At 43.5% G+C, this 1,153,433-nt stretch overlaps 16 protein-coding genes, 7 long non-coding RNA genes, 3 other non-coding genes and 2 pseudogenes across 79 annotated transcripts; 15 read left to right on the forward strand and 13 right to left on the reverse strand.

The window, feature by feature from the left end:
• The first annotated feature begins 28,212 nt into the window (after positions 1–28,212).
• On the forward strand, positions 28,213–28,284 carry Trnaa-agc (transfer RNA alanine (anticodon AGC)). Its single transcript has one exon. It is a non-coding gene; the product is annotated as a tRNA-Ala (tRNA).
• Positions 28,285–34,894: 6,610 nt separating this feature from the next.
• Positions 34,895–82,781, forward strand: Eif2b2 (eukaryotic translation initiation factor 2B subunit beta). 4 transcript variants are annotated; one of them, XM_040274798.2, is made up of 8 exons: positions 34,895–35,129; positions 35,230–35,350; positions 35,500–35,648; positions 36,510–36,673; positions 37,266–37,361; positions 37,951–38,088; positions 39,060–39,126; positions 45,087–54,043. In XM_040274798.2, the coding sequence occupies exons 1-8, from the start codon at positions 34,967–34,969 to the stop codon at positions 45,257–45,259; spliced, it is 1,071 nt and encodes a 356-aa protein (XP_040130732.1). In that variant the 5' UTR covers positions 34,895–34,966; the 3' UTR covers positions 45,260–54,043. The 4 variants fall into 4 exon arrangements, with proteins under 4 accessions (XP_040130732.1, XP_077906690.1, XP_021579461.1 ...); XM_078050564.1 differs by lacking the exon at positions 45,087–54,043 and adding an exon at positions 69,150–82,781 and having other exon boundaries at positions 34,896–35,129; XM_021723786.3 differs by lacking the exon at positions 45,087–54,043 and adding an exon at positions 40,328–40,893 and having other exon boundaries at positions 34,896–35,129.
• Mlh3 (mutL homolog 3) lies at positions 46,992–80,092 on the reverse strand. Of its 6 annotated transcripts, XM_021723787.3 has the most exons (13): positions 79,940–80,091; positions 75,378–78,724; positions 72,895–72,993; positions 72,133–72,218; positions 71,194–71,298; positions 69,433–69,505; positions 62,569–62,640; positions 60,620–60,731; positions 58,809–58,968; positions 53,778–53,801; positions 53,419–53,497; positions 50,994–51,145; positions 46,992–49,447 (listed from the first exon to the last, which is right to left on the reverse strand). In XM_021723787.3, exons 2-13 carry the CDS (start codon positions 78,661–78,663, stop codon positions 49,328–49,330), a joined length of 4,368 nt encoding a protein of 1,455 aa, XP_021579462.1. In that variant the 5' UTR covers positions 78,664–78,724; positions 79,940–80,091; the 3' UTR covers positions 46,992–49,327. The 6 variants fall into 6 exon arrangements, 5 of the variants coding, with proteins under 5 accessions (XP_021579462.1, XP_077906686.1, XP_077906689.1 ...); XM_078050560.1 differs by lacking the exon at positions 72,895–72,993; XM_078050561.1 differs by lacking the exons at positions 46,992–49,447; positions 58,809–58,968 and having other exon boundaries at positions 51,086–51,145.
• On the reverse strand, positions 81,637–96,098 carry Acyp1 (acylphosphatase 1). Of its 2 annotated transcripts, none has more exons than XM_013356874.4 (3): positions 95,936–96,098; positions 90,094–90,185; positions 81,637–82,031 (listed from the first exon to the last, which is right to left on the reverse strand). In XM_013356874.4, the coding sequence occupies exons 1-3, from the start codon at positions 96,096–96,098 to the stop codon at positions 81,816–81,818; spliced, it is 471 nt and encodes a 156-aa protein (XP_013212328.1). In that variant the 3' UTR covers positions 81,637–81,815. The 2 variants fall into 2 exon arrangements, with proteins under 2 accessions (XP_013212328.1, XP_005321302.1); XM_005321245.4 differs by lacking the exon at positions 95,936–96,098 and adding an exon at positions 90,517–90,565.
• A 107-nt stretch (positions 96,099–96,205) lies between these two features.
• Positions 96,206–104,876, forward strand: Zc2hc1c (zinc finger C2HC-type containing 1C). Of its 2 annotated transcripts, none has more exons than XM_005321333.5 (3): positions 96,206–96,455; positions 97,157–98,477; positions 102,857–104,876. In XM_005321333.5, exons 2-3 carry the CDS (start codon positions 97,176–97,178, stop codon positions 103,118–103,120), a joined length of 1,566 nt encoding a protein of 521 aa, XP_005321390.2. In that variant the 5' UTR covers positions 96,206–96,455; positions 97,157–97,175; the 3' UTR covers positions 103,121–104,876. The 2 variants fall into 2 exon arrangements, with proteins under 2 accessions (XP_005321390.2, XP_040132000.2); XM_040276066.2 differs by having other exon boundaries at positions 96,206–96,392.
• A 1,129-nt stretch (positions 104,877–106,005) lies between these two features.
• On the reverse strand, positions 106,006–145,743 carry Nek9 (NIMA related kinase 9). The gene is made up of 22 exons (XM_005321246.5): positions 145,361–145,743; positions 142,934–143,111; positions 140,756–140,811; positions 140,152–140,222; positions 138,523–138,628; positions 136,268–136,399; positions 134,416–134,526; positions 133,426–133,490; positions 129,574–129,624; positions 128,970–129,162; positions 126,727–126,871; positions 125,885–126,085; positions 125,503–125,549; positions 122,812–122,967; positions 120,978–121,086; positions 120,160–120,321; positions 118,379–118,549; positions 118,056–118,115; positions 112,989–113,203; positions 111,773–111,934; positions 109,917–110,126; positions 106,006–108,443 (listed from the first exon to the last, which is right to left on the reverse strand). The coding sequence occupies exons 1-22, from the start codon at positions 145,574–145,576 to the stop codon at positions 108,321–108,323; spliced, it is 2,940 nt and encodes a 979-aa protein (XP_005321303.1). The 5' UTR covers positions 145,577–145,743; the 3' UTR covers positions 106,006–108,320.
• Positions 113,592–113,694, forward strand: LOC120886967 (U6 spliceosomal RNA). Its single transcript, XR_005730150.1, has one exon. It is a non-coding gene; the product is annotated as a U6 spliceosomal RNA (small nuclear RNA).
• A 4,453-nt stretch (positions 145,744–150,196) lies between the features above and the next one.
• On the reverse strand, positions 150,197–188,427 carry Tmed10 (transmembrane p24 trafficking protein 10). The gene is made up of 5 exons (XM_005321247.4): positions 188,139–188,427; positions 169,047–169,158; positions 164,076–164,149; positions 153,918–154,044; positions 150,197–153,472 (listed from the first exon to the last, which is right to left on the reverse strand). Exons 1-5 carry the CDS (start codon positions 188,361–188,363, stop codon positions 153,351–153,353), a joined length of 660 nt encoding a protein of 219 aa, XP_005321304.1. The 5' UTR covers positions 188,364–188,427; the 3' UTR covers positions 150,197–153,350.
• Positions 188,428–194,563: 6,136 nt separating this feature from the next.
• On the reverse strand, positions 194,564–196,352 carry LOC120886590 (uncharacterized). Its single transcript, XR_005729641.2, has 2 exons — positions 195,200–196,352; positions 194,564–194,720 (listed from the first exon to the last, which is right to left on the reverse strand). It is a non-coding gene; the product is annotated as an uncharacterized LOC120886590 (long non-coding RNA).
• Positions 196,353–211,541: 15,189 nt separating this feature from the next.
• LOC144377564 (uncharacterized) lies at positions 211,542–215,231 on the forward strand. Its single transcript, XR_013438555.1, has 2 exons — positions 211,542–211,890; positions 214,985–215,231. It is a non-coding gene; the product is annotated as an uncharacterized LOC144377564 (long non-coding RNA).
• A 44,997-nt stretch (positions 215,232–260,228) lies between these two features.
• LOC120886677 (uncharacterized) lies at positions 260,229–268,435 on the reverse strand. The gene is made up of 2 exons (XR_005729756.2): positions 268,290–268,435; positions 260,229–262,810 (listed from the first exon to the last, which is right to left on the reverse strand). It is a non-coding gene; the product is annotated as an uncharacterized LOC120886677 (long non-coding RNA).
• A 388-nt stretch (positions 268,436–268,823) lies between these two features.
• On the forward strand, positions 268,824–272,219 carry Fos (Fos proto-oncogene, AP-1 transcription factor subunit). The gene is made up of 4 exons (XM_005321248.4): positions 268,824–269,133; positions 269,897–270,148; positions 270,536–270,643; positions 270,767–272,219. The coding sequence occupies exons 1-4, from the start codon at positions 268,993–268,995 to the stop codon at positions 271,406–271,408; spliced, it is 1,143 nt and encodes a 380-aa protein (XP_005321305.1). The 5' UTR covers positions 268,824–268,992; the 3' UTR covers positions 271,409–272,219.
• Positions 272,220–280,452: 8,233 nt separating this feature from the next.
• Positions 280,453–282,423, forward strand: LOC120886539 (uncharacterized). The gene is made up of 2 exons (XR_005729547.2): positions 280,453–280,797; positions 282,114–282,423. It is a non-coding gene; the product is annotated as an uncharacterized LOC120886539 (long non-coding RNA).
• A 75,766-nt stretch (positions 282,424–358,189) lies between these two features.
• LOC144377655 (small ribosomal subunit protein uS14 pseudogene) lies at positions 358,190–358,377 on the forward strand (annotated as a pseudogene).
• Positions 358,378–393,530: 35,153 nt separating this feature from the next.
• Positions 393,531–431,781, forward strand: Jdp2 (Jun dimerization protein 2). Of its 2 annotated transcripts, none has more exons than XM_078050565.1 (4): positions 393,531–393,668; positions 402,751–402,974; positions 424,756–424,860; positions 430,645–431,781. In XM_078050565.1, the coding sequence occupies exons 2-4, from the start codon at positions 402,774–402,776 to the stop codon at positions 430,828–430,830; spliced, it is 492 nt and encodes a 163-aa protein (XP_077906691.1). In that variant the 5' UTR covers positions 393,531–393,668; positions 402,751–402,773; the 3' UTR covers positions 430,831–431,781. The 2 variants fall into 2 exon arrangements, with proteins under 2 accessions (XP_077906691.1, XP_077906692.1); XM_078050566.1 differs by lacking the exon at positions 393,531–393,668 and adding an exon at positions 393,943–394,071.
• Positions 431,782–474,400: 42,619 nt separating this feature from the next.
• On the reverse strand, positions 474,401–531,740 carry LOC120886842 (guanine nucleotide-binding protein G(I)/G(S)/G(O) subunit gamma-10 pseudogene; annotated as a pseudogene). 7 transcript variants are annotated; one of them, XR_013439141.1, is made up of 6 exons: positions 531,498–531,740; positions 491,249–491,311; positions 481,914–482,770; positions 480,643–480,905; positions 479,085–479,220; positions 474,401–475,154 (listed from the first exon to the last, which is right to left on the reverse strand). The product of XR_013439141.1 is annotated as a guanine nucleotide-binding protein G(I)/G(S)/G(O) subunit gamma-10 pseudogene, transcript variant X2 (transcript). The 7 variants fall into 7 exon arrangements; XR_013439140.1 differs by lacking the exon at positions 479,085–479,220; XR_013439145.1 differs by lacking the exons at positions 474,401–475,154; positions 491,249–491,311.
• On the forward strand, positions 485,730–509,246 carry Batf (basic leucine zipper ATF-like transcription factor). The gene is made up of 3 exons (XM_005321251.5): positions 485,730–486,042; positions 488,641–488,745; positions 508,699–509,246. The coding sequence occupies exons 1-3, from the start codon at positions 485,980–485,982 to the stop codon at positions 508,906–508,908; spliced, it is 378 nt and encodes a 125-aa protein (XP_005321308.1). The 5' UTR covers positions 485,730–485,979; the 3' UTR covers positions 508,909–509,246.
• A 61-nt stretch (positions 531,741–531,801) lies between the features above and the next one.
• Positions 531,802–589,810, forward strand: Flvcr2 (FLVCR choline and putative heme transporter 2). 2 transcript variants are annotated; one of them, XM_078050573.1, is made up of 11 exons: positions 532,605–532,791; positions 553,064–553,157; positions 561,837–561,978; positions 564,824–564,964; positions 577,327–577,394; positions 578,417–578,520; positions 581,622–581,732; positions 582,779–582,884; positions 583,009–583,120; positions 583,692–583,747; positions 588,080–589,810. In XM_078050573.1, the coding sequence occupies exons 1-11, from the start codon at positions 532,748–532,750 to the stop codon at positions 588,143–588,145; spliced, it is 1,044 nt and encodes a 347-aa protein (XP_077906699.1). In that variant the 5' UTR covers positions 532,605–532,747; the 3' UTR covers positions 588,146–589,810. The 2 variants fall into 2 exon arrangements, with proteins under 2 accessions (XP_005321309.1, XP_077906699.1); XM_005321252.5 differs by lacking the exon at positions 553,064–553,157 and having other exon boundaries at positions 531,802–532,791.
• A 2,085-nt stretch (positions 589,811–591,895) lies between these two features.
• Positions 591,896–600,613, reverse strand: Erg28 (ergosterol biosynthesis 28 homolog). Of its 3 annotated transcripts, none has more exons than XM_013356811.4 (5): positions 600,401–600,613; positions 597,989–598,147; positions 595,555–595,645; positions 592,767–592,885; positions 591,896–592,638 (listed from the first exon to the last, which is right to left on the reverse strand). In XM_013356811.4, exons 2-5 carry the CDS (start codon positions 598,119–598,121, stop codon positions 592,559–592,561), a joined length of 423 nt encoding a protein of 140 aa, XP_013212265.1. In that variant the 5' UTR covers positions 598,122–598,147; positions 600,401–600,613; the 3' UTR covers positions 591,896–592,558. The 3 variants fall into 3 exon arrangements, with proteins under 3 accessions (XP_013212265.1, XP_005321310.1, XP_077906702.1); XM_005321253.5 differs by having other exon boundaries at positions 597,989–598,151; XM_078050576.1 differs by lacking the exons at positions 591,896–592,638; positions 592,767–592,885 and adding an exon at positions 592,892–593,537 and having other exon boundaries at positions 595,530–595,645; positions 597,989–598,151.
• Positions 600,614–602,473: 1,860 nt separating this feature from the next.
• On the forward strand, positions 602,474–862,689 carry Ttll5 (tubulin tyrosine ligase like 5). 23 transcript variants are annotated; one of them, XM_040276119.2, is made up of 34 exons: positions 602,474–602,613; positions 609,252–609,358; positions 621,377–621,459; positions 622,709–622,815; positions 633,747–633,877; positions 640,676–640,758; positions 647,519–647,588; positions 648,074–648,158; positions 656,920–657,021; positions 658,697–658,788; positions 659,549–659,656; positions 677,712–677,793; positions 679,222–679,283; positions 680,348–680,442; positions 682,666–682,707; positions 687,113–687,226; positions 687,709–687,800; positions 696,387–696,449; positions 699,907–699,945; positions 706,964–707,121; positions 708,041–708,347; positions 712,897–713,017; positions 715,917–716,063; positions 717,394–717,497; positions 719,955–720,082; positions 723,177–723,260; positions 723,806–724,207; positions 730,243–730,430; positions 748,116–748,270; positions 786,056–786,251; positions 807,528–807,745; positions 826,588–826,670; positions 830,546–830,668; positions 861,235–862,689. In XM_040276119.2, exons 1-33 carry the CDS (start codon positions 602,540–602,542, stop codon positions 830,665–830,667), a joined length of 4,044 nt encoding a protein of 1,347 aa, XP_040132053.1. In that variant the 5' UTR covers positions 602,474–602,539; the 3' UTR covers position 830,668; positions 861,235–862,689. The 23 variants fall into 23 exon arrangements, 22 of the variants coding, with proteins under 22 accessions (XP_040132053.1, XP_040132055.1, XP_040132054.1 ...); XM_040276121.2 differs by having other exon boundaries at positions 830,546–830,620; XM_040276120.2 differs by having other exon boundaries at positions 730,246–730,430.
• Positions 603,172–603,983, forward strand: LOC101961034 (high mobility group protein B1). Its single transcript, XM_040276140.2, has one exon. It carries the CDS (start codon positions 603,219–603,221, stop codon positions 603,864–603,866), a length of 648 nt encoding a protein of 215 aa, XP_040132074.2. The 5' UTR covers positions 603,172–603,218; the 3' UTR covers positions 603,867–603,983.
• On the reverse strand, positions 634,392–639,846 carry LOC120886845 (uncharacterized). The gene is made up of 2 exons (XR_005729971.2): positions 637,809–639,846; positions 634,392–635,930 (listed from the first exon to the last, which is right to left on the reverse strand). It is a non-coding gene; the product is annotated as an uncharacterized LOC120886845 (long non-coding RNA).
• LOC120886844 (uncharacterized) lies at positions 641,704–651,938 on the reverse strand. Of its 2 annotated transcripts, none has more exons than XR_005729970.2 (2): positions 651,603–651,938; positions 641,704–647,039 (listed from the first exon to the last, which is right to left on the reverse strand). It is a non-coding gene; the product is annotated as an uncharacterized LOC120886844 (long non-coding RNA). The 2 variants fall into 2 exon arrangements; XR_013439148.1 differs by having other exon boundaries at positions 641,704–648,019.
• Positions 835,654–840,258, reverse strand: LOC120886841 (uncharacterized). Of its 3 annotated transcripts, none has more exons than XR_005729965.2 (3): positions 839,838–840,255; positions 838,611–838,664; positions 835,654–838,480 (listed from the first exon to the last, which is right to left on the reverse strand). It is a non-coding gene; the product is annotated as an uncharacterized LOC120886841 (long non-coding RNA). The 3 variants fall into 3 exon arrangements; XR_005729962.2 differs by having other exon boundaries at positions 838,586–838,664; positions 839,838–840,252; XR_013439147.1 differs by having other exon boundaries at positions 838,586–840,258.
• A 235-nt stretch (positions 862,690–862,924) lies between the features above and the next one.
• Positions 862,925–862,997, reverse strand: Trnaa-ugc (transfer RNA alanine (anticodon UGC)). The gene has a single exon. It is a non-coding gene; the product is annotated as a tRNA-Ala (tRNA).
• A 1,699-nt stretch (positions 862,998–864,696) lies between these two features.
• Tgfb3 (transforming growth factor beta 3) lies at positions 864,697–887,103 on the reverse strand. 2 transcript variants are annotated; one of them, XM_078050574.1, is made up of 8 exons: positions 885,770–887,103; positions 884,870–885,408; positions 877,265–877,428; positions 876,866–876,995; positions 871,153–871,260; positions 869,374–869,545; positions 867,103–867,256; positions 864,697–865,905 (listed from the first exon to the last, which is right to left on the reverse strand). In XM_078050574.1, the coding sequence occupies exons 2-8, from the start codon at positions 885,219–885,221 to the stop codon at positions 865,747–865,749; spliced, it is 1,239 nt and encodes a 412-aa protein (XP_077906700.1). In that variant the 5' UTR covers positions 885,222–885,408; positions 885,770–887,103; the 3' UTR covers positions 864,697–865,746. The 2 variants fall into 2 exon arrangements, with proteins under 2 accessions (XP_077906700.1, XP_005321314.1); XM_005321257.5 differs by having other exon boundaries at positions 884,870–887,103.
• Positions 887,104–889,611: 2,508 nt separating this feature from the next.
• On the forward strand, positions 889,612–968,821 carry Ift43 (intraflagellar transport 43). 3 transcript variants are annotated; one of them, XM_005321258.5, is made up of 9 exons: positions 889,612–889,763; positions 892,344–892,436; positions 916,952–917,016; positions 943,687–943,719; positions 944,375–944,421; positions 967,494–967,566; positions 967,824–967,899; positions 968,343–968,405; positions 968,543–968,821. In XM_005321258.5, the coding sequence occupies exons 1-9, from the start codon at positions 889,698–889,700 to the stop codon at positions 968,660–968,662; spliced, it is 636 nt and encodes a 211-aa protein (XP_005321315.2). In that variant the 5' UTR covers positions 889,612–889,697; the 3' UTR covers positions 968,663–968,821. The 3 variants fall into 3 exon arrangements, with proteins under 3 accessions (XP_005321315.2, XP_021579479.1, XP_040132073.1); XM_021723804.3 differs by lacking the exon at positions 889,612–889,763 and adding an exon at positions 889,866–890,304; XM_040276139.2 differs by lacking the exon at positions 889,612–889,763 and adding an exon at positions 890,795–890,940.
• A 62,894-nt stretch (positions 968,822–1,031,715) lies between these two features.
• Gpatch2l (G-patch domain containing 2 like) lies at positions 1,031,716–1,089,854 on the forward strand. 5 transcript variants are annotated; one of them, XM_013356871.4, is made up of 10 exons: positions 1,031,716–1,031,823; positions 1,034,067–1,034,738; positions 1,048,782–1,048,846; positions 1,054,805–1,054,981; positions 1,056,751–1,056,830; positions 1,060,265–1,060,332; positions 1,061,401–1,061,455; positions 1,063,472–1,063,557; positions 1,075,581–1,075,675; positions 1,080,792–1,089,854. In XM_013356871.4, exons 2-10 carry the CDS (start codon positions 1,034,077–1,034,079, stop codon positions 1,080,950–1,080,952), a joined length of 1,449 nt encoding a protein of 482 aa, XP_013212325.1. In that variant the 5' UTR covers positions 1,031,716–1,031,823; positions 1,034,067–1,034,076; the 3' UTR covers positions 1,080,953–1,089,854. The 5 variants fall into 5 exon arrangements, 4 of the variants coding, with proteins under 4 accessions (XP_013212325.1, XP_013212326.2, XP_021579480.1 ...); XM_013356872.4 differs by lacking the exon at positions 1,061,401–1,061,455 and adding an exon at positions 1,061,305–1,061,344 and having other exon boundaries at positions 1,031,739–1,031,807; XM_021723805.3 differs by having other exon boundaries at positions 1,031,739–1,031,807.
• The last annotated feature ends 63,579 nt before the right edge of the window (positions 1,089,855–1,153,433 follow it).

Consider the following 1,153,433-nt stretch of genomic DNA (forward strand, 5'->3'; position numbering starts at 1 on the left):
TCATGCCTGTAGCCAGAGACCAGAACCCAGTGGGAGGCCTGGGGTGGGGCAGAGCTGGGAAGGGGAACGGGAGATGAGCCTATGGATGACCACCAAGTGGTTCCCAGGGTGGGAAACAAGATGGCGCCTGCCACCAGGGCTGGGAACAAGGGAAGCCAGGCGAGATGCCCACAGCCTTGTCCCAGGCCTTTGGGGCGACGTGTTGTCACCAAAGGAATGGAAACCTGTACTTTGGGAACTTGGCAGCCAGGGCTGGGTTTTTCATGTTTTCTGTAATTATTTCCCTTTTGTTCTCCCTTAGTATTTAGTAAAGCCCTTTGTGAAAATGCCAGCTGGTCTCAGCTGTGCTAAGAGGGATGACAAAGGGGGACTCTGTGCATGCTTGGCCTGTGCCTTAATGGAGGGCCTTGCTTCGCGGTGGCAGCAAAGTCAAGGACCACCAAGGGCACGGGGAGGCTCTGGGGGCCAGCACCTCGTGTCCAGACAGGATCCCTGACACTAGTCTCCTTCCAGACTCTTCCGGGCTCCTGCCTTGACCGCCTGGGCTTTACTGAAAGCTGGGGATTCGGAGGGCCGGCCTGTCCGGGCTGCTCTGAGGGACGGCGTCCGGATCCCAGTGGTGCGGAAAACTCTGGTGGAATCCAGAGGCCGGCACCTGCCGCGCTCTGTCCCCTCCTCCCCAGCCGGGCTGCCTGGAAAGCCACCGTTGAGGACCCCTCCTGTTGTCACTCCCCGGGACCCTTTGTGTGCCTTGGTCCCCTCCTCTCTGTGGCTCAATAGGGATGGACATAGCCAGGCCCTTCCCACCTGCCTTGGACCCACCACGTCCTTATTTCTTGTGACAGTGCCCTCCTCCCCTTCTAAGCTCTCTCCCATCCTCGCCTCTCAGCTGCTCCGGGAAGAGGGGCCAGAGACCTTCCTCCTCAGGAACAATCCCCTTTTCTCTGAGGTGAAAGCGATACACAAGGCAGGGGAGCTATTTGTGACTAATCGGCTGTGATGTGGAACGGGGCCTTGGAGCACCTGAGAGCCCACGAGAGCTCGGGGCCATCGCCTCTGGACGACAGCTAGATGGCTCTGCCCCTTGGTCTCGGGATGGGGACAGCAGGTCGCCCCTTCCTCCTCCCCCCACTCCCCTGGGAGGTCTGAGGGCTGCAGGGCAGGTGGTGGCTCTATTCCTGCTGAGCTCTTTAAATACTCAACACGTGGAGAGCTCCCTCCTCAGGGGAAGTATTATTGTCACCATGCTTTAGGCCAGAAAATGGAGGTGAGGTCACTCACGGAAGGTCCCACAGCCTGCAAACAGCAGAAGTGAGAGGGAAGGACAAGGACCAGCTGAGGCTGAGCCAGGAGACTTCATCCAGCGGGAACAACAGCCTGCTTCTCACCAGCTGTGAGACCTGGGCCAGTCCTTTCAGCTTGCTTTTTTTTTTTTTTTTTGAGACAGGGTCTCACTAAATTGGGTGGCTTCAGCCTTGTGATCCTCCTGCCTCAGCCTCCCAAGCAGCTGGGATCGCGGGTGTGTGCCACCAAGCCTGGCTTTCTTTCCTTTCCTTATTTTTTTTTTTTTTCCCCATCTCAGAAGCTGGCCGAGTGGCTTAATTAAAAAGCAGAAGTTGATCACATAGTACTCTGTAAGTGCTTAATAATGGAAGTGCTTAGCTATTGTGACTATTTCCTGGAGGAGGAGGGAGGAGGTTAAGAGGGAAGAGGGCCAGGTGGTCTCTGCCAACTTTCAGGGAGACCTCCCCAAGTCTCCAGCCAGGGAAGCTGTCCCCAAAGAATCAAGGCTTTTGGGTTATTCCTGCACCCTGCAAAGGGTGGAGCCAACCTTAAAGGAGACCCCTTTCTCCGTAGAGCAAGGATTTGGGAAGAAGATGGGAGAGAAGAGGGTCCCTGTGTTCACTGGGCCCCTTCTCTGTGCCAGACGCATGAGACAGAGATGGCCCTGGTTCATAGACAGCCACAGTCAATGAAGACTTCAATTTCAAGAAGCACTGTCAAGGGGCAAAGTGGAATGGGAGCAGACAGAGTGGGAAGACAATGCTGGGGTCTGAGTGTGCACACACACGTGTGTGTATGTGGCTGTGTATGTGTAGAGATGGGGGATCAAAATAAATATCAGATCTCCCCAGCCTGGGAATCTGACCATCTCATCCACCTAAGCCCAGCTAGATGGTTCTGAGAAGGGGGAAAAGGAACCAGGACCAGGGACTTCTTAGGGAAGGAGGTCTCAATGCTCCAGCCATGTCTTCAGGTGGCAATATGATCGAAGTCTCCTGGAGGGGTTCCTCCAAAGGGAAGAAGTCATGCCTATTCTCTGGGTGGTGATCAAAGGACACCCCTGGGCGGTGTGCAGAGGGCCGTGGGCACTAGTCCTCAGCGTGGAGGAAGCAGCACAGCATCGCCCTTAGGACTCTGTCAAAGGCTGCATAGTCTGGGGAGGCAGCCAGTCTGGCCCCTGAGGCTGTCGCTCAGCATCCCAGATTTGCAGTGGGTGCAGCGGCCTGGAATCTGCACTTGGCAGGATAGGCAGTACTCCCCTTGACCCTCAGAGCCCTGGGCGTGGCGAGGGGCTTCTGCTCTTTTCGGGAGTGACGTTGTTTCTGTCCAGGATCTGGAGGTCCCGGGAGACCGCGTTGACTAACCGACTCACAGACGGAGCCGTGTGGCTCTGGGGGAGGACCCTGTGAGGGCCTGTATCTGTTCCACTTTAATGTCATCACTTGGGGTGTTATCTCTGGCCTGCTCTGCTCTGTATTTCAGGGAGAGGGAGACTGGGTGGGCTGTGCGGCAGGACCTGCAGGCCTCCCTGGTGAATTCTGAGTTGGCTCTTGACACAGAGTGTGGAGGCTCCTGGTGGGCTGGCCTGAGCCAACGATGGGGAAGAGATGGAGCTTGGGACACCGAGACAGTGATGGCCCTCAAGGGGCTTAGGGTCCAGAGGGAATGGCCTAATGTCTAAACAATAAGCAGGGTCCAGGGCCTCTGGTGAGGATTCATGGTTACAGCGGGTGAGTCTTCCAAGTGCCTTGTTTGTTAATCACCTTCACGATGTGAAAGGTGGAAGGTTCTGGAGAAGAGGTTCACAGAAGAGGGTAAGAAGCGGGTCAAGAGAGACCTCCCACGGAGAAAGCAATGCTTATGCAGAGTTTGACAAGGTGAACTGAAATCTCTCTGGAATAGAAGGACAGAAACAGGGCTGTTGTCAAGGAGAGTGGCTTGACAAGGCATGGATTATCCAAGGGCTGCCAAGAACTCAGCTGGGGCTAGCCTGGGTACAGGGCAGATGCAGGGCTAGGTCTGGAGGAGAGGCTGGAGGGGATGGTTGGGTCAGACTGTGAAGAGCCTCACCATCAGGGTGAGCATTCATAGCTTCTTTCGAAGGCTCAGGGAGCCATTGCATGTTCTTGAGCAGGGGAGTGGCATGGCCAATGATATATTTTGGAGAAACAAGTTGGGAAAGGTGGAGGGTTTGGCCTAGAAGTAGGAAGACCCTCTCTGTGGTGATGGTAGAACTAAGAGTGGCTGTGGAAGAGATGAGTCCCAATGTCACCCTGATTAAAGAGTTCATTAGTTCATTGCTCAGCCTTGTTTGGAGTTATCTGTGGCTTTGTAACTAACTTCTGGCCAATTCCTGTTTCTTAGGGTTATGGACATAAGTGGAAGTGCTGGGTCTGATCTCTGGAAAGTATCCTTAAAGGAGAGAATATGTCTTAATGTCTTACTTCTTCTCTACCTGCCAAGCTTTGCCTGAAATGAAAACATGGCGGTAGGAGCTTTGCTGTCACCTTCGAGTGTCACCTTCGAGCTGAAAGGAATTGAGTTCCTGAAAATTCGGTGAAGTTGCCACACCAGCCCTGGCCTTCTCACGTTCAGAAGTAGTTTATGTGAGAGGGAAATAAACGTCTGTGTGGTTGAAGCCACTGTTATTTCGGAGTCTGCAGTTGAGGCAGGCTGTTCCACATCTTTGTGTTCCCGAGGTGAGAAAATTAGCTCCCCAGTTCCATAGACAAAACGCTGCATTCTTCCCCAGCTTAGCCCCGGGAGTGAGTCACGTCACTGTTTCCTGGGACGTATTCAGGCTCTCCACTCCCCTCTCAGTTGAAAGCCGGAATGGGGAGGCCGCTGTGAAGGATGCAGATGTCATGGCAAAGCTGAGCTGGACCATCCTCCCCAGACGCATCCCTCCCTTTCCAGTTCTCATCTTCTCCCAGAGAGCACAGGAAGGAAACCGTGTTGGGGGCAAGAGGTGCAGAGGGGAGCCAGATCAGTTCCTCTCGTGGTTGGATTCCCAGGGGTGGAGGAGCCAGAAAGTCTAGCAGAGACTTCAGCAGCCAGACAGCGGACCTCCGGCTGGCCCCTCGGGTCCCAGGCTCTACTAGGAGTGGAGAAACACTTGGCTGCCTGGCTGGAGATCCTCCTGTGCCTCTAGTTCCCCTCATCTTGGAGAGCAGGGGCCTCCATCTGCAGCCCAAGAGACCCTAACAAGTAGGATGGGAGCCTTCTTTGGGTCCTACTGATGTAGGTGGAGGGTCTGGGGCAGGAGTGGAGGTGGGGCTGGGTCCGGAAGTGGACATCTGTGATTTTACTCTAATTCCTCAGTGCTAGGTCAGGAAAAGTTTGGGGAGCCCAGTTCTCCCAAATGATGAGTCGAATGCTCCAGATGACATCATGGGACCTGAATCACTTCCGGAGTTTTCTTCCGGGAGCCTGCAGAATCCTCAGACATCCACGTTCTCTGAGCACTGTGGGTCAGGTCCCCCGTGTGCCTGTGTGATCTCATTCCCTGCTCCCAACAGGCCGGAGAGATCGACATCTACCCCACTTTAGCAAAGAGGTTGATGTGGCACAGACAGGTTAAGTAATCTGCCTCGGGTCACCTGGAATCTAAACACTAATCACGTGACTCCAAAGCACAAGGAATTTTGTAAAAAGGAATCCCTGGAGACGTGGGTGACCAGGAAGGGCTATGCCTGAGGTCACAGGCCGCAACTTCCAGGTGGGCCCAGATAGAAATCAGACCGCAGAGAAAGGGCCCAGCCCTCGGCATTCACCCTTTCACCCACCTGCTCTTGGCCACTTTCACCTACTCTCTCTTTACTTCCCGCTGTGTGCTTACTCAAAACCAGGAGATTTTGAGTGACGCTAGATTTGTGATTGAACCCATAATATCAATGATCCCTTATAGTGATATACGGATTTCAAGCCCCTTTCACATACTATGTGTGCTGAAGACAGTGCTCTGAGGCAAGTGAATGAGAAAATGGAGGCTCCGAGAGACTAAGTGACCTGCCCAGAGCCACACAGCCAGTTGGAGCCTTCTTGCTCCCTGCCAGAGCTCTGCCACTTATGCAGCCGGGAGCCCGGCCTCAGACCTCAGACCTCTTGGCCCTTCTGGAATGATACCTAACCTATTTTAGGCCCTGCATTGGGTGTGGGGGAGATCCTGAGGCCCAAGACACACTCTTAACCCTTGAGAAGTTCCAAGCCCAGGAAGAAAAGCTAAGCCATCACCCTAAGATACCGAGCCAGTGACCAGTGATGGAGGGGGCTCTCAGAAGGGTCTGGAGGTACCGCCCCTCCCAGGGGTGTCTGCATCTCTCCAGAGATTTAAGATGTTCAATAAACACGTGCCACATCCAAAAACCACCTACTCTATATTTGTTTGTTAAATTTAAGCTGTTTTTTTTTTTAAAACTTAAAAATATTTTTACAGGAAACTTTATATCACTACCTTAAATAGAAAGGTAATTCATACAAATAAATGGAATTATAGTTGAATGCTGCCAGTGAGGACTTTGGGCCTGAGGTCTGCTCTCTTTTTGTTAGAAAGCAAACTTAGCAAGTGCTTGTGAGGCATCAGAGCCAGGCTGGCCCCTCTCTGAGGCTTTCTCCTCCACTCTTTGGAAAGTTGAAGAGAGGATTGAGAAGGCACAGTTTTCACACTCCATGGTCCAGTGCCATTAAAGTCTATGTCTGGGTTCGAGTAAAATTATCTCCAATGCTCCTGTGTTAGCTTGCTTTCTGTTGACATCCTGGAGTACCTGAAACTTGGTGATGTATAAAGGAGAGAAACGCATTTGGGCTCACGGTTCTGGATGCCAGGAACTCCAGGAGCATGGCCCGGGCTTCTGCTTGGCTTCTGGTAAAGGCCTTTTGCTGGTGGGAAAGCAGAGGCGCAAGCAAAAACATGAGGAGTGCCTCACTCCCTAACAACCACCTCTCCCAGTCACTGATCCAGCCCCCAGAGAGCAAGAATTCACTCACTCCCCTGAGAACCAACTCATGGGAATGTCATTCATGCCTTTCCTGGACTCCCAGGTCCTGAACACCTCATAAAGGGCCCACTCAACACAGTTACACCAGGGACCACTCCAGAGCAACACCCCAAAACATCTCATGGATTAACCAGTGCATTGAAAAATGAACATTCCAAGTTACTAGTGAAAATTCTACAGCTGTACTGTGCAAAGTATGGTCCAGGGACCAGAGCACAGGCATCACCTGGGAGACCATTAGAAATGCAGACTTTTAGGTTCCATCCCACACCTGGTGAATCAGAACCTCATTTTAGCAAGACCCCTGGGGAATTCTTGTGCGTGTTCAAGGTTGAGAGCGCCACTGTTTTGGCATCATATTTAATACTTACACATCTAGGACATATTTACCACTATGTGGCTAAATTTTTCTTTTCAAACCCAGCCATAATCGGGCATATGGGTTATATCCAATGTTATCTCCTTACAAACAATGCAGAGATGAGCATCTTTATATATATTTGTTGCTCATGTCCCTTCAATTCTTAGAATTTCTGGGTTCAAAGGGTACATTGTCAAATTGCCCTGCAAAAAAAATTTGCTCCAGTTTGTAACCTTCCTGAAATGTCTGAAAATGAGAGGGCGGGGGGTGTGGCTCAGTGGTAGAGTGCTTGCTGGCATGCAGGAGGCCCTGGGTGCCATCCCCAGCAATGCAAAAACAAAAACAGTGACGCTATCCCAGGACCCCAGCAGTCCCCTGTAGACATCTTTACCCATCCGAGCTGTGAGAGTCCTCTCTGGACACACTTCCTGGAGTCAACCAGTTGATAATGTCTCCAACTATCGGCCACTGGCTGTGTATCTGCTGGAGTCTTGGGTACGCCAAGCCCACCAAGACAGTGAGACACGTTGCCAGGGAGGGCTGCAGGGAGGGTGGCCTGAGCCCAGCCCTGGTACAGAGTCCTGCACAAGATGGATGCTCACCCTGATGCCTGGCTGAGGCCCAGTGAGCTTGGGCCAAGACTCAGACTGAGTCCAGACCCCAGAACCAGTGCCCAGCCAAGGCCCCGCCTCCTGGCCTGGTGGGCCTGGGTGCCGGCTGCCACCCAGGATGGTGCTTGCCGTCTGGGCAGGGCACCCCGTGGTTCCCCAGGGCAGCAGGCAGGCCGGCCAGGTGTGCTGTGGGGAGCTGGCAGCAAGGACAATTCAGGGAAGTGACCCTGCCCGGTCTCTGAGCTCCCGCCCCAGCGAGCATTGTGAGCCATCCATCCACTGACCATAGTCGCAAAAGCTGCTGACGATGGTAGCAGGAAGTGGGGTGCTTACTCAGCCCCCCGAATGCACGTGGCTGTGTTTGCTGCTTCCCTCTGCGTGGCCTTCCTCCCAGGCACGGCCTGGCCAGCCAGCAGCTGGGGAAACAACGTGGGGAGGAAACAGGAGGGACCACCCCCTGCATCCCCTGCAAGGCTGCACCTGCACCCGCCGGCCTTGCCACCTGTTGCCTGACTGGGCACGAGGCCGGCCCTGATGCCTCGGCTACAGAACAAGGAGTAGGGCTGGGCGTGGGGCGGGCAAACAGGCTTGGAGCAGGACCCTGCTCTGACATCTCCCAAGTGTCCCACCTTGGGAGCTTCATTCCACACAATCCCTGGCCAATGATGCTCATATATTATTATATCCCTGTGACAAGCAAGGACATCAAAGCTCAGAAAATAAGAGGATAATGGCCAACCTAGAGTTGGCGACTTAGAGATACCCAGACCTCTGGTTGAATACCTCACACATGCTGATTGATCTAAGTCTCAAGAGAAGTACAATAGTCGCTCCATTTTCCATAAGAAGAAAGTGAGGCCCAGAGAAGTGAAGGCACTTGCTCTAGATCCCACAGCCTGTGAGGGTTGATCTCAGGGCACAAAAAGACTCTTTTGTGCTCTTCCAAAGCTCGTACCCTTAACTCTCCCCATCTCTATCAGGTGACCCTTCCTGAGCATCAGGGGAAAGGACCTACTGTCCTCATTAGATTTTCTCAGTTCCTGGCCCCCACAGGAGTACCCAAGTTGCCCCTCGCCTGTGCTGCTCAGCAGGAGCCCTTGACCCTGGGCCTCTGTCTTACATCCTCTACTGCCCCCTTCCCTCTGACCAGGTATCCTTGGGGACAGTCTCTCAGATGGACATCTCCATCCAGCTCTCGGCCACTCTGACTCTGGGTTTCACCCGCCCTCGTTTCTGGGAGGTAAAAGGGGCCAAAGAGGACATTTGCATGGAATGTGGCAAGCATCCTGCCACATTGGTGCCTCTCATTGTGGCACCCAGTTGCCATGGGAAACTAAAAAGTGTCTTTCAACTGGGAGCTGAGTGGGTGGAGGATAAGTTGAGATGGAGGAAGGAGACTGCCCAGAGCTGGGGGCAGAGGGGTTGGTGTCTGGAGGACGATAGGGGCCTGCTCCCCAGAACTAGGGAGGATGGAGCAGTCCTGGTCCCCACCACCTCAGCTTCGTCCCTCCTTCCACTACCTAGTGGTAGCCTTGGGTTGGCCCTTGGGTGGCAGCAGCTGCTACTGCTGCTGATACAGCTGCTGGCTGAAGAGGGTGGGAGGGCAGGAGGACGGAAGGAGCTGCTCTCAGAATGAGGGTCTCTATAGTTCAAGTCTGCAAGGCAGGGCTCCTGGTTCCCAACCAGATTCTTTCCCTTCTGAATAAGTGGGGCTCCGGCCAGGCCTGCAGGCCTCTGGCAATCAGGGTGGGATCCAATCCCCAGCTGTCATAGTAACCAGCATCTCTTTAGGACTGCCCAGAAAGGCCTGGAGCCCATGACCCAGGGAGCCAGGGGCCCAGAAACGTGTGGCAATGGGCAAGCCCACGGGTGTGCCAGGAGGAACCCTATGGGCCAGGCCCCAGAAAGGGGCCCGTCTCTGGCCCGGCCGCCTCCTTCCAGTCCTTGCCTCTTCCCGGCAGTGTCTCCTGGGTCTGGAGACACTAACTAAGTTGGGCTTGGGCCAAGCTGGCTGGCCTCCAGGTGGATTTGGGACAGACAGCTGGGATGTGGTGTTTCCCGCTCTGAAGAGCTGGGGGCTGGAGCCCTGGGTTACTCCACCTCAACAGGCTCACGGGGCCAGGGTGGCTGGAATGTTCTTAATGGAGGGTTCCCAGGGATGGGGCGGGTCAAAGGATCAGGGCCAGGTGAACATACTTCCACCTGTTCTCTACCTCAGTGAGGGAACAAATGTCTGGGGCCACCGGGACCTGAGTGGGTCCCTCTGGCAGACCCACCAGCAGCACTTGGAAGCCCCCGTGTCTTCCTGGATGGGTCCTGTTCTCCTTGGGGTCAGGCCAGCAGGACCGAGGATATCATCAGGCACCATTCATGGCTTCTTTTTTGCATCTCCCAGGGGACTTTGTCATAGCTACTTGGACTCCTCGATTCTGACGCAGACGCTGTGTTCAGCTCCCCAGGACAACCTGTGCTTGGCTCTGTGGGGTACACGGATGAGTAACACACCCCACCCTCACCCCCACTCCACAGCTGCCAGGTTCAGCTGGGGTCACTCTTCCTGTCCTTCCTTGTCGGGACACCTATGCTGTGTCTTCTTAAGCCCATAGTAAACGTGAAGCTCTCCTGATCCTCTTTGTTCCCTCTCTGGGCTCCCTTAGCCAACGTTTGGCTGCCCAAAGGACACTCTCCTACACCTAAATCTCCCATGGCTCCTGCTGCAAAAAGACCCTTTTGTGCCCTTTGGCTTCCACACCCTGGCTGTGCCAGAGAACCCTCCCTTGTAATATGTCTTCCACCAAACTTGGCCTCCCATCTCGATTTCCTATGAGGACAGTCCTGCCTCCTGTAGTGACCACAGGCTTGCCTATTGAAACTCTCCCCTTTGCAAGGGCTGGTGTCTCCTTGGCCTGGGAGGCTAATGGTTTCCAAAAGGCATGGGAGAGACCTCCCTTGGGGGCAAGGGATCTTCTTCCATATCCCCCAACTAGGATCTTTGTAGTCACTGGATTTGGATGAGCTCATTCTGTATACTCCATACATGAGAATGGAGTAGTAGCTAACAGCCTTCCATGAATGTCCCCGTGAGTGTCCGTGGAGTGTGTCACAGTGTATGGATGAAAATGTATTTGTGTGTGTGTGTGTGGATACTGGGGATTGAACTCAGGCACCCAACCACTGAGCCAATCCCTAACCCTTTTTTTGTAATTTTTTCTAGAGACAGGGTCTGACTGAGTTGCTTAGCACCTTGTTTTTGCTGAGGCTGGCTTTGAACTTGCATTCCTCCTGCCTCAGCCTCCTGAGCCACTGGGATTACAAGCATGAGCCACTGCATCTGGCCCAACATGTATATGTTTACATGAAGATATGAGTGAGCACGTGCCTGAGGATGGGACCTCTGCCTATGTTTGGAGGTACCTGTGCCTGTGCTCATGTCCCTGTGAACATGTATGTGCACACGTGCCAAGGAATGTGCATGGGTACCTGTGCCTTGAGGGGGCATGCGTAAGTGAGAAGATGGATCTCTATGTGCATGGTGGGGTATGCACATGGGTGTGCTTCATTCTGCCTAGCCCAGGGGCACCAGAGAAGGCCAAGGCCAGTCAGTCTGCCTCCCACACCCCCATCCGACCTCCAGGGGAGTGAGGGGAGGCTGCACACCACATCCTGACCTTTGACAGAGACAAATGAAGCATTCCTGAGAGGTTGCTAGGCTGTAGCATTGAGCAGCTGTGAGTGGCAGGGGTCTGGCCTTAGGAAGGCCTGGCCCTTGGCCTCTAGCCCTTAGTACCCTTTGTCTCCTACTGGGTGAGAAACCAGGACTAGGAGGGAGTAAGATGAATCCAGCAAGAAATGACATCACTGCCCTCATCTCCAGGCAAGAGGATGCCTTCCTGGGTCCATGAGGAGCTGCAGATGTTGTGCCAGCTGGTGGAGACAGTGACAGGTCAAAGTACCCAGGAAATGTCAAAGCTATGGTGTCTGCTTGGGAGAGAGAACTTTGGAAGAACAAAACAACAGTTTAATGCTGAGCCACTGGGATTACAAGCGTGTGCCACCGCATCTGGCCAAACATGTATACGTTCAAATGAAGATATGAGTGAGCATGTGCCTGGGGGATGGGACCGTTTGTGCAGGAAACTCTGGTTTAAGGTTTAGCAAGGAAAGCTGGTGGTGGTGGCACATGTCTGTAATCCCAGTGAGTCAGGAGGCTGAGGCAGGAGGATGCAAAGTTTGAGACCAGCCTCAGCAACTTAGAGAGACCCTGTCTCAAAATAAAGAATATAAAGGACTGGGGATGTAGCTCAGTGATAGAACAGCCAAGGATTAGTCCCCAGTACTACAAAATGAATGAATGAATAAAGTATAGCAAGCAAGGTTGAAGTTAGACCTAAGGAAGATATCCTTCATTGACAAAGTCCACAAGTTCTGGGTCTGCAAAGATCCAAATGACAGGGTTTATATCCACCCAGAGGGCCCGTAGAGGTTGTTGGAGGTCAGAGATGAGCCTTGATGACCTTCAGAAGTGCCCCTCGTGGCATGACTGGCTCTGTCCCTGGGCCTTGCAGTGATGAGACGGCCTGGAGCATCTGGGGAGGTCTCCGGCTCCTTCCTCGGCTCCTCCCTTCCAGCCTTCTTAGCCTCCATTTCCTCTCACCTCTAAGTGACTGGCCCAGCCACGTCCTCCAAGGGGCTTCCTCCCTCCCTCCCTGCTGCTCCAGAGTTGGAGGAAAAAAGCCACAAATTCTCCCAGGAGACCACCCCCAAAGGCCCAGCCCAGCCCCGCCTGGTCCCTGGAGTGCAGCCTGGGCCTCCCACCTACCAGAGGTGCTCAGAGCCCGGGGCAGACGTGGCATCTCAGTGGACAATCATTCCTCAACCAGGGTGGTCCTCAGGGGACAGGGCCACCTGAGGGGGCAGGATCAGAGGGACCTTGGGGACCATATAACCTCATGCTGGGGCTCCCCTTCTCTTCAGGCCTTTGGAGTCTCTGCCTTGGCTTTTCTTGGCCTGTGGGAGAGGTGTTGGGGAAGATGGGGCACCTCGTGCTCCCTTTCGCCTCCTCCTGGATCCCCTGTGCCTTCCCTGGGAGGTCTGACCCAGCCAGCCCAGGGACGAGGGGAGGAGGCCATTCATCACCGTGATTTATTGTTTCTTATGTAACAGGGTGTTATGAAACACGCAATCTTGTACCAGGCACAACTGGGAATGTGGGAAAGATGGTCCCTACCAGTAAAAGCTTCCCATGGGATGAACAGGTAGGCCCGGGACCCATCAGGTGACCAGCCAGAAAAGCGAGGTTCAGATCAGGCTGGGCTCTGGTGCTGCTGTGTGTGACCGGAAAAAAGAAAAAAATAAAAAGAGGACAGTGGGCTGTGGGCTGTGGCTCAGCCTCTCTGGTGGGAAGGAGCTGGGTTTGGGGCCCTCTGCTGCCCCCACGCCAGGCCCAGACCAGCTCTGGCTCCAGGGTGGCCTGGGTCACAGCTGGAGTTGTCACAATATTGACCCAGGAGGAGATAACATCCAAAGGGCTTGGAGTCCCAGTCGGACAAGGAGGGGGATGTCGCCGGAAAAGATCCCTGGCCCCCAAGGGGATCAAACTAAATGGGGCTTTAATAGGTCTCTTCCAGCTCAGATTTCATGGATAATTGGAAGCAGGTCCGGGCTGAGCAGAGTGGGAGGCCCTACTGGGAACTGAGGCACACTAGGGATGGTGCCTCCTTGCCCTCCACACGTCCACCCACGGCCCACGGCCACAGCCACGAGTTTCACCTTTACTCTGCTCCGGAAGGGTTGCTGGTGGAATCCCTTCAGGGAAAGAAGGTGGACAGGTGGAGAGAAGTCCTGAGCCAGAGTCAGGCTGCTGGGAAAGGGAGGCACGTCCTCCCGCCAGGAGAGAACAGGGTGATCCACCCACCTTCCGCCCATCCGCTTACCCTCCAGCCAACAGATGTGCATTAACAATTAGGGTGGTGATAACCCTGATAAAGTTCTTATTTTATTTTATTTTTTTTATTGCAGAAGAGGTATGTAAGCTGGGCGTAGTTGTGCACGCCTGTACTCCCAGCGGCTAGGAAGGCTGAGGCATGAAGATCGAAAGTTCGAAGCCAGCCTCGGCAACTTAGCAAGGGTCTAAGCAACTCTGCAAGACCCTATCTCTAACTGAAATATTAAAAGGGGGTGGGGATATGGCTCAATGGTTAAGCATCCCTGGGTTCAATCCCCAGAACTCCCCCAAACAACAACAAACCTCACCCCACCCCCTAAAAAAAACCGAAAGAGGTATGCACTTGTTGAAACAAAATTCAATTACATCAAGGTATATGAAGCAAAAAGTGAAAATCCTCCCCCTCCACATCCATTACTCTGTCCCTCTGTCAGTCACCACCCCATTACTCCAGCGATGACCTCTGTCTCCAATTTATTGGACATCCTTCCACAGTATCTGCTGTTTCACTCAACAATGCATTATTAACATCAGCAAGTACAGTGTGTATAGTCCTCATCCCCATTTTAAAGATGAGAAAACTGAGGTTCTGATGGTTTCGGTGGTTATCCCAGGCTGCACGGGCAGGCCTTGTTCTCACCCTGCCACAGCCTCCAGTGCCTTCCTTAGGGAAGGTGGATGCAATGGGGCAGAGGAGCTAGAACCCCCAGAGGGAGGGCTGGGATGGGAGGTAGGGGAGGGCAGGGGGCTGGAAGAAAAGGTCGAGCAGTAGGCCAGGGAGGGGTGCAAGGTCTGCTTGTGAGGCTGGGTGCTCCTCTCCAGTGTCGCTCAGGAGCTGGCTGTGCCAAGCACAGGGCCTGGGGCCCTGCAGGCCTAGGCAGGGCAGGAATGGGCAGTTGGCAGTGGAGGGGGTTTCAAGCCAAAGCTGGCAAGAGGACAGGAAGGGCTGCCTGTCAGCCCTGGAGTACCCGGGACATCCACATTCCTCCCCTGGCTGTCCACTCCCCTGTCCTGCAGACGAATACCACGGATGATAATAAAAACATACTCATTAGCTGAGACAGTGCATCTTCTACTGGAGGAACGGTACCCTGTTGGGGTCTGCTGTAGCCCCTGCTAATGGTGACAAGACAGGCCTGCGCTCTCCTGCAGGGCCTCCTGTCCTACACCCCCTGCCCTCTCTGGCCACCTGGCCTCAGCATATCCAGCAGTGGAGGGGGACACCCTCGTCTCAGTCAAGGCCCAGAGCAGCCAGAAACCAGCTCCTATAAACCAAAGACTTGGGGTGTCCCCTCAGGAAAGGAATTGAGGGGACAGGTAAGTGGGAGGCCCACTCAGCCTGTGCCTCAGCCTGAAATGTAAACAAGGCGGATTCTCTAAAGGTCGTGACCCAGGGGCCTTCTTCACACCAAATCTCTGGCCTTCCTCCTCCCTGCCCGGTGTTCCCACCCACCTGGGCCCACGCATGCACCTAGGCACTCAGCACACACACTCTGGTATACGGAAGGGAGAAGCCAGAGAAGTACCGCTGCCTAGTAGATGGTGGAAAGGTTGCCTCCCTTAGAGGTGGGCTCGGGGACTGGGTAGTCTTTGGAGCACTCTATTCCTGAGGTGGCCTGAAAAAACACTCCCCCAGGTACCACCCAGAGCTTGGAGGGCATCACCGAGATTCTCCCACAAGGTCCTTAGGCCAACTGGGGAAAAAGACACCGATCCACTCAGGTGGTCAGTGTCCTGCCAAACCCTCTCTGAGCCAGGTGCACTAGGAGTGGAGTCCACTTTCCAGGGCTTCTCTAGTCCTGGGCACCCCTGGGGACATTGGAAAGAGACTTCCCTTGCAGGATGGTCACTGAGAGATCTGCAGAGTGGTTTGGGGCTCAGTTTGGGCCCCAGGAGGGTGGAGACCTGTACTCCCACCCCAGCTAGTACCCAGCTCACCCGGAGCCTGGGAAGGCTGATGTCTGGTCACAACCCACCCCTGCCCCACAGATCTGGCCCTGGCTGGGGCCCCAGGAAGGAAATCACTAAGGAGGATTGAGTGTCAATTCGCAAACTAATCGGATCAGCGCACACAGCGGTGGCGGGGGCTGTTCCGTGGCCCCCTCCCCTGCCCTGAGGACCCCCGGAGGCTGCCGGCTGTCGGCTGTCGGGCCGGCCCCTGCCTGGGTGCGAGGCCAATTACTGCAGCCTTAATCACACGCTGGCCACAGCGGCGCGGCGTTAACAACTGTCTGCCCATCAGTCTCCTTCCTGGGGCGTCGCGGAGGGGATGACCCCTCGCGGCTCTCCCTCGAAGGAGCATGAAACTGGATCCCAGCAACAGCCCGGTGGCCGCCGTCCAGGGTAACGCCTGGCTCCCTCTTGCTGCCTGCTGATCTCCCGTGTTTGCTGCCTGGCTCCTCCTGCCATGAGGCTGAGCCCAAAAGGATAGGCTGGGGACTGCGCATCCCCTGGGCAGTAATGACATTCTTCCTTCCAGCAGGGGCTGCCAACGACTGAGCTTGGAAGGCGGGTGCTCGCTGCCAGCCAGAGCGAATGAGGTGCTGGCCACTGAGGTCGGCCTGGCATTTCCTGTGTTGGCTTTGGCTGGCGAGGCCAGGCCAGCGGGGTGCCCTCTTGACCTGAGTCCAGCCAAACAGGCACGTCCCAGACTCTCGAGCCCACTGACTTCTGGCCCATGCCCCATAGGGAATCCTGTTCCGGAAAAAAGGTCACCCGTCCCGCCTTGGTGCATACTGAGCAACCCACCCCTGCCTTGTAGGGTGCTCTGATGGCCTGAGGCCTGGCCAACCCCCAGCTGGACAGTCTTGGAGCCTGTTCCTCAGCCTCAGGAATGGAACCCACGGGATTTGCTGATCTCTGATCCACCCCAGGCTTTCTCGATATGGCGAGGCCCCTCTGTATATAGAATAATTTCCCCATCCAAGACCTGTCCTTTGACTGGACCCCAAGGAACCTTCAGCACCTGAGTTCCAGCTCCAATCCCTGACCTCAGAAGCACTGGCCTTACCTGCAGTCTTCAACATTGCTGGCTCGGCTTCCTTAGCTGTTTTCTTTGGCGCTGGGTCTCTGGGACACCAGATTGTCTAAAATAAGACGACTTCATGGTACTTATTTTCCCAAAGAGCAGAGTCTGTAATACAATCGGGCCCTTTGTGTTCGGTGTGGTCCCAGCCCCCCACCCCTGGGTTGCCACCATCCCTGCCCCAGCCAGATCCCTTTGGGGCATAAAGTACTCCTCATTCACCATAGTTGGAGGTCTCTGGCCCAGGATTGGGCAAAACTGGGAAGAAAGTCAGCCAAGTCCCACCCCCATAGACCATCACTAGTTCACAGTTCTCCCTTCCCGCTTCCTAGACTTGGGATGCCTGCAGAGCTCCTGGGAGAAGCAGCAAGATGCAGGAACAAGCTCTAGAGTCAAAGAGACCAGCTGTGCTGCACTCCAGCTCTGTGCCCTGACCAAGGTACCAAGTAACCAGAACTCAGTAGTCTTGTCAGCAAAATAGGTACTACAGAGGCCCCGAAGGTGTAAGTGTTGTGTAAGTAGCCAATGTGTGTAGCGTAGGTTAAGCCCTCAACAAATGAGCTGAGGAGGTAGCTCAGTGCTTGAGCACTTGCCTAGCCAAGGACAAAATTCCCAGCACGGGGGTGGGGGGATGGGGAGGGATGAGACAATGAAGAGTGCTTAACCACTGAGCCCCAGCCAGCCCCAGCCCTTTTTATATTTTATTTAGAGACAGGGTTTCACTGAGTTGATTAGGACTCACTAAATTGCTGAGGCTGGATTTGAACTCGCATTCCTCCTGCCTCAGACTCCTGAGCCACTAGGATTACAGGTGTGTGCCATCACATCTGGCATAAATAAATAAATAAATAAATAAATAAATAAATAAATAAATAAATAAATGCACTATTTCCACAGCTACCCCTGTGCATGGGGTTGGCTAAGCAGTGGCTAAGGTGTCTGCAGAGTGGTCCTGGGCCAAGCCTAGGGCACATCTAGGGTGGAGATGTGCACTTTCACCTCACTGGTTGCTTCCTTGCCTCCAGGCTGACTGTACTGAGATCTCCCAGAGTAGCTTCCAGGCCCCATCTGGCTCTCTTCTGAGTCACTCTGCCCTAAAGACATCAAAATTTGTCTTCTGACCAGACTGGCCTGCCTCCTGGGACAGAGCAGCCTCAGGAAACACTGCTGTGTCCCAGGAGGCTGGGTTCCCTGAAGCTCTGCTTGTGGTGGTCTCCACCTTTCTCCAAGGAATGGTAAGGTGCAGCGGTTTCCCGGCTCCTGGTTACCAGGCGCCCAGATGATGAAGTTTGCTGAGTATGGGGTGAAGGAAGGAAAAGGCTCTGGGTTCCACGATAGGAGCATGATTTGTCTGGAAAGTTTGGGTGATGTTGGTGAAGAGACTGAGGAATGTGAATCACTTTGATTGGTGATTCTGCTTCTGGTACTTTCTCTTGGGAAATAATTTGAAATAGCCACAGGAAGATCCATAAAACAGTCTAAAAAGATATGCTTCTCAGTGCCATTTATAACAACAACAATAACAAACCAAACAGAAAAAGAAAATACATTGTTATCCAATAGTAAGAGATTGGTCAAGTGTGTTACCTTATTTCCATCTACACAAGGAATTAAAGAACAAACACTTGCTGGGCGTGGTGGTGCACACCTGTAATCCTGTGGCTCGAGAGACTGAGGCAGGAGGATCCCAAGTCATAAGCCAGCCTCAGCAATTTAGTGAGACCCTAAGCAACTAAGTGAGACTCTTTTTCTAAATAAAAGTATATAAAAGGGCTGGGTATTTGGCTCAGTGGTTGAACGCCCCTGGGTTCAATTTTGGTACCAAAAAAGAGAAAACATTAAAAATTTTATCTCGTGGGGTTGGGGCTAGGGCTTGGGCCCGGTAGTAGCACACTCGCCTGGCACGTATGAGGCACTGGGTTCGGTTCTCAGCGTCGCATATAAATAAATAGATATAAAGGTATACCAACAACTAAAAAATATTCTAAAAAATTATGTCTAGGGAAAAATTTTAATGAGTAAAGTATAAAGGATCTCTAACTATTGTCAAAGTACAATCTTCATCACATTAAAAAAACAGAGTATGAGCTGGGCACAGTGGTATATTCTTTTAATTCCAGCTACCAGGAGGCTGAGGCAAGAGAATCACAAATTTGAGGCCTACCTCAACAATTTAGTGATACCCTGCCTTAAAAATAAAAAGGTCTGGGGATATAGCTTACTGACAAAGCACCCCTGTGTTTAATTTCCAGTACCAAAAAAATATTATGAATGCATAAACAATAATGTGACACACAATGGAATATTATCCAGTCTTAAAAAGGCAGGAAATTCTGACACATATTACAACACAGATGAATTTTAACGATATGCTAAGTGAAATAAGCCAGACAGAAAATAAGGACAAATATATACACATACATGAGGTCCCTTAGAACAGCCAACTTTGTAGAGACAGAAAGTAACATGGTAGTTTCCAGATCCTGGGGAAAGTTACTGTTTAATGGGTTTTGAATTTCAGTTGGGGAAGATAGAAAGTTCTGGAGATAGCTGTACAGCAATGCGGATACACTGAGCTGTATTCTTCAACATGGATAAAACAGCAACTTTTATGTGATATATATTTTTCATAATTAAAAAAAATAGGTTATGGGGAAGTATGTCAAAAAGTTCCAATGAGGGCTGGGGATGTAGCTCAGTGGTAGAACACTTGCTTAGCGTGCGGACGGCCGTGGGTTCCATCCCCAATATTAAAAAAAAATAAGTTCATAATGAGTATTTTTGCACAAAGGGTTATGAGTGACCTTTACTTTGTTCTTTTTATTCCAACGTTGTCCCTTTAGTAAATGAGATTTTTTTAAATTTTGTTTGTTGTTTATTTTAAGGAAGCTAGCTCCAGCATCTCCCAGATGTGTGTGGGGAGGGGGTGGGAGGCTCCAGCTGCAGTTAGAACAGGGAGAACCACAGCCTGCTGGGGGAGAAGGTGGCTCACAGAGGGCCTGGGACTTCCAGGCTCCTCTAATCTCTCTCTGCCCTGCCTGCTGGCCTCCTCTGGCTTCCCTATCATCTTGGGCCTTGCCCATGGTCCTCTCTCCCTAGCCTGAAGGGGCTGCCCCTGCCCTAGTGGGAATGCGGGCTCGGGGCTTTCTCAGACGGTCAGTACCCAAGACGCCTTCCCGCTGCTGCTCCGCCCCAGCCCAGCTGCAAAAACAACAGCCCATACCCAAAGCCCTGTTATTGCAGCCGAGAGTGGAGCCTCGGTGTGCAGCGGAAGGAGTGGGGTGGGCCCTGCCAGCCCTAAACAGACCTAGAGGCAGGGGTGCCTCGGGGAGGTAGAGGCTACCCTTCTGCTCCCCCTGGGGAGGCCTGGCTCTGAGGTGTGTGGGGAAGGGACTTAGGGAAGCCTGTGGGACTTGAGGAGGGAGGGCCAAGTGGCCTCTCTGGCTCCCTGGGGACTAGGGAGGGTGGGGGCAGAGGAGGGAGGAAGTCAAGCCACTTGGGAACCCGCTGAGCCAAGCCAGGGGTAGGAGGCGGCACCATCGGGGCTCCCTGGCTGGCCAGGGCCAAGGCTTTCCCACGGGGTACAACCGGCCACTGAGCTCTACAGAGCCATTCCCCGCACAGGCCCTGCCTGTGGGCCTGAGAGATTTGCATACTGCCGCTCCTTCAGGGAGTCAGGATGCAGAGCCCTGCAGGGCCCTCCCCTCTGCACTCCCCCAGATCCCCCAGACCTATGCTGGGCATCCTAAAGAAGCCAGCCATGCCACTCTGCTTCCTCAGCATCCACTCTTCTCATTAACTGGGTCCTTTAGTCATGTGACAGGGACAGAGACACACAGCTTATATCACACATGAAAGGCCTCAGACCCTGGTAGAAGCCTGGCTCCTAAAGTTCATTCCTTGCACCGTAACAGGGTGAGGATGCTATGGAACTTGGAAGCACTGTGGAGGTCTCCAGAGACAGACAAACCTGGGTTAGAAGTGATGCTCTGCCCCCGTTAGCTGTATGGCTGGGCACACCACTTAGCCTCTCTGAGCCTTGGCTTCATATACACAAAATCTCCGGCCAATGCAGGTGCTTCATAAGCAAAGGTACTTTTCTGGGATTCTTATTACACAAGCCCAGAGAAGCAAAATCAGCTAAGATTGAAAAGAACTTTTTAATCTCAATTTGCAGTTCAGGAGCACATTTGAGAAGTCCCCCGCCCAGGTCAAGAATGTGTTAATCAGATGACACTCACATTGGACACAGTGATACATACCTGCCATCCCAGCTACGCAGGAGACTGAGCCAGGAGGATCATAGGTTCGAGGCCAGCCTCAACAACTTAGTGAGGCCCTAAGCAATTTAGCAAGACCTGGCCTCAAAATACAAAGGGCTGGGGAGGCAGCTCAGTGGTAGAGCGCCCCTGGATTCAATTTCCAGTGTGTGCATTGGGGGGTGGGGGCAGGGAAACTGTGGTCCAAAGTTAGACAATGATTGTCTGTTGTATGTTTCTGGCCACAGGCGTCAAATCAGGGGTAGAAACCATTCCTGAGACAGAGGGAAGCTGGATGGGAGAGGTGAGCCTCGGGCCTCTGGGAGCTTCCCATAACCACCATCTGCAAGTTAGTCACCAAGGATCCTTTGAGCTCCAAGAGTGGCAGGAAACTGTTGGGACCAAGGACACAGGTGCCTGGGAAATGCCATCATGCAGAGTTGGTGGTCCGCACTTTCCCCAGGAGGTTACAGTGACTAAGAAGTCCTTGGGAGAGAGAGGAGTTCCTGAAATGAGGGTTGGCATTATTTTTCTGGTCTTTGAAATTACAACCAGGTCCTCATTAAACGCACTAGAATCAACTTTTGTGGAGATTTTTTGGGAAGGAAAAAAACTCTCCATTAAGCAATGCATATCTAGACCTACCACTGTAAAGATCAATATTAATATTGATCAAGGTCACCATTACTATCAACTCCAGCAGCAGACAAGATCACTCAGTTTGTGAGGGGAAGTCTTGAAGTTATCTGTGTGACTTCTAAGGCCAACCTATGGTTTCAACACTCAATGTCACAGCTGTCATAGCTGAGAAAACAGCTAGTTGGTTAACCTTGGTCTCCACATGTTTTTGTCTCAGAACCACAGACTGTATTTGTGCAAGGTACAGCCTCACAGACCTATCAGTTGTTGAATAACTGATCTGGTCCCAACCAGTCCACCTCACAATGCTATTGTTGATACCTAAAGAGATAAGGAATATGAGATAAGGATTTTAGTCAAAAGGCAAAATCCTCTCAAGCGTAAGGGGCTATACTTTGTACAGGAGCTATTTTCTATATTCAGTGTGGTGTTTGGTATAAAGATGATCAATATTTATTCTATATTGAACATGTTGATTTATGAAGACCAACTGTTAATACCCAATAGGGAATAACAATAGTGAAAACCATTTTTTTTCCCCTAATCACATGCCCTGGTACTCCTACCAGTGCCTGTCATTAGAATTTCCCTCCAAATTCCTAGCAATTATCAGTGACCAAGTGGCAGGGAATCTCAAGAATAGAACCAGGTTCCATAAAAATGTAAACCCAACATTTAGATCAAGTCGAGCTTCTAGTTTAGTAGAAGCAATCAAATAATGACTCCTACCTCAGCCGAGAACAAGGCTTGTCTTCTAGGAGTATAAATGTGAAGCTTAGCCAAGATTGAAGCAACTCACAAAGTTAACACTCAAGGGGCATTTGTTAGAAGTCCCAGGGGCCTCTACCTTCAGCCATGGTTGGACCCAAAAGCCTACATCAGCACCTTTCAATTTGTCAGCTCACTTGCTTTCTCTCTCACACGAAGAACTTGGCTCTGTTTGCTTCTTTGGAGTGGTTACTTGACTCTCCTAAGTCAGGCAAGCTCTCTCCATGAGCCAGGAAAAGTAGCACCTAACTATCCAGAACCAACCTCTTTATAGGAGATAATGTAAAGGAGAGAAACTTGCTTTTCTCCCAGAGTTCCTCATAGCAAATTGCAGGGAAGTCCCAAATGGCTTTGCTCTGCCAATCACCGTAGAAGTTGGATGGTGGACCAGACCTGGGTGGTGTGCCATGCCTCTCTGTGGCGAGGGGCCACTTGGGGCACCAGGAGGCACTGAGATTGACAGTTCCACCCAAATCGCATGGGATAAGGAGGGGTAGTTCCCAACGGAAAGGGGGTGTGGGGCAGACAAAAACAACAGGTGTCCATGACAATAGCACTTGTTCTCAGGTTGCGTGGAGACATGACTTATCCACCAAAACAATCTGAGAAGGATAAAAACAGTAGTGCACTCACATGCCCAAGTGTTGAGTCAAAGCTCTTCAGGAAAAGGAAGTGATCCTATGGTCTGAAGGAGATTCTTTAGAACAAGAGAAAGAGACAAATATTTTGATCAGCCTCCCTCCCTCCTGTTGAAAATGATCTTCATAATCATTTACTTCCAAATTAAGTTCAGGAAACCTACTTGACAAGACAGGGATCCAGAATGTTTGAAATTAGGACCCTTGGGGGAAAATCTGGAAGGATCCCTGGTTGAGAGAATGAGCCTGATGGATTGCTTCTTTTTCTTTTTTCTTACAAATAACTTTTATTTCTGATTATAAATGGGATATATTTATTGCAGATGTTTTGGAAAATGCAGAACAGTACACAAATAAAAAATGAAAATCACTCGAATTTGTTAGGGTTGGGGGTGTTTGCAAGTGACAGAAACCCCAAAATAGCCGTGGCTTTAACAAGGCTGAAGTTTACTTTGCTCTCTCAGCTACATGAAGTCCAAAGGCAAACAGTCCAGGCTGGTATGGGAACTCTACTCCTCAGAGACCTCTGGGTGCCCACGCTCCTGCCAGCTTACTGCTCTGCCATCCCCACAGCATGGCCTGCATCAGCTCAGCTGGCAGAGCAGAAATGCAGCAAGGAAGAGAACGGGCAAGAAAGGCGGAGGTCTCCTCCTTTGCCAACTTGCTCTCTCAGGGAAGATTCTCAGAAGGAGCAGTACCTTTTCATACAATCCTATTGGAAATACATAGTTACATGGCCAGATCTACCTGCTAAGGATACTGGCAAATGCAGTCCTTATTCTAAGTAGCTATTTGCCCAGCTAAAATTCTGTGACTATGGAAAAGAGGGAGAGTGGTTTTGGGGGAGACCTGGGGGCCTCTGATAAATCAATGACCATACTACACAGAGATAGTCATTGTTAATAATTTAGTATAGATTGTGATATACATATAATGCACAGGCCCAGATATGTACATATAGGAACATACACTCTTATATGTAGGCACATGTAAATATATGTGTGTGTGCCTGCATGTGTGTACATATGCATGCATGTATATATGTTTGTTTATATGAAGTTAAGGTCCCACCATATATACTACTTTTGCATCCTGAATTTTTTTTTTTTTTTTGGTAACACGGATTGAACCCAGTGGCTCCTAACCACTGAACCATATCCCCAGCCCTTTTTTAAAAAAATTTTTAGTTGTAAAAGGACACAGTAGCTTTATTTATTTGTGTGTAGGTGTTTTACAATGTGGTGCTGAAGATTGAACCCCAGCCCTCCCTGTCTCTTTTATTTAGAGACAGGGTCTCCCTGAGTTACTTAGGGCTTTGCCAACTTGCTGAGGCTAGCTTTGAACTCACAATCCCCCTGCTTCAGCCTCCCCAGCTGCTTGGGTTACAAATGTGCACCACGGCCCCCAGCTGCATCCTGCTTTTTTAAAAGATTGCAGACTTTAAATGGTTTCTCTAAAAAATCTATTTTAGGGGGCTGGGGTTTTGGCTCAGTGGTAGACCACTTACCTGGCATGTGTGAGGCACTGGGTTCAATTCTCAGCACCACATATAAATAAATGAATAAAATAAAGGTCCATCAACAAATAAAAAGTACATTTAAAAAATCTATTTTAGCATTGAATCATTTAACAGTCATAGGTAGAGTTATTAAAAATTGACTACCCTAAATGTAATACTTTATAATTTTCTTTTAAGTATGTGTTCTTATTTTATAAACTCTGTTTTTAAAAGTTTCTGTAGGCTCTGGGGCTGTAGCTCAGTGGGAGAATGCCTGCTTAGCATGTATGAGGCCCTGATTTTAATCTCCAGCCTGAAATGAAAAAAAAGTTTTTGTTTAACCATTTGTTATGAAATAATTGTAGTTCACATGACGCTACGATTCTCTCTCTTAAACCTTCCCCCTGCCACCAATGGTAACATCTTATACAACAATGGTACAACACCAAAACTAAGAAACTGACATTGGTTCAATTGATAGAGCTTATTCAGGTTTCACCAGTTATATATGTTGTGTGTGTGTGTGTGTGTAGCTCTATGCAATCATGGGTAGCCTTGCATAACCACCACCACAAACAAGAAATTCAACCACAGTATCACAAGACCCCTTTGTGTTATTCCTTTACAGCCACACCCATCTCCTTAACCCCCATCCCCAACTCCTGGCAACCACTAATCTCTATAATTATGTTATTTCATAAATGTTACATAAGTGGAGAATTATGCAACATGTATATACATTTTTATCTTTTTTTACAAAATTTGTTTTAATTAGTATACATAACAGTAGAATGCATTTTTGATACATCATGGTATAATGGAGTACAATTTCTCATTCTTCTGGTTGTATATGATGTAGAATCCCATCGGTCATATAGTTATTTATGTACCTAGGGTAATAATATCTGATTCATTCTACTATTTTTCCTACCCACATACCCCCTCCCCTCCTTTCTACCTAAAGTAACTCTATTCCCTAGTCTCCCCTACTTGTTGTGAATTAGCATCCACAAATCAGAGAAAACATTTGGCCTTTGTTTTTTGGAGATTGGCTTATTTTGCTTAGCATGATATTCTCTAGCTCCATTTATTTACCACAGATGCCATAATTTCATTCTTCTTTAAGGCTGAGTAATATTCCATCATATATATGTAAGATATTTATGTATATATATCTTACTTTTTTTATCCATTCACCTGTTGAAGGGCACTTAAGTTGGTTCCATAGTTTAGTTATTGTGAATTGAGCTGCTATAAACATTGATGTGGCTGCATCACTGTAATATGCTGATTTTAAGTCCTTTGAGTATAAACTGAGATGTGGGATAGCTGGGTCAAATGGTGGTTCCATTCCAAGTTTCCTGAGGTATCTCCATACCACTTTCCATAATGGTTGCACCTATCTACATTCCCACCAGCAATGTATGAATATACCTTTTCCTCAACATCCTTGCCAACAATTATTGTTGTTTGTATTCTTGTTAATGCCATTCCGACTGGGTAAGATGAAATCTTAGTTTTGATTTGCATTTCTCTAATTGCTAAAGACATTGAACATTTTTTCATATATTTGTTGAATCGATTGTATTTCTTCTTCTCTCAAGTGTCTGTTCAGTTCCTTAGCCCATTTATTGATTGGGTTCCTTGTTGTTTTAGTGTTGAGTTTTTTGAGTTCTTTATATATCATGGAGATTAATGCTCTATCTCAGGGGCATGTGGTAAAGATTTTCTCCCATTCTGAAGGTTCTCTCTTCACATTCTTGATTGTTTCTTTGCTGAGAAGAAGCTTTTTAGTTTGAATACATCCCATTTATTGATTCTTGATTTTACTTGTGCTTTAGTAGTCTTGTTAAGGAAGTCAGATCCCAAGCCAACATGGTAAAGATTTGGGCCTATTTTTTCTTCTATTAGGTGCAGAGTCTCTGATCTAGTGTCTAAGACTTTGATCCACTTTGAATTTCATGCAGAGTGAGAGACAGGGTTTAAATTTTATTTTGTTACATGTGGATTTCCAATTTCCCCAGCACCATTTATTGAATAGGCTATTTTTTCTCTAGCGAATATTTTTGGTGCCTTTGTCTACTAAGAGGTAACTGTATTTATGTGGGTTTGTCTCTCAGAGCATGTATACTTTTGAAATTAGTTTTTTAATCGAGCATAATTTCCTTGAGGTTCACCTAAGTTGTTGCATATATTAATAGTTTATTCATTTTTATTGCTGAGTAGTGTTCCATGTTTAAATATTCACCAATTGGAGGACATTTGGGTAGTTTCCAGTCTTTATTATTATGAATACAGCTGCTGCGAATGTTCATGTGCAAGTTCCATATGGACATTACTTCTGTGGGATAAATGACAAAGGTGCCAATGTTGGGTCATATTATAAGTTTGTTTTGGGTTTTGAAAGAAATGGCCAAACTATTTTCAAGAGTGGTTATATACTGTCTTTTAAATTTAAAAATCTGATATCAACAATTCTTATCATTAAGCATTTCCCATGTTGTTATTTTAAAATATGCTATTCTATTGTATGGCCATATTCTAATGTCCTTAATCAATCTTCTTAATTTTTAATAATTTGGTTTACTAACTTTTGTGTTATAAATGACAGTGAGAAATAATATTGTGGATTTTTTATTATTTTCTTAAAATAAATTAATTTAAAATAAATTTCCAAGCATGGACATGATATTTCTAAGGGTATGAATGAACATTTAAACTCTTTCACTATGTTTTCCCAAATTATCATACTGAAAGGTACTTCAAACACCCCCACAGCAACCTGTGAGAGTTGGGACAAAGTTTCTAAAAGTATTAATATTGCAACACAAATGGCAGCCACAGGATTGGTATCCTTAATATATAAATAGATTTCACAAATACTAGAGAGAGGGGGGAAGAGATAGAGAGATAGAGATATATATAGAGGGCTGGGGATGTGGCTCAAGCGGTAGCGCGCTTGCCTGATATGCGTGAGGCCCAGGTTCGATCCTCAGCACCACATACCAACAAAGATGTTGTGTCCGCCGAGAACTAAGAAATAAATATTAAGAATTCTCTCTCTCTCTCTCTCTCTCTCTCTCTCTCTCTCTCTCTCTCTCTCTCTCTCTCCCCCTCTCCTCTCTCACTCTCTCTTTAAAAAAAAAAAAAAAGAGATATATATATAGAGAGAGAGAGAGTGGAGCATTAACAGGATTGTTATAGACCAATCAGGATTTACTCATGAGCTAGAGTCACTTTCTCTTTACATAGACTACAATAAAATTAGTTTTATTAATAAGAAAGAAGAGGGCTGGAGTTGTGGCTCAGTGGTACAATGTTCACCTAGCATGCATGAGGCACTGTGTTCGATTCTCAGCACCACATAAAAATAAAATAAAGATATTGTGTTCATCTAAAATTTAAAAAATAAGTAAACATTAAAAAAAAAAGAAAGAAGGAAGAATGGATATTGGACAGGCAACCAGGATTTCTATCACACATCACATTAGAAAAATAGGGAAACCATTATGACCAGCAGTTCATGAGAAGAAATGCAAATGATCAATTAAAGGAGTTGTATATTATTTTCTCTATCAAATTAACAATATGAAAAAGAGTAATAATTCACAATAACAACAAACACATAAGATGGCTAATAATAAATCTTACACAAGATATATAAGACCTATATGGGGAAAGTATAAAATTTTACTGAAGACGTAAATATATGCAGATATATACCATGTTCATGAATAGGAAGACTCAATATCTTAAAGATATTGATTCTCCTTAAATTGATTCATAGATTTAATGCAACCCAATAAAAATCTCAATAGATGAATTTTTTTAAAAAAGACTTGTTTCTAGTGTGAGTGTGTGTGTGTGTGTGTGTGTGTGTGTGTGTGTGTGTGTGTGAGAGAGAGAGAGAGAGAGAGAGAGAGAGAGAGAGAAAGCACAAAGATGCAAAACAACTTAAGACAATCTAAAACAAATAGGAAATGAATTTTTTCTTTTTCTTTCTTTCTTTCTTTCTTTCTTTTTTTTTTTTTTTGTGGTGCTGGGGATTGAAGTCAAGGTCTTATGCATGTGAGGTAAGCAAAGCACTCTACCAACTGAGCTATATTCCTAGCCCTAGAAAATGAAATTTTTAACAGCAAACTTTCTTTAAAAAATAAGGCAATATTTAAGATAATGTTAGATTGGGGATGGGTTGTGGCTCAGTGGTAGAGCGCTTGCCTAGCATGTGCGAGGCCCTGGGTTCGATCCCCAGCACCACATAAATAAAATAAAGATATTGTGTCCAACTACAACTTAAAAAATAAATATTAAGAAAATATAATGTTAGATTAGTTTAGAAATAGGCAAATTTAGAATGGAGTAACAGACAGGGCCCCAAAACAGACTCACATATTATAGAAACTTGACTTTCAATGATGGTAACATTAGAAATTATGGGACAGAGAATAAAAGAAGAAAATTGGATTAACACTTTTCACACTACATAAAAATTAATTCCAAATTATATATTCAGACAAATTTTAAAATATTTAGAAGAATCTGGGGATATAGCTTAGTGGTGGAGCACTTACTAGGATGTGTGAAGCTCTTCTTTTGATCCCCAACACCATATACAAAAAATTAATAATAGGGCTGGGGTATAGTTCAGTGGTACAGCACTTTCCTAAGCAATCCAGAAGTCCCAGGCTTTATCCCCAGCACCACTAAATAAATAACTAAATAAAATATTTAGAAGAAACTACACTTTTTTTAAAAAAACTTCGGATTGGGGTATCTAAGACTCCAAAGTCATTCATTATTAAAAATAAGACCAATATCTTTCAACACACATTAAAATAAAAAAATCTGTTCAAAGATATATCACTGTGAATAAGAAGACAGGCCATAAACTGGCAAAAGATATTTATTTATTTAAAAATATTTTAGGTACCAGGGATTGAACCCAGAGGCACTTAGCCCCTGAGCCACATCCCCAGCCCTTTTTGTTCATTTTTTAATTTTTGTTTTTAGTTGTAGATGGGTACAATACCTTTAATTAATTTATTTATTTATTATGTGGTACTGGGGATCAACCCAGTGCCTAACATATGCTAGGCAAGCGCTCTACCACTAAGCCACAATCCCAGACCTTATTATTTTTTAAATGTTTTTATTAGTTACACATGACAGTACAATAATCTTGACAATTCATACATTTGAATCAAATGGGATATAATTTCTCATTTTTCTGATTGTACAGGTTGCAGAATCACATTGTTCATAAAGTCACCTATATACATACAGCAATAATAATATCTATTTTATTCTGCCCTTCCTATACCCCCTTCCCCTCCCCTCCCCTCCCATCCCATCTCTCTACCAGACCTTATTTTTTATTTTGAGACAGGGTCTAAATTGCTTAGGGTCTTGCTAGTTTGCTGAGTATGGTTTTGCACTTGCCATCCTCCTGCCTGAGCATGCTGAGCTGCTGAGATTACAGGTTTCTGCCACCATCTCTGGCTGGCAAAAGATATTTAGAAAACAACTGAAAAAAAGAATGTCAGTATTCAGGGTATATAAAGAATCCCTATAGGGCTCAGTTGGTAGAGTTCTTGCCTCACATGCACAAGGCCCTGGGTTCAAGCCCCAGCACCACAAAAACAAAACCAAAAAAAAAAAAAAAGGAAAAATCCAAATTAAACTTTATTTTCAAAGGCACTATTTAGGTATACTTATTTAGGTAACAATGTGGAGTTTCCAAGTCCAAGGTCAGGTAGCATAGGGGAACAGGGGAACAACGTTTAGCCTCGAGTGATGAGGTAATGGTGAACGGTGTCATAATGGCAGGAGTGTGAAATGAAGAGATCACATATTTTTTTTTAAGTATTTTTTTAGTTGTCAATGGACCTTTATTTTATATATTGATATGTGTGCTGAGAATCGAACCCAGTGCTTCACACATGCTAGGCAAGTGCTCTGCCATTGAGCCACAACCCCAGCCCAAGAGATCACATTTTGAAACAGGAAGCCAGAGAGGGAGAGGGACCACCAGTCTTGCTCCATTGGTAATAAAACTTTCAGGAGAACTACCCAAGGGGTTCCATGAGAACTTCCTTAATTCCTTCCAAGGGCAGTGTCCTCAGTGACCTAAGAACCTCCCACTAGGCCCCACCTTTAAAGTCCCCAATATCTAAACTTCACTATCACCTCACTAAGGTCTAAGCTTCCAACACATTTTGAGGTACACTTCAAATCATATCCAAACCATCACAGTAGGCAAAGGCACCGAAATTTCACAAAGAACACATGGCTAAAAAAAGTGGCGAAAAAAGAATAACAACAGATTATAATAACTGTTAATTAATAACTGTTAATCTACCACTACTGTAAAGTAATAATCAGGAAAATCCAAATTAAAAGAACAATGAAAACCAGCTAGGTGCTATGTGCCTATAGTTCCAGCTATTCAGGAGGCCGAGGTGAGAGAATCACTTGAGTTTGAGTTCAAGTCCAGCTCGGGCTACATGGAGAAACTCAGTCTCCAAAAAGCAAAAAACCAAAAAAACCCAAAAGAAACATGCAATATCCTTTTATGCCTACCCGACTCTCCAAAATGATAACTGAAAATACTGTGTGCTCATAAGGATCTAAATACTGCTGGAGGAGTACGCATTAATTTAACCACTTTAAAGCCTAGACTTAATTTTCTTTTTCTTTCTTCCTTCCTTCCTTCTCCTTCTGGTATTGGGTATTAAACACACTGATACATTGTCACTGAACTACATTCCCAACCATTTTTCTTTCTTTCTTTTTTTGAGACAGTGTGTCACTAAGTTACTAAGGCTGGCCTCAAACTTGCAACCCCCTTGCCTTGGTCCTGAGTCACTGGGATTATAGGTCTTCACCTATTTGTGAAATTAAAAAACACTCATATAGCCTAGGATCCAGCTGTTCCACTTAAAGCTATACCAAGCTATATACAAGAATGCTCATAGTTTATACTCACTCATCCCCCGAAAACACTGGAAGCAACTCAAATCTCTTGAAGAAAAATGAATAAATTGTGATATAATCACACAATGGAATACTACGTAACAGTGCAAAGAAGAGAACTAAAGACACAGGCAATGACATGGATGATTTTTAGAAATGTTATTTTCAATGAAAAAGGGAAGCTGTACAAAATTCCATTATAAATGCTATATATAAACAAGTAAAACTAAACAATAAGTTGTTTGAGGATCCCAAATGTATATTTTTTAAAATAAAGCAATGAAATATCAGTAAGAATTTAGTTTATCAGTTATCCTCATATATGGGAGAAGACAGAGAAATGGGGTAGAGGAAACACAACATTGAAGTGTTAATATTTATTGTATTTTTAAAAATATGCCACATAATTTTTAAAATTGCAGTAAAATAAACAAAATTTACCATCTTAAACTTTTTGTTTACAGTTCAGCAGCATGCTGTGCAATGTAAATGTACAAACATCATTTACCCTCTAACTCTAGAACTCTTTCCATCCTTAAAAAACAAAACAAATGGGGCTAGGGTTGTGACTCAGCAGTAGAGCACTCATTTAGCAATTTCAAAGCCCTGAGTTCGATCCTCAGCATCTCATATAAAAATAAATAAATAAAATAAAAGTATTGTGTCCAACTACAACTAGAATATATATAAACACAAACAACAACAACAAAAACAAAAAACTCCTTCCATCTTACAAAACTATTAACTTACTTCTGGGGTCTGGGGTTGTGGCTCAGTGGTAGAGTGCTTGCCTAGCATGTGCCAGGCACTGGGTTCAATTCTCAGCACCACATATAAATAAATGAATAAAATAAAGATCCATCAACATCTTTAAAGAACAAAACAAACAAACAAACAAACAAACAAACAAAACGACAACTGTTAACTTCTAACTTTAACTAGAAATTCAACAAAACTTTCACCTTTTACCCAGCCCCTGGCAGTTACTGATCTACTTTCTGTATCTATGAGTGAACATTTCAGTTTGAGGGATTGGTGTACACACACACACACACACACACACACACACACACACACACATATTTTGTATGTATGAAAATACACTTTTTTTCATTTTGTTGTTTTGAAATTCTGTTCCCCTCCTGTCATGTGAAGTTAAACACTGGCAGAATATATTTATTTATTTAAAAATATTTTGGGTACCAGGGATTGAACCCAGGGGCACTTAGCCCCTGATCCACATCCCTAGCCTTTTTATTCATTTGAAGCCCTGTCTCAAGACAGTTCTCACTTCTTTCTGGCCCTGCATGGCCCCAACCATACCTGTTTCCCAGTGAAGGTCTAAGTTGTCATGTTCAAACTTTTATCCCCTAAGGACTGGAGAGGGAGTCTAGGAGTACTTTACCACTGAGCTACAGCCTCACCTCTTTTTTTTTTTTTTTTAATTTTTTAAATTTTGAGACAGGGTCTCACTAAGTTGACGAAGCTAGACTCAAATTTGTAATCCTCCTGAGTTGCTGGAATTACAGGCATGCATTACCAGACTCGGCTCATATTTTGATTTTTAAAAAATATTTTAGTTATGCATGGACACAATATCTTTTTATTTTTCTTATTTTGCCTTTTCATTTTCATGTAGTACTGAAGATTGAACCCTCTGCCACTGTGCCACAACCCCAGCCCTTCATATTTTGATTTTTAACGGGTTGATATATGGAAAAGAATGACAAAGCCCCAAATTGGCTAGAATGTAGTAAGCGCTAGCAAGTATGTAAAGTAAAACAATTTTAAAGACACTTTAAGATTTGCACACAACAAAACTGGTATTCTATGACTTTTTATAGCAATTGTTTTCTAATTATTCACTGCTATTATATAAATATGATTCATTTTTGTGTGCTGACCTTGTATCCTTGCTAAACTTTTTCTATTGCTGTTGTTGATCCTTTAGCATTTTTCTATGTAGACAATGCTGTTTTTTATTTTTCTTGCCTGATTGCAATGGTCAGAATTTTGAGGTAATATTAAATTGGAGTGGTTAGAACAGATATCTTCTTTACTTTGTTCCTGATCTTAGAAGTCTTTTACCATAAAGTATGATTTTAGGTGTATGATTTTGTAAACATTCCTTATCAATTGAAGAAGTTCCCTTGTATTCAGAGTGTTCTAGTTTTTAATCATGAAAGGATCTTGAATTTTATCAAATGTTTCTTTTTGCATCTATTGATATAAATTTGTGCTTTTGCTTCTTAGATTGTTAATATGGTGTTTAAATTGATTGATTTTGAAGTGTTGAACCAGATTTGCATTTCAGGTTTAAATTCTGCTTCACACATATGTATTATTCTTTTTTAAAAAATATTTATTTAGTTGTAGATGAATACACAGTATCTTTATTTTTATGTGGTGCTGAGGATCAAACCCAGTGCCTCACACATGTGAGGCAAAAACTTTACAACTGAGCTACAGCCCCAGCCCCTGTATTATTCATTTTTAGTGTTGCTGGATTTGATGTGCCAACAAATTTGTTGCAGATTTTGGTCTGTAGTTTTTTTGTACTATCTTTGCCTTTTTTTTTTTTTTTTTTGCGGGGGGGGGGGTACCGGGGATTTAACTCAGGGGCACTCACATCCCTAGAAGCCCTATTTTGTATTTTGTTTACAGACAGGGTTTATTGAGTTGCTCAGTGTCTCACCTTTGCTGAAGCTGGCTTTGAATTTGTGATCCTCCTGCCTCAGCCTCTCAAGCCGCTGGGATTACGGGTTTACGCCACCGTGCCCAGCTCTGGCTGATTTTGATACTGGTAAAATCTTTCTGGAGGATAATTTGTCAATAGTCAAAGCCTTGAAAATGTGTATGCCTAATTTGTCAAAGCCTTGAAAATGTGTATGCCTAAAGACTTGGCTTTGAGGAATTTATCTCAAGGAAATAATTCGAGCTGGGAGCGGCGGCATACGGGTAATACCAGTGACTCAGGAGGCTGAGGCTGGAGGATACTGCAAAAGTATGAGGACAGCCTCAGCAATTTAGCGAGATCCTGTCTCAAAATAAAAAGGCTCCTGCATTCAATCCTCAGGACAGGGAGGAAAAAAAAAATAGAGATTCCTATTACAGATTTTGGGTTCAGATAGACCTGATACAAGTGTGAACTACTCCCTTTCTTAACTGCTTAAATATTGTGGGTCTGTTTCCCTTGTAAAATGGGATAAGATATCCATTTCACCGGACTGAAGAAGAGGCAATTCACACACAGTGCCCATTACATGATAGGCCTGAAGTAAATGGTAGCTGTTAATACTGGATAGGTCGGCAAGTCTACCAAATCGGAGGCCATCATCTTTGCTCCCGTATTAGCTCCTATTAGGAAATCCTTGTAAACGGGCTCTCTTCATCCCCTATTCCTCTCTCTTCCATCAGACGTGCCAAGCCGCGGGAATATAAAGGCAAAATAGATAACGGTCCCGTCTTCGCGAGATTGAATCCATTAGGGAGACGGGAGCAATCAGTACCATGCAATAATCAACACTATAATGGGGCGTCTTCCCAAGGAGCAGCAGGCCCTGGACGCCCACTTGCAGCGTTTGATTCAGGACACCAGACGGTCATCGAGCTGCGGGGCCAGGAAGGAGGGCGGAGACTTCTCCCGCGCGGCTTCGGGTTGCTGAGAGCCAGCGTAGAGGCTTGCCGTTACCATAGCAGCAGAGTAGCCTTCCCCAGCCACACCGCCTCTTCAGGCGGGACCGGTCACCCCAGCTCAGTTTCAGAACCCTCAGAAAAAACACTTCCGGCCGAGGCGCGCCGTGGAAAGCGAACTACCAGAGCTCCACGTCTCTGATTGGCCCAAGCAGACGAAAGGGGCGTACCTACTGTCTCTCAAACCGAAGTTTTCTTCTTGGAGCGGAAATTGACCTTTCCTGCTCCGGAAGTGCAACCCTGGGTCTTCCAGGTGTGGATTCCGCCTGTCACCAAGATGCCGGGAGCCGCGGCGAAGGGCTCGGAGTTGTCCGAGAGGATCGAGAGCTTTGTGGAGACCCTAAAGCGGGGTGGTGGGCAGCGCAGCTCGGAGCACATGGCTCGGGAGACCCTGGGGCTGCTGCGCCGGATCATCACGGACCACCGCTGGAGTAACGCAGGTGAGGCAGACCTGCCTGGTTCACGTCCCCGATCCCTAGGCTAAGTTACCCAGGCAGCATTGTAGCTGCTCTGTCCCACACCCTCTCTCTCGGGATGTAGGGGAGCTGATGGAGTTGATCCGCAGAGAGGGCCGGAGGATGACGGCCGCGCAGCCCTCGGAGACCACGGTGGGCAACATGGTGCGGAGAGTGCTCAAGATCATCCGGGAGGAGTATGGCAGGTCAGGCTCACCGCCTGGGCTCTGGGTTGGACGCAGTGACACTTTTTGCATGTGCTCTCTGAATACTTAGAGCAACTACTGTTGCTGAGCAGTACCTGTTGCTTACTTGACTATACCTCCTCCCCATTTGGGTCTTGTTGCCCCCGTAGACTGCACGGACGCAGTGACGAGAGCGATCAGCAGGAGTCCCTGCACAAACTCTTGACATCCGGAGGCCTGAGCGAGGATTTCAGCGTCCATTATGACCAACTTCAGTCCAACATAATTGAGGCGATTAATGAGCTGCTCGTGGAGCTGGGTAAGATGTCTGAACACTGGGTGGACCCAACAGGTCGCAAGGGGTGAGAAAACAGAAGCAAGCCCCTGGAAGTCGTTCATCAGCAGAGTGGGAAGGATGACCCGTCTTCTGGTTCCTTGATTAGGAATGGGTGGAATAGGCAGCAGGACTAAAGTAATCTTCCCTACTTTTCCTGACAGACCAATCCTTTATAGGCTGCAAATCCTCTGTCTCAAAGACTCTATTAGGATAGGGCTTTATTTTCATTTCAAAGAAAATAAACTTCCTAAAACCACACTTGCTACACCCTCCCTTACTAAACTTTCTCTTATATATTTTTTTTCTTCATACATATATACCTTGTCTTTATGATCCAGGAGACCTACAGATATTCATTACAGAGTTCCTCATAGGGTAAAAAGACTAGGTTCTATCTGTGGCCCAAACTACTGCTTCCAAATTCCTTCTCCATTTCTCTCTTGCTTCCCTCTCTCAGGTAGAGGTTGTTGTGGCCACCTTTTGGAGAAAGAGTTCTTTTAGGAAGAAGCTGTTTACCTCACAGTCAGCACTTTCATGTTCCCCAGATTGCTTACTGTCTTCAGAGCAATTGTAAGAGCCAGCATTGTGGCAGGGAGAAAGTTGATGAGCAGGAATGCTGCTGGAAAAGGGATGCAGGCTAAGATCTTAGGAAGTAGAAAATCCCAGAGGAGGGGAGCTTTTAAGAAATTGTGACATTTCATTTTAAGCCCATTAACCTGTGGTACTAGATTCTGCCAGGTGGGCAGTTTATGTGAAGGGCAAACATCCCTTGTCATACTGTTGTCATATCTGTGATGTGGCATAGTGGTTTCATATTTTCCTTACAAAAAAATGTTTTTGCAGAGGGCACCACGGAGAACATTGCAGCCCAGGCTCTGGAGCACATCCATTCCAATGAGGTGATTATGACCATTGGCTTCTCCAGAACAGTGGAGGCCTTCCTCAAAGAGGCTGCCCGAAAGAGGAAATTCCATGTCATTGTGGCAGAGTGTGCTCCTTTCTGCCAGGTAGGGGGACTGTTAGAGTTGCTAAGAAAAGTGAAAAATGAGGGAATAAAGGAGGGATGGGTGGAAGTAAAACATTAACAGAATTTTCAAGTTGTTCATCTGGTGAATATTTTCAATCTATAATTTAAGAAAGTTGGGTGACACTATTGGGTCCAAGAAGAGATAAACTGGTTCTTTTAGGAATCAAAAGAGGGTAATTTACTTTGGGGATGATGGGTGCTTGGACTGATCTCACCCAATCCTTAAGTAAATAATAGGTTTCAAAAAGATAAATATGTAAGGATGCAGGATGTTGTAAAAGAATGAGCCAGGAGCTGTTGTGGCAGCTGTGCTTCATTATGCAAGCAAGTTGTATTTCCAGTTTTGTGGCTACTCTAGTGCTGCTATGGAGTAATATATATTTATTAGCTTTCCCTGAGCTTTCCTGCCGTTCATAAGAGAATACCCATCATAGGCAGAAAAGGGAGTTATCTTTTGGAAATTGGCTGCTGGATATGCCTATAGCACAGCATTCCGCAGGTCCAGGTACATCTGAGAGCTCTTTTTCATTGTTTCTTTCTCTCACAGCATCAGCCTTTCCCTCCTATTGCAGGGTCATGAAATGGCTGTCAATTTGTCCAAAGCAGGTATTGAGACTACTGTCATGACTGATGCTGCTATTTTTGCTGTTATGTCAAGAGTCAACAAGGTTGGTATCTTTCAAGTTACTGTTGAATTCATGAGGATTATATTTTTAAAATACTGATATTTTTTCCTTCTCTTAATATTTATGGTAAGAGAAGAAAGATTCTAGTTAACTCTTTGAAAGTATATACTTAGGCATTTTAAATCTATTAACTGATTTTCTTTCCTTTTTATCTGCATCACTGTTCTTCACTTGGAGTAGCATCTAAATTTGGTTAAAGAATTGAAAAAATAGAAGTAGAATCAAGCTAGGAGTGTCAGCTGTTAGGGATTGGCTACAGGGTTCCTGCCCTAGGCTCAAAAGAACTTGGCAATAGTAGATGGTAAATAAAGAAGACTTCTGGCTTCTCGAGAGGTATGGCAGATAGATTCCAGAAGAGACAGGGCAGAGAGCAGAAGGCATTGTGGTTTCCTGCTCCATGCTCCATTCATTCTTTCCTTGGGAAAGCCAGAACTTTATAGTACTAAGCCTAGGCTCACTTTCCATCTGCTGGTCTGTGATTTCTCAGGGTGCCAAGATGGAGGCCTGAGCATTCACCCTGTGGTGGCCAATGGCCCCCAAGATGGCTTACATTTTTCTTCTTGTCCCAAAGGTGATCATTGGCACAAAAACCATCCTGGCTAATGGTGCGCTGCGAGCTGTGGCAGGAACCCATACTTTGGCACTGGCAGCAAAGCACCATTTCACACCACTCATCGTCTGTGCACCCATGTTCAAGCTTTCCCCACAGGTATGACTCTAGCTTGTAGGCAACAGAAAGAAGGAAGCCAGAATGTAGGCTTGAACTTGGATTTCAACCTACTCATTCTACTCAATGGATTAGACCCAGTAGAGGATAGAAAGAGTCACAGAAGTCTTGATCCAGAAAGCACAATTGATAGTTATATCCTGCCAGTTTTAGAAGTCAAAATTATAATGTCAGGACAATATGGACTAAGGAAAGGCCTTGTGCATACAGTTAACACCCCCCCCCCAATCATTGCCCCAATCATTTCTGAAAATGCCTAGCAGGTTGAAAGTAGGGTCATAGAATTGGTCCTATTCCTCATTGTCATAAAGGCCTGTCTTTATGGCCTGAATACAAGCAGTTGCTAAGTAAAGAGCCATTTTGTCAGTGATAAAAACTATTTGCATTGAAAACAACCTATTTATATGTCTCTGTATTTTTAAATTGAGATAAAATTCACATAGCATACAATTAGCCATTTTAAAATGTACAATTTAGTGGCATTTAGTACATTCACAGCATTGTGCAATTACCATTCTCTAGCTTTACAACTTTTTGTCATCCCAGAAAAACACCCTGTACCCATTAAGTCATTGCTCCCTATTCCTCTTTCCCCATCTTTTATTAACCACTAGTCTGCTTTCTGACTATGGATTTGCCAATTTGGATATTTTTATATCAAAGAAATCATACAATATGTGACATTTTGTTTCTGACTTCTTTCACTTAGCAGAATGTTTTCAAGATTCATCCATGTTGTAACGCATGTCAGAATTTCCTTTTTAAGGAAAGATTCCATTGGGTACACCACAGTTTATCCATTCATTTGTGGACGGGCATTTGAGATGGTTCCTTTTGGCTTTTTAAATAATGCTACTTTAAGCATCTGTATGGGCATATATTTTCAATTCTCTTAGGTAAATTAAGAGTGGAATTGCTAGGTCTCTTTTAAAATTTTTTTTTTTCCTTCCTAGTTCCCCAATGAAGAAGATTCATTTCACAAGTTTGTGGCTCCTGAAGAAGTCCTGCCTTTCACAGAAGGTACTGAAGAGTGGAGTGTGTGTGTGTGTGTGTGTGTGTGTGTGTGTGTGTGTGTGTGTGTTTGTGTTTGGTCTTTTTGTTGTTGGGGTGGTTAGTAGGATTGAGTACTGGAAAGGTGTGTTTTTTTATTATACTTCTTGTGAAGACTTTATATTTAGCAGCTGAGAGTGCTTAGGGACCTGAGATAGTCCTTTTAATTTGTTCTTAGACTAGTATGTGTTAGCTGAGTTCTTGGGGCTATGGTTGGTTGGAGCACTCAGCATTAACTGGGTTTGGCTTTGCACATGATTTGAAATACAGGCAACAATTGCAAAGGAAAACAATTGCAAAGGAAACTTTACCTGTGTTCATTTGCTGTAGGGAGTCATTTTGGTGAACTGACTGCCAAAGGAGCAAGCTCTGGAATGTTCCTACTGGTAAAACTCACCTATAGCCTGGATGCCCTGGTATATCAGGGTCTTTTTCTCTGCTCAATGAACCTGCTGCCTCCTAAGCAGTTAAGCTGGCCCAAAACACTCTCTAAGCACAAAGCATAATATGTGGTATCCTAATTTTTGGAAGTTGAATAATTTCATCCCTTTATTTAAATACCCACTCTTTAAGAAATATATATTGAGCACCGTCATGAGGCACAGCAGATATAACAATAATAAGGCCCTGTTTCCATAGAGCTTTCACTCTGTGTGAACAACAGACAAGAAATGTCAGGTCCTGGGATACTTTAGGAAGAAAACAAAAGGATGTCTTAGAAAGTGGCTAAGGTACTAACGAGATTGGGCAAGGGTCTTCATGAGATCATGTTGCCACCAGGTACTGAATGAATAGAACCTGCCATGTGAAGATCAGGGCAAGGGTTTTCTAGGCACTGGTACAGGAGCCTGAGATTGGTAATATACTTTCCCATCTGGAAAAAGATGGCCATATGGCTGGAAATTTGTGAGCATCGGGGAGAGTACAAATCATAATGTGGTGGGGTGGAGAGAACAGATTTTGAAGGTTGCAATCTCGAGTTTGAATTTTAATTCAAACTCTCCAATTTGGACAGTTTTAAACCTGGAGAATTATGGTCTGGAATCCTGTCTTCCAGTTTTTACTTTGCCACAACTTCCCTTCCTAGGTATTTACATGCCTGCATTATTGAGCCTAGGTTCCATATGCAACTTAATTCTTAGAGTAGGAGCCTCAGCTTTATCTTTAGCAGTTGTGATTGCCTTTCAGGGGACATTCTGGAGAAGGTCAGCGTTCACTGCCCTGTGTTTGACTACGTTCCCCCTGAGCTCATTACCCTGTTTATCTCCAACATCGGTGGGAACGCACCGTCGTACATCTATCGCCTGATGAGTGAGCTCTACCATCCTGATGACCATGTCTTATGACCACCACTTACTCTAAGCAGAAACTGCTTAGTCACAGTGGAGAGGAGACTCGGTGCTGCTGCTACAATGCATCCTCCTAGCAGTGGGGGAGTGGACAGAGTAAACCTTAAAAACTTGATCCTGTTTCTGCCTTTTTAGTCATCCCAGAACAAGCCACACATCCAGGACTGGCTCTTGCCTTTTAGGTCTTAAAAGAGCAGCAGGGCTTTGCCTATTGATTTTGGAGCCTCTTAGTGCCTGGCTGTGTCTGTTTCAGGGACTTCAACTTTCTGGTTCAGTGGTGTGTTAAACATAACACTGACTACCTTGCTGGGATACAAATTTTTGCTCAGAAATGGCTCCTACATCTTTTCCTAGGCTATGCCAATAAAAGCTACTGGAAGGCTCCCAAGATTGTTGTCCTGAACTCCGACTGAACTGAAATAGTAGCAGTAGAACCATTTTCATGTTATCTTAGAGGGCTGTAGTTAGAGGGGAAAGTCTGAACATAGAAGTACAAATGAAAGTATTTACAGTTTTCATAATTCACTGGAATTGGCCCCCAATAACTCCTCAGTAATCTAGTCAGTGGTTCCAAGATTGCTGATTATCAGAATCACCAGGGAGCTTAAAAAAATACACCTATCAGACCTACTGGATCTGATCTTTGGGGAATCTTGGGAGTTACTTTAAAGCTTCCCAGAAAAGGACCCTCTTAATGTCCCGTTACTAGGACCGTAAATTAGAACATTTTAAAAGGCAGCCTCCACTTCTAGAATTGTGTGTACAAACACTCAAAGATAAGAATGTGCCCCTGGCCAGCGCAGGCAGCCAACTAAGGGTTGCTTGAGTGAATTTCCTAAGGTACCAAATAAAACACAGACACACAATTTACCTTTAATTCAAGCCCTGGGACAGCTCCTCTGCCCTTGGCCTCAAGCCCCCCAAATGGGAGAGCAAGGAATATCACAAGAGGCTGGCGAGAGGGAACTAGCACGTTTGGGAGTGGGCTTTTATTGGGGGACTCTCATTTTTTTCCATCCAAAAAAAGGTCAAGGGGGGCAGGTTACAAGGACAGGTAAGGTAATTTGACCCCTGGGGCTATAAGAAGGCAGGCCTACGCATGAAGACACATTTTGCGACATTTTACAACTTCCAAGATCCGGGTTGCTATCTGGGGCCACTTTGGTGTGTCCTGATCATGGGAAGTAACCGATAGAGCCTCAACCAATCAGGGAAGGAAAATGCTGGTCACGTAGCGTGGCACCTCCCACAAGAATGTTCAGTGTCACATTTGTAATGTCATGGCTAAATGTTCAACAATAGAAGAAATGTTAAATAAGTATGACATTTTCACTGTGGGACATTATGTATACAAGCAATAGAGGTTTCAAAAGGGTGGCTTGAGAGCACTGATAGCATTTTGGATGGTTCATCTAGCACTTAATTTTAATTAGTTACCAATACTGAACAATCTGGAGATTGCCCATTTAAGAAATTCAGATTTCGTACTTTTCTTGAAAACTTAGATTTTGCAACTCCTAACCCACATTCCTAAGTGACAGGATTAGCATCTGATTCCACTGGATTGAAAACTTACTGTTGAACTTAGCTTGTGTATGCTCTTTGTCTAGGCCCTGTGTGCAGATGAGTTGTTACCCTTTAAAGATGGGCTAGAGGGGCTGGGATATAGCTCAGTTGGTAGAGTGTTTCTCACAAGCACAAGGCCCTGGGTTCAATCCCCAGCACCAAAAAAAGAAAAGAAAAAAGGGAATAGATTTGTATGGAAGTTTGTTTTAATATTCTGTAAGTTAAAAACAAGCTGGGGTGGAAGGAACCAAGCTGTAGGACAAAATGCATAATATGACCCTTCTTCCATTAAAACAAAAGAAAATTACATGATTTATAGTTTCAAACTAAGACATCACTCTGAGTGATACAGATGATCTGCCATCTTTAGGAACTAGTCATTCTGAAATAGGACTACCTCTTGTGGCAGTGATTGGGTGGAGGGAGGGAGCCTAGGAATTCGCCCCTAAGAAATCTGGAAAGGTGGTTTGATAACCACACTTGGGTCAACACTGGTTGAAAGTAGGTTATGAGGGAAAGGCTTCTGGTCTGGTAGACAGGCTCTGCCTTGGGTTTCATCTTCCTGACAGGGAAAAACAAGAACAAAGCTGTGTGACTCAGAAGTGCTTGACTCACTCAAGCCTCTGTCAATTATTCTTTCAAGCATCTAAGACCCCACGCTTTCTCAGTGAAGTGGCTTATGGCTACCAATTATGAGCAATTGTCTCCTCTGAAGGCACCAATTCTAACGGCAATTCACTTGGGTACAATTGTGTGGTTTGGAGGAAGAGCAGCAATGAGTCAAGGAATTTAAATCTGTTCCTGGCTCCAAAAATGCTTTATGATACTTGTTCTTTGTGCATCTTAGTCTCAGTGTCTAAAATTAGCCCTAACATCCTTCCCAGGCATGACTGAGATGGATGAAGGTTAGAAGCCATCTCATTGGGCCAACTCTTCAGTGCCTAGAACAGAACTGCTGGAATGCATATTCTTCCAGATCTTTATGCTCTCAATTACATAAATTTCCACAACGCTTTGTTTCCTTATTTCCCTTTCTCCCTTTTTCTATTTGAGGAGGTGAAAATGTTGGAAAGAGAAAAATTGATCTGAACCTTCCACATTAACTCTACCTAGAGCTTGGGCCTGGCCCTCTTCCCAACCCTGCAGAACCCAGGGAAAAAAACCCTTGAAGAGAATGAACACAAATAGGGTTCCATGAATGCAAAAGTCTTCCTGAATATGCTAAATAAACCAAGTTAGATAACTAAATGCAGTTTGTAAAGACGCTCTTTCCCACGGTTTCTATCTTCCAAGTTGGGCGGAGGGCAGGAAAGGCACAGTTCTTGGAACTCGAATAAGGAATAGAAATTCCTAATTTAGCCTCAGAAGAGAAGTCTTTGAAAAATACTCTACCAAGAAAAACTTAAGTGTAAAATGATACCTCAAAGAAAGATTGCCGGGACCCATAGGATTGTACATTTCAGAAATGTGCTTCAAAACCATTTCTCAGAGCAATCCATTGTGACAGTCTTTGGGTTAATGAAAGCCACTGGTCACATGGGTCATCACTGTTAAGTGGCTCTGCAACACTATAAATGTGGAACTCAGAAAGTACATCGGAACTGCTTAGCACATACAGTATAAGACCATTATTGTAAAGGTCACATACTGTCTACCTGGTCTTTGCAAAAGCTCCCTCTATAGATCTACACCTCCCTGACCAAAAAAAAAAGAATATGATATTTGGAAGTGTTTTTTATCTGACCTATTTCTCTCTTTTTTTTGTGTGTGTGGTACTGAGGATTTGAACACAGGGCCTTCCACATGGTAGGCAAGTACTCTATCATTGAGCTATATCCCCAGCCCTTATTCTTTCATTTGCCAAATTGCTGCTCCAGGATATTGTGCAATGGCTAAGCATTTAGTAAAGAGTCTGAGTGTTCAGTCTTTGCACATCGCTCACACAATGGAAGGTAGCCTTTGAACCTCGCTGCACTTCAAATGGCAACCATATGATGTTGCTATTAAATACTGTGCTAAAGAGAAGGATCCTTTAGTTGGTGACACGTCCCCCTCCCCACCACCCCAGGCATGTTACATTTAGAATTAAGACCTGCAAAAGAAAGAAGCTACTCAGTAGTGAAAACACAAAAACTTGATTCCTACAATTCCTAATTTATATATATCATTCTACAATTAAAAGAAAGCTACTGCAATGTTGATTAACAACAATCTTCTGAACATCAGAGCTAACTCCAAATTGCTTTTGGGGGGCAGGAGAGAGGGGCATCACTGGCCATTTCTTGTCTTTATAGTAAACAGCATGTTGCAAGGCCAAGGTCAGGCAAGGTAGCCAAGTCTCCTTTCTTCAGATTGCTGTTCAAGTCACACTAGCTCACTGGCTCAGTTTGTTCACAGGTAAGACACTTAGATCCCACATCGATGATTAGGTCACCTGAACTTCAGGAGAGGTCTCTGGATGAGACTGAGTACACTGTAACAAATGGGCATGGGATCAAGAAGGTTAGAAAAGGGCTGGGGATGTGGCTCAGGCGGTGGTAGCGTGCTTGCCTGGCATGCGTGCAGCCCGGGTTCAATCCTCAGCACCACATACAAAGATGTTGTGTCCGCCGAAAACTAAAAAATAAATTTTAAAAATTATCTCTCTCTTTAAAAACAAAAGAAAAAATAGGTTAGAAAAACCCTAAATCATAACCTCTTTTTTTTCTCCATTTAATATTTTTTAGACATTGATGGACCTTTATTTTGTTCATTTATTTGTATGTGGTGCTGAGAATCGAACCCAGTGCCTCACAAATGCTAGGCAAGCACTCTTACCACTGAGCTACAATTGCAGCTCCTTGTAACCTCTTCTTTAAATGCCCTATGACTTCTGAAGCAATACACTTTGGAGTGACTTACTACTTCTTTGCTAAATGATGAACCAATGAATAAAAAGAGGGGTAGAAGGAAAGAAGGGTAAGGTGCAGATTATGTGCATTTGATTTTCTCAGACTTCCTTCTTTTCCTCTCTAGCTCCACCTCTTTGCTATCTCACTATTGATGAGCAAGTCTGCCAAAAAAGGGCTGGGGATGTGGCTCAAGCGGTAGCGCGCTCGCCTGGCATGCGTGCGGCCCAGGTTCGATCCTCAAGCACCACATACCAACAAAGATGTTGTGCCCGCCGAGAACTAAAAAATAAATATTAAAAAAAATTTTCTCTCTCTCTTTCTCTCTCTCTCTTTAAAAAAAAAATAGGGTGAAAATAGGCATGAAATATGGTGGCAAACACATGCCCATGAGTTCTCTCTGTGAGCCTGCATTGGTTAAGTGTTTGATGAGATGGGTGGCACTTCAGGTGGAAAGCAGGCAGTGAGAATATGGTTCTTTGTGCCAGAAACTGCTCTTCCTCTATTCAGTGAGTTGAGCAGGCCAGCACTGGAAGTTTTGTTGCACTGTTCTGGACTCTCTAGGGGATGCCCAACCACATCTGCTCTTCTTGGTTTGGCTTCCTCAACTGGCATATATCTCTAGAACTTGAACTTGGGCTCCCTTTTTGTTTGCCTTGGTTTTATCAAGTGATGTCCACTTGCTAGAGCCTCTCCACTCTTGCTGCTCCTTGAGCTCCAGACCTGAGCTCAGTTCTATCCTTGCCTGATCCCTCCCATTCTCCACATTCTAGCCTCCTTTAAAGGGTTCTGATACTAGCTCCTGTAGCCAGCTACAGTCTTCTGTCCCAATAACAAAGAGCTAGCTGTGATACCTAAATCTGGAGGAAGTCACCATATTTCATCCTGAGTTTCCTTCTATCTCTCTGACTAAAGCTAAGATTCTTGAAGGCAGAGACAGCCACATGCACCTTTATTTCTCAATAAATTTTGATGAACATTACCGAAAAAGGAACTTTCAATAATGGCCACATTTCACACCTCTTCTCTCAAGTTTTACTCTGAAGTTACTAATGCCTCTACCAACCAGAATATAATCTAAAGTCAAACCACTAAGTCAACAAATTAATGAATTCTTTTTTTTTAAATTTTTAGTTGTAGATGGGCACGATACCTTTATTTTATTTACCTATTTTTATGTGGTGTTAAGGATTGAATCCAGTGCCTCACATGTGCTAGGCAAGTGCTCTACCAATGAGCTACAACCCCAGACCTAATGAATTCTTTTTTTTTAACAAATTATTTTATTTATTTACTTGTGGTGCTGAGGATTGAACCCAGGGCCTTGCAGGTGCGAGGCGAGTGCTCTAATGCTGAGCCATAACCCCAGCCCCTAATTTAATTTATTTTTAATAAATTAAAAATGCATTGCATGGGGACACCATGGGGTAATAATGGGTGGGAGTTTGTAATTTGAAGTCACACAGGCCTGGGTCTGCACTTTGGCTTTTTTACTTAGCTAAGTCCTTAGCAAACTGGTCAATGTCTTTGAGCCTCCGAATTTTGCTATAAAGATGGGAGAATAGTCTTCAAGAGGACTGTGGTAAGCATTAGAAATAGTGTATGCAAGGCTGGAGGTGTAGCTCATTAGTAGCACACACAGTGTGCCTGGGGCCCTGGGTTCAACTCCCAGCACTACATACACAAAAAAAGAAAAGAAAAAAGTAGTATATACAAAGCACTAAGTATGCAAGTCCCAGTAAATGCTAACTATTGTTCTTATTGTTACTAAGGTCAGAAAACTGGGATGCCTCTTTTTGGCTTTCTCATTTACTAGCTGTGTGATCTTAGACAAATCCCCCTCTGTAAAATGGAAAGAATAATACTACCTTATCTCAAAGGTTATCAATAAATTCAAATGAGATTAAGTATATGAAAAGTTATTTTATAAACCTTAAGTACCATAGTTACTATCATGTGTTAGAAAATTTAATGCATCTCTGTTCCTTTGGCATTTGAATTAAAACAAAATAGAAAAAAATAAAACCCAACAGGCAATAAAAATAATTTATTGGAATGGTGGTGCCCTAAAATCCCAGGCAGGATGATCCCAAGTTTAAGGTCAGCCGGAGTAACTTACTGAGACCCTGTTTTAACAAATAAAAAGGGCTGAGGATGTGAATTGGTAGTAGAGTGTTTGCCTACAGGTGTGAGGCCCTGGGTTCTAATCCTAATATAAAATAAATAATTAGATATTTTTAGTTAATAGGCTGTTTTTATGCTGATGCATGCTACTGAGTTTATAAATTAAAATAGGGTATCTCTTATATTGCTCGAGTCAGGCTAGCCAGGAAGACTAGTTACATAGTTTATAGAGAACTTTTTCTAATCCTCTGCTACTATTAAGAAACATACAGCAAAACCTTCTGAATGCCTCCCTCATAATCTTAATTAGAGGTAATTGCTGGGCACAGTGGGGCACATCTGTAATCCCAGTGGCTTGGCGGGCCGAGACAGGAGGATTCCAGGTTCAAAGCCAGCCTCAGCAAAAGTGAGGCGCTAAACAACTCAGTGAGACCCTGTCTCTAAATAAAATACAAAATAGGGAATGTGGCTCAGTGGGTGAGTGCCTCTGAGTTTAATCCCCGGTACCCACCCCCCCAACAAAATAATAAGAGGTAACAGTTTTTCAATCTCACAAATTGCTTTGACCTAAAAAGATTTTTCAAATTCTTGGGACAGGTGGTCTTCACACCGTTCTGGTAAGTGAGGTTGAAGCTCAAGGCCATGTCTCCCCTCTGGACCTACAGCCTTGCAAGTCCTCCGAAATACCCTCCTTTCTAAGGTCATAGTTCTAATTTTATGAAACCCCCTCTTTTACAGTACAATGAAGGCCATTTGTAGACAGTAGTGCCCATTCTTCAGGGTTTCCAATTATATAACTCTATAAGGATCCCCTTGAAAATGAATAAAAGCTTCCTTGCACCTGCTTGAGGCCCAAGCCAATGAAGGCAATACTTTCATTACCAGGATTCACCCTAGTGTTGTTGGCAAAATAAACTTTCTTCCATGAACACACATTTGTTTACTACATTAAAAAATGAGAAAAATTATTTCATTGATATAGGTCAATTTGAGCAGGATGCTCAGGAAATACTGAAGGGAAAATCCTTGTTGCAACATCTTACTAATTGTACAGTGTCCCAGATGCAATAAACTCTATCCAGCTAGTTTTTTGCTTTTTTTACTAGTTGAGTCCTATTAACCACAAATCAAGTCACCTGAAAGGGTGGAGGAAATACAAATTTAAGAGTGGAATAACAAGCATTTGTAGAAAGATTAGTTTTAGTCCCAAGTGAAATCATAAGGCCATTGGATAGGCATAATAATAAAACCAAGACACAATTTAAAAGGGATCAAAAGAACCCTTGTCTCCTGAGGAAAAAAAGTGTGGACTATGTCATGTAAGATTGAAAGAATACATACTGCATTTGATATAACAATTGCTTTCACATAAAGAAACACTTTATGAAGCACAGAAAAATTATATTTTAAAAAACAAGCTCATAGCATTTTTACCATGTTACTGGTTTAGAATATGAACATTCTCTGAGTTCTCAAAATGCAATAAAAAAAACTAACAAAAAACCAGGAACAGAACTTCAAATTTTTCTCTATTCTTTGTCCATGTTTCTCTTTATTAATAGTTTTTTAATCCATAAAATAATTTTATTAAAAGCTCCTTTTTTTTTTTTTTTGCCTGTTTTGCCATACTAGGGATTGAAACCAGGGCCTTACACATGCTAAGCAAGCACCTTCCCCTGAGCTACATCCCCAGCCCTTGACTATAGTTCTGATGGATGACTTCAGGAAGGGATTTACTGAGAGTAGAGAAACTGTAAATCTCTGATTTAGAATATTAAAAAGCAGCGAAGGGAAGTGAAGACTGAAGGAAAGGAGGGACTAACGGAGAAACCAGGGGGCAGTGGAGGAAGGCCGAGTAGGACTAGCTGAAGGGGTTTAGCATCAGCTCAATTTCATAAATGTATATTTGGAGACTGAAAATAAATTACACAAAAAGAAAAACCATACCTCTCAAACACAAGCTAACTCACCAGTCAAATAATTAATCATTAAATTTCATCACTTAAGTAAGTTACAAACAGTACTGTGCCTGGATGCAAATCAATGAACTGTTTTTAGGCTTGATTCCATCTGACTCTTCAGCCAGAGGGCCCACCTGCACCACAGGACTGATGTGAGGGCCCTCTCCAGGCACCAGGGGGACTCAGCCACGGCTGCACTGCTAACTATGGCTCATGCTCTCTGCTCAGAGGCAGTTAGCATCCTTTAAGCCCTTGGGTTCCTCATGGATCCAAAGGTTCATTCTCAAGGGGGCTCACAAGAAGACACAGACTGCAGGCTTTGCCTTGCATCACAGCCTTTTGCTTTTCCAAAGAGACGCCACGCCTCAGCCCTTTTCCGAAGATTAGCAAGATTGGGTTTAACCTGTGGAACAAAGAATAATTCCAATTAGCAATATGAAAAGTCTGGTAGCATGAAAGTATTTGAAAATTACAGTTCTTCAAATCTGTTTAGAATTCTAGTTTCCGGACAAAGATTATAGAGTTCCATAGGATATTGGGACTGCAAACTTTAAATCTAGATTCTTATCTCTTCACCAATGGGGACAAAAATTTTTTTCATTTTTCTTTATTATATGAAACAAAGAGTAAAATCAACTGGCTGAGTCAGGAAAAAAAGAAGAGCCTTTATAACCTTTAGCAGGAAAAATAAACAAAAGATTTTGAAAAGCAGCAACATGGACATAACTATTTGCTCGTGTTCTATTTTTCATTTAAGATTATAATAAGAGGCTGGGATATAGAGCTCAGTTGGTAGAATGCTTGCCTTGCATGCACAAGGTCCTGGGTTCTATCCTCAGCACCAAAATAAATAAATAAATAAGTGGGGCTGGGGTTGTGGCTCAGCAGTAGAGCACTTGCCTTGCACATGTAAGGCACTTGGTTTGATCCTCAGCACCACATAAAAATAAATAAACAAAGCAAGGTATTGTGTCCATCAACAACTAAAAAAATAAAAAAATAATTTAAAAAAAGATTATAACAAGAATAGAGCTAAGTGCCCTGATGCACAACTGTAATCCCAGGGGCTGAGGCAGGAGGATCCTAAGTTTCAGGACAGCTTTGGCAACTTATTGAGACTCTGTCCAAAATAAAACAATAATTTAAAAAACAGGGCTGGGAATATAGCTCAGTTCCCCTGAATTCAATCCCCAGTGCTGGGGAAGAAGATAGAAAATGTTCTTAATTTATGCCACTCTGTGCCTTGATTGCATTATCCACACCATTTTCCATGGCTGCTAGGTAGCCAGGGTCACAGCAATGTAGAGATCTCCTAAAGCCTCATTCCCAGCCTGATAATGATCCTCAGCCACAACTCAAGACATCATTGGAGGGGCTGGGGCTGAGGCTGTGGCTCAGTGGTAGAACGCTTGCCTAGCATGTGTGAGGCACTGGGTTTGATTCCCAGCACCACATATAAGTAAATGAATAAAATAAAGGTCTATACATCTAAAAAAAATATTTAAAAAAAAAGACATCATTGGAAGTGGCTAGCCACAGTCACAGGTCACCATTTCTAGCACATACTATCAAGAAACTGGATATTGCGGCTATATTCTACCAATAGTGAACTTTCTGTATTTCTACCAACCTTCTCTACCTCAAGAAGAATCTCTGCATCTTATCAAACCTAGAGCCATTAGGTAACATATTTCAAGATACACAAATCTATATAGAAGTTAAGCTTAAAAATACAAAGCCATCATGTAGATAATCTAACAGTTTAGTCTAAGTTCCATTTTGAATTTGAGCTGGAAGATGAAATGAGCAAGGCTTTAAATGAAACCTCCAATGCTTGTTTTTCCAAGCTCTCACATTTTGGAAAGGATTAAAACTGATTGCACTTGGATAGCAGGACCTGGAAAATAAAGACAAACTCTCCTTCCTGCTCCTCCTAATCATTAGTATACCTGTTTCTCCTGCTCCAAGTGGTCTAGGTCAGCTAGTGGCAGCATTGAAGGTCTCCCGTGAGCACACTGGAATGGCAGCTGGCACCATGACAGAGCTTCAATAAGCCGATAGCTCTCTTCTAGGCTCAGGCTGTCATTAAATTTGATGGCCCCTAAACAAAAAAGAAACCAGAAGGTTACAGTGTACATGGAAACCAATGTTGACCCTGGGTCAGAGCCAAATATCTGTAAAAAGTAACATTTCCTAGACTTCTTTAATGTGGCTTTCATACTGCTTGGAATTGGCACTAACTGCCAGGGATGAAACTTTACAGCTTCAGGACTGACTGACCTGTCCGTCAGCTTTTCCTTATGGATTGTTTGTCTAATTCCTATAGGAGGCATTTCTTACCTTGTTAGGATTTTGTTTTCAGGGTTTTTCTAAAAGAAGTATTTTTTCCTACTTATGAGTTTGTGGAGTTGAAGTTACCTTGTGTGCAAGGGTTATCCAACAGCCATCTCCGACTGTTTTCTTTCAATGCCCAGTTTTATTTGTTCCTTTTTTCTAATTTCTGTAATAATCTTCCTAATATAAACCCTCATATTATTAGAACCCACCATTTGTTCCTATATTAATTCAATGTCAAAAATATTTATTAAGCTGGGTGCAATGGTACATGCCTGTAATCCCAGTGGCTTGGGAGGCTAAAATAGGAGGATTGTGAGTTCAAAGCCAGCCTCAGCAACGGTGAGGCACTAAGCAACTCAATGAGACCCTGTCTCTAAATAAAATACAAAATAGGGCTGGGGATGTGGTTCAGTAGTCCAATGCCCCTGAGTTCAATCTCTGGTGCCCCGCCCTTACCCCAAAATTTATTAAGTATATACCATGCATTAGGAGTCTTTTGGGGCCGTTTATGGCCAATACATGAGATGAATATTAAATTAATAATTACACAATAATTTAAGTACTATAAAATATAGAATATAAGTATATAACAGGAAGACCAAATCTAGTTTAGGAAGTCAGGGAAGGCTGCCTTGTCAAAATGATATTTAAACTGAGACCTTGGACTAAGAAAGACAACTGATTGAAGAAGGGGCAGAAGAGGTTCCAGGCAGAGGAAAGGCAAGTGCAAAGGCCCTGAGACTGACAGAGGTTTAGCACACAGGAAGAACAAAATCTAAGGAACAGCCTGAAATGTAAAGATCAAGGGGAGCCCAGTGATGTAAGATGATACTAAATAGGTAGACAGGGGTCAGATTATGAAAACCCTTAGTAAAGAATAAACTTTTTATACTAAGAGCAATGGGTAGTCATTATCATATTTTAATTAGAAGAATGGCATACTTAGAGGGATGCTTTTGAAAAGATTCCTCTGGGCATTAATAGCTTGAAGCAGAGCCAGAGTTGGATGTGGAGAACCAAGAGCATTGAAAAGTGGTATATGCCTGTGATCCTAGAGACAAGGGAGGACGACAAGTTCAAGGCCAGCCTGGGCAACTTAGCAAAATCCTGTCTCAAAAACGGCTGGGGAAGTAGCTCAGTGGCAGAGTGCCTCTGGGTTCAGTCCCCTGTACACACCACCCCAAATAGGGGCAATAACGAGGGAGTGAAGGGTGGACAGTGAAGTCAGATCAAATGAGACAGATTTAGGTTACGTTTTGAAGATAGCAATAATGATATTTGATTATCGAGTAGCTATGAGGAATAAGGATAAGATAAAGGAGCAAAAGACTGGAGGATATTTATAGGAGGTAGATTAATGATGGATCACAGGAGGTGAAGAGAGAAGACTGATGGACAGGGATAAAAGGGTCAGTGGATTGGAGACTTCACTGCGGTCAAATGATAGTCACAGGAGATTCTGTAGTTGTCATGATCCCTAAAGTAAGTATCTCCAATACCATTCCACATTTCATTATCTTTGACTGAAGAACCCTCTAATGTGCCTCTAATGCCTTCTGTATCAAGTCTAAAGGGGTTGCTGTGTCCTAGGCTTCTGCTCTCTCTTACCAACCCAATTTCTTGGTGTTCTTTGCACAGCCTGCTTCCTCTCCCTGTGGTAAACTCCCCCTTCCAGGAGATGAACAGAATCCATCACCCTCTGCTCATTCAAAACTCAGCTCCATTTGTGCTTCCTCTAACAGTCACTCCTCCAGCACATGTGCAAATATGTAACAACAAATCCCACTGTTATGCATAATTGTAATGCATTCATTTAAAAGAAGTCACTCCTCTGCTCACGAAAGTCAGTGTTGGCATCATACTTTGTAAAATTTTTTAGGCTTTGCTTTTGTGCACTCAGTTTTTCTTTCTTTTTAAAATCTAAATCATACTCTCTGGGGAGAAGCAGAAACATTCATCTACTTCTTTCTCAGTCACTGCACTGAGGCTAGTGCTCAGCACCTGGATGACTCCACAACTGGCTGTTGAGGCTCTTACCATGGCAGGCTTGGGAGGCCAACACCTTCTGGACGGTCAGTGGCAAAGTCCCCTGGATGCTTCCTGTGGCCTGGAGCAGCTATGTTTTTTTGTTTTTTTTTTTTTTTAAGAGAGAGAGAGAGAGAGAGAGAGAGAGAATTTTAAATATTTATTAGTTTTCGGCAGACACAACATCTTTCTTTGTATGTGGTGCTAAAGATCGAACCCGGGCCAAACCCGGGCCGCACGCATGCCAGGCGAGCGCGCTACCCTTGAGCCACATCCCCAGCCCGCAGCTATATTATTATATGAGAAGGAAATGAGACAATGAAGCCTTTTATGTGTGGCACTCTGTGTGAAACCTCGAGAGAAAAGCTTACCTCCACTTGTTCTTGAACAAATTCCTACAAATCAAAAAAGGAAACCAGGCATTAGTCCACTGTTATATTGTACCAGCCCTTCAGTATTTACAGGTTATCCCAATTTTCTCCTTTAAGACATGCCTTCTGAAGAAGAGAGTTCCAGCAATACAGCACTTAGGTACAGATTTATTTTGTTGTAAGACTGTCTATTTGTATGTGTAATCTTGGCCACAACAAGTGTAATGTTACACACAAGATGAGAATAAATATACAAAAATCATCAACACACTGTGCACTGTCACTTATTTAGATATTACAAGCAGAAATAAATTTACTTCCCGCAGTCTTTTTTGGGAACAATTCCCTTCATGTCAACAAGCTCTTTTTCTAAAGAAGTTTCTCCTCTCCTGGATATCTCTGCCCTTGGGGTGACCTTTTCAACAATTAAGTATCCATACATACTACAAAAGAACTTTAAAGAAATTCAAACCCAGCATTATTTAATGGTACCAATTTGTTTAACCTCTCAAGGAAAGAAAATTGTTGGGAGATTCAGCACATTTAATGATTTCTTTATAAGAAAACTAGATTTCTTTACTCATGGAAATGGCAATGTAAAAATCATCTTCCTAAGATTACAACAGGGTGATTTTCTTTTTAAATCAAACTCAGAACACTTTCTTCTCTCTTTCCTATATATTCTAGTTGACCAAATTTATAAATGAGCACTGTTACCAAGAGCCACATGATAAATACTATATATGAACCACATATTTTCCCAAACAAATCTAAATAGAAAGATGAAACACCCATTTACTAACAAAGCTTGGTATGGATGGAAATCAAACCTAATTTCTTTACTGTTCTCTTTTGTGTATGTATATCTGAGTCTATAAAACATCAATTTGTAAGTCTGATGAGGGGAAGAAGGGTCTAATTCTCAGCTTATTTCCCATTTCAATGGTTCAAGTAATACTGTATAATTTAAATAATGTTTAAAAGCTCATTCAGCAGACTGGAATACAGAGTGTTATAGAACGTATTAAATGTTCTTTCAACTGCTAGGATTCAAAGAGTTACCACCTCAAAACACCAAACTGTTCCAGCTTCTTCCAGAATCAACAAAATCTCGCTTGATCAGTCTGATCAGATTTCAGAAAATCTTGATTATCTGAAACTGTAAGCTTTGTTTCAATTTGAAGTAAACTCTGTAAAAGTAGTCTTTGAAGTCGCTCTAGGAAAAGTTTTTATTATAATTTTCCAGTTACATTTTTAGGGGTTGAAGTACAATACAAGATTCTAACAGATCCTATCTTTTGGATTTAAGACAATTTGGAAATGAGCTCTGTGGAGAAAAGAGGTCTGCTGAGAGCAAAGCAAAGTTTGCCAGATCAAAAGGCAACTGTGGGAAGGGTAGGATCCAGATAGTCCACAAATTGCCTCTTGCTCTTGTACGTCCTCTCACCTGTAGCCTAAATCACACTTGTGTCTCTCCCATCTTAAACAAAACTCCTTCCTCAGCCCTCTGTCCTGCCCTCCACTTCTTGACCTTCCCTAATGGTTAGTTGTCCCACATCTCTCTTTGTCTGTCTAGCCAAAGCTGATGGAAGAATAGTCTACCTGCCTCATTTCTTTCCTTTTGTTCACTCCTGTCCCCCATTCTGTCTTCTGCCCCACTTCATTCTCAAGAGGGGATTCTACAAGATGACCACTGTCCTCAAGTCAGCTAAACCCAACTTCTCAGGCTTTGTTTTATAGAAGTTGCTTACAACTTCTCTTCATTTTGGCAATGTTACTTTTTCTGGATTTCTTCCTTCCTTAATCATTTTCATCCATCTCTTTTCAGCAATCACTTTCCAGACCCTTGCCAAACATACACACTGTGATGCTGGTGTTCCTTTTGCTCTCTCCATTTTTTGCTCTTCCAGTTCTCCCTGGACAATCACTTCCTTTCTCTAGACCCTTCTCCAGTCTCTGATATTGCCAAAATGTACAAGCTCTTGACTACAGCCCAGATTTCTCTTCCAAGTGCTAGCTCTGTAGGTCAGCCCACCCGCTGGGTGTCCCCTGAGGTCACATTCAGTGTGTCCACACCAAGATCATAATCCAACTCCTAGCCAGATGTGCTTCCCTTCTCTATTCCTGTGTCTGTTAATAACACCTCCATCCTTCTGTCCCCAGGTTAGAACCCTTGGAATCCCTGGTAATATGTTTTCTCCTTCATCACCAGGTCTTATTGATTCTACCTACCAAATTAGGTCTCTCAAATATGTCCCTCCTTTCCATTGGCTGACTTAGTCAAATCCTCATCCTCTCCTATTTGACCAAGTGCAATCGCCCCTCAATGGCTCTCACTGCCTCAGATCTCCTCCAGATCAACCTATCACAGAACTTAGCCACTAAATCTATCTTCTACTTTTTATTTTAGAGATCAGTGAAGTCACTCAGATTACTAGGCAAATGGACTGATTTGCCTGTGCTCCAAATAGAAAGTGCTAGAGAAAAAGGAACAGAAAATCATAAGGAAAAAATAACTAGCAGATTTGAAAAAAGAACCAAACAAAACTTCTGGAAATAAAAAAAAAAATAGTAGTTGAAGTAAAAAGACTCAGTGTATAAATATATAATTAAAAGCAAATGAAGACAGACTTTAGTTCACTGGAAGACATACAAGGAAATTTCCCAGAATGTACTAGAGATAAAGCAATGGGAAATGTGAAAGAGTCTGAAACATGGAGACTACACAGATAAGATCCAGCAGATTTCTTACAGGAGTGGGGGCAAGGGGTGCGGAGCAGCAATACTGGAAGCAACAATGATGTACACTTTCCACACTGAAGAAGCAGATGAATCTCAAATCTATACTAATACATCATAATGAAACTGCAAAACACCAAAGATAAATACAAAAATCCAAAAGCGGGGCTGGGGTTGTGGCTCAGTGGTAGAGCGCTCGCCTAGCACACATGAGGAACTGGATTCCATCCTCAGCACCATATAAAAGAAAATCTAAGAAGCAACCAGGGGGAAATCAGATTACCCACAGAGTAGTGATAATTAGACTGACTGAATTTCAGCAGCAAAAAAAAAAAAAAAAGAAAGTCAAAAGTAATGGAATATTTCCAAAATATTAAAGGATAAATGGTGATATTTTCAGCTAGGCAATCTCGCAAGTATGAAAGCAAAATAAAGAATTTTCAAAGACAGCTTATAATTCATGGATTCTTAACAAAATAACTTTTAAAAGATTTATTTTGGTAAAAAGAAAACCACTCAGAAGGAATAAGTAGGATATAGGAGGCAACAGCAAGCAAAGACTCTGATAAATATTTTGGTTAATTTCAGTGTTATAGAATTCATGATCATTTAAGTCTTAAAAACAAGGTGGAAATAAAATATTAAACAAAAACATGGAAGATGAGAAGGGAATGATGGAAGATAAAGGGAATGTTTATACACAGTTTAAGAAGAGGACAGAGAAAAAATTACCTTTAAAATTTGCTAACTATGCATGTAAAAATTCAAGACTAGTCTCTAAAAGGATATGAATGGATCATCTAACTTCTAAATCAGTAGAGAAAAAAGGGAAAGCTATAATGGAAAACAAGATGGCTGGGGAAGCAACAAAACAAAATAAATTATATTTGTTGTAAAAACAATAAAATAAAGTAAGAAGTAATGGTCCTTCCTAACACCTCCAGGGCCACATTCCAGCTGTGGCTTCTGAACCTCTGCTAAAACATATAAATAGAGTAACCATATTTAAAAATACAATCTCAAATGTATCTTTTTTTTTGGTACTGGGGATTGAAATCAGGGGCACTTGACCACTGAACTACATCCTCAGTCCTATTTTATATTTATTTAGAGACAGGGTCTCACTCAGTTGCTTAACACCTTGCTTTTTGCTGAGGCTGGCTTTGAATTCACAATCCTCTTGTCTAAACCTCCCATGCCACTAGGTACAGGTATATGCCACCATGCCCACCTCAAATATATCTTTTATTTTTTTTTTTCCTCTGCAGTACTGGAAAGGTCTCACACACATTATGCAAGTGCTCTATTACTGAGCTACATTCCTGGCCCTTTTTATTTTGAAAGAGTCTTGCTAAATTGCTCAAGCTGGCCTTGAACTCGTGATCCTGGTGCCTCAGCTTCACAAGCAGCAGGCATTAAAGATGTGTGCCACTGTGCCTGGTTCAAATGTATTTAACTCTACTGCTTAAAATTCCTCATCGGCTGACCAGAGGATGAAACACAAGTACCCATATAAAAAGCTAAATTCCTTTATGATTCATCTTGGTAACCTACCTACCTTCATCTACTCCTAACACTCCCCCATATATATCTTAATTGGAGCTATATCTGTTAATAGTTCCGCCCATATAGATCTGTTTTAAGTCTTTGACATTGGTTCTCTGTCAAGAATGCTTTTCTCTCCTCTTCTGTATCTGGAAGATTCTATCTTTCTACAAAACCTTTCTTAAGAAAACTGTATTTTGCCAGGTGTGGTAGCAAATACCTATAATTCCAGTGACTCAGAAGGCTGAAGCAGGAGGATCACAAGTTTGAGGTCAGCCTCAGCAATTCAGCAAGGCCCTAAGTAACTTAGCAAGTCTCTGTCTCAAATAAAAAACAACAAAGGGCTAGAGATGTGGCTCAATGGTTAAGCACCTCTGGGTTCAATCCATTGTTTAAAAAAAAAAAACAGAAAGAAAGAAAAGGAAGAAAAGAAGGAAGGAAGAGGGAGGAAAGAAAACAAAACAGACTTTTTGTGGCAATTTCCTTCACTTCCCCTCCCTGGGCACGGTAATCATTTTGTACTTCCATAACACTTTTTGAACAAATCTCTACTAGCCAAATTTCATTGTACTATAATTATCTAAATCTTCCTCCTTACTTTGAGCCAATGCACCTTTGAATTTCTAGCACCTTGCAAACTGCTAGCAAACTCAGTAAATGCATGTTAAAATACCGAAAAATATAGAGATTCTCCACAAAATTTGAGGTTTCACTCAGCAGTCTCCTCAACAATGGAAGCTGTCTCACCTCCACAATACTCTTGGTCACAGTAGATCTTCCTCTTCGAAGTTCACTGGCTTCTCTTTCCACAAAACAGAGTGGTACTTTTCCCACAAGGACCAGAGAATTACTAGTGTCTGGAAAGATAAATTCAAGGCCCAGATCTTCCAGATTTTTTTGGTAATACCTAAAGAAATAGCCTCAAATGTAAACGTTTTACTTCACTGACATTTCAGTTCTAGTTCCAAGTACCTGATAGTTTCTTAAAAATTGCCATAAGCGGGCTGGGGAATGTGGCTCAAGTGGTAGTGTGCTCGCCTGGCATGCGTGCGGCCCGGGTTCGATCCTCAACACCACATACAAACAAAGATGTTGTGTCCGCCGAAAAAATTTAAAATAAATAAATAAATATTTTTAAAAATTGCCATAAGCTTTAAAAGCTATATTGTTTTCCCCATACTTATATGTTTGTTTGGGATTTTATTCTCAAATTTCCTATTTGAACTACAGTAGTTCCCTTCTTATCCACATTTCCTCTTTCCAAGATTTCAGTTACTTGTGGGCAGCCATGATACAAAAATATTAAATGGAAAATTCCAAAAAAAAATAATTAAAAAAATTTTTAGGTGCTGGGGGCTGCACCTAGGGCTTTTCACATGCTAAGCATGTGCTCTATCACTGACTACCTTTCCAGCACAAGTTTTAAACTGTATGCCATTCTCAGTAGCATAGGAAGATCTCATGCTGTCCCACAAAATCATCCTTGTGTCCCACACATCCATGTGCTGTATGCACCACGCACCTGACAGTCATTTAGCAGCCATCTCAGTTATCAGATTAACTGTCTCGGGATTTTGTTATTGGTTCCAAGTGGCCCCTAGTTTACTTAATAATGACCCCAAAACACAATAGTCATGATACAAACAAAGGAGACACTAGAGCATGAAATATGGAAAGATAGATTAACTCTGACATGTATGGCCATGCTTTGGGGCACATAGGAAAAACAATATATGCAGGTTCAGTACTATCCATGTTTTCAAGAATCCACTGGGGGTCCTGGAACATATCCTTGACACTAAGATAATCAATTTGTCTCAAAATCTTGTTCCTAAGTTTTTATTCTTCACTGGGGAACAGTGCTAACTTCTTGTTGAAGGCACAAGATAAGGTCTGAAAATGCTCTGAATCAGCATTAAAGCAGGGGGGGTAATTAACAGCCAGAAAATGACAAGTTCTGATTAACAGGGGACATAAATAAAGGAATCTGCCTTGAGTATAAATTATGCCCAGGGAGAAAGATGTATTGGCAGCACCAGATTCCCAAACTTGAACTAAATTGATAGACAATCATATTTTTCATTTTTAACAACTTGTGCTGTCCAAAAGCGGGGAAATGTCCTATCTTGTGACTCACTATATGATTTCTCCCTTCTTGCATCTCAGTGTTTTACTTTCTTCCTAATATGATTATGGTAATGAAAAATCTAGAATGAATCAAGACAAAGCAGAATGGAAGCAATTACTGCACTTACTTTGCCTTCAGAAACAGCAGAGCACACACACTGTTCTAAGCCAACTCCTGGAAAAAATTACAAGGGCAACTCTATCCTATACTCAACAGCTGTGACACAGTGGAAAGAATGGCATCTGGAGTCAGAACTGCCATGCTTGCTCTGCCACTTTATAATCGTTATGACCGTGGACAAGCCATCATGTGAACTTCTCTTGGTCTCAGTTTCCTCTTCTGAACATGGAACAATAGTCATGTTTAATACCTCACAGAATTATTGTGAGAATTTATATTATCAACAACACATCTTCATGGTGATACTAACCATAGGAGTCTCCTTTGTGCCTCTGTCACTGTTATCTCTAGTGGAGGAATTATAGTGGAAGATAGTAATTTTTTTCGACCACAGCCATGTGGTTGTTGCTTCTCATAGGAATCTATTAGAAGAAAAATAAACGGATTAAGAGTAAGAAGGGAAATCTATGTTTAGATAAAAATGAAGCATGGTAAGGTACAGCCATGACATAAGTGCTCTAGTCCTTAGTAATATGTTTACAATGTTCAGTTCAGGACTTTGGATTTCCATTATTAAAGTCAAACTAGGAAATATACAGTCAGTTTACTCATTTGAGTAGTATTTTCCAAAAGTAAGGAGTATAAGATTTAATTTTCACATTCAAACAAACAATTCAATGTTCCTGTAGATGATATATGTGAGGGTGTTTTTGTTTTTGTTCCTAGGAATTGAACTCAGGGGCACTTTACCACAGAGCTACATCCCTAATCCTTTTTATTTTTTGAATCAGGGTCTCTCTAAATTGCTGAGAGCCTCACTAAATTACTGAGGCTGTCCTCAAATTTTCGATCCCCCCTGCCTCAGCCTAATGAGTCATTGGCATTATAGGTGCTTCACTACACCTGGCAGTAAATGTGATTTAAATAACAGAGCTGCATAATGTAGATTCCTGGGCAAATATATGGGTTTGCCATCCTATAGCTCAAGAAGGCTCTTCTGTGCATCAGAAGGGTTTCCCAGTCTCTGAAGAGAATCCATCAGCTTTCTTCTCAAATGGCAAGTTTTTCTAATATGGTTTTTATTTTATCTTTCCCAATATTTTATAAGAAAAAGTGAAAACAGTAGTAATACCATTGCCAGTCTAGCCTACGAAACAGTTCCCTAGATTCTTCACTAATTCTTTGATATTAAAGTTTTTCAGGGGCTGGGGATGTGGCTCAAGCGGTAGCGCGCTCGCCTAGCATGCGTGCGGCCCGGGTTCGATCCTCAGCAGCACCACATACCAACAAAGATGTTGTGTCCGCCGAGAACTAAGAAAAAATAAATAAATGTTAAAATTCTCTCTCTCTCTCTCTGTCCCCCTCTCTCTCTCACTCTCTCTTTAAAAAAAAAAAAAAAAAAAAAAAAAAAAAAAAAAAAAAAAAAAAAAAAAAAAAAAAAAAAAGTTTTTCATTACTTGACCACAGGAGTAAAGATTTTGCTGATATTTTACCACCTGGTTGAACATGCTGCCTCATGAAGACAAACATGTAGCAAAAATTAAAAAGCATATGTTGACTTTGGAAAGACACACATTATTTTATTATTAATTATTAATATTTGGTTGCCTGTGGGGAAGAGAAATGAGCTAGGATGGGGACAAGGGTATAAAGGAAACATTATATTTCTTCTTATGCCTTTATAATTGAATTTGGTTAAACTATTAAATAACAAATTTTATTTTAAAATAAAAACAATATATTTGGCCTTCTGAGCTTCTGTTCTCTGCCTGCTGAACTTGAAGAAGGTATACTAAGATCATGTGGGAAAAGAGGCACATCTTGGTGCTGAATGACATAATAAATTAGCCTAGAGACATACAACTCCAGCAGGTCAAGAGGCTGAGGCAGGAGGATCACAAGTTCAGGCAAGCCTCTGCAACTTAAAGGACTCTGTCTCAAAATAAAAAATAAAAAGGGCCGGAAATGTAGTTCAGTAGTAAAGTCCCCCTGGGTTCAACCCCCCTCAAAATTAGCCCAGACCTTAGGTACTGCTGGGTGGACAATAACATATAGCAAATATGCCTTTGACCAAGTAAGTCTTAATAAACTAAACTATTACATTCCAGTTATAAAAAAGACCAAAGTGAAGGACTTCAGCTTCATTTTTCTAACATACAATGCATGTTTCCTCACAACAGTTCCACTGAGAAAAACTTTCAGCTATACTAATTCTGCTGGGGTATCTCAAATCTTTTCTAGTTGCAAAGAGATCCTTACTGGTAATAAGCTGCTCCAAACGGATGCGCTCATGGGCAGCATGCTGGTCCACCAAGATTAGCAGGTTTCCACCTACAAGATCAATAAGGATAACTGGAGGTTCCAATTCTCAGATCAAGAGTAAAATAATCATTATGTTGAGGGAGGGGAAGAAAAAGTTTCATTCAACTTATTTAACAATATAAGCATGAGAGTATACTAAGTGACAACAATGGTACCTTTTATTTCCTAAAAAAGAGAAATTGTGGGGAGAACAATAAATTTATCCCTGATTTAAAAAAAAAAAAAAAACAACTCTTTAGTTCGTCAGTATTTCATTTATAAAACAAAGTTAAAGTTCTACATTTCCTAATGTTTAAATACAAATTTTGCTTTATATATTCAACCTTAATACAAAGAAGAGTCATTAAGACATTATTATAATCAGCAACTCATGAAGAATGTATTTCTTGTACACTTTAGAATTTTTTTTTTCCTATGAAGGGGCAGAGAGGAAATATTTTAAGCTTTTGGGGTCAAATGATATCTGTCATGGCTATTCTTCAGTTTAAGTAGAAGTCGTCACAGACAAAATGTGAATAGCTGAATTCCTGTAAAACTATGTTTAAGGACACTGAAATAAGAATTCCATATAATTTTACTGTGTCAATAAATATTCTTTTCTTTTGCTTTTCAACCACGTCATAACATAGCCATTCTTATCTCTCTGGCTATTCAGAAACAGGCAATGTCTGGGTTTGCCCACTGGCTGCTTTAAACAGGCTTCTTGAACATGTATGCCTTTGGAGGTATACATGTTACCTGGGATCTTACTGAAATGCAAATTCTGATTTAGGTTAGTGGTGATGCACAAGCTTCTGCAATTTAACAAACTTCCAGCTGATCCTGTCTACTGGTCTCACTTTTGAAGAGCAGGTCTTTGGGCTCCATTTTTTTAGCTTGCAATTTGCTATTTTGGGCCAACAGGTGGAGATTTATGCATTTAATCAAAGTAATTAGTGTCTATTTTTCCTATTTCTACAAGAGATTAAAATAATCTCTATGGCACTATCAAATTCATGGCACAGGAGCTTAAGATTAAAAGAAGAAAAAAAAGAAATTTTTTAAAAAATATTTTCCGACAGCATGTTCAACCACAAGAACAACCTCTAAAATATTGAATTTTAAACTCCTTTGAGGATAGGAAGAACACCAGCCAGTTTTGATGAATACTGAATATCCTGTTTTGAGCAAAACGATGGAATAAATCTTAAACTGTGAAGGAGTAACCTCAAAGTTGGAACTGAACCCAATGTGAATAACCAAGACCCTCTGCAACCCAGCCACCACCTGACTAGAGAAATAGTTTTTCTTCTCAAAAAAAGTTTTGTTTTAGTTATAGTTGGACACAATACCTTTATTTTTATGTGGTGCTGAGGATCAAACCAAGCACCCCACACATGCTAGGCGAGTGTTCTACCACTAAGCCACAACCCCAGCCCCTACATAGTGTTCTTGATGTCTTCCATTTCTTGAATGAAGCAGAATGTAGAAGATAATTACTCATGATGGAAGCTACATTTTTTTTAAAGAGAGAGTGAGAGAGGAGAGAGAGAGAGAGAGAGAGAGAGAGAGAGAGAGAGAGAGAATTTTTAATATTTATTTTTTAGTTCTCAGCGGACACAACATCTTTGTTGGTATGTGGTGCTGAGGATCGAACCCGGGCACGCCAGGCGAGCGCGCTACCGCTTGAGCCACATCCCCAGCCTGAAGCTACATTTTTGATATTCCAACCCAACAGGATGGAAGCTTCAAGAGAACAGAGATTTTTATCTATTATATTCTCAGCACATAAAACAGCACCTGGCACATTGTAGGTACTCAATAAACATTTATAGAATAAATGAATGAATCCTTATTCTTTTTTAATATTTATTTTTTAGTTATAGGTGGACACAATATCTTTATTATTTTTTTTTTTATTTTTATGTGGTGCTGAGGATAGAACCCGGTGCCTCACACATGGTAGGCGAGCGCTTTACCTCTGAGCCACAGCCCCAGTCCCTGAATCCTTATTCTTTAGGGTGTCATAAGTGAACAACTATATTTTATTGTAAGCAGAAACATGCATCATAAAATGCCAAACCTGGAATTTGTTTCATTATAATTTAAAAGAATAATTGACCACAGGAGTAAAGACTTTCCTGGTATTTCACCACTCGGTGAACACACTGTCAATTTATCCATTAAAAATATGAAAATATCAAAATTAAATCAAGGAATAGGTTGCATTTGGTGTTTATGAAAAAATACTTGCATTTTGATTTAGAAAAAATGTATTTATCTGAGAGCATTCTTGTACTCTGGTTTCTTTTAAGAGCATATAAATATTTACCCTTTTACAAGAGATACTCTGGTAGTATCTAACAATATTAATATAGACTCTTAAGAGAAATTTCAATAGTTCCTTTTGCTTCTTTGAACATCTGAAGATTTTGTGGTTAAACCCATCTTGAGTACCATCTATAACGCCCTTGGTACCTGCAACAAAGAAGTCAGTGGTGCATGCCTGTAATCCCAGTTACTTTCAAGGCTGAGGCAGGAGCACTGAAAAGTTCAAGGCCTGCTGCAGCAATTCAGGGAGACCCTGTCTCAAAATAAAATTTGAAAAAGGGGCTGGATGGGGCTGGAGATACGGCTTAGTTGGTACAGTGTTTGTCTGACAGGCACAAGGCCTTGGTTCAATACCTAGCACCACACACACCCACCAAAAAAAAAAAAAAAAAGGTGGCCCTAAAAAGAGGGCTGGAGACATAGCTCAGTGGTAGAGTACTTGCCTAGCATGCAAGAGCAGGCACAGTGGCGCATGCTTAAAATCCCAGTGTCTCTGGAAGCTGAGGCAGGAAGACTGTAGTTTCAAGGCCAGTCTAATCAACTTAGTGTGACCCAGTCTCAAAATTAAAAAAAAAAAAAAAGTGGGGGTATAGCTCAGTGGTAGAGTGCCCTTGAGTTAAATCCACAGTACCACTCCAAAAAAAAGGGAGAAAAATCTATTAATTTTCTAGGTATGGTAAAACTATACTATAATTCATGATAATTTTGATAGAACTTTAGGTTAATCTGCCTTTGATCTATGACCTCTGACATATACTAAACAAGGTAAAAGAGAATTTTTAAAATTTATTCTACTTAGTTATATATGCAACAGAATGTATTTCAATTCACTGTACACAAATGGAGCACAACTTTTCAACTCTCTATATATGATGTAAAGTCGCACCATTTGTGCATAGGGTAATGCATGTACATAGGGTAATGATATCCATCTCATTCCACAATCTTTCCTGCCCCATACCCTCTCCCCCCCATACCCTCTCCCCTCGCCGCCCTACCTTTGCTCAATCCAAAGTTCCTCCATTCTTCCCATGCCGCCTCCCACCCCATTATGGATCAGCATCCCCCATTCAGAGAAAACATTTGGCCTTTGGTTTTTTGGAATTGGTTTACTTCGCTTAACATGATATTCTCCTGCAAATGCCATAATTTTATTCTCTTTCCATTGTGTATGTATACCACACTTACACAAAGAGAATTAAATGCTCTCAAACTTTAGAGGCACTTATTCGTAAGTCTACAAATCTAGAGCCAACCCTCCACTGCTACTCAGGGTTATCTGCCACTCGGGTCTTTTTGGGAACCTTGCACTACTTAACATTCCTTATACCAGTCTTCTCCTGCCCACAAAGCACATGTTTCAAGACTCCCAGTGGATGCTTGGAATTGCAGATTTTACCAAATCCTGTAGGTACTATGATTTTTTCCATACATATAAGCCTCTGAGAAAGTTTAATTTGTAAATTAGGCACAATAAGAGATTAACAATAATAACTAATAATAAAATAGAACAGTTATAACAATATATTATAATAAAATTGCCAGCATCCCTACTCTTGCACTATGGAGCCATTATCAAATAAAATAAAGATTTCTTGAACATAAGCACTGTGATACCATCACAGTCAATCTGATAATGGAAACTGCTACCAAGCAACTAATAGGCAGGTAGTATACACATTGTGGATACACTGGACAAAGAGACAATTCACATCCTGGGTGGGATAGAAGAAGATGCAAAGTAGTATGAAATTTAAAACTTATAAATGGTTTATTTCCAGAATTTTCCACTTAATATATTCTGACCTTGGTTGACTGTGGGTAACTGAAATTGCAGAAAGTGAAACCACAGAAAAGGGGTGACTACTGAAATGGGGCTCAGTGGTAGCACACTTGCCCGGCATGTGTGAGGCACTGGGTTCGATTCTCAGCACCACATATAAATAAATAAAATAAAGGTCTATCAATAACTAAAACAAATATTTTAAAAGAGGGGGGTGACTACCATAATTACACTTAAGATTCTTTCATTAAAAAGTCTTGTCTTAGGGGCTGGGATTGTGGCTCAGCGGTAGAGTGCTCGCCTAGCATATGTGAGGCCCTGGGTTCGATCCTCAGCACCACATAATAATGAAATAAAGATAATGTGTCTAACTAAGCTAAAAAATAATAAATATTTTTTTTAAAAAGTTTGGTCTTGCTGTAATTCTAGCAGCTTGGGAGCCTGAGACAGGAGAATCGCGAGTTCAAAGCCAGCCTTAGCAATGGTGAGGCGCTAAGCAACTCAGTGAGATCCTGTCTCTAAATAAAATACAAAATATGGCTGGGGATGTGGCTCAGTGGTCAAGTGCCCCTGAGTTCAATCCCTGGTACCAAAAAAAAAAAAAAAAAAGTCTTGTCTCACCCATACCCTCACCCTCCTTGGTCTCTCACTTCCAAATCACAGATTGAGTCTCTCCCTCACAGTCTCCATTAGTACCATCAGCATTTTTCCTCTCCTTTCAAAAGCTCTCATTTGCTGATCACTGTCACAAAATCAGTCTTCTTACTAAACATCCTCATCTTATTAAACATCTTAGCAGTATTTGGCACAAAGTCTTGGCTTTGCAACGTAACTTTCTGTTTTCTCACTATTTTACTTGTTGTTCATTGACAATCTCTTTCGCTGGTTCACACTTTTCTACTTAGCTGTTAAATGTTGGAGTCATTCTAGATTCAGGACTTCTCCTCACTCACTAATCTTTTTCTAGGACATAAAGTTTACATCCAGGATTTCAATGATAAGCTTTATGCTGACAACTCAAATTAATATCGTCAGGTCAGAGCACATCTCTAATGTAACACCTGTAATACAGAAACATTCTTGACATCTCATCTGGAATATTTCAAAGAGAAGTTAGATTAACTCATGATTTTTATACCACATTGTCCCCCTACAAGCCTGCTACATCTCCAACTTGGTTTTGTAACATTGTCCACTTAGCTATGTAGGCCAGAAAACTAGAAATCCATCACCAAGCCCTAAATGTTGATTCCTAAACATTTTCCCAATGCATTCATTTCTCCCTAGCCCATCCTGGTCCCAGCTACCACTATTCCTTAGATATTGCAATGTCCTCCTTGTATTCTTCTTGGAGTTATTGGAATTCAAAATCCACTCTTCACTCTAAAAACCCAGAACAATCTTTTCAAAATGCAATATGATGTGACACAAACTGCCCCCAAATCAACATCAAAAAACAAATAACTAAAAAAAACCAATCACCTTTCAAATCATTCCAATCAGTGTCGGGACAAATTAAAGCTAGTAACTGGCATTGACTATCTGGTTCCTAGCTACTTCTCTGAGCCTCATCTCCAGCCCCTCCTGCTAAACAGGAAGGAATCACAACTTGTGTACATTATTCCCCATCTTCTAAACCTAGTTAACTCATATTTCAGACCTTATTTCACCGAGAACATTTCTCTGACCTCCCTGACAAAACAGGTTCTTACAGCATCTTCTATTTCTTCTTCATAACAAGAACTACAGTTAAAACTATGTGTTTGTGTAATTGTTACTCCTCATACTTATGTTTCCCAATCATTGTATCCCTAGGGCCTGGGGCAGGCATTTAGTATATGCTGTATAAGTTAAAGTTCTGTATGAACTATTATTTTTTCATTAAATCAGGTCATCAAGTGATTCTGAATAATTCTTGATAAACCTAACAGGGTTTATTATATAAGCTTTCTATTATTATACAGGGAAAATATAAAAATATTATGAAAAAGTTAACAATATAAAATATTTTAGAGTAAAAGATTAAATTTCCCTCTTTGCCCACCCCCATTTTTACTCCCGAGGCAGCTACTATTAATAGTTTAATCTGTGTCTTATTTATGATACATGTGTATATACATAAAACTAAATGTATTTAAAACTGCTATTTCATAATATTCTTTTTAAATTTTTTTTTAAAGAGAGAGAGTATTTTTTAATATTTATTTTTTAGTCTTCGGTGGACACAACATCCTTGTTTTTTGTATGTGATGCTGAGGATCGAACCCAGGCCACACGTATGCCAGTCAAGCGCACCACTGCTTGAGCCACATCCCCAGCCCCTCATAATATTCTTTTTTTTTTTTTTTTTTTTTTTTTTTTTAAAGAGAGAGGGACAGAGAGAGAGAGAGAGAGAGAATTTTAACATTTATTTATTTTTTCTTAGTTCTCGGCGGACACAACATCTTTGTTGGTATATGGTGCTGCTGAGGATCGAACCCGGGCCGCACGCATGCTAGGCGAGCGCGCTACCGCTTGAGCCACCTCCCCAGCCCCCTCATAATATTCTTAATTTAGAGGGTTTTTCTTCATCTATCCAAATCATTGAAATTGCATTGTATACTAAAAATTACCTTAAAAGAAGTTATCACCTAATAAAGTAATGTGAAAAAAAAGAAGTTATCAGAAAACTAGCTGGCTTATTAATTGAGGCTAACCTCCATTCTTACCTGCTTTGCCATTCTCTTCAGTCTTAGTGCTCATTAAACAGGCAATAAACTTGTTATCCACTTGCTGAAGAACCTGCCATACATTCAAAGAAATGGTACAATGCTAAATAAAAATTAACAAAGGCTCATCTGCATAGGACACAAAACTGTATTTTAGAGTAGTTTACATTATAACATTCATATCTAAGACTGAGATAAGGTGCTGCCAAACCTGAGGGAATCCTTAAGAAAGGTAAAAAATATGAACAAATTAAGCTGGGGATGTAGCTCCAAGAGCTAGCTTAGCATTTGCACAACCCTGGGTTCCATCCCCAGTACCAGGAGAGAGAGAGAATGGACAAGTAGAGTGATCATAAGATATGAAAAGAGGGAGACCACAAAGAAAGACAAAAAAAAAAAAAAAAAAAAAAAAAGGATGTAAGAGAAACAGACTAATAACTCTTTAGAGTAGATGAGAAAATTTCCCAATAGAGTGATTCTTAGTAATAAGTAATATGACCAGAGTATTATTAATATAACCACAGATTGCTAACAAATAGAACTAAAATAACTTTTTAAAGTTTATGTGAAAGCAAGAAAAACCATTCTGGAAGAGTTACTTTATTAAAACAGTAAAAAGTCCCTGATAGCTTCAGACCTTGATGGCTCCTCTCTGTCCAGATATCTGAGGCACCCCCCGCCAAAATCCCTTAGCCTATTCCACTGTCCAGGGTCTGTTTCATAACCAACTGCTCCCTTGCTTCAATACCAGGTCATTGCCACCTTAGGAGTTCCCCTACTTCTATCTGCTTTCCTAATTTGTTTCCAAACTGGAAATCAAGGAGGCTGAGAGAGCCATAGAGAGCAAAACAGAAAAGCAAAAGCAGGGGTCCCTTTGGTTAATGGAACTCATCAGTCTGGGGTTCCCTAAGTCTTTGTAGCCCCACACAATAGAGGGTCATTTTTTAAAAAATGCATTATTGCCTAGTTAAGGACAGTAATGATTTACAAATTATTTATTGATATTTGTTGACCTATCAATTAATATAAAAATCAAGCCAGGCCCAGTGTTGCATGACTTGGGAGGCTGAGGCAGAAGGATCCCAAGTTAAAGGCCAGCATCAGCAATTTAGTGAGGCCCTAAGCAATTTAGTGAGATCCAGTCTTAATAAAAGAGTGGGGTAGGGGGGACTGATGAGGACTTAGTTCAGTGATAAAGTACCTTTTGGTTCAATCCCCAGTTACCCTTCCTAAAATACAGATACATACACACACACACAAAATCTACATATAATTCTCTATAGAAATGTGTTAATATTCCTTGAAACTGTAAGCCTGAATCTACAATTCATTACCTTCAAACTTGTTTACACTATTAAGGACATTTCTTTCTTTGAAATTATAATTAATCCCTTACTTTTACTTCTGATGATAAAAGGTACAATAAAACTTAACAAACAGCTGGGTGTGGTAATGCACACCTGTAATCTCCAGACTCCAGGAGGCTAAGGCAACAGGATTGCAAGTTCGAAGCTAGCCTTAGTAATTTAACAAGGTCTTAAGCAACTTAGAGAGACCCTGTCTCAAAATTAAAAAAATTAAAAGAGCTGGGGGATATGGCTCAGTGGCTAAGCACCCTTGGGTAAAAGCCCCAGAACAAAAAACAAATAAAAATTAACAAACAAAATAAGCCCCAAGTGCTTTGGCAAATGTGGTCTCAATTATTAAATTATTCCAATTTCACAAGAGCTAGTGTAGTTTGATTACAAAGTCAATTTTTACCTGCATTGAATGAATCATTTCTTTGGTGAAACGATAGGGATATAAGATGTTGTGAATTTTAACTGCTAAGCTCTCAGCTTGGCCACTGCTTACATCAACAGCAACCTAGGGAGACATCAAAACCATTATTTAAATTTTAATTTTTTATATCTACAAACATAAATTTGATTTTTTATGTCTGTTTTACCAGATTTCAAAATCCTTTAAAAGCATTCATTTTCAAATAATCTAAAAAAGGTGGGTTGAACTCAGGGAATTTATAGATTAAAAATGTCCCAAGAATTAGTCTTAACTAACAATTTTTATTGGTGCATTGTAAGTATACACAATAATGGAATTCATCATCACATTTTAAATCACATTATATAACAATATAATTTGGTCAATTTCATTCTCCAGTTTTCCCTTAACATTTTTTTTGTTCATAAACAAAATAACTGACAAAAACCAATATTGTTTCAGAACACTTTGTCTATGCTCCATGATCAAGTCCTTAAAGATAGCTTAACTGAAGAATCAGTAGTCAAATGTTCACCTATTATACACCCTCATTAACACACATAGAACATTCTGTGATAATGCAGTGAGAACAGAACATGTACCCAGGTCCAACAATGAACTGTTGTTCAATAGAAGATTCACTGCTTTATCTAATGATGCTTTTATTATCATCACTCTGAATATTTTACTAAAGCTGTAGGTCAGGGTAAATGCATTCACTTGTTGTACACTGATTATACACATTTAATTCAAATTGCCTGAGCTTCCAAAATGATGATTCCTCCTCTCTACGTTAAAAATTAATTTCCAAATAAATCATTTGCAAACATGCCTAGTTTCCATTCATAATTACAAATTAGTATAGCTATTCATGCCCATACCCAGCTTAAATGAAATTCAAATTAAAATAACAGCAAATAAAAATTGCTACAGACCTACCTCTGGGTAACGGGCAAACACTGGATTGTCCCATTCTGAAAACAAAGACTGAAGGGATTCACTACCAACAGCATCATCCACAGCATCTAAGACAAAGGAGACAGATGAAGCTGGCATCATGAAGCTTAGGAAAAAAGAATGAATAGTCTGTCCTGTTTGGTTGCAGCCTCAAGACTAAGGATCAGACATAATATTCCAATATTCTACAAATGTTCAGAGTTTGCTACACTATATCTCTAAGTTGTTTGGTATGTTACTTTTAAAACTAGAGTTGTGACTGTAACTTCTGACATTATAGATTTTTTCCAAACTGTTAGCAAGATTTCAGAATACAAGTCCAGAAGAAACTATGGTTCAAAATAGTAGCCTCACTGCCTTTAGGTAAAAATATACTTTTTATTTTTAGAAACAAACAAACAAACAAAAATGTCTGTAACTTTTTCCAAAAAGTTTTGCTTAGATCAAACTACTATAACTTGGAGTGCAACTCCAATCTTTAAAAATAACAAACATTTCCTCAATCACAAGACACCACAGACTATGCATAATCACCCAGTACTGACCTCAAGTCTGGAAAAGTAATTTCTGATCTAAATGCATGCACTGAATTACTTAGTTCTGCTGTTAAATAGGGCTGCAGGGAGTTTCTGGCTCCAGTAAGACACAGCTGGCACTGATCAGGCTTAATAATGCAACCCTGCTTTGTTTTTTGCATTAGGTAGTAGGTATATAAGAGGTGTCCCAGAAATGTAGTGTTCCCACCTCTGTTATTCTGCCTCAGCACAGTCCTCTCTTCCCGAGCTCTTGGAAGGAAAGGAAGAACAAGGTCGCTTCTAAAAGGATGACATCTGTACTGAGACCCTAAATATCAAAAAGAAAAACCTAGAAATTTAAACTCAACATACAAATAAACTATTAAAAATTAAATCACATAAATTTCTTTCTCTACAAACTGAATGAAGACATAAAGCAGACTAGTAAACACTAGCTTGAGAATCAGAAGTTCTTTAATAAAATTAATCTGCTAATTTAGGCATCCACATTAATGTTTAGTCCAATTATTCATCTATACCAGACAGAGTGAAGACACTAAAGTCACAGTGATTCTCAATGGGAGACAATTTTGCATAGGGTGGGGGTACTCAGCAATGTCTGAGACATTTTTTCATTGTCACAACTTGAGTGAAGGGTACTTCTGGCATCTAGCAGATGAAGGCCAGAAATGTTGCTAATTATCCTACAATGTTGCCAGGTATGGTGGCCGCACATCTATAATCCCAGCAATTAAGGAGGCTGAGGGTGGAGGGTCAGAAATTTAAAGACAGCCTCAGCAATTTAGCAAGGCCCTAAGCAAAGTAGCAAGACCCTGTCTCAAAATAAAAAATAAAAAGCGTTGGGGATGTAGCTCAGTGATTAAGATCTCTGAGTTCAACACGTGGTTCCCCCCCCAAAAAAAATACCTTTATAAAGTATCCTCTCTTCTACACAATAAAATTTACCTCTTAATAATTTCTTGTGGGCATGGTGGTACATGCCTGTAATCTCAGAGATTCAGGAGGTGAAGGCAGAAGAATCAAAGTTCAAAGCCAGCCTCAGCAATTTAGTGAAACCCTGTCTCTAAACAGAATATAAAAAAGGTCTGGGGATATGGGCTCAATGGTTGAGGGCTCCTGGGTTCAATCCCCAGTTCAACAGAAATTATCTCATGTAACATTTTTATTTTTGGTTTAACCATGTCCTAATGCACCACTGTGCACAAACTATTTCCAGAAAGGTAACATTCCACGTGAGTGGAGGATGCTGAGGAATCATCTTGTTATGAACTTGTTTCTATACAAAGATATTCTTCATTAGGAAACTATCAGTTAACATGACCTTCAAAAAGTTCGTTAAAAGATAAACTATTCCAAAAAGTTAAGTGGATTGAAGTGTTTAAACATCTAGATTTAATTAGCAGGAGAAAATGTTTATGTTGAGTATGGCAGCTAAGACTTTCCCTTTTGTTTTGGCAATAATCATCTGCAGTTGAATGTAACCCAACTATCTCTTGGCACCATATCAGAAGCAGTTGCATTTCAGGAAGATGAGGTGTTGGTGCCTTAAATTTACTTCTGATAAGCATTCTGTGAAAATCAGGTCTAAAATGACCTAGATTGAAAACTACATAAAATTGCCTTAAGAGCAACTTGATAGTCTTCGGAACAATACTGAAAGAGAAGCATTTTCTCCTCTTATTGAATACTTTGAAACTACCCAAAGTTATCTTTTTTCGAAAGGAAAAAATTGTAAAACAAGGAAAAATAAAGGTCTTATTTAACTTATATAAAGCCAGAGGCCCCTGCTTGATATAATCATCATAAAGAAAAATTATAAGCTAATTTCCATTTACATTCATATAATATCCATTCTTTTGCAGCATTCAAGACTCATAATACGGATGCACATTTAACACTTAATCCTCCTAGTGCAAAGCCAAGAGTATAGTCAGACAGAAAGCAGGTTTACCATCTCCAACATCTGGCTCTCAACACATTGCCAAAACAATGTCACTTTGTTGACTGAGACCTGAGAACCTAGAGCTCTAGTCCAAGCTCTAATGTAACCTCATAAAGATCTAAAAGTCACATTATTATGCTCCAGAATAACATCTTCTTATACCAAAAACAGATCAAGTGGATTACCATATGCATTATAATAAAGTACACTCGAAAAGTATGGTTATGACAGTATATATTCAGCCTATATTTTGAAAATTTATGGTTAAGTGCTAATTTCTGGGGGGAAAAGTTCATAAAATAGTACTGCACTGAGCCATAGGTTTTATTGGAAAATGGAGGATGATTACAAAATCATTCTACCCTTAGCCTGGAAGCCACAGAGAGAAACTTTCATTTCTTTAAAGAAAAGTTTCTAGAGGAGTTATGGGAAGGGGGGAAATGGGATAGGGAAACACTGTGGATCTTCTAGGCTATTAAATAGTTCCATTTTCATTAAAATGGGCTGTTTTGCCCTTCCTCTTACACATACACACACTCATAGATGTGTACACATACACTTACAGCCTAGGTGAACCCTTCATTGTATTTCTGTATTTAGTGTTGGAGAATTTTTGTATACCATAAAACACGTTTTATAATCAGTCTTTGAGAGCTCTGTCTGCTGAGATCATCTCTTTGGACAATTCCCTTACTCCTGGCCATTATTCCCATCTTCAAAAGTACTTCATGCCAGTGAACACTACTTACCATTCCCAAGTATGACATCCACAGCTACAGTTGTCAGGTCTTTAGTACAAGCAGTCCGAATGTCCTTAGCAGGAGCAATGAATGTGCTAAGTCCAGTGACTTTGTTAATATAAACCATTCTTCCCAGGGCTTCATCAAAATGCTGCTGCCAATCCAAAGAACATGTGTTTGACTCTTCGTTTTCAGAACAAGCTTTTCCTTTAGACTTCTCACTCCAGGAACAAATTCCATTTTGGTTGGCTATGGTATCTTCTATCTGATTCATTAAAATTCCACTGGGAGAATCAGAACTTCCTATCTGTTGCTCTGAAGCTCTGATGAGAACATCTGAATCTTGAGCGATAATTTTAGAATCACTACAAGGTAACTCCAAAGAAGTATCTGGTTTTGCAGTGTTCTCCATTTTGTTGTTGCCTGAATGCAGTTCACTGTCTTCATTGAGGGAATTATCCTCAATAACCTCAATGACAGTATCTGACCTTGGGAGGATGCTGCTGTCTGTTTTTTCAGTTTCATTTTTAAACAACTTACAAAAATCTAGGTTTAACCCACTGTACAAGTTACTGTCTTCCCTGCTGGAATCTGAATTTGGAAGTTCAATAAAATGATTCCTAATCTCCATTGTTTGAGCCTCTTTTTCAGAGCTCTTCAGTCTGGATAATTTAGAGGCCAGTGATTCAGGTGACTTCTCAACATCCGAAGGTTTTCTGTTCAAGTGAGATAACTCCATTAGAGTTATAGGACTTTCTTCCAAATAAGGCATCTGTTGTTCCAAACAATCTTCTTTGGAAAGTGGAAACTTCTCTGAGCACAGGATGTGACTTACTGGTTGACAACTACCATTTGAGTTGATACAATTTGTAGTAGTGATTTTACAGACGTCAGAATTTTCTAAGTGGTTCTTGTCTTTCAGTAGAGTGTCAGGTTTGACTTGAGGACCAAGATTGGTAATAACTTCAATATTATTTTCTTCCACTTCTATATCTACAGGATTTTTAATTTTTCCATAGTGCCTTTTAAACTTCTCTAAAGATCCTAGTTGTGAAGTCAAGCTTAGCTTCTTTGGGCCTACAGGTTTGGAGGAACCAATCAATTTATCTGTTTTCTTAATACCATTTGAAACTTGTCTACACCAAGGGAAAGAAGAGGATATATTGGGCAATAAGCAACCTGTGTGTGATTCTTTATCACCTTCCTGAAAAACAGTAACATTTTTGCATTTTGCTATAGGTTTGTTCTCTAGCCCATAACTTGTATTTTGTCTGCAAAAATTTTTGCTCAGCAGTTGAGCAGATTCTTTACTTAGAATGCTGGTTAAACCTTTGATGTCTGGAGTCTCAAATGAATGACATGTTCTACTTTCAAATGTTTCTTGGGCACTTGCAGGCCCAGGCCGTACATAATTTTTAAATGAATGTTCTGCTTCAGTTGATTTAGTTTGCTCATTTTGAAGGACATGAGTTATAAAGCCAGTGGAACACAATTTTACTTGTCCATACCTAAAAACATTTATTCTTCCACAATCACTGGGCTCTTTTTCTCTCTGAGCACTATGTAAGCTCAATAATCCTGTCTCAAAAGGCAGAGACTGGCATACCATTTCAGTAGCACCTTCAAATCTCTCAAGTTGATTCTGAATTCTTTTGTTTTTCAAGATGTTGGCAGCCATGCCACTAGCAGTTGTACTTTCTTTCTGTACTTCTAAATCTACTCCACTCTCCTCAAAGTGATGTTGTATCTGAAAAGGGCTTGAAAACACTTCTGAACTGATTCCATATGGACTTTCTAAAGAGTTATGTTCCAAGCAAGATTTTTTATGTTTCTCACTTTCTCTTAATTCTGATATTTCAACTGTCTCTTGTTCTAACATCCTTGATTCTAAGCAACAGCTGTCTTTGTTGTATAATGATAACTCTGTCATATTACTATGACTGGGGCCATCTGATTCATAAGTGTACAAAAATGAGCCATTTGTCTTTCTTCTAATAGCTTCTGAATCCCCAGAATTCTGTGTGTTTATATTTTCTATAGTAGACTTTCTTTTCACAGCTTTTGACTGCAAATTAAACATTTCATAAGAATCCAAAATATTATTACACGCTTCCTGGAAACCGCCCTGGTCATGCTTCTCATCTAAGGACACATGTTTCTGAAGAGTAGCACCAAATAAATTAAAATCATTATCTTCACTGAATTCTTTAATGTCCTCACCTGATAATTCCACAAATAATTTTTCTTGCTTTAAAAACATTTTCACTCCTTCCTGAATGCAAACCAAGAGAGTATCCCAATTCTGAAACTCAATCAGAGTTTTTGCTGGCTCCATGCACACGTCATACTCACAGAACTGGCACTGCACGTTGATGATATATATCCCGTGGAGTTCTGGGGTAGACCGATGCCGAGGACTTGAATTCATCTGCCTACTGGCAGAGCCATTTTTTGGCTTACATATAGTACTTTCTTTTCTTAATAAAAAGTCGATAAGTTTATGCAACTTTGTCCTTAAAACCAGTCTTCTGTTCACAAACAAGAACTGCATATTCTTATTGTAATGTGCTTCAGAGCTGATATACCCACTCAACTCAAACTCTTTGTATTTAAAATGTATTTCTCTTAACTTTTGGGACTTGCCTAAACCATAAATTTGACAAAACCGGGAGCATATGTCTTTGCTTTTAGGGAGTTGAAGAATCATAGAACCAGAAACATCATTTCTCAAAGAGAAAGAAACAGAAGGGTGCATGAGTGAGAGAGCTTCTACCCTCTGTCTGACTTTCTCAAACTCCAGTCTAGGATCCATGCATTTCCTCCTCACGGGTAACTGGTAAAATAGGTTATGAACCGTTATGGTTGTCCCCGCACTTGGTCTAGTCAAATCAGCTTCACAAGCTTTTAGGGCTTTTCCATTCTGAAACAGTTTCACAAAAGTTTTCATTGTCCTGTTTTTCTTGGATGAAATTTCCACAGCACTGGCCATGTCAGCTATGCTTGCCAAGGCCTCCCCTCGGAAACCATAAAACCTTGGGTTCTCCAAGTCCTCTACCGAGTTGCATTTACTAGTGAAATAACGATTTCCCACCTTGTCCACATCATCACTCCCCATCCCAAATCCATTGTCTATCACTTGAACTTGGAAGGTTTCCATATTCACCCTGATGGCCACACATTTTGCTTCAGCATCAATACTGTTGAGGACAAGTTCCTCAACACATTGGCCTAAAGAGCTTATGGCCAAACCAGAACGCAATTTGGCTTGTACTTCAACTGACAAGCACTTGATCATGGCAGGTAGAGGTGATGACAATGCCAGGCACTGGTTTCCTTCTCTGAATGGAAATAAATGCCTATTGGGGGAAAAAAACACTATCAAAGTTTCAGAGTTACACAGCATTATCCATTTCTCTCAAGTATTATATGAAGAAATATCATTTGAGGTAAATGGAATCTCTTATTAAACCAAGTTATGAAACAAAACAAAATTATCCCTCTTATTTCTAGACAGATCACACAACTAATGCTTGATGCAATGGACTTAACATCCAAAGAGGCATTCATAATTTCATTGCTTCTTTCTAAATCCCACATGTCCTTAAGTGAAATCGTAATTAACTTGATGTTGACCCGTAAAGGCAGTATTCGAAATTCTAACCACTTCACCAAAAACAGATGCCTAAATTAAATTCAGCTAAGAAACATTAGCTAGAAATTATTCATGAAAAAAAAAAATCCAAGCTAGTTTCGTAACATACATTACACAATAACCATGACTTTTAGAAAAACTTATAATGAAGTGCTAAGATATTGTAAGTAGGAAGGTAAAGCCACGGGAGGAAATAAAAAAGTCCAACTTTTCTATCAAGAAGAGACAGGCATTAAGAGATTATGATGACTTGTTATTATTACTGGTTAAAAGTAGTTGCCTCAGGGAAGAGGCTGGGAACAGAATGGATGAGACAGAGAAACTCCTTTGCATATAAGCCTTTGATTTTTAAGTTTTCTTGCAGGAAAAACTAAGGTTCTGTGAGCAGTAAAGGACCCCACTCTTCTTCATAAGTGAGAGGGAAGCATGGCTGCACTCCTTTGCAGGTGGCTGGTTTTCCAAACCTCGTAAAACCAGGGCTTGTAATTGCAGAACCTCGGATGGTTAATTTAGCAGAGGACAGAATACGGGGTGGGGTGGGGTGAGTGTTTAATAAGTATTCTGATTAAACCCAAAGCAACGATTTCCTATTACATCCCAGGACTTCCAGGGCCAAGGTTCCTGGAGAAACAGCCCAAGTCCTGCGAGTGCGGAGTTACCAAGGCCAGGAGACCGAAGGCCGGGTCTCTCCTGCCCGGTCTCGCAGGCCTCAGGCTCCACCCCCTCCCTTTCCCCCGCCTGCGACGTAACTCGCCGGTCACCCGCTAAAGGCGCCCGCGCAGTCGGAAGGCCGCAGGGGCCTCGCGTGGCTCTAGCGCACTGGCTTCAAAAGGCTGGCCCGCAGCTGCCACCACAGCCCTTCTGGAGGTAGAAGAGCTCGCGGGATCGTCCTTTCGCCACGTGCTTTCCCCCAAATCACCTCGAAATGCGCTTCACCAACCCTCGGATATCAACCGCCACGGACGCCGGCCGCGTGCACCTGGGCTCCAGTGAGTGCGCGCGAGCTCACGAGCATGCGCTTCACAGCGGACTGGCCGCGAGCGCGCTTCGGCCCACGACACCCAGCACGCATGCGCACAGGTGTTACCTGCCCGAGAGCTCTCGCTCCCGGCCAGCGTTCACACACTCCCAGCCCAAGTTCCCTAGCTCCGTCTTCATCCCCCTTCCACCCACTCGCCCCCCACCCCGCCGCCCTTTCTTTTCCGAGACAGGTTTTTACTAATTTGCCCAGGTTGGCCTTGAACTAGTCTCTGGGCCCGGCCTCTTTCTGGTAATTTTATTTTATCCTTTCTCATTTTTTCTCCTTTGCACATACCATTTAATTTAGTGTATTTCGTTTATTTGCTTATCCCCTGCACCCCCTTAGAATATACACGATGTGACAGTTTGGTTTTTTTGTCCGTTATATTTCTGCTGTACCCCACGGCCAGGAACTGTGTCTGACCTATGGTAGCATTCAGTGACCAAATCTGGAACCTTCCATCTTAGAATGATTTTACAGAGTTGGAACAGACTGAGAAATTAGCTCAACTCTCAGTTTACAAATAAGACACTAGGTCTCCCTTCACTGATTTTTTTGGTATCTTCCCAATGCCATGGCAGCCTCTTTCCTAACGAAAAGCAGAACTCTTTAAGAGCACTGAGAATAAATGCTTTGGGAGTTGTTAACCAATCCTCAGTTCTGCTGTTTCAATTTAATTGAAACCTTGTTTTTTAAAAAATTGGGTCTTATGACAAAATATTAAGCCTACTTACTGTTGGAAATATATTCAGTCACTAACCAAACCAAATCAGACTTCTGGGGCTGATGAAGTAAAATTCTGATTACTGCATGTATTAGGTTTGCTAGGGCTCCATAGCAAAATACCAGACTGGGTGGCTTAAACAGCAGAAATTTATTTTCTCGTAGTTCAGGAGGTTCTGGCACGGATGATTTCTTCTGAGGCCTCTCCTTGCTTTGTGAATAGCTGTCTTCACATGGTCTTTTGTGCACTGGCTTCAAAAGGCTGTTCATACACATATCTGTGTCCAAATTTCCTCTTCATTGTAAGGACACCGGTCAGATTGGATTAGCGCCTACTTAATCTTAATTATTTCTTTAAAAGTCCTATTTGCAAATAGTCACTTTCAGAGATGGAGGGATGGGACTTCAGCCTATGAATTTGGGAGGATCAAATTCAGCCAATAACATTACTTTATGTGAATCTCTTACCTAGAGGAAAGGAATGACAGCAAAACTTCCAGAAAACTAAGAGTAATTAGTCCAAAACATCATTGAAACTGCTAACAAATTAAACTGGTGGCATTTGTTCTTATGAGGCATGCAGTTTCCTGAAGAAAACTTCATATAAAACACTTAAAGAAATGATTCAAAGTAACTGCTAACTTTTTCTTTCAGATTTCTTTAAATGATCTCAAAAATATTTCTCCCACAAATGTTTATTGAATAAATATTTCATTTTGCCCCAAAGGCAGTTCACTAAGGATTTAAGAAAGTAGCATAAACAGGGCTGGGGATGTAGCTCAGTGGTACAGTACTTGTTTAGCATGTGCAAGGCCCTGAGTTCAATCCCCAGCACAAGAAAAAAACAAACAAAAACAAACAAAAAACGTAAGTACATGGTTCTAAAGTGTTTTATTAGAATGGTGTAAAGTTGTGTTCCATCACACATGTAACATACAGTTACAAATATTTGATACAAAAATAACTAATTCTAATATTGAACACAGAATAGTTCTATATTAATAATAAAAACCAAAACTGAGTTTTTCTTGGAAAATTTAAATTCAGGCCATTATTTCACAATTTGGAACTCCGAATAATCCAGCTTCAAGATGACTTTCTCATTGCTGAAATTTGCTCTGTCAATGTGTGATTTGGGACTTCCTTTTGTCTCAAGCCATTCCTGCATGCGACGCACCTTGGAGATGGGACCTTGCAATTGTCCTTGTACTGTGCCCCGGTCAGTGTTCTGGACCCAGCCTACCAATCCTAGCTTTTTACCCTCAGCCTAAGGGGAGAATGAGAGAGAGAGAGAGAGAGACAGATCCAGTGAGACCGAACAAAATAAGACTACAATCGCTTGCCAGAATCTTGGCCTAGAATCAAGCCACTGAAACTAATTTGATACTGTCCAGAAAAGTCAAAACAGAAAGACAGCAAGGAGGATCTCATTACTGATCTTAACATCAAGTGTTGGCCACTTGACTCCATTTCCTTCTACTCTATAAAACCCAGGCACTAGAATTTTTCAATATGTAGTAAATTTGGTTAAGTACTGAAGACTTAAGTCCAAAACAGATGCTTTTATAATGATCCCTGAAGGCAGATTGTTTTTTAGGATATTGGGTTGTAACTTGTTCATTTAACCTTAATCAAGAATCTATTGGGTATGGTAAATGGAAAAAGCGTGAAGTTATCTGATCCTTCCCTTTGTCTTTAACCAGGACCACACCTAAACATATCCAGATGAATTAGTGTCCATTATATCTTTAAAGATCATTAAAGAGTATTTTGCAATTTTCTGGGCAACTCATCCATTGTTTGTACTGTAGAGAAACTGTCTAACCCAACATGTTTATGTTGCATTCAAAGCCCACTTTCTGTCAGCCTCCTAGAGAAGGAAAACAGCTGTGACCAGTCTCTGAACACCAAGTTTCATGAAACTACATAACTATTAGGTTTTCACTTGACTTTCTTCTCCTTTGTCTAAATAATCATAATGTCCTTAAAGTTAAATAAACTTACAAAAGCCAACTAATCATTGTAGTGGCTTTTTTTTTTTTTTCAATCTTTAAGTCACTAAGGATTTTTTCAATCCTTTAAGTCACTAAGCTATGGCAAGACTTGAACATTTAGAAAAAAGGTAGCAATATTTTAGATATAAGTTTATTTTTGTGTAAATATATAATTAGAATAGTATAAAGGTCATTGATTATAAAGTAATATATCTAATATGTAAATTACAAAAGAAAATGGGAGTTAACATGATAGCATGTCCAAATGCCAGAGTAGTGACCCAGTAAATGTGGGAAATTGCTGAGTTCACCAAACAAAACTTTATGTAGAGCAGGAAAAAAAAAATCTATGATAAGAAACTGTAGCATCCATCAAATCAGTTAGGTTCAAAGCAAAGACATGTCTGCATAATGAACAAAAGGGACTCTGGTCAAATAACTGTTTAAGGGAGGAAATTAAGGAATGAAGAAAAACAGGAGACACCTACAGCATGCATTGCTAAGTGCCAGAGGAGAAAACGTAAAAGAAAAATGCTGAGAATGGACTTTATCCAACTGACTAACAATTGCACTGTTCTACTTCAAATTAACATAGGGGAGTTGGCCATCTCTAGTACATAGAGTTACCATATATGGTAAATAACTATCAGACTGATAGTGCAGTTTTGAGCACACAGGGTTATAACAGTCAAATCTTTAAACGCAGTGAACTCCTGAGAATGAGTAAAACACTACAAAATTTGAAAAGTCTATTTGTGCACTCAATTCTCTTAATTTCTTAAGGAATAGCATAATGTGGGCTGGGGCTGTAGCTCAGTGGCAGAGTGCTTGTCTTGCACATATGAAGCACTGGATTCAATCCTCAGCACCACATAAAAATAAACAAATAAAATAAAGGCATGCTGTCCATCTACAACTACAATTTTTTTTTTTTTTTTAAAGAATAGCATGGGCTGGGGATGTGGCTCAAGCGGTAGCGTGCTCTCCTGGCATGCGTGCGGCCTGGGTTCGATCCTCAGCACCACATACAAACAAAGATGTTGTGTCCACTGATAACTAAAAAAAATAATAATAAATATTAAATTCTCTCTCTCTCTCTCTCTCTCTCTCTCTCTCTCTCCCCCTCCCTCTCCCTCTCTCACTCTCTCTTTAAAAAAAAAATTAAGGATTATGATCACCAATTCTAGTTTGCAATCTAAAAAGAAAGTCTTTTCAAATCAGTAACTTAGAATTCCATCTTAAAAGAAAAATAAGAGTGAATGAAACTCAAAGCAAGCAGAAGGAAATAATAAAGAATAAGCCTAGTGAGATGGCACATGCCTATAATCCCAGTGGCTCAGGAGTCTGAGGCAGGAGTTCAAAGCCAGCCTCAGCAAAAGCGAGGCACCAAGCAACTCAGTGAAACACTGTCTCTAAATGAAATACAAAATAGGGCTGAGGATGTGGCTCAGTGGTTGAGTGTCCCTGAGTTCAATCTCTGAAACCATCCTCCTCAACCCCCAAAAAGAGCAGAAGTCAATAAAGAATATAAAAATGAAGAAAATAAATAAAACCAAAAGTTAGTCTTTGAAAAGGTCAACAAAATTAAAAACCTTTAGCTAGACTGACAGAAAGAAGGCTCAAATGATTAAAATGAAAGAGGGGCTATAACTACCAACCTTACAAAAAAGGGACAACTATGAACAATGGTATGCCAACAAATTAGACAACTTAGGTAAAAAGGACAGATTCCTAGGAAGACAAATTGAAACAAGAAGAAATAGAGAGCTGTAGCTGTAGCTCAGTGGCAGAGCACTTGCCTAGCATGTGTGAGGTACTGGGTTCGATCCTTAATATCACATGAAAATAAACAACTAAAATAAAGGTATTCTGTCCATCTACAACTACAAAAAAAAATTTTAAACAAAAAAGAAATAGAAATGGAAAATCTGAACAGACTTATTATAAGAGATTAAATTAGTAATCAAAAAACTTCAAAGGAAAAAGCCCAGGACAAAATGGCTTTTCTTTGATAGAATTCAAAGAAATTTTATCAATAATTAAGGAAATTCACCAATCCTTCACAAATTTTTACAAAAAAATAGAAGAGGAAACACTTCCCAACTAATTCTATTAATCTAGCATTATCCTCATACCAAAATCAAAAGCATCACAAGAAAAGAAAACTTTAGACCAACCAATAGCCTTTATGAACACAGAAGCAAAAATCCTCAACAAAAATACTAGCAAACCAAACCCAGCAAATATAAAGAAGATTACATAACAAGACGAACTGCATTTTATGTCAAGAATGCAAGGTTGGTTCAACATACAAAAAGTAATCCATTTAATATGCCATATTAATGAATAAAACAAAACTACACAATCCTCTCAATAATGTAAAAAAAAAACCACTCAAAAACTCTTTTATGATTAAAAATATTCAAGAAACTAGAAACAGAAGGGAACTTCCTAACCTGATAGGAGTATTGAAAAGCCCATAATTAATATCATACCTAATAGTGGAAAGCACTGAAAGCTTTCCCATAAAGCAGGAACAAACAAAGATATCTGCTTTTGCCACTTTTATTCAAAATTTTATTTATTATCTTTGAGGTTGTACTCAGGGCAGGGAAAAAGAAAAGGCACTCGGAAAGGAAAAAAGAAACTTACCTCTACTTGCAAATGACATACTCTGTATACTAAAAATCCCAAGGAACACAAACACACACATAAACTAGAGCTAATAAACAAGTTCACATGGTTACAGGAATCACGATTGGTGTGCAAAAATCTATTATATTTCTAAACACTAGCAATGGACAATTGAAAAACAAATTAAGTAAGCAATCCCAATTACAATAGCACCTAAAATCATAAAATGCCTAGAAATCAATTTAACAAAAGAAGTAGACAATTACAAATCATTGTTGAAAAAGAACAAAAATTTAAATAAAAAGGCTTTCCATGTTCATGGACTGGAAGACTTCATATTAAAATGGCAATATTCCCAAATTAATCTATAGATTCACCACAATCTATCCAAAAATCTCAGATCTTTTTTTTGCAGAAATTGACAAATTTCCCTAAAATTTACACGGAAACATAAGGGACCCAGAATAGCTAAAAAATAATCACGAAAGGGAAGAACAAAGTTGAAGGACTTACTTTCTGATTTCTGAACTTTTCCAAAGCTACAATAATCGAAGCAGGCAGCTACAGTGCATACCTGTAATTCCAGCTACTCCAGGTGCTGAGGCAGGAGGACTGCAAATTCAAGGCCAGCTTTAGCAACTAGCAAGACTCTGTCTCAAGATAAAAAGGGCTAGGAGTACAGTTCAGTTATAGGGCGCTTGCCTAGAATGTGTGAGGTCCTGGGTTAAAAATAAAAAATAAACTACAGCAACTCAGACAATGTGGTATCAGCATAAAAAAGGGCATACAGATCAATGGAAGAAAACTAAGAGTCCGTTATGGACTTACGATTTTGAAAAGGGTGCTATGATGAATCAATGGAAGAAATATTAGTCTTTTCAACAAATACTTTTGGAACACCTGGATATCCATATGCAAAAGAATGAAGTTAGGCTTGGGGTATAGCTGCATATGTAGTATGTGCAAGACCTTGGGTTCAATCGCCACACACACACACACACACACACACACACACACACACGAATAAGATTGGACTTCTTAATACCAACACTAAAAAAAATCAAACTTGATTAAAGGCTTAAATCTAGAAGCTTAAACTATGAAAGTCTTAGAAGGAAACGTAGGCATGAATCTTGATTTTGGATGAGGCAAAGGTTTCTTAAATGTAATACATGCAAAATTAGCTAAATTAGACTTCATCATATTAAAAACTATGCCGGGTGCCTGTTATCCCAGCAGCTTGGGAGGCTGAGGCAGGAAGACTGCAAGTTCAAAGCCAGGCTCAGCAACTTAGTGAGGCCCTAAGCAACTTAGCAAGACCCTATCTCAAAAATAAAAAATGAAATAAAATAAAAAGGGCTGGGGATGTGGCTCAGTGGTTAAGCACCCGTGGGTTCAATCACTGGCACAAAAAAAAAAAAAAAAAAAGAAAAGAAAAGAAAGAAAAACTTTTGTACTTCAAAGGACATTATCAAATGAAATGATAATTCACAGAATGGGAGAAATATCTGCAGATCATACATCTGACAAAAGACTAGGGTCCAGAATATATAGGAAATTCTTATGAATCAATAAGAAAAAAAATAACTCAAAAAACTAGGCAAAGAATTTAAGTGGAAATTTCTTCAATGAAGATATGCAGTATCTTCTTTCACATGCCAATAAACACATGAAAAGATGTTCAACATCTTAGACATTAGGAGAAAGCAAATCAAAATCAGAGTATACAAGTACAGCAGAATCATTACTCAGATTTTTAAAAGGAGGAAATGCTGATACATGATCCCTGGATGAACCTTGAGGACATCATACTAAGTGAAATAAGCCAGTCACAAAGGAACTATACTGATTCTACTTATGAGTTACCTTGAATAGTCAAATTCATAAACAGGAAAAGTAAAATCACAATTGCTAGGGGCTGGGCAGAGGGAAAAATGGGGAGTTAGTGGCTAATGGATACAGAATTTCAGTTTTGCAAGATAAAAATAATTCCATGGATAGATAATGGTGATGATAACATAACTATGCATGAATTACTGAGGGTCACTGAACTGTATATTTAAAATGGTTAACATTGTAAATTTTACATTATGTGTATTCTACCACAACTTTAGAAAAACATGTTGTATAGTTTCCAAATAGTTTTGGATTTTCCAATTATCTTTATGTTACTGATCTGTATGTTCTCCATTATGACCTAAATCCTTTTAAACTCCTTGATACCTGAAAACAAAACAAATAATGACAAAAATTCTCAATGTGAGACTACTACCTCACTTCCTCTGGGATAGTTGTACTAAATAAGGTAGTGACAAGTGTTGGCAAGGATCTGGAAAAACTGGAATTCTCATAAACTGGTGGTGGAAATGTAGAATGGTTTAGTGGTTTTGGAAAAATTGGCAGTTCCGCAAAAAGTTAAACAGAGTTGTCAAATGACCTTGCAATCTACTCCTAGGTATATATACTCAAAGGAACAGAAAATACTGTCTACACAAATACATGTAATAAATGTTCACAGCATTATTCCTAATAACCCCAAATAGGAAACAATGCAAATGTCCATTCATTAATAGAATAAAATATATCCATACAATGAAATATTATTCAACCATAAAAAGGAACAAAATACAGATACATACTACAATATAGATGAACTTTGAAAACACTGTTAAGTGAAATGAACCAGAAACAAAAGTTCACATTTATATGATTCCATTTTAATATTAAATGTCCTGAACAGGCAACTCCATAGAGACAGAAAGTGGATTAGTGGTTGCCAGGGGCTGGGAGAATAAGGAGTAAGTGCTAACAGGTAAGTTTTCTTTTCTGGGATGATTAATATATTTTGAAATTAGTGTGCAACTTTGTGCATATGCAAAAAACCACTGAATTATACTTTTTTAAAGGATGAACTTTATGGAATGTGAATTATATTCCAACTTAAAAAACAGCCCATTCCCATATTCTCATTCATTTCTCTAGAAGTGATGAAATTTAATTCAGGACTTAGATGATATTGACATGCAAAGTGACTATAGCAAAATAAGACAACTGTTAAAAAATATTTAAATGATTATAAATGGTAAAGAATAAGCTACAATCTAATTTTTAAATGACATTTTCCTTGTAGTTTTCCTAACCACTACTTGTTTTTCTGCATTCTTTTATTCTCTCTTTGACCCAGGGTAAAAGGTGGCAGGTATAGTAAGATGGACTATATACTATCTGGTCCTTTTCCCTGAGCAACTTTGACTAATCTTTGAAGCTGTCACCTTGATTTATTAAGTCACAGAAACTTACTCTGCACTGGCAGCCAAACTAATTAGAACTTAGCTCTTGCAATGACTTTCAGCAACTCTCTTTTCAACAAGCACTTCTCATATGAGTATGAAACAGAAAGAAATGATATGCAAATAATTAGAATAAGAGATATTGACAGAGTGGGAGGAATATTATTATTTTTTAAACTATAATTGCTAAGAGGTGCTTGTTTTAAAAAATGTGTTCAATAAAATGAAATTCTGAAGAAAAAAAAAAGAGGTATTAACAATTGACATTTCTATTACAAAGATTCAGGTTTGAATTTTGAGTACCACAGTCCCAGCAGTGTAGTACCTGGAAAGTTTGGCAATCCTAACTCATTACCCATTGAACACAGAGTGGAATTAGACACAGAGTAGGAGGCAATAGTCTGATAGCTCCCTGCAGAAGGCAGGAGAGAAATTGAGATTGCACTTGTGTGTGTGCATGCTAAGGGAAGATTACTGACACTAAAACAGAGGTAACAGTTTATCTCCTCAAATACTCTCTATTAATATAGTAGGAATACCAGACTCCATGTTCTGTGTTACCATTACCTAGGTAATCTGGAAAGGATAAAATATTTTTAGTTAGAAAATCTTCAGCTGGAAAAGGCGAATTTCTTCCACAGCTAAAATGAACAGAAAGGAATTCAGTTGGGATGTTGGGAGATGGTTGGAGAAATGATAAAGGTTGGAGAGAGAAATAAAATGTAGCAGTTATGGGACTGGAGTTGTAGTTCAGTGATAGAGTGCTTGCCTCTGTGTTCGATTCCCAGCACCACATATAAATAAGCAAATAAAATAAAGGTTCATCAACAACTAAAAAAAACGTGTGTGTGTGTGTGTGTGTAAGTCTTTATAAATGTGTATGTCTTTATATATGTGTGTATGTCTTTATATGTTTGTCTTTATATATGTGTGTATGTCTTTATATATGTGTGTCTTTATGCTTATGTAATATACATATAAATATATACATACATAAATATATATATATAAAGAAAATGTAGCAGGTATGATTGAAGTAATAACTTAATTTACAGAAATATGATCAGTTCTTCTAAAGGCCATTTTTCCTCGATGAGTGGTAGCCTTCCTACAACAAATGTGACTAGGTTTGATAAAACCACAACAAGGTGAACTAGACATATTCCCCTTCGGAAGAAAAAGACCGTTAACAAGTTTGTCTACATGTTCAGACACCACTGTTATTAACAGAACAATAATAACATCAGGAGAATCTTCCGTTTACATCATGTTTTACAAACTGCAAAGCATTTTCACATCCTTACCATTCAGCTACCGAATGCCAGCTTCTTCCAGTTCACATGTCAGAAATGCGTCTCTGGTTCCCAGAATTATAACCTAGGCATGTCCCCAAAGCCTGTAGGCCACATACCTGAGTGTACTTGCGGAAAAACACCCCTTGCACCTTCCCAAAAATTTCGTAATCCACTGATACCAAGGTGTCCCCTTCTGCCATGCTCAAACCTGTCAGAGACCAGGAAAGCAAAAATAGTAAAGGACGACCCCAGGACCCCCAATCCACAGGCAGAAAGAAAGGGCCATATGGTCCTTCTCCATCCATCACCTCTGCAACCTCTCCCGGATATCAAGGTCCCTGGACTCCAAAGAGCAAGTGAGTGGACTTGCATAAACGGAAGCCTGTGAATAACGGGAAGACACCTGGGGAGGGAGCCTGGGCCCGGTAGAAGCTCCTCAGGAGCAGGCACCTGCTGACCCGCTCCTTCCCATCCCCTCGCACAACACTCAGGGTTAATCGAACTCAGGGCCATGCCCTGGGGCCCTCTCCCCAGCTCACCCGCCTCTTTTCCCCACAGGGGGCCGAATCACACCGGCGACCACTTAGCCAACCGCCCCCAGCCGCGCAAACGGCCGCTCCCGGAAGTTTAGAGTGCGGCTCCTCCTTCGCTGCCTGGCACGCCCATTACCTCGCTCGACCAATCAGGGAGGGCGTCTTACCCCTGAGCCCGCCCAGTGGACTGGAGGTCCAGCGGATGTGCGCCCGACTTGGGTATGTGTTCAGTGTCTGTCTCCTGTCTTCCATAGACTCACCCCGTAACCCGTCTCAGTCGCTAAGTGTACCCCTCTTCTGAGATTCTCAAAAGTTAAAAGGCATAGGCGGCGAGAAACACTGGGATACATTCATTCATTCAATAAACACCGACTGACAGCCTTCAATAAACACCACTGACACATAGTAAAAGGACGACCAGGCGCTGTTCTAGGCACTTGGCATACATCAGTAAACACAACAGAATCCTGCCCTAAGGGAATTTAAATTCTGGAGTTGGGAGTCAGACAACAGACATTAAACATCATAAATAAATAAACTGAATAGGACACATGCCACTTTTCTGGACTCTTTCAATTTGGGGTCATGCCTAGCAGGGGGGGAGATACAGGACATCTTGGTGGAGGTTATTTCTCCTGGAATTCTGGAAGCTGTCCATCAGAGACTACCTTACTAAGAAGATGCTTGAAGAACTAAATAAAGGAAACACACACACAAGCAAATGGTTCATGGCTCTAGAATCTCAGTTGACTTAGTCTAAACCAAATTACCAAATTTCATGAATTTATTTTTGTCTAAAGGGAATTGTCAAGGGGGTGTTGTAGGTGACATTTGTTAAAATTAGAGTCAATTTTCAAACATTTAAATCCAGCCACCCTTATGATTAAGAATGTGTATGAAGCTGGGCATGGTGGTGCACACCTGTGATCCCAGAGGCTTGGGAGGCTAAGACAGGACAATCAAAAGTTCAAAATCAGCCTCAGCAACTGCAAAGCGCTAAGCAACTCAGTGAGATCCTATCTCTAAATAAAAAATATAAAATAGGGTTGGGGATGTGGCTCAGTAATTGAGTGCCCCTAAGTTCAATCCCCAGGACCCCCCCACCAGAAAAACATGTATGAATGGTGCACTCCTGTAATGCCAGCGATTTGGGAGGCTGAGGCAGAAGGGTTGCAAGTTCAAGGGCAGCTTCAGCAACTTAGTGAGGCCCTAAACAATTTAGCAAGATTCTGTGCCAGAATAAAGAAAAAAGAAGAAGAAGAAAAAAAGAAGAACTGGGAATGTGGGTCAGTGATTAATCACCCCTGAATTCAATCCTCAGTACCAAAAAAAAAAAAAAAAAAAGAAAGAAAGAAAGAAAAGAAAAAAAAAAGAAAGAAAAAGAATGTCTGTGAAGGAAAACTGATGTTTATTGTTCCTCTTTGGATTGCTTGTATATTGCTTATATGCATTACATCCCTCTGTAAGACTCCATTTGTGAATATGCCAGGTTGGCAGACTTGGCATAGTGAGGTGGGTTTGCAACAATAGACATGGAAATTCATCATTCCATTAGCTCCCCACTATAGATTAAGGATCCAGGTCCTACAGAATCTTAAAACCCCCAGTGAAGTGAGAGCTGAATTTAATGCTGTACATGAAATTATTTGAAAATAACAGTGAATGATGCACCTGGCTGATGTTATTTCTTTAAAATTCATTTTTAAAAAAGGTTTTCTCCGGAATTTAAAACTTATTGAGTGTCTCAATGTATGGGGGATCATATGGTATACAAAGATGAATAATATATAATTTTTGCCCTCAATTTAGTGTAAGGGATAAATATGCATGCACATAATGATAATTCAATGCATGACATGGCACTTCAATTCCATTAACACCTACTGAGAGCTGCTCAATATGAACCAGATAGAAAATGTTAGAAGGAGCAGAGAGTAATTCTGACTGGGAAGACTCGGAAAGTGTTCTTGGAAAGTAGTTTTCCAGAGTTACATGACCACAATTTGATGATTTGATTCCAGGCAGCCAGTCCAGAGTCCATTCTCCAAAATTCGATGACTACCACCACCCAGTTTGTGGAGCTTGTGGTAAGGTGGTACCACTGAGAGGAGACAGTACAAGAAGTCACCACAACTAAACCAGGAGCTCTCCACCCTGGCTGCATATTAGGACTTTTAGGGAAGCTTCTAAAACTATGGATGCCTGAGCCTCACCCAAGATATATATTCTTTGAGCACTTTTTTTTTTTGTACTGGAGAAAGAACCCAGGACCCTTTACCACCAAGCTACATCCTTGTACTTTTTTTGCTTTTTATTTTGATTCAAGGTTTCATGCTGTTGCCCAGGCTGGCTTCAAACTTGTGATTCTCCTGCCTCAGCCTCCCAAGTTGCTGCAATTATAGGCATGTGCTACACAGTGCCCAGCTTTTTAAGAAATCTTAATGCACAGCCAGGGTTAAGACCTACTAGGCTAGACGCTGGGGTTTATTCAGGGGAGGCAGGGATGAAAAGATAGGTTGGACCTAATAGAAATGCCATGCTAAATATGCATTTCAATTTCATTCTATAGGTGAAGGAGTCTTCACCAGGAGAGGAAAATGATAGGATCAGTATTTAGTAAGCTAAATTTAATCATTTCACAATGTATACATATATTAAAGCATCACATTGTACCCTATAAATATATACAATTTTTATTTATAGATTTATAAATAAAAAGTGTGTATGTGGTACTTGGGAATCCAACCCAGGACCTCATGTATGCTAGGCACATGCTCTACCACCGAGCTTCATCCCCAGCCCCTGTCAATTATCTCGATTATCTCTCTCTCTCTTTTGCAGTACTGGGCATTGAACCTCGGGCCTTAGCACATACAAGGCAAGCACTGTACCACTGAGCTATATTCCCAGTCCCCTTTAAAAAAAAAAACTTAAGGCAGGATCTTGCTAAGTTGTCTAGGCTGGCCTTGAACTTGTGATCCTCCTGCCTCAGCAGCCAGGCTAGTTGGGATTACAAATGTGTGTCAGCATACTTGACTTCAATTATATCTTTTTTTTTTTCTTCAGGGCGTCATGCATACTAGACAAGTGCTGTATCACTGAGGTACATCCCAGCCCCTCAACAAAATCTTAATAAAGCCAAGAAAGAAGTATTTAGACTCATTAGTCTGGCAGCAACAAGAAGGATGGGTTTGGGAGCAGATGTTAAAGGCAAGTGTAACAGTAAGAAGCATGATAGCATCCCAATGAGAAGTATGGAAGAACTCAACTAGGGCACGAAAAACAAAGGGACATTATTTATTTATTTATTCACAGTAAGGAGAATTGAACCCACAGGCATTCTATCAATGAGCTCCATCCCCAGTCCTTTTAAAAATCTGAAACAGGGTCTCACTAAGTTGCAGAGGCTGGTCTTGAACTTGCAGTTCTCCTGCCTCAGCCTCTCTAGTAGCTAGGATTACAGGAATATGCCATTGCCACGGTGCCTGGCAGGAAGGGCTACTTATGGGAGACATTTGAGAAGCAAACTCAACAGGACCTGCAGGTCAGTCAGAAGAAAGAGGTGATAAAAGGAAGGTGTGGAAGGTGAATCTTGCTCTGAGCAGGAGTGGGGATATGGAGAAGCAGCAGACTGGGGATAGAGAGGTGATTAAGAGCTTTGTGTTCTGTCACACTGAGTTTGAGGTTCCTGAGGCTCAGTCATGTGCAGGTGTTAAATGGGCAGTTGGAAAATTCTAACTACGGAGACAGGCTACAGTTCAGCTGGACAGCATTTAAACATAGGTGAAACCTGAAATTTCAGCATTTGATAAAAGGAAGAGAATGTCTGGAACTGCACATATGTAAAAAGTAAGAAAGAGGGCTCAGGAGAATACCTAAATTTAGAGAACAAGTGGGAAAAAAGACATAAATGCCAGAGACCTGGAAGAAGGTGGAGCAAAGACATGAAAAAAGAAACCAAGAAGGCCCAGGAGCAAGTGAAAAGAGTTCTAAGGTGGTGAATAATCAATAATGTCAAGTGAGTAGGCTTGAAAGAGAAGCTTGTCTTTGGTCATGAGAAGGTCACTGGCAGCCATGCAATTAAATAAACTGGAGAGGGTAACAGCAAGACCACAGTGGAACAGACAATGAGTGTGGGGGGGGCAGCAAATGTAGTTTTCCATTAAGAACTCTTGTGGAGCTGGGCATGGTGGCCTTCATCTGTAATCCCAAGAGGCTGAGGCAGGAAGCGCTAGGCCAACCTGGCCACTTAGCAAGACCCTATCTCAAAATACAAAATTTAAAAGGGCTGAAGGTGGAGCTCAGTTGTAGAGAACCCCTGGGTTCCATTTCCCCTAGGGGTGTGGGGGGGAATGAGTGGGATCCTAATACAGAGGTGACAGGTCAAGGGAAATGAGATTTGTTTTGTAGGGAACAGTTATATGTATTTTAACACTGAAGAAAAGGAGCCTGTGGAGATTAACAAGATGGAGGGGTAAAGTGATGGAGTCAATTCCTTGAGGGCTCTGAAAGAAATTCAAGAGAGAGGCCCTTCTTTCTCAGAAAGCAGAGGGAAGGCAGTCAGAGGGAGGGTAACATGCTGGGAAATTCTACTAGCTTGCCGCCAAGCTGTGGAAGTTGACAAGAGACAGGGGGATGCTGAGATGACCTGGCCCTAAGCAGAGTAGGGTATGTTCCCATCTGCATACATCTGTAATCCCAGCAGCAGAGGAGACTGAGGCAGGAGGATGGAAAATTCAAAGCCAGCCTCAGCAATTTAGTGAGGCCCTAAGCAACTTAACAAGACCCTGTTTCAAAATAAAAAATACATAAAAGGGCTGGGGATGTGGCTCAGTGGTTAAGTAGCCCTGGGTTTAATCCCTGGTACAAAAAAAGAAAAAGAAAAAGAAGAGTCAACTAGGAATAGGAATAAAAGAACTGCCCTTGGAGGGCCCACCAAGAAATTTGTTAACATGTGACGGCTCCAATCTGACATGCTGAAGTGCTAACACCGACTGCTGCTGTCTACATTGTTTTCCATGTGCTGGAATCTTTTGAGTAGGGAAAAAGTGAGCTGCCTGTTCTAAACAGCTTACCCAAATTAACTGAAGCATGAAGAAGACAAATAAATTCTCTTCTGATGTCAAAAAGTTAGAGTATCATTTAGTGTCGAAACCAAGTTATGCCTGATTATTTCCGATCCGGTAGTTAACTTGATTATCATTACATTTGGCTGAGTCATTCCTGAGCCCTAAGTAGAGACGTCCAGAGTTACCAAGTGAGAGAAAACATTATAATATTAAAATAATTAGATTGGCCACAAAAACTACCCCGGAAAGACTGCGTAGGGAAAAAACAAAAAAAAAAAAAAAAAGAAAAAGAAAAATTGACAGCAAGCTCCAAAGTACTGGCAAGGGAAGAAAGCACGGAGAGCATATAGCCATACCTGGGGCCCGTGCAGAGCAGCCGAGCGTGCTAAGAAAGGCTATCAGCAGGCCCACTCCGGCTAACCAGACGGATACCGGAATCCTGCGGCGGGATGACTCTGGGGCACATCTAGGGGTTCCGCCCTTTGCCAGAGACGGGCACACCCCAAGGTCAGGGAGCATCGTTCTCAGAAAAATACAAGTTCTTCTTTGATGGAGCCCCAGAAAAGCCTTTCCTGCCCCTCCCCCTTTCCCCAAGGGCAGGGCTGAACTGAGCTGCAGAGTTGGCCGGACACTGGGTCAAGTGACACTGAGACCGACCGCACCCCACTAGCCCCGGCCGCTCTGGACCACGTGCGGACTGCGCCTGCGCGCGCTTCCCCAGTGGACTTAGGCGGGAGAGGCGAGGAGGTCTCCAGGCAACTGGAATAACAGAGGCCAGCTAAAGGCGCCTGCGCGGCTGTCGTTTGCTGAAAGGTCTGGTCTCCAAAGCTAGGTCCTGGGGTTTTCCATAAGCTGGAGCGGTGCCGAGAGCCTTAGGTACCAGGAAGGGAGAGGAGACTTGGGGTCAGCACCTTGACCTCCGGAGGGCCTTAGGAGCAGGAGAGCGAGGTCTTGTCCCCCAAAGCGGAGTGCCCAGTGAGGATTCCCGCTTGACCCTCCTGGACAGAACATAACTTCCCGTTCCGAATCCAAACCCGGCCATGGCCAGGTCAAATGGCCCCCACCTCTCAAGTTACAGGCCTTCCACCGTCTGTGCCATGAGGACTCCTTGGATAAGGAATTTTCTCAGGAGGAAAGCCCTGAGAACTCTGCACTAAGCCACTGGGTTTCATTTTTCTTACCTGTAAAACGTTTAGTTTACAGGTGAAGAAACTGGGGCCAGCAAGAGGAAGTTGTTGTTCTGTGTCACAGTCTAAATCTTGACCTTCAATCCAGTGCTGTTTTACCTCTTTCATAATAACGTATGGCAGAGGCAGGGATTGGTGGAAAGGAAACCTAAGTGGCAGGAACACCTGTATCATGTTCATTTTTCTATCCTCAGGGCCTAACACAGTGTCTGACACTTGATCATCACTCACCATATGCTCACTGAAATCTCTGGCAGAATCAGCTCCACTGTCCCTAGAAAAGTTTAAAGGGAAATGTGGGCAGGGCAAATGTAGAAACAGTTTACTTTAGCAGCCGGGAGTGAACCTCAAACAAATTCTTCACATGTATCTGGTTTAAATCTTCCCTAGGCTTCAGTCCAGGCCCTGAATGGCTGGTCTCCAGTTGGCTCCACATCTGCCTGTGGGCGTTATGTTCCCACATAATAAAACGGAAGCTCCAGGGCTCCACTCAGCCAAGCAAGACCCTTATGAACAAGGTGACTCTTCCCAGCGATCCTCGATGGGGCAGAACAATTTTCAGCAGAAGCTTTTGAGCAACAAAGAACTGGCACTGTACTCTCAACCCAAATGGAACACCGGCACACCAGCCCGGAGCTACTCTTATCTCCACTATGCTGGAATTAGCCAGCGAGACATGGGCAGTGATCTCCTGGGCCAAGGAAAGGGTTTGCTTTACCCAAGTTCTCAATCTCGATATCCCAAAGCAAATGACCAGGACTTCATCCCCTTTACAAAAAAGCGAGTTGGGGTGGACCGGGCATACCCACTGAAACCCATGGTCCACCCCAAGTATCATAGTATAGGTGAGGCCAGCACTGATGGGGACCAGAATGTCTGCCTAAGAACCCCTGAGCCAAGAGAATTTACAGACAGCAATTTTGATTTGAGGAATGGGGTGAACTCATCTGTTCTTGCTGACTTGCAGTGGGAGAAGGCCAGGGCAAACCTCCGAAGGACTGAGTGGCTGCAGATCGAAAGATTGGAAGCTGCAGGGGAGAGCTTAGAGGAGGAAATTCAAAGAAAAGAGATTCTCCTGAGAGAAAAGCTGAAGAAGATAGAAGAGGAACTTAAAAGGATCCAGAAGGTAAAAGAACAGGCCAAGGGAAATGAAGACAGAGGGCTACAGAGAATGATCTTTCCCAGGAGGGAAGTTAAAGTTGATAACAGCAACACAACATACAAACCTGTTTTCTCCCCACAATTTGGGTCTGAAGAGGTATTTAGTAGAGACAGGAGAGAGGATGAAGCCTGGGGACAGCCTCAAAATTTTAGTTCATTCCAGTTCTCTGATTATAGAATCCAGAGGCTTAAAAGGGAAAGGCTGGTAGCAAGCAACAACAAAATCCGAGACCAAGCCTCAGGGCCATTAGTGGCAAACTTCTCTCAGCCTTTGGAAGAACCAAGCAGCGATTTGGAGAGATCCACAAGAAGTTCTAGCCCATACAGGACACCAGGCTCCTCAGGTTCCAGCTGCTCTACTGAAGAGCCAGAACTGGGCAAGTGCAGCCACTGTGGACGCAAATTTCTCTTGCTCAGGCTGGAGAGACACTCTGCCATCTGTGGCAGGATGCAGGGTTCCAAGAGGAAAGTGTTCGACTCCTCCAGGGCCCGGGCTAAAGGCACGGAGCTAGAGCAGTACTTGAATTGGAAGGGGCCAGCTGCAGTCAAGGTAATAAAAACCTTGTGGATTTGACTTTGTATATGGATCCTTGTGAGGACCTATTATGTTCTCACCGGTTTCTTTAGGGAAAACTCATGTGTCTTGTAGGCTGAAGGAATTAATACTTGTTGAGCATTCATATGTGCCAGGCACCATGACAGGAGTTTTTCATGGGATTCTTACAACTCTTGTGATGGTGAAATTATCTCTCATTTTATCAGTTCAGACATCAAGGCTCAGACCTATCCTAAACACTCAGACACACACACACACACACACACACACTCTCACACCAAGGCTTATACACGTCAAGTAACTTTCTTGAGGTCATAGTTTTAAGTGGCAGAGCCAATATCTAAATCTTGGTTGGGCTGAAAAAAATCTAGAATTAAAGAAATAGGTGCGCTTTTGGTTATAAAAGTAGTACATGTTTATACCACAGAAACTTTTTTAAAAACATGAAACACCCAAAGAAAAACTATGAAGCATTTTATGTTCATTTTCTTGGCTCCTTGCTTTTGGCAATATGCTGTCACCTTCCAAGACTAGCATCTGTCACCACTCCTTTAGCTCTATCTTTTCTTTCTAGATTAGCTTCTTAGTAAATATAAGAAGCACAACTACATTTGAATTTTTTCTCTTTTCAGAGTGTAAACACCTTGAAGGTAGGGACTTTTATTTTTATTTTTTGTACTGGAGACCTTTTGGTTTATCTGTTTTTGGTTATCTCTCAAAAAATTCCTCCTGTTAGAAAAACCAGGTTGTAAAATGTATGGGCTTCAAGACACTGACATAGTAAGTTCAGGGGAACTTTATAGATATATTTGGACAGATGTGGAGGAGATTGTCTCATAAATAACCTGATTGTCAAGGTTGTACAACTTGGTTTGTAATATGAATATTTCTAAAATGCTGACAAAACATTGTATATTAGTTTTTGTGAATATTAGAAAAATATAAAAACATGTTAAGCTATAATTATAATATCTGGGAATCATGAATTTAAAGGGGAATAGTAGTAAAGAAAACAAAGTTGTCAGCGTTGGAGATCCTAGGCCATACGATTGATCTCAAAGGCCCCATTTAGCTCTAATGTTCAAGGAAAATGAAATTGTCCTCTGTATTTCTTTCTTTGCTGTGCAGGCACCTCTCTCATCTACTAGTTTATGTGTGTATTTGCTGAGGCCCTTCCAAAACTCACATTGATGTGATGGCCATTAAGAGATGTATTCAAGTTCTTTTCTCTCAGAATAGATGATCTCCCTGAAATATAGCTTCCAACACAAAGCCAACATTTTGCACCAGCAGATAATGACAGGATGGCCAGTTACTGTTCTTTCTTGATTTCTTTTTGGTTAACTCAGTAATCCACTGGGGAATCCTTTGTCCCACCATAGCAATTTATTTTTGGCCACAACCTAAAAGAATCTTGTGCTTTTTAAATTTCTAAATATAGTAGCAATGAAGCAAAAGAATTAGGTTTCTGAGGTCAAGATGCCCCACCTTTGTGAAAACGAATTTGAGGGAATGTGTTGCATTGAGGACCCCAAGACAGGACTGAGATGGACCCACTCCTGAGAATGCCTCAAGGCTTATTCCAGACTGCTTTGCCTTTGGAAGCTGTCATTCCTCTAGTGCACTCCCAAGAACAAGTGATTTTCTGGATATCCTTTTATCTTTATATTACTTGTACCTCTTGTCTACTGGAAGGTAAGCATTTGAGGCAGGAACCACACATACATCTTTGTGTTTTATGCTTACAGTGTTGAGTAAAATTAATTATGATAAATAATTAAAAGATAGATATTGTATGTTTAGGGAAGCTTCCCCTAATTTAATTCTCTTTAAGGTCCCTGGACACCATCTCTAACACTGACTCTTTTGCCGCCTTCTCTGTTTCTGTAAGAGACTTTCTTAATGGATCCTTTCTCTTTCTTTGGTAGTATTTCTCAATATTATCAAGAGCTTTTTGACCTCTATTTTTCTTCTTTTAAAGATTAATTTTAATTAATATTTGCATGCATTTAAAAAAATCATATAGTACTAAAATCATCCCCAGTGCAGATCAGTGGTATCCTTCACTGACCTTTCATCCAGCCCTCATTTCTGTTACAAGGTTCTTTTGATATACATATTTAGAATATTTACATATCCTAAATAAGATTATTTTCTTGATTTTCCAATATTCTGCATTATCTGGTGATTTCTTATGGAACTGCAAATTCCATAAGAATATCCTATTTCCACTGCCCTTACTTTTTTTCCACCCCTTTTCCTTCACTGTAGCTGAATCACTATTTTGGGTTTTATTCATTAGTTGGCTTTTTATCTGACCATCTACATTTTGTTCACTGATGAGAGAACAAATTTTGCCCCTGTCCACATGTACCTCGAGTTAAAAACTGACTTGTGTTTTCATTTCCTTCATCTTCTACATGTCTATCTCTAGTTTATTTTTCCTAAGAGATCCATCTGATGTCAGACATCTGTTTATGTTTTCTTAAGTGCTCAAACACCTCTCATAACATTAGCACCAGTTTTATTTTCCTAAAAAATCCCCTTTCCTCTACTCTTTCTCCTCTTGCTTCAGTCTGGACTGGCTCTTTTCCAGGCCTGGTGCAGACCTGTTTTTTAGGGGGACTTCTCTTAGCTTCTCTTCTGTGTTGGATCCTCTATTTTCAGTATCCTCTGCCTTCTTTTTTCTTGCTTTTGAAAGCTAAGAAATGTTCACAGGAGGTAAATTTTTTTGTCTTGGAATGAGTGAAAATATCTATACAATAGACTCCTATTTGACAATTTGGCTGGGTATGGAATTCTAAGTGGAGAATGATTTTATCAGAACTTTAAAGATATTTTCCACTAGCTTTTAGCATCTAGTATTTACTGTTGAGAAATCTAACACCATTTTGATTCTTGCTCCATTATATGAAATGTTTTCTTTCTTTTTTTCTGAAAGCTTACAGGATCTTCTTTATTATGAAATTTTATGGTTGGGAGGATGTAGCTTAGTTGGCAGAGTGCTTGCCTTGCATGCACAAAGCACTGGGTTCAATCCCCAGAACCACCAAAGGAAAAAAAAACTACAGATGAAATTATGATGATTATGCTAGATACACAGTAAGCCATTTCAGTCTCAAGATTTGTACTCTTCAATTCTAAAAATGTTAATTGTATTTTATTGGATAGTTTTCTCCTTGTGCTTTCTCTATTCTTTTTGGAACTCCTGTTAGCCATATGTTGGACTTCCTGTTTTCTAATTTTCTGATCTTTTCTACTTTCTATTTTGAATTTTTTTCCCATTCCAAGGAATTTTCTTGACATTATTTTATAACACTTCTACTTGATTTTTAGGTTTAGCTATGAGAGTTTTCATATATAATAGGTCTAGTTCTCTGATTGTTCCTGATTTTTTCCCCCTTTCTTTTTTGGTGGTGCTAGGGGTTGAACTGAGAGCATCATGCATGGTAGGCAAATGCCATAGTACTGAGCTACATCCCCAGCCTAGGGTCATTGCTTTTTAATAGATTCCTTTATGGACACATTCTCTTCTAAGATTCATTTTATTGATGTTTTTCTGTAAAAAGTTTTCTTCTTGTTGCTGTTTCCTGAGGTTTTCTTTATTTTACATTTTGGGGGGGTCTTTTCCTTGTTAGAGCTTTCATCAAATATCTAGTGGTCTTTGGCTGTCCATTCATATTTATGATTACATAGGCCTTGTTGACTAGGGGCCTTGTTAAGATTATCAAGCAGAATCTTATAATTGGGTGCCCCAAGGTCAGTCTGGAGGCTTTTCTCTGCACTGCTTGGTGCATTCAGAGAACGCTCCTCTTCCCTAAGAGAACACAAAAGTGATTGTTACTCTGGGAGCCGAGTTGTGGGGTGGAGGCTGACAGTTGCACAATTTGCTATATATATATCCTTGCACTTAGTCTAGTCCTTATTTTCAAGCCCAAGATTAACCCTGTTCTATACCCTGTCTGGACTTCCCAACTCTGAAATCCATCCAGTTCAATTTCTCCAGAGGAAAAAAAACCCTGTTCTTATGTGAGGTTATTGGGAGTGTTGGATGTTCAAAGGGAGGGGAGCCCTGGGGTCTGGCATGTTTTCATCCCTGTATCTCCATGCTTCCCTTTGCCTGGTTCTTTCAAGCACTGATCCTCTCAGGTGTTCTGCTGAGAATGACTTGCCTCCTAGTATTATATTCTCTTGCAGGCCGTTGGTCTATGCCTCCATTCTGACAAATGAGTTATCACAATTGCTCCTTTTCTGTTCTCTTTGACTGTGTAGATAAACACCCTTTTTATTTCCTACTGTCTTTCACATGGAGACTCAGGAAGGAGATAAGACAAACACTACTTTGAAGGACCAGTCTTTTTTTTACATTATAGGTTGAACCTCCTCAGAAGAACAACTGGAGGCAGAAGCATGAATCTTTCATCCATACCCTCCGTCATGCACGGGAGATCCAGCAGATAATTGCCAAAGGTGGAAAACCCTCAGACTTGCATACCATCCTGCCTGCAGAAAACCCAGACTATATTCAGTGTCCTCACTGTAGCCGCCACTTTGCTCCCAAAGTGGCTGAGCGACACATTCCCAAGTGTAAGACCATTAAGAACCGTCCTCCACCTCCACGGAAGCATTATAGTTGAGCAGGCAATAATGGAAACATCCTTGAGTAGTTAAGAAGGTTCTACTACAGCAATGAACAGAAGTAGAATAATTTGATATAAAGATAAAAAGAAAACTTTGACATCACCTAGAATTGCCTGCAGAGCCAGAAACAATAAGCAAATGCTAGGCCGCAAGAGGCAGGAGGAAGACCCAGCTTTCCACTAAATTAAAATCTCTACTGTTTGCCTTATGGTTTTGCCCTAGGAACTGATGGGTGAAGACACAGAACAGCGAGCAGCCTACATTAAAGCTGTCTTCTTGAAAGCCAGACTGTGGTTTGTACTAGTGAAGTGCCTGTATTTGGTTGTACCTTTCGGTCATGGTATGTGTGTGGTTTCTGTTAATTCTTCTGGCTCTTGCAAGAAGTTGAAGTTTTGAGAGGAGTTGGGATCAGAGGACCATGATCACCCAGATGGTAACTTTTATAAAAGACAATGCAAGGGCTTTGAATCAATCCCCTTCAACACTTAACATCACCCCACAGTCTCAGCCACAAGGCATTATTAATAGAAATCTATCCTTGGCTTCCCTGGGGCATGGTCCTGGCCAAATGCCAAAAAAAGTATGGGATGTTAGGGCAGGAATTATGTCCTAAACCTTCCCTGTGTTGTTCTGTATAATAAAGGAAACATCTTTATTTACTTCACAGAGTAGGGGTGGTAGGGTACCGTGGTAGGAAGCTCATTATTCTTCTCCCTACTTGTTCTTTATTCTAATGGGTTTCATATGTTGAAAAAAAGAAAAAGGAAGAAGCTGCTAGCCCTCTGGCTATCAAATTAGGTTGTTGATTTTTTTTTTTTTTTTGGTGCTACTGGGGATTGAACCTAGGGATGCTTTACCACTGAGAAATATCATCAGTTCTTATTATTTATTTATTTTTAAAATTTTAAATAGGGTCTCACTAAATGTCTGAGGAACTTGTGATCCTCCTGCCTCAGTATCCTTACTAGCTATGATTACAGGCATGTGGTGACCTCCACACCTGGCCTGAATGACTTTGATTCAATAAATCTACCATCAAAGCAAGCTGGGACTGTGTATAGTGTCAAATGTCCTTGCTGACTAGAGCACTGTCCAATTTCTATCTTAGAGAGTAAACTTTGAAGGGAAAAAGAGCAGATCTTTTAAATTTTCTATGAAGAATAGTGCTTAGTGCAAGTTAGGCCCTCAATTAAAGGGTTTTGAGGACTTAAAAAATTAAATATAAAGATCAGTGAGTCCTTAAGGAAAGCTCATAGGCACAATGGATATTTACTTAACCCAATATTTACATTTCCCAGGCAAGTTTAATGAGGAATACACCAAGTTCCACATTTGATATTAAGAGCAATAGATGCCAAGAATAAGCTGTGGCCATGGTTACAGAGTAGAAGCCTATGGACAGTTCTGTCCCACAGCTGTGTATTATTTGGCCTCACAGTGTTAAAATCTGACATTTAAAAACTGGAATACAGAACATCTCTTGAAAAACTGGAAACACCGAACCAGCAACCTAATGACAAATTTGGGGGGTTCAGAAAAACTGGCTCCATCAGTGGAGGTGGCAGCAGGTGGGTCCTGTGTCACTTGCCTCATCTGCCTCCCTGCACCTGGGATTGGGATCCCTGGATGAGATCATTAAGGTCCTCAAAACCCATCAACTGTGAATATGTATGTAGAGAGTGCTTTTTATAGACATGGATGCAGTAGTAATTCATTCTTAAATTGCCAAAGAAATAAAAACAATAGCCAATGCCTGGTGTTCTCTTTGATCTCTATGTTTAGACCTTGCTTATTCACTTACTAGTCTTTTAAATTTAGCTTGACTTGGATTTGGAGAAGAGGTAAGAACTTTAATTCTAAGTCTCTTCCTGGATAGGATGAGAGAAGACACAAAAATGCTGCCTGTAAATGTCTATATTTTATATTACTTTATCCAGGAAACTTTAGTCCAAGTAAACATTATAAATTTTAAAAGTTCAAAAAGTCAAGCTATGGGAAAAATCTCATGGTGGAACTCACATGGAAATTCATTTCATTTATAAGTGTGTGCAGAGATAGTATTTCTTCATATTTCATGTAGGACGGCACCTTCTGGTCAACATTTGCTTTCAGGTGATTGATGACTCTTCACACTACCCAGGAGGTAGCAGAGATTTGACGGTTGAGCTTTTCTCTTTATGTTCATGGTTCTGGGGGGTTTAATGATCAGTACATTTATTTCCATAGTTAAATATTAAAGCAATAAATGATTTCTGGCTTTGCAGCAGGAAGGACATGTTTTACTGTTGTCTGCTATGCTCTGATGCTACCATCTCTAATACTTTCTTGGAGGCCCAGAGACTGCATTGAATGGATTTGCCCAAAATACATCCTTGCTTTGGAACTGTCCTATTAGGAATGTTTTTGAATAGATGAACCAAATGAAATTTGAGTTTTAGACTTCAGCAAAATGCTTAGCCAAGAGCAGTTGTCACTTGGCTGTGCTAGGCCAGGGAGACCAAATATGGCTCAGCCTCTTTGAGGGAAAAATTTTATACACAGAAACTGAAATGATCACTTGGAAAAGCCCCCACAAGACTAAGGAGGTAAGTACAGGAAAGGACCATTCTTTTAATAACATTTTTTTCCTTCCTCTTAACTTACAGCACTGTCATTTCAAAGTTTTCATTAAAAAGTTGAAATAGCAGAAATGATTTTGTTGGCAAGATATGGAAAAGCAGCAGAGATTATTTCTGTGCAATGTTCCTTGTGCTGTTTCTGTTATAAGAACACTTATTTATTTATATAAACATTCATGGAATCAAAGATCCAGATCCAGAATGTGGGTGTTTTATCTCCAGTGATGGTGGCCATGTGCAGGCTTACTGAGGCACAGCACTAATTGAGAGTTTAAATGTTTATTTAAAACAGAAATGCCAAACCACTCCACCCTCAACCTTTCCAGCATCTGGCTAACAATAAGCTAGTTCTTCTGCAACAGTGTCAGCATAGAGGAGTAACTCAGGTTATACTGTAACTCAAAAGCAATACCTAGCACTGCATAAAGAAGAAAAGCAGGACAAAGGGGGGGGGAATCAGCTACAGGAAACCATTCAAAAGCACTTCTGCTGTCTTGACTTTCACTCTCTCCAACGCATGGCTGCCACTTCTGAACTGGTTTCTGTTTGCATAGATGTTTGGTGGGAAAAATCATGTTGTCCCAGGCACAATTTGGGAAAGTGCAATTGTCTCTAAGGCACAGAACTCAGGTTCTCAGGCAGATTACTAGCAAACCTAGACTTCCCTAGGAAATATGCTAGAGAAACTGACCAATGCGTTCCACGGCTAGGGAATGACTCTCCTCTAGAAACAAAGCAAGGGCTTTGAGCCCCCTTCAACACCATCACCCCACAGTCTCAGCAACGTACCCATATCCCTTAGCTCCAGAGCAGAAGCCAGCTCCATGATGAACACCAAAACTAGCCCTGCTGCTCAGGCCTGCTGAAATGGTGAGCATCAGGATGCAGGAACGTTGAGAGGCCAGTCAGTCCTTGAGAAACCAATGCTGCATTTATGATGAACCGAAAACCAACTGTCAGGGTTTATAGCAAACCCTCAGATCTTGTAACCTTAATTCAGGGTTGGCCTTCCCCTTATTTTAGGAAAAGGCTTCAGTGACTACATTAGTACTAATGTACTATTCTTCTCAGAATTGAGAAAACAATGGGACATCAAACCAAAGAGGATCCCATTGGACAGAGTTGCCCATTCCCAGAGATGAGACTTTCTCTGAGCGCCAGCCTTTACACCACCAATTTTAGGGAAATGGAGATTTTCCCTTACACAGGCCCTCCTGCAATATTTAACAGATCTGTTTGGTTTTTGAAAACAAAACTATTTGTGACTTGTAGGGAGGAAGGATGTAAGACCATCAAATCAGCTCCTGTGACCCTAACTACCACAGGAACACTTTATAAGGCTTGGTGGAAACCCAAAGCCTACATCCTCATGGGCACCATCTAACACTTGCCTAGAACTACCTATATGGAGTTGTTTTCTTCCTGGACACTATTTCTCTTGCTCCTGTCTACAAAGGCACATCACAAGTGAGCTCACCGCCAAAATCCTTTCTTTTGGCAGGTTCAATCTGTTTTGTTAGGCTTCTGGGACCTCCAGGGTTTGGTGCTGGCTTTGGGCCACTCAAGTAAGAAAGATGATTCAGATTCACTGGTTATGACATGGCTTCAAAAACACCAAAAAGGGGAAAAATACTGACTAAACATACAGGAAGGGATTAGGCCTCGAAGAGCCATAAAGGCAGAGGCACAAAAGCTTCCCAGGTGTAGAAGACTCAGTGTCACCCTGATGCCTCTCAGACACCAGGCAGTGGCACTGATGGAGGCACTCCTTGTGATTTTCCTAAGGCTCTTCTCATTGCCCCCACTGAACCCTCTGAGATACCTCTTCTCTTGGAGGCATCCTTCAGAGCTGGGAAGTCCCACCCTGCACTGGCCACAGCCTGAAACTCCAGCAGTGTGATGAGGCGGGACCTGCCCTTTGTCTACTCCTCACAGAAGACATTTCAATCAACCCTCAGAGGAAAAGCATTCTAAGCCCACTTTTCCTCCTAAAGCATTTAGCTGCACGAAGTAATTGAACTTTCTTAAAACAAACCCTAGATTGACTCCACCAGACATTTTCCTGGACTCTGGGCTCCTGAGAGGGCTCAGAATACTTTGCCACTCTCCAGAGGAACCTGGGTGGGCCACACATGGTCCCAGCTTGCCCCCATTTCACACTTTTCCCTCCCCCACCCAGAGGTGCAATGCCTGGTGCTGAATTCCCATGGCAGCTTCCAATCAACGATGAAAATGACAAATGGGATATGAGCTGCTACCAGCGAGATTAAAGTGAGCACCGTGTCTCCTCTTCAAAGGGGGGATCAACAGATGAGGTATGCTGCTGCTATGGCAGTCACTGGTGACAAAGCTAGGGCCATAGGGCCCTTCCATTCTCCAAAACAATAAAATCACTCCTAGATCCTATCTAAAAGGCAATGCCACTCTCCAAATGTACTAGGAAAGTGCTTCAGAGCCTCCGCCTTGCGTTCCTTGTCTGCAAGTGAACAAAGCCAGGAAAGCTGCTCTCTGCGTTCGGTAGGTGTGCTGTGAAGTATTCTGGATCCCAGTTTCCTGGGGGCAATATAGGCTCAGGAGACTAGAGGCTGGGTCGACAGGAGTCTGTTCCCAGAAGGCACCAGGAATCTGAATCTAAGTCAGGCTTCGGATCCATTTCCATCTCTTCCTTTGTTGTCTGAGTTCCTCTGGAATGCATCCCCACCTGTCCAGAGAAACCAGTTCCATATTAGCAACAGTGCCATCGGGTCCCAGCAATTCAGGACTATTTTCAATGTTAATTTCCAAAGGTTTGTATCCACATTTTTGAAGGAAGTTCATGGCACCAACTTGGAAAATATCCATATCTTTACATTTGTGGCAGGCAAGGTTCCAACTGCTGTGGTTTGCCTAGGACTACAGGGTTTCCTGGGACACAGAACTCGGTTTTAAAACTGAAACAGTCCTGGACAAAATTATCTTCCTGCCTACTAGAGCTGTCAATCTTACCTCAAGTGTATATATTACTTTCTAAAATACTTTCAGAGGCATTCTTTCATTTAATCCAAAAACAAAAAACAAAATAAAGAAAACCCTTGATATGGAGTGGGTTGCGGGAAGCCATCCATGAGTAACATGAAGGTCTTCTCTCAGTATGGTAGCCAGGGAGACTTAGGTTTGGATTTTCGAACTTCCATGGCTCTCCCCTGGCAATAGATTGCCCAAAGCACTTGACCTTTATCTCCACTCTGCTAGGAAGATATTTCATAGTAGCCCCGTGGGGGGAATCAGGCAAGAGTTGGCCATATTATTTTCTTCTTTAGGTGAGTAACCAGGGCTCAGAGAAACAAAGGAATGAGTCCAAACACATTTAGTTAATAAATAACAAAGCCAAAGGCTGAATCTATTTCTCCACTCCTAGAGAGTACAGTCTATATGCAGCAATACCAGGGCCCTTTAAAGATGGCACAAACACCATCATTTGTGAAGCACTTTTCCCAAACCATTTAACCTGAATCTAACCAAATCTTAAATCCAACTTCTAGTTTTCAGAAAAGACACAGTGAAAGAAGAACAAATTAAATATTACCCCAGGGGAATAAGACAGATCTAAAACGTGGGACACTTAAACATATGGCCCAATTTATTTAAAAAAATTAACATCATGAAACTATTTAAAGTAGTGATAGTGGTGTAGGCAATTGTTCTAGGTTAAACAAGGCCAATCAAATACAATGTGGTCTTCCTGATTCAATTCTAGTCTGATAAAGGACATTTTTGTGGAAAAACTAGGAAAATTTCACAGTGGGGTACTACATGAAATTGAGAATATTTATTTAGTGTCAATTTGTTAGGTGTGATAATGAAAATACTGTTGTCTAGGACAATAAATATATTTTAGGAAATGTGAGGCTTAACATCTTTCATAATAAAAGTAAAAGAAAAAAGCAAATAGGAACAACAAACAGGAACCCCCCCCCCCCACACACACACAATGGAAGTTAGGTGATGAAACTGATTCAATCCAGGTGCCTGAACAAGGTCCAATACTTCGGGATTCATTACAAAATTTATACCATGAAAGGTACAGACTTGCAAAAGAATTAATGTATCCAGTGCTTGGTGTTTTGTTTCTGCGATTAAAAAAAAAAAAAAAAAAAAAGACTCAGAAACTGAATGATTCTTTCAATGCTCTCACCTGCTGCCCTCCTTCTAATTTTTTGTTCAGTTTCTGCAGTTGTGTAAAAATCTGGAGGTTTTCTTCCTGGAGCTTCTGTTGTTCAGTCAGACACTTTAACACCAAACCCTGCAATCTCTCCACCTCCATCTGCAGAGTGCTGCACACACAGGCAGTAGTCAACGGTGTTCCCTTCCCAGCACATGGTACTGCAGGATTCAACCGTGATGGCTGGGGACAAGAAAGAGAGATTGCAGGACAGTCTGCTCAGGTGCTATAGTTCCCCAATCCAAACAGATTTTACTTTTAAACTACGATGATAAAACATATACACACAAGAACAGGTCTAAGAGAAAAAGAAAAGTGCTGGGATTACATAGTGCCCGGAACTGATAGAACAAGGGAACTCTCCGCACCTTCATCTGTACTAGGCTAAGGTAAAAGAACAGTGACCTATTTTGAAGGATTCTGTAAACAATTTTAAAGTGCATAATTTAGTTTGGAACAAGTCCTTCTGATCACAGTGGAGGACAGTGTGATCTAAAGGGTCAACGTTTATGAAATGTAGTGGATCACTCTGAAAAATTTGAGAGGTGTGACTGCCAGCACAATTCAAGAAGGCTAATTCACCATTGAGTTTCAAAGGTTTTATTACTTCTTCTGGGAAGGTTTTCAATTATCCTAGTCTGAATTTTCTTCCTTTTTCTATTGTACTTTCCTAACAGCCAGGGTCAACAAATGACAGCCCATGTGCCGATTCTGGCCTACTGCCTGTTTTATAAATAAAGTTTTATTGAAAGACAAGCATGCTCATTCATTATGTTATGGGTCAAGCATCCCTAATCTGAAAATTCCAAATGCTCCCAAATATAAAACTTTTGGGCATTACTGACATGATGCCTATGAAAAATTCCTCATCTGACTTCATGTGATGGACAGTGATCAAAGAACAGGCACAATAAAATAGTGTATAAAATGTCTATGAAATATAAATTTTGTGTTTAGACTTGGGTCCCAGTTCCAAGATCTCATTATGTACACGCAAATATTCAAAAATCTGATAAAATTTGAAATCCAAAACACTTCTGGAACTCAAGCATTTTGGATAAAAGATACCCATCCTGTATTTGGGGTTGCTTTTGTGCTGTGATGTCAGAATTGAATAGTTATAAGAGATTGAATGGCCTGCAGAGTCTAAAATACTTACTACCTGGCCTTCTATAGAAAACTTTGCTGCCTTCCCATTCAGAAGTTTTTTTTCCCCATATCCTTTAAAAAAATTTTTTTAAACATTTGTTCTTTTTAGATATACATGACAACAGAGAATATTTTGACATATTATACAACTTCCCATTCTTGTAGTTGTACTTGATGGGGCGTTATACTGGTCATGCATTTATATATGAGGATAGAAAAGTTATGTCTGACTCATTCTACTGTTTTTTTGGTTTGCAGTTTTATTGAAGTATTTACTACAATTTCATTTCTGCTGAGACTGGGTGCACCTGTTACTCCCACCCTGCGCTTCAAGCATTACTTCTTATAGTTACAGCTTCCAACCCATCCTAGCAGTATCATAAAAAACTGAATCAGAATTCCAGAATTTCAATTTTGGTACTTTTGAGGCAGAGTGAAGAGAGAACGCTCAGTGTAAAAAGATGTTAATCTTCCAGAAATGCAACAGGTAAAATACTGATCCAAGGCAGCTCAGTTTAGCCTTGGGTGGAAAGTTATAGGATTAGTAGACAGAAGAGTACAGAGTGGATGCAGGGCAGCCAGAAGACCAGGGAAGCCAGGGGACATAGTGAGTCCAGAAGGACCAGGCAAAGCTTGCAGTTACTCTACTCAGTTGGCAATTCAAGGTAAAAAGCTGTTACCCAGGCTCCCACTGGGGACTTGTGCTCTGGAGGAACTGTGGAGGGCACTTTGAGTCCTTGCAGCTCTTCATAGGGCAGGGTATCTTTTTCAGATTCTGAAAATGCTGCACTCAGGGGAGATGGGCTATCAGGCATGGGAATGAATTCTGCATTTTCCAGCTCCTATGTACATGAGAAAGAATCTCATCAATTGTTTGCAGAAATTTTATTTCTCTCAAATTCCCGTCTTACTTTTGCTCTAGCTTTCATTCTGTTGTAACATCAGCACCCTCTAGTGGGGCAGATTAGCTGTGGTTAACAACATAGCTCACCCTTACTGGGAACAAAACCGCCAAACCTTTCAGTGGTAAAGTAACAATGATGCAAATTCAGACTCAAGTTCAAGAACAGAGTCTGGAATATCTGGTGCATTTCCAACACATTTACTTCTGACAGGCTATTCAATGAGTGGGGAGGCTTGAAGGTGATGACAGTAAGGTTAACTGCTAGACTGCTAAAGACTATGGTTGAGGCTGTGCTTATATTCTTCAAATAACTATCAAGTTTAGTCTTGTTGGTTAAGGAACTTTAAATCTGTAGTTCTTTTTTTTTTTTTTGAGAAAAAATTTTAAACTTCACAAACTTTATGTTTACGTATACAATACAAATGGGCAAAGGAAGCTAATAAAAACCACCAGCAATTCACCAGATAACCACTGTCAAAATGATCACTATACAGTCTTGTTCATATTCTTTTGGGTTACATATTTAATTAATTTTCTACAAAAATAAATATATTTCAATATCATTTTTACTATCTGAACCTCAACTTTGATAAATTGTATTTCTATTGTAAGGCATTCCAATTGCCCCAATATTCCACTTTTAAAAAGAGAACAAAAATCTATGAACTTCTTAGTATTTGCACACATGCACTACAAAAACTGCCTTCTAAGTAGAATATATATTAATGTACAGTCTATTTAAGTTATACAAATATGAGGATGTTTTCTATCACTTTTATTAGAAAGAAAAAAGGAATTAACATTTTGGTGATTTTTTTCCAGGTAGAAATCAGAAACCTAGATTCTTGCCACAAAACGGTTTAACAGGACAAGGTAAACCAAGAGATCCTGAGATCTCTTTTCCAGTCCTTGCAAAGGGATGGATATATATATATATATATATATATATAAAATATATATTTTATCTGAGATATATCTTCCAAAGGAATTACCTTACGAAGCCAACCAGGACAGGAGCTGCTAGCCCCACAACTATTCCCCATGGCCTCCGTGGGACTGATTAAACCTTCCATTCCTCGGTCTGCTTCCATTGTTCCTCGGAAGCCTCCACTTGGGTCAGGAGTTTCAGATTCCTGCTGACTGTCCTCCTCTTCGCCACCACCACCAGGGCCGCCGCCACCAGCTCCTGGGCTAGAGTTCTGAACCACTGACAGATAAATGGCACAGAAGTATAGAGCTTTGCTATGAAGTAATAAAGATTTAGCTTCTAATGGTCCCACTTACCCCTGGAAAGGTTCCTAAGTGTTGCATGAAGTAGAATGGCTATAGTGCAAGTCAGATATTTGAGACTAAATTGTTAAGATTTTATACAAGGTATCTTTATGTCAGGATCTTCATAACTGAAGTTCATTTCTATTTTCTGAATTTGCTTATCCTATATTCACAGCAGATTATCAATATTATAATGCATTACCGAACAATCCCTTCAAACACAGTTCACTAGATGGAGTGCCCATGCTTACTATGCATCTTTAACAAATACATTCAGACTCCAGCATCCTCCACTGACATTCACCTCATATAAAAAAAGTTTAAGTGCTTGCTTCAGCACTACTATTCTAAAATGGGAATGATACAGAGATTAGCATGGCCTTGCACAAGGATGACATGCAAATTTGTGAAATGTTCCATATTATATTAAAAATAAAAGTAAAAAGAAGTTCACAAAAACATTTGAGTCAAACCCCTCTTAAAGTTGCCAAATAAACTCACCACTGGCAACTCCTTGTCTGGGGAAACACTCAAATAGTGAATTCTTCAACATTCATGTAAGTGTTAAATTCATTGATGATTATTTGTATGTTTTTATTTTATTTTTAAAAATATTTATTTTTTAGTTTTCGGCAGACACAACATCTTTGTTTGTATGTGGGGCTAAGGATCGAACCTGGGCTGCACGCATGCAGTAGCGCGCTACCGCTTAAGCTACATCCCCAGCCCCAATTATTTGTTTGTTTAAAAAAAAATTTTTTTTTTCTACTAGGGATTGAACTCAGGGACACTTTACCACTAAGCCACATCCTGTGCCCTCTCTATTTTTAAATTTTGAGATGGGGCCTTGCTAAGTTGCTGAGGCTAGCCTCAAACTTGTAATTCTCCTGCCTCAGCCTCCTCAGTTGCTGGGATTATAGGCATGTGTGACTATTTGTATGTATTTTAAAAATATGGCTGGTTCAAGCTACTATAATTAAGACTAGCTGATGTGCACTCAGGAAATGCAAATGAATTTTGATGTGGGCCAAAGAAAAATATAAGAAAATAAATTTGCCCAAAGCTAAAAAAGTATTTCTTGAAGCGAGGTGCAGTAGCACCAAGAGACTCAGGAAGTTAAGATAAGAGGATTCCGGGGCTAGGATTGTGGCTCAGCAGTAGAGCACTCACTTAGCACAGGCGGGACTCGGTTCGATTCTCAGTACCACATAAAAATAAAGGCATTGTGTTGTGTTCATCTACAAAAAAAAAAAAAAAAAAAGATTCTCTCTCTCTCTCCTTAAAAAAAAAAAAAGATAAGAGGATTCCAAGTTTAAGGTCAGACTCAGCAATTTAGCAAGACTGTCTCAAAATAAAAAACAAAAAGGAGGAGTAGGGATGTAGTTCAGTGGTAAAACACCCTTGGGTTCAATCTCAGTACAAAAAATAAAAATAACTATTCATAATATATTCTAAGGTTAAATGTAAAGGATCGCTTATCATCATCCCATGTTATGCTGGCTTGAGGACTGACTACTATGCTACACTAGGATCCTACTCCAGCAGCTTTAGATATGTAGATTCCAACATAAGCTCTTGAAGCTTGGTTTTTTTACTCTAAAATAAAATACATGATGCTATCACTAAAAGTAGAATTGTGCTATCCAATAGAGTAGCCTTTAATTGTATGCAGCTGCTGTGTGCAGTGGCACATGCCTGTAATCCTAGTGGCTTGAAAGGTTGAGGCAAGAGGACAGCAAGTTCAAAGCTAGCCTCAGCAACTAAGCGAGACCCTGTCTCCAAATAATATATAAAAAGGGCTGGGAGCCAGGAGCTGAGGCACACACATGTAATTCCAGCGGCTCAGGAGGCTGAGGCAGGAGGACTGCAGTTCAATGCCAGCATCAACAAAAGTGAGGCACTGAGCAGCTCAGTGAGACCCTGTTTCTAAATAAAATACAAAATAGGGATGAGGATATGACTTAGTGGCCGAGTGCTCCTGAGTTCAATTCCCCAGTACGTGCCCACCCTCCCAAAAAAGGACTGGGGATGTGGATCAGTGGTTAAGTGCCCCTGGGTTCAATTCCTGGCTAAGAAAAAAAATGTATGTAGTCATTTAAATTTAAATAAAATTACGTTGTGATTCTGCAATCTGTATATGGGGTAAAAATGGGAGTTCATAATCCGCTTGAATCAAATGTATGAAATATGATATGTCAAGAGCTTTGTAATATTTTGAACAACTAATAATAAAAAATTAAAAATAAATAAATAAATTTAAATAAAATTAAAAATTCAGTTCCTCAGTCACATTAGCCACTTTTTGAGCACTCTATAACCACATGAGGCTAGTGACTACTCTTCTGGATAGCACAGATATGGAACATTCCCACTGTCATTGAAAGCTCTGACATTCATTTTATCTGTCTAGAGAATTCCCTCCTTCTTTGGCCTCCTACCCAGATGAAATCATTCTTGATTAATTTTATTTTTTTTAATACTTTATTTTTTAGTTTTCGGTGGACACAACATCTTTATTTTTTATGTGGTGCTGAGAATCAAACCCAGCGCCACGAATGCCAGGTGAGTGAGCTACCGCTTGAGCCACATCCCCAGCCCTTGATTAATTTTATATATGTCATTTCTTCTTAAAAAGATTTTATCAAGGGGCTGGGGATGTGGTTCAAGCGGTAGCGCGCTGGCCTGGCATGCATGCGGCCCGGGTTCGATCCTCAGCACCACATACCAACAAAGATGTTGTGTCCGCCTAGAACTAAAAAATAAATATTAAAAATTCTCTCTCTCTCTCTCTCTCTCTCCTTTCTCTCTCTTAAAAAAAAAAAGATTTTATCAATATATGTGTAATGTATCTTTAAGCAATATATTATTTATTTATTCATTTTTTAAAAAAGAGTCTCTCAAGAGCTGGAGGGATTTTTTAAAAAAAATATTTATTCTTAAGTTTTATGTGGACACAACATCTTTATTTAACATTTACGTGGTGCTGAGGATCGAACCCAGTGTCTCGTGCATGGTAGGTGAGCACTCTACCACTGAGCCACAACCCCAGCCCCAAGCAATATATTATTTATTTGGTTTGTTTAAAAATTTCATAAAAAGGTGCCAGGTGTGATGGCACACTTCTGTAATCTCAGCAACTTGGGAGGCTAAAGCAGGAGGATCACAAGCTCAAAGCCAGCCTGGGCAAAATAAAAAATAAAAAGGATGAGGATGCCAGCTCAGTGGTAAAGTGCCCCTGAGTTCAATCCCTAGTATGGCAAATATAAATTAAAAAATAAAAATAAACTTTATAAAAAGGTACATAGTCTGCTGAAACTTGCTTTTTACACTTTAAACTATAGACTATTTGGAGGTGCTCTTCATTTTCACTCTTGTACAAATGGAACAAGAAACAAGGAACACTCTTCCTTGCAATGGAAGGGTATGACATATTTAATCAATAAATATTCACATAGCATCTTCCATTTGCCAGACGCTCTTCTAGGTAATATGGATAAATTTAATGAATTAAAAAAAAATACAAAAATTTTTGCCCTTGCTTGAAAAAGAGAACTGTGCTTAGCAAAATGATATTTAATCATTTGTGACAGGCATTAACATGCATAATCAGAAATCATGAGCAATGGATTACTTAAGGAAACCAATAAAAAGTATAAAGAGGTAATGTATATGTAAGTTAAAGTTCAAAAAGTCTAGATGAGATTTTAAACTGTTTCTTTTGGGAGAATTAATCTGCTTTTATCTGTTGGATTCCATGAAAAAAACTGGTCCTGAGATACCAAATCTACAGGAACTTCTAGCAGGTGAAAGACCAAGGAGGAATAGTCAATTTCATGGATAGTCCCAAGTAACAGAGAAACATGGAGAAAGCAGTTAAAGTAAAATTATCAGAAAACTCAGGCTCATTTTTCTTTCTTTCTTTTTCTTTTTGGTAACCGGGGTGGAACTCAAGGGCATTCAACCACTGAACCACATCGCTAGCCTTATTTTGTATTTTATGTAGAGACAGGATCTCACTGAGCTCTTAGCACCTTGCTTTTGCTGAAGCTGGTTTTGAACTTGCAATCCACTTGGCTCAGCCTCCCGAGCTGCTGGGATTATAGGTGTGTGCCACTGCACCTGGCTTGGTTCGTTTTCCTAACTATGTTGAAAGTTTAGTTGACTTTCATTTCTGGTAGCCTGTTTTTTTTTTTTTTTGGTGGGGGGGTGCGGTGGTGGTGGTGGTACCGGGGATTAAACCCAGGGGCACTGAAACACTGAGCCACATCACCAGACTTATTTTGTATTTTATTTAGAGATGGAGTCTCACGAAGTTGCTTAGTGCCTCATTTTTGCTGAGGCTGGCTTTGAACTCTTGGTCCTCCTGTCTCAGCCTCTTGAGCCACTGGGATTACAGGTGTGTGCCACCATGTGTGGCTATGACAGCCTGTTTTGAAGGACGGTTTCTATAGAATGGAATACCCCAGAGAATACAATGGCGCAAAGGACAGAGAGAAAACATGGCCCCTAGGAGAGTAAGGAAAGGATCAGCACAAGTTACAGTATGAGAAAGCCACTAATTACTTCCATATGTGTTGAAGGCAAAAAATGTACTCTACCCAGGCCATAATGTAAGTCATGACTTATTGTGAAACTCACCAACATAGTATCTTTCCTCTTAATCACTATATATACCTCATTTTCCAAAGAAATTTTCTGTTTTCCCTTTAGTTTTGGAGAGTACATTAACTCTAACCCAACGACCCACTCTTCAGAAAACCAGTGGTAGCTGAGATACTGCTACTTACCAGTTCCGATGGAGAGGCCACTGCTATTAGAACGGATGGTCTTAGAATTCAAGACTTTCTCTGAGGAAACATATTCAGTCAGTAAGCATTGTATACAGACACAGGCAGGAAAAGTGAGGAGAAATCAGGAGGGAGGTAATAACTGCTATCTCAGACTCCAGATAACTTCATAATGATTAGGGCATGTTGTCCATTATAAGACTTAGAGAAGTAGCCTCTTTACTACAGGAATATTTTTTTTCCCAAGAATATGACCAATAGTACTGTAGGTGTAGATCAAGCCTGTCTAAGCCATCCCAATCCCTCACATATGAAACCCTTACCAACTATGAGAATGGTGTGCCAACCATGGCAGGATAGATCTGGGACATGATGCAGAGATCCGAAAATAGGCCGAGGCCATGAGGTACAGATATCAGAACCATGTGGTCTCTCTGTGGGGGTCATTGCCAGGCGACCATTACCACCATTTCCCCAAGCAAAAATGTGATTATCTAGAAAAAAAAAATTAAACAGAATATCATTTATTGGAACACTGGCCTCCCAACTTTTGGAGTTCCCCATCTTTTTAGAGATAGAAAACTGTCCCAAATGAGGGTAATTTGTTTATTCCCCTACAGAAGCCTAAATTCCTCCTGATCCCACCCAGGTAAAAAATAAACAACAAACAACAACAACAAAAAACCCCCAGCTCCTATGTATTGCCATTCATACACTGCTTTACTCACTCAACAACTTTTTACTGGTCGTTCAAACATTTATTAGACATCTACTTCATGACAGGCACTGCCTGAGGTGAATGAGCAGTGAACAAAATTAAGTCCCTGCTCCTCTGGAACCAACACTGGAGCAGGAGAGACTGATAATATACGAAGAAATATCTAATGCTTCAGGGAGTAATATGTGTTATGAAGGAAGATAAGTGGAGATGAAAAATAAGCAGAAAAAAAGAATAATCACAGGAAGGGGTTTATTATAGAAAGGGTGGTCAGAGAAGTACTTTTGGATGCTTAAGTAGAAATGTGGTTGAAATGAGGGAGAGAGTTTCTAGGCAGATGGAACAGTAAGCGCAAGGTAAAATAAGTGCAAAAGGATGAGGAGGAGCTTGTGGCTGGAGCAAAGTAACAAACGACAGAGTGGTCAAAGGAGAGATGAGGAGATGGCTGCAGTCCTGGTTATACAGGACTGTAGAGGCTACTATGATGTCTTTGGTTTTTCCTGACTGATGTAGGAAGCCCTTAGAGGTTCTGAACAGGAGGTATTTAAAAGAATCCCTGAGGCTACAATGAGGAAAAGAAATGCAAAGAAGTCAGGGTGGAAGCGGGGAAACCAGCTATAGTAAGTGGTGATGATAAGTTGTTGGGTATGTTTTGAAGATAATCAATAGGATTTGCTGATGAATGGGATGAATGGTATAGGATGGAGCTGCCACTTATAGACGGGAAGGCTGCAGAGTAACATGTTTTGGGCATAAAATAAGAATACATTGTTTGTCTATGATGCCAAATCCAGGATCCTGATTCTTATCCAAATCAGGCCTTTTTGCTTTTAATTCGAAGGAGGGTTCTACTAATGATTATGCTAAGATAATAGGCATTAGGAATCACCTAGGATAACTGGGCTATCTTTTGTAACACTTAGATTGAGAGGCTGTTGAATAATATAAAGTTTCAGGAATGAACTCACTCTGGAGAGAGGACTGAGCACTGGAAGAAGTTGGATGCCTCTAGTTGGACGCCTCTATCATAGTATTGAAAGATCTGCCTATATTCTTTCCAGTTACCTAGTTACTGATAATTGGCACCAGTGTGGTGCTTGGCAAGCTATAGACAGAAATTCTTGATAATTCTGAAAACATTTTACCCAAAAAATTAATTAAAAATTTAAAAGGAAAGAACTTAGAAATCAACTCATTATTATCTAGAAATCTGACCCTTAAAAAAATCACTATATTTAACATACAAAAGTCAATGAGTCTCAAGATATATAATAATTGGCCATTGATTTCCTATAAATAAAAAAGTAAATCATAATCGAGCTATATAAAAACTAGTCCCAATAAAAACATATCCATCTGTTCAGAAAGCTGGAAATGACAACTCACCATCAGTGGCAGCAATGGTGAACTCGTCACCACAGGAGACCCTGATCACTTGCTTCCCACCAAGGGGTCCCCCCAACAGGTTGATTCCCAGACGCTTCTTATAATTCCCAACGCCCAGCTGCCCACACTTATTACAGCCAAAGGTCAATAACCGGCCTCGCTCTGAAAGAGAAGCCAAAATAAATAACCAGGCACAAATGGGTTACCGAAGGAAGACATAATGAGTCCCTGCATTAGTGTCTAGTTGTTAGCTAGCCACATGATCCTGGATCTATGGAGGCTACACAATCTAAGCACTGCAATCTGTTAGATCCATTAATCGACTCAATATTTTATTCTGTCTCCAATATTGTATTTTTAATGTGGAAAATGGATACTACCTTTCTTCTAATACATAAAGGGTACTAATTAGAGACAATATGTCAGGCATCAGAGGTGTGGTATTCTCAGAGAAATATATTTATCATGCATTTATAATGATTAAAAGTAAAAAATATGTGCTTGAATGCCTGATTGTTAAGGACAATACTAGATGGGGAAAATCAGGAAGATGAAAATGTCATTAAGAAAAGCTAATACGTTGGCTTGGGAGTCTGAGGCAGGAGTACTGTGAGTTTAAAGCCAGCCCCAGCAACTCAGTAGGGCCCTAAGCAACTCAGTGAGACTCTGTCTCTAAATAAAATATAAAAAGGGCTGTGGATGTAGCTCAGTGGTTGAGCGTCCCTGACTTAATTCTCAGTATCAAAAAAAAAAAAAAAGCAAAGCAAAGCTAACACTTGAGCTCCTAAGGGACACAATACAGTTGAAAATCAACTCACCATCAATAGCAGCTGTATGGGTCTTGCCTGGGGCAATGGTACGAATCTTATAAAAGGACAGTTGCTTGGCCAATGTAAAGGAGGTAGTGTAGGGAACCTCATGGTATGCCTGAAACAAGTAAAAGAGAAAGCAAAGATTTGTGAGAAAAAATGGAGAAATAATCAGGCTGAGAATGGATGAGGACCAAATGAATGGTTGCCAAGAAAAGAGTGTAGGTAGCTTTCCATTTTAACACAATACAAAAAGAAACAAGCTCAAAATGCAAACACAGAATTTAGCATATGAAGCAAGGCTTTCTGAAAATAAATTTTTACATTCTAAATTAAGATATACCACACGAAAACTCTCCATCCCAGAAATATTTATGTAAGGATACAATTATTGACATCTGCCTTGGTTTCACAATGCATACCTCAAAAGTGCAGGGAATTCAAATCCTGAAGATTCTCTCCAGCCTATGAAACATCATGTGATCTAACTTAATCTAGGGGGTCAAAAGTGTTTAACTTCTTAAAAACCCATGTTGCCTTTGAATTAGTATAAAAATATCCTCCCCTATAAGTTTAAAATTTCACAACAAATCCAATATTCCAACCCAACACAAAATCAAACAGTATAATTCTGAATATGCCTTTCAAACTACACACTCCCCAGTCTCACCCAGAGTTTATACTTACCTGAAAATTGCTACTTCACAGACTGCTTAAAATTTAACTTTTGTGTTTTTCTTTTTGGGGCATAATATTTAGGTAATTAGATCAAGGTCAAATTGTAAACTTTGACTTTTATCAGGTGGTTGAGTTCTAGGGCTGTGTTAGTCTACCTTCTATCATTAACTTTTATGTTTTTCATTGAGTCAGAAAAATTCTTGTTACTTTGGTTCTTTAGAAATGACAAAAACTGGGGCTGGGGAGATAGCTCGGCTGGTAGAGCGCTTGCCTTATATGCACAAAGCCCTGGGTTTGATCCCCAGCACCATCACCAAAAGAAAGAAAAGAAAAAAGAAATGACAAAAACTCATCATACTTACACAAAGAGGAACCTACGATTTAGTATCAGTGAATTTCATGACATCCTTGAAGGGGGAGAATGGCAATTATACTTAATAAATCTATACAGGATCAGTGATTTGAGAACAATAAATCTAAAAAACTCTCCAGGGGGTAATGAATGGAAATGTTACTTTCTTTCATGTTAATTTTCTTGTTCCTCTTTTAATAATAAGGTATAATCTGAATTTTTTCATTTTGTTCTTTATAATCAATTTATTTACTGAGGCATGATATACTGCAAAATACCACACAGCATGATATATATTTTTTTGTGTGTACCCATTTGTAAAACCACCACCAGATCAAGACAGAAATCATTCCCATCATCCCAGGATCCCTCTCACCTCTTCTGACAATAACCAGACCCCTTCACCCAGAGATAACCACTATTTTGATTTCTGCCGTCCGAAGTTAATTCTGCCTGTTCTTGAAGTTCACCTAATTGGAATCATACAGTATGTATATTTTTTGTGTGGCTGGTTTCTTTTGCTAAAAATAATATATGTGAGATCATCACCTTATTTAAAAAAAAAATATATATATATATATTAGTTGTAGATGGACAGTCAATACCTTCATTTTATTCATTTATTTTTTTATGTGGTACTAAGGATCGAACCCAGTGCCTCACACATTCTAGACAAGTGTTCTACCACTGAGCTAAAACCTCAACCAGCTTCATTCTTAAATCAAATTCCATGGTCACTGACCAATAATCCCAAAGAAATTTCAACCAGGAGAAGTTCTAATGGTATGGTTGGAACTTGGAGGGGGCACTCACTTCATGGTTGATGATTCCGGACATGCATTGATTCAGACCCAATTTATTGAATTCATTAAGTCCACAAGCCAGCACTTTGCCTGACTGGGTCAGCAGGAAGGTCCCATCACAGCCACACTGAACTGCAACAATAATCAAGGCCTTAGGAACATCTACCTGTAAGGGAAAAGTAAGTTGGAAGAAAATGACAACAGGGAAGTAGAGGATGGTCCATTCTCTTCAGATTTGCCCATCAGCTGAAGGGCTAGTATTTCCAACCAGGAAGAAAAAAGTGGCAGTTCCAGTTCAACTAGACAGTCCCTGTCTGTTTTAGTAACAGATCCTACTTTTCTGAAGGAGAAGACTGCTCAAAACAAGCTGGAAAGGAGATGCTTGAATTCCTTACTGGTTTCATCCTCTAAGACGGAGGGCTTCTTGACAGCTATCAAAGATACTTAATGGACCTGTGGGTTCCAAGCTGTTCATTTTATAAGAGAGGTGACAGGGTACCGAGATGGCAGCTAGGACTTCCAAATGCCCACATTCTTTTTTTAAAAACTTTAAAAAAATATATTTTGGGGGGTATAGTCCAAGAAGGGGAATAGCTGGGTCAAATGGTGGTTCCATTCCCAGCTTTCCAAAGGAAAGCTATACCCAAAAGACCTAAAAAGAGCATACTACAGGGACACAGCCACATCAATGTTTATAGCAGCACAATTCACAATAGGTAGAATGTGCAACCAACCTAGATGCCCTTCAATAGATGAATGGATTAAAAAATGTGGCATTTATACACAATGAAATATTACTCAGCACTAAAAACTAACAAGATCATGGCATTTGCAGGGAAATGAATAACATTAGAGCAGATTATGCTAAGTGAAGTTAGCCAATCCCTAAAAACAAATGCCGAATGTCTTCTCTGATATAAGGGGGGTGACTCAAAATGAGATAGGGAGGAAGGGCATGAGAAGAAGACTACCACTACCAGAAGAGAGGTGGGAGGGGAAAAAGAGGGAGAAGGGGAGTTGCACGGAAGATAGAAGGAGAACCTCATTGTTATAGAGAATACATGTATGATGTTGTGATGAGAAAAAGAAAAAAAAAGTGTATCACATTAGATTGGATAGAGAGAAATGATGGGAGGGAAGGGGAGGAGGAGGGGGGATAGGAAGGGCACAGAATAGAATAGAAATTATGATTGCTGTATGTATATAGGTGACTCTATTACCAGTGTGATTCTGCAATCTGTACAATTAGAAAAATGAGAAATTATACCCCAATGATTCAAATGTATGAATTGCCAAGATCATTGAAATGTCACGTGTAGCTTAAAAAAAAAAAAAAAATATATATATATATATATATATATATATATACATAAAAAACAGATGAGACAAGTGGTAAGATGGTGAATATAAACTCAAATCATGAAACCAAATATCTAGTGGAGTTACTGCTATTTTATCCACACACTGGTAAAAGAAGGGAAAATCTGAGCCATAATAAAAATAATAAGGGCTGGGGATGTGGCTCAAGCGGTAGTGCGCTCGCCTGCCATGCGTGCGGCCCGGGTTCGATCCTCAGCACCACATACCAACAAAGATGTTGTGTCCACCGAGAACTAAAAAATAAATATTAAAAATTCTCTCTCTCTCTCTCTCTCTCCTCTCTCTCACTCTATTTAAAAAAATAATAATAATAAGAGAATTGGATTGGAAAAAAAAATTGTTTTAGTTATACATGACAGTAGAATGTACTTGAACAAATTATACATATATGGAATATAACTTCCCATTCTTCTGGTTACACAGGATATGAAAATACATTGGTCGTGTATTCATATATGAACATAAAAAAGTTATGTCCAATTCATTCTACTATCTTCCCTATTTCCATTCCCTTTTTCTTCCCTTCATTCTCCTTTGTCTAATCCAAAGTACTTCTATTCTTCCCTACCTCCCCCCACTTATTTTGAGTTAGCATCCGAATATCCGAGAGAACATTTGCAAATGCCCACATTCTTCTTTAGTTAATGTGTATGAAACCTGAAGCCTCAAACCTCACAATTTCTACGATAGCTTTCAGAAGAGCAACTTCTGTGAATCCCATCGAGGGTGGACCCCACAAAAACACCAGTTAATTTTTTAAATGTAAATAAAAATTTGTAACAGTAAATGGTATAGTCAATGGTAGGTACCCCTCCAGCCTATGCCCCAGGGGGGTGTGAGAGAAGAAGATGACTTTCCCTCAGCTGGTTTCAACTCCAGTGAGCCTCTCAAAGTGCCAGCTCTTGAAGTGCTGAGTAATTAGATATGACGATTTGCACCACATGATTCCTAAACAAAAACTATTTCATCTGGTGTTTAACATAGAAACCACGAGGAGAAAATGGCTGTGTTAAGAGATAGTATATTGCTTTCCAGTATATTCCTGAGGAGTTTTCTATGTATATTTAACATTATGTGATTTTTCCTCTGTATATGCTGATTTTAGCTCTCATCCCTGAATAAGATGTGACTCTACTGTGTCCACAGTAGTTGTATCCACTATGATTTAGTCAGATGATAAGACCACACAACACTAACCCAGGAATCCTAGATTGTCAAAATACTTTAGAAATTAACAACTTGATATGAAGAGTCAGGAAAAGAATGTGTTCTTCCTATGTGACTTAGATAAGCTTTAGGAAGAAGCTGCTTCTGACTTTACCTTTTGTGGTGTATAGTAATCCTCTTCTGAATCCAAACCTAGTCGTCCTGAAACACAAATAAGAAACAAAGTAATTTGGATTACAGCCTTCTTTCAAATGAAGATGTTCTATAGAGTCTCTTTAATGAAATTAACACTTCTCTCTCTTTTTTAAATATTTATTTTTTAGTTGTAGTTGGACACAATACCTTTATTTTACTTATTTATTTTTATGTGGTGCTGAGGATCATACCCAGGGCCTCGAGTCTGCTATGTAAGTGCTCGACTGCTGAGCCATAACCTCAGCCCTGGAATAGAGCTACGTGATATGTTTGGATGCATGCAAATCTGAAGTTGGATTGTGCACCGGTGAAGAAGTAAACAGAAGTAAGGCTACACTTACCATACTCTCCACAGCCCCAAGAATAGACTTCCTTATTTCGTGTCAGAACCACTACATGATTATCTCCACAGGAGACCTGTTCCACTGGATTGTTGAGGAAGAAGTTCAATTGCATGGGTTCTAGCACTTCCGGGCCAGCAACCTTGTCCACCCCCATGCAGCCATAATAATCTGATCCAAACGCATAGAGCTGACCCTCATCTGCAAAAGAAAAGCAAACAACTCATCACAGGACTGACTTATTTTGTCCAATCAGAAAGCTGGACAGGGCTAAAATGAGGATCCAGCCAATGATCGCACATGAGTTTACTGTATCAGAGAAACCAAAAGGACACATTATGTAAGTCTAGAGCTGTCTGTATTTAAGTCTAGAGCTGTATGTGTTTATTATTACTGTAATAAATAGTTTAAAAATGGCAGTGCTGTCATGTTTAAGGACTCTATCTTAGAGATAGAAAGAGAAGTACCAGGAATCATAAAATGAGTAATGACTAGCCCAAAACTAAATTTAGCTCTTGATCCTGATTTTGTTATCCACAGCCTCCAGAGGTAGTAAGATTATTTTCTCCCTCAAATGGGATACACAAAGTATTTCTCCTAATCCTGCCTCTTCTGTGTTATCCACCTATTCCGTCTATCTTCTCCTTGCCAATCATTCCCTAAGAACAGCAAATTGGGATTATAGTTATTAATGGGCATATTTCTCAATGTCTTTGTTTCCTTGAACACTGTTTTTTTTTTTTTATGGTGTGTGGGGGGGTTAAAATCTTAACTAAAACTACACAGATTTAAGCACAATCTCTACATTAAATGTACTCAGATGCTTTCTGTTGATGGCTTACCTGTTACACAGACTGTGAAATCATCACCACATGACACCTGACGGATAGCTTTGCCTTGCAACTTTTCCACATGCTTTGGCTGTCGATAGGAAGCTTTGTCTCCATGGCCCAGCTGACCGTGGAGTTTAGTACCTCCTTGCATGTTCTGTGAAATAAAGAGGTCTTGTGAAATTTTAACTTTTCACACTAACAGGTTATCTTTAAAATAACTTCTTTTCTTCTTCTTCGAGTGTGAGTGTGGTACGGGGATGGTACTGGGGAGCAAACTTAGAATTCTATCTCAGGGCTACATTTCCAGCCCTTTTTATTTCTGAAATGGGAGTCTTGCCAAAGTGCCCAGACTCGCCTCAAATTTGAGATCTTCTGCCTAAGCCTCCAGGGTATCTGGGATTATAGCTGCACCCAGCTATATAACCTCTTATAAAAAAATAAAAAGGAAAAAAACAGCTGGAAATTTAGAAATTAGAAAAAAAATGGGTAAGGGGATTAAACCTTTTAATAGTAGGTAGTATAAAATCACTGCCCACGGGTTAAAAATTTTAAAATGTATTAACAAGCCTTAAAAGGATACATTTCTCTTGTTCTTCAACTAACTCTAAGGTGAACTATATATTTAATTATGGATAATTTTGGTCAGTTTACTTGAAACACAGAACAGTTATAAAAAAAATCTGGCAACATCAAAGAATGCTGCTATACAGAACTGAGAACAGTCTTTTTGACTTTTCTACAGTTTACAGAGATAAGTAATTCTTTTCAAGGACTCAACTATAAGTCCTTATACAAATGATGTTTAAAGCACTGGTTTCACTCTACTTCTGGAAGCCACCCCCAGGGGCTAATTCTTTAAGGAACAGGGTCTTAGGAAATAACAGTAAGTCATCACTCTATAACCAAGGCCATATCATTCTTTCAACCACTCAACAGTTATGTGCCTACTCCTCACTCATGGGAGATAACTTTAGTCCCTGTCCTCATGGAGAAGATATTGTTAAACCATTGAAAACAATGAATTCCCTCAGGGAAAGGAACCAAGGGCAGAATATAAGGTAGGGTAAAGAAACAGCAGCATGAAATAAGTCTGAGAAGGCAAGGCCAAAGAGACAGGGGGAAGCCACTAGAACCTGCTCCCAAGGAAGGTGAGTGAAAACAATGCTTCAAGAAGGGAGTGGTCAAGGGGAGGGGAGTATAAGGAGGGCAGCAGAATACAACAGACACTAGTATTGCTGTATGTATATACGTGGCTATATAACCAATGTGAACCTGCAATCTGTACACGTAGAAAAATGAGAATTCATACCCCATTTGAATCAAATGTATGATATGTCAAGATCGTTGTATTGTCTTGAGTAACTAATTAAAAAAAAAAAGAAAGAAAGAAAAGGGAGTGGTACATGATGGCAAACACTGCCAAGAGGTTAATAAGGTAAGGGCTAAAATGCATCCGTTTTGCTGGGCACAAAGGTGCACAACTGTAATCCCAGAAACTTGGGAGGCTGAGGCAGGATTACAAATTCAGGGCCAGCCTGGACAACTTAGCAAGACCTTATCTCAAAATTAAAAATAAAAGGGCTGGGGATGTAGCTCAGTAGTGGAATGCCCTGGGTCAATCCCTTGTCCCATGAAAATAAAAAAAAAAATCCATAAACCAAAAAGAAAACACAACATCTGTTTTATTTTGGCAATTTATCAGTTATTTTGTCAAGACTCAACTGAGTGATAGGGATGAAGGTTTCACTGCAGGTGAAGGAGAAAATGGGAGGTAAGAAACAGCAAACTCACTGTGTTAAGCAGGTAAGAAGGCAACCAAGGAAAGTTCTATGTAAGATATACCTAGGCATCTTCAACCACCAGTGGGAGTCAGGTTTCCTGACATAGTGCATTATTTCATTGTAAAGCTATTTCACAAATACTAGCTGCTCTGAACCTCACAATAATGAAACACAGTACATCCTCTAACTATAAATTGAAGAGCCAGGTCTTCTTCTGAGTCCAAAGCTAGGGCTCTTTTAGTTTTCTTTGCCTCTTTCATTCATTCAGAAAATGCTGACAGGTAACCTAGTATGTACCAGGCATGCTAGATACATCAGTGATCCAAAGAGAATTTCTGCTCTCGTAGAGCTGAAGTTCCATCACCCCATGTTGCAGCCTGCATCATATGACTAACAAAATGCTTTGACATCATGGCCCAGGAAACAAGTAGGCTGACAGCACTGTTTCAAAAGTCCTTAGCTTTCACTTACCACCCAGGTGTACAGTTCCTTCTCCACTGTGACCACAGCAAAGTGGGTATTCCCAGCGCACACCTGCCGGGCACTACAGCCACTCTTGATGACATCCAGTTTCTGGGGGGTGGCTTTCCCACCACCCCAAACATAGACTTCACTGGTTCGTGATGTTACCACAGCAATGGGTGCTTCGGTCACGGTGCTTGACCTGCCAGCAACCCCCAGAACAAAGGCACATTTAACATAAAAACAATCTCAAAGAAGACTGCTTCCAGTCTGTTCCCTTAAAAGAACTGCCAATTATGATATAAAAAAAATATATTCTTTCAATCCTCACTCACAGCAAGCTTTGCAATTCTTGCCTCAGGTATTCATCACAGTTTGGCCAAGCCAGTTTCTAGTCTGATCCATAACACCTATACTTTTCAACGTTCATCAATGTAATGCTGTCCAAGTTAGTGTAAGGTGAAATTATGGCTCTCTTTTCAGAAATTTAAGCACATGGTGGCTCCTAAGAAGATATCAAAGGCCACTGGGATCAAATAATGCATAGACCTAAGTAAGACCCTTCTGGTGGAAATTCAGTACATATAGTATTAATAGTTTCTTGAGCCATTACCTTGGTCTCTTTGTAGGTGCATTAAGCAGAGTGACTTTTTCTTCCATCTCTCTACCAAAAGAAAAGCAAAAGACACATGAATTTTGAAATGATAGGTTTCTATAAGGCAACAGTGTCTCTTTACTACATTTCACAGATTTAATCTTATTAACTGAATGCATCCTACAATATGACAATATTTTTAGGAAGGTACCTTGATACAACTCAAAACAGTTATAAGATCTTGCATTAGACAATTGATTATATTAAAGAGAGTCAGTAGTTTGGGGCCATTTGCTTTCTATTTCTGAGAACCAGTCTAGGTTGGAGCAGGGAGCCTCAAGAACCTCTGATGCACATGATAGATATCTCCATCTGGTCTGCCCACTGACTCCCCAAATGAAGCATCTCTAAACCTGGGCTTATTATCGCTTTCCTAAACCAGCTTTGCTTTCTGACTTGCTTATTTCTGTAACTGGCAAACTCCTTCCCCCTTCTTCAATCATCTTTGACTCCTTTCTCCTCCTTTCTTCAACATTTCAATTCTATGGATCTTACCTATACAGCACCTTTTATAAAACACAACTCTTCCTGTCCAGTCTCATCACCTTAGCTCTGGGCAACTTTATTTCCTATCTATACTGTGGCAGTGCCTCCTAGTCAGCCTCACTCACCATAGTCCTGCCCACTTTCATCAGTTCTTTGCTAACCTAACATCAATCCTAGTACTGCTAAAAGACTCTTCCTTAAGTACGCCTCTCATCATGTGAGCTGTTCTCTCCTAAATGCCCAATACTTCTGTACTATTTTTAAATTAAGCCTGGTATTCAAGATTCTCTCTTTGTGGTCTTTTTTTTTTTTTCCCACTTACACCTTATGTTCTGGTCCAGGATTATCATTCTGACTAAATCTATCATAGCTGAACTATTAGGACAGTGCTCAGGTATCAGTAATTTGTGAAAGCTCCTGAGATTTTGCATGGAGAACCCCAGGTCTAGAACAGCTAATATAGCCAAATAGGGCTTTGTGTTTCCTGAACATTTCCCACAACTCCTTGTGTCTGTGCTTCTGCTTATGCTATTTTCTCTGTCTAGAAAACTTCTATCTTATGTTTTTTTCATCAAAGTACAAAATTTCAACAAAGTACTCCAGGTAAATATATAATTATTTCAATAAAAATTTCAATTAAAAATTATCAACTAAGGTTCTACTAGTACTGATAGATGTTGGCATATTCCACTGAGTGAAACTACAAAATTGACACTTGTTAAATTGCTTACTGTACTGAATAAACTCTATTTTGTCCAAAACTGGGTTGCTGCAGTGGCATATGCCTATAATTCCAGTGATTTAGGAGGCTGAGGTAGGGGGAATCATAAGTTCCAGGCCAGTCTGGGCAGCTTTATAACACCCCATCTCAAAATAAAATAAACTGGTAAAAGGGCTGGGGATGTAGCTCAGAGATAGAACTGTCCTGGGTTCAATTCCTAGTACCATAAAAAATTTATTAATTGGAGTATGTCAATAAGAGATTTAAACATTGACTATATTGTTGGGTATAAACTAGATAAAATTTATAAATGTGTTTAACCAACCCCAAAGGGTGATATTGCTTGAATTAGCATAAAACATTAATGGAAGGTCATAGTGCTATATCTGGAGTATGACACATAATTCTAGGCACCAAAACACTGGTTAGAGGTTAAGTATGGATCAAATGCATAATATAAGCCCCCAAACTATAAAACTATCAAAAGAAAATAAAGGAGAAATACTTCAGGGCACTGGTCTATCTTTTTGGCTTTTACCCTAAAAGCATAGGCAAAAAAGCAAAATTTGACCAATGGGATTATATCAAACTAAAAAACTTCTATACAGAAAGGAAACAATCAATAGTATGAAGAGAAAATATTGGCAAACTATTAATTCCAGAATATATAAGGAACATAAACAAGTCAATGGCAAAAAAACCCCTCAAATCATCTGATTTAAAAAATGGGTGAATGAGAAAAAAAAGAAGATGAAAAAAAATGGGTGAATGATCTGAATATACATTTCTTGAAAGAGGATATTCAAATGACCAGTAAATACAGGATAAAATGCTCAACGTTACTAATCATAAGAGAAATGCAAATCAAAACCACCCCAGTTAGAATTACTATTATTAAAAATATATATAAAAAGTAACAAATGCTGCAAGGATGTAGAGAAAGGGAAACTTGTCAGACACTGTTATTGGCAATAAATTAGCACAGACATTATGGAAAAGAGTATGGGGGTTCCTCAAAAAACTGAAAATAGAACTACCATTTGATCCAGCTATCCTTCTATTGGGTATATACACAAAGGAATTGATATCAGTATATCAAAGAGACACCTACACTTGCATGTTTATTGCAGTACTGTTCCTCATAGGCAAAATATAAAATCAGCATAGGTATCCATCAATGGGTAAATAGATAAAGTAAATGTAGACTATACACAGAGTAGAATACTATTCATCAGCATTTGCAGGAAAACAGATGGAACTGGAGGGTATTATAAGTGAAATAAATCAAGCAAAGTAAATAAGCACTGCATTTTCTTACATTTGGAAGCTAAAAAGTTTACCTTAAAGGAGTAGAGAACAGAAGAGTAATTACCGGAGCTAGGAAGAATGTGGATGATCAAGGGATGGAGAGATGATAATTAATGGGTACAGGGGTGCAGCTGGATAGGGGGAATAACTTCTAATGTTCTACATAGCATAGTAGGATAACTATGATTAACAAAATTAATTGAATATATCAAAATAACTAGAAGGGAAGAGTTTGGAGGTTTCCAACATAAAGAAATGATAAATGTCTGAGGTGAAAGACATGTCAAATACCTTGATCTGATCATTACACATTATGTATACTTATTAAAATGTCACACTATACCATAAAAATAACAATTATTGCACTGATTAAAATAATAATACATTTAAATAAACACAAAAACACTAATAAAAGATTAATTAAATGACAACAGAATAAAGATAAATAGCAACAATTATGGAATGAGGTACATACTTAATACATATAAGAACAAGACTTATAAAAATGAGTACAGTAAATGTTTGAATATTTGAAGGATATATTAAAAAAAGATATAAAGTGTAGTGGGGCAAAAATAATATAATAAGGTGAAATACAAATTAGAAAATTTAAGAAAAGATAAAAAATATCTCTCCTTTAAGTTGAGGCTTGAAGCCTCCTACAGGAAGGATAGCCTGCCTACCTCTAGAGACCTGGGACAGAAAAAATCTCAGCAAAGAGTTTGTCAGAAGTTAATAAAGGTTGACCTCAAGAAGTGGACAAGAAGTACATAAAGAACACTTGCCCAACTCCAACACACCATCTCAACAATCATACCTAAAAAAAAAAAAATGCCCAAATTCACATCTGTATCCAATAGCTGCTAAGCACTTTCTACCAGGTCCCAGACTGAGCACCTTATGTGTTACCTTCTTTATTCCTCACCTTACCTCACTTATCCACTATAGTGGATAAAACAAACAACAACAACAATAAAAAGAGTTGTTAAATAATTTGGCAAAGATAATGCCAGAACTTAGATACAAACTTATGGGTATCAATGCCTACACTGTAGAATAGAAAATCCACATACTGAGGGAGTAGAGGGCTTTTGGGTCTCATCAGTACAAATTTAGAGCAAATAGTTAAGGAGGTAAAAGCTAGAAATCACTCTCAGGCAATGGGAGCAGAGGTGTTGGTAGAAAATAACACTAGAGTGGCCAAGTTAGGAAACTCCACCTTTTCCTGTAGAATTCTGATCAGGCCTCTATAGCAGTCAAACATCTCTAATGAAAGTGATATATTTGTACTTTACCTCCTGCGTTTCTTGAGAAGAGGACGATCCAGAAGTTCATCTGCAGTGGGTCTCTGCTCAGGATCCTAAAAAGTAAAAATAGATTAGTTTTCACTTAAAGGAAATGGGTAATATCGGATCTAATGAGAAATTTTAATTTGTCTTATAAGGATGAAGATTAATTAGTCAAAGATTACTGTACATTAGCCTTTTGTTTCAAAAATCACCATTTCTTTACGTCACATTCCATGTTTAATGCCTATCCTCTTGTCACCATCAACACTGTACATGAAAAAGTATGTTTACAATGCATGTTCTTCACTTGTTCAATTAGGGTAGTAGCTCTCAAACCTCAATACATGTGGCACAGAATAATCACTGGGGTGCATATTACAAATAAAGATTTTTAAACTTTAGCCACAGAAATTCTGTTGGTCTGTGGTGGTATCCAGAAACATAATTCTTTTTTTTTTTAACTTATAAAACTCTAACTAGGTGTGGTGATGCACACCTGTAATCCCAGCAACTTGAGAGACTGAGGCAGAAGGATCACAAGTTCAAGGTCAGCCTCACCAACCATTTTAGCAAGGGCTTAAGTACTTTAGGGAATCCCTGTCTCAAAATAAAAAATAAAAAGAAATGGTGATGTGACTCAGTGGTTAAGCCCTACTGAGTTCAATCCCCAGTACCAAACAAAGAGAAAAACTACAATCAGAAACTCTACATCTCTGACTACAGTTTACAAAATCAATTTATAGAGATAAATTTTGACTGTAAAATATAGAGCACATTTTGGATGGCAAAACCATGTTGAAAATAATGTAAAATAATGCAAAATAATGTAAAAATTTGTTAGTAGGAGTATTTAACTACCATGAGTTGCCAATACCAGAATGCATTTATCTGGGAAGGTAATGTGGTTCTGTATGGTCTGTATCTATGCCATATCCTTAACACTGAGGCTAGAAAAGGAAAATGTAAAATTGAAATCAATATATAAGTCAGACCTACCTGGTCAAGACACGCATGGACCATTTGGATCAATTCCAAAGAGTACTGGCTAGAATCGACTTCCATGGCACGGATTCCTTGCACGATCTTCACACACAAGTTGAGTGGGTTCTATGAGAAAATGATGACTGCATTGTTCCTGGTTATATAAAGATGACATTATAATCTACCAGCAGGGGCTCAGGGATGTCTGTGACCATTATTTAAAGAGTTGGCAATTGTTCTATATTAGGTCTGATATAATATTATAACTACCAGTATGCATCATCAAGAAATGGTTGAGGATGCAATGCTGCAATCAGATGAAATTAAGCTAAATGGCCAAAATGGAGATTAAAACTACAACTAACTATATAGCCAACAGCATATTGCTCAGAATATATTATAATCTTCAACTGAATCCCAAGGTAAAGGAAAGCATGATTAGTTATGCTTCTTTACTTTAAGTAACTCTCCTGCCAACTAATTTATCTCCTAATGTATATATCCTAAATAATAGCTGAACAGGCAATAGAGTAAATAATACACAGATATCTTATAATAACAAAGTGATAAGAATAAAATTATTCTAATATTATAACAATCTAATTGAAAGACCAGTAGGTATATTACATATATGATCTTTTTTATGTTTACAAAGACAACAAAAAGAAGTTATTATCATTATCAATTTTTACACAAGAAAAATGGGGCTCAGAGATATAAAGTAACTTGCTCAAAATTACACTTAAAGTAAAAAGAAAGCCATCCTCCAACTAAAGTCTGACTCCAAAAGTCATTTTTCTTCCACTATATTATTCTGGAGAATTAAATGATACACCTGAACAAACTTCAGGATTTAGAAAAATAAATAGGTCTCATAAAAGACCAATGAGTTTGCATTATCTTATATTTGCATTTTTCTTTTTTTTAGTATTACATTTTCACGTTTCACATACAATATCTAAAAATTTTCATGAGGGACTATATATTGTTTGGGAGATATATGTTGTTTCCATAGATTAAAAAAAATAGAGGATTCAAGAAATTATTTGCCTAAATTCTCACATCTGATTGAAGGAGAATAAACATGAATTCACTTTAGCTATTCAAGTGGTGGTCCATGGAGAAGCATCATCAGCATCATCTGGGAGCTTGTTTGAAATCCAGAATATCAGATCTCTACCTGAACACTGATGAAATAGAATCTGTACTGTAACAAGATGTCTAGGTGATTTTGAATGCATATTAAAGTTTGAGAAGTGCTCCTTCATATCAGGCTTTATTTTTAAAAAAGAGAAAATTATGTAAGCTGGGTTGGTGGTACATGTCTTTAAGCTTGTAATGCCGGTTACTCAGGAGGCTATGTTAGGAGGATCAAAGTTTTTGAGGCCAGCCTGAACAACTTAATAAGACTCTGTATTAAATTTTAAAGGGTGATGGGATGTAGCTCACTGGTAGCATACTTGCCTAGACATATGAGGCTCTGGGTTCAACCCATAGCACCACATTTAACAAACAAACAAACAATCAAACAAACAAAAGATGTAGCTAGAGCATAAGAATTGAAATAACTTTTCCACACTGGAGCATCACATAGGTGATACTAGAGCCAGTTTTAAAATCAGAGTCAACATATTCAAGTACAGTGCTCAAACTGCTTGATGTCATTTCAGTAGGGAATTCATGTTGGAGATAAATCTAGTCTACAGTATTTCAATGATATAATACTAATCTGGTGCCCGACTACAGGTTATTTTTTAATACAGTGATTTCTGTTTAAGAAATCAGAAGCTCAGAGATAAATGAAGTTGATTCACTTAACCAATCTATATCACTTGCAAAGACAATGTGGGATAATATACCAACTTACTGTAGCATCAAATGTTCTCTTGAGTGTAAGCAGTTCAAAAATGACACAGCCGACTGCCCAGATGTCAGACTTGAAATTGTATTTCACTCCTTGGCATAGCTCTGGAGACATGTAATATGGGGTTCCCACAAGCTGAACAACAAAGAAAAAAAACAAAAAATAATTTCTCTTTTGAAGTAACTATATTAACATTTTAGTTAAGTTAAATTTCCTATAAACTAGTGATAATAACATAAAATATTCACTAATAGATCACAAAATGGTTTTTATGAGATGATGCCACTATGGGGAAAAATTTTATTCATATTAAATTTCTTGGGTCAGTTATAAAAGAGCAATCTGTGATAAGGGCATTATGGTTAACTTGGAAGGCTAAATGGCTCTGAGTCCTAGTTCACACAGGCTTTAGGCATTCAAGGCCTAGTGAAGACTTCACACGGATTGGGATAGTCTCAGTAAAAATTCACTAATGTGAACTGGCAGTGGGGAGATGGTAATTGAATGAATGGGTTAAAAGTTCTAACTGAAATGCACTGGAATGAAACTTTTTACATGGCTCAATTCAACATGTGTGATACTAAAGTAGCTAGTAAATTTCTTTGGAATTTGAAGATTGTCTGGCTTTAAGAATGAGTTTGGAACATATCTTGTATACAGAAATATAATAAATTGAGGTATAAAGGTGTATTAAGCATTGTAATGCAAAAAAATAATAATAAGAGTTCATGTAAAATAAATAAATAAATAATTTAAAAACACACGCACACACAAAAGAATGCGTTCAGAAATAAAGTGTTCTGTACAAAAGTCTGCTTCTTCCACTATTCGAGACAAGCCATCTTCACTCAACAGAGAAAAAAAAAATTTTTTTTCAGATGACATACATGTCCTTTATAAATTTTCAGATAATTCATTGCATTTAAATGGCTTAGAAAAGTCAAGTCTGGGTTTTATCAGATTGTTCTTTTCTTTTCTTTTCTTTTTTTAAATATTGTTTTAGTTGCCAATGGACCTTTATTTTATTTATTGATACATGGTGCTGAGAATCGAACCCAGTACCTCACACATGCTAGGCAAGCGCTCTGCCACTGAGCTAGAACTCCAGCCCTATCAGATTGTTTTTGATGAGAAAAATCCATATAAGGATATAATTGCATGTTTAGAAGCTTCATTTGGCCTTCATCATACAAACAAATGAGTTTCTGAAACAGGGACTCACAACCCTAGAATAATAAGAGAACTCATGTAAATAAATAAAAAATAAACACACACATATTGCAGGCATATCTCGATGTTATCCAAAAAACATCAGGATAAAGATAATTTTTTAACTTACATTTCCAAGTTCTTTTAAGGATAGAGCATTATAAAAGCAGAACAATCATAACTGTATATTTTTGGGGGGGGAACCGGGGATCGAACTCAGGGGCACTCGACCACTGAGCCACATCCCTAGCTCTATTTTCTATTTTATTTAGAGACTTGTTTAGTGCCTCAGTAAGTTGCTGAAGCTGTCTTTGAACTGAGATCCTCCTGTCTCAGCTTCCCAAGCCACTGGGAATACAGGAGTACATCACCGTGCCTGGCCATAATTGGATTTTATAATTACTAAAAAGATAAGATCCCGGTATCTTGTGTCTTCTTTTTACCCAATCAAAATCAGGTATGAAGGGAGTCTTCTAATTCAGACTGTGATTATTAAAGAACTGATTCTTCGCTGGGCATTAGGCTTTGCTTGTAACATAGGCTTCTTTCTGAACCAGACGCAGAATTCAAAGGAAACACACACACAAAAAAGATTTTTGAGCTGAGATTGTGGCTCAGTAGCAGAGCTCTTGCCTAGCTGTGGGGGGCACTGGGTTTGATTCTCAGCACCACATATAAATAAATAAATAAAATAAAGGTTCATCAACAACTAAAAATACATATATTAAAGAAAAAAAATATTTTCAATGTTAATGTTATGGCACACACCTAAAATCCCAGTGACTCTAGAGGCTGAGGCAGGAGGACTGCAAGATTTAGGCCAGTCTCAGCAACTTAGCAAGACACTGTCTTGAAACAAAAAATAAAAAGGGCAGGAGATGCAGCTCAATGGCAGAGCACCCTGAATTCAATCACTAGTATAATCAAGGGGGGGAAAAAAAAAAGGGAGAGAGTGTCTTGGGAAAATATGCAAGATTCAGGGGGTATGGTTCTCACGGAGCTAGAAAGGAAAAGGAAAAAAAAAAACAAGAAGGGCAACCTGTACTCACCGTCTCAGCCATGGAATATTCGGAATTAAGTTTCTTTGCTAGGCCATAATCTCCAAGTTTTATCAGGTTTGCCTTGGTCAGAAAAATATTTAATGTCTTTATATCTCTGGGGGAAAAAAAAGATGCCATGTATGAAGTCCATATAGCCAACAGTTTTATCTTACCCAAACATCCTGCCAAGATTAATACACAGTAAATATGAATGTATTCTCACTGGTCAGATTCTGTTATGGAGCCCCAAATATCCTGCACAGTGATCATCACTTTCACACATATTTTAACACTGAAAAGGGGACTTAGGGAGTAAAAGCAAAGAATTAACTTCACTACACAGGACTTTCACAACATGGAGTGTATCCCATACCAATGATGCCATTAGGAAAAGTTGAAAGTCAGATGAGAAAATAGGGCTGCAGGCAACCATAATTCCTGTAAAATACACTATCTTTGCAACTACCACTTATGCCTTCAATTTCAGTATTACTGCAATTTAGCATCTGATTGGTGTCAAGGTTTTAAAAAATCTGTTAAGGCAAGAAGAAGCATCAACACAACTAGGCTGTTTTAGATCATCTAAATAAGCCACTGACTCTTTTGCCAAAGATGGATTGACCATGTATAAAATAAAATAATCCTAGTTTAGATTCTGGCTTCCTTTATTGAAACATGTGAATAAACCAGAACAACATACTTTGTTACTTTTAAAAAGAAAATAACATGCAACAGTAGCCATCCAATAGTCATCAAGAATTATATGCTAACTACAGTTTGGTGAGGTAGCACATGTCAGTAATCCCAGCTATTTGGGAGCTTGATGCAGGAGGACCACAAGTTTGCGGCCAGCCTAGATAATCTAGCGAGATCCTGCCTCAAAAAAAAAAAAAGGACTGGGATGTGGCTCAGTGTTTGAGTGTACCCTTGGGCTCAATCTTCAGTACTCCATCCCCAAAAGAAGGGCATAATGATGTAGAAATGCTCTTAAAAATGGTTCTATTTAATAGATAGAAATAAATAGAAATCTGTTTTGTTCCCCCTAATTTTTATCAAATATTTAGTAAAATTGCACAATTAATCGTACAAAATGCCATTTATTTAAATTAAAATAGCTTAATTACAGAATTAAAAACAATTGCTAATTATTATTGCACAGAGAAAACATTTACTGTGGATTCCATCCAGATTAAAACTATTTCTCATACTACCTTCTCAGATCTCCTGATAAATTAATCTACTAAACTCTAAGATACCTCTACAGGTAATGACTAAGTGGTATCTAGCTACTGAGGAGATTCTTCCTAGATCACAAACATGGTTTAATCTCAAAAAGTGAAGATAATCTCTCTCATTATTCACTCTTTCTTGTCCCGATTATATCAATGGAAAAACTCTTGTTTGGTAAAGAAAAAAAAAGTGCTAGCTGGGCCCAGTGATGTATGCCTATAATTCCACCAACTCAGGAGGCTGAGACAGAAGAACTATAAGTTTGAGCCTGGGCAAAATAAAAACCAAAAAGGGTTGGGGAGATAGCTCAGTAGTAGAACTCGTTGGGTTCAATCCCTTAGTACTGCAGGGAAAAAAAAAAGAAAATAAAAAAGAAGAATCCATCCATACATTTTCTTTATTCATTACCTATGAAGGATTCCAGCTTTATGAATACAGCTCACTGCTGAAACAATCTGAAAAAGGTACCACACCACCATCTGCAGAGACAAAATAAATTATATTTGTTTTGAAAACAAAAAATTCATTTAAATAAACACACACATGAAATAAAAACAAACAAACAAAAAAAGGAAACCGCACCCAGAAGTTATGATTCAACATGACTTGACATCTTTTGCTTCTACACTGAATAGGCAAAGAAAAGTGGTAGGGGATAAAAAGAAAAAGCAGGTCACCATAAAACAGTTCTATTGTCATAAAATATAGTGGAACAGTTTCTTTCTCATAAGAAACTCAGGAAGAATGCAAAAGTTTGGAATACTGTGCATATCAGCATGCAGTAACAGAACCAGAAAAGAAAGCCCAGAGTAAACCATGATGTAGAAGTAAAACGTTCGGGAAGCAGCTAGACAGGTTTCTTGTTAGAGGTTTTCTTTTTAATGAATACTAGAGTCTGGAAGGAGTCCAAATAAAAGGGAAAAAACTCTTCATTGTTTGAAGAGTAAATATACAACCAAAATGTAAGAATTACTTTATAATTTCGGCTTCCTTTCATAGACATATAAATTACCTCTTCCTCAAACAACTTGTCCTTCTGACGAAGGATTTTGTCATACAGGTTCCCTCCTGAAATCAAACAAGAAACAGGTTTGAATGCTTAATAGAGATAAATCTTGACTCTATCTAATAGGGTTTTAACAGGTGATACAAGGAAATGAAGGATTCAACTTCCTCTCTAAAGGAAACAATTTCTTCTCTCTTGGCCTTTCATAGGGTACAAAACTATCAGAAATATTATATGAAGATTCCCCTCCCTAATTCAAGACAAAAATGGGAAGTGTGGTATTTTTAGAAAAGATGACAGTAAAGACCATTCCTATGGTAATCTAATAATGAAATAGCTTCAAAGTCATGATTTTCTTTTCTAGACTTCTTTTGAAGGAATCTGATATATATATATATATATTTTTTTTTTTAAAAATATTTATTTACTTTTTAGTTGTGGTTGGACACAATATCTTTGTTTTATTTATTTATTTTTATATGGTGCTGAGGATCAAACCCAAGGCCTCGCACGTGCTAGGCAAGTGCTCTACCGCTGAGCCACAACCCCAGCCCAATCTGCAATATTTTTATAATTCTCACAGTGTGACTACTAGAACATCTGGGTTATGTCTGTGATGCAATGTTTTACATACAGGGTGCATATGAACAATCTTTTCTTCCCACTTTCTACTGAAAAGGTTTCCCAAAAAATTCACTCCTAGATTGTTCCCAATCATTACTCCCTTTATGAATTTCTTCCCGTGGAATAAGTATTAATTTGCTTCTTTTTTATAAACTAATACAGATTGCAAACAATCCTGGCTGATCTTACTTTCAGCTGCAACTTATACTTTAGCCTAGGTAAAATTTTATAATTTCTGCTATTTAGTAATTCGGAGTTTCAATAAATGTATCATTTGTTCTGGTTCCTCCTAACCACAAAGAAACTTCTTTTTTTAAAAAAAATTTTTATTATTAGTTGTTCAAAACATTACATAGTTCAGAAACTTAACTTCTTAAGAAGGTTTCTGTTACTTAAAAATTTTCTACTATAATATCCTATATTTACAGTTGATCAGAACCAGAAACAATTGTGAAAGACCAGAGTCTAGGCAGAAAAGTTATAAGTGAAGAATATGCTGGTACCTCTTTAGCATGCAGCTCAGAAAGGGGCTTTGGGTATTCTCTTGTATAGGATGTAACAAACACTTGCTACATACCAAATCCTACCCTAAGGGCTTTAAAATATGATCTAATACAACCCTATAGCTAGACACAAACTTTTTTGATGTTGTTATTGTTGTTACTGGGGATTGAACCCAGGGGCTTTTAACCACTGAGCCACGTGCCCAGTCCTTTTTGTTTTTGAAATAGGGTCTCACTTAGTTGCTGAGACCATCCTTGAATTTATGATTCTCTTGCCTTAACCTCCCAAACTGCTGAGATTAGAGGTGTGTGTCACCAAGTCTAATTATCAATAAACACATTTTAAGTTGAGGAAACCAAGGCACAGATAAGTTTCTTGTCCAAGGTTACAGAGCTAGAAAGTAGAGGGACTTGGGATATGGGTTGTCTATTTTCCTATTAACCAGGCACTACTCAAATCTTACACACAAATGATCCAAAGAAATCAGTCATTCCGTTATGATCTTTAGACACCTTGCAACAGGATAACTTTAGCTAAAGTCAACAAAAAATAACTATCACCTATAAGATTTCATTAATATGGTGGCTCAGTGGTAGAGTGCTCGCCTCGCATGCATGAGGCACTGGGTTCGATCCTAGGCACCACATAAAAACAAACTAATGTATCCATCTAAAAAACTAAAGATACATAAATAAATATTTAAAAAAATATTTCATTAATATATCCAGTGTTACCAAACCACACTATGTTCCTAATGGCTAATATTATTTCATGAGGAAAAAATTTGAAAAATAAATGTAATATCCAACTGAAAAAACATTTTGAAGATGGAACTATAATCACAAGGAAGAATATGAATACTCAAGGGAAAATCCCTTCCCTTATTTTGTACAACACTTCAAAACTCTCCAAAGCCTGAACAATTTCTCTTAAACTCTAGAAATCCATTTAAAGTTTTATCACTATATATGCCTTTTCTTGTACTCTTCCCCTCAAGGTAAGTATGAACATAATAAGAATGACTTGCAGAGGAAGTCCCACTGAATTCTACCTTACCATTACAATATTCCAGCTCAATCAGCAGGGTAGTATTGTCCATGAAGTGATTGTAGTAGGCAATGATGTTGTCATGCTGCAGCAGCGCCAGAATAACAATCTCATTCAAGGCATCACGACGTTCCTTCTCAGACAGCCGGGTCAAATCAACTTCCTTCCACACAACCAGTGAGTCATCCTGCAACAAGTAACAGAAGCATTGTGCTTTCCTCTTGCCCAGCAGTGAATGAATCCACGCCCAGATCTGTAAGCCTAGAAAGAAAATTTCCTAGAGGGGCAAAGATCGACTCTTAATTTTTTCCTTTAAACAGATGTAAGTTAAAGGTTCTGCATATAATTATTATAATTTACTTTAGAACTGGAGAAAGTAATGAACTAATCTTACTTCTTACTTTATTGTAATACTTAATTTGCATGATGTCAGTTCCAAGTAAAAATATAAGATGGGTACAGACGTTTAAGATTTTATTGAGGAACCCTATAGGACTGCTAGTCAGAAAGGAGACTGCTGCAGGGCTTGAATATTGAAAAAGAACTGGATAACAGCATCCACAGCTGATCACAGCTTCTTATAAAGTGAAAATACTAAGCTTGCCTCTAATTTTATAAATTAAGATTTTCCTAATGCTTTTCATTTACCCCTTTCCAAATAGGTCAGACCCCATGGTGCACCTTTATGATCTCTTGTCACACTTTTCTCTATTCATAAAAATTTACCTGTAGCTCCTCATGTCTATTGCTTTTTACCATACCTCTAATTCTTTCCTAGTACTGCTTCCCAGCCCACAAGCATCTCTGCCACATACCCCTCTTCATCCTTTTGAATGCCTCTGTCAGGACTTTGAAACTTCTTTGGAAACTTTAATAAGCCTTTTATTGTATACTTATTGAATGCAACCCCGTTCCCTTAGTTTTAAGCATTCATATACCTAAATGGCATTCATCTATTCGTTTTCATTCACATACATATACAACTGAAATGTTCTTTGTTTTCTTTCTTGGCTTATCTTCTTACTAAAACATAACCTTCTAGAGGGAAAGGGCTGCTTCTAACTAAACCTTCACAGATCTAAGAAATATTTGGTGATAAGGATAATGCTCTACAATTCTGGAAAAGTGTGATCTAATTCAACTCAAGACAATAGTAATCAATTTAATAGGGTAATAATGGAAAGGGATGAGCAAGAAAATGTGAAACTAATTGCAGTCCAAGATTTACTTCTAAATTGTAAGTGGGCAACATTCATCTTATTCAAGGCAAGTAAGAAAACAGACTACTAATATGTAATTTAGAATAACAGTAAATCTAACATTTTACAGTAATGTGGCATTAGGATAAAAAGAATTATTTAAAGATATTCGCCTGCAACCACCTCTTCTTAAACATATGCTGGGGTTGGGGTGGGGAATAGCTCCAGAGCTAGACAGTTTTCCTAGCATGTGCAGAGCCCTGTGTTCAATCCCCAGCAGGATAAAACAAAACCAAATCAAGATAATCTGGCTTGGAACAGACAGTAGAACTGCAGATGGATCACCTATGGATGAATCACCTTCAGCTACTTCAGCAAGTCTCATTAAATGTTTATCCTAGAGCTAAAGTTTTAAGACACTAGTTACCAAATCTAATTTATGGTTTTTGAAAGGAGAATAACCACTGTGGAGTTGAGTATACATTCCTAACTTGGGAATCAGTGATCCATGGATTTTTTGTAAAGGATGTATATACATTGTGAATGTGGATAGAAGAGATTGAGATCATTCTGCTTACGTTGGGTTCTCAATTGGGTCCTTGTTCCCCCAAGAACTTAGAATAACCAATATTTTTCCACACATGAAGCCCAAGATGAACACTAGTGAAGAAACTAACACACGGCAATCTTCCCAATTATCTTCAAGAAGAACATCCAATTGAGTGATCATTTATGAACTTAAAAATAATAAAACTAGGCAAGTAGAGGTATTTGGAAGCAATACCCCTCCTCCCCTCCCCGACCTTTGAAAGCTACACAAGGAAAGGAAGGAAGTTTTGGCAACACCTCTCGTTCCTATACCACTTTCACTTACAGTTTGCACACACCTTCGTTTGATTCACGAAATAACCTTAAAAATATAAAGGTAAGGTTTAAGGTGGGGATCACTAAGTCTAATTCAAAGATGAGAAAACTAAATCTCATGGACAGTTCTGTGATTTGCTCGGGTTCCCCGGGTAAACAAAAATGACCGGTTAGTGGAAATCAGTAATCTAAGCAATTCCTATTGCAGGTGAGTTGAAAGAGTGGTGAAGACCCTGACACATATGCCTAGCGGGTGTCTACATTATGCGAGGAGCTCAAGACGCGTAGGAAGCCGGGGGCAGGTCGGAAAGGAGGGGACGGGAAAGGAGAAGCTCTGGGCGGCCTGGCAGCGGCCAGAGCCGAGGGCCGCTACCTCGGTGCGGCGGTACAGCGTGGCCTCCCCGAAGGCGCCGCGACCCAGGACGCGGATGGGGATGTAGTGCAGCTCCTCCTGCTCCGCCGCGCCGCCGGCCCGCGGCCCCGGACTGGCGCTGGGCCCCGGGCCCGAGTCCCCGCCACCCCCGGACTCGCTTCCAAAGTCCGAGTTGATGGAGTCGCAGTGCCGCTCGTACTCGCCCAGCACCGACATGGCGGCGACCGCGGCTCCCCGGGACCAGCCTGCGTGTCCCAGGCGGTGCTGGCCAAGCAGCGTTTCACTCGGTTCTGACACCGACCCGCGGTTCCGTCAGCCCTGCAGCCCCGCGAGTCTCCATGGTGGCTCCGGCGCCCTGACCCGGAAGCAGTTCTCGGCGTTTCCGGCCCGGCCAAGTTTCCCCCGCCTTTGCAGGCCCACTTGATTAGTTCAGCTGCCCGAGGCTTCCCGCCCTCGGGGCCAAGGGGAAAAGTGTGGCCTCGGGGTGGAGTTGGCGGGAGCGTGGTGAGAGCCGAGCGAAACCGCCCGGCTTCCGCAGAGTCAGGGCGTCACCGAAGGGACACTCTCCGGCCTCAGCAGCCGGCTTCCGTGCATCCTGGCCAGGTTCCCTTACTTCCTGGAAGTCCAGAGGTCTTCCAGTCTCGGCGTCAGGCCGCCGCAGGAGTGGTGATTGGAAAGCGGTCCCTTCCAACGTTGGACAGTGCTCCTTTTTAAGAGATATTGTAATAATGATAGGATATTGATAGCCTCCTGTCATCTCGGTCAGTGGGTCCAATTATTTTTCCTCGGACTACCTTTAGATTCCCTCTTCTTTACCACTACAAAATTTTTCAGTCAACACTCCCGACACTCTCCCTTCTCGTTTTCTAGATGCAACATTCTCTTTTTTTTTAGATCTTTGACTATCTGACCTCAAGAAGAGTTTTTTGTTTGTTTTTTTTTTTTGAGCACTAGATGCCAGACATATTTGGGAATGGAGAATCTGCAGTAAGATGCTCCCTGCCCTCATCAAGAAAATTGTAGCACACTGAGCAATAGTTTCATCAGTTATGCGGCCTTGAGAAACTTCATCTGGCCAAACTTTTTTTTTTTTTAATAAAATTGCAGAAATATGACCTACAACACAGGGATGATGGCTAACATTTGTTGAGTGTTATGTTTTGGGTACTATACTAAATGTTTTGTTATCATGGCACTTAATCCTCATATTATTCTCATTTTACAGAAACTGAAATACAGAATGGCAAGTAAAACATCCAATTGAGTGATCATTGTAACACAGCTAATTAAGAGGAGCTGGGAGATCACACCTAGCAATCTGGCTCCAGAGCCATGAGAGGGTAGGATATAATGGAGCTTAAAAGGTCATGTGGCTTGAATCCAGGGTGCATGTGAGATAGAAGATACAATCTCTTCTCAGAGTTTGGGGTTTCCTATGGGAAATTATTGGATATTCTTAAGCAGATGACTAGTAACTATATATCTAACTTTTCTGGGGAAGTCCCTATTTATGTAATCTTTCCCCCAGCATAATGAATAAAGCTTTTTTGTTGTGATGCTAAGGATTAGACCACAGGCTCATACAGGCTAAGCAAGTGCTCTAACACTGAGCTACATCCCCAGCCTTTTTTATTTCAAGATAGGTTCTAAATTGCCCAGGCTGACCTTGAATTTACAATCTTCCTGCCTTAGCCTCCAGAGTAGCTGAGATTACAGGGGTAATAAAGCCTTCTTTTGCATGAATATCCAGCTCAGATACTAACTATGGGCACCTTGGATTGGATTAGACCCAAATGATGTAGAGGATGAAAGGATGAAAACTGAAGGCAAACAGACAAGTTACAAGGCAATTTATATTCTAAGAACAGGTTCTGAGATAGTATCAGTGAGTGAAGAGAAGGTTTAGATTTAAGAAATCTTTATCAGTTGGGATATTATAGGTAAAGTAAATGTAACACAGCCATCATACTTTATGATATCACTCATTTTTTTCAGAATGCTTACCTACAAAATGCTGATGTCTTGTTTATTATCTCCACTCATTGGACTATAAGCTCCATGAGAACCTGGATTTTGCTCTCTTGTTCAAGACTATATATGTATATAATCAGTGCCTACAAAAGTGCTTGGCATTGTAATAGAGGCTCAAAAATTACTTGTTGAATAAATATCAAAGTATTACCCCGTATGTATGTAACATTTAAAAATTTTTTTATTTGTAGATAGACACAATATCTCTATTTATTTATTTATTTATTGCTGAGGATTGAACTCTACCACTGAGCTATGGCCCCAGTCCATATGAAACATTTTTTAAAAACCAAAATGTAAGACTCCTTGACTGATAACTCATTAGTTTTGTTGGTTTCATCACAGGGATCTAGATTTTACAAGTATTTTTTATTTCAACTAATTCATTTAACAAATATGTGCCAGCTTCTGGGAAATCACACAGAAAAAAATACATACAGTTTTTAATCTCATGGAGCATCTAGTCCCTACGCAGAAAATAACCAGGCAATCACAACAGTTTGTATAAATGCTATAAAAATACAAAATTCTAGAAAGGTATTTTGGAGAGGCATCTTCCCAAGCCAAATTTACTCAGTGTGTGAAGGCTTCCTGGAGGAACAGTCAAAGCATTAAATCAGAGATTAGCTAAGCAAAGTAGGGAGATCGTTTTAATTAGACACCATTTCATATTTCTATTGGAAGGCACTTTGAAGATAGACATCTCTCTCATTTAACTGGATTTATATATACTCTATAGCTTGGCTTAACTGTTAATTCTGTTCTATTAATTTTGTTTAACAGACTAGGTGCTCAATTTTTTTTTTTTTTTGAAGGGGAGGCTAAAAGAATAGAAAAAATAATTAAAATCAGAAGTGTTGACTTTCATTCTGAGAAATTCAATAGGTTTTTAGCCACAACTTAAAACTTCATTTTTCCAAACCAGGAGTGGTGGGTATGCGCCTGGAATCCCAGTGGCTCAGAGGCTGAGGCAGAAGGGTCCCAAATTCAAAGCCAGCTTTAGCAATTTAGCCAGGCCCTAAGCAACTTATTGAGACCCTGTCTCAAATAAAAAAAAGGGAATGGAGATGTGGGCCCAGTGGTTGAGCACCTTTGGGTAAATATCCCTAGGACCTTTCCAGTGAGGAAATAGTTTTTCTATAATTAACTGGCCTAAAATTGTGAACTATTCTAGTTACAGCTTAGATATCATAAGCTTAAGAGAAAAATGTCCTGTTGCATACAGAACACAGTCGTGCCAGATTCTTCATTATACTGGATATAACTGAAACTAACCATCTGACTTTATTAAATCCAGAAACATGCAACATTTGTAATTAAAGTGTAATTGATTGTAAGGTGTCCTTGGTCAAAACAGACTATTTTCATATTTTAACAAATGAATAATTATCAAGTATTGCTGAAGTTACCCAATTTGTGGATGGCGGACTTCAAGAAGCCACAGTGTTACTATAAAGATTAAAGAATCCACCAAAGACCAAGCAAGGTATAAACCTACACTGTATGTATGTTAAAGCAGTTGCTAGCTCCATGTATCTACTAAAAACTTGAATTGTGGCTCCTCTGAATGGAGTTGTGCTATAGTTGTAAAACACACTGGGTAGCAAAGACTTTAGGTGAAAAGCAATATAAACTACTTTAATCATTTTTTTAGATGACTGTATGTTATAAAACATAATAACATTCTCAAGAGTTAAATTTAAATAATAAATTTACCTATTTCTTTTCGCTTCTTTAATATAGCTAGGAAATTTTAAATTATACATGTGACTCACATATAGGACACCAATATAGTAGACTGAATCAATAATTTACAAAATATGTATTACCATATGGGAAGTATATAATACTACTGATACTATTAAATTCATTTGTAAGTTTTGCTGAATTCATTTATAATTCATGTTCTCTAAAATATCAGTAAGAAACAAAACTTTTTTTTAGAAACAAAACATTTTTGATGTTAAAATATTTTTTTTAATATTTATTTTTTAGTTTTCGGCAGGCACAACCTTTGTATGTGGTGCTGAGGATCGAACCTGGGCCGCACGCATGCCAAGCGAGCGTGCTACCGCTTGAGCCACATCCCCAGCCCTTATGTTAAAATATTTATACTTAAATACTGGGAACCACTATTAAACTGGACTCATAGTAGATTATGGTGCCACTAATAAATTTATCTGGTTTTTGGAAGAATGGAGGTAAAGGATAAATAAGAGGTAAGTGAATGTACAAAGCACTTTTTGTTGGCTCTTGTAAAAAAGGTTTATGGAAAACCAAACAAACAAAAATCAATGAACTGTCAAGTGAAAGCAAAAGAGAAAAACAGCCTTTGCCTCCTATAGTGGGATTTTACATAGACATGATGGGCCAAAAAAGCAAATCCCAGGGGGTTCTAAATTGGGTGAGATATCTCAGGAATGAAAGACAAGGAAGAAGCCTCCCTAGAGGATAATTCCAACAGCAATTTCCAAAAAAGAAGGTACAGAGAATGTCTGGCTTACATCTGGTCTTTCTGAAAACATATATATGCATATATAAACATATGCAACTATGTACACACATATACATACATGCATATATACTTAAGGATTATTAGTTTATACATGACTTACATTATATACATATGATTTTTATAAGTTATATAACAAAATTTTACTAGCTCATCTAAACTATGAGGTAAATTAAGAACATTTTTTCTCTTATCAGGTATCATTTGCTATACTTTAACACTAAGGAGTATGGAGGAATTATTGTTAATCCAAAGAGGTATTCAAAAGTAACAGAAAAAATATACACCTAAAATGGTTTCTGCTAGCATTTATTTGAGAAAATTTACACAAAACCCCCAATTCAACACAAGTGAATCTGTATATATCCCACATGCCTTTTCCATTAAACAAACAGAAAATGGCTTTGACAGGGGTTCATGACAATGGTATGACAAAGTTTATTTAGAACTGAATTGTTCCCACTTATACAGATCATTCTGAATAAAGAAGGGAGTAAAGCAGATAACATCCCTTTTTTTTAAAGCTTATTTGCTCTTGTACTAGCCTGTTTTCAAAGGCAAATATTTTTACCTTTTAGAGAAAAGCAAGGCATAATATTAACTTTTAAACCCAAAGCACAAATGTTCATGGTGGTATTTTTGGCATGAGTAAAAGGAAGGAACATTAAAGAATTTCAGTTCCACAAAGTTTCAGTTTGGAGTCACTTGGAAACAAAAGCATCAGCAAAATAAAACATTCTCTCCTCTCCTCTCTTATCTTCTTCTTTGATATTTTTCAGAGTAGAAAACCATAACTAATAGAAGCTTTCACTGCTTCTAAAAAAGGGGAAGGCACCAGTCAGAAATATGAGTTTCTTGTTAGGCTAATGGTACAGGCTAGGATTTTATATTTAAAAGTTTAAGGATGGAACTTAATCCACTAGTTTATTTTTTTCTGTATTTGGATGCATACTGTCTTTTAATATCAGTAGTGCTACAGACTTTCTCAACATCTGCTGTCCCTATGGCAAGGAAATTACTGCCAAGTTCTCAGAAGCAGCAATATCCCTTCTTAACAGCAGATGGCAATGTTGCTCAAGTTGGCTGGTGAGAGCTTATTGCTGCCCAGGAGGAAAAAAAAAAAAAAAAAAAGCAGCTTTCATATTCATAGTAATTAGAACATTGATTAGCCTGAGATTTTAACATAAATCATGCCCTCTTTCGTCTTCACACTTTATCCATGTCATCACAACAGTGTTATTTGATAATTTTCATATTCTGCTTCTTAACTGCAAGTGATATGAACCTAAGTCCAGTAATTCTTACCATTCAATTAGACAAGCTTTGTAACAATTAGCAGGGTTAAAAAGAGATTCCAGAAAGAAAGAACTCCTTCCTACTTTCCTAGGAGAAGCTGGAAAGATTTTTTTTTTTAATTTATTTTTTAGAAGTACTTGGACACAATACCTTTATTTATTTTTATGTGGTGCTGAGGATCGAACCCAGGGCCTTGCATGTGCTAGAGGATGGTTCTACCACTGAGCCACAACCCCAGCCCTGGAAAGATTTCAAGTGATAGTTTTCCTGTTTATGAACATCATCACTTGTATCCACTCTGTGGGCAGGTATGTGTATATGTGTGAGTTCCTGGGGCTTCACACATCCAAGGAGAGTATTCTACCCCAACTCCATATTTTCTTTTTTACATTAGTATGGACTTTTAGGCATCTCACATTCCCACAAGTAATTTTTGGCTTTACTTTCAGAACATGTATTTTCAAGTATTTACTCTTTCCATGATCCTCCTAGATACCTATTTTAATACCTCCTATGTCTCAATTCTCTAGAAAGAGTACATAATGACAGGAACTAAGACAATAATTGGGCATGCAAGAAGAGATGGTAAATTTTACTTACTTTTCCTTGGTGGAAGTGATGTTAAAAATTCAAGAAACCACACATCTGATAAAGGACTTGTATCTAGGATAAATAAGAAACTCTCGAAACTAAATAGTAAAAATAATGATCCAATTAGAAAATGGGAAAAAGACAAACATTTCATCGAAGAGGATAATACAAATCATAAGCAAGCACATGAAAAATGTTCAACATCATTAGCCATTAGAAAAATGCAAATGAAAATCATACTGAGATGTTATACACAGCTATTCAAATGGCTAAAATTTAAAAAAATAGTAATACCACCAAATATTGGTAAGGATGAAGAGAAACTCATCAGTGATACTCTGCTGGTGGAAATGTAAAACGGTACAGCCACTCTGGAAAGAGTAGGGAAATTTTTTACATAACTAAATGTGCTTACCACAGAACCCAGCAATTGCTCTTTCTGGGCATTTATTCCAGAGAAATAAATATTTATGTTCATCTGAAAACCTATACACAAAAATTCACAGAAGCTTTATTACTAAGGGCCTAAAACTGAAAACAATCCATCAGTCCTTCAGTGGATGAAACTGCGTGGTACATCTATAATCATGGAATATTAATCAGCAATAAAAAGGAATAAACTATTGATAAAATGTAACAACTTGGATGGATATCATGGGAATTATGGTGAGTAAAAAAAGTAAATCTCAAAAGGTCACATTCTAATGGTTCTATTTATGTACCATTTTTGAAACAAAATTATAGTGATGGTAAACAGGTTAGTGGTAGCCAGAGTTTGGGGTAAAGGGGCATATAGAAGGGAGGTAGCTATGGCTATAAAAGGGCAATCTGAGGAATCCATGTGATGAAACTGTACTATAGCTTGTGATGGTCTCATGACCCTAAACATGATAAAACTGCATGGAACTAAGTACACATACACAAAAAGAAAAAAAAAATTCAAGCAGTTGAGCAAATATTTTAATTGTCTAAAATGAGATTTTTTTTAAGAAGTTATCTACAGTTCTGAGCTCACTTTTATAAGGTATCACATTCACGACTCTTGTAAGAGACATAAAATTATGAAAGGATATCACCAGAAGCTATGTAAACATTTCAGCTAAGGGCCAGGATGTTTTTAGAAGGAAACCCAAAGAGGACAATCAGTAAGAAACAAGTTCAACATGGTCATACAAATCGTGGTAAAAGAACTAGAGTGAAAGCCCAAGCTAGTGAGCAAGTGGGAGAAGGAAAGCAAACATGGTTCAAATAGATCACGTGAGGAAACCCAAGACAAATGCTGACTTTGGCATTATCTGGGTAACCCCTATTTTTTGTCATGGGTGACTAATAATAGTCCTATTGTTGCAAAACCAGTCCAAATCCTACCGAGTTAAAAAGAAGTCCCTCATTGACTTGTTGAGTGTAGGTAGTACCCCAAGTCCTCCCAAAAAAGATCAGTTCTGGCAAGAAAGCTTCAGCGTGCCTTCATGGTGCTGTTAACAGGATGCCTTAGGCCAGGCACGTCCCAGCGATGTTCTGCTGGCTGAGATTCACAAGGGAGGAGGAGACTTGGTCTCATTACTCAATTAACTTCTTGGCCTTGAAGAAGCGACGAAGGTAGAAGACCTGCCAGGTGGCTAGTCCGATAAGGCAGAACATTGAAAAGATGCTGAAGTACAGGACTCGAGTGTTTGTTGACTCTAAAAGACAAAAAGCATTGTAAATGTAATGAAGTAAGCCTGCTTACTAGGACCTCAAATGAAGGAAGGAAGGAAGGAAGGAAGGAAGGAAGGAAGGAAGGAAGGAAGGAAGGAGGGAAGGAGGGAGGGAGGGAGGGAGGGAGGGAGGAAGGAAGGAAGGAAGGAAGGAAGGAAATTCTATTTATAAAAGCTAAAAATTACAAAGATTAGTTCTATCTATCTGACAAACTATAAGCCAACGAGAGAATATGATCAAATGCATCACAGAAGAAAATTCCACTCTTAACAATGTTGATTTACTTAGTATAGCACTGAAACAAGCAATTTTTCTTTCATAAACCCCACTTCTGAAAAACTGAGAAAAGAGTACACCAAAATTTAATGTTTGGGGATTTGTCTCCTTTATGGTTTACTTATTGAGAAATAAAAGATGCCTTCCTCTCACCATTGGTATCACGCATTTCCTCCTCTCGCTTCTTCATGTAGGCAAAATCATTAACAATGGATTCTGAAAGGTCTTCTAGGCGTCTTAGCTCTACCTCTAATGGTTTGAGCTTCTCAACTTTTGCAATCTGGAAAAGAAAGAAATTAAGAACCTACTCCCTGAAAACACTGCTCTGGTCAAGAACACAAAGCAACACAAGAATCTTTTTAGAAGCTTACCAGGCTTAGATTCTCAATCATCCTAACAGATTTTAAAATCTGGCCTTCCACCTTTCCCTGTAAACTACTTACATCTTTCCATCTTGGATTTTCAAAAAATACTTTAATTTTGACTATAATTTCTTTGTAAATATAATATGGTAGGCTGTAAAGTAAGACATACTGTTTTCCCTAAACTTCTGACTTTAATAAAGCACGTTACTTTTACCCTTCCACTCGTGTCTAGGAAAGAGATAGTATTATTAGTATAATAAACGTGAGTTGTAAAAATCAATCCTAGTTTTAGAAGAAAAAAATAAATCACCGAATTCCCAATAATACACAAGAATGAGAAAGTATATATTAATTATTACAGCATTAAGATAATAACTCAAAATACAAAATTACAGAATTCTGGTTTGCTTACTTTTTTTTTTTTTTTTGTGCTGGAGATTGAACAGAGGGCCTTGAACACATTACGCAAGCTGTCTACTCTGAGTCCATGGTTTGTTCACATTAATCCTACAACTTTAAGGTTTATTTTAGAACTCAGAGCCACAATGAATCCTACATTTACTCAAAAATATTGCACTAAGTTTTTTAGTTTATTTCTTTATTTTTTGCAGTGCAGGGGATTGATATCAAGGTACTCCACCACTGAGTTACATTCACAGTCCTTTTTGAGACAGAGGCTCGAGAAGTTGCTGAGGCTGGTCTCAAACTTGTGATCCTCCTGCCTCAGCCTCTGAGTGCTAGAATTACAAGCATGTACGACTGTGCCCTTTAAGAACGACACACCAGTTATAATAGAAAGCTCTAAGGATGTCCATGCATACTGAGGAATGAAGGATGTGAGAAAGGCTATCCAATAACTAGAGGCATAAATCACATGAGCAAGGATTTCATTATTATATGTTGTTTTATCAATTTTAGCTTTTTTTTTTTTTTTTGTGGTGGTGGTAGGGAGAGAACCCAGGGACACGCTACCACTGAGCTACATACTCAGCCCCTTTTAAATTTTTTAAAATTTTGAGACAAGGTATCCTAAAGTTGCTGGATCTGGCCTTGAACTTGCGATTCTCCTGTCTCAGCCTCCTGAGTTGCAGGGATTAAGCTTTGTGCTACTTCCCTTCTCCTATCACTGCTGCCCCAGGGGAAATCCTGGACTCAAGTAATCCTTCTGCCTCAGAAGGATGAGTTGGAAGAGTTAAGGATGGGATGAGTGGGAAGATTTAAGGGTAACTTTTGTATTTTCTGTTTACCTGTACTCTTCCTTAAATGTGTGAAGAACAAGAAAACAATTAAAATAAAACTAGAACCTGCTATTAAGATAGGGATAGAAAGGTGTGATAGTGAGGCTGAAACAGGAGGATTGCAAAATTTGAGGCCGGTTTCAGCAACTTTTAGTGAGAGCCTCCCTCAAAAAAAAAATAAAAAGGACTTGGGATGTAGCAAAGTGCTAGAGATTCCCTGGATTCAATCCCCAGTCCTACCAATATCCCCTTTCTCTCACACATATACATACACGATAGAAAAACTGAGTTTATATTTAAAGTACAAAAAAACATGGTGATAGATTTGTGATTTTGTTCCACTGTATACATATTTTCTTACATTTATACATATTTTCTTACATTTGCAAAATGTTGGCTAGGGTTAATAATGTGATTGGCAGCTGCAGAACAGTTTATCTGGATACAAGATTTAACCAATGGCTAATGTACTGAGCTAACTTTCCTAGCTGAATGCCCAAATGCCAAGTATACCATTAGCAGAGTATGTATCTGTTGTATGATTTCATATAGGGCTATAGAGCAAAAAAATATAAAAATTTAAAAATCATCCCTAGGGAAAAGACATCAATATATAAGGTATATAATAAACTGAACCTTAATCTGCTTAACAATTTCCCTCCTGCTCTATACTTTCCCTTCAAAGCTTCCTGAATGAGATAGTATAATGACACGACATGAAACTTATTAGACATAATTTATTTAAGGCTGCTTATATAGAAACTTGCAAAAGGAACCGGAAGTCAAACTATGGCTGTGCCTCTGCCAGCTGAAAATAATATATTTTTTGTTAGATGACAAGATCCAAAGCCTAAAACCCAAAAAGGCAAGACAGAATTAAACCTGGTACTGAGGGTGGCTTTTGTAAGTTATAACCCAAAAAATGTATTCCAAGTGCTTTTCCAACATTCATTTATTTTTAGTTGTATAATCAACATATACACATATTCTCCTGCCAAAACTTTTTAACTATTCAGAAGCAAACAAAACAAAAACCAAAAGTCTATTTTGTTAGTTCTTCAATTCCTAAATTCCCACATTCTTTTTCAGAGTTAACAGTGGTTATGAACTTGGTATCTATTTTTCCAGATCTTGTTAAAATATGCATTATTTATGTTTTGTATCTATACAAACCCTCTTCTAGTGTAGGTGTTACTCTGGACTCTTTGCCTCTATTCATAAGAAAATAGTCCAATATCTATCTTCTAAATCAATTTTATTTCCTCAATGAAATCTACACTGAATCCCCTTCTTCCTTCAGGAAATTATTTTCAAACTATCCCACTATTTATTAGTGGAACAAAGATCCCATTTCTTTAAAAAAAAAATTTAGTTCCCTAAATAACTACTTTTCTGTTGGTATTAATTTTAAATCTAGAAAACTTAAAAGAAACCCCAAGAGTATAAAATAATATTGCAAACTAACTTGCCACTGCAACCATCTAACACTCCAAGGATACTCAGTGGTAAATTCCAATCATGGTTATACTTCTATGTTTAATCCTAGAAATCAAAATAATATTGGAAAGGAATCAAGGAACAAAAAACGGTTCCAACAACTAAACTCTGAGTGACTTGGCAAACAAATGGTGTTAAGGAAAGTCATCTGCCTTCCACATGTGAGAGCATAAGAAGAAGACAGCAGTCTGCAACCCAGAAGTGGGCCCTCACCAGAGCCTGACTGTGCTGTCAACCTGGTCTTGGACTTCCTAACCTTCAGAACTACAAGAAACAAATTTACTATTTTAAAAACGGAAAACAACTAAAAAGTAATTATATCCAAGAACAAAAATAAAACAAAATAAAGAGTAAAGAGGAAGAGGGAATTCGTAATTCTAAAGCTATTTGGTTATGCAAGGAAACCATTTTACTGAATTAAAAATTGATAAGTAAATAAAAAAGGCCTGAAAGATTATAACTGATAGATGGGGAGGAAAGGGAAAGAAGCAAATAGGCACACATCAAGTTAAGAAGTGGGTGGTAAAAGAACTTTTCATTACAAGAAAAATTTAGAATTAGTAATAGACTTTTATGATCAGTTTACAAGAAGTATAAAAGTTTGCAGGGTTTTTTTTTTTTTTTTTGAGATCAAACCCCCATGACCTTATGAATGCTAAGCAAACACTCTACCACTAGGCTACAACCCCAACCCATTTTTATTCTGTTTTAATCTTTAAAGAACATCATAACAACAATATAGTTTGAGTGCTTAGGGTGTGCAAGACACAAAGCTAAATTACCACATTAAGCTCACTGGTAGAAAGTCTCACATGTAAAGCTTTAATTAAAAAGCATCATGTATTGACTTCTACTACCAAGATAAGCATTAAGAACAGAATGGAAAGAAAGTAGCAAGAGACTGACTCTAACTAGGAGAATAAGGGAAAACTTTACAGAAGTTAAGCTGGGTCTCACAAATTGGGAGAGGATTTTGAAAGAGATGAGAAGGGCATTCAAGGTAGAGAGGAACCAGTAAGCCAAAACATGGAGGGGAGAGTGTAGGCCTTGCTTTGGAGACTATGAATAGTTCAGACATAAGGAGTCTGATATGCTGGAAGCTAGAATAGTTTGTGCAGGTACACATATTTATACAACATACTCTTTTATGTTTAGGAGAAGGTGGTGTGATAATAGTAAATAAATGGCCCAAAAGTCAGATTGGAGATACAAATGGGGAAAGAGATGAAAAAAGCAGTATAATGAATGACACCGATTAATACATACTCAGATTGTGGTATTTTATATCTTATAATCTCATTTAATCCCATAACCCCAGAAAGTATTATCTGTAAGTTTTCAGAAGAGGAAACTAAGGCTCAAGTATATTAAATAACTTCCCAAGGTCGGTGGTAGTGTTAGGACTGAAATCCAAGTCTATCTGAGTAGATACTTCACTCTATAGGTAGAAATTAGACAAAGAAAATTATAAAACTACACTGTAATTTTCCTGAATCAAAAGTGAAGCAAACATGCTACTAGGCCACAAGGATCTAAATAAGTTGTCCAGTTGGTTTGACTAATGAACTTCTTCACCTTCCCCCATTACCATTTTTGTAGGCAATAGAGTAAAAATTTAAATCAAATTCTACATAAGTATTCTGAAAACTCTCACCACTTGCCCAGAACTAAGTATCTGTCATCAGTGAATAGCATCAAGAATCTTTATGTAACAATCAGTACAAAAGTTTAAAAAGAAAACCTCAATTTCAAAATCCCCACTTACTGTTCTACTCTTCAAAACATTTTATCTGGAGGATACCAATTAGACATACTCCATGAAGGCAGGCCAGAGCACTTGCTTCTAGTTTACTTCTCTCTCATGGCTGGAAGCATGAGAGGTGTTTTGTAAAACATCTTGACAAAGGTGGGCCACATGACATGTGTACCACAGGTTTTCCACCAGAGGGTGGCATTCTCCTGGTGTGAATCAAAGGACTTCATTTTACAATGAGTGCCTCATTTCACAAATGAGGAAACCTTTTTTTTAAAGAGTTCTTAAAGTTTCTTGGCCCTTTAGGTGGCAGACCAGGATTAGCAGCACATCATGGTTACTTGACTCCCTACTCAAGGTCATCAAAGCATTTATTTAGCATCAAAACTGCAAAGCTCTGCTATAAAACACAAGAACAGAATCCTTAACTTCCAGAAGCACTTGCACTTAGCTGTTCTCAAATCCTACCTCTCTTCTGAAGGCCTTATCCATGCAGACTCCTTCAACCACTCTTGTCCACACCAACTTTCTCTAACCTTAGATCACTTATATTGTGCCACATGACTAACAATCATACACTGTCATATTCACAAATTTGTTTTCATTTTTACCTTTTTCCCTCACAGTTTAGCCCCTGAAAATTTACAGCTAAATACCCAGTAAACACTTCTACCACACCTGTTGATGTGGTCTTTTCTTTACCTAGTAGTTAAGTGCTGATGATCCCCTGACTCAAGCAAGTGCTTCCTGTGTGTGAAGAGCACTTCACACCTCTTTTCACTCAGCACTCATATTCCTGAGGCCCACTCCCTGAGAGAAAGCCCTCCCTACTACAATGTCTATCACACACATGTAGCAGTAGGGGGTGCTGGGAAAGCTAAAAATTACAGACTTTCCCTGTGCATTTGTAACACCTCCCAAACATCACTAAATTAAACTCTTCCTAAACCATATTCAAATCTGCCACTCTAATGATGATTACAGAGTTGAATCTACAGAGTTTAGAGTTATATGTAACTATACCAAGGAAAGGAACTAACTCTCCAAAAAACTGCTTCCTAAAACAAGGGAAGAATCCAGCTTCCAGAGAATTTATATTCTTTTCCTTGGTGGAGCAATAAGACTCACAAGAGAAGCTTCTTATGGCAAGCCAAATTCAATTCAATTAAGTTTGTTGCCTCTATGCTCCCCACAGCAGCCCCACAAACTCCCAAAGTACAGCAATATGTGAAGACCATCTAGTCTAATGGTCAATGTAGAGATGACAGAGTGACATCCAAGGACAAATCTACTTATACTTTGGGGTAGGGAGCACATGAATCATCGGCCTACTACTCATAGAAGTTCAAAAGGCTAAGAAGGTGTCAAAATAAGTCCAGATAATCAAGAAAGTTCAGAAATGTAGAAAGACTATCCTGTCATGGCTATTTGGCACTTCCAATACAGATAAGAGAAAGGGCTAAAATCTACTAACTGACCAACTATGTATCAGGTGCCTTCTTTCATTAACTTGTGTCAAGAAAGGGAATCTGGACCTAGTATATGGAAGCAGAGCTTCTCCTGTCTGAAGGCATTCAGAGAAACAGTTTTGGAATGTCTTCAGCTATGGCTTCAATCAGTGCACTGTGTTTTGGTATATGTGTTGACAGCAAATAAAAGACTAACAGAACTCCTGGGCAAAACAGAACTTTGAAAATGCTGACATCCACAACAAGAAGGGACATACACAGCTCAGGAATTAGAGGATGGGTCAGAGAGTTACTTCTTTATGGGACAGTAACTGCCTTTATTCCCTTAACAGACAACAAGTCCCTGAAAGCAACTACTCTACACAGTACAAACTAAGAAGAAATAGCTTGATTCACAAAATGAATCTAAAAGATGCTCCCCTGCCCCAGGAGGCAAAAAGCAAGATAGTGGCTGGAAGTTCTTTTTCTTTTGCCTTTCCTTTTTTTTTTTTTTTGGCAGTACTAGGGATGTTTCAAACCCAGAGACACTCTACCACTGAGCTACATCCCCAGCCCTTTTTAATTGTTATTCTTAGGGTCTCTCTAAGTTGCCCAAGCTGGCCTTTAATTTGCAATCATCCTGCCTCAGCCTCCCAAGTAACTGAGATAAGAGAAGTGCACCACTTCACCCAGCCTAATTCTTAAAATACAACACAGGGAATCAAAAGTGTTTTATTTCTGAGGATATAAGAATTCATTTTCTTTTTCAAGCTACATGACTTTATGCTTCTTTACCATATGGCATGCACTATGTCTTCCAAATAATATCATCTCACATTTGTATTGTGTTTATACAGCAATTTCAAGTACATTAACTAAATCCTCCATAACATTTTAGATAGGTAATATAGTACTCCACCCAGCTATTAAAACAATAATTACTACTGAATTGTACAGGATCACGTGGGATTTCAGAATTATTAGTCCACATATGAGGAGAAGATGTGTTGAATGTGAGGAAAATTTTAAAAATATATTATATCCATAACCCCAGCAACTTGGAAGGCTGAAGCAGGAAAACGGTAAGTCCAAGGCCAGCCTGGACATCTTAGCAAGACCCTGTCTCAAAATTTAAGAAGGGCTAGGGAATGCAGCTCAGTGGTAGAGTGCTTACTCATCACACACAAGGCCCTGGGTTCAATCCCCAGTACTTAAAAAGAAAGAAAGAAAGAAATGTGCTGCCTTTCTGAATCTTAGTCGATGCCAAAGGATCAAAATCCTTTGAGCATAAAGGCTCTCCCTATCTGAAGAGCCTAAAATTAAATGCCTTGAACTCTGAATATGCTCAGTACTCTCTGGCAATTAACCAGGGAACAAAGTGCTTCTATTATCCATATTCTTATTATAGACATTATTAGTCCAGGAACTACTAACAGCTATTTCTAACAAATGTTCCATGGAATCATACACTGAAAAAAAGGACTAGTCTTTGACCTGTGTTATACCCGCCTCTCCTCCTCTGCCTCAGTCTGGTCTACTATTTGGGGAAGGGAGGCAGAGGGCTCGTAAAGGAATATAGTGGGGAGGAGTAGTGGGGGTTTAAGAAGCAGAACCTTAGAGCTGTGTTGTAATCATGTGCGTAAAGAAAGGCTTAAGATGTGCCAAATGTCCAAAGTAGGAAGCAGGCAAAGGAAGCAATGTGATTTCCTTTCTGCTAGGGATTCCCCTCTTGGGCTAAGCAGAAGGTTAAAAAAAAAAAAAAATTAAAAAAAAAAAAAATACAGCCCCTTTGCCAGAGTTAATAAAACCCAAGGATAATGGGGATTCTAGGAGGTAAAGGGTTCTAAAATGTCAAATCAGTGGTGTCCACATCATTCTTTTGTAAAGATATAATAATGTCAAATGTTTTCAAGGGGGAACCAGGTCTCAAGTCTAATAGGGTATCACGTACTCTGTTACGTAAAAAATACCCATTAATGATAGTCACCATGTTGGAGAACAAAGTTACAACAGGGAAATTCATATAGTTGCTTGGAAAATAGCCCATTGTTGGGAATGGCAGCAGTAACCACAGCTGAAAATCATTTTATCTACTCTTGCATAATACCTACAACTTTTTCTTAAGAGTTTTATATCTTACAACAGCACTTTAACATACATTATCTTATGTAAATATAATTAAGGCTCTTCTGAATCATAGAAGTTTAAAAAGATGTTTCAGTTCACTGTTTTTGTTTAAACATATATATATTTTTTTACTTGTAGCTGGACACCATGCCTTTATTTTATTTTTATGTGGTGCTGAGGATTGAACCCAGTACCTCACACATGCTAGGCAAGCACTCAACCTCTGAGACACAACCCCAGCTCTCAGTTTACTCTTAAATTCAAACAAAGAGGCTCTCTTGCTTCTTATTTCTTTTACTTACACCAGCTTGGAGAACAAACAAGTCAAAGTCTCTACTGGGAACTGTCTTCCAGTCATTGCTGGATCATTTGCTCCTATCTATTGCCTCCAAATAACTCTTTCTGTTCAAGTGTCAAACACTTGAACAGGAAAAAGAGGAAAGACCTAGGGAGCTGCTATTGTTATACTACTACTTCCTGTTGCATAAATAACCATTCACTTCCAATCTTCATCCATTTTAGGATATTTCCCTTCTAAAGGTCTGACCAAAGACAAAGCAACTTCTCTTGTTTGATGACTCCTAGAAAACTCTTCTAAAAAGCTCTTAAAACAAACTTTCTTCAATTATTTAGTTTACATTCTACAAAAGTCATTTACATGTCCTATACTCCACTTATTCATGCCCCCAAAGACTGCTCAGGCCTTGGGAAAGAAAACTATCTTTCTGTAAAGGCATCAGTCTTAATAGTTATTGTGGTTTTTTCAAAGGTGCTCTGCATTTGTTTTTGTTTTTTGGCAGTACTGGAGATATAACCCAGGAGCATTCCACCACTGAGCCACACCCTAGCCCTTTTAAATTTTTATTTTGAGACAGGGTCTCACTAAGATGCAGAGTTGCAATGCTCCTGCCTCAGTCTCCAAAGTTAATGGGAATATAGGCATGACACTGCCCCTGGCTCAAATGTGCTCTTCAGCTGGGTGGGGTAGTGCATGCCTGTAATCCCAGCAGCTTGAGAGGCTGAGCCAGGAATTTAAAGCCAGCCTCAGCAACTTAGCGAGGCCCTAAGCAAGATAATTCTAAATAAAATATAAAAAAGGGCTGGGGATGTGGCTCAGTGGCTAAGCGCCCCTGGGTTCAAATCCAGGCACCAAAAAAAAAAAAAAAAAAAAAAAAAGAAAGAAAGAAAAGTGCTCTTCATCTGAAGAATCATTTTGTGGTGCCCCCAAAGTCTCAAATAGAGATGAAAAAGCCTGTCACCCTTCCCTTATCCCATGTATACTCCACTTCCCTGTCATTCAAACACGTCAGTTTTAATTACTCTATAATATTTCCTTTCTACTCATTATCACTATCTCTTGCAGTTTTTTCTTCCCTCCCACTTTCTTTCTTAAAGCTTGTTTTAATTAAAAGCTTTTTAACTTTTTTTGGCTATGGTTGTTTCTAAAAGACATCCCAGTTGTTCAAGTCTAAACAGCATTAAATTCACATGCTGGATAGATACCTAGTTGTTGGCTCTGGGGAGAGGTCTTAGGAACTAAAAACAAATCACCCTTCTTAACCTTAGACATTAAGACATAACTGAAGCTTGGCTTTTAAAAATCATTACTACATATATCTGGTTTCTGCCTCAAGAGGTCTAATGGTATATGCTTGAGTGTGACATCTGTAAGGGACAGTTGGTTCAGTCCTTTGGTTAACAGAATAACCAGATTTACTATTTAAAGCCATTAATACAACTTTTTGTATTAATAAAATCATAGCTGGTTGTCACATGACTGCTGAGAAAAATGCAGCCTTCTGGACAAAGCATAGCCTGTTGGCCTGACACAGAATCTGACGGCACAGCATGTTGCCTCCTCTGGCTGTGGCGGCAGAACATACCTCTTCATAATTTTTCGCCTCCACTCCATGCTTCATGTCTAGGATCACGAGTTGGTCAGGTATCCGCCCTGTCCCTGAAAAAGAAATCAAAAGAATCATTGTGCAGAATATTTAAAATTCCGGGAAATCACCCACCCACCTCCCTCTCCCTCACCCCTATCCTCTCAATAGAGGGAAACAGACACAACTCCTCCCCCTACTCAGCTGCAAAAAATTCCTGGCTCTGGCTAAAATCACAAACATTCCAGACAAAGCCTCTATCTGTGTGGGGTGCCGGAAAGCAAAGAGAACATGCTGCTGGCAAACATCTCTGAGCAGGCACGACACAAAATACTGCTACTGGTACTACAGAGGAGTAGAATAGGAGAAGAAAAAACACATAGGCTTTTCAATTGGAAAATAAAACTCAAAAATCACAACCCTGTGAAATTTACTGGCATACAGATCAGTAGGAAGTGAGTACCAACTTAGGCTGAAAATGCACATTTCCACATCTGAAAAGAATGCCTGTTAAATTTTGAAAGCAAGTCATGCTCAATTAGGATTACTGAGTACATGCTAACTTTGAATTTATTTAACACAAATCTGAGTATTGAAAAGAATATAGGTTTTTAATCTAATATTCCATTTTAAGTCAAATGTTCTGATCAATGTAAGGCTTATTTTAATAGATGAATAAAATGTTATAAAGTTATTCCCACTAAATCCTTAAAGGAGTTAGTTATAATTAAAAAAAAAAAACTTGACAGGAAGCACAATTCTCAGGGATGTTTCTTAGAAAGAAAATTTCTATTGGGATAATAGGGCCAACAACATATTTGTATTAGAAAAATTAACTGTTTTCAGTGTGACCAAAAAGGAATTCTATGATGGCACATACCTGTAATATTATCTACTCAAAAGGCATGGGCAGAGAATCCCAAGTTCAAGGTCAGCCTGGGCAATTTACGAGAAGACACTGCCAGTGGCAGCGTGCCTCTGGGTTCAATCCCTAGTACTGCCCCCCACCCCCAACCTAACCTTCTATTTATTTCTTTGTTTGTTTATTTATTTTTTTAAGTTGTAGATGGACACAATACCTTTATTTATTTATTTTTATGTAGTACTGAGGATCAAACCCAGTGCCTCACAGGTGCTAGGCAAGTGCTCTAGCACTGAACCAAACCCTAGCTCCTCAATCTAACCTTAAATCACTAAATAAGAGAGGAGAGGGAACAACTCAAAAGAGCCCCAAAAAACCATTCGGTTCAAATTCCTTGGATTTCATCTATTTATAAAACTAAAAACCACCTGTATGAAATCAGAGGTTTTGGGAAACAGTGCCACTTAAGAACTGAGGTCTTTAAGAGCAAAAGTCACAGGGGATGGTACTCGACCCTCTACTGCTTGAGAGACACTGAAAGTTTTCTGAAATGGACTGAAGTAAATTTAAAAAATTACTCATTGAGCCAGGAGTGGAGGCACAAGCTTGCAATCCCAGCAGCAACTCAGGAACCTGAGGCAGGCATGAGGATTGCAAATTCAAGGTCAGACTCAGCAACTTAGTGAGATCCTGTCTCAAAATAAAAAGTTTTTTTTTTTTTTTTTTTTAAAGGCTGGGGATATGACTAAGTGATAGAGCATCTCTGGGTTTAATCCCCAGTACCCGCCACTCCCCCAAAAAACTACTCACTGAGGACTCACTTGGAGCTAGAACTGTGCTGAAAGACTCTCAAAAGGTATACTCTCTGCCTTCAAATAATTCAGTGAGGATCTAAGACATCCATACATATAACAGCAAAGCACTGTAAAATTTTGAGCCAAAACAACTGGCTCAGATAATCCCTGCTGTGAAGGAAAGGTAAGAGGTGAGCTGTGGACTGCCTGCTGAGAAGGGAGTACCTGGGCCCAATGCAGTGGGGCATACCTATAATCCCAGCAGCTGGAGTGGCTGAGGCAGGCAGATTGCATGCCTCAGCAACTCAGCGAGACCTTGTCTCTAAGTAAAATATAAAAAAGGGCTGGAGTTATGACTCAGTGGTTAAGCCCCCCTAGGTTCATCCCTCCTGGTATCAAAAAAAGAAAAAAAAAAGAGAAGGGAATACCTGAAGGTAAGACTCAAGCAAAATATTCTAGACAGAAGGCAAAGCATGGACAAAGGCTCAGATAGTGGAAATCAGTATGTAATGTTTAAGACAGTAATTTATTTTGGATAGACTAGAAAGATAAATTTGAAAGCAAGAGAAGTATACAGGAAGATTAAGACAAGTCATGATGATTTCTGAGCATTAAACCAACAATCTCCAAGCAAATCAAACATGGCACCCAGAGTAGTTTCTTCTCCCCTAATCTGAATGTAATGAAGATTATGACATCACCCACAGAAGATGTTCTTTTGCCTTTCTGTCTTCATTTAAAAAGCTGTGAACACAAGTAGCTTCTAGCCTGACATGATTCAAATGATCAGATATGTTCTTTCTATCAGAATCTTCAGTTTATCTCCTGTTTGTCACAGCACAGTATTAACATTTTTCAAGTCTAAGTGAAACCACAAAACCACAAATGTCTGGCTGGCCTAATTTTAGACCATATAGTCTCTTGCATAGAATAGCCAGTTTATTCCCTTAGCTGATATCATGGCCTAAAAAGACACTTTCAGTAAATCTCTTTCTGTATTTGCCTGGAAAATGATAATCTCCCCCCTTTTTAATTATAACTTTATTTTGTTTGAGCAATTTTAGGTTCAGAGCAAAACTGAGAGGAGGGTAGACAGACTTCCCATTTCCCCTTACTCCTACATGTGCATACCCTTCCTCATTATCCACATCTCCTGCCAAAGTGGTAACCTGTTATAAATGATGCACCTCAATAATACATCATTATCACCCAAAGCCCACAGTTATATTAGGTTCCCTTTTGACTTACATTCCAAATGTGATGCTGGGATCAATGTATGATGACATGTATCTACTACTAAGTTTCACACAGTTTTTTTTTTCTTATATCTTTTTTACCCTGTTTTTATTGGTGCATTGTTAATTATACATAATGGTGGGATTCATTGTTTCATATTCACACACACATACAATATAATAATTTGGTCAATATCATTTCCCATTATTTCCCTATTCTATCTCTCCTCCTCCATGTGGTCCCTTTTCTCTGGTGTACTGGTCTCCCTTTGATCTTCACCAGATTCCCCATCCCCTTCTTTTCCTTTTTTCTCTCCACCTTCCACATAAGAGAGAAAGCATATGACCCTTGACTTTGCTGAAAATAATGTTCTCAAGTTCCATCCATTTTCCTACAAATGATATAATTTCATTCCTTATGGCTGAATGAAATTCCATTTTGTATACATACCAAATTTTCTTTATCCATTCATCAACTGGCGGACACCTGGTTAGTTCCATAAGTTGGCTAATATTAATTGCACTGCTATAAACATGGGTATGTATTGCTATAGTATGTCAAGTGCTCCACAACTGAGCCACAACCCGAACTTCCCTATAATTTTTTGTATTCTTAATGGCTGCCATTCAGACTAGAAAGAGACAAAATCTCAGTGTAGTTTTGATATGCATTTCCCTAACTGCTAAAGATGTTGAAATTTTTTTCATATATTTGTTGGCCTTCTATACTTCTTTTTTGAGAAGTGTCTGTTTAGTTCATCCACCCATTTATTAATTGGGTTATGTGAGGGTTTTTTCTTGTATATTCTGGGTATTAATCCTAAGAAGAATAGCTAACAAAGATTTTCTCCCATTTTGAAGGTTCTCTCTTCACATTTTTAATTGTTTCCTTTGCTGTGCAGCAGCTTTTTAATTTGATGATACCCATTTATTAATTCTTAGTATTATTTCCTGCCTATTGCGGAAGTTGCTGCCTTTGCCTATATATTGAGGTGTTGACCTACATTTTCTTTTCTTTTTTTTTAAAATTAATTTTTTAATTTGTTCTACTTAGTTGTACATGACAGCAGAATGCATTTTAATTCACTATACACAAATGGAGTGCAACATTTAAATTCTCTAGTTGTATATGGTGTAGAGATGCGCCATTTGGGCAATCATACATGTACCTAGGGTAATGATGTCCATCTCATTCCACTATCTTTCCTACCCTTATAACCTCTCTCAACCCTCCCCTTTGCCCAATTCAAAGTTCCTCCACCCCCACCCCCCTACCCCCGTCATAGATAGCATCCACTAATCAGAGAAAACATTTGGCCTTTAGATTTGGGAGATTGGCTTACTTCACTTAGCATAATATTCTCCAACTCCATCCATTTACCTGCAAATGCCATAATTTTATTCTCTTTTAATGCTGATTAACCCTACATTTTCTTCTAGGTTGCAAAGTATAATTCCTAAGTATTTGATTATCTTAGTTGACTTTTGTGCAGAGTGAGATAAGGACCTCATCTCATTCATAGAAGAATGGATAACCATTTTTCTAAACACTGTAAAAAAAGTCTGATTTTTCTCTAACATACGTTTTTGGTACCTTTGTCAAGGATCAGATGACTATACCTGTGTGTGTTCATCTGTATCTTCTATTCTGTTCCATTGGTCTATATCTCTGTTTTTATGCTAGTATGATGCAGCTTTTGTTAATATAGCTCAGAAGTATAATTTGAAGTTAAGTATTATGATGCCTTCTAGCATTGCTTTTTTGACTTAGAATTACTTTGGTTATTCTGGACCTTGTACTCCCCCAAGTGGATTTTAGGACTGTTCCCCTCCACCACCACCCTAATTCTATGAAAAGTGTTATTGGTTCACAAGGTATTCTCTGTGCTTTACTTCATCACTCTTCTACTCCACCTAGACAATCTTTCAGAAGATGCTTCAAAGGCCACAAGACATCAAATCTCCATATCAGAAGGAAGGAAAACTAAATTGAAACTAGAAATGAACTGTTGTCTATAGCAGGGGGCACTACAGAGTTGGAGAAGATGCTCAATTCAAGGAAAATCTTCTGATTACTTACCCTTGCTCTCAAAACATACTTCAAACATGTCATAATCTTCAGTGGTAAAAGCAAACTTCCCCTTGGATGCATCTTCCTTGGAGTATAAAATATGTCCAGCAGAATCTGTGATCTAAAATAAAAATATAAGAATAGGCAGCAAATAACACTCAGAAAGGGTACTTATAGAAATTGGGGATAGAATGAGACATTATCCATAAAAGATAGTTAATAGTCCTCAGCAACATTACTATGCTCCAACCATCTCCAAAGATGAGACTGGATTAGAATATGAAATCTAAATACAGTAATAAATTATATTCATTCAAAAAGCCTAACCACACTTGAGTCTCAAATCTGCTGCTGCTATAGGATGTCTTACCTTACGAAAAATTGATCCAGCCAATGTTCTAAGTTATGTAACTTGCATTTATTGGGGAAAAAACCCCCACTTTATACCAAGTAGAATTCAATCATTTCCTATAGAGGGACATGTCACATATACAATACACAAGAAGAGAAAAAATATATAAAAACACATTTATTCTCTAAAACAAATCCTGACAGGGCAGAAGTATGAAAGTGGAATGGAAAAGAAGGTGTGCATGGAGAAGAACATCTGGGAGAGCTACTCCTGCAAACTTTGTGTCAATGGCTACACAGTGGGAGCAAGACATGGGGTATAAACAAAAAGTTTCTCCTGAGAGACATCTTTGACTTTCTAAAATGATTATTCCTTTCTTGTAGGTTGCTTTAAACTGCTCCGTTACTGAAGAATGGCCTACAGGTGTGTGTAATCCCAGTGGCACTGAGAAGCTGTGGCAACAGGATCAAAAGTTCAAGGCCAGCTTCAGCAATTTACAAGGCCCTAAGCAACTTAGCAAGACCCTGTCTCAAAATAAAAATAAAAATGGCTGGGGATATAGCTCAGCGATGTAAAGTGACCCTATATTCAATTCTCAGTACCACTTAAAGGAGAAAAAGAAAAAGACTTATAAGCACAGAAGAAGGGGCATATATTATTAAGTGAATGGCCACATACAAAGCAAGGTATGATGTGGTAACTTAAAAAAATTGGATTCCAGGCTAAGAGCACATGGCTGTCTTAGCAAAAGGCATATTTCATCATCTAAGTCAGGAAGCTACTTTGCAATGTGAAACATAAAAATAGTGGCTTCATTAAACTAAACTAGATGTTCTAATGCTGTTTGTTAAAATAGACTTCTTCCAAAGGGACAAAACAAACATTCTTTATAATTCTTTTATAGGCAAAATTCTTTTATAGGCAAAACTATAAACAGGAAAAATGGAGTAGCATACATTTAAGCTTATATATTTAAAAGCACCCTTTTTTTCTTTTTGGTAGTGCGTATTAAACCTAGGGGCACCCAGCCCTTTTTTATTTTTCATTTTGAGACAAGGTCTCACTAAGTTGCTCAGGGACTTCCTAAATTGCTGAGGCTGAGATTCTCCTGCCTCAACCTCCCGAGCTGCTATGATTACAGGAATGCACCACTATGCCTGTTAAAAGCACTTTTTAACAGTAGTTAATTCTGAGTCATAAGATTTCTCTTCAAACTTTAATATTTTCTTTTAATTTTCCACAAAGGTATATAGTCAAAAATAATAATAAAGCTATTTCACTTTGGAAAAAATTTTTAATAACTAAAGAAGATTATCATTACTCAACTTGAAAGATGTGTTAATGAAAAAGGGTTTGTTATAATAATAACAGCAGTTAATATTCGTGCAATATTTTCTGCCATCAAACATCATTAATTTTTCAAGCACTGAAGATACTTAGATCTGTGTTGGTCACAGGATTTGGGATGAGTAAGATTCTACCTTCGAAGTGCTTAAGAATCTAAATAAAGATAAGGTATAAAAAACAATACACCTTCATTTTAGTTTTGATTTGCATTTGCCCGATTAGTGATGATGGACACCTTTTCATATATATGTTGGTTATTTGTACAAGGTGATGGAATATGTTAATGAACTTGATTGTGGCAATCACCTCACAATGTATATCAAAATATCACATTGTACATCTTGAATATATATAATTTCCACTTATCAATTATACCAAAATGAAGCAGAAAAAGAAATAAAACAGCTTCATTGCAATGTGGATGGAGTGCACTACTAGAGATAGCACAGTGCTATAGGATTACAAAAAGTCAGAATGTATTCTGGAGCAATTAACATGAACTAAATCCTAAAGGAAGAATCTCAATCAAGGGAAGAAGAGGAATAAAGACATTTAGGGTGGAAAAGATGGCAAATATGAAAGGCTCAGTTGAAATACATGGAAGACAAGAAAGAATAACCAGAGTATTTAGATTCCTTCCACCAGTGCAAATCGGAGAGCTGAGAGTCTCTCAAGTGTACACAGCCTTCTTCAGACTGCATTCCCCACCTTAGAGAGATAACAGGCAGTTGGAAGGTCAAGAATTTGAAGTCAGTATTAGCTAAAGAACCTGCTAGGGAAGTTAGCTCTGAAGATTCATAAAGGCTCTTTTTTTTTTTTATTTTTTTGTATTTTTTATTTTTTTGTAATTGTTGTATTCTGCTACCTTTCCTATCCCCTACTATCCCCCCTCCCCTCCCCTCCCATCTTCTCTCTCTACCCCATCTACTGTAACTCAGTACTCTCCTTGTTTATTTTCCCATTCCCCTCACAACCTCTTATATGTAATTTTGTATAGCAATGAGGGTCTCCCTTCATTTCCATGCAATTTCCCTTTTCTCTCCCTTTCCCTCCCATCTCATGACTCTTGTTTGTGGGACACTTTTTCTTTTAGACTAATCAACTAAAAGAAAAAGCAAAAAAAAACCAAACAAACAAACAAAAAAAAAAAACTACTTGAGAACCTTGAATATACACATATTAAAAACAAGAAACTAATCAAATCCCAAAGTAATGTGCAGTAACCAGCATTGTTCCACTCCTTCTTTTCTTCAGAATGAGTTCTCCCATCCTGATACTTCCCTACTCTGCAACCCCCAAAGCACCATCATAGCACTTTAGAGTAAGAGGAAATTCAAAAAAGGAGACTGCAGGAATAACAGATTTTTACATTCCAAACTGATGTGAAAACCTTAATTTGAATTTGGCTCCTATGAATGAAGCTGCAGACAACACAGAACTTCTCCGAGGAGAATTTGAGTAAACGAAGTTTCCAGATTTGCTCATTGCACCAGCTTAATTCTTAAGAAAAAGAAGGCATGAATTACAGGTTGCTAGAAATATTTAAACACTAAGTGAAACCAGTAGAGGACAGCAGAGAATAGGCATCAAGGTTAGAGCACTGAACAGTCATCATAGATTTTTATCATCTCCATACTCAGGTAAGAAAAGAGATCAGGTCATTGTTCTAGGACAAACAACTCAATTTATCAGGGTTTACAAGATTTGGCACACATTTGCTCAACCACCTTATTTCCTGGAAGAACAGATTATATCTCTTTATTTTCTCCTAAGGTACTGAAAGTGTCCTTCAAAAAAGTTATTTTTTAAGTTTAAGGAGAAGAATCTCTCTAGATCGTAAAGATGCTTAAGTGCAGGTCGTAAAACTCTTATTAAGGCACCTTTGGGCTGGGAACATAGCTCAGTGGTAAAGTATGTGCTTAGCATGCCCAAGGCCCTAAGTTCAATCCCCAGCACCATAAAAGAAAAAAATTCCTACACAGAGTGCTCTGTGAAATGAATTAAGGCATCTTGCCAGTCATGGTGGCGCATGCTTGTAATCTCAGCAGCTCAGAAGGCTGGGCAGGAGGATCATGAGTTCAAGGTCAGCCTCAGCAATTCAGTGAGACCCTGTCTCTAAAAATATATTTTTAAAAAGGGCTGGAGATGTGGCTCAGTGGTTGAGTGCACCTGGGTTCAATCCCAGGTACCAAAAAAAAAAAAAAAAAGTCTTCCAGGTTTTACTGAAAGACTCCAGAACATTCCACGTCTCCTACTGGTACTTAGACGGAGTAAAAGTTGTTTAACTTGTCCTCTTCTATATTGTACTGAGGAACTTCAGTCAAGGAAGAACCATTTCCTTTGTCCAATGATATCTGAGAAGTTATTCGAGATTCATCCTAGGGCAAAGACTTACATGCATCACTAGAGGCTGAAGGCATTGCAGCCTTCTATCAGCATGAAACTGACCTCCCAGAAATACTATATGACAATGCTCACAGTTCCCTCAGGGCCTTCACATTTCTATACTCCCTATAACCTTTAGCTAACTCTATGTGACAGTATTAATTTGAATAATTTAAAAATCCAGGCAGGTAACTTGATAACTGAACTTTTAGGTTGGGCTAACTCATATGACTACTTGACATTCTAACAGATCCTAATATTTTTCTAAAAATCTGCAGGTTTCCCATCTATATTCTTCATATAATTTTGCAGTTATTTAAGAACAAAGTACAAACAAAGTCACTAGATTAAAAAAAAATCATATCCTCTAACCCCAACATCATTGCACACACCAGCAGGTAGCTAAATTAGGGAACAGGAAACTGGGCCCCACACAATGACTAATCTGAGCTGGCAAAGTCTAAAAGGTTTAAATGATGGTTTTTAATTTCCTTTAATTAAATGTTCTGATTATTGCCAAGCACAGTGGCACATACGTATAATCCCAGTGACTAGGGAGGCTGAGGCAGGATTATCTTAAATTTGAAGTCAGCCTCAGCAATTTAGCAAAACCTTCAATAACTCAGACCCTGTCTCAAAAAAAAAAAAAAGGCTGGAGATGGAAATGTAACTCAATGTCTCAAAGGTAAGGCAACCCTGGCTTCAACCCCTAGTACCCCCCCCAAAAAAAGTTCTGATTGCAGATCACCTTGAAAGATCATCTGGGTTTTTTTCTTTCAAGAATTGAGAGGTTTTTTTTTTTCTTCTTAATTTCTACTACAAAACTATGCTGAACAATCACTGCTTTCACTTATAATAGTAAAACTTTAAAGGATTCTTTTAATAATAAAAGTACCCTTAATATTTATTATGAAGTTCTTTTATTGAACGAAGGTAATATTAAGCTATAAAACTCACTCATATGACATCAAGTTTGTTTTTAGGTAACACATTCTAAAGAAAAGCAAACCAAAGTTCACAACTTAAAAAGCAGGAGGAAAAGTGTTAATATGTAGAGTGGATGATATCAAGATTATGTGAATACTCACACTGAAACTGTCAAATAAGTGAGAAGAGGCCACTGGGAAAATAAACTCATCTAGAATTAGATTTTCTTGGACCATTCCAGGCAGTGGCTGGAAATAGGTTCCTAAGCAAGTCCTGCTCCTAAAGTCTTATTCCTTTTTCAAACATTCAAAAATCTAAGTAGCTTAGGCCAATAAAGCCGTTAGGAATAAGTAGAACTCACAAAGGAAGAAACAAATACGTTTTCAAGAGCCTGAAGTCAATAAATGATATCCGCACAATAAATATGGCTCTAATAAGTTTTCTGGAAGCCAACATTTAAGAAATAAACTGGGTTACACATGGTTTGTTTTCTGATGAAAGCTCACAAATTTATCTCAGAGAAATTTTCCTGGAACTAACATGAACAACAATTTATCAGGAAGGTCCTTGTCATTTTCAAACATGGACTTTCAAATATAATTCAAATAGGTACTTTTAGTGAACCTCTGTATCAATGTATGGCAATGCAGAGCTAGGACTCAGAGGATCTAATACCAATACTCCTGTGCCCTGGTTCTGTCTCCTACCCCTCACCAATACCACTTTCCTCCCCATTCCAGCCTAGTCCTCTAGTTCATGGAATTTAGTCTCAATCTAAAGCTGCAAGAAAGATGGGACTACTTTTGACCACTTGTTGCTACAAGTGTTGAGGGGATACTAGGAAAAGATGTCTTAACATTACTATCCAACTGTATCTTGGCTTTTAATACCACTTACTCTCCAATCAGGACTCCTTGAAAAAGCAAATGCTAGGACTGCTAGGACTGAGGTGGGTGGGAAAGGTACAAGATGGGCTGGAGCATCTTGTAGTGCCAGAAAGGAAATGCTCAAAAAGGAAAAAACTTTAAGAATGTAGAAACATCAAGGAGACACAGGAACTAATCAAAAGAGCTCCCAATGGCCAAAGCTGAAGCAACTTAAACAACAAAATAAAACAGTAATAAGATTATAATTCATGGGGCTGGGGATGTGGCTCAAGCGGTAGCGCGCTGGGCTGGCATGCGTGCGGCCCGGGTTCGATCCTCAGCACCACATACAAAGATGTTGTGTCCACCGAAAACTAAAAAATAAATATTAAAATTCTCTCTCTCTCCTCTCTATCTCTAAAAAAAAATAAATAAATAAAAAATAAAAAAATAAGTGGGGGAAGGAAGACAAATCTCTCAACTTAATCTCTTACAACTTATGATATCCGCACAACTTACAACTTATGTAAATACTGGACATTCAAAATAAAGCATAACTCCACATTTTTAAAGTGTGGAGTGCACAAAATAACTTCCTTCCAAAAAACACAATATAAAGAAAAATAACTTTACAGTGGATAGATAAACCTGACAAACACTCACTTAGCCAGATGTCAAGGTCAATATAAGCAGTGATAAATAATGTTAATATGATGTGATGAAAATGACATTTGACCTCTGTGGTCTTGTCCCAAAACCTATAACTCCATTCTTTTTTTTTTTTTAGGGGGCAGGTTACCAGTGATTGAACTCAGGGGCACTTGATCACTGAGCCACATCCTCAGACCTATTTTGTATTTTATTTAGAGACAGGGTCTCACTGAGTTGCTTAGCACCTGGCTTTTGCTGAGGCTGGCTTTGAACTCACAATCCTCCTGCCTCAGCCTCCCAAGCTGCAAGGATTAAAGGCATGCAGCGCCACTGTACCCGGTTCCTTATCTTGAGAAAATCGTCAAATCCCATTAGAGAGCACCCTACAAAATACCACACTAGTACTCCCCAAACATAAGGTCATCAAAAACAAGGAAAGCCTGAGAAACTGTCACAACTAAGAGGAACCCAAAAAAACATGATTAAATATAATGTATTTGGGCTGGGGATGTGGCTCAAGCGGTAGCGCGCTCACCTGGCATGCATGCGGCCTGGGTTCGACCCTCAGCACCACATACCAACAAAGATGCTGAGTCCGCCGAGAACTAAAAAATAAATATTAAAAAAAAATTCTCTCTTTCTCTCTAAAAAAAAAAAAAAATAATAATAATAATAATGTAACCAAGATGGGATCCTGGAACCGAAAAACACTTAAAAAAAAACAAAAAAAACCCAGTCTATGGAAATCTGAATTAAGGAATTTAGTTAGTACAGGGTAAATAGGAATCATATTATTTTCACTATTTTTCTGTAAATATCAAATCATTTAAAAATAAAACTTCAAAAATATATCCAGGGAGCTGGGTGTGGTGGCACAGGCCTATGATCCCAGCAATATGGAAAGCTAAGGCAGGATGATAGCAAGTTCCAGGCCAGCCTCAGTAATTTAGCGAGGCACTAAGCAACTTAGCAAGACCTTGTCTTATATAAAAAATAAAAAGGTGTGTGGCTGTGCTTCAATTTATCAAGTGCCTCTGGTTCAATCTCTGGTACCAGAAACAAAAATGAGCAAACAAAATATCCAGACAGATTAAGTCAAACACAAATACGTATGCACATACCTCTAGAGTCTCAAATTTAGTCTACTTAGAGCTAAGCAAGCAAACAAGCATTTTTACATACTTTTCATGAAGTATATACAAATAGTTCATTGACTAGTCTTTGCCTACTCTCATAAAATTACACACAAGCCCGTGCAATGGCACATGCCTGTAATTCCAGTGATTTAGGAGGCTGAGGCAGGACATGAAAAAAGTAAAAGAACTGGGGATATAGCTCAGTGGTAGAGTGCCCCTGGGTTCAATCTCCGGTACCTAAATAAATAAAATAACACATGAACCAAAGGAGAGGTGGCAAGTCTGTGTTTTCCTATTGGAACAAGGCACACATAGCTTTCATTTGCTGAGTCAGCACCATACCCCATCACTCCAAGAATATGTTCCCCTGATTCACTTCAAAAGATCCCCAAAACAACAAAGTTTTTGCTGGGAGCAGCAGAGGTCAATCAGTGTTTTGTTTTGTTTTGTTTTGTTTTTAAAGAGAGAGAGGGAGAGAGAGAATTTTAATATTTATTTAGTTAGTTAGTTATCGGCGGACACAACATCTTTGTTCGTATGTGGTGCTGAGGATCAAACCCGGGCCGCGCTAAGCAAGCGCGCTACCTCTTAAGCCACATCCCCAGCCTGGTCAGTTTTAAGCTGGAAGAAACATGAAGATAATTTCCTTCAAATGGCTCCAACCTGCATTCTGTCTTTTTCAGGTTATGATCAGTCTGTGGAATAACACTGAATATACAACTATTTTAAAAATAACCATCAACCTTGTAGTTCCTGACAAATTAGAAACACTGATATGGAATAAAAATGCACTGAAACAAAACCACATAGCCTTCTCTCTTTGACAGTCAGTATAGAATAGTAAATAAGATGGGTGGTTCTAGAGTCTGTGCTCCAATCACAGTTTGCCATTTACTAGATGTAAAGTCTTGAGCCTGTTCCTTAATCTCTGTGCCTCATTTGCAAAATAAGAACAATTGCTATACATACTCCATAAGGTTACTGTGAGGATTATTAAATGCAATACAGTGAAGTGCCTAGAACAGTGTCAGTCACATAACAAGCACTCAGTAAAATGTCACTATTATTAAAGTAACTGTTAGCATTATTGCTGTTATAATCATTAGTGATAATTCAGAACTCTATAAAACATTTAGGTCCTTAAGCATACTTTCAACCTAACATTACTAATAGATAGTAAACTAGATAAAAGTATACTGTATTGACCAAACCCAGGGATAATTACAGCCTGAATGGTTACTACATGGAAACAGAAAAACAGAAACAGGTAAATTCTCAAGGAAACAGCATCAAGATTTAGAAACTAAAGGGATAGAAAATGCCTAACAGAACAGGTATTTAATCCTTTCATCTGACAAAAAGGATTACTATAAAGACTCTAAGATGTCTCCAGCATTCCCTAGATATGGTTTTTAATCTGATAAATAATAACCACATAAGGATCCAACAGAGACATGAGGGAGGACTGTGTAGGCATATGTAATGATCAGGATTGTAGAGTATATGCTTCATTTGGTGAAAGTTCATAAGTAAGTCTTGATTCAACAGGTCTATTACCTAAGATATAGAAAAGCAGAAAGAATACCAATTCATTGACGAGACTTTAGCTTTAGACTGGGAAAATAATATCAGAAATAAGACTTTCTAAAGACTACCACAGGGATTGGGGCAGATAATTCAACAGCAGAACACTTGCCTAGCATTCATGAGGCCCTAGATTCTACGCCTAGCACTGCAATAAATAAATAAATAAATAAATAAAAACAAAAGGGCTACCATAAGTCGTGACTGTATCTCAAAAATGAAGCATGGACAACTCTGATGACCTAGCCATTATGTTTAATGGGCATAAAATGAATTTATCCTGATCTTTCAATCAATAGCAAGTACAAAGTCTATCAACTGCCTTCCTGAAATCAAAGGATCACATCTAGATTTTACCCAGAACAAAGTCAAATTTATAAAAGCTACAAGCAGAGTTTAGCAACATCAAGTTCTTTCAGATTTCTAACACAATTCAGTAATGGCATAGCACAGCACAGAAGTATTGCTTAAGCTAAAATATGATCAAAGAGGCTGGGAAGCTTTTTGTACAAGTGTGGAGAATCAGAAATGGAAAATTTCCAGGCACTGGTAAGATAATGGATAGATGCTCTCTTCCTGCTTCCATCAGCATTTGCTACATTAACTTAACACAGGCAATACGTCATGCTTGACTGAGGAGCAGGGAAGCTAGCAGGGAAGAAATGGAGAGAAAGAGGAGGGGGAAGGGAAGGAATGAGAAGGAAAAACCAGTTGCTGCCATAACAACACTACTGTGGGGGTGAAGCCAGATCAAATGTTTTTTTTCATACTGTTCCAAAGTTATTTACGGTAAAAACCTCCAGCATGACCCTTTTAGGCACAAACAAAGCCTTGTTCTTTCTTAACAACTAGTCCCTTGACTTCCCACACATTATACTGAACAATGAGGTTGGGGGCACAGGATAAAGCAGATGACATCAACCTCCCTCAAGCTGGAGTCTTGTTTGGGAGTCCAAATTCTGATCTGAGGCCAGCTGGCTGATTTCACAGAGGGCTCTACTGTCCCAGTTGCCAGGCTGCATTATGAATATGGGGGCACTAGCTTATCATCAACCACCAGTCAGCAATTCACACCAGAAACAGCATAAGTCACTGCACCCCTCTAGGTTACCTTTATAAGTCTGTCTCACTTCCTAGAAATTAGACTGAGTCTTCAGAAGTTACCATGAAGATATAATATAGTAATTTCAAACTGTAAATAGTGTCCTTCTCTAGATCAATTCAAAACAGGGAGATGTGTGGACAATTATTTATTGAATAAGCTTTAAATGAAGTAAAAAATCCTTTAACTTTTACAGAGAAGGAAATACAGGGTCAGGTTTTAATTAAAATCTAGAATTTGCTTGAGACCGAGTTTCACAACTGCCCAGACTGGCCTCTAACTTGCCATCCTCTTGCCTCAGCTGAAATTATAGACTTGTATCACTACCCAGTTAAAACTAGAAAATTTTCACATAAGACAAAAAACAAACAAAACACTCCTAGATTTTAACAAAATAAAATGTTGAGTACCAATTAGCCTTTTGTACTGAACCATCTATTTCTAATTATCTGGACAATAGCCACATTACATATAAATTTTAAAAGATTGTACTTTTCCCAGTAGAAAGAGAGATCAGCCTGAGTAAGGGTCCTCATTGATTAAAAAAATCTACATGGATGGGGGGGAGGTGTAGGAGGGTGAGATTAAACAGGGGCACTCTATCATGAAGTGACATCCCCAGCCTTTTTTTTCTTTTTTTGAGACAGGATCTTGCTAAATTGCCCAGGTTGTCCCTGAGCTTGTGACCCTCCTGCCTCAGCTCCCCAGTCACTGGGATTACAGGTAGGTACCAATGCACCTGGCCCAAGGATAGCTACTTTTTGAGAAATGAGCAACAAGCATCCCATTTTTTCTCATCTTCAATACAGAAAAGCCCTTGGTAGATACTAAGTAATAATAAACTGAAATATAATCATCCCCCAAATCTAAAAACTATAATATATGTGGTATCTTTCCATATATCTTTTGGGGGGGGATCATAAACTATGGCTTCCCAACTGCTAGGTTGCTTCTTGATAATTTTTAGTCTGAGACTGTGAGTAGGCATATGACTCGAGGCAAATGATCTGTTTGTCTTTAAAAAAAAAATATATATATATATATATATTTTTTATGTGATGCTGAAGATCGAACCCAGTGCCTCACAAGCACTAGGGAAGCACTCTATCACTGAGCCACAACCCCAGTCCCTGTCTGTCTTTCTTTAAGCTCACTGGGAAGGACTAAGACAAGACAGTAACTGGGCATAATATCCATATTTAAAAATTCTTATTTAGACAAAGAATTGTCAGCACTTTCGAAAATGACAACGAGAAAAAAAAAAGTTAGACTGATTAGATTTGGAAGATGAAATGTGTTTATAAATTATTTAAATAATTACCATCAACCTCTTCTTTCCTTTATAGTAATGACTACAACTCTTCACAACTTTTTCTTTTTCTGCAATCTATTTCCAAAATATAAATCATCCTTAGGCAACAACTTGTGTCAAGCCCTAAAATTAACTCATCCCCAATTTCCACTATTAATCAAGATTTTAAATAATAAACAGTAGTGGTGGATTCTACTATTATTGTATTACCTAGTCCTAATGAAAATAAAGTTTTTTGGTTTTGATATTTTGGTACCAGGGATTGAACCGAGAGGCACTTAATCACTGAACCACATCCCCAACCCTTCTTATATTTCATTTAGAGGTAAGGTCTCTCTAAGTTGCTTTAAGGCCTTGATAAATTGCTGAGGCTGGCTTTGAACTTGTGATCCTCCTGTCCCAGCCACCCAAACTGCTGGGATTGCAGGCATGTGCCACTGCGCACAACGAAAATGTAATTTTAAATTCAAAATTAAGAAAGCTGATTTTTAATTCCTACAAGCTTTTGTTATCTACCTGAAGTAATGGGGTAATTTCCATATTAATGATAAATGATGAGGTGATACTTCTTGCTTCAATTTTGTACAGCAAAATCAAATACTATTGAGCCTAACTTAGCCTCAATTTATAAAAAGAATGAGGAAGAGAGACATGGGGTAGACACAACTAGAAATCTCAATATGAAATGCATCTCTGATAGGCCTGAAACAGTAATCTCTGCAGCAGAGGCCCTCCCATCATTTGTATCTGTGTCCAGAGGACCTCCCTAACTCAGATACTCTTCACTTCGTCAATCACTTCGACCCCAGCCACCTGGCTTTTCATTATAGTACCTTTCACTACCTGAGGTTTTTTTTTCCCCCCTTCCCTTTCCTTTTTAAAACTCAATTTTGTCTTTGCTCCCCATTAGAGCTCAAGGACCTTGTCCTCATTCATTCCTAATCCCCACCAGGTCAGACATGTACCAAATATTAAATAAATAGCTGTGAATGAATGGAAGAATCACATTTAAAACATGTTTACATTTTTTGTGTGTATGGTGCTAGGGAATGAACCCAAGGCCATGTGCATGCGAGGCAAGCACTCTACCAACTGAGCTATATCCCCAGCCCGAAATGCTTAAAATTTTTATCATTAAAATTTTTCATATTGGCAGAATACAAATTTATAAAAGTTAGTATCTGGTCACTTCAATGACCTATGTCAGATGAGCAATTCAAATTTTATTCAATAGAGGAAAACAACCTTTATGTGTAAAGTAGGGATGACAGAGCTCATATAATTGTTAGAGGACTGAGATAAATGGGTTTTCTATTGTGCAGGACCCATTATGGTACTTTGCAGACGTGAAAAGACCAGCCTGGGCAACTTAGAGAGACCCTATCTCAAGATAAAAAAATAAAAAGAGCTCAGGATGCAGCTCAATGGCAAAGTACTTGCCTAGCCTGCAGAAGACCCTGGGTTCAATCCCCAGTACCCCCTCCTCCACAAAAACCCAACCAATATTTAACTAGTTGTACAACAATGTATATATTAAACTGAAGACACAATGACAGATAAGACATTAAGGAGCTCAACATGTAAGGACCACACTACATAAAGAGTGACACATCAAACAGGATGTAATGGAAGCACATAGAGGTACAAAAAAGCAAAAGCTGATTCAGGTTAAACAACACTATATTCAAAGAACTGCAAGGTGTTCAATATGACCACAGTCATGACAAAGAGTAGAGAAAAGAAAAGAGGAAGAGGAAAGATGAGAGCTGATGCAAGGACAATGCCTCATTCCTTTTCCTGAGGTTCTACTGTGTGGAAGGCCCTGGTATTAGATACATACACAGCCGGGATGGGATAAAGTCTCCACTTAAGAAACTTTTAGTTTATCTGAAGAGATGGGTAAACAAAGAAGCAACATGGATATGATAACACAGGTGCAGGAAAAATATGAGTTGGTCAGGTAAACCCAGTCCTATATTCACAGATATCCTCTAAGAGACTGCCTCATTGGGAGCAACCAACCACCAAATGACAATTTCAGATAGCTGGGGTTAGCACTATAGGAAGTTCTCCTTTCTGCTACCTCAACTCAAACCACAGCTGCTTTGCATATGTGACCAAAGAGTAGACAATCCACAGGCTCAGACCTAGAACATGGCCTGGCATATAAAAAGGAACTCCTCTGCTCAGGAATTACATGTCTGAACCCTCAATGATGCACTGAGAAAATCCTTGAGGCAGAGTCTGAGCCACTAGAGATCAAAATATAAGAAAAAGCAGAAGTGAACAGATACATGAAATAATCACAAACTGCGCTAAGGGGCTGCATGCCAGGTAAGTACTCTGCATTGAGCTACATCCTGAGCTCTTTTTATTTTTTATCTTTAGATAGGGTCTAAGTTGCCCAGGCTGCACAATATATTACAATCTTTAAAATGACATCCAATCTAAATACCATTTCCTATAAAAAAGAACCAGGACTCACTGAGGGAACAATACTCTTCTAAAGTCTGGGGATGACAAATGTAAGATAAGGCTAGGGGCTGGGTGTGGTAAATGCCTGTAATCCCAGCTACCAAGAGGCTGAAGCAGGAGGATCCCAAATTCAAGGATACTGTGGGTAACTTAGTGAGACCCTGTCTCAGAATAAAATCTAAAAGGGATATGGCTAAGTAGTAGTAGAGTCAGGCCCTGGGTTCAATCCCCAGTATAACCAAACAAAAAAAGATAGGACATCTTGTGGTGCGAGAAAATGAAGAAGTTATCAAAACTAATAGGATTGTATCAAAAGGATAAAGAAGCCAATATGAAGGGGCTAAAGGAACAATTTTTTTTTACAGATGCAAACTGAATAAAACATAGACTCTAAAAATCGAAACAATAAAAAGAGTTCAGCAAAATACTTTAAAAAAAAAAGGTAAGAAAACAAACCCAAATCCCTCATTGATTCACACTCACACTGGAACTTACGAGGGAAAATGTTTTAAACCATATGTAGATAATCAAATGGTCTTAATTCATGAATTCCTTAGAAATATCAGAATTAGAAAAATCATCATTTCACAACCTTAATGAATAGATTCATACTAGTCATTAATGGGTTCTAAGTGAAAGATTAATAGCAAACTCATAGTGGTACACGCCTGTAATCCCAGCAGCTCCGGAAGCTGAGGCAGGAGGATAACAAAAGCCAGCCTCAGCAAAAGCTAGGCCCTAAGCAACTCAGTTAAACCCTGTCTCTAAATGAAATACAAAATAGGGCTTGGGGTGTGGCTCAGTGGTTGAGATCCCCTGAGTTCAATCCCCAGTACTGCCCACCCCCCAAAAAAACCTTTACAATGGAGGCTTCAGGCTGTTACCACCTAGACAGGCAGAAAAATGATCCCCTCCAAGATGCTGACATCCTAATCTCCAGAACCTGTGAAAATGTTATTTTATATGAAACCAGATTTTGCAGATATGATTAAATTAAGGGTTTTGAGATGGGGGGTTATCATGAGGGTCCTTATAAGAGAAAGAGCAAGGCAAGAGAGGGAAAATGAGATGATGGAAGTGGGGAAGAGGGAAGGAGGAAGGGAGGGAGGCTTCAAAAGGAGGAAAAAGAGAGGGACAGAACAGGGAAAGACACTATGCTAATGGCTTTGAAGAAAGAGACACGGTGAACCAAGAGCCAAAGAATGTATAGATGGCCTCAAGAAGATGGACAAGGCAAGGAAAGTGATTCTCCAGAAGGAACACAGCCTTATTAACAACTTGATACTAGGAATTCTGACTTCAATCTCTTAAGATAAATGTCTGTTAACATTGTGGCAATCTGTGGTGCAGGAGGCCACTTAAATACATCTCAATCTACTGATTGTCTTTATAGCACTAAGAGGCACAAAAAGTACTGAGTATTCCTATTGCAATGCCACAAGAAACACAGCACCAGCCACAAGTACCCTTACCAAGAAAAAAAAACAATGGGATTACATCTTTATAACATTTTTTATAAGAAATATAGGGGGCTGGATTAGTTAAATGATACATCAAGGAAGAAAACAAGACAAATCCAAAAGGTGAAACATTCTTTAAGGACAACTGCCTCCCAACAATAAAACTGTAAGCTCTATTAAAAAAAAAAAAAAAGCCTGGTGTGGTGGCACACACCTGTAATCCCAGCGACTCAGGAGGCTGAGGCAGGAGGATTGAGAGTTCAAAGCCAGCGTCAGCAAAAGCAAAAGTACTAGGCAACTCATTGAGACCCTGTCTCACAAAATAGGGCTGGGGATGTGGCTCAGTGGGGTCAAGCGCCGAGTTCAATTCCTAGTAACTCCCCCTGCCCCTCAAAAAAGAGGTGGGGGAAAAGTAGACTACTCTAGATAAGTGACCTGAGACACTTTTTTGGTACTAAGGATTGAATCCATAGGTGCTTTATCACTGAGCCACATCCTCAGCCCTTTTTGAGACACAGTCTTGCTAAGGTACCCAGGCTGGCCACAAACTTGCCATCCTCCTTCCTTGAAAGTAGCTGGTGTTGCAGGCATGCTGCCACCTCACAAAGCTACAAAGGAATTTTTAAAATAGATATTTTTTGAAACAAGTGGGAAAATGTTACTATGTACTAGGTATTAGATAATATTAAGGAATCATCAAAAAAAAATTTTTTTTAAAAGGTGTTTTTTTTTTTTTTTTTTTGGAGAAAGGGTTCTCACTTTCATTTTGGAAAATTCAAATTATTCGATGAGCAACCTGTCCAGGCTGGTCTTGAACTTGTGGACTCAAGTGCTCAAGTGATCCTCCTCAGCCTCAGTTCTTTTTTTTTTTTTTTTTTTTTTAATTGCTATGTGGTGCTGAGAATGGAAACAGTGCCTCACACATGCTAGGCAAATGCTCTGCCACTGAGCCACAATCCCAGCCCCAGCCTTAGTTCTTTTTGAAGAGACAGGGTCTTGCTATGTTGCCCAAGCTAGCTCCAAACTAAATTGCACTCCTTCTGCCTGTCTCCCAAGTATCTGGGATTATAAACACACACCACTGTGCCCAGTTTCAATGTTCATTTTGTGAGGTGTGATTATAGTAATATTGTGGTTATGTTCATATTTTTAAAGAGATTCATGCTGAAGTATGCAGGACTGAAATACTATGATATCTGGGATTTACTTTAAAATAATTTAACATAAAGGGCTGGGGTTTTAGCTCAGCCGTAGCGCACTTGCCTGGCATGTGTGAGGCACTAGGTTCGATCCTCAGCACCACGCATCAATAAATAAAATAAAGATCTATCAATAACTAAAAAAAAAATTAAAGTAATTTAACATAAAATAATAAAGGGAAAGCAATGCAGATAAAATATGTATGGACCCTGACAATTGCTGAATCTGGTTAAGAAGTATAAATGTAAGGGATTAGGGTTGTGGCTCAGGTGGTAGAATGCTCGCTTAGCATCTGTGAGGCACTGGGTTCGATCCCCAGCACCACATAAAAATAAAGATATTGTATTAAAAAAAAAAGAAGTATAAATGTAGACTTACTAGACTGTAGCACTGGAAGCAAACCAAAGCTAAAACTAACTTGAATTAGTTGGTGACATTTAAATCAAAAGTTTCATATCAAAATCTAGGTTTCTGCATTTTTTTTGAAAAATGATGTGACAAAAGCACCCATGTGCTTGTTATTCTCCATTTTTCACCCTGCTATTGGATTTCCTTCCTTCTGCCCAATTCCTTCCTTTATATTATCTACTTGACATTTAGGTTTTGGACCCCAGTAGTCCAGTTAAACTGGTTAGTAGCCACAGACCACAACTGACACATTAGAGAAGTGGTGAAATGCTAGTGTGCAGCTGCACAAAGTCCTGCTGCTGAGGTCCCTTCTGCAGCCTTAGATCCAGACATAATTCCCACAAGGTTGTACTATGGTCGTTTTTATTGAATGCTTACTAAAAACAAGGCAATGTATTTAGCCCTCTGGAAAACATGAACATGAAAGTAATCCCTGCCACAGAGTACTAACAGTTAAATAAGGAAAACAAGATATAAACATGAGTAGTTACAATAAAGATAGCAAAACAATGAGTTTAGGGTAATGTTCAGGGTAGCTTCATGGGAAGTGGCAATATAAAAAGCTTTAAAAAAAGAAAATGAAAAGCACTACAAAGCATATTGGAAGATTCAAATTATTCGATGAGTAATAGCAAGCCATTGAAGAGGTGTAAAAACATAAAAATAAAAAAAATTGAAGGTTACACCAGAGATGGCAGCAAGGTCTCTTTCACTGCTCAAATTATTTGATGAACTGTATCCTCTGAAGAGCCAGAAACACCACCTCCAAAACCCTTTTTGCCTCTAAAATTTTTCCATCACTACTTTCTTGGGTAGACAGAAGTTTACTTCCCAAAGGGAATAATAATAAAGGATGGGTCACAAAACAGTACTTCTGAAAACAGTTTATATCTTCCAAATACAATACAAATTACATTATCCTGTATCTTCCAATATGGTGTTATAGCTTAAGGTCTTTTTTTTTTCTTTTTTGTCCAAGAAAAGCCCCATTCTGTCAAAAAGAAACCGCCACTGTTTTTATTGTGAATGAGCAAAATTACCTAAAACACAATCAAATCCTGACTGATATGGAACTACATTAAAGATTCAAAATTCAGTCCAGGCCACTCTTATTGCAAAATGAGATGGAAAGTAACTGTCATGACCCAGGAGCACAGTTGAGATTTAGCAGAGTCTGGGCATCCAGCATTATCAAAGGAAAAACACCATTTTGTGATCAATAATGCTCTTTAATAAATTCCAGGATTTATAGATTAAAAGCAAGGGGAGGAGATGGCAGCACATTCCCAACATACTCGGCTACCAACCTAAGAAGCAATATCATCTGTAACACCGGTTTATTCTACTTGAGTCTCAGTTTCCTCCTTTGTAAAACAGGGCTAACAGAATCCACCTGCTTCGCAAGGTGATGTGCACACTAACTTATGGTAACGTACGCAGAGCAGCACAGGCAGTGACACAGCAGATGCTCAATAAATAACAAGTTTTATTAATCACGGTAAGCTTTATTGTCTCCAATATTTTCCCGGAGGTACGATGCCAATCCCCACAGACCCCCGACATCAGACTTCTTTGCAGAACCGAACTACGGCTCGAGGTACCTGAGAGCCAAAGGTACAGGGTCCTGAAAACGACCCAAAGTCGAGGTCGCCCAAGCTCGAGAGCCACCACGTCCGCCAAGGCCTCGTCGGCCTCCCCAGGGTTCCCGACTCGGCCGCCGGCCCCGCCCCGCGAACGCCAACGAGCGGGGTGAGGGGGCGGTCCCCACCGCGCGACCTTCGCGCTCGGGGGAAGGCCAGGTCAACTCCGGCCTCCGCTGGCCGGACTACCGGGACTAAGCCTCCCCTCGCCCAAGCCTCCGGTTCCCCCCCAGCCCCGCACCGCCCAGTGGCGCACCTTGAGGTGGGTGCGCAGGCCGCCAGCGCCCCCAGACTGGTCGGCGATCTCGTAGGCGCCAGTCACTAGCAGGTCCTTGTGGATCTCCTCGCGGAGACACTTGCGGGAGTTAACGGGCAGATGGAAAGAGATGGCGAGGACCGAGCTGGGTCCGAGCAGGAACGCCAACAGCAACGCCAACAGGCGGGGGCCACGCTGGGCTACAGGGCCAGACAAACCAGACATGGTGCCGGAGACTTGTTCGCCACCCGGGGCCTCTACCACGCCGGAACCTGGAGGGGCCACGTGACTCACCTCTGACCTACAGATGCCATCGGCGCCATTTTGGAGACTGGCTAATAATCGAAAAATATATAATAAATATTTTGAAAGGGGAGGAACACTGTGATACTACGTCATAATCAGGAGCTTAAATGGTTAAATAAGATTTCCTAGAAGCCCACTGCAAAGGTTTTATTTTTGTTGAGATTAGTGACAACTAAGTCGGCCATGGCAACTACGGGCAGACCTGGAAGTAATTCTCTTTTAACCTCCGGAAGAAGCTGTTTTAAGGTCGGCGACACCATAGCAACCAAGCTCCAATAGGGAACAGCCACAAGGCCCTTCCTTGACCCCGCCCACTCGCCCCCTGGGCGCGCCAGGAGGAGGCGGAGGATGAAGCTGTCACCACCCCCCAGCTCCTTGATGCTCTGGTGACAGCTGGGACCTTGAAGCACTTGAGAGGAAAGATTTTTTTCTAAAGGTTTTCATTTGGCTAGGAACGAATGCAGGATAGAATCTAAGAAGGTGTAGAGATCACCAGATAAGTGTGAGCTGGCAGGCGTCCAGTTCATGCCCCTGAGCGGGGTGTTTGAGCTGGAGTAACAGCTTGGCTTTCTGAGTATGTATATTACTTTTTAGCAAACACTGAGCGTTTACTATGCTAAGGTACATTCAAACCAAAATTTTATTTAGTATTTAAACAATAAAACACCATGTGTGAACCATTCTGAGAAATGGGCATAAAATTTACCAGATTTGTCAGGGGAGGAGAGTATTTGTGTATTTCAGACTCACCTTTTGTACGTCAAATAGGTTTTTATAGTGAGAAAATTCACATAGTAATCATGCACTCTTTTTAACAAATAATTATTGAGTATCTACTGTGTGCCACACACTACTCTGCATGTATGCTAACATATTTATTGATTTAACAAACCATTATTGAAATGCTATCAAATATTAAGAGTTGAAGAATAAAATGATGATTAACTAGTAGAACAAACCCAACCTAGTTGCATGGACAGGTCGTGCCACTTTGGTGGCTGAGACAGGAGGATCTCTTAAACCTAGGAGTTCAAGGCTAGCCTGGGCAATAGAGAAAGACCTCCACCTCTTTAAAAAAGTAAAAAGAAAAAGGAATACACAATAACCTCTGATTGTAGTCATTATCTACTTTGATTGATATGTATTGCATACCAGCAGAAATACCCAAAAGGTGAACTATATGCCCTTGGTAATTTAAATGATTGTTTTGTTTTGTTTATAAGTGTTTGCAATCCACCTAGTTCTTTTCCTGGAACTGAAGTCCCACAAACAAAACAAGAACATAAAGGAGCTGTTAAACATTTAAAAATTTGACAAATGCCATATAATAATTATTTTATGGGGTGTCCACTTAGGAACATTTAGTTTTGATTGTTTTATCCCTGATCTAAGATAAGAGTACTAGTCTACTGAGTACATCCTGATAATTTGCATTGGCCTTTTCCCTGTCAGTGCAGGGATTCTGTACAGTTATTTAAATTATTGTTTTCCTTGAAGTTCTAGGGCTCTGCTGACCATTAGCAAGTTTGCAACCCATAAAATACCTGTGTGTGTTTTGTGTTTTCATCTTATGTTTACATAATAGATTATGCATTTTGAAATATTTTCACATATCTTAATGATCTAATTTGAAATTTTCAAAACCAACTGTGAAATAATCTGGACAAGTTTTCTCATTTTACAGATGAAGAAACTGAAGTTCCAAGACTTTAACTTATACAGTTAAAGAAAAAAATATTTGTGAAACTTAATAGAATAGAAGAGCAGGGTTTCTTTTTTTCAAGGGGACTGTGGAGACTGATATACATGCACTGATATATTGGGGTTTTGTAGTGGAGGAGAGACATCAGCCTCAACTTTGAAAACAAGGAAAAATAGGAATTTATAGCCAAGGATCAGAATGGGACTCAGTGGATGGAAAATTACTAAGAGGCAAATCATGGGTGAGAGGAGATTCTGGCTAAACTGACTTAGCAAGATTTTTTTTTTTGGGGGGGGGCACCTGGGATTGAGCCCAGGGGTGCTTAACCACTGAACCACATCTCCAGTCCCCCTCCTTTTTTATATCTTTGTTTATTAAATTTTTTAATGTGGTGCTGAGGATCAAATCTAGTGCCTCACATGTGCGAGGCAAGCACTCTGCCACTGAGCTACAACCCCCCACACACACTTTTTTTTTTTTTTTTTTTTTTTTTGGAGACAGGCTCTTGCTAAGTTGTTCAGGGCCCCACTAAATTGCTGAGGCTGGCTTTGAACTTGCAATCCTCCTGCCTTAACCTGCTGAGCTGCTGGGAATATTGGTGTGTGTCACCATACCTGGCCCCTTAGCAGGATTCTTGCTAAACTTGGACAAGGCACAAACATGAAAATTCAAATCAGGGTCTACTTCAGAAGAAAGTTAAGAACAGCTCAAATAATATTTGTCAGTACCCAAAATCCTTTAACTGAGTCATGACAAATGCCTGTGTCTTCCTCAGGAAGGCATTATTTCCCTCACCACCATCCTGGTACTGGGATTGAACCCAGGGGTGCTCTATTACAGCTACATCCCAGCCCTTTTTATTTTATATTTAGAGGGGAGCTGGGATTACAGGCATGCAGCACTGTGCCCTACTTTTATTCCTTATTTTACAGATGAAAAAACTAAGTTCTTTTCCTATGTCCTAGCTCTCAAGCCTACCCCTCCCCCATTTCTGGAGTCTGAATCCAGGGTCTCACATATGCCAGTCCAGCGCTCTACCACTGAGCTACATCAAGTCCTTTCTTCTCCTCTCTTCTACCTTATCCCTGACCCCCAGCCCTCCTGTCTCTGCCTTCTGTCCTTTGTCTGTCTCTTGGCTCTCACCCCTATCTAGTGTAACATACCTTTTATTTATTGATGGTGTTTACTGTTCTGTCTCCCTCATTTGAATATCTGTTTGCGAGGGCAAGGGTTTTTGTCTATTTTGTTCACTGTTTATCTTCTTAACCTAAAAGAGGGCCTGGCACTTAGGCTCAATAAATAATGGTTCCATGAAAGCAAAACTGGTTCCTGGGCTCCTAGCTGAAGGCCTAACAGCAGATTCCTTCTTATTATTCATTTGCTATTTCCACACAAATTTGTTTAATCCATAATCTATCATAAGCATAGGTATGATTTCTGTTTTACCAACTTTATGCATATCTTTTTTTTTTTCTTTGAGAAGTATGTTCTTGTTGCCATATAAAGACCCAGGAAAAACCACAACAAAATCTCCTTTATGCTGTAGAGTTAAAGGGTGGATAAAGACCTCTAGGGAACCCAAATTTTTAAACTCTGTACTTGCTTTAAGGAAGATCCTATTATGGTCTGGGTGTGAAACAAAAGTTCATATGTGAGATAATGAAAGAAGGTTCAAAGGAGAAATGATTGGGTTGTGAGAGTCTCACCCCAATTAGTGATTTAATTCCCTGATAGGGATTAACTGAGTGGTAACTTGAAGTTGTAGGGTGTAGCTGGAGGAGGTGGGAGTGGGGGTGTGGCTTTGGGTATATATTTGTATCTGACTAGTGGAGTCTCTCTGCATCCTGATTCCAGCTTCACAGAATTGTGAGCTGCTTCTCTCTGCCACATTCTCCCACCATGATGTTCAGCCTCACCATGAGCCCTGAGAAATGGAACTAGCCTTCTATGGACTAAGTCCTCTGGAACCATGAGCTCTTAAATAACAGCAGCGAAAAAGCTGACTAAAACAATACCATTTACACCTGTATGAATGGAAGGCCTCATCTGGAATTGGAGATCAAATGGAAAGCATCCCACACCCAAAGCAAATGGTTCTTCCTGGCCAGCAGTCCTCTGTCACCACATCATCCTGAAACTTCCCCAGCCAGACCCACCTAAGATTCCCAAAAATGTCATGAGGACCCACCCCAGTCTATCCCTAAGCCACAGGTTTCTCAACTTGTCCTTTGTATTAAAGGGAACGTGTTTAAAACATACCTCACCCAGACAGTGAGTGAATCAGAAGCTCTTATTAAAAATTGGCACTTATCACAAGCTTGCTGGGCAAATCTGTGGCTGGGAGTCCTTGGAAGTGCTTTGGTCCTCTGCTGCTGCCTCCTGGAACCAATTGAATCCTCCAGTGTGGCTTGAGGCTACCCAGCACCATGCACAAGCCATCAAGGATTGCTAACCCCAGTGTCCCTGCCCATTCATGTTTACAGTCCTACTCACAGCGTGTGTTTACGTAGCTAAGACAAGATGGGTTCTGTGAAGATACAAAAGACCCCTTTGGAAGGCAATTTGGCAATATTTGTCATGTGTCATGCTCTTTGACCCAGAGGGTAATTCCAAGGATCTCTTTAATTGTTGGATTCCCCTGGGACCTGGTCCTTGAACATTTGTGCAGCACTCTGAGTGACATCCAATGCCCTTACTTTAAATGCATCGTTAGGCTCAAAATGTGGGTCTCCAGCCTGACCTCTCCCCTAGGCTCCAGCGTCTACACTGAGCTCCCAACTGGACAACTCCACTTAGAGGACTAATAGGCAACTCATACTTAAACTCTTGATTCCCTCCCACCCCTCTTAAATCAGCTTCCTCCTCATCTCTGTAAGTAGCACCATCTTCTACCCAATCACTGAGACCCTTCATGCTTCCTCTTTCTTTCACCACCCCTCAACCAGTTTATCAGCAAGTCCTATCAGTTCTGTGTCCTAAATAGATGCTAATCAGTTTCTCCTTTCTAAACTAAGGGCACACAAACTACTGTCACGCTAAGCAAGCCAAATCAAGCAAGCAGCAACCTCCTGCTTTGTATTGCCCAAGAGCTAAGAATGTGTTTTATGTTTTTAAAGGTTTTATTATTTTTTTAAAAATTTTTAAAAAATGAGGAAGAAGAGCAGGAGCAGGAGCAAGAGAACACGTGACAGATACCTTACATGGACTAAAAAGCCTGAAATATTTACTCTCTTACCTTTCACAGAAGTTTGCTTCTCTGGCCTAGAGGAACAATAGCCTTGTTATGATTACCTCTCTTTCATTCTTGTCTAACCATATCATATTTATTAATCTATCCAGAAGGATTTTTTTAAGTTGTAAATCAGATCAATAAGAATGAACCCCAACATCCTACTGCATCCTCAAAGGCTACAGTGGTCTGATTCCTACATACCTCTCTAATCTCACCCTCCCCAGTGTAAGTTCCTCCACTCCCAGCCTTCACTCTTCCACAGTCACCTGGCCTTCCAAGTAGTTTGAGCTCCCCTTGCATCAGTGCCTCAGCACTTCCTCTCTCTGGAGTTCCCTTCCTCAGATCTTGTCTTGTGAACTCTGGTCTCTGCCAGATGCTCTCCTCACTCAGGTTCTGTCTCAAGTGTCACCTGGAAGACACCCTACATAGCTAACCCCATCCCCATGTTTCTTTCTTTAAAAAAAATCTGTTTTTATTATCTACAAATGCTCGTTACAATCTTGTATATTTCTTTTCTTGTTTATTATCACTCCACCCCATAGAAATTTAAGCTCCAGAAAATCTAAGGCTTTGTTTTTGCCCTGATATATCCTGATACCAGACACAATATCCTGTACCTAGTGGGTATTCAACAAATATTTGCCATAGGACTGTATGAAATACTGTAACATAATATAAAGCATCTAGTACATGATGGACATGGGACAGTTGCTCAATAAATGCTAGTTCCTCTATCTCTAGTATTTCAATTGCCACTTTTCATATGGAGAAGCTGAGGTCCAAGCCATTGAGTGATTTGTCTCAAGCCATAGGATGAGTCAGTGTTCGAGCTGAAAATAGAAGCAAGAGCTCCTAACAGAAGGCCAGTTTTCAGACATAATTGTCGTTACATTTTGTAGAAGTTGGTATTTATTCTTTTGTTCCTGCTCTAGTAAAAAGTTTTAGATACCTGTGTAGTCTTTCTTTATCCATGGTTACAGTCATGATACAATGTTTGTAGTTTATGCATGAATTAAGTCTTCCAGAGCATCTGTGAAGATGCTGGGCATCAATACTGAAACTTGCAGTAACCACCAGCATCTCTCTTCAATTCATTTTGCTTAAAAAAAAAAAAATTGATCTTCCTCTCCAGATTCCCATGGTGCTAAATTTTTACCTTCCTAGATGGGAAACAAACCTTCTCACCAGGTCCCCGTGACAATTAATGCTCTTCATCAATGTTGTCTGTAGAATATTGCCCAGATAAGTTATCAGGACCCTGCCTTGTATGCTACAGTCAGCAAATCCTGATTGTCACCATCAAAGTTCTCCTAGTAATATGTGAGCTGAGAACAAAAGAGGTCTGGATTTAACAATAAAAAAAATTAGATGACTGTATTAATTGCTCTAATTTGATCATTACATATTATTTGCATATTTGTATCAAAATACCACACTGTATAGCTGGTTGTGGTAGTGCATGCCCATAATCCCAGCTCCTTGGAAGACCGAAGCAGGAAGATCACAAGTTTGAGACTAATCTGGGCAAGTTCAAAGGCCCCTGGACGAGTTTCAAAATTTTAAAAGGGCTGAGGATGTAGCTCAGTGGTAGAGCACCTCTGGGTTCAATCCCCAGTATTGCAAAAATAAATAGATAAATAAATATTGTGTATCTCAATAAACTCTTCAGATGATTATTATGTGTTAATTAAATTTTTTAAGAAGTAGGGGGCTGGGGATTTAGCTCAGTGGCTGAACACTTGTCTAACACACACAAGGGTCCTCAGCCCTGAAGAACAAGTTTCAGAGAATCATCACATGAACCATCATCTGAACACTCACCATCACTCACGCTCACATGCCTTGGAAACAAACCAAAGACGAAGCACAGGACTAGAAGAAGGGAGGCCTTTTCAGGGCCTCATAAGCGCTGTTCACCGCAGAGCCTGGCCAGAGATGAAGTTCTGCAGGCTAGGAAGGCCGAATCCCGATGCAGGAACGAGAACCAAAGAAATCTGCTGGACTAATAGGATTGGAGAAACTGGGGGACGAAAAGGAAGATAGAGTTGTAAGGATGGAATTCTCAGGAAGAAGGAGGTCGAATTTTCAGGGAGGGAAGATGAGAACTGCGCAGGCCCCTTGTTCATTTTATGTGTAGCCACTTATGCTACAAAGAAGGGAAAAAATAAAGAAATGGAAAAGTTTCTCAGAATCTTGTGAAATAACCTCAAAGTTAAGGCCCTCCAAAGGAGGATTAGTGGGAGTCCAAGGCATCTGTCCCCAACCTTCGCTACACTATGCACGTGGACACCATATTCACCCTCAGAGGGCTTGAGATGACTTCTAAGCAGGCTGGGACCTGAAAGTTTTGTGACCCACAGTGGAGAGTACTGTCACAGGACTTCACTCCGGTTCTGAGAAGGTTTTGAGTTTCTTTTCTAATGCATTTCCTCGACAAGGATGTTAAGTCATCAGTACCTGATGGACACTCTCACCACCTCTCTTGAAATCTGCCCAAACTTCAATAGATGCTGCATCCTGTGAGGGAGATGGAGAAAGAACATGGCGGGTAGCGACAGCTGTCTCTTTATGATCTGTTGGACCAGCCTCTGCATGCCAGAAGCACCTGTGCAGCTTTTAAAACTACCAGTGCCAAGGGCCCAATCCAGGAGAATGAAAACATATCTCAGTGCTTCCTACCTTCGCTGCATATTGGAATCAGATCTTTTTTTGGTACCGAGGATTGAACCCAGGGGCACTTAAACACTGATCCACACCCCCAGCCCTTTTAAATATTTTAGAGACAGGGTCTCTCTGAGTTGCTTAGAGGCTCAATAAATTACTGAGGCTCACTTTGAACTCGTGATCCTCCTGCCTTGGCCTCCTGAGCCACTGGGATTACAGGCATATGCCATAAGGCCCCACTCATCTGAAGATCTTAAAAAAAGAAAAAAAGAAAAAAAAAAAGCCTGACTCCCAATCTCAGATACTGTCATGTAACTGGTGTCCAGGTTGCAACCTGAGCATCAGGGTTTTTGAACACTCCCCCCTAATCAATGTGCATCCAACCTAAACTTTGCCCATTCTCTTTTCAGCACCAAGTCTTCCAGAGCCTTTTGGTAGCATGGTCCTAATATCTCCCCATTTGATTTACATTCTTGTTTTCCTTGCTGGAGTACGGCCACTCTTTCTCCTAGAACACAACACAAAATTTGTTCTCTGGTAAGTAGAGTGCCTGAAATACTAGCTGGCACTAGAGGACAAGGGCTGTTCCTCTGCAGGCCACATGCTCCCAGCTCAAGGGGTAGTGAAGAGGAAGGAATAGAAAACAAGGGTCAGGGTGGAGGAAAGCTCTCTCCACAGGCACATGGGGGAGCCTTTTTTTCTTCTCCCTCATGGCACGTGGACAAAGGAAATATTAATAACTTTTCTAAAGTCATACTTCTCCAATATTTGGATTTTCACAAACCACAGCCGGTGCTGTCAGTTCTACAGATGGCCAACTTCTGCATTTTGGATGACAGCTTCTGAACATAGCTCAAGTTGCATCTCTAAAGCAGAACACTCAATTATGGGGAAGGGAACTATCCCAGTCTCTGAGCCAGAGGTCAAAAGCCGCTACCCACACATTGGTTAGGGACAAGGAGACTGACCACCAAGCAAAGCAATTAGAGGCAATAGATTTTTTTTTTTTTTTTGGAGTGAAATGGAAATGACGTTATGGCTTTATCCCAACCAGAGCTTAATGGCATGGACTGGTGTGGACACATGTGCTTTAGATGGAGATCTGACTCTGTCCCACCATGATTTCACTTGGTGACCTTGGGCTGGTATTTATGCTGGATTTGACTATCCCCTTGCTAAAATGTGAAGCCAGAGACTGAGGACAGAGCCTTTCTTTGACTTCTTGCAAACCCACATCCCAAGAGAAGTAGAGAAGTAGCAGGTTCATAAAGGTGACCAAACCTCACTAACATGGTGCTTGCCATCCTCTTCCAGGGCCTGGTGTCCTGGCTGGCTGCAGGCTGTGACTTCCACAGAGCAGAGTCCGTGCTTAAAGACCTCCCCAGGGAGACTTGTGTGACTGGGACAAAAGCTTCTATAGTCATTTTCTAGGACTCCCACAAACATGTGGCTTAAAACATCTGAAAAGGCCGGGTGGTGGCTCCCAAGCGGCTTGGGAGGCTGAGGCAGGAGGATCACAAGTTCAAAGCCAGCCTCAGCAATTTAATGAGGCACTAAGCAACTCGGGGAGACCCTGTCTCTAAATAAAATACAAATAGGGCTGGGGATGTGGGTCAGTGATCAAGTGTCCCTGAGTTTAATCCCTGGTACCCCTTTCAAAAAAAAAAAAAAACAGACCCAAAAACATCTAAAAAATATTCTCTTACAGTTTTGGAGGCCAGAAGTCTGAAGTCAGGTGTTGGTGAGATGCATTTTTTCTGAAGACTCCAGGGGGACTTCTTCTTGCCTCTTTCAGCTTCTCGTGGATCTGTGACTCTCATCTCTGCTTGTCTTCTCTCTTCTCTCTGTCTGTTCTCTTTGTATTGAGGACGCTTGTCACTGGATTTAGAACTCATCCAAATAGTCCAGAATGACCTCAAGATTCTTAATCACATCCCCCAAAACCCTTTTTTCCTAATAAAGCCACCTTCACAGTTTCCAGGAATTAAGAATTCAGCACATCTTGTGGAGGATATAATTCAACCCCATCTAGTCTTCAAATGGAGAAGTGGGGAAAGATATGTACAGACCCTACCTGACCTTAAAGCCCAGGGCAAATGCTACCTGGTGGAGGAGTTCTTACCACCTCACACCATACAGACATGGTCTCTCCCAACAGGACAACTGAGGACTCTTGTCCTGTCCATGTCTTCTATCCCTACCTCTAGATTACCTGCAGCAAAATTACCCAGTTAAAAATAGTAATTTCTGTTCCCTCTAGCCCCATAACATCACTTCTGCCTACAAATCAAGATTTGGGCCCAGGGGTGTGCATTTTAAATCCTCTTCCTGGGGAATGCAGATGCACCTGGAGGTTGAGCACCCTGTGCCATGCTGTGAACTCCAGAACCTGTTCCTGCTGTGTCTCAAGATGTATTACTTTTTTTAAAAAAGCTGATGGAAGGCAAGATTTAAGTGTATGGTTCTTGAGTCAGAATGCCTGAGTTCTGATACCAGCCAAATCCAAGGTTGGCCATCCGCCAGCTGTGTGATTTCAGGCTAGTTACTTGAACTTTCTGTGTCTGCTTCCTTGTGTAAATAAGGTTGATTAGAGTGTCTACTTCCTAAGATTTGAGAAATAAAGCATGTAAAAGACTTATAACAGCCAGGCATGGTGGAGTCCACCTGTAATCCCAGCAGCTCAGGAGGCCGAGGCAGAAAGATGGCAAGCTCAAGCAGAGCCTCAGCAACATAGCAGGGCCCTGTCTGGAAATAAAAAAAATAAAAAGGACTGGGAAAGCCTTCAAAGAGACTTTGCCACATACACCCAGTAAATTTAAGCTGTCATGAAATAGAGCAGTTTGGCAGTGGCTTTGTAGAATCTTTTTTTCTTCTAGAAACTGTGCTAAGATCAGTACCATCAACCCTCCATATCCACAGATTCTATATTTGTAGATTCAACCAGCCATGGATGGAAAATACTAGAAAAAAATTGCATCTGTACTGAACATGTGCAGACTTTTTCCCTTACCATTATTTCCTAAATGATACAGTATCACAGCAATTTGCATAGCATTTTTACATCACATTAGGTGTTATACGTAATCTAGAGATGGTTTGAAGATGTAGTAGGTTCTGTGCAAATACTACAGCACTTTACATGAAATGAGGTCCTGGAGCCAGTCGCCTGCAGATACTTTGAAATGACTGTTCATGCTTTACTTATTCACCCTTATGACAATGGTAAATGCATGTGCTATTGTTATCTCCCACTTAGTGGATAGGGAAACTGAAGGTCGGATGGTTAAGCATCTTACCCGAAATCCCACAGCCAGTGAGTGTGGGGTGAGGATTTGAAGCCTCTGCTTGGAGCCCACCTCCCCTGTCACCCTGCACCCAAGAAAGTGTCCACTTTTCAGGAGTGTTCAATCTGAATCAAAATTCTACTTCTTCTTACGGAAGGGAACTTCTTCGATCTTATATGTGCCCCAGGGTTTCCTAAACCCCAATCCCCCTCCCCTTGCCCATTACTCTGGTGGAGGGACCTGTAGGCATAGATGCCATGGGAGTTGATAGCCGACCTTCCACCTGCCACCACATTCCTGGTCCCTTGGTCATCCCTAATCCTTCCCTCAGCCCTTGTCAGGGAAAGGCATCTCACGAGCCCTCACTCTGTGCCCACCTCCTGCTCCTTGTCCCTGGCTTGGGGCATGAGGTTTACCATCAGGCACACAGGACTTATCACTGTGCAAACATTTCCTCTTTCCCCAGTGCTGGTTCTCACCAATCGCTAATCAGGGTAAACTTCCTCCAACAATTTACTGAGCAAACATATACTGTGCAACTGCTGTATGTAGGGTTCTATACTAAGGCCTGTGGGGAACCCAAACCTGGTATCCACCTCCGGGAGTCTCAGTCTTGAACAGATGCAACACACCAATGGATATCACATGCCATAGTGCTGTGTGGCCCAGAACACCTGCCTTCCGATCCCATTCCTGCCCTTTACTCACTGTCTTACCTTGAAGCAAGTTACCTTTCTGATTTTGCATTTGCTTGGTTGTGGTTAGGGATCAGTGCTGTCCAGGTTTGTGGTGGGAATTAACAAAGATAATTAAGGGGCTGGGCGCAGTAGCACACACCTGTAATCCCAGTGGCAGGTTCAAAGCCAGTCTCGGCAACTTAGAGAGACCCTATTTCAAAATAAAAAATAAAAAGGGCTGGGGATGTTGCTCAGTGGTTAAGCACCCCTGGATTCAATCTCTGGTAGTGAAAAAACAAAACAAAATAAAAAGCATTAGGAACATCAGCTCCAGGAGCCAAGAGTAGATTTGGTGCCATCTTTCAGATATATATTGAGTGGTCTCTCTATACTACAAGGTCAGCCAAGGAGTCTGTCATTAGGAAAACACGAAAACTGGTGTGCTGGGCTCTGTGATGGGTGAGGTGGGGAACACACCTTGGTTCAGCTGGGGTGAGTGGCTGGCTGGTGGTGGTAATCCATTGGAATATATCCACATACAACAAGAGAATATTAGGGGATCAGTCTGTTTCCTAGGTGCGCACTAATTCTGTGGGCACAGCCTACAAAAGAGAGATTACTGCAGGCCTGGAGCAGTCTCCCTGTTGCGAGCACTCCAGGCAAAGCCATCACCGACATACCAAGGCCTGGAGGGAAAGCTTGGTTCCTTTCCTCTGCCCCTCCATCAAAACAACAAGCAGCCCAAACGGCCAACCTTTAAACCAAGTCTGATTCTTTCTTAATACTTTGGGGTTGCTCAGTGCTCTGGACTAGGTAGGAAACACGGGAAGGAAGAGGAGAGAGAAGGGCTAGAAGGGCCTGGGTGAAGGTGCAAGGCACCGGGGAATAGGGAGGAGAGGGCACTGCGTGGGGGGCAAGGAGAGGCACGGGGTGAAGAGTTGAGCCAACTTCCCTCCTGGATTCTCATGAGGTGACCTGGGGAAAGAATTGAGGTAATTATCCCTCTGTGAAAGGAAAAGTCTCAAGATGGACGTCAGGATGGTGCACAGGACCGCTGTGGGCCCAGCAGGAGCTGTGATGTGGGACTTCCCTGGGTTTTCATAAGGCCCCACTGACCCTGTGACCTTGGTCAAGTTACTTTCCCTCTTTGAGCATCAGTTCTCCTCTCTGAGAACAAGAACATCTGCTCCGTAGAGCTTTGGTGTGGGCTATAAATTACATACTAGAGCTTGCCAGAACGTAGGTGAGCAAGTTCTCTTCCTCCCACCCTCTCAAACTTCCAGGAATGCCCAGAAATACAGGACTATCTTTAGTTTCAGACTCCCTCCCCTGCTAACCCATGGTGAAATTAGTATTAATAAGAAGAAATGGGGATGTAGCTCAGCCGTGAAGTGCCCCTGGGTTCAATCCCTAGTACAAAAAAAAAAAAAAAAAGTGTAAAACAATTTTAAAAAGGCTAAAATCCTCTGGCAATACAAGTGGCCTGATGAGTGGAGACAGTTCACCTCCTAGGGACAGTTCATGGCTGCTACATGGCTGTACTGTCTGAGGAGGACCTGCCAGTGCCCCTCTGGTGCAAGAGCCTGTTACCTGAGGCCGGCGGGGAGGAGGAGGGGGTTCCCCAAAGCCTGGCAACTACTCCCTTCTCCATGCAAGTTTCTTGAATCTGAGTTTCCTCACTCACTTTTGCCAAGATTGATCTTGAGTGATGGTGAATGTGGAGAAGGGAGTGGAAGGAGAGGTAAATTTTGTAGAAAAGTGGGTGAGTGGGGAAAGTGTTTGCAGACAGATTTCAGCCCACTCAGTCAAGGACTCTGAAGTAAGAAGATGTACAAGGGCCTGGGCCCTGGAGAATTCACTAAGATACTATGGTCGTCTGCTGTAGATACACGTAAAACATTGGGGAGGCCATTAACCCAGCCTCCTGCTGGGAGATTCTGGTTCTATTGTTCCATTGTGGGTTGGATCCCTGAAATTTTGTTAGCAGTGGCCAGGTGACTGCACTATGCAGGTGGGGTTGAAGACCAGGGTTCTTGAGGCTGGTGACCCCAGGCATTCCTGTGCCTCTGAACCAGGGCTCCTCTGTACTCCTTTGTAACCCTAGCACTGCTGTGGTTTGAACCTGCTCCCCAAGTTCATGTAATGGAAATAATTAATGTAATGGAAATAATTAATGTGAAATAATTAATAATAATTAATAGCATTAAGGAATTGGACCTTTAAGAAGAGATTAGGTCATGAGGTCTGAGTCCTCATGAACGAATTAATGCCATTATTGTGAGAGTGGGTTCCTGATAAAAGGATGAGTTTTGTCCTTTTACCTCCTCTGTCTCTCTCTCTCCCTTCCTCCCTCTGATCTTGGACTTGATCATGCTCTCTTGCCCTCTGCCTTCTACCATAAAATGACAAAGAAGGCCTCTGCCAAATGTGGGCTGCTCAACCTTGAACTTCCCAACCTCCAGAACTATAAGAAGTAACCCCCTGTCCCTTACCCAGTCTCAGGTATTCTGTGATAGCAACACCAAACAGACTAGGACAAGGGCCCGCATGTCTGATAGGATGTGTGTTTTACCCTCCCCATGGTCTTGCTTCATCCCAACCCCTTAAAACCCACCATCCATAACACAGCGTCCAGAGTGAGTCTGGTAAATATACATCCAAACTGATCCTTTCCCCACTTCAACCTCTACAGTGTCACCTTTCAATCCTACTCCTCACCATGATCTGGTTCTTCCTCTACCATTCCCCTCCTGGGCATCCCTCCTGCCATGAGGATCTCTCTGTTCCTCACATGCACTGAGCTGCTCTTGACCTAGGACTTTGGCACTCATTGGGTTGTGGCTGTATCCTCCTCATCCTCTGCATCTCAGAGGCCCTTCTTTCAGAGAAGCTTTCTCTCACCTGTCTGGTCCATGTGTTGCTCCTTCCCCGTACCTGTCTCTGCTTAGCTCATCACTACTTTGTTACAGTGCCCAACACAAATAGATTCTCAGTAACTATTTGTTGAATATGAGTGAATAAATACATAGGATATGTTTATGTATAAAATTATTTTAGGTCAATAGACACATGTACCTGTATATGGTGTGATTACTGGTCTAGGGTGGACTGATGTTTTCAGGCGAAAGGGCCTTGAAGGAAAAGGGAGTCTGACTCAGTGCCAGGCACTGTTCTAAAGCTTTTCATACATTTGATCCTCACAACAACCCACTGAGGCCCGACCTGGTGGTGCACACTGTAATCCCAGAGGCTCAGGAAGCTGAGGCAGGAGGATCGCAGATTTGAAGCCAGCCTCAACAACATAGCAAGGCTGTGGGAACCTAGTGAGATTCGAGGCAACTTAGTGAGATCCTGTTTGAAAATATAAAAATACAAAGGGCTAAGAAGGGGCTGTAGCTGTGGCTCAGTGGTAGAGCGCTTCCCTAGCATATGTGAGGCCCTGGGTTCTATCCTCAGCACCATAAAAAAAATAAATTAAATAAAGGTTAAAAAAAAACAACTACTAAAAGGGGATTGTGGCTGGGGATGTGGGGATGTGATATCAAAATTCAATAAATAGGCTGGGGATGTGGCTCAAGTGGTAGCGCACCCACCTGGCATGCGCGAGGCACTGGGTTCGATCCTCAACATCACGTAAAAATAAAAAAAATAAAGATATTGTGTCCACCTAAAACTTAAAAAATAAATATTAAAAAAAATCAATAAATAAATAAAAACAAAAAACAACCCACTGGGCCCTGTGAATGAAATCCCAAGGATCCAAGCCACCGTGGACCAACAGAATCAGATTTTTGTGATGGGGACAAGCTTTATAGTCCTCATTCTACAGATAAAGAAACCGAGTCTGAGAGAGAGAGAAAGTAACTTGTCTGAAGTTAGCTATTAACAAGTGCCAGGATATAAAGCGGAGTTTATCAGACTCCAAGGCAGTCTTGTTCTTTGCATTAGTCTTGAAGGAGGAATTACTTTAGTCATTACCTCTCTCTGATATCAGGGAAGAAAAAAAAAAAGGCCCTAGTGAATGCAGCCCCAGATAGCTATTGGTGACTGCAGCTAATAACCTTGGCAGAGAGTAGGAAAGATAAGGGAGGGATAGAGAATTTTATAATAGTCTTGGCACCAGGTTAATCTAGAATCAACATGTTTCTTAATTTTTTTTGTGATTATTAAGAATCTGAACTGCCTTTCTTTTGTTAAAAAGAATAGCCTACTTGATTTAAGTCACTTGTGAGTGACATTTCCTGGGTCATCAGGATGGCCTAAGGGTACAAATAATCTTTTTGAACATCTCATTGCATTACCCAGAGGAGTTTAGCTTCATCAAGTCAATGGGCTAGCTACTTCAGGTCCTCTACCTTAAAATTCCAAATCTAATTTCCAACCAAAAGAATAGAATATAGTCTTTAGAATATACTTTTTTTTTTTTTTTTTTGGTACTGGGGATTGAACCCAGGGCCTTGTACATGCTAGATGAGTGCTCTACCACTGAATCATACCCCTATCCCTAGCATATACTTTTTAGAATATTGAAAAAATTTAGTTTATACCCAATTTTTCTGTTATCTTAATTTCTGGCACCCATTTCTAAATGTCAGAGAGTCTTTTATTTTTAAATGTAAGAGCTAGTTCTCAGTTAAATCTGATCAAAATCTATCAAACCATCTAGTATGTAATCTCTGGGGTTTGCAGAGATGAGTTAGATACTGTCCTTGCTGATGAATGTAAACCGTCTAAGCGTCACTTCACAAGAGATTGTCACACCAGGGCTTAAAACTTAGAGCAGAGTCATTACATGCGGTATAAACAGAATGGGAAGAATCTGTAATGCAGGATGAGAACTTTGTATGCTTCATTCTGTAGTCAATGGGAAACTGTATTCATTAGCACTCTTCAGTTTCAGGAGACAGGAACCAATTTCAGGTTAACTGAAAAAAGAAGAGATAATTTGATGGAAGGAAATTGGGAAACTTAGAGAATTGAAGGAAGAACTGACCAGGCAAGAGGGGATCTCCAGGGGATGAATTTATGACTCAATTTCATACCACAATCTCCAAATCCCTGCTCAAAATTCATTTGCTCAGGAGAGAATATGATTGGCTTAGCTTGGGTCATGTGCAGCCCTCATAGGATCTGAATTAACCTCCAGAATTCTGCAGAACTAGGAAAGGGAGATAGTTTCCAAAGCACCAGATGCTGGCCAGCCAGAAAGAGACTTCTGCTAGAGTAGCCACTGGACATTTCTGAGCATAGAAATGATGTGATCAACTTAGATCATATGTTACTAGGTACTAGAATCAATATTCGAATATCCCAAGAACAAACCAAGGATAAGGCATATTTATTAACCCCTATTTTTTTTTTAAGATGAGAAAACAAGTTTTGAGAGGTTAAATGGCTTTTCCCAAGAGGTAAATTTCTTTTTGGAAACTAAATCCTGTTTCCTTTCACTGTTTGATTTTCCTGTCCTTTAAAATCATTAATTTGGCTGCAGTGTTGAGAAGGAGAGAGATGGAAGATGGGTTTAAAAGCTGTTACAGTCAATCCTTCTAGAAAGAACCAACCAAGCTGGGAGATGGAGAATTAAAGGATGCAACCAGGTATGAAGCACAAGGGCTCAAAAAGCAGTTTGCAGACTCCATTGAACATAAGAATCATCCTGGCATTTTGTTAAAAATGTTAATTCTCAGCTGTGTGCACACTTGTAATCCCAGAGGCTGAGTCAAGAGGATCACAAGTTTAAAGCCAGTCTCAGCAATGGGGAGGCACCTAGCAACTCAGTGAGACCCTGTCTCTAAATAAAATACAAAATAGGGCTGGGGAGGTGGCTCAGTGGTTAAGTGCCCCTGATTTCAATCCCTAGTACCAAAAATAAAATAAAATAAAAATGTTGATTCCAAGGGTCCATCTCCAACCCAATCAGAATACTCTCTGGGTGGTGACTGGTGATATTTTAATGAATTAACTAATTAACAGGTTCTTACTATGTTACCCAAGCTGGCCTCAAATTCCTGGGATCAAGTGACCTGTTTCAGCCTAGGACTGTGGGCTCACACCCCTGCTCCTGGCTTAGAATTTGTGATTTCCATAGAAGTGCTTATTCTGTAACTGTCTGGATACTGGTCTGTAGACAGGCCCTTGGAAACCATTGACCTATTAGACCATTTTTTTCCTAAATGTCCTCTAGTCCAGTCTCTCATCTTATCTCTTTGCTGTGGCTGTTCAGCATTATCAAGGCGTAGGCTTTGAGTACTTACAATTTGTACTCATTACATTTAGAATCACATATCTGCAGGATCTTTAGGATGAAACAAGGACAGAGAGGAAAGGTGGCTCCTAGCTGTCCCTTATTTGGTTAGTGTGTCTGGAGCTTGTGAGTCTTGACAGGAACTCTTGGGAGATGATTTTGTCAGCTTTTTCTTTGAGGACAGTAATCCTGGCTTATACCCTCCCTTTCACTATAGCTAAGTCTCCATAACAAACACACCCACATCTGGCATTTCTGAACTTATAGCTGTGTGCTAGATGCATGCCATTCCTGAAGACAGGCTCATTTTTCCAGTTTCTCCTCCTGCCTCCACCCTTTGGTCTTCTATTGGGCTCCTCCAGCCTCACAATGTGAGAACCCACAGGATCTGAGTGTTCTCTCTAGGACGTCAGAAGAGTGTTGACTTTTCAGTAACAGAAGAGTTCAAAAGAATGGTGATCTTTGGGAGTGGAAGTCTAATATAGGCGAGGACAGGATTTATGATGACAACTTTCTCATTCTCATTCCCATAATGAGAAGACTCATAGAATAAGTAACTGGGAAGGAGTTTGCCAAACTTCAGTCCACTGAACACCATCCACATGATTTTGGCCAAATCTGCAGGCCATCCATCTGTTATTTATTTCATATTTTTCATTAAATTAATTAATGTGCTTTGCCACTACCCCCTCTAGCATTGCTGAGTGAGCAATAGGATTCATGATGTCATCCAATTCATGAAATTGGGTCTGATATGCTACCTACAATTTTTTTTTTCTGGAATAGAGTAAACATGCACTGAAATTGTGTAAAGGTTTACCAGTGTACCATCTAAAATCCTCCCACATACTCCTGGGAGTATATGTATCACACTTTGGGAACATTATCCTTTAAAAAGCCGATGAGCCAAGAGGCAGGTGATTCCAGATCTCTTAATTCATTATAGTTTGGGTGCCAATTGTAAGAATATTTTCCAAGAGTCTCTTTATAGATAAGTTACTCTTTCATATACTTCTGTTGCAAAGTTCAGGGCAGGAAAAAAGCTACCTACTATATTTTAAGCAATAATTAAATTCATATTGTTATAATTATCAGAAGGGTTGGGGACTGAGCACTCTCTTGGATTGAGTACCAAGACATTCCAGAACCGACTTTCCAGGGCAGCTTCAACTCCTTCGTAACCAGAAGGTAACTAATGAGATGGCAGAATTCACCACCAGGCCCTTACCCAGAGTTCAGGCACCACCCCCACCTCCTGTCGACACTCGTGGATCTAGAAATTGCAGAGTAGGAAGGGAACCCCCAACTCAACCTCCTTTTGCCTTTAAATCTCTCAAGACTGCGTCTGATTTGATGGTACCTATTTACACCATCCAGAACACTTCCTGTAAGGGAATCTGAGAAGCATAGTTTATAGTCCTCCAGATTTTGCAATATGAGAAGGCTCACAAAAGGGTGGGAATCGATGCTGAGAACTGTTTAGTCATGTCCAACGTATTGCCTTTCAGTGGCGGTTCTGCTGTAGAATAAGAAATCACTAAGCTGAAGGGAAAACCACAATCAATGATCAATGCAGTTTCTTATGCTACCACACAGTTGTTCTTCTGTGACTTGGAAGGGTGTGTGTGTGTGTGTGTGTAACCAGGTTTTATGCAATCTGAAGTTTTATGTAACTCTTGCAAACATAACAGGTTACGTCAATAAAAGTGGCCTCGGTAGCACAAATTGACATGTCATGCCAAATCCTCAGTGACTGCTCACCTACCTGTGGAAGTCACAGTCTTGTGTTCTTTACCTTTTACAAGTGGCCCCTTAGGTCCTCTCACACCCAGTGTGCTCTGTGTTAGCCTTCCACTCCATCAAAGAGCTCTAGTGACTGGACAAGAAACAGCTGAGCTGGCCCCCTTCCTGCCTTTCCTGTCAACAGGGGCTGCCTTCCTCTCCATTACCTTGAGCCTTAATCTTACTTTAAGGCCCAATTCTGTGCTTGGGTCCTACGTTCCAATATGGGCCTTGCTCTTTTCTCCCTATAGTAGTAAAAACCTTTCCCCTGAGTTGGGATCTGATTTCTTTTTTCTTTTTTTTTTAAATTTTTATTGTTGGTTGTTCAAAACGTTACGTAGTTCTTGACATATCATATTTCACTCATTTGATTCAAGTGGGTTATGAACTCCCATTTTTACCCCGTATACAGATTGCAGAATCACATCGGTTTGGGATCTGATTTCCATCCTGCTAGTCACCCTCTCAGGTCTTCAGTTTCCTGTGGAACCTGCTTGGGGAGGTGCCCCTGCCTGGTTTTTTCCTTGTCCTTGGCCCTTCTATTCAGAGCACCTGGCTATAAGAAGAAAGCCATCTCCACTGTCACTTGTACTGCAAGACAAAGGCTTGGTAGAGGGGCCCCTTGAGAGGGAATGTGGGTGTCAACTAATTACAGAGAGTGAACTTTGGCTGGCAACCAGCAACAAAACAGGAAACTTGACCCTACAGTCACCAGGAATTGGGTTTTGCCAACAACCTGAATGGGTTTAGAAGGGGGTTCCTCTAGATAAGAGCCCAGACTAGTCAATAAGTTGACATTTGCCTTGTGAGGATCCAAGCAGGGAACCCAAGTGAACCTCCTGGATTCTGACTCACAGAACTGAGAGCTAATAAATACATGTCATTTGAAGCCCCCAAGGTTGTTAGGGAGCAATAGAAAACCAACATACCTCCCATAACCTTCGCAGTATCTTTGGCTTTTATAGGACTCATATACTCTATTATTATGGAATGCTTTAGCAGGGACCCCCTTGCTGAGTCTCTTGATATTTGGTACACACTATTGGCCCTACCTGAACCTAAGCTAGGCCTCTTGTATTAGCTTTCTGTTACTGTGACAAAATACCTGAGATAAACAACTTACAAGGAGGAGAATTTTATTTTGACTCACAGTTTCAGTTCAAAGTTGGTTGGCTCTGTTGCTTTTAGGTCTATGGTGAAGCATTATATCATGGTGGGAATGTGTGGCAGAGAAGACTGCTCACCTCATAGTGACCAGGAAGCAAAAAGAGAACAGAAGAGGCCAGGGTCCCAATAACTCCTTCAAGGGTACATCCAACAATCTAACTTCCTTCCTCTAGCCTTACCTCTTAAAGATTCACTATTACTCAATAGTGACACAGATGACCAAGCCTTTAACATATGGCTATTTGGGGGACGTTCAAGATCCAAATTTGAACATTCCACCCCAAGCTCCCAAAGGCTCATATTCATTTCATGATACAAATTGCATTCAGTCCATACCCAAGAGTCCCCAAAGTCTTCACTGTCCCTGCACTGATAAAAGTCAAAGCCCATAGTCTCCTCGGAGACTGAGGGAAACTCTTAGCCATGAGCCTCCTATAAAAACCGAAAGAACAAGTTACATGCTTCCGAGATACGATGGCACAAGGCAAACATTCCCATTCCAAAAAGTAAGGTAGACATTCCGCGCCTCGCCTCCTATTAACTCTTATAGAAGCCATAACTTTGAACTACAATCATGAGTGGCACAGTGAATGTGCACCGGCCTCAGAAGGCCACGCTCAGGGCCTGTGCTGAGGCCCAGGGTCTGGGCTGGCCACTGCGGGGTGGTTGAAGGGACATCTGCACTGTGCTGTGGCAGGAGCCTCTGGCTTTCTGTCTTGTCTTACCTGCTTCCTCCACAGCAATGTGCCCTCCACAAACCTGTGACCCTGCCAGGCCAATCAGTCTTCCCTGTGGTTTTTACAACTTAATGCCGGAGGAGAAGGGGCTTTTGCCTTTCTGAGGAAAATAAGACAGAAATCCAGCAGGGCAAACATCAAATCCTATAGCTCCATGTCTGACATCTGGGGCACATGGTGACATGATGTCAGCTTCAAAGGACGTGGACTCCTCCCTTGGACTGTCCCACTCTGCAGATCCTTGAGACATACCTGAAGGGCTTCTGCGTATCATGCACCTCTTCTCTCCAGTTATTTGATAATTGTAATATCTAATAGGTCTAGACTAGCAGCCCATATCTAATGGACTTCTAGTGAGACTAATGGATCTTCTGATGGGACTGTGACATTCATTACCTATATTCTCAACACCTACCATGATGCCTATGTATGGTTGGTGCTCAATAATATGTATTGGTGATACTGAAGAATACAGAGCCAAGGAATTCTCCACATCATCCCCTCAAACACTCCCAGAGTTGGCATTTGATGGTGCAGTTATATCGAATGATGTGCAGAGACACCACTGTCTCCTTGCCTTGGAGTTCCTCCATCCTAACTTGTTTTCTTCCACCCTTTCCCTCTGTATCTTACTCCCTTTTTCTGCTGGTTAAAACTTCATTCTTCTTCAGCCCAGATATGACCTCTGTGAAAAGCCTTGTCTGGTCCCCCAGTTAAAGATTAGCTTCTCCTGCCAGGCACAGTGGTGCACATCTGTAATCCCAACCCACCTGGGAGGCTGAGGAAGGAGGATCACAAGTTGAGGCCAACCTCAGCAACTTAATGAGACCCTGTCTCAAAATAAAAGATAAAAAGGATGTAGCTCAGTGTTAAGCTCACTGGCTTCAATCTCTAGTTCAAAAAGAAGAAGAAGAAGAAGAAGGAGAAGGAGAAGGAGATTGACCTCTCTTTTGTTCCCTGACAATACCCCAACTCCACAATTGCACTATTTTCCTTATAATCATTATTATTCTCTACTAGATTATAAATTCTATGGTGGCAGACAGATTTAATTTTTCACTTTTTTTACCCAGTGCTGGGAATCAAACCCAGGGCTTCATGTATGCTAGGAAAATGCTCTACCACTGAATTATACTCTAGCTCTCTTCTATCTCACTTTTGAGTCTGAAACAGTTTCTATTGAGAGTAGATTCTCAACAAAGGTCATAAATGTCATAGATTTCTTGTTAAAGTGCTGATTTTGATTTTTGGATTTGGGTAGGGCCTGACATTCTGCATTTTTAACAATTCCAGGTGATGTTGATGTTACTGGTCCATGGACCACACTTGAGTAAGTACAAGGTAATAGGGTAGGCACTTCCACTTTTATCTAATTGTGGCAAAAAAAAAAAAAAAGTATTTAAGAGATGCCACATGGGCTTGGGGCGCAAATAATGGCCACAGGACAAAACTTCCCTTGCCATGGCTAAGCCAGCTGACTTATTTCCAAGGATAAAGCCAATAACCTTGGCCTTATTAGCAACTGAGCTAACTGCCACAAAAGAATAAATAACAACATTTGGTAAATTTGCATTTCAAAACTGTTTCCTTCCTTTGTTCACACTCTAGTGGAGATGCTAATGGGCCATGAAACATCTAGAACCTGGGTAGCCAGAGGGAGAGGAGCAGAGTTGACCCAGGCCCCAAGACTTCAAAAATCAAGAGCTATTAAATGCAATCTGGACCTCACCTAGTGCTGCACACCCGTAGTCCCAGCAGCTCAAGGAGGCTGAGGCAGGAGGATCACAAGTTCCAGGCAATTTAGCAAGACCCTGTCTCAAAATGAGAAACAAAAAGTGCTGGTACAGAGCCCCTGGGTTCAATCCCGGTACCACAAAGAAGAAATGCAATATAGTATCCTGGATTGGAACCTGGAACAGACAAACAAAAGGAGAAAAACTGGTGATATCAGAATGAGGTAGGGAATAAATAAATTGGTTAATAATAATGTACCAATGTAGATTTCATAGATTTTGACAAATGTAACATTATAATGTAACAGTATTTATATTCAGAGAACCTGGACAAAGGTGTATGTACATCAACTCTATTTTCTTTGCAACTTTTTGTTTGTTTGTTTGTTTATACTTGGGATTGAACCCAGGGGTGCTTTTACCACTGAGCTACATTTACCTCCTCTTTATTTTTATTTTGTGCAAGGTCTTCCTAAATTGCTGAGGCTGGCCTCAAATTTGAAATTCTTCTGCCTCAGTCTCTGTAGTCACTGGGATTTGTTGCAACTTTTCCATAAACCTAAAATTATTCCAAGATAAAAAGTTTACTTAAAAAAAAAATCAAGAGCTAGGCCAGGTGTAGTGGCACATGCCTATAATCCTGGAGGTCTGAGGCTGGAGGATTAAAAGTGTGAAGCCAGCCTCAGCAATTTAGCAAGGACCTAACTAACATAGAGAGATCCTGCTTTTAAATAAAAAAATAAAAAGGACTGGGGATACAGCTCAGTGGTAAAGTGCCCTTGAGTTCAATTCCTAGTACCAAAAAAGAAAGAAAAGATCAAGACTGTAAAAGTATTACAAAAGATCAAGACTGTAAAGAATAGTTACATATTTAACAGTAAATATAAGACAGATTTCTGTAAATATAAAACAATTGCCATTAGTCAAGTGCCATGGTTTATACACCCTGTGTATAAACCTAGCTACTTGGGTGGCTGAGGCAAGAGGATTACAAGACTGAGGCCAGCTTCAGCAACTTAGGGAGACCCTTTCTCAAAATAAAAAAAAAAATAATAAGAAGAAGGGCTGAGGATGTAGTTTGGTGGTAAAAGCACGTGTGGGTTCAGTCCCAGTACCAAAACACAAAGCAAACCAAACAAAAAACATAACAAACAAACAAAAATCAATTGACATTGATTCATAATATCAAACTGGAGATGTGTACTCATAGAAAAGATTCTCTAACCACACCTAAGCAGCAATTAAGGAAGGGGACAGGGTGGTGCAGGGTATCTTGTGGCAAGACAGAGTGTCCTAGCTCAGGTCCCTTCCCCTCTTATAAAGCCACAGTTTATAATTCAGTCCCCCCTTGATGGCCTCATTTAACTCCCAAAGGTACCAGTTGGGTTAATACTTTTACAGTCTTGATCTTTTCTTTCTTTTTTGGTACTAACTCTTACAACCTGACACTGGGGATTAAATTTCAGCGTGAATTTTGGTGGGGACATTCATACCACAGCATGTGGGAATCCCTGGATGCTAGACTCAGGATTGGGGATGTCTGTCCACGCAATAACTTTGCTTCAAACACTGGATCCTGGTGTCACATTTCACCTTAACCATGCTTCCTTATAAGTTCAAGTCTCTAAAACTGGTGAGGCCCTAGACTGGAACTTAGGCATTGTTACAGGTATTTATTAGACAGAGGAATAAGTGAGGTACTCAGTACTTGAAGTAATTCCTTTTTTTCAATGATATTTTAATTAATTAATTAATTAATTTTGGTGCCAGGGATTGAACCCAAGGTTAACCACTGAGTCACATCCCAGTCCTTTTTTATTTTTATATTTTATTTAGAGACAGGGTCTCACTTAAGTTGCTTAGAGACTTGATAAGTTGCTGAGGCTGGCTTCGAATTTGCAAGCCTCCTGCCTTAACCTCCGGAGTCACTGGGATTTCAGGCATGTGCCACCACATCTCGCCTCCTATTAACTCTTACAGAAGCCATAACTTTGAACTACAATCATGTAAGGCACAGTAAATTGCGAAGGCCTCAGAAGGCCATTCTCAGGGCCTGTGCTGAGGCCCAGGGTCTGGGCTGGCCACTGGGGGGTGGTTGGAGGGACGTCTGCACTGTGCTGTGGTAGGAGCCTCTGGCTTTCTGTCCTGTCTTACCTGCTTCCTCCACAAACCTGTGACCCAGTCAGGCCAATCAGAGTCTTCCCTGTGGTTTTTACAACTTGAAGCTGGAGGAAAAGGGGCTTTTGCCTTTCAGACCATGGAGTTTGGAGGATATGACTCAAGGGCAGCCATCAGTTACCTTCTCTGTCATGTGGAGAAAATCTGCACAAGGAAAGAAGAGACTCAGTCATGATATGGAAATGGGAAGAGAGAGAGAGAGATGTGACATCCATAGTTGGGTGCTGGATCCAATTGTACTTTAGGCCACCTTGACCATCAGAAGGTCCCAGTTATTTTTGGGGGGGTTGGGGTAGGAGAAGTACTAGAAATTTTAACCCAGGGCTCCATAAGCTTACTTGGCAAGCCCTGAGATACATCCCCAGCTCTTTTTCAATTTTTTTTACTTAGAAATAGGATCTCACTAAGTGGCTGAGGCTGGCCTTAACGTTGCAATTCATCTCCCTCAGCCTCCCTAGTAGCTGGGATTGCAGGTGTGTGCCACCATGCCTGGCTGAACTTCCCAATGTGACAGCCAAGACATGCCTGTTTTTCTTTGCCTGATTTGGGTTTCTGTCAGTTGCCATCCAGATTGCTTCTATAATTCTGGAGAAAAATGTGTCGTTTCCTTCCCTTCCTTGATGGAAACCAGTATCAGTTCAGACAGGAACCAGCTATGTGGACCTCTGCTTGGATTGGATGCTGTGACCTAGATAGCCAGCTGTCCATCCAAACCTCAGGTCTTCCCACTCTATCACATGACATTGCCACGGGGGATGGCACCTCACCACAGACTGTGGTTCCTATGGCTTAGCATTGAGGTGCGGATACCTCAGGAGCTCTCATCAAGCGCCTGACAGTGGAGGCAATGGTGCCACAGCTCTGCTGGGAGGCACCTGTCACTTCTCCTCTTTGCTACCCATCAGCTGGATGTAGAGGAGCCCAAGACTCTAAAGGATGGCACAGCCACAACCGGAAGGAAACCCAGTGTTACCTTTTGCTATGGTTTGAAAAATACGTTGAAATCTGGTTGCTGTTGTGGTGTTGTTGGGAGGTGTCACCTGAAGAGGTGAGTAGATTGTTAAGAGGGGTCACTGCCTTTCTTCTGAGAGTAGATTGTTATACATTGACCCCAGTCCCTTTTGCTTGTTTCTGCCACAGGCACCTCCACACCCTCCCTGTTTTCTGACATGAGTTGAAGCAACACAAACTTTCCAAAACTTCTGCTATGCCTTGGACTTCCTCGCCTCCAGAACAATGAGTCAAGTAAATCTCTTCTCTTTATAAGTTACCCACTCTCGGGTATTCTATTATCAAAAGAGAAAACAGACCAGCACACCTTCAGAGCAGAAAAGTTCACCTTTGACTGATTTGTGAGTAAATAGTAAACTTGCATTGTTTTAAAGCACTGAAATGTTGAAGGTTTGTTTGTTATAGCAGCCAGCATTTGTCTGACTGATACATTTCCAAGGGCTGGAGCCAGATTGACTCAGAAATATTTTTTTTAAGTAGGAAGAGGCACAAACAAAATTTAGGGTACATCTTGAGAGAGGCCAATGAGTCAAAGGAAGAAGTGAACTCTGTGGTCAAGTCCAAGAGATGATTTCAAGGATGGAAACAGGAAAGTCAAAGGGTCAGCAACCAGGTAAGCCCTGAAAGAAGTGGGGAGTGGGAAATCAGATCAAGAACAGAGACTACCTGAGAGTAAGCCAAGCCAGGGTGCCTATGTTTGGTTTTTGTGGCTGCCAGTAGCATGGGACATGAGTGAGTCTCCCTGGGTTAGAGGGGCAGGGGCAGGGTAGGCAGGAAGCACAGTAACCTGGGGAAATGATGCCAGGCACTGGGCCAGGGGATGAGTCGAATCCACAAACAGGAAATCAGTCATGACGTCAGAACCTCCAAGGCTTGGGAACATGTTGGGATGTAGGGCGGGAAACAGGTCAAAGCAAGTGGTTCAGAACTAATGACCATGGTATTCTGGAAGCCTCAATCTCTGTGGAGTCTTGGGAATGGGCCTGGTAGGGAAAGGAAATTAAAAGAGCCGGCCAGGTGGGGCTGAGGCAGCCAAAAGGGGCAGCTGCTGCTCTGCTCCTGCCGACTGTTGCCACGTGGATACGTAGCCCCACAGACTTCAGATCTTTCTTCCCTTTTTAAATTTTTTTCAGGAAAAGCAGGAAATTTGGATTTTTATGTGAAATCTCTTGAATTTTAAATGCTGGCAACTAACTCAATAATTTTTTTTTTTTCAAAAAAACACCCTGTAGGCCAAATGAAACACATTCACAGGCTGAATCGGCCCCCAAACTGCCCGCTTTTGGCCTCCAGCTTAGAGGAAATGGGCAGAACCAGAAGCACATAAAAAACAAAAATGAAAATTTCACAGTTTCTCCTCATCTCCAAACGCCCCCAGATATGAATGGAGGAACTGCTAACATAAGCACGCAATTCAGTCTTCAGAAAAGCTTTGGGTTCCAGAAGTTTCCAGAGATGAACCCCACAGTTCCCCCGGTCAGTGCACCTTCCTCCACGCTGGATCTCCAGCTTCAGTGGAGCAAGATTATTTTCTCTCCTCTTTCTCTCAGGTGGACCAGTCTCCAGTCTTTCCTTTCTGAATGGCCATCAACCAGCCTCGACAGCTATTTCCACTGAAAGCAAACGCTTGGGTGAAGGCAATTTAGAGAAACAGTACTTGAACCAAACATGACCTTGACTGACTACATTTTATGATAGGAAATGCAAGCTAGGCCAAAAACCTCAAAAGTGATCAAAGGTTTTCAAAGAGTGGATCCAACTAGTTCAGTGTATTAACCTTGGCCTGTGTCTGGGCCAGGGTCCTGCCCAGAGGATGTGGCAAATGCAGAGTTTGATTCATTTAAATGTGGTCTTAAAGGGAGTGTGTCAACACTGCTGGCTGCAGAACTCTTCATTTAGGGTGCAAACTTAGTATCTAGCTTAAAGCTTTGCACATCCCCGCCATCCTGTTTGCCCAGGACTGAGATGGTTCCTGATGTGTAGTGCTTTGAGTATTAAAACGGAAACAACCTTGGGCAAAACAGCATGATTGTTCACCCTACTTTGAAAGGTTCTTTTCTCAGTGTCCATTAGCTGAAGGCTTGACACCTTCTGAGTGTCCCTTAAAAAAAAAAAAAAAAGTGGGCTGGGGCTATAGCTCAGTGGTAGAGTGCTTGCCTAGTATTGTGAGCCCCGGGTTTGATCCGTGGCACCTTGAAAATAAACAAGAAGCAAAGCAAAACCCAACCAACCAACAAAACTCTCCATGCTGAAATGCACCAGTGCCTGGCCCTCCTGCTTTTCTTGTTAATTCTCTGGGTTTTTTAGTTTTTATTTTAGGTGGTTTTTTTTTGGGGGGGGGCGGGGGGAGTGGAGCCCAGGACCTGGCACATGCTCCACCACTGAGCTGAAGCCTTTGTCCTCTAATTGTTCTTACTCATCTCCTTGCTGCCTTTTCTTCCTCTTCCTCCGCCTACTCCTCCATTTGGAATTGCTCTTTAAGGTTCAGCCCTGGACCTTCTATTTTCTGCCTATCCCAATGGACTCAGCTTTGCGTAGAAGACATCCACATCTAATCCTTGAGTTCCTGCTCTCTTCTGAGATCCAATCCTCTAGCTCTGACAAATTCACAAACATTTTCCACTGGGATGTCTGATCATCTCATGCCCTGAGTCATTGTCTTGCAGGCCAATCCAGCTCCCACTCACTTGATTGGTGCCCTCTTCTTTAGAGGCAACAACATCTTTTCAAGCCTTTGGTCTCAAAATCCCAGACTAGATCCAAATTAACATCCACACATTACGTGGCTCTCAGAAGCTGCCACCCTGCTGGGTATATTGGAAGGATTCAGTAAATGCTTATTGAATCAAAGCAGATCTGGAGAAAGGAGTCAGATGGGGAAGACATGTAATAGTATACCACCCAGTCTCCAAGTAAATGCCCAGCATTCCCAAAGAAAAGCACAACAAAGATTGAGCAGTTGTCACTGCTGATGACATAGTTATTACAAATTTTCATGGATGCAATTTTAACTACAGACATCTGATCAGTTCTAGGCATCTGTCAGTCCAGTCAAGGTGACAAACCAAGATTAACCATCACAAGCCCACCCCTTGTCAACTTCACACCAAAACACATGTCTTCTAGCCAACAAAGGCAATAACAAGGTCATAATTCTACCTAACATGACACAACTATCTTCTATATTTCCAGTTGAAAATGCACTGATTTTGTGTGTGTGTGTGTGTGTGTGTGTGTGTGTGTGTGTTACTGGGGACCTAACCCAGGGCCTCATATATGCTAGGCAAGTCCTCTTTCACTGAGGTATATCTCCATCTTAAGAGAGGATCTTACCAAATTCCCCGGGCTGGCCTTGAATTTGATCTTTCTGCCTCAGCCTCCTGAGTCACTGGGATTATAGGCATGAGTGTCCTGTCTTGGCTTTATTAGTTATTATAAGTAACCTAGAGATCATTTAAGGTATCCAGGAGGATGTGGTTAGGTTCTATGAAATTACTATACCACTTTATTTATATAAGGCACATGAGCATCCTCAGATTTTTATATCTGTGGTGGGTACTAAAACCAATCCCCCCTCAGACATTGAGAGACAACTGTGTTGTTGATACACTTTTAGGGGATGGTCAAAGATATTCCCATGTTTCCAGACAATTAAATTATAAGGATTAAAATGACAAATACAGATTCCTCTATTGTGCTTCATTTGCCAGACTCCAAATAGGAGAGCCCCCCCCCCCCCCCCCCGCTTTTCTTTCCTCCATTCCTGGATATTGAACCCAAGGTTGCTCTACCACTGAGCTACATCCCCAGCCCTTTTTTCCTTATCCTGAGACAGGATCTGGCTAAATTTCCCAGGCTGGTCTGGAACTTACGATCCCCCACCCCCACCTCGCACCTGATCCTCCCAAGTGAATAAGATGACAGTTGTGCACCACTGTGACTTGTAATACTATAGTTTGATGAGACCAGCAGCTTGGAAACATGGCTTTTACTCTTTAGGAGAATCCTCTTCCATATGGATCTTCCTTTTCAGGTATCTACAAGTGTTTGAATTTCCTGGTGCTCCTTTGTTTTGCAAATAAAGCACAGAGCACCCCTTAGACTGGGGTTTCCCAGCCTCTGCACTACTGGCATCTGGGGAGTGGAGGTGGAGTGGAGGTGGAGTGTGCTGTCCTGTGCATTGTGAGATTTTTGGCAGCATCCCAGGCCTCTACCCAGTGGATACCAGTAGTACACACACACCTGCAGTGCCATCAAAAATGTCTCCAGACATTGTCAAACATATGCTGGGAGTGCAAATTGCCACATTTGATTTTTCGACTCAGAAGGGACATGAGGACTGTTTACCTACACTAGTCAAGTGCACCTGATCTTAGATTCCTTGCTGTCCACGTCCCAGGCGGCCATTCTGAGAGTTGGAAGGCCAGGACTAACTCCAGGCAGGTCCCAGATTGCCACCCTCTCCCTGCTCAGTCCAGGAGACTCACTGGACCCCTTGCCTTCTCTGAGCAAACTCTCCTCTGGAAGATCCCTTGCATCCAGACAAGATAGGATGCAGGGGGTGTGGAGGGGCAAGTTGGCAGGCATCTGAGGCAGCCCCAGAATAGGGGGCCTGAGTCAGCAGAGCTGCTCTGGGCCTTGGGGATTTCCGTGGGGAACTGTGTGGACAGAATTCCCCCTGGATGATGGTCTAGACAAGGCTCCCCCTTCCCTCTGCTCACCAGGAGCTTCTGCTTCCCCTTTAGGAAGAGGAAACACTCTGGCTGTTTATTTTGGGGCTAAGGAGCTGTGGCGAATATGTCCCAGGATGGGCGGCAGGATGTATCTTCTCCTGCAGAGCATTTCAGGAAACATGCAGCCAGGCTCAAGGGGTCAAGACACTCATTAGGACAATTAAGAAAATAAAGGAAAGAAACCTGCCTGAACAAGAAAATGTGATTTACTAGCAGATTAGAAACCAGCATGGTGGTGCATGCCTGTAATCCCAGCTACCTGGGAGGCTAAGGCAGGAGGATCATAAATTTACAATTTTGAGGCCAGCCTCAGCAATTTAGTGAGACCCTGTATTAAAATACTAATAAAAAGGGCTGGGGATGTGGCTCAAGCGGTAGCATGCTTGCCTGGCATGCGTGCAGCGGAGGTTCGATCCTCAGCACCACATACAAAGATGTTGTGTCCACTGAAAAAACTAAAAAATAAATATTAAAATTAAAAATAATAATAATAATAATAATAAAATACAAAGGGTTGAAGATTTAGCTCAATAGTAAAGTACCCCTGAAGCTCAATCCGCAGTACTAAAAAAATGCTGATTAGAATTCTTATTAACTGGGCTGAGGTTGTAGCTCAACGGTTGAGTGCTTGCCTTGCATGCAAAAATAAATAAATAAATAAATAAATAAATAAATAAATAAATAAATAAATAAAAGATATTGTGTCCATCTACAACCAAAAATATGTTAAAAAGAACTCTTATTAACTTTCCCTATCTTAAAAAATCTATTTTTTAAAAAAATATATAAATTAGGGATAGAGGTATAATATATATATATATATATATATGTAATGATGTAATACATATATAACATGTATGTATATATGTGTGCCTCTGTGTGTGTGTGTGTATGTGTGTGTCTACACACATACAGAGAGAGAGATAGACAGAGAGACAGAGAAAGAGAGAGAGACACCAGGTACGGTGGTACATACATGTAATCCCAGAGACTTGGGAGGCTGTCAGGAGTTTGAGGCCAGCCTGGACAATGTAGTGAGACCCCCCACCCCCAACTCAAAAAAGAAAAAAAGGAAGTGCCTTCTATGGAGAATTAGCATACATCAATATAAAGACTGGGCTCTGGGACTCATACTATAATTATCATGTAATTTTACTTAAGATTATTTGTAGACACCATTTTATATTAATATACATGCTCTTCACATTTCTACTAGCTAAAAAGCTTTTTGTTGGTATGAATGTGCCAAAATTATTTTAACTGAAATATACCTAAACATTTCTTGTTCACATTTTTGACATTATCCATTCTGCCTAACAAATAGACATCTTTAAGCTTTTTCTAACTGCACTCTTGAAAACATTTTACTCATTTTCTTTCTTCTTTTTCTCACCTTCCTTCTCTTCCCTGAGCCCTGCTCCATCCAAGCAGATGCCGACAGCATGGTACATATTTTTCTACACCTCGATGTGGCCTTAAGGAATGATCCACAGCCTAAGGACACACACAGGGTATTTTTTGTTTGGTTATGTGTTTAATGAACGTTGGAATATGGCTAACACTTAGTGATTTGGTTTTCTTTTTTTTTTAATATTTATTTTTTAGGTGTAGATGGACACAACACAATGCTTTTATTTTTGTGTGGTGCTGAGAATCAAACCCGGTCCCGTGCTAGGCGAGCGCTCTCCGCTGAGCCACAATCCCAGTCCCATGATTAGGTTTTCTTTCTTGATCCACGGGGTCTTTTCCAGGTGTGAGCACCTGTGTGGGGCAACTTTCTCTTTCCAGATTTCCCACTGTTACTCAACATTCCTGAATAGAAAGTATTATCTCTTCAGATTTCAGTTTCCCCTAGATGGAACCAAGTTTGACCAACTACTTCAGATTCCAAAACACACACACACACACACACACACACACACACACACACACATCTATTCAGATTTTATATACTCTAAGCAAAACTCTCTGGTGAGAATACATACAGTAAACCTTCACTTGTTTTCCCCAGCAGAAAAACACAATGTCTTTACTTGCTGCTTTTCAAACACTCCTGGTACCTCGTGCCTCTGAGCCTGTTGCCTGGAATGGCCATTCCACCTCCTCCACATTCCCATATCCAAAGACTCCTCAGCCCCAAGGGAACCATTTCCCTGCGGTTCCAGCCTTTCTTAAGACTCAAGAGATTCCATTGCTTTATTTTTTTATTTTATTTTATTTTTCTAGTACTGGGGATTGAACCCAGAGGTGCTCTGCCATTGAGCTACATCCCCAACCCTTTTTATTTAATTGTTTTGTAGTTGTAGATGGATAGCATGCCTTTATTTTATTGTTTATTTTTATGTGGTGCTGAGAATCGAACCTAGTACTTCACACGTACTAGGCAAGTGCTCTGCCACTGAGCTATAGCCTCAGCTCCTATTTTTTTTATATATATATTTATTTGGTTTTAGTTATAGGTGGACACAATATCTTTATTTTATTTTTCTGTGGTGCTGAGGATTGAACCCAGTGCCTCCTGCAAGCTAGGCGAGGGCTCTACCTCTGAGCCACAACCCCAGCCCCCAGCCCCTATTTTTATATTTTATTTTGAGACTGATCTCACTAAGTTGGCCAAGCTGGCATTCAACTTTCAATTCTCCTGCCTCAGTTTCCTAAATTGCTGGGATTTATTTTATTTATTTATTTTTGTGTGGTGCAGAGGATTGAACCCAGCGCCTCACCCGTGCAAGGCAAGCACTCTACCACTGAACCCCAGCCCCAACCCACCTTTCCCATTTTAATGTATACTTTTTAGTCTTTTATGCATAAGTGCAACTTGAGGCAAGTTCTTGAGACTTTTGTAAGCATCCTGTTGTGGGGCCATGAGCAGACAGCAGTGAGTCTCTAGGGGTCTTTTCTCCTCGGATCCCACGTGGGACAGAATCGCAGGACCCACGACCTCCCACGCTTCCAGCTCCCCTCTCATTCTTCCCCTCTTTGGGGGAAGTCCAGGTGCCCAGAGAGAGTTCTAGATCTCAACCCCCAAAGGCTCCTCAGCCCCAAGGGAACCTTTCCTACTGAACGTACCAAAAGTACAAGAATTTTCCAATAAGTGGGTGAATAAATCAGGTTCTGCAGGGGACTGTGACGCTCCTGGAGGAGCAAAGGAAGTCCCCTCCCAACCAGGAGCGACCCTCAGACAGTCTGTGGCTGGCGGGTTGACAGGCATGTCCTGGGGGAGGGCAGTGATAGGAACTCACGATCGTTGTGTGCGCCAGACACACACTTGACACACTTCTCATTTCGCCTTCAGAGGACGCTCAGGAGATGGCATTATCACACCCATCTTTCAGATGAGGAACTGGAGCCTGAGGCTAAAGCCCTGGAATTAAACTGGGTGGACAGAGCTGACTCCACCTGGTGTCACCTGGGGCCACTCTGCTGTTCACTAGCTGGTTCCCCCTGATGGCACCACATGTGTCTCCTTCATTCTGCAGGAGGGACCTTCGCCCTCTCAGGAACCCTCCCTGCACTGGACTCTGCTCTAACCCCCGCGCCCCCCACATCCTCCTCCCCCCACTCCAGGGCCCCACTCTGGTCTCAACACTATTCCAGATGCTTCTTAATTTGTCTTCCTGCCACCTTCTGGGTTATTTTTTATGCCGTGGCCAAAATGACCTTTTAAAGAGATTGTACCACTGCCCTACTTAAAATCCTCACGTGAACTCCCAACAGACCTTCCATCAAACCCAAACTCCTTGCCTTGGCTCACAAAGCCCTTCAGGATGTGGCCTCTACTTGCTCCTCGGACCTCATTCCTGCCACTTCCTTACTCTGACCACACTGCCCTTCTCTCTGTTCCTCCGTCCAGCCAGCTGGCCTTGGGGACACTACAGCTGCTGTTCTCTCCGTCTGGATTGCTTTCCTTCTCAGCTTCCTCTGGTTGCTTCCTTCTCACCACTGAAGACAGTTTAAAGGTCGCCTTCTCAGAGGGGCTGTCCCTACCTACCTGGGCTAGGTGGCCACTTATCACTTGCTATTCCATTGACCTGGTTAATGATCCTCAGTTGGTCGAGTGCTTGCCTCACATGCCGAAGGCCCTGGGTTCAATCCCCAGCACCTGGAAAAAAAAAAATTGATTTTTGAGACAGGGCCTTGCTAAGTTTCCCAGGCTGGCCTTGAAATTGTGATCCTCCTGCCTCAGCCTCCAAAGTAGCTAGGATTACAGTCATGTATCACTGTGCCCGGCTGAATAATATGGTTTTTAAATTTTATAACTTATTTATTCATTCATTTATTCACTGTGTCTGTCTCTAGACTCTGTCCATGATGCCTACGACAGTGCCTGGCAAACAGTAGCTTCTCAATAAGTCAAAAAGAGTGATTTTTATTTTTTTGTTTTTTTGGTACTGGAGATTGAACCTAGAGGTGCTTAAGTGTTGAGCCATATCCTCAGCCCTTTTAAAAATATTTTATCTAGAAACAGGGTCTCACCAGGACCGCACTAAGTTGCTGAGGCTGGCTTTGAACTCACAATCCTCCTGCCTCAGCCTCCTGAGCTGCTGAGATTACAGGTGTGCACCACTATGCCTGGATTTTGAGTGAATGAATGACTTTTTTTTTTCTAATTAATTAATTAATTTAACGAAGCTAAGGATCATGTGAAAAGTAAACATGAACAAAACATAAACTATGAAGAAGTATTTGACTTGTGATGTCTGAGATGTACTTTAAAATAATTTAGGGGGAAAAAAGTGGGGGAATAGGTAACAAGAATGGCCAAATGTCGATGACTACTGAGGCACATCTCACTTTGTTGCCCAGGCTGTCCTTGAACTCTTGACCTCAAATGATCTTCTTACCTGCAAGTACATTATCTCTCCCAGCTCAACTCTTGTAAGTCTTCAAAATGTTCCTAATAAAGAGTTTTTATTGGGGCTGGGGATGTGGCTCAAGCGGTAGCGCGCTCGCCTGGCATGCGTGCGGCCCGGGTTCGATCCTCAGCACCACATACCAACAAAGATGTTGTGTCCGCCGAGAACTAAAAAATAAATATTAAAAATTCTCTCTCACTCTCTCTTTAAAAAAAAAAAAAAGAGTTTTTATTGCTGGGCAAGGTGACACACGCCTATAATCCCAGTGGCTCTGGAGGCTGAGGCAGGAGGATCATGAGTTCAAAGCCAACCTCAGCAGCTTAGTGAGGCCCTAAGCAACGTAGAGAGATTCTGTCTATAAATAAAATATACTTTTATAAAGGGCTGGGAGGGGCTGCGGTTGTGGCTCAGTGGTTGAGTGCTTGCCTAGCATGTTCGAGGCACTGAGTTTGATTCTCGGTGCCGCATATAAAAAAAAAAAATGCAATGGGGGAGGGCTGGGGATGTGGTTCAGTGGTTAAGTCCTGGGCTCAATCCTCGGTATAAAAATAAATAAAGTTTGTGTTAAAAAGGCAGCTTATAGCTGGGCGTGGTGGTGCATGCCTGTAATCTCAGCAGCTTGGGAGGCTGAGCAGGAGAATTGTGAGTTCAAAGCCAGCCTCAGCAAAATTAAACTGCTAAGCAACTCAGTGAGACCCTGTCTCTAAATAAAATATAAAACAGGGCTGGGGATGTGGCTCAATGGTTGAGTGCCCCTGGGTTCAATCCCTGGTACCCCAACCCCAAAAAAGGCTGCTTATAGCTGGGTGTGGTGGTGCCTGCCTGCAATCCCACTGGCTCAGGAGGCTGAGGCAGGAGGATTGTAAATTCAAGGCCAGACTCAAAAAAAAAAAAAAAAAAGTTCTGGGTATGTAGCTCAGCAGTAGAGCAACCTTGGATGCAATCCCCAGGACTGGGAGGGGGAAGCAGTTTATGATCAAGACACAGAGAAGTACATACAAATAACTATTTTGTTGCAGACTGTTGAGAATTCTATAAGAGGGGAAACTTGTTAGTGAACAATCATTTATGGAGCACTAAGTGTGTGCTGGGCAGTGTGCTGAACACCAGGGATATAATACCACTGCACATACCATGGGCTCCTCCTTCAAGCAGCAAACAGCCCTGCAGAAATGACAGACCCAGGACAATAGCTACCAGAGAGCACTCACTGGGTTTTGGGGCCAGGAAAGTGGTTGGGGTGAAGGGCAGGCAGGAATAGCCTCCCAAGCAGAGGGAACAGCATGCACAATAGCTCAGCATTATGAAAAGCCCCGTACTGCCCAGGAACCCAGGGGAGTTCCTGGACAGAAGGAATAAGGAGGAGAGAAGGCTGGATCAGGCAGCAGAGCAGACCCCACAGCAGGGATCCAAAGGTCCTGTTAAACAGCTGAGACTTCTCTTCCTTCAAAAAGGAGGATCCAGGAAGGTGCCTATGACCTGACCTTGATGGTTGGGGAGAATTGCAATAGGCCGAGGTAGCAGGAAAAGGTAACCGCGTGAACTGTAATCTGCAGGGAGAGTCCAAGATGTTGAGGAAGGAATGAGAGGCCGGGTGTGGGAGGAGCCCACTGTGTGTACAGGGGTACAGAGGTCAGCGGGCCTAAGTAGAAATTCAGAGACAAGCGCCCGGCATGGTGTGCCAAGGAGTCTGGACTTTACACCACAGACAATGAGGAGCCATATTTTGATCATTGGAGAGATACCATCATGGGTGGCCCTTAGGAAGGATGGATTTAGTGGGGAAGCCCAGCAAAAGGATATTACTATGTGACAGGCCACGTGCGTCCCACTTTACCACTCAACAATTCATTGAGCAGACTGTGTGCCAGGAATTGCACTAAAAGCTAAAGCTGCAAAGAGGAAAAGGAATGACTCTGTCTTGCCCCCCCCCCCTCCAGCTCAGAGAGGAGAAAATGCCAACGGCAATACAATGTGACATGCAGAGATGTGGCCAGGATGTTATGAAAGCCCTATAAGATGAGCGGGGGAGGAGGGACCCAGCACTCAGCCTGAGCAGGGAAGTGGTCAGGAAAGGCCTCAAGATGACATGAGGCCTCTCTGAAATGCTGGTCTTGTTTCTGCAGTGCTGAGAAATAGAGCCCAGGGCCTCGCCAAGCCCTGCAAGTGCTCTGCGTCTGAGCTGCACCCCACACACCAGGCCCTGGCCCGGCCTTTCCTGAGGCAGCTGAAGGTCAGGTGTGAGAGCCCAGAGGCTCAGGCCGGGCTGGTGCTGGGGAGAGAGAGGAGACCAGGGAGACACAGAGGAGACAGACCCCAGGGCCTTGCTCCTCAGGCTCCTTTGTCTCCTGTCCCTGGGGCCGGCTGAGGACCCCTCTCCACGCTGTTAACTCCATCACCCCAGCTCCTTGCAGGGGGGCAGCCTCTTCTTGCTGTTTCTGTCTTTTTACTTTTCTGGTTGGCAACTTCAGATGCAATAAACAATTCTTTATCTGAAATTGTCTCAAAGTAGACTGGTGGGGGTAGCTGGGGGGCTGTGGTTTAACTAGGTTAAGCCCCTTTCCTAGCCTTGTGGTAGGGCTCTTGCCTAGCATGTGTGAGGCCCTGGGCTTGGTCCCCAGCTCTGACAATCAGTCAATCGATAGTGAATAAGAGGAGGAACACAGTCAGATCTGCATTCCAGCAGGTTCTCTCATGGTCAATGACCTGAAGCAGAGAGGATCCATTCTGGCAGTTTCAGTGTTACAAGGGAGACGGAATGATGGCCTGAATGTGGGGTAGAACACAGATGGAAAAGGGGGGATAATCAGGAGAACTAAGGAAATGGATTAAGAGGGAGACCAGTTAGGGGTTTGTTTGGGTTTCTGGATTTGCATGATGTTCCATTTACTGGGGCACAAAATACAGGAGAGCTAGGTGGGTGTCGAGACAAACAGTTCACTTTGTGTGTGCAGGGGTACAGAGGGCAACGAGCTTAGGTAGGAAGGTCTGAGAGGTGCCAGACATGGTATGCTAAGGAGCCTGGACTTTAGTCCACAGACAGTGAGGAGCCATTGGAGATTTTTTGATCATTGGAGAGATATGATCACAGTTGGCTTTTTAAAAGGATAGGTTTGGTGGGGAAACCAGGCAAAAGAATATTATTTACGTGAGAATCAATATGGATTTGATTTTAGTACCCAGTGATTTATTGAGCACATACTATGTGTCTTGGGTCTGAAGGGAACCACCAGGTAGAAATGTTCTGGAGGCAGCTGTATTTACAGATCCACAGATCTGTGGGGAGAAGAAGGATCTGAGCCGAGCAGGTTTGGGAAATCACCCACGTGACCTCGTCATGTGGAAGGTGACCGAAGAAGGGAGCTGAGGGTAGAAGCCCCTAGTACTTCAGCACTTAGGAGATAGGCTGAGGAAGAGGGTCCCAGAGATAAGCCAAAGTCGAGCCTGGAAACTAAGAAAGTGATTACAGCAAGGACCAGGTGGGACATTCAGAGAACACCCCGGAGCCTGGGCCCTAGGGCGGCCGACTTGTTGAGAGATGTGTGTAACAGGCATGTAGAGACACATGTTTTTGAAGTAATTCCTTCCCATAAGTTGGAATGCTAAGCAAAAACCCTTTCTCATCAACCCCAGTGCCACCAGGTGACCCGGCCCAACCCTTCACTATTGTCTAGGTGCGTCAGGGAAAGCCACCTGGCAGGAAGGAGCCAGGTGGAGCAGAGAGCAGTCAGTCTTACAGTCAATAACTAGTGATAAGGCCAGATGTGTGGCAATATCAAATAATCAAGAACTGGCGTCATCCCCAGGCAGCATGGTCCACTGTCTTTGGTGGAGAGACAAGGAAGGGGTGGAGGGCTGTCCCAGACACCTGGGAGGGGCCCGAGGGACCTTGCATTTGTGGAGTGGGCCAGGCACTGTGCTAGGCTCTTTGCATGCTATCTCAGTGGCCCCGCCCCTTTCTCAGATAAGGAAGCTGAAGCTGGAAAGCTTCAATAATGCGCTCAAAGTGCAACTGGGTGACCTGGGATTTGAACTTGGAAGCCAAATCTTGGGCTGCCTCAAGTAAGCCTTTGGTTGCCAGTTAAATCATTCCCCTGGTGGCCTGAAGGTCCACATTCTCTAATTTATGGGCACAGATACAAACTTTCCTGTTGAACTTGACCGGAGTGGTGGCTCAGTGCCCAATCAGCGGCCAAGTCAGGTGTTGTCCTGGGGTGGTTTACTGCTGGCACTTGCTCCAAACTAGACTTCCTGTTTCATCATTCACACCTAGCGTCTCGCTCCCCTGGTTCTTGCCAAATGCCGCCCTTGCTACTCCTGGTATGGGGGTGAGGTGACTGGGGAACAGCCTACAATGATGAGCCTGTCGGATCTACTTTACTTTTCAGAGACCCAAAGACCTGATGAGCAACCAGTGACTATGGAGGTAGACTCAGTTCTCCCAGCTTTTGAGACCCTAAAAGACCCTCTTTGGGCCTGATTACAGGTCAAATAATGGTATTATTGAAAGGGTCTCAGGTGGCTCCCGGGTGCCAAGGCTTACAGGTACCTTGTATGTGTTGTTTCACATAATCCTTAAAACAACTGTATGAGCTGGATATCATTGTCGCACTCATTGTGCACAGAAAGAAAAAGGCTCGGAGAAGAAAGAGGGTCTGTCTACACCAAGTATATACCAGGGCTGTCTGGATCAAAGGTCCAGAGAGCCACCTGCCCCTCACTTCCTCTTGTATCCCTGCCCCCCAGGCCTGTGGCTTGCATTCTCTGGTCCAGGAGAAATCCCTCCCCCACTTTTCTAAGGCCAAAGGAAAGTCTGGCCAGGACTTTGAAATGGTTGGAAAGGAAATGTGGCCTGGGTGTTCCCAGAGTCCCATGCAGGAGCTTTTACTCCATAAATCTTTTTACCCAGAGAGAAGAGAAAAACCCTGTCCCCTGTTATGGGTGTTTTATGTGATCAATAGAGACAGTAAAGAAGGGGTGTTCTAGGTGTGCCGGCGCACGCGTGCGTCCATGTGAATGCCTGTATGTGGGGGTGGCGTAGGAATTAGGCAAAGCAACCTCCTAGACCTATTCCCTGTTCCAAGGGTGACAGGTGGCTGAAGTGAATTTTTTTTTTTTTTTTTTTTTTTGATGCCAGGAATCGAACCCCAGGGCCTTGCACATGCTAGGCCAATGCTCTCACTGAGCTATACTCCCAGCCCCAGTGACCAAACTTTTGAACCAAAAGTCATGGATTGGCTGGTACAACGCTCTTTGAAGGGACAATATGCCAACAATGAAACTGATGCTGTCCACAGGAGACACAAAGGCTGTTGGTTAACAGTCTGGTTAACATGCTGTGGTTTCTCTGGGGGGGGGGGTATTCTAGACGCCTCTGAAAGAGACAGTATTTTGCCAAGAATTGAGGCCTGGATACATAAGCATAGACTTGACGGTTGCCCATAGGTGATTAAGGATTAGTGTTATTATAGGGAGGTTTAAAGATGCTGTCATGGAGCGGAGCATGAGGCCCATGCCTGTAATCCCAGAGGCTGAAGCAGGACAATGGCATGTTCAAGGCCAGCCTGGGCACCTCAGCAAGACTCTATCAAGACAAAATAAAAAATCCTAGGGATGTAGCTCATGGGTAGAGTGCCCTGGGTTCAAGCCCCACTACTTGGGGGGTGGCGGGAGAAAAGATGTTTTCATGGAGAATCTTACATTCCTAGACATTCAGAGAAATTACATTCTCTCTCTTTCTTAATTCTTTCCTTCTTTCTTATTTCCTCCTTCCTTCCTTCCTTCTTTGGTGCTGGGGATCAAACCCAAGGCCTCAGGAAATCATAGTCTAAAGCCAGAAGGGAAATCTAAAACAATATTTCATTTAGGGGTTATTATGGAATATGTTACATTAATAATTGAATCAGCTGGGACTGTAGCTCAGTGGTAGAGCACTTGCCTAGCACGTGTAAGGCCCTGGGTTCTATCACCAATACTTGGGGAAAAGAAAAGTAAAAGAGGATTAAGTGTATTTAAAACAGAGAGTGGGGAAAGAAGCAAATTTTGGGTTCCCATCACATTCAACAAACATGTGTTTTTCCCTATTTTGAGGAGGTGGTGTTAGCTTCCGATTGCTACTTGACCAGTTGCCACAAATTGGTTTTATTTGTTTATTTATTTGTAGTGGGGATTGAATCTCGTGGCACATTACCACTGAGCTATATTCCCTGTCCTTTTAGTATTTTATTTTGAGACAGGATCTTACTAAGTTTCTCAGGGCCTCGCTCAGTTGCTGAGGCTGACCTCAAACTTGTAATCCTCCTATCTCAGCCTCCCGAGTTGCTGGGATTGCAGGCGCCTGCCACTGTACCTTTACCACAAGTTTAGCGTCTTAAAATAACAATTATTCATTCTCTCATAGCAAGTGTCAGGGGTCCAGACATAGCCAACTGAATCTTTTGTTCTGGGCCCCACAAGGACCTGCTGGGGTACATCCATCTCTGGAGTTTGGGGTCCTCTTCCAGGATCATGTGGCTGTTGGAATGATTTAGTTGCTTGCCTGTGTAGGATTGAGGCCCCTGTCATCTTGCCAGCAGTCCACAGGGACCACTCTGAAAACCCAGAGGCCACACTCCAGTCCTAGCCAGTTTACTTCCTCAAGGCCCCTGGGGGATTTGGTCTTCAGAAAGAGTCGAGGTCCTTTTGAAGTGCTCCCCTGATTGGGTCAGACCTACCCAGGGTAATATCCTTTGATTAATTTAAAATCAACTGATTGGGGCCTTAATTACACCAGTGAAATCCCTTTTGCCATAATCAATGAAATGATATTTCACCATACCCACGTCCTGCCCACACTCAAGGGGAGGGGACTCTCTAAGCAGTTCACCAGCAGGCAGGCCTCCTGGGGCCTTGGAATTCTGCCCAGGTCTGGGGAGGATCTGGGAAGGGAGGGTGTCAGAGAAGGTAACATTTTCACTGGAAACTAAAGAATGAATCTAACTTCTCCAGGCTGCCAAGGAAGGGAGGTGGTGGGTGGGGGAAGGGAAAGGTGGAAAAGACTTAATGGAAAGAGAGAAGGCAGTGGACAAAGGTTGCTCTGAACAAAGGGCATGAAGGAAGCTGAGCAGCAGCAAAGGAGTTGTCACATAGCAGGGCCGGTGGGGCCATCGATTGAAAGGCAAGAGGGTACAGAAAAGGTAGACAGAATACTGTCTTGAATATCATGTTCTTTCAATAAGTTCTTAGCCTCAACTCTTGGTGGCTGTGCAAGGTGGACTAAAGACAGACTCTGCCTAACAGCAGAAACTTGACTCCAAAGCTCAGTGGGCTCTGCTCTGTATCTCCACCAGCCCCTATCTCTTCTAGAAAACTCCCCTCCTTACCAGGGCACCACAGCTCTGTTGGTCTATGAGATGAGTATCCACACTCTCCCCAGACCTTCATGACTTGGAAAGAGAAACAGATTCCAGATGCTCCTTCTGTGAGTTTGTGGAGAAGCCAAACTGTGGGCAAATAGGGGAGGACTGGAAGAAGCCAGAGGTGCTGGTCAATCTACACAAAAATAAAGAGCTAAACCCAGCGGGCGGTGAGGTGGCCCAAGCCTGTAATTTTAGCAGCTTGGGAGGCTGAGGCAGGAGGATCACAAGTTCAAAGCCAGCATGGCAATTTAGCTAGACCTTAAAAAAAAAAAAAAAAAAAAAGAAGCAGCTAAGAGGGAAGTTGGGAGATGGAAATGGAGAGTAATATCCATGAGTGTCTAGATTTTAGGAAGCTCAGAGCAACTGTAAGATTTGGAGAGGAAAAGAAAGGGAGAGGTTGAGAAATGAGGCTCTGCTTACTAATCAGACCATTTTACTGCTCTTCTCAGTAGCTAAATAAAAAGAGGAATCATTTTAAAAATTAATTTAGATTATTTCAGGTGTGTATATGTGAATGTGTGTTGTTTTGTTTTGGAAGATAATGCTGTGTAGATCCCCGGCTTCATGGGAATATATCCAGGATTCATTTGGATCACCTTAAAAGAATCTAATAAATCCCTCCATATGAAATAGTTCAGTAGGTTAGCACACTTAAAAGAGAACTTCAAGGGCTGGGAATGTGGCTCAGGCAGTAGTGTGCTTGTCTGGCATGCGTACGGCCCGGGTTCGATCCTCAGCACCACATACCAACAAAGATGTTGTGTCCGCCGAGAACTAAGAAATAAATATTAAAAAAAAAAATTCTCTCTCTCTCTCTCCTCTCTCACTCCTCTCTCTTAAAAAAAAAAAAAAAGAGAGAGAGAACTTCAAGGACAGAAAGGCGCCCAAATGAGTATGTAGTGGAATTTCAGAGGTCCTGTTATGAGATGACAGGAGCAAAGCTCTGGGTTCAATTCCTGGCAGAAAAAAAAAAAAAAAAGCGCAGACCAACAACAAACAAAAGCCCTGTACCATTGCCTGGTCTGTATTATCTTTCTGCGCTGTGGTTCAGGGGGTTGGCCATGCTTCCTCTCCTGGAATATGTCTAGTGCCCAGTGATCAAGATGACAAACCTTTGGGCTGGGGATGTGGCTCGTATGTGAGGCCCTGAATTCCATCCTCAGTTCTTGGGGAAAAAAAAAATAAAAACTTTACATATTTCTACATATTTGTTGTGTAAAAAAAAATTTCTTCTGCCTTGCCTTCTCTTGAGCAGAAAACAAATCACCTAGTTGCTGCAGCTGGATAACACTCATACCCGTGGGCTGTGATCATGGCTTCCAGATAAGGTCAAGGCCCCAAAGTCTATGAAACAGTGGGTCATGCTCACCCAGCCTTATCTCTCCTCTTGACCTCTTGGCACAGCCTATTAGTTTCCAGATTGTGTGTGTGTGTGTGAGGGGGGATAAACAATAGTAGGAATTTGGTTTTGTTTGTTTATTGTGCAGAAAGGTTTAAAGGGGCCAAACTTGACCCCACACAGTCTAGATATGGTATGGAGGGCAAAGAAAAGGAACTGTGAAGTCAGATGGGGGAGCTGACTTCCTCCTGAGAAGCCTGGAACATCCTTTTCAAAACCCCACATGACGGGATTACAACCCAGACGACGGTTACAGGCACACACACCCGTCATCCCAGCCATTTGGGAGCCTAAGGCAGGAGGATCTCAAAGGTTCAAGGCTAGCCTGAGCAACTTAGTGAGATATAAAAAGTAAAAAAGGGCTGGGGATGTGGCTCCATGGTGGAGTCCCCTGGGTTCAATCCCTACTACACAGAGAGAGAGAGAAAGAGAGAGAGAGGGAAAACAGAAATGTGCTATTGAGTCCTTGCCACCAGCTCCTGGGCCAGTCCCTTGACATGTTCTCCTTGGATCAGGGCTCCACATGGTGAGCATGTACACCCCCGAAACACACACACACACACACACACACACACACACACACACACACACACACACACGAGTCTGGTGACAGATTGGGTCTGAAAAATCTGGCAGCCTGCATTGGCTGATGGCAGAGTGTGGAGCCTGTTCTCGCGTCTCCCTGGAGTCCCTCTGCAGACGCAGGTGCGCGTCAGCGCCTGCTCTAATTTTATCCCTGGTTGATGGAGGAGACTAACTGAGCAGCAGGGAGCCTGCTATTTTAGGTCTCTGGCGGTTCTGGGTTATATAAAGCCTATTGCCGTGACCTGCATTGCTTTGAGGCTGTGCCTCACTCTCTTGCGCGTTCTGTCACAATATGTCATCAGCGCAGACATTCACACACACACCCCCGGGTCTCTTGGGGAGTGAGGAGGGAGGTGTGTGCTGGCGGAGTGTATGTGTGTGTCTGTGTTCCTGCCAGCTTGCTGAGGGACGTGGCCTGCATATACTGCGGGGAGGGAGCGCTGTATGTGAAGGAGGTTTGTTCTGGAAGGAAATGGAAAGATCTTTCAGAGGCAGGAACGTGAGGGTATGTGCTTTGGGCTTAAGGAACATAGTGTTTGTGAGCTGATGTTGTGGTTCTGCCGTTGGCATGGTGATAAGAATAACTTCTATTTCAGTAACTCTTCATTTGAAAGGAACCCAAGGGTTCATAAATTATACACAAACATCTCTGCCTTTGAATGGCAGGAATTTTGTAACTGAAGTTAGGCGCAGCAGCCACATGAACAAACGTGATAGTCTGAATTTAGGGATGGCCTGATGGCAGATTATGGCATTTCCTACATTATTGGGGACAAATCTTACCTGGAAATTGTTTCCTTATATACCAGAATACCCTTATGTTACTGGTTTTGTGACAATTGTGTAAAGATATGTGCTTGCTGATTTAATCTTGTATGACATCTCATTTTTCTGTGTAATCTCCAGTAATGAGTTGTAACATTTTAATTTTATGTATTTATTTTTGCCGTCCTGGGGATTGAACCCAGGGCCTCGCTCATGCTAGGCAAGCACTCTACTACTGAGCTACCCACCCCTCAGCCTGAGTCTTTATATTTTTAGATATATACATTTTAATAGGAGAACATACAAGAGAATCCTAATGTAATACGGCTTGTTATTCTATGAATTTGAAAATACTAGGTTTCTTAAAATACATATGATCCCCACAGATGAAGCTTAACAGTTCAATGAGCTGATCACGCAGGCATTTTCTTGCCGCCCATTACCAGCAGGGGGAAGATGTCCCGTGCTTGATGAGCTACGTGTTTCCCATATATAATCTCCCAGGGTACATGGCTGACATGATGGAACCCATAGGGAATGACGGCTTGGCAGGGACACAACTTGGCTCCTGGAGCCTGCTAGAATGTGAGGCCTGAGGCGGAGGCTCAAGTTGCTGATTCCTGGCAGCCACCACAGCAGGTGGGATTCCCATAACTGGCAACTTGACTGAAGTGCTATTTCTTAACTGCCTTTTTTTTTTTTTTCCAACACCAGAACCCAGTGGGTGCTCTACCCCTGAGCCACATCCCCAACCCTTTTTATTTTATTTAGAGATGGGGATCTCACTGTTGCTGAGGCTGACCTCAAATTGGCGACTCTCCTGCCTCAGCCTCCAGAGTAGCTGTGATCACAGGTGTGAGCCACAGTGCCTGGCTTCCTAGCTGCTCTTAGAAAGATCTTTCTTTTCCACTGGCCGAAGCACTTCTAAGGGATCTGGAGAGAAAAAAAAAAAAAAATGGGTGGCTTTCCATGAAGAAAACCAAAAGAATCTGGCAGCCAACTACACAGGGCTGAAGGGAGTCAGTTCCTTAGAGAATTCTAGTGAAGGGAGCCACTAAGGGAAGAAGGAAAGGGAAATGAACCAGAATCAAAGACAGGGCTTGTAACAGGAGCCGGATGGGGAAATGAAGCCAGGAATGGGGAAGGTATAGATGAATCACCGTGTGTAGTTTAGTAATAATTGACTTAAACAGAACCTTCCCACTCATGCCTCCCCGGCCTCCTCCCCCTGGCTGGGGTCAACACCCTCCCTTTTTGGTGGTCTGCAGGCTGCCTTCAAATCCCCTCCTCCCTGCTGTCAGAGAACCCTTTCTAAAACACAGATATGGTCAATGGCCTTCTCAACGGTTCTTCGCTGCTCTCTCTGGAGTATTCTCCCAAGTCTTGGCAGGCAGGCCCTCTGAGACTGGGTCTGCTTATCTCTCTGGCTTAGCTCCCACAGAGCCCCTGCCAGCTCCTTCCTGTGTGGACCACCCCACTCTCCATGTCATTCCTTGACCCCTCAAGATGAATGTGCTGATATGGGCTCTCCTGCTCTATATGTGTTAGCATGGACTGTTCCATCTGCCTGGAATGCCTTTCCCAACTTTTTTTTTTTTTCCTGGAAAATTCCCAAGCTTCCTCCAGACCTCCGCTCAAGCAACTTGAGCTGACCCCTCCAGGTCTGGCATCTTGCTGCACCTCTGCTGGAGAGTTTAAATGCCTTGTGACCTAGTCTGCCTAGACTGTGGGCTTTTGGAGAACAAGGACTATATAGTTCCTCACCTGGCCCACCCAGGCTGCCCCAATGAGTGTTAAATGAATGACTGAATTTGGGCAGAAAGCACATTTTACAACCGAGTCTTCCTCAAAGTCATGAGGGATAGGATCTGTAGAAGATGCCAATGAACTTGAAGAGGAAAGGCCAGGGTCTGGGAAATCTAAGGCCTCCATCCATGTCCTCGCCCTGGTCCTGCCAAAGAACTGCCAAGCCAGCCAGCAGTATATGACCAGAGCCTCACAGCTCCTTCCCACTGGGTGGCTGCTTCCTCTGCCCAGGTCACATCCTGGGGAGGCTGGCCTCAGGGATCTGGCACAGGAGAGAATGAGGAGAGAATCCAGCATCCTGAGGCACCTAATGCTGACTGAATTAAACTCGGCTGCCTTGGGTCAGGGAATCCAGCTGAGCCATTCTGGTATCTGCTGATACTGGTCTTTTTGAGGAAACAGATAGGATTGGAGGAGGTCCCATACCATAAATCAGGGTCCAATGCACCTAGAGAGGCTATTTAATTAAATCCCTGGTGTGGCCTTCACATAGGAAATATTTTTTGTAAGATGGCTAATCATCTTACAAAAAAATATTTATTCATCTGTTTTAATATCTGCGTTTTCCTCTTGGGGGTTTTATGATAGTAGGGCTGACCTTTTCTATGCCCTTATGATGTCTCCGCCCAAAATATTTTCATTTAACACTATGTTGAACACACACACACACACACACACACAAACACAAACACACATGCACATGTGCACAGCCATTGCCCTAAATTCTCTATCTTCTTCTCAGAGTTGCCCCAGGATCATAGAATAATAATATTAACCCAGGAAGAAACTGACTATGGGAGAGGTGGAAACATAATTAGCATTTTCTGGGAACTTTTCAGAATTTGAAGCAGTTTTTTTTAGACATTTTGCCCCCTGCCATGGAGAGGGAACAGGGAAGAGCCTGCATGAGTGACGTGAGTGACGCCTGGGGGACAGGGAGGGGCAGGTGGCTGTTGGCAGGCTCACAATCTCAGGGCAGCTGCAGTGGTTGCAGTAGCTCCCCCAAATGAGAGAACTCGGGGCCACTGAGGGTAAAGGGAGAGAAGATTCTGTAGCCCATGACGATGATGCGCAGGAGAGGGGACACAGTGGGTGGGTATTAAAGGGATTAGGTGTATGAGGCAGTGTTACCATCACTCAGAAAGGCACGCACTTGAACTGCCAAGAAACTAATAATGAACTGGAACCCCATCCAGGAAAGAGAGCAAGTCAAAACAGTGTATTCTGCGCTCAACATGTACGATATTTCAAAATTGGTAGCTTTAAAAGCTCTACAGGATCTCATACCTCATTTAATTTGATTTCTTTTTTAAAAAAACTCATACAACAGGGCTCTTCAACAATGAGGATACCAGCTAATAATTATTGAGTGCCAACTGCATGCCTATTATTCTTCTAAATGGTCTACCTCCATCAGCTCAGGTAATTCTTATAATTTTACTAGGTACGTATTCAGAGTGTTCCCCATTTTATAGATAACCAAAGGAAATTATAGAGAGGTATATGTAACATTCCCAATGTCACACAGTCTAGTAAATGTCAGAGTTAGGATTTGAACCTGGTCGTCTGACTCCAGATCCCAAACTTGTAACCACCACTTGATGACCACCTCTGTGGTAGCCAATATGCTTTTTTTTTTTTTTTTTTTTTTTTTTTAAGAATCAAACCCAGGACCTAGTACATGCTAGGCAAGTGCTCTACCACTGTGCCACACCCTCAGCCCCTAATACGCCCTTTCAATACCGGCTGCTGCTGATGTGCAAGGTGTGGGATCTACCTCAATGCAGAAGAATGAGAGAAGCTATGTGGAAATCCTCCGCGAACGTCAATATGACATCATCACTAATAAACACTTGTGAATCCAGGTCAGTTGTGTCACATGTGAGGCGCTAGAAGCATCTCACACAGACTCAGGATGAGTCTCATTTCTAGATGCCCTGCCCCAAAGTATTCAGCAAGTGATTCCTTCATGAATTTACTCAATATATCTTCCTTAAAGCATTTACTCTGTGGCAGGCCTGCCAGCCACATAGTACTATGCTCTGGAAATACACCTGGACTAAGGCACAGTCCCTGCCCTCAAGGAGCAGGTAATACATGGACATCTTTCAACCAATGATCAACAGGTAAGGCAGATGTCACCTGTTGTCCCTTTGCCCCCTGCCTCAGATGTGTAGGTTGTTACCATCGACTGGAGACTTAGGGATAGCTCAACTTCCAGGTGTTAGTCTGCCAGCCCTGAAAATCACCTGTGTCCAGAAATATTTTCCTAGACAAGAGTTTGAAGTTCTTACCTGGAAAGTGACATGAAGTGATGTCAAAGATGACCGTCAGCTAAGACAGACAATTGTGAGGATGAGTGTGGTGGCCCATGCCAGTAATTCCAACAACTTGGGAGGCTAAGGCAGGAAGATGGAAAGTTTAAGCTTAGTCTGGGCAACTTAGCAAGACCCTGTCTCAAAATAAAATATTTGAAAAAGGGCTGGGGATGTATGTAGCTCAGTGGTAAAGTCCTCCTGGGGCTCAATCTCCAGCAGTACCTCCTCCTTAAAAAAAAAAACAAAAAAAAAACCCGGAGGATAATTGTGAAGGGAACACGTAACCTGAACTTACTGTAGTTTAAATATGTATATTTATGGCTAAACATCTAATTGTTGACAGAGTATCCCAGTGGCTAAGAATCTGGGCTCTGGAGTCACATCTCTTAAATTTTATTAGCTTTACAACTTTAACTTTCCCATGCCGTACCGTCTTTCTCTGTAGAACACAAATGATCATCATAGGATGAGACAAAGGCTAAATGAGAAAAGGCTAAATGTACTTACAATGGTGTCTGGAACACGCTAAGTCCTCTATAAACATGAGTGATTATTTTTGAACAATATTATTCGTAACCATAGTTACCTCTTGTTACCTCTAGAGAATAGCTTGAGGGGAAAAGGTGGGGGGGTTCTTACTTTTTTATTTGCATTATTTACTTTTTGATTATTAGAGCTTAAAAACACATATTACTTTTATAATTAAAAAAACAAGAAAAAAGTGAAAGAAGAATAAACTTGCTAATTAACTTTTTTTTAGGGTTATCTGGGAAGTAGATTAAAAAGTGTACCCCTTCCACCCACTCCCACCCTGTCTTTTTTTTTTTTTTTGTATTGGGGATTGAACTCAGAGGCACTTGACCACTGAGCAGTTCCCCAGCCGTATTTTGTCTCACTGAGTCATTTAGTGCCTTGCTTTTGCTGAGGCTGGCTTTGAACTTGCGATCCTCCTGCCTCAGTGTCCTGAGCAGCTGGGATTACAGGCGGGCGCAGTGGCGCACCCTATCTTTTTTCCTAGCAAAAGAACTAACTTCCAGTAGGAGACCTAAAAAGCTTCTCATGACACTGAAAAGTCCAGGGTTGTCTGCATCAGGCAAGGCTTCATCCAGGAGCTGTAGGATCCCACTTCTCTGTATCTTTCAGCAACTCTCTCCTCCTGCTGTGCTGATTGCTGCTAATGCCAGTCTAAGGCTCTTGTTAAGGTGGCTGACAGCAGCTCTAGGGCTCTGTGCTCCCAGGTTCAAGTCTACTGGAAAAACTACATAGGCTCCTCTCTTAGTAATCCCTGCCAAAGGTCTCATTGGGTTCCCCTGAAGCCAAGTGCCCATCTCTGGGACAATAACCTGGTAGAGGAATTAAGCAGCGCTCTGATTGGCCAGGCCTCTGTTACATACCCACTTTTAGAGAATGCTAGTAAAAGTCTCCTCTACTTAATGCATAGAGATTGAGAGGAGCAAACTTTTCTTATGCGCAGCCTGGGGAAGATTATGAACAATGTCTATATCCAGGGTAGCTAGGACTAGCGATGTGGAATCAGGAGACCCATGTAGGAAAGAATAGGTCAAAGTAAAGGATGCAACTTAAAGGAAAAAGTAAGGCACATGATGTCAGAGCCTCAGGAGTAGCAGTTTTCTGACTACCTTTCATGTACACAAGATATAAGTCTGGAATCTCAAACACTCCTGGGAACAGGCAGATACTGCAAATAAGCTCAGTAGATTGCTGCTCCAAACCCAAGACATGTGATCTTACACAGTGCCATTCTCCTCTCCCCACCCCCCCCACCCCCCCCCCCCCCGCAGAGGCTGCAAATTCAGCTTGGATATGTGTACAAGAGCAAGTGTGCAATCTCTGTTTTTATTTTTATTTTTTTGTAGTGCTGGGGATTAAACCCACACCTATATGTGCTAGGCAAGTGCTCAACTGCTGAGTTATACCCCAGCCCTCCTTCTCCTCTTTCTTCTCCTCCTCATTCTTCTTTTGAGATGGATCCTGCTGTGTTGCCCAAGTGTTCCTCAAACTTGCAATCCTCCTGCCTCAGCCTCTCAAGTAGCTGAGATTATACATGTGAGCCATCATGTCCATCTCTCTCTGTTTTTAAATGTTGACCACTTGAGCAAATTTTAAAATACACTATGTGAGCCTGGTGTGATGGTGTACACCCATAATCCCAGCAGCTCAAGGGGCTGAGGCAGGAGAATCCCAAGTTCAAAGACAGCCTCAGCAACTTGGTGAGACCCTGTCTCAAACTAAAAAATAAAAAAGGGCTGAGGATAGGGCTCAGTGGTTGAACGCCCCTGGGTTCAAACCCCAGTACCAGAAAACAAAACAAAAAACAAAAAAAACTTTTTTTAGGGCTGGGGTCATGGCTTAGTGGTACAGTGCTTGCCTAGCATGTGTGAGGCATAGGGTTCGATTCTCAGCACCACATGTAAATAAATAAAGATCCATTGACAACCAAAAAAAAAATGTTTTTAAATACACTATGTAAGCCCAAACAATCAATGGTCAGAATCTACCAGTGCATTTCCATTCCCCCAGTTTGTGACATCTGACAAGATGTCACAGTTGACATAGAGTAAATGAAAGTCCCTTTGCCATTTGTACAGTATTGAATCTGTGTGCCGATCTATGCCCCAGTCAACAAGAACCCAATGACAGCCCACTGCCCAGAGTTCAGCCCTTTCATCTACACTATCTAATTCAGATCTAAAAAACACCACAGAAGGCGAGGGAACATCACTGTGAGAACTGTACTTTCATTTCCTGGCGGGGGTGTGGTTAAATTCACAACTTTGATGAGATACTAACCGTCGGAGGGTTTTACATTGAATTTCCTGTTTCCTTTTCTTAATAAAGAAAGGAAAAGTGGGCCCCCGCAGCAGCAACGGGTGATACACTGAGTTCCATAGGAAGACACCACGGGGGTTCCAACGTGGCCACAGCAAAAACAAAACATAACCCCAAACCTGGTAAATAGTAATACGCAGAAGATTGCGGCCCAAAGGGTTGCTTAGGGTTTTTTGATCATCTCATGCAGCAATTTTCCACCCTAAACCCATTAGGCCAGTGCTCATGACCTTTACTTTTGAGTTGCTAGAGTCTTTTCCCATGGGAGGTTTAGAATATAGTAATGGTGATGGTGATAATGATAGTAGCTAATCTGTGCCAGGTGTTGCAAGAGGTGCTTCCCATGTCTCTAATTCTAGCACAAAGCCTCCAAGAATCATTCCCATTTTACAGATTTATCTTGAGTTTTCTTTGTTTAGATTCTTAATAGACATCTACTGCGTGCACAGTTCTAGGCTTTGAGGGCTGGGGGCAACAGAGAGGGATAAGAAGCTGATCTTGACTTCTAAGGACTTGTAATTTAGTGGGGAGACAGTTTATGCAGTAAAACATTTGAATAGCAGCACGATGATACATAATTCAAGGCCAAGGTGAGTAGTCCAGAGGAAAGTTCAGAGGGATGAGAGACTGCTGGGAGGCCAGATGGTTGGGACAGCAGAACAGAGGGGGAAGGGCGAGGACTGGGAAGAGCAGAGATGTTCTCCTAGGTAGTTGTGCGGGAGGAAAGGGGCAAATCCTGGCATAAACAGAAGTGCAGACAGAGGACAGAATACGGACAGCATAACTTGATGCATGAGCACCCTCAGCTCCAGCAGCCACACAGTCCTGGGTGGGAAACGGGGCTCTGCACCTTCCTACCTGTGTGACCCCGGATCAGTGACTTGACTTGTACTAAGCCTCAGTTTCTGAACCTGTGAAGTGGGCATCATGAATGAACCGATGCAGAAAAGCTGCACGTGGCACCTGGCCAGTCCTCCCTAGCAGTTATCACAGTCTCTTTGTGGGGATACCCTTAAAGCGAGCTGTTCCACCTGAATAGTGGAGATGTGTGGCCACACTGAAACCATAACGTAAGAGCCCAAAGGAGGCCTGGAAACTCTAGAACCATGAACTAAAAGCAGCGTGTATCAGCCCCAGAATTGGAGAGCACAACCAAACCACAAATGCTCAGCTCAGGTCTTTAAAGTGCTGCAACGGGGCAGAACCCATTGTAAATTACTTTGTGTGATGGAGTCAAACCACAGGTTTTTTTTTTCTTCTTTTTCTCATCAGACCTCACAGGAAATATACTCCTTTGTTCAGATGTGAGATAAGGCACCCCTTCACCTTGACTCTCCTTTGCAACACCCATTAATTTGCTCACTTTCTATCCTAGGTGCATATCATCAACAGCGTATATTTAGTAGGCACATGGGTTTGTACTGCCCTTAAGTTCTATTAAGACATGGTTTGGGGTCTGACATGACAATCTAAGAAAAGGAGGTGAGAGTCTCCAGGCAGACCCAGCCAAGGGGGGTGGATTTTTTAAAAGGTTGTTTATTTTGCCACCAGTAATCTCCTGCCATGCTGTTGCCCAATAATTATTTTTAGGTTTCATGACTTTCAACCTAACCTCTGTGCCCAGCAGAGAGGATCTATGCTGAGGTGTTGACATGATTTCTTAGCAGCTGTTACAAATTAATAGCTTTGGCTGCCTTCCCAAGTTGACCCATTCAATTTATCAAGAAAATTGGCCTTGAGGAATTTCCTAAAGACCCCTTGCCTAATGTGATGAGACCTCTGTCCCATTCAGAGTGTCTCTCCTTGGATCACTTTGGAAAGCATTAACAGGATTGACAGTGGGAGGGCCTAGAAAGAGGAGTGTACATGATAACCCAGCAGGGTATAGCTTACAACAGTGGCTAGTGAGTTTATCTCATCATCCTGAGAAAAGAAGGAGGCAATGACATAACCAACCACAAACACAATACTAATGCCCATAATGCCCAGCATTGACTGAACATTTGCCACGACCATACTTTATCTCATGGTCCACCCAACAGCACTCCGAGGAAATTACCACTGTTATCCCTGTTTTACTCAAAAGGCAAACTGAGGCACAGAAAGTTGAAATAAATTCAAAAGATCACTAGTTTAAAAATAATGGCAGAGCTAGAATTTGAACCCAGGGAACCTGGCTCCAGGGCTAGTGTTGGTAATATTACCAAGTTATGCATTTTTAATTGGGGCAGAGCATGTCAATGGACCAGAAATAGAAAGGTGTCTTGGGAGCTTTGGCCTAGCATGATGTTGTCCCAGTTATAACACAGCCCAAGCCCAGATGGACAAGAACATGTCCAGACAAATGCCCAGAGATAAAGACTTTGTTTTGTTTTTGCAGTGCTGGGGATTGAACCTAGGGCCTCCTGCGTGCTAGGCAAGCACAACCCCAGCTATCCCCAGAGATAAGACAGAGCTTAGTGCCTACTCTTTTCCCATTCTTTTCGGTTCCGTGGGGCCAGCCAGGCTTCAGTCCAGTATGACACTTGTCTCAAAGACCTGGTTAGCCTATTGGATTACTGGAGCCATCTCTGGCTCAGGGGGCTCTAGAGTGGCTCTAGAGTGGCCAGTGAGAGCCTGGGTACTATGACACTTCTGGATAGGATGTTTCATTTGTTTGTTTGCAGTGTTGAGGATTGAACTCAGGGCTTCTTCCACTGAGCCACAACACCAGCCCATCAGATGCAGGCCTGGGCTCAGCATGCCAAGCATCCCCAGACACCGGACTTCAGGTTTGTGAATCCCCAATCCAACAAGAAAATATTTCAAGGATCTTCCCTGATCCTGTGTGTTTCCTGACTCTGAAAGAAGGCCTCCACTTTGCATCAGATAGTTGAGCGTAATCTGGGAAGTCGGCCATTCCTGGGTTTGAATCTTGCCTGTGCTGCCTTTGGGGAAGTTAACTTCTCTGTGCCTCCATTTCTTCATCTGTCAAAGGGGATTGTACTCAAGCCTACTTAATAAGGTTGTTTAAAGAATTAAATCAATGAATCCACATCAGCGGCATAAAGTTCTCCAAGTGTAAATGTGTGGGCGACCATAATTATCTACACCTTGTCTCCCTTTTGGAAATGATTCTGTCTTGAGCCCCAAGATGCACATAATCACATCCGGGTAGGGAGTGGCATCGGGAACAAAGCCTGTGGCCCTTGCCAGGCCTCTCTTGGAAAGGAAATGGTTTCGTCACTCAGCTGTCTAGGTCAGGGCCACTTTCTTCAGGGAAGGGCTGGCTCTCTGAGGTCTTGCCAGCTCAGCATGCTTCGTTACACCCAGCAACCCAGCCTAGCTCTGCCAGCCCCCAGCGTGTGAAGGATCCTGGAGGACATATACACATCTTCTGGGCAGAATGCTCATTCATGACAGGCCCAAAGTATCATTGAGCTGGCTTTTTTTTTTTTTTTTTCTACATTATTGGGGATGGGATCCTGGGGTGCTCTACCACTGAGCTACATCCCCATTTTATTTTATTTTGAGACAGGCTAAGTTGCCCAGGCTGGCCTCAAACTTGTGATCCTCCTGCTTCTGCCTCCCGAGTTGCTTGGATTTCAGGTGTATGTCATCATGACCTTGTTCTTTTTCTTTTTTTTTTAGAGAGAATTTTTTAATATTTATTTTTCAGTTTTCGGCGGACACAACATCTTTGTTCGTATGTGGTGCTGAGGATCGAACCCAGGCCGCACGCATGCCAGGCGAGCGTGCTACCACTTGAGCCACATCCCCAGCCCATGACCTTGTTCTTGACCCTGGTGCTGGTGAGGATCCCATGGGAATTAGTGCCCTCTGGCCCTTTTGTTGACCTCCTGAATGGCCATGACTGTCGTCTTCAGCTAGGAAATCCTTGCATTAAGGAAATGCTACCCAGGATCCAGGGCAAGAGCAAGTTCTAAGCTAGTAGGAAACCCCTTACAAAGTTGCCTTGGGAGCCTCAGAGTAAAGCGTGGGGGTGACAAAGCCGGGATTGGGGGCTGTGTCTGTCTATTTACTCCATAGCAACTACCCCCAGTGCTCAGCAGTTACCAACATGGGTAAGTGCACAGGTTTTGGAACCAGACTCTCTTCCGTTGAACGCTGAGCCTGTCACTAGCAAGCTGGGTAACATTTGGCATTTCTCATCTGCAAGAAGGGATGCCTCTACTCACCTTTTTAGGTTGTTTTGAGGGTTCAATGAGTTTTTATAAAAATGCTTACAGCTATGCCTGGAGTGTAGTAGCATAAGTGTTAGCCATTTATGTCCTACAGGCTAGAGATATTAGTTCTGGACTGAGGCTCATATAAAAAGAAGGGACAAACCCAGAGTCTGAGACTGAGTTGATTTGACCTAATTCTGCTCTCTTTGAATGTTAGCTATCACCTTGTCTGAAAAGAATTCCTACTGTACATGCCATAGCAAAGTCCATGTTTCAATTCTGGGGACTGAATTCACCCAAAGTGGAGCACAAATGTCAGTGGTTTTAGAAGTGGGAATTAAGATACTCCTTGGTAGTAGAGACTCTCAGAATAATCCCATCCAAATGAACTTGACCACTGGTTTCCTGATCCTGGATCTCTGGGTGATCTGGTATACCTGCCCTTTGACCTGAATATAGGTGATATTAGTAATACATGAATGGATGAAATGCCAGCCCCACCTGGCTGGCCCAGAAAAAGGAAATGCTTCCCACACCTTGCCTTTGCACAGGGGCCCCCAGGGAAAGGCATCCCTGGAGCAAATGCAAGCCTCAGGCCTCAGCACCTGGGTGTGGCTGCAGGAACCACCCAGTACAGACCGGAGTGAACCTGCTGCCCTTTCCCTCCCCTGCCGCCAAGTCAAACAGAACACAGGGAACACAAATAGAATCATCACAATAAACCGGTTGTTGGAGCCAGACACAGGAGAACCCTGGCACTGCCACCCCCTTCTCGGGTCCAGACATGATGAGGTGCTCTGAGGGCTGGGGAAGGTGTGGCCCGTGGGCATTCCTGCCCAGCAAGAAACCCTCTGGCTTGTCTGGACTCATTGCCACCCACATGGACTGCTCCAGAAGTTGCTTGCCAAGGCAGGGAGGGAGGAGGGTCTCCCTTTCCTCCAAGCCCTGGATCACCGGGAAATGCCCTTCCCACCCACTCTGCTTGACTAACGCTGCTTGTCAAGGAGGGAACTCTTCAAACGCATTCAAATCCCAAAGGCATCTGAGGTTGAGAGGAATTCGTGCTGGACGTGATTCCCTGCAGGGTCAGGCATGGGGAGGAGGGAAGAAGAGAAGGTGGGGCTAGTCCTAAGTGACAGCTTCAGATAAATCTGCCTAGAATTCTCCAGGTAGCTGGTGAACTCAGGGAGTGCCCTCCCTAGCCTGGAGCAGGTCACAGTCCCCCAGAACCTGCCCGAACCTTTCTGGTGCATGTGCTCTGGGGCATGTCTCTCTCTGCCTCCTTGGATCTTGGGCCAATGAGGAAATATGGGTTAGTCCCAGGAGGCAGGGATGGACCTATGTTCTTACTTCACGGTGTCAGCAACTCTTCATAAAGTTCTAGCAGATCTTCCATCCTCCCTTTATTTTCTTTTTAATAAATTTGAGGAAAGAGGCTAGAGACTTCCTTCCTGTAGGAAGGAAAATTTGTGAAATAATCCAAGAGGTTTTCTATGTGTGCCAGCGCATCATGAGGAAGTAGGAAGAGTAGATCTGAAAATGGACACCTGGGTTGGAAGCCTGACTCTATCACATCTTTGGTTACCTTACTTAACTATTCCAGCCTCATTTTCTTCCATTGTCAAAATGAACAGAGGACCTAGTTCTCACGGAAGTTAGGAGGTTAAAATGAAAACAAATGGCCGGAAGCAGTGGTACACGCCCCTAATCCTGGTAGCTTCAGAGATTGAGACAGGAGGATCACAAGTTCAAAGCCAGCCTCAGTAACTCATTGAGACACTGTCTCGAAAAAGAGAGAGAGAGAGAAAAAAAAAAAAAGGTTTGGGATATGGCTCAGTGGTTAAGTGCCCTGGGTTCAATCTCTGGTACAAATATATGTATGTATGTATGTGTGTGTGTGTGTATGTATGTGTATATGTATGTGTATATATATATATATATATATATATATATATATATATATATATATATATATATATATATATATATTATCCTGTCTTGTCACTTGAAAAGCACTAGATGAATCTTCCTTCATATTTTCCTCCCCCAACACTGTTAGAGGTTTGCTGTATTCTTGATTGGCCTGAAAACTTGGAGAAGAGCTCGATGTGGTGTAATGTACTTATAATCCCAGCTACTCTGGATCCTAAGGCAGGAGGATTGCAAATTCAAGTCCAGCCTGGAAAACTTAGTGAGACCCTGTCTCAAAATAAAAGCACTTGGAGATATAGCTCAATGACAAATTGCTTGCCTAGCATGAGCGAGGACCTAGGTTCCAACCCCAGAACTAAGACACACACAATCACAGGCACACAAAAAAAGTGGAGGTGAGATTGTGAGATAGAATTGTACAGTAAACAAAACTTCTCTAACTCAACTCTGTGTTTAACCTTGGGGAGATAAGGACTGCTACTTCACTTCTTTCTAGATGGCCAGATGGGTTATTCAAGGCCTGGGGGCAATCACATCAATGCTTTCCTATCTGAAATAAAACACAAACACTTTATTCTCTTGCCAAAAACCCATCCAATCTAATTTACCCCCAAGTCAAGCTTTCCTATTAACCTGAACTTGAGGTTTCTCTCTCCTCTCTAGCTTATGCTCTAGGTGGGGCCTTGAAGGTAGCAACCCACACTCTTAAAGGGGTCTAACTTGACCATTGGTTGACAGAATAAAGTAGAAATTATCATTGCTTTCCTGAAAGTGGCAGAATTAGTACATTGCTCCCCTGCCTTCAGAATCTGCTTATTGTTGGATATGTGGTATACATCTCAACTATTATTTGGAGATTTTAAGTGCTGAGTTTGACTTTATTCCATTGACTATACACTTCTTTTGTTTGGAACTGGACAGCAGTTCCAAAAAGCTATTGTCTTCTATTAAGTGAGGAGCAAATATGAAAACATTATGATGGTGGATGAGGGAAAGATTTAGGAGTGCTGATCAACTGTGTAGAAACCTGGGGAGTGGCAATGGAGTGGGAAGAGAGGTGAGGGTGAACTGTTTAGACGAGGGTGTCAGGGAAGTGAGTAATGGGTAGGTCAGAGGATGGAGCAAGGAATATTGAAAGGGAATGGATACAGTCTGTAGATAGGTGGTAAGATGTCTGAATGGGAGCTCAGGGAGGCTATTGTGAAGCAGCAAGGAAGGAACCCTGAGGTGCAGAGATGGAAAATGGAATTGGATATGTGTTGGTGGAGGAATGGAAGGATAAGAGGCTAACTTCAAATGCCATTCATGTTCATGTTCTTTATGCTTCACCCTCTGAAAGACTATGTTCTTACCCCAGTGGCTTTTTTTTTTTTGTCCTCTCTTCTAGTCCTGGGGATAGAACCCAGAGCTTCATGCATGCTAAGAAGGACTCTACCACTGAGCCACATTTTTGGCTCTTCTTTATAGTGTTGTATTTCAAGACAGGGTCTCACTAAGTTAGTTGCCCAGGTTAGCCTTGAACTTGAGATCCTCTATCTCGGGGTCTCTAATAGCTAGGATTGTAGGCCTGAACCATTGTATCCCAGGCTAATGGTTTATTTTTAATTCGACCAAATTATATCCCCTTTGCATTCCCCTAAAAACAAAAATAAAAACAAAACCACTTAAATTCAGTCTGTGATATTTGAAGTAAATTCAAAGTCAGGAGGTTCTCCCTGAGCCTTATCTTCAAACTTCACATTCTGTTCAGGGGTTGTTTTCACAAGGTCATCTTGACACTTTACTACTGTTTCTTGATCTGGTTTTATTTACAGCTTGTTGCTGTTCGCTTCCTGTAACTGTTTGCAGAGACTTGCGAAGAAAAACCGAGGCTGGCACACAGAGATCTCATACTTGGCTGACTTGTAAAGACAGAATTAAGCAATGTACTGGTCTAAGCTTCAGATGCCATTGACCCGGGTTTTTCAGGCCTTCCCCCGCCCCGCCCCCCCCCCCCCCGTTTGGTACCAGGGATTGAATTCATAGGCACTTGGCCACCGAGCCACATCTCCAGCCCTATTTTATATTTTATTTAGAGGCAGGGTCTCACTAAGTTGCTTGGTGCCTCCCCGTTGCTGAGGCTGGCTTTGTTTTGATTCTCCTATCTCAGCCTCCCAAACCGCTGGGATCATAGGCGAGCGACACTGAGCCCAGCTGGCCTTCCCATTTTTAAGAATCACAACTCTCACGAATTACTTTCTCCCTTTGTGAAGAAATCCTTCTGAATGGGAGTTATTAGGCACTCCTCCCTCATGTCAAAGCTCCTCATCAAAGCTCTAAGGAATACATTTCTCAAGTTCTGCGGCTCTGAAAGCGTAAAAGGCAAATCCAAACTCCTTTTTGGTTCTCCTGGATTCTGAGTTCACTTCAGCAGGGGTTGGTCTCCAAGCTGGATTTCGTTCCCGTCTGCTAGGCAAGGCAGTTTGGTTAGAGGCTGTTCTGTGGTCCGCTGTCTGGAGGAGACGTCGTTTGGGAGGTCTCCCCGACAATTATGGCCAACTGAGGGTGGAGAGAGTGGTCTGGGTTTGGCCCTCAGTCTGGAGTCCCAGGCAGCACCGAGAGATCTTGGCTCAGGACCCGAGGCCGAGGCGTGCTGGGACAGCCTAAGGGGATGTCCTGTGTTTCCAGGGGCTGGGGAACCCTCTCTGGCCCGGGGGCGGGAGTTGCTGTTCCAGAATCGGTTCTGGCTCCACTGCCTCCTCAGCACTTTCTAATTGCAGCCCCAAACAACAACAGCCTCCGCGGCCGTCCTAGCAACAGGCTCCGCCCACCCGGCCTCCCGCTCCGCAGGCCGCACGTGACCGCGACGTCTGCGTCTCTCCCTCAGGGCGGGCGGGGAGGCGGGGAGGCGGGAGGGTGGGGGGGATGACGTTTACTTTGTCGTTTCCATGGATATAATGCATAGACGTCAACGTCGCCAGTGTTTAGTGTGTAACGTTCTTCCGTCTCCATGGGAACGTCAGGCGGCTAAACACTGGGCCCCAGCAACAGACTTCTGATTGGCCCGGGGCTTCCCGGGGCGGGGCTTCGGCGGCGGCGCCGGCTCCGCGGTGTTGCTGTTTTGGTTGTTGTCGACCAGTTGTTTATTTCTCCGTCAGAGCTGGGAGCTGAGGTCCAGAGCCGTCGCCAAGGACGGGATTCAGGAGAAAACGTGCTCAACGTGCAGCTGGCTCCGACCGATCACAGCCAACAACAGATGACATAGTTCCACTGTGACCAAGTTCATTTGTGGGAATCTTGGGCCTGCAGCCCGGCCGTCTGTCACCAGCCAGTATTTGGTGTTAGGAGCCCTGCCCCCACCCCGCATCACATCTCAGAAATGCCATTAGCCTCTTCGCCACATCCCAGAAACTGTGTTGCCTTCACAGTCGGCAGTTGGTTATGCTCCCAAGAGCAGTCGGGGGCCTTTCATACCCGATGCCTGGATTCCGTGCTATCCCTTCAGGATTTGGCTACATTTTTCCGTCTGGTCCTAATTCTGTTGAATGACATCATTTACCCTTATTCCCACCCAGAAATGTCCAGATTTCTTGTAGGTTAGTATAAAAGAATCCCAACGGATTTTGGGTGGGTACTTCTAGTTATGGACTCATTTTCTCTCTGCCCATTTTAATTAAAAAGGAGGGCCTTTTGATTTGTCTGAAAGAAATAGAAATAAATTGAGGACAGAGATGAAAAGAATATTAGTATGGAGCTGCCACATTTCTTTTTTCTTTTTGTTATTGAGGATTGAATCGAGGGAGGCTTAACCACTGAGCTACATCCCTAGCACTTTTTAGTTTGAGATAGGGTCTTGCTAAATTGCTTAGAGCCTCACTAAATTACTGAGACTGGCCTCCAACTTGCAATCCTCCTGCCTCAACCTCTAAGTCACTGGGATTACAGGCATGTACCACCATGTCGTAACAAAATGCCAAATATTTTCATATGTAATACATAAGGATGGAGTTAAACATTCCAGGCATGAATAAATGTCTCCAAAAGACAGTTTTCCACCTTTATTTTTCTTGTAGCATTAGGAATTGAACCTAGGGCTTTGTGCATGCTGGTAGGCAAGTGGTGTACCACTGAGCCACAACCCCAACCCCAGAAAGTCTTAACCTTGCCCTGGACTCCCATCAGTGAAACCAAGTTAACATCTGGCAAGAGATAGTGATCTAGCTTCAGGGGTTTCAATCAAGTTCTGCTTAAAAGAATGCCTTAAAAATCTTTAGTTATAGTGTCAAATAAAATAAATCTTCACTAGCTCATGCACATACAAGTCTGAAATGTTTCATAAAAGGTTTAGATGACCAGATAACATGCTTTCAAAACCCAGAGAGAGATATGCCAATACAAACCTCAAGTTGAAAACAAGAAAGTAAAATCACTCTCCTAGATTGGGGTGGCTATAAAATATATCTGTTCTCTCTAATCTTAGCCCACTACCTCCTTTCCCCTTCATCTGCTCTGATGAATATACTTGCTAATTCTCCCTGCCCCCATTTCTTGGCCAGCCTCACAGCCTGTAATTTCCTTCAGAGATGTGAGTGAAATTAAATGAAATTGGGAGCTTGCTTAATGCAAATAGAACCAAAGGGCACAGCTCTTTATCATAATGAACTTCATTCTGATTAAGTCAGGAACTGCAAGTGCTTACTATTTACCCAGTAAATATATTAAAGTGCCAAGCAAGTCTCCCTTTTGTCCTGACACTGCCAAGGAATATTTGAAAGTCTGATATAAGATCATTTTTAGACCATCAAACACCCCTTTCTAATTCTATCATCTCTTTATGTTTCCAGGAATGCAGAGTGTCTCGGTCTCTGAGAGCCAATGTATCTGGGTTACACTGAAAGAGGAGTAATGAGGCAATATTTACATTGAACATTGAAGATGACCTGAAAAGCTGGAAGAGGTGGCTGAGGACATTTTTTCAGTGTGGCTGAGGAAGAGGGGAGGAGGGTAGAAGATGACAGCGTCTCAAAATGCTTAGATTTGACTCTAGCAAGCAAACCAGATTTGTGACCTCGTCCAAGGACATCAATTCTAACCTCTCAGCTTCTTTGCTTTTAGTTCTTTTTGGCGGGGAGTGGGAGTGGGGGGATTATTGGCGATTGAACCCCGGAGTGCTTTACCATGCTTTACCACGGAACTACATCCCCAGCCCTTTTTTTTTTTTTTTTTTTTTTTTTGAGATGGGTGATCTCACTGAATTGCTTAGGGCCTCACTAAGTTGCTGAGGCTACCCTCCAACTTGCAATTCTCCTGCCTCAGCCTCCCAAATTGCTAAATTGCTGGGATTACAGGTGTGCACTACTATAGTCAGCTAGTTCTTTTTTTCTTTTTTTGGCAGTACTGGGGATCGAGCCCAGGGCCTCAAACATGTACTCTATCACTGAGCTACATCCACAGATTTCAATTTTTTTAAAAATTTGAAGCACAGGTGTGACAGTGCACACCTGTAATCCCAAAGATTTGAAAGGCTGAGGCAGGAGAATCACAAGTTCGAGGCCAGCTTGGACAATTTAGTGAGACCCTGTCTCAAAATAAAACTAGAACAGGGGTGGAGATGTAGCTCAGAAAGCCTCTGGGTTTCATCCCCAGTACCAAAGGGAAAGAAAAAGAGAGAGATAGGGTCTCACTAAGTTGCTCAGGCTGGCCTCAAGTTTTCGATCCCCCAGCCTCAGCCTCCAGAGTAGGTGGGATGACAGGTGTGTGCCACCACACTTAGACACATTTCATTTCTTTTTTTTGTTAGACCCAGACTTGATCATGGGCCATGATATATGGCTCAGGTTTAATCTAGGAAATACCAAATAAATTAATTTTATTTATTTGTTTTGGAGCTAGGGATAGAACCCAGCCTCACACATGCTAGGCAAGCACTCTATCACTAAACTACATCCCCAGCCCCTAGATTGTAGTTCTGATGATACTATAAGAAGCAGTTGGTTTCCTGTGCATTTGTGTGTGTACACACATGCATACACACACTCTCCTATCCTGAGCCATTTTATTCTGTTAAGCAAATTTACCAGAAGGACAATGATGTCCTCCTATGCTGTGGACTTCTTTGAACCTCAAGACAATGCCCCCAACCTGTTCCCTCATGTGTACAATGAGACCTGGAGAATTCACTTAGTTCATATGTTTCCTTTGACCTAAGAGGATCGTAATGGTACAGTGATTATTAGTGGGCACTGGGGAAATACCACCTGCTCTACAAATGCTTGATTATTATAAAGGGTACACTCTCCTCATTCCCCTAATCATCTTAGTGCTGATTGGAGTCTGTAACCAACAGGTTTCCATAGCCAAGAGGCCCTGCCCGAGCCAGGATACATAGGAAGAGGGACCTACCAGGCCAACTGAGGCCCAGGTACCTCATCCATGTCCCAGCCAGGCTGGAATGCAACTCCTCATGTCTGGCTTTCCTCAGATATGAAAATGGACACATTGCTACCAGCCCTACTTGCCTCTCAGCATTGTTATGAGAGTCACACTATGTAATACTAGCAGGAGGGCTCTGAAAACCATAAAGGAGAGTCATTTTACAGTTTAAAAATTAAAAAAAAAAAAATCCAGTGGGGTGAGCACATCTGTAATCCAGTCACTGTAGAGGCTGAGACAAGAGGATCAGAAATTTGAGGTCAGCCTGGGCAACTTAGTGAGACCCTGTCTCAAAATATAATAAAAAGGGCTGAGGATATAGCTCAGTGGTAGAGCACTTCTGGGTCCAATCCCAAGTAGCAAAAACAAAACAAGAATTTTTTTTTTTTTTTCACGATGAGGAAGAGATCTGGGTGGTGGTTCATACCTGTTATCCCAGCTACCCTGGAGGTTGGAGGATCTCAAGTTTAAGCCCAGCCTGGACAATATAGCAAAACCCTTCCTCAAGGGAGAAAAAAAAAGAAAAGAAAGAAAGAAAAAGTGGTGGTGGCCAGAGGAGATTTGAGGAGACCTGAAAATGGGCAGCAGAGTCAAGATGGAGTGAAGGGGCAAAATTCACAGACAGACCAGATGAATGTCCACCTATGATTAGATATGCTCTTTGTCAAGGAGTGCTCTGTCATTGTCCCTAACATTCTACTGTAAAGCAATATATTTCTTTGGATTAAGCATTTGCCACTCTCCTTAGGTGTCAGTTTTAAAATAAAAATTCTCTTGTGATAAGTAAGCTCCTGAAATTTAATGTAAATTAGGTCACCAGACATGACCCTCACAGGTTAGACAGTGCCAAGCAGGATCAATGGGCTCTTGCGCAGGTGCAGGTCTGAGTAACAGGATATAGGGTGCCTAGAGAAGATATTGTTTTATTTATTTATTAATTTATTTATGTATTGGTACCAGGATTGAACCCAGGGGTGCTTGACCACTGAGCCACATCTCCAGCCCTTTAAAAAAAGTATTTTATTTAGAGACAGGGTCTCACTAAGTTGCTTAGGATCTCTCTGAGTTGCTGAGGCTCAGTGGCTTTGAACTTGCGATCCTCTGCCTTAGCCTTCCAAGCCATTGGGATTACAGGCATGGGCCACAATGCCTGGCTGAAGATACTCATTTGAATCAAAGTCACTTCACAGTTGTGGGCCTTACTGATGAACCCATCCAGCAGCCCTGTAGCTCTACTCACAAGTGAGAGGGGAGACTCTTGGCAGGATCCTTACCCAGAGCCTCCCCAAATACCACTTTACAGTAATCCAGAGGTTTCCTGCTATTGGGTTCTAAGAGCAAGCAAGGGTTCTTGAAGTTGGGAACTAGATTGTTGACTTGATTTTACTGAACAGCAGTTGCTACTTATTATAACCATCATCTTATAAATGAGAAGACATTTTAACCCTACAAAAGTCAAAAGGACATAACCTAAGACTAAAGGACAGTCCTTTTAAATCAAATATATGTACCTTTATGACATTCCCTGTGTTGTCTTTATTTTTCCTCTCTTTTCTTTTGACAGTTCTGTTTCTTCTTTGGTATCCATGGGATGGTGCTGACAGTGGTGAAAAGCAGGTAGAAATATTAGAGAGAGGTAAAAATTTATCTCAAGGATTGATCCCTGATTAGCCTGACCACTTCTCACACTAGGCAACTTTGGGTCACCAGGTTCTTTGATAAAGGAGAGTGACATCATCTCAGCGGGATGGCTTCCCCATATCAGGAACCTATGGAATTTGAATAATTCTCTTGGAATTCCTTCTTCTCTTGGACAGATTAGTTCATTTTCATTTGGTCCAATCCTTGCTTGGACTATGTCCCACCCACCTGAACACTTTGGATTCTACCTGGGGAGGTGGGATTATTGATTGTTCCATGCCTGGTTCAGCCAGATCAGATGGAGATGAATGGTGGAGACTGGCATGGTTCCCAGAGGAGGGAACAAGCTTTCCTACTAGCATCTCAGGCAGGTGCTGGAGACACTGGTAGAGCCAGTGTAACCAGCACCTTGAGCAAGATTCAGCCCTTTATCCCTACTTCTAGTTTCCTTTCTTAGAATGAAAGCATTTTACAGATTCTGTGGTTTCCATACAGACCCAATGCAACCAGCACGAGGTACATGCATCTCCAAAGCCCAATGAAAGCTGAGGCTGTAATTTAATTCCAAGCAACATAAACATAATTAAGGCTCAGGAGACTGATATTCTCTCTTTGTCAGTTACTCCCTGGTAGGTACCTAGGGAAATTAATTCACTTAGGTCACCAGAGCACATCTACTACACTGGAGAAAATATTTAGCCCCTAATTATCCACTGTGAATTTGAAAATTATAAGATTAATATTTTAAAAAATATTACTAAACCTGTTCAAATAAAATGGCATAATAATATATCTCATCATTGAAACACAGTGTATATTAAATTATATAATCTTTGTAAAGTACTTAGCAGAATTCCCAAGCAAGCATTCAATAAAATTGGCTGTTATGATTTCCATTCATTCAGAAAAGTATTTTTGAGCACCTTTTATGTGCTAGATACTGTGTTAGATCTAGAAAGCCAATGATGAGTAAAGTAGGCAAAGCATCTTTCTTTCTGGAATGGGAGGCAGACACTAAGTAAACTCATTCAATAATTATTAGCTATTAGGCCTAGGCCTCTTAAAGTGCCTGAGGCTACATCAATGAAGGAAACAAAGACCCCTATCATTTAATTTTTCTTCTGGTGCTGAGGATTGAACCCAAAGGTACTCTACCACTGAACTACATTCTCAGCCCTTTATATTTTTAACTTTGAGACAGGGTGACCTTGAACATGTGATCTTTCTGCCCTCAGCTTCATGAAGCACAAGCCACCGTGCCAGCAAAACAAAGATCCTTATATTTGTGGAGGTTATCTTTTAGATATTAGGCCATCTGCTTGGTAAATAAATATGTATTATTGCCAATGTTGATAAGTGCTCTAATGAAAAACCTAAGGTGGAATGAGGGCTTCTAAGAAGTTCTTAATTTTGCCTGGGAATTATTTTGACCTCAAAGCCAAAGGGTGATTTATTTCACTGTTTTTCTCAGGGGTAGTACATGAGGATGTGACATTTGGCGTTTGAGATCCGGACAAAGAGTAGGATAAGTTAAGTAGAGTGGGGAGGTGGGGACAGAGAACACATGTACACTCATTAATTCTATGCTACCGTGCCTTTGAGGCCAGGACTGCCAAAGAACAGGAGATGATTCCTGCATCAGAGGTTTACAATCAGATTGAATTTGGTCCTTGGTTGCCCGTGCTTATCCCACTTCCTAAGAATCACTAACGGTTGCTATTAGCTGCTCCGCTTCCCGTGGTCCACATTGCCTGGAACAATTAGTTCCAAATACAACAGGAATAACCTCTCTGGGAACTGAGCGTGGCTTCTTGTCCTTGCTGTAATGAAAATCACCCTAGTGCCCCCCAAGAATGTGTCAGCATACATTTGCTGCTGGATTTAAATAATCAAGCCTGGATGGAATAATTCACCTCTCTCCAACACACACATCAGCCCACTTTTCTTTTTGCTACTGACTTCCCCCTCTCGTTTCAGTTTTAATGGTCTCCTTATGTCATTCCCATTAACATGTTTTCACAGCCTGGTTCATATTCCAGCTATGAAATAGTTCACATAGTTCAGAGCAGACATAATATTTACAGGAACTAAAGATGGGTGGATTCTGATAGTGGCTCGTGGAATGGTCTCCAGTTTGGTTAAAATAACAAAGAATTCAAGGAATGAGTGCTTTGAGTTTACTTCCCCTTAAGCCTTCCAAATACACTTGCTTGAATCCTGTGTAAAGATCAGCAGAATGCAGGGGAGTGGTGGCCCGGGTGAGAAAGCTGGATTTGTTCAGTGCTCTGCTGTTTTACAGCACAGATCCTAAGCTGAACTCTGTTTATTGTCAATTGCTCTCCAACAAAGGGTAAAATGGAATGCGCCTGTTTTCACATTCCTGTAAAAAGGGGCCCTGGAAGACCTCAAAGCCAAAGGGTGATTTATTTCACTATTTTTCTCTGCTTTCATTAAGACTCTAAGCTATGGAGAAGGATCTTACCAACCATCATAGTAGTGTGGTACCATCTAGAAGAAGAATCTCGAAGGGCTGTGTTTGCGTGAGAGTGAAATACAACTGTCCATATCCTGTCTGAAGTTTAGGGACAGCTCAGGAGGAAACTGAGTTGGGAGGAGCAGGGTAATTTCCAAATTTAGTAGCACAGTTCCAAAAGTTGGTATTCAAGGTCTAGGGGAGGGGGAGTTGTCAGCCAGTCACCTGATAGGGCCCGAAGGGTCCCCTGCAAGTTCCGGTGGCTGCAGAGTTGTCAGGATCATATCTTGGGTTCCTAACGCCTTAACCTCACACTGAGACGCATTTCCTCTGCCCAGATGCTCTGCTACCTGTTCTTCAGGGGCCAGTTCCTGCTTATCATTCATTTCTCATGGCAAATGTCCCTCCTGCTATCCAAAATAGCAACACAGTTCCTATAACATATCCTCTCATTTTGATAACCTACCCAGCATTTACTTTTTTTTTTTTAAATAGGGATTGAATCAGGGTACTTTACTGCTGAGCTACATCCCCATACCTTTTTATTTTGAGACATAGTCTCCCTAAATTGCTGAGGCTGGCCTTGAACTTGTAATCCTTCTGCCTTAGACTCTCAAATTGCTGAGATTATAAGTGTGCACCACCATGTGCTACAGCATTTACTTTTTTTTTTTTAAGAGAGAGAGAAGTTTTAAATATTTATTTTTCAGTTTTTGGTGGACACAACATTTTTATTTTATTTTTATGTGGTGCCCCTGCGCATGCCAGGCAAGTGCGTTACCGCTTGAGCCACATTCCCAGCCCAGCATTTACTTTTATTTGATGCTTTTGTTTGTTTTCTTGTTTATTCATTACTAGACTGTAACCATCACCTTACAAGTAGTGTCTATATTTTCTATGCATGCCAGTGGCTTGCACATAGTAGGTGCTCAATAAAGGTGTTGATGGAGGCATAAAAAATAGAATACTTGACTCTGTACAATTTGAATTAAGGCTGAATTAACTTTGCAGGGGCCCTATCCCAGTACCTGTAGGTAATTGTTTTTTTTGGCTCTTATACAAGGAAATAACATTTTTGAGGCATGTGAAACTTCTTTCTCCCCTGAAGGGAACTCTGAAACCAATGGAAAAATAGAAAGCAGGCTAGAAATATCTGATAAGAATACAACTAAATTAATCTCAAATGAGATATGTGATAGAAACACCTCAGGCCTGCTCTTATCTGAACTTATAATCTAAAACCAAATCAATGTGAAACTCTTTGGCTTTCTCCATCATTATTCTCTGGTCAGTTTACCATGTGGCCAAGGAATGGGTCAGAAAGGCGGGGATGGTCTGCTGTGGCCTGGAGCCGTCATGCAGTCAGCCTGTTTGGTGGCCAACGAGAAGAGTGTGAGTTGAAGAACATCGTGGCTTTGGTTGTTGCTGGATTTTGTTTTAGTTTTGGTTTCCCCAGCCTATTGCACACCCCCTTAATCCTCTCTTTTCCAAGTTGTAAGCTTAGACAGACACCAGTTGGGTGAAGCCTCAGGTTCAAATGATCTTAACTTAGATATTGAAATGTGAACAGCAAAAGAATTCCCAAGTCCTCACCAACTGTGAAGTTTTCCATTCACAGATAGCAAGGTCCAGGTAAAAGCAGTCTTTACCCACAGACACCCTCTGGGCAGGTAACCCATGGTTTATTCCAAGCCACCTGATGAATCTGGAGAAGGGAATAGAATGGCCCGGTCAAGTAGGGGCTCCTCCCATTCCTTCATGTTAACCAATCTGGAACAGGCAGGAGCACGTGGAGTGCTGTTTATAACAGCAGAGACCAGCTTGGCCCAGATGGGGCTGATGTAGGAGATGTAGCCAGGCCTCAGGTGGGCCTCTGCTATGTGATACTCTAGTCCTCTGTTCTGTGCAATTCAGACAGTCAACAAATACTGCCCTGGTCCCAGTCCTGTGCCCAATCATGGCTGGATTGCTCAAGAAGTCAGGTCAGCACGTGCTGGGGCAGGGGTGGGGGGGAGCTCCAGAAAGAAACAGGAGAGCTGGATCCATTATTTCATTTATTGAGAGCTCTGTGTTGGGTAAGGCACTGTTCCTGGCAACGGGGAAACAGTGAGTCCCGCAGGTCAGGGATTCCTGCATGATTTTGGCATACTCGTAATTTTTTTAAATAAAATCTTATTCCACAATTCAATATTATTATTTTCTTAATTACTTGAGGGTATAGTCTAATTGTTCTAGTGCTAAGGCCATAAAAGTTGTATTATACTCTGTAGCCAGTACTTTAAACTAAATACTTAGATATTTACTTTTATGCCCCGTTTTTTCCTAAAATGTCACTTGTAAAATTATCCTGAATTAGGACAAGGATTGTGGCTCAGTGGTAGAGCACTTGCCTAGCATGTGTGAGGTACTGGGTTTGATCCTCAGCACAACATAAAACATAAGCAAATAAAATAAAGGTATTGTGTCAATCTCTAAAAAAAAAGATAGTGAGATAGAAAGAGATAAGAGAGAGAGAAAAAATATTTTAAAAAACTAATCTGAAGTTTTGGAGAAACATATGGGATATAACCCTCCCTCTCTCTCTTTTTCTGTGCAGTCCTGGGGATCAAACCCAGTGCTTCATGCATGCTAGGGCTCACTGACATCATTTCTATAAGGGGTGGCTATAGATTTAAAATTAAAGCACCTCATACCCTCCTAGGCTGCAAGTGTGAAGTGTTCTATGCAGTTCTAAGGTTGCTTGTTCCTCTTGGTGTTATAAGCATCTAAATTATTATACCTGATAACAGCAGTGCCAACTAGAGTTTTGTTTCTCCTTACTTGAGGGGGACATAGGTAAGAAGTCACCCGTCGTATCCTTTTGTCCAAAAAGGAGAATCCATGATCCCTCTTAACCACAAGGACAATCGCTGATGAGCTTTCTGTTTAACATTTATTCATTCCACAAACATTTGCTGAGTGTCTACTAGTGTCAGGAAGTGAGGCCCTGAGGATGGATACCTACCGAGTAAGACGAGGCCCCAGTTCTGGAGAAGCTTATGGCTGAGGGGAAGACAGACAATGGAAAAGTGCCTGCCCAAACAGACAGGGTATCACAGTGATAAATGCTCAATAGGAAAGAAATCCAGGTAGTGTGACACAAAGTGACAGAATGGGACAGACTGAGGGGCAAGGAGGAGGAGTGATGCAATGTACAAGGGGGTGGGGCAGGCTTCCTGGAGAAGGGGATATTGGTATGAGGAAGAGTCAACATGTCACAAACGGGGGGCGGGGGGGGGGGGACAGTGGGTACCTCAGACCAGCGCCAGTGGCAGAACCCACTTGGCAGATTTAAGGAAGAGAAAGAAGGACGGGGTGAGGAAAAGAAGTTCAGAAGAGGCTGGAAGGCTTGGTAGAGCTGGATCCTACAGACCAGAGACCCCCGGGAGGGAGTGCAGATGTGTCCCTGTGTGTCATTCCATAAGTGAGACTCTAAACAGGTGGGACAAAAGGTCTGTTCAGGTTTGTGATTTAATTTAGAGCCCCCCCCCCCACTCCCAAGGTGGAGAGCAGATCCTGTCAGGGTCTGGTCTGTCCTGGTCTTAACTTGAAGACCTCGCAATCCAGGGTGGGCCAGAGTCTGAAGGTGAAATCCTTAGCGGAGTTATTTTTGGAATTTCACGAGTGATCCTTAACTGGTAATCCTCCAGGTAAAACATCAGTGGAGAACTTCAGACCTCCTCTGGGAATTGCAACTGGAAGCCTCTTTGCATTAAACAAAAGTTGTCACAAGGATGAAGCCATGCTCTATGGATCAGAAGCCTAACTCTGAATTCCTTGATACCCATCATGATTTTCCTGGTTTAGGATATTTTTTTTCCCTTTGCATTACAGTGATCAATTGTAACAATCTCTTTAATGTTGTTCTTGATGCTTGGATGTGGTGGCACATGTCTGTAATCCCTGCAATTTGGGAGGCTGAAGCAAGAGAATCACAAGTTTGAGGCCAGCCTCAGCAACTTAGCGGGATCCTGTATTCAAAATAAAAAAATAGACAGGACTGGGGATGTGGGCTAGTAGTAAGTGCCCTAGGTTCAATCCCTAATACTGCAAAAATGAATCAAAACTGAAACCCTCTTGTAAAGTAAGATGGTGGATAAGATATCTTGACACTGAGCGCGTCATGTGCCAGCTCTTTCAAGATACCCACAGCCCTGCCCATGCCAACTGTGAGATTTTCTCATGGGCTGGGAGCCCTGCAGTTGAGGTTGCTCAGTCAGGGTGTGTTGTTATCCTACAGGTTTAGTGACGTAGGTGGGGCTCCTTTGGGATTGCAACAGTTAAATCCAGCAGAGCCACAGAAGGTCACTTTAGGACATTTGAGGAGCTGACACCCAGAGAGGCCCACTTGCCTGCTGATGGAGCACTCTTGTTTCTGTAGGGTCGGTGTGGCAGATGAACCAGTGTGGGACCAGTGGCGGAGAAAGATGCCGCTGGCTTGGGCTGAATTGCGTCAGTCTTTGGCACCGCCGCTGGACCCCAGTTTCCTCAGCTCCAGATGGAGTGTATCCCAGGAACCACACAGAGCTTTGTTTAAATGCTCACATTAGCAGCAGGACGGGGATCCCATTGAATCATCATCTCCTGTCAAAAAGCCAAGAGTTGTTCAAAATGAAAACAGCATTTTTTTTTTCCCCTAAAGAGGCTAAATCACTAGGACTAATTAGTCTGGGTGGTGGTGTGTGTGTGGGGTGGTGATGGTGGTAACTCTGCCTCCGCTGTTCTAAATAGGGGCAATGTTTTTATTCACAGTCTGAAGCTTAGGGGGAGTAACCTTGACCTCTAAGGCTCCGCATTGAGCTCACATGTGTGTGAGTCCCATAGGAAGGAATCAGGGAATGCTTCTCTCCCTTGTTGGGTCCAGACATTTAGAATGAATAAATTAAAGGGTGCTGCTGACACAGTCATTGTCATTGCAGACAATGTGGTGTTTATATATGGACACTGACTATCTTTCTCATAGGGCTCGATAACAAGGGTGAGTTTGATCCTTCATCATGAGCCACTGGGATATTACACATAGGCTGCATCTACTGAAAATAGCACAAGCATCTTGTTATTTTTTCTTTCCCAATTTTTGCCTATTCATACACAAGAATAAAAGACAGCCTATCAGCCCTTCCAAAGATTTAAAGAACACTATTTCCTCTCTAAGTACTCATCAAGAACAATCATCCATGTTCTCCTTGCCTGGATGAGGACATTCAGTCATTCATTCAACAGCTATTTATTGAACACCTACTATGTGTCAGGCACTGTCCTAGCTGCTAAGTGAACATGAAGGAGACAAAGGCCAAAAGTTGTCAGACAAGTCTAAGAAGTGACTTCCCCAAGTCCCTGGAGGAGTTGATTTTGGTGTATGCATCTTCCTGACTTCTGGTCCCATGCTCTGACCACAACCCTTCACCACTAGACCACACTTCCCCAAATAAATAGCTACTTCTGCCTGCTAGGGACAGGCTGTGTGCGGCAGCATTTACGTAGGCGGCACAAGACAGCAGCCTTTCACTTAATGTTGCAATAATACCAGGCTAAACAATGTGCACCCAAATGCAAAAGTTATCCAACAGCTTGATGTGGGCCAGGTCTCTTTATTCAGCTGTCATAGGGAGCGTGCAAAATAGGAAAAGCCCATATGTGATAAGGAAAATCTACTGAGGAAAGAGGAGTTTGATTTCACTTTGGATTAAAATCAGGTGTGAGCTTCTATTCTCTTCACTTTTGGATCCCCAGATAGGAGGAACTCAGTTTACATAGATAATCACTTATATGTAGGTTCTGGTCACATGCTCAAACTTGTCCACAGCATGGAATCTCTGCCCTGCTGGAGGGCAGCTCCACGCTCACAGAGGCACACACACCTGTCTCAAAGTCACTCTAACCTTTGCAAGTGGCAAAAATAATTTCACATATGGGATCTGATTTGTCTTTATTTTTAGACTCTATTTTGTAAACTCCATTTTTTTTAAGCTTTATTCTTTCTTTTTCCTGGGGATTGAACTCAGGGGTACCTAAGCACTGAGCTACATCCCAGCCCTTTTTATTTTTTATTTGTAAATAATGTCTTGCTAAGGTACTAAAGGCCTTGCTAAGTTGCTGTGGCTGGCCTCAAACTTGGAATCCTCCTGCCTCATCCTCTCAAGTAGTTGGGATTAAGGCATGTACCACTATGCCTGTCTAGCTTTATTTTATTTTTAATTGACATAATAATTACATATATATGGGCTGGAGATATGACTCATTGGTAGAGCGCTTGCCTAGCATGTGCAAGGCCCCAGATTCAAGCCCAGCACCAAAAAAAAAAAAAAAAAAAAGTTATACATATTTACGGGGTACAAAATGATATTTCGATACATGTATAGATCCTGGAATGATTGAATCAGAGTAATTAGCATCTTCATCACTCAAACATTTATCATTTCTTTGTGGTAAGAACAATTAAAATCCTTTCTTTTAGCTATTTTAAAGTATACATTATTAACTGTCACCACACTATGCAATAGGACACCAAAATTTACTCCTCCTATCTAATTATAGCTTTGTACCGGATGTCCAGCCTGTCCTCTTTCTTGCCCACCTCCCTCCTCAGCATCTTTCTCTTCTCTACTTCCATGAGTTCAACAGCTTTAGTTTCCATGTTTAAGTGAGTTACTATGGTATTTGCTCTGTGTCTGGCTTATTGTACTCAATGTCCTCTAGATTAACCCATTTTGTTGCAAATGGTGGAATTTCCTGTTTTTTTTTTTTAAGGCTGAATAGTACTTCATTGTGAATGTACAGTTCATTTAAAAAAAATCCATTTGTATATTGATGGACACTTAGGTTGTATCTTGGCTATTGTGAATAATGCTGCTGTGAGTACAGGTATGCAGACATTCCTTCAGCATACTGATTTTCCCCCTTTGGGTTTATATCCAATAGTTGGGTGGCTGGATCAACTCTTTTTATTCTTTTTTTTTTTTTTTTTTTTAAGAGAGAGTGAGAGAGGAGAGAGAGAGAGAGATTTTTTTTTTTTAATATTTATTTTTTAGTTCTCGGCGGACACAACATCTTTGTTGGTATGTGGTGCTGAGGATCGAACCCGGGCCGCACGCATGCCAGGCGAGTGCGCTACCGCTTGAGCCACATCCCCAGCCCCTCTTTTAATTCTTTATTTAAAATTTTTACTATTGCATGTATTTTTCCTGTGCTGGGGATTAAACACAGAACCTTGAACCCAGTAGGCAGGCGCTCTACCATTAAACTACATTTCCAACCCATTCCACTTTTAAAAATGTGATTCTGCTGTCCTTGAATGGATACCAGGAGTAGACTGAGATAGAAGCATATCTTAGAAGGATCACAGTTCGAATGTTAATGGGGCAGGAGGGTGGGGGGGTTCTGAGGTTGTATTATCTTTTTAAAAATATTTATTTTTAAGTTTTAGGTGGACACAATATCTTTATTTTACATTTATGTGGTGCTGAGGATCAAACCCAGTGCTTGGTGCATGCTAGGTGAGTGCTCTCCCACTGAGCCACAACTCCAGTTGTATCATCTTATCCCACTGCTCTGGTTCCCTAGATGTCACTCTCAGCCCTTTTTAATCCTTATCATTTCAATACCCAGAACACAGAGGATCTAGGCCCTGTCTCTGTGTTGAAGTTACTTCCTTGGGACCTGTCTCCAAACCCTCTTTGTGTTCCATGGCACCTTGTTCTTACCTCTGTCAAGCCATTTGCTGCTGCCAAGAAATTCTCTATTGAGTTGTCTATGTTCCCCATGAGTTGGATTCTCTCTGAGGGTAGGGACAGGACCACCCTGTTTATTATAGTAGACACCAGCCCCCAGCCCAGAGCCAGGCTAAGTTAGGTTCTTTGTTGCTGTTGTAGATGGACACAATATCTTTAATTAATTAATTTATTTATTTATTTATTCACAGCCTCAGTCTCTATTTATTTATCTTTGTATGTGGTACCAGGTATAGAAACCAGGGCCTCACATGTGCTAGCCAAGCTCTCTACCAATGGCCACAACCCCAGCCCCCATGTACGGTTTTGATAGTTCTTTGTTAAATAAATAAAAGAAAGAATGAACGGTGGTCTGTCTTTTTCAGAGGAGAAATGTATTAAGTCTTCAACTCTCTGGTCATAGTGGTTCCAGAAAGGAAAGAGTTAAGCTTTCTGGAGGAGACAGGCTCAACACAAGACCCCCTTTCCTTTTTTTTTTTTTTTTTTAATTGGCAAAGGCAGGATAGGTGATACATGAGATAAATCCTGGGTATAAAATCTCGACACATCTTTTAGGTGTTGACCTGAGCTGTTTCAGACCTGAAGGGGAAGTAAATCAAATCATTCTAGGTTTTTCTCTTAAGTGGTTCTGAGATTCAATTGTGAGAATAGAAGGCAAGGCCAGACCCAGGAATTCAAGACTTGACCTACTTTGTCGAAGCTAATAATAAGAGGAGAAATAAATTTGCCTTCATAAACTCTCTCTCTCTCTCTCTCTCTCTCTCTCTCTCTCTCTCTCTCTCTCTCAAAATCAAGGTCGGTGGGATAGCCTAACAGATGATAGAATTAGCAGAGCAGAAGACCCCGAAGAATTGCCTTAGGATTCAGGGGACCTCCAAAAAGTCTGTTAACGTGGGCCCCCACCGCGCACCTTTTTGGTGAGGGAAAAAAAGCGTCTACATTCCCATCAACATAAACCAATGACATACAGTGATGAAATTCTGTTTTCACCTCTGCCTGTGACAGGGAATGCAAAAATAGCAAGTGGCCCAGTTCCACGAATCCCCGCCTCCCTGCCCTCGCCGCTCCCGCCGGGTTCGGATCTCTAAGAATGGAGGTTAGCGCATCAGCCCGCACTAGAGGCGCTCAGCCCCCGGACTCGGCGGGTGATGTCAGGCGGCGGGAGCGGCCGCAGCCGGGACAGGGAGGCCGCGGCCCCTGGGGAGCGGGGAGGGCGGGTGGCCTCGCTGGACCGACGGGCGCACCCGGCCGCGCGGCGTCGCCTGGCGACGGCCCTGGCGGCGCTGTGTTGCTGTAAACAGCAGCTTCCCTGTTACTATCTATAGCAGAATCGCCTGGCTCCCGGGTGCGGCGGCGGGAGGCAGGTTCGCGGTTCCGCTCCCCGCGCACCAGGAACGGTCTGCCCGCTGCCCTATTGTGCCTTGTCCACTGTGGGCCCTGTGTCCAGGTCCAAAGTGTGGAAGGCGGGACACAGGGGCTCTGCAAGGGACCTGCGGCGTATTGCCCTAGAGGTAGCCAGCACGCTGGGACTGATCCAGGGCAGTGTGACCCCGGTTGTCCTTTGCTGCGGGGCAGGAGATTGGGGGCATCTGGGGGTGTGGTACACTCTGGGGCATTTTCCCTCCCCCAAACCTCATTTTTCAGGATGAGGAAATGGCCACATAGCCGCGCTGGGGTCCCAGCGACCAAGGTCTTCTGTCTGGGCACTGCTGGGCACTGTCCTTCCAGTCCCCCAGTCCTCCCCCCTCCAAGTTCGAGCTGGAAAATCACCCGCTGCTGCCTCCCGGTTAGCGCAGCTTCCTGGCGGGACCGAAGCAGTCCCCATCTCCCCAGCGCGGACTCGAGTTAGATCACCCCACTTATCATCCCACCTTGTAACCCTCGATTGGACACTTGCCTAGATAACGCAATTGCGGCCCCACTCCGCGGTCTCACTCCCCAGCCCCAGCCCAGAAGAAGGCAAACGACCCCTTCTGACATTCTAGCACCGAGGTTTTGCACAATGTTTATCGGATAGTGTCTCAGATTTGACAATAACACTAATATCTCCACATACGACTAAGAAAAAACTGCGCTATCTTCCTTGAAAAGAAACGAACGAATGAATGAAGGAATGAATGAACCCACATCAGCGATAAAGCAGGTTATCGTATTCTTACTTTGGATCCTCCACTTTCTGCTTCAAAACGCAGTCCTAGTGTTGCTTGAGCCCAGGGACTCAAGGAGAGGACTGAGGGTCTGATTTCACAATTCGCATTGAATTAGGACTAAGGGAATGGGGGTAGGACGCATTCGTCCGGGAGCAGAGGCTTCAAGCCCTCAGCGCCGAGTACCTGTTTCTCCTATACCTGTCCCCAGTTTCTGGACAGTGCTAAAGAGGCGGCTGTCATCCCGTCTCTTCCGACCTCGGGAACAAGGGTCCGCATTGAATCAGGTGCGAATGTTCGCTCGCGTTCTCCGCCTTTCCCGCCTCCCCTCCCCCGGCTGCGGGCCCCCGCCTCCCCCAGCGCTGCACCCTCGGTGTTGGCTGCAGCCAGCGAGCAGTTCCCGTCAATCCCTCCCCCCTTTACACAGGATGTCCATATTAGGACATCTGCGTCAGCAGGTTTCCACGGCCGCTCACTGTAGTCGTGGGGGGAGTTATCCCCGAAATCCCACACATGGAGGGGTCCAAGAGACCCCTAAGACCGGAATGCAAAACGTTCATAGGATAAGAACACACAGGAAGACAGGAACAAGTGGCTACGAGTGCGGCGGAAGTGACAAGCCGGCCACAGAGGCACTCAAGAGCACGCGCTTTCCCCCGAGTGCCTCAGTGGTTGCGACCAGTGACGTATTAGCTCATTCATAAAATGCTGTTATAAAAGCGGTGGCTGCGGCGCCTAGTACTCCAACCGCATCAGCAGCGAGAAGCCGAGACTGAGCTGGCGGCGGCGCAGCGAGCGAGCAGTGACCGCGCTCCCACTCAGCTCTGCTCCACAGCTCCCACCCTTCTCCGTCCCTTGGTCCCTCTCCCGGCTTTCACAAACCGTGACAATGATGTTCTCGGGCTTCAACGCCGACTACGAGGCGTCATCCTCCCGCTGCAGCAGCGCCTCCCCGGCCGGGGACAATCTCTCCTACTACCATTCACCGGCCGACTCCTTCTCCAGCATGGGCTCTCCGGTCAATGCACAGGTAAGTTGGATTCGTGCCGCTGTGGGACCTGGGACTTTGTGTCTCCGGGAGGAAAAAGCGGGTGGGATGCTCAGGGAAAACAGTCGGGGTCTCCCTTTAGCTAGCGAGGGAGGTTGCCGCGATTGGAGCAACCCTAACTTGGGAGCTCGGGACTTGTTCTCAGCACTGGCACGCTTGTCATAGTAAGACTTGGATCCCCTTTCCCGCTGCAGGTTCATCCTGAGCAGCCTCTGGTCCGCACTCCATGACTTGTCCCTGACATTAGCTGGGCAAACGTGTCCCAAGCAAAGGCTCGCTAACTAGAGCCTGGATTCTCCCGGGAGGCGGCAAAAAGTGGCAATCCCCTCCTTCCCGTGGCAGCCTGGAGCAGGAAGGAGGGCTCAAGGAGGAGGGTGCAGCGAGCGGGTGTGTAAGGCAGTTTCATTGATAAAAAGCGAGTTCATTCTGGAGACTCCGGAGCGGCGCCTGCGTCAGCGCAGACGTCAGTGATATTTATAACAAACCCCCTTTCAAGCGAGTGATGCTGGAGGGATAACGGGAACGCAGCAGCAGGATGGAGGAGAAAGGCACTGCTCTGCGGACTTCTTGGGAGGAAAGGGAGAGAGTTTTCATCCAGAATGAGAAGCTTTTAAGATGAGCAGTCCATAACAGGACCGTGTCTCTCCCTCTGTCCCCCAACTGCAGGCGGCACTAACTCTGCTCTCCCCACCTGTGTCTGGAACACGCTCGCTCACGTCAGCTTTCCCCTTCTGTTTTGTTTTAGGACTTCTGCACGGATCTGGCTGTCTCCAGTGCCAACTTCATCCCCACAGTGACTGCTATCTCGACCAGCCCGGACCTGCAGTGGCTGGTGCAACCCACCTTGGTCTCCTCCGTGGCCCCATCGCAGACCAGAGCTCCTCACCCCTACGGAGTCCCCACTCCCTCGACTGGGGCTTACTCCAGGGCTGGAGCGGCAAAGACCATGACAGGCGGCAGAGCGCAGAGCATCGGCAGGAGGGGCAAGGTAGAACAGGTGAGGAGCTCTTCTGTATCTGGGGACAGAGGAGGGGCAGTGGAGATGCCGGAACAAGGTAGAGAGGAGGCAGCCCTAAAGAAATTGCCTGCACTTCCTGACCCTGCCTCCAAGCCCTTTCCATTAGAGTCATACTTAGTCCTGCTCCAAGAAGTGCCCTCTAGTTTCTTCCCAGATAGTTTCCTACCTCATGTTTTAGCTTGGGCTCTTCTTTGTTCCCCTGCTGAGAATCTTACTTTAAATGCAGGTCACACCCAGCTTGCAACTGCAGGTTAGAAATGGCTTCAGAGAGGTGCCAGGAAGCTGCCAGAGCCAGTTTTATTGGGGCCAGGGAATGCAGGTGATGGCAGACACTGTTACTGAATGCTGTTCTTTTTAAAATTTTAGTTGTCTCCTGAAGAAGAAGAGAAAAGGAGAATTCGAAGGGAAAGGAATAAGATGGCTGCAGCCAAGTGCCGGAACCGGAGGAGGGAGCTGACTGATACCCTCCAAGCGGTAGGTAGATCCTCTGGGTCACTCCTTTTAAAAAGTTAGGGACAAAGTTGGAGATTGGGCATAGGGAGCAAGGCCCTTGAGGAAGACTGTGCCTTATGCTGTCCTTCATCCCCCTGTGTACAGGAGACAGACCAACTCGAAGATGAGAAGTCTGCTTTGCAGACTGAGATTGCCAACCTGTTGAAGGAGAAGGAAAAACTGGAGTTCATCCTGGCAGCTCACCGACCTGCCTGCAAGATCCCAGATGACCTGGGCTTCCCAGAAGAGATGTCTGTGGCATCCCTGGATTTGAGTGGGGGCCTGCCAGAGGCTGCCACTCCAGAATCTGAGGAGGCCTTCGCCTTGCCCCTGCTCAATGACCCTGAGCCTAAGCCATCGGTGGAGCCTGTCAAGAGCATCAACAGCATGGAGCTGAAGGCTGAGCCCTTCGATGACTTCCTGTTCCCGGCATCATCCAGGCCCAGCGTCTCTGAGACCGCCCGCTCAGTGCCAGACATGGACCTGTCTGGTTCCTTCTATGCAGCAGACTGGGAGCCCCTGCACAGTGGCTCCCTGGGGATGGGGCCCATGGCCACAGAGCTGGAGCCCCTGTGCACCCCGGTGGTCACCTGTACTCCCAGCTGCACTACTTACACGTCTTCCTTCGTCTTCACCTACCCCGAGGCTGACTCCTTCCCCAGCTGTGCGGCTGCCCACCGCAAGGGCAGCAGCAGCAATGAGCCCTCCTCTGACTCACTCAGCTCACCCACGCTGCTGGCCCTGTGAGCGGGCAAGGAAGGGGAGGCAGTGGGCACTCACAGGTGCCCCTGCCCCAGTTGGTGCATTACAGAGATGAGAAACACGTCTTCCCTCGAGGGTTCCTGTAGACCTAGGGAGGACCTTATCTGTGCGTGAAACACACCAGGCTGTGGGCCTCAAGGACTTGAAAGCATCCACATGTGGACTCAAGTCCTAACCTCTTCCGGAGATGTAGCAAAACGCATGGAGTGTGTATTGTTCCCAGTGACACATCTGAGAGCTGGTAGTTAGTAGCATGTTGAGCCAGGCCTGGGTCTGTGTCTCTTTTCTCTTTCTCCTTAGTCTTCTCATAGCATTAACTAATCTATTGGGTTCATTATTGGAATTAACCTGGTGCTGGATATTTTCAAATTGTATCTAGTGCAGCTGATTTTAACAATAACTACTGTGTTCCTGGCAATAGTGTGTTCTGATTAGAAATGACCAATATTAAACTAAGAAAAGATATGACTTTATTTTCTAGTAGATAGAAATAAATAGCTATATCCATGTACTGTAGTTTTTCTTCAACATCAATGTTCATTGTAATGTTACTGATCATGCATTGTTGAGGTGGTCTGAATGTTCTGACATTAACAGTTTTCCATGAAAACGTTTTATTGTGTTTTTAATTTATTTATTAAGATGGATTCTCAGATATTTATATTTTTATTTTATTTTTTTCTACCTTGAGGTCTTTCAACATGTGGAAAGTGAATTTGAATGAAAAATTTAAGCATTGTTTGCTTATTGTTCCAAGACATTGTCAATAAAAGCATTTAAGTTGAATGCCACCAAATTCGTGCTCTTTTCTTTTCGTTCTGGGAGTTTTGTAAGATTCTGAAAGGTATTATTGGAGACCAGTTTGTCAGGAAGGGTAGCTCCTGGAGGGGGACACACCCCTCTGTCTGATCCCTTACCAAAGAGGAGAAGGAAACTAGAGAGGCAATTTTACAAATATGTGTCTTCACATTGCATTGCTGAAATTCTCTGCTTTCTGGCTCTGGGGGCAGAAATCTGTCCAGTAGGTTCTGTGTCTTTCTGCTTCTTTTTCTGTTTTGGTAGCAATGGGAGAAATGTTTAAATCTAGTTGTGCCGACTCTAAATTCAGATGTTTTAATCTTAAAGGACTCCTTTGAACAAACAGAGCTAAGTTTTGCATACACCAGTTTAACTTAAAAAAAAAATGTGGTGCAGTTGATTGAGCTCAGGTACTCACACAATGCTAAGCAAGTGGTTTACCTAGCCCTATTTTAAGTTTTGTATTTCTCAAAAAATTATGTGAAGGGATGCTCCTACCTTAAAGGTGAACAAAGTGAAGACTAGTTGGAATGAATGATTTTCTCAACATTCTACTGTGGGGATTAGAATCTTTACTTCCTACTCTTTGTCCAAACCATCAGGTTGAATTGCCTCTTAAAACTAGGTTTAGCTAGGTGTGGTGGTACACGCCTGTAATCCCAGTGGCTTGGGAAGCTGAGGCAGGAGAATTGCAAACTCAAAGTCAGCCTCAGCAATTTAGTGAGGCCCTGAGCAAGTTAGCAAGACCCTGTCTCTAGATAAAATACAAAAGGGCTGGGGATGTGGCTCAGAGGTTAAGTGCCCCTGAGTTCAATCCCTGGTATCATAAACAAAACAAAACTAGATTTAAGGGCTAGGGATGTGGCTCAGTGGCAGAATGCTTGCCTAGCAGGCACAGAGCCTAGGATTCAATCCCCAGCACCACAAAATAAATCAACAAAAGTCCTGCTAATTAAAAAAACCCAAAACAATAACTAGTTTAAAAAAAGTTTTCACTTGGTTAAAAAAGCCCCAACTTTTTAGTCTTTAGCTCTAACTTAGTTGGCATATTTTATTCTCAAAAGGAAAAGAGGACTATTGTCCTATCCCTTGGTAAAAAGTGCTTTGTGATTTCTGAAGTTGCTTTAACATTAGGAACAAGCTAATGAATTCTTGGCTCCAAGAATTCAAAAGAGATCTCAAAGAGCACAAATAAGGGCTGATCATTCTGTAAATAAAAAGTTACATAATCGCTCAGTAAGAAGTCAACATGACTATGAATAAGTTTTAACTTAGAAACTTTATCATCTTAAAGAAGAACATGACCTTTGTCTGGGACACCTCTGGTAATGGGGCACTTACACGCACATGTACAAACCATAAAGAGAGACGACTGTGCCCTTCTACCCTGGCTCTCAAGTGTCACACAGGCACCAAGCTTGAAAGCCAGAGAGCAAGTTTCTACACATGCTGGGTGGAAAGGGAGCTTCAAGGCCAGTCTCCTAATGCTTAGGTGATAATGAAAATCACTGGGTGGTCACAGAGTATCATACTCGATCAAGTTAAAAGTTTTAATTTGAAATGACAGTTCTATTAAACTTGTTCTCACCTATGATCCCCTGCTCCTCCCATGATAATTGACATTTGAAAGCAACTTACTTATGGCTCTTTGGAGCTCTCCTACCTCACGCAATGTTTGTGCACTATTTTTGCCAGTTTGGCATTAATGAAAGCTGCCTTGGGCTCATTGTTTACTGTTCAAAGGGTAAATACCTTATAGTTTAAAAATATGACCTAAGTTAATTACACACTAATGTAACTAACATTTGAATTGGAAATAAAAAGGTGATATGTGTGCATATTTGTATATAATATATATTATATATATATATATATGTATGTGTGTATATTTATATGTATATATATATATATATATCTTATAGGGAACCCTGCTGCATCCCTTATGTGCATAGTAATAATAGGAGGAAGAAGGAAGAAAATTTCACAGATAGAGAAGGGCAGCTGGACTCGGACATCCCTGAACATCACATGACCTCACTAATGGCCTCTGGCTACCCCATGCTGACTACAGAGGGATACTATTGCTTTCCCTTTGACAGACTGGACAGAACTTTTCTCTAACTCACCGTAGCCCAGGCTGTCCCATTGACAAGAATTTATTAAAGCAAGGAATCTCTTTAGCAGGCTTCCTAGAGGTCACAGGGTCCCCCACAGGATTGACACTCTGCCAAGCTTCCTTCGGATCCCATTTTTATGGTGTGGAGAGAAGAAATTCCATCTCTTGCTAGCCAAAGGACTCCTTCCAAATTCTCTTTTCCTGATTCAGGTTCAACAACTACGGCGGATGATTGACATTGGAAATTTCAATTTTCTTTTAGAAAAGACTTTGACCTCATAAGATATAGTCTTACACTAGTCTCAACAAAACAACCATGTCATCAGGGTATGGTGGTGCATGCCTATAATCCTAGCCACTCAGGAGGCTGAAGGAGGAGGATTGCAAGTTGGAGGCCAGCCTGGAGAACTTCCCGAGAGCCTGTCTCATAAAATAGAAAGGGCTGGGGATAAAGTTTAGTGGTATAGCTTGCTTAGTATGCGTAAGGCTCTGAGTTTTATCCCTAATATGGCCAAAATAAAATAAAACAAAACAAAAACTGTGTCAGGACATCACCGTTAAAAACCTTAATACAAGACATCCATATATCATAGAAGTGGCTGGGGGGTCATTTCCTTCTGGGGACTGTCCAGTTTAGCTCACTAGTGGATCCTCAAGCCTAGCTTAGGACCTGGCACATAGCACAGTGTTAATGAATATGTTCTCTGTGGGTGAATGAATAAATTACACACTGTTTCTACAAGCAGAAATGCATTCTACTCAAATTCTTTAATTTCTATTCCTGGCTCTAATAGGATGTTAGGCAATGGGGATTTCACATCTTTTTTGTTTGGCCAGAAACAACACCCCACTTCCATCCTTGGTTGGTGGAATTTCTCCACTGCCTTCCCCGGATCACCTTGATCAATTCAAGTTCAATGTGAATGCCAGTGCGCTCTGGCTCAAAATTAATTTTATACAGGGCTGGGGATGTGGCTCAGGCTGGGGATGTGGCTCGGGCTGGGGATGTGGCTCAAGCGGTAGCGCACTTGCCTGGCATGTGTGCGGCCCAGGTTCGATACTCAGCACCACATACAAACAAAGATGTTGTGTCCGACGAAAACTAGAAAATAAATATTAAAAATTTTTTCTCTCTCTCCCTCTCTCTTTAAAAAAAAATAATTTTATACAGACAGAGGGTAGAAAAAAAACATATTTATCTCTGTAGAATTGTGGATTATGGATACTATATTGTCTTTGCACATCTTTGCATCATGTGCAATTATCAAATTAAAGAGAAGCATTTAACAATTTGTTCTAATAACAGTCATTTTGTACCAAGAAGTGGCTGGGGGGTCATTTCCTTCTGAGGACTGTCCAGCTTAGCTCACTAGTGGATCCTCAAGCCTAGCTTAGGACTTGGCACATAGTGCTGTGTTACTGAATATGTTCTCTGTGGGTAATATAATCATATATATATATTATTATATATAATATATATGAAATATAATATATAAATAATATAATTTATTTACTTCTACTCCATGTGTGAGTGGAAATAAATAAATTATATTATTTTTAATTAACAGACAAAGAAGAAACTAAGGCACAGTAAAATTCTCAGATGATTAAGGAAATTACCTAAAGTTTCTATCCAGGATCCCTTCTGCACATAGTCTTTCCCCTGACTATCTCATTCTGCTTTGTTTTTTCACAGCAAGATCACTGTGTGCAATATAAATCTATGTTTTCTTTTCCTTTATAAAATTTTACGCCCTATTACCATCAAAGTGTAAGTCCAATGAGAATAGGAACTTTTCTGTCTTGACACTTCTGTGTTCTTTTGAATAGAAGAATGCAGATGAAAATTACAAAAGTGTGTGAAGGGAGCCAGCTAGAACTTAGATGTGAAAATTAACTGTGTACTTCATAGATTTCTTCCATAGTAGAAGAGCATGCCTCTTTGTTGAAAAAGTTTTGTTTTTTGTTTTAGATGGACACAACACAATGCCCTTATTTTTAAGAGGTGCTGAGGATCAAACCGAGTCCCGCCCGTGCTAGGCGAGCAATCTACCGTTGAGCCACAATCCCAGCCCAGAAAAAGTTCATGTTAGGTTGGGAGTGTAGTTAGGTGGTAGTGTTTGTGTAGAGGTACTTATTCCCACCGGAGGAAAAGCAGATCAGAATACGTATTCCAACTGAGTTCAAAGTCTGAAGGGGTCTGATTAGATAGATTTCTATTTTTTTTTTCCTGGGTTTGATCCCCAATACACACAAACACACACACACACACACACACACACACACACACACACTTCTGTTAAATGTTCTACAATATTAAGATGAGAAACTATCTATCTTGGGAAAGAATGTTAAGGTTAAAAAAAATACAAGTAAACCACAGGTTTACTATAGTTTGAGGAATTGTTTCAACATCAAATGCAGAATGGACACCTATATAAATCTGGGAATAATCATCTTCAAAGAAACAAAATAATATTTTTCATTTTAATTGATGTAAAATACTCAGACTATCATACAAGTTGTTTGAGTTTATTGGTTCCTAGCAACCCGTATGCTAAATGATAAAGCCTATAATTTAGACTGCATCAGAATGAAAGAATAAGGGTTAGAAATTACCATTTTCAACATCAATGTCATTATCATTGTCATAATTTGCTGAAAGTATATCCAGACTTGAGGAAAGGCATGTGGGAATAAGGTGCATTGAATCCTGATGACTGAGTTCAAAAGTCTGAAGGGTCTGATTGGGTAGATTTCCATTTTCTTTGCACATAGGTAAAAGCATCCAAAATATAAACCAGTTTAGTTGCAACACAATTCATTTCAGTGGTTCCACACACCCACTTATGGACTAAACTAAGCTGCCTTTCCTTTGTCCTAGAAGCATTATTCAGTTGCTTAAGAGGAGGCAGAGCAGAAAGGACTCTGGCTATTGTCCCAAAGAGGCTGCTTGGCCTGATGGCCATCATCTCTACTTAATTAATAAGCTCTTTTTACTTTCAGCTCATGCTGCTTGTGTTTGTTTAAATCAGATGATTAGGTCTAAGAACCCACAGGGGTTTAATTGTAGGTTACATTAGAAGTAGGCCCTGGATGGGGATAGAGTTGAGTGGTAGAGCGTTTGCCTAGGATGCTGAGGCCAGGAGTTCAATCCCTAGCACAGCAAACAAGAAAGCACCAGAAGCAGGTCCATATGAAGAAGGCCTTGTTAAAAGGGTCAGAAGCAAAAGGCAACACCTTTATCCTATAGGTAAATGCCACACGCTCCAACTAAGTTGTTGCCATGTTTACTTTAGAGAACAAATTATGGTCAGATCTACAGGCTTTTTGGTTGATCATGTGACTTTAATCATAGCTAAACTTATCAAGATGATACAATAAATGATCTGGATTTGAGAAATTGGGTCCAATAGAAGAGAGTGGTCCAGAGCACAGACTTAGTTTTGAATCCTGGCTCCTTGAGCTTGGGCAAATTCCTTAATCTCTCTGCATCTTAGTCTCCCTATCTGTAAAATGGAGATGATAATTGTGTTCACCTGTTGGGATATTGCTGTATACAACAAATAAGTTGGTATGTATAAGTGCTTATTACAGTACCTGGGCATGTAGGAGTATACTAGAAGGGTTAGCTGTTATTATCTTTATACTTTAGGAAGATGGGGTTAGTGGAGCAAACATGGCTTTATTTAATAAAATTTAAAAAATTCTAAGCTGGTGCAATGGTGCATTCCTATAATCCTAGCTCTTTGGGATACTGAAGTAGGATGATCATAAATTCCAGGCCAGCCTGGGCGGCTTAGTGAGACCCTGTCACAAAAAAAAAAAAAAAAAAAGGTGGGGGGAGCTATGGGTGTAGCTCAGTGGCAGAGTGCCACCAGGTTCAGTGCACAGTAACACACACACACCCACAGTTTCTAAGTGTCTACTGTCTATCAAATGTTGAATTCAGATATGAACAAGACACAGTCCTCTTTTCAGAATATGTGGTCTAGTAAGGGAGAAAAACAGACACCTAAATACAAACATTATAATATACACTGTAACAACAAAAATCAACATCAGTTACAGGGGATGAATGGAAGAAGGAGTGATGTACCCTACTTGGGGAAGTCTCTAGTGACCTCTGAACTGGGCTTTGAAGATGGATGGGGTTTGTAAGTGGCTGGGTGGAGAGATTCAAGGCAGAGGACTAGAATTGTATAACCACAGACTCATAAAACAATGTATTTGGTTTTGCTAGACTATAAAGTGGTGGGGGAGGGAAGGGAGTGTGGGGATGTAAATTACAGAACATTGCATTTGATTTCATTTACATCAGTATTGCAGCATCAAAGTGGAGGAGGCTAGAGACAGGTCAAGAAGAGGTAACTGTGGCCAGAGCACAGAGAACCTAGCATTTACTAGTTTAGTTGTGTGAAGGCTGAACTAAGGTACTGGTGGTGGGAATGGAGAGTGAACAAGAGGTAATTAAGGAGTAAGACTGTCAGGACTCGGTGATTGAGTGGATGTGGGAGGTGAGGGACAGTGAGGAATCCAAGCTCATTCCCACATTTACCAGGCTTGACACACAAGGATGCTTGTGGTTCCACCAATGACTTTGTGACTATAGGAAGAGGAACAGGTTTAGGGTATACAAAGGTAAGTTCCATGTTGTACATGTTGGGTTGTTATGCCTGTGGAATCCAGGGGGAGGTGAAGTCCACGGTAATTGCACAACAGAGGTTCTAAGATAGGAATTCATAGGGCTTATCTGGAGGCACATGCTTGGATGGAACCTGGAGGCTTAGAATAAAATATTCATCATGGCTAACATTTCACACGTACCTGTTATGTTCCAGGCCATGCTAAGCACCTTATAGGCAATGCTAAATCAGAGATCATATTTGTTTTGTAATCATAGTGGACATATAATAATTATCTTGTCAAATGAATTCTCTCATTTAATCTTCATGACAATCTATGAGGCAGACATTATTAGTATTCTCATTTTACAGATGAGGAAAATGATCTAGGGAAAGCTTAAATAAGAGAGATTTGAGATTTGTGACTCTAAAGCCCGGAGTGTTTAACTACATTACCAGAATGCTAAAATCAGTCCCTATGATGTATTTATGTGATCAGACCTCTTTGGGATTGCTTCCCATGCCATATCAGAGGAGGGCTTAAAAAAAAAATCTCAAAGCTACCTTTCAATTTCAAAACTCTGATGACATCCAATGACTGCTATAGAAATGCTTCAACGGGGCCAACAATGCCTCATTCATAGATGTTCGATGCTTAGCTAGAAATACTGGCTATGCTCTGCTTTGACAACCCCTTGCATTCCTCTCTTGGAGCCTTTTTAGAGTGGAATGCCCTAGCAGTGTATGCAGCACTATGTGGTGTACCAAGCACAGAGAGGTTGGAGTGCTTCGTCCCAGGTGCAGGCAGTGATGGTGTATATTTGTGTTTTGTTTTCCCTTAATAATTCCCATAACTACTCTTTAAAGAGGTTTCTGTTATTATCCGTAGTTTTATAGGTAATGATACAGTGCGATCTGCTCAACATCATCCAACTGGAGTGGCAGAGCTGGAAGTGGAGCTCCTGGCAGCCTGGCTCCAATGCCCGCACTCTTTGCCACTAGTAAGGAGAAAAAAAGCAAAAGCAACGTCTCCAACAACCTTGCAGACCGAATGGAAACCCTCCGCAGTGGCTTGAGGGTTTCTTGCCATTCCTGACCCGCTCCAACCGGCTGCCGGGCAGAGGGAGAACTGGCTTCCTGGAAGCCTCCCAAAGGGATGTTGGGGCGCTCTCTCTGCTCGGCGTGCCCTCCTCCACCCTCTCCGCACCCTCTCCGCGCCCCCGCATTCGTCCACTAGGCCAAGGTTTCTCCAGGCCCTTCCCAGCTTCCGGCCTTTTGCTCCAGGCCAGGTCGCTGGGGCAGGCGGTGCCAGGAGCTCCCAGTCCTCTATTTACTGTTTGGTTTCCACGGTGACACGTAGGCGCCGTCAGCGCCTCCCGTCAGCGGCCCCGCAGCGCTGCCCCCACCCGGCGCCATGACGTCTGCCCGCCGCTTCCGCTCTGCCCATATTTGGCGCAGCCGCGGCGCCGCGGGTCGGGAGGAGGCTGGGAGCCGGACTCCCGCTGCGCCCCGCCCCCGGCAGGCCACGCCCCCGCGGAAAGCGGCGGAGGTCCGGGCGTCTCGGCCCGCTTCCCCCGAACCGGAGCGGAGGCGGGGCGGGGGCGCTGGCACCCTGGGAGGGGCCACGGTTCTTGTGGCTCGGCTCGTGGAGGGTGCATTGCAGACCTGGGGGACTCTCCGGTCTTCCTGGTGCGTGATCTGAGGTCACAATTTTTTTCTGTGTTTGCTCGGAAATCATGGGAACAGCCACCCCCAGCCTAACTGTGTTTTGAACACTTGAATTTAAAATTCTTGCGCATGTCGCAGTGGAAAGCTTTGAAGACCGAGGTTCTGGGGTCAGTATTGCTCCTTGGGGGATAAGTGACCTTGGAAAGGCCAGTTTCCTCTCCCTGGCCTGAGAACTGTGGGGGTGGGGTCGTAATGTTTGCCGCACTGTCACCAGGCTCGTGAGTGGTCTTCCATCAGTGTCTAAGGGCCCCCTCCCCGTGGCATAATTGGAGTATCGGTGGAGTTCTTCGAGGACCCCTACCGTTCTGATCCCTGCAGTAATTGGACTTGTGTGGCTCTTTGCGCTTTGCTTACATTAAGCGCTTAATTAACTTGAGTTACCGGGTGATTGAGTGAATCCCGGGCAGGTTTCACCTTCATAAGTCCGGATCCCCGCAATTCCTCTTACAGGAGGAGGAATATTGTGATGATTAATAATCGCGCGGCAGGGTTGCTGATGTAAAGCGATTTGCAGATGTAAAGGGCAATAAACATTCCTGAGAGGAATCCAGCGAGATTCCAGAAGTCTCTGTGGAACCGTGGGTGTGTACCGCCTGGCCCTGAAGGAGGAGGGCGGGGGCAGTGCCGCAGTGGCCACTGCTGGGGCAGCTAGTTGCAATCCCTGAGATGACTGGGGCCAATTCTTCGTGATGCCCGCTCCCCCATCCCCCATCCCCATCCCCTAGATCCTCTGGCCAAAGGAGCGAGCATTTGTTTTTCTGGATTTCAGCACTGGAAGGCACATCAGAGATTATTATCTAATACCTAGATATTTCACAAATGGGGAAACCAAGGCTCAGAGAAGTTGGTTCACCCGTCCAAACTTGCCCAGCTAGTTAGGAACAATAAAAGTCAAATTTCTGGCTTCAAACTGTGTCTTAGGTGATTCTAAATGTGTTCCTGTGGCTTCAGTACCCTGTGGCCTGGCTTACTTGGTAGGATGTAGACTTGGGCTAAATATTGACTTCAGTGCACCTAAAGGATGCCACTAACACATCTGCTGCCATACACAGCTCGCAGCATAACACCAGGGATGGGTGGTGGCCGAGAGGTATGTACTCCCTAAAGCTAATGGCATTCCTCCTTATCGTGGCTGGACTGGCTGTCCAGAGAGAGACCCTGGTCTAGGGAGTTGGCTGTTCTGGAACCAGTCTTGGACTAGCAGTTGATCACTTTCAAGATAAGCATTAAACTCTTGGAAACCATGATTGCAGCAGGAGGCTGGGTGGCCAGAGTCCCTGTAAACAAACCTGGTCCTGCTGATTGGAAAATCTTTTCATGTGCAGGAGGACCTGGTGGTGAGCGCCTCTTCATGTGTCTCCCTCTTTTCCCTCCCAGCTTCACCCAGTTTCCTCTCACACCGTCTTTCTTTTCTAACCTCCAGGCTGAATATGAAGGCTGCTTACACCGAGAAGACCAGTGCTCACCAGCTGCCGGCCCCCTGACCAGTTTGAGGAGGGGTCTGAGGTCCTTCGCCTTCGCCGATCCTAACTCGCAGCGATTAGCAGCAGAATAGCAGCTCTGCCACCTTGTGGTGGCGCGAGGCAGCGCTCGCTCCTCTGGTTCCAGAAAGGTCCCCGTGACGCTGCAGCCTGAGGCAGTTTTTCATTGTTCACCCCGATGGGTAGAGCGACAAAACAAACAAACAAACAAACAAACAAACAAACAAACAAACAAACAAGACCACAAGCCGATCTAGTGTTTCCTCCCTCTGGTTCATTTCTGAGGATCTGGTCGATGCGGATGCAGGAAAACATTCTGTAGTTTCTCTTGCTAGGACAGTTTTTTTCCTTCTTTTAAATCAAAACCTAGCCCTGCTTTCAAACCCTAGTTTAAACTCCACCTCCTTCAAGATAACTTTTCTGACTCCTCCCCCGGACATCTTTTGAAATTCATCTATACTCAGATCCATCACACAGCATGGACTTATCTGCTGTCATTTTTACAGTTATTTCCTTGAGGTCCTCTGTGTCCATAGACACCATAGTGCTCAGCACAGGCCAGGGAACAAAAAGAGCACTTAATTTCTATTTCTATTTCTCCTTCTTCTTCTTCTTCTTCTTCTTCTTCTTCGTTTGCGGTGCTAGGGTTCTTTACACTGAGCTGTACCCCAGCTATTATTATTATTATTATTTTGCTAGGCTGTTCTTGGACTTGTGATCCTCCTGCCTTAGTCTCCAGAGTAGCTGGATTACAGGCCTGCAAGCTCTTGCTTCTTAATTGATTAATTTCTATAGATACATCTCTGAGCCTTTGCTTAGAAAAACCTTCTAGAACTCTTAGTTCTTTGTGGGAATCTAGATAGTGATCTAATCTAATGTGTCCTTGCACAATAAGTAGTTTCACAAAGCAGTTTCACAAGAGAACACCAAAACCACCCAGAGTGGGATGAGGAAGTTTGAAGTTTGAAGCAGACTCCCAGAAGAAGGAGGAGAGTGTCAATGTGGAAAGGTCAAAGGAGGAAGAATTGGTGGTGGTGGGGATCCTCTATCTCTGAGGCTGGAGAAAGGCAGCATAGGCTCTAGAGCCAGGTTTATGTCCAAACTCCACCATTTGCTGTGTGGCATTGGGGAAGTTAATGCTCCTCTCTGTGCCTCAGTTTTCTTAGGGCTTTGAATTGAGTTTTTATTTGTAAAGTGCTGGAATAGCACCTGGCACAAAATAAGTGTTATATAACTGTAAATGAATGGGGGAAATGGTATATTCTGTGGGTTCCCTTCTGCTCTGTCCTTTTGGGGTGATGCCTGAGCCTTGGGTCAGGCAGGTCTGATTGACTCTTATCTCTGTCTATAGCTGTGGGATCTTGGGCAGATCTCTCTTCTTTTTGGAGCCTCAGTTTTGTCATCTGTGAGGTAGGGGTAATTATGTCTCTCTCCAAGACTGTTATGTTAGAGGTTTGGAAAATGCCTGGTGCCTGAGGCATAATGAGCAGGAGCTAGAGCTATTACCGTGGATGAGAGGAGCCCCGTAGAAAGGGGAATTGAGTTTCCAAAATCTTTGAGGTTAAAAAAAGCGATTGAATTTGCCCAACAGCAGTAAGACCAGTTGGACATACAGAGCTGGGGGCTGGGGAGGTGGGCCCTGGGCCTGGGCCATGAGTAATTATCGCAGCATCTGAAACACCCAGGAATGGCCCGTGCATACTCTAGGAACATTTTCTGCTCCAGGGCTGTGCTGAGGGTGTGGACTCTGTAGGGCTGGATGCCAGGAGAAGTAGGTCCTCCTGCCCTCCTTCCCAGGAGGGGGCTATAGTAGGAGAGGCTAGGTGCTGGCAGGTCTAGGAAACCTGTGGTGGTTGTATGTGTGCGTGAGGGGCCTGTGTGTGGGAACAGCCCAGAGCCGTCCTACCCCACCTGGTGGACTCCTAGGCCTGGCATCTGCAGCTGCCAGCCCTGACTGAGACACCCCAGATCAGCTGTCAGCAATTATTGAAGGGTGGGGGGGAGGGAGGGTTATGAGAATCCCACGGATCTTAATCCCCTTCAACTACATAGGTGGAAAAGTACTAACTGGGCTGTGTGAATGCTGTATATTTCTTTGAGTTCTTTTCAAAGGGGAAGCTGGGTTGCGACATCAACAATAGGGTGTTGCAATCCCCAACATGTCGGGAATCACACTTAGGTCCCCACACTTGACGGCTCTTGTCCTCTGTGCTTCAAATTAGGCCAAGGATAGGGGCATCTACGGCTAAGTAATCTGTTATTCAGGCTTCCAGACAATCTGAGGCCCTGACAAACCACCTTTGGATTGCTTGGGGACCACAGAGGACTCTGGAAGCCTTCTTCCATATGCAAATTTCCAGCAATAGCATCAAAGGTGGACTCTGTTGAGAAGACCCCAGAGTGGGACTGTGCCTTAAAAGTGTCATAGAGTATGAAGGGTCATGAAGGTGCAAATTTTAATTGTCCCTGGGGAGAAGGGAATGTGCACTTATTTTCTTCTTTTTTTGCTTATCAGTACTTTCTGATTTTTTTTTCTTATTGTTTCTGGCAAGCACATATTGCTTTGTAATAAGGAAAAATATTTTTAAAATGTTCTCACCAGAGCAGTATGTCTTTCTTTCTTTTTATTTTTTTTTTAGAGATAGATAACAGAACATAATAAATGGGAAGTTGCAAACACCCGCTTGTTTTTAAATTTTTTTTTCTCTTTGCTTTGCCCTTTCTTTCCAAAGGAAATAGATTTCCTGGTAAAAACCTTTGAAAATGTTGGACAATAAAAAAAAAAAAAAGAGAGAGAGAGAGAAGTGGGGCAAAGTGGTACAAGCCTATAATCTCAGCTACTGGGAGGCTGAGGCAGAAGGATAGCAAATTTGAGGCCAGTCTTGGCAACTTAGTGAGACCCTGTCTCAAAATAAAATAAAAAGGGCTATAGCTCAGTGATAGAATGTTGCTGGCTTCAATCCCCAATACCACAAAATAAGTAAGTACATATATAAATAAGAAGAGCAAAGAAAAATGAACTGTAACCCCACCATGGTGAGAACCACTGTCAATAGTTTTTATTCTAATTTTCCAATATGTACTTTTGTTTTATACCTTATATAATGTAGTTTTTACAACAACAGAACCACGCTGTAATACTGTTTTGTAATCTGATTTTTAACATAGTAGATAATATTTTCCTATACAATCACTTTTTAGATGTTTTATGAGTTTCTAGTTACAAATATCCCATTTAACCAATCTCATCGTGTTGGACCTTTGGGTAGTTTCTAAATTCTTTGCTATTATAGACATGCTGCAAATATCTTTGCAGCTAAGTGTACACAAAGTAATTCCAGATTACTTTGTTGGAAGTGGGCTCATTCTTTAGGCTTTTGGAATGTAGCTGTGTAATCAATACATACAGTACCCCATCATATCATGAGCAATCCGTATTGAGCATGGCTAATCTGAAATCTGAAATGCTTCCAATTATGAAACTTTTGAGCAGCTACAGCCAGCCACAAGTGGAAGATTCAACCCCAGTCCTCATGCTGGATTGCAGTCAAAACACAGGCACAACGTCTCTCCCTCTGGAGATGGCCCACTTCCTCTCACTTATGTGGACTCCTTGCTTTGCCCCCAAGATCTCTCTCTTTTAAGATTGCTTCCATTTTCCCTTGAATAGGTATCAGTTTTCCTAAGTAAACCTCAGTCTATGCTTTTAGAAAAAAGATTGTGCAATAAAAAGACTCTGAAATTACCTTCAGGCTGTGTGTACAGGAGTTTACAAAATAAAAAGGAATTTTGTGCTTGGACTTGGGTGCATCCCTAAGATGTCTTATTATGCATATGCATATGTTCATACACTGAAAACACTGCTGTTCCTAAGCATTTTGGGTAAGAATACTCCACCTGTATCCTCTTGCTCTTCCCCTCTCTCCTACAGAGGGTGAGGAAAGGATCAGGAGAGGAGAGAGCAGGCTAGGGAGGCAGGGGGCAGAGAGGATCTCAATGGATAAAGGAGAAATGTTAAGAGAACCAAGTACCAGTCACTGTGGGGCCCGGAGGCCTCCTCTCTGAGGTCTGAGGTGGGCTGTGTCCTCTGGTCCCTGCCCCCGTGAGCCTGCTGCTTTCTGCCTTTCTTAAGGCCTCACCTTGCCTCGTGCCATGCTGATCTTCTTTCAGTTCCTTGAGCGCATGCTCCATGTTCCTCTCTGCTCTGTGGCCTTTTACATTCTGTCCCCCTGCTAGGAACTCCGTCTCCTTTCCTAGGTAACTCCTTCAGCTCTCGGCCTAGAGCTCGCTTCCTCCAACAGGCCTTCCCTGGCCAGTCTGTGTAAACCAGGACCCCCTGGCCACCCTTCCCTGCCTTTGCTCCCTCAGGGCCCCCATCTGTACCTGCACAGCAAGGTTGGGGCTTGTAGTTATGTGTGTTTGTGGGTTTATACACCCTTGGTGATCCCACTAGGCAGAAAGTTCCAGGAAGCAAGAACAGGGTCTGGTTTTTGCTCACTGTTGTAACCCAGGTGTCCACACATAGTGGGCGCTCAATGAGCACTTACTGAAATGGAAGAAGAATAGTTCATTTGTGACTCCTACAATGCTTCACATGCCCTTTTGTGCTATAGTTCCACCTGGATAGATGCTGGTTGCTTGGTTGCAGGAGCAGATTCCAGGGCTCAGCAAGACCTTCTCTTCTTCCAGGAAGGCGTCCCTACTCTTGTTCTAGGGGTTGGACCCAGAGGCACTTTACCACTGAACTTCATCCCCCAGCTCTTTTTATTTTGAGACAGGGTCTTGCCAAGTTGCCCAGGCAGGCCTTGAACTTATGATGCTCCAGTCTCAGAGCCCGGAGTAGCAGAGATTACAGCAAGTGCTAATGTGCCAGATTTGCAACTTCCTTTTCTAAGACTAGACACTTTGAACCAGTGCTTTTCAAATTTTATGTATTGATTTATTTTTGGGAAAGGGACTCAACCATTGAGCCACATGCCCAGTCCCTCTTCTATTTTTATTTTATTTTTAAATGTTTGAGACAGGCTCTCGCTGAATTGGTTAGAGCCTCGCTAAATTGCTGAGGCTGTCCTTGAACTTGCAATCCTCCTGCCTCAGTCTCCAACATTAATATGTATATTAATTAGCTCGGATGCTGGAGGCCTGGGCCGGGTCAGAGATTCTGCTTCTCTTACAAGCTCGGGTGAATGCCATGGGTCCCAGGACCGCACTCCGAACTGCGAGGCTTCCCTGCCATAGCCAGTTCTCCCCTCGGCGATTTCCACGCTTAAGGTTGAGTCGCTGCGCCCCCTTTCGGCCACTGTGAGGTACGGCAGTCTCCCGTCGGACTGGTAAGGACCGCTTGCAGGGATCTCAAAGTGCAAACTCCGCGGGGAACGAGATCTTCTGCTAATGTATGTGGATTCTAATAGCTTAGGGACGTTGGACCGTTGACCCTGTAAAGGATGGCTGCCATCCAGGGGCAAAAGGAATTCCCAGAACTGAAGGATGCTGGGGTTGAAAGGAACCCCTAAACTCACCTAGGGAGCAGTTTTGTTTTCCCTTGGTGCCTGTCGTTTGCTCTTCTAACGTTTATTTAAATGGCAGAGGTCTTTTCTCATCAGGGCTGCATATAACTTTCGTGGGTTCAAGGCACTTTTGCCTTTTGTCTCCTTCCTCTATAAAAATTAAAGATTAGACGTGTGTGTGTTTGTGTGTGTGTGTGTGTGTGTGTGTATCCCCCCCCCATCCCCAGTACTGGAGATTGACCCCAGGGACACTCTGTCACTGAGCTACATCCCCAGTCCTTTTTAGCATTTTATTTATTTAGGTATGGGAGATTGAACTGAGGGACACTCGACCACTGATCCACATGAGCAATCCGTATTGAGCCCAGTTTTGTATTTAATTTAGAGACAGGGTCTTAGTGAGTTGCTTAGGGCCTTGCCAAATTGCTAAGGCTGGTTTTGAACTTACAATCCTTCTGCCTTAATCTCCAGAGCTGCTGGGATTACAGGTGTGAGCCCCCGCCCCGCCCGGCCTTTTTAGCTTTTAAGACAGGATCTGGCTATATTGCCAAGGCTGACTTTGAACTTTCCACCCTCTTGCTTTGGCTTCCTTGTAGCTGGGATTAGAGGTGTGCATCACCATGCCCAGTGTAAAAGTTATATATGTATTTAATTGGCATTAGTTTACTCAGATTTCCAATGTATTCTTTTCTTCCATTATAAACAATTGTGGTAAAAATACATGTAACATAAAATTTTCCATCTTACCCATGTTTAAGTGTACAGCGCAGTGGTATTAAACACATTCATAACATTCTGCAGTTGCCACCATCTATCTCTAGAACTCTTATCCAAAACTGAAACTCTATATGCATTAAATAATAACTTCTCATTTCCCTTTCCCCTCAACCCCTGGCAGCGACTGTCCTACTTTCCGTCCCTATGATTTTGACTACTCTAGGGACCTTGTTTAATTGGAATCATACAGCATATAACTGGCTTATTTCACTGAGCAAGATGTTCATCCATTTTGTAGTATGGGTCAGAATTTCCTTCCTGTTAAAGGCTGAATAGTATAGACAGACTACATTTTGCCTATTTATTTATCTGTGTTTTTTTTTTTTTTTTTGGTATTGGGAATTGAACCCAGGGTGATTAACCACTGAGCTACATCTCCAGCCCTTTTAAAAATTTATTTAGAGGGGCTGGGGATGTGGCTCAAGCGGTAGCGCGCTCGCCTGGCATGCGTGCGGCCCGGGTTCGATCCTCAGCACCACATACCAACAAAGATGTTGTGTCCGCCGAAAACTAAGAAAAAATAAATAAATATTAAAATTCTCTCTCTCTGTCCCCCTCTCTCTCAGTCTCTCTTTAAAAAAAAAATTATTTAGAGACAGGATCTTGCTCAGTTACTGAGGCTGGCTTTGAACTTGGGATCCTCCTGTCTCAGCCTCCTGAACCACCAGGATTACAGGTTCACCCAGCTGTTCAGCTGTTGTTGATGGATGCCTGGATTGCTTTTTAGCTATTGTGAATAATGCTGCTATTGTCAGGGCTGTGCAAATACCTTTTCAGGACCAGATTAACTTCTTCTGAGTGCACACCCAGCTGTGGAATATCTCTCTGGATCATATGTTGATTCTATTTTTGATTTTTTTTTTTAAGGCACTGCCACACTGTTTCTCACAGCAGCTGCATCATCTACATTCCCACTAACAGAGTGCAGAGTTCTGGTGTCTTCAAATCTTCAACGAGACTTGTCATTTTCTGTAGTTATTAATTTTGGAGGGTTGTAACCCTCCTCCTGGGTGTGAGGTGACATCTCATTGTAGTTTTGATTTGTACTTCCCTAATGATTTGTGATATTGAGCATCTTTTTCATGTGCTTCTTGGCCATTTGTGTATCTTCTTTGGAGATATGTCTACTGAAGTCCTTTTGCACACATTTGAACTGGATTGTTTCCTTTTTCTGTTTATTTACTTTTAGGAGTTCTTTATGTATTCTAAATATTAATCCATTGTCAGATACGGATGTATTTGCAAATATTTTTTCCTTTTCTTTGGATTGTGTTTTTTACTGTTAGTGTCTTTTTTTTATATCTGGGATTGAACCCAAGGGTGCTTAACCACTGAGCCACATTCCCAGACCTTTTAAAAAAATATTTTATTTAGAGACAGGATCTCCCTAAGTTGATGAGGCTGGCTTTGAACTCATGATCCTCCTGCCTGAACCTCCTAAACCAAGTCACTGGAATTATAGGCATGCTCCAACATGCCTGGCTTCCAGCACTGTTGGTTGAAAAGACTTTCCTTTCACTGCTCAATGGTCTTGTCACCCTTGTCAAAAGGTTTTCCACTACTAAAAATTATATTTTTGCTAAGTGAAGCTAGCCAATCCTTAAAAAACAAATGCCAAATGACTTCTTTGATATAAGGGGAGTAACTAAGGACAGAGTAGGGACGAAGAGCAGGAGAAGAAGATTAACATTAAATAGGGATGAGAGGTGGGAGGGAAAGGGAGAGAGAAGGGAAATTGCAGGGAAAGGGAAGGTGATCCTCAGGGTTATACAAAATTACATACAAGAGGAAGTGAGGGGTAAGGGAAGAATAATACAAGTGGAATAAATGTTTTACAGTAGAGGTGGTCGAGAGAGAAGAGGGGAGGGGAGGGGAGGGGAGGGGGGATAGTAGAGGATAGGATAGAGAGCAGAATTCATCAGACACTAGAACGGCAATGTGTAAATCAATGGAAATATAACTGATGTAACTGATGTGATTCAGCAATCTGTATACGGGGTAAAAATGGAAGTTCATAACCCTTTTGAATCAAATTGTGAAATATGATATATCAAGAAAGATGTAATGTTTTGAACGACCAACAATAAAAAAAATTATATTTTTAATATGATTTTGACTACTCTGTGATTTTGACTACTCTAGGGACTTTGTTTAGGCTGATCTGGTCTGGAGGATCCAAGATGGCGTAATTCATGTAACTCACATTTTTGATGCCAAATTGTGTTTTTTTTTATCTGATTAAAAAAATAAATTAGAAGATTTTTTTTAATATTTATTTTTTAGTTTTAGGTGAACACAATATCTTTATCTTGTTTCTATGCGGTGCTGAGAATCCAACCCAGTGCCTCATGCATGCTAGGCAAGCGCACTACCACCTGAGCCACATCCTCAGCCCAAATTAGAAGATTTTGTGTGGATTCCTGAAAATACCAGAGACCTTAGATACCATGCCTCAGTGTCTCTGTGTGAGCCCTGCTGCCCCCCACAGGGTGGAGCGGCTGTATCTCTATGACATATCCAATTGTACCAGATATTTGGAGGGCTGTGTCGCTTTGTAAGCAGGTGACCACACTGAACACGTTCAACAACTTAGACATACGATGCACTGAGTGTTTACTATGTGCCAAGAGCTTAAACACGTCATTCAACAGTCAGTGCAACCTTGGTAGGTACCAACTACTATCTATTTTGTGCTGATGAGAAAACTAGAGTTGAGAGGTGACCTCACTTTTCTCACATCACACAACGGGTAGATAGATGGCACTCCTGAGATCTGAACCCCTGGCCTGTGTGAGCCCCCCAAAGACCATGCCCTCCTATGTAACAGGATATGCAATGAGGTGTCATTCTGGATGTAGGCTCCCAGATGTATGACAGGGTCCACAGTATCAGGGCTACCCAAGCAGGATGTCAGAGAGGTGGCAGGTCTTAGGCAAGAGGGGACTGGAAGGAGGCTCCAGAGAAAGGGTAACTGCAGAGATGAAGTGGCAGAGGAAGAGTTTGGGACCTCACAAGGATTCAGAGATTGGGACAAGAATGGCATGTTCGTGAGAGAAGGAGGAGACTTCTCAAGCCAGAGGGGACTCAAAGTGAGAAAGCAGAAGGCCAGGAACAGGGTGTGGTGTGGAAAGTGAGAAATCTGGGTCTAATGTAATATTTGGTGGGAGGTTCTTTGTTTCATTGAGCCCTAAAATCTCATCCTGAATTGTCAATAAGGTAACAAAGTTTTATCCACCCTCACTATTTGGGTTCCTTATCAACCACAAGATACAAAGCCTGCCCTATAGTCTTGGAGATGTCAGGATGGTCAAATGGCGGTCAGCTCCAGAAGGGGCTGTGTCTCATTCAGGCTGTAACCTAGGGCCTGGGTGCGTAGCATGTATTTGATGAAGGCGTGGCCACCATATCCTACAAAACCCGTCACAAGCTACAGCCAGAAGCAGCATGGCTGGAGGAAGGGCCCCAAGCCAGCAGAGGGCGCTCCTCAACGAAACAAGGTTTGGTAGCAGGAACCAATAGGATTTTTCTGCATGATTGTGCCTTGAGAAGTTGCATCCCTGGGCTTTACTTTAGATTTTAGGATTTAAGGGATCAGATAATTCCATTATCTTAAAGCTGTGACTAATTTATTATATCTCATGATTTTGTGGATCAGGGATTAAGGCAAGACTAGTCTGGGAAATTCTGCTCACTACAGCAGTGACTGAGCCTCTGTGGTATTCAGCAGGGCTGATCTGGTCTGGAGGATCCAAGATGGCGTAACTCACATACAGATATAATTTTACATTTTGTATAGTTATTTGACTAATATCTGTTTCCCTTACCAGTCCAAAAACTACCAAAGGGCAGGGGGGCTGTGCCTTTTTTTTTTCTTTTTGATCTATCATTTTATTCCTAGTGTCCTGCATAGTGCCTGACTCATTGACAGTACTTAGTAAATACTTGTTAAATGAATCAATAATATGATTATGTTAAAAAATTTTATTTGTTCTTTTTAGATATGAATGACAGTATTTTGACATATTATACATACTTGGAGTATAACTTCCCATTCTTGTGGTTGTACATGATGTGGAGTTACACTGGTCGTGTATTCATATGTGAATGTAGGAAAGTTATGTCTGATTCATTCTACTGTCTTTCCTATTTCCATTCCTCCTCCCTTTCCTTCATTCCCCTTTGTAAAATCCAGTGAACTCTATTCTTTCCCCCCACAATAATATTATTCTTATGAAGAGTGTCAGGATCTGCAGAAAAATGGCACAGGTGGGTGTTAACAATGATGATTTTGGCTCAGTAAGGGGTTACGTTGAGCTAAGTACTTTACAACCTGGCTGGTTGGTATTATTTATCCCCATTTTACAGATGAGAACTGAGGTTGCCCTTACATAGCTTCAAAAAGTGAAACACAGAAGTACCTTTCGTATCTCCAAGCAGAGGGTCTAGAGTAAACTTGGGTGAACAAGGAAACTATTAAAATGAATAATTTGGGACATAGAAACCAGATGAAATGATGAAAGACCAGAAGCCATATTTTCAAATCAGTCACAGACAATCCTGCTTTTATAGTTATCTGAGTAATGGAAGCAAAACTATCCCAACTGTTGGTGAAAATTCACCTGAATGTTTATCACTGCATTCACTTGTTCCTTGAAATCTATGTAATTGTTTCTCTTCCTTCCTTCCTTATTGCTTTACTCTATTTATTTTGCTGTTTGCCCAGGAACCCTAGGTCTTAAACATGCTCGGTACTCACTAACCAGTGAACTGGCACCCTACCCCAGCCCAGATTTATTTATTTTTGATTTTTTCCACTTAACTGGAATTTTCTGTCAACATGTTGGATTTTATTTTAAAAAGTCTATTTTTTTTATCAAGAGTTGTATTATTATTATTTCTTCTTCTTTTTCTTCTTCTTCTTCTGATAAATAGTGTATAAGGTAACAGATTTTTTTGTTGTTGTTGTTAGAGTAAATTATAAAATGTTGAGTTCTTCATCAAAATTGTCTCCATGTACTTGTAACATTTACAGTTGGACCCAAGAGTTTCCACATCCAATATTTGTGGAGTCAGAAGGTACATATTTTTTTTCTAGTACATCACTTCAATTGTTAAAAGTCATTTTTGAAAAAATACCACAGCTGCCAAACTGTTCTTTCTTTCTTTTCTTCCTTCCTTCCTTCCTTCCTTTCTTTTTTTGGTGGTGCTGGGGATTGAACTCAGGGCCTTATACATGTGAGCCCTACGTCCCCAGCCCCCAACATGTCCTTTTTATTGATTTACTTTTTAAGAAATAAAAGTGCCTTTTTTTCACAAAGAGCATTTAAATTATAAATTTAAATTAAATTCTAACCCTTTATGTTAGAATTATGTTTTGCTAAGGAAGGTGGAACATTTTGTTTAAAATATATTTTGTCTTTATGATACAAAAATATTCATTGATCAGTTTCTTTTAGCCTCTTTTCTAAGCAGCAGCACTTGACATTGTAGATGAAGAATAAAGAGGAAATGTAACTTGTCTGAAATATAAAGATGGGAGGGGAGAGAGCAGGATGAGGTATTCTCAGTCTAATTCCATCCATTGTTTGTTTTTAGCTTAATCCATTGTTTTTAATGTAAGGAATCTTCCACTTAGAATAAGCTAAAGATGGACTGTCTTAGAATGCTGAGGGAACCTACCCAACTAATATATTACGAATGAGAAAGACTCAATTTAGGGAATAGGAGGGGGAAAAGAAAACTTTTCTGTTTTTAAATTTACTTTTTATGTTAGTTCTTTTGAGCATGGTGCTGGGGATTGAACCCAAGCCCTCATGCCTGCCAGACAAGCTGTCTATCATTCATCTACATCCCCAGTCCCCTAAATTTATTTTGTAAATTGACACGTAAAAATTGCCCATATTTATAGGGTACCATATGATATTCTGATATATATATATATATTATAATGTGCAAACCAGGGCAAGACAAGCATATTTATCTCCTTAAAGATGCAAACTTTCAAAACTCCTTTTTTCTACCTTTGGAAACATATGGTATATTATTGTTATCTATAGTCACCCTTCCACACACGAGAACTTCTTACCCCTACCTAACTACAATTCAGCACTTGTTGACCAGTGTTTTCCTATACCCCTTCACCCCTTCTCTTCCCAGCCTCTGGTTACCCCTATACAACTTTTGCATGCTTCTTTATAGTTTTATCAATAACAGGCCTTTAGAATGGTTTAGTAACAAGGCTCTTGACTGAAGTCCCGTGGGGATCAGAGCATTAGCAGGTTATCTGATGCCCCCCTTCCTCTGTGGGTTCTGTGTTGTCTGAAGGGAGCAAGGATATGGTCCTCTGACGGGGCTCTTCTGGATCTTGTTATCACAGAGGGGAAATACCCAAGTGCCAGAAAAGTCAACTCAGCCCCCTGCAGCCAATCAGCAAAGGGGCTGGTCCAAACTGACAAGCAAAACAAAGCCCCACAAAAGCAGCTGGAACCCAAACAAACAGACTTGGGTGAGGCTGGGAGGGGTGTCAGGCATGGCGTCACCAGGCTCCAGGCCAGGCTGTTGCCTGGGTGACAGCCTGTCCGTTTACCAGCGGGCAGCAGAGCCAGTTCTCTGAGGGGGAAGCCCAAAGAGGGGGCAGGAGTGCCCAGGGGAGCCCCGGCTTCTCCAAGTAACAGAAACCACAGAGAAGGCTTGGCTGCTTCCAGAGGAGCTGGGCCGGAGGCCTGGGCAGGGGAGCGGTGGCATTACAGCAGTGAAGTGGCTACTGAAGCAGCAAAGAGCCCTCTGCAAAGGCTGGAGAGGCTTCTGGGCAGAAAGGACATGTGGTTCTGGTGACTTTCTGGGCAAAACATGAAGTGGATCAGAGTTTGAACGCCCCCAGCCCTCCAGCACACGAGCCAAGGAAGGAGAGAATAGGGGCTCTGAGAACCTTGGGGGTGGAATATGCAAACACCTTCTGCTCTGCAGGAGCTACTGCTTCTTTATTTGTTTTTTACCTTGACCCCAATTCCGGTAATTACGGTGGATAAGAGGAATAATGACACTTGGTGTAAAGCAGAAATGAGAAAACCTCTGCTCTGATGGGCTTGCCATAGGATCAAGTCCGACCACCAGCCATGCTCGTGCCCACCAGGGTGGGTTACTTTAGGATGGAGATGAGAGACTCTTTCCGGCCCGTGTGCAATGTTAGCCAAGACCAGCACAGTGCAGGAAAGCGTCTTGGTCCTTCTTTCAGAAATCTTGCTCCCAAGGTGTCTGTCACACAAAAGGTGGGGTGGGTTTTGTATAGTTTCACTTACATAGTTTTTTTTTTTTTAAAGAGAGAGAGAGAGAGAGAGAGAGAGAGAGAGAGAGAGAGAGAGAGAGAGAGAATAAGGGGTAAGGGAAGGGAAAATGGGGCATCAGTGAGTATAGAGTTTCAGTCTGAGAAGCTGAGAACATTCTGGAAATGGGCAATGGTGATGGTCACCCAACAATGTCAATGTACCCAATGCTATTGAATTATACACTTAAAAAAGGTTAAAATGGCAAACTTTGTGTTATGTATATTTTAGTACAAGGAAAAAAAAGCGTCTTTTGTAAAGACTTGTCTTCCTGTTGCACCAGGAGACAGTGGCTCTTTCTTTCTTTCTTTCTTTCTTTCTTTCTTTCTTTCTTTCTTTCTTTCTTTCTTTCTTTCTTTTTTTTCTTTTTTTGGTGCTGGGTATTAGGCAACCACTCTCCCACTGAGCCACACCCCCCGCCCAGGCATTTGCTTGAAGGTGGGCACCCAGGCTCAACTGTGTCCTCAAGTGGGACTTACCATCTTCCTTACACCATTGGATAATGGTGTAAGGAAGATGGTAAAGATTGGATAAGGAAGGTGCTCAGCGAACAGAAATGTGCCTGAGAATGTATTGTTATCTCACCACTCATTGTTCAGGCACCCAACTGCCAAGGGCAAGTTGAAAATAGGAGGAAACTGAGGAAATCATTGCATCTGACACTCAGAGGAACCGGAGGAAGGCCTGTCCCCTTGGAAAGGTAGAGAGTATTTGGGGCTCATTCTCAGGGGCCAGAAGGTAAGATAAACTCAGACTATCACAGCAATTTAAAATACTTCTCCCTTTTTGCTCTGGATAAATTGAGAAATGGGTTAAACCCACCCATCAGGAGGAAATGAAATGAAGTGAAACAATGTCAAAACATCACCTCTCAAATGTCATGAAGGGAAATGGTACAGTTACAACACTGTGTGAGTGGAAGCTTGTGGGATTTAGAACCCAGACACATGGGTGGAACCTGAGCCACCAGCAGAGTCCTGTTAAATGGCAACAATCAAGGCAACTTTTTTTTTCCAGTCTATAGTAATGTCATTAATCCCTAGCACCACTTACTGAACATGTGTTACATTAGCATATGTTAGCATGTCCCAGGCACTCATCTAAATGCAGTATCTAACTTATCTTTTCAATTCCTCGTAAGAACTATGCAAGGAGAATCTTTTTTTATGGATGACAGTATGAGATTTGGGTTTAGTGATTTAGTCTTTCTGGATTTTTGTTTCCTGACTTATTAAGAAGAATGTTACATGGGGGCTGGGATTGTGGCTCAGTGGTAGAGTGCTTGCCTGGCATGTGTGAGACACTGGGTTCAATTCTCAGCACCACATATAAATAAATAGATAAAAGATCCATGGGCAAAGACCCATATATATATGAAGAATGTTACAGTAAGAGAAGTTCAGCAGCTGGGAGTAATGTTAGGCTTTGAACCCAGGTCCATCTGACTCCAAAACTTAAATTGCAGTATGTCAGAGAAGACACTACTGCTCAGAAGGTTTTGAAACAAAACCCATAATGGATATGATGCTCTGAGAGCAATTAGAATGAGCCATGGCTAAACTGCCTTACTATGACATGGTGTGATGTTACAATGACATACATCAGGAAGGGCACCAGAGTTACAAGTGTGTGTGGGCAAGGATTTGACTTTAAAATTGGATAAAAATGCAAAGTACACAAAGTCCAGGGCACGCAACAATGCTTGGTTGTGTTATGTGTGTTGTATGTTGTATGAATTGTAGGTGTTGGTTGTGGGTCCAGTGTAAGCGCACTGTGTGTGTACGTATGTGATGTGCATGCACGTGTGGGTTGTGTGAGGGAGGGAGGCTTGCTTGATGACTGATGGATTCAGTGCTGTAGACCAGACATTCTAACAGCCCACATGGTGCGTCCTATGAGTGTCTATTCCTCTCAGCACCTCGGGTATTAATTACTCACTCATCTTCACGACCACTCTGTGCAGTTGCTAGCGATAGTGTATTCATTTTATGGGTGGGGAAATGGAGGCACAGAAAGATCCAGCAACTTGTCCTCTACCACCTTGATAGCAAGCAGTGGAGCTGGGATTTGAACTCAGGCAGGTTGGCTTCTAATTCTGGGGTGTTGTATTCTGTTCTTCATTTGTGCCCCCAGATCATGTTGTGAGAAGTGATCCAGCTATTCTTCTTATTCTGAGGCTGGAGGACCTGTAAACAACGTGAGCCTATCTTGCCTAATTTGCACCCTTGGTTCAACATGAGGAGGGGAAGCCGATGATGTGCACCTTGCCATGCATAAGCAAGTTTTGGAAACTTTATATATGTGTGTGTGTGTATATATATATATATATATATATATATATATATATATATATATTTATTATTATTGTTAATTTTTTTTATGTGGTACTGAGGATTGAACCCAGTGCCCCATGCATGCTAGGCGAGCGCTCTACCACTGAGTCACAAACCCAGGCCCCTGTTACCTTTTTTTTTAAATTAAATTTTTTATGTATATATGACAGCAGAATGTATTACAATTTTTATTACACATATAGAGCACAATTTTTCATATCTCTGGTTGTATACAAAGTATATTCACACCAATTTGTGTCTTCATACATGTACTTTGGATAATGATGTCCATCACATTCCATCATCATTTCTAACCCCATGCCCCCTCCCTATCCCTCCCACCCCTCTGTCCTCTACTCCTCCCTTGCTCCCCCTCCCTACCCCACTAGAATCAGCCTCCTTATATCAGAGAAAACATCCAGCATTTGGTTTTTTGGGATTGGCTAACTTCACTTAGCATTCTCTTCTCTAACTAAGTTTTAGAAACTTAATGATATTAAGAACTGAAAAGGACTGTTTTCAACATTTTACATGGTGTAGAAAAAAATTGCTCCACCGATTGATCTCCAGTAAAACTGGGGACCACCTAGGTTGCGGGGTGTAGCTCAGTGATAGAGCTCTTGCCTACCATGTGCGAGGCCCTCTGTTCAATCCCCAGCACTATAGTTTGGAGGTGGTTTGAATGTGTCCACCGAGATCTCATGTGTAGAAATTTAATTCCCATTAAGAGAATGGAAATTTAATCCAACTAGAGTTGGATTAAAGGTGGGCGCTTGGTGGAGGTGATTAAGATTAGGTAAAATTGTTAGAGTGGACCCCTCACTGATGAATCCTGGTGGTTTTATAAGAGGGAAGGAGCCAGGTGTGGTGACAAACACCTGTAATCTCAGCGGCTCAGGAGGCTGAGGCAGGAGGAGGATGAGTTCAAAGCCAGCTTTAGAAACTTAGTGAGGCCCTGAGTAATTTATCGAGGTACTGTCACAAAATAAAAAATGGGCCTGGGGTTGTGGCTCAGTGGTAGAGTGCTTGCCTAGCATGTGCGAGATGCTGGGTTGGATCCTTAGCACCACATAAAAAGAAATAAATAAAATAAAGGTATTGTGTCTTAAAAAAAAAAGGGAATGTGGCTCAGTGTTTACGTGCCCCTGGGTTCGATCCTCATACCAAAAAGAAGAAGAAGAAGGAAAAAAAGAAGTGTGAAGGACAGTAGAGGACACACTCATGTGTACATACAGATGAGCCCTGTGTCTCTCATGCCCAGCACTGTCTCAGGCCTCTGCCATCAAGAAGGCTCCTTGAGAGCAGAAGAGCAAGTTCAAGGACAACCTGAGCAATTTAGCAAAATCTCTCTCAAAACCTCTCTTCTAAATAAAATGGCTGGGGATGTAGCTCAGGGGCAAAGCAGCCCTGGGTTTAATCCTCAGTGCCACTAAAAGAAAAAAGGGGGAGAGAAGAAAAAGATGATGGTTCCTCAACCATGGACCAGAACCATGAGCCCAAGCCAACCTCTTTTCTTTGAAATGTACTGAGGCCGTGGAATGGTGCTATTAGCAAAAGGGAAATGGACCAATACACTCCGTATCTATGGGCCAGATGTTTTCTAGGGCACAGGGAGGGTCTGTGATTTCTTTGAGGTAGGACAGTGTTTCCTTTTGACTTTCTCCATCTGCCTTCCGGGGGCCTTGCATATTAAAGTTGAGGATGACAGGGGAGGTCTTTGGTAGTGCCACTCCAGGTGGAGAAGAGGACTGGTCCTGTAACTGTAGCAATACAGGGGAGACGGCCGTCCCCTCATCCATGCATCCATCCAGTCAGCCAGCCAGCGGATGTTCACTAAGCGACCATTATGCATCAGACTCTGTGTTAGGTGTCAAAACCTCAGTGGTGAATGAGGTAAAGTAGCTTCTGTTGGGGAGCATCTATTCCTTGTAGTAAAGAGACATCAAATAAGTTAATTCACACAAAACAAACCCACACAAGCTCTCAGCTGCAGATGGAGGTGAATGATGGACACATGGGCAGGGCGTGAGGACCTGAGGCCAGACCCAAGGAGGGGAAAAGGGGTTTGCAGGGCGTTAGAGGACCATGGGATGAAGAGTGTGGTGGTCTTCATTGGTCACCTTCTCAGTATCCACTCCTCTTCTCCCCACTTCCTAAGCCACCCAGGTTCTTGGAGGTTTCTCATGGGTCCGAGCTCGTCAGCAGAGAATCAACAGGGCTTGGTTGAGGCTGTGAAGTGGGACATGTGAAGCTGAGTTTTCGATGGATACCCAAGTGAAGTTTTCTTCCCTCCTGGTGTAGACGTAGATGTATGGAGCCCAGCTCCATTTTGTCACCTTGATGGAAGCCATCCTGAGGACAGAGCTAACATACAGAAGAGGGCAGAGAGCAGAGAAGTGGAGCCAGAGTCCCAGATGAACTGCTCTTGAAACCACATCACTGGGGGCTGGGGATGTGGCTCTGGTGGTAGCGCGCTCGCCTGGCATGCGTGCAGCCCAGGTTTGATCCTCAGCACCACATACAAACAAAGATGTTGTGTCCGCCAAAAGCTAAAAAAAAAAAATTAAAATTCTAAAAAATAAAAAATTTACCATGGAAGTATTTAGAAAAAAAAAAAAAAAGAAACCACATCACTGGGTTTTTCCTTTTTCTCTTCCCCAGTACTAGATATTGAACCCAGGGCCTTGCCCATAGTATACAAGCACTGAGCTACATCTGTAGCCCTTTTTATTTTATTTATTTTTTGGTACAAGTATTGAACCCAGCAGTGCTTAACCATTAAGCCACATCCCTAGACCCTTATTTTTTATTTTGTGTTTTGAAACAAGGGCTCACTAAGTTGCTTAGGGCCTTGATAAGTTTCTAAGGCTGGCTTTGAACTTGTGATTCTCCTGCCTCAGCCACTGGGATTTCAGGTGTGCACCATCCCACCTTCCAAGCTTTTAATTTCTTTTTCATTTTGTTTTGTCTTGTTTTAGTACCGGCAGTTGAACCCAGAGGCACTTAACCACTGAGCCACATCCCCATCCCTTTTTTTGTATTTTATTTAGAAACAGAGTCTCACTAAGTTGCTTAGGGCCTTGCTGAGTTGCTGAGGCTGAACTCGTGATCCTCCTGCTTTAGCCTCCCAAGTTTCTAGGATTATAGGCATGCGCCACCCTGCAAGCCTAGTTTTTATTTATTAATGGACTTTATTGTACACACACCCTTCTTGGGTATCATACAGGTTTATACCTTTACTTGGTTTTCAATTTCCTGCTGCTGCTCTTCCGGGGATTTGGCAAGCACTTTTCACATAGAAAAGCGCAGCTTTAGTGCTGTAATGGGTAGGCCAGGTGGAAAGGGACAGTCTCCTGGCTTCATAGTCAGTTGGGGGCAGAATTTACTTGACCCTGGTGTTCTCAGTTTGAATCTGGCCCCTGGCAAATGGAAAGCAGGATTTAATGCAGGCCTTGCTCAGAGTTTGCTGGAAGAAGCAGCCTATTCCTGCTCTCTGGCTTCTTAAATGATAGCAACCCAGGAAAGCAGACTGGCTATGCTGTTTCTTCAAAGCTAATGGACCAGCTGAACTCCAAAGGCATCATTAGAGAGTTTACCATGGACCAGCACTTAGTGTGTGTGTGTGTGTGTGTGTGTGTGTGTATGTGTGAGAGAGAGAGAGAGAGAGAGAGAGAGAGAGAGAGAGAGAGGATGGGGGAGAGGAGAGAGGGAGAGAGGGAGAGGGAGAGGGAGAGAGAGAGAGAGAGAGAGAGAGAGAGAGAGAGAGAGAGAGAGAGAGAGAGAGAGAGAGAGAAAGAATGAGAATGAAATATAGAGATAAAAGAACAATAGGGTCCCTATGTATTCCTACCATCTCCAGGGGAGATAAATCATGTTCCCAAAACACTTTCCATAGCATGGATCAGGTTTGGAGTTGGAATGATCAACACTCAAATTCTGAGCTGAATTCTAGTCCTGCCATTGAAAAGTCTGCTTTTGCATTAGAGATGACACAAAGAGCTCTGGAACCTATGAGTGGAAGATAGTAACTCTGAAAAAGAGGACTATCTTGCGTTTGCTGTATTAAGAATATTCGATTCTGTTATAGGAAATGAGAGAAATTTTGCTTATGATACAGACCCCAACATGGAATTTATGTGGTGAGTATAAAGTGATGAAAGGGATGAGATTGTTACTTATGGACAGGACAACGAGCACACCAAGTAAACCAGAGGTATCTACAAGGCATAGCTCATGTCTTCTCAAGATTAAAGCAATGTCCTTGCTAATTTGGTCACCCAGTGGCGACACTCATTAATTCAAGAAACAGAAAAATCCCAGAGCTGCTCTACAGATTAACCGGGTGCTGTAGCCCGAGAGATGCACCTGCCTGGAGTCTACCCACCCAGTCCAGCCAGCTTGTTGACTGTGGCACCTCCTTCCAGCCATTCCCCTTTTCTGCCCTGAACTCCAACTGCTGTAGCCACACTGGCAGGAGGGGAGGGAGGACAGGTGTGTGAATGTGATATAAAGTAGGAATCAGGGTGATTCTCCCACCTGCTTGCTGCCATCTGAAGTGTGTTCCCTGGTCCCATATCTCTGCTTTTGCTTCTGTGTAAATTGATTAAATAAGCTGTGGGATTCAGCACCTTCATTGGCTTTCTCCGTTCTGTGACTTCTGGGGGGGCTTGTTGCAAGTGTCCTTAGAGGCCACTATGGCCTCAAGGGGGTTCCTGAACAACAGGACATGGAGCCTCATGCAGGTGATTTATGAGGGAACACTGGATGGAGGAAGTCTGTGGGACCCGCTCTGATGAGCCGTAGCCTCAGCCTGATCCCAAGGTGGAGCTCTGGGGTATGGGCGGCACCATTGGTTTTTCTTCCTGCATGCCAGAAGGCTGGCCTTTTTCTTTTCTTTTCTTTTTTTTAGAGAGAGAGAGAGAGAGAGAGAGAGAGAGAGAGAGAGAATTTTAATATTTATTTTTTAGTTTTTGGCGGACACAACATCTTTGTTGGTATGTGGTGCTGAGGATCGAACCCAGGCCGCACGCATGCCAGGCGAGCGCGCTACCGCTTGAGCCACATCCCCAGCCCAAGAAGGCAGGCCTTTTGAACCTTGTTCCAGGGGCTGATGCCAAAGGGGCTGTGTAGGGCAGCAGCAGCACCTGTTGCAGGGGATCCGCCTGAACTCTCCTTGCAGGTTAGTTATACAGGTAAGAACCTGTCTCTTGAGAAAAATTGGGAGAGTAGTAACAGAAAGGCAAGGTGCAGTATAACTTGGAGGCCTCTGAAAGCCAGAGCAAGAAGTTAAGAACTAACCCCCCAGGCAGGAAGCCACAGGGAGCCACTGTATGTTCTTGAGCACCTGTGTGAATTGGAGCCATACTTAACAGGAGTTCTACAGCAGGGGCATGTATTGAGAGGTAGCTGCAGATAAGAAGAACTGCTGGGACCAGCCTATGCTGTAATACGATAAGTTTAGAGCATCTTTCTTTCTTGAGGCCATTGAACAACCTTATGCACTCAGAAGACTTCTTAGCAGAATCTAGTTTGGTGGCTATCTTTCTGGCCTGAATCTTCTAGGGTCTACCTTTTCTTAAGAACTGGTCTGGTCTGGTTGGAGCTGGAGCTGGAGCTCAGTGGTATAGAGCTCTTTTCTAGCATGCCCAGGCCCTGGGTTCGATTCCCCAGCACTGTCATGCACAACGAGAAGTAAGCCCCCTGCTTTGGGGTGAGTGAAGATGGAAAAGGATGTCTTGCTGGAGGCTTCCCTCAGGGCCTAACACCTCCAAAAAGCTGATCTAGGTGCTGTGGGGAAGCTGGAGCTGTACAAACCATAGCTGTTACCTAATCTCTAAGTAATGCTGAGTTTATAAGCCTCAAGCTTTAATCCAAGGCACTATGGTCAGAGGCACACTTCTTCTTTTTAATTTTTTTGGTACTGGGGAGTGAACCCAGGGGTGCTTAACCACTAAGCCACATCCCCAGCCCTTTTATATATTTTATCTAGACACAGGGTCTTGCTGAGTTACTTAGAGCCTCACTAAGTTGCTGAGGCTGGCTTTGAACTCTTGATCCTCCTGCCTCAGCCTCCTGAATCACTGGGATTTCAGGCATGCACCACCGTGCCTGGCTGGAGTCACATTTCTCAACCTCCACAGCCAGCCACCAAGCAAGGAGTCTCCTTAGTGTGGAGATTTGACTGTCAATCAAAACCCTAAAGTGCAGTGGCTCTTCAACTTCTACATGCAAAAGACTACCTGAGTACTCTTAAAAAGAGTTCAGAGTTCTGGGCCCCTTGTGCAGAGATTCTAAGTGGGACTAGGGTCGAGGAGGAGGAATTTACATTTTTAGGTTAACTTGCATGTACCTGGGAACAGGTGGTCCAAGCATCTTTTGTGGGAATGGGGAAAGTTCAGCATTTGCTTATTCGGGAAACGTTAACATCCTTATGAAGAAGTAATATTATTTTTATTCTTCTCAATTTACAGTTAGCTAAAATTAGGCTCAAAGGGATTAACTGAACTTCCCAAAGTCACAGAGCTAGTAAATGACCAGACTGGGCTTCTAACTCACTTGGATGCTTGTGCAACCACCTGAGATCTGGAGAAAGAACAGTAGGGACATGTGCAGGCCTAGCTCCTGCTATCCCTCCATATGAGCCTCTGTTTGAGCCACAGCAATGGAGTCAGGAACAGGCTAAGTTGTGCTTCAACAGCAAGTGAGCCAAGTTCGTTTCTTGTTTACACTGTTCAATGCAGACCAGCAGGAATCTCCATTCATTACAGTTGACCAGGGATCCAGGCTGACAGAAGCTCCATCTTGACATGGGCCTCTTTTGCAGAAGTAGGGAAAGAAGAATGTCGGCTCTTGAACCATGCTTTTTTGTCTGGAAGTGACATGGGTGTCACTGCTGTTCAAATTTCATTGGCTAACTAAGTTCCATGGCCATGGCTGAGTTCATCAGGGTGTAGAAATGTAAACAATAACATAGTCCACCACATCAACCCATCATGAGACCCTGAAGGGCCTTCTCTTGTGAGCTGACCCATCTACCTGACATGTCCTGTCTCTGCTGCTCAGCCTAGCTAGTGCTACTCAGGATCTAATTCTCCATCACCTGCCATCAGCTCTGGACAGCCTTTCTCAACCCACCCAGGCTGGCTTAGGCACCCTGGTTTGCAGCTCCCCAGAGGATCCTGGGCTTATTTCCATTATGAAGCATGTCATGTTGCATTGCAACTGTTCATTTCCTTGTCTATCCCCTGCCCCACCAGAATGTAGGCTCCTGAAGATGGGAACAGGTAGTGACAAGTCTTACATCTCTAGCTCCTGGAAGACAGATGTGGAGGAGCTCAGTGGTGGAACAGCAGGGTAATTAAGAGCTGGGTTTCGGGCCTTGCGGTCCTTTCCTGAAGGAACAGGATGTCTGGGGGCTTTAGAAAATGGGGAAGAGGAAGGCTAGCATTCTGTGACTTCAGGATGAGCAAACTGCAGATGGGGGAAGAAACCCCTGCTTAAGCAGTGGTCTTTTTCCAAGGCTTTGCCTCATTATGGAAAGAGTTGTCTCAAACCTAGGTTAGTCACTGCCCAGCGTCTGCTGTGTCACCACAGGGTGATCTTCAAGGGTCCAGGGAGAGGATATTCTGCGGCTGGGAGAAAAACCTCACAATCCTCACTCTGGGGTCCCTGGTAGGCCTTAAAGGCCATGTTGGCCAAGGGTCTGGTGTCTGGCCTCCTCAGAGACAGCTTTGCCGGTGCCCTCTGATGCCACAGCCTCTGTGTGCTGGGGAAGACTGCTTGGGTCAAGAACAGGCAAGGCCTGTCCAGCAGGGGCATGACCGACTCTGTGGGTCCCACCTGCTGGGTGCCTCCACCTGGGGTAACCACAGAGGAGGGACAGGAGCCCAGCACTGGTGCACAGGACTGAAGTCGGGGCTTTGACGTGCACAAGGCAGGATCCCTGCTGTTAACCCGGCCTCTGAGGCCTCAGTCTTTCTCCCACTTCTCACCTCACACCTGAGACTCCAGGGAAGGAACCATTTCTAGTTCTTAGAATACTCCACACTCTCTCACTTCCAGGCCTGTGTGTGCATTAGCCCCGAAACAACCCTTGGCTCCTTCATTGAATTTATTTATTTGCAAGAAATTAAACTCTTCAAGTGATGTGCCTCCCTGTGATTCAGCTTTCACTAAAGTGGAGGGGGTGCTTTTCTAAGGTGGGGTTCCACTGCACCCTGGCATTCAGCTCTCCTCTTTCCCTCCTCCTCCCTCCCTACCCAGATTCCTGGGGCACTTCCAGTCCCCTCCTCACATAATAACTACTTCCTTCCTGCAAAGCCTCAGAACCACCAGACGCTCTAGGCCTAGAGTTCAGCTGTTGTTCAAATTTAAGATCTTTATAAAGAATTTAAACTTGGGGATTAAATCCAGGGTTTCACTATCACTAAGCTACAACCCCAGCTCTTTTTATTATTTTTTATTTTGAGACAAGGTCTCATTAAGTTGCCCATGCTGGCCTCAAACTTGTGATCTTTCTGTCTTAGCCTCTTTTAGCTGGGATTATAGGCATGTGCTACCTTTTCTGTCCTCAAGGTCCTATCTTGAAAAAGCAGCTATTCTTTTAGACCAATCTCTCTGCGCACCTCAGCTGCTTGACATATTCTCCATCTCATTATGTGCTGTTTCTTTTGCCTGGATGCCTGGTCCCACCTGGCTTACCTAAGTGTGACCTCTTAAGTCTCAGCCTGCCTGAACCCCTAAAGCTTAGGACAGCATCTTGCCACTGTGCCCTGGTGTCCTCAATAACATGCTTTGCACAAGCCTATTGTTAAATTTTTAGGAATTTTGCAAGATGGTTGTTAAACTCAACCATTATTAAAAATTTAGTTATGGTAATAAATACTCAAAACTCATTGCTTCTTAATTACTTTATTTTGTTATTACCTTTGTTCTGGAGGTTATGTATTTATTTATTTATTTTAGTATTGGGGATTAAACCTCAGGGTGCTTAACCACCGAGCCACATTCCCAGCCCTTTTAAAATATTTTATTTAGAGGCAGGGTCTTGCCAAGTTGCTTAGAGCCTCCCTAAGTTGCTGAGGCTGGCTTTGAGCTCATGATCCTCCTACCTCAGCCTCCTGAGCCACTCAGATTACAGGCGTGTGCCACAGTACCTAGCTCTTGAGGTTATTTACTCTCTTTTATCTATGTGGTGAAAATATTACATGTTTTGTAGGCTACTGTACATCTCATTCCAAATCTGCACTCAATGGTATCACTTTGGTAATTGGTGGGAGTATACATGCCACAAAAACAGGGAAACGCTGTAAATGGGGAACTGATTTATTGTTGTATGAATAATCTATATTTATTTAAGGAAGTGATGAAGAATATGGTCATAATGCAGATTAAACTTAAAAGTGTTCGTTTATAGCTTTTGTGTTGTGCATAGCATGAAAAATTGAGGAAATACTCCTTCAGTATTCAAGACAATTATCCAGTTCAGCAAAGAAGTTGCTCATGATATTTACAAGTATGTGAGGTTCTGACTTTTAAAAAAAAATTATTTCACTTGTATTGAATGGATGATGTCAGCCAATTCTGTTAGGACTATACTTGTTCACCTAGTATAGCAATAGGTGGCTACAGGCCAAGCTTTCAGTGACTGTTCCTGAAGGTGTTCTGTAAACATCAACTGTTTATATGGAAGTTACAATGAAGAAAAATTGCATATTTTGCTATTATTTATAAGCTACATCCTGCACATCCTTTTTATCAGCTATGTCAATAAACACACAGATATATACATAGACTTGTATTTTTCTGGAGAGGTGATTGTTATACATATGTGCACGCCACTGCTCAGTCTCCTGTAGCCACTGTGGAACTTCCCTGTTTGCTGTAAATGGCTGGTTTGCATATTGCTGTCCCCCTCAGGACTGTAGCTCTCTGAGGGGAGGCTCACCTACATGGAATCTCCTTTGTGTATCAATTCCCCAAGCGCTGGTATTAGATCTAGTGTTCAGGCACTACTCCATAAACACCTGTTGCATGAATATGCTAATACAAATCTACTCTTCCAGGTCCAATGCCAAGGCCCTAATTCTTGCCCTCTGTGTCACCTGGGGAAACAGAAGTAGCTGTTCAGGCATAGAGTCTGGTGTGACTGGTCCCAAGGTAGCTGGCACAGGCTTTCCCTTCTCTCAGTTCTTCTGCCCAGGCCCAGGAAGTGGCCCAGTGCCATGGAGGTTCTCTGACTGCCTTGTCCCACCGGGAGCCAGAGGACTCTGGGCCAACAGGGGCATGAGGAGAACTCAACATGCTGAGCATGCAGGTAGGTGGGAGGAGGTCACAGGATCAGGCCATAAGCCCCTTGAGGATAGGCACAGATCACGATTGCCTTGTCCTCAGGACCTGTCTTGACCCCGCCTTCCCTGTCTTCTCCCCTCTGCTCAGGTCTTCTGACTCCCTGTCTAGCCATCCTGGCTCATGGTTCTCCCTGTAGCAGACCATGATTTTCCCCACTAAGGGACCCTGCACCTACTGTCCCCTGCACCTGGACTGCCTTTCCACAGGAATCTGCATGGCTTGCCACTGACATCAGGCTCCTGTCCAAATTGCTCCTTATCAGAGAGCCTGCACTGGCCACTATGCAGTACGCCCCGTCTTCCTATCCTGCTTAACTTTTCCCCGGCCACTTGCTTCTGCCGAGGGATCAAGCACTTGCTTGTGTTCCACCTCCTGCCACTGAACTGGATGACAGCAAGGATTCTTCCTGTTCTGTTCCCCATTTTGCCCCAGGATCTAGAACACCCTAAGTGGATATATAGTCATCACTTACAGGAAGTCTGAAGCCCAACCCACAGCTGCAAGAATGAAGGATATGTTGTCAGAAAAGTAGGCGCCAGATACAGCTCTCCAATTTCCTAGGTGTCGTTGAGCCTCAGTCCATATTGATCTTTGTTTATTTTCTTTCTAAAATTAAGCCAACATTCAGAAATTGAGACATTCCATAGAGGAGTTCAGAAGATCTGGCAACAGTGGGCCTATGCTGCTGGGGCCTCCAGTTGGCTCCATCCCTTGCCAGTCTGGAAACACGTGCTTTGGTGCTGCCTCAAATGCAGCAGAGAACGCAGCTTTTCTCTTTGCACTGACTCTGGCCCTGGAGCAGGGCCCTCAACTACTCTGTGCCCTTTCATCTGCAAAAGGGAGTTGCCAGTGGCCTCCCCCCCTCCCAGGCTGGCAGGAGGATTGGAAGAGAAAGTCCCTGGGAAGGTGACTGACTCTCTCCCTGAGGTACTGCCGTCCCATTTCCTGTTCCCTTGATCCCTTCCAGACTCCACCGCTTCTACCTGGGCGAGCTGCTTTCTGCAAGCCCAGGTGGGTCCTTGGCCTAGCAGCTGGCTGGACTTCCAGGGGGAGCACATGGGCAGTGCTTGGTGCTGCACCTGCTGTGAAAGGTTTCCATCCGGGAAGGTGCTTATGTCATGGCGAAGGGGTGTCTGGGACATAGGCAGGCTCAGAGTCCTAGCTAGGCTTGGCCTCAGAACAACTAGAAAGGAAATTTGAGCAATGGCCAACCACCTTCTTAAAGGTGACCAGCAGAGCTGATGGGTGGTTGCTACTTAAAATTGTTTGCTTTTGAACTCTAATGCCTTGTTCCAGAACCAGGTGTCATAGCAACTGCCAGTGAAGTCAGCTAGGTTTGCTCGGCTCTGCTAGGAAATAGCTCCTTTCCCCCTCCCGGGGCTATTAAGCTAATGCACCTTCTAAGAGGTTTTAAACTTTTATGACTTCCTCCAAATAAAGCTTTCCTCCCATTTCAAAATGAATTGCACTTCCAATGGATTTTCCAAGATTTTCTTTGATTTGATTATAAAAGTAACCCATGCATGTTCATTAAAGAAAATTTTGGAAGGAAATAAAAACCTCCCATAATCACTGTTGATTTTTTGGTTTATGTCATTCCAGGATTTTTTTTCTCTATTCACAACCATTCATGGATTTATTCATTCATTTCTGTATCTACATACATAATATCCACACACAGGTCAGAGTCTTACTGTATGTATACTTTATAATTCACAGCAAAAGGCCCAGCCAATGGTAGACAATGAATAAATATCACCACTGCTAATATGTATCACTGTTGGATCAAAGTGTTTTTAGTATACCAGGCGTGGTATGATGTGTTTTATCTGCACTATCTCATTACATCCTAAAAACATTCCCATGATACGGGAGCTGTCTTATTCATGTTTTATAGATGAGAAATCTGAGGCTCAAAGTTGTTATTCATCCCAGCTATTCTGGAGGCTGAGGCAGGAGGATTGTAAGTTTGAGGCCAGCCTTGGTAACTTCAAAGATCCTGTCTCAAAATGAAATTAAAAGGGCTGGAGATATAGCTCAGTGGTAGAGTGCTCTGGGTTAAAAAGAAAAAAAAAAAGTCACAGAGGTAGTCAATGAGATGGACGTATACCTATTTTTGCCTTCCCTCCCCCAGGGAACCCAGGGCCTCATGCCTGTTAGGCAAGCACGCTACCACTGAGCAATATCCCCAGTCCTTTAAAAGATTGTGTGTGCATGTGTGTGTTTGAGAGAGAGAGAGAGAGAGAGAGAGAGAGAGAGAGAGAGAGAGAGAGACTAGGAATTGAACCTAGGAGTGCTCTACCATGGAGTTACATTCACATATTTTAAATTTTGAGTAAGGGTCTTGCTAAATTGTCTAGGCTGGCCTTGAACTTGTGATCCTCCTGCCTCAGGCTTTTGAGTCACTGAGATTAGAGGTGTGTACCACCTCGCTCAGCTATTTTTGTATTATGAATAAAGTTTAAAACTTTAAAAACCTGCTCCAAGAAGTGACTACCTACTCCAGGTAACAATTTTTGTGAGGAAGGTTATCTATTTGGCTTTGAGAAATAGGTGATCTCTAAATGTGTTCAAGTCCTGAAATATCCCACATTTGTACCTCTAACATTTTTTAGTTCAAGCAAAAATCAGTAATAAGGAAAAATGGGAAGAAATACAGAAGACTTGAATTTGAATTAAATTGAACTATATTGCAATTAGGGATCTCCCAATTTCCTTCCTTCCCTGGGGCCCGTTAACTTCTCTAAGCATCATTTATTCAAGTGTCAAATGGGTTAGTCTCCCTCTTGGAGGCTAAAAATGAGACATGTGAAGGATAACTCAGCATCTCAGTCATGATAAATAACATGGTGTACACAGAGGTGGGCTTGAACATAGGCTTTGAGGTTAGGTCTGGGTTAAAAATTCTGGTTCAGACATTTACCATCTCTGTCACCTTTACTTCTCTGAGTGTATGTACCTCGTGGGGTTCGTAAAGATTAAGCTGTAATATGTGGAGCCCCTGGCCAGAGCAGCCATCCAATATAAAATGTTATATTGAAGCCCTCTTTGCCTTCCAATCACATCATTCCTTTGCTTTTTCTGTTCCTTGTAAGCCTGAACTGCATAATGATGTAGCCCTTGATTTCACATTATCTTCAATTGTCCTGTGTGTGTGTGTGTGCATGCATAACTGGCTTTATTTCATGAGGTTCGAACCCTTGAAGGTACCATCTGGGTTATTCTTTGGTATTCCTCCCAGGGAAGCCTGCATGTGCATGCTCAATAAATCTTTGCTGGCTTGAATTGCATCTGATTGATGGTACTTTCCTCTCTGATTTCTCAAGGTTTCACCCAGATTGAGCTGAAACCCTTGGAGAAAATTACAGCAGCCTGTCCCAGACCCCAGAGACCTGAGCTCTTGGCTTTGCTGCAAATGATAAATGGAGAAGCTGAAGGGTCTGCCCTTCCACAGGCATCTGACAGCTAACAAGAGGGGCGGGGCAGCCCCTTCCTGGTCCTCCCAGCCACCTGACTCTTCAGTAGTGTCTGTGGCTTTGTGGAACAGCTGTGGCCTTGAATGGCACCAGAGTTTAAGATACTGGCCTTATTTACTTAGTTGCTGTTTCAGTGCCTCCTGTGGTACCAACAGGTGATGGGGGGGCGGGAAGTTAAACAAACATGAAAAAGCTAACTAAGGGAGGGATAGTGGAAGGACTTGGCTGTAGATTTTCAACTTTTGTAATTTCCCGAGCTGAGTATAAGTCATTAAAAAGGGGAACTTTCCACTCTCCCAATTCCTCAATTATTTCTAATAGTTTATCACCATAAAAGGGGACTTAAGGACTCAGTAAAATAGTTGACTTTTGATGTAGAGCAGAGCTGAAGGCTGGATATGCTAATATGTGTTTCTAAAATTGACCCTGAGAATAATTTAATAATTCAAGGCGGTTTATGAATTTTAATTCTTTTTCTTTTTTTTTTTTTTTTTTTTGGTACTCGGGATTGAACCCAGGGGGACTTACCCACTGTGCTACATCCCCAGCCCTTTTTTGTGTTTTATTTAGAGATGGGGTCTTGCCTAGTTGCTTAGGGTCTTGCTAACTTGCTGAGGCTGGCTTTGAATTCGCCATCCTCCTGCCTCAGCCACCCAAGCTCCTGGGATTACAGGAATTCATCACCAGGCCCAGCTTGCTCCTTTTTTCCTTTTCCCACATTTTTTTTTTTTTACGGGTACATTATAGTTGCATATAATGGTGGAATTTGTCATTGCATATTCGCACATGGACACAATATAAAAATATTATTTGGCCAATTTCATTTTCCCAATATTTCCCCTTAGGCTACTTTTTTAGAATGCAAATTTTGTTGTTCTTATTGTTGGATGTTAAGGGTTGAAAAGCCATTCATTCCTTTAGTAAACATTTAATAGGCTACAGGGTAGGTCCTGTGAATGCAAAGTTTATCCATTCATTAAGCAAATATTTGTTGAGCCCTAAGTGTGCCAGCCTTGTGCCAGGTGCTGGGGATTCAGCTGTGAAAGGCCTGGGCCCAGCCCTGTCAGACCTAGTGGGAAAAGATGCAAGTGAATGACAGTTATAATAGAAGGTACAGATTGCTTAAACGAATTGCATAGGGTGCTAAGGAAGTTCTTAGTAAGAACCCCAGACCCAATCTTTTGGGTTCAGGAGGAAGGGACAACTAAGCTAAGCCTGATAGAAAAATAGGAATTGTCCAGGTGAGAGGTTTGGGGGGCAGAGGTGGAGGGCAAAATGGCCAGGCAGAGCAGAGCGCATGCTCTGTGGTAAAGGGAACCGCAAGTTCTTAGTAGATTAACCCAAGAAAAGTTTATTTATTTTAAATTTATTTATTTATTTTTTTTAGTTCTCGGCGGACACATCATCTTTGTTGGTATGTGGTGCTGAGGATCGAACCCGGGCCGCACGCACGCCAGGCAAGCGCGCTACCGCTTGAGCCACATCCCCAGCCCCAAGTTTATTTATTTTTCATGCAGTCTGATGTGAGGTCAGCACAACTGCCTTCCACGAGTATTTCAGTGACCCAGGATGCTTCCATCTCAAGACACCATCGCCTCAACATGTGGCTGTGGAGAAGAAAGAGAGAGGGATGGAGACAGAGAGTGGGGGCAGAGTAGGCACTGGCCATGAGATGCTTTAGCCTTGGGCTGATCACAAAACTCCTCACAACCACTGTCCAGAGCTAGCCACAGGGCTCCACCCAACTGCTCCAGGGCTGGGAATGTTGAGGAGCACGAGAACTATTTGGTGACTGCCACGGTGCCACATGGATTGAGGCACGAGGGGAAATCGGGAGTAGTTTACATGGCTGGTGTTTATTGCATGTGCATGAGGGGTTGACGGGCAGGATTTAAATGGGAGAGAAGTTAGAGGGAATGACATACGCTGAAGTCAGTCACAAAGGGCCTTGGAAACCATGTTAAGTGCTAAGGAATTTGGACTTTAGGGAGACATGAAAGAATGTTTTTTAGGGCGGGATAGAATCATATTGGCATTACACCAGGATCATCTTAGGAAGATTAGGTTTTCAGGTGGAGGCAAGGATGGAGAGGTCAAGATTAGAGAGCAGATAAGAAGCTCCTAGTAGTGCATTAGGTGGGAGATGATGTGTCCTGACCAAGGAAGGCGCTGCAAGGAAAAGAGATGGATGTGCTGCAAAGAAAAGAGATGGAGGCGTCCAAGGACTATGTGTGATGTGGAATCAAGAGGCAGAGTGAAGGGCAGAGCTCAGATTTGTGAGTGGAGCAACTGAAAGGCTTAGTTTACCTGCTCAGGTATTGCAGGAGGAGTGTTTAGGGGAAAGACAATGTGTTCAGCTTTGCACTCACTGAATTTCAGGGATCTGTAGAACACCCAGGGGTAAAAGTTCAGGGGACATATGAACTTAAGGTTCTGGAGCTTGGGCGAGAAAGGCTGCTGATGTTGCTCAGGGAGTTATGACATAAGGTGGCAATTAAAGTCACGATGATGGAAAGTTGAGTAAAAAGTTATCCTGAGAAGCTGAAAAATCTAGTGTAGGACTAGGACAGTCATTAAACAATTGGAATTCAAGGTGAATTGTAGGACTGTCCATGGTTCATGGTGGCACAAGGCCTGGGAGGCTCAGGCCCGGAAAGCTTGGCAGAAGAGGGGCCAAAGTTGATTGAGAGCTTGGCAGGTGGCTCAGGGAAGGGCAGTCCACGTGGAGGACACGGCATGTGCAGAGGCACAGAGATGTAAGGCAGCACTGCCCAGCAAGGAAGTCATGTTCAGCTGAGGGAAGAGGCAGCAGCTGCCTTTGAGGCCTTTGAGGAAACACCTGTCCAACAGCCTCTCCGTACAGCATGCTGCATACCCAGGGCCCACCCTTATAGCTGAGGGGCTCAGGATAAGGTGACATCTTTTAAAAAATTTAAATATTTCTATCACGATAGCTTTCAAACATATAAACACGTGGAGAAAACAGCACAAAAAAACCCATGTATTCATCACTCAGGTTCAAGAATTATTCACATTCTGCCAGTCCTTGTTCATTACTTTACTTCTCTCTCTTTCCATGACTTGAGTACTATTTTTTCTTTTTTTGATACCAGGGACAGAACCCAGGGTCACTTAACTACTGAGCCACATTCTCAGACCTTTTGGTATTTTATTTAGAGACAGGGTCTTCCTCAGTTGTTTAGGGCCTCGTTAAGTTGATGAGGCTGGCTTTGAACTTGAAATGTTCCTGCCTCAGCTTCCTGAGCCACCTGGATTATAGGCATGTGCCACCATGCCCAGCTGAGGAATCTTCATGTTCTAATTACCTAGTCCCAATAAATCTCCATCCTCCATCCAAGGTCATTCTTTTCCTACCCCCACCCCTTCTGCCTACTGGTCTCCCGTATTGAGATCAATACTTTTCATTGCATCAGTAAATTTGTCAAAGAACACAACTCTAATAGATGTAATGTCACTGTTATAACCAATGAGATGGACAAGAGTTCACAAAATGGTATTTTGAAAGCTCTGGGGAGGTGTTTGGTAAAACCAGAAAATCCCATGACCATGAAAACATGTCAGGAAGCAATTTCTATGTCCGGGTCAGTATAGATTTGATTCCTTCAACCAACCATGCTGAATAAGCCAGGTGACCAGGAATGGAGAATGAGCCAGGGTGACTTTAGGGACAGGAGTGGTGTGGTGAAGGCAGCACATGCATCCAGGAGATGCTGGAAGGTGGTGACAACCTTTAGCTCTACTGGGAGCCCCTGATGGGCAGCAAGCATTCATCCCAAAGAAAGTAGAAGGGATGGAGCAGGAAACAGAGAAGATGGTGGGAGGAGAGAGAGGGACTGATCTTGAGAAAGAAAGAGAGAAGGGGAGAGTAAAGATAAATAACAAAAGAGCACTCCCAGCATGCCAGGTGCGAGGCCACTGCCTGTCCCCTGCAGGTTTCCAGCAGCGGGGCTCCACCATATGTCTCTTGCTCACCCCGTCAGTGAGTTACTCAGTTGGTGAGGGGTAGTTAGGGGCAGGTGCATATGTGTCAGGCAAGCACACTACATTTATAAGGAAGAGGGGTTCTTTCTGTGCCAAGCAGAAGAGCATCAGGCTTCACTCATGTGCAGAGTGCAGTCTCTGCCAGGGATCTGCCAAGGAGAAGGTGTCTCCAGAATGTCATCCCCCAAAGCAAGGGCCAAGGCAGGGGGCAGAGATGAAGGGTGCCTTTCTCATGGGCAGGGTACTGTGAGGCAGCAGTCTCCCTAGCCTGGGGTCTGCCCGAGTGGAGTCCATCCTGCAGGATTGCAAAGCGCCCCCCAGTGCCCTGTTGCTGGGGGAAAGTGGCCTCCCTGTTTTTGGCTGTTGGGGAGCAGCACAGAGTGTGGAGAGGGTGACCTGGGGAGGTTGGCCTGGAGTAGAGGAGTCCCTGGGTTTCAGTATATCCTTGGGGAGAGTTTCTGGAGCTCTAGGGTGCACTGTGGCTGGGGTGGTGACAGCTGACTCCTCCCAGCTGGAAACCTGTGGGTGATATCACCAAAGACAACTCTGAGGCCAGCGACTACCATCCTCTAGGGATTTAGGGGAAAGGAGCCTGCTGGCATGGCAACTGACCCTGTGGCTGTGCGGAATGGCTCAAGTCCCCAGTTAGAATGCAGTCCCTGGACCTGCCCAGGACCCTCCTGTTCCATATTGGCCAAGAGCTCATCCTCCAACCACCAACCCTGGTGGAGGCACCCAGAGTACAGGGTTGCATCAGGCTGTCGCTGTTCCTCTCTGCAACGCCGGCAGTTACCTCACCATTTGACAAAGCCCCGGCACATATTTGCAGAGCACTTCCTTCCTGGATGTCCTGGCATGAGTTGCAAGAGGCCCCTACTCCCAGACCAGTGAGGACCTTACCTGTGGGGAGCATCTCTTTCTTACTAGAAAAAGCACAGGTTAAAGTTGAACCGCGTTGGTTAGAACGGATGCAATGACTGGTGGCCACATGAGACCCAGAGGATGAGGACAGCAGGGGCATGGCTTCCTAGATCTTGAACTGGTATTGGTGAGCTTGCAGTAAGGAGAAAGAGATTGGCTGAATTAATCAGATCTGGGGACTGATCTTCATCTGCAAATGATAATGATGGCTATTGACACATTGAGCATATCTTATAAACAAAACACTGTTCCAAGCATTGTTCTAACGCATCTAATGAAGATTCTACACATCCACTAAGTCACTTAAAAACATTATTCCCTAGGGTTTAGCTCAGCTCTAGAACACTTCCCTAGCATGCATGAGGTATGGGGTTCAATCTCCAGCAATGAGGATGGTGGTGGTGGAGAGAATTGCTAAAGAGAAACCCAAACACGTTATTCCCAAATTTACAGATGAAGAATCATAGGTGTTAACAGATGACATCACTTGGTTAAGGTCACATAGCTTCTGGGACCAATGTCCTATTTTGCCTCTGTGAAGAAGAGGGAACACGTACTGCAGTTTTCTGAAGGAACAACCAGCTGATGTCAGGGATTCTTTCAAGAAAGCAAATTTCAGGGCCATTGCTGACATCACCACCCATTCAGCAAAATGTCTCAAATGCTGAATGCACTTCTGTGTCTCTGGTTTCACTTTGCAGCACACAGCATAACTGATGCTCCCTGTGACCTTCAATCACCAAGGAAAGGTTAATTTATACTTTGCAAGCTTTGTTTAATAGGTGGGGGAGTAACAAGTTTAAAAAAGATCTACATCAAAACTGAATTACTAAACACTGGAAGGAATTAACTTTCTCTCTGAAAAGACTGCTAACTTGGAGATTTATACTCAACTTTCAAAGTTGTCCCCTCTAGAGGGCTTTGTGCTCATGCCACCCGAGCTGCTGTGGTATCTGTGAAGCAGGAAGGACAGCGTTTCTCCATTGTTTCCCTGACAATAACCTCCCCCACCCCAAGATGGTGGAGATCACGCGGTGATGTTCTTTTTCTTCCACTGGCCTAAGTCTCAAATTCCCAAAACGCTTGGGGCTTTGCCATGCTGGGCAGCCGGCAGTTTCCCCAACAGTTGCCCTGGCATCTTGCCCCCTCCACACAAAGCAATCACTGTTGCTGAAAATGAGGGTCCTGTGATCGTTTGGCACCACCCCCTGCCTGGTATTCTTCTGGGAGAAGAAACTTTCTTTTTCCCTGACAATAGATTCTGGTCATGAAACAGGCCCCAGTTCAGAGAAACAGCTTCCCGTAGAATGGCTTCGCCCAGAGCTAAGAACCGAGCATGCAGCAGAGAACCGACAGGCCCGGGCCAGCCTCCTTGCTCACAGCCTCACCCCTGCCCCTCACTCCCATCAGCTCTCACCCAGGCTTCTCTGCCTTTGCCATGGCCTCTTTCTAATGTGTTTCAAACAGTGTCATATCTGGTCCCTGGCCACAGTGACAACACCCTGTGATTAGTGGTTTAGAATTCTAGCCTGGCCTTTCTTACAGATTGCATTCATCTGGGTTATTTTCCTAAGCATACTATTGGTACATGTTAGAGTTTGGATCTGGAATGTTCCACAAAGGCCCATGTGTAAAGGCTTGGTCTCCAGCCGGTGGTGCTATTGGGAGTTGGTGGAACCTATAAGAGGTGGGTGGGGCTTACTGGACACTCTTTAGGTCACTGAAGGCTTGTCCTTGAAGGGGATTGTGGGACCCCAGCCCTTTCCTCCTCCTGACTCTTCTGCTTCTTGGCTGTGAAGTGAACAGCCTCTTCCATGCAGTGCTTCCGCCATGGTGAACTGCCTCACCACAGACCCGAGAGCAATGGGGTCAAGCAGTTAAACTGAAACCTCCAAAACTCTGAGCCAAAATAAACCTTTTCTTTTCATAAGCTCACTCTCTCAGGTATTTATTATAGTGGTGGAAAGATGGCTGACTCAGTACAACACTATTTACTACAGACTACACTTGGATTTATCCAGTATTTTTTTTTTTTTCTTTAATGAATGCTCCTTTTCTGTTCTAGGTTCAAATCCAGGATAGGACATTGCATTTAGTTGTCACGTTTCCTCTGATCTGTGAAAAAAAAAAAAAAGTCTTATTTTTCATGACCGTGACACTTCAAGGTATTTTATTGACTGTCCTTCAGTTTGGGTTTGTCTGCAGTTTTCTCATGATCAGACTGTGGGTATGGATTTTGAGGAAGAGTAGTGCAGAGGTGAAATGCTGCTTCTCTTTGTGCCGTATCAGGAGGTGCGTGATGTCAGCATGACTTATCACTGGTGAGGCTAACTTGGGCCACGTGGCTCAGGGGTTTTGTCAGTTTTCTCCAGTGGGAAGCTACTGTTTTTCCCTCTATACTCTACTCAATGGAAGTGAGTGGCTGAGGTAGGAAAGGTAGGAAAGTGAAGCTGTTCTTCCTGGAGAAGGGAGACTCTACATCTTTGATTAGGATTTATCTTTTTTTTTTTTTAAACCTTTGTAGTTTTACTTTAACTAGTAGTACTACTTTACTAGTAGTACCTTTACTACTTCATGTCCTATTTTTAAAAATTATCTCCACCCATTTCTTCTGCTCCCTTTTGCTTCCCAACTTTGGCATTCATCATTTTTTTTTCCTTTTCTTTTTATTTATATATGACAGTGGAATGCATTACATATATAGAGCACCATTTTTCATATCTTCTGGTTGTATACAAAGTATATTCACACCAATCTGTGTCTTCATACATGTACTTTGGTTAGTAATGATCATCACATTCCACCCATGCCCCCTCCTTCCCCTCCCACCCCTCTGCTCTACCTAGAGTTCCTCCCATGCTCCCCCTCCCTACCCCGCTGTGAATCAGCCTCCTTTATGTGGTGCTGAGGATCGAACCCACTGCCTCACACATGCTAGGCAAGACCTCTACCTCTGAGCCACAGCCCCAGCCCTGATTTGGATTTATCTTTAAAGAAAAATTTTCTCTTTTCTGTAATTTATTAATTTATTCAATTATTTATTTACAGCAGTGTGATCTTGTGGTCTACTGTTCTTTGGGCTATAATCTAATACATAGTTTATCTTAGTGACCAGATTGTCTCAGTCATTGGCAACTCTGTCAGGTTGGCTCCTATGTTCTTTGACATACCCTCATTTCTTCCTGCATTTCCTAACTTTCTGGCAAGGCAAGATGCTCTGATGCTCTTGGTTCAACTTGTATTTACCTTGCTTCAGTCCTAGAATCAGTTCTGTCTCCCAGGAGCCCTGGTTCTTTTCATTTGAGAGTGGTACTTAGAAGCCAGGTTTCTGAGTGCTGGTTTGCTCATTGCTACTGGAGTGCCATTGCTTCTAGGCCCTGTTGGTGGATAGAGATAGGAAACAGGTCTCTGTACACTAACTCATGTATATGTGCATGTCTGCATTTATTTTTGTATCAATCTGTATATATCCTTGAATAAAAATGAGTTTATATTGCTATGTCTGACTGCAAAACAACTCCTCTTCATTCTAGCCTCCTACCTTTCTTCATTGTCACTTTTTTTCCCTCTGACATTGATAAACCTGGCTTCCTCTACACTTTATTTATTCATTTGCTCAAACCTAGTGTACATCTAGAGTAGTTTCAGAATTGTTCCTTCATCCCCTATGAAAAACTAACTTATCAGCTAGAGCAGTGTGGGAACAGGGGGTCATAGGCCTACAGAAAAAAGGCCTTTGAAATAATTTCCATAGAGTTGGGAGACTTTATCAACATTCCCTAAATATCTAGGGTGAATCAGGAAAGTTCCTTCATACCCTGAAGCATCTCCAAATGGGCAGAGATCTGATTTAGAAATGCCTAATGGGTCTGGGAATTTGGTCCCCACATGTTACAGCAGTAGTCACCTCATCCAAAATTGGAGACTTGAGGGGATGTAGTGAATTCCAGAGCTACCACACTTAAGTAATGTCCTATTAATTTCTCTCAATTGTCATCCACCTAGTACCTAAAAAGCTGAGGATAGTACATTTTGCCCTGCTCAGGTCATGGAGTTATTTTAAGGATATCTGCTTAATCTAAGGAAGGAATCAAACTTTTCTTTGCTCTTTTTTTCTCTTTTAACTTCTGGTTTCCTAATCTCAAGCACAGTTCATGGAACATTGCAGGAACACAATAAATATTTACTGAATGAATAGAAGATGCTTCAGGTGAAGTCTTACTATCTCTGAAGCACTACACAGATGTCAGGAGCTGTTAATGGCATTAGCTAACACTCTGCCCTTGGGCAAATTGCCTAACCTCTCTGGACTTCTGCAATGCAAGATGCCCCAGGTTCATTTTATATTTTGAATTGAACTAGATGATCTCTAATTTTCCTTTCATATCTGTAGTTCTGTAATTTCAGTGCTTACCAGTTATTACAAATAGCAGCATGAGGATTTACAGATTAGTTTAGATATATGGACTACATCAGGGATGATAAGATGATTTTTTTTTTGCATATGTGAATTGTAGTTGTTTGGTAGTGGTTTCTGCAGTGCATATTGAAAAAGACTCTGAGGACAAGTGGTACAGATTAGTGACGTCTCATGGATGCAGAATGCAAAGTATTTGCAATAATGCCAAAGTGCTGCCATCTTCAACTTAAATGCTTAATACAATGTTGCCTTGGAATTTCTGGGAGCAACATTAACTTTCTCTGACTTTGCATAATGATGGAGAGACCACTGGATAGGGCTGGGATTTCCTAGAGGTAAACACAGAGCTCTCCAGGCTTATGGTAATACACATCACCCTTCTGCCTTCTATTGCCCCTCTTTTAAAATTTATCATGTAGAAAAATGAAATTATGTCATTTGCAGGAAAATGGATGGAACTAGAGATCATTATGTAAAGAGTCAGGATCTTTCTATGACCCCAAGACTCTAATGGCTACATGGATACATTTTCTTGAGAAAAATAAGAATGCAGAGTAACATTAAAATTCTCAACATAAAGTGAACCATTCACCCAATAAGTATGTGTTGAACACCTCCAATGCGCTAGGCAGCCTCAGGAAAATGGCACAGCCCTGAAAACACAGAGATCTCCCCAAGATAAGGCCTTCCTCCTTTTTCTTGTTTCCTGAAGACTGGTGGCCAAACCACTGGCTGGGTCCATAATCTGAATATAGCCTGTTCTTCCCCCAGTCTACCCTAGTGCTGTGGAGATGATAAGTTTTGGCTCTAAGTCCCAGAATTCCTGAATAAAATGTACAAATGAGGCTCATTAAAATCTCTCCTCACACTCAGGGAAAGCTAACCAGCCGAGGAGAGACCTTCATAGTCTTTGGCTACTCTTGTTGCTCAATACACTTCTGAAACTTGTGTGTGTTAGTTTCCCATCACTATAACAAGTATCTGAGATAAATAAACTTCAAAAGAGAAATGTTTTCTTTTGGCTCACAGTTTTGGAGGTTTCAGTGCATGATCAATTGGCCCTGAGTCAGGGAAGCACCTTGTGGGGCAGAGCATATGGCAGAGCAGAGCCGCTTACCTCATGACCAGGGCATAAAATAGAGGAGGGAAGAGGCGCTGGAGTCCCACTCTCCCCTTCAAGGACACACCTTGAATGACCTGAAGGCCTCCCAATAGTACCATGGGCTAAGCCCAGGCCTCTAACACAGGGCCTATGGGGACATTGCAGAGCCAACCTGTAAGAGGACATCAGCATGCTGCGAATGTGCCAGTGATGCCCTGGGAGGGTGGGCAGGCCACTGCATCTTGGTAGGGATCATGTGCCTTGATCTCTCCCTGCCATCACTTCGTGGTGGCCAGACATGTTTTGCCTGGAGGATCTACATGGTCTCCCTTGCCCCCTTTCTCCCCTGAGTCTGGCTCCCTTGCTTAGCGCCATAAGCTTCCAGTTGCCTTCCCTTGGAATTGGTCTTTATTCACTGTCCAGACAGTTCCTGAAAAGGCTGCTAACCTTTTCAAGTCCTGAATGATCACTTTAGGACTTGAAATAGCTTTTTTTCCTGTCCCACATATGACGGTCACTTCCTCAATAGGGCCATCACTCCAAGAGGAACTGGACGTCCTTGTAATGGAGCCAAGAAGGTCAGGTGATCAGACAGTTGGGGGCCTGCTGGGACCTTGTTTCCCCTTAAGCTGTTGGCAAGGACTTGTCCACAAAAGCCTCTCTATGATAGGCCTTGGCAAGCCATCCTGAACCTGCTGCCTTGTAGGGTTTCAGTCCAGGGCAGTCTCTGTAGGAGCAGATGCTTATGAATGAATGACAGGAAGGGTTGTGGGGGAGAATTTCTGTGGAGCATCTCTGGCGACCACAGGGAGAAAAACTGGGAATGCATGTGCTTCCACACTAGAAGATCAGGGAGTCCCATGGCTCCGTCATCTCTGTCCCCAGTGGCACCCCTGAAGGAGGCCATAAAGTCTGGACAAGCATCCTAATTTGCTGATTGGGGAATTCCTTGGCCCAGACTGGAGCCAGCTGGAGCAGAGAGTGGGAAGCAGAGAGAAGAAGGGTTTCCTTAGAATTCAGGCAGAAGAGAAAGAAAGGCGTTTATGAAAGATGCGTCCCAGCCCTGACACCAGCCCCAGCCCCCTGGACCCCAGACGCATGGCCAAATTTTATTGGGAAGTGACAAAGCACAACAGGGGAAAATGTGACCTAGGAATCAATGCAGCAGCAGGGGTGGGGGAACTGAGGAAGGACTTTGAGAGGCCAAGAGAAGGGGAAAATTTGCTGAGTCAGATGCTAATAAGAGGAACCTGAGGAGGGGAACTTGGTCCGTAGAGTTTGAGGCAGACTCACACTGCGAGAAAGAGTTGGGTACTTTTTTTTTTTAATCTTGAATTTCTAGTGCCACAAATATCTTTAGGAGACACAAAACAATTTGACATTTATTCAGTGAAATCTTCCAGTCAAGTAAAAGTCACCTTTTAGAGTGAGTGAATCCCCACTCCAACTCGGGAAAATCTCCAGAATGCCAGGAACCCACGAGGGTTTCCCAGGGCCATCTGGTCTTGCTTCTCAACCCTGCCCTTCTCCTGAAGAATGCAATAGCAGATAAACCCAAAGGCCCCAGGGATTTTGACCCATGGAGGGACTGAAGCCATGAGCCAGGCAAGATCACATAACTTCAACTCATACCTCGGGACATGGAGAAAGCCACTCTGCCAAGTAGTGGACATCAGTTGCTTTGATTAGAGTGCGCAGTTGCAGACCACAGAGTTCCCTCTAGTTGGTTTGAGCAGGAAGGGATGTATTTGGAGCTATTGGGAAAAATATTCAGGAGGACTGGAGGAAACTCTAGGCTGAACTTCTGTGACATCTCTTGGAACCACTCTGCAGGATGGGATTCAAAGTGAGCTGCTGTAACTGCCTGCCATGAACCATGCTTGCCTTTGCTACAGTCAGGGAGCTGTCACCATGTCACCTCCAATTCCAGAAATCTCTTGCCCCTGCCACCATGCAGGCCCACAAAAGACATGTCTGCACCCCTCCTGTCTTTCCCCTGTAGCTTACTTCCCATAGCCAAGTCTCGTTGGGGTACATGTAAGTAGCGAAACCTAAGTCACCTATCTATACCCAGCAGCAAGAGAAGGTGAGAAATGATTACAAACATGCAACACGATTCAATGTGAAACACCTCAAAATATGGAGAGATTATGTGAAGTCTTTTGGGAAACCAGGAATGACAGATTCCCCGCTTACAAGGGGTCTGTGAGCTGTGGCCTGTGATAATCAGAAAAAAGTAGTCTTCAGAGAGCACCCCCGCAGTGTGAGTAAAGTGATAGATTCCCTGGCATCAATCTCAAATTTTATCTTAAGTTAATTTAAATTGGGGATGTCTGTCACCTGAAACTAAAATAGTCCTGACTCATCCACAGAGCAATCAAGCTTCTCCAAATTGTGGTCCCAATTCAAGTTTCTGTTGTTATCACATGCAATCTTTCTAACCCCATGCTACTTTCCCTCAACAGCATCAATCTCAGTTCTAGGCAAAATGGAGAAGTAAGAAATGCTGTGTTCTAGGTTCTTTGTTCAACCAACCAAAATGGTGATCACCGTCTATTTATTTTTAAGATTCTTCTGGAAAGGGGTTTGAGTCAACCAGAATATTGCCTACTACAGTTCGAGTCCATTCTGAGCACCATGAGAGATGCCGACAGTTATGCATGTGGCTTCTGGTCCTGAAAGGGAGCTAGGAATACCTATCATCTCAGCGCAAAGAGCACCAAGCTTGGTTAGCACCAAGCAGATGGCGCAGAGGTGCACGGTTGTGGAGCTCAGAGGACAGCTTTGGCTTGTGGTGGTGAGGATGGCCTTTTGATGAGGCAGGGCCAGAGCTGGGTCTTAAAAAATGGGCAGAATTTGGACAGTGAAGAGGAAGCAGGAGTCCTGGAGGGTGAGAGGGAGGTGAGCGGAGCCTGGTGAGGGTGGAGGGTGTGTGCATAAACAAGATTGGGGCAGATAGTCAGTTCTAAGTCTGGAAGCAGAACGGGGTTAGAGCAGAAGCACTCTATGTGGTAATGACAGAAACTTGAATCAGGACCATATTTTGGAGAAGCCTAATTGTTCCATGGATTAGTCAAGACTGTTTTAGATTCAGGTGATAGATACATCTAACTCAAATTAGCTTCAGATAAAAGGGAAGTAATCATTTCATCTAATTAAAAAGCCCAAGGCCCTTCGTTAGATACATGGCTAGATCCGGGCACTCCAAAGATATCATCAGGATTCAGTTCTCTTCACCTGGAAGCTCTGATTAATCTGCACTGGCTTCATCCTTCCTCCACGGGCGGTCCCTGGCAACGCCAGGCTCACGTCTTCTCAATGAAGGCATCTCTTGTCAAATGTTCCCAGCAGAATTCTTGGAGTTCTCAGGACTAGGGCTGCTTGATGGGCACAGGCTGAGACATGAGAAACTGTCCTCTTGCTCTGCTAGAGCTACAACCATGGCCATGAGAATGTTGGGCTTCTCACTGAGCAGGTCAGGGATATGGCCCCACCAGGGAAGTTCAGGATGGTGACTGCTAAGGGGTGGCCCCCACCCCAACACATGCAAAAAGTTAATCCCCCCAATTTTATGTTAATGCGTAAGAAGGCTAAAAACTTAATCCTATCATGGTGCTTAGAGGTAGGGGCTTTGGGAAGTGACTGGACAAAGCCATCAGGGTGGAGCCCCCATGCTTGAATCCTGGTGGCTTTATAAGGAGAGGGAAAGCCGTCACAGAAATAAACGCACGTGTGCCCTCCCTGTCTTTTGCCATGTAATGCTCTGTGCTGCCTCAGGACAGCTCCTGACAATAAGGTCATCCCCAGATGAGGCCTCTAGACCTTGTCTTCCAGAACTATGAGCCCAAACAAATCTTTTCCTTATAAAGTAGCCTGCCTCTGCCTCTATTCTCTGTTAGAGTAATAGAAACTAGACTAATACAGTAGCTGTAGCTGATACTGTCCATGCCTGCTATAATTTGAATGTCCTCTCCAAAACTCATGGTGGAAGTTAATTGCCATTGTAATAGTACTAAGAAGTGGGACTTTTTTTTTTTTTTTTTAAAGAGAGAGTGAGAGAGGAGAGAGAGAGAGATAGAGAGAGAACCTTTAATATTTATTCTTTTTAGTTCTCGGCGGACACAACATCTTTGTTGGTATGTGGTGGTGAGGATCGAACCCGGGCCGCACGCATGCCAGGCGAGCGCGCTACCGCTTGAGCCACATCCCCAGCCCCAAGAAGTGGGACTTTTAAGAGTGATCAGGTTGTGAAGGTTCTGCCCTCATGAATGGATTAATGTTGTTATCTTGAGGATGGGTTAGTTAATGTGGGAATGGTTTCTTGTATAAAGAATGAGTTCACTTGACTTTCTTCGTCTTGCGCATAGTCGTCTGCTCTTCCACCATGTTGTAACACAGGATGGAAGCTCTTCCCGATGCCGGCACTATGTTCTTGGACTTCTCAACCTCCAGAACCATGAGCCAAAGAAAATTCTGTTGTTTACAAATTATCCAATCTCAGGTGTTCTGTTAAAGCAGCAGAAAATGGACTAAGATAGTCCTCATCCCCTTGACCCTTACCACCGAACCAGTGGATGCTGGTTCAGTTTATAGCTTTTATGTTAACACCTGCATCTCTCTGTCTCAGGGCATTCTCTGACTATCAGAGCCCATTCTGAAATCATTCAAGAAAGGCCAGAGTCCTAGGAGCAGTTGTCAACCAATGGCTGATGGAGTTGGTACATAAATACCCACCTCTCTTGTGAGAGAAACTCTGAAGCTCATATTCTATGTGTTTCTCAGAGTTTCCCAGTGAGACTAAATTCCAATTGCTCAGAATCATCCCTTGAGTGATAACACAGTTTTTATTCTTCTCCCTTCCCTAGTTCACTTTTCTACCTCTTTAGTATTGTTTCCTGGATTACCTCCCCAATAAACCATTTGCCCTTGAATCTGTGTCTCAGGGTCTGCTGTGGGTGAATCCAAATAAAATATCCCCCAGGGGGAAGGTAAGGCATTTTTTTTTTCCAGAAAAAGGGTGATTAGATGCTGGTTAGGGAGAAACAATGAAGTCTAATTTCCTTTGGTTAAATGATTTGGGCTTCTTAGTTTTCTTACCTAGAATCTGTTTGCCTCTTCCTAGGGAAAGGTGAAAAGTCCCTTGAGGGGCAGGGCACAGCTTGTTCACTATGGTGTCCAGAACCTAGTACACAGCAGATGCTAAATCAATATTTACAGTGAATTGAATTTTATAGGTAATGAAGAAATATATTAGTTTGTTTTCAGTTGCTATAACAAATTAGGCAAGGCTGGGTATTTAACAAAGAAAATAGGTTTATTTAGTCCATGGTTTCAGGGACTGAAGGTCTAAGATTGGAGAGCACCATCAATTTGATTTCTATGAGGGCCCCAGGGCAGTTGGCTTAGTGCTGAGAGAATATGGGGGAGCGATTACAGGTGAGATAGGAAGCCAGAGTGGGAAGGGCCAGTCTTTCTCTTTTGATAACAATTTTCTTTCTTGAGAACCCACTCCACAAAACCAGCATTGATCCCTCCTAAGCTTAGTCTCCCCAATGACCTAGCTACCTGACACTAGGCCCCTCCTCTTAAAGTCCCCTCACCTCCACACTGCCACACTGAGGACACATTCAAACCATATCCAAACCACAGAAACACAGTATTCCAAATCAGGTGCATGATCAGAGGAGAGTGAGACAAGGACAGTTTGAGATAGAACTTTGGACATGTTCTTACCCTTACCAGATGGATTTCTGTGTATATAAAGCTTGGACTCCATACCTACATCATCAGATTGCATCAAGAGACCAAGATGAATTTCTGTAGATTCTTTGGGAGACGTAGAAAGGGATTCCAAAATTTCCCTAAATGAGTTCTCTGTCCTTAGGAAGCCTCTTAGGATGCTGGAGAGTCCCACTAATTCTGCTCCTGAAGAGCCCACCACATCCTCTGAAATTCTGCCTGGGTTGTGTTGAGATTGCTTTTAGTCTCCCTCTGAGGAACATCATCCTCTGCAACTCACCTCCTGTAGCTGACCCTGACCTCTGACAGCCGTCAGCCTCTTGTCCAACTCCATGATGCCTGGAGATGACCTCTCAGGGCCCTGCATGACGGGAGGTGCCTGGATTTGTTGGGGCCAGGTGTGCATCAGGTTGGCATGAAGACCGTTTTGGTCTCTCTTTGAGCCCATTCCACAGCCCTAACTCTGAGTTTGCTCAGCTTCACATCATTCACATTATTCAGGCCTCCACCATGAGACAAAGATTATTAGGCAATTACAAGAAAAATTGCAGGGAGACCATCAGGGGTTCACAGAATTGTTAGAGGGTTACAGAAGCAGGCTTGGGAAACAGCCAGGCACAAGGGCTTTTAGATGGGTCTGCCCTACCCCCAGCTGCTGCCACATTGCTCTGGACTCCAAGGTATGGTCACTGTCACCAACTACTGCTTCCTCAAATGCCCCTGCATTATTACTATGCCTTAGTCACTCGTTTTAGACTCACATCCTGGTAAGATGTCTGATTAACTAAGCCGAGGTCACATGCCCAGGCCTGGTCAGCATGGAGGAAGGCAGAAAGAGCATCTCCTCATTTCCATTTCTGGTGGTAGTTGAAGCCACCACACAAGGGACTGGCCCCAGATGATGGGGGAAGCTAAATGCTGGACAATCAAAACCTTCCACTCTGAAGAGCACCCAGGTGTGCCTGAGGCTGCACAGGGACAGTAGACCCCATCCACTTCTTTGTTCATGCTGCCTGGTTGAAGATCAAGGAAGCCTGAGACCTTATCACTGAACCTGGGCTTCTTAGTAGCTGACTTTGGAACTGATACTCTGCTAGGTAACTGGAGCAGAAGTTCCAAATGTGGAGATGCCAGACTTCCCCAGACATCATTCTTGGAGCACAGTGCCCAGAGAAAGATTCTAGGAGCTCACAGATGAAGGGAGATGCATGATGATTCCTGTTGGGGAGCAAGGTGATACTATTTGTCTTCCAATAACAAGTGGTTGGCATATATATGAGGTTCTTATGGTTTCTAAGGCAACTTCCTATATATCTGACTAAGGAAAAAACTTTTAAAAGGTGAAATAGCCTGGCATGGTGGTGCACACCTGTAATTTCCTAGTGGCTTAGGAGGCTGAGGCAGGAGGATTGCAAGTTCAAAGCCAGACTCAGCAATTAGGTGAGACCCTAAGCAACTTAATGAAAACCTGTCTCAAAAAAAAAAAATTAGGGGCCAGAGATGTGGCTCAGTGGTTGATTGCCCCTGGGTTCAATCTCCAGTACCAAAAATAAAAGATAAAAAAATTTAAAATAAAAGGTGAGATAATAATGTACTAAATGTTTTCCTCATGTTTGAATGAGGTCCTACAAGAAGAGATCTTCCAGAGGTCAGGGGCAATCTTTATAAAAATGTGCCTTCATACCTCTGGTACAAAGTATGTGGCACAACTATGTTATTAGATGACTGTTCATTGAATGCAGGAAGGCCCGCAGTCAGGTGAGGTCAATGTCATGAAGCTGATATACAGGGGCATTTGAGCTGCTGAGTTTGAGCTTCTTGGAGGAGAGGAGACTGAAATTTCTCAGGATATGGTGCTTCATGGGGCACCCATGAGCTGAGCACCCATCCTGACAGCCCTTCTTAGGTCACTGCTCTCTGTTCCACAACCCCTCTGTTTGGCTCCAGGACTCGGAGCTAATCCACATTTTTCTAGCATGTCTTGCAAGTTAGATGGGGACAATGTGACTGAGTTCTGACCCATGGAATGTTGTGGGAAATGCAATATACCAGCTTTAGGCCAGACCCCTAACACTTCCCCTGTGATCAGTCATATGTCTCTTGTCTTTCCTCTGCTGACTGGATACTGGGATGTAGTGGAGGACTCCAGGCCTTAGGAGGTGACAGACCCACTAGCTTGAAGAGATTTGGGTCCCTGAATGACTATGTGGAGCCAAGTTCCTCATCTTCAGTTTCTCACTGGTCTGCGGCAGGAGTGAGAAATAAACTTATATTATGTTAAGCCACTGAGCTTTGGGGTTGCCACAGTGTCATCATTAATCACCCTATTATAGGACAATTCATTTCAACTTGGGGAGGGAGGGCAGAGTCCTGGCCACAGTTTGCTTGCCACAGAGTGAAAACCAACGGATGTGCTGACAGGCAGAGGGGAGTTGGAAGAGAGAGCTGACTGTCAGGGAGGACTTGGGGCCCTTCCATGCTTGAAGCTTTGAGGTGACAGAGCAATCCAAGTGGACAGTTGGAAAGAGGCCAGGCCTGGGATTTGGTTGGGGTCTGTCTTCACAGAAGGGGTTACTGAAGTCATGAGGGAGTGGCTTGCTTGAGGAAAAGATTGTGAAGAGAAAATGGCCAGGCCTAGTCTCTGACTTTCCAGAGTTAGGAGATGGCAGCAGGAGGAGGAGCTGGGGATAGTGTGTCTGAAGGATGGGATGAGAAACTTAGGGAGACCCACAAGCCAACACAGAAGAGCACAGTAGGAGGTGGATGTGCTAGACTCAAAGAGACTGTATTTCAAGAGTCAAGACCTTACTTCTCCAAGGACCAAGGCGAATCTAGAGGAAAGGCGGTACCTGGTATGAGTGTGAGGTGGAGTAGAGCCAAGGGAAGCCAACCAGCTCTATGTGTGGAAAGCTGCTGGCTCTGCGGCTGGCTGGCAAGTGCTTAGTCAGAGAGCTGAGCCATCTTGCTTCACTTGACGGCAAGCTGAGCTCTTTGTTTGAGGACCCCAAGGTATTCCTCTAAGTGATTTGCATTAGGTTGAGGGGAATGGGGGGATTTGCTTTTGTGTACAGATGTCTGGGACCTGAGATAGGAGACAGAGAGGAGGACAAAGGAGGGCTTGTGAGCAGAAAGGAACCTAGACCCAGATAAATAATTGCATGGCTCAGCTAAATTTGGGCATGACCCCTAGTGTGACCTTGTACACAGAATCTTCTGAGGTTCGGGAGATCCCACAAGTTACACTTTTCAGTTCTCTGCTCATGTGCGTATATAGCAAGCTGTGAGTATGTAGACATACTTAGCCTTACTAAAAGTCTCAGTTTCTTCACCTGTAAAATAGAAATGAAATAATTCCTACCTCAAAAGACAATTGGTAGTTGTTGAATTCAGCAATATTCAGTAATGCATAGAAAACAAATGATGCAGAGTGGGAGACTCAGTAAATGGGGAGCTTAGTTCTATTTTGTAGCTTGGATTTAGAAGCTCTGGAAATAATAATTGACAATTTGCGTAGAACTTTTCCATGTACTTTCCAAGCTTTCATATATATCAGATAATCCTTTGTCTCTGAGCTTTGACTTCTTAGTTAAAATTTGCAAGCTAGTAGAGGTATGCTGATTTTAAAAAAGAGGAAAGCTGTGTGACTAATTCACATCTTCTGAGGTCCTGCTTAGCAGTCAAGAGAGCATTTTCCCCCCAGATCAAAATCCAGGCCTGGCTCTCTTGGTTCACTGGGGGCTATGAACCTGTCCTTGAACAAACTGCTGTGGGAAGAGAGTGGAATGTGTTGGTGGGTGAGCTCCAGGTCATGTACTCTACCCTGGAGTTGGCAGAAGCCTCCATCTGAAGCTTTGGGACTGGGGGAGTATGTTCTCCAGCAGAGATCAGGGAACTTTCTTGAAACAACATGAGTAGAACTTAGGCGGCAACAATGACAGTGATTCCCAAGAATCTGGGCTTTTCTAGGAGAAGGGTCTCCACCAGGTTCTTCAATAATATGTTTTCCTACTTCTCTGGTATAGAAATGTACTATTAATGATCTTTGGATCTTAACTCCTGGGGTAGGGCTGGAAAGTTTCACGGCTATAGCCATCTCGGCACCAGAGGAGTTTAAAGGTCAAGAGTTTAGTATACAGAGAGATAAAGGATGTGATCTGGGGTCTGTTGCAAATATTTTTGTGTGCTCTGCTCTGGGCTAAGTGCTATCCTGGATAATCCCATTTTATTACCCTCATAGCCGCCACCAAGGTTGGCACCGTTATTAATCTCCATATTGGAGAGGAGAAAACTGGGCTGACAGAGGTTAAAGAATTTTCCTGCTCAAGTACTCATGCTGGTAAGTGCCAGATTAATAACTTGATTTGAATGGTTTGGTTTCTAGGCTTCTGAAGACTGACCCCCCTTGAGGAAACTGAGGCACCACCTGGGAGACACTGGCTTTTGTGAGAGGAGCCCCTAAAAAGCACACCACACAGGGGACTGCTGTGTTGGTTTGAGGCTCTGGAAATCATCTTTCATCAGCATCCCTTTAGGACAACAAGCAACTCTTCTGCATCAGGTGAGAGGGAAGGGCTTGGCTTCTGGAAAATTCTTAAGGTAGAGAGATGGATAATAACCCACTTCCTCCTTCCCTCTCCATGTTGCAGTGTCAGGCCCAGCCAAACCTCCCAGTGAACTCCCCACCTTAGAGGTGGCTCCCTTACTCCCAGGGTCCTGGGGCTCTTGTGGCGTGGGTTCCTTCAGGGAAGCCTTACCTGACCCTGCAGCTGTGATGGTGACCTCGCTCCTCTCCTCATTCTTATTTATTTATTTTTTATAGCACCTGAGTTATTATTATTCATGTTCTGCCTCTCTCAGGGGAATGCTAGGTCTGGATGAACAGGATTTAATTTTGCTCAAATTTGGATCCTAATGCCTAGAACAGTGCTTGGCACATAATACAGCATGCTTATAAATATTTGTCAGATACATGCCTGTTCCCCAGACTGAATTCTCCCAGTGCATTATCTCATTGAATCCTCAAAAAAACCACACTGGTTTGCCCACATTGGGCCCTAGAACCGATTTCAGTAGGTAGGAAAATAGGAGAGCAGAGACAGAGATGCCAGTCCCCACATTCTCCCTGCGTTAAGAAGTCCTAAGGATAGATGGAACAGAGGCTGTGAAATTCACAAGACCAGGCGTTCAGGGGGTTCCACCCTGGCTGCTGTTAATGGCACCATCTGATCCCAGCAGCTTCACACCTCCTTTGGTGTAAAAGTCCTTGGAGGTACAGGACAGTCACTGCTCCTAGAACCTTCTTTTCAGAAGTGAGCACAAGTCAAACAGGGGAGAGCCAGCCACAGAAGAGCTGATGTTGGAGTGGGGAAGGGGTATGAGGTTTCAGCCTTGTTCTCCTCCTCCTCCTCCTCCCTCCTCCTTCTCCCCCCACCCTTTTCCGACACTCTTCCCCTGAGCTACATCACCAGCCCTTCTTATTTTTTTTAGACAGGGTCTCCTTAAGTTGCCAGCCTGGCCTTGAACTTGTGATCCTCCAGCCTCAGGCTCCCGAGTCTCTGGTTACAGGTGGGCACCTCCATGCTCAGCTCCTCTATTCCTCTTGCTGCTACCATCTACTGCTTCAGGTTCAGAGGGAGGGAGGGCTTTGGCCTGGCTAGAAGTTGTCCCCAAAAGAACAGGAGTTCAGTGTCCAGCTTTGAACCAATGAGTCTCCTTTCCTAGGCTGGGCCTTTGAGATGAGCAGAGGAAACTGCACAGTGTCACACCCCAAGAGCCAATAGCCCATCCCCTGTAGATAATGCATTGAAAACTTTGGGGGCAGACAGTGGCCTGGAATGAGATTTCTAGGGGCGAATGTTTACAGTCCTGAAAAAGCTCAAGCACTGACTCTCTAGGTAACGGAACCCCTCTTTCCACTTCCTTCTCAGTTGTAACTATAGATTTTTTCCTGGCCTGACTCTCCATTGGCCATTCATTTAAAATCATCTCCCTCTCCCTCAAAGTCAGCCTGCTTTTTAGGTCAATGAACAAGCACATGACAAAATGTACTGAAGACTTGATGAATTAGAAGCCAAGGCCACAACAGTGGGCAAGACAGAGCAGCCAAGCCCCTGCCCCCCTGGGGTTTATAATCCAAGGGCAGAATAATTGATTCAGCCCACGGTGCTGGCCTAGCTCTGCTCTTAGTGTGACCTGGTTTAGCCTCCAGATGCGCACAGCAGAAACACATGCATAGCTTCTAGAATTATAAAAGTGTAACACAGGTATCCAGAAGGTCTCCTTCCTATACATACCTCCCCACACCATTTTCTCCCGTTCCTGTTTTTTTTTTTCCCTTTTTTCCCCCTGGAGGTTGCATTTGATGCTGTGAACCCCAGGACTCAGGAGAGGCTCTACCCGAGTGCTGTGTGGCCCAGACAGCAGCCAGCGAACATTCCCAGGGACTGCCTGCTCCAAGAGGGTAGACACTGGAAGAAAAACCCATCTTGGCCCCTAATCCAGGCTTGCTGTCCAACCCCCCAGGGATGCAGAGTTGGCAGGTGAGAGAAGAGGACCATGCGCCGGGGTGCACACGGCGCCTCCCGCAGGGGCTCAGCTACTCTGTGAATGAGCTGTGTGGTTTGGACTCGCTTCCAAGCTTTTGGCCTTTGTTATGATACTGTCAGCTGTTTCCTCATTCTTTCAGGGTCCCAACGTCACTGTTTATACTCCGTGGCACGAAGCTCTGTGAGCTTGTGTATACAGGAGGCTGCCAAGTGTTTGCAGAAAGAGGAGGAAGTGAGAGTGTGCAGAGCGTGCAGATGTCTGCTGTGTGGGAGCAGGAGTCGCTTCTCACCTAGGAAATGGGTCAGAGGTTCCCAGTTGGGGACTGGTGCTCAGGGTCTGGGTGCACATGAGTGACTTGGGCCAGATAAAGGGCAAAATTCTGCACTTTTTGCTTCTTCCATATAAATCTGGCTCCACCTGTCCCTTTCCAGAGGAGCATTCTGAGGCTCAGAGGTGAAAGTAACAGCCTTGGTTATACAGTCAGGGATTGAGGATGCCTGTTCCTTAAGTCACTGCATTTCCTCCTTATTTTCTACCTAAACTGTCAATAGTACTTAATTTTACACAGGTACACGCCTATGTTTTCATGACTAAAAGTGTGACTTTTGCTGATAAATGGATGAATCTGGAGATTATCATGCTAAGTGAAAAAAGCCAATCCCCCCCCCCCAAAAAAAAACACAGGTCGAATGTTCTCTCTGATATATGGGGAGGAATAGAAGTTCATTGGATTAACTGGGTGCAGTGGTGCACACCTGTAATCCCAGCGGCTTGGGAGGCTGAGACAGGAGGATTGTGAGTTCAAAGCCAGCCTCAGCAATGGTGAGGTGCTAAGCAACTTAGTGAGACCCTGTCTCTAAATAAAATACAAAATAGGGCTGGGGATGTGGCTCAGTGGTCCGGTGCCCCTGAGTTCAAACTCTGGTACCCTGCTCCCCAAAAGTTCATTGGATTAGACAAAGGGGAATGAAGGGGAAGGAGCAAGGGATAGGAATAGAAAAGACAGTACGATGAATCGGACAAAACTTTCCTGTGTTCATAAATGAATATACCACCAGTGAAACTCTACATCATGTACAATCATAATAATGGGAAGTTATATCCATGTATGTACAATATGTCAAAATACATTATACTGTTACATATATCTAAGAAGAGCAAACTAAAAAAAGAGAAAAAGAAAATACAAGAATTTAAAAGAATATATAAAAGGTTGAAATATTCTCCTGGAAGGAGAACAACATAACTTTCCCTAATGCCTAGATCACATCCCTGAAGGGATTTTACAACCCCATGCACCTGAGTACAAACCTCAATATAATAAACCAGAACCTGTTATTCCAGACAGTGCTGTAATTTCTGATCCAACCCACACCTTACAACTCTAGGTGTTGTACGTGTATGTTTCTTTGTGTATGCACATGCACAACAGGGATTTTTGTTGTCACAGTATTTGTTGTATTTATACTTCAAATGAATACTGAAGAGACCATTCTGGATGAACATGTCTGACTTTAGGAGCTCAAACATTCCTTGCTCTGGTGGTCAGGGTTCCCAATTCTTGGTTTTTGAATGTGCAAGTGATACTGGACAGTAAGTCCCTAACTTTTAATACCAGAAGTTCAACTATAAAATGGTTATTGGAACGGGGAATACATTTTCTCATAAAAGCCATGTTATATATGGAGGCTATGAGGTTTAGTTAATCCCTGAAACTGGTTTAACTCCGCATAGAGTTGAAATGCTGCCCATGTGGAATTAATGCAAGTATGAAACACCATTTTTTTTCCATCAGTGATTAAATAGAAAACCATAAAACTAAATAAGAAAATTGTTTTTGGTTATCATGAGTGTTGGCAGTAGGGTTGAGCAGCTTGTATTAGAAGTGGAGGTAAGTCAAGATTTTGTGAGGATTCTTGAGGGTGTCTATAGTTTCCAGGGCCTTAAGATGTTGATGGCCCTCATTCTTGAGTGCATCTTTAGCCCCATTATTTAAGTTGATCAGGTGTGATTAGGGCTTGAAATTTTTTTCACAAATGGAAGAGTGAAAGAAGAAACAGACATGTTTCCTCCTGAAGTTATTAGGTATGTGTCAGAATACAGTGAACAAAGAAATTGCCTGCAGAGGTGAGGAGGGATGCTGTTGGCTATTACCTTTCTGGAGAGAGCTGGTGTCTGGTGGAGCTCATCAAAGCCACAAAGCCTTAAATGCTCCTTCTGTCTGACACAAGTGAGAGACTCAGAATCAATATGTCACCCCATCCCTGCAGCCCAATCCCATGCGATCCCCAGGAAAAAATACCCTGTCATCCAGAAGGAGGGATCTGCCTTCTCTTACACCTTTTTTGGACTCCAGACCCCACCAGCTTAAAACAACTCCATAGGCATGAATCCTGGAATCTGCAGGGCACCTGGTCCCCTCAGTATGTTCAGGGAATAGAGAGAGGATGGGGGAGTGGGTGAAGAGATGGACCTCAGGGCTGGGGATGTGGCTCAAGCGCTGGCCTGGCATGTGTGCGGCCCGGGTTCGATCCTTGGCACCACATACAAAGATGTTGTGTCTGCCAAGAACTGAAAAATAAATATTAAAAAAGAATTCTCTCTCTCTCTCTCTCTCTCTCTTAGAGAGAGAGAGAGAGAGAGAGAGAGAGAGAGAGAGAGAGAGAGAAAGGAACCTCAGGGTGAAAGAGTCTGGAGTAACAGAGAGACTTAGAGCTAATTTCAGGCGAGGCGTGAGTGCCGCTTGTCTAAAGTTGGTACTTCATTGAGAAGGAGCTCTCCTGAGGTAGGCCCCACAAGGCTCCAAACGATAAAATGGCAAAAGGAAAGACTTTGGCACGACAAGTCTCTCTTGGAAGAAAAGAAAGGGGATGGAAGGGAGAAGGTGTGGTCACCTCCCTGCACCACCCACCAGGGCCATCAAGTTCACATGTGGCCTGGCCAAAGTTAAAGCAAACGGAGCGGTATTCAATGGCATCAGGGTGCTGGCCAGGAGGACACAGCACAACTAATTCACTGTGCTCACGATGCTGGCGAACACTTGGTTAGGAGAAAGGAAGGGTGATGAGAATCACCCGAAGGTCAGACAGTCTGTCCATTCCTTCCTAAAACTTATTCTCGATTCACATCAGCTATTGGTCTAAACCACGTGGCTTTGATCTCCTACAGAAATGCTTCCAACAAACCCTTCTTTGTTAAAAAGCCATCATCATACATTGGGGGAGTTTTAAGAGACATTATTATGGGACTCTGTGTCATAGTTATGGTAAGACTATTGTTTTCTTTATGAGGATCAATGGAAGAAATTTCTCTTATGTCTTCATTCCAGGATCGCTTGTGTTTCTCCTAAAAACCTAGCTTTTATTTGTATGGACCGTGTAATCGATTATCTCCATTTGCTTTACCTGCTAGGAAGCTCATACTGAAACTTGCATCTTGAACAAACGTACAGACCCTCCCTACCTACAGAACTGAAATCTCGCCCTTACTATCTTCATCTTCTTTTTTCTTTCTTCTTTCCACTTTTTCTTTATTTCCTTGTTTACCTGTTGTTTTGCTTTCATTCTATCTCTAGCATTTTTTAAGAAGCCATCTTAAATTATTTTGGGAACAAGGTGGTTAAATAAATAAATACAAAGCTGGTGATGGGGCACTGGCTCACATGAATCCCGTTGCTGAGTGTGGCTGGGTGGCTTTGAACAACGGGCTATTCATAAGTACAGGAAATTTGCAAGACTGATGTTAGAAACTCTGGAAGTACCTGCACTATTTATAGTTGCATTTTTAAAACAAATTCTTGAATCTGAGCAGTGAATATGTGCCATTCTAACTGGAAAGGTAATTACCAAATTCCTTAGTAGTCCATTTGGCCATGGTATATAGAAGTACCCCTGCACTCAGGGGAGCGAGCGGCTGATGATCTCTTTCATCTGAGCAGAGCTGTTTTCTTTTTAAGGTTAATTCCTGTATGTACCCATTCAAAGATCAAAGTCCAAATACTTAATCAAAACCACTGATTTTGCAAATCCTCAGCCAATCTTGGACTAGATGTGCAACCACCAAGTACTAAAGCAAGCAAAATAAAATGAAGCCAGAGCCTTGCAAAATTCACAGTGTATTGAACATATTTTCCCCCCTAGTTAGCACTCAACACTGAACTCTGTTACTCATCCAGCTATCTCTTTCTCTTCAACTGGAGAAAGAAAGACACAATCCAAGGCTATCAATGACTTGAATGGGACAGAGCAGTATATCTGTCTTCTCTGTCAGCCTAAGCATACTTTCCATTTATCCTTCTATCATCTGCTTCGTGATGAGACTACCTGTTTCCAAAAGGTGCAGTGTGGGGTTCAGCCCAGTGCCTCTGGGGGGCAGGTGTGATGTACAGAAATGACTCAGCATCTTCCTGGGCCTATTTGCCTCCAGGGAACTGTGAAGAGAGTGAAGATCTGTCCTCATTCCCTTGGCCACCTTGTCCAGTGAATCCTGATTCTCGCCTGGTTACAACTAAGGATGTCAAATAGATTTTCTGATACAAATATTGACAGTGCAGAAAATCCGAGGTGAATCTGAAAAGCCCATTGTATTCGTAAAGAAAAGACTTTGAAGAGAACCACACAGCTTATGAATTTCAAAAGAGCATTTTCTTTCCAGTTTTGCCTTATGACAGATTGAGACAATAAATACAAATTTGCGACGTGTTCCCTAAAAAGAAAGCCCCTTGGGTGCTGTAGGATAGGAGGAATAACTTCTATGACCGTGGTTGAAATTAGTTGTACATTTCAAAGTAGCTAATAAGATTTTTGAATGTTCCCAGCACAGAGAAAGTGATAAATGCTTGGCAAAATGGATATGCCAATTACCAGGGTCTGATCATTATACACACATTGAATACATGTTTTAAAACATTACATTGTAACCCATACATTATGTTCAATTAAAAATTTAAAAGTATGTAAAATATTAAAAAGAATATCCTGCAGAAATGTATAGTGGTTATCTACAAGTGGTGGAATTCCAGAGGATTGTTATTTTTTCTGTTGGCCCTACGAGCTGGTTTTCCCATAATGGATGCAGATAACAGTATGGCGGGATGCTAAGCAGAAGTCAGGTTCTAGTATGTAAAAAGAAAATCATGTGCAGTAAAATCACTCTTAAAGTAAATTTCTCTATTAAAATAGGACATACTTGGCTTCATGTATCACAAAGTCATTGCTTTTCATTTAGAGGACAAAATATATGAAAAAAAATTACACATCTTATACATCGGAATCTGCTGAAAGTTGCTGTAAGCGGCCAAACATTGGGGAACTGAAGCAGCTGTGGAACATCTGTCATCTTTTTGCTCATGCTCATAGTGGAGTTGGTACTCATGAGCAGAATGGCCTGAGGAAACATCTTCACTCTTCAAATTACTTCATTTTTCTCTTTCTCTGCCCAGAATGCGGTGCGGGAGTTTGTCTTACAGCTAGATGGCAAGGCATTGTTTTAACTTAGCTTGCATGCTTCAGATCAGTCAAATTAGCAGGGTTTCTGAGGATGAATTTATTCCCATTTGGCATAACATTAAGAAAAGCACAGGGTGGTAAGAATGGAATGGGTCGACATAGAACAGCAGAGCCTTTCAGGAGGCTGTGAGTATGTTGCCCACATTTGCGTGGAAACCCGGCCCGGAAGCTCTGGGCTGCTGCAGCCAAGGTCTTCTGTGAGGATAAGCTTGCCCATTAACTATCAGGCATTTCCCTTTGGCCCCCATAAGACTAGTATGTACTGGGAGATGTCTGGGGTCCAGACAGAGGGAGCACTCAACCCCACTTGACACATGCTTATGGAACACCTATTATGTGTGAGGTTTGGGGTAGGTATTACGTTCTGGCCTCTGCCCAAGGACCTTACACACTCTGAGAAAGACCAAGGTTATTATTTGCAAGTACAAACAGTGGTAAATTCTCCAAAGGGAAAAGGCTGAATTGACTGTAGCTGAGGTCCTAATTGGGGCCATTTTGGAGAAAAGGGTTCCCTGAAGAGCTGCCATTTAAATTTGGAACTATGGGATGAGAAGGTGTTGGCCCGAATCAGAGTGTGGGAGAAAGCATTCCAGTGCAGAGGAAAGCATTTGTTTTACCTTCCGTCCATGAGACACACCCCCCACAAAGAGCAGGGAAGCCCTCCTTAACTAAAAATAAGCTTGCTGAACCTCTGGGGAAAATCCTGTCCCCGCCCAGAGAGGCCCCCCACCCCGCCCCTCATCCCCAGACTATTCTGTGGCTCCACCTCTGGTGCCCCACCCCGCAGGATGTGTGGTCCTGGTGGTCCTCAAACTGCAACTCCAGACCTTCCCAACTAATTTCACCTCCCCAGAGTGTGTCTCCAGCGTGGCTGGGCTCCCAAGCTGGGCGCCCGCCAGTCAGTCTGGCCAGGGAAGGAACTATTTTGGGAATTTTTATGATTGAACAATATTTTTTGGGTAAACAAATGGAAAGCTGTTAAGAAGAGACGCTCACCTCTAGCTCCTGGTTCACCTTCCTTCATGCAGAAGTGGCACTGTCCAGTGGGGAGAATGTCCCCTGGGCTGCCACTGTCCTACACAGGATAGGCATCTATGGAAATCAATCAGGGAGGCTGCCATGTCCAAACTTGGAGCCCTTGAAAACAAAACCCTTGGTGTATCTGGGGGCTGGGTTTAGCTCAATTAGGGCCTTAGGGCCCTGAGACTGGCATGGACTCAGAATGATAGTGTTGGAGGGATTCTTAGAGGGCATCTGCCAACTCCCTTCTACCTCCCTCCTCAGGGGAGAGAGGACCAAGGCCTAGAGAGGGAGTCCTTTTCTTAACATCACGTAGCTCATCAATTGCAGATGAGGTTGGAACCTGACTCTTGGTCTTGCCTTCTGTTTTCAGGAACACTGAGCCAGGCCAACCATGCACTCATAGTAAGTCATGACTGCTGAGTCCCTGGGCACTGGTTCCATACTCAACCTCAATTGAGAGAGAGGACTCTCCTGCTGAGGACCATGCCTTTATTCTGGTCTTACCTCACCCAGTGGCCCAGACTCCCAGGGATGGATGCTTGGCTTACCCGTGGCACATGCTTCTGATTAACTGCAGGGGAGGCTGGAACTTCCCAAGCAATAGCGCCTGTCCCTGGGCTGAGAGATTCCCTGCCAAGCTCCTTCCTCTGTCACTTCCATATCTCCTGTTCTATCCCAGGTTATCCAAGCATCTACACTGGTGTGAACCTGATTTTCTCAGAATGGCCATGGTCATGTTTTAATGTTTGGGCTCAAAAAAAAAAAAAAAGACAGTTAAATCTCCCAACTAAAGACAGATTGACACACCTTCCCCTCACTGGTGGAACAAGGAGGCCACTGAAAAACTAGTAATAATAGCCACTGAGTCCTGTTGAGCTCTTAAAGATATTTCTCATTTCATCTTCACAACAGTCTGGCAAGGTAGAGATTATTTATCCTACTTTAAAGATGAAGGTACTAAGGGCCAGAAATGGTGAAGGTCACATGACCAAGGAGTAAATAGTAGAATTGGGATTCATCCCAGCTTTGTCTCGTTTGAACTCCACAATCTTCCCCACATAGGACACCTCCACATGTGTGGCCAGGGAAGTGGATGGAATGTTCAATAAAAGTGACAAATACAAGCTCCAAAAGAGTAAATGTTGGAGTTGAAAGAAAGAAACAAATAGAACATGTCTTCTAAGTTTTGAGTCTTGCATTAGCCAGGAATCTTTGGTTTTTGAGTGACAGAAATCCAACTCAAAGGGGAGGAAACCCAAAGAGGAGAAACCCAACTTTCAAAGGAGGGTTGTGTTCATTTGTGTACCTGGGAAGACTGGGACTGCAGCTGGCTTTAGGTACAGCTGGATCCAAAGCACATCATTCTCTTTCTTCTCCTCTTGACCTTGCTTGACTTCATTCTTTGCTCAGGCTTTCTCCACATTGTGGGTTCAGTGGTTGCTGGCAGGTTCAGACCCTCCTGGCAGGAAAGGCCATAACTTCCGTGAGAAGGACTCCAATTGGCTACCTGAGGTCATGTGCCCATCTCTGAACCAATCACAATGTCGAAGGGAATAGAGGACTCTAGGTCTGGGGATCGTGTGCCACAGAGAATGTGCTCCCCACACAGGAAAAAGACTTTGGCATCTGACGGAAGAGGAAAAGTGGTTCTGGAAAGACATAAGTAACAGATATCCTCTAGGCTTAGGAAAAATTAGGAGGAAGCTTGCTTAGAAATAATAATGCTAATTATAACAACAATAATAAAAACATTTATTACTTCATAGTTTATGAAGCCCTTTTACATACCTTATTTAATCCTCATCTAATCTTGAAAGGGAGGCAGATCTGGTGCTGTTACTGACCTAATTTTACAGATAAGGAGGCAGGAGAGGATTAATGAGGTGTGCATGGCTGGCAGGTGGCAGCAGGACCCACCCCATGTCCTCTGAACTCAGGACCAGGAGAGAAGACCTGCCAAATGTGAGAGCCTCCTCTCCTGAAGGCAGATGCTGCTTTGGGAGCAACAGACACAGCTGAGCATGTCATTTTAGGAGTCCTTTAGCTTAGAGTGGTTTCCTGCTAGGCTTTAGGTGCCTGTGGACAGTGACCTGATGTGTCTGGTTCATGGCTCTCCCTTAGTGCCACACCTGTGCTTAGATATAAGAGGCTTGGAGGACAAGATGGGTCAGTGACTTCCCTATTGAGGGGCTTGTCTTCACTGGGGGTGGGGAGGTGAGGACCAGAATATCAGACCCAGGACTGAACCATGAGGCATGAGTGTGAGGAGGGAAGAGGAGGAGCCGAAAAAGCAGCACAGTTGGCCCAAGCTCCAGAGAATCTTTACCAAACACACTGCAAGACTTAGCATCTGCTTGGCAGACCCAGCCAGACATACAGGATCTATGGGCTCTGGAGACCCCCAATCAGTGCAACTGGACTGTATTGATACCAGGAGAGTTGTGCCTTCTTGGTTCAGTCTTTGCTGCAGCTGATTTTGCTTTTCTGGGTATATGTATTATTTGCATCTTAATTAAGTTCAAGTTAAGCCAACTGAACTCCATTTATTGAATACCAACAGCATGCTAGGCATTATGCTGTGCACCAGGGGCATGGAGAGCACTAAGATGCAATTTCTGCCATTTGAAGGGTGGCTTATTCATTAAGCCCCCATTATTTTCCAGGTACTTACTGTATTAAGCACTGGATATACAAGATTGGGATATTATTCTTGGTTGTGTGGAGTGACCCAGATTTATGTACACCTGATTGTAATACCACATGGTGGGGATTTGATCTACAGGCAGTGCAGAGCTTTGGGATTATAGTGCTGGAAATGACTAATCTTCCTTTGGGAGATGCAGGGCACTCTTGATAAGGAGATGATGCCTGAGCTAGACTAGCAGAGTAAAATGACAGAGGGGAGTGTGTGTGCCTGGCGTTCTTAGAGAGTGAGCTGTTTGGAGTGGGAGAGTGGCACACAATGGAAATGATGGGTAAGGGAGGGTGGGAAGGAGGCTAAGTTTGAAGACAGCATCCTCATATGTCCTGGTGCCTGGGAAGGAAGGCCTCTGGCTGGATAGGTGTCTAGGTTTTGTTCTCCAGTCATCTGTTGGTTTCATGCCTTGTTCTCTAGTCAGCCTATTCTGGTTTTGTTTAGTCTTGCTGCCTTGTATGATGTGAGCTCCCAGTGGGCAAGGACAGTTTTTACACCATTGGTTTTTGTCCTGAGTACCATACAATATGAATCGAACAGGTTCCCTGGCATTGCTGAGTCCGGGTGTGTTGAAGGGAGATCCTGATGGTAAGCTCAGGGTATATGCACGTTTCCAATGACTAGGGAGCAAATGATAAGACAGCAGAGGCTCCTGAACTTGAGTCTCCTTGAGCTTCCTTTACCCACCTGCTGTGGGGTTGCCATGATTCACATGCTGGAGTGTGCTGAGTGTCCACTGATATCCATTCCCCATCATTTGATAACAGAACTCTGAGTTTGGGCAAGACATAAGGTCACCCAGCCTTGCTTGATGATGAGTATGTCCATATGACTATGTTTTAGCCACTGAGTTGTGAATAGAAGGTCTCACATTTATGTATAGCCTCCCAAAGGCTGCTCCCCTGCCCTTTCCCCTTTCTTCCTCCCCCTCCTCCTCTTCTTCTTCTTTTTAAATATTTTTAGTTGTAGTTGGGTACAATACCTTTATTTTATTTATTTTTATGTGGTGCTGAGGATTGAACCCAGGGCCTCACACGTGCTAGGCAAGTTCTCTACCACTGAGCCACAACCCTTTTCCCCCTTCTTACAGCAGGGATGAGGATCTTGGACAACACAATGGAAGCCCTGCAGTGAGGATGGCGGAGTCACTCTAATGGCCTGGACATCTACCTATGGGTGGTGTACTTTAAGCCTCTTTATTGCAGCCATTTAGTCTGTACTGCGGTCTGTTTTGCAGAAGGAACCTTGATGACTAGTTCTTTGACCCTGGTCTTGGACAGTTCACCTTCTCTTTCCAGGCCTCCGTTGCCACATCTTCCAGATGGGAATATTAGTACCTCTTTTTTCCAGCTGCATGGAAAGCATCTAAGAGCTGCAGAGGTGTCCATGATCTGCACAGCATGGACGGCAAGGTCAAGGTGTGTGGGGAGCGTTTTCAGAGTGAAGCAGGAGTGCTAATCTCCTTCACTCTGCCATTTCCTTTCAGCTGCTTGTGAGTAGATGGGTTTAATTGCTGGTCCAACTAATCAGAGCCAGGGTGGGCCCCGTGGCTGTCCACCACCTACCCAGACACAATTCTCCTCAACCTTCCTAGTCCTCAGAAAACACAGTTTGTCTTGGCTGTAAAGGACCAGACCTAAGGAAGTGATCCGGATCGAAAAGCTTTTATACAATTCTAAGAATGGAACGTGCTGAACCCAGTTGAACCTCATTAAAATGCCACGGCGGGGTGAGTGTTTATATTTCATGTTCGTGATGTTTGAATGTTTAAATTCACATGAAAAACGTAAGCACCGAGGTGCCATAACTGGCAGGGTCTGGGCTACCATTCCAGGATGAAGTGTTCTTGCTGGTGACAGCAGTGTTGACAGAACACATTGATCTGAAGTGCGTGGGGGGCCCCAGCTCAGGAGGGACACCCACACGGCCTGTGGATTCTTCCCACTCCACTAACTCACAATTAACACCACTTAACTTTTCTCATGAAACCCAACACTGTGCTCAGAACACACCTGGCTGATTTATGATACGTGATAGAACTGTGAGCTGTGGGAGAGACTGGTAGAGAGCAGAGTTTGTGGGGGTGTCCTGGGGAAACTGCATAAAGAGGGGGATAAAGGAAGGATGTGCAGGAAAGAAAGAAGACAATGTGTTTGAGAAATTGGAAACAAATTTCTTCTTTTTCTTTTGGTACCAAGGATTGAACCCCGGGGCATTCAACCACTGAACCACATCCCCAAGCCTTTTTATCTCTTATTTTGAGACAAGGGTCTTGTTAAATTGCTTAGGGCCTTGCTACGTTGCTGAGGCTGGCTTTGAACTTGACTCCTCCTGCCACCCCACCCCGCCTCTGGAAACAAATTTCTTAAATATCACACAGTAAGAAAATATTAGGACAAATTTTAACCCATTCACTTAAAAAGAAGTGCTCTGCTTTTTGGTTAGAGATTGTGATACTTCCTCCTGCAGGCTCCCCGCCACCTGGCAGGGACCATCACCCAAGCTTGTGCCATGCCATTTGGACTTTCAGTCTCCAAAATGGTAAGCCAAACAAACCTCTTACTTTATAGGTTAAAAATACAAAAAACAAAAAAACAGTCTTGTGTACTGTATACCAGGGCCATGTGGTTCCTAGGTTCTAGGACAAAATCCCTCATCTCATTTTATGCAGTTATTTAAAATGATAGTTGTGAAACCCACATAATAACATGGAAATGCTTATGACATAAATCTAGCAGAAGACACAAAAGTCAGAATTTGGGTGTGATGTGGTGACCTGATTTAAAAACAGATGCAGTCACAGGGCTGGGATGCAGTTCAGTGGTGCAGTGATAGTGCTCAGTGGTAGTGCTTGCCTAGCGTGCATGAGGCCCTGGGGTCACTCCCCAGTACTACCAAACCAAACCAAATCAGATGCAGAGGAGATTGAAGTGAGAAAATGTGGCACAAAAATATTGTGTTAGGGTGGTGGGGTTATGGCAAATTCTCTCTCTCTCTCTCTCTCTCTTTACAAATTTTCAGTATTGTAGCTATACTTCGTTTTGAACCTAATACAAGTTTTTTTTTTTTTAAAAAAATAAGAAATCAAACTAGTATAGCCTTTATGAAAAAACAATATGGAGTTTTCTTTAAAAATTCAAACAAAACTACCATATGACGCAGCCATTCCACTACTGGGTGTATATCCAAAGAACATAAAATTTGTATGTCCAAGAGACATCTGCTCGCCCATGTTTATTGCAGTAGTATTAACTTTAGTCAAGCAATGAAAACAACCTAAATGTCCACCAACTGGCAAATGTAACATATATATCCTGTGAGATACCATTCAGCCATTAAAAAGTTCAAAAATCCTGTCACTTGTGACAACATGGATGAAACTGGAGATCATTACTTAAAGTGAAGTAAGCCAGGCCCTGAAACACAAGTTCCACATGATCTCGCTTTATGTGGAATATGAAAATGTTCATCTCACAGAGGCTGAGAGCAGAGTAGAAGTTACCTGAGGCTGGGGAGAGCAGCTGAGGGAGGGATGGGCGAGGTTGATCAATGGGTATTGAGTAATAGTTAGATGGGGAAGAAGTTCTGATGTTCTAATGACAATGTACTGTGCAATTCAAAAAGCTAGAAAAAAAAGGATTTTGAATGTTTTCACCCTAAAGAAATGATAAATGTTTGAGGAGATAGGTATGTTTATCCTGATTTGAATGTTACACAACATATATGTTTATCAAAACATACGTGGTACTCCACAAGTATGCACAATTTTTATGTTTTTATCTATTAACAAATAAAGGAATACGCATCATCTGACCAACTGACTTGCTGTTTAGACACTCTGGTCTGTAGCCTTTGAGGAATTCATGTGACATCCAGCTGTAGACATCCTCCAGGTGGCAGGGCCCTGCTTCTCAGAGTCTGAACCATAGATGTTAAAGATTAGGAGGGACGCAAATATTCTGTATTCTTGGTGATGGCAAATTCAGCAGAATTATGGTGGAAATGGAGAGGTCCCCAATCCAACGCAATGCAGTGGCTGGTATTTCCCCCAACTTTAGAGCCTGGGTTCCCCTCCACTGGGGACACAAGATGAAGGACTTGGCCAACTTCCCACCTTGGGAATGGATGGGCCAGATCCTGCTACCAAGGTGAGACCAGGGCACCCATAGACATGCCTGCCTCCCATGGAGAAAGGGGGAGTTCTCTTTGCTCCTCCAAATAGGCCTGTTCATGGCTGCCTGGTCAGCCTGCCTGGGTGTGACTAGGGTTCAGCTTTGGAATCAGATAGATCCAAAGTTTTAGAAACTTACAAATATTTAATGAAGAAATTCAGGCACATGGTTGGAAAAGTAAATGATACAGAGGGACTTACCTGTAGGCCTGTGTCCATCCTTCTTGGATTCAGTCTTGCCTCCTGGAGGCAGTGGCTTATAAATATTTTTGGTTTTGCTGGCATGCCTTCATGTCTCTAAGCAACATGCTAATGCATTCATCCTCTGTATCCCTGCCCCATGGATACAGATGGGTTCCAGGGCCCCCTGAAGGTACCAATATCTGAGGACACTCCTTTATAACCTTTTCCCATCCTATTATATATTTTAAGTCATCTCTAGATTACTTATAATACCTATGAACACATACATATCGTGCAAATACTCACTCTACATTGTGAATAATGACAAGAAAAAAAGCCCCTACATTTAATACAGGTGTAATTTTTTTCTAAATATTTTGGATTCGTGTTTGGTTGAATCTGGGGAGGTGGGGGGCTGACAGTACTGTGTGTCCTGATGGATCAGCTGGACAGGATCTCTTAGTTTCCCAGCTCTGCTAAAGCAGGATTTAGCTCATCTACAGACACAGAGATGCCTCACCTAGAACCTCTTAAAAAAACTGAGGGCTGGGATTGTGGCTCAGTGGCAGAGCGCTTGCCTCAAGCATGTGAGGAACTGTGTTCAATACTCAGCACCACAAATAAAAATAAACAAAATAAAGACTTTGCCCATGTATAAATAAAAAATTAAAATAAAAAAAAAACCAAAAAACTGAATTGCTGCTCAGTCTGGAGGGTGCGGGGTCGGGGTGGGGGGATGTGGCAGCTGCCCACTGCTGGCTCAGTCAGGTTCCACCTCAGCTGCACAGAGCTGCTTCCTGAGACAGTCGGTTTCCAGTGACTGAAAAAGGTGAGGGCCAGTCTATTTTGGCCTAACTTGGGTCCCTTAAATGGCCGATACTCACTCCAGTGCTCTGGAGTGGGTTAGTGGAGGTTTGTGGGTCTACACCGCAGTTTGACTTTTCCTTCTACCCAACCTGCCTCCCCCTTCTTTTGCAAATGTATTGATCCTAAGACACATCTCAGTATCTGCTTCCAGGGAACCCAACCTGCAACAATCACCCTTGTCTTTCTGTTTTTTTTTTTTTTTAGAGTTTATTAATTTATATTGTGTCAAATTAATTGAGCAAGGACTGTTTCTCCAAATTCTCTTCCCTGTGTGGTTCCAAGTTAGGGAACTTTGGGCAAATTAGGAAGGCAGATGTGAAACAACAGCTATTTTTACTATCTGCAGGTTGGGGTAGGGCCAGGTGCTGTCATGGCTTTCCTGAGCATCCCTGACACGTAGCTCATCCTGCTGGCATGCTGCCCAGGGCTCCTCCTCCACCTGCTCTTTAGCCCTTCTGTGCCCTGGGCCAGATGCATGTGCAGCTCCATGATGGAGCACCTGCTTTTCCAGAAGATCACTCCCATCACGAAGACTGGAGGCAGAGAGAGACAGATGAAGATTTTGGTTTGTCCTTGTGAGCTCAGATTGTCCTTCTTCTTCTTCCTCACTTCCACCTTGTCTTCCTAAACGCCAGTTCCACTGACCCCAGGCTCACCATCAGACACACAGCAATGGTCTTCCATAGACTGTGTGACTAGGTCCTATGGAAACCGGGTTTCGATTCACTGCTTTCCCAGGCAGATGGGGTCTGCACAGGCTGCAGTCAGAAAGTGTTGTGGTTCTTAATGGTGGGCCCTGCCCTCTGGTGTGGCAGCAGACCCCAGCAGGTCACTGCCAATTTCCTCTTCTTTCTGGATTCTTGTCTCTTGAATTTGAAGAGTAAAATCCACAGACCAGGACAAGGGAGAGTCAGAGTTATTGAAAAACAAACTGAACTCCTCCAGTGCAAGGGGCACCTAATAGCACATTTTGTCTACCCTAGTATGCCCGTCTAGGGGTTTATATAGCACTTGATTCATTGTTATTGATCCAAGCTTATGCTAATTAAGGTTAGAAAAAAGCACCAATGCTATTGGTCCAAGCTTATGCTAATTAGGTGTTTGGAACTGTACTAACACAATTGGTCAATTCTTCAGCCCCAACTTTCATTCAAGTCTGCCCCACTTCCATTTTCTTAGGCAGATCTGGAAGCCAGAGGTTGAGATCATCTGATGGGTGATCTCATCGCTACCTGGAGTGTGCTTCTGCAGTGGGTATCCCTGCTGTGGGCAGTCTGCACTACTGCGGGAGGACGGGTCAGCATGCCTTGGTCCACCTCTGTGCTAGCTCGCCGTGCCTGCATGGTGGGATCCATGCAACCCTTGCTTGCCACCTGTGCCCCAGCCCACCAGGGCTGCCACTCCACTGCTCCACTGCTCTGCTCCCTTGCAGGGACATGTAGGCCAGCTGCGCAGCTTGGCAGCCAGGGAGCCATGTCACTACAATTGCATAAAATCTAATCTCTACAGTATTTCCCTTTTCCTCGAATCCTAATTGATGCCGTTGTTATTTCTAGTTCCTCTGTTGATACCTTTGTTTCAACAGCTCTCCGTAGTGCTTAGCTCCCTATTCTGTAAGGTAGGATATTAACATCACCCCCTTGCTCTTCCCTCTTCCTCCCTTCCCACTTCTCCTATCAGCTGTTTATTTTTACATTGTCAAATGTGGTAATATTACGTCCTGTCCTGAAGCCAAAGGGAACTTTTTCCTCCTTTGTCTATGGTCCATTCTGAAAGCTGAGAACCATTCAGCATGTTTAGAGTATTGCATTTTGTGTGGATAAATAGGCACAAGGCCTGGTGATGGACTGTGACTCTATTTCCTTCCTAACATGTTAAGAGCAGACAACTGTGTCACTCAAAAGACAAAATTCTTAGCTCCAGGCCCAAATAGACGTTCTTGTTTTACGTACCACCATTTGCCAAATGCACCTTCCCTCTTATGTTGCTTCAGTTTTGGACTCCAACTTTCTGGCTTAGTGGTTTGTTTTTCCTAGAGTTTTTGATTGCTTTATTTTTTTCTACTTAGGCAAAACAAAAACAACAGCAATAACAAAAACTCAAGATGTCATGTCCCAATTACCACTTAGCTTCTTATTCACTCTATGTATTGCTTGGAATCCATGCTATTCTTCTAGGAGACATTCCCCCTCAACATTTCTTATATCCTCACATTATCTTTTTGTTCCCTTGATGTCTACTCCAATTTTGCTGGAGTATATGCATGTTTAATGTATCCAGAAGACATGTACAAAGGACAAACTTCAAGTATTTATTATCTGGGCAAGTTTCTAACCTCATTGTACTTCAGCTTCCTCAAATTCTAAGTGGGAATTGTGTATTTAGCTCATGGACTCACTGTGAAGATTATACTTGATAAAATTTGTAAAGTACTTAGCTCTTGGTGCTGAGCAAATTTTAATTTATTTCCTTAATCAAGCAACTTTTATGCAAAGAAATTCTAAAATGATCCTACAGCCTATGGAATAAAGTTCAAATTCTTCATCATGGCCCAACGCCCACCTTAATTGTGTCTCAATTGACTTAGCAAGTTTATTTCCTATTACTTCTTCATGTCCTTGTGCCCTGCCAAATTCTTTGTCCAGCACAGCTGTGTCTTCCAGTCATTAGGCCTTGACTCTCTGTGTCCCTTCTCCTTGGAAAGCTGTTCCCCAAAAGTCTGTGCATCAAACTCTATTTGCCTTCCCAAGTGCACCCTCCACCATATATCCTTCTCCTATCTCCAGCTACAAGGAATCCCCGTCTGTCCTCTGGTTTTCATCCTCTCTCTGAAGAATTACGGTTGTGGCCCACATTTGGCGGGCTGCCAGTGGAATGGACCAAGCTCTTTCAATGCTTCTGTGCAGCTGGGGCAGCTGCAGTGTTGAATGATTCTCTTTTTTTGCAGGCTGGGCAGAATCCAGGATGCCTCTAGGCAACGTTTTTTAGAAAGCCCCAAAGCTTCCTTCCTCTCTCTCCAGTGCCGTGTTACTCCCCCACCCCCACTCCAGGTAGGGCCCACTTTAGGGAAGCCACCTATTAGATGAGACCCTTTGGCCACTGGGAAAATGTTCTTTTATCAAATCTCTCTCCTGGGATTTAAAGAAACAAAATGCATGTACCCGTGGGAGGGATATCACATGATGTATGACTTATTAGTAACACAGCATTCATTCACTCACTCGCTTGAGTGTTTATTCATCCTTTCAATTGACATTTCTATGAATATATGAGATGACTGGCGTGTCAGTCACTGAACGGCTTGGGGACATAGAGGAAAGACATCATCTCTGCCCACAGGGAAATCACTAGCTTAGATTGGTTTACAGATTGTTTTCCAACCAGGAGTTCCAGCTGAGCAGGAATGTGGGGAAGCTTGGGAGGGCAGGGCAAATGGGAGGTTGGGCCGCAGACCTTCAAGGTCTGGGGAGGCTGGACCTTTGCAGCGAGGTGCCTGCGGCAGAATTTCCTCTGCCTCACAGGTCAGCCCTCAGGTGTGACAGAGCCTGCCCAGCCACCAGGCTAGGCAGGAAGATGAGGAGAAGGGGCAAGGGGAGATGGTGCAGGCTGGGTCAGACTCTCTCCTGACCCAGGTAGGTCCTGGACAGTTCCTCTAAGAGGGAACCACAGAGAAAGAGAAAGGAAAACCTCTTAGTTCCCTTGGTCGCCCTCCTGGCAATTTCTGTTCACTTCCAGGATGAGCATGGGAGGTACGGGAGAAGGGCGGCCTCAGCCAGTGCTCACCCTAGGCCTCCTCTTCAGAGCCACCAGCCCCGGCCACCCTGACCTGGACTGGTGCAGAGGGCACCCAACCCGGGAGGAGTCATGTGTTTCTGAGCAGACATTGCAGCCTATTAAAGGTTGAATTCAGTCTGGTGGTCACATCCTGGACGGGCTGTCCCATGGCAGACAAAGGTCCTTTTGTAGTCAGTGGGACCAAGGGAAGGGGAAGCTGAGTTCTTAATGTGGCCAGTCAACTTGCAGATTATATCAATAAATTCCTCCCTGGACCCTGTCTAAACAAAGCGTGGCTAATATGGGGCTGAGGAGCTGTGGGGCTGCTGGGCTGCGAGTGGTGGCTGAGGCCTGGCACTGCCCACAGGCCTGGTTCTTCTGGGCCAGAGCCAGCTCAGAGTAAACTAGGGCTCAGCCTATAGGGTCCTAGGACCCCAGTCATCCAATTGGGTTTTGGTGCTGTCTGCCCTATTCCAGAGGAAGGATGTTCTGCGATCAAAGACTGCAGGTTCTTGCAACTGGAAGTGTCCTCAGAGACAGCCAGTCTAACCACAGGGTGGGAAGGAGAAGAGGGGCCTTTCTTATCTACAGAGATAGTGACTGGGCTGGAACTAGACTCCATAGGTCCCCATTTCACATACAGAGAGTCTTTTGCTTATATCAGGCATGACTTTTCTTATGGAAATGATGTGCTTCAACGAAAGGATGAAAGAAGACCGGTAATCAGTTCCATAGAGCCAAAGGATGATGGTAGAAATCAAACAAAGTGACCAGTCTTCAGGCCAGGGGCCATTCAGGTTCTCTCATATCACACCCCAGGCTTTACTTTTTTTATGGCACACTCGGTCCAGGAGACTCCCTCTCTCGTTAGCCAGGCATCTGAGCAAGAGGACCAGAATTTAGAAGCCCTGCATATTAGTAGTCTATTAGACTTTCCTGAGAAGCAGCTCATGTGAGCCACAGAACAACCTTAGGAGATATTATTATCCCCTTAGATCATAATAGATGAAGCAAATGGGGTGCAGAGGGAGAATGCAATTGCCAAATATAACAACCAGTAGGTGGTGAGTTGTGTCTCAAACTGCAGTCTTCCGACTGTGAATCCTGTTCTCTCTTTCTTTTGTGCCATGAGAAAGCATGTGGGAAAAGTGCTTGGAAAACTGTCCAGCTGATAGAATATTAATTACTACTATCACTGTTGTCACTTTTCTCACCACCATTGCCACAGCCATCTCCACTCCCACCATGACCACTATCACCACCACCATCAATACCATCACACGACTACCAATATCACCACCTCCACCACCATCAACATCACTATCCACCACCATCTACCTCTGCCACCATCAGCAAACCACCATTCCCCCCCACCATGATAGCTATCAATACCATAACCACCCCATCACCACACTCCTGCAACCATTGCTACTCCCAGTGCCAGTGAAAATTGTCTTGTACCCCCACCAGTTGTTCTGTTGCCATGACAGCAAATGATAGATTTGGAAGGACTAAATGGATAAGTCATTTTGTGGTCTTATGTTTATTGGGGGAAGCAATACAGCCAAGGAGTTTAAAAAATAGTCAGTGGACCCACTGGGGTTCAAACCTCAGCTCTGGAATGATTTATTAACTCTGTGACAAGTTCCTTAACCAATTTGTGCATTCGTTTCCCTGTCAAATGGGAATAATATTTGGATTTTTGGGATAATTAAATGAATTAATACATAAGAAGCGTCTAGAACAGGGCTTGGCACATGGTAAGTACTCAATGCATGTCATCATTGTAATTAGAGGAACAAGTGAAAACAGTAAGCATTTTATTTGTTAAGTGTGTTTGGCCTCGGTAGTGTGGATGCTAAAAGTTTTGGGGAGATATAAGAGATAGAAGAAGAAGAATTAAGACGCTTTCGATCTAGAAGATACTAGCCTGTTAACTGTGAGGAATGCCATGGACGTGAGACCAGTAAAAACCTGAATTTTGAGAAAGGGGATTGGATCCCAGAAGGAGAAGAGCAGAAATCAGGCCAGAACTTGAGCATTCTGAGATCCCAAATGTAGAAAAATTGCCCTGGATAATTTGAAATAGCAAGAAAGTTTGTCAGGTCAGAGGCCTAGTGTGTGTGTCCACCCACTCACAAAAAGAAAGGCCAACTTTTTTAAGCTGAGAGAAAAGAACTTTCCCAACACCTCCCTGCAACCCCGTTCCACGAGGCCTCTCCATGAATTCATTAGCACCTCAAGTATGGCACCTTTGTTTCAGTAAACCAGCTCCCAGGAAAACTGGGGGATTTCTGAGAGGTCAGCTTTTCATGTCAGAGAGAGAGGGAGCCAAGTGGAGATTTCCAGGTCAGAACAGAGCAGGGCACCTCCCCCTCTGGGAGCGAACCGGAAAGCCCACCTCCAGTTTCTGGAAGGACCCTAGCCTGGCCCAGGGGCCACTTATATGAAGGTCGATTCCTTCGTAAGTCTCTAAAGAGTAGTTATGTTCTTACATAAGAACTAAGGGGGGAAAGGAGGACATCGACCTGATTTAGAATCTCTTCCTCAGCTATTCTGAGCCTGGGGTAAAATCTCACCCCCAAAGGATGAATTATTCTACAGGGTTGAAAAGTTTAGTCCTTAGGTGCCAAGCTTAAAGTTAAACTATGTTGACGGACATTCAAAACCATGTACAATCTTCTTTGTTTTGTTTAGTAGAGATTGGAAACATAGCTTGGCTTTCATCTATTTATTATCACTTAGGGTACTTAAAATAATGGTACTTTGTTGCCCTTATGAGTTTGTGTATAGGATGCTGTGACATCCTAAGTAGGTACAAAATGCTATAAACCATCACTTCTACTGAGAAGTGGAGGATTGAATCCACCAGTGCTCAAGTCCCGTGTAGAAAATGGCACCGTATTTGCATGTAGCTGACACATACCCTCTAATATCTTTTAGATCATCTCGAGATTACTTATATTATCTAATACAATGCAAATGCCATAAAAATAGTTGTTGTTCTACTGCATTATTTAGAAATAATGACAAGGAAAAAAGTCTATATGAGCTCAATGCAGATGCAATTAAAATATTTTCCATCTTGTTGATTGAATCCAAAGATACAGCACCTGTGGATATAGAGGACTAACTATATTTTGAATTTCATGTAAATTTATTGAGAAAAACCAATCAACTTTTTGAATTTATTTCTGGCATGTAAAATACTTGAAATTTGTCACTCTTGTCTTTCTAAGAAAAAAAGCTGGACAAACTGAAAATCACCGACATTTTTCAGATCCACCAGAGAACTGGCAGAGCACCACCATCTTAAAGTCTACAGAGATAGAAAAATACAGAGAAATATAGCTGAGTTCACTAAACTGCCACAGAAGCAGTTGGAGCCAGGATCTGGTAGGAACATGACGAGAATGTGACAAACTGCTGGAGGATGAGTGTGGACCGTTTTGAGAGTCCTGAGAGCTGCAATCTTAGGAGTCCCCACACTGTTGTGGGTTTTACTTCCAGTAATTCTACCAAAGGGAAGGGAAAAGAAACACTCTATAACAAAAGCACACTCATTTTGAAACACACTCATTTTGAAACACACTCCATAACAAAAGCATTCTCTATAACTAAAGCTTACTGTTCAGGGGGAAAAGTATTACCAGGGTCTTGGCCTACCTGGAAGGAAGGGTATTAACCCAACTCTAGCCCCCCTTTAGGCTTTCTGTCTCACCTAAAAGAAGAGGGAAACATTTGTGAAGGCAAGAGCCTGGAGAATAGGTCTGCTAAAAGACTAAAATTAAACTACATAGAACATTTGTAGAACATCTTCCCTCTTCATATTAAGAACGTATCATCAGGACCCCAGTAGGTTACACCTGAAAGAGATGCAAGGTGCAGACTGTATTTAACGGGAGTTTGTAGGAAAGCCCAAAGAGTGGAGAAGATGAAAACAAGGACACTAGAGAGATTTGAAGGATCTATCACCTACAGTTGCAGCAAAACATTAAACATGGCCTAACTCCCAGCCCCATTAATATATAACCTCACACAAAGACCTTTGTTTCAGTTCCTGTATATCATAAGTGCCTTTCAACAATAGCAACAACAACAAGAGTTTATAGGTCATGCTAAAAAACAGCAAAATAATCTGAAGATACAAAGCAAGCCTCAGATCCAGGGTCAGATATGACATAGACTTTGGATTTGTCAGAAAGGGAGCTTAAGATAACAAGTATGTTATGGACTCTAAGAGAAAAAGCAGAAAACATGGAAGAACAGATTGATAGTATAACCAGAGAGTTGAAAATTAAGAATTAGAAGGAAATACTAGAAATAAAGAACAGTACAACAGAAATGAAGGATCAGTGAACTTGAAGCTATGTCAACAGAAATTTTCCCAACTGAAATGCAAAGGAGGGGAAAAGATCCAGCCCTAAAAGCCCCCCGATAGAACACCAGAGAATTGTAGGGCAATTTAAAAAATTATAGAGTTCACATAATCAGAATATCAGAAGTTCAAGGATGAGAAAAGAGAGCAGAAGATATATTTGCAGTAAGAGTGGATGAGAATTTTCCAAAATTAATGACAGATACCAAACCATAGATCCAGGGAGCTCAGAAAACACCACGTACAAAATACACATGTAAGCAAATTATATTTAAACTGCAGAAAACTAAAGACAAAAAGAAAATCTTCAAAGGACTAGAGGAGAAAACCACCTAGAGAGGAACAGGACAAAATTACAAAGGATTTCTTGTCAGAATAATCCAAGCAAGCCAGAATGCACTAGAGTGAAATAAAGTGTCAAAATAAAAAAAAATTACACCAATAGAATTCTATACCTAATGAAATTATCTTTCAAAATTTAGAAGGAATAAAGAATTTTTCAAACAAAAACTGAGGAAATTCATCACTTAGAATCAGCCCTGTAAAAAAATGTTAAAAGAAGCTTTTCAGGGAAAAGAAAACTGAAATAAGATCAGATCTATGTAAAGAAAGGAAGAGCGCTGAAGAAAGAATTAAAAAAGATAAAATGGAATTTTCGTTTTGCATTCTTAATTGATCTAAAATGTAATTATTTAAAATAACATTGTAACAATGCATTTGGGTGATTATAGCGTATGAATGAGTGAAATAAATGATGCCTATGTGATATGAGATAGGAACAGTAATTGGATACACTCTGCTATGAGGTACTTGCATTATATGTGAAGTAGTATAGTGCTCTTTGAAGATGGGCATAAATTAGTTGTACCTTTATATTACAAACCATAGATAGAAAAAAAGATTTTTAAAAAAGTATCATTGCTATATGTACCTTTTACTTCGCTGCACCCTTGAAAGCAAAGTGTGTCACCAATAGCTCTATTGGAGCCATCCTTGAAAATTCAGCCTGGGTTCTTACTCTTGCCGCGTCTGATCTGGAAATACCACCTCAACGTGTGCTGGCAGAACCTCTGTCAGTACACAAAAGACATAGCCTTCATCAGGTTGGACTAAGTGATCCCCCTCAACTGGTTTGCAAGAGACAGTCACTCAATGAAAGAGAACAGACTAGCTCTTTGTACATCACATAAAATTCTAAAAAACCTCCCCAAATCATTGATATGTGTATAAAAAGTATAATTGATATATGTTAGGGTTTGAATCTGGAATATCCCCCAGAAGGCTCATGTACTGAGGGCTTGCTCCCCAGAGGGGCAATGTTCAGAGGTAGGGCTTTTGGAAAGTGATTGGACCTAAGGGCTCTGATCTCATTAATGGATTAGTCCATTAATGGGTTCATACTTGAATGGACTGTTGGGAGTTGGTGGAAGCTGTAGGAGGTGGAGCCGAGCTGGAAGAAGTAGGTCCCAGGGGCTGACCACGAGCACAGCTCTCAGTCCAAACGAAGTGAGCTCCTCTCCACTGGATGGCTTTGCTGCCAATCCTCAAGGTGGCCTAATAGGCTAAAGAAGATAAGTGATATGATTTTCTCAACTGATTCAGAAAAAGCATTTGACCAAAAAAAAAAAAAATCCATTCTCCAGGGCTGGAGATATAGCTCAGTTGGTAGAGCACTTACATAGTATGTGTGAGGTCCTGGGTTTGAGTCTTAGCACTACCAAAAAAAAAGAAAGAAAGAAAGGAAAAGAAAACAACAACAACAACAACAACAAAAATTCCACACTCCATTAATTATAAAAACTCTCAGAAAACTTCCTTAATTAAATAAAGAACATCTACAGAAAGCCTGCAACTAACATCTTTTCAAATGGTGAGAACCGGAAACTCCTGTAACAATATACTGGGAGTCTTAGCTAGTACAATAAGACAAGAAAATTAAATGAAATGAAAAACTTAAAAAAAAAGAGAGAGAAAGAAGAAATAACACTCTTTTCACAGATGACTTGTCTAGGTAGAAAATCCCAGAGACTCAACAAAAACAATAGCAGTAGACAAAAAACAAACAGAAAAACTAAACCATGGAATTGGTTAGCAAGTAGAGCAAGGTTGCCGGCTACATGATGATATATGAAATCAATTGTTCCCGCTTATCAACAGTGAAAATTTGAAGTTTAAAAAGTGTCATTTAGAATAACATGGAAAAAAAGGGAAATATGTATCAATTAAGTAAAATATGCACAGTATCTATGTGAGGGAACTACAAAGTCAAAGAAATAAATAAAGATGATTTAAATAAATGGACAGCTATTCTGTGTTCATGAATCAGAAGACTCAATACTGTTATGATGTCAGTTCTTAACTTGATCTTTACACTTGGCATAATTCCAACATAAATCCCAGTGTGTATCTTAGAGATATCAACAAACTGGTTCTAAGATTTATACGTAAAGACCAATGACCTAAAATAGCCAATAAAATACCAAAGAACTTAATATTTATTTTGTTTAAATTAGAGCTTTATAGTTATACATAGTAGTTGGGTTCATCCCAACAAACTCGTACATGCATGGAAATTGATTTCAGTTCATGAATCCCCCTTTTCCCTCCCATCCTTCCTCCTCTTTCCTATTCTCCTTCCCCTACTAGACTTCCTTTCACTTGTCTATTAATTTATGTTTGATTGGTTCATTATGTTATCCTATCCTTCCCTCCCCCATTCCTTTCTTTGACTCTAGCTTCAAAGCATATGAGAGAAAACATTTGACCTTTGAGTTTCTGAGTCTGGCTTATTTCACTTAGCATGGTATTCTCCATTCATCCATTCACCTGCAAATGCCATGGTTTCCATCTTTATGGCTGAGTAGAACTCCATTGTATACATATAGCACAATTTCTTAATCCATTCATCTATCATAATACTTAGTTTTCAGAGTTACCATAAAGCCACATGAAACCAGATGGTGTGGTACTGGTGAAAGAATAGACATACATCAATGGAATAAAATGAGAGCTCAGAACAGAATCACACAAGATAGTCAGATGACCAAAGAACAGAGGTGAACAATAGAGAGAGGAAAGTCTTTTCAAGAAATAGTACTGGAATTAGACACTTGGCATAACTTTCCTATATTCATATATGAATATACCACCAGTGAATCATGGACACATCTGTACATCCACACCATCCACAACCACAAGACTGGGATCCTAATTAGAATAAGTTATACTCTCTGTATGTATAATATGTCAAAATACACTCTACTGTCACGTGTATCTAAAAAGAACAACAACAACAACAAAAGAAATGGTACTGGAATGATTGGATGTCCATACACAAAAAAATTGGATCTAGATATAGACCTTACGTGTTTCCAAAAATTAGCTCAAAATGGATCACAGACTTAAATATTAAATATAAAACTTGTTGAATATTAAATACAAAACTTCTTAAATACAGAGCTTCTAGGAGAAATGTAGGTAATGTTAAGTTGGGCAATAAGATAAGAAAACAAACAACCCAATAAAAAAGTAAGCAAGATCTGAACAGATATTCCGCCAAAAAAAGTACAGATGTCCAATAAGCATATGAAAAGATGCTCAACACCATTATTTATAGTAATTTGTTTTTAGGAAATTGCAAACTTGAATAACAATGAGATACCACTACAGATTTATTAGACTCACAGAAAACAAAGACAAAAAATGAAAACCGTCAAAACCAAATGCTGGTTAGGATGTGAAGCTGCAGTAATTCTTATTCACATGGCAGTGTTACTTCCTCTTTGGAGGATAGTTGGCAGCGTCTTATGAAGCCAAACATAGTTTTATATATAATGCAGCAATCATGCTTGTAGGTATTTATCCAAATGAATTGAAAACTTACACTCACACAAAAGTCTACAGTGCTTATTAACAGCAACTTATACATAATCACTAAATATTCAAAGCAACCGGCATGTACTTCAATAGTTGAGTGGATACACAAACTATGGTACATCTATGCAATGGAATATTATCCAGCATTAAAAAGAAATGAGTTATCAAGCCATGAAAAAACATGGAGGAGCCTTAAATGTGTATTGTTAAGAGAAAGAAGCCCATGTGACAACACTACATAATGTAGGATTCCAAGTACAAGACATGCTGAAAAAGACAAAACTACTGAGAAAATAAAAAGACCAGTGGTTCCTAGAGATTGGGTAGAGAGGAGAAGGCCAAATGGGTGAAGTATCGATTTTTCTTTGGCAGGGGTGCTGCTGTAAGTATTCTGCATAATACTGTAATGATGGATATATGGCATGATGTGTTTGTCAAAACCCGCAAAACTCTACAACACAAAGAGGGAATTTAGTGTAAGCCAACTTCAAAAAAAATAATTTAGGGAGTTGGAATCCCAAGATAGAATGAGGACTGACAAAATAATCTGTCTGACAAATTCATGAAAAATCTTCACTGAAGAGACTGGGAGTAAATGTTGCTGATCTAAGAAATTCTGGAAATAAATGAAGTCTGTAAGACTAAAGGCAAAGGGAACAGCACATAAGCATGTGCTGTAGATGATGCAGTTTTCCCCCCAAGGAGGTGCGGATTAACAGTACTGACACTAATACACATATATACAGGAGTTGGACAAATAAGTAATTTGATGGCAGAAGATGGAAGCCAGGTTTGTTACTGTTAGAGTGAGATAAACAAGGGAAGAGGCTAGAATGATCCATGTGGTAATGGATTGGAGTTGGAGACACAAGTATGAACTCCTGTTTAGGTTAGTATATGTGCAGAATTTTACTTGCAGAAATATATATATATATATATATATATATATATATATACACACACACATAATAGATTCTCTCTCTTTATACACACACACACACACACACACACACACACACACACACACACACATATATAATGAGCATACCTAACATTTAGACTTTTCTTTTTTTCTTGCTCCCCTCCCCCTCCCCCTCCCCCTCCCCCTCTCCTTCTTCATGCTGGGGATTGAATCCACAGCCTCACCCGACTTGGTTTCTAATACCATTTTCCAATGAAAGGAAGCAGGACCCATTTGAAGAAATGGCTGAGTCTATGTCAGGGGCAGGAAATAGGCAAGATGAGCCCAGAGAAATCTCTTAGGGCCAGAAAGTAAGGAAATGCTTTAAAAACAAATCCCCAAATTCCACACTGATGAGGATCTGACAAAAGGATATGGACACCAGCCGAAAGACCTCTCAGTGACCACAACTGGCACAGTTTAAAGTCCGAAGTATAAAGTAAATATCCATAGGTCCATAGCAATATAAATAAATGGCTAAATAAATTAGTAGAGGAGAAATCTTCCAGGCAGAAAAATCTCAATTTATGTAGCTATTTCCACCTCAAGGAGATAGGGCGAACCTCCCCAATTATTAAGGATGGGCTGTGCATAGTGAATACCTTACAAAGAACACAATATGGGAAGGGAAGCCCATGAAGACATGACAGTTCAATGTCATGTGACATCCTGGAACCAAAAAGGAACATTAGGTAAAAAAAAAAAAAAAAAAAACCAAGGAAATTTGAGTAAAGTATAAATTAATTATATGCACACACGCACATGAATATATTTATGTGCATGTATGCACATAGATAATTCTCACTGCATCACTATATTGTTATGCACTACATATGTATGTGTTAAGTTGTTGGGTGATTTTTACACCAGTCTGCTCTCTGGGTGCCTCCCACAGACTCTCTCTCCTTGTTGTAATTGATCTGCCTACTTAGAGATCAAGTTTGTTCAAATTATGCATAAAGCAAGAATAAACAGTCCCAAAGTGAGAGCCTGAAGTGCTCTCCCATAAATGATAGACATTAACGTATGGCATTTATGACACCCATTTGGCTTTTCATAGGACTTTGGGGGGTTTAAGTCTTCCTCTTTGGCTGTAAATGTTTAAAATGATCCTGATTTACATTTACGAAGCACTTCTGGGTCTGGAAAGTGCTTCTACATGGTTTCATTTTAACCTCACAACGGTTCTGCCTAGCAGGCAGGGCAGGGATTCTTATTCTCATTTTATGAAAGAGGGAGGTGACATTCAGAGAAGATGGCTGAGCGGCTCAGCTTGCAGAGACCCTGTGAAGTGGCCCGCTGGCCGAGTGCCACCTGGGAGAGATGTGGCCATTTGCTTTTCAGAGAACCAAAGAGTTTGAAACAAAGTGCGATTCTTCTGGATATCTGCCTGCAGGTCTTGGGGGTTGGCGTTTGTTTGAAGTCTTCGAGACACCGACATGGGTGGTGTCCCCCTTGGGATAGTGAGGAAGGAACTTGACCTCCCTTCTGTCTGTGAGGCACTGGTCACTCCAGAGCTCTCCCTGGAACAGAGAGAACTTGCTAGTTCTCTTTGGCTTAGAGAGAGCCACTTCTTCCTGGTGCATCGTCTGCCACAGCCCTTTGCCCTTCCTGGAAGCCAGGAATACTGGTGTCGACCTTGAAGCCCTTCGTGGACAGAGTGAGGGGGTTGGGGACATCTCCCTTCTGCTGGCACTGGAACCTGAGGCTGTGATCAGGGGACCCCATGTGGGAGCTGATACCCTACACTTCCAAGGGAACCAGGATTCCCCAACCCCCTTGGACCCACTGTCCCGGGCCCATCTCCAGGGCCTCCTGCTCTGGCCCCGTGGAGCCGTCTGTAGGCTACTCTTCACAGATGGCAAGGTGTCCGAGATGGCCACGCACAGCAAATGGTTTAGGAATTCCTGGAAGCCTTCACTCTGCAGCGTCTTCCCCAGGGATGTGGATGCAGCATTAGAGGAGGACGCTTTTGTGGCATTCAAATAGTTAGTCCTCTAATGAAAAGCCTTCCCTTGGTGACAGAAAACAAGGATGACAAATGGACCCTCAGGCCACTTTCGGCTTCCTTGTGAGTATTGTTTGTCTTGCTATGGGTTTAGATCAGCTTCTGCTATTTAAAAACCAACATATTTCAAATGAAGACTGAGCTGGCTGCAGACCCCCCACCCACCCACTTGACCATCCCCCTGTTGAATGCTGTCAGCAAGCTGCGTAGTGGACCGGAGGTCAGGGAGCAGAGCAGCCTCCTCCGGCAGCTGACAGTGTGGCCTGCACTCTGGGCTCTGTCTGCTTGGTCTCCAGCTGCCCCAGGAGAGCACTTGGACAGTGTGGCTGAACCTCAGCTCGCAGCCTTCCGTGGTTCAGTGGTAAGCAAATCCTTCCTGCCCCGATCTTCCCCACACTGTGCTGAGAACTTGATGCTGTCAGCAGATTCGAAATCTCTCCAGGTCACTGAGCCTTTATGTGGCCGGGACAGCGGATTGCTGTTTGTTTGTTTTTTCCCCTGACATCTCTTGCCTGTCTTATATTGAATTTGACTGCAGAAAGACTCAGCGGCTCATTTTTCACTCTCTCTCAACAAGACAGGTTAGCGTTAACACTTCTGATTCATAATGTTGACTTAGACACCTGAGTGAAGATGCTAATCCCCAGCTGTTCAGATGACTAACTGGATTAGGAGAAGTTGGTAATAATTAGAAGTATCTGTTCTGCTTGGGCTCAGATTCTAATTCTACTACCTGCCTGTTGTGTGACTCTGGGTAAATTTCTTACTTTCTCTGCGGCTTGGTCCCATCTATGTAAGAAGTCATGCACAAGAAGAACTGGCCATGGGACTCTGTTTGCACATAAGGATCATTATATAAGAATTAGTTTATATGGCTGGCCATTATTGCCTACCATTTATAAAATTACTTTAGGACCCTAAAAGGCAACTTTGGTTCGTTCCTAAAAAAAAAAAAAATTATCTATAGAATTATAGACTTTTTACAGTGGAAGCGATCTCAAGAGTCATGGATTCAACTCTTCAATGTCTGCAAAGAGGAACAGGAAGCCCGGTGAGGTGGTGAAGTTGGGTCCTCTGGCTCCTTGCTCAGTTTTCTTTCTATTGCCCTGAACTGGGCTTTTACCACTTTCCCAAATTCTAAGCCTGCACATATGGATTAGATGGTTTATTTTCAGTGAGAATCTCATTTGCTCAGAAAAAAAATTTATAGATAGAGAAGTTGAGACTCAGCAGTGGAGGCCAAATCTTGCTGCAGCTAGACCTTTTCCGGATAGGAGTCTCCACGCAGCCCACAGATTGGATGTTTTGCTGGGCATCTTCTTTCCAAGACAGACTAGGGACAGGGCTCCTGCACAGAAGAATGAGGGTGGCCCCTCCGGGTACCCAAATCTCTGGTCACCACCATCTCAGAGTTGACCAATAGATTCACAAACCTTCTAGAAAGGCCATGAGGGTTTCTGGACCCAGGTTGCTGCTCAGTGTTCCCCTGAGCATCCTGAATTCTCCTTTATTGGCCACTGGTACACATTTCTGTGCCTGCTTCTTCCTTTGCTTCTGGGATTGCTCTATCTCATGTGGCTGGTTTCCTGGCCAATTCCATTTTATTAATTTATTCAACAAGTACACTGAGCCCCACTCAGATGCCAGGATAAAACAGGAAACCAGCCAGACCTGGGCTCTACTCTCCTGGGTCCTACAGGAACAGAACCCACAAAGGGTGTTTGATCACAAACGGTGAGAAAAGATTGACAGAAAAAGGTCAAGGGGTGGTAGGATCACAGATGGGACCTGGATGAGCTCTGGGGGTCACGCAGCCCTCCCTGAGGCTGATCAAAGGCATCTGGACTTGGCTGAAGCTAAATAGAGTCGATATGACTTATCAATGGGAGAGAGCCTGATCAGGCTCGTCCTGTGAAATATCGACCTGGTTGCAGGGTGACCAAGAGACTGGGAAGGGACAGGGGTGGCTGACATGGCTGGTGTGGATCCAGCACTGCCTGCAACTGTGGTTTTTTCTGAGGTCTGAAAAGCCCAGAAAGTCGGCTGGCCTGTGACTTTGGAGAGCATCTAGTCCAGTGATAGAATGCAGCAGGATTCATGCTGCTGTCAGGAAAACTTGCTCCCCCAGTTCACCTGACCTTGTGGGGGTGGGACTCAGTCTTCTCCAGGTTGAGGTCCCCTGTGCCTCTCATGCTCCTCCCTGGTCAGTCATTCACACCTGGTTACCCATTTGGATGGCTGGAGGTAAGATCATGGAGATGTCAATAAAAACCAGGGGACTCCCAGAAGAGGGCACTTGAAGGAAAATAGAGGACATCCTACAGAGGAGGGAGGCAATGTCCCTTTCTGGGGAATGAATTCAGTGGTTAAGAGCCCAGACATGGCTGGGCGCGGGGGCACACACACATCTCAGCAATTCAGGAGGCTAAGGCAGGAGGATCACAAGTTCAAGGCTACGTTTGGCAGTTTAGTGAGACCCTGTACCAAAATAAAATAAAAGGGCTGTGGATGCACGTAGCTAAGTGGCCCAGCATGCTCAAGGTTGTGGGTTCAGTCCCCAATACTGCAAAACCCAACAGGTGATGGAAACTAAGCTCAGACTCTGAGGGAGGGCAGGTCTCCAGGGGCAGGTCTTCAGCGCGGGACCTTGGCATGTGATGCCCCGGTTTCCTGCATCAGCAAAACAGCAACCATCACAGTTTCATCCATGGTGATGTCGATGGCCTTAGGCAACAGAGGGCACACCAGTGGCTGCTCCCAGCTTGTGATGGACGCCTCTCATGCGACCTGTCCCACTCACAGGGACTCCAACAGGTGAACCTGACAGACACACGTGAGGAATGTGACCTCAGTTCTCGTTCCTGTGGGTCAGAGGTGGGCACTTGTCCAAGGTTTGGCCAATCATATTCTCAGGAACTTGGAGATGGTGAGGCAGCTGGTGGATTTGACTTGGTCCCCTGAATGAAGGAGATGTAAAGGAGGAAAGGGTGTGTGCGTGTGTGTGTGTGTGTGTGTGTGTTGAGGTGGGAGCACCTCAGTAGGCCAGCTTACCGAGGAGGGAGAATGAAGCAGAGGTTCAGACGACATTGGCAGGAAAAGACACTGCCTGAGATGCAGCGACCTTCTGGTTCTTGGGCCTTGGCTCCTTGAGAGGCCCTGTTGGCTGTGGCTTCCCTGATACCCAGGGTCCTCCAGGAAGTTGTGTGTGTTTTTTTTTTTTTTTATTACAAGTTCAAGATGACTTCTGTTGACCAAGACATCGGTCACTATTAGAAAACCTTCATGTGGACCTGGGCTCCACACAGGTAGACCTGCTCCTTTCTCTCCTTCAGACTCACAGTTTGTGGATAGATTGACATATTTCTCCTGCAGAAAATTCCTCTCTGAAATCTTTTACCAAGAAGGCTTCGGGTGGCTAGAATATGATTCTCTGTGTGTGGTCTGGCGTGTTAGCTTGGTACTGTGTCCTGGATCCCAGATGTGTGCCTTCCCAGCTTTCTGGTCATCTCCTATTTTCTCTTCTTTTTCCTTCTGGGTTTAGCCATGTTCTGAGCCAAGATTTTCACCTGTTTAGGTTGCAGATAAGGTCGTTCAGCAAATGGGCTGAGGTTTCCAATGATCAGAAGTCAGATCTGATGTCTGGACCTGGGTGGGCCAGTGTGGGCCTGGTTCCTGAACATCTCTCGGCTTCACATGGTTTAGTGATCACTCAGGGGTGACAAGCCTCAGAGCAGAGCTGTCCAGCTGTAGCACAGTGTGAGGGTTCAGGATGTGGCTCAGTGGTAAAGTATTTACCCTGTGTGTGTGTGTGTGGGGGGGCCCTGGGTTCAATCCCCAGCGTGCATAAATAAATAAAAGTCAGAAAGCAATATGGTGTGAACCATGAATTTAACCTAAAATTTTCTTGTAAAAACATTTTTAAAAGCAAAATACAGACCAGTATGGCTTCCTTCCCTTACCAGGCTAGAATTTTTAGGTTTAGCTGCTACTGTCAAATGAAGCTTAAACAAGAGAGAAATTAATGCATTTCTCTTATGTAAATGTTCAGGCAGTCATTGGGGTTATATTGGGGTTATCTAATAACAGCACTTTTGGTCATGTTCAACCTAGGTCTCTTTGACCTTGGCCTTCATTTCAAATTCCTCAACCGTCCAAGATGCTTTCTCTAGTTCCAGCCGGCACATTTACATTCTAGCCAGAAGAAAGAGAGAGGAGGGGGAGGGAGAGAAAGAAGGAGGAGGAGGAGGAAGAGGAGGAGGAGGAGAAGAAGAAGGAGGAGGAGGAGGATGATGATGAAGAGGAGAACACATTGCCTCCCCTTGACAGCATTGCCAAGAAGTTTCACACATGTAACTTTTGCTTACATCCCATTGGCCAGGATTTAGTCACATGGTCCTACCTAGCTGCAAGGGAGGCTGAGAAATGGACTCTGTATTCTAGGTGACCTTGATCAGCAAACATTTAGGAGTTCTGTGATGAAGAAAACCTCTGGGTAGTGTTGGTCTGAGACCAATCTGTGCTAGAGAAATGCAGATCCAATGGCAAACCAGAAAACCAACTGACAAGGGACAAGGAGACTGTGGTCGTCAGCCGGCCACTACCGTCTCTTCCCAGTAGGAGACTCTAAATGGTTAGAAGATAATTGGGTCAGGCAGTGATAGTCTGATAGTCCCTTTTCACTTCCAGGAAGGGAAATGTTCCTGCCAGCCTGTGAGGGAGCCCGCCCTCCTTCTGGTATGACACTGGAGACTCCTGGACAGAATCCTACTCTTCTACATTCCTTTCCAGGAACTCATCGTTGGCTCGCACGTTACAACTCTGCTCCTCTCTGTCTGTTACATTTTTAGACTCTGGGGAGAGAGTTTGAAGACACTCTCATTCCTTGTTGTAGACCTTGGAAATGTTGTTGTCTCATCAGCAGAATTCATTCACTCCGCAGGTCCTTATTGAGCACCGACTATGTGCCACAGGTTGCTTGTGCTGAGAGTGAACAAGAATTTGATTTCTGTCCTTAAGGTGATCATGGCATCTAAAGAATAGAGGAGGTGATCATGGGCAAGGCCTTAAAAAAAATGAGTGGGTGTTCCCTGGGTAAGAGGAATGAAAAAGAATCCCAGGGGCAGCGACAGCACATGGAAGAACATGGTGTGCTGAGAAGCAGGAAGCAGCTCTGTGGGGCTTGTGGAGAGAAGACGGTGGGAGGGGCCCTGGTGGCTTCTCAACACCCATTCTCTCCTGGTAGCTACCCCATTGAAGCGTCCACTCTCCCCACGTTTCCCGTACATGTTGGAGTAAGTCGACTCTACTCTAGCCCTAAGGGTAGGGCAAATAGGCCCAGTATAGACCAATCAGCAAAAAATCCATTCATGTCAGTCGTGGTAGCGCACGCCTGTAATCCCGGCGGCTCTGGAGTCTGAGACAGGAGGATCGTGAGTTCAAAGCCAGCTTCCGCAACTTAGTGAGGCCCTAAGCAACTCAGCAAGACCCTGTCACTAAATAAAAAACATATTTAAAAAAAGAGCCGGGAATGTTTCTCAGTGGTTAAGTGCCCCTGGGTTCAATTTCCAGTACCCTGATTCCTTCCCTCTCCCCCCAAAATCCATTGTTGTCTGAGTGACTCATTCTAATCTGAGAGATTTTGGAGAAGTCTTTTCTGGTCGCTTCAGGGGAAAGCAATTTCTCTCTTTCTCTTTCTACCTGTCATGAAGTATGGGTGTGAGGTCAGGAGCTGCTGCAGCCATTTTCATATCGTAAGAAAAGCTCAGATAAACATGATCACAACACCATGGGGGCCGAGAGGACACCATCCAGAAAGAGGCAGGGGCTTTGATGATACTGTTGAGCCTCCACCAAAGTACACTCTACTCTGAGGCCTTAGGCAGCTTTGGGTCTCAGTGTGAGGGACATTGAGGCTTAACATCATAGAAGGTTTCCAATCAAGGGAGAGAGTTGAGGTGCAGGAGGTGTTGGGGTGCTGAGTACAAAAATCCTGGACCAACCCCTCAAGCAAGGACCCGAGCCTAGACAGGGGAAGAGAGGGACAGCTGAGGCCGATCTACTGGTCCAGGCAGACTGGCTGAGTGGCCAGGAAGACGTGGGCTTGGGAAGCGTCTAGAAGCCGTAGCCTGACTGTGGACATGGAGAAGCTGGCTCCTGCTGCCTCCATCCCTGACCCTGGACGGTCTTCTGCCAAACTCTTTCCTCCTTCAGCGATTCATGCAGTTTCTTACGAGAATGCCTGGTCCTCGGACGCAGGGACCACGCCTCGTCCTCTTCCCATCCCGGGGACTGTCCCGGCACATGGTTGGCGCTTGGTGGACACTGGCCGGGACGGAGTTGATAGCGCACGGGCTCTTGCTGAGCTGGCGTTAGCGGCCCCTCCTCCTGCCCCTGGGATGAGTCATCTGTTTCATAAGCTGCAGCCCCAGTACCCAGCTTCCTCGTGGTTGGCAGGTGTTGGCAGCCCCAGTGCCAGAAGGCCGGGGAGCCAGCCAGTGGGAGCGCGGGCGGGAGGCCCAGCCAAGTCATCGGGGCTCGTATACATTTATGAGAGGCGTGTGCACGCGCCCCGGGGAGCCATTACGACCTCCTCTCCAGGAAACAGAAACCAGGCCTCCTGTTCTCACCTGTCCTGTCTTGGGGCCAGAAGTGCAATCACCAGCTTTCTCTATTCTAAAACGAACCAGGCGGTGGGGACGCGCCCTTCCAAGCCAGCCCTGGTTTGGTCCCTGGGAGGGTGACCCTGGCCTCTTGCCTCCTCCCAGGACCCCTCCGGATTCCTCCGGCCTGGCCTCCTCTGGCCTGTTGGGGAGGCCCCTTCCTTCTCCCCCCCAAGCCTGAGGTTTTTCTCGTCGCTGCTCCCAGATGCTGAGATCTCCCTCTGGTCTGCCTCGTCATGGAAATTCCTGGTCCCCTGCTCGCCTGGGCTTCTCAGAAGGGCTCTGAAACTGGGCCCTCCTCTGCCCTGATGTTATGTTGTTTTCCCTGTCGCCATGGCAGGGACTGAGACGGGAGCCAGGGAGGGCGGGCAGAGGGAGGAAGGGAGCAGGGATCGCAGCAGAAGGGGGACAGATTGGAGGGCACCGGCGGCGGGAGGAAGCCCCACAGAAGCAGGCCGCGTGTGTCAGCAGACAGGAGGGATGGCTGGATTGCGTTATTTTGCTATTTTGGTTTTGGTGTTTTCCTTTGGCGTTGTCACCAGAGGGGGATGAGACATGCATTCAGGGCTGAACCCTCCCCTCAAAGCAGAGTCACAGCTAAAGAAATCCCTCCTCCCTCCCACAGTCAGGGACCCCAAGGCAAGCCCCAGATCCCAGGTCTTACAGGGGAGACTCTCAAAATCGCCTCCAGTTACACCCAATTCACTCTTTGGACCAGCCTGCCCAGTGGGTGGCACCGTGGGACCTACTGCCACCCTGAGACCCGGGCGAGGAGGTCCTGCCCTTTGCAGATTCCCACCCTGGTCTCCCTTTGTCTCTGGAGTGAGACCCAGGGGACCAAAGACCAAGGAGAATCTAAGCAGAGCTCATGTCCACACCCTCCCCTCCTGGACCATTCCTCCTGGACTCGGGACCCCAGAACTTCTGCCCAGATGGCCCGAGATCCAGGGCTTACGTGGGACTGTTCCCGTGAACCCTGAGTTCAAGATTGCCTACGCAGGGTGGCAGGCTGCAGGGCAGGGGACAGAACATGGAGGTGCAGGCTGGTTCTGCAAATGGACGTGGGGAGGCTCTTGGGGAAGGTAGGAATGAAGGGGGACAGGCCCTGAGCTGAGGCTGCCTCACCCTGAGTCGGCCTATGAGAAGTCAAGAATTTTAAATGCACGTTGGCTTTCCAGGTCATGAAAGTGCCTGTGTGATGTAGGAGAGCAGGACCTTTTATTTTACAGCTTGTTAGCTTGTCAACATCTAGATTCTCCCTGTCTTTAGCAAGAGAACCTCCAATTTTTAGCTGGGCACCCAGCTACTTGCATCAGATGGCAGCCAAGTGACCAAGTTTCAACTATTGACAGATAAATTATGTGGCAATTTCCAAGAAGTTGATGTAAAGGGCTGAAAGGTCGACCTCCTTCCCCCTTTCTGTGTTCCTGATGGCTGGAAGGTGAACTCAATGGCAGGTAAACCAGCAGCCGTTATTGGTTCATAAGGCAACATGCCAGGGCGGAGCTGGGGGAGCCTCAGAGCCACCTTGCGCGGTTGGCAGTGTTGGAGTCCATTCAGGGGAACAGTAATAACTCAGCTCAAGGATGGAGGAGTCCTGAAAGGGTAGGAAAAAGGAACCGGTGGACAGTGTCCAGTGTGGGTGAATGTGTGGAGCAACGGGCACCCCCCATTACTGGTTAAGGGGATAACCACTTGGGAAGCTCATTTGGCAGCACTTGGCAGGGCTGAGAGACCATGACCCCACAGTTCCACACCTAAGTGTGTGCAGAGAGAAACTCTTGTAGTGGGTGTGAGACATGTCCCTAAAAATCCATGGCAGCACTGTTTGTAACAGCATACCAAATCCCTCAGGTATCCATCCGGTGGTAGAATGAATGGATGAAGGCACTGTGGTATTGTCTGCCGTGGAATATTACCCAGCAAAGAAAAATGACAGGCTAGAGCTGCACATGACAAAATGGATGCATCTAAATACACAATGTTTGGCAAAACGAACGAATGAATCACAAGAAAAAGCATAAACAGGATTCCATGTATATGAAGTTCAAGGACAGGCAAAACTAATCATATTTTGGGGGCTATGTTTCACTTCATATGCAGTGAAACAATAAAGAATATCAAGGGAAAGGTTGGTGTATGATTTGGGAGAAGGGGTGGCTGGTAAGGTACAGTTGTGATACTCTTTTTCTTAACTGGGCAGCAGGCCTGTTGGTGTTTATGTTTTTATATTCCACCAACAATTTTTTGTTTTTTTGTTTTGTTTTCTTTTATAGTTTGGTATTGAATCCAGGGGCACTTAACCACTGATCCACATCCCTGGCCCTTTTTTGTTTATTTAGAGACTGAGTCTTGTTAAGTTGCTTAGGGCCTTGCTAAGTTGCTGGCTTTGAACTCATGATCCTCCTGCCTCAGCCTCCCAAATTGCTGGGATTGTTTAATTTTTTAAAAGAAAGAAAAGAGGAAGAGGAAGAAAAAGAAGAAGAAGAAGAAGAAGAAGAAGAAGAAGAAGAAGAAGAAGAAGCAGCAGCAGCAGCTGAGGAGGAGGAGGAGGAGGAGAAAGAGAGGGAGGAAGGGGAGGAAGAGAAAGAAGAAGGAAGAGGAGGAGAAACAGAAAGAAGAATCAGGTTCTGTCTAATGTACTCTCTTTAAGAAGCAAGATAGTATTTAAAAAATATCACAAATATTTCCACCAAAACCTAAAACCAGAAAAACAGTTTTGGCACTTGGAAGACTGAGTCTTGGGGATCTGGAAGCTCATTTCTACAGGACGGGTGGGCATTTCCCCATGGAGTGGGGTCCTATGGCGATGCCCTGCATCCTATCTCTTTCCAAGTGAATTTCTGAATCTTGAAAGAGAGAGAGAGGAGCCCTAGTCCTGTCCCCTTGATTCCCGCCCTCAGTCAAGGTGTGACACCGGGGAACTTAGCCAGCCAGCTCCAAGTCTGCATCTTGGCCTCCCTCCCTCTGCCGGGTTCCCCAACAGCGTCACCTGGAAGCCAGTTAGAAACGCAGTCTCAGGCCCCGCCCAGACCTGCTGAGGCAGGGTCCACCTGCTAACAAGATGCCCAGGGGCTCCAGCTGCACCCTGCCACGGCAGGAGCATTGCACAGCCTTGACCGTGACCAGGGACCCTGTGCCCAGTTCTTTTCCAGTTTCAGGAAAAACTGCCCTTTGGACAGGCCCCTCCTCAGGCTGCGGTGAACATCGCCCAGGGACAATAGAACCCTTCCATTCCTTCGGTGAACGTTGAACAAATCATGCAAAGTGGCCATTTTATTTTATTTTTTTTTAAGAGAGAGTGAGAGAGAGAAGGGGACAGAGAGAGAGAGAGAGAGAGAGAGAGAGAGAGAGAGAATTTTAATATTTATTTATTTTTTCTTAGTTCTCGGCGGACACAACATCTTTGTTGGTATGTGGTGCTGAGGATCGAACCCGGGCCGCACGCATGCCAGGCGAGCGCGCTACCGCTTGAGCCACATCCCCAGCCCAAAGTGGCCATTTTATAGGGCCAAGACGGTCATCTACTGTCAGTTGGAGCCTAACTCTTGGTATTTATTGAGCTCCTATTATACACCAAGCATGAAGCTCGGTATTTTGCTTCAGCCGTGGGCGAAACCAGCCTTGGCCCCTTGCCCTCATGGGGTTATGGTTTACCAGGGGAGAGGCATTAATTTTTAGAATATCTACACAAATAGGCGTAAAATTACAACTGCGGTGACAGCTACCAAGTAGACGTCCCTGCTGCACAGAGCATCTCTGAGCTGCTAACGGTCACGGTCTGGGCTGGTCAGCAAAGTCCCCGCCCCCCGCAGGAGGTGGCACCAGAACCGAACCTGGAGGGGCGAGGCCTTAACCAGACTCAAAGGGGTGGGAGCGAGGACTCGCGGGGCCTAGCTGCTGGGACTAAAGTCTTGCTCCCTGCTGACCGTGTCTTGCAGGCAGCCGGGGTTGGCCACAGAAGCCACCCCTCACCACCGCAGAGCACCATCAATGTCCCTCAGCACACAGTAGGCACTCAATACTTGCTCGTTGAATAAATGCACGAAACCCTTTGTTTACCCTGATATTCCGCTGTGGCTGAGCCGGTGAGAGGCTCCCTCCACCTCCCTTCCAATCTCTCTCTTCCTTGCCTCTGTCACAAAATGTAAATGGTTGCTTTCTTGGCTGGAAGTGACCACGTGACATCACCATGCCAATGAGACCTCTGTTGGGAGCTCCTAGGAAAATTTTTCCTTTATTATAAAAGCGACTAAAGTTGTTTTTACTATTTTACAGGACTATTAAAAGTTCTTTGTATTCTTCTTCCTGCCTGGAATTGAACTGTGATGGTTGGAGTTGCAGTGGCCATCTTTACCCATGAGGGAAAGGCCAACAGAATCAAACAGACAGCACTTGACATTGGCTGAGCCACCACACCATATCCAGCAGCTATTTGTCTCTAGACTTGTCCTTATGTGAGGAAGATGAACACCTAATGAGGCCACAGTTAGATGGATTTTCTGTTATTTGCAGCTGACCACATGCCTGATAAAATCTCTTGGTTGCCAGAAGGGGGTGGGTGGGAGAAAGAACAGTGGGGAGAATCTATTTGACTTGTCAAAGAAGGAAGTCGCTTGCTGAGCCCCCGAGCATCCCTGGTTATTGCACGAGCTGCTTCATTATGCAGGAAACACTTGACCTCTGTCCAGGTGGAGTCATCCCCACTGTACGGACAAAGCAGCTGACCTCAGGCCTCGGGGAGTGGCCCCGGTCCCCACCAAGTTCCACTGGGGAGGCGGAGAGCGGCTCCCACTGGCCGCAGTCTGGACCTCGCCCGGATGGACTGGGATTCTCCCACCTCCATGTCTGCTGCCCCTAGAAGTGACTCTGGGTTTAGAAGAGCCACTGACTCTAGCTAGAGCACCACTGGACCAGGTGCACACGGAGGTCATCCTTCAGGATATTAAAACCCCCGAGGCCCAGAGACGTGGGCACCCTGCTGAGAGAGCAGGTCCTTTGTCGCTGCCTTCTCCTCCCTTGGCCACGGTCCTCTGGGTGCTCTGTCTTGGGAGTCCCCAGGACAGGCAGTGACGGGGCAGCAGGTTCCCCCCACTTCCCTCGCTTTCCCCTACTCCAAGTTCTAAAGAAAAGAAAGAATGAATGAATGGATGGATGAAGGCAGGCAGGCAGGAAATCGTACACAGTATGGCTGTGGCCCTGGGCCAGGTCTAGGTCTGCTGATAAACACCCAGCCAGCCCCACGAGGTCCGAGCCCATCCTGGTCCATGGGCGGGGGGTGTACCCGTCTCCTCCGCCCATCTCCTCCAGGCCTGAGACCTCGTGCCCGACTGTGCCAACAGCCCTGTGGGTTGGATGTTGTGACCCCACTTTATGGACATGAGAACCGAGGCCCACCCAGGTCACATGGGGACGGGGGTTCAACTCCAGGCCCCTCGGGAATTTAAACCTGAACTGTTGTCTTCTTGGTGAGAGCTTTTCTCACCTCTCCCATGAGTCATCTCTCTCTGCTTCCTCCGGTCCCCACTCTCAGAAGCCCCAAAAGTTCCCCCATGAAGAGATTCATCCCTAAAAGTAAAGAAGGCTGAACACGTTTCAATTCCCAAGTCTCCATTAGAACGAGAGTCCCTGGGAAGTCTGATCCCCTACACCTCTGCTCACAAAGATCAGGGTGAGGGTGGGGGTAGACCAGTCCTGCAGGGGTGGGGCACACCCCAAGGCAGGGTGGGGGGCAGGAGAGGGAGGAGCGGGAGGAAAGTGTGAAATTCACCGAGGGCCCCTTTTCCCTGGTGTTTTGAGGAGACCCAGGTTAGCTTCCTGCCAGATTCCCAGGAGCCCCAAGGCTGATAATTTCCAGAGAGCTATTTTGGGAGGACAATTATCATCCCCCTCAAGCACAGTCTAATAAGGCTTCTGGGAAAGCCAGGAGCTCCAGTGCTGGGTGGAGAGGAGAATGGCCAGGGCCACATGCTCCTCCTGCCCTGGGGACCCCGGCTTCTACAGCTCAGGGAGTCAGGCTCCCCGCGAGACAGGTCTAAGTGCGCGGTGGTGCTTCAGATTCTACCCGGTTGTCATGGCAACCTCTCCTTGAGCCCCTCTCCTGTCGATTGGGTGTTTCTGAAGGAAAGTGATCACTTCCTGGCTGACAGTCTGATGGAGGCTGGTGGAAAGGCCTTCTAGATGAGGGGACCACGTTGCTGGCTTTGACACCTGGGGCTTCCAGGATTCAACTCACAAATCAATGTTTTTATTCCTGGCTCAGCACACAAGTGTCTTTGCTGACGTGCAGGAAGAAACTGCCTCTGGATGCTCCAGTGTCCTCCGAGTCAGACCTGAAGGCTGGCAATGGCCGGTGCAGTCTGCAGGACGACTTCTGGATCCCCTTTGCTGTCTCCCTCCCACCCTCCCTGGACGCAGGGCCTGTGTTGACTGCTCTCTTTTCCTGCATATTTTCCAGCAAATAGTACCTAGGAATCCTGACGACCACGACAGAGCCAGGTCATGAGCACGCCAGGCGTGGCGATAAGCACTTCCAGGCCCCATTTCCCTCCACGACAGTGGCATCACGTCCAGACCAGGACTCATGTCACACAGGAGGGCACTGATGTTCGAGGAAGTTGGTGGCTGCCCAGGAGTGCTGGGCTGGGCTGGGCTGGTCTAGAACCTGGGGTAGAGCCCCCGTGGCCTGACCCGTGTAGGCAGAGATACCCATACACTGTGCTATGTAGAAACTTAACTGTAAAATACGGTGGCCCGAGAGAGAGGCCCTGCCCTTTATGGTCACCTTTGTGCTGAATGTCCTGGGGAGGAAAATGATAGGCGATGAGGCATCCCTTCCAGGATTTAATGATCTGGAACAAATATCAACTTGCTTTCTAGTAAGTTCACATTTTATTTAAAATAGCAAAACAGTGGTTTCTAGTCCTCTCTAGACTGTGATACTCTGTTGCTTTTTTTTTTTTTTTTTTTTGGTCTTTTGTTTTTGCAATACCTCCTTTGTAAAAGGACATTTATCTGTGATAGAAAATTCAATTTAAAAACTGTTTGCTTGGCTGAATGCGGTGGCACAGGTCTGTAATCCCACAGGCCCAGGAGGCTGAGGCAGGATGATCCTGGGTTCAAAGCCAGCCTCAGCAACTTAGTGAGGCCCTCAGCAGCTCAGCGAGGCCCTGACTCTAAATAAAAATATACAAACGGGGCTGGGAAAGTGGCTCAGTGGCTAAGTGCCCCTGGGTTCAATCCATGGTACTGACAAACAACCAAACAAAAAACGATTTGCTTAAGTCAGTGGGACTTCTTAAGATAAGTGGAGATGCCTAAAGATGCCCCACCATCATGGTGATTAGACTGTCACCAGAAATAGAGCAAGGGCTGAGGACATAGCTCAGTGGGTAGAGTGCTCGCCTCCCATGCACAAGGCCCTGGGTTCAATCCCCAGCAACATAAATAAATAAATAAATGGAGCAGGTGAACAGGCACAGTAGACAAGGCTTGTGTCCCCTGGCAAATCCACATGCTGAAATCTTACCCTCATGGCGGTGGTCACAGGAGGTGGGGCCTTTGGTAGGGGATTAGTTCACCCCCTCATGAATATTTGTGCCCTTATAAAAAGATGCAGAGATGTGTTGAGAAGGCATCTAGGACCCACAAAGCAGGCCCTCATGGGAATACGGAATAGACTGGCGCCTTGACTTTGGACTTCCCAGTTTTCCAGCACTGGGAGAGAAAATTCTGCTGGTTTTTTTTTTTTTTTTTTTCAGCACACTGTCTATGTTATTCTGTTATAACAGCCTGAACAGACGAAGACACCAGGGGTTTTTACCGTGTAAGAATTCATCCAGTTGTACACTTCAGCTTTGTGCACTTTTCATGCCCCTAGTCCCAGCTATTGGGAGGTCAAGGCAAGAGACTGCTTGAGCTCAGGAGTTTGAGACTAGTCTCGGCAATATAGTGAGCACTCCTCTCAAAAGAAATATATATTTATTTTATTTGTGTGTTTCTGTCAATAAAAATTCACTTAACTATTAAAAATAAGAGTGAGGGCACTCTCTGGATGGTGTGCAAATCAGAACAAAAGTGCCAGTGCCCCTCATCTCTGTTTTTTTGGTGGAGCTGATGGGCTCTGATACCCTTAAGAGAGTTCTCAGGGTCCCTAGGGGACTGGCCCTGCAGTCATGCCACCTGTGAAGGGAGTTCCCACGGCAGCCTTCTGGGGTGATGGCACTTCTGTCACTTAGATCTAGATTCCTGGGGCTTGCAATGCAGGGTTTGCACAGGGGTGAGTGTGTAGACTTTAATATGTGTGCACATGGACACACATGTGCAGGACAAAGGCCAGCCCACAACTCAGAAAGCAGGTACATGATTGGTTTTCCTTCCATCTCGTCTTCAGCATACACTAGCTGTGTGCATTGGGTGAGTTCCTTCACCTGTTTGACCCCCAGCTTCCTCCTTTGCCGAGTAAGGAAGGTGTAAGGCCTGCATCATAGAATCACCTGAGAAGGATTCAGTGGGAGAATGGGTAGAAAGGACTTAGCCCAGGGCCTGGTGCATGGCACACAAACATCACAATGCCCAGGGGTGGGGCTCTGGCATCCAGTTGTTAACAAGCCCTCAGGTAATGCTGATGTACACCCAAGGTTAGAAGTGAACTCTGACCTGGCCTCTGACCCTGCCATTGCACCAGGGAAGAAATGGATCATGAATTCTTTTCTCTCCCTCTCTTCCAGAGCAGAGCAGAGGTTGGAGGTGCCGCTTTTGGAAAGGTGCAGAGGTGCCAGGGGAAGGTCGTTTTTTCCTTCCCTCCCCACGGACATTTATGGGAGGTATGACAGGTAGACAGGTGTGACCCTTGTCTTTGGGAGCTAACTGCTTACAGAGAGGAAATGGCCTCAGGCCCACACTGTGGTGAAGGGCACAGAACTGGTGGGGTTTGGTTTCAGCTTTGCCCCCGCATGTCCCTGGGCCCTGTTTTTTCACATATGTAAAATGAGAGGAATGGACTGGATGATTTCTGAGGTCCTTCCACCCTGGACACTCTATGAATCCATAAGATGTACCCTTAAAAAGCTGTACAGCCAACTCGATTAAAGAATGGACAAAATACCTGATGGGACAACGTTACCAAAGAAGATATGCAGGTGGCAAATCAGCACGTGAAAAGATGCTCTGCATTACATGTCATCAGAGAAACAAATTAAAATGATAATAAGATTGGGCTGGGGATGTGGCTCGCCTGGCATGCACGGGGCGCTGGGTTTGATCCTCAGCACCACATAAAAAATAAAAGAAAATAAAGATGTTGTGTCCACCGGAAAAAAAATTTTTAAATTCTCTCTCTCTCTTTAGAAAAAAATGATAATAAGATAACATTAGATACCCAGTAGAGTGGTCCAAATGCAGAACACTGACAACATCGAATGCAGGTGGGGATGTGGAGCAACAGGAATGCTCGGTCACTGCTGGGGAAATGCAAAATGCGGCAGCCACTTTGGAAGACAGTTCAGCAGTTTCTTGTAAAATTAAACCCATTCTTACCATATAACCCAGCAACTACATTCCGATGTATTTACTCAAAGGAGTTGAGAACTTATGACTCCATAAAAACCCACAGGATGTTTATAGCAACTTTATTCATAATTGCTAAAACTCACAGGCATCCAAGATATCCTTCTGCAGGGGAGGAAATAATAAGTTGTGGTACATCCAGGCAGTGAATAAAAAGAAGCAAACTATCAGGCCATGAAAAGACATGGTGGGGGCTGATATGCATATAATGAAGAGGCAGAAGCCAATCTGCAAGGGCTCCACCATGAATGATTCCAGCTGACGTCCTGGAAGAGGCACAACTATGTAGACAGCAAAAGGATCAGCGATTGCCAGAGGTTGGAGGAAGAAAGGGATGAATTGGCAGCTGACAGAGGAAACGATTCTGTGTAATGCTACAACAAGGGATAGCTGTCAGCACACACTTGTCCAAACCTACAGAACGTGACATCAAAAGTGAACTCCAGCTGGGCGTGGTGGTGCACACCTGTAATCCCAGCTGCTCGGGAGGTGAAGGCAGAAGGATCACAAGTTCAAAGCCAGCCTCAGCAACTTAGCAAGGCCCTAAGCAACTTAGTAAGACCCTGTTTCTAAATAAAAAAATATTTTTAAAAAAGGACTATGGATGTGGCTCAGTGATTAAGCACCTCTGGGTTCAATTCCCAATTTAAAAAGAAAAAAGTGAAACTTGAATAGAAATTATGGATCTGGAGTGATAATGGTGAGTCAATGTAGTTATCACTGTTAAAATTCACTTTTAAAATAGTAGCTAATATGGGACCTGTATGCCAAACACTGCGCAACTAATTTAATATTAAAAGAAACCCATGAAATAGGCATTATGATAAGGAAACCAAGGCAGCAGCCCTGCTTGAGCTAGCTTTCTGTGGTCGGCCAGCTAGTGAAGATTAACTTTCTGAATTTGAGTTCTGGCTCTGTCCCCTCACTAGCTGCGACCACAGACAAGCTAGCTAAGCAGGCTGTGCCTTGGTTTCCTTATCATAATGCCTATTTCATGGGTTTCTCCGAGGATTTAAAGAATTAATAAATCTAAAGCATTTGGCGCAGTGTTTGGCATACAGTAAGAGCGCAGTCCATATTAGCTACTATTTTAAAAGTGAATTTTATAAACAGCTGATTCCAACTGATTGACTGTCACCATCTTTTGGCTATAGCAATCCCTCGAACGTGGGCTAGGCCACCAGATTCCTGACAGTGATTTCTCTTCACTGAGTGGAAGTCAAAGATCTTTTCACAACCAGAGCTTTCAAGCCTGCGCGTGCTCTGAGGCTGAGAGAAAACGCTCTTGATGGATCATTCCCACGGACCCGGCAAGAAAACAGTGTAGTGTCGTACCTGGATCTCCTTTGCCTGAGTGACCTGGCGGAGGACCCAGACCCCATTCTTTTTTCACCTAGCCAAGCACTCTTTTGTTTCTGATGTCACTCTGGGGAAGAAAGCTCTGTGCTAGATTAGACCAAGATCGGTGTTCCACCTTAGAGTCATTTTCCCAACTCTTGACCATGGCAGCTGCCCTTGAGTGCCGTCAGGGGATGCCCTCCAGAATGGGATGGCGAAGTCTGCAAAGGTCTCACCTAACCATTAAATTAGCTTCTTCAAGCTGCTCAACAGTCCTATTAGACGAATCGGAGGCTCTGGGAGACTGAGTCCCACTCAAGGGTTTTCAGCTGGTAAGAGGCACAAATTGGACCCACCTGGTTGGTTCATTACATTTAATGTGCCCTCCCTTTGTGATTGTGCCTGTCACTGGGGCATGGATCACACTGGTTGCTTCATGAAAGACCACCTTCCCCATTCCTGTCCCTGTGCAGAGCCTCAATCATTCAATTCAGGGACCCAGCCTCCCCTGCCCCTGGGCCAGGGATGGGTCTGGAGGTGGGCATGTGACTCTTCTGATTAAGGAGTTTGAGGGGAGGCTGAAGGAAGAGCTTTTCTTGATCTTGAAAACCAAGTCAGGAAGAAACAGGTTTCTTCGTAAGCAAGCTTTGAATTTCCAACGGTTCGTTTTACTCTGACTTTACCGCTCACGGTAGTCTGTTAAAGAGCCCCTGGCTGACTTCCTCTGATTCTGTACCCACGGGCCTTGGCTCATCTCTGGATGGCACCAGGGCTGGATCTGTGGCTTGATGGGATTTGGCTGTGGTTTGGAGGCAGGGTGTCTCCCCCAGGGACAGGGTGCAGCTGTCAGGCTGGACGTGCCTGAGTGGCCGGCCCAACATTTGTTGGCTGGGGCCTCCTGTTGCTGTCAGAGAAGGCCGAGAGCCAAGTCCAGGCCATGCATGCGCTTTACCTGGATGCTTTAGTACCACGGAGGAGGAGTGGCGTTGGGTGATAAAACTCTCCCTTGGGAGCTTTCCTGGAGACCAGGCTTGCTCAGCACACTGGCTTGGAAAAGCCCTTTCTTCTTTGAGGGACTCAATTCCCACCGAGAAACCTCCAGGACTAGAAACTAAGTTTTTACCCATGGACCTTAACCCCTTAGCTCCCAGTACCCTGGCCAGCTTCCCAAATGGGTTCGGTAGATCTTAATGGATGGTTAATACCAACAACCCAGAACAATCACACGGAATTTCTATCTTCAGAGTCTTTTTTTTTGTTTTGTTTTGTTTCTTTGCTTAATTTTCCTGGCAAACTAGTGAGGAAGATACAGAGAGGGATTACCACATAGTCATAGGACACTGGGAAAGGCCCTTATTGAGGACCCACCCAGCCCCTATTGAGTGCCTCACCCGTGTGAGGTCCATCTGTCTGTGGTCTCAGCCCTCATGGTGACAAATGTGGAGAAATTACTAACTTCGCTTTTCCAAAGAGGATACTGAGTTGTGGAGAAGAGAATGATCTGCGGGTCTAGTATTTATAGCTGGTACTCTTACCACCGCTTCAAGCTGCCCATGTCACACAACCTTTCTGCGTCTCAGTCTCCTGAGATGAAAAATTAAGTATCTGGGTGGTAGTGCATATCTATAATCCTAGCCACTTCGGAGGCTGAGCAACAGGAGGATCACAAGCTTGAGGCCAGCCTTGTTAACTTAGAAAGATCCTCTCTCAAAAGCAAGAAAGACTGGAGATGCAGCTCAGTGGGAGAGTACCCTTATGTTCGAGCCCTCGTACTGCCAAGAAAAAGGAAGAATAAAAAGAAAAAGAAAATTAATAGGATGAAACATGGAATCTCTAAGGTCAAGTTTTGTCCAAATCCCATGATTTTATGAATATTATCCTCTACTATGAAAGAATGGAGATGGTCTTTGGACCCACATAAAAAGTCAGTGTAGGCAAGCCCTGCTCACCTCTAGGCCCCTGGGCTCCTTTCTCATGATTTGAGCAATGGGCGGTTGATGTGGCTCATGGTATTAGAGGGTTAAGATCTACCTGTCGCACATCCCAAGCTGTCTTTATTGTTGCCAGCAGTTGGTCCCTTTGAAGAACATTCCAACCTCTCCTCCCAGGTTAGCAGCAACTGGAGGCTCTGACCCAGGCTGGGAGAGGTCCAAATACAGCATCCAAGAGCTGCCTTTCTGAGTCCTTATTATATGATAAGCACGGTCCAAGTGGGCCATAACTCATTACATCCTATAATACTCCTGTGGGTTGGATATCATCACACACACACACCCTGTTAATGGCGATGAAATTGAATTCAGAGAGGTTAAGTGACTTACCCAAGGTCACAGACCTCATATGTATCAGGGATAGGACGTGAATAGAGGCAGTCGAGTCCCAGAGATCACACCTTTTGTCACTTGGCTCTACCGCTTTGCATGATGCACTAATCTTCAAAGACCAAGTACTTAGTTGAAAACTGCAAAAATGGCCATGGATGACATCCTGAGACACCAAGATGGCTGGACGTATCCAGGAGAATCATGGCAGGGCAGTAGAGGCAGCAGAGAGGGCCTATAGCACCAAAACTGCCCTGTGGGAAGAAGGAAACAGAAAGAGACTCCTCCACCCACAACCAAGTCCCCAGGAAGGCTCTTTAAAGGACACCTGTTTCTGCGTGAGTAGGATAGTCCTGGCAGAACCCAACACATTGGTTTGCATCTTGGAGAATGCAAAGGAAAACCAGAGAGTAAAAGAATGGAGGAAGAAGCCGGGCCTGGTGACGCATGCCTGTAATCCCAGCGGCTCAGGAGACTGAGAAAGGAGGATCGCGAGTTCAAAGCCAGTCTCACCAATGGTGAGGTGCTAAGCAACTCAGTGAGACCGTGTCTCTAAATAAAATTCAAAAAATAGGGCTGTGGATGTGCTCAGTGGTTGAGTGCCTCTGAGTTCAATCCCTAGTATCCCCCTCCAAAAAAAAAAAAAAAAAAGAATGGAGGAAGATTCATTATTCACAGCAAATCAGTTGAGCACAGGGGCTTATTGGAAAATCATGCTCTCCCTGAACAAGGAAGCATGGGGATTTTCTTGGGGAAACCTATACCTATTCAAATAGGAAAGCACACATACAGGTGGGCACATTTCTGGGCATGCTCAGTTCATGGTCATAGAGTATATGTTCAAAAAGGAAAGATGATGGACAGCAATCTGGGCATGCTCAGTTCAATATTACAATGAGCCAAGTTTACTCTAGGTTGCCTAAAAGAATGAGTCAGAGTGGCTTGGTGACCTTGGCTGGTTCTTAGAAAGTTTCTCCGAAGAATCTGAGCTGACACAAAAAGAAAGGACCATTTTGAAAGTGAGTTAATGTAGGAGTCTGTTCCTAAAGCTGCTAACACTGGTGCATCAAACGGATATTTGGATAAGAATTTTTGACAAATAGAGAAAAGTTGGTTTTCTACCTGACTTGCAACACCTTTTAATTCTCCTTTTTTTACTCTTGTAATTATTAGTTAGCTCATCATTCATTCACCTGAGAACTGGGTCCATCTTGTACATCTTTTTGTGCAGATAATAGTCCTGTACATTTATATAATCAAATATTTGTGGAAAGAATGAACAACTGAGTGAAAGAAACAGTAAAAAAAAATAAAAATCTGGGCTTGTGGTCTGAAATATACTTTCAGTCAGAGCTCTTGAGGAAAGATCTTGCAGGAAAGAGCAAAAAAAAAAAGAAAAAAACAAGTTGGCATTTGAGGAAGTATTTGAAAGGAAAGGCAGGCTTTAAAAAGGAGGAAGGAGAGGATTAGGGAGGTGTATTTAAGAGAGAGAAATGCTGGTGGGAGGCTAGTGGGAGGGTAGAGGAACTGTGGGCTCAAAACCTGAAAGGGAGCCTGTGAACCCAGCCAGGGCTACCAAAGAGGCCCTTGTCCCCAGGCCTCCCTCCAGAGGGCTTGTGGCCTCCCTCTGCGCCTCATCCCTGAGGCCAGCCCAGCCTCTTAGGGTATTATGTTGCAAACCTAAACAATTTATCTTCACCTTCTGATTCCCCAGGTAACTAGTGTGGGGACCATTAATCGTCTCTGGGGTGAGTTTCTGAGCCCAGCCTGGGGGACTCCCCGCTGCCTGAGGCCTGAGCTGAGACAGTGGGGCTCTCTGGACGACACACTTGAGCTGGTTGAGAGCAATGTGCTTAGAAGTGCAGGCGTCAACCCTGGCCTGATTGCCTGCAGCCCGAAGGGCCTTCCTAGAAGTGGCAAGCCCACCCCTCCCCCACCCAGGGCCACACAAGGGCCAGTCACTGGCCTCCTTAGTGCCTTCCCACACCTCTCTCCACCACACCACCAGGGCTGTTGAGTGTAAGAGGAAACGCCACCTCGCGCAGAAAACCTAGGGGACTTTTTTTTTTCCCCCTTCAAAAAACATTTGCTGAAATAACTTTTTATTGGTGGTTGTTTTGAAACACGGAGCAGAAAGAGTCCTGAGAATTACTCCCATCATAACTTTTGTTCAGCTAGATCTGTGTCATCGATTTGGGCCTCAATTTCCTTGTCTATAAAATACGGCCCTTTCCTCGCTTTAATAGTCTACTAATTTGTGCCACATGAAGAACAACCAACAATTATTTCTCGGCTCAGCATCTATTCAATGAATATTCTTGAAGTGCCAAGAGCCCAGACTGCTTTTGACATTATCAAGAATAGAAAAGAAATGATGTTCTGGTCCCTGTCCATCATTTATTTAAATGTCCATTGAGTGCCAACCATGAGCATTCGTTTATAGGAGTTTTAAAAATTTACACTATTGTTCCTGCCTCAAAGGAAATTTCAAGCATATTGCCATGACAATGCACATATGAAATAAGAAGCGAAATTTAAAATAGCGTACGGTTAGATGTTAGGAGGGAAAAGCTACTCAAGTTCAAGGGAGGAAGAAATCACGGCGGGTATAACAGGTCTGAGAGGACCACATAGCAGCAGGGTTTGGGCAGATTGAAACATAATGTTGATGGTTATAATGTTGCTGATAGTGGTGGCGGTGACAAATAAGCCAAATTTATTGAGTTCTTAACATGTGGGAGGTATTGATAGAGGGCTTCGTGGATATTGTTTAATCCCTTATGTACTCATTTAGCAGATGAGGAAACTAAGGTCCAAAGTTCTCATGGAGGATTCTGATCAATCCATTGTGACACTTCTAGAAGTGAGGATCCAGGATTAAAAGAAAGAGAAAGGTACAGAGGAGTCTTCAGTCCCTCTGGAAGTGGCCTTGTGGGGGTGCTGCATGGAGGGAAGCATCACTGCAGTATGATGTCTGTCTACATTTTCAAAATTCAACTCCCTAACTGAAAAATAACTTGAGGCCTCTTGACTGTAATTGCTAAAGTTATAACATACCCTCCGGATCTAAGAAAACACAACAAACTCATCTCAGAACTTATTTCTGTGTTGTACTTGACCATACAACAGTCTGTGTCTGTGCTTTCCCTCTTTTGATCTTCTAGGGCATCCTTTGTCTTGTAATTTATTTTGTTCCCAGTTCATTAATTATTAACATCTCTTAAGACCGAGTCCTACGCCAGCTTCTGTTCTTTCATTCATTAGCTGAACATTTATTGTTAATCACCGATGATTTGAAATCTGATAGGACCAAAACATCATTTTTGATCTAAAGGAGTTTAGTGAGTCTTTCTGCAATCCCAGGGTCGACTTCAGGGTCCACCTGCATATGGATAACTGATGCAATGCCAACTCCAGTGTGGGCCTCACACCCTCTCCCTGTGGATTTTGTTGTTTTCTTGCAGTACTGTGGATTGAACCCAGAGGTGCTCTACCGCTGAGCTACATCCAAGCCCTTTTTTATTTTGAGACAAAGTCTTGCTAAATTGCTGAGGCTGTCCTCGAGCTTGTGATCTTCTTGCCTCAGCCTCCTGAGCTGCTGGGATTACGGGTGTGTGCCACCATCCCCTGCCCTTCTCCCTGTGTTTTTAGGTCACATTTTGAAACATATGTATCTGCTAGATCACACAAATCTTCATTTCCCCACTTTTATGAGTCTCATCCATCTCCCTGGGCCTCCAGTCTCATTCTTTAAGTCAGGGATGACATCTTCTTTTGGCTTTGCCTCCTCGATAAGGATGGTGCAGACTCCCAGCCAACATTCAAATGAGGTTGCCTGCCTAACGGAACCCTGCACTGTGAGAGCTCTGTATTAATCTCTCAGAGGTCGAGTGGAGTTTGATGGATGAGGCAAGAATAGAAGCAGATAATTCCCTGGTGTCAGTTCAGCATTCCTTTTAAGCTTTTATTTATGTATTCCTCAGCATTCTTTTGGTAGCAAGTGTCAGAAAACCTGACTCAAACTATCTTAGCAAGAAAGAGAAATGAGATGTGTTGAGACCAGTCTATGTGTCCAAAGACTGATTCAGTCTGACTCCATGGCATGTTAGATTCAGGGACTCAAATGATGATCTCATGGCTCGTTCTCTCTTGACATATCTTGGCTCTCTTTTCCTCTGTGTCTTAGTTTTCTTTCTCCATCAGATACTTGTAACAAGACAGGAAAAATGGTCACTGACAATCACAAACTACATCATTACACTGGTGCTTTAAAGGAAAGGAGCAGCCCTCTTCCTTAATATTCACAGATCAAGTCTCAGGGAAGACCTTGATTGGTCCTCTCTCTGTGTGTGCTCATCCCTTAACCAATCACTGTGGCTTTGGAAATGGACTACTCTAATTGGTCAACTCATTCACGCACCCACCCCTCAGTTATGAATACCCCTTTAGTACCATAGGGAAGAGAAGAAGGAGGGGTTCTCCAAAGAAGGAATGTTGAGAAAAACAAGAGCATACATCCACCACACTCCTCCTCTCTCTAACCCCCTTGCCCCAGCATTTAAACCAGAGAAGTGACTATCTCTTCACCTTCCAAAGCCTGACTGTGTTAGGAGATTAAGGAGAAGTTGCTGGGCTTTTCCTGGTGACAGCTACATTTCTGTAGGTGCTGATTTGCTCATAAATCTTTTGACATGTCTTATAAAATTCTCATTGGTGGTTATTGAAAGAGAAATCTTCCTTTTCCAACTCACAAACTTCCTTCTCAAATCCTTCAGCCTTGAATCTGTACGTTCGCACATCTATATATACATATGTTCACATATATCTGAATAAAAACTTTAAACCAGACAACTGCCCCACATCATTACCATGGAACTTCCCCTCATCCTAGGAAAGACAGTGGGGGTCCCTTTCTTCTGGGGACAGATGTTTGATCAATGGAACATCTGAAGGAAGGAAGAAATGATCATAAACAGGTCTGAGTAAAATACAGAATATATAAAGGCTAGTGTCACCTTCTTGTGTGATTTCATGATACCATCCTGCTTTTCATCCTATGAATTCACTATGGCATGTATTATTATTATTTTCTTCTTCTTCTTCTTCTTCTTCTTCTTCTTCTTCTTCTTCTTCTTCTTCTTCTTCTTCTTCTTCTTCTTCTTCTAACAGATCAAACATCTTTTTATTTCTTTTTTTTTTTTTTAATGATCACAACACCATGGGTCCTCAGAGACACTTAGAAGATTGCTCCTGAGATCACTTTGTCTATATCAAGACTTACAAAATCAAATGCCCCCAGGATCCAGGCAGGTCGTGTAAATAAAATAGGATGGGTGGAGACTGTGTCAGGGTGGAAGTCCCATTTCAAGGTAGCAACTCCTAGTGGGTTCCAGCCCAGCATCGCTGTAAGGGAGTGCATGCTGTGATAGATACTGATTATTCACTAATTCCTTGTTCCCTTCTCCTCTGTGATACATGGCAGGACCAAGCTTCCCTTCTTCTTTGAAATTAAGAATGGCCATGTAACTTGCTTTAGCCAATGAAACGAAAGCTAAAGTGATGTCACTCAAGGAGGAAAGATTAAATGCTGGTGATGGCCATGGAAAGCAGTATGGAGATTCCTTAGAAAACTTGGAATGGAACCACCATTTGACCCAGCTATCCCACTCCTCAGTCTATACCCAAAGCCACATCAGTGTTCATAGCAGCTCAATTCACAATAGCTAAACTGTGGAACCAACCTAGATGCCTTTCACAGATGAATGGATAAAGAAACTGTGGCACATATACACAGTAGAATATTACTCAGCATTAAAAGAGAATAAAATTATGGCATTTGCAGGCAAATAGATGGAGTTGGAGAATATCATGCTAAGCGCAGTAAGCCAATCCCCCCAAAACAAGGGCCAAATGTTCTGGTAAGTGGATGCAGACCCATATGGGGGGGAGGGTGAGTGGGGAAAATGGAAGAACTTTAGGCATAGGGGAGGGAATGATGGGGAGGGGGAATGGGGGTAGGAAAGATAGTGGAATGAGATGAAAAAAAATTACCCTAGGTACATGTATGACTGCACATGTGGTGGTGCTCTTCATTTTGTAAAACTAGAGAAATGAAAAGTTGTTCTACATTCCTGTACAATGAATTTAAATGCATTTAAATGCATTAGTTATATCATGTATAACTAATTAGAAAAAATTTTTAAAAATGCTGGTGATTGGCCCTTTCTTATTCTCTCTTTGTGCCTGCCATGGTGGCCATTATTGATATAGAGGTACTATGCTGAGCTCTCACCTGTAGGACAGGTGTCCTGAAGAATCACCTAGATCCACAGTTGTCTTGTGTAAGAATTAACTTTTCTTGGGGCTGGGATTGTGGCTCAGTGGTAGAGCGCTCGCCTAGCATATACTAAAGCCCTGGGTTCGATCCTCAGCACCACATGATAAATAAATAAATAAATAAATAAATAAAATAAAGATTTGTGTCCAACCAAAAACATAAATTAAAAAAAGAAAAAGAAATAACTTTTCTTGTGTTAAGTCACTGAGTTTTGGGGAAACATATTTGCTACAGCAGCAAAACCTAACCTTGACTATTACAAATGCCCCTGTCTTTGATTTTTTTCAAGGAAAGTTAGAAATCAAAATTTTTGTGTGAAACCTTTTATATGGTTAAAAAAAAAAGAATTTCAGATTGATCCAGTGAAGCCTAAGATAGCCTGCCAGTAACTATAGAAGACCCCTGACTTACAATGGTTCAACTTACCAGTTTTTAGCTTGACAATGGTGAGACAATGTACCCATACAACCATTCTATTTTTTACCTCAGTGCAGTATTCAATAAATTGGCTAAATTATTCAATTAATGATAAAATAAGCTTCGTATTAGATGACTTTGCCCAATGTTAGACTAACAAGAGTGTTCTGAGCATGTTTAAGGCAGGTTAGGCTAAGTTATCATGCTTGATATATTGGTTGTATTAAATGCATTTTTGACTTTTGGAATTTTCAGCTTATGATGGGTTTATCGTGACATAACCCCATCAGAAGTTGAGGGGCAGCTGCAGTTTGCAATTTTGGTCAATACAGTTTGAGTAGAGAAGGAGTGGCAACCCTGTCTGGATTCCTACAGTTCTGATAGTCTGTGTCACTCTCGGTTAGCTCTTAGTCACTCTCGGTTTTGCTGTTTGCTCATTTTAAAGTCATTCTTCCTAACAGTATGGAAGGTGGGGACAGTTGAGGAACCATGTCTTAAACTTTATGTAACTCACAGGCACATAACAGATTTTCAGTAAATACTAGTATAAAGACTAGCTGATTGGTAGATGACCCAGAACTATCATTTCCTCCTTTGATATTGGAGGAACAGTTTTGGGGAATTGATTATTTTGACTTACAATTTCACTTTTTCTTCTTTGTAAAGAGCCTGGGATTCACTGATGTACATTGAACTTTAAAATGAAATAGTCCAAACAAGTCAGTGATACAAAACTCATTTATTAATGAGGACGTTCTGTCTTCCCCTTCCTGGCTTGGCTCCTCTCCTCTCTCCTCTTCTTGGCATTAGCTATATTCTTGGTAGACCCCTTTCAGGTAGTACCTTCTGGCAGATTCAGGTCCAGCTTCTGGCAACTTCTCTTCCCAGGAGATCCACCAAATTCCTAGTCTCCTCAGCTTTACCAGGGATGCAAGATAGTTTCTGAATCAGCCACTGGCCAGGGCTGGGTATCTTAATGAGGACTTTTCTAGTTGCAAGTGACAGGAAACCTAAATTTGAATTGCCTTAGGCTGGGCCACTGTCTGAGCCTAAAAGCCAGAGGCAGATCTGTTGCATCAGACAACTCAGGGAGAAGAAGCAGGCTGATGTCTGCACAAAGGAGCCAGTTTATGGCCTCTGTCTCCAGCCACTCCTAGAGGCAGTGGCTAAGCAGAGGGACCTGGTAGGGGGCAATGTGGTGGGAAGGTGGCCCTGAGCTGTTTGTACAGCATCCTATATAAAGTTGAAAAACATCCATATCAAATAACAGGGAGATTAAATGGATATTATAAAGCCAGTGGGGTGGTGGTGGTGGTAAAGATCGCCAGTCACACCTTGGTGCCACCCCTGGAGCATATTTAATTTGTGGGGGGAAGAAAAGGCCCACTAGGACTGCCAGTGGCTCTACCGTGGGCCAAAGTAGGCCCTGGAGAGGGCTGGTGGTAACCACACACGTAAATTATTAGTCTCTGCGTGTAGATCAGTTTAGTTTTTTCAAAGTCCCAGCAGAAGACGCATAAAATCACGTTGCCCCTGTTCACTGTTTTCTTCCATATAAATGTCCAGACCCTAGTCTTGCGGGAGAAACATCACAGGGCAGTTTCTTAGCACCCAGCTTTGATCTCCATGCTGGAATAAAGGTGTAGTTGGCCTCTCTGAGGCCTCTCTCCCACAAGCCTATCACATTACTGCTCAGTTGCCATGTGTGTTCTTTTAGGGCCTTACTTTCCTCCATCAGTGTTGTGACAGAGCTTGCTGATGGTCATGGTGAAATGGACAGGCAATGGCATCAGAACTTGGTCTTTCCATAAGACCAGTTCTCTTGTGCAGAAAGATTTCAGTGCCTTGGAAACCAGGGGAATGTAGCTTCCACGCACCACATTGAGAAGACATGCGTGCTGCGCTTGGCTCATGTGCTCCCATCTGGTCTCAAGTCCTGTTCCTTTCACTCTGAGCATCTGCACTCCAACAAGGCATGAACTGTTTCTTTCACTTCCTTTCTTCTTTGGGTGATGACCTGTCATCACTCTGAGAAAGAGGCTGAAGGTCACTGAGCATAAGTGTTGCCATCCCTATCTAGCTTAGGCAGAAAGGAAGGCTGGGTACCCTAGAGGCAGGTGCCATGTTTCTGCCTAAGGGCTCTGTGTCTCTACTTTGGCAGAGTGGAGGGCACCGTGGATGAAACATTTCCTCTGGGGTCTCCTTTACCATCTACCTGTTTAGAGGGATGGGAGGTAGGAGTGGAGCTGGCCATGGAAGTCCTGCTGGGGAAGAAGGCCACTGGGAGTCTACGGAGAGCTGGTCTGTTCACTGCTGTCTGTCCCTGGAGAGGAGAAGCCTGCTAGACTAGGGCAAAAAGCCTGGGGCCAAACTGGGCCAGCCACGGAGACAGCAGTGGTCTCGGGGGCAGCCCTCCAGGAGGACAAGCTCAGGCACCAGGTCATCTCAAGACTGAGGGACGCTGAAGAGGCCCTTCCAAGATACAATCCTCTGCCTATCCTTCACAGAAAGGCAAAACCGGCTTGCGAGATCACCTCCTCACCACTCAGTCCTGAAGTGTCCAAGGACGCAACTGTGTGCTGTGGGTCTGGGGGAGAGCGCCGAGGACGGCGGAAGATGGTCCCCCACAGGCTCTACTCCAAGGGGCTCTTGGCTTGTCCCACTGCCGCCTTCTGCTTTCTGCCTCCCGGGGCCGTGCTCGTGTCCCGGGGGTGGCAGCCGGGCGGCGGAGCGCGGGGGATGCTCTTACATAACCGAGCTCCGCGTCCTGCTTTCTCGCGCGCTCCTGAGCCGCGGGGTGGGAGCGCCCCGGGCCGCTGTGGAGCCCGGGCCAGCGAGCCGGGGCCCCGGCCGCCCCTGCGGGCAGAGGAGCGCGAGCGGCGGCGGGAGGAGGGCGCCGGAGGCGGCGGGGGAGGTGAAGGTCAGTGGGTGTGAAGCGCCGGATCCACACCCCCTCCTCCCCTGTCCCCTCCTTCCCTTCCTCTCCGTCCCCCTCTGACGTCTGGAGCTGGCAGCTCCGCCGGTTCCGCATTCCCGACCCCTCCCCGCCGCCCAGGGGCCGCTATATAGCCGGGGCTGATGCAACCCGTCCCGCCGCCCGCCACAGCCTGCGGGAGGGACGCTCGGCGGCCGCGACGGGGGGCGCTGGCGGCGGCGGACGCTGCAGCGGCGGCGGGGCTGGCGCCGCGGCGGCTCCCGGGCCGGGACGGGCCTGGGCACCGGGCGGAGCTCCGCGGCCGGGAGGCAGCGGCGCGGAGTGGGCACGGCGCCTGCAGCCGGGCCCCGGCCCCGGGGGCGCCGCCTCCGCCCGCGGCTTCTGCACGGTGGGTGCGAGGGCGCGCGGGGCCGGGCGGGGCGGGGCGGGGCGCGCGGCCGCGGCCACCTGGGTCGGCGGTCCCCGCGCGGGCGCAGCGCGCGAGCCCAGGAACTCGCGTCCCGCCGGGCGGCTCCCGAGCCTTGGCCGCCCCGCGCTGCAGCCGGTGGCTTCCCGTGCGTTCCCGCCCCGGGACGCGAGGCTCCCACCGCTCCCGGGGCAGCGGGGCGCTCCCTCCTTCCCCCTCGCGCGCTCTCCTCCCCGGCCGCCTGCAGGGAGGCGCTGTCCTAGGGCGGCGGGGAAGGCGGGGTGAGTGGGGAGAAGACTGTCCTCCGAGACGAGACAGGTCGTGGCCGTGGAGGGTGAAAGGCCAGGAGGTGCGGGGCTGGGGGTGGGGATGACAGGGACCTGCTGGCAAGTCGTGTCCTCCTGGAGGACTCCCAGGAGGGATTTTGAGAAGGATCCGATTTCCATCCAATGGAGAGGGCTTCAGTCAGGACCATTGCTCCCGGATTCTGGGTTAGGAGGGTCCTCGGGGTGACCTGGGTCCCCTTTGGGCTTCCCCGTCTTCCATGCCCGTTTACATAAGGCGGGAAGCTGGCTTCTCTAGGTAACCAGCCCAGTTTAGAAGACTCTCCTCTGCTCCTCCCCTCAAAAGAGGCTGGGCCATCCACTGGACCCCTGCACGTTGGGGTGGCAGAGCTAGACTTTGCTTGGGTCCCTGGAGGAGCTGGGAAGCCCAGGGGGCTTGCTCTTTTGCAGGAAGGGATGGGCCATCTGTGGAGTGAGAGATGGAAAGGTTGGTGGGAAGAAATCAACTGATCCCTTCTGTCAGCTCCATTTGCAAGATTGCATGATCCTTTGCCCAGAGTGCTGCCCTCCTCAGTGGCATCCAGGGCACTAGGAATCAGTGGCCTGTCCAGGGTACTCAGGGCAGATATGCTCAGGTCTGTGTCTCAGAAGGAGCTTGCACTGTGTAGGTGTATATACTCTACTTTAAATCCTGGTCAATTGTCCCCAGGGTCTTAGTGTCAGGAGCAGGAGACACTGAAGGTCTGAACCATATTTGGGTACCTGCTGTCTTTAAAGCCTGCTAGGAACTGTGTTCCTCTGTCTCTCTCCCAGCCTCCCTTCCCTGAGGGGTTTTAAAGACACCTCCCTTTGCTTTCACCCCCTTTCCAGCAAATCTGGCTTGCAGCTTGAATGGAAAGCTTATCTCCCCTTGCAGGTTTCTAGGGGAGAGTTTAACCAGGTATCAGGTGTGAGCATGGATCTGATTCTACAGAAATCCAAGTTTCAGGGAAGGGAAGCAAGATCAATTCTCATGCCTCTGGGTGGCTGAGGTTTTGCCTGGCTTAAAGCAGAGAGGATGGATTTCTCAAAGACTCTTCTGTTCCCCCCTCCACTTTGGCTTTGGTTCAGAGGTACAGGCAGCTCCAGAATCTTCCTGAAGAGCTGGGTGCTGTGTGATTTGAAGGGTTGGTCTTAGGAAGGCCTGGGTGTGGAGGCCTCTGTTATTTCTCCTAGTTGGATCAGCCACCTCCAAGGAGATGTGTCCATCGTGGTGAGAGTGTCCCCTAGGAAAGGCTTGGATGAGAGTCTTTCCCACTGGTCCACTGCCAGCCTCTGCAGCTCCGGGACACACTCCTCTGTCTGCCTGGATCTCTTATTGTCTCCCCCACCTGCTTGCAGGAGAGGTGGGCCTCCTTTCCAGTCTTCAGAATCCTCCGCAGGGCCAGGCTCTCTGGGCCTCTTGTGTTGTGCAGCTAGCTACCCATGTTGCAATGGGCTCTCGTCTTTCTGTGTCTCTCGTGTGTTTCCAGCTCCACTCTGGAAGGGAAGGGACAGACTCCAGGCTGGTCTGCTCCATGTTCATTGAGCCCCAGCTCCACTTGAGCAATCAGAGCTGAGGGCTGAGGGCAAGCTGCATTCTTTTCCGCTGCAGGGTGCAGTTTGCTTTTTTTCCATGTGAATGAATTATGTTTGAAACTGAAATGGGAGGAAGAGAAAAATAGAGTGAGTGTGTGTGGGTCTGTGGGTGCACATACCTATACGGGCAGGGGGAGAGCAGCAGGCACATTATTTTTCCATTTTCCTTTAATTAAGGCTCTGTGGAGGTGTGTTTGAAAACAGAGGGTCTCCTATGCCTTTGAGGAGGGTGAGAACACTGTTTTGGCTGCGTCCCGGGCCATATGCAGCATATGGTGGCCAATGAAGCTGGGCCTGGCTCCCTCCATTGCTTGTCTTGGCAGTCATTTCTGTGGCTTGTGTTACCAGCTCTGGAACTGAGGGGCTGCCAAGCTCCGTGGATGGGTGTGTGTGTGTGCATGTGTGTGCACACTTGTGTGTGTGTGCATGTGTGTGTGTGTGTGTGTGGTTTGGCCTCTCAAAACTCAGCAGAGACAAATGCCTTAGTGACCCAGGCTTGGAATTTGCAGTCTGTTTCTTTGCACTTATTACTGGCTGTGGGAGGCCTGGCCAAGCCCACCATATTGGTTTTTTTTTTTTTTTTTTTAAGCCTGTTTTCCTTCTGCAGCGCATGGGATTTGGTCATAGAGCTCCATTTCCAAAGCTTCAGCTGGCCAGTGACATTTTTACAAAAAGGACCCATGCAGCTACCACACAGTGTGTGCATATCTGTGCCCTGCCTCCGCCTTGCCACCAAGGAAGAGAGCTGAGGTGAGGCAAGAAGAGAGGAGTGACAGCTTGCACTGTCCCAGCTTCTCAAGTGCTGGATACAGATTGCTGGTGGAGATGATTTCATGTCGTTTATTGAGCACCTACATTAGGCAGAGCTGTTTCACAGGCAGGGCCTTATTGGAAGCATTTCTCTGTTTTCCAGGGAAGAGCGGAAATCCCCCGGGGGGGGGGGGAGGTTCTAAATTCTTCTCCCACTGGGACAGCTACGAAGGGATCCTGCCTGCAGTGCGCATGGCTTCTCCTGAGCCCAGCTGCCCTTCTTTTTCTTCTTAGGATGGCCCAGGAGTGACCCCTTCAAGCAGCACAGAGAGGCAGTGGGTTGAGGGATGCCAAAGATGCTGGCCTCTGTATCTGGGACAGGGCCAGAGCCCCAGCCTGTTGCTGCTACCTTAGGGCCAGGGATCTGTGCAGCTGCGTTGTGGCCTGCAGGGTGGAGACACTGAGGCAGAGTACAGGAGCTGGGCCTCATTTCTGTGCCTTCGTAGCCAGCCTTGACCAGGTGCCCTCTGTTTCTATTCTGTCCTTAACCACGGGGATGCAGGATGGCCCTGCCACCTTGGAGTTTGGGGCTGGAAAGTGGGAGAGCATAGAATATTCTGGAGAGAATCATCTTCATGGCGGTAGGAAAGGGAGACCATTGTTAATGAGAACAACCCAGAAGGTACCTTAAGGGGTCATCTAGCTCTAGTGCCCCCTGCAGGAAGGAAGGCCCTGTGGCCACAGTGATTTCAGCTTATCATGTGCAGGTGCTGCTCCAGTTATTGACTAATTTAATCCTCTCAGTAGCCTTACAGGGCAAATGACTTTACAGTTGTGGAAAGTAAGGAACAGAGAGGTTAGGTAACTTGCCCTAGATCACACAGCTAGTGAGGGGTAGATGGAGAATTCACACTTGGACCATCTGAGCCTCAAGCTCCCCTTCTCACCTGCCCTGACTCTCTTGCCTCAGTGCTTGGGACAGACTTCCAGAGAGGGCCTTTTGCTGCTTGGCCTTGTTCTCAATCTTGGAGCATTCTCCATCCCTTTGCTCCTCATCTCCTGGACCTCCTTGGATTTTGGAGGTTGGTTGACCTACATCATTCAGAGTCGAGGAGGCAGATCGTCACACACGATTCCCTTGGGGGAATCTTTCCAGGATCCACCTCCCAAGACCGCCTAGTCCTCCTCTTGCTGGTTCTCAGAGGCAGGATCCTTGTTTTTGATGCACAGTCCCGCTCTGGCTCTGCCCCCCCCTCCATGGCCCACCCCCACTCACCTCCACTTGCTCTCAGCATCAAGCCTTGAGCCTGTGGCCAGCTGCCCCTGCTGCCATCCTGCCTGCTTGCCTGGAGGGGGGCCGACCTTCCTAAAGAGACCAGGGGGTCTTACAGCCTCTCTCAAACTTTCTTTCCCCCCCGACAGAAGGTTGACCACACAGATCCCAGGTTTCTCTTAACCTCTCCTTCTCTCTGTCTTTAACCTATTTATGTTATTCCGGAGGAAGATGCTGGTTGGGCACTTTTAATAAAGAGAGCCCTGTGTAAGTGGGACCCTCAAAGCCAACCTGTTGTCACAGACCCTCCCACTGAAAAAAGATGTTTTATCCCTTTACATACAGTGAACAAGAGAAGAGCCTAAGAGGGGGAAACCTGGGTAAGTGACCTCTACCCTTTATTCTTTTTGCAGAGTGATTTTTCATGTTAGTCTCCCAGCAGATATTTTTGGACTTGAACTGCTTCATGACTCTTTTTTTTTTTTTTTTTTCCTGCTCCTGCAATGCAGCATCCAACTGTGTCCCCACAAATCCCCAAGGAAGTTGGGTAGAGAGATACAGATACCAGATCTTCAAGTTATTTTTTTTTTCCCTTGGGGTCCATCTGGCCCCTTGTTTTATTCAAGCTGGATTTTAGGGAGCTGCATCCAATCAGCCAGAGTCTTAGGCTCAGCAACAGCCTAGGGTCCACTGTGACCTCCTGAACGCTTTCTTATTCATGGCTGGTTTGTCAGGACTCACGTTGGATTTGGGCATTCCCCAGCTTTCCTTCACTGGCTAGCTGCCAACTCGTTCCTGGTCAGTGTCCCAAACTGCCAAAGTCTCTTTGGATTGGAGGCCTATATGTTGAGGCACGAGCCTCGTTTCTCAATTTGGGTGTTTTGCCAATGTACAGAGCTCGCCTTCTATTCCTGCATCCCAGTCACTCGAGGAGTCAGGGCGGGTGTTTATCTGCCTTTCGAGCCTCCTGAGCTCCCGAGGGGAAAACTCTGGGTTCCTCTCCTCGAGTGTTTAGTGCGTACTTCTCCTTTTCCCACTAAATTGTTTCCGTATGGAACCACCAGTCTGGGAGATGATTTCACCTCTTGTCATCTTTCCTGTGTCTCCCTTCAAGTGGGTAAGTTCCCCCTCACTGCTATTGGTTTCCTGCCCCCCACACCCCGCCTGTTTCTAGATCCCTAAATCACATCAAATTGTTTGACCTTTCAAATCACCAAAGCCACCTTTCAGCCTCAGATCACAGCCAGCTCTGGGCAGTTAATGAGGATCCCATTAGAAAGGTGGCGGCTCAGCCCCTCCACCTTGTCCCCCTCTGCCAGAGACAGCTGGGTGACTTCTCGCTGTGGCGCAGGTGGGGGCTGTGGTGTCTCCTAGGAATGGCATGCGGTGAGGGCCTGTGGTTAGAGCTGAGCGCCGAGGGGCTTCCTTGCAGGGTTGGGAAAGACTGAGAGGCTTTGGCTTCAAAGGAAAGTGTGGTACCTGGTCCTCGGGGCCAGCCTGGTACGGGGGATGGGTTCACAAGAACAGGAATGGCAAGAATTTATGGGGCCACTACTCCCAGGGGGTGCTACCCCTCTGGGGGGGGTCCCCCGGTAGCAGAAAATTCATTATGTCTTGGGAGCCTTTGTGAGTGTCTCATTTATACCATCTGTACGAAAATAAACAGCAGCTCCAAACAGAGCCTGTCGCTCCTGGAACAGAGAGGGGTCTGGCTTCCATCTCGCAGGGGGGCTGAGGCAGGAAACAGGGACGACTCTGCAGTGTTTCTCTGGGGGGGTCTACTGGAGGTGAAATCGTGGCCTGATGATGAGCTTGGAAGCTTCCAGAACCATCCCCACCCCACTCTCTGGAGTGTGCTCTGCTATGAATCTGGTATCGTTCGTTTGCCGTTTCATTCATTCATTGATCCATTTGTTCCTTCAAATACTTCTTCCTCCCCCTTGCTGGGCCAGAAAGGATGCCAGGCTCTGGGGTCACCCAAGCAACAACCAGTCCTGATGGCTGCCTGCCCCCCCCCAAGTAATCCCTCTGCCTGGCAGGTGGTGGCATGGCTGGGCCCCAGCAAGGTCTTGTCACCTAGGGGCGGGTCCTGGCCCTGGCCCTTTTCCTAGCCAAGCTTCAAGGGTGGAGAAGTTGCTCTCTCACTGCCCTAAGCCCACCCCGGGGACGAGGGGGGATCAGAAAGCATTGAATATCCCTGAGTGGGAGGCCCCAGGGGCTGTTTCCCTCTGGGCTCCCACTCGGGCTGCTGTGGGGTTATCCAAACGTGGATCTGGTGGCAGTAGAGTAGAGGGTCCTCTGGGCAAGAGAATGACACCCCCCCCCCCAATTCAGGGCTTCTGTGTGAAAGTCCATCCATTGGACGTACTTCCTTCAGCTGAAGGCATCCCACAGCTCGAACCCCATGAGGGGAAAAAAAGGGCAGGGACCTCAAGTCCAGGGACCTCAAGTCCAGCCTTGGTTGCCCTTCTCTGGCTGTGTGACCTTGGGCAAGTCATTCAACTTGAGCTTCAGCTTCCTCATGTGCAAAATGAGGATGTGGTTTAGATGAGCACAGGGCCTCCACCAGCTCTTGAGACTGCCACTCAGTGTGAATGAGTCTCAGGTCCTTTTCTGAGGTGACCCAGGGGACACTAGGTGCTGAGGAGGGACAGAAAGAATGTGGGGTGGAAAGGAAGGGCCAAGGGGCCAGGTGTGTGACATAGAGATGGTGGAGCACATGAAAGTGTCAGGGCACCAAATACCAGTGTGAGTGCAAGGCCAGGAACCGTGTGCAGAGGGTTGAGTGGCAGGCTGTGTGTGTGCAAGGATGCGGTGGCAGTTCCACTGTCCTGTCTTTTCTTTTCTCTTTGTAGTTCTGGGGATTGAGCCCAGGGGCACTCCTACCATTGAGCTCTATCCTCAGCTCTTTTTATTTTATTTTGAAACAGGATTTTTCTAAGGCTGGCCTTAACTTTGTGATTCTCCTGCCTCAGCCTCTCCAGCGGCTGGGATTGCAGGCATGCGCCACCACACCCGGCTCACGTGGACCTTTCTTTAAACAAAGTGATGTCCCTTGAAGTCTTTGTGGTTTGAAGTTGCAAATCACTCACATGCTTTTCCCCTCAGAGCGTAGAACCTATTAAAAAAAAAAAAAAAGGCCTGTGCCTTGGCTCATGCCTGTAATCCCAGTGGCTCAGGATTGGTGGGCAGCAAGGTGCTGAGCAACTCAGTGAGACTCTGTCTCTAAATAAAATATAAAATGGGGCTGGAGATGTGGAGTGCCCTTGAGTTCAATCCCTGGTACAAAGAGAGAGAGAGAGGGGGGGGGGGACTTGGATGGGGACCAGATTTCTCCTTTGAGAATGACATGAGATGGGCAGTGTGGTTTGCACATAGCCAGGACAGTCTCCCTGATAATGCCCCTCTCTCAGGTTCTCCATTTGAGAACCTGAACGGGGGCAGATGGTGGTGGGTCACCCTCCAGGGCCACTTGTGTGTGAGTGAGACAGAACCCAACACGGCGTGGCCCGGGGCCACCACAGCTCCCCTGTCTTGCCAAATGCATCCTTCTCCATGAAAGACCAGAGGTGAGGATGGACAGACAGGCAGGAGATTTCTCCTGGGGATTTCAGTGACAGTGAAGGTTTTGATTTTATGGCCCCGTGCAGACAGGTGGGAAAAGAGAGAAATGAGTTCCTTTTCGGGACTGGATGCCCCTTACAAGGCTGCTCTGAAGTGTGGGCATCTGACCTCCACGTTGGCAGTGCCTGGCAGCTTGGGGCAGCTTTCAGGATCGGATGGATGGGTGGAGGCAGGGGTGGGAATGTGCTCAGGGGCTGGACCCTGGCTTTATTGGCAGATGAGCTGACTTCAATGCTACCTGTGCCTCCAAATGCCTGTCCCTTACCCCTGCGCTTCCCCAGTATAAAGAAGGAAGAATCAGGACCCTGGTTTGACCTGTCTCATCTATGTCCTTCCTTCATGCCTGCCGCTGTCTTCCCTCCTAAACCTCTCGAGTCCTGTGGGGGGTCTGGGCGGTGTGTTGGTTCCAGGAATGGAGAGACCTTGGAGGGGTTTTCGGGTACTGGGTTCCACTGGGAGAGCACATGCTGATCCACTCCGTGTCCTCTGCCTCGGATCTTCCCCACAGACATCAGACACGCTCACCTCTAACTTGGATCTGCCTCATTTCAGATTCAGGGTGTCTTAATAAGTATGCAGAGGAGGCTGTGTGATGTGAGGGGAGGCACGATGCCAGGCCAAAAATAGCTCCCTCTTGAACAGGTGCGAAGGCGCTTGAGATTCCACCGTGAACAGAGTCTCTTCCAAGGCGTCCCCTGCCATGTAAATCCCAGCCCCGCCTGTTTGCACCGTGTGCAAACCTGAGCAAGTTTTCTCTCGGAGTTTCGCCTTCTTCCTCCATACAAGGGGCTTGGCCCAGCCTACCAAGGCAGATGGAGAAATTGGGACCTGGCATGGAGCGCATGCCGAATAGATGTTACCGGTAATTGCGTTAAGCGTCGCCTTAAAAACCAAACAAGAGGGCAAACACTCCTGGCAGTGCCGGGCATGGTGACCTCAGTGTGGGTTAACTGACTGAGTTTTCCTTGATAATAGAAAGGACTGGTGGGCAGGAAGAGTGCCTGAAGGGAAGGGATGCCGGAGAACACGGATGGGAGAGAGGACCGGTCCTGGCCAGGTGTGGGACTGCTGCTCAACCTGACTGCCCTGTCCTGCTTCTTCTGCCCACTCCAGGCCCGCCTGCCGCCCCTCCTGCTATGATGCCTGGGCAGATCCCCGACCCTTCTGTGACCGCAGGCTCTCTGCCAGGGCTCGGCCCCCTCACCGGACTCCCCAGCTCGGCTTTGACTGCGGAGGAGCTGAAGTACGCCGACATCCGCAACATCGGGGCCATGATCGCGCCCTTGCACTTCCTGGAGGTGAAACTGGGCAAGAGGCCCCAACCGGTAAAAAGTGAGGTGAGCAAGCCTCATTAACCCCCAGGTACAGCTCAAGCGCCACAGACTTGGCTTCGAGTCCTGGGTCTGGCCCCTATCGCGCAGGGGAACCTTGGCCTTGCTGTTTGGAGTGTGAGGACCGGTAGCATCTGTGCTGCCCGGGGCTTGTTAGATGGGGAATCCTGGCCTCGCTGCAGACCTGCTGAGTCAGAGTCTGCATTTTAACAAGCTCCCCCTGGGATTCATGGACACATTAAAGTTTGAGAGGCACCGGGCTAGGACGGGAGGTTTAATCTGTCTCTGCTTCTTCCAGGGGCTAGAGAATGATAATGAATAATATCTAGGCAATCTCTCTGGGGGGTTGGGACGACCAGCAGAGATGATGGAAATGTGCACATGTTTTAAAAGCTATACAAGGGGACAGTGATATTGAGCTGGCTTTAAAAGTTATCATTTGCAACATCATTGCCTCCACCCCTTTGGGCCCTAGTGTGCCAGCCTTCTTGAAAGAAGGCTGATGTGGTCTCCCTCTGCAAGCAGCTGCCAGAGCCTGGCATGGCCTCAGTCCTAAGCATCATCTGCCTGAGATGGAGTTTGCAAAGGACTCAGCCCCTCCCCCGCAGGTCTCCTGCACCTGCAGCTTTCACTAGCTTTACTTGCAGAAGAGCAACTTATCCCTGGGGACTGGTGAGAAGCAGAAGTCCCCAACATGACTGAGTATCAGTGCAATGCATGCCCTGGCCACTTATCTATGGCTGGGGATTTGTCCAAAGGCCCAGCCTGGCAAGCACCCCAGCAGCCCATTTCTTCAGAGGCCTGAGAGAGTAGTTACCATCGGGTCAGCCCAGTGGGGAGAGGTGGAGAGGGACTGGGGGCAGGCTGTGGGGTGGAGCTGAGCCTCCCAGCACAGCTCTGCCTGGAGGGAGAGTTCACAGGTGAGGGTGAGCCGGGAAGGAGGATTCAGCCTCCAGGGTAGAGACTGGGCATGGGTCGGGCTGCATTAGTTTGCTGGTTAGGGTTCAGTGGTCTTTCCTCATTAATACCTTAAAAATTGCAAGGAAGGGCTTTAGGGGGATTGGCCCCCTGGTGGCAGCCTGGCCCTTGAGGGCTGGATCTGGCTCTCAGAGGTGTTTTGTTTGGCCCGTGTTACATTTTCAAAGCGCCTTGAACCAACATTTCACTTAAAATTTCAATTAAAAAAAAAATAGGAAGATCTGGCCCCACATCACCCTATGGGGCATGGCAATGGCTAAATGGCATGGAGAGCGAAGGCCACCTCATTTTTCCTCTCTCTAATTGTCCCCCTCCCCCCAACCCCACCCCATGACCTTGGTCTTGCTCACTCGGTTGGCTTTGGTTGGCTTTGCGTTTGTTGCTACCGGCTGCTTTCCTTGACCTCCACTACCTGGTCCACACTGTGGCCCTCTATGCTCCAGACACCTGGACTAGTCCATCCTGGGTGCCTACTAAGGACTGTGGCTTGCAGAGATTGCGGACGTGATGTTTCCTTCTGGATGGACTTGGTCAGCTCTCAGGTCACTTCCTGGCTTCTTTGTGGTCTGTTTTCCTTAAGGAGGACCCTTTTCTTTCTGCCCTCTGCTAGTCCTTCTCAAGCCCTACCTTGAAAGCAGCTCTTTCTGGGTCATTCCTTAGTATAATTGCTGTGGAGAGCCATAGCTGAGCATTGTCACTGGGGCTCTGCGGCCACCAGTGGGGTTAATGAGGCCTTGGGCAGGGGCTGAGTCTCCACCTCTCTCCTTCCCAAAGGCTCTGGAGGACCTTCCTTTTTTTTGGAAAAGGTCTTTATTTGGGTTGGGTATTTTTACATTTCACAGCCACCCCCAAGCTGGTGGCATAGGCCCTGTACCTGATAGTGACGCGCTGTCCTCCCAGGCACCCACAGACGTGTACCTTCCAGGCTGTGAAAATAACAAGCCGTTTTTAGGGCATATTTGCATGTCCTCTCACTGGCTCCTTCGCTGTCAGACTGCAGCGCGGGGGCGAGGCGGCAGATGGAGGCCCGAGACTCCAGCTCCCAGGGAATCCACCTCCAGGGCCTCCCAGGTCAGACCCCAGGGGTGGGGCAGCTCATTCTTGGAGCCGCTAAAACCCAAAGGGGATGGGAGAGAAATTTGCAGCTGACGAAGCTTCCTTTCAAAGATCGATTTTGCATGTGGCAAACGGCCCTTAGCGGATTTTCACACTGGCGTTTTAGACTAGTCAAAGTTTCTCCAATAATAATGAGGTACTAGCTCACGTCAACTGATCATTTAGTACGTCCCAGGTCCTGTGCTAAGACTTTAACAGGCAGGATCTCATTTATTCCTCACCCAATCCAGGTGACCAGGTTATCTCTGTATTAGAGAGAAGGAATTTGAGGTCTAGGGAGGAGGTTCCGAGTCACCCTGCTGGGCAGTGGGAGTGCTGGGGCGATGTTGCTGTCACCACAGCAGTATGTCCCTGTCCCTGAGCCAAGCACCAGGCATGTGCTAAGCACTCCGTGAAGGACCTCATTCATCTCACACACTGACCCCGTGCTGTTGTAGTGTTCACATCACAGATGAGGTTGACAAGGCCAAGAGAGGCCCAAGGTCACTTGCCGGGAAGTGAACCCAGCAGTCTGACTTTAGACCCAAGCTTTAACCTTTTGCTATGGCCTCCTATGTCCCCTGAGTCCTTTCCAGGCTTCTAATCAGAGATCTCTCTGGCTGAGGAGGCCAGATGAACCTGACCCCAGAACACTTGATCATTTTGATGGCAGGGCCGAGTTGGGACTGAGCCCTGCCCTTCTGAGGCCTTGTGGTCTCTCAGACCCCAAGGGAGCTCAGGCCAGGCCACGCGCAGGCAGTGGTAACACAGCAGGCTCTTGAGTTATCTGCCTCACAGAGGCCATCTCCTGGGCCATGGCCAAGTGCATGAAGGAGTTCAGGAAAAGAAAATTGGAAGAATTAAGTTGAGCAGCAGGTTTGTGAACTATACAGTACTTTATGCTGGTTATTTTCTGTGAAATATAATATTAAACTGTTTTGGATCACCTGCTTGCCTGTGGTCCATCTGCTAAGCACCTAGTGGGTGCCAGGCCTTGGAACCTGAACCAGGAGCCAAGGAGACAGAATCCCCCTCCTGGAGCTTGGTGTGGTAGGACGGGCAGCCACCAAGGAGCAGATTACCCAGCAGGAGAGAAGACTAGGCAGTGGTCAGTCCTGCGAAGAAAAGTTCAATCCCCGTCAACAGAGGCAAGACACCTGCTCCAATGGTGGGTTGGCCAGGGACTCTGGGGACACGGCGTCCTTGGCTCTGGGACTTTTGAAGCCGTTGCTCCTTTCTGACCTCTCTTTTCTTTCTTTTCCAGTATTTCTTTTCAAGACACCTTTGCTCTCTGGCTGTTTCCAGACCTTTCCTTCCTTCCCTATTTGTTCTATAGCCCCTGAAAGCTGGACCTGGAGATCCAGGTCATCTGTGGCGGTGGGCTGCTATGGCCACCCTTGCACACTTAGCCACACTCTTGCACACTTAGCCACAGACTCACCTGGTGGACAGGCCACTCTGCAGTGCCCTGGGGGAGGCTTAGGGTTTCAAAGGATGCTGGTCCAGATGACCTTTCAGGAAAGAAGTGTCATTCCAAGGTCTGTCATCAGCCTGCAGGTGAGTCTTTTGTGGTCCTCACAGCATGCAGTCCTTCTGTCCTTTCTCTCCTTCCTTCCTTCCTTCTATTTCTGAATGAGTTGCCATATTTGAAAGCTAGGAAGTGTGGACTTTCTCGTTTCTTTTTTAAAAAGCCAGGATACCTGGCCCCTCGAGGCTGGCACCCTCACAGGCAATGAGAAGCAGGAGCTGAGGAGCACCTGGCTGCAGAGCTACTAGGTCTTTACTTTGCCACAGACCCCACCACTCCCTGTCACTTTGCACCTGGCCCACTTCACACTGCCTGGGTTTGAGTCTCTTCTGGGTTTAGGTCTCGAGGGCGGGGACTATATTTTACATTCCATTTCATTTCTACCAGACTGTTCAGTCCCTCACAAGGATCGTGTATTAATACCTGCTTACTGGTCTGGGCATTATTAGCTGTGTCTCTGAAATTTTCCTTTTCCCCCGATTGCTGTGTGTCCCAGTTCTTACCTTGTTCTTGTTCTGTGGTTTTTCCATTTCTGGATTTAAATGACTGTAGGTAGAAGAAAAAGGGGGAAAAAAAGGAGGCAGGGGAGAACACAAATAAAATCAGATCAGCTGTTCCCAAACTCGGCTGATCACCCACATAGCTTGGATGATTTCCAGATCCTACCTCAGGCCACTGGAATCAGAATCTCTGAGGGTAGAGTTTAGGGAATCTCGTCACTAGTAGGCGCAGAGATTACTTAGATCCTTTTGGAACATGACTCTAAGCCATTTATACCTCTCCTCCAGCCCTCCGATCCTTCTCAGTTGCCTTCTGTGGGTTTAACCTGGAGGAATCCGCGTGTGCACACCATCCCAGACTGCCCTTTCCATTTCTCCTCATTTTTAGAGCAGGAGAGGAAATGTAGCTATCGGTGGATTTCACATTGGTGGATTCCCACCTTCTTGAGAGCCCTGTGGATCATTTCACACCTTTGTGTGAAAGGTGAATTGGAATCTGTGGGCCATGGGGGTGATGTCCTCAGAGTGTGTTCCTAAAAGTGACTTAAGATAGTCATCCATGTTTTTAGCCTGAGCATAAAATGTTGCCCCAAACCAGCTGGCGTGCGGGGTAAACATTGGCCTAAGCTTGCTTGTGTTTTTAGTGACTTGAAACGTAAAGGCAGCCCACTGGCATTTTTTAGCAAGCCTTGCATAATTGGTTTTTAATTTGTGGCTCTTTGGAATAGCATTGGCCTTCTTCCTCTGGCTCGGATGCTTTTTTTTTTTTTTTTGGCAGAGAGATCTAATCTGTCCTTTCTTTGAAATCCCGAGTTTCCACTTTAGTTCCTTCACTTGGTTGGCATGTTTTAGAAAGTGGTTAGCTTTTTTTGTTTTTAAAACAATTAGATTGGAAGGAGAATGAGTGATAGTGACTGAAAGCCCTGAGTGTCTTGGACATTGACCCCTGTGGCACTGAGTCTTGTTGGATTCCATACCCTGAGCATTCACAGGGTTCTGGAGATGATGCCCTGCCACTTAATAAGAGGTGCACACGTAAGGTAGGATTGTGACTGACTTTGCAGATATGTGGATTATACGAGTTACCTTATATAACTGATTCAAAAAGTCAAGCAGAGGGACTGGACTTGGACTTTCGTTTCCTGGAGGATCCCTTGCCCCGGAAGTGCCAGGCAGCCCGAGTGTTTGGGGGCACCCAGGTAGGGTGGGAGTTGGCCACCGCTCTGGCTTCCTAGTCCAAGGGGCTGATAGAGCCCTGGACTGGAGTTTAAGCTTCAGAGTTCAAAATGTGGCCCTGTTGCTCATCCCCGGGAGGATCCCCGGGAGGACCTTGAACCAGGCAGCTGGTCCTTCTGAGCATGTCCTCATCTGTGGAGTGAGGAAGCTGAGACTCACAGAGCTTCTTCATGAGGTGAACTGGGGCACTGAGTGCAATGATGACTTCAGCTATAGCACGAGTTACTTTACCTGTAAGTCACCTTTATGGGGACCCGAGTGCATTTGGAGTGAACCCCCTGATCTGGCAGCACTGGCCTTCTGTGGGAGCCTGAGTCCTGGGGTTCAGGCAGGCAGACCTTCCTGTTTCTGATTGTTCATGCAGTTTAACTGCAGCTGGAGTTCCAGTCCCCTTCACACGGGGTGAGTGGGAGGACTCCGGGGTGAGTGGGAGGACTCCGCAGCCCTCTGTTTCCCCCTCAGCTGCTTCGGGTGACCCCTTATCTTGTTTCCTGTGGTGTCAAGGTCATTGCTGGATTCCTGTCAGCCACCGGTTTTTTTTTTTTTTTTTAGCTGCCTTACGTAGGGACCTCTTTAGTCAATGCTGGTCATCTTTCTTTGGTGTCCCCAGATCCTCTGGCACATGGACTCTGAGATAGGAAGTGGAGTTCCCTCCCAGGTGAGGGTCACCTGGATCAACAATGTGGAGCCATTTGTCTTTCCCCAAAAGGCACAAAGCAACATGGCCTGTAAGTCCTAGAAGGACATTTAGACCATTCAGGCAGGCTGCAGAGGTGCTGGGAATGGGGTCCCAGGCCTCCTCTGGGTTCAGCACCCCTCAAGGCTGTGCACGTCCTACCATGTGCTCTGCTCTGCTCTGCTCTGTGACTTCAGGGTCGTCTGTACTCTGGGCAGTGCATGTACACGCTCAGGATGACAACCCCCCTTCCGCTTGCTTCTTCCCTGCTCCCCCACAACCCAGCCCCCACCAATAAAGAGCTGGGCTCTTTGTAAATAACGCAGCAAAGTAAGATGCTGCATTGGAGTAGTTTGGAGAGGCTACTAGACATTTGAGATTCAATTTTCTTCTTTGTAAAAATGGGGGAGAAAATTTAAAAATTAAAAAAAAAAAAAAAAAACACAAAAAAATCCAAAGCCACATGATGTAGGTATTTGATTTGGAGCATTTTTAGTTCTGGTGGAAAAATTTCCCCAGTCAGGAATAAAGAAGTAAATTGGATAGCTGGGCTCTCAAATGTGAGATCAGAGAGTGAACACCAAATTCTGTTTCACATTTGATCACTGTGTTCATCAGCTTTTTATTGCTGTGACAAAATGCCTGAGAAAATAACCTAAAGGAGGAAAGACGTATTTGGGTTCATAGTTTCAGAGGTTTCAGTCCGTGGTCACTGGGCTTCATTGTTTCTGGGCCTGTGGTGAAGCAGAACGTCATGGTGGGGAGCATGTAGTGGAGCAGAGCTGTTCACCTCATGGTGGCCAGGAAGCAGAGAGAGGGAGAGAGAGAACACGGGGCCCAGAATGAGATGTCCCCTTAGAAGACATATCCCCAGTGACCCACTTCCTTGAACTAGGCCCCACCCCCTGAAGTTTCTACCATCTTCCCTGATAGTGCAGCCCGTGGGCCTTTGGAGGACCTTTCAGATCCCAACTATGACAACTATCAGATCTCAAAGAATCCAAGCACAGATTGGAAGCTAGCCGAGGGCTCCTGGTTATTCTAAGATCTTCAAGGCATCATAATGAGAAATGAAGTAAATAGTCAACCAGAGCTGAAAAGGGTGTTGGTCTAACTAGTGTGGATGAAGGTCTGGGGGTGGGGGGTTGAGCAGTGGACCAGGAATGGGATAACCTGGGTATAGACTTTAGATTGTAAATGAAATGCCAACCAAGACATGCTCAAGCACCGAAATCCAGGAACCTTTCTCTCACTGACTCGATGACTGGGGTTGGGTATAGAAATCTGATATTTCACCAACATTGACTCATTTTCTACTTCAAGGAAAACAAGGCTGTTTTTGTTTTTGTTTTCCTGGAAGGATTTTTTTTTTTTTTTTTTATGTGGGGAGAGAAACCTCTACCTCAAACTGTAAACAAAAAATCAACTCAAGATAGATGAAAGACCTAAATTTAAGAGCTAAAACTATAAAATTCGTAGAAGAAAACAGCTATAAATCTTTACGACCTTGGATTAAGCAATGGTTTCTTAGATATGACACCAAAAATCACAAACAACAACAACAACAAAATAGAGTAGACATCGTAAAAATTGAAAACTTTTGTGCTTCAAATGACACAAAATGTAAAAAGACAATCACAGAGCGGGGCGCCGTGGCACACGCGCATAATTCCAGCAGCTCTGCAGGCTAAGGCAGGAGGATCATGAGTTCAAAGCCAGCCTCAGCCACAGGGAGACCCTGTTGAGCAACTCAGTGAGACCCTGTCTCTAAATAAAATTCAAAATAGGGCTGGAGATGTGGCTCAATGGTTGTGTGGCCCCTAAGTTCAATCCCTGGTACTAAAAAAAAGAAAGAAAGAGAGAGAGAGAAACAATCACAGAATAAAAGTTTAAGATTTTGCAAATCACATATCTGTTAAGGGGCTTGTATCTAAAAAATATAAAACAAAAACTTATGATCATTGAATAATAAAAAGACAACCCAGTTGTAAATGGGCAGAGGATCTCAATGTACATTTCTTCAAAGAAAATATTTAAGTGTCTACTGAGTGCATGAAAAACTGTTTAACATGAAAAGCCATCAAAGGCTAATGAGAACCCAATTGGGTATCACTTTATACCCACCAGGGTTATTATAATAATAATTAAAAAAAGAGCAACACTAGCAGGCATTGGTGAGGAGGTGAAGAAGCTGAATAATAAGATTCTGGCAGAGATATATTGGTGCAGCCACTTTGGAGAACAGTCTGGCAGTTCTTCCGATGGCTAACCAGAGTTACCATATGATCTAGCAATTCTACTCCTATGTATATACCCAGTAGAAAGGAAAACATGTCCACACAAAAACTTGCCCATGAATGTTTTTAGAAGCATAATTCATAATATCCCCAAAGTGGAAATAACTCAAATGGCCATCAGTGGACTGATAAATAAAATCCCACATATCCACCCAATGAGGTATTATTTGGCCACAAAGAGGAATGAAATACTAATACATGCTACAACAGGGATGAAACTCAAAAACATTTCCTGAGTAAAAGAAGCAAGTCAGAGAGGACCACTTATTGCATGATTGATATATATGGAATGTCTAGAATAGACAAAGCCACAGAGACAGGAAATAGAACTTGGTCCCCTGGTCCCCTAGTGCTAGGGAGATGGGAAGAATGGGGAATGGCAGCTAAATGTTGTGGGGTTTTCTTTGGGGAGTGATGAAAATGTTCTAAAATTGATGATGATGAGAGTTGGACATCTCTGTGAATACACTAAAAGCTAATGAAGTGTATATTTCCTTGGGCACATCTATGATGTGTATAAAATTTATCTCAATAAAACTGTTTTTAGCTAGAGGTGGTGGCACATGCCTGTAATCCCAGTGACTGAGGAGGCTGAGAAAGGAGGATCGCAAGTTCAAAGCCAGCCTCAGCAACAGCGAGGCACTAAGCAGCTCAGTGAGATTCTGTCTCTAAATAAAATACAAAATGGGGCTGGGGATGTGGCTCAGTGGTTGAGTACCCCTGAGTTCAATCCCCAGTACCGCCCCCCCTCAAAAAAAACCAAAACTTTTTAAAATAGGAAAGGATAACATCCACCTCACAGGGATGTGGGAAGGATTAAAAGGGATAATGTAACACATCACCCCGTGTGTAGCCATGCTCCATAATTAGTAGTTAGTAGCCATGGCTAAAATCCCCTTTTTAGGGCCATTTTTCTCTTCTTTCCTTTTTATTGCTAGTAGCCATCCAGAAACAAAGACTTGGATGGGATTTGGTACAGAACTGCAGAGGAAAAGGTATAGGACAGTGGTGTCTAACTGGCTGCACCTCCGAATCCCCTGGAGAGCATTCTCGTTGGATTGGTCTGGTGGGGTAGTAAGCGGTCCTAAGTTTTATCTATTGGTTGAAACTCTGGTGTAGTAGGAGCCAGCCTAGGTCTTTGAAGGAGTGAGGACACTGTGTTCAGGACAGATGGCTTCCCGGAGCAATGAACTTGATGGTTTGCAAACTTCCTTTGCAGACATCATCTCTTCTGATGTGTTCCAACGACCCCGGGAGGCAGGTGTCATTACTCCCAGGAGTTGTTATGGAAGGAAGCTCCTTGAGATTAAGTCATCTGCCGGGGCCTCATTTGTAAAGCATAATTTCACCTCTTCTATTTAAAAGAAAGCAAGACCCACATACATGCTTCTATCTATTAGTTATCAAATCAAATGCCTTGGAGAGCACGGCCAAGGGGACATGTGCTGCCAGGCTGGTCGATTCTGCATAGACTTCAGAATGAAGCTCTTTCTGCTACTTGTGTTTAACTGACGGCTGCATGCTTTTATTGCTTGATGGCTATTCATGTTAAACAGCTTTTCATGATGAGCATCCCGAGAGTGGACAGCAGCTGAGAAAGCATTATCTGTCTGTCTGTCTGACCGCCGACCTACCATTTTATAACCAACTACTGACCTGCCTGTCCAAGAAAAACAAGAGAGGAGTAATCTGCGTGCCGAGGCTGTCAGAAACCTGCAATTGTCCCACATAAGCGCTCAGTTAGAAGTTTTGTATCAATCAAAACACATCTTATTTTCCCATGTGACTATAATATGCTACAGTTGTAAGTCCTTAGATAAAATTCTGCTTCATCTAAATTTAGTATTTTGCAGTATCATGTGAACAAGATACTTCTGCTGGAACTGCTCTAAAATCCACTAGGTGATATATTGGTACTCCACAAAGCTGGTTCACAGACCAGCAACACCAGCATCTGAGAGCTTGTTAGAAGGGCTGGATTCGAGGATCTTGCCTTAACCCACTGAAGCTGGTGCTGTGGAGGGTGGGGCTGAGACCTGTGATGCAACAAGCCCTCCAGGGATTCAGATGCTTTCCGCAGGTTAGATGACCTGATGGTGCCTTCCAGCTCTGTCTGAGATCCTATCTGAGCATGGTTACAAGGATCTAAAACAACATTTTTCTTCAAACCTAACATGTTTCCTGGATGGATCTGTCTGCCGTGAATGTATGTAGTACCTGAATCTGGGTGAGGCAAGACTTGCTGTCTGAATCAGGGCTCCAGACCAGTTATTTCCAAGTCTAGGGATCCTAGGCACGGCATTGCCAGTGTCTGCGTCCTAAGGGATCTCCCAACTAATTAAGCTGCAGATTTTGTCAATAGCTGCATGCTTTATTGCTTTCAAAGGGAGAATTACATAAGCTATTCTAATGCCAAAGGATGTGGCTTCTAAACTGGAGTCTCAGCTGCTCTAGTCCAAGAACTGGGGAGGTGCTCCATACTCCTGGCAGCAGGGGGTGGGGGCGGTATGGAAGGTGGCTCTGTGTCCCAGTGTGGCCAAGCTTTTCTTTACCCCTCTCTGAACTTTTATTGCATCTTAATCCTTCTGCCTATCACTCACTGTAAAATCACCCTTCCATCTCTCAGGCCAGGCAGCCCTGGTTGGGAACTCATTTGGCCCTGTCACATCGGTGGGATTTTTATTAGCAGGCGTTCAGTACCCTTGATGTAGAGGTGGCCGTTCTGCTGGGCAATTTGTCTGTTATCTATGTCTCGTGCCTGAAAGAAATTGGCTGAAATCTGTGTTTTAGCTGCACACCCTGCATACAGATTACATGGAGCTGCCTTGGTGGAGAATAATTAAACCAAGGACCTTGTTTTTCACCTTCGTGATGAAAGACAAATGACTTCCAAGGCTTTAATAGGATGGCACTTGAAGTGGTCTTTGACTTTGGCCAACTCGGGGCTTTCAGAAGAGCCCTGTTCATAAATATTCAATGCCAGGGTTGCATTTTCGTCTAATTGTGGAAGGCATCGTGGGGCTGGAGCTCTCCTCTCTGCTTTCTGACTCGGTGATCCAGGCACGTTAAGGCGGCGCTTCCTGCTGTGGTTCAAGAATTGGTTTCAACTGATTGTCATTCTTTGAGAAGAAAATGGGTTTTTCCCAGGCAGGTGTATTCTGCTGCTTGCTATCTTTTGGGGAGGGTGCGAGTCCTGTGGGGGCCACTATTTCTCTCCTTTTCTCATCTGTTAAAGCTATTGTCAGTTGGGCAAGAAGCTAGATTGATTGCCTAGTGGGAAATCAGACCCCACGAAACTGTAGAAAGGAAAAAGAAAGAAAGAAAGAAAGAAAAAAGCTAGAATAGACACATTTCCACAAACCCATCTTTCTCCAAATGGCTCTTTTTCAGCAGAGGAGTCCCCCACAGTCTTTGTCTCTTTTCCTCTTCCATGGTGGGTTTTCTGCCCGTGCAAGGTGACTTTTCCTACCTCTCCTGGACTCTTTCTCATAGTTGTAGTTAGTGTTTGCTCTTTCGTTAGCAGGACCGGCTGTATATGGGTGTCAGCCTTCCTAGCAGGCTTTCTCGGCCTTTGTTCCAAACACAATGCTCTCTTCTTAGCTGCGGGGGAGACAGACTGTTCGTAGAAACCAGCACCAAGCCTGCAGCCTCTAGTTTAATAGGTTCCCTTAACTCTGAAGACAAAGTTTTTGCCGTGGACAAGAGGGATCGGGAGGTCCAAGGTCAGAGAAGTGCTTCATCTTGCTGAAATGTGGGGAGACAAAGAAACTGGGTCGGATGGATCCACCTGTGGGCACTGATGCCCAAAGAGAATGCAGGCTGTCAGGCTCCCAGTTCATCAAGAAGGTGTTCCTGCTTCCCACCTGGGGGCCCGGCAGACTCACTCCCCTTCCTTGAATGGGAGCTCCTAGCCTGATGATGCAGGGGGAGGTGGGGACTCTGGGTCCCCTCAGTTCTGGGACTTCCAGATGGAGCTGACTTTAGAGCCCTGCCTCTCCCCACCCTTTTCTGAAGATGTTGAGACCGCTGAGCTGCCCCTTCTCCATCCACTCCCCAGCCGTGGGAACTGAGTGAATGACTTTGGCAGGTGGAACCATTCATTACCTCTGCCAGCTCCTGTTCAGAGCCTTCACCCGGTGGTTGGCTGGGATGCTCTTGAGTGAGCACAGCTCCTGCGCCTGGGTTTGTTCGTAGATGAATGTGTTTGGTTCTGTCCTGGTGCTGGGGGATGGCTGGAGTGAGGTAAAAAGAGCACTGGATAGGGAGTCAGGAAATCCTGTCTCAGGCCACAAACTCTGCAAGGGACCGGCATACAAAGAGTCAACAAAGCACAGGCTTTGTTCTCATGGAACTCCCACTTTGATGGAGGATAGAATACCATGCAGTAGGGACCAGGATGAGCTCAGAGTTGTACAGGCCTCCCCAGCCTGCAGAGTGTGAGATCTGAGAGGATCCCACTTCCTGTGGGAGGTGAGGCTCCAGCTGAATGTACAGGAGATGTGGGAAGCCAGCCACGGGAACAGTGGGGCACAGGCCTGCAGCCAGGGAAGCGCAGGGCAGAGAGAAGCTCAGTGCTTCTGAGCATAGACACAGGGTTGGGGTAGACGGCAGGTGAGACCACAGGAGGAGGGCCAAGTCCAGGGATCCCTGCTTGGCACCTTAGGGAGCCTGGGCTTCATCCTGAAGGTCAGAAGGGCCACTCCCTGCCATCAAAGGCTAGTGACTGGGTCATATTTGCATTTTGGAAAGATCCCTCCAATGGCTAGGATGGAGGATGGTCATGCCAAATCAGGGGGAGAGAAAGTGGCAGTGGGTAGATGGTGGGGACCACATCTGAGGATGACTCAGGGTGTGGAATTGGATGGCCTCTGTGTTCAAAACTGGAGCTAATGACAACAGGTGAGGGAGAGGCCTGAGTTTCTAATTCTAGATGGTGGGCCAGTGGGAGTAGAGAATAGAGATGCAGGAACCAACAGAAGACCAAAGCTTTGAGGTGCTGAGCACCAACCACACAGAGCATTCAGCTGCCAGCTGAGCATTTGGGTCTGCAAATAAAGGTTTGGTTGGCATTGCAAGCCACGAGAGGAGATGGAATGGGGCTCCAGAGGTGGAGCTAGGGACTGAGAGAGCAGAAGGCCAAGGATGGACCTGTGGAAAGAGGATCCCAGGCAAGAGACTGCTGAGGCATGGTCAGAGGACAGACAATCTGAGTGTCATAAACTTGGAGCAGAGAGAATCAGGAACAGGGATGATATACAGTTAGCACAGGCAGGAGGCCCAAGAGGATGGACGGATCTGTGTCCTGTGCGCTTGTCCTGAGGCCCCTGTCCCTGCAGTCAAGTGTGAGCCTTGGATCCTAGATGCTTGCCACTTCTTGAAAGGGGATAGGGAGCCAGGCATGGCGATACATACCTGTAATCCCAGTGACTTGGGAGGCTGAGATAGGAGGATTGCAAGTTCAAAACCAGCCTCAGCAACTTAGCGAGGAGCTAAACAACTCAGTGAGACCCTGTCTCAAAATAAAAAATGGCTGGGGATGTGGCTCAGTGGTTAAGCACCCCTGGGTTCTATCCTTGGTACCAAAAAGAGGGTGGGGGATGTCCTTCCCACAGCCCAGTCCTTCTCCAGCCATCAGGCCAACATGCCCAGGTAAGTCAGAGTTGGAGGAGACTTTGGGAAGGTCTTAGCCACAAGGAAGGCTGCCTGACAGGCGGAGTGGGGTCCATCTCTGTCTTTCTGCTTTGGCGACCTCTGGTTGATGCTTCCTTGCTGAGCGGCAGTTCTCCCACTTGTAAGTCGAGGCCTCGCAGACCCACCTTGCCTAGGTGTTTGGGGACTAGTGAGAAGTGGAAGCAATTGTGTTTATTAAAGATAAGCCTCAGGTCTGGAGAGGCGAGCTGATGGTCTGAGGTCCCAGAGCAAGACATGGCCGTGACGAGGACCAGGCGGGGTCTGTGGGTGCCAGCGATCATAAATTAGCCGCCCATGTGCTGGTGCAGCCCACTGAAGTGTTTTGTTTGGCTCATGTAATATTCCTTTCAAAATGGAATTCGTTGCCAACATTAAATATTGGAAGACTTTTAGGCATAGTGCCATCTAACCCTCCTCCTTCACTAATGGCTAGTCCCTTGCTTGGCTCCTGGAGGTGGTATGGGTTGGAAGTAGCCGTGGGGGAGTCAGGGGTAACCCCAGTCTTGAGTGATCATTTGTCTTAATTTTTTTTTTTCTGAAAGCCCTGCCCACTCTTCCCTGGAACTGCTGAGGTCCAGACTTTAGCCATCTAGGCGGGAAGGCCTGGGCAGAGGAGAGTGGAAACTCAGTGGCCTACTGTTTCCAACAGATAGGCCCCAGGGGAGGTGCTGGGGAAGAGGGCCCTCCCAACCTTTGCGGCAGCAGAGGGTCAGCAAGGGTATTGGACGATGGCCCCTGGGGTTTCCTCATTCCTCCCTACTGGCCTGGCCTGGCCTGGCCATGAGCCCACCCCTGGACTGCCCTACTTTGTTGATGGGGGTGGGGGAGGGAGGGACCGCAGCCCCTGGCTCAGCGAAGCCTGTTTATATGGGGGAATGTCTGGTATGTTTGGCATTTGGGTGTTTACTTCCCAGGGTGCTCCTGGGTCCCTGGTGTTGAAATGTGGCTTCTGCATGTGGGGGTGGGGGGTGCTCTTGTGGGCCTGGCTGGCAGCTCTAGCCCAGGGCTAGTTTGGAAATTGCAGGGTTGGTCCACCCTGCTCCTCCCTCTCCCCAGGTCTCCTTTCTGTGTCACCTGCTGTCAGGAGGGTGGCTGAGTGTGCTGCTGTGCCCAATCCACGTCTCCCAGCCTCACCTGGGATGCAGCAGGGAAGCTGCCTTCTGTAGACCCCTTCCTGTGTTTTAGGCTCTGGGCAGGAACTAGGCCTCACGCACGATAGCCCTGGGCAGCGGGCTCAATGCCTTCCTTTTACAACTCAAGAGTGGAGGCTCAGGGAGACCCAGTGACTTTCCAGGAGCCCATCGCCAGTCTGCAGCAGAGTTTCTGGAGAACTCAGTCCTTGAAGAACCCCAAAGCCGATTCTCTCAACCCTGATGCCCTGAGCCTCAAGCAAGCCTGGTCTCTCAGCCTGGTCTGTCCCCGAGGCCTGTGTTCCCAGTTTGAGATGAGACACTTCATCCCTCTGCCGCTCCAGTTCCTGCTGGTCTGGGTCTCTCTCTCCTCCTGGCCACAGGCATTCTTGCTCTTTTCCCTTATTGCCTTGTCCTTGTGAGAGTGTTTCCGGCCGTCCTGTCGTGGGTTGAATGTGTCACTTCTCTTTTCTCACTCCGTCTCTCGGTGGTGCATCTCGCAAGATCTCATTTTGAAAATGCCTGTGACATGTCAGAATTCAAATTCACATCTGGGCTGCTGGTGCCACCCACCGCGGCAAAGCTGCGTGGCCTGCAGAAGGGAGCTGAGACGCATGACCCCGGGTGACGGTGGGGGTGAGGCCCCTCCTTGGAGCCTCACGTGGAGCGTGCGTGTTCCACATTCATGTTAATTGTGCAATAAACTTTTTTTTTTAATTTAAGAAGACCCAATAAGGAAAAAGCAAAAATGATCATTGCCATTAGAGTTGGAAGCTTCTGCTGCACCCAGACCACCTGCATTTTGAAAGGAAGGAGCGCTCAGGCCTTGGGGCCAAAGACTTGGATTCAAACCCTGTGCTTGTTCTTGGCCGTCTCAGCAGCCTCGAGGTCCCCAATTCCCTCACCTGTAAATTGGGTGGGATCATAGAACTGTCCTTGTTTGTACTGATGTGAAGGTACCATGCTCAGCATTAGTGGCTGGGAGAGGATACCGGAGTGTTGTGGGTTTGGTTTTGTTTTGGTGGCTCTGGGGATTGAACCCAGAGGTGTTGTCCTACCACTGAACTACAGCCCCAGTCATTTTTAAAAATTTTTATTTTGAGAGACAGGGTCTCACTCAATTGCCCAGGCTGCCCTTAGACTTGTGATCCACCTCCCAAGTCGCTGGGATTACGGGTATGTGCCACCTCGCCTGGCCTATAGGAGAGATATTTATGTAAATAGATGAAGTGATGTTCTTGGGGGAAACTGAGAAGTGGCTGGCAGATGCAGGTGTGGAAAAAGTCAATGCGATGAGTGGAAAACACCTGGGCGGAAAAAATGGGGAGATGATGGTGCAGTTACTTCAGATTGGAGGGGTCAGCGAGGTCTTCAACTAGAAGACTTAGCAGAAAGGACAGCAAGTGCAGGGCCCACAGACAGGAAAGAACTGGGCATTTTGAGGAAGAGGCCCTGCTGGTTGAGGGGTAGAGAAGAGCCATGTGAGGGAGGGTCAGAGAGGCCGGTGGGCCGGGTCTCCTCAGCTCTATGGGCCTGGGAGCAGCCTAGGGTCTGTTCCATCTGTGATGGAAACTGCTGGAGGGTTTTAAGCACAGGAGCCATGCACATTTTAGCAACGGAGAGCCCCTAGGCCCATGGCCCTGGTGGAGGGCACAGGTGGAGGGCTTGGCCTAGGGCGGAGGCAGCAGGGCTGGAGAGGTGTGGGTGTGTGGCTTAGAGAGGCCACCTGCCCGGTGAACTATGGGAGGAAAGGGATTAAGAATGCCTCCAGGTTTGCATTTGGTTGAGTGACCAGGTAGAGAGGGTGGCGATGTTTACTGGAATGAAGAATACGTTTGTGGAGAGAAACTCCAGCAGCACTTACCGGCCTCCTGAGCCAACCTCTAGGTACACACAAGTCACCCGGGAATTGTCGGACACACAGACTCGAATTCAGCAGGTCTGGGTGGAGAGTGGATTGTCTAACAGGCGCTTCTGTGGGCTGGGACATGGCTGTCTGCAGACCACACTTGGAGTCGTGAAACACCAGGCCTGAGCTGGCAAGAATTCAGTCAGAGCCAGCTGCGGGGATGGCCCTGATCCCTTGTCTGCCAGTCCTGACTGGGACCAGCACTGTGGGTGAGCTCGGATGGGTCACCTAGATATTCTTTCTCCCTTGCCCGGCAGCTCCGTTCCTGTTCTACCCTGCACTGTGCCCCTGGTAGCCTATGCAATAGACCACATTACCCAGCATCCCTTGCACTCTGGTTTGGGTCAGGCTTGGCCACTGGGAGGGAGCAGCAGGAGAGTCAGAGGTTTTCATTTCTCCCGTTCCTCCCTGCTGGATACCCACCATTTGCTTTTTATGACTGCTGTTTAAAGGGGCCTTTCTTCATCCAGGTTCTGCCGCTGTCCAAACAGTTGGTTCTGGAAACATTGCTCTCGTGTAGGTTTTTTCCCCTAATTACTGGGGACCATATTCTGCTCTCCATTATCATCTGGCATCCCCTGTCTTTTTCAAGAGTAGAACCCTGGTGTCCCAGACGTCTTTCTGGAAGTGCCAGAAACCTTCTCAGCTCACTCCAGGACTGTCAGGCACAGTGGCACACACCCATAATCCCTGCTACTCGGGAGGTTGAGGTAGGGGAATTGCAAGTTCAAGACCAACCTTGACACCTTAGTGAGACCCTATCTCAAAATGAAATAAAAAGAGCTGGTGATGTAGCATGGCGCAGTGGTAAAGCACCCCTGGGTTCAATCCCCAGTACACACACATACCACCACCACCACCACCAACGACAACAACAACAAACCCTCCCTTTCGCTCCAGGCCACAGGAGGAAGTCACAGGATAAATTCAGGGGTGCACATTATGAACCCCAGGGACAGGGAGCATGTTCAGGCCTCACAAGGAGTGGGATAGAAAGGACCAAGATAGTTTCTTTCTGTGTGTCTTTGCCTGTCCGCTGCTTGTCCCTCTGTCCACACCACCAACTCTGTTCTGTCTGTGGTTCTGCTGCTCCGCTGCTCTCACTCATCTTTGTCTCTGCCGGGAGCTCTCACAGGGCCAGGCCAGGGTGAGCAAGTGAGGGGCCCACGCACGACCGCGAAGGAGACGCTAACTCTCAGGTGCTGACCCTGCACCTTCATGAGCCGCAGAGTGGGGGGCTCCCCAGTGCATGCAGGGTGCCTCGTGCTCGCTCACCCTGGCCCAGGCCCACTTGCTCCTCTGGTCTGCTTTTTCATCTCTGATTCCGTCTGACAGCTCAGCTTCTCCCTGGTCTCTGCTTCCTGGTGCCTCAGCAGCCTGATCTTTCTGCTTATGACCACATGGCTAAAGTTGGTGGCCCTACGTGTCTCCCTACCCAGCGCTTGGTATCTTAGTGAATATACTGAATACAGCCCAGTAGCCAGGGACTGGGACTTCCCTGCCTTTCATCAGGGGCTTGAGAACAGACTCTTTGAGGAGGGGGAGGGGCTGATAGAAACAAGGGCCCACTTGGCCATGGGTCCCCAAGTCTCTTCCTCTGGTGTAAGATGTGGCTCAGGGCACCCCTCACTGCCAGCACACAGTCTGCTTGGCCCTTGGGCCCTCCTGGGAATGTGGGGAAAACAGCCAGAACTGAGTTTGCAGACAGGGAAAGACATGCTCCTTTCCTCCAGCCCCCTCCTCACCCACAGGGGCTCTCCCAGCTGGGTCTGTAGACAGCATCGTCCCCTCCAATCGGGGTTCTGCTTTTAGATGTCCAAGCTGAGTGTGGTACAAACAGTGCTCTCGCCCACTCTGGCCAAATGCTCTAGAGAATTCAGGAAGGCTCAGGAAGGAGGAGGCAGAAGCCTTCACTCTGGAGATGCAAGAGCCTGAAAGAGGACTTGGGGGGTGGGGAGGGAAGTGGTCCCATTTGGGGGCACAGATGGTGCCAGCACCTGTGAGAGGATCCTGGGGAGCTATGGGGCCCTGCAGATCCTACTTTATTTTGGGGGCCTCGACAACCTTTTTCTACATCTCCTCTGGGCAATTTTTAAACAGCTGCAGGAGGATTTAGGGAAGACATTGCACCAGTTTAATGGCGAAGATGTGGCAAGGGGACTTTGGGGCCATGTCTTGCCTTATTAAGAGAGGCCGGCCCAGGTGAGGAATGGGTGCAGGAAAGGCCTGGGGGTGAGCATGGGAGCTGGGGAAGGAGGAAGAGGGCTGCCCTTCGAAGGCCCAGGCCCTCTGTCCTCTGGAGAGAGGCTGTGGAACTGGGGCCTTCAGGCCCACGTGTACACTCCAGGTTCTAGGCCTGCTTGGGGTTCATGCAGACCTGCCACAGCCATCAGTGCCCTGTGCCCCTGAATCTGGACTCTGCTTCTGGGGAAGCTGGGACCCAATGCTCAAGCTTTACTTGCCTTCTACAGAGACGAGGCCCTCCCTGCAGGGAAGGGTTCCCTGAGCACTGAGGGAAAAGATTATGCAGATGCAACATGGTGCTAAGTTGCTTCATAGTGAAAGAATCCAAGCTGGTGGCATCGTCCTCTAGAATCCTTATTCCATTCATTCCTCCGAGTGACATCGGTGGAGCTCCTTCCAAGTGCCATGTTCAGATCCCTGTGTCTAGACCTGCAGGGAAGACAGGTGCCACGTAAATCAAGGGCGGTGGTGAGGTGCAACAGGCTCTTACAGAGCACAGGAAAGGCAGCTGATTCTATGTGGGGAGTCACAGGAGCCTTTGCAGAGAAGGTGACATTTACTCTTAAAGGCTGAGCAGGGGTTTACCAGGTGGGAAAGAAAGATCCTCTTAGTGGGGGCCAGGAAGGCCTGGCTGACTTAGAGGGTGATGGTGGGGGGGGGTGGATGTGACTGCAGAGGGTGGGTGGAGCAACTTTGCCAATCCGGGGGTCGAGCTGGCCCAGTTACTCTGTTAAACTTCTCTCAGCGCGGGGCCTTTCTGCATTTGCTCCTGACTCTGCAGAATTAGGTCCTGTGCAGGGGTGGGGTTGGAGTCAGGCCTTGGGGCATAGGGGCGTGTCCCCCAAGGGAAGGCTGGAGGCCCAGCAGTGCCCACCCTGCACACATCACCTTGGCAGTTTGTGGGCAAACCCTCTTGGCCGAGGGAGGGGAGATTGCACTGCCAGCCACTTCCTCCAGTTCCTTCCCTGTGCCTGTCGTCACGGTTACCCTAGGGGTGAGGCTGAGGTTGGGCGGAATCAATTTCGGCCAGGTTTCTATTTTCCCAGATGCAGGTCAGCCAGAGGAGCTGTCACTTCTGGTTCTGTTTCAAAGGAAGCCAAGGGGTTGGGAGTGCTTGGGTGTGGTGGTGTTGATGAGAAGCCTCCTGGGGGTGAGAGTGGGTCAGGAGAAGCCCAGAGGTGGTGGGGAAGGAAGAAGAGGCTGCCCTGCCAGGGCTCAGGCCCTCTGTCCCGAGCCCCTAGAGCATGCTGGGAGTGCATGAAGAGAGGCTGCTTATTTTCCTGGCCTATAGCCCTTTGGGCTGAGACCTTGCTGCAGGCCTTGTGCTGCCAGAGTCACCCCCGCTCCACCCACTGCCCTGCTTGAGAAGTGAGAGAGTTGGCAAGCCCGGGGCAGTCCAACAGCTTCTCTAGTGGCCTCTGACTCTGAGCTGGCCCCAGCCCAGCAGGACCGATGAGTCCTCCAGATTTTCCTAATAGGTAATGGGCAGCAGGAGTTACCATACCAAAGTGCCCTGGATGGACCAGGGCTGTGCACTCCAGGATTCAAGAGCAGGAGAATTGAAGCTCATGAAATCTGAGTTTAAAATCCTGGCTCTGTCATTTCCCTGTTGTATGATCTAGACAAAAGGAGCCATTGAACCTCAGTGTCACTATCTATAAGATGGGACAATAATAGCAGCTTCCTTATAAGACTCGATTATAAGAATTAAATGATGCACTGAAAGTATTTAGCAAAGTAGGCAATCGATGGCAGCTCTCGTTATCATCACTAACGAAGCTAACAACTGTTGCTTAGGCTCAGAGGCGGAGCTGGTGGGCGGTGGGTTTCTGTCTCCCCATCTAATGGGCTCATGTGTGGTGAGTTCCAACATGTCCTGGGAGAGAAGCAAGTTGGAGACACAGGAGGCCCCTAGCTGGGCCCTGGAATCCCCTAGCTTCCTCAATGGCATCCTGAGCAAGAAGAAGAAGCAAAGGTGAAGGGTTTCCCTGGAGCCAATGGGAGATGGATAGGGAAATGGATCTGAGAATTTGGAAAGACCAGGAGGGAGGAACATCGACATGGAAGGGCGTGAGGATTTAAAATGTCAACAAAGGGTGGGAGGAGGGGGTTAAAGAATCTGGGAGGTGAGAGGGGTGCGGGTGGGATGGGAAAGCAGTGTCTTTCAGAGGAAGTGCCTGAGAACTGCTGGCCCGGAAAATCATGCCCGCAGGCCTTGGGCCGGGCGAGGAGAACAGGCCTGCCCGCCTGCCAGGTGCAGCCTTGTCAAAGTGGCTTCCCTGGGTCCCGGCCCCCTACCTCTGGCAGGCTCAGGTAGCCAACCCAGGGCTTGTGGGAGGGCAACTGCTCCCTGGGATACCCACTGGTCTGGAGAGGACCCTCTGAGCAGCCGGCGGGCTGAACACCAGTGAGCGCTCGGCTGGGAAGGGGGAACTGTCCCTCTGTCTGTCCGTGTGTCCCAGCCGGTCTCAGTGCCTAATCAGTGGTTCTGTTGCCCTCACAGCTAGATGAGGAAGAGGAGCGACGGAAAAGGCGTCGGGAGAAGAACAAAGTCGCAGCAGCCCGATGCCGCAACAAGAAGAAGGAGCGTACGGAGTTCCTGCAGCGGGTGAGCGGGGGCTGGCCGGCGGGCGGGGAGGCCTGTCCTGTCTTAGGAGTAGCTGGTGTTCTCTCTGCACAGGAGACATCATCTGACGGTGTGGAATCAACTGCCACACCCACTGCCCTTTCTGCCACCTGTATGATACCCTCTCCCCAAATCCAGAAAACCAAGGCAGGCTGCAGCAGCTTCTGCCCAACCTGTCACCTGGAAGCCCTGGTCACCCACCAGTCCCACTGAAGAAGTGCCCCCACTCCCCACCCCAGGCTTGGCCGCTGTCTCTGGGGATCCAAGGCAGCCCTAGGCTGCTGAGCCTTTTCCTTGTGGCTCTACCTGCCCTTTCTCTTGGAATGTGCCAAGTTTGTTCTGTCTCCCCGCTGAGTCCTATCTCTTTGACCTTCCCTGCATCCTGTAAGACAGATGTTTCTTCTAATGAAGAAGCAACCAGAAAGTTGATTAGTCCAAACCAGTACCCAGTCATGATAATAATAAATATAATAAATAATAGCAGTAACAATATATAATAACAGCATAAGAACAGGCCCTGATCTGCCAGTATATAACAATTAACCACAGTTGCCAGCATTTATAAAGATGGCACTGTGCTAAGTGCTACATGAAATGTTTCTGATCTCATTTTGTTGGTTGAATGACCATAGGAGGTGGGTGACTTTCTACAGATAAGGAATCCAAAGTGTGGGGAGGTCCAGTCACTCACCCAGGTCTCTCAGCGGCTAGGTGGGATGAGACCCCAGCCTGCGGCTGACCGCAAGCCTTTGTCCTTCACTCTGCCACACCGGCTCTAGTTCACTGGTTCACCGGTTGGTTCATTTGTTCTTTTGTTCATTCTTTGATTCCAAAAGTGTTCTTTCACATGTGCTCCATGTCCAGAGCTCTGCCTGGTGCACTCGGGGACAGTACTGGACACTCTGCCTGCCCTGCAGCAGACAGAGCTGGGGGAGGCACAGAGGGCTAGAGAAGCCTCACCAGAGCTCCCTCCTCCAGGGGCCTGTCAGACCGGTAGCAGCAAGACATACCCGAGCCCACACACCAGTGACACATAGTGTGACATCCAGTCATTGCCAGACAGACAGCACTCGCTGTCCTTCATTCCAGTGACACTTGTCAAACACCTACTATGTGCCAGGTTTTTCACAAATCTCCATGAATCCTTACAATAGTCCAGTGAGATATTAACTCTTCCCATTTTAGAGACTGACCTGTAGCTCGGAGAGGTCAAGTTACTTGCCTGAAGTCACCGATGACAAGTGGAGGGCGGGGATTCACTCATCCATTTGCTCATCCACTGGTCCATCCAACTAACGATGGATGAGTGCCGGCTGCTCCTGTTGCACTGTGGATAAACAGGCTGTGTCTGCCCTGGGATGGCGGTGGGAGCTGGAGGAGAGTCAGGTGTTCTGAGTATCACTCTGAGAGGCCCAGTGTACTGTGGGAACTGCAGGGGGACTGTCCTGGGCTAAGCCAAGGAACATCTAGGCTTCAGCTGTGAGATCAGAGCAGCAGAAGGAATAAGATGCTGGACATGGCTGTAGGGGTTTCCAGGAAGGGTTCGTGTGAAGGTGGGAGGTGTCGCTTACGGATGTGGTTAAGGCATTGACAGAATGTCTGTGTGGCTGGAGGTTAGGGAGCTGAGCAGAACTGCAGAGGCAGGCGGGCCCAGAACTGGCGTTTGCGAAGTGGTCCTAGGTGCTGGGTTGCCTGGGACAGTCTGGGATTATGCCTGTTGTCCTGGCCTAGTGACTAGGATGACGGTTTACGGAAAACCATGAGAGGGTTTCAGGAGGAGGGGGAAAACCTCTGAAGCATCCCTCTGGCTACAAGGTGGGGCATGGGCTGCAGACCTGAGTAGTGTCCTTGTTGTCCCAATGAGAGAAGATGAGGCTGGGAAGGTGAAGAGATGAGTGTCGCCTGGGGTCTGGGTGGGACAGTTTGAGGCAGCAATGTCTGGGCCCAAGTCCAGGCCCCCTACTCCCCACCCCACCCGGGAAGCGGAGGCTGAGTGTGAGGTCTAGGCACAAGTGCAACTGTCTGTGTTGACTGCCTCCAAACCCCCGGACACCAGCTCCTCCCCTGGGACATTCTTACTGCATCTTGGAGAGTTCCCTGCCTCTACCAGCTGAGGCCCTGAACCCTGAGCAGGAACCAGGCCCTGAGAGGGGTTGGGTCCACACCTTGTAGGCCCTGGGGCTTCCCAAATGCCTCCTGTCTGTGGTCAGGAGCAGCAGCCCCAGGTGTTCTGAGTATTACACTGGGAGGCCCAGTGTACTGTGGGAACTGTCCTTCATTCCAGTAACACTTGTCAAACCCCTACTCTACCATACCGCTGGCCCTGTCCAGCGCCTGTGCCTAAGACAGGTTCTCTGGGTCTTGGTAGTAATGTCACCTCACGTTCCTGTGGTGCTCGGCACTCTGCATAGCTCTCTCTTGATGGTCACAACCACTCTGGGAGGAGACTAAGAGCCCCATTCCACTAAGGAGGATCCTGAAGACACGCTCAATGTCACACAGTGGCTGAGTCGGTGGACGGAGACCAGGGCTTCCTCTGCTGTCTAGTGTCCTATTCAGGTTGCCCAGACTCAGAGGAATTACAAAACATGTTCAGAGTGGCGTAGCTGGCAAGTAGCAGTGTCAGAGTTTTAACTTAGACACGTCTTTCAGGCTCTGAATGCCACACCTCGCTACTTATCAACTCTTAAAAAAAACTTCATGGAACTCTATTTTATGTACCTTTGAGTAGTTTTTTTTTTTTGACTTTTTAAAATATAAAGCCAGAGACTGTAGTGAAGTCTTTTAGGCCAATCATCATGTTTTCTGAGACATCACTGAGGCCCAGAAACAGGGAGTGACGTGGCCAGGCCACCCAGCCCTTCACCTCATATTTCTTACTACTGACTTTGCTGACCACAGCGTAGGAGACAGAACCTCCCCTTGCACTGATTCGGTTCTAAAACAGCAAATGGTTTCAATTCTTCTAGAGCAATAAATATCTACCAGAAGTCAAAACAACAAACACACACACACACAAAAAAATTAATACAGACAGAATCATTTCATTTCCTAATTAACATGTGGAGGTCCTCGCTGGTTCCTATTCATTCATTAGGAAAACAAATCGGGTAATTGCTATTACAAAGCCACAAGCCACTTCTACAATCATGATTAAAAAGAGAGTCTCCTTACGGTTGCACAAGAAATAAATACGTAGCCCCAGCCCCTAACAAAAGGGAAAGGTGGTTAGTGACATTGTGACAGCCAGGCAGACTTCAAGAGAGCCCGTGGTAGGCTCTCACATTCTCAAACCAACAGACAACTGCATTCCTGTGACAGTTGCCTGTGCAGAGCCAGTTGCCTCTCGCCTCATTGGTGTCAGGTGACACTGATGGGTTGTTTGGACATGCGGCTGTTTCTGGCAGGTGCGTCTGTGTGTGATATTAATGAATTCCGCACATTGGACACATCTGCTTGGTATGGGTTTTGACTTCAAGCCCGCTGCACTTATGAACTTCTCTGCCCTGCCCATACTCTCCAGAACAGCTCCCCCCCCAGACCCCTTCCTCAGTCTCAGGGTCAGCTCTGCTCCGTCTCCTCCATTCTCCAAATCCTGGTGGTCATCAGGACCTATTTTCTTTGAAACACCTTTCTTCTCTCTCTTTTTCATATTATTGGGATCAGTTCTTCTGATCCCCAAGATCATCGCCTTTTTTACAGATGAAAGGACCGAGGCTCTGAGAAGTTAAGAAATGTGCCCCAGACTCTGATGCTAAATCCACAGGCTTTCCAGAGCTAGAATCTAGCTCTTAACTTGCCTTTCCTGCCTTCTACACTGCTGTATCCAAAAGTGAGCTGTGGGACACCTGGACCATTTGTATCTTCTTTATACATCTTCTGCTCTCCCATGTCTGTGTCCCTGCTCACTCAGGGCTCCTACCTGAAGTTCTTCCCTTCCCTTCTCTACCCACCAGAACCAACTCATCTTTTAAGCCAAGGAGAGACCCTGTTCATTAATCCTTTTTGAAGGTCTCCTAAGCCCTGGGTGGCTGATGGTTCCTAGTAAGTTCAGAGATGAAAAGATCCACAGAGCCTTTGGATTCCCCAGACATTCTCTATTCCAGCAGGTCCTCCGCAAATCATGGGTGGTGGGGTACCCTGAGACTCCTTGAGGCTACAGGAAAATTTGAGGACAGAGCTAGCACCTTGGGCTGGAGAACTGGAATGTCAAACGTCCCCGGAGTCACTCACTGTGCAGGTGGCTAACATTGACACCAAACTTCCACAGACTATTATGGTTTCCTGTGGGGTCTCTGCTGGCTCCCAAGGTAGATTTCTCAGAATCCTGAGACCCATGGACCAGGCCAGCTTCCCAGTCACGTCTCAGCCTGTCAAACGAAAAATGGTTTTTAATATCTTTCCCGAGCACTTTTTTCCCACTTTTTTTGAGGCTTTCCCTCTGGGTCTCTGGCCACAAGGCCGACCTTCCCCAGCAGTCAGGAGCTCATTCTGCCACCTTGGAGATGAGCACAGGAACAACCCAGCCCACCTGGGGTGCGTGAGCCCCACTGAGCCTCCAGAACCCTTAGAGGGAGGCTGTTCCTCCTGCCCTGTGCTGGTGGAGGGACAATATGATTGTCACATGCTCAGTTACACCACAGCCTGCTCCTTTTTTTTTTTTTTTTGTATTAGGGACTGAACTCACAGACACTTGGCCACTGAGCTACATCCCCAGCCCTATTTTGTATTTTATTTTGTCTCACTGAGTTGCTTAGAACCTTGGTTTTGCAGAGGTTGGCTTTGAACTTTCGATCCTCCTGCCTCAGCCTCCCGAGCCGATGGGTTGCTGAGTCTCTGCCCTGTGGCATTTTGGATGGGATAGTTTTCGCTGTCCATAGCAGACTGGCCTCTGCCCATCCTCCCTGACTGGTAACAATCAAAAACGTCTCCTGACATTGTCAAATGTCTCCTGAGAGGCAGAGTCACTCCCCGTTGAGAACTAAATTGGCCTAAAATTTTGCTGGCCCAGGAATAAATTTTAGCTCTCAAACTGGTTCTAAGTGTTTAGGCATAGTCCCAGAGGGGGGAAAAAAAATCATTCAGATGCTTTTCTGTCATTCTGTTGGACCCCAAGGCCCTGAACTGGTGTGGCCATCACCTGTCCCCACTATGGACACATGACCCCAGCCCCACCAAGTCAACATCTCTTCCTTTGCCCAGAGCCTCTCCAGCTCAGCTGGAAGTGCCTTGGAAATCTCACTTGAAGTCCACTAAACCTCACTCGGGATCTAGTAGGCTGCTGGTGAACAAAATGTCTATAGATTTCAGCAGGTGTGGAAGAGACTGTTTAAATAATTATAGACTGACATGACCACACTGGGATTCCACAGGCCAGAATATCCCCATTATATATTTATCATACATCAGAGCACTTGCCATTGTACAGTCGTCCTCGGCCACCACAGGCCTTCTGTGCACCCTCCACTAGACCCTCCTGGCCTCTGTTCTTTGCCCACCTTTTACTTCCTGTGCAAAAGCCCTTGAGGCCGAACATGAGTCAGGCTGGCCCCAGAATGTCACCTGGACTCATCCTACTGTGACAGGCCAGTGTCACAATGTCACTGCCTACATAAAGTAGTTAGCCCAGAGCCTTAACTGCCACAGGGAACAAGTAGAAAACAACGCAGGCCATACCAATGCCACCTGCAGGTGCCCTGCGCCCACCCAGAGGCAGAACCGCTGGGAGCCCGCGGGGGGTCTCACAGTGTGTGTCTGTTTGCGCAGGAGTCTGAGCGGCTGGAGCTCATGAACGCGGAGCTGAAGACGCAGATCGAGGAGCTGAAGCAGGAGCGGCAGCAGCTCATCCTCATGCTGAACCGCCACCGCCCCACCTGCATCGTCAGGACCGACAGCGTCAAGACGCCAGAGTCCGAAGGCCACCCGCTGCTGGAGCAGCTGGAGAAGAAGTGACCGTGGGCCTGGCAGAGGAGGAGGAGGAAGGGGAGGAGGAGGAGGAGAGACGGAGGAGGAGGGGGCTCCCAGATGGCCTTTCCTTGGTGCATGACAAACTCTACACTGAGGCTCAGCACGGCGGCCTCCGGCGGGCTCTGGCGTGGAACTCGGATCAGCCACACGCGGGGAAGAGCGGGCTGAGGGAACCCAGAGGGACCAAGCGCTGAGACCAAAGTTGAACTGCGGGTGGGGCTGTCCTGCCTGGGGCGCGGCTGGAGGGAGGCAGGACGAGGCACCTGCATCAGAGAGATGCCCAGCTGGCAGCCTCAGGCGCGTCTCCAGCTTCTCTGCCAGCGCCACCCACCCGAGGGACCACCGAGCAGCCAGGAAAAGCCATGAGTCGTAACCAAAATGGAGCTGAGGATGGAACTCAGCGCAAACCTGCAATCGCCTGCCCCTAGCCCTCCCCCGACCCTGGTACAGAGGTGGAGAGGGGCGGGCGATGTCCCTGTCCGGGAGGTGGCAGCCGGTGGCACCCTCGCGGGCCTGGCCGGGGCCTGGGGAGTCTGCCGTGGGCACTGAGGCGCGGGCGCCCTTCCAAAGCACACACTCACTGAATGTTTACAGACTGGCTGTCCTGGCAGGGCTTTCCACTGCACACGGTTTTTATACTTTCTTTTTCTTTTTCTTTTTTTTTTTTTTTTTAATATTTTTTACAAAAAAAAAAGATTTTATACAAGCAATATATATATGGATTTCTATAATCACTCGATGTGATACAGTATAAATATGCTATGGTTTGTTTGTTATGGACAGATATCCACCCATTATGGCCGTTGTGTGTAACTCCTAAGTACTGTAGTCTCTGGGTGTTGGGGGTGGCTGGGGCGGGCTGGGGTACCTTTCCCTCCTTGTAAACCCTTCCTAGTAAGCAGTCCTGTATTGCTCAGTAAACATTGCTCTTACTTACCCAGCTGCCTCCTGTGGTGTCTGCTGGGGAGCAGGGTGCAAGGCGCACCCCATGTCAGAAAGTGTTTGGAGCGTCTGCTGTAGGCACTTGGTTTCCACAACCGCCCTCCCAGGTAGGTATTATTCTACCCATTTTACAGATGAGGAAGCTGAAGCTGAGGGAAGTTCAGGTAACCCGCAGTTACCATCCTGAGAGTACTTACTTCACTCATTCACTTCACTAATGCTCTGGGTGGTACTCTCCAAGGTACTGAGCAGTCACTGGGGAATCAAACACTCCTCTGTCTTGTCCCCCCTGGAGCCTATAGGCACTGGCCCATCTCATGCTGGCTCATGTCATCCACACTTCAGCCCCGCACGGGGGCAGCAACTGTCCCTCATTCACAGGTGGGGAATTAAAAGGCCCTGGAGATTAAACTTGCAGCCATGATTTGTTGAAGACTTTTAGTGTAACAAGCACATAGAATCTCATTTACTTCTTGAGACAGTACAAAATAGGAATTATTCTTTTTGTTTTACAAATGACTTAGCTGAGGCTCTAGATGGGCAAGGGACCTGTCAAAGCACACCCAGCTAGCAAGGGACAGAGCTGGTATTTGAACTCTGCCTCCAGAAACCTATGGCTTTTCTCCTGTCACTGGTTGACTGTGACTGTCTCCATGATTGAGTTTCTCACCTGGTCAGAAAGGAAGCTTGGAGGCCATGGTTATAGATATGCTTTCTAGGAAGCCTGGATATTATTTCAGCCTGTCTCAGGATCGTGGAGTGAACCAACTTACTTGGCAAATGTGTGCGTGAGACAGGGGCACACCCACTTCTCACCTCCACAGCACGATGCCTCTTCACAGAGCAGGAACAACTCCGTGCCATTCACATGGCTAGTTTAATGCCATGTGCATTATCTCATGTGCTGCCACAGCCTGAATGGACAGGTGGGGAAGGTGCTTTTAGCTCCTCTGTAACTGGGGCTTATAAAGGTTAAAGTTCATCCAGATAAAAAGGCAGAACTGAGAGTGGACCCCAACATGCCTATCTTCTAACCACATGTTTTTCTGCCATGATTGGGGCTAGGAAATTCATTGATGATAAAGACTGGTGTCAAGTGCACCAGTGACCTTAGATTGCTTCCTAAATCATGGGCAGGGCCTTCTGGGATGGGTGAAAATGGAAAGGAGTTCAGGATACACAGTTGGTCCCTTGCTTCTGCATCTCAGGTTCCCTCCACCGTGTATGGGTGTGGGCTTCCCTGATCCCTGCCTCAGGCACAGCCTGGGCCGCCCACACTCAGCTGTGACTGTGTGCAGTGAACCCTCAGCTGTAATCCTTCTGCATTGTTCAGCTGAGAGAAGAATGAAGTCGTGGACTTACAAGGGCCTTCAGGTGACCTGGCAGATGCTCCTGCAGGACCATTGTCTGTCCCTGGCTGTGGCTCCTCTAGTTCCCTGCATGGATTTCAAGAGCCAGCCTCTCCAGATTAGTGCCCTTCTTAGGCTGTATGGATGGGCTGTCCCCAGAATCAGTGAGCCACATTGGGTTGTCTTGCTGTGGTGTCTTCCTCCTGCCCGGGCCTGCTGCCCCTCCCAAGGGCAGCTGAAGTCACAGTCACAGCTTCATTGTGGCAGCGAGTGCTTGGTCTTCTGTGCTTGGCTATGCACATGGGCTACTTCAGCTAGCTCACAGCCTTGCTGGGAGGCCAGGGCTGTCTGTCCATGTTGCAGACAAGAAAACCAAGGCATAGAAAGCAAGTGCCTTGCTCCCCAAATCCACGGGCCTGCTAGGGGCCAGAGTCAAGATGTTACAGTTTGATTTCAGGTGTCACTAGGTAAAGAAATGTCTGAGTTTGTGGTGTGACCTTGCCAGGGGGACTTGGCTAGAGGCCAGGAGAGATGTCACAGACCTGCTTGTGCTCCCAGTACATATTCCGAATCCTTGATTCTCAGATGTCCATCTCCAGCTGACATGCTGCAAAGATAAAGGGACTCAAGATCCAATCATTGGAATTGCTTTTTTGGCAGTACAAAGGATTGAATCCAGGGCCTTGTGCATGCTAGGCAAGCACTATACCACTGAGCTACATCCCAGCCCTCACGATCCAATCTTCTACTACGAACCTCACTTTTCAGTAAAGTTGGGACAGCAATAATCTGAGTCCTTCTCACAGGGGTATTGTCAGGATCAAAGAAGGAAAGGGTGTGTTTTATGAAAAGTCCCCTCCCCCCCAAAATAGCAATTTCCTTGTCCTCTGTTACTGTGTATAATTGTTGGTATTTGCCACACAGTACAAATTCTTTGAATAGCTTTTATTCTCTGAAGGTGGGTGCAGAGTTTGTGTTCTCACCGTGTATCTGGTCCCCGTGATGGGATGCATGCCTGGGATCCAAGGCTCCTGGGTCCTTTCAGTTCCTGATGGACCAGGACCAGCTACATTGGGCTCATCATTCCGGGCCTCAGGATACCCTCCTGCCAGATGGTCATAAATAAGATCTGTGTCACCTCTGCCCACAGTTCCTATGAGAATGCACTGGGTGGATATGTGCCACCCTACCCTGGCCTGAGAAGGACAAGACTCTTTAGCCCTCAGGTGACAGAAACTAATCTGTGTTGGCCAGAATGTGGATTAAAGGAAACTTACCTACACTGCCAGTGGGGGAATTGTGGTGACAACTATGTAAAGCAGTTTGTCACTAACCAGGAATGCTAAAGCTAAACGCATCCTTGATTTAGCTGTTCACTTCCTAAGTATGTACGTAGAGGAAGGCTAGCACAGGGCCAAGCAAGGTACGAGATTGATCATTTATGCTTTGTTTCTATTAAAGAAAAATTGGAGGCAACTAGAATGCCTACGAATATAAGAACGGATAAACAAATTGTGGTGTTTTGATAAAAGTGAATACGATTCAGCCATTATAAGAATGAACCAAATACAGGTATCAGTGTGGATAAATCTCAAAGACAATGGCCAGCTGAGGCCAGGGAAGCAAATAGCAGATTATTTATTACATAAATAATACCATTTATGTAATGTTCCTAAACATGCAGATCGATACTTTTTGTTTAAAGGTACACACAGTTCTGGGTAATAGAAGTATAAAAGCTTGCACAAGAATGTTATGTCAAATTCAGTGATAGGGAGTGTTCCTGGGGGTGAGAAGGGACTGGGGATAGCATCAGCTAGGATAAGTAGGACACATGGGTTTCTGCTTTATGCATAATATTTCATTTAATTTTAAAAGTTGTCATCAGTTGGGTGTAGTGGCACATGCCTATAATTCTACCTACTAAGGAGACTAAGGCAGGAAGATTGATACTCAGCAAGACTCTGCCTCAAAATTTAAAAATTTAAAATAGGGTGGAGATGTACTTCAGTGGTAAAGCACCACCGGGGTTAAATCTTTAGTAACCACCCCCCTCCAAAAAAAGTTGTCATCAAATGTAGAATAACAGTAGAATTTGTCATAGGTGAGCAATATGCACACAGATGTGGGTTATATTCTCCACACTCCTCTGTACATTTGGTTCATTTCCTAATAAAAAAGAGCAAACCACAGTACAAATAGAAGATTTCATATTCTCCATTCTTTTCCTCAGCAAGCTCAGAAAAAAAAAAAAAATCAGTCTGAAGTTACAGTGGATTGCAGCATACGGTCCCTGAATTTACGCACATTTAATTAGAGGCCTAGAGGGAGAGAGAAACAACTCCAAGGGTGTGGAAGAAGTTGAGTGGCCCTGGGGAGGGTGTCCTGTGGGGCGGGCACCTTGGGTAGTGTTGATCTGCTCTAGTTTAGGGGCGCCCAGTCCCTGAGCTCTACAGGGAGCAATTAAAGCACATTCAAGGTTGATTCAGACTCTAGATTCCTCCTTACCTGCAGCCTTTTTAACCCCATCCCCATGAGAAATGCAACTCCGTGGCACCTTTCAGAGGTGCCGTGAACTAGATGCAGTTGTCACAGGTAAATCTCTTTCGTGTTGCTATTGCAACAAATTTAATGGCTTAGAACAACACTCGCTGGGCTAAAATCAAGGCATTGGTCGGTTGGGCTGTGTTCCTTTGGAGGTTCTAGGGGAAGAATCCATTTTCTTGCCTTTTCCAGCTTCCCGGGTGGGGCACACATTCCTTGGTTCAAGCACCCTTTCCATCTCCAAAGCCAGCAGTGGCTGCTCAAGTCTCACATCACATCATTCTGATTCTTCTGTCTCCCTCTTCTTTCTTTTTCTTTTTTTCCAGTTCCAGGGATTGAACCGAAGAGTGCTCTACCACTGAGCCACATCCCCGGCGCTTTTTTTGATACCATCTCACTGAGTTGATGAGGCTGACCTCGAACTTGTAATACTCCTGCCTCAGCCTCCCAAGTCTCTGGGATTGCACATCCATGCCACCAGGACCCACTCTCTTCTATTTTTTTTTTTTAAGGATCCTTGTGATGGCACTGGGGCTACCAGAATAATTCAGGATCATCTCTTTAAGTCTAACTGGTTAGTAACCTTAATTCTTTCTATAGCCTTAATTCCCTCTGCTCGTGTGATATATTCACAGGTTCCAGGGATTAAAACGTGGACATCTCTGGGGTGGCCATTATTCTGCCTACCACACAGGAAATTAAAAGTTGTAGGTTCTTAGCTCTGACCCTTCCTACTTCCTGGCAAGATAGGCTATTTCCCATGGAAGTACCAAGAGGATCAAGTCCCTGGGTGGCACATCCCTTGTGGCCAGCACAATGCTTGTCGCACACAATACACACAGACAGATGTACAAACTCACAGACTAAGTGAGTTTCTCTATGCACAACACGCAGACCCACACATAGATCCACGTTAAATACGATGAGATGAATGTTAGTCTTACTCCTTGATCTGACAGTGCTGAAATTTTGTAACTGATTTTCTTGTTTGACTCCTAAACTGGTTGTGTGGGTGCTTCCTAAAGAGGCGACTCCTGATGCTCTGGACCTCTGGTGGCAAAGTCACATGTCAGCAGCAGCCTCTAGTACTCTGAAGGACAGTCCTCCCTCACCTGGGTGGCCTGTCATGCGCACCAGTTACACTCCCTTTACGATCCTCCCACTCCAGCTTTATCACATGACGTACTTCGAACAGGCTCACAACACCACGCAGGTGCGTCCTGGCTGTGCCTCCACGCAGGTGCACAGCCTGTGCCTACCTGCACTGGGGGATGTCTGTCACCACCCCGTGGCACACATTCGCAATCTGGAAATTTAGGGAGTGAATGCCTACAGACCGCTGTGACTAATTGGGGTGGAGGTCGACTTTGACTAAATGCTTTTTTGTCTTCCAGTTGGAGGGTTCTGAGATGTGTTTCCTCAGGTCCCTCAAAAAGGATTGCAGGATTCAGACAGACCCACAGAGGTGAGCTGGAGACGCAGCCCAGCTCAGTGACACCTTGGGGTTGCCTTTCTCTCCTTCCCTGTTCTACCCCATCTGTCCTTTCTGCTCCCTGGGATCCCTCCCAAATCCACCTGAGCATTTGTTTCAAATTCTGCTTTGGGGATGGCCAGGCTAACACAGTTGGAATCAGAATTGACCCTAGGAAGCTGCCCCTCCAGCTGGGCTCAGTGGCACATACCTGTAATCCCAGCAGCTCGGGAGGCTGAGGCAGGAGAATCTCGAGTTCAAATCCAGCCTCAGCAACTTAGCAAGACCCTAAGCAACTCAGTGAGACCCTGTCTCTAAATAAAATACAAAATAAGGCTGGGGATGTGGATGGGTGGTTAAGTGCCCCTGGGTTCAATCCCTGGTACCAAAAAAACAAACAAACAAACAAAAAAAAAAAAAACACAAAACAGCCAGCTCTCTGAATGAAATATTTGAAGCTCTGACTTGTGCTGGTCAGAAGATAGTGATAGTGGGTGGGTATGATGCCTGTCCTGTGCATCAGCACTGGTGTGCAGATTGTCACCTTTGTGGATTGAGATGTGACACAGAGCCCCTGAGTGGTATGGGAGTGAGTTGTGAAGCTTGAGTTGCTCTTTGTCGTCTGTTTTGCAAGCCTCAAGAAACAAAATGAAAACTGTGATTCAATCAACTGCCAACTCAAGACGTGCTATGGAAGCAGAGTGCCCCTCCCACGGTGTCTGAGGAGCTGCTTGTCTCCTACCAACCCGGGGACCCTGTGCTGAGGATGAGGCCCAGGGTCGGATCATAAGAGCACCAGGCCCATGGAGGAGATCGAATGCCCTTCCTTGAAGAAATCTCTATAATGAAGCCAGGGCCCTAAGAGGGAACGGGGGTAGAACCCTGAGACCTGACATAGAGGCATGTGGGTGAGGATCTCCCAGAATCCCTGGAAGCCTCTGGATTGGCCCCTGACCCCTTATTGGAGGAGATGGGCGTCACCTGGCTGGGAGTCCCAGTAAAGACTGCACTTGAACATGATGTATTCGTCTTCAGGACCCCTCTCAACCTCCAGGTGGAGAAGCGGACCTATGACACTAAGCTAAGCCAACGAGCCGGAGATGCTAGACATGCTGGACCTGCCTTGTCAGAGAATCGAGGCGAGGGTCAGAAGGTCCAGGGAGGACTTGCTTTCGGATCCTGGGGGACCCATCATCTGCCCCGTTCTTCAGGAGGCCCAGAAGAGTTTTCACTCAGGTGACAATGACACCCTGGTGAGGGGGTTCCCGCACCTTAGAAAAGCCTTGTGCTGTCGGTCACCTCTGCAGCCAGAGTTGGTGGGAGGAGAAGCTGCCACAGAGCTGGGCTCCCTTGGGTCAGCGGGGACGGTGGAGTTCCAGAATGGGAGAGGCCTGGCAGAGGGTGAAGGGCACAATCACATGGCAGACAGCAAGTCCTGATCCACATCTGGGTCTAAGTCAGTTTAGACACGGAGACCCAGTGCTGGAGGATAGGCGGGACCTTCTGGAGAAGCCCTGCATCACCAGTGCGCATGTTCAATCAGTGTTTCAGTAAGGGGAAAGGGAATTCTTGGGTCTTTTGGGAACTGTTGAGTCCCAACATCTCTAACACTAGGGATGTGGGATGAGGATACCTGAAACATTGTCGTGTTTTTCTTTCGTTTTGGTTCTTTCTTTCTTTCTTTCTTTCTTTCTTTCTTTCTTTCTTTCTTTCTTTCTTTCTTTCTTTCTTTCTTTCTTTCTCTTCTTCTTCTTCTTCTTTTCTCTCTCTCTCTCTCTCTCTCTCTCTCTCTCTCTCTCTCTCTCTCTTTCCAAGAATTGAAAGCCTTAACCACCAAGCCCCATTCTCAGCCCTTTTTATATTTTATTTTATTACAGGGTCTTGCTAAGTTGCTTAGGACCTCACTATAAGTGGCTGAGACTAGCCTTGAACTTGCAATCCTCTGTCCCAGTTTACAAAGGTCGGTAGATAAGAGGTGCTCTGGCCCAAGTCTGCCCCACTGTGGGCCCTACGGTGTGTTACAGTCACTTCCTCCCTAGAGGGCTCCCCATCCTGGGGGCAACAGAAATGCTTAGGCACTGCAGAGCCATCCCATTATTCCCTGAACAGTGGAGTCAGAGGCGCTTGATAGGAAAAACTGAGTGGAAGCACCTCACTGTCCCACCCCAGCTAAGATGGCAGATCATAAATGGCACCGCATCCTACACACAACTGCAGAGAAAACCACCAGCATCAAACATGGTTGTGGGCCCTGAAGTCCCTGTTGGATTCAATTTATCTCATCCCTGAAAAGACAAGGTGGATTGTCGTGGGCGAAGTTGGACTACTATAGACCTCACCTCCACTGTCCCCGAGCCAGGCCTGCTATTATCAGAACAGAGTGCAACTTCTGTTGCTGGGGAGACGCATTCTTCTCAATTCCCATCTACAGGGAGGATCAAAAGCAGCTCACTTTTCAATGGAGAGGCAGAGAGGTGCTGCTCTCTGTTGAGTGTGAGGACGGCAACCTCTCCTGCTCTCAACCACTGGAGAATGCAGAGGAGTTCTGAGCTGCCTGATGTTCCACAGCCTCCTCTTGCTCCCACTGTGTCCATGTCACTATGCCAATCAGGCCTGCAGAGCAGGAATGGCAGGCACTCTAACCTAACTGCCTATATGACACTGGGCGCAGGAGCCAAATCGGATACTGCTGCCAGTAATCCAGAGGCCTGGGGCCTCCTTCAAAATGAAGGACAGGTTATTGCTCTTTGAACCTTCCCACAAAGAAAGAGACCAAGGGGCCAGTGGCCCTCTTTGGATTTTCAAGGCAACATACAGACTACACTTCAGGAAAGTTCTTAACCCATGGGTTAGTGAGTGGGAAAGGCTGCATATAAGCTGCTCTGCCCCCTGCACCATCTAACTACAGATACAGTGAAGCTATAGGTGTCCGTGGTACATAGGGGCTGGATATTTTGAATGTAATCTCTTGATCAATTAAAATAGAACTTTCTTTCTTTTGGGGGGGCATATCAGGGATTGAAGTCAGGGACACTCAACCACCGAGCCACACCCTTAGCCCTATTTTATTTAGGGGCAGGGTCTCACTGAGTTGATTAGCACTTCACTTTTGCTGAGGCTGGCTTTGAACTTGAGTGCCTCCTGTCTCAGCCTCTTCAGCCATTGGGATTACAGGTGTGCACCACAGCTCCGGCTTAAAATATAACTTTTGATGTTATCTCCCACTGTCCTTTTGAAATTTATCCAGTGAAGGTTATCTTTCCTTGGCCCAGATGAAAATTTCAGTAAGTCTCAGACTTTTCTGCTCGCTCTCAAGTGAGAGACAGTCCTGTGCCACTCTAAGTCCAGACTTGTTTATCAGAAGGTCTAATCTAAGGGAACAGAAACCTTCAACTTTATTTCACATTCAAAGCTCCCTTTCTTGGCAGGAGTCTGTTTCTGACTGTTTGGCATCCCAGGGGCACTCAACCACCGAGCCATACTCCCAGCCCTATTTTGTATTTTATTTAGAGACAGGGTCTCACTGAGTTGCTTAGCACCTCGCTGTTGCTGAGGCTGACTTTGAACTTTCGATCCTCCTGCCTCAGCCTCCCTAGCCGCTGGGATTACAGGCGTGCTCCACTGTGTCCAGTTCTGTTGTTTCTTTTCTATTTCTCCCCCTGCCCCTCTCTGGCTTCTCCCTTCCCCCATCCCGAGATGACTGCCTGGTTTCTGACCCCTCCCAGATACAGGACAGGGAGCTGTGGTGAGGGCTAGGAATAGCCTCCGGTCCTTTGACTGCAGGGTTCTGGGGTGGCCAGAGGTGCCCTCGTCTTGGCATGCATTTAAAACATGGGCACCCATAGCTTCTGTCTTTCATGGGCTCTTTTGAGGGCTCTTCTGAGGTTTGTGTTTCCAGGGACCTCTCTCCCACATGGCCTTCCATCTGGGCAGCCTCTGGAGATCCTCTCAGCTCTAGCTTCTCCCCAGCATCCTCTAGATGGCCCTGTTGGACTGAACCCAGGACAGCCCACAGCAGCCCACACCTGGCCTCAGGAAGCACTTGGCATCTCTTACCTAGAGACACTTGGAGTATAGGGACAGCCCAGTACAACCTCTTCTTCCAGAATCCCTGTGGAAGTCACCTCCACACGTGGCTGAGGGCCAGGAGGCGGCAGTGCCTCCCTCCTGCCTGGTGAAGGGCGAGGACTCGGGCTCTTTCCAAAGAAATTGCTGTGCAAAGCCTTCCCTAGCTCTCCGTGCTCAGAGAGCCCTTTTTAAGATGCTCAAGCTGGATGAGGACCCAGTTGTCTTGGAACTGGCTCTTTAAAAATTGGTATAATCTGCACACAGTGGTCTGGATTCACATCTATTGTGCCTGAAGTCTCAGTCAAAACTTTCATTTTAATATCCTGATTCATTGTTTTCTGAGTTAAAGGTCAGATAATGATTATAAAGCTTTATGGGCTCATATTATCTCATCATCAAAAAGAAATTCTGAGGTCTGGGGGTGTAGCTTAGAGGTAGAGCTCTCGCCTAGTACGTGTGAGGCCCCGAGTTCCACCCCCAGCACTGCAAAATATATAAATAAATAAATAAAAATTGTGCACGATGGCAGCAGATGGTGTGGCTCCCCCATGAACTCAAGGGCAGACGCCACCTTGTATCGAGTGCTTGGCATCTGCTGAAGTCTCATGGGGTGGGGAGTATAACTTGAAGTCCCATTTTATTAATGAGGAAATAGGCTTCGCTAAGAGGTTTGCCTGACAGCTGGCGCCACTGGATTCCATTCAACCAACATTCACTGAGCTCCTTCCAGGCTGGTCAGCAAATGTGGACCCAAAGAGACGCCCTGCCTTCAAGGGAGGCACAGTCTCGAGGGGAGCAGACAGATCCCCTGGGAAGTGCTAGCTCAGGGCAGATCTAGGGCGACAGCTGGAGACTGGCATCTGGGTCGGGTGACCTGTGCATCTTTCCTTCTGATGAAAAAACAAAACCCTACCTACGCTGGGGGTGCATCGTGGTTGGGGATCACCTTATTATTATTATTTTTTTTAACTTTCCATCTTTTTTGGTTGGTTCATTAGAGTTGTGCATAACGATGGGATCTGTTGTTACATATTCGTACATGCCCACAGGATAACAAGGTCATTTGGCCAATATCTCTCCCCAGCACTTTCCCCCCCTCAACAGAGAAAAGGGACCTCTGTTGATCTCCCCTGGATTTTCATGAGATCCCACCCCCTATCTTTCTTTTCCTTTTTTTCCTCTCCAGCTTCCACACATGGGAGAAAACATATGACCCTTGACCTTCTGAGTTTGGCTCATGTCACTTAACACGATGGTCTCTAGTTCCATACATTTTCCTGCAAATGACATAATTTCATATTTTTTTTTCTTTTTGGCCAAATAAAACTATTATGCATATATATCATATTTTATTTTCTCATCTTATCGTTTTTCTCCGCTGGGGGTTACTCCCCTCCCTCACCAAGGGCAGCTCTTCCGTCAGCATTTTAATATTTTGGCAGCAGCCTGGGCTCCCCCAGCCCAACAATGCTTGAGCCATTCCTTAGTTACTGCTTTAGGTGACCAGAGGCTGTCCCCTGGTGGTAGCCTTTTCTCATTGGCTGCCAATACAGTCACTCAATTCTAGTTCCTGAGAGAGGAAATCCTGATCTACCAGCCGCAGGCCTCATTAGATTTAAGTTCCCACATCTCCCCGGCCTCCCAATCCTTCCAGGCCTATTTACAATGGTATTTCCAGCCCTAAGTGGGAAGGGTATGATTCTTCTTCTTCTCTGCCTTTCACTACTTGAAATAAAGACTCAGTCCACCCTTCTATTAACCCAGATTTGCCCGGGAAGAGGTCCTCAGGGTTTGGGGATCTGAGCTTCTGAACACTCCAACTTGATGCAAGGTTTTCTTTAAAAAGGACATTCTCTTTGAAGGCACATAGAAAGCAGCAGAGGCTTCCTTCAAATTCAGTCCCTTGTAGTAGCTGACACCCTTGCATTTCTAAAGCAGCCTCCAGCCCAGGCTCCAGAGATTTCCCTACCCTCCTTAGAAAGGAAGGGGAATTGAGAGAAATGCAAGTCCAAAGTCATTGCTTCTGGGTCCTATGAGATAAGCACAAGGCGGCTGGGCTATAGCTCAGTTGGTAGAGTGCTTGCTTCACATGCACAAGGCCCTGGGTTCAATCCCCAGAACCATAAAAAAAAAGAGAGAGAGAGAGAGAGAGAGAGAGAGAGAGAGAAGCACCAGGGAGACTTTCAGCCTCTCAGTCTGGTCAGGTAGGCCAGACCCTTGTCTACACCAGGCAGGTGGAGGCACAGGCAGCAGCTGAGGAGGACACCACTGCTGATTGGGCTCCCCATCAAGGAGCAGGGGACCCAGGTGGGCCCCTGGAGTCCATGACCCTGCCCTGGCCACAGGCTGGAAATTAGGACTTCCAAAAAAGGGGTTCACTTTTATCATAGATAAATACTCAATGGGATTTACTAGATTACTTACCTAAAGATGAAAGCTATTTATGAATCTAACACGTAAGTGTGGATCTCATTGTGAGATCTCTGCTTGCTTGACACTTACATGGCCCTGAAGCCAGGCAGGGGCGGCTAAACTCTGCCAGGCTGTTCCTGTTATCGTTCTATTCTTTATTTCAAAATTTACATGAATTACGAAAGTGTTCAAAATGACCTATGATTAAGAAGATGGAAGGAAAAGCCACAGACTGCAAGAAAATATTTGCAAAAACAGTTATTTCTTCCTCCCTCCCTCCCTCCCTTCCTTCCTTTCTTCCTTCCTTTTTTCCTTCATTCTGGTAACCAGGTATTGAACCCAGGGGCACTTAACCACAGAGGCATGTCCCCAGACTTTTTAAATATTTATTTAGAGAAAGGGTCTTGCTGAGTTGCTTAGGGCCTTGCTAAACTGCTGAGGCTGGCTTTGAACTCGCAATCCTCCTGCCTCAGCCTTCCAAGCTGCCAGGATTGCAAGTGTACACCACCATGCCCAGTAAAAAACTACATTTTGATGAAAGACACATATCCAAAATACTCAACAATAAAGAAGCAAAGGACCCAATGTTAAAAATGGGCAAAAGATCTAAACCTACATCTCATCAAAGAAGTTAGACAGATGGCAAAGATGCTCTATAGCATATATCATGAGGGAATTGTAAATTACTACATACCTAATAGAGGGGCTGAAATCCCAAACACACAAGAGGATGGAAAAGAAATCAAGGAAAGTTTAAAAGGAGAAGGAAAAAGGGATAAGAAATTCAATCTGAAAGCCTCCTGCTGAAGTTCCTCGGAACTTCCCTCCCAGACCAGTTCTCCCTCCCAGGCCTATCCCTCCCAAATTTCTGGGAAATCTACAAATCTTCATTCACAATCTTTGAGCTACTGGAAATGCACCCACTGATGAAAATCGCCTTGTGCACTGTTAATATCAGCCCACTAATACATGTGGGGTTTGAATAGATCAAGTAAAAGCCTATAACAGAGGGAACTTCCCAGGAAACCTATAACAGGGTACTTTCCCCACATTATCCCGGGGAAAAGGTGTCAACCAAGAATCCTGAGAACAACCAAACTGCCATCACCCAGCTTGAGGGGCGGATGTCACCCTCACATACCTTCCCATGCACACCCCTCACTAAGTTTCCTTTGAAAGAAGAGCCCCAAACCCCTAAAGTGCCTCTCACTCTCACGGTCACCTGCTTTTCCCTTTCAACGTGTTAAGAGTAACTCTCTGGCCTCTCAGCATCTGACTGTGATGGTACTCTTTTCCATCAAATACACCAAGGACCCCATTATTCTGAGTGGTTGTCCCCTTCTCCACGACATCCTGAGACCCCCTCTGGTGACAACTCTGAATCCTGGCAAGGATGTGAAGCAACAGGAACGCTCCTTCATTGCTTGTGGGAGAGCAAAACGACACCGCGACCTTGGAAGACAGCTTGGCAGGGTCAAACGCACTAGGACCGTACAGTCGAGCAATTGTGCTCCTTCATATTTACCCAAGTGGGGTGAACACCTATGTCCACACAGAGGTTCACAACAGATCTGTTCATAATTGTCCCGAATGGGAAGAAACCAGGATGTTCTTTGCAGGTGAATGGATAAACAAACTGGTGCATTCTTACAATGGAATATTATTTAGCAATTAAAAAAAAACTCCAAGGGGCCAGAGATACAGCTTGGAGATAGGGCACTGAAGGAAAAAAAAAAGAAAGGAAGGAAGGAAGGAAGGAAGGAAGGAAGGAAGGAGCTAGATATGCAGATATAAAGGGAATGAGTGCATATTGCTGAGTGAAAGAAGCAGGTGTGGAAAAGACCACACACTACATCATTCCAACTACGTGACACTGTGGAAAAGGCAAAAGTATATAGTGTAGAACTATAAGGGGTTGTGGGCTGGGGCTGTGGCTCAGGGGTAGCGCACTCGCCTGGCATGTGTGAGGCCCTGAGTTCGATTCTCAGCACCACGTAGAAATAAACAAAATAAAGGTCCATCAACAACTAAAAAAAAAAAGAGAGAGAGAGAGATAAGTGGTTGTGAGGGACTCAGACAGGTGGGGCAGAAGGAAGTGGGGTACAGAATGTTGTTGGGGTGGTGAGGCTGTTGTGCATGAGGCTGTCACGGTGGAGACACTATTGCATCGGTCCAATCCTTAGAGCGTGTGACCATACAGTAAACCATAATTTAAACTATGAGTTTCGTTAATAATAATAATAATAATGTATCATCTTGGCTCACCGATTGTGATCAATTTCCACACTACCACAAGGTATTCGTAATAAGGGAAACTGTCAGGGAGGAGGCGGAGAGGGCGGGTCAAGAGTATGGAAACTCCATACTTTCTGCTCAATTTCTCTGTAAACCTAAAACTCCCTAAAATAGTCATAGATTAATATTAAAATATTAATTTTAAGAGGCTTATGATTCCCCCACCCCTTTTTGTGGTACTGGGGAGAGATCCAGGGTCTTCCTCATGCTAGGCAAAGTGCCTTTCCACTGAACCTCCAACACCGCCCCCGCATCCCTCTCTCACTTCTCAGGGGTTGGAGTCACATGCCTGTGGCTCTCCCAGGCTGGGATCGTACTATGGCTGATCACACATGGGTCATTGGGTGGCCCTCCTCCATGGCTGCATTCCGCATTGCCTTGATGGGGGCTCTCTGCAGTGGCCCAGCGCTGTGGCGGGTCTCTGCCTGCTGGGGGCGCCATGCCTCAGCATCCCCTGGGCCTTGCGCATCTACAGGGTTAGCCACCAGCTGAACGCCATCAACCCTCCCCACTTGGGCCCTCTGGAGAAGTGGCCTGAGCCACACTTGGGCCCACCTTAGCCACAACTGGGGCTGCCAAAGGGCACCATGCCAGAATGTGAGAAGCAGACCTGGGTGCCCTGGGCAGTGAGCACCAAGGTCCCAGGGTTCTCCTCTCTTGAAATCTGTCTGCCCTCAAGGTCCTGACTCACTGGGCCTAGTGGATGCTGCAGCCTCAAGGATCTCCAAAATGCCTTGGGGGTCATCGCCCATGGTCTGGATGAAAACCACCCGGCTTCCTTCCAGCCACACTAATCTTGGTATTAGAGGGTAGCTTGGCCCCACCCTGGCTTCCTCTCCTAAACATGCTTTTTAATCCTGTACCTGGCAGGGCTGAGGCTTTTCCCAGGCTTTACTTCCTGCTTCCCTGTCGATTACAAATTCTATCTTTACATCGTTCCCCTCTTTCTGCATTGTGCCATAAGCAGTTAAGAGAAGCCACGCAGCACCCAGGATGCTTTGCTTAGATATTTCTTCCACTAAATATCTTAGTCCATCACTCAAATTCTGCTTTCCACAAAGCAGGAGGTGGACACAATTCAGCCAAGTTTTGTTTTGCCACTTCATACCAAGAATAACCCGCCCTCCAGTTTCCAAGAAGATAGTCCTCATTTCCACCCAAGAGCTCATCAGAATGGCCTTTGCTGTCCCTATGTAACAGTGGCTGCTCTTGGGCGAGTTGTCCTTGGTGGAGTTACTTCCCTCCTTTTCTTTGCCTGGGTTTCTAAATGATAAAGAAAAGTGGCACCTCAATGATTATGATATTAGCTGCTAAATAATCGTACTTTATGTTTAAGGAGTCCAGAAGTTCTGGTGACCTTCGGGTTATATCAGTATATTTAAAATGACCTTGATTTACAGAAAAATATCATGTTTATCTAAAGAATCACAGGAACTAGCCCCAGGAGGTCAAGGTGGATTCCCACATGTGGCCAAAGAAAAAAAAAGTCTCACTCCTGGAATGACAACACCCCCCCCAAACACACTTATTCTTCCTGTCCGTTGTCCCACTGAACCTCTTTTCCCTCCCTGTGAATCCCTTTTGTGTACCTCAGTTCCCCAAAGATGTTCTCTTTTCTGTGGGAGCATGATGGACCTGCTTCTTCTCAGGGTGCTGACTCTTGAATAAATCTGCTTTCCTCCCCAGCAACTCATCTCCTAACTGTTGGCTTTCGAGCTGTTAGCAGGTAGAGTTGGGTCCCACAACATATTTCTCCCAGCATTCTGTTTGAGACCACTTAGATGATCCCTAAGACTGAGGCTCTCTGCAGCTTCTCTCTTCTTTTGAATGCTACCAGAATCACCCTCATGCTCTGGTTCGTGCCAATACAGACTGTTGTAGCCAGCCTTTCCATGGCCGTGACTAAAAGACCTGCCAGGAACAGTTCAAAGGAGGACAATTTTATTTGGGGGCTCATGGTTCCAGAGGTCTCAGTGCATAGACAGCCAGCTCCAAACCCTGGGGCTCCAGGTGAGGCAGAACATCATGGCGGAAGAGTGTGGTGAAGGGAAGTGGCTTACTTCAGGAAGCAGGGGCAGGGGGGGTGGGGGAGAGAGAGAGAGAGAGAGAGAGAGAGAGAGAGAGAGAGAGAGAGAGAGAGAGAGAGACTCCACTCACAGATACAAAATATAAACCCCAAAGGCACACCCCTAACGATGCACCTCTTCCAGCCACACCCTACCTGCCTTCAGGTACCACTCAGTCAATCCCACATCACATCCAAACCATAACACGGGCTTTTTCCAGTAGGCATTTCAAAACTTTTATTCCAGCCTCTACCTGTTACCCTGTTCCAAAGCTACTTCCACATTTTTAGGGAATTTTTTTTTTTTTAAATAACAATTCCCCACTTCTCTGGTAGCAATTTTTGTCTTAGTGTATTTGTGTTGCTCCTACCAAATGCCACAGGATGGGTAATTTATAAAAAACATGAATTTATTTCTCTCAGTTCTGGAGACTGGGAGTCCACAACAAACTGTGGGCAGGTTTGGTCTCTGGTGAAGGTCTGGCTGCTTCTTCCAATATGACGCCTTGTTGCTGCATCCACTAGCGGGGAGGAACACTGCGTCCTTACATGGTGGAAGAGACAGAAGGGAACAAAAGGGGTAAACTACCCCTATCAAACCTTTTTTAGTGGCACCTAATCCCATTTTGGGGGCAAAGCCCTCATGACAATCACCTCCTAAAGGTCACCTCTCTTTCTACTGTTGCACTCAAGATTCAGTTGCAACATGAATTTAGAAGGGCACATGAATATTCATCCATAGTAGTAGACATTCCATTTCATTTCATCTCTCCACTCATTAAAAGGTAACTCCTTTATACGTGGTGTGCATGCTTCCTTAATTTCCCCTAATTTTCTACAAACGTTTCTGGATGTACGTATGTAGATAGCATCCCATGTTTAAAGGAAATAAAGATGAAATCAAGTTTTACACATTAGTCTGAGATTCAATATTCGACGTCCATCATGGACCTCCTTCTATGCTGTACACGTAAATCTAATGCTTTCTTGAAAAGCATGACTGCTCTCATTTCTGGCTACTAACAGTTGTCCTCAGGCAGGATTTGATTGCTAAGAAATAGTCACAGGATCCAAATGGGCAATCCTTTATAAACCTGTCTACTGAAGGTAAAGCATCTGTTTAATGCAGCTGCTGCATTAATCTTAGACAGCAAGGGGTCTGTAGAGGTCACGTACAGGCTTCAGTGGCTCCCCCTCTGGAAGGACCACATCTGACACACTTTTTCTCTGGGATCACAGATATGTCATGGAACACCCTGAACTAAGAATCTCAAATGAAGCTCCCACCAGGCTTCTTCCTGCAGACACATTGCTTGCTGTGTTGCTAGACCCACCAGTAAAGATCTCCTCCCAAACCAGATACAAATCATCCATCTCACTGTTATCAATAGACAATGCTGAGCAAAGTGAAAATAAAAACAAACACCACTGACAAGTGCCTACAAACCACTCCGAAACCCCTCAGACCCATGGTTACAAATCAACAGTATTAATCAGTTCATTTAATGTCCTGACCAGGGGTCAGTTCTGCAGGGCGAACTCTCATTTCAGTAAGCCATTTCATGCTTTGTTTCAGGCCTGCTGTAACTAACCCTCACCATGGGATGTATGAGCCATCCTTTATTCAACTAGTCCCAGACCAATGGAGATATTACTCAGGGTTCTCCAGAGAAACAGAACAAGCAAGAACTGTGTGTGTATCCATCTATAAATATACACATATGTCCACCTGTGAGAAGTTCCACAATCTGCCATCTGAAAGCAGATGACCCAGGGAAGATGGTGGGGTAATCAGCCCCAACTCCAAAGCCTGAGAACCAGAACCTGTGGTGTGAACCCCAGTCTAAGAGAAGAAGATGAGATGTCCCAGCTCCATTAGTGAGCAGAGGAGAAAAGAGGTTAATACCCCCTTCCTCCACCAGTAGCTTTCAGGCCCTCAACAGACTGGATGATGCCCACCCACCTTTGGAGGAACCACCTGCCTTACTAAGTCCACTAACTCATACACTGATCTTGCTTTCTCTGCTCATGCTTGTATGGCTGCAGGTGCAGAACTGAGGCCAGCAAGTTCATGGACCTGTACGTACAGCAGAAATGCTCCATGAGAAACCACATCATTGGTGCCAAGGACCACGTGTCCATCCAGATAGACATGGCCAAGGCTGACAAGGTCACAAGCATGTTCAATGGATGCTCTCTGCTCGAGGGTCACTCCCAAGATGACTCCATTCTCTGAATATTGTCTCAAATAGGGGATTATGAATATGGAATATTTGTCATAAATAGTGAAAAAACAAAACAATAAATGCTCACATCTTCTGGAAACCCTCTCACAGAGGAATCTGGAAATAATGCATGATATTTGGGTGCCCATAGCTCAGTCAGATTGGACACATAAAATTAACTCTTACAAGGGGCATTTAGGTTGTTCTCCTGACACACACTATGATTATAAATCTGACCACAGAGAACTTCTTTATACATTGATGCTTCGTGTATTCACACCTTTGTTTCTGTAGCATGCATTCCTCAAATGAGGATGTTGCCAAATCACTTTGCCCTTCTTTCGTTTCCTTCTTTCCCTTGTGTTTTAGGAGGACAGAAATCCACTATACAGGAGTGCTGGGTTCTGAAGCACTCATTTCCTCAGGGTTTTCTGAGCTCACTGCAGATCTCCCAGGGTACCTTTCTCGTTAGCCTCCTGTACCTACTGTGGTACCCTGTTGGTCTCTGGCTTTCTGTGTCTGATCCTCTTAGTAAATGTGATTCCTTCTCTCTGTGGTCAGGGCTCTTGACCTCTCTGTATAATCTGGAAGGGATCCGTTCCATAAAGCAAGTCTGTTATTTTGGAAGAAAACCATTTCCTAATAGAACACACATCTAAAGACAAAAACTAAGAAGTCTCCTTCGTTTGTGTTAGATAGCTGCACTGACAGATGGACTCTGCCTCACAAGGGCTTCACGTAAGAGTTCAGTTCTCCTCCAAGGAATTCCACAGGGTAGCAGTGTACGAAGCTCTCCTCTCGGCCATCACTCAAGGACACAGGCTTCTTCCAGATTGTGACTCTGCCTCCCTCTAGGATCTCGGAGTCATTTCCATTTTGCTGGCAGATGGAGAGAGAGAGAGAGAGAAGAGAGAGAGAGAGAGAGAGAGAGAGAGAGAGAGAGAGAGAGAGAGAAGGAGGAGCTGAACAGGGGTTTTAACGGCCAGACCTGAATGTGGCACATAACATCTTGTGCTGGTTTTAGAATACAGCCACAAATGTTTTGCTATTTCTTCCTTTAAGAGGTGGAGCTTAATTCTCTTCCCCCTGAATATGGGCTGGATCCTAGTGACTCACTTCCAATACAGCGAGAGTCAGCTGAAGTGATAGCAAATCACTTTCAAAATTCAGTTATGGAGGCTGCAGCCCTTGTCCTAGGTGCAGTCACTCTGTCAGGGAGAGTGTCACTTGAGCAGAATCCACATCTCAAGCAGTCCAATGGAGAAGCTGGTGGGGGGAGGAGTTGAAGCCCCTCCCCCAATAGTCATGTGAGTGATCTTGCATGGGACCCTCATCCCCCACCAGCCTCCATCAGGTCTTCAAAGGCCACAGCCCTGGCCAAGATGTTGACTACGGCTTCATGAGAGACCTTGAGCCAGAGCCACTCCTGAATTCCTGGCTCTCGGCACTGGGAGAGATTGTTTCTTGTTTTAAACTGCTAGGTTGGGGGTAGTTTGTTACACATCAATAGATGACTCCTGCACATTTCCACTTGCATTTCATTGTCCAGAACTCAACCACATCCTCACACCTAACTGCAAGAAAAGTGGGAAAGGTGTGTGCCTGGGGGAAGGGAAACGGATTAGATGAATACTTGACTATTGTTGGCTACACATGGAACTTCTGAGATTCTCCTTCCACTTGAAAGAAACCATGGTTCAGTCCATCGACTTCTGACAAGTAAGAGGCAAAGGTCTCATTTTTTGATTCCTTGATGCCTATTTTCTGAGCTCTACGGCAGCCTTGGGTATCTAGAAGGGAGTAAGGAATGCTGATCCCATTGCTGATATATTATTTTGTATATTTAAATCATAATATCACTCATTGTCTTGTTGATGGTGTTTCTTAAAGCTTTTTTTGCCTAACAGTTAAAAAACAATATTATAGATGACTTCAAGATTTCAGAAGCAAATATGTATTCACATGCAGTAAAAAAAAAGGCCAGAGAGAAATAAACCAAAATATCAAACAAGGCTATTCCTGTGTGATGATGTTGGCTTTGTGTGCATGTTTATTTGTATTTTCCATTTTTTTCTAAGATGAAGATATGTGTGTTATTTTGTAACTAGAAGAGATAATTATAAAAATAAAGTTCAAATGGGAAAACAGAACCCTAATTCCTCTGGATGGGGGGGAGTAGCCCCAAGTGGGGAGTAGGGAGGGGCCGGCTGAGAAGCACAGGGTCTTTTCAGGGTGAGGCTGGACAGCCCTGGAGCTCTGGGGAGCGGGAGTCTGAGGGCTCCCCCACCCCCAGGGAGAACTGAGCTGACCCACTTCCCAAGGTGACCCACTGTGGGGAGAATCCCTGAGGTGCTTGATGTGGTCACCGTGCTCTCTCGGCCTCGACTTTTCCCACAGCCACCTACCTGAGGATAAGTCTTCCTTTCATTTTTTAGAATTGCGTACAGTGGGAGCACCCTCTGGCCGTGCACCCCTCCATGCCCTCGCTTCTGTTCCCCTTTCTCCCATCAGGTTCTGGGCTGGGTGTCAGAGCAGGAGGACAGAGTTAAGGTTTCAACCTTGAGGTCCCCACCACTGCCCACAGTGGGGGGCAAGGTCCGGAGCCTACAGCATTTAGCACCACAAGGACACGGGAGGAGAAGTTAAAAGTGGGAATGGAAGATAGGCGGCCCCACCCTCAGGGGCTCACAGCTGGGGGGGGTCGGTGAGACAGACCTGGAATACAGGCTTACAGTAGAATTCAAAGTGCTGGAGAGTAGGATTCCTCAGAGGGTCCTTTATTCCAGTGAAGAAACTGGAGCTGGGGGAAACCTGGTATTCCCCCCTAGGCGACACACAGCTGGGGGGGCGGGGATAGAATGGGGATCCAAGTGACCTATCTCACTCCAAACCCCTGTCCTCAGGGCCTCGTGAACCTGACGCACTTTGCTCTGGTGAGCTGCTTTCTCCATTAAAAATAAATTCATATCTTTAGAACTGCACTGAGATAAAGATAATCAGGCTGCCTTGTAATCATTTTTTTTTCCTTTTGATTTAAAAAAGAAATTAAAAGCTTTTCATTGGCTCCTGAAAATATATATCATGGGCCCCAAGCAGTGTGCTTACTACCAGGCTTACCAGAGGCGTCCACCCTGCATCTGGCCTTCCAAGGAGCTTTCAGACCAGTGGGAGAGCTGGGGAAAAAAAAAACAATTAATTTAAATAACAATAGTCTAGTTGGGATGTGTGGGGTGCTTGGGAACCTCACTGAATTCTCAGTGTAACCTAAGAATTAGTAGGTCCAGAGTGTGCATTGCTTGCTCACAGTGCTAAAACTGTCAGGGACTGGGGCAGGATTCAGACCTCCTCTACCAGCCCCCTAGGCCTGGTTCTTCTTATTCCAAGGCACCTTCTACCCACCACAGCCCAGGAGGCGGCTTGGAAGACAGCTGGGGTGGAGGCTGAGCAAGCTGCCCGGCTCCAAGCGGCTCAGACACAGCAGGGAGGTTGCAAGGCGCCCTCAGCCTGGCAGAGACTTCATCTGCTCAGCACCTGGGTGTCCTCAGCTGCTTAGGAGGCCTCTTTTCTTTCTTCTTTCTGTCTCCCCTCTCCCCTGCAGCAGCCAACTCATCCCAACCTGGCTGGGCTTGATATTAAGACACACCATCTAAGCTGCGGACAAGATCATGACCCATCTAAGAGACTGTGATGGCCTCCTCCTGGAATTATGTCACAGGCATGGCTGGGGTGGATTGTGGAGGAGGGCTGCATGCCAGGCTGCCCCTGGAAGCCAATAAAGTTCACCCAAATAAATGAGATCAATGCGGATGACATGTAGATGTCTTAAATGCCCTTTGTCAATTTAAAACCTTTGTGCAATTGTAAAGCAGCTAATGTCATTCACCATGGTATGGCGGAATCCTTACCTAGAGCCTCGAAGTGGCTCCTGGTAGCCTTCCCTGCTGTGGCCCTCAGGGTCATCCTCCCACCACTGCCTTGCTCTGCCTCCTCTGATCCTGCCCCAGCCACACTGAGCACCTGACACCTTCTCAAAACTAGAATGCCTGGGGGGTATGTGACCTGCCCAAGGACAGATAATTAGGATAAGATGAAACTGAGATTCAGAACCAGGCTCATCTTGTTCCAAAGCACGGAGGTGTCCCAACTACTCGTGTGAATAAGGAAGTGTGGCTTATAAATCCAGGTGGTAGGGTATCCCCCATCGTCCGGCGAACACCTGTGTCTCATTTCAGACTCAATTCAGACATCACTGCGCTTTCAGTGGGTTCTTAGGCTTGCAGTTCACTTGGCAATGAGCAAGAGGCGGCCCAATAAGGATGCTGACATTTTTCTTTGGGAACAGGCAGTCCCACCCAAAGACAAAGGCAAAGGCCTGCCCAGTGCTGCTGCCTCCTCCCCAGCATGGTGGTGCCTCTGTCTGGGGTTGAAGGACCATGTACCAGTGTGGAACCAGGAAGTGGTAACTCCCGAAGCCTTGCCACTCATTCACACCTTCAGTCTGACTCATTTTGATGAAATTCAACGAATTCTGAGCACCTGCCTACATGGTGGAGTATTTTTGAGCTAGAAAGCTCCCCTCCTGCAAGGTTGCAGGAAACTGAGACCCACACCCTGAGTAGACTCAGCTCAGTGACCAATGGCGGGAGAGGACACTGCTCCTGACTGCCCACCCCTCAGTGTGCCAGCCTCTCACCCCTGTTCTGGGGGCACTGGGGACTGGTCCTCAAGGGGCCCATAGATGAGCAAGTGAGGGACACTTGGGGAAAAAAAATTATATACATTTAGGTAGTGATACATATTTTTGTTATTGGATTTTTGAAAGTGGAGCCCAAGTTTTCTATAGCAATTAATGTCAGTTTCATGAAAAAAAAATGTGTAACGTCATCTCTATCCAAATCTATAATGTATTTCTATGTCCACCCGGAAGAATATTCATAAAAACATTAGTGTAATTCTCTCTGGGTGGTAAGATTATAATGGTTTGATTCACTTATTTCTGTACTTGCCAAATTTTCTAGTTACCTTGCATTGGTTATAGTATGTGAAGATCAATTCCAGAGCCCAGTCTTTTTTAGTGGCTGGGACCCCAAGTCTGGGAGATGCTCCTTGAGTGACACAGGAAGCCCCTTCTTGCTTTTCCTGTCCACCTCCAGCCCCTGATGATGATTTCCCCAAGAGCAGACCCTGACCTCTGCCTTCTCTGACCAATGTCTTTGCTGCCCTCTGGTGGTTACTTTGAGCCTCAGCAAGTTCAACGTTCAGTCCTCTTCCTTGGGCAGTTTTCTGTACTTTAGGTCTGCCCCTTGGAAACCCTGTTTCTTAGAATTGTTTTTTGCTTTGTTCTTTCTTTCTGAGATTGACAACCTTTTGAAACCCAACAAGGGTGTTCCAGTATGAGCCCTTTTAAAACTCTTGTGGAAATGACATAAACAATCCACTTCCCTCAGGCCTGTTTTACCCAAAAGGCTGGAGTTTCATCCTGGGTGGGGATCTGGGGTGGGTTCACCTGCTGAGTCACAGTTGATTTAGGAGCAGTATTTGTTTTTTTTTTTTTTTTCAGTGTCATTATTACCAAAGCCATCAGAACACCTGCTGGAATGCAAAGGATGGTGTTTCTCACAGAGTTAGAAGAGGCAGGCTGCTCTACTCCCACAGAATCACTGAGCAATGGCTGGCGCTTAGAACCCCCAACCTTGAGCACTTTAAAACTGTGTGGCTTTGAGCCAATGACTCCACCTTTCTGTTCCTTCATCTGCAGCATAGGAGTTATAGCCAGGCCTACCATGGTCAAACTTCGGGCATGTGACTTAATGTCACTGGGCTTCAGCTTCTTCATCTATAAAATGGTGGGAGGTGGGGAATGCTCATTCATAGGGCCACCAGAGTGAAATCAATGTACACATGCGGATGCTCAGAACAGGGACTGGAGCATAACTAGTTCCCGGTAATTGTTTGTTTTCATTGTTAGCAGTTACCAAAGCATATGATTAGTCAAATCTCATTCTGAGAATGCATAAAGTTAGTAGTTAAGAGACTCATTGTTTGATAAGCCCTCTATGTATTAGAAACCATTCTAGGTGCTATTTATTTAATACTCACTGTAACCCTTAAAGAGGGGTATTCTTATCTTCATTTTGGAAATGAGGAAACTAAGATCCAGAAAGAGTAACTAACTTGCCCCAAATCACACAACAAGGAAACAGGGGGCCAGAGTTTGAATCCACTGATTTAAAGCCTCCACTCATTCCCATCCATTTTGCTGACTGATGCCTCGGGAAAAGTTAGGTTGTTTATTTTTGTTTTGGGGGAGGGGGATCCTGGGAATTGAACTCCACCACTGAATCACCTCCCCAGCCCTATTTTGTATTTTATTTAGAGACAGGGTCTCACTGAATTGCTTAGCGCCTCACTGTTGCTGAGGCTGGCTTTGAACTCGCCATCCTCCTGTCTCAGCCTCCCCAGCCGCCGGGATGACAGGAGTATGCCACTGTGCCTGGCGGTTGGTTTTTTTACTAATATATTATTAATAAATTTTCTGGAACACTCTATCCCCTACTCCTGTTTGGTTATAAGTTAGGCAATGCCAAGTTCTATAACAGATAAATGCCAGTTCTCACACACATGCTCATTGGGTGGGCACATCTTCCATGGGGTGACTCCGGGATCCAGGCTCCACCCTCTGTGGCTCTGCTTCCCTCCAGAGCTTTGGAATCCTATACTTCTGGCTGGTGAGTGGGCTAAGAACATGGTCCAGGCCTGGAGGGGCACTTCTCAGCTGCCCGCCTTCCGTTGCATCGTCACATTTCTCTGCAAGGGAGCCTGGGAGATGCAGTCTTACCCTGTGCCCGGAAGGCAGCAGCCACGCCCTGAGAGCTAGAGCTAGTCTCTGCCCCACCTGGTCCCTGTCTCCTACAGCCTGATGTCTTGGTTGAAATGTTAGTTCCCCTGGGAGGAACACCTGGCTCCTCAGATCTGGGTGGAACCCCCTCTACTGTACTTCCTCTTGCTGAATTGTCTCCTCCTCCGTCTCCCCCTTAGACCGTGGGCTCCAGGGCATGGGCTAGGCTCTGAGTGACGCGGGCGTACAGGGAGCCTCGCACGAGCAGGTGCTCGATAATTGCTGAGTGGATAATGTCTGGCAAGAACGGTGAAGGGGGCCAGAGGAAGTGGTTGACAGTGGTCTCCTGGCTCCTCCCCCCCACCCCCACTGTCAATGAGTTTCAGAATCAGGGGACAGCTTGTCCCGACCCAGGGGTGGAAAGCCCTCTGAGGTTTGAGTTTGGGGCTCCTGCTCTTTGAGAGTGGAACTGAGACCCCGTGTGTGGTCACAGGTTGTTTGTGCTTTGACACCTGGCCCCCAAGGAGGATCCACACAGTTGAACTCTCCTTGGGTCTCTTCCGGCACATGTACCCAGCGAAGCCTGGCTTTGAACTGAGGGAACAAATCACCACCACGATGATAAGAAGATAAATCGCACTTATTTGTTTATGATTTATACGTTGTTTACTTCCCCAAGTCTTTGCAGTCGCTTGCAAAGGAAACATGGAACGAGGAAGGAAGGAACAATCTAGAAAAACCAGTGCAGTGAGAGTAGATCATTGGAAATCTGGGAATAACAAGATCAGGGTGTCACTGATGTTTTTCCTAAAAACTGTCTTTATTTGGGGACTTTTTCTTTTTTTGTGTGTGTGTGTGTGTTTAAAATATTTCTTTTTTCCTTCTTTCCCCCTAGTGACTGGGATCTTTGAGTCTTGGCCTGTAACTAGATTAGGATTGGGGAGGGGACTGTGATGAGCTCCTGGCCTCAATCCCTTGAGCTCGCCTGGTTGCTCCCAGCAGCTGCCGTGAAGATGAAGGTAGCGTCCAGGAACAAAGTGACTGTCTCTACACACTGTAACGGTAAACCCTGTTTCACAAGCAAGAGGATGGTCTAGTGAGGCGATGAGACCCCAGACTGGTGCCGTTTGCTGGTGACCTTGGCAAGTGTCTTCATGGTTCTCCACTGAAGAGCCTCCTCTGTCTCTTCTGTGAAATGGGATCATTAAACACAATGTCCTGGGGGGGGTGGGATATGAGAGTCTAGTGACACAAAATGCTCTCAGAGGGGCAACAGATTATGTCAGAGCACTTTAACACAAAGGCGTGTGTCAGGCTACCATTGTCATTGCCAGCTGGGGAGGGGACACTGTGTCCGGAGAAGGATGGGAGGAGGGGATGGTTCCTGCAGGGTAACTTGGTTTGGGGCTCTTTAAGGTGAGATGGGACTGAGGGAAGCTGAGTTTGCAGGAGGATCACAGTTTTCCCCAAAAGCTCATGTGTGAGACAATGCAAGAAAGTTTAGAAGAAAAACGATCGGCTTATAGCCTTAACCTCATCAGTGAATTAATCCCCTGATAGGACTAGATGCATGGACTGAGAAACCGTGTTATGTGTACACCATGGAACTTTACTCAGCCACAAAGAAGAATGAAATTATGGCCTTCGCTGATAAATGGATGGGAATGGAGAGCACCGTGCTAAGTGAAATACGCCACTCAAAAAGTCAAGGGTTGAATGTTTTCTCTCGTGTGTGCCGACCTCTCCTCCCATCAGGGCAGGTAGATTATGGAACCCTGGGGGTCGCCTGTGGGAGGGGGTTTTGGACTCTTCTCTCTGGGCCCAGGCCAGGTTGCTGGGGGCGTGGGCTGAATAAACCCAGGTCTGTTCCACTTACTGTGTCAGGGAATCCAAGAAAGAAGAGGAGAGCCTGTGGGTCCAGGAGCACTAGACCCCAGTGAGATCTGCATTCTAGAAGGTTCTGTAGAAGAAGACAAAAAAAGAGAGAAGACAAAAACCAGAATGCCCTAGGTTCCAAAGGAGCAAAGTTGCAGTGAGTTTTGAAAACAACCGAAGCCAAGCTGAGCTGGAGAAGGGGTTTCCCCCAAACTCTCCCTCCACACACTCAGCCATGGGCAAAGATACCGAGAAAGGGCTGGGAGGTGGGCTGGGGGCACAGGTTGGGGGCACACTTTCTTCTTGGGCATTTATCAGCAGGTGACAACCCCCACTGCACCAGCCTGTCACCCAAGCCTGCGCAGGCCTATTTGAAACCAATTTCTCTGTAGCACTGTGCATCCATCAGCCCCAAATACCAGAAATGTTCACCCAGGGGGAGAGAAGCTCCAGTAATCTTAGAACTGCTTCCGATAAACTCTTTTCATTTTCCTGGGCTTCCTTCCATCCCAATCTTCCTAGTTTAATCATAACTTAACTAAGGGTTTTAATTTTTTCTTTCGCTCTTAACATGGTGTGATGCTGTTGGCTTGCCTGGTTTTTAAAACTCATTGCTCCTTTGGAACCTGGGGGATTTTTTTTGTTTTGTTTTGCTTTCTTCTTCTCCTCCTCCTCCTCCTCTTCTTCCTTCTCCTTCTTGCTTTTATGAATCAGCACAGACTTGACCTGAGTGGGCCAGAGAAGTTTCTGGAATACAGATCTCACTGGGGTCTAGTGCTCCAAGACCTGCACACTCCTCCTCCTTCTTAGGACTCCTCATCTCTAAAGAGGAATCCTCTGCCTGAAATTATGAATGTACAGCTGTTGGCACGGGGACTGGCAGATAATAGAGTCTCATTAAATGGTAGCTGAGATTGTTATTTCAAGAAGCATCTATCTGGTTTTCATAAATTCTGCACTTTTAGAATTTTTCTAACACACACACACACACACACACGTGTTACTGTATTAAAGAAAATTGGGACATTTATTTTAAGATTTTTTTTTTTTTTTTTTGCAACATGAGGATAGAACCCAGAGCCTCACAGATACTAGGCAAGTGCTCTACCATTGAGCCACAACCCCCAACTGGAACTACTTATTTTAAAAGAAGTCTGGTTAAGTGAGATGTCTTCTATGATTATCTTTTCATCGCCCCATTCTTCTGTAACTAGGGCCCTCACTCCCTGTCCAACGCTCATTTTGACCACAGAGGATTTTACTTGGGGATGGGGGAGGAGAATGGTGGTCTCATTAGAGCTGAGTTTCTTTTGTGGCCCGAGCAAATGGTAGCAGGCAAGGCTGTCCTCTCTCTTTAAAGAAGGGGAGATTCCATTGGCCCAACACCTCATCCTTGTTGCTCCCTGGGAATAACCACCAGAGGGTCCCTGGGGAATTCAGTTCAGCTGCCCACTCTGTTTCCTGGGAGAGGGGTGTTTAGACCTGGGCACAGGCAGATAAAAGTGTGAGGCCCTCTTCTATCACATGGTTATGCTGGGGAATTATTAACGGGTGCATCTCTGCACGGTGAGAGGCTGAGCTGGGACATGGGTGGCTGGGAGCTCTTGCGGTGGTAACGTGTGGCTTTGGCGAGCCTCAGTTCTCTGACCAGTGAAAGGAAATGTGCAAAAAAGATCAGTCATGGAGTCAAAAGTTATTCTTGGCTTTGGGGAGGGACCTTGGTGAGGTCGCTGGACATTTGTCCCAAGACTTGTCATGCAATGGGATCCTCCCAGTCTCACCAAGTTAGGACCCTGAGACGGCAGAAGCAGTTTGGTTTGGGGATTCATCAACCCAATTCTGAGCAGTCACTGGGTGCCCAACACTGTGGTGGCACTACTGTGAAGGTCTGTGGTGACTGTGACCCAGCCCTACCCCTAGGCACACACAGACTTACAGGATGCCACCTGCAGTCATATCAGCGATGGCTTGTCATGCCCCAAGTGCACTCGAGGTGTGAACTCACGGAATCCTGCCAACAGCTCCGTGCTGGGTTTACTGGTAGCATCCTCCTTTTTGGGGTGAGAAAACCAAGATACGGAACTATGAAATGCTTTGTCAAAAGTCACATAGTAGCAGGTGGTGGATCTGTGGTTCAATCCAGCCCATCTGACCCCAGGGAGCCAGGCGATGCCGTGGCTTGAATGTGGTTTGTCCCCCGAATCGCATGTTAATTTGTTTTCGGGGGATACCAGGGATTGAACCCAGGGGTGCTTAACACTGAGCAACATCCCCAGCCTATTTTATTTTTGATTTTGAGACAGTTGCTGAGGGTCTCACTAAGTTACTGAGGCTGGCTTTGAACTTGTGATCCTCCTGCCTCAGCCTCCTGAGCCACTGGGATGACCGGCGTGAGCCACGGCTCCTGGAAATCATGTTAAAATTTAATTGCCACTGATGGTGTTGGGAGGTAGGGTCTTAATAAGGTATTTGGGTTGTTAATGCTGCTCACCAGAATGAAGGAATCCCCATTTTCTCAGATAGATGAGTCACCTGAAGAGCAGGCTGTCATAAAGCCAGGCCATCACCCATGTTCTGTCTCTCTGCATGCACCCACTTGCCCATCTGCTTTTCTATCATGTTCTGACATGAGACCCTCACCAAAGGTGGCCACCTGATCTTGGACTTTCAGGCTCCAGAACATGAGCTAAATAGACTTTTTTTTCTTTATGAATTATCTCGTCTCTGGCATTCTGTTACAGCAACTTAGACCAGAGATGGTTGTAAATCTTTCTTTATTTCATTTAACACAGTTTCAAATGAGGTCTGTGCAGAGATGGGCATAAGAGACAGTCCAAATCTCAGTGTAAAAGGATTTCCTTTCATACGGTTCCTCTGAGGAGTTTCAAGGCCCCTCCAGTTGCTGACATTTGACACTTAAAGATTTTATCACAGAAAAGAGCGACATCATCAATATGCAAAGATCTCACTAGTGAGGTTGTAGCAGTTCTGTGTTAGTCACCCAGACCTGGGAGCTTAATAACTGATTTATTTTCTTCGTGTCGAATTTCAGTGCCATTTTCTTCTTTTTTATTACCTCCTCCTCTAATCTTTTCCCATTTCCTCTTTTCCTTCTCCTCCTCCTCTTCTACCTCTTCTTCTTTCTCTCCTTCATCTTCTATAGAGTGTTAAGATACTAGAAAACACTCAGGACCTCTGTTCATCTGTCTTCACACACTAAGGTAATGGGGGGTGGCAGATTTCTAGTCCCATAGATGTCCAAGACGTCACACGAAATCCTTGATGGAATTTATTTAACATGGTAATTCCAAATTTGGCAACCATCCTGGTACCAGTGACAGAAGCTGTTGGCTTCAGTTTTCCAGAGATGCAGAACCTGGTTCCAAGATGCCAGTCAAGATCCCAGAAGGAACTAGGAAAACACAGATGTTACTTGGATCATCCAGAGCTGATAAATTCCCAGGCGCGCAAATCCCCTGGAGATGGGAGATCTTCTACTTTTGCAAAGCCCGAGGCTCCACCAGAAGCAGCCAGGCAATCTGCTCTAGATCATTCCACCAAATAGAAGATACTGTGGAGCATGGACAAGTCCCATTGTCACAGCCCATGCTTCCAACCAAGCCACCACATTGCACTTTTCACCTGGAACCAACACCCAATGAAACCATCAGAAAAGGTATCTTTTGTGTAGACTTTACAGTCTAAAGAAGTTCCAAGGAGCTGGAGAGAAACTTGTCCATAGACTCTTGAAGTTTTAAGACTCTCAAAACCTTCCTCCCCGTAGATCAAGCCTCCTCAGCCTATGGATTTTATAGGTCATCGAGGCTGGACCAATGGTGTCCTCTATGTCACACAGCTAGTTAGCTCAGAGATAGGACCAGGTCCCTGGCGACGGCTCTCCGATTCTGGTTCTCTTTACCACGCCACACTATGTCCCTCACCACACCAAGGCTGATGTGGTGAGCGAATGCTCACTGAGGAGGAGGAGGACGGCCACAATCTGGCCTTGAGGGGTGGATGGAGTGGGCTTGGAGGAGGAACCGGGCTTTCTAATGCCATGGCAGGCCACTGCAGGCTCCTTTGCGGCTATCCCAAATGGTGGCTCCTTAAAGGTAAACAGGCGTCTTTTCTACCTTCTGACTCATTTCAGGGTTCCCATGGGGGCTGGCACAAAGACTATGGGGGAGGGGGTGTTGCATGAGACCCAGCCCTCTGTCCCTTCTTGTTTCTAAGACGTCTGTTAAAGCACATGGCACTAGATAGAAACTTAGCTTCTATATCTTTTCTGCTTTCTTCTTTACTTCCTACAGAGGACACTTCTGACAGTGAGTGCTCAGCCACAATCCCCCAGTCTCAGAACTTTCCAGCCCCTCCACGGGAATGGGCCCTGGCAGCTCTGTGGGTTAGAGAATTCCCTAACCTCCTGCGAGGGACTGGGGGGCCCAGGAATGGACTCCTGGCTCGAATGGGACCCGTAGAGTCTCTTTCCCTCTTTGGAGTTTCAACTTTGAGGAGCGAGCTCCTCAGGTGGTTTGAACCCAGGAGGTATTGGCTCAGGGAACTGGAGGGGGTGTCTGTGTGCGGGGATGGAGAAGGCAAGGGGGCATCAGATGGCCTGAGAAGCTGGCCGTGCCCGCCTGGAGGAGGACTGGGCCTCCGTTGAAGGCCTCTCTGCCAGTCACACCAGGACAGACTGCTGCGGAGCCCTCGCTGTTCTGATGTTATCGAGTTTCTGCAGAAGGAGCTCGCTCAGCCTGGCCTCCCGCAGGAGCCGCCGGGGGAAGTCCTCGGTCAGGCTTGAGTTGGAGGAACTGCAGTTCGGAAGGGGGCCACGTTGCTGCAGGGGAACTTCCTTCCCTGGTTTGAGAGGAAACCCGAGGCCTGAGGGACACTGTGTAACTCCTGATCCCGAAGAAATGGGGCTCTGGAGAAGACAGAAAGGAATCCTTCTTTGCAGAGATCTTCAGTCCGTAGTCTGTGCAGCACTGTGATGGGCATGAAGGACCCCCTGGGTCGCCATGGTGCTAGGTGCTGGGCAACAGAGACAGAGGAGACACTTCTGCCCCTGGTCAGTGAGTGCGGCAGATGTGCGGAGAGACTTTCCCAGAACGAGGTGCAAACGCTCGAATACCCAACACACAGCTGGGATGGTTCCCAGGAACATCTGGGAATGTGCTGTGGAATGTTCCCTAGTGGGGACAGCAGCTGAGTGGGAGGAGCCAAGGATGGGTAGGGGTGACTAGGTCAGAGGGGCTGGGGACAAGACAGAAGAGCAGAACTGAGAAAGAAAATGGGGGTTGCCAAGGACAAGAAGCTGAAACACATTAGGTCCCTGGCTCGGGCTGGGAAGTTTGCCTGCAGGAAGAATGACCACGGGGACTCTGCCCTCTCCGCCCCTCCTTGGTCATGCAGTCTGTCTGCTAATCTGGAGTGTGCAACAAAGAAAAAAAATTTATGTATGCATAATTGTTTCCAAAGCAGTACACATATTTATTTACAAAATAGGGATTTGCTCTTCCACAATCTATTAAACATGATTATAACTTTTCCTTCTTATCTTTTTTTTCCCCTGAGAGGTAAAAATAAATATACATAGAAATATTCAACACACCCCATGGCTTGTATTAGAGAACATCTCTACAGATGAGACCAGGAGTCCCCGGAGAGTTTGGGACACTGTTTCCCCTCCTCAGAGTCCGCCAGATGTGTAACTGTGGCTCCAGTTGTCATAGACACTCCTGGTCACCTCTGTGCTGTGTGATTCAGATTGAGAAAACTCAGCAGCAGACCAGGCTCTGCATTGCCTTAGGCTAGACTTACCAGCCCCTGTACCTGCCAACTTTCAGTCTGCATTTCTAGAAATGTGTACCACTATGACAGCATGCTACTGATGCGCGCTCCCTCTCTCTCTGTCTTTTTTTCCCCTTCAGTTAACTGGAACTTGGATCTTACAGTCTGAGGGCTGTGAGGGCTGTAGATCTAAGCTGCTGTCTTCCTGTCCGTCTTTTGGGGTAAAGCAGGTTGATCTTTTTGTCTGGACACTGAACACATCAGGACATGGTCAAACTTTGCCTGAGACCAGGCCATCTATACCAGCAGAGGGCTGAGACAGCATGCTGTCCCAAGTCAGGGGAACTTGCTGGGGCTTGGGTTCTCAATATCATTAAGTTAGTTAGAGCTGGACGTGGTGGTGCACACTTGTAATCCCATCTGCTCAGGAGGCTGAGGCAGGAGGATCACACGGGCAACTTGGTGAGCACTGTCTCAAAATAAAATAGAAGGATTGGGGGTTTAATTCAGTGGTGGAGCACTTACCCAGCATGCTGGAGGATCCTGGGTCAGCAACACCACACACACACACACACACACACACACACACACACACACACACACACTGTAGTTAGAGTTGGGTCAGATGTTGTTTTCTTTGCCTCTGCCCTGAAACCAGGGACTGTTCCAGGCTCTGGAACCTTATCTTATCTGTGGTGCTGATCTCCTCCTGGAGGAAATGCCTCATGAGGCCTGCAGATGGCATTCCCCCCCCCCCCAGCTTTTCAGAGGAATCCAGGGACAGCTGTGACAACGGCAGCAACAAGTGCACCGACACAGCTGACCTTTATGGAGTGGTGACCACAGGCACAGCGCTAGGCTCGTCATGGTCCTCTTCTCATTTCAGTCTGCCAGCAAACCCACCTGTGCCGCTATTTCATTCCCACTTGACAGGTGAGGAGGTGGGCCTGGGAGGGGCTCACTCAGGACTCACAGGCTGGGCAGAGCTGGGACTGCACAGAGTGGCCCAACTCCCAGCCCCGGTGGCTCCTCCACCACAGGAGGCGGGAAGGGCTCAGCTCCAATCTCTGTGTCTTTGCTCTTCTTTTAGGTCCTGCTAACCAAGGCAGGACGAAACCCAAACACGAATGTGCAAAATAGTATTTTACTCAAAACGGTAGGGCAGGGTACAGAAGCAGATGATAGGTTAAAAGAATTAATTTTAGTTCAAAAATAAAAAGTTAAAAATGAAATTTAAAAAAAAATCCTGTAGGATTCTTTCTAAGTCTGGTCATTTTATGTTTTCCTGGCAGTACTTTCTGATTAGGAATAAGATGAGAGAAGCCAGAGAGAACCGGTATAGGTTATCTGTTGGGAGGAGATAAAAGCAGAAATTTAGCCAGGAGTGGTGGCACATGGCTGTCATCCCAGTGACGTGGGCAGCTGACGCAGGAGGACCACAGGCCAGCCTCACAAACTAAGGGAGACCCTGTCTCAAAATTAAAAGGACTGGGGATGTAGCTCATTGGTAGAGCGCCCCCTGGGTTCAATCCCCAGTACTGCAAAAAAAGGGCAGGGTTGGGAGATACTTTTTCCACTTGGTTCCTAATGTGATGAACTTTCATTTTTGTTATTATTCTTAACTACTATAAAAATGGTTCATTTGCTCTACATGGTAATAATAAAATTTCTCAGTTACAAAACGGATAAGAAATAGTAGACATTTTCTACATCTCCAGGCTTTCCCCAAGACCTAGTCGCTAGAATCAATGTTTTAAAATAATATCTGGATTTTATTCTACTGATGCCTATATCCAGTATTCTCAAATATATTTACACCTCTCTTCCTCCATCATCTGTTTTAAAAATTCAAGAAAGTCTCTCCCTTACTTTTAACATTTAGGAATTTAACTCAATTATATTTCATTTCATTTTCTCCTTCCCAATTTATATTTTTAGTCTAAAGGGAACCTTTATAACTTTAAACAATAGACTTAAAGATCTGCTTCTTGGTTCATCACCTTTAGAGTACATTTTTCTCACACCATGTAAGTTGAGGAAATTGTGCACAGGTAAACTTCCTTGTCCCTTGTGGCACACCGGTGGTGTGCTGACCCTTATAGGACCAGGGCCCTCCGTGCCCCACTTCTGGAAATGCTGGCAGTAACGGGTTCTGCTGAGCCCCTCTGCAGGGATTGCTTTGGGTTGAGGGGAGATACCTCAACCAAGATTTCATGGCTTCCAGAGGGCACCCACGTCCATGGCTGGTTAATATGCATCGTAGGTTACAGTGGCCCAGTCAACCCTCTACCTCGGTGGGGCCACTCTGAAGGGCCACCTGGCTCTCCCTGAGCTCCCAGGGCCATTGGCTGGGACCTTGTTCTGCCCAATCACTATCCATTGCCTGGTCCTGCTTCCCAGTGCTCATGAGAAGAGTGACGTCAAATGGAGCCCCCTCATTGCTAAGTTACCTGTTGCCTCTCTGGGAAAGTTTTCAGGATTGTTTTCCTATCTGTGGTTTTCCAAAATTTCACAAATCTAAGTACAGGCATGTATACTTTTGTCCTATTGGCATTTTCAATTTTAAGATGTGTCATTTTTCAACTTGGGGAATTCTCTTTGGCTATTTCATCATAATCTCTCTATTTTTCTGTTCTTTTTTTTTTTCTGGAGTCCTTATTTGTGAAATATTTGACTTTCCAGGTGAACCTTTTTATTTTATATTACCTTTTTTCCCAACTCCTCCAAATTATTTTTCATTTCAATAGACTTATTGTAATTTCCAGGTACTTTTTCTTTTCTCTGATTTTAGATTGTTCTTATTTTATGAGAAGAGAAATTTTAAAAATTAGTTAGCTCTATTTTTTCAAAACCAATAATTTATTTATTTGTATGTGTCTTCTTATTATTAATATTTATTGGCCATATTGGGGATTAAACCCAGGTTTTTGGGCTCCATGAGACTGGCCACTAACTTCGACACTGAGATTTTCAAGGATGTTTAACTCCACTGTGGGGGAGAGTAGATTAAAGGAAAGTTGGAAGGTCAGAAAAAAGGAACACAGATAATGTAGATGTAGAAACACATATATTCAAACATGGAGACCATGTGAGTTAAGACAGCATGTTCTATTTGCCAAGTAGCTAGCTTGATGACACTCTTCCTTATGATGTGAATTGAAAACAATCGATAGGTGAATACTTGAGTATGGCTAATTTTGTACAATTTCTCCAGTTTTAATAGGCTATATAAACCACCAGTCCATGCATACTGCTGCCGTTTCCTCCCTAACACAGTCTTAGAAACCTCTGATGTTCTAAACTGGATGCACACAACTGTAGTACACACCGGTAATCCCAACTACTTGGGAAGCTGAGGCAAGAAAATCAGAAATTCACGGTCAGCCTGCAACTTGGAGAGACCCCTTCCCCAAAACCTAAAACACAAAGGGCCACAGAGGTGGGCAGGGGGCTATTGCTCAGTCAGTGGTGGAGCTACTTTCTAACTGGCTTCCACCCTTAGTAGTGGGAAAAAAAAAAAAAAAAAGCAAGCAAAGCAGGCAGGTAGGCAGGCAGGAAGGAATATATAATATTCTAAAATCTAGTCTCTTGTAGATACATAAAAATTTAACGTCATTTTTATTATTGTTATCATAAGAGCATGTATAGTCCACTTTGTATTGCTATAATGGAATACCTGAGTCTGGGTAGTTTATAATGAACAGAAACTTATTTCTCACAGTTCTGGAGACTGAGAAAATCTAATATCAAGGTATGGCTTCTGGAAAGGGCCTTCTTGCTGTGTCATCACATGGAAGAAAGCAGAAAGGCAAAAGTCTAAGAAAGTGAACTGGCTTCTGCAAGCCCTTTGAGGGCAGAGATAACACCTCCCTTTAGTGTTCCCCACCCCAACACTGTTGCATTGGTGACTGTTTTCAACCCATGAATTCTGGGGACACATTCAAACCACAGAAACGAGAGAAAACATGTGAACTGTTTGTATCAATGTTAACATTTTGGTGTATGGTCTCCCAGTTAAGTATATATATGTATTTTCTTATGAAAAATACAAGCATGATTAATATAATGGTTTTAACCTACTTTTTAGTTTAATGTTGTGTATTAATATATAATATGTAATGTTAAATTATATAATCCACTTACTGTATTATCAATATACTGTGAGCATTTTTGTGTATCATTAAACTTTGTATTATCCTTTTGCAGCATCTATTTTGTTTGTTTGTTTGTTTTTGATTTTGGTACCGGGGATTGAACTCAGGGGTCCTTGATCACTGAGCCACATCCCCAGCCCTTTTATATATTTTATTTAGAGACAGGGTCTCACTGAGTTGCTTAGCACCTTGGCTTTTTTGCTGAGGCTGGCTTTGAACATAGAATCCTCCTGCCTCAGCCTCCCCAGCAGCTGGGATTACAGGCATGCACCACCGTACCAGGCCCACAGCATCATTTTTAATGGTGTTCTCCATAGTATTGTCTTCCTCTCTCTCTGTGTCTCTTCCCCCCACCACCCGCTCTCTTCAGTCTCCTTTCGTGTGCTAAGCTGGAGTTTTGCTCATCAGCTAAAGGATGTACGTGTCCAACATTTTTTAGTCTTCTAAAAATACGTCAGACTCTCTAAGGTGCTCATGCCCTTTCTTCCACTATCAAGTTTGCTTGGAGTCAATTCCTTAGTCCACTTCTTTGCTGTGCTTTTGGTGGGAATTAGAGAGGAGTGGAGCATTTGGTGGTTTTTCTCTGCCAGCCATCAGTTCAGTCTCTGCACCCTTGACTCTTGGTATGACAGTTCTTTTGTGCAGTTATTTAATATTTCATTGCCTTGTCCTTTAAAGGGCAAAAACTTGAAAATTGAAAGCACTAATATTGATTATCAAAGTGCTAATATTTTGACCTTATAGTAACTGAGACAAAAATCAGAAATTATTGAGTATGTTGAAAACAATAAATCTTTACTCATTGGATGTGAGTCAGTTTTCCTGGGTAGAAAAATAATTAAAGAATATAATTAAAATGTTAGGCACATAATATCAACAATCCAAAATTCCATCAACAATTGAACAGATAAGTCAGTTATAGTATACTCAGTACCTGGAATAGTAACATCAACCAAAAGAATAAACTACAACTACACTCAATAGACAAAGAAATAGAGAAAAACCAATAAACCAATGAAATAAAAAGTTGGTTCTTTTTGTTTTTTTCGATACCAGGGATTGAACTCAGGGACACTCAACCATTGAACTATATTTCCCTATTTTGTATTTTATTTAGAGACAAGGTTTCATTGAGTTGCTTAGAGTCTCCCTAAGTTGCTGAGGCTGGCTTTGAACTTGCAGTCCTCTTGCCTCAGCCTCCCAAGCTGCTGAGATTACAGGCATGTGTTACCACACCCAGCCAAAAAGTTGTTCTTTTTACCAAAAATAAATTAAATCAATAAATATACAATCTACAGACGAAATAGGTTAATGGTTGCCTAGGGAATGAGTTGATGGGTAGATGGGAAATTTGGTGGGGGGTGATGGCTAAGAGGACCAGGGTTTCTTTTTAGTGTAATGATAATATCCTAAAATTTATTGTGGTGTTGAGTACACAGCTCTGTAAATATTCTCAAAGCCATTACATTATATACTTTAAAGTGCGAATTACATGTCATGTGAATCATATCTCAATAAAGATGTTTTAAAAATGAAGTAGCTGTGCACACTTTTAATCCCATATTCAAGAGGTTAAGGCAAGAGGATCAGAAGTTGGAGGGCAGTGTGGGCAACTTAGTGACACTCTGTCTTAAAGTAAAAATATAAAGGGCTGGGGGTGTAGTTCGGTGGTAGAGCACCCCTGAGTTCAGTCCCCAGTGCAACTAAATAATAATATTATTAATAATAATTAAGGAGAAAGACATTTCTAGATAATCAAAAGCTAAGAAAATTCATTACAAGCCAAACCGCTACGCAAGAAACACTAAGGAGAGTCCTTCAAGATGTAAAGAAAGGACACCAGGCAGTAACTTGAACCCACTAAAGAAACAGGAGCACCAGTAAAGGTAACTCCATGAATAAATAGAGAGGACAATATAAATTTCTCTCTTGTTTATCACATTTCTTTTCTCCAATCTGATTTAAAAGATAACTACATAAAGCAATAACTATAAACTTATGTTGGTAACCATATAAAGTGGTAAGTTCATGTAATATCAGTACAAAAGAGGGGCAAGGAATGGAATTATATAGTAGCTGAGTTGTATAGGTTGTTAAAACCAATAATATGCAAACTTAACATTAAAGTCTATATTAACCCGAACTAGCTTATTATGTTACTGTAATCCTTGGGACAATCATTAAGAAGATAGAGCAAAACCATGTGGTAAAAGAGCAAAAGGAAATCTAGTAGAGGAAGGAGAAGAGGGGAGGGCAGGAGGAGAAAGGGGAGGGAAAAGGGGAGCTCACAAACTGAGATCTATTTCCATGAACGTATGAGTTTGCCAGGATGAGCCCCATTACTATGTATAACCATTAACTCTAATTAAAACAACTTATTGTAAAAGAAATGACAAGGTGATTAAAACGGTCTACTAGGAGCTGGAATATAGCTCAGAGGTACAGTGCTTTCCTAGCACGCAAGTTCCTGGGTTCAATTCCTGGCACTGCTAGAATAGATAAATGATAGATAGATGGATAGATGATCGATAGATAGATAATAAAAGATAAATAGGTACACGAAAAATATCTGTTTAACACAAAAGCATATAGTAATGGAAGAATAGAAGCACAAAAAAGACATAAGGCACATAGAAAACAAGCAACAACATAGTAGACATAAACCCTACCTTATCAGGAATTATATAAAATGTGAATGAATTAAACACTTCAATAAAAAATTAAAGACTGGCAGAATGGATTTTTAAAAATGAACCAAGAACATACTGTCTATGAAAAACACACTTTAGCCATGCCTGTTATCCCAGCAGCTCAGGATGCTGAGGCAGGAAGATCGTGAGTTCAAAGACAGCCTCAGCAAAAGCAAGGCCCTAAACAACTCAGTGAGACCCTGTCTCTAAATAAAATACAAAATAGGGCTGGGATATGACTCAGTGGTTGAGTGCTCCTGAGATCAATTCCCTGTACCAAAAAACAAACAAACAAACAAAAAAAAAAAAAACAAAAAAAAAAAACAAAAAAACCCTACCAACGAACCAAACACACAAACACTTTCTTCAGATTTCAAGACATAAATAGTTTCAATATAAGAGGATGGAAAGATATTTATGATACAAATAATAGCCTAAATAAAGTTGGATGGCTATCCTAATATTAAATAAAATAAGAGTCCCCAAAACACATGAAGCAAATTCTGACAGAATTAAGAAGACATAGACAACTCAACAATAATATTTGAAGAATCTGATGCCTCACTTTTGTTACTGATATAACAATTAGAAAACAAAAAAGATCAACAAGGAAATAGAAAACCACATACTTTATAAAATTCTAGGGAAGACAGAAGCCTTCCCCTAAATAAATAAATACACTAACAAATAAAAATGTATATGTTGTTGAATTCAACATACAAGTTCAGCAAGCTACAGGATGTAAGATTGATGTACAAAATTCAATAATATTCATGTACAATGACAATAAGCAATCCAAAAAATGAAATAATTCTGTTTATAATAAAAATTGAATTTGTATAAAGCACAATAAAATATTACAGGCAAAATTTAGCCAAAAAAGTGCAAACTGAAAACATAAATAACTATAAAACATCAAGGGAAAATCTTAAAGACCCAAAGATATAGGAAGATATTCCCATGCTCATTAATTGGAAGCTAATAGTAAGAGGATAGTGCCTCCAAATTGGTCTACAAGAGCTGAAACCATCTGTATTATTTCAGCTGCTTTTCATTCCCCAGAAAATTTCATGCTGATCCTATAATTTATGTGGTATACTCCCCCCTACTATATATATATGTGTGTGTGTGTGTGTGTGTGTGTGTGTGTGTGTGTGTATATATATAGCAGGGATTGAACCCAGGGGCACTTAACAACTTCCAATTCCCCTGCCTCAGCCTCCTGAGCTGCTGAGATTACAGGTGTGCCATGGTACCCAGTTGCACTACCCAATTTTGAAAGTTACTATAAGACAGAGTGAAACCGGAATAATGATAAACATATATCAATAGAAGAAGTTTTAAATTCCAGAAATAAACTCTCACATTTCTGGTCAATTCATTTTTGACAAGGGTGTCCTAACCATTAAATGGGAAAAGAATAACCTCTTCAACAAATTGTGGTGGGACAAATGGATATACAAGACAACAGAATGAATTTGGATCCCTACCTCACACCATACAAAAACTAACTCAAAATACATCAAAGATTTAAATGTAAGACCTAAAACTATAAAACTCTTAGCTGAAATGTGGGTCCCTGTGATTTTGAGTGTAGCAATGATTCCTTAGATATGACACCAAAAGCACAAAGAATAAAAATAGATGACTTGGATTCCATCAAAATTACAAAAATTTGTTTTGCATTTCAAAAAACACTGTCAAGAAAGTAAAAGACAACCCACAGAAAATACTTGCAAATCATATATCTAATGAAGATCTAGTTATCTAGTATATTATAAGCTGTCACAACTCAACAATAAGAAACCAACCCATTTTTTCTTGCCATCATAGAAAATGATGAATTAAGCAGAATTTATTTCCAAGCTCCTCAAAAATTATTACAAACACAAATAAAGTATCCTTCTAAAAATGTCCCGAATTAAATCAAAGGCACATCATCAAAGTAAAACACTGTGACATGAAGAATTCTTTAAAGTTGTAATATTTTCATGTTTCTTTGTTCTTAGCCATTTGCAATGTTTATATGTGGGCCATGTTTTAAACATTTTTTTAAAAAGACATGAAACAATGTAGTATTTTTTAAAAAAAAACTGCAACCACTACTATAAGGTAAAGGAACTTAAAAAGAGATTTAATCAGTTTCATATGTGTTTTAGTCAGTTTTTTCACTGCTATGACCACGAGACCTGACAAGAACAACTTTAGAGGAGTAAAGGTTGGTTTGCCACTAGGATTTCAGAGGCCTCAGGGCATAGATGGCAGATTCCAATCCTCAGGGCCTGAGGTGAGGCAGAACATCCTGGAAGAAGGGTGTGACAGAGCAAAGCAGCTCAGAAAATTGCACCAGGAAGGTGCGTGGGGGGGAGGGGGGAGAATGAGAGAGAGAGAGAGAAAGAGAGAGACTGAGACTCCCTCACCATACACCACATATGTGCCCCAAAGGCGTGCCCCCAATGACCCGCCTCCTCCATCCACACCCTAACTTCCTACCACCCAGTTAATCTCTATCATGGGATTAATGCATTGATGAGATTAAGATCCATAATCCAATTGTATCACCTCTAAACTTTCTTGCGTTGACTCACATATGAGCTTTTGGGGGACACCTCATATCTAAACCATAACAATACACAAGAGGGGAGAACCTAATACACATCATACCAATAAACTTTCCAAACTAGTTTGCTAAGAAACATCTCCCATGTTTAGTGTTACAAATAAAACAACTTTCTTCCTTTAGAAAAATTAAGTCATCATTGGATTAGTGATGCCTATTCTTTCTTCCCTCCAGTTTTATACTTTCTTATCTTTACTTAGTAATTGCAAATTCAGGGTAAAAGAACAAATTTTATTGTAGTATAAAAATCTTAGAAACCAGAAATTACAAATATTCATTTTTTTAAAATAAATGAAAATGTTTTCTTTCCTAAAATGTAAGCATCCAACAAATAAAACATACATGATACTCTTGGTTTAAGTCATGAATTTTAGTATATTAAAATTGAATTTGTATAAAGAACAATAAAATATTTCAGTTCACCACCTGATGAATGGTAAGTTTTTTTTTTTTTTGCTTATCTTCATATAAAGCACTTTACCAAGAATTGAGCCATTATTATTTAAAACTCCACTCCTTCAGTCAGTTTCCTTATTTGAGTGGAAAATCACAAATTTCTGTAGAATTTTGGCTGCAGGACCAGCCACAGGGAAGGTCTGAAATAGCTCAAAGTCATTTGGCTGGAGAAAAAGGTTTTCTTGAGACTTGAAGGCATCATTCATCACATTGTGTCTGAAGGGCCTCCTCCACCAACTGCTGCCCTGCACTCTTCAGAGTAAGGCTCAGGATCTGGGCTCCCGGCAGGGGTCACTTCCAACTGGAACACAGAGCAGCAGAGCATTCTGGCAGCCCTTCTGCACCCTGTAGTGATGAGGCTCTGAGGCCCCTGGAGAGACCGTGATCCTCTCCACCCCAATCTCCAGCCTGAGCTGCTCCATCAGGCTCTGGCAGGTGCTCCTGCTGGCCCCTGAAGACACGGTGGATTTTTCAAATGGGTTAAGGTTTTGAATAGACGTTTCTCCAAAGAGGATCTACAATAGATGACAGGTATATGAAAAGATGTTCAACATCATTAGTCATTAGGCAAATGCAAATCAAAACCACAATGCATACCACTTCACACCTATTAGATAATTATAATCAAAAAGATGAATAACAAGTACTGGTAAGAATTTGGAGAAATTGAAACCCTCACATATTTATGGGGTGAACATAAAATGGGGCAGTTGCAGCTGCGGTAGAAAACAGTTTGGTCATTTCTCAAGAGTTAAACATGGAGTGGCATGAGACCAAGCAGTTCCATTTCTAGGTATATGTCCAAGATAACTGAAAACAGATGTGCACACAACAACTTGTACACAAATGTTTGTAGCAGCCTTATTTATAAGAACCAAACAGTGGAAACGATCCTAAAGTTGACCACCTGATGAATGGACTGTGTAGTATACGCACACAATGGAATATTATTGGGTCATAGAAAGGAAGGAAGTACTAATACCTGGTACAACATGAACAAGCTCTGAAAATAGTAAGTAAAAGAAGACAGCCACAGCCAGGTGTGGTGGCACATGCCTGTCATCCCAGTGGCTCAGGAGGCTGAGGCAGGAGGATTGAGAGTTCAAAGGCAGCCTCAGCAAAAGCAAGGTGCTAAGCAACTCAGTGAGACCCTGTCTCTAAATAAAATATAAAATAGGGCTGGGGATGTGGCTAGTGGTCAAGTGCCCCTGAGTTCAATCCCTGGTACAGCCGCCCCCCCCCCCAAAAAAAAGAGGACAGCCACAAAAGACCCACATGTTATATAATTTCATGTATATAAAATGTCCACAATAGGCAAATCCAAAGAAATAGAAAGTATTTTAGTGCTTGCCAAGAGTCAGGGTGTGGGGAGTTGGGAAATGACTGCTTACAGGAACAGGATTTCTTTGGGGGGTGATTTAAAAAAAATAAAAGCTTGTCACATGCCTAGAAGGCACAAAGCTCTGGGTTCAATCCTCAATCCAAAATTAGTCAGCAGGCATGGTTGTACATGGTTATATAACACTTGTGAAATTTAAAAAAAAAAACACCAAATTTTGAACTTTAAAAGAATCAATTTCATGGTTTGTAAATTATAACTCACCTTTAAAAAAACACTAAGAAGTATGAGCAAGTAAAATACATCCCAGGGATACAAGGTTGGTTTACCATTTAAAAATCAGTTGTCATTGCTTCACTATGCATGTGTCTTTCAAAATAAGTGTATCAAAATATCCAGGTGCTCATCTTGGATATATGCAATAAAAAGTGGCTTTTTAAGAAAAAAAAAAAAACAAACCCCGTCATTATAATCTATCATAAAGAGAGAACAAAGAAGAAAAACCATAGATTTATATCAATAGATTCAGAACAGGTAGTTGTCATTTTGTCCAGTGACAAAATTCAGCACACGTTCAAGACCGCCCTCAGCAACTTAGAAATGAGAGGGAATTTCCTCAACATGATTAAAGGACTTCTACAAAAAAAACCCTTCAACTTACTTTATATTTAATGATAAAAGACTGAATGCTAATCTCTTAAGACCTTTATTCAATATCAAACTGTACAAAAGGCAAATGCATTTTTTTTAAAAAAGGAAATAAATTGGAAAGGAAGAGTAAACTCTGTATTCACAGACAACATAAAATCATCTGAGAAGATCATAAAGAATCTCCATAAGGAAATTAAAAAAAAGAATCTATGTAAGAGTGAGTGGAACTAATAACCCCTTGACCCAATAGAAATGACAGCACGGTCCTCCAAGAGTTGACAGGAACATGCACGGTCACGTCATTCACAACAGCCAGCCTGGAAACCCGATTGTCCCCTAGTGGATAGATAACAAACTGCCCTTGGAGGACGCATCTTTAGACCCTGTAGCAACTGGACCTTCACCCTGTGGAGCCAGAAGAGGTGGGACAGGTAAGAGATATTAACTGTGCTTGCACATGTCCAGCCCCGAAGACCAGAGAACACTTGGTCAGGAGAGAGAGAGTTGGTCCACAAGGAAGGGGTGAAGGTCAGAGGTGAGGGTCCATGGGCACAGAAGCTGTGAAAAGGGTGACTTTGGCAGGGGGAGGGGGGACACTGAATAAAGAGGTTTTTTTTTAGAAAGTCGGTACTGATACGTTACGACACTGAACTGGGATGGGCTCAGTTTGATTCAGGCTAAATAAAATTAATATAACAGCAGGAACAGCCGATAGGCTCTGCATGCTTACCAAGCACTCATCATTGCACGGAGCAATTTAAATGTGTCCAGTTTTATGACGTGGCACATTCATTCCCATGTTAGACGAGGAAACTGAGGCCTGGAGTGTTAAGGGACAGCCCAAGACCCCCTGGTTACAAAGTGGCAGAGCCAGCACATTTGAATTCCCTATTCAAACATGAAGCTAAGAGGCTGTTCCGCTGTTCCCACTTTCTCCCTGGGCCCTGCCTCTCTAAGCGTTGGGGGATGGAGGGATGCTGAGGAGTCACTTGGCTCAGGCCTGGCCTTCTCAAAGCCCCCTCCTCTAGGAAGGCCAGAGCCACTCAGCCTGACAGAAGAGGGGATTCACCCGGCCGCCCCGCTACTTCTCACTGCCTGACGGGAGGTACCGCCTCCAGACGGCCACGAATTAATAATTGGGTAAATCCCTTAATCACCTAGCTGAAGCACACGTACCTCACTTTAAAACATGTCATTTTTTGTTGTTGTTGTTGTTGCTTCATATCGATATGTCTTCATTTTTCATTTGGTGGAAAATTTGAAAAGCGAGTGGCCTCTCTCTCAACCCGGGAGAGGCCTCGACCCCTGCCCTCCTGCCTGAAAGGTGCAAGTCAGAGGGGACCCAGAAGCAACCCTTCTGGAAGCAGCCCTGTGTCCACTGAGGGCCTGACCAGAGGCTCTGCTATCAGCATGGCCAGGCTCACAGGTTGAAGCAGGTCACAACCATGGAGACCCAGAAATTGCACAAGGGGAAAGCTTGAGGAAGCCACGAGGCCCAGACTGACAGGAGGAGGGAACTTTTGGATGCAGCCTTCTTCAACCCAGTACCTACCTGGGGCAACGTGGCCTTCCTGCCCACAGGACATCTCACCATGTCCAGGGACATTCTTGATTTTCACAACTGGGGGTTATACTGGCACCTAATGGTAGAGGCCAGAGATGCTGCTACACCTGCTATTATGCACAGGACAGCCACCACAACCAAGAATGATCTGGCCAGAATGTCAAAAAACCCTGCTTTGACCCTTTGGGGCTGGCCTGGTGGAGGGCAGCCACACCCTCGTGGAAGCTTCCTGCAAGTCCTCATCTGATCTGTAAGCCAGAGAGGGCTGGACTGCAGGCCACTGCACAGGGGGACTTTCCCTGTCATCACCTGGCCACTCCTTCTGGCCTCTTCCTGGAGAACTCTGCCCTCAGGTACACGTTTTCCCTACGGGTTCGGGAAACTTTGTGAAAAATCCCCTCTCACCATCTTGTAAGCAGTAAAGATACACCATAATGTGCTTTTTCAACCCCCCACCAAAAAAATTAGAGCAGTTAGGGGATTTTTATTATTTTAGTTCAAAAAACTAAATAGTAGCAACCAACCCTTAAGACTTCAAAGCCTGGCTTCAGAAATAATTCTCAGGGAGGAAAAGTACATAGTTTGCCTGCCCAGGGGCACACCACCGACTCTCTGGGTAGTTTCTGCTCGGCTCAGAAATCTAAAAGATTCAGCCAGAGTCTCCCTGCTCTTGTAAAACATCGGTCAGTTAGATCTCAAAGTCTTGGGAATGGGCTCATTCGCTGGGCTTTGGACTAAAGTCCCTGTCCTGGCACTAGGAATAGCCAGGGACAGCACTGAGCAGGTATGAACAGAGTAGGTTTGCTGCACTTAAATAAAATATCTATTTTTTGCTAAGGTAATCCCAGCAACTTGCAAAGCAGAGGCAGGAGGGTGAAGTTCAAGGCTCACCTGGGCGATTTAGTGAGACCCTGTCTCAAGATGAAAAAAAAGCATTGTTTGGGCTGGGGATGTGGCTCAAGCGGTGGCGCACTCGGGTTCGATCCTCAGCACCACATACAAATAAAGATGCTGTGTCCACCGAGAACTAAATAAATAAAGTATAAAAGAAAAAGAAAAAAATTAAAAAAAAAGAAAAAAAAGCGTTGGAGGAGTAGCTCAGTGGTAGAGCATCCCTGCGTTCAATGACCATGACCTTCAGAAGTCCATTTACGAACAAAATATCCTGCTGATTTAAAACCAGGCTGATGCGACAGGTGCTGTTGTGTGGTGCCGATCACTAATGCACTGACCTTCAGGTTGACACCTAGATCCCTAAACCCTTGGAGTTTCCTCCCTTTCCCTTCCCACTTTCAGGGCCGCCCTCACCTTGATACAACAAACCAATTATTTTCCTGACACAGCAGGGACCAGGTTTTGTTCTGACTGGCGACCGCCTGTGCTACAGAGGTCACCGCTGATGAAAGATGATTTCAATCTGCTGGGGAGGGCAGCTTCCCTGCTGCTAGTCATATTCAGCTAGAGGGCTAAAAGAGTGTTTTGGATTTAGCAAACACTTATACTGTGTTTTCTGTGTTCCAGACACTTCTAGAGAACTCTACCAACGGGTACTCATTCAAACCCTCATACAGCCTGAAAGGGGTTGGTGATATGATATTCTCCCATTTTGCAGGCATGGAAAGGGGACACAGAGAGGTTAAGAAACTTGCTGAGGTCACCCAGGAGTAGGTAGAGAGCTGGGCCTCTAGGTGGTTCTGGCCATGAAGTCTGTTGCTCTCAGCTATAGGAAATAGCACCATAAAATAACAAGGTAAGGGGGCTGGCCTAGCGGTAAAGCACTTGTCTAGCATGTGCAAGGCACTGGGCTGGATCCTCAGCACTGCATAAAAGTAAATAAATAAAATAAAGGTATTGTGTCCAACTACAATTAAAAAAAAAAATAACAACGAGGGCTGGGGATGTGGCTCAAGCGGTAGCGCGCTCGCCTGGCATGCGTGCGGCCCGGGGTTTGATCCTCAGCACCACATACCAACAAAGATGTTGTGTCCGCAGAAAACTAAAAAAATAAATATTAAAATTCTCTCTCTCTATCTCTCTCTCTTTAAAAAAAAAAAATAAATGACGAGGTAGGACTTCTTTCTTTCTTGCCAAACCAGAGTTTAAGAAAAGTTTACGAATAAATACATTTTTTTTAAGTACTGAGGAATGACTGAGTGGTGCTCTACCACTAAAGCATCCCCAGTTCTTTTTGTTTTTTATTGTGAGACAAGGTCTCACTAAGTTGCCCAGGCTGGCCTCCAGTGTGTAATCTTTCTGCCTCAGCCTCCCCAGTGGCTGGGATGCCAGGCGGGCAACACCACACCTGGCACAAATAATTCAAAGAAACTCCCGCCTTCAACATGTACAGCCTTGTTCATCTTCCTTCTTCCAACGTGAGCTGGATTTAGTGCCTCACGTTTAGTGAATAGAACAAAGCAGAGAGGATGGGATCACAAAAGGTAACACATACCTTTCCCTCTCTTCTCTCTATTACTTATGCAGGGGGAAGCCAGCTCTCATGTCCTGGGGACACTCAGGCAGCCCTGTGGAGAGATGCATGCAAGGAGGAACCCAGGCCTCTTGCCAACAGCCACGCGAGTGCGCCATCTTGGAAGCGGATCTTCCAATCCAGCCTTCAGATGAGACAGCTCCAGCCAACAGCCGACCTCGCTTGAGAAGCCCTGATCCAGAGCCACCCAGCCAAGCTGTTTCTGGATTCCTGACCTCCCAGACCTGTATGGATAAGGGGAGATTATTGTTTAAAGCTGCTGAGTTTTAGGGTAATTTAATCCTGGAGGCTCTGCCTTACCCCACTGCGGTAACTGTGGTAACTGTGTAGAAACTTTGGAGGAGGCTTTCACCCCAAATGAACCCAACTCTACTTCTTTTAGAAACTTGAGGCCACTCAGGCGTTTCCATTCATTTGTCCTCCCCACCCCACACTCCCCTGCCCTTCATTAGTCCCAGTTGGAGAGACCCTTTGAACTTCCTTTTCCTTGCCTGGGTTTCTACAAAGTTCATACAAAGCACAGCTTTATCTGGTACCACAACATTATTACCTTACTGCAGTTAAACAGTTGCAAGCCTAATAAAATAGACGAGTGTCGGGAGATTTGGAGATGTGGTGGGTTTTGGCTTTTTTTTTTTCCTAGAATTAAGTTGGCTGCACCACGCCTGTTGAGCCTTGCTCAAATACACCTGACTGCTTGAGTTCAAATCCTGGCTGTGCCAAGTGCTGGCTATGTGACCTTGAGCTAGTTATCAGACTTTCCGTGCTTCATCTGTCACATCTACAGCTTGGAGAATCTAATTATAATACCTGCTCAGTTGAGTTCTTGGAAAGAGTGAAAAGACAGGTGTTAGAGTTCAGTCCTTAAGAGCACAGGCTGTGGAGATAGATTGTCTGGGTTTGAGTCCTGGTCCCACCCACTTTACCAGCGGTATGACCTTGGGAAATTTACTTAGGCTTTTTTTTTGAGAAGGGAGGAGGAGTATTAGGGATTGAACTCAGGGGCACACGACCACTGAACCACATCCCCAGCCCTATTTTATATTTTATTTAGACACAGGGCCTCACGGAGTTGCTTAGCTCCTTGCTTTTGCTGAGACTGGCTTTGAACTCAGGATCCTCCTGCCTCAGCCTCCTGAGCCTCTGGGATTAGAGGCATAAACCACTGTGCCTGCTACTTTTGCCTCAATAGTCCACATCCATATAATGAAAGAAGAGACAAAAGTACTTACCTTCTATGACTCTATGAGAATTAAATGTATCCATTCATGTGCAGTTCCTGGCACATGGTAATACGTGACAGGGATGCTGATATAGTTGTGCAGGTGGTTCACTGTTCAAATGGGAGCTTGTCCAGGCTGTTAGCAGGCAATTGCTTCCGTAGAGTTGGCCCTGTTTTCTATTTTGTAGCAGGGCCATGGATGGGGCTTATACTGTCAGTCTCAGAGGTTCAAATATTCAGTAAATACACCTTAGCAAGGTTCTTTGGCTTTGAGCTGATATTATTGGACTTATTCTGGGTATATCACAACTACTCCTTGGTAGTTTCATGGAATTCTTCAAAATAATCTCTGTGGGATGCCTACAGGCCAAGCCCTGCTGTTAGTTCAAATATAGAAATAGAGTTCAAAATATAGAAAAATGCACAGGAATGACAAAGACCACATTCTGGATTACGGCTTAACCTGGGGTGAGGAGAGCATGGGTTTAGGAAGCAGTGTACAGGAATCTTAAACTCTGCTCAGAATTTATTTCTTAAGCTGAATAGGGTACACACCAGTGTTTATTATTTTTTTTTCATCTTAAATATATAAAAATAATTTATTAGTAGTATTATTGAGTGAGACCCGCCTTCCTAAGTGGGTGATCATTTTGCATTTCTCTCCGCATTCGTCTCTGTTGAACACTGAATCGCCATATTGACAGGACCCCACAGAATCAAGCAGCCGTTCGCTCAACCGATATTAACTGCCGAATGATAGAGCCTTCAAAGAATGGAGAACGTCATCGGTACATTCTGACACAGATGCTGGGTTATCTGACTATTTTCCCTTCTTTCTTTGAAAGTGGGGGGCGCTCTGTCTGGTACCTAAGAGGTGATAAACAAATGTCAATTGAAACTGAATGAAACACAGATATGATCATTACTGTCCTTCAAGAGCTCCAGAACACCCAGGTTGAGAGGAGATAGAAGCCAGTGCGGGTCCCGAGCCCCTTAAACCTGAGCACTCTGACTGACAACTCTTTATCAGGCCTCTCCTAGAGACCCGACCTGTGACAGTGAGACAAGGGGCACAGTCCGTCTTCTCTCCACCTTCTCACCAGCCCCCTGGTCTGTGCCACCATCGTTTCCTGCTTCGGTGGTTGTGGTGATCAGTGCTGTCATCCCAGCTGGTCTCCCCACTTCCACTTTGCTCCCCACAGTAAAATCTCAACCGTATCCAGGGACGTCCACGAAACCTCACTGGGAACACAGGACTCCTCTGCTCCCAGACCTCCCATGGCTTCCCACCTTGGGGGACAGCAGACGTGGCCACATTCCTCCAATGTCTCCCAGGAGGAGGTGGAGTCTGTTTTTCAGTCCCCTGCGTGCGTCTAGGCTGGCCTTGTGGCTTTCTTCAGCCAGAAGAATGTGGTGGATGGATCTCTGCTCGTTCTGAGCTTGGGCCTTAGGAAGATTTGGATGCTTCTGCTCTGACCCAGAGTCCTGCAGTTACCACGCGGCAAGCCCAGGCATGACCGTTGTGGGAGAGAGACCATGTGGAGGAGAGTTGCCCAAGAAAAGGCCATCTCAGACCAGCCCTATCAGTTAGCTGAGATCAGCCTAGTCCCATCTTCTAGAACCTTCTATATAACCCACAGACTCATAAGCTAAAAACATGGTTGTTTTAAGCCATCAAAAATTTTTTTTCTTGCTTTGTTACACAGTGGAAGCTAACTGATACACCACCTCATTCAAAGAATAAAAAAAAAAAAATTAGACTAACTAACTTATCCAAAGTACTTACAGCATTGTCTGGTACATGGTAGGTGCTCGATGAATACTTGTTGAAATAATTAAGAAATTCATAAATGGAATTAACATTCAAATTAAGAAAATAAATAAACTTGTAAAATAATTACAAAGTGTAGGATATGCTGTGAAGGAAATGCAGTAGCTGAGGTAGAGAATGAGAGTCGGATGGGAGGGCAGACCCTCTTTGGTTCTCTACTTGTTTCAGCACAAAAGCTAAAATCCTTCCAGGGGCCTCCAAGGCTGTACATGACCTGACCACCCCCAACCCTTGGCCCTGCTGACCGTGTTTGCTGACGCTCTCGCTGCCTCTGATCCAGCAGCACCAGTTTCCCTGCCGTCCCTCAGATGCTCCAAGCACATGCATCCCTGCTGATGCCCCTGCTGATGCCCTTGCCTGGGACGTTCTTTCCTTCCACACTCACACCCTTCACCGCTCCCTTCCTTCAGGTCTCTGCTCAGATGTCGCCCTTTTGCCAGGTCCTTCCTGACCACCTCACAGAAAAAGCAACCACTGACCCCTAGGATTCCCAGACTCCCTACCCTGCTGCATCCGCAGCACCAGTGACCTTCTGGGTGAAGTTTGTTTTGGCCAATTTATGCTTAAGACATTATCGTCTTAGGGCATAAATTCAGCCAACGGCACAAGAAGGGGTGGGGGACATTAGGGGAGAATAGAGTTACATTAGAGGGGAGCAAAGGGAGGGGAGGAGAGGGGACACGGGGACAGGAAGAATAGTAGGATGAAACAGACATTATTACCTTATGGACATATATGACCGCATGACCCATGTGATTCTACAACATGTACCATCAGAAAAATGAGAAATCATACCCTATTTATGTATGGCATGTCATAGATATATCATATACGTGATATATATGTATATAAAGTGTATAAATGCATTCTACTGTCATGTAGAGCTAATTAAAACAAATTTTAAAGATAATAAAAAAATTTAGCCTGTGGATACCCAAATACCTTAGGGACTACAACGTCCATCTTAATATTTAGCAAGGCCAGCATTTGTCTTTGAGACACACGGGGAATAAGACAAGGTCTCCCCCCCACACCTTTATTTTTAAAGCTAAGATGCTCAGGTCAGAATTGGATTGCTGACTGAAAACTACAAATGTGCTCATGACAAGGGTAGCAGTACACTATAAGTCACGGCCACCATGGTAGCACACTTTATAGATTGCGAGGGACATTCTAATCCAAGTCATTACTCATTCCTTGCTGTCCGTGGGAGATAGGAGGGACAGGTTTTATCATCTTCCACAAGGGACAAAGACCACACGAGGTCAAGCGAGTTGTCTGAGCTCTGAGACCACAACAGGGTGGAGCCAGAATTCAAATTATAGTGAGTCTAACTCCAGGTCCAGTGCCTCTGTCTCTCTCCATTCTGGGCTCTGAACTGGTGACCTTGATTCCAAGAGTCAGGGCCAATCCTGAGCTCCTGCAGGACCCTTCTCTAGAGAGGGCATGTGCTCCCAGCCAAGAGGCAAGGCCATGAACGGGTTCCAGCATCCCTTCTAGAGTTCCCTTGTGGCTTTCAGATGTACCCAACCTCTTATATTGACAAGAAAGAACAGTGCTCCTGGGCCACTTTGTCCCCAGGTCACCCTGAGGCTGGCTAGACTGTGAGGAAGGCCCAGCCCAAGACAGGGTGGACAGCTGTTTTCAGTAGAAAACCAGAAAGAAATCCCAGCCCCGCCGTTTTATTTTGGGTGAAAAATCAAGTCCTGTGACAATGGAAACTCTTTCCCGGCTGCCCTGTCCTCCCTGCCATGTTGACAGCAGCCTGACTTGCTAATTCTGGCTGGGGATTTTCCCTGTGGCCTGTTTTTCTCTTTTATCTTCATCAATTGAAGAGAGCTGCTCTGCCTTGCCAACTGTCAGAAGGCTTCTGGGGTTTGGTGTATTTTTTTTTTCTTTCACATAATTCTGGGTCTTTTCCCAGATATGTATTTTCTCTCCGACTACCTTCTAACTTGTTGAAGTTTCCGCCCACGTGACTTCCAGCATGAATTACCAGAAACCACAAGAGAGAGAGCGCGCGCAAGCCCCAAAGTGAGCGAGATGTCCCTGTGGGGAGCAGTCCCCCTGCACCCCAGAGCAAGGAGGACGCAGGGGTCAGAGGTGGCTGCAGGGCCAGTAGGGGAGGCACCTGTGGAGGGTGGAGGGCTGGTGGCCCAGGGACCGTCAGGAAGGGAGGCCAGCTGGTGACCCGAGAGCCCAGAGGCATCTGGGGCCGTGCGTGAGAGCCCGGAAGAGTTCAGCCATGCCACACAGCTCCGACAGCAGCGACTCCAGCTTCAGCCGCTCTCCTCCCCCTGGCAAGCAGGTAGGGTCCCCGCTCCCTCTCTCCTACTCTCGGATTCTCCTGGGGGGCAGGAAGCCGGGCAGTCTCTCTTGTCCTGCTCAGGGAGCTGCAGAGAGAGGAAGTGGCTTGTGGCATGAACACTCTATGAGACTGAGACATGGCATATCTGTAGTGAAGCCGTGCACAGTGGCCTCTGCTCTGCCAGAGCCCCTTTTCCTCTCCATTGCCCAATGGTGCCCATTGTCTCGGCCTTGCAGGTGTCCCCCCATGAAGCTTTCTAAGTAGCAAAGGGGAGGATGAATGTCAAATAACTCAGAGGAAGCAGTCCACTCTTCTCTCCGGCACTGGAAAAGTGACCGGAGGAGCTTTAAGTTGCCTGCACAGCCCAAATCCTGGAAGAGTCTCGAGGGCATGAGAGGAAAGGGGTCAAGGTGGGCTTTGGGAACAAGTTGACAGGAGGAGAAGGAACCTGGCGCAGGACGATCTCTGCTGAGGTGCTGCCTCTGTCCCCACACCTGCCAGCAGGGAGGGAGATGCTGGAGCTACAGCCAGTGCTTCTTTACTCAGTGGCTTCTGGACAAGAGGAAGGAAATAAAGGGGAGATGGCCCTGGGAACCTGTTGGAGACATTTGCTAATAGCTTACCTCAGCTCTGGGGAATTGAGGCAGGGGTTCCGGGAGATTTTAGAATCTACATTGATTTCCATGTCAAGAGTTGCCAAGACCTTGGGCTCTCTACTCACCTCACAGCTCCTGGGGGCTTCCTCTTTGCCACCTCCTTAACATCCCGCCCCAGGGAAGTCCTTGTCCTTCTCCTCCAACGTATCTATCTCCATGGATTAAAATCTTCCCCACCTCTGAACTGCATGCAGTTGTTGAACTGCATTCTTTTCTTAGCATAGATATCCAAGGGGCTTTCAAAATGCCCAGCCCAAACGAAGGAAGGTAAATGTCAGACAGAGCATCTGTCCTTAGCGGCTAACCCGAGAGAGAAATCCCGGTGGAGACCTCTAGAGGGCAGACCATCCAAGTTCAAGATGGTATCGGAGTGGCTGGGACTGCCTGGAAGTCTGTGCTGTACTTTTCTTAGGAAGGAAATTACTCATGGCTTCCTTGGTAATCTGGTCCCCGTGCCCCTTAGAGGAAAAGCACGCCCTCCTCTCTCACCCAGTGCCCTCCTACGGCAATGACCCGGCAGTGCTGCCCTTGCTGGGGAGCGCAGAGTCTGGCTTGGGATCTGCGCCCTCTGGTCAGCAGGGAGGTGCCAGGGAGCCGGGCAGGAGCTGCATGGGCTTCTCTCAGACGTCTACGCATCGCGGAGAAAGTTGGAGCCAGCCTCCCCAGCCAAGCAGAAGACATACCCATCATGGGGTGTAATTAGAGAACACCCAGGTCCGTATCCTCCCGCGCATCCACCCTTGACCCCCGACAGCAGGCAGCCTCCCTAATGAGTCCATTCTTTTTGGCATATTTTTTTTGTACTGGGCGTTCTGCTCCGGGCGTGGGAAATGTCAAACTGGCTGAGCAGAAGGAAGGGAATGAAGGAAAAGAAAAGGCAGCTCTGGGCTGGGGCCCTTGGGCCCCCCGGGTGTGGCCGAAGACCTCATGGGATACACAACAGTGAGGTCACTGGTGGTGGGTGAGGAGGTCTTGGGAAGGCTTTGGACTCGGCACCGCAAGGGGCAATACTCCCAGATTACTGTGAGCTCCTGGGCCAGCTCATAGGGCCTCAGGTTCTAGCGGGATACAACAGAAATAATGACGCCCGCTCCACAGAACTGGGAAATTAAACAAGAGCACCTCTGAAAACACTCGAGCAGAAGTTGACACATAGTAGATGCTCAACAAGGTTTGGGGATGAAAAGAAAAAGAAAACAGCCCAAAAAGAACAGCAAGGGGGCTCTAGGAGATATAGATGTGTGTGTGTGTGTGTGTGTGTGTGTGTGTGTGTGGTGTGTGTGTGTGTGTGTGTGTGTATGAGGGTGAGGGTGGAGCAGCCCTGAAGAGGAGGAGAGGCGACAGACACTGCCTCCATTGGTTTCACCATCGTTGCTCAAAACAGTCCCATTGAGGCCTCGAGATCTCATGCTTCTTCCTATAGTTTTTGGCCAAATAAGACATAGACAGATCTGAGGATGTGCAACAGGGTATGGAAAAGAATGCTCCTGTGGCTGCAGGCTTTTGGAAAATAAGGGGATGGATGAGTGCATGAAGAGATGAAGACAAGGAAAGTTGGATGAATGGATAGATGGATGGAGGGATGGATTGATGGATGGATGGATAGAAGGATGGAGGGATGGATTGATGGATGGATGGATAGAAGGATGGAGGGATGGATTGATGGATGGATGGATAGAAGGATGGAGGGATGGATTGATGGATGGATGGATAGAAGGATGAATGGAAGGATGGATGGATGATGGATGGATGGATAGAAGAATGGATGGAAGGATGGATGGGTGGAAGGATAGAAGGATGGATGGATGGGTGGGTGTGTGGGTGAAAGAATAGAAGGATGGATGGAAGGATGGATGGATGGACAGATACCAGTACCACAAAAGCCTACTTTACTTCAGAAGAGAAGAGCAAACTCCTAATTCCCATTATCTCTACCTCCTAGGACTCCTCTGACGATGTAAGAAAAGTTCAGAGAAGAGAGAAAAATCGCATTGCAGCCCAGAAGAGCCGACAGAGGCAGACACAGAAAGCTGACACCCTGCACTTGGTGAGTGCTGAGAGCTTGGGCTTTGCTCTCCAAACCCATGGACCCTTGGACCACAGCTTTGATTCTGCCTGTGTGTGGGGATGTGTAGCTGGGGAGAGTAAGAGGAGGGTGAGGGCTATAAGGTGAGGAGGACAAGCTCTCCTGGGATGTATTTGAAAAATTCTGTAGCAGAGAATGTACCAGAGGCTGAAAAGAGAAATGAATCTTTCTCCCTGGGAAGAGTCAAGGAGTGGACACATTGGGTGTTGGAATCCCAGAGGCTGGGTAGGGTGGAAGACAGAATCACTGGCTTGGAGAGGGGACAGCCAGAGAGAGCTCCATCCTCATAAGCCACCGAGAGCAGAAGGTGGACTGATTTGGAGAGAAATTGAGATGTTAAGTGCTTTGGGGAGCTTGTTATCCTACAGTGCTAGGACCACACAAAGTCTCATCCCTTTGGAGGGCAGCTGGGGAACCACCCGAATGTCCTTGCATTTGGGACAAGGAAGTCCACCGAATGCTAAATCTGACTTCTTTATTCTAAGCATCATTACAGTTCTATTTTTAAATTTCTATCATTAATGATATCCTCATGTGAAAGATCCAAGTTCAAGTGCACACATCTGGTCTGGTGCCCATCCTTGCCGCTCGCCCCAAGCCTTTCTAGAGCAGGCTAAACTCTCGACTTGGGCACAAGGGTACTGGGTGGGGCCGAGGGGCAGCTCCACTGGTGGCCCAAGGTCCTAGTAGTGCTTCTGACTCCCGGCTGTGTGCTTCATAAAGCAGAGCTTCCTCCGCATCTCCCCATCCTCCCCCTCCTCCTTTGACTCTGCCTCTACTTGGTTCCTTGCTTGACCAGCTCTTACTTCACTGATTCCTTCCTCTTCATCCCCTCATTCCTTCCTCTAGTAACTCGGTCTTCTCATCCTTCCAGAAACATTCCCATACCTCGAATATTCTAGTACTTTCTTTCAATGGTAAAAAGAAGTACAATTGGTACCAAAAATGAATACGCTTGTATTAATTTGGATGATTAGCATGGCACCTCACCAGTTAGCATGACTATTTTTACCTCATCAAGACTAAGATACTGTTTTACCCAAGGGGCAGGCATATGTTATAATCTCAGTGACCGGGGAGGCTGAGGCAGGAGAATGGCAAGTTCAAAGCCAGCCTCAGCAACTTAGCAAGGCCCTAAGCAACTTAGTGAGACCCTATCTCTAAATAAAACATTTTTAACAAGGGCTGAGCCTGTGGCTTAAGAGTGCCTCTGGGTTCAATCCCCAGTACAAATAATAATATACAGTTTTAAAGGGAACAGAAGATGTTTCCTCATCTTTGTCAGGAAACCAAGAATAGGCTGCACCAACCTCTCTGATTGATTCTTTCACTTTATTTGAAATGTAGTTGGTATATCCTCCTTTGCAAGCTAACAATTTTAAGTCCATAAATATGTGTCAAATTGGAAAAAAAAAATTGAATGAACAGCAAGTCTGTACTAACTGTGGTCAACAGTCTAAATGCTAAGCTGTCGGTGGCCCTGCTACTGACATGCTCCCTGTGATTTCTTTGTGGCCTAGAGTCACATGGAAACACTCCCATTTGCTGTTTTAAACTTGAACATCTATGATCCATCACCTTCTCTGAGTCTGCAAATAAATATCAACTTAAAAGATTAAAAGCTTCTTTTTTTGTACAAGTTGACAATGTCCTGAGACAAGCAAATTACTATAAACTGTATATGTTTTTAATATTTTTTTTAAAAAAAGAAGTGGAAAATAAATAGAGGTCAGCAGCTCAGAGGACAGGGTTTGAATCCCAGCTCTGCCACTTGCTATCTATTATCTATGTGACTGACTCTAAAGCCATTTCCATTCTCCTTTAGACTCTGATTCCTTATCTATAGAATGGGAAATGACAGGAACTACTTCACAGGGAAGTGCAGAAAAAGAGCTCAACACAGTGCCTGGCATACAAAAATACTCCAAAAATTTAATTACAAGATTGATAATAATAGTTATTAGTATAAGAAGTAAGATTAAAAAATCACAAAACTAAGTTACACACACACACACACACACACACACACACACACACAGATTTTCACAGAATCTCAGGGTTGAGAGATTTCTTTAAGGCTGAAATGTTTAGGCACACTTTTTTCTTTTTTTGGTACCAGCGATTGAATCCAGGACATTTAACCACTGAGCCACATCCGCTTTAAAATTTTTTATTTAGAGACTAGTTCTCACTAAGTTGCTTAGGGCCTCATTATGTTGCTGAGGCTGGCTTTGAACTTGCTGTCCTCCTGCCTTAGCCTCTTGAGTCACTTATGATTACAGGCGTGCACCATCACACCCGGCTCAGGCACTTTTGATGCCTAAGAAAAGGATCTTGTAACCTCTAGTGACGGATAACTCCCTCTCTTCTAACATATGGAGAGGTACCCCCCTCATCTTGAGCTGCACCCCATCTCCCCATAAATCTAAACCCCTGGTGTCCGTTCACCCCCTTGGGTGCATACCAATAAGCAGACACATGTGCCTCGTTGCAGCAGCAAGGTTTCCATCTCTGACTCGGCCGTCCTCTGTAAAACAAGAGTCAGAACCAAAAGGTTGAGCCTAATTATATTGGTTGTGACTACCTTGGGGGTAATTTCTGGAACTTGTAGGTCAATGGAGCCTCCAGTCATGGGGTCAGCATATCTACCGTCACACCCCAGCCTCAATCTCTAGAATGTTCTCATTCTCCCCACATCTGAGCTCAAACTCCTCACCCACTTCTTTCTTTTGAGCACCACAACATTCATCTTCAGTTTTCTCCCCAGTGAGCAGATCACATCGGAGTCTAAGCAGCAAGCCTGTGCACTGCTGTCAGTGAATTTGTTTTTCTTGGCTTCAGGTGGGAGCTTGGGCAGCAGCATGTAAATTTTCACCATCAGGCAGAGTGCTTGGCCATGGTTTGCACTGTTCATTTCCTCTTGGTCAACGGACGCCCTTCTTTCCCATACCTTGTCCTCTCAATCACATTTGTAATTCAGGTAGAAGCTTCTATTCACCACCTGAGTCGGGTTTCACGGCTGGGTTTGCCCTTGACCCCTTTCCACACTTGCTACACAGGAAATCTTCTGGCACCTTTCTCTAGCTGAAGGACTCATCCAAAACTTTGCAGACCAGGCTTTAGAAATTATGGTATCAAATAAGGGCCACACTTGTCTTGGGGTCTAGCCTCCTCAAATGCTGGGGTGACATTGTTTTCCTGGTTTCAACTGTTGTCACTATTGTCTATCTCAAAGTTCCCAGACGATTATCTCATCTCTCCAGTGAGAGTAAGGGATTCTGGCTATTGGACATTGGAGTAGCTGTCCTATTCATGGCTCCCACCAACACACATTGATTCCTTTTAAAATGACAGGAGGGAAAGAACATTTAGTGATGATTGTGTTACAAAATGAACCCAGGTGACGCATAGTGGATCAAGTGATTCTTTTTGTAATTGTTACAAAAACAGAGTCTACATACAGTTTTGATTCTCTTTCAGTTTGATGTCTCACACAAGTACCCATCATACTTATTTCTTTTTCTCCCACGAGCAACTGTAGGGTCCCTTAGGTACAGTACAGATGTCAACTAGAAGAAGAAAGGCATGACTTGCCCAGTTAGTTCCTAAAAATCTCAGCAGCTAAATAAGTGGATCCAAGATAATCAGCTGAAAAACCGTTAGAACTAATAAGAGAATACAGACAGCTTCCAAAATTAAAACAAAAAGTAATACCTTTCCTACATGCAAACCATAACAAATTAGTAAATTTAATGGAAGGAAAAATCCCAACCACCACCATTATATGAGAAAGGGGTCTGGGGTTGTGGCTCAGAGGTAGAGTGCTTGCCTAGCGTGCATGAGGCACTGGGTTCGATACTCAGCACCATGTAAAAATAAAATAAAGGTATGTGTTCACCTACAACTAAAAAATAAATGTTTGAGAAAGGAATAAATTTAACAAAAATCATGAAGGTTTAATTTAAAAAAACTTTTAAATGATTCTAAATGACTTTTTAAAAATTCAAATACTAAATAGAAAGATGTATCTTATGTAAAGTTAATATTTTCATTAAATTAATCTATAAATTTAATGTGCTCCCAATAAAAATTCAGTAGGGTCTTCTGGAAATTGGGGAAGAACTAGATGAGCTATTCTAAATCCCCATTGAAAAAGAACCGTCTGAAAATTGCCAAGAAAATGCTAAAGAAGAAAGGGAATGAGGGATTAGCAGACTAAGCTGAAATGATTTGGAAAAGACAGAACATTGGACAGATTACAGAAACAGACCCAAAAATAAATTTAAAATTTAAGAGCCAAATACCTGTGACATTTCCTAAGACATTAGAACAAATTCAAGACAACCAGGATGACATTTCATTCCCGTGAGGGAGGGCAGAATTCTTCCATAGAGTTGTGACAACTGTCTCATCACTTGGAAAAAAAGGGGGAAAAATGGACCCTCCATTCCTTATATAACACACAGAGACAGATTAAATCAAAAAAGAAAGAAATGTGGGGAAAAAAACCCATGCATGTTAAAAAATTGATCTTAGTCTGAAGAAGTCTTTTTCAAATAAAATAAAAACTCCTGAGACTGCAAAGGAAAAAACTGATGTATATATATAAGCTTTATGCATTAAAAAGTGAAAAAAAATTCTATATAGTTCAAAATACTATACGCTAACTCAAAGGCAAATGATAAACTGGGGGGAAAATATCTGTAACATTTATGACCAAAAAAAGGTATGTTTACTTAATATATGAAAGCTCTTATGAATAGGAAAATGATTAACAACCCCAAAGAAAAATGAGCAATGATTATGAATAGGCGACTTCCAGAGAGAGATAAATGGCAAATAAATACGTGCAAATATGCTAGACTTCACTTATATAGGGAAATGCCAATTAAAGCAAAAGTGAGATTTCTCTGTCAGATTGGCAAAAAATAAAATGCTGCTAAATCACGATGTTGCCAAGGCAATGGAAAGGCAGAACCATCACATGCTGCCAATAGGAAACAGTTGGTGTATCCCTGGTCAAGGGCAGCTTGACCATGCCGCTTCCAATTATGAGCACTCATGTCCTGTGGGTCAGCATCAAGGAGTCTACGCACAAACACGTCCACATATTATCCACCGCTGTGCATTTAAAGATAATCATTGCTGCGTTGTTTCTTAGAGAAAAGACTGGAAGCAAGCTAAATATCCATCCGTAAAGGAGTGCTTAAGTAAATTAGTTTGTCCATTCAGTGGAATACTGAGGAGCTATTAATAAGTTACATCTGAATGTGCTGATCTGAAAAGATTATCAAGTTTCAATACTCTTAAAGGAAAAAAGTATAAATATGGCACCTGGTTTTTTCCACTCTGTGTTTTTAGCAACAAGAAAAACTCTTTGTACATAATTGTACAAACAGAAATTTTCAAATAGATTACCCAAAAAATTGTTGATGATTTTTTTTTCTGAAAAGTAGGAATAAACATCTAAGAGAGAGATGCTTTCCTTTTTAAATCTTTTTTTATTTAATCAGTTGCTTTTATTTTTATAATGTAGGTACTGAAATTCTTGACATTGATCATTGCTACAGATGCATTGAATGCTTTCTTTTCTACTTATGATATCACCCATCAAACAGCTCTCCATCCCAGCTGATTGTAGTGGCTCCTGGGAGCCTCACAGCGTGGAGGATTTTGAATGACTGTTGAGTAAGTGGGAAAGAGAATTGAGATTAATGAAGAAGTATTGTTGCCAGGTGCAGTGGCACACACCTGTAACCTCCCTATTCCAGAGGCTGATGCAGGAGGATCTCAAGTTCAAGGCCAGCCTGGGCAACTTATATCTCAAAATAAAAATGAAAAGGGCTGGGATGTGGCTCAGAGGTAGAGTGCTTGCCTAGCAGGCGCAGGCCCTGGGATGAATCCTCTGTGGGTAGAAAAAAAAAAAAGAGAAGCAGCCTGGTTCATGAAGAGACTAAAGGTAGAGGAGATGGGGACCGTGGGCAAATTTAGCTCAGAGATGTGCTACTGGAAGTCAGATCTGGCCTTGAGGGTGGAACTGGAAGCAAGTTAGAGTAACAGGGCCAAATTTGGGAGCTGGGTACCTAGGTACATCCTTTAGATGGGGGGTGGTGCCTGAAGGAATCTCACACTTATTTAGGAAAAGAGAGGTTTACTAGTTCCCAGATACATGTTTAATGTTATATACAACAGAAAAATATCGAGTGTACATTAGGCAATAACAAATCTTTGAGCTAATGTTGGGAGAGAGACGATATCTACAATTAGAGGGAAATTGAGTAATGAAGGAACTCAGTAAAGATGTTACCCACGGGCCTCCTGTAGAATGGCACTGTTGTTCTTGGCTTTCTGGGCAGCTCTGGGAGAGAAGGCAGCTCGTGGTCCTATTTCACTCCTAGAGCTCTTTTTCTTTCTCTCCGGGAGACCATGCCTAATGTTCATGGGCATAGAGAAGTTATGGATCCATGAAACACCAAAGGAATATTCTGGATAGATCTACCCTTAAAAGGTTCAATGTAAAATCAGCGAAGCATCCATGAAAAAAGAGACACCTCTCTTGGGCCACCATTGCTATCAATTTCTTTTAAAAAACACAATAATTGAGCACAATTGTGTTTCAAGCACTGTGTGTTGAGTGCTCAGCTGGCAGTATCTCATTCGATCTGCACCAAAGCCTTATTTAATAATTTTTTTACGTTAGGTTAGGCAGCTGGTCCAAGGCTACTTAGCTGCATCTTCAGAACCCATCTTCCTCACCCCTACTGCCTCTTTCTCCAGTCTTTCATGAGGATGTGTTCATCTTCCTCGACTCTATACGTCTTGGAATCTCTACCTGAATTTATTTTTCTGTTTTTTATTTTTTTTTAGAACAATGTCCTCCAAAATTTACACTTTTCCCCATCTGTCAATAACAGGCCTGGTCAAGAAAGTAAAGATATCCCTACATCAATTGAAACCGTTCTTTGAGAAGGTTGTATAGCAAAGAACATTAACATCTTACATAAGAATAACCTTTGAAACAGTATTTCCACTTACAAGAGATTGAAGAAAAATTATACTATAAGGATACTCAGTTTACCAGTATTTGTGAATAGTAAACACTTTTCTTTTATATATCAGGGATTGAACCCAGGGGTATTCAAATACTGAACCACATCTCTAGCCCTATTTTGTATTTTATTTAGAGACAGGGTCTCACTGAGTTGCTTAGCACCTCACTGTTGCTGAGGCTGGCTTTGAACTCGCAATCCTCCTGCCTCAGCCTCCCAGATGACTGAGATTAAGGTGTGTGCCACCATGCCCGGAATGAATACTAAACATTTTAATAAAGTGTTTGATAATGCTATAAAACTGGGCAGCTGGCTAACAACAATGGATTAGCATATTATAAATACACTCATACAGAATTTTATGCTGGTATCCAAAATTATCATGAAGATCTGTATGTACCAATTTAAAAGATGTCAGTGGGGGTAGCATTGAATTAAAATTTTAAAAAAAGAAGAAGTAAATTACAAAGAACATGTAGAGTATAATCCTGTTCATGTGAGTTAAATCTGTGGTTTGGGGAACAGTTGCATGTATAAAGAGATGTCTGGAAGAATATTCTCCAAGATGCTAATAGTAGTTGTTTCTGAGTGGCTGAGTTTTAGTAGCCTTCCTTAAATACTTTCTGCATTTTTAAAATTATAATGAATGTGTGCCATTTAAAAAAAAATCAGAAGTAGTCTAAAATAGTCTAAAATTTTGACTGTTTTATTTGGGGAAAAAGACATGCCAAGGCAATTCACCACTGACTGCTTATCCCACGGAGGATGGATCTGGGGGCGAAGTGTAGGGTGTTTGGGGAAGGACTGATCTGGAGACTATAAAGAAGTCAATCTTAAAAGGATCGCGGGGCCCAGGTCACAAAATGACAGCTACCATTCAGCAGATATCTCCCCGAGGCACCACCAGCAGTAGCCAGGCTTCCTTCCTTCTCTTGAGAAGAGCGAGAGTCTCTCCAAAGAGCCCAGGCTGCTCAAAGGGTTTCCCAGTCTCTCCTGCTTTCTAGGGGGAAGCCCAGGACCCACAAGAAGAGGGTGGGATGTCGGTACAAGAGCTCACCATGGGCCCACAAGGTGGCCTTTTAAAGGGAATGGCAATGGTTATGGTCATACTACTTGTTCCTAAAATGATAGAATTCAAAGAAAACTCAGAGATCTTTCAGGCCAACCTGTCATGTGGCCAACAAAAGAAACTTTCTCAAGGACACCCAGGAACCCAAACCTCTGGCCTCTCCATCGTTCTACTTTTGTTTTGTGCTACTTTGCTGGACAGAGCTTTGCTAGGTGGGTGATGTTGATGCCACAGGTCCTTTTGCAAAGGATACACCAAGAGCCAGGCCATCAACCAGATGCGCAGACAGCCTGGGCTCTCAGCATCTCCAGCACACTCAAACAGCGAGAGACCAGAAGGAGAGCTCAAGGTCAAGGGGCGCTGAAGCCTCAGGTTTCTTTACTCAAGAGAGGTTTTAAAGTAGTCGCCCAAAATTAAAAGGACAATGAGATTTGGGGGAGATTTGATATTTGCATCAAATTAAATAAATACTTAATATTTATACTGAGGAAAAAAACATCTTTTAAAGAAAAACATCAAGACTCCCATCAATAAGTGGGCAGAGGCTATGAACTGAAATCTTACACAACTTTTTTCCTACCAAAATGAAAATAACCTAATTTTGTATTCTGATTACGAAAATGATACACAATAAGGCAAGGTTTCTCAACCTTGGCTATTGACATTTTGAGTCCAGTAATTCTTTGTTGTGTGCGTGTGGTTATCCTGTGCATTGCAAAATGTAAACTCTACAATCTGCCCAATAGATGCCAATAGCACTCCCTCCCCCTGTTATGACAACCAAAAATACTCACAATATGTGTCAAATGTCCCCTGGAGGGAAAATCACTTGTGGTTGAGAATGCTACATTGAGACAGATGCAGAGAAAGTGCTCTTCCTCCTTAGTTATTGATTACTGTAACATTAAAGTGAAATTAAGAAACCTTCATAGGGCTGGGGATGTGGCTCAAGCGGTAGCGTGCTCGCCTGGCATGGGTGCGGCCTGGGTTCGATCCTCAGCACCACATACCAACAAAGATGTCGTGTTCACCGAGAACTAAAAAATAAATATTAAAAATTCTCTCTCTCTCTCCTCTCTCACTCTCTGTTTAAAAAAAAAAAAAAGAAACCTTCATAAAGCTGGTAGGCAAAAAGAAATGATTTAAATTTAGAGCACTAAGCCACTGCTCTGTGTAGATACTGTCAGCTCCAGGCACTGTTGACACGAGATTGCACAAGTTGTTGTGAAATGGATAACAACGTATTGGTTTCTGGTGACAGGAGGATTGATTTGTCTGTCCCTTGCTCTGCTAACTCTCACCTAGGAATATGTTTCTAGAAAATAATTGAACAAAGACAAAATCCAAAACGCATCCAGGTGTTCATTCCAGCATTGTTTACACCAGTGAGATGGTGATCACAACCCAAAGGTTCAACATTAGAAGACCATTTTAAGTAAACTGTGGATCATTAATTTCATGATATCACCATTAAAATAATGGTGACTGACCATTATAGTGAGTGACCGTGTGGGAGTGCCAAAGTGACAACAGAAAGCAAAATGCTGACTGTATATGTACTATGGTTGAGATTTTGTAAAAATAAGTAGACATACTAATTTATTTTATTTTTTTTACTATTTATTTATTTATTTTATTGTTACTGTGATTAAACCCAAAGGTGCTTTAGTACTGAGTTACATCCCCAGTCCTTTTTATTTTTGAAGACAGGATCTCACAAAATTTCTGAGGCTGACCTGATCCCCCTGCAGCAGCCTTTCAAGACCATGAGGTATTATAGGCGTGCGCCACTGCATCTGGCACAATATTATCTTTTATCATAGACAAACAAATGGAAATATTCTTAAAAAGGCATACTAATTTAAAAGGACAAGATGACAGTATGTACAAATGAAAGCAGGTACGTTAGGGGACCAGGGCCATGGGTGTTTCCAATTTTAAAAATTTATTTTTTATTGGTAAATCATTATTTTATATAATCATGGGGTTCATTTTGCCATTTTTATATATGTACATAATATGATTTGGTTAGTTGGTGTTTTTAATTCTTAAATATATTTTAAGGTAGTCATACTGTGCATTTTTTAAAAATATTCTTTATTAGTTATTGATGGATCTTTTTAATTTTTATTTATTTGCTTATTCCTGGTGCTGAGAATCGAACCCAGTGCCTCACACAAGCTAGGCAAGTGCTCTACCACTGAGCCACAACCCCCAGCTCCCCCATACTGTGCATGTTTATGTTAAAAAAGAAGGAGGAGGAGGAGGAGGAGGAGGAGGAGGAGGAGGAGGAGGAGGAGGAGGAGGAGGAGATGGCCAAATAGAGGGTCCAGGGAACTCTGAAGGAAACTGACTAAGAGAACAGAAAAGAGATCATTAAGCTAAAGAGATCATAAGGTCTCCCACCAAACCTGACCCCCAGAATTTTGGGGGTCAGGTTTGGTGGGAGACCTTATAATTTATCCTCCAAATAGGAAATCTTTTGAGAGTAAAAAAGGGCACTAGGAAATATTATACCAGGGCAGCAAGTGTGAGCTGGGGCAGTCCCAGGAAATATCTGGACACCCTAGACTTAGGGGAACCAAGGAAGGTAACCCAGAGCTCTTATGGAAACTCAAAGGAAATGATCAAGTTCAAATCCAAGCTGAGGACCCAAATTCCTAGGGCCAATAGGCAATGTCCTGCAACTGAGGACCCTGTAACTCAGAGATTTTCTGGGTCCTTGGTTGCTGCAAGAACAGGCCTTCTTGTTCACTAAGAGGGTGGTGGTGGCAGAATGTTGTTCATGAAGAGTCCTATTCCCAGCTCGGGAGCTCACGTCTGTCTGCAGAATTGATTCATCCACTCAGCAATATTTCCTGTCTCCTCCTTGCAGGTATGGTCAGTTCTAGGCACTGAGAATATAGTAGCAGCGACCAGACAGGCTGGGACCCTGATTTCATGTACCTTACATTCAACCTCAAGTCTAGAAAAATGGAAAAATAAATGAACACATTAAGCACACCACGTGAAAAACGGTTCAAAGAAAATGAAATAGTGCAAGGTTGAAAGTGGTTAAGGGACAGGATGCGATAGTGATGAGGGAAGGCTGTTCCGAGGCCCTCAAATTGGAAATCAAATGCAAATAAAAGAGCAAGGTCAGCCAGGCATGGGGGCGCACACCTGTAATCCCAGACACACTGGAGGCTGAGGCAGGAGGATCACAAATTTGAGACCAGCCTCAGCAACTTAGCATGACCCTGTCTCAAAATAAAAGGCTGGGGATGTGACTCAGGGATAGAGGGCCCCAGATTCAATCCCCAGTACCAAAAAAGGAAAGAGGTGGAGGGATCTGGGGAAAGAGAGTTTTCAGCAGAACCTTGCAGCCAAGCACAGGGGGAGGCATCAGAAAGACGCCTGGTGGAGCAGAGATAGTGGGAATGAAGTCGTATGTATGAAGGCAGTTGAGCTATTGGAAGCAAGGACTGGATTGGGGTGGGGATCCACAAAGTTGATTCTAACCCTGGCTTGGAGATTTCTCTCAGTCTAAATTCTGATTACAAAATGGGAAGCAATGGCACCTCATTGGGATAAGTGAGAGCAAGGCTATATTTTCTCTTCTGCATTGGAAAGGAAAGTAAGTCTAAAGATGTGAGGCAGGAGATGGGCCTTAGGTTGGAGAGCCCAGCCTTTTCTTATTCATTATTCCATGTGTTCTCATGCGTGAACATGCTGCCCTTCTTTCTGGTTGTTTTTAAGAACTTCAGGAACACCAGCTGTTTCTCGCTGTCTTGGCTTTTCACCACAATGCTTGAGTCTGTCTGGTTGGGATGGGGAAGGTCAAGTTCAAGCTGGGGAAATGATGTCAGAGTTCTGTGAGTGGAGTTCCTATGTAACTATCCCAAGTTATAAAGCAGAAGCAATTAATGTACTTGAACATTGGGTCAGATATTCCCTTGTGCATATCATAAGTCTAATTAGTATACTTTCTCATAGGTGCTTCTTAGGTTTGGGTAAATTATCACAGGTTCCAGGTGCTTCTTAAGTTTGGGTAAATTATCGCAGGCTAGAGCAGGGGTGCACCCAGTGCCTCCCTCTGCACACTCATCTTGGCTCCTGGCTTTCATCCTTGAGGTGCACTGTGGCCGCTGAACTTCCAGGCACCCAAGTTGGCAGTCAAATGAACATGATTTTAGTGCACATTTACTATGAGCCAGCACTATCCTTGTCACAGAGGACAAAGCATTGAAGACAATAGCAGTAGCTCCTGCCCTCCCAGAACTCAAGGGGGAACTAATACGATAAAACTATAATCATTGAGATTTGACCAGGTTCCCTACCTCTTGCCTGTCCATCATAAGAATGAACTGGTGGATTACTAGAAATTGTATTTACCAATTACAGTAGTGATAGAATTACAAAGTGTCTAAATGGGCATTTTCTTTTAGGGAAAAAAAAATGTTTAACTTAGAAGTGTTCTCTCAACTCTTTAAAATTCTTTGTATTTATATTTTATACTTTTCTATAATAAAATATATTTGATAAAATAAAAATATAAAGTCTATATCAGCCTGGTGGAACATGCCTATAATACCAACAACCTGGGAGGCTGAGGCAGGACGATCACAAGTTCAAGGCCAGCCTGGACAACTTAGCAAGACACTGTTTTAATAACAAACAAACAAAAAAGGGCAGGGGAGCTGTGGATATGGCTCAATGGTTAAGCACCCCTTGGTTCAATCCCGTGTGTGTGTGTGTGTGTGTGTGTGTGTGTGTAAAAGAGTATGTGTTTGTGTGCGTGCGTGCACAGTGCATTTTGTTTATAAAATAAAAATATATAGATACAATAAAGTTAAACACTGACATATTGTCTTTAAGAGGTATCTGCTAAGAACATGATTCTCAAATTGGCTGAACATGAGGTTCCTCTGGGAAGCGTTTTTAAAATCTGGCTTCCTGTGACCCAGCCCAGAACAATGAAATTGGAACCTGGGGACGGTGAAGTCCAGGAAGGAAGACCTGTTTGGCGCCCTCCAGGGGACTGCAGCGTGCAGCCAGAATCAGGAGCAGGCCCGTGGGCAACTCTGTTGGCGTTTACCCAGACACTCTGTGCCAGGGGCCTGATGGCACAGACCAAACCAACACATCAAACCTTTGCTCTAATGGCAATTCCTAGTCCTTCTGTGGTTTTCTAGAACTGGGCTCTCTGGTGACAACCTCCCTAATTGGAGGTACCAGTCGGGGATTGCATTTGGTCCCAGTAATAGACAGCCCTGGAGTGGAAGTTTGGTTTTCTCGCATAACAAGAGGCTCAGAAGTCCCCAGAGCAGGCTAGAGCAGGCTAGAGCAGGGGTGCACCCAGCGCCTCCCTCTGCACACTCATCTTGGCTCCTGGCTTTCATCCTCGAGGTGCACTGTGGCGGCTGAACTTCCAGGCACCCCTCTGTGTTGAAGGAGGGTGTCCTTGCAAGGCTTGGCCTTTTTACGGGGAAGGGAAGCTTTGCTCCCTGCCCTCTTGCCCCACCCTGTACTTCTGATTCCGTCTCTTTGGTCAGAATTCTGTTACGTGGCCACCCTCACTGCAGAGGAAGCTGGGTACTTGAGTGACTCTTTTTCTGGTGTCTCTAGAGGAAAGTAAGAGAGAAAAAGTTCAGGAGGGGCGCTGAGCCGGCCAACCAACAGCGTTTTAGGTCAATGAAACCATAGTCTACAAGCCAAGGAACAGGGTGACAGCCTCCTAACCCTGTGACTCTATACAGGCCCCTGAGGGTGGCCCTTCTGGCTTAAACATCTGTTAATGACAAAGGCACTTAGAGCCCTAGGGCCTCAGCTCTACAACCTAGGAATGAAGATTTCTCCAAAATAGGTACATAGGTCATTCAGTGCGAAGATCTGTGGTTTGGTAATTCCTCTTCTCTCCTCTCAGGGCGAGAGGCAAGGGTTGGGGCTAATATCCCCAGGAATGGCAGGAGATAAAGTCACAGATCCCCCAACTGCTTGGAAAGTGTCATATCTTTCCATCGGAAGCCTTCTCCAAGAACGGCGGGCTCCACCTCTGTGTGCATTTGATGTGTAGGGGCTGGTGGCACCTGATGAGATCCCACACACACCTGGCTGTGAGGGACAAACATTAAACACCACTCTCTAATTTAAGTGTGGGTGTGAGCTGAAAGGTCACCCTACCGATAGATGACAGCACCTTCTGTCAAAGAGGAAACGCACAGGGACTATTTTGGCCCTTCTGGAAATTGTGATGAGAAGGTACCAGGAGAAGGTCAAGGCACTAATCTAGAGCTGGCAGGGAGGACCAAGCCCACCCACAAGGCCTGGGGAGTCCCCGCTAGAGCCTTGGGCCAGAGCCCAGCTTGGAAATGCCAGCCTGTCCCTAGTCTTCGTCCCAACTTGGTTGCCTGAGTATAAGGGAAGTGCCTGGGGATTCCCCATCATTTGAACGCTCTTTAAGTGACCCCCTCATCAGCCCCTCCAATAGGGGATTTCCCAGAATGTTCCCAGGGCCCATGGAAGCCTCCTCCTTAGCTGATTGTGGTTCATGACAGGAGTGTCACTGGGAGACAGGTAACGCCACAGGCGAAGTTGAATCGTAAACATGGGCACGATTTTGAAGGGAGAAGATGGAATCAGTAAGTTCGTAGGACTGAGGCCTCCAGATAAATATCAAATTTTATCAGGTTTATTTAATTAATTTTTTTGTTTGGGTGGTACTGGAAATTAAACCCACTATCACTGAACTCCATCTGCAGCCGTTTTTGAAAAATGTTTATGGTGAGACGGGTCTCACTGAGTTTCTGAGGCTGGCTTCCAACTTGCCTCAGCCTCCCCTCGTTGCTGGGATCACAGGCCTGCACCACCATGCCTGGCACAAGTGATTCTTGATCATTCCCAGAGAGGGAGCCTCCTGCATCTTCCTTCAAATGTGGGTAGGACTCAGCGCCTCACTTCTAATGAGCAGAACAGTGCTGCAGACGAGACCATAAAAGGTCATGCTTACCTTGCCCTGGGTAGAGACTAGCATGCTGAGACGCTCAGGTAGCAAATTGGCAATCTGAAATGTTGGAGAGTTAAAAGGGGCCTGCAGATCCTCTGGTTCTGTGGGTTTCAACATCAGCTGCCTGTCACATCCCCTGGGGAGCCTTTACCAAGCCCATGTCCAGGCTGCACCCCAGACCTATGAAGTCTGAATAGGCATCTGTCCGCCCATTGCTAACGCCCAGGGGGTCCCAGGGTCTGGTGAAGGCTGAGATTCACTGATTTGATCCAGTCTTCCTGTTTTACATTGAGGCCACTGGGAATCAACAGGGAAAGTGAATCACTCAGGGTCACCCAGCCAGGACCAGGATCTCGGATCCCCATCCCCGGTAACCACCCACGGAGTCCACCATGGACCCTCACTCTGTCTGGAGGAAGGTGTGGTTTCTAGATGGCTCTCTTCCAGAGAAGCTGGCCAGGTGAGCCAACTTGGGGTCCTCATGCAGTGTGTGACCGGCTTTGTCTTGGGAGACCACAGGGTGCTGAGGATTCTGTGAGACTTTTGCCCACCTTCTGAAGTCCCACAGAGGAAGCCTTCGGGTGTGGTAGGAGCACAGGCCAAGCCACGCGCCCTAGGCCCTCCCTGGATGGGGTCCTTGGATCCACTACTTGACCGTCTCAGTGAGCTCTATAGCACTTCTTCTTGGCAGCTGGCTGCGCCTGTGCTCGTTTGGAAAGTGTATGTAATGAGGGTTTGTGCCAGGGTTGGCCTCATCCCCAGAGGGGGCATAAGGACAGCGGGAGGCTTTCTATGTCCCCCTCAGAGTTATTGTGAGGAGCCTGGTGGCCCTAAAGGAATTCCAAAATGTGGAAAGCGGGTGACAGAGACGCCCAGAAGCAGGCTCCCTCCTCCCGCTCACTGAGCTCTGGGTTCGCAGCCCGCGCAGGCAACTTAAGGGATTGGGCGTCCACCTTCTGGATAGACCTCTGTTTTCCTGCCTCTTTAGCTCTGCGAGTCCTTTCCAGGGCAACACTGTCCCCAGCGGTGTCAGAGTGGACTGAAGAGCAGCAACTGACAGGCAGCAACGTGGAGGGACGGGGCCCCAGATCAGCCACTTCCTCCCGCAAGGGAAGTGCAGCCTGAGCTCGGAGTAAGAGTCTGGCTGCTGCACGGCCCCAGGGGGCTGGCAGGGCGGGTTCCTCAGGGGCCCTAGCAGGAAGCCGTCTGGCTTCCCAGGGCCAAGACAAGTGTCTTGTCACGGGTGGTTGTTTTCTGGTCAGGGGCCGCGGGCAGTGGTTATGCCGCTTTCTAGCCCTCTGGGATGCGCGGGGCTGGGGTGGGCAGAGGAGAAGTCTAGAGAGAGCGCCCGGCCCTGCCTGGGAGGGAGGAAGGGCCTGCTGTCACTTCCCGAAAGCCGGGCCTGCCTCTAGGTGGCGAGGGCAGAGCCGGCCCACCCGCCCCTCCCTCCTGCCTTGGGGTTTGCCCAGACTCTTCAGAGCACCAAACTTACAGTAAATGTTGTCACCAGTGGAAACTCTCAGAGGGGGCGAGGAAAAGGGCTCCAGCAAGGGGCCAGGGCTCCCGGCCCCCAGTTCCCGTCTTAACGACACCCCCCCAGTCTCAGCTACTGCTTCATCTTACCTTTCCGTAAAGGGGGGATGACCTGCCTCTGGGATGTGCCAGGAAACCAACAGTGGTGCAGGGAACAGGTTGACCTGTGCCAGCTTCTGGTGTCCCCCTGCTCCGTTCTAGAGAGGGGGGTTTCCTTGCACTGACCCAGGCACACTTTCTAGCTAAGAGCCTCCTTCAGGAAATGTCAGACTCTGGCTGAAAGTGTTTGCATTTGTCCTTCAAAACAGATGAAAGGGCTGGGGTTGTGGCTCAGCGGTGGAGCACTTGCCCAGCTCGAACGAGGCCCTGGGTTCAATCCCCAGCACCCCCCCCCAAAAAAAAACCCAAAACGAAAACAGACAAAAAACTTGGATGATGGGCAAGCCCGCATGGGTATGCTCCTCTGCGACTTAAAAAAGAACCCATGGGGGATGTGGGGCCAGATGATCGGCAGCGTAACAGACAAATTCCATCTAGCTCTCTCATGCTCTCGATGGGTTATTAGGGCAAACTTTAAAAGTCAAGTTATCTTACATTTGATCACTGCCCACCAAATTTCTGAGCCAACTTCTTCATGCCAGCAATTGATGTTGTTAGCCAGTCAATCAACAAACACCAGAGTCCATATGATGTGCCAAGTACTTAAATGGACACTTTGAATAAGTGCTTGGATATTTAAAACAAAAATTTTTTGGGGAGGGGGCCAGGGATTGAACTCAGGGGCACTCGACCACTGAGCCACATTTCTAGCCCTATTTTGTATTTTACTTAGAGACAGGGTCTCACTGAGTTGCTTAGCGCCTAGCTTTTGCTGAGGCTGGCTTTGAACTTGCAATCCTCCTGTTTCAGCCTCCTAAACCACTGTGATGACAGGCGTGTGCCACCACGCCCAGCCACTTAAAACAATTTTTAAAAATATTTTTTAGTTGTAGTTGGACAAAATACCTTTATTTTATTTATTCATTTTTATGTGGTACTGAGGGTTGAACCCAGGGCCTCACACATGCTAGGCGAGCACTCTACCGCTGAGCCACAACCCCAGCTTAAAACAATTTTTTTTTTTTTAAAGAGAGAGTGAGGAGAGAGAGAGAGAGAATTTTTTTTTAATATTTATTTTTTAGTTATTGGCGGGCACAACATCTTTGTTTGTATGTGGTGCTGAGGATCGAACCCGGGCCGCACGCATGCCAGGCGAGCGCGCTACCGCTTGAGCCACAACCCCAGCTTAAAACAAACTTAATATCACATTTAATGAGGGTTTTCAAACTTGCCTGGTCATTAGAATGAACTGGGATACTTGTTGAAAACTCAGATTTCTAGACCCCCGCCCTCCAAATCTCCAACTCACTAACACCCCAGTCTCTAGATTTCAGGAAGGATTGTAACTATGGCTTTTTTTTTTTTTAATCGAGCCCTCAAATTAATTGTGATATGGCAAGTTTTGAAAATACTGAACTAAACCAACTAGAACTAGAAAAGTAAAATCTGGTCACCAAATACCAGGTTGTTTTTTCAACTGGAAATGTAATTTATTGGTATCTCCAAGCCACACCCCCTTTCTTGGGGGTCTTAATTAGCAGAATGGACCTACAGGATTCAGTCACAGAAGGTGAGTCTCAAAATCACTTTGGAAATGCATTCTCAGGCTTTCTGAAGGTGGGATAGTTTCTCAGTGATTGTTAATTAGCGGAGTTCAATTGTTGGCTTAATAATGATGTATTCAGGAATCAGCGCTCCTTAACCTGGGCTTTCCAGGTTAGCATAGATCAGATGGTTCCCCCAAGCAACTGGGAAAAGATTTTTCTGGACAAAGGACTTTGTTTCTACACAGGCTTCAGACACACTGAGTGGACAGGTCTTTTCCTCATTGCCCTTGTACAAAGTTTCACCCTCTGTGGTTTTAGTTTCCCACGGTCAACTGTGGTCTGAAAATATTAAGTGGAAAATTCCAGAAATAAACAATTCAGACATTTTAACTAACTTTCATTAAAGTATGTTGTTATGATCGTTCTATTTTTATTATTAATTATTGCTAATCTCTTATTGTGACTAATTTATAAATAAAACATATCATGTGTGCGTATATATAGAAAAAAGCATAGAATATGTTGGGTACTATGTAGAGTACTAGTAGGTGCTGAACATAGTATATGTCAGGTTTTAGGAGCATCTTGGAACATATCCCCTCAGGGTAAGAGGAGACTAGTGTACTAAAAACCCTTTGGTGGGTAGATAGGAGTGGAATGAGACATGGCAGGTGTCTTGGACCCTTTAATATTTACAGAGACCCTCATGTTCTAGAATCTGGGCAAAGTAGACAGTTAGCCATGGAGTGTATTTATAAGACTGAATGGAAATGCTGGGGAACATATTGCGTAAGGGGAGGGAAAGAAGTGAATTGGTACAAGATGTTCTCACAAGCTGCTCTGCGTTTCCTCAGGATCCAGGCTGCCACACAATTCCCCTCGGCACATACTTGCCACATTCAACCCACAGACGCTCAGGAGACCCTGTGTGCAGGCGCTGAGCTCAGGTGCAGCTTGGGTCTCCAACACAACAGGGTTGAGAGGTGGTGAGGCCTTCAAGAGGGAATTAGGTCGTTAAGAGGGATCAACGCTTTTCCTACTTTCAGGGGATTGGACCGGTTTCCAAGTGTAGACTATTATAAAGAAGGACTAGCATTCCCCTCTCTCCCCTACACGTGTCCCTTTGCCATTACCCACTTGCCCATCCACTTTTCCTCTTTGCACAGAGCAGCATGGGGCTCACACCAAAAGCCACATGGGTGCTGGCATCATGTCCTCAAGTTTCCAGAACACTGGGCTAAAAAAAAAAAAAGAAAAGAAAAAAAAATCCTTTGTTCTTTATACATTACTCATCCTCAGGTATTTGATTATAGCAATAGAAAATGGGCTAAGGTTTCATTTTGTGAAATTGCTGTTTTTAAGAAGTCAAAATAGACTAGTATCAGCAGTGTCAAGTGGGTCAATCCAGTATCTATGCGTACACACGTCCACACGTACATACTCATACGGGTGCACCCACAAACACAAACGTCCATGCACGTGTGCACACTCTCACGTATGCACAAGAGCCCTCTGATGCCCTTCTCTGTGGCTGTGCTAGTGAGAAACGAATCTGGCCTCCCCCACCCTCCCCAGCCTGCCAGCCCTGCCTTCCCTGACCTTGACCACTAACGCTGGTCCTTCCCCCCACAGGAGAGTGAGGACCTGGAGAAGCAGAACGCAGCTCTGCGCAAGGAGATCAAGCAGCTCACGGAGGAGATGAAGTATTTCACGTCGGTGCTGAGCAGCCACGAACCCCTGTGCTCGGTGCTGGCCACCGGCACCCCGTCGCCCCCCGAGGTGGTCTACAGCACCCATGCCTTCCATCAGCCTCACGTCAGCTCCCCGCGCTTCCAGCCCTGAGCTACCAGACCAGGGGAGAGCAGAACCTCCCACCCCTGATGTCCTGCAGGCCTGGAGGGACACACGGACTGTGGCCAGGTGGCCCTTGTCCCTCAGAGCCGACTCTCCACCTGGAGACCCAGTGCCAGAGGCCCAGGTGGGGACTGGACATAAGGACTGTAGTGGACAGAGGGGTGTGAGGCCTCCCAGCACGCGGAAGCCAGCGTGTGTGTGCTGGACCTCCAAGTGGGTGGAGGCCCAAGGTAGTCCAATGACGAAAAGGAGGCCTGAGTCCCAGGCATGGAGGGAGGCGGGCAGGGGAGGGTGAGTTTTCTAAATAAATATTTTTAAAGAAACCAGTTGGACAAGGCAGTTGTCCCTCTATTACCCTGTCCCTCAAAACTCCACCTGCTGTGGGGGTGGGGCCCTCTCTTTGTTCTTGGACTCCAGTACCTCCTAGAGCTCCAAAGACTCTGCCAATGCCTCTTTTTTTCTGTCTGGTCAGTCTACCCGGGAGGAGGGGGTCCGCTCAGCGCATCTCCACCCTCTCCCCACATCTGCTGTCCAAGCCTTCCTGAATCCCGAACCTTCCCAACACACCTGGCCTCATTCTCTAACTGTGAGCAGGAGAAGACTCTGTGCCAGATGCCGCCGGATGATGGAGGCCAGGGGCACCCACTGTCTCCTTCACACACTCCCCGGCCAGCCAGCCCCGTCCATGCGGCCCAGTCCTGGGGGTGCCGAGTGCCAGGCCCAGAGGCAGGTATCTGAGTAACCCGAAAGCAGCTCCTAGGCTCAAGCTGGCCAGTCACCCTTGTCACAGGAACCCCCTCCACCTCCCTTAGAAAGTGCCCATCTCCACGAGGCCCAGAGGCTGCACCTGCGCACTTTGAGGGGCTCAGGGAACAGGATTGTCTTTAGTTTGGGCAGAATCTGAAGCCAAGGTGCTCCTCTTCCGCTGCTCAGAGACCCCCAGGCTGAGCGCCTGCAGGCCCGCCTGCCACACACACGCCCACAATAGTGCCCAGAGACCCAGGGGGCGCCTGCTGGTCCTCTGCTGACCAGCTGGGGACCAAGCCACCGGGGTCGTTTTGCCAGGCTTCCCGTTCTGCCTCAGTAGCCACTCCCCATCTCATCCACTGGCCCTTGGGAAGGACAGTCACTGCAGGCTCCTTCCCTGGGGGCAGCCATGCAGAGGGGATGGGGAAGAAGGAGCTGGCCCCTTTCCCTGGTCAGAGCCTCCTCAGCCTGCTGGCTGGTTTGAGGCCAGGTCTCAATTCCATTCTGCTCTGCCCCGTGTCTCCCTGACCTCTGGATGATGCCAGTGTTGGGCGGTTGGATTAATCTGTAGACCATGTAGAACAAAAAGAAATGCTCAGCATGTGGTCACCTGGCCTCCTTGTGGCCTAGCCAAGGGAGGAGCCTGACCGGAAGGCCTCTGGAAGCAGACTGCAGTCACTGAGGCTCTCACCGACAAGGCTACTGCCCAGGAATGTCCAGGATGTGGAGAGTGGGCAGAGACCCTTAAATCAGAGACTGGGAGACGGCTCCAAAGACCTTCCCTAAACACTTGCTTTCTTTCCTATGGAGAATCTGGAATCATTTTTAAAAATGTTATTGATATTTTACACAAATGGAGCACAATTTTTCATTTTCCTGGTTGTACATGATGTAGAGTCACACCATTCGTCCAATAATACCCATGCATAGGGGTAATAACGTCCATCTCATTCCACCATCTTCCCCAGCCCCCCTCCCTGCCCCTCGTTCCCCCCTGCTCATTCCAAAGTTCCTCCATTCTTCCCTTGCCCTTCCTCCTTATGGATCAGCATCCACTTATCAGAGAAATCATTCGACCTTTGGTTTTTTGGGATTGGCTTACTTTGCTTAGCATGATATTCTCCAACTATTCATTTACGAGTAAATGCCATGATTTCATTCTTCTTTAATGCTGAGTGATATTCCCTCATGTCTATATACCACAGTTTCTTTATCCATTCATCTACTGAAGGGCATCTAGGTTGCTTCCACAGTTTAGCTATTGTGAACTGAGCTGCTATAAACATTGAGGTGGCTGTATCACTGTAGTATGCTGATTTTAAGTCCTTTGGGTACAGCCCTAGGAGTGGGATAGCTGGGTCAGAGAGTGGTTCTATTCCAAGTTTTCTAAGGTTTCTCCACACTGTGGTTCCACAGTGGCTGCGCCATTTGCCAGTCCCACCAGCAATGAATCAGCGTATCTTTCCCCCACACCCTCACCAGCACTTATGGTTGAATCTGGAATCTTAACCTTCGGTCTCTCAACAAAACAGCACACTCTCCCAGTGCAGAGACTCAGTGTGGACTGGGGTGTGCAGAGAGGAGGTTCTCTCGCATCCCATTCCTTTGGGACCTGGTTTTTTGGTGTGGATGCTCTGTCTAGCTCTTTCCCACCCCTCTGTTAAGGGGCAGAGCAAAGAAGCCCATCACTCCAGATGTTACGTGCCCTGCACAGAGTTTATTTCTCTTTGGAACTCTGAGCCCAGCTGCCTTGACAGCTAGCCCTGGCAGGACCTGGCTTTTCAAAGGCAAGCTTCCTTCCAGTCAGAGAGTGCTCTTCCCACCCCTGCTGTCCTGTGTGATTTTCCCCCAGAAACCCCCGCCAAAGGCACATGACCTGTGTCGGGCATCTTCTGAATGACACCAGGAACAGCTAGAGATGCAGAGCTCACGTGCACCGTTCCCACCCCCCGGCAGAGGCTCCTCTTCCCCTTTCATTCTCCACTTTCTAATGACCCCAGAAAGTTCCACTTCTCCTTTCTGATCAGCCTGGTAGAGACGGCAGACGGCTGAGGCTAGGGCAAGTGCCAATGCTGACCTCATCTCGACACGGGGAAATTGGAGCGGCAGCCACCGAGTAGAGACTTGAACTTCCAGAGCTTTGACCTGGGCTGTTCTGTCATCCCAGCCTCCTCCTGGAGGCCAGGTGACCCACATGCAAATGCCCCAAGGCACACACGGTAGATGCATGGAACTCGCTGGACATGGGACAACAGGGAATGCTGGAGAGTGTGGCCACCTGAGGATGGAGTGTAGAGTTCACTCCATGGGGCCTTGTGGGAATTCAGGCACAGCGGTTGCTGTTTCTTCCAATTTGTCACAAAAATCTAAATCAGAATTTCTACATGTAATATCCAAATTATTATTATTATTATTATTATTATTATTATTTGTTGCTGGGGATGGAGCCCAAGGTCTCACACATGTTAGGCAGGCACTGTACCCCTGAACTACAACACCCCATCCTGAAATCTCCCAATTTAAAAAAATATTCTGCAAACCAACAAAGTATGTGTGTGGGTCAAGCCTGCCCTTTGCAGGACCCAGGGCAAGAGTACAGATAGAGGCCACGTATCCTATCTAAATAGTTAAATGTCATAAACCAAGTTTACCAAGACCTCAATAAAATAACATTCTCTCTGGGCAAAGATAACTTCATCTGAACCTGAAAGGCCAGCTTTGAATTGAGAACTCTTGGGTGCTGCGCTTTCTATGGACACGAGGTTGTGAGGGGAGAGACAGCCCGCAGGCTGCAGTGTGCCCTCTCCCTGTCCCTCCCTTGGCTCTTCCTGGGCCTCGAGTTCATGTTTGTGGACACATCAGACTGCAATACCAGGTTCTACCCATCTCCACCCCCACAGATGGCCATCCCTTGGCCACCTGGGGTCTGGGGTGCGTAGACCAGTGGCCTGACCCACCCTCAAGAAGAAGTGTCTGGGGAAGAGGGCCACAGCTGTAGGAAGGTAGGTCAGGGACAACTCAGGGGATTCTGTGTTCTGGGGCATGGTCTAAAGAGGAGACAGAGAGCTCTGGGTGGCTATGTCGCCTTGGTCCTAAGGACTCCTTGCCTCGTGGGAAGGGTGCAGCAAGAGGAGGCCAGGGCTGGTTCCCCTAGTGTTGGGGAGTCCAGAGCAGGGACTTTTTCTTTGCATGAATTTGAAAATAGTACTGCAGAAGGCTGCCAATCTGTCACACTGGTCTAGGTCAGCAATGTCACCTGAGAAAGCCCAAGGCTACGGGAAGGCCCTGTGGAGCAAGAAATGGATGCAAAATAGCCTCCTCATTGCCTTGACCTGAGGGCTTCTGGGGAATGTTGGTTTCCCCACCTGCTGTCCTTGGGGTTCACATCTGACTAGCAGCGTTAAGTCCCTGAGTGAACCCCGAAGCAAATTACCAGAAAGCCAGGTTTTCGGTCCTCAGGTTGAGAAGCGTGGGTGGGGAGAACAAGGGAGACATTCTCGACCCAGAGGTCACAGGGCTGCCGTCTGCTGGACCCACACTTACCAGCACTGCTCCTGAATGTAGCAGCTGTGGCTGCGGCTTTGCGGTAGAGGAGGTGAGACAGCTGGGTGTCCCAGTTCTTTTGGGGTCAGACAGGCTATCACTCTCCTCTGACCTTGTCCCCTTCTCCTCCACTGGTTTCACCTGTCCCAAAGCTGCTCAGGAATTCCAAAGAGAGAAAGAGCCCGAGGCAGGAAAGACTCCATACTCTTCTATCTCTGATCGCCAGGACTGGCATATCAAGAGGCAGCTGGGGACAGCAATGCTTGGCCCAAAGGAATGAGTTCCTAACGGTGGCCTCAGAAGTTCATAGCAAGTACATGGAGGAGGCATTTAATGCAGTTCTTGATGGGGCCTTGTGTGAGTACCAGGGGAGTGGAAGATGGAAGGAATCAGAGATGGATTTCTCCAAAATATCTTGGTTTTTTGACCAATGGATATGTAATTTGAATTAGTCCCTTTCCAGGAAAATAAAATAAAAAGCTAATCCTGGAACCAGACACTGCAGTGCACACCTGTAATTCCAGCAACTCGGGAGGCTGAGGCAGGAGGATTGCAAATTTGAGGTCAGCCTCAGCAACTGAGCAAGAACCTGTTTCAAAACAAAAAAGACAAAGGACTGGGCATGTAGCTCAGGGATTAGGTGCCCCAAAATTCAACCCCCAGTACAAACAAAACAAAACAAAATAATAACTGGTAGGCAAAGATAAGGAATCCCGCCCACCCCCGCCTTGGAAGAATTTAGTAAAAAATCTGTACTGCTACTTAGGTGGTTTGTCTGGCTTCCTCTGGAAGATTCCTATAGAGAGACTGCTGAGTTGGCATTGCACCTGGAAACCCAGGTTGGGAGAGGTAGCAGAGGCTGATCCTTGCCCTCCCAAAGCTGACCTTTCCTTTCTCCATACTTCAGAACCCTCATTTTGATGGCAATGTGCCCTGATGGGAAAAAAAAAAAAATCACATCTCCCAGATGGTCTTGCAGCTAGAGATGGCCACGAGCGAGACACAGTTCTGGCTCACGGGACTTCAGTAGAAATTGCTAGGTAGGGCTTACGGGAAGGATAAGTTCTTTAAAAGGTGAGGAAACCATCTTGAGACTATGAGAAAACCATGCTTACGGGAAGGAAAGAGGTTCCAGGTCCCTGATAATCCTGAAGAAACGAGACGGTGATTCAGCTCTAGGCGGCCGGCCTCTGGACCTCTTTTAAGTGACCGTGGAGAGAGTTCATTCGGTGACACTCCTGTGAACTGGGTTTTCAATGAAATGCAACTTAACCTACTTCTGTCTAATGCAGGAGCCAAAGGCACCAAGGACCAAGCAGAGGACTTAAACAATTCCCCTAGCTCAGGGGTTCTCGATTAGGGGTGACACCCCCCCACACCCACACCCACCAGGCACATGAGGCTTTGTCAGGGTCAGCTGACATTTTCAGTTGTTACAGCTTGGAAGAGAGCTGCTGCTGGCTCCTCATGGGTAGAGGCCAGGGATGTTACTGAACGTGCTGGAAGGCACAGGGCAGCCTCTAAGACTGATCCACCCTCCGCCTTAGTAGCACAGATGTTGAGAGCCCCTGCAGCTGGCTGCAGAGCTCCGGGAGCGCTGGACCATCAGCCACCAACCTACCCTGACGCCGTCCATCCCTTCTCCCTTGGAAACAAACCCCGTGCCTTGGCCAGCCTGGAGAGGTCAGGACCTGGACCACACCTGGCTTCATTAACTCTTCCTGGACCTATCTGATCTTTCGGTCGTCCTTCAGGTAGGGCCCACAGTCTTCATTTTTAATAAGCTTCCCTGGCCAAATACAGAGAATGCCAAAGTATAGAGATCCAGGGACAGCCAGGAGATTTTACTCTTTTTCTCCTAAGCATCCATGTCTGAAAAGTTAAAGGCATCGCCTTCACTCTTCTATCTAGAGGTGTTGGAAGACAGTGACCATAAGTTCTCCAAACCATCTGCAGCCATAGACAGGTCCCCGTTGCTAGAGATCAGCTCTTTATAGTCGTGTCACTGGGGTCGAGAATCAGATCAGTACCCGGCTGTCCCAGCCCACCCCCACCCCCATGAGCACATCTTCTCTAAGTGAAGCCAGCCCTACCCACGTGAAATGCTGTCATGGTTTGGGTCTAAGCGTCACTCAAGGTCACTACTAAAATGGAGAAACACCCTGGGACCTTGGAGACCTTGCAGCATCTGTCCCCGGGCTCTTCACTCTACTCCTTTCCTCTGCACAGGCTCTACCGGCTCCCCCAATTCTCTAGCCCCCTCCACCTCAGAACACAGCTCCTGCTGTTCCGTCTTAACTCCCCGTCCATCTTTTTAACTTCCACCTTTTCTTCACATATCACTTAGGGAAGTTTTGTCTGATCCCCAGGCTAACTCAGAACCCCATGACCACGTGGTCTCACGGCACCAGTGGGTCTCCCTTCATAACCATAAATGGGCTGAAATTCACGTTGATCTGTGTGGCTCTTTAGTTAACACCTGCCTCTGTGATGGGACCCTAAGTTTCATAAGGGCAGAGGTGGCTCCCATTTTGCTCATCTTTATCTTCTCAGTTCCTTGCACAATAGCATCAAGCCTGCCACCCATGGGAATTCAATAAATATTTGTGGAGTGAATAAATGGAGAGATGGATAGGTGGATGGATGGATGAATGGATAGCCAGATGGATGGATGGATAGGTGGATGGATGAAGCTTGGTGCCCACCTTCTAGGAATGTAATATCCAAGATGATTCTTATTCTAATAATGGAATGCAATTTTTAAAAATAAACATTTGACCCACATAAGGACAGTAAGCATTAATCAGAAATTTTAAGATCAGGAATAAGGGCTGGGGATGTAATAGCTCAGGGGTGGAGTGTTTGCCCAGCATGAGGCCCTGGGTTTGATCCCCTGCAACACACACACTCTCTCTCTCTCTCTCTCTCACACACACACACACACACACACACACACACACACACACCACAAAGAGCAGAAATTAAAAGAAGGGACTCATTCCCATGGAGATGGTAGGAATTGAGGACAGGAGCCCCAGTGTGAGGAAGTGGGGTAGAGAATTGTGTCTGCTTAGTTACACTGTTGTCCAGCTTTTAGTCTTATGTCTAGATGACACCTATCAGACAGAGGCAAGGGCCAGGATCACAGAAAAGGCAAGCTGGAGTCCAGAACAGGGCTCTGCCAAAGGAGATCCACCTTAGTCCACTCCTCAGTCTCCATTCTGTTACTCAAAGCCCTGCTTCCATGACGATGGGCAATGGAAGTTGTTCTGACTGCATCACCAGCTGCCCATGTCCCACACTCTGCACACACAAACACCACACAAAGAACAGTCCTCTGGACCACAGAGGAAGAGAATATCTTCCTAAGATGTGACTGCTCCATTCACTATGTGCTCCTGCCATTGCTAGAGACCCCCCAAAATAAGGCCACCTGACCTTGAATTTGAACCTCCAAAACTATGAGCTAAATAAACCTCCCTTTATTTCATAAGTAGTCTGCCTCAGGTATTTTGTTATAGCAACATGAAGTTGGCTGATATACCAGCTGTTCAGGGTCAAGATTCAAAATTCAGGCCAGGCAATCAGAATGGACTGGAGCAGGGTCAAAGCTTGCCTCTGCTTTGCTCATGGTGGGGCACTTGGGCAGGGGCTGTTGACCAGCTACAGAGGAACTCTTTTAATATCCTGACAATCAGTTCAGCTGCACTGTGGGTGCACACCACCTGGATATCAGCTTAGCACCTAGGGGGTGTGAGCACCTCAGGAGAAGGAGCTCTCCAGTGTGTCTTTATAACTCTGCTTTCTTCTCCCTTTGGTCCCCACCTGTCCCTGCCTAGCCAAGGGCTTTGCATAGAGCAGGTGGTTAGCCTACATATTTTTAAAACATATAAAATTAACACACACACACACAGACACCTTGGGTATAAGAAAGAAAATAAAAAGAAAGAGAAAGTATAGGAGGAATGGAAGGAAGGGGGAAAGTTGAGTCTATTCTAGAAGAATAACACTACAGACCTTCCCCTGCCTTCTCACCCACCCCAAAATATTTATCTATGTGCTTACTAGAAATAAGCATTGGGTGTTCTCGAAAGAGAAAGGTCCAAACTAAAAGTTGTGCATGGAGAAGGAAGGCGACCCTGCCATTAAGCTTCTCGAGAGGGAGGATAGCGACTGCTATTGATACCTCATTTTCTGTATTCTTGTTTTAGGGACAGTGTTCCCATTGGACAGATAAGAAACTCGATCACAAGAGATTAAAGGGTTCTCCCAAGGTCACACAGCCAAGTGTGGAGACAGGACTCAGACTCATCTTTGCTGCCTCCAAAGTCAGAGCTGCACAGCAAACTTGAGCTAAGTGTGTTTGGGGGGGGGGGGGCGTTTCCCAAGATCACAGCCCAAACCACTAGAGCAGCCGTCCTCAGTTGGTGCTGCCACCTAGTGTCAAGACAGGGAACTGTGGAGACCCACCAACCTGGTTCCCTCCGCATCCCTCTCTGCATCTTAGAGAGAACTGGACCTCTCCACAGGTCCACCTCAGGTAGCCAACCACTCCTTTGGCTGAGGTTTGGATAGACCGTTGAACTCTAGTTATGGGCTGGCACTTCTTTGGGCTTCTTCACAGTGTCTCCCTGGGCACAGCTCTAAAGAGATATGTGAGCTGGGTGCGGTGACCCATGCCTGAAATCTTGAGCCACTCAGGAGGCTGACGCAAGATCACAAGGCCAAGCCTGGGAAACTTAGCAAAGCCCTGTCTCAAACTAAAAAGTACAAAAGGGATGGGGAGGTAGCTTAGAGGTAGAGCACCCTTGGGCTCAACCCCCCAGTACTGCAAAGGTAACAAATAAATAAGTAGATAGATAGACGGACGGATGTGGGAATGAACGGCAGGGATGCAAATCTCCATGGGTTCAGGGATCAACCTGGTCTCCATACACAACCTCTGAAGGCATTTCACCGTGAAGGTCAAAGTGAATCACATCCCCTTTTAGGCTGCCCTCGGTCTTTAGTGGAAGTCCCGTTAGGTTCCATTTGTCAAGTACCAACCATCTCCCTGGAACCTTCTTAGGCAGCGGCGTCTGATTTCATCCAAAGCCCAATGAGATTAACATGGTTTCACAGAGCGGAGATCCAACCCTGATCCCCAGATTCCAATACAACAACCCTGCTCCACCATGCTGTCCTGCCACCCTGCTTCTGCCATGGGACCCACCTGTTGAAACCTGTTTTTGTCAGCCCAGTCATCCAGACAAGATGACTCAACAGCCTCCGGGGGCAGACTGGCAGGGGAGAAAGGCCTGTGTCAGCCGATTGGCTTTCTTGACCTTTAAGGCCGTAAGAAGAAGTGACCTCAGTCTGAAACGTGTGGCTGAGGAATGATTTCAGTCTTGATTGCAATACGGTCGTGACAGGTGACAGAGAAGCAGAAGTAAGTCTCACCCGGGCACTTGACAGCTCTTTCTGGCTCTTCTCTCAACCTCAGCTCACCTGAACCAGGGAAGCCAGAGGCTAAATCTTTTTTTTTGTTTGTTTGTTTTAGATCCAAATTTTTGTGATGTTTGTTTTATAGAAGGAGAATAAGGGTCACCTCCCCCAAAGCACGACAGTCTCACAAAACACGTGCCTCACTCCACCCAAAATGAATCAGTCCCTTCTCTGCGAAGCCCTCAAAGACTGCCTCTGAAGCTCATATTTGGGTCAGGAAATCTAGATTTGATTTTGTGCGACCTAAACTGGTTGCCCATAGTGAAAATATCAACACAGCGCACACAGCCAGGGTGGGTATCAGGTGACATTTATAAAGCAAATTTTTCTTTGACCTGAGATATATAGATCAGATATATAAATTAGTGATTTCTTACATTTGCGGGGGGGGGGGGAGTCATTGGACTGTTTTGAATATCTTACACCAACCGCCCATCTCTACCCTTTATGAAATACATGTGTACTTGTCAAATTTGGGTAGACCCCTGGGTAAAAACACAGCCATCCCCCCAGACTCAAGAAACCCAGCTGCTGGTAGAAAACATGCTCCATCCAGGGCAGCAGCCTGGATCTGATGGAGACTGGAAGACATCAAGAGCTCTTCAGCTGTTACAATTTAGAGAGCCCGGAGTCTCCTGTACCTGCGGGGAGTCAGCCCTCTTGAGGTGAGGCGAGATCTTTGACTCCGGGGACATTTCGACTTGTCAAATGAAGCGTGTCACTGCTGGTAAGCAGGAAGAAAGAGAGACGATGAAGGATATGACAAAGTCTGGAACTGGAGGAAGACTTGGGTGCATTACTTTATACTCATTTGTGAGAGATTACAAGCTTTATAGCTTTTTAAAGATGCTAAAATTTCCCTTTGACAAAATGTTCTCGTGCTAAAGTGACCGTGTCAAGTGCCCTCGGAGAGCAGCAAATGAGAGAGGAGCTCTTTCTGAGAGATGACTGGGGGCCCTGGAACAGGATCCCAGGGACATAAGAACCTGCCCCAATCCCAGCCTAACACCCCCCCCCCACATACATATACTTTCCTAAAAACAGGTGACCTCTTTCGGCCTCAAATCCTATTCTTAAAACGTTGTTCCTATGACTTCCAACATTTGTTAGAATCAAAAGCAAATGCTCCTAGTGAGAGTTGACACTTTGTCACATCAGCCATTCACACTGTAGACAGAATTTTCACTTGCCACTCCTCCTCCTAGTTTTTCTGATTCACGGGAGACTAGAGAGGGAATAAGATAGCTGGAGACTGGAGCGAGGGTAAGAGAGGGGAATCCGGGAGGCAGACGCACTGAAACCAAATAGAATGTGCCGTGCCATGATTTCTATCATGTCTGATGCCAACCGTATCTTGATCGTCTGGTTTTCAGTGGAGGCTCAGGTGGCTGAGTGGTTCCAGTCGTTGGCCTCAAAAACAAATTGCCAGCCATCAAAATACTAGTCCCTGTTCTTCCTCCGAGTTAGATGTCCTGAGTAGTGACGTCAGGTCACGGAACTGCCCTCTGCTTCATGCCAGGGTGTGCTGCTGTCGCTGCTGGGTGTACACGTGCACCCTGGGGCACATTTGAAAGATGAGTGTGTTCATAAGTCCTCCTGCTTTACACACTGGGTGCTTGTGAGTCCCTTGGCTTCTAAGTGGACACAGGGCCGGTTCCCACTAGTGTCTCCTCTTGAAGACTTGATCTGCCTCCTGGCTGCAGAGTCCTGACTGTGACCTCCATGTGTCTTCTTTCCTCCCTTGAGCTCAAATGGCTCTTCCCCAGAAAGGTCTGCCCTAACTACTGTCTCACCCTCCATTTTGCTACCTTGCATGGTACTGCACAAGCTCCGTGGACTGTCTCATCCACAGGGGTTATGAATTTCAAGAAGTTCAGGACACTGTCAATATGTTCACCATGACGTCCCCTGTGCTTGGAGCAGTGCCAGACACACAGTTAGGACAACAATGTTTGCTAAGCTCATGAACGAAATGAGTGTCACTACCCCAGCACCCCCCATCCCTGCCCTCTTTCCACCCCTCATTTATTGTAGCAATGTCAAGACCTTTCTGATGCCCCAAACCTGTCCAACCCACTGGCCACAGGCAGCCTTTCGACAGCCCTGGAGATGGTAGGGCTATGTCACCTTCTAAAGAAAGTGAGTGTCTGGGATACAGAGGGAAGCAAGGTTTTGAGATGATACGTGGGTCCAGGCACACGAGGGAGAATGAGTCCCTGCCATGTGCCACCGAGGCTGTGGGGAGATGGAAACAGATTGTGTCAGTAGTTTCACATTGTGGTTACCTGATTCACCGGTAGAGCTGGGCCACACCAACAGAGCAATTATACAACACAGCCGTTGCCATCACATAAATCTGGTAACTATTTCCTATCTCAGTTTACACTTATCTCTCTAACTCAGTCAACATATCATCACCACCATTTCTGCGGCCTCCGTGAAACATCTCTACTGTTATTTACTTAATCTTTAAAGTCGACGTATTTCTAAATGTTTAGAAAAATGTAAGCAACACAGTCAGTTGTATACATTTCTGGGGTGATATTTCAGTACATGTATATAATATACAATGATCAGATCAGGGTAACTGGCATATACATCACTCAGACATGGATCATTTCTTTGTGTTGGGAACATTCGAAATCTTCTCTACCAGTCATCTTGAAATATTCAATGAATTTTTATTAACCAGAGTGTGTTAGTCAGCATTTCATTGCTGTGACAAAATACCAGAGAAAAGCTATCTAAAGGAGGAAAGTTTCATCTGGGTTCGTGGTTTCAGATGTTTCAGTCCTTGGTCACTTGGCCCAGTTGCTTTGGGCAGGTGTAGTCCAGTGAAGGGGTGCTGAGGAGTTGGGTGCAACATGGGTCATGAACTGGCCCTAAAGTTAGTCAGCTTTCCATTACTGTAACAAATACCTATGATAACCAGTTTATAAAGGCAGAGGGCTAACTTGGGCTCACAGTTATGGAGGTGTCAGTCCCCACTCAGTTGACCCTGCTGCTCTGGGGCCTGTAGTGCTTCAGCACATCATGGCAGGGAGACCATGGTAGCATGCAGTGGAGAAAAGCCATTCATCTCCTGCTGGGAAGAGAAGGAAAAGAGGGAGCAAAGCCAGGGGTGCAGATCAGTGAAAAAGCAACTGCCTGGCACGTGTGAAGCCTTGGATTCAATCCTCAGCAAAGAAAGGAAGGAAAAGAGGCAGAGGAAGGACCAGGGGTCCCACTATCCCATCAAGGCACCAGAAGACCTCCCACTAGGCCCCACCTATTAACAGTTCCACCACCTTCCAATCGCACCAAGCTGAAGAACGAGCCTTTAGCACAGGAGCCTGTGGGGACATTAAATATCCAAACTATAGCTTAAGGGGAGGAAGGTGGGAGGTGTGGGGCACACAGATGAGAAAGCGGAGGTGGAGACAGGTGCGGAGGAGGGATCAGAGGAGGTAAGCCAGACACGGTGAAGGTTAGGGATGGGAAGAAGTGGGTGTGGGAGTGTGTCCCACCACCCCAGACAGGGCAGCCTGTCTTCCTGGGATGGACAGCTGCCACCCTTGAGTCATCCCCACCCCACCTGACATGATCTCAAAACACTGGTGTCTGGACCCCTGCTCAGAAGCAGAGTTTCAGTAGGTCAGTCTGGGCTTTGGGGGTCAGAAAGCCAGAAACATGCTCTCCTGTTGGAAAGATAAATGAGTTCTTGGGAGCACTGGGGACGAAACAGGAAATTAGGGAATGAAAAATAAGTCAGGAAAGACCAGAAAGGAAAGCAGTCATACTGAGATCCCTACAAATATTGTATCTGCAGAAATAGCTGCAGCTACAAAGCTGTGTTCGGGGTCTTGAGTCATCTTCAGAATCATACAGATCACTGTGCATGAGAAATTCTGGATACAGGCAGCCCTTGAAGGTGGCGATGCTCCTGAGTCACACCATGGTGAATGGGATGGTCCTTTCAAGAGGATGATGTCACCGAGCACTGGCAGAACAGGGCCCTGGGTGCCTCATTTCATTTCATTTATTTCATTTTATTTTTTTGATAGAATGTTGCAGCTTTGTTTATAAAGCCTCTGTCAATGAAAATCAAACAAAAAAATGATCCCTGCTTTAAAGGAAAATAAGAAAACAGTTAACTCTAAGTCAGAGATGAATGACGTAGACCCAGAGCACAGATTCACATTTCTTTGAACGAACGATCCAAAGAAGAAAAGAGGTGTAACAACTTTTGTGGTCGGTGCCTCATTTCTAAAGGTACTCGACTCTCGATGCATACAGGTAGTGGAAGGCATCATCATATTTTATCTGGCTGGTGGACTGCTGATCTCATTCTGAGACCTGCCCCTGTTCCACTCCAACAGCTTTTGGGAGCTGCCCTGTTCTTCTGTAAGTCCCTTGCTGCCAAAGTTATGGTGGATGAGGCTGGGCATGGGCACCTGGGAGTTTGCATCTAGGATAAAAATGTCTTCGGAGTCTCTCCCAGGCAGCTGAAACTGTTAAGAGACGATATCCAGTGGGGTTGGCTGCCATGTTGGACTGTCCTCTGGAGAAAACTAGTCTTCAGGAAGAGGGACGATGGAAGCAGACGGTCAGGAAGAAATCAGAGAAGGCAAGAGTCCTGAGCGTGTTGCAGCCCTAGGTTCTGGTTGCTCCAGAGCTTTCAGCCACACCCTGCCCTTCCTGCCACTTGACCTGTCAACTCCTCCATGACATCTGTGACCATCTCCCTCCCCCATCTCAGTGTTCTCGAAACCACCCTCTCTGGTTAGGCTGGTTCAAGCTGGGCTCCTGTCATTTACGACCAACTCTCTAGTGCAAAGAAAAAGTGACTGGAGAAAAGCCGGGTGCAGCCACACCCTTGGTTTCCCCATGGGAGACCCCAGGTGGTACTCTCAAGGACTACTCAGAACCCAGGCTGGCTGGCACCGGGCAGCAGGGGCTTCACACCACAGCCGGCTTGGAAAAGCTTAAAAGGAATCCATCTCCCTTTGGGGTTTGTTTTGAACTGTTTATTTCTCGTTTTTCTACTTATTCACAGCTTCAGGTGAATCAGAGCAGTCCCCCCCCCCAGACCCCACGCACAGCACCCTCGCCTGGAGGAGGCGAGGGGGACAGGATGGCCATGCCAATTGCTACCGAAGAGAGAGGAGCTCTGCACGCATTTCCTTCCATCAAATGTGACTCCTGGGTCTCCGTGGGAATCCACACTCGGGATTTAAGGTCGGTTCTCTGGCCTCGTCTGGCAGCAACTGAGGCCGTGGTCAGGACCAGTGGAAGACACCGTCAAGTTCAGCGGGGAGAGTGCAACAGGAAGCCGGCAATCGCTCCCAGGCGCTATTCCTCTGCAACTTCACTTCCTTCTCTGTAAGATTTTAAGGCTGAGGCTGCAGGTCTCCCTCTGGGTAGCAGCTCCATCTGCCCCGACAGTCCCCCCGGAAACCCAGGCAGGGTGTGTTCCTGATTCTGACCTCCCCACCCGTACCCCACAGTGCCAGCCCAGGGCCACCTGCCCACCCCTCTCTAACCTGTTGCTGCTCCTGTTCAATGCAGAATCCATTCTCACCTGGTGACCATGACAGCCTCTCAAGAGGTCTCTCTGTCCCCACCACAAATGGATTCTCTTCAGAGTAACCAGAATTTCACCAAGTGATGAGTCTGATGAGTCTCTTACCTGCTTCAGACCTCTAGTGGCTCCCCTTTGCTCTTAAGATAGAGTTTTTCTTTTTTTTTTTTTTAATCCCTTTAATAAGGCCTATGCCAACCCACTTCTTCTCACCTCTTTCCCTCACTCTGATGCAGCCACACTGGCTTGGGTCAGCTCCTTCCAAGGGCCCTGCTCCCTCCTGGCTCAGGGCCTTGGTATATTCGCAGGTTCTCTCTTCCCAGAAATGCCCTTCCCCTCTTTTTGCCAAATGAGTTTTCTCCTTCTTCTCTTCTCCTTCTTTTTGGATTGAACCTAGGGGTCCTCTACCACTGAGCTACATCCCAGTCCTTTTTTTTTTTTATTTTGAAACAGGGCCTTGCTAAATTGCTGAGGCTGGCCTTGAACTTGGGATCCTTCTTTCTGCCTCAGCCTCCTAATTTGTGGGGTTACAGCCAGGGAGCTCCACCCTCCCTCAAGATCTCACTTAAGATCTAGGACATTTGTAATTGTTACCAACACTCACAGCACCTACCCTAATTTTCCTTAGTTGTGTACGGAAGTGTTTGACGCTCGTCCTCCACCTAGACCACAGGCTCCCTGAGGGCAGGAGGGTCCACGAGATCCTCAACACCTGCCACAGTCTGGGCAAGTCCTACCGATTGCTCAAGACGCTGTCCAAACATCTCCCTGAGAAGCTCCCTTGGCCCCCCGCTTGGTCAACCCATGGGCCAGCCTGGAACTTGACCACGGCCCTTACTGTGCTCCCAGTGATGATCCAGTCTCACTCGAGTGGTCCGTGGATCCCTGGAGGGCAAGAAACTCATCTTTGTTGGGTTTGTTTCCCCTTCACCCAGCACAGGGCCTGGCCTGCAGGAGGTTCAGTGGCCCAGGAAATGAATGGTTCCCACCCAGTTCCCTGGGTCTGGGGTTTACCCTTTAATCCCTGACAAACTCAGAGGCTGCGCCAGAAGAGCCTGTCGGTCCTTTCTCCAGAGTGATGGCTCCAGCCCCATGACCCTGCCCAGTCAGTCAGTGCCCCTCTGCTTTGTCATCCACCTACCTCTGACTGTTCCCCTGACAACCAACAACTGTAGCTGCACGGAGTTCCTCTGGTCGGCTATGCAAACAGGGCTTTCTATAGATTATGCAAAACCAAACCATTTAAATATCTCCTTCCTCTTCGACTGGTGTGTTTTAGTTAGGTCTTTCTCATATCTGGAGTTGGGAGCAACATCTTTGTTTTCTGATTAAGAAATACTTAAAATACATAAAAGGTAAGAAAGAAAGAAAGTGGGCGGCCCTCAACACTCCAGGACACCCAGCTGAGGAAATAAAACGGGACCCACATCCCCGGGCCTTTTCTTTAGTGAAGGACTAACTCCATCTAAGGCCTTTCCAGAATCTCCTGTCTTTCCAGGGACCTGAGAAATCGGCTTCATGTGTCCTGGACACAATGTCCAGGGAGGAGTCCTCATCCTCGACTCTCTCCTAAGGAGAGCGGGTCTTCCTCTGCCCTCAGGTCTGGGCAGGCCCTGGGCAACATCCCTTCAAGGACAGACTCAGAAAAGCCCTGAACTGAGAGGAGCTGATCAAGGAAGGAATCCAGACTGCCCCTTGGCACAGGGACGCCCTCTCAACCGTCCACCCTTTGGGCTTTGTGAAGGGTGGTCGGGGGGGCCCAAATATTACAGGGGAGGCACCCTGGAAGAGACAGAAGGAAACAAAAGGAAGAAAGAGGACCCGAGTGTCCGGAACGAGTGGGCCATGTTGTCGTCTTTTTGAGGTCATCTCCCCGAAGAAATGTACCCGAGAAGTCAAGTCAGTCCTCCGTGTCCCTTCTGTGAGCCAGATGTGGGGCTCAGGCTAGAATTTCAATATGAACGGGACTCACAGGAAGTGGGCGAGTTGGAGTCGATCAGCATTTATGAGAAAGGATGGCGGGATCTCCTATCAGGTGCACGTGCAGCGTGGGGAAGAAGCTTCTAGATCACGATTGGGCCTGGGGTCGGCTTCCTGGAGGCGATGGGCAGGCCCTGCACTGAGGGGGCACAGGCCGGGCGGTGGCTTCCCAACACTGGTGGAGCAGCGGCTGGTTCCACCCATCCGGAGCAAAAGGGGGTTGTGGGTGGTGGCCTGAGATGCGGCCAGAGCGACGTCACAAAGGACTTGTGTGCTAAGCTGAGGATGGGAGCCCTCTGAGAGCCAGAGGGGGAGAGACCTGGAGAGAACTGGAAAGCCCCAAGGAGCAGGTGATGGTGAACGGAAGGAATAAGAACGAGGAGGAGGCAGTGGCCAGGCCAAGGTGAGAAGCCATGACAGGGCACTAAGATGGCGGTGGTGGGAAGGGCGAGGAGGGAAGGCAGGAGCCAGTGGGTGCCGACGAGTGTGAGGAGGGAAGGTTCTCAGGCTTTGGGCTTCCATGACTGTGGGCCAGCTGCCGTCCATCCACAGGATTCCAGAGGAGCAGACAGCAGCATGGCTCTTTGGATGCCCAGACAGAGTTGAGTTGTAACTGGAAGGGATGAGACTCTCTAGAATCTTCAAGGCACAAAAGATATTTAAAATAACAAAAAGGTCGCAGAAGGGCCAACAAGATTAGGATGTGGCTCCTAAGGCCTCTGACGACACATTGATTTTTCTGAGGTGGTGATATCCTGGTGCAGTGTTGCAGGTCACAGGTTAGCTCCGGGGCTGGAGTCTTGGTGTCCCTCTTAGCAAGCATATTATCAGATCCAGGATGGAGCTGACCACACGAGAAATCTTAGTGAAAGCAGCTAGATCGCCATCTAATCTGATTTGACGTTTAAATGTGGAGGGTTATTTTGTTTTTTAAAAAAATGAGAATTAGGCATAGTTTAAAGAAAAACAGTCACCTATCAAAAATACCAGTTGTCTATCCCCCTTTCCTGTTCTCTGACAGCGGCTAACAGCTCGATGATTCTTTGGGGATTTACCTCCAAGTTCTAAATAGCACGAGTACACTGACGCTTCCTGATTTTTGCCATGTTAAGTGTTCACAAGACATAGCCTTTCCAATACGGCAGACAACCACCACACATGTGTGCCCATTCCCGTTCACCCACCCTCCCAGAAAAGTCAGATCACCCAGGATGATGTCTATACAATGTGACCTTCCGTGTTCACATGATCTGATTGTGTCCATGCTATGAACAACTGAGACATCATTTAAGGTATACCATGATTTTATTTCTCCTTTCCTCCACAGCTCCACCAAAATTAATCATGCCTTTCTGCCATGTATTCAGCTAAAGATATGGCTCTTATCACTAGTTCAATCCCCAATTGTGGAAACCTCCTCTTAATATTTAAAAAAATAATAATACCACCAATATCACCTTGAATAAATCTTCCCTCAAGTCTTCAGACCAGCTTCAGTCTGAACAGGCTGCCTCTTCGTCTGCTTCCTTCTGCTTGCCGTCCACCTGTGGTTTTTCCTTTAGCGTGGTACTTCCTGTCACCTGTCCCTTGTGTTGGAATCCCTGTTTCAATCTTATTCTTCCTAGGTTTCCTCCCTTGTTTTGGTGGAGCATATCCTTTAGCAGCTTTCTGAGATGGGAGATAAGACAGTCCCCATTTTTGGAACTCTGCACGTCGGGACATGTTTGATTCTTTTCCAGCTTGGGTACAGAATTATAGGCAGGAAATACTCTTTCCTCAGAAGGCACTGTTCCACTGATGGACCATTCCTAGGCTTGATAACTCTAATGACATATTTTTTGTTGTAGTTGGACACAATACTTTCATTTTATTTTGCTTATTTTTATGGGGTATTGGGGATTGAACTCAGGGCCTTGCATGTGCTAGGCAATCACTCTACCTCTGAGCCACAACCCCAGCCCTCTAATGATATTTTGTCCCTCTTTCTTTCTTTTTTTTTTTTGTAAAATAGTTTATGAAACCAGTTTTTCTTATCCCTCTGACAGTTTGTTGGATCTCCAGTTTGTCTCCAATTTTTTGAAATTCCATGATGATATGTAACTCAGTACTACAGACACATGCAGAGGACATGTGCTATCTAATTTGTCTCACTAAATGCTCTAGAGTATACAAAGATATACCTGAGTCCTTAGAGAACTATACATCTGTGGAAAGAGTGGGAGATAAGGCAAACAGAATATTGATGAGCAATGTAGTATTCCAAATGTAAATCACACATGCAAAACTAGTACAGTCAACATTACAGATTGCAAGTGCCATGTCTCAACTTGACTCATTTGAAAATTTAGCCTTCCTCCGCACTTGATAAGCTCTATGCCTCCCGCATCTGCAGCCCCTGGTTAGCTTGTGGTAACAAGAAGAGTGTGACATTTTTGACTTAAAGTCCTGCTTTTAGAGCCAAGATGTTAGCCAGCAGGGGGCAGACTTTGCAACCATCCTGCAGAGGACCGGAAAGTTGGAATTCATTGCCAGGTGTTCTCTTTGTAGATTCCCATAGACCAAATATATAAATAGAACACACAGTAAGCACTTAATAAAGTAATAATTAATCCTCATTGGATTAATATGGAATATATCTTTATCAGAACATTAGTAATATATTTCTAATATATATATATTTTCTCTTTTGGTACTGGGGATTGAACCCAGGGGCACTCTACCACTAAGTTACATCCCAAGCCCTCTTTATTTATTTATGTTTTTTGAGACAGGATCTCACTCAGTTGCTGAAGCTGGCCTCAAACCTGTGATCCTCCCACCTCAGCCTCCGGAGTTGCTGAGTTACAAGTGTATGCCATCATGCCCAGTTCTTCCTAATATCTATGTAGTTGTCTACCTTGTGGTGGGAACCAGCCAGGCATCTGCACAATTCTGGTGGCTGCTGGAATATCATCATCATTATTATTGAAAACAATTTATACACATTACCTTGTTTAATGCTCATAGCAACTCTATAAGACAGGTATTTTAAATCCTCATTTGATAGATTCAGAACTGAAGGATAAAGAGATTAAGTAACTTGCCGAAGATCCTAAGATAATAATGGCAGAACGGAGCTCCAAATCTGAGTAGACCCAACCCAGTGCTCACAGAGACTCCGATCCACTCCACCACAACAGCAACCCCAAATATTTCTTGAAACCCAGGTTACACCCTTGGGATTTGCCACCAGACTAAAGCACTGTTCTGGAAGAGTGCACAGAAGAGACTACAAGGAAGGACAACCTGCCTTACTGTTCTCGTTTGTTCTGACACTCATTAGCTGTACAACTCTGAGGAACTCAGCCCCCTCTCTGAGCCTCAGTTTCTCTATCTGTAAAAGTGGAGTTAAGAATCTATACTGCCTAGTGGCTCGGGAGACTGAGGCAGGAGGGTAGTGAGTTCAAAGCCAGCCTCAGCAACTTAGCGAGGCCCTAAGCGATTCAGTGAGAACCTGTCTCTAAATAAAATATAAAAAAAGGGCTGGGGAGGTGGCTCAGAAGTTAAATGCCCCTGGGTTCAATTACTGGTACCAAAAAAAAAAAAAAAAAAAGCAGTAAGTGGTCTCAAGAGAACACAGGTTCTGAGCTCCCTGCAAAAAGATGGGAATACTAGAGGAATTCTGAGAATACAGACTGTAAAATTAGCATAGAAATTCTTAGATGGGTATATATTTCCTCTTCAAATATCCCATTATAGTTAAAAGCTCTATAATTTCTACCAAGAAGTGAAGGGGGGCTTCTCAGTAGGGAGTCTGAGGGCTTCATTCTCCTGGGAACCAGTAGTTCTCACCCACCAAGCCTGGCTCCAACTTGGCTGCAGATCTGGATGACCTGTCCACCCTCAGGGATTCTGATTTGGACTGTGGCCTGGGCACCCCTTATGTCCAGAGCCCTCTCCCAGGTGATTTTAATGTGCAAACCAAGTTGGAACCTCTGCCCCAGAGCTTTAAATTATTCATGTTTGGCCTGAAGTTTTAAAAAAGAAAACAAAAATGAGGCCACAGCACCCAAGGGCTCTCAAACTTTAATGTTTGAACAAACAAATAACCTGGGGATCTGCTAAATTTCAGATTCTGATTCAGGAGATCTGGGGTCCCCAGGAAGTCTTCCCTTCTAACAAGTTCCCGGGGATGCTCGCCACTGCCTACACACCCCACCTGAATACCTGGGTTATAGATTGAATGATTATGGACTTGAATGAGCATTATGGATCTCCAGGGCAGATGGGACCTTAAATAAGAAGTTATCTCACTTCTAAGAGCTTCAGTTTTCTTATCTGTAAAATGGGGGCTGGGGGTTTGGTTTGTGGTACAGTCTGTGTTCAGCACATACTGGGTACAATTCCCAGCACCCAAAGGAGGAAAAAAAAAAAAAGGCAAGCAATAATAATGACCTGTGATTGTGATGCTTAAATGAGATAATGCATTACTGTTTAGCACAGTGTAACAAATACTAGCTTTTTGCTAGGATAGCCAAGACTCACAGAATACTCATCTGCCAGGGATTTTCTCAACACATTCCTGTATGAACTCATTCAAGCCTCAAGCAATACTTCCAGGTAGGCACTATTTCATCATCGTCATTGTACAGATGAAGAAACTGAGGTGCAGAGGGGACGTACTTTATCTGCAGTTGCACACCTAGGAGTCGCTGAGTCAAGAGTCTGAGCCCAGGGACAATTGGGCCTCCATCACTGTCACTTGCCTTGGCCGAAATGGAGGAAGCCTGCAGGCCTGCACGTCTGGCCACGACTAGGTGAGGGTTTACTCTCTGGAATGGCCTGGGACCGGCAGGTGGCAGCCTAGGGCTACTTGGGGGCAAAGACCATTTCCAACGCCACGCCCAGAGCCAGCGCGGAGCGACACAGTTCCCCACCGCCACCGTCCGCAGCTTTGTCGATCGACTTCGCCGACGTCTTGTCTCCCTACCACTCCAGGTCCCCGCGTTGGAGGTCGCGGAGACCCATCAGGCACAATAGCCCTACTTAAGTTCAAATATGAGTTGCCCCACATAAGAGCGTGTTCTCTGCATCTCTCCTTAAATCCAGGAGCTCAGCCTCAAATGTCCCTTTACACTGAAGGCTCAGCCAGGGGTCGGGAGGCCAGCCCAGAGGGAGAAAGCTGGGTATCCGCCTTCGATTCCCCAGTGCACCGTGGGGGCGGTGGGGACGCACATCTCCGTGCGCGCGGGCTGGGCGTGCGGACTCGTCCCCAGACTCTTACCTCGGGAGAGCGCAGGGGATCTTCTTGCGGGGATTCACAGGGAGGGGGACGAATGAATTTCAGAGGCTGTGCTGAGGGGTGGGAGTTAACCGGGCGGTTTCCATGGCGCCCGGGGCGTGGGGGAGGAATGCACCCCGCAAGTTGTGGCGAAACAACCGAGCTGCCCTGCGGGCCGGCTCGAGAAGACAGGGGACACCGGGTGGGAGGGAGTTAGCGGGGTGGGGGAAGCCGGGCGGAACGGGGGCGGGGCGGTCACGTGCGCCCAAGGGGGCGAGGCCCCGGGCCCCGGAGTGAACGGAGCCGGCGAAGTGGCTGTCCAAGGAGCAAACTTTTACTAGGACCAAGAACAACTAGAGGAGCCCAAGTCAGGAACGGCCAGGAGCGGGCTGACGCGTCTGAGGCCGGCCTGGGGACAGCAGCTGCCGCGGGTGGGGACCAAGATCCAAGAAAAAGTGAGAGCAGGAGTTTGGGGGTGAGTGCAGGGAGCACTATCCACTGCTTTTACACAGCTCGGCTCTCCGTTTCTTGTGGTGCACGGTTGCGCTCCTGAGCAAGTTTCCCATCAGCCATTATCCCACCCGAGTGCCGGAGTCAGCACCTGTCCAGGGCTCCCGGGGAGGCTGTGGCCATGGTGAATGAAAATCCCAACCTGGAGGAGCTCAATGACCCCCCTGTGCTGGAGAAAGCTCTCCAGGCAGAACCCAGCGTCTCTGTCCATCCCATCGTCTCCATCCATCCCAGCGTCTCCATCCACCCCAGCGTCTCGGCCCACCCCAGCAGTTCGGTGCACCCCAGTACCTCGGCGCAACCTGGTGGCTTGAACCACCCCAGTAGCTCATGTCAGGAACTCAGTGTGATCAAGTTGAGCAAGCGCCGTTGGGCTGTGGTGCTTGTGTTCAGCTGCTACTCCATGTGCAACGCCTTCCAGTGGATCCAATACAGCTCCATCAATAACATATTCATGCACTTCTACGGAGTTAGTGCCTTTGCCATCGACTGGCTGTCCATGTGCTACATGCTGACCTACATCCCTCTGCTCCTGCCCGTGGCCTGGCTGCTGGAGAAATTTGGTCTGCGCACCATCGCACTCACTGGCTCAGCTCTCAACTGCCTGGGAGCCTGGGTGAAGCTGGGCAGCCTGAAGCCGCACCTCTTCCCGGTCACTGTGCTAGGCCAGGTCATCTGCTCCGTGGCCCAAGTCTTCATCCTGGGCATGCCCTCCCGCATCGCTTCAGTCTGGTTCGGGGCTAATGAGGTTTCAACAGCCTGCTCCGTGGCTGTCTTTGGCAATCAGGTGAGTGGATGGATCTTCAAAGGAGAGGGCATCTTTCCAAGGGGATTGAGTGTGTTAGTTTGTATCTAGCTGGACCCAACCGTGCAGGAGGCTGTGATTTTCTGACCAAGGGGCCTTTATGACTCTGGGTGGTTTGGTTGTTGGATATGCCTGGCAGTGTGATGGGGTGATTGTGACTGTGGGTGACACTCTGCTTTGATGGTGTCACTCCTGAACCTGTGTCAGTTCACCAGTTTCCACCTGTGATTTCAGGAATGCTGCTCTTTCTCTCTGGCACAGGCCCTGGGCATCAGACTATTTGGGTGTCATAGAATTTGGCAGGAGTTTTTAGCTGGACCAACAAGCGTTCCTAGAGTGCGGCATCCTCTATGCTGCATAACTGCAGGACCATGGGGCAGGGGTTCTTGGCGCTTTTCTTACCTTCTTTTACACAAGCTGAAGCCAGGACAACAGGGACAATGCTTCATGCCAAACTCCTTCCCTGGTGTTTAGGGCCAAGTCCAGTACGATGAATTAGAAATCTTGCTCTGTATTTCCAAGAAGTCTCTTGGTATAAATAACTCATATCTTAATCGTTTTTCTTTATTAAGATGAATTCCACTTTTGAAAAATGTCTTTATTTATTTTTATGTGGTATTGGGGATCGAACCCAGGGCCTCACCTGTGCTAGGCAAATGCTCTACCTCTGAGCCACAACCCCAGCCCCTTAATCCATCCATCCATCCATCCTTTCTTTCTTTCTTTCTTTCTTTCTTCCTTTCTTTCTTTCTTCCTTTCTTCCTTTCTTTCTTTCTTTTGGGGGGAAGGGGAATTATTCCCAATCTTTCCATCTCAGGGCAGTTCTGATCCAGGGCATGCTATGAATCTGTCTTCTCCAAATATTTGAAGCAAATATTTCTGGGGTCCTTCTATAGCAGGACCACTGCCTCTAACTCTTGCTTCTTCCTAAGCACAGGCAGACCTGGCTGGTTGTTTAGCAAGTGCCTTGTAACCCCCAGTTCTCATAGGCCTGTTTGCGACTACCTGTTGTCTCATTTAGAAAAATGCAACCTTTCACTTAGAAAATTTTTATTTGGGACAGAAGTTTTCTAAAAATTTCTCTAAAGGCAAATCTCCATTCTGTTTCTCTTTAGCAGGAAGGTGAGTTGAATGCGATTTACAAAACCAGTGTGAGTTCTGCCACTCGGCAATAGCATAAACCATCAATGAAAGCAAACAGAGAGGTCACCTTTAGCCCAAAAACAAGCAAAAAAAAAAAATCCTTTCCCCACTTTTCCCCTATGGGGTTGAATGTTTTGAAGATTGAATTGATTTAAACCCTGTAGGGAAACAGATAGCTCTTTTATTTGAGGAAATTTAAAAGTAGGTATTGAGAATGACATTTACTGATCTCCTATCCTTAACGGCCATGTGACTGGATTTTAACATCACATTTGCAGTCTTGATGGTGGATTCAGCAGTCCTGGATTTTCTTTCATTGGAGGATAAAGTTAGGGGAAGAGAGATAGGAGCTTTCAACCTTCCAGAGAGTTAAGTCACCCTATCAGCAGCAGAATGGGAATAGCACAAGGTGACCACAGTCCCAAGCCTACTGTTTGGGAATGGCAGCGTTGCTAGCTGGGAGAAGCTCTCTCATTTGACCTGGCACCTTCTGTAGCAGAGATTCTAACACTTCTTCTGTCAACCGAAAATACAAAGTCCTGGGTTTTCACATTCCTTCTTGCACACCTGTGAAGGAACTCAATATGAGGTGTGCCTTTAAAATTTAATAGAAATAGTTACTCATTCCCTAGTCCACTCTCCACCCACAACAGGGTCAGGAAATGTTAAGAATTTCACATTTTAAAACACTCTGACAGGACGTCTTGTTTACATCATGCAAACATCTATTTAGTTTGTCCTTTTAGGCTGAATCCTCTGTGCTCAGTTGAGAATTGTGAAAACCCAAATTGTGTATGCTTTCTCACAGACAGATGAGTGTGTTTGTCTCTCTGTGGGCGGTTTCAGCCTTTTTCTAAGTAAACCACCTTCGAATGGGGGAGAAGTATTTGGACAGAGTACCTTGAGCTTTGCAACTTAGGAAAAAAGAGTTGTCTAAATAGATTCACAAGTCATTCTGCAGAATAGGTCTTTGTGGCCTGCAAACTTTGTTTTGACCCTGTTCATGCAGATCACCCTAACTCCCGTACCGTGTTCAACCTAAATTTATAAAAAGTCAGGGAGAGAGATTGTCCAAAGATGATTTATTTGGGGAAAGTATTTTGTGGGGAACCGTAGAGCACTGCCATGTCCGTACCAAACTATGGAAATGTAGTTTGGGCATATGATAAACCATGGGCATATTCAATAAGATCGAGTGACAAGGAGGAGTTTTTAAAGATAAAAATGAAGATTACATCAGATATTGTATAACAATAGTCCTTGGCCACAGTCATTAATAACAAGGAGTGGTATCAGTCTGAGGCTGAAGACGGTTGCTGGGCAGATGTCCTTGTAGAAATACTTTTTGTATAAGGTTGTGGTGGCTTCTGTGTAAGGTTGTAGTTCTGCAGAGTCTTTGGCATAATTACCATCTGGCAATCTTGCACAATAATCCTTCCTTCCTGTCCTCCTGGCTTTATTTACTTTATTGTGTAAGGGTTGACACAAGTGACTCCATTTTGATTCCGACAACTTTCACATCCTGGTACTTCTGACCTAATGTTTCTTATGTATTCCATTTTTGGATTCTATTAAATCCAACATTCATTTATTTAAGTAGCATTTACCTAACATCTATCTGTTTCCAGATGCTGGGCAAGGGCTGTAAAGATAATCTCTGTCTCCACAGAATTTCTCTACCAGTTTCAAAATTTATACCAGGCATCCAGAATCAGATTAAAGTAACAACAGGCTGGGTACTCTGGCACACGTCTATAATCTCAGAGCCTGGGGAGGCTGAGGCAGGAGGATCACAAGTTCATGGCCGACCTTAGCAACTTAATGAGACACTGTCTCAAAATTAAAAATAAAAAGAACTGGGGGGTTGTGCTAAAGCTGAACCCCCCTAGATTCAATCCCCAATACCAAAATATAAAATAATTTTTTAAAAAAGTGAAAACAAAGTCATAATTGAAGATTTCTTTTCTGTTTTTTTTTTTTCCCCTGAGATTTTTAGTATTTTCTTTGCCCATTTGCTATGGGAAAGGATGAAGAAGAGAAAAGAAAGCTAATAGCTATTAAACTTTTACAATATGCAAAGTTTTTAAAAAATCCCTTATTTAATCTTTCAACAATTCTTTGATTGCTATATGTAGGAATGGGGATCCAAATGAGTGAAGTAACATTATCCCAGGGCCTGTAGCTATCAAGCAATAAAGGAGAGATTTGAACTTACCTCTACCTCCAAAATTCATGTGAGGAAGCCATGTTTTGTTTGTTTTTGCAGTGCTGAGTATCTAACCCAGGGCCTCACACATGCCAGGCAAGGGCTATACCACTGAGTATTGTATCCCCAGGCCTCAGGAAGCCAATATTGAGTCTTCATGTGGATAAAATATTGACATTAAGTGGTGGTATGTTGGGGGTATAGCTCAGTGGTGGAACACTGGCCTAGCATGCCCAGGGTCCTGAGTTGCATCCCCAGACCTAAAAAAAAATTTTTTTTAATTAAAAAAATTTAAATGAAAAAAAAAATTTAAATGTAGGATTCTGAATTTCTAATTTTGCCCCTTGAGTCTCAAGGATTGTCAGGGTGACACTTTCTAGCAGTTTTCTCCCAAATCTGAGGGCCTAACCCTTTGCCGTTTCTTTTACAGTCAGTGCTAAGGGGCTGATCTTGCCTCTTTTGACTCAGCACAGTGGCACTTCATAGTCAAGAGGGTGGGGTTGCAGTCTCTGGGAAGAAGCAGCTAGTGGACTCCTGATGCTCTGGGGCAGAGAGGGCAGGGGAGCCTCCAGACCTCAACTGAGGCGCCTCCTTTTTCTTGGTAGGCTCTGACCAGTTGTTCCCAGGTGGTAACAGCTTGACATATTTTAGCAACACTTGTAGCATTGTTTCAAGGGGAAATGATCTGTGTGGGGTTTTGAGTGACAGGCACACATTGTTGGTAACAGGGTTGAAAGGAAGCCCTGTGCTAGAGTCTTGAGAGCCTGGTGGCGCAGGACATGTAGGAGTTCCAGGAGATCTTCAAGGTCAGCTTCTGCCCAGAGGAGGTGCCTATAGCACAGAGGGGAAGAGACCCCCCCTCCCAAAGACCCTTGGGCAGCACAGCACAGTGCCACCCAGAGATAATCAGTTTGCTTTTGGAGGTAAAGAAAATATAGTGACATTACAGAACCAATCCTATAGAAGCCACAGCTGACTATCTAAAATAGCACTGGTCATTAGAAATAGAATGCCAGCCATACATGGAAGCTACATTAAAAATGTCAATGTAAAAAAAAAAAGAACAAAGGAAATTAGTTTGAGTGATCTATTTAACCCAATATATCCAAAATGTCATTTCACATGTCATCAATGTAATAAAATGACTAATGTGCTATTTTACATTTTTTGCATTACTAAGTCTTTGGAAATTTTACAGACTGGCCACCTTTCCTGGTAAAGGATGAGTGGACTGGCTCTATAACCAGCTGGTCACACGGGTCCAAAACAATCCTGGTATTTCAGAAGTGGAAATCAGCTTCTGGCAGATAAGGATGGGCGCCAGGCAGGTGCCTTCAGCCTGGAGGAAGTTGTGGTTGCTGGACTGGCTGGTCACATGGTAGCACCGAGAGACTGAGAAGTTCTGAGGTTGGCTCAGGAGCCACAGCCACGAGGCAAGTGGAACAAGCTTAGTCTTGTTCCAAAATCACAGCCACTCGGGTGTGTTTCGTCCCAGGCTTCTCGTTCTTGAATCTCCCAATGTCAGAGGTCTTTTAGGGTCTTAGTGAAGTTTGGAGAAGTGAAAGCAAACTCTTGTTCCTGTCCGTTGGTTGTCATTGTGATGATGTTACGGGGCTGGGGCCTTCTGGGAAACTGAAGCGGTGCAGAGCCCCCCACCCCCACCCCCATTCTTGCAATCAAGTCAGAAAGATTTCGGACCTGTTGCTCAGAGTCACTGGCATGAGTTTATTAAAAGGATAGGAAAAGGGACAAGGATAGGAAAAGGAGATACTCTCAAGGGAGAGTGTCCTCTCAGAGAAATGAGGGACAGTGTGTCTCTCCTGCACTCCAGTTTTATTGGAGATCCCAGAGAAGTTTCCAGAGAGTCCTGCCCAGGTCCACCTCTTGACTTTTGACTAGATGACATCAGACTTTCAAGTCCCCACTGCCGTGACAACTCTAGGTCACTTGGCTCATGCCGACTGGTTCTAATTGGATTCTTTCTCATGCATTCGTATAGATTTTATGGCTAGGAGGACTTGTCCTCATCTCCCTGAGTTCTGAGATCTGATCTGTGGATAGGTTTGCAAGAGTCCCCCCGCCCCCTTTGCTCTTATTGGCATTATTTTAAGCCTGCATTTCTCTTGCAGGAAACAGGTAGCTTGCTGAGGAATGTGACATAGCCTATCCTCTTAAGCCAGGCAGGACTGCAGGGAATCGCTTCTTGATAAAGAAAACATGTGGGGGTCAGCACAGTGGGCCCGTTTGATAGAATTCTTCCCTTCACTCATGTTCCCACCATTCACACCTGTCTGTCCTCTATCAACGGCACTAAGATACTTGCCCCCTTGACCGACTGCTTTCTGGACTCCCGGTATACATTGGAAAGAGGGAGTGGATGGGAGCTGAACAAGGGGGGTGGGGACCAAAGGAAATGGGGTATGTTGGGGACCAGCCTCTTAAATGCTCATGGGAGTCATCCAGGTCTTGTAAGTAAGTAAAGGTGACATGTGAGTGTGGTGTGGTCCCAGCAAAGCTGAGAGCCTGTGACCCATTCAGAGGCAGTGTCGCCTCAGCTCCTACCAATTATGAAAGTCCTGGTGTTGGTACTTCTTTTTTTCTTTTTTCTTTTTTCTTTTTATTTTTTTCCTTTAAAGAGAAACCAGAATCCAGATTTCTAGGTGAAATCTATAAATCATGATGAAACAGAAAAAAAAACATAATATCATCTTAACTATTCACAAGTGCGAGATTCAGTGGCATTAAATATATTTACAGTATTGTACAACCATTGTCCCTGTCTGTACCTAAAATTTTCTATCAATCCCAATAAAAAAACTCTGTATTCCTTCCAGCCCCTGGGAGCCTCTTTTCTTTCTGTGCCTGTTCTAGGTGCCTCAAAAAAATGCAGTCATGTGAAACCTGTCTCTTTGTGTCTGAAAATCTGTATAAAATGCTGGCAACTAATTCAAACATTACTATTTTTAAAAAATTATGTTCTATATATCTTTACATGTGGGTCAGATAAAATTGCTGATATGCGCGATGTCTTTGGAGAGAAACGTGGAACTGAATTCTTGTTCTGCCTTTTCCTGCCTCAGAAGGCCCTCATCAAAAATGAGCAGGTAGAAACCAGCCCAGGGCTAGCAGCTCTGAGAGGAAATAGTCCTGTACGTGACAGTGATTCCCCTGCCCCTGGGGCTGGGTGAAAGTACAGCCCCCACCTGGGCTTCCTTGACCCACTCCCTAGAGCAGGAGCCCAGGTTCCTGTATTTCCAAATAGCTCCCAGGGGACAGGTTTCAAACAAAAGTGTCTTGATCAGACACTTTTGTTTGAAACCAGTGGGAAGAAGATCAGCACAGGGAAAGGGACTCTGCTGCTTGGAGCCACAGCCTGGTTACGGCTGATTTATTATGTGCTTGCTGTATGCTGTGTCTGATGTCCAGGTGGAAGTGGGGAGCCTGAGCTACTCACCTTGGGATCAGGAGAGGTTGGCTTTAGCCTCTCTGTGTGGCGATGCCTGTTAATCCCGTGGGGTCCAGTTTGAGTCTTCAGTCTGGATTCCAGGACACCTATTTCCTCCCTAATCCTATCCAGTCCATCTCTCATGACCTCCCATCCTTGTCTCTGGTTCCATAAATCTTGCCTTGAAGACATACTACTTGGGGAATAAGACTCAGTGATACAGGGAGATGGTGGACTGGGAAACTCTGGGCTCTCCCCTCTCCCCCACCAGAAACATTAACTAAACAACCAGGAACTGGCTGATGTAACTTCATGATAGGAGTTCTAAAAATCAGAGATCTGCAGTAACCAAGCCCACCCAACGAGGAAAAAGAATTGTCTGGTAGAAATTCAAAATTCAAAATGGTAGAAATGTCACATCTCTTTACTTCCCAGTGTCCCACTCTCTCCCCCACACTGCGCTGCCCAGCTCCCAGTTCCCCTCCGCAAACTGGAGGGAGTCAAAAGACTGAATTTGCAACGTTTTAATCTCTTTAATACAACAGTGTTTCTGTGCACTACAATGAACAAGCCAGTAAGGAAATTGAGAAAGCAATGCCATTCACCACAGTGTGGGGTGGGGCAGGGAACAGCTTAGGAATAAACCAAGAAAGTGGGAAACTTGTATGCTGAAAACTACGAACCGTCAATGAAAGAAATTAAAGCTGACAAACAGAAATGGAAAGACATTCTGCATTCATTAATTTAGAAAACAGTTAAGATGTCAATACTACCCAATGTGGCGTGATCTATGGATTCAATCCAATCCCTACCAAATTCCCAATGACCCTTTTTTGTAGAAACTGAAAATCCATCCTCAAGTTCATATTGGACCCAGAAACCAGTGTTTGAGATGAAACTAAATTCTCTACTTCACAAAAAAAAAAAAAAAAAAAGAAAAGAAAGAAAGAAAAATTTTTGAACTGGGGATTGAACTCAGGGTGCTTATCCGTTAAACCATATCTCCAGCCCTTTTTGTTTTCTATTTTTAGATAGGATCTTACTCAGTTGCTGAGGCTTACCTCCTGCCTCAGGCTCCCACATCACTAGGTCACTAGGATTTCAGGCGTGTGCCACCTTGTCCATCTAATCAAGTTGTTATTGTTATTATTTTGATGTGCTGGGGATCGAACCCAGGGCCTTGTACATATGAGGCAAACACTCGGTTGCTCAGGCAACCGAGCTATATTCCCAGCCCCCAATCAAGTTATTTTTGACAAAGCTGTCAGGTCCACTCAACTGGGGGAGAAGACAATCTTTTCAACAAATAATGCTGAGAAATCTGGATCTCCACATGCAAAAGAATGAAATCCGACCCTTTTACCACATTCAAAAGTAACTCACATGGATCAAAGACTTAAACACAAAAGTTAACACCATAAAATGTATAGGAAAAAAAAATGGTGAAAACTATGACGATGAATTTGGGCATGATTTCTTGGATATTATAAGCAGAAAAAATAGATAAATTGGACTATAACAAAATTGAAAAATTTTATGTATCAAAGGACACCATCAACAGAATGAAAAGATGAGATCATAGGAAAAAATACTTGAAAACCATTTATTCGTTACCCAGCTTGGCCCATTTTGATTGCCACACAGCATGTCAATCATTTAAACAAAAATTAGAAAAGAGTTGATTCATGAGTTGATCAGATATGAGGAGGCTGGATGGAGCCCAAGTCTCAAATCTACCTCCCCAACAACTGGTCTTAGGGGTATTTAAGAAGTAGGGTGGTCTGAGGCAGGGGAAAGGTAATTAGAGAGGAAGACGTGATCAATTATCTGCAAATGTGCAGTCAGGCCTCCTGTCCCTTCAGAGGACACGTATTCCGAAAATGGCAACCTTAGCATGTGTCCAGGATGGAGTTTTGACTCTTACGTCAAAAGTCACCCATTGCACACGGTGTGCAGGCCACAGGGAAGTGTCAGTAGTTTCAACCAGCCTGGGCTACCTCCAGGATCCTGAAGGGCACCATTACCATGAGGACCCGTATGTCCGAGGAGTTATCCAAACAACACTCATTGGAATTTATTGCCTAACCATGGGACCTCCGACAAGGTGATAAAACAAGCCAAGCTGGAGGGTTTTGTAAGGAAAGGACCAGTGAAGGAAATAAAGAGAGAAGTGATAGGAAAGTGAGGGACTGGGGGGATTTTGTGGTCAGGCCGTTGCTAGGGGGTTATCAGGGGAGGGTCTTTGTGATGGCCACCTTCAGTCTTTGTGGTGGACACTCTTTTATGTTGAACAAGCTGTTTCTCAAGGTTTCAGTCCCGGATAATGTTTCCCTTTCTTGTGTTATGATGGAGTGTTGCCTGGGGTTTAGACTGACTTAGAGCCACCGCGGGTGACCGTTGTAAGAGGAAGGATATGTTTAAAAATGTGTTGCCTGGGTCAAGTTCTCCCTAGCAGGTTTGTTCAGGCTGTCCCTGGGTTTTACATGTGATAAAAGGTTAATATCCAGAATTTATGCAGAACTCCTATAGTTCAAAAACAAGCCCAAAGCTGAGTACGGTGGCACAAGCCTATAATCCCAGTGACTTGGGAGGCTGGGGCAGGAGGATCCCAAGTTCAAAGCCAGCCTCGGCAACTTAGTGAGACCCTTAGTAACCCAGCGAGATCCTGTTTCAAAATAAAATATAAAAAAAGGGCTGGGATTGTGGCTTAGTGGCAGAGTGCTTGCTTCACACATGTGAGGCACTGGGTTTGATCCTCAGCACCACATAAAAAAAAAACAAAATAAAGATACTGTGTCCATTGAACTTAAATAAATAAATAAATAAATAACAAAACATAAAAAGGGCTAGGGGGTGTGGCTTGGTGGTTAAGTGCCCCTGAGTTCAATCCTTGGTACAAAAAAAATAAATAAATAACCCTCAGTTTTTAAATGGATAAAGGTTCACACATATAATCCCAATGACTCCAGAGGATGGGGCTAGGAGTATTGCAAATTTGAGACTCCCTTCAGCAGCTTAGCAAGATCTTTTCTCAAAATAAAAGAATAATTATAATAAAAAGGACTGGGGATATAATTCATCTGTAGAGTGTCCTGGGGTTCAATCCCCAGTACCACCACCAGGGGAAAAAAAGGCAAAGGACTTGAATAGATATTTCTCCAAAGAAGATAGATAAATGCATAGTAATTACAAAAAAAAAAAGATGCTCACTGTTAGGGAAATAGAAATCAGACCACATTCAAGTACTATCTCATACCCATTAAAACTGCTGTTATTTACCAAAAAAGGGATTGGCAGGGATGTGAGGAAACTGGACCGCTCATGCATCGCTGGTGGGAGTGTAGAATGCTTTCCGTATCAAGGCCACCGTGGAGGGCAGCAGGGCAGTTCTTCGAAGCTCTTTAGAAGTTTAATAACTGGGGCTGGGGGTATAGCTTGGTGGGAGAGCACTTAGCTAGCCTGTGTGAGCCCCTGGGTTCGATCCCAGCAACACACACACACACACACACACACACACACATAGTCACACAGAGTTGAATGACTATGACCCAGCAATGCTACTTCTGGGCATATGTACCCCAAAGAATTGAAAGCAGGAAGTTGAACAGATATCTGTAGACCTATGTTGATAGCAGCATTATTCACAATCGCTAAAAGGTGGAAGCAACCCAAGAGTCCATCCTTCCAACAGATGAATAAGAAGAATGTGGTGTGTACCCACAATTGAATATTATTTAGTCTTGAAAAGGAAGGAAATTCTTATATGTGCTACAATGTGGATGAACTTTGATAACATCATGTGAAGTAAAATAAGCCAGTCAGAAAAAATACCATAGGGTTCTATTTACATGAGGTATTGCGGGGGCTTTTTTGTTGGTTTGTTTTTTCTTCAATCTTGACATTCCACCAATTCTCCAGTTCTCTGGGTGCAGGCTGGGTGTCCTACAGTTCAGTTCAATTCAACCCAGTTGACACTGACTCACTGGAGTGAGTTGAGGGCTCAATCTCACGAGACTTCTCCCACTTCAGACTTCTTTGCAAGTTCCAGGGACCACATTTCTGACTCTCCAGCTATAAATTGGGGCGCCCACAGGTTTGATTTGCTACAACAAGTCACAGAACTCAGGAAAATACTTGACTTATATTTTCCAGTTTATTAGAAAGGATGCAACTCAGGAAAAGCCAGATGATGAGAGGTGGTGGGGAAAGGAATGGGGAGAGGATGTGTGTGGAGTTGCTGTGCCGCACCCTGGTACAGTCAGCTCCTGGGACACGAGGTTTTATCCAGTTCAGGCTGGGGCGGGTGCGAGGGCCAGAAGTTCTCACTTGCTAATCCATGGGCCTCTTTCTTAACGGTAATTCCCCCATCCCCAGGCTATCTAGGGGCTTTAATCTAAGTCACCTCAGTCCCACGAACTCAGGTCTCTTTGGAAAAGGGTCTGTTCAGGAATAACAAGACATTCCTATCACTCAGGAAATTCCAAGGATTTTTGGAACACCATGCCAGGGATGGGGAAAAAGATCAAATAATATTTTTATTGTACTCCAACTATGCAGTAGAATTAATAGAGACAGAGGGTAGGGTGAAGGCTGCTGAGGGCCAGGGGAAGAGGTGTTGTTTAATGAGTATCAAGTTTCAGTCTGAGGGAATCTGTATGTAGCAGAATGAAATTGAACCCCTATCTCTCACCCTGCACAACACTCAACTTAAAGTGGATCAGGGACCTGGGCATTAGACCGGAGACCCCGTGCTACTAGGAGAAAAGGTAGGCCCGACCTCACATCATGTTGGCTTAGGAACCAACTTCCTCCATGAGACTATAAAAGCACAAGAAGCAAAATTAAGAATCAATAAATGGGATGGTATGGAACTAAAAAGCTTCTTTACAGCAAAGAAAATAATCAAGAATGTGAAGAGAGAGCCTACAGAATGGAAGAAAATTTTTTCCACCTGCACCTCAGAGTATTGATCTCCAAGATATAGAAATAACTCAAAAAGCTTAACACCAAAACAAAACAAAAAAACAAAACCAAATAACCCAATTAATAAATGGACTAAAGAACTGAATAGACACTTCACAGAAGAAGAAATAACAATCAATCAACAAATATAGGAGAAAATGTTCAGCATCTCTAGCAATTAGAGAAATGCAAATCAAAACTACACTGAGATTCCATCTCACTCCAGTCAGAATGGCACTTATCAAGAATACAAGCAACAATAAGTGTTGGTGAGGCTGTGGGGACAGGTCCACTCATACATTGCTGGTGGGACTGCAAATTGGTGCAGCCACTCTGGAAAGCAGTGTGGAGATTTCTCAGAAAACATGGAATGGAACCACCGTTTGACCCAGTTATCCCACTCCTTAGCATATGCAAAGGACTTAAAATCAGCGCACCACAGTGATGCAGCCACACCAATGTTTATAGCAGCTCAACTCACAACAGCTAAGCTATGGAACCAACCGAGGTGCCCTTCAACAGATTAATGGATATTTCAGTCAGTTTTTTCACTGCTGTGCTAAAGGACCCCTCCCAACAATTGTAGAGGAGGAAAAGTTTATTTGAGGACTCATGGTTTCAGAGGTCTTAGTCCAGAGAAGACCGGCTCCATTCCTTGGAGCTTGACGTGAGACAGAACATCATGGCGGAAGAGTGTGGCAGAGGGAAGCAGCTCACATCATGGTGATCAGAAGGCAGAGATAGAGACACAGTCCACTTTTCCAGATACAAATATATACACCAAAACTACACCCACCCTAAGTCCCCTTCTCCTCCAGCCACATCTTACCATTTCAGTCAATCCCATGAGGGATTGACTCACTGATAGGCTACAGCTATATAACCCAATCATTTCTCCTCCAAATCTACTTGTGTTGTCTCACAGGTGAGATTTTCGGGGACACCACATCTAAACCATAACAATGCATAAAGAAAACGCTGTACATATACACAGTAGAATATTATTCAGCCATGAAAAAAGAATGACTTTATGACTTTTGCCACTAAGTGGATGGAGACTATCATGCTAAGTGAAATAAGCCAATCCCAAAAAAACAAAGGTGAAATTTTTTCTCTGATATGTGAATGCTAACAAGGTGGGGTCAGGGGTAAGGAAGAATAGGTGTTCAGTGGATTAGACTGAAGGGATGAGAATACAAAAGACATGAAAAAAGAATGAATCAGACATAACTTTCCTATGTTCATGTATGAATACATGACCAGTGTAACTCCACATCATGTACAACCACAAGAATGGGAAGTTAGACTCCATGTACGTAGGATATGTCAAAATATACTCTACTGTCATGTATATCTAAAAAGAACAACAAAAAAGTTTCAGTTTGGGGCAGAGGAGGTAGCTCACTTGGTAGAGTGCTTGCCTTGCATGCACAAGGTCCTGGGTTCAATCCCCAGGACTACAAAAAAAAACCCTTCAGTTTGAGAAGATGAAAATAATTGTGGAGTTGGAGGTGATGGTTGCATAATGATGTGAATGCTACTGAAGAGCCCAGTTAAGCTGGGTGCCTGTAGTTCCAGCAACTTGGGAGGCTGAGGCAGGAGGATGGAAAGGTTGAGACCAGCCTCAGGAATTTAGTGAGAAACTCAGAAAGAACCTGTGTCTAATTGAAAAATAAAAAGGGCTAGGGATGTAGCTCAGTGGTAGAGTACTCCTGGGTTCAATCCCCAGTTTTTTTAAAAAAATGGTTTTGTAATGGTGGTTAAATATACACAGTATACAATTTTAATATTTTGGCCATTTTGACTGCTTAAAAAAATGGGAATTGAACCCAGGGACTCTACCACTGCGCTACACTCTCAGCCTTTTCATTTTTCATTTAGAGACAGGGTCTTGCTGAGTTGCTGAGGACCTCACTAAGATCCTGAGTCTGGCCTCTAACTTGGGATTCTCCTGCCTCAGCCTCCCAAATCTCTGGGAGTTTCTGGGACAAAAAAAAATAAATGAATAAAAATAATAATGTCAGTTCCATACACACCCTCCTCCAGTTAAAGCCGGCCCCCCTCTTCCATCATCCACAGGAGCCTTCGTGCTCTGAGGAATGCATTCCCTGCACCTGTGGACTCACTGACCTTTGATTCCTGGCACCTATCTTATTTCCCTCTTTCTTATCTCTTCTCCAGTTCCCTCTTTCCCTCCTCCCCCTCCTCCTCTTACTAAGTGGGAAACTTACTGGAGGAGCAGGGTTTTAGGCATGACTGGTGTTTGCATTCAGATGCAGGAATTAGCAGGCTTTCTCTTCCTGGAAGTTTTTAAGGTGAGCAGGCAGTTAACCGAGAGTTCAGGTCTTTGGAGGAAAGACTGGTCAGGTGGGCATGGCCTACTCCATGTCACTCAAGATCTTATTCTTCCACTGGAAGGAGCTGGTAACTCCATACAGTGTGGATTGCATATAATACCACCTTTATCTCTGCTGTGTGCCCGCAACTGTCGTTAAGTCTCTCGGCTTCTTTGGTAAAATGGAGATCAAGCCGACTATGGCAGAAGGTTCTGGAGAGGGTTCAATGGGTCAATTTATAAAGGGCAATTAGCTATTGGAGTTTATTAGATAAGAAATGTTAAATGAAGGACCCATGTTCTCACGTTCTCAGTAGTATCATCAATAAAGGTCATTGCTTCTGTTGTCTGGGGGCTCCTGATCCACAAGCAGAGGAGGACCCAGTGAGCCTCTCTTGGTGGGAGGCTTGTGGTCAGGGATGCATAGGAGTTAAGGGATGTGGGCGTCGGGCCCAGGTGTGAATGCAATGGGGTGGTGTGGTGGGGGGCAAAAGACAAACAAGACAGCCTTCCTGAGGAGGCGAAGGTTGGCCTGATTATGGATGAGCCAAGTGACCGGGAGCTGGTGGCCGAGCAGAGGGTGGGCCATTCCTGAAATTTCTGAACAGTACACTGTTCTTTTCCAGAGCTACTCAGACTACAAGCCGAGCAGGTTCTGGGAGATGGTACTATTTTCCCAGAGGGTGGTGATGAGAGCTGTTTGTGATGAGATTTTAGGGGACCCTGGGCTGACACAGACACAGGGTCAGCCCCGTGCCTGCAGGGTAGACTGTAGGGTCAGGAACCCAGATTCTGCTCAAGGAAGGGGGCGCCAGGCTTATCAGGTGTACACAGCTGCTTTCCTCCGCCTGGTTCTTGATCTTTTTCCAGCAACGCCCCCGCTAACAGGATGTCCTTCCCCTGACTTCCACTCCCCCACCACCAACATCAATGGGCTCCTGGGGACTGCAGGATGAAAGTTGGAGTCCACGGGATTACAGGCATCAGAACTCAGCCTCTCACCCCCTCCCCCAAAGCTCAAGGTGATGCCTTGCCAGAGCCGGGGGCAGATCGCTGCAGCCGGTGCCATGGTGCCATCTGCTTTTGCAGAAGACGGCGGGGCTGGATTTCACGTCTTCACCAACTTCCTGGGGATGAGTGTGTGTCCAAGCCTCTGGAGGGAGCAGCGTTTGCTCTGACTTCCATCTAACTCCTTCTTCAGAGAGGAGGTCAACACAAGTTCCTTTCAGTCCCAGAAACGGCTTTGGACGGGACATTTCTGTGGGGGTCCTGTAGGAAGAGGTACAGAAACAAGCAGAGGCGTTGCTTTTTGGCTTTCTCCCCTTTCCTGGAAATATCTGGTTTCTTCCTGCAAGAGATGGGATGGGCATGGCTGGATCTCCCTTCTGGCTCTAGAGGCTGCCGGCCACGGTACACAAAAGCTATCTGCTGTGACCATCTTCCCTGAAATATAAGGAATAGCCATGAGTCATTCATCGTAGAACAGGCCTGTTCCCCTGGGCTGTTTGTCCCAGGCAGTGGCTGCCCCTTGAGCAGTCCAGATCTCCTTAGACCTTTGTCCTGGGTGTTTACGAAGCCACCCATATGAGTGCCCTGGGGACCATTCTCTCCTGAGGAGCTTGATGGGAGCACAGGCCTCCCTTGCCTTCTCTGCCTGAGTTACCCCGGAAAGCCACCAGCCGAGAAATGGCTCTTGAGTTCCTTCTTTGGGGCCACGGACAGCAATTGTCTCTCAAGTGTGGTCCATGACCCCCCAGCATCAGAACCGCCTGGGAGTTCGTTAAAACGCAGATTGTTAGGCACAAGGGCAGACCCAGAGAATCCCCTCTCCGGTAGGACCCAGGAATCTGTGTTTTGGATCCTCCTCTAGGGACTGGTGCTCACAGAAGTTGGGGTCTCCTGGTGTATGAGCCAGGGAAGCTGGACCAGGGCTGTCGGCAGCGGTATCTGCGGCCTCCAGCAGGACACCTGTCCTCTTTGGGCAGTACCTGGAATAGGAACAAGGTCAAGGGAGGCAGTGTCTGTGTGAAAGCTCCTGGGGCCACATCCTTGTCTGTCTCCCCGTCGCCCTGACTCCTGTTCCACAGGCTCCTCTCCAGCATCAGATTCCAGGGGTTCTCCGCCCGCGGGGCATCTCGGCTGCTCTCCCTGAGGTTCTGGCAAACAGCTGCTCCTCTCAGGTGTCCTAAGGTGGGAACATAAACAGACCTACCTGTCCACTCGTTCTGCAGGCGAGTTAGGGGTGGGGGCAGCATCACAGCTTCCAGACAGAACCCGGCCCTGTAGTAGTAGCCGAATCCCGGAGACGTGGGCCTGATGAGGCCAGGCCTGGCACTCAGGAGGGAAGGCGGCTGCCTGCAGCGGGTGCATTTTCTCTACCTCCAGTGTCTCTTGCTCCAACCTTGGAGGCTGTATCTCCACCTTGTGGAAAGAAAATTCCAGAGCATTTTCTGTGACTTGATGTCCACCGTGGCCCCGGAGGATGGAATCTGGGTAGAGGGAAGGACAGCTTGGCCCGGCGCTCTCAAGAAATTAATCATCTTCACCTTTTATGTGTGGCCTGAGCCCCTGGAGAACATCCCCTCTACCACCTTCTCAATCTCTAAAGCCTTTGAAGTGGGTCCTGGGAAGAGCCGCAGGTGGTCAAGCCCCTCCCTGTTGGGGCTGGCTGAGCTGGGAGCCCAGGGGGCCTGGGAGCCCCCCTTCCTGTCCTCCGGCTCCTCACCAGCCTCAAGCGCCTTGTGTGTTGCTGTCCTGTTCCCAGGGGACAGCCTCAGCCTTGGGTCTGTTTGGGTGGCCTTGGGACAGGCCCCTCAACAGCCTTCTTTTGTGGAGTAGGGAGGACCCTCCTGGCTTCCGTCTGATTCTCTCAAGGCTGTTGCGGAGGGGGAAAGGACGTGGTGTTCTCGGGGCCCAGATCGCTGGCTTCAGGAGGCACTTCACCCTCGACTCTCCCAGGGCTGCTCTCTGACTCACGGTCCAGAAAGAGCTTTGATAAGAGGCACGTGGCAAGTTACGGTATCGGTGTGTGATAACCGGACGTTCCAGAGTCAGGTCAGGAGCAGCCCGTTCCTCAGACCCCGGATCCTCTGAAGGCTGAGGCTTGTGTCTTCCTGGAATGGGCTGCTTCGGGGTGCCTTGTTGAAGCTCAGTGAGGTTCCCTGGGAAGGGAGCAGGGCTGGGCTGGGAGCCTCCAAAGTCTTGATATTGACCTTGACCCTGATTGACTCTTGGACTTCAGCCAGCTGCTTCAACTCTGGTGTAAAGCAGAAATAGGGTCCTCCCAGGGCTCTCCTACCCCACCTGCCCATTGGGCCTCCTGCTGTTGATCTCATAGGTTGTTTGAGACCAGAATGGCAGGCCGATGGGCCGGTGCCTTGAAAACCGTGAGGAATGGTGCATATCTTGACCTGTGGTGCCCTTTCTTGAACTGAAGAAAAAAAAAAGAGAGAGAGAGAAGAAAAAAGACCTTGGACTTGCCCTTTGACAGGAACTAGCAGGGCTTCCTGCACACACAGTGTCCTGTCTACCTTGGAAGTGCAACCTGGGAGGGTGCCACTCCCGCCACTGCGTGGGCAAGGCGCTCTTGTCTTTATCATCCACTCCTTGCTCAGAACGCGCTCTGGTCCCCAGCACCCTCGCATCAATAAAGGGAGGAGGCAGCACTTGATCCTTCTGAGCCGTCTTCTGTAGTCCAGGAGTCCTGCAGAGCATTCTGGCTCTTTTGGATTCCAAGATGCTCACAGCTGGCTGTAGCAGGGCCTCTTGCCAGGAGTGTCAAGATGCCGTTTTTACACCTCTTTGTGCCTGGGATGGCCCCTCTCTACGGTGGAGGAAAATGGTTGAGGTGGCACCACACAGACCTGAGTTAGTCCCCACCAGCAGGAGGTGGGGCTGGGAGTGACAAGTCCCTAGGGCTGAGGTTGGACCTGGTCTTACCAAGTTTTCTCTGAGCCCCTCACAGTGAGCAGGTGGCAGTGATCAGTGTCATGATCGCTGGGGTGGTGTGTGTGAGGGGTGGTGGTGTGTGTGAGGGAGGGTGGTGGTGTATGTGTGTGTGTGTGTGTGTGTGTGTGTATGAGGGGTGGTGGTGTGTGTGTGTGTGTGAGGGGTGGTGGTGTGTGTGTGTGTGTGTGTGTGAGGGATGGTGGTGTGTGTGTGTGGGGGGGGATGGTGGTGTGGGGGGGGTGTGTGTGGGGGGGGTGGTGGTGGTGGTGTGTGTGTGTGTGTGAGGGGTGGTGGTGTGTGTGTGAGGGATGGTGGGTACCAGGGTTTAAACCCAGGGATGCTGAACCACTGAGCCACATCCCCAGCCCTTCTTGTTTTTTATTTTATTTTGAGACAGGGTCTCACTAGGTTGCTTACAACCTTACTAAATTCCTGAGGCAGCCTTCCAACCTGCAATCCTCCTGCCTCAGCCTCTCAAGCTGCTGGGATTAGAGGTGTGCACCACTGCACCCGGCTACTTCATTCATTGAACAGATGCTGAGCACCTACTGCATGCCAAGCAGTCTGAGCATTGGAGATCCAACCATGAATGAGGAGGGGAAGGCTCCTGCTCTCAGGCTGGCATTTAAGAGAAGAGACTGAACCGTAGGGTCGTCACTCAGGGTGTCAGCAGTGGTGGAAATGCCAGGCAAAGTAGGAGGGGAGGGGACCTCAGAGGAGGACACAGGGACATGTTTTTGTGTAAGGAGATCCCTGGAGGACTCCTTAAATAACAAGAAGCTGTGCTCCTGGGTAGTATTGGGTTTGGATGACTAATATTTTTCTAGGTTTCATTTTCTCTCCAGATTTCTCTCTCTGCAGTCATGAAGCAGGGTTAGTTCAACTTACGAAGTCAGTTTCTTGGGGAAAAGCCACATGGGAGCCACCCGATCTATTTCTGGAGGTGCGCGTTCAAATAGGAGGAACTGGGGCCAGGCAGGGTGCCGCTCGCCTGTGATCCCAGCAGCTCCAGGGGCTGAGGCAGGAGGATCGTGGGTTCAAAGTCACAATTGAACAACTTCAGCAATTTAGCAACTTGGTGAGACCCTGTCTCTAAAAAATATAAAAAAAGGGTTGGGGATGTGTCTTAGTGGTTAAGTAAGTGCTCCTGTTCAATCCTTAGCACAAAAAAGAAAAAAAAAAAAAGAAAAGAGGAACTGGGTCTCATTCAAGGCGTTTCATGAAGCAACCGCTCTGAGGTTCACCACTGGAAATCAGAATAGGAGGGCTTTTGCCAAGAAAGCCTAGCTAGACTTAGAGAACTCTGAGGATTCGCAATTTTGACTGTCACAGGACTGCATTGCAGACAAAAGAGGCGGTTCTCCCTTGGGCTGGTGTATCTCAGGGCAGAGGGTGGTGGTGTTGAGCAGGATCTGTCCCTGGGATGCAGTGAGGTTGGTGTCTGGGAAACGTCACAGCGTTTGAAGGGGGCCTCTCATGTTGCCTGCTTCAGATGTGAAAGACGCGGGGGGAGATTGACACGATGCGACCCCCAGCTTCCTGGGTGGTTCAAAGACTCACTCATATTTCCTCTGAGTTGTGGGAAAGGTCTGTAAACCTGTGGCCAGGGGCTGTCAGCATGGTCAGCTAGAAGGACCTTTGAGTGTTGAAAACAACAGTGATTTGTGATCTTGGTGAAAGAGGAGGACAGGAGGTTTCACTGCTGCTCTGTGGAGAGCTAGACTTTGTGGAGTCCCCCACGAGAACAGTTCTAACCCTTAAAAGGAGGGATGTGTGCTTCAGGAAGCTCCAGAGTTGGGGAGGATTGAACGCAGGCGTAAATGTCAGGGTCAGGCCCTCTAGTATTGCTTCCCTGTGTGCACACCTGTAATCCTAGCACTTTGGGAGGCTGAGGCAGGAGGATGGTGAATTTAAACCAAGCCTCAGCAAAAGTGAGGCCCTAAGCAATTCAGTGAAACCCTGTCTCTAAATAAAATACAAAAAAAAAAAAAAAAAAGGGCTAGGGATGTGGCTCCGTGGTCGAGTGCCCCTGAATTCAATCCCTAGTATGTCCCCCCCAAAATCAGGGTCAGTGAAAAATAAACGAATAAAATTAATAAAGCTAATAAAGAAAATAAATCCCTTTGTAAATTTCACTTTTTAATTTTTAATCAGGAAAGTTTCCCTGTAGAACTCAGACCCTGTCCCCTAAACTTAGCATCTTCTCTGTTTACAGCGCAGGGTATCTGCTCTTCAGCTACTTTGCATCCCCAAAGATGAGGAGGAGACCCAGCACCAAGGCTGTAGGTCAACATCAAGGTATAAGCGTGGTGAGAGTGAGCTCTTGCATCTGTTGTCTCCTTCCTTATTTTTTATTCGGATGCTTAGGATGCAGTAGATAAATATTGAATGTAGGTTCAAGGGTGGGAAGTTGATCAGCCCATATTCCCATGACCTCCATGTCTGATCTTGGGGAGCCCCAACTGTGGGGTCTTCTTATGTCAGGGCTTCTATGGGTCATTTCATCTCTCATCTGCTTTCTTTTGCTGTTAAACTCTTGCAGTGCAGCATTCTGGGAGCAGGTGCATTCTGGGAGCAGGTACATTCTGGGAGCAGGTGCATTCTGAGAACAGGTGCTATCCCTGCTGTACAGGAGACTAGAAATACTTAGGTTTGCACCTTTCCAAAGTCATTTCTTTATTAGGAAAATATTTTCTGAGTGCTTTCTCAGTTCTTGGTATTGTGCTGGACGTGGTATGGGAAGAGGTCACACAAGGGAATGTTAATCAAGGTGCAAACAGATTAGTCGGGGAGAGGGCACCCCACTCAAAAAGAAACAAAACCAAGGTAAGCACCCTATAAGAACAAGAATCCCATTCGGTCTGTCCACATGGAAAACAAACCAGATGAGGGCTGGGGATCCCTCTCACCACGGCTTCTTCCGACAGCTAGATTTAGGGGGGCACTTGACCTACAGAATCTTACAGGTTTACAGAGATTGTAAGCCTGGAGGGATGTCAGACTTGTGGTGGTGGTGCTGGTGGTGGTGGTTTGGTGCTGGGGATTGAACCCAGGGGTCCTCAATCACTGAGCCACATCCCAAGCCCTTTTTATTTTTTATTCTGAGACAGGGTCTTGCTAAGTTGCTGAGGGTTTTGTTAAAGTGCTGAGGTTGGCCTCAAATTTGTAATCCTCCTGCCTCTGCCTCTGAGTAGCTGGAATTGCAGGAAAATTCTACCACATTCCACCGCAACTAGCTGGAATGCCAGTTTTTTGAGGGTATCTCTCTTCTGTGGCCTTCACCATCAAGGACTTTGGAATTAGGTCAATGATCGCAGGCTGTCCTCATCTGCTGCTTCCTGCATCTCCTCAACCTCTTCCCCCCAAAAGAATTGAGGGAACCCATCAGTACCAAGGCAGCTTAAGCCACCAGCATAATCACAACTCAGGGGACAAATCTGTGTCTGGAGGGAGCTCTCAGAACGTCTGGAGTTGATTAGCTGGGAAACTGCTTCCCAAGTTCTTAGAGACCCAAGCTTAAATCCATAAACCCTTTCATGAGTAATTTCTCCCTGAACAATGGGCTCATTTTTGTTCCTGAAGGTCTGCCGCTTCCTTAATCCCAAATTGGCCTTCTCAAAGCGGCCAAGGGCTTCCATTTGGGGATTTAAATAATACAGTCATATGAGCAGGCTTCCTGTGCATGGCACCCCTTGCTGTGGTGTGTCCCTCAGGGCCTCTGGCATTCTTGGCTGGCTCTTGGGACGCCGCTCATGATTAAACTCAAGCCCTGGGCTCTCCGCTCTTCAGTGTTCAACGCTCCAGGAGCCACCCCCATCTTTCTCCTTTGCTTCTTTTTGGGGCATCCACAGACTCAGTGCCAGGACCCCCTGCTAAGCCTCCCCACAGGCCCGAGGTGGCCTGCCTTGCCAAGGGCCTTCACTCTGGGCTGTTTCCTTGCATTTGGATCCTGGAGCCCCTGTCTGTGTGCCACTGTCCCCAATCAGTTATTTGCTAACATCTAAGTGACCCTAAGGGGAAGAGTAAGGCAGTTTCAGCTCTGGAATTTTGTACTGGAGGATGCAGACCGGCCATATCAAGTGTCTTGGTGGTGTTTCAGCAAACACCACAGTGTGTGGGGACAGGCAAGGTGGGGGGGACTCACCTCTGTGCAGTTTCCCCCGTGGACTTGGTCCTGGGAGATGGAGCGCTAGTGGTCACGCTCTGCATACCTGAGACTCCCGGGCCAAGACTCATGGCCCTGGAAGTTTGTGTATGGAATGGAAATGAGATTTTAATACATTTCAAAAACTATACATTGCACATATGTTTCCATGACCCTGCATGTAGGGAGAACTTTGGATAAAGGTATAGACTAGAGGATGGAGGGGTTGGCGTCTCCATTGGTCCCTTCTGCCTGGTGCATGGGAGATCCACAGGGGTCAGAGGAGACAGGCCTGGGACAGTGGGTGGGCAGTGATGGAGGAAGCCAGAGCCATCACCTGAGAGGTTTCAACTTCCTTCCTTCCTCTGAGAGTCCAGCTTCTTGGAGGTCTTGAGCAGGGGCAGCGTGGTCAGTATGGCCCCGAGGAAACTGAGGCTGGTGGGAGGAGAGATTGCTATTGCTTGGGAAGGAGGCAGGGAGGCTGAAGGGGGAGGATGCACATTTGAAGGGGGCTGATGGAGGGCTCTGGAGGGTCTGGGAGACAGTAGATGCAAAGGACAGATGAGTTTCCCAGGAGGACTGAGGGAGTGGAGAGAGAGCACAAGGAAGGAGCTGGAGAAGAGGAGAACCAAGGCCAGGTGGCTCGTAGGATGGCCCAAAATGAACTGAGCACATCTGAGTCCACCAGTCTCTCCTGCTGTGGCCATTGCTATGCTGGAGCGTGCGGGGTAGAAAAGCCAGGGTTTTTTACAGGGGGTGAGTGCAAATCCTATAAGCAACATATTTCCTTCCTTTTGTGAAAAAAGAAACAGGCCCAGAGAGGTGAATTAACTGGCCAAGATCAGACAACGAGTAACTGGTAGAGCTGGGATTTGCACTCATATCTTTTTGACTCCAGGGTTTACATCCTTAACCTCTCTACTGGTGTGATGCTGTCTCCACTAAATATTAAGTTAGAACGGAAGAGAAGTGTTGGTTTTGTGGGAAAATAGCACAGCAACCAGGTGCCATGTGCGTACCTGTAATCCCATGCGCTCAGGAGGCTGAGGCAAGAGGATCGCAAGTTCAAAGCCAGCCTCAGCAACTTAGCAAGACCCTAAGGGACTTTGCAAGACCTGATCTCCAAATAAAAAATAAAAAGGTGTGAAGATGTGAAGATGTGATTAAGCACCCCTGGGTTCAATCCCTGGTGAAAGAGAGAGAGAGGGGAGTAGGGGAGAGAGAGGTAGAGAGGAAGAGAAAGAGAAAGCATCCAGATGAGCTCCTAAGGAGACCTCTAGCCAAGGTGCTCTGCTATGAGAAATGCTGACACTTTTGATTCAGCAGGGAGCTAATTGGGAGCCCTGAAATTCCAGGGAACATGCTCAGACCAACCCAGTGACTGTGTCCAGAGAAAAGGGATGAGCCGATGGGAGCCCAGCCCTAGGGAGCCTAGCCCTAGGGGTGAGGTTGGGCTTATCTTTCCCTAATTAGCCCAGGGCACCTGGAGGAGAGTTGGCTAGAGATAGAATGGGGTTGGGAGGTGAGCACCTGTTTGTTGAGGATGTTTTTCTTTCTTTCTTTTCTTTCTTTCTTTCTTTCTTTCTTTCTTTCTTTCTTTCTTTCTTTCTTTCTTTCTTTCTCTTTCTCTCTCTCTCTTTCTTTCTTTCTTTCTTTCTTTCTTTCTTTTTAATTTGTTCTAAATAGTTATACCCGGCAGTAGAATGCATTTTGATACATAAATGGAGTATAACTGCTCATTCTTCTGATGGTACACAATGTAGAATTATACTGATTGTGTAGTCACAGATGCACACAGGATCATAGTGTCCAATTTACTCTCCTTCCTACAAAGAGCAGGTCCACCTAAGTCAGGAGGATAAAGTACCTGGAACTCCAACAGATGGGGACCAGTGGTTCCCTCCCTGTTCCATTCAGACCGAAGCCCTCACCACCATGTTGACGCAGGGCCCCACGCCTTTTGTGGAAGCCGGGGATGCTCCCTGATGGCCTGATCCCAGGACCAGCCAGGATGCGGGAGGGCAGCTTCGTGCTGTGGTTCTGATTGAGTTGAGATCAGGACTTTGCTGATAGTGGATGGGGACAGTACATGGGGGGTGGTGATGGGGACATTGGTTCTGTGAATCTCCGAGCTGATAGGACATGTGTGTTGCTTGCGTAATGAACTAGGTGAGGAAATCTTACCCCCAATGTGGTCTGATGGTTTTTTTAAAGTTTTCTTCCTTGTTCCATCTTTAAATGGATGAGCCAGAATGACGAGTATGGCTTCTTCCTGTCACCTGAAGGCTTTGGGTAACATAGGTGTGTTTTTAACTGTGACACTTGTCCTAGAAATGTTTGTGACTACTGACATGGCCACAGCATTTAGCTATCATCCTTGAATTTGCAGAAAAGCCAGCAAAGAAGTGGAGTCCAGTACCCCAGGCTGCCACTCTATTGCTTTGTTCGTCACGTTTTTGTTAAACATTTTCTTCGGGGGTGAAATAAACTATGGTTAGCAAGTTTCCAAGCTCAGGATTCAGAATTGCTGTGTGTCAAAACTCCAGCTCTGCTGCCTCTTGCTGTGTGACCTTAGGCAAGTTCCATAACCTTTCTGTACCTCAGTTTTATCATCTATAAAACTAGAACAATGACCCCTCTTTCTGGGATCCTTATGAGATGGAGACATTTCATGGAAACTTCCATGCCTTTTACTGTGGTTAGTAAGTAAGTTCTGTGCTCCAGACCCTACTGTGAACCCTGCCCTCATGGAGCTTAATCTGCTGATAATTAAACAGTCATACAAACCTAAGACTCCTCTGCAGGGACCTGACAAGGGAGCCCTGAGGGAGTGTGACCTGAGCTCAGATCTGAAAGATAGCTTCTTTTATTGGAGGAACCAGGAAGTCACTCCAGTCCAGGAAGAGGCTCTAGTACAAAGTCCCTGTGGTCCTCGGGTACAAGGAGGCTTTGGATGATTGAAAGACCGAAAGGAGATTGGTGTAGCAGGGTCCCAAGGAGCAAGCAGATGACAAGGGGCAGGCCAGCAGACAGAGCCCCTGGGCAGAATTTTGCAGATTAGGATTTGTGTTTAGGATTTTTATCCCTAATTTAAAAGCAAAGGCCAGTCCCTGCGGGTGTTGGGCAAGGGAGGGACATGGTCCAACCATGTTTCCCAGAGACCACTGACTGCAGAGCCACAGGCCTGAGCAAGACTCTTTCTGAGGCCGCATCTCGCACAGCCCTGTGATGTGTGATAAGGATGTCCTGCCTGTGCAGGACTCCTGACACCCCCACCTGCACCAGGATGGCGGTAGAGGTACTGCTGGTGACCTCTGTCACCAGGCCAGGTTGGGAGACTGCTGCTATGGGACCTGTAAGAAGGAAGACATCCCAGATCCACTTTAAAAACAGTTTAAAAAAAATAAAGTTCCTGAAGAGCTATGACTGTGACTTGGTTTGATTCTGAATTTTGCATTTTGTCCAGGACTTTATTTTGTTTCATTTTTGGTACTGAGGATTGAACCCAGGGGTGCTCTGCCACTGAGCTTGAGATGGGATCTCACTGAGTTGCTGAGGCTGGCCTCGAACTTGCCATCCTCCCGCCTTGGCCTGCACCACTACGCCCAGGGAGGACTTGTATTTTGTTGAGAATGATAAAGCTAGAACCAGAGCCAGGACATAGGTCAACTCAAACCTGCTGAGTGGCGATTCAGTGATTTACTTCCCACCTGAGTCTGGATGTTTCTGTGTCTCAGAAAAGGCACCAGCACCACCCCCCAGGAGCAGCCTCCTCCCAAATCTTGGGATTCATTGTTATTTTCCCCAGGTCTCTGATTTCAACCCCCCAAGATGTCTCATCAAACACGTGATAGACCAAATGTGTGAATATATCGACTTCTAGTGGGAACAGTGAGGTAAGCCCAGGTCCCTGGGTGAGATGGAACTGGTTTGGGATCCCAGCTGTCCTGCTATCTCCCTGTGTAACATTGGGCAGGGTACTGAGCATCCGCTTTTCTCATGTTTTTTCTTTATGAAGTTATTAGGATTAAAATAAAAGATAAAATATGATACCTGGTACCTACTAGTGCTCGACAGCTGGCAGGACTTACTTCTTCCATATGTGCATGTCCCCCTTACCACTATAGGTACAAGATGGTTGGTAGGGAGATCCTGGGTCCTAATGGGCAGAGGTGTGTGAATTTCCAAACTGTAGCATCATATCATCCCAGCTTTAGGTAGACAAGATTTTCCACGAATTTCATCTGTCCATCCACTCATCAGCCCAACCATCCATCCTTGCATCTAGCATGGCTAAGTACTTTCCGTGGACAGGTCTAGGAACTAGCAACTGCAAACAGAGCCATGGCTCTCTCTGAATAAAGAAGCAGGAAAAAAATGTCTTTGAAAACAGAAGAGGCAGCAGCACCGACACCCTGGTCATTAAAGGATCTCCAAGGCCAGGTTCCTCCTTTAGAAAGGCTAGCCTGAAACAGTGCTGTCACCAGCAACAGCTGCTGAGGTCCCCAAGCCTGGCGGAGCAGCGCTTGCTCAATCCTGCTGTGCAGATGGAGTGAACGGAGTCCCGCCCTGAGGTATCAGGCGTGATGTGTTTGTTTTTGATCCTGAGGAAGCAGGAAGGGTTTATTTATCAGGGCAGAAGATTCCTGAGGATTAGGTTCTCCGCTATCAAGGTCTCAGAGTTTTATCCTCCCTTTTGGAAAGGAAAGAGCCCAAGTGCCTTGGCTGCTGTCAGTATCTCCCCTCATTCTTGCCAGTGGGACCCTCCAAGATGCTCCATAACTTTCAGGTCTGTAATCCAAAATGCTTGGGAGGCCAGAGAGTGGGCAGTGAAGCGATGGAGGAGGCTGGACTTGCCCCTCTGCCTCAGGCTGGTCTTCCCAGCGTTAGAAACAAGCACTTAAGAAACCCGACTCTGCTCATTGAGTAACTGAGGACATACGAGAGGAAGGTCCACGGACACAGACCCTGCCCACCTGGGCCTCTCTCAAGGCCTTGTGCCAGGCCTCTTGGCGGGGTGTCGCAGAGCAGCCGGGGAGCTGTTTCCCTACCTCAATGCCGGGCAGCCCTGAGCTCCTTGACCTCTGTTTGTTCCTCTAATAACTAACAGGGTTGGGATGGAGGATTCCAAGAGAACTTCCTAACAATAGCATCCTATCATTTCAAATCACAAATGTGGCTGATTGCGTTGTTTTTGTGTCTTACTTTTTTTTTTTTTTTTTTTTGAGGGGGAGGGTACCAGGGATTGAGCTCAGGGCCACTCGACCACTGAGACATCCCCAGCCTTTTTTTCTGTATTTTATTTAGATACAGGGTCTCACCGAGTTGCTTAGTACCTTGCTTTTGCTGAGACTGGCTTTGAGCTTGTGATCGTCCTCCCTCAGTCTCCGGAGCGGCTGGATTATAGACGTGAACCACCACACCTGTGTTTTACTTTTTTTTAAATTTATTTTTTTCTAGTTCTCATCAGTTGCACATGACACTAGAAAGCTTTTTGATTCGTTGTATACAAATGGAGCACAATTTTCATGTCTCTAGTCATACACAACGTAGAGTTGCACATGTGCAGTCATACATGTACCTAGGGTAATGACGTTAGTCTCATTCCACCATCTTTCCTACCCCCATGCCCACTCCACTTCCCTCCCTCCCCTTGTCCCAATCAAAATTCCTCCATCTCCCCAACCCCCCACCGCCCCTTTGTTTTACTTTTAAACTGCTGCCTTCCACTAGATTATAGAATGCCTTGAAAGGAACATGCCTTATGTAAGACACCTCCCTTCTATATCTTGGTACCTCCTAAAATATCTAGGAGAGTACTTCTCACACAGTAGTGATTTTAAGATGTGCTTGATTTATTCACTATATCCTGCATAAGGAGCCCTACATTCACCTATGGTGACTTCTGGAGATAAGATCCCAGTGTAACCATCAGGAGTGGCAGTGGTTGACAGATGGGAAAAACATTCAAGATGCTTACATGTGGTGTGACAGAAAGTAAATTTCTTTTCTACCTGCAGTTCCTTTCCAATACAGTAGCAAAGTGGGATATTAAGACAAAAAAATGGATCATCTTCCTACACTCTTGGAGTCTGAAACCTGTCTCAGTTTGCAAGCTGTTTTTCCATTGCTTCTGGTGGCAGAAGGACTTTGGGGTGTTATATAGTCAATCGCTTCTGACCTCAGAAACACTCGGGTCATGTTATCTACCAGGTCACTGGAGTTTGGACTCCAACTCTGATAGGACATGTTTGCGTTTATTGGTATGAATAGTATGCATGTGTTTGTGTGCCCACTGAGCCCGCCATTTTGCAGTTGTGTGTGACTTCACACTACAGATGATTTGAGAGCTGCTAATTTATTCACACAAGAACTGAAGTGTTTGTGAAAGTGGCAATAGCTTTATCTTTCCAACTCTTGCTAAATGCCAGTTCCTGTGGTGGTAGGGTGTAGAACTTTTCCCAGCTGGTCTCTCAGTTCCAGGTTAACAGATTTAATGAACTAAAAATTTTAGTGCATAAGAGGAAAAATATCATCATTATTTTACTTTCTATCCCAGAAATGGGAATATGGAAAACATTATTCATTAGTTTGCAGACAAAGAAGCACTAGCCTGCAGAGATCCTCAGTTCTAACATTCTCCCCATAGGTATTGATAGTGAGGGTCAGAGGTATGCATGAGTTGAGAGACTTCTCTGTCATCTTGAGGTGGGGGAATAATCCCTATTTGGGCTTTAGAAAGGACTGGAAGTTGGGAAGTATGCTTCTTATTAGAAGTCTCTTTAAATATGCGCTGTCACCTCTTGGCCATTGGTAACTGATTGATTGTGTCTGTCTTCATTAGCTTGGAATTGCGATTGGGTTCTTGGTCCCTCCTATTTTGGTACCCAACATCAAAGACCGGGACCAGCTTGCCTACCACATCAGCATCATGTTCTACATCATAGGAGGCGTGGCCACCCTCCTTTTCATCCTTGTCATCATCGGTAAGGTCACTAGTGGACTCATGGTGGGGGGTGGACAGGGAGGTTCTGTCAACCTTGATGGGACACTTGTGAGCATGACCCTAACAACCAGGGACATTCACAGAAACTAGAGACCAGGCTTCTTGTGGTTTTCAAATGTTTTAGCCTGACCAGTTGTCCCTGATACCGTGCTAGCTGGTCTTGTGCACTTTATTAAAGGCGCAATGAAAGTTCAGTTGTAACTAGCCCGTTGTACTTCAGCAGAAGAATTAGGTAGATTGCTGGTCCCCGATGAAACCCAAGTGAGGACCCCCAGGGTCGCAGGCTCTGGGCTGAGAATTAGCCTGATCTCATTGAGTCTTCAGCAACCCCAGGAAATGAGGTATTATTTTCAGTTCCATTTAATAAAGAAGAAAATGAGACTTGAGAGAGGTTAAATAAATTATTTAAGATGAAATAGCAACTAAGTGGCAAAGATTAGGTTCAAATCTAAGCTTGTTTGAATTTATTCTAAATTCGTGAAAGATAAAAAGCAAAGCAGAAATCAATCCACAAACGCAAATCATCTCAGAGATCAACCTGAGATGACTTGGGAACCACATGTCTTTAATGCTTTTTAAAAATTATAAGAGTAGGGACTGGGGTGTGGCTCAGTGGTAAAGGGCTTGCCTCGAACACAAGAGACAGTGGGTTTGATCCTCAGCACCACATAAAAAATAAATTAAAAAATAAAGATATTATGCCCATGTATAACTAAAATATTTTTTTAAATTATAAGAATAATATATGCTTAAAAATATATTGCAAAATCTGAAAAATACAAGAAAGCGTTAAGTAAGAAATGATCATTAATTGGGCTGGAGGTGTGGCTCAGTGGTGGAGCCCTTGCCTCGCTTGCGTGAGGCACTGGGTTCTATCCTCAGCACCACATAAAAATAAATAAATACAATAAAGTTATCAAAAAATAAATGACCATTAATTTTTCCTTATACAAGTTAATCCCAACCACCAACCTCTGAGAACTACTAGGAACATTTTACATGCACGTGCATCATTGTGATATTTGACCAATAGATATTTTGTGTCTTCTGCTTTCTTCTGAGTGGTTTTACTTGGGCTGCGATAATTTCAGAAACAATAAAAGTAGAAGTTTGCAATTCCACTTAGTCACCTGTCTAAAGGTTAATCAGTTGCCTTCCTGATGCCCGCAAGTTCCATCTCATACAGTAAAGGTTTCATTCCTGCCTGCCAGCCTCCCCTCCACAGTTAGACATTTGTATAATTTGGCACCTCATTTAACTATTCTCTGAATCCAGAATGAGAACAGGCTGCCCAGTGACTTTTAAAAGTTGGTAGAGCCAGGTGAGGTGGCACAGGCCTGTAATCCCAAGTGGCTCAAGAAGCTGAGGCAGGAGGATTGCAAATTCGAGGCCAGCCTCAGCAACATAGTGAGGCCCTAAGCAACTTAGCCAGACCCTGTCTCAAAATAAAAAAATAAGAAGGACCAGGGATGTGGCTCAGTGCTTAAGCGCCCCTGGGTTCAATCCCCAGCACTCAAAAAACAAACGAACAAATATAAAAAAAAAAAAAGCTAACGTAGACCTTGTTGTTTCTGGGAAGGTGAGAAGAAGAGGAGCTTTGGATGAGATCAAGGAGGAATCATAGAGCCCAGGCCACTCCCTCAGCTAGGCTTTGAGTTTTAAACTGTTAATGTGCTCAGGTCTTGTGTTTGCAGCCCATGAAGGTCCGGTTTGCAGTGATTGAAAACCTGGGGAGTAGGGCGTTTCTGCTTTGGTCTTTTATTACCAAACACAGATAGTAGCTAATTAAGTAGAGAATGGGAAAAAAATCTTATCTGAGTTCTAGTGTTTACCTGCCAGGTCCTTGAGATGACACGTGCTGATGCAGAGTCTGGCAGCCTTGGCCTGGCTTTCTTCCCTGATGCAAGGGGAGGTGAGCTGGGAGACAATGGGTGAAGGGCTCCCAGGGGATGGAAGTTATCTGGGACTAATTCCAGAGGAGGAAGTAGGGCTCTGAGGTCAGGGCTGGAGTGTTTTCCGGATGGGGGCTCCTTTGATCTGCCAAGAGAGGAAACCTCATTTTCAGAGCTTCCTCTAACAGGAGAGTCCATAGATCTTTCAGAGGAGTGCCCAGGGGTGTGAATGGGGCTGGGGCCATTTGCGGGTTTGCTTAGACTCAGCCCGGGAACCAGTTTATCCAAGGAACTAGTCAAACTGACCCCCACCTCACAAGGGCTGAATGGCACCCAGGATGGTCACACCAATTTTCCCACAGTCCCTCTCTAACCCTTTTTATCCAAGTTCTTATCCTGGAAGAAGAAGCGTTAATCCTACATGAGATATCTGATTCAGAGTTGGCAAAATTGGGAAGGGACTCTAGGTTTTTCCTTTGGAAGAAGACCCCTTTTGCTTATTAGGGGAATATTCTGGGGTGACCACTGGCCAGGCTCTGTGACTGGGCAGCACTGTCCCATCTCCCTTGGGAGGAGCTCTGGAGCTAAGCCATTATCTGGGCTCACTGATCCCAAAGCTTCAGTGTTTGCTTCTTTTCCATCCGTGTGATGCTGCTGTGTTTTTTTGGTGTTCTGTGCTATGCTCTTTTGCTGGTTGTTAGGGGATTTCTTGGTCTTTGGATACTGCCTGGGGTTCCAGAGGTCATTCAGATGAAGTAATCGAAGGACTACGTGCTAAGCCTCAGACAAGGAAAAAGAGCTGTCAAAATTGAGCTGAAGAATAAAAATTTCTTTGGTTCTCTTGGCTACTTCTCCGATGATGATGAATGTGAGCCATCTCTGCTGGGTTGGGACCCCAGGAACTCTCATTCATCTCTGTTCTTTTCCTTTCAGTGTTCAAAGAGAAGCCTAAACATCCCCCCAGCAGGGCCCAGTCCCTGAGCTATGCTTTAGCGTCCTCTGATGCTTCGTACTTCAGTTCCATTGTCCGGCTCTTCAAAAACCTCAACTTTGTGCTGCTCGTCATCACCTATGGTAAGGTGCATGTGGGTCCCGGAGAATGGGAGAGGAGAGGCCTGACGAGCATTCGTGTGCCTTACTCTTTCCAAATCTCAAATGTGCATATGACATTGCTCAAAGTTGACCAGAGGAGCCAGCCATGCCTGGGGGCCTTTGCACATGCTGAATGGTCCACTCTGGAGAACCATTCCTTGCCATGTCAGGCGATTTGGCAAATGCCTGTTGTTCCTCCAGGTCTCATCTGAGCATCACCTCTGTAAAGCAGTAATAGCTGACCTTTCCTCTCTTTTCATGCTATTACTTGTATATCTTTTTTTTTTTTTGTGGGGGTGGGTAGTGGGGATTGAACTAAGGGGCACTCAACCACTGAGCTACATCCCAAGCCCTATTTTTTATATTTTATTTAGAGACAGGGTCTCACTGAGTTGCTTAGCATCTTTCTTTTGCTGAGGCTGGCTTTGAACTTTCGATCCTCCTGCCTCCGTCTCCTGAGCTGCTGGGATTACAGGTGTATACCACTGTCCCTGGCTGGAACTTTTATACTTGTCACTTCTTTAAAAAAAAATTCTAAGTCTATTGCCTTAATAGACTGAACTCTGTAAGTGGGGATTTGTGTCTTTTCATTTTATAGTTCCTCTGTGGTAGCCAGCCTCAATCGGCTACTCCAGAAGCCGTGAATGAATGAATGAATGAATGGATAAGTGCGTGCATCATACATCTTCATAGGAACTGCTCCTCACCCAACCTTCCCTCATCTTGTAACATTGATGCCTTTTTTCCCTGAATGTAAGACATCATCCCTCTTTCAATCCATTTTCCTGGTCTTTGGCAAGATAAATTTGAATCTTTGCTGGCATATTGGCTTGCCTTGTCAGTGTGGTGGTTTCTGTATCTTCTTTCCAACCTTTAATGAGACTATTGAACTAAGAATGGCAAGGACAGAGCCCCATGCATCCAACTAAAGAATGTCTGTCTTCAGATGAGTGCTAGTCTATTAATCAATACTCTTAGTTCAAGAAGTTAGAGACCAGATGGGTTTGGTGGTGCACATCTGTAGTCCCAGCTACTAGGGATGCTGAGGCAGGAGAATAACAAGTTCAAGGCCAGTCTGGACAATTTAGCAAAACCCTGTCTCACACAAATAAAAAAAAAAAACAAATTAAGAAGAAAAAGAAAAAGAATAAAAAAGCCTGAGGATACAGCTCAGTGGTAGAGCACTTGCCTAACATGCATGGGTTTAATTCCACTACTGCAAAAAAAAAAAAAGTGGAAAATTGTAGATCTACCGAATTGTATCGATATCCAACCTTCAATTATTTTTGTTGTTTTTTTTTGTTGTTGTTGTTTTGTACTGGGGATTGAACCCAGGGGCACCAAGCTACAGCCCAGCCTATTTTATTTTTTTATTTTGAGACAAGTTCTCATTAAATTGTTTAAAGTCTCACCAAGTTGCTGAGGTTGGCCTCAAACATGAGATCAGCTTCAGCCTCCTGGGTTGCTGAGATTATAGGCGTATGCCACCACGCCCAGCTCCAACCTGCATTTGACCACTTACTTTACAGGTTCAACTTAAAATTAAGTAGTCGAAAAATGTCATAAGCTTGTCAGTGGCAGAGCCAGAATTCATATCGAGGTTTGCATAACTCCGAAACCTGCATTCTTCATATCTAGTTCATAATTGCCTAGGTATTTCTTCCTAGAGCTGTGCCCAAGTTTCATTTTAGGCTTATTTGTTTAAAAAAATATTTATTTATTTATTTTTTAGTTGTAGTTGGACACAATATCTCCATTTCACTTGTTTATTTTTATGTGGTGCTGAGGATTGAACCCAGGGCCTCATGCGTGCTAGGCTAGCGCTCAACCGCTGAGCCACAGCCCCAGCCCCATCATTTTAGGCTTATTGATTCTCTTTATCTCAAAGTATTCATCTGCTGAGACACTAGATGAGAGTATTGTCACCCCAGCAGAGAAGCACTCCTAAAATTTTCAGACATACACGAAATTTATGTGACTTCTCATTTGCAATAGCTCTAGATGACCAGATTAGTCTTAAAAGTCTCAGTTCACCATTTCTCATATCCTCAAATTTCTCAGTTCTAAGTATGTCTCTGCATTCATCCATAAGATAAAGACAAAGTTTCCAGCCCTCAGAGATGTCCAACTCGGGAAGGTATGCCTTGCCCATCCCTGGGAAGTATTCAGGCATAGAGGGACCAACCACTCGGTATGGGGATGCGTGGTGGGAATTGCAAGCTGTCATTGGGTACTGAAAGCAAATGGCCTTTGGGGTCCCTTCCAGACAGGATTTCATGGCTCCAAGAACTTTCTTTTTTTTTTTTTTTTTTTTTTTGAGTTAAATATCTGGAGTCTATTGACCTTTGACCACCATAAACCTTATTGAATCTGACAACAGGATATTGGAGGCCTACCTTAGGATTCCAGGGTAGATAAAGTGCTTAATAAATGTTTTCTGTGGCTGAAGATTATGATAATGATGCCAGGTGGGCAGTGGTCCAGTTTCAGAGGTCTTTAATGCTGGAGGCTGTGGTGGCAGAGCCAGGTCACTGACCCATGAAAGCAAGAAACAAAAACAAAATGTCCCAGAAATAGTGTTGCTTCTGCTCATTGAGAGGCTCAACTCTGGGCCACACTGTGGGGCGCTAAGCAGCTCCTCCCGCTTCCCTCTCGCATGGCTGGCTGCTTGTGTGGTTTTCCTCCGGCAGAATAATTTTAATCCTGAACTTCTGGACACTCTTACTTATTGATTTGGTTAAATGATAACACAGGAAATAAATAGGGAAGCACTTCTTGAATGGTGGGGGTAAAGATCTTAGAAAATCTTCTCCTCCATAAAAGTATCAGGAACACTGGCAAAACCTGACAAAATCACTTTGTTTAGAGCACTCTGAACCAAAGGCTTCCAACAATGGGAGTGATGTTTATACAAGAAAAAGGGCTAGATATCAGCAAGAATATCAGTGAGCTTTGTGTCTTCCTGGGTCCTATTCCAATCCCTTTTCCAGGATCTGTGGTGCTTGTGAAAACCAGCAGCCTCATGACTATATGGCTATCCTTCCGGCCACTGGAGGGAGCAAAATAGGTGTGGAGGACTCTTTCAAGCCCCATCCCCAGGAATTACCAGTAGTTGACTTATTTAACAGGTCCATAGAAAAAGCCCCATTCACAGGACTTATCTTCTTTGATCTGACTTGGATCTTGGTGGGAAAAGCCTCACTTCCAGGGTATTGAAAACAATCAGTGGCACTGTTTAACAATGCAGCTGCCTGAGGTGATAATATGGGTGTTGACCAACAAGAATATGGCCAAAAATCTTAAGAAAGAGATGTCTAAAGCCTCTAAGAGATGCTTTGAAAAGCTTTGACTTGTTCTTAGGAATTTGGAAGTCCACATGCATATGCTGAGCTCATGCACAGGAAAGACCTGATAAAACTCTAAACTTTTACCTCTGGCTGGCTTCAAGGATCTACAGAGGCAGGAATTAAAGGTTAAGGCAAAGTTGTCAATTGGTGCTCACTTGAGCAGCACATATACTAAAAAATGCTGACAATTGGTTGCTGGAGAATTGAAGGTGAGCCCCACCCAATACATACACAGAGTTTCTTGGCAAAGGTGGGCAACCTATTGATTTGAAGCATTTAAATAGATCTCTGTCTAATCATTTGTTTATCATTAAGGTAACAGCAGAAACTTCAGTGGCTGTATGAGACAGAACAGACTTACAATGTCCAATTTTCAACAAAGAATCATAAGGCATTCAAAGAGACAGGAAAGTATGGCCTATACATAGGAAAAATAGAAAAGCAAAAACTATTAGGAAATCCAGACATTGGACATAGTAGTTAAATGTTTAAATCAGTTATTAAAGGTAAATTCAAAGAACTAAAGGAATTCATGCCTAAAGAATTAGATAAAAGTATGAAAATGATGCCTCATTAAATAGAGAATATCAGTGAAGAGACTGAAATAAAAAAGAATCAAGTAGAAATTCTGGAGTTGAAAAATACAGTAACTAAAATAAAAAGTTCTCCAGCAGGCTCAAAATTAGATTTGAACTGGAAGAAGGAAGAATCCACAAACTTGAAGATAAGTCAAATGAGATGTCAGGTCTAGGAACAGAAAGAAAAAAGAATGAATAAAAATGTGCTCAGCACTGTGACATGTACCTATAATTTCAGAAACTTAGTGAGACCCTGTGTTGGAAAAAAAAAAAAAAAGTAGTCTGGGGAGCTCAGCTGTAGAATGCCCCTGAGTTCAATACACACACCACACACACACACACACACACACACACACACACACACACACACACACACACAAAGTAAAGAAAAATGAACTGTGAGACATCATTAAGAATACCCACATATGCAAAGTGGAAGTCTCAGAAGGAGAGGAAAAAAAGGAGTGAAAGTAAACTGAAGAAGTGGTGGTAAACTGAAGTGGTGGTAAACTAAAAACGAGTTTTGCTGTGAGGCTGGAAGCATTTGACTCTGTTGTGCATAGATAGAATTTATCAGCCAATTTCTCAAAGGCCTGGGATTATTCCATTGAGATCGAGTTAAACTAACTGGGATCTTTGTATGTATTTCATTATAGTCTTATTTCCACACTAGAGGATTGAACTAGGTGACAGAGAGTTCTTTGTCAACAAGGAAATGATTCTTTTGTGTAGTCAGAGATTTGAAACTATATTTTTATCAAGCCACGGTGTCAGGCATCATGGTCAGCACTTTGCACGCATTATCTTATTTAATCTTCAAAACAAACTTATGACATTTAGGTATTTTATTCCATTTTATACGTGAAAAAAAGGACAGGCTGAGATGTTTAATCCCTTGTCTGCCCTAGGACAGCTAGCAAATTAATAGAGATCAGGTTTCAACTTCTCTGTCTGACGCAAACCATTGTACTATTTTGCCTCCCCATACAGAAAGGAACCTTTTAGGGGGCAGAGCCAGGGGTATGCTCTTGTCCCTGCTTGCCTCAGTTTTCCTGCAGGCTGATTACCTCTTAGAAGAAGGTCAGGAGTTCTAGGTTTCAAAAAAAGGAACAACCATATGTGTTTGGGATTTGGGGATGATGGGGTCTCAGTCTCAGTGGATCCAGGGTTTATAGGTCATATAAAGGCAGTGTTTGACAATTAATCAACTGAGAATTTTTGCTTTCTTCTTCCACTGTATTAGCTCCAAATTAAAACAAACGTTACCAACAAGTCTTCCCTAAATTTAACTAAGATGCTTTGATATCTCCCACAACATAACTGCCCCAAGCCTCCTACTGTGTTAGCTTTTCATCATTGTGATAAAATAACCCGAGGGAATAAATTTAAAAGGAAGAAAGAGATGGGGGTATAGCTCCTGTAGCAGAGTGCTTGCCCTGCATGCATGAGACCTTGGGATTGACCTCTATTGTCATTAAAAAACAGAGTGGGGGGAGTGGGTGAGAAAAAAAAGAAAGATTTATTTTGCCTCACAAAAAAAGAAAGGGAGGAAGGTTTCAGTCTGGGGGTGGGTGCTGCCTTGCATTTGGACCTGAGACAAGGAAGAACATCATGGTGGGAAATCACATGATGGAGCAAAGTTGCTTGCCTCATGACAGACAAGAAGGGAGGGGAGGGGTTTCATTCCTAAAATCCCCTTCAAGGGTGTGCCTCCAATGACCTAACTTCCTTCCACTAGGCTCCACCTCCCCAAAGTCCCACCACCTCTCAATAGACCCACAGATTGACACCAACCCTCAACACTTGAGTTTTGAAGGACATTTAAGATCCAAACCATTATACCCCCTACAGTTTCAGATTAGTCTTTGAAGGACAAAATGGTTTGAAATATATATAGTATTCACACTTTGCTCTCTTTTTTTTTATACACTCTCTTTTTTAAAAAAATATTTTGAGTTATAGATGGACACTATGCCTTTATTTTGTTTATTTAGTTTTATGTGGTGCTGGGGATAGCACCTAGGGCCTCACACATGCCAGGCAAACTCTGCCACTGAGCTACAACCCCAGCCTGTGATTATACACTCTTAACAGCGTGTAGCTAGGAATCAAGCAAATGATAGCATTTTGTGAGTACTTTTGCTGGACAGAGGTGGACATGTCTTGGGATGAGAGCCTGAAGCCTCAACCCATGAGTTCAGAGTTGGCTCATAAGAAATGGGAGGTCTGAGTTTTGGTGTTGTCTCTTCTAATTGCTGAGTGTACTACCTTCACCCATTCTATACCCATCCTTCCTCTCTCTAACACTCCCTGCTCCCTCCAGAAAATAGCAATGAGATTTTCCTCCCATTGAAGTGTGTGGGTGAAGTGAACACTTTTAAAGCAATTAAGAATAAAGCCACGAACAGCATGCATCTCAGATCAGACAAGATGGGGCACATTCAGGGTGGTAAGGCTGTAGACCACAGCATGAGTCTGGATTGCTGGCTTCCAACATTCTTTCCTTGGTCTGAACTACATTTCACTGAGTGGGGGGCAATTCTCCTGCAGCTGCTGATATGTCCAGTATGGCATTCGCAGTAGTTTTCCAAATGGTTCTCCAAGCCGGGAGTCAGCTGTTCAGAACTAGGGTGCAGCAACAGCAATCAAAGGCTTTGGAGGAACCCCACAGCCCAGCAGTTGGGCTTTGCCCTATACTTTTGACCACAACTTTTGAGGTAGGGTTAAGAGGTAAAATAAAAGCCACTCAATTAAATTTGAATTTCAGATTCATTACAAATACTTTCTACTATAATATCTCCCATGCTATATTGGGGGTATACTTCACTAAAATATCATTCATTTCTTTGGAGTCCAAATTCATCTAGGTGTCCTGATTGTATGCTTTCTTCTTAAATCTGGCAAGGCGACTTAGAGGGGAAGAGATACAGAGGCTGGGTTTGTGCTCAGTTGCTGAACCATCATGGCGATAAACTGCCACCTGCTCAGGTCAGCACCCTCCCTCCTTCCAGTTTGGCAATGCAGGAAGACCCAAGCTGTCACCGGAAATCCCACATGTTTACCGGCATCAGGGGACAAGGCAGGGCTGTCTTGTGGGGTGAAGAGAATAACCTTTCTTGGGCTTCCTTCTCTTTGTGTCTCTGGGTCTTGCATTCACAGGGCCTCCTTGGATGCCTCTTCGTCAGTGGCATTACTGCCAGGTGAACAGGCTCACCTTCTAGAGAATGTCCTCCAAGGGAGCATTGTCCATGTCTTCTTGCCATCCCCACCTTACCTCCACAGTGTCTGGCGTCTGATCCTGGAGATTCTCCTTGAGGTTCCCTTCCCCTTGGGGGCTCTCCAGTATTTTCCTGTTGTCCCACCAACATGGGTCTAGGAAAGGACCTTTGTGTCCTAAGATCCTGCTTAAGAATGGTGGAGCCGAGCATGGTGGAGCCTGCCTAACCCCAGATACTTGAGAGGCTGATGCAGGGGCATTGTGAATTGGAGGCCAGCATGTTTTTGTTTCTCAAGAAACAAAAACAGCAAAGAAGCAGGTATAAAATCCTTGTTGAGATTCCCTGGAGCTTTGCTGAGGTTGAGGTGGCCTTTTTTAAAACTAGTGTTTACCACCGGCTGAGGAAGAACAAAAAGGAAACACAGAACTCAGAGGATCTGGGATTAATGTTTCCCAAGTGCTGTCGTTTGGATCTGGAGGTCAACTACAGGTCCACATATTGAAGGCTTGATTGTCAGCCTGTAGCTCCACAGGGAGGTGCTGGAACCTTTAGGAGATAGAGCCCAGTAAGAGGAAGTTAGGTCCTTGGGGGTATGCCCTTTATGGGGACCTTGGGGTCCTGGTTCCTTCCTATCTCTCTTTCACTTCTTGGCTGCTGTGAAGTGAGCTGTTTTATATCACCGGCTGCTCCCAGCCATGATGTACTGTCTCACCACAGGCCCCCACATCATAGGCCAATAGACCACAGGCTGAAACTTCTGAAACCATGAGCCCCCAATTTTTTTCCTTCTTAAAAGGTGATGATCTCAGGTAGTTTGTCGCAGTGAAGCAAAGCTGTCTAATACATTGAGCTTCCCTGAGGATGGACTCCCCTGGGGTGCTTGATTGAATGTGTGCATAGTACCCCCTGCTTTTCTTCTGGAAATTCAGATTCAAAGTGCAGTTGGGAGTCTGCTTTTTATAAGCATTCCAGGCAGGAAATGCTGTCTTGCAGTGGAGTGGGGAGCCCCTGAAGTAGCTGCTTGAGGCGAGGCTCATTGTCTTGAAGCCCTTTCCCTCCCAGCTGCCTCCATGTTAACCACCACCTGGGAGCCAGGCCTGGTCTTTGATCTTCCATATTGGTGAGGTCACCTATTCCCACACTCCAGGGACTTCAAGAAATACTTGTCTTTTTTTTTCTTTCTTATTTTTTTCCTCTCTTTCTTTTTTTTTCTTTTTTTCTTTTTTTCTTTTGTTGTTGTTATTGACACGCAGAGTCCTAAACTCCATTCGAGGAGATTCTGATCCAGTAGGTCTAGAATGGGGACCAAGATTCTGCATTTTTGAAGTTCAAGGAATTCCAAGGCTAGTGGTCTCTGGAATAGTTAAAATAAAAATAAAAAAAAAATAAGAAGAAAGAAAAGAAAAACAAAAACTGGTCTTGACAAAGAGATGCAGGGTGACGACAGTCATTTTTGCCTCCTGAAAACCTCCTCAACGCAGGCACTTATAGTGACTGACAGCAGAAGCGGCCAGGCCTCTCAGGAGAGATCACACTTTCTTTGCCCTGACCCAGCAGGCTCACTTTGCCCTGCGTAGTCAGACCTGAATCTCGGGCACCTTCATTCCTGTCCCCTGTACTCCTGGAACAGGTGTGCCTGCCTGGCAGAGTGCATGTGTCCTTCCTGTTCTTTCTGCTCTTCCTGGGGGCATGCTCAACCCCTTGGATGGGGCCGTGGAGTGGACTTCTGCTGTTTAACCACGTCTAGCTATCCTTGGCAATATGGGGAGGGACATCTAGACTAAGATTGAGTGGGAAAACATACTGCACTTCTACCTCCTCTAGGGCGGGACACAGAGACAACAGGAAAGATTGGCAGCTCTTTAGGGTGCTGATAGACCACAGGCCCTGCTTAGGGAACTATTTCACTAAACCAGTCAAACCGCTCAGCTTTCGTAGTGTTGGTCCGCCGGCTCAGGATTCTGTTCCCTCGCTCTTTTTCAAGGTCATGAAAGTGTTGGTGTATTTGTGTGTCTATTTGTTTCAGTTTTCCTGGATAACTTCCTTCCCTCGGCTTCCTGTGGATGCTGCCCTCCTTGTTCGTCCCAGCTGGGGCTTCAAGTCCAGAGCTCTTCACCTGAAACTGAGGCTCACTTGGAATATCCCTGTCAGGGTCAGGCAAGGACAAGCAGCTAAGGGAGGAGTAGGAAGGGCAAGAACAGGGCAGGAGACTGTTTTCCCCCTTCCCTTTCCCACATTCCAACCCACACCACTTTTGGGGAGTGTGTTTCCCCTTGGGCCCTCTTGACTCAGAGATGGAATTCTAAGTGGCTGGGTGTGTGATGTGAAGGTTAGCTGGAGATGCAAGCTACAGAGATGTTGCTGAGGCCGGGCGTGGTGACACATGCCTGTCATCCCAGCAACTCGGGAGGCGGAGGCAGGAAGGGTTGAGAGTTCAAAGCCAGTCTCAGCAAAAAGTGAGGCCCTAAGCAACTCAGTGAGACCCTGTCTCTAAATAAAATACAGAATAGGGCTGAGGATGTGGCTCAGTGGTCGAGTGCCCCTGAGTTCAATCCCTGGTACCAAAAAAAAAAAAAAAAGAAAGAAAGAAAGAAAAGAAAAGAAAGCAAGCAAGCTGTTGCTGAGAGCCTCACCTACCCTGACTGCCAACCAGCCTGACAGACACAGTGACATTGGATGACACGTCTGGGTTGGTTGGCCCACTGCAGCACTGTGTTGTTCAGGAGGCTGCATTGAGCCCAACCTTGTTGGATTGGTGGGTGACCTGCTGGGAGAGGCTGGGACAGGAGGAAATTATTCAGTGACTGCCTTGGGGAAATATTTGTTTTGAAAATCAGTTTTGAGAGGATGTAGAATGATTAAGATCAAAGACTCTAGAGTCAGAGGGTGTGGGTTCATATCCATCCCCACCACATAATACCTGTGTGATTGTGGCAATGTGAAAGCAAATTTCTATACAATTTGCATGAAAATTTGACCTTCACTTAACTCTGTAACTGTTCCCTGGGAACCTGATATAGAGAATATATCAGCTACATTTAGGCAACATTGCTTATGATAAAAAGGATCTCTTGTGCATGTAGAGAACAAGGAACACTTTTTGCACTGTTGGTGGGATTGTAAATCAGTACGACCACTATGGAAATCAGTATGGAGGTTCCTCAAAAGACTTGGCCTGGAACCACCATATGACCCAGCTATCCCACTCCTCCATATTTATCATGAAGAATTAAACTCTGCATAACTGCAGTGATACATGCATGTTCATGTTTATAGCAGCACAATTCACAATAGGAAACTATGGAACCAGTCTAGGTGTCCATCAAGAGATGAGTGGATAAAGAAAATGTGGTGTATATATACACAATGAAGTTGTATTCAGCCATAAAGGAAAATGAAATTATATCCTTTATAGGAAAATGGATGGAACTTGAGAACACTATGTTGAGCAAAATAAGCCAAACTCACAAACTCAAGGGTCATATGTTTTCTTTTATATGTGAAAGCTAAAGAGGAAAAAGGAAAAGAAAGCAGAAGCATCTCAGGAAAATCAAAGGGAGATAACTAGTGAACAGGAAAGGGACCAGGAGGTAGGAGAGAAGACGGAGAGGGGAAGTCCTAGGGAGTGATATTGGCCAAATTATATTGTTCTATTGTGTGCATGGACCAATATGTGACAACAAATCCCACCATTAGGTATAACATAAAATAGTGGGGAAATAAAAATGTGGGAAAATGATCTCTTGTGGTTACAGTGGACAGGGAGACTTTGTCATATCTGGTGGAAGGCCATGTTTTGAACTTCCCTGTGAACAGTGACTCTTTCCACTGGCCTGTCCCTTAGGGAGACCCTGGACGTTATGCTTGTGGAGTTAAGCAACAGCGTCTCCTGTGTAAACTAGGTTGGCCTACGCACCTCTCCTTACACCTTAGCCAAGACCTGGAGGGCCAAAGAGAACAGCTTCTGGATGCCTGCGGGCACTGGGCTCTGTGGCTGGTTCTACCAAAGAGGAACTCCCGAGGCTGCCTTGCCTACAAGCTATGTGTCCTGTATTACACCCTTCTATGTGAATTGAATGTCAAGTGTGCTGACATTCAATTGGTCGTCCTGCGAGCCTCAGTGTTTTGTTAAAGCTAAAAAGACCCCTAGTGGCCATTAAGGAGTGACTGGGTTTGTTTTTTTAACTCTGTGCATTTTCTTCATCTACAGAATGGGGGTGGTGATACTCCCCACTTTCTAGGGTGGTTGTAAGCATTGTGAGGTGCTTAGTGCAGTGTCTAGTATACAAGGAAGTGCTGCTGCCACCATCCATCCTTGTCACCACCACCATCACTGAAGGAAGGTTCCAGTCTCATGGTAGCTACGGCTCGTTATGTGGCTTTGGTCAGATAACCTCATTCTCTGAGAATATAGGTTCTTACAGTATATGACAGGTGTTCTATTTATTTATGGAACAAATTGATAAAGTAGGATGACAACTCAGTGCTCTGTAGGGTGACCTCTGGTTTCACATAGTGGACTTTGGTTTTTTCTTTATTTGTTTGGTACTGGGGATTGAACCCAGAGGCACTCAACCACTGAGCCACTTCCCCAGCCCTTTTTATATTTTATTTAGAGACAGGGTCTCGCTAAGTTGTTTAGGGCCTTGCCAAGTTGCTGAGGCTAGCTTTGAACCCAGCTGCTGGGATTACAGGTGTGCACTACTGCACCCAGCCACATAGTAGATCTTGTGTAACATTGAATCAGAGAAGAAATTGGAGAAGGAATGGAGAAAGAGGAGAGAAGCCACCTACAGAGGAGGTTTCAGGAGGGCAAGGTCTGGGGCGATGTGGAGAGGAGAAAGAGTCACTGGGAGGAGGTAGAAGCGGGGTCCACTAGTCCTGCTGACTGCACAGGGCTGGCCAAAGCTTAAGAGAGGAATACACGGGAGTCATCGTGTACTAAGCCTGTGCTTTGGGGTAAGTCAAAGGGGGAGAAGGAAAAGGCATGTGGCCAAGGGAAGTTTGCAGTTGTGACTTTTGTTTTATTTGAAGCATTTGAGAAAAACTGCAAAGTAGCCTCATACCCACCCTGAATTTTTCTTCTCTGGTCACCAATCACAGTGGCCTTGGGGAGGAGGATTTGCGACCTCCCTAATGGTGGGCAGTGAGAAGTTAGCAATGGCTCGCTCTGATGCTGTGTTTCTCTCTTCCTCCTTCAGGTCTGAATGCTGGTGCTTTCTACGCCTTGTCCACGCTGCTGAATCGCATGGTGATCCTGCACTACCCGGTGAGGCACTTTTCTGAGCATGTTGGGCCTGGGGATAGTAGGATTCCCAAGTCTGTCCCTGCAGAGGCTGGGGCAGTGCTTAACTCTTGGCTCTAGGCAGCCCGGTATGGGGTCTGCTAATGGGATTTGAAGAGATACCCTGGCTTTGGAAGTTCTAAGATATGTGATGGTGTGACTAGCTAGTTAGCATCATTGAACTCTCTTTTTTTCTGCAAAAGAAGCATAATTCTTGTAAGATTTGTTTTAGGATTAGAGAGTAATAATATTTGTGTATGAAAATATATGTGTATATATATTCATATCATATTTGTTACATATAATATATGTAAAGTCTATACATGTCACCTGGCAACACAGTAAAAATACACACATGCACATAAAATATTTAATTTGTAATATATGGGCAAGGTTTAATTTTAAGCTCTTAGTTGCTCAACTGAAACTATTTTTTAAATGCTTCCAGAAACAGTGAGGGCTAGTTGTTGGGAAAGAGATACTGAGTGTCCCAGAGTTAGGGACACCAAGGTTCAAGTTCAATCTTCCCTCTGTTTGTGTGTGTGTGTGTGTGTGTGTGTGTGTGGTTGGTACTGGGGATTGAACCCTGTGCTTTGTTTATGCAAGACAAGTTCTCTACCACTGAACTACATCCTCAGTCCTTTTTGAATTTATTATTTTGAGGTGGGGTCTTGTTAATTCCTTCGGTTCTCACTAAGTTGCTAAGGCAGGCTCAAACTTGCTATCCTTCTGCCTCAGTCTCCCAAGTTGCTGGGATTACCAGCATATACCACCATGCCCAGCATCCACTATAATAGCCGGGGTTATATTGTTAGGAAGAACAACTGTTGTAGAATTCTTCTCCCAGATCATCTTCTTACAAGGTATTTTGACCTGATACTTTATGATTATTGGCTGGACCAGGGCCTGAGTTGCTTGACTTCACCCTCTTGTTCCATAATGACTGCACATTGCCCATGTATCTTGTGTCTTGTCCTATCACTGGGTGATCTTTGGGGTTTCCGCAGGGAGAAGAAGTGAATGCTGGAAGAATCGGCCTGACCATTGTCATTGCAGGGATGCTGGGGGCTGTGATCTCAGGCATTTGGCTGGATAAGTCCAAAACCTACAAGTAAGTGACTTTTCCTCTTAGCCTGAACATTGGGGACCCATCTTTTGAAAAGACCACCTTCATTGGCAACAGAAGGTTTGGGTGTGGCAGCTGGGAGTCTGAGGGGGTCCCGCAGACAGTTGAAACGCGTCTTCTCTGAGCTTTAGTTTACTCATTTACAAAGTGAGGGCTACCATATCCACCCTGGGGGTATCTCAGAAGGGTTAGAGAGGGCAGACAGGAAGGCTAGCCACCACCTCTGATCCCCACATAACTCCTTGGAAGGGGCAGATAAAGGACAAATGAAAATGTATAGGAAAAAAATCTCAGCAGTTGGAAAGTTTATGGATACTCCAAAGAGTGGAGAGAAAGAGATGATTTCACCACCGTGTTCCCACAACTCAGCTCTTTATGGATCCTGGGAGGTTCACCAAGGTGCTCTGTGTGCACTCCAGTTTGCAGAGAATATAGTCTTGCAGTTGTTTATACCTTGCCAGTAAACGTCCTGAGGTGCTTTGGACCTGAATGTCTAGTGTCTTTCTGAGAGCCCAGAGCTGTCCTTAAAGGCTTAAATTGTGCCTTGCAGATTCCTGGCCCCTCCCTGTGGATGCCTTACAGTAGAGGAACCTGCATTTATAAAAAGCAGAAGCAAGCTGGGTGTCCCAGTTTAATGGGACAAAGTACTCCTGGCAACAGACAGCAAGCAGCCCGATTTCCTCCTCCTCCTCCTCCTCCTCCTCCTCCTCCTCCTCCTCCTCCTCCTCCTCCTCCTTTTTTTTCCTGTGCTGGGGTGGACCAGGGCCTCAGGCATGGCAGGCAAGCCCTCTACCACCGAGCCACACCCCAAGCCCCTTCTTCCCATCTTGTTGGGGCTTTTCAGTGCTCCCATGCATTGGGCACTCAGTAACCACTGCTGGTGGGCAGCTGCCAGGGTGTCTTGCGCCAGGGTGGGGCATTCAGCTTTCTCAAATCCTCCAAGTTTCCAGGGTCTGGAGGCGACAGACAGTGGCAGACCTGTTTTCTGCCCCACAAACCCGCTTCTGTGAGGCTCTGGTCAGACCAGGTCCCGCTCTGGCTGCCCTAGTCAAAGGCCAATTGAGGTCACTCCTGGGGATGTGGCTGCCTGGCTCACCCTGATGAGGAGCCTGGCTCTGCTTAATTACCGCTGGTGGAACTTGGCTGCCGTCTCGTCTCTGCCATCTGTTAGTTGCTTGATTCTTCTAGGAGCAAGAGCGGAGAGGACAGGCCATCCCCAAGCCAGAGAACAGCAGTGTCCCTTCTTCCAGGACTTGCTCTGTAGCAGGAGCAGTGGGAGTGGGATGGAATGCTGCTGGGTCTGGGGTGTGGGCAGCCAGAGGATTTGGATGAATCAGACAGTATGATGAAAGGCCTGGGGAGGAGGGACACTTTCTCAACCTTCTTTGGAAATTAGTCATTGCCAGCTCCTAGTGTCATTTGATGTCTAAATCCAGCGGTCATCCCGAGACCTTCTTTGCCCTCTTTTACTACCCAGGCAGAGAAAAAACAGCTCTTGGTGGCTGAGGGACTCTGTGTCCCCTGTCATTTCAGTGCCAGTTTTCTTCTCTCAAAGGTTCCACTTTGGTTTGGAGGCTGGACATTGGGTGGTGAGGCCCATTTATCTCAGGCTGTGCCTACAAATAATCTTTCTAAACTGGTCAGTGGTTTAAGATGAATCTGTGATTGAACAAACATAGCCCAACAAGAAACAAACAAATAAAAAGTTGGGTATCTGGAGAATTTGTGGAGTCACGGAGAAAGAGTGGTATCCATGAAGCTGCTTTCTGCAGAGTGGGTCGGGGCTCAGAAGAAGGGGAGCAGGGTGAAGGGAGGACGAGGCTCCTTGACCTCAGCGGGTGCCTTGAAGCACCAGGCTGAAGTGGCATCCTTTGGAGGCTCTGGCCTCCATCTTTTCCAAAGATGCAACTACGTAGTAGATTGTTACTCCTGCTAGTGGCAGTAGAAAGTGCTGACATGTAAAACCCAGCTTCGAGCTCAAATCTCAGTTCTGCATTTACTCAACCCATGCTTTGGACAAGTAACTTGAGTAATCTCTTTCCCTCTTGATACAATGAGGGATTGTCATACATTTCATGCAGGATTTTTGTAAGGGTTGAGTTGAAATTGTACACATATGGAAAGTGTTTTGCAGAATCTGATACCCAATAAATGTAGGTATTAGTTCGACATTCCATAAAATGCCTGCTGGTGCCCCAACATGACTCTGACGCCAGGAGAAACATGTGAAGGCTGTAAGTGCTCATCCTCTGGGCTCTGATGTTCCTGGCACGAAGTCAGAAATGGTGTGGAGCTTGAGCCCTGCAGGAAGCAGTACAGGGAGAGGAGTGGGGTCTCCTAGAAGGGTCTGCCACAGCACAGTCCTGGGTGATGGACGCAGAGAGAGAAGGGCATGAAGGGGCACATCAGGGCTGAACCAGGTCTTGCTAGGGGTGTTTTCTGAGGGGATCTATAAAGGGAAAGGTAACGGGGTGGGTGAGGGAGAACGTTCTCTCTGAATTCCACCGTCTACAACAGAGTAATTCAGATTGAACTGCGGGGCTGTGTCAGTGACAACAGGAAGAACTTACTGATGACAGAGGGTCGGAAAGTCAGATCACTGCCCAGCGTTGCCATGGGGGTCTTGGGGTAAAGCTAAAAAGCCATGTTGGGGATGGTCCTGGGGATCACTGTCACGTGACTGTGGCTGGTATTTGCTGCATGTTTCTTTCTTTCTTTTTCTTTTTCTGGTGAGAAGTAGTGAAGAAAAGGGCTGTGCTCTTGCTGCCTCAGAGTAGGAAATGACAAGCTGAGGAACAGCTTGCTGAGAGCCTTCTGTGGGAAGAGAGCAGCCTACAGCTCGGCGGCTTCATACTTGCCTGGTTTTGCCCTTTGTAGCATCGACCGTGATGTGATTAAGTGATTACTTATGTGATGTTTGGTTCCCTGCTCATTGTCTTCATGGACAGAAAGTTTTATGAAAGTAGTTGTCCCGGATCACAGCAGAGAGCTTGATGTACAGCAGAGGTACCCAACAGATACTCGTGGAACGATCAATCCTGCTAAAGCTGGAAGTATGTGACTCGGTTCTTTGCTTCTGTTCAAAGGGAGACAACCCTGGTGGTGTACATCATGACTCTGGTGGGCATGGTGGTGTACACGTTCACCTTGAGCCTGGGACACCTGTGGGTAGTGTTCCTCACAGCTGGCACCCTGGGGTAAGTTTCACCCCGATCCGTTTAGTTGGAAAACACCATCCCATACCTCTTAGAGCTGCCAGGGTCCTAGGGTGCAATATAGCCCCCTTTGCTGCCTTCTCAGTGACTTCAGAAGACATCCAGTGCTCTTGGAAATATGTAGCACTCCAGGTAGCCTGTCTGTCCTCTTGGGATGGAGTGAAGTATGAAATATGCCCTTCAATACCTCTGGGGTCCTAGGAAAGAAATGTCTACAGTCTCTATTAGCTTTGCCTGGGACGACATGGGGTCACTGGGCATGGAATCAGCAACTCTGGGTCTGGGTCTCAGTTCTGCGTGGACCATCTGTTAGATCTCACTTATCAGTTTTGACCTTCAGTGACCTCATCTGTAAATGAAGATGGGTGTGGCCTGCCTCCCGGAGTTGTTGGAAGGATTGAGAGAGAATGGATATGAAAATAAGAAGTGTAGTGCAGATATAGGGAATGAGAATTGGAAATTTCTAGGCTTGTTGTATGCAAAAAATATTGATTAGTACCCTTACACAGGGCCCGTGTTCAGTCATACCTCCCGGCTCTTTTCCTCCGGGCAGCACGACAGTGTGTGTATGATGCATTTGAGACAGAGACATCTCTGCCCTCAGTCCATCTCAGCTGCTACTCTCTGGAGGAACATAAAGAGGACTCTGAGTGCCTCCTCCCAGATGCCAGAAAGCCATGGAGAAGCCCCACTTCCAACACAGAGCGTGTGTGCCCAGGACAGGGTCTCCTAGTCAAAGTGAAACAAACCAAGCCTCCGTGCCCTTCTGTAAATGCTGACCCTGTCCTCCATGGCTATACAGAGAAGCAGCCTGGGACACTACAGGCCTGCTGAGCATAAGGCATGTGTAGGGACTGCTCGGTCTATAGGGATGCCCCTTTCTGTCGGGGGGATGGCCAGATCACCCAAGAGCCTGGGCTGTCTTGATAGGAAGGACAAAGCGGAAGAAGGTGTCTAAGGGTCGATGTGGGTGCCCTGTCCTTGTTTTGGGGGTTCTCCATCACCCGTTTCTCTGATCTGCTCTCCAGCTTCTTTATGACCGGCTATCTCCCGCTGGGGTTCGAGTTCGCCGTGGAGCTCACGTATCCAGAATCGGAGGGCATGTCATCAGGCCTCCTCAACGTGTCTGCACAGGTTGAGCTCCTGTTCCCCTTTTGTTCCCTGCCTGCCTGTGTTGACATTATAGCCCGGCAGCTCAGGTCCCTCCATGGGCTAGTTGGCAGGGCCCTCGTTTCCAATCTTCCTTATGCTTTTCCAGGTATTTGGGATCATCTTCACCATCTCCCAGGGTCAGATCATTGACAGCTATGGAACCATGCCTGGGAACATCTTCCTGTGTGTGTTCCTCTCTCTGGGAGCAGCCCTCACTGGTGAGTTGGGGTCTGAGGGCAAGATGAGGTTCAGGCTGTTTTGGGGGCCAGGCCATCAGCAATTTGGGACCCCAGTGTCTTGACTGATTATGCAGATGGGGAATATGCATGCAGGGGCACAGGTGGGAGGGCTTATTAGGAAGCTGTGTGGGAGGCAATGACATGTTTTGCTGCAATGATCATGAACTTTGGAGCTAGACGACCCATGTCTAAATCTCAGACTGACACTGACATTTCTGCTGCTGACTTTGGGCAAGTGGACCAACCCCTAGGAGCCTCGGTTTCCTAACCTGTACATGGAGGATTGTTGTGATTAGGAGCAATATGTGTCCCTGACAAATATCAGTGGCGTTTAAATGAAGGCCAGTGTCATTGTGGACTTCTTTCTACCTCTCAGGGACAGCAGTGATCCTTGGGGCTTCTTGGCATTAGCTGATAGTTCCCCTTGCTCCCTCGAGGATCTGAAGTAGTTTGGGATACCTGTGATCCTGGCAAAAATGAGGGTTCCCTCTGTGGAAAAATGACCATTAATCTCCATGACTTGTCACTCTTTATTTTTTTTCCACTTCAGCATTCATTAGGGCGGACCTCCGGAGGCAGAAGGCAAACAGAGAAGTTCCTGAGACTGTGAGTATGTGGGAGCTTTTTTCAGACAGATATGATGGGTTCTGAGCTTGTGATCCAGACATAGCCGCATGGGGCCCAGGGAAGCTCCCAGAGGGACTGGCTTTGTGGTGGCTGTGAAACAGCTCACCTCCTACAATCATGGCATCTCAAAGGTGTCTTCAATTTGTGTCCTGGCATTGCTTTTCTGCTGTTGTTTCCGGGGCCCTTGGGCTTCCTACCCTCCTCCTGACTCCCCTGCTGTGGCTCCCAGAGCATGTCAATGTGGTCACAGTTCCTGAGCAGTACCCACCCCTCGGATCCTGAGCCAAGTCCCTGGCTCTGCTGCTGTCAGCCTGGGGTCAGTGACGAGGGAAGGAAAGTGGAGCCTGGCACGGCAGTGTGTGCCCTAAGGCAGGAGCACTCCTGGCATGTGACAGCCCTTAGGCAGGGCCATGGGGATGGAGCCAGTAGGTTGCCATTAAGGCTCTGCAAGGGACAAGTCAGGAAGCAGGAGCTGGTGGTGGTGGAAAGGAGAGGACCAGGAGAATGATCTAGAACAGAATAGTGTTTCCTACCTGTTCTAATCAGCTGGGAGACACTTTAAACCAAAATGTTAGGTCTCAAATCTGAGCAAGTTTGAAAGGAATTTCAAATACGTGGAAGAATAAAAGTAGGATATTTCTTTAAAAAACAAAAACAACAAACCCAATCTATTACAGAGGTAGCATAAAAAAAGGGAAAAAAAATTTAAAATCACCCTATAATTCCATCATAGAGAGATGAGATGCTCCTATTGTTTGTACTTATTTCATGTCTGTATCCACATATGTGTGTGTGTATTTATACAAATATATGTAATTTTTTCCCTTTTAAAACAGGAACAAAATCTATCCTCTTTTCTACTTACTGTTAACACTCTCAGGCTACTAGTCTTCTACAACATATGTTTAATGATTGCACAGTGTGCTGTGTATGGATAAGCCATGATTGTTTAGCAGTGTTCCTGTCTGCACATTAATATTTTTGAATCATTGCTATAAACACTATTCTAATTAACATGTTGGAAACTGAATCTTTGTGCATGTTCTTTTTTATTATTTTTTCCTTTTGCGGTGCTGGGGATTGAACCTGGAGCCTCATGCATGGCAGGCAAATGCTGTACCACTGAGCTACATCACCAGCTTGCATGTGTTTTTTGGTACCAGAGATTGAACCCAGGGGCACTTAACCACCGAGCCACATCCCCAGTCCTTTTTGATGGGGCAGGGGTACCAGGGATTGAACTCAGGGGTACTTGACCACTGAGCCACATCCTAGCCCTAAGCAACTCAGTGAGACACAGGATCTCACTGAGTTGCTTAGGGCTTCACTTTTGCTGAAGCTGGCTTTGAACTCTTGATCCTCCTGCCTCAGCCTCCTGAGCTGCTGGGATTACAGATGTGTATCACCATGCCCAGCACATTTCTAGCTCTTTTTGAATTTTTATTTTGAGACATGGTCTTGCTAGTTTGCTTACAGTCTTGCTAAATTGCTGAGGATGGCTTTGAACCTATGATCCTTTTGCCTCAGCTACCTGAACCACTGGGATTACAGGCATGTGCCACTGTGCCCAGCTCTGTATGTTCTTATGTGTATGGTATTTCCTTGGGAGATGGACCAATGGTCATGCACATATTTAAGATTTTATATGTGTTGCTAAATTGTTCTCTAGAAAGGTACTGTCAATACTACCAATGTATATTGCTATAGCAATGTAGAGGAGTGCCAATACTGAGCATTTGCTATTTTGAGATATCTTTGCCAATTTTCTAGCACCAAAATGGTTTTCTGCAAGAGATGTTTTTAGCATGTTAGCATATGTGTTGGCAGATAGATGAGAATCTTCAGTACTTTACTATTTGTCTTCTGATGTCACATTTCTAAAGTTGGCAGGCAGAGTTGGGCACAGTAGGGCACACTTGTAATCCCAGCTACTTGGGAGCTACTTGGATTGTTTTTTAACAATCATCTTCTACTTTGATGAACAGTTTTCACTATGGAATGTGATATATTGTGTTGACATGAAATTTTGTTGCTTTTTAAAAAAGTCTGTGTTTCTGTTGGCTGTGATATAGGCAAACAAGGAGAAATTAGAAATAACCTAAGACTCAACCTCCCTTAGGAGCATTTTAGTCAGTTTCCATGCCATCATCTGTGGGTCTGCTTGTATGTTTCCTTTACTACTCTGTTTGTTTGCTGTACATAGCTTGACAGACTCCACATATTTACACTTGATCACAACTTCATCTGTGTGTGTGTGTGTGTGTGTGTGTGTATTTCCATCTTGTTTACTATTTCATTGTTCCAATATTGTACTCTTCTTGCAGCCAGATCCTTGTACATGTGGCCCAGGTTTGTTAATCAAGGTTGGAGTTCTTGGCTCAGTCTTCTTGAGTAGGGGAAGAAACATGGGGTAGGAACAGGAGCCCTAAGTTCTGGTAATAATGCACAATTATCTTGTGTTGCTGGATACATGATGCTGTATCTGGATCTCAGTATGAAGGGGAGATCAGAGTTGCCGGGTTTCTGTTCTCACGACTAAAAGGCTCAGGGGTCACTCTAGTTAAACTGGGCTAACTGGGCTGCACGAAATAACCACACAAGAGACACAAATACCTTTTTCTTTGGGGTTGCTGTGACGGCTCCTCTGACCTTAAGGGTCTGCAGAAAGAGAGAGAGAGAGAGAGAGAGAGCATGTGCTGACCCCTTTTATTGAGGAGAAGCTATTCAAATGAGGCAAGGGGTCAGGTTTCAGGGGGCTGAGTCTATCTTCATGATGTCCACTGTCAGCAGGTTGACTGACACCTGGGTAGGCCACACCCAAGGGCACAGTAAGAGGAGGGGACACACACAAGGCACTTCCATGGAAGATTCTATCCTAAACAGGGCAAGGGGTTATATTACAAAGGAACAGGTGAGCATAGCTTCACCCATGGGGCTGTAGCAAGACACACCCATTTCTGTGACTGAGCGCCTCAGCACCCAGCTGGGGAGTGTAACTCAGTCACCCATAAGGTTGGCCTCCCACATAGAGTCAGGCTGGTACTAACACCAGCAAGGAAGCCATGGCTGTCATTGTCATTGTACGCCCCATGGTGATCTGTGTAATTCAGACACCTGCAGATATGTGTTGTCAGATCTAGCCATATCTGTTCTCTGTATATACATCAGTGAGATATCTAGTTTAGGTAACAAGTGATAGAACCAGTGATTATCTTCTTGGTTTGGGCTTCCATTTTTCTTCCATCACATAGCCAATAGCTGTTCTTCTGTCTCTTTTTCTGGTTGTAATTCCAAGGTGATGGATGTGGAAGTTGCAGGTGTGTGTGTATGTGTGCATGTGCATGTGTATCAGAGAGAGAGAAGTGGTTGATGGACTGACTTGAGTTGGACTTTGCCTGAATGAAGGCTCCTCAAGCCTGGATGAGCTGGTGCAAAAGGCCAGCAAGAGTAAGAATGGGAAAGGTTGATTCCTACAGCAGTGGTCCTTGCTGTGGACTGGCCCTGAGACACTCTTGGGGAAGAAAGCGCCATTTGCTCAATTGATCCTGGCCCAGCTTGGCCTACACGTGCTCTTTTGGGCTTTGAGTGTGTAGTGCTGCGTCTGTGCCCAAGGCTTTAATGACAACAGGCAAAACACTTTTTTTTCGAATACCAGACAAATGCCCAAGTTGGCATTTTGAACCCCACGGGATGATTTCCAGGCCATATTTCCAGGCCATATTTAATTCCATATCTATGAACCAAGCACAGCCCAGAAGACTCCTCCCCATAAATGACCCTGCGCTCTTCCTCCTCAATAAAACCAAGACCAAATTTCTTGGAAGTCTTTTTTCTTAGGCACAAGATATAAATACCCAGCCATCGAGTTTATCTGTGCAGTTAGGCATGCTGCCTTTTAAAATATTTTCTTTTTGTGTCATCTACTCTACATACATTGTGATGATGCCCCTCATCCTGGGGGCTGCCTCCAAACAGGAATGGTTGGAAATTCTAAGGCAATTGCAGACCTGGTGCTTTGGACAGCTAATTTTTGGAGTGAGAAAGTGTTTTTGGCTGTCAGAATGGGGAGAGAAAGTGCACTTTCTCTGCTCCAGTCCCAAGAGTGAGTCTGTGGTCCATGGTGGTTGTGGGCCCGGATGTGTTTGGGCAGCGTTTTTAGTAGGGGCTGGTTGCTTGTTTTCTTGTTCCCTTTGTTGGCTCTAGGGGATGCACCAAGTGGCCTCTGGCTCTTGGACTTTCACTGATTAGTCACTTCCGGGTGGAGTCCTGTGCCTTTTACCCACAGGGCTGCATGCTTGCTTTGCCTTGTAGAAAGTCCAGGAGGAGGAGAACAATACCAGCAAGGCGCCCACCATCCTGTCGGAGGATCATTTCTGAGAGAGAGAGAGGTGGCAGCCACTCAGGGATCACGAACACCCCACCTCTTCCTTCAGCTCAGCTCTCACTGCCAGCCCAAATGTCTTCACTGGAGAAGCTTGTGGAGGGAATCAGTTGGAATATTTGCGCCTTACATGGCGGCACCTCTGCCTTCTGAGCCCACTCAAGAGCCCGAATGCTTTAGTTGGGGGAAAGTGTATACCTTTCACCAAATGCACACTGGATTCCCATCCCCCCTCCTTTTAGGTCCTGGGTGCTGGTGCTGGGTGGGAGGGACTGATGGAGGGTGTTGGACTCTGGCTTTCCCTCATCGCCTTCATCCCTCATGGAGAATGCTTGCAAAATTATCACAGAAGAAAGCTTATTCAGGATATTAACTTTTTCTAGTGTCTTAAGACCCTCACGTGAAGCCCAGTTTTTACTAAGGAGGGGCAAGTTGCTCTGCCTGAGGGTCATTCCTGGGTCTCAGATGGACCACTCAAGTTCCCTGAGAGGGCAGCACCGTGTGGACAACCTTGGTCAGGGAAGCTCTGTTAGGACTCTTGGCCTCAGTTCTTCTGGCCTAGTGTTGGGATTTATCTCCAAACCCTCTTTCCTAAGACCTTATCAGACCAAACCTCAATAAACTGGACAGAAACTTTGTCAGTTTGTCATGGACACAAAAGAGAAAGTGATTTGGGAGGGCTGATTCCCTGGGTGTGACAGTGCTCGGGCTGTGCCCTCTGAGTGGGTTTGTGGGGACCCACCTGTGGCAACTCTAGAACTTTGAGATGGGAAAGAGGTTTTTCCTCCAAAAGAAGGGCTCATGCAGGGACTTGTGGGTGTCACCGGCCACCCAGTTACCTTCATCTGGATGTCACACTCAGACATTAGCCCAAGTGCCTGTTTTATCCTAAGGGAGGGCAATCATGGCAGCTGATTCTAACCTTTACTGAAAACTAATCTTGATCTTTCCACTCCAACAAATCCAAGGCTGACTCTAAGAGATGAGAGGGAAGAAGGAAAGGTGCTTCTCGAAGCTGGCATCGAGCTGCTGGAATGACCCATTTCCCGCCTTGGATGGGGATAGGTTTGCATACCAACCCCTCTCCCACCTCCTGTAATAATGTTTATCAGTCTAAATTTAAATTCCCTTCAAGTCAATTCAAGCCGACCTCTCTCCTGCCTGCCCTGCTGTCTGGTTCTCTCATGGACTTCAGTGGTGTCTTCTGAAAATAAGAGAAGTTTTGGTAATTTCTCCTGTGCCTTTCACAGCTGTAACTATGGCCACTGCGCTCTTTTGCTGTGGTCACTGCCCTGGACTCTGTATGTCAGAGCAGCCGGGGCTGGCTGAAGTGCTGGGGTGCTTGGGCTACTGCCAGAGGGGAGCCAGACGTGTGTGTTTGTGTGTGTGTGTGTGTGTGTGTGTGTGTGTACACAGATTCAAGCTATAGGAGAAACACACTGCCTATGTAATAAAAAGTGAACACTTTTGACAGAGGGAGGGTTGGGATGAAAGGGAGATTTGCCTTTTGACAGGAGGAATGTGTGTATTCTTTAACCCCTCAAAATGTATTAACGTGTTTACTGAATCCATTGCTGTATTTTTGAAAAAAAACAAAACCACATTTGTATTTCCTGTTTGTAATTTCAGATGTTTTAAAGCAATAAAGGATTCTCACATGATCTGTCCGGTCATTTGTTGGGGCAGAGAAGGCTTTGGGGAGTCTCCATGAGGTTGCCACACATCAGAGCCTGAGGTGGGGAAGGTGCAGGGGTCAGGGAGGAGGCTGGAGGAGGAGTATCTGTGACCTCTTTTGACATGGGTGCTATTATCCTGGTGGCTTTTTAAAAGACTATGAAGGTCCCTGTCAGCCTACATGGGACACTGCAACTCAACTGCCAGCATGACCCTGACCTCTTTTCCTCCTGTGTATATGCTGGAATGTGACCGTTGGTGAGACAGCTCACTGTTGTTCCTGGCTCTGCCTCAAAGGATGGCTGAAGTGTTTGTTCTCAGTCACCCCAGCCACACACCAGCTTGCCCTGGCCGGAGTCCACAGCTGGGGCCTAGCCTCTGTCCTTCTGCTCTTCTCTTTTTTTCTTTTGAGCTGGGCTGCTTACTGCCACTCCTCGCCCAGTTGTGTTCCTTTCCCTTACAACTGTTACTTGGAGATGGCTGCTGCTCTCAGTTTTCTGTACATTTTGTTCCCTAGAGATTTGCGCTGTACTTCCGGCACCGTGGCACCCCATTATTAGCAATTCTTGGCTAGAGAGACAGCATTATGATTCTACTTTAAATGATCTGGGAAGGAACTCAAGTCGGCGTTGTTAAGAAATCTCCTATTCATAGGGCCTTCTAAACGCTCTACCTGCACCATCTCTTTAGTATCTTACCTTTACATGAATCACATTTCTACGACAGTTAGAGGACCCAAATCATTCATTCGTTCTTAGTTGGTCTCCAGGCAGGTCTACACTGGAATGCTAACTCTAGGACTGCTGCTTCTCTTGCTGTCTCCGTACAATAGTGGATAAGGAAGAGTTCTTACCACACAGCTCTTTTTTCTACATGTGGTGTCCTGGAGATGTGACGCCTGGAATTACTGCGCCCTCTTTTGGCACCATAAAGGAAGCCAGCCTGGGGAGGAAGGAAGTGCAGCTGGGCAGAACTGAGGAAAACAGAGAAGTGGAGCTAGCGTCCTGATCAAGCTATTCCTGAAGCTTATAATCCCAGTCAGTCAGGTTAACTTTATGTTTAAGCTAGTTGAAGGTAGGTTTTGTTCCTTCCACTTAAACAGCCGACAGAGAATTCCCAAAGTTTTTAGATAGAAACAGTGAACATCCTTCTTACTCCTACAAGCCTCCCTCTCTGATCTATCCTGCTGTCATGACACTGATCTTACTCCTTGAACAAGACTGTCCCTGCCTACCTGCCCTCTCTACCCTAACTGCTTGCTTTGTATCTGAAGACATCTGATTCCTGAGCATTCAACTCTGAGATGAAACCCCCACCTCGGGAGGACCTTTCTGGTGATCGAGATCCTCCCACGTCCACCACCCTTTCTTGATGAAAACATCTTGTTTTCTCTAGCATTCTTCTATCGGTAGTTCTGCCTTCCTGGCCTGGCTTGGCTACAACATGAGGCTCACGGGAGCAGAGGCATTGCCATCTTGCTCATTTCTGTTTCCTGTGTGTCTGGTCTGGCATGGAAAAGTACTCAATCAATATTTGTTGAAATATCGAGTGGCCTTTCTGGCATACACAGTGTGGGGGGCCCAGCAAGTGGAGGCTCACCAGGTGGTGTGGAGGGCCACTGTCTACTCTGGTACATCACCTTTGGGATCTAGCTGGTTCCTTTTCATGGTCATCCAGCTATTTCTTCTGTGGTGCCTAATCCTACTTTGTTTCTGTGTTTTCAGTCATCTGTTTCTTCTTTAGGAAGATCAGAAAGGGAAGAAAGGGTCCTGAGGTTGAAATATGAACTTAGAATCAAATTTTAATTTTTTTGGCAGTGTTGGGGATAGAACCCAGGGCCTCATGCATGCTAGGCAAGGGCTCTGCCCCTGAGCCACAATCTCAGCCCTGTGAACAGAGAATCTTGAAGATCCAAGAAGAGGAAGATCTGACCTCAGAAATACAAGAGATCTGAGCAAGTGACAATAAGGAGCTGGAGGCCCCCAGTATAACTTGGGACACAAGCTGTGGTGAACCTGATCAGGCAGAAAGCTGTGGTGCTCTCGGCCAAAGTACAAGAACTGATCAAAGCAGAGGGTTTTACTATTTATTACAAAATTCATTACACAAATACAGCTGACCAGAAGGTCTAAAAACAGCCCAGACTCTTCCAACCCTCACCCACCTGTAGTAAAAGAAGAGCCAGAGTCCTGCTCACACAGAAGAAGAACTGCCTGTCCTTGGCGGGTTCAGAGTTGAGAGTCTAGCAGCAGAGAGGAGCCCAGTGTGTGGACAGCCCCTTGAAGCAGCCCTTGGTCACAGCTGCGCGGGGTGGGCAGCAGCTTCAGGTTTCACAGTTCTCACATCCCCACCACGAGCCAAACCGAGGAATCGAAATAAGAAGGGAAAAAAAAAAAAAAAAAAAAAAGCAGAACCAAAGCAGAAGGCTGGAAGAAGGAGCCTATGGGAGGCTGCAGGTGGGGAGGGGGCTTTTGAGGGACAGGTGATTTCTTGACTTGGGTGGCTTATTTGAATGTTGACTTTAAAATTATTCTTTAAATTGTACATACATGTCGTACACTTCCCTGTGTGCATGTTATGTCTTAAATGTTTTTAAATGCCAAAAAAAAAAAGCAAAACCTCAACAACTTAAAAGGCCAAAAGTGAGTAAAGGGGCTGAGGATGGAGCCCCAAAGAAGAAATTAAAGAGCAGAGAATGAAGGGGAGACAGAGAGGTGGGAGGTGGCGATGTGGCCTCAGTTCCTCTTCTTCTGTCTGGATGCTGGCTCTGCTTCTAGGTACTGGAGCCCGACTAGCATACCCAAGATGGAGAAACCTTGAACACAGAGACAGGTGAGTGGGGATGTAAACACAGGGCCTTCTTACCATGCACCTGTCCCCTGCACCAGCCCAGGTGCTGGGACAGTTGCTGAGGGAGGCCTGGGAGTGGGGTGGGGTGCTTACTTGCCACCATCAGTGGGGCCAGGACACCAATTGTGGGTGCAGCAGTTCCAAATACAAACAACTCAGAGAGGAAGTGCCCCAGGGCGAGGAGGAAGGTCCAGAGTGTGATGTGGTAGAGGCTACAAGAGAGCAGACAGAAATGGGAACGGACATTACTGCTTGTTTGGTGCAGCATGGCAGGAAGTATTAGACTTGATATACAACCATGTGACTACGGCTAAGGAGAAAGGGTGCGTGTTCCTGAGAAATACCTGGCTGCATGATCACCTCAATTTGTTCTCACCTAGGATAAAACGAAAGGCTTTCAAACTAAAGGTAGCTCTGTGGCTCATCTGGGAGGAGAATGGTCCAAGCACTCAGGGTGGGTCCCCAAGTCACAGCAAGGTAGAGAAACTGGCTACAGTGAGGCAGACCCTGGATTATGGCAACCCTAGGTCGTGCGTACCACTGTGAACCATCACATCTACATAGTCTGCTTGTCCAATTTGGCACACTGTCTAGTCTAAGCCCACCTGGTAGGTGTCTGGCCCTGTGCCGATCAGGGTTTAAAAGATAGATGACACAGAATGAATGTCTGGAATTGAGAGGAAGGAGTAAGACATCTTGGGGCTTTTAGATTCACTTGTGCCAGTTGTTTTGTGTCTTGGCCTACAGAAGTGGTTAGAGGGAGGACTCAAGGACCCCTGGGGTAAGAGATTGTTCTTCAGTTTTGACTCCAAGATGAAGAAGAGACAGGCAACTGGCTGGTGAACCTCTAGGAGTGCTGATATTCTTTTTTGAAGTATGAAATTAAGGAAAAAATTAGGAAATACTTCAAATATATTAAAAAGATGGTAGCATGTTATAATGAACCCCAGTGCAACTAACTAATATGCAGTTCCATCAAATCTTAACATTTGAACATTTTTGTTTCAGATACTTTTTTCCCTAAGAAATGAAATATTATATCTAACAGTTATAGCATTCTGTGCACCCTTATCCTACCCTGATCCTGTTGTCCTCCCTCTCCCTCCCCCTGAAGTAGTCAATATCTTAAATCTGGTTTTTATCATCCTGGTACATGCTTTTATATAGTAATAGACATGTACGCATGTGTGTTGATTTTGAGTCTCCAGTGAGAGAGGGAACAGTATCAGACGCACGTCGGAAATGCATGGATCAAAGTCCTAGGCTAGAAAGGACCAGAAATAGCAAGTCAGCATTCGCAGCTGTCCCGTGTTGGGAAAATGGGAGAGGTGCCTGGGGAACAGAGGTAAGGACAAGTAAGACTTATCTCTGCTTACTCTATGAGCACAGAAACAGAAGTTGATCTCTTTTCCTATCACCAATTCTTCATCATGGTAAAGGTCTTCTTCTTCTTCTTTTTTTTTTTTTTTTTATTTTGTACTTGGAATTGAACCCAGGGGTGCTTTACCACTGAACTATATTCCTAGCCCTTTTTAAAAATTTGAGACAGTGACCCAAGTTGCTGAGATTACAGGTATGTGCCACCACACCCAGCCATAATAATGGTCTTTAAAATGATTATTCGATCCTCCCTCCCTGTCACCCTGAGAAGTAGAACAGCTATCTGTTATCATTTTATAGATGAAGAGACCAAGGTGCAGAGAAAAGTAAATAATAGACTTGTTTCTGTAAAGCTAATTACCAACAAAATCAAGACCAAAATACATTTTCTTGTTTTCATTCTTGGTCCTGGGACGTTTCCACTAAACCATACTGCTTCCAAAAATATGTGTCAAACTGGGACAAGTAAACCATAGTTTCAAGTTAAAAAAAAAATTAAAGTTGGAGAGCTTAAATCCCTTGATTCAAATCCCACTTGAGTTAGTCTTCCTCAGTTTAAATTAATTGGGTCTCTAATATTCAGATCTGCAAAATCAGGAATGAGAATCCAGGGCTGTTAGGAGGAGACTTAATCAAGGTCATGTACATGAAAGTTCCTGGCATAATTAGGGGATTCAAAAAATATTACTGCCTTCTCTCTTCCCAGATGCTGAGAGCTTGGATATGACAAAAATATTTGTGAGTGAGGCTGTTTTGACAGCTTCACCCAGAGAACTGAGCACACGTTTCCACCTAGCTTGGGATGATTAATTGCTGAGGAAAGCTTGAGCCCCCTCCAGTGGCTAGAGCGGGATATGGCATTGTCTACACAGGAGGCGAGGCCTGCCTGCGATTGTTCTGCACCTTGTCTTGGTCCCCACAGAGGCAGCAAGGGGATTCTCCCCCACCCTCACCTACTGACTCTGTAAAAGCATGTCAGTTTACTTTGTGGTTCCTCTTTTTTCATACATCAAGATTTCTGATCATTCCTGCTGCTTAAAGAGGAATGTGAGAAAGTTATGTGTGGGTGGTTACTCTAAAAAGATCATATCGTGGCTCAGTGGCAGAGCATTTGCCTGCCATGCACCAGGTCTTGGGTCTGATCTACAGCTCTGCAAAATAAATCAAGATGACAATAACATCAAACGGAAGCTAAAAGAGCACATCATTCTACGTCTTTAGCAGAAGAAAGGCAGATTCTTTAGTAAAGGAAAGGAGGGATATGATGCAGACCACTAGATAACAACACTGCCAGTCTGCTATGTCAGTTCCAAAGACATTTCAGATATTAAAGAAGACTTGTTAGGCCTATTATGTTCTTGGATGGATCCTACTGGCCTTTTATTAGCAACACTCTAAGCTAATGTAGTAAAAGGATTAACAGGTCTCAACAGAGAGGGCAACATGCCTAGCACTTGATTTTCAACAAAAGGATGCTAAAGTTCTTCCTTCCCTTACATACGTCTTGTTGTGGATGTCAATGGCACAGAGGCAGCGAATCACCGATGACAACAGGGTCCAGATCCCAAAGGTCCGAGCTTGGAGGCCATTTACTGTGTAGTAGAAAAAAACAAGAGTGTTGAGAAGGGGGGTGCCTTCCACACTCCGGATATTCATAGGAGATAGCTGAGCCTCACCTTCCTGTGGCTGGGCAGAGTGGAGGCTCTGGTGTCATACTGGGGACTAGAAGTAAGGGAAGGAAGGAATTCCAGAATGAGGACTGTTGAGATCCTCTTCAGATGTCTACAGTTAGGAGGGGAAATGCCAAGAGTGGATACCCAACAAAAAAACCCACTTAGGCAAATAACTCTTAGATACAGCTCTTTTTGTCTTCTCTGCCTGGAAGACCAGAAAGACTGGGCCAGGACAGGTTTTAGGGAATGCTGTGAGATGGGTCTGTTAAAATGAGATGCCTGGGACCCAGACCCACAGACTTTAAGACTGATCCAGGGAGAGATCTCAGAGATACTGGCACCAATCCAGATACCTAAAAGATACAGTGAGACCTAAACCCTTGGATCTCTTTCTGAACCCAGATCTATGTTGTTTGAACAAAGCCCAAACCAGGCTGGTTTTCTGTGTATGTAGTAGTGGAATAAAGTGCTATTTCTTTGGGCTCTGCTGGGGGCACTCTGTATTGGATGGCTTCATTCTGGCACGGCATTAAATACCCTTCCCTCAAATATGGTCATATTCCCCCATAACAGTGGTTCTTGACCCAGGCTGCTTATTACAATCAACTGAGGGAATTTTATAAAGTTACTGAGGGCCAGGTGGCAGATCAGTTACACCAAATACTCCAGAGGTGGGCACTGGCTTAGGTGTTTTCTAGAAACTCCCTGCTTGGGTGACAAATGTAGGGCCACTAATTTAAGGCATCCAGTGGCTTGGAAATGCCAAACAGTGAAGGCAAAATACTTCCTTTGCTGGTTTATCCCTTCCTGAGCAAGAGAAATTTCAAGGGACAAGACTGATGACTGAAAGATCTCTTCATGTTAATTGGGCTTCAGGGATTTTCTAGCCTTTGGAAAGGTTCATGGCTTTACCAAATTCACAGCATTGAGCACCTTTAGTTGGTAGTAAGAAAAAGTTCCATATGCCAACCAAATATCTAGCATTAGCCCTAGAGGGCTACCTGTTTTCTTTTTGTTTCAGCGTCTCAATACACACTAGGCAAGTGCTTTACCATTGAGCTACATCCTCAGCCCAAGAACTACATCCTTTTGTAAATAATTTGATAGCTTTTCCAAAGAGAAGACTGAGGAAATTTTGCTCTCATTTGTAAGAGACTTAAGTGGAATGCTTCAGTAGGCCTAACCAGACTAGGACCAGGTAAAATTCAATGGGATAGTCCAGAGCATGGCTACCATTAGGAGAACACTACAGGAGCCCCCAAATCACTGAACGCAGGCAGCTTCTACCCCTTCTCCTGACATATATGTTCTGCTCAGCTGTACAGTAAGTCATATGACCTCTGTGCTTCTCAGTCTCACCTTTAAAATCAAAGTGCTAGACCAGATGACCTCTAAAATCCTGGGCATCTATATAGGCTTCCATGAGGCAGCCCTGAAAGGTGAAAACCCAGAAATTTCCTGCTTTCCTTTGCAGGTTCTTTACTTCTAATATATTTGAGCTTTGTTCAAAATGATCCTTAGCCTATTTAATTTCATTTTATACCTAGATGTGGCAGAAAGATGAGCTAGGTCAGAGCAGGAATCTGGGTTAGCTGTTAGTGTGACACAGAACTGATAGCTGCTGTGAAATAATGCTGTAGCTCCAAGTACCCCATACACCCATGTGGTGAAGTACAAGCTATAGTGTAAAAATGCTCTCTGCAGAGAGGCTCAGGACTGGGGAGAGCCATTATTCTGAAATTTCATTCTGAAAGACCACTTTGAAGGCTTCTGGGAAATCTGTTCAGGGACTACGTCACTGCTTGGGAAGACCCTGGATAGTACTGTCCACCTTTAACGTGGAACACGGACCAGATGATTTCTGAAGAGGGCTCTGGGATTCTGAAGCTTCTTGATGTCTTTTGAGTGGAGCATCCCAGAGTCACCAAGCAACTCTATTCTCTCACTTTCTCTAATAAACCTTTTTGTACACCCTAATTGCCCAGGGAAGTATAAAAGGAACAAAAAGGTATCCAGGGAAGCTTGGGGAGAAAGTGCTTTCTATGGTTTGTTAACTCTAATGACTACCAAAGTATCAGAAATACCTGGAGGTTTTCAGAAACTGGATTCCTGAGTTTCTCCCAGGCTCATTAATTAGATTTGGAGAGAGAAATGGGTGCCTGGATTTGTTTTGAAGTTTCCCGGGTTGTTCTGATGTACAGCCTGCCTTGGGAACTAAAGCTAGATCACTCCCACATAGGATGCAGTTTTTTGAGTTCTTACCGAGGTTTGGCTTGCCAGTGTAGAGCTTTTCATAGAGAAAGGTGTGGTCCCGGAAGCTCTGGAGAGTGTTTCCCATGGCTATGATGGATACTATAACCAGCCAGCTTCGCAACACATTCAAGAAACGGCTCATGACTCCCTTAGACCAGAGGAGGTGTTCTGCCTTAGAAACAAAGGCAAAGGACATGAGGCGATGAGGGTCAGTCTACTTTAACCATAGCCCTCTCACCTCTGTGCTTAGCTTGTTGTATCCCACTCATGAAGGCTGTTCAGAGCTTAGTTAACCAATCACTTCACAAATTCCTCTCCAAGTTCTTTCTATCCATTCACCCCTGGTTTCCTAACACACTACTCTTACTTCACAGGGTTAGCCTGATATCTGTGTTTATTTACCCTAAATCAAAGTGACAAAGGTTCCATAATACAATGGGTGGACATGACCAATTTGCCAGGATAAAATGGAGAGAAAAGGAGGTGTACAAACATCATCATTATTATGTTATTATATTATTATAAAGTAACAGAATGGATCTCTGTGTGAGGCTTATGGAAACTGGTCCCAATACTTAGTCACACTAAGAGTGGTGAATGAACCGTATACTTTTCAATAAGTGACATAGTACTTATCTTTGTCTAAGTAATTTCTCCAAAATACAGGATTACCCTAAATCAGAACTTCTTTCTCTTAGCTGGAATCAGGACTTCTATATCTTTACTTTTTCATACCATTCCTTTGTCATGCAAGTGGCTTAAAAGTGATTGATTTTAAGTCCACTACAGACACCTGCCTGGATATTGTTGACAGATTCTTTGAAGCCTATAAAAACCCTTATACAATTGAGTGGAACCTGTGGTATAATGGCACTATTTATATCATTAGGTTTTTCTCACTGTGGTTCCCAGATATACCATGCTTCATAAACTAGGACAATTTAAAAGTTTAAAAAAAATGCTGTGACTTTATAGAGAAAGAAACAGCAATCTTGGTACTGAGTTGTAAGAAAATTTACAATAGCCATCAATTATTGGGCACTGTGCCATGCACTGTGCCAAGAACTTAACATATATCATTTCATTTAATCCTTACAACAAGGTAGACAGATACTATTATTATTTCCATTTTATACATGAGAGTTGGACGATAAGTGACTTGCTTGGGGTTATACAGCTAACATGTGGCAGGGAGATCTGTTAGACTTTGTTGCTAAACTATCTCACTGAGAATATTTTGATGATGTTCCTATTTTTGATGAAGACAAACATACCATATCCATTTCTGTCTTCAAGTATATTTAAAGCTTAGACCAAATATTTAAATCTTAGACCAACCCTTGTTGAATAGTGATTTCAATCAGTTTGATTTAAAGGCATCCCAGATAAAGAAGTTCTAATAAAGAGCAGCTTCTTCCCATATTCATTATTATCTTTTGGTCCAAGTTTTCTCTGTTGTCTGGTTAACTTCTTGGGCCTCAAGTGACAATAAAATATTGGGCTTCCTTTGACACTTTGGCAGTAGAGTTTCAGTACAGTTCCATGCTACTCAGCTGAGTTAGGTTATTTAAGTCAGCAACTGCCCGAGACAGTGTGATTTCTTTCTTGATTTCTCCAATCAAGAAAGAGCTCTAGAGAAGAAAAAGTGAATTGATGAGCTCCTCAGGGAAATGTGTGTTACAAAGGAGGACTCTGTCCCAATTCTGAGTGCATAGGTGTCTACTGGACATCACTGGCATTTACAGCCTGGGCCATGAATCCCCTATTCTTTTTATTTCCTCACCCCCTCTCAATTAGAGCTTCATGTCTCTTGCCAGGGTTAAAAAAGTTGCATTGATGCCCTCATGCCACGCCCTTTCAGCAGAACTTATGACTCCCATTTCATAAAACTTAGAAATCCCAGCAGATAGCTGAAGACTAGAACCTGACCATTTCTGAATTGCTCCACCAATTCCTCAATCCCATTTCCCTAAAGCTTTAGGGTCTTATCAGTCATCTATCGTCAATTCTTCCCCGGCCCAGTACAGCATAGGTGTTAAAAACTAAGAGTCAGGAGAGATGAATTCCTATTTTAACCCCTACCATTCAGTAGCTATGGGGCCCTGGGCGAGTCATTTACACTCTGCCACTCGGTTTCCTCATCTGCAAAATGGAGATACAGATATATACCTCAAGGGTTATAGAAATTACATGAGAAAAAGTGAAGGCTCCTTGCACAGTGCTAAGTTCATAGAGGCTTCTCATTCATTCATCCATTCCTTATTTACTCCATGTTCCTGACTCTCTCTTGTCATCTTCTCTCGAACCCCTTTTCTCCTCCAAAGGTACCTCCCTGGCAACCTCTATTATCCCAGTCTCTCCAAATCCTCCCAATCAGATGCCACACAGACACCTTCAAGCTCCTTCTCCAAGTTCTCCTACCTGGCGATCGGACCCCCAGCACCACAGAACCAGCAGCAAATAAGCTCCCCCGGGACTGCTCCAGCCGCAAGTCCACCTAAGCCATTTGTCCCCGCCCCTGTCCTCAGCCGGGCTTCAGGATTGGGTCGTTCCGGTCAGCCCTCTCTTTGATTGGCTGTTCCCGATACGCTGGAGCAGGAGATAGGGAGTGAACCCCTTCGCTGCCAATCAGCGGTAGCCGCTGCCTAAGCCTCTCCTCTGGTACGCCGCTCACTCAGTAAACCCTCCTGTTGAGCGTGGCGGAATTATGGATTTGGAATCAACCTTTTAGGGGCGGAGAAAAAAAGAGTGGAAAATAGGAGCCCAGACATCCTCCTTTCGGCAGCAGGGCTCAGCGCCCGCGCCGCACCACAGTGACGACATCTGTCAGCGCCCGCAGCCGGGCGTTGTCAGCGCCCGGTGGCGGCGCCTGCGCAGTGGCTCCGAGCGGGCGGTTGCTTGTTGGTTGTTGTAGTAACGGGGGAAGCAGCCGTCGGCGACTGCCGTGAGCCTGGCTGGGGAAGGAGGAGGAAGGTAGGCGCTGAGCGCGGTCCCCGCCTGCCTGCTCCGAGCCATGGGAAGATGAGACAGGTAAACGCCTGCGCTGGCTTGCTCCCCTTCCTTGGGAGGTGCGCTCCCAGGTCTGGGCGGGCGCCGTCCGCTGCACTTCCCCTGAGTCCGGAGCAGCTGTTGGCTTCCGGGCGCGCCAGGCTGAATTGCTGCTGCGGAGTGTCCGCGCCTTCCCCGTGGGGAGCACCCGCGGACCTACCTGGGATTGGGATGAGCTGGGGTTGGAGCTGAGAGCAGACCCTTCATGGCAAGGACTCCCTTTCAGCCAGACTCCTTTCATTTCCGAGCGCGGAGTCTCTCCTAGTTCTGCAGGAGCCCGGCAAAGGTTGGCATGCCTTCCTCTCTTGGAGCTTTGGCGTGTTTTAACTGAATGGACTTCTCAACATTTTTGGGAAAGATTGGGGAATCCCTTTTGGAATCCCCTGAAGAGAGTCACTAAGGTTGTTAGATATTTCGCCTCCTCACCCCCCTTTTTTTTGGGGAAAATGTGTAGGGATCTTTATCCTGGTGGGTGTTTTTCGTCTTATTTACAATCTTGCTGTTTATTTAAATGCGTAGGAAAATAAAGTTTCAATGATAGAGTGGTGGTAATATAAAGAGGTCATATAACTTACCATGGTAACTCTGGGGCAGGATATTAGATTCTATAGCCTGTTCTGCATACATTGAACCACAATTGCTTTCCTGAATTCTTTTAGTAAGAGTCCAGATATCTTAGAAACATTGACACGAGATTATTATCTCTGAGTATGGAGATTATGGTCATTTAAACATTTTTATTTTCTTTGTAGTTTCTGTTCCTTCCTCTAAAAATGTTTTTAAGTTAGAAATGCAGTGTTGGGAATTTCCTAATTTTAATACCTATTTAAGATTAAGATGGAAGTTCGTGATTTTTAGTGAGAATAATTAAGAATGTTTGGAAGGGCACTGAAAAATTTTACCCACCTATTTGTAAGACCCTTGATTAGGAGGATTATATTCATAAATCTTTAGTTCAGATAAATTGTTTTTACTAGAAATATGATAGCAGCTAGCCTGTGTGCTTGCCACAATTTAGATAAATTCACAAGGGTCTGGAAACTTGAGTCTTAATTTTTATTTTTAACCTAGGTTGGATTTGTCTGGCAAGGAATCTGTTTTAGGGAATCAGCCACCTACCTCAGACTGCCCTAAAAGTGAAGTGGATTTTCTGCTTTGGTATACATTAGACTTAGTATATAAAAGAGAAGGGAGAGAAATAAACTTAATTAAGTTCTACAGCTACACAGAGCATAGATAGTATGTTTGGAAAAAATCTTGATTTTTGTGGCATATTTGAGGCACTGTGATAGAAGGTAGGATTCTGGAGGTTGAGCACTATTTAGGAATATATTCCTTTTCATTATTTGGAAGATCACCAGCAAAATCAAGAAAGAGAAAGCTATATTATGTTTCAGATCACTTGATTTTCTTGCAGGAATCTGTGCCACCCAAATTGTCTGATCCAGTGAATCTGCAAGGAAAGGTCTCTGAGGCCCCTGTCTGCTGACTGCATGACAAACTCTAAAGGAAATGCCAGTCGTGATGGCCCGGGACCTGGAGGAAACAGCATCTTCCTCAGAGGATGAGGAGGTGGTAAGCCAAGAGTAAGTAACAACAAGCCTGCTTTGACCCTTTACCTTTGGGGTGGGAAATAGTTTCTTTCACTCATATGTTCAACCCAGTATTATTCTATTGCTATTGTCTGGCTCTGGTTTTAGCTTTTATCCATAATCATTAGATGATCAAGATTTTATTAGTTCCCATCACATTATCAGAAATGAGATAAGGCTTTGTTTCTGTGTTCATGAGTGATTATCAGCTCTAGATGTTGTAAAATGTAGGTAGTAGCTTTTGGTGCACTTTTGAGCAGAACATCCAATAAGGAGACTCAAATTTTTAGATATTTAATAAAAGTAGGTTTCCAAATTGTGATGTTGACTGTTGTGCTAGTTTTCTCAAAAGCCTTTCAATGATAGAGTGGCGGTAATATAAAGAGGTCATATAACTTACCATGGCATCTCTGGGGCAGGATATTAGATTCTATAGTCTGTTCTACATACATTGAACCACGATTGCTTTCCTGAATTCTTTTAGTAAGAGTCCAAATATCTGGCTCCCGCTCTCACAGCCATTGTAGTACATTGAGCTCCATAGAGACAGCGCTGGGGCAAGTGGGTGACTCTGCCTTGCTGAGGAAAAATAACTAAACATGGGCAAAGGAGATCCTAAGAAGCCGAGAGGCAAAATGTCATCATATGCATTCTTTGTGCAAACTTGCTGGGAGGAGCACAAGAAGAAGCACTCAGATGCTTCAGTCAACTTCTCAGAGTTTTCTAAGAAGTGCTCAGAGAGGTGGAAGACCATGTCTGCTAAAGAGAAAGGAAAATTTGAAGACATGGCAAAGGCGGACAAGGCCCATTATGAAAGAGAAATGAAAACCTATATCCCTCCTAAAGGGGAAACAAAAAAGAAGTTCAAGGATCCCAACGCATCCAAGAGGCCTCCATCAGCCTTCTTCTTGTTCTGTTCTGAGTATCGCCCCAAAATCAAGGGAGAACATCCTGGCCTATTCATTGGTGATGTTGCAAAGAAACTGGGAGAGATGTGGAATAACACTGCTGCAGATGATAAGCAGCCTTATGAAAAGAAAGCTGCCAAGCTGAAGGAAAAATACAAAAAGGATATTGCTGCCTGCCGAGCTAAAGGAAAACCTGATACAGAAAAAAAGGGAGTTGTCAAGGCTGAAGAAAGCAAGAAAAAGAAGGAAGAGGAGGAAGATGAGGAAGATGAAGAGGATGATGAGGAGGAGGAAGATGAAGAAGATGAAGATGAAGAAGAAGATGATGATGATGAATAAGTTGGTTCTAGCGCAGTTTTTTTTCTTGTCTATAAAGCATTTAACCCCCCTGTACACAACTCACTCCTTTTAAAGAAAAAAATTGAAATGTAAGGCTGTGTAAGATTTGTTTTTAAACTGTACAGTGTCTTTTTTTGTATAGTTAACACACTACTGAATGTGACTTTAGATAGCCCTGTCCTGGTGGTATTTTCAATAGCCACTAACCTTGCCTGGGACAGTATAGGGGTTGTAAATTGGCATGGAAATTTAAAGCAGGTTCTTGTTGGTGCACAGCACAAATTAGTTATATATGGGGACGGTAGTTTTTCATCTTCAGTTGTCTCTGATGCAGCTTATACGAAATAATTGTTGTTCTGTTAACTGAATACCACTCTGTAATTGCAAAAAAAAAAAAGTTGCACCTGTTTTGTTGATATTCTGAATGCTTCTAAGTAAATACAATTTTTTTATTAAAAAAAAAAAAGAGTCCAAATATCTTGATCGCTGGATTTTCATAATAAAAATGAATGATAGAAATAAGTGCAGCTGCTATAAATGATGATAAGGGCTTCATCTCATCTGTTCTCATTTAATATGGAGATTAAAGTATTATATCTTATTTAATTAGAAGATATTACTTCTACTTTATTAAACTTGGCCTTATAAATATCAAGAAATTTCCTCAGGGACTTAGCTTTCCTGGATTTTGAAAAGCTTTGCTGCTTTGCCTCCTTTAATATTTGACACAGAATATAGAGATAGTTTGTCTTAAAGTTAAGATATCTTTTTTTTTTTTCCTTATGTACTCTGCATCCTTTTGGATATATGTGTGTTGTGTAACCTGAAAAATAGGGTTAGTATCTCCCAGGCTATTTTGTGTGGGTATGGTTTGGATCAAATAGAATCATATGTGAGAAATTATTTGGTAAATTACATAAAGTACCATACAAATGTAAGACAAAATTCTAACTGGTTCATTGAATTTATGTTAGACTTTTTATAGGGTAGAAGATTACATTAATAGCATTTGAAGAAAACTATTGAAACATTAATACAGCTTTGAGGAAAGACTTCTCCTCATCATTAGGTCATGGAAAATAATAGGAATTTAACAATATATTTGGGTCATTCTCTTTCAGGATAATTAAATGGGTAATTCCCTCTGGTTACTTGGCCTTTTGTGCCATTTTTCTTTCAGAGTGTGGCCTTTTACTCCACAAAAAATTTAACTTCTGCAGTAAGCATCTGTCTTTCCATTTTTAAGATTGTTCCTTTACTTCATTACTGTCTTATTAGTGGGCTTAGAGGAAGGGCACAGACACAGCTAGTACTCCTCTGGTTTCCTGCCTATACTCCTAGTTGAGAAAGGCTAAGTTTCTTATAGAATTTACTGAAAATATAGATGTTATTTCTCTTTACCCCATCCAAATTTTTGGACCTTTTGCTTTTCTTTCTTTCAGACTTCTACTATTGAATTTTGACTTTTTATCTTGTTCCATCAGCTTATTTTTTGTTTATTGGACACTTGTATGTGAGCAATTTTATTCACAATAGGTTTACCTTGAGAAAGTTTTGAAACTTAGAATGCCTTCAGTCGTCGCATAATGATGTTGATTTGATCCAGAGATGTATGTCCTTAGACAACTGTAAGTAAGATCCACTCAGATCCCTAGGCTTTATGAAAGTATTAACACCTTGTAGTCCTGGACTTTAGGGTTAGAAACCATCCTAGAAGTCCTTGTTTTACATAGCATTATTTCAAATAATAAATGTAAAAAGGCTATTCTGTATTTTGCTTGGGGATCCCAAATATATATTTATGTGTAGAAGTGGAAATTTTCATATAAGAACTCAATATAAGGTTTCTCTAGTCACTGAAAAAATAGTAATCTTAATTTCTATGATGAAAAGTGATTTTAAATCAGTTTAAAAGATGAACAATAAACAATTTCACAGTGACTGCTGCAGGGGTTCAGGAAGGAGAGTGTGGTTGTGGACTGGAGGAGCTGGTGGTGAAAGCTCTATGGAGGTGGTGACATTTGAGGTGGGCTGTGGTGTGGAAGCCTTGCTAGCAGGGGCAGTGGTACGAAGAGGTCACAGACGCAGGAGTGCTAACCTGCTATGTATCTCTGTCTTTGAATTATGTAGGCTGGGTCCCAGGGGTGAATAGTGTATATTCCTCATGAAATAGCTTCTTAAAAACCAAAATGTGTGGGGCATAGCAGCATATTCCTGTAATCCCAGAGGCTCAGGAGGCTGAGGCAGGAGAATCACAAGTTCAAGACTACCCTCAGTACTTTAGTGAGGCCCTAAGGAATTTAGTGAGGCCCTGTCTCAAAATATAAAATAAAAAGGGCTGGGATGTGGCTCAGTGATCAAGTGCCCCTTGGTTTAATCTCTGGCATCTAAATAAATAAATAAAAACCAACTATTAGACTTTCAATAAAATGAGCCATAGAACTGGTCTTCTTCAGTAATTAGTCTTGAAAATTCTTTGTCCTTTCATGTCTGAAAATGCATTTTCTTCATATTACCAGTTTCTGATGTGAATGAACCTGTGAGGTCCCAATGTTCAGTTTCCCAGTCATTTAAAATTTTACTTCCCATTAGTATTACCTGCTGGGAGCATGTTTTTAGTGACAATTTAACATCTGCCTTAAGTGTTTTTCAGTTGACCATGGTGAACTAATGATTTACTACTTTTACCTTTCCATAGGTTATAAATGAAATGATTTCTCTGTCAGGGATATGGCTTCCTACAGACTGTAAATCAGGGCGGTGGCTCTTTCCAGCTGTGTGTCTGTCTATTGTGTTGCTGATCTGGTCGGGCATTTTTAACTGTAGCAGCCATCCATTGTTTGTAAGTGCTAAGGCACAGTGGTGCCAGTTTGTAGCTAGTGCTAGATTGACAAGGAACTTTGGGTAGTTTCCAAAGTTCTTTTGTCCAAGACTTCACAGTGCAGGCTGCCTATCTGCTCCCTCTATCCACTGACATGAAAATATGGTGGAAAAATTATAGAGATCATAGGAATCATCTGGTCTGAGCCCATATTTTACAGGTGTTTAAGTTAAAAATCGAGCAAACCACCAAAACTCATCCTTGCTAAAACAAACAAACAAACAAATAAGGAAAGAAAGAAAGAAAGGATCCTATAAACACCATTTCTCTCAGACAGGTACCATGACTAAGAACAAGAACAATTAGCAGGTTGGGGTTGTGGCTTAGTGGTAGATAGTGCTTGCCTAGCACGTATGAGGCACTGGATTTAGTCCCTGGCACCAAATAAAAGTAAAACAAAATAAAGTTACTGTGTCCATCTACAACTAAAAAAACATTAAAAAAACAATTAGCATTTACATTCCATTTCTAGAAAACAGAAAATGAATAAGGTATGGCATTCTTTGCTGCCTTCACTAAAAAGCTGATGGCAGCTCAACCCAAGTCTGCAGGCTGCTGAAACCTCTAAGATTAGTTGCTTAGTACCTGTGCATTCAGATTGGATTGGAAGGATATGAGTTGGCCCTGAGATTTGTGGTATGGCTCTGGTTAAGGGGTATGGTCATGTGAGTTTTTTAGAGTGATTGTTGGCTAAATGAAACTTATTCCAAGTAAGGAATTGATTTATTTAAATTCCAGAAGAGTTGAGTTCAGGGTGTTCGATATGCTGAACTTCACTGAGATACGATTTTTCAGCAAAGGGTATAAAGAACAAGAGACCGGGATTCAAAGACCTGTATACTTAAGCAGCTGTATGACCTTGGGCAAGTTACTGAACTTCTGAGCCACTTTTTTCTAGTTCATCATATGGACAAGAGGAGTAAGTGGGATGACATGAAAGTTCTTAGTTTCATTACTGGCCACATAGTAGGGACTCAGTTCCTTCAATTTTTCCCCCTTCCTACTTTCCTATTCAAAGAGTTTCTTAATCCATGAGTAAATATCATCTATCTAAGATGATTAAATTGAGTTTTCCTGAGGATAGGGAAAGAGAAAAAAGCCTTATGATTTTGTAGTAGAAGAATTATATATATATATATTTTTTTCCCATTTACTATATTTTTTAAAAAATATGATTTTAATTGAGATTCTTGTTTTAATTTAGGTTTGTAGGATGGGACATCAAATTGGTTTAAAAAGGAATTATAGAGTATTAAAGGGGTATATAAATTACTGGGAATATATCAGTTTTTATTCTTTACACATGCAATGGATTACAGTAAGACTCAAATTGTCCTAAAAAGACAGGGCATTCATAACTCGTATTTAGGCAACATTTGCTTTTGCAGCTCTGACTATTACCCAGGATTTCATTTCTCTTCTCCTGTCAGTTAGGCTCCCCTGACTTCCTTCTTCACTGACAGCTCTGGGCTCTCCCCTCAGTATCACAAAATGACCATTGCAGGGCCAGACTTCTCATTCTTATTCTGCTCTTGGAAAGAGAGGCCATCACCTGTAGTTACTGTGGAAGAGAAAGGGTCAGGGGCTGGGAACATGTCTCTTTCTCATGGGTTATAATTGGTTTATGTGTAAGGGGGGTCCGGTGGATCATCGGAGGGAGAGACCACACAAGAGACTTACTCCATGCAATTGGCAAAAGGGGATTTATTGGGGATCCATTCCAGCGCGCTGGGACTCTGTGCCCACTCAAGAAGGGAGAGCAGCCCAGAGCCCAGAGCAGAGTTCAAGCGGAGCTTAAGTACACTTTTTGGAGAGGGTGGGGGGCTTTGCATACATCAGAACAAATCATCATGAGGCGCGGGAAAATTGAACAACAACCCTGAGTCAGGATTAGTGCATACATTGGCGGGAACAATCAGGGCAGGAGTGATTGGTGCTCCTAGGTGGGGTACACATTCAAACTGATTGGTTTAGGTCCTGCAATGCCTATGTGCCAAGCAACTCGGAACCCTTAGCTATTAAACAACCAGAAAGTCAGTGGAAATATTTACTGGGCAGTTCCAGTATTGTCCTAACAGCTGCAGGGATTACAGGTTTTTGGGGTAGCAGAGGGACTCTAACAATACTAGTCTTTTACTTTTTAACCTAATCCCTGCACTTTGGAAACTTTAGGATGCCTGGTCTTTTACACTTTAACTCAGGCTCTGCGGCTTAGAATCAGCTTGGAAATTTTACCTTTACAATGTCCCCATCTTTGAACCAATCTTGTAACTGAATGATCACATTCCTTCATTGGCTGAAACCAGTCAAGGTCCATCCCTTCTGAAAGGTTATTCTGAAAACCCTGGCTAAGAATTGAAGATGAGTGATTTTTCCACAGCATATTTGGGGTTCTTATTCTAGAAACAAGGGGAAAGTTGCTAAGCATCAAACCATAGTAATTTGCTTAAAGTTAATTCAGATTCTGAGCTGAAAATTATTGAAGACTTTTGTTATGTTTGTAGGGATCATCCATGTATCATGTGGACTGGAGGCTGCAGGAGAATTCCAGTTTTGGTATTCCATGCTGAGGCCATTCTGACAAAGGACAACAATATTCGAGTAATTGGAGGTAGGTATAACCTCTCCCACAGAGGGCAGAGCTGGTCAACTTTCCTGACAACTTTGGAAAACATTAGTATGACGTATGGATAGAGAAAAGGCCTTGGCCATGAGAAAAATCTATTGTTACTTGAAGATTATTTAAAATTTTTTAAATTATATGTGCATGCATGTTTGTGTGTGTGTGTGTGTGTATATTTAATTGTGATAAATTATGTGCCGCAGTCTGGCTGGGCACAAAATCACGAGCCACTCACAGCCTTGTAGATTCAAACGGCAATTCTTTATTCCTGAACTCACACCGGCACTCTACAGACGTTCTGGGGAAATCCACATTCTGAATCCCAAATACTCTCTGAATCCCGAGAACTCAATGGGAACTCAAGGAGCAGGTGTGCCTGAGGCAGCAGGATACTCCCTATTTCCAGCAGGGTACACCTTAAACCTGGAACTGCCCAAGGAGCAGGATACTCCCTAAACCTGATCCGCCCTAAACCGGGATCCGCCCTGGTCTTTGAGCAAGGTCACCTTACTCAAGCATACATGCAATGTCACTGCAAATGACCTGAGTCCTAAGGCAAGCCCATTTCCACAATGGAGAGTCCTTCCTCTAAGCAACATGGGGTAGGCTGACAAGAAAATTTCGATGCGTCATTCCTACTTGGCAATGGCTCTCAGCAATTATGTGTGACAAAATTTACCATTTTAGGTTGCACATTTCATTGGCATTTAGTACATTCTCAATGTTGTGCACCATCACCACTGTCTGAGACATTATCCCAGAAGTAAAGTGTAGCTCAGTGGTAGAGGGCTTGCCTAGCATGAAAAAGCCCTGAGTGTAATCCCCCAGGTCTGCAAAAAACAAAACAAAAAGAAAATAGAAATTAAAGCCCACACCCATTAAGCAGTCACTTTCTATGCCACCAGCCCCCAGACACTTCTAATCTACTTTTGGTCTCTATGGATTTGCCTACTCTAGATATTTCATAGAAATGGAATCATACAATTGTGCCTTCTGTGTGTGTGGGTTCTTTCACTTAGCATATTGGCAGGGTCTGTCCATGTTGGAGCATGTATCAGTCCTTCATTCGTTTTTATGACTGGATAGTATTCCATTGAATGGATATAACAATTTAATTTACCCTTTTATCAAATGATATTTTTGGTGTTTCTACCTTTTGTCTGTGGTGAATAGTGCTGCTCTGAGGGTTTGTGGACAAGGTTTTGTTCATGTACCTGTTTTCAATTCTTTTGAGTATGACTCGGAATGAATTATTAGATAATTCTCTCTCTCTTTTTTTTTTGTGGTAGTTGGAGTCAAACCCAGAGGCACTCTACCATTCTGACCCCTTTATTAAGTTTTATTTTGAGACAGGGTCTCACTAAGTTGCTGGGGCTGGTCTTGAACTTGAATCCTCCTGCCTCAGCCTCCTGAGAAACTGGAATTACAAGTGTGAACCGCTGTGCCTCGCTTCTGTTGAACTTTAAGGAGCTGTCAAACTGTTTCCACAGCAGCTGCTTCATTTTACATTTTCACCAAAATGATAATGGCTTCCAATTTTGCTTTATTCTCACTAATATTTGTTGTTTTCTGTTTTATAGATTATAGTCATCTGGTGGGTATGAAGTGATATTATGGTTTTGATTTTCATTTCCCCAATGATTAATGACAGTGATCATCTTTTTGTGTGCTTTCATGTGCTTGGCCATTTGTATGCCTTCTTTGGAGAAATGTCTTATTTGCATGCATGTGGCTCTACCTCTGAGCCACAATCCTAACCCTAAGCTAAATAGTCTTTGATTTATTTTGAGTTAATTTTTTTAATATTGTGTTTTGTAAAAGTCCACCTTCAGGGGCTGGGGATGTGGCTCAAGCGGTAGCACGCTCGCCTGGCATGCGTGCGGCCCGGGTTCGATACTCAGCACCACATACCAACAAAGATGTTGTGTCCGCTGAGAACTAAAAAATAAATATTAAAAATTCTCTCTCTCTCTCTCTCTCTCTCTCCTCTCTCACTCTCTCTTTAAAAAAAAAAAAGTCCACCTTCATTCTTGTTCTGGCATGATTAGTTGAGGAAACCATTCTTTCCCCATTGAATGGTTGTGGCACTGTCATAAAAAATTAATTGAGTTGAGGGCAGTGGAGCACACCTATAATCCCAGCAGCTTAGGAGGCTGAGACAGGAGGATCTCGAGTTAAACCAGCCTCAGCAATGGTGAGGTGCTTAGCAATGAGACCCTATCTCTAAATAAAATACAACATAGGGCTAGGGACGTAGCTCAGTGATTGAGTGCCCCTGAATTCAAGCCCCAATACCCCAAAATAAATAAATAAATTAATTAATTGACTGGGCTGGGCTGAAGCTTGGTGGTAGAGTGCTTGCCTAGAATGTGTGAGGCAACTGGGTTTGATCCTCAGCACCACATGTAAATAAATAAATAAACAAAGGTATTGTGTCCATCTACAACTAAAAAATATATATTAAAAAATCAATTTACCATAGATTTATGGATACATTTCTAGACTCTTTATATGCCATTGTTCTGTACATTTATCCTTATTCCGGTAGCATCCTGTGTGGGTACTATTACATTGTATTAAGTTTTGAAGTAGGGGAGTGTAAGGCCTCTAATTTTTTTTAAAAATCTTTTTAAAATTATTTTTTATATATGATAGCGGAATGCATTACAATTCATATCACACATATAGAGCACAATTTTTCATACCTCTAGTTGTATACAAAGTATATTCACACCAATTCGTGTCTTCATTTATGTACTTTGGATAATGATGTCCATCACATTCCACCATCATTCCCCTGCCCCTCCCCTCCCTTCCCCTCCCACCCCTCTGCCCTGTGTAGAGTTCCTCTATTCCTCCCATGCTCCCCCTTCCTATCCCACTATGAACCAGCCTCCTTATATCAGAGAAAACATTTTTTGGGATTGGCTAACTTCACTTAGCATTATCTTCTCCAGCTCCATCCATTTACCTGCAAATGCCATGATTTTTCTCTTTTATTTCTCAGTAATATTCCATTGTGTATAAATGCCACATTTTTTTTATCCATTCATCTATTGAAGGGATCTAGGTTGCTTCCACAAAGGCCTCTAATATTATTGTTCTTTTTTAAGATTGTTTAGGCCATTCAGGGTCCTTTGTAATTCTTTGCAATTTGTATAAGAATTTTAGGATCAGCTTTTTCTCTGTAAAATTGGCCATTGGGATGTTGATAGGGAGTGCACTCAAGTTTGTAAATCACTAAGCTGTGCTGTGATTTACAAACTTGAGTGCACTGGGGTTAGTCTATTTTCAAGGGTTTGGTGTAGTAGAGAGTCCATACTTGGGTTCTCAATGATTGACATTTACTAGCTATGAGTCTTGGGCAAGTCACTTAAACTCTTTTAATCAGTTTCATTATTAGTTAAATGGGATAACTTCTACCTTGCAGGCATTGTGAGGATCAAATGAGATTGTTTAATGTCAGGCACATGGTGGGCACCCAGAACTTGTGCCTCTCACTCTACTTGATGAACAGGATCTGCTCTACTTTTAAATGGCTTTAAGGTCTGCAGTTACCCCATGATAATCCAGGAGTTCAGAGAACTGTGAATCTGCTTCTGGGATTTGAATCTTCTTCCTCCCCAAGGGTCCTTGTGTTCTAATCCCCTCAGTAAGTTGCTAGGTTACCACTTAAAGGGACATGGCTTATTCCTGTTTTCTCTGAAGCCTGGGTAACTGAAGCTTGTGTTGAGAAGCTCCCTCTGAATGTAATTTGAGCCCAAATATCTAAGATGGGAAAAAAACAACAGAAGTTAATAATCCCTACAACACAGGCTCTTTTGGTCTCCTGTCACATAAAATAATCTATGTGTCCTATGACAATAAGCAGAACCTTCTTTTTTAGAATACCTATCATTTATTGGAAAATAATATTCATGAATATTATCCTGCTATTCAAGCAATTACTATTTTCTATAATTTATAAATCTTTGCTTTTTTTTTTCTTTACACATTCCCATGACTAGGGGGAAAAAGACATGAAACTTTTCTCTACCTTTCCTAGTTCCTTGAGGTTTAATAATTTTCTTCACCTTTTATGAAAAGGCAATTTTGAATGACCTATTTGCTTATCTGAATTGTACACTTTTGGTCTTCAACTTTTTTCCCCTTTCTCTGTCTCTTAACCAGCTGACATGGAACATAGATTTGCTCAGATCTTAAGCCTGTAGTTAAATCCCTTGAGAAGTTATCTGGGGCATTAGTTACCTTCTGTTGATTTCATAGTGTTAGGTACCAACTTCTTTTTTTCTGTTTATCTATTAAATATTTATTGAAATCACTGTTAATAATTTGGTATAGTATGCTTTCTCATGCTTTATTTGTGAACTGATCTAAGAAGATGACTCTTTTCTTACTATAAACTTTTTTCCTCCAAATTGTATGTACTTCAAACATGTAATTAAGATTGTGTTTTAGAGGCAACAGAGGTATTTTCAACTTAAAGTAAGCTTTTTGTAGAATGAAGCATCTTTTTATAATTTGTCTCTGTTTAATAAGTTTGTAGATTAGCAATAGAAGTATGATAAGCTATGTGTTATTAAATTTGAAAGTTGAAATTAATAATATATTATTTAACCCAATATATTCAAATATTATTCTTCCTATATTTACTTCAAATAAAAATCATTAATAAGATATTTTATAGCTAGTATGTATTTTGCATTTTGGGTATATCTTAATTTGGTACAAAATTTTCATTGTAAATATTTGACTTATGTTGAGATTTCATAAAGATTTTAGTTGAAAAAGTAAATTCATTTAGTCAGGTTGTTTCAAAGATGTTTTCTAATAACTGTTTTCTTTTTTTGTGCTGGGATTGGACCCAGGGTTTTGTGTATATTAATCATGTACTTTATCATTTTGCTCCAGTCCTTGTTTTCTACTGACTTAATTGAGTTTCAATTTTTAAATTTAAATTTTAATTAATTAAGTTTAAATAAAATAAAAAATTTCTGTCCTCTGTCAAACTGGTCACATTTCTATGCTCATTAACCTTATGTGGCTAATGACTACTGCATTGAGTAATATTGGTATGGACCTACTTTTCTGATACTAGGGCACAGCTACAGTATGTTGTCAATTTAAGAGGTTATAGTTTTATTCTAAAAGTCCAATATATCAGTTTTATCTTCATTCTGGTTTCCCGTGCTGTTTTTATCTAAACCCCTTAGGGACCTTGACTACTCCCTAGGTTCTTCTGTGCTGACAGTTGGATTATTGGTTTCTTATTTTTGTTTGCTTTACGACAGTCAATCTGGAACTTTCCGCAGGTCCTAGCACTCCAGGTTGCCTCCTAGGGCACATGTGAGTGGTTGGGGAAGAGGAATTCCATAGTCTCATGGTAGAACTGAAGTGGTGCTTGCTTGATCAGAGATCAGAAACAGGATCATTGGCAGTTTGCAGGTGATGAAGGAGACCATGTCCTGCCTTTTGTTTTTATGTGGAATAAGGTGATTCTTCCTTGGGCAGTTGGGCAGGTTTGGTTTGCACTTGTAATTCTTCAGTTGACTCTTGCCATGATAGAGAAAGTTAATGTGTATTTTCAGGGTTCTCTAGAGACATAGAAACAATAGAACATGATGAGGGAGGGAGAGGAAGGAGAAGGTATTTAATATGTATATTGGCACATACAATTGTGGAAACTGGTGATGCAGTTTGAAGGCCTGAGTGGTAAAGAACCAGTCGCATAGATCCCAGTGTGAGTCTGAGGCCTGGGAACATCAAAGGTTATCAACTAATTACTAATTCAGTTTTATTTAAAACCACATTGAGCAATAATCAGACCTATATGCAGTCCTGGTCTCTTTCTTAGGTCACCATTTTATAACCTCTGGTCTAAGACATATTACTAACTAGCACTGGACACAGAGGGCTATTGATGTAGAACATGTCTCATTCCATCCTTTCTTCTTGCACTCTCCTTTTGGAATATGTTCATCTTCTCTGAGCTGGATTATGATTAGGTGTTAGGGGTTGATTAGGTGGTTGGTTACTGCATAGTGCTTACTGTGAGAATCAGGTCTGCCACTGAGTATGGTGGAGATGCAATTTTCTTCTATATTGGGATAAATAGGTGAAAGAATATTAATGGCTTTTAACTTTTTATTTGCTACATAATACTATGCATGACACTATATGTCAATAGCTATTTTATATATAAAATAATTTTACTATGTAGCAATAATGTTCTGAAACTTTACATTTATCTTATGAAATAAATAGTATCAATTCCTTTTTACAGGGGAGGAAATTAAATGTACAAAAATTAAGTAACTTGTGGAATATTACAGGCAGGAAGTTGTAGAACCAGGATTTGAACCCTGTCACTTTGGCTATAGAAACATACACTTTCTCTTGTTATTCCCACTTCTCTCCCAGTCCTCAGGTAGCCACCTTTTTTTCCCTACACCCTTAGCTTTCCCACAGCCAGGCACTGAGGCAGAGGCTGCAGAACACACATAGACTCAGGGTACTTCTAGCTTCCAGCAGGAATTGCATAGTTGATGATGCTTTGGCTTTTGCATGTGCCAAAATGGAGATGTTAGTAATCACCATTTTAATGAAAAGATCCAATTTTCTTTCATTCTTCTAAACATTTTATTTAGAAAAATTGCAAATCTTCAGACAAGCAGGTTCACCAATTATGAACAGTTTACCATGCTAGCAAAATGAACCATTTGAGCTGGCCACAGTGGTGCACGCCTGTAATCCCAGTGGCTCTGGAGGCTGAGGCTGGAGGATCTCAGGTTCAAAGCCAGCCTCAGCCATTTAGCGAAGCCTTGTGCAACTTAGTGAGATCCTGTCTCTAAAATAAAATACGAAAAAGGGCTGGGGATGTGCCTCAATGGTTAAGAGCACTGGGGTACCAAAACAAAAGAAAGTTTGAGAATTAGTTCAGCTACTCCCGGGCCTTATATGTTCCTCAGTAGGTATCTCCTGAGAACAAGGACATCTCCTTAGAACAAGAGTAATCTGTCCTTGGTAAACTACCATTCTTTAAACTACAGTCCTTGTGCACATTCACATTGCTTCAATTTTGTCCTTTGTAGCCTTTTTTTCTGTCTAGGATCTAATCAGAGATTACATTTAATTGTCTTTTTTTTGTGGTCCACTTTAATCTACAGCCATTTTCCAGACCTTTTCTGTATGAGTTTCATGAAATTGACCTTTTAAAATATTCCTGGCTAGGTATTTTATAGATAAATCTTTAAGTTGGATTGTTATCCTTTTCTGACTGTTGCCATATGTTTAAGTTCAGATTTTTAAAAAATATTTTTAATTTTTTTTTTAGTTTTAGGTGGACACAATATCTTTATTTTTATGTGGTGCTGAGAATCGAATCCAGTGCCTCATGCATGCCAGCGAGTGCATTACTACTTGAGCCACATCCCCAGCCCCTAGGTTCAGATTTTTAAACATACTTAGGAATATTACTTAGTGAAGTTGTGTCCTTCTCAGTGTGTCACTGTTAGAAGCAGGTGATGTTATTCTTTTGCATCATTGGTGAAGGCAGATTTGAGTCTTTGGTTAAGATAGTGTTTTCAGATTGCTTTGTCATAAAGGTGTGTTGTCTGTTACAGGCATCCTCTGAGTGATATTTTCAGATGTGTGTGTCTTCAATTCCCCAATAGTCTCTCACCTATTGGAATCCATCGATTCTTGTTTGAATCTTTTAGGGGTTTTGTCAAGTGGTGATTTTCCATTTTGATCTTTCTTTCTCAATTTATTAGCTTGATTTTTGGTGAATAAGAGCTTTCCCTTTTGGGGTTGGCAGAATAATAGTCCTTCAAAGATGTCCACCTCCTAATTCCTAGAATCTGTGAATATGATAACTTTATTTGGCACAGGGCAATTGAGGTTGTAGAAGGAATTAAGATTCTTAATCAGATGATCCTAAAATAAGGAGATTATTCAAGAGGGCCCTATGTAATCTCAAGAGTTCTTTAAAGTGGAAGAGAGAAGCCAGAGAGTCAGAGAGAAGTGATGTGAGAAGGATTAGTCCTGCCATTTCTGTATTTGAAGATGCAGAAAGAGAGCCTAGAAATGAAATTATCTAGGGAAGATCTGTGCAGTACTTTCTTGTCTAATGGAGTGAATCCATGCACAGGGGACCTGTAAGCTTGTTTAGAATGTTATAACAGCTTGGACTGAAAGATGAGATGAAAGAATGGTTAAGGATGAAGTGAAAGAAGGCTGTTGGGCCACCACATTCTATAGGCAAGAAGCCAGATGACAAAATTATTTAGCTGCAAAAATGTGCTAACTTTTATGGAAAAGGAAAGATAAATCCAAGGATGGAGCCTTAACTTCAGAGGATAGACCTGTGAATCATGAGCATTATTCTGAGGTCTTCGAATCTAATGATGCTTCCCTCGCTTGATTTTTAAATTATTGAGAACTGTGACTCCTTTTTTTTCCATTCACTTTTCTGCCCCTCCCCTTGGTGTTTTTGTGGTACTGGGAATTGAACCTAGGGGTGCTATGTTCCCAGCCCTTTTTATTTTTATTTATTGTTTTTAATTTTTTTTGTTGTTGTTCAGATACTAGGGATTAAACCTAGGGATTCCTTACCAGTGAGTTACCTTCCCCCAGTCCTTTTTATTTTTTATTTTGAGATAGGGTCTCATTGTGTTGTCCAGGCTGACCTTGAACTTGGGAAACTCCTGCCTTAGCCTGTGTAATAGCCAAGATTATAGATGTGCACCATTGTGCTCAGTAATTTCCTCCTGTTTTGAACAAGAATATCTATAGCTGGTTTTCTGTGCTGTACTTCCATTGTATTTGGGTGCAAATAACTTGTTCCTATTTTTCAGGTCCGCAGATGGAGAGCAATTCTGCCCCAGGTTGAATGATACCCAGAGTCCCAGCTTTACTTATTTAGGTGATGAAATTTGGAAATTTTGAGGCAATAAATTTAGATGAGATTTTAAACTTTGAGTTGATAGGGATGTTAGGATAGAGTGAATGTCTTTTGCATGTGGAAAGGTGTGAATCTTTTGGGGGCCAGAGGTAGACCCTGGATTCTCCCCCACTCAATATATCCATGTCCTAATCTCTGAAACCTGTCAACTATTACCTTATATGGCAAAGGAGAATTAAAGTTGCTAACCATATGACCTTAAGATAAGGAGATTATCCTGAATTGTCTAAGTAGGCCCAACACAATGATAAGTGTTCTTCACCAGGGAAGAAAGAAGTAGAAGAGGTGATTGATGCGACATGAGAAAGACCAAACCTGAAATTGTTGCCTTGAAAGTGGAAGAGGAGACCATAAGCCACAAGTGAGGGAATAGGGTGGCCACTAGAAGCTGGAAAAGGGAGGGAAACAAATGGTGCCCCGAGCCTGCAGGAGGGAACATAGATGTCTGTTTCTTTAGTGTGAGCCTGGGAAAATCTGTGTTAGACTTTTGACCTCCAGGGCTATGAAATGATGCATTTCTGTTTAAACTGCCAAGTGTGGCAATTTGTTATAGCAGCAAAAGAAAGCCATTGTGCCTTCTCACTTTCTTATCTGTGTCGATTCATGGATTCTTTTTTTATAAGTGTGTATAACCTAACTCTTTTTTTGTGTTGCTGTGACCAAAATACCTGACAAGAACAACTTGGAGGGAAAGTTGTTTGGGACTTATGGTTTTAGAGGTCTTAGTGCATAGATGGTGGATTCCATTGCTTTGGGCCTAAGATGAGGCATCACATCATAGGGGAAGGGCCCAGTGGAAGAAAACTATGCAGCTCATGGTGAAGTCAGGAGAGAGGTGGGAAGGAGCCACAGGGAAGATGAAGCTTTCTAGGACATGCCCCCAGTGACCAGTTCCCACAGCCACACTCCACCTGCCTACAGTTCCATCCAGCCAGTCCATTTAAACTAGGATGGACTGAAGAGGTTACAGCTCTCAAAATCCAAACATTTCACCTCTTAACATTCCTACATTAACTGGCACTTTGCCAGGGGGTGGGGGTTCACCTCACATCCAAATTGTATAACTTTCTATAACTTTTCAATTTTATGTTCAAATTGTCTCAAATTTGGTCATTGGGTGCCCTTTGAAGCTCTTATGGCATGTTCCCAATCAGTTTTTGAGCATTTCTCTCGTTTTTGAAAAGTAAGCTGTTGCAGGCTCATCTTGTGCTTTCCTTCCCCAACTTGGAATCAGAACATGTTTTGGTGAGCTGTGCCCTGTCCTGCTCTTGGATCCTGTTCTGTGCTGAAGTAAACGCAAATCACTGCACTCTTTCTTATGCCATGCTGTAAAGACAACATGAACAGTAACGGATCACCGCGAAGTCTGTGACTGTGCTTTGAAAATTTGCTACAAGAAGTGCGGGGTGTCTGTGTGTTCATGCCTGTCTTTCTGTATCTGCTTGGCATGGAGCTCCTATCAGGGCTGGGCAAGGAGCTGTGAGGTTTTATGAGGATTTTCACCTAAATTTAAAAAAAGAAATGGTCATCTTTGACTATAGAGGTTGAATATTATTCTAGAATCTGTGTCTGTACCATACGCATTCCAAAATTGTTCAGTATGAATTCCTCTTAAAATATTGTCCTGTAGGATTCTTAGCTAACTTTCCCAGCTTGTTGTTGCACATAGAAAGAGATTGAATTTACTGTTAGTCTTTGAGGATATATCAAAACCCCGTGTGATCATAGGTTTTCCTTCCAGACAGGGCTTATAAGCACAGATGCTTGCAGGGATCTAGCAAGAAGTGTGCATGAGTGAAGCAGGCAGGGTACTGTGCTGACCTGGGTAGTGTGGGCCGGTCCTGAAAGGGCAGCTGTGCCACCAGTTTCTAATATGCTGGAAATCAGCTTTATTAGACTCAGGGCTATCTAGAGCAGGGTTCTAAGTCTTTTGGGTACAGTGGAACCCTCTTGGCAGTCTGGAGACACCTAAGGGGCTCTTCTCAGGATAATGTTTTTATTTGTTTAAACTGTTTTGCAGAACTGGGGATTGGATCTAGGCACTTGAGAATGTTACCCAAACATTCTACCACTGAGCTAAACCCCCCAGCCCTAGGATAATGTTTGCTTTCTGTTTCTTTTTTCATGGTTCAGTAGGTTTTTATTGTGCAGTTTATATACATAGTTAATACTCTTATAACTATAGCTCAGGGGTAACAACAGTGAATAAGCCATAGTTTCTTCCATTAAGTAGATTACAGTCACACATTGACTTTATGTGGTGATTGGGATTCTTTTTTTTTTTAAATTCTTATTAGTTATACATGACAGTAGAATATATTTTGACATATAGAACAGATGAATGGATAAAGAAAATCTGGTACATATATACGAGTACTTACTACTCAGTAAAAAGTATTTACTACTCACTCATAAAGAGAAGTGAAAGTAAATGGATGGAACTGGAGACTATCTTGATAAGTGAAATAAGCCAATCCCCAAAAACCAAAGGATAATGTTGTTAAGTTGATTAAAAAAGTATAAGTAATTCAAAAGAAATCAATTGTGTTGAAATATAGTAATGAAAATATTTTAAAACATTGTGGTATGTATGCTTTTTTTAAAATCAGTGCATTGAATAACACATCTAGTTGGAATTAACTTGGGTAATTGATAAATACTGTGATGAGAATGAGTGATATTTTGAGCTAACTGTAACAACTGTGAAGCAGTTTTAGAATGCCTGACATCTGTTGGTTGTAGGCTCACAGATGCTGTCAGTACTATGTGCTTTGCTGTCCATTTTCCTCATTGAAGGCATTGCTAAATTTCAACCAGAAACTGGCAAAAATAAAGATGGATATTTCACCTCTTATCCAATTAGTGAACCCCAAAGAGTCTCAGGGTAAGGACCTTTGATCCCAGATACTTTCAACTTTGAGAAGTACTTTGAAGAGTAGGAGTATATTGTTAATGAGTATATTTAAGCAAGCCGTCATGTTACAGTTCATTTTATTTTTACAGTTGATATTCAGTTTTCTGAATTTGATTCTGTTTTTCTTTAGAACGCTATCATTTGTCTTATAAGATTGTGCGAACAGACAGTCGCTTGGTACGCAGCATTCTGACAGCCCATGGATTTCATGAAGTAAGCTCAATTTTACTATCTCACTTGGTCTGCTTAAAAGCTGAAAATCCTAGCCATCTAACCATATCATTTACCAGAGCTAGCTCTGAAAAGTACTTGGTTCTCATGCTTAGTGATGATGGCAGAATTGGATTGAATTGCTGAGTGGTTTTATCAGGTTCTTCTTATAATACATGGAAAGCATTTTCACAGGATTTTTTTTTTTTTTTTAATGTTCTTAGGCTTCAACTGGAGGCAGAGCTGCCCATAAAGGAATTGTCTGTTACCCAGTTAAGGTTCTTTGATTGTAAGCAATAGAAACAAACTCAGTTTAACCAAAAGGGATTTATAGGAAAGGTATGCAGAGGGTGGCTGGTGGAATCAGGAAAAGCCCAAAGTCAAGTCTTTGGAAAGAGGGAGACCAGGACAGCCTTGGAGATCTAGGGTCAGAAATCTCTAGTTCCTCAAGGAATGGCCATAGAAGTTAACTGGATTTCAGTCTAGCTTGGTTCACAAATCCACTAACTTGGGGAGAGGGTTTGTCGGGGATTGGCAGGTCCTTTGAAACATAAGTCGTTCCTCCAAAGAAACATGGGAAATTGGGATGTTGTTATCAAAAAGGATAGGTAAAAATGCTCAAGAGACTTCCACTCTAGATACTTTGAGAATAATGATGGAAGTCTGATTGCTAGCTCTTTATAGAATAAGGAGATAACTCAGATTGAGATCTCTCCTTATTCTATAAAGAGGAGATATTTGGGGGACATTGTCATATCCATTTATATTCTGTATTGTTGCTCTTTTATCACCAGTGTTATCATGGTCCTATTACATAATAGGTATGGAGTTCTTAATTATTTAATGAAGGGTCATAGGAATTTTAATGAATGAATGAATGGTCTAAGTTGGTTGACTATTGTAAGGTTTTAGTTCTAATCAGCATCTATCTGTAATGGCATAAGGAAAGTCTGAGGAAGGAGTTTTGGGGTTGGGCCCTGATCTCAGACTTTGATATGCCAGAGGATATGAGATAGTATCAAGCTCTATACAGGAGGTTAATTTATTCTATTTTGTGCATCTAGGATTTCCCCAATTTTCTCATTCTTTAAACATGATTATCTTGTGTTTTGTGACAATCTTTTCTTACAATGCTCACATACTAATTGGGTTACCTTGTGAATTCTCTTTAGTTAAAAATCAATATGACTTTCCTACTATTGCTTTTCCTGGGAAGGATTTTTTTTCTTTCCATGTTTCTGTCTGCCTGCAGGTTCACCCAAGCAGCACTGACTATAACTTGATGTGGACAGGATCCCACCTGAAGCCCTTCTTACTTCGCACCCTCTCTGAAGCACAAAAGGTTAATCACTTTCCCAGGTAATGCTCCTGTAGCTGCTTTGTTGCATTTAGAGGTAGTTGACATTGGAACACATGGCTGGCAAAGATAATTACATTCTTTAAAAAAAAAAAGAAAGAAAGAAAGAAAGAAACTGGCCAGGCGTGCCTGTAATTCCAGTGACTTGGGAGGCTGAAGCAGGAGGATCACAAGTTTGAGTCCAGCCCCAGCCAACTTAGTAAGGCCCTAAGTAACTTTGTGAGATCCTGTCTCAAAAAATAAAAAGAGCCAGGGATGTAGCTCATTGGTGGCAAAGCATTCCTGAGTTCAACCCCCAGTATCAAAAAAAAAAAAAAAAAAAAGAAAGGAAATCTGGTCTAGGACATCAGTCCCTGGGCAGGTACAGACACTTTTTAAGGACTGTAGAGGCATAGGTGGTTTTAAAAGAGAAAGCTGCTTCTTTTTTCTTTTTTTTGTGGATAGCCTGTGATTTATTTTATAAACTTAACATCACGGTAGTGAGTTTCTGGTGGAGTAAGGCTGTTCACATGGCATTCAGGAGGCAGAGAGAGAGAGAGAGAGCACTGAGAGAGAGAGTGAGAGTGCACAAATTGTGCTGCTGCGGCTGCTGCTTCTTCTTCTTCATCTTTATTTATTTATTTATTTTTATTTGGGGCTGAGGATTGAACCCAGTGCCTCACACATGCTAGGCAAGTTCTCTGCCACTGAGCTACAACTGCAGTCCCCAAATTGAGCTTTTAAAAGCACCTGTGGTGGGTGTGTTCTCCTTTCTTATCTCCTCTTCCCCTTTTATAAAAGAATGGCTCATCTGGTATCTTACTATGATGCATTGTCCATAGGTGTAAAAATGTCCAGGGTTCCAAACAAAGGTACAAAATATTGTTAGAATTAATGTCTAATTCTAACAATAGCATAACACATTCTTCTTCCATGATGTGGTTTCCATTTCTTTGCTTTTAACAGAATTAAAGATGCCATAATTTAGTTGTCAATAAGTTATAATGGCAGATTTTTTTGTGATTTTTTTTGACATATAATTAAGAAGAAATTCAAATAATTGCGTTGTTTTGCTATAGAAAGCTCTTTCCGGTTGTGTTTATTAAGGCAGCCTCCAGAGACATGCCTTGTGGATAGAAGCACAGGCTCTGTAGCCAGCTATCTGGGTTCAGATTCCAGATCTGCCAAGTGACCTTAGGCAAGTGGTCTCTCTGCACATCAGTTTCCTCACTGGTAAAAAGCAGGTGCTAATGGCAGGCAAATACGTACGATTGTGAGGATTTAATATATCAAGATGTGAAGTGTTTACGGTGGTGCCTGCCACCTAGTGTGCACCCTGTGTGTTAGCTGTATTTATGTGAACAGTTTATTAATGTGCATCTCTGAGAAAGGACAAGAAAGTTAATGCTGCAACCCTACCTTATTCTAGCAGCATTTATGGAGAGATATGTGGCCTGATAGAGAGGGTAGCCAGTCTCCCTGATCTAATGGAGAGATGCAGATCTAATGAAAGTTTTTATTTGGTCAGTGGTTACATTTTATTTTATCTCCAGGGCTTGTACGCCAAATAAAACCAGTTTTGTTTTCAGTTCTCTCATGTGCATGTGCTTTTGTCCTCATTTTCATAATACGAAGCTGTTTCTTGGTTTTTCAGTTCTTTTATTGTGCATGCAATGTGTGTAAATATTGGCCTGTACTCTCTCTTGTCAGATGGTTTCTTCATAGTCTTGGATAATTGTATGTCTTCATAGTAAGTTCCATTTTTATTTATGTCTGAACTTCATTGGCAGAAAATAATTTAAACCTTAAATTTTCTTCCTTGGTGCCTGGATTTGGTTTTCTAAATGTGTGACTGCATGCTTGAAGTAGAGCAGATGCATCTGTTTAAAAAAGGTCTTTAAACAATCTTTAAAATAGCCCATGCTACAGTCTGCATTCCTAATTCATATTAGTAGTATATTAATTATTTTAATAGTTTTTGATTATTCCTGTACTTGTGTACAAATTTCATCTCAATTTGGACTCAGTAATATAAATTCCAACATATATTTTCCTTAACTGCTCTTTGAATGCTTTATACTTGGAAGTTTGGCAACATTTATAATTCATTTTCTAGTTTCAGTAATTTTGTGACTTCTGCTATATCCTTCCTGTTTTAATACAAATTCTTGTAACTCACATGCAAGAGAAATTCAAGCACTTTATTAGCAGTATTAAATATTGTGTACTTTCTTAATAAAACTTTTCAACTTTAATCTTAGACTTACAGAAAAGTTGGAATTATATTATAAAGAGTTGCTATATTTTTTTTAACTTAATTTCCTGTGATAATAGCTGGCCTAAGAATAGTATAATTATCAAAACTAAGAAATTAACAGTAATATAATACTATTGACTGAAGGGAAAGCGAGGAATGAGAGATAGGTAAGCAAGAAATGAAAGACAGAGACCATTCAGAGATACATACATGAGTTTGTCAGAGCGGATAAATAAAGGCCATCTCTCTACAGGAGAGAGAGGCAAAACAGGCTTGAGTTCTGGGACTTTTATGGGGGATGCTCAGGAATCAGAGCTGGGCAGGGCTGGTCCTAATACAGTTGGTTAAGGTTGGGTTGGTGTGAGAGAGTGGTGATCCTTTCTTAGAACCACTCAAGGGCGGGAAATTGAACTTTCTCCGTAAAGTGATGGCTGTCACTTAATAAGATGGCTAAGCAAGGACCTTATATTGACTGTACTACAAATGTTATTATTTTACCAGTTTTTCTACTGTTTTTCTGTTGAAGGATCTCACGTTAGCATACAGTCATCATGTATCCTTGACTTCCTCCCCATCTATGACAGTTCCTAAATGTTTCATTGTTTTGCACAAATTTCTATTTTATATCTTGGGGATGGTACCCAAGTTTAAACACAGAATTTATTTGTTTCATAAATAAACATACATAGCCCAAAAGTAATTTTATACAATATTTTGAATCATTTTGAGTAATGATGTAACTGGTCTGGGGATGTAACTCAGTAATAGAGCACTTGCCTAGCATGTGCAAGGCCTGGGGTTTAATCTCCAGCACCCTAAGTAATAACAACAACAACAACGCTAACAATAAACTTTGTGTATGAGCCAGTTTTATGGTATAGAATTTTCCACTTGGGTACTAGGTTGGTATTCAAATAATTTCAGATTTTGGAGCATTTGGATTTTAGATTAAGGATGGTCAACCTGTAATATACTTAATTAAAAATTTTTAATATTTAGGGTGTTTTGAGGTATTACTTGCAATGATAATCATATACATACACATGCTTGCACACACACAGACACACACACATATTTACTGATCCTAAAGAAAGAACTTGGAGTCAAGGGAGAGATTCTGGACATTTTATTGCTGATGTGTTCCTCCTTGGAGACAGGCTGGGCTAAGACAGCCCCGTGGTGCCTGTAAGCAGGGGGAATCCATAAGATGGGTGCAGGTGGAGTTCCTCAGATGTTTTATGAGCACATTCTTCTGCTTTACAACCAAGGTCACTCTGCTTTGATCCCCACCTAAAGGTTGGAGATAAGTGAAGTGGCCAGTCCTCTTCCACTTTCCATTCCCTTCATTATCACATTCTTTTAGGGTTCTTATCTCACTGCAAGCTTTTCTAGGCACTGATTAGTGTTTAACTAGAGAAAGCCTTATGATCAAAGGAGATTTTAATTTCAAAATGTATACATTTGCTGGAGAGAAAGTATGGTATAATGTAAAGACAAGCATTAAATATGTTCTGTTAGGAGAATTGAGTGGAAGACTGGATGCTGCCTAGGTAGAGAGAAGGAGGCTTCTGGTGACTGGATATGTTCCCTACTCAGTGTGAGTGGTAGCTACATAGGTGTTTTTTCTACTTTGTTAAAATTTGTCATGCCACACCTGTAATTTGTGTCCTTTTCTGTATATTAGCTTCAGGAAAAAGTGTATTTTAAAAAGTAAAAATTACTGACCAACTTCACTGAGCTTTTTTTTTTAATAGCATTTTAAAATTGTTATGGGAGGTATTGAATCTTTATTTTATTTAGATTTCCTGAATACACTTAAAAGTGTTGTGCTAATAGTTTTACTTTAAAATTATTTACAATTCATCAGTTTCTTGGGAACAGTTTAAAATTTGTGATGAAGAATCCTAGAGGCTGATGTTGCTGAAAGCTTGGTCCTTGTCTCCAATGCCAATCCAATAAAGAGGACATGGTTTTAAGAAAAAGGAAAAAGAAGGTTTATTGCTTTGCTAGCAAATGAGAAATAAACACAGAGGACATCTGTCTCAAAGGTGGTGATTCTTCCCATCAGTAGGAACTGAGGTTTTTTAAAGAGGTGATTCAGAGAAAATAATATTAGGGAGGAGAGATCGGGAAGGAGAAGATCAGGGAAAAGAAGTTTGGAGAGGAGAAGGTCAGGGAAAAGAAAATCTGGGAGGAGAAGATCAGGAAGCAGAAGGTTAGGGAAAAGAAGATCAGGGAGGAGAAGGTGGGGGTGGGCGGGAAAGGAAAAAAAAACATGTAAGTTTCAAAGTCGCAAGGGATATAGTCAAAGCATCGAGTGAACCCGTTACACTGATTTAAACATGAGAGGATATGATACATGGTTTCCTAACTATGGAGGAGGTACCAAGCAGAGCATCTGAACACCACTAATATTGGGCATTTGTAGGAGAATAAGTTTTTTTTTTTGTTTGTTTTTGTTTTTCCCCTTACCCTCTGGCTCTTTGTTTCTAATTTTTTAATGATAAGAATTACCTGGAGTACTTTAAAAAAAAATTTCAAAACTATTTTTATTCTTTTTAGGTATACATGACAGTAAAGTCTATTTTGACATATTTATACAAACATGAAGTATATTCTAATTAGGATCCCAGTGTTGTGGATGTATGCAATGTTGAAATTCACTGTGGTGTATTCAATATGTACATAGGGAATTTATGTCTGATTCATTACACTGTCTTGGGGTATGTTTTAGAATGATACATTCTCAGATCACTCTATAGATCATGGAAATCATCATCTTCAGAGAAGTTGTGTATCTAAGAATCATCTTCTAGATACTTTACAACCCTAGAAAATTGCCACCAACAAATCTATATCTTCTAAAAAGCAATATGTTTGTTTATTTCAGAGAAGTTTGGAAACTATTATTGTAGACTAAACCAGTGGTGTAGTGTGGGGGCCTCAGAATCACCTGGAGGATTTGTTTAAAGTGCAGAATCCTGGGCTCCATTCCAATATTTTGAGGCAGGGTCTAGGGCATAGATTTTTAAGGAGTTCTCTCAGTTATTCTTTTATACACTGAAATTTGAGTGCCTGTTCTCCAGATTTCCAAAGAAGACATGGGTAAGGAAAAAAGTATTTGTGATACCTAGGTTTGACTAAGCAGTCTTTGAAATCACAGTGAGAAATTTTGAACTCAGAAATAGATGGGGTAAACTTTTATGGTTATGACAAAGGTTCCTACATGGTTTTACAGTTGGGGAGGCTGGGGATGTGGCTCGGTAGTAGAGCACTTGTCTAGTGTGCATGAGGTCTGGTTTTGATCCCCAGCACTGTGGGGTGGTGGGGTGGTGGTGGAAACCACTCTAAAGTAGACTTCTGAGTTGAGGCTAATGCCTTTTTTGAAGTACCCAAAAGTATACCCTCGATATATTTACCCCAATCAAATCTTTGCTTTTTAAAACTACTTTTACACCTTCTATATTCATCTCTCGATGATGTACTTCTCAGTGGGGCTCTTCACTTAGGACTTTACTGTACCAAAGATTGTTGTAGTGCAAAATTAAAGTCCTTCTTGGGCCTTATGTAGGAGGGACATATCAAACCCTTGGTATTGGCTGTGATATGAGTTCCATATAGTTATATAACAAGTAAATATGGATTAAGTAACCAAGTTTTATATTCTTATTTCCTGTTTTTTTTCAAATATGTTCAACTTTTTTTTCTAAGAATAAATTAATGAAACTTCTTAGAAATTAGTATTTCAGTATTTGAATTTTCTCAGTTTGCATCTTCATTTGCAATTCAGAGTTTTTTTGGTCAGGGCATATTGCTTAAGTTACATCTATAGATACCACTGGCATAAAAATTTCCAGAATGCTTTAATTTTGCAAATTGTTAGTTGGTATGTTAGTTTTTCCTCAGTATCTGAATAAACCATATTTTTGTGCTGTTAGGGAATTGAGATTGAATTAAACAAAACAGCATTTCTAAAATATTTCATAATGATTTGTAGAAGTGGATAGGCATAGATTTTTGTTAATAAAACTAGACTTACTTTAACAAATTTGTTTTTTATAACATGAGATTTTGAGTATATTTTTCAAGAGTCAAAAATGCAGTCTTTTGTGTTTGTTTTTGAAATCTGTTTTAGAATAGATTTTTATACTCATAAATCAATTTTCAAAAAAGCTCATTTGAAATAAGGATCATAGACCTAAATACAAAACATAAATTTGCTGGGTATAGTGTTATTCAGCACCTGTAATCCCAGTGACTTCGAAGGCTGAGGCAGGAAGATTGCAATTTAGAGGTCAGCCTCAGCAACTCAGAGAGACCGTGTCTCAAAATTAAAAATAAAAAAGACTGGGGATGGGGCTGGGGTTGTGGCTCAGTGGTAGAGTGCTTGCCTTGCACATGTGAGGCACTGGGTTCAATCCTCAGGACCACATAAAAATAAATAAGCAAATAAAGATATTGGGCCCATGTATAACTAAAAAATATTAACAACAAAAAGAGACTGGGGATGTGGTTCAGCAGTAAAGCACTTCTAGGTTCAATGCCAGTACTCCTACTCCAAGCACTTTTTAAAATATAAACAAAAGTGTAGAGAGAAAATCTTTATGACTGGGTTATGCAAAGATACAATAATAGAACTTAGAAGAAAAGAAAAGTTAGCACTTAGAATAAAAAATGGATAAATTGGACTTCATCAAAATTAAAAATCTGCATTTTGAAAAAACTCTTAAAATGGAAAAACACGCCATGGGTTGGAGAACATCTTTGTAAAACACGTCTGATAAAGAATATGAATCCAAATATATAATGAATTCTTAAAACTCAGTAATAAAAACCAGGCATGGTGGCTCACACCTGTAATCTTAGAGACTCGGGAAGCTGAGGCAAGAGAATCAAATCACTCAATCTGTTTTTCAAAATAGGCAAAAGCTTGGAATGGATACTTAAAAGAAGATACATGTACCTTGTTAGTTCAGTCATTAGAATACAAATTAAAACCATATGAAGTACCAATATATACCCATTAGAATGGCTAAAAAGCAAAACAGGCGGCTGGGGCTGGGCCTCCGAGGTAGAGCACTTGCTCAGCATGTGTGAGGCACTGGGTTCAATTCTTAGCACCACATACAAATAAATGAATAAAATAAAGGACCATCAACATCTAAAAAGAAAAAAAAGTTAAAAAACAAAACAAAATTCCCTAAAACCACAAAACCAAATGCTGGGCAGAATGCATTGCAACTGGAACACTAACATGTCACTAGTGGGAATGCAAAATGGTACAACTACTTTGGATAACGAAGATTTTGAAATATATTTGATCTAAGTCTTTATTTCTTAATGTACAATTCCTAAAATACTTCTTATATGCTAAAGAATTGAATGGTGACTGGCAGTCCCTAGTAGCTTCAGGATGGGGACTGGTCATAGGAAGCCCAAGGCATGGTTAGAGAGTTGGGAAAGAGAGTTGGGAATTTTAGCCGGGTGCAGTGGCTGAAGAGGCTGAGGCAGGAGGATCAAAAGTTCAAAGCCAGCCTCAGCAAAAGAGAGGCGCTAAGCAACTCAGTGAGAACCTGAAAGAAACCTCTAAAGAAATACAAAATTGGGCTGGGGATGTGGCTCAGTGGTTGAGTGTCTCTGAGTTCAATACCTGGTAACCGCCTCACTCCCACCCCCCAAAAAAAGAGAGAGTTGGCAGTTTCAGACTGCTCCTCAATTTCCAGGAAGGAGCAAAGGGCTGAAGGTTAAGTTGATCACCAATGATTTGATCAGTAATGGCTTTCTAATAAAACTTCCAGTAAAGTCCCAAAGCCTGGGTTTGGAGAGCTTCCAGATACCTGGACACATCCTAGAGGATGGAACGGCAGGGGAGTGGAGGAGTGCTCCTCTGCCCACCCCTCACCCTAGGCCTCTCCTCATCTCTATTTTTTGTGCTGTCCCTTTTAAAAACTAGTGACTGTATTTCACTGAGTTCTTTGACCCACTGTTGATAAATTAATCAAATCCAAAGGAGAGGGGCTTGGGAATCCTGATCTATAGCCAATCAGAAGCACAAATAAAACAACCTGGGGCTTGCAGCTAGCATGGAAGTGAGTGCAGTCTGTAGGGCTGGGACCTCAACCTGTGGGGTCTGTTGCTATATCCAGGGACATAGAATCAGCATAGAACTGAATTAGCAGACACCCAGCTAGTGTCTGCTGTAGTATGTGGGGAAAATCCCCCGCACATCTGGTATCAGAAATGTTGAGTGATTGTATTGAATTGAGAGTGGAGAATAGGAAAAAACACTTTGGTATTTCCTCTAAATCTCAGAGTATGGAAGGAAAGACTGAGCTTGTTTTTCCAATACCCTCAGAATAACCATTTGGCAGTTTCTTAGAAAGTTAAACATATACTTATGTGGTGATTGTAAAATGTGTCCTTGAATTCTTTGACACGGCCACAAAACGTCGAGCTAAATCTTTCTGTTCTTGAGTGTCAGTTGGACTTAGTGACTTGCCTCTAATGAATGGAATGTGACAGAAGTGACTGTGTGTCATTCTGAGACTAGGTCATAAGAGGCAGCCTCTTTCTTGGATCACTGGGTCTGGGAGAAGCCAGTTGTCATGTCAGGAAGGTGGTCAGCCTGTGGAGGGCTCACATAGGGAGAAACCTAGGCCTCTTGCCAGTAGCCAGTGCCACCCTGTTATCTAAGCCAGAGGTTCCAATAGATCAGAGTCACCCACCTGCTGCCCTGGGTGTCCTCTCAGAGTCATGGTGAAGCAAGAAAGGAATTTATTATTTAGTGGCCACACCGGGAAGAAACAGGGACCTGTGTCCTAATCCCGGTTTTGGGGTGCTGACAAAAGCTTCAGGACTATTATCATGAAGGACAGAAGCAGCAGGTGGCGGGGGCAAGGAGTTTGTGTACTCAGGGAGTCTTGGTTACACTGTGGTCTGGTTCATCTCTCTCAGGTCAGGCTCTGAGGGATTCTGCTGGCTCCAGGGAAATCATCCTTCTTGCTTGAGGGAGCAGTTCAGTTCCCATGACGAGATGATTGCTCCCACTTGGGGGACAACCTCAATTCCCATCATGGAATACCTGGGGGACAGCCTTCTTTTCCATCATGGTTATCTTCCTGCAAGATTTGCTATTCCTGGAACCTTGAAAATATTTTAGTTGCTCTTAGCTTGGTGCCGGCAGCCTTGGCATAGGATGGAGAGGTTAGGTAAATTAACCTTGCATTACCAGTTTTTAGACAGCTACTTCTTAAGTGATTAACATGTCTGTGGGCAGATTTGAGCAGGAATCTGACCCAAAGTTCAAAGCAGCAAAGGAGACAGATGCAGAATGAAGGCAGAGATGCGAGGCTTTTATCATGCTTTTAGTTACTTATTGGACACCTGCAGGCCCAAGTGAAGAGTCATTGCTTTTTAGCAAAAACAGCCTCTAAGTCCCAGCTATAGTGCCATTGAGTCATCTTGGAAGTGGCTCCTCTGTCTGCCATCAAGCCAATGACCGCAACACTGGACAACTGAGACACAGCTACCGAGCTTCATCATCCCACATTCCTGGCCCACAGAAACTGTGTGACATTACAAATGTACATTGTTATTTTAAACTGCTATGTTTTGGGGTTATTATGTAGCAACAGATAACTGATACAGTAGATAACTAAACTACCTAGAAGTCTCACTCCTAAGAGAATGAAAATGTTCACATAAAAGCTTATAAAAACTTTTTGGCACAGTGGCACATGCCTATCATCCCAGTGACTTGGGAGGCTGAAGCAGAAGGATCATCGGTTCAAGGCTAGCCTCAACAATTTAGCAAGATTCTCTCTAAAAATAAAAGGAACTGGGCATAGGAAAGAAGCTAGTCTTGAAAGGATATGTAACATATAATTCTATTTATTTTACTTTCTGGAAGAAGTGAAAATACAGGGACAGAAAGCATGAGCCCAGGGTCTGGCACTGACTAAAAGGATTGACTGGAGAGGGACTTGAGGCAGCTTTGGGGTATTGGAACTGTTCTGTAGCTTGACTCTGATTATCCTTATCTAATGGTATGGGTTTGTTCAAACTCAGAATTATATACCAAATGTGTAAATTTATTGTACATACATTATATCTCTTTCTTTTCCTCTTCTTCTTCTTCTTCTTTTTTTTTTTTTTTTTTTTGTTGTTGTTGTTGTTGGACTGAGGTCGGAGCCCAGGGCCTCATATATGCTAGACAAATGTTCTACCACTCAGAGAGGGTTTAAGTTGCCCAGGCTGGCCTCAAACTTGTAAACCTCCTGCCTCAGCCTCCCAAGTCACTAGGATTACAAATGTCTACCACCACACCTGGTCATAAATTATATCTTAATGAATAAGTCTGATCAGCAAAAATTTTTTTTTTTTTTAAGAGAGAGAGAGAATTTTTTAATATTTATTTTTTTAGTTTTCGGTGGACACAACATCTTTGTTTGTATGTGGTGCTGAGGATCGAACCCAGGCCGCACGCATGCCAGGCGAGTGCACTACTGCTTGAGCCACATCCCCAGCCCAGCAAAATTCATTTAATGAAAATGATTAATAAACCTAACAAAGTGATAGATTTGGGACATATCTGTAGTAATGCTACAGAACCATGAACTATGAACGCTTCTGAATGTGATAATAGGCAAACCTCTGAGTCATAATTTACTGAAATGGAAGTACTTTTCTGGTTTTTAGGTCTTATGAACTAACACGGAAGGACCGATTGTACAAAAACATCATTCGAATGCAGCACACGCACGGATTCAAGGCTTTCCACATCCTCCCTCAGACCTTCCTCTTGCCAGCTGAGTACGCGGAATTCTGTAGTAAGTGCTTGGCTGAGAATGCCCCAACCCCTGGGCCTGATCTTGGGGCACATTTACCCTAGAGACACTTCATTATGTCAACCACCTGGGGCTTTCAGTCTTTAAACAATTGTGGTTCTCTAGTAAAACAGTTGCAGAGATAACTTTAAAACTATTTTTATTCTGATTGTGCACTTGTACATTTACTCTTAGTAAATGTGTGTAAGGACATATTGGTGTTTTAGGTGTACCGTGTCTTGGGACTTTGCTTGTCTCTTTACCAAAGAGAGTTAGTGTCTGTGTAGACACTTGAGACTTTTGCATATGAACCACAATGCTTCCTTTTTTGGGGGGTCTCTTTTTCTTTTGCCATCTAAGCATTGTTCTTAGCACATTGATTTCTGGATTTGTGTGATTTTTGTTCTTTGAGGTACAAGATCATATATCTTTTGATGTTAGGCTTTGGAAGTGCCAGTGAGACCCACCTTCTCTACTTTGAATTCAGACTGATAAAAAAGTACACATGGAAGTCAAATAGGGATTTAAATGTCAACTGTATTACTGGTAAAATGATGTAGGAACATCTGACCTAGATCCAGGTCTAAAATTGGCTTCTTATTTCTTTTGCCTCATTGTAACATTATCTACCTAGACCCAGGCCGAAGAGCTGGGCTATTTCAGATCCTCCTTGTGGGCACAGCCTGACTCTTAAGGGTAAGCTTCATGCACAGAAGAGACAGAAATACAAAGAAGGTCTGAGGCAGGTCTGTGGAGAGAAACTAAATAGTCAACATGATAGTTGCTAACACTTGATCATTGCCTTTCTACTAGGTACTTCTTTAAATCCCTATACTCTGAGGGAGTTTTAGAGATGAGGAGACAAAGGTATATATTGGGAAGTAATTCCCCCTAAGTTCTGCAGCTTGTACATGGTGGAAGTAGGAATTGTGGTGGTCAAGCTTCAGATGCCATCTGTCCATCCTGGTGCTGCATTGTGAGACACCCTGGGTGGCATACTTGCAGTGATCACTCCCAGCTTGACCAGGGAGAAAGGGTACTTCTGTGAGGAGCATCAGGGGAGACACACAAACAGGACAAACAGAAAGTTTCTTCTCAATAAGTCCAAAAGAGAGACTTCCTCTTTTATGAATGGAGGAAGTGGTACGGAGAGTAACAGAACTCTTCCTAGTCTCCCTGGCTTTGGGTTCTTCTGTTGGGCTTGCCAGTCTGATTGGGTCATCTGATGGGTGTTCATCCTTTGGAAGAAGAGAGCAGTCAGGAACTTTGATACCACTTGTGACTCCAGTGGGGACCATTGACTGGCAGTTCACTGTTGGCCCATTGAAGGCTCTGAAATGCGTCATATAGCACCAAATAAATAAGTTGAGTTTCCAGCTAGAGTGCACTCAAAGCTGAGCATTTGTAGTCAGTAATTTTTTTGTTGGGTACAATAGTGCATGCCTGAATTTGAGCTCCTCAGGAGGTTGAGGTAGGAGGATCATTTTTGCTTGATTGCTTGATAGGTGCTTAGTAAATATGTATAATATTATTTCCTATTTCATGTTATGTTTAATTATATTATTATGTAACAAAAGTAAAAAATTATGAAGTAAACCAACATGACAGTACAAATATGTTTCAGCTAACATGTCAACAATATAAAATGGTTCCAGATATGAACTCCACAAGTCCAGAGTAATTCTCTATGAAAGCCTAAATTTTGTCTTAATCTCCCTAGCCTTCTTCCCTGGTCTTTCTTACTCTGCTGAAGTCCTGCTACTCTGTGGAGGTGAGGGGATGGTGCCTTTGGGTGACTGACAATCTAAGCTCTCAGTGCAGGGGCTTCTCCAGCCTGTCAGTCACATTCATGCGTGTTCTACTTTTTAACAAACATGAGTTCAGAAGGTCACTAGAACGCGGAGCATTATTACTATTATAATTAGCCCCGACCCAAAGCTACTACATGTAGACTCCGCAAGTGCAGGCAAGTGGTTGAGGTTCCTTGATGCCTGGTACAAACCAGTCACTGTTGTCGCCACCCAAAGACCACAGCGCAGGTGCAGACGTACTATGCCTGCGGAAGAGAGGACGGGAGGACATGAAGTAAAGAGGAATCTTCTTGGCTTCAGTCTTCCCAGCATGCCAGGCATTCTGTGTCACCTGTCCACCATCTGTTGCCTTTTACACTAAAATTCATTTGAGAGAAATCCAACAGCATCAGATTGTGTGGCCAACTTTAAATATTAGAGGGGAAAACCACCTTCTCTTTCATGGAGACATTTTTGGTTAAGTCTCTTTTAAGTTCCCTTCTTTTCCTTTGGTGTCCATCTAGCATATTCCACTTGGAAATTCCATTTTTCCATGACTCTTGTGTTCCTGAGCCTTAGTGTTTAATTGAGTATGGGCAGTAGAAGATTTTTTGAGAAGGAAGGGAATTAAACAGACTGAACTTGCTTTAAGAGCCGTGGCGGTGACATGGCCACGTGGATGGGCAGTGTGTGGACTCCACTGTGCAGCCGGGTGGGGGGAGAGTGGAGGATAGTGAGGCTTGTTAGTTGTGAGGGTGAGGCAGGGCCTAGGATGCCTCAGAGGTTGAGTGTGAGAAAGCTAGGGGATTGCCAAGTCACCCTGACTGGCCCAAACTTTTGGGCTCAAGCAGTCCTCCTGCCAGTCTCCAGAGTGCCTGGACTTCAGCCTTGTGCTACTGTCCTGCCAGGATCATGAAGATTTTTTTTGGATGGTGTTGTGGGTTGAACCCAGGTCCTCACAGGATCATTAAGTCTTTAACAAGGCGACATAACCAGGCACATGAAGGAGGAGGGGTTACAGGGCAAGAGGCGGTTAAATGTACACATGGTATGGATTTGAAGTGCCTGTAAGGCAGACAGGTAGTGATGTTTTGCAGGCAGCCATTAAATCAACTTTGAGTTTGGCCAGAGACATAGATTCTGAAGATTGCAGATGGAAGAAATTACTAAAGAGAGAGAAAAGAAAGAAGAATCCCCACAGAGAACCAAGGAGGAGAGAAAGACGAAAGAGGAGCAAGGGACAAAGGTCTAGAGGAGTAGGAAAGAGTTTGTGGGAAGCTTGAATAGAAGAGTGAGCTGTGGAGCAGGAGGTGCGTGTCTTCCCTAATGGGAGGGAAGGAAGAAGGCCACGTGCTGGTCCAGATAAAATTTTAGAGGGAGAGGGAAGCAGGTGAGTGGGGTTAGGGTAGGGATTCCCAGCTTCTTACTGAGGAGGACTGTAAGGCGTTGTGTCAAGAGTAAAGGGCCTGCAGGAGAGCTTGGGTTTCTGCAAGGGGCAGAAAGGGATTGAAATGGTTCCTGTAGGGGCTTTGAATGAGAATTGATGAGGATTGAACATGAGGGTTGCCCAGGAACACTAGGAATATCACCAAGGGGATCTTGTGAACTTAAGTTTTTGTCCTAAGAAGAGAAAACCTTAATCTGTCATTGCAGAGATCTAGTCCAGACACCAGCCATTGTGTCCAGAGATGTAGAAGCCTGGGTACTCCCTAAAGTGTTCCCAGTAATTAGAGCCTCGGGATTGGAATACATTGCAGGCCTTCTCGGGCTCCTGCCTCCCCTCGCCAGTTATGTATGGTGTTTAGAAGAATTGAAGGTCTATAACCCTGAAGAACCTGACCAACTCCAGCCACTTGCCCTAAAGGGTAGCTTTTAAGCAGAAAGAAGATGGGCTGACACCAGTAAAAAAAGTCAAACTTCCCCCAGAATTATGCTCTGTGGCCATCTCTTGTTAGAAAAGAGGCTGAGAAATGATTTTAAGATCTGTGCAAAATTTTGATATTAGCTAATTCATTACAGATACCTGGGATTTCAAAGCAGTGAGTAAATTTCTGAGATCATAACTTTATAGAGTTATAAGAAGTCTTAGAAAATCAGATGAAACCCCTTATTAAAGAACAGAGTAGGCAGTTTACACAAATTACCTGTGTTGTCATATGCTTGGAAAGCTGGTGGTAGAAGGATCTTTCTCCTCCTGCCTTGTTTCTCTGTTGTGTTGAGCACGCTGCCACTGTAGGACAGCAAGGCACTGCAAAGTCTACAGAGCTTGTCTAGAGCATCTTCATCCAGGCAGACACTCTAGTCCTGGGCTCTGCCTTTGCCTTGAATGTTTCTTGCTTCCTGCTCACATTTTTAGCACTTGTGAAATAAATTGATCCTTATTCAGAAATATCACAAACCAAGGTGAAAATTCCAGCATAGAACACAAGTCTTTGATATTTAGAATTTTGACAACATGACAGTAATGAAGCAGATTGATTATACACACGTTAGGTGGAACACTCACATGTGGCTGGACCTTCCCCTCCCTGGGCATGCTGTCTCCATTTTTATAGCACCAGACACTTCTTCACTCTGAGTCACTGTAATTACTTATTTCATGGCTGTCCTTCTGCTAATCTATCTTTGTGAGGACAAAGGCCCACTACTATATGACTCTTGCTTAGCAAACTGATTGACACAAATTGGATATTAGAGCTATTGAATTAACGAACGAAGCTTAGAAAATTTTTACATTTTTGCTTTAATAATAAAAGCTTGTCCTGTGTTCAGTCAGTCCATTGTCTCAAAAATCTGGGAGATATGGCACAATAAAAAATAGACTCATTGGCCTCATTTTACGGAGATTTGACTTTTTGACTTCTCTAACTATAAACCTGTCTTCTATAGCAGGACTTTAAAATTATATGAATTGTATTTTTAAAAGATTCATGATATAAAATATATAAAACAGCAATCAGTGAAAAGCCTGTCTCCTCCTGTGCCTTAGTCACCTAGTTCTCCCTAATTCTAATCATGTCCTTCTAGAGACATTGTTGGCATTTACTAGCAAATAGTTTGTGTGTATGAACAGAGGTGAGCATAAAATTCACATTGTCTTGCATCTCGCTTTTTTCACTGACAAGTCTATCTTTGCAATCATTCTGTATCAGTTAATTAATACTGTTCTCATTTTGCATGTTTAATATTCTATAGATCAGGCTTCTGCAAATTACAGCCCTTGAGTCAGATCAGTTGTGCACCTGTTTGGGGGGCATCCTTGAACTAAGAGTGATTTTTACACTTTGAAGTGATCGAAAAAAAAAATCAAAAGAAAAACAAAATTTTTGATGTGCAAATTGTATGAAATTCAGTTTGTACAAAATAAAGTTTTATGGGCACATAGCCACATCCTTTTTTTTTTTTTTTTTAACATATTTGCTGTTTTCAGGCTACAGTGGCAGAGAGTGTGCATGGTCCACAGGGCCCAAAAATGTTTACACCTGGCTTTTTACAAACAGTTTGCCGACCTCCCATGGATGTAATATAGTATATTTAATTAATCTTTTGCTACAATCATGCAGCATTCTATAATCTTACACATACAGCATTTCATATGTGTATGACTAGAACGAGTAGTGGATTTGGTTCTGGAAGAAGAACTCTGAGGTTTAGATTCTGTGTGGTACATGTTTTTTTCTAATTTTGTTAAATTACATCAAGACTAACAGACTCAAGTTCCTGTTGGGAGGCCTCAAAGAGACTATTTGGCAGGGAGAGGGAAGAAAAGGAGGCAGTAGTTGCTGGCAAGTGACCCAGAGAGGGAAGCTGTCCTGGGATTGCTGGCGCAAGCTGCCTGCTGCAGGCCCCTTTCAGGACAGGGGGAAGTGGTGTGCTTATTTGGGGGAGGAGAGTTGTGAATAAGCACACAGGGGGATGCACTTGCCTTTTAATAACTCAAACCAGAGAAACATAAACTTTAGGGAACTTTATTGGGATTATGCTCTTGTGTTCTAGATAAAATGGTAATACTCTGATGTAAAGCAACCGAGGTACTTTGAAAAAGGAAGTTTTGTGTGATCTGCTCTGAAGCACTTGTATTTATTTGCAAGTTTATTTATTTCTTAACAAATCTATTCTTTTCCTGTCTATTCTTTCATAGAAAGAAAAATATAAAGAAATAACAACACATTAATTTCCATCTTTCACTGCCCCCCACCCTGCCACCCCCTGCCACCCAGCCCCAGCCCCTACTGGAGAGGGCTAGTACATCCCTCTCTCTAGGCTGGGATATGAGAACTCATCAGCACCCTCAGTCCTCTCCTCCCCATGTCCTCTGACATTCCCCAAGTGGAAGACAGAGCCGTCTGCTCCCACTCCCTACCCCTGTGCAAGCCTTTGGGATTCCTATTATCAATTGTCTGTTTTCTTCTCATGACCCAAAGATGTTTAAATTGTACACGTGAACTTGGGGAAGGACGGAAGCAAATGGTTCCTTGTACCCACCTTTGAATTATTGTGTGTCCTCACCCCTTGCACTTTGCAAGTGCAAGGGGATTATTTAAGGGGATTATTTTTTTGAAAGCTTTGAGAAATTATTTGAGGAATGTAACTATACCAGGAGATCTGACTTTTGACTTGCATTGTCACTGTTTGCTAAAGGTCCTTTGTTTAACAGAGAATTTCAGATTCCCAAAGGTGGTTAGTGACAGTAATAGACTCAACACAGAGGTTTGGCCTTGTTTTCATCCTCTTATTTAAGAAAGAGAGGAAATGGTGGAAGAAATAATTATGTGAGTAATTTTGCTATCCTGTTTTCTCCTCCTCTCCTTCTCCCCTTCTGGCTATTTTACTTTTTAAGGCTAGTCCGAAATTACAGATAATTTTAGCTACTGCCTTCCAGCTAGAAATTTGGAAGCTTCTTTGGGTACCTGAATAGATAACCATTATGGGAACTTAAGATAATAAACTCATGTTCCTTCTTTCTCTTTGTTTCTCTCTCCCCTTTTTTTATCTCCCAATATTTGAGCAGATTCATATTCAAAGGACCGGGGACCTTGGATAGTAAAACCAGTGGCCTCTTCTAGGGGGCGGGGCGTCTACCTGATCAACAATGTAAGTATGCAGAAGATGGCAGACCCAGTACTCACGTGGTTCCTTCTCTTTAGGAGCCCAGGTTTCCTCCTGAAATCTGCATTCAAAAGTGAGCAGAGGGTGGCCTGAGCTGGCTGTTGCTCACCTGCTGGCAGTAACCTTCCTGGGTCAGAATACTCTTCCAGGGCTAAAAAGTCACTTGATCAAATACAGGGAAAGGCATCCTTTGTTTTTTTCTGGTCAGCAGAGTAGAGTTCTCTTTTCTGCTTTCAGTAGCATATTGTCATGTTATTTCCTTAGCACTTGGTAGCTCATACTTTTAATGGAGCAGCAGGTGGGTTCCTGCTTTCAGAGGGAACTTAACCCTTCGTGGGTGTGGCATCCTTGCCGCTGCTGCACCTTCCTCCTCCCTTCCTGCTTTTCTTCCTTATTCTCTTTTTGTTTGTGATCCTGGGGATTGAACCTAGAGCCTTGTGCATATTAGGTTTCAAAAGTATCTGTATCTTCAGTATCTTGATTCTTTGCAGAATCTCATTAAGTGTTGTTTTAAAACTTTATAGAATAAATAAACTCCCAGCTCTATGCTCACTCTCTCTACTTAACCACAGTAGTTAGTAACTTAATCTCTTAAGTTTGATTAGTTTTTATTTTTATATTTAAGGGTCATATATGTTCTCTTCAGTAATTATGATTCAGTTTTTCTCCTTTATAAGTTGAGTAGAAATTTTAAGTTTAATAGAAACGGACTTTAACGCATTGACACTCTGAAACTTAACCTATATTTAAATCCAGGCATTTTCTTTTTTAGCTTTTCCTCCTGGATATTTGGTGGACCCTTTCATTCTGAAAATAGTGTTTTTCTTTTAATTTGGGGGAAATTATCCTTTTATTATCTGTCTCTACTTTTACAACTCCTTTTCAAAGCATTCTCTGTCTTTCCTTCACATCAGATTTTTTTTTCTCATTTTTAGTATTTTGTCTTCTCCGTTGCCATCTTCTGGGTTACCAGTTTTAGCACTATGCATTTTGTTATTTATTTATCCATTGTATTTTTATATTGGCTATCATGTTAATTTTCAGAAATGCTGATTTTTTTCTTTGTAACCAACAGCCTGCCTTTGTTGAATGGATGCAGTTTGACCATCTGTCTTTCTGAGGATTGTTCTTGAATTTTCTTTAGGTTTGTTTTTCTTCTTGCTGTTAAATTTTCTTAATTTGAATGATCCTTAGGTGTTGGGCCTGCAGGACTCTTTCCCTAGCTGCCCCTCCCTGGGCGAGAGCTGCCTGCTTTCTGTATGAGGGCAAAGCAAGGTGACTGTGAGGCTCCCTTTCAGAAGCATGTAGTTGAGGGGTGGGCGAAGGTGTGCCTCTCCCTGCACCAAAACAGGGCAGTCTTGAGGGGCTGTGGAGAGATCTTGGTGAGTTCCCTCTCCCCTAGAGCTGCCTTGCTTGCTTTGCATACCTTTTGCTTCTGTGGGGATAGGATAGCCTCAAGTTCTCCTCTCCTCCATGAACCCCCTGCACCCACAAAAGATGTTCTCCTGAAAGCACCATCTGTAGGTTTCATCCTCTGGACAAAAGCTGCTGTTTTTGGTATAGGAAAAGGCCGCCAGTGCTGTTTATGAATTAATTATGTGATTCTTGTTCCTTGGCCACCCGTTCTTCATGTTTGTTGGCTGCCAGCTTGGAGCTTTGCAGGGGCCTCCTTGGGACAATCTCTCCCCTCTGGTATTTTGGGCTCAGGCTTCTTCCGCTGTTTTTTCAACCTGATTCCATCTGCTTTCTATCTTTCAGGATTTCCTTAAACTTTGGTCTGTTCTGGCTCCTTTAGCTTTTTTCTAGTCTTGTTATCAATTCATTCTTTTAAAAATATCCTTCTGTCCTTCTAGTGGAAGGGAGGGTTGGTGGGGTAGACACATTGTGTGTGTGGCCAGTACTCCATCTTAAATTCCCCAGTTACTTTTCACATTTCCTATGTGTGCAGAAACAAACTTTCAGAGGGGTCTTTCACTCTAGAAAATCCTCAGATTCAGTCTGGACTCAAAACTATACAGTAAACAATGGTGGCAAGACCTTTCATGCTAAATAAATACATAATCTGGTTTTGACAGAGCACCTACTCAGTGCCAGGCCCCAGCTATAAGTCCTGTTACCTGACCTGGCTCACTCTGGAGACATTTTAGCCTGGCGCTTATGTGACCTAAAACCTGGTCATATGCCTTGGCTTTCTTTTTTTGTCTTTCTGACCTTGGCGTGAAGGCTCCTGTCCCACAGCCTCTCCTTTAGCTCTGCGCCAGGAGCTCCAGTGTTGTTTGAATCTCAGACGGTGCTAGTTTGGGTTTGGGTTTTTGCTGCCAAATGGAATTGCTATTGAAAGTCAACTATGGTACAAGTTTGCTTTTTATTTTCTTAGACATGAGTCAAAAAGAATAGGATCTATTCCCAGCTCCTCTGGGACTTTTTTCTTTTGGAATGCTCTTCTGCCCTAGTGATTTGTTCTTTTAAAGCTAACATCATAAAGAATAGAACAGTTAAACTTGCCTTGGTGGGACCAAGAGCCCCGTGTCCTTACTCTTCACTGAGGCTCATAAAGGGAATGACATGTCTTTAGAGAATGCAGGCTTGGCAGGCTCTGAGTCTTTCCCCCTACCACCCCTCACCAGACTGAATCCCTTGAGACCCCCTGCACAGATCAAAGCGCTTGGCAGGACCCTTCTACTTACCCCTCCTCCTCTGTGAAGCTTTGGAATGAATCTGATTCTTTTAGGTATTTAGTGGAGGTGCCAGACAGAAGCCTGGGGGGGTGCCAGCAGGCCAGAGGGGAGCTGGGAGGGGAGCTGGCAGCGAGTACACCTAATGGGAACAGATTCCCATTTCACCCCCAAACTGGAACTTGATCACCTTTTACCCAGACCTACAAACTATGTAGTTAATGCTCCTCTCTCTCCCCTTACAAGAAGGCCTACCCATCCCCTCTTTTCCATACCTGGATCCTTTCCCATGGAATATGTGACCCATTAGCCAACTGGATGAAGTAACTCTTTCCAAGGAAAGCTGCCTGCTTTCCTTTCAGATTTGAGGGGAGGGAGTGTGCTGAGACAAGGGTCTGTGTGCACAACTCCTGAGTGGGCGAGGGACTGTGGGGGGAGGCACAGATTTAGGCCTGAGAGCCAGATGGAAACATCGTGCCCTGTCGTCCCCCGGGTGGGAAAGAGCCTCTTATTTCAGCTTTCCTGTAGTAGTCAGAACCTTTTGGAAAATATCTGCAAGTAGCAACTAGGAGCATAAGTAGAATAGGATAAAGGACAGGAAAAGCAGGACTTTCATGTAATACCGAGGAGACAAGTGTGGACTCCTGTGATGGACACGTCTTGACTGGTTGGCTGGCATGGCCTATTAAGGATATGCCCTTTAACTCCCAAGTGCAGCATAAGGAGCAAAACGTCTGCTTCAGCTCCCTCAGTAACCATGACTAAATGCCATGTTTTCCCAATTTAGTACATTCCACTCAAGGAGGGGAAAGACCTGGTGTTTTCTGATGAAGGTATGAATTTGATTATGGACATCCAATTCCATCATCCTTGTCTGGCACATTATCCATGGTAAATGTAGTATTAATATAATCCCTGAGATCCTGAAGGGTTGGAAGAGGGTGAGGTCACCCTCTTCACTCCTATAGGTGTGAATATAAATCGGTACTCTCTTATTTCTATTAGTTTGTATTTTTTTTTTAATCTTATTTCCTCTTTTTCTCATTATTTAACAAGTATTTAGAGAGTGCCTGCTGCCCGCCAGGTGCTGTCGCTCCTTAAAGCATTCTGAGAAATTCTAATTCTTGAATATCTTTATAATAAGTCAGTGTACTGCTTTGAGTAGAATGGCACATGAGTGTGCTGTAGACTGTAGGATTTAGTAGTTAGAACACACAGATACCGTTGAGTTTGCAGTAATGATTGTATATTTAACATGTGCCTGTCATTGTGCCTTCCAAATATAATCTCATCTAGTCTTCATGAAGAACCCCATGAGGGGTGGTTATTACTGACTTAGTAAGTGGTTGAGTCAAGTTGGTAACTCAAGTCTAGCTAGTTCCAGAGTGTATATTCAGTCTTAATCCCTGTCCTGTACTACTCTGCAGTAACTTAATAGATGCTGAGAACTTTGATCTTAAGGTCCAGTGAGGAAAAAAGACTGTTTCCAACTTCCCCAACAATTCAGATTACTGCTTTAGCCTATTTTGGAAGGACATTTTTAGCTGAAAATTGAAATAATTTGATATGAGTTAATTGGGGTTTGATAAAAAGGAAGTAGATTTGAGGGTATTTCATTAGTTCCTCTGCGATGTACACTACCAAAGAAACCAGTCCCAACTATCCTTTTATTCTGAGAACTTAAAATTTAATTCCTCATACAGATAGAAAGAAGAGGTAAAGACATTAGAACAAATATTAAAGTTACCTAGTTAACTGAAGGGTTTATGCTAAGCTCAACTGAATGGATAAATGGATCAATGTGAACAATTAGGATGGGAGGAGAGGAAGTAGATATGATGGGAAACGAAGACCCTAGGAGTGTGTTCTCTGGTCCAGAGGACAGGTGAGTAGGTCATATGTCTGTTATGGCCTGTAGGTGTTACTCTGGGGAAGGCGGCTGAGATTGATTAACTCTAGGTTTGGAACCCAGCCTTTAGATTACCGCTTTGTGTAATGATTGCATCACTTCTTATTTTGTAAGATGACTCAGAATGGAGATAGTGCTTGTGAGAAACTGATCAAGAAATGTAAGGAAATCAGGAAATGGTTGGGTGGTTGAGTGCACTAGGGGTGAATCAGTACTGATGTCATTGTGTTCATATGATATACAGAAATGGGATGTGAAAGCTGCCTTCTGACTTTGAGGCAGCAGCAGCAGGAAAACTCATCATCCTAACTCCAGGGTTGCTCACTGTGGTTGTGAATAATGTCGTGGGTTATAAAATTATCCTTATTTCATGAACAACAGTAGTATTTGGGATCGGAAACACTTTGTGACATAGAAAAATTTTTGAATTTGGGGATAATTATTTTGGCTCAGACTATTGAGTAGTGCTTAAAAGTCTACCTCTGAAGCAGACTGTCTGGGTTCCAATGCTGCTCTATTGCTTATTAGCTGTGTGACTTGGGCCAGGTCCCTAACTTCTCTGATCCTTTCCTTATCTGTAAAATATGGGGTTGTGTGAGGATTGAATGAAATAATATGTGTGATACATTTAGAACAGGTTGGCACATAGTAAATACTTACTACTTTTACCTAATTTTAATTGTTTCTGCAAATGTTAGCTACTACTGTAGTTGTTATCATGGTAATTATTATCATTGCCACTTCCCTTTGGAGCTCTTTTGTCCTGCATGGATTGACTTGCAACCGACTTCTCTGTCTTAATCTAATTACACATGAAATTGTTCTATTTCACATATTTTGATCTTGCTCTTTGATTCCAGTGTTCCTGCTTTCTACCATGTTCAATCTAAATGACTCTTACTAGGAGTTCAAACTTACTTGCTTTTGCCTCTGGGATCCCTCCCTCCTAGTTGTCTAACCATCCCTTCCTTTATTTCTCAGTTTAGTCTTCTAAGCTCCAGGCCCATGAATCTGCCTACCCTCCTGTCTGCTGGCCCTTGTACATGCCATCTTCCCTTGATGGCGTCCTTTCCTCCCTACCTTGTGCCCACTCACTTACTTCTTGCACCTATTCTTACTTGTTGTACCTATTCTTCCAGGGCAAGCCTTCCCTGAGTGGTCCTGCCAGATTGGTCCACTTTACAACCCAATATCTTGTGTTTACAGAATTATTGCTTTTTGTTCTTTTAACTTAAATATATCACTACCTCTCTGCAATATAATTGTAATATAGTATTTAAACTCTGGGGGTAGAGGTACTGAGTCTTAAGTTCTGTGAGGGCAAGATTGTATCTATTTTCTTCATCACTGTAACCTCAATGCCTCACACAGTGTTCAACATCACTATTATATAAACAACTTTTTTTTTTTTTTTTAATTAAAGAGATCTAGCTCAGTCTTTGCACATAGTTGCTTGGGAAGTGCCATTCACCAAATCAAGCAAACATTCATTGCATTTCACAGAGGAAATGCTGGGATCCAGCAAGGATAGTAAGTTCTCTAACCAACTTAATGAAAGTCTACACTTAAGAATAGTCCTTGTGCACCTGGCGCAGTGGCACGCACCTGTAATCCCAGGGACTTGAGAGGCTGAGGCATGAGGATAGTGAGTTTGAGGCCAGCATCCACAGCTTAGCAAGACCCTGTCTCAAAATAAATAACAAAAAGGACCAGGATGTGGCTCAGTGTTAAAATGCTCTTAAGTTCAATCTTCAGTACAAAGAAAAAAGAAAGAAAAGAAATAGTCTTTATGCTTTAAAATTATCATTGTACTTTTACATTTTAAAAGAGGCAAGCTTTTATTTATTTTTTAAGTAACTCATATTTTCTTGGCAAGTAGCTATTTACCATGCATATAAATCTTTATAAAGCTCTTTAGGCTGTATTTATTGTGTGAGAAGTGCTATGTAAATTTATTTTCTCTCCTTTGCAATTGAATACCCACAGTGTTTATAAAAGTTGCATGTTATGTGGCCAAAAGAATATGTGGGTATTTTTGGAGGAAAACTTTTCCTAGAGTTTTAGTTTTCCACATGATCACTTTTTAAAAGGGTAAAAAGTTTATTATAAATTAGAATTCCTGAGCATTTGTACCCTTTCATTCTTTTTCTTTACTCAATAGCCAAACCAGATTTCCCTGGAAGAGAACATCCTGGTCTCCCGTTACATTAACAACCCCCTGCTCATAGACGGTGAGTTGTGATTAAGCTCCTGCCTAGGTTGGGTTAGATCTTGCTAAACTTTTTAACCTTCTAATGGTCTTCTCTAGTAAATCTTTTAAAGCTAGTATGAAATTCTTGGCACCTATGGCTCCAGAGATGAGGCTGGTTTCTTACATACTACCAGGGATTATTCTGAAGATAAAGTGCGATAAGAAAAAGTGCTTTATAAGCTATAAGGCAATCAATCAATATGTGTGTGTGTGTGTGTGTGTGTGTGTGTGTGTATACATATATATGAAAACTGCCTATTTATTTATGTACATATATGCTATGTATATTATAGCATTATATTTATAGTACAGTTATTATTCATTCTCACCAGGCAAGGTGTGGGCACTGTGTGCTTCACATGGAGGAGTGATCTTTCTTTTATAGTTCTTGGTTACCTTGTCCTGTTCATTCTGTAGCAGAAAGCAAATGAACTGTTTTTTCTGTGAATCCAACCTTTTTTCTAGATTTCAAGTTCGACGTGCGCCTCTATGTGCTCGTGACTTCCTACGATCCTCTGGTCATCTATCTCTATGAAGAGGGGCTGGCCAGGTGAGAGACTTTGTTTTTAGTGGAAGGGTCAGGTGAGTATAATAAAATAGATCCATCAAAGAGCTTTCCAAGATCAGGCTGTTTCTCTCTGTTATGTTCAACTCAGGAAATTAACCCTGGGAGACTTCAAGTAACAGAAAGCAGTCCTAATACATTTCAGTCTCATTTGCATGTCCACACAAAGTTTGTGTAAATGCACACAATTCCCAGTGGAGATGGAAGCCACGGGATATTTTTTCCCAATGATGATTATTAGGAAGACCCTAGGGTACTAAGATAATTAAGATAATTTCTCATTGTTCTTCAGAATATCCAGAAAGAAAAATAAAAAATTCCACACTTATTTGCCTGTCATAAGTCAGGCGTTTGTTTTAATCCTGATAACAACCCTATAGTTAATAGCTTTTTGCAGTTGAGGAAATTGAGACTTAGAGAAGTGAGGGAACTTGTAGGCCCTTTCTGAGATCTCCCTGCTGGGTGGTAGTGGAGCAGGGATGGGGAATCCATTTGCTGAACTGCCCATGCTCTCAGTTTCAGGGGTATGCTGCCTTTTCCCCTTAATGTGCAAGTTACATACTTTGCAGTAGTCTCTTTTTCTCCAGGTGCCTTGTAGGTTTTAAGGTAATGAGACTTACGAAATTAGTATGAGTTATAATAATTTGGAGTTTTGTTTCCTATATCTACAGAATTTTCTAGGTGGAAGTGTTTCCATAAATAGTTTAAAATAAGTACATGACTCTGCTATGCTGTGTTCTTTCCCCCTACAAAACTTTTTTTTTAAACCAAAAGTTGTTTTTTTATTTTAACTTTTTTTTTTTTCTTTAAAAAGTGCCCTGAAGTTCATCTTATGTGCAGTGGCCTTGACTTTGTAGGACATAGCAGTTTAGGATGCGGTTTGCATCTGCCAGCAGTCATGACAAACTGAAAATCACAGTCTGTGCACATTTCTGTATTTGGAAAGTACATTTTGAAGATGGGAAATAGCACAGATAAAAGAAGACTGCCTATTTATGTACAGGTGATAAAGAAAATAGGTACAGTTTCTACCCTCATAGAACTTAAGATTTAGCATCCTTGTTATGCGTAGTGGTTTTGGCATGTTGGGGTGGGGGGGCAGGAACTAACCAAAGCTCCTAGCTGGCTGAGACATGTCTGCCCTTTACCTCTAGGTGGCAATGACAGCATTTATATGCTCTGTCATATTCCTGACTTAAGATTTATGAGCCTGAGCCCTGGAAACACGGGAGGCTACCAGAATTCCATAGTTCTGGCCTCTTCGTCCCTTAAAAATGGAGAAGGGGGAAAACTAAAACATTTCCCAGTAGTTGGGTAAATGCCTGGACCAGGCATCTGAGCATGAGCTGACTAGTAGCTCTAATCAAGTCTTTGTAGGAAAGCCATTTTTTATAATATTTATAGATGTGTGTGCTCTCACATTTGAGTATAGTCAGACAGACTAGATTGAAGAGCCACAATCCCATATTGTCTAGGAAAAGAAGGTAAAAATATACCCCTGACTTCCACTCAAGGATATAAGGTGTCCCCGATTTCAGTTTTTTAATTTGAGACTTCTGAGCTCTCCCTCTTCTTTCAAGAGCTTCTCCACTCTCCTTCCTCCACTCATCCTCACCCCACCTGTCTCCTTGGTCCTACAAGTAAACTGTGTCCTACCAGAAGTTGGATTTCTGCAAGAGAGAAAGAATATCAAGATTGTTTACATGCACCATTTTTCAAGTATCATAGTAGTGTGTTTTGCATAATATTTCCAGAAATATTTCACCCACAACATTAGTAGCCCTCCCTGTGGATAAAATGTGGGCATAGTTTTAAGACCTTTATGGTTCAGAGGACAAACTGAGGGCAGTACTAACATTTATTATAGAGAATAATAGTAGCATTATTTACTACAAAAAATGCAAATGCTTTGGCTACTGGTTGTGTGTTAGACACCAGAATCCCCTGAATTGGAGTAACTCTTGCTTCTAGTAGGAATTTAAATGTATAAATACCTATGTGTTTGTTTATATACACATATACATATATACATAATATCTATTCATGTGCGTATTCAATCAGTGAATACTTTTTCTTGGAATAATAGGAAAACAGCTGTTTAAATACTCAGACTGCCTGACCCCCAAAACAACATGAATTTGCAAGGCTTTGGTTATTAGGTTTACCAGAAAGTATAGGTGAGTATCAAAACTTTACCAAAGGGTGGTCCAAGGCAGTGTGAGGAGCTGTTTTCCAGAGTCCTATGAGGGCACATTGTTCTGTGGAGTGACTTCAATGGGCCTCAGTTCCTTTGACATCCTCGAGGTGTACCTTGGCACTCACCTGCTTCTTTTCCATCCTCAGAGTGTACTTGACTACGCCACTGTGCCATTACATTCGGCAGTGGTCTCTAGCTCCTCCTGTCTGTAGCTTCTAGTAATCTTGGGTTATATGTGAAGGTAATCAGGTTGGGGTGAGATCACTAAGTCTTTTTACTCTGAGGCTAAACAAGGAAAACCATAATTTTTCCTAAGGAGACAGAACTGGAGCCAAAAATAGTTTTATTCTTTAGAAAGGAAGGCTCTGATACCACATCGTTTCTATTTGGAGCTTCACATTAATGGTAGGTGATAGAAAGTTCATTTTACAAGAAAGTTTTGTGAAATAAGTTATTTTGTGTAAATTCTTTACCTTCTTACACTTACTGAAAAGAAGACCCTGGTGTTTTCAGTTGTCCTTGTTTTATTCACATAGGAAGCAGAATTCTCACTGTTTTCTTTATGTGGGTAGAGTAGTGAAGAGATGCGAGAATGGAATTGCCTTTCTGGAGTTTGATTTGGTGTCTTGTGTGGTGCCCCAGAGCTGCACCCAGCTTTCCAATTCCCTGTGCATGTTACTGTTTTACACCAGCAGGGGACACTCGGTTTCCAAGGAGGGGTGCTGCTCTCACCAAAATGGTGGAGATTCCTTTTCCTTTCAGAGTGGAATCTTAAGAAGACTCTGTCCTGGATTTTACACTTTTGGTAGATCCAATATGGGGCTTAAATAATTTTACAAAGCACTTTTGGAAACAAAGCTAATAGCCAAATTTGCACTGAAATAGGGAAAATGAAAAGTTAAAAAAAAAAAATCAAAACAAAATTGAGTTGAAAACCGTGTTATCAGAGACCCAAGATAGGTAGCAGTAGCACCATGGAGAACATGAGAGTGTCCAGTGGGGAACCAAGAGCATTCCACCCACACTGTTGAGGTCCCAAGTTGAGGCAGGGGACCCGGAGAAGTTAGCAAACAGAACTGCTTTTTTTTTTTTTTCCTTCTGCCTTAGCCATATTATTCAGTGGAAGTGCAGAAAAGACCCCAAACATTTGTATTGCCTTCCTCTCCCCACCCCCAGTTCCTTCTTCAGTAGCCTTCTTTGCTAATTAACACTGGCTCCGCAGGGATATTTACCTTTTCTCTGCTGGATTCCTGTGGTTTTGAAAGAATTCAGGTATTCGCTGGTTGCCAAGGAATTCAGATTACCTCACAGGCTGCTCACTGTCCAGAATCTGCCACAGCAGCAAGTAGGGGGAAAGACACTAGAAAGGAGTAGAAACCCTTTCCAGTGCTCATTGTCACCCTCCCTGGCAGGCCCTTGCTGTTTGTGAAGTTTGAGTCATTTCTGGCTCTGAGGACAGAGGATCAGGCTGGTAATCCCCTCCCAGACGGCTCTGCTGGGCGCTGCCGAGTCGCTGCAGCACTTTGGCAGCCTCCAGGCTGCAGCTGGTGGACAGCAGATCAGAGAGCTCTTGGGCCTCTTGCTTTCTTCCATAAGATTTTTCTGGGTCAAGCCAGGATGAAGCCCAGTGGCTCCTGGCAAGGCTGCCTGAGGTGCACCTCCTCATCCTCCTCAGGGCCTCTCTGGCTCAGAATGGCTACACCTGCTGAGAGAGAACTCAGGTGCAATCTCCAGGGTCTTCTCTGGCCAGCCTCACTGCTCCCTTTGTTTACCCACTTGTAGTGAATGTAGAAAAATAACTACCAAAGAGGAGGTCCTACATCTAACCTCTGTGACTCTGACTTAAGAGCATATGGTATGAGATTCTGAGAACAAAATAGGTTTTGAATAGGGGAAGAGAGTTTGTAAGACCCCACTGCCCCCTCTGCTTGTTTTCCCATGTTGGTAAAGACCTTGAAAGAAGCAACTCGGGTGCACTTTCAGTTTATGCTTATGATTACCTACTACAGATACTCCTTGATTAGAGGATTTTGTTCTGATAAACCCATCATAAACAAAAATGCATTTGATAATCCTAACCTGCTGAATACTGTAACTTAGCCACATGGTCTGCTGTCGAGTATTGGTTGCTAACCTCTTGATCGAAAGGGTGCTTGGGGCTACAGCTCATCATGCTGCCCAGCATCTCCAGAGGGCATTGTGGTGTGTATCATTAGCCTGGGAAGAGAGGAATTCAAAATTTGAAGTATGGATTTTACTGAATGCTATCACTTTTGCCTCTCTATAAAGTTGAAAAATTGTAAGTCAAATGAAATCTTTTCTTCAGACACCCACACATCTGATTTCTAGACTAATTATTACCATTATTTTGATTCCAACTGAGAAAGAAACTTTAGAAAACAAAAAAAGTGTAGCTTTTGATTTAAGAATTTGTCAGAATAAAGATAATCCATATTTGTTTATAGGGTGGTTAAAAATATAAAGAGGCATACGGTTCGGTATTCATCAGTATGCTGCCAAGTAGCATCCAGGGTTTCAGAATTAGCCAAGAAAGTAGTATCCACCCACACCCAACCCACCACCTTTTCTTGGCTTAAAGGTCAAGGCTGTGAAATTCTGTTGAGAGTTTTCCTAAATTTTCAACTCATTAAAAGAGAGATTCAAGACTCAATTCATCCTATAAATTTCAGCCTGTGTTAGATTAAGTAAGTATTTGAAGACTTGGTCCTGGGGTACCTATTCAAGTGTTTTCTCTTTTGGTTTGTTGCTAATAAAGAAACTGTTGAAACTTTTAGACCTAAATATGATGAAATTTAATAATATGTGAAGATCTAGTTTAAAGGTCAACACTAAATGCTCACAAGTACATTTCCTCAAGGCAGTTAGCCAGGTGGGGACTGCAGAGTGGGAGAGCACCTGTCCCTCCTAAGGGAGCTTGCTGTGTAGTACAATAGGTCACTGATATTGGAATCACAGGAACTTCCATTTTTTTTAAGGGAAAATGTTTTGTTGTAAAACTTAATTTTTTAGACTTTTAATTTTGAAACTATTTTGAACTTGTAGAAATGGGATAAAGAATTATCCTTTTATTCTGTGTCCAGAGACCCCATTTCATAATATGGTACTTGTTTTAATAATGTCCTTTATAACAAAAGGACCCAAGCAAGGACCATGTGTTGGGTTTTGTCGTAGTGGCTTTTGTCTCCTCAGTCTGGGGCAAGTCCTTTCTACAACTTTCACAACTTCAGCATTTTTGAAGATCACAGGCAGTCATTTTGTAGATTGTCCCTCAATTTGGGTTTGTCTATATTTTCTCATGATTAAACCTAGGTTATGCATTTGTCGGGCCAGAATACCACAAAAGGGATGGTAGTTCTCGTTGCATGGTATCTGATGGCCCACGATGACTATTCAGTGTTGACTGTTTGGTTGAGGTGGTGCCTGCCAGATTCCTCTACTGCAAAATGACACTGTCTTTCGCTTCAGAGTATTTCATGAGGATATACTTTGAAACCAGGTAAAATCTCGTTCTGTATTTCACCTAGACTTTTTTTTCTGGTAGTTGTGCTGGGGATCAAGCCTGGGCTTCATACATACTAATCAAGTGCTCTATCCCTGAGCTGCACCCCCAGCTTTTTCATTCAGTACTTTTAACATCTACTGATATTTCTTGCCTGAATGAATATTTGAGGTACTGATTATCCAATGATGGTTTTCTGGTTCCATCATTCCTTTTACTTTTATCATTTGGCATTTTACTTCAAGGAAAAGCTTTCTCCTCTTCCCTTGTATTTATTCATTTATTTATTTATATCAGTGCAGACTCAAAGATTCCTATTTTATTGAATTGGTTTCTTTATTTGGGTGCTCCAGTTGTCTCAGATCTGGCCACTGGAGCCCCTTGAAGCTAGCTTTTTCTGCCCTTTTGGTTATCCCCATTTTTCTTTGAGCATAAAATGTTTTAGGCTCATGTTGTTCTTCTCTGATTTAGCCCTGGAACCAGTCATATCTCCAAGGAGCACTTGTTGCTTTGTTGTGGAGAATGGTCTTTAGAAATGCAGATCTGGATGCTAGGTAGACTCATCACCCTAGGACCTTGCAGTGGACAGCCCTAGAAGTGCGCATATGTGTATATGTACGTGTGCACATTCACATCTGTATTTCTATATCTCCATGCATTGAAAATAGAGGTTAATATTAGTACTTCCAATTCCAGTTCAAAACTACAGGGCACATTGTAGTGCTTTCTATATTTTTGTGTCTCAGATCCAACAGTGAGAAATCTGTGTTCCATTATCTTCAACATATTTATTTATTTACTTAGTTCCCTCTAATGTAGTCAGTTTCCTGACCTTGCTGGTCCATCATCCCACTCACATGCCCTCCCTGTGTGGATTTAGAGCCCTATGGGGCTGTGGCCCTCCTTAGATAACTTCCTGTACTGCCTGGGGTTTCCCTTCCAACCCCATGTGCCATTTCTTTCTGTGGGCACTGGCTGCCATTGGGCTACAAGAAGGAATGTTGGTCAAGTAATTCAAGTTAAAAAACAAAACACAAACTTTTGTAGGTCAATCAGATAATCAGAACTTGACTAGTAGACCAGATGTGAGACTACTGTGACCTCTGGTCTAGACATTTTGAAGGCAATGGTGATCTAAGGTGAATAAGATTGTTTAATGGGACTATAGTGAGAGCTGTAAGATCTGTTGGGAGGTGGGGGTGAGGCTACATCCCTGCCTCTCCTCTATATGGTCTTCTTCTCTGTCCAAAGGGTTAGGAAACAGAGCAGTGCCTTTGTCCTGTAGAACTTTTCTGCTAAGCTGAAGCTTTTCCCTCCCTCTAATCCTTCTTTCTGTAGAAGTCCATTCTGTGACCTTTGCCAGGGTCAAATGAAATGCCCCTGTGAAAGAAAGATGAGGAAGAAGTCGGTGATTTTGTAAAGACAGAGGCACCACTTGCCAAGGTAGATCAGATACCCAAAGTCAGAGTATCTGACTTTCCCTCCCTGGAATTCATTGCTCTTTTGGGAGAGAGGAGGATGTCACTGTGAAGAAACGTCTGCTCAAGGGCTGGCAGCCTTGGGGCGCCAGCCTGTGCCCCTTTGCATTTCACAAGAATTCAGAGTTGTTGTCTTGTTTCGGTTTGGAGAAAGAATCACTGTTGGTATGTAGAAGTGAGTTTTACTCACCACATATGACATGATGAAGAGTAGTGATAACTTCTGGAAGTTTCTGGAAAATCTGAGATTTTTCTCAAGCATAGACATAAAGCTTGTCAAACTCTTAACCTTGAGCCATACATGCCGAGTCAAAATTTTCTTTGTCCACATCCTTTTTCCTGGCCTCATGTTTGTTTATTTTAGTTTTTGAGTTAAGCCTTTTTCTTTTTTCCTTTTCACTTTTCTTTCTTTGGCTCTTGTTTATTTCTGGTACAGGGAATTAGGGAGCGGAGATAGTGGGTGGGTGAGAAGAAATAGAGAAGAGGAAAAATTTTAAATGCTGACCTTTAATGTGGTAAAAATTCATGTTGACTTCATAGTCTGGGTAAGCATATGTAAATAATTTGTAAATCATCTGAAAATAAACTTGTGGCCTTCCAGGTTTTTTTCACACACTTGGATCTGTCTCTTGGGAAAACCACTTTAGGGGAGGGTGATATGGTTATAGAGGTATGTAAACAGGGATTGATATTTACCATAATTATTTGCCTTGAATGGCCTTTTGTTGACAATGAGCATCATTGGAAAGTTTTCTCTCTCCCTGCTTACTTTCTTCAGGGGCACATATATTTTATGCCTCTTTTGACAGTAGTCCAGGATATCAAGTTGCTTCCCTGTTTTCAGTGGGTTCCATGTTTAATCTCTTTATCCTTTGCCTTCATTTCAAATTTAAGAATTAGTCTCTTGCACTGTGCCCGTTTTTTGCTGTTCTGCTTTGTCTACTGTTAATGTTGCCATTATTGTTCTTTGTAAATGACTAGTACACATCAATTCTGTTCTTTCTATGGATGTGAGTTCCACGTCATACATTTCTATGCTGCTCTCTTTTTCTTTTTTGTGTACTTTTTCTCCATAGAATGCTATGGAACCAGGCACTATGTGGACACTCAGTAGATGTTTTCCTTACCAGCTAATGCCCCATTCATCCATAGCATCCTTTACATAATTTTGCAAATTGGGCACAATTATTTTCAATTTTCATCCTTCCTATTGATACAAGGTTCTGTATAAGAGATGCAGCATCTATGGTGATTGTAAGATAATGGATTTTGGATCAGGGCAAGTTGCTTCATCTCTCTAGGTCACATTTAGTTTTCCTATCTATTTTATAAATTAGAGATAATAAACCCTACTTCATAGAGTTGTTTTGAGGATTGAATTAACATGTGACATTTAGTATAAACAGCCTGGGTTTGGCAGTTGGGAGGTGTTCAGCGTTTCTTAGATAATGATGTCTCCTTTCTTTATCATTATGGTCTTGCTGATCCTCAGCCCTAGCCTGGGTTCTTGAACCTCTGTTTCTGGCTTTTAACGTGTGTCATTTCTTTCAGGTTTGCCACTGTGCGATATGACCAAGGAGCCAAGAACATTCGGAACCAGTTCATGCACCTGACAAACTACAGTGTGAACAAGAAGAGTGGAGACTATGTGAGGTACTGGCTGTGTCTGAGCCAGAAAGCAGGGAAGGCACACTGAGTTGTGGGTGTTTAGGGGTGGGAGGTTGAAGTGCTGCGCTGGAGCTTGATGTTAGGTTTCTGTCCATGTAATATTTATGGAAAGCTGCCAGGGTCACGTGACGGTTGTGACTATGCTGCTGCTCCACTGTTTGCCCTGCTGCAGTATCACCTTTCTCTACTAAAACATGTTTTCATCATTTTGTGTTCTTCATTGTCTTCCTCTGACTTAGGGTTGGGAATTTAATAGGCATATTGCATGTTTAGAAGTCAACAAGTGAGTTCATTTCAACACTTGGAAAGCATGCCAAAAACTTGACAAATATTTGTACACTTTGACCCAGCAGTTCCATTTCTAGAAACTTAACCTCGAAAGAGGGGATGTATGACGGGATCAGAGATAAAGATTGTCCATTACTGTGTATTATTAGGGGGAAAGCACATTATGTGCAACTGAGTTTCTTGCATGAATATATCTGATAGCTAAAGCTATTTATTTTTGCTGGGGGTGAAAAAGAGAGAAGGATATGGACTACTTAACTATAGGGGGTGGGACTGTGGGTAGGTGATTTTTATTTTCTTTCTCTGTGTGCTTTTATGTATTTTCAAAAACAAATACTTATATGATCAGGAAAAAAATGGGAAAACAAGAGAAATGAGGACATCTCAGAAAAGATTATGGTAGAAGGGAGCACCAACACAACTGTGTGGAAATATTCTTTTTGCTTAGTTTTTCTTTCATGCTGATAATTTTTCCAAAAGGTGAAAAAACAGAAAAGAAATCCAAATAGTAATTTTCTGGGCAGACTGAAAGAAAGAAAGGAAGGCAGGTATCTGGATGTGCTGGAATAGGTGCTAAAGCTGTTGGGGCCGATCAGTATCCTGTGGCCAATGTTGGGGGTTGAAGATGTCATATCCTTCACCTGGGAAGATGAGCAGAGATGCAGTGAGGTGGGACCCGGGGTTGGGGGTGAGGGCAGTTGCAAAGCACACGTTCCAGGTTGCAGGACTCCGCAGTCTCCGTGGGAGTCTGTCCCATTTGTCATCATACACCGTATCAGTGGGATTCTTCATTGCTCTTACTGCCACACTAGTGCACTCTCCCTTCATGGTGCTTCGGAAGATAGGAAAGAGGCCCAGTCCACCACCAGAGAGGAGGAGCTTGCTTCACATGCCAAAGCATGTGTGGGGTGAGCTCATTAAAGTGCTGTGCTAGATTAGCTCATTAACCCCTCCCAACTCAGTTCTGGTCTGAAAATGGCACCCGGGGTGGTTTTGTCGACTCGAGTGAGATTCACTTCTAAGGCTGGGTTGTTAATCCATTTTTGTTAAATTATTGCAACCATTCTTAATTTTGCTTATATCTTTTCACATGTTTCTTCCACTCTTTCATGATGCATAATTGTTTGGTTAAGGAAGAGTTTGCCTTCTTTTCCCTTGCCCTTTTCAATAAGGGAAACTATATGCATTTTAATTTCCACTTAAGAAATTGGTACTTAAGGATACATAACAAAAAAGACTGAGAAAAATTAGGTGAGAAGAAATCAGTGTTTTTCTAAAAATTTCAAAGGACCAAGAAGGTTGGTCATAAAGAATCTTGTTTTACAGCTAGGCCTAGTTGCACATGTGACCTTGATTCATTACTTTATTTCAGTTGTGATGATCCAGAAGTAGAGGATTATGGGAACAAATGGAGCATGAGTGCTATGCTTAGATACCTGAAACAAGAAGGCAGAGATACAACTGGTGAGTACCAGATCTTTTCCCTTCCTGACTTATTCTTGTTTGTACAACTTTACCATGGCCTCTTGCCAGAAGTCCTACTCCTAACAGTAAATTGTATTGCTGAGATGTTCAGTGGGATGATTGTTCTTGGTTAGTCACAAGATTGGGGACAAGCTTTATGTAACTTCCATTTCCTTATCTTGTTTCTAGTTTGGAAGGCAACTTTCTACTTTAATCCTTTGTGAATTTGGAAGGATAAAGTCACTAAATTCAGCATTTTAATAAATTGCTTCCCTCAACATTGTCTCTGAGTTCAAATTTCTCTTAAGTTAACCCCTCATTTCTGTTGCTGAGTTGGAGAATGAATGGGCAGAGTAGAGTTTGAATATAAGGCTTAGAATCAAAGTGGGCCCTTTGCTGAGCCTTGAGCAGAATGGGAAGCACTGTGCTGAAGACATCGTCTCGGTCTATAAGAGGAAAGGCGGTAGGGGAGGAGTGGGAAGAGACAGAGCCTCCTTTTCCATTCTGTCTCTGTCTTCTGTCAAAGGAGGCTGCCTGAGTGTATCCCCAGACACTTCCATTCTTGACTGTGTCAACCTATTTATGGATATACCTGTCCCCGTCAGGCCCATTCTGAATATTGCTGCAGAGAGGTTTTTTTGTTTTGTTTTTTTTTAAATGAGCACACATGCTTTTCCAATTATATTGTGACCTGGAATGTGGTCCTGCTAGGAACCAGGTCTTTCTTCATTTTTACCTTTTTTTTTTTTTTCCCCCCCAGCATTGATGGCCCATGTGGAAGATCTGATCATTAAGACTATCATCTCTGCTGAGCTGGCTATTGCTACAGCTTGTAAAACCTTTGTCCCTCATCGAAGCAGTTGTTTTGGTAAGGAGCTCTGAAAGAGGCCTCTGTGTTTAGTGAAGAGGGTCCTGGGATGGGTTCTGGGGTAGAGAGCCTTAGTGATGTTTTGAGAGTGAGAGTTACTTGACACACTTTTCTCTCTAAGCTCAGGTAGTGTGTGCAGATTCTCCTAAGAGGCCAGTGGTGAGCTTAGTTGGAATTCCCCCAGGAGTAACTAGCTTTCTATGTGGGAAGCAGGCATTGGAACTGAAGTGTGGGTCTCTCTGTTGGTGCAGTCAGAAAAAGTCTGCAACGGACTGTACAGGAATCCAGCTCTAACAAATATATTCCAGAGCTCTTTGGCAGCCAGACTGGGAACTGTTCCAATATGCTCTGGCTGGTACCAGTGTGTGCTTTCTTCCATTTTCTGATGACTCCACCTTTTTTGTTTTAGTCTTCTTTCTAGTGGGTTCCTTTTCCTCCTCCTCTTCCTCCTCCTTCTCCTCCTGCTTTTTCTTCTTTCTCCTCCTCCCCCCTCTCCTTCTTCTTCACTCCCAAGCTGATTGCACAGAGAAGGAGAAATAAACAGTTCACTACCACCAAGTAAGGAAACCCCTTTCCTTCTGACCCACTAGCCATGATGGTAGCACTGAGGGTGCCTGTGTACATCTGCTTTCTTTGTGGATAGACACTTGTTAGTAATTGCCAGTGTTGATGTCTCTAAAGTCACATAAGCTTTCAGTAGACATGAGGCCTGGTTGGTAAGGTACACTAGGGTCACCAATAGGGAGGATGCTTAAGTGTGGTAAGGAATAGTACAACCAGTAAGGACGTAAGAGGCACAGCTTGCTTGTGAGGAGGCAGGGTAACAGAATAAAGGGGACAGAGGAGAGCAAGGAAAGGGGAAATCCTGGGGAATGATATTGCCAAATTACATTATATTGTATGTGTGTATGAATATGTAGTGACAAATCCCACCATTATGTATAACTCTTAATGCACCGATAAAAACACGGAGAAAAAGGAACATGGGCTTTAGAGACTGACAGCCTTAATTTTTTCTTAAATTTATTTTTATTTATTTATTTTTATTGGCACTGGGATTTCCTGGCCCTTTTTATTTTATATTTTGAGACAAAGTTTTGCCAAGTTACCAAGGCTGGCCTTGAGCTTATGATTGTCCTGCCTCAGCCCCTCAAGTCACTGGGATTTACAGGCATGTGGCACCATGCCCGGTAGTCTGATTGCCTTAATTTGAAATCTGTTTGCACCCCTTACTAGTTTGTTGATTTGCAGAAAGCTTTTCTAATCCTGCTTTCTGAACTCTGAAGTGGCAGCAGTGATGGCGTTTGTCTCCTTAGAGGATCACAAAGATCAAATGAGATGATGTATGCATAGTGCTTGGCATCGTGTCTGGCCCTTATGCTCTACTCAGTAAAAATTATTTTTAATTATTTTTTATAATTAGACATTATAAAAATATTCTTAATATCTTTAATGAATTATCATAATAGCCTGTACTCAAGAGGCACTAGAATAAAGGTACTGTTGAGACTCTGAATATAATCTGTAGATAGATTAGGACCTACAGTTGCACAGGGAAAAAAGAGGTTGTCATATCTTTTTAAAATGTATACCCAAGGTTGATGTCTTCTTAAATGGCTTCCAAAGCTATTTTACTAACTCTGCTAGTAAAATAGAAACTTGATATGACCTTTAAGTAAGTCTCTAAGGATCTGATCACAGCTGACTTTTCTAGAATTCTGTTTTCCCTGTTACACCTTATAACTCAGCATTTCCCTACTGTATCTCTTGAGCATAACAAGCTTTGGTGTCTCAGTTCTGCCCTCCAGCTAGAAAACCCTCCTGTCTGCCTTGCACATTGTCATTTTTAAGACTCGGCTCTACATTGCATCCTCTGGAAGCCTTGCTTAACGTAGCACCCACTTGTATTTCCTCCCCCATGCTGGTACGTGCCTGTATCATATTGTGATGTCTTGTTTACATGTATACTTCCTGGATGTCTCTGCGTTTATTCTTGAATTCTTTTTTTTTCTTTTTGTGGTGATAGGGATTGAACCCAGGTCCTTGTGCATGTGAGGCAAGCATTCTACCTGTATCTGTGCTGTATCCCCAGCCCTATTCTTGAATTCTTAATAGTCACCATGTCTCCCTTCCTATGTCATCCTATTTCTGTCAAGCCAAGTCTTTCACTATTTCCGTGGACCTCCGAGGACATTTGTACCCCTTTGCCTTTGCACCTGCTTTATCTGTTCTGTGGTTGGTCTGACTTTCTTATGTTACTTTATCTATTAGCTCATTGACATCTTTCAAGACAAACCCAGTTGTCACTCCTCTGCTAATCTTTTTCCTAACTCTGCTAGTCGAGGTTAGACTCTTCTTATCCTCTAACCTCAGCACTCTGTTCATAACTTTGCAGTAGCACCTGTATGTCATCGAGAGTCATCTTTGTGTTTATCTCTCCTACTGGACTGGCAGCTTCTTGAGAACAGTAACCCTCCATTGGTTTTCCCCTCCAGTGCTGAACCGCAACCCTTTTTCTTAGAAGATACGTGGAAGTGTCCATTGAATGAGTACTTGGTTCTAGCTTTAATTGCATTTTGGTGGGTTGACAGCAGGCTTCCCAATGTACCTGGTTTGGTGAGGGCCTAAAACACTTAGATTTTATCGCAATCTGTTTGAGGATGGGAGTGGAGTTATAGAATATAGCACCAACTTCCAAAATCTTAGATTGAAGTAATAAATAAGTTTCATTCTCCATCTACTTGGTTCTTATATGAGGATAAATTTCACATAGTTGTTGGTGTAAAACTGTTGTTTTAAGCAGTTAATCATGACAGCTTCTCTGTTTTATTATCTGATTAATTTTTGAAACCTTAGGAATTTATTACCTTACGTTAGTAGAACATTTTGATGTGAAAGAAGCAGTGACTTTCTCTGACTCAGTGAAATCCCCCAAGTCCATTTGATCGGCGTGGGTCTCCATTCCCCTTCCTACTCATGTTCAGTTTCTATAAACTAAGTGCATCTGGACTTTTTTAAGTTGTTGACTGTCTTCGTGGCTTTTGTGGTTCTAATTCCATTTCCTGTCAGCTCTGGGATTTTGTGTGCTTCATTAACGCCCCCTCCACCGTCAGATATGATTTTGTATACGTGTGTGTATTTGTGTCTCCTTGCTTCCCTCTGACTCTTAGCTTCCCTTGGGATTTAAGTTACAAGGAGTAAGCTTTTTATTTTTGTTTTTGTTTTGTTTTTCTTCTCTCTTTCATTTGTGTTAGAATAAACAGGAATTGAGAGCTTCCCAGAAGATTTTGGCTTAAACAGAGTGTTGGTGCTTTTAGAAGTAAATAGTCCGGAGATGGGGTTCCCTATACTCATTTAGTTGTTGTCCCTGACCTTCCATCTATGGATCTCTGCCAGGAGCACTCCATTACCATCCTGTTTCTGTCCTGTGGTTGTTTCTTGCCCCACCATCTGCGATGTCTGTTTCCAGGTACCTTCGATATTCCCATTCATTCTTTTATTTATATTTTTTGAATTTTTTCCCCCAGCTCTTGCTGTTTGAAGACGGCTCTTGCCGTCTTCAGCAGTGAATTACCATCAACAATTTGTCCCTGTCAAAACAAAATTTACGTGTTATGGTACATACATATACTTGCATTATATTGTCAGTGTTTATATATAGACTTAAATGTAGTCATTTAGTGCTTTTTCATAGATTGGTGCATCTAGAAAGACCTTAGAAAATAATTAGTTCAGATATAGAAATGGAGATCTTGAGAAATTAACATGTGCCTCAGGGTTTAGAGCTAGTACATGAAAGAATTTGAATGAAAGAGACTGAGCCTGAAGAACCAGGCTTCAGAAGTCACATTTTGGTAATCCTAGTATCTCGATCATGAAACTTCATTTAAACAATGTTTGATGCCCACCCCAACAAAACAGATTTTTGACAATTAACTTTCACTGCCTTCCAAGATGGCGAAAATATGCCACCATATGAAATAATACGCTTCAATAGCAACGTTTGAAATATGCTAAGGAACTTGGCACTGTGAGATAACTGACTATGAGAACAGCCTTTTTGACCAGTCGAAGAAAAACAGCCAAAAACAACAGCATGTTAGCTGTGCTCTAAAGATGTTGCTGCTGACAGTGGTTTTATCTTTGTGTGTGAAGATGCCTAAAATCATGTGCTGTGACCAAGTGGGATCATGTGGATCAGATGTGAGACCACTTAGGGAAATTATCAGCCTGGCCTTATTTTGATCAGAGACCATTGAGTTGTTAGCTCAGGGCCACCCATGCCCAGTACCTCTGTCTTTGCTGAATGAAATCTGGTTTGGCCTTTTGTTGATTCCTCAGGGTAAACTGAAATTTTAAAGGGAGCAGGCCCACAAACCAAGGAGTGAATGTGTAGTTCACGTTCTCCAGTAATGTAAACTACTTGACCTCCAACAGAATAAGAACGAAAGTCAAATGTTCACTTTTCAAGATAAGATTATCTTTTCCACTTTACCCCTTGGTCCTATTTAGTTAGGAAGGGAAGTTTACTGCAGAAGGGACTTAGTAGGTATGGGAAGTACCTGCTGTTTGTCAAGCAAACGAAGGTTATTTCCTTCAGTCCTCAACAGTATTGTTGGTCTTTATTACCAACCAGATACCATAAAACAAGGATTAAAAAAAAAAAGATTCAGGAAGGTTAAGGAAGTTATCCTAGGTCATGCAGCTAATAAATGGCAAAATGGAGTTTGAGAGCCAGGTCTCTCTGGCTCTTTCTCCACCCACATAAAGACAAGTTCTGATGAGCCTGCCACTTTTGGCATGCCTCATATCCTGGATTCTCCTCTGCTCTCTTGTAACTAAATCTCAGGAAAAATGACCTCATCCTTCCTAGCAGATCAGGCCTCTGAAAGGACGCTCTTACTGCTTTAGTCAGGAGTAACCTCTCCTAGATGGTCCTTTCAATCTGCCTTTGTATCTGGAAACCAGATACCGTATTGAATTATTGGACTAGTTAGTAAATTGGCTCTGGCCTTTTTGTTTTATTTAGTTCATTTTCCTGTGGAATCTTGGTCTGCATTTTTCCAAAACTCTCTTTGTGTGGACCCCATTATAATGATCTCTCTTCACTTTTTTTTCGCGGGGGGAGGGGGGGTGTGCCAGGTATTGAACTCAGAGCACTCTACCACTGAGCCATGTCCCTAGCTCTATTTTGTATTTTATTAGAGACAGGGTCTCAGTGAGTTGCTTAGCGCCTCACTAAATTGCTGAGGCTGGCTTTGAACTTGTGATCCTGAGCCTCTGGGATTACAGACATGCGCCACCGCCCGGCCTCCCTCTTCACTTTTAAACTCAAATCCAAAGCCAAGGTGAAAAAAATTTCCTTTATACAAAAGGATTTCAGTGACAGTGAGTACTGGCTAATGTCAGCACTTTCCATTGCCTCTGGGACTATAACTTCATCTGGGACTTTATTTCTGGGGAGGGTTAGTGGACTGTTTCCAAAATTAGTGGTGTGACATGTTTAATAATCTCTGAGGCCTTGGATGAACTATTTCTCCATCAGATCTTTTTTTCCTTTCCCTTCTAAGACCGTCTTTTACCAGTTTTTCCTTAATATATTTTTAATATGTAAAATTTTTAATGAGAATTTCTTTAATTTTCTTCATGATTAGTGGCATATATTATTCTCAGGCCATGTGGATCAGGTTATTTTGAGGGAATAGCTGTAAAATTACTGTTTTTCTCACAAATTGTGTGACTTTTTTCACTTAAGTCTTTCTTCTCTCTCTCTCTCTCTCTCTCTCTCTCTCTCTCTCTTCTTTTATTTGTTATTTCTTCTCTTTCTTTCTTTTATTTGTTATTTCTAATTGTTTCCTGTGTATTACTTACGGAGTGGGCAGCTTGGTATATAATGATAAATAAGACATCCCCCAGCCCTCAAGGGATGGGGAAGAGCAGACAGGAAATGATAAATGACAGAACAAGTAGTGGGACAGAACAAGCTGGAATACACAGCTCTGGACCCCATTACAAAGACCTCTCTTGACTTTTAGGAGAGCCACAAAAAGTCATCTCAAAAAGGGGGAATATGATAGTAAGAAACAGTGTCTCTACAGGATGTGGCATTTTTTGAAATGGTATACAGTGTGACTAGATTTGCCCATGGAATGGAGGTTTAGAAGATAAGCAGACTTATAAAGGACTGACAAGTTTTGTTCATCTGCAGGTAATAGGTAGTTTGAAAGCTTTTGAGCAGGGAATAATAAGATTATTTTGTTTTCTTTAATTTTTATCATAATTTGAACTGGAGCTCAAGATGACAGAGTTATAGTAGAGGGAGTAGTCTACAGCATTATAGCATTACTAGCATATCAGCATAACTAGCAGTGACCAATTTAAAAATTTTCAGGAACCAATCTGACATTAGTGTTTATTGCTGGACCAATTCACTATTTCAATGTGAAATTGATGTGTAGATTTTTTTTTTTTTTTTGTACTGGGGATTGGAACCAGGGGCACTTAGCCACTGAGCTAGTAGCCAACCCTTTTTATTTTTTGAAACAGGGTTTTGCTAAGTTGTTAGGGCTGTGCTAAGTTGCTGAGGCTGGCTTTGAACTTGTGATCCTCCTGCCTTAGCCTCCAAAGCCACTGGGATTATAGGCATGTGCCACCATACCCAGACAGATATGTTTTTTTAGAAAGGTAATTCTGATGGCCTTGAAGAGTAAACTGTAGCTGGGGAGAGACTAGTGCTAGGGAAAGGCCTTAGGAGGTGAGAGGTGTAGTAACTGTGTAGTGAACTTTCACTGGGTGACCAGGTGTTCCTACCCAGGATTACCCAGGAGAGAAGAAACAGAATGTATGCTCTCATAAATATCTCTGCACAAATATTTATAGCAGCTTTATTCATAATGGCCTATAATTGGAAATAACTCAAATAACTATCAAATGCTATTTAATGGATATAATGTGGTATGTCCATATTATAGAATACTACTCAGCAGTAAAAAGTAATGAATTATACTATTGACATGTGTAAATAAATCCGAAAAGCACAATGCTCAGTGAAATAAGCCAATCTCAAAAGGCTGTAATACTATTTTGATTCCATTTATTTGGCATTCTGGAAAAGGCCAAAAGTAGACAAAAATTAGATCAGTGGTTATTGGAGGACAAGGGAGGTGGGGATTGACTGCAGGGTGGCCCGAGGGAACTTTGGGATAAAATTGCTATGTCTTGACTGAGGTAGTGTTTAAGCACTGTATACATTTATCAAAACTCATCAAGCTCTTCACTTTAAAGGGGTGAATTTTACTGTATATAAATCATACTTCAATAAACCCGTTAAGACAAACAACAATGTAAATGAACCTCAAAAACGTGCTAAATTAAAGAAGTCAGACTCAGAAGAGTATATTCCATGTGATTCCATTTATAGGAAACTCTAGAACAGGCAAAACAAATCTGTGGTGAGAAAAATAAGAATTGTAGTTGTCGGGAGTAGGGGTAATAGGCAAGGTATATACCAGGAAAGGGCATGGGGACTCTTTCTGAGGTGAGGGAAATGTTCTGTGTGGGTTGATGGGACTGTGGGTTACATGGATGCATCCAGTTACCAAGACTCACTAAACTACCCCTTAAGCTCTGTGCACTTCATCATTGTAAGGTGTACCTTAGAAGGGATAGAGAAGATCTGATGGATTTAAGAGGAAGGATGATAAAGAGAAATGTGGCAACATGTTGGATTTGGGAGGAAGGAGAGTGTTTCTAGCTTTGGGGCCTGGTGAATGGGGTCACTTTTTTCAAAGATAGGAAACTAAACAATTTTGGGCAAAGATACCAGTGCTGATTTGCTGAGCGTGGAGTTCCTGTGGGATATCCTAGTGACAGTGTCTAGATGGATGTTGGAATTATGGATTTGGCATCCAGGAGACACTTGACTAAAGATAGTTAAATGTTATCATATCATTAATTGTAGCCGTGAGAATACATGAGCTTACCCAAGAAGAGAATAGAACTGAGCAGGACAGAGATCTGAGGATGCCAGAAGAGAAGGAATAAGAGGAGAATCAAAAGAGAGCAGTGTCCTGGAACCCAAGGGAGAAGAAAGTTCCTGTCAGTCGGAGGTGGTCGACACTTCCAGATGCTCGGGCTTTTTGGTGATCACAGTCAATTAGTGGACAGTGGAAGCAGAAGCAAATTTTTATGGGGTGGGGAGGGAATAGGCCCGAGAGTTCAGACAGCTAAGTGTAGGTTGCTATTTTAAGAAGCCGTGTTTAAAGCAATGGGGAGAAAGGGGTACAGATGTAAAGCAGAGGTGCAGAGAGGCAGCCTCTTAAACTGACCAGTCTCATTTTCAGGTTGCTTTGGTTTGGCCAGGGGCTGAAGGAAATTTTTCTTACCAAGGAAAATTGTCCTGGGGAAATAATTGAATAAGGTTGTAGCAACAGTCTTTGAAAATCATTGATCTGGGACCTGCGACCCACCGGCAGGTCAGGCCCAGCAACCTGCGGAGTGACAGAGCTGCCCCATGCGCCTGCAGGGCAGGTGGACCTGCCAGTGGGTCCACCAGTGCCCGCCCCCTCCCCCAGTGCCTGCAAGGTAGGCGGAACTGTGACCACTGGCAGATCAGGTCCAGCGGCCTGCTGAGGGGCGGAGCCGCCCCCTCCCCCCGCACCTGCAAGGTAGGTGGACCTGTGACCCACCAGCAGGTCAGGCCCAGCAACCTGCGGAGTGGCATAGCTGCCCCATGCGCCTGCAGGGTAGGCGGACCTGCGACCCACCAGCAGAACAGGTCCAGCGGCCTGCTGAGGGGCAGGCCCGCCCCCTCCCCCAGTGCCTGCAAGGTAGGCGGAACTGTGACCACCGGCAGATCAGGCCCAGCAGCCTGCTGAGGGGCGGAGCCGCCCCCTCCCCCCGCACCTGCAAGGTAGGCGGACCTGCGACCCACCGGCGGAACAGGCCCAGAGGCCTGCCAGCGTGGTAGACATGTCACCACAATTGGAGTAGGGGCAGAGCAGAGCTGCCACCCACGCCCGCAGGGTGGGCTGACCTGCGACCGACCGGCAGAGCAGACCTAGCGGCCTGCCAGCGTGGTAGACAGATCACCCCAATTGGAGGAGGATCACAGCCACTACCTGCCCTGCATGTGAGATTTTTCAACTATACAAGAGCAATATAAATAAATAGAGGGAAAATTTCAAAAACACAACAGTTTCACCAAGCAGAAAGAAACGCGAGCAGTATGAAAAGACAAGGAATGAAAGGACCACAAGCAATGCAGGTCAAGTCAACTCTTGAAGAGGTAATAGCTGCAACAGATGGAATGTCAGATAAAGAATTCAGGATATACATGCTTCAGATGATCTGGAGTCTCAAGGAAGACATGGGACAGCAAAATCAGACAATGAAAGATCACTTTGACAATGAATTACATAAACAAATCCAAGAAGCAAAAGATCAATTACACAGGGAGATAGAGGTAATAAAAAACAAACAAATAGAAATCCTAGAAATGCAGGAAGCAATAAACCAACTTAAAAACTCAATTGAGAATACTACCAGCAGAGTAGAACACTTAGAAGATAGAACATCAGACAGTGAAGACAAAGTATTTCAACTTGAAAAGAACATAGACAGCTCAGCAAGACTGTTAAGAAACCATGAGCAGAACATCCAAGAAAAATGGGATTACATAAAAAGACCAAACTTAAGAGTCATTGGGATACAGGAAGGCATAGAGGTCCAAACCAAAGGAATAAACAATCTATTCAATGAAATAATACGAGAAAACTTCCCAGACTTGAAGAATGAGACAGAATCCCAAATCCTAGAAGCCTACAGGACGCCGAATGTGCAAAATCATAAGAGATCCACACCTAGACACATTATAATCAAGATGCCCAACATACAGAATAAGGAGAGAATTTTAAAAGCTACAAGAGAAAGGAAGCAGATTACATTTAGGGGTAAACCAATCAGGATAACAGCTGATCTTTCAACACAGACTCTGAAAGCTAGAAGATCCTGAAATAACATATTTCAAACACTGAAAGAAAATGGGTTCCAACCAAGAATCGTGTATCCGGCGAAATTAAGCTTCAGGATGGAAGATGAAATTAAAACCTTCCACGATAAACAAAAGTTAAAAGAATTTGCAGCTAGAAAACCATCTCTTCAAAAAATCCTTGGCAAAACATTACAGGAAGAGGAAATGGAAAATAACAATGAAAACCAACAGTGGAAGGTAGGACAGTAAAGGGGGGAAAATAATCAAAGAGGAAAACAAATCAGGTTTAGTAACATTAATAAACAAATATGGCTGGAAGAACAAACCATATCTCAATAATAACCCTAAATGTTAATGGCTTAAACTCACCAATTAAGAGACACAGGCTAGTTGAATGGATCACAAAACAAGACCCAACAATATACTGCCTACAGGAGACGCATTTGATAGGAAAAGATATACATAGCCTGAAGGTGAAAGGTTGGGAAAAATCATATCACTCATATGGACTGCGGAAACAAGCAGGAGTGTCCATACTCATATCAAATAAAATAGATTTCAAGCCAAAGTTAATCAAAGGGATAAAGAGGGACACTACATACTGCTCAAGGGAACCATACACCAACAATCATATATGCCCCAAACAACGGTGCTGCTATGTTCATCAAGCAAACTTTTCTCAAGTTCAAGAGTCTAATAGAACACCATATAGTAATCATGGGAGACTTCAACACACCTCTCTCACCACTGGACAGATCTTCCAAACAAAAGTTGAATAAGGAAACTATAGATCTCAATAACACAATTAACAACCTAGTCTTAATTGACATATATAGAATATACCACCCAACATCAAGCAGTTACACTTTTTTCTCAGCAGCACATGGATCCTTCTCAAAAATAGATCATATATTATGTCACAGGGCAACTCTTAGACAATATAAAGGAGTAGAGATAATACCATGCATCTTATCTGATCATAATGGAATGAAACTGAAAATCAACGATAAAAAAAGGAAGGAAAAATCATGCATCACTTGGAGAATGAACAATAGGTTACTGAATGTTCAATGGGTTTTAGAAGACATCAAGGAGGAAATTAAAAAATTCTTAGTTAAATGAAAACACAGACACAACGTATTGGAATCTATGGGACACATTGAAAGCAGTTCTAAGAGGAAAATTCATTGCTTGGAGTTCATTCCTTAAAAAAAGAAAAAACCAACAAATAAGTGAACTCATACTTCATCTCAAAAATCCTAGAAAAAGAAGAGCAAAACAACAGCAAAAGAAGTAGAAGGGAAGAAATAATTAAAATCAGAGCTGAAATTAATGAAATCGAAACAAAAGAAACAATTGAAAAAATTGACAAAACTAAAAGTTGGTTCTTTGAAAAAATAAATAAAATCGACAGACCCTTAGCCATGCTAACGAAGAGAAGAAGAGAGAGAACTCAAATTACTAGCATACGGGATGAAAAAGGCAATATCACAACAGACACTTCAGAAATACAGAAGATAATCAGAAATTATTTTGAATACTTATACTCCAATAAAATAGAAGATAGTGAAGGCATTGATAAATTTCTTAAGTCATATGATCTGCCCAGATTGAGTCAGGAGGATATAGACAACCTAAACAGACCAATATCAATTGAGGAAATAGAAGAAACCATCAAAAGATTACCATCTAAGGAAAGCCCAGGACCGGATGGGTATACAGCAGAGTTTTATAAAACCTTTAAAGAGGAACTAATACCAATACTTTTCAAGCTATTTCAGGAAATAGAAAAAGAGGGAGAACTTCCAAATTCATTCTACGAGGCCAACATCACCCTGATTCCGAAACCAGACAAAGACACTTCAAAGAAAGAAAACTACAGACCAATATCTCTAATGAACCTAGATGCAAAAATCCTCAATAAAATTCTGGCGAATCAGATACAAAAACATATCAAAAAAATTGTGCACCATGATCAAGTAGGATTCATCCCTGGGATGCAAGGCTGGTTCAATATACGGAAATCAATAAATGTTATTCACCACATCAATAGACTTAAAAATAAGAACCATATGATCATCTCAATAGATGGGGAAAAAGCATTCGACAAAGTAAAGCATCCCTTTATGTTCAAAACTCTCGAAAAACTAGGGATAACAGGAACATACCTCAACATTGTAAAAGCAATCTATACTAAGCCTCAGGCTAGCATCATTCTTAATGGAGAAAAATTGAAGGCATTCCCTCTAAAATCTGGAACAAGACAGGGATGCCCTCTCTCACCACTTCTGTTCAACATAGTTCTGGAAACACTGGCCAGAGCAATTAGACGAAAGAAATTAAAGGCATAAAAATAGGAAAAGAAGAACTTAAATTATCACTATTTGCAGATGACATGATTCTATACCTAGCAGACCCAAAAGGGTCTACAAAGAAACTATTAGAGCTAATAAATGAATTCAGCAAAGTGGCAGGATATAAAATCAACACATAAATCAAAGACATTCCTGTATATCAGTGACAAATCCTCTGAAATGGAAATGAGGATAACCACCCCATTCACAATATCCTCAAAAATAATAAAATACTTGGGAATCAACCTAACAAAAGAGGTGAAAGACTTATAAAATGAAAACTAAAGAACTCTAAAGAGAGAAATTGAAGAAGATCTTAGAAGATGGAAAAATATACCTTGTTCATGGATAGGCAGAACTAACATCATCAAAATGGCGATATTACCAAAAGTTCTCTATAGGTTTAATGCAATGCCAATCAAAATCCCAATGGCATTTCTTGTAGAAATAGAGAAAAGCACTCATGAAATTCATATGGAAAAATAAAAGACCCAGAATAGCAAAAACAATGCTAAGCAGGAAGTGTGAATCAGGTAGTATAGCGATACCAGACTTCAAACTGTACTACAGAGCAATAGTAACAAAAACAGCATGGTACTGGTACCGAAACAGGAGGGTGGACCAATGGTACAGAATAGAGGACACAAAAACCAACCCACAAAACTACAACTTTCTTACATTTGATAAAGGGGCTAAAAGCATGCAATGGAGGAAGGATAGCATCTTCAATAAATGGTGCTGGGAAAACTGGAAATCCATATGCAACAAAATGAAACTGAATCCCTTTCTCTCGCCATGCACAGAAGTTAACTCAAAATGGATCAAGGAGCTTGATATCAAATCAGAGACACAGCATCTGATAGAAGAAAAAGTTGGCTACGACCTACATACTGTGGGGTCGGGCTCCAAATTCCTCAATAGGACACCCATAGCACAAGAGTTAACATCTAGAGTCAACAAATGGGACTTACTCAAACTAAAAAGTTTTTTCTCAGCAAAAGAAACAATAAGAGAGGTAAATAGGGAGCCTACATCCTGGGAACAAATCTTTACTCCTCACACTTCAGATAGAGCCCTAATATCCAGAGTATACAAAGAACTCAAAAAATTAGGCAATAAGATAACAAATAACCCAATCAACAAATGGGCCAAGGACCTGAACAGACACTTCTCAGAGGAGGACATACAATCAATCAACAAGTACATGAAAAAATGCTCACCATCTCTAGCAATTAGAGAAATGCAAATCAAAACCACCCTAAGATACCATCTCACTCCAGTAAGATTGGCAGCCATTAGGAAGTCAAACAACAACAAGTGCTGGCGAGGATGTGGGGAAAAGGGCACACTTGTACATTGCTGGTGGGACTGCAAAATGGTGAAGCCAATTTGGAAAGTAGTATGGAGATTCCTGGGAAAGCTGGGAATGGATCCACCATTTGACCCAGCTATCTATCGCCCTTCTCGGACTATTCCCTGAGGACCTTAAAAGAGCGCACAATAGGGATACGGGCACATCAATGATTATAGCGGCACAATTCACAATAGCTAGACTGTGGAACCAACCTAGATGCCCTTCAGTAGATGAATGGATAAAAAAAATGTGGCATCTATACACAATGGAGTATTATGCAGCATTAAGAAATGACAAAATCATAGAATTTGCAGGGAAATGGATGACATTAGAGCAGATTATGCTAAGTGAAGCTAGCCAAGCCCTAGAAAACAAATGCCAAATGTCTTCTTTGATATAAAGAGAGCAACTAAGAACAGAACAGGAGGGAAGAGCATGAGGAAAAGACTAACAGTAAACTAAGACGAATGGGGGGAGAGCAAGGGAGAGAGAAGGGAAAGCATATGGAAATAGTAGGAGACCTTCAATGATACACAAAATTATAAGAGGTTATGAGGGGCAAGGGGGAGGGAAAAAAAGGGAGAGAATTGAACAGCAGCAGAGAGGGAAGGTGGGAGGGGAGGGGAGGGGGGATAGTAGGGGATAGGAAAGGTAGCAGAATACAACAGTCACTAATATGCCATTATGTAAAAATGTGAGTATGTAACAGAAGTGATTCTGCAATCTGTATTTGGGGTAAAAATGGGAGTTCAAAACCCAATTGAGTCAAATGTATGAAAGATGGTATATCATGAGCTCTGTAATGCTTTGAACAATCAATAAAAAAAAAAAAAGAAAAGAAAATCATTGATCTGAACAGAGGAACAAAGAGAGGAACTATCAGCACAGGAAAAGCCTGGCTTGTCTGCACCCAATGACAGGGACACTTGGAAATCTCATCCTGGATACTGAATTTTTAAAATTCTAGACTCGGCTGTTTAAACACACAAAAATGAAAAGGTGAGGAAGCTTGCTGTTCTCAGCACCACCTTCTCTTTGCCTTTTAAAATCTTTAATATCCATGGAAAAGTCCAACCCTAGTTAACAGAACCCAGGCTCATGTTTTAAGCTGAGTTGTTTATTCAAGAGAGAAATCTGATACGCAGCTGTCTTCTGCCCCTTCCCTCTTCCCTGGCTTCAGCCTTTTAGGTGAGCTGAGCTTTGCACTGTGTCGCAGTGGTGCCCCATGGCCACCTGTGCTTCTTCCTCACTCTTCCGTGACTGATACAGGCATAGTTAGATATTTTAGTTTGGCACACTCCCCACACACAGTGTTTAGCACCAACAGGTTTTATTCACCGGAATGAAAATTAATTTAGCACTGTGAAGGGAGTTCTTTCTCTTTAGGCCATATTTTTTTTTCTTTCACTTCCCAAAATATTTGTTCTCAGTGTCTCCGCTGAGGTTCCTGTAATTTGCCTGTGATTTTGGGAAATGGTTAAGTAAATGTGGTGGTTGCTGAGTGCTCCCCTGGATTGTTAATCTAACTATGTCTTAATTTGTGGCTGATTCTACAAACCTGATTAATATATGCATTGATCATTATTTTCACTATGTTCTTCCTAATATGATTACTACTGCTGCTTTATGAAACAGTTTAATCCTGAACTAAATTCAGCTTTTAAAACTGAAGAGACTATTATTTTTTTGAATCAGACAGTGTGCTCTCCTGTTCATATAATGTCAACAAGGACTTCTAGATTGTACATACAGTCAAGTTTTTCCTTTCAAATGCCTTGATCGGTGCTTTATTGCAAAAGGTTTTTCTCAGGATAAAGGGGGAATATCCTGTGGCATTATTGAGGTTTGGGCAATATATTCAGAAGATTCTAGTAGCTATAAAAGGTAAGAATTTGCTACCAAAATGCCGCAGTCTTGGCTGGGCACAAAATCACGAGCCACTCTCAGCTTTGTAGATTCAAACAGCAATTCTTTATTTCTGAACTCACACCGGCCCTCTACAAACACGTTCTGGGGAAATTCAGGTTCTGCCCACAAAATTCACATACTCCACCAGGCTTTGAATCCCAAATACTTTCTGAATTCCACGAGAACGGGAACTCAGGCAGCAGGATCCGCCCTATTCCCAGCAGGAATAACCTTAAACCTGGAACTGCCTTAAACCCAGATTGTCCTAAACCGGGAACACCCTAAACCCAAGGAGCGGGATACTTCCTAAAACCTGCAGGATACATCCTAAACCTGGATCCACCCTGGTTGTTGAGCAGGGTCACCTTTCTCAAACATACATGCAATGTCACAGCGAATGTCCAAGGCAAGTCCATTTCCACGAGTCCTTCCTCTAAGCAACATGGGGTACGCTGGCAAGGAAATTTAGATGCGTCATTCCTACTTGGCAATGGCCCTCAGCACCAAAATAGAAAGGTAAAGGAGTTTCCTTTTATTTACATTTTGAAATGTAGATGATATGTACATTTTATATAGTTACCTGAAGGTGAATCTCAAACACTCGTATAATTTTTTTATTAATTTGCAAATTAAATGGAATCCTGTGTAATTGCTATGGAAGCCAATGCCTACATGGAGACTTTACCCTAGAGGGTTTAGAATACAAATATCTTCTTGTTTTCACACAGCACAAACCAGATGGAGATTCACTGAGCATACAGGTATTGATAGTGATTAATCTGGAGGGCAGAGGAAACCAGAGGTTGCTAACGAAGTGTCAGAGAAGTGACTCCCCAGGTTCTACAATGCACAGTCAGGTGGACTCTAGGTCTCCAGGTTCCCATTCTAGGATTCTTGGCACTGCATCATAAAACTTCAGACTTCCTGTGTTCTGAAATCTTTGAGGCCATCTTTTTAGAAGTCTATGTTTATTTTTTTCTTTTTCTTTCTTTCTTAGAGGATTAAGAAATAAAAAAAAACAAAAACCCTTGTTTTTGTGGGGAATGGAGTACTGGGGATTGGACCCAGGGGCACTCGACCACGGAGCCACATCCCCAGCCCTATTTTGTATTTTATTTAGAGACAGGGTCTCACTGAGTTGCTTAGCACCTCACTTTTCCTGAGGCTGGCTTTGAACTCATGATCCTCCTGCCTCAGCCTCCTGAGCCACTGGTATTGCAGACGTGCGACACTGTGCCTGGCTTAAAAAGGAACAAAAACAAAAACAAAACCTTCTTTTTTTTTTTTTTTGGTGCTGGGGATTGAACCCATGGCCTTGTGCATGCAAGGCAAGCACTCTACCAACTGAGATATATCCCCAGCCCCACAAAAATCCCTTCTTGATAAAATGAAATTTGTTTCAGAATGAGTTTCTGAAAAATTTCTGTTGTTCTGTTGGTATGACCTCTGATCACAGTAAGGAATTTAGTCTTTTTCCTTGGAGAAAAGGTGTAATTTTTTTTGAGTGACCCGGGGTGGGAAGTTTGGGACGTCTGTAGCACTTATGAGACTCATGTTTGGTATGTATACATCAAGATGGTACACCACTGTGATTTCATCTCATTAGTGAGAGCATCTCACTAGTAATAATATGAAGAGCTCCAATGTTAACCTTTCATTCCTGAGTTTGTTAAATGAAATCAGGCAATCTAAGAGTCTTGTTTTATTTCTTGCTGTAGTTGGGGTGGGGCACTGAAGAAGAAAATCAGTAAATAATCCAGAAGCCATGGAAATTTGGTCTTTGACTGCCCCCCCCCTTCTTAAAAATATTAACGGTGTGAAATGGTTTGTCACAATCCTGCTTTGCCATTCCTGGCTTCATCTTTTCTCTTCTGAATTTCTGTCTACAGGCCAATTATTTTACCTTCTGTGTTCAAAGGGAGATTGAAACCATAGGAGAGAGGAAATAATAAATATATTTTACATTTAAATGTCTTCTTGACCTGGGTTACAAAAGCAAGATCTTATGTCTAAGAAAATGTGATGGAAGGACCCTAGAGAGTATATTTTTGAGTATATTTTTCTGTTTTCAGAGTATGGCAGGGAGGTTTGGAGTAGTCCCGAGCAGTGTCGATACTGGATGCACTTGCTTCGTTCCTTTTCTCAATAGTTGTTTATCCATGAGCATAGCAGCATCATGCTTGTGAACTCTTGTGGAGTCAGGTTGCTCTCTATGGAGGACTCAGGAACACAAATAGAGTGGATGATATAAGCAGGAATTGTATAATATTTTAAAATTAGCTTTAGAACTTGATTAATGTCTTGAACTTGAAGGATTCTCTTCTTTTGTTTCCACTTACTGTTTATACTGTTTCTAGAATTCTGGGGAAGTTGATGGATCAAACCCTTTCAGATCTTTGTGCAGTTGTGATGTGTTAAATGATCTTGTGTGTTGTGTTGTATTTCTAGAACTATATGGCTTTGATGTGCTCATAGATTCTACTCTGAAGCCATGGTTGTTGGAAGTGAATCTCTCTCCTTCTTTGGCCTGGTAAGTCATTTCCATCAACTTGAAAAGGACAAACGTACAGATGACCCTAAAACACTTTTTAACGAGGGTCAGGAGGGTCATTTCATTTAGCACTAGAAGACTTTCCCCCTGTTATTAGATAGAGAAGGCTCAAATTTTTAAATGATTTTTTGGCAACCAGGGATCCCTGTTTTCCTAGTCAGTTGCAGTATGTGCTTACTGTTTATTGGACCTCTGGAATGTGATTTCTGCATTTGTTTTTATCCTGAAGGGTTTTTTTTTTTTTAAACTTGGTAGGTCTTTTGTTAAGAATAAAGAAATACATATGGCATTATATTCTCTTTATTACAAAGGTTTATACTGACTCAAGTCCACATATACTGTAAAGCTGGACCTTTGCTTATGTAGGTTGTACCTGGTTCTTTTGCCTCCTCCACGTCCTGGTATCCATCCAAAATTAATGTCTAAGAACTTAAAAAAATCTTTTTTTAAAAAACCAATTCTTGTTTAGAAGAAGGAAAGACACATATTTTTCAGAACTGAGAAGATTCTTCTTACCTCTGCAGCCAGAATTTCTATTAGCTATACACTTATCTAAATAGAAAAGCCTAGAGATTTATGCCAAAGACCACCCGGCTGTTGAATTTTAAGGATGAGAAGGAATGGCAGAATGCCAGTGGAGCGAGATCTGGCTTCACCTCGGTAGTAAGGTGTAGAACTGGATGTTACAGATGCTGCAGATGTTATGCTGTACTTTGGCCAAGTCAGCCTTCTGCAGATTACCCAGTCAAGCACCTTAGATACTGTTAGATGCCCCCGGGTGTTGCATCGAGTACAGCATGGAGGGACACCAAAGCCAGCCTTTTGCTTTCCGTACATGTTGCTTGTGTTTCTGTGTGGGTTCCTGCTGCATCGTTTGGTGGGACTTTGGTATGTTTTGTTGTGTCTTTCTGCATTATTTGCAAGCCTAAGAAAATTGATTTAAAACAGAAAATAAAGACTTAACAGAAAAGTATGAAGGTGGCCAAAGTTTCTTGTCTTGTATGATTCAACTATTGCAGCAGTAAAACAAAATTTGGATGATGGGCATACTCATAAAAGAGCATACTAAAAGTCTAAGCCTTTAAAATCTATGGTGATAATGAAGCAATATTCTTGACTTGTGCAAAATTTGAATTGCATAAGACCTTCTGGAATAAAAAGATTACATGTTAGGAAATCAATGCGTTGGTGCTGGGCCTGCCTCACAGAGGGCGAGTTTAACACCAGGCTTTTATTTCTAGTACTTCTGCCCAAATGTTCTTGTCTTTTTCCATGGATTTGATGTGTTTTATGTGTTGCTTCTCATCAACATTTGGAAACTCTCCTATATGGGGGCCCATTAGAAGGCAGCTATTCTGTTAACCTATAAAATTTATCAATTGTTCTTTTCTTTCTCTATTTTCTTAGTGATGCACCTCTGGACCTAAAAATTAAAGCCAGCATGATTTCAGATATGTTCACTGTGGTAGGTGAGTAGTAGTGATTTTCAAAACAGTCTCATATAAAAATTAACTAGAGCATCCATTTTGTCAGGCTCCATAGGTATTGCCAACTGGCAGTTCCTAAGCCATGCTGAATGTTTTGTACTAAAAAATTATATTTTCAGGGAAGTGTTTATATGTTTCTACTCCCCCTGGCTCCATCCTGTCCTGAGGCTGAACCACAACTAAGGCTGAGACCTGAGGCATAGGAATTATGAGCTGAGGCAGAGAATTAAGCAAAGATCTGCAGAAAGTGTATTTTTCTCTGAGCTGGGAAAGTGAAACCCACTGACGAAGCCTGGTTACAAAGGAGACTGGCTGTGTTTCTGCTAGACAGTCTCTACTGGTCTCAATATGATCCCTGGTGTAGTATTTATAACCAAAGTGGCCCAAAGAAGAAATCTCATTTTAAGTAGATAAGCCAAAACTTTGAAATGGAGATGGGCATTCAGGTGGATATGATGTGGATTTATTGTTGTTTTTTGAAATTCTCTAAAAAGACATAATAAAGTGTATTTGAGATGAACTTAGTACTTGATGTACCAGTAAATGCTATAAAACTTAGCTACTCTATTCTTCTTGGATAGGAATTCACTTCTTTTTAGGAAGTCAGTGAAATTAGCTGACGTCCAATTTCTTAAATGATAGATAATGTACAAAGCCCGTTTTGGGAGTAGCCAATGGGCCACCTTCGGCATTTCCAGAAGTAGATCATGTAGCAGGACAACACTGCTCTCTTGCTTTTGGATACCCAGTAAAAACAACATCATTCTCTAGTCAGATTCTGGAAACCACTTTGAAATAACTTGTTTTTATTAATAACTATGTGTTTTAAAATGGCCATATACACATTTACTCAGGATTCATCAAGAATCTACATCTCTTTCTCAATCAGAGTCACATTTCAGCTACCCAACTAACATAATCATCTTGATGATGGATCTCTGTGATACTTATGACTGTGTAATTGAGTTTGTGCATCTACAGTTGCAGCCAAATCTGCTAATATCTTAGAAAATGGCAGATTTTAATGTGGCCCATTCCCCATTTAGGATTTGTGTGCCAAGATCCTGCCCAGCGGGCAACTACTCGGCCAATTTATCCCACCTTTGAGTCTTCCAGGAGAAACCCTTTCCAGAAGCCTCAGGTAAGGAAATTCAGCAGCAAGGAGTCCAGGGGAGGCTTACAAGGAAGTGGCAGCAGATGTAAATGAGGGAGTCCAAGTGCCATGGAGGTGAGGTGGCTTAGGGGAGGAGAATTGGGGATCAGTCTAGACAGGGGGCAGTTATGTTCAGCTGTGGCTAAAAGCTTATGCTTTTCAACAAATTTTTACTCCCTGCCTTTGTTTTGTCTTTTCTCTTGGCTTCTTTTTCTCATGCCTTTCCTTTTGTCTTTCTGTCTCTTTTCAAAAGTTACCCCCCCCCTTCCCAAATGGGCATACTCATAAACAAAGCACAGAGAGGGAGCCTATTAATTCTTAGTCATTACTGCATTCTTTCTGATCTTCAGACTAATTTCAAAGATGCTCCCTTGAAATAGCATCTCCCTTGAAATAGCATCTTCTCTACCTGAAATTCTCTTCAAAGGGCCCTGAATGATTGTGAGTTATTGATTGAAGCTAAATGAAATAAATGCTCAAAGAAATTTGGGCTTGTCAGAAACATCATTTGATCAAACGTTGCTCTGGTCTTTGTGTACTCTGCGTTTTTGTTCCACTTAAACCCATCAGCTAACCTCCGTCTGCTCCTTCCGTCCTTTCATCAGTCCCTGTCTGCCTCTACACTGCTGATTTCTTTGCTTTTAATTTTTCTTCTCGTGTAAAAGCTCCCTCTTCCCCGCCTCTGTGCATCGGGTTTGATCACCTAGCATTCCTGAAGTTTTGGAGATACTTTCTTACTAAGTCATCCCACTCTTCAGTGACCGTCACTTCTCATGGCAGCCTTACTTACTTGTTCTGCATGGCGTGGTTTTGCATTCACCGATTCATTGCTTTCAAATTGTCCAATCTCCTTCACTAGATGTAGGCTCTTTCCTGCTCCCCTCCCTCCCTCTTCTCCACTTTCCCGTCCTTTTGATCCCTTTCACACCCTTACTTCAGCCCTTCACTCCTTTCCTTTTCCCTCCCTTTCCTGCCGTTGCTCTTCCTGCTCCTCTTCCCTTTGCTTGCTGGTCTTATTTTGAGTGGTGCTGGTTCTGTTTGCCAAGCTCATATACTATCATTTATTTAGAGAACTTTTCACTAGAACAGTGTTTTCAAACTCAACCTCCAGGCCTATAGGCAGATGATGTCAGTGAGTACCTGCGGCAGGTGTAACGCAGCTAGAGTGATGTGACAGAGTAGGAGAGCATGGGCCACACGGAAAAGGGGCGCCTGTTTAATGTGCTCTAACTGATCACTGCCGCGCGTCAGTGTGGGCCAAAGGGGCTGAGATCTTCCTGTTGTCAAGAGCAATCAGAAATCTTGCTCTTAAATATCAGCAATTTGTTCATTAAAACAAAACAAAACAGTTTTGCAGGCCAAACATAACATTTCTTTGAGCCGGATGCAGTCTGTCCAACTGTGACCTCTGCTCTGAAATAGACTTCCTAAGTATTAATGTGATGTGGAACAGGGTGTACTGTATTTTAAGAGGTATTATCTTGGATTACATAAAGGCAGCAGAGTTGTACTTGATTAATGCATCATCACAGATCAAAGGGTTTTAAAAAAAATTTTAATAAGAAAAAGTACAGGATTAACCTAGATGTATTGGGAAAGCTTAATTTGGGCAATCACATTCCTTTGCAGGTTATTTCTTATAGCATCTTTGGCAGGAGCCTCCAAATTGATATAGAAAGAATTGTGAATGTTTCTGTCCAGTTTTAACACAGTTTCCCAAGTTGCACTTCTAGGGATAACTGTATAACAAGCTGGGATGAGTGAACTCTTCTCTCGGCTTGCCTGTCATTTTTTATTGGCAGTTCTTTGCAAATGGTAGGCAATCTACTTAATGTTTGTTTTGCCAACTGGTAGGTAATGGCATGATATCATCCATAAGCAGCCCATAGGGCTCTTACAGACAGGTGCTAAAGGAACTATAGCCTAGGTACATGTACTGTTTGAAACCAATGGTCAGGAGATGATGATCTTCAGTACTTGGCAGAATTGTTCCCTTGGTGGTGAGAAGTTGAAAATGGAATGCAAATGGTGTAGGAGAAAGTGTGAAAAATACAAATTCTCTATTTTTCATCCACAAAAGTGTGGGACTCTTGCCTTTGGTCTGTGCTTGGAGATTGTTTTTTCCTTTTTCATATCATAGATGTAGAAGATGGAAAATGTAGGCATCTTAGGAGAAGATAAGGCTTTATTCCATTTTTCTGTCTTTTATAGCGCCCAGTATCTGCACAGTTTCAATCATCATACACCAAGCAGGTAAGTTCTGGATCATTTAGAGACTTCATTCAAATTTTATTCCCATTTTCAAATGGAAAATCTTTTAGCTTTAACCTTTTATGGTATGTATTTATGTGCTTGTCTTTTTTGCACAGTTGAGTCAGATGAGATAGAATAAACAAAGATTTGCACACAATTACTGTTGGTTATAGAAGGTAAGAGGAGAGGATATGGGAACATGTAGGTCCTCTTCCTGATGGTGACTTTGCTGTGATGGAGACAGTTGAATTTAAATGAGGAACAGGGCAGAGGTATATCTGTTGCTTTAACCAAAATATTCTAGAAAGGAACTATTACAGTTCACAAATGAAACTTGTTTGACTCAGATGTCTTAATGAAATATACTGTTGTTAGTAGCTTAATATTAACAGTGTTTTCACATTGGGTGTTGGGCTGTATTTGAGTTTCTTGACAGATGACATTTCATACATGTAGTGATTTGCAGTCGAATCTTAGAAACCTGCCATGATTAGTGTTTCAGATGATACCTTTTAAAAAAAGGCAAATATCTTTCTCTCTGAATAGTCAGCATTTGCTCTCTTACTGTTCTTATAAGTAGTATTTCAGATTAGCCATCACTTTCTTCTAAGCAGATCTTTTTTTTTTTTGTCTTTTATCTTTTTAAAGCAATAGTCTAGAAGTTCAAATCCTCTTTCTATTATTTGATGCTCTTTTGATAGGTGTCCTTAAGTGTGTTACTGCAACACTGTTTAGCAAAAAACTCCAGTATACTTATTTTGGCATTTATACTTTCTAATGCAGTTTATTATTTCTGATAAAGTGATTTATATGAAGAAATGAAAAAAAACTAGATGCCTTGTATTCTCTTTGCTAACTGGTTGGTTTGATTGTATAGTATGTGTTATGGGTTTAGATGGTGGAGTTCAAAACTATAGTATATGTGGTGTTTATATTTAGTAAGACCTAAATGAGCTAGCTGCTGTCCATGTCCCCCCACCCCCAAAAGGCTGTTGACTTAAAGAGCTTATGTCCTAAATACCCCTGGATCTGATCTGCTTAAGGAGAACATTAAAAATGCTATTTTAGAGACTTCTGAGTTTGATGTCAGAGTATCTCTGATATATAGTTCTGATCTTAATTCTCCTTTATCTATTTTAATCCCATTATATCTAGGTACACTGCTTGAATCATAGCAGGCTGCAGTAGCCTTACTGGAGAGCCAGGCTTCTCTCGAGTCTTTGAACACTGTTTACATGACACAAAATCTTTATTTGGTCAACGTTAAGCATGTTATTCTTTGACTCTCGTTCTTGGCAGTGTTCTGTTTTGTCACTGTCTTTCTGTTAGTGAAGCTCTCAACTCCATAGTAGTTCCATCAGAACTAAGAACATTTTCATCATGAAGTCTTAGTATTTTTGCCCCTCACCTGCCTTTTCCTTTCTATTTTATTGTCTCCATTGACATTTTTCTTTTTCCTCAAATGTCTGTGTCAGATTTTCCACTTGTCAGAAATCGCATTGCCTGCTAGTGTGCAAAGAGCATGGACTTTAGAATCGGATAGGCCTGGGTTCAGATTTGATCTCTGCCGTGGCTAGCTGAGAGACTCGGCACATTCCCTTTACTCTGGGGCTCAGTGGGGAGCATGGTACACACATGGCGGTATGGTGAGGAAGAAAGGATGAAACATGTCAAATATTTGGGATAGTGCTGATCGCTCAGTGCATACTCAGAAAATATAGCCTCTTCACACTTTTGAGTCCTATTTTGATTTTCTTTTTTCCTTTGTTAACATCTAGAGTTATTCTGATGTTCATCAATCTCTGATCATCTCTTACACATTTGCTGTCACCCACAAATGTTATCTATTTGTTCATTTCTTTATTTTTTCTTCCAGACATTATTGGAGATTCTCAATAATGCTAAGTATCATTTACTGAGGTTGATATTCTCTTGAGTTTGTTTTTAACTGAATTTCAGTTTTTGTCAGTGTATTGTACTCATTATATTATGCCACTAACCCCTGAGTGGAAGTATAATTTAGAATAAACATTTCATGAAATTTTTTCAAACACTTCTCTAAAATCCAGAGACATCAAATATATCTTCTGTTGTCTCCATTTTTGTAATTTTACCCTAAAAGTCAAATTTTTAAAGCATGCTTTAAAATAAATAAAGCAGTCTCCATACTACTATTCATGAGACCATTAAATTCCAAATGTTTATGGATTTTTTTCTTTTAACATTTGTTCCATTATTTTACTAGGAGTTCTTGCTAGACTTGCCAGGTGGTAATCACCAGGAGCATACTTCTTACATTTTTGAAGATTGGTACCTCATTTTTTTTTCTTAATCCTCTGGTACCTCCTCAGATGTTCATGATTTTTCAGACATAATTGCAAGTGGTTTGGGGAGGGGTTTTTTGTTGTTATTTTTTTAAAGCCAGTTTCCATTAGAACAAGATGCATGTCTCTCAGGATTGCTGACGTCCATTTATTCCAAAGTTCCAGACATTGCTGATCTCTTTTATTATAACACAAGCCTGCTTACTTACTTACTTAGTTACCTCCACCATTTCACAGTTCACCATTTCTGGTTATCATTACATTTAAACCTTCTCTTAGAAACCATTTTTTGGTTCATATCTACCAGATTTATTAAATGGTCCTTTTCATTTATTTTTTTTTCATTGTGGCACTCCTTCATTTTGCTTTTTAAACTGTGTTTACCTTTTCATGTTCCAGATGGCAAGTTGTATTACATATTAGTTGAGCTATTTCTAGTTCCTTTGGTTTTAATGATGAATTCCAAACTTGGTGAAACTGCATTGGAATTCTTCATTCTTTACATTTGTATTCTGTCAAGCAGATTTTATTTTCTGCCCCTTGATTATGATATCTTTTAGAAGATCTCACCTTTTTTTAATATTCTATTTATTAGGTTCTTATTACTAATATTTGCTAGCTTTCTTTAGGCTGAGAAAATACTTTTTCTGAATCAACATCTGTTTCTTGCTGGTTTGAGTGGGGACACAGGGTTCCTTGTCTCAAAAGTTTAACATTCTCAGTCAATTCTTCCTTAGCAATAATGATTAGATACATAAACACTTCTACTTTGGTAGGTTTCTGAATCATACATTTTGCTCAGGATAATTTAACATCTTTGATGCATGTTGCAAGGCAGAATTCTTACCTCGGCTGTAATTTAGCAGTTTAAAATTTATCTGGGCACCTGGTAGTCTAAATCATGTGTCATCTAACCAGTGGCAACAGGTCTCTTTTTTAAGTTCAGAGAGGACTTATTGCCTTTCTTTTAGTAAGTCAGCCCATTGAAACATGTGATTTATTATATCTGATGTGCCCAAGGTCAAAACCACAGAATGGCTTACATTTGTAGTGTTTTGTCTTTGTTTCTGATAGTTGTGATAACCTTTCATATCAGTCTGATTTCTTTGTTTTCTTCGCTGTTAGTCTCCAAGTGTGTCTCCTTGACACTCACAAAACATCTCTTTTCTCTCGTCTCCCCTTTTTTAGTTCTCTGCCTTTGTTCTCATCTTTATTTTATTATATCATTTGTATGAGTACTCTGTTCTTACAGTATTTGAGCATCAAGTAAGGCTACTTGACTTTGGAGGGTTCTCTCTGAATGGTCAGCATTTGCTCTCTTACTGTTCTTATAAGTAGTATTTCAGATTAGCCATCACTTTCTTCTAAGCAGATCTTTTTTTTTTTTTTTTTGTCTTTTGTTTGTTGGGATCCTTGATGAACACGGCTTTGTGACAGCCTCCTTGAAGTCTCTTGAAGTCCGGCAGCCACACGTCTCCTTGGCTGAAGCTTTCCCTCGCAGCTCTCTTCTGCGTCACTGATGATCTCACCTCAGTATTCCTTCCTGAGGTTCTAAAACCTGCCACAAGCAGCTTTTCCATCTGTGACTTAATGATTTGTTCCTTGGTTTTGTGTCTTATGTCCCAATTCCCCTAGCTCTCTCCTTCCTCAGTGCTAAAAAAAATAATAATAATTCCTTACTGGAATAAATACACATTTCCTTTTCTTTTCTGTGAGACTGTTTTCAAGTTTTTTTTCCCCATATCTTGACATATTGGATATATTTTAAAACCAAGATTAGGAGTAGGTGCTGGCTTACAAAGCTCATGGACACCATTTCTTTTACCTGGCTCTTTTTTCTCTCACTCATAGTGTTTTTCTACTATTCTGTATTCTCTTCTGGCTTTTAACTTTACTAGTTTAACTTTATTATCTGTTTCCCAAGGTTTCAGGCCAAGAGATTAGTTACAGAAACTGGACTATAGATTTGAGCTTTATATATGCATGTTTGGAAAGATAACGATGTTGAGGAAACAGAGGAAAATGAAGCAGAGAATGAGAACTTTTTTTTTTTTAATTTGCTTTTATGTTCTTCCCCTTAGCGCTCCCGTCCACTCTCTGCCAGTGATGCAGAAATGAAAAACCTTGTGGGCTCCGCCCGGGAGAAGCTGCCGGGGAAGTTATGTGGTTCTGTGCTTGGTCTGTCAATGGAGGAGGTAAAGTCACTCCATTTCAGTCCTTTGTAGATTACCACAGGGCTCAGTGAAAATTAGTGAGTAAGTGATAATATTTACAACAAGCTCTTATATTGAAAAGAGAAGGATTCAAAATGGAAGAAGCTACTCAGAAAACATTTTAAATGCAGTTAATATCTCCTTGCGTGCTTTCATCATATTCTTGGATGATAAACTCTTCCTTTGTCCAATAGCCACATAGATTTGAGTTTTCAAAATAGGTACTTATAGCCAGATGTGATGGTGCATACCTGTAATTCCAGCAACTCTGGAGGCTGAGGCAGGAGGTTCACAAGTTTGAGGTCAGCCTCAGCAGCTTAGTGAGGCCCTAAAAGCAACTTAGTGAGACCCTGTCTCAAAATAAAAACTAAAAAGGGCTGGGATGTGGCTCAGATCCCCTAGGTTCAAATTCTGGTACCAAAAAACAAACAGGTATTTGTTTTATTTTCTCTTCCTCCATATAGATTAAAGTTTTACGGAGGGTAAAGGAAGAAAATGATCGGAGAGGTGGATTTATTCGCATATTTCCTACATCTGAGACATGGGAAATATATGGGTGAGGTGACTACCTTTCTTTAAAAAATCTGTACTTTGAGTTCATAGAATTAGATTTATTGTGACCCAGTTATCATTCCCCCCATGCAGTGCCTTTGTTATTTTGTTTATTTAAAATACAAGAACTAGGTCATCAACAGTAGTTAATTCACCTGTATGGTATTCCTTCCCACCTTCCCCTTCTTTTTTAAATCTCATGACTCCCTCTTGTCTAGTTCCCCAACCCAGGGTTAGACATTGCCCTAAATTTTGTGTATCTAATGATCTTGTCTTGAAAAATTGTATGTGCCTAAACAGTATGTTTTTTATTTTTAATAATCACTGAGATCTAGTTTACATGCAACAAAATGCATTCATATACATTATGATGATGACCCTGGGGTCTCAGACATCAACTGAGCTGCTTTGTCACTATAATTTTTCTAGAATTTCATATGAAAGACTCCATTTATGTCCTGATTCTTTTGTTTGGTATGGTGTTTTTGATTTATTTGTATTGTCTGAAGAAATAAGTCGTTAGTGTGTACTCATGGATCGTGTGACTGTCCTGTAGCCTGTTATCCATTCACCTATTATGAGCCCCATGGGTTGTATTCAGCGCTCAACTATTATAAAGAAAGATGCCATCAACATTCATGTACAAGTCCCCATGTGCTTTTTGGATCTCATTGCTCTTGAGCAAATGCCTCAGGGTGGGATAGATAGCTTGTATGATAAGGTGATCATCCTTTCACATTTATCAGTGATTCAGGAAAGCTCTGGTTGGTCCCTGCCTTGCCAATGCTTAGTATTGCCAGACTTCTTAAACTTTAGGCAGTTGAGTGTATCTCTGTAGTTTTGACATTTTTCCTCTGAGGTCTAATGATATGAAACATGTATTCGGATGCTATTGACATTTTTATTTTTTGTTATTGTGTTACAAAGGATGTGACTACTTCTGGGACAGGTCTTTCCATATATACATGGAAAAATACATATTTTCTCCAAGTTGAAGCTGACTTTTATTCGTATGCTCTGCAGGGCCTTTTATGAAGGCTGAGGCCCTTTGTATTTCTTGTCTGAGATCCGTGCCATCCGCAGCTTTGCAAAGATTTTTCTCTTGTGTTTTCTTCTGGAGTTTTGCAATTTCAGCTTTTATTTCAGGTCTATAATATGTCTTGAACTAAATGTTTAGGGCACAAATTTCCTTTTTGAGTTTCTTCTTAGTGACATGCCATGCATTTTCATTATTTTGGATTTTTTTCATTCTATTTAAATACTTTCTGATTTCTCTATTGGTTTTCTTTATGGCCCACAGGTTCTTTAGAAGATACAATTTAGTTTTCAAATATTTGGGGTTTTCCCAGAGATCGTTGTGTTATTTATTTCCAGCTTACTTCTATTGAGAACAGATTTCATATAACTTACAGCTTTTTTAATTTACTGAGATTTGTTGTATGGCCCGGTATACCATTCGTCTTGATGAATGTAATATTACATTGAAAAGAACGTGCAGTCTGTTGTTGGATGGAGTGTTCCACAGCCATGTGGAGCTTGACGGTGTGATTCAGATCTTCTCTATCTGTTCTAGTTTCTTCAACTATTGATAGAATAGTGTTGAAATCTTCAACTATAATTGGTGAACACAGGAAAAGCAAAACTGATAGAGTCTTGCTAATTTGCTCAACTGGCCTCAAAATTTTAATCCTTCTGCCTGAACTTCCTGAGTAGCTGTGTTTACAGGCATGTGCCAGCACACCTGTATTCCCTCCTGTTTTTCTTTTTTTGGTAAAGAGAATTGAACCCAGGGGTGCTTAACCACTGAGCCACATCCCCAACCCTTATTATTATTTTGAGATAGGATCTCACTAAATTGCTAGGGCCTCTCTAAATTGCTGAGGCTGGCTTTGAACTTGTGATCCTCCTGCCTTGGCTCCCAAGTTGCTGGGATTATAAGAGTGTGCCAGCATGCCTGATTCTCCTAGTTTTTTTTCCCCAGTAGTTTGATAATTTTGAGTTCTCCATTTGAATCTTAAATTCATTTTAGTTGATTTTTTTTTTAATATGGTAAAAGAGAAGAGTCTAACTTCATTCTTCTCCACGTGGATATCCAGTTTTTACGACACTATTATTGAAGAGACTGTTTTTTCCTCATTGTATTCTTCACAGCTTTGTTGAAGATTGGTTGGCTAATAAGTGTGTGGATTTATTTCTGGGCTCTGTTGTCTGTTCTGTTGGTCTGTGTATCTTGTTTTTATGCCAGTACTATGGTATTTTGGTTACTATTACTTTGAGGTCAATTAGTATAATGCCTTCAACTTTGTTCCCTTTGCTCAAGATTTTTTTACCAGAGTTTTAGGGTAAAGGCTCTGATTCCAAGGATTTCAACAGACTAGTTTGGCTGCCTATTCCAAAACGCCAATTGAGGAGACAAGCAGTGGAAAAGGCAAGAAAGGAGCCTTAATTAAAGTGGCCACACTGGGAAGAACAGAGAAAGGTCTAGTGACCTAAGATCTGTCTTTGAGGAACTGGCAGGAACTTTGAGGTTTTATGAACAAAGGCAAGGGCCAGGGTTTTGCATAGCCTTTGCTCATAAAGTCTCAAAGACAGATCTTAGGTCACTAGACCTTTCTCAGGGGCAGAGAGGTTGATGCATATCTGACCAGGGTCAGCTTGATGATTATCTCAGGACTGGTTTTACGAAGTTCTGGGTAAGTTTTCATTGCTTGAGGGGCAGTTTGGTTCCTATCATGAGATGATTATTCCTGCTTAGGGGGCCAACCTCTGCTCCATCATGGGGTAATTGCTCCTGCTTACAGGGCTCATCTCATCATGGGGTTGTCTGTCATGAGGCTTGCTCTTGCTTGGGGATGGTTTTGGCTCCTTTTTATAAAGATGTTTATTGGTGAGGCCTGTTGTTTCTGGAATTCAATGCAACTACAGGAGAACTCAGAGGGAAAAAGTCATAGGAAAAATGGAGTTAAATTAGGTCAGCAACTAGGCCTTCCTTTAATTGCTTTGCCTATTTGGGGTCTTTTGTAGATCCACACAAATTTCAGGAGTTTTTTCCCCTGTTTCTTGAAGAATGGCATTGGTATTTTGATAGGGATTGCTTTGAGTAGTATGGACACATTAACAATATTTACTCTTCCAATTCCTTAATAAATGGATGTCTCTTCGTTTATTTTTATTCAGTTTCTTTTATCCATGCTTTATAGTCTTCAATATAGAGATCTTTTATCTTCTTTGTTAAATTTATTCCTAAGCATCTTTTTTTCTAACTATTGTAAATGGGATTGTTTTGTAATTTGTATTTCAAATAATTCACTATTAATGTATAGAAATGCTTCTGATTTTTATATGTTGAGGTTTTTTTTTTTTAATCCTGCAGCCTAACTAAATTAGTTTATTAGATCAAACAGTTTTTTAGTGTAGTCCTCTAGGATTTTCTATATATAAGATCATGTCATCTACAAATGGGGACAATTTAATTTCTTCCTTTCCAGTTGAGATGCCTTTTATTTCTTTCTCTTGCCTACTTGCTGTTGCTGGGACTAACTACTGTGGTGAATAGAAGTGGTAAAAGTGGGCAGCCTTATCTTAGAGGAAAAGCTTTCAACTTTTCCTTGTTCAGTATGATGTTAGCTGTGAGTTTTCTGTGTTTACATTTCATTTATACTTAGTTTATTGAGAGTTTTTAATCATAGAAGAGTCGTTGCATTTTCTGCCTCTGTTGACGTAATGTCTTCCAGTTGTTGATTTGTATTTGTTGAGCCATCTTTGCATTCCTGGAATGAATCCCAATTTATCATAGCAAACGGTCATTTTTAATGTGCTATTGAATTCAGTTTGCTAGCATTTTGTTGAGGATTTTTTAATCTAAGTTCATTTGTCTTCATATAGTTTGTGTGTTTGTGTGTGTGTTTTCATCTGGTTTTGGTATCAGAATAATGCTGGCCTTGTAGAAGGAGTTTGAAAGTATTCCTTCATCATTGAATTTTTTGGAATAGTTTGAGAAGAATTGATGTTCATTCTTCTTTAAATATTTGCTATAATTAATCAGTGAAGATATCAGGTTCTGGGCTTTTTTTTCTCTTTTTTTGATCAGAGACTTTTTATTATTGATTCAGTCTCATTACTTGTAACTGATCTATTTTCATTTTTTTTCTTCATAAGTCAGTCTTGATAAACTGTACATGTCCAGGAGAGCACCATTTCTTCTAGATTACAAGCCAGTTTATTGTTCATAATACTTTCATGATCCTTTGTGTTTTTTATATCAGTTGTAATATATCCTTTTTTCTAATTTTATGGATTTGAGTCTTTCTCTTCATTATTTTAACTGCTGGTTTATTGATTTTGTTTATCTTTTCAGAAAACCAACTCTGATTTTTATTGTTTCATTTCTTCTACTAATTATGGGTTGAGTTTATTCTTGGGTTTTCAATTCTTTGGGGTACAACATTAGGTTGTTTGAAATCTTCTGTTTTGATATAGGTATTTACATGGTATATCTTTCCCCCTTGTTTTACCTTTTATCTATCTCTATAGTTAAGGTGGATTTCTCATAGATGGTGTGTGGTTAGTCTTGATTTTAAAATTTAATCTCTGCCTTTTATTTGGAATGTTAAAAATATTTACATTTACCATAATTTTACATATGGTTGGGTTTAAAAATGCCATGTTACTCTTTGTTTTTTAGTTGCTATAATTTTGTCTCCTTTTTATTTTCTCCTGCTGCCTTTGTATTAATTGATTGCTTTTACCTCTTTGTTATACTATTTTTAGGGCTACTATCCTAGAGTGGATGCACATCTTTGACTTATTGCAATGTCACTTTCAAATAATATTATATTAATTCATGTATAATGTAGGGACTTTACAACTAATATACTTTCCATTTCCTCGTCCTATTGTTTGTGTTATCATTATCATATATTTTATTTCTATGCAAGTTCCACAGTAGAGTGTTAGTTTTGACTTGAATAATGAGTTATAATTTAAGGAAATTGAAACATTTATTACTATTTTCAGAGTCATTCATTCTTTTATATCAGTTCAGGTTTTTATCTGGTATCATTTTCTTCTAGGATTTGTTGTAGTGTAGGTCCAATGGCAACAAATTTTCTCTTATGTTTATCTAAGACAAGTATTTGTTTTTCATGGTTTTTTTTTTTTTTTTGGTACCAGGGATTGAACTCAGGGGCACTCAGCCACTGAGCCACATCCCAGCCCTGTTTTGTATTTTATTTAGAGACAGGGTCTCACAGAGTTGCTTAGTGCCTTGCCATTGCTGAGGCTGGCTTTACACTGGCAATCTTCCTGTCTCAGCCTCCCCATCCTCTGGGATTATAGGCGTGTGCCACTGCGCCCAGATGTTTTTCATGTTAAAAAGAATTTTTTGACTAGTTATTGAATTTAGATTGATACTTTTTCCCCAGTATACTTTAAAAATGTCTTTCCGTGGCCTTCTGGCTTGCATTTTTCTTATGAGAAATGTGCAATAATTCTTATCTTTGTTCATTTGTGTACAGTGTCTCTTTTTCCCTCAGCTTGCTTTTTTGTGTTTTTGTAGACTTGCTTTTTAACTGTCCTCCATGGTACATATTCCTCCAATTTCAAGTGGACTACAGGTGGTCTGGGCAGGCTCCCTCCAAAGATAACCCAGGGAAACTAATAAGAACAGCTTACTCTTGGGCTACTGAGTTGTTCAGGGATGGACGTGTGACCAGGGCCTGTCCAATGAGAGCCACCTCAGAATCCTGCCTGGGAGAGAGAGGTCCTCTTTTCTTTCTGTTAGATCTGGACAAAGGAAGCTTGTTCTTTGATTCTGCAGCTGCCATATGGTATGTCCCCATGCCAGGAACCAGCCTGTAACCATCGAACCAATAAACCAGGGCATTAGGGACAGTTTGGATCTGCTGGATCTACCCTCACTTGAAACTTGTGTCTTTGAGGAGCCTTCATCACCAAGAATGGAGTTAAATTCACAATTCTCATGTTTGAACTTTTAATGAGCAGTTAGCCCAGATCCTTTTTTCGCTACTAGTTTTACCTGGGGTCAGGTGCCAGTGATTCTAACATCCACAAAGGAAAAGTGTTCCTGGTGCTGAGAGGTGCCTTTTATGTTTCCCCAAGCTCTACTGGGAGAGGAGGTCCTAGCTTTGAATCTCAGCTTTCTAGCTGTACTTTAGCAGAGGGCAAGTCTCCTGTCACCTGTATCAGGAGACCTGCCTCCCACTCTGTCAAACTGAAATAACACCTACTTTAGAGGGCTGCTGTTTAAAGGAGATGGCACATTTAATCAGATTGCTTTTCTACAGCTTTCTTTCTTTGGGGGATTCTTTGAGCTTCCTGGGCTGTGGGCTCATATTTTTCATCAAATTTGGAAACTTTTGGCCATTATTTCTTCAAATAATTTTTTCTAGTTCCCTCCTTTCCTTTATTTTTCTAGGACTCTGGTTACATGTTAAATTGGTTCATATTTTGCAAGTTTATCAATGTTTATATTTTTTCAGACTTTTTCCCTTTCTTGCCTTCATTTTGTTTTTGTGTGTGTTCGATTTCTTTTAGATTCTTGTGCATATAAATATAGTAACTTTTTAAATCTTTTTCTTATTCTGTTATTTCTGTCATTTCTGGGTCTATTTCTGTTGACTGATTTTCCTTTTGTAAATGGTTTACATTTTTCCAGTTTCTTCATATGTACAGTAATTTTTTGATTGGATACTGACCTGTGTGTGTGTGTGTGTGTGTGTGTGTGTGTGTGTGTGTGTGTGTATTTGTGCGAGTATGTTTTGTCTTGTTGTACTGGGAATTGAACCCAAGGGCACTTAACCACTGAGCCACATCCCAGCCCTTTTTATGTTTATTTCTAGTTTTTATTGTGAGACAAGGGTCTCACCAAGTTGCTCAGACCTTTCTCAATTACTGGCCTCAAACTTGCAATCCTGCCTCAAATTTGTAATCCCAGGTTGCTAGGATTACAGCATGCATCACCATTCTCAGCTTAGGTACTGACCATTATAAATGTCATATCTGACTGAGTGTTTGGATTTTATTGCCTTCTTAAAATCTGTGAAGTGTTTGTTTGTTTTTTGTCAGGCACCTCAGTTACTTGTAAATCAACTAAATATTTTTAAGCAAATTTTTAAACATTATTTGGTTTATTGAGAATACCTTTTTTTCCTAGATCTTGGACAGTTCTGCCACTAAAGATTCCTTTGGGATGACTGCTCAGTGACTCCCATGTATAAGATCTCTCCTGACTAGTGAAACTCAGCTTGCAGGCTTGTGCGAACTCTGGGAGTTTGGCTTCTGCTTTGTTCTTTGTTCTGACAGTTGCTTTTCACTTAGCCTTGCACTCTGTGCCTGAGTGGATTAGTATTCACCAGAGGACTCTAGGGACCCCTGTTTGGGATTTTCTCTTAGGCACAGGTTTTTCCTCTGCAGCTCTCTTCTCTGAAAACTCTGGCTGCTTCCTAGAATTCGGATCTCTACCATCTCCTCTGGGAGACTGTTGGGAGACCTTTTCTTATATAGTCTGGAGATTTTTAATTCCCTCTATCAGGGATCACAGTTCTGTACTGCCGGTTGTTTGATATCTGAAGACGGTTGTTTCTTTTATGTCATATACTTTTCTAGCTCTTTGTGCTAGGAGTGCAGGTCCTGTAGCAGTTATTGTCTTGTGTAGAAGAAGAATTCTATTGTTATAAATGCTTTTGACCTTTTTCTAAACAAAATGGCATGCTTTATGTACGCTTGCTTTTTCCATTAAGCATTATGATACTAAGGTCCATGTGGTTGCCTGTAGCTATACCTCATTCCTTTTCAGTGCTTTATTTTATTTTACCATGTGTTTGTACTACTGTTAATTGTCCCATTTTCCTGTTGAAGGTCATTTGACTTCTTTCTGGTCTTTTGCTGTGCTATATATATTCTTGAATATGTCTCCTGAGTATGTATCTAGGAGTGAATTGCATCCTGTAATCCCAGTGGCCGGGAGGCTAAGGCAGGTGGATTCTGAGTTCAAAGCCAGCCTCAGCAACAGTGAGGCGTTAAGCACCTCAGTGAGACCTGTCTCTAAATAAAATACAAAAAGGGCTGGGGATGGGGCTCAGTGGTCCATGCCCCTGGGTTTGGTCCCCGGTACCAAAAAACAAAAAAACAAAAAAGAAAGAAACAGTTTCCTGTCTATATCTCATGCCCTTTCTGCATCTCCGGGCCTCACTTCATTTGACGATTTCTACATGTGTGATGTGGTCAATTTCTACATCGGTAATGTGTATCTTTATCTTTCAGATTCATTTTCTGAATTTACTAATATCACCTTTTATTAACCCAAGAAATGCTGCCCTTTTTTTCTTTTTATTTTCTAAGTTAAGTCCTTTTTCTTTATTCTTTTCATTTATTCTACTTGCTGCTACTCTGGTATTTTATAATTTTAACTTGAGCAGTCGTCTACTCACCTGCCACTTTTAAAACAGCGTATTTCTTTAGAACAGTATGTAAGTAACCTGTCCCTTCTGTGCTTGGTTCATGTTTTTATTTCTGTATTTTCCTCTTGAGCTAAGCTCATGCAATAACTGCTTTTTTCTTTGTCCTTCAGGTCCTACCTCGAGCACAAAACCTCCATGAACTACATGCTGGCAACACGCCTCTTCCAGGACAGGTGGGGATTTGCTAAACTCATAAATTTAGGACTAGGTCACAAGATTAGGACAAAGTGTATGTAAAGGAAAGAAAGAAGTTTTATCAAAACGTTTGTAAAATCTGTGATAGAAAGAACCTTGCAGAAAACGTTCATACTTCATTTTTCAGAATCTATCAGTAACTTTCAGCACTTTGAAACATTCTCAGAAACCCAAATTAAACCATAAAGATCTTTGAGCAGTCTTAACAGATGCCGTTCCTACTCATTGCCTTTTGACCTTAGGCACAATTTTAATAGAACAGGTAGTTTTTCTAGACCAGAAGAGATTATAATTACCAGATCAGAAAAAGTGGAGAGAAAGGAATTTACAGAATAAATTCACTGATACTTGTAGGAAATGACAGCTGATCATCTCGGCACAAGAGAAAAGAGGGAAAGGATGGAGAACAGACACTGGAATTCAAGTAGCATGGTGACCAAGTGTCACTTAGTCCCACAGAGTTCAGTGGCCCCTGAGACACAGCTGCATTGAACACTCTTCAGTAATTATCAAAACCTGGCACCTGAGTTATTCAGAGAAATCGTATTATTATTTTGAGAGTATCTATCTTTTTTTGAATGATTCTTAAAACAGAGACCCAGATTCCAGCCGTCATGGCTGTGTCCCCCTGGATCCTTGACTTTCACATTCCATTGTGTCTTTTATCTTTTCACTTTTAAAGATTTCTTGAAACTTGTCTTCTAAAACTCTAAATTGATCCTCAAGGTTTTTGTCTTTTGGATTTTTTTTGTTGTTATTGTTCTTTGCTTTTAGAATTCATTATCCTCATAGAAGAGAGGCTGTTTAATTTACTTTTTTATTTGGAGAATATGATTTTGATATCCAAGAACTATCTTCAATTAGTTTTCATATTTTATGGATATGAACTCTTTTCAAATCTCAGTCTTAGTTAAGTTCCTTTTAGCTTTTGCATTATATAATTTATCTGTATTGATTTTGTTTTTTCACTTTGTTCTTTTTGGTTTTTATTGTCACATATCTGCAAATATCTGGTGAGCTCTGCCTCTTGAGAAGGACTGGGCCCTTTGGTGGTTTGCCTGGTTTTCTTACAGGTCATCTAGAGAGATTCCCGACCTGACATGGACCCTGCCTAAGGCTGGATCTTCTAGTACTTGGGTTTCCTGAGGAAGAAGGGTACAGCAGACAAACTGGGGACTACTATGTTAGCCAAAATTAGGAAGCATTCCCTTACAAGTAACATAACAATCAAAAAATTTAAGACTATAATAATAGATGTGCTTTGCTAACACAGGAAATAGCAAAACCTAACAGCAGGCCTGAAAATTACCAAAACTTCACAGAAAAAATATTGATAGTATTTTGAGATCCCTGTCACAATTCTAAGTAGTATGAGAAAAGATGTATTTCTTTTGATAATGAAGTTATACTAATTCACTACTATGGATTCCTACATTTATATGGAGGAACCTTTTCATTAGAGGAGATAATGTTTTTCTATCTTAAGTTGTTATATTCCCTGCATTCTTTCTTCAAGTCCCAGTTAACAACTCCTGCTTATAAAGCATTCTAGAAATTTGGATTAAGAAAACATAAATTTCCTTGTTCAGTAAAGAATGCCTTCATGATTACTCTTGCCTACCATTTTAGCCTAACCCATGGCCAATGAGGCCATCTTTACTTGCCATTTTACAATTCCTTATCCTTACAAACTCTCTTTCCCTTGCAATGGACTTCGGTTGTTAACTAAATTCCTATGTTGTTCTTCCCTTCAGGCTGGACTAGGAGGCTGTATTCTCATCCCTTCTTTTACTCTTCAGTCTGGTTTAATTTTCCAGATTGTAGTGTAATTTCCTTTTTGCTAACTTGTGTTTTACAAGTTGGCCCTTTAGAGTGGGTAGTTTGTTATATTTGTTTATGTCAAGAACCTATCTACCACATCGTAGGCAGACACACAAAACCAGGCATTGAAAAAATGAAATTGCATTTGTTCCAGATTCTGATATATTCTAGTAAATCTCTTCAGTCTGAATTGATGTATTTCCTCTTGCAAATCCAATTGTGTTGTTAGAAGTACTTTCAAACTAAGTCTCCTTGTTTCTTATAAGTTCATTTTGTTCACCTGCCTTCTCCACCGACTCCTCTGCCTGTCTCCCTGGCACATAATATCTTACATAAGTGTCTTACTCAGTGGCCCTAGTTGTAAGCCTGGCTACATATCTGTAACTCCTGGGAATCTTGTAAATCACCTTTGTGCCCTGGCCCACCCCTAGAAGGAAGTCCTTACTAAGAGCTGCCCCACTGATTATAATGTGAAGCCATGATTACAGATTACCGGAGAAAGCTTTCATATAGCAAAGGAGTTAAAGTTGCCTTGAGACTTTTTGATGATATTGTGACAATATCAGGGATATAAGATGTGGTAAAGACAAAAATCTTGGTAAAGACAACTTTTCACTTTACTTTTTAAAATAAATATAATCTGCATTGCATTTGTCTCTTAAAAAAAACCCATAAGTTACGTGCTGAGTGATTCTGTTTATATGACATTTCTGAGATGACAAGTTTTAGAATGAGCAGTTAATGGGAGAGATCAAGTAGGAGGAAGGTATGTGTAGTTATGAAAGAGCAGCACAGGGGATGCTTATGGTGGCTGAGGTCATAGTTCAGCAGCTCACTTGTGATGGTGGACACATGAATTTTCAAGGGTGATAAAAATTGTGCTAAACTAAATATACACATTCACAAATAAAATGTATGAAGTGAAAGGAAACAATGAGAGAATGTTTTGAAAGCCTATTTAAACTTTAAAATGGTACTCGGTTCCTGTGGTTAGAGCCCAACCCTAGTTTAGAGACAGTGGATGGTGTCTGTCTGTCTCTCTCTTTTATACATACATACACATATGTATGTATGTATATATAATTTTTTTTTAATTTGTGGAAAGTTTATGATGAATATCTTTTTGGAACCCCATAAGAATTGAACTTGGTTTCCTTTCCTGAAATAGTTCAGTGAAGGTAGAATGAGCTGAGTTTGAGACTAACCAAGTCCTGGGTTGAGATGTAAAATCTTGAAGCTCTGACTGTGGGCAGGTTCCAGAATCATTTATATAAACAGAGCTAAGAACACCCTTCTTCACAGGATTGTGGAGAGGAATAAATGTGATTTGCTTTGTAAGTAAATGTAAGTCATTGTCATTTTTCTCCAGAATCTCTTTGTTTTTTTCCTTCTGTTTTTTATTGAGCTTCCCTCCAGCTCACAATATTCTGCTCTTCTCTGAGAATGTTCTCAGCTGATCTGTAGGCTTCTCTCCTCCCAAGGTGCACTTTCTGTTATGATTTCCTATTGAATGTCTATAATAAAAGAGTTCAGGAGGCATGTTTGTGTGTGTGAACTCCAGAGTGAATATCTGAATAGCATTCTCTAACCCAGTTGTCCTTTCTACTTCTGTAGGGGAAACCCAAGAAGAAGCTTATTGACAGGAAGAACACGGTAATTGATTTTTAAAAGTTGAGAATTCTTTCCATGTGCATAATAGTATGACCATGCACAGACTAAGCATAACACTTTATATGACCATTTTTAATTTGGCTCAATATGAATAGTAACATAAAAATGTTTTCTATTGAAAAAGTATTTTGTGGCCACTTTTTATAAACTGAGATTTATTTTCTTATAATTACATGTATATCTTTTGAACTAATAATAACCGTATTCTTGTTTGGCTATGTGAGAGAGACCAGTGTATTAATGAGATTTCAAGACCATGTTAGATTCAAATAAGAGCTTATGCTTTGGTCCTGACATTCTGAGGCATATGACCCTGTGCCTTATGGGACTGAGCCAAACTCACTTTCCGTTAGCTGTGGAACTCGAAGGGTGCAAAATACCTGTAACTTTTCATTTGGGCAGAAAGTAGAAATGTGTCAGAGATGGCTTTGCCTCACTGAAGACTTCAGTGACTGAAAAAACTCTTAGCCTAAAAATACATCTTCTGGTTATGGAGAGTGTGAGGCTTTACATATACCCTCTTTGTGCTGTACCTCTTTAAAAATAGCAATGTGATGACAATGAGGAAGAAACTTCCTATACACAGCTTTTTGTTTTGCCTGTAAGAGTTAAAACAAAGAGGGAAACTTGGTTTCTCAGCTAGGGCCTTTGAAGCATCAATCTAATTTTTCTTTAAAGAAGGAAAGCATTAAGATTGCTTTTTTTTTTTTTTTAAAGAGAGAGTGGGAGAGAGAGAGAGAATTTTTTAATATTTATTTTTTAGTTCTCGGCAGACACAACATCTTTGTTTTATGTGGTGCTGAGGATCGAACCCGGGTCACACGCATGCCAGGCGAGCGTACTACCGCTTGAGCCACATCCCCAGCCCCAAGATTGCCTTTTAATGAAGGGGAAACTGAAGTAAATCAAGTTTGTAGTTTGTTTCCAAATAAAGTCACACTTAGTTTCTAAGTTTTCTCTAGTTTTTAGCCCAGGAATATACTTCCTAGAGCATAGTGCTGTCAGATTGGCATTGGGAACAGAAAGAATGAATCTTACCCAGTAAGAATATTTGAGATCTGTGAGTTCTGTCCTTCCTTGTTCAGCACTCATTTGTGTCACCATCAGTAGGGGTTTGGTGGTGTAGAGATGTAAACAAATGGAAGCTGGCCTGTGGCGCCTACGCCAGAGCGTGGAACAGTGTTAATATATTGAAAAGGATTGAAATGATTCTGGGATGTTCTTTGGCCACAGTGGAATTAGATATCAGTAACAAAAGAAAAATCCCCAAATGTGGAAATGAAACAACATATTTCTAAATAATCTATGGATCAAAGAAGAAGTCACAGGAATTTAGGAAATATTTTGAACTCAGTATAACAATATAGCATCAGAATGTATGGGCTGCAGGTAAAGTAATGCTTTGAAGGAAATGTAGAGCTTTAAAATGTTAGAAAACTGAGGACTAAACTCACCAATCTAATGTCCATGTTAAGAAACTAGAAAAAGCATAATAATCAAAAATAAGTTTAAAAGAGGGGAAATATTAAAGAGCAACAATAAAGAAAGTTAACAAAATTCAAAGTTTATTCATTGGTAAGCTACTAAAATTGATAAACCCTTAGATAAACTGATCTAGAAGAACAGAAAGAGAACTCACAGTGCCACTATCAGGGAGAGAAAAGCAGAGTCCTGACAGATTGTATGGATATAAAAAGAGTTAAAGGACTATTATTAACTACCTTATTCTATTACCCTCTGACATTTAGATAAAATGACTAAATTTCCTCAGTGAGGGGCACTTACCCAAACTGACAAAACCTGAAACAAATTTTGCAGAACACTGTATCCTTTCAGACAATCGAATTTGTAATGAAAAACCTTTCTATAAAGAAAGCTCCACACTTACTGTTTAACTGGTGAATTCTGTTAGTGACATGAAAAAGGAACAGCACCCATCTTACACAAACTCCTTCCCAGTTCTTTCTATGATACCAACATGACCATGATGCCAAAACCTGATGTTAAAAAAGAAGAAGAAAATACCCTAATATCCTTCACAAGAAAAGTCACAGAGTTTCTTTGAAGAATAGTAATAAATATAGCTAGGCATGGTGGTACAGGTACACACCTATAATCCTAGTGACTTGGAAGGCTGAGGCAGGAGGATGACTTGAGCTAGTAGTTTGAGGCCAGCCTGGGTCTTATCCGAAGGGGAGAGAGAAAGAGAGGAAAAATCAGTCTAATCCACCAGTATAGGAAAAGGATATGAGTAAGTGAAATTTACATATGAGTAAGTGAAATTTTCTCCAATGATTCAAGGTTGATTTAACTTTTTTGATTTTTGGTAGTGCTGGGGGCTGATTCCAGGGTCCTGGGCAAGCTAAGCAAGTGCTCTGCTACTGAGCTGCATCCCTGGCCCAGATTTAATATTGGAAAAATGGCAATATAATTCACCACAGAGGAGAAAAACTAAATGATTATTTTATTAGATAACCCCACAGGGGGGGAAAAACCCACAGCTGATGAAATACAAAACATATTTTATGAGAAAAACTGAGCAAATCAGGAACAGAAAGGAGCTTCTTCAATCTGATAAAGGCCATATGTGAAAACTATGGCTAACGTCATGCCTGGTAAAAAATTGAAGTCCTCCCCTGCTGATCAGTAAGGAGGTAGGTTGTCCACTCACCACTTTTATTCACATTATACTAGAGGCCCTAGGCAATACTATAAAACAAGGAAGAAAAAAACAAAAAGCATACATATGGGAATGGAAGAAGTAAAATAAAATGTCTTTATTCTTGGATGACATAATCAAGTTAGTGTAAAATCCTGAGGCATCCACAAAAGAATTACAAGAACATTATAGGTGTATGTAGTGTAGTGTGAGGTCTTAGGACACATGATCAATATACTAAAATCTGTAGTATTTTAATATACTGACTAATAGTAATTAGAAAGTAAAACAAAATTCTATTTATACTAACATTTAAAAATACAAAATGCTTAGGAATAAATATAATGAGATATGTTTAATACTTAAATAGACCAAAAGCTACAAACTAAAAACTAGTACTAAAAGACATGAAGAGAGACCTAAATAAGTGGAAAGAGATGCCTTGCCTTAGGATCAGCAGACTCAGTATTGTTGAAGTACCCATTCTCTGGATCTAAAGATCCAGTGCAATCTCAATCATTATTCTAGTACCTTTTTTTTTTTTTTGTAGAAATGGACCCACTTTTTATATGGAAATACAAAGAACCTAGAAAATCCAAAGTAATCTTGAGTAAGATTTAGAGTACCTGGCTTAAATATTTTAATGCTGTAGTAATCAAGATGGAGGCAAATTTATTATTGCAACAGAATAGTCCAGAAACAGGCCTATAGTTATATGGTCATTGATTTGTAATAGAAAGCTCATGTTTTCTTTGATATAAGGAGGCTGATTCATAGTAGGATAGGGAGTGGGAGCATGGGAGGAATAGACAAACTCTGGATAGGGCAGAGGGGTTGGAGGGGAAAGGAGGAAGCATTAATGAGGGGTTAATTAATGATGGTGGAATGTGGATGATCATTATTATCCAAGTACAGGTATGAAGAAACGAATTGGTGTGAATATTCTATGTATACAACCAGAGATATGAAAAATGGTGCTCTATATGTATAATAAGAATTGTAATGCATTCCACTGTCATATATAAATAAAAAATAAATAAATAAATATCGAAAGCTGAGGTAATCCAATAGGAAAAGGAATGGAACCCAGGGAGGGGTGCTCTCCCACAGAGCTACATTCCCAGCCTTTTTTTATTGTTTATTTTGAGACCAAGTTTTGCTAAGTTGCCCAGACTGGCCTTCTGAGTAGCTGGGATTATAGGCATACACCACTGTGCCCAGCTACAGAACTCTTTTAACAAATGGGATTGGAACAACTAGTTATCATATTTTAAATGAACCTCAGCTCTTGTCTGTCTCAGAAATTAGAGGTGATTCATAGATATAAACATAAAAGCTATTCATATAAAATGGTGTTGAGGAAAATATAGAATACTTTGTCTTTGCATTTGGTAAAGGTTTTTAGATATAACAGCTATAAACAAAAAAATAATTTCCTCAAATTAAAACTTTATCATAAGGTACTATTAAAAAATGATTAGATAAGCCATGGACTGGATGGAAATATTTATCAGATGTATCTGTTGAAGAATTAGGATCTAGAAAATCTACCAAATGCTACAACTCAATAATAAAAAGACATCTAGTTACAAATGGGTAAAATATTTGGACATATACTTCAAAAAGAAGATATGTGGATAGCCAGGATGCACATGAAAATGTGCATAGCAACACAGAGAATTGTGAAATAAAACCATGATATACCACTGAACAGAAGGGCTATATTATTATAATTATTCTGATTGGCGGTAGAGCTAACAATTCTGATATTGTACTTTAGTAGTTTTAACTGGTACCAAGCACTTTAAACAAAGCATCTGTCTTGTTATAAAGCCTAGTAAATTCTACTCTGAGTCCTCCACCCAGATGAAATGAAAGACATAATCACAAAATGATTATACAGATAGGTTCATAATAGCTTTACTCATAATATTCCAAAACAAGAATTAACATAGGTGTCCAACAGCAGGAGAGTAGATAAATTGGATTGTTCAGACAATGCCTGCCACTCTATAATAAAAGTTGATGCATTCTGATATACCTAACACGGATAAACTTCAGAAACACACTGAATACGAGAAGCTTTACACAAAAGAATTCAGACTGTATGGTTCCTTTTGTTTTGAGGTTTTGAAGCAGGTAAAATGATGAAAACATGATGAAAAACTCAGTCACCGATTGACTTTAAGGTGTTAGGGAGGAATTGGCTGGAAATAGGCACAAGAAATTTCTGAGTTGATAGTAATGTTAGAGTTTGGGTTATGAAGTTTTAGGCATTTGTTAAAACTTTTTAAACGACATTTAATATTTGGATATTTCACTCTTTTAAGTTTTTTCTCCAAAAAATCTCGTAAAGCAAATATTGAATTCCAAATAGTAATGATTGTGAATTGAAATGTATAGGAGCAAAGTGCACTATTGGCTTGAAACTTGGGAATGCTTTGCAAATTAAATGGGTTGATGAATGGAGAGAGGAATATATGATTGCATATAGATACGATGGAACAAATGGAGTCATTGTAGAGACTAGATGGTGGGTAGGTGTACGATGTTCATTTTATAATTCTTTTAACTTCTGTTTAAATATTTTTATAATAAAACATTGAAAAAATAAAATGAAATAGATATAACTAAAAGATATTATAACTTATTCATAGAGAATTGAATTACTGATTAGCCAGTGATCAACAAGATGGCTATTACCCAGAGTAGCTGTCAGATTCACACGTTTCCCCAGCATTCCATCTTCTCCAGCTCTTGTACTATGGAATTTATCTGTTCATCCAGAACCTTTTAGTTCATACTTAAAAATGCCTGTAGAGAAGGAAATTCATAATTGCTTTTCTGTATCTCTTGAGCTTTTAGGATTTGTGTTTTCAGAAGCTTTTTACTGATAATTACCCTAAAAGAAATCAATTTTTCCCGAAAGAATTGCATTCTACTGGGCATGGTGGTGTATACCTATAATCCCAGCAGCTCAGGAGGCAGAGGCAGGATTATCACAAGTTCAATGCCCACCTCAGCAATTTAGTGAGGCCCTAAGTACTTAGTGAGACCCTGTCTCAAAAAAAAAAAAAAAAAAAAAAAACTTTAAAAAAAGGCTGGAGATGTGGCTCAGTAGTTAAGTGCCCCTGGGTTCAATCAATGTGGTTTTGGCAGTTTAGGCAGAAACAATTTTATTTATTTAGTGGACATTGGTTAGTGAGCATAAACTTACTAGACTTCGAATCAAGTTAACTTTTTTAAAAACTTGTCATTGTGAGCACATAGGATAGGATAGAAATGTCATGTCTGCCTGTTTTAATGTTTGCCTATATAGCTATCAGATTTGACCAGGTTGGCCAGATACTATTAAATAAATGGTTTGGGATGATTTTATTTGTTTTATTGTTTTACTTCCTAAATATCTATTTTCTTACCTCTGTGTTTGAGACTCATCTCAAAAAAAAAAAAAAAAAGTTTGTTAATTAGCTTCCCACTTCCCATACCTGTTCTCAGTGTCAGTGGCCTAAAAGAAAATAGCCTCTCCATCACACTTAAAAACTGAAAACTCCCAGAGGAACTAGGATGATTCCTTGACCTGAAAGGGAATATATTTTGAGTTCTAGAGAGTTCAGAAATAACAATTAGGTCCTGAGTTCTCAGCACTCAGAGTTAGCTGCATGTTTTCAAACACTGCCATGGATCCTTCTTTCCTGACTCAATTACCCAACACCCCCTCTCTTTCTTGTGACCTGCTTATCTCTGTCTGCCCAGTACTTCATCCAGTTCTTGTCAGAATTTGACTTGAAATCAAACATTTCCCAATTTAAATTCGTCTTATTTAATGAGTGCTGTAGCTGCTAGCGGCCCCTTTTCTCCATCTCATTTCTCATTTATGACCTGAGTTTGACCTCGTCCTTCATCTATGCCTTCCCTTGTCTGTGCCTCTGACTGTAACTCTGACTTCCACTCCACACCTGGAGAGTTCTGCTACCTCTCCCACCTCCTCCTGGGGTTAAGCAAGGCATAAAGGAGGGCAGTGGCCTCAGCAGGACCTCATGTTGGGACGCTTGAGACTTGGTGAGGTCCTCAGTCTTGTTAACTTTTCAGTGAGACGCTTCCCCTGTGAGTCTTAAACATTATCTTTAGGTAGATTTTTGTTTAGAACCTTTTTAAAAATTCAGAGAGGCCATTAATGAGGTTTCAATAGAATTCCTATATTCCCCTTTATCGATCAAACCTTTTAGAATTTACTGTAGTTATTATTCCCAGTCACCTGGTCCTTACAGAATTCTCAGTTAACAGAGATGAAAGAGAGAACTTTCCGAAGGCTGTAGCTATCCTGTTGTTCTCCCCTAGGATGGCTATGGATGGAGCACCAGAACTGAAGGTAGAAAGTGTGAACTCAAAGGCCAAGCTTCATGCTGCTCTTTACGAGAGAAAGCTCCTGTCTCTGGAGGTGCGAAAACGTAGAAGACGGAGTGGCAGATTGAGGGCAGTGAGGCCAAAATACCCAGGTACCTGCCTGTGAGCTTTCACCAAGCTATGTCATCTGGGTCGGCACTTAATGAGTCAGAACATTCCTCTTCACATGCACTCATTTTTGTTGTATAGTACTTTTCTCTGAAACTTAATTTCAAAACGATTTTTAGACCCTTCCATTCAAAATATTTTTTTTTGAATGGAAACAAATATTTCCATTCAAAGCATATAGCATTTGGCTTTTTCCCTTATTTTGCTATCATACAAATACCTAATACTTTAGAAATGATGTTACCCTGAGTTTAATGGAATTCTGATCAGTGCTCTTGGGTTTTTGATGATTAGGTAAGTCCAGTTCATCCTTTGAAATTGCAAAATGATATAGACAAAGGAGAATTTCCTTCTCTCTCAGATTCTCCCATGTTGTAGGGTCTATTTTTAATTCACTAATAGATTGATGTCCTCTTGCCCTTGCTGCTGCCCTCCTTATAGAGCCCCTGTATCAGGCAGCATGTTAGTCACTGGGCTTTCGTTGGGAAATAAAAAAGATACGGTTCTTCCAGAGCTTACAAGGCAGTGGAGGAAAGGACGATGAGTAAACACATAGGAAGCCATATTCCTTATGCCTCTGTGACAGGTGCTTTTCTAAAAACCCTAGCACACTACAGAGATCACTCAATTGGGTGGTTTTTGTTTTGTTTTGTTTTTGTGGGGAGGAGAGGGTTTCATTTATTGTTTAAACTGTTGATATGATGAGAAATATCAACTTGAATGAAGATAATCTCTTTTTACAATATATGCAATTTGAGAGTGACATGTGGTTGCTGCTAATTTTGTACCTTGTTTGTGGTTTTATTTAGAACTGGGTTTTTACTACAAAGATAAAAGGAAGGTATTGGGAGAGAGGAAAATTTAATCCTTTTTTCAGCAACATTAGTGATTCTTCGCATTTAGTGATTACCCAACCAGCTGAAATGAATGTTAAAACTGAGACAGAGAGTGAAGAGGAGGAAGAAGTGGCATTAGACAATGAAGATGAAGAGCAGGAAGCTTCCCAGGAGGAGTCTGCAGGGTCTCTTGGAGAAAATCAAGCCAAATATTCACCCTCATTGACTGTTATGGTAGAAAATTCATCCAAAGAAAATTCCATGAAGGTTCCCGAATGGAGTAATAAAGGTGAACAGGGCTGCAAAATTGACACTCAGGAGCCAGAGCCGAAGTTCAACCTGATGCAGATTCTTCAAGATAATGGAAACCTAAGGCAAGTGATTTTTTGTAATTATAATAGTGAAACTGATTGTGGCTCATTTGTGGTGTGTACCTGGTACTTTTTTTTTTTTTAATGGCCTGACAGTCATCTTTTATTCAATATTCACAGGAATCCTATGAACTAATGACTATGATTGGACATTGCTATTGTGAAGGCATCCAGGCCTTAGGTTAAGCATCTTGTCCACAGTAGAGCTATGACACAAACTCAGGTCTTATTGGGCCAACAAATATTTGGTGGGCATTAGTCTCAGTTGCTAAGAGCACAAGGTTCCAGGCAAGTTGCTCAAGTAGTTCAGGGTTGAGTTTGGGAGACCCTTAAGGACCTGGGACTCTGTACCCTGGTAAGAACAAAGTGTTCTTAGGTCACAGAAAAAGGAATAATGGTGAGTCTTTGAAGGGCTAGAAAGGCTCATGGAGGAGGCAGACTACACCAGGCCCTGGCTGATGAATATAGGGCTTCAGGAAGCTTGGGCAGTACCAACTCCATACTGGAGCACTAGGTATAAGCACTAGTTATAAAAATAGAATTGTATAGGCATTCATTTGGTTCCTTAACAAATATTTCCTGAGCACCTGCCCTGTGCCAAGAGTTTTGCTAGGCATTACGATGGGGACCAAGACAGGCTTGTGGAGCTTGTGGTCTGGTCTGGTGGGGAATACTGGCAGTAAACAGGGATACAACAAGGCAGCTCCAAGTGGTGAGAAGTACTCTGAACATAGTATCTGGTGTCATGTTCAAGTGATTGGGTAGAGGCTGACTTAGATTGTGGTGGTCAGGCATGGAGAGGCAACCTTTTAGGTGAGTTTTGAATAATGAGGAGTCAGTCGTGAGAATGTCAAGTGGCAGAATACTTGAGGCAGAACAGGAAATACAAGGTCCTGAAATTGGGATGAGCATGATGTGTCTATGAGACACATACTAGAGTAGCAGAGAATTGTGTGGACAGAAGAACGTGGAGAGAAATGACACTAACGAGTGAATGATGGTAAATTCCAAAATTAAGAGGAGCCAGGGCTTTATTTTCTGGATATTTTTTAGACAGATGCATGATTGTCCAGTCTAATTTAAAAAAAAATTGCAGTTGCATTTTGGGTCAATCAAAGGTCAGAGAGGTGAGTTTGGGACAGTTGGGATGTTCAGGACCAAGAAGATGAAGGCATTGACCAGAGCAGTGGCTGTAAGAATGGAGAGAATGGGATGGGCTTAGTGGGATTTCATGGTTCAAGTGACAATCTCTAAGTGTTCACATTTGTCAACCTGTTGATGCCATTGGTCATCATAAGGGATGTAGGAGTTATTTCATAAAGAAATAATGGGTTTTATTTAAGACAGAGTGAAGACAGTGAAAGTACAGCTTTGTAGGTCAAGGCCTTCCAAGCGGGTGGAATTGGCAGTTCTGTAATTCAGCAAGGAGAAAAGCAAGAGCATGGGGCCCTGGGGAACACCACTGTTTAATGAGGAAGTCAGTAAAAAGACCTAGAATTAGAGAGGCATATATGTGGGAGGGAGTAGTACATAGAAAAGCTCTAAGAGGAGATTTGGGGCCTTTACAATGCCTTTAACCACTCAAGTAGTGATAAAGAGTGAAAATAGACTCCTAGATTTGTGAGCTGAAGAACCAAGAAAATAGTGTGAAGGAACTTTTTCAAAGGGCTTGGCAATGAGAGGGAGGTAAGACTGCATCAGGGAGGAACCAGCTAAGAGAAAGCGATATTCTTTGTAAAAGAGGGATTCTGGAGCTTATTAGTAGATTAAGGGGAGGGGTTTGATGGACAGGATTAGAGATGTGGAAATGGATGTATTGGCCGAGAAGGATCCTAAAGCAATGTAGAAAGAGGCTGGGAAGGGGTATCTCTTTCTAAAAGTCGGAAGAAGAGGACTGTGGGAAGAGGATAATAGGTAGACACTAAAGAGCAGCGAGGTGTTGGTGTTTTTGCATGATGGCCTTTATTTTCTAGTTAGAGGCCAGCGCTCATACTGAGAGGCGGGAGGGTGACATTGGCATGCAAAGGCATAGATTTCAGATTTGTACCAGAGTCATGGAGAATGAGAATAGGTCATTCGTGAGCTCAGGTCTTATGAACTCAATCAGTATACCCAGACACTGGCTTTTAGTGCTGCCAACTGATTATGTGATCATAGGCAAGTCAAAGAGCTTCTGTAGGCCTCAGTTTCCTTTCTTGTCAAGCCAAGGTGTGGGGTTAGACAACGGTTTTTCCAACTGCTTTCTGGAGGGGAAAAAAAAGATTCCAGTGAATTGAAAATAGAACATCTGAAAACCACTGGCCTGTATCCTGAGCTCCCTTCCAGCAATAACATTTTCCTTAGCTGTTATAGAAATAAATTACTTCTTCATAAATCTTAGGGATCTCATTTTCAACAAGTAAACTGTTAAAATTGCAGGGTGCATTTGTGTAGATGAGCAGATTTTAGACTGTGTTCCCCAACGCTTCTTGTTGTCCTGTGGGGCATCTCAGTAGCTGGTGAGAAGTCTGGGGAGGGGCAAAGTCAAGGGCTTGAGACTGCAGGCACAGCCTCCTTGTTGTGCGTTTTATATGCTGAGCATCTATACAACCTGTTGGGTTTTAAAAGTAAGTTCCTTTTACTTTAAATCCTTCTGGTTTTCATTCTTTCTTTTTTGCTGGAGTGGGGTGTATGCTGCAAGTGACTAGCTGATCAACAACTTTGAGACAATCTTAGAATTAACATTCCAGGCATCTCTTCAGTAAGGTTTATAGAAATGAAAATCTCAGTACTTTTCCATTTGACTTGCAACAAAACAACGATCGAAATACCAACTTATGAGCAATAATTCCCTCTCCAAAAGACCTTCATGCTTTAATATAAAGGGACCAATCGATGCAGTTGAGTATTCTGCTACATTTGGAGATGTCTAAAACACTTTTTTGCTTATTATGTTACATGTGAATTTGTTTCCCAAAGCGAACAATCTTTTTAATGTATTTTGACTTGAAAGTCATTTGTTATGGAGGTAAAGCTTATGGAGATGGCTGAGGGGGAAATAGTAGATATACTTTCTAGGTGAACAAGAATATAATTGTTGAAAACATTTGGAAATACAAATTTATTGTTTCAGATTCATGTTGTGCTCCCATAAATTATCCCTGGCAGTAACAGAGATTTGACCTTATTTATATATATAGTCCATGTTCTGAAGCTCTTATGTATGAAACTCTAAAGAGCAAATGGACACCCAGCCCAACTCCCTTGCCCTGGAATCCTGCAAAGACACACAGAACCTAGACCCGGGCCCTCGTGGGATTTCCAGTTTGCTCTGGACAAACCCTTCATCCTAATCTTGGGGGACAGTGAGTAGAAAGCATCCAGTGACTGCATGTGTGAGGATTGTAAACAGAGTTTGTGTTGGGCCCTAATCATCGCTGATGTAATTTTGGCTACAGTGCCAGAAGGCCGATCAGCTGAAGTAACCAAAATCTTGCCTGAAAGAAAACAGATCTGCCACAGTTAACAGCTGAAGTGAAAATCATCACTGTCTCCCCAGTACCTCTGTCTTTCCTGCTATAGCTTGATCACATTCCCTTGTCTAGGCAGAAGAAGGATGGATTCTTCAGCAAAGTTGCTGTGGTGCTTGTCACTATTGCTGAGGCTTTCTTTTCTCTCACTGAACATCTGGGCTTGTCCCAGCCCATTGGTTTATCTATGCCAAACTCTGTTGGACCTCATTCATTTGTTCTGGGCTCTAGCCACTCCTGTCTTGTACTTGAGAAAAGCATGACCTTAAAATATGGTCTGAAAAGTTCCTTTTGTAGGATTTATCAATTTCCTGTTTCAGAGGTTTAGCACATGAGAAATCTTAGTTGGCATAACAAAATCCATACTTTTGTACTCTCTGATAAATATGTCCTCAAGGGCCTCCAATGCAAAAAGAATCAGTAACAAACACACACACACACATACACACCAAAAACAAAAAACAAACAAAAACACAAAACTGTATTACAGTGTTTCTTGTGAGGATTCAGTACTTTTGTCCCGTCTCCCAAGAAAGGTGTTAAAAAGTTCAAATAGCCGGCTGCGGTGGCACACACCTGTAATCCCAGCAGTCGGGAGGCTGAGAGAATGGCTAGTTCAAAGCCAGCCTCAGCAACAGCAAGTAAGACCCTATCTCTAAATAAAATACAAAATAGGGCTGGGGATGTGGCCAAGTGCCCCTGAGTTCAATTCCCAGTACCCCCCCACCCTGAAAAAAGAAAAGATCAAATAGATAACACGATGAGTAGAAAATCTGTTTTTTTCTGTTCTTGTTGCCCCCCACCCCATACCAGTAGTGAGAGTATAAATAGGATTCTCTATCTCTGATCCTTTTAATAAGAAAAAAAAATTAAACCTCATGTATTGCTTAGAACTGGGGCTCTTTATTTAATATATGATGGCTTTATATTTCTTAGCCATCCTAATGGAAGGATCATCAAAGGCCACTTTGAGAGAGGCAGGTACACATTTGGTAGAATTACCATTCTGTCTCATAACCGTGTGTTGTTTTGGATTTCTGTAGCAAAGTGCAGGCCCGAATAGCATTCTCTGCCTATCTCCAGCATGTTCAAGTTCGCCTGACGAAGGACAGTGGAGGTCAGACCCTCAGTGCCAGTTGGGCTGCCAAAGAGGATGAACAGATGGTGAGGCTCTTCCCCTTGGAACCTTCAACTCTCCCTTTCTCTTTTGTTTTTATTTTCCCTTCTCCTCCTTTCCTTTTTTCCTCCTCCCTTCCCCCCTTTTCTCTTCTGTATATTCTTCTGGTGGAAGAATTATTGCACAGTAAAGTTTCTAGATTACTCTTACTTTAATGTGATGTGACACAAATCTTTGACCTGGATCCAGGTTCATTATGCTAGTTAGGGAGCGCATTGATTTATTTCATTTGGAAATGGAAATTGATTGATCCTTTGATGTTAAGGCCTGTGTAAAACCCTCAAAGAGAATAACAATTTACTGTCTTATCTCAAACATCCTCATGTTTTATTGACTCTGAGATGGGCATGGTCATCCCCATTTTATAGGCGAGGAAACAGAGACTTTCAGAGAAGCAAGGTCTGTTGTTCCCCAGCTTCTGTTTGGTGGACTGGAACAACTTGGGCCCAGGTGTTACACCTGCACCTGCCTTGATCTTGCACTTTTTCCAGGTGTCATAGACTATTTGTTTTTTTGTCCTTAAGAGTCACCTGAGCTCTTTGAAAGTCACCACCTTGTCATAGTCCCTCAGAACACACTGTCCTCTAACTTAACGTTTTTTCTTTATTAATTGTACCTTTATAAAATTCTTGGTTTTCTGAAATCAACCTTGTGTGGTAATTTTGACTGTATACCAATCACTTGAACATGTTAGGGTTTAACATTCTAGGAAGGCTTTGTTGTTGTTGTTGCTGTTGTTGTTGTTGGATCACAGTGATAGGGAACTTAAAACTCTTTGGTAAGGCCAGAACTTACAAAAGAAGCCACAGTCCTTACATAGCATTTTTTACAACAGGGATCTGTCACCAAAAAGAGAGGGGCCTTTAAGTCTGAGAAAGTTGCATCCTTTATCCCTCTCAGTGGTGACCCTACTCTAATTTTGAGTCTTTCACATACAAAAGGCAAGTCTTTATGTGAGGCTTGTTATAAAAACATGTTGGTTATTCCAGAAAACAACTTGTTAATTTCAAGTAGCCAGTACAACCCAGAGATAAAAACTTGTGTGTTGTGAATAATCCTTCAACCATCAGTGGAAAATGTTAGCTCTGCTCTTTCCAAGTGGAAAATTGAGACTGCCTTTTTGAGAGTCAGTTTGTCTGCTCCACTGTGAAAAAATAATGTTTTAATATAGCAACTTAAACCACCCTATAGTAAAGACAGCAGAGTGGAACTGTGAAATCCAACCCTCTGGTTATGAGACTGTTCACTTAGTGCTGGAGTCAATTGGCACGGAAGGACAATGAACCAAAATCAAATTCAAGAAGAAAAGAACATAGCTTGAAAATAAGTAACTGCTGAAATGCTGGCTTAGAGTCACTCAGGATTTCTATGAGGCTTTCTATATGAATATGTAAATTCACCACTACAAATTTAACACGAGCTCTGTGATGTATTTCTTGAAAATATATCCAGAGAGCAAACCCAGACTTATTGTGACACTTGTGACCGTGGTTTTGGTTATGAGGAAGGTAGTTGTAGAGCTGCCCTCTCTGGTCTTGAATTAGGTTTGAGATTCTTTATCTCATAACTCACAGAAGGCCCATCATTTGAAAGCCATTTTATTGTGTTGATGGGGCAACATCCTCTTTCAGGCTCTTGCTCCTGTAAAGTCTCTGAAGCATTTGCAATGTTCTGAGTTATCTGATTAGTATCTGTTCAGGTTTCAATCCTTTGCCTGCATCTTAAGTGTGATGTATTCTTTCTTTCCCTTCAGGACTTTCTACTGTACCTGCCTTGGCAATCCCCAATTCTGGAAGCTCCCTTATATTTGGGGAGGGATAAAAAGGTCATTACCTTCAAACTACTATATCTTTATCACGAAACTTTTTAAATCAGTAGCGTCTGCTGTGTACCCCTTTCCTTCATTATTGGTGCACATCAGCGTGTCTTCCTTCCCTCTTTACTGGAAGATGTCCTCTCAAAGCTACCCGGAAGTGGCCAGATCAGGGGTTTGTCTTGGTCATGGTCCTTTCCAGTTCCAGACTTCAGGAAGTCCTGACAGGGACCCTTTTCTCCCTTGGCCCTCATGGCATTTTCTCCTGTGTTTCTTTCTGTTCTAACATTTTCCACTTCCATTCTTTCTCCTCTTTTTCTGTCTCTAAGTGTGACAATTTCTATTCTTTTTAAATTTTTTTTATTTTTTGTAGTTGTAGATGTACAGAATGCCTTTATTTTATTTGTTTATTTTTTATGTGGTGCCGAGGATTGAACCCAGTGCCTCATGCATGCCAGGCAAGCACTCTGCCACTAAGCCACACCCCCAGCCCTCTATGTTCTTTTTCTGATTTCTCATCTTTGATGATTTCGTCTGCTCCTAGACTGACTTTGAATGTTGCCTTCCCTCAATAGCTCCATTTGGGCTGGGGATGTGGTAGCGAGCTCGCCTGGCATGCATGCAGCCTGGGTTCGATCCTCAGCACCACATACAAACAAAGATGTTGTGTCCGCCAATAACTAAAAAATAAATATTAAAAAAATTCTCTCTCTCTCTCTCTCTCTCTCTCTCTCTCTCTTTTAAAAAAAAAAAAAGCTCCATTTGATCACCTTAATAGAAGTGAGATCTTCCCTTTGGGTTTATCATAGGACCATTTATAAATGTAATTTAACAACTACTACCTTTTTGCACATTTGATTTTCTGATTGTTAACTTATTGAGTGAAGAAAATAAGAGTCTTTTGTTTTGCCTTCTGTATCCTTCTTAAACCTAACATGTTTGCTCTGGATCTTGTTCGTCAGGATGTATAACAGACCTCTTCTGACATCTCTATTGTCTAATCCCATCATAGCATGTCTTCTGTTGATTAACACAAGCCCTACTTTTTTCCTTCCCTATTTTTTACTTTATAGGAGTTGGTTGTTCGTTTCCTTAAACGAGCATCAAGTAACCTGCAGCATTCACTGAGGATGGTATTACCTAGTCGACGATTGGCACTTCTAGAGCGGAGAAGAATCCTCGCCCACCAACTAGGTGACTTTATCATTGTGTACAACAAGGTAAGTTATTAGTCTGGGGGTCTTCTGCATTGAGTTGTAACACATCATCAGTCACACGCTGTACACCTCTGTCCAGCTTCTGTTCTGTGGCCCCATCAACCCTGTTGCCTTGCTGTGAGGGGGAGAGGAATCCCACACTTTAACCTGGTTGGGTTGAAAAGCTACTTATTATTTCTGAAAACCCAGTGGCCATAGTTAACACTTATCAGAAGTTCCATTCCTTTTGAGCTCTGTCATACCCGAGATGAATTCTGACATATGTGCATCTGTATTATTGCTATTAGTCTGTAGACAATGGTAAGTTGACTCAAGAAAGAGAGAATTGGAACTGTGAATTTAATATGATGACATATTTTTTTCAGAGAGTTAGCTTTTCTTCTCCAAAACATTTTACAACCAAGCCTAAGAAATACACTATTTAATTGTGATTTTTGCAAAGTGTCTTATATCCAACAGCCTCAGAATATATTAAAAATATTACTCGGGAGTGAAAAAGGTAAAGGTTATATAGTTCAGGTTACAGAAGGAAGAACTGAGGCCTAAAAAAATGTAACTGAGTTTTCTAAAGTTACATGTAATTCTAGAAGACTGTCAACCCTCCATACCCATATACCCAAGTTACTCCAGCTCTACTGAAAATTCTGTTGTATCTTGCATGAATAAAGAATTTATTCAAGTTGAGCTGTGCATGGTGGCATATGCCTATAATCCCAGTTGCCTCAATGTTTGAAGCATGAGGATCGCAAGTTTGAGGCCAGCCTTAGCAATTTAGCAAGACTCCTATGCCACTTAGTGAGACCTTTTTTCAAAATAGAAAGGGCTGGGGTTTTAACTTACTGGTAGAGCACTTTTCTGGAATGCACAAGGCCCTGAGTTTGATGCATAGCACCAGTTGGGGTCGGGGAGGGAGAATTCATTATTTTGGAAGTTGGTGTAAGAGAATCTTCCAAGACATCTTTCCTGTCCAAATTGGAACAAAATACTGTGTCTCTGCAATGCCACAATATTGTTAAAGCCACGTGTCTGATCACAGATGTTACTAAGTTCCTATCAAAAGCTCTTTTCATAACAGGCCATACAAATAGAAAGTACAACCATGGTAAAAATTTACATTTATTCAGCAACTCTTACTTGGGAATTTCAAAACATTTCATGAAATAATGACCAAGAGTAATATATCAAGTTTATAGGTGGCAAAAGTACATGGAAGAATAAAAAGTGTTTACTATAAGGAACAATTAACCCAAGCAATGAAACCACATGACAAAGTGTGCATTTATCAGGAGTCAGTTTTATCTTGTTGTTTTTCTGTGGGGTTGGGCTTGGATAGGAAACAGAACAAATGGCTGAAAAGAAATCAAAGAAGAAACTTGAAGAAGAGGAGGAAGATGGGGTGAATACAGAAAACTTTCAGGATTTCATCAGACGAGCAAGGTAGAAGACACTTCTGATTAATAAAAGCCACCCTTATTCTTTCTTCCAAACTGTTCATTGAATACCCCCAAATTCCCTTGTTTCTGACACACAGATATGAATGAAGTCACTCTCAGAAGGAGCAGAAATTTCATAGGCTTAGCCTTTCCCTATCTCAGCCAATTACATTGCTGTTGTCCTGGTTTCAGTTATCAAAACACTGCTCTGAGTGTCTGGGCTGTAGATCTAGACAGTTTTTAAAGTACATACCACTAAAAGTACTGAGAGAAGCTTTTGGAAATTTGAAGTTAGAGCCTTTTAGTGTTCTCTGGGTCTGACTTTGTCCCTGATGTACTGATATGTAGAGATGGCCAAATTTTGCTTATATTGAGTGGATTAAGAGTTTTTCACCTCTGTGATAGTTACACCTAAATTATATACAACAGAACAAGTTTCTCCTGCTTAAGATTAACCTTTAGGAATTGAAAGTCTCAGTATTCAAATCTGTCTTGATACAAATCAGCCAGGCCATTTTGTCCTTTGACATTATTTCCAAAGGATGAGATAATAAAAGCACATAGTTTTAAATTTCGTAAAAGCTCATACTGGAGTACCTTTTCTAACTAGGAAGTTGTGCAGACTAAAAAAATGCAAGGTTAGAGCAACTGACTGCACACCCCATTAATTAGGCTCCAATTATCAAATCACAGTCCGGAGAAAAAATCAGTAGAAAATCAGCTCTCTCCGTGTCAGTCCCTAGCACAGAATGACTTTTGTGTAATATCTTGTATAGGCCTCACTGTAGCCTCCATGCCATGCTCTTAAACATAGCAAACAAATAGGTCATTTTGTGGCCGTTCTATAATTAATATTTGCTACTTCTTTGCAGTTTTGGGGTTTTGGGTAAAACAGGTATAGAAATAAAGCAAAAAACAGTTTTTTTACATCAACATTATAAAAATAGAATAGAGTAAGTCCAGGGAATAGCTCTATTTTTAAAGCTAAAAGATTCATTTCTGGATCCTCCTCAGGGTCTTCAAAAATCCCTAAAATATAAAAGAGAAGAAAATCCAAACTTTTAAAAAATGATGTGTATTTCCCTAGCAGAACTATTGGATATTAAAAATGAATCATATATACTGTTAACTAATGTAGATTTGGAAAGGAAATAAATGAGATTATATTTACTATTGATTGTGGATTGAGCATTGATTACTGGAAAATATGTGGTAGTGTCAGTTCTTCTTTTATTGGGTTTTTGCAAGTATGCGGATACTTTTGTCAGGACTGATAATTTCAAATGCCAGGCAGCAGAGGATAAGACAGGAATGGTGCAGCTTGTTGTTCAACCAACTATATCCTTTGCCTATTTTGTGAAGGGCCAAATAAAATACACTGCCAGGCAAAGGCAGTGTATTTTACACTGTTTGCCGCCCGTTTTAGCTCGTTGGTAGTCACTTGAAGTACTTACCTTGTAGGCACCAGGCTACTATGGAAACCTTGGGGTTTATGCTGAGATTCATAGAAATGTTTTTCTATGTATGTTCTTATTGGTGTATTGGAATGTAGGTCCTTTGTAATAATGCAAGCATGCTTTGCTGATTTGAGGACCAGCTATAGAACATAGTTTTCAGGAAAAAGAAAAGAAAAGGGCCATCCAGAAGCTGCTACAGAAGTTACCAAATTCATGCATGTATATCTTGACTGGATAGGCCTCATGTTTCTTTATAATAATTTCCATTTTATGGATGTTCATATAATTTTAGCAATTCTAAGTGACCTTAGAGACCATGTATTTGAGTCTCCTGCATCATACAAATGGTTAGAGAGTCCTACTGTGGTCACACTGGTGGGTCCTCCTTAATTCTGACATAGGCAATTAAAATGATAAGTAGCTCCTTCAGTAAAGATGCATCAGTTATCTAGAAATTGGATAGGCAACCCAAAGGGCCAGATAATGAATGTTTCAGACTCCATAGCTATGAATAGTATTTTTCTCATATTCTTTTAAATACATATATACATATATATGTGTTTTATTTATATGTATAAATATATAAACTTATTCACTGGTGGCCCGTAGTCTAAAGTTTGGTGACTCCTGACCAAGAGCATGGTTGTCTAGTAAACCTTTCCATGGTGACTTCTGAGCACTTGAAGTGTGACTAGTGTAATTCAGAAAAAAATCTTTATTTATCTAATTTTAATTAAGTTTAAATGTCCCATATGACTAGCGGTTGCCATTGCAGATAGTACAGATCTAGAAAATTCCATGTGGGATGAATAAAACCTTACCACACTTTATATTTTTTAGATTGGCTTCATTTATATTTCTTTTTTAACCATCTATTAATGACATATTTTCAGCTTGTGCTTTTTGTTTTTCCTTCTCCAGTTTATTCTGTTTCCATAATAAAATCTACTGGAAAGATTTTTCAGAACAGCTTCCTGTGCTGACCAAACTTTTTCTCATTGCAGTGAGGCTGAATTGGAGGAGGTATTGACTTTTTATACCCAAAAAAACAAGTCTGCAAGTGTCTTCCTGGGGACCCACACTAAAACTTCTAAGAACAGCAGCAGTTATTCAGATAGTGGGGCAAAAGGTGGTAAGTGTGCTGGTTGTTGAATGAAAAATGAGAATAGGTGAAAAAGTGGAGGTGCAGGGGAGCGGAGAGAATGATGGGCTGGCTGAGCATCCCGGGGTGAAACTGCAGCACGGGGCTGGAGCAGGAGATGGGCTGCAGCACTTCCTGTCCTCAGAGCAGAAGACGGGCATGGTCTGGGTTTTTTGTTTCTTTCATGATAATTAATAGCAGAGAGCTTTTCAGGAAATGCTAATAATAGCTAGCTAACATTTAGTGAATACTTATCTTACAATCTGTTGGACATGGTCTTATTTTTTACTTCCTAAAACCACATGGAGTAGGTCTTGTTTTTAAACTTCTTGATGCATAAGAAAATGAGCTAAAAGAACCAAGTAAAACTTCACCACAGAGACAGGACTTAGACCCCTCGTCTGCCTGACTCCAAGTTTGTGCCTTCAGTGTGCACTCTTTGCCTCTCCTAAGGCTTGTTTCTCATTCTTGTCAGGTGAGACCCCCTCAACACCACTGGCATTTGGGGTAGGAGAATTTTTTGTTGTGTGGGGCTGTTCTGTACCTGGTGAGATGTCTGATGTCATTGGTCCCAACCCCAAATGCCATTGGCTTTCCCTCAGGCATTGATAATTCAGAATTTTCTCACCTGCTTCTAAAAGTTCTCCCTGCTGAGGTACTCTGTGATTGGGATTTTAAAATCAAATGTGGACCAACTCTCTTGCTCACATCATCATGATCAAAACATGCAGTTTCATTCTGTGATAAACAATGCTCTGTGCTTTAAAGATTCTTTTAAACCTAGGTGTTAGTGTAAGGCATATGAACAAACATAATAATTTTGATAGTGTTTTAAGTACCAGATGCAAATTGTTGGACACTTCCTCCCTGCTCTTACGGCTATCATAATCTGGTGTGGAAGTAGCCAGGAAAGTTGATCGTTTCCGATGTGGAATGAAGCTGGGAATGGTAATACCAGCTACAAGTTCAAGGCCAGCATAGGCAATTCAGCCCATGTCTGTCTCAAAAAAATGAAAAGGACTGGGGATGTAGCTCAGTGGTAGAGCACCTATGAGTTTAACCATCATACCACCACCCCTCCCCAAAAAATTGTGAAATGAATTTTCCCAAAGAAACAATGTTAGTGGGTTTTTCCTTTTGATTGGTTGGTTGTTTACTCATGGTAGGCAAGCCCTTTACTACTGAATTACACCTTCAACCCTGTGTTTTAAAAGCTGATTGGTTCATAAGCTAATCCAGAAAAGCCTGTTTAACTCACTGCATAATGGAATTATCATATCACTAGCAGCCCTTCTGAGCACAGCCTCTTTGAGCTTTCCCAATTTCATATTCGTCTGTTGATTCATTCCTTGTGTACATTTTTACTGAGCAAGTGTCATGTGTTAGGCACTTTGGTAGTTGCCAGCAGTATAATGACCAGAACCATCACAGTCCCATTCACCACAGTCTGGTGAATGGAAGTCAGTGACAAGCTACCAGAAAGTTGATGAGAGCTCTGAAAAGCTCCTATAACAACAGTGTTGTGGAAGGAAGGCCAAGGAATGCTCATAATAAGGTCCACTAAGGAGGTGGGGCCCACATGGGCACTGACCCCTCCCCTGGCAGTAATGGGGCAGCCCTCACAGCGTGGCCTGGCAGCACCCACGTATACAGATGGGTCATTTGAGATTCTAAGGTTCATTTATTAATGACTATGTTTACAAAGACTGTCTATACCTGTCTGTACCTGTTAAGAATGTCTAGAGGTACAGGAGGAAGGCCTCAGTCAAGAAAATAACATTTGAGCCCAGTAATCATAATGACTGTAATCGTAATGACTCGGGAGGCTGAGGCAGGAGGATCACAAGTTCAAAGCCAGCTTCAGCAAAGGTGATACTATTTTGTATATAGGGCTGAGAATGTGTCTCAGTGACCAAGTGCTCCTGCGTTCAATTCCCAGTACCCAAAAGAAAGAAAATAACATTTGATAGTGTGGTAACCAGACTCATGCAAACAAGAATAGTGACAGAATTACCATCACTGGTGGTATTAGAGAGGACTGAATTCATAAGTCTTTATCTTTTCACTCTGAAAGTTTGTTTGTTTGTATATTTTTGTGGTAGTGGGATTGAACCCAGGGCCTTTGTGCATGCTAGGCAAGCACTGTACCACTGAGTCACATCCTCAGCCTTTTCTAAATTTTATTTTGAGACAGGGTCTCATTAAGTTGCCCAGACTGGTCTGAAACTTGCAATCCTTCTGCCTTTGCCTCCACAGTAACTGGAATTATAGGGATGTACCATGTCCCAGCTTAAATCTTTGTATGAGCGTCACTCTTTTTTTTTTTTTAATATCTTTATTTATTTATTTTTATGTGGTGCTGAGAATCGAATCCAGTGCCTCACATGTGGGAGGCAGGCGCTCTATCACTAAGCTACAGCCCCAGCCCCTGAACTTCACTCTTGACAAAAATTTTGAATATTTCCCCAAGTATATTATTAGCTCTGTTCTGTTTCAAAATTCTGTAGTAGAGAAAAACTAATTTGTTCCAGTGGTAACATGAGTGATTTTGGTATTCAGTATACTGATCAACCTATCTTAAATAAAATTGAGGCATTGACCTTAAAATATAGAGTCATTGTATTCTCTTGGTAGTATGCCAGCACATAATGGGGCTATTCTTTGTGTTTCATGGTAGCTGCCCCACTCCTTACATACTGTGATCTCTTGGCTTCTTTGGCACTACCAACCAAATTGGTCTCTTATATCTCTAATCTAAATTCCTGACAGAGGCATCTGACTGCCCTGACTTATTTTCTTTTCTGGGCATGTCCTACTTGTTGGCAACCCATGGATGGCTGCTCTAGGTTTAAGTATCTTTCCCTGGTTCAGTGAGGCAGAACTGGGGTTGGCAACATCTGGGGATCATTGCATTGGTTACCCACTCAGCAGCACTCGGGGAGTCCATCTTTGGAAAAGTGTGGCTTGATGTACAGTGTCTAACAGTATGGATCAGTACTTGGGTTACATTTTTGGAAACAAAATTTTGTTATAATGGATTAGTAAGAGAGCCTAAGTTCAGTATTTTTTCTATTTCTTCTTTCAGATCACCCTGAGACAATACAAGAAGTGAAAATAAAGCAACCCAAACAGCAACAGGCAACAGAAATTCACTCTGATAAATTATCTCGTGAGTGATTTCAAACCTATATAGATTTGCTCTGATAAATTTCAAAAAGAAAGAGTCTTCAAATATTAAATGCTTCTAAAGCATGAGAATTACCCCTGAGAAGTCCTTTCCTTTGTTCTTCCTTTTCCCCTAGAATTTTTCTCTCAGATACACTATAACCTATTTTCCTTCCCAGGAATTTTTTTTTCATTTTCTTTAGAATTCTAAGCACTTTGTTTTCTCCTAGAAGGGTGAAGAGGGAGAGGAATTAGCCATTGCTTGTAGGAGCTTTGTCCTGCTGTCCTAATGTTTGTAAAACATGCCTGCTCTGCTTTGTGGAGGTATTCCCAACTCCAGTTTTTAGAAAGGACCAAAAATAAACTAAAATGTCTCTTGCTAGGTTGACTCTGGTAGGCAAAATCCATTAATGTCTGTATTTTTCATGGTTTCTGTTTCATGCTAAGATTATTCTGATGTTTTAAAAATGTTTATCTTTTATAGAGATGATATGTTCATTTTTTCCTAAAATGATCTGTTTTGTTTTGTTTTTGTTTTTGTTTTAATAGGATTTACCACTTCAGCAGAAAAAGAGGCTAAATTAGTCTATACCAATTGTACCTCTACTTCTTTCTCTGGTCCTGCTGCTACTCTTCTGCAGAAAATTCCCAACACCCATCTGTCATCTATTATGACAACCTCTGCCCTCTCGCCAGGGCCTGGCCACCATTCTGCTTTATCTCACATTCCTCAAGCCATCCCCACCATGCCTCATCAGCCAGCAATTTTACTGAGCCCAGTCCCTGACAATGCTTCTTCCTCCATACATCCTGGGACACAGAACATACCAAGCCCCGCTGGCCTGCCACGCTGTCGATCAGGCAGTTACACCATTGGCCCCTTTTCCTCTTTCCAAAGCGCTGCACACATCTATAGCCAGAAACTGTCTCGTCCCTCCTCAGCAAAGGCAGGTGAGTGAGAAAATGAAAGGCAGCCTACAATGCCAGCTCCCCAGCCCCCACGGAGAAAGAATGCCGTCTCTTCCCTTTGCCTTTTCTTGAAAGGTAAAGGGACACACGCTAAATTGTTGTGCTGTGACTAAAGAAAAGTCTTGCATTTTGTCCACTAGCATTCAGTCACTGATAGAAAAATGAAACAGGACTTCTTTTAGGTATTGCTGAAAAAGAGATAAGTCAAGTCTAGTCCAGAAGTTTCCTACACGGATAATCTTAGACCTGTGAATGTGCTATATGCATTTTTTTTTTGATTCAGGTAGTTATTCCTGACATGAGACAAATTAACCCTTTTTTTTTCAATGCACTTAAAGTCAGGAATGAACCAAATAAATACCCTCTTTTAAGAATTCTTTGGTTTGTAGCGTCAATGAAGTAGACCCAGCTTATCAGTCAAGTTTCTCCCTCCTATTTTTTTTTTTTAATCAAACCCAGGACCTCATGCATACCAGGAAACACTACCACTGAGCTACATCCCCAGCCCACTCATTTTTAAATAACTTTATTGAGATATAATTCATATTTACAAAATTTGCCCTTTTGAAAAAGTGTACAACTCAGTGGGTTTTTTTTTTAATCATATTCACAGAGTAGTGCAACGACACCATTTTCTAATTTTCGAGCATTTTCATCATCCCTAGAAGAAACTTCATACCTATTAGCAGTCACTATCTACTTCCTCCTTCTGCCAGCCCCTAGCAGCCACTGATCTACTTTCTATTTCTACAGATTTGTCTGTTCTGGACAATTCAGATAAGTGGAATCGTGCTATAGGTAGTCATTGGTTTCTTTTCACCTGTCATGCTTTCAAACTTCCTCTGTGTTATAGTATGTATTGCGCTTCATTCCTTTTTGTAGCTGAATAATATTCCATTGTATGGATATACTATATTTTGCTTATCCATTTGTCACTTGATGTGCATTTGATTTTCTCTTTTTTTTCCCACTTTTTGGCCATTATGAGTAACAGTCGTGTATACATTTTTATGCGGATATATGTTTTTATAATCTTGGTTATATAGCTAGGATGGAATTGGTGAGTCATATAATAACTTTATGGTTCCTCCTTTTGAGGAACTAACAAACTCTTTTTCAGTGTCTGTACCATTTTACTACTCCCAATGTATGAGGAGATCTAAGTCAAGTTTCCCCCTCTCTATATCTTTGCTGACATTTAATGTCTTTTTAATTTCATCCATCTCTTTGTGTGTGTGTTGGGGGGCGGGGTTATGATTTCCATTTCCCTCATTGCTGATGTTTTAAGCATCTTTTCATATGCTTTTTGGGTATTTGTAAATCTTCTTGAGAGAAATGTCTTTGCCCATTTTTAAGTTGAGATGTGCATTCTTTTGTTGAGTCATAAGTGTGCTTTATGCATTCTTTATACAAGTCCTTTATCAGGTAAATGATTTAGAAATATTATTTAACCCAATCTGTTAGTTGTCTTTTTGCTTTCTTGAAGCACAAACGTTTTAAGTTTGGAGGAAGTCAAATATTTTGCTTTGTTTTGTTTTGTTTTCCTTTCAGTTGTGTTTTTGTTGTCATATCTGAAAAGGTATCTTCTAACCCAAGGTCACAAAGATTTCTTTGTATTTTTTTCTAAGAGTTTTATAGGTTAGATTCATACATTTAGAGCTTTTATCCATCTTTAGTTAATTTTTATGTATAGTTTGACATATGGGGATCCAGCTTCGTTCTTTCGCATGTGCATATGCAGTTGTTTTAGCACCATTTGTTGAAAAGAGTATTGATTGTTTCTCCCATTGGATTTTCTTGGCACTCTCATCAAAAAAATCAAATGAAGATTTATTTTGGAGTCTCAATTTCTGTCTATGCCAGCAGCACATTTTCTTACTGTAGCATTACAGGACATTTTAAAATCACCAACAGTGATTCCTCTAGTTTTATTCATCATTGTTAAAGTGGCTTAATCTGTTCTGAATTTCTTGCATTTTCATATAAATTAGAGAATTAGCTTGTCAAATTCTGCCAAAAAAGACTAATGGGATTTTGATAAAGATGACATTGAATCTGTAGATCAGTTTGGGGAGTATCTTAACATTGGTCAAGTTTTTAAACACTTTAGTAATAAACATGTTAAGGTAAATTTTATGGCTAAGCCTTGTTTTATAAATAACTAATCCATATTTGTTAATCAGTACCTGATTTAAAATGAATAGGATATTGTAATATGGAGCTTGAATCATAAACTTGAGTAAGTTACAAATAATGATATATACATGTGTGTGTCTTTGCTGATTTCAGGTGATTGTTGTTCTTATGATTTTGTTTTCTAAAATCATTAATAATAGTAATCAACAATGTTCTTATTTGAACTTTTTCCCCCATGTGAGAAATTCAATAAGATTAGTGTCTCCAGTTCTCTGTGTCATTATAAAAACTTTAAAATCTTTCTTTTCCATTTTTTCCAAGAGTGAATAGGGAACAGAGGAGGATCAAAATTATTTCCTCATGTCTGTTATGACTTCATATTTGACCCATGGATTATTTTAAAGCATATGGTTTAATCTTTAGGTAGTTGGAATTCTTTGCATTTTATAATTGGCTTTCAGTGTATTTTTGCTGTTGTCAGAGAACGTATTTTGAATTGTTAAAGTTAACAATAGACAACATGTAAATAGAAATATACATTAAATAATAATACCCTGTAAATGATTGAAGATAAATTTTTCTGTAGTAATTGAATAGTTTAGGAAGGGGAATAAGATATTATTTAAAAGTTATATATATAGTGTCAAAATTCAATGGTTACCACTAAAAAAGAATGAAACTATGTAAATCTTAAACCTATGGGGAGAAAGAAAATTAATTGAAGGAAAACAACTACCCCTGGGAGTATATAAGCAAGAAATATAGGAAAAACAAGATAAATGCTATTTAAACCTTGATAACTGAGCCCAAATACATCAGAATCAAATGAACAAGTAGGTGGGATTTAACCTGTTAGAAGACTGTCAGCTTTAAGTTTTGAGCAAGATCAAAACTAAAAGTCAATAGTTTTCAAAATTAGTAGCCACAGAGTATTAGAAAACATTTTTTTTCATTATGATAAAATATATATAACATAAAATTCACCATTTTAACTGTCTTTAAAAGTTTTTCCAGCCAAGCATGGTGACATTCCCCTGTAATTTCAGCAGCTTAGGAGGCTGAGGCAGAAAGATTCCAAATTCAAGGCCAGCCTCAGCAACTTAAAAAGACCTTGTCTCAAAACAAAAAGGCTGGGATGTGGCACAGTGGTAAAGTGCCCCTGGATTCAATCCCCAGTACTGCAAACCAAAGTCTTTCAGTGGCATTAAATACATCACATCACTACCAGTAACAACAATAAAAAAATGTTTTTTAAAAACACTACTTAAAGCCTGGGAATGTAGTTCAGAGATAGAATGCTTGCTTGGCATGTACAAGACCCTGGGTTTAATCCCCAACACTGCAAAAATAAATAATAGCAACAAAAAAACATTATTTATAGTAGCAAAAACAAAAACAAACAGACAAACAAAAAACACTATCTAGGGAATATTTTAGAAAAGACTTTTAGTGGTTGGGTTTTGGGTTTTTTTTTCCTCCCCCAGTCATTTTGGCAGTACCAGGGATTGGGCCCAAGGCCTCCATGCTAGGCAAACAAACATTCTACTACTGAGCCACATCCTCAGCCCTTTTTTAAATTTTTTGTTCAAGACAGGATCCCACTAACTTTCCCAGAATGATCCTGAACTTATGATCCTCCTGCCTCAGCCTCCCTAGTAGCTGAGATTTCAGGTGTCCACCACCATGCTCCACTCTAGAAAAGACTTTTAAAAGAAATTTTGTGGACTGGGGTTGTGGCTTAGTGGTAGAGCACTTGCCTGGCACATGTGAGGCACTTGGTTCAATTCCCAGCACCACATAAATAAAATAAAGGTATTGTGTCCATCTACAACTAAAAAATATTTTTAAAAAAGAAAGAAATTTTGTAAGACTTTGTTGAATGACATCAGAGAAAATTAAATCAGTGGATAAAATATACCATGTAGGGCTGGGGATGTGGCTCAAGCGGTGGCGCGCTCGCCTGGCATGCGTTCAGCCCGGGTTCGATCCTCAGCACCACATTACAAACAAAGATGTTGTGTCCTCCGAAAACTACAAAAAATATATATATATTAAAATTCTCTCTCTCTCTTAAAAAAAATATACCATGTACATACATAGGAAGACTCAATACCAGTTAATCTTTGAATTTAATATAATTCTAATCAAAATCTCAAGCTTATGGTTGAACTTGATAAGCCTATTCTAAAATGATAATAGAAAGGCAGGAAGACCAAGAATAGTGAGAACTCCTTGAAGAAGATAATTGAGGTAGAGGAATACTGTATTAAGATCTAATATAAAGATATAATGTTTAAGACTGTGATATTGACAAAAGAATAGACGGGATGACTGATGGAACAGAATGGAAAGTTAGGAACAATCACACAGATAAATGGAACTTTGATCTATGATAGACATGCATTGTAGATCTGTGGAAAAGGACGGATTACTCAATAAATGAAGGTGGGTAAAGTGAAATTAGATTCCTGCCTCATAGCATGTATGCGTACATGCATGCAAAATTTAAAACCTCTAGAATAAAATAAGAGACCATCTTTAAGATCTGTGGTGTGGAGCAATGGTAGAAACAAAAGCACTACTCCAAAAAGTCAGTAAGAAAAAGACAACTCAGTGGAAAACTGGTAACGGCTCTCAGAAAAGAAGAAGCATGCTCAATATCATTACGAATAAGAAAATGTAAATGAAGACTACAGTGACATTTATGTCTTCTTAGAGAAGAAAGAATTAAAGATGTTTGACAAAAATGAGTGTTGAAGAGTATGTGAATCAGCAGGAATTACTTTGTGTTGAAGGGAATCTAAAAAATACCATTCTAGTGTCATAACGTGAATTTGAAAACTCACTTATACTGTGACTTCACAGTCCCACTGTAGGCCTGGCCACAAGAGAATTTCTTGTGCATGTACACCAGAAGGTGTACATAGAGTGTGTTTGGCTGCATGGTTATAACAGCTCACGGTGACAAGAAATCCTGGGTGATGGAATAGAGATGTAAGTTGTGTGTATTTTTTGCAAAATGAGATACCAGACAGCAGATAAAATATCAGTTTCAGCTCCACCCCAGTACCACAAAAATGAAATGAATGGATGGATGAATAAAATGAACAAATGAATAACTGGATAGGAGGAAAAATAGGGTGTTCCTACTTTTCTGGGTTTTTAATTTTTTCAATGAAATGTATTTTATAATCAATCAAGCATGAACCTTGATTTTTATATTATTTTATTTTTGCCAGAATTTCAGTGCTCAGAATAATAGAATTCTGATAAAATAGTTTAAAGAAGAAAGTTTAAGTCCAAAGGGACAGTCATTTGAGAATGTGCAATCATTGCTATTTTTCTGAGTACACTCAGTTTTTCTTTCATCCCCATTCCCTTTGAGTTTTTTGAGAAATATTGTGGATGATTTGACTGTGGATGCCGTAGACTACTGTGTAGTTACATAACAAAAAAACAAAGAGTTGTGAGTTTCAAAGATTTTCCTGTGGTGGGTGGGCTGGAACGGAGGCCCTTGTGTATGTGAGGCAGGCTCTTGACCACCGAGCTAGGCCTGAAGCCCAGTATATTTTTTAAGCTCAGTAAATTCTAGGAATGGTTTTCTATACTACTTAGGATGAAAATTCTTCTTCGTGAAGTTTTCATAGTAAGTGAAATCCCATTAATAAATGCGTGGAAGGCTGGCTATAGGAAGGACTTCCAGGGTATAGTAAGGATTTGTATTTATTTTTATGATCATTTAAGGATAGTCTATTGCTTCTGATTGCTGAAGATCCTTGGGGTCAGTAAAGTTTCTCTTGGCCTGATATCGCCCTGTCATTATCCGAATTTTTTTTCAGGGCTTTTTCCTAAGCCAGTGAATTTTTTTTTTTTCTTTTCAGCAGGTTCATGCCATCCAAACAAGCATCATTCAGGAGTAGCCAAAATGCAGAAAGAGGGAGAAGATGGTTCTTCATATGGCAAACGGTACAGCCAAAGTATGGTTACAGCTGAACTTCAGCGACTTGCTGAAAAGCAGGCAGCAAGGCAGTATTCTCCAGCCAGCCACATCAGTCTCCTCACGCAACAGGTAGGGACAGTCTGGAGTGCCAAAGAGTTCTTCAACCCAAAGATGGGATCAACAGGGTAGCCGGTCCTTCCCTGACTTTACTCCCTGTGCCTCTTGAATGAGTATTGGTTGGTAACAAGCTAAAACCAAGTGTTCCTTCCTTAAATGTAAAGAAAGCGACTTTCTCTTGCAGGCATTGATGTCTGCTGCTGGCTCTGGTGCACCTATTTTCAGGATAGACAGATTTGAATAAGTTCAGCTATAAATAGAATGTTAAAGAATTTTTTTTTAAATAACTTTTGTAAAATTATTAGTCTTTCTAGCAGAATGGCTGATGATGCTTTCACAAGCCTGTCCACAGAAGGCACCACCCTGCTCTCATGGTTCTCTGTGAAAACTTTAGGACCACTCTGCTCATCTTCATTTACTTCAGCCTCATCCCAATTGTGGGAGGCAATAATTATTTTCTTTTTCAAATCCCTAGAAGTTTGAAGGGAGTAGAGGGAAGGCCCAGTGTGGAGTAGGAAACAAAGGAACTTCCCAGGACAGTGTTGAAACTCAATGGGAGGTGAATCTCTGGGTTTCAGTGCTAGAATGAGGGGACGAGGAAATACACCATCACAACCATGGTAGAAGGAGAAGGAATTTTGAAATGTGAAATGGCTACGAGAAAGGGTAAAGGCCTCTGATCTGCTATGCTTTTATCATTGGGTCACTGACTGCAATGTGTTTTCAGTTTGTAAATAAATAGCTAGAAGCACTAGACATTAAAAGACTTTCTTTGGGATGATTGTAAGAAAATATAGATAGCCGGATTTAGTGCTTAACATATTTTTAGTTCCTATCATTTGCTATACTGCAAAGCCTGCAAAATGATAAGAGCCTTATCCTGTGGGAGTGTAAGGTTTATGTGTCCTTAATGGGACGTCATCCTCCTTGAGCCTGTTTTTCTCATCCATAAGGAATTTCGGTGCCAGGGAACTAAAAGTCCACACGTATCCCATTCGTAGGAATCTGAACCTGCCATTAGATGTCAGTCTTAACTTTCTGAGTCTTGGTAATAGGGTGACCAGTGCTTGGTGCAGGCGGAGAGGTGCTGCAGTGTGTAATAAGCAGGGTGGACAGTTTGAAAGAGAGTTGAATTAGCTGTCTGCAGACTTGGGTTCTGCCGTTGACTTGCTGTGTGACGTTGGTCAGTTCACTCAGCTTCTGTCAACCGCAGGATCTTCATTTGTTGATGTGGGGAAAACACCACAGGGTCGTGAGGGTAGTGTGTAAAAACTTCTTGAAGTCTAAATGCCATATGCTTGGGAAACTTTGTTATTTAAACCATGAAGGGTTTCGGCAATAAATGGTTTCTCATTTGTTTTGAAAGGAGGAAGTTGTTGGATGAGATGAACTTTGTTATTGAAAAGCTCAATTGTATGTTATTTGGTCCCTTTTCTTCAGAGAAAGCAATTTCTTAATTTGGAATTTGGGAAATTCTGTCTGTTATTGTTCCTTTTCTGGTAAGTAGTTAAGAACCCATAACAGTAGTGTGATAAGGCTCTGGTATACTTTATTCCTTTCCCTTTGTCTGTGTTTCAAAGAAAGTTTCCTTAGTCTCTTGCTCATGGAGGTGAGTGACACCTTTCCTGGCTCCCAGCAGAAGGCTCGGAACTCTGGCCTCTCAGCACTTGCCATCTGAGAACGGTCTCCAGAAATCACTTCAAAGTCTTTTGATTTCCTTTTACTTCTTCTTTTCCTTATTTTCAATTCCCACTTGTGTCTGTGCTTTCTTTTCTTTTTTCATTTTTCTGATAGGTTTAATGGCTACCCTTCCCCCTCTGTCCTTTTTTCATAAAACTAATTCTGGATATTTTTATTCATTCTATTCCAATTAATTTTTTCTTGTTTTATCTTTACTAATTCTTTATTTCTGCTTTCCTTATTTCTTTATTTTATTCTTTGGTTTAATTTATTCTTTGTGCTTTATTTCTTTATTATTTCTCCCCTATTTCTTGAATTGGGTGCTTAAATATTGAAAGCTATGAATTTTTCTCTGAGCATTACTTTAGTTATAGTCCCTGAACTCGGCCCTTCAATTGATTTTCTAGGCAAGGAGTTATGATCTTCCCCTCCTAGCTAAGGAAAGCTGATTTTAAATTATTTGTTCTGTTTTGGGAGATGGGTATAGAAATTGAAATCATTGGATATTTTTACAAAACTACTTTATTTTGCTTGTAATTTCAACTTCTTATTTTTTTAAAGCATTTAGTGGCATTTCCCATAAAACTTTATTCCTCATGTTTAATTTATTTATTAAGAAGCATTTTAACTTAGCTCTTAAGAGTGTTCAACCTTTGGACTAAGCCATAAAAATGGTCCTTGGTGTGGGATAACTCAGCGTCATTAGGGTGCAGCCATGGAAGCAGATGAACGTGCTTGACAGGTGCTCCCAGACAACAACAAAGCCACCAAGAGGGATTCCTGACCCAGCTTGTGTGGGAGTGGGAAGAAGGCCAGGTAGCCTTTGTAATACTTCAGCTGAACCTTAAAAGGTAAGCAAGTAGGTAGCAGAAGAAGAGAAGGAGCAGTTTCCAGAATAAAACCAGCATGCCTGTGTTTAGTGATGTCGAGGAGACTGGGGAGTCAGCAAGGGTAGCGGGATTGAAGTGCCCAAAAGGCAAGGGCTGACTCGGGGCGCTTCAGAGGCCCCCGTGAAGGAGCTTGGCCTTCTTCTCTTTGATGATGCGGAACCACCAAGAGACAGCTGCTTGCCCTTTAGCTGGATCATTCAAGGTACTTGGGGGGGGGGGTGGGCTAGGAATGAGGCAGTGTGACCTTTTTTACCTCCCTGTGCTCTGGTGAAGCTGGAGACCACAGGCAAAGAGTACTCCCTAAAACAACCCTAAAAATTGTTAATAAAGCCTAGAATACAAAAGAATATCAAACTTTCCCTGCCATATGAGCAGTGGCTACTTAAGAAGTGTTCATGCCAGCATACATACATTTGAAATATGACGAGGTATATGTTCCCAACATATTATTATTCAATAGATATCTTAAGAAATCTGAGCAGAGGGCAATTCAGATTTAATCTTTTCCCTTGGCATGTGAGAGGCTGGCTATCTTGTGGGATGGGATCTTTTGGCAACCTGTGTGTTTATTCCTGAGAGCAGTGTTTTCTCGAAGCATCTGTGCCTGTGGGGGCCATGTAGGGGCCCGTAGGGTGCTGGAGCGTGGCTTCGGTGTGAGGTCTCCCTATCTCTATCTCACTCCATGCGGCAAGAGAGGGCAGCTCTCAGAGCTCCAGCAGACGTGGCCCCTTGTGGTTCATGCTGCTAGAGCGCAGAAGAATGTGGCGAATTAGCCCAGCCTTGCGGTGAGGAGTGGGAGGCAGGGCGTCCGAGGGAGCCCTGGCCCTGTCTGTGCTGGCGAGTGTGAGATTTCAGGACCCAGCTATCATTAGGAGCAGCTCCAGCTCTCCCAGCCTGGAGTTTAATCAAAGGGATAGCAGCAGACCACCCAGGCAGGCCCACTGCACACCCGTGTGCTGTGTCAATCTCTGCTCCCCAGCCAGCCGCGCGCGACGTGGCCAGGCCTCCTGGAAATGTGCTGACAGATACAAGGAGGGAGGAGACACTCTTTGCTCTTCACATTTTTCATTTAGATGGAGAAGGGAACAAAAAACCATTTGGTTTCCTTTCATTTCTTTGCTCTTTCTGGGATACTTTCCTGCCTAGTCTTCGAGCAGGCTGTATCCGAGGTTCGGAACTCACTGGTTCACTGTCATTCACAGAGGAGCTCTCCCCTCATCTCTTCTGTGTCAGCAACTACCATTATAAGGGTCCAAAGTGAGAATCTCAGTTTCGAAATTGCAATTCAGAGGTGAAATTGGGAGAGACAGAGCTAACTCTTAGAAATGGTGCCCAGGGTATAACAAGTGTCAGCCACTGGCCACCAAAACTGGCCTAAGGCCTCCTTGGCGTATCTGGGTATCTGGATATGTATGAACACTACACATTTGTGCTCTGGTTTTGTTGTTCTTTTACTACCATTAGTTGTCTTTTGTTTGTTTTCTTTCTTGGTAGAGAAAATTGAGCTCTTTCAGACCATATACATTACCTGTTCCCATTTCTAGAAAGAAAAAAGGGTACAAAGAAAAAGCAGAAGCTTTTGAGTTGGTGAGATCTTAAACAAGACACTTAGCCTCCCTGGGCCTTGATTTCTTCATCTGTTCAAAAAAAAAAAAAAAAAGTGGGGGGGGGGGCTAATTTTAGTATCAAGAGCAATTCTCCCTCCTGGAGGCTGTGCCTCTCTACCTGGGACCCAGCTCCAATGGGTCCTGTCTCGTTCCCTTGCTCTTTTATGCCTCTTGAGACTTTAATCTCCTATTTCCCTTAGTTCCTTGGGTTACTCCATGACCTGTTACCTGAAAATAACCTTTCTTTTGCTTTTTAAACTCTTCTAACTCTTGTCTTCCCTAAAATAACATGACTTGCTGTCTGTCCTCAGTTTCCCTCTGGCTCCAACCCCCTGCCCCCTCCCCCACTTACTTGTGCAGACTGACTTTATTCCTTAACATTGGTCCAGCTGTCTCAGAGATTGTGGATGACCTTGGAATTGCCAACTTCAGTCACCTGGTTTTAGTCCTCATCTTCCTTTATCACATGGCTCTATTATTGACCACCTCCTTCCTGAAGTGTTCTCTTGAGTTTCTCTACCCTTCCACAGTTTCTCTGAGAACTTATTCCTTTATCAAAGTTCTTCCCCCTGGAAACTAGGTTCCATTTTCAACATTGTTTTAAAAGCCACTGGCATGTAGACCTAAATGTACAGAGAAGATGAGGTGATTGTTGGGCTCTGTGTTTCCTTGCTGTTTGTGACTGTCCCCTTACTCTCTGTGACTGTCCTCCAGCAGAGCTGTGGATTTCAGGCTGTAATTCTTTTTTTTTTTTTTTAAGAGAGAATGTGAGAGAGAGGGAGAGAGACAGAGAGAGAAAATTTTTAATATTTATTTTTTAGTTTTCGGCAGACACAACATCTTTGTGTGTATGTGGTGCTGAGAATCGAACCCGGGCCGCACGCATGCCAGGCGAGCGCGCTACCGCTTGAGCCACATCCCCAGCCCTCAGGCTGTAATTCTAATAATTTTTTTTTATTTTTTCTATCTTTAGTTTCTCCTGAGGTAAAGTCTCTCTTCCTGTGGCTTCATTTGGTACCTTTCAGTAGATTTCTCCCAAATATACTTCTTTTAGTTTGAACTTTTTGCTGAGTGCCAGGTCCAAATTTCCAGCTGCCTACTAGACATTTCCACCTAACTTGTATTGCCAGCATCCAAAATATTTGATGTATTTTGTTTTGAATATACTTTTAGACGTATCTCAAGCCTGTTAGCTGTCCTCCTTTGTTTCTTCTCTGTGTTAGAGGCATTGCAGTTCTCGGGACATGGGTTTGGAGATGCGATTATCAGTGCCTCTTTGTTTCCTCATTCTCTCTGTCCAAGCGGTTGCCAAGACTTGTACATTTTCTTTACAGTATCTCTGCTGTATATCTTCTCTGTTTCACTTTTACATTCACTGCCCTGTTAAAGGCCTTCATTATCTCTCAAATGGACAGCTGCAATTACCTCCTAAATGGTCTCTGGGCCAATCTCCTCCTGTTCACCCTCGTCTTTACTCTGAAGGACTCTTTGTAAATCACCGGTCTGATCACGGTAATCCTCTGCTCCAGAATCTCAGGGGGGCTTCCTGTTGTCTATGATGTGAAGCCCAAGCTATTAAATGTTATTCTAAGCCTTTATTTAGAATCTGGCTCCAGGCTGCTTCTGCTGCCTCTCTCCCTCCTATCACACAGGTTTCTGTGTGGCTCAGCTAGACTTTCTGTTAGTTTCCCTGCCTTAGTTCACACCATCTTCTCATGAAAAACGTTTCCCAGTCACCACGTCTGATGTTCACTTCCACCCAGGCTCAGCATAGAGGCCCTGCACTCACATGCGTGCCGTTTCTCCATCACACTGTGTGTATCAGTATGGCTGATAGTGAACTCCTTGAGGGCAGTGCCCTTTACTACCCCACAATGTGACTAGTAGGTAGCACAGTTGGCTCTCTATATCTGTGAGCTCTGATATTTTTGAAGAATTAAATGAAGAACTCCCTAGCTGGGCCTGGTGGCGCACACCTGTAATCCCAGCAGCTCGGGAGGCTGAGGCAGGAGTATCGAAGGTTCATAGCCAACCTCTGCAAAAGCGAGGTGCTAAGGCAACTCAGTGAGACCCTGTCTCTAAATAAAATACAAAATAGGGCTGAGGATGTGGCTCAATTGTCGAGCGTCCCTGAGTTTAATCCCCAGTACCAAAAACAAAAAAAAGAACCCCTTAATGTCCCAGCCTGAAGTCGTCTTTCTAGTCTGTGTGCTCCTTTAGCCTGTGTTAATCCATAGCCTTTGTGTCAGAGCAAAGAGATAGGTTGCCAAAAAAACACAGAAAATATCTGGAGACAGGATATATGGCATAAGACTTCATTGAGAACTGCTTACAGATAGCACCTCCATCCCTCATAGTGTTTTGCCAGGTAAAATCTCCTCTCCTGCACAGCATTTTTTTCTGACTGGGTAAGTGGTATGTCCTTTCTACCTCAGTTCTGCACCAATCCCCACTGAAAGAGGTGATTTTATGTTAGGCACTGACATCATCAGCATTAGCTTGCTTAGTATTCCAAGGACAAACTGTCCTGACAGAGATGTAAGAAAGTAGCTTTCTACAGATCACACTGAGTCGCTCTGATTCCCAGCATATGCCAGAGAAAGCTATGTTCAAGACAGTATATATCTGGACATTTTGACCCAGACCCACTTTCATAGTTCCCTTAACTTGGCTAGATTTTTAGGAATGGAAAAGGTTATTCAAGGATATGATGTTTTATTGTCCCCCTTTTCTTTAAGAATGACACACCTTTGTTAGTCACTCTCTGTAACAGGTCTGTTAGTGGTTTTGAATCTCTTCTTTCTTGTTTGGCTTTAAACCACATGGTGGCAGTTCTTTCTAACCTAACACCTTGCCTTCACCTGGTAGACATTCATTGCATGCTTGCTAAATGGAAAAGAATTTCTCTTCTGCTTTTTATCAACTTTTACATTGTCTTTTAAAACTATTGCTTTCCGTTTTTTTTTCCATTGATAATACCACCCCTGCCCTTTGTGCTAATGCAGCTGATATTAATCAGACACCTACTTTGTATTAGTCGTGAACTTGGGACTTTCCCTGCATTATCTCTTTAGCCCCATGAGAAAAGTACTTTTTTTTTCTTTCTCAACTTATGAAGATGAAGAAATAGAAGCTGGCAGCAATAGTGACTCTCCTAAGGTCAGACAAATGGCAAGAGACTATACAAGACTCAAAGTCAGGTCTGTCTGACAGCATGTCTTTTACTTCAGTGTTTTCCTGCCTTTTTCTCTTTTTGATTCAAGAGTTAAACCTCTCATTAGACTAAAATGACCGAGTGTAATGCTGTCGGCCTGCTGCTTCCTGTGACATTGCTGCAGAGCTGTGGCCACGCCAGTGCTTGAGCCTGTACAGAGACTGGGAATGGAACTTCCTCTCGGTTTTCATGACTGCCCACCCTGAAGCAGGTTGAGAAACGTGGGGCTCTGCCTAGATTATCAGTTGTGTATTTGTGTGAACTTCTTATCATTCCTTATCAGATTATTTAATGGGATAGTCAACTAATTCTTTTGAGCAGGCAAAAATCCACCTTTGTTAATCACCAGAGAAGCAATAAGTGTGGATCTACTTATCCTGGAGGCAGCAGCCCACATCAACTCACAAAATCTGAAAGAGACTTGACCATTTTATCAGGTTCCCATCCCAGGAAAGTCTTTGGAAAAATCTTAATCTGGAACTCTTACTGGATTTTAGAGCACTAAACGTGTTTATGTGTATGTGTATTCTGTAAGTGATGAAGTGGAGAGGGAAGCTATGCTGTGAGTTTGGTGCTAATATGTTGGTGGTGCTGGAGATTCCCTGCTTTTTCCTAACCCCTTTTAAAATACAATTAACATCGTAACCCTTATCTCATGGTTATGGGAGTGTAAATTTGATGTTCATTTTATTAGCACACAGGAATTCAAAAAGGAATTGAAACTGTCTTAAAACATGTTTATTGGTTGTTGTGGCTAGTGACTTCATAAATGCTCTTGAAGTGCCCTTGCAGGAGTATTTAAAGTGTAACTGTTTAAGGATGGTTTTTCTCATATCATTGATTAAGTATATTCTCCAGTGATGGAAATCTTACACTAAGGGCCAACATGGAACTTTGAGTTTTCCATTTCCTTGAAAATGAGTGAATAGAGAGCAGTGTTTCCCATTCAAGGGCTTCCCCTTTGCTCTGGGGACACACACTGAAACAAGTCAGGAAAGCAGCCACTGCATTTCCCCTTTCTCGGTCACTGACTGGTGGAACGAAAGCTTTCATGGCATATTCAGTTGATCCAGTCATGTTCTGCTGAGCCTTTATATAAACACTGCAGAGAACATTATTCTCAAATGATATGACATGCTTCTGAAAATAATGTGAATATAGAATCAGACAAATTTTTATTAGTCCAAGTATTCCCTTTAAGAATCTAATTAAAGCTGCATTCTTCCTCCTGAAAAAAATGTGCAAACTTAGAAATTTGTATTCAGTTTGAAAGAGTTTATTGACACCCCCTCCCCCCAGGTTCCCTCTTGGTGCCCCAAGTTTAAAACCCCCAGAATCTTTTAGGTAATATATGGCCATAAATAGCAACAAATTAGTCTGGACCCAATCTGTAATTATCTTTGCCTCACACTTTTTTATATATTTCAGTGGTGTCCCTATTAGGCTGTAATCTCCATAAAGACGAGGATTATTTTTATTGTTCTTCCTTACTACTTGAAAGGATGCCAAGACCAGAGTTGGTGTCTGAAAAATATTTCCTTTAATTCGTGAAATAATCTTGTAAAACACGTCTTTATATCTCCTTGGACAAGAAACCTAAAATTTTTCTATGTAAGCTTGTAATTCTAGGTACTTGGGAGGCTGAATCAGGAGTATTCCAAGTTCAGGGCCAGCCTCAGCAACTTAGTAAAGCTCTGTATAGCTCAGTGGTAGAGCACCCTTGTGTTCCTGTCCCCCCTCCCCCCAAAAGAGAAAGATATCTTAAGATTTTATGGACCATGTTTTGATGAGGAAATTGAGCTACAAGAAGGTTAAAAGCTGCACTGGAAAAGCCATGTCATCGAATGTCCCTATGTTAAGCCATTAACTAAATCTTTGACGTTGAATTTTCATTTCCATTTTGATAAATAAGATGAATGAAATTTGAACTTCATTTGAGTGAATCACAATGGTTTGCTAGGCTGTTGCAGTTTCAGGGCCATGAAGACACAGATATAGTATACATATTGGACAGACATGGGACAAAATCTGTATGTCATAGCTATTATTTCACTCATTCGAGAACTTTGCCCAGGACTTTAAGACCAGGCAGAAATCATCTCTAAAATTATGCCAGACACTAGCAAGAGCAACACTTACCCCTCACTCTAGTCACTGATTATTTTATTTCCTTTAATTTCAAAGCTGTGTCTCCTTTGTGGTCTGTGCAGAAAGAGGTAATTTGGAACCTCTAATTTCCTTGCTAGCCTTCCAGTGACATTAACCACTTTTCTGCTCACTGTGAAACTGTGAGCTAACTGCAGAAAGGGTGTGTGTTTGGGAGTAGAAGGATCCTTGCCAAGATGCTTTGCTGGAATATCTTGGGGCAAGACCCACTCATTTAGCCCTCTGTATCTGTGGGTTCTGCATTCTTGGTTTCAACCAACTAGAGTTCGAAAATATTTGGAAAAAAACTAATCTGTACTGAACATGTACACACAGTTTTTCTTGTCATTATTCCTTAAACAATACAGCATAACAACTATGTTCATGGCATTGACATTGTATAAGGTATTATAGGATCTAAAGATAATTTAAAGTATACAGGAGATTGTGCACAAATTATACATAGATATTTCACCTTCCCCCCCCCCCCGCCCCCGGCTCTGGGGATTTAACTCAGGGCCTCACACACACAAGGCCTGTAGGCAAGGGCTGTAGCACTGAGTGGTCACCCCAACATTCATCATTTTTATATAAGGGACTTGAGCATACTCAGATTTTGATATCTGGGGTCCTATAACCAATCCCATGTGGATACTAAAGGAATGTAAGTGAATTTGTGCCTACTGGGCCAAGTTCTTGAGATAGACACAGTGAATAAGTTACAGTCCCCAATCATAAAGCATCTTATGGTTTGTGAGGTGAGATTTAAAAAAAATAAATGAATTGGCAATTACAATACAGAACATGGCACACACCATCTTTTTTCCCCTTATACAATGTTTTTTTTATTGATTTTTTTTTTAATGACAGCGCACACACCATCTTCAGCCTTATCACTGTGCTGTTGAAGAAATTTAATGGATGATGTTGTTCCCAGTGGAGGGAGATCCTTTATGAGGAATAAATTTGACATTAGGATATGTAAAAGTGTAATATGAGGGCTGGAAGCTTCTGCTTTTTCTGTTTCTAGGTGGGGACTAACCTCTGCGTCTCCTGGCGCAGCTATTTATATGTTTGTCTCTTGTGTTTTTCCCAAGCAGCAATGCTAAGCCTTGGTACTGTGTTAACTGCAGAGTCCTGGTCAGAGGAGGATTTTTGCCTCTACATTTGTAGGCAGACCATACCAAGAGAAGTGTGGAACAGTTGTCTGATGGGTGTGGAGTGTCTGTCCTTAAGGAACTGACAGCACGAAAGATGGAGCCTGCATACACAGAGGCAGGTGTGGCTTAGGCTCCCTGCTGGAGGACTTGAGGCCTCATATTGGACACATTATTTTTTTCATTAACCTATGTTATTTTTTCAACCTCTACTAAAAACCTCACCACCTCAAAATATCACTTTTTTGGATTTGTTTTTCCTTGGTGGAGCTTGAAAGTTATTAGACACATAGCTGTTAAACACTGATCCAGAGAGAACTGTGGCTAGAATCCAGAATCACTACCTTGAGGTTCAAGAGGAGATGCCCACAGAGAATCTTCTGGGCTGGGGGGAGGGGGGGGGGATTTCTCTAAATTACTATAAGGTTTTTGGCTCCATACTCCAGTATCATCACTAGCTTTGGTGACTTGGGCTACAAAGTTTATGATCTGACATCTTCCTTTCCCATCAGGCCTAAAGCCACATCTGATTGTCCTCCTGCCACTGCCCCCCCCCACTCATCCTTTAATCTTGATTCTTAAACCATCTTACTGTTAAAGAAAGGCAAGGGAAGATCAATCTAAGGAAAAACACATTTTCCCATTTGCCCCTACACCAAAACTGGCATCAGCTGCCCACATTTTGACCTTCACTTTTTGAAAAGCAGGCAGCCCCATATTGCCTTACCAGCTACATGCGAAGATATAATCCAAAAGAGGGCAGATCTGAAAAGAAAACCGTGAATGTGTGAACTCAAGAGTTTTTACCATCAGATTACAGACCCGGATCTGCAGTTCTGGGGCCTCAGCTCTCTCCTTTAGCTTGGTCGGGAAGGGAGAGGAGATCAGCAAGAGGTGCCCTGTGTCTCAGCCTTGTCCTCACTCACCTGGCTGTTGTGACTCTGCTGACCTCAGCCTCTTCCAGCTCATCCCAGCTAACAGCACTGGTGCTCCCTACCTTGACCACAGTTCCTGTCTGGCCCTGTTCTGTATTAGCCTTCCATTTCTCAACCTTCCTGCTTATCTGTCTCTGAATTCCTCCTTTTCTTCTCCCTATCCTTTTAGGCCTAGTGAAAAGGCCTTCTTTCATTTCCTCAGCACTGCTACTTTCTGGAAATGTTAAATATTGCTTTTTGTCTTAGGGTTTATACCGCCTACTAGATTATAAATTTCTACGTGGCTTGAGGGTGGAGGCCACATTTTTATCTGTATACACCTTAGGACTTCACTGAAGGCCTTGCCTATGGTAGGCAATATAGTAATTCTTTATTTAATTATCTTTGCATTTGAGCTTCTTTTGAGCATTTGGGACTGCAGCATTTGTGGAGCATGAAACTTCAGTGAGGGTGATTTAGTTGGGCCTGTCCCTGGCCCTTCTTTGAATATCAAAGGTTATCCATCTGGTGGATGAGGGTATATTCTGGGAATCCATCAGGGGCAATGCCATGATATTTTAATTATAACGCTGGCAGCAGTGCTACTTTTAGCAAACAGCAGTAACAAGCAGTAACACTTGGGCGGGCCAGGTACCGGAAATTGGCCTCCTTCTCTGTTTCTCCTACCCCCTTTCAATCCATCACCTGTATTTATTCCTGCTATAATTTAAACACCTGTCTAGATGGAATGCATGCAATGTGTCCCTACCCCACACATTTAGATATTTGCTCACCTGCCTTATTCAGAAAGCTGCCTCTAAAATAAACAGTGTTCTGGTACTAAAAGAAAAAATGCAGTGAGGTCACCGTGGCAATGGACATGAGGCAGGGAAGGGGAGTGGAACATCTGGATAAGCTGCTCCAGGAGAGTGGGAGCAGAGCAAGAGGAGGAGAGCCAGGAAGAGACATCTGTCAAGCAGGCCCGAGGCTTAGGAGGAGGTAGGCCCCGGTGGCCAGCTTTCCCACGGGCAGTCATTCATGCAGCACACCAGCCCAGGGAAGGCTCGGGCGGAGGCTTAGGGAAATGAGCACATTGTTTTTAGGCTTAAATATCTTTTATTTATTTTTTTAATAGTCACCATTTCTCATGGCAGCATAATAAGCAGTCTTAGAATTTTCTGAAGTTTGTTCTAAAACTGTTCATCCACTTTTGCATTCTAGACATATTTAATGACTACTCCTTTTAAAGTTTAAGCATCTGAACAAAGTTGAGAAATAGTTCCTGATGGAACAATTTTCTCACCCCGGTTCCCTTTGTTGTTTTACATCTTGGTCCTCACCCTATCAAAGGCATGTCTGCTATTTGTTGAAAGATCCCTTGGGGTTTATAGAGGACAGGAAGCAGTGAACGGTTCCTCCTTCCTGTTTTCTCCTTTTATTTTCTACCACCTTGTAATAGGGAGTAGTAGAAAATGACTGCTTTGCAAGGCAGTGAATTACCTGTGGATCTTGTTAAGTGTGGATTGTGGTTCACTGAGACTGGGCTGAGATTCTGCATTTTGAACAAGTTCCCAGTAAAGCAGATGCTGCTGGTCTACAGACTGAAACTATAAGTAGCAAGGCTCAATGGTACCAGGCAGTGGGCGTGATACAGTCGTCAGAACTACAAGATTGAGAGGTCGTGCATTAGGAAAACCAGGAGTTGAACCTGAGGACTGACACATTTGTTGTTGAAGTTATTTTATAGCTCAATCTCAGTTTCCTGGGCTAGCTGTCTTAAAAATTAATTCAGTATGCATATAATTGGCTTAGAGTAATGCCTGCAACAAAGTATTTGCTAAATTTAGCTATTGTTAGTGATAATATGATTTTGTTACTATTACTGTTATTGTAGTAGAATCTGAAAAGTATTATTGTTGCATAAACATTGACCATGGTAGAATATCTTAAAGCTCCAAATGCAGATTTATAAGGTTCTTTTATGTGTGTGCTGCACTTTGCACATAAAGAAGTCTATCCATTATCAACTGGGCATGGTCTTTTGAATAAAAATGACTTTTAAACTGTCCTTTGTCTTCCAGGCCCTATTATGATCAATGACACAAATTTATGACTGTTCGTATGAATTTCATTTGCCAGCCTAAATTTAATAGGCTAAATTCTAGTTATTAGCCCAGAGAAGCCAACAGATCCCATAGCTATGACCTCCATGTTAATAGCCTAATACTACTAACAAAAATGATGAGCCACTGATTTTGCAAGTGTCGCAGTCTTTTTATGTGCTATAAGGCTGTCCTTTAAAAAAAAAAAAAATCCTATACCAGTGAAAATTTTGGGAGGGGGAGGGTACCAAGAATTGAACCCAGGGGCACTTAACCACTGAGCCACATCCTCAGCCTTTTTAATATTTTATTTAGAAACAGCATCTCCCTGAGTTGCTTTAGGACCTCACTAATTGCTCAGACTGGCTGTGAACTCAAAATCTTCCTGCCTCAGCCTCCTGAGCCTCTGGGATTGCTGGCATGTGCCCCTGCACTCAGCAGCAATGAAATTTTGATTATTATTGCATATCAAGTACCTCTAAGTGCTATCTATCACTTTCTTTTCATCTGATCAAAGCTGGTTTTATATAATATTACCTGGAGAAATGTAGATGACAGAGAAGCAGACACAGCCTAGACACCCTTATCTATCCATCCTCTGTCCTGTTAGAGAAGGAACCTCCAAGTGTGAACCCTAACATGCTGTAGAGTTTTAGGTTTGACGCAATGTTGGGAAGTTTGCCTTTTGACTTTAGGCCTTCACTGGGTAAGACAGGATGATTTTAGGGCCAAAATTAATGCTTGACTCCATTTTAGTTCCGTGATTCCTGCCCAATCTGGAATAGACTGGGAAATTGGAAGGAAGGATCAGAGGTTTCCTTAGTTTAATCTAGAGATAATTTCAGTGAAGTAAAGTTTAGCCAGGTATATACCTGTACCCATAAGATTTATCCAGATCTTGGTCAAGGTTCTGGAGGTTTATAGTCTAATAAAATAAATTTAAAACTTCAAGGTAAAGCTGAGAATCGAGTTTCTCAGCCACACTTGAGGTGTGTATTAGGAACATGTGGCTAGTTACTGCAGGATTGGACAGTGCAGATTACAGAAAATTTTTATTATCAGAAAACCTTCTGTTATATGACGCTCTCCTAAACTTAAAGAACTGCATAAAGAAAGCATATATACACACAGTAGAATATCACTCAGCCATAAAGAAGAATGACTTTACAGCATTTGCCATAAATGGGTGAATCTGGAGATTATCAAGTTAAATGAAATAAGCCAATCCCCAAAAACTAACGAATGTTTTCTCTGATATGTGGAAGCTAACTTACAACAAGGGAGAGGTTTAGAAATTAACTGAATTTGACAAAGGGGAATGAAGGGAAGGTAGAAGATGGGAAAAGGAAAGACAATGAAATGAATCTGACATACTTTCCTATGTACATATATGAATATACCACAGTGAATCTTACCATGTACACACCCATAAGAAATTAATTTTTAAAATATATGTAAATGGCAGAAAGAAGGAACTTCACGGGTGGGGAGAGGGAAGGGGAAGAAGAGGTACTGGGATCTGAATTGAAACGAGATATATTTCATGCTTGTATAATAATGTCAAAATGGATTCTACTGCCAATAAAAAAAAAAAAAGATTCTGAAGCCACATTGAAGGCAGCCCTGAATTGCAGAAGGAAGGCAGAGCTGGTGTGAGAGCTGGTGTATGTGGTAGTATCTTCTCTAGACAGACCATAGGGCTAAGAATAGAGAGGTGGGTTGTTAACCACTTAGTACAGAAAGGGGGGGGGTTGTATTGATTTTTTTTTTAAAGCATAAATAATATATAGAGGGCTGGGGATGTGGCTCAAACGGTAGTGTGCTCGTTGCCTCCAGGGTCCAGGAAGAAAAACGATATACTTCAAAGGAAAACTGGGGACTAGGGAAGAGGTACTACTGTGATTTGTGACTATCTTCTTGTCCTTTAGTCACCCTGTGCCTTGCTTCTGCACCTGATACCTGCAGAAAGCAGGTCAGAATGCCAAGGGATTGGCTGAGGAGGCTTCTTCTAAAGCCTGGTCTACTCTAGAGGGTGCAGCAGCCAGAGGGTCCCACACCCAGCCTCCACAGATGCTCCTGACCTGCAGAGAACAGCTTTCTGTCCAGGAAAATTATTTTGAGTTTTTGGTGTGAAGACACAGTCCTGGACTTGTTTCACTTACCAACTTCTCTAGCTAGGAACGAAGCACTGTGCTGTTACTAAAAATGACTTTTCTTCAGAATTTTCAGGTCATTAACAAAATCTAGAATTCTTTTCATTTGTAAATGTCAAAATTATTACTTAGGACATTTTATAGGAGTACATTTTGCTTGGAATTTAAATCTAGATCATTCTTCTCTGAGTTTCTGTCAAAACCCCTGCAGCATCCTCCACTAATCTGACTTTGAAATGCTTTTCACAACCAACCTTTCTTCTCTGATTCCACTACCACTGCCCAGGTTTTAAGCTTATCTCCTCACATATGAATTTGTCATAATAACTAAAAAGAATGTTCTCAGGCTGGGGTTGTGCCTCAGTGGGAGAGCACTTGCCTAGCATGTGTGAGACACTAGGTTCGATTCCCAGCACCACCTTAAAAATAAGTAAGAATGTTCTGGATTATAAAAGCAATAAATGCCCACTATAGAAAATTTGGATAATATAGGTAAATTATGAGAAAGAAAATAAGTTACTAATATGAGATAAATGCTGTGTATTCTGAGTTTTTATTTCCAGTCTTTTTAGAAGTGTGTATCCTTGTGTGTGTGTTTATGATTAAGGAAGTTTGCACCTATGGTATACAGTTTTGTGTTGTGGTTTTTACTATCACAATTTTTTTTGAGTTATCAGCATGTTCCTGTATAATTATTTTTCAAAAAATGTTAATGAATAAATAATACCCTTTTACATGGAAAGAGAAAACCTATTTGACAATATTGTTGGCTATTTAGATCTCCTTTTCAACATTAAAAGTTTTGCCATATCTGTTCACTGTGGTGAGTAAGAACACAGGCCTGGAGCTCCAAAGACCATACCATGCTCAGATTCTGCTCCTCACACCCATTCTCAGGTCTCATGCAATCCTAAACCTCAGTTTTCTTCTGTGTAAAATGAGGGTTATAATAGTACTTTTTACCACACTTGAGTTGATTTATGAGATATGTGTGATGTACTCATTTACGCAGAAGTTGACTCATAGTAAATTCTAATATTGATTGCTTTTTTAACACTCACTGTCATTAATCATCAGCATTTTTTTCTTATAACTCCTAAGAGCTAGATTATGGTGTCCAAGTATACACGTATTGTACTTTAGTAATATATTGCAAAATTGATTCCTAGAAAAATTCTATCAATTTATAATTACACAATACCTGATTTCACCCTTTGTCATTATTGTGTATGTCTTTTTTATTACTGTTTAGCAATGTGACACACAAAAATTGTACTTTTAACTTACTGTATCTTTCTAATTTGTATTTTTTTTGTATGATTTACATTTAGCAATGCAAATTAGTTTTAAAATGTTTAATTGGCCAATCACTTATGCAAATTATGTTTTCACAAATTATTTATGGAAGTCAATGCCCATTTTTATTGACACTTCAATTTTTTATAAATCACTGAGTTCTTTGTTTATTATGATAATAATCATTATTTATAAATAAAGTCTGTTAAGCATTTGCAACTTTCAGATGAGGAAACAAGGGCCAGAGTAAATAAATGCCCAGTCATCCTTGTTGTTTTTATTACTTAGCTTAGTTTTTTGCAGCACCTAGCACAGACCAGTGTCTTGCACATAGTAGGAGCAGAATAAGCCCATGTGCACTTATAAGGGCAGTCGCCATCCTTGCCTTTGTTCTTTGAGCACAGAAGCCACCTTCTCCTGTGTGCCTTTGTCACAGCCACTGCTTCAGCTCAGATGAATCAGCATCTCTTAGACTTGATTGTTCTGATGTATTTTTCATGACACTTTTAATCAGGTTATTTTCTTCACTTCATTTCTAGGTAACAAACCTGAATTTGGCAAGTGGTGTCATAAACAGAAGCAGTGCTTCAACTCCCCCCAGCCTCCGACCTGTCCTCAGTCCTACTGGTCCAACATGGTCCATACAGTCAGACCCCCACGCTACAGAGAACCACTCCAGTCCTCCTGGAAGCAGGTACGTGAAGGACCCTGGAGGTAGCGTTGAGTTGCATGGGAGGGGCTGTGTCCCAAGCAATCAGGCCCTTCCCACTCTAAGCTCTAGTAAGGTGGATGCTCATTTTATTTGTAAGACAACTTTCAAGAAAATCAAATGGAAAGGAAATTTCTGATGCAGTTAAGAAAATCACTTCTGGATGGATGCTATAGTTAATCCTTACTTCCAGTCAACATCTTCATGTTCTGAATTTTGGCATTTTATCCTTGCCTCCTGGAATTTTCTGTTTGTTTTTATGATACTGGGGATTGAACACAGAGACTCTCTGTCACTGAGCCACATCTCCATTGTGTTTCAGTGACTTTGAACTCTTTTTTTTTTTTCCCCCCTTTGGAGGACATATTTGTTTTTTATGTTTTCATATAGGTTATATAATTAAACTCAAAACAGGTTCTTGATCCCATTTGGGAGGTGGGAAGGAAATAGTCTGTTATGTAGAGAGAAGTAGCAATTTGTGAAATACAAATAGATTCTGGCCATAAGACAAACAACTTCTGAATTAAAAAAAAATCACTGTATTAAATTCTGGTCTCATTCTAATATTTTAAGTACCTGTATAAAAAAAAAATCTAAGAAATGAGTTCTCACTGCATCTTCCTTTAGTGGATTAAATTGCATCAGTCCCTGAGTCTAATGAGCTGGAGAGAAATGTGACCAGTGATGTCTCTGGCCATGGAGATTTTGTTCCCTCTAAATAAAAAAGCTCTACCCCAGGTGTCCAAGTGAGTCCTCACCCTGTGCCGGCCTCTCTCTCTTCTTTGCTGCTTTGCTCTGAGCTTAGGAGTGGGGGGACCAAAGACCTGGGCATGGAGGAAATACTTGATTATTATTCAAATATCACTTGGTATCAGAATTAACTTCTTAAGGAGCTGATTTGGGACCAGAAACTCTGCCTGGGAAGCAGCATAAACACAAGCACATTGTATCTCACCCTGGGACGATGGCTCTCAGAGCCACCGTCATTGTGGTCAATGTGCAAAGAGCCATCTCAGTTGAGAATTTTCATGCAGAGTTGGAGACCAAGGGGCACAACTGTTTGGGACTTTCTCTATACAGTTCTTTTCACAAGAGAATTCTTATTTGGTGATTTATAATCTTCTGAGTAACCACATTCCTTGAAATACAAGTTATAAAAAAGTTATATTTATTCCATAGAGTTTTATTTTCTATATAAATGTTTCCAAATATTCCATTTTCCTGTGAAACTCAGAGCCTGTTCCTATGGAGAACACTTTCATTACAATCTTGAATATTCTGTTTGACAAGGCTATAAGGCATTTTCCATACTGTAAATAGAACGTCAAAAGTCCACATTTTGGAGAAGAAGAGTTTTAACACTTTTTATACTTGTAGATAGAATGAGGGGATAACAAAAATTATGGCTGGGTGGAGAGCTTTCTTGGAAGCACCTGCTTTTGGTGAGATGCAGTATGGTGGGATCTGTGGAGGTCGGCTGGGACCTACAGCAGCACCAGGAGTGACTTTCTCCCAGCCAGAGTGCTCCCTGGGCTGCGGTGGAGTGGCGCACTATCCGGTTTACATCAGAACCGTTGCAGCTAAAACGCAACCCCAAGAAATCCCTTGGTGCTTCCTTTTTGACTTAGTTGTACCCACAACAGCCCTTTCTTTGCCTCCAGCCAGTGATGAGGTCCCTGTCGGGTCCCCCATAGCCCTGGGGAATCTTCCACTGCCCCCAGGTGACCTCTGCTTGCCAGGACAGCTGGAGGCTCAGCTTGGGAGTTTTAGTTCCAACAGCCCCAAGTGAGTCCTTAGTCCTTCCAGAGCTCGAGGGGCTGCGGGCCCTGGCCAGGGACACCACACAGGGCTCCTTCTGATTTCCATTCTTACCTGGTAAGTCCCTCTTTTGTGGATATTTATTTAGTCTCTTATTGTTTCTCCTTTGTAGTGAGGGTGACTAAGTTTGGTGAATATGGGACTCACAGCTTAGAGATGTGAGTTTTATTACTGGTTTTGACACTAAGTGACCCTAAGCTATTCATTGAATCTTTTTATTGGGTAGGCATACTTACATGTAAACTGGCCTATTTTGAGAGCTTTTAGATCACTCTTAAAGCACTTTGATCTCCCTGAAATGGGGGCTAGGTAAATAAAAGGTACTCTTACTAGTTTTTCTACAAATGCAGCAGTGAATTCCAGTGCTGATAAACTCTGCTAACTCACTCAACTCCAGGCTGCCTGTGAAGTGTAATGCAAAGTTTCAAGAAGCCCGCTGCTGGCTGTACTTTTCATCTCTCCGTCTCGGAGAATTCAGTGACTTGGTAGCCACAGGAATGAAAACTGGTGACTCACGAGAACTCTGCAAATAGTGTTATTTTTCATTTCCCCATGGTGTTGCCATTGTTCTCAATTTTATGGATCACACAAGTTTTCACCAGACAAACCTTGTTCTTCCCCCGCTGTTGGAAACCACCCCAAATGTAGCCTCAGGGCTGTCGTCTCCCATTGGGTCAGTGTGAGCTCAACCCAGCTCCTCAAATCCCCTGGTTCCTTTGGTCTGTCTGGAGTCCCTGTTCAGGCTTTGTTGTGGGAGAGGAAGGCAAAGAGCCCACAACTTGCCCAGACAGTCTGAGGCCTGGCCACGCAGCCTGCAGTTCCCTAGACACTCGGGAGTTGGGCTTGGCCAGCCATTCCTCTGTTGTTACTTTCAGAGGTAATAAGTGAGATTAATTGCAGGCCATTCTCCAGAAGAGAGAGGAGTTAGGGCCAAATGCAGTCACATGCTTAGAAGCCTGAGGTGTGCCTCCAAGCAAGGCCAGCTTAGAATTATACAGCAGGGACTCCAGGATGCAGGTACCACACGTTTATGACCTCTTTTTTTCTTTAAGCCATGTTTCCGGTCTCTGGATTCTGATACCTGGGTATTTCAGCTTTTCTTTAGCCAATGAGAAAAGTTGGATTCTTCGAGCTGCCTTTTAATTATCCGTTTTCTGGGCACATGGGGAGTCATTAGGAGCTGAGAACTGAGGTGCGCGGCATCCCCTCATTCCTGCCAGCCTCCCATGGAATGGGGCCTCGCCAGGGAGGAGAGTTTTCTAGGTGAGGAGCCCTCCGTGGGTTCAGAGTGCATTTTTCTTTGTGAGACCTGGAAGGGTTACTGTGAAGTCTTGGCTGCTGCTTGGAATGATTTGGGAAGGACAGGGCCTCAGACAGCTTGGCAGGAACCTGAGGCCCTGCTTTTTCCAGCCCAGCCCTTCCTTGTGGATGGAGCTGTCAGGGAATCCCACGAACGTCTGGCTTCGGCCCCTTTGTATGTTCTTCAGCATTTGTCACTGGGTTATTTTTATCCATCTCTGGCTTTTTCACACACACATCCTGGGGATTTGTCTGTTCCTCGATATTAAAGGTGGGGGAAGTTGACAAAAGAGCGCAGCCACAAGTTGGTTCCTGCTTTTTGTCATAGGGCAGGGCTCTGTGGGCATGGCTGCCAGCCTGGCCAGCTCCCACTCTCCAGTGAACATCTGTGTGTCAGAATTTTGAATTCTATGGAAGAATGGGGCCCTTTTTGATGTTACCCTGTCCTTCTACTCTTTAGTAGTTGATCAAAGAGTTTGCTGTCCTGCCATACCTAATTTTTAGGAAGATATTTTTCAGAGCTTCTGATTCCAGTTGAGCTAATACTCTTCTCCCTTCCTTTAGATTATTTCTTACAAATGTTGCTGGAGATTCAAGTCTCTGACTTCTCAGAGTCAGTTCTCAAAAACAACGGGTTTGTTAATTTCTTTCTTTCTTTTTTTTTTTTTTTGTAGTTGTAGATGGACAGAATGCCTTTATTTTATTTGTATATGGTGCTAAGGATCAAACCCATTGCCTCACGTCTGTTAGGCAAGTGCTCTGTCCCTGAGCTACAGCCCCAGCCTGTAATTTCTTTTAAAAATATGCCCTATGGGGCTGAGGTCGTGGCTCAGTGGTAGCGTGCTCACCTAGCATGCATGAGACACTGGATTCTATCCTCAGCACCACATAAAAATAAAGACAATAAAGTCCATCAACAACTTAAAAAAAATGTGTCCTATGCATTTTCTGTATATCAGGCATTGTTTGCTGCTGGGGAATAGCGATAAATAGCAGAGCATTTCCTGATCTCACAGAATTTCCATGTTCTCAATGCAAGGTTGGGTGCTAGGTAGGATCCATGGTATACATGAAGCAATTAAAGAACAGTGTCTGACAGCAGGTAACAAAGACCTCAATTTCATTGCACAATTAGAAGAAAGATTGTCAGGAAGAGCATGTAGGAATTCAGTCCTTCGCCGTGATGGGCTACAACTGGGTTGTACACGAAGTGAAATGAGCCATTCACAAGAGGACAAATAACATATGAGTCTTCTCATGTGAGGTACCTAAAGTGGTCAAGAGCACAGAAACAACACAGGAAGGTGGTTGCCAAGGACTGGGGGGAGTGAGGAGGGGGACTTCTTGTTTAATGAGTATAGGGTTTCAGTTTTGCACAACGAAAATGTTCTAGAGATCTGTCATAGAATAATATGAATGTACTCCTGGACTGTACACATAAAAATGATTAGGTAGTAAATATAAATTATGTGCTTTTTACTACAGAAAAAGAAGGTAAACAATGAAGAATTTCCAAGACAGCCCCCACAGTTCTGCAAAAATTATACAGTGACCCAAATGACAAGGTCCGTTCTTTCCCTGTGTGTGAGGGCATTATTCTGGAACCAGTCCTGCAGTGTTTCTCTTTCTTTAAAAGCATGCCACCAACTTGAACCAATTCCATATAACTGAAGTTAAAAAATAAAAAAACATAAAAGCAAGTGACCATTGACACTTGCTGGGATGTAGTGAAGTGGAGAGGGAAAGGACTTCATTAAGTCAGACAGACCTGGGTTTGTGGTATTGTGTATGTGACCTTGGGTATGTTATTGACATCTCAGAGCCACAATTTCCCCATCTTTTTAAAAATGTGCATAATTAACGCCTCATTAAGTTGTTAAAGATTAAGTTGAGTTGTATATGTGAAATGAGCCAGCACAGTGCCTGGGTTTTGGTGTAGGATATTGATAACCCTTAGTTCACTTTCCAGAAAAAAAAAAAAGTAAATAAAATAAGGAAAGAAACTTAAAATTGGACTTGCTTGGGTTGCAGTGTTGCTCCACCACTTAGTTTGGTGCCCAGTTTAGAGAGAATAGTCCAGGGTTTCGGGCAGCACTCTGGAACAGGCTACACTGTGCAGAGGTGCCCGTGCAACGGGTGATGGGAAGGCATCAGAATGGGCCCAAGAGACTCTTCCTTTCCTCTGGCCCTTGTGGAAGGGTGGCTTCTCTCTGCACAGCAGGCCTTCCTCTCTGCTATCTTCTGAATGTTGAAATTTCCATCGCAGCTCCGTGTTCCAGCCAGTAAACACTCATATTTTCCATCCATCCTGGGGGTCGAGCTTTGGGAGAGTTTTTCTCTGGAGGAGTTTGGAGCTTATAATTTTGTACTTTATCCTGTTAAATAAACAATGTTCTTTAGCCAAAGAGCACAATCACAAAAAGAAACTACTTGTGGGGGAAGGGGACCAAAAAAAAAAAAAAAGCCCAGCTCTTTCATGTTCAGAGTTCTGTAGAAGTGATATTTCACTCCTTCTCCTTCGATCTTTCCCATAAAATAAAGTTTGCCTGACCTCCTTCTTTGTGAGTCTTAACTCTCACTGTTTCTTCCCACTGAGTAAAACGTTTGGTTCTGTCTGAAATTCATGTGCTGCTTTTCTCCTGCAGCCAGTCACATACCCTTTCAAGGGCTGTATTCTGTGGCATTTCAGGCTCCGTCACAGGTTCCCCAGCTCCTCATCCACCAAGGAAGCTGAGTGTCATCAGTGTGTCCAGGCCAGAATGACTGGCTCCTGCCATATGAGGCAGTGTTAATAAACCTAGGAAATGGGCCCAAGATAGCTGGCCGGCTGGCCACCATTCCAGGGCTGTGACAATGTAGCTTTGGGAACTTGGGGCCTCGAATTAGCAGTAAAAGCAGTGGATCTTTCTTATCCACAAGTGGAAATAAAATGCGGATTGCTTTATATTACCAATGTCAGTTTTTCTAGATTTGTTTGCCTCCTTTGCCACCTCCTACTCACCCCAAAATATTAAAGATAAACTACCTTACATTTCCTCTGAATGAACATGTGTGTGGGTGCATGAGCCACCAAAGCCAAGTGTTGCCTGATTGGGTCTGGAAATGGGATGCCAAGCCTCCTCAGGGAAGACGGAAGTCTCAGGGGACTCTCCAAGCTGCTGGAGGATGTTCACCACCATAGTGGCTGCCCTGTAGGGTGGCCCCAGGTCCATAAATCTACCCCCGCCAGAAGTCTCCAACACCAGCCAGCTGTAGTGCACGCAGAATGCGGGTGTGGAGACACTCTGGAAGCATCAGTTCACCTGGCCCTTCTCCCAGTCTATGGGTACAATCAAACCAAGTTTGCCCAATTGTCATAAAATAATAAAAACACAGGGGATATGGGGACGGTTAAGAAGACACTAGAAAATAATTATTGGAGTACAAGTGAATGTATGCAGGAAGGACCTCAACTCTTCGTTTTTACCAATTGTTAGAACAAGCGACATGATTATAGTCAAGAGGACAAGAATGCTCAGCTGTTTGAAGGCTCTTTTTCTCCATGTGACAGGATGAAGACTGGATGTTTTCTTCTTTTGGAGGTACTGGGGTTCGAACCCAGGGCCTTGCTGGGCAAGTGCCCCGCCACCGAGCCCCATCCTGTGAAAGCTGGGCTTTATTCAAGATTTTCCACATTAAAATATAATTGTCTTGCCCTTGCCTGCTCCACCAAATTTATTTTAAATTTGAAATGAAAGCTCTCTTTAAGCTAAAAAAAAAAAAAAAAAGTTTTCTTTTTTAATAGAGATGGTGTAACTAAATGTTTCATCTGGAGAATAGTTTTATCTGATATTTGTTCAAATAACATTTCCCCCCAGAGTTAACATGGAATTATTGAATATCTCCAAAATGCAAAGTGTTAGGCAGGGCTCTGAAGGAGCTCTTTTGGATAAGGTTCCTCCTGTCCTCTAGGAAGAAAATTAGTAATCATGTGAGTTACTAATGTAAATACTATAAAGGAATATGTGCTTTAGTGTTGAACAGGGGGATTATACTCTGGTGTGAGAGTTTAGAAGAGAAAGTGATCACTTTAGCTGGAGAAGCTTGCAAAAAGTTGAAGGAAAAAAAAAATAGGAGGTGAACTAGAAGGGTAGACAGGGCTTGAGAAGCCACAAGGCTGATGTGCATCAGTTAGGTGATGATTACTTATTTACTTGGTGCCTGTCACTGTGCGAGGATCTGTGAAAGAATCAAAGAATTTTGATTCATGCTCCTATTAAGCTAGGGTTGACAGGTCAGCAGGGAAGTCTAGAGAATCCTGTCCTGTATGTGTACTTAACATTTTTGTATGTAAAGTACAAACTGATTGACTTCAAGGGGCATTGGAATTCAGTGCAGTTCATGATCCAAAAAAGGTCTGCACTGAGCAGAAGGATACAGCTCTACAGAGGAAGGGTTAAAGGCAGGGTTCACACTCAGTCCCAGGTTGTGTTCAGGCTACCGACAGATGAAGAGAAGAAGAGGAGAGAAGGTTGATGTTTCTGTTGGAAATAATTAGTCAAAACCCTCTGAGGTTCAAGTGATAGACTGAAATTATTACCTGTAATGGATATTTCTTAGTCCTGTAACTAAAAGTTGGTGGGGGGTTTAGGAAGTATCATTGCTGTTGTGCATCAGTTAGGTGATGATTACACATTTACTTGTGTCTGTTATTGTGCAATACAATCTGTTTTCCTCCATATCACAACTAAAGGAGAGATTAATAGAAAAGTCAGAAAAAAAGCAAAATATTCTTACAGATAAGTTGGAGAACATAGTTGGAGAATATGGCATGATTAGGTTTCTGCTTCTCAAGTGTTTGCTTTATTTATTCTGAATATTTTCTACAGATTATGTTTACTTGGATAATTTAAACAAAAAATTTCAGGAAGAAAAAGACTTTCTAACATGCCACAGTCAAAAATACAAAATAAGCAAGTTTTATTGTACAGCATGATGACTACAGTTAAAAACAATGTATTATGTACTTGAAAGTTGCTAAGAGCATAGATTTTAACTGTTCACACACACACACACACACACACACACACACACACACAAAAGTAAGGTGAGGCGCATTAATTACTTAGCTCAATTTAATCATGCTAGAATGCATATTTATTCCTTCACTTTGTACACCACAAATATACATATATTTTGCAAATTAAAAATAAATTATTAAAAAGACTAAAATTTAATATTTGAAACAAAAAAAAATGAATGAATGAATCTATTTTCCTGTCACCAAATCCTCACATCTACCACTCTATACTCTTAAGCTGTTAGTTTACTATTTGCTTTCTATCACTGAAGTTTAAGTTTTCTTCATATTATGTCTTAGTGCCTTGGTAAACTGTAGGTACTTAATAATAAGGAACACATTAAATAGGGGGATGAACAGTTGGCCTGTTCCATGGGGCTCCTCTCAGCCCTCCTGATCTCCAAGAAGATCAGTGACATTTCCCACCTTTCTGCTCCTCGTCCCTCATTTCCTGGACTCATGCTTTTAAGAGACATAATTCAAAAGTAGCTCTGGCTAAGTGCACAGTTTTAATTCCTAGAGAATGGACCTTTGCTGCCCTTTCTGTCCAAGTGAACTAAACACTAGAGAGCTTATCCATCCATTGAGCTTAAAATCCTCCCTCCTTTTTCCCCACCCGCTCGCTCTCTCCTCCCTTCCTTCTCTTCCCAAGTAACTAGGTCCTGTTGTTTCTCCTTTGACTCTTTTTCAGTTCTTCCTAGTTATCCAAAATCAAAAGCGCCCTATAAATAAGAGGTTCTCCCCAATCTGAGGGGCAGAGACAGGGTGTGGAAGAAGAGAAAAAAGCAGACAACCTTTCTTTTCCCATTCTACTCTCTACTCTGCCCAACCCACAGGAGTCTTAAGAGCTACTTCTAGAATATACTTGAGAGTGGAGGGCCATCTGCCATCTTGAGAAGCCCCGTGTAGGGTAATTCTTTGTTAATCTTGACCTTCTCATGTTCATTGACCAGGAAGCTGTGTTCCTCTGATGTGCAGCTCTCTAGCTCTCGGTGTTCTTTTCTAGTGATTTCTCCTCTCTGGGCCTCATTGCATATGCCTTCTGGCGTCCTCTATTTGAGTGTCAATGTGAAGGGAATACAGAGCGTCAGGCTTCCATGTCCTAGTTCTCATATCCTGTTTGCTCTACTGAGACATTGCCACTCCTCCTTGTACAGTGGTTGTGTGTATACTTGTCTTTCTGCCCATATTAGATTATAAGCTCTCAGAGGGCAGAGACCAAGTCTTTCTTACTGTGTGCCCCACACAGAGCGCTCAAATGAGTGTTTCGTGGATGCCTGGGAGACCAGTGCTGTTCAGTACAGCAACCTCGAGCTTTGTGTAGATAATTAGATTTAATTCAAATGAAATAAAATGAAAAAATTCAGTTTCTCAGTTACATTATCCACAAATCAAGTATTTGAAAGCCACAGGTATCTTGTGGTTACCATATTGGGCCGCTCAGGACTACTAGATGGCTGGTGTAAATTGATGTGATAATGACCCAAACTTTGTCAATAGTTTAAAAAATAAAAAGAAAAAATTTCTAATGGTGTTTTTTTGATTATTTTCTTAGGCTCTTCAGTAGATCCTGAGCCTCTTTTGTTTAGATCTAAAGATTTACCACAGATGCTGATGTTGAGCTAATTTGTGGTGTTGGGAGGAGTATACACTGATACCTTGGAAATCTCTAAAAGTCGGAGCATTTCTTATTGGTGGCTAACCAATCAGTGGGGGTGCCTCAGAGGATGTGCCTCATTAGCCCTGTATTTTCCAAGGTATCCATGGCTAGATGTTGGGGGAGGTCTTGCCTTCTCCCCACCCCTCTACCCCAACCCCACCTGCTCTACTGGCTGCCCTGTCCTGGCTTCTAGAGCCGCTCCAGCCCTGGGGAACAGCCAAACATGCGGAAGTGGTTACGTGTGCTGGCTCTCAGGGAAGCTGTGGCTAGCAGGGGGAGTGGGTGGGGTCCTGCCTGATGGCTTTTCAAAGAAGCCAAATCTTTGAAGTTTTGTTTCAGCAGCTGCCAGGTATGCTGTTTCAGCGTTTCGCAGACTCTCTCCCCGTGTTCCCATATCACATTTTTTCTTTATGATATGTGCATCGTATATACAATGGAGCTTGGACTTTGGGAGCATAAATATGAAATTGTGGAGGAAGGAGGTCGAAACGACCCTCTTGGCTTTCTCTTTTCACTGTGCTGTGAATGGCCCCTTTAATATCCCATCTTCCTCTTAGCCCTGTCCCTTTCCAGTCACCTGCCAAAGGAGAGGCAGATTCTTTTTTCTTCTATTTTGGGAACATAGTGGTAAGGTTTGAAAAATTGAAAGTGCTACAAGTCTGTGATAGCCGGGATATCAGGCTTGCCATTCGAGCTCCTTCCTTTTTCAGAAGATGAGATGATGACCTGCATCCCCCCAGCAAATAACCCGGATCCTGCTGGTCTTGGAGTACCCTTCTTGTTCACCTAGGCCAACAAGAAATACATGTGTGTTGACTGCACTTGTAATCAGTATATTTGTGGGGGCTGGGTAGGTACAGAGCCCCTTTAAATCCCACTCAGTGCTTCCTATTTCCCTCTCTTCAGCTTAGGAATCCCTTTCCCCAGTCCAGTCTCCATTCACCCCAAGCCTTTCCGAGCTGCTCTGAAGTGTGTTTCTTCCTCTGAACCCCTCTCCATGGACTTTAGTGTGTGTTCCTTTGTATAGATAACCATCTTTTTCTGCCTTTGTTTTTATACTCCTGAGATATCCGTTAAAGACAAAGACTATATATTTTTAAAATATTTATTCTTTAGTTGTAGGTGACACACAATCTTTATTTCATTTTTTAATGTGGTGCTGAGAATCGAACCCAGTGCCTCACATGTGCTAAGTGAGCACACTACTACTGAGCTACAACCCCAGCCCAAAACTATATTTTTGCAAAAAGGACCCTGGAGCAGGAATGAGAAGACCTCCACCTATCACCTATCACTCAGGACAAATCATTGAACAAAACTTGAACCTCATTTTGCCACGTGGAAAGTGAGAATGCCTGCATTTCATGGAAGTTGGATGAATCATATTCGTGAACATTCTTTATAAAGCACCAACATGGTTAGGTGTTTTCATATTATTAATGCTTATTGCTATCAGATAGAGCTGTTTATGTTGCCGATGTACACAGGCTAATCTCCCCGCACAGGTGAGTCAGCAGCTCAGTCTCATGTTACTCAGGTAGGCTGGCACAGGTTTAAAGCATTCAGAGTCTGTTCCAGGTGCTTCCTGTCATCGCTCTTTCAGCATGCAAGCTCCTCCTCGCAGACCTGTGGGGTCACTGTTTTCTTAGAGTCTCCCCCTCTTCTCCTGTCAGGCCCAGAATGAGCTCTCTTTTAACTCTCTCAGTCCTTACAGCAGCAAGACATCCATCCCATTTTATACTTTCAGCTGAAATGGTTCTCCTGGTGGACTGTCCCTCCTCATCTCGGCCACCTGCATCCCACAGCACTGCCCATCTGGGCCCTGGGCCCTGGGCCCCTCCTTCTCCCCAGCCAAGCACTCCCAACTTCCCTTCCTGTTCTTCTCTCACTGTCCTTGCTCTTCTGCCAGGCTGCCAACGCCCCCTGACCCGCCCCCAGTCACCCTCTTCCCTATCATCTCATCCTGTGATTTCCTCCTTTCTTGGAGTTCTTGCCTTTCATTCAGAAGGGCTCTTCCCATTCAGAGACTCTGCTGTTTGGTGCATATTCATGCTCCTGTCTCCTTAAAGCACCCCCATCTTAGGAAAAGGGGGAGTAAAGAGGCACTGCCTTTTGTAGCACTGTCATATGGCTTGAGAAGTTTTTTATAATAAGATATCTGAGACCTCACATTTAAATATCGTGACCGACAAATTAAGAACATGTATTTTAGAGGAAGCCAATTTGGAGTCCTCCTTTTTTGTCACATTACAGTTATTTCACCTAGGGCAAGCTCTTTGAGCCCAGTATTCTTGTCTTAAAATGAGAATAAAATGCCTACTTCCTAGGGATGTTCTAAGCAGCAAATGAAAATTATGTGACTAGGAAAAGCCCTTTTAGCTGGGTGCAATGGCACATACCTGTAATCCCAGTGACTCAGGAAGCTGAGATGGGAGGATTGCAAGTTCAAGGCTAGCCTAGGCAATTTTGTGAGATTGTCTCAAAATAAAAGATATTAAAAGGACTGGGGATGTAGCACCACTGGGTTCAATCTCCAGTACAAAAAAAGATAAAATCCCTTTTACATAGTCCCCACTGAAGACTATGTGTATGTTGGACATTATTATTCTTAATATTTCCATGTCATCTACCCATATCCTGGTTTATAGATGTTAAGAAGTGAGTCTCAGAAAAGTTAGGAAGATTGTGCGAATTCTCACATCTGCTGAATGATAAAAGAAGGACTGGAACAGAGGGGCTTCTGGTTCTCTGGTGACAATTCCATTTGATCCCTCTGACTCCCATTTGTTCTAGTTTCCTTTTTTTTTTTTTTCCTGAGGATTGAACCCAGAGTCACTTAACCACTGAGTAACAATGGTTTTACATTTTTTATTTTGAGACAGGCTGTCACTAAGTTGACTAGGGCCTCACTGACTTGCTGAGGCTGGCCATGAGTTTGGGATCCTCCTGCCTCAGCTTCCTGAGTCACTGCGATTATAGGCATGCGCCACCATGCGTAGCTTAGTGTCCTTTCTTCCGATGGAATGTTGAGCATTCCCGATGGAAGAATGTTCATTGACTCATCCATTTGTTTATTCAGCAGACATCTCATAACCAGGCTCTGGGTGTACAAAGGAATGTATTGTCGTAATGGTTAGTCCAGTGGGTAAGAAGTAGTCACTATGAAGATAGTCACAGTGCAAAAAGCATGCCAGCAAAAGGACACTTGAAGAGCAAGCTGTATCAGAGGAAGCCCAGGGCAGATTTTGCAAAGGACAAAATGTTTATTTCCTAGGTGAGGCAGAGAGGTATGGAAGAGGGAGCTGGAATGCAAGAGGGTAGGGGCTTCATGTGCAAGAACCCAGTATGCCTTGCTAAGAGGGTTGGCGTATCCTGTTGTTTGCCATTTTAACTAGTGTCAAGTGAAGTCAGGAATTGATTTTTGGCTTTTGGGGGTTTTTTGTTGTTGTTATTTTTAATATATTCATGTTTTATTATCTTTTTATCATTTATACCTAGTATGAATCTTTGTCATTCTGGTTGCAGCCCAGTTGTGACCCAAAAAGCTGTACACCTTCTACTGACTTCCCAGGCAGGGGCAGCCTGCAGCTGTCACATGTTCAAGTGAGAACTTGATGCCTTTCCTCCACCATGTCCTTTGGAGGACATGGTAGATAGGCCATGTGCTATAATACCCATTTCTACCTGTCCCTTGATGTAGTGACTGACACAAAGCATCCACTAATCTCATATATAAGAATGAGTTCAGATACCTAGGTCCACAGTCACTGACCATACTTCCACCTGGGCAGCTGTCTAGCCCATCTTTGGTACCACAAGGAGTCCTGCACCATCCCTGGACTTTTCCTACTCAGCCTCCTTGCTTCCTTGAATCTGAGCTTTGGCTTCACTTGGTAAGATACCTACTGCTCTGCTAGTCAAAGCCTGCCAATCTCAGCAGTTGTCATCCTTCCACATACTTAAAATTAGATCAGCACAACCAGAGGGACCAAACAATTCAAAACAATACTCAACCCAGTGAATTCTACCTGGTGGAATCAATATTGAGGCAGAGCATTGTCTCCAGTGCCTATGAGGCATCCCTGCAGGACTGTGGGGTGTTTGAACAGCACTACTTATTTACTGCCCTGACTAGACTCACTGCACTCATGCCCCAGGTATCTTCATATTCTAATAAACATGTGGTCTGTAGCTTGATGCTATACTTTCTTCCTGAAATGTTGCAAATATACCCAGCTCCACACCATGCCACAGGAGTCAGTGGGCTAGGCATTTTGTTTGACAAGCACAGCTGTAACACTGTATTAATGGTGGCCCAGGCCTGTAATCCCAGCAACTCAGGAGGCTGAGGCAGGAGGATCACAAGTTCAAAGCCAGACTCAGCAACAGTGAAGCACTAAGCAACTCAGTGAGACCCTGTGATCGAGTGCCCCTGAGTTCAATCCCCAGTAATTCCCCCAAAAATACCAAAAAAGAAAGATCTGTAGTTAGAGGGCTGGGGTGTATCTCAGTGGTAGAGCACTTGCTTAGCATGCAGGAAGCCCTGACTCAGTCCCTGGTAACCCCCAAAAGGGTAGTCAAATATATTTTACACACTAATCAAATGTTACATGCTTGAGAAGTTTTCTCAGTCAGAGCTAATGAGAGCCTCTTTCCTTTTGTGAGGAGCTGTGTTATAATCCAGTAATAGACTGTCATGAAAATGGACCCTGAATTAAGCCCTGGTAGGAGAGCAGACCACTGTGATACAATGCTTTGAATCTGACTTTTCTTTCCCTTTTCAAATGTTTATCTAATTGCATCAGTTACCTATCGCTGTGGGATGTAATATTCCTACATTTGGTGGTTTAAGACAGCCAACATTTACTGTCTCAGTTTCTGTGGGTTGGCAGTGGAGAAGCAGCTGGCTGGTTCCAGCTCAGGTTCTTTCTAGAAACTGCAGTTACAATGTCAGCTAGGAGGGCTGCAGTCACCTGAAGGTTACTTAAGGTAGAGGATCTGCCTCCATGGGGGTCATTCTCACGTGGGTGATGAATTCATGTTAACTGTAGGCAGGAGGCCCGTGGACTTCGCCACCATGCTGCCTGTGTGACCTCATGACAAGCAGCTGCCCATCCCCACAGAATGGTGATTGAACAGGGATTAAGGTAGAGCCAAAATGTCTTCTGTGACCTAGCCCTGGAAGTCACACGTCATCATTTTTATTTAATTTTTTTCCATTGTGGTAAAATTGATGTGACATGAAATTTACCTTTTAGCCATTAAAATTTTTTAAAACATGATAAAATACAATGTAAAATTTGCTGTCGTAACCATTTTTAGATGTCCAGTCCTACAGTACTAAGTACATTCACATGTTCTGCAGCCATAACCACTCTCCATCTTCATCATTCTTTTCAACCTTTAGAACTGAACTTCTTTCCCCATTAACACCCCCATTCTTCCCTCCCTCTAGTCCCCAGAAACTACAATTCTACTTTCTTTCTTTTAATGTTATTGCATTTTTGTACATTTATTTTTATGTGGTGCTAAGGATCAAACCAGTGCCTCACAAGTGCTAGGCAAGCTCTCTACCACTGAGCCATAACCCCAGTCACCCCATTCGACTTTCTGTTTTAATCATTTTGACTACTTTAGGCACCTCATAGTAGAATTATATAACTTTTGTCTTTTTGTGACTGACTTTATTTCACTTAATTAGCATCATGTCCTCAAGGTTCATCTATATAGTAACGTGTCAGAATTGACTTCCTCTTTAAGAAGAACATCATACTCCATTGAATGTATGTGCCATACTTTGTTTCCTTATTCATCCACTGCTGGGCATTTGGAATGCTTCTGCCTTTTGGCTGTGGTGAAGGTTATACCCATATGATTCAGGCATGTAAGTATCTGTGTTCATGCTTTCTATTATTTTGGGTACATAGCCAGAAGTGGAATTGCTGCATCATGTGATAAACTCTTTTTTTCTCAGGCTTGATTAATTAATTTTATTTTTCTTACATAAAAACTCTTTGTGGTGGCACTAGCTGGATTTCGAATCCTCTGCCCAGAGGCTCAGTTATAGGTCTTTACTCCATGGCCTGGTAGGAAGATTTTGCACATGTGGTCTCTTCCCAGAGGTCAGGGGTCATATAACTATACCTATTGGAGATGGCATCAAAGGTGGCCCTGGCAAAGTTGCCAGATGGAACAGCACAGACCCTGGCTGAAGTGCAGTAGTTGTGGCCTCAGCATCAACTTCTTGGGCACAGGGGCTGAGATGTTGCTGGTGCCTTTAGGGGTGGGAGTGAGGATCCCCAGCACAGAGCTGCAGTCACCGGTCATGTTATGCAGGAGAATGTGGGCCTGCTGAGCTTGTTTCCTTGTAGGCTCACTGCGCAGCATGATGGCCCTGCAACTGGCAGTGGATGCCTCATTGGAGCACTTACCCTGAAGTGCCCATAGCGACAGACTCCTTGAATCTGGTGTATCGTCCAGCATGGATCTGCTTTTACACAGACCTAGTCTTCAACCCTAGCTTGGAAAGGGCATGCCCGGAAGAAGGTAATCTCAAAATCCTCCATGCTCAGGGAGGAGACGTAGACCTCCTCCGATTCTTGATGATCTTGTCCTTGACCAGGCAACCCAACAAGGTGGTAGGGAGTCATTCCTTGTCTTCAGGCTTGCCTCTGCCATCTCAGGCCTGGGACCGAGCATCTGCAGCCCTCGCCCCAGATGCCAGTGCCAACCCTCTCAAGAAGCTGCTCTGGCTACTTCCTGGACCTCTGGGCCTTCCCACAGCGTCTCTGCCACTGGTGTTTTCTTGAAGAACAATTCCCATTTTGAATAGAGAACCACTGTACTGCTTCTCCTAGCTTCTGTACCCGTTCTGCATTCCCCACAGTGCCACATCCTCAGCAACACTTGCTGTTTTCGGTCTTTTTGATTGTCACCATCCTGGTGGGTGTGAGTTTGGGTTTGCGTTTTGGTTTGCATTTCCCTAATAGTGATGCTGAGCATCTTTTCATGGTTTTGTTGACCTTTGGAATATCCTCTCTGGGTAAATTATCTATTCGAGTCCTTTGCCCACTTTTTAATGCCTGTTTTATTGTTGCTCTTATTTTAAGTGTTCTGTGTATATTATCCCTTATTGGATATATGTCGTGCAAATATTTTCTCCCTTTCCATAGGTTGCTTTCTTACTCTGACAACAGTACAACCTTTGATACACAAAGTTTTTAATTTTGATGAGTACACATCTGTTTTTTCTTTTGCTGCCTTGACTTTGGTGTCATGACCAAAAAGTAGACTTGGCCAACTCCCATGTCATGCAGTTTTTGCCCTGTGTGTTCTCATAGCTTTAGCACTTGCATTTGGGTTTCTCAGATGTTCCCCTTATGTGGTGTCCTGTGGTAAACCTAGGCCAGCCCCATTCAGCATGGAAGAGGCTGCAGGGATATGGACACCAGGAGGTGGGACTCTTCAGGACCCATCATGAAGGTTGGCTCCCACAGTAATTCAGGTGCACAGTTTTAAAAGTGAAGTAATTCTAGAAGGTTTGTAGTGACAATGGAATCCCTTGTCCCTTCTTTCCCAATGCTACTCAACTTTCATTTCCATGATCCAGGTAGAACTACTCTCAACTTTCTTTTTACCAGCTTCTTGGTATTTACCTTATATTTCTAAGTCATGCTTGTTCTGCCATTTTTAAATTTTTTGTTCAGGAAATTTATCACTCCATGCCCTCCCCTGCATCATGCCCTTCCTCCCATGATGGCAGTAGAGTGTTCTGTTATATCAGTGCCCACTGTTGTCATTATCGTGGCTCAAAAACTTTGGGGCTTCTTAAGTCATCATCTTTTCTCTCTGTTCTCCATTTTACTGTTATTGTGTCTGACTTTCTGGGGATTTCCCCCAGTCATTGTTTATATTTTCTGCTTCCCTAAGTCAGACTTGGTATATGTTGTGAAGTTAAGAAATGTCCCAGCTTTCAAATTTCTTCTGGTTCAGGACATTTTGCACAGGCTGCACACAGGAGGACAGGGGGTTATACAGGTTTATTTTATCTTATGTTCGATAGACTGAAATATTTACATCCATGCCTTTAAAAATTAGTTGTATAAGAAGCACATTCATGTAACTACATCATATGGTAGTCTGACATATACTGGCTATAAGAAGTAAAGTCTTCTCTGCACAGCTGCATTGAAAGGTTGATTTGTATATTTTGTTGTGTCTTCTCCTATGGTTTCTTTTCCATCTTTTTTGTCTGTTCAAATAAACATACTTAAATATTTTTAGCCACCATGTGGTTTTCCAGAGCATGAGTGTACCATATTTATTTTGCCATTCTCCTATTAAAGAGTGCTCAGGTGTAGCCAGTTGGGCATTTGTAGGGAATCCCTTGTATACATATCTTTGTGCACATGTGCAACTATTTCTGGAGAACAAATTTCTAGAAGTGAGATTGTTGGATCAATAATATGTTCACATTGAATCTTTAAGTTACTGTCAAAATTGGCCTACAAGAAGGCCGTCCCAATCCTCGACCCCCAGTCTGGAGGGCAGAAGCATGTCCTTTCCTTGTCCTTGGCCTATATGGCCTGCCATTGACCTTTCCAGCTATTACCTGGACCATTGTATACAAGTTACCTCCCATTTTTACTGATAATGGAATTAAGAGAAGAACCTGTCTTCAGATATATTACCTTAGAGGTGCTTTGGGACAAGAAGATAGCCAGGAGGGGGAGGGTTCTCTGGGCTTGTTATATCATTAAAGCTAGAAAGCGTCCCCGAATCTGCATCTTCTTTCCCTCACACTTCTTGGGTGCTTTTCTCTCCTGGTACTGTTTTTTTGTTTTTTGGTTTTTTTTTTGGTTTTTTTTTTTTTACCAATTTCACCCAGAAGCCTAATCCTCCTCCCTCCCTCAATAACGAATAACCAGGAAAGTCACAGAACCCAGAAAACTGAGTGAAAAAAGCTTAAGGAAAATATTAAGAAGGAAGAAAACTGTTTGATGTACTTTTAATATAAAATGTGGAAAAAGCAGAGAAAGGTGGGGGTTGGGAGGAGGGAGGAAAGAGATTATTCACGGTAATGGGAACCAAATGTTGGCTGGGCACACCATGGCGTTCTCACACTCTTCCTGTAAACGCTGGGGCTTTTCAAAGTGATAATAATGGAGAGCCAGCAGCCAGGACACACCTTAACCCTTCCCTGCCTGGATGCTCCTTCAAGTGAGATTCAGAGGTAGTGCCTGCTGGGAGGAAGTTCTGGTGCACAGACGAGTTCTGTGCCCCTCGTGCCCCTGTGGATGGAAGAAGGCAGGCCAAGGCCAAGGATGAAGAGAAAAGCACCTGCCTGCTCAGACCTCTCTCTGTGCACCGGAATCTCTCCCATGAACAGCAGGCCCCCTGCTTGGCTTACCAGTTACCATGATGGTATCTCCTCATTTTGCTGTCTCAAGGGGAACTTAAAAGGAGATGAGAACCCTCACGTGACAGGCAGACGGTCCTTTTCCATTGGTGATAGTCCGTTATTTGAAAGCCCTCCAGCTGAGGTGTCTTCTATGCCAGTGGGAAGTAGAAGCATTATTGGAGTCTTGGGCCTTAGTCTCTCTGGGGTTGTCCATTCTTGCCACTGGAACAGAGATGTAAAGGCCATTCAGAGATGAAGGGCTTTGCCTGATCCTTGACCTCCATGTCATCTGCCTCTTGGTCTAGCCATTCATCCAAGGAAGGGCGTATTGAATGAAGCTCCTGGCTCAGCTGGCCCTTCACTTCCATCTAGATTCAAACTTTGTCCATGTGGCTTTCAAAGTCCATCTTACACTAGAAAGAAAAGATTATTTTTGTGTGTGTCAAGTATTTCCCATTTCAGAGGGACAGCCACCAAATGTAGGGCAGCGGTGGCAACAGAGCAGACAGCTGTGCTGGCTGCGTGACCTCTGTGTGACCCAGTTGGCTCATTTTCTTTACCTTTTAGCAAGGTTAAAGGTCATTTATTGTTTTGTTTGCAGTTTGGGGGATTGAATTCAGGGGTGCTGTACTACTGACCAACATCCCCAGCCTTTTTAAAATTTTTTTGGTTTGAACCAAATCTAAGTTGTCCAGTCTGACCTTGAACATGTGATTTTCCTGCCTCTGCTGGGATCACAAGCATGTGCCACTGTGCCTGGCTTGTTAAAGCCTTCACTGAGATTAAAGCAAGAAAAACATCTACCCAGGCTGGGGTTGTGGCTCAGCAGTAGAGCACTGACCTAGCACCTCCGAGGCCCTGGGTTCGATCCTCAGGACCATGTAAAAGAAAATAAGTAAAAACAAAGGTGAACAAGTAAAAGAAATAAATATTTTTAAAAAAAAAGAAAAGAAAAACATCTACCCTTCTTTATCATGATCCTCATATTACATACAGCTAAATATGAAACATCTCTTGTCTGTAAAAGTTTTTAAGTCATCTTTGAGCTTATTTTGTGGTTTGGTGTCTATGATCCATATAGGTGATATGAGATTTAGGTTGTGGTTTGTTGTGTGCTGATGGGCATACAATTTTTCCAACACCATTTATTAACAACAAGTGTCTTAAAAAGGTTATTGTTCCTCCATTCTATTGGTTTTAGAGCTTTATCAAATTTCAGTTGAATGTATTTGTGTAGATATTTGAATGATTTTAGTATTCTAAAACAAAAGTCTACAACAAGAGTAGTCTGTTAGAAAGTCTTTGGCAAGAGATGTTTTAAGTTCTAATTTTTCTGTTCAGTGTTACTGTGGAGGCATACAGACTTAGGTTTAAAAACAGCTCTTTTGCTTAATTCTTATGTGAACTTATAGAAAGTATTTAGCCTTAAGCATCAGTTTTCTCATCTGTAAAATGGAATAATGCTGTCTCAACAGGTTGGCCTGGAGGCAAACAAAAAAGAGGTATCTTAAGAGCTCACCTTGGAATCAGACATTAGAAAGACATGCTTGCCCACCCTGCACCACACTTACCTGTGCCCTTTGCATTCCCCAAACCTTAATGGTTCTAATCCTTTAGACAGCAACTTCTTCATGAGTTCATGGGCATCCCAGTTAAAGCTACTGTGCTGTGCTGTGCTTAAATGGCAGTTTTGACCAATGACATTTCTATTTCAGAATGTGTGAGAGCTCTGTCTCTACCAGCTTTAGAGACAGCATCTATGCACCCTCCCCAACTCCTTACATTTGGCCACCTTGGCTTTCCTGTTGTTCCCTGCTCTTTTCACTGCTTTTCCTTCTACCTGGGATTGCTGATCACCTTTGGAGACCCAGGTAAAATGTTCTATCTGCTTTGAAGCCTTCCTTGATTTTCTTCCTTAGGAAGTTGTTCCCTTCCTCTTGCTCTCTAAAACTAAAGCTAGTGTCCTGTTCCTAGTCCAGTGGCCAGCAGCAATCACAACATACTGGGACAAGACTGGGACAGAACGTGCTGAAGTACTGTGGCTGCTGCACTGCTTAAAGTACCCTACCATGGGATATTCACTCATAAGTACTTTCCTAATTTTGTAATAAGATTGAGTTCTTTGTTAAAGAGAGTAACAAAAGGAAGACAAGGAAAAGACACTAACATTAATTGAGCACCCAGCTTCTGGGCTCTTTGTGATCCATCCTGTTATTCTTGAAAACATGGCTGTAACATGGACGGCGTTCTGCTCGTGTATGAATGGTTACATCATCAGAGAGGTCACAATTTGTCATGGTCACTCAGCAAGTGAGTGATGGTGCAGGAACTTGAGACCAGTTGTTTCTGATGTGAAATCTCCTGCTTCTCAATGTCCCTCCTGGTCACCACTGGTCTTTTCACGGTGGCATCCTGGACTAGTTACACCTGTTTGTTGATGATGACATGCGAAGGGAGATGGGCGTATTTCTGAAACCAGCCCTGGTGGAATGAGAAACGATCTTTCTGTGGACACAAGTAAAGAGAAATGTAGTAGCTGGAGCCATACAATTCAGCCTCACGATATCTTCATCCCAGGCTGTGGATTTGTGCAGTTGTCCACATTTCATAAGGGTCAGTGTCACAGAAGGCTTTATATGGGGACAGAAAACATCAATAACCTGAGAAGCTGACCATAAATATATGTGTTGTATTCATAACTTGGATTAAACTTCTCCTTGCTTTGTTTGCTGGCTTTGAATATAACTTTCTTTCATAGATTTGACCCAGCAGGTCAGGCCCATCCGAATGGCCACTTTACATGATGGGTAATTATATAGTAGATCTCTGTTGACTCTGAGCGGGTGGAAACATGGATTGTTCTGTCCTCTTGGCTCCTTTCTATAGCCTAGTCATACAGGTGTTTGTCAGCATGTCTCTTAACTGTCATGTGTCATTTCAGCTCTGGGTTAGCAAGCATATTTGGTTTAATTGCTGTAGCCTTTAGATGAAAACCATTTTTTTCGTGAAAAGGAAGAGGTAATGAAAGATGTCCCTGTTAGCCTCTAAATCATTTATGGACTTGGTGCATGGCGAATTAGGCCACAAGACAGACATACAGATGAATCATGCATTTTTTCATCAGCAAGTGTAATGTCTGAATTTTGAGCTTTACAGATACAGATTCTTATTTAATTCAATCCCTAAAATGCAAATTCCCTATTCCTACTTTTATCATATTCATACCCAAAATGATCTGCCTCTATACCAAGAGGGCACAGTTACCATTGGATACAAGAATTTATATTAAAGTTTGTGAGAAATTTGTGTTATGGCCCATGAAACTCAAAAATATCACAAATAATAGTAACTAATTGCTTTATGCACCCAATTCATTTAATAGCTATTTTTGACTTTTGCCAGCAAGTGTTCTAGGACCTTAACATGTGTTAGCTGATTTAGTGCTCACAGCTACTCTATGAGTTGAGTAGTATTATCACCCATTTTACAGATGAAGGAACTAAGCCCAGGGGAGATGAAGTAACTTTCCCAATATGACACAGTTGCTGAATGGCACTCAGGATTCAAAGCCAGCAACGAGGAGGCGGAATCTGTGCCTGTAATCACCCTACCAGTGATTCTCCTGGTGTATCAGAATCCTCTGATGAGCTTGCTGGGACCAACCCCAGAGTAGGCGTGGAGTGAGACACAGTTGTTGTCATTGTTTAACAAGTTCCAGGGTGCTGCTGCTGCTGCTCTTCCAGGGACCACACTTCACACTGTCCTCTGTTCTGCTGCCTGTCCTGAGGTTGGCAATGACATGGTATTCAGTGCAAGTGCTGAGGTGCAGGATGGTGTGTTTTCATGGTCTGGTACTATCAAATACAGGTTCCTCTATTTCGTGCCAACCGAGACCTTGGACTAGGCCTTCTAGTTCATCTTGAGCAAATTCAGTAGTCCTGTCTTGGTATAACAGAAACGTGTGCCATGGTTACTAAGCCGTGGGCCTAGTGTGGTAAAGAGCTAGCTGTTTGCGTAGGTTGTATGTGAAGGTAGCTCGGGAACGGTCTCCTTTCAGCAGTTATGTCTGTACTGCCGGAGGAAAAAGACTCCACCAGAAGTGTACATTTTATTTTCCCTACTTTGGCCATATAGCTTTTTAAAAAGAAATCTCCATTCTTGTGATTTCCCAGTATTGTCCCTATTTAAAAACATTTTTAGTTATAAGGAAAGAAAAAGGACAGGTGGAAAGGTTTTTTTAAAAAAAAAAGAAGAAGAAGAAGAAGAAGGGTGGAGTTTTTGGAGTTGCCTCTCATTTCCCTTGGCTGGCTCAGGGAGGGGACAGAGGCAGGTTCCTGGAGCCAGAAAAGCTGTGGCCTTGACTGTGCCAAGTTGCCTGCTGTTTTGCTTCCTGGGAAAAGGGGAGAAGTGAAGGGAGCCCCGCTGCTGCGATGGGGCAGGAACTGTGACACTTTGCAGGCTGTTTGTGTGCACTGGGTTTGAACCCGGCTAGGATTCGGTGTGGATGTTCTTGGAAACTGGCACGTCAGCTGCCCTGGACAATCTGCACATTAGCTTTCACTCTAAAAGCTTTTCCTGGCTTGCTTCTACAGGCTGGGAAAGCAAGGTGATGGCCGTCAGTTTTACAGGGGCCAGCTGTGCCTGTCTGTGCCTCCATTATTGTCACAAGGCATCAGACTTTTTCCCTTTATTTGATAAAAATCCTCCAGAGCTGGACCCGGCCTTCACTGTTGAATGGACTGGTGTCAGGGAGTTCTCCTTTGGCTTTCTTAAAGGTCACTCTTCGCTCACTTCTTTTTTAGCTCACAGCTACATTTTTTGGGCTTCATGTGGTATGCTGGTCATGCCAAAATAAAGAGCTGGATCAAAGACATTTCTTGTTCATAAGGCTAAGGATCAGTCTGTTTTTTCAGATCCAGAAAACGAATAGATAAAGGACCAAGGAGTCTCTATCTACATAACTGGCCGTCTCCCAGGATCCAAAATTGCCTTCTAGAACAGTGCTATGAACTTAACCTTTGGAGAGGTTTGGTTTTATATCTAGCTTTGTGTTCCATAAAGCTAGCTCCCAGAGTCTGCCAGATGTACTAAGAAATCCAACTTTGTCCTTATTTCCTCCTCCTGGGGACCATTCCATCAATCATGGAGTGGTAGGGGTGTGGAGACAGCCTAAGTCTGGTTCGCATTCTGCATCCACTGTCTAGTCCAGCTGGCTGGGATCGCACTGTACTCTTAAAGGACAGGCATATCAGATCCTAGCTTTTTGACATACCTCAGTGTGTTCTTCTAAATTTATGACACTGTCACATAATTATTTAGTAAAATCAAAGTACAGTTAGTCAGAATACCCCCCCGGACATCTTTTTACCCATACTACTGCTTCTTTTTCTTTTTTTAAATCTGTTTATTAAATGAATCATTGGAAAGTTTTCTTCTCAGTTGCTTGTAGTTTTGTGTTTCAAACTTGATATCTTACTTGGATCCTGCACATGTTCTTAGTATCTTCTGACATTTTTCTTTTCCTTTATTGATTTTGAGTCACCTTATTTTAATTTGTCATTCTAGTCTGCCTTCAGCTTTTCTGCTAAGATATGTAGTAAACAATAGGGGACAGATCAATTTTTCAAGTGCTATTTGATATACATCTTCTTATTTAGGTTTTTAGTTTTCAGGGCACATCATTGTCCCAAACTGTTAATTCATCAAGGAAAGTGAAACTCATCAGGAGTCAAGCTTTCTTATTTTCTCTATTGAATTGCTGTGTCCAAAGAAGAGCAGTTCATATGATTGCTAATTCCTGATTTATGTTTCTAGTGTTTGTGGTAGTGGTTCAGTGGATAATTTAATGTGCAAAGCAGGAGCTCATATACTGGGAAAGGAAGGGAAGAGAGAGAGATAAATTAGATGCAGAATATATCATTAAGCTGACAATTTCAGGCCCAAATCTAATAGATTAGCAAACCAATGGTTTGGCAGGCCTTAGAGAGGGAGAAGGGAATCACTTAAACATAGCATTGATTAATGAAAAAAATAAGTCTTGCTAGACTAACCTCATTTGCCTTCATGATAGAATTACTTAAGTGAGAGAAGATCAGGCAACTAAAAAAGAATGACTGTAACTGAGTTTCAGCAAGACATAATGAAATCTTGTGAGCACAAGAGAGAAAAGTGAATAATGCTATCATTAAGAATATTTGTTAACTAAATGAGTATCTATAGCCAAACCATGAATCAGTGTAACTTTGGGAAGTAAGTTCCTGTCATTGGCTCACTAGTTCACCATTTTTATTGATGAATTCATTTATCCATTCATATTTATTTAGGTGCCTACCATTTGTTGGACACTCCTGAATCTAGAAGAGACATGAATCCTATTTTCAGATGATAAGAAGTGGGATTTTCATGATATAATAAAAACTTTGGATGACATCAGGTTTGAAGTAATTTAAAGACTAGAATGATCAATCTTAAGAAAAAACATGACCTTTCCACATGGGTTCAAAAACTCAAGTGTGAAGAAGGCTTAAGTGTTGAGCTTAAGGGTTTAGTAAGTGTTATAGAGACTAACAATGGAATAAGAACTGTCAAACCCGAATATTATCATGTGGGAAAATGTTTGCAGCTATCACTAGATGAAAAAAAAAAAAAGCAGGTTATACGGCAGATAACTCAGAATCACTCTATGCATCAGAATGTTGACAAATGTTTATAGTAGGCTTCTTTAGTTGTTGGGTCATGCATGACTTTTGTTCTAGAATTTTTTTCTGTTTCTCAGGTTTAAGGCATTGAGAATACATTGTTTTTGTTCCTTAAAAAATCACTTTTGTTTTTCATTTTGCAGACGTGGAAGGGGTGTGGCCACTGCTGGTAGTTTAGGCTTGGGTTTGGGGAGGAGGAGAAGGAGTGTGATGATCCCTCTCAGTCCTCAGTGCTCCAGGGCCCCAGTAGTTGGCCCTCCCTATGATGAATGTCTTTAGTAAACCCACACTTACCTGCAGGAGCCAGAACCCTGCCTGAGTTTATTCTCCAGCTGGCTTGGCTGATAGCAGTAGGCCTCCACCATTGAGTCCCCTCCTGCAGGGCTGCAGCACCACACTGTCCCTGGCAGGTGAGAATGGCAAGTGAACTTTGCCCTCCTGATCACACATCCTGGATCCATTCGTTTCACTCCCCTCTCTTATTACCCTGGTTACCCCACATGGACACAGTACTTGGTAGGGGATCATAAAAACTTCTTTGCCTCTCTTCTTTCTAGGAAGTAACAGAACTGCTCACCTCTGTTCCTTACTGTCTTCACTCCCACTCCAACCAAAGGTTTGGTTTCACTTTCCATAGGAAGAATGTTAACAGTAGCTAACATTACACATGCCAGCGTTGTAATAGATGCTTTACAGCATTATCACATTTAATCCTGTGGCCAGCCTGTGAGAGGTGGGGTTGACGGTTATTCCCATCTCACAGCTGAGGAAACCAAGGTATAGAGAGGTTAAATATGTTGCTCTTAGTGTACAGCCAGGATTTGAACCTAGCAGTCTTGTTCCAGATCCCAGCTCTAGGTCACTATGATGCTGCCTCCCAGTCTGGTTTGGTCCAGTTACGAACTCATGATGTGGCTCCAGGGCTGAAAGCCTCCACTGCTCCAGATTTCTCTCACTAACCCTGGCTTTGGTTTTCATGCAAACAAGGTCATATTCACACATTTGCACACACAGGCTCACCCTCTCACTCCCTTTCTCCCCTCCCTCCCTCCGCTCCCCTCTCCCCCCCCCTTTTTGGATTATTTATTTAATCCTTTCCCAAGAGCCTTTCATCCTCTCAAGTAAGCAAAATATTTCAAGTTTTTTAAAGTCTTTTTATCCTGTTGTCAAGCAATAAGATCAGCTAGCACTGATAATTTCATATAGGTCTGTGCTTTTGACCTAATATTATATATCAAGTTCAAGTTCACATAGCTTTTCCAGATCATTTCTGAGCTTTTCAGTATTTCTAATACTGTCTCATGCTTTAACTCTTCCTGAAGAAGAACAATCTCAATACAACTCCACAGATTCAATATAGAAAAAGGTAGAGTATGCCCTTGTCTTAAGGAACAGAGTCAAAAGTTAAAAAAAAAAAAATTAGTTTCTTCACTATGCCTAAAGAGGTCATTTTAAAATGAAATTCCAATACACAGATTCTCTAAGAACCAAAGTATCTGTCACCATGAGCATGAACTCTTGGCAGGTCTGTCTAACTCATTCCTCTTAAATAATGTAAGGTACAAATTTTGTTTGCCTAGAAAGCCAGGCTCACAGTCAACAGTTAACAACGGTTATTAACATTACGTTTACTTTGTGATTTACCTTATAAATTATGACTTGTTAGTACATGATTTTAGTGTTATTAAATGCAATTTGACTTTTACTTTTTTCACTAAGGAGAGTGGTTCTCAATCATTTATTGAATGCATTTTATAAGCAGTTTTGTTTTTTCTTCACAGTGCCTACACTGTGTGATCCTAACACTGTGAACTTGACCATCATGACCGCTGCACTGTTTTCTAACTACCTAAAATGTTAGCGACTCTCTTCTACCTTCTTAGGACTTTCCATGTCACATCCTCAGGTTCAGTTTTTCAAAACCAACTTTTCTCCTTTTCATCTCATAGTGCTCACTTAACCATTGTCACTTGCTTATGTTCCCCTAACTTCTGCAGAACAGGCCAGATTGTTTCATTTTTTAGACTAACATGATTTTTTTTTTTTAAAGAGAGAGTGAGAGAGGAGAGAGAGAGAGAGAATTTTTTTAATAGTTATTTTTTAGTTCTCAGCGGACACAACATCTTTGTTGGTATGTGGTGCTGAGGATCGAACCCGGGCCACACGCACACCAGGCGAGCGTGCTACCGCTTGAGCCACATCCCCAGCCCGACTAACATGATTTTCATCACTGTCATATAGGCCACTTCACCTTGACTTTCACATAACCCTTGTCCTCCTAGGTTTAAGCCCCTGTGTACATGCCGTGTATTCCCAAACCCTTTCATTACTGACGTTAGTCGTCCAAAACATGAGCTTCTAGAGAGTAGCTCCTAAGTGTGTTTCTCCTCGGTATTCCCTAAGCACCTAGGAACAGTATCCAGTAAATGTGGGTTCAGTTGTGCTGAAATGAAACAACTCCTCAGGTATAGGATCCCAGTATTGCAAGGTATACACAAAGGTACTATCATAGCTAAAATCTGGAAAGTAAAGTAACATATGCACAGAACAGGAAATAATAACTAAGGTCTCAATGAAAGATAAATGAAAATGTTATAACTTTTTTCTTGCATATTTGTCTTTTTAAATTAAAGTTTAATAACATAAACTAAAAATACATATATTTCAAGTGTTCGATTTGATGCATTTTGACAATTTTATATGTCTACATAACCGCCATTAACATAATACATCGAGCATTTCCACCACACTTCAGAACTCCCTTATGTCTCTTCCTGGTCAATACTGCTTCTTTGTACAGTAATCCTCTCCTGACTTCTCTCACCATGTGTTCGTTTTGCCTATTCTTTGGACTTCATGTAAAGGGAATCATACCGTGTTTACTTTTTTGTGTCTGCCTTCTTTCATTCAACACGTTTCTGACAGTCATTTTTTTTTTTTTTTGCTTACATTAGTAGTTCATTCCTTTTCCTTGAGTAGTATTACACTGTGTGAATAGACCAGTTTGTTTATCTTTTCTAATAATGAGCATTAGGATTGGTTCCAATTTTTTACAATTCTAAAGACGTATTCAATGAAAATGCTGGTATAACTTTTTTCCTCTGATATTGGGAATTGAACTCAGGGATGCTTTACCACTATCTCCAGCCCTTTTTATTCTTTTTTTTTTTTTTTTAATTTGAGACAGGATCGTACTAAATTGCTCAGATTCCTTGAACATGCAGTTCTCCTGCCTCATCTCCAAGTAGCTGGGATTACAGGTGTGGCCCAGCTATAGTTGTTTTGTTTTGTTTTGTTTTTGTAGCCATATTTTTAGGTCCTTTAGGTAATAACCTAGAAGTAGTATAATAACAAATAGTTTTCTGAAACAATCATATTATTTTATACCCTTACCTGTAGTGTATAAGAGTTATAGTCATTCCTCATGATCACCAGCATTTGGTGTTCAGTCCATTTGATTTAGACTTCTTAGTGGATACATGATGGTATTTGTATTTCCCTGATGACTATTGATGTTGAGAACTTCTTATGTGCTTATTGGACATTTATTTATTTTCTTTTGTAAAATGTCTCTTCAAATCTTGTACATATGTTTAAACTGTGTTGTCATTACTAAAACCAACAATTAACAATAAGAACTTATTTATACTTCTTCTATCACATGTATGTATTGCTTGTGTATGGCCTGCTTATTAATTTTTTAGTGACATTTTATAATGTGCAGAAATGTTTTTATTGTTGCTGGGTTGGGTTTGGTTTGGTTTGGTTTTGTGCTGGGGATCCAACCCAGGACCTTCTGCATCCCAGGCACGTGTTCTATCACTGAGCTACACCCTCATCCCAGAATGTTTAATTTTAATGAAGTGCAGTTTATCACTTTTTTCTTTGATGAGTAGAACTTTTTGTGTTGTGTTTAAGAAATCTTTTCCGGCTCCAAGGTTACAAAGACATTCTCACATATTTTCTTCTAGACACTTTATGACACTAGCTTTTATGTTGAAAGGTCAGTGGTCTGCCTCAAATTTTGTTTGTTTATGGAGTGAAATTGTGTTGAGTATCATTTTTTTTCTTTTTAGTACTTGGAGCCTTTCTGACTTTATAACTACTACTACTCTATTGACAACTGTATTGTGCTAACTTTGCAATACAGGATCCTCTGCCCATGAACAGCTAAGTTTGTTTTCTAAATACCACCTCTGAAAACTGTAGTGCTCTGGCAACATCAGTGGAATTATTGAGTTGGAGAGAATAGTAACAACAGTAGTGTTAGCAGGGGTAGTACTTTTTTGAAGTACTTCCTATTGGTTAGCACTTTCACTTGTATCAGGTACTATTATCATATCTCCTTTTTGCAGATGAGGAAAGTTTAAGAATTAAAAAAAAAAAGCACAGAGAAGCTACATGTGATAAAGGCTTCCATGCACAGGAGCCTTCTCTGCTTATTTTCTTTTTATCCATTTGGTGTTTATGATTATGATCCAGCCCCAGCTGCCCTGGGAGGCATTTGTAATGGAACAGTATTTATTCCATGCAAAATCATTCTAAGTTTGTCCTTGGAAATACCCCCAAAAGCCAACAGAGATCCCTACCACATTATAATGTTTCTCTAATCTAACGGGCTTCCTTATTCTGGCCAGCACCTTTCTACTGCCCATGAAAGTCCCTCTGTCATCTTAGGATTTATAGCACTTCCTGTGTGCCAAGACTACTTCTTTCAGGATTGAGAATTGATTAACAAAGAAAATATAACCTCTGGTGTCCATTGGAATAGATGGAATTCTTTCTTATTAAAAAAAAAAAAATTAGTAAGGTTCTAGGTGGATCTGCAATCCCAGCTACTCAAGAGGCTGAGGCAGGAAGATAAAAAGTTTAAGGCCAGTCTCAGCAACTTAGTGAGACTCTGTCTCAAAATTTAAAAAGAACTAGGGATGCAATTCAGTGATAGAGGAACCCTGAGTTCAGTTCCTACTATCAAACGAAGAAAAAGAAATAGTAAGATTTTCCCCAGAGAGCACATCTTTCATAGCCTTATAACAGAAGCACCATTGGCATTTTGAACAATACTCATTTTTCTTAAACAGGACTGTTCCTTGCATTTCTAGATATTTAATGTCCTTGACTTGCATTAATTAAATATCAGTAATATCCTCCCACCTGTAGGCATGGAGTTCCAAACCCAATCAAGTGGGGCAAGGGCATCTGTGTACATGGTAGCTCCTGTTTGGTGGGGACTGGGTGGACTAAGCTGGGGAAGTAGATGGCAGAATCACACTCTGTGTACCATTGTCACCATTCTCTATCTCACCCCCTTCCTTCCACTTTTGTGAGATCACAACCCTCACAGAAAATTTTGATGCTGAAAGCATGTCTATATGGGAAGTCCAGCCACATGCTGAGGAGATTTTGCACTTTGTAGATTCTCTCTGTGTTCCCTCAAATTGATAATCAGGAGGCTGAGGAAAGAGGATTACAAGTTCAAAGCCAGCCTCAGCAAGTTAGTGAGGCCCTAAGCAACTTAGCAAGACCTTGTCTCAAAATAAAAGGGGCTGGGGATGTGGCTTAGTGGTTAAGCACCCCTGGGTTTAATCCAAAGTATCAAAATAAAAACCTTCAGGTACTAGAAATCAGGAAAAGCCCAGGTTATAATACACATCGCCTCCTGTGTCAGTCATTGTAATGTTTGTATAGTGTAATCCCCAAGGTTTATGCTTTTAGTGTGAGATACCATGACCCAAGTAACCCCACTGCAATTCAAAACAAGCAGGTTTCTGAAACATTTTTTCTAAAATCAAGAATGAAACCAGGATGTCTACTCTTAACCTCTTTTTTTAAATAGAGTCCTGAAAACTTTAGAGCAATCAGTCAAGGGAAGGAAATAAAAGGGATAAAAATAGGAAAGGAGTATGTTAAATTATTGTGGGTGATGTGATTCTATACCTAGAAAGCCTTAAAAAGTCCACCAAAATTTCTTAGAAATGAAAAACTTAGCAAAATATCAGGATACAAAAATCAATATACAAAAATAGTAGCTTTCTTATACACCAATAGTGAACTTTCAGAGAAAGAAACCAGGGAAACACTCCCATTCACTGTAGACTCAAAGAATTGAAACAACCAAACAAAAAACCGTAAGAATAAACCTAACCAAGGAGGTGAAAGATCTCTACAATGAAAATTATAAAACATTGAAGAAGACACTGGAAGATGGAAGGGCCTCCCATGTTCATGGATAGGCAGAATTCATGTTGTTAAATTGCCCATATCACCAAAAGCAATCTGCAGATTCACTGCAGATCCCATCAGAATACCAATGACATTCCTCACAGAACTAGGAATAAAACAATCCTAAACTTCATATGGAAACAGAAGAGACCCCAGATAGCCAAAGCAACTCAATGCTTAGAAACATTGCAAAATCTGATTTCACAATATATTGTAGAGCCATTGTAACAAAATAGCATAGTGTTGGCATAAAAATAGACACACAGACCAATAAAATGAAACACCTGCAACCACCTGATTCTCAACACAGGTGCCCAAAATCTTCTTCAACAGATGGTTCTGGGAAAACTGGACATCCACCTGTAAAAGACCAAAACTAGATCTTGAGCCTTATCCTGTGTAAAAATCAACTAAGAATACATCAAAGACCTTAATGTAAGATTTGAAACTACCAGAAGCAAACAGGGGATATTGTTATAGGCAGCGATTTCCTGAGTAGGACTCTAATAGCTCAGGAATTAATAGTAAGAATTGACAAGGAGGAGAGTACATCAAACTAAAAAGTTTCTTCACAGCAAATGAAACAGTCAACAGAGTGAAGAGATATCCTACAGAATGGGAAAAATCTCAGCCATCTTATTCATCTGACAGAGGATTCTTATCCAGAACATGCAAAGAATCAAAAAAGTTAATACCAGAAGAACAAGTAATCCAATAAGAAGTGGGCAAATGAACTGAACTGACCTTTCTTAAAAGAAGTAGTACATCTGGCCACAGTAAATATATGAGAATGCACGATATCTTTAGCCTTCAGGGAAACGCAAATCAGAATTACACTGAAGCACACAATGAAACACGCCTGTAATCCCAGTTACTTGGGAGGCTGAAGCAGGAGGATCACAATTCAAGGCCAGCCTGGGTAACTTAGCAAAGCTCTGTCTCAAAAAATAAAAGGACTAGAAATGAAGCTACGTGGTAGAGTGCCACTGGGTTCAGTACTGCAAGGAAAAGAAAGGCACATTGAGATTCAATATCATACCAGTCAGAATGGCTATTATCAAGAAAACAACAAAAAATGCTGGAACCCTTATATGCTATTGATGGGAATGTTAAATTAGTACAGCCACTATGGAAAACAGTACGGGGATCCTCAAAAAATGAAAAGTAGATCTGCTAAATGATCTAGCCAACCTGGTCATACAGAAGGAATCAAGTTGGTATAAAGAAAAGAGACCCACCCCAAAAGAGGCTCTTATTTATTGTGGCACTATTCACAATGGCCAAGTAGTGGAGTTAGTCTAGATGCCCATCAACAGATGAACAGATAATGAAAATGCTACTTATATACACAATGGAGTACTATTCAGCCATAAAAATAATCTAAATTTTATCATTTACAGGAAAATGAATGAGCCTGGAAATCATCACCAAACCCAGAAAGAGAACAATTATATATTTTCTTTCTTATGTGCAATCTTAACAAGAAAAAGACAGTATAATAGTAGAAGAGGGATTTTTAAGGAAGGGGACTGGGAAAGGGCCAGTAGAGACATATAATCAAAGCACATTATATGCATTCATGGAAATGTCAGGGTCAAACCCGTTAGTTTATACACTTAATATGCACTAAAAATTAAACTTTAAAATTTTTAAATAAAAAAAAAAAGCAATCAAGTTTCTTAGGTACTTATTACATTACACAACTAAGCATCCCTTACCTCCACCAAGTATAGCACTATAAAAATTCCTGCCTGTTTGCTAAAAGCCTCTACTTGCTTGAGAAACTTCCTTTTGTGATTTGGAGACAAAGCTTAAGTTACTGATGAGATTAAAAACAGATTTCATTATAAAAGTTTATGATGTTCCAGTCTGTTCAGTGTGTACAGTTGGAAGAACACTTTGCCTATCCAAAGTCCCTTATTTGATCTTCTCTTGCCCACTCTCCTGCCCACTGTACATCCGTAGACCCCTGCCTCTGTTCATATAGCTGAGAACCTGTCCATGATCATCCTCAGCCCGGGGACCTAGTTACAGGCTCCCATTTCTAATTTGTACTGAGAAGGCATTGAAGTGAATGCCTCCTGGGAATGCTTCTTATTAAAACTTTTTAGTATTAGTTGTAGATGGACACAATACCTTTATTTTATTTGTTTATTTATATGTGGTGCTGAGGATCAAACCCAGGGCCTCACTCGTGGGGGGCAAGCGCTCTACCACCGAGCCCCAGCCCCAGCCCCTCAGTCTGCTTCTTTTAACTTCAGTAACTTCTGTTCCTTCAGAAATGAGAAAAGAGGTAATAGGTTCCTCTGGCTCCTCCCTTCCTAACCATGTTTCACTCCCACTCGACACTCTACATGGTGAAGGTTATACTTGATTAATATACTTAGGCGCTTAATTGTGTTCCATCACTGGTCACCACATTTTTTCATACCTCCAGAAGCCCCTTAGGAAAGGTGACTTCTAGCATGCACATTGAGACACTTCCAGAGCATCACAGAAGATCACATGCCAAATTAATGAATGAACTCTGAGCTTTTTGGTTCTGTTTCCCAAGAAGACTAGCTAATAGAATGTAATTGAGCAACGTAAATGTGGGAGTCAGACTGAGCATCCCAGCCCTGAGAAAAGGATGTGGTGGCATATCAGAGGTAACATTATATAAACCCTTTCCTGGGTATTTGGAAATCTCTTTGACAGAAGTTGGGAAACCAAAGCACAGACCTGAAATTACCAAGTTATGGAGGAAGGCCACTGGCAGAGAGTAGCACAGAGTCCTGGGCTCAGCAGACAGACTGGGCTCCTCCCACAATGCTCTGAGCTGCGGGTCAGGTCTCAGAGAACTCGAGTTGCATTACCTTACCCCAGCGTTGATATACCTCTAGCATCAAAACAATCATTAATGCCAAAGGAGAGAATAAGAGTTGTTTATTTATGTATTTAATGGTACTGGGAATTGAACCCAAGGGCCTGGTGCATGCTAAGCATGCACTGTATCCCTGAGCTATACCCAGCCCCAATAATACAACGTTTTAAATCACTGGAAACAATTCTCTCAAATAAGACACACTCTCATTTCTCTAAGCCCAGGTTTGGTCTAAGGTTGTTCATTATGAGAATCTTTATAATGTTTCTTCTCTATACACTTTTCTGGTCACTGTAACTCAAAAAGGAAAAATATATGTGTATATAGAGAGAGTAGTTAAAGTTCAAACCTGGGTGTAGTGGCACACACCTGCATCCCAACAACTTGGGAAGCTGAGGCACAAAAATTGCAAGTTTGAGGCCAGCCTCCGAAACTTAGCAAGGCTCTAAGCAACTTAATGAGACCCCATCCCAAAATTTAAAAAATAAAAATAAAAAGGACTGGGGATGTGGCTCAGTGGTAAAGTATCTCTGAGTTCAATCCCAAGTACCAAAAAAGAAAGAAAGCAAAAAGGGGGTCCAGAGAAGAGTAACGAAGTGTTAAGGAGGTTCAAGTTTCATCCAAATAGTCACAGGGGTTGGGGATATAGTGCTTGCCTCGCATGTCCAAAGTCCTATGTTCAATCCCCACCAAAAAAAAAAAAAAAAAAAAAAAAAAAAGTCTAAATAGGGTTGTTGTCAAAATAAATGGGGACTAAATAAATAAATAAACCATCCTGTATTAAACTACATATAACAAAGTTTTTCACTGTAACCACTTAAGTGTACAGCTCAGTGGCATTCACTGCGTTGACACTTAAGCAATCATCACCATCCATCCATCTCCAGATATTTTTCTTTATCCAAAACTGAAGCTCTGTAGTCACTAAGCAAGAATTCCTCATTCCCTTGCCCTTGAGACCACCACTCTACTTTGTTTCTAGTCTGTCTACCTCATATTGGTAGAATCATATAGTATTTATCCTTTTGCTCCTGAGTTATTTCCCGCGTTCACGTGACATGGTGTCTTCAAGGTTCATCCATGTTATTGCATGCTGCTTGTGTCAGAATTTCCTTTCTTTTTTCTATTTTTTAAATTTTTTTCTTTTTGCAGTGCTGGGGATTGAACCCAGGCCTCATGTTTGCTGGGAAAGTGCTCTACCACTGAGCTAAAAAGTCTCTCCTTCCTTTTTAAAGCCATTTAATATCCCAATGTATGTACATTTTATTCTTTTTTAAAAATATCTTTATTTCTTAGTTGTAGTTGGACACAAAACCTTTGTTTTTATTTATTTATTTATTTTTATGTGGTGCTGAGGATCGAACCCAAGGCCCTGCACACGCTAGGAGAGCACTCTACCTCTGAGCCACAACCCCAGCCTGAACATTTTATTCTTTACCCATCTGTTGATGGATGTTGAAGTTGTTTTTACTTTTTGACTTTGTGAATAATGCTTTAAATATTGGTGTACAGTTCTCTGGTTTGATTTAAATTCATTTGGATATGTATAGAAGTAGAATTACTGAATCAGTGATTTTATGTTATTTGATTTTTTGTGTAGCGCTGAGGATATGAAATTGCTGGGTCATATGGGAATCTCGTGTTCCTTTTTGAGGAACCACAGTGACTACACCAATTTACATTTCCACCAGCAATGCTTAGAAGATCCAGCTTTCCATATTCTCTCTAGAACTTGTTGTTTTCTGTTTTTCTTTTTGTTTTGTTTTTGTTTTGTCTTAATAATAACTGTGCTAGTGGGTATAAAGTGGTATAAATGGGGACTTTTCTACCTGGAAGAAATAGACTGGGGGGGATACAGGTGCGTAGAGTTGTGAATACTTCTGCCTGTATGTACAGATGTGGTCACCAGAATCTAGGAATTTAGAATTTGGGCAAGAACCAATGAAACTCCAAGTCATGTACAATCACAAGAATGGGATCCTAATTAGAATAAGTTATGCTCCATGCATGTATAATATGTCAAAATACTGTCATGTCTATCTAAAAAGAACAAATAGAAAAAACAATCTGGGCAAGGAATACAGGCAGAGTAATAAATGGTGTAGTGTAGGTACTGACCAGTCAAGAAGACCACCAGCCCCTTGCCTTCCTCATGTGTATAGGCTGAAGGTCAGCCTGGATGGGACCATACTGGGCTATACTGTGGTTAATTTGAAATGATGGAAAAAGTGACTTCTCACTCCAGTTATGTTGTCTCATGATGGGAACACAAGCTCAGATAGAAATAGCTTCTAGAATAAGTTTGGATACTTCACAAATGGGTGGTTAAAAATTTAAGAATTCTGTGTAATTTACCTCTTTACTTTTGAAGTTAACAGAGATGACTGTGCCTCTGTTTTTACCTTAGTTAGGAATTTGAAGCTCTCTGGACTCTTCTTGGAGGTCCTTGTGGCAATCACAGGGGAATGAAATTACTATTTCAGTTATTTAGCATTCAGCAAATATTTACAGTCCGCTCCTGCGCCAGGCCTGGCGATAAGTGCTAAGAATAGGATGGGGAGTTAAGCAACCCCTGCCCTTGTCCTTGTGGAACCATGGTCAAGTGGAGGAGTCAGATAACTGGTCACACAAAGAGATTGGTAATTTCAACTGCATCTGACTCTGAAAGGAGAAATACTTGAGACACTTCTCTCTTTCCCCTTGGATTGTTCACCCAGCCACTCAAAGAAATCTGCTTTCTTTTCTCTTCAGGAGCCTCCAAACAGGTGGCTTTGCCTGGGAGGGCGAGGTGGAGAACAACGCGTATAGCAAGGCTACCGGGGTGGCTCCCCAACACAAGTACCACCCCACAGCAGGCAGCTACCAGCTGCATTTTGCTCTCCAGCAACTGGAACAACAGAAACTTCAGTCCCGGCAGCTTCTGGACCAGAGTCGAGCCCGGCACCAGGTAATTCAAGATGAGCCCTTCCATGTGCTGTCTCTTCCTTCTATTGGTAAAAAAAAAAAAAAAAAAAAAAATGCGTGAACGGGCTGCGTAGAGTTAACGTCCTGAAAGGTTTCCAAAGCAGCTGGCGCAGATGATTTGTAGGGAGTCTCCTCTCAGAATCGTTCTGGAGCCATAACATGGGCTTCACTGGAAGGTGATGTGGAACCATGCGTGACCCGGTTCTTTCATTTGTGTGTACAAAAGTCCCTGTTATAGTCTTTCCCCTTTCTGTTATGTGCTCTTAGTTCAGTAACTTCCCAGGGGTCTAATTCCAAAATACCTAAAAGCCAGTATGTTAAGCATCTTTCTTTCTGAATGTACTCTTTCTCTTCTTCCATAGAGTTTTTATACATATGTATATATTGATCCATCAAGGAATAGATAACTTGGAAATGGTCACAAGTTAGAGTACCAGTCTTCTGTAAGTGACAGCGGGTTTATTCAACAGATGTTTTGTCAAATGCCTATCACAGGCTAGGCAATGTTTTATTAAACAGTGGGGCTTTAACAGGACCCAACACACAAGCATCCTTGTGCTATGGAACTTAGAGTGAAATCTTCATTCCCTGCTCACTGTCTGTGAAATAACAGAAACCCCTGAGCATATGTGTGAGGAGCTGTGCAAGTATATCACACTAATCTGTTGGCATGTCCCCAATCATTTAGAAGAAGAAGGGCCTTACAAAAGGTCAGGTCACTAAGAATTAGCTTTGTTTTGATGATTCAGGATTATCACTAGAATCATTTACATGTTCTACAGATGTATTAAACTGAATTAATACTGATTCTGTAAGCTTCCCTATTTCCCTGTTTTTATTTAATTAAAAAAAATTTGGTTATCAATGGACCTTTATTTTATTTATTTATATGCAGTGTTGAGAATCGAAGCCAGGGCCTCACACATGCTAGGCAAGCTCTACCATTGAGCCACTACCCCAGCCCTCCCTATATTTTATGGAAAAAAAATACCTTCTATCAGTTTGATCTCTTATCACTTGCTTCTTTTTTTTTTTATAAAAATGTAGTTCATGTTACACATCAGTTAGTGCTGAATTAATACTTATTCAATGATAAAGGAAGCATTTCCCCAAGGTTTTTTATCCTCTGATCCTTTAAGTGAATTAATTATCATTATGCCCTGTATCTTTACTTTTTTCACTACTGTCCAGAATAACATAGGATTATTTAATTTTTTCAACATAGTTCATCACATGATTACCTTTATCTCTGGTATTTACTCTGTAAATTAACACATCATAATTGAGAAATGATAAATTCAAACATTTGTGAAATAGTTCTTTAAACTGTTTTTTAATTTTTTTTTCTTTTAGTTGTAGTTGGACACAATACCTTTATTTTATTTACTTATTTTTATGTGGTGCTGAGGATCAAACCCAGCGCGCTCTACCACTGAGCCACAACCCCACCCCCTTTAAACTGTTTTTAATGGAGAAATTTCCAGACTTTTCAATCTGGAAGTATAGAATATGGCATCTCATTCTGATCACAACATCATCCTTTGCCATGTAGAAATTTCCTCATCTAGAAAATCTTTGGGACAGTAGAAGCACGTAAGCCAGTTTGCATTTTCACAATTGCAGATAGAAATGTGTGTACTAGTTTTTTGTAGTTTTTTGTTGTTTTTTTTTAAATCTGAAGTGTTTTACACTTCCAAATTTCCTGTCATTTGAGTCCTTGAGAATGCCACCTTGATCAGGTGCTGGATAGTGGAGACTTCGCTGTACAGCCTTACTTCCCTCATGTGGCTCCAGGGAATATAGACAGTTGGTCCCTTTTAAACCACACTTCAGTACCTTGAAATAGTGGACAGTTTTTTTTTTTTTTTTTTTTTTTTTTTAATGAAAGGAGATATTTTGCAGGACATTAAAGTTTGGGGAAAAGAGAGGCAGTTTTGCTGATTTTTACTTTGAGAAACTGCTTTACTTTTAAGTCCCTCTCATGCTTTTGATTAGCTTCCAGCAACTCACATTCCTTTGAAAATTTAGAGTACTGCTGTTCTTGTGTGGATTTTTTTTCACTGAGGATTACACTGGTTCAGTTTCACTGAATTATGAAGTATATGGAAAATATGTTTTTTAGAATCTGTCAGAATATCCATCTTAAGGAGGAGGCAGAACTCCCAAGAAGGGAGTTATCTCGTGTCTCCTGGAGAAGGAACAGAAAATCATTCATCATGATTTTATATATGTATATAACATCATTTTGTTCCTTCTCCCTGTTTTTCTAAACCACAACTGATTTAGGTAAGAGTGAGTAAGGGTGAAGTTTTAGGTCTGTGGGGAGAGCTAGAGAAACTAAATTCTGTGAGCTTAAGGAGTTTATAACTAATTAAATAGCAAATAAGATATTAAATGTTCTAACATGAAGTATATTTAGTAACTTAGAGCACTTTATTTCAGAGGATATTTAGAATCACTCCACAAGAAAAAAAATAATCTTTTAGATTTTTAAGCCTTTGGTTTTAGCTTATCTGTGCTAGACCCGCCTGAGAATTATCACCAAATTGTTGTTTTCATTCTGAGTCTGTCCTCTATTTCTGTCCTTGAGATAATCCTTTAGATAGATATGGTACTTCTCTAGTAAACTCCTTGCACATTGGAGTCACTTTCCTTGAGTATAGGTTATAAAATTTGGTTAGCTTCCTGTTTGAGACTAGTGACCAGAATTAAAATCAAAGTTACCTAGCATCGGGCTGGGGATGTGGCTCAAGCAGTAGCGTGCTCGCCTGGCATGCGTGCGGCCCGGGTTCGATCCTCAACACCACATACAAACAAAGATGTTGTGTCTGCCAAAAACTAAAAAATAAATATTTTTTTTTTAAATTCTCTCTCTCTCTCTCTCTCTCTCTCTCTCTCTCTCTCTCTCTCTCTCTCTCTCAATCTATCTAGAAGAGAAACATGATTTTTTGGAACAGGATGTTAAGGGGGTCTTCTAGGATGGTATGCTATGGTATGGTGTGGTATGATATAGTCATTGTTGTTACACATAGTGCCTTGCATACAGTGATCTCCTAGTATACATTTGGGGAAATATCATGTGGCCTTTCTCCCATTATATGCAAAGAAATTCGCCCATCCTCTTCTGCCTCTAATCAGAGCACTTAGCTTTCCAGCTGGTTGCAAGTGTTCATGTCAAGCAGGCCCTCGGATTCAGGCTGTGAGTTTGAACATGGGCATCTCTGACCACTGATACAGAGTGAGTTTGGGTCTTCATCTCCATCTAGCATTGTGCTTACTCAGAAATATAGAAATCATCATGACCTGAATCCACCCCTGCAGAAGACTGAGCCTGTGACCTGGAAATGAGAGGAAAGTAGTACTGAGCCATTGGCAGAGGTATCCAAGGATAGATACAAGAAAATTGGGTGTGATCCAGTCCTTTGGATGAAGAGCATGAGAAAGAAAAAAAAGACAAAACTGAAACTATGAGCTGATATTCCCTGATGGATGAAACTTCAGCAATTTGAAAAACACTGTTTTAAGTCAATGCAGAGTCCATGACTTTTTCTGCAAATAGCCAGATAGTAAATATTTTAAGCTTCGTAGGACATAGGGTCTCCATTACAGCTACTCAATTCTGCCAGGGCAGAGTAAAAACAACCATGCACAATATGTAAACGAATGGCTGTCTTCCAATAAAACTTTATTTACAAAAAAGACTGCAAGCTGGATTTTTCCTGCAGGCCCTATTTTGCAGTCACCTAGTCTATAGCAACATCTACTTAAAGAGCTAGTTAAAACTAATCCCAGCTACTTGAGAGGCAGAGGCAGGAGGATTACAAGTTTGAGGTCAGCCTCAGCAACTTAGCAAGGCCCTACTCAACTTAATAAGACCCTGCCTCAAAGTAAAAAGGGCTGGGGATGTGGCCTAGTGGTTAAATGCCCTGGATTAAATCCCAAATACCAAAAAAAAAAAAAAAATTGATTAAAATTTTAAATTAAATTTTCTTCCCTCAGTTATTTGTTTTCTGTCTTTTGGAAGGAAGATGGGATGTGTTAAAATTTAATGTCACCCTTATGAAATATCAGGCAATCATTTTTATAGAACTTTGTTGCCATCTTTTTCACTTCATCGACCACAGTATCCTCGTAAATAAATGATCAAAATACCTCTTTTCTCATTCTTATCAGGGTACATTCTGCTCACCAATCTCAGCTCCCAGGATCAAGTCTCAGGGTGGGCAAGAGAGAAATAGCGGGACAGATTCCCTGCTGTTTTGTTAGTAACAAGCCAGCACTTCATAAGCACTTACTGTATCCCAAGTTCCTTTCCCAAGCACTGTTCTATTCTTGGTGTTGTTCATATATTAATTCATGTAAGATGAGTTTCAGGATGTTGGGGGGCAAGGCCAGAGTCTTGGTAGTTGGGGATCTCGAGGGGCTGCTATAGACTGGCACAGCCAGTGTGTGTCGGCTTCCTGCCCCGAAGGACAAGGCAAAAACACTCTTCTTTCAGCTGAGTCGGGGGCCCTGCTTGAGCAACAGTGACTACCAGTGACATCAGCATGAGTAGCTCTCCATGCTGGGGTCCGTGAGAGGCTGCAGCGGCTGCGAAGCCCGGCTGACCTGATTCTAATTGCCGACATGGAGCTGATGTTATTCTTGGCGCAGGCCAGAGCGATTACTCAGTAGTTTCTGTTCAAGTGATCCTTTGTTACACTTGTGCTCCCAACCCGTTCCCCCCCACTCACTGGGGCCTTCCCTCCCTCTCTTTTCTGCCTCATCCAGACCAAAAAAAGAGCCCAGAAAGCAGAAAATTAAGGACATTTTGATGGTCATGGCAAAACTGCTGGTTTCTTTGATTGACAACAGGGGAGAGAAGCGCTTTAAACCAGCTTAGTTCTTGAGCGGCTCTGTTCTCTTTCCAAAGCCCTTCAGTTTTTAGCAGACTTAATTTTCAGCATGAGTAAGGTGACTCAAGGTTGGAGAAAACTGCATCCCAAGTACCTCTCATCCTTCCACAGTCTACTCTTTACTTTTCCCTTCCTGCCACGCCCAGGTTTACAGACCAGCCTAGGAGAGAGGCGACTACTCCTCTAACAAGCAGGGCCCGGTAGAGGTAGCCTCTCAGTGATCCCTGCAAGGGATCCTTCCACATTCTGGCAACCTCTAATGGTGTGTATGTCTGTGCACAGCCTCAGAGGGGCAGAAGGGATTCCCATAGAAACCCAACCAAGTCTTGTTATTTTGCTCCTAAAAGTTCATTGCATATATCTAGAAAAATTCTGCACCCCCTGCAGGAAGGAACACTGTTTCTCTAAGCCTTTGGCCCCTGTGTATTGGGCTGTGGAGAGGAAGGGAAGGAGGAGAAATTCAGCAGGCTCTATATCCAAGCACCAGCATGGGAGCGGCTGGGCACTGCTCAAGCAGCACGAGGTGTATCAGAGGGAAGGTCAGACCTGGGTGGGCAAGGGGACAAATTTATGTGTGGAAAGGGGACGAATTTATGTGTGGGTGGGTGGGCCCAAATGCCATAACCTCCTGCTTCTTTCATGTTGTTTGTCTGGTTGGTTCTTTTATTTTGTTTGTTTTTTCTCCTCGCCTGTATCAGGAACTCATATAACACTTAGTTTCTAGATTTTAGTTATTATTACTGGTTTTTCCTAGGATAATTTAATTTGATTTTGCCAAACCACTTTTTTAAAAAATTCTTACCCATTAAGAATATATTGAGGGGCTGGGGATGTGGCTCAAGCGGTAGTGTACTCTACTGGCATGCGTGCAGCCCGGGTTCGATCCTCAGCACCACATATAAATAAAGATGTTGTGTCCGCCAAAAAAAAAACTAAAAAAAAAAATAAATAAATATTTAAAATTCTCTCTCTCTCTCTCTCAAAAAAAAGAATGTATTGAAAATACATAAAATAATACACATGAAACTACCCTCAGTTGTTTTAGACATAAGCACTCTGGACAACCTTTGGAGTCAAATAATTCTTAGTTTAAATCTTGGTCCTGTCCAGTTCATGACCATGAACAAGTTGTTAGACCTTCTTTGAACTTTCTCAGGGTCGCATAAATAATAAAGAGATTTAAACTCAGTTTGTCAGCCTCTACATCTAAGCTCTTGAGTTATCGGGCTATATCCTGCCTCCCTGATCATAAGACATTCAGTAAATAGCAGTCATTGAAGATTATTGCATCAATTTTAAGTTGCCATTCATACATTTAACAAGTACCTATTGACACCTGTGAAGTTATCTTTGAAAAGTTATTTTCAAGGGTCTTAACCAGTCTCTTACTATTCATGTGCATAATCTCAAAAGTTTTACTAAGTGCACATAAACTTAGGTCTACAGTTTGTCCCAATTATCTCAAATACTTAATTAAAGAAATGTCTCTTTTTAATATTTATTTTTTAGTTTTAGGTGGACATAATATCTTTATTTTTATGTGGTGCTGAGAATCGAACCCAGTGCCTCACGCATGCTAGGCAAGCGCGCTACCCCTTGAGCCACATCCCCAGCCCAAAGAAATGTCTTAAGAAAGGGTCCTAGGCTCAAAAATCTTAGAAATGCTCATATTTAATCCTCTCTTATACTTTATTATTAAGTTATATGGTCAGAGCTAATGAGTCGTGCAAGATCCTAAAGTATGTTCTTCAGGCTTGGTGATTCAGAGCCTTATGTGGGGTGTTACCTTTTTGGTTGGTACTTTGTCCTTTCAACCCTATGATTGTTAATGATAATGCTACTTTAATCTTATTTCTGTTAAATTTGTTGAAAAGCCTACCAGGAAATAGGGCAGGTGTCCACAAATGTGACTATCACGAAAGACACATTAGTGTAATTCATATTAGGCTTGCTTTTTCTATACCATATAAATGTGAATCCCAGTGTATTGCACTGTAGACATTGGTTTGTTATGTTAATTATTAGCTGATAGTAAAAGAAGTCCCCTGATTATCATCAGGTTGTTTTCTAAGCTGTTGGTAGGATGATGTTCCTCTGGAATCTGGGACTTCAGTGATTGTGTCCTGGGGGCCAGATACAGTGTTGACCACATTCCACTGATGAGGAAATGTAAGTGTGCCCCTAGGGTCACATTGCTGCCCAATCGCATATTAAAACCAGGTTAGAGGGCTTCCAGAGCCCATTCCATTTATCACTCTCCCCTGGACAGAACTAACTCTTTTCTCCTTGTTTTACACATGTATCACCAATCAGTGATACCACTCCAGCTTCATGACTGCACAGTCCTGTACTCTCACACACATCAAAGAAAGGGTCAAAGTAATCCATGAAAATGCATAACTCAGCCTGGTTGTCTAAAGAGGCAACTGGGGAGCCAACTTGCTTGTTGTCTGTGGTTAAAATGGGATTTGCTACAGGACCTGGTGACCAGTTATGCTCCCTTCCCTCAGTTTGTGATCTGGTTTGTTTTTCTCTGTCTATAGGCAGAAGAAGGAGACAAAATGGGAAAGAGAAAAGCCAAACACACACACACACACACACACACACACACACGAAACATTTGTGATGGATGCAGCCACAGCAAAAAATACTTAATAAATATACAACAGCAAGGTCAATATATACTGTCTAAGATCTGCACAGTAGGCCAACCACAAGAAGTGCTAGGCCAAACAAAACAAACCGTGCATTTCAGGACAGAGAAAAGTTAGATGTCTATAAACTTAGAATTTAAAGTTATAGGGAACTTAGAGAATGCCTTTTACTAATTATCTTATTTTACTAATTGAGAGACATAAAATACGGATATTGTTAAAAGAATATGAGTTGTGATATACAAATAATACTCTATGGTCACTAACAAATAATTGATAAAACAGACAATTGAAAATGAAACTGAATTCTCTTTTGTTAACCAAGTGAGCTCTCAATCTGGGACAATTCTGATATTTTATTTTTTTTGAGATACTGGGAATTAAATCAGGATCACTTTACCACCAAGCTACATTCCCAGACCTATATTTTCCTATATTTTGTCTTATTTTACTATATTTTATTTTACAAAATTATCCATATATAGGTTGAGTGTTCTTTTTTTTTTTTTTTAAATTTCAGGTTGAGCATCCTTAACATGAAAATCCAAAATGTTCCATGGTCCAAAATTTTTTGAGCCCTGACATGACACTACAGTAGAAAATTACACTTTGAAATGAAACTTTGTTTCATAATGAAACTCTTAAAATATTGTTTAGAATTTTCCTTGGATTTCTGAGTATAAGGTGTAGAAAAAAACAAATGAATTTTGTATTTAAACTTGGGTCCCTTCCCCAAGATACCTAATTATGTATATATAAATACTCCAGTGTCTGAAAAAAAAGGGTTAAAAATCTGAAACACTTCTGGCCCCACCCAACCAAGCATTTTGGATCAGGGATGGTGTACACAAACATACATATGTGCACATTGTAACTTTTAAAATTAGTGAGAAAATTTTGCTTAAAATATTTGAGACAAAATTTTCTTAGCTTTCTCTTAAAAAGTTATTTGGAGTAAACGAAATCTCTGGGTTTTATATGCAACTAAAGAAAGCTGTTAACATTGCTAGGTTTGCTTTAGATTTCCTTTGGAAAGGAGATTTATTAAATAGATTTTTCTTTAGATACATTTGCCTTAAAAGGCAGTCAGCATACATAAATCAGGGCAACAGCTTGGTAAACCACACCCAGGGGTGCAAATCCCAGCTTACTCGCAGAGCTCGGCAGTCCTGGTCATGGTACTTACACGTTTGTGCTTGGTTTCCTCTGCAAATGGGGACGATGGTGGAACGTGTCTCAGGTGACCAGGGGGATTACATGAGTTCACATATAAAGGATTTAGAGCCCTGCTGACCCATGGTAAAAGCTCAATAAACCTTATTTGCTCTTATTATTTATTATGCATATTAGCCTTCCATTACTGTAACAAATATATAAAACTTAGAAAAGGTTTACTTTGGCTCACAGTTTGAAAGATTTCTGGCCATAAAAGGTCGGCTTGGGGTGAAGCAGCAGGCCATGGCAGAAGGGCATGGCAGAGGAGAACTGCTCAGCTAGGGACCAGGAAGCAGGAGAGAGCAAACGGGAGGGTCTGGGTCCCACTGTCCCCTACAAGGAGACACCATCAGTGATTAAAGACTCCCACAAGTCCCCATCTCTAAAGGATCCACCACTTCCTGATAGCGCCATGCTGGGGACTAAGCCTTTACCACATGCTTCTCTGGGGACACTTCAGATTTTTCATGAGGGTAAAAGGCAGATCACGCAGGTCCACCCTCTAAGTGCTTTCTAAGCATCCAGTGCAGTGTTGTTAATCTTGTGCGCATTTTTGTACAACAGTCTCTAGAACTTATTCACAGTACCTTACCTGAAGTGTCCTGGCTGAACAACAGCCTTACATTTCCTCCTCCTCCCAGCCTCTGACAACCACCCTTCTAATTTTGTGTCTGTGAATTTGATTACTTCAGATGGCTCACATAAGTAGGAGTCCTCTTTTTGTAATTGGCTTGTTTCAGTTAGCATAATGTCCTCCAGGTTCATCCATATTCTAGCATATGACAGGATTTCCATTTTTAAAGAGCTGAGTAATAATCTTTGGCATGTATAGATCCATGCATCCATCCATGGATATTGAGGTTGCGTCCACATCGTGGCTATTGTGAATAATGTGAATAGTGAGTGTTGGGTGTGCAGGTCTCTCTGTGATAGTGTGTTGCTTTCACCCTTAAATATACGTAGTAGTATAATTTCAAATTGGGAATTATAGTTAAACTACATGCCAGAAGTAGAACTTGGTTAAAACAATATTAAAGAAAATGTCTTGGAAGAAGCTCCAGGCTCAGAGTATTAATTAGTCACTTACTTGGACAATTAAAAAATTGTATGCAATCATTTTGTTCATAGTTGCTAGAGAAAGAGGTATGAGAATAAAAAATTATATTAACACCAAGACAAAATGACTATTCTTTAGAGTAATATCTGTGTAGACTGTAAAATGTTGCCCAAAGACAACATAATCATTAAAGAAGGAAAGAAACATCAATACCATCAAATTACGATCCAGCTTTTCATGGGATACACAGTTTCCTCAGAACTATCAAAGGCAAATAAAGAAATCAATCCTCTCAAACATACTGATGGAAGTGTAAATTGATACATTTTTTTTACTGGGGGCAAATGGGGAATATAAAGAAGAGTTTTAAAATTGAAGATAAGGAGACTTCTGATGACTATTCTTCAAGGAAATTAATTATAGCCAATAACCTAATATATGTGAAAAAAATATTAATAACATGGTGCTTATCACAGCACTGTCCTTCAAGAGCAAAACCAGTTGTTGACAACCTGAATGTGCACATGTGTATGTGGGTGGTGTTTCAAAAGGCAAGTAAGAATAAAATGGGTGTCCTGCTTTTTTTTCACTCAAAAATCTGTGAACAAAATGGAAATAGTACCCTGCATTCTTTCTGACCATAATGGAATGAAACTAGAAATCAATGATAAAATAAAAACTAGAAGCTACTTCAACACCTGGAGAATAAACGATATGCTATTGAATGACTGCAGGGATAACAGAAGACATGAGGGAAGAGATGAAAAAAATTCTTGGAGGTAAATGAGAACTCCGATACAATGTATTAAAATCTATGGGACACTATGAAGGCAGTGCTAAGAGCAAAGTTCATTGCATAGAATTTATTCATTTAAAAAAGAAAAAGTAAACAAATAAGTGACCCGTCATTACAGCTCAAAACCCTAGAAAAAGAGGATCAAACCAACACTAAAAGTATTAGAAAACAGGAAATAATTGAAATCAGGGAAGAAATCAGTGAAATTGAAACAAAAGAAACAATTCAAAAAATTGACAAAACAAAAAGGTGGTTCTTTGAAAAAAATAAATAAAATTGCCAAACCCTTAGCCACCTTAATGAAAAGAAGGAGAGAGAAAACCCAAATTACTAAAATTTGTGATGAAGGAGGAAATATCACAAAAGCACTATTGAAATTCAGAAAACAATTATAAACTATTTTGAAAATTTATACTCCAATAAAATAGAAAACCTCAAAGAAACCAGCAAATTTCTTGAGGCATATACTCAACCCAAACTGAGTCAAGAGGACATACACAATTTAAACAGATCAATTTCAAGCCTACCAACCAAGAAAAGCCCAGGACCAGATGGAGTCACACCTGAGTTCTATAAGACCTACAAAGAAGAATTAATTTTCCAATATTTCTCAAATTATTCCGTGGATAAAAAAGGAAGGAACCCTTCCAAACTCATTCTATGAAGCTAGTATCATCCTGATACCAAAACCAGGCAAAGATACATCAAGGAAAAAAAAAATTTTAGAACAATATCCCTGATGAACATTGATGCAAAAATTCTTAATAAAATTCTGGCAAATCGCATACAAAAACATATTAAAAATATAGTGTACCATGATCAAGTAGGGTTCACTCTAGAGATGCAAGGTTGGTTCACCAAATGGAAATCAATAAGTATAATTCATCATAAGAATCATATGATTATATCAGTTGATGCAGAAAAAGCATTTGACAAAATACAACACCCTTTCATGTTCAAAACCCTATAAAAACTGAGGATAGTAGGAATATACCTCAACATTGTAAAAACTATGCTAAACCCAAGGTCATCATTATTCTAAATGGATAAAAATTAGAAGCATTCCCTCTAAAAACTGGAACAAGACAGGGATGCCTTCTTTTCACCACTTATGTTCAACATAGTTCTTGAAACTCTAGCCAGAGCAATTAGACAAAAGAAATTAAAAGGATACGAATGGGAAAAGAAGAACTCAAACTGTCATTATTTCCTGATGACATAATTCTATACCTAGAGGATCCAAAAAAAACTCCACCAGAAAACTTCTAGAATTAATAAATGAATTCAGCAAAGTAGCAGGATATAAAATCAATACCCATAGATCAAATGCATTTCTATGCATCAGTGATGAATCCGCTGAAAGAGAAATTAGGAAAACTACCTCATTTACAATAGCCTCAAAAAAATAATACTTGGAAATCAACTTAACAAAAGAGGTGAAAGACTTCTGTAATGAAAACTACAGAACACTAAAGAAAGAAATTGAAAAGACCTTAAAAGATGGAAAGATCTCCCATGCTCTTGGAGAGGCAAAATTAATATTATCAAAATGGCCATACTACCCAGAGCGCTATACAGATGCAATGTGATTCCAATTAAAATCCCAACATCATTTCATATAGAAATAGAAAAAAGAATTATGAAATTCATTTGGAAAAATAAGTGATCTAGAATAGCCAAAGCAATCCTTAGCAAGAAGAGTGAAACAGGAAGTGTCACAATACAGACCTTAATCTATACTGCAGAGCTGTAGCAACAAAAGTGGTATGGTATTGGCATCAAAATGCACATGTAGACCAGTGGTACAGAATAGATGACACAGAGACAAACCCACGTAAATACAGTTATCTCATACTAGACAAAGACGCCAAAAACATATATTGGAGAAGAGATAGCCTATTCAACAAATGGTGCTGGGAGAACTAGAAATCCATATGCAGCAAAATGAAACTAAACTCATCTCTCTCACCATGCACAAAAGTGGGTCAAGGACCTAGGAGTTAGACAAGAGACCTTGCGCCTAATAGAAGATAAAGTAGGCCTAAATCTTCATCATGTCGGATGATGACCTGACTTCCTTAATAAAAGACTCCTAAAGTGTAAAGTATAAAAGCAAAAATCAATAAATGGGAAGGATTCAAACTAAAAAGCAAAAGAGGTGAAAAGAAAGCCTACATATCAGGAGCAAATTTGTGCCATATGCACGTCAGATAGAGCACTAATCTCCAGATACGTAAAGAACTCAAAAAACTTAACACCAAAAAATACAAACAACCCAATTAATAAATGGGCTAAGGTTGAATGGACACTCCTCAGAAGAAGATACATAATCCATCAACAAATATATGAAAAAAAAGTTCAACATCTTTAGTAATAGAGAAATGCACATCAAAACTACTCTAAAATTTCATCTCATACCAGTCACAATGGCAGCTATCAAGAATACAAACAACAGTGTTGGCAAGGATGTGGTAGAAAAGGCACACTCATACATTGCTGGTAGGACTGCAAATTGGTGCAACCATTCTGGAAAGCAATACGGAGATTCCTTAGAAAACTTGGAATGGAATCATTTGACCCAGCTATACCTCTCCTCAGTCTATACCCAAAGGACTTAAAAACAGCATACCACAGGGACACAGCCTCATCAATGTTTATAGCAGCACAATTCACAATCGCTAAACTGTGGAACCAACCTAGATGCCCTTCAATATATGAATGGATAAATAAACCGTGGTATATATACACAATGGAATATTACTCAGCAATAAAACACAATGAAATTATTGCATTTGCAGGTAAATGGTGTTGGAGAATATTATGCTAAGCAAAATAAACCAATCCCCCAAAACCAGGGGCCAAATGTTTTCTCTGGTAAGTGGATGCTAATCCATAATGTGTATGTGTAGGGGGGATGGACATGGGATGAGTGGTGGAACTTTGGATGGGGCAAAGGGGAGGGTGGGTGGGGAGCGTGGGGGTAGGAAAGATGGTGGAATGAGACAGTCATCATTACCCTAGGTACATGTATGATTGTACAAATGATGTGAGTCCATTTCATGTACAGAGAAGTGAAAAAATTCTGCTCCATTTGTGTACAACGAATCAAAGATCTTTTTGCTGTCATGTATAACTGATTAGAACTAATAAAAAAAAGTAAATAAATAATCAACATTTCTAGCAATTAGACAAATGTAAACTAAAACTACACTGAGATTTCATTTCACTCTAGTCCAAATAGCAATTATAAAAGTAAATGTTGGCAAGGATTTGGGGTCAAGGTACACTCACACATTGCTGGTGGGACCACTAATTGGTTCAAACATTATGGAAAGCAGTATGAAGATTTCTCAGGAAACTTAGAATGGAACCACCATTTGACCCACTCCTCGGTCTATATCCAAAGGACTTAAAAGCAGCATACTATAGTGATGCATCCGCATCAGTGTTTCAACCTAGTGCATTTCAACAGATGAATGGATAAAGAAAATGTGATGTATATACGCAATGGAATATTAATCAGCCATAAAGAAGAATGAAATTATGGCATTTGCCAGTAAATAGATTGAATTGGAGACTCTCATGCTAAGTGAAATAAGCCAATTCCAAAAAACCAAGGACTGAATGTTTTCTCTGAAATGCAGATACTACCACACAATAAGTGTATGTGGGGTGCAGAGTAGGGTATAGAATATAAGTTCATTGGATTAGACAAAAGGGCATGAAGGGAAGGGAGGGAGTAGGAATAGGAAAGACAGTATTGAATCAGACCTAACTTTCCTATGTTCGTATATGAATACACGACCAGTGAAACTCCACATCATGTAGAACCATAAGAATGGGGTCTTAATTAGAATAAGTTATACTCCATATAAAAATAATTTGTCAAAATACATTCTACTCTTGGTGCTGGAGTTGTGGCTCAATAGCAGAGTGCTTGCCTTAGCATGCATGGGGCACTGGGTTCGATCCTCAGCACCAAATAAAAATAAATAAATAAATATTTATTTTAAAAAATTCTACTCTCATGTATATCTAAAAAGAACAAATAAAATAGTGAGGAAAAAAACCAGTGATCTAGATCTACCTTCAGAGATATGGAAAAAATACTCAAGATAGGTGTTTGGAAAAAAAAAACAGACCTCAGAATGGGTGTCTGTGATCCCATTTTTGTAAGCAAGAAATACATATGGAAAATAAGTACACAGAAAAATGTCCAGCTATTAACAGGTTAGATCTGAGTAGAATTAGAAATGACTTTTAATGCTGTTTCTGATGAACATGGATTAAAGAAACTAAAGTGTTGCTAAAAAAGGAAAACCTCAGCCTTCCAGGCTCTGGTGCGTGTGTGATTGTGCTCCATGTTTTCACGTGTAGAGTGAGATGGCGAGAAAGGAACAGCAAAGCAAAGCTACCGTCACCTGGGCCTAAGTTGATGTCAGCCTCAGCTTCCTGATTATCACTGGCTGGATCTGTTGTGGGTGGGGAGAGGGCTGCTGAGGGCAGGTCGTCTGTGCTGTCTGAGGGTTAATTTCCCTGGGCCTTATGGTCATGGAGGGAGCCCTCTGAGCCTCTGCTTTGTATGGAGTTGGGCTTCTTTGACCCCGCTGCCCCGACCCAGCCCGAGATGCTCCAACTATGAAAAACCAACTCTGAGGCGGCCCGTGGAAGCTTCGGCTCTGAGGCTCATGAGATATTTGAATATCTGGTTTTAATCATTTCATTGCTCCTCAAATGTTTAGAATTGATTTAGAAATGTTTTGAACAATGCTGATTTCAGCTGGTTGGTGAAGAATAGTTTTAGACTTTTTTATGTCCAGGTAAACACCTGTGTTTACATCTTTTCCAGTAGGTTCTTGGAAGTGGGAAGATCTTTTCTTGCTTGCTGAAGGAGTAGGAGTTGGTTTTAGAAATGGAAGGATGTGCCAGAGGACTTCCAGGACAGTTGGCAATCGGTGTCCTGCCTCGAGTATTTGTGTGGTTGCGCTTGCTCAGTCACACACACCCACACTCACTCAAACGCACTCATGTGTATATCTATGAGCAGCGGCCGCTCCTGGGCTTCTGGTTTCGGCTCCGTCCTGATCCAAGTCATAGCACTTCCCAGCGCGTGGTAGCAGCACCAGAAGTTGTACCTGTTTCTTTTGCTCAGTCCCGTGTCTCGTCCCAGCTGACAAACACTGTGGATGAAAGACGGCCAAGAGCTCCGTGCTGCCTTAGACAAAGGCCTTTTGGAAGTGTGCTTTGCCCCTCGCCTCAGCGCTGAGTTTCCCAGGCACCGTGGTGTTGCACGAGAGCTGCGGGGTGTGTGCACGCAACAGTTCTCACCCTGGCCGTGATCTGCTGAGTGGGTAGTAGCTCATGTGTTCAGGAAAATGCGCCCTCCCCACACCGTAGCTGCCAGAGAGGAACCTCCAGTGGGGATTTGTGAACCCTGTGCTGGGAATTCTGTCAGACTTAGGACAAAATCTAACATGGGCACATGATACCTAGAAACGCCTGCTTCCCTGAGATCTGAGTACAAAGGGCACAGTAGAGATTAGCATTGGCTACTTTCCTCTCCCTTAATTCTCAACAATGGAATTTACAGTTATTTTATTAAAGAGTCAACCAACTCTGCTCCATCACCAGTAAGCCTGAGTGAAGGCTAAAAGGAGTGTTTTTCTGGAAGGAATTAGGAGAAAAAAAAACTTCCAGAATTTAATCTCTGCATAGTATTATCTTTCTAGTTGGAGAGCCCAGATCTTGCTTCCTTGTAACCTTCCAAGTTGCAGTCTGTGTTCTGTCTATCAGAAATTCCTCCTTCCCACCCACGAGCACCCCTCCGAGGCCAGGGGAGGGCCTTTCCAGTCTTTGCCTGGGGCCAGGCCAACCCTCCACTGGTGCTGAGTCTCCTCCCTGTCCTGCAGCTTTCCCACACAGCAGAGCAGCCAGAGTCCGCGTATGTTGACCAGGTCTTAAGTAGAGGCCAGTACTCATCCAGCTCCCTTTCCCAGGACACTGAGTGGTGACAGTACAGCTGTGTCCCTATGTTGTGGTCATTGTCTATTCAGTCCTCACATTTCTTAGAAGTTATACAGAGAACATCATATAATTCTGTCCTTTCAAGAATCAGGACAAAACAGTTCACATGATCTTTAGCTGGTGGAGTGTCAGAGTTGAGGCCAAAACAGGGTATGAGGAGTCTGGGAAACCAGTCTAAATACACCCACTTACATATCTGCTTTTAATATTGCCTGAGTGTTTTCCTGAGCTGCTTCTTATCATATTTGATTGCTTCAATCCCACCCCAATTAACCTTCGCTTTGGTGAGACACCTGGGGACTTGTCTTCATTTCTGACTCTTCAGTTTCAGATGGAATTCAGCTGTGATCCCTTTGTTGTCCATTGGGTGTATTCCAGCATGGCCACCAAACCATAAGGCACAACCTAGATGCTTTTTACTGTACTTGGTAAGAGAACTTGCTTTGCGAAGCAATTCATGCCTGCTGAGGCTTAACAAGTTTGACTGTGGTAGATTGAGAATTAGTTCTCATATAAGGATTCCACTTGCCTGCAGGTAACACACACACACACACACACACACACACGCACACACGCACGCACACACATATACACGCTCTGGTTAGAGAGGGATTTTCCCCCATACACCATGGTGCCGTCTGAAACTCATGTTTCTTCTGCCTCTGTCCCCTGGGGTCTTAACCCTGTGCCTGTCTACCTCTAGCTAGCTAGTGGGAAGAACAGCCAAAACTTTCCTAAAATCCACACTCAGGAACTTCTGTTTATATCTCATTGACCAGAATTGTGTCCCCCCGCCATGGGGGGTGGGTGAAGCTAAACACACATTATTATCCAGACAGAATCAGAACAGTATTATTAGGAAGGGAAAAGTGATGATATCCAGGCAGGTGGCAGTCTCCTAAGCAATAAGTTTTTTGTTGTTTAAAGAGACATCTGACCTTACATAGAACATCATTGTGTCAAGTCCTACCCCAAAATTTGCATCTAAGAAGATGAATTTATTTTGAGGGGATCTTAAGAGGGCTTATTTATATTTTGGACACAGACAGCACACTAGGTACTATATAAATTCAGAGAATGGTCTTATTACACGATTGCATTTCCATGCATATACACATTTCCCTATTTAGGTGTAGAGGAATTCACCTGTTGCTTAAAAAAAAAAAAAAAAGATAAATAATTGGTGTACTGTTTTGTTTTGCCCCTACCTGGAATAAATAGTGTTAAGCACCTGAGCGTTACACAAACCACTGTGGGTGAAACCAAAATCAATAACCTTATAAAATATAGCTATTTCCTGTGCGTATTGTCCAGAAAACGGGGAAAGTACATGGATAAGTGGCTATAATACCAGACCGAATACAATACCAGTTAGAATAAGACATACGAATAAATTTTTATAAGCATTCAGAAGAGGAAAAGATTATTTCGGCCAGAGAGAATTGAATAAATGTGATCTGGAAACCTAAACATATGTTTTCATTTTAAGAGTTTGCTTTCACAGCTAGTGAGCATCATCATGAGACTAGAAAAATATGTTGAAAATATGCATAACGAACTACCATTCACAAATGATTACTGATAGGTAGGCTTTCATGTCATCCCTAACCCCTGATAAACTGCAGTAGGGAATGAATGGAGCATTTGCCAAGTATTTTGATTTATCTTAAGAAACCCTTATTAATTACGTAGGTAATCTTCATTTAATCTCCAACAATCCACCAAAGTAGTTATATAATTGCTTATGAGGAAGCCAAAGTGCAGAGAAGTTAAGGAACTTGAAGAGATAACCCACTTTGTGAGTAACAGGGCTGATATTTGAGCCCCGCGGTTAACTGAAATGCCATGCTTTTTCCCCCCTCAGCCTCATCTCTCTGCCGTTCATTGATGACCTAATCTGGTTCCAAAGCCAGCTATGAGCAGTCAGTTCTCTCTTGCAGCCAGTCTAACAGGGGGTAAATGTCTGGCTGGTTGAAACTGGGCTTCCTGTGAATATTGTCACTTATATTCAGAGCTAATTTGTTACACACTTAAATGTTATTAGAACTTGACTTTTTAATAATTTATTTATTTGTATAATAACTGCACACAAAATTTTAAAAATAGTAGTGAAGTTAATGTCCTTCTTACCTTGATACATAGCTAACCAGTTCTTTTTTCATGGACATTGTCAACTTTTTGAATATCCTTCCAGAATTGTTCTGTGCAATATTAACTTTGTGTATGTGTGTTTATTTATACACCTTTTTTTTACACAAATAGGGGCTTATTATACTCCCTGTTCTGAACTTGCTCTTTTCATTTATTCTTTTAATTGTATTTAGATGACCTAGAAAGGTATTGGAAAAAAGAAAAACTTGATGAATTTGGAAAATAAATTTGGGAATATGGTTGATTTAAGCATGGGAACATTTGTTGAATAGATGTTCTTACTGATGGCAGTTCTCCTATGACATTAAAATATAACTCATTAAAGAATATTTTTATTTCCAAGAGCTCTTAATTACTGATTTTTCCTTCTTTATTACTTATCCATTGAAGTTGTTTATAGACAGCTCAGTGTGACCCTCATTCCAGTTTCTTAGGTCCCCACCTAAGTCCTGGTCTCCTCCCATCTTGAATGAGGCATCACCCACACACTCTTCATAGCTGAGCCCACTTTTTAGGATGTAGTGGTGAAAACAGCAGCCTAGGTTTTGCGCCCCCTCCTGCCTCCCTCCTGCCTCCCTCCTGCCTCCCTCTTCCAACTGAGCCTCTCCCACCCAGTTTGAGGCCCTCAGATATGGAAACAGCAGTTGAAAAGGTTTGTTTGAGAACCCTTGTGGAACTGGAAGAATTGGCACCTTCCCTCAAGAAGGCTGGCTGGAGCAGCTGGGCTCCCTGGCCCTCTGGCCCCATGGGAGGGCACCATGGGAGGGCTTCTCATGGACACACATGTGACAGCACTGCCCTCCTGGTCTGGCCTATGGCCTTGAGTCTTCCTTTCTTCTCTTCGTTGGGTCAGTGTGCAAAGGTACATTGGTCCAATTGATCAGTTTGAAAATGTTCAGATCCTCTCCCTCTGAAACCTCTTTGATCTGAGTCAAGTGTTTCAGTCAAACACATTCACTGCATGCAAGACCGCTCTGACCTGCCAGGCCAGGCTTCTGGACTCGTTTCCCAGAAGTGGGCTCCCAAGGCATGAGCAGAGAAGGGTCGTTGACATGTTTCTAAAGCTACCCAGCTCATCTTTTAAATCTGAATTTTTAACAAAATTCATAAAGGACAAAAATAATATGGGTGAGGTCTGTCTGGAAGGTAAATGTGTCTTAAGATCATCTTGTCATTTTCCATCAAGCTTGGCCATGCCAAAGTGACTTCTCCCATCTCTCTTTATGTGGTGTATCTACAGCTCAATGGGAATTTTAGGATATTTTTTTCACAAAAGTGCTATGTAGGCCTGGCGTGGTAGCACTTGCCTGTAATCCCACCAGCTGGGGTGGCTGAGACAGAAAGATCTTTAGTTCAAAGCGAGCCTCAGCAATGGTGAGGCCCAAAGTAACTCAGTGAGACCATCTCTAAATAAAATACAAAATAGGGTTGGGGATGTGCTTCAGTGATTGAGTGCCTCCAACTTTAATTCCCAGTACCCCTCCCCCAAAAAAAAATGGAATAAAAAGTGCCATGTATTTTGTCAATTACATTATTTTTCTCTTACTATGACTTCACATTAAAAGTTTTTGTAATTCATGTGTATTGATGGTAGTATTAATAGTATTAAAGGACCAATAACAAAACTTATGACATACACCAAAAAAATCTATTTTTTTTATTCTTAGTTGTTTAAAACATTACAAAGCTCTTGACATATTATATTTCATACATTTTAAAAATCTATTTCTAATGAGGTCACTAAGTTGTGAGAATTCTTAAAGCACCTACTTGAAGAAAGTATACTTGTGCATCCTGCAGACCTCTGTGATGTCTAGAAGTGTCTTCAGATCTTTATAGGCCTCCCCTCCAGCAAAAACACCCTCCTGTTGAATGCCGGATGCGAACTGAATTGTAATTTTAACTTTGAAAGCATTTTCAAATGTAAAAGTCTTGTGTTAACCCTTAGGTCAACAGGGTGTTACTGTGCTAAAATTCTAAAAATAGCCCTCAAAGCCCTGCCTGGTCTGCCTCTGGGCCTCATCTCTGCACTCTGGTCGCTCATGGCTACACGGGCTTCAACACGGGAACCTTCAGAGCTCTGAGGAGGCTGGAATCGAAATTCTAGCACTCGGGTCCTCAGCAGGAGACATTCGTTCAAAAATCTGTTGACTGTAACAATGAAGGAAACCAAGATGAGAGACCCAATGCTTTTCAGTAGAATTATCCAGAATAGAGACCAACACCTCGTACTGGGTGCCCGGATTCCTAGCCCTGGTGCTCCCAAGAGCACCTCAGCCCTGCTTCAGGAGGCTCCTCTTGTCTGAACCTGGACCTGCACTGACAGCCCTGAGGAAGTTTGTCCTCAAAAATGACTTAACAGTTTCCCTTTTCTCTTTGCCCTCCTTCAGGATTACAGCAGTAATATGCAGCAAGTGGTGGGGGAAAGGGATCTCCATCGATCATTTTTCTTTTCTTTTTCTTGTAGGCGATCTTTGGCAGCCAGACACTACCTAACTCCAATTTATGGACAATGAATAATGGTGCAGGCTGCAGAATTTCAAGTGCCACAGCTAGTGGCCAGAAGCCAACCACTCTGCCACAAAAAGTGGTGCCATCTCCAAGTTCTTCCTCCTCCCTGGTCCCCAAACCCCCATCTAATCATAAACAAGTGCTCAGAAAGGCCACATCCCAGAGGGCTTCAAAGTAAGTTCACTGTAAACTTTTCAGTTTCTTCTAAGTTATGTCAATTTTAAGCTAATTGTACTTTTAACTTCTGGAACCTTCCATAAGGTATTGAACAAGAATACCAGCTGGGTGTGGTGGCCCACATCTATAATCCTAGCAGCTCAAGGGGCTGATGCAAGAGGATTCCAAGGTCAAGGCCACCCTTGGCAATTTATTAAGACCTTGTCTGAAAATTAAAAAATAGAAAGGGCTAGGTAATATAGCTCAATGGCAAAGCACCCTGGGCTCAATTCTCAATGGTAGGGGTCACAAGACACCTGATGGAGAGTAAAGACTAGGTACAAATAATTAAAGCATTCCAATGGCTGGGCTGTGCCCTGGCTGAGAGGAGTAGCCCTTGATTTTTTAGCCTCCCTGGGTGATTGTGGTGAGAGCTCCCTATACAGTTCAAGATCATTGCCAACCAACTCTGCTGGCCTCCGGCAGGAGCTACAGTCAGTGCCCCAGGTAAGAGTCCTGAACTGTGGGCTTGGAGAAAGAAAATGAAAACTTCTTCCTTGTTGCATCTTCTTCTGGTCATTCTACTCAATCATATTTCAATTTCATAAAAAAATCAACGCCTACTGGGTGCATTGGCACATCCCAGTGGCTCAGGAGGCTGAGATAGGAGGATTGCAAGTTCAAAACCAGCCTCAACAACAGCGAGATGCTAAGCAACTCTGTGAGACCCTGACACTAAATAAAATACAAAATTGGCCTGAGGATGTGGTTCAGTGGTCAAGTGCCCCTGAGTTCAATCCCCGGTACCAAAAAAAATTTTTTTATTAAAAAAAAAAAAAAGCCAATGCCTTCCCCCCCACTTGTTTGTTCATGTTTGAGCATTTGAATGGGAAGATGAAGGATTGAGATTTCACTAGCATTATTCAACAAACTGAGTAGCAATAATATTTCTAGTACCTTGTATGTTCTTCTACCATTTTATACAAAAAAAAAAAAAATTTCCATGCCTGAATCAAATTGTTGTAGGTCATCATCATCCTTCATTCCACCTCCAACCCTTCTTCATCTGGGGAAGCAGACAGGTACATGGCGTTGATTCTAGCCCACATGTTCATAATACTAGGAGACTTCTCAAAGATACTTGGAAGGGACTAGCATTTCTCACCATCTGAACACCTTGAGGTTGTGGTGCTTTTCTCTTGCTCTCATTAATGCTCCCGTTCATTTGTCTTCCACAAGCTCAATTTTAGTTGTAGGAAAGAATCCTGGGACAAAGAAAAAATGTGTTACTGTTTTTCCTCTTTGGAGGGTGAATCAAATTCTGGATTTGAATTGAAAACAATCTCTTGCGGCTGTTTAATCATATTGCTGCCATTATTCATTTATCCAACAAATATTTACTCAGCGCCTGCTAAGTACCAAGCCCTGTCCTAGGAATAACTTGCATTTTAAAGACTGCAGAACTCTCTGGAGCAGTAGCAAAGGGCAGTAGGGAGGCCGCAGTTTGTGGTTGAATGCCAGTGTCAAGATAGAAAGGAAGCTGCGTGTCCTCTCAACCTAGAAAGAAGACTGAAGTCCTCAAGGGTGCAGCCTGCAGGGGCAGACAGCCTGGCTCCCTTCCCCACTCTACACTTGACTGATTTGACATCTTTGGCAAGATACTTAATGTTTTGGCCTCAGTTTTTCCACTGATAAAAATGGGACAATAAGAGTATCTGCTTCCTAGGTGAGTTGGTAAAAAGCTATACGTGTAAGTAGTAGTGCAAGGCCTGGCTCACCTGAGAACCCAGAGTGTCGTCACCATCAGCTGCATGCTAAAGGCACCCTCTGCCCTGCAGGTCCCAGAGCCACAGCTAAAGCAGTGGTTCAGAAGTGCATGTTGAATCTGCCAGTTGGTTGCTCTCAGTGCATCCTCTCTTCGTTGCCACTGTCCCAAGTGGCCCATGTGGCTAGCTGGCCTGCTGTGAAGAGGAGCCTTAGGCATGGGCTGCCTCTGAAGGCACTGTCCCTTCCTCCAGCCCCCCACCCCCGCCCCCACTCACAGGAGAGCTCTTCAGCCTCCCGAGGTGAAATCGCAGCTCTTTGGACAAACTTTGCTTTTCTGCATTTTTGTGGTTTCTTCTCTGTGACAGGCAGGAGTGTGGGAAAACCGGAAACAGCTCAGCATCAAAAATGCACAGAAGGGGGGAAAAAGCAAAGATTTCTTCAGAATTTAAGAAATATAATCCAAGTATCAAAAGGCATGCTGTGAGGCGGTGTTCCAGGAAATAGTTTCCAATTTGCCTTTAAAACCCCAGCACAGTTAGCTCCAACGGAGACCTTAATGTCCTCTCTCTTACATGTAAAGTGTTCACCAAGTCCCCACAGATATTTTCAAATATTTTTTGACTTTCAGGGGAAAAAAAGAGTAATTTTCTATCTGAACTGACTAAGTGAAAAACTCCCTTTATGAAATATCCAAATAAAAGCTTTTTAAATAAATTTACATTAATTTTACATTTATAGGAAAGTTATAAGAACAGTAGATTCCCAGGTGCCCCTCCCCCAGCTTTTCCCATTGTTGATGTCTTGCATCGCCCTGGGACATTTCATCCTATGAAACTATCATTGATACATTGCTATGAAGTGAACTCCATTTGTTATTTGGATCAATTAAGTGATTTTTTAATCTAGAGAAACTTTTCATGGCTCTGAAAATCAGGATACTGAGTCTCAGTTGACATAGTCTTCCTGTTCTAGAGTGATTCTTGTTTCTAGCCAGCATAACAAGTTAGTTAATATCTCTGTGGCTTAGTTTCCTATTTTAAAATTGAAATTATAATAGTACCTACTTCATTGAATCTTAAGAAAAATAAATGAATTAATGAATGTCAAGTACAAATATAGTGCCTGGCACATAATGTGTGTTGAATAAGTTTTAGGTATTATTATGTTTAATACCAAGATGGTGTTTCAAGAAATTTTCATGTAATTTTTTACTTCTTGCAAGATGTATTGCTTCATTTGCTTGGACCTTATTATTGCCTTTATCCTGCTCAGTTCAGATTCATCAGGAACCCCAGTTCTGACTGGTGGTCCTGAGTCACACTCAGGAATGCCTTAGCTGCCCCAGGAGACAGAGCTAATGAGAAGTTGTAATGAGCTTTGGACCATGCCAAGCCCTGTGTTTTTGGGTTGAACTTCAGACTTCTCCTAGCACAGAAGTTGGCATTAGACAGATAGAAGCAATTTCCAACAGCATCAAAGTTTCCACATCCTAGAGGGCTGAGTTTGGAGAACAATAGAACATAAAAGATGGAATGTCATTTGAATTTTGGTGCAAAGGGAATTGAGAGTCGGAACAGTGGGGTCCTATTTCCGTATGATAATATTCAAGTCACTTTCTCTCTAAAGGTTTTATTTTCCCATCTGTAAAACAAAAAGCCACTGTCCCTACTGGATAATTAGCCAAAATAACTTGTTTTTTGTTGATTCTATTTAAAGCCTTTTTGAGAACACATTTGTCTTTTTTTTTTTTTTTTTTTTTTGTAGTTGTAAATGGACAGAATGCCTTTATTTTTATGTGGTGCTGGGGATTGAACCCAGTGCCTCATGCATGCTAGGCAAGCACTCTACCACTGAGCTATGGCCCCAGCCCCACATTTGTCTCTTAATCCTGATGCTTTGTAGCCATTTTCCTCACCTCCTCTTAGCCTAGAAGTTCTTGTTATAGTTCTCAAATTCATTAGTTCCTTTAGGTGTGTCTTATTTGTGGATTCTGTGTAGAGAATGATCTAGATTCTCTTTTCCTCCTCTCACTCTCCTTCCTCCTCCTCCTGCATCTTCTTCTTCCTCTTTTTTTTTTTTTTTTTTAACCATTTTCACAGCAGCTATCTTGGTTTCCTCTCTAATGTGCGCAGCACTTCACAGTGTAGAAGCCACCTCGGTCCCCCTTTTAAAACTTGCTCTGATGTTTCTTTCAAGCAGTCAGCTGAACTAATTAGCCCAGCCTGGGAACTAATTAGGATGACAGCCTGAGCGCACCTAACTCCCTCCTCCTCAGAAGTGACCTTTTTTCTCAGAACTGGAATCATACTCTCCAGGAAATTTGGAGAAAAAAAACCTGAGGAGATTAAAGTTTACCAGGCATGTAGGCAAAACTCAGAGGCTAAAGGTGGAGTTGAAAGGGCCAGGAGACTTCTCCAAAGACAGGAAACTGTGTAAGCAGCACTGACTGGGGCTGGGGGCTCAGCTCATGGGTAGAGCTTGTGCTTAGCATGGGCAAGGCCTGGCTTCACGTCCGTTAGCACAAATGAAAAAAGGAAAGATAAAAGGACTCAGACTGAAGGACGGCGCTTGCTTTACGGGGCTTGCATTGCCTTTTCTTGCCCTCATCTGAGGTCCTGCAGGGAGCCCTCCAAGGAAGCAGAAGCTAAGTGCTGCGCTGTGTCAGCACCCAGGACAGTGGTGTTTGCCAAAGGCTGCTGGGGATTAGGAGGGAGAGGAAGGCATCAAGAGCTATGCAGCCCAGTAAAACCAAATGCCAGTTAATGTGAGCTGAACCTTTGGTGAGATCAGCATTATGGTGAAAGGTGCTCAGAGGGTCATGTCATTGGATACACAAATAAGCATCAGGTGAATAACTGTGTGTGTTACATCTTTTATAATCCATGAGTCATTAAACTAGGGCAAAGTACTCAGGAGTTACAGTGGTCCAAAAGTTGTTGGTGAGCATAGAAGATACAATATTGTAGATTAACCTTGTCTGTCAGCCTTTTAGTCTTTTATGATGTGTTGCATGAAGAAATATGGTTGCATCTGCGTCATATCCATCCTTAGATACGAGGTTCTCTAACTTACACATTTCTAAAATGTAATCATAAAACTTCCATGTTGGAAGGTAAAGGAATCTGGAGGCACAGTGTAGGGACAGGCATTCAGTGGCTGGGCCCAAACTGTCCCACACACCACCTGTTGTGCTAACCTCAGATTCTTCCCAGGAGATTGCTGCTTTCAAAAGTCCCTACCAATCTACTCAAAAACATCTGTACAGCAAATGACAGATTAACCATCCTAAATATTGCTTTTGGAAAAATAGAAAGTAAGCACTTAGGAACTCACTCCTTGCCCTTTGCATACAAATTTTACCACTTAAGTGACCAATGAAGTAGTCAAAAGAGGGGAGAATTAGTGTGATTCTCAGGCTGGAGGTATTGGGGGAATTCCTGTTAGACATTACACAGGAAGGACTGGATTGAAGAACAACATTGAGGGCTTTTATATAGCAGCTTCCTGTGAGAGTAGAGTTTGGGAAATGAGTGGGAGACCTGGGGCACCCCAGACAATAGCCTCCCACTCCAAGGGCCAAGGCCTGGGCCAAGGAAGATGTCAGGAGGCCTGCCACTTAGATTCATTCTTTCCTCTGCTTCTCTCCCATGGGCCTAGGGGTGACATTAGGATGGCTTAGGGTTTGCTTCTGGCATGGACAGTAACATCAGAGAGATGGGTACCGGCCACCACCTCTCAGCCACAGTTGCCAAGATAGTGTGTGGGTCTGTGGGGAGGAGAGCACATGGGAGTCGTGGATGATGGATCTTCCTCTATGATTCATATTTGTATCATTTGAATTAAAATCTGTCATCCCTGCCGCTGGGATGCTAAAATGGTTGTTGAACTGGTCATATACTTGCTGGATATTTCCCATCCCTCATTTCCCTTCTTATCTGAGTATGAAAATACCACTTTAAAAGATTTGAGCAGGAATTTATCCGGCCTTTCATAGAAGCCATATGGGGTCCTCCATGAACATGGGTCCTTAATGGCAAACTTAGACTTTCTTCTCTAAGGATGAGCAGATATTGAAGAATCTTGAAAGATCAAAAGAACCTCATGGAGAAGATTCAGAGGCTCTGCCAACCTCTGAAATAACAAAAGAAAATAACATTTTAGGAAATACTTGTATTCTTAACAGAATTTAAGAGTACTATATCTCATAAGCAGAACTTGCAAAAGTTATCAGATAGAAAATGCGGCAGTCTGAGGCTAGGAAGGATTGCACAGAGCTGAGAACTGCCTGAGTCAGTAGAAAGCAGGCAGTCAGAATATTGAACCTGTGAAATAAAGTGCAGATATCAAAAATGCTGAGGAAAAAGTGCGCACAGAGAAGTAAAAATGATGTGAAGAAAGATAGATTCAGCCTAAAAAATGACTTCCAAAAAAAAGGTGTGTAGTCACTATTATAGGCAAATTAGACCCAACACAAGGATGCAAAGGGCTTTGAATGACGTAATTAATAAATTAATAGATGCCTGATTTTGTATCCTACAGAGCTTCCCTGGAATAGTTTCTAGGATTGAAACATTTCAATTAAATCCTCAAAAAAGAAATTATATAAGACCTAATTCTCTCTGAACATTAATTATTAAAATAAAAGTCTGAATATAATGCCCAAATAATTTAAGAATTTTAAAACGTTCTTTTAAATAACTTAGATCAAAATCAAGACAGACTATATTGAAAGTAACAATTGTAGCTGGCCCTGGTGGTGCCTACCTGTATTCCTAGCAACTCTGGAGGCTGAGGCAGGAGGATCATAAGGTCAAGGCCAGCCTCAGCAGCCCAGCAAGGCCCTGCCTCAAAATAAAAAATAAGAAGGGCTGGGACTGGGGCTCAGCGGTTAAGAGCCCTTGGGTATCAACCCCAGTACCAAAAAGAAAAAAAAAGAATAATAAATAGTACACACCAAAATTTATATTCGAAATGTAACCAAAGACATACCCAAAGGTAAATTCATAACCTTAGTCATTTTCATGTGAAGATACACAAAGATTGAAATGAACCAAGATGTAAATGGCAGGTTGGAAAGAACTGTGAGAACCTCTCTGATCCCATCCAGGGAGATGACGAGAGGACAGTGGTGTGCACGCAGGCCACACTCCACCACGCTGTCATCTCAGAAAGTTAGGGAAGGGACAGGGAAATAAAGCTAAGGAAAACAGCTAAAAGGAAATCAAGGCAAAAGCAATATTAAATGAAGAGCAAGCAGTGAGGTTAGTGAAGTTCAAAGCCTCATTTGGTTTGGGTAGGGGAACAGGGAAGGAGAAAATGAGCTTACCTCTGACCTGAAAACCAAAAGAATTAAAAATGAGGAAAGAAATCTTCAAAAATAGGTATAGGCAAGACTGAAAAAATCTGGAGAACACTGTGCACAATTGTACGCCACTAAAAATTTTAAAACCTTGGTGAACGATTGTAAGTATTAAATTGGCTCTTCTTAAAGAAAAAGCAAACCTCAGTAGATTAAGGTAGAAGTTTTAAAACTATCCAAATTGGTTCTTCTTTAAAAAAAAAAAAATGTAGGCTACATGAGTAGGCCTAGGTACAATTTTTAAATGTCATCTCTGAAATAATTCTTCAGACTTTTTTTTTTTTTTCAATTTTTAGAGGTTTCCAGAGAAACAGCCAGGTAATTTGCAAGTCCTTCCTGTGACATGCGGCCTCCTGCATTGTGGCCTCCAACCTCCTCAGCCTTCTCTACGCTATACCATCCTTGGTTCATACGTGCTCAGGTCACCTCCCTGCACAGGAGAGGTGCTGAACTCGAGTCCTGCCTTTTATTCAGGATTGGGATTTAGTCTGTTTGGACGTGTCTCTCCCCACTGCCTTGTTCTCAGCTCCTCAGTTCTTACCTCCTTGTTCTTACCTCCTACTTTGTTTTTCCTCTCCCTGTGTCCACGCTAAGTCTCTCTAAGGACAACGGCTGGGGTCACCCTTCATAACACACACTCACCCACGCAGAGTGTCTTGTGCTTTATGTTGCTCTAGGTACTGGTGGTAGTATCAGTTGACAGGACAGACAAGACCCCTGCTTTCAGAAAACCTACTTTTGAGAGAGAGGAGATAAGTTCAACCCCTAGTCCCTGACATAGCTTATATTTATCCCAAATTCTCAGTAATGGCAGGGGTGGTAATAGAGATGGAAATGGTGCTGGTGGAGGAGATGATGGTGGAGGCAGAGGTGGAGGTGGTGGCAGCAGCAGTGACAGTATTTTGAATCAAAGTATATACTTCAAGGATGAATAAATAACAATTTATTTATATTATAGAGAGTAGCATCTGGAAGGCAGTAGAACACAATTGTTAATCACCCAGAATTTGAAATTCTGGCTCTTTTACTTAATTGACTTACCTAGAGATACATTTAAGCTTCTGTTTCATTACCTGTTAAATATCATAGTGGGGCATGTCTATGATCCCAGCAGCTTTGGAGGCTGAGACAGGAGGATCTCAAGTTCAAGGCCAGCCTCAGCAACATAATGAGGTCCTGTCTCAAAATAAAAAACAAAAAGGGCTGGGGACATGGCTCAGTGGTAAAGTACCTCTGGGTACTACAGAATATGTATATATACATATATATGTATATGTTTACAAAATGTATGTAAAAAATACATTTATATATAAGGTATGTGTTATATATCAAACATCTTAGGGTTTTTAATAGGATTAAATGAAATAGTGTTTTTCCCCTGACATATTATGTCCAGTATGTGCAGATTGGTGGACTTGAAATTTGCTGATGCTGTTATTCCCTATTAAAAGAAATCACAGGGCTGGGGTTGTGGAGCACTGGCCTAGCACATATGAGGCCCTGGGTTTAATCCTCAGCACCACATAAAAATAAATAAATAAATATATTGCATCCAACTACAACTAAAAAAAAAAATACTTTTAAAAAATAAAATCACAGTTGGGTTCCATGTTGCACACCTATAGTCCCAGCAACTGTAGCGAGGAGTGCAGGTTCAAGGTCAGCCTAACCAACTTAATGAGGCCCTAAAAAGCAAAAGCCTGACTCAAAATTTTAAAAAAATAAAAAAGACTAGGGATACAGCTCAGTGGTAATACACCCTTGAGCTCAACTACCAGTATCCCACCCCCCAAAAAAGAAAAAGTTTAAAAAGAAAAAGAATCACATTTTTGTTGTTGGTAACTTGATATTCATAAGTGTGATTCGGTCCTAGCTAGCATGGCTATGGAAACCAAACACCTTCTGATTTCCTGGACACTAATAACTCTAGGCTTTGAAGGCAAAGGATGAGTTTCAAACAAAAGAATAGATTTAGACCTAGTGATTTCTAGTCAGGTTGGCTCCAAAAGTTGACGCTTTCCTGTACCCTAGTGAGAGAGAAAACTCTTAAAGAAGAACCCCATCAGGGCATAACCGTGCTTTCGAATAAGGGAAATATCTCTTTGGCCTTAGAATTTGAACTCTGCTTTGGAAGCAGGCAGGGGCAACGTCATGTTCAGCTCCTGTGGCATTTTGGGCCCAGAAGTGCCCTGCTAGGAGGAGAGGCTAAAGCCAGGTTTGAAAATAAAAACTGATTTTTCAACTGGGGATGATTTTTCTCCACAGAGAATGTTTGGCAATATCTGGGGACAGGTCTGGTTGTCATAACTGGGGGTGCCATTGGCATTGAGGGGACAGAGGCTGAAGGTGCTTGTGGATGTCCTGCAAAGCTTAGGACAGTCCCTCACTGTGAAGAATCATCCAGACCCAATGTTAGCATCCCCGAGGCTGAAACACCCAACAGGATGCCAGGGGCTTCTCTGATGGAAGACAGTGAAACCGGCGTGAGCCCCCGAGGCCGCATCTCTGTTTGAGACTGTGGACCACAGGGTCAGGAAACAGGGACACAGCCTGGCCTCAGAACAGGGTTTCTAAACAGGACTGAAGCAGGGGCTCCAAATGCCACTACAAAACCTGATTCCAGACCGGGTTGGGGCAGTGGTGGCGGCAGCACTAAAGCTCCACACAGGGAGGAATAAGGGAGCAGAGCAACGGGATGGCAGGAGGAGCAGGGGCGGCTGTGGCCCGGTGGCAGAGTGCTTGCCTAGCCTGTGTGAGTTCCTTCTCCAGCACCGTGAAAACAACAAAAATGAGCCTGCGGCCCCAAATTCCAAACATGAATGGATGTCCTACTAAATAAGGTGACCAACAAGATCCGTGGCTGGAATACTCCTCATAGATAAATCAATATTTTTGAATGGTCAGACATGTTATATCACGTGCTCATAGGAGCATCTATGGACCATGACGTGGGGCTCTGATGGGAATATCAGAACCTGTAGACAAGCAGTACTTGAAAGTACAATAACTGAGAATTTTCCAGAATTGAAGAGTACATGAATCCTGAGCTAAAATCATTCATAGACCCCAAATCAGTATACCTCCAGACATGTCATAGTGAAACTTCAGAACTTTAAGCATAAAGAAAAATCTTAGGGGTTGGGGGCATAGTTCAGGGATAGAGTTCTTGCATGCAGGATGCCCTGGGATCAACACCCCTCCCCCTGGCCCCCACCCAGGAATGAGAGGAATGATAAGTCAGGAGAGTGGAACACACCTGTAATCCCAACTATCCAGGAGGCTGAGGCAAGAGGATTACAAATTCAAGGCCACACTCTACAACTCAAAAAAAGGCAATCTGTATTACTACCAAAAATGAAATAAACGAATAAATAAATAGACCACCTGAGAGAAAATTTACAAAGCAGCACAGAGTTCTACATTCTTAACAGTAATAGATGCTAGAATACAATTGCTAATGCCAAATATTGAGGTAAAGGGATTTTTCGGTCTAGAATTTTATATATAGCCAAATTGTCACTTGAGTGAAGGCAAAATAAAAAAAATTTTTTTTTTTTTAGTTCAGTCTCGGTTGGGGGATCTGTGAGATCACACATGATCTTCACTAAGACAACTTATATGTAATAAAGACTCCATGAGGTAAAAGTGAACTCAGAAGCATCGGAAGACAAGAAACAGTGAAGGACAACATGTTTATGAAATGTCAATAAATTTTAAGAACTATGAAAATTGTCATTTTACATAAAGATAGAATGTCCTTAAGACAATGAAGACAAGATACAGGAACCAAGTGCATTTGGGAGTAGTTGATGTATAGCAGGGTCTGTGTGAAGTTCAAGGGCAGAACTGAAATATTGAATAACTTTATAGCTTTCAAACAAACAGGAAAGGGAAATGTAGAAATCCTGTGAATCTAGTGGAAGGAGGCAAAGAGAACAAAAGAAAAGGATGGTAAAGAGAAAAGAAAAACTAACAGTAGAAATATATGCACAGTCACAATAAACATTAACATTGCACCTTTTTAAAAAGTTCAGTTATAGTCTGCTTCAAAGAGACATACCTAAAGTTAGATCTCACAAGAAGATGGAAAACAAATGATTGGAAAAATACAAACCACAAAATACTAATTTGAAGAAATACTGGCACAGCAATATTAATATTAAATAATCTGGAATTCAGCAAAAGGCATCATGAGGGATAAAGAAAAGCATTTGTATGCACTTAATATTATATATTCAAAATATTATAAGTCAAAAACTGACACAGTTACAGGGAGAAATGGGTAAATCATCTGTCATTGTGGATGATTTATTTCAATATACTTCTATTAGTAACTGATAGGTAATTCAGTCAAATGCTACTGAGCATTTGGATATTTGAAATGCAGAAATGGCTTTTAATCTTTTTTGGCCATCACTCATAATAAGAAAAACCACATTTAATATACAGTCCAGTAAAAAGACCTATATGTATATGCATGTGAAATAAAGCAGTATTTTCTATTGATGCTTTAGATGCTGATTGTGAGTGCCTAAATTGATTTTATAACCCATTTATGAGTCACAGTTCACAGTCTGACAAAATTGATAGCCATGTATAGACTCCTGCACCCAAAAGGGGAGAATATGTATTCATTTCAACTAAATATGGAACGTGCATAAAAATAATTAGTGCATACTGTGTCACAAATGAAGGCTCTGTATATTTCAAAATAACAGTATCAAATGATTCATGCTCTTTAAACAGAATTCACGTAAATTTGAAAAAATAACTAGTTTTTTTTTCTATTTTTAATTTTTTTTATTGGTTGTTCACAACATTACAAAGCTCTTGACATATCATATTTCATACATTAGATTGAAGTGGGTTATGAATTCCCAATTTTACACCAAATGCAGATTGCAGAATCACGTCGGTTACACATCCACAATTTTACATAATGCCCTATTAGTAACTGTTGTATTCTGCTACCTTTCCTATCCCCTACTATCCCTCCTCTCCTTCCCTCACATCTTCTCTCTCTACCCCATCTAAAATAACTAGATTTTTTAAGATGGAGAAGTTGAGAAACTTCATGAAATAAAGTACTGCCTTTAGAGATAGTCATAGTGAAAATTATAAAATAATTGGAACTGAAGGGCTGTGAAAGTACTGTGTATCAAATTGGCGACCTAGTCCAAACTATCCTCAGAAGTAAACTTTAGTCTTAAATACACTTATCCAAAAAGACTAGAAAGATCGAACATGTGTGAGTTAATTATTTAATTTGAAAATCTGTAAAAGGACAAGAGAATAAACTAATGAAAATAAAGAAAAGGAAAAAAAAACACAGAAATGGCCTCGAACAAACTGGCACCTGGTGGAAACTGAGAGAACAGCCCTTTAAACCTTGTTGGTACATGGTAGGTGCTCACTAAACACCTGTTGAAGAAATGACTGAGACTAACAGGAAGCAACAGAGTATTGCCTCTGAAAAGATTAACCCACAGGAAGAAAGGGCCCACGTAAATAACTTCACGAACAAAAAGACATGTAGCCAAAAATGCAGTGGGATGGATAGTGTGTTAAATATTTATAAAATGGAGTTTTATCTACCACAACTCTAGTAAATGTTTCCTGAATTGGTTTTGGAACTAAACCGTAGTTAATAAAGTTCCAGTGGTTATTTTTAAGGATCGGCATGTTGTTGCTCTCTGAGATGCATATAGAATCTCTGGACTGATTGATAAAGAAAGAGATGCATGTCCCTGTGTGCTGGCGGGTGCTCGAGTAGGAAAGGTGGAAGATATTTAATCAAAAAGTAAACATTCACAAAAAAAAAAAAAAAGTCAGGGTACTGTTCCCTTTCTGGACATTTGTTTCTTCAGCGTACCTTGCACTCTTGGGGTTTATTCTCTCCTTTGGGAATTGAAGGAGGCTGATTGTCACCATTATTTTATAAAAATGAGGACCTTCAGTGTTGTTGCTTTGGAACCTCCACAGATGCGACCATGTCTGTTCTGCCACCGCCCGGGCCTCTGCTCGCCGTGTACAGTTGAGCACTGCCCTCCACAGAAGGCCATCTCTGTGTGGTGGCAAGAGTCCAAGATAAGCTTTGACTCCACTGTTGAAATAGAAACCAGTACCCCGGGGTCAGAGATGGGGAAAGCCTCAAAAAAGAGCCCAAAGAGAAACAGCGCAGCAAACACGGCAGGCAACCTGGCCAGGTCACGAACAAGCCAGCCTTAAAGAAAGCCTGTCGCTTTCAGAAAGTTCCCACAGATCAAAACAGCGGGCAGAGACTGGACAGAGGACACAAGTCGAGGACATGAAGATGACAGAAAAGCACGCCAAAGCCACACCGGCAAAATGGATGAGGGGGCTCCTGCCCTGCACCCACCCCCGAGGCTGTAGAGACAGCTGTGGGGTGTGCTCCTGAGGCTGCACAGGTGGGGCCACCACTCAGGTGGCTTGTGTCCCCTACATAGAGACTTTCACCAAAAGAAATCTTCCAAAATGATAAATGCAGGTAGTATTTCATAGGGACATTATTTGTTTGAAATTCATTGTTGAATAATTTCTTTGAAGGCCCAGAAGAACTGCCCCCTCCAGGTAGGAATAATGCCCATTCCCGGCACTTTCTTAGATGTTAGAAAATTTGAAAGGTCAGAGTAGGTAGGCATGGAATCAAATTTTGGGCTAGGATGTATATATTTAATATTTAAGAAAACCGCAGGTGCTAGCTGTGAGCAAAGAAAGGTGTACCTTAGTTGAAAGGCATGTGTCAGTAGTAAAGGAGATTTTCCTAATTCTTTGTTGCTGTGACACACGGACACGTTACTAGTATAGTTCTTAGGTGGCTCAGTGAATCGGGCAGCTTGCTCTTAAGCGGTTTTTAGAAATCATGAGCAGAGGGGCTGGGGCTGGGGCTCACTGGTAGAGCACTTGCCTAGCATGTGTTAGGCCCTGGGCTTGATTCTCAACACCACATATAAATAAATAAATAAATAAAGGTCCATTAACAACTAAAAAATATTTTTTAAAAATTATGGGCAGAGAAGGACCTGAATTAGGTCCATTACCATCACCGGGGTTCAGTGAGCACATAGCTCTCAACCTTTGACTGCATCTAACACTTTTCCATCTCCAAGACACCTGCTCCATTGCTGAGAAGAGCACTTAAAGGCTAGGTGCTCACGTCTTACTGCCCTTCCCGGGTATGATTTAAAGTTAATAGCACTGTTCCCGTCCTGTCTTCTCAGCGTCTCTGCCTGTAAAACTCTTAATACTTTTATAACTCCAGTTTTTCTGAGTTCACCTTTGGCCCCTTCTTCATATTCCACGTGTCCTGGGATCACATCAGGTAATGAGTACCGCTGCATCAAATTCTCATTCAGCTTTGCACAGCAGCTACTAAGAGAAGGACAATTATAATCTCAGTACAGTGGCTGGCGCCATCCCATATTCCACACAGCTGAAGACGGACATGCGCTGTTCCTCCAGTCAGTTCCCATCCGCCTTTCTGTACTGCCGTCCTCACGTGTAAAGATAAATGTCTTATCAGCACAGCCCCTCAAGACCAGACTCCAATTTCATTTAGTGCCCAGTGGATCAGTGATTCATTCTCTTGCTAGCAGGGGAAAAAAATGTACATATTAGATTTATTAAGAGAGAGTCTGTCAATCAAATGAGGCCTTTCTTCCTATGGGATATTAAGAGTAATTTTGACCATGAGCTTTCTGTCTTATAGGTTGATTTTAATAGCAAATTGCTGTTAATTTCCAGGTTCTGGAATGTGGTCATTCCCCTACAGTTTAGCACGAATATTTCATACATTGGAGTCAGTGAGTCATCCAGTTTGATATTTCTGTATGGAGAGGCTTATCATGACTATAGAGTGCTGTTGATATTCCTAAGTAAAAATGGCAGCACAAGTAATAGTGTTTGTTTAGTCCGTACTCTGACACCCGTCATTGTGCTAGGATGTGTTTTACGTTCACCATCTTGATCTTCTAGAACCCTTTGAAGTAGTCCTGTTATGCTATTATTACACAGTAACAGACCAAAAGACAATCCAGGATATAGATCCATCCTTCCGGTGTAAATATGTTCTGAAATTCAGGTGTTCCCAGGTGCAGAGACACAGACAAAGTAATAGAGCAGCTCAAACAAACCTGCTTCAGAAGTTCTCATATAGGAGTGGATTGTCCAGAAGTTGGAGTGCATTTTCCCAAGGAAATGATATTAATATAACAAAAGCATCTTTCTGGTAGTGTGCCTGAGGGAGTAACAACAGACCTGAACCATCTTGTACACCAGTGTTGCCAGGGAAAATTCACTCAAGAACTTCCCTTCATATTGCCATGGACACATTACTCCACCAAAGGGGGATTCTCCTGTTTGAAGCAATAGAATAAAGCCAGACACATTGGCTCACCCTGTAGTCCCAGATCCTTCAGGAGGCTGAGATAGAGGATCCCAAGTTCAAGGCCAGCCTGGGCAGCTTAGTGAGACCCTATTTCAAAAAGAAGGAGGCGGGTGCAGGGGAGGTAGCTCAGGGTAAAGCACCCCTGGGTCCAATCCCCAGAATAAGAAAGAAACAATAGAACCATTAGATTCAACTTGCAACTCAGCACTTCTCAGGGCTTGGGGGGAGTTGATGGGAGGAAAGAGGATGGAAGAGGGAGCCAACCTGGGCCCAGGGCCTAGGGCCAGGAGATCTTAGGTGAGATGAAGCCTGCGAGGGTGAGGGCTGGGTTGGAGTTGCAGAGAGGAGGAGAGGGCTAGAGAGTTTGGGGACCCTGGAGTCACCTCTCCTCAGGCAGCTGCCCATTCACCATGGAGCCAAGGAGTGTGCCTTCCTGCTTCTCTTTTCCTGCTAACATGCAGGGCTTTCCCCCAGAGCACAGCAGCCCTGAGGGACTTGAACTTCCACAAGGGAAGGAGCCCATCCTAGGCCCTCAGGACTTTCCCTTTTTCTCTGGGACCTGGAAGTAAATGTCGGTCAGCAGGTACTTTGGGCTCATGGGCCCATATGGGGCTAAAATAAAACGCGTAAGCCTTTCAGATGTGGCTGTCCTGGGGGAGGCTTGGGGGAGAAGGCAGAAGCCCTCTGCTCCTTTCTCTTCTCCCTCCACAGTTTCTCTGTCCTCAAAGGGAGAGTGTGGGGGTGGCGCGCCTGGGCCCCAGATTGCAGCTGGCCCAGGAAAGGGAAGGCCACAAGCCAGCATGATCCTCATTTCCAATGGGCCTCGAGGGGTGCTCTCTTTCAGGGGTGTAGGGACCACTGGGCACCTAAAACTCTGCCCACCTCTCCATCGCCCCACTCTTGCCTCTTCTCACCTATTCACTGGTACACCGCCCCCTGCCCCCCGCCCCCCAGCTTTGCTGGAGATGGGAATCATCTGTGGTGCTGTAAAAAGCCAAGTTCTCAGACCCACTCCCAGACCCACTAGTCAGTGTCTCCACAGGAAGAGCCTGGAAGCAAGTAACTCAGGTGATTTCTGTTGAGGAAGTTTTGGCAAAAGCTGCCTGCCTAGCCCCACCCACACACGCACACCTGCGGCTGGTTCCGGGACATTCTAGGCCCTTGCTGGCTCAGAATCCTGATGTAATTTCGTGAGAAGCTCTGCCCTGCCCCCTGTTCTGGGCTGGTGCCTTCTCGTAATATCTCGACTCTACTGAAGAATGATTTCCTCAGAAAGGCCACCCTTGTCCCCTCACTAGCCAAATCACACTCCTGGTTCATCCTCTCCCACCGCTCGTGCGTTTTTTCCTTAGCATTTGTCTCATGGTCTGTGTCCAGGGAATACTGGGTATTTTTTATGTGAATGAATGAGTGGAAAATGATGTTGGAAGAGGAAGGATTAGATTGAGTGTTGCTTCAACAAAAACAGAGAGCTGGGCTCTGTGATCCCAGTAGCTTGGGAGGCTGAGACAGGAGGATCATTGAGTTAAAAGCCAGCCTCAGCAACTTAGCGAGGCTCTAACAACTCAGCAAGACTCTGTCTCTAAATTAAAAAAAAAAAAATATATATATATATATATATATATATATATATATATATATATATATATATATAAAATAAAGGGCTGGGCATACTACAGAGACCCAGCCACATCAATGTTTATAGCAGCACAATTCACAATAGCTAAATTGTAGAACCAACCTAGATGCTCTTCAGTAGATGAATGGATAGGGAAACCTTGATATATATACACAATGGAACATTACTCAGCATTAAAAGAGAATAAAATCATGGCATTTGCAGATAAATGGATGGAGTTGGAGAAGATAATGCTAAATGATGTAAATCAATTCAAAAAAAAAAACAAAGCTAAATGTTTTCTCTGATATTGGATGCTGATCCATCATGGGGGTAGGGAGGAAGCATGGGAGGAATGGAGGAACTTTAGATAGGGCAAAGGGGAGGGAGGGGAAGGAAGGGAGTATAGGGGGAGGAAAGATGGTGGAATGGGATGGACATCATTACCCTAGGTACATGTATGAAGACACGAATGGCGTGACTGTACTTTGTAAACAACCAGAGATGTGAAAAATTGTGCTCGATATGTACATTATGGATTGAAGTGCATTCTGCTGTCGTGTATAAAAAGTTAGAGTAAATAAATAAATTTTGTGAAAAGGGGGGTACTGAGGATGTGGCTCAGGGGTTGAGTGTCCCTGGGTTCAATCCCCAGTGCCAAAAAAACAACTACAAAAAAAAAATGAGTGATTTTTTTATTAATCTTCCAAGTAAAACTTGAACATATCAACTAAAAAAATCAAGGCAGATGGGCCCATCAAATAAATGTATTTATGAGCACAGTGGGTCAAATTCCTTCCAAAAACATGTATCTGATATGGCATAAAATGCCGCATTAGAGACCTGCAGATACAGAAGTGCTAATACGATCCGTGTCTTTATGGTGCTCACATTCTGGCATTGATGACAGATATGAGCCATGCTGTACATGATTTCACAATTATAATTCTGATAACTGCAGTGAAAGAGTTCCAGAGACCTATAAGAGCCTCAAGGAGATTGGCCATGGTTGTAGGGCATTTCTGAGACATGTAACCGAGGGCCCTCTGCACAGAGAACCAGTGACGCTCTGTCCAGCTTCCTGTCAGAGTTGGTGTGAGCAGAGGTGCTGTGTGATGGTTTGTCATCCTCAGCACAGTTGACATTTTGGACCAGGTAATTTTTTGCTTGGGTGCTTTCCTGTGTCCTGCAAGATGCTTGGTAGCATTCCTGGCCTCTTCTCGCTAGCTGCTGGGAGGGAGGACCACAGATATCTTGACAGTGCCACACGACCATGGTGGGTGCAATGACGGTGAATTCCACCGTTCCACATGAAATACAGTGTCTGTAAAACGTGTCGTCTTTTGATTTATCTAAGTCAACACCAGGAACTTAACGTTTTCACTCACCAAACAACCATTTATCAAGTAGCTCTCATGTGGCAGACCCTGGAGACGCAGCAGTGACCCACACTTGTGCTTTCTTAAAGCTACATTCCAGTGGGGAGAAATGGACACTAAAGCTTGACTTGTGTAAGAGTTCAGGAAAAGGGTATCCCTGGGTCACAGACGTCCTCTCTGATCAGATGACATTTGAACACAGTCTTGAAAGAAGCCCAGGAATGAACTGCGTGAGAGGAAACACCACGAGCAAGAGGCAGAGCCCTGAGTTGGTTGGACTGGGCCTCGCCTTCCCGTCCGCAGGTCTGACCCAGCTCCTTTGTGTTTCAGAGGGGCCTCCGCAGAAGGGCAGCTGAACGGACTCCAGAGCAGCCTTAACTCTGCAGCCTTTATGCCCATCACCAGCTCCACAGGTCAGTGACCAGCAGGCCTTCAGTAGGTGGGGTGGCAGGAAGGTGGCAGGAAGGTGGCAGCTTGGCATCTTCTCTCTTTTGCTTCTGACCGGAGTTCCAGTTTCAAATAACCAAATGCCCAGGCTCTGCGAGCACTGGGACAAGCATTTTTGTTACGTCCTCCTTTTAAATAATGCAACAGCCTAGATAGACATTTTTTGCCTGTCTGGTAGAATGCTATCAGATTTGCAGCATTTAGTAAAAACGCCCTGTATTTGACTGTTAATGTTTCCACATATGTCTCTCACTTAATCCTCACAACAGTCCATGAGGTGGACCTTCTTGTCCCCTGAACATGGGAAACCTGAGGCTCAGAGAGTTTGTGGACTTGAGGGAGGTTACGCGTGGATCCAGAGCCTAGGTGTAAGCTAAGCAGTGGAGGCCCAGGGTTAGTGTTGTATGAACAATAATTCATAAAAAACACACTAAATAATCAGAAAATTGAATGAAATCACTTTGATTCAATTTGATGACTATTGATTATTGAGCTCCTACTATGGAGAAGGTAACTTGCTGGGCCCTGAGGTACTCACAGGGTATAGGGTACAGTGTCCACTCTGGGAACCACAGACTCAGAGAGACAGAAACGTCCTCAGGGAGTGTGCTGCAGGTAACCTCCTGGGTCTTTATGGGTACTAGGGACATATGGAGTAACAGACAACTTTGAGCGTTTGCCGTGTGTCCAGCTCAGCTGGGAATGCTTTACAGGTCTTAAGTCATTTGTTCACTGAACAGGGATGTGATGTAGGAACTGTATTCCCCACTTATGACCAAAGAAACAAAGGGACAGAATATGTCTAAAGGGATGAAATATGTCTCAAGTTACACTAATAACTTTAGTGGCTGGGCAGTATTGGGACCCACATCTTTTGGGAGACTTGAACGTGGACAACTCAGCCAGGAGAGGAATGGAGATCCAAGAAGAGGCGGAAGTGTGTGCAGAGGCCCAGGGTTCCCTCCTGTCAGCGTGGCTAGGGACGCAGGCATGAGTTGGCGGTGGCAAGAGAAGGCTATGAAGTGGCAGAGTCTGTTAGGAGCCAAGTACGGAGCTGTTGCCCTGGCAGCGATGAGGACCCCTGGAGGAGTTCAGGGAGGGGCTGGGGAGTGTGAGTGAGGGGTTGACATAACGCACCTTAAAGTGACCACAACATCTCTGAGAAGCTCGGCTGCTTGGCTGTATCATAGGGATAATTAAATAACCCTCCTAGGCTTATTGTGAGGATTAAATGAAGTGCTATACATGGAAGGCCCTATACCTACACCCAGGTCAGGTAATATTAATATGATGATAAGAGTATAAGGATTTGTTCTCCCTTTAAAATTTTAAACCTGAATATAAGAAATATTTGATAGGTATGTACTCATGACCCTCTCCAAAGAATTGCTAGAACATGGTAGTGGGGTTTTGTTGTTATTTGTTGGTTGATTGGTTTTTGTGGTGCTAGGGTAGAACCCAGGCCTCGTGTCTGCTAGGCAAGCGCTCTACCCCTCAGTTTCATCTCCAGCCTTTAGAACACGGCACTCGTTTTTAAGGAATTAAAATTTCCACCAGGAATTGAAATGGAAGAAAAGTGCTGGCTATGAGAATCATGGGCGAGTTTGAAGGTGTTCCTGAGACAAAGGCTCTAAGAGCCCCTTCCGCTCTCCAAATTTGCTTAAACTAGAGAAATTGACTGTGCTTGGCAGCTCCAGGAGACCCGGAGAACTTGATGTGTACGCCGTTTAGTTGACAAGAATTGAGCTGAACCACTGCGTGCCCTCTGGCCCAGGAAGTTAGAAATGTGAGAGGTCATGTGAGTCAGGCTTGCAACATCTTGACCATAAATTAGGTCTACTTAACCTTGGTGACCTTACCTCTGGCCTAGTCTACCGAATTTGGTATTAGCGTAAAACCGTGGAGCAAAGAGAAGTCATACTTCTCCCTGGCCTCTAAGATTGACCTTTGCCCCTATCCACCTGACAGTAACAAGCAGATTATTCTTCTTACCTTGTTTAGGGTACCTGTTACTGATTGCTTTTGTCAGCTGATGACTCTGGGCCTCTAAATGCCCTTGGATTTGTTCTCTTCTTTGACTTCCCTGGTGTTCTTGACCAAGAAGTGTTAAAAGAAGCACTAATGATCATGACACAGTGAGGGTCAGGTGTTTCCCATACCTCCCACGGCATCTAGCCTTCACAGTGTCAGTGACTAACTCTGGTGTGGTCATTCATACCATTAGCAAGTAACCGGCACATTATTGTCCAGTTGCAGATCCTGTGTCTTCTGTGGTTTGGTTAGATTTCACCAACTATTCTAGAGGTTCCAAAGGTGGCCTATGAGAAGTCTAGGTTACCAGTAGCTACATTTTTCTTTAAACTTAGAAGAAGGGAGAACAGCCCCCATGAGAAGACAGGAAGGGACTTTGGAAGTCTGTACCTGTACAGGAATCCCTGAACTGTCTTCAAAAGATAGTTAGCCCCAGTCTCATCCAGTAGACTCAGTTGGTTAGGCATGGTGCTAACAAGCCCATGGCTATAGCAGGTTTTGTTTCCTGGCGCTTGACCCTTCCCCTCCATATGGCTAGCCAGGCTTGATGTGTGACTGGTTCCTCAGGCTATCTGAATAAGGCAGTAGCTCATCCCAGGCACTATTGAAAAACAACTCCCAACTGACGTGGGCTCTTTACGTTCTGTTTATTGCAAACATTAAATGAGGTAGTGAATGTGGATGCGCCCAGCAGAGTGCCTGGAATACTCCGTGCAGGTTACTTTTCCTTGACTTCCTTACCTTCCACTAAATATTCTAATTTTGCTGTGGAAGGGAAGGGGTAAAGTCAGCAAATTTAGAAATTTGAGAAGGAAGCTGGAGTGAGGGCTCTTGGCCCAAAGCCAAGTCCTTGGCTTTCCTTCTTTATAACCATGGCAATCTTCTGGAGTTCTGAAGTGCTAATAGTGAACAAAAATAGAAGACAGCCACAGATTAGATAACTGACATTTCTCTCATGCTGATTTGATAATGTCAACCACCATTATTGTAGGGTCCGAAGCCAGACCAGCTGCCCTCATCCCTGTCCCTTAGCTTCTGCCTGCGGAGGTCCCTCCCATCCTGGACTGTGCCCCCACCTCTTATTTTTAAGCTCTTATTGGTCAGTATTTTGTGCAAGGAACCTAATAGGCTCTTGAAAATCAGTGATGGATTTCATTGACGAGAAGTAAGAAGCAGCGTCTTATTAAATGTTCATTGTTTCGAGCCCTAAATGTGCCATAGCTTTGTGCTCTTTGTGTGGACGCAGGGCAGCGGCACCTAGCGAGCCTGCCTGCCCACTTCCCCATTGTCCCCTGAGGCAACAAGAGAAAGGAACTTACTTTAATATACAATATAAAGCAAAGCCAGCAAAGCTTAAGCCTGAAGGATCTAGAAGTTACTTTAACTTTCAAGTGAAATTATGTGCCCGGCAGCTCTCATTAGAATGACATATTTTTATTATCAGATTCTTACTCTTTTCACTATATATTATAGAGTTGGTGGAGCAGCTAGTGGATCTGAGTATAAGAGGTTAAAATTTTAAAAATTTTTTTAAAAACCCTGCAATGACTAGCCTACATCCTGTGTCCTTTATTGCTCCCTAAATGTTCCTCACTCCCCAGGGCCAGGGCCCAGGAATTTGGGTCGATGACCCACTTGTGCTGTTAGAAAGCAAAAGAGAGACCACAGCTCTGGTGTTTGGCAGGAAGTGGGGTGGCAGCATCTGTGAGAATGATGATCCCCATAACCTACTTTTAGATTTTACTTCTTGTCCTTTGGGCCAAGATCAAATATACTGTTAAGTAGGGATTTTTTTTTTCCATTTTTTCAGGATCTTTGGAAGCTCCCCAAGTTATTTTCGCCAGATCCAAACCCTTGCCCACACAATCTGGAGCCCTTGCTACAGGTATAGGACAGAGAAAAACAAAGTCGGTGAAGTCAGGGCCAATTTAAGGTAATAGTAAGAATAACAGTGTATTTTAATCATTATCACGTTCTGACTTTATGGAAGAGACTCAGCAGCTGTCAAAAGAAGTGTTAGCTTCTCAAAGTGACAGTGACGAAGATGGTGATGTAGCTCACTGGTAGAGCATGCGCTTAGTACGTATGATGCCCTGGGTTCCATCCCCCGCACCTCCAAAAGAAGAAAAATGACAGTGAAGTTGGGACTTAATAAAACCAAAGCTCAGAACTCTCCAAAACCATAGGTCAAAGTTTAGATACAAATAGCTTGCTCCTATAATGATGTACCAGTAGGTGGCGCTCTGGCAGTAAGAAATTTCTCTACTATCACTAGAGATTGTTTTTTTTTTTAACATGGGGTCTTTGAGTTAAAGAAAGAAACTAAAGCCATACTCTAGTTATCACAGGTAAAATGATGTAACTGAATACATTGGGAAACATGATCTTTTGAAGATCAAGTTGCAATCGTCTCGATAGAGAATGGATATTTATTAAAGAAGGCTTTGAGACTAAAGTTAGGTAGTTGTGAACTGGCCTTTCAGATAATGGGAGATAGGAGAGAACAAAAAATTTTCTTTAACGTCTTGGTGAGGTTGATAAATTATGCTTTTTGCTGAGTTATTTTAAATAATATATGCTGTAATTGGCAGCAAAACAAACTGTAAGCCCCATCCTACACCCATCCAAAAAAAACTCATACATTGAAGGAGTTGTCAAACTTGATCTTGTGAAGCTGTATCCACACTTCACTAATGCTGCCCTCAGTATTTTCTTTCCAGCTGTGGGCTTCAAAACTTTCCAGAAAATTCTATGAAAACTCAAGGCTCTGATGATTCCTCTGCTCTTTGCACTCCCCTACACACAAAATATTAATGGCACACATGCTTTGAGCTTAATATTCTCCTTATCTCTTGGGGAATATTTATATACTTATTTGAGAAGCATTATTCATTAAAATACCCCAGGAGAGCAAAGGAAAGAGGAAAATTATTTACCCACCACAGGGTTCATTTACATTGGATCAGAAAACTTCAAATATCTTTCCCCAGCCCATCTAAACTCTTTCCAGAAAGGAATGAGAAGAGAGACGGGAACGCCAAATCCATGGCTTGGTTAGCTACCAGAAGGTACCAGAGAAACTGAAGATAGCCTATAGTGATACTTAGCCAGTGGTCCTTTAATACTGATACTTAGCAGCCTGTCCGATGATGAACAACTCAAGATATAGAAAACTAAAGTGAGAAGGTCAATATTTCCTTCAGGAGACTGGCAGCCAGAAGAATGAATGTGACATCAAGCTCCAAACCAAACTGATGGCCTGCCAAGAAGTACTCATGTCCATCTGCTTCCAATGCTGTGAGACTTGGACCAGCCACAGTTTAATATCTCTTTTCTTGAACCTCTCTCATGAATATCTCTTACAGTCCACCCTGAACAGTACCTGGCAATGTAGGATCTTTGCAAAGAAGCCTGGGGAAAGAGCCTCTCTCTCAACTTGGATACCTCGGTAGCGAGCACAGCCCTCTGAGCCTGCGCTGTGCATAGCTGTGCTGCTGAGGCTGGGCCTTGGATTGGCTGAGATGGGGAGACAACAAGCCACAGCACGTGGGTGCACAGGGCAGAGCAGAGGCCAGGGCACCCCAGAAGCCAGCCTCCCATGGCCCAGAGTCACTACTGGGAGGCCCCCACAGCAGGCCCATGACCCTGGCGTGTGGCAGATAGCAATGGGCTATCTCTCCTGGGGCAGGGGAGTTAGGTGGCTTACAGAGTGAGGAGGCAGACCCCAAGAGGCCACAGCCTATCACCTGAGGCATGCTTGCTTTTTGTCCTGAACACAGTGTAGATGACAGAGATGCGTTTCAGCCATAATCATAAACGAGTATCTTTGCCAGTTATGACAGTCCTAGAACCTTCTTTTAAATGGGTTTAGGGAGGTGGATGGGTTAGATTAAAGGATTTGCAGTGTGTTTGCCTAACCGCCGTGAATACTGAGAAAACAAGGCTTGTCCGTATCAGAGAACGGAGGGCACAGTGCTGAAGGATATTAGGAACTAAAGCCTGTCTGAGACCCTGTGTGCTGCCCCAGGCAAGTGTCGCATTTAATGCAGACCTGGTTCTGTTTACTCGGGATCTATATTTGTCTTACTGCATTATGTCAGCTCTATAAACTACATATATATGCCCATTATCTGAACTGTATTCTTGATGATTTACCAACGGGGGAGGGGCTGTCCCCACACAGAGCTAGTTCATTCCTGGAGATACTAACAACTGGCCATGAACACGGGCTTTATATGAAACAAGCCAATCCCAAGTTGGTACACCCAGCCACCTCTTTATTTATTTCTCCCACACCAGGCAAAGTTTCTCCTGCCCTCGTCATCCCATGGCTGGGCAGCTTGAGACCACCCTGGAATTCCAGAGCCCACTGGAATTATTCCAATGAGCCCATCCTAACCTGTTTGCCTGCCATGTCTTATATTACCCAGTGAAGACTCTGGCCAAGACCCTCCCCTCACTCTGTCTTCTGTCTTTTGACCAACACTGATTTCCTGTGACCAGTGACCATGTGGCATGCAGTGTGACCTCCTCTCTGGGACTTTTGAGTGTAATCAACTTCTTTCCGAGCTTCTTTCTCTTTTCTTCCTATAACCACACCGACTTCTCCCTACCACATCCAACATGCACATAATTAAAACAAACATCAATAGGAAGAACATCTTTAATTTTCATTTCCAGGAACTTGCAAATATACACACACACACACACACACACACACACACACACACAGAGACGTATGAATTAGGTTAATGTCACCCAGTTCTAAGCAACTGTCATAGCGCTTCATTATAGTCTGGTTACACAAGTGATGTTTTAACAATGTGTGTTTGCTAGCCTTGATCTGGCTGCAGCCACACAAGAAGGATGTAGATCTTTCTACATGGCAAAGTCACCTGGCTGCCAGCCATTGACATTTCATGCTTTCCTGTCCTGAGGCCTCCTTCATTTCATTTAGTAAACTATTTCTAGATCTGGCAACAAATCTCCAGTGTAGCTGAACTACCTGGTTGTGAGTTGGGGAGAAGACACCCTGGCTTTCAGTTTGTGGGGAGGGGACTTCTAAGAACCCACCCAAAGGAGATTCGTATGCCTTAAAGAAAACCAAGGAACTCTGTTTCTAAAATGGATTAAGAAATAGGCTACTGAGAAAGATAACATCTGAAAATTGATATTGTCTCTTGCTGAGCTGGCGAAATCCCAAGAGAAGAGTGATGAATCTTCGATTGTTAACAATTACTACTTTGTTATAAAGAGAGGAGGCTGTGCAGTGGCTGCTTTCTCAAATTACACTTACACTACAGAAGCACACACACCTCCTGGAAAAAAATGCCTGGCACCTGGATTGTTGGACTCGTACCTACCGCCGCATCTTGTAGCAGAGTTGTGTGGTCCTGTATAATATCCGCTCATTTTGAGTGAAGGAAGAGCCAGTCCTATCTTGTAGCCCTGAACTATGCAAGTAACCCAGGTTACATTGCCCTCTTGGTGAGTCTTTATATGTCTCAATCCAGGTCATCAGTGCATCCTCTGGGCTGTGCATCCCGTGACTCACACACCTTCCTGCTAGTTTCATGGGATCCTTGTTATAGCCACATACCTTTGCTTTACCGTCCTTGTGTCCTCAGGACATAATTCTTCCTGAATATTCTGAAGAAAGAAAATGGCATGCTAAGCCATGCCTGCCTTTGGAAAAAGCAAGCTTTACACATGGAAATATTTACAACTCTGCCTACCTGATCTGTAGAGTTTGCACTGAGCCCAAGGAGTGTAGGTGTTTAATTGCAGGGCTTAGGGAAGGATGACTTGAAGTGTATATTGCCCTGTTGACATGATCGGCACTGATATTTATCCTTTAATCTTTCAAATTATAAAGAAGAGATTCAGTCTCCTTCAAGTTCTCAGACTGAAGAGCATCGCTAGTAAAACTGAAACAATAGTCACTTATTCTTTTCTGTTCTCATCTTTCAAACATGTAGGTATTTCCAATTACCACCGTAGGTATCAAGGGGCTCTCTGCTCTTGAAACCTAAGTCTGGGTAATCAAGTTATCTGACTCCAGAGAGGAGCAGCTTGAATGTGTGAATTACCCCCATAGCTACATCAATAAAACATAACCCGTGCCCCCAGCATGATATGGGCTGTAAGTTGGGAAATCAACCCAGTTATAGGAGGAAGTGAAGAAGAAAGTCATCCAGGTGGAAATTGCTCTAGTGTTGTTGCTAGTTTCTTGCTGTTAGGTCCAAGAATCACTACTTTTTATTTCTGGTATACTGAAAAATTCTCCCTTCCATTCACTTCATATTTGCTTCGTAGGGAAATTAAGACATGTGACAAGCACAAATGAAGATATTTGGGGATTTGACAAGAGTTTTTAACTTGTGATGGCTGAGCTGCAATTATTATTAGGTAATGAACTGGTCATAGTTTTTAGCCAGATATTGGAAATGGAATTTTCGAAACTAAAGTTGTTTCTTAGAAATATGGACTCCTCTGCCAGGTGTGATGGCACACACTTGGATTCCCAGTGACTTGGGAAGCTGAGGCAGGAGGATTGCAAGTTTGAGACCAGCTTGAGCAACTTAATAAGACCTTATCTCAAAATAAAAAATAAAAAGGAACCAGGGATGTAGGTCAGTGGCAAAGCGCCCCTGGCCTCAACCTCCAGTGCAAAACAGGAAAAAGAAACAGGACTCCTCTTAAGTCTTTTGTTTTATATATAGTCATCCTTGCTTACTGTTCTCCAAAATAAATCGCTATTGTGCATGTGTACACATACTTACCCTCCTCTTTACACAGAGGATTTGAGCTGTCCACAATAGCCTTTTGATTATCAAGAAGAGAGACACCCTCAATTTACCTCTGTCAAGAGAAGTTATTGTCTGTAAACACAGGGGGGAAAAGCCTGAGAGCCAGACCTCATGAAAACCTGCGACTTTATTTGGGATAATTAGCAGCTCTCCTGGCTGTACGGCAACTCTGTCAGTCGGTCCCTCTGACCAGGTCATCTGTCGCCTCAGCAGCTGGCTTCTGCTGTCGCCCAGGTTAACAGCACTGCTGTACTTGTGGCTAGCCGTCTCCAGGGGAGCTTGTTTCTCTACCTTTGCTTTCAGTCTTCAGAAGATGCAGTCAGACTGCTTCCCATCATTCATTCACTCATTCTTCCAGCTGCTGGTGAGCTCAGAGCTGTCTCTCCTGGGCCGAAAGGTGGGACAGTGTCAGCCTGATGCCACTGCGGTGTGATTAGGGAATGCCAAGATGCCAGTTTGGGCATTTCTGGCAGTTTCCTTCAGATGGGTACAACATATACTTTTCATCTCTTAGCACATGGTCTTAAAATACAAAACCACATGTAATAAAATAGTAACATATAAAAGGAAGCTCAGGGCCAAAAAATAAAATAATTCAATTGCTTTACATATAAGATCATAAAATTTTACTGGAATTGAGGTAAAATTTAGTTCTGAGTCTCCTGACAGCCAGGCAGACAAGAACATGATAAATGGGAATATAGAGAAAAAGTTCTCTATCAAAAAGAAAGACATACTGGGAGGAAATCAAGCTTTCTCCTAGTTCTTGTCCAAGGGAAATGTTTTACATAAATTTAGAGTACCTCAGATGAAACAGTAGTACCCTCAGCAAGCTAACAGAGCAACATATTGCATATGGCAACTTCTCAGCATCATCTGTAAGAAGGTAAAATATTGTGTAGTACACCTTAATGATTATAGTTTGTAAAGTGGGAAAACCAGTGTAGTCTAAATCTCTTTGTAGGCCATTCAATCCACAGGTAAGATAACAATCACTTTGAGGACAATGAATTGTATGCCTTAGACAATATTAAATATGACTTCTCTCAGTGGGTTGCTTGACAAGAACTGATTGTCTTTTGGGGCAGGGGCCCAGATACCTTATATGTCACCTTGCTGTTTGAAGATGTGTCTGTATGCTTTGGGAAGCATGTGACAGCTAGCATCTGGAAACTAAGTAGCATTCTCACGCTGTTGTGTAGCCTGCTGTTCTCTGCTCGGTTAAGTAGGTGAAAGTTCCAGGGTCTGGGCACCTCTCACTCCCCAGCATGCTGATTCTGATTGTCCTTACCTCCTTCTCTCCTGTCCAGCCCCATCCTGCTCCAGCCCTGTCCTAATTAGACGGTTTTGACTCTGCTCCATCAGAACTCTGGGAGCACCTCTTTCATGGCATTCCTGACATTCTGGGGTCTTCGGGGGTTGCCTGACTGTGTCATTCCCTGGAAGTCAGGGTGTGTTTGAAACCCCAGCACAGGGCCCAGTCCATAGCAGGGACTTAAGAAATTCTGACTGAGGGCTAGAGATGTAGCTAAGTGGTAGGATGATTGCCCAGCGAGAGAGAGAGGGAGAGAGAGAGGGAGAAAAGGAAAGAAAAAAAGAAGCTGAGTAAAATTTCAAATTTCTGCCTTTGTTTATTGTGTTAGCATTTGGAATGCCTGTCTACATATGCAAATCCTTTCTGTCATAAGAGTCCAGTTAAATTAATCTCCTCCAATAATCTTTACTCATATAATTACATGTATCTTGCCATGTTTTTTAAATCCCTTGAGACTTAGAATTTATACCATGAAGTTTAACATTTCATTTTATTTTATCATCTTTTATCATTATTTTATTTAAAAAATCTTCAAAATCAGAATAACTTTCCTTATAAATTACTTAATTTTTCTATCCTGTTTCTTGCAGTGTTGTAAAACCATTTACTATAAAAGAATGAAAGACTGTTGCCTACTCTTTAGGTAACAACCTCTGATATGCATTCAGAACCTTACTGGAAACCTGTTACAATGCGCATTCCAGAATGAAGGTCTTCTGTTTTAGATCACATTCAAGGATCTCACTATTAAGGGTTAAAATGAGGTTCAGTTTATTTGAAAGACTATTCTTCACTTGTTTTTCTCTATACCAATTGGAACTCTTCAGTTTTATCACATAAAGGAGCTTTTGCTTTAGAACACACTGAACTGTTTTTTTTTTTTAAATCCTTGTGAACTTTCCAGTTCTTTAGATGTCTCTTAAATTGTATACTACTTAAAATTGAATACCATATTCTATTATTAGAGATCCTAGCTAGTGTTGAATACAGTGTAAAATTTGTCATCATGGTTCTATATTTTTATGCTATTCTCAAAAACAAAACTGATGTTCTCTCAACCCTTACCTCTTATTTCACCCTTACCTGTTATGCTTTCTCTACTTCACGTTCAGGGCCATACAGCCATTGTCAGTAATAATATCTAAGTTCTGTAAGAAGAATGCAGGATGGAAAGGACATAACTCTGTGGTTAGACCTGCCTGTGTGGGCTTTGTTGCTTCCCAATTGGCAACAGTGGATCAATCAGTTAACCTCTTTGAGCTTCAGTTTTCTCATCTATACAATAATCATGAAAATATCAATATTGCAGGATTGATATAAAGATATGGATTCCCTCTGCCAGGTGCCATGCACATGCCTATAATCCTAATGACTTGGGAGGCAGAGGCAGGAGGATCATAAGTTCAAGGCCAGCCTCAGTAATTTAGGGAGATCCTAAGCAACTTAGCAAGACTGTCTGAAAAATAAAATAAAAGGGGTATGTAGCTCTGTGGTAGATCACCCCAGTACCAAACTAAACTAATAAAGGTTATAGATTACCTCAAGAGCAGAAAAACAACCCATCTCAATGAAAAGGTCTGGAGATATGGCATAATAATTAAGTGCCCTTGGGTTCATTCTTCTGTACAAAAAAAAAAAAAGGTAGAATTAGCATAGGATTCCACAGTTCCACTTATGGGTGTATATCCAGAAGAACTGAAAGCAGGGGCACAACTGATATTATCACCTGTGTCCCTGGCAGCACTACTCACAGAAGCCAGCAGTCAGCAGTGAAGGTGTCCCTGTGCAGTGGAGTATCCCTGGGCCTATACAGGAAAGAGGTTCTAACACATGCAACAACATAAATGAGCTTTTAAGATGTTAAACTAAAGTGAAATGAGTCCCTCACCAAAAGACAGACCCCATGTGATTCCACTAACCTGTTACACGGCTCCAGCAGTCACAGCCCAAAGACTGAAAGCAGGGTGGTGGCAATGGGGGCTGGGGAGTGGGAGGTGGAGACCTGGTGCTTAAAGGGTAGCTGGGTTTTGAAAGCAAAGAATTCCAGAGAGGGGTGGTGGGGTGGTGCACAGCATTGTCGATACACTTAATACCACTAAACTACATTTAAAATGGTCAAGATGGTAAATTTTACATTATGTGTATTTTGCCAGAATTTTTTAAGAAGATTATAGATTATTGGGCTGGGGATGTCGCTCAGTGACAGAGCACTCACTTAGCATCCCCAGCACAGCAATAAATAGATAAAAAGATTGCAGATTGAGTATGGGATGCTTTCACCCTACAAAAATGGGGGGTTTCATTGTTTTTATTATCTCAATTTTGCATCAGAGAAGATTGAGGCTGAGAGAAGTTAAGTAATTTGTCCAAGCCACACAGTCGGTGGTGGAGCTAAAATTCTAACGCAGGCAGCTTTATTCCAGATTCTGATAAACTGCCTCTTAATGTCCAGACTCTGGGCCAGCGGAGGTGATTCTGTTTTATCAGTTTCCTTTCCTAATGGAGCTAAGTAGCTGCTGGTCAGGCGGCAGCCTCCGCCTCCCCACGGTGTCTGGTCCTTATCTCCTGTCCTCCCCAGGGAGTCCTGGCGGTGTGAGGCTGTGGCGGGTTAGGCAGGCCTTGTAATCCAGTCATATAACTTTCCCTCATTTGAATGGAGCCAGACCTGGAAAAGGGAGGCTAAGGCACAAGGTGGGCCTTTGCCTCAGTGCCCCGATGGGGGTGGTAGTCTTCCCCACACTTCCTGAGCTGCCTCTTTAGGGCCAGCAGTTGTGATTGGCAGAAGGAACTTGGATGTGGATGAAGCAAGGAAGGGAGGCCTCCCAGAAGGGGGGGGGGAGGGGGGGAGGGGAAAGCAAAGCAAAAGCAGGAGGGCTTGGGAACACCCCTGGGTGAGTTAGGAGAGCATTCCTTGGAAGCAGGCAGCAGACACCCCACCACTCCAAGGCAGTCTGTAGTCAGGGGCTTGTTTTTCTCACATGTCCAGAAGCTGGAGACAGGAAGTCCAGGGCTGGTGCGGCTCTTCAGAGGCATCTCCGCCGGGCCGGCTCCTGTCTTTCTGCTCTACTAACCCTAAAGCATCAGCTTTCAGGTTTTTGGTCATAAGATGGTAGTGTTTTTACTGGCATTGTGTCCATGTTCCAGGGAGGAAGAGGGGACGGGCAAAAGACAGATGCCAGCTCAATCTGTCCTCCTTTTAAAAAGCTTCCTTGGGAGCCTAGCAATTCTGACAAACATAATGTCATTGGCCAGCACGGCTCCCTGCCTACTTCTCCCTAGCAACAGGGAGGACCAGGGAGGTGGTCTTCTCGCTGGGCACACTGCCTCTGCCGGCTCTTTTCTTGAGCAAGAAGGGGAGAACCTTGTTGGAAGGCCTCTCTGGTTCTGTCTCAGCATGTTTTCTCTCTAGAGTCTCCTCCCCTGCGGATGGAGTGCTCGGCTCTCGGCAGCGCCTCTGCCACCAGCTTCATGACTGCTACAGAGACCAACTCCATGTCCTGACTCTAGTTTGCCCCAGTCCCCGCTCCTAGCATACAGGGTTTTGGGGGTTCGCTATTACCTGGAGATTTCAGAAACACTTGAGAATCCTCATCTTCCTAGAAGAGTTAGCATGGCCACTGTAAATGAGGAAGATGGAAAAAATGAGCCCTAGAGGGAAAAACAAACTAAGCATGTTAATGAAAATGATGTTTGTTCTAGGTACTGCATAAAATTATGACACACCACATCTATTTACATAAGTTATTTACTACTTGCTCTTGATTATCCTGCAACAGAAAAATGATTATGTGGACTCTTAAATTTCGTAGACATAAGCATAATTATTTTTTTTAAAAAAGAGAGAGAGAGAGAGAGAGAATTTTTTAAAATATTTATTTATCTTTTTTTTCCTTTTCGGCGGACACAACATCTTTGTTTGTATGTGGTGCTGAGGATCGAACCCGGGCCACACACATGCCAGGCGAGCGCGCTACCGCTTGAGCCACACCCCCAGCCCAAGTATAATTATTTTAACCATATGAAATTCTCCCCCCAAGTTTTATCTCAGGATTTTGTTCACAGTACAACTGTTTTAAAAACAGAAGGCTAGGTACAATGGCATACACCTATATCAGCTATCCAGGAGGCTGAGGCAAGAGAATCGCCAAGTTTGAGGCCAGTCTTAACAAATTACCCTGTCTTAAAAACTAAGAAAATAGCTGGGGATATAGCCGTGTGGTAGAGCACCCCCTGGGTTCAATCTCTAGTTCGGCCAAAGGAATAAAGAAAAGACTTTATTAAGGACTCTTGTTTCATTTAATGAAAAGCTTCCTTGTACTCAGGTTTTTGTGGAGGTTCTCCATAAAGAATAGCACTGAGACCTGGAACAGCATGGATGATCCAAAATAGCAGTCGACTGAGCAGTACTGAGCCAGAGTTTTAAACAGCGTTAAAAACTAATAGTGAACACAAAAGCCCCAGTAATCAAGACAGTGTGACATAGACTAGATAGGTAGAATAAAGTGTCCAGAAATAAACTCATACATCTGTGGACATTGATTTTCAACAAGGGTGCCAAGACGATACAGTGTAGAGAGAACAGTTTCTTCAACAAATGACACTGGGACATTGGTTATCTACATGCAAAAGGATGAGGTTTGACCCCTACCTCATACCATACACAAAAGTTAACCCCAAATTGATAAAAGACCTGAAGGATTGAAACCATAAAATTCCTAGACACATACCTATGAGTAAATCAACATGTCTTTGGACTAAGCAGCAGTTTCTAAGATATGACACCATAAAGCACATGCAACAACACAACCAGAGAGATTGGAACTCATCAGAATTTTTGCATTGTATGCTTCAAGACAGTCTGTAGAATAAGAGAGAAATAATTGCAAATCATATATATTGCAAGGGACTTGTATCCGGAATATAATCCAGACTCCTACAGCTCAACAATCAAAAGACAAGTAACCCAATTTCTTAAATGAACAAAGGATTTCAATAGATGTTGGTGCAAAGAAGATAGATAAATGATCACTTGGTACCTAAAAGGATGCCAGGTGCAATGCAGCACATATCTGTAATCCTAGCGGCTAGGTGGTTGAGGCAGGAGAATCACAAGTTTGAGGCCAGTCTTGGCAACTTAACCAAGAACTTGTTGCAAAAATTAAAAAATTTTTAAAGGGCCTGGGGATGTAGCTGTATCACAGTACCAAAAATAAAGACAAGATGTGCCATTGGGAAAATGCAAATCAAAAGCACGATGAGATACCACTTCATACCCACTAAGATGGCTGTAATCAAAAAATAGGTGATAATAAGAGTTGGTAAGGATATCGAGCAATTGGAATGTTCATACATTGATGGTAGCAGTGTAAAAAGGTATAGCTGCTTTGAAAAAAAAAAGTTTGGCAATTCCTCAATTAAACATACAGATTTCATATGACCCAGCAATACAGCTTCTATGTATATATTTAAGAAAAATGAAAACATATGTCCACATATATGTGGGTGTATGAATGTACATAGAAGCATTCCTTGTAACAGCCAGAATGTGGAAACAACCTAATGTCTACCAGATGATGGACAAACAAAATGTAGTATATACAGACAGTGAAATAGTATTCAGCTACAAAAAAAAAAGAGTCAAGTGCTGACATAGGCTACAGCATGGGTGGACCTTGAAAGTGTTATGTTATGCACGTAAAGCCAGTCACAAAAGGCCACGTGATGTCTGTGTAAAATATCCAGAATAGGAAAATCCATAAAAATGGAAAGTAGATTAGTGAATGTCCCAGACTGGAATTAGAGAAAGAAATGGGAAGTGGGGTTTCTTTCTGGAATAATGAAAATAAATGGTCAAGAATTAGATCGTGGTGATTTACACAACCCAGGTCACCAAATTGTAGGATTTTGGGGGGACGGGGGTGCTGGGGACTGAACTCCGGGGTACTCGACCTCTGAGCCACATCCCAGCCCTGTTTTGTATTTTATTTAGACACAGGGTCTCACTGAGTTGCTTAGCGCCTCACTTTGCTGAGGCTGGCTTTGAACTCGTGATCCTCCTGGCTCAGCCTCAGAAGCCACTGGGATTATAGGCATGCGCCACTGGCAAATTGTAGGCTTTACGTGGTGGATTTTATTTAGATGTAAAATGTATCTCAATCTTAAAAGGCTAGTAAATTCAACAGGCGTCTGACCAGCTCCTGAGCAGTAGGAGTACTATAAGATCTTAGGTGGAGAGACCTGAGTCCCAAGGTTGCCCTTCGAATTTCATGCTTCCAAGGAAGGTGGTGCACTTGGAGTCTGGCAGCTGTCCCTAGGCCCGACCTAAAAGTGTCAGGCTCCAGAGTCTTTCTGTTGCTTTAGTCAGCACAGGGCAAGGAGGACCTTGACTATAGTTTCAGGCCCTTAAGCTTCACCTCGTGCTCCAAATCCACAAGAGCAGCTGCAGATGAGGCAGGCACTGCCACCCGTTGCTCCTCTCCCTTTGTTAATCCCTTTAATTCTGCAGCTCCTGGGCACCCCTCCTTTGACACAGTCCCTTGCCTGGTTGTGATATGAATGAACAAGTGGTTTGGGCTTTGAAAGGTGACTCTTAGAGATACCTCAAGTGACCCAGCCCCTGGCTGGCCAGGATGCTCTTGGTGTTCACTTCCAGGGAGCACCAGAGGTCAAGTCTGGGCTAACCCTTTCCAATCAAGCCTGGTCCCGAGCTCCTTCTGAATTCCTGGCCTTGCTGCCAGTATCATTAGGGACACAGTGTTTCTTAGCTAAACCAAACTTCAGTCCTTTTTGTCTCTCATAGAAGAGTTTATGCACTGACACTTGAGTTATTAGATCATAGCTCTAGCACCTTTGGATGAATGGGAAAATATATTATTACACACGCGGACGCGTGTAATATACAGGGTGTGGACTCTGTGTGTGTTTCTGCTTTACTTGTTATTACCTGATCAAGATGTTAGGGTTTTACTTAAAAATTCATCCATCTCACAAAACCTGGCTTTTATGAAGAGAAGAAAAAATATTATGAGTCACTTTTTGGTCTGTATGAGAGCACTGTAATTAAACTGTAATTTCTCCCTCCCCCCAGATCGATATCAGCATTCTAAATGACATTTGTAAATACCACTTCCTGATGGCCCTGGACAGGGTACCCAGCCTGTCCTGGGGTAAAGGGAGGGCCGTGCCTGGTGAGGGGTGGAAGGAAGGGAAGCCTCTTCCCCGCCCAGGGCTCTCCCCTAGTTGCTGTAGGAAGGGAGGAGCAGGAAGCCGAATGTGCCCTGGTCATGGGAGTTCTGAAAGGAACAAAGGACGGTCAGATGAAGAGCAGGCTAATCCTGCTATTTCATTTCCCTTCCAGAGTGAGGGCAGCATCGTGATATGAAGTATTTGGTTTCACATCTGTTCAGGAATTATCCTCAGCATAAATCCATTTTTCTTTTAAGCATCCTAAAGCATCCCAGGAGCTCCTCCTCCTGCCCCCTCCCCACCCTCCCAGTTTATTTCATGGCCACAGAGCAGCTGACAGGCTCACAGAGAGATCATCTTGTCATTGCTACCAAAGGAGGGAATCTCTACATCCCGGAAGTCAGAATTTCTGTGGATCAGTGGTATCACTGTTAGGCTCTGCCCTGAAGGGTTTAGAACAAAAAGTAAGTCGCATACCAGCAGGGTGATGAAGAGGACCCAATTTAAAATCAGAAAAACTGGTTCTCATCTCAACTAGGCTATTGTTTGTGTGCTCTGAGGTCAGTCACCAAAGCTCTGTGGGCACAGGGTCCTCGGCTATGTTAGAGCCATGTTTCCCGAAGTGCATTCATACCGACTGGCCTCCGCAGTCAAGTCCTCTGAGAAATGCTGCTTACCTGCTTCCCTGTGCCACCCTTTCTGTGTTTCTCTTATAAAACTCCTCATCCTTTGCTTACTTGGGAATTTTCATTATTCTCTAGGATCCTGTCCTTGGTCCTCTCCCTTCTTTCCAGTTGACCTCCTGTATGGAGGACAGTCTCACCCTGAACCTCCAGCCAGGCGGGTCATTCACTGCCCAATTCTGGGGGCACCAGACTCCTAGACACAGCAGCCTTTCTCCGGCCCGTGCTTCTCTTTGACTCTCCATCCCAGCCACATCTAGGCATCTCCTGGGTCACACAGGCTTCTCAAGCACCGTGTCCCAAATTGAACTTGTCATCCCCTCAGCCCCCTCCTCCTGTGACCTCTCCCTAGAAGCCAGAAACCTGAGTCTTTCTAGCTCCTCCCCTCCCCAACACCTCCAATGGTTATCAATTATTATACTTTCCCCTTTAATAACTCTGAAATGTCAGGTCCAGTCTCTTTCATACCCAGCGCCTTAGTGCATAATCACTTTTTGTTGAATTACTACAGTGCTTTCCGTACTGATCTCTTCACCCTCAGTCTTAGCCCACTGTTCACATCCTTGCAGCTTTTAAAGTGATCTTTAAAAACAATTGGGCCAGGTGTGGTGGTGCACACCTGTAATCCTAGCGGCCTGGGAGGCTGACACAGGAGGATCACAAGTTCAAAACCAGCCTCAGCAATGGTGAGGTACTAAGCAACTTAGTGAGACCCTTTCTCTAAATAAAATACAAAAAAAGGGCTGGGCATGTGGCTCAGTGGCTGAGTGCCCCTGAGTTCATTCCCCAGTACCAAAAACAAACAAACAAGATTGTGATGCTTCTCTACTGAACAGTCTTCAAGCCTCTGTTGAAAGTGCAAACTCCTACTGGGGTTACCAAAGCCGTCTGGTCTGCCCTTTCTCTTCCCATCTTCCCCAGCCATACCTTTAAATCCCAGTCATCCTAGATGCCGCCATGCTGTCTCCAGCTTCCCTACTGTTGCACAAGATGTTTGCTTTCTAGAAATCCTGTCTCTTACCATCACTACTGAAGCACCCTGGCCCTGCCTCTGGAATGGAATATTTTATTTGATTTATTTGATTTTGACTTGCTGGCCTCTATCTGCAATATAAATTTATAAAGAGATGAGGAATTATGGTATTCACCTCTGCATCATCGATGCTTTTCCCAGCACTGGACATTTAGTAGATTTTTAGTAAGTGAATGTAGGATAAAAGATAAATTTTATTGATATTATAATATTTAACATTCATCAAATAAGTCTCTGGTTAGTATTAAGATCATCTAAACAGTGTTCATACCCTGTAAATTATTGTGAGTTTTTTTAATATTTATTTTTTAGTTTTAGGTGAACACAATATCTTTATTTTATTTTTATGTGGTGCTGAGAACCAAGCTCAGTGCCTCATGCATGCTAGGCGAGCACTCTACCACTGAGCCACAACCCCAACCCCTGTGAGTGTTTTAATAACTGTTTCTATACTTCTTTTTGTCCCTTGGACTTCTAAAAGGAAACAGAAACTCTGCTTACTTTTGCAATCACATTTCCTTGGTATTAAGAGACTATGCTACTTCACTCATGTATGACTAGGTATATGAGTCTTATTAAAGTACATAAAAGTCTTTAATCAGCTAAGAGCATTAAATCCACTAGGAGAGTTAGGTACAAATATTCTAGAATGAACTCAGTAGCAAGCTAGAATATGTGTGCCCATATTTCTGAATATTTTTAGAATGTAGTTTTCACAAATGGTGCTAGGAAAACTGGAAATCCATACGTAGTAAAATGAAATCAGACTCCTGTCTCTCACCCTGCACAAAACTCAGAGTGGTTCAAGGACCTAGGCATTAGACCAGGGACCCTGTGCCTGAATTTTCATCATGTCAGTTTAGGAACCAAACTCCTCAACAAGACTCCTAAAGCGCAAAAAAACAAATGAAAAATCAATAAGTGGGATTGTGTCAAACTTAAAATCCTCTTCATAGCAAAGAAAACAGTCAAGAATATGAAAAGAGAGAGAGCCTACAGAATGGGAGAAAATCTTTGCCACCTGCACCTCAGATGCAGCATTAATCTCCAGAATATATAAAAATCTCAGAAAACTTAACACCAAAAAAACCAAATAACCCAATCAACAAATGGGCAAAGGAACTGAACAGACACTTCACAGAAGAAGAAATATGAATGATCAACAAATGTATGAAAAATATCTCATCTTACTCCAGTCAGAATGACAATTACCAAGAATACAAGTAACAAACGTTAGTGAGGATGTGTGGGGAAAGGTTCACACATACCCTGCTGGTGGGACTGCAAATGGGTGCAACCACTCTGGAAAGCAGTAATGGAGATTCCTCAGAAAACTGGAATAGAACCACCATTTGACCCAGTTATCCCACTCCTAGTGTATACCCAAAGGACTTAAGATCAGCGTACTATAGTGACGCAGTCAGATCAATGTTTATAGCAGCTCAACTCACAATAGCTGATTAGGGAACCAACCTAGATGCCTTTCAACAGATTAATGGATAAAGAAAATGTGGTACATATACACAGTGGACTACAGATGAGCCATAAAGAAAAATGAAATTATGACATTTGCCCGCAAATGGATGGAACTGGATACTATCATGCTAAGTGAAATAAGCCAATCCCAAAAAACCAAGGCTGAATGTTCTCTCTGATATACGGATGATAACTCACAATGGGGCTGGGGGTCGGTTGTGTGGAAGTTCACCAGATTGGATAGGGAGGAATGGGGAAAGGGAGGGGGGATGGGAATGAGAAAGACAGTAGAACAAATCCGACGTAACTTTCCTATGTTCATATATGAATACGTGACCAGTGAAAGTCCACATCATGTACAACCACAAGAATGTATGTATGATATGTCAAAATACACTCTACTGTCATGTATGACTGAAAAGATTGAAAAAACAAAAAGGAATGTAGTTATTTGCTTCTGTCTACTTCTTGTTCGTCCCAGCACAGCCTACATTGGAAAAAAGTAAAATGTCAGTTAACAAAACATTTTTATTATGTTCTTACTTGTTTTTACCCATAACTTCAAGGAAGAGAGATGCAAACAGCTAAAACCTAAGGGGAGGTGGTGGAGCAGAAAGCTTCCTGGACTTGAGTTCTCCTCCCCCACCTGCTACTTAGCAGCTGTGCAATCTCACACGTTAGCTGACCTCTCTAGATTCAGGTTTGTCCTTGTAAAATGGAAATACTTTCATTTGGAAATCATTTTTAAGACCTACTACATGTTAGATGCTTTGCTTACACATGAATTAAAATAGTTGTAGTGTTGTTTTCATGGGTCGATGTGAAAGCTGGATGAGGTATTGCATGTGACAGTGTTCTTGTTGACCCTTTTTACTATCAAGTGACACCTAGAGCAGTCTTAGTCTTCAGTCATTAAAGACTCAGTTACTTTTGGCAGAAAAGTACACTGATTTCATTTGTAGCAAGGTTTGAAATAAAGACATATTTGACTTTAACCCCAGTTAATGAAAAAGTTCAAGTAGACACATCTTTATGCGGTTCATTCCAGTTAATTCCACAGTTTTAGTTGTTGATAGGTGAAGTTATTGGTTGTATTAGTTATATATTGCTCATAACAAATTTTACCCCCAAATTTTGGTTCTGTCAACATTTATTGTCTCACAGTTTCTGTGGTCAGCCTTCCTAATTAGCTGGGAACCTCTGGCCAAGGTCTTGAAGTTGCAGTCCTGCTGTCAGCTGGGAGTGTGATCTCCTCTGAAGGGTGAAGTTGGCGTCTGCTTGCATGCTCACCAGCATGGTGGTTAGCAAGCCCCTTTCCATTTGGGTCTCTCCAAAGTCTGCTTTTATGGGCTGAATTTGTGTCCTCCCAAAATTTGTATGTCAAAGCTATAGTCCTCAATATTCAGAATGTGATTGTATTCAGAGATGCACCTTTGAAGAGGTGATTAAGTTAAAATTCCACTGTTAGACTGGGTCCTCAGCCAAACTGACTTCTTATGAGAAAATGAAATTTGGACACACAGAAACACCAGGAATGTGGGTACACAAAGTAAAAAAAAAACACATAAGGACACAATGAGCAAGTAGCTATCTAGTAGCCAAGGAGAAAGACCAACTGGGAAACACCTTGATTTTGGACTTAGCCCAGAACCTAAGAAAAAATGAACTTATGTTATTTAAGCTACTCAGGATGTGCTATTTTGTTATAGCAGCCCTAGCAAACTAATACAGCTGCCTTGTAACATGGCAGCTGGCCTCCCCTGGGCAAGCAGTCCATGAGGCAGTGAGAAGGCACCCAAGGCCAAAACCATGATCTTTTTATAACTTAATTCTGGAAATAACATCCCAAAACTTTTTCTGGGTTCTCTTTCTTAGAAGAGAATGCTCAAGTCCAGTATACATTCAAGGGGTGTGAATCCCAGGAGTTAAGAATCACCGGAGGCTATCCTATAGACTACTCTCAATGGCCTTGTTTTTTAGTTTTTTTAAAAATTAAAAATAAAGCATAGCCGAGCACAGTGGTATATACCTGTAATTCTAGTGGCTGGGGAGGCTGAGACAGGAGTATCACAAGTGCAAAGCCAGCTTCCACAAAAGCAAGGAGCTAAGCAACTCAGTGAAAACCTATCTCTAAATAAAATACAAAATAGGGCTGGGGATGTGGCTCAGTGGTTGAGTGCCCCTGAGATCAATCTCTGGTACTTCCCCCCCCCCAAAAAAAAAAGAGATTAACAGTTTGGAAATTTTAATACAATCAAGTAGATTCAACCTCACCAAATACATGGCTACCCTGGCCGGGTTCATCTATAGACTATCGTACCATTTAGGTTGAGGTTTTTTGAGAGTGAATGAGGAGCATTTTATGGACCAGGCTGAAGAGAAATGGTACATTGAATCCTTAAGTCTAAGTGTAATACAGTGATTTTCAGCCAGGGATGTGCATACCACACAGGAGAGACGGGAAAGAGGAGGGGTATCTTAGGTTTTAAAGTGGAGTCAAACTCTAATATAATTTTATGTATGGAGAGTGCAAAGAAATTTATAGCTTTCATAAAACAAACTACAGAAAGTAAAACTGAACAGAATCTTCTCAGCTGTTGGAACACAGGTCAGAAGAGGTTGAGAAACTGCTCTAATCATTCTCGTTGCTCGTGGACATAAAGGGGGATAGATGGGAATGGGTGGGAGGTGGGCGTGCAGCGCACCATAATCCCCAGAGACGAGACAGCTTAGGAAACCAGGGAAGAGTAATAAAAATGATGAAGGGGCTGTGTGGATTAGTTTGGACGATAAATATAAAATAGCAGACATATTCAGAAGCCTCTGAGAACTTATAGGAAGAACTTGACAAGAGACTGGTGATTGTTGAACCCAAGCTTTAGTTCAAAGAATCCAGAGGACATCTGCTTTGTGGAGATAGCGAGCTGACATCTGATTCCCCAGTAAGTACACTGGGTTCCCAATCACGGTAGCCTCTAAAATTAGTAACATTGTCAGTTTGATTGTCTAATGTTTGTCTAACCATCAGCATCTATGTGGCCCAGCTGTCAGATCTCAGCCAAAGTCAAACTTCTTTTCACCAACGGGGCTCTTTTGTGTTTCCTAAGTGATGCTAATATCAGGGGAAAATTTTACCTTTGCTTTTCAGACCACTACATCTCCAAATAATACGCTTCAATAAATTAACTCCTGCTAGAGGAACTGTGGTAGGTGAGCCTTCGTTTTAAGAGAGGAAGAAGTCATTTCCTGTTATCTCCTAGTTGCAATAACAAGATGACAGGCTGATTCTAGGGTCCATTTCAGTTTTTCTTACAAAAAGCTATGGAACCCCCACTAAAACTGTGGAACAAAGCGGGTGTCCCCTTAGAGACAACCCCCCTCTCCTCTTCCTCTTGAGAGTATTTTCTTTCCCACTAAACTGCTAAACCTTTACTACAAAAACAGCTGTGGAACCAGAGAGAGAGAGGAGGGGAGGGTCTCACCAGACCACCAAGCAGGTGTCTTAGGGTTTGGGCATTTCTATGGGCTACCTAAGGAGTTCTTGTGAAGTAGATGTTTCTGTGAATAAGGGATAATTTTTGAGATGCATTGATATATATATATATATATATATATATATATATATATATATATGCATATATCTTCATAGACTGCCCTGCAAAAGGTGCGTACACATACGTACTCAAACCCTAAAACCAGGCAGAGTCAGTGGTGGAGACCAGAGTCAAGGCTAAAAGAATGCCCTGGGATATTGTTTGGCCTTTTAAAAAATTCACTCACGGATTACTTTTAAACAACACAAATAGGAATCTTAAGAGTCCTAGAAGAAACGTTATAAACTCCTCAATTAGTGATGTAAACTCCTCAATGATTTAAACTCATGCTATATTGTCTCATACAGTAATTTGAGTTTTCTATTTCTCCTTTTTTTTTTACTACAGTTTGAAAAAAATCAAACGATCTTGATGGTAATCTCTATTTATTGAGCACCTGCTATACCCAGGTGCTATAATTTTTACATAATTGTTAGTTATTCACCACAACAATTACATGAGGAATATTTCTTACTTCCCTTTTTTTTTTCACCTGAGACTTACATATTCCTTTCTGTGGTTCTCTTGAAAAAATAGTTCCAAAATTAATTTTCTACCAAATGCCAACTAGCACTAGCAACTCGGTCTAGTAGAGACCAGAGTGGCCCCTGTGTTAGTCAGCTTTTCCTCACTGTGACAAATAACCTGCGAAGAACAATTTAGAGAAGGAAGGTTTTATTTTGGCTCACAGTTTCAGAGGTTTAAGTCCATGGTCAAAGGCTCTAAGGCAGGAACTTCGTGGCAGAAAGGTGTGGCAGAGGAAAGCTGCTCTGCTCATAGGGAGGGAGGAAGAAGCCCCGATAAGTATAGTCCTGAGGGCTTTCCCCCAGAGACCTGCTTCCTCCAGCCACGCCCTGCCTGCCTACAGCGTGTCCTGGCCCCTCTCACTCCCTCTGGAATAGTAGGAAATGGTAGAATGCAGGGTAGAATGGTAGGTCTTAAACCTGGGACCCGACCTCCTAGTGAGCCATCAAATCAATTTAATGAGTCACATGTAGGCTCGGGAGAGCTGGCAGTACTTGCCCCTTCCCAGCTATGCCTTCAGAAGCTTCATGTTGGTTCTTTGAGCTCAGTTGGTATGGAAATCGGCCAACAACACGAGTTGAGACTTTTGTTTTACCATCTAAAGCCCTTAAACATTTACTAGCACAGGAGGGGGCAGAGTCATCAACTGCCCCACCTCCCCAGTGGAACAGAATGGAGTAGAAAGAAAACCACCAGGATCCGTGTATAATAAAGTAGTGTGAATATGAATGCATTTGTTCAGTGACGTATTTTTTTACTATACAGTCCAAAAAAAGTCCCAAAAAAGTTTCAAAGCCACTGTCTAGAGTCCCTTCTTTTTTTCTTTTAAGTAGTCTTTTTAAAAATATTTTTTTAGTTATTAATGGACTTGATTTTATTTATTTATATGTAGTGCTGAGAATCCAACCCAGTGCCTCACACATGCTAGGCAAGTTCTCTACCACTGAGCCACCACCCCAGTCTGAGTCCCTTCCTTACTCCTGCTCTTCCTCATAGTTGAAAGTTTGCTCTTTTGATCCATAGAACTGGCAGCCAGCACCCTGTGACCCACCAGTGCTGCATATCCTCTGGGAGGACCAGGCTGAACATTTCTCTGAGTAGAAGTTATTGTTCTGGAACAGATGAAATCCCTACCAATGTCAGTCTGTTCTTTAGAACTCAAAACTGTGTAAGACTCCATTCTTCAACCCCAAAGATTTTCTACAGACAGCGGGAAACAGTGATCATTAGTAGTATTAAAGCCCCAAGGTGAGACAAGGGAAAGGCAGAAATTAGATTAAAGCCCTTTGCATTCCTTGTTTACTGTGCTCCTCTCCATTACCAGAGCTCTCTGCAAACTAATCTTCTTAAGAAAGTAAAGAAGTTCTCATAAGTCATTTCCTTGGAATGATTGAGTCATTTTTTGGTAAACCTAGATATTACATATTGACCAAATATAATAGATAGGTAGATTGTGCTTCAAAACTACCATGGTAGTTAGATCACAGAATGAGATCCCAAGAACTTTGATCTAGATCAGCCTTGCAATTTTTAAATTTTCATCAAGTGTAGTTATTAAATTTCCCCATGCAAAACAGCTGTCAAACATCTTAAATGGTCTGCCCTGCCCTTAGGATAGTCCCTATCTGAATACAGTTACAAAAAGAAAACATGTTTCAGCTGGGTGCAATCCTGTTTGGGAGGCTGAGGCAAGAAAATGGGAAGTTCAAAGCCACCCTGGGTACCCTGTCTCAAAACAAAAATTTTAAAAAGGCAGGGGGTGTAGTTCAGTGGCAGAGTACTTGCCTAAGCATTCATGGGGCCTTGAGTTTAATCTCCAGCATGGGAAAAATGTATTTTAAAAAGTTGACCTCTCTGTGTTCCAGTATGTAATTTTATCATGCCCATCCACTGCTTTGTTATAATAAGAAAATGAACCAGAAAAGGGAAATGTAGGTTTTTTGTGTTTGTAAGAGTTAAATAAATATATTTTCAGAAATAAGTTATATGCATTTTTCTTAGAAGAATTAGGCTTATTGTATAAAAACTACGATAGTAGAATTCCTTAAAGTAGCATTTTATTAAAATGATCAAAACTCATTTGCAAAATAGAAAGCGAATCCTCCCCCGTAGCTGGACACTTGATCTTGGTTGGTTTTGACATCGCGTCATGAACTGCACGTGTTAGTTAGCAATCTGAAGGGGTCTCTGGAAGGACACATGCGCTGTGCTCTGCGGTGCTGCTGTGGTCAGCAGCTCTCTGCCCCAAAGCTGCATTTCAGTGTCACCCAGGGGCTGCCTTTGCTCTGAGCAAACCCCTTGCAGCTGTGCCCGGCGCCTTTGTGTCACCCGGGCAGGGTTTCGTGAAATGGATCTGATTCTCCTGCGCCTGCCCTGTTCATTCCTACATACTGGACTGGTGCCCAGGAAGGTGAGGGGCCAGCAGGTTGGCCCTCACTCCCCAGCTGTCCCTTTCTACTAATGTCACTCAAGATATAAATAAATTGCTTCATTCACTTCCTTTCTCATCAAACCAGAAGAGACTGCCCGGGCCTTCTGTGGGAAAGCTGTAGAGACAATTTTGAAAAACAAAACAAGTCTTTGCATTAACTTTAAAAATCAAGTTATTTTGTTTATGCAATATTAGGATTAAACCCAGAGCCTTGTGCATACAAGGCAAGTGCTCTACCACTGAGCTGCCTCCCTAGCCCTTTATGTTTTTTATTTTGAGACAGGGTCTCCCTAAGTTCCCTAGGGGGGCGTTGAACATGCTATCCTCCTGCCTTAACCTCCTGCCTTAACCTCCCAGGGCGCTGGGATTACAAGCATGGGCCACCATGCCCATCTAAAATTAAATTTTTAATATTATTTAATATTCACTTAAAAGGAGGGATAAAAGCCGAGTGTGGTGGCACATGCCTGTAACCCCAGACCAGGCTTAGCCGTGGGCGAGGTGCTAAGTCACCCAGTGAGACCCTGTCTCTAAATAAAATACAAAACAGGGCTGGGGATGTGCCGCAGTGGTCGAGGGCTCCTGAGTTCAGTCCCCGCTACCACAGGCAAGACAAAATCTCTCCCATGGTCCCTCCAAACTTGGAAAAAAACGACGATTCTGATCATTTTGAAGAGTCTGTCCTTTCCTCTCAGGGCGTTTGTTCTCCTTGCTGAGCGTGAAGTGTGAACCTGCTCATTCCGCACAGGTTTCCATGTTGAGGTGATTCTGAGTGCAGTTCACCTTGGAGAATGTCAATCACAGTGTCTAAAAATATGTTCATTCACTGTGGCCCTAAAACAAGCCAGGTGTCCAGAGAACAGCAGCAGGCTAGAGGAAAACGGGGTTCACAGGACTCTGAAATGGCCAAACTGGTTATAGGTATTTCATAGGTGCTGTGAGGTGTTTAAGGGTAACTCAGATTATATTTTGTTTGTCTTGCTTATTGACTTTAGAACTAAGATAATAAGATGCAACTCCATTTATTTATAAACACAACTCAGCTTATCAAGGACAGTTATATTCGTACACAGCTGACCAAAAAAGAAAGAAAAAAAATCAATTAATTTCCAGGCTAGGACTTGTAAGCAAAAAATGAAGAAAATGGGGAACTTTAGTGGCTGGTATTGAAGACCTACCGAGAGAGAGAGAGAGAGAGAGAGAGAGAGAGAGAGAGAGAGAGAGAGAGAGCGAGCGCGCACACAAGTCGACCATCATGACCTTAAAGGCCATGAGTAGCTACTTAACAAAAGTGGGAGAAAGGCTGGATTATCAGGCAAGAGAGTGGATTGAAGTGGCTCTGGGTCAGAATTACCACAGGTGTTAGGGACAACAAACAAACCCCAATGTGTGGAGTCATAGGAGACCCATCATATAAGGATGGGCCCCCAAAGGCTGGGCTGCTGTCTTCATATAAAAGTTGACCACGGCCAGGCCTGTGATCCCAGCGACCTGGGAGGCTGAGGCAGGAGGATTATGAATTCAAAGGGAGTCTCAGCAATTTAATGAGGCCCTAAACAACTTAGCAAGACCCTGTCTCAAAAGAAAACATACACTTCCATTGATTGACATATTGCCTTTCTAGTGTCTGATGTATTCTGCTGTCTGTCCTATAAAAAAAAAAAAAAAGAAAACATACAAAGGGCTGGGAATCTCGGTGGTTAAGTGCCCCTGGGTACAATCCTTGGGAAAGAAAGAGAAAGAGAGAGAGAGAATTTGAAACAGCTAGGATAGAATGAAGCCTCCTTTTCACTCCATTTTACTCCTTCAGGCACTGAAAGAAAATAGCCTGTCTTGACCTTGGTGCCTGTGGAGAAGGGGATTAGGGGAACCTCTTCTAATAATCTGTAACCACAGGCTGCCCTCACCTGGAGTATGAATTCATATTCTCTAGGTATCCTGAAAACTTCAGACTAAAAATTTAGTTTAAGGTGGTCTCAAGCTGACAGGGACCCAGGCATCTAGCAGAATCAAATCTGTATTTTATGTAGAGGAATCCTCCTTCAACCCAAACCTCAAATAATTCCCACAGGTAAAGTTCTAAGAAATGTGAGGTTATACTTTAAGATCACAAAACAGGCAAGGAAATAATACCATGAGCCAGCAGAAACGACAGATAACAGTATTGAACTTGAAAAAACTAAAATACTAAAATGCAAAATTAATTTTATCATAGAGAAATTGTAATACAAATATGAGTAAAACCAAGAGATTAAGATTATGACCATGCATATTTTAAATGAACTAAGTAACTCAGAATTTTAAAATATAATAATTATTATAGTTTAAAAATCAGTGGGTGGACCTAATTGTAAATTAGACTCAGCTGAAGAGAGATTTAATGAACTCAAAGATGTAATTAAAGAAATTATCTAGAATAGAACACAGGGGAGAAAAAAGCAGAAAACCAATTGTGAAAGCCTAATAGCTATATAATTAGAGTTCTGGAAAGAAAAGATGGGCAAGGGACAATATTTGAAAAGATAATGGCTAAAAACTTCCCAGAACTAGTGAAAGAATACATATTGCAATGAAGCACAAAAGACACATCATCCTGGAACGCAAGACAACAGAACTGATAGAGAAAGCAGGGGGATTCCCAAGGAATATGCCAATCTGATTGACCACTAATTCCTCAGTAGTAAGTAGAAAGGAAAAGCCAGGGAATGTGTAATTACCAGCCAGAACTGTACCTCAAACAGAAATACCCTTCAGGAGTGAGGATGAGATACATTTTGCAACACGTAAGGTTCAAAGGAGTTCGTCACTAGTAGGCCATCCCCAAAGCAGAGTCTGAAGAGCATATTTCATTCAGAAAAGAGTGATACCAGAGGAAAGGTCTGAGATGCAGGAGGAATTATGAGCAAAGAATGTGGAAAGATAAGGACAGTAAAATGATGATAATGTTCTCATGGATTAGAGGAAGGAGAAAGTACAAGCATCCAAATAATTCCACGTAAATCAGGGGAGGAATGATCAGAGTTAAAGTGGTCTCACTTGCTGTTGTACAATAGAGGGTCAAGATACTGATCTCAACTTTACATGGTTTATACAGCTGCCAGAATGAACAGAGTAGCTACTTAACAAAAGTGATCTATAGATTCCAGGGAGTGTTAAGTTATTTTTTATTTTTTTGAAATTTGACAGAGTGATTCTAAAATTTATTTGGAAGGAAAAAAGAATTACTCTTATACTCTTAAAGAATGGGGATGGAAGTAGGGTGCTATGTGTGACTTGCCCTAACTAAATGACAAGAATCAGAATGGCAGTTATCAAGAATACAAGTAACAATAAGTGTTGGCGAGGATGTGGGGGAAAGGCACACTCATACATTGCTGGTGGGACTGCAAATGGTTGCAACCACTCTGGTAAAAAGTGTGGAGATTCCTCAGAAAACTTGGGATGGAACCACCATTTGACCACTTATCCCACTCCTCAGCATATACCCAAAGGACTTAAAATCAACATACTACAGTGACACAGCCACATCAATGTTTATAGCAGCTCAATTCACAATAGCTAAGCCATGAAACCAACCCAGGTGCCTTCCAACAGATGAATAGATTAAAAAAATGTGGTATGTATATACAATGGAATATTACTCAACCATGAGAAAGGATGAAATTATAACTTTTGCCAGTAAATGGATTTATTAGGAGACTATCATGCTAAGTGAAATAAGCCAATCCCCAAAAAACAAAGGTCAAATGTTTTCTTTGATATGCATATGCTAACACACAACAATCCCGGAGGGGAAGAATAAAAGTTCAGTGGATTAGACAAAGGGAAATAAAGGGAAGAAGGGTGGAGAGGAATAGGAAAGATAGTAGGAAAAAATTTTAAACTATAAATAAATAGAAAATAAATAAAGTAGAGGAAAGGGAAGTACTGGGGGCTGAATTAGAGCAAATTATATTCTATGCTTGTATAATTATGTTAAATGAACTGTATATTATGTATAACTAAGTGAACTAATAAAAAATTTAAAATTTCAGAAAAGAATTATCAAGCTAAAATACTTGTATGGTATTGGCATAAAATAGAGAAATCTAAAACTAATTCCTAAATGGAAGCAATGTAAGACTAAGAGGTGTTTCAGTCAAAGGAAGAACAGACATATTTTTCAATGATTAACGTTAGGACAATTAGTAACTGTTTAGGAAAAAAATTAGATCTGTGCTTTACACTGAATATATAATCTCAGGTTGGATTAAAGATGTAAGTATGAAAAAGCAAAAATATAAATCTTTTAGAAGACATTATAATACAGAATCTTTATGACCACAATATAAAGAAAGATTTCTTAAAATTACACAAAAAGTGCAGACCGTAAAGGTAAAAATTGATAAATTCGACTTTATTAGAGTTAAGACCATCTAAGATACCACAAAGATACCGTGGATTTAGTCTGTCTCCATTAAGGCCACATTCCGAAATATTTAATAATGAATGATCTTGCATCTGCTTTGAAACTGCTCCAGAAAACAACGCAAAGAGAGAGGAAACCAGAAGGTAGAGTGTTGGACCGACGCAGTGGTGGGCACCGCCCAGAAGGCTGAGGCGGAGGACCAGGGTGGGAGGCCAGCCTAGGCAACAGGCCGGGACCCCGTAACCCTCACGGCTGGATGGGAGCAGGAAGTGTATTAAACTCTCTATTTTCTGTGTGTATAATTGAAATTGTATATTTTTTAAATGTTTTTCTTTTTTAAGTTGACCATCATAGATTTATTGCAATGCCCAGATTGTTCAGAAGTGTAAACTTTTTAAAAAATATCATTTCCTAGCCAGGCACAGTGGCACACATCTGTAATCCCAGCTACTTAGAGAGGGAGGCAAGAGGATCACAAGTTCAGGGCCAACCTGGGCAACTTGACAAGACCCAGTCTCAAAATTTTAAAAATATGTTAAAAGAGCTCAGGAAGTAGCTTGAGGGTAGAGCCCTCCTAGGTTCAATCCCCAGTACCCAAAACACACAAAAATATTGTTTTCTGAAAAGACTGTTTGTTAAATATATATCTAAAGGCAATCTGAGTAGGAATTTTCTTACAAATTAATAAATCACAAAACAATTTTTTTTAAATTAGGTGAAGACATTTGTAACACATAGAACCAAAAGATCAGTGTCTAAATATTAAGCAAAGAACTCCTGCAAGTCAAGGGATCTGAACAGACATTTATCCAAAGAAGATATGATGCCAACCAGCACATGGAAAGACTCTCAATATCGTTAGCCACTAGGGAAATGCAAATCAAAACCACAGCAGAATATACTCTTACCCACTAGAATGACTAGAATCAAAAAGAGATGATAACAAATAAAGGAGATATAAAATGGTAGTTTTGAAAAGTTGAGCATTTCTTCAGATAGTTAAACATAGAGCTACCATATGACCAAGCAATTAATTTCATTCCTAGACTTATACTCAAAAGAAATGAAAACGTGTTCAAATAAAAAATTGAACATAAATGTTTATAGCAACATAATTGATAATAGTAAGAGGTAGAAACAACCCCAATGTCCATAACTGATGAATGGATGTATAAAATGTAGCATATATACACAATGGAATATTATTCAGCCATAAAAGGGAATAGAGTATGCATGTGTATCAAAGTGTGGAGGAACTTTAAAACATTATGTGATGCAGGCATGTGATGCATGCTCAGGAGGCTGAGGATGAAGGATGACAAGTTCCAAGCAGCCTCAGCAACTTAGCAAAGTCCTGAGCAACTTAGCAAGACCCTGTCTCAAAATAAAAAAATAGAAAGGGCTGGGGATGTGGCTCAGTGGTTAAGTACCCGTGGGTTCAATCCCTGGTACCCACCCCCCCAAAAAAAACCTGGTAATCACAAATGACAAAAGATGGTAGTCACCAATGACCGTGTGTTGTGTGATTCCATTTATTTAAGATGTCCAGAGTAGGAGAATTCTACACAGACAGAAAGTCGATTAGTGGTTACCTAAGTCTGGAGCATGAGAAGTAGAGGAGTGATGGCTAAGGGATACGGGGTGTCTTTGAGGGTAATGAAAACGTTCTGAACTTGTGATAAAGGCGCGACTCTAAACATAGCAGAAGCTGTGGAATTTTACACCTTAGATGAGCACATTGTATGATATGTGAATTCTCCCAATGAAGCTGCTTTTAAAAAGCAATAATAACTCAACAGGAAAATAAACAAGGCACCTCCAGCCGTGTCACAGAGGAGACACTTGAAAAGAGGCTCGGCCTCCTTCCTAGCAGGAAAACGCCAGCTAAACACAGTGAGATGTGTAAACTCATTTGAGTCACCCACAACTGCAAACTGAGCAGGGCCTTTTCTCTACCTGTAAGGGATGCGGAGAAAGTGAGGGAAGCCCAGTCCCTGTCGCACAGTGTGGATGACCTGGCATTCCTCTCCTCTGTAAACCCAGAGCTGGCTCCAGGGGCGTGCTGGGCCATGGAGACAGAGCCACAGGAGCACTGTAGACCCAGACCACTAAGAACCCCACCAAACGTTACCGAGGGACACATGGACGTGGTGATCAAACACTGTTAAAAACAAGGGGGATCAATGTAAAATTCAGTATAGCCGGAATGGGAAAGAACAAAGAGGGTCTAGCAGGGATGCTGAGGATGCTGTGTCCCCATGTGTCCCCACCTTAAACTTGGTGGTGGGGACACATGGGGACACAGGCACGGGGGTAGAACACAGAGCATTATCTGACAGGCTGACGTTGAGGAAAGATTTTGAAAATCTCAGAACACATGGAATCATACAGTTTTCCATGCAGCTCAAAGTGCTAATGCTGACTCTGAGATTCTAGAAAAGATGAACATATTTGAGAATCCAGGGCTTTGTTTATGGATGGATTGAAACAGGGTCTCACTGTCTTGCCCAGGCTTTGGGCCTGGTGGTAAGCTCCTGTAGTTCCGGCTACTTGGGAGGCTGAGGCAGGAGGATCACTGAAACCCAGCAGTTCTAGACTAGCATGGGCAACATAATGAGGCTTAGACTCTTTTATTGGTTTGTTTGTTTTAATTGTAGGTTTATTTATTTTAGATGTAGATGGACAGTATCTTTCTTTATTTTTAGGTGGTGCTAAGAATCGAACCCAGTGCCTCACATGTGCCAGGCAAGCGCTCTACCACTGAGCCACACCTCCAGCCCCGTGGAGTCTTAAAAATAAATAGATAAGCTAAAATACAATTTTTTACGAGAGAGAAAAACACAAAACCAAGAAGACTATCAAAAAAAGCAGCAGCAGCAAAACAAATGTTTTAGGAAGGTTTCCAGCAAAAGTGGTTAAAACAAGAGTTTTGTTCTTCCAGGGGAACATTCGGGTGGCACTTCTTTAGGAAAACCATCCATTGCTGGGAAGCCGTGAGCCGCTCTCTCCCGGTCACTCAGTGGTTGGCATTCTCTTTCCAGATCCTGCTCACACTAACAGATGAACCGCGAACGCACAGAGGAAGAACCTGTCCACTGCTCCTGGGCGCGTGACTGAGGGTGAAGCATCCGCCAGTGCTGCCAAGGGTCCATGGTATTTTTTTTGCTGCCTCAGAGTCCCCAAGGCCTTCAAGCAGAAGTGGCAGTAGATGGTTGCCATCTCCAAGCGAGACACCGACTGGGACAACAGGAGAACAGAACCTCTGGGTTTGGGTGGAACTTGGCAGTGGGGACGTTCAGCTGAGGCCTTCTCTACTCATCCGAGCACACGTGTGTCTTCACCTTCCCTCACCCCCGCCCCAGCCGGCTCAGGTCTCCTCTGTCCCTTTCCTGCTGCCACACAGAGATGATATAAAAGAGGCTCTTTGGCTATTCGCATCTTGCTTCCTCTTCTTTTCCAGTATTGAGCTCTGTTTGCTTTGTTCAAGCTTAAAGCCCCAATAGCAGTACCTACCAGAACTGTTCTGCCCTTTCAGGGTCCTGGGGAAGGGAGCGCACATCACCCGTTTCCCAGAGCGTGGAGGCAGGTTGGCCCGCGCTGACATGAGCCAGGGTAAAGGCACCCTTTGGAATTACTGATTTCTAAGATTAATAAAGTAATTCTATTTTTTTTCTTTTCTTTTTTTTTATTTAATAATTCCCAACAATCAGTATTCACAATCAAGACTGAAATAGAACCAACTTTTCATTTTATTCCATTGCTGGACAATTTTTTCAATTTGTTAGAAACGGAAGCTTTCAAGAACTGTGTTTCAGCAGATGATGGATCAGGCTGTTCCCCCAGGGCAGCACCTGGGAAGCCCTGTGTACAGATTCTCCACAGCCAGGCTGCAGCTGGAGGCTGGCCCCTGTGGTCCTCTAGTGGCATGTGACTCTGTCCCGTTGCCCTTCACCTCCCTCAAAGTTCATGTGGACAGAGCAGCTCTGCCTGGACCACGCGGCACTTGGCCCTCTGCTGTCCTTCCCTAGGTCCTCACTCTGGCTTCTGCTGGAGAAAAGGCTGAGAGCCAGGCCACAGGCTTGACCTAGCTGTCCTGGAGAGTCACTCAGGGAGAATCCAGTATCTGGGCCTTCTACAGCAAGGTCCTATAAGCTCAGCATTGGAATCCAAAGAGAAAGCGACATACAGAGATTAAAAGGGGCTTTACTGCCTCCCCAGAGACTGAAAAAAAAAGGTTTGGGCACATAGAAGCACTGTGCCTGTGCAGATTGAGGTCTCATTCCATGTTCCCAGGACTCCTGGATCCTGGTTTGAGAACCATCATAACTCTGTTCACTGGTTTGGGAGTTGGTTAAGAGACAAATTAGAATTCCTCCCTCCATAATCTCCTGCTGATATCTAGAGTTGGGAAATAAGGGATTTGGAGAAACTCACCAAATGAATCTTGTGGAAAGGGGTAAGAGGATATGAGTCTAATAAAAGAACTTTGAAAGCAACTGTAATGCTGGGAATTGGCTACATAACTAATCAGACTTAAATGTTCAAGTTAAAATCTTTCTTCATTCGCTGTGTGTTGACCAGGTGCTAAGACCAGATTCCTGACCTCCCTTCCTGTACCCATGTCCTCTCATTTTTATTGGTAACAAACCAGATTATTCAAGCCTTCTTCCAATAGAGGTATCTGTGTGTGTGTGTGTGTGTGTGTGTGTGTGTGTGTGGTGGTGGTGGTGGTGGTGGTGCTGGGGATTGAACCCAGGGCCTTGTGCTTGCAAGGCAAGCACTCTACCAACTGAGCTATATCCCCAATCCTAGGTATCATTTTCAATGTCACTGTACCCTTCCCCAAAACTAGCATGTATCTTTGGAGACATTGATTCCAGTGTCTGTAGTGCCTGTAAGTGATAATGGAAAGGGGAGGCTGGACACTAGACTCTGCTCATATCCCTATCAGCTGCTTAATGGAGGAGTAGCTTTCTGACAAAGAATATTTGGGCTGGGTGCAGTGGTGCTCTCCTATAATCCCAGCTCCTTGGGAAGCTGAAGCAGGAGGATCTCAACAACTTAGCAAGACCCTGTATTAAAATAAAAAGGGCCAGGGATATAATTCAGTGGTAAAGTGTCCCTGGATTCAATCCCTAGTACCAAGAAAAAGAAAAGAAAACATTTGGAATCACAGTATGTTCTGTTTTCTTTGGGATACTTCAGGAAACACATCTAGTTGTGTTGGTTCATTAAGATGGACCACCATCTGTGCTAATGGTGTTCTATGAGGTTGGATTAAAACAGAGATTTAGTCTAAGGCCAAAAAGTTTATTTGCTTCTTATTGAAACCCAAAGTAAGGCCCAGTAATGTCAGATACAACACGCCACTTTTCAGAATGCAGTTCTTAGGCATCCTGGACCCTGCCCCATTCATAAAGCCAGCTCTTGAGCTGCTGCCTGGAATTGTACATTTTCCCTAAACACAAAGGTGATTCTCAGGCTCACTGAAATTTGAGAATGGCAGCCACAAGTGAATGCACTGTGACATTTGGGATAATACCCGCTACAGCTGGCCTCCTGGACCACCCTCTCTACCCACTGGCTCCAAAGGTAAGATGGAGCTCGTTCCCACGCCAGGATTTTAGGGCGGGGACCCATTATAGCCCCTCTGAAGGACAGTGAAAGACACAGGATGAAGACAGAGAGAAGCCTGGAGAATTGGCTGGGCACACATGGAGCCAGAAAAGGACTCCTGGTGACCAAAGTCGGAGGAGCAGGAAGGCAGAGGCCTGTACCCACAAACCGCCTGAGCCTATGTTGTGTGTATCCTTCAACACGCAACTGTGCTTCAGAGAGACTGTTCCCTGTGCTAAGGTGAGCTCACCGGGGGCAGGTGGTTTTTAGGAGCTGCTAGGTGGTTCCTCACTCTGCACACTCACAGGGTGGACACCAGTGCCATAGCCAAATTCTGCCTTGCTTTGGGATCTGTGACTTCAAAAGAGCACTAGTGATTCTTTCCCCAAAGCCCTAACAAGAGGCCCCTAGTCTGAAAGGGCTCCTGGTTGACTCCTTTAGACAACCCAATAACAGAATTAGCCTCATTCTTAGGCCATTGATCACAGGCGGTTTCTCTCATGCTCAGCTGATCTGGGGGGCTGAGATGTAATTTCCAAAAATGCTGATATTGGTCATTTAGATTGAAAGTAGAAGCCACATTTCCATATGCAAGGGTTCACATTGCCAGTCATGTGGAACGTCAAATTCTAGGCTTTCTGCGAATCTGAGCTACTGCCTGTGTGTATTTGAGAATAACATACTGTGCAAGGAGGGACACACGGACAACAATGCTATTTTCTCAGGTGACAGGAGGCAGCACAGACCCTCTGTCCAGCAGATTCAGGCTAAGCGATATTTTTAATGCTTGAGAGATTCTCTGCCCAGATTCCAGTTACCACTAATTAGAAGATGCTGACATAGAATTAAGAAAATGGTTATTAAGGATATGAATGGCGTGAGACATATACCTTAGAATAAGGCTTTTACTGTTCTAGAAACAATCTTCCAGAAGATGAAATCATCCACAATTCCCCAAAAATATTTATTCATACAAAGATTTTGAGAGTGATATTTGTACTTGTCTTTATACCTCAGTCAACTCATCTTGGGCCAAGTCACCACATGGCACATGTGGTGCAGCCTCCCCAGATGCCTCCCGTGTGGCACCAGCTTCCAGGAGGACCAGGTGGACACAAGGTCTCGAGAACTTGGAGGAGAGGAACCCCTCATGCTCAGAGGCTGCACAGAACCAGAATCCAGATATGTGCACCCTGGCCTGGAAGGTGTCCAGCCAAATGTCCAAGGGGAAATGTGATTGAGGATGAAGGCGAGAGGAGGGACCCGGAGGGCGGACAGGAAAGGGCCAGTTCCCACCCTTTGCTTCTGAGTTCAGCATCTCCAGGGGCCAATACAGTTGCTGGCCCAGGAACCATATTACATTACCTGGAATGACCCATGATGCTGCCTGAGGTGGAAACGACAATTAAAAAAAAAAATTGTCCTTAATCCCAGGTAGTACAAGGTGCAATTCTGAGACTTTGTCTTGGTGACCTGTCTGAAGGAAAGTGCTTGCCTCCTATGACACCATCCAGATTCCCCTAGAGCAATTGTGGTACAGCATTGAGCAAAGCTGACCTCAGATCCGAAGAGTCTTCCAGTCTGAGCCTGACCCAACCATCCTCTGTCCTTCCTCCTCCCTATTGTACCCAAGTCCCATTGCCACGTGACATGTCAACTTGTCCATCCTCTTCCTCTAGCCCCACCACCTCTGTCTGCACCACAGAAAACCTGTGTCCCCAAGAGTTCGCCTTCCCCTAACCACCCCACACTTTCTTTACCACAGTGATTCTCAGAGCCAGCAAGAAAGAAATGTTCCAGAAGGAAGCTTCCGTCTCGGCCAAATGCCAGGAGCCGAGGGTTGTGGACGCCAGGCCTCTAGGTGAGGTCTGTCACTTTGGGTTTCCCGAGGCGCGGGCAGTCGGGCAGGGGCAGCTCTCCCTCGTCTGTCGCAGGCCTCAGCTACACTTACACGACTTCACCACCATGTTGGAGAGCTGCTCCACCTTGGGGGTCCTCCCGACATAGTACAGAATGGTCAGGGGCTCCAAGTCCTGGGGCACACAGCAAGGTGAGGCCGACGCTTCCGGGTTCAGGGTGTTATACAGCCCCAGCACCTGGAGTTCAGGGAAACAGCATTTAGAGGTGGGAGAGCCATGCCCCAGGCTTGCAGCCCAGGAAACTCTACAAGGTCTCAAAGACAGGGCAAGTGGTAGAACAGCCATTGATGCTACGTAACAGGACTAGTGGGAACAGTTTGGATGACTAGTTGTGGCCATCCCCTAAGGCAGAATGCAGAACACGCATTGTTTGAGGGCTATCAGTTTAAGCATATCACAGTTATCAGAGGACTTTCAATTAATAAGGAAAGTCTTTTGGCTGGTAAGAAAATACTCCTATACTGGTCTTAGTATAAAGGATCACTCTGGCGGAAAATGGTCTCATTAATGACTGTGGGGGCCATTTAGGAAGTGCCAGGGCGCGCCCCCCCACACACACAGGATGCAGGGCTAATGAGCTATAGGGAAACGTGCTTTGTGAAGACTGCCCTATTTTAATTCCCCTTGAGGAAAGACATGCTGCAGAGGTGTGAACTCTTTTGCTCACTTTCTCTTCCTGGAGTTTCAGGGCTGCTTCAGAATATGCTTTACATTGTCTCTCAGAACGATGTTTGCACATTCGAGAGACTGCAGCTGTCAGAGTTCTTTGGTAGTGGTGACATTTCTTCCCCAACATTCCCTGCCAACCATGTACACACATCTCTGACATATAATTAACTTCTCTGGAACAAAAGCTTTAGACAAAGCAAATACAAAGTCTGGTTGAAACTATGGTAGGGACTTTTTGTTTTTGAAGCTGAGATCCAACCCAGGCCCTTATACTCACTTGCACTCTTCCACAGAGCTGGTCCCTCCAGCACCTGTGGAAGGATTTTTCCTTTCTAATAGTAGATATTGAACCCAGGGGTGCTCTACCACTGAGCTACATTCCCCAGCCCTTTTTATTTTTTATTTTGAAACAGGGTCCTGCTAAGTTGCCAAGGCTGGCCTTGATTGCGAACCTCATGCCTTAGCCTCCAGAGTTGTTGGGATTACAGGCATGCACCACCACACCAGGCTCTGGGGGGAATTTTAAAAGGCAGGATGTGATCAAGTAGAATTAGGCCAGGGTACAAGGTCAGAACCTTTAATGAAGAGATTTTACTCACCCCAAATTATCATTTGCTCATTTAACATTCAATCATTCATTTCTTTTAACAAGTGGCCTGCTCAGCTCAGCCCCAGTGCCCAGACGGCATGTGCCCTGCTCCCTACCGTGCTGTGGGTCGTGTCTGCACTGCGGAGATAAGGACAGGGGCCTGAGCAAAAGTTGGCATAGTAGCCCTTAGGTTCGTGGACCCACTTCCAGCCCAGGTCCTGTCGGAAGTCAATGTAGAGGGGCCGCACACAGCAGTTCTCCTCCAAGTTGCTACAACAGAAAACATTAAACAGAAGATCAACCTAAATGGAAGCCACCAATAAAAGAAACTTCACAGATGCCTTTATATTTTCCCCTGGAATCCTTCCATGCTACCGCAGGAGGTGAGCCTTCACCAGAATCCCTCGCACAAGCACATGGTATAGAAGAGACTGGGAGGTGTCTCCCTGTGTTGAGCAGCAGGATCTCAGCCATGCAATAGGTAGATATAAATGCCACAGAAGGAAAAGTGAAGAGCTAAAAGTGACCCTGTCACCTTTTACATCACACATCAAAACAGACATAAACTGTCCCACACACGACCGAGCACTCACTTTACGTTATCAGCCATGTCCGCTTTGTTGGGGATAGCTTATCATGACCCTCCTGTTGCACACCCAGCCAGAAAGAAGCTCACAGATTATGCAGCTTGTATTCTACTAGAGATGACTGCTCAGACTAAATCTTAAGGCCATTTAGCCAAAATAAGGTACAGCCTCCTATTAGAATCACGATCCTCAGGTCCCACAAGTGTGAGTGGCAGGCCCCTCCGATGTGGTTGCCTGCAGAAATCCACTTGGTAGGACTCCTTGCCACATGGGCATCAAGACTCCACTTTAACGGGTCTCTTCCGCGACTTAGATCGTGGTACTTCCACAGGCCTCTCGGGCCACCATTGGACAAAGTCTGGCTTCTGGAGGGTTCTAAGGTTGAACCATGGCATAAACTACTGGTTATCTATGCAATCATCACCCCAAATGCCCTCTCCCTTGCCACCTCCCGTTATGGAGTCTGGAATACCAGATACTCGTTTTCCTAGCCTCCCTAGCAGGTAGGGATGGATGGTCCTGTGGCCCAGTCATGGCCAGCCACAGGAATAAGAAGTGTGCAGGGGTTCATGAAAACAAGTTCTGGCAAAGACATTTGGTTATAAAAGTAACAGAAAGGAAAGGAAAGCTGCTGGCTCCTCTCCATCTCCCCTTCTCCTTGCCCTAAACAGGGACAAGATACCTGAAGCCCCAGCAATCCCTTGTGGCCATAGGCAAGAGGTTGAAGTGCCACCGTACCACGTAGGGCGGGCCAGAAGACAGGAAAGCAGCGACCTGAATGGCGTAATTAGGCAGCCCTCCGCCTGCTGCCACAGGCCTCCCGTGCATCAGAAATCCCCTGTGGCTTAAGTCACTCATTCCTCACTGATCAAGAGATGCCCAGGACAGACCTGCATGTCAGCTTTCAGACTGGTGGTGACAGCCACCCTGCCTTTCTCATAGCCTCAGTTCCCAAGCCCAACATCCTATTTACCCAGTTGTTTTTCACAAGACACAGTTTCCACATCAAAGATGCCTCCAGCCCATCCTTCCCACTCCATTCAGGAATCTTCTCCAGTCAGACTGACCCCATCCTGCTCCTGCCAGATCCCCACATGCCCAGATCCCTCCCATCCCAAAGGCAAGCTCAGATTCCACACCCTTCTGAAGCCTTTCCTGTATCCATGTGTGAACTCCTTGTTCCCAATTGTTAAAGTCCTTTATCCTTCAGACCCTCTCCTGATGGGAACTTTTTCTACCTTTTAATATTCAGTCTGCAGGCTTTATCCACCTCCCTCCTACAGCAGTTCCATGCTCCCGAAGAAGGGGGAAAGCTGCATCTTTCCCATCTCTGCATAGGAGCTCCCCAATTATTTCAGAATCTGTAGATTTCTCTAGATCAGATTTCCCCTATAAATGGACACTATTTTCCCCCCACCCCTAGCTCGCCAGGAGCCTGCCCAGGGAACTGAGCACGTCTTCACTGGAAACCCCTGCCTTAATCTCCCACACAAACACACCCTCCAACTACTTAAAACACAAAACCACAGAGGCTTCCGCCAAGTGTTCCCAGTCCAAACTATTCTCTCAACACTGTCCTCCTTGAAGTTTCCCTCTTTTACTGCATCTAGACCCTTACAGAGTCGGGCGGCAGAAAAACAGTGAGGCTCCCAGGAAAAATAGGAAGATTTTTGTGAGTGATTTCCAGTCTTCTTTCCTGGAGATATTTGCGAACATCATCCTACACCCTGGGCGAGTGAGGCTCAGGTGGGGGCCTGTGCCCAGGGGGCAGATCTAGGTCTGCGTGGGGCCCAGGCTCACCGGAAGCAATAGTTGGTGTCCAGGGCCCGCTTCTTTCTCTGGCCTCCCTGGCCTGGGTTGTCGAGCCGGTGCGGGGGAATCATCATGAGAATCAGGTGAGGGTTGTGGTGATCCTTCTGCTTCTTGAGGCGCCCCAGGTCTCCACGGCCATGGTCATCCTCATTGTCCACACCTGCAGAAGGGAGGGAAGGTGACAATCTCCAGTCTAAGGAAAGCAGAGTCCTTGGAGGCTGCTTCCTCATCCCAGCCCATCTCTGCCCAGGAAGAAGGGCAGGGCTGTCTGCTGGGAAGGACATTGTAATCTAACATTCTAATGTCCCGCCATAGGACAGGGATGACGGGGGGGGGGGGGGGGGGTATCAAAAGCTCCCAACGTCAGGATGCCCCTGCAACAGGCCATGTTCCCTCCATACAAGGATCTTCCAAAGGGGACGGGATGCTTCCTGGGAGTTTTTATGGATCCACGAAGCATCCTTATTCCTAGGTGGGTACTAACACAGGTTGTTAGTTTAGATTCTGAGACTTAGAATCTTGGGGAATGAGTTTCCTCTTCCAATCTAAATTGGTAAATCCAAGGTGTCACGATTTAGGTAGGCTGAATGGAAGCCCAAGAAACAATTTGGATTGTGAACATTCACATTGTGCTTGTAGTTCTGGGAGTGTTTGCATTTTGCACTTGTAAAACTCAGGTGAGATAATAAAGCCCAGGATAAAGAGCTTATCAAACAAGCTCTGGGAAGAAAGCCCGAGTCCATCAGAGCGTGTTTCATCTAAAAAGGAAAACACTGAAAACTGACTGGAGATCTAGTTTGCAAAGAACAGCTGTCAGCCAGGGCAGAAACTCGAGAGGTCTTATCTCCATCAGGAGGGGCCTGGATCTCAGGAAGGGGCACTTGGTCTATAAGATAAATGGGAGACCTGGATCTCAAATTCCCTTTATGAAAAGCCCGATGGACAAGGTACGTGTCCGTGGCAGTGGGAAGGTTTCAGCCTGACCTGGCCTGGAGGGGAGACCCTGAAGGGCTGAGCTCTAAGGTTCTGGGATGAAGTTGACAAATCCCTGGCTTTAATTTTTTTTTTTTTTTTTAAAAAGGGCTTTGAAATGGAGGCCATGCAGGTAAAGAGGACCACTTGGGCCCAGGAGCCAAGAGAAGCTTCTCTGACCACAGGGGTCTCTCCATTACCCAAAATAGAAGTACAGGAGGAAAAGTACCTCCCTGCGTTCCAGAGACTATCAAGGCCAAGTTCCTGGTCTACATACTGTAGACCCAGAAGTGACTCTCAGCTACATCCTGACCTCTACACAAACGCCAGTGGTCAAATACCCCAGCCCTGAAGCAATCATTCAAACCTGCGTGCCTCCTGGACAAGGATCAGGTGGGCCACAGTGTCTGGAAAGCTCAGGAGGAGGGCACTCATGTTCAGAGCCACCAAAGTTAATTTCTTTAGGAAATTTGTGGAGCCTACCTGGCCCTGGGTTTCACGTTCCGCATCTCCTTTGACTATCAAAGAGGCAGCCTCGAGCCCCTTCTCAATGGGCTCCGAGGAAATGAACAGTGGCCTACGTGCCTTCTGCACTCTCCCCAGCATCCTGTGGTCTTTCACAGGCTGATGTGTTCTCCCTAAGCTGACCGTCACCCTCATGGCTTTGGGGGCAAAGCAGAATTACTCAAGTGAAAAACCGTTGGCCATCTCTGAGAAGGAGACTGCTTCTTTTTCCTGGGGTCTGGTAGGCGTCTCCCGTTCCATGACCCTCCCCAGCCTGCTACACACATTTACCTTTGAATTTGATTTCCATCACCTCATGAATGTTTTCCAGGATATCTCCATTGGGCTGAAAGGTGTGGCATGGACAGTGAATGCTGATTTCCAGACCCAAGTTGGACTCTGTAAAATAAGACATGGCACTGGTGAGAAAGCACTTTGCATCATGGGAAGGTCTGCCCACCCCCCTGCAAGGTGGGGCCAGGGCCTCTGCTCCCACAGCACTCACAGGAACGGAGTTATAGGAAGGGTCACAGGAGACAGGAAGTCCTTCCAAAGCCCAGAGTGGAGCCCTACACACGTTTCCACATTCCAGATACTTCTGTCACACAGTGAACCACCACACAGAGGCGTAAACAGTGGGCACCACGAAGGAGAGAGGTAATAACCATCCATTTTCAAAGGATGGCATTAAAGGAAAATTGTAGCTTATCTACTCAGGGGCAAAAGGACAAGTATAGAGGAAGGAAAGAAAAAACACCACCTCAGTGGTGGGAGAGGAGATACTTAAGCTAACCTGCTGAATACAGATGAAAGGAAGTGACAGGCACAGGAAGGGACTAGGGAGTAATTGAAGAGCTACAGAGCAGAGAGACAGTGATCCAGTTCCATTCAAAGGGCCTCAGGAGGAAGCCTGGGCCACAGGATTAAAAGTCGGAGTCCATGCTAGAGGCAGTTCCCCTGCACACGGGATGCAGAGTCAGTCCAAATGGAAGGTGCCAGCTTTTCGACTGGAGCTGCGGTTGCGGGTGTAGAGGAAGTGGTAGATTCCAGAGGAGATAAGATGAAAGTCCTGGTCACACCTGGCCATATTTTCCCTATAGAACAAGGCCATCATGAGGTAAAAAAAATAACTTGGGTGTTTCTTCCTTGAAGTTCCTGGTTCCCATGATGGGAAAGTTGGGGCTGTGGATGGCTGACCAAGATGAACAGCTTGGGAAGATGGTTGTGAAATTAGAGAACAAACCAGAGGCAGTGACACGGCCAAAGATCCAGATGACGGGTCTCAGAGAGAATGAGCATGAGGCAGCCCAGAGGTGCCAGAGTTTGGTGACAGACTTTCTAGCACTAGGCCAACTCTGGTTCTTTCCTCAGGTTGGTTGTGGGATCATCTCATCTGTTTGGGCAACCAGAATCAAGGAAACAGGGCAGTTAGTAAGTGAGGATGATGGAGTGGAAGGAAAAATAGAAGTGAATGGAAAATCCGAATAGGGCACGGGCTGCAGCTCAGTGGTAGAGCATTTGCCTACCACTGAGCCTGTGTGAGGCCCTGGGTTCAATCCTCAGTATCACAAAAGAAAAACACAAAGTTTCAATGATCAAGTAGTTTTGTGCAGGGAAAATGAGGTATGATCTAGCATCGCATCCATCTGGGTGAGTGGGACTCAATTAGGGATGCTCTGTTGCACCTGGGTAGCAGCCAGTTGTTGCCAGGTGTAGGAAAGATCCTGAGGAATGGGCCCTTCTGGGTTCAGGGTTAGCATCTCAGTGAGCTGATTGATTTACTGCGCCCTGAGGCCACCCTAGTCCTGTGTGAGCATCTGGCCTTGGGGCCAACTTGGGATCTTCCTGAAGTCTGTGTCAGCAGGGGAAACCCTGGAGTTTAGTGTGGCCTCGCATCCTTCTCATGGGCAGAATGGTACAAGCTCAGTAACTGGCCGGCTTTCTGTGGACCTGGGCATCCTAGACCTATAGGTAAAAAAAAAAAAAAAAAAAAAAAGACCATTTCTCCTATAAACTCCAGAGCACAGCTAGAATTGTTCTACTCCAAGTCAGGGCTACCTCTGGGACACACTGATACCTGCTAAGTTTGAAGAAAATTAGCTTAGAGTGGTATTATAATTTGGATGTGAGGTGTCCCCAAAAAACTCACATGTGAGATGATGCAAGAAGGTTTGGAGCAGAAATGATTGGGCTGTTGGAGTCTTAACCTAATCAGTGAATTGATCCCTGATGGGATTAACTGAGTGGTGAATGGAGGCAAGTGGGGTGTGGCTGGAGGATGTAGTTCATTGGGGGTGTGACCAAGGGGGATATATTTTGTATCAGGGGAGTGGAGTCTGTCTCTCTGCCTTCTGATCACCATATGAGCTACTTCCCTCTGTCACACTCTTCTGCCATGATGGGCTGCCTCACCAGGAGCCCTGAGGAATGGAGCCGGCCTTCTATGGACTAAAATCGCTGAAACCGAGAGCCCTCAAATAAACTTTTCCTCCTTTAAAATTGTTTCAGTCAGATCCTTTAGTGACAGCAGCAGAACACCTGACCAAAGCAAGTGGAGAGGCAGACCACTCAGGCAAGGAGCAGAGAGAAACTCAGCAAGAGAGGAAGTGACTACAGAGGGAAGCAAAGGAGTGTCCTCTCCCTGGAAGAGGAGGCTGGAGGAGTTAAAATTTGCCACCTATCAATCCACGTACTTCCTGCTCGAGGTGGTCCAAGGTGGCCTGGGTGAGTGCTACAGTTCTGTAAGTTATGAAGCCCATGTGCACACAGATGTGTGGGAGACAGTCGGGGTTGGGGGACAGGTGGTCAGCACAAGACAGTGGCTTGGCTTGGCCAACAGGCTCTATCTAGGTAAAGGGCTCAGAGCAGATAACCACCACCGCCATTTTTTAACATTACACATATATGAAACACTGCTCTAAGACTATACAAGCATTGACTCATTTTATCTCTATAATAGTCCTGATAATCCTAGGAAGAGAAATTATGTTCCTCATTGTACAGATAAGGATACCAAGGCTTAAGGAAATTCAATAGCTTGCCCAAAGTATCCAACCGTAGGTGGTGGTTCCAGGTTTCAAACACAGCCTGAGTGTTCTGATGCCCAGATCCCACACTCCTAATTGTTACAGACAGGAAGGGAGAAAAGCAGGCAGCAGAGAGCACAGAGGAACGTGCCCACACATTCACCGAGATGCCAAATGACTGTGCTTGTTGGTGTCCCACCTGTCCTGAGCCATGATGCTGAGAGTGCTCCCTGCCCAGCCTCCTAGGGGCAGCCTGGCTCCGATACTGAGAAGCTGCAGATTATATGAGTAACAACCCAGGAAATGAGGACCTGGGCCCTGCCTGCATCCTGGATTGGGCTCCAACCAGTTCTGGGACCCAGAACACAGTCTGGACAGCTGGTAGGCTCTCAGATGCTTGCCAAATGAATCCGAAGCCACAGGTGTGACCCAGTTCCTCATCAATGCATACTACCAACTGTTTCCAACCATTTGCAGCCTGGTTTGGGGCCATGAACTCTGAAGAGATTCATGATCTCCAAATAAGCAAAACCCTCTGCTGATTCCCCTGTGGGAGGAGAGGGCTGGGCAGATTCTGCCTAAGTAGGAACTGAAGGTTCTAATGAAGAACTAACCTCAGAATTGGCAGCAGTGGAGTGGTGGGTGGGGGACCCATAGGTTTTATTATGAAATGATCTTTTCTGATGTCTCACAGAAGATGGAAATCATTCTCAATGCACACTTCTCATTGAATTCTGCAGCTGTGAAAATAAGAACTCCAAGTGCCCAGGGCTTCAAAGAAATCCAGGTGGCGCAGACCGAGATCAGACAAGGAGGCTAAGAGATTTAATTTCCCCAGCCCCTCCTTTTTGTAGCCAAGCAGGCTCTGGGCTCTGAGCAGAGCGCTGTCTGAGTCAGAATTCCCAACAGTGAGGACTGCAGTCAGCAGAGCACGTGGGTGCTTCCAGGCCTTGCCTTCATGCTTGGTAGGAGGGACAGGGACAGATCTCCAACCCACCATCTGCTAATTCAGCCACCAAAACAAGGCCCCTTAGATGGAGGCTTGCCAACTCAGATGCCTGCAAAGCCCAGGCAGGTCACACGAGGAAGCCAGCCATGCCAGTAGATGGTGTGGAGTAGAACCGCCAGCCTCACTGTTGGGGAACACGAGTGTGGGGACAGAAGGATGCACACCCCATCCCCAGGGGAGGCCACAACTCATCTCTGGTGGATTTTTACAAGGAAGACTTTCAATTTTTCAAGAAAAGGCAGAAAGGAATGCTTTATATGAAATCTCCTAACTTAAAACTTAAAACAATATGGTGGCCACGCAGTTTTAGACCTCTGCCTTTGAGCTTTAATCCCTAGATTCCCAAAACACCACAGGCACAGGAGGACCCACCTGTCTCAGGGACTCTGGCCATCAACATGTGGATTGTGGCTTTATAGCAGCTAAGAATAGTGGGAAACTCACCAGAAGAGGGAGAGAAGGAGCAGATGGGACTGCCACATGTGACCTCTGCCCACTGAACAGTCAAACCAAGAGTACCAGCCAAGTCAGGGGAGAGCACAGCAGGTGTCAAGAGACACGTGAGTTCTAATCTAGGCTGGATGACCTTGATCGAATTACTTCACTTCTCTGGGCTCACTTTCCTTATTGGACACAATAAAAGCTTGTAAAACATGTTGAAAACCATGAAGTTCTCTCAAATACGTTCAATCCTTCAAACATCTCTGTGAGGCCAGGTGTGAGAGTGTAAGCCTGTAATCCCAACGGCTTGGAAGGCCAAGGCAGGAGGATAGAGAGTTCAAAGCCAGCCTCAGCAATTTAGCGAGACCCAAAGCAACTTAGTGTGACCCTGACTCAAAATAAAACAAAAGGGCTGAGGATATGGCTCAATGATTAACCACCCCTGGATTCAATCCCTGGTATCAAAAAACAAACATCTCCGTGAGGCATGCAGGGAAGGAGACGGTGAGTGGGTAAGAGATTTGGGACATGTGAGGTTTGATATACCTGTTGGATGGTGCTGGATGATGTGTCCCCAACCAACATTTCCACAGAGAGTTTTGACTCCCAGGCCTTTCAAACTTAATTGGCCAAAACACAACTCGCCCCCAAACCTGCTCTTCTTCCAATCCAATTCCTATTCCAATCCGTGATAGCTCAGTCCAAAACTCTAGATGTCAAATGTAACTGCTCCTGCGTCCTCATAGCCTGCCCCATTGGCTCTATCTTCAAAATATGGAACAAATTCATACAATTTCCACTCCTCCTGCCCCAATCTAGGTCCCTGTTGTCCTCATGTGAGTTGCTGCAATGTCCCTAACTGGTTTTCCTGCTTCTTCCCTTGACCTCATGAAAACCAGAAGGATCTTTAAAAGGGTGAGTAAATCACCTCACCCATATCTCCAGCTCTGCTTCTAGCATTTCATCACACTTGGAATAAGTCCTAAAGCTTACCATGGCCCGACAGGTCCTAAATCACAGGGCCCTAGCTCACTGTGCTCTGGGACACCAGTCTGTCACTGCTGCTGGAACAAATCAAGCTGGTTTCCTCCTAAGGGCTGGGGCTTCCCTGTCTCCTTTACTTGATACTTCCTTGATCCTCACCCTGTGACCCCTCAGATCTCACTGTAGGAACTCCCTTTTCACTGGGACCTTCCCTGAGCAGCCGCTGTAGGACCCACTGGGCCATGATCACATGGCACTCTGTCTGAAGCTCTTACTCATCCATAGGCTTGCTTATTGATGACATGTCTCTCCTACCAGAATGAAAGCCCCCTAAGATCTGGGACCCACCTGTCTCGTTCACTGAGGAACCCCCAGGACCTGCCATAGAGGTACAGTAGATAATCGGTGGCTATGCAGAGAATCTGTGCAAATCTAGGCTTTGAGCCCAGATCTGTGGCTCCCCTAGTTCTGTCTTCTTCCCTCTTGTGACAGATGAAGGGAACAGAGGTTATTCCTGAGATGCTCATCCTAAGGTTCTACCCACCTCTTCGCAACAGCCACTCGCGCACAGTGTCCGTGACATCAAAAGACAGCCACTCCGCAGTGCCCCTGGTGGGCAGGTTTTTGCCTCCGATGTAGCGTTGTTTGGCGATGTGCTCATCTGGTCGAAGTATCTACAGGGCAGAGAACAGAGTCAGTACCTGAGGCCAGGACACAGTGTCATAGGAGAGGTCACAAGACAGGTGAGAAAGCAAAAATTTCAGAGTGCCATGTCCTTGGAGCACCTTAGGGAGTTCTGTCCTCTTAATGACCGACAGACATGGAAATTAAGGGTCAGAGGAGCCAGGATTCAGACCCAGACCTGCTGAACTCTGAGCCCTGGTGGAAGCAGAACACGGTAGAGGCACTGACTCTGGTCGGTGGTTCTGTCCTGGGAGGGTACCTGGAAGAGTTCGATCCTCTGCTCAGTGCGCTTGGAGCTGGGATTAGGCACCCGCAAGACCCGGAATTCTGCCCGGAAAAGATTGGTTCCATTTTTCTCCACTGAGGACACGTTGAAGCGGAAAACCTTGGAGGTAATTCCTTTGGGGCAGACGGCCAACTCGTCTAGGGGATAAAGCAACGGGGAGAAGCACAGCATGAGTGACACCTGTGGGAACAGTGCACTGCCAGCAGATGTGGCAAGTGGCCACAGTCCCACCTGTGACCTCCACAGAGGTCTGAGACCTGAGACCTGAAAGTGGAGATAGGAGGAAGAATCTTGATGACCCTCGAGTCACACAGTCCTGAGAGAGGAGCAGGGAGACCTCAGAGACCCTGGACCTGGCACCAAGTCTGGATGGCAAAACACAACCGCCCCTCCCCCCACTGCCTGGATATCTACATCTGCTAAGCTCTCAGCCAGACTTGCCTGCTCTTTTAGAAAATGCAGATTCTCAAAAGATAGCAGTTCCCCCCCCCCCCCACCCCAAGTGGCTTAGCTCATGGACTCATTTGTGAGTTCGGGGCATTAATTCACTTCCTGAACACTGGAGAGCAATGCGACATGCCAAACCCTGTAGATGCTAACACGGGAAAGCAAAGAACAAATGGATGCAGCCACTGCCCCCCAGGGAATTAATATCCAAGGGAGGTCACTGACACATGAACCCAAATTACAGGACCAGAGAGAAGGGGCCTTTGGAAATGCCAAGGAGAGGCTGCAGGGGATGGGAGGAGGAAGAGAGCAGGGGACACTTTGGGGAAGAAATGACAGGAATCTGAGCCCTGCAGGAACAGCAGAGCATAAGGATGGGAAGGAAAGAGACCTCACATGGAGGGAGGGACGCTGGAGCAGAGGCAGGGAGCAAAGCAAACCCAGGAGAGGAGAAGGGACCCAAAGCATCCAGGCTGCAGCTGATAAGAGGGTCAAGACAGCAGAGTGCGTGCTGTCTGTAGGGAGACCCACGTGTCACACCTAGAGGCTGGGTTGTTTCCCAATAATAGTAGGGAGAAGTGGCAGAGTTAATGCTGAATAACACAACTACAGAATCAGCACCATGGTCTCCACCTAATGAAGCAGGGTCTGAATGGCAAAGAGACCATCTTGGTCCTGGCAGAAACACAGGTTTCTTTGAACAGGGGTCAGCTGCTATTGGCTCCTTTCTCTTTAAGGGTCTCTGACGGCACGTGCCATGCCAGCCTCTGTCACCCTGCTGACTTCTTCACCCCTATCCACCAGACAGAAGGCAGCAGATGCTCTCTCCCACCCTTCAGAGCCAGATCTTTATCAGAGCTGACCCAGACACAGAGAGAAAGCCCCGTCTCTCCTCTACTGCAGCGCACTTGACAACCTCAGGATCTGAGCAGCATCGACACCCACAGAAAAAGTTCACAACTGGTAACAACAGCCAGAACTTGACATTCAAGCTCCTGGACCCAGATTCCACACATAATGGACATGGCTGGAATGAGATCATAATCACCCCGAGGGGTGGTTTAGGAAGTCACGGACAAGGCGGGACAGATCAGAGTCTGGAAACAAGCAAATGTGCTACTGATCTTTAGGAAAGGATGAGTGAGTGTTTCTGGAAATTGCCATCTGGTGGGGCTGACACTGGTTCTTAGAAAATGAACGGAACAGATGTGAGGAGAACAAATGTGTGAATGCCAGCTAATGAATCCCTGATTAATAAGTGGCCTTGAAAGAACAAATACTGCCAGCTATTCCCTAAACCATCTCAGCAAGAACCAAAGACGGGAATCTGGGTTAGCAATCTTTTTTTTCTTTTGGTGCTAGAGATGGAACCTAGGGCCTCACACTTGCTGAGCACACACTCTACCACTGAGTTGCACCTCCAGCCCCAGGGAGGGCAATTTAATGTTTAAGTCCACAGGTTTATAACTCGGGACATGGATAAGCTACTGGGTCTGCTGACCCTCTCAAGGACCGACAGAGTTGGGTCTTGAAGGAGCTGTCATCAGTCTGGCTTCAGTTTTAACAGCAGCTCCAGTACTGTCTGCAAGAGAGAATAAAGGGCAAGTCAGGGCACTGCTCACCTTGCTCTCAAGACGAGAAGGGAGTGGAAATAGCACCTGCCAGGGAGGAGAGTCAGAGCAGGGTCACACAGTGGGAAGTCAGAAGATGAGGAAGGGGGCACGGCATTAAGAGAGTTCTCAGGACACCCTAGTGACCACCCCTCCTTGATTTCTTCCTGCCCATCAATCATACATCTGTACCCAAGATGACTTTTCTTTCTGAGAATGTGAAGGAGGTTTCAAGAGGTAGGAAGGGTCTTTTTCTATCACTGTTTCCAACAGGATTAGAAAGGACATTAGAAATCATCCTGTGTGACCCTCTTAGGATGAAGAAATGAATATCCAGAACAGTCTTGGTTAGAGTCACACATGGATTAACTGATATGAGTGAACTGGCACTAGTAAGCAAAGCTCAGACACAATCATTGGTGATTAAAAAACAGGATTACCTGGGAGAGAAAAGAAAAATGTAAGTGTGGTCTTGACAAACACATCTGCCGAATAATGATTTAAACAATTTGTGGAATGCATGAGCATAAGGAAATAAGCAAAATAAATAAGTGTAAATAACACCACCATACATTTTATAGAGCTCTCATGAACTCATACGACCCTGTAACAACCCTTGAGAATAAAGAGAGTATATAAAATTTCTCATTCTACAAATGAGAAAAGTGAACATCAGAAAAGTTAAACGACTCCCAATGTCACTCCATTAGCAGGCGGCAGAAGTGGGACTGGAACCCAGGTCTTCTGTCCACTCCCCAGTTACTGAAGCAGAGACTCTGGAACTTAGAGGGGACCTGGGAGATCATCCAGTGAAGAGCTAATATCATCAACAAAATGTGGCAGAATTCCTTGAAATGGGCCTAGAGTACCAGCCTGTGCCCCAGATGAGGGCCAATGGCCAGTCCATTTTGTGATTCTTAAGCCATACTTTCCACGGAACATGAGCATTCTGAAGAGCTGGACTAGGGGAGTCTATGTTTACAAATTAAGATATGACCAACTTTTTCCATTGCACCAAGAAAAATAGATATGCATGGATGCCACTTTCTCTGTTTTGCTTTAGCAGGGCAAGTAAAGAATAAGCAAGCAAAAAACATCAGGTGGGGTATCCACTTTTACTTAACTGCCTTTAAAAATGTTTACAGACACCTGGGCCGCTAGGTGTGCCTCTGCCTGTGTACATCACTCCTGCTGGTCCAGTGAAGGCCCGGGTATGTTCACCCGGGTACGTCGGAGTGGCCGTGCTTCTCCTCTGTCTCTGCAGCAGAACCACCTGGAGAGCTTTAAAACCAGGTGGAGTCTGGGCTCGCTGCCCAGCAGTTCTGTCTATACAGGGTGAATCCACAGCATTTTAAAAAATGTTCTCCAGATGATTGTAAATGTGTAGCCAGGATGGAGAACCACAGTTTATAGTTTTCTGCTAAGGGTGCCATGGCTTCAGATGTTCTGGAAGTCTGAGAAACCACTGGATTAATGGTTTTGAAGCTCTAAATGGATTAACCTTTAAATGAATTAGAAGTGTTGTTTAGCCAATGTACCATGTTTAAATTTTTTGAATTAGAAGCCCATAAACATTTTAAGCCCATGTAAAAAGTTGAGAGATTTCACAGAAAGATCCAGATTTTCTGCTCTTCTGGAAAGTGGTAAGATGGAGGCAAGCTGGACCCACATTCCTGAGTGTAAAAATCAGCAGGAGCTGAGCAGTGGCTGCTTCTTTCAACAGGACACTGGGGAGCCCAGGTCCCTCCCTCCCCTGGCCACAGCTACCTTATCCATATCCCTGAGGCTAAGTGTCCTGTGCATTTTGTCACAGTGCCTAGATTACAATCTGGATTTTTCTTCCAGATTGTGTGCATTACCTGCCTCTCGGTAGGAACTTACATTTGCACCCACTCCAAAGAAAAGACTCTGTCTTCAGCTCAATGAAAATACTGATTCCTCAGGATCCATATCCCCCAGAGATTGGTTCTGTAAGAGTGAGGTGGGACCTGGGAGTCCACATTCACCCGCCTCAGGGCCACCCTTGAATAACCATGCACAGAGCATGGGCACCTAGGGCCCATGAGTTCTTTCAACATGAAATGCCTTCTAATTTCCAAAAGATAGTTTCCAAAATCTATAGTTAGCAGCCAGAAAAGAAAGGCTAAAATACTGCATTTTCTCTTTGCTCAGGAATTTTGGGTTTACTGGCTGTCTTCACACTGCCCTTGGCTTAGAACAAGAGTTTCCCCCTGGACACAGAGAATTCTAAGCTAGAAGATAAAAACCTATGCTGATGATATCTTGTAAGAAGGACCACAAAGGAACTGGGAAGGCTGCATCCTCCCCTCCCCCACCCACCCAAAGTGGATCAGAACAAGCCCCTGCTCACTTTCCTTAGCAAAATCCTGAAGAATTAGAAAAGGATTATGAAGCCTTGCCCATACATCCCAGCAGAGACTCAGGCAAATCACCCAGATATAATTATAAAATTCTATCAGGTGAAAGGGAGTTTAGAAATCAACTGCAGCATTACAGATGGGGAAACTGAGGCTTAGAGAAACAACTCTCACATGGCTTCAGAATTAATCTTCTTGAGACTCTTCATTAAGTAAAGGAAACCGTTTTATTGCATTTGGGAGAACATTTGTAACAGTCTGAGTCTCCTGGAAAATCCAGTTGTCTTTGTGCAATCTGCCAGTTACTAAGGCAATATCTCCTGTCCCCTTCTGCTTGGGCTAATGTGGGATTCGTTTGTGTTATAAATCAAAGTTTCACTGGAGCCTAAAGGTTAAAGGTGGACATAAAATGTATCTTTCACACGTACATTTGGGCTTAACAGCACGTGTTGTGTGTGCAGCACTTCTAGGTTAGAGGCCCTGCTCTTTGTGCATAGATGGCTTAGCTGGGCCATGTCTCTGTCTCCTCATCTACAAAGTTGGAGATTAGGGCATCTGGGACAGGGCAGAGGCAGAGGACCAGCCCTCCTCTCCATTCTTACCTTGGTGCCCCTTCTCTGTACCACTGAAAAGTATTCTTTCTTTCACTTCCCTCTCTGGAAACCTCTTTCCCCTTGCCCCAGATCCAATTGTCACTACCCTCCAAGTGCCCACCCACTACATAAGGGGGTGGCTGGGAGTGACAAAACATGGAAGAGAATGCCATCTTATTACCCTGTCCCCCAGTAGAAGCTCTGGCATGGGGGCCCTGCCAGTGCCATCCCACAGACCCAGAGCCACCCCTGTCTGCCCTCCAGAGTTAAGAACAGCCTTTCCCCACCCCCTGCACCTCTGATGATGCCTCCCTCTGGCTCGGCATCTGGCGGGCATTTGCATCTGCCAATTGCCTTCTTCATAATTAGTGGGCCTCTGCATCCAGGGCAGGCTCAACACCTGATCAGCTGCAAAGCTGGCCCCAGGCCTGCATCTGCTCAGCCTCTGGGTCACCTCCCACAGCTGCAGAGAGTCTGGGGCCTGTTTCCTATTTGCACCTGCAAGCCTCCATGGCCTGCCTATGTCCCACTGGGCACTGGCCCTTCCTCAGCACCCCAACAGCACCCTGCTCACTGTGCCGAGGCAGCCCAAGCTTCTGCTCTGCTGCCCGCGGCCACCCCCATCTGCAGCAGTGGTAAAGGTTGGTGATGCAGCCTGGAAGCTGCCCAGCACTTGTAGGGCCCTGTCCTGGCTTTTCCTAAGGCTCTGTGATGCTTGCACAATGCATGCTGTTAAGTACCAATGTACATGTAAAATACACATTTTAAGGACACCTTTGTGCCCTTGAATCTCGGCACAAAATTGATGTACATGCACACCTGTGTAGCCTTGCAACCATCTGGCCCATTATTGGTCCAGGCTGGGTGGGCCCTTATGACTCAGAATCCTTCCTCCCTTGGACTCTTCCTCCCGACCAGGCCCATGAAGGTGTGAGTCCTTCCACTTGTCCTGGATTCTCCTCAGACTTTTCCTGCTGGCCTCAGATTTCCACGCTCCTCTGATGTTCGTGGCCACTAGGACCTGCCTTGTGTGACCAGGGAGCAGCCATCCAGCTGCTGGGAGCCTTTGGGACTGCAGGCCCCTGGCAGACCCACAGCCAGCCCCACCCAGAGGACCCTGGGCAGGGAGCTCTGGTTCGGCCTCAGCCTCAGCCTCCACCCCCCAATCACAGCCACATCCTAAGGAAGGGCGCTTCAGGCAGCCAGAGGAAACTGCAGAGGGAACCCCTCGCCAGTAACCACAGGCTCCTCCGCCTGCTGTGGGCCAGCTGGGGATGGGGCCTTCTGCACCTTCATTCAGAGCCGGTCCACCCATGGCACCCTCTCCCGTTCCTTCTCTCCAGACAGGTTCCTTTCCACCCCTGCTATTCACTCCATGACGGCCCTCCCGGGAGGTCTCCATACCATCCTCCCATCCCCACTCTGGGGACTGCCCACTTCCCAGGTGGGCCAGGGCCCAGGTAGCCAGGGCAGCGAGGACACCTGCTGGTAGGAAAAGCAAACAGAGCTGCTCCCCGAGTCTGGCCGAGAGTGGCTCACATTCCTCTTTCCTGGGCTGTCAGTTTCTCAACATCTGCCAAATTTCTTTCTTGTATTGAGGTTTTTTAAATCCCCGTTCAGTAAACACACATGACTTCCACACGTGTACAAACACACACAGGCGTCTCACCCAGAAGCTTCCCAGCTCCTCCGCACAGACAGGAGCCTCTGGGAAGACACACTCCCAGACACACGGCCTCACAGTCACCCCCCAAGCTCCCCCGTGACACGCAGACCCAGAGGCCCACCAGCCCTCCTCCACACACCCAGAGCCATGACCCTGCTGTCCCGTATCCACCGGCCCAGAAGGCCTGCTCTCCACACATGAATCTGCCCACTGTACAGCAGGAGAGTCTGCATTGCCCTGAAGTCCAAGTTCACGTGAACATATGTGCAAAGCCCCCTCCCAGTTCACATGGGTCACATGTGTGAGGTAGACCAAAGGCCCAGGCAATAAGAAGCTGTCTCTTGCCTGGCCTTCCACAAGCTTGACAGACATTCATTTGGAGCAGGTACTCTGCTTCCCAAGAGCTGGAAAAACTGAAATGGAGACGTGTCACAATGAGCTGTGAAAAGCAGGGAGAAGGCTGAGGTGCTCAGGCTCTTGAAATCATAAGGGCTCTGGCTGGATACAGCGAGCCGGCCTGCCCCTCAATGGCACCCATATGCTTACCATTACCCATATGGTCACATGAGTGAGAACACATATGTTTCCCTGGGCGGCACGATGTAATTCCAAATTAAAATCACATCATAAGGATGTGATGTGAGTTCAGCAAACTGCTTAGCTCCAGAGCTCCTGACCTCCCAGAAGGGTTCGGCTCTTACCAGAATGGCTGTTCCCTTCCCTACCCACCTTCCCAGCCCCACCTGCACATCACATCTCCTAAGGCTGAGGCTGGTGAACCCCAGGGCATCCTGCTGTGTGACCACTGCAAGGCCCCCTCCGTGGGGCTCCCTACTCCAGTTCATCCCCTCCACAGCAGACACCCAGCAAGCATTTGGACTTACTGTGCTCCGCCAGCCCCTGGATCATGTCGAATTTATGGATCTCTTTAGCATAGTATTCCGACTCGGTGTTTTCCTGAGTACAGCCTTCCTCCCTCTCCCCCTGCATCTCCTCCAGCAGCTCCCGGGTGCTGTTGTAAAGGGCCAGGACCTGGTAGGGGACGTGGGTCATCACCGATGGCTCAGGGGGGCTGGTGAGCCTGAGCTTGCTCAAGATCTGTCCCCTAATGGCTTCCACCCTCTTCTTCTTGATGTGGCCAAAGTCCAAGGTGGTGCAAGTGGACAGAGAGAGGCTGACCGTGGCAAAGTTCAGCAGGGCCAGGACCACCAGAGCCCTTTGCAAGTGCATCTTCATGTGCGAGCTGGGAAGAGAGGCCAGGGGGGCGGCGAGGCCTGGCAAGGAGGAGACCCCAGCAGACGTGCAGAAAGAGGGAGGAAAACCAGGCGGCTTCCCCAGATCCCAAAGACTGAGGCTTGGCAAGAGGGTGCATGAACTCACTGCACTGCAAGAGCTTCAGGACTTCCAGGAAGCGCTGGCAACCCTGAGGACGAAGAAGCGGACTGTGGGCCTTGTAGCGCTGTGATTCTTGTCCATGTGTCTAAACAGGTTTTGCTGGGCTCTGACTCCCAGCAGGCCAGGTGGAGGGCAAGCAGAGGGCTGGGAGGGGTGGCAAGGCAGCTGGGAGTGGGAAGGGAGCTGGAGTTTTTCCTTAGGTAAAAATAAATAGAGCGGATATCTGATATTGCCAAACGCTGCTTGGCGATGGGGAGAAAGTGGGTATTTTAAAGAAGGCACAGAAGGACCATGGCTGGGCCCCCAAATCAAAATCCTCACCTTGCCCTGAGGGAGAACAAGAAAAGAGAATGGAAAAGAAAAGAAAAAAAATATATTTTAAAAAATACCCAAAAGTCAGATCAGCAGTGAGTAGGTGGGAAGAGGCAGGGCGCACAGTTGCTGGCCCGGCTAAAGGTGGGGGAGGACAGGACACACTTGTCTCTCGGGCACTCCATTCATGCTTTCCCTTTTGTTTACACTTCCTCAGGGGCTTTCTAAATGACTTTGTTCACGCTGCCTCTTGTCTTCATTGGCTGGCATGTGGGATATGTGCCACTGGAAGGCAGGACGGACAGACCTCTGGAGAACAGCCCCAGTAATCCACTTGGACGCCCACGGTCACCAGCACCTCAGTTTGTCTTCTCCCTCGGCCATGGCTTCTGTCCCCTGCTTCTCTTTAAAAAAATCAAAAGGAAAAGGAAAAGAAAATAGAAGACAGTTCACTGCAGCTGGCTCCGGAAAGCGGTCATTCCTTGCTTTGCACGCTCCTTCCCTTACCACTGGCCTCTCTCTCGCTCATTCCCTTGGACTTGACTCTCTGCTTCCTTCCCTTTCTCTCTCTCCTTCTCTCTCTTCTTCTTCTTCTCTCTCTCTCTCCCTCTCGCTCCTCTCCCTCTCTCTCTCACACACACATGCACACACACTGCTTTCTCTATTTCTCTCTGCTGAAATTTTATACCTCCCTCCCATGACGTCTCGGGGCTGGGGTGGGGGAGGGAGGGAGGGACCAGCGCACGCAGCCTCTTCTGCTGCACGATTTTAATGTTTTAAACAGGCACAGGAAAAGCCGAGCCCATTTGAAAAATACTTTGCGAGTCCTCTCTTCGACGTGGTAACTGAACTTTTTTTCCCCTCTTGGAGTCACTCCTGCAACACGTTGGCTGTTTTTCTGGAAAGTTACTCCGCCGAGCCCCCTCCCTCTCTCCCCCAGCCCCTGCGCGCTCTGGCCAGCTGTCAGTCGCTGCTCTCCTCCGCCCGTCTCTCTCCCTCGCGGTCCCCCGTGCCCGGCTGCCCCTGGGCTGGTGGACACCCGGCAGGGGCCGCAGGGGGTGCGGGACCGGGCAGGGCGGCCGTGCCACCCTCGGTCGGGGTGATGCTCGACCTGCGAGCGGGGCTGGAGGGGGGCCTGGGCTCTGCGGCGATCCTGGCCGAGATTCCTCATTGACAAGCCTGGAGTCGCGGCCGGCTGAAGCTTGGAGACTTTCCAGGGGCATGGAAAAATGGTGGCGTTTTCCGGAAGACCGAGGGTGCCCTCTGGCGAGGCCTGGCCGCCAGTGAAGGAGGCTCGGCGGGCCCGGAACCGGCCAGGCGGGAGGGCCGGGGCGGGGGCGGGAGAAGGGGCCGCCAGAGAGGGCGAGAAAAACAAGCCTGGGCGCCCTGGGGATCGCCTCCCTCTCGGCCCCACGTGCGTACAAGTGCACCTCTCCCTGCCGGAGCCGCGGCTCCCGAGCAGCTCCGCGCCGCAATGTCCTCCAGATGTTCGCAGCCTCCCTCCCCGCCGAGGGTTCCGCAGGGAGCTGCGCCAGCGAGCGCGAAGTCAGCAATTGGCCCGAGCCCATTTCCCAGATGGGTGAGGGGAAGCTTGCGCTCCGCTTTCGTGGCTCTTTTCAGCCTGGAGCTTCTGGTTCTGTTCCCACGAGTAGCTTAGGGAGTGCAAGACACATCCTTTCCCTCCCCAACCCAGGACTTCTGATCACTTTCCTGAGAATGAGTGCTGCCCCTCTCCCACCTCTCCCTCCAGCCTTCTTGGACCCTTTCTGAGAAGTCTGGTTCCTAGATCACTAATTCAAGGGATGTTAATGCATCCCCAGGACAGTGGCGGATCGTTTAATAGTTGAGGAAACTGAGGCACAGAGAGATTTTTTTTTTAAGGTCACTCTGCTTGTGAGTAATGGAGGTAATATTTAGTGGATAGGCATGATTTTCATTTGCATTACCAATAGGGAAAGCTAGGTGCAGACGCCTTAAAGATTAGCTCACTAGGGTCATATAGCTCTTAGGTGTCAACTCTAGGATTTAGATTCATTGTTAGAATCTGGGAACCTAATCTTTCCACTGCACTGCCTCTGGAATTTGAAAAAATAGTTCTGATGTTTACAATAAGCCAGGCACTGTCCTGTGACTATGTCAATGAGAAAAAAAAAAACATAAAACAAATTCTTGCTCTCAGGAAGCTTATATTTTAGAGGCAGGAGTGGGGCAGTGGGGAGACCACAAGCTAAATCAATATGTAAATTATGTACTCAGATGAAAGATAAGTGCCACACCAAAAAAATAAAGCAAGGAAGATAAGGAGTACCTAAGTTGGGGAATGTTGCAATTTAAAATAGGGTGATGAGGGAAGGCCTTACTAGGCCTTTGAGCTAATTCTTACAGATAGAAGAGAAAATTATTGAAGTTATACCTTAATGGGGTATAGAGATTCCAACACTACCAAGTTGGTCTCTAGAGATAGGGCTCTGGCACCTGTTTTTCTAAACACCCCTCTCATTAGATTCAGTTGCTCATCAAGTTTTGAAATTTCTTATAATAGGGCTTCTCTCTACTCAGGGTGAGTGCTGTTCCTCTTTTATTTCCAGGGAGTTGGGGAGTTGGGCATGAAGTTCTATAGACTGACTACAAGGTGGTGGAGGGATAGCTGTGAGATGACGAGAAATGGACAGATCCAAAGATGAACCTCTTCTTCCTCATATGGTGCCAAGAAAGAAGGGAACAAGTGATTCATTGGCAGATATCTCAGGCTGTCTTAGATTTTTGGCACCTTATGTTGCTTCAGATTAAAATCTTACAGAATATCCTCGCCAAGAAGCAGAATAAGTAAGTAAAGGATCTTAGAAGCCCTCTCATTACAAGTGAGGAAACTGAGGTCCAGGAGGGCTCTGCCCTGACTGCATAGTTATTAGCAGAGCTTGGATGAGAACTTGACTCTTCTGACGTCCTTGCCAGTGTTCTTGCCATTACTTGGCATGCTAACTCATAATTCTACCCAGTAATCATGTGAAATGAATGCGTGAATCTATTAATTTGCTGGATATTTAAGAAATGTTCACAATTCAGTTTTAAGGATGCTACTCCCATTTCCAAGTCCTCCTTTTTTTAAGGACAAAGCCATCCAGGCCTTACTCCCATACTGGGGATATTGCTTGTTTTTAGAGCCACGGGCCCATCTTCAGTGAATCTCAGGGAACAGTGCCAGGGACCTGGCCAGTAGTGTTGATTTGGGGATCTTTTATGAAGTGTGAGTCAGTGAAGACTCAACTTGACTGTTGGCCTAGTACAATGTCTGGCACCCACTAGTACATGCTGGAGAAAAATACTCCTACTGTAATCTGTCTCAGCTGCTCAGCACTCAGGTTATTTTCCTCAAGTTACTTCTTTGTGCCTCAGTGTCCCTCATTGTTGAATAGAAATATTACTGCTACTTGCTTTGTGGGGTTGTTGAAATTAAATGAGATCACCCAGGTTCTTGATATTTTGGTTCAGCCTCTCCATAAACTTCTTGAAGACAGATATTATATATATTGCATTTTCTGTAATTCATTATAAATCATTTATTGCACTTGATTTCATCTGATAACTAGAAACAATACAATTTATTTTGCTTCCCACAAATGGAAGCCACTATGATTACAGGTTGTTATGCCCCTCACTTGAGCTAATAACTCTGAAGGCCCTCTGTATCTGGAAGGGATACAAATGGAAGGGATCAGAATAGTAATTACTACTTTTAACAGTAATGCTTTGCACCTACCAATGTATTTAAACAGAGTTACAAATGTAGACAGTTACTAACCACAACCCTTTTTCATTGTCTCACAGGAGCAGTCTTAGCGGAGCTTTCTTCTGTAAATCAGGCAAGGTAGGCTTAGGAAACTTTAAATTGGAGGATGGCACGAAGAATCCAGGAACAACGCGGCGGTCCCTTTAAATATTGGAAGGGCGGAGTCGTCGTCAGGGACGCGAATGGGACGCTTGGTTTCCAGGAAGTGACGTCATATGGCCGCGGAGATGGACGAGGAGCTGGACCTGGGCGAGGAGCGGCGTCGCAGCTCGGCCTTCTCTGTGAGGACCGAGGCGGGGGGCTTGGGCCAGAATTCGGCGGGTGGGGAAAAACAGCCCGGCTGGACCGGGGCCGCTGAGGCGCTGAGGCCCTGCCCGGCGCGGGCGGGACGAGTCGAGCCGCACGGGGTTGCGGCCGGGAGGAGGCGTCCAGTTCCGCCCCGCCCCCGAGGGTTGCTTTCTTTAAAATCCCCCAAATAGAAAACGGGTCCTGTCCCCGCTGGCCTCTAGGACCGTGCAGAATCTCTGCGCCCCAAGAGCGAACTCACCCGGACCGGACAGATCTGAGGGTGACGGGAGGGTCCCGGCCAGAGTCGCACTTATACCCATGCTCAGGTTTTCCTTTGGAACTTCTCACCCCAGAAGTTCTTGTGAAAGCCGCCCCGTTTTGTGCACGCAAGGGAGGAAGCCAGGGCCTTCTGTAACCCCCCTGGGGAGGCGGGCGCTACCTCACTCTTCCTGTGGGGAATCAAGACTTTATAACGTACGGGATGGTGGTGAGGGTTGCTCGGGCCCTGAAGTCAGATGGAGTATAAAGCTCTTGGTAGGTGTTTTAAAAATTAGTTAATTTCTCTGAACCTCGATAGTAAGCACTTGACATTGCAGGGCTTGGCGTGTGCTAAATTATCAGAAGATATTAGCGGCAGTTGCCTGAAGCTGTGATTTACCCATCAAAATCTAAATTTAGTGTTTTTCTTACTCCATCACAACCCCCAGCATGCTTTTAAAATTAGTCAAGATTAAAAAGATATCACTGGATGTCCTCCACCGGGCCATAGAGGAGCACTTTTCTGAGGGAGGCAAATTGGTCTGGAGTGAAGCAGCCTGCTTGACTAAGTAGAATGAATATTAGGTCACCAGGCCTTTTTGATACATGAACTTTTTATGAGGGAGGGAGTACCAGGGATTGAATTCTAGGGCACTCAACCACTGAGCCACATCCCCAGTCCTATTTTGTATTTTTATTTAGAGACAGGGTCTCACTGAGTTGCTTGGCACCTCTCCATTGCTGAGGCTGGCTTTGAACTCGCCATCCTCCTGCCTCAGCCTTCTGAGCCACTGGGATTACAGGCATGCACCACTGTGCCTGCCTTGAAATATGAACTTGTTTAATACGTGGATGTGAATGTGGTTATTTCTTCATTCTTTCCATGAATGTCCGAGCCCTACCGTATCTCAGGTAATTGTCCTAGATCACAGCAGTGACTAAAACATTGTGGAACTCATGTCTTTGTGTGGGAAGATGGAACCCAGACTATATATATAAAAAACAGGTTATAAAGTGGTGTTCTATTCTATGGATTTATACAGCATCTTTAAAAAGTTCAAAATCTTAAAAATATTTTACAGTTATTAGAGAGACTATCTGTAAATAGCATTTAGAGACAAGATTATTGAATTTTTGTTTTAACACAGTCCCTGTATTTATGTAGTATGCAGTATTCAGATACCTGACACTATGACAAATGGAAGAGGGAAACCATGTCTGAAGGGATGGAATTGTCAGCCTTGAGAAGAAAGTGAGCCTGCTTACTATCAGAAAAAAAATGTTTCCATCCTCCCTGAAACCTAAACCATTGACATTACAATTTGAAGCATGAACCCTGAATAAGAATTCTGATACAGCAACTTGAAACTTGTTTCTTCATTCTTAGAACATTCTCAAACAAATCTCAGCTTGGCACAGGGAAAAGACCCAGGATTTGAAGTCAGAAGACTTTGTTCTTGGACTTATATCTGCCACTTAATCACCTTCCTGGGCCTCAGTTTCCTCATTTATAAAATGGCATCTGTCCTAGCCCCTGCCCATTTATTGTGAGAATCGAGCAAAGCCACATTAAATGAGATCTCCAAGGGCCTATATTAATAGTTTTTTTAAAATAAACAACCAAAATTATATGTATTTTAACACTCACTAGTGTGTCTCCAAGTCTTTTTGTGTTTTGGGAAGTGTTTGAGACCAGAACCTCCACCCGAGGAGGGTCTTGGGAAACACCTGCAAATGGTGCATTTGGTGGCTAAGAATTTTGAAGTGCTCTAATCTTCAAAGTTGATGTCTCGACATTCTTGCAGTAGACTTCCCTTACTGTCTGTAAATGCAAATCCATTTAGTGTTTATTTCAAAGCAAATGTTTTCTATATTTCTCTGGCGTCAGTTGCCATGGAATTTAGAATTTTTTTCCAGAAGCCTATTTAATAACTATTTTCAGCTGTGATATTAGGCCTTCAGAAAATTCTGCTTAGGAACATGGAAGCCATGGCCACCCCCTCTATGACATTAAGTCATGTGACATGGGGTCTCTGCCCAGTCTACAGGCATTTCTAACTGCATTTCTTTGAATAGAAAAGTGATTTTGCTTTTGCAGTCCTCATGGCTATTAAAAGAAAACCTCATGAGAATAACCTGTGAATGTCCTGTTCCCCTATCAAGTAGAATGGATCTCAGCTGCTTTGCTTTAAGGTCAAATATTGTTCTCCACCATAACATCCTAAATCCAGTCCTTGCTTACCTCCCCAGAATTGTCATCCTCATAGTGGTTCAGATGACATTTGGCCAGCAGTGCCCTTCATCTCTCATTACAGGGGGCCAAGATGGGTCGCCGAGCTCAAAAGGATCCAGCTCAGGCTGAGAATCACTTCAGTGACAGGAATGCCTCGGTGACTCTGACCGGAGAGGTAAGTGCCAAAAGAGAGAGAGAGAGAAATGTGAAGAAATGCAAGTTATGACTTAGTGACTCCTTAATGAGCAAGGGTTCTGTATTCCACATTTCTTCTTCAGGGCCAGCCCCTCCTTCAATCTGGATATGGGAATTCCCATCCTTGACATTGGTCCCATTAGTAGCAAATGAAAAGGGAACAGTTTTCTTTAAGGCCAGACTGGTTTCTGTACATTTCTTCATAGTCTTAGTATAGAATCTTTTATGTTAGCTGAAACAAGGGACAGTGAAGTTTCAAAATGCAATAGAAATATGGGTTTTTATTTCTCCTGAATGAACACTAGTGAGGCATGCTGGTGACGAAAGGGTGATGACACAACTGGACATTACTCTCAGCGGTGACCTATACTTTGTGCAATTTTCAGGCAGGAAGAGGATCATTCAATGGACTTAGTTTCCTAGAAAATTTTCTGAGTGGCCTGGGATTATGGGAAATTACCCAGCTTCTTCATGGAGGGTGGGTCACCCTGAGGAGTGGTACGTTTTAATGACCAGGCACTATTTTGGGCAGTTGGCTCACAGTCCTTTTTTTATCTTCCTCTCTTTGGCTTTCAAGAGTCAGCCCAGGGCCCTCCATTCTGTTAGCTGTCCCCTAAATTCTGCAAGTTAGGGCTCCTTCCTTTTAGTTCCATAATACCTCTTCTGGGGAAGGTCACATTCTATGTTAATTATCTTTTTATGTGTCTGTCTGTCCCACCAGACAGAGTTCCCAGATGGTAGGACCCCTGACTTCTGAGTTGTTGGATTTGTAGATACAAGGTAGGTTTACAGCAAATGAGGAACCCCTGCTGAGAAACCTAATGGGCCAGGCAGGTGCATGAGCAAAGTGTGCCAGGTACCCAGCACAGACATGCTCTACTGATATGTCAGATATGCAGGAATATTCTTCATTTTCTTAAGGAATACATTCCACTGACACCTCTAAAGGGGTAACCACTGTAAAGCTGAAGCTGGTTGATGCTATGGGGAATACAAGATCAATATTTCCAGATCTTCCAGAGTTATAAGACGTGCTGTCAGTCTAAAGTGTTACATGAAAGCAGCAAGTTTTTAGAAATTAGCAGCTGCATATGGAAATATAAAGTCACTGTGTGGGCTCTAGATTGGGCCAGAGGATTATCATTTTGTGACTTTGGCCATGATACCCCATTAAAGATGTGAGCCGGGCTGGGGATGTGGCTCAAGCGGTAGCGCACTCACCTAGCATGCGTGCGGCCCGGGTTCGATCCTCAGCACCAAATACAAACAAAGATGTTGTGCCCGCCCAAAACTAAAAAATAAATATTAAAAAAAATTTCCCTCTCTCTCTCTCTCTCTCTCTCTCTTTAAAAAAAAAAAAAGATGTGAGCCTCTGGAAGGCAGGGGTTGTCTCTTACCATTACACTCCTTTTTCTATCACAGAAGAGCCATGCGGTTGCCACTGCCATTGGTGAGATGGGTGAAGGCCCTAGTGTGCGGTGTATTACACCTTAGAAGCTGAGCAGAAGTGTTACAGGTGGGGGTGGGCAGATAGTGAAGCAGGGCAGGCACAGTATGGGGGATGGTGGCGCAGAGTAGGAAGCTGGTGAAAGCAGATTTGTCAGACCCTGGATCTCTGGGCAGCTTGAACTGTAGGAGTGTATGCAGCTGACCCTTCAGAGAAAAAAAGAGGAAGCAGGGGAAGGGTTGCAGGAAGCCTCTTCTTGCACAGGAGTTTAGGCGGATCCATTCTGACAGCAGATCCTTCATTTATTTATCCAACAAGTCTTCATTGAGCTTATTATATGCTGGGTATCAATTTAGGACTTTGGGTATACTTCAGGGAACAGAAGTCACAAGATTGTGCTGCAACAGAACTTACATTCTCTCCATCATTGGCAACCAGAAAGACTAATAAAGGTGACCCTTGTCCCAGGTGGGCTCCAAGGCTGAGGTCATGGGCACTGCTCACCTACCATCTCCTTCCCTGGTTTCCCAGCTGAGAATCAGTGCACTGAGAACACAGCTTCACAGTCAGTGGCCTGAGCCCTTCAAGGTTCCAACCTTTCAGGAAAACCTACTTATTTCCCCAGAGACATTTACCTTTTTATTTTTTTTATTTTTTGACTCTGGGAGCACATGATTCAAAATCATTCTGTTTCTCATCCAGCTGGTGCCCTGAAAGCAAAATGCCAGCGGGATTCCAGGATCTCTTCTCTTCCTGGGTTAATCAAGGATTTAGGCAGCCTCCCAGGGGGCCAGATGCACTGGGCTTTGTGGGACTCTGGGGCTGTTTCTTTCTAAAATTAGATCCTAGGACTTGTGTGTGTGCCCATTTACATTCCAATTCTGAGTATACTACTTGATGTATTTATTTTTGTCCTCTCACTGGATTAATTGTCTGTGAAGATATCCATGAAAATGTAAATGTGGTACCTGGGAGCCATCGGACCTACTAGAATGAAGTGGGAATTAGTTTCAGACAAATAGTTATTTTAAAGTGAGGTGGTGGCATTGGGAACCCTGGTGAAGGAAGCAGAGAGAACACAGGACTTGGCATCAGGAGACCAGGGCTGAGTCTGGGCATTGCTAATTGCCTGGATCTTAAACAAATCCACTAATCTCTTGAATCCTCCATTTCATTATCTGTCATGTGGTACTAATAGTACAGCTGGGTTGATGCAGGGATTAAGCGAGACCCATGTTTAACAGCCCTTTAATAAACTGAAAAGCACTGTGTAAGCATCCATTCACTTATTAAATACATTAATGAATGAGTATTTAGATAGCTTTGCTGTTTTTATTAAAGGGCAGCAAAGAAAGAGAATGTGACCAGGGTCTCTTTAAGAGCTGATTTGGAAGTCTCTCAATGACTGTCACTCATTTAACCCTGTGTTGGTCAGCAGTGATCCATGTATTGGGCATGTAAATCACAGATCTGGCCTGAAGTCCTGGCTGGGCCACATATTAATCCCACAATGAGAAGTCTCCCTAAGCCTCAGTTTCTTCATTGGTAAAATAATAATAACATTATGTATTCGTAGGGTGGCTAGAAAGAAAAATGAGATAATATGTGGAAAGCCCCTAACAATCTGACATGGAAGTGCTCAGAATGATGCTAACCATTTATTTCTCTAGAACTTGTGTGTTCTCTAGAACTTGTGTGTTCTTTTAATTTTGCCCTTACTCTCTCCACTGAGATTGAAAGCTGCCCTCAGGCTGAAGTTAGCTTGAAGTCATATTTTGGTTGATTTGTACAGAGTTAAAGCTTTTAAAAATTTGGTTAACATTTAAATTTTTTTTTTTTTTTAGCTATACATGGACACAACATCTTTATTTTGTTTATTTATTTTTATGTGGTGCTGATGATCAAACCCAGTGCCTTATATGTGCGAGGCAGGTGCTCTACCACTGAGCCACAGCCCCAGTCCTGGTTAACATTTTTAAATTGGGAAATTTCACACAAAAATCCAGTTTTGGGACTTGTCTTGAAAATCTGAAATTCTGACCCCGTGGGAATGGTGGGCTGGTGTTCCTACATGGTGGCAGTTGGTTGGCGGTCCTGGTGGGGTTTACTCACACACAGCTAGCCCTGTCCAGTTCACCACTTTACTCTAATACACCTAATGAGATTTTCTCATTTGATCTGCCCAGCTCCTATTTCCACTTGAGTTTAAAACTCCCCCTCTTTTAGGTTGGATTGGTTTCAAATATCTTCTGTGCCTATTGGTTTTGAATTTAGCTGAATGCAACTCCAATACTTCATTCAAAAAGGAGTTGTTGTTGTTTTTTTTTTCTCACACAGCAAAGAGTCCAGTGGAGGGCAGAGCAAAGTGTAGTCACTGGAGGATGTCCTGTGTCACCTTAGCTTTCCAGCTTTCCACTCTGCCATCTGGAGCTTGTGACTTTTGTGCTTATGGTTGCAAGGTGGCCGATGTTTGTCTAGGGATCAGATCTGCATTCTAGGCAAGAAGAGAGGGAATAGTTGAAGAGTTTAAAGTGCATGCTAATTAAATTTGCCCTTTCTCACTAGGAAAACAGTAGCCAAAAGCCTCAGGAAGTAGACATCTAGTCGCATTTCACTTGTCAGAACTGAGTTTTACAACTACCCTAACTTTCAAGGGAGTTTTATTAGGTAAGAGTTGTGTTTTTAACCACCACTGTTAAGCCTCAGGGGAGGTGTTTGTTTGTTTGTTTGTTGCAGTACTGGGGATTGAACCTCAGCCTCACACATTCTCGATAAGCACTGTAACCCTGGCCACATCCCCAGCCTGCACATGGGAGTTATTAACTGGACATATTGCTACATCCTAACATTGGAGTTTCTTGGTAAGGGAAGAGTGGCCATTGAGTAGGCAATACAAAACTCATATGACAGTTTTTTAAAATAGAATTTATATGTAGAGTTGGTTTTTTTCCATAGATAAGAAAGGAAAGACTTGTTTTTAGTGGCTTAAAAAATTCACATTCCTCTCTTTAAGTTTTTAAATTTAAAATTGTGTGGAGTTCAGTGAAAGCATTGTATGTTCTGGATTCCAGGATACCTGTTCGAGTTGTCCAGGTAACTCTCTCCTCCACCTTTTCCTCTCTTCCACTACCTCCTTAACCGCAAGTGCTTTCTGCCTACAGGATACTTGTGGCTCCCCCCAGGTAATTAAACTATTCCTCTGCCTTGAGGATGAAAGCTCTCTTGATTAGTTGGTCATTCTATAAACTTCAAAGAACTGTTTAATTTCACTGAAGTACCAGGTAGAGGAGCCCTGTGAATTATTTTAATAGCTCAGAGTTGGAGATGCAGGTAAAGTTCTCAGCATAGTATGTACCAAATGGACCCCCCACCCTATTCCCAAGAAATGGTAAGCAATAAGATAGCTTCTAAGACTCCACCTTTGTGTATGTGGTGGTAGCTGGCGGGGTGGGAGGGACCTGTCACACAAATCAGGCTTGGATCATCAGAAGCGTAGTTCAGTTAGCAATTCAGCTTGTCAATAATCCATGTTATTGAGGATTTTTCTGGAAGATAGTTATAATTCCTGCCTACAAGTCTACAATATCAAACTTTCTCCAGGGAAAGCAGCTCTGAGAGTTACACTGGGATCCCCTACCTACGCCAGCGATTCTGTTGATTTGGGTGATTCTGCTCTTATATAGCTCTTTCAGGAAAAGACCCAACATTCTCTACCATAACGTTACATTATGCTTTATGTGGACAGAAGTAATCTTGGGTGAAGCCTGTCCAGGGCAGGCTTGTCATTTGAACAAGCATTCCTCACTAGGCTGCAGATCCCTTTTTGGTTTCGCTTTTATTTTGTAGATGATCCTTTTGTTGATAATTATAACTGTAGCGTACTCTGGAGCAGTGCAGCCTCTCTGTGAGACACATGTAGCATCCTAGCGAAGCCTCAGGGGGCTCACCTAGTAGGTGTCGTTGTCGTTTTACCTGAGAGCACACTGGGACTGGAGAGGTTGGGTGATGTGTCCAGCCAGTGTCACTCAGCCATTCCCTGACTCTGTCCAGGTAAATGCACAGGCTGTCAGTGCAGAGGTTTTTGGAGAGAGTAGAGAGACTTTGGGGTTACTCTCTTGGAACCTTCTGTGGTGGGGGGAGTTCTCATTTGATCCCCTTATTCGTCCAGTTGTAGAGAGCAGTGTTTGAGTCACAGCTGTCCCCCCTACCCCCATTCCCTCAGTTTTCCTCCAAGGACGCAGAACTGAAAGTTAGCCAGATTCTCTCGAAGGAATCCGAGAAATGCTGCTGGACTCATGTTCCCAAATTAGGCCAACTTCCTCATCCCCCGGCAGCTTCGCTCAGCCCGAGCGCCTGGGTGCTGTGCAGTACGTCCCTCACCCTCTGCCTGTTCCCTGACTGGCCTGCCAGCTGGGCAGTTATTTTCAGCCCAATAGGGTTATCTGCTGACCCTTTTTGGTGACATTTTTCTTCTTTCTCACAAAAATAACTCTCTTGATTGGTCACATTTTTCAGCCTTTTTCGTAGCTTCTCTCCAATCAGCCGGATTGAATGATGCTTCTGATAACGTTACCGAAGAGGGATGTGGGGAATTTGATATGGAGCTGTTCATAAGGAATGTGTTTTCCACACTTCATATTTATGTCAGGCTTTGCATGCTTCAGTTTTTGAACTCTCCCTTGGGGTGGGCAGAGGTACATCACTGACCCAGCCCCACAGCCGGCCACTGTGTGGGAGGGAATGTCATGTCAAGGAGAGAGCCTGTAATTCTGAGTTGGCACCTCAGATTCTCTTTCAGCACTGACCCTGGCTCTGGCTCGGGCTGGGTGCCCCAGGACAATGCACTTTCTAGTTGGCTTCCTCCATGTGCCAGGGTGGATGCTACAGAGCACTTTAAGAGTCTCTTCCTCACCTCTAGGTTAGACGTATGAAGAGCTGAGGCCAGTGCTCCAGGCAGTCATTTATTGTTGCCAGGATGTCACTATTGTTGTTATTACCTAATTTGATAAGCAGAAAAGATTATCAATCTGTATTTATTCCCATCTCTGCCCATGGCTAGGTGTATCTCCTGGCAAGTTTCTCAACCACTCCAAGCCTGGTGCCTCATCTGCTGAATGGAGATAATAGTTGTACTTCTGTCACAGGGTTGTTGGAGGATAAATGAGAGAATGTATAAAGCTCACAAAACAGTGCCCAACACATGCTAGCTGTTATCATCATTATGTGTGTCACACATGAGAATAAGAACATATTACCAATTTATCCTAAATTTGCAGTTCTGTTTAAGATACAGAGATACTTGTATTTCATAGAACTAACTGGCCCTTAGGGCCAAGAAGCATTTAGATAAAGAATCCTTTTGGTGAGATTCTGTGGGCCATGTGAGACCTGTTTTATTTGTCTCCTCTATTAACATCAGCCAGTTACATGTCCATCTTTACAACCCACTGTCTGTGTAGAGGTTGGAAGACTTTCCAAAATATAACACTTAATTGTTGACTTGTAGTCTCCTATTGTTCTCGGGTAGATAAGTAGAAAATGAGGGGGGCAGGAGAGACCTTTGTGATCTTAAGAGTCTTTGGATAGATGGTGGCATTCATTCATTTATTCACTTTGAAAATGGGGTTAAAGTTTTCTAGGTGCCAAGCATTGTGCTTGGAAAGGTAGCAATTGAGTGATCAACCAGACATGTTCTCTGCCTTCCGCAGCCTTGATCTAGGGGCCTACAGAGAAGTGAGTGCCAGGTGGAGGGATCATGTAGATAAAAGAGGACTCACAGTGAGCCCTGTTAGTCTCATGGTCATCCACAAAGGCTGTTCAGGAAAAAAACATGTTTGAGTTGAGACTTGAAGGGTGAGTAGTTAACAGGGGAAGAGTCGGGAAGAATGTTCCCAGAAGAGGGATGAGCTTGGGCCACATTCTGGAGGCAAGGGAGAGCGTGGAACAACTGACCATACAGATGATGAAGTGGGGCTTGTCAGTGATTGTGTTTGAAACCAGCCCCTTTGCCATTATGCTCCTCTCTGTGTTTGTGTTTCCTACTCAAGAAAACCTCTGAGACGTGCTCAAGAATTTCAGATCCTATTGTCATACTGGAATTTGGAATTTGGTTGACTTCTGTTTGGAGTGAGTAGACTACTGGCTTATGTTGAGAAATCTTTTCTTTTTTTTTTTTTTTTGGTTTTGAAATGTTTCATCGTAATCATACTTGTATGGTGATGAAACTGATTTCCATTTAGGCAAGGATCCCAGAGCAAAGACATCTCAGAATCTATGACTGTAAATAGCATTCTGCTAAGGGGACCAAGAGGAACTAGAGAAAAGTTTTGAGCCACTGGGATCACACCTGGATTGCAGTAGTTGCCTGGTAACTGGTGTCTTCTCTCAATTCCCTCCCTCCTGAAGTTCAGCTAACATACTCTTATAACCATTTCACATTCAAAATCTCTTCATGGAGCTGGGCATATAGTTTAATGGTATAGCACTTATCTAGTATGCATGAGGCCCTGGGTCCCCAGCACCACAAAAAAAGGGGAAAAAAATCCTTTAATGGATACTTACCGTACATAGGATACAAAAATTTCAAACCCTAAGTTTGGTCCTGTGTGGTATGGACTTTCCCTATATCTCTAGCTTCATTTCATAGCTGTCAGCATATTGTAATCGAGCTAAGCTCTTTGCCTAGTTCCCTAGGTACTTATCCTAGTTCCCTAGGATAGTATAATTCCATAGAATAGAAGAGTTCACTAAATATACATCCATATCTTTGGTGGACTGACTCTTACTTATTCTTTGGGCTCAGTTTTACTTAAAAAACATTACCCTCTCTTGTGGAGAACAAGGAATACTTTTACACTATTGATGGGATTGCAAATTAGTATGGAAATCAGTATGGAGATTCTTTAAAAGACTAGAAGTTGAACCACCACATGACCCAGCTACACCACTCCTCAGGGTCTATCCTAAAAAATTAAGGTCGTCATACTACAGTGATACCTGTATACCCATGTTAATAGCAGCCCAGTTCACAATAACCAAATTATGTAAGCAGCCTAGGTGTCTGTCAACAGATGAGTGGATAATTAAACTGTGGTATATATACACAGTGGAGTTTAATTCAGCCATAAAGAAGAATGAAAGTATGTGATTTGTTTTGAGAGCATTAAGCAAAATAAGCCAAACTCAGAAAGTTGATCAAGAGTCATGTTTTCTCTCTGTATAAGCTAGAGAGAAAAAAGTAAAAGAAAGGTTTGGGAGGGGGGCAGGAGCTCATGAAAATGGAAGGGAGTCTAGTAGAGTAGAGGAAAGGGACCAGGAGGAAGCAGGGGGTGCAAATGAGGAGGAGGGAGAGGAAAGACTGGGAAACCACACTGACTGAATTATAGTGTTGTATTGTGTGCACGTATAACAATTAATTGCATTATTATATATAATTCACCAATTAAAAACATGGGGGAAAAGAGTTAAAAAAAAAGTATTATCCTCTCATTTAAATTAGGTCACCTTATTATACTCTTGTAGTATTTTGTCATTTTTTTTCCTATCACCCTAACGAGTGTGTAATTACATTTGTGTAATTATTTAGGCCTATCTCCAACACTGATTGCAAGCTCCTGAAGTGCCTGTTCTCCTTCCCCTGAGCCTGATGCTTGGTAGGTCTTTAGAAGGTACTGGCCAAGTGAATGAGGAACAGGTGCAGAAGGGATGATGGGTTGCATCCAGGGGAGGTGCCAGTTGGAGGTGCCTATGAGACCCCCACCAATAGGGGATGCCCAGGAGGCTACAGTGTGTGGGACTCAGGTGTGCTGGGCTCCAGGCTGGAGGGTTGGAAGTCGTTAGCATTGAGGTGGTTCATGCAAACCCAGTTCTCTGCTTGAGTTTGTAGAGTAAGCAAAGAGGCCTTCTCACAGAAGGTGAGGAATGGACAGAGCTGAGGCTTGCCCACATTTAAGGAACACTCGGCCAGAGAATGGATCATAGAAAGAAATTGAGGTGGAGTGGCAGACAGGAGGAGAAAGCCAGACTCCTGTGGTGTGCAGAAGCCAAGGGAAGTGAGTGCCCAGATGGATGAAGGGGTCAGCAGTGTTTCACGCCCCCTAGAGGGACCAGGAAGGCAGTTTATTGGATTTAGCAATGGGGGTGGGGGTGGGGATTCCTGCAGATTTCAGGGAACAGACAGAGAGGGGCCCATGTGTACCCGACACAGAGCCACACCTAGTGGGTTCTCAGTCATTGCTTATTGGAAGAATCCAGCAACTAGGTTATGACATCTGTACGTTCTCCACCAGATGTGAAGGCCTCCTCTCTTCCTTCCAGCATCTTTTTCTGGGTTTTCCTCTTTTATTGAGCCCTCCTTTGTTTTTCCTTGTTTTTCTTTTTTTCTTTAATGACTGTCTGCATTTTCTTTTAACTAGTGATAATGCAGAACTCAAACCCCCATAATTCTTTTTGCTCATTCATTCATATATATTTTTACCAACATAAGAATTTTATTCATTCATTCATTTGTCCTATATTTAGTATATATTTTCCAATACAAAGATGTCCAAGATAGGTTCATATTCTACCTGAGGCCTGAAGTGTCACACTTTTGATGATGAGGATGATGATGAGGATGATGATGATGATGATGATTTGATGCTGGGGATTGATCCAGGGGAGCTGTATCACCAAGCTACATCAGCAGTCTTTTTAAAAATGTTTTTATTTTGAGACAGGGTCTCAAATGATGCTGAGACTGGCCTCACACTTGCGATCCTCCTGAGTCCCTGGGATGATGGGTGTGTGCCACAGCACATTTAGATTAATAATTAGAACCCCAAAGTTGTATCAGAGAATGGGAACACAGAGGGAGCAACTGACCCTTGGAGCTGAAGAAGAGATGACTTATGGGATGGGTAGAAATGAATGAGTAGGAATTTTCTGACGAGAGGGAAGGGCAAAGGACATCTGTGACAGTGGGCAGGGCCTATTCTACGGTAGGCCCCAGTGGTGGGAAGGCAGAGCATGTTGATGCCCTTCAACAGGCTGGTGCTGATACCCGGAGAGCACGTGGCTGGATTGATCCAGGGTTTGGAGGATTCTAGGGGAGAGTAAAGACAGTGGGGTTAGGCACAGTGGGATGGACCTCAGAGTAGGCTAGGGTAACAGGAAAGGAAGTGACACCAAGAGCAGGTCCTGGTATATTTGGGGCATGGTGAGTAGTTTAATGTATTTGCATATAGGTCTATGTTCCAGGGAGCAAAGTCGGGTTTATTTTACATTGTAGGAAGCCCACAAAGATTTTAAACAGAGGGTGATATTATTAAGTCTTTTTTTTTCTTATGAAGATCAATCTGGCAGCTATCTTGGAGAACAGTCTAGAAGACTAGACTAGAAGAGCTTGTTGGCAGGGAGATCAGTAGAATGCAGTTGGAGCAGTCATGAGGGATGGTGCAGTATGGACCAAGGCAGTGTTCCCAAACGTGGCATTTCCAGACTGTCTTTTTTACAGTTTTTGGTATCCACATACCACTTACATTATTATTAATTTTAAAAAAACCCTCTCCTTGTATTATTAAATACATTTATTTTTAAAAGGAAACTTTGTCAGTGAACTCACAGATTGTGATAGGTATTTCAGAAATGAAGCAGTTCCAGGTTATAATTGGGTTTGAAAAAACAGCACAGTCATTGGTGTTTAAAGGGTCAGGGAACCATGGAGCTAAACATCAGACATATGATGAGCTAAACATGAGCTAAACATCAGTTCATATGATCAGTGACTTTGCTTAGAATGATAAGACGTGGAGAGGGAGCTAGATGCCCAGTTTTTGACCAGTACGTGCTCAGGAAGTTGTTAGTGACAGGCATGAAGAAGAGAGCTGGTTTGGCTGAATGGTATATATTTCAAAATGAATATTCTGTAATAGGTTGGAAGAGTAATGGTCTAGAGGGACTTGAGGGAGTGAGGCAGGAGTAGGGTCTTCGGACTCTGGGGTTTATGGGGATAAGAAATGAGCAGGATTCTACTTGAAAGACCTCCAAGAGCAATGCTGTCCAAGGGAAGGCAAGGTGCTGGGAATGGAGAATGTGGAATCTGCTTAGGAACCATAAGAAAGCCTCATCGAAATCATGAGCTAGGCTAGATTTCTCATTCTGCACATGTCAATAATTATCAATAATTACTGAGAAGGAGCAGAATGATAGTAAAATATTATTTTAATAGTGATGCTTTGCAGGAGAGGGGTACTAAGGTTGAAAGTAATTTTACTCAGTATAATAGAGAATCATGTCACTGTGTTTAAATGATTGCTTTTACATCCCATTTTAGTTCCTCCATTGGTTTTTGGGGCATAGCTTCTTTTTTTTTTTTTTAAAGAGAGAGTGAGAGAGGAGAGAGAGAGAGAGAGAGAGAGAATTTTTAATATTTATTTTTTAGTTCTCGGCGGACACAACATCTTTGTTGGTATGTGGTGCTGAGGATCGAACCCGGGCCGCACGCATGCTAGGTGAGCGCGCTACTGCTTGAGCCACATCCCCAGCCCGGGCATAGCTTCTTATATAATTTTTATATAAGAGGGGTTACTCTAGAGATTAGCATAGGAATCCTTAACTTACCACCAGTTACTCAGGGTTAATATTGTACCACTTCTCACAAAATGTGAGAATCTTACAACAGTGTAAGTCCATTTGTCCCAGTCCATCTTTTGTGCTATTGATGTCATATATTTAAAAAATACCTACATTATAAACATCACTCTGACAATTGTCATTTTTACTTTAAATACAGAAATTTTACCATTTATGTTGTTGATCCATTTCTATCAATTATCATTTCTCTTTAGTTTGAAGAAACTTCCCTTAGCATTTCTTGAAGAATAGGTTTGCCAAGAACAACTTTTCAATTTACTTTATCTGAAAATGTTCTCATTCTCCTTCGTTTTGAAGAATTTTCTTTGGATATAGAATTCTAGACTGAGACTTTTTTCTTGTGGAACCTTAAAGATTGCCATTCCTTTGACCTCTGACCTTCACTGTATCATCGTTATTCACCTATTGTACGTAAGTCTTTTCTCACCCCTCTGGCTGCTTTAAAGATTTTCTCTGTTTCTGATTTTCAGCAGTTTGACTATGACATACTGAGGTGTGATTTTCTTTGTATTTGTTCTTTGGAGATTTGCTGAGGTTCTTACATCTGTAGGCTGATACTTTTTACTAGATTTAGGAAAAGGCTATTATTTCTTCAAATAGCTTTTTCCCCCATTTTCTCTCTCCTTGTTCCTGGCACTCCAATTTTTATATTAGATTGTTTGAAATTGTCCCATAGGTTTGTCCTGTAATTTTTTTTTATTCCAGAAGCATTGTTCATTTTGTTCCCTCTTTTATCTTTTTTTTCTCTTTCAGATTGGATATTTTCTGTTAATCTGTCTTTATTATTTCTTCTGCTGTCTTTAAGCTACTGTTAAGCCCATTGAATTTGTCATTTCAGATACTATATGTTTATCTTCTAAATTTCCATTTATTTTTCCTTTCATTTTTTAATTTTTTTTTTTAGTTTTTGATAGACCTTTATTTTATTTATTTATATGTGGTGCTGAGAATCGAACCCAGTGCCTCACACATGCCAGTGTGCTTGCTACCACTGAGCCACAACCAGCCCCAGCCCTCCTTTCATTTTTTAATATAGAACTTCTTTTCTCACTTAGATTCCCCATCTGTTCCTTGGTTGTAACTGTTTTCCTTCAAGTCCAGATTCCTCATCTGTTCATTTATTGTGACTATCTTTTCCTTCAAGTCTTTGAATATATTCAAAATAGCTTTTTTAAAGCCCTGACTCTTAGTTCTAACATCTGGGTCAGTTGAGGTCAGTTTTTATCTTAACTGTGGGTCACACTATCCTTTGCTTCACACGTTTAATAATTTCTGTTTGTGCACAAGGCATTGTGGATGGAGCATTGTAGAAACTCAGATTATGTTATCTTCCTCCAAAAAGTGTTTTCTTTTAGCAGGTAGTTAAATTATTTGTGGATCTCTCAAACTTTTGGAGACTTGGTTTGAGAGATCTACTTTGGTTTTACATTTGGTACTAGAGCAGATTCCGTCATCTTGGGTCTTGGTCTTCTCTCCAAAGGTGTGACCCTCCTGCGATTTTAGTGATGTATTCAGAACACATACCAAGTGCCTCTAACCTGGTGAAGCTCAAACTCCAACCTGTCTCCCCTTCAGTGAGCAGCAGTTGAAATCTCAGTCTCTGCTCAAATTTTGTTGGTCTTTCAGCAGTTGCTTTCCTGGAGTCTTGCCCATGCGTATGCAGTTATAAGTGTTGACTAAGGGTTTTAGGGGACTTTTAAAGGCAGATTTGGTGCTTCTATACATCCTGGGATTTCCTCCTTTTTCTATCCTCTCTGGTAGCCTGTAGCTTTTGTTCTCGAGGATTTCTGCTAGATTTCTTCTTCTTCCTTTTTTTTTTTTGCAATGTTTTGGATCAAACTCAAGACATAACGCATGATACTAGGCAAATGCTTTTCCATTGAGCTACATCCCCAGCCCTTCTGCTTGATTTCTAGCAGGCCATTTGTCACCCAGACTGGAGTGTGCAGTTGGGGGACAATCCATTCAAACACTGATTTTTACCCAGTATATTACTTTTCTTTCAAAGATCAAATCCTTCAATTTCTACCTGCTTTTGTTCGTCCTTCAGTGCCTTCAAATAGTGGTTTTGTGTCTCTTGTTCAGAGTTCATAATCTAATCTGTCTGAAATTTGTTTGTAATTTCAGATATTATATGTTTAAATAAGTCCCCATTACCTGCCAATTGCTTTTGGATTCTTTCAGAATACATTGTGTTTTTTTTTTTTAATATTTATTTTTTAGTTCTCGGCGGACACAATATCTTTGTTGGTATGTGGTGCTGAGGATCGAACCCAGGCCACACGCATGCCAGGCGAGCACGCTACCGCTTGAGCCACATCCCCAGCCCCTACACTGTGGTTTTTTTCAAGTTGTAATATTGGTGAGAAAAGAATGAGTCTGGTTGTTGCAGACATATGGTATCAACATTCTCTTGAGATTAATGACAGAGACATTTGGGTACATCAGTTACTGAGTCAGAAAGTATTCTGACATTAGTGGTGCCCTTGATGAACAGCAACAAAGATGCAAAAGAGGCCCAGAGTCCAGGAAAAAGTCACCAGGATGTAAGCATCCATTCAGACAGATGCCATGCTGAGCACTCTGAAAAGCTAATCTAAAAAGTCCTCTAGAGTTGAAGAGATTGGCAGTGTGTGGATTTTAAAGGAAGGAGCTCTTCCTGTGCAGCCTCCTGCTGAGTAGTAAAATTCATGGTTTAAGGGACAGAACATGGTCCATGCCTTTTGTGACTGGCCATTGTCACCTGGGAATAGTAAAGGAGCACTGGCCTTCAGCCTTTCTTATTTGAGAAATTAGACTTTTGGCTTGGACTGATTGATAAGCTGAAAAAAAAAAAAAAAAAAGAGAGAGAGAGACTGTACCATGTTTATCACTGGTAAATGAGAAAGTATTTACCAAAATAAGAAAACAAGGACAATGTAATAAGTTTTTCATGAACTAAATTTATTGGATTTAGAGGCCATTCCTTATCATGGTTTATGTGCTTTATAATTTGGGGAGATAGGGAAGAATCATTCTTCAATGAAGTGATGGTGAGAAGACATGGTGGTGTTTTTTTGTTGTTGTTTTTTGTTTTTGTTACCAGGAGTTGAATCCAGGGGCACTTAACCCCTGAGTTATATCCTCAGCTTTTTTAGTTTTTGTTTTGAGACAGCCTCTTGCTAAGTTGCTCAGGGGCTCACAGTTGTCCTGCCTCAGCCTCCTGAGCCCCTGGGATTATAGACATGTGCGACAGCTCCTGGCTTGAAATGGTGGTTTTTAAAAGAGGTTTTTAACAAAATAAATTAAAAGTTGTTAACCCTACACAGCTATCTACACCCTACTCCCCACGTCTGCAAACAAAAATTTATGTTTTGAAATATTGACAAGTTCATGAAATCTAGAAGCTTGAGAACCAGTTCTAGAAGTGTAAAAAAATTTTTTTATTGATCATTGGGGCCACTTTTGAAATGGTGCCTAGTAGGGCTAGTGAAATGTGTGCTGATTTGCTAGCCTTGACCTTGCTCTGTGCTTACAGCGTTTTCTCTTTGGGCTCTCACAACTGAAGCAAGATGAATAATAGCCATGTCAGGGCTGGGGATGTGGCTCAAGCGGTAGCGCGCTCATCTGGCATGCGTGCGGCCCAGGTTCGATCCTCAGCACCACATACAAACAAAGATGTTGTGTTCGCCAAATACTAAAAAATAAATATTAAAATTCTCTCTCTCTCCCTCTCTCTGTCTCTCACTCTCTCTTAAAAAAAAAAAAAAAAAAAGAAAGAAAAAGAAAAATAGCCATGTGAGACCTGCAGCGTCCTGGGTCCCACCACATGGTGGCATAGAATGAAACAGAGCCTGGCCTCTCAAGGTCTCACAGGATAGGGGCCACAGCCCACACATTAATAGTTCTTTTGAGCTAGCCCCACTCATCTCCGTCATCACCCTCCAGGAGTCTGGTACGAGATCAGCCTCTTAAAGCATCATGGTTACAGCACTCTTCTGCTGCTCTCAACTCGCTCCAACTTATTCTGCTCTGGACTTGGTTGAGGTAACAAGTCTAGACTGTGCTTATACAAAGTCACGAAGTCACAGGTGCCAGAAGGGGTTGCTGCTTAGGGTGTTAGGAATTCACAGCCTGACATCGTGCATATTTCTGACTACACACATGCTGGATTAATTTTAACAAATATAAAGGAGTTAAGAGAATGACAAAAATGTGTAGGCTTTGATTTATGATGAAAGTTGAAAAGAATGTTTATGTTGGCTGAATGGCAAAAAGTGTGGGGGACGGGGCACGTCTTTAGAAGTGTCTGGAAGGTATGTAGACCCGAGAAGAGGAAGAGAGGAAAGCTGATTTAGAAGGGCCCAGGGGATGAAATTGAGATCGAGAGGTTGCCATCCAAGATGGGAAAATCCAGGGTGAATTTTTAAGGTTGATTTTCAGGACTGAAATCTGTTCTCTTCAATTCAGCCTCTCTAGAAACTGCTGACAGCCCTAACCCACAAGTGACACAGAGCCGGCAATTCCATGATTCTGTGCTGAGACACCAGGCTTGGGTCCTTTTATTCTTACCATGTTTCTGGGGAAGGGAGACACCTCCGGAGCATTTGCCAGACAACTGTGGCTGTCCCAAGCCTCACATTTGTGTCCCAGTGAGCGCAGGAGCTGTGGTTTCCTTCTCTTCTTTTGCACTGGGGAGGAATACCAGGGATTGAACTCAGGGGCACTTGCCCACTGAGCCACATACCCAGATGTATTTTGTATTTTATTTAGAGACAGGGTCTCACTGAGTTGCTGAGCATTTCACTTTTACCGAGGCTGGCCTTGAACTTGAGATCTCCTGCCTCAGCCTCCTGAGATGCTAGGATTACAGCATGCTGCACCCAGCTCTTTCTCTTGACTTGGGCAACTTTAAAGGGTCTCTCTCTCTTTAGGGAATGTAGGCTAGATAAGAATTAGATCCCTAGGCTGAAACAATGTGCAGGACAAGCCCAAATAAAAAACTTTACCATGTTTGACTACCAGAAGTTTCCCTTTGTCTCAACTTCTCTGAAGTCGGCATGTTATTACTATTATTATTTCTGATGATAATAATAGGCACTATCATCTCCATTCATTAAATGTCTCCTCTGAGCCAGGAAGTGTCACCGGGGTTTTCAGTAGACCTCCAAAGGACTCATTATCATTTTCATTTTACAAATGAGGAAAAAGAGGCTTAGTGAGGATGTGACCAGCCCAAGGCTATGCAGCTAGAAAGGGGCAGTTCTAGATTTGAACCCAGGACTGTTCCCGTCCCCTTTTTCCTCCCTGTCCCCAATTCTTGCACCTTCTGAAACTTCAGCTTTCCCCTGCTTGCTTCCCACTTGTACACTCCCTTCTCCCCTCAAGTTAGTCCCAGGTTCTCGAAAGCTACTGTCCTGTGGGTGTGAGGAGTCTGGCTTATGACATGCATTAAGGACCCAGTAACTTTCAAGTGCACAGATTTATACTGTAACCAGCCCTGCACAGTCTGGCACAGCGCTCCAGCTGTCACAGCTTATTTTTGGCATCACTTTCTAATCCTGACTCTGCCCTTAACCCTTCTCTCAGTGTCAGCCTCACCCACAGGGTAAGGGTGAGCCCAAGCTGCTTTCTCGTTCTCCTGTCTTATTGAATGTATCTATACCTTCAGTAGATACTCCTTACTTTGTCCCCAGAAAATAAATGAAGGACATGGTCCTTTGGGTTTGGACTTCCCAAGTCTTCTCTCCACATCAGGCTGGATGGTACCGATCTAGGCTGTCTTGTTCTTCAGAACTTTGTTCCAACCCACATTGATTCCTCTGTGGCTGTGGAGCCCTTCCAAGCCAGTGCTAGCTGACACATGCTAGCTGCTGGGAAGTCGTGACACCTCAGCTGGTCCAGTAAAGATCTACCATCAGACTGGTCTGGGTTTCAATCCTTGCTCTGTTGTTTACAAATGATGTGATTTTAGGTGAGTTAACCTCTAAGTTGCAGTTTCCTCATCTGTAAACTTGGTATGTAGTTGTGCCCACCACATCAAGTCATGGGATTCAATCAAGAATCACACCATGGGGCCTGGGTCGTAGCTCAGCTGTAGAGCGCTCGCCTAGCATGTGCAAGGCGCTCAATTCAATCCTCAGAACCATATAAAAATAAATAAATAAAATAAAGGCATTGTGTCCAACTACAACCATTACATTTTTCTCTCTTACAGTCTCTTTTTACTTTAGAGTAGTAGTCCCCCAACCTCCATGATCAGTTTGTATTAAGATGCATCCATTTCGACTTGAGAGAATTGGGATTACTCACAGGGATTCTTTGAAAGCTCAGATGATCCGTTACCTTCCTTAACCTTAAATCTACTGTGGGAAGACTTGGGTCAGATCCAGGGTTTGGGGCAGGATGAATAAATGGGACAGATTGGAGGAGCCAGTGCCAGCCCCTGTGTGGTCTGCACCCATTAGTAAGCATCTGTCATCTGTCTTCTGGATTAAGAAAGGGAAGCTTGTGTTTAGTTAGGAGTCCAGGTTTGAACGTGGGAGTTGTCTGCTCCCTAGAAGCTGGAAGCTGTTTAGGTGCGGCATTAGTGCTGGATCCTGCTTAACTAAATGTCTTTCTGTGGGGAATTTATGTGAGTGCTGGAACTGGCTTTTTGAAACAGGTTGCTGTTTGGATTCAGAGCTCTGGGCTGGTTCATATTTTGGGGGTGGACAGGGGGGTTTCTCCAAGACTCCTGAGAGTGTGGGGGAAGTTTCTAAACTCAAAAGGCTCCTTTTTTGGCACTGCCAGCATCTTTTCTGTGTAGGCATCTTAAGAATCTGGGGGAACCATATAAAGATCAGAAATAAGTCTGGCCTGAAAAGCTCCCTCTGACACGGTCATTCCAGTTGGTTGAATCCCGGCCCATTCGGATGGGACCATATAAAGAGGCCATTTCCTGAATTTCCCGCGCTCTGCCTCGCACAGGCTCCTTTTTGTAGAGAGCTGGTATTTCAGGACCGCGGTCACGTGCTCGCAGCTCCTCACTCGCCCACGTCCCTGCCCCCGTTTATTTTTGGAGCAGCACATTTTTGCCTCTCTTCAGGAGCTATGCAGGGTCCTGCCCCCTCCGTCCATCGGGCGGCAGCCCCGGCAGGCTCTGCTCATTTCCCACACTCCGAGACGTGACTCCGCTTTCAAGGGAGAACAGAGGGATGCGCTGCAAGGGCTACGTCACCCTTCCTATTTCTGTCCTTCTTGGTGTTGCATATTTTAAGACTCTTTCTATTTAAAAAAAAAAAAAAAAAAGTTGGGGTAATGTTACCTGGCAGTAAATCAGCCAGAATTGGAAATTGTTTCTCCAGCTGACATCTTGGGGCAGTGCCCCTGGATCTCAGAAGCAGAGTCATTTAACGAATAAATCAGTGCTTTTGAATTTTCTAGGGTCAGGCCTTCTCTTATTTATGGCACTTAAGGTCATTTGAGCTCTAATCTTATCTAGTTTTTTCCCCTCTCCTCCCTATTACAGGGATAACAAATCAGTTTCTTCCAAAGCACACCCTGAAACTAATTGGCAGTGTGCCCCCAGGTGTTTGGTTCTGGAGATGGGTTCCAGGAAGAAAATGCCCTGTTATAGCCCTAAAGATTGTTTACAGAGAATGTGAGCACATAAACCCAAGAAAAAATAAGCCCTGCATTTATGTCCCCTCTGACCCTACCTGAAAGGGAAGGACCCTGTCTCAGATGGAAGGGTCCCTGATTAAAGGGTTTCAACTTCTCATCAGTCCAAATAGGGACCTTTGAGCTGGTGGTGGCATTCAGGCCCCTGCAGGTCCCCAGCATCCTGTCTGCCACCTCTGGGAAGAGAAAGCACAGCAGTTGTGGCAGCTAGAAGGAGTCACCACAGTGGTCTGGTCTAGGTGTATGTCCTGTGTTTCAGACTGCACCAGGGAGGGAGCCCTGGGACTCTCTTGGGAACAGAGCTAACAAGGTGTCTAGACATCACCAGAGTTCCTAAGGAGAGCAGCCAGGCATTCAGGGGCTGATGGTGCTAAAGGAACCACCAGACCTTTTCGATGACCTGACCAAGAACAGCGTCTGCTTCTGTTTCCAACAGGTCGTTTGCACTCAATTTCAAACCGCCACATTATGATCTTGTTACATCAGCTTCCACTTAAGGCCTGTATGTAAAAGTAATGGATGTTGAAGGGCTCAGCCCAGCGGTTTTTCCCGGGACCCCCACCACGATGGTGATGAAGTACGTGCTACCCCTGATCCCACTCTACCCTTGGATCCAGTTGCTTTTGGAATGCTTTCTCCTTTACCTTTCCAATCCAGGGCAAGCCCCAGTTCCCATAAAGCTTCTTTGGCCTCTCTTCTTGTCTGGACTTCCCTGGTGGGTAGAGTTATTTTTAGCTTTTGGTCATGTATTGCAAGCTGTGTGCATGCTCATCAGAGTGCTGCTTTAATGATGCCCCAGGAGAAAGTGGCCCCATAAAGTCCTCCAGGGTGAGGAGGAAACTGCAGAAGTCGGTAGTGCTGCCCTGTGGCTGAGAGACTCCACCTCAGCTTCACCGTTGGACCCTGGAGGGGCCTCTCCCTGGAATAATGCCAGGACTCCCTCCCTCCCACCTCCACCTCCATCGTGTCCTCCTGGATTTCAGATTGATCCTGACCCAGTCACAGAGTTCACCTACCTGATACTCCCTGAATTCTACCTCTCCTTGACCTCATTACTGAGTAACATTAGGGGACAGGGTGATGTCGTCTTTTTTGTTGTTGTTGTTAGGACAGTGCCCAACTCCATAAAAAGGGAACAAAGTTGAATTCTAGGGAAGAGCCTTTATAATTTGGCAATAGTAGTTAATTAAGCCTGCGTCATCCAGCCAGGGCATCTGTATGTAGACATGACAGAAACATTTCCAGTGTTTACAGAAACATTTCCAGGCCTAGGGCTCAGAATTCTAAACCATGAACAAACGGAAGGATTCCCATCAGGAGATTAACATCTCCCTAGATGCCCCGGCCTCACTTTGCAGAGAGCTAAGTTCTGCTTCTCTCTCCCCATCTCCCCCTCCCTCAGTGCCCTCCTGAGGCTTGCTGACAGTGGGGTAGGGTGAGCAGAGAGGACCCCAGTAGTCTCTAGCATGTTTCACTCAGGATTTCTTTGTATCTTCTCTGGGCTTCCTCTCCCAGGAGCTCTTGATGTTTGGGGGAAATGAAAATCAGCAGCCTATACAATTTTTATAATATTATGTCAACTCTTGAAGGCATCTGTCCTTAGTAAAGAAAACTTCTGATTTTAGATCTAGTTATTAAACTGTACCAGATATGAAGGAGTGACTTGTATGTGCTGAGCTTTTTGCAGCTGCCAGCACCATTTTGTAATGGGGAGAAAATGAAAGAAAACGTGGCTTTGTGTTTCCTAAAGCAGAGAGGACCTTCACTCACCCTCTAGTAGCCATGGCTTCCTAGGGTTTGGTTCAAGGAGACAAAGCAAATCATTTTGGTTTTTAGACTCTTAGGGAGCTCTTTTAGTCAGTCACGTGACACCCATTAGTAGAGTAACTACAAGATCAGGTCAGACACAAAGGAGTCTTTCCTCGCCACGCCCCCCCATTGATTGCATATTTTACTACACATGGTCTACCCTGTCCCATGTGGGTATAAGTAATAATGATGGCAGTGATCATGGGAAACCTAGAGCTCTTATTATGTGCCAGGCACTGTTTTAAGCTTTTAACATCGAATCACTGATTGAATCCTCCCCAGTTTTAGGGGTTACTCGGTGCTCCTCCTCCATGCCGCCTAATCTTTTGCAATCCTGTCCCAGTGCAGTCTCTGCTCTTCCTGTTGTCATTGTAGAGGTGGTGTTAGGAGTCACACGTGCCATCTCCTGTTGTGGACCCTTGGCATTGTATAGATTGGGACACTCCCCACATCGTGGCACCATGGATTTTACTTGGATTCCTCTGCCCTTCCCAACATCTAGAGCAAAGAGAAGAAGGCGAAGGATCCTGGCACTGGGAATCTAGTTCAGGAGCCACACACCCAGGTGTCAGGAAGTGAACGGGTCTAGGGCTAAGGCGGGTGTGCTTTCAGTTTGCACACTGAACACGTAAGAAAGATCAACACGCTCCCATTTTTCTCATTTCCCATTTTTTTCAAAACATGTAACATAGTTTTCATTTTCCCACTTTAGGTGTTCGTAGGAACAAAGAGAGAATTCTATACTGAGAGAGAAACAATAGCGCAAGGCAATAATAATGGATGGCAGTGTCACTTAAAAGTAAGGAAGGAGACAGGGAGGGTGGGACCTGTGGCAAACTGCAGTACACGTGTCCTGCCTTGAGGGGGCAGCTCCTGCTCAACCCAAGCATTACTTACTGGATATTTCAGTTTTTCACAAGCTGGAAAGTGACTTTTTTATGTGGAAATCTTCCATATTATAAACGGTAGCTTAAATTTAAAACAAAAACAAAAAATTGTGTGGGCAAACAAAACATGGCTATCAATTTATGACATTACTTACATTATCACAAGATGGTCCTATCCTTGGGTAAAGAGTATTATTCACAAAAGCACAGGAAAGATAACTGCAGGCCAGACTCAGGGGATCTCAGTGTAGTTCAATTCACTTTATCATTTTGTCTCCCCAGCACTGTACCTTGTGCATTGGAAGAGTTCCAGACAGGGTCCTTGGATTCTGCCTACACCCACCTCTGGCTTGTGGCGTTCTTAGGTTATTCGGATTCTAGGGTCCTTTTAGTTCCAGTGTGAGCCAGCTCGCCTCTGTGCTTCAGCTCCAGATTCCTGGGACAGGGAATCCAGCTGGTTCTGATTGAGTGTTGTACAGCCCTGGCTCAGTCAGTTGTGCAAAAGTGAAGGGGAATTAGGGGATAGAGGGCTTCCCCTTCCAGCCTATGGATGGAGGATTATGGAGTGACTGGGGAAGCAGTGGTATCATCGGTTAGTACATCTTAGAATTTCCCTTCTGCATGGTCAAACAGTAGCTGGTTTCCACTTCAATATTTGTATTGTTGCTGAGGTATATGGGAGCCTTCAAGCAGCTCTCGCCTGCCTTTGGCATAGAGAGCTTCAGTTTGTTTTCTCTGAAGTGCTACTTACATTCCCAGAGGCTAAGTGGATACAGGCGTCCCAGGATTTGGATTCGCAACAGTGATTCCAGCAGGCTGTGGCTCAGGCAGCCTGTACATAGAGTACATACATGTACACAAGTACATGGAGCCCATCCTTGGCAGGCTGGAGCACTACTTGAGAAGCAGGAAAAAAGACATATCTTGGTATAAAATTAAAATATCAAAAGTATAAAGGTGTAAAGGCACTTTGAAGGTGATATTCACTTTAAAAGTTCCAGGTGTGGTTTTAAGCCACTTTTAAAAAGGAGGCCTCTGTGACACACAATGTAGTCCAGGGGTCAACAGACCATGTCCTTCCCTCCAAACCTGGCCCATTGCCTGTTTCTGTAAAGTGTTCTTGAACCTCAGCTACACTCCTTTGCATGCTTATTCCCTATGGCTGTTGTAGTTGCACCAGAAATCATGAGACCCACAAAATTTTTTAAAAATGTGTTTTTATAGCTCTTGTAGAAAGTTCCCCCACCTCTCTTCAGTCCTTTTATCAGTGTACTTCCTTAGACTGAGAGCCAAAGTTATAATTCTATAAATTTCTCAGAAAAAGAAAATTGACAGTTTCAGAAACCATCTTGGGAAAATGCTGAGCAAGTCCAACTAGGCAATGTTCTATCTTGTTTTACCCACCTCAAGCAACTTAGTGGATTGGTGGTTGTGCCCTTGGTATTTTCAGTTAAAACGTGCTGGACAGGAATTCATTGGGTTTCTGAATGTGTCCATTCTAGGCAAATAGACTTTGAACCCACGAATTATGTTTATGTCTTCGAAGCAAGGCTCAGTCATATCTTTATTACTTTCATATGTACTCTATAATTTAATTCCTTATCGCTGACCATTTTGGTTGTTTCCAACTATTCATTGAAGCAGCATTCATGTTCCTCTGGTTATTTCCTTGGGATAAATTCCTGGGATTAGAATCACTGGCTAAGAAAACAGGAGCAGCCTGGAGCAGACCTCAGTGTTACAGTTAGTCTGTGCTTGGTATACATAGGGTCCTGGGTTCCATCCCCAGTGAACACACACAAGTGTGAGCATTTTTAAGTCTTTCAATGCACATCTGAGAATTGCCCTCCACGAACACTGTGCCAGTTTATCTATCCACCAGGAGGCTCTGAAAACACCCAGATTTTCATAGTAAATTAGAAAGCTTACTATATATTTTTATTCATATACATTTTATTTTTGTATTTTTCTCAGGGAAGTGCTTTGATACGCTGACTGTTGGTTTAGGTGACCTGAACCTCAGCCACATTTGAATGTGCACATCCAGTGACTATCATTTTGGCTTCTCTTTCCTTACAGGCTCCCCCTCCCAAGCCTCCTCGCAGGCTGGGCGGCTGGGCAGATGATTCCATGAAAGCATCAAAGTGAGTACCAGCAACTCCTGCGGATGGGTGGCAGTGGGTGGGATGGGGGTGTCACTACTATGTTGTTGCTTTATTTTTTTGTAGCAGCTTTATTGAGATAGTATCAATTCACATACCAATCATTCACGCATCACAGAGTGCAATGTGATCATTCTTCGTAGAAGCATAGAGTTGTGCAACCATCATCACGGTTAATTTTAGAACATTTTTATCACACCACTAAAGAAACCCTGTATCTGGTAGTAGTCAATTTCCATGTCCCCCATGCCCCCAACCTCCCAGCCCTTGGCAATATCAACTTCTGACTCTGATTTGCCTGTTCTGGACATTTCTTATCAATAGAATCATACAGTCTGTGGTTCTTTTTATGCCTTGCCTCCCTCTGGGCATAATGTTTTCAAAGTTCATTCATATGTTTTCAAAGTTCATTCATTCTGTGTTCTTGACTTTCTAAGCAGAACGGAATTGCCTGTTAGTTATTGTGGGTGAATTCTGTAGTTTGTCCAACCCACACTGTTCATTCACAGAGAATGGTACACGTGTACCACCACCCTGCCAGAAGATGTCTTGTGTTTACTGTAAGCTCTTGCTGCAAGCAACACAAGTATTGATGCTATGACCATCCAGTATTGTCTCATCGACCTATCTTCTTGCTTCAGAGTTCCTGGGAAGAATAATCTAATGTCACAGTGCACGTGGCAGCACTATCTGAGCAGCATGGGACTTGCATTGTGGGGCTGAGGATGCAGATTCCATTATCACATAGCTGGATGGTGTTGAGCAAGGTGTTTACCATTGCTTAGCTTCTGGATGGATGTACTAGTGCTCCCTATGGGATAAGGATTGAAGAAAATTATGTATGCAGTGGGAATGTGGCTTAGCCTTCCTGGCCTTTCTACTGCTTATACCAGAGGCTGATCCCTTGTTCTGTGTAGAGAGATGGCAGAGTATGGTGGTTGAGAGGCGCAGGTTTTGGAACCAGACTGTATGGTTTTAAATCCTGTCTGTGCCATTTATTATCTCAGACCTTGAACAAGTGTTTTAACCTATCTGGCCTCAATTTCTTCATCCCTCTAATGAGTTGCAGGACCTTCTACATGAAGGATCTGTTTGGGAGAAGCAATACTAGGTCAAGAAAAGCAAAGGTTATTTGAGTATCAGGAATCTTCCTTAACTGCAAGTTCCATTAAGAGCCTTAAGAATAGGCGTATCACTTTGCCAAAGTCTTAGCTTTTGGTGTTAAGAATTGGACATAACTATGAATAAGATCCTCTGGAGCTGCTATAAGCATCTGGGAATGCTTGTGACCTAGAGAGGCAACTGGCCCTCTTGGACCATCTAGAATGAATATCCATGTCTCTGAAATAGTTTCGAGTGAGGAGAGAGCAGTCCTCCAACTTGCTGCCACATGTCCTTCCTACATTCCTCCCACCCTCAAAAGGGCAGGATTTGCCTGCTCATCAAGATGTGGCAGTTATCATCTCTCCTGTTTTTCCCACAGGAAGCAGCATCACAATAAGTTTAAAACTGTGGACATCTGGTTCAGACTCACCTAGGTTGAAATTCAGGTTTCAGCACTTAGCTACTTGTATAAACTTGGGGAAATTACTTACCCCTATAAAGTAGCAATAATAATACATTTTGGGAAGAGTTATTCTGAGGCTTGAACATATGATAGAGGAAAAGCACTAAGCGTGATGCTAGTACCTGTGATTAACAGTGGTGCATAAGAAGGTAATAATGCAGGCCTCTGAGCTCTGCGACTGTAAAACATGGGAGTGTCGTATAACATGATTCTAGAGAGTGGCCTCTAGAATATGACATGATGGCTGCTACCTTTAGCCACTTCTGTTAGCCTCTGTGGATTTTTAGGGATTTTAGAGCAGGTAGCTTCCAGACTGAACAGGTTTCCACTGCGGTGAGTCTTTGTGATTCCTTGTGGTTTAATCCATCTCTTAGTTTACCTAGGCCAGCCTGACACCAAGAATGCTATGTAAAGGCTGAGACTTTTTCTGGTCCTTGCCCCATTTTATAGCTGCAGTGAGTGCAGTCATGGGTTCCTATGAGTTGGAGCAAACCAGTGCTAAATGTCTGTTGGTTCAGAGTCCAGTTCTAAAGTCAAGATTACATATCATGTTGGTCCTTAATCCCTTGTACTAAGTCTTAAATGAAAGGTAAGCCAAAAAAATATTTTTACCACATCATTGCGGTTCTTTCCACATCAGTTTCTCTTATGATATACACAGGAATATATTTTATTTTTCTCAAAGAAGAGACATTAAATTTCTTTCCAGTTGTCACTTTCAAAATAGCACTATTAAAATTTTGTTCCTGTTCTTTCTACCCTTTTCCCTTACTTCCTCCAGCACCTCTCCTCTACTTTTCCCCCCTAAACCATTTGAAAGTAAGATGTAGATGTCATGACATTTTACCTCCAAATATTTCAGCATGCATCTCTTAGGATTCACAGCATTCTCCAGATAATCACAGTATCATGAACTCATCTAGGTCATTGCATTGTGATTTAATAATATTTAATAGATAGTTTATATTTAAATTTCCCCATTTCCCCACCAAAGTGTCTTTTATGGGTCCGGGACCCAGTCAGAGTTCATACATTGTATTTGGTGCTTGTCTCTAGTCTCTCTTGACCTCAGCGCAGCCCCCAGCCTCAGCACGATGTTGCCCTTTTGAGGAATGCAGGCCAGCTGACTTGTAGCATGTCTCACACTCTGCATTTCTCTAAATTGTTCATGATTAGATTCAAGTTGAAGGTTTTTGGCAAGAATGAGTGATACTGCATGCTTCTTGGCATATCAAACTGGTTCTTTATTGGTGTTGCTGAGTTTGATAACTTGGCTTAGGTGGTGACCTTGAGAACTCTCCAGTGTGAATTTTGTTTTTTTTTCCTTTATGATAATTAGTAATCACTGTGGGGTGCCGCTTTGAATTCTGTTCTCTACAATCTTTCACCTAGTGGTTTTAGTATCCATTCATGTGAGTCAGTCAAGGATTTGCAAAATGTTAATTTTCTAATTCCCTCATTTATTCTATATCAATTACAGGGTTTTTTGGTTTTGTTTTTGTTTTTTAATAAAGAAGAGCTTTCATTTTTCTCTCTGAATTACCTTTTTTTTAAAAAAAAAATTGTAGACCCATGGATTTTATTGTTATTCATTGTGTTGTAGTTCATTTCCATCATTTTTTTCCCATAATAATAATGATTAATGCTCAGATTGTCCCAGGTTAACCAGGGAACTCCTTCAGGGTGGCCTTTTTACCTTTGCTATTCCTTATTAGTGTTTGAGCACCTGCTTGCTTTCTGCTACAGTAGTCATATTCCAAACTTACTTTGTATTTTCCTTGTCTAGTCCTTGAGTCAGCCACTGCTCCAAAGAGCATTGGCCCCTTTGGTGGAGAACACTTTTAGAATTCAAGACCTGAGCACACACTGCTCATTGCTCTTGGGACAGCATTGCTTCTAGGCTCCTTCAGTGAACAGAGCTGGGAAACACATTTTTGAAAATAGGCTCTGTCCTTTCACACACTTGAAGTAGTTTTGTAATTACATCACTAATGAAATACCAATAAAAACCTCTTAAGTAAAGCTCAAGATTTCTTTGCAGTTCTTCATGTCCTTAAAATATATCACACTAAAGGTTTAGATGCTGCTTTCAGAAGTTACTTGAATTCTTTCTCATTTGGATTAAGAGCTCAAATTTTTTAATGCACAATTAGGTTTACGTAGTTGTTTGTATTCGTAGTTGTTTAATTGACTTTTGCATACGTAAAACACTTACATGAATCAGAAATGGAGATTATGTACCAAGGTGTCCTCAGCGATGTCTTGCTCACGCCCTTCTTCCCTCCACCTGGTTCCCATCCATCCGCTGTGAGTAATCTCTTTATAAGTTTCTGGTGTTTCTTCCTATACTTTTGGTTTTTTTCAAAAGTAAACATATATACATATGTAAGTTTTCAAATTCTTCCTTCTGTATTTCTATATATCAGGAAGAGGCAAACTATTGCCCACAAGCTTCCTGCCTTTTTTTTTTTTTTTTAAATCAGAGAAGTTTCTTTGGAACACAACCATATCCCTTTATTTTTGAAATTCACATCTCTGATCCATGTGGAATTTATTCTGGTATACGGTATGAGGTGTGGATCCAGTTTTTTCTTTTTCTGAGTGACTGTGTCCCAGCCCTGATGATTTTTTTTCTTTTTAATAATCTGTCTTTCCTTTAGTGATCTGAGAAGCCACCCCGTCATAGTCTAAATCACTGTATAAATCACGAGTCTACTTTTTGGCTTGTTCTGTTCTGTGGTCTTTCTGTGTTTTCATATGATATATTGAGTCCCACACTATTTTCTTTTTATAACATACACTAATGTTTAGTGTTAAGGAAAAAACAACTCTCAAATGCAGTTCTCATACTAGTGAGAATCTTAGAAGCCACATCTTTCTAAGTTATTAGGAGGTTTTAGTGTTTGGAATATCTAGAATTCACTTTGAAATATAGACTAAGACAAATTCTGTGTCAAAGAGAACAAAGATTGTCACAAGTTTTTATTCCTTGGTGAAAACATTAAAGATTTTTTTAGATCAAATCAGTTTCCTCTTGGAACTAGATGCTTTTCCTTTGCATGTGCTGTTTCCCAAGGTGTTCCCTTGTTTGCCACCTCAGTCTGGGGCCTGTTCTGACCCCTGTGGTGTTAGAGGCCCTGGGGAATGGAGCTGAAGGAGAGGGAACCAGACCTGGGGGAGAGCGAAAGGAAGGTAGTCTGCATGTGTTTTGTCTCAGCCTGTCTGTTTTGGGCAGGTCCTCAGACCTCCCTTCTCTCTCAACACTCACTCTGCGTGATCTCAGCCAGTCTCAGGTTTAACTGTCAACTTCACACTGATGACTCCAAAATTTGTTTCATCAGAACAGACCACAGTCTGAGAGGCCAGGCAGGGGAACACCTTGGAAACGGCACATGAGAAGGAAAAGCATTTTACTCCAAGAGGAAACTGAATGATCCAGGAAAAAACTTTAGTGTTTTCACTGAGGAATAAATTTGTGATGTTTCCACTTGAATTTAAGCCTAAGGTATCCAGATTGGTCCTCTTAATTTCCTTTCCACCCCGGTCCCTCACCCCCAAACTATGCCTCCACAGTCTCTCAACTCTGAGTAAACAGTGACTCCATCTATCTAGTTACTGAGACCATAAACCTTGGACTCATCCTGAGCCGGGGTGAGTGAGGTAATCACTAAGCCCAAGTGGGACCTGGAGGAGAAGATGGGGGTCAAGCTGCATGACTTCTGATGAGCAGAGAGGACAGGAGAGCATTCTGGTTTAAGATCTGGTGTTGGGGGATAGTGACCTTATTGTCAGTCTCAGAAAGTGCACACGGGAAGATAGTGTACCTACTTTAAACCTTTTTTGGATGATAATAGTACGCTGTGCTAGGCACCTGTCTTAGCTGCTATAACATATTACTGTATAGTGGAAGCTTAAAAGCAAACATTTACTTTTCGCTGTTCTAAAGGCTGAAAGACCAATATCAGGGTGCAGCAGCACAGTGGTGATGTTGGCGACAGACCTCTTCCTGGTTCTGACCTTACATGGTCTTTTCTTGGTACCTGTTCATGGGGGGAGAGATCTGGTGTCTCTTCCTCTTCCCCATCATGGGAACTGTACCCTCATGACCTTATCTAAACCTAATCACTTCCCAAAAGTCTCATCTCCAAACACCATCACATTGGGGTTAGGATTTCAACAAAAGAATTTAGGGGGGACCAGACACAACATTCATTCTACAGCAGTGCAGGTAGGCCCCATTCAACTCTGCCAGTGTCTTTAAGGAAAGTAAGACTTAAAGAGAGGTCTCCAGCTGTGTTGTCACAGTGCGAAGTGGGGAGACTGGTCATGGATCTGGATAAGAAGCTTATAGCCTAGAAATGCGAATTTCCTGGACACCTTTGCTTTATTTGTGTAGCACTCTCTGAGAGAGCACTGGGCACTTGTCGGCCATCTCACTGGCTAGAGATCATGGGTGCCAGGACTCTTATGTTTACCCCAGACACAAGGAAAGGCTGAATTCAGGAATTGCTCGGGACCTGGAATTTCCAACTGTCCTTTCTCCTGGCACCAGGGTAATAGCTGTGCCAAAGATTCTGTCTTGGAGGCAGCTGTCCTTGGCATTGAAGTTGCCTGATTTGGGACACTTACAATTGATGGGTCACTGACTTGGCCATGGGGACTAGAGCTGAATGAGAGGGAACCAGAGTTGGTAGTGAGAGGAGGGAAAGGTAGTCTGATTAAGTTTTATCTCAAAGTGTCTGTTTTTGGGTTTGTCCCTGCATTGATCTGCAAGGGAATGAGGCAAGTAATGGCCCCTCGGGGACTTTGAGGACTTTGCTCTCAATGTCAGCCGTCATTTTCAATCACCCTCTCCCTCCCAGCCATTAATTTTGGCCCAGGATCATGGGGACTTGTCCATCTATCACTCCTAATTGACACTAAATGATCTGTCAGTTTATTGATGAACGGCAGGAGTGGAATTGTCACAATATATTTTACTTTCTAACAACTCCTCCTGACAATTTTACCTTGTCCATCTCACTCTCCTCACATAAATCTCCATTGGCCGCTCATTCCTCCTCATGGGCTGTTCTGGTGCCAGCCACTTCCACACCATCTGCACGTGTCAAGGACATCAAGATGGCGGGAGAACTGCCGGTGCTAGTCCCGAGGTTACCCCCCTTCCCTCCTCCTCCTCCTCTCTTTCTCTCTCTCTCTTTTTTTAATGGCATAGATGTTCCAAGAATACTAAAGGGCTTCTGTCCTCTCCATCTATGTCATTGCCATGTCAGAACCTTTACCTTCTCGTTAGTAGCGAGTAGTTAATTCTTATTAGGCTACAAAAGTGTGAAAGGCAAACCTCAGTGAGCAGGAGGGCTCCCGGCTCTGAGAGCAAGTGGCCAACACATACTTTGTCCTCTTACACCAGCTCCGTCGCAGGCTGTCCGTCCCCACAGAGGCTGGACTCTTAGGAAGGTGTCACAGGGGGAGGTCACTGGAGCTTCCCCTTCAATGAGCCACACACTGCACGTGAGCGCAGGAGTGCCCAGATGCGGGCACCGTCTACCCTGGGCCCACTTGGTCGTGCCAAGTGCTGCCAGGACCCCCAGGCTGGTTAGCTCTGCCCGTGAGAAGTCTCGCCCATCATCCTGGCTCGCCATTTAACTGTTATTTGTAAGGGCTCCATGACTTGAAAGATGGGGAATAACGCAGCTAAACGTATGTGAGGCTGCATCGTTATTTAGTCTTAAGAAGATGTACGGATGGAGGTGAAAGATCCATCATCCTCTGTGAGGCCAGTGGTGAGTGGAGGAGCCTGACAGTGTTGAACGATGTCATTGATCTCCCCCCTCCTTCCTTTAGCACGGAGGTAATTTCTGTTAATTGATAAGGACTGTTTTTGTTTATTAACCACTGTGCCATTATCATACCTACCAAGATTAATAATAATTCCTTAATGTCATCTGATACCCAGGTCCTGTTCAGTTACTTTCATTGTCTCAAAGATGTCTGTCAAGTTGGGCTGCAAAAAGGACAAATCAAGGTCCGCGTGTTGGCTCGACATGTGATCTGCCTTCACGTGCTCTCACGTATCCTACAGCACTCACCGCTGCCTTTGTCCTCTGCCATTGATTTTTTTTTTGGCAAGAAACTTGTCCTGTGGAGTGTCCCACACTCTGGGTTGGGCCCATTTCTTCTAGTTGTCTGTCTCCCAAGTCCCCTCTTAAATGGGTGGTTAGATCTAGGTCAGACTGGCAGATCAGCTGAGGCTCGTTGTTGAGGCAGGCGTACTCCATAGGTGGCGCCATGTGGGTCTCGCTGCAGCACTCCTGAGGGCACAGGTATCTGGTTATTCCACTTAAGCGAGCTGTGATTGATTGGGGGTCGGAGTGTGGGATCCTGTACTTCACGGTCCCAGTGAAGTAAAACAACATAATCTTTGATCTTCACAATTTTCATTGATAAGCACAATTTTGATTATTTGGTTTTCATGAAAAACCAAACAAGATTAGAAGAATTGAGAGTCTGTTTGTCACAATTTTCTATCTCCATGAAGAGGACCACGATCAGACAGACAGTTGGGATGATATTTCCCAGGCTGAGAAGGCAGACTTCCGGTGCTTACTCATGGAATAGCCAAAACAGGACCCTTGAAAAGTTTTGTAAAGGCTTTAAATGTGGTACTTAGGGATCCTGTGGGCTAGGGAAGAGGTAGGGAGTGTGCATCCCCTTTCCTCCTGGTGTGATTTGAGGGGTACTTTCATGCCACTCCCCCTGGATTGACATGGGGATGTTTGGTGCAGAACAAACAGGTGTGCTAGGCTGTATTCATTGCAGTTTAGGGCCTCCATGGCTTGTGTAATGTCACAAAACTGATTTGCTTAAATGACTAGGCAGGAGATAACTGCACTCTGATTCCAGTAGCACTTGAATACTTTGCTTGCCTCTCTGAAAAGTGGAGCAGTCTACCTAACCAGTGGTCCTGTCACTCCCCTCCTCGGAGCAGAGGCAAGCACCTGAGGCACCAGGGAGGCGGTGAGGAGAGAACAGTGGCACCTGAGTTGCACACCTGCCTGTGCGTGTGCCCCAGGGACAGGACAGCTGAGCCCCCCAGGGGTCCAGTCAGCAGAATTACTTCTCAGTTGCCTGAGGGGAGGCCCCAGCACACTGCAGCCACAGGCCCTCTTCCTGCCTCCCCCAGAACCTGCTCTCAGCTTCCTCTCTGCCCATCGCTTTTCTTCATGAAGATACCCTTGACCTTCACTGCAGTTGAAAACCAGGTATATTTCTAGAGTGGGTTCTCAGCATGACCCTGGAAGGCTTTGACTTAGCCTCTGTCAAGTTTTGCAAAAGTGAAAGCCCCCTGGTGACTGACTGGAGCTGGTTGTTTCTTGGAGCCAGGGGTAGGAGAGTAGAGCTTGAAGGGTCTCTGGTGTCAGGAAAGGAATAAACAGTCCATAGAACTATCTCTAAATAACAACAGCCAAAAAGTGGAGGTGCAACATTCCACTTGTTTCTCTGGACTGCTGCATAGTGCAGCTCTTCTAGACTGGAGGGTAGAGCCAGTGTCCTGTCCTGTCAAATTCTAGTGTTGCTGTAAAAGCTGGTTGGGGTCTGTGTGAACCCTGCATTGCTGGGAGACTCCTTAGAAGCAGCCTCATTGATATTTTTTTTTTAAATAAAGTCCCTTTTAGTTGTTCAAGCCAACTGAGAATTTTCATGATGTAAAATTCAAACAAGACAGATAAAACTGAATTTACCTGCAACCACCATCTCCACTCTTAGCCATCTCTCTAAAAGTAAGTACTAGAAACATTTGTTGGTATCTTTTAAAAAAATATTGGTACATTATAATTTTGTATAATAGTGGGATTCATGGTTACGATTTGTACATGCACACACTATACCATTATAATTTGGTCAGCTTTGTTCCCCTGTACCTCCTTTCTCTCCTTGTTGATATCTTTTACACACTTCAACAGATGCACAGATTGTCCCCTATTTTTGATGGTTTGACTTATGATTTTAAACTTTACAATGATGTGAAAGCAATATGTATTCAGTAGAAATAGTACTTTAGTTCTTTTGAATTTTGAATTTGGATCTTTGCCTGGCTAGGGATTTGTGTACAATCCTCTTGTGATGCCTGGATGTGGCAGCAAGCACCCTCCACCCCCCCCCCCATAAAGTACAGGGCTCGCAGCCTGTGTCACCTGTGTCACCAAGCCATGGTGTTCCATAGGTGAGGTGTGTTAAATGAATTTTCCACTTGCAAATCGGTTTATCAGGACCTAACCCCTACAAATCTATCTGTACTGACCAAAATAAGTTTTTTTTTTTTAAAATAGAAGTAAGATCGTATTCAGTGTCCTGCACCCTGTGTTTGAATTTCTTTTCCACTTAGCAGTGAGTGCATCCTCAAGAGCCTTCGGTGTATGTTTTCATGCTTCCTTTTCCTAATTGCTCCATAATAATCCCTCCTGTAATAGTAGGAGACACTACTCCCCTCTGGGTGGACATGAAGGTTCTTTTTGTTCCTGCCCCCATGCACCCCATGATCAAGCCTCTGATGGTATCTGTTTTCTTTTTTCAACAGCCCTGTTTTTTAGGGAATTGACAGTTTCATCCTCAGAAGTAGATTCTGCCATCTGGGGCGTCACTGCCAAACCTGTAGCTGGATAGCTCACATCTTGCCAGCCCTCTTGTTGCACAGACGAGAACACATGTGTGAATACACCACACACACAAGTAGCACAAGTCCACAGACACCTCCTCTCTTGTGAGTGACTTCTGTGCTAAGCCCTGGAGTCATTTGATCCTCAAAAACAGTCATTTGGTCCTTAAAGCAACCCCCACGGGGTGGGTGCTATTATTATTTCTGCTCTCAGATGAGGAAACTGACGTTCAGAAAGGTGAAATGACTTGCTCACAGTCACAGGGCTGGTAAGTCACCAGCCAGAACTGGAACCGGGTGAGTCTGATGCTCTTCGGTGCTCCACCACCCCCTGTTTTTTGCCCCTTAGCATCTGAGTGTCCCTACACAAGGTGGCACCTCAGCAGGCATTCCCACGGGACAGGTTGACACAGCTCAGCCGGGAGAGCGATGGCAGTCCTCCCTGAGCTCCCTTGGCCTACCTGTCCAAGAGCTGCACTCCAGCCACTCAGGCCCCCAGAGCAAGGCAAACGCAAGGAGGCAGCCAGCTCTTAGGGGCACGAACCAAGGCCATGCCAGCCCTGCCATTAAAAGGCTTATTAGGCTGGTCATTAAGTTCAATTAGGCATTGGGAACGATTTTCCCTTCTAACACTGCAGTGCCCTCCAAGAACTGGATCCATTCCCAGGCAGCTGGCTTGGGAGACAGGTACTAGTTTCTGGGGCCTTGGCAGCCCCTGCCTCTTGTTTTTTGGGTCCTGCGAGGCTGTTTCCTGAGCTTATTACCAAGCCACCCTCCTGTGCCAGGGCCACTGTTTCTCAGACCTGTAGGAGGAGCTGGATGTCTGCCCTATGCTCTGGCTCTCAGGGTTGCATGATCTTGGAGCATATCATGCCCACTTTCTGGCCCAAAGTTCCCTAAGGAGTTTGAACTTGATGATCTCAAAGTTCCCTTTTGACCTGTAGGCTCTTATGATTCTGGGAAGTGAGTCCCACATTATCCACACTTCATGGAGTAGAAAGCTCAAGATCAAGCTTTGAGCCTTCTTTTCAGCAGGGGAGGACGTCTTCAAAGAAGGGGACAAGGAAAGGCAGTGGGCATAGTGCAGAGCCCTGGGTAGGACGTGCAAAGGGGCCAAGGCACAGGGTAGCCTTGAGCAGCCAGCTCAACATCCTTGAGCTCTGTCTTCTCAGTAGTAAAACCAAGTGGTCTCACGGCCTTCCCCGACTCAGAAAGTGTGTGTGAGCACCTAACATGTACTTTCTGGATGGCTGCTGGGAATAGGTCGTTGTAGTCTGAGTTATAGCCTGGAAGTGAAGTAGCTGACTGTGAGGTGGGAACAGGCCTTCCAGGCACGGCCAGGAGAGGGGAAGTGCAGATAAACCACGGTGTGTTAGGATGAGCACAGCTCAGTGACTGACCCAGGGTTGCATAGGGAAGTAGAAGGCGCCAAGGGGCAGGGTGGAGGGGGGCCTGCAGGCAGGGCCTTGAGCTGCCACTGAAGTGGGGGATAGGTGTGTGATCAGTGATTCAGGGGACATGTTATCACTCCTCTTGTGAATGCCTTTTTGACATGGCACTATCTTAGGGTAATTGCAAATGTAAAAGGAAATCAGTTTCTCTCCAAGTAGAATCCTCTCTGTCCAATGAGAGAACGAACCCTCTTCTCCTACTATACTCAGTGCTGCACTTCTGACACCAGATGTGTGGGGTTAGTCCCACACACACCAGGCAGTTCTCCAGTGGACACCAGCCGAGTGTCCTACAGAACCTCTCAGTCCTGGCACTGACCACCTGGAGTTAACATCAGACCCTCCAGGTTCGATTAATTGGCTTCAGCAGCTTGCAGAACTCAGGAAAATACTTTTGCAGGTTTATTTCAAAGCATGTTCTATACTTTGAATCTGGAATGTCTTCCAAAGGTCCATGTGTGGCGCATGGTTTGGTGCCCAGCCCATGATGCTATTGGGAGACACTAGAATCTTTAAGAGGTAGGGTCTTTAGTGGGAGGAGATTAGGTCATTGTAGGTGTGCCCTTGAAGGGGACAATGGGTCTCCTGCCCCTTCTTGTCATTTTCTTTGCTTCTTGGCCACCATGAGGTGGCCAAGTGCTCTGCCAGGTGCTCCTGCCATGGTGTATCGTGCTGCCACAGGCCCAAAGCAACAGGGCCAAGAGATCATGAACAGAAAACTCTGAAACTGTGAGCTAAAATAAACCCTAGCTCCTTATAAATTTATTCTCTGGTATTTTGTCATAGTAACACAAAGCTAACACAGTATTTTAAATGATACAAATGAGCAGTTAGACAAAGAGATGCATAGTATGAGGTTAGGAAGGGTCATAAGCTCAGGAACCTCTGTCCCCGTGGAATGAGGCATGCTCCCTTCTGTCATTCACTTGGACACTCTTGGAATCTTGTCCTTTTGGGTGTTTATGGAAGCTTCGTTACATAGGCATGATTGATTAAGTCATTGGCCTTAGTGATCAACTCGGCCCTCAACCTCTTTCCCCAAAGGTCTGGATGTCAGGAATAGGGAGGTTGGGGAACTGGGACCGAAAGAAAGTTCCAGCCCTTTAATCACATAGCTGTTTCCTTTGGCAACCAGCCCTCTGTCCTGAGGCTGTCTTCACTTCAGAAATCTGAGGACTTGGGGAGCCCTGGGCCAGGAAACCAGAAACACATATTTCTTATTAGAAGTCACAGTAGCACACTCTGAAAGGCTCTCATGGCCATTCTCTATAGCGGCTGTCCCCTCCTTAGGCTGCAGGGTTACGGAGGGGTCTGCTCTCCTTCTTCCTCCTAAGTGCAAGGCCTTCTTCTCTCGCACATGTGGGCGAAGTCTCTCAGTGTATCCTGAGAGTTGCACTCCCTGGTGCCCATTTCAAACCACTGGTTTCTCTGCAGAGACCTGCATTAAGGTTAGCCCGTGATGCTTGCTTGGGATTGGTGTTCTCAAGCTGCCTGTTCCTGCTTGATGAGAGGGGTTCTCATCTGCCACCAGTCGAGCTGTGTAGTGGGGTTGTGTCTTCTGTAGGCCCCAAACCCCATCAGCAGAGGCTGACACAGAAGGCATCAGAACCAGAAGACCAGGGCTGGAGTGGCAGCCCTGCAGGCAGCAAGGACCCAGCTCTTTCATCTTTTGGCCCTACTGTCCTTGGTGTGTGGCTTTTGTCATGCACAGACCTCATGATTGCAAGCTGACTGCTGCCCCTCCAGGACTCACCCCGTTTTCCAGGAGGCAAAAGGGAGAATGACTTGGAGGTGAAAGAGAAGGACACCCCCTTAGAAAGCATCTGGCTTTTGTCAGTGAGGGAGACAGGCGTGCGCTCGAGGGGCTGCTGCCTCTTTCTCATTGGTCAGAAATAGAGCATATGCCCCCCGCAATGCGAGAGGCAAGGGAATGGAATATTTTTAGTTGGGTTCATCATCACCCCAAGCAAAATTGGGGTTTGAATAAAAGGACAGGAAGATGACTTTGGGCTAGGTGGCAAACTGTTTTTTGTGATCTGACGCCATCAAGCTAAGATTCAGAAGTCCCTGGACGGTGCTGTCCTACAGTAACTACTGTGTCTTGTGACACGGAGGGTTTGTTGTGCTGACAAGCACAGGAGCAATTTCACCTAATTCTGGAATCTTTCTAGAAGTGGAGAATCCTTCAGAAAGAATCTGAATGCCAGAAAAGCTGCCTTTTAAACAGGGATGAAGCAGAAGTAGTTGAAGTAAAGGAAGGGACCCAAGAAGCAGAAACAGTAAAGCAGGGGATGGAAAAATGAGAGGGATCCAGTTGATTTTTCTGTTGAAACAGTGGCTGCTTGTGGCAAGGCTTCAGGAGCTGGCAGAAGGTGTCACGTGCCCACAAGAGTCTGTAGGCGGGAGCTGGCAGGTGGCGAGGGCAGGCTGCTGGGCATGTGACTGACGGTGCCCAGGCAGGTTCAGCAAGGAGTAGCCGGGGCGTGTTGAAGCCAGGGGAATGGTGGTCCCTAGAGACAACAGGTACGAAGGAGACCTGCTGACACACCTCACCAGCATCTGTCTGGGGCTGGTCTTCAGTTATGATCATGGAGAAAGATAGCAGCTCAAGCACAGGAAATATAAACTGATGATCTGATGAGGGTAATGGCAGCGGCAGCTCCGGTTTGCAGAGCACTTCCTACGTGCCAAGTACAGTGATGCGCCACACCGTTGACATTGGGTCAGCAACAGACCTTGTGTACAACGGTGGTCCTAGAAGGTCATATCACCTAGTAACATCAGAGCTGACTCAGTTGGTGTAAGCACACTGTGCTGTTCCTCAGTGACGAAGCTGCCTGAGGACGCATCTCTCAGAATATTTCTCCATCATCAGGTGACACCAATATCACACTCTTCAATGCTTTGCCTGAATTAACTAATTTGATTCTTAGAATAAAACTTGTGAAGTTCAATATGGTCCTCTCACCAGTCTTGCAGAGTTTAAGTGACTTGCCCACGAGCACACAACTAGGAAATGGTGAAACTGATTTGACCCTAGACCCTCTGTGTACTGCTATAACAGAGTACAACAGATGGGGTGATTTTTTTTTTTTAAGTTGTAGGTGGACACCCAATCTTTAGTTCATTTTTATGTGGTGCTGAGGCTCAAACCCAGTGTCATATGTGCTAGGCGAACACGCTACCACTGAGCCACAACCCCAGATGAGTAATAGAAATTGCCTTCTCACAGTTCTGGAGGCTGGGAAGGGCAGGGTGAGGCAGCAGTGGGTTTGTGGTATGGTGAGAACTGTGCCTCATTGCTGTGTCATGGAGGAAGACAGGGCCAAAGGGCCTCCTGAGTTCCCTCCACTGTTTTGTAAGACAGTGAGCCCTCTGCCCTCATGACCTAATTTATTTCATCATAAATGACACCACTGGTATCAGCCCGTTAGAGCAGAGCTGGGCACGAGCACCTGGGCCAGCCGACTTGGGCTTATGCTGAGGTAGTTTGAGTCCCCCTGACCCAGAGGACAGGCAAGTTGGTTTTGAGCTGCCTGTGTCTGGAAGCCTGGGGGTTTAGCAGGTGCCCTCTTCCCAGCTATTTGGCAGGAAAGGGAACTGGAGTCACATTAAGTAGGAAGAAACAGTGGGAGTGTCAGGAGCAGGTGAGCAGTTTGGGAGAGGAGTCAGGAAAGCAGGATTTCTCCATGCCCTTGGGAAAGTTATAGCAAGTTTCAGCCATAACTAAGAAAGAAGAGGATGGGCTGGGGAGGAAAGGCCTTAAGTTCTTAATCAGGAGGAGAGTTCAAGTTAACTTTGTTGTCCCTAAAGCTATTCAAAAAGGAAGAAGAGCTTGGCATCGTGGCACATGCCTATAATCCCAGCTGAGGCTGAGGCAGGAGGATTGCAAGTTCAAAGCCAACCTCAGCAACTTATCGAGGCCCTAAGCCACTTAGCAAGACTCTTGTCTCAAAATAAAATATATATGGGTGAGGGTGCTGTGGAAGTGGCTCAGTTGTTAACACCCCCCCCCCAGTTCAATTCCTGATACCAAAAAAAGAAAAAGGAAAGAGGGCTTCCTTTCACGTCCTCTTTCTCCCTTTTCCCAGCACCACCACCACCACCACATGGACTTGGAGAGCTCAGACAAGCATATTGTCCTGGCTTGACTGAAATTTTAGGACAGGATAAACCAGTGAGGGGAGGGAGCTTCTAGGGGGCTGTCAGAAAAGGGAACAGGCGGGGTCGGGGCAGGATTGGTGATCATTCAGAACTGGGCAGAGACCTGAGCAGTGTCCAGCCCCCTCTGTTTGCAGAGGGAGGAATGAGGCCTGGGGAGGTTTACGAACTCCGAATCATAGAATCTTAAGAGTTAGAAACGGCCCTTAAATGTCACCTTGCCCTGCTGCCCAAGGTCACACAACTAATTAGTAGAGTGGCGTGCGCCTCGCATCCCACATCCCTGCCCCTTCACAGACCTCGAGAGCTGGGCCATTCATCTCAAGTTCACGGAGCGGCCGTGCACCGTACTGTTTGTGCAGAGCGAGGCTGTTAGAATAGAAGCGTCTTTACTGCCATCCTCTGGGACCCTCACAGAAATGAGATGTTGATCATGTGAAGCAATCTGATTGAACAGTAAAACTTTCAAGGAAAAAAGTTGTGTCCCCTGAGCCAGCTGCCTGTGCTAAGGGGGACTGCTGCCTTGCAGCGTGAGCAGCCGGAGACCAGGAGGGGAGGACGAGAGGCGCCCGCCATTGGTTAAAATTCTCCCGACAGAATGATCTCCTTGTTCTCCCTTTGACGGATCCGCGCTCTCAAAAATAAAATGCATCTGTGAACATCACACCTACTTCTTTCCTTTTCTTTTTGGTCCTTTATTGAGAAATAACCGAAAGCAGTTTTAATATAAGCAGCAGCAACGCGGGCATTGTAGGTTTAATATGCACATGAAATGGAGGGAGGCCGCTCACAAATCTGAGTTTTGTCTGACCTAGCGGGTTTTTGAGTGAGTTTACTTTTTGACCCTTGCTGTCCTGACCAGAGCTGGTTACTGGTGGCAGTGCCATTGTCTCCTGGTGTCACGGTGGTCATTATGCAAGAGGCCATGTTTAGAAGTGCCAGAGTGTCCTTCATTCTATTTACCAGAAATTCACCAGCAGGGACCATAAGCCTTCAGGAGGCACCCCACGGCCCTGCCTGATCCCTGGCCTAGCATGTGTCTCCCAGTAGCCCAAGTGCTTCCTCTTTGCACACCTCATCCCTTGGGCTATTTTAGTGTATTTGCGGCTTTAGTGGCGGGGAAGGTTGTAAAAGAGGAGCAGAGAAAACAACAGAGGGGAAAGAAATCTACCTAGGAAGAAGTCTTCACAGGTTTCTCAGATAGTGGGCAGAAAATTCTCTCCAGAAATGGAAGACCCATTTATCCAGCAATTAAAAATGAATTGAAGCCAGGTGTCATGTGTGACACTTCCTGTAATCCCAGCGACTCAAGAGACTAAAGCAAGGGGATCACAAGTTCAAGGCCAGCCTGGGCAACTTAGGAAGACCCTGTCTCAAAATAACGGAAAAGGGCTGGGGATGTGGCTCAGCAGTAGAACATTTCTGGGTTAAATCTCCCGTCTACCTGCCCTCAAGAAAATTTCTTTTAAATACATTTATTAAAGTAAAGGAAGTAGGTGCAGAAAGGCCACAACTGGAGTGGAATCCCTGAAGGTGGCACTTGAGTATAGCAGATGTTTGTTTGAGCCATGGTGTCCTGTGGCAGCTGTCCTCTGCTTTGCCTCCTGTTGTTGGGGGGGGGGGGTTTGGGGGAGGTACATAACTTCTTCCACTTAACCCTCGTGCTGCTTTTACACTGCAGAGTAGCAAGCTGAGTGACGTTCATGTATGAGTTGCATGTTATTCATTGAAATCTCTTTTTGTATGTTGGCTTCAGTGACTTGAACTGGGGGAAAAAGAATCCATTGAAGATTAATTCCTAGCTGTGCAGCTCCCTCCCGATTCCTGATCAATGTGTATATTTACAGTTGAGACCTGCGGGGGCAGCAGCATATGTGAGTCAGCACCTTACCCAGCCCCCCACCTTGCCTGTGTTTGGCCACACCAGGGTCCCCTGTTGCTGCTTGAGCACACCTGGCCCCTTCCAGCCTCTGACCTTTGTTCAGGTTGTTTCCTTCCTTCTTGGAGCTTTTCTTACAAGCCTCCCCAGATCAGCCAACTGGAGAGGCTAGTGTCCTCTGGAACCCACGACATCTTGCTAACACTGGCCTCGCTTGTCCTGCTAAGTTAGGGGCATAGGAGAACCAGGGGCAGCAGCACAAACCAAGGGTATGTGTGTGTTACCGCTGTTGGCTGGTGACGAGTCCTTGCTTCCCCGAAAGCACACGCTGAGGCAAGGTCAGAGTAGAGATTAGAAGTTTATTAAAGGACAGCAGAAGAGATTTCTCCCGGAGGAAGAAGGGGACCCAAGAGGTGGAATCCAGTTGGTGGGCAAATGTGTTCCCCTTTTTATAGGTTTGGTGATGGAATGTAGGTTGGAGGGCCCGAGGGGTGGGACACAGGTGGGCCAAACGGGCAGGAAGGACTTTTGGGATGGGCTTATCACTTCTCTGGGATGGGCTATCTCCAAATCTGTTGGGGGCTGTTCATTAACACTTCTTTGAGGTGGACTTTGGCCTAGGGCCTTTTCAGGACTTCATTAACATTCCATGAGTCATCCTGTGTTTTCCCTGAGTCATTCCCAGCATGGCCTCCATTTTAGATTTCACTCGGTATTAGACCCGAATTACCTAACTACACTGACTACCTAATTTTAAATCTGGCTTCATGTGGACCTTAGTTTCTTTTTTTTTTTTTTGAACTAGGCATAGAACCCAGGGGCACTTAACCACTGAGCTACATCCCCAGCCATTCTTATTTTTTATTTTGAGACAGTGTTTTACTAAGTTGCTGAGGGCCTTGCTAAGTTGCTGCGGCTGGCTTCAAACTTGTGATCCTCCCGATTCAGCCTTCTGAGCTAATGGGATTACAGGCATGTGCCATGCTTAGCTGTGAACCTAATGTCTAGTTCCAGCTCTGCATCCCACTGCTATGGGGCTTTCTTCAGGTCCCTTTAGTGAATCCAAGTCTCCCATTTCCACTCTAGCAGCTGCAGTTTGAATGGTGGTAGTTGTCATTTAGACCCTGCAGTTTGTGTGCTTATGGAGGTATTAGTGTTATTTCTATAATGTTTTCTCCTCCCACCAGATTATAATGTCCTAAACAAAAATCCTCAATTCCCACACCTCCTATTTGTGCCTAAGACATAATTAGCAATCCAATAACTATTTCCTGAATAAAATAATGTTCACTCGAGATAAGTAAAGTCTAGAGCGCTGTCTCTCTTTTTTCTCTGTCTCTGCTACTTTTCTCTGAGAGTGTGTGCATGTGCAATTTTTATATAGTCCCATTACTGTTTTTGGCTACTGAAACGGTTTCTTATATTTCAACCTTTTTTTCCTGATAAATATTGTTTGAATCAAAACAAAGATGTTATTTTTAATCTACCCAGCAGGGGGCAGCCTTCACCCAGAAATTGCCTTGTAATTCACTATCCCTTCAGGAGGACAGGCTTCCGTGGTCTACATTCAGGATGCAGACATGGGTTCTCATTTCTTTACCAGATACCTTATTGATGAACTATGCCATCAGGAGCTAAATGGGGTCCACTGTGTCCTAAAACCCCGGAGTGCCAAAATTTGGGTGCTAGGGAATTCTTGTTTGTCAATAAAGAAAGGAGAAAATACATTTTCGATAATAAACAGATAAAAGGCAAGAACTAGGAACTGAGGGGGAAAGGGTGGGCACTTTAGCTTTCAGGAGAGATTTGAATGAGAAGGAATCTGTTGGCCAAGAAAACTTCAGTTCATGAGAAACAGCTGCCTTTCACCAGCACTATATGCGGGGGGACCTTTAGAGCTAAGGATCCCCGAGCATCCAGTTTACAGTCTGACTCTGAAGGGGTAGCGTAGCCGCCGTTACAGTGTCAGGTACCTCCTCTTCTTGTTTTCCTTGCAAAGGCTTGTTTGGTGGCTCACACTGTTTATTAAGATCCTTGTTTTGGGGTTTGCTAAGTGACGTGATCTGGGACTGTCTGTCTTAGGCCTGGATAAAATTTATCTCAACATGGTTTAGGAGCAAGTTGAGATTTTTATTGGACATTTTATAACCACGAGGGGAGAAAACTTTGCAAGAAAATGACATTTTGATCTCTCTTTCCTCCAGAGGAGTGATATGTTTTTAAAACGTGAAGTAGCTTTGGTGCCAGTTTAGTGGTTGATCTTATTTCTGATACTGCCCTTGCCAGCTTTTCCTTATGAATTTGGCCCCTGGCTGTAGAATGTCTTCTTTTCTCAATGGGGCCATGTGAGTGCCCTGTGTTGGCTTTGGGTTTCTTGCCTGGAGCAGGTTGTAGTTGTCACCATTTGTCCAAACCCTTCACATTCCCCCTCAGATCAGAGGCGGCAGCTCTGAGGAGTGGGCCCAGGAGGGCGGTCCCCTGGGCAGTCAGGGATCTGGCACTCGGTCTATCCGAAGCTGGTTCCGTCTTGCAGCAGAAAGGTGAGTCTAGGGTCCAGTATGTGCCGTGGGTATTAAAAGGCTTCAAGGACACTTCCCCCCATTTATCCCAGTTATGTCCCCTGCTAAAATAGGTTAACGGTGTCTAATTAACCACTGAACATTGTCATGCTGCATAAAGATAGCATCCCGACTGTCCTCTGAGCCATGGTACTTTATCTCCATTTAGATCTCTGCAGTGTTCCATTAGACACGAGAGGAACATTTCACCTGAGTTGATGTCTGCGTTAGCGCTGCCTTTCAGCCTCTGGCACATAACCCAGGTGGTAGCACTCGAGGGATCTGGGGTGCTTCAGGGCCTCTCCCCCAGAAGCTAGTATGGTCCCTGCAGTTGGGGTCATGACTACTTGTGTGGACTCTTGATCATGATCATCAGGACAGGCCCCTCACAGCAAGGGGGTGACAAGGACAGACTCCACAGGAAGGGAGGATTTTTTCACATCTTTACCGTTGAGCCCCAGAATGGAACCCTGAGGATTCAGGAGTCCACCAGAATCCAGGCACAATGGTGCACACCTGTGATCCCAGCTACTTGGGAGGCTGAGGCAGGAGGATTACAAGTTCAAGGGTAACCTCAGCAACTTAGCAAGACTCTGTCTCAAATAAATAATAAAAAGGGCTGGGGCTGTAGCTCACTGGTAGACTGCCCCTGGGATTATTCCCAGTAAAAATCGCATGCGCGCGCGCGCACACACACACACACACACACACACACACACACACACACACACACACACACAGGCATGCACACAGAAGTCTACTGGGCCCCATGTGGCTGTGGTCATGGGATACACCATTGGGACAAGCTTGTCCTCATTCAACCAAATGGATGTCAGTGTAGTCACTGAGTACCAAGGAAAGAGATTGCATTTAAGCATAAGAAATGCAAGAAGGAGGGAACATGGAGGGGAAGGTGACTTACAGACATGATCTCTTTTTTTGCCATAACTCAAGGTGTCATGTTATAAATAATAACGTACATAATAAATCACACAGAATAATTAAACCAGCATTAACTGTATTATGAGGCCTGACAAAGCTGTATCCCTATGTAAGTTGAAATTGTATCCCCATTAGAGAAAATATTGATGGAATGGAAGTAGAGTCTAGAGGGAGCATTTTGGTTGGTGGAGCCGCTGGCCTGCCTCCGTCAGGTGGGGGTTAAACACTGGGCTTTCAACTCAGAGAGCGGGGCTGGCCTGCTGCTGCCTTCTAGGTAAGTAACCTTGGGCAAGTTGACTTCGCTGAACCCCAGACTCCTCACCTGTAAAACAGAGCAAATTAAATAAGATAATGTGACCCTTCAGAAACACCATGTGTAATACTGTGTGTGACGTAAGCTGTGCCAAACACAGGAACGTATAACTAACATCACTCAGCCCAGTGCTTGACCGTCTTCCTTCTCTGGCAGGTTTGTGGGAGGCCGGCTGCAGCCTGGGAGTGGATTTTCCTAAAAATTAAGCGAGTAACTGCATCAAGCCAAAGAAAGAGAAATGGGGGTGAAAAGAAGGAAGGGGCTGGCTGAGTGCTGAGCTGAGGGACAGGGCTCTGTAGAAGGACCCTCCTCACCCTTAAGCACCTCTGCTCCAGGAGCCGATGCTTAAAGCACGGGATGGCTTTGTGGCTGGGTATTTTTGGTCGTTTGGAAAGGACCATACAGAGGTGGCCGTGACTTCCCTTTGCCAGGCCACTGACTTGCCAGGCCACTGACCAGAAGGGTGCCTCCCTCGCAGGAGGAAGGCAACTAGTGGGTGGAGGTGAGGGAGGAGGTTTACCCCCGGTGTCCAGAGGTGAGGCCTCACTCTGCAAAATGGCCACAGCCATCAGCAAGTGATGGAGGAGCTCTTAAAAAGAAACCTGGCACTTAATTAACTTTTCAAAGTGCTGGTTCAGCAGCCTTCCTGCCACACATTCTGCATAGTGAACACGCATCTCTAATCAGGTGTGAATTGTCCTGGTCACCATGGGGAGAGGGCCTGTGCTTTGGCGTGAACACCGTGGGCTCCTGTGTGCATGTCAGGACGGCATCCAGGAACAGAGGCTTCCTTCCCTCCACTGACCACTCGGGGGCTCTGGCTGTTCCCTCCTCACCTCAGCCTTCAGGCCATGTCCAAGTTCATTAACACTTCTGGGGAAAGAAAGTAGGCGGCTCAGAAGGAGGGGGCAGCTAGGTTTCCGATTGCTGCTTAGCAACTGGAGCGTTCAGCCTCACGTCTGAAATAAGGTTAGGGCAGAGAGTCTCACAGTCGTGCCTGGGGGCCTATTTCTGGAAATTACTAAGGGGGGGTGGTTAGCACATGTTCATTGAAGAAGCTCCCCAGGTGTGATTCGGTTAAGAGCTACCTGCTTAAAGGACTCCAGCTTTCCGTTGTCTCAGCCTTCTGTGGCCTTCTGGGAGTCAAGAAGGGAGTGGCTGCAGTCAATCCAGACAGATGTCTGGGTGCCCGGGGACACTGGAAAAAGTGGATCCCTTTTGAAAAAGCTGGGGGCAACGTGTTTGGGACCTAGAGTGAAAGTCGGGAGTCTGGTTTCAGCCTCGTCACTAACTAGCTCTGTGATTTGGGTGAAGCCCCCTTCCGTGGCGCCCAGGGTCCCTGGGTGTAAAGGGTTCTGCTGAATCCTGCTACACTTCTGTTCCACAGCTCAACTGTGGTGTCCTAGACGTGGGAGTCTGAGGGTCTGGAGCAGTGCTCCGTCTCTGTGGGGTGGTCTTACTAGCATTAATAGCCATTTCTAGGCAGCCAGGCACGAGGTCCTGGGGGCAGTAATGGACAGGAAGCCCAGGCCTGCACTCCATAGACTGCCTGCCGCCACCAGGCCTCGCGGGCCTCAGTGACAGCATCAGTTCCCTCAAGTTGGGGAAGAAGTACATCTGTGAGGAGGTGACCCAGAATCCACAGTTCTACCTCAGCCCCTGTGGGGAGCAGAACATCAGCACCAAACCCCTCTCTGGCTCCCCCCTCCCTCCCAGCAGGCTGGGAGGGGGGGCTGGTGTACCAGGGATTGAACCCAGGGGCACTTGCCACTGAGCCATGTCCCTAGCCCAGTTTTATATTTTATTTAGAGACGGGGTCTCACTGAGTTGCTTGGCGCCTCCCCATGGCCAAGCTGGCTTTGAACCCATGATCCTCCTGCCTCAGTCTCCCGAGCTGCTGGGATTACAGGCCTGAGCCACGCGCCCGTCCATTAATTGTTGTTTTTAACCTGTCACCAATAATTAAAAATACACCCTACATTATGTTAGGTTGTGAGTAAAACTAAAAACAAAAAGCTTATCCTGTTTGCAGTACACTCTTTTCTGTGGTATAAAGAAGAAGAAGAAGAAAAGGAAAGAAAAAGGAAGGAAGGAAAGCAAAGCAAAGCAGGCTGGTGGCCATCCACTAAATTGATCTCCTGATCTAAGGGGTCTTTAGAAACCTGTGCTGAGATGCTCCGTCTCCTGGGCCTGTCACTGTGCTGGCCCCAGGTGCCTCTGGGAACAGATAAAGTGAATTGGAAATGGGTTTTACTTCAGATTCTGTTCTGAGACACCATGCAGATTGTGTGTTCACGTTTCTGTAGAGAAACACTCTCCAGCTACTCTCCCCAAACATGCTTCCCCTCAGCCTCCTTTTTCTCACATTTGATATCCCCTGGAGCTGTAGGAACCTCTCCCCGCACCTACTGCCTCTTGTGAGAGAACCAGCAGTAAGACTCAGTGCTGCGGAGCTAGTCCTGGGCCTGGTGGGAGGGCGCCCTAGGTAGGGACCAGCGTTAGCAGAAATCTGGACTTTCATGAAGAAAATCTCCCCATTTGGGCAACAAATTTATGTTAAAACAAAACAAAACAATAAACAAGCCAAACTCTCGTACACACTGGGTAAAGTCCAGAGGTGGCCAGTTTCCATCTGTGATGAAGATCAGAGGCAGGGGGCTCCATCCCATCAGGCTCCCTGTCCACAAGGAGGAAGTACCCAAACCTGTTATCTCTGGCAGAGAGAGAGCACGCCACCTAAGAGATGCCCTGCTGCCCATTCCTGATAACTCCTTTTTTAAAAAATATTTTTTTTAGTTGCAGATGGATATAATACCTTTATTTTTTAATGCAGTGCTGGGGATCCTCACGCATGCTAGGCAAGCGCTCTAGCCCTGAGCCACAACCCCAGCTGCCTGAAGACTCCTTTGAGCTCCCTCCTTCCTGTCTGGGTAGGGTCCTTGGGCTCCCTCTAGAGGGGGAGAAAACAGGATGTGGGCTCTCTGGCAATTAAGATGAATATTAAACTCACCCCCCTTCTTGGGTGTTGGGTGGATAAGTGGCAGTTAGTGAGACTCCCCCCGAGGATTCACTGTCATTATTACTGTTTCCTTCAGACAAAACCGCCACTGCTTTTTCCAAGCACGTTGCTTAGGAAAGGAACAATTCAGCTACGCTCCTGAAGGCAGTCACAGCCGAGTATGTCCCTTATGTACAAAGTGAGGGTGGGTCTCATCTGCCTCGCCTCCGTCACCTGTTTTTCTCTTACCCCTCCTCATTCAGGCATTTCCACCATTGGTGACATGTTGGCCAAGTCATTTGAACAGCGGGTCATTTGTACAGTAGGCTTAGCGAGTTTGACTTGTGGATGGTTGGAGGCAGTGGTTCTGGGCATGACAGAAACTAGGATAACTTCTTCTTCCCAGGACACAGAAGGTGGCCGTGGGAGCTCAGTGGTCCTCTGACTAGAACAGGCATTAGAATATACCATGTCACCCAGCAATAGGGGTGATGCCCAGGGCCTCTGGTGCAGCCTGCCTTTCCTGCTTGCCTCTGCCCTCTCTGTTCCGCCTCCCTCTACCCTAGCCATCGGGCCCCTCCTCTGCCCTCCAGAGCCAAAAGCTGCAGCCTGGGAGGTCTCTCTACAACCCCCAACTTTCCCTACTCTCTCTCTCCTCCCTCCTGGTGTCAACCATCCTTTTTTTTTCCCTAAATAGTCCAGTTGATGTAGTCTAAATTTCATGGAAGTTACTCTATTTTAAACTCAGGCATAGCATATATTTTATTTTTGGCTTTTTTTTAAAAAATAAAAATGAAATTATGGCTAGACTCTCAGGGAGAATCATTTACACCTTGCAGGAATTGGTGGTTGGCTTCAGGACAGCTCTTCCCATGGACCCACCCTGTCAAGGGCTTTCTCATGCATCCTGCCTTTGGGCTCTGGGGACATGGCTACCACCTCTTTGAACCCTGGCTCGCCATGCTAGATTTCTGATCCAAAAATTCATTTAAACAACACACAACTCTTATTGTAGGAATTTTTTTTTTTAAAGAGAGAGTGAGAAACAGAGAGAGAGAGAATTTTTTAATATTTATTTTTTAGTTCTCGGCGGGCACACCATCTTTGTTTGTATGTGGTTCTGAGGATTGAACCCGGGCCGCACGCATGCCAGGGGAGCGCGCTACCACTTGAGCCACATCCCCAGCCCCTATTGTAGGAATTTTTAGACTAAAAATGTGATCTCGGTGCCCACAGCACCGGGCTTTATCATCATCAGTAATTTGCCAGCCACAGATAGAGGATTTTAGGTCGGGGTTTCGCATAGTGTCAGTAGTGACCTCCTTAGAGTAGAATTACCTGAACTTTTTTTAAAAAAATGCATAGTCCTAGGCTCTTCCTCTCCAAACTAGCTGATTCAGGGATGTCCCACTGCTGGACCAGCAGTCATGTCTAACAGTGTCCCCAGATGGTTCCTGTGCCACTGAGTGTGTCAACCATGCAGCCTATTCCTCGTGGAATGTCATGGGGGATAACCAGTTGCCAAGCCTACAGGCAGAACTTCTGCCCCAAGAAGCTCTACTTGCTGACAACTACCACCTCCAAATAAGACTCAGAGCCTCAGTCTAAGAAAACACTTTGATTTTCAATGGGACAGTTACTATTGAAAGGAGGGTGCCATATCATTTGTGTTCATTTAGGTCTTAAGGTCCTTGTTGAACCTGCTCTTAATCGCACCAGTTTCACTTGTAGTTATGCTGGAACAAAGCAGTAACAAGGCACTGTAGCATCTGTGGTTTGCTTGTGCTGATTATGGGGCTGGTCTAGAAAGAGGAATCGGATAACTAGGCGTGATGGTACACACGTGGAATCCCAGCTACTCAATGAGGGAGGATCACAAGTTCAAGGCCAGCCTCAGCAACTCAGAGAGACCCTGTCTCAAAATAAGAAGGGCTGTGATGTGGCCCAGTGGTAGAGTATACCTGGGTCCAATCCCCAACATAAGGCAAAAAAAAAAAAAAGAAGAAGAATCAGATAATTAAAGCACTGTGATATACTAATTTGTCCCTATCTTTGAAAGCCTTTCCCAGAACATTCCCCAAATGTGAGATTCGTGTGTTCTCAGAAACCTCATCTTCTCTTTTGCAGGTTTGGGAGGAAGGTTTCAGAAGAGATAGAAGAGTATGTATCCAGTTTTCCTATGGCCGCCTCTGGTGACCTTTGTCAACAGCACAGCCCTGATGGTCATTATATCTTCAGCCTGTGGTGAACACAGCGTTTAGAAATAAGATAGCACAAATCTGGCTGTGGACCGGGGCTGGTCTCGTGCATACTGGGTCAAGGGCTTGGACAGTGCTGCCTCCCTGGCTGACGGTCTGGACTCTGGCATCAGTGCCCACATCATCTCTCCCACCGAGTGGTCTCAGAATTGCTATGTGCTCGTCTCAGGATGCTGACCTAAGCTTGACAGAAACAGGCAGAAGCAATGCCAGCTTGCTAAGCCTTACCTTCTCCTCAGACTTACCTCAAAAAGAAAAAGAAGTTTCTAGTTAAATGTGACCGTAAAAGCAAGGCCACCAATGTCACACCTCCAGGGGCAGGGGAGCATTCATGTCATGGTGCATGAGGACGGCCTTCAGAGTCGAGCATCGGGCAGGCCGTGGAACCATACATGGCAGAGCCAGTTGCCCAGTTAGGTCTGACCACGATGGGGGATGAAAGCTGGCGTAGGGACATCGCCACCTAAGAGAAACAGTGGCTGCAATAAAAAAATGGGTGTTTCTTTTAGGGTTTAAAACTCATCATCATCTCTCTTTTTCTTCTTTTTTGGGGGCAGCCACCGCCTCAGACGGCACAGCCTGGATGGAATGGATGACGGAGGAGGTAAGATGACCTTGCAGGAAGTCAGACATCTAGAGAGGGCGCAGAGCCCTGGGCATTTCTTGGCCTGCAGCCTTGCTGAACCCGTGTGCAGTGGTCTCCTCACGCACAGAGTCCCATCGCCATGCCTTGCTAATGATCTTGCCTCTGCTCAGAGTACCTTACCCCCATTGTATCCACTGACCTTGCTTGTCCTTGAAAACCTAGCCAAGTGTCGCCTCCTCTGGAATGTCTTCCCTTTCCATCCTGTCCTCTCTCTCAGATGTCCTCTGTGCCACTACAGCCTCCTTGGCAAACCTCCACCGTAACGACAAGACCTTCCTGGGTGCTCAATGTGCACCAGGCACCAGCACTGCCAGTTCTGACAGTTTGTAGGTTACAATACTGAGCCTCACCACAACTCTTCAGATGGAGAGTACCATTGTCATCCCCATCTCATAGTCATAGGAACTGAGCACCGAGTGAGTGCCTGAGGTCACAGCTCTGCTAGGATTTGAGTGCACTTAGGAGGTCCCACTCTGACTCTTGATTGACTTGGTTGCCCCCTCCCCATCATCTGCCCCAGGCACTAAGCTCCTTGATGGCAGACACTCTGACTTATTCACTTGGCATCTGCAGTACTGACACATAGTAGTCGGTTAATACTGACTGTGGAAATGAGGGACAAATAAGGACTAGAAAGGCCAGCGATTGTGGCTCTGCATCAGCTTGTGTTCAGGACTCAAGGGAAGAGATGTAGCCTGTGTGACTCTCTAAAAGCAACCTACTATAGGGGAGCTTATGTTTGGAACCTAAAATTACTAAAGCTTTTTTAAACACCTGCATATTGGGTTGGGGCTATAGCTCAGTGGGTAGAGTGCTTGCCTTCATGCACAAGGCCCTGGGTTTGAGCCCCAGGACTACAAAAAAAAAAAAAAAAAACCTTACTTATTTACTGTTTTCATACTTCTCACTCCTTTATGGAGATCCTGGTTCCTCCCTGGCATCCGTTTCCTTTAGAACTTGATACTTTTTGGTGGAGCAGCCCTGTCTCCCTGCCTGAAAGTGTCTTCACTTTTCACCAGACACAGAACTCTAGGCTAATGTTTTTTTTTTTCTTTTCGCACTTTAGTTACTTCATCGTCTTATGTCCCACATTCTTTCTGGTGCGACGTCAGTAGTCGTTCTTGTCTTTGTTCCCCTCTGTGCAATGTAGTTCTTTTGTGTATGTGTCTAATCTATTTGAACTTCCGGAGTCTGTGGATTTATAATCTTCATCAAATTCAGAAAACAGTTTTAGCCAGTATTTCTTTCTTTTTGAAAATAGTTTTATTAATTGTTGAAGGACCTTTATTTATGTATTTATAAGTGGTGCTGAGAATCAAACACAGCGCCTCACACATGCTAGGCAAGCGCTCCACCACTGAGCCCCAGCCCCAGCCCCACCAGTATTTCTTTATATATGTTTTTCCTCCACTCCTTCTGGGACTCTAGTTATGTTTGTCTACACTGTTATCATCGAGGCAGTGGTTTTTCTGTTATTTGTTTGTTCTTTGGTCTGCTTTTCCCTTTTCTTCTGTTTGGATGGTTGTCTTGCTGTGTAACTGCTCTTTTTCTTTTTTTCTCTTTTCTTTTTTTACTGTCCAGTCAACTATTAAAATAGCCCATTCAGGGACTGGGGATGTGGCTCAGTGGTAAAGTGCTTGCCTGGCATGAGGCCTTGAGTTCAAATCCCTAAGCACCAAAAAAAAAAAAAAAAAATAGCCCATTCAGTGAATTTGTTATAGCTCTAGAGACTTCATTTATTCCTTTTGAGGAGTGGTTACTGGTGGTAACTACTGTACCACTAAGGTACATCCCCAGCCCTTTTTATTTTTATTTTGAAACAGAGTCTCATTAAGTTTTTCAGCCTGGCCTTGAACTTGGGATCCTCCTGCCATAGCTTTCTGAGTAGCTGGGATTACAGGCCTGTGCCACCCTCTGGGCTAGTTTTCTTTATTCTTGATGATAGGCGTTATAGTAGCTATTTTCACGTCCTTTTGCTGCTAATTCCATTATCTCTATCTTTTCTGAGCCTGTTTCTATTAATATGATTATAAGTCATATTTTTCTGCTTCTTTACACAATTAATAGTTTTTGACTGGATGCTGGACATTGTGAATGTTCATGGGTTGAATGGCTGGATTCTGCGTCTTTCTTGAATGATTGACCTATTTATTTTGGTAGGCAGTGAATGTATCTCTTCATTTTGAGAATTGTTTTGGAGCCTGATAGGGCAGGTCTGGAGTTAGCCCTAAACACTGAAGCACTAAGGGTTCTCTGCTGAGCGCCTGGTTCTTCACCAAGGTTTCTCCCCTCTGGCTGGATGGAGCTGAGCCTCTTGCAATTCCATATGAGCTCTGGGGATTGTTCAGCTCACATTTTCCTGGTGCTAATTCTTTGCCCAGCCTGTGGGCTTTCACCTTACATAGGCATGGCTTACATACAGACAGTCCGGATCCTGAAGCTTTTCCTCTGCACAGCTTCCCAGTCTTCTCTTCCCCGGCCATGGTCAAGTCAAACTGTAACTGGGGCCAGAGAACTTAATTAAGTTAGCTAAGCTGCCCAGGTGAGTATATGGCACACTAAAGATTGCAGCCTGCTTGCTGTGGTCCCCCTGAACATTAGGACTGAGCCCTGGAGAGTATAGGGGTCATGTGAAAAAGTACTTCTATCTCATCTCATCCCAAAGGGGTTCCAAGGTGGAGAGTCAGCACTAGAGGTGAGACGGGCAGCCTACCTGTGGAGCAGCGAGAGCTCCTGAGCATGCTCTCGTCTTTCCTCCGTGGTTTTCTTTGCTTTCCAGTATCTCCTGTTGACAAGCTCGTTCCTTTTTGCCAGATCTTCTTCCTTTAGCTTTAGCCACTAATCTCCTTTCAGCTGCCAGACTTTATCCCTAATAATTCCCAGTGACCCTGGTAACTAAGACACCTGCATTTCTGTTCTCGAAGTCTGTTTTCCCAGACCTGTAGCTGGGATGTCCTGCCAGCACTGAACTGGCAGCTCGGTGATTGGTGGTTGCTGGCCCTGCTTTTGATCTGTCCTCACAGATTGTCAGCTGCTTCAGCCATGAATTGCACAGGACAGTGAAGTAACTAGGAGGATGTGCCAAGGACTCAAGGAAACAGGGCCTCCTCTAGATGTTAATAAAAGTGTTATGCAGCTGGGCGTGGTGGCGCATGCCTATAATCCCAGCAGCTCGGGAGATTGAGGCCGGAGGATCATGAGTTCAAAGCCAACCTCAGCAAAAGCAAGGTGCTAAGCAGCTAAGTGAGACCCTGGTCTCCAAATAAAATACAAAATTGGGCTGGGGACATGGCTTAGTGGTCAAGTGCCTCTGAGTTCAATCCCCACCCCCAAAATAAAAGTGTTAGGAGATTAAGGAGCAGCATGTGAGAAAATTTATAATGCTAGAATAATGGTTCTAGAGTCTCAGATTTGAACGAGGGAGAGGGAGATGGTGATGAAGGCCGATAGTTCATAGCATGAGGATCGGGCCAGTCTGGGATGGTGCATAGGAGTGAGCATACTGCTAGTCGGCTGTTTCCTGCAGTGGGTCTTCTTGGGATAGCTTCAGTCCTCAGTTGCTTGTGTATTTGTCAAAACACTGAGAGACTTGTGACGTAGGGAAGAAAACATTACATTTCAGGAAAAAGATTTTAAGAGTTCTTCAGCCAAAACTTCCAAATGAAAACAATTAAATTCACTGTCCTGTTGGAGGGCTAGTCAGCTTTCCCATACTCTGTCTTTCCAACTCCTTGGAAAGGACTTTGGAAATCCTACTTTCTCCACCTTTATCATCATAGAAAATAGTACATTTCAAGGAGTGACCTTAAATGTCAAAGCAAAACTTTCTGAATGCTGCTGTTTGCCCACGTGGTAAATGCATGCTATTAGAAGTTGTGTGGGCTGCCATGGGAGATGTCACTGTAAAAGCAAATTGTTGAGCTGCAAGGGACTCTGTAGGCCCTCTTGATCAAACCTGCCATGTGGAAACATGTTAAGAAATAGAGGCTTACAGATTATTATACAATATAGTGGGATTCAGAGAGACTCTGACGGTCTTCTGACGTCCAAGAGAACACTTGCTGGTGGACCTCAGTGTCCACCAGCATTACCATCGTCAGGTATTACCAAGCACTTATGTGCCAACTGCTAGGCCTAGCATTTTACGTTTTCTCTTATTTCATTCTCAAAACAAATCCCTGAGAATTTTTTTTAAATCATCTTTGTTGATCTTATTTATATATAGTAAACTGTATCCATTCAAAGTGCATAATTTGAGTTTTGACGATATACATGTCCTGTGTAGCCACCACCGCCATCAACATACAGAACATTCCCATCACCCTCTGCCATAAGACAAACTTTCCTCATGCCCCTGTCCATCCCTCTTCTGCCCCTGGTCTCAGACCACTACTGATGTGTTTTTCATCAGAATATTTTCATTTTCTGTAATTTTATGTAAGTGAAAGTATAAGTATATTATCTGTGCCTGGCTTTTTTTACTTAGCATAATGACTCTGAAATTCATCCTCATTATTGTATATTGTTAGCCTGTTTGTTTTTATTGCTGAGTAGTATTCCATTGTATGGACATACCATAGTATGTTCACCTGTCAGTAGACATATGAAGGGTTCATTATCCCCATTTCGAAGATGAGCAAACTAAGATAAAGATACCTTTTTCTAAGGTCACACAACTAGTTAATGGCAGCAACAGGATTTGGAGGTGGATCTTGAACCCCAGAGCCCTCATTCTTAGTCTCTGTAATAGATACTGGGACCCTCAGAGAGGCTTCTGGTGTCTCATTCAATGAGTTAATTTATACTGATGTCAGTTTCCAGATTTATAACATAGAATGCCTCAAGTGATTGATGGGGTGCTTAATAACAATTTCACTAAGGAAGGAAAAAAGAAAGATGCCTATTTTCAGAGAACACCTCTAGTATTTTTTTCCCCCTTCATAAACTTGCAACATGAAATTCATGATTTGGCCTCTTTATTTGGGCCCTGGAGGCTTGAAGCATGAAACCCTTCCTTGTCAGAGAGCGCACGTGCTCTTCCCTCCTGGAGGAATGCCTCTTCTCCAGCATAAATCTGTTTTCCATGCAGTCATGCTTGGGTCCTTTAATGGAAACTCAGTTCATACGTTACACTTCACACTCGACTTAGTCCATTTCACTCTCTGTGAATGTTTAGAATCCATTATGCAGTAAGAATCATATGTTACATATAACTAGTTTCTAGAATTATCTTTGCTTAGAGAATTACTTGGTTGGCTGGTGAAGGCTGCTCCTTTGAACTTGGAATATCCGGTGGGTGAGGAGACTCCAGGCGAGATTCCCCTGAATCATCCATGGACACTCACTCAGCGGAGACATTAAATAGCTCTTTGGACACCTGTAAGGAAACCTGCTGGTTCTCTTAATAAAAGTCACATCCAGGTTCTTCCAGGTTGTCAGTGCAAGGACCTGGGAGGAGGCTGATCATTTCTTACGTTAGTGGGGGTGGGTGATGGGTGAGGAATCCCAAAGGAGAAATGAAGACCAGAGGTCGGGTCTCCTTCCTCCTCCATGGTCCCCTTCCACCAGCAGACTTGGAGGTGTCATTGAGGAAAGCCAGCAGGTTTTGGTGCAGTCCCTGTCCTCTGGGAGCTTCTGGTCTGGCGAGGAGAGAGCCTCACTCCTTTCTTTCCATCTCTCATGGTGAACTCTCGGGAGCCATGTCCCTCTAGATGCACTTCTCAGCATTCAGGCTCCCTGGCTTCACCCTTGGTACACGCAGCTCATTCTTCCCTGGGGAAGGCACACTCTTCCTTCCAAGCCCCCGATGCCTCCGGAGAAAAGAGAAGCATGGCCTCCCTCCACTGATGCCTCCTGCTTCCCAGGGAAGAGAAGAGAAAAACAGGGAGGAGAGAGCTTTGGAGGTAGATGAGACATGTCTTCAAACTGAGAAGGGGAAGAGTCAGTGATGATTAGAGGTGGCTTTGTGCCATGTTGGTTACAAGAATGTCCTACGTGGGAACTGTTTGCAAGACCACGGCCAGGCTGTAAGCCCGATGGCTGTGTGGTCCAGGTGGATGATCTGAGCCTGTGAAACAGCAAGATAGAAGGGGAGGGGGCACATCCTCAAAGTGTTCAAATGTATCTCTGAAAAGTGACAGGTTGGGGCACAGCTCATGGTAGAGCATGCTCTTGGAATGCACAAAGCCCTGAGTTCAACCCTTAGCACCAAAAAATAAAAATTGGGGGGAAAAAATGACAGATTTTTCATTTCTTGGTCTTGGGGATCGAACCCAGGGCTCTATACCTGATGAACAGGCTCTCTACCACTGAGCCACACTCCAGCCCCCAAGAAAGAATTTTATAAAAGCACTTGTAAACAGAATGAAATGCACCTGCCAGTTGGATTAGGCCTTTGGGAACTGGTCTGCAGGTCCTTCACAAGACCTTATGGGCCTCTGCTGTAAAGGAACTCAGGACCTTATTGGAAGATAAAAGATCAAAAGCACTACAAGAGTTAAGTAGCTAAGGAAGCCCCCAATGATTGCCATGTCGGTGGGTTATGTTACTAATGGCCTTGAGCTGAGGAGAGGAAGAAATCCCTGTGGGCTGAGAGCACTTCAGGGAGAAGGAAGAACTCGTACCAGGTCCTGAAGGATGGGCAGGGCTTGGTTAGCTAGAGAAAAATGAGAAACGCCTCCCAAGGTAAGATGCCAGATCCGAGAGGAGACCCCAGCTGGAGGGTGAAGAGGGAATTCAGGTGACCAGAGGAGAAGCTGGTTCTGCTGAGCCAAGCCTGAGTCTCATCCATCCTCAGTGACAAGTCTTCAGCCGCCCTACATGCTCTGCCTTGGATACAGTTGTAAAGACCAGCAGTCATCCACCTTGATGATTCCAGGTAGCATCACTCCCGGCTGTCGCCATCGAAGTGCTTCAGGGACATTGAATTTGTAACAGAGAACAGCTGAAAGATGACAAGACAGACCCCAAGATGACAGTAGGGTCCCAAAATTATAGGGAGGTAAAATTGGTCTTGAAATGGCCATCCTTCAGTGGCATTATCATCCATTCTGAGACTCAAGTTCCTGCTTTGGCCGAAGGCCCTGGACTCTTGTCATGGAAAGTTAAATGGCATTAGAGAAAGGTCAGATCTGGAATAGGGTTGAACTCAGCCTGTCCAGGTGACTTTGGGGAAGTCACTCATTGACTCTTTCAGCAGCTGTTTGCTGAACATTCCTACCTGTGATGCACGGGGCTGGGCTCTGGGGATGCAGTGGTGAAGGAAATGTCACCGTCCTTGTCCCCGTGCAGTTTATCCAGTCAGAGAAGTAGGGGTCAAACAGACACACAATTATGATTGAGAGCCCCAAAGGAAGAGTGCAGAGCCCTATGAGAAAGAAAAACCGAAAGACTGATGTGGATCAGGTGATGCGGGAAGGCCACTCTGAATCAGGGACTTTCAAACTTCAATGTAAACTTCAGGAGAGGTGGTAGTGGGGCTGGGGGGAGAGGAGGGAGAGAGCAAGGACCAGGTTGTGTCACTCCTTAACCTCTTGAAGGCCTGCGTGGTCTCCTTAGCTCTAAAACCAGCTCACAGAAAGTAAACTCGGGGCAGAATGTGAACCTTTAACAAAAGAAGATCACAGGTTGGGGACGGAGCTCAGTAGTAGAGCACTTGCCTAGTGTGCAAGAGGCTCTGGGTTTGATCCCAGCACTACAGAAAACTAAATGCATTGAGAGGCCATGGATAGAAGAAAGGAAATTTTTTATTTTAAAAAAGGATGAAGAATATTCAGGATAAAACAACAAGTGAATGCAATTAGACAAGAACTCAACTTTCAAATCATTTACTCAGAGCTAAATTCAAATTAGAAAAGAATTTGTGAGCCCCACAGTTTGTCTTTAAAAAGTAGAAGGTCTCTGAAAGCACGATTTGAAATTTTAAAAAAGCCATCAGTGATTCTTGTGTTTAACCATGGCCTTTTGGTGTTGCGCAGGGCTGTGAGTGGAATTGGGACTCCCCTTCCCAGCAGTCCCGGCTCTTGGGCGTGCCTGGGCTCCACTGGAGATGGGGCTCCTTTGCATCCTAAGATACAGTCTTGACAGAATTGAATACCTCAAAACCTTAGGAACAATAAATCCTTCTGGCCAACCAAAAAGTATTTAATTCCTAAAGGACAAGCCTAGGCGAGCCACTTCTAGCCAGGGGCGATTGGGACTTAATTCCGCAAGTGTAGCAATCTGGATGATCTGAGAGCTGAGTTTAAGGGTAATTGCTCAATTTTCTATCCATGTCAACAGGGAAAATAGGTAAAAGTGGCTGAACACAGCCAAGCAGCCAGGCTGGAGGAGATGTGAAGTGCTGGGCTGTCAGTGGGATTGGAAATATGCTATCTCTAGAGGACCATCTCTCGGCCACCGCTCTGTGTCCTCCACTCGCTGTTCATCTCTCTCTCGGGCTTTCTGATTCTCTTTTGGGCTCTTTTTCATTCCTTGCTTAACCCTTGACTATATTCTTCATCCCTTCTCTTACAAACATCAGAGTCCCTCTGAGCCTAAACAGCATCAATGTTGAGAAAGAAAAAGTAGAGGAATTCTTTAAGAGAAGGTCAGTTAGCCAGGTGCTGGGGCGCACACCTGTAACCCCAGCACCTTGGGAGGCTGAGGCAGGAGGATCTCAAGTTCAAAGCCAGCCTCAGCAATTTAGCAAGGCCCTAAGCAACTCAATGAGACCCTGTCTCTAAATAAAAAAATAAAAAGGACTGGGGATGTGGCTCGTGGTGAAGCACTGCTGGGTTTAATCCCCAGTACAAAAAATAAAGGACAGATGAATTGGAACCCTGGTGTCTCAACTCCGTTCTCCCTTAGAACATTCCACGGTGTACTGCATTCCTTCCTCAAGCTTAAGACAGCTTCATGGAGCTTCCTAGGTGGCTCCTAAACCTAGCTCCTTTGCCTCCCTGATTTTATTTAAACTCCTATAACTACCACTGATGTTTTATTAAATAATGCTTCTTCAAACAGGTTTGGTTTTTTTGAATTTCAAAGTTATTGGGACTAGTCACTGAAGTCTTTCTAAACCCTGTCTCCCCTTCCCAAGCACAGGAGAAGGAATTGCAGCAGGGGTAGGGGTTTGTACTCACTTGTTCCTGGATTAAGCTGCCCTCTTGTGTCTGTGCTTGGTTCTATTCATAGGACCCTGGTAAGCAATTTGAAAAAGAAGTCATTCTTGTAGGAAGTGGTTCTGACAGTTAATGTTTTGTTTGCCATGTGCCAGGCATTGTGCCTTACCTGCAGTACTTCAGTTAACCACCCCCCCCCAGCAATTCTGAGAGACACTGTGATTCTCACCATCTAATGGCAGAAGAAAATCAAAGCTTTGTGAAGTTGAAGAACTCACTGAGGTCACATGGCCAGTAAGCTAGGATGTGATGGCAGATCAACAGCCAGCCTTCCAGGAGAGAAACAGTGTGCCAGTTTCTGTGGTGCAGATATTCCTACCACGGCTGGTTTTAAGCTACTACCATGACGTCAGTGTCCACAAAGTTAGGACTTCACAGTCGCATCATATTTCCACCCTGTAAGTGCATTGTATGTAGATAATTTCAAGAGCACAGGTGAAGTAAAGTGTATTAGCATGTAGAAAGTGGTGAGTTTGAGGATCTGTTACCTTTGTTTTTAATATATCTTATAATTGTATAACTTCATCTTTATTGATATTTATATTTGACAACCTGGCTTTCGTCAGTTTTCCATTACTATAACCAAATACCTGAGATAATTAACATATAATGAGAAAAAGGTTATTTTGGCTTATGATTTTGGGTGCTCCAGTCTAAGATGAGGCCCATTGCTTTGGGCCTCCAGCCGGGTGTTGGCTGATAAGTGTAAGAGGCTCATGCCAGAGCAAACTGTTTACTTCAGGAGCCAAGAAGCCAGGAAAAAGAGGAAGATAACAGGGTCCCACAATCCCATTCAGGAAAACAACCCCAATGACTTAAGGACCTCCTCGGCCCTGTCTCCTAACATTTCCACCAACCTGGCACCAAGCCTTTAACACAGACACAGAGACCTATTTATGATTGAAACTACAGCAAACTCACATGCAAAATTCCTGTAAGTTTAGCGGGTGGCGTTGTGCTAACTGCTCAGCATGCTTGTGCTGGTAAGCGGCAGAGCTGGGGATCTGATGTGGTCTTGCGACTCCTAATCCCTCTGCCCTCACTCGGCTGGTAGCGGCTCTAGGCTGCTCTTTGGCCTCGCCTACTGAAGAAGCAACCTCTGCGTGATTTTCGAGCACCCTGTTGCACATTTGCTCTCCTCCACTGGTTCTCAGCATCACCCAGTTGGCTGATCCTCTTCCTGTGAAGTCTTGTCCACAACAGTGTCTGGGCTGAACAAAGAAAAGCTAAGGAGGCCAGGTCTTAAAGCTCTTGTCACACGAAACAGAATTTTCAGGTTTGACCGGTCCTCTCTTTCTTGTTATCCTTTCTTCTCCATCAAGTCCACTGAGATTACTTTTGCATAATGAATTCCTGTGTCTATGCAGAATCTTTCAGAGGAGAGAACCTATTTTAAGGCAAGAGGATGGAGTTTCTGTGGGCTTGGATGAGTTGGGGAAATTGGGGAGGTTTGGTGAGCCCAGAGGCTCCCCAGGGCACTACGTGGGCTCTGAAATGTCATGTTCCTAGCTCCCTGCAGCCCACCTCAGACACAGCAGAAGAAATAAAGCAGCAGCACAGAGACAGCGACATTTAAAGACTGCATGGACTATAAGAGGACTCTAGGAAGTGGTACAGGTGATGGTGGGAATACCAAACGGAGTCCGTGATGGCTAGAGGTGGAATCCGCTGGCTGGTTGCATTATAGAAGAGGGGTTTTTATTACACTGATGCTTTAGTGCTCTATTTGCATGCCATGGCTGTGACTGTGGAATATTTCGAAGGACTACCATAGATGAATCTAAGAGACAGGGTCTTGCTTGTTTTTTTGTTTTCAATCTCATGGATATATGCCAGTGGACACCCAGCTATCTTAGCTAAGGTAATAAGGAACCTTAGGACTAGAGTTGCCAAGCAATTGTGTAAGATCAGCCAATTAGGGGTGGATCTAGGATCCAAGATTCCTGATTCCTAGTGGGGTGCACCTTCTAGACCAGGGATCTAAATGTAGTTCTTTCTCGATAGGTGGTTACAGCCAAGTTCCTGGCAGCTAAAAAAAAAAAAAAAAAATGAACTCTAATAGATGTAGATCCTTGAGATCACAAGGGCTTGGGTTTCACCAGAGCAGGGCCCCAGAGTAAGCGAGACACTACAGAAATTACATGGACTTCCTCAGGGTTTCTTTAAGTGAGAGAAGTGGTTTTCACTTGGCTCTGGATTTTGCAGGAGGAGATGCAAGGCAACATGACCCTAGCCTAACAAGAGTGTGCGTCATCACAGAGTAGGTTTCTGGAAGTCCACCAGAGGGAGAGATGTTGGGAATTACCTGATTCAGCAAGTAGGATAGAGACTGGTTTGCTATCTTCTTCTGGCCCCCTCTGCTACAAGAGGCAGAATTCCAGTTTGGAGAACTGTGTTAAGCTTGGTTTTCGTTCCTGGTCAGCTCAGTCATGTTCTTCCTTACCTTTGCTGGGCTGCACAGCAAAGCCCAGAGTCCTGACCAGACTCACTGCTGCATTGATGGAGCTGGAAGGGAGTGTGCTTATGCCCCAGGGTGGGGGTGCCCCGAAATCACTTAGGTCACACCTGGGAGCCCCGAATTACTATCATTACATCTCTGTCCAAAACATGCTGGTAGTAACCTCCTCTGGGATCCCATTTTCTTTGTTTCTGTAAGTAGCTTCCTTGCATGTGCCCATCTGAAGAGGTGGAATGGGAAGAATGAACGAAAAGTCTTGTGCCACGCACACAGGCATAACCTTCCTCCAGGAACTAGGAAAATGCCATCAGCAGCCTGTGGTCTATTTGGAGGAATGTGATTAAGAGCAAATCATCTGACAGTAAACACCAACAGAAGTAAAGAGTTACATCTCCCTGAAATCATTACAGAGATCAGGGTGTTTGTTCTGTGACTCCCTGGCTTCTGTCCTCAATGAATTCAGAAGACAGGATCAGGATAAGACAGAGTTATACTCCCATTCAGTGTCACACAGCTGCCCATGCATGGCTGTGAGCTGGGGAAGGACGGGGACACGTCTCCATGAAGTTGTGAAGAGAGGGGCAGCTAAGGGTTGAGAGCAGGTGACATCCTAAACACACAGGCCCACATTGGGGAGAAGCACTGCTCAGAGAGATCTCAGACTCCTTAGATTTTTATTTGACCAGAAGGAGAGAGAGGGTCAGTGTCCTATGAGGTCTCTTTCAAGTGATGGGAACTGTATAAAGAAAAAGCCTAATGCTGTCTGCCATGGAAAAAGACAGGTTGCACCAAATAGTCTTCGTCCAAAAACAGCAAGGGGTAGCCCAGATGGCTGGTGACTGTTCACACACTCCTGGACCCACAGCTGTGGTTCACTTTCTCAATTTGGAGCCTGACAACCAGGTGAGCTCAGGTGAGATGGGAGGGGACAGGGATGTTTATGCATCTGAGGTTGGACTTAGGACATCACTTAGCCCTCAGCTGGAGAAACATTTTCCTTCTGATGCTCAAAATAGAGATTCGTTTCTAAAGAAGGACATGAGCCATCAAAACCTAGAGAAGGCAGAGATCTGGGGGAGGTGACGGGATCCTCTTACCCTAGCGAGAGGCAATCGTGATGGGCAGCTGGTGGATCTTCCTTCCTCTCTCAAGCTTCACAGGTGTCGCTGTGCGCATGGTACACATGGACTCGTCGGCGAACACACGCAGGAGGACACACTGGGAATGTGATTCCCAAGTCCATAAGTGTGGTTGACGGACTAGGTTTACCTAAAAGACCCTTTAAGAGAAAGCTCTTGAAAGATGATTACAGAATTGAGACACCATCATTTAAAAGTGCCCGAGGCAAACTCCTTTGAAAATTGCAGCAGCATAGGGACAGAGAAAGAACCTCGAAGCCCTTGATTGTTGCGCTGTTCCCTCAGGACCCTGGCTCCCCCTCCCCCTCCATTTCTCATCTGATAAGAGAGAGAGCAGCAGTAAGACTCCTCATCTATCTTATGAAAATCCGATTCGGGATGGCTGTGATCAAAACCAGCTGGCTGTCACCAGCAGTGGCCTTGCGCGGAGGGAACCGCTCAGAAGCGTTCCGTATGTGGGGGTGTCACGGGTGGCACCGATCAAAGGAGCATTTTTTTAATAAATATATATAAGGAAAAATACAAAACCCGAGGATTGGGAATGAAAGCAGTGTAGTTTGTCTTGTTTTTCCCAGCGAAACATGAAGAGGATGAAATGGAATCAGATATGCCCGTCTCTAACATGCTTGGACTGGCGCCCCGAAGAAGGCGCTCTGTCACATTAGTACCGTGTCATTCATCCTGGGCCTCATTGAACAGTGGGGAGCTGCAGCTTTCTATTCCTTCCAGCCACTTCATTCCTCCGTCCCGTTTAAAGTCCTTCCCCCCTCCTTGTCCTTAACACAGCTCTGCAGATGAAAGCTGGAGAGAGCTCGCGGAGGGGCCTTGCTCCTTGTTTCCTTCAGTTGTCACTCACGGTGTCCCCAGAGGCCACCCTGGCAGGTGACACTGAAGTCTTCTCAGAATCACATCACTTAAGGCTCCTGGGTGAACGGAGTCCCTCTCTAGAGAACCCTGTGGTGACCTGTGCGTCCCTCCTAAGCGCTGCCTGTGGATTGCTTGCAAGGCGGGGACCTGGTCAACGACCGGCTGTGCTGTGGACACCGGTGGCCTTCAGTAGGCTTGGTCAGGTGGTGGGTAACATTTCCATCCAGGGCCTTGTGCCCATAGCTCTTCAGAATTCTGTGGCCTCACTGGGGGTGGGTGCAGTAAGGAGGTCACCCACCAACCGAGCCCACTCGCCACTGTTAGCAGGCCCTGTTCTCTGCCAACAGCCCAGCCAGAAACCCACTCTGGAGAGGCCAGGCAGGAACCACGCCAGTGCTCTCAGCCCATCGTCCGCTGAGAGTCCTCCCAGCATGAGGGCTGAGGGAAAACCACTTTGACCTTGCTCCTCTCAAGGTCTGCAGTCTCCTCCGCCAGCATCATGAGAGATTCACTTTGGCAGGAGCGTAGAGGTGTCTCAGCGCATGGGAAAAACAGACATAAACGCCCACCCCAAGCTGGCACCACAGGACGGGCACCTGCTCTCTGTCTCCCCTTCGCAGGCTTCCCTAGGGAGCTGCCCGTGCACGACTCCTGCCCCCATGTCCCACTCTGTCTTGAGGACTGTGTGTGGGGTCAGCCCTGTTCCTCCACTTGAGCAGTGTGGCTCTCTGGCCACTGTCACAGCTTTCACACACACTCCTCACCTGCCAGACGGATGTAGCAAGGTCCCAGTGTTAATCAGTCAAAAGCACAAGGGACAAATCTTCCTAAGGTGGACCTGGCAGGGGCCTGGAGATGCATTGGTGCCCCTCGTCCCTAATCCAGGGAGCACAGGGGACAGCTCAGTAGCTCCTTCGAGACTGCCTCTTTCCCTTGTTCCTTCGGGTGTTTGAAGCCTGTTGCCTGCTGCTCTCTCTTTTCTTTTTCTTTTTCAAAAATTCTCCATTTTTTTCACTTAGAAAAAAAAATTATTTATACGATTGAGATCCACTAATTAAAGCCATTTTCTGGTATTTGGTTACTGGAGCGTTTGATGTCTCTCTGACAAGACCATGAAATGCACGGGGCGTCCACAGGGACAGAATTTGCTGAACACGGCTCTTTGTAAATGAGGGGACATAGTGTCGCAGCAGCTCATGAATATGAAACGCCCATGATGCCACCTCAGTGGACTTGGGAACACAGATGAATCCTGTCATGTGCTAAATGAGACCAATTTCTTTCACTTAACTTCATCTTCAATCAGACCTTCTTCCATTTGCCTGTTTAAAATTCCCCATACGTGATGCAGAAGGTAACAGCATTCAGTAAAACAAAGTTTTGCAGCTGCAGAGAAAAATCATAATGATCTCTAGTTTAAAGTTGCCTTCTCCTAAAAATATGGACGTTGTTTTGTTTCGGTTGAGAGCTCTGCTATTGTCTGTTGACTTTTGGCCTAGAATTAGGGGTTTGTCAGGACTGCTCTTATTGGGGTGTCATGAGGCGGCATGTCCAGATTTCTTTCATGTGGATTGGTTATTGAACTTGGCTGGGAGTGGTGGCGGTGAGCCCTCACAGCCTGTGATGGACACCCTGCAGTGGCCAAGGCCAAGTGAAAAAGAAGCTTGGGAGGAGACTGTGTGTGGCCCAGAAGGGTGTTTGTGATTGGGAGCTGAGTTGGTAGATGAAGTGAGAGAACAGATGTCATCAGTAAATACCTAAGGGACCTGGTAAAGGAAAGGTAAGCCAGCCCCTTGTATCATTTACTAAGGCGACAAGGTGAAAGAAAGTGCTGGGAGCCAGGCACGGTAGCCCATGCCTGTAATCCCAGCAGCTCACAAGGCTGAGGCAGGAGGATGGCAAGTTCAAAGCCAGCCTCAGCAACTTAGTGAGGCCCTAAGTAACTTAGTAAGACCCTGTCAAAAAAACCAAGGCTGAATGTTCTCTCTCATATGTGGATAATAACTCACAGTAGGGAGAGGGGAGGGTATGGAAGAATAGAAATATTTTGGATTAGACAAAGGGGAATGAAGGAAAGGGAGGGGGAATGGGAATAGGTAAGATAATAGAATAAATTGGACATTGCTATCCCGTATGCATATGTGATTACACGATCAATGTAATTCCACATCATGTACCACCAGAAGAATGGGAATTACACTCCATATATGTATAATATATCAAAACACATTCATTCTACTGTCATGTATAACTAACAAGAACAAATAAAAAAATAAAAAAGGCTGGTGCCAAAAATCCTTGGTGCCCAAAAAAAAAAAAAAAATAGTGCTGAGATACAGCCTAGACTTTATGTAGCTCTGTAGAAACCACCCACGAGGTCAGTGGTAGAGCGCCGGCTTGGCATGTGCAAGGCCTTGGGTTCCATCCCCAGCACTGGTCGGGAGGAATTTTTTAAGAAAGAAGAAAAAGATAAAAAGGAAATCATCAAAGACTAGAACCCGATGGGATACAGAGGAGGGGGCTTCCTGCTTGAGACACCTGTGCCTGGTTGGGACGCAGACTCAGAGCCTGCTTTGTTTGCTCCTTCCTGTGGGACTTTAGTGTCTGCCAGGTGAAGAGCCTGGCTCACCTGTGACTAGCTGAGTGCACCTAAGAAATCCCTTTCTGTTCTAGTGTTTCCCAAACAATTGAGGAGGGAGTGCGGGCTGCCACAGTGAGGCCACCTCACCAGAAGAGGCAGCTCAGCTTTTTACTGTCAGGCCACAGAAGCAGAACAGGGTCCCTCTGGGATTTCACCGGGTAGTTAGCGTCTTAATCCCCGCACGTGATGATATTATTCCTGAAGAACATATTTTAGGGCGAATGGCAGCTTCTTGCATCTTTGAAACCAGTTGTAATTGATCTTTGGGTGTTTCTGTACATTTCTATTTGCTGTTTATTTGGGTACCACTTGTTTATTTGTGTGGTTTCATGTGTTGGTTTGCTAAGGGCTCTGTTAGGTGGCAGCAGTTCCAGTATTAAAATGAGTTTCCTATTTGGTGATCTCTCATTTTGAAAGAAATTCTCAGGGCTGTTGCCCGTGTTAACAGGCCTCTGTTGCGTGCTTCTAGAACATGGAGATTGGTGAAGAGCAGTACGGCCCAGCCTTGGGATAGAGCCAGAGGGTTAGAGTTCACCAGATTTGAATGACTCTTTCTCTGCCCCTTTCATCTGTTGCTTCTTGGATATTCACTGACTTTTCCCATGGGCCCAGCTTGCAAGTGAGGCAGTCTTTGCCATGATGTGATCACATCCAGGAAGGAAGTCTCCATGGATCCTCCTTGGTTGACCTTGGGGAGTGACTCCTACCGAGGCACCATTGGGACTATACTGTAACTGAACTGTACAAAGGAGATTGACCTTCTATACATGTGACTTTTCAGATTTGAGGGGCCTCTCTTGATTCAGTTCTGCTCAGTTATCCTGTATTTCACCAGCCCTTGGGAATGCAGAGGTGACTGGAATGTGTCTCTGTCCTCAGCCAAGGGGCTGAGGCAAATTTCACTTCTCCTACTTCCTACAAGGTGAGGTGCACCTGTGGCCATGAATGGATTATGGAAGGACACAATAGTGAGCTCTTAATTCTGCCCATTGGGTTCAGAGATGATTTGCAAGGAAGGGGTGTACATTTTCCTTTTTCTCTTGATTAATTATTTTTTGTAGTAAACGCTTTTTTTTTTTTTTTTTTTTTTGGTGCTGGGAATTGAACCCAGGGCCTTGTGCATGCAAGGCAAGCACTCTATTAACTGAGCTATATCCCCAGCCCGATTTATTATTTTTTATGAACAGAGCTTCTCTTTGTAATCTTGCCACACTGAGTCCTCCTTGGTCATCCCTAATTGCCTCTGTGGGATCTCACTTATATCAGGCACCCAGCATGTGTCCCCCAGCTGATGTGCAGGGCCTTTCTCTCCTGGTCCCATGCCTTTGCTCCTGCCTCATCCAAATAGCGCTCTCCTGGCCGTGCCAGCCTACTTTCTGGTTCCCTAATGCTGCAAGTTACTGCACCTACTGTCCCCTGAGTAGCTCAATCCTGCTTCTCCTTTAGCTCTCAGCTACTTTGTCTCTCACTCAAAGACCTTGCCTGGCTCCTCACACCACGCCCCCAATTCACCCTTTCTGGACTGGGTTGAATGCATTAGGGAGCATTTAATATAATACAAGGTGGCCATAGAAAAGAATGAGATACATTGACATAAGGACAAGGACAGAGGTTTCAGAACAACTCATAAGTAGCCTGATCCCATTTGCAGACATTTCTAAAAGGACACATATTCTGGGCGCAGTGGCACACACCTGTGATCCCAGCAGCTCATGAGGCTGAGGCAGGAAGATCACAAGTTCAAAGCCAGGCTCAGCAGCTTAGTGAGGCCCTAAACAACTCAGTGAGACCCTATCTCTAAATGAAATATTAAAAAAGGGCTGGGGATGTGGCTCAGAGGTTAAGGACCCCTGGGTTTAATTCTTGGTACCAAAAAAGGGGGGGCCATATATACTATGATATGCATAAGTGCTTTTCAGTAAACATACAAGAAATTGAGTGATTACCTCTAGGGAGATGAGATGACTGGATCTATCATGTGACTTCTACTTCAGAAATATAAAACAATTAGGTCTCCCTGGTATTGTCTATCGTGGAATCCAGTTAGTTTCTTTCCTACTGTGTAATTTTTCCCACTGTGTATTTTGATTCATAAGCAGGATGTTTATTTGTGTGTGCCGTCCTATCTAGCTGATGCTCATGCTCCTGAAGACTACAAGCTGTGTTCTGTTTGCTAATTATTGGCACCACCTCTCCTGGCTTCTTGCTCCTGGTGGGTGCTTGGCCAATGCTCCCCAAATGAATGAACTGAGGGAACAAGCAGACAAATCACATCTCCCAGAGTGTGGCCAACCAGGCACCAAGTGGGGCAGAGGAGCCTGTGGAGCAGCTTGCAGGAGAGCTGAGGGGCAGGGAGAAAGCGCAAGGCCCCGAAGGACTCTGGGTTGAGGGATGTGAGCTGGGACCACACAGCAGATGCTGGGTGGGAGGGTGGCACTGGGACAGGAGGGGAACCTGCATCCCAGGGCACTGGGGCCACTCAAAGTTCTCTTGCCTTGCCATCTCCTCCTCTGGGGCTGTTCTGGTACCAGGCCACCTTGTCCTTCTCAGAGCTAGTTTAGTAAGACATGGTGGACAGCATTTCCAGGTTCTCTGGTGTGAGTGCATTTTTACTGTTCTGTTCTGTTTGACCTTGAGGGAAGGAGCAAGTCAGGGCTTGTGAGAGAGAGGACTTAAGCTTATTTACAGTTATAGGAATGAGAGAATACCCAAGAACACAGGACATTAAATTTTAGGCAAAAATAAAGGTGTCCTAACTATAGGCCTTGCCTCACCCCTCCACTGTGGGAGGAGGTGTCTTCAAAGCCATTTTGCATTTAAAAGGGAAGCAGAGTAGGGTGGGTGCCACTTTGGAGAGGGAAGTCTACCCTTGCCTGGCGGTGCATTATTAATAGTATCATTAGTGGTTTTACCTCACATGAGTTGCTTAATCTTGATTTAGTCTTGTTGTCTTCTAAAAAAATAACTGGACTGGGCAGGATTCAATGAGAAAGTCAAGGTAGAAGCATCTGGGTTTTCTGCATGCACAATATTATAGTATCTGTTAAGAATAGTGAATATTATATACTGAGCACAGTGCTTAGTATTTTATAAAGTTTATTGCATTTGATACTTTGAAAAACCATATGAAGTGCATGTAATGATCTTCATTTTACAGATAAAGAAACTGAGGCTCAGAAAGGATAAAGTCACACCACCGGGGTATGTGGCGGAGACAGGATTTGAACTGGGCCATCCTGTCTCCAGCCTGCTCTCTTAAGCTGTTGTTGGGAATCCTGCACCTACTTTACTAATCTTGTTGCTACTGTTAATGTTCTTCGAGTAATATCAGCATAGAGGGAAATAAGAACAAAGTTAATATAATTATTGGATTTTTAAAATAGCGAGATTTTTGCCAAAAAACTAAAGATCAAATGTTTTCTCTGATTAGTGGATACTGATCTATAATTGGGGGGTGGGGTGGGAATAGGAAGAATGGAGGAACTCTGGATTGGGCAAAGCGGAAATGGGGAGGGGTCATAGGAGGGGTAGGAAGATGGTGGAATGAGATGGACATCATTACCCTAGGTACATGTATGACTGCATGATTGGTGTGTCTCTACACCATGTACTACCAGAGAATTTGAAATGTTGCGCTTCATTTGTGTCTGATGAATTGAACTGCATTCTGCTGTCATGTACAACTAAATAGAACAAATTTTTTTTAAATGCAAAAAATAAATAAATAAATAAATAAATAAAAATAGTAGGATTTTAAAAATAGCAGCAGATGGGTTGGGCATGTAACTCTGTGGTAAGAGCACTTGCCTAATGTGCTCCAGGACCTAGGTCAGTCCCTAACACTGCAAAAAATAAAAATAGTGGTAGCTTTTCAACAGTACCAGTATTCTCATACTCAGTTCCTCTCATCAGCTCTGTTAAAACTATGTGCTTTGCATGTTAACCTTCCCAACCTACAAGACTTGGTCACCAGGCCACATTTGCCGGTCAGGTCACTGTCTCTGACCGGAAGCAGGGCTGGATCATCCCTTGTGGGTGATTTGGTGAGGAAGCAGATTTATCAAGTTCATTTCTTTTTTCCTAGGTTTATTCATGGTAGATATGGCAGGGGGTATGGGGGACAGAGAGAAGCAGGTCCCCAGACCAACTCATTCACACTTGTCTGCGACTGTAAATCAGAAACTGTAAAATTGTGAAGTTCTTTGAAGTTTGCCCAAAACCTGCTCCACGGCCACCTGTTCCACTGGGGGCGGGGAATTGGATGGGCTGCCTCTGCTGCGATGGCTCAAGCTGTCACTGCACCGGAATGTTCCAGCTTGCCTTGGCCTGGCTGTCATCGCTGGCTCTGTCCCACTCAGGCGGTTCACCGGGTTCTACTGGGCACCAGGCTTTCCAATTAGAGAGAAATCCCACTGTGCGGCCAGCCCCGCCAGCGCTGCTCTGAGCAGCCCCTTTGCCAAGGCCCGCGATGACCTCTGATCTGTCACAGATGGGCCAGCCCCACATTCTTTTGTGCACATTTGGAGGAGGGGGGTGGGTACCAAGAGGGAGGTCCATGGGGAGTGAGAGTGGACATTGGGCAGAAGTGCAATTCCTCCGAGCTCAGAGAAGCTGGGCAGAGCTGACAAGACCCAAATGCTAAAGTTGCTGAGGGAAAGGGGAGTTTGAGAAGACCCTGTCCTGGGCCCTAAACTCAGCATGGGGCATTTCCTTACCAACTTCTGAATATTCATCTCAGGCTGGACTCCACACCGAGGAGAGCCACTAGTGGCAGCTAACTGGCTCATTCCAAAACTGTCACACTGCTGATGGCACGTGGCACAGCCAGCTTCCCCTGTCCCTCTGCAGGGCCTGTGCCATCTCAAAGCCAGGGAGCCCCACACAGCCAGGGCTCCAGGAGCAGAGCAGCCTGAGCAGCCCACACAATGGATTGTATGAATCACTCAGAAGGGGATCGAGAAAGGAAGCTAAATTTCTATTAGCATAAGAAATAGACTCTTAGCAAATTCCATCTCTAATTCTCTCCAAGGCCAAGGAGATATGATCTAAGCTTGAACAGCTTCTTTATAGACATTGGACTTGCTGAATGTGGTTCATTATATTTTGGGGGCGGTGTATGTGTCTCTTCTTTATCCCTATCAGCAATTTCTCTTTATTTTTTATCCCTTTTCACTATTTCCTTTCTCTGCCTATCTCTTTCTGTTTTCTTTTCTGTGTCTCCGTCTCTCTCTTGCCCTCTCTCTCTCTTTTTCCAGGTGCAACAGCTGTGAGTCTGTAGTGAGAAGTAGTAATGAAGGCAGCAGCTGGAATCCGACGTCTGTGTACTCGGCTGAGCTGGACTAGAGCAGTCACAAAGTCTAAATAACCAGGGGCTGACAGTGACCAGGGTCCTCCCAGCTGTTGCTGGAGTGAGTGTGTGCCTCTTTTGGAAATAAAATAGAACTCAGTCCTTGGAAGTAGAAGTGAGGGGTGTCTTCACTTTTCTCCTCTGGAATGTTCCTCATTTGGGTGTTTGCAGTTGGTTTGGGAATTGCTGGACTTTCTTACCCCACCTGACCTTTTCTCCTGCCCCACCTCTTTTAGTTGTTTTCCTGATTGGTTAAAGCGAAACCCCTCAACCAGCCAGTGATGCTCATTTGGAGCCAGTAATGACTGTTTCTTTAGGGAGTTAATTTGTCCCCATGAGGGCAGGCAGTTTTGGGGAACTGAAGCAAGATGCCACAATGAAGTGACGCGCCGTCTCTCAGTGTGTGTGTGACTTTGTTAAGCTGATAGAAGAACTGGCCTTGTGTCTCCGCGTATGTCTCTAATTGTGTCTCAGAGAAGGAAGCCCCGTGAGACAGCCAGAGAAGTGTGATGATTAGACTGGGTGGTGTTTGTTCTCCCCAGCCTGCCAGGTGGAGCCCCGAACACCAAAACAAAGTTGGGGATCCAGGATGCATCATTGGTGTAAAAAGTCCTTTAGATGCAGCTGACTGCTGTGACCTGGACTGTGACGGTTGCTTTCTAGACTTAATGCGTGCCTTAGTATTGGTCATAATCAGGTGGTGCTCACAGTGACATGATTTTGTGACAGTACACATCCTCGGTTCTGTCTCTGACCATGCCAGGCTCATGCATCTGTTCCTTTTCCTTTTTCCTCTGTTCCAAGCCCCAAATGCTGTCTGGGACAGAATGGAGGCTCTTCTCATTTCTTTCCTTCTCTCTTTGGAGATCACCCCAAGGCTCCCAATCTGCTGCATGCATCAGAGTCACTGAAGAAATCTTAGGGAAAAGTACAGGTGAATGAGCCCCACCAGGGGGTTCTCCATCAGCACATTATGGGGGAAAGGCCTGGGGGTCACAAATTACTAAAGCTCCACTTTTTTTTTTTTTTTGGTACCCAGGATTGAACTTAGGGACACTCAACCACTGAGCCACATCTCCAGCCCTATTTTGAATTTTATTTAGAGACAGTCTCTCACTGAATTGCTTAGGGCCTCACTTTTGCTGAGGCAGGCTTTGAACTCAGGATCCTCCTGCCTCAGCTCCTAAGCCACTGGGATTCCAGGCACGCGCCACCCGCCTGGCTCCACTTTTGATTCTAATGCTTGCCCTAGTTTGGTACCACAGTCCTATGCCGGGAACTCCTGGAGACCAGAGACTCCATTCAACCCTCAGTGCACAGCCCCCCAGCTGGGTGTGGAAGGTGAATCCATAGTAAACGGAGAAGCTGGCCAGATCCCGTGTGCTGTGGACCACTGAGCCTCCTCCTCTCCTTGCAGATATTCCCATCATCCCGGATCTGGAAGAAGTGCAGGAGGAAGACTTTGTTTTGCAGGTGGCATCGCCTCCGAGGTAGGTTCAGTTAGGTCAGAAACTGGCAACGAAACAGAACAGATTAACACACCCAGCCACCCTCTGGAGAGGCCTTGCTGCCCCGCAGTATAGAGGCAGTCTGGTGATGGCTCCGTCCCGAGTTCCTAACTAGTTCACACATTTGATTCCCACCCTGGTCATTCCCAGCTGCCTACCAGACTCTGGGCACAGTAGCCCAGCAGCAGTCCTGGAACCTGTCCTGCCTGTGGTCCCTCCTCACACTTCCTGTCCTTCAGCATCCAGGTGAACCGGGTGATGACCTACCGAGACCTGGACAATGACCTCATGAAGTACTCGGCCTTTCAGACCTTGGTGAGTGGAACAGCTTCTGCACAGAGGGGCAGGTTCCACACAGCCCCTGCAGAGAGATTTCTCAGTTCCCCCAAAGCCGTACAGCGCCTTGTCCACTGTCCTGGGAGATGGTGTCCTCGGGGATCTCGCAGCATGCCCAGGCCCACCATCCTCTGATGTTTCCCAGGGCCGGGCCCTGCTGCTCCATTGCCGCGCCCTCTTTCACCTGAGGACACGCACTATCCTCCTGGTGTGGCCCTTCTGCCAACACTGCCCAGCGTGGAGCACGTAGCCTTTCCTCCTTTCTCAGTGGCCCTGTGGCCCCCTCAGGTGTTGACTCTGATGAGGGCGTGTCCCTGAGTCTGTGGGGAATTCTAACACCTTCGATCGCCCTGTCCTTGCTTTGCAAGAGATTGCTGCCTGACTGCCCTTGAGGTCCCAGCTGCCTTTTTGTGCATTCACAGGATGGCGAGATTGACCTGAAGCTCCTCACCAAAGTGCTGGCGCCAGAGCACGAAGTACGAGAGGTACGGTAGCAGAAGCCACTCGCCATTGTCCCTCCAGGCTGGCCTGCACTTCCCTGGGGCCCAGATGTGTGGGAAGGTGGCTGCCATTGAGGGGAAAGGCCATTCTTTGTCTTACCAAGCGATACCCTTGTTGTCAGGACGATGTTGGTTGGGACTGGGACCATCTATACACGGAGGTGTCCTCGGAGCTCCTCACTGAGTGGGACCAGCTGCACACTGAGAAGGAGGACCCCCCAGGACCACCTCGGAACACCTGAACGCATTACCTCTGCCTCAGACCTGGAGCCATGCAGTAGGCCTCAAGCCAAGGAAACTTGCAAGCGGATGAGAATTTTTATATGGGATATTTTGTAATAAAAATATTTTCAGCAGACCACATTGGGTCATTCACATGCAATAAATGGCTTTATTCTGTGGATGCCTCTTCGGTTTCTTTCCAGCCCTCTCCTTCTCAGTGTGCACCTGGAAAGACTCGTGAGCAGTCTGAGGCCAGCTCTGAGCTCCAGGGAGCTGAAGAGCCTGAGGGGAGCTCTGTGTGGGAGGAGTGGGGGCCACTGGCAGTTGCAGCTTCTCTCCCTGTAGCCCGGAACCGGGCAGTGCTCCCTGCAGGAGGTTGCAGACAGTTGCCTACCCTGGTCCTGGGAGGGCCTGGCCTGGCATGATGCCTTCTGACTGGCCCTTGAGCGCCATGGGGCCCTGTGGTGGGAGTGTTGTGTTGTTCTGTCTTCCAGGCAGCTGGCGCCGAGGAGCAAGCAGGGGCGTGATGAGTTGGGTCACCTCAGGGCCTGGTGGCTGTTTGGATAATACTCTCCCTTCCACCACCGTCCCCACCCGCCTGTACCCCACGCCTTGAGCTCTAAGGCCCACACCTCCCTTCTGCCACATGGTGCCAGAGCCCCCTTCCAGGTGCTCCTTGGGAGGGGCAAACCGAGTCTCCCTGAGAACACCTCAGAACATTCTCCCAGGAGCAGCCCCCTCCTCACCCGTTGTCGGGAGCCTCTGACCAGCCTCTGACCCTGGGGTACACAGCTGCTGCTCTGCTCTGCCCCGTACCCTCTGGTCTCTCCCACCACGTGCTGACAGGGAGCAGAGCCCAGCCTTCCCCTCTTGTTTTTGTTTTTCTTGCTTACTCCCAGACACATCTCAGGACAGGCACCTTCCCCTGCCAGTCTCTCCAGGCCCCTGCTTTGGCTCAGGCCCATGCAGGTGGCCGCAGCTGACTGAGGCCCACTCCTTGGCCACAGGGAGCCCTGAGTGCGTCTCTCATCCTGCCTGGAAAGCCCTTCATTAAAATTCAGAAAAACAAAGAGGCTCCACACATCAAAAACCCGCTGGGGGGTTATTTTTGTGTGACTAAGGTGCCCTTCCCTGGTGAGCCACGAGTTTGGAGCAGACAGAGCAAATGCTTGTCTGTTAATTAATAAACTCAGGGACTTAGTAGCTTGGGGGTCCTGTTTCCTCCTTTTCCAGAGTCCCACTTGCAGCCCTAGTCAGGCCCTCCTTGAATGATTCCTGTGGCCACTGAGAAGTTTCGATCAGGGTTGAAACCCAAAGGAGAAGGGCTGAATTGCTGTTCTCTTAATTACTGGCAAATTCCACTGCCTCAGGACTTGGATAACCTTGGAGGTCTTCAGCCAGCCTGAGCAAGTGACTGGGGTTGACTCCTTCCTCCCTTTATAACAGTAGCAGCTACAAATTCTGTTACTGAGCTCTCGCTACGTGTCAGCTACTAGGCTCAGCATGTAGGAATTACTTAATTGGGTCCTCCCAGTGAAACAAGTACTGTGGTTGTCCCATTTGACAGATGAGGAAACCAAGGTTCAGAGAGGTGAAGAGATTGCCCAAGATCATCCAGTACTCGGGCAGAGCTGGAATTCAGAACCAAGTTTCCTGACTGCAGCACATTTTAACACCTGTGTTGTTGTTCACCCCCTGCTGCCTTTGGTTTAGGAAAGTGCTGCAGATTACTCCCTAGGAGGAACTCCCGCCACCGCCCACCATCCCCAAAGCAGATGCCATTCTCTCTCATCCCTGGAGTATATTCAGGCCTGCAGTGTGAGCCCTGTCCATGTGGCTGAGCTTAGGAGGCCTGTCCCCAGGGAGAGGGGCACGAAGCCAGCAGACCAGGTGAGGCACAGCAGACCCAGGTGAAGTATCTTCTAAGCAGATACCCTGAAATCTATATTTGTCCAATCCTTTTCCTAAGACCCCTTCCTTATGTGACAGCCAGCAGTGTCACATAGCCCAGACTTCAGAGAACTTCCCCAGCAGATGGCCTTCAGGTGTAGGACAGACTAGACAAGTATCCGCAGGTTCCAGCCCTGTGGTGTCCTGCAGGCCTCCTGAGTCTGGGTGCTGCTCCTCCGTATGTCATACTGACTGGCTCCTTACCCACTTCCCCTAGGCTGGCTCCTGTCACCTCTGAGTAGGCTTGGTTATTCCCTGCTGGGCTCAATGAAATCCTCCTAGTGTGTTTGGCTGATAGTTGCAGAGATGCTGTTTAGAGGCTCAACCTGATGGGGAAGTGCATTCCTCCATGCCACCTGCCACCTGCCAGGTTCTGTGGAAGGCTGTGCAGATCCAGAGCCAGACAGAACTCTCTTCCCTTATGGAGCTTATGTTGCAGAGGGGAAGTAAAACACAGGCGCCTCAGATGGCAGTAGATGCTGTGCAGAAGAGCAAGGCAGAAAGAGAAGGCTGCGCTGGGGTGGGACCGCAATTTCAAATGCATAGTCAGAGAGGCCTCCCGAGAGGGTGATGTTGCTGCAAAGAGCTGAAGAAGGTGAAGGTCCAAGCACTGGTGTTTCCAGTAAAAGGAACAGGAAGCCAGGAGGAGGGCAGGGCCCAGCCTGCCTGAGGAGTATCAGGGGCTCCTGGTGCGTGGGGTGGAAGGGACCAGGGAAGAGGAGATGCTCTGCCCCCTCATGCCCGTGCCCCGAGGCTGGCTCATCCCAGAAGAGGCCTTTGGGTGTGAGAGTCACCTCCCTCCCGTGTCACAGGCATTCTTGGGCCTGTGCCAGGCAGTCTTACAAAGACCTTCCTCCAACTGCTGCATGTCCCTCCGTGGTCGGCCCAGAGGGGCAGAAAAGCTGACTGATGCTTCAGGGAGGGAGCAAGGCAATGGACCCTGTCGCACAGCAGAAAGGAGGATGGGGCAGCCAGCTCCCTGCCAGGGCGGGTGTGCCCAGTGCAGAGGGCAGGCAGAGCAGCCAGTTCTAAAGCCCCAGCATGGAATGACCATTCCCTGGAGCCCCAGGGAAATCCGACCAAGCAGGCCTGCAGCTCAGCCTGAGACTCTCTCCCTGGCTGTTGGTTCACCTTGACGGAAGCCCAGCCAGGCTTTTGCTACTGCGTGCTCCAGAGGTCAGCTACTACAGTGACAATGCCTACCTGAGACCTCATGCAAGCCAATGTTGGTGACAGAGAGACAGGGAAGCTTACTGCATGCCCTACGGCACCATGCTTTTCTCCTTGGGACCAAAGAGTTGGTGGCCAGAGGACAGGCAGGAGGGGTAGGTAGGTAGCAAATAACTTGGCAAAGAGCACCGTTTCTGTAATCAGGCAGGATGAGGTTCCTGTCCCAGCTCTGCTACGTAGGAGCTGTGGAACCTTGAGTGATGCTTTCCCTCTCTGATCCTGACTTCTTTTTCTGGAAAATGGGTTAATACTAGCCATCATCCTCTTAGGATTGTGGTGCCCAGTGAAAACTGGCTGCTGTTATTGGGCATTTGAACTGAATGGGATTGACAAATGAGTCCAGGTGAAGTCACGTCGGATGTTTTATAGCAATGGCATCCACGTTTTGCTGGGGAAACCACCTCAGTCTCCCCTCCTGCAGCTTCTCTCAGTCCTGCACAGAACAATGGTTTGCACCAGGTTTTGTTCCATTTTGTTATTTGTAGCATCTTTATTGAGATATAATTTGCATATCATAAAATTGAAAGTATATAATTGAAAGTGCACAATTCAGTGATTTTAGTAAATTTCAGGCAGTTGTACATCGCGGTAATGCTACTGGCGAACATTTCCATCACCTCCAACGGTCCCTTGTGTCCACTTTCAGTTAATCCCTGCTCCCATCCCCAGCCTTAGGCAAAGGCTGATGTGCTTCCTGTCTCCATAAATTTACTGTCTCTGGACATTTCCTAGAATTGGACTCACACCATAGGTAGTCTGCTGAGTCGTTGCGACATTTATGAGTAGTTCTTTTTTTGATACCAGGGATTGGACCCAGGAGCACTAACCACTGAGAAACATCCCCAGCCCTTTTTATTTTGTTGAGATAAGGTCTCACTAAGTTGCTCAGGGACTCCTAAGTTGCTGAGGCTGGCTTTGAACTTGCAATCCTCCTGCCTCAGCCTCCTGAAGTAGTTCTTTTTCTTGCTGAATGGTATTCCCTGGTACACACGAACACCACCATTTCTTGGTCGGTGGATAGTTGGGTGGCTTTAGTTGGGGCTATGATGGGTTACACTGCTATGATCTCCGTGTGTATGTTTTCACGTGGACAAATGCTGTCACATCTCTTAGGCTGATTCCGGGGAGGGAAATTGCTGGAAGACATGGCATGCTTATGTGTTCAGATGTAAGAAGAAACCACCAAACGTCTCCAAGGCATGGGTTTTATTTATGCATTTGCTTGGCTTTCAGTGCTTTAGGGTGTCAAGGTTAATTTTTCACTTAAATTTTTTTCTTCTTTCCTTCCTTAGGTTTTTCAAAATTCACTATTGGGTTCGTCAGGGGCACATTCTCCTGATCCCTCCCTCTCTTCCTGATTCTGTCATGGAATTTATCTGTTTTGAGAACATTTTCACCTTTAACTTCTAAATGTTTCAGGTAGAAGACTGGATGGTGTTTGCATTTCTATCAAGTTCCATTTGAAGAGTTCAGAGTCTCAAATAACATGGTCCTGACCCCCAAGGAGCTCTCAGTGAGTAGAGAGAGAAGCTTTCTGCAGGAATAGCAAGTGGAGCCCACAGAGTCTGCTCCCAAGTGCAGAGAAGAGGAAAAACCCAAGGAGCTTCGTGTGTACATCAAGAAATACCAGAAGTGGACTGATTTGCTTTGAGCAGGAGTCACTTAATTCCAACCCATGAGCCAAATCCAGCCCCCGACTCGTTCTGGGAAGTTTTCCTGGAACCAGGCTCTGCTCATGGTTTACATGTGGACCGTGGCTGCTTTTATGTGGAATGGGCAGAACCTAGTTGCAACATAGACCATCTGGCCCTCAAAGCCTCCTTCAGAAAAAGTTTCCAACTAGAGGAAAAAAGATGAAAATGAGAAATAGCAGCCTCCACATGCTCCCAAAGTTCAGTTGTTTATTTCTCTCCAGAAAATCCACTGTACCAGGAATGATTTGAGTTAGATGGAAGAAAAGACTGGAAGGGTGGAGAGACTCCGTCCCCTGAAAGAGAGATGAACTGCCCTTAAGAAAAGGAGAGAGCCCTCAGGAAAAGGAAATGAGCACCATCCGTTTCAAGAAAATTGGGATATGAACTATCTGGAGATAAGATGGAGGGGACTTCCGGGTTCCCTCTCAGCCCAGATGTGGAGTGTGTGGGGGGGTGTCTCCAGGAGTCCAGTGCCTTTGGCAGTGGGCTGAGGGTTATGAAGTGGAGGGAGTGCGAGGTGCCAGGCAGGCAGGGAAAATCTGACTTTTCTTCTGGCGAGATAGCAATCAGAAGGCAGGGGAGGTGGAGGCCGGCAGCAGAAGAGGCTGTTCCTCGGTGGCTGTGCCGGAGTGAATTAATTCACGGCATATGTTCCCAGCATCTGTCATGGTGACCTGGACTGGAGGGGTCAGTGAGAGAGGGGACCACGCCAGGGTTGAGCATTAGCCCAGAATTCCCGTGCTGCAGGGGCTCTTGGCTCCCACGGCAGGATGGCTGGCCAGCCCGCCCAGCAACATCTGCTGCAGCTGCAGTGCACAGCCCCTCCTTGAGGAAGAGGGACCGAGTCCCCTCTGCTGCTCTCCGAAAGAAAGCACCTGTCTGGTGGGGGGGGGAGAAGACCAGGAAGGGCCTGCAAAATGCTCCCTTTCAGACCATTAGTTGCAGTGGACTCAACCCAGTGGCCACACAGTCTGCCATGAACTGCAAGGGACAGTAGGGAGGGGAACCCCTGCTTGGATGGAAAGACACTGGAATCAGGAACTTTCTTTAAAGTACAGTCCCAGTATTCCCCCTGCATGCTATTTGGGGTGCCTGGTGCATCTCAGGAATTGGAGGTCAATGATGCCAGATGTCCTCTTTGCTCTTCTGCACCATAACAGGATGACCTTGACATGTCCCCACACCTCTGTGAACCTCAGTTCTCTCTCTATAGAGTGAGGCTGAAAATAACTCCTATCTCATGGGCCTATTGTGATGATTAAATGAGCTAAGATCTGGCTGGCCTGGAGCCAGGCCCAGTGAAGGTTAGTTCTGGTCACACTGAAGGAGCAGGTGATGGTCACTCGTTGCTTCTGATTGTTGGTGCACTAGGCACCCACAAGGCCAAGTGCACATTTACCCCAAGGTCACAAACTGGAGACCCACAGGCTTCTCCTGACCCACAGGGCACGTTCCATATGACTTACATACTCTTGTAATCGTTTACTTACCTACTGCCATTTAAAACAGAAAGGTTTCTTATCAAAACCTGGATTCCCAGCTTGTCCTAGAAAAGCAGGAGATGTGTCCATCCTGCGCTGTGGTTCCTTTGGTGGCAATGACTTGAGTGTTAAAGCAACAGCTCCTGGAAGCAGTGGTAATTCAGCAGCCACCCCTGGGTACATTGCTGCCTGGCCACTGTGGGCGCTGGGCTTGAGGATTCTGTTCCCTGAGTCATGTTCCTCAACCTGGAACTCAAGTCCAGATTTGCAGGCCAGCGCCCTTTGTCTGTGACCAGGACTTTGGCCTGATGGACAAGTGAAGTCATGTGAGCTCTGTAGGAAGTCCAGCTTACCTTCCCTGATCCATCCTCAGATCAGGACACCTAGCCTGTGTCTGCAGATCTGACAAGAGTTTAAGCAGAGTCATGGGACATTTCCAGAGCCAATAGCTGCCTGGAGCGTGTGGTGTCTGCAGCTCAGCAGTGACAGGAAGGTAGAGAGGTTGCTTTCTTCCTTCTATGGCAGTGCAAGGGCCTCAGTCATGCTACAGAGCCTTCATGAAAATGGAGGTAGTCCAAGAACATACCCAACCCATTGGCCAGCAGGGCTCTAGTTTCCTCCAGTCCCCATCAGGTCTCTTCCTTCTGGCTTCCAGGACACTTTGAATGTGTGTACACTGGTTGAAGGAGATGGCGATGTTAATACGGATCAGCACCCGCACCTGGTGACCAGAGCTTCACATGGACAATTCTGGTGCGCGCTTCCCTTCTGTACGCGGGTAGCATCTTGGTCCAGCTTGTTGAGCTGGTGAGGAAGGCACATACCCACCCTGCTGCTGTCTGTCTTCTGGCGGCTGCTGCCACGTGTGCTTTTGGAATGATTGAGACATGAAATGTGCCCTGACTCTAGGTCAAGTACCCTCCCTGGTTTAAAACCAGTACAGTCCACAAACCTCCAGGAGAGGCTCACAAGATGCAGATGCCTTCCTCCATTCCAGACCTGGGGCCTCAGGATCCCTGTGGCAGGCCCTAGGAATATGCATTTAAAATGTCCCTGCTCTGAGGGCCCGGGGTCTTCTGGAGGAAAGACTAAATGTAGGTTAACTGAACTCCCGGCCAAGTGGGTCTCCTGGAGGCAGAGGGCCCCGGGGAGCCTCCCCCACAATCCCAGCCGGCTCCTCTGGCCTCTTCCACACCACACCTCCCAGGGCAGCGGCACCCGGGCTCAGCCTCCTATCAGATTCCATCTCCTGTCACTTTCAGAGCCAGTTCATTAGTCCTTTATTATTCCCATTCTCCTGCTTATCGTTATTAATAATCACTCTAGACAGGCCAGGGTGCTGACAGCTCCCTGCCTGTCCATTCTTTCTGTGTGTCCTGCTCCTGCCTGCTTATCTGGCACTGACCTGATCTTTTCCCTGTTTAATTAAGCAGTACTGGTCGGCCCACAGCTGCCCAGGTGGAGATGGGGACGATCACTCTCCTGATAGGCAGGGGAGGGCTGGCTCTGCAGCCTGTGCATTCCACCTCCCTGGAGGGGCACCAGGGCAGGATGAGTCCCAGGAGGGCCATGTGGGGCTGGAGGGCTGGGAGCGAGGTGGCTGATGACAAGTACCTATTGAGAAGTAATGCTGCCTAAACCTCCATGAACCTCAGAATTGCCCAGAGGGACAAACTGGAACCCAGGTTCCTAAGCCTGATGCAGTAGGTCTGTCTGGGGAGAGACCATGACTCTAAATCCCTAATGAGCCCCCAGGCAGTGCTGCACCAATGGCGTAAGGACCACACTTTGAGTAGCCCTACCTTGGCAGGCCGATCCAACTTAGTGGTGTGGAATTCCAGCTTAATGGTGAAAATGTGAGGCTCCCTGTTCAAAAATGATTAAGAATTTCAAGACAGGAACCACAGAGCACGACATCAATGTTGGGCCCTTCCTCTGGGCAGGGTCCTGTGTACCTGTAATGGCCAAACACCATCAAGTTGACCCTGGCTGAGAAAAGAACCGGCCGTCGTCACCTTGGCAGCCTGTCACTCACTCTGCAGTCCCTTAGGTGATTGGCATGTCCATTTCTAGTTCCATATGAGACAAAACGGGAGGTCACAGGGCCCAAGAGTCATAAGTCAGAGACTTATGGGGGAAGGGCCACAAATAGGAGAGATTGGCAAGATTCTCAGAGAAGTTGCTGGTAAAGGCCAGGGATGGGAACCAGGGCCGGCCTTCCCCCAGGGCTCCACCTTCAGGAAGAGAAAATCAGAGGTCACCTGTGGGTAAACGGTTAGTTGTTTCTGCTGCCACTGATTCCACACTCTGTCCTTGGCATTGCAGAAAGCCCTTTAATAAATTACTTCCGTGAAGTGTGCATTATTGTCCCCCTTGATAGACCAGGAAACTAAGGTAGAAAGCAATACAGTAACTTGCTGAATGAAAAAACCAGCCCACCAGGCCTGGCTGTGGGGGGGGGGCTGGGAGCCGCCGCTGCCTCGGTTGGGCTTACGAGTGAGTACAAAGGACCAGAAATCGCTGAGCCTGATGTGGGTGGGAGCACCATGGATAGGAGCTGCACACTCTTGTGTGGAGGAAAATGCATAGATGCCCAAGTGCCAGCCAAAGATGGAAGGATTTATAGCAATTAAAATGTTTTGCCTGGGAGCTGTTTGGAGCCTTTTTTTTTTTGAAGCTGGAGTTTTCTGACTTCAAGGTGTTAACAGGCCCTCTAAATGGTTTTGTTTTTTAATTGCAGCAAATGACTGTAGAGCCATTAGATTTTGCCTCTCTGCGGTTGTTTCTGAGCCCTTTCGGTCCTCCTCCTTCTATTTATTCTGTTTAATTCAGTCAGGTAGCTCCGGGGCAATGGAGATCAATACTTCCCTTTGATAGAAGAGAGGCAGGTTTGAAACCTAGAGATAAAACTGACACATTTTGTATAAATTTAATTAAAAATGCACCTTTCCTGGCTTGTTGCAGGCACAAAGCCCAGTGTCTATCTCTCTATCTTTCTTTCTCTCCCTCTTTCTCTCTCTCTCTCTGTCTCTTCCTAGGCTTCTCTCTCTCTTTTCTTGTTCCTAACAGGGAGATCTCTAAAGCCACCTCCCCACAGTCCCCATCTCATCTCTCCATTTGGGACTTGAAGCTTCTGTGCTGAAGGAGGCGGAGGAGGGGTGTGGAATTCCACGCTGGGCGCTTGGCCTCCTGAGTGGACCGGAAGGGGAAACTGAGGGGGAGACCTGGGAGGCGAGGCCGCGGGGTGAGTTTGCTTTTGGTTTTACACCTTCTTGGCCTCCCACAACCTGGAGGCTCTGGGCCTCCTCTGGTCTGGAGCCTGCAGCTCCTCCCCAGACCTGCCATTGCAGCTGCAGGGACGGCTCCTGGGGTGTGATGGAGCCCAAGGGCCACGTGCCCCTCTCCCTAGTAACCCCAGGGCTGCTGCACACCTTCCTCTTGTGTTTTACAATCCGCCCCTTCACCTCCTTCCCCGCCTCTCTCCCCCTTGCCTTCCCCTCAATTCCATCTGGCTCTCCTCATTTTTCACTTGAGTGGGTTTCCTATCCCTGATCCGCTCCGGCCCCACTCTGCTCAACGCCAATAAAACACACTCAACACAGGTAGAACAAGGTGCCCCAGCTCCGGGTGACAAACGACCGGCCCAGCCCTGGCTAAGCGCGGCTGTAAATCCCCCCTCTCGCTGGCCGGCCCTGGCCTGGTCTCAGAGGCCCCTGGGTGAAGGTGAGGAAGCCAGCCTTCCTCAGGGTCCTGGGTGTCCAGGAGGGTGGCAGGGTGGCACCACTGAGATGCTTAGACCTTGGGCTTTGGTTGGAGCAGCTTGGCGACCTGGTTTATTGGGCGTCAACTCCGAGGCCAGGCTTGTCAGCACCGTGCTGAGGTTCCACATTCGATTTAGAGGCCTCACAACAGCCCTGTGGGGTGGAGGCACCATGACCGTCTCTGTTTCACAGCTGGTGACCCTGAGAGAGGCTCAACAAGGTCACACAACTTGCCCAAGGTCATCCGCCCTAGCTGAGACAGGGCAGACCTCACGGGTTTAAAGTTGGGCTTTTCATCCCTGGTCCCTTGTGGGTGGCACCAGGCGGGGCCTGCTGGGAAGCTAGATGTGATCTCCATTCTCCAGATGGGATGACTGTGCTGGGGGACAGGGGCCGCTGGAGCCAGCCCTAAGGTGTGCTCCTGCAGTTCATGAAGCAGCGCCCCCTGCTGGACCCCTGCAGCCATGGTGGCTTCTTCTCCCCAGAGCAAGGGATCAGATTTTGGGGGAGCCATGCTCCTGTTCCTCATCTGTCCTGAACAGGGAGGTGCTGCCACCTTGGAGAAGCAGGGGCTGGTCGCTGGCCCAGCTCATTCTGTTGCCAGCAGAGCCTCTGGACACCTTTCAGGGCATAGGGCCCCGGGGCTTGTGAGTCACCCCCACAGGCATCGACACGAGGGTCCCGTCTTTTGCTTTGGGTGCCTTTAAGGGCCACAGAGGCAAGTTCCGTCTGGAGAGGTGGCCATCCCGAGCTAGAGGCCTGGACTTCCTCTCCCTGCCTCCTTCCTCACTGGTAATTACAAACACCGGCTGCTTTGTGTCTAAAATGGCCGAGATAATTGAAATGGAATTCAGAATCAGGGCCCTGCAGGCAACACTTGTTGAAAGAAGAAATAAAGATCGTTTAGGTCACGTCTTTTGTAATTTGCGTTTAATAATCTTTCCAGGAGGTGCGCACAAAGGGAGAGGTGGCCTGTGAGCAGCTCCCAGCCTGCCCGCCACCCTCCCTGGTCTGCTGGGGAGGGAGGGAGGAGGGAGCCCCAGGTGGGCGGCGGAGGAGGGGGCAAGTGCGAGCTGGAAAGAGGTCTCTCCAGCAGCAGTGACAGTGACTGGAGACAGGGTGCAGCCTGGGGCAGGCCTGAACTGCTAGCTGGGATGGGGGGCACTTCCTGTGCTCTGCACAGATCCTCCACCCACAGGGAAAGGGGTGTGAGGCAGAAGGGGACAGGAGACAGATGCGGTGATTTCCACAGGCTGCAGTGACGCTCTCCTTGGACCCCAAGCTCGGGACCCCTGCCACTACTCAGTTGTGCCAGCAGCGGAGGGTGGGGGAGGGGCCGCCCGTCCCTGGAGGAACTGCAGATGGAACTCGAAGGCTGTGGGTGCGTGGGCTTTGCAAGGCGTCCCCCACGCACCCTACCACCCACCACTCCCTAGAGTGGATGATACTTGGTGTCCTCAAGGACACCACAGATGCAATCACCTCCACCAGCCCAGGCACCACTCATGCCTAGAGGCACATTGTACACTGCCCAAACGTCCCCTTCCTGTCCCCAAGACATTGTGGAATTAGGACTCCCCAGTGCTGGCACATTCTCAAGGGGTGAGAGCAATGGTGTTATGGCCTGGACTCGGTCTCCCCCCCACCCCATGATTCACATATGGAAGCTTTGACTCCCAGTGCTCCTGCGTGTGGCTGTACTTGGAGAAGGGCCTTTTGAAAAGTAATAAAATGAGGTCATGGGTGGGCCCTCTCCAACAGACTGATGTCCTTATAAGAAGAGGAAACTTGGAGACGCAGAGACACAGGGATGGGTGTGCGTGCTAGAGGAAAGGCACGCGAGGACACAGGGAGAAGGCGGCCATCTGCAAGCCAAGAGAGAGGCCTCAGGAGAACCAAGCTGTCAGCACCTTGCTCTTGAACTTCTAACCCACAGAAGTGTAAGAAAATACATTTCTGTTGTGTAAGGCGTGGTGTCCGTGGTACTGCGCTGGCCCACAGTGCTCTGCATCAGACATCTGTCTGCGGGCCCCTTCCTTCCCCTGCCCAGATGTGCTTGAAAAGCTCCAAAGAGCAACTCTGGCTGCTCCCCTTCCCCAGGGGGTTGGAATCCAGGTGGCACATGTCAGGGAAGGGGACCTGGGCTCTGGTCTGTGCCTGTGGTTCCTTTTCTCTTGAGGGTTAGTGTTGCCCACGCCAGGCCCTGAGCTGGGATGCTCGCGGTTAGTGATGCCCCACTTCTCTCCTTCTCCACTCTCAACCTCTTTCCCTTAGCCTGCATGAAGCGCTTTCCAAGGTACGGCTGGGGTGAGCAGTGAGCATTCCCTCCTGCCTGCAGGCCCCCGCATGGGGTACACGTCCCTCTCAGGGCAAGGCCCCTGAGGACAGGATCCCGGAGCAGCTGGCAGAGTGCACTGAGCTGGCTGTCCACCATGGATAGCTTGGACCACCCGAGGAGCAGGCACTGGGCGACAGAGGAGGCAGCACACCAGCAAAGAATGGAAAGAGGCCAGATGGTCTTGGATATTGGTTTAGAAGGTCTTTGGGGAGAGGGTAATCATGGACCTGCTAAGGTTCCTGAGAACTGCCCCTGCTGCCAAGAGCTGATGGATGCCCTTTGGAATCTCCTCATGTTAGTTCCTCCATGCTGGGAGCGGAAGGTAGGTGGTGGTATCTCCATTGTACAGAGGAGGTGACGGAGTTCAGTTCTGTGGCTAAGCACTTGCTCATGATTGCACAGCTAAAAAATGACAGGACAATAGTTCAAAGCCCAGGCTTCTAGACTCCCAACCCAGGCATTTCTTTGTAGAACAGGATTGGCAAGCTATGGCCCACGGACCAAATGAGCCCACTGCTCATTTTCATGTGGCCTGTGCACTAAGAAAGGTTTTTGCATTTTGAAATGGCTGGGGAAAACAATCAAAAGAAAATAACATTTCAGGACAAGTGGACATTGCATGAAATTCAAATTTCAATGTCGGTAAGCAGCCTCTGGTTGGCACGCAGCCACGCTCAGTCACTTACCTATTGTCCGTCTGCTCTCATGCTGCGGTGACAGAGTTGAATGGTTGGACAGAATGTACAAGATCCTCGGGGCCTGCTGCGGGCACTTACTGGGCCTCCACAGAAAGCCTTCGGCCCACTCTGGGTTAGTCACAGAACGTAGACCCCATTGCCCACCCAGGCTGCCCTCGGTCCCCGACTGGCTCAGGCTCCACCTCCCCTGTGCTGCTTGCTGGTGGGGGTGCGGGAGGCGGGGCTTAGCACCTTGCACCTTGGCTCGGGTGCTACCTGTGCGCCAGGCTCTCAAGGGGCTCAGTTGGCGTCAAGTTAGTCCCCAGGTTTGGGAGCTGTAGCCCGTGGAAGGCACCAAATACCAGGGCCAGAGGGACCATCACTGGCCCACAGAAGGGGACACAGGTTGCAACTTGGGGATGCTCCATAGGGCTATGGTTATGGCAGGGTCAAGTCTGGCTCTGGGTAACCAGTGATTGCGTAAGTCCCCTCGATATTCTGTGCCTCCGTCTCCTACTTGGGAAATGGGAAGCCTCGCAGCACCTAACCCGGGTTTGGGTTGAGCATTAAACAAGTCAAGGCTTATAAAGTGCTTGGAAGGGCACCTGGTGCTGCATGGGCTGCGTGGGCGATGGTGATCGCTACTGTCATTTGTGTGGGTGCGGGTGCTGCGACCTGGGGATGGAACCCAGTGCCCCACACGCAAGCCGCACGCTCCGCCAGTGAGCTGCACCCCCCGCCCCATGGTCTATCATTAAAGGCCTGTCTCGCTCATTATTTCAGGCCTACTGGGCAAAAGCAGAGATTTCTGCAGGCCCCCCTAACTCGGGCCTTCATAGGACTCTCTGGACCACATTCCCCCAGAGTCTGTCTGGAGTGAGGGGCTTAGGGGCACCAGAGGTGAAGCCACAGGCTAATGCTGTCTGGGGGTTGGGGTGCAATGAAAAGTAAAAGCAAAATAGCAGTAAAAGTGGGGAACTGTGCACCCAGGGGAACCCCATAAACACAGCACAGAGCCAGAAAGGCAGGGGAGGAGTGGGGAGCCGTGAGTAGCCATTTGTGGAGACATGAGCGCAGGACAGCCCTGTGGGGTGGTCAGGGTCCCTTCCCAGAGGCTGAGAGACTCCAGGAGCAGGCAGGGCTGGTCCAGGCGGACCTCAGGAGGGGGTCCCCTAGTGGGAAGGGAGATGGGCCCAGGGCTGCAAGAGGGTTTTCTAAATTGGGGATAAAATGTGAAGTTGCATGAGAGGCCTTTATATATATATATATATATATATATATATATATATATATATATATATATATATATTAGTCTTGAAATCTTTCTGAGTCTTAAGTTGAAATAGATATTTATATAAAATTTATTTGTATGAATAAATATTTATTTATGCAAATATACATATATATATGTATATATATGTATATTTGCATAAATATACAATATATATTTATATATATATATCTTTTGTGCTGGCAAGTTTAATTCTGAAACCCAGTAGAATTTACCAAAATGCCTCAACATTTTACCAAGACTCCCCAAGGACAGATCAGTAGGGGTGAGTGCACCCCGTGGGCACAGGTGCTGTGCCGCTCACACCTGACACCATGGCCCCCCCCCTGCACGGGCCTGATCCTCCTCCACCCTCCTCTGAGTGCCAGCAGCCCCTCCCCATCTGCTTGCCGGGCTGTTTCTGGCTCCGAGCTCCAGAACTCCGTCCACGCTGGGCCCTGGAGTGGCGGAGGCGCTGGCCTGTCCCTGGCGGGCTTTGGAGCGGGTGTTTCTGGGAGGCAGACACCAGCTGGTTGGGAGGGATTTGCATATTCCAGGGAGCCCCCAGAGCCAGGCCAGGGTGGTGAGGGGGGCTGTGGCAGGACAGAGGGAGAGGGGAGGCTCTGGTCAGCCAGGGGTCAGCGGAACAGATTTCAGGTTGGAGAGACAGATGGTTAAAGCAGAGAGGGGGAGAGGGCGGATCCTGACTCCTACACGGGAGAACTCACTCGAGAGCCTGAAAATGCCTCGCGTCTTTGCGGGGCTTGGCGGTTTCCAAAGCATTTTTTTTTTCCACTTGATTTCCCACTGAACCAGGAAGAACACGATTGCCATCTCCATTTAACAGATGAGGAAACTGAGGCTGGGACGAGCTACCCCCCTTGTGGCCGGTGCCTGGGGCGAGCCCTCTGGACTGTGGTCCAGGGCCCCTCACGACACCACGGAGCCAATGGCGTTCACGGTCCCAGCTTCCTTCTCTCAGCCCGCCCCAGAGGGATGGCTGACTCGCCCATTCCACAGACCTGCTGTCCTAGAGGCCACCAGTGACCCCCGTCCTCATGCTGCAGCCAGGGTCCTTTCTCTGATCTCACCTGACTTTGCCTCTCCGCAGTGTCCCACACAGGTGACCGCGCACCCCCACTACTTCCTGGAGCTGCCGCTCCCGGTTCCCATGGCAACCTGCCCCTTGCCCGCCCTGCTCTTCTCTACCTCTCATCTGAATGTCTGGAGACCTCGGTCCTGTCCTCCCCTGCTCTATGTCCCTCAGCCCGAGCCGTCTCCTGTAGTCCTGGCACTTCAAGGACCAGCTGTCCCAAAGCCTCCCAGATCCGTTTCTGTGACGTGTCCCTTGCCTCGGTCTGATTCTCACAGAGGTCAAGAGCACAGGCTCCAGAGTTGCACTGCTGCCATTTACTAGTCCTGTGACCTTGGATGACCTCTCCCTGCCTCCTTACTGTCTGTGGAATGGGGTGTCAGGCCCCTCTTCTGTAGGGTTGCTGTGGACATTAAATGAGATGTAATTAGGACATCATCAGAAGCACCCAACAAATACCAGGCACCATGGCTGGACACCTGCTCCTCCAATGTGGCAAGCGCCTTCCCACCCCAGGACCTTTGCATTAGCCATCAACCCACCCCTCTATCTGGAATCCTCGTCCCTGATTTTCCTAAGTCTAACTCTTTCATTCAGACTCTCTGACCACCGGGCCTAAAATTGTCCCCCAGCCACCCAGCCCACCTCCCTCTATTTAAGCCTTCTGTGTAACATCATTATTGCTGGGGACTTCTTGTGTCTTTGTTGTTTGACACCCTCGACACACCAGCACAGAATCCTCACTACGACAGGGAGTTGGGTCTGCTGCCGTCAGTGGCTTCTCGGTTCCTGGAAGGTGCGTGTGGTCGGTGCCAGGAACAGATTTATTGCAATAAATGAAGTGAACATTGGTCTAAGCCTCCAGCCAGGGAGTGGCTGACCTGACCTGTGCTGTGTCCACGGCCATTCTGGTCATCGGCAGCCAGGACAAAGGTGTTCCCCGCTGGGAATTCACTAAGATTTCCGCCATGTCCTGGGGCGGGGAGCAGGGGCCGCCCACAGAGCCCTCCTGCAGGGCCCACCCCTCTTCTCCGGTTCTGCCTTTTCTCTGGCCTGGCACCCTCCAGGGATGGGGACAGGCAGTGGGACTTTCACAAAGCCAGGCCTACCAGGGTCGGCGTCCACTCCCTTGCAGGCCCGCAGCTGGGCAGCTCAGCCTTGGGTTCCCTGAGGACCGGCTCCGACCTCCATGATTGCAAGACCCCACTCCACGACTGTGTCATTCGGGCCTCCGGACGGGGCAGAGGCAGGCTCTGGTTTTACAGCTGGACGCTCTGCTCATGGGCATCAGAGAGATCTGTGTCCTTGCCCACTGTGGGAGGAAGGTAGCCCTGGGTCATGTATTGAAGGGAACGCCCTGGGAGAGGGATTTTAAGCCTGGGAGCCCCAAAGTTCCAGAGCAGGTGACTATGGAGAAGGTGGGCTGAGTGGGGGAGAAGAGCACTCCTCCTAATCCCTATTCCAAAACACACCAAGTCACCACTGTGAGATTCTCCTGGGGATGAACCAACATGCTTACTTCTATGTCTCCTAGTGTGCTATGGCCCCTGAGTCCTCATCTTCACAAGGTGGCTGCAGCTACTCCAGCTGTAGTCCTAGAACCCATTGGGAAGAGCCTCATTTTCAAGATTCCTCAAAATAGACTTGGTGCCCTGTTGGCCAATGAAGAACCCATTGTTGGGTCTAGGGTGATGGATGCTGGGATTGGATGGATGCTTGAGTGAACATTCCCTGCTCTGAGCTGGGATTGGAGACTTCCATGCAGACAGCCTAAGAGTTGGAAATGACTGGATCCCCAGAAGGGAACTGGGATAATATTGCTATAGTGCAGTGCCTAAGACTGGGTAATTTATAAAGAAAAGAAATTTGTATTTCTCATAGTTGTGATGATTGGGAAGTTCAACATCAAGGTACCGGGTCTCGCTTCCTCTTCTCATCCCGTTATGGGGGAGGGGTGTCCCGCCCTTGTAACCTCATCCAGGGCTAATGACCTCCCCCATGCCCACCTCCAGTGCCACCCACCTATGAATCTGGGGATTGTTCCCAGCCCATGAACCTTGGGGGGGACACACTCGAACGATAGCAGATACCAAAATAGAAAGGAAATAAAATTTCCTTTAAACATTTGTTTTTTAGTCAAAAAAATGGCTTCTTTCCCTTTCTGAACCCTCAGGTGCTTGAGTTGCCCACATACGGGTGATTTAGGAGCTTGTTCCCGACGGCGAGTGAGCCAAGCCCAGAGGAGCCACGCGCTGCCCAGACACCTGAGGAGGTGAAGGCCCCCGGCTGTCGGCTCTGCGGAGGCTGGCGGTGGGCGGGAAGGACGAGGCCAACAGTGTTCCTGCTCCATCTTCTCTGGCCTCCCTGTTAGGTGAGCACCTACAGACTGACCGGACACAACAGCAGACGTGGGCTTTTATGTTTGAAAGTTGGGGGGCTGAGCCAACCCAGGCGCCGCGCCCTCCCAACTCTTTCCAGGGTGACGGGTTCAAACCTGCTTTCTCCTCCAGCCCACGAGGAAGATCGGGTGGGTTCTTCTCCCCAGTGTCTTTTTCCCACGCCCATCTCACACCGTTTTCCACAGTGTCTTTAAGCCCACGTGGACCGGAGCGTGTTTTCAAGAAGGGAATCAGAAGTGAGGAGGACCTAGACAAGGGGGCTCTGTGGGTCGGTCAAAGGGACAGGGCACCCTGGGCCTGCAGAATTTTTTTCTTTTCTTTTTTTTTTTTGCTATGGGACTACTGGGGGTACCAGGGATTGAACTCAGGGACTCTCAACCACTGAGCCACACCCCAGCCCTATGTTGTATTTTATTTAGAGACAGGGTCTCACTGGGTTGCTTAGCGCCTCGCTAAGTTGCGGAGGCTGGTTTTGAACTCATGATCCTCCTGCCCCGGCCTCCCGAGCCCCTGGGATTGCAGGAGTGCGAGGCTTTTCAATAGGCTGCGTGGCTCTGCCTGTGTGACTCAGGAAGAAGCTTACAGTCAATAGCTCAAAGGTCAGTGGGGCAGATGGGCTTGGTATAAACAGCTTCCTGTGATGGATGGAGGCCCCGGGGGTTAGGGACAGGGACAGCCCCTGGTGCACATCAGGGTGGCGCCCAGGATCTCCCAGGTTCTCTCCTGCTGCGTGGTTCCTCTCATGGAGGCTGAAGGGGAGGAAGCTGAGGTCTAAGCTGAGGCCTGCCCCTGCTCCTCTCGCAGACCTGGAGTCCGCGGGTCCTCGTTGGTTCTGGAAGCTTCTCTGCAAGAAGGACCCGGCAGGAGGTGCCGAGTGGCCCTGCCCATGGGCCGGTGCCCAGCAGGTTGGTCCTGGTCCTTTCCCCCCAGGACGTGCAGCTCCAGCAGGGCCACGCGGCCAGCAGTGCCCTGGAGCTCCTGGTGTCCAGGCAACGGGAATCAGGACCTAGGCTCCGGCCCCGCCTCCCGTCCTGGCCAGCGCTCCAGGCTGCGGGCCACTGAGTGTGTTCCAGGTGCCCAGGTCACCTTGCGGTCCCGCCCTCCAGGCCTCAGTCCCCACCTGGCCTTGTCCCAGGGCCTGTGGTGGCTTAGTGTTTCTGAGGCGGGGCCCCTTGCCAGCTCCCTGCAGGGTGGCCGTCACTAGAGGTCACCCTTCCTCTGTGTGTGGAGTCAAGGGCAGAGATGAGGCTGCTGCAGTGCATTCTGGGACCCCCGGCACCACCCCTCCCCTACCTGGGCCTGAGGGGGACTGAGCCAGGCCCAGGACCTGCGTGACCTGGTGCTGATTGGGCTCCAGGGTCCGAGGCACCTGCCAGCCCTGGGGTTCTGCTTCTCACTTCCTGTTTTCCCCAAGCCACAGGCAGTGGGCACAGGTTTGAGGGCAGGAGTTATGTGGCTGGAGACCCTGATTTTCATCCAGTAGGTCCTAAACCTGGCTCAGTGTGACCTGTGTGGCAGTGGAGGTTTCCTTCTCTCCTGGGGTGACCTTACTCACCACTGTCTCTTCTCCAATCACACTGACAGCCCCTGTGCCTGCCAAGCCCTTTCATGCCACAGGACCTTTGCATGTCCCTTGGCCAGAATGCACTTCCCAAATCTTCACATGCAACTTTATTTGGAGCTCAAATATGGCTCCTTCAGAGTAATGGTCTCTGACCTCCCGGCTCCATCCTGGTCACCTTTATCTCATCATCCTGATTATCTCCACAGGGCTCTGACCACACTGTAGTCACCCCTTAGCTCACTGTGCTATCATCCACCTCCCCTTGCCCCAGCCTCAACTGAAGCAATGGGAGCACACGGACTCGGCCTGTCTTGCTCCCTCATTCCCTCCCGTCTCCTAGATTTCCTAACACATAGTAGGTGCTCAATAAGTATTTGTTGAACAAATACACTGAAAATTCTTAGAAAACAGACTGCTGACGGCCTACTCTGTAGATAAGTCAGGGAGAATCAGAGGCTACAAGGACCTCCGAGGGAGGAAGTGGCTCCGGCAGGGGCTCTATCCCAGGTCTTCCACTAGACATCCGTGTCCCCGCCCCGTCCAGTCTCTGGGCAGTTTCACAACTCAGGCCAGACGCCCTGTGGCCTGGGGGTCAGCAGGCCCCCAGCCCCACTGTTCCCCACGGCCCACCTTGACCATGGGATGGGGTGGGAGTGCACAGCAAGAGAGAAGAGGGGACACGGGTGGCTGAGGGCTAGTACAGTGAGCTTGGAGGGCTTGGAGGCCCTGGGACCCCCACACTGAATAATTTCCAGGAGAAAAAAAAATGTGTGGGATGTAGACTTTTTCAGATGGAAAATGCAAAGTGACCACAGTTCACAGCAGGTGCCTCGCTGCTCAGGGCAGCTGCACCCCGTCCCTGTGTGGGGACGGCCTTTGCAGCCCCTGGAGCACCCAAGAATGCAGAGGTCAAAGAAGGTCAAAGCAGAAGCACACTGAGACTCATCCCCATCCCCTTCACTTGCCAAAGGCTGGGAGGACCCACCCTCGGACCCCAGCCCCCAGCCCCCCTCGCACCCACGGCATCTCCACTGAATCCAGCCGCACCTCCCACCTCCCACAGGCTCTGCTGGTCAGGTTTGGGGAGTGGGCTGAGCGCAGAGGGAGAGACCACCGGTGCTCGGAGGCTAGTGGAGTCTCCCTGCCGGTAAGTGAAGGAGCAAGGGTTACCTCTCTGTGACCCACCTCCTACAGGGTTCCAGTATGGGATCAGACCCAGGCAGAACCCACATAAGACTTCCAAGGGGCACAGAGACCCCGCTCAATGAGGGAGGCCCAGCACAAGCAGGCAAGCACAAAGTTCCCAGACCAACCTCTCCAGGCCCTGCCTTAGCCTAAGATAAGTACCTGAGCACCTGAGTACTGAACTTAGTCCCCCCCTTTCACTGACCCTGCGCTATCCTCTTAGCTGCTCTGAAAGCTGAAGGAATACAATATAAATAAAAAGTGAATATAAATCATAGACACCTGTGGCAGCTATACACAATGGAGTATTATGCAGCACTAAGAAACGACAAAATCATAGAATTTGCAGGGAAATGGATGGCATTAGAGCAGATTATGCTAAGTGAAGCTAGCCAAGCCCTAAAAAACAAATGTCAAATGTCTTCTTTGATATAAAGAGAGCCACTAAGAATAGAACAGGAAGGAAGAGCATGAGGAAAAGACTAACAGTAAACTAAGACAAATGGGGGGAGAGAAAGGAAGAGAGAAGGGAAAACATATGGAAATGGTAGGAGACCTTCAGTGATACACAAAATTATAAGAGGTTATGAGGGGCAAGGGGGTGGGGGGAAAAAAAGGGGAGAGAATTGAACAACAGCAGAGGAGGTAGAGAGGGAAGATGGGAGGGGAGGGGAGGGGAGGGGGGATAGTAGGGGATAGGAAAGGTAGCAGAATACAACAGTCACTAATATGCCATTATGTAAAAATGTGAGTATGTAACAGAAGTGAGTCTGTATTATGTATTTGGGGAGTTCAAAACCCAATTGAGTCGAATGTATGAAAGATGATATGTCTTGAGCTCTGTAATGTTTTGAACAATCAATAAAAAAAAAAAATCATAGACACCTATAAATAATTGTGCTCCATCGAGGAGTACTAATGAGCTAATAATGCAGTGCAGAAGCTAGAGGACTCTGAAGCTGTGTGGAGGAGGAGAGAGGCCCAGCCTTCCCCTGAGCGTCCACTTTTCTTCATGTCTGCTCAGCCAGTGGACAAGTCTCAGTAGGCAATGTGTGGCCCTGGGCCTCCGTGCTAGTGGTGTGCCAGCTGCTCAACACACACCCCGTTCCTCTCTCTCCTGGTGTGTTGGTTTTCTGTGACTATAGCAAATTCTTGAGATAGTCAACGCATAAAGGAAAAAAGGTTTGTTTTTGAGGCTCCAGTCCATAATTCGTTGGTTTTTAGGCCTGCAGTGGGGCAGTCCATCAAGGTGGGAATATGTGGCAGAGAAAAATCACTGCTGGCTACACAGCTAAAGGGGAAGGAACTAGGGTTCCATAATCCCCTTTGAGAGCACACCCCCCAATGACCTGAAGACCTCCCACAAGGCCCCACATCTTAAAGTCTCCACTACTTCCCAGTTACACTAAGCCGGGGACAAAGCCTTTCCCACGTGAAACTCTGGGGTACACTGAAGACTTCCAAACTAGCACCTGGCATGATGCAGAAGATGATTTTTCTCCATCCCCTGGAAGTCAGGCAAAGTCCTGTGATAAGTCTCAATTGCTGGGTTGCGAGTAACTCCCAGGCTGGAGTCTGTATCTGCTGATGTGAGATCCTCTAGACTTTTGCTTTTTGAGGTGGAGTTCTGTCAGTTAGGGTCTCTGTTTAGCCTCAGTAAACAGCACTCCCTGTCAACTTGTACTGGGCATGTAGCTTGAGCAAGAAATGAATAGACATTGTTTTAAGCCATGGGATTTGGGAGCTGTTTGTTATAACAGCGCAACCTCACCTAACCTAACTGATACAGAGCTCTCTCAGCAAAGTTTCCCAACCTTAGTGTTCAGGGACCAACTGCCTCAGAATCCCATGGAGCAGCTTCATTAAAAATGCCAATTCTGGGGCTGGGATTGTGGCTCAGTGGTAGAGCATTTGCTTAGCATGTGCGAGGCCCTGGGTTCGATCCTCAGCACCACATAAAAATAAAATAAAGATACTGTGTCCAACTACAACTAAAAAAATAAATATTTTTTTTAAAATGCCAGGTTGCTGGGCACAGTGGCACACACCTGTCACCCCAGCAATTTAGGAGGCTGAGACAGGAGGATCACAAGTTCAAAGGCAGCCTCAGCAACTTAGTGAGATCCTGTCTCAAAATAAAAACATAAAGGGCTGGAGATGTAGCTCAGTGGTAAAGCACCTCTGGGTTCAATCTTTGGAGCCCAAAATGCAGATTCTCAGGCCCGCCCAGAAGCCCTGATTCACACTGCCTGGGAGTGAGGAGTGAGGCCCTGGGATCTGTAACTATAATTGCAGTAACGGCATCTTCAGAGGCAGCGGCAGGGCCCCAGGCTGGAGGGCAGTGGGGGAGGCCTGTGCACCTCTTCTCCCTCTGAAATACTTGAGCAGGCCTGCTCTGTGGTCTAGCTGGGCTCCTAGGTGCTGCTGGGCTTAGCTCCCTGTTTGGGCCACAGCGCTCCACCCTCTGCCTCCTCTCCCCTCCCACCCCCAGATGCTGCGGATCCCCTGGGCCTGGGGCTGGGGGAAGGGCTCTGAGCCAGCGCCATAGAAACCCTGTGTGATGGATTGAAGGAGACGAGACCATTCCCGGCTGATGGCTGATGTGTGGCGGCAGTGACAGGCGGCGATGTTTGTGCTCTGAACCTGCAATCTCAGTTAATGGGAAAGATTGAGGGGTTCAGAATGAGACGCGTCGTGTGCCGCACGCAGCCCCACGGGCCTGGCTGAGCGGGGACAGTGCAGCTAGGGTCTTCCTGGGGGAGGGGCTGGGGACACATCCCAACCTGGCCCCTGCGCAGGTGGAGGAGGCCCCTGGCAGCTGGGCTTTCCCAGCAGGCCCCACCGGCCTTCCCCTGGTGGCCGAGGAAGAGGGGCTCCTGGTGGGCAGCTGCCAGGGGGCTCTGCCGCCCACAGGCGCCCAGGCAGCAAGGCCTGGTGAGTGGGGGCAGGGGCCTACACCCTTACTCTTGCTCCCCCTCCGGGGAACTGCAGGGACACTTCCAGGGGGTTGATGAAGCCACATGGCCCTAAGTTTGGATTCCAGTGCTTCATTTCCTATCTGTGTGATCCCAGAAACCACCTTCACCTTCCTAGGTCTCAGTTTCCTCATCTGTAAAATCTCTTTTTGGAGCGGGGGATGGTACCGGGGATTGAACTCAGGGACATTCGACCACTGAGCCACATCCCAGCCCTATTTTGTATTTTATTTAGAGACAGGGTCTCACCGAGTTGCTTAGCACCTCACATTTGCTGAGGCCGGCTGTGAGCTTGCGATCCTCCTGCCTCAGCCTCCTGAGCCACTGGTATTACAGGCTTGTGCCACTGCGCCCAGTTGTCATCTGTAAAATTTAAAGGAAAAAAATAGCCACTTCCTGGCACTGTACTAAGGAAGGGACAGGGAGGAAGGCTGTACGGTTGGTCTCAGGCCTCTCAGGCCTTACCCTCCATCTCCCAGGAGCCCACTGGCATGTGGATTCGGCTCAGCAGGCCTGGGTGGGGCCTGAGGTGCTGCATTTCTAACAGGGTCCCTGATGCTGGTGCTGCCGTCCAGGGATGGCGAGCTCAGGAGCCTGGTCTAGGGTAGTCAGAGCTTGGTACTTTAGTTTTTTCCTTGTCATCGCCGTCGTCCATGCAGCATGGCTGAGGCCGTCTTTCCTGACCACTGACCATGCCTTGCTTCAAAACTGTCCCCAAGTTTGCCTTGACACCACCTGGACAGAAATATTGCAGGAGCCAAGGAGCGTTCATCCTAAGCCTTACCCAGGGCTATCCTTGGGCCCCTCCTGGTGCCCAGGACCATTAGGCATCTTTAGGGTAACCATGGTCGCCGGTGACTCCTCGGGTCACCACTCCCCTGGGGGAGCGCCCTCCTCACACAGAGTCCTGAAAGGGTGTGTGGCTCACTGTGAGCTGTCACTGTCACTCCAGGATGTGTGACAACGTGCACAGGGCTCTGCCAGGCCCTGCAGGGAGAGTCCTCAACCTCACCATGGATAGGCTGGGCTGCCAGAGCCTCCATTCAAGGCCTGAAGGAAGAAATGCTGGGAACCTCCATGACCCTTGGCTCTTCTTCTCTCAACTGCAGGGGATGGGCGTTGTGACTGAGCCAACTGAAAAGGGGGTTTGTCAGTTGTGTGAATGAGTGTGTGTGCCCCTGTGAGTCCTGGGTGCGCCCACGTGTATCAGTAGCGTCTCCCTGTGGATGTGTTGATGTGGCCTGTGCACATATCTGTGCACGAGTGTGCATGCTCCTGTAGACCTGTGAGCATGTGTGTGCCTTCCCAGGGAGGCCCTCAGCCTTTGTCACCTTCCTCGGCTGAACCTTCCCTTCACTCACCCCTTCCTCCTAACCCACCACTAACTGACCACAAAACCAAACTAACTAAGCCGTCACAAAATGATGAGTTCTGATTTTTGCTACATGCCATGGGCCATCAGAGTACATAATGGGGACACCTGACTGTCCCTCACTGTCTGAGGTCCCAAGCCCATGAGATCTCAGGGACATCACACCTGTTCCTGCACTTCCCAGGCGACTCCGTGTGTCCTTGGGGCACTGGGCCCTGCCTCCTCACCCACCTGCCCTGTGCCCTGCACCTGTGGGGTTGGACCACCCCTGCAGGGTGACAGCACAGAGCCCTGTTCCTCTTGCTGCTATCTTACCCCATCAGGCATGCCTGAGGGCCATCGAGGGTGTCTGTGTCAACTCACCCCAGGGGTGTGCGTCCCTGGGTAGATGCCTGCGCCCCCCCCCCCCGGGTATGGGATGGCCAGCGCCTGGGCTTGAGGTCTGGGGGACTCTGAGTCACTCTGGGGGAGGCCTGAGCATCTCCAGGTGTGTGCGCCTGTCTCTGAGCTTGGCCCGGGCTCACGGGGTCCCAGAAGCCCCGCCGCTTTGTCCTGCCAGTAATTACAGCAGATAAACTGCTCCAGTTGAGGGCTGCTGTCCCCGGCTGGCTGCCAGCCGCGCGGCCCCAGGCTGCGCCGTGGGAGTCCATTCATTTTAATAAGAGGTACACCCTGTGTTATTAAGAAGAGTGTTTATTACTGTCGCCACGCACTGACAGCAACTTCCATCATCGTTAAACGGCAGATGGGGGGAGGGTAGGGGGCTGTGCGCTGCAGCTTTCCAGAGGCCCGGGCCCAGCTGGCGAGGCTGGAGAGGGAGGGTCGGCCTCCCCCCCTCCTACCCCAGCGCCGCATGGCCAGCCCTCTCCAAGCAAGGATGCAGCTTCCACCAACCCTGCCCGGGTGGGGGACGGGCTGGCAAGGGGGTTCTGCAGGGGCCTCTGCTCAGGATCCACAGCTTCCCAGAGAGGGAAGGGGCCCCTGGGTCTGAGGTGCCTCCCTGGGACTGGGCAGGGTGACCATGTGGCCTCCCTGCTCAACAGTTCCTGGGTTCACCGAGGGCAGGCCCAGCTCTGATTAGGCCTGGAATGTCCCACCCCAGGCCTTTCCTCCTTTTAAGTTGATTTTCTCAGGTATTTTGTCACAATCACAGAAATCTGAATAACACAATGTCCAATGTGATCCAAGGCTGCTCCCAGGAATCCTGCTATTTCAGCGCCTTCCCAGGGTCCTCATCCCGTCACCAGGGGTGGGAGGCACCTCTCATCTGTCTCCATCCTGGTGGGAAGCTCCGTGGAGAAGGGACGCTTCGGTCTCATCAGTGCTTGGTCCCCAGTGCCAGGAACAGGGCCTGTGACTCAGAAGGCCCTCCAGAACTGTGTCCTTAATCACTGACTAGATGAGGCCCTTCTCCCTCCTTCCCCTCCTGGGGTCTTCCAGGGCATCTGCGTGTGGACAAGCTCTGCGTGCGGTAGGGACGAGGGCGCTGCACTGGAAGAGAAGACAGAGGTAGCCAAGCTTTCTAAGTTCTTAGCATCTGGGTAACTTTTTCATGGTGCTCCAAGTCTAAACAGACACTTAAAAGTTGTGTTTTAAATAACAAGGTCTAAACTGGTGTGCACGTCTGAATGACAAGCCATTTGGGGAAAAAAAAAAAAAAGAACAACTGTACATACTTTTATTTTTTATTTATTTATTTTTTTTAATTAATTATTTTAAGTGCACAATTCAGCGGCCTCTGTACATTCTTTTTTTTTTTTTTTTGAGAGGGAGAGAGAGAGAGAGAGAGAGAGAGAGAGAATTTTTAATATTTATTTTTTAGTTCTCGACTGACACAACATCTTTGTTGGTATGTGGTGTTGAGGATCGAACCCGGGCCGCACGCATGCCAGGCGAGCGCGCTACCGCTTGAGCCACATCCCCAGCCCCATACTTTTATTTTTTAAAAGCATTTTAATTGTATTCCTTACACTAATTTTATACCAGTGGGATGTCAGGAAGCTGTAGGGTGCTGCACAGCTTCTCAGACCTTGGATCACATTGGACATTGTATTATTCGGATTTCTGTGATTGTGACAAAATACCTGAGAAAATCAACTTAAAAGGAGGAAAGGTTTATTTTAGCTCACTGATTTGGAAGTTTCAGTCCTTGGTCCCACGGTTCTGTGACTTTGGGTCTTCGGAAGGCAGCACATCATGGCAGGAGTTTGTAGGACAGGAGGTCTGCTCACCTCATAACAACTGGGGAACAGGGGGCAGGGCTAGGCAAGGGTACACCCCTGATGACCTAACTTCCTCCCACTAGGTCCCACCTCTTAAAAGGTCCACCTCCTCCCAGCAGAACCACAGGTTGGAGGCCAAGATTTTAATCTGTGGGCCTTTGAGGGACAAACATAGAGAGGACACTGCCACCCTCACTTCTGTTTCCACACTAAATGTTGTCACGGCAACCACTGAACACCCAGCTTCCCGAAGATGATATGGGATTCCTGAAAAGACTGAGACGCCTGCTCTTGTATTTCAGGGTGCTCGATAAGACCGATCGCAGTGGTTTGGGGGTCTGATAGGGAGATGTGGGTTGAGTAATAACGTGGTGTTAGTTCCCGTCTCTCCGTCTGTCAAACCCGACTTTGTTCAGTGAACGGTTCCTGTTGCTGCCCCAGCCTGGCCCTGGAGGAGCTCTCCCACGGGACCATCTGACAATCCTGGGAGAGAGGAGCTGTCATCCTCCCCAGAGAGGTCTGGTCATCAGACAGATATGGGCCTACGGGGAGCGCCTGGTGGCCACCCCCAGCCTCTGCTCTCACCCTGTGCTGGCCAGCGCTTTCTGGATCAAGTGCGTGGAGAGGAAACCCATGGCAGTGACCATGGTTTAGAAAGAGCCCCGTGAACTGGAGCGGGGCGGCCGACACGGAAGCTGAGATGGAATAGGATGCCAGAGGAGGCCCCTCGCCCTCGTTAAAGGTGGCCACCCTCCGAGGGGACATTGGGGCGGCCTGCAGCCCCAGGGAGTCAGAGCACAGTGTGGCTGTGGCGTCAAGTGGGAGCCTCGCTCCTGCAGAGAGCAGGGGCCTGGTGGTGCAGGACTCACGCTCCCCTGTTGGCACCACACACAGGCTCAGCTCTCTGAGTTGCACCCCACAGAGAAACAAGGACACCCCAGAGTGGCCAGAAAGATCCACCAGGGTGGGCTGGGCCTGGAATCTTCGCCACACGATGGCAAAGGTAATTTTGGCCCAATCTCCATTAACTTGGAGAGAGATTGGTCTGTAGTCGGGATCTCTGGGCCACTGTCTGTCTCCACTAGCCACTTGTGGGGCCCAGAGCAGCCGGTCAACCCTCAGGCTCACGCTCTGTCTGTCCTAAGTGGGGTACTGCTGCCTGCTGGGGTTCATGCCGAGGCTCAAGTGCAACAGCTAAACTTGTATTTTTATTTTATTTTATTTTATTTTTGCGCCAGGGATCGAACCCAGGGGCACGTCACCACTGGGTCCTACCCCCAGCCCTTTTTTATTTTTTAATTTAGAGACAGGGTCTCCCTGAGTTGCTTAGGGCCTTGCTGGATGGCTGAGGCCGGCTTTGAGTGTGCCGTCCTCCTGCCTCAGCTTCTGGAGCGCTGGGATCACGGGCGTGCACCACTGTGCCCAGCTGAAGCTCCACGGTTTTGAGGACGTTCCCTCCCAGGTGGAGGTAGAGGCTGGTAGTGAGCCGGTGAGGTGGAGGAGGAGGTGTAAGGAGGGTGGAGGGTCTCAGTGGGACCTTCCAGAAGCCGGACCTGGGCTACTGGCCTTCCTCGGGGTCTACACTCCCCGTGGAGAAGAGGTGGGAGATGTCCTCTCAAGGGGCCAGTGGCAGGTCTCTGTGGAGCGTGCGTTTGGAGAGCCTGCCCTGCCTGCAGACCTGGAAATCCTAACAGGATAAAAGCAGAATGCCAGCCAAATGGAAGACACCTGTGGGCGTCACTGGCTTCTGGGCACCCACCAGCAGCCCCTGGGCTAGACTCAGGAGGGAGGTCAGAATTGCCAACTCACGGAGCTGAGCCGACGGAATGGGGACACGCCTGGCCAGCTCAGGGTTTCAGGTTGCCGCTTCTCAGATGGCCTAGTGGGACTTCATGCTGGTCAGAGAAACTTAGAAAGACCTGGACACACCCTGCACATACCTGTAAAGTCACCCCCCACCATCGGTACCCTTGGTCTAGGTGGCCTGTCACCATGCAGGAGACCCCACATGAGGCTCTCTAGAGACTCACGCCCGGCCCCTGCCCATGAGGAGTCCTGACTGATCCCCATCTGGGGAGGGGCCGGGCTGGGGTCACTTTGCTTGAGGCCAGTCCTCCTTGACTCCTCCCCCTGGCGTTCCTGTCGCCAGCCCAGTAGCCAGCTGCCCCGGTCCTCAGCCCGCTCCCTGCCAGCCCTCCCCGGGGAACTCAGGGTGGATGTGACATTGGGACTCGCGTGGAGGCCGCTGGCCTCGGCAAGGTTGATGGGGACCCGCGTGTCAACGTGGGCCACCTCCTCATCACCGTAACTCTGGGCCAAATAACCAGACCCCAGGACCCGGCCAGCGCAGGCCCAGGGAGCACACTCCATTACTCTCTTTTATTCACTCGGGAGATTTATGTGGCCTATCTCCCTTCCCTTTGTCCACCTTCGAGGGCCTATAAGTCATGTCCCCGGGCTGACAGGTCACAGGGCCTGTGCTGCTGCTCTGTCAGAGTGAGTGATGCTGGGGGGTGATTAAAAGAGAGGAAGGGTGAGAGGTCAGCAGCAGACGGCATGATGGGAGTTTGGAATGTAATTATCACTCCCGTGACATACTGCTGGCTCCTTCTCCCTTCTCATAATAGATAGACACACTTGGGTGCCGCTCGGAGAGGAGGAGGCGGTGATGCTAGGAGGGGTCAGAAGCCCCCGAGCAGAGGGGCTTTGTGGAGTGGGTCGCCCAGGTGAGCTGCCGCCGAGGGCCCGGACAGCCTCTGTGGCATGCTGGGGACAGTGTCCTCCACATCCTGAGCTGCTCCCCAGAGCCCTGAGCATGCAGCCTGGGACGGAGGAAGTGCTCGGTTGCTGTCGCTGCTGTCCTTAGATCTGACAGGATCTATCAGGGAAGGCCTGGATCAGGCAAGCTCAGGGGACCAGTGGTGGGCTAAATGGTTACACAGTCTCACCCCCCCACCACCCCTCCAACCCCGGTAACCCACACCTCTGTGAATTCACCCGCCAACATGGTCACCTCCCCTTCTGAACCTGGACTGACCTAAGGACTTGCACCCTAGTGGCTGGGTCTGAAGAGGCCTGACAGCGTCAACTTGGAGCTCGGAGTCACGGAGTGAAGTCCACGTCATCCTGCTAGAAAAGTCACGTAGCAAGAAAGACCCCAGAGGATGAGCAACTGGGAGAGGAGAGACAGAAGTCCCTGTGTTCCAGCCCGCCTGGCTGAGGGACCAGGTGTGAGAGGGAGGCCGGTTTGGAACTCTGAGTCTGAATTGTGAATGGGCGGAGCTGGTCAGATGTCACAGGTCAGAGATGAGCCATCCCGGCTGAGCCCTGCCCTGCTGACCCACCGAATCACAAGCAAGAACATGGCCCTTGTTTTAATCCGACCTGTTTTGGGTTGCCTTGTTATGCAGGTAGCTGACAGTCTGGGCTGGGATGCCCAGAGCCACCCCTCTGCCGCTTTTTGCTTCCTGCCTGGGGCCAGACTCAATCTGCTCCCTCATTGGAGCACATGCCCCTGCACCAAATAGAAATCCTTCCCGGGGTGTACCAGGTGGGATGGGAGGATAGGCCACCTGAGTGCAGGCATTTAGAACTGAGACCAATGATTACGCCTGGGGAAGGGTATTTATCACTGACCTGGTCTACAATGGCTAACACTTGGTAATAATAAAAAGCAGATTGACCCCAGTGGCTCAGGAGGCTGAGGCAGGAGGATCTCAAGTTCACAGCCAGACTCAGCAAGAGCAAGGTGCTAAGCAACTCAATGAGACCCTGTTTCTAAATAAAATACAAAATAGGGCTGGGGATGTGGCTCAGTGGTTGAGTGCCCTTGAGTTCAATGCCCAGTACACCCCTCCTTAAAAAAGAGCAGATTTACTTTTAGTCAATTTCATTGTTTCTAAACAATGAAAGGAGGCAACATACACCCCCTTATTGCCAGCACCTAGGGTGGACTGGGCTCTCTGACCGTCCTTGGAATGCCATTGCTCCTAGTACTTCTGCACAATGAGGTGAGCTTCTAGCAGAGAGAACTGGGAAGAGGTCAAATCTGCAGACAGCCCAAAGGCCAAAGGAAGGAAGGACTGGAAGCGTCTGGGGCCTCTGGGTGGTGCAGGATTTTGTAGCCATTACTGCTCAATGGCAATGATTCTTCGGGAGTCCTGCCTGCAATTTGACAAAGGAAGAGAAGGTGCGTCTTCAGGGTAGGAAGTTTGCAAGTTTGCAGAGCAAGGAAGTGGTGGAGCTGGGGTGTGGACACAAGGTTTTTGGATTCTGGACTCCAGGACTGGTGGAGCTGAAGGGAAGAGTGGTCCCTGGTCTCACAGGCTGGGACATCCTACACAGGGCTGGCATGTTCTCTGACAGAGGCTACGGGGAACTCTTCCTTGATGCTTTCTTGAGAGGTGACGGAGAGGTTTTTTTTTAATTTTTATAATTTGTTCTAATTAGTTATACCTGACAGTAGAAAGCATTTTGACACATTGTACACAAATGGAGCACAACTTCTCATTCTTCTGGCTGTACATGGTGCAGTGTAGTCATACATGTGTATAGAGTAATAATATCTGTCTCATTCTACCTTCTGATTCCCACAACCCAACTCCTCCCCTCACTTTCCTCTACACAAACCAAAGTTCCTTCATTCTTCTCTATCCCTCCCCGGCCCCACTATAAATCAGCATCCACTTATCAGAGAAAACATTTAACTTTTTTTTTTTAATTGGGATATTTCACTTAGCATGATATTCTCTAGTTCCATCCATTTACCTGCAAATGTCATGATTTCATTTTTCTTTAAGGCTGAGTACTATTCCATTGTAGTATGCTGATTTTAAGTCCTTTGGGTATAGGCCAATGAGTGGGATAGTTGGATCAAATGGTGGTTCCATTCCAAGTTTTTTGAGGAGTTTCCATACTGCTTTCCATAGTGGTTGCACTAATTTGCAGTCCCACCAGTAATGTATGAGTGTTCTTTTCCCCCATACCCTCACCAACACTTATTGTTACTGGTATTTCTCATAATTGCCATAATTGTATTTCTTCTTCAGTGAAGCAACTGTTCAGGGCAACTGAGAGTTTTACCCCACCTTCCACAACCATCCTAAGAAGTAATCTGGCTGATTCCTCACCCTTTCACACACATCAGCATTCAGTGCCGTGGTGCATGGGGCTGGACAACCTGGACTCAGATCTTAGGTGCTCATAAGAGCTGTGTGACCTTGGACCAGCATCTCAATATCTCCTTGTTCCCATTTCTTCTTCCAACACATGGAATTGACAACAGTAGTTACCACGTGAAAGCTTGCCGCAGTCTGGCTGGGCACAAATCATGAGCCACTGAAGTAGGAACAAACTTTATTTCTGAACTCCACCAACACACTCCACACACACTCCTGGGAAAAATGCCGAACGCCACGCCATGGGGCTCCTCCCGGGACACACACTCCAACAGGAAATCCTTCCTCGGGAATTCCCTCCTACCGCACTTCCCCAACCAATGGGAACTCTCCAGGAGTCCCAGGGAGCTCCAAAGTAGCAGGCTGAGGCAGACAGCAGGGGTCTAATCTCCAATTGAATGCAACTTAACATAATCATTATCATCTCAATGGCTTGCTGGGGTCACCTTTCAACCAAAAATGCCATGTGTCATTCCTACTTGGCTATGGCTCTCAGCAAAAACTGATGTGCAACTCAAGCAAGTCGGTATACACAAAGCGTGGCGTCTCTGGCATTGTGTGAGTCTGCGTTTCATCACTATGACCCAAGTGTCCAATCAGAACAACTTCAAGGATGAAAAGGTCATTGGGGGCTCACGGTGCCAGAGGTTCAGTCTGTGGCTGGCTGGCTGCATTGCTTGGGGCCTGAGGTGAGGCTGACCATCATGGTGGAAGGTTTGGTGCCTGCTGTGCTCATAGTGACCAGGAAGCAGAGAAAGGGGAAGGGACCACAGGGCAGATGAACCCTCCCAGGGCATGACCCCAGTGACCCTTCTCTTCCAGCCACACCCCACCTGCCTGTAGTCACCACCTGGTTAGTCTATTCACAAGAGCATGGACTCTTATAATTAATCACTTTACCTCTGAATATTTCTGTATTAACACAGGAGTTGGGGGGGGGGCATCTTATAACCAAACCATCACAGACATATAATATTTTAAATTATCTAACAAATATTATTATAGTGCTATGGAGAGGCTCTTTACAAATATCAGCTTATTTAATTCTTCCAGCAATCCTAGGAAGTAGGTACTATTATCCCCCATTTAACAGACAGGGACCCAAGATACAGGATGGTTAAATGACTCAGAGACTCACAGTTGGAAAATGACAGGATTCAAACCCAAATATGCCTGCCTCCCAGGTATGTGCTTAACAGGTCCACAGAGCTGTGCTCAGTAAATGTGGGCTGTAATAATTTCACCCAGTTTCCCCGAATAAACTTCGGGTTTCCTTTATCTTTCCCTCCCCTTTTCTTCCACAGAAATTATACTAGGAGCCCTTTGCTCTAAGTCATCACAGGAAAAGAAAAGGTAGAAAAGATAATGGGGTATCACCTTCCACCCACCTAATATGCAAAAAATGTAAAAGAATGGTGATGTCTGATATTGTGGAAAGGAAGAGGAAGTGGGTGCCGTATAAATCATATGTCCTCCTTGAAGGAACTGTTCGGAGGGACAGTTAAAACCGGTATTCCCTATGATCCAACAATGCTGCTTCCTGGTTCCTATCTCCGAGAAACACAGGTACATGCACACAAGTGACATGGGCTCGAGTGTCACTGCTGCATTGTGATGGGGACAAGCTGGGAAAAAGTATCCATTGATAGAGGAGGGCCGCACAAAGTACAGAGCCACACCCTGCCCCACGCCTAGAGCACCACACAGTGGTGAAAAGAGTGGTAAGTCTCTAGGTGCTCTGTGAAAAGGCTCTCGGATTCAGTGTTCATTCATTTATCCAGCCAGCGAGTATTTTCTAAGTACCTTCTAGGTCCTAGGGACAAAGCTATGGACAGGATAGACACGTAACCATGAAACCACACCAAAGAAAGATAATATGTATTCTCTCTCTTTTTTTTTTTTCAATAAACAACAGACATTTATTTGTCACAGTTACGGAGGCTGCTCTGGCAGACCCAGTGTCTGATGAGGTTCATCATTTCAAAGATGGCAGCTTGCTGTGCTGGACTCACCTGGCAGAAGGGCATATATCTTGTGTAAGAGCACACACATGTATATAGGTAGGTACACAGAGAAAGAACTGGAAGTTTACACCCAAAATTGCTACAGTGATAACCTCTAGAAGAGTGGGAAGAGATCAAGACTTGAAGTTGGTCGTTATTGATTTTTTTTTTTTTACAGTGAGAGTTTATTAGTTAAAATTTAATACTAAAATGGAAAAAAATCAATCAGGTGTAGCTTTCTGTGTAGTGGACCTTGAAATCAGACAGACCTGATGTCTTAGTCTACTCGGGTGGCCAAAACAAAAGGCTACAGACAGCCTGGTTTAAAGACGAGTTCTGGAGGGTGGGTAGTCCAAGGTCAAGGCCCCCCAGGCAGATTCCATTCTTGGTTAGGGATTTCTTCCTGGTTTGCCAAGGACTGCCTTCTTATTGTGACCTCATGGTGACAGGAGATTAAGAGCTTAGACCTCCCTCTTCTTATATGGGAACTAATCTCACCACAGGGGGCCCCACCCATATAACCTCATCTCAATCTAATGACATGCACAAGATTCCAGGTCACCTCCATATACTATCACTTTGGGTGTTAAGGCTTCAACATATGAATTTCAGAGGAATACCTGAGTTAGAATCCCAGCCACTTACTGTGTGACTTTGGCAAATTATTATTCACTCTCGAACTCTGTTTAATCTGCTCTAAAATGAGGTCCCCATGCCTTAGACTACAGGATTGTGGTGAGTTCTAAAGACGTATAAATGTAAGTTCCATTTTCCTGGTCACTTGAACCCTGCTCTGTTTCCCTGGTAAACCCCATGTCCCTCCAAAGCCCCCAAACTTCCCTCACCTCCTGCACATGACTGACTGTCCTGGGGCTCCTCCTGCATGAGTGTTTGTGTCTGGGAGAACCAGGGAGCATGTGCAGCGTGCTCCAGACAAAGCCACGGTGGGTGGGTGGCGATACCTGAGATGAGCAAAGCTGGGCTTATCGACTCGTTGCAACCCTGGGGGACTGCAGATCTCCACAAGAGGGGGGTTTAAATGAATTCCTAAAGGGTATATGTAGAATTAGGAGAGGGGATGCTTTCCGGAAGTGGGCAATTCTATAATTTGGCCATCTTAAGGAATCTTCTCTAGAAGAGGAGACTAGATCTAAGCTAAAACTGTCACTGTGAAGAGGCAGCAGGTATTCTGAGCCAGCCTAAGGGGAGAAGCAGTTGCCTTTCTTGCTTTTGCCGACCTTCAGACATGACCTTGAGCGGTCTTGCTTTTACCTCGATTCCTCCTGGTCACAGAGTGGTCTTGTCGGGTTTTGGTGCGTGTGAAATTGTTTAAAGTCACCAGGGAAACACGGTGGCCTAACTGTGAACGTCAGGCGGGCTCTCTGAGGTCAGAAGCCACCTCTCTTTCTCATGGGTGAGCAACTTGGAAATCCATCAAGGTGTCTGTAGGGTCCTCGATCAATGAACCGAAAGGAACTCTACCATTCTGACTCCGGTTGGAGGAAGAGGATGATATTAGTCAAGGTCCTGTCCCTGTTCTTCTACCTGGCCCAGGAGTAGCCAAGGCTCCTCCCTCAAGCAATCCCCTATGGCCACAGAGCACCCAAAGGGCAGGAATGTGCACTCTCAGCAGCCTCCCAGGCCCATAGGCCTGAAGTCAAAAGGGGAGTGTATAGAGGGCTCCAGCGAATGGAGATGCTCGCTGTTGAGAAGGTGGAAATCCCATCCCCAGCACAGTGTGAGGCCCAGCCAAGGTGGGAGGGAATGACAGAGTGACAAGGTCACAGAGTCCATGCTGCAGAGGCCACCTGGAGCAACAGGAGAGCAGGGACTGTCTCATTGCAGAACACACGAAGTCCTGCACAGAAGCCTGTGCAGAAGACTCCGGTGGAGCGGAGGGCTGTCGGGAGGTCTGCCCACTCCCTCTCTTGGAGCCCCCTCGTCAGTGACCCCCTTAAGCATCCTCAGGGAATGTGTAGATCCCATGGAACATTGCCCTTTCCAGAAGTCTACAAAAGGGCAGTTTTTCATCCAAGGAACTAATTCCCTCCCCCATCAACCTTCTAGTCTCTTCCATGGGTCCTCCATGGCTTGAGAGGGTCTGCTTGTATGTTATTTGGGGGTTCAGACAAAATTCCTACTATCAGAAGCTCCCCTAGATGGTAAGTGGGTACAGTGAGAAGGTTGTCACTGCAGCATGTCTGGCTCTGACCGGTGGCAACATGAGCATGTTCTGCCCTGTGCAGCTCAGGGAGGTGCTGTATCTGGGTCACTCACAGAAGCTCACTCTGTGCATCCCTCCTCGTGTCATACTGGTGGCTGGAAATCAGCCATAGTGGCAGTAATTTTGTCTCAGAAATAGGCAAAATTTACCTTTAGAACTTTTCTCCCACTGATGGCCAGTTACATGTTTACCAGCACACTGCTGGGTGTGGACATACATCAATATCTGTTAAGCTGTACCCCAGCATTTGTGTGTTTTCCTGCATGAATGTTGTGCCTTGATGAAAAGAACTGGGATCTCCAAAACTCAAGTTCCATGATGAACCTAAAATGGTGTATTGTCAAGGGCTGGGGATGCAGCTCAGTGGGAGAGCACTGGCTTAACGTGCCTGAGGCCCTGTGGATCCCCATCACCACATGGGCGTGCACACACACACACACACACACACACACACACACACACGATTATTTATTATCTTCCTCCTTCCCCTAAGTTCTGTGAAGGCAAGAGCCTCGTCTGCCTTATTTACCCCCCGGCAATTAGTGGTTGGGTGATAAAAATAATTTCCATGGTGCCAAGGAAGCTTGGTCCATCCTAAGGGTATACCTGTCTAGGTCTATGCTAGGGAGTCCTTGGGTGGCCACCATTGTTGCCTCTGCATCCTAGATCTTGTCCCCTCTACCCTGCCAATTTTGGAAAACGTTGGCTCCTTTTTCAGTCTCCCCTGACCCCCATCGATAGACTCAGCTACCATTTCCTTTCTGACTCTTCGTATCTCTAAAGAGCACTTAACCCTGTTGAATGGAGATGGGAGGCCATGTTTCCCCTTCAGGACCAGAGGTTGCTAAGGAAAGACCATGTTTGATTTATCTCTGCATGAATACTGCAGTGCTTCATCCACCAGACCCTCACCAGGGGACTGAGGAATGAGTGAAATGGGCTTCAAGAAGGAAGCGTATTAGAGATATGATAAATTATGATATAACAGTGTATTAAGAATTGTAAGGCAAAAATAAATAAATAAATAAAACAGCAAAAAAAAAAAAAATGGAAGTGTGAGAGGTTTGGAGGAAGAATACACTGGTCCTCTGACAAGATGGCACATTGCTGAAACCAGTGACTTCAGAAACAAGAAAGGCTCGTGAGTTTTGAGCTCTGGGGTCTAACCAAGTAGTTTTCGCAGCCAGTGTCCACTTCTAAAGCAGAGCAGACAGCTGTACATCCGGGACACAAGGCCAGGACTCATTCTACCACTGGATGCCCATTGCCTGAGGCTCTGCCTTGCCCAATGCAAACCTTCCAGATTCTTCTGGATCCTCCAGTAGGAGAAATCTGTTCCAGTCTAATCCAGGTCTCCTTTCAAGGAGAGTTTTTAATTCTCAAACATCTCCTTTACTGGGAGGGCCTGAGGGAGGGAGCTGGGGTGCTAGGATATTCTGTATCTGACGCAGTGATGCCATCGGTGGTTGTATTTGTAAAATGTCATCGCGCTGCACACCTAAGAATTGCGCATTGAAATGAAAAGGTAAAAGAAACAGCAACAGCCGCAAAAATAAAACCCTCTCCCAGTGTTATCCCTGTGGCTCCGCCCAGGGATCCTGGGCCTGGGGCCAGCAGGCAGTGAGGGTGCTGGAGGTTGAGCTCACTCAAAGAGAGGCAGGACCTAGGAGAAAGGAAAATCCCCTAAGCCTTTCCATGGAAGACAAGGACGCTTGGGCTTTGGGGAGAGAGGAAGGCCCAGGCCCCAGGAAGGCGCTGGGCATGGTGCAGACTTGGAAACACCCAGGATGGGAAGCAGAGGGGCCCCGCCCGCCGCGGACCCGTCAGCCGGCGGGAGGTGGGTGGGCGCGGCGGGGCTGGGAGGAGGGGGAGGGCTGGGGAGGAGGGAAGGGAAGACAGCGTGACTGCGTCTGATCTACAGTGACGAGTACCAATGTTAACTGTCACCTCTCATCTCCAAACTAAATCACACCTGGAATTGGAGGCACCGAGGAGCTGATAGAGTCAGCCTCGCAGAGGCGACAAGTCAATCAGCGCAGAGATGCGCGCGGAGACACGGGCTCCACCAGGCCGGGCGCCTTCATTCATTCTGGGATTTACACTTGTCAGGCTGCCGCCTGGGGGTGGGCAGGAGGAGGGGTGGACAGGAGGCTGGTCTCACTTCAGCTCCACTTAAAACCAGATGACTGGCGGCTTCTCCCAGGGGTCCTGCAGGCCGGGCCGTCTTCTTCTCTATCCTGTGGGTCTTCATCAGAGGCTCAGGTGGGAAGAAGCTGGGTAGTGGGCAGATGGGGAAAGATGGGTGGTCCTCACCATGCTGGGAGCGTCTGAGGGCAGAGAGAATTCTGTCCCAAGCAGCAGGTCATGTGTTTGAAGAGAGCAGGGGGCTTTTATGGGAAAAGAAAGATGGATTTAAATTGACTACATGGAGCAATTCTGTGGTCAAATGAAATGCAAAAAGATCTTTTCACTCATTCTATTGCTAAGGACTTAGCAGCACAGAATCATTGCATCCAGATAAAAGGGAGAATACAGATGTCAAAAACTTCTCAGATTGCTGTCTACTACTGTCTTAGAAGTAGTGAATGAACCTGTAACCCTCCCCCTCTCCATCACTTAACTCCACATCATAATCCTCAGCACCGTCGTTCATAAAAGAACTTTTCACCCCAAAGACATAAATGGGCTAAGTGTCGTGCATAAAGAAAATGCCCAGAGATATAAACTTGAGATAGAGGGGAGAAAAAAACCCACTGAGGTTCCATTGATGTTTGAATATCTATTTTATTTTCAGCACCCTGAAAGTAATAAAACTTCATTACAGAACATTCGGAGCAACAGAGGGAAAAAGACTCACTACATATAGAGTTAACATTTTGATGTCCTCCTGTCTAATCTTTTTTCCATATTGTTTTAACGTGTTTTTTTTTTTTTCCTCAAAAGCCCTTAGCCCAGAGCACATCCTGTGTCAATGAACATGTAGTTAGGGGTGGAAGCTTTGTATTCTCCTCTGACCCCCATTCAGACTGGCCCCTGAGGATCAGGCTTCATTCTGCCTGGTGCCCGGGCACAGAAATGGTGATACAGGCATTCAGCAGGCTGATCTCTTAATCCAGATTGGTGTAGTCATTTGAAACTGAAAGCAGCTCCTTTTAATGTTGCCTGCTTCTCGGCATTAACTTCTCTTTGATGTAATTTTTGCTTCCGATGCTCTCTCCCTTCATGGGTTAGATTAGTGTGAAATTGGCCTGGCTTCTCTAGAGACTGCAGTGTTAAGCTTCAAATATTTGGTCCTTATTGGAAATCCTTAGCCCACATCAGGGGAGAAAAGTAACTGCGTTACTTAGGAGTGAGTGAGTGAGTGTGTGTGTGAGTGTGTGTGTGTGATTGAACACATGTGTGCAGAAAATAAGTGAAAGAGGGAAGGTGGGGGAAGTTGAGGCTGCTGTCTTTATTGACTGCTAACGATCTGCTGGTCTTGATCTCCGGTATAAGCCATCGGAATAAGTCTTAGGGAACTCAAGAAAACTTCATAATGGAAGAAAGTCTAATTAGTTTGCAGGACTCTAGCTGGAGCTGTCCAAAGTTCCTGGTGCTGAAGAGAAGAAAGAAAGGTGACAGTATTCTGGGAAAGTAGCAGAGCAGTTTGGTACCCCTGCCTATATCACTGGGGTTCTGCCTGCTCCTGTAGGTGTGCCACCTAGTTCAGATATGACCTTGGAACACACACAATATAGTTTCATTCTGAAAAGACTGGCAGGTGTGGTCCCTTCAACAACTGTGCAAGAGTGATAACTGGACAGAAGTATTTAATTGAGAGGAAGACTCAGCTGAGCACCCGACCACCGGAGGGTCCCCTTTGCTTTTAAGGGAGAACCGGAGGGTCATCTGCAGTAAGTGATTCAGACAAGTCCCAAAGGGAGAGGTGCTCCAAGTGTCATGACCTATCACACCTCCACCTCACTCCCTGGGCAGCACAGTCTCAGGCCCTCTGCCCCTAAATTCACATTGCTGTCTGAGGGTATCACTAGAGGACAGAAGCTGCCACAGGCAATTCTGACTGCCATCTGGCCTGGCTGTCCATAGTGGAAGTAATCACCCAACTATCAGACCACCAGGGTCTTTTGGAGCAACTGAGACTCTTCATTCAAAAGCAGTTAAGCTCCAAAAGTTTGAGAGTTGTTTTCAGCCTGCCAGGTATCCCCCTACAATCCACCATCAACTTTCTCTGCCCTGCTCTTATTTATTTATTTTTTCTTTTTGTTTTTGGTACCAGGGAATCGAACCGGGGGTGCTTAACCACTGAGCCACAGCCCCACCCCTTTGTTATATTTTATTTAGAGACAGGGTCTCACTGAATTGTGTAGGACCTCACTAAATCGCTGAGACTGGCTTTGAACTTGCAATCTTCCTGCCTCAGCCTCCTGAGCCAGTGTTTGAGATTGCTGTTGTGGACCACCGCACTGGACTGCTTTGCTACTATTCTTGACCTTTACTCTCATGTCCGGTTCCTACCTGCGTTTCTGTTCTTCACACTATTCCTTTTCGTGTCTTGGCCCTCTGTTCTCTCAGTCAGTATGCATCTGTGACCTTTCTTGGCTTTGCCCTGCCAGGTCCCCTCACTCCTACACGATCCTTGCACTCGCCTGGGTCCTTGGCCTTGACCTGGTCCTCTTCTGGCTTGCCCCACTCAGTGGCCCCCCTGCCCAGGTCTCTGCCTGCGGAAGGGCCTCGACCCATTTTGGTTTAGCCTTGTGCCTCCCTGTGCAGGGTCCCTCCTCGCCCCTTCTCAGGTCCGCAAATCACTCCTTCCCGTGTCAGCCGGCAAATTGGTTTATCCTCCCCCCAGCCCGGCTTTCATTACCTTGCCGAAATGAAGCGATATCTCCTCGGCGGAGGCTCCCCGTCCGTGCCGCCGCTGGCATAATAAATGAAGACAAAGTGCCGGCGGCAGAGACCATCTCTCCCAGCGCACCACCAGCCGCTGCCAGCTTCATTATTCGCTTAAGTTGCCGGAGAGAATTACTTAACCCTGACCCGTGTATTAGGTGCCTGTATTAATGCGGCGACAGGCGCCTCTTACGGCAGAGAACAATTTATTAGTGCCGAAACAGGCTGCTTTTCTCTGTCATTTTTCCAATCTGAGCTTTGAACACACATCATTAAACTTGTCTGACTCTCTCCCCTTCTCCATCATTCCTTTTTCATTTTTTTTTTAAGCAGAAAGCACCGTAGAGAATGGAGATTGTTCTGAAAATCGGCTTCTCCCTCTCTTTCCTCCTTTTCTTTCCTCCTTTTCCTGTTTCTTATTCTTTCCTTGGGCTCTTTTTGGTCTTGGTCAGTCCCCTAGCTTTGGGAGTCAGAATACGTTTGGAGGGAGCATTGGGTGTCTGGAAGGAAACGGGATCGTCCTTTGGGTGTGGGGTGTAGGGGAGAGAACAACTCGGGTTCTGTCCGTCCAGGCCTGCGACAGATGTCTCTGATCAGGTGCCTCCACCTCTGTCTCTTTTTGTGCCTCCAATGGAGCATCTTACTTTGAAAGGAAACTTGGAGCCAGGCAGGCCCGTAATCTCGGTGAGGGGGGAGGCTGAGGCAGGAGGATCACAAGTTCAAGGCTAGCCTGGGCAACCAAGTGAGATCCTGAGAATAAAAAATTTAAAAGGCTGGAGATGTAGCTTAGTGGTAGAGGGCCCCAATACTTAAAAACAACAAAAAAAGCAGGCCTCAAGATGGATTCTGGGAGCTAATGGGGCAGGTGTGAAGAAGAACTGGACAGGGTTTCTATTTGCCACGGGGAAACTCCCATGTGCAGAGTTGGGAGCAAAGCTTGGGAGGGGCATAGAAGCACCTAGAGACCGCCATGCAGTGTCTGAAGCACCCTGGGCCCAGGTGTAAAGACTGGCCATGGCCTGCGGATTGGCCATTGGCGGGGCCACTCCAGGACCATGTGCACAGCCCTCCCTGACCAGAGCAAGCAGGGTGTCTGTTCCCAGGTGTTCTCATTTTATTTATTTATGCATTACAATTCTTAATACACCTTTATACCATAATTTATCACATCTCTGATTGTATATAAGGTAATGTTCTCACTTTTTGGCTCCTCGTGAGGCTTGGTCTTGGACCTGAGCTTCACCCGTAGCTTCCACAACCTCCCTGGCTCCTGCTCTTGGCTCTCTTACCCTTGAACAGGCCTTTGTCTCTGGCACCTGCCGCTGCCCAAAGCCACAAGGAGCCATGCTTGGAGGCAGGAGTTGTCCCTCTTCCTGGTGGCCCTCTCTGACCCTTTGTACTGAGGACACCTATGACCACTGTCTTCATTTGTGTTCTCCTGAGAGCAGAGCTTGAACAGATCTGGGTGCAGGTAGTTTGAGAGGTGACCCGGGAAGCAGGTGTGTGGTGAGAAAGCAAGGCCAATAAGGAGGAAAAGTCCATAAAAGGACGCGAGAGTCACTGGGGCAGTGGGGTTTATCTCCGCCAGGCCTCTGAGCTGCTACAGAATGCCCCAGAAATATCCTTCTGAGGAGCCTGGGGTATCCACAAACCTCCATCTGCCATTGGCTAAGGGGCATAAACTCCCCCACACTTCTCCCCTGTGCCTGGTGTGGTGTTGGGAAGGGGGAGGCTTGCTGCCTGAGCACCTTCCCCTGGGGCAGAAAACTGGGGAGAAGGGTGAGGCTGCTGATTGGAGCAGGTGGGGTAAGGACGAGTCACCTGGAACCCAAGAAGCACGGCTATGGCTGAAATCAGAGGTGGGCCAGGAAGAGATGAGATGCACCAACAGCACTCAGCCCTGCTGCCATCCCATGCTGCCCCTCCTCTCCCTCTCAACCCCCAGCACCCACTGTCTCCAGCAGTTCTGAGCTCTGCAGTCCCAGCCTGACCAGGAGGAGCTTCATACACAGGCCAGGCAAGGTCAGAAAAAAGTGACACAGGATGAGGGCAGCATTTTAGCCTTTTCGCTGCGCTGTGATTAAAAGACCTGACATGAGCAACTGAAGAGGAGGAAAAGTTTATTCAGGAACTCATGTTCCAGGGGTCTCAGTCCATAGACAACTGGCTCCATTCCTGGGGGCTCAAGGTGAGGCAGGACGTCATATTCTTAAGAGTATGGTGGAGGGAAGCAGCTCACATGATGACCAGGCAGGAGAGAGAGAGAGAGACAGACAGACAGACAGACAAAGAGACAGACACAGAGAAAGAGATTGATTGATCGATCTTCACTTGCTAGATACAAAATCTATACCCCAAAGGCACACCCCCAATGACCCCCCTCCAGCCACACCCTACCTACCTTCAGCTACCACTCAATTAATCTCATCAGGGAATTAATTCACGAATTGAATTAAGGCTCTCAAAACCCAATCATTCCCCCTCCAAACCTCTTGCATTGTCTCACACATGAGTTTTCTGGGGACACCTCATATCCAAACTATAACAGGCAGTAAGCAGGAATTTGCCCCACTGGCAAATCAGGGAGTAAAGACGATTTTATATCATGCAAAGGGAATCATTTTACATCATGCAAAGCCAATCCCCAAAAAACAAAAGCCGAATGTTTTCTCTGATATGTGGATGCTAATTCACAATGGGGAGGTGGCTAGAGAAGAATAGTGTTACTGAAGATTAGGTAGAGGGCTAGGGCTGTGGCTCAGTGGTAGAGCACTTGCCTAGCATGTGTGAGGCATTGGGTTCAATCCTTAGCACCTTGTATAAATAAATAAATAAAGTAAAAATCCATCAACAACTAATAAAAATATTTCAAAAAAAGATTAGGTAGAGGGGAGTGAAGGGAAGGGGAAGGGAGAGGAAGGGGGTGGGGAGTGAAGGGAGGGGAAAGGGAGAGGGAGGGGGTGGGGGTAGGAAGGGTAGTAGAATGAATCAGATATTATTATCCTATGTACATATATAACTATATAATGGGTGTGATTCTACATCATGCACAAGCAGAAGAATGAGAAATTATACTCCATTATATATGATGCACCAAAGTGCATTCTATTGTCATGTAGAACTAATTAAAACAAATTAAAAAAAATTTTTTAAAATAAGTCAGACAAGGATTTTGGGGAGCCAGAAAAATTTGTCCTGCAGACCACCAGTTTACTATCAGGTGGAGACTTCTGTGAAGTTGTCACTCACTTTTTGGCACTCTTCCAACCCTGCCTCATGGCATTGAAAATTGAAAGGGAGTCCTGGGGAGAAGGACTAAGGACGGGAGAGGATCAGGAAAGCCCATCTAATGGCCAGTGGCTTTCCCACCCCCACCCAGTCCTCCCCAAATTCCCTGGGCCTGCAGATCCTTGCAACTCTCCCTCCGGCTTAGCTGCGGAGCTCTTGAAAAGTTTTCTAATCACCTCTCTGCTTCCTGCATTAATGAGCTTCTCATCTCACTGATGGCAATCAGAATATTTGCTTATGAAAGGGACACGGTTAATAACACGATTGCTCCCCTCCGCCTCTTTCCTTCCTCTTCTCCCCCCTCCCCTTCCCTCGCCCTCCACACAATTCTCTCAATTAACGATAGGCAGAAATTAATTTTTCCCCTCGATCGAAACAATTGCAGGGAAGCGGATTGCCAGCGTGGCTTCAGATAGGGACTGCTCCCAGCAGAGAGGAGAGAAAGGAGGGGAGATGGAGGAGATAAGCAGGCTCTATCTGCAGGCACAGGACAGAGTAATACAAATGTTATCCTTAGAAATGTACTTAAAGAGGATATGTTTATAATTCGGAGGGGATTTTCGGGGGCTCTCCTGCCCTCCCTCCCTCTTCAGAGCCCTCCACTCCACTCACTTCTTCTGCATGGCAGAATCCAGAGTTGATTGGGAATTTGGCTTCTGCTGCCTCAGTGAGTGAAGTGTCCCCACCAAGGTTGAAAAGGGAGACAGGGTTACCCAGGGGTCCGTGGCCATGGTTCCAGAGGCCCAGGGCTTAGGCCACTGATGATGCTTACTTTGTGATCAAAACACCAGCTGTAAGGTCTGACTATTGTGTGGCCTTCTAGGTGGCAGCCTGCCTATCTGACACCTGTGTCACCTCTTGTGCACTCATCTGTACTTTTGGCATGGGCTTCCCTCCCAGTTCATTCCTCTGAGCATGTAGAGAAGCAGGGGACAGAGCGGGAGCCAAGATCACATCCTAGCAACCTGCTCCTGAGAGCACCAGATGCTGGAGACTGGCAGCCAGGGTTCAAATCCCAGCTCTTCTTCTTAACAGCTTTGTGATCATAGGCAAGCTATTTAACCTCTCTGTCTTTATTTCCATATCTTTAAAATGGTGATTACACCTCTCTTACAGCGTTGCTATGAGGATTCAATGAGTGAAAGCTGGCGTATTAGTCAGCTTCATGTTACTATCACAAAATACCTGAGGTAATTCACTTTAAAAGTTTATTTTCACTCATGGTTCTGGAGGTTCAAGTGTAAGAGTAGGTAGCTCCACTGGTTTGAGCCTCTGGCAAGGACAGCCCATCATGGCAGGAAAGCACTTTAGAGCAAGGGCTTGCATTACAGACCCAGAAGGAGAGAGAGAGGGAGAGGGAGGATGAGGGAGGGAGAGAGGGAGCCAGAGTCTCATAATCCCCTTGGGGGTATGCCCCCTCTGACCTAAAGATCACTACTTTCCAACATTGTCACCCTTGACTAAGCATCCAACGCATGAACCTTTGGGGAACATTCAATATTCAAACTATGGCAATTAGTAAGTGCTTAAAATAGTATGTGGCATGTAGCAAGTGCTACTTAGGTGTTTAGTAAAGAAAAATAAAAGCCTGTATTTCTGTGGAAGTCAGGAATTTGTTGATCCATCCATGCACAGAATAGAGTCTTTTTTCTCCCTCCCCCACTTTTTGAGTATCTTCCACTGAGTTGCATCCCCAGCTCTTGTTATTTTTTATTTTGAGTCAGGATCTCACCAAGGTGCCCAGGCTGGCCTCAAACTTGCAACCTTCCTGCCTCAGCCTCCCAAGTTGTTGGGCTTATAGGCCTGCACCACTGTGCCTAGCTAAGATACAGACATTTTGAAGATTTACTGGTCTTTATACTCTGAATTGCATAGAATCAAAAAGTGGTGAAGAATTCACTGTACTAGTAGGGTGTGAAAAGGGCCATGAGATTTCAGACGGAGGAAGTGGAGAAGAAACTCAGCCAGGCCCATCAGGGCTGGTTTTGCAGAGAAGATGGCATCTGAGCAGCACTTTGAAGATTGTTTTGGGGGGAAAAAAAAAAGGAACTTTTGTTTTTTTTTTATACTGGAGATTGAACCGAGCAGTGCTTTACCACAGAGCTACATCTCCAGTCCTTTTAATTTTTTTTTAGTTTGAGACAGGTTTCTCTGAGTTGCTGGGGCTGCCCTTGAACTTGAGATCCTCCTGCCTCAGCCTGCCGGGACTACAGGGACTACCTGCCTCCGGGACTGCAGGCTTGTGCCACCCTGCCAGGCTTGTGTTGGATTTTTGTAGATCGGGAAAGGCCACTGCTGGGTAGAGGAGCCAGGAAGAAGGACAGCAAGGCCAACAGGTCAGTCTGGGAAATTGGAGAACCCCGTGGGGCAAGGAGGATGAGGTAGTCCCTTCCATCGTGCCCACCCTCCGGCCTTCACCCCAGCCCCGTCGGCCCCACTCTTCTCTCTCTCTTCTCTCTCTCTCTCTCTCTCTCTCTCTCTCTCTCTCTCTCTCTCTCTCTCTCTCTCTCTCTCTCTCATCCAGGAAAGATTAACTTCTCTCATGGAGAGAAAGTTATCATTAGGCGAGAATTAAAAGAGTGATTTATGATGCGCCCCTCCCCGGGCCTTATCTGGCGGGCGGACTGGCGGGGAGCTGGACAATGGGGCGGTTGGGAGGGAAGGAGAAGGAGAGGGGAGAAGATGGAAAACAATAAATATTAAGTGCAGGGAAAAAAAACAGGGGGTGGGGAGCGCGCGCCGTGCCCACTTGTTAGATTGCAGGCGCCTCTCCAGGGGGGGCAGGCTCCAAATTGCTAATTAGCGCCTCTGAAAAGGCCCGCTCTGATATGCGGCCGCTGAAAGGCCGCGGTTAATGAAGGCGCCGCGGCCCCGCTTCCCTTTGACTGGCCTTCATCCCTCCTCCGGGCCCCGGGCCGCCGAACAATGAGGCGGGGAGCGCCGGCTCCCCCAGGCCTCGCCGGGACGGCCCGGGCAGCGCGCGCGAAATGTGGAGGGGGAGATAAGGCCGAGCGGAGGGAAGAGGCTCACTCCCAGGGGCCCAGGGAAAATTTGCAGTTATTATGAAGGAGATGAGACAGATTAAAAGCCCTTGTGTTCGCCGCTTTGCCCCTTTATTTAGTGGCTTCATCTTGGAGATGAAAGAAGTTGGAAATGACTTTCTCTGCTCTGCACTGCAAGAAGCTTCATGGCACATTTCTTGACTTTATTCCTTCTTTTGTTTCTCTCTTCCTTGCTTTTAACCCCTGCAAGGCTTCACGCTGAGGCCCTGGGCATTGGAGGCCCGGAAAGAGGGGCAGGTAAAGGAAGGTCCCTGTGGACCACTGGCGGCCAGATCATGCCAGTCTGTGGTGTGGATTGCTGAGGGCAGTGGCTGAACTAGGGAGGTGAGGAGCCGACCTTCCCTGGAGGGCTGCTGGAGAGGAGGCCAGGGGACCCATTGTCCCCATGGTTGGAGGTTTCCAGAGTGCAGGGAGTCTATGGGCATTAGCAGCAGGCACAGCCCAGTCACCAGGGCTCAATCCCAAATCCTACCACTGCATCGGCACATGACCTTGGGAAAGACACTTCTCTGTGCCTCAGTTTCCTGCTTGTAAAAGGGAAATGGTGATAACAGTCACCAATACCTATGGTAATAACAATCACCGATACCTACTTTATAGGTGTAGCAATTTGATGGGTGGTGCCTTGACCTGCTTTGGCCAATGTCAGTTACAAATTTGATTCAAGCAAGGGCTTGAAAAGGTATAAGTGCTGTATGTTTCTGCCTCCTTTTTTAGCATCCTGCTAAGGGTTGTGAGAACAGGTCAGCACTGGTCTCTGATCATGAAAGCATGACTGTGCCAATCTGCTGGAGAGGCTTGTGGGAGACACGGAGGACAAGGAGGTCCTAGAATACCCAGCCCTCAGCTGACTGTGGATCCTGAGCAATATAGCTAAGATCAGCCAAGCGTGGCCCACCTGGGCAGAATTTTTTAGCCAGCTTACGTACCTGTCAGAAGTAATAAGTAAATGTGGTTTTAAGCAAATAAATTTTGGGATGATTTGTTTTTGCAGTACTGGGGACTGAACCCAGTGGCACTCTACCATTAAGCTACATTCTCTGCCCTTCAGATTTTTTTCATATATGTTTTTTAAATGTTGATAGACCTTTATTTTATGCATTTATTTATATGTGGTGCTGAAAATTGAACCCAGGGCCTCACACATGTTAGGCAAGGGCTCTACCACTGAGCCACAACCCTAGCCCTAAGTTTGTTTTTTTTTTTTTTTTATAAAATTTGAGATAATCTCACTTAGTTGCTGAGTCTAGCCTTAAATTTGCAACCTCTGCCTCAGCCTCATGAGTACCTGGGATTACAAGTGTGGGCCACCATGCCTGATTTGGTGTGACTGTTATTCAGCTTTAATGTGACAACAAACATATACAATGTGTATATCAGGTGCTGACATAAACCAAACCAAAACCCAAACCAGCCTTCACATATACAACATTGGCTTTGGGATCAGAAAGCAAGTGGTCGCTAGAGAAGGTGGTACAGAAACTGTTTTAGAAGGTTGGAAGGAAAGGTGACCAAATTATGCCTGGCGAAGTGATTGGTGAAACTGTTGCTTCAGGTAATTTGGAAGATATAAATATTTAATGTACGTATGGATTTTAGTAACAAGAGCCCACGTAGAATAGTAAACAGTCAGATGCTCTTACTAACTAAATTTGATAAGGTAAGGAGAGCTAAAGAAAGAAATGACCAGTTTGTTAACAGAATTAACAGGGAATATAAAGGGTTCAGAACTTGCTAGATTGGAGAAAAAAAATCTGACCCTTATGTTTGGCTGCCCTAGTCAGTAAAAGATACTCCATGCAATACAATGCCTGAAACTCCCACTTTTGTTCTTAATGGAACAAAGGCAACTGTATTTATTCCTCTCATTTTGAACAATTGAAGAAATAAAAAATATCCAGTATCCAACAAAGTAAAATTAGTAAAATTACTGTCTGAGAAATGGAGAAATCATAATGTACAAAATCTTAATAAAATAGAGCCGGAAATTGCATGGATGACAGAACTAGGAGACAAGAATAGTAGACTACTAGAAGACTAGCAGAAAACGGACTTGTAGGAAACTAAATAGCTATTATAACTTTATCCTGTATGTTTAAGAAGTAGAGAAAAAATGAGAGTATTAAGGAAAGAAATGGAAGATAGAAGAAAGTCCCAAATACAGCCTGATTGATATATATATATCTCAGGTGAGAGAAACAGTAAATTAGATGCTGGGGAAGAAATGATTGGGTGTGGTGGTGTAAACCTGTAATTCTAGCTACTTGGAGGCTGAGGCAGGAGGATTTCAGGATTGCAAGTTTGAGGCCAGACTCAGCAACTTAGTGAGATCCTGTCTAAGAAGAATAAGGAGAAGGAGAGGAAGAGGAAAAAGAACTGAGGATGCCTAGCATGTCTGAGTCCTTGAGTTTAATCCCTGCTCCTGCAAAAGGAGGAGGAGGAATAGGAGGAGGAGGAGGACAGATTTGTAATTTTGAAGACAGAAACATAAACTATCTGAAATAAAACATACCAAGAAAAAAAAAGGAATATAAAACAGAGGGAAGGAAGAGAGAGAGAAAGATTTTGAAAAGAACAACTGAGAACAGCCTAATATATGCTCCTGATTTACAATGGAGTCACATCTTAATTAACCCATTCTAAGCTGAAAATATCATGAGTCTAAAATGCCTTTAATCACGTCACTTGGTGAACATCGTAGCTTAGCCTATGTCACCTTAAACATGCTCGAATACTTACATTAGCCCATATTTGGGCAAAATCATCAGAGATCCTATTTTATAATAAAATGTTGTATATCTCAAGTGGTTTATTGAATCCTTTACTGAAAGTGAAAAAACCAGAATGGTGTGTGCATAAAGTTTTAACATCACTATAGAACAACAACAACAACAACAAAAAAAAAAAAAATTGTAAGTGAACCACAATCAGTCTGTGAGTCATTGCCTATAATTAGAATTCCAGGAGCAGAAGGGACGTGGGAGGAGAAAAATAGTTTAAGAAATAATAGCCAAAGGGCTGGAGGTGCGGTGCAGAGCGCTGGCCTAGCGTGCATAAGGCCCTGGGTTCCATTCCCAGCACCACAATATAAATAAGTTAATTTAAAAAAAAATTTCAAAGTAGGTAAAAGGCTGTAAACCCACAGATTCAAGAAGCCCAGTGATCCCCAAGGACAAAAATGAAGGTGAAACTAATACCAAGGCTCATCATAGATTTCTAAAAGCTACAGATAACAAGAAAATATTAACAGCAGCAAGTACAGAAGGGACATGGCTAGAGGAGAAAAGAGAAGAAAAACAGCCGACTTAGTCTCTGAGCAATGTGAGCCAGAAGAGGGTGGGGCAACATTTTAAAAATACCAAAAGAAAAACATTGTCGACCTGGCATCCGACACTCTACAAAGCCATCTTTCAAAAATGAAGACAATACAAAGACTTTTGCAGAAAAAGCAAAGCTAAAGAATCCTGACAGACATCCAGGATGACAAGAAATGTTAAAGGAAAAATTGCAGATGGAAGTAAAATCATAATGGAGATCTGAATCCGCACCAAGGAATCAAAGACACCAAAAATGGTATGTTGGAAGCTTTTAAATTATTTTATTTTTATTTTAAAAATATTTTTAGTTATCAATGGACCTTTATTTATTTATTTTTAGATATTTATTTTTTAGTTGTAGGTGGTCACAGTACCTTTATTTTATGTGTTTTATAGGTGGTACTGAGGCTCCAACCCAGGGCTTCACACGTGCTAGGCAAGCGTTCTACCACTGAGCCACAGCCCCGGCCCTGTGTAAACTTATTTTTATTTAAAAATCTCTTTAAGCAATAACTGGCTGTTGAAGGTAAACAAACGAACTAACAAACAAAAACCAATGATTTATAGGACTCCCACCATATGTAGAAGTAAGAGGTGGGACAACTGATGGATTCAGGACATGCTACCCCAAAACACGACACATTATCCGTGGAGGAAACAGCACAAGTAGGCCGTAGGATACCAGAAGGAATTCCTCTTGCCCCTTCTCGTCTCGAGTGGGCCATAAAACTCAGCTGATCTTCCCCTGAAAATAAATCAAAAGATCCCTATTTCAGAGGGGTCCTCCCTGCCTCTGAAGGAAAAGAATGTCCTTGTCCTCAAAGACACGAAATGTCAAGAAGAATCTGAACAAAGGGGGCCTGGCTAGTTCCCCCAGTTTGTTCCCATAAGCCCATGCCCATTTGTCCCCCCATCACACCTTTTGTGTGACTGTCCCTAAAAATAGACACATTTCTGTTTCCTTGGGTCTTCATGTCTGAAGAAACTGATTTAAAATAAATGGGCATGCTTTTCTCTAGCTAATATGTCTTAGGTGTCTCAGCCACGAACCTCGTAACAGGCTGAGAAATCCCTCCTCTCCTACAATATGGTGGCCCAAAGGCGAGGGCAGAGGAAATGGTCATATTCTGCTCCAAGCTCCACCTCTGAGCCACATCCCCAGCCCCTGTTGCAAGTTCTTATCCCAGGCACGAAGAGGCATGACGTTACTTGAAGGCAGACTGAGATAAGTCCTAACATGTACCCCACATACCTGCTAAAAATATAAAACGGAGATGTACAGAGTAAGCCAACAAAGGGGAAAAAGGAAACAGACAAAAGGCAGACTGAGATAAGTCCTAACATGTACCCCACATACCTGCTAAAAATATAAAACGGAAATGTACAGAGTAAGCCAACAAAGGGGAAAAAGGAAACCATGAAAAACAATCTAGAAGGAAGAAAAGGGGGAAAGGGAACAAAGGGCAGGTGGGACCCACAGAAAACAAATAGCACAATGGACTATTTAAATTAACTGTTATGAGATGAGCTGTATCTCCCCCAAATTAATAGGATGAAGTTCTAATTCCCAGTGCCTCAGAATGTGCCTACATTTGGAGATAGCATCTTTAAAGAGGTCATTAAATTAAAATGAGGTCATTAGGATGGTTCCTAATCCCATATGATTTGGCCTAGGAAATCTGGACACAGACGTGCACAGAGGGAAGACCATGCCAAGACCCAGGAAAAAGCCATCTATAGGCCAAGGAGAAAGGCTTCAGAGGAAATGAAGCTTGATGACATGTGGGACTTGTAGCCTTCAGAACTGTCAGCAAATTGTTGTTGTTTCAGTCACCCAGTGTGTGGTACCTAGCCATGGTAGCTTGGGCCAACTAATACGTTCCCCATATCAATGACCTGTATCCATATGGTTATGAAGTGTAAATGTTTTATGTGTGGCCCTACTACCACGTCCACCAGCTCAGTCAGACCAGAGCCAACGTGTCCCTTGGAGTCATAGGTCTCTGGATCAAAAGGAGCCACATGTAAGGAGCTGTGTCTGGTCCTGATGTGGATCCCAAAACTCTAGACTCCTAGTGCAATCGGGTGAGACTTCTGGGTGTCCGTGGGCCAGGTGTACATATTTTACATGTGGGAGGGATGTGAATAATTTGTAGTCAGAGGGAGGCCTGTGATAAGATGATGCCATTAATAACCCCAATTTTTAATGTGTCGCCCCCCAAAAAATATATGTTCAAGTCCTAAACTAATCTCTGGTACCTGTGGAAGGTAACCTTATTTGGAAATAGCTTTCAAAGATATAATCAAGTTAAAATGAGGTCATACTGGGGCTGGGCTTGTGACTCAGTGGTAGAGTGCTTGCCTAGCATGTGCAAGGCACTGAGTTCGATTCTCAGCACCACATATAAATACATGAATAAAATAAAGATCCATCAACATCTATAATGAAATTTTAAAAAATGAGGTCATACTGGATTAGATGGGTCCTAATCCAATGTCTAGAGCCCTAACAAGAAGAGGAGAAGAGACAGAGTCAGCCACACAGAAAGGGAGACTTCTGTATAAAGATGGAGGCTGATTGGAGGGATGTGTTAGAAAGCCAAGGAGCACCAAAGACTGGCGACCATCATCAGAGGCCAGAAGCCGGCAAGGAAGGACCCTTCCCTAGAGCCTTTGGGTGGAGCACAACCCTGTTCACACCTTGATTTTGGACTTTTACCTTCCAGACCTCTGAGAAAATAAATTTATGTTGTTTAACATCACCTAGTCTCCAGGGTTGGGGTTGTGGCTCAGAGGTACAGCACTCGCCTAGATGAGTGAGGCACTGGGTTTGATCCTCAGCACCACATACATATAAAATGTGTCCACCTATAACTAAAAAATAAATATTAAAAAAAATCACCCAGTCTGTGCTATTTTGTCATGGCGTCCCAGGAAACTAATACACCACCTTGTGGTATTTGCTCTTACTGTTCCCTCTGCCTAGAATGTTCCTGGGGTGGTTGGATGGCGCCCTTCCTCTCTTCTTTGAGGTGTCTGCTCAGAGATACTGTCACAAGTAGCAGCAAGCCCCCCCCCCCCCAGCATATCTTTCCCCTTATCCTGCAGATTCTTCTTCATAGCATTTCCACCACCTGACATTTCACGTATTGATCCACTTATTGTTGTTCTCTTTCCCAGGAAATAGAAGACTCCTGAAGACAGGGACTTTTGTCTGTTTTGTTTGTGGGTGTATCTTTGGTAGCTAAGATGTGGTAGGCACTCAATAACTATTTCCTAGCAGATTGAGTTAATCCATGAATGAGTGTTACTGTAGGAAATTCTTGCTAAATACACTTCCAAAGTGTACCCTCTGGAGTCAGATGCCCAATTCAAATCATGGTTATTTTGTACACCTTTCATAGGACTCTGTTTAATCTCTCTGAGCTTCAGTTTCTACTTCTATAGAAGGACAGTTTGATTAAAGGGTCATGAGAATTGATTCAATGATGTCATCATTAAATAAAGGAGGTGCCAATTTCTTTGTGTAACAGTCCATGCCTAACAGTTACTGTGCATCATCTGTGTGTGACCGTGCAAGATGCTAGGCACATGCTCTCCTTTTGGAGTCAATATAGCTTCCTGGTTGAGGGAATGGCTCCCAGAGCTGCCCCTCCTGGAGACCCAATTACCAGTTGTACAGCCTTAGACAAGCTGAGGAACCGCTTTTGCCTTAGTTTCTCATCCGTAAAAGGAGATAATCATTCTACCTATCCATAATATTTCCATGAGGATTAATGAAATCCACATTGATGGTTAGAATAGTCTCTTGCACTACGGAGCACTTGATAGTTGCTACAGACTCTTACACACCAAATGAAGATGTTTTGGTCAACAATGGGCCACAGAGATAATTAGTGTCATGATGGCCATCATAATGGCATAGCAACATGCTTTACTCATGTGTGTGATAATGCTAGTGTAAATAAACCTATTGCACTGCCGGTCATATAGAAAATTTAGCACTTACAATTATGTACAGGATATTACTAAATGATCATAAGCAACTAACATTACTGGTTTATGTATGTCCTAAACTGTATTATTTGTTGTTAGAGTATATTGCCTCTACTTATAAAAAAAGTAAAAGATTTATTGTAAAACGGTATGTTGTGCTGGGTGTGGTGGAGCACATCAGCCAATCCCAGGGACATGGGAGGCTGAGGCAGGAGGATCACAAGTTTGAGGCCAGCCTCAGTAACTATGTGAGACCCTAAGCAACTTAGCAAGATCCTGTCTGAAAATAAAAAGTAAAAAGGGATGGGGATGTAGCTCCATGGTGAAGTGCCTCTGGGTTCCATTACCAGTATAGAACAAAACAAAACCCCCCAAACAACAGCCGCGACCACAGAGTGCCCTGTTGTACTGTCAGCAGTTTCATGCGTCCACATTCACTACATGGAGTGATGGCATCGAGAGGCCACATCTAGTGACCAGCCAAATACCAGCTAGGCTTGTGCAAGGGCTCTCTGTGATGTCTGTACATGATGCAATTGCCTAGTGACACTTTTCTCAGGATGTATCCTTGTTGTTAAGTGATGCATGGTTGTATTTCATTATCATCTAACTTAATCTTCCATGTATTTCTGGGTATTTCCTGGAATCCTGGTACCTACAAACACTAAGTCAGGTCCAGCTGTCCTCTGGTCACTTTCCTCCTTGCTCCAAGCACTCCCATTTCTTACTCCTCCTCCTCCTCCTCCTCCCTCTCCTCCTCCTCCTCCTCCTCCTTCTCTTTGGTTCCAGGGATTGAACTCAGGGGCACTCAACCACTGAGCCACATCCCCAGCCCTATTCAGTATTTTATTTAGAGACAGGGTCTCACTGAGTTGCTTAGCATCTTGCCATTGCTGAGGCTGGCTCTGAACTTGGGCTCCTCCTGCCTCAGTCTCCTGAGCTGCTGGGATTACAGGTGTGTCCACTGTGTCCAGCTCATTTCTTGCTCTTCTAGATTTCCAATGATGTCTGTGTAAGAACAAGTCATCCAGGCAGAGAGGTGAGTTACCTGTGTATAGTTACTTTAAGCCCCTTTTCACCTGCCCAGAGGGTTCCTGCACCTTTGAGCATCTCTTCCACACACACATCTCGAGGAATATCTCCAGGCTTTTAACAGCAGAACATTTTGAGTTTCTGTGAGTAGAAGTCTGGGTATCTATTTAATTCTCCTTTCTGCAAATGGTCAGAAGGAGGCACATGAGTAGAGGACCTAGAGGTTTTGCCAAGGTGAGTGGTCCAAGGTAAGGTCCTGGGGATGGGCAAGAAAGAAGATGGTGGTGATTATGGGAGAGTGGCCTGGATGTGGGGCAGGTAGAAAAGCCAGGGTACTCTTGGCTCCAAGAAATGACAAATCACAACGGAAGTTGAAGAATAAGGAAATGAGTATGTCACGTGACAGAACATTCTGGAATAGATCTTAAAGAGTTAGTTGATCTGGGCTTAGTGATGTTCTCCGAGATCAGGGTTCTTTCCATCTCTCTGAACTTCCATCCTCAGTGCTGGAAACAGCTTCAGGACGTTGGCAAGAAGGTGTGGCAGCTCTAGGTGTCACACCAGGCAAGACAGTTTCCAGAAAGAGAAGAGCTGGTCTCTTCCTGTGATGCTCTCGAGGAGAATCCTCCTTGACTCTCTCTCAAAAGGTGCCAATGACTGTCCCCTCATGTCCTATTGCTCCCTTTTGGGTCATGTGTCCACTCCTGACATAATCTGCATGGGGAATTGGATATGTCACCCTTGGAAGTGGGAGTGAGGGCCATCACATGGACTCTTGGGGATGAATAAGTTCTCGTCATCCTCTAACCCCAAGACCTCAGAAAGTGACTGCATTTGGAGACAGAGCCTTTAAAGAGGTGACCGAGTTCAAGTGAAGCTGCGCCCTAATCCAGTTTGGCTAGTGTCTTTATAAGAAGAAGAAATTTGGACACCAAGACACCATAGGTGTGTCTACACAGAAAGACGTTCATGTGTAGAGGCAGTTACAAAGTGACCATGTACAAACCAAGGCCAAGTCAGGAAGAGATCAATCTTCCCAGCACTTGATCTTGAACTTCCACCCTTAAGAACTGTGAGGAAGCCAACTTCTCTTGTTTAAGCCACCCAGTCTGTGGTATTTGGTCATGGTAGCTCTCGCAGAGTAATACAGCGGGAAGGTTCTGGAAGAAGAAGGAAGGAGGTTTCCTGGTACACAGTCAACAGTGTCCACTACAGCTGATGTGACAGAAAAGAGCGCAGTAGGAGTAGATGAACTGGAGTCAGATAGCCTGAGATTTCCTTCTGGGCTCTATAGTTTCCTAGTTGTGAACTGAGGTAAACTCTGCTCTCTCCAAAGCTTCGGTTTTCTCATCTACAAAATGGGGAAAACAGAATAATGGTCCCACAGAATCTAAGAATATGTGACACAGGAGAAGTGACTTTGTGATTGAAGTTCCGGACCTTGAGAGGGAACGGTTATCCTGTGTCCACGTGGACACACCCTAAGCACGTGGGTTCCCGAAAGCTGAGAACCTTTTCCAACCGTGGTCAGAAACAGATGTGAGGACGGAAGAAGGGTCAGAGAGATTCCATGTTGTTGGCTTTGAAGATGGAGGAGGGGGCCACAGGAGGAGAATGTGAGTGGTCTAGGTTTTTTCTAGAAGCTAGAAAATGAAGGAGATGAACTCTCCCCCAGAGCCTCTGGAAAGGAATGCAACCCCCCTGACACTTTGAGTTTAGCCCAGTGAGGCCGACAACGGACTTCTTACAGAATTGGAAGACAATCAACTTGTGTTGATTTTAGCCACAGACTTTGTGATAACTTGTTTTTGTAATGAATACAATCACCTATGTCAAAACAGTTGTGGAGAAGACTGAGGGAAATAGTAAGCTGAGGAGTCGGATGTGGAGAGGCATCCCTGCAATCCCAGCTCCTGGGGAGACTGAGGCAGGAAGTTCGCCAGTGTCAGGCTGGCCTGGGCGATTTGTTAGGACCCTGTCTCAAAATAGAACCTTTAAAAAGGGCTGAGGATGTAGTTCAGTGGTAGAGCATGCATCAGGCCCTGGATTCTACCCCTAGTTACCGTGGGAGGAAGGAAAGAAAAATGTTAAAGTGTCGCGTCCCATGACTGAACACTTAAGGTCACTCCAGGTCAACTCGGTCTTGTGATGGCTCCTCTGACTTTAGGTGGAATGAACCCTTTTATTGGGGACAAACCATTCAAATGAGGCAAGGGGTAGGATTACAAAGGAAAAGATGCGTGTAACTCAACCCCAGCAGGTAGCGGACACCTGAAGACACGTCTTGCTATCCCAGCTGGGACAATGCCCAAGTCACTACAGAAAATGTAGTGATGGGTCAGGACCCGGTGCTTCAGGACTCAAGGGCGCTTGGTTCCAGAGCAGCTCCCGCCATCACGGTCTTTGGCATGCTGCCTGGCCTATGGCAAGCCTTTAATAAATGCTACTTCAACAAAATTCAACAAGAGGGGAAGAGGGTGAGGGGAGATGTGGGGCCCAGGGGTGTGTCGGACCTGCCAGCTGCCACCTGCCCCTTGACAGGCTCTGGACCACAGCACAGCCCCTCCCACAATGTGCTCCACAGGGAGGAACTCTGCTTCCGCTACCAAGTCTGTCAATGAGTGCTCCACACCCCCACCCTAATCTCTGCTCCTGTGGATGTCTCCTATAAAGCCAAAGAGGGGGTGCCAAGAGTACAGGTCAAGGGAGGAGGGCTCACTGCTGAGAGTCACTCTTTTTCCAAATAAATGCTAAAAAACATTCCTGCCCTCCCTGATGGATGGATGCTGCTTCTATTAGAAATATCTCTTCAGTGGCTGCTGAAAAGAATTTCTGGGAATATTTCAGGATGTCTTGGATTCGTTTAGAGAAAAGCTGAGCCTGGGAATGCGGAAAACGAAAACAACAAAACTGTGGAGATGGATAAGGAATTCATTCATCAAATGTTTATTGAGCACCTGCTATGTGACAGGCACTCTTCCAGGTGCCAGAGGGATCAAAGTTCTTTCTTTCTTTTTTGGTACCAGGGATTGAACCCTGGGGCACTCAACCACTGAGCCACAACCCCAGCCTTTTAAAAATATTTTATTTAGACACAGGGACTCGCTGAGTTGCTTAGGGCCTGAGTTGCAGAGGCTGGCTTTGAACTCAATGATCCTCCTGCCTCAGCCTCCTGAGCTGCTGGGATTATAGGCATGTGTCACCCTGCTCGGCCATCGAAGGTCTTTGTAGGGATAGCAATGTCCCTATAACTAAGAAATTCCATCACAATGGGAGGCAATGGGTCCAAACGTGGAAGAACCGTCAAGGCAGTGCTGGATTGTGATATGTGCCATACAGAAGGTGGTCTCCTTCAAAATCCAGCATTGAAACTTCAGGGCCACTGTGATGGTTTTAGGAAGTGGAGAATTTAAGAAGTGATTAGGTCATGAGGATGCCCCTTATGAATGGGATTAAATCCATAGAAGAGTGGTTTTCTATAACTCAGAGCTTTTGGCTCACTCATCAGTCCACCTTCTGCCACGTGGAGACACACTCTGATCCCTTTCTGGAAGATGCAGCAACAAGGAGCTATCTTAGAAGCAGCAAGTAGGCCTTATAAGACAACCCAATCTTCCAGAGACTTCATCTTGAGTTTCCCAGCCTTTAAAACTGTGAAGAAAGAACTTCTCTTCTTTGTACATTAACTAGTCTGTGGCATTTTGTTATAGCAGCACAGGATGGATTAAGATACAAGGTGATAGGATGGAAAGTACTTGAGATCATATTAGGAAAGGTCTCTCTGTGAAGGTGACCTTTTAGACAAGATCTCAAGGATGCTCTGAGGTGCAGGGCATATGTCAAGGCCCTGAGGAAGTTGGAAAAAGAGATCTTGGTGGGCTGATACTGCGAACATGGGGAGAGAATCAAGATGAGAGGCAGATAGGGGGCAGACATTTTGTTGTTGAGATCATAGAGAGGACTTTAGGTTTGTTACAAGTGCAGGGAATCTAATCAACAGAAAATTTGTATTTCTTATTAACTAATTTAAAAATATTTTATGATGGGGAGGATAGAAGAGAGAGAGCGCTATTATTTCCTCCCACGTGCAGATTTTTTTTTTTTCAGCTGGGTTTTTCCACATTCCACTGATTGCCTCATCTACTCCAATCTTCTGCTTTTCTCAGTAACTGTTATTAATTTGGGGGCAGTTCATTTGTGTCAGATTCTCTCCTACATTATTTACAGTTATTATTTTATCCCCAACCAAGAGATATGTGTGTACCGATTGTCCCCATATGATTGACGAGGCAGTGAAGGCCCGGAAGCGATGCAGCCAGTTCTAGACACAGCTGGTCAGTTCTCCCCTCCCTCCTCCCTGCTTGCAGTCAGCTCAAACTCATCGCCATTAGTGACCTCCTCAATTGCCAAGTGTGTGGCCTTTTCTTTGAACTATTTATTCCCATTGGTTCTTTGGGTCTTCTTTTTCTTTAAACTCTCCCTCCTCTGGCTTTTATCCCATGGTTATCTTCAACTTCCCTCTTCCTTCTGAGCCATTCAGTTAATCCCCTGAAGATTTCCTCTGTTTCCATCCTCTTATGTAGCTCCGCCCATGGCTTCCATATCCCACGAAGGTGGAGCTTTCATTAAAATTTTCTCTTAGGATTGAGACAAGTGCTTTTAATTTCCTGATCCAGCATTTAGATTTTTTTTGGGGGGGTGGGTGAGTATTGGGGATTGAACCCAAGGGTGCTTAACCACTGAGCCACATCCCCAGCACGCCCCCCCCCCACACCTTTTTTTTTGTATTTTATATAGAGACAAGGTCTTGCTGAGTTGCTTAGGTTCTCACTAAGTTATTGAGGCTGACTTTGAACTTGCAATCCTCCTGCCTCAGCCTCTCCAGCCACTGGGATAACAGGCAAGTGCCACCACGCCTGGCTTGGTTTTTAATCTATTGAGCACTTGCCACATGCAAAGAACTGTGCCAGGCACTGGTGAGAAGGTGATAGTACAGCTGGGCCTCTGGTACAATGGAGGAAGCTTTGCTGTAGAGTTCAGCACTGGGCCAGGTATTTGTAGGTGCTCAGTAAATATTTGCTGGATGAGTGATTTTATTAGGGAGGCAAACTTGCATGTAGTTGCCTCTAATTCAAAGTTGATTGAAGAAAGTGCTGTATAAAGATTCTGGCCCATGGAGGTGGGGGAAGATTGCTTGCCAAAGGAGTGGGAAATCTTCAGGGAAGTGATATTAGCTCTGAGCCTTTAAATCACCTCAAATCCCAAGGATGTTCAAGAAGCAGCAAGTGGTATGGCGTGCTGAAGCATGATTCAAGAAGGTTGAAGGGACATGATCAAGACGGTGTTTAGAAAGCTCACTGGGTGCTTATTGTAGAGAATGGCTTTTTTGAAAACAAACAGATTTAAAAATGGTTTTGACTGTGAACCAAAATACCTTCAACTGTCATGTATAACAAATTAGAACAAATAAATTGATTTAAAAAATGGTTTTGAGTTTTCTTATTGCATAGTGGTGGTGAAGTTTCTCAAACAGGAAACAGAGGAGAAGGGGCAGATTTGATAGGAACTATGGTAGAAACTGAGATTTATGTTGATAAATTTCAGAGACGCTGAGGAGCACATACAATGGAGGCATCTTGCTGAGACCAGAAAATCAAAGCTGGATTTCAAGAAATTTGGGAACCTTCAGTCCTCAAGGAGGCAACTGACATCACTGGATCTGAGGTCATTTGTGGGAGAGAATATTCACTTAAGCAAAAAAGAGGGTTGCTGGCTGTGGACACCTGTTGAATATTTCCATATTTCTGTCCTGTGGGAGTCGCAAATTCAGCACATCGAAAGTAGAATTAATTACTTGTCACGTCTCCTCAGGCTCCTCTTGGCTGTGACAATTTCTGAGACTTTTCTTGTCTTTGAAGATCTTAACAATATCAAGAAATGCTGGTCAGGCATTCTGTAAGCTGTCTCTCTGCTGGGGTTTGATTTTTTTTTTTTTCCTGCTTGTGATTAGGTTAGGGTTATGGGTTATAGAAAGTAAGTCCCATAAAGTGCCAATCTCATCATAGTTCCTACACTATCAATATGATTTAGCACTGTTGACATTAACCTTGGTCACCAGAGTGACAGTGTCTGTCAGGTTTCTCCACTGTAAAGTTACTCATTTTTGCTGCATTTTCACACTGTCCTCTTCGGAAGGAAGTCACTATGCACTATGCACAGCTCACACTTAAGGAGTTGGGAGTTATGCTTCAGCGTGGGGTAGCTACATAAATTACTTGGGAGATTTCTCTTCCTCAATTTATTTTTTCACGTACTTAAGTCTGTATGGAAGGAAGACTATTTCTTTATACTTTGCTATAATTCAACATTTGTTTTATAGCTCAAGACATGTATTATTTTATAAACTTTTTAAAGCTGTAGATGGACACAATATCTTTGTTTACTTTTTTTATGTGGTGCTGAGAATCGAACCCAGTGCCTCGCACATGCTAGGCAAGCGCGCTACCACTGAGCCACAACCTCAGCCAAAGACAAATAATTCAATGCAAAATCGCCCCCTCTCAAAGGTCATATTAACAATTGTTAAGAACAAAGATCCATTTCTTCCCAACCTCACAAACCCTCAGCGTCCAACTTGCTGCCGTCCCCAACAGAGACCAGGCCAGCTCTCAGGGTCTTCCCCAAGGCCCCGCAACGCCCCGCTCTGCCTCACCTGGCCATCCAGCTAACCCTACTTGCTCGCTTCTTTGCTCCCTGCCCCACTTCCCAGCTTCCCCGTGGCCCCGCCCACCGAGGGGCGGAAGTGGGGAGGCCGCGGGACGGAAGCGCTGGTCCTGGGCGGGCCCTTTAGCAACAAGCCCCTCCCACTCCGCCAATGCCCCACCCCTCCGGCCCAGACCGGAAATGAGGTCAGAGAGGGAAACCCCGGCGGGGAGACTCGGCCCAAAAAGCGGCGCCCGTTGGAGGTGGCTGTGGCAGCCGGTGAGGGGGAGGCGTGGGTTGAGAGGGTTGGGGTCCAGGGCCAAAGACAGAGGGGATCAGCACTCTAGGATGCGGCTGGGCGGCAAAGGGCGCCAGGGGGCCGCGGTGGCCGGCGGGAGCGACGTGGGTGGTGGGGCCTCGTTTTTCAGGGCCTGTCTCCCCCATCCCAGGCGGTGAGGGTCGGGCGGCCTCCAGGGCTACAGTTTCCGCCTCTCCTCTCTCTGTTTCTGTTGGGTCGGCAACAGCGTGGGCGTGGTGTTCTTAGCCGTGGTCGCCCCAGCCCTCGGGGCCTGGTGGGGGTGGTGGGGAATCCTTCTAAACATGGTTTTTCACACATTTGTGGTCCTTTTGCGGCCCTCGAACTCGGAGGGAGCCCCGTCACCAGTAGTTGCTGTTTGGCAGTTTTTGCCTTAGAAGGGCTGACTCCCGTGTCCCAGGTCCAAATGAGAAGTTACCTTCCTGCCTCCCAACCTCCCACCCCTTGGACTCACCGCTTGGCCCTCTTCTGACTTGCTGACCACTAGCTTCCTATGTGTGATTTGGACGGCTTGCTTCTCCTCCGGGGCGTGCCTGGACTCGGGGTCCTCTAGGGCATCCCAGAGCGATTGGAGGTGTGGGAGTCTCTCTTCTATTACCTGCGTTCCAATTGCAGTTTTTGAGGTAGGGTGGGATTCTGCACAAGCATTTGACTACTTTGGTAATTTCATTCCATGTTTGTTTACTCAGTTCGGCCTGTTTTTAAAGCAGTAGCCCTTTATTTGGGAACGAGATTTAGATGTGCTTTTCCCACTTGTTTATCTATTTTATGTATCTATATCTATCTTAGGAACAGTTGTCTTCCAAATCCCTGTCATGGCATTTAAAACAACTTATTGCTTAAAAGGATATGGCCTTTATATATATGTGGCTTTTGACACTTTAAGAAGTTTTGTTAGAGTGGTACTTTGGAACTAGTTGTCTCCTTCCTCCCACGTTGTGTCGCATAAGCCAGAAGACTTTTCCTGCCTTTGAATTCTTTGGCCATTTGTCCGAATAGGAACAGAGTGAGAGTAGGTTTTAGAAAGCCCTTTGCAAAATATAAACTGCATGAACTGAAATATGGTCTGAGAGTGGTGCCACACATTTTTAAGCTCTAATTATGGTCTTCAAATACTTTGGGCTTAACAAGGGCTAGGGAGAAAGTGCTAATTTAGTGTGTGTGTGTGTGTGTGTGTGTGTATTTTTTAAAATTAGGTATTGTACAGATTATATTGAACATTTCCTTTTATGAGGCAGTTTTGAAAATTGCCTCTGCTACTCTCATCCTTTCAAAGGTTTGCCTCTGATAGTTTGACAAGTATGAGTAGAAAACTAGGAAATTTTGGAAAGCAGTTAGTTAAAAATTTGAAGAGACTCTGTCCCATCCCTGTCATTTCATTTTTCATTTATTTCCTTTTTTTGTGTGATTATGTAGCATTAAAGTACATAATTAGGATGATCAGGTTGGGGAATGGAGCCTAAAAGTTTCTAAGTATCAAAAAATAATAATGACATCTGTAAGGTTTTGTATCCAGTAGCTTCCAGATGGTACCCAAATGATACCAAACTTAGGCTCTTTTTTCTGTTCTGACTACAAAATTGGGTCACTACAAATTCTTGAATCACTAAAACTGCAAGCAGTCTTCCTTGAAGTGTGTCCCCAAGTTCTCTCTTTATTCCTGCCACATGCATTCTCAGCAGTGATCCCAGACCACAGAGTAGTCCTTTATCCATTCTCAATATCTTGGTGTCACTGGGTCCCACCCTTGTTCTCCCATCTCTACCATGGTTTTAAAGTTGTCTGTTCTATTCCTATCTGATGAAACATTTTTAATCTTTTTGGGTCTTTTCAACAGATAATTCACTGACAAATTTAGTTGGGGAGAAAGGAGAAAGAGAGTTTGCTTGTTTTTGCTAATATCCCAGTTGCTATCTGGTGAATAGTTGTTTTTTTGAACTTAAGGAAATGTTAACTTGACATTTAACAAAAACAAACACCCATTTTTAATGCCTTAATGGATCATGAATGGTAAGAACAGAGACTTACATATAGTTAGTAAAAGGTGTCTTTATTTTTTATAGATAGATTGGAGATTGGACTCTGAATTGCTGTAATCTGTTTTATAAAATTATTTGAAAACAACAGAGCCTATTCAGGTGTTTTTTTTCTTTTCATTTTTTTCAATATTGAACTTTTTTTTTTTTTTTTTTTTTTTTTTTTGCAGATGTGGCCTCATGGATGAGCTGGTACATGACTTAGCCTCAGCCTTGGAGCAGACATCTGAGCAGAATAAACTTGGTGAGCTGTGGGAGGAAATGGCCCTGAGCCCTCGGCAGCAGAGGCGGCAGCTTCGGAAGCGCCGGGGCCGGAAACGCAGGTCTGACTTTACTCACCTGGCAGAACATACTTGCTGCTACAGTGAGGCCTCTGAATCAAGTCTGGATGAGGCCATTAAGGATTGTCGAGAAGTGGCCCCAGTCACCAATTTCAGTGACTCTGATGACACAATGGTAGCGAAACGGCACCCAGCTCTCAATGCCCTAGTTAAGAGTAAGCAACACTCTTGGCATGAATCTGACTCCTTTACTGAAAATGCACCTTGTCGACCACTCAGGCGCCGGCGGAAGGTGAAACGAGTGACATCAGAGGTGGCTGCCAGCCTTCAGCAGAAGTTGAAGGTATCAGATTGGAGCTATGAGAGAGGCTGTAGGTTCAAGTCTGCTAAGAAACAACGTCTGTCCCGCTGGAAGGAGAATACTCCCTGGACTTCATCAGGCCATGGGTTGTGTGAATCAGCAGAAAACAGGACTTTCCTAAGCAAAACAGGAAGGAAAGAAAGAATGGAGTGTGAAGCAGATGAACAAAAACAGGGCTCTGATGAGAACATGTCGGAATGGTGAGATCTCCCTTGCATGGATGCTGTTTATGCCACATAGTTCATATGTAGATACTGTCCTGTTGTACCACAGTCTCAGTAGAGGCTGGAGTGTGTATGTGGGTGTGGGAAAATGCACAGGTGCCGGGCATATGCAGTTAATATATGTTCCTGGTATGACGCTTTTCCCCTTTAAAAATTATGGTTTTAGGTACTCTTGAGGTGTAATTCTATACTCTGCTACTTACAATTTGACTATATTGAGTATATTTTTAATAGCAGTATTCAAGTTGTCTGAACACATCGTGGGCTTTAAAAATAACAGTGTTCAGTCCCATTAATCTTTTTTTTTTTTTTTAATTTTTAGTTGTAGATGGACACATACATTTATTTATTTTTATGGGTGCTGAGGATCGAACCCAGTGCCTCACACGTGCTAGGCAAGTGCTCTACCATTGAGCCACAACCCAGCCCCCCCCATTAATCTTAGACCAAATATGTCAAGCCAGAGAAATTTGTCTCCAGTGGGTGCATGCTTAAAATGTTGGTATGGTTTTGGATAACTTAATTTTTCTATATTTCAGATAGTTGTAGGAACATTAATACTCTCCAGCTTTAATATTAATTTGTGATATCTGTGATAGCAAGAAATGCTACTGGCCTTTGAGAGTGACAGTTCTTTGTGGTGCACTGCAGGATATTTAGCATCCCTACTTTGGTCCTTCCAATTTTCATTGTATCAACCCAAATGAGTTGAGTTCTCCAGGATGAGACTGTTTCTACTCTTATTAATATTGGTTAACGTTTACTAAGCAATAATTGTGTGTAGTAGGCATTGTGCTATATGCTTTTTTAATATTCCTATTTAATGTTCATAGTTCTACTGTATAGTAAAATTGTACTATTTGTATTTTATGGAAGAGGAAACTGAGATTAAGAGTTTAGATAATTTGTCCAAGGTCACCCCGTGCCAAAATGGAGAATCAAACCCGATTTCAAAGCTCATATTTCACCATGTTTTGTGGCCCTCTGAGTTTGTGCCTTTTCCATGACCCTTTTCTGTCTCATCTTAACTTCTATAACTGTAGAACATATGACCTTTCTTAGTACTTGGCTTCTGAAGTTTGTCTTAAAAACAAAGACATAAATCTTGGGTACCTTGGGGCTGGGGATGTGGCTCAAGCGGTAGCGCGCTCGCCTAGCATGCGTGCGGCCCAGGTTCGATCCTCAGCAGCACCACATACCAACAAAGATGTTGTGTCCGCCGAGAACTAAGAAAAAATAAATAAATGTTAAAATTCTCAAAAAAAAAAAAAAAAGAGTTCATCCTCTGAACTCATTTAAAAAAAAAAAAAAAAATCTTGGGTACCTTGAGGTGAGGCTGTGTTGGTAACAGGGTAAGCTATGTAGGTCTGTTTCCATGTTTTATGGGTGGTTTTGATCCAGCTTTTAAACTTTTCCTAACTTTATATTTGTCAGTCTATTCAACTATATTGAGATGGGCTCCTGGTTTGGCTTTCTTCATTTTCCTCTAAGCCTAATTTGTTTTTAGGTCTGCTTACTCAACAGATGTATATTTTTGGATTATAAAGGTATTTTTTTTCCTCATCATGCCTTTTATTTTTTCTCTTGAGAATTTGAACCCAGAGCCTCACCCATGCTAGACAAGTGCTCTTCTGCTGAGCTACATCTCTAGCTCTTTTTATTTTGACACAGGGTCTGCTAAATTATCCAGGCTGGCTTCAAACTTGCTTGTCCTCCTGCCTCAGTTTTCTCAGATAAGCTGGGTACAGGCCTGTGCCTCTGTGCTTGACTTATCATGCCATTTTTAATCAAACAAGAACTGCTTAGTCAACTTCTATCCTTTCATGATGTTGAAACTCTCTGTTGAGATATTCAAGTTTGTTTTAATATGAAGCATATATAGCTTATAATCTTGTTACTGTTGAAAATGGCAGTATTACTCCAGTGCTGCAAAAAAAAGAAAATGGTAGTTTAAAAAAATAGTCTGTTGGTTATTTGAATTTCTTGTTAAACTGTGAAATAATTGTATGTGTTAGATACTTTTAATTGTCTACTCTAAGATATATAGCTTCAAATGCAGAGCCTGTGGTCTTACTGTTACTTCTGTCTTTCTTTCTCTGAACCTAGACCATCAATTGTGGTCAGGTTATGATGATATAAATTCTAGTCATCTGAGAGCTGGAGAAATTGAAGTAGACAGGAGTTCTTATGAAATTCTTAACTGTCTTCAAATTAAGGAGAACTCATTCTCCCATTTGGGCTATCTCTGTGGTCCGTGACTTCAGAGTTCTTTCAGTAATACAGATGCCAGAGTGCTCCTAGCTGTGAAGGAATAATGAATGGGCAGAGTTACAGCAGACATGATCTGAGAAAAAGTCTTTTAAATCTTCTAATTATTTAAGATGCCCAAATTCCCCTTTTATCTGTAGTTACAAAAACAGAAGTGCTTTGTGTTTTTTTCCCCCTGAATCCATTCTGTAAGGAAAGAAGGGTCATCCTTTTTTATCCTTTGATTTCTTATGATGTTCAGCTTTTATTCAGTAGTAAAGTGGAGCTAAAATCTTTTCATTTTTAAGCTCAGTTATTATTATTTTTTATTTTTTGTGATGCTGAAGATTTAACTCAGGGTTTTGTGCATGCTAGGCAAGTGCTGTACCAAGCTACATTCCCAGCCCAGCTAAACAGGACTAGCTTTAGAATGTAAAGTAGATAATAGTTTATGTTTTGGATATGATTATTCTCTCTTGATGAGTTGATTCTGTCAAAAATTTTCTACTTTCTTTCTCTTGCATTAAAAGAAATACTTTCAAGAACCCTCTTGCTTATTCTTTAATAAATCTGCTTAGATGTGCCACAGTTTATTTACATATAGATCAAAGTGTAAAACTTTGCTTTTTATCAGTGGTGTTAAGAGTTGTTAGTCACCATCCATTTTGTAGAATTATTAATATGAGGTTAATCATTAAGATTAGCCTTAGCTTGATCAGTAGTTACGAGTTTTCAAAAAAATATATTAGGTGCTTTAGATATGAAAATGTCGATCTTAATCAGCTTATTTCTGATTCCCTTAAATTCTCTTTTTGCGAACTAAACAGAGTAGTTTTAAGTTTATGTATAAAGTTTGGTATATTTGATGTATTTACTTTTCTGTATTTACTTTCTGATGTATTTACTTTTCTGATCTCCCCTCAATTCTATACCAACTAATCCTTCATGGGTTCTGAGGAACTCAGTTATGATATAATAGGTTTTTTTAAATGTTTGTATAAAGATCAAATTACCATCTATTGAATCTTTGTGTATCTATGTTTGTGAATACTTTAAAATGGGATGACTCTTATAAATGTATTTTTTACTAATCCTTATTCAAATTGTCTGTATAGCACCTATTAATTATATGCCTGAAGTCTAATTTTGCTCTTTCTTTACTAACATATTATTTGTTTGTTTTCCTTAAATGTAGTTTACCTTCTTTTTCTTTTATAAGCGTATTGGTTGGGTGATGGCCTGAAGTCACATTCAGAAGCCTTTCTTAGGTGATGTATTAGAGGCCTATCTCACAGGAAAGAAAATATTCCCTTCTCTTGGAAGGCAAGTGACAGAGATAGAGTGCTAAACCTCCCCCCTCCTTCTGCAGCCCAAGCTGACCTTCTGCGGCCCCTTGGTGCCTCTTGTTTTCTTATTTTTATAGAAAATCAATATCCTTTCTGACATAAACAATAGCTCAGAAGCAAGAATAAATGGGAGAAAGCTGAGATCTCTGTCTATCACCTCTCACTTGAACTCCCCCAAACTCTTTAATTATGAGTATGCTTTGCTCCAGGTGTTTGTGACAGTGAAATTGCTAAATGAGGACCATTTTAACCAAAGATTGGGTGATCAATAACACTCTATAGCAGTAGCTTGTTGGATCAATAACATTCATTATTTCATGGTTAAGGTAAGTAGCCTCCTTTGCAAGTGGAGGTCATTAATCAGGGGTTCTAGGAGCTGTGGAAAAGAATACATGTAGTAGGTTGAAGATGTTCTGTTTTCTATTCTGTAAATAAGGATGCTGACCAAGAGTGTATTTACCATTGTTGCAAGTGGTAGTATTCACTTCAGAGTATTGAATAGCTAGCTTAGTGTGCATATTTAGATTTAATCAAGGTTCTGCTAATTTATTTTTTTTTTTTTTTTTTTTTTTTTTTTTTTAAAGAGAGAGTGAGAGAGAGGGGGACAGAGAGAGAGAGAGAATTTTAACATTTATTTATTTTTTCTTAGTTCTTGGCGGACACAACATCTTTGTTGGTATGTGGTGCTGCTGAGGATCGAACCCGGGCCGCACGCATGCTAGGCGAGCGCGCTACCGCTTGAGCCACATCCCCAGCCCCTCTGCTAATTTATCCTTAGGAACAACTGTAAAAGGCAGCATGGGAAGTGGTATAATACTACTGTATTTGGAAATCTCTCTGTTGAGAAAAAAGGACTATCCCTTGAAAGTTCCTTCTTGGAAGAAATGTTAGGATTATTCCAGAAAATTAGGACTCTATGATTAAAAAGTACATAGAGTTAAATATTTGCTTCAGTATAAAATATAACATTCTAAAAATTAGAACTCTGTAAAAACAAAGTGAATTGTTTTACTAAGTTCCAGATCACTAGAGGGAGTCAAGCATGGGCCTGAGGACCCCTTAGTGTTACTTTAGAGTTGAGGAGGCTGAATTGAAATACTTTTAAGGACCCTTGCAACAAAAGGTCCTGTGATTCTTAACAATCACAACTTATTCCCACCTTTGTGACTTCTTAACAGGTATTTGAAGAGTAACCTCAACTTTCTACTACAGTACTTAAAATAAAAATTAAACATTCGCACATTCACATCATCATAAACTAGTACTACTTGACCCATTGTCAAGATTTCTTCAAACTGCAAGGCTAAGAACTGCACTGGAAAATGTAGTTAGAGGCTGATGTTGGCAGTGCTGATCCTGCCATGAAGGTTCGAGACCCTGAGTCCTTCTCCATAGGCAGTCCTTGGTTCAGAAGTACAAGGCCTGTCTCAGTCAGAAAATCGAGTAGTTGCACTTTTGTTCCATCCCTATCTGTATCTTTTAGTTTTTGTTTAGAGCCTGTGACTTCCAGAATACCCTTGGGTAGGGAAGTTTAATGTTTTCTGTGTGTGTGTATTTGGGTATAGCAGGCAGCTGCAGGGTGTTGAGTCCAAGAATAAAGTTTACTATTGGCCTGGTCAGAGAAGGAAAAAACCCTTTTTTTAGTGAACCTAGAGGTTGTAATGTTTTATTTACTTATTTTTCCACATTTTTATTGGTGCACTGTATATAATAGATTTGTTATTTAAAACTTTTTTAAATTGAAGATGGATACAATATCTTTATTTTATCTATTTATTTTTTTATGTGGTGCTGAGAATCGAATCCATTGCCTCACACTTGCTAGGCAAGTGCTCTACCACTGAACTATAACCGTAGTCCCTTGTTATTTCTTATTACATATTCATCCATGCACAGGGCATATAATAATATAATTTGGTTAATTTTGTTTCCCAGAACTTTCCCTTTCCCTTTCCTCCTCCTTCCCACTGGTCCCTTTCTTCTATTCTTCTAGTCTCCCTTTGATTACCACAAGACCCACCTCTCACCTTTCTTTTCCTTTTTCTTCTCTGACTTCCACATGTAAGAGAAAATGTTGATATGACCCTTGACTTCCTGCTTAACATAATGCTCTCAAGTTCCACCCATTTTTCTACAGATGACATAATTTCATTCTTTACGACTGAATACAACTCCATTGTGTGTGTGTGTATCACATTTTCTTTATCCATTAATCCATTGACAGATTCCTGGGCTGGTTCCATTGTTTGTTTATTAGGAATTGTGGTGCTGTATGCATGGAGATGCATGTATCACTATAGTCTGATGACATTTATGCTTTAGGATAAATACCAAGGAGTCGTATAACTAGGTCATATGGTGGTTCCATTCCTAGTTTTTTGAGGAACCTCCATACTGATCTCTGTAGTGGTTGTACTAATTTAGAAATTATCCTTGAGTGGAGTCAGAATCAGTGAGGGTTTGGAGAAGATTCTGTTGTAGTCTGGCATATCTGCCTAGGGTAAAAGCTCACCAGCAACACTGAGAATTAGGCTAGGGGCTCTGCATGTCTCAGTGAGTTGTAGATCTGAGAAGAGCACATTATCCAAATCTGTGGGAGTAGAGAATGGAATTAATGAGAATCTGTGCACCCTTTTTGTTGGCAAATACAGAGAGACTTTTGAACATATTCTGTAGAATAAAGGCAAGGGAATAGCATTCTGAAATTTCAGAGGAAGAACAAATCTTTGAAGGTGATTGTTGATGGGAAACAGAAGAATACTTTGAAAAATCTTCATTGGGATATAAGAAGATATGATTATGTTGAAATAGGATCAGTTAAGAGGAGAGACAAATGGCTGTTCAAAAATCCAGTAGATTGGGAAAAAAAATAATAGGGAAATTTAAGATGTAATTACAATATTAAAATGAAAGACAATTCACTCTGCAGAAAATTAAGTTGATGATGTGGAAAACTTTGGAAGCCCTCCCAAAATGCAAAGGCAAGTGATAAAAATGAGAGAAAATTGGGCCTGAAGGATGGAGAATAGAGGCCCAATCTGAGTAAGTAAATATTCCCAGGGAAGAAACCAAAACATTGGAAAAAAATTTAAGAGAAATGTTGAAAAAGTTAAATCTAAAGATTAAAAAGGGGCTGGGGATGTGACTCAAGCAGTAGCACGCTTGCCTGGCGTGTGTGTGGCCCAGGTTCGATCCTCAGCACCACGTAAAAACAAAGATATTGTGTCTGCCGAAAACTAAAAAATAAATATTAAAATTCTCTCTCTCTCTCTGTCTCTCTCTCTGTCTCTCTCTCTTTCTTTAAAAAAAAAGATTAAAAAGATTAAAAAGGAAAACCCTGAAAAGAGACCTCTGCCTAAATATATCCTGTCAATAGTTTTTGCATTCTGCATTTGTGGTGGGAGTGGAGCAAGTCTGAATACAAATCTTAAGGATGAAAATATGACTGGCATTCATCCTTACAGTACTAAATGTGGGGGGCTTTGTTTGTCTATAGAAGTGTTTTGTTGTTGTTTGTTTGTTTTTGTTTTTTAGTACTAGGGATTGAACCTAGAGGTGCTTTTCCACAGAGCTACATCCCCCCACCCCCCTTTTTAAAAAAATTTGAGACAGTGTCTAAATTGCTGAGGGTCTCACTGAGTTGCTGAGGTTAGCCTTGAACTTGTGATTCTTTTGCTTCAACCTCCTGAATTGCTGGGTTTACATGATGGCATATGCCATCATGCCTGGCTTTGCCTGTAGAGTTTGTTTTGTTTTGTTTTTTTAAAGAGAGAGGGAGAGAGAGAGAGAGAGAGAGAGAGAGAGAGAGAGAGGGAAAATTTTTAATATTCATTTTTTAGTTTTTGGCGGACACAACATGTTTGTTTGTATGTGGTGCTGAGCATAGAACCTGGGCCACACGCATGCCAGGCGATTGCTAGAGCCACATCCCCAGCCCTGCCTGCAGAGTTTTGAGGAGAAGGGAGTTGCTCTCTCACCACACCGCATCCTGAAATTTGTGTATAGTAAAGATATATTTCATGTCAAAAGGCAGCAGAAGGACATTCTTAGAGATATAAGACTTAAAAATATATTCTTTAAAAAAATCTGTTCTGGAAAGAAATTTCATCCACTTCAAGGTAAATCATTTTTAGCTCGAAGAACTGTAAGTCTTAAAAAGGTAGGTGGACTTTTATGAGGCCTAGCCCCCAGCTCAACAGCAGAGGCCTGAAGAAGGTCATGAGCTTGGCAAAATATAACTGATTGTACTCATCACATTGATGAATTTGTAGGCTGGAGAGCTTGTTGCCTTCTTTTATGGCACCACCTGAATGAAATTGAAAAACTCCTTCATTATCCCTTTTCTTAACTTAATGGAATGATTTTGGAAATGGATGAGAGAGATTTCCCTGAATAACTTCTCTTTTACTTCTGTTTACCACCAGATTCAGAACTCTTGATTTCATGTGGTGGCAAATGTACCACTTTCACTCAAGGAAAAGATGGGGAGGAAAATGTAAAAGCAAAGATGTCTTGGGCAGTGGATCTAAGAGCAATATTTTTCTAAATGTGTAGTCTTCTATGGTTAGGAATATTAAAGAATGGCCAACTCTCAGGTCAGAGGGCAAGCTGTGCTTTCCTTTCTTCTCCCAACTATGGGAATTTAGAGAGATTTGTTTAAACCAGAAGCTATCATTTAGGAATAGTAAAGGGGAATTATTTATACCATATTACCTATTGTGAGAGATGAATGTTCTAAGACTTAGTAGCTCCAAACAGCAAACATATGTTGTCTTTAGTTCCTGAGGTCAAGAGTCTGGGAGTTGCTTTGGTTCAGAGTTTCTCATGAAGTCCCAGTCAGGCAAAACTTGACTGGGGGTGAAGGGTCCTGGTAAGTTCCTTTTCACGTGAGCCTCTACAGTGCTGTCAGTTACCTGGAGACATGGTAGTTGGCTTCCCCTTGAGTGAGGGATCTGAGAGAGGTGGGTGCAGGGGAGGGGAGTCCAAGATGGAAGCCACATATATCTGATCTCAGAAGTTACATCCTGTATGGTGTCAGTTACACAGACCAACCCTGGTCAGTGTGAGAAAGACTGTGCCAGGGTATGGAATAGCTGGGGGCTGGGGTCCAGAAGTCTGGTTACCACAGATGGCTACTGGCTCTCTAAAATTTTTCCCTAATCTAGTATGATGCTAAATTAAGGAATTAGTATCACCTTATCCTCAGGTGATACCTGAAGCCATGGATAATACTGAACCTATACATTCATACTTATGATAATTCTCATGTTTTGTTTACTAATCTAGGTCAGGATTCTCACTTTGGGCAGTACTGAGATTTTGGGCCACATAATTCTCTGTTGTGAGACTGCCCTGTACATTGTAGAATGTTTAACAGCATCCCTAGTCTTTACCCACTAGATGCCAGTAGTTCAACAGCTCCCCCTCCTGCTCCCCCTGAAGTTGTAGCTATCAAAAGTGTTTCCAGACATTGCCAAATGACCCTGAGTTGGGGGCAAAATTACCTCCAGTTAACCACAGTTGTAGATATTTCTGGTATTGAGGTTGGGTTTTGTTTTTTTTTTTTTAAGAGAAGAGAGAGAGAATTTTTTAATATTTATTTTTCAGTTTTCGGTGGACACAACATCTTTATTTTATTTTTATGTGGTGCTGAGGATTGAACCCAGCGCCCGGCTTATGCCAGGCGAGCGTGTTACCGCTTGAGCCACATCCCCAGCCCAGTATACTATAGTTTTAAAACTAGAATTTTGGTTAATTTGAAAAATTATATCCTTTAATTGCTCCTCTAAAGGACAAACAATTCATTTTCAGAACTTGAAAGGAGAACATTTCAGATAAAAGCATTTTTAAGTTAGTACCAGGATTTATAATGTTTGGCTAACATTATTCCTGTTGTCCTTACTGGCTCCATGTTGTTCCATTTCTGTCTTCCTGACTGAGTTTTAGGGGAGCACATATGTGACGGACATTAAAGGTAGGATCAGTTTTTTCTTATAAAAATCTGGGTGGAATTGTTTTATTGGACAAAGGGTGTCTCTTGTGTTTTATTGGGCTCCATTCCTGTGATAATGTACTTCTGTGGAAGTGAATTCTGTGCCCAATCATCTGGTCCACTCAGAGTGCCTCTCATTACAAAGAAGCTCTGATGGGAAGGTTAGATGGATAGATGTATAATAAAGTAAAGAAAGCATAATGTTACTTGTGGAATTGAAATCCTTGTTAACTAACTACTTTTAAACAGTTTATGTGTTTGAAAATTTTCATAATAAAAGGTCGATGGGAGAATCAGCCTTTTGAACTGCTGGTTAAGTTGACTTTTTTTTTTTACACTTCTATTATTTTAGTTGGATGTGGCTTAGTTGCTTTTCTTACAATATTATAGTAATTAGGTAGTAGAATTGGTGGTCCAAAATCTAGATTGTAATTTTGTTTGTATCTTATTTAAAATGGTGATTATATTACTGAATAAAGTATGGAAACATTTGAGCTATACGCTTTGTATAGAAGTGTCAAGTATTATTACTACTTTTATTCATATATGAATATTTTTAAGACATTTCTTGGCTTCTAAAATGGGATGATTTTTCTCAGGATTGTAAAGTTAAATTCCAGGCTTACACCACCCCTCATTAATTGTATAGTGTTTGTCATTGGAAAGCATTTTTCTTCTATCTCTTCATAATCTTTCTTCTACTGTGTTGACTAGTTTTTAATTTTTTAATCAAGATGCCTCATTTAAATTGGGAGTGCATGTTTCTTTGTTAGTTTTAAGTGCTGGTTATAGCAGTGTTTGGTATATGGCAAATAATAAATACTTCCTAAATGAATGAATTAAAATTTAGGAGAAACACAGGTGGGAATCTTTCCTCCTCCTTTTTCCTTTTAGAGATTTTTCATTTATTTGTTTTTTATTTGTTTTGGTACTGAAGATCTAACCCAGGGGCATTTTATCACTGAGCCACATCCTCAGCTTTTAAAAATTTAATTATTATTATTTTAGTTATACACGGCAGTAGTATGTATTTTGAAATATTGTATACATACATGGAGTATAACTTCCTATTCTTGTGGTTGAACATAATGTGGAGTTACACTGGGCTTGTATTCATATATGAACATAGGAAAGTTATGGCAAATTCATTCTACTTTCTTTTCTATTCTCATTCACCCTCCCTTCCCTTCATTCCCCAGCCCTTTTTGTTTTTTATTTTGAGACAGGATCTCACGAGTTGCTTAGGGCCTTGCTAAATTGCTGAGGCTGGCCTTGAACTTGTGATTCTCCTGCTTCAGCTTTCTGAGCACTGGCATTACATGCATGCACCACCATGCTTGGTTTGGGATTAGATTTCTTTAAAAAAAAAAAAAAAACAAAGTACACATTTTTGTAAGGTTGAAAATAGTTCTCCAGCATATTTTAGAAGTAGTCTAGGAAGATTTTTGTATGCAAACAATTCATAGGTTAGAAGCTCATAAATTATGAGGCACAGGGAATATGGAACAACTCCTGAAGTAAAAGGAGGAGGCATGGATGCTTCTAGGAGTTGCTGTCATTTTGAGATAGTACAAAGTACAGGATTTCATTACCTGCTGCTGTTGTTGACTCTATCTTGTTCCTTTATATCTAAAGATTCATAATATGTGACCTTATTTGTAACTGAATATTAAATTGAAGTAACTAAATTAACATTTTATAGTTGACTAAATATTAAAATCATACTGATCTGATTTTTTTTTTTTAAATCATAGTCTAAGAGGAGTGAGTGAGGGATGCATGACAAGAAACTTGGACTTGAAACTTGGAAGGAAAATATTTATATTTACCTTTATTTTTTATTTAGTACTACATTTTTGCAAACTTTTTTTTATAGTGTTTATGTGCAAGCATGCCATGGAACTCCTCACATTTTTCCTTAGCAAATCATGCTAACATTTTTTTATACATTGATTACATTTTCATAATATAAATTATTCTGAGGGAATAAATAAAATTAGCAGTGCCATCAGATGATGCATTTGTTTCCAGACATTGGTAAAAGGATGGTACTTACTTGCATGGAATAAATTTTATAGAACTAATTTTTTTGTGAAGAAAATACATATCTCTCTTGATCATAGTCTTAACGTCCTGAGGATAATTCCATGCTATTATTGTCATTAATTCACTATATAGAACAAACTCTTTGAGACAAGTTCATTCTCAAGTTTTTTCAAGAAGATTGATTCTCTTGAAATGCTATTGAGGGGCTGGGGATGTGGCTCAAGCGGTAGCGCGCTCGCCTGGCATGCGTGCGGCCCGGGTTTGATCCTCAGCACCGCATACAAACAAAGATATTGTGTCCGCCAAAAACTAAAAAATAAATATTAAAGTTAAAAAAAAAGAAATGCTATTGATAAAACAATAAAAAATGTATGCTGACAGTTACTATCACCTTTCTTGATTTAGCAGATATTCTTTGAGACTGCCTTTTTATTTAGAATATTGGGAGAGACTGGATTCCATGTAAAAAGATCTAGGAAGCACTGTATCTTGTAGTACCTACAAGTGGCTGGAAATGAATGGGGAAGAGAATTGACAGATTTTGTGATAGAGTAATTGTTTTAACTTTCTAATGGAAATATTCAAACGAGACCATAGTCATTAAACAAGAATCCACAAACTTTCTCTATAAAGAGATAGATAATAAATATTTTAGGGTCTTCTGGACTGTATAATCTCTGCAGATGAGTACAAAAGAGGTTGTAGAAAGATGTATTAATGAGTGAGTATGGTTGATTTCAATGAAACTTTATTGACATGTACTGAAATTTGAATTTCACATCATCTCTTCACATCACAAAATATTTACATTTTGATGTTTCCCTAACAATTTGCTGTAAAAACCATTCTGAACTCATAGGTCATATAAAAACAGGTGATAGGACATAAGTTTCAGTAGTGATGCTAACTAGTGAAGTGTAAAATATGATGGTGAAATAGCATATATCCCACAACCTAATGTGCTTTGTATCTCTCCTTAAAATTCTGAGCATTGCAAAAGAAAATAAAAAATATGCTTTATCCTTGAGGTAAGATGAGAATAATAAAGTAGTAATATGAGAGAGACTGTGTTGTAAGACTTGATGGAATTAGACCACTAGTGATTTTCAGATTTGCTGAAAATACGAATAGCCAGTTTCTTAAGTTCAAGAACAGGCACAGTTCCTTAAATTAAGAAGTAGGAAGAATGTAGTCCTCTATATGGATGCTTCTGGATTTTACTGTAGAGCTGTTTGAGGATTCAAAGGATATAGTGGTATAGTTTTGTGAGACATTTCTTAAAATGACCCTTGAGAATATATAAGTGCACAAGAAAATAAAGTGAAAGAACCTGTATAGAATCCAAGTATGTTTTGGTTTTTGGCTCTTGCTGTGAAAGGTCTCTTGCCATTTGTTATTCAGAAACAAGCTTAAGCTTGTGAGGAAAGCATTGCTACTAATTTAACCAGCAGTTTGAGGATTTAGTGTTGGCAAGATATTTGAAAATGTTGCAAAATACAAAATATTTTCAGAGTTTTGATTTAGGACTATAGGTTGGGATTTTGCCAGGCCTGTTCCTTTTTCACCATAGTGAAAATGCTTTTTCCCTTGCTTTGGTTTCTTGCATCGTCTAGAGCAGGTGAAACAAAATTGACTAACTCGGAAGCGAATACTCCCAGTCAAGGAAATAGCTAATATTGTAAATAAAGAAATTTTTCTTGAACCAGGTAAAGCACATTTGATGAAGATTGGGTGAAAGAAAATAGCACAAGAAGTGGAATCAATTGTTAGGTCAAAAGTTTTATTTCAGTGAGTCTGAATGGAGTTTGTTTTTATATTTTTATTTTTAACCTTAACTCCTTATTTTCCCCCCAAAATAAGCTTTGTATATCTACTTGATGTCAAGGAAGACATGAAATTTTGGAAAATATAACTGACCATATTAATTTATTTTCTGCTTATGAATGTTTACTGCTTTGCAAGTGGGAGAAATTTTAAGAGATGTTAAATGTCAAAGTTGATTATCTTCATTTGAAATTAATAGTTGGCAATATTTAAAAAATAAAATTGATAAATTTGTGTTGGTTAATATGCCAAATCAGGTTGAGATTACTTGTATGAGTTTCAATAAATATTTTAGATCCTAAACTAACAAAGTAATCTTAGATTTTTTTACATGTAAAATTTTAGTATTTTTCTTTTACATATTTTTTTGTTGTTGTTTTTTGGGGGTAAAGAAACTTTACCTATGGCTTCCCTGTGAAATTTACCTACACAATTGGCTAATGGACTGGAGTGAAATTAGGAAAACTTGAGGTCTTTTCTTTGGAAAATCAGAAGAATGTAGAGTGGTTTTTGACTGGAGTTGATGAGTTCTCTGAGTTTTACTCTTTTTTTTTTTTTTTTCAGTGAAACCAGCAGTGTGTGTAGCAGCAGTGACACTGGACTCTTCACCAATGATGAAGGACGGCAAGGTAATTTGGATCCCAGCTTTGGGACACCGGTTCATTTTTGATGGGAAGATGCAAATGACTAGGGGTGACTCACTGACAGTAGAATGATTGTTTGTGGTAGTGGTTCTCAAGCTTTATGGCATGGAGAGTCACCTGAGGGACTGCTAAAATTGTAGATTTCTGACTTAGAAATCAAGTAGGTCTAGAATTGGCTCTGGAATCTGCATTTTCCACAAGCATGATTTTTATGCAGGTCATTCAGATTTTGAGAATCATTGTTTGGGGGTTTAGAACCAAGAAGTATCCTCATGCACTACTGTCTTTTTTTTTTTTATGAGATATATGAGATATTTTTATTACAGAGGGAGAATTTTACCTTATTTATTTATTTATTTATTTATTTATTTTTGTTGATCCCAATCTTTACTTGTGAAGTTGATGATATATACTTTTCATTTTGGCAGGCTCATAGTACTTTGTGGTTACAAAACAGGAATCATTATTCAAACAAAACAAAATATTACATAGCTACAATTAGAATAGAAGAATGTATCTTGGCTTATGCATAAGCAAGCATTTGTACTTTCAGTTCGAGTTTTGCTTTGAGCTGTTTCTGCTTAGTTAACTTTTAAAACTTTTAATAATAGTTACAAATGTCCCAAACTATTGGCCTATACCTTGACTATTCTTTCTTGACTTACTGACTGGAACCGGTGCCATGGTTTACGGCAAGTAGTTGACTTGTTTTTTTTTTTTTTTTTTGAGAGAGAATTTTAATATTTATTTTTTAGTTTTCGGAAGACACAACATCTTTTGTTTTGTATGTGGTGCTGAGGATCGAGCCCGGGCCGCACGCATGCCAGGCGAGCGCGTTACTGCTTGAGCCACAACATCCCCAGCCCTTATTTTATATATATTTTTTTATTATTTTTTTTATTGGTTGTTCACAACATTACAAAGCTCTTGACATATCATATTTTATACATTAGATTCAAGTTTATAATGTTTACAGCCTTCTGGGTGAATATATTATATAAAATGTTTTTCTCAAGTTAAAACTCCTGAAGGTTAGTATAGAGACCTATGAAGAAGACTAGTGTATGTTAATTGTCAGTTCTTTATTTTTACTACATAAGTAGTAATTTGAGATTTTGCAGTGGTCTAAGGGCATTTACAAAATTCTTGTTCTCTTGCTTAGTGTGCCAATAAGAATTTCATGTAACCTTTTTGGATTCTAGTTTTCATAATTTACAATAAGAATTCATAGATTTCTTTTTTAATAGAGAAGAGAGAGAATTTTTAATATTTATTTTTCAGCTTTTGGTGGACACAACATCTTTATTTTATTTTTAGGTGGTGCTGAGGGTGGAACCCAGTGCCCTGCGCATGCCAGGTGATTGAGTTACCGCTTGAGCCACATCCCCAGCCCGAATTCATAGATTTCTAAAGTCTCTTTTAGTTCTGAAATCTAATAATTTTTCTCCAAGAATTAAGTGTTTAAATAACAGAGGCACAGTGACCACATTTCTAGGTTGATCCAGTTAGGATTCTCAGTAACTCAAGCATCCAAGTTCTGATTTTGAAAAGGTACTGTGTTTAAAAAAAAAAAAGAAAAGGTACTGTGTGGGGGGCATCTCATTCATACCTCAGAGTAATTGGCATAGAAACAGATGAAACTGTTTTATCCCTGTGGAGTTATTGAGCTTCCTACCATAAGGGAGGTTCTTATGAGTAAATTTCTCTTTCTCTGATTCTGAGGGACAAAGGGTGCCTTAGGAACTGTGTGCATGTACAGGTTGGCTCTAGCTAGGGTCTTAATTCTTTTCTCATACTGAGAAAAATCTGGTGGTCTTCCATTCATGATTTGGTGATATCATTCAGAGTTACTAATATTTGTCTTTTTTCTTTGCTTTTACTATACTGCTGTGAAGTAGCATGATATACCTTTTTATGCTTTATTAGTGCATTATAGCTATGTATAATACTGGGATTCATTTTGACATAACATATATACCTAGAATGTAATTTCCTCCACTTTAGTACCTGGTACTTCCTCTTTTCCTCCTCTCCTCCTTATCGATTCTCCTTCCTCTAGTCTACTGGTCTTCTTTCTCTTTATTTATTTATATGTTTTTAAATTAGTGCTTTATAGATATAACATAAAGGTGAAATTCATTGTGGCATATTTATATATGTACATAGCATAATTTGGTCAATTTCAGTCAACCATTCTTCCCTTTTCCTGTCCTTCCTTCCTCCTCATCAGTCCCTTTCTCTGCTTCACTGATCTCCCTTCTATTTTTTTTTTCAGGTAAATAAAAATTATTTTATTTTATTTTTTTTTATTGGTTGTTCAAAACATTACAAAGCTCTTGACATATCATATTTCATACATTAGATTCAAGTTGGTTATGAACTCCCAATTTTACCCCATATACATATTGCAGAATCACATTGGTTACACATCTACATTTTTACATAATGCCCTATTAGTAACTGTTGTATTCTGCTACCTTTCCTATCCTCTACTATCCCCCCTCCCCTCCCCTCCCATCTTCTCTCTCTACCCCATCTACTGTGATTCATTTCTCTCCTTGTTTATTTTCCCGTTCCCCTCACAACCTCTTATGTATAATTTTGTGTAACAATGGGGGTCTCCCTCCATTACCATGGAATTTCCCTTTTCTCTCCCTTTCCCTCCCACCTAATGTATCTATTTAATGTTGATCTTTTCTTCCTGCTCTTCCTCCCTCCTCAGTTCTTAGCTGTTCTCATTATATCAAAGAAGACATTTGGTATTTGTTTTTTAGGGATTGGCTAGCTTCACTAAGCATAATCTGCTCTAGTGCCATCCATTTCCCTGCAAATTCCATGATTTTGTCATTTTTTAGTGCTGCGTAATATTCCATGGTGTATAAATGCCACATTTTTTTTATCCATTCATCTATTAAAGGGCATCTGGGTTGGTTCCACAGTCTAGCAATTGTGAATTGTGCTGCTATGAATATCGATGTGGCAGTATCTCTGTAGTATGCTCTTTTAAGGTCTTCAGGGAATAGTCCAATCTCCCTTCTATTTTCATGGAATTCTCTCTCCCTTTTTTCCTTATTTTGATCTATTTTTCACATATGAGAGAAAACATTGAACCCTTGACTTTCTGAGTCTGGCTTATTTCACTTATCATGTTTTTCAGTTCCATCCATTTATCAACAGGTGCTATAATTTTATCCTTTATGGCTGAGTAAAACTCCATTGTTAATATATACCACATTTTCTTTATCCATTCATGTGTTGATAGGCACTTGGGCTGGTTCCATAACTTGACCATTAAGTTGCACTGCTATAAACTGATGTGTGTGCATCACTATAGTATGCTGATTTTAGTTTTTTAGGATAAATACCAAGGAGTGGTATAACTGGGTCGTACGGTGGTTCCATTCCTAGTCTTTTGAAGAATCGCTATGCTGCATTCCAGAGCAGTTGTATTAATTTGCAGTCCCACCAAAAGTACAAGAAATAAAACCAAGAATCAGTAAGAGGGATGGCATCAAATTAAAAAGCTTCTGCACAGCAAAGGAGAGGGCCTACAGAATGGGAGAAACCTTTGCCTGCTGCTTCCTGACAGAGGATTAGTATCCAGAATATATAAAGAACTCAAAAAATTTTAACACTAAAGAAAAAAAAAACCCGATTAATAAATGGGCATAAGAGCTTAACGGACACTTCTCAAAAGATGCAATGCAGATGGCCAACAAAATTATGAAAAAATGTTTATACTATTCTTTTTAAAGACTATGATACATAATTATACAATCAGAACAAAGTGTGGACCCATTACAGCAGGTAAAGTTTTTGGGCCTTTGAAAGTCTTTCCATTAATAAGAATTGCTTGATTTATCATGAAAGATGTAGAATATTCTGTAGCCCAGCTCTCTACTTTGTGTCTGCCTCAACTTGGCACATTCTGGTGATACTTAGATGTTTAAGAGTTCTCAGCACAAAAAGCCATGTTATTGCCTGCTTCTGTGCCTTTGTTCACATGGGTTTTTCTCTCTGAAATCTCACCCTCATCTTTCCTTGAATGGCTGGTCATTCACCAAGAAAGAGTACTCCTTTTGTGCCCTTTCAGGGCAAAGTTATGGACTGTATCAGTGTCTCTCCCCCCCCCCCCCAATTTCTTATTGAGCATCTGCAGAAGTTTAGAGAGAGGTGAATGAGATTTGTTGTTATTTATCAAGTTTTTATTGTGATAATGCTACATAACAGCCCCCAGATATCAGTAGTTTACATTTATTTCTTGCTGTGGGTTTATGGGTCGGCTGTAGTTCAACTGATCTTGCCTGGGCTCATCTTTTTAGGGTAATGGAGCTGGCTAAATGCAGCATTCACTTCTTATGGCAGAAGACAATTGCCAAGTGACCCATCCAGACCATGTTTGTATGCATAGTTAAAGTCTTTGCTGAATCACGTCTGTTAATGTTCTGCTTCTTATAGCAAGTGAATTGACCAAGTCCAGTTCAGCAGGTTAAGGAAGCATGCTCTGCCCCATGAGAAGGCACTGTAGATTCCACTGGTGAAGGGCAGAGGACAAGGATAAATTATTCTGTTATAGGGGCAGTCAGAACTTGGAAAACTACCATGTTTCATGATAGCTTTCTCTGGCTCTCTGTTAGGTGGCCTATTGGCACTGATTTTGTTTCTCTACAGAAGAATATCACTCCTGTTTGGCAATGTGCACCAATGGCTACAGTTCCTTCTGTAGTCCTTGTTAACCATTCTTTTCCTTGCCACTCCATGTCGAGTACTTGTAAAATGCCCTTCTGTGCTGGCTCTGGGCTTTAGCATCCCTTGGTGTTTTCCTTATCTGTACATCTATACCTTTGTAAATAGTCACTTCTTTAAATTGTCCTCAGGCACCCAATTTAAATGTGCATGCTTCCTAAAGGGATTCTAACTGATAATCTTTATAGTCTTTATGCTCTTGTGGTTCCTTGTATTTATTGCTTTTTTTTCATTTGCCATATTAAGTTATTATTTATAGTATTCTTTCCTTTGAAGCTTTCCAAAGGGAGGAGTTGTGTGATTATTTGGAACCATAATACCTAACACATTGCCTAGCATATAGGGACTTCCTAATAGTATTGAGAAATGCAGATAAAGAGAGCACTCTCCTTTTTCTTCTCAAAACAGAACTATATATAAAATCTCAAATTATAAGACAGCTGAGCCTGTTTGGTTAAAGCATGATTCCAGAAGAACTGGAGGTTGGTAGCCCAGTCCACTCAGCCTCTTCTTATGCCTTGGCAGCGTTCTTTTAGGGAGCTCCTGTGCCAGGCATCTAGTGAACACAGGTTGAAGTCTGCTGGTTTATGGATAATCTCACAAGTTACTTCTAGTTCAGTTTTTTTTTTTTGTGTGTGTGTGTGTCTATTATTGGAAATCTTGAGCAAATACTTGAGAACCAAGAGAAAAAAAAATCCTCAGAAACAACTAGTTTGAATTGGATTTTGAGCCCCTAGGTTTATCTATGCCATGGAAAATGGGAAGGGGGCAGTTTATTTTTTGTGGAAAAGACATCAGACTTTGGAATTAATTAGACTTTTGTTTCAAATTCTTGCTTCATCATTTACTAACAACCATGATTTCTCATTGTAAGTTAGAGTTAGTGTAGGACTTGGAAGAAATAACACATTTACAGATTTTCAGCATGGATTCTTATAGACTGTAAAGTCTTAGTAAGTGTAGTCTTATTAGTTTTTATTATTAAAGTTGTCCAGTCTGGCATAATATGACATTCAGGGGAACTAGTTTGATGTCCCAGTTTTCATCATAATGTTTTCCAGAACAATTTTTTGGTACTTTGATTTATTTAAAAATATAATAAAAACTGTAGTGCTGAGAAGTCATCTTCCTCCCTGCCCCCCCCCCTTCCCCATGGATGTTAAAATTCCAGCTCATGATATGGTCTGTTTGCTTTAGGGGATGATGAACAGAGTGATTGGTTCTATGAAGGAGAATGTGTTCCAGGATTCACTGTCCCTAATCTTCTGCCTAAGTGGACTTCTGATCGTTGCGCTGAAGTAGAAAGAATGGATTCTGGACTGGATAAACTTTCAGATTCCACGTTCCTTTTACCTTCTCGACCAGCTCAAAGAGGTAAGTTTGGAGAAAACTAAAATATAATTCATGCCTTCGTAGTTCTTTTTGGGAGGAATCATGTCATTGTCAAGGATACTCATGCCTCTAAGCATGCAGTACTATCTGAATGGTGGAGATAGTACACCATTCAGGGGTTTCTGGAGGATTCAAGGGTGAGTCTTAGCTTGAGATTCTCTGCATTCTTACCTGATTCAATCTGTGAAGATTCTTAGAATATATATTAACAAGGCATTTCTTCAGCTTGAAGCTGAAGAAATGCCTTGTTAATGTATATTCTAAGAATCATCATTACTCATGATGGGTTATTGACTATTCATTGGAAATCTGTCTCTTGGAAAAGAACAGATTTCAGTAAGAACATCCACCTACAAGGTGCAATGGTACTTTTTAAATGGAAGATTTTTATTTTAATGATTCTATTATTGCATACTTAAGCATAAATATATGTCCTTTTCTTTTGCTTTTTTTTTTTTCTTTTCAATTGTGAGGTAGCACAGTGGGGTGAAAAACTCAGCCCAGGATGGGGAGAAGGAAATGTCATGTATTCTTTGGTACTTTCTGCTACCTCTGTGGTTGCTTCATTTCCTTCAGTTTCAGGGGCCTTGCTTAAGATATGTGAAGTTGAACAAAACTGTTTTTTTTTTTTTTGCGGGGGGGGGGGTTCTTTAGCTCTGTAAATTTATAACTCTAGGATTCCCAGTAACCAATAATCAACCTATTAGTCAGTTATCAAGTATTTGTTGATTATTGTTGTAGGTGGTCAGGGTTACACTAAGAGCTATAAATAACTATGAAATAGGATTTTATTTTGATGAATTTTGGAGTTTGATAGACTTTCTCAAAGCAGTGAATACTTGGTAAAGATTATTGCCTGGCTGAGGCACATTCTTTGCTACCCTATTAAATTCTATCAAACATTTCAATGAACATTTCTTTTTTTCTTCTCTTTTTTATTTTTTCTTTTTTATGGTGCTGGAGATTGAACCCAGGGCCTTGTGCATGCTAGGCAAGCACCCTATCAACTGAGCTATATCCCCAGCCCCCTTCAATGAACATTTCTATAAGTTCTTTTTGGACCACTTAACATAGGCACAAAAAGTAAAACAAAAACAAAAACAAAAAACAAATGGCTTGCAATCCCAGATCCCGAAACCATGTCATTGATAACATTGTTGTGTGAATTCTTCCTGTTCTTTCTGTGTGGAGAACACGTAGGACAGTTAAGAAAATGGGGTTTTTAGGGCTGGGGTTGTGGCTCAGCGGTAGAGCGCTTGCCTAGCACCTGCGAGGTCCTGGATTTGATCCTTAGCACCACATAAAAATAAATAAAATAAGGATATCATGTCTAACTACAACTAAAAAATAAATATTAAAAAAAAAAGAAAATGGGGTTTTAGTGTGCATTCTCTTTTCACCATTACTTTGTAATATTAGAATGCTTTTGAGATTATAACTAGCATTTAATTTAAAATTAAAAATTGTTAATATACCTTATATTTACATAGCATTTGCAGTTTATAAAGAACCTTCCATATGCTATTTCATTGGGTCTTCAAAACAACTCTATAAAGTAGGACCAAGTATGTAGGTGCGGATGCCTAGGTAAAAGGTGTGCCTAAGATCATTCAGCTAGTGACAAAGACATGGGAACAAGTCCTTGGCAAATAACACTCTGAAGATCCTGGGTGTAAGGGCTCCAGTGTACTAGAAACATCTCCCTGTGTATGGATTTTCCACATTCAGTAACCGAGGCCTTCTTTTTCCAGGATACCATGCTCGTTTGAATCGTCTGCCAGGGGCTGCAGCACGATGCCTCAGAAAGGGGCGAAGAAGGCTGGTTGGGAAGGTGACAGCTTTCATGGTTTCCTGGGTGCCTTAGGAAGATGAAACTCCCCATGGGATTTGTGTATCCTATTGCTGGTTGGGAAGGTGACAGCTTTCATGGTTTCCTGGGTGCCCTAGGCAGATAAAACTCCCCATGGGATTTGTGTATCCTATTGGTGATCAAAGATGCTATAGAACTCCCTGGTGTTAGGGAAGCCAACTGGAATGTTTTGGGAGTTTGCAAGAGTGAACATGTAGGATTTAAGTTTATACACACATAAATGATAAAAATGTAATCCACACAGGAGTTCTGACAAAGCAGATATTCTCTTCACAGCCTCTATTGTGAATGCATCTACAGGCCTGATCTCTTGTCTCTCTGCACTTTTGATTAATCATCATTATTATGGTTTAAGTTAAAATACTCTTGGCTCTTTAACAACTTGTGTGTTAAGGAATGTTTCTTTGTTATATTCTAACTTTGGTCTTTTTATCCTAGAATTCATTAAAACAAAACAAAAATCTCTGTTATCAAATTACAATATCCCCTCCTTGGCCACAAGAGAGGAGTCTCTACGGTCTCTAGTTCTGCTTAGCCAAGACTGTGATAGACACTTGGCTTATTTCACTCCTCCCTACGATCTTGTCAAAATGTTAATAGTTTCTTTTTTAAAAAATATTTATTTTTTAGGTTTAGTTGGACACAATGCCTTTATTTTATTTACTTATTTTTATGTGGTGCTGAGGGTCAAACCCAGGACCTCGCACATGCTAGGCGAGCGCTTTGCCGCTGAGTTACAACCCCAGCCCTGAAAGTTCCTTTTATAGATGAGAAAAACTTAGGTTCAAAGAATTTAAGTAATGTCTGATGTTACCTGGATTGTAGTGACAGAATAGATATTGGAATCCAGAGCTACTTTATTTATTTTTTTATTTTTTACCCCAGCTTTGAGACCAAGAGACAGGCAAAGACAAGGGCTAATACTTACTTGAAGATGAAGGTAGGTGAGGGATAAGAAAGAGAGACATTTGAGAGCATTGATTTGTTTGTTCTCTCAGCATTTAGAATGCCTGCTATATAGGCTCTGTGCTGAGCTAGGTATATAGCAGTCAGCCATAGTCTGATTTCTCTTAAGGGACTGGTGCACCCTGCCCCAGTATTGGGGATTGAACCCAGGGGTGCTTTATCACTGAGTTACATCTCTAGTCTCCTTTACATTTTTTTTTTAAGACAGGATCTTACTGAGTTGCCCAGGTTCACTCAAATGTGTGATCCTTCTGCCTTAGCCTCATAGCTAGGATTACAGGTGTGTCCACTGTGCCAGGCTTCAGGGAACTATATTCTGAAATTTTAGCCATGCAAAAGAAATGGGGCTGTTTATTTGTAGACAACTCAGATTCTTACTCCTTATTTTTAAATTCTAATTTGAATCTCACTAAGTAGTAAGATTTGATTATTGGAAGAATGATAACTTGATCTTTTTGGGTCATTCACTTTTGAGACTATTAATAGAGTGCTGTGTTTGCTGTTTTGGGAGTTTATAGGACAGCTACTGGAATAGAAGTATATATGGTTGAGGGAGGTAAGAGGTTAGGAGTGGGGAACAGACAGGTGGGATTATTTTTTCTCTTTATTGGTTAGGTTGGACAGATGAGGTTCTCCCTACCACCTGCTTTTCTTTCTTTCAGCTCTTATAAAATAAGAGCCTTCTACTTCCATGGAAGTGAGTCAGTTCATCTCTAACTGACTTCAGCTTGCCTGGGAGGGAACTAGGGCCTATTGGACAAGCCTCTAATGATTTCAAATGAATAGGATAATATTTACTTGTTTAATTCATCTTCATCACCTTAAAGGGATATTTGTCATTTCTAGCAGAGGTCACTGCTCTGCCCCCCCTTTTTCCCCTTCCCCAGCCTTTCCTCTTTTTTTAAATTGTAATCATAAATAATGAGTTTCATTCACAGCTCCCTGCCAGCGAGCTGCTAATTACGCAAAGTACTGCTTGTAATTTACACAGTAATAAACTGTAAATTTAAACATTACGGCATTTTAAGTTAGTAATTTTTCTGCCGTAGCAAATAGCTCATTTTTCACCCATCTTTTCCCTTGGCCCTCTACCATTCTGTGTCTGTAAGTAGGCGGCATAGCTGTAGGAATAAGAAATATGAAAAATGCATGTGTGAAACCTGGTCATTTAGTTACACTCTTTTCCAGAATCTGACCTCAGATTAATTTTTCTATAGCCAGTGGTTCTGTTAAAATATGTATCCTAATGTTTAGGCTAGTCCATACACATAATGAGTACAGATAACAATACTTGTCCAGAAACAAATGTGTTTGAGTAACAGTCTTGCCAATCTTGACATTCATGACTCATGTTCTCTTAACACTTACACACAAGTGTGTAACCATTATTCACATAGGGGTTGGTGTCCTTTTTTAGGTACTGTAATAGATAGTCATTATGAACGTACTCAAGTTCAATGAACAGTGAGTGCCTTCTGCTATTTTCTAATTTTTTGGAGATGATTAGTTTCTGAATTGCTTATAGTGTTATGGGTAAGTGTTCACATTACAGTCTTGAGAATCCTGAATTTACAAGTCAGCTTTTACAAGTTTAAGTTTCTGTTTTTACTTTGAGATGTTGTTTAATGGATTAGGTACAGGGTGACAATTTTTATAAGTCACAAAAGTCCTGTGATATGTATTCATTTAGTTAGCAGCTATTTAGGGTTTACCAGTGAGAACTCATTTTTTTTCCCACTGTGAAGTTTTCTCACATGTGAGTGGGGCTACACTCACATGGCTGACTCAACTTTGTGTGCTGGCCTGTTAAATATTGGCTGCTGTTGAATTTTCTGCAAAAGTGTTTCTGCTATATACATTAGTAACCACAGTATGCATAAAGAAACGATGTATACATGTATTGAAGTATCACTATGGTACTACTAATGTGTCTAATTTTTAGGTTGTATATATCGATTAGAATAAAAATCACATTAAACACTATTTATAATGTCTTTGGATCAGTAGAGAATTAATAAGGAATAATATGTAATACTTTTCAGATAGATTCCCATTAAAAAAAAATAAGAGTTGCTATTGGGTTACAAGATTGACATTTGAACTGGGTCCTATGGCACACACCTGTAATCCCAGCTACTCAGGAGGCTGAGGCAAGAGATTGCAAATGTGAGGCTAGCTTGGGAGATTTAGCAAGACCTTGTCTCAATATAGAGAGGGCTGGAAGTGTAGCTTAGTGGTAGAGCATTTGTCTAGCATTGTGAGGCCCTGGGCTTGATCCCCAGGGGTAACAAAACAAATGACATTTGAGCTGTTCATTTGAGGTTGCTTCAGGTGGCACAATTATGGGAAAGTGTGAACTTAGAAACATTGTACTTTGTATATTTGCTTCTGTGGTGGGATGTTACTCTTTTTTTTCCTTGCCTTTTTAGGAGTCCAGCATAAGTACTCTGGGTACTGAGAGGATAAGCCATATCATCAGTGACCCCCGGCAGAAAGAGTAAGTGCTGAAGTGTTTACTGGCTGTGCACACTGTTCTTTGGAGAAGGAAACAGAGGAGGTTTTATGAAGCAACCTAGTGTCAGGCTACAGAGCTGAAAGAGGTGATCTAAAAGATATGTTCTTTATAATAGTTAAGATGGCCAGAACCATGACAATGATTTTCTTTCTAGACTAGTTTGTATTTTCTTGGTTTTTATGTTTCTAGGTGTTACATTAATGTCTGCCAACATTTCTACCTCTTGTTTTTAAATGAGTGATTTTTCTCTATTCTGTTTTTTTTCCCATTTTTAGACCTCTTTATAGAGAAAATCTCTTCTGTCTAATCACTTTGATAAGTGCAGTGGAAAGCCTGTATGTAGCTATAGGAGAATCATCTACACATTCTTAATGAGAGCCTTGTCACCTAGCATGGTTGGCTCTTCCATGTTTCTTGCCTGTATGACTTATGGTTAGTACCCAGTTATGATCTTGTATGCATTCAGCCCAGTCTGATTTTTAATTTATAAAATAGGCAAGATGTGTACATAGTTTATGCCCCTTTAAGCCCCTCTTGAACTGAAACTCCCATTGTCATTGCACAGCAGAGAGAACATTGATGTTGCTCTGTGACCTTGGGTTTATTGTAGTTTGCCCAGTCATTTACATTCCATTATGAGGCTTTGAAGAGTTACTTTTTTTTTTTTTAACCCTTATTTTATTTATTTATTTTTATGTGGTGCTGAGGATTGAACCCAGCGCCCTGCACGTGCCAGGTGGCGGACACTTTACCACTGAGCCACAACCCCAGCCCTGAAGAGTTTCTTTCAGCCCAAAAATTCACATATAGTCTTTGTCCTTTCTCCTCCAGTTGTGTCTTCTCCCATTTTCTTTGTCTTCACTTCATTATTCCATCTGTTTATCTTCTCCCCTCTGTAATTTTCTACCACTTCTTTTATTGTTTTCTTCCCTGTTATTCTCTCCCTTTCTTTAGTTTCTGGTTACCATCAGCTGGGAAAAGAGAGCGAAATCAGGTAAGATCACTTTTCCTTATCATCTTTATTTTATCATTTGATTTCCTTTTCTTTAGAAAGAATAAAACATTGGCTTCTGATTTTCCTCACATTTCTGCCTGTGCACAAGAGGTAAGGTTTCCTTTTCCCTACGTTATTCTGACTTTCTCAGAGGACTGTTCCCCAAGAATATCTGATACTTACTGATGAGAATTGTAGACACTTCCTCCTTTTGAGGTTTACCCATGATTGTCAGTTTCTTACTTATCAAGGGGATTCTGTTTTTATTTTTATTTTTTAATTTGTAGTAAGAAAGTAGAGTGAATCTTATCTGCTTATGGTTTAGTTTAGCACCAGAATCCTGTACTGTGAAGTTGTGAAGTCCTTTACTGAATGAAGCCTTGACATCTGAAGCAGAAGAGGGTAGAGCTGCTAGAGTTCACTATCTAAAAATTGCTCATAGTGGCTACTGTTAGGTTTATTTATGTTTGAAACTCTTTCATTTTTGGGCGGGATAGGGGTTTCTTTATCTTAGTAATGAGTTGTAGAATTGATGAAGACTGATGGGTAAAAATTTTCAGGTTTCTGTTGCTCAGTGGTTGGTTTGTTTTTTGGACTACTTAGTAGCATACCAAGTTGACGTACATTTTAGACTTGGAACTTTCATTGTAAAGTTGCTGTTTCAAAACGTACTAAAGCAGTGAAAGATGTAATCATCTCACGAGTTGATTTCACATAATTTTAAGTTATGTATTCAAAGAAATGTAATCACTACATCAAACTTACCACTTCTTGGAAACATAGTTAGGACAAGTCCACATTAAAATAATTGGCATAAAGAAAAGAACTAGGTAAACAGTATGTAGTAGAGAGTCAGGTAAGGAAAAAATCACGAAGGCAACATTCTTAAGTTAGAGCTCTGATCATGTTCATATCAGAGAATTCAAAGGCAGAAGGATACCTGTGGTCATCACCTACTACAGATCTGTTAAGTACAAATGAGGAACTGGAGGTCCATGTATTGTAAAATGTTTGCCCAAAGTCATACAGCAAGTAGAACAGGGTCCAGCACCTTTATGGCTTAGTATACATTCTTATATTCTTTTGAAGTTGTCATTCAAAATTCTTCCAATCTTTTTTAGAAATTGTTTTGTAGTTGTAGATGGACAGAATGCCTTTATTTTATCTGTTCATTTTTATGTGGTGCTAAGGATTGAACCCAGTGCCTCACACATGCTAGGAAGTGCTCTGCCACTGAACTACAGCCCAGCCCTCTTTCAATCTTAAGATGCATTAAGTTGCTGACAATGGGCTATTTTGGGAAAAGTCCAAAGAAAACTTAACGTAAACATAAAGCAAGGTACTTTTACACATACTGTATTCCATTTGACCCTCACAGCCCCCTTTTTGTTTTTGTGCTGGAGATGAACCCAAGGCTTTGCACATGCTAAGCGTGTACTCCACCACTGAACTATTACTCTGTTCCTCATGGCTTACCTTTTGAGGTCAATAAATGTTTACAGATGAAAAGTTGAAATTATTTTGAAACCTTAAAGCAACATTTCAGTTAGCCTTTAAAAAAAAAACAAAAAACCCTGTAACATATAATCTGCAGATGAGGATAATACAACTCAAAGAGGCTTTGTCATTTTAAACACTGAGCGACTTGATGGACTGAGATTAGGTATTTCAATTCTAGTGTAGTGTAGTCTCTTTTTGCTGTACTGTGCTGCTGGTCTGTGCTCACTAGTTACTGTTAAAAACATTTGTCAGAATAAGGGAACAAAAAAGGTAATTTTGCACTAGTCTTCTTGGGAAAGGAGGCTGATAAACAGTTGATAATCATTAGATGTAAGTTCCTGTGATGCTAGTTGGAAAATACACTCTTGTGCCATTTAAATATTTACTGGGTATCAGAAGTTTTTGAAGAACTATTGTTAAACAAGGAATTTTTTCTTTGGAGATGTGCTAGATGAGTTATGCCACACTCCTGGGCACACTATTAACTGTGCACAACCTTATGGAATGGTGTCTATGTTAGTTCGACAGAGAATTGGATAATCAAAGAAAAGTAAATAGTAGGCTGCCCTTTGGGAACAGGTCTCTTTCATTTAAACCTTACTAAAAAAATCTTATTTATCCCCACAGTTTAATCCCCTTTCTCCTCTTTACTCCCTGGATGTTCTTGCTGATGCTTCTCATCGAAGATGTTCACCAGCACACTGCTCTGCCAGGTATTGTTGTTTAGTGACTGTTATTTTCTTCTGGACATTATTTTCTTCTTTTATAACACTTCAGATTATAAAGTTTGTATATAGGTCCAATTTTATCCATACAACCTTCAGAGATAAATAGATGTTTTACAGATGCAGAAACTGAGGCTGAGGGCTGAGGTGTCTTTGCTGTGGTCACATGACTGGTATGTGATTAAGTCTCAACTGTGACCTCAGTCTTCTGGCTCATATTTCATATTATTTCTGCTGCTAAAAGCCCCATCTTCAAAGAACATTATTAATGTTCCTTGCCATGACCTGCAAAACCCTGCATAATCTGATTTCTGCCTACTTGTCCAGCCTCCTTTCATATAATTCTTCCCCCTCTCTGGGGAAGAGATCCATCTGCACTGGAGAGCTCCGTTTTGTTCTTCAAAAAGAACAGGCTTTTCCTGTCTCAGACCTTCACTCTTGTTTCTTTTGCTTGGAAACCTCTTCGAGGTCCTACTCACCACAACTCAGTTGTTACCTCTTCAGGGAGGACCACTCAGACCACCTTCCTAAAGGGGCAACCTGCAGTACTCTCTATTCATTGTGTTTCCTTCCTGTTTAGCTCTTACCACAATCTGTAATGCTTTTACGTAGTAGTTTTTTTATTTCCCCCCACATGTCTCTTGCACTAGAATAGCAGCTTCAAAGGGCAGGGATCTTGCCTTGTTGTCTAATAATTCCCCCTAGCATCTGTGTCTGGCACTTGTTAGTTGTCTGGTATTGTCAAATGAATGAATCTTATGCCTCTCATTGTGAATTTTCTTAATTTAGGTTTCATGGAAAGTACATATAGTTTTATAGAATTCCTCAGCAGGCTTATTGTGGACAAAAGAGCAGCTAACTGGTGGACCTTAGAATTATTATTTCTGGTAACATAAAGAATTTCTTTTCAAGTTCTGATGATTTTCTTTCTTTCTAATAAATTCTTAAATAGATATACTCATAAATTTTGGGTGCAGGCTACACAAAGAAGTTGTTCTTTTATAGAAGTATTTGGAACGGTGTACCATAACCTACTGCCAGCTTTTTCTACTTGGAGAAGTAGCATTTCAGTGGGGAAAAATCTTTTGAAAAGAGACCATTAGGAGTTGGGGTTGTGGCTCAGTGATAGGGCGCTTGCCTACCATGTGTGAGGCACTGGGTTCAATCCTCAGCACCACATAAAAATAAATCAAGATATTGTTTCCATCTACAACTTAAAAAAAAGAGAGTTCATCGTAAATGGTGTTAATAAGAATGTAGAAAATTGTGGGCCCATGTAAACTGCCACCGTAAGGCCTTTCCTTCAGTATCATCCTGTTTACTCATCACTCATTCGTTCAACATTTGCTGACTCCCTACCATGTGCCAGCCTCTTTTTCAGGTACTTCCCTAAAGGAGCTTATATTCTTGTGGGAAAGTCAGTTATAGAAACTGACAGTTGCAATAGCGATTTGTATCTGGATGATACAAAGTATAGAGGAGAGCCCTAACTTAAAGGTTTAGGGGAGATTTTCTTAGAGGTGGTGATGCTCAGAAAGCCTTAAGAATTCACTCCAAGCCAAGTGTAGTGGCACACACCTGTAATACCCTGAGGTAGGAGGATGGTGAGTTCAAAGTTAGCCTCAGCAACTTAGCAAGTTCCTGAGCAACTTAGTGAGATTCTGTCTCTAAATAAAATATAAAAAGGCTGGGGATGTGGCTCAGTGGTTGAGTGCCCTTGGGTTCAATCCCCAGTAACCAAAAAAAAAATGTTCACTGCACGGGAGAGCAGTCCTCTAGCTTTTTGTCTTGATACCAAACAAATTAATGGCTGTGTATACTCTGGGAAGAAGGTATGAGCTTATGAGCTTCACCCTGTCATATCCAATACTCAAAATAGATTACTTTGCTGTCTTCCCTTTTCCTCTGCTGCTTAGAGCTGTGCTGTGCTAGGGTCAATATCAGTACTTTCCTTAGATTTTAATTCCTTTAAAAGTCTCAGCCCTCTGGCTGGGATAGGTGGCAGTTTCTTATTTCTTTGTGTATCTCATTATTCACATCATTATCTTCATTCCTTTACCTGGCTTGCTTGTGGATGGGCTGGGAAATACTAGGAAGTCTCAGCCGAGCTTTGGTACACTTGGCTCTAGGGAAATACTGGCTATTGCTTTGGACCACTGCTAAAAGCAAAGGAGAGAAACTGTGAACAATTATGGATAATCTTTGTCCTTACTCCTGGGTAGCATTCCCAGGCTGGTGAGTTCTAAGTTGCATGCAAGAAGTTCTTGAAAGTAGGGGTAAAAAACTTTTTTAAAGTTCACATTTATTTATTAGCTTATCTTTGAAGTTTTTTTGTTTTAAACTGTATACCTATTTGTCTACTAGCACATGTTTAATGTGTACGTACATAATATGCACACACATAATGTATTATATATAATAACTATTTCCTCAGAGTTTTTACTGAATGAGGGTTAGTCAGTCAAGTTTAGCAACCACTTCTCTGTGGGAAATAATCAGCACAAGTGACCTCTATGCAGTTTCCAGGAAATGTGAATGATGAAAGACTTAAGTTCTTGGAGGTACCCCTGCCTAGCATGAGGTCAGTAGAGAAGGTGCAGTCCATCTCCAGTGTGAGGGACTGAGGAGACTGGACTTGGAACAGGGCAGTGGGTTTTGTGAAGAGGTGACCATTTAACAAAAGCCTGGCCCGAAGGAGGGAATGTAAACTGAGGAGTGATGGCAGAGAAGAGGCAGCTGACTATGTTAAAAAGTGTTTTGAATGGAAATTTTTTCTTTTTCTTGTCCCATTTTATTTGTAGTAAGAAAATATTTCTTTCAAAGCATTTAGGCAGCAGTGGGAATTTTACACCCATCATTAGAACAATTCGTGTGTGTGGTGACTATGTTATCATTAGTGGTATAATTTTATTTTGCAAAGAGAGAAGTGTTTCCTGTTTTATCACAGCTTTCCCCGAGGAGGGCTGGTGTATTAATTTGCTGTATTGCCTCCTGGCTGTTCCCAGGCTGTTTTTCCTCTTCATCATGGAATTTTTAATGGCCCTCATGCCTCTTGGGAAGCATGTGAGGAAGAGTTCCTCCGGGAGAGCTTCCCTTTTTTCACATGCCTATAATTACTCTCCTTTAAGAGCACAAAGAATCTGATAATCATGCCTGGACTATGAAGGTTCTCTCCTGTCCTGGAACTGAGCTGAGGCTGCTGCTTGCCTGGACACTGCCAGTTGCACTCTACCAAGCACTCAGCTATTGCATGAGAACAAGGCCACCTCAAGATCCACATATAGCTCGGGGTTCTCAGCATAGGCCTGGGGGCATCTGGAGGGAGGCAGCGATGAATAACCTCTTTTTTAGTATTTCATTGCTATAAACAAAAAGTAATGGGACTGTAATTTTAAGATAACACTATGGATGTGTCATTTTAATGCAGCTCAGATGGCCGGGCAGTGGGTGCAGGGGGAATTTTGTGGTCTTTTTACCATCTAATAGATTTGTGAATTAAGGGGTTTTCAGAAATACCACTCTAAAAATACTTAGTTTAGGGTTTTGGAATTGCCGTTTGGAATCACCTGAGAAGCTTTAAAAAATATATCCATGCTGGGCCCCATCTCCAGAGATTCTGATTTAGTTGGTCTGGAATGAGACCCAGGCATTGGCATTATTTTAAAGCTCTTCAGGTGGCTAATATGCAGCCAGGGTTAAGAACTGTCATCCCAAATGCATATGGTTTGAATAACGATGCTTTGTAGTTTGCTTAATAAGGACTCACATTGCAGAATTGGCACAATCTCTGTACTTTGGCATCATGAGCATGACTCCTCACGGGAGGTAGGCCTCTAGACTTCGCTTTGGAGAAGCCACTGCAGATGAAGGAAAGTGTTAGTATCTAGCACAGTGCCCAGCACATAGTGATAAATGGGGAGGTTGGAGGCTTGTTGGATAGATGAATGGACAGTTATATAGTTGGCTGGGTGTGTGGATAAAATTCACAAACTAACTGTTTTGTTTGTTTGTTTGTTTGTTTGTTTTGGTTGCTAGTACTGAGATTTACCATTAAAGTAGTAATAGTTTGTGTTTAAAATTGCTGCTGCTCAAACAGCAGATGGTGTGATTGGTGCTCTGATAGAGGCAGGGGTATTGTTGTCAAGGGCACAGTCACAGATTTGTGATGAGACTAGAGCTATAGCTATAGGCAGCCTTTCCCAAAATGAGAGATTGATTGTGATGGATAGCTTTTCTTACCATTATTATCTATAGGAAACACTATTTAGAACTTACCAATTGCTACTGTCTGCTCTTTGTAAAATGTACAAGTCACCAGTTGTCATTATTGAGTATTTCATAGCAGTTAGATTTTTCTCCAACTTTCATGACTTTTCCTCTGTTTTGGATGGTGATTGGTAATGCACCACTATTTCCATTTCTTCTTTCTTAAATTCTAAAATAGCAAAGCAATTGTTTTATATCTTATTTAAATAAGTCTGTTCCTTTGTAAATAGACAGCTTTTCATTTGAGAAATCTCATTTTCATTTCCAGTAAGAGTGACAGATGCCAGCTTGGTATACAGATATTATATGTGTTCTTTAATGAACTAATGAAAAGTCTCATAGTTTTTGTGTTTTTTTTTTTCTTTGTTGTGATATCCTGGCAAAGTCAGTATGAGATTAAGAGTGTGGGTATGAATGTGAGGCAGACACAGGTAAGAATCTTGGCTTCACTTGGGCAAATGACAACCTCCCCATTCTCCAGTTACTTATGTTTAAAGTGAAAGTACTAATACTTTTCTTACTGGGCTGGTGAGGATTGAAATGAAATAATATACATGAATATTTGATATCCTGGTAGCAAACATTATTTTTCTTATAGAGTTTCTTCCCTATCCTGTCCTTAGGGTAACTGTAATTTTAAGAACTTTGAATTAGCTTCCAGAGTCATTTGCTAATAAGATGTAGTACAGATTCTTGAGAACCTTAAATGGCCTCAAATAGCCTATTCAAGGAGGCATTTGGACAGTGTTGGGTAAAGAAGAGAGACACTTTCCTTCCCATTAGAGAGTTGAAATATGATAGGCTGCACTCATTGTAATTCATTTTATCTGTTCAAAAAACGTTATGATCTGCATATCAGAGTTGTGTGCCCAGCTGGCTGTGCCACTTGACAAGGAGTTTCAAAGAACAAGAAGACGACCCAATTCATGCTATTAATTTTGACCTTTGGAGCCATAATAAACAGCCTCAGGTTTTACCCCAGGGCTTGGGGGAAGGAACCTTTAGTTAGTTCTTTGTCAAGAGTCTGGGATGCTAGGATGTGCAGAAGCTCTTGCTCACCTCTGGTGCCTTAGTTTTAGCTGTGTGTGAAGTAATGCTTCTGCTAAAATGTTGTCCTTAAAACTGCTCAAGCCTATTGAAACCTCTCAATATACTGAGCAGTCCTTGGGTCTTTTGTCCTCTGTTGGAAGGTCTTGTTTACAGCAGCTCTCAGCTGGCTGGCATCTTACTGCCTAGGTGGAGTGATAAAAGAATTCTCTTCCAGTTTTTCTGTTGTGGTTTACCCGTGTTCCAAGTGGATGCCAAGTGATTCTGCTCCTTTGGCTGGAATAAGCCAGCTTGCTGTTGTCCTGTCTTGGTCCAGCTGACAGAAGTAGATTAAAGAGGCTTTTCAGGGGCTAGTGAGCAGTTTGTCACAGATTGCTGAGTGTTAGATTTGAGTGAAAGACATTGAAGCTCTCTTCCTCCGAAACAAACCCTCTCTGTTCCCTATGGTAATTGTGAAGTGGTTTTCTCTCTCTAGCTGCTCCTGGTGTCCTAGACTGGATCTTCCCATGCACAAGTCCGTGAAAATCTTTCCTGTACTGGGTGTTTAATAAATGACAGTTAACTTCGAATGTAAAAATCACAGCTTAGTGAGGGATGTCTCTTCCCTAAGTTTAATCCTCTCCCTCATTTTACCCTAGCACTTGACTTGTTCCTTGATTACATCTCACTGTCTCTGATTATTACTTCTGTAGTTACAAATAAACCTTCCCCCATGTCATGAGCTCCTGGGGAGCAGGGCCGTAGCTCGGTTATTATGTGCCTCCCCTTTCCACAGCCAACATAGTAATTTACAACCAGGGTGGGCCCCTATAAATTTTTTTTACAATAATTGAGGTGAATAGATGAGTAATTAAAGAGAATAGTTGGAGTATATGATAGATAGACCTTTGGTTCTTAAAAACATCACATTTTTCCCCTTGATAGTAGTAGTTATTTGTTTATATTTAAGAAAAGGTACAGCAATACTTTTTACATTAAATTTTATTTCTACTTCATACAAAAGTGAACTTCTCAGTGGCTTTTAAAAAAACAAGTGATTTTTTGAAGGTGAACTATTCCTTAAATTAGTGTGCCATTGGCAGAAAAAGACTGTTTTTGCTCCTTAGGAGTGACTCAACATCTTTGTTCTAAACTGAAAGCAGTCACTTCAGTTATTTTTTGCCAACATTGGTTCTATTAAACATGCATGTATTTCTCAAAGTATTTTTTTTTTTTTCACCTAAAAGTACATTCCTGCCCCAGGGACATGGTGATCTGCCCCGTTTCCTAAGTAACACTGCAGTTTAAACAACTCACCTGATCTTTCAGTTCCCTGCAGTAAAAATAAAATAGAAATGTTGTGTTTATGTGTAGATGTAAAGAATACTCTTTCAATTAATTGTTAATCCTCAGCATTCACCTTCACATTTATAAGAATTTAGTGACCATTTCTGAAGTAAGAATTTTTTAAGAAGATATATTTATTGCTTTTAATGCTCATTTCCTCTGCCTTCTCTGCATCCTTTCTGGAAAATGCCGCCGCAGTGAAGAATGCAGCCTTCAGAGGGAAAGCCTGGAGCCCAGGACTCACACTAGAAAAGAAGCCTGTGCCCCAAGTGTTCACTGGCCTGAGTGTAGATTGTCCCTGAGGCCCTGATCAGATGAAATGGAGCAAGTGAAGCCTGTCTTTTCTCTAGGTTAATTGCTTGTGTACCAGGGAGCAATATTTTTATCTAAATTTATATTCATTTAATCATTCTATTATTCTTTAGGCTAAATAGTTAGATCTTTTTTATTGACTAGGTTGGCTTTGGAAATTTGGTAGATTTTTTAACTCAGTAATTTCTACAGTAAGTAGGCACTTAACCAGAATTATCTCAGGACAAATTTCAAAACAAGTATATTACTGATTCTATTCCCACTCCAGCCTACTAAATAAGGAGTTTGATGGGACATATGTATTTTATAAATGCTCTATATATTATATGATTCTGGTAACCATTTACCACTCTAATTTAGGGAAGTTTTATAAGGTGGTAGAGCTCTTAGCTCAATTTCTACTTAGCTTCTATTGTATCCTGAATGGCTGAAAGATCCTTCCCCTGATGGACATGGTTTGCAGTACAAGAACAACAGTATATAGTTATATACTTCTCTTGCCAGAGAATTTTTAAAAATCTGGTTAAATCTTCTGCCTTTTCTGTCTGCAGGAAAGGTCTTTGTGTTGGGGAAGCTTCAACTCTTTTTTTTTTTTTTTTTTTTAATTCTTTCTGCTACCTCATTTCTTCATTGTTCCTTTTTAGTTTCCATTTTGTGATGGTAAAAAGTTACACACATTGAGTAAGTAATATATTATAAAGAAAGGGAGCCAGGCAGTTGCGTATGCCTAAATGAAAATGGTATGAGGAGGAAATCAACCTCTTTATTTTTCTTCTCCTTCCTAAATTTTTATGTATACACTTGATGATATGGAATTATTTGGGAATTTAAAATAAACCTGGAAAAGCCTCTTGAATAGGAGGTGGAGACTGCAGTAATTGCCTACCCACATGCTGAGGTTCTACAGAATAACATGAGGGGCCCATCCAGTCCCACACTTAATATTCTTTACTCCCAAGCAGGGCCGTTTTGGTGTTGTTGGTGTGCTCTACGGCCTACTGGTTCCACTTCTAGTTGCCTTCACATCCTTTTGCTCCAAGCACCCAGATTCTTTTTTATTTTTCCCAGGCTTATTCTGAGTCCACTTCCTTCTTTGTCCTGTGACGTTCTTCCCAAGCACGTGGAGCCCTCATGTGGGCTATAAATACAACCTAAATATGAGCATTTACTTAAAATCATAAAAGAAGAAAAATATCCTAATTGTCCTTTTGTAACAATTCAACAGTTTCTCTTCTTTCCTCTCAAATATAGGAAGGGACATAGAAAATGAAAAATTTTCTTCATCTACTCAGCCCAGAGCTATGCTGTTGTGTTCTGCCTCCTGTGATATATAGCTCTTCAACCTGGAGATGAGTCTTGAGAGAAGTGTTTTAAGAGGAAAGACATATTTAAGCTGAGTTTTAGGAATGAACTTGCCCCTCTTTATTGCCACCTCTCTTTCTCCATTATTTGTTTCCTGTAACCAGAAAAACTATGCGGCTGCTCATACTACTAGGTTAAAACCCATGAAAGCAGAGATTGTCTACTTTGTAACTGTATCCTCGGTTTAGTACAATGCTTGGTACAGAGGAGGTGTTCAGTAAAAACTTAGTGAATAGAGAAAGAACCAAAACTGCTGAGTAGAAAGAAAACAATCCACACAAAAATAACATACTATTACAACAAAATAAGGTTATTGTCTTAATAAGCTTTGTTACCTGGTTTCTTTAGGAGATGGCAGTTTTTTCCTAAGTTTTAACCAGAGGAATTTATAAAATTTGAAGGATTTAGAGTGCTCAAGGCAACAATTAGAAGTGGGAATGACATGGTAAATGTAGACAATTTACTGCCAAGAGAAATAATAGGCTGGTGGCTTAGTAGTCAGGGTTCATTCAATGTAGAGTTGTTAACACTAAAGTGCTTAGTGTTACTGAGTAGAGCATGGATGAACCATCACCTTCAGGCAGGGAAATGTGAGGACTGGCTGAGCCAGTGAGTCCACAGGTGGCCCCCAGAGAATGTTACACAGTGTAATACCGTTTAATAACTTGTGTGCATAATAATAGGTAGATAATACTTATTTTCATTTTGCTAAAATGTTTTTTAAAACACCAAAATTTATGAACATTTTGGTACATTAATAGTTTCATCTTTTTACTTCCTTAAAATTGTGAGGTAAGTGTTACTAACTAGATCCATAAAGGATTCTAGAATATGGACCCTGAACCTTGTTACTGACATAATGAAACATGCAAAGCTGGGAAAATGATGGAGGAAATGTAGAAAAAACACCAGGACTTATTGAGTTTGGCCTAAGTTATTGAGTTTGGCCTAAGTTGATCTTCTAGGAATTAATGTCTTAACATTCTCTTGAGTACTTCTCTTATGCTTCTCATTTTGCTTTTCACATAAAACTCAGAATATTGTAAATATTGATCTCAAAGAAGCAATTTTTAAATAAAATTTTAAATATACACAAAAAAAGTATACAAAGAAATATACACTCGATGACTTGTCAAAGTCACAACTAAGTTAATCAGCATCCAGATCAAGAAAATGAACATTACCAAAAAAGAACCCTTCTAGTCCTTTCGGTCTCACACCTTACTGAAGTCTAATAACATAGTTTGGGTTGAAGGAATGGTATTAACACTTACTCTGAGGAGTTCTGGAGATTTCTTTAGTGAGCTTGGTTAAAGAAGAAAGAAGTATGAATACAAACAGTTATCTTTTGATTTTATTTCCCTTTCTGTAATATTTGCAGCTAAGCATGACTGAATTAGGTAAAAGCTCTTGGGAGGTTGAGTTTGGTTCCCATGTACCTTGTTGATGGAAAAAATGGAAACTCTTTTCTGCACATTTTCTCCTCTCTTTGGCTGAGGAACACAATTTTGTAGTGCCACTTTCTTTTCTGCCTGTTTCTTGGCTTCAAGGGGAGTTACCACCTCTGTTCAGTCAGAAGTAACTTTGATGCTCTGTCATCTGTGTTAATTTATTACTAAATCAACATGCTGAATTTAGACTCATTCCCTGGATTTGCACAGGATATGAGAAATGAACTATTTTCTCTACACATTTATTCAGAATTAATTATTTCAGTTTTGAGAATTAACTACTCATGGAGTATATAACTTAAAATGAACTCTTTTTCCATGTGGGGGGACTGATCGATAAAAGGTGATCTGGATGGAATTTTCATGACCACTGGCCTTATATTGTAAATCTCATCATATAACATTCTTTGCATTCTGAAAATCTTGCTAAGATTCCATTTTTCTGTTTATAAATTGAATCAACTCTTAAGCTTTTGCTCTTTAGAGAAACATACATATGTGTACATGCGCTGTGGAAATTGCCAGACTGAGGGCCTGCTGAATAGGAGAATTTGTCCATTTGACTTTTGTCTTATTATTATTCCCTTATTACCTAGGTTCTCTTAGATTTGAGGTTCTAGTTTTAAGACTATTCAGCCATGAGACTTGATCCCCAATTGGGACTACATATTAGGAGTTCATCTTGTATAATTTTATTAAATTCATTTTTATATGTGTTTTTTTCGGGGGAGGGTGAGGGGGTGTACCAAGGATTGAACTCAGGGGCATCCGACCACTGAGCCATATTCCCAGCCCTATTTTGTATTTAATTTAGAGACAGGGTCTCACTGAATTGCTTAGTGCTTTGCTTTTGCTGAGGGTGGATTTGAACTCTTGATCCTTCTGCCTCAGCCTCCCAAGCTGTGGGATTATAGACGTGCGGCACCCAGCTCCTTTTTACGTTTTATACTTTGGCTAATTTTTAATACTGTGGTAAAACGTATTTAAAATTTACTGTATTTATCATTTAAACCACTTTTAGTATTCTGTTGGCCATTTGATTTTTAGAATTTTTATTCTTTTTATTTTTGTGGTGCTGGGGATGGAACTTCAGGGCCTCATTTATGCCAAGAAAGTGTTCTCCCACTGAATCATTATCCCCAGCTCACTAAAATTTTTATTCTAGTCAATCCGTACCTGACAAGCATCAAGGATGTGCCTTGTGCTGATGTTGGTAGATCATGGGAAAATTGTGAAAGAAGTATAAATAAATATGGTTCTTGTTCTCAGGATCCCTGTTCTTAATTTCAGGAGATTAAGTTTCTTAGGAAAACAAGATATATGTACACCAGTTAAGTAATGACTCATGGTAGATAAGGCCTTAGATGTTTGAAAGGTTTATGTAAAGGTGAAACTCTACTTGGTCCTTTAACAGGGGCAGGATCTGTCTAGTACAAGAGAAAGGAGAAAGTGAGGAACAGTGAGGAACTAAAATAGTATATAAGCTATTTCATTGTTAAGTCTATCATCTTTCAGAGAATCTTTTTTCCCCCCAAGATTTAAGTTCTCAGTCTATTGTTTTTAAAAATAAACTAAATATTTGGATGAGGGAGCACAATATTGGTACATAATTTATATTTTTAAAAGTCTCAGAAACTGAGCTGGGATTGTGGTTCAGTTGTAGAGTGCTCACCTAGCACATGCAAGGCCCTGGGTTCGATTCTCAGCACCACATAAAAATAAATAAATAAAGGTATTGTCCAACTACAAATATATTTTTAAAAAAGTCTCAGACACCAATTTATTTAACTTGTGATATAGATAGTATTAAAAATCCAGATATGTAGTAGAAGAAGGGTTAAACTTCCTATTAAAATTCTGCAAATATCTATGTTCATGCAGCATTAAACTTTTCAATATATTATCACTTGGGAGTAGGTATTTCATTAGTGAATTTAGAACAATTGCAGTTATCATTTTCATGAAAAATAATTTTATAAAAATCAGCATGTAATAAAACATTTATTGAAATTAATCTTGAATGTCTGCTACTCTGAGAGCAGGTAAAAATATTTATAGAGTGGTGTGTATTATGGGTAAAGAGTGAATTTTGATTAATTTCTGAATAATCTTGTGCTAAGGCTCAATGACACATGGTGCCCGTTTGGTTTGTAACGGGTCATGGATTTCTTCTGGGTTAAACATAATGTCTTTCAGACAATAAGAAGTACAAAGTTAAAAGCATATTTTCTCTTTTCATTTCTGCAGGCAGCCAAATGTACATTGGGGACCACCATGTTCACGTGACATCAAGAGGAAACGGAAACCTGTGGCTGCAGCATCTCTATCCAGCCCCAGTGCAGGTGATTATATGTAGTTACCAGTTATTGAGTACCTTCTTTGTTTCAGGGACTAAATTATATTATGTGTTTCATATACCTTTTTGTGTAATCTTTACAAATTAGGTAGGTCATTTTATTCCCATTTTACATAGGAAAACAGATTGTGAGAAGTAATCTGCCCCATTCTCTCTAATCCCAAAGTCTGTACCTTTCACTTTGTCATGTGGCTTTCTAGATTTTGAAACCTTATATTCCACTATTAGCAGTCTTCAGTTATCTGGCTCTTGTTCTGGCATAGACAGGAAATTGGGTTCGTGTTAATGAAAATTCATTTGGGGTGGCAGTTTGGTAAGTAGACAGGGAATTGTGGTTTCATTTACATTCTTATTTTTGTGTGTAGTGTGATACAGTCTTATTATCTTTATGTATAGTAGAGTGGTAGTATTTTACAAGTCATGAAATTTTTAATAAAAAAACAATTTTTTCAGGTTAAAACTTTTTAGTTTGCTGTTCAAAACTAATACTAGTTGGTAGGAGCCAAAATAGTGGTTATATTTGGTGTGGGAGGTAATGACCAAGAAAGAATACCAAAAAACCTGGGGTGCTGGAAATGCTACATATCATGAACCAGGTAGGGATTACCTGGATATTTATATATCTGCATAATTTCTGTGAAGATTTTTGAGCTAGACATTTAAGATTTATGTAATTGACTACATTGCATATTGTTTAAAATGTCAGATATTAAAGATATTTGGGAGACTGAGGTAGAAGGATTGCAAGTTTAAGGCCAGCCTGGGCAATTTAGTGATACCCTATCTCAAAATAAAATTTAAAAGAAAGGCTGGGAATGTAGCTCAATGGTAGAGCATTGCCTACCACATGTAAGGACTTGGGTTCAAATCCAGTACTGTTAAAAATATACATTGGATATTGAGCACATAATAAATTGTTTTATTCTCCTTAGAAAATACAGATTGAACACCCCAAATTAAAAAATCTGAAATCTGAAATGCTCCAAAATCTGAAACTTTTCTGAGCATTGACGTGATACACCATAAATGGATTATTCTACACTTGATCTCATGTGACAGGTTGCAGCCAAAATGCAGATGCAGTAAAAATATTGTATAAGTTACTTTTAGGCTATGCATATAAAGTGTTCATAAAATAAAAATGAATTTTGTTGTTTGAACTTGGGTTCCATCCTAAATGTTCCATATATGCAAATGTTCCAAAATCTGAAAAAAAAATCTCAAATCGGAAACACTCTGGTCCCAAGCATCTTTAGAAAGGGATACTCAGTCTGTACCATACAGTATAGCATGATTGACAGCTGAATGAAGAGTAAACCTTAGTCAGGTATGGAATTCTGCCTGCCTGCCTTTACTTAGTGAGTTTCAGCATACTCTGGTATCAACCTCTTTGAGCTTCTGTTTGAGATGATTGCCTGTTGGTGGTTCATATAGGACAATACAGGTTTAATGATTATGATGTTTTTATAGTGCTTTTCATATGGCCATATGGCCAGGCTCTTCACTGAATACTTTGCATGCATTATTTCATTTAAACTATGCAACATCTTCATAAGATAGATACTATTTTTATTCCCATTTATATATGAGAAAACTGAGGCTTAAATCATTTCTGCAAGTTCACATGATTGATTAATATTAGAGTCTAGTGCCTGTAGAGCTGCCCTCTAAACACTGTGGATGTTCTGGTTTTTAATATACGGCAGAATTGGTTCCAGATTGTGACCCTACATCAAAACCCATGTCCTCATCCAGTCTGTGGTATTTGAAGTATTAAACAAAACTTCCTCTGTTATCTTTTTTTCTCCTTAATATCAATTTCTTTTTTTTAGCTTTTAATTCTTTATAAAAACAGAACCATTGGGATGAGTATAAAATACTTATTCCATATTCAAATCAGGAAATGTAGTGGGGGAATTAAACAAGACCTTAGCGTTAAACATTTCCCCTACTGAACCCAACTGCTCTCATCTCACTTGTTGACTAAGCCCTGCTTCACTGAGCATTTTTTTTTCTACCTACAACCTGAGTGCCCCATGGAGGTGAAGGACATAGCCCAAGCCTGCGCCATCAGTCAGTAGAACAAATGGGCTTGCTCTGCCTAACATCGGGCCATCTCGGATTCCACCTCTTTTATAGAAATGAGTGATGAAGAGAGGTGCGTCCTGCTTTGCCGCTGTATTAATACACATCAGAGGCCAGCTCCTGGCACTAAATCACGCTCCTGCATACATCTGTTATCGGACTCTTCACCAGTGTGATGAACAAGACTGCAGATAGAGGCTTCCTTGTGTCATTCTTTATAGGATTTTCCTAAAAGAATAAATAGCTCAGATCTCTGCCAACACTCTCCCCTGTCATTGTGATGAATTCAGCTTCTTTCTTAAACATGCAGCCACAAATCTTTTCTCTTTCCTCCCTCCCCCTCTGGTAGAAAGTTTTGAGTTGAAATTGACTGAATTTAAAGATATTAATAAGGCTATAGAGGTAAAGAGTGAGAAGGAACAGTGAGTCTTCTTTGTCTTTTTGTCTAATAGTAACAAAAGGCCATGAAAAGACCCCTTTCATAATGCTATTTATGTAGAACCTTCTTGAAAGAGCAGCACCTTTATTTTCTTCTTTTTAATCCCTCCCCCGCCCCACCCTTTATTGAATGCAGGTATCTAGTGCACAGAGCCACACCCTGGACCTTAGTGAGTAAGCATGCAAACCTGCTTCCAAGACTGATGGCCAGGATAGGGATTGCCCAGCAAGTCTGGATCTCATGTTAAAGTGAACTTCTGAATATGCTCTTACAAGTGTACTTGGAAAAGAAAAAAAAATGATTATTTTCTCCCAAATTTGAGACTAAGTAGCTTAAAGGAACATAACTTGGTTGAAAACCAGGCTTCATTTCCTTGAAATGATTTTCTTTATCAGAGAAGTAAATCAGAGCTGCTGGCATGCAAATTCCATTTCTTCACAAAGTAAAACACATGGTACCCACCCCCTCCCCTTTTTCCAGTGCTGGGGATTGAACCCAGGGAAGGAAGAGAATAGGCAGTTATTGCTTAATGGTTGCAGAGTTGCCATTTGAGATTTCTGGCAATGTAGATGCAGTGATGGTATAAAATGAACTTAATACTACTAAACTCTGCTTAAAAATGGTTAAGACAGTAAATATTATGAATAAATATTTTATCATAATAAAAAATGACAATTAGGGGCTAGGGCTGGGGCTCAGTGGTAGAGCACTTGCCTCACATATGTGAGGCACTGCGTTCAATCCTCAGTACCAGGGTTGGGTAGAATGCTGGCCTAGCGTGGGTGAGGCCCTGCCTGAATTTAATCCCCACTTCTGCAAAAAATTTTAAATTAAAATTTTAAAAGGGAACACACACACACACAAAAAAAAAAAACAAAAAAAAACCACTGATTTTTTTTTTTGAGGGTTAATGTTTCACTGTGGTGAATTTTATTTTCTGTTAAATATGAATATGTATGCATGAGTTTGTGTGAGTGTGTGTGTGTGTGTATGTGTGTGTGTGTTAGAGTGAGAGACATAAAGATAGATTTGAACTGTTCATATGTATTTCTTGCTGCTATAGTTGAGATTCCAAATACATTTTACATAGTCATTGATTTTAAAAACTTTTGTGTATGTGCTATAAAGTAAGAGCTTTCAAGATGCTTTTATATTTGACTGTAGTAAAAAATTTGTGTTTGAATATGTTTGTGATGTACATGTAAATCTGAAATAAATTCAGGGTATGTTCTGATATTTTCTTTTTTTTTTCACTGAGGAAAGAAAAAGGGAATACTGGTCATGACCCATTAAGTTAATTTTTCAATTCAAGTTTGAAAATTACTATTCTAGGTTACATTTCTGAGAGTAGGATTATTGAGTGATAGGGTAAAATTTAAACTTTACTGTATTTTGTTATATTTGTTCTCAATGGAGTGAGTGGTGACAATGGTAGTTTGTACTACTCTGTTTAGAGACATTTGGAAATGTGAAGAAAATGTTTGGTTGTCATAGTAGGAGGCGGGGAAATGCTATTGGCATTCAGTAGATAGGATCCAGAATCCTGAATATTCTGAAACACCCAGCACAACCAAGCACCAGTAGTGATTATTCTGCCAGAATGTCTTTAGTAACTTTGTTGAAAAATATTGCGCCTGATTGTGGGGTTTTTTGTTTGTTTGTTTTGTTTTTTTGGGGTACTGGGTATTGAACTCAGGGGCACTCAACCACTGAGCCACATCCCCAACCTATTTCTTTGTATTTTATTTAGAGACAGAGTCTCACTGAGTTGCTTAGCACCTCACTGTTGCTGAGGCTGGCTTTGAACTTATAATTCTCCTGCCTTAGCCTCCCAAGCTGGGGGGATCACAGGTGTGCACCTGGCCTGATTGTATTATTTTTGTATCATTTTCCTTGTATAGTATTTGTTGGGGACACTGTCACCTTGGTGGCCTGAGGTATGGCATAAAGAGCACAGGATGTAGATCAAGTATCTGTTGCTACTTAACCAGTTTTGTTGAATTACTGAACAAGTTATGTGATCTCTCCATGCCTCAGTTTCTTGATCCAAAAAATGGAAGTGATTATTTCTACTTCTGAGAATTTGCATTAAGAAATAGGGTCATGAGTGTTCAGTATTTAGAGATATACAGTGCCTGGCACTTAAGTGTTCAATAAGTGATGTTTACTACACTATGAATCTGTACTGCCCAATTTATTAATTGGTTCAGTTGAACCCATTTTTCTTTTCAGGTTTTACTTGCCTTTTGGTTTCCATAGAGAAAAAAGAGCCGGTTACCTTGGCACATGCTTATAATATCAGCTACTTGAAACCAAAAGGCTGAGACAGAAGCATCACAAGACTGAGGCCAGCCTCAGCAAGTTAGGCTGTGTTTCAAAATGGAATGAATGTACATATGCATGAATTGAGTGAGTGAATGAATGAAGGAAGGAAAAAACTTTATGGGCCACTTGGTTAACAGGACACAAAATGTAAGGATTAAAAAAATTTTATTTCCAAATATTTTTCATTCTGATTTCTCATTCTGTTTTGTCTCCCCTTGATTGTTTTTCTTGTTGCTTTTATTGTTGCACCCAGTTCACTTGGATTCGATGGAGCCAGCCACACCACCAGCACAAGCCCAGAAGACTCCACACCCTGAGTGGTTGGTCAGGACCTCTGCCACAGAGAAAGCCACTGACTCAATTACAGCTACATTTTTTAAAATGCCACAAGAAAAGAGTCCTGGATGCAGCTAGAGAGCACTGTTCACTCACCTGGAGCTGACTTGGTGTTGAAAGAAGCATTAGCCTTCCTAACATGTAGTCCTTTCCAGTCTTTTTATCACCAGGATGGACGACTCCTCACACAGCTGCAAACTCTTAGAAAATCATGTTGTGGGAATCTTTTTTTTTTAAGCTAGTGAAGTATTGAGGCAACAATGTAAAGAGAAAAAAAAGAAAAAAAAAAAAAAAAGGTCATCCTCATCCTATTATGCCCCATCTCTGGTACATTATTGCTGTCCTATCATTTACCTATAGCTCCATTTACAGAGCTGTTGCCTTTTTGCAGGTATGTCTTTGTTCTTGAAAAACTGATAACTGCTTTTGCATACCTTTTGTGAAGAGCTTTTAATATCACTTGATGAAGTCCCAAATTTGCAGCCAGTTCCACATTCCTAAATGGAATTGTGTTTGCAGGAGATTAAGTTCACCTTGGAGCCAGGTCTTGATTCATTCAGAGTGCCAATAAGCTGTATCTGTCATGTTCTAAAAAGAGACACCAGCAGTGTGGCGGTTGGGAACTTCAGTTTTTCTGCAGATGATCTAATGGGATCAGCAGCAGCTGCATGGTACTTCACCTCATCTTCAAAGTTTATGTTTTAGTGAAAGAGGATGTATCCATACTTAAAGATGAGGAAGATGGTTTAGGTGTACAGCAAACTTAAAATAGTCATGGATTGTGTCTACTTCATGTTACAGTGTAAGCCTTTATGTTCTAAGTGGGACTTTATTGCTAGTGTTATAAGTCAGTAACCTATAGCAGAAATTTATACTCTATTATAATTATGGCTTCTCGGGGCCATACTTTGGTGAGAAAAAGTGTCTTTTTGACATACCTTTAAAGTTGGCGTGTTTATGACGGCTCAGCTGCATGCAGAGGTAGATATACAGTCGTGCCTGAAGTTGGAAGCTACTTTGTCAAAATGAGGAATAAGTGATTGCCTGGAGCTGCTGGAGAAAAGCCACACTTTCTCAAAAAGTATTATCAAGAGTGTCATTCAGGGGCCTGGTTGACAGAAGGGCTCTTTTTTTTTGTACGAATTGAGTGTTTTTACTCTGAAATACATGGAGACTGTTTGTTAAATGCTCACCGCTATGGTCACATGGGAGAGGAGCATCCATCCACCCCAGCACCTGGATATTTTCTGTCTTAAAAAGAGGTGCTGAGTGGAGCAGCACCTCCTTCCCCCAAAGTGTGATTCTCTCTTCCTCCCACACAGAATATAATAGTGGGTTGTTTTATTGTGTACCCTTTAAAAATTGTTCTTATCAGTAGAAACTCCAGAGTGTCTTGGTGAATGAGGAGGGCAGGTGGACGGGTATGAATCTAGTTGAAAAGGGGGAACTTGAAGATGAGTTTACATAGCACTTTATGTAAGACTGAGAACATGACAATTAACCATAACAAGGAAAATGAGGGAGGGGCTGGTGGAGATCTTGGAATGACTGAAGCCAGCCCAGCACCCTGGGAATCATCCCTGGCTCTCAGGCAGGAGTGAGTGTACCGACAGAAGTCTAAGGCTATACTCAAGAAATGTAGAGAACGTAATGTCTATTCTATATAAAATGGCACTGCTGAATTTTCTTAATGAAGAAGGTAGGTTTTGTGGCCGTGTGCTATCTCCCCATAGTGGCCAGGGGCACATTAATCCAGCCTACATAGTTTGATTTAAGGGAGAAATCTGTGGATATAACTTTTTTTGTTAGTGCCAAGCTCTGTGATTCATGCAGAGATTGGTCATGTCATGACCTGGTAAGACCTCTACAGTTCAGGTGCAAAGGTGTTCCAGCATCTTTTTTTAATGACATGTTGCCTACCTTTCTACCTATGATTTAAAATAATTTATATATGCAGCCTTATTTACATTTTAAACATCTCTGTGAAGTTATGCCATTTTACAGAGATGAAAACAGTCATGGAGTTGAGTGACTTGCCTATCACATGACTAAGCCAGGACTAAAATTCCATAGTTTCAGACTTTTCTCCCTTGGGTTATAATCTGTTTTTTCCTTTGTAGACCCAAATAATCAGTCTTAGACCCATGTTTATGAAACAGTTTGCCATGAATGTTTATCATCTGTCTTGGGCATGCTTTGCTATGTAGTTTGAATACTTTCAGCAGCACTCACTCAAGAATGCAACATCTACCTGTAATAAATGAGAAGATAAAATTAGTTGACTGTGAGAATAGAAATTTAAGCACACAAATACTTTCCAATACAGAGTGGCAAATTGTGCTCCTCATTTTAAGGTGCTGAATGTGCATGCAAAATTATTAATCAACTTATTCTGCTTGTTTTTTTGTATTAACCAATACCAGAGGCTCACCATGGAATCAAGTGTATTTTATATCTTAAATTTTAATATATTATACAATGTTATAAATTAAGACAAATCTGTTGCCTTTTGAGAAAAGATGTAGTTTCAAAATCAGATTTTGTAATCAGTTTTGAAAAAAAAATGAAAGCAGGACATACTTTGAGAATAATCATGAACTCACATGTTTGATCTGATCAAAAGTATAACTGAAGCTGAGTTTCATGGTTTTTTATTTCTGGGTCTGGCTACACAAATTCTCTGAACTCTGTTCTTATGTGTGTTCCACAATGGGTAGAAGTCAAGACATTATCCACTTGCATGAGGACCATTCATAAAAAAGTAAGTTTTACTTATGAGTTTAGGGGAATTTCACATTGTTTCTCGGATGCAATATTTTAAAGGAAAAACTTAATTTGTATCAAAACTCTGTTTCACTTGTTGGTAAGACTTGATCAGAAGAGGAAATTAGTAGCTGTTTACATGGTTCCAAATGTGGAGGAGGCAGAATATAATTTTTACTGAGTGGTAGGTGGTTGGAAAATAGGCCACATTTAGCCTTGAGTTTTTTAGAAATCAATTTTAGTTACAGATTTCGGATAATACTGTTTTTCTGGGCTGTGAAATAGGCTCCAAGCAAGCTAGTTCTTGCAGCCATATGACCCAAAACTGAAGTAAAGCTTAATCTGCTGTGCTTGTGGTTGGCATACTTTGTTAAATAAAGCTTAACACCTAGAACAGTAATTATTCTAGTTAAGAATCTCAGATAGTTTAATCTGACATAGCTCTGCATTTCAGGATTAGAGATGCTATGCACATAGCTATATATCATTCTCCCTTGGCCTAGAAAGTTCTGATGCTGCTGAGTTATCCCTGAAGCCACTTGGAGTTGAGAAAGCCAGTGTTGCAACAAAGGAGCTAGACTGGTTCAGTCTTCGCTGATGTGCTTGGTGCTTCACTTGGGCTCCAGGTGAAGGTTCCTGGTGATGCATGATTCATTTTAGGTCTTTGCTTTCTTTGGTTTTCATTACTGTGGTTCCAAGCCACAGTTTCCTACCCCCGCTTCCTGAGAGTGAAGGCTGTGTGAAAGTCTCCACGTTAGAAGCTATGTGCAGTGTCCTGTGTCTTGTGAATCTTACCTGAGCTAAGGGCAGAATGGCTTACACAGCTGTGGATGCAATCTGGTTGAGACATAGTTTAGATGGGTCATGGGTTGTGGGATGGTGGTGGGGATAATTTGCTCTTGTCGGCTGCTTTCTTTGCTGATGCTTGAGCTGCCAATTTTACTTGTCAGTATTTCCTTATCTCTTATTCCTCTTAGCAGAATTACTCTTGCAGGCAATAGTCAGTGGAGTTCCTAATCCATCAGAAAACTACAATAGAGGGGCTGAGGTTGGGACTCACTGGTAGAGCGCTCGCCTAGCATGTGTGAGGCGCTGGGTTTGATCCTCAGCACCGCATAGAAATGAATAAATAAAATAAAGGTATTGTGTCCAAGTATAACTAAAATAATATTTTTAAAAAATAAAAAGAAAACTACAATAGAAGGCAAAGGTGAGGAAAATGGTAAGTTCTACCACCAGGTGCTAAACAAAGGACACAGATGTGTTCTCCTGGAAACATCACTATGATAGCAAAATAAAGATGATGAGCAATGTTGTTGGAGTGTGGATTATAAGATTTTTAATAAGCCAGGTAAAAGAGATTATGGTCATAAAAAAAAATTTTGTGTAAATCACTTAGCACAATGGTCAGATTTGGTGACTAAGAAATTTCCAAAGTATAGTATTGAAAGATCCTGATGTAATATTAAAACATTCTTATATTCACTGACCATCTCACCTTGTCGAGATAAAGATGTGGGAAGGCAAAAGGAGAAGGGGAGGTGCATAGAGCAGAGGTTCTCAGAGTATGGTCCCTAGATTATGTTTTCATTGCCAGACCTACTGAATCAAAAACAGGGTTAGCCCAGCAAGCCTTTAGCTTGCCTTCCTGTGCATGCCAACATCTGAGAACCACAGGTTTTGCCACAATGAAATGTTTTAATGGTGCCTAAGCTCTGAGGCGCTCTTTTCTTCCCTGTATAAGTAAAGGGATGTTTTGTGTATGCTGCTTTGCAGAAATTATTCATGTCTTCATTTCCCATGTTTTTTCCTCCACGAGCACTTGAAAGATTGAAAATATCGAGAAAGGATGATATGGAGGAGAATGGCATCAAGGCCATATTCAGGTGGATGGAAATAACCTTTTTTAAGTGGGTATAAATATAGCAGTAGATTTTTAGCCTTTGAATGATAGTCATTTTCACAATTCACAGTAAAAACATTATTTGTATAAGATACTACCACTTATTGGTTTAACATATTTGTTCATTAAATTTTAGTTTCAAGGGAATATCACGTATCCAGCATGATAATCATGAATCCTTTAAAGTGTGGCTTATAAAAATGAAAAAGTTGGCTGGGTGTGGTGGTGCATGCCTGTATCTCAGTGACTCAGAACGCTGAGACGGGAGGATAGCAAGTTCAAAGCCAGCCTTAACAAAGGATTGAGGATGTGGCTTCCTGGTTAAGTGCCCCTGGGTTCAATCCTTGGTACCAAAAAAAAAAAAAAAAAAAAGGAAAAAACTCCTAGGGTACATTGCATACATATAATCAATGTCTGTTTAGTTTTTGGTAATCATCTGCTAATGCTTTATCTCAGTACCTCAGAGCATACAAAAATGAGTTTTCCACAATTCCATTAACATTCTTTTGTCTTTGTTTTACATTGCAGCTAGTTGAGTCTTCAGGGGTTGGAAACGTAACAGCAATATCATGCTATTTCTGTTGTCTGACTCTGGATTCAACATTTCAAAATGATACTGTAATCTTAAAGCTTCGAAAAGACATAATGACCATTTTTGTATTTTATTTTTAGTAATTAGGCTGGATCCTAGCTTGTTGCCAAAGCCTAGGAAACCAAGTCCCCTTTCAGAAGATATGTGTGGTTAAGGAGTCCTTGTATTTGCAGAGATGTACTAGGAGTTCTGTAATATGTTTCCTTAGGTGTTTATGATGCGTTATTTAAATGTCATTTCAATTGTTGCAGTCTACACCAATTTTTCTTTTCCTCCTTAAAGATCAGTTAAAACTACCTCTGGCCAAAAATACTCAGTTTTACTAGAAATTATCAAGAAGCCCTTTATGATATGAATTATGTAGATAAATGTTTTCATTCTCTGAAAATTGTGACCCTTGCAGCCTGTTCAGTCAAATATTTTTAATTGGAAAAGTGAAAGCAAATATTAGAAAACTTTAAAATGGCCGTGGTAGGTTTAACTTAAAATCAACCTGCTTTACTGTGTATAGATTCTATATCTTGTTCCTCCTGGTAGTCCATGGAAGAAATTTTATGACCAAGCAAACTGATGCCACCCCAAAATCATGGTGATTGAGATTGGATTGCTCCATTTTTAATCTCAGTCAACACCTCTCCTGTTGGTAGGAGTTTTTACACAGCCATTCCAAATCCTTGTTACCTCCACCTTCTCTGAGGCAGCACTAGGCAGCACTTCTTGCTCACTCGTCCTCCCATGCACATGTTTTCGCCTGTTCTTACAAGTGCCCATCCTGCCCAGGAGAACCTTTCTCTACCCCTTGCACTCTCACTCTGGCTACAGCCTCTCCACTCACACACAGCTTTACATTCTAATGTGTTAAAAAAGACTCTCTTCAAACAAAAATTCCTCAGCTCTGAACCCCTGCTACCATTGAAGACCACGGAAGTATACCACCCTTACCTGTGAGTCCACTCATTCTGCAGTCCACTGAAGCAGTGGGTTTTTTTTTTTAACCCCAGGTGCACATGGGGATCACCTGGAGAGCATTAATAAAAGTTGAATTCCCCAACTGGACCAATTATATCAGAGAAAGAGGGAACAGACTATGCTTTTAAAAACTGCAGCAAGGGGTGAGAACTACTATAAAACCTGCCTGTTACCCTTGTCACCATTGAAGTTGTTCTTGCTGGGTTCAGCAGTAACTTTTCACTTCGAATATTTAGCCCTTGGGTTGATCTTTATGATGCTGGTGTTAGACTACTTTCTTTATCGGGAGCAAGGTCAGAAAAGGAAGAATTTTAGAAGGAAGTGGTTTGCACTTTCTCCATTTGCACAAGCAAACAGATTGGTTGGTAGGTGAGTCCAGCACAGACTGGATGTCTTGTCTCTGACTCCACCTGTTATTTTAATTGATGCCCATAGGCTAATGAATTCCTTTGCCCTACCACCTTAGTGCATCAACTTAAAGCATGGGTTTAGAACGAGGCACTTAGATTCATTAATAATTATTGTAAGCTTTGAGGAAAGCATATTCAGGGTCTCCTATGCTTCTTTACAAGTGCCCATCCTACCCAGGAGTTTCTCCAAATCATAAGGTAGGATTTGCTAATCAGATTAGAATCTAAGAGATCACCCTGTAGACTAGAGGGTAGAGCTGCTATTCATGAAAAGTCAGGCTTGAACAGTACCCTCCCCCATCACATGCTCTTTTCACTCGTTACTTACTGAGGTTTTAGACACTGGCCCTCCCGCTTGGCCATCTCTGCTTGCTGCCCTGGACATGTAGGGGTTCCATTCAGAAGGGACCTTATATGTACCTGGCTCCTTCAAATTACTAATTTCTAATTCAATATCTAGGGTAGGTGGGTATGCCTAGTAGTCATGTCCTAGCCGTAGAAAGTGAGAAGCCTTCTGCAGTGTTTAACTTCCACTGGAGATGGGAAACTAGCAAACACAGGAAGGTACCTCACATGCGGGACAGCCAAAATAAAACAGGTCCACTGGAGTCATTGCCCTAGTCCCTCATTCAGCTGAACACACACTAATCCAATCCTCCTCAGGAACCTCTTAGGGAAGGGAGTAGCTGCCCCAGAGGGGAATATTCTAGGGTCACTTAGATATATGCCTTTGAAACCACTAGAACCTATCTGCTGTCCTTTATAATGATAATGGAGAATATTTACCAAGTGATTATTATATGCCATCTATAAGCATTTATTTCTCAACAACTAAGGTTGGTATTTATCCATTTTAAAGTAAGGAAATGGTTACAGATTAACTTGCTCAAAGTCGTAGTTATGAAGTGTCTACCTGGATTCAAGCTCATCTGTTTGATATTAGAGTGACTGATCCCAACCAGTACCTATGCTGCCTCTTCACAATACAGATGAACTGTTGGAGGCCATACGTGGAAGAAGTACACTGTGGGTCACTGGGCCAGGGCCAGGTGTCTGGTGAAACCCCTTAAACCTTTGGCTTATTGCTCCTGGTAGGCTATTTATCTGCTAATTGTGAGTGGATTCATTCTCTCTGTCTACATCATTGAAAGGAAATAGACAATTTCTGGGACATTGTCTTATTACAACCTTTTTTTTTTTTTTTTTTTTTTAAAGGTGGCCAGAGCAAAGGAAAAGACAATAAAATCAAGTCTGTGACAATAAAAAAGTACTGCCCTGTGCTGGGTGTAGTGGTGCACACTTGTAACCTTAGTATCGTGTGAGGCTGAGGCAGGAGGATTGTGAGTTCAAAGCCAACCTCAGCAACTTAGGGAGACACTGTCTGAAAAAAAGAAAAGAGAAGTATTATCCTTTTTGTACTAAGGTTCAACAGATTTCTCAGCCAGAATGACATGTATTTCAAGTTGTTAATGGTAGTGATGGACTGTTAAACATCTTGCTAGACATCTCTTTGCTAGCAAAACAGCTGTCTTAAAGTCTTGGCTTTTAGGGATGCTGTTTATTCAGTAGATGTGTAAAGAATACATTTTATGCCAAACCATACATAATAGGAGCTGAGTACTCTGGAATTCCTGCTTTTATAAAGTTCATAGTCTGATGAGGAAGAGAGTAGAAAAACAAGTATTATGTTGGGGGTTTGTGCGGGAGGAGAATATCAGTATTTTGGCAGTGCAGTTGAGGGCACTTTAATTAAAACTAGGCAGAAGAAGGAGTCAAAAAAATATGACTGAGTCTCGAGCAACGAACAGGAGTTAAATGGAAAAAAAAGTTGAAGTCTTCCGAGGGTGGAAGCATGCTTTGGTGTGGCCAGTATAGCGATGGGCCCTTGTGCTTGAGGTAGATGGTAGTGGCGGGCTGGCTTGTTGATTTGGAGAGCTGTGGTATTCAGCTAAGTTCAGCTGTGGTTATGGAAACCCTGCTACTGCTTGGCCATTGTGCAAAGCTGGAACTGAGAACTGAACAGGTTTACATTCCCTTGATCACCTTCCCTGGGAAATAGAACCAGCCCACCTATTGGTAGGAACTACTGATATGTTTAAGATTGAAATGAACTGGAAATAAGATTTATCCCATGACTTGTCTGATTGCCTTACATATTCTAGCATGATACTAGTCTGAGATTATTCCCTTGGAACCACGTACTTATTTTGGTAGAATTTAATGTACATTGTGATGGTCCTTGTTCCTATACTGTTCTTCAGTAACAAAGTTGTTACTAACTATCTGTAAAGCATTTTTAGTTTGTTTCTCAGTAGTGACAATAAATTTGTGTTGATCCATTTACACCTTTTCAGTCATTGATATTTTAAGCTTGCGTAAAGTACTCCATCCATAGAGTAAAACCAATTTAACTGGCCCACACTAATCTCTGATCCCTTAATTTCCACCTCATTAGTACCATGCTGTAAGCAAAGTTTTCTAAGTCCTCTAGAACTAAAAGTGAAATAAGTGTGAGTTTTTAGTCATTATTTTTGCTGAACAGCTTCTGACCAGCATTTAAATTAGCAGCTTTTGTATATAGAAATAGGAAAATGGCTTTTATGCCCCATTATTAAGATATTAGGGAGAATAAATTATCATTGCTTATTGTAGGGAATTAAGAAATAGAGAATTTTAGGGGATTCTGTGAAAAAGCATTTAAAATAGTTTGCTAGAAGGAAAATTCAGACTGTTAATTATGAGAAAAAAAAACACATGTATACACAACCAAGCCACATAAGTTATTTTTTAAAACTAGAATAAGGCCAAACAAATCTGTCACATTAAAGTAAACTTGCCAATAAGTAGAAGACAAAAATATCAAACATTAATTCCATGTTGTAAGATTCAGAATGGTTCAGAAAGGTTGAGCAAAATAAACCAATAAGAAAACCAGTGGTAGACTTTAATATCAGAAAAGGTTGAACTAAAGAAGAATTAAAAGAAAAAAAGAGCATTATATAATGTGAAAGAAGGCATTTAACACTGAAGATATAATAGATACCTGCATAAATAACAGAATTGCCATTCATATATTACCAACCATAGGAGATAAGGAAGAAACATACAATGTTAGAGATTTTAATGCAATCATCAATTCATGACAGATCAAGTGATAAAAACTAGAACATGGGAACATTTAAATAAAGTATTTTATATATTTAGACTGTGCCCTAAAACAGTGACTACACCTTATTTTCAAGTGTTCATGAACTTTTTCCCCTAATTTATTGTATATTGTATATACATAAATTCCAGAATGGAGAAGTAGTACCAATGGCATTTAGTGATATGAATGTAATAGAATATAACTGGAAAACAATGTCCATCTGCAATCTAAAGTGTTTTTAAGCTCTTGAACTTGAAGAGGAACTGCAAAGCATTAAAGAGCATTATTTTATACCTAAAAATACACTTGTTCCTATCAGATTCAAATGAAGCAGTGCCTAAAGGAAAATTCATAGCCCTAATATTGTGTACCAAAAAAATTAAAAATTTAAACACACTGCTCAAGATATTAGGAAAAAGATGCAAAATGAATCTTTTAAAAGACAAAAAGTAAAGAAAAGAAATTAATTTTTTAAATGGGAAGATAGATTTAATAGAGCTCATTTTTAAAAATATGTGATAAAATGATAACAGAACACAGGTGAAATAAGGTAGAACCATGAGACACTAAAATGGATTGAGTCATAAATTATACTTTGCCCAACTATATGCAAATAATTTTGAAAACTTGGGCTGGAAGATAATTTTTTAAGGAAAGTATAATTTGCCAAAAATGACTTGGAAAGAGAGAAGTCTAATGTACTGATTATTATGAAAGAAATAAAAGTATTATTTTTATTAATATGACATACCTCAAATGACCCTCTCAAAAAAATATATATATATGGAAAAATTTTAAAAACTTTGTTGTATTAGTTTTCAGCATGAAATAGAATTTATTTGAAAGATGTGTATTTTAGAGTCCAAGCAAAAGTTCAGTCAGAATTGAAGTAAGAACAGTTTAGGGAACATGAGCGGTGATGATTTATGGTCCTTCTCGTATCCACATTAGTGTGACACAGAGCCTCCTCTCGACATTTCTTAAGCCCTTCTCCCAGCTTCTCCTAATGTTAACTACCCCTGTTGCAGTTACCAAACTAGGAAATTAACATTGACACAATCCTATGAACTACATACTTTATTAAAATTCACCAGTTTTCTCACTAATGTTCTTTTTTCTGGCTCAGGATTCAGTGCAAGATCCATATGTACTTGTGTTTTCTGGGATTGATATTCTGCTCCATGGTCTACTTGTCTACTTTTGACAGGACCGCACTGTTGAATTTTAGAGACTTTAATAATATGTTTTAAGGACCAGTAGAGTTCATCCCATTCATAATTTTTCTCTTTTAGTGTGTTCCTGCCTATTCTTACATGTTTATTTTTCCATATGAAATTTAGTATCAACTTGTCTGACTCCATTAAAATAAAGTGTGTTGGCTTTTTATTAATATTGTTTTGTTGTTAACTAATTAAGGTGAACCGACCCCTTTGCCATGACCCCAAACACATCTACATCTCCAAGAAGTGTTTTCATTTGTTCAAGTCTATCTTTGTTCCTTTTTGGTAGTATTTTAAAATATCCCTTCTATAGGTGTTGCGCACTTCCAGTTAACTTTATCCCTGAATATTTAAATTTCTTTATTTCTGGGAAGTGGGAGGTTTTCTCTGCCTTTTTAGTTTCTAACTGGTTATATGGGAAAAAAATATATATATATATATATAAACAATATTGATTTTTGTATCTAATTTTATACCCTGCCTCTTTACTAAATTGTTTTACTGTTTGGATTAGTTGTTTCATTGATCCCCAGTGTTAAATTTTTTTTTTCCTAAGTGCACATAAGAAATGAAAGCATGGGAATGTGTCTTAGTGGAGAGTACTTGCCTAGCCTGTATAGGACTTTGGTTTGATCCCTAGTGCCACAAAAAACAAATACACACACAAAAAGAAGAACTTCCACAGATAGTCGTATAGCATATAAATAACTGTTAAAAACTACAAACCAAAGAAGGAAATAATTATAAATACTACTGATTAAAATATTAATAAAATAATCCCATGATCAACCTTACCCAATGAATTTGAAAACTTAGTGAAAGGGACAAATTCCCAGGCAAAAATATAGTTTACCAAAATTCAATCAGAAAGGAAAAGCTTGATCAGTCCTATAACATTAAACAAATCTAATCAGTAGTTTAAAAAATCTGGGACTATGTAGAAAGATTTTAAATGATCCTTAAAATATTACCAGTTCTTTTTCTGGAGCTGAACATTTATTGATGATAAGGTTCATTTGGTAGAACAAATGTGCAAGACTAGTACGAAACAGCCCTGAAAAGGCCTGGGAAATATAATGTACTAAAGTGTGAAACCTGTAAGTGAGTGTGGTGTAGGCATAGAATAGATATATGAATGGACCAAAAGAAGCAATTCAGAAATAGGCCCAATTGCATGTGAATATTCAGGACAAAATAAAAGTCCAAAGTCAATGGGGGAGAAGATAGACCATAAGAGAGAATGGTGTTGAGGTAATGGGATAGACTTCTATAGCTCTATAGAGATCTACAGCCACCTAGACAAAGTTAGATCTGTTTCTCACACTATGACAGGATAATCTTCAATTGATTAGAGATTTGTACAGTTTTAACCACAGAATTACTAGAGAAGAAGCAGATGAATTCCTTAGTAACAGGGGTCAGTCAACTATGGCCTGTGGGCCAAACTGTGCCCAAGGGACATTGTGAGCTGCTATAGTCTAAGAATGACTTTTACACATTTAAATGATTCAGTAAAAGGAGGACATGAGACAGAGACATTGTATGGTTGCAAGCCCTAAAATATTTACTATCTGACCTATAAAAAAGAGATGGTTCTGTAGCCGGGGAGTGGATTCCCCCCTCACACATACACTTATTGTGAGCTATTGTGTAATAATGCCACCCAGCTCAGCTGATGGAGCCAGGCCCCAGGTCTCCTTCCCCTTGGGCCACTTAGGAAATGGGCTCTGTTGCTTTGGTGTGGAAGGTATTGTAAATTCATATAGCAAAGGGTACAGGTACAGGGGAGGGCGAAGGATTAGGGACAAAATATAATCCCCTACACCAAATACTACTTAAAATGCAGATACAATCAGATACATTTGACTTCATTCAAAAAAACAAACAAAAAAAAAACTTTTACATGCACATATACTGTAAGCAAGACAAAATAAAGTGATAACTTATAAACATGTTTGCAATTTATGTCACAAATTATTGGCACATTATTCATATATAAAGATTATTTTTATGGTCCTGGGGATTGAACCCAGAGGCCCTCTTAGCTACATCCCAGCCCTTTTAATTTTTTATTTTGAGTCAGGGTTTCACTAAGTTGCCCAGGCTGACCTGGAACTTAGGATCTTCCTGCCTCTGCCTCCTGAATCACTGGGATTATAGACATGCATCACTGTACCCAGTTTAAAAATAACTTCCAAAAATAGAGGATATTCTATACGGAAAAAAATGGGGAAGAGATATGAACAGACTACTCATGGGAAAAAATGCAAATAATTCTTAAATCGATGCTCAACTTTCCATATAGTTAGTACAAAACCTAATGAGTGGATATTCTTATTATCCCCATTTTAAAAGAAACAGAGTCATAAGAGGTAAAGTGTTTTGCCTGAACACAAATAAATGGTGGTGCTAGGATCTGAACCAAGTCAGAAGGCTCTAGATAAAAGCAATTCACCATGACTAAGTGACGTTTATTTCAGGAATGCAAGGATCATTTAATATTAGGAATAGCTGGGTGTTTCCTTAATATAATAAAATATATTTATCTCAATCAGAAGTCAGCGTTGTGCTTAATTGAGAATACCAGAAGCAATTTCATTAAAGCCAGGAACAAGACAAAGACGTCCACTAATCATCACCATTATTTAAAATTGTTCTGCAAGTCTTAAAACAATTAGACAAGAGAAAGAAATTAAAGATAAAGAAATTAGAAGGGAAGAGAGAATAAAATTATAATTTTCAGATGACATGATTAGATTGTTTACCTAGAAACTAAAGAGGACTAACCCAAAACTTACAATGTAAGAATTTAATACTTTTCAGAAATAAATAATTTTTGTATATACAACGTCCAATTCCATGCTGTATGGGAAGAAAATTTCTTTGTAAAATAGCAGAAGAAAGCTTAAAGAACAAAATTCTTAGACATGAACTTACAGTATTTATAGACAACTTTAAAATGCAAATGAGGAACACAAAACAAGACCCAAACAAATGGAAAGACATACCAGATTCTTACATAGGAATGATCAGTATCATGAGTATTAATTACCTTTAGTTAATCTATAAATTTAATGAGGTCTCCAGTAAGTATACCAGTAGGAGTTATTTTAAGTTATATAAGCTGATTCTTATGGAAAAATAAATAAGTGTGAATAACAAAGATGGAGATGGTTAATAGACTAACTCTTCTAGACATTTAAATTGATAACACCTATAGCAACTAACACAGTGTGGTAATAACTTGTGACTAGACAGATGAGGAGAATAGAACAGTTCAGAAATAAATCTAAATACATATGAGAATTGGGGATATGATAAAGATAGCTTTTCAATGGGGTGGGGGGAGATTATTCAGTAAATTGGGTAAGGACCACTGTGTAGTGCTCTGCAAAATGGTTAATTTGGATCCGTATATCACTCCTTACACCAAACAAACTGCATATAGACCAGACATTTAGACATTAAATGAAATTCAAAAAGCACTAGGAAAAAATGAAATTCTTTTATAACCTAAGATTTGGAAGCCCTGTGTGATGCAAAACCCAGAAGCCATAAAAGAAAAGATAGCTGGATTAGATTTCATAAAAAAGTGTCTTCATGATAATAGTAAAATAAAGCAAATGCAAATGAGAACCATGGAAAAATATTTGTAATTCCATCAAGATGAGCAGCTAATTTATCTAACATAGAAGAGCCCCAACAAATCAAAAAGAAATAGATAAGCAATCATATGTAAAATTGAGCCAAGAAAATTAATAGAGACATTTCATAGAAGAGATAATACAAATAACCCTTAAGCATATTAAAATGTTTAATAATAAGAGAAAACTTTTACCTATTAATAATAATAAAATTTGATAATGCACTATAATAGAAAGCATGTGGCTAAAATGTGTGAGGCCCTAGTTTTGATCCCCAGCACTGTGGACGAGAAAAAAGACATAACAAAACCTGAACAATTAAAAATGGCTAAAAAATCAGTTTGTCTCAAGAAGTAGAAAAAGAATAGCAGCAAATCCAGCAGTTGATTCTTTGAGATGACTAATAAAATTGGCAAGCCTCTAACAGAACTGAACAAAAACAATAATGGCAGACAGTGAAGAAAGCAAGCCACAGACTGGTAGAAAATATTTGCAAAAGATACTTCTTATAAAGATCTATTATCCAAAACAGAATTTTTAGCAGGGCACAGTGACACATCCCTATAATCCCAGCTATTTTAAGAGGCTGAGGCAGAAAGATCATGAATTCAAGTCTAACCTGGGCAACACAGTTAGACCTTGTCTAATAATAATAAATAATTATTAACAATAACAAAAACAAAAGATGAAAGAGAACTCTTGAAACTCAACAATAAGAAAATAACCAGATATAAAAATGAGAAAAGACCTAAACAGTCACCTCATTAAAAAAGACATACAGATGGCAAATCAGTACATGATAAGATGCTTATGATATAGCATTAGGAAATTGCAAATAAAAACATAATGAAATACCATTGCAGTGGTAAGAACCAAAAACACTGACAAAATCAAATGCTAGTGAGGATGTGGAGCAATAGGAATGTTCATTCATTGTGGAGAGTAAAAATGGCATAGTCAATATGTTCCACAGTTGTATGTTTCTTATAAAATGAAGTGGACTCTTACCATTTGGTGTGGAAACTGGTACTTATCCAAATGAGCTAAAAACTCATATCTACATGAAAACCTGCACTTGGGTATGTATAGCTACTTAATTCATAATTGCCAGACTCGGAAGCAATTAAGATGTCTTTTAGTAGGTACGTCCACACAATCACACAATGCAATATTATTTGGTATACTGTATGACTCCATTCTCATGACATTCTAGAAAAGACAAAGCAATGGAGACTGTTTTTGCCAGGGGTAAGGAGGTGTAAAAGATGAAAAAGTGGAGCATAGAGGAATTTTAGGGTAGTGACAATACCTCCATATGATTCTATAATGTAGATAATTGTCATTATCACATTTTCAAAATCCATAAAATGTATGACAACAAGAGTGAGCCTTAGTATAAACTATGGACTCTAGGTGGTAATGAAGTTTCAGTACAGGTTCGTCAACCATAAAGAATATATACCAGTCTGGTGAGGAATGTCAACAGAGGAGGAGTCTGTGTGTATGGGGAAAGGGAGTATGTGTGAACTCTACTTTCAGCTCAGTTTATCTGTGAGCTGCTCTAAAAAATAAGGTCTGTTAATAAGAAAGAAAGAAGTCACAATTACCATAAGAAGATGGTACAGAGAATGTTATTCCAGTAAATTTAAACATCCCAAATAAATGGTATTCCTCAAAAAGCATATATAAGAATAAATAGAAAATTTAAATGGTTTACATCTATTTAAGGAGTTGAATTTATAACTAAAACTTTCACACAAACCTCCAAGTCCATATTCTTCACTAGTTAATTCTAGTGAAGAATATGGACTTAAATAAATGACACTAATCTTATATAAACTCTTATCGCCATCTATCCTAGCTGGTGACCTAATGCTGGGTTCACAAAATCTGACTATACCAATAACTTAAGAAAACAAAAAAGAAAGCACACAAACACACAGAAGTACCTTTTCAATAATCCGGGGATGGCTCTTTCGACCTTAAGGGTCCATGGAAAGAGAGCGAGCCACTGGAATTCTTTATTCTTATATAGAATAAAGGCAGAAGGAGTAGGATTACAAGAGAACTTGTAACTCAACCCCACAGGTATGCCTGTGCCTGGAGCCATGCCTTGTTATCCAAGCTGGGATAACACCCAAGTCACTATGGAATATAGTAATTGGTCAGAGTCCCCTGCATCAGGACTTAAAGGTATGTTCATCCAGGGCAGTTCCTGACAAACTCTTCCAAATAATAGGAAAAGAAAAATAATCTTCAATTCATTTTGAGACCACCATGATTTTAATATCAAAGTGTGACAAGTCTGTTATAAGAAAGGAAAATTCTAGGTCAGCACCTCTCATGATCATTCTCATAAATATCTTTAAAAAATAACCACAAGTAAGGTCTAATGATAAGATTAATTTTAAGAATGTAACATTGACTTAATATTACGCAATCAATATTTTCTTTTTTTTAAGAGAATTTTTTAATATTTATTTTTTAATTTTTGGTGGACACAACATCTTTATTTTTATGTGGTGCTGAGGATCGAACCCAGTGCCCTGCTCATGCCAGGTGAGCGAGTTACCGCTTGAGCCATATCCCCAGCTCACATAATATTTTCAACAGATCAGTTGAGACTACCAGATATCCACATGCAAATAATGAAGTTAGATTCCTCCTGACATAAGCAAAATTAATTCAAAGTGGTTTAAAGACTTATATGTAAGTGCTAATACCATAAAACTCTTAGAAGAAAACATAGGCATAAGTCTTTATGGAATTGAATGAAGCAGTGGATTTTTAGATATGATACCAAAAGCAGAAGCTACCAAAGTTTTATCAAACTTCATAAAAACTTAAAGCTTGTGCTCAAAAAGACACTAGCAAGAAAATTAGGGGTCAGGTTGTAATTCAGTAGTAGAACACTTGCCTAGCTGTTCCAAAGCCCTCAATTCAATGCCCAGTACTGGGAAAACACACACACACACACACACACACACACACACACACACACAAACACACACAAACACACACGGAGAAAATATTGGCAAATTATATAAGGGTCCGGAATCCAGAACACATGCAGAATATGACTCAGCAACAAAAAGGTAAACAACCCAATTTTAAAATAGGAAAAGGACTTGAATAAACATTTTTTCCAAAGATGATATACAAATGGCCAATAAGTGTATGAAAGATGCTCAGTATTATTAATCATTAGGAAAATGCATCAAAACCAGAAGATACCTTTTTATACCCACTCCAAGGTATATATTCAAGAGAATTGAAAACATATGTCCCCATAGGAAGTTGTGCACAAGTGTTTATACCAAAATTATTTAATGTCTGTCAACTACTGAATGGATAAGTGAAGTGTGGTGTATCTACACAGTAGAACATTATTCAGCTGCAAAAAGGAATGAAGTACTGATTCATACTACAGCATGGATATAGAGGGTATATGCTAAGTTTTGAGAACAGCCAGACTCAAAATGGCACATGTTATGATTCCTCCTATATGAAATGTCCAGAACAGGCAAATTCATAGAGACAGAAGGTAAACTTGGAGTTTCCAGGGGCAGGGGCAAGGTGAAAGAGCAGTGAATACTAAGAGGGCTGGGGTTTGGGTTCTGGAACTGGATATGGTGACACATGCCTCTAATCCTAGTAATTCGGGGGGCTGAGGCAGGAGGATCATATGTTCAAGGCCAGCATTACAACTTAGTGAGATCCTGTCTCAAAATAAATATAAAAAGGACTGGGGATGTAGCTCAGTGGTAGAGTGTCTCTTGGTTCAAACCCCAGTACAAAAATTAAATGTTCATGATGGAATTAAATAGTCCTGATGATTGGACAACTTTGTGAATATATGGAAAATTACTGAATTTTACTGTCTGAAAAGATAAATTTTATGATATATTATTTAAATCTCAGTTTTACATTAATGTATTTTACTTAGCATCATAAGAAGAAAAATAAAGTTATCTCAAAAAAATGATGGAAGAAAACGTAATTTAGCAAACCAAATACTTAATTTATAATAAACATTAGGAATACATGGAAACTTCCTTAAACTGGCAAGATAGATAATCAATAAAAATCTTACAGAACCATCATAGTTGATAGTGAGATATCAGAAGCTTTCTCCCCGAGAGAGGAATGTCTCCTATTACTACTTATATTCAACATTCTATAACCCGCTTGAATCAAACTGTGAAATATGATGTATTAAGAACTATGTAATGTTTTGAACGACCAACAATAAAAAAAAAAAGAAAAAAAATATTCAACATTCTAACCATTACAATAAGACAAGGAAAAAAAGTTATAGACTGTAAAGAAAGAAATAGAACTGTCCTGATTCACAAATGATATGATTGTTTAGGTAAAAAATCCAAAAGTATCTATAGTTAATCTATTATATTTATTAGAAATAAGTAAATTTAGGCTGGGGCTGGGGCTCAGCAGTAATGCACTTGCCTGGCATGTGTGAGACACTGGGTTCGATTCTCAGCACCACATATAAATAAATAAAGGTCTATCAACAACTAGAAAAATATTTTTTAAAAAAGAAAGAAATTTAAAAGGCCAATGGATACAGTCATCATACAAAATCACTTATATTCCTCTGTATCTGCAATAAATAATTCTAAAATGAAAAATTTGAATACCATTTACAATAGTATCAAATATATAAAATACTGGCAATAGACCTGATAAAATATGTGAAAAAGACTTTTATTAAAAAATTATAGAAAGGAAATAAAGAAGACCTAAATAATAGATCTGTTGATTTATGAATTAATTGAAAAGTTCACTATTCTGAAGATGTCAGTTTTTTTCCAAATTGGTCTATTGCATCACTGAAATCCCAGTAAAAATTAAAACAGATATTTTGGGGGAAATTAACAAGCTGATTCTAAAGTTTAATTAAAATGTTAAAGACCAGGATTAGACAAGACAGTGTTGCAGGAACAAAGCTGGAAGGCTTACTGCCAGGTATTAAGATTTCTTATGTTATAGCAATTGATATCATGTTGTATGGGTGCAAGGATAGACAGATACACCAAAGGAACAGAAAAGAGTCCAGAAACTGTCCCACATGCATGGAGTCACTTGACTGAGGACAAAAGTGATGATGTGGTGCCATGAAGAATGCTTGACCTTTCCAATAGGCTCTGCTGACTCAGGCGGACGGTCTTTGTAATATGAATCTCGATCCCTATTTTCACAACTTAAACACGACCAAGTCTGCTACATTGCATAAATAAGGGCAAGCAATAAAGCTTGCAGGAAAAGATCTTCATTACTTTTGAGGTAGGGAAAGACTTCTTAAAATACAAAAAGCACTATCCAAAAAAAAAAGACATTCTTTGGATTTTATTAACATTAAATTTTCTTTCATTTATCAAAAACCCCTATAAGATTTAAAAGACAAACCTTAGAGTAGGAGATTCCATCTTCAATACATTTGCCTGACAAAGGACTTTCATCCAGAATCTATTTTTCAAACTATTACAAATTAAGCAAATAAGTCGACAGAATAATGGGCAAAAGAGTTGCAGAATCCATTACAAAAAAGAATATTCAAATGGACAATGAATATATGAAAAAGTGCCTAAACATCATTAACCATCAATAAAATGCAAATTAAAATGACAGTGTGATACTACTACACACTCAACAGGATGGCTGAAATTAAAAAAAAAAAAAATCACCCCACTGGACTAGAAAGAAGGCCAAGCAACAATGCTTCCATATTCAGCTGGCCAGGGTGTTCATTGGTACAACAATCTTGGAAAGGTATTTGGCAATGTTCATTAAACATATGCAAACCCAGTGCACTAGAACCCATTCTTAAGTATACACCCAATAGAGATCTCTACCTACACATGTGCACCGGGACGCACAGAGCAAATGGACACACTGGGAAGAATGGCATCAGTGACAAATTCATAAACCATAGTATGTTCGAACCATAGAAAGTATACAGGAAGGAAGGTAAACAAATCATACGCAGCAACATGGCGAACCTCAGAAATACAGTGCTCAGCAAAGTAGCCACAGAGGAGAACACAGGTTATTTAAGATCCAAACCGTAACACTTACATAAGGTTAAGAACAAGTGTCATGGTTTGGATCTTAAATGTTCTGCCAAAGGCCCACGTGCTAAAGGCATGGGTGCCAGCCTGGGCCCCGCTGGGAGGTGATGGGACCTTCAGAACGTAATGCCTTGGCTCAGTCATTTTGCCATCATTGTAAGAAAGCACATGAGATGATCCATTTATAAGTAAGGAAGATTTATTTTGGTTCACGGCTTCAGAGATTTCAGCCCATGCTTGGTTGCCTTGTGCTTTGGGGCCATGGCAGGACAGCGGGTTTTCAGGGGAAGTGCATGGTAGAGCAAAACTCGCTCATGGTGACCAAGAAGGAAAAAGAGGGAGAAAGGGGCCAGAGTCCCAACATCCCCTCCAATGACATGTCCCAGTGACCTACTTCCTCATTGTAGTAACCTGCAATGCCACAGGCTAGCAACCAAGCATTTAGCATGAGCCTGTGGGGGGTAGTTCAGATCTAAGCCATAAGAGGCACAGTGGGAGGAATTGAGGTCGCTGGGGGCAAGCCCTTCAAGGGGACATTGCAACCCTGGCTCTTTCCTGCCTTGCTGTTTTCTTCCCTGTTACCGTGAGACAAACAGGTCTCCTTCACCTTGTGTTCCCGCCATTATGTACTGTACAGGGCCAAGTGAACATGGACTGAAACCTCTGAAATCAGGAGTCAAACTTTTCCTCCTTATAAGTTGCTTATCTCAGAAATTTTGTCACAGTTAAAGAAAGCTGACTAGCACAATTAGCAAAACTGAACTTTGCTGTGATAAATCAGGGTCATCCTGTGCATAGGTGTGAACAGTAACTGGACAGGTACAGAAGGACCCTGGAAATTGAGGTAATGCTCTGTGCCTTGGTCTGTGGGATGTGTTTAAGAATGTTCTGAATATGTCACCACAGCTCATGGGTTGGAAACTCAATGCCCAATGCACCAATATGGGGAGGTGGGCCTAAAAGATATATTTGGATCATGAAGCCTTCACCCTCATGTCTTGGTTAATGTCACTATCAAAAGGGAATTGTGGGGCTGAGTCCAACCCCTTCTGCCTTCTACCATGTGAGGTTGCAGCAGGAAGGTCCTCACAGCTGCCAGAATGCTCAGCGTCGAATTTCCAGCCTCTAGAACTGAGAGTCAGTCAATTTCTGTTATTATAACAACACAAATGGACCAAGTTCTCTTTGTGAAAATTCATGAAGCTATACGCTTTTGATTGTGCTTTTTCCCCAGGAAGTATGTTGTTTTTAATGAAAACTGACAAATTGTATGTGTGTGTATGTGTGTGTGTGTGTGTTTGTGGGGGGAGGGTACCAGGGATTGAACTCAGGGCACTCAACCACTGAGCCACATCCTCAGCTCTATTTTGTATAATTTTATTTAGAGACAGGGTCTCACTGAGTTGCTTAGTGCTTCGCTTTTGCTAAGGCTGGCTTTGAACTCATGATCCTCCTGCCTCAGCCTCCACAGGGATTATAGGCATGTGACTCGGCACTGGCACCGGCTGGATAAGTGTTTGTGAAGCCAGGGAATGTGCAAGAGCTTCACAAACACTTACCCCCACCCCAAGCCCAGGCCCTGGGCTGGAAGTGCTGCCCAGAGGCTTCCTCCTGGGCTCTCTCAGGGGTCCTCTGGCCATTTGTCTCAGGAATCCCTGAGGGCCCCTGCTGTTCCTTTCCCAGCAGGTCATGAAGCCATTTGTCATCCCACATGTTGTTTGAAAAGGAACTTGTACAGCGAAGCACATGGGGCTCCTGACCTCTGGTCTGGCCAGCATCTGTTCTCATCCAGGAACTTCCCCTTCCCGCCCAGCAGAACCCCTGGTGTGGGACACATGGCTGCCCATGGAGGCCTTTAGCACCCTTCTTCCCCTAATCTCAGAGGACCTGGGCTCCTGCCTGGCCAGTGGGAAGTGGATAAAGGAGTCAGGCAGCAAGGGAGTGACTATGAGTGGCTGATGGGTTAGATCCCAAAGCATGAGGTGGATCCCTGAGGGCGGGGTGCATAGAAACACTGTCTCCAGACCATTCTAAGATGTTCATATTCCACAGCCCCAGTGGCAGCATCCTTGCAGATTATTTGTGAATTGAGTAGCATCAAATGGATCATGTTCTGCTATGACCGATGCTTCAAGATATTAAAAGATCCTATACATTTAGAATTGCTTTGGACAAAATTCTACTTGTAAGAACTCTCATAGAATTATTATCCACAATGGGTAGTGTATTACTCCATTTTTTATGACTGTAACAAAGTACCAGAGGCAGGCTAATTTTATAAAGAAAAGAGGTTTGCTTTGGCTCACAGTCACAGAGGTGCAAGTTAATGAGGCCACATCTGGTTGTGGCTTTCTTGCTGGCAGAGTCCTGAGCAGCACAGGGCATCACTTGGCAAGACAGGAGGTATGTGTATGTGTCTTTTCTGGTCTCTTGCCTTTTTCTTGTACAGTTATCAGTATTTATTCAATCGTAGGGACTCAACCCTAATGATGTTGTCTCATCCTAATCACCTCTTAAAGGCCCACCTTTAAATATAATAGGATCAACTTTCCACCCTCTTAATTCACCACAATGGGGGTTCAATTTCAATACGTGACCCCTTGGGGGACACACTCAAACCCTATCAAATCATGGCAGCCAGGTGTGTAAAACACGAATTAATTCTCTCTACAAGCAATAAACGGAAAGTTGACCTGGTACAGCTTCTCCCAGACAGAGGGCTCAGTCCATGATGCCTGGCCCCGGAGAGCAAGAAAAATGGGAAAACCTCTCCCTCTCCTCCCCGGAGGCAACCTCTTCACTCAGGGGCTAGCAATGGGCAATCCTGGCAGTTTCTAGAAGCAACAGCGTGCTGTGGTCGGTGCGGCTGCAGGCCTGAGCGGCTAAAAGCTGGTTAGGAAGCCCTAACCAGGAAATGATGGCTGAGGCTGGCGCTGGGAACCTGGATGTTACTGTTTTGCATCCCCATTGAAAAGATCATTAGGTAGTTTTGCTTCCTCTTCACCCTGAGATCCCGGAGGCAACAGAACGTCCCCTTCCTGTCACATCCAAGATTCTCAAGAGTTTTGTTTTGAATGTTGAGTTCCTTCTGGGGAAGGGGGAACATCGACTCTTTTGGTGTTTGATGTGTGCGTGTGTGTGTGCAAGTGTGCGCGCGCGTGGTGTGTACACAAAGAGAGGTTGCCTCTTCCCTCTCACCTCCCTGCACCCCAGCCTTTGCCTCTTGCTCTGCTCTTGTAACTGTCAGCGTCGTGCCAAGGGGCATACAGTTTCTAGGCTGTCGGTTTTCCAAGGTCATCCTCTGAGCGGAGCGGGCTGCTGGATGCATCTGTAATAAGTCAGACGCGGGTTTCTCGGCTGCCTCCGTGGGCTCTTCCCCTCTGATCTGAAACTGCAGAGGAAGCCCGGGTGGGGTGTTTAGTGGCTATAAAATCCTAAAAGAAAATGAAAGCAGTGTTTAATCGTCCCCCGTAGCCATTTCCTCTCTGCCTCTCCTCCCGGCTCTGGTGAGGCGAGCGGCTGCGTGGCTCTCTGGTGGAGTTGGTGGAGAGGAAGCGGTGGCCCGTGGGCAGCCGCTTGGAGGGAGAGGTTATCCTAGGATGAAATATCAAACCAGATCACATTGATTTTCCCTCCGGGGGGCCCGGATATCACATCCTTCCATTTCCCCCTCGTCCCTGGCTGCCATCGACGGGGAAGCATTAACGGGGAATAATCAATGATGCTCTGTCCTGAAAATAAAAGGCTTGTCATGTCTCTCCATTTGGTGGAATGGATGTGGGACCAGGGGTCATGTGGCCGCTTCCATCTGTCTCCTGACAGAGGCACTGACTCAGACAAGCTTTCTGCCCAGAGGGCTGCAGCCCACAGCCAGGTGACCGCGAGCTCTCCATGGGCATCAGGAAAAACAAGACTTCAATTTCTTTGAACTCTTGTGTCAGGAGCTTGGCTAACTATCAAACATGGCAGCTGAGGAGAGGCTTTCGAGAACTTCCATTTCTGAGTTCCATCATGAATTGATGTTTCCTAACAGGCTGGAGGCTGCACTTGGAGTCCAAAGGAGGCCATGTGTTCATTGCTTCATGACGGAACCACAGAGATTCAGAGCTGACGGGGCCTGAAATCTGTGGTGCAGCCCCGTCCCCCACCTACCCGGGAACTTGCTGCCAGTTCCTTGACGGTGAAGCACCGCTACTGCCTCCCATGGCTGCTCGTCGCTGTCAGAAAGCTCAACTTGCAGAAAGCATTGGTGACATCTGACCAAAAATCTACTTTCTGGTGCTTCTAGGTAGTGACCTCTCCGTAGACTCCCATCTCTTACCCTTGGTCCCTAGCTCCTTGCTATCCCACTGCATCCCTTTAAGCCTTCTGGTATCATCCATTAAAACTTCTATTTGAAAGCATGCCAGGGGCCTGTCTCCTCTTAGCTCCTTGGTAGCATCCCTGATCCTGCCTGGCCTCCCACCTGCAGCCCAGGCACATGGGGAGCATGCGCTTCTGCTTCCCAAGCTCGTACTCGCATAGCTGAAGGCCGGCTTCGCTGGTCTTGGGAGATTGTTTTGAGATAGTTCCAATCTAAAATCTCTGCATTTTCGATGCATGCTACAGCTAAAACCATACTTTTCCAAACGGTACCTGTAATGGTTCAGTTTTATTTTGGCCCTACAATTGTTTAACCTACAATGAGGTTTTACCTTGTTAGATCAGTTTGTTGATCTACCCTTAGGAGCTTTTTAAAAATCTAGTTCTGCCATCGAAAGCATGGTGGGGGGCTTCCATGGTAAAAGCACTCCCATTAGGAGGGAGGGGAGTGCTTTCCCTCCGAGGTGCCCCGCAGGTTAACATGGACTCTAGAAGCAGAGGTGTTCCCAGTGAGCTGTCCTGTTTGGGATACTGCTCAAGAGTCAATAAGGTGAGCTGGGTGTGGTGGTGCACGCCTATAATTCTAGTGGCTCAGGAGGCTGAGGCAGAAGGATCACAAGTTCAAAGCCAGCTTCAGGAACTTAGTGAGGCCCTAAGCAAATCATTGAAACCCTGCCTCTAAATAAAATATTTAAAAAGGGCTGGGGATGTGGCTCAGTGGTTAAGTGCCCCTGGGTTCAATTCCTGGTACAAAAAAAAAAAAAAAAGTCAATAAGATGGTTCATTCACCTCAATTCCAGCAATAACCTGATTTTGTTTGGGGGGAGTCTCCTCTGCTCTGCTCTTGCTTCATGAGGTTTAAATGAAGTCCCTCCACTTCTTTCTCCAAATGCAAGGGATGAGCATCATTACTAAAGCTAAGTCTCCCTGTCTCCTCATCGAGCCAACACAGGCTTGTGCATTCCAGGGAGAGAGCTGTGACCAGACAGTTCCAAATGAGTCCTGCCCATCCTGCGCTGCCCGTTTTTCCTATCAGGTCTGAGAGTTCTACAGTGTTTTCCCAGAAAAGTCTCTTTCCCTTAAATGCCTGAGAGGTACACTCAATTGCTTACAGCAATAGAGTTACAAGCAAAGCAAAATAATAGTTTCTATAGTAACCAGGCTCCCGCCCAGCCCCTGTGGGCTGGGCTTCTATCCCCACAAACACAACTTTCCAGTTTTCTTAGTTGACACCTCAAGCTGCCACTATCCATCCGGGAATAGCCCAGCCTCGAGCCTGATAGGGGAAGGGTTTGAAAAGCCTTTGCTGAAATACGGATGTACCATGTCCAAGACAGACATGATGCCCTCTGACGCTACGTGTGCGTGTACCCTGTCATGAACCCGTGCGTTTTCCCACTGATCACCACTTTGTTTTCTAGGAATATTTATGTTCTTTGGAATCGGAGACTTCATCTGGGGGTCATTAATAAGCTCCTGTATTTGCAGATTGGAACCATGGCCAAGTCTATTGGAACCTCAGCTCCCCAAACTGGAAGGTGGACTGCCTAATTACATTCACCCTGTCGTCGTGATCGCAAGCCTCTGTGTGGGTCTCCGTCATTTATGGTCATATTTACTCTTTCATTCGATCCAAATTTCTTTGCTGTAAGGACAAACAGTTTGTGTGAAAATACCCAGTGGAATGTAATGCATTTCATCCGAGCTGTAATCTGTCTGTTATGTGCATCAACCTTCATCTTCTAGAATCTGCTGTTGTTTTCCTGGTTGCCTCCAAGATGGTGACAGCAGTTTAGCAATGCCATTTGCAAGAGTTATCAGCTTCCTGGATAGTAATTCATTGAGGTAAGTGATTTTAATTCATTAGTGTAGCTAGAGAAAAGTGGCCCCGTTTATAATCTCTTCCTCGGAGCTTTAATTTCCTCTTATCATTTCTGTTACCCATTTCATGGTAAAAGATTTTATTTGACAGGAAAGATGGAAGCAAATTAGGGGTATAGAGGTTCTGCCTTCTTTCTGATAAAAATCGCTGCTATTCCTAAACAGCGAACCTGTCTCATCTTTTTTTTCTTATTACCCTCAACTTAACTTTAAAGAGTCATTTTTGATGCCTTGGGCTCTTTTTGCAAGTCTCATCTCATTACGGGCTTCAGCCTTCCAACACTTTACACCAAAAATCATCTTCTTTAGTAAAGGTTGTGTTCATCAGCTTTCTGTCGCCATGACAAGTGCCCAAGATAATCAGCTAATAAAGACGAATAGTCTATTACGGCTCACAGTTTAGAGGTCCTAGTCCATAATCAATTGGCCTTGTTGCTTTTGAGTGTACGGTGGCCTATCATGGTGGGAGTATGTGGTGAAGCCAAATCATTCATCTCATGGCCAGGAACAGGAAAGAGAGAGAGAGAGAGGGATTGGGAATCCCACAATCCCCTTCAAGGTCCTGCCCCCAGTGACGTAAAGACCTCCCTCTAGGCCCCACCTCTTAAAATTTCCATCAGCTCCCAACAGCCCCATACTGGAGAGCAGGCCTTTGACCCCGAAGGCTTTCGGGGGCATTTCAGATATGAACTCAGCAAAGTTTTTATTCACATTCCACTCTGCTAGGATTCTAAATAACAGAAGCCCATGAGACTAGAGGCAATATTTAGCAAACTGTTTTGAACATGCTATCAATTTAACACCCCTCTGCCTCCCTCAAGGAATGAGGTCCTTGCTGTTGGGGTTTCATTTATTTATATTGAACTCAGGGGCACTCGCCTACTGAGCCACATCCGCAGCCTTATTTTCTATTTTATTTAGAGACAGAGTCTCACTGAATTTCTGGGCACCTTGCTTTTGCTGAGGCTGCCTTTGAACTTGAGATCCTCCTGCCTCAGCCTCCTGAGCCGCTGGGATTACAGGTGTGTGCCACTGTGCCTGGCACTGTTGGTGTTTTTAAAACCCCAAACAAAACCCAAACAAACAAAAAACTCAAATGCCCGTGTTTGAGCTTTCTGTTACTTTATGTTACTGATAAAATACCTCGGACAATCAACTTAAAAGGGAGAAAGGTTTATTTTGGCTCATAGTTTCAAAGGTTTGCTTTGGGCCTGGGGTGGCAGCTGGGGATTGGACTAGAGCCTCACACATGCTAGACGAGCAACGTACATTGAGCACTTTGTGGAGGGACCACATAGTAGAGGGACCTCTTCATCTCTTGGTGACCAGAAAGTTAAAAAGCAAAGTCCAGGAAAGTTGCAGACATGGAAGTTTCCAGTGGTCCTTTACCCACGGAGCCATAGACAGTGAGGGTTCCCTGTCACTGAGGTGCTACAACGGGCACAGTATATTACCGACCAGGGAAGCTCGTTCAAGCTTGGTGTCCAGAGTATCTGCTGGGGCTCCAGCGTTGCCTGCCCTTGAGGCTGTCCTTAGTCTCTGGTGCCTCTAGAGGTAGAGCAGGTACCTCAAGTCTCAAGTTCCCAGCATAAATCATAGCATTATCCTGTCCAGTGGTCCCGGCCTCAGGCAAAGGATGGCAGTCTCTTTAGGCAGGAACTATCCAGCTGAGGGCCTAAAGATGACCCCCTGCTGCTGGGGGCAATGTCCAGACTATAATTTGGGGAAGATAAATTCTTTACTACTGGTCCTGCAGTGAATATCTTTGTGCAAAAGCATTTCCCATCTTGAAGGTTATTTTTAAGAGTAAATTCCTGGGAGTGGAATTATTATACCAAAGAATACAAACATTTTTAAGAATCTTGATGTATATTGCCAACATGCTTTCCAGGGAGTGTACCAATTTATTTTCCATGCCTTCCACCCCACACAGCAATATATCAGAATATCTGTTCTAGCTCACCTATATGTGCAATTGGGTATCATCTTTTAGGAAAAAAAAAAAATCCTGAGTCTAGCATAGTGGCCCACACCTGTAATCGCAGTGACTCAGAAGGAGGAGGCAGGAGTTTCGCAAGTTCGAGGACAACCTCAGCAACATAGTGAGACCCTGTCTAAAAATAAAAAATAAAAAGGCCTGGAGTTGGAGCTCAGTGGTAAAGCAACCCTGGGATCAATCCCCAGTACCAAAAATAAAAATAAAAATAATTCTGGCAATTTCATAGACAAAAAGTGGCTTTAACACGTTTTCCATCTGTGTTTCTGATTACTACTGAAGGCAAATACTTGCTCATTTTTAAAAGATTATGGAGGATTTTGAATACCCACAAAAGTTCACAGAATATTTTAATAATTTCCCACATGCCTACCACCCCAGCCCCACAGCCATCAACTCCAGATATCCTACCTCATCCACACCCCCATCTTCTCCCAATCCCCTCATTTTTCTTTAAAGAAAGTCTCTTGAACATACCATTTTATCTTTAATATTTCATTGTGAATTTCTAAAAGACAGGGCTCTTAATTAAAAGTCCACAGTATAATTACTACACTTTAAAAATTAAAAATAATTCCTTTAAGTCATTTTATAACCAGTTAGCAGTCAAATTTCCAATTGTCTCATAAATATCAGGTTCTTTTGGCATTTAAAAAATCGGGATTCAAATGAGGATCAGAATCTGAGATTCGTTGAGATTCATAGGTGATGTCTTTTAATTTAACACGTCCTTTAATCCTCTAATCTATGCATGCACTCTCTCTCCATCTCCCTCTCTAGTTGTCTCCCTTTAAGACATGACTAAGATGTCCCCATGATCCCTGTTGCTGTTGACTGCCAGGTGGAATCCCCTCCCCTGACTGCGACTTGCTTCTAACCAGCAGAATGTGGCAAAGGTGATGGGAGGTCACACCCAGGATCGTATTAGTTAAGAATCCATCTCGCTGGCAGCTTAACTCTGTTTCTGACTTTGAAAGAGCATGCTGCCAGGAAGTAAATGGCCACACTGGGGAAGCCCATGTGGCCAGCAATTGTGAACCGTCTCTAGTTGCTGAGGTGAGACTCCAACAAGAGACCAAAACTTGCAGTCTGGCAGTTTTTGGCAAGGAAATAAATTCTGCCAACAACCTGAGACAGCTTGGAAGCAGATGTTCCCTCTGTCGAGCCTCTGATGAGAATGCAGCCCCCCTGGCAACATCTGGATTGCAGCCCTGTGAGACCCTGAAGAAGAGAAACCAGCCAGGCTGGGTGCAGACATCTGACCTGCAGAAACTAGAGAGAGTAAGTGTGGGTGGTCTGGAGCTGCTCCATCCGTGGAGGTCAGCTAAGCCCTGCTGACTTGGCCAGGCCCGCTCTGGCCCTGCTGACTGTGGTCTACTCTAGCACTTGCTTTACCACTTGCTCCTCCCCCAGGATCTCTCTGCTAGCCTACACTGACCTTCAGATGCTTCTCTGGAGGGCTCTGGCCTAGGGTGTACATCTTCTCAATAGACCCAGAACTTTCTTTTGCCAGTGTGGACAACATCAAGTGTATGATCTCTGGGCATCTACCTGCACCTTCTTTACCCTGTGAAAATTTCTGTCTTTGGTATCATTGACCTTCTACTCTGCACACAACTCCCTCAGTCTAATGTCTGGATGGTGTAAATTACTCCCAACAAAAAGCTTTTGAACAGAAGCATCCAGCTCCAAGCTGACCCTGTGTGGTCCCTGCGCAGATCAAGCCACCCGGGACACCTCCTCACCCTGCCACCCTGCAAGGGCAGCTCTCTTTGTGATTCCCCATGGTCCCTCTTCATGACGGGGGTCACAAAGGCTTCACAAACTCAGGGCTTCACAAACCTTCCGTTCTCTTTCTAGCGTTCTCTCTGCCACCTGCTCCGTCGCAGCAGCCTCACTCACGGTCTGAAAACAATCATTGTCAGAATATGCCATCGGATCTGTTTTCATATTTTATTGTAAAAAGAGGAAGCGAGGACGAGCCATAAGATTGCAGATGAGTAATGAGAGAATTCCTCACAGCTGTTCAGGGATATATATTTTTTCTGCAGTGGAGCGAGACGGATTCCCATCACAGCTCGGGGACATGTTCCATGAAACCCCTCATCTGTCATGCTATGGGGGTGGGGGGCAGGGGAGAAGTGTCATTATGGATGTAACTGGGCTCAGAAGTGACTGGTCAAGGTTGACACTGCAGTCCTGACAGAGCTGTTGATGGAAATTTTCCTGGGGGGCACCACTGGCTGGTGGGGCGGGTCATTCCATGCAGTCCCTGCTCTATGGCTGACTCCCATTCCTTCCCAATCAGACTGCCATGGAGTTGAAATAAGTCCCTCCAGGGTAGCAACTCAAGGAAGGTGCACTTTTACCTCCTCCAAATTAGATAAATGGGAGCTCAAAACATAAAGGTTCTCAGTTTTTAAAAATAAGCTTGAGTCAGGGGCTCCTGCTAGTCAGTACTTTGCTGCCCTGACACCCCTGTCCTGTCACACAGACCTCGGAGCAGAGGGGCGTCCGGTGGTCTAGATCAAAGGCTGGTGCATGACACCACCAGGGAGACGTGCCTGGACCTGGGTCACCTGCTGTGTGGATACTGATTTAATCTCCAGGTGGGGAGGACAGACATTGATCCACCTCAGAAGACCCGGAAACTGGGACGGCAGTTTTCTCTCTCTCCTCCCTTTTCCTAATTCCAAGAAACAACTTGTGCAAGGAGCTTTCCTGCTACTAATAGCCATTCTGTCCCCTCTCTGCAGGCTGATGGCAGCAGCCACAGCACAGGTGAGGCCCAGGGAGGGAATGTGTGCCCTAGTGAGCCAATGGCTGTCTCCATGCCTTGCCTCCCAGGTTTTCAATTTGCTTGGAGGAAAAAAACTTTCTCTTTTTTCCCCCCTTTTAAATGTGTCCACTTATGGCCCGCCTGGTTCCTAAAAGGATTTGGAGTGTCTAACAAAAATAGAAACAGTGCACAAGGTAGATGTAAGGGAAGGAAATCAGGTAGAGGAAATAGAGACAGGGGAAGTGACGCAAAGCCAGGTGAGGCTCTGTTTCCAAAGGCTGATTGACATCTACTTGCTGATTTGGTTCTAAGTTTTTGGGAAGAAGGAAACATGATCAGTGATTCCCTTCACAGCGTCATGACATAAAAGCAAACTAATTGTGTGGGAGAAAGTTCTTAAAGTTCTCTTTAAACGTCCCACCAGATGCGTCTCTGGTGGGACGTTTGTTCTTTTAAAGATAGAGAGCAACACCCTCAGTAATAATGAGTTTTACAGAGCACAAACTTATTTAAAATTTTTAACTTAGTAAAATCTGCTGATAACTAGTGTTTGAATTCAATGATTGTCTTTAGAAAGAATCAATGTCTTATAAAATCAAGTTTGAAAATACTTAAAAAATATCTTTCCTCCTCTTCCTCCTTCTTTCTTCCCCTTTCCCCCCTTTTTTTTATATATTTATTTTGTGGTTAGACACAACACCCTTTTATTTTGTTAGTTATTTTTATGTGGCGTTGAGGGTCAAACCCAGGGCCTGGTGCATGCTAGGTGAGCGCTCTACCACTGAGCCACAACCTCAGCCCTCCTTATCCTGTTTGAAAGCACACAGACATTTTACACTTTCTTGGAACTAGGGAACCTGGGCTCTGGTGCTTTCTGAGTGGTTTTTGGTGTCATTATGTTCTGTGTCCTGTGTCCCCACTTCTCTGTGCAAATACTGTGATGGTGTTTGTGCATGAAAAAGAACCAGTGAAAGCATCCAGCCCTTCTGCGTTATCAAGATATTATCAAATTACGTGCAATGAATTGGGGGAAAAGTTTTTCTAAAGCAGTGGTTCTCAAACTTAAACACGTATCAGAATCTCTTGTTAGAAAAAACTCTGCAAACATAGAGAGCTGGGCCTGCCCCAGAATTTCTGGGGGGGCCTGAGAGTGTGCATTTCTTACAGATTTCTGGGTGGTGCTGGCTCTCTTGGTATGGGCAATAGCACTTTGAGAATGCCCTTTCCTTTCTCCCTAAGCCATCCTACATTAAACAACCAGTGTGGTGCATTGGGGAGTTTCCATCTCATTTTTTTTTAATCCTGAGCCAATCAAAAGTGTTTTTTTTGCCTTCTGGCTTTATTATAAACTCAAAATAGAAATCTGTCTGGGCAAGGCTTAGGCAACTCACATTGGAATCCCAAGGGATCAAACATTTAGACTTTTGGGGTGTGCACATTTTATATAGACAACAATTTGATTTTCCCATAATTCACATTTGGGAAAAATACTACGTGTTGAGATCAACCAGGTGGTGCCTCTCAGATGCTTGATAATGTTATGAAAAATAAAGAGAGAAACATTATCTATATGTGGCAAATATAGGTGTGTCAACACAGGTTAATTTTCTGGGCAAAATCTCCTTTGCCAACACTATCACCTGAAATGAAAGTTCTTGCTAGTGAGCGTTCATTTTGGCCAGAGAGAGTCTGGCCACTGGTCAGTAGTTGAAGAGGGTTGAGGGACAACAAGGAATAAGTAGCTATGAGGTTTTGTAGGTGAAAAACATCTCACGTTCTCAGAAGGCTTTGTCCTCTATGGTCCTACTACAGGCACCAAGTAAGTTGAAAGCAAGACATCAGGATCCATCTGCCATGATTTAAAAGTATGTCCACATATTCTTTGATTCTCCTCCTTTTCCTCTGGAGGTAGGGCTCAATTTCCATTCCTTGAGTGTGGGCTCTACTTGATTATTCTCTTATAATCTACTTGATTATTCTCTTATAATTCTCCACATTATTTACTATGCCTGGCACACCTCAGACTTTCACATCTGTGTCCACCAGCTTAAAATTATTTCCCAGCTCAACAAAATTATTTTTGAGTATCTCAACCAAATGTTCCCCTGTTCATTCTCTTATAATGATTAGAATATGGCAGAAATAATATTTTACCTGAATGTGTACACCCCAAAAGTCTAAATATTTGCTCCCTTGGGATTCCAATGTGAGTTGCCCTATTGTACTTGACCACTTCAGAAAGGAGGTCATGAAAGTCATGGCAGTTTCCTCTTTCCCCATCTCTAGGATTCCTAACTCTAGAGGAAACTAGCTACCACATTGTGAGGAAGCTCAAGCAGCCCTGTGGAGAGATTCATGTAGCAAGCAGCTCAAATCTTTTGTCAACATCCCTGTGAATGAAGAACCTCCAATGTGGACCCTCTAGTGCCAATCACACCTTCAGAGGACTGCAACCCCAGAAAACATCTTGACTATGTCATCATGAAAGACCATGAAATAGAACCGCCAGGTAAGCTACTCCCAAATTCTTGACTTGAAGAAACTATAACATAATAAAGCTTTGTTGTTGTGAGGCACTAACTTTTGGAGATAATTGGTTACACAGCAATAGATGACAAATATATTATTATCAGACAAACCTTTACACCACTGCTGCAAGACTCTTCATCATGTGACATTCCTCCTAAGAAACTCTCAGTAACTTTATGTTACCTTAAATCAAGTGCTTATTGCCCTGTTAAGTGACCAAAACCATCCAACATTATCTCCCACATCTTCCCTAAAAAGACCCAACCTGATATTTACTATGCCTGACACACCTCAGACTTTCACATCTGTGTCCACCAGCTTAAAATTACTTCCCAGCTCAACAAAATCATTTTTGAGTATCTCAACCAAATGTTCCCCTGTTCACCCTACCTCCATTGTGTTTTGTGCTCCCGTGATTGCAGATCCAGTAGCCTTTGCTCCTTTGCACCTGCTAGCAGAGTCCAGGTTTAGTTTCAGTATCCATCCCTTATTTTGACTCAGGGAAAATCCTGATTAGTTGGAGCCATTCAAAGTGACCCTGATCCCCTTGGCAATGACTAGTGACAGAGTGGTCACGTGATATAGTTCTGACCAATGAATGCTGAGGAAATGTCTGCTAGATAAGAGCATCGCACTCTGGGAAAGACTTAAAAGACGTTATGGTAGATACAGTTCCAGTTAATGTTACCTGTGTGGATATGATTTCTGGAGTTGTGGCTTCATTTTATAAACACAAAGAGAGTGGCCCAAGGATGGATGGATAGCCACAGAGAGGAAGAACCAGGATCTTTTATGATTTTTGTTACACCATGAATAAGCCAATCCTGCCCTATCTCTGAACTTTAGATATTCTGGAATAAACTGAGTTGGTCTTTTTGTTACTTGCAGCTGAAAATGTCCTAATTAGCACAAAGACTCTGATGATAGTTTTTAGATTTATGTCAAAATTATCGTTGTACTGATTTTCTTGGATTCTGTTGTAATCTGGAGGGCAATGATTTATTCTACTGGAGTAAGACAAACATAGAGAAAAATACATAAAATTCAAATTTAAGCTTGATGAATGTTCACAGAGTAGCACACTTCTCTAACCAGCACCCAGACACCATTCTTCTACATGTCCCCTTTCAGTCAACAGCCAAGATCACCACCAGCCTTATTTCCAGAACATGCATCAGTGTAGCGTTTTAAAACTTCACCTAAGAGGAATCACACAGTCTGTACTCTTTTGGTCTGGCTTCTTGCATTCACTGTTTTTGAGGTTCATCCAATGTGTTGTATGTGTCAGTACTTTGTTCATTCTTCTTAAGCTGGACCATCCCATTTATAAACATACCACTATATACATAGTTAGTGTGCTGTTGATGGACAGTAGCCCCCAGTTTGGGGCATTACAGGTGGTGTTGTTCTGAACTGTCTATGCATTCTCTTGGGGAGTATGTGTATGTATATCTAGGGGCTGGACTGATGACTTACAGGGCCAGTGTGTTTACTTTTGTTATGTATATTGCCATGTGGTTTTTCAGGTGCTGTCCTTTTATTTACTTTGCGTCTCTACTCACCTACATTCCTTGATTCTCCTGTCCTTCTTCACTCAAAGAACCTACTTTGCATGGAATGGATTCATAACAAATAATCATAATATCATCATATGCATCCGTAGACAATTATAGATTCACATGTATACATGTATACATAAATACGTGTGTCTATACATGACATACATGTGTGCACGCACATGTATGTATACATGTGTGTACATGCTGTACATAATAGAATTCAATATAACCCTCATAAGCCAGCGATGCTGAAATTCCAAAAGGTCTGCGGTTGCTGGGTGGTGACCAGGGATCTCCATTCCCATCTGAGACTGGTTCCTCAATGGTTCATCCACCGGTTTGCTTCAGTTCCCTTTGGTTTGAATTTTGAAGGTTACTACAACTTGTGTCTTTCTTATGCATTTGACAAAATGTAAACAGCCCTTTGTGAAGTGGGGGATAATGAAGAATGGGGTTATTCTTCTTCCATAGTACTGGAAAAGAGGAAGGATGAGCCATAGTAAGCTGTTTGGAACAGAGAAAGAGATTTTTGGTGTAAAAAGAGTCCAGCAAAGACCGGCAGGCCAAGGTTTAGAGGTGGTGTTGATTTTCTTAGAGTCATTTCTATCTCAGTGAGTTGCCTTTCCCTGAATGCTTTTCCCCATTTGACCACCGGAAAGAACTTGGGTTATGAAGTGATAGTAACACAGCTCTTCTGTGAACTGTCTCTCAAAACCAGAAACAACTTTCAGAATTTCTACAAAAGAAAACATGACAATGTTGGGGGTTCTTTGTAAACCACAGGAGGACTCTAAAATAGGTGCTGCAGTCTACTTCAATCTTGATTGGACTCGTGGAAAAATTCAATGCTGTTAAGAAATATACAACCTCCCATAGACATTACTTTTCTGATATTAAAACCATTAATATCTGGGAAACTGTGTGCTTATGGAAAGGTCCAAAATCCATGACTTCAACTAACCTCTTACTATTCCCAGTTTTTCTAATGGGGAAAAAAAAAAGTTCAGGGTTTCTATCTAAGGAAATTGTCGGGGAGGGGCAGGTATAGTTCCCAAATCTCTTTTATCATGAAGGCTGTGGATTATGATCATCTGAACGAACAGGTCTGTGAGTAAGTAGTTGGAAAAAAGCTAGACTCAAAGTAGACTGCAGACATGTATCAGAAAACATTACAGGATTCAAACTAACTTGATATGTTTGAAGCCAAACCAACAGTAATTAATAATTTAAAGGAAAGAATGACAACCATTGAAAACCCTGAGCGACTCGTGACAACACCGGTGACTAATGGGGCACTGATAATAAATTGTCCTTCTTGAAAGCAGCAGGAGTCCTGATTCCGTGCAAGTGTGTTCAGGAGCTGCTGTGCCTGTGGCCAAGGACTGTGCAGATGCCAGATGGCTTAGCAGACCCTGGGCTAGAAGTCCCCAGTGAACTCTGAGAGTGGGCTAATGTCAGCTTATGAATATGAAATTCTCTAATTCTTAATAGCCCTCTCAGGATGTTATGAGTATGAACCCTGTAGTCATATGGGGAAAAAGTCTTAATAGTTGCTCATCCTTTGCCCTGAAAAACCAAGCAAGGAGTCTTACTAATTCTTGACCCAACAGGAGACTAAACAGTGTGACAGAGAATCAGAGTCCTATGCCAACAGAGTAAGAGACCAGTAGAGGTCCTCCATCTCTTTGCGCAGGCTGGTTTAAATTCTCCAGTACCCTTGGGTTCAATGGGGTGAGCTCAAAGGACACATCCCTGAGGAGCAGTCACAGAGCAAAGTGCTTGCCACATTGTGCAGGCCACAGAGTATTTGCAGCCAAATGTTTGGTTAAGGGTAGGCTGTGGGGTGATCTATTACCATATATGTCATAGTGGAGTGTGTGTGAGGGTAACTGTTAGAGGTGGCTTGGGTTGTTAGAGGCCAGGCCAGTTCATTGTCTATTTATTTTTAGTCTCTTTTACTGCTAAAAGACTTTTGATCACCTTTTATGGATACATTTATTTTCCAGATAATTGCCTAAAAAATTAGGAAGCCTGGAATTGATTTATAACTGAAGTCAGAGTCTAGGTAAGTTGCTTGGTTCCAAATATATATTTCAAAGCTCTGCATGATGTACAGAACCATAGAGAGATCAGAAAACATCCAAAGAACAGATCTTGTTATCTGTGAATTTGGTGAATAAAAATTTGAATCACCACTTGAAGGTTTATTGTAGTACAAGCCTTACGTATTTCTCAAAATAGGGAGGCCTTCGGACACCCAGGTGTACAATTGCCTCTCATGTTCAGCAACTTAATAGATTTTGCATTAATCTCCTCTTTGCCTTTCTTAGTCCTGGACAGCTAAGCATTTCTCTAACCAGATTCCCAGTTGATTATGTTTTAAACGCGTGTGTCTCTGCTTGTGAAGGTTGCTTATAAAGATAGTTGCACATCCTGAGCTCCTGCAGAATTTCAAAAGACAGAATTAGACATGAGCCTCTCCCTCTGTGCTCACCAGGAAAATATTAAATAGGATAGAGAGATGAGGAAGACACACGAACACACACCTTTGTAGTTGTGTTTTTCTACCGGAGCCTGTGGATCTGTCTTCATTTTGTGAAATATTTTTACAAATGTGTTTATTGACTAGGTTTTAGAAAGGTAGATGTACCTGTGGCTTGTTCTATGTTAGCTATCAGTAGGTTTAGGATTTCCTGCCTGATGTGTTAAGTAGGTGTCATGAACCTGTCACACCTAGTAAGCAATAGAAGGCCACCGGAACCTGAGGAAATGCCCAGTGCAGGGGCCGCTCTGATTGACTTGTTGACATATCTAGTTTGGTCTTGGAACAAATATGGACAAATTTAGAAAGTCTTTTTCATTTCTGCAGTTGGTATGTCTTTATTCTTCACTCTAAACTACTAAACACCAGTCTATCAAACTCTGTTTTTTTGGCATTTCAACCTGTTGTCATGACATTAGAAATAGTCAGATACCTCATCATGATTCTTTATACCTCATCATTACTCTTATTCTTATTTCTCATACAGAGAACTTGGAGGCAGAACCAGTTTCTACACTGGCAGGGGGGAGTGTGAACTTTGTCCTCTCCCCTCCCGAAGGCCCTGGGCTCTCCAAGGCTTGATTGAAAGGTACTTGATGAGTGTGAGAGTCTCCTGGGAAGGCAGATGGGAATGAGAATGTTTGGAGTTGGAGAAAGATGGCAGAGAATTGTGGAGAGGACGAGGCTGCCATGATGAGGGGGTCAGTCCTTGGAGTGTGGGAGCGGGACTGGGCTCAGAGCGTGAGCACAGGTGGACCGACACTCGGGGCAGAGAGGATTCTGGGACCATGGGCCTTCCTAAAAGCCTTCTTACTCTCCAGGTGCACATCCCCTCTGCCCAGTGGTGAGGGAGCCTTTGCATTCTAAAGAAAGGGGAGATCATTAAGCAATGGGCGTGGGGGGAGAGGCAGGATAAGGGCACCAAAGCGGGGTTAGAGAGGAGGGCTACTTCTGGTTTCTCACAGCACAATAGAGTAACTTTTGACTATAATAATCTATGATAGATTCCAAAATATCTAGGAAAAGGGAATATGAATGTCCTTAGCATATCAAGATAATGACTGAGGTGTTTGAGGTTCTAACCCCTGCTCTGATCATTATACGTTGTATAAACATATCAAGTTATTATACTGTACCCCATAAAATGTGCAGATATGTGTTTCAATATAAACAACAACAACAACAAACAAATCATGAGAGCCATGTCTCATCCTCCAAAAGCCCTTTTCTATCTGTAGGAGAGCGCCCATTGACTGCTCTTCGGAGCTCACCGTTCTAGGGTTAGTTATGGTTGGAGAAAAGGGAAGGAAGGGGACCTGGTGCCACCGTTTCCACGCTCCCTAAAATGCTTCAGTACGAGCTCCATCCCCGGCATCTGAGCGACTTTTTGTTTTTGTCAAGATGCTCGCAGAAGGTCTTGATGCTCCTTGCCGATGGAGTTTTCGATTTGTTTCTAACTGCACTTTAGTGACCAAGAATCCAAGAAAGATGATGAATTAATTAGTGTTATTGACTTCCTAAAAGGGTAAGCAGTTCACCTCTCAGAAGCCAGTCGTTTTCTACAGCACGAGGGAAGGCTTTGCATACACAGAGGCATGCGTACATCATGAACTTCCAGATGTGCTGGATGGAACACACCCTGGGGCCATTTTGAGAAAATTAAGCCAAGTTTTCTTTAGTTTTGTCACATATTTGATCAGGCCTGAGAAATGGCTGAGACACTTGTCTGTTAAGTAAGTACTTGTCCCTGTTCCAGAACCAGTGTTCAGTTGGGCTTCTAATGGACAGAGATGAGTAAACACACAAACAACCCAACAACACACACCACCTTAACTAACAGATTGGACGGTTTCTCTGTTCCCTCCAACCTACCTACCTTAGGCAGCATCTCTCAACTCTTTAACTGAAGGCACTAATGATAATATGAACAAATTTGGGGCTCATTTCCTCTCTCTTTCCTGTCTGTTCTTCAGTGGATATTATGGGGTATAAAAAAATAATCATAGATGATTTTCAGAGAGGACAATCTCCTTGGAAACCTTTGGAGTAAGGGTGCCTTTCTCCTTGGATAAGTTATATGCACTTAGGAAATATACAGTCAGTCCCTTACCTTGGTCTCCTTCCTTTCTCCAATAAACCCATTCCTCTGCCCCAACTCTGTCCCCAGACTTATTCACAGCTGATCATCTTAAAATGGAAATCATGAATGAGGAGGGGAGAGCCCCCACCTCCACATAACTAGTTCTGACCTTGTTTGCTTATGGTGTGTGTGCGTTTGTGTGTGCGCGCCTGTACGTGCGTATTTCTTTATTCTCTTTGCATGTACCTCTAATTGATCTTGAAAAGAAGGGACAGTTAAAGAAGACGTTAAGGTGAAATGAAGCCATAACTGCAGCTGGAGACTTTTATTAAGTGTGGCAAAGTTCCCTGGGCTGCGCTGAAATTGTTTATTGATTTTGGTATGGCTGGGTGCTCGGGAGTAATCGCCCAGAATGCCGCTGGAGACAGCGTCTTGTTAGCCGCTGCTCAGCATGCCTCGGCACCCGCTCACTCGGCGCTTGCCTCTTTAACCTGTAAATAAATACCCCGTTAACTCCTGAGGTGCCTCTACCGAGACCAGAGGTGCCCCCCACCCCCCAGCAGCCTTTCAATGATGCAGGAGGGTTACTTCTCCCATTGGAAAGGGATGTCTCCAAGGCGCGGGGAAACAAGGCTCGGTTGGACACTAGGGACGCGTGTCATCTTCCATCTTTGTATTTTTCTCATTTCCCTTCAGTGGTAAGGTTGGAAGCTTAAAGAAACAAAGTAAATTGAGATTTTTTTTTTTTTTCTGGTGGTGGTCTCATCCTTCCATCTCTTCGTCTCTCCTTGTGCGTTGATCAGTTTCAGGGTTCTGTCCAGGCCTGGGCTTCCCTGGGTTTCCCATTCCTATAACTAAACTTTCTCTGGGATCTTTATAGAGGCAGAGGTGGGCCTGAAGCTAGGCCTGCTCTCCAGCAAGCGCCCCTGTGTAGGGCAGCTGTGTGAAAGGGTGAGGTGTCCACATGGTCACACGTCCATGCCCCTCCTCAGTTCATGAGGAGAGGGGAAGGGATGCCCAGTTTCAGCATCATCCAAGAGATTGCTCCAAATGGGGGAAAGAGAGTGGGTTTAACCTGGGATGGACGCCCCACTCCAAAGACAAGGAAGGTCAGTGTGTCTGGGAGTCCCCAGGCTGACTCTGTATAGTCACATTCCTGAAGCTCCTCTGCTTCAGAATGAGGATTGGTAGTGTTGGGGAGACTGCCATCATTTGTTTGGGTGGATTTTATTCCATTTTACCCAATGAAATACCTTCATGGCTCTTTTTTCTCTGCCTTCTGTAATTTCCAGGCACTACTCTTTCCAAGCTCCATGACCACACTCTTGTCAGGCTTACTTACAACAAGGTACACCACAGTTCCAAAATTGCAGAGCTTCACAACACCTGGGTACAGGGTCTTCCCTTCGTCCTTAGGAACCAGTAGCTATTCAAAGATCACGTGTCTGGGCACTGTCCAATTCTCCTTAAACAATCTCTCTCAAGATGCTGATTTAGTTTTCTGTTCTTTGTGGGCCCTTCAGTATTTGCCTCCTCCGTCCCACCAAATCACTCTTTTCTCCTGAAATCAAGAGCCTATTTCCTCTTTTATCCTGACTGCAGTGAGTTTTCCCCCTGTGAATTATAGAAAGAATTAGAGATTCTTTGGAAAGCATTGAATTCTGAATATTTCTACAATCTCACACCTCCCTCAGCCCGAATGTTGTATCAGACGTGCCCAATGTCTTAGGGAATGACAATCTCCAGGGAAGGGATTGAAGATGAAAGAAGACAGAACACGAAGGCTTCCTCCCCAAATCACTATAGATTATATACCTTGACATCTTATCTGTTTTCTGTTACTATAACCAAATACTTTAGACAAAGGAATTCAAAGAGGTCTATTTAGATAATGACTCTAGAATTTGGGAGCATGGTGTCAGCACCCACGAGCTTCTGGGGAGTGCTTCCTGCTACAGCTTAACATGGCGGAGGGCATCATGTTAGCTCAGGTCTCTCTTCCTCTGTTACAGCCACCAGTCCCATCATGGAAACCCTGATGATCTTATCTAATTCCAATAATTTTCCACAGACCCCGCCACATCCCCAGATATCATCAATATATATGTTTGGGATTAAGTTTCTAACCCATGAAGTTTAGGACACACATCCAAAAACATGGCACTTGGCATTGAGTTTTCATGCCTCTACTTTACCTTTACTTGTCCCCATCCAATTGGTCAGTGTTGGTCAAGAGGAAGGAGGAATTATATACCATCAAGAGGTCAGGAACTGTAAGTTGATGCTACAACAAGAGCCATTACCCTGAAATTGCAGTAGAACCAAAGGATTTCTAAATCGAGGATGGTATCTTAACCTCAAAAACAACTCGACTGAATGATGTTTTAGGGAAACAGTGGGATTTGAACAGTCCTTGAACCAAATTTGACTTGTATGGAGAGTTATGCCCTGCAGAGATGTTTGACTTGTGTAGACCATAATTTTAGTAATGATCATAGTGTGTCTCCTTTGGAAAGTAACACACATCTCAGGAAAATGTTTTGCATTATGCAGATCTGTATTCAAATCCAGCACCAGATGCTGAGCAAGTTACTAATCCCTGTATGTTAAATCTTCCTCACAGAAAAATGGGGATGTGAGCATTAGCTGAGAGCCTGTAGATCATGGGTTTGGAAATGTTTTCTGTAACAGGCCAGATACGATGTACTGAAGGCTTCTCAGGCCCAGCGATCTGAGTTATCATTCATCAACTCTACCATCAGAGCAAAACAGGCAGAGACCAACACATGAACATGGGCATCACTGCGTTCCAACAAAACTTTATTTATTAAAACAACCAGTGGGACATATGGGAATGGGAAAGACAGAAGAATGAATCGGACATAACTTTCCTATGTTCACATAATGAATACATGATCAGTGTAACTCCACATCATGTTCAACCACAAGAATGGGATGCTATACTCTATGCGTGTAGGTCAAAATAGACTCTACTGCCATGCATACTAAAAAGAACAAATTAGAATTAAAACAAAACAGTGGTTGAATTTGATCACAGTTTGCCAAACCCTGCTATGATGAAATATCTGGCCAATGATTTGGCATTCATAAATACGAAGTGCTGACCATTTCAATGATCACAGAATAATTGGCTAATAGACCAGGTTCAGCAAACTGATTTGGTCAGTATGAAAGACTGATTTTTAAAAACCTTCTAGAAGTTTGGACTGGCAGTTAGTACTAACTTGTAATCTATTCTAGCTCCCTAGTTAATTTTATTTTTCTTTCCTCCCTAAGCTTGAAATTGCAGATTTCATTCCGACCCTTCCTGCCCTCAGCCTCTGATTTGGCACTGGGACACCTCGGTCTTCCATTACTTCCCCAGCCCACACCTTTTAGAGAATTTAGAATTCCTGTTAGAATTCCTCAGTCTGTTGCCTCCATTGGCAAGAGTTATTTTTGACCTCCTCTGACCCCGTCTTGAACAACAATAAAATGGGGATTGGGAGAACTGTGACACAAATCAATAGGTTATCCCAACAGACGTGATCTTCGAAGCTGTTTTTTCTTGGACACTTGCAGCAGTAACAAAGATAAATAGCGGCTCCCTCACATTGTCATCTGAGCAGTAGGTGGCTTAGCGAATCACAACGTAACCTCTGGGGCTGGTGAGCAGCAGCAGGTTTGAGCAGGATGAGGAACAGGGAAGAACCAAGGTCCTGGCCACAAGGAGAGAAAAGGAGGCCAAAGGACAATGGGTACCTCCGTTTCTCTTGTTCTGCACGTGGGTCTCCTGCCTACTTTTCAGTTTGCTCCGCTCACTCGAGTTCTCATTTATTCTCATCTCTTAGTTTCCCTTGATGCAATAAACACTTACTGAGCACCTACTACGTTCAGGGCACTGGCGTGGTAATGTGAATGTCAATAGTGGCTCAAACGTGGACTTTGCCTGCCTCTGAGGAAAGAGTGGTGATGAATTGATTGCTGTGCTTGATTGCAGGACCCTGGAGGAAGAGCGGGGACAGCAACCCTCTTCTTGGGTACACCAGCTGGCTGGAGAGCAGTGAAGAGCAAATGGAACAGATGAAACTCCACTGTCCTTTGTGGGGGTCGTGTGCCCCTCCATGACCTCTCCTGGTGGTTGGAGTAGAGGTGGCACTAATAGTGGTGGTAGCAATAGTGAGGGAGTACCGACAGTGACAATAATGTCCACCAACAAAAACCTCCATCCATTGCCCCCTGTAGACAGAGCAGATTCCAGCTGTATTATCTGTATTACTCACTTATTCCTCTCAGCAATCCCACGAGGCAGGGATGGTTGTCATCCCATTTTATACAACAGAATAAGGCTGAGAGAGTCACGGTCACTTGTGCTCACCTGACGACTAGGCAATGGCAGAGCTGGGATGGGAAACCAGGCAGCCTGGCTCATGGGAGCATTGATTTCACTGTTCCAGTGACACTTGTTGACTTTTCTGTTTCTACAACTTGACTGTGAACTGGCTGGTACCATGGACCTGTGTGTGTGTGTGTGTGTGTGTGTGTGTGTGTGTGTATGTGCCTTTATAAACACATACGTAATATACAGACATATATATTTTAAAATACTGTAAAGAATGGTGTGTACAAAACCCTACAGTATAAAATGCCACGGTGCAATAAGTCATTATGCAGTGAACACTTGTGTGTTTCTGCCCAGAAAATACCAGCATCTAGAACCCCTCTACACACCGGGCCTCTTTAAATTCTGGCTCTTCTTGCCCCCTAGTAACAACTCTCTCGACTTGTAGCCCTGCAGTTAGCTTTGTCTATTTCTGAACTAGAGAAACATGGGATCATAAGGCAGATTCTCTCTGCCTCTGGCCTCTTTCGTGGAACTTCACGTCTGTGAGCTTTACCCGTGTCACCAGGCGTAGTTATAAGTCATTTACATCCATTTCAGGATCATACTCTGGGGTAGGAACACACCGTGATTTATCAACTGGTCCATTGTTGATGGACACCTGGGTAGATCCCAGCTTTTGGATCTCATGATGAGTGCCCCTGTCAATACTGTGGTCCATGTCGGTATTCTTGCATATATATTTCTTTTAAATATAGGAATGGATTTTTTCAGGTCAAAGTATATTCCTATGATAGACATTTTTTTCTTTTCTTTCAAATTTTCCCCCACCTGCAGTGCTCAAGAGTCCTTGCTGCTCACACCTCACTGACATGAGGTTTTCTAGGTAGATTTTGGTAACTCATTCTGACCTTAGTTTTCATCTTCCCAAGATGATGTAATCCATCAACATTTCCATATATCTATTGTCTCTTTGGAATCTTCTTTCGGAAGTGCTGCTTGAAGTGTCTGCCCATGTTTTGTTTTTCTTCTTTCTTTTTTGGTACTGGGCATTGAACCCAGAGGCACTCAACCACTAAGCCACATCCCCAGCCATTTTTTGATATTTTATTTAGAGACAAAATCTCATTGAGTTACTTAGAACCTTCCTAAGTTGCTGAGGCTGGCTTTGAACTTGTGACCCTCCTGCCTCAGCCTGCCAAGTTGCTGGGATTACAGGTGTGCACCACCATGCCTGGCCCGTTTTTCTTTTGTGTTTGCCTTTTTTTAAACTGTTTTTTTATTCTGAATACAAACCCTCTGCTGGTGATTGCTGTGTACTCTCTTGCTGGTATTTTTAAATAATCTCACTTTTAAAATTAAATTGTGTGTGTGTGTGAAATTGCAGTGCTGGGGATCAAACCCAGGGCTTTGTGCATGCTAAGCAAATGCTCTACCACTGAGCAGCACCCCCAGCCCTTTGCTTGAGTGAAACTCTTAATTTTATGGTTAAGTTCACCAATCTCTTCTTTTATTGTCACTGTTACTCTTATTAAAATTATCATTTTATTATTATTTATTTTATTAATTTCTTATTATTTCTTATTATTAAAAGCTTCATTGTTCTGCTTTTCTTTGTAGATCTGAAGTCTAGTTGGAGGTGATTTTTGTGTATGGCATAACATAAGAGTCATATTTCTTGCTTTTTATATTCCATATTGATATTTACCCAGCATCCTTATTCAACAAACTATCCTTCCCCCATTGTTCTGCAGGTTCACAATGTTTTTTTCTTTTTCTTGTTTTAAATAGACCAAGCAGGCCGTGTGTATGGGTCTGTTTCTGGACTGTTTTGTTCACGGTCCACCTTAACTGTTGAGGCGCTCCCACCTGGATCTGACCTTAATCCTGCCCTGGCATCCCCAGTGCCCATCATGAGCTTCACATAACAGATGCTCATTAATATTTGTTGGGTGGAAAGACCTCTAGAACTGGTTTCTGTGTGTTTTAGTCAGCATTTTGGCTTCTGTGACTAAAGAACCTGACCAGAACAACTGTAAAGGAGGAAAGATTTATTCAGAGGCTCACAGTTTCAGAGGTCTTAGTCCATGGAAGATTGGCTCCATTCCTCAGGCTCAAGGTGAGGCAGAACATCCAGGTGAGGTGGGAGAGTGTGGCAGAGGGAAGCTGCTCACATGATGATCAGAAAGCAGAGAGAGAGCGAGACTCCCTCACCAGATAGAAAATATATACCCCATAGTCACACCCTCAATGAACCACCTCCTCCAGCCACACCCCACTTGCTTCCAGCTACCACCCAATTAATCCCATCAGGGATTAATTCACAGATTGGGTTAAGGCTATAACCCAACCATTTCTCCAAACCATCTTGCATTGTCTCACACAAGAGCTTTTGGGGGACACCACATCTAAGCCAAAACACTGTGGACTTGCCATTGTGGAGGCTGTGGTGGAAGGAGGATGGCCTCACTGCCTCTCAGGATGGAGGCTGGGCTTGGACAGGGCTCTGGACCTACCAGTGTTTTGTTGGGGTGGTAAGATCTCAATGTCTGAAGAGTTATATTCCAAAAGGCCGGGGGTGAGTGGAGCTGGGAATCTGGCAGATGACCTTCAGAGGTGAGACAACACCTGGTGTTTCCCATTTCTGAAACTTGTGGTGTGTTCATATCCAGTACCCCAAAGTTTCCACTTATAATTCTCCCTACAGATGGCAAGAAGGGAAAGCTGTATCCATCAGGATCCTCTGGGTTGCCGTGTTGGTTGACTAGGGATGCCATACAAAATATCACAGTTTAGATAGCAAAGGCAACAGAAATGCACTTTCTCTCAATTCTGGAGACTAAAAGTCCAAGACTAAGGTGTGGGCCATTTTGGTTTCTTTTGAGTCCTCCTGGGTTTGCACATGGTCCTTCTTACTGTGTCCTCACATGGCCTTTCTCCTGCTCAGCTCCCCAGGGTCTCTCTGTGTCCAATTCCTCTTACAAGGACACCAGGCCCAACCTGATGGACCATCTTAACTTAATCCTCTCTTTAAAGGCCTTATCTCCAAAACTTCACATTCTGAAGGTTAAGGCTTCATTGTGAATTGAGGTGGGGGGGGTGGCAGACACATTTCAGCCCCTAATGGGAGCCACAGAGGATAAAGCCAAAGAGAATTTATCACCTCTGGCATCCAAAAAGTTAGAGTTGTTCAAACTGTTACAGCTGTATCTAAGTGTCCCAAGTTATCTAGAACTGTGGGAGACCAACCTTGCACTTGACTGAGTCACACTCCCCGGCTGGGTGCTGAGGCACTCAGTCACAGAAAAGTAACAGAGCTTTCCCCACACTTCTTGGGTTCGAGGGTCAGTGTCTCATGCATGGGTGTCTTGCTACATCCCCATGGGTGAAGCTACGCTCACCTGTTCCTTTGTAATATAACCCCTTGCCCTGTTTAGGATAGAATCTTCCATGGAAGTGCCTTGTGTGTGTCCCCTTCTCTTACTGTGCCCTTGGGCGTGGCCTACCCAGGTGTCAGTCAACCTGCTGACAGTGGACATCATGAAGACAGACTCAGCCCCCTGAAACCTGACCCCTTGCCTCATTTGAATAGCTTCTCCTCAATAAAAGGGGGTCAGCACGTGCTCTCGCGCTCTCTCTTCCTGCGGACCCTTAAGGTCAGAGGAGCCGTCACAGCGACCCCAAAGAAAAAGGTATTTATGTCTCTCGTGTGGTAGTTTTGCGCAGCCCAGTTAGCCCAGTTCAACTGGAGTGACCCCTGAGCCTTTTAGTCGTGAGAACAGAAACCCAGCATAGAACCATACTCTCTCCCTCCCTTTATCATCTCTATTTGCTTCTATGTTCTCCATGAAGTTCCCCTTCCATTGTGGCAAGATGGCAGCCATAGCATTCAACTTGCATCCTGGACTCAGCAATCCAGGAACAGAATGGCCCAATGGTACCAGGAGCCAATTCTCATTGGCTCTGACTTAGTCATGTGCTCATCGCTCAGCCAATCACTGTTAATCTAATTGGCCTGACTTGGCTTAAGCCAAACAAAAATTAGAATGGCCCAAAGAAACACAGACTAAGGAGAGAGCAGGGATCCCCCACCGAAAAGCCAAAACACTGTGGTAGAAAAGAGGAACAGGCTAAAGAGCAAGGAAAACAAGAAATATGCATCCCTGGGCTTTCTTATTTGTCATGTGTTGATCTACACATTGACCCCAAGAAGTAGATCTTATTATTCTCATTTTCACAATAAAGAAAAGGAGACTCAGCTCAAGGAGGATCAGACAAGTCAAATAGCTCATAAATTCAGATCTCGATTTAAGTCCCGATCTGACTCCAAAACCCACATCCTGTCCTCCACTCCACTAACTCAACTTCTGGGAAGGGATTTAGGTGCTCACATCCTCGACGATTGACACAGCCGGGAGAAGTCACGGCGTTCAGTTACCTGTGGAGGCTACAGGTTGATTACAGTTGGTTGCACTTTGGACATGCTGCCGAGTGCATTGAACCTCAGACCTGGGGATGGGCGTAAGGCTCAGGGCTGGGAACAGTGTGCCGATAAGGGATTCCAGGCAGTCAGCAAAGGAGGTCGAGAGGAGGAACCTGGGAAGGATGTGCAGATAGCAGTTCAGTCAAAGTAGCAGGTGCAGCTTAGTTCTCAGGCTTTGCCTGGGGCGTGTGTGGCTCTCCTGGGGACTCTGCTGCTCTCTCTCATCTCTCTACCCCAGGACTTGAGTTTTGCTGTGTAGCGAGGGCAGATCTGCCTGGCTGCTTCAGATCTTCCTCTTTGCTCCTCTTCTTTGCAGATACCTTTTTAGACTTCCAAACACTAGAGCGTTCGATTCTGAGACTGCTCAGCTTATTGCCAGAGTGGGGTGATTGAGAGAGCAGCCAGAGGCGGTCTACCTGGCACTGCTGCTTAGTTGCTGTGTGATCTTGGATGGGTTTTTAACTTCTCTGAGCTTCAATTTCTTAATGAGTAGAAAGGGGATAAAAAGAGATTGACATCAAAGAGCCAAGGTCAAAGATCTCAGCACAATGCCCTATGCATGGCATATGCCCATAAATAAAAATGCCGAGCATAAATCAAAATGACTGAGGCTTTCCTGAAGTACATCCCAGAACAAGGACCCAGGTGAGCAGAGGCGAACTCTCTCCTTTTTCAAGAATGTGGAACATCTTGAAATCACAGTATTAGTATCAGCTCAGAGTCACAGTATCCTGGGACTGAGAGTGCATGGGTCAGGCAGGTCAAGAGTTACATCAAACTGCTTCTCAAAACAAGTGAGTCTTTAGGGATGATTTTTTTTTTTGTTATTTCTTTCATACAGAATAATAGTGGAATGCATTACATTCATGATTTTAAGAAAGGTAAGTTGCTGATTAATAGGGTGCATAAAATTCAAATGCTGAACTTCATAAAAATCTAACTAGGTGCTGGGGATATAGCTCAATTGGACAGTGCTTGCCTCGAATGCACAAGGCCCTGGGTTCAATCGCCAGCACCACACACACACTAAATAGTAAAAATGGGGTGATTTTACAACCCACCATAATAATGAAGGGCTCCTTTTGCATAGAAATATATATATCCAAATGTACCTCGGATTTCTGAGTGTGTGTATGTGTGTGTGTGTTTGGCAGTAGATTTAATTCCTAATCATGTTCATAGCTTAAATTAATATAGAAGTTAACCCGGAAACCCCAGACCATTTCAAAGCCCTGAGTTTTGCAGACTTTCAGCCACTTCAAAATAAATGTTGAAAATGTGCACTGCATGAAAAACAAAGCTGATGGTATTAATTTAATTTAATCTCCATTAAAGATATCAGGAATTATTGAGTTTTTAAAAGGAAAAAGGCATTTGCTCTGATATAGGCAAGTGCCACTTATAGAAACAGGGTATTTGAATGAAAAATAATGCTTCTGCCAGATATTAGTTTATGGCTGGATCCCAACCAGGAATAAAGTTGTGTGGGTTTCACTTTAATGTTTTTTTCCCCCCAGGCAGGCTCTACCACTGAGCTACATCCCTACCACTTTTTTAATGGTGATCGCTATGAATGTGTCTTTGTGCAGAAATGTTTCACATCTTTAACAACATAGAGCTTCCTACCAGGTTGCAACACGTGTTCCAGTTTCTGCAATCGGAGGATGCCCTGAGAGTGGGGAGAATAAGCTTTAAGTCGTGTTTATGAAGAATGCGAATGTGTTCACTCACAAACATTTACTGAGGGGACACCCCGTGCCACACACTGCATTATGTGCTTCCCGAGAACAGTGGGAGAAGAGAGCCGATCCTCTGCCTCCGTGGCATTAGCATCCCAGGGAGAGAGGAAGACAGGAAATAAATGGCCCAAGTGAACACACAATAATCATTTGGCATCAGTGTGCTTGAGAGGGAAAGGGCCTTGGTTCCTGAAGGGTCTGAGAAGGAACTGACATTGAGCCTCGGATGCACAGAAAGCCAAGGACTTTGCCTGTTGGTCCCATAGGCAAAGGTCGTGTGTGCGTGTCCGCACGTCCATGCCTCTCTGCATAGGGATTTTACTGTGGTGGCACTGAGTTTGCAGGGATCCTCTGCGAGCCCTGTGGTTAACTCACAGGTGGAGGTTCGTGGGTAGGGCTAGGGACTTTCAGCACTTGCTCTAGGTCCTCTCTTCCCATCTGCCTTCCTTCCACCTTTGCTGGTTCAGTCACAGCTGGGATCTGAACCAGGTCTCTGTGTCAAAGCCTGTGTTCTTTCTCCCCACTGCGAGACCTCCCAAGAAGCGCCCCCTCCTGCGCCCTTCACTTCCAAGTGCTTCATGGAGTGCTTCTCTGCCGGCGGTTGGAATTTCAGCTGCCTCCTTCAGTTTAGGCTGAGACAAATGGGTCTTTCTTTTTTTTCAGAGGGATGCTGGGGAGTAGAAGACCGGAGCTACCTATTTCACCCTGGCGGAGGGGGCAGGCAGGGATGGGGGACGCATCTGTCAGCATCGGAGTCCTGATGGATGGGCCACTTGCACGGAGCAATGTAACCAGAGCCCAGGAATTCCTTGGGAAGCAGAGAGGTTTCTTCAGCCCTTTTCCTCTCAGCTAGAAGTAGCTGAAGAGGCACAAAAGGGTCTATCAGCCTTGAGGCTGAGGATAAATGAACTTACCTGAGGACAAGGAGCAGGTCTGGGGAGTGCCAGGTGTCATCTGAGGGCTGCCACATCGGTGGGAGGAGGGAGAGACATGGTGGTGTCCTAAGCCTCAAAGATCAACTTCCAGTCTTTATTCTTTTTAATTGACATTTTTTAAAAATTAGGCATAATTATATAGAGTCATTCCACTTTCCTTGATTTTAGATCCCCATAGTCAACTGTGGATCTGAAAGTATTGGATGGAAAATCTCAGGAATAAACAATTCATAAGGTTGTATGTGTTGCTAGAGATTGGGCCCAGAGCTTTGTGCATGCTAGACCAGTACTGTACCACTGAGCTACAGCCCCAGCAAATTTCTAAGTTTTAAATTGTTCCATGTTCTAAGTAGCATGATAAACTCTACACCAGTTCTGCTCTGTCCCACCAGGGACCTGAATCATACACTTGTTCAGGGTGTCTATGCTGTATATGCTACCTGCTCATTATTCACGTAGTAGCCAACTTGGTCATCAGAGCAACTTTCTCAGTCCCATGGTGCTTGTGTTCAAGGAGTCTTTATTTTACTAAGATAGCTCCAAATGAGAGAATAGTGATACTGGCAATTTAGATATGCCAAAGAGAAGCGTAAAGTACTTTCTTTAAGTGAATAGGTAAAAGTTTATCATAGGTATGTTTGTATAGGGAAAACATGTATGTAGGATTTGGTACTATCTGCGGTTTCAGGCATGGGGGTCTTAAAACATACCCCTGTGGATAATGAGGGACTATTATATAATAAAATGCCCAGATCATAAGTTCAGTTCAATGGATTATGGTTCTGCATAGACCCATGAAACTGCCCCTCTCAACAAGATACAGACCATTTCCATAGCTCTGGAAATTTCTCTCATTCCTCTTTGCAGTCACTCCCATTTCCCACCCACCAGAGACAACCAGTATTCTGACTGTTATCTCTCTATATTAGTTGTATCTGGTCTTAAATTTCATATAAATGGAATCATACACTATTTATTGGAAAGTGTGGCTTCACCATTTGCCAAATGTCATGAGATTTGTTCAATTTATTGCACATATCAGTAGTTTTCCCTCTTAATACTGAATATGATTCCATTGTATAGCTATACTACAGTTTGCTTACTCAGTTTTAGTTGCAGGACATTTGGGTTGTTTCGGGTTTGGAGTTGCTATGAACATTTATGCAAAGTCTTTTTGTAGACCAATTTTTCTTGGGTAAATACCTAGGTGTGCTGGGTCATAGGGAAGCTGTATTTCAAGTACCTTGTTCTAGTTTATATCAGAAAGAGAAGCAGCAGTGAGATAGAGCCTCAGCTGCATGTGGCTTTGCTGTCATATGATGAAAGTCAGTAATTACAGGATGCTTATGTTGAACCCCCATAATGGTGCTGAACAAACACTGGGGGACATTGGTTAGTGAGTGGGGTGCTGGTGACTGCCAGGGCTGCTCTCCCCCTGTCCTCACCTGTACTTGGCTTCCTTTCCTGTTCACTCTTTGTTCTCTATGCACACCTATCCTCTGGCTGCAGGAAGGAGGGTTGCATGATGGACAAGCTTTGGAGCCGGGGGATGTGGTTTCATCTCCTGGCTCTGCCACTTCCTGACTGAACTGAGCAAGTTACTTAACGTCTCTGAGCTTCACTTTCCACAAATAGTTGACAACAACCATCACACGTGAGAGCTGCTAGATGTGACTGCGCAGATTGCTCAGAGTACCAGGTCCTGCCCCTGCTCAGTTCCCTTTCTGAGCCCTGTCTCCATGTGGGGCTCTGTCGGCAGGGAGAAAGGGCCATCCTTTGCAATTGGTCTGCTAGAGGGGGAAACTTTTTCAAACTTTCCCACCCAGGGGGTGTATAAGGCAGCTAGAGCCATACCAGAGGTGTGTATTTGGAAAGTATAGTGTTCCATAAATGAGAGCTATTTTAATGCAAATTGTATTGGGAAGAATTTTGGTTGCAGGCAACAGAAATTGGTTTGGAGTTTCTTAGACAAAAGGAAATTTCTAAAGAGATAACAAGAGCTTACAAACTTGTTAGGAAAGGAGGGCCAGGCTTGGGAATATCTGGAACCAAGGGATGTGGGTGGAGCTCTTTTGAGATATGAGCAGCTGGAACTGGCTAGTCAGTGCCCTACAGTGGTTGGTGACCTAAACAGGGCCTCCCACAGTTCCATGTCCTTGTCTCACTCCCCTAGGGAGAGAGTGTCTGATTGGCCAATTTGGAGTCTTGTTCTTTCCCACGTTAGGGTTCCCCTGGGAGAGCCAGAAATTGCCTCTTTAGCCTCCTTAACAGTAGACAGTCATTCTCTCTCCAGTCACCCATGGGGGATTTCCCTTGATGATGGGCAGTACCTCCTATCCCCAAGAAGGCCCCCAATAGGATTTCCCACATTGAGATGGGAACAGGAAGTGGATTATGTGCTGGAAAGTCAACCAAGTAATGAATCCACTACTTAGATCAGCTTTTTATTTTGTTTTGTTTTGAGACAGATTCTTGCTGTGTTGCCCAGGCTGGCCCTTAAGATCAGTTTGAGGAACGGGAGAGGGTCTACCTTATTGCCAAGAGAGCTCATCACTTTGTAAATTGAGCCACAAAAATGCAGGAGCCCTTTAAGCCAAGTCTTCTCTCAAGTTGACGGAGGACAAAGACTCTCAGACAGAGCAGGGCACAGTCCCCAGCCTTTCCACTCTGACATTTGCAAAAACACTCATTCACTATTATCGCGGATGTTGTTTTAAATGCAAAATCACCTAAAGAGCAGGCGTTGGAGTTCTGAGAGAGCTGCCTGCTGACTTCAAGAAGATTTATTCCTCACATTAGTGACTGTTAGCATAGCAGAGTGAGGGCACCGAGGAGACTGGGAATAGTGATGATGCTGGTGTGACCCACGCTGACGGCAGGATGCTCGTGGGGAGAGCAGAAACAGGGGTCCACGGCTTCGGCATCTAGGGGTTTTAGGCATTGCTTTTGAAAGCCTCGTGGGCATCTGATACTAGCCAATGGGTTAGGTGAAGCTCCAGAAATAAAACAAAGGCCCTGTACAAGGGAAGCGGCAGGACAGATTTTGGAAGAGCTTGGATACCAAGGAGTGTGTATTGTAGGTTCTGCAAGGTGTGAAGATGCGGCCGGGTGGAGAGGATGAGGGTGGGGTGACTGAGTGCGGTGGCCTCAGTTCCTGGAGAAAGAAGGTCAGCTTTGTAAGGCAGGGGGGGTGGGCAAGTGCCTAGCACTTCACCTCTATTCACATGGTTGTCCTTCATAAGTGGGTGGAGTGGCTGTCATATTCCTGTCGTGCATATGGAGAAACTGAGGCTCAGAGTAGCCACATAAGTGTGATTTACAAGAGGGGACATGGAGCCTTCTCCCCACACTGATGCTGCCCCTGCTCAGATGCTGGCTCAGGAGGAACGAGAGGCACAGAGGGTGGGGATGGTGAGAGAGCCCTTAACCCCTCACACCACCTGGCCCCTGTCTCTGTGCAAATGGAGTGGCAGGATTTTGGGGGTGCCCAGGCCAGTTCTTGTTTTCACCTGGGGTTGTAGGGGCAGAAGTAGCTGATCCTTTCATCCAGGTTTTCTGTGCTCTGAAGAAACGCTCTCCCCGAGGCTAGGATTTGAGGATTGCTGAGCTAGCCAAAGGATCATCCTTCCCTAGTCCACTGTTCGCCCCTCACACATTTCCTAGGCACCTGCCATACCCTGTGGCAGGCCAGGGCAGGGTCCCGTAGTGACACAAGCAGATGCAGACCTTCTCCTGCAGAAGCTTAGGGTCCATACAATATATGGTCTTGGGCATCTGTCTGCTTTCACATAGCATAACGGTTTCCAGATTTATCTAGGTTCTCCTCTATGGCTCCCTCCCCACCCCGCCCCATTGCGCATGATGCTCTCCCCTGAGCTTACACCCCAGGTCCTCCCTGCAGGCAGACATGCTGGGCTGCTTGTCAAAGGATCCATTGAGAGTTGGCCACCACGTGAGAAAGCAGCAGGCCCTGAACCTGACCCCAGGATGGGTAGCTGTTGTCAGTGGTGCGTTGACAGCAGGTGTCTGTCTGTCCTCTGTTTTCCTCCCCCACTAAAGTTTTTAGCCAGTTTCAAAGTGTCATTTTCATTTGGAAGGCAGGGAGGAAGTGAGGTGGTGAGAGGAACCAGTCATCACTCCTCCTGAAGGCCAGTAGAGGCCAGGCCCGCCCAGGGGACAAATGGCACCTGTGCTGGAACACCCCAGGAGCAGAGTGGCTGATACAGGGAGCTGGAGCCACAGGCCCCCTGCTGCAGCCCCTTCTTCTCTCTACCTATGACTTTGAGTAGGGTGTGGTTTTCCCCCCATCATCAATGTGTCACCCAGTAGAAACTGTAACGTGTCACTAGGTAGGGAGGAGTGGCAGGGAAGGTCCTGGCTAAGGACTTGAACTATTGCTCAGCATGAGGAAGGCAGTAACCTAAGGCAGGAAGACTTAAGCTTTGGGGTCAGATGGATTCAGACTCAAATCCTAACTGTAATCCAACAATTGCACTGATAGAGGTAAACCCAAGAGGAATGAAAACATCTGTCCCCATTAGGACATGTATGCTAAGGTTCACAGCAGCATTATTCATAATAGCTAAAAATGGAAACAATCCAAATGTCCAGCTGATGAATGGATGAATAAAACATAGGATGTCCATGCAGTGGACTGCATTCATCCACAAATAAGAATGAATGACCAGTACATGCTACAACCTAGATAAAGCTGGAAACCCTTATGCTATGTGAAAGCAGCCAGATGCCCAAGACCATATATTGTATGATTCATTTATACGAAAGGTCCAAAGAAGGGAAATCCAGAGATACAGAGAGTGGCTGCCTAGGGCTGGAGAAGGAGGACAGGCAGTGACTACAAATGATCAGAGGAGGACCCTTTGAAGGGGAAGGAAATGTTCTAGAACTGACTGATGGTCAGCCATTGGATTATATGCTTAAAGTTATAGGTAAATTATACCCCAATAAATCTGTGATAAAAATCCTAATATACCACTTACAAACTGATAGACCTTGGGAAAGTTACTTAATGACTGAGTCTGTTTCTTCATCTGTAAAATGGGGACAGGAACGACTACTTCCTAAACTCATTGTGAGAGTTAGGGCCCCATTCATAATGAGCACTCAGTAGATGTAAATGATAGAAGTTGACAGTTGTTATTGCTAGTCCCGTTAAAAAAGAATAAGTGATTAAAAGAGAGAGAGGTGGGGGACAGGAATCTTGCATAGCAATGAAGTGGCAGTTCAGGGGTTGAGGGCTTTTGAGACTCTGCCTTCTCTCTGTTCCTGGTGGATGTTTATAATGGACTGTCTCCATAATACATTCCTGAATGTTCCTCTCAATGCCAGAATGTCCCCATCAAGAGATCCAGAGATGCTGAACTGGGCTGGAGAAAAGATGAGGCAGTGTTGGGGAGCCAAGTGGAGTCTAGCGTTCCCAGTGTCTCCCTTCCTCCTCCAGCTCTTCGTTTTTATATATGAATCCAAAGATGTCTTTGAAATTTACTGTGAAGCCAAGAGGAGCTGAGATCCCCCTCTACCTCTTGGTTCTGTTTTGCTGGGGATCAGCTCCATGCCCCTTAGGTGACACCAGGGTTTCTAGCACCCCAGGCCCATGGTCACTCAGTTCAACAACTGGGGACAACATATGTCTTTCCCAATAGTTCCAGAGAAATCCTAGGATTCATTCTCATTGAGTACTTAGCTCTTCCTCTTCCTTCCTTCCTTCTTTCTTCCTTCCTTTCTTTCTTTCTTAATTTATTTGGTACTGGAGATTGAACTCAGGGGTACTTGACCACTGAGCCACATTCCCAACCCTTTTTTGTATTTTACTTAAGACAGAATCTCACTGAGTGGCTGAGGGCCTCGCTTTTGCTGAGGTTGGCTTTGAACTTGCCATCCTCCTGTCTTAGCCTCCCAAGACACTTCTTTTGAGTCGATCCCTGAGGCCTAGGGAATGCAGCATGCTGATTGGTCAAGCCTGGGTCACATGTCCTGTGGGAAGTGATAGAAAGAGGAGGTGGGGGAGGTCCCTAATGGGAAACTAGGGATTCTTACCAGAGGAAGAGGGGATAACTCTGATGGGCAGATAAATCATAGATGTTCAGTATGGCCCTCCATCTTGGGCCTCCACCCGTCTTGGGCCAGTCTTGGAGGGATTCAGGAACTGTTGGTTATGGAACGTCCTGGTCCTGCCTGATGGACACACTAGTCAACTGTTTTCTAGAGGCCTCAAAGCTGTCCTTCTGTTCAAGGAAAGAAATGGTTGCAACTTCATTTTCATAAGAGAATGTTAATTCCATTTCTCATCTGGCTCATTTCAAAGCATATGTTTCAATACTTAATGGAAACAGAATGTAGCGTCTCTACTACAAATTCTTGGTACGGAATATAACCCCAACGATTTAGCTGGCCAACACATAAACACTTTGATTTCTAAAAGTGATTCCCATGGAGGACTGTGTGGAGCATTTACAGCCTAGTAGTTCCTCTAGATGTTCCCAAGTGCACCTCTGGGTCAAGCCAGGGCCACCTGAGAGCCATACTTGCTGACTAGATGGCTTTGGCCCCACTATGCAACTTTGTACTGGGAATACTTTCTTGGCGTTAGCTGAAATAAAGCAGTTTATCAGCCAGGACGTTCCAGTCCGTGATGCAACCACAAACTCTCAGCTCTCAACACAGTGAATCTCGCCCCTGTGTTCACCTCACAGTGTGATGCAGTCAGATAGATCTCCCCCAAAGAGTCGGGGTTCCAGCCTGCTCACCCCTGTCATCTCAGCTGTCTCTGAGTCTTTCCCTTCATTCTAAAATGAGAGGGGGAGTTGGAGATTACATTTAGCAGAATTTACGGACGTGTCCCCATTCCTGAGGATCTAGCTTCATGATCCCAACCAACTACAGGGGAGTCCGGGAAACACAGTCTCCTGAACGCCTAAGAGAAAGCAGGACGGTGAGCCCACAGCGCGGCCTCTCCACACTGGTTGTAGGAAATCCGAGGACAGACTGATTACAGGAAGGCCACTGAAACACAAGATTCAGCAGAGCTGATGGCAATGTGTGCATTTATTGCCTTCCCTTCACCCCAACCCCCTCAACTATGGTCAATGGATTTTTAGAAGGCACGGACCTGTAAGGATAAAGAAAATGAAAAGGAGATGATAGCAATGAACTATTGGAATTTGGAAAGCAAATGGACAAGTGGTTACTGACCTAGCAGAACCTGAAGCCAAAAGTTGGGGTGCAGATAGGGGTGTGAGGGTGTGAGAGAGAAGTGTAGGGTCAGGTGACATGAGATTCCGGACCCCCAGAAAGGCTGAACCATCAAAGGCACCAGGTATCATTGAAAATGAGAGGGTAGATGGGACTATCAGAAGGATTAGTTTGCTGGACACAGTGGGAAACTAGGCCTGTAATCCCAGCAGCTTGGGAGGCTGAGGCAGGAGGATCTCGAGTTCATAGCCAGCCTCAGCAAAAGCAAGGTGCTAAACAACTCAGTGAGATCCTATCTCTAAATAAAATACAAAAAAGGGCTAGGGATGTAGCTTAGAGGCCAAGTGCCCCTGAGTTCAATCCCTGGTACCAGCCCCTCAAAAAAAAAAAAAAGGATTAGTTGAATTTGGAAAAGCAGCCATTAGCAAACTTCATACAAACTCCTGTACCCCTTTCCCCTCCCCCCCGACAATGGACAACTGATTTTCTATCACTCCAGCAAATGGAGTCAGGTTCATCCTAGAAAAAGTTAGCCAGGCTCTGGATTCTCCACTCTTCACCCCGGCTGAGAGAGGAATTCTGTGTTGGAGACAGGAGCATTGAGTGGAAATTTCTACACTGAAAAGTGGTAGCCTCAGGGCTGGGGCTAGAGCTTAGTTGGTAGAGTGCTTGTCTCACATGCACAAGGCCCTGGGTTTGATCCCCAGCACCCCCCCACACACACAAAACTGATGCCCTCTGCTCTCCCCTATTTGACTCATTATTCCAGCAGCCAGACTTTTATCACTCAAATTGGAGAGGGAGAGGTCCTCTCTGAGGAAACCAGTGAAACCAGGAGAACAGACCTACAGGAGTGTGGCACTCCTCACCATACCATCTTTTTGTTTGTTTGTTTGTTTTGTAGTTGTAGATGGGCAGAATGCCTTTGTTTATTTTTATGTGATGCTAAGGATCAAACCCAGTGCCTCACACATAGGCAAACACTCTGCCACTAAGCCACAACCCCAGCCCCTTCATGGCACCATCTTGATGGGACTCAGGAAAAATCTTTCTGATCTTACTTGTGCTCCTCCTGTTGGAGGGCTGAGGGGCACAACCTTAGGAACACTGAATCTCTTAAGGAAATATTTCCTGCTTTGCTTTGTCTCTAGGAAACTTAACTCCAAATTTTTCTGCTCATCTGAAGCAATGTGTGTGAATTCTGTTAGGGTTCTAAATTTATGCCTGGTTTTACTATGCTACCACACTTTAGTTTCACCCTGATTTCCACCTTTTGATTCATTCACTCACACAACTAATATGGGTAGGTTGAGTGTACTTTGTGTCCCAGACATCAAACTCTGTGCTGCGGAACCCTCGTTAGCTCTCAGAGACCTTATACACTGGCCTATATGCACTTGGTAAATATTCTCAAATCCATTTTGAAAATATGTGTGGGTATATGATTGTTATAAATAAATACACACATTAGGCATCCTTATCTGAGATTTTGCTTTTCATAGTTTCTGTTATCGCTGGTCCACTGCAGTCCAAAAATATTAACGAGAACATTCCAGAAAGGAACAATTCAGAAGTTTTAAATTGCACAGCATCCTGAGTAGCATGATGTGATCTTATGTCACCATGCTCCCTTTTACCTGGAGTGGGACTCACTCCTTTATCCAGCGTGCCCATACTGTATATGCTACCCACCTGTTAGTCACTTAGTAGCCATCTCAATTATCAGATTGACTGTCATGATATTGCAATACTTGTGTTCAGACAGCCCTGTTTTACTTAATATTAGTCCCAAAGCACAAGAATAGTCACATTATCCACTCAGATATGCCAAAAGAGAAGTCAGAAAATGCTTTCTTAAATGAAAGTTCTCTATGTATATCTAGGGTTCCATGGTTTCAGGCATCAACTGTGGATCTTGGAATGTATCCCTCAGGGATAAGGGATGCCTACTGCCCACAAAGCACAGAGATGATCATCCTTGTGATATGCCTTGTGCTATGTAGAGTTTTAAATGTCCATCCAAATGGTCATGTGGCCAAATTTCAGTAACATTTTATTGTAATCTGCATGGCAGGGTACCCTGTGGAGGGGAGGATTCTGGGAATGGTGTGGCTTCTTGTGGAGAGACCTCATGCCTCTGGAAATGGAAATGAGAGAGGCAAAGGAATGGGCTCTTGTTTTTACCACTCAGGTATCTCTTTAAAGAGTCTTCACCCTACATTCATCCATCTCCTGGCCTGAGAACCTGCAGGGCCAGAGCATTGCAGAGAATGGCCAGCCAGCGTCAGGAGCATCAGTGTGCGTCTGGTCAGTGTTTCTCTCAACCGCAGAACTTGGCTGTGAGGAGGGGGGTCACACTGCCCAGACCCTCCCCCATCACCCCTCGGCTGGCAGAGCCTGGGGGCGCAGAACACAGGTGACCGCCCTCTGGATGCACCTGCTGTGGTCTGCATGTGGTCTAAAGCCAGCAGGGCTCAGAGCCGTGTTGTACCCCGTCGCAGGTGCCCACCCGTGTGCGCCCTCCCACAGGAAGCTAATAGAGATCTACGGCCCTCGTTACCATTTGCTTTCATAAATAAATATGTTAAATCGGGAAGCCAAATTTATTTCTGGCCACAGCTTGCCGGGGACACCTCTCCCTCTGACTCGCAGTTCCTGAGGCAACCCCGGCCTCTTCCACCCCACCCCCAGGCAAGACTTTCTCTCTTAAAATTTTATTTTTAATTTGTTGTGATGAATGAGTGACACCTCTGACAGCCGATTCGCAGAGATTAATAGAAACGACACAATATTTACGTCGGCGCTACGAACAATTATCCTGCCATCTATCTCTGAGATTATCTTCCTGATTGAAAACTACTCATCCGTGTAATCGGAATTATTTGGAATTAGAAGGGAATTTATAGCCCCCTGAGCAGGCTCTCGTCCTCGGTCTACACCGCGGCCTCCATCACTCTCTTGTCTCCCCTCTGGGCCTTTGGCCTCCTCTCCCGTCCTGGGGATGGGGCAGGGGAAAAGCCTCTCCCCTCTCTGAGGGCTGCTTGTCAGTGGCAGGGACATGTCTCTGGGTGGCATGGGAGTGCAGAAGGTGGGGCCTAGAAGTGGCACCTGGTAGGAGGGGGCCTTGTGGTGTTGGAGGGGTCAGTGAGGCCAGCTCAGATTGACCAGAGAGGAATACAAGCTCGGGGAAGAGGTTTCACAGGAAGGTGGAGAAGAAAGGTGACTTTGAAAGGGTGTCAAGTCAGATTGTGACAACTGTGAGATGTCTGAAGGAGCCGGCTAGGACTCAAATAGGGGTGATGAGATTGTCATTAAGACCCAGTTTCAGTCAGCTCAGCTGTCATAGCAAATACCACAGGCTGTAATCCCAGCGACTCTGGAGGCCGAGGCAGGAGGATCGCAAGTTCAAGGCCAGCCTCAGCAACTTAGTAAGATCCTGTCTCAAAATAAATAAGAAAGATGACCAGGGATGTAGCTTAGTGGTAGAGCATAGGCCGGGGGTTTAGACACCATTATTTCTTTCAGTTCTGGGGACTGAATGTTGTATTACCTTTTTTTCTTTCTTTGTTTTCTTTCTAAGATTGGGTCTTGCGAAGTTACCCAGGCTGGTCTTGAGTTTGCAATCCTCCTGCCTCAGCTTCCAGAGTTGCTGGGATTACAGGTGTGCACCACCACAATTCCTGATTGACAGAGGGCTGCCTTTTTGTGCTTTCTCATGGGGTAGAGAGGTGGGGGGACCCGTTCCTGTTCTAAGGGCACTAATCCTGCCATGAGGGCTCCACCCTCACCACTTAGTTTCTCCCCAAAGACACCATGTCCAGCCAGATGTCATCACACTGGGATTAGGGTTTCAACATGTGAATCTTGGGGAGACGCAAACATTGAGTCCTGGTGGTCTGGCGTGAGGAGCCAAGGAGGGGTTCAGGTGGTCTGGAGCCTTGACTGTATCAGGGCTCACATTTGGGTTGTGGGGTGGAGACAGGGACAGCAACATATGCAGCTCTGGAGACACCAGTGGTCCTGCAGGTCAGGCTGAGGAGTCCAGAGGGTGGGAGTTAAAGTGGGACTGAATGGAGCGGCCACGAGTGTCCACTCTGTGCTCGGCCCAGCTCCTGCTGTTAGCCCAGTGGCTAGAAGGTTGAGCTTCAGGTCAGACAGACCTCAAATTGATTCCCCATTCTGTTACTTCCAAGATGTGTGACCCCAGGCGAGTTTCTTAACCTCTCTGTGCTCCAATTTTCACTGCAAATTCCTCATTTATAATCTTCCCTGTTAGAATGCACATGATCTTATAAATTGTGGGGGAGGGGGGAGCAACAGAACCTACTTTACAAGGATATCGTGGGGGGTGAAGTGTGATAGTGCGTGGAGAGCACTTTGCACAATTCCTGGTACTTAGGAAAGTACCAGTTCCGCTTTATCTCATCCAGAGCATCTACAGTATGTAGATGCTATGGATGAGATAAAGCAGAACTCTGGGCCTCATGAGAAGATGGAGAGCTGGGTTCTGGGGAGCGGCCCAGCTCGCCAGAATCCTTTCCCACCCTGGCATCAAGCTTCTTGAAGACCTGTCCACCTGCAGCCTTCTCCCCCTTCCTTTCCATGATTCTAGATTGTCTTCTACAGCAGCAGAGCAGGCAGGACCCTTGATTAATGGACTAGCACCTCTAAACCACTCTCCGGTGCACATCTGTAATCGCAGCGACTCAGGAGGAGGCAGGAGGATCAGGAGTTCAAAGCCAGCCTCAGCGACTTAGCGAGGCCCTAAGAACTCAGTGAGACCCTGTCTCTAAATAAGGCCTGGGGACGTGGTTCAGTGGCCAAGTGCCCCCGAGTTCAATCCCTGGTACCCAACAAACACACAAAAAACCACTCTCTGGCATTTCTCCCGTCCTCTAATACTTGTAGTTGCTCACACATCTTGAACATGCACTCATCCTAGGCATATTTAAAATTCTTTATCTGGTCTGATGTATACCATTTACACAATATCCCAAGAGACTAAATATTACTGATTATTAACACCTCCATTTAAAAGATGGAACAGAGGCACTGAGAGGTGAGATACCTCCTTAAAGCCACCTGCCTGCGGTGGGAGGCAGCCTCCGAACTGACTACCCTGCTGTTCACACCTGTTGGTTATTTCCCCCCCCTTCCACATGGACTGGGCCTGCTGACTTGCTTCTTGTGAATAGCATGAGACCAAAGGGATGAGAGGTCACTTCAGAGATTAGGTTACAAAGGCTCACACTTCCTCCCCAGCTCGTCTCAGGCTGCTGCTCTGGGGAAGGGAGTGCCGTCTTGGGAGCCGTCCTCTGGAAATGCCTCAAGGAGCCGTGGGCAGCCTTTGCTCAGCAGCTGGGGGTGGGGGGACTTGAATCCTGCCCACAGGCGAGGGAGTGTGGAAGAGAATCCTTCCCTGAAACGTGAGTGAGCCTGGAAGTTTGAGCGAGTCTGGTGTCTCCATATATACCCTGATTGTCATCTTGTGAAAGATGCTGAGCCAAAGGACTCATCTGAGCTAGTCCTAGATTCCTGGACCCACAGAAATGGTGAGTCAGGAGTGTATTATTCTAAGTTGCTGAGTTTGGGATCCTTTGTTACACAGCAGTAGGTAACTGTTGCACAGCAAGAAACAGCCAGCTAGGGCTTGGACCCAGTCAGCTTAGAGCCTTTGCTCTCAGTGACTGCACTACAAGGCACATGGGGAGCCCTTTGGATTGAGTCATCCAGGTTCTTGAGTCCTATCTGAGCGAGGCAAGTGATCTGGGGGGCTTTCTCAGGTTGTCATCCTAGAGATTCAAGCTGAGATTAAAGCCATGTCCTGAGAGTTATATAAGCATCACCTGGAAAATGTTTCCCTTCCCTTTGGATTAAGCTAGCCAAGGGCAACTTGAGAGATAATGTTCTTTTGGTCTAGGGAAGCGCCATTCTTCAGGCAGCTCGACTTTTGTAAGAAGTATGGTGCCATCAGGGGCGTGTCTTGGACCCAGAGCAGGTGAGAAAATCCCAAGAGTCCTCCAGAAGTGCTTCCAGTCCAGGAGCCTGGCCTGGTACATAACAGGGCCCCACCTTGGCACTGGGGGGGACTTTGCTTAAAACAAACTGATGACCCCGGAGCTACTTGCTAACTTGGAATAACTGGAACCAATCTGGATTTATCCATGTGCTCTTTAAATAGTGGGATCCTGCATTGCTCTTCAGGAAATAGGGATGACACAAATGTGTCATTAGAACATCATCATTTATTGAAAAGCAATAAATGGGTTTCTTTAGCCCAAGAATAATTGACCAGTTCCCTCAGAAGGAGACAACAGAACCTTTGGAACTTAATGGAAGCCAGGGCCCAGCAGCAAAGGAAAGCATCGTGAAGGCCAGGGTGGCGTGTAACTACAGAGGCCGGACCCGGATGGAGCAGGAGAGAAGACTAGAGCTGTACACAGACAACCAAAAGCACACGTTGGCTTCAGGGTACGACTCACTGATACTTGAGAAAACATGACCATCTTCAAGTTGGGATTAGACTCTGTTACCCCCGGGAACATCTTTTGGGGAGCAATGTGCTACTTCAACAGGCCAGCAGCTGAGGCCTGGCCTCCCTCCAGCTACTGAAGAAGAGCCTGCCCAGAAAGAGCCCCTGTCCACCGCAGGCCCCACTTCTGGACTCTCCAGCTGCAGAGGTCGGGGGCTCAAGCACCACGCACCATCTGGTGAAGGCCTGGTCTACTTCTCCAGAACAATGTCCCAGACGGGGGACATCACACAAGGACAGGGAGGACAGAGCCAGAGAGAAGCTACCTCCTGTGTTGGAGATGGCTCGCAAGAAAAGTGAAAAACATTTCTAAGAAATAGTCTCAGAAGGCCAAGAGACTCAGGGACATGATAAGGAAAGAACATGGACCCTCAGCCCTTAGGTGGCAATTTCATTTTAAAGTTGCCCAACCCCCCAAGTCCAGAAAGTTCCCATAAACCTGGGCTGAGGAGATGGAGGGGAGAGACTGGTGAGTGGAGAGATGAACTGTCTGGGGGTTGGATCGCCAGCTCCACAGTGGTTTGCTCACAGCCCTGGAATGTGCTGGAAGGATGGAGGAGCCCTCAGGGGCCAAGCCTCAGAAAGGCCAGGAGCTGGGGCAGCTGAAGATTGGCTGCTTTCAGCCTGAGGGTGCCCAGTTCAAGACCCTGCCCAGAAGGCAGCATGCGACGGGCCTGGCTTGTGGTGGGAGCCACAGTCCCTCCACGTCTGCACTAACAGGCGAGGGCCAGCTCCCAAGGCCAAACTGGAGAGACTCGGCCAGAAAAGGGTTTGCGGCACAAATTAAAAACAATAAGCCATCTTCTACACTCTAACAAATCTCTCCCCCAAATCTTCATATTTGTCTAATAAGTGAATATTGGTCAAAGATGGTGCCTTTCCATTGACCCCAAGCTCCTCCAACAGAGCTCATCACCACCCTCTTTGGAAAACCTTCCTCTCCTTGGCAAACTCCTGTGGATAGCCAAGTCCCTGATGTGACCGCCTGTGTCCAGCGTGTGCACCTGGGACATCGGCAGGACCTGGCAGAGGAAGGAAGCTCGTGTGCAGGAATGCAGAGGGCTGCCCTTTCGTGGGAACCTCTTTGGATGCAAATAGAGAATTCTTCGGAGGACCAGGGCAGGGCCCAGGGACAGAAACTGAACCTTATTTAAAAAACGACAGTGAGATGTCTGTATTTGTTTGGAGCGTGGCGGGCGTGCGGGGGCAGGGGGCACCGCAGTGAGGTGTGTGCCATTCCGATGGGACCTGGGAGCAGAGCAGACGGAGGCCGTTGGTGCGGAATCCACCACGAGCCCAGGAGCCGGAACTGTCCTTGGGCAGCACCTGGAGCTGGAGGAGAGTCAGCCCGAAGCCAATCCTCAGAGAGCAGCCTCCTCTTAAGAGGGGCCACGAGGGGCGTGCGCACAGTCACCGGGGTAGCCCGTCTTAATGCAGGCAGAAGATGAGATCCGAGAGGGTGGGTTGCGGCAGGGGGAGTCTGAGGGAAGGAAATGATTGCGGGAGAAACAGATGCAATTGAGCAAGACTCCTGGAGATGGATTTCCCTGCCTTGGTCCAAACTCAAATCCCTGTGCTCAGATTAATTAGCAAGGAAATATTTTCCTGTCTGCAGAAAAAGGCTGCTGGATTGCCAGTGGGACGCGAGGGTGGGCAGTCTATCAAATAACTACTAATTAGGTTACTTCCCACTGCTGTTGACATGCTGGGGACATGTTCCTGGACCAAAATAAAAGGGGGAGGAGGGGAGAGGAACAGAGAGGCAGAGATGGAGGAACCGACCGTGTTCCTTTTGGTTTGGTTTAGAAAATCATTGGCTGCGACTAGGAGGAACTGGATCCAAAGCCCAAAGGGGAGATGGCATAGTGTGCTGGTTGGCAGGCCAACCTGCAGCATGCTTGTATTTCATTGTTTTCCAAAAATCATCTGAAAGCATGCACGATAGAGGCAGTCACCTGGAGGCCCCGAGCGGGATGGGTGTTGATGGGGCAGAAATTTGGATGATGCTGATAATGATGGTGGGTGTTTTCTGAGCGTTTTCTATTTGAAACTGTCTTCCTAAGCACTTCATTCGTTCATTCGCTCGACAAGCATGAGACGGGAGGTCAGTAGATTAACATGCATATGTCTCATTTATTCTCACAACTACAGGAAAGGCAATTTAGTCTCTCTCTCTCTCTCTCTCTCTCTCTCTCTCTCTCTCTCTCTCTCTCTCTCTCTCTCTCTCTCTCTCTTTAATAGATATAAGATATAATAGATAAGGAAACTGGAACCCAGAAAGGTTTAATAGCTTGCCCATGATTGCACAGAAAATAAGAAGTTGCAAAACTGAGTTTTTTGTTTGTTCATATGTTTTGTTTTAGTGTAGTACTGGGGATTGAATCCAAGGCCTCAGGCATGCTGGGCAAGTGCTCGACCCCTGAGCTACACCCCAGCTTTTTAATTTTTGTCCCAGGGTTTAAACCCAGGGGCACTTAACCACTGAGCCACATCCCCAGCCCTTTTTATTTTTTTTATTTTGAGACAGGCATCTCGCTCAGTTTTTGAGGGCCTTGCTAAGTTGCTTTGAACTTCTGATCCTCCTGCCTTAACCTCCCAAGTAGCTAGAATTGGAGGCGTGCGCCAGGGTGCCCGGCATGAAGATGTGCTGGACCCAAGATCTGCCTGCCCTCCCGCCTGCCCTCCCACGCTGCCCTGCAGACAGTGCACATTTGCCAACACACATTCTCTTCTCTCTTGTTCCTTTGCCCACATGTCCCATTTCTCCCCTGATGTCCTCAGGTGTAATTTTTAATGTATCACATGTAGGAACCTTCCCTGTAGGGCAAGGCATCACCATTTCCCCTGAGATTGAGACTTTGAGGTCTGGAAGTGCCCGGAGGAGCCATCATTCCAGTTCCTTGTCTTTAGTCAGATCTGAGCTTGAACCACGTCCAACCGATGAGCATTCATCTAAATTTGCCGATGGGCCCCACAAAGCACCGCAGTACAACCCATTTCACGGACGGCACCACTAATCTGTCTTCATTGCATCCGTGTGAAATGTGTCTGTTTCTTATTGTTTTGTCTTCACGAGACCAGGAAGGTGAATCAGCTGGTGACTGCCCCGCAGCTGTCCGTCACCCCTTCTCCTGGATGGTCCATCTTCCTCCCTCCACTCTTTCCGCCTAAGCAGGTTGGCCACAGGTGCTCCATTGCTGTCCCGGGGAGAATCCCTTCTGGTGACTTCTGTCCTCCAGCGGTGTTTATTTGTTTTCTACCCTCAAGCTCTCTCTTGCAGTGTTCCTTCTGTTTAAGGAACCCTGGGTAGCTGGGCCACCTGGGCACCAGCTGTACAACTGTTAAGGCCAGGGGACAGTGTCTTGAGCACCTTTGTGTTTCTTGCACTTGCACAAGGTCCTGGTTGTGAGTGTCCTGGTAAGACTTGCTGAATGAGAGTTAATGCCTTAGCTGTTCTTTTAGGCTGTCATCTAGTCCACTCTAAGTGGTTCCCTAATTTGTAACACTAACATTAGACGGAAGGACTGGAGCCCTGGGGTGTCTAAATATCCCACATTAAATACAGGGGAAAGATGGAGGCCTGCCCAACATGCACCTCTAGGCTCTCTCTTAACGTGAAGAGTGGAGACTTCATGCAGGTGTGGCTATGCGCCCTGGAGATGGGAATCGAGGTCCGTCGCCACTGATCCCACAACTTTGGAAGCCAGATCCAGGCGTGAGGGCCTGGGGATAGGGATGTGGAGTGATAGGATGGGCACACACAGCACAGCAGCTGGGAATCAGTGTCCCGAAAAACCTGCTTCCTCGGAGCAGGTCCTGTGTGAGCCAAAGAGATCTATCCACAGAGGGGTGAGGTGGCAGAGCAAGTGGGTTACCTAAAAATAGCAGTGCTGGTTTCCCATGGTAAGAGATGGGTCCTCTGCAATTCATCTCTGCTGCTGTGAGCAAGTTTGCTTATTTATCGAGAGTCAGAGAAAAGAATCAAAGCATTCACCCTAAGATGAAATCTGCCACCTCTTCCGTAACAAGCAACCAGGCAGGTGAGCCGAGTGAGCAGAAGCCCTGGAAGTCTCAGAGGCTGGGGCTGGTGGTGGGGGAGGTGGGGATGCATCCAACTCCCCTGAGCTTGCTCCTGACCCCCAGTCACTGGGACTTTTGTGCAGGAGGCATGTATGTACATAGGCATGTGTGCACATAGGTATTTATGAATCTGTCTCTTTAAGAGAATAGACGAGATACTGTGCATAAACCACCGAGCTGGCACACACAGTATGGGCTCAGAAAATGTTCATGGAGGAGTCGAGTGGGCAGAAGCCCAGGTCAGAACAGGAGAAGGCAGGGAGAGAGGAACATGAAGTAGCTACCATGTTTTTGAAGAAAAGAAAAATGGGTTGCAGAGACAGGGACCTGGGTTCTAATCCCAGCTCTGGCATTTGCTAACACTGTGACCTCAGGCAGGGACTGACTCACAGAGTCACAGAGTGCTCATCTGTAAATGAAGCTTGATAATGGGCTTCATAATGCCTACTTCATGGGCTGCTAACATATGTAGTGAAATAACATACATAGCATGTCTGTGGGACGCTGGGTTTAATAAATTATAGCTCACTGCTTGTTTTTCTTTCTTCCTCCCCAAACCCCCAGTACTAGGAATTAAGACAAGGGCCTCATGCATGCTAAGCGAGTGGTCTACCCTGAGCCACGCCCCCAGCCTTTGTTTTTCTTTTTATTATCATTTTTGAAAAAGTACGCTGAACAATGAAGATTCTTAGATGAATGGAACCTTACTTTAAAAAGAATCCAAATTGAAAATATTTGCAGGTTTTATATCTTGTAAAGGGTTTATATCCAGAATATACAGAGAACTCCTAAAACTCATCAACAGCAAATACAAATAATTCAATTTAAAAATGGGCAAAGGGCTTGAATAGACATTTCTCCAAAGAAGATAGATAAATGGCTAATAAACACACGAAAAGATGATCAACTAATGATCACTAATCATTAGGGAACTTTTTGATAAATTGGCATTAAATTAAGAGCTCTTATTCATTCAAAGACATCATTAGAGAGTAAAAAGTCAGCTTGAGGTGTGAAGAATGTATTTTCAATAGCCAGAGCTGAAAAAGAGACTTATATTCAAAAACAGATGAAGAACTCATAGAGATCAGTAAGCAAAAAAAAAAAAAAAGGACCTACCAAATTTTAAAATGGGTAAAATATTTACATAGACACCCCCCTCTTCCCACCACAGACACAAAATCCAACGGACAAGAAGCATGTAAAAATGTGCTCAGTGTTAGTTTTCACCAGGAAAATATAGATTAACTACAATAAAGATGTGTTTCTAAACGTGCTAGAATGGCTAAAGTTAAAATTCATCACAAATCACATGTGATTTGTCCATTTTCTAAATGTAAGTTTCCAAAACAATTTGCTTCAAAAACAGCTGCAGAGTGTTTTGATGTGTGCTACTTTTGCCAGCTTTATTAAGGTCCAGTCCACATATGACAAAGTCCACCCATCCTAAGAGTACAGGTTGAGGAGTCGAGGCCAGGGATCAGTGAACTGTGGTCCTCAAGCCGCAATCCAGCCATGCTGTTTGTTCACAAATTGTTAGTGGCTGCTTTCCTGCTGCTAGCAAGTGAGTAGTTACAGCAGAGACCACACATGGTCCTCTACTTGTTCCTTTTTTTTTTTTTTTTTTGGACCAGGGATTGAATCCAGGGCGCTTAACCACCAAGCCACATCCCCAGCCCTTTTTATATTTTATTTTGAGACAGGGTCTCACTGAGTTGCTAGGACCTTGCTAAGATGCTGACACTGACTTTGAACTTGCAATCCTCCTGCCTCAGCCTCCCAAGTCACTGGGATTACAGCTGTGCCCCACCATGCCTGGCTACTCTTTGTTCCTTTATAGAAAAGGTTTGCTAATCTTCTAACTACCACCACAACTCAGGAATGGGATACTCCATCACATCCAGAACTCCTTCCTGCCCCTCTGCCCACCCTAGGTCTTTTTCTTTTTTTAAATATTTTTTAGTTGTCGATGTACCTTTATTTTTTATTTATTTGTATGTGGTACTGAGGATGGAACCCAGTGCCTCACACATGTCAGGTAAGCGCTCTACCACTGAGCCGTAATCTCAGGGCCACGCTTGGTCATATGTGAACTGTGGCAATCACTGATAAGCTTTGTGATATTCTAGGTTGGTTTTGCCTTTCCTAAAATCTCATACAAGTGAAATCATGGAGTATATACTTTTCTGTGTCAAATTTAAAGGCTTAATTCATTTAGTATAATGTTTTTGAAATCCATCCATATTGTGCATGTCTGTGGCCCTTTTTTGTTTTTTGGTGCTGGGAATTGAACCCAGGGCCTTATGCATGCGAAGCAAGCACTCTACCAACCGAGCTATAGCCCCAGCCCCCACTTTTTTATTGCTTTTTATCCCACCTCATCTTATACTGTGATTTACTACTCACTGGTTAGTGTCCATTTGGGGTTGTTTGTAGTTTTGAGCCACTACAAATAAAATTGCCATAAACTTTTATATTCAAGGCTTTGCATGGACATACATTTTCATTTGTCTTGGGTGAATAAAGGTGGAATTGGGGGGTTGAATTGTAAGTGAATATTTAACTTTATAAAAAAAACTAGCAAACAACTTTCCCGGTGCTGACTCTTCGCATTCCCAGCAGCTGCACAGAGTTCCAATTGATCTCCGTCTTCAGCAGCACTTGGTATTAACCATCTTTTCAGGGTTTGCCCTTCTAATAGGCAAATGGCAGTGTCTTGCTGTGGCCTTAATTTACATTTTTCTGACAATTTAATGATATTATACTTCTT

The sequence above is a fragment of the Ictidomys tridecemlineatus genome, chromosome 5 (assembly GCF_052094955.1).
Source record: "Ictidomys tridecemlineatus isolate mIctTri1 chromosome 5, mIctTri1.hap1, whole genome shotgun sequence".
Classification (NCBI taxonomy): domain Eukaryota; kingdom Metazoa; phylum Chordata; class Mammalia; order Rodentia; family Sciuridae; genus Ictidomys; species Ictidomys tridecemlineatus.

Bases quoted from the DNA above. Each gene is read 5' to 3' on its own strand.
- Eif2b2 (XM_040274798.2), top strand. From the start codon at position 34,967: ATGCCGGGAGCCGCGGCGAAGGGCTCGGAGTTGTCCGAGAGGATCGAG. The intron at 35,649-36,509 runs GTAAGATGTCTG...ATGTTTTTGCAG, and splicing joins TGAGCTGCTCGTGGAGCTGG to AGGGCACCACGGAGAACATT. The intron at 37,362-37,950 runs GTTGGTATCTTT...CTTGTCCCAAAG, and splicing joins TTATGTCAAGAGTCAACAAG to GTGATCATTGGCACAAAAAC.
- Mlh3 (XM_021723787.3), bottom strand. From the start codon at position 78,663: ATGATCAAGTGCTTGTCAGTTGAAGTACAAGCCAAATTGCGTTCTGGT. The intron at 71,299-72,132 runs GTAGGTCTGTAG...ATGTCTCCCTAG, and splicing joins TGTTTGCCCGTTACCCAGAG to GTTGCTGTTGATGTAAGCAG. The intron at 69,506-71,193 runs GTAAAAATTGAC...AATGTATGGCAG, and splicing joins AAATGATTCATTCAATGCAG to GTTCTTCAGCAAGTGGATAA.
- Acyp1 (XM_013356874.4), bottom strand. From the start codon at position 96,098: ATGCTCCCTGACCTTGGGGTGTGCCCGTCTCTGGCAAAGGGCGGAACC. The intron at 90,186-95,935 runs GTATGGCTATAT...GGTCTCTGACAG, and splicing joins CTGCTCTGCACGGGCCCCAG to GTTTGAGCATGGCAGAAGGG. The intron at 82,032-90,093 runs GTATGTGGCCTA...TTCTCCCCTTAG, and splicing joins TTTTCCGCAAGTACACTCAG to GCTGAGGGTAAAAAGCTAGG.
- Zc2hc1c (XM_005321333.5), top strand. From the start codon at position 97,176: ATGGCTGGTCTCCAGTTGGCTCCACATCTGCCTGTGGGCGTTATGTTC. The intron at 98,478-102,856 runs GTAATAAAAACC...TTTACATTATAG, and splicing joins AGGGGCCAGCTGCAGTCAAG to GTTGAACCTCCTCAGAAGAA.
- Nek9 (XM_005321246.5), bottom strand. From the start codon at position 145,576: ATGTCGGTGCTGGGCGAGTACGAGCGGCACTGCGACTCCATCAACTCG. The intron at 134,527-136,267 runs GTAAGTTGGTAT...ATTTTCTCATAG, and splicing joins AGAGAACATTTGATGCTACA to AACCCACTCAACTTGTGTGT. The intron at 125,550-125,884 runs GTAAGTGTAGCC...TTTGTGTTTCAG, and splicing joins TTGGGGCTGTGGAGAGTATG to GACGACTAGGTTTGGATTCA.
- Tmed10 (XM_005321247.4), bottom strand. From the start codon at position 188,363: ATGTCTGGTTTGTCTGGCCCTGTAGCCCAGCGTGGCCCCCGCCTGTTG. The intron at 164,150-169,046 runs GTAAGTAATCAG...TTTCTTTTTCAG, and splicing joins AGTATGTTTTGAGAGCAAGG to GGACAGGGCGGATACCTGAC. The intron at 154,045-164,075 runs GTATGTTCTGCC...TTTCTTTTCCAG, and splicing joins AGGCGAAAAATTATGAAGAG to ATTGCAAAAGTTGAGAAGCT.
- Fos (XM_005321248.4), top strand. From the start codon at position 268,993: ATGATGTTCTCGGGCTTCAACGCCGACTACGAGGCGTCATCCTCCCGC. The intron at 269,134-269,896 runs GTAAGTTGGATT...GTTTTGTTTTAG, and splicing joins GCTCTCCGGTCAATGCACAG to GACTTCTGCACGGATCTGGC. The intron at 270,644-270,766 runs GTAGGTAGATCC...CCCTGTGTACAG, and splicing joins TGACTGATACCCTCCAAGCG to GAGACAGACCAACTCGAAGA.
- Jdp2 (XM_078050565.1), top strand. From the start codon at position 402,774: ATGATGCCTGGGCAGATCCCCGACCCTTCTGTGACCGCAGGCTCTCTG. The intron at 402,975-424,755 runs GTGAGCAAGCCT...TTGCCCTCACAG, and splicing joins CCCAACCGGTAAAAAGTGAG to CTAGATGAGGAAGAGGAGCG. The intron at 424,861-430,644 runs GTGAGCGGGGGC...CTGTTTGCGCAG, and splicing joins GTACGGAGTTCCTGCAGCGG to GAGTCTGAGCGGCTGGAGCT.
- Batf (XM_005321251.5), top strand. From the start codon at position 485,980: ATGCCACACAGCTCCGACAGCAGCGACTCCAGCTTCAGCCGCTCTCCT. The intron at 486,043-488,640 runs GTAGGGTCCCCG...TCTACCTCCTAG, and splicing joins CTCCTCCCCCTGGCAAGCAG to GACTCCTCTGACGATGTAAG. The intron at 488,746-508,698 runs GTGAGTGCTGAG...TTCCCCCCACAG, and splicing joins AAGCTGACACCCTGCACTTG to GAGAGTGAGGACCTGGAGAA.
- Flvcr2 (XM_005321252.5), top strand. From the start codon at position 532,126: ATGGTGAATGAAAATCCCAACCTGGAGGAGCTCAATGACCCCCCTGTG. The intron at 578,521-581,621 runs GTAAGTGACTTT...TTCTGTTCAAAG, and splicing joins GATAAGTCCAAAACCTACAA to GGAGACAACCCTGGTGGTGT. The intron at 581,733-582,778 runs GTAAGTTTCACC...TCTGCTCTCCAG, and splicing joins CTCACAGCTGGCACCCTGGG to CTTCTTTATGACCGGCTATC.
- Erg28 (XM_013356811.4), bottom strand. From the start codon at position 598,121: ATGAGCCGTTTCTTGAATGTGTTGCGAAGCTGGCTGGTTATAGTATCC. The intron at 592,886-595,554 runs GTATGTAAGGGA...GCTCTCTTGTAG, and splicing joins ATTGACATCCACAACAAGAC to CCTCTACCACATCACACTCT. The intron at 592,639-592,766 runs GTAAGCACCCCA...TCTGTGTTCAAG, and splicing joins GGCCCCACTGATGGTGGCAA to GTTTCTCCATCTTGGGTATG.
- Ttll5 (XM_040276119.2), top strand. From the start codon at position 602,540: ATGCCAGTCGTGATGGCCCGGGACCTGGAGGAAACAGCATCTTCCTCA. The intron at 680,443-682,665 runs GTAAGGAAATTC...TGTCTTTTATAG, and splicing joins ACCCTTTCCAGAAGCCTCAG to CGCCCAGTATCTGCACAGTT. The intron at 730,431-748,115 runs GTAGGGACAGTC...CTTCATTTCTAG, and splicing joins TCAGTCTCCTCACGCAACAG to GTAACAAACCTGAATTTGGC.
- LOC101961034 (XM_040276140.2), top strand. From the start codon at position 603,219: ATGGGCAAAGGAGATCCTAAGAAGCCGAGAGGCAAAATGTCATCATAT.
- Tgfb3 (XM_078050574.1), bottom strand. From the start codon at position 885,221: ATGAAGATGCACTTGCAAAGGGCTCTGGTGGTCCTGGCCCTGCTGAAC. The intron at 871,261-876,865 runs GTGGGTAGAACC...CTTATTTTACAG, and splicing joins CGAGTGGCTGTTGCGAAGAG to AGTCCAACTTGGGTCTGGAA. The intron at 869,546-871,152 runs GTAAATGTGTGT...TCCCTTCTGCAG, and splicing joins GATGGAAATCAAATTCAAAG to GTGTGGACAATGAGGATGAC.
- Ift43 (XM_021723804.3), top strand. From the start codon at position 890,089: ATGCTCAGGTTTTCCTTTGGAACTTCTCACCCCAGAAGTTCTTGTGAA. The intron at 967,900-968,342 runs GTGAGTGGAACA...GTGCATTCACAG, and splicing joins ACTCGGCCTTTCAGACCTTG to GATGGCGAGATTGACCTGAA. The intron at 968,406-968,542 runs GTACGGTAGCAG...CCTTGTTGTCAG, and splicing joins CAGAGCACGAAGTACGAGAG to GACGATGTTGGTTGGGACTG.
- Gpatch2l (XM_021723805.3), top strand. From the start codon at position 1,031,746: ATGAGGTCAGAGAGGGAAACCCCGGCGGGGAGACTCGGCCCAAAAAGC. The intron at 1,034,739-1,048,781 runs GTGAGATCTCCC...TTTTTTTTTCAG, and splicing joins GATGAGAACATGTCGGAATG to TGAAACCAGCAGTGTGTGTA. The intron at 1,054,982-1,056,750 runs GTAAGTTTGGAG...TTCTTTTTCCAG, and splicing joins TTCTCGACCAGCTCAAAGAG to GATACCATGCTCGTTTGAAT.